The 1,153,433-nt window shown below is 32.3% G+C and overlaps 21 protein-coding genes and 1 non-coding gene across 24 annotated transcripts; 11 read left to right on the forward strand and 11 right to left on the reverse strand.

Moving 5' to 3' along the window:
• Positions 1-309: 309 nt before the first annotated feature.
• Positions 310-243,520, reverse strand: dlp (glypican dally-like). The gene is made up of 6 exons (XM_072540471.1): positions 243,075-243,520; positions 22,787-22,930; positions 20,300-20,857; positions 18,470-18,801; positions 10,887-11,213; positions 310-4,737 (listed from the first exon to the last, which is right to left on the reverse strand). The coding sequence occupies exons 1-6, from the start codon at positions 243,268-243,270 to the stop codon at positions 4,507-4,509; spliced, it is 1,788 nt and encodes a 595-aa protein (XP_072396572.1). The 5' UTR covers positions 243,271-243,520; the 3' UTR covers positions 310-4,506.
• TRNAP-AGG (transfer RNA proline (anticodon AGG)) lies at positions 60,431-60,502 on the reverse strand. Its single transcript has one exon. It is a non-coding gene; the product is annotated as a tRNA-Pro (tRNA).
• Positions 243,521-248,146: 4,626 nt separating the features above from the next.
• LOC140447673 (probable pseudouridine-5'-phosphatase) lies at positions 248,147-273,466 on the forward strand. 2 transcript variants are annotated; one of them, XM_072540468.1, is made up of 4 exons: positions 248,147-248,339; positions 255,073-255,291; positions 261,815-262,019; positions 273,204-273,466. In XM_072540468.1, exons 1-4 carry the CDS (start codon positions 248,273-248,275, stop codon positions 273,409-273,411), a joined length of 699 nt encoding a protein of 232 aa, XP_072396569.1. In that variant the 5' UTR covers positions 248,147-248,272; the 3' UTR covers positions 273,412-273,466. The 2 variants fall into 2 exon arrangements, with proteins under 2 accessions (XP_072396569.1, XP_072396568.1); XM_072540467.1 differs by lacking the exon at positions 255,073-255,291 and adding an exon at positions 254,825-255,043 and having other exon boundaries at positions 248,153-248,339.
• An 8,761-nt stretch (positions 273,467-282,227) lies between these two features.
• ND-B8 (NADH dehydrogenase (ubiquinone) B8 subunit) lies at positions 282,228-283,522 on the reverse strand. Its single transcript, XM_072541519.1, has 3 exons — positions 283,324-283,522; positions 283,138-283,244; positions 282,228-282,399 (listed from the first exon to the last, which is right to left on the reverse strand). Exons 1-3 carry the CDS (start codon positions 283,401-283,403, stop codon positions 282,311-282,313), a joined length of 276 nt encoding a protein of 91 aa, XP_072397620.1. The 5' UTR covers positions 283,404-283,522; the 3' UTR covers positions 282,228-282,310.
• A 4,568-nt stretch (positions 283,523-288,090) lies between these two features.
• On the reverse strand, positions 288,091-288,672 carry LOC140448886 (uncharacterized). The gene has a single exon (XM_072542011.1). The coding sequence runs from the start codon at positions 288,670-288,672 to the stop codon at positions 288,091-288,093; it is 582 nt and encodes a 193-aa protein (XP_072398112.1).
• A 5,279-nt stretch (positions 288,673-293,951) lies between these two features.
• Positions 293,952-298,357, reverse strand: LOC140448887 (52 kDa repressor of the inhibitor of the protein kinase-like). The gene is made up of 6 exons (XM_072542012.1): positions 298,268-298,357; positions 297,557-298,051; positions 297,362-297,506; positions 297,104-297,304; positions 296,209-296,365; positions 293,952-296,158 (listed from the first exon to the last, which is right to left on the reverse strand). The coding sequence occupies exons 2-6, from the start codon at positions 297,763-297,765 to the stop codon at positions 293,952-293,954; spliced, it is 2,919 nt and encodes a 972-aa protein (XP_072398113.1). The 5' UTR covers positions 297,766-298,051; positions 298,268-298,357.
• Positions 298,358-302,403: 4,046 nt separating this feature from the next.
• Positions 302,404-968,111, reverse strand: LOC140447677 (uncharacterized). Its single transcript, XM_072540472.1, has 4 exons — positions 968,095-968,111; positions 489,154-489,444; positions 390,151-390,265; positions 302,404-302,988 (listed from the first exon to the last, which is right to left on the reverse strand). Exons 2-4 carry the CDS (start codon positions 489,382-489,384, stop codon positions 302,456-302,458), a joined length of 879 nt encoding a protein of 292 aa, XP_072396573.1. The 5' UTR covers positions 489,385-489,444; positions 968,095-968,111; the 3' UTR covers positions 302,404-302,455.
• Positions 307,048-315,317, forward strand: kune (claudin). Its single transcript, XM_072540477.1, has 2 exons — positions 307,048-307,224; positions 311,091-315,317. The coding sequence occupies exons 1-2, from the start codon at positions 307,086-307,088 to the stop codon at positions 311,636-311,638; spliced, it is 687 nt and encodes a 228-aa protein (XP_072396578.1). The 5' UTR covers positions 307,048-307,085; the 3' UTR covers positions 311,639-315,317.
• sinu (claudin family member sinuous) lies at positions 336,740-349,323 on the forward strand. Its single transcript, XM_072540476.1, has 2 exons — positions 336,740-337,028; positions 347,929-349,323. Exons 1-2 carry the CDS (start codon positions 337,008-337,010, stop codon positions 348,604-348,606), a joined length of 699 nt encoding a protein of 232 aa, XP_072396577.1. The 5' UTR covers positions 336,740-337,007; the 3' UTR covers positions 348,607-349,323.
• pck (Claudin superfamily protein pickel) lies at positions 364,546-370,614 on the forward strand. Of its 2 annotated transcripts, none has more exons than XM_072540473.1 (5): positions 364,546-364,636; positions 364,698-364,743; positions 364,935-365,001; positions 366,754-367,091; positions 368,138-370,613. In XM_072540473.1, the coding sequence occupies exons 2-5, from the start codon at positions 364,704-364,706 to the stop codon at positions 368,401-368,403; spliced, it is 711 nt and encodes a 236-aa protein (XP_072396574.1). In that variant the 5' UTR covers positions 364,546-364,636; positions 364,698-364,703; the 3' UTR covers positions 368,404-370,613. The 2 variants fall into 2 exon arrangements, with proteins under 2 accessions (XP_072396574.1, XP_072396575.1); XM_072540474.1 differs by having other exon boundaries at positions 364,594-364,636; positions 364,695-364,743; positions 368,138-370,614.
• On the forward strand, positions 493,021-494,554 carry LOC140447674 (uncharacterized). Its single transcript, XM_072540469.1, has 2 exons — positions 493,021-493,142; positions 493,301-494,554. Exons 1-2 carry the CDS (start codon positions 493,085-493,087, stop codon positions 494,509-494,511), a joined length of 1,269 nt encoding a protein of 422 aa, XP_072396570.1. The 5' UTR covers positions 493,021-493,084; the 3' UTR covers positions 494,512-494,554.
• LOC140447675 (uncharacterized) lies at positions 498,603-500,170 on the forward strand. Its single transcript, XM_072540470.1, has 2 exons — positions 498,603-498,758; positions 498,917-500,170. The coding sequence occupies exons 1-2, from the start codon at positions 498,701-498,703 to the stop codon at positions 500,125-500,127; spliced, it is 1,269 nt and encodes a 422-aa protein (XP_072396571.1). The 5' UTR covers positions 498,603-498,700; the 3' UTR covers positions 500,128-500,170.
• On the forward strand, positions 511,294-512,764 carry LOC140448440 (uncharacterized). Its single transcript, XM_072541520.1, has 2 exons — positions 511,294-511,418; positions 511,577-512,764. Exons 1-2 carry the CDS (start codon positions 511,361-511,363, stop codon positions 512,719-512,721), a joined length of 1,203 nt encoding a protein of 400 aa, XP_072397621.1. The 5' UTR covers positions 511,294-511,360; the 3' UTR covers positions 512,722-512,764.
• On the forward strand, positions 522,234-524,541 carry LOC140448441 (uncharacterized). Its single transcript, XM_072541521.1, has 2 exons — positions 522,234-522,313; positions 523,173-524,541. Exons 1-2 carry the CDS (start codon positions 522,256-522,258, stop codon positions 524,495-524,497), a joined length of 1,383 nt encoding a protein of 460 aa, XP_072397622.1. The 5' UTR covers positions 522,234-522,255; the 3' UTR covers positions 524,498-524,541.
• Positions 546,388-547,772, reverse strand: LOC140448442 (uncharacterized). The gene is made up of 2 exons (XM_072541522.1): positions 547,679-547,772; positions 546,388-547,527 (listed from the first exon to the last, which is right to left on the reverse strand). Exons 1-2 carry the CDS (start codon positions 547,734-547,736, stop codon positions 546,431-546,433), a joined length of 1,155 nt encoding a protein of 384 aa, XP_072397623.1. The 5' UTR covers positions 547,737-547,772; the 3' UTR covers positions 546,388-546,430.
• LOC140448443 (uncharacterized) lies at positions 549,811-551,169 on the forward strand. Its single transcript, XM_072541523.1, has 2 exons — positions 549,811-549,900; positions 550,096-551,169. The coding sequence occupies exons 1-2, from the start codon at positions 549,843-549,845 to the stop codon at positions 551,124-551,126; spliced, it is 1,089 nt and encodes a 362-aa protein (XP_072397624.1). The 5' UTR covers positions 549,811-549,842; the 3' UTR covers positions 551,127-551,169.
• On the reverse strand, positions 646,221-647,721 carry LOC140448444 (uncharacterized). Its single transcript, XM_072541524.1, has 2 exons — positions 647,633-647,721; positions 646,221-647,367 (listed from the first exon to the last, which is right to left on the reverse strand). Exons 1-2 carry the CDS (start codon positions 647,688-647,690, stop codon positions 646,310-646,312), a joined length of 1,116 nt encoding a protein of 371 aa, XP_072397625.1. The 5' UTR covers positions 647,691-647,721; the 3' UTR covers positions 646,221-646,309.
• On the forward strand, positions 652,443-653,974 carry LOC140448445 (uncharacterized). Its single transcript, XM_072541525.1, has 2 exons — positions 652,443-652,516; positions 652,709-653,974. Exons 1-2 carry the CDS (start codon positions 652,459-652,461, stop codon positions 653,887-653,889), a joined length of 1,239 nt encoding a protein of 412 aa, XP_072397626.1. The 5' UTR covers positions 652,443-652,458; the 3' UTR covers positions 653,890-653,974.
• LOC140448888 (uncharacterized) lies at positions 658,086-658,670 on the reverse strand. The gene has a single exon (XM_072542013.1). The coding sequence runs from the start codon at positions 658,668-658,670 to the stop codon at positions 658,086-658,088; it is 585 nt and encodes a 194-aa protein (XP_072398114.1).
• LOC140448447 (uncharacterized) lies at positions 721,127-722,441 on the reverse strand. The gene is made up of 2 exons (XM_072541526.1): positions 722,368-722,441; positions 721,127-722,206 (listed from the first exon to the last, which is right to left on the reverse strand). The coding sequence occupies exons 1-2, from the start codon at positions 722,423-722,425 to the stop codon at positions 721,203-721,205; spliced, it is 1,062 nt and encodes a 353-aa protein (XP_072397627.1). The 5' UTR covers positions 722,426-722,441; the 3' UTR covers positions 721,127-721,202.
• Positions 732,290-733,664, reverse strand: LOC140448448 (uncharacterized). The gene is made up of 2 exons (XM_072541527.1): positions 733,569-733,664; positions 732,290-733,423 (listed from the first exon to the last, which is right to left on the reverse strand). The coding sequence occupies exons 1-2, from the start codon at positions 733,624-733,626 to the stop codon at positions 732,366-732,368; spliced, it is 1,116 nt and encodes a 371-aa protein (XP_072397628.1). The 5' UTR covers positions 733,627-733,664; the 3' UTR covers positions 732,290-732,365.
• A 157,806-nt stretch (positions 968,112-1,125,917) lies between the features above and the next one.
• On the forward strand, positions 1,125,918-1,127,975 carry LOC140448890 (uncharacterized). The gene is made up of 2 exons (XM_072542015.1): positions 1,125,918-1,126,794; positions 1,127,332-1,127,975. Exons 1-2 carry the CDS (start codon positions 1,125,918-1,125,920, stop codon positions 1,127,973-1,127,975), a joined length of 1,521 nt encoding a protein of 506 aa, XP_072398116.1.
• The last annotated feature ends 25,458 nt before the right edge of the window (positions 1,127,976-1,153,433 follow it).

Genomic DNA, 1,153,433 nt, shown 5'->3' on the forward strand with positions numbered 1-1,153,433 from the left:
AGGACGGTTTGTTACGCTTGTCAGTTATTATTTTGACCATTCAATCAATGATAATTGGTAATTCAATCGTCCGTCGGTTGGGCCCGTCTTCCATTGTGCTTGATATTTTTTTGTTTTGTAGTTCATATTGTATCAGAATTGTCCTGATTTCTTTTTCTTCTACATGAATATGAATACATTTTTTTTGCTTTAGGTTCGAGAACGTTTCTCGATGTAGAGAACGGAGAGGTGAAAAATTGCTTATTTTGTTATATCAAAAAGAAGATACATTATACAAAATTTATTAGGCTAGGTAGAAAAACTACAATATCACGAATAATTTTTACTCATAAATACTATCACAATATTACATAAATATTAAAAAATATCATTTCACTCAGTGCATTTTTGACTACTTTATAGTCAACGTAGTCTTCTTCTCTTTCAAACACGAATGCCACATTTATATTGTTCATTTAAAAAATGCATTTTGGGTCCCTCCGTTAATAAATTCACATTCAACACTTCTATATACAAAATATAGTTGACTATGTACAATAAAAAGGTGAAACGAGTTTGAGATGTTTTCATTTTCACTGGTATTTCTTAAACAAATTTACGAAAATATATTAACATAAGTTTTTATACGATTGTAAAAAGCCAAACGTAAATAATACAATATATTTTTTACACAATATGGCACTATAATTAAAAAGACAGTTTCTAAGTATGGCTTAAAAAGTTAAATGCGTTAAGTTCGTTATACATGCCAGGCAACTCAACCGAGTAAGCTACTCACAAATCACAGATAATACAATACAAGTATGCTCAGGAAATAAAAAAAAGTATAAAAATAACATTGAATATACCTACAGTTTCTAAAATTTATTAAGTAGATTATAAAATATGCATTAAAACCATTAAATGGACCTGTTATCGGAAAATGAAAAATACTATACAAAATACTACAATAATTTTTTAAAAAGGAGTCAATTATTACTTTTTTATCTAAGTCAATTTTCGGACATTTATATTGTAACTAAACATATAAAAATTTACAATCTTCGAAAATCTGCCAAATTTTCATGTGAACACTTATCCATTTACTGAGATCAGTTCTGTTCCGATTGTATCATTTTCGAATGCTAGATGAAATATTAATTAGATTGACACACACATAATTCTATTCGTTAAATAGTGTAGGAAAAATAGAGTGCTTGGGCGCATTCGGCTAAGTTAACTGATATGTATACTTAAATAGATAGAGTGATAAAAGTAATATAACTGTGGATGTACAAATAAAATCAGTAAAACCCTAATAATATGTAAAAGATAACAGTGATGGTTAAGTGATACTCGTAATTTATTTATTTTTTGTTACCAGGTTTTTCTGTCTTATAGCTTATGACTGCTGCATTAAGTGATCTTACATTACATGTTACCTGTTGGTCAATGTAGCAACAAGGCACTACCAACTATTAGTGAAGTAGATTATCAATAATTTAAATTAAAGTTGTGCTGATATTGTTGCACACATATTATCTAGCCACAATATTGTAGTCTCAGTAAAGATAAACGTGTTAAACAACATTGAAACATTGAAATATTCACAAATCGTATTAAGTCAGTTAGAACTTGCTTTCAATATTCAAACAGGACTTATGAATTCCGATATAATCAAACAAGCAAATCGGAGCTTCGAGTTCACATGACCCCGGCTACCAAATAATATGGGATTGCTTGGATCACCTCTTTTGAGATATTTAAATACCGTGCCTTGCATGTAACAAATAATAAAAAAATCTTTTAACTAATGCAGGAACATGTTTATATTTCTAACAAAAACATGTGAGCCTTACAGATATATTGACACGCTCTATTGAGCATAAGAACATAGTAACATCAAAATTCTAACATATTTATTTTCTAAGAATAAGAAGGATTGCGGTTTGTTACTTTTGTATTACTGTTTAAAACTGCCGTTTGTCTAGTCACTATGTATTTTTTGGAACACAACCCCTGGGGATTGGCAATTTGTACAATGCACATGTTTTGTAAAACTATCTTTCTCAAAGACGTTTATTGAGCCATCTACAATTTATTCTTACTACATAGCAATTATTTGGCGACGAGGAAAATAATTTAAGAGCAATTTTAAAGAAAAAACATTTTAATAGTTTAAAATTCTTAGGAATGAAGATAATAATCCCATGGATTACCAACCAATTATTAATACAGTAAATACGCGCGGTGTATCTTCATTAGCCATTTTTAAATAAGGTGACGACTTTGTAGGTTTTGAGGAACGTTTAGAGCAATATTTTGGTGCAAATGTGATTGCTTTGAATATGATAGCAGTCATCCCCAATAGCCTCAGACAACAGCTGCTTGAGGAACTTCATAGTAATCATTAAGGGATAATTAAAATGAAATCAAACGAGCGTTCATACTTCTAGTGACCTAACCTAAAATCTGATATAGAACAAAGTGTAAATGGTTGTAAAGTATGCGGACATCTAAACCAGAGCCCACCAAAACTAAATTAATCAAAACTCAATTATCGACTCATTTTTATAAAAGAATTCATGGTGATTTTATGGGACATATTGAGAGGAAAATGATACTCATGATTACAGATACTTTTTCAAAGTGGCCTGAAGCTTTTTTAATGAGTTCTACTGACACAGAAGCTACTGTATTGTAAGATATTGATTTTCTAAGAATAATAAGGATTGCATTTTGTTACTTTTGCATTTCTGTGTTAGGTTTAAAAACTGTGTCATTTGTCAAGTCATTATGTATTTTTTGCGACATAACCTCTGGTAATTGGCAATTTATTATTACTATATAGGAAAAACTATGCCTGCAATTTTCGAAAAAAAGATAAACACTTTTAAACATAGTACAGCTGTAAGGTTTCGAGATTAGCGACTCAATTAAAGCTTGTGGTTTTTTGAATATAATATAGTGGAGAGATTCGATTAATAAAAAAAGAATAAAATTTGGAACTATATTCGTACGTCCTATGAGAGGTATTACAATTTCTAAGAAAAAAGGGCATACTTTTTTACACTCTACAAAAGTTTTTCAATTAGTTTGTTCATACAGAAATTGCCGCTGCATGGGGTGAGATAAATCAATAAAATTTTAGATCTGGTTGCGGTTTATCGCTGTGCTACCATGAAGCACTCGTCGCTGCCCGAACTGTTGCGAACCTTTTCGCTGTTATACTTACCCTTAAGGGGTTACATAGGTCTTGTATTTTCATAAAATCAATATATTTTTTAATTCGTATGAAAGTACTGTTCTCCAAGAGAACTAATCCGAAAACAATACTCTAAAGATGAACTATGCAAAGTGTCAGCAAAATCGGTCGATTCGTTCTCGAGAAATTGTGCCTACCGCACGGAAATACAAAGTTTCGAAAGAAACGCGTTTGAAATTTTTAAACTGAGAGCGCACATACCGACCGCGTATTCAAATCTCTATAACTCCGGTAATATTACTAGAATTTAATTCAAATTTAGTGTGAGTACTATTGAAGTACTATACTTTCGTACATATTAAAACAATAAATAGATTTTTTGAAAATACAAGTCCTATGTATCTACTTAAGGTGTCTCTTGTATAAACTAAAAGCAGAACAGAATACATTAAAGTAAAAAGAATATCTTCCTTCTTTAAAACCACAAAACATTCTATTCTTCAAATGATTATAATAGAAAAACTACTATAATAAGAACTCAAAGAAAAGAGGAATGGAATATACTTCAAAGATTATAATATGACTTTTTCCCCGTTTGACTTACATGGGAAAGTATACGAAAATGTATAATTAAAAACCATGGAAAAGTAAACTTCCCAAAAAGAATTAGTAAAAAAATATCAGATTTCCTAAAACCCAAGAAAAATCTTTCTTTTTCTTGTACAAGATCAAATTTGAGTTAAATATAGTTGAGTTTGTTGTTCTATACATATTCAGGCTTTATAGTATTTTCTGCAAAAAGTATGAATGGTTATCTAAATGGGTGAATTATCCAAGAAATAAAGCCCATTGAAGCCGAGCATTCTTTTCTTATATTGTCTATTTTAATTGATGTTGAATTTATATCAAATTAATTACATTTTACTTAATTTTTTTCCAGAATTTATAGCAAATTTTAATGTGTAATAAAAATTTTCAAAATTTTGTTAAAAAACGCACATGTACTACATATATTAGATTAACACATGATGTATGTCACTTATCAAACTTTTCTGTGTAAAATTGAAATTTTTACCTTTTTTTTTCTAAGACAAGTATCACCATAATCTAACCTAAATTAACTTGATCAGTTAAAACTTTTTACATTGTTTATCGAAATCAGTCGTATACCTAATAATGAATAATATACAATATTTTTTTTATAATTTAACAAACATTAATAAAATTCCTTGGCTGAAATAAGTAATATTCCTGTTATTTTAAAAGATAAACTTTACATTGAAAACATCTCGCTCTCGTACGTCATCTACTATTTAAACCTATCACAGCAAGTTTGTTATGGCACCGCCGAACCAAGCCATTATCATGGGCAGAAGGTACGTGATCAACGCTCTAGTAAGCGACATATTGTTCGTATTTGTATTTGCACTAGACGCTGTGATTACTTCAGGAGCACGCGTACTACTAGACGTCGATATTGGGAACGCTCTGTTGTGAACTTCATCCTCTTCTTTGTTTGGTTCCTCAAATGTTAGTTCCTTGTCGTCCTTTACCTGAAATAAAGAAATCATGTAAGTAAAGTATTCATAAGTAATAATACAATAGTTGCAATAGTACTATTAAAATAAAGTGAAACCTGAATAACCTATAACCTATTTAATGGGGAAAGGTGGCCTGAATAGCGGCTGAGAGAACATAGTAGCAATTAGCTTCACCATTCATTGTTCAATGGCGCCACTGCATGTACAGGTACATTCCTAACGGAAGCTTGTCGTGACTTGCCCCCGGCCAGTACGTAAGAACAATCTAGGCAGACACTAAGTCGGTTTTGGTAAAAATAGATCATAAAAAAGAATATTTATGTACCATCCGTGAATAAGTGGATAAGTCAAATTTTCGTAAAAACAAGATATCTCAATCTTGAAATAGTTCTCTTACAATTTAGTCAAGTGAATAAATGAGTAATTCAAATTTGCAAGAGCTTACTTGGTAAGAGCTCGTGAATATTTGGATTTGACGATATATTTATATAATATATAATATTCAGTCGGTGAATAACTAGGTATGTAGAAATACCCACTTGGGCACATTGCATTTTGCTTTATTTTTCTTGGTATTTTCAATTACCTGTTTATCAACATAACAAAATAGTAGGGGGTTTAAATTTGAATGGGGAGTAACTAGATATTCAGGACTAGTCCGTCCGTTTTTGTTGTAAGGTTGCAGTTAACATGCGAACTGGTATTTTAACGACTATTAGGTATTTCGATACTAAGAACAGCTGAAGATAGAGAGCAATTTGCCGTAGTTATAGCCAACCTTCAGTAATGGAGAAGGGCACCCTAAGAAGAAGAAGCTGTTAAAAAATGTCAAATCGTGTTAAACAAATTATGCAAAATGCCTTGGAGGTGTTTATAAAAGACAATGTTACCGAAACTCCTAGAGACATCAGTAAAAGACAAAGTTTAATACAGGTTAAAGAAATAAACAATCAAAATGGTATTAATGTGATATCCAAAAATGTTCCTATGGATCTTATTGAACCGGGTAAGTGTTTTTGTAATCAATTCTATTTTGACTAGCAATTTTTTTATTTTCAGAGATAAATAATAAAACAGATATTTGCGCCGAAGATCGAAAGAATCCGAGGACCGTGACCTTAACCAGATTAGTTATGATTTCGATTCAGATGACAGCATCGTTGATCCCGATTTCTTTGCAAGCATAGGATCATCTTCCGAGGAAAGTGATGATCAAGTTGCAGGTAAGATCGGTAATACTTGAAATTCGTTTTATCTCAAAATATGCTTTTTTTTATTTACTCCAAGGAAAAAAAAGGTGCACAGAAAATAACAATAATATCAAAGATGCAAACTTACACCACACTTCAGATAAAACTGAAATTGTATTCGATCTGACAACAGAAAAAAAATCGTACAAGACAAATGAAAAAGACCAAGACCATCCTTCAGTGGAAACAAGCCAAATAGTACAGAAAAAAAGAAGAAACAAGGAAGGACACGAAAGCAGAAACAAGAAAGTAGAGAACTCGAAAATGCTGGTAAAAGTTACACTACTGAAAAAGGAAAGATCGTAAAACTTAGAAATATGAGGCCATTAAAACCTTGTGGTATAAAATGTTATGAAAGGTTTTCAGATGAAGACCGAGGTAAATGTTTTCAAAATTATTGGAACTTGGAAAGTCGGGATAAAATGGCCAACTATATTGCTTCTCTAATTAACATAAATCCAAAGAAAACAGAAAATCTAAGACAAAAAAAAAACATAGAGAATGTTCATATAAATATAGCATCATTATTGCTGGCATAAAAAAGCCAGCAATAATGGCGAAACTAAAGGATTTATGCATTTTCTGCAAGAAATTCAAAACGCCAAAGATCACATTTTGTCGTTTCCTAAATATCAGAGCCACTATTGCAGAAATAGGATATCTAAAAAGTACTTGTCTAGTGACTTATCTATTGCTAAATGTATAACATGTACTAATAAACTGTAGACAATCCCGTCTCATTAACGTTGTACAAGAACTGCTTCTACAGTTTGAATGTAGAATACCTAAATAGGATACTTGATCTAAATGTAATATTTTCCAAACAAAATTAAAAGTTCTTGGGGAAGGAGATGAGAAAGAGAATTTGAGACAAGCGAGCGGAAAACACCATCAGCTCGCAGACGATGCCTACAAGGCGAAACAGGTGGATAAGGAGGTTGCGTCTTTACACACTAAAAAAAGAGCATTTACTTTTGATCTTTAACAGTGCCTTCCAACCCCCTTTTTAACAGCGAACACTGTCTTTTAATAGCGTCAAATGTGGACGTTTAACCTTACCGTTCACGATTTAGCAACAAATCAAGTTACATGTTTCATGTGGGACAAATCAACTGCTGGAAGAGGTGGCAATCAGATAGCTTCTTATCTTTACCGCCTTTTATCGAAACTTCATAATGTGGAAGAGGTAACTTTCTACTCAGATACTTGCGGAGGTCAAAATAAGAACCAGCAAGTCACTTTCATGTTCAGTTTCGCTTTCACAAAACTACCAAATCTCAAAATTATATATCACAAGTTTTTGGTCAATGGGCATACTCACAGGGAGTGTGATACAGATCGTGCTCTTATAGAGAAGGAAAAAAGAGAACACACATTAAGATCAATCACCCTAATAACTGGTATCAGATGGTAAGATAATGCATAAGGAAGAAACCATTCAAAGTAGTGGTAATGAAACAAAAAGATTTATTGGATTTCATTAGTTTAGAAAAAGGAGCATTTATCGTTAAAAAAGTTAACACCGACGGGAAAACTTCCTGTGACTGCCAGTGCAGTGGTTCCAATATAATAGTAATATTGGAATAGTGAAATATAAACATAGTTTAGACGTCTCCAATCCTTTTAAATCTGTAAATTTCCGAAGAAGAGGAAAAGACGTTGTACCAAGCACATTGCCCCAAATCACAGACAAACTTCTGCCAATTAGTAAGGAGAGACCTGCTTGAACTTTTATCGTTCATCGATGAAGTTTTTCATAATTTTTACCGAAATTTGCCCACTACAGATATGCAAAACTTGGACACCGATTTATATATATACTGAAAAGTTTATATTTTTGATTTATTGACTTATTCACAGATGGTACAGATTTATGATCCAGAAAATGCACGATTCTAGTACATTAGCTAACAGGTAATTGTCAACGGTTTTTTAGAGGTTAGTGTGACAATGATATCGTAGTATACAAAATTACGTAGCTTGTAGATTAATAAACAATTTCAATTTATTTTGGATAATAGGTATCTACTAAAGCTAAAAGCCCAAAATAGGGAAGACTTTGCGAAGAGGTCATCGCGAACCTTCGCTAAGAAGATGGCACCTAAAGAAGAAGAAGGTATCTACAAGATGTGATGGCACCATACATTCGCTAAACAGCAAGATAAAGTTGGGGTGAAAGAAATATGAGATACGCAGGTGGCAGCGAGGTATATCACATTCCAGCTACTATGCTTCGATGTCGAAGAAAAAAGTAGAAACGTCAAGGGTAATTAGGTAGTCACAAAACTGCATTTAACAAAGAACTGGACCAACAAATAATTGAACATTTACAAGAATTGAAGGTGCGTTTTTCCAATGACTAGAACGAATTTGAGAAACCTTGCTTTAAAAATAGCTGTTGTTAAGAAACTTTACCATAGATTTTCTTTGAAAAAACAAATGGCACGTTTGGACTGGCTGAGAAGCCTTAGGCAATGAATGAATGAAAATATATTTCCTGCGTGGATGTTGGCGCCTGCAAATGTCACTGATTATGATCTTGGAGATTGTTCTCTTAATATCTTACCAGACAATGCCAGATACCAAGAGCTTCATTTGAATAGCTATGGTGAGGTTTCATATTTTTCCAGACTTCCCAGCATCACGACCAAACTGAAACTTAACTCTACAAGCTCCCAAACTGAGGCAGAGTATTCAGTGCATGTGAACTCTCAATTAAATGACCAAACTCAGACAGGGCTTTCAGTGATTATGAACACTCAGTCCAATAATCAAACTCATTTAAGTCTAACTATAGCAGAAATTTCTTCACAGCCCAAATCTACACAAATAGACGATTAGTTAATCGTAAGCAGGGTAAATTTGGAATGCTGAATGCATCTCCAGATCTAACTCAACTAAAAGCTAACGATGCTGAAAAAAAGGCAATAGGAAACAGGCAATAGCAAATAACTCTATTTACTTTTGTCTTCGGTTGTTCCTGAATTTATTAAGTTTGAATAATTGAGCCATATACTTATAATAGAAAAGAAAAACAGAACATTTTGCAAATACTGGCTGCTAAATAGGTTTTTGGTTACATCACCAGTATAATTAAGTTCATTGCAATGATAAGTGCCTGTAATTGCTAATTACTCATTGCAAATATACTGGCTCAACATGTGCTTATTAATAAAGTTAAAAATATTTCTTGATACAAAATACGCAAAGGAAATTGGACTTCTTTTTGCATATTAAAGAAAAAACATTCAAACACACAAAGTACATTATCGAAATTGAGTTCTAAATTATTTTGCATTGTTACAGTTTCGCAACGAGATATAAACATTTATATAATACTAACAGACTTTGTGGTAGTTTTGATTCTCCCCGTATATCAAGATTCCATGTTCAAGGGTGCATCTGTGTTAAAAACTACATATTACGAGACGGGCCATCTGCAAAATGACACACATTTGAGATAAGAATAGGAAGAGAGTCGAGTTTTGTCTCCCAAACGACAGACACGTGTTATTTTGGTTTGAGGGTTGTGCACCTACCACAAAAAACTTCGTCTTGTAAAAAAGGCGAGATTATTCCTGAATTTTCACCGAACCAGAGGGTTCGCAATCTCATCGTGGCTGAAATAATTTATGGGGTAAGCTACAATACACTATAATTTTGTTGCTGCATATATCAAGTACGTTTACTTGGTATATAGATGTCATAGTTGCTTCGAACTTTTTATCAGTTGTGCCGCGATCGCGATTGAACTTTATCGAGAACATTTCATCACCTTTATGTAGATTTGTATATTTTTTATATTGTAATAATTTCATTCTTTTGTTTTGTATGTATATCAGAGCTTTTACGTGATGAGTTTATTAATTGCATTTTAATTTTATTATTAATTTAATGTGTATTTTGTTACCGAGTATACTTTTGAATTACCGAGTATATTTTTGAGTTTAGTGTATTAATATTTGTATTTGAATATATAATTTGAATCACGTTTAATATCAATTTTTTTATATGACATATATATTCATATTTTTATTTCTTTTTTGTATAATATTATTTCTATCTATGGTTTTGTTTATGGTTCTCTTTTTGTGTGTCGTTTCTTATTGACTAATATTTAAGTTTGTATATATTCTTCTTCAGTTGTAATTGTGTGTGTTTATGTATATTTATGATTGCTTTTACTTCTTGTTAAAATAGAGTTTTATACAGTCCACTGGTTTTCATTTCTTTTCTTTTATTTTAATATACATACTCAATCCAAAAAGGGGGAAACCAGCGAGTTCTAGATTGAACAGAATATCTTCTCTCCCCCTTCAGGATGACCAAAATTGTTATATTGAGGTCATCGTATGTGCAGAACGCAACATGCATAACAAGACGAAATATGACAAATACAAAATACAAACACAGCAAGACAATTTAAATAATAAAGGGAGTGCCAGTAGAGAAAGTTAAAAAATAAAGATATCTTGGTGCAATTATTGATGACTAACGAATATACATTCGTTAAGAAATTATTAAGTTATTAAGAAATCAGGATGACAATTGGACAAGCTAAAGCGATATTCAATAAAATGAGAAGTGCTTTGCAGTAGTGACCTTGATTTACAACTCAAAGGAAGAATATGATTTTATCATATGAATATGAATATAGTTTTCATTGGCCTGTTCAGAGCTAAAGTCTCAAAAGTAAAAATAGCCGTTATGAAGGTAATACCCAATTTTCAATGAGTATCTCAGAAAAAAAAATATTTGTAAGATGGTTAAATTTTTCTCATCTTGTATACAAATTTTATGCTAATAGCCAAAATGATGTCACAAGTTTATTATTATTCTTACGTATAATGTATGTATATAACTCTCTAAATCTTTGGTAAACGATCAATATGTTTATAACAGAATAATTACCGTCGTTTCTCCTTCTTCCTCTTCCTCAAGTCCATCTCCTGATCCAGATCCACTACCATCTAATATTTCCTCTGTATCATCCACCATTTCAACCTCTTGACCTTGATGAGCCTTCCTGAGTTTCTCTGTAAGACCTTGAAGAGAATACGTCTGCTCATTGAGTATGGGATGGTCACCTAAGTTGATTTTTGATTGGATAATTGTATTATTTATATTTGTTCCATTCCAACATTGGGATGATGTCGAATTTATTGAATTCAGTATCGATAAGTTGTTGCAATATTGATACGGAAGATTTTGCCAGAATTGTTTGGTCTCCTTAATTTTCTGAAAATAATATTAAGTTTAGAAAAAGAATATCTCGATTATGGTTTCTATAGTATATACCTTAAAATAAAGAAAAGAGTTTAAAATAAATGTCTGGGGTGGTAAAATAGAAAATACGTTATTGGGTCCATTTGGACTACCTCCCAATTTAAGTGGTGATTCATATTTAATTTCACGGCTAAATCAAGTTATAATGAATGTATGAAGACTGTAAGTATTTTGACTAGTTTCTTTTTTGCTACATTTTTTGTAACTTTTTATTGTTATCCTTTTTTTAGTTATCTAACTTTAGCATAAGAAAAAGTCAGATTATTGGATCCTATGAGTCCCAATTTTTTTCTTTAAATATGTATAAAGTATACATTACATCAAAACTACGCGATTTTCTTAAAACAAATCGCTGCTTTAGTAATAAACAGGTGTAACACAAAATTTCTCTGTTTTCACTTTAATAATGTAACTAATAAACTGGATCGCCACCTATCGGTGAGTAGTAAAATCATACTCTAATTTAACGGGGAACCCTCATTTTAAATTATTACATCCTTTTCCCATTGGCGCTTTGGCCGCGACGTTTTAGTAGTACCTAGAGTTAAAACGAATTGCACCAGTGACATACACGTGTCTTTAAACGTAAATCAAATTTATTCAATTTACTATTAAACGTACAGTTGTGTTTTTTGGGTAATTACTGCATACACCAGTTTAGTTTTGATCTTAAAGGTAAGTTTTTACTTAATTTTAGTGATAAAGCACTCTTTTAGTAGTTGCATCTTTGTATTAGTAAATTTAACATCGCTTGCTACAAATTATTTTAATTTGTTTCACTCTATTACTAAAAGAATCGTAGATGAGTTACCTTAATTCTGAATGTACCGTTTTACTATTAAAATATGTTTCTTTTTCGATTAGATTTATGCAGTTTTTGATTATTAACCTTTATTTTATAAAAAAATTCATTTTTTCCAAGACACATTTTATTGTGTTTCACTTTATTACCAAAATGTTTTGTAATTTTAGGTTTTATTTAGGATGCAAAATACTAGAACGATAAAGATATTCACAATGTTGGAGGCAATAGGGAACGAAGTTCAAAATGTAAGTTAAATTATGTTTTATTAGTAATTATAAGGTAGCAGTACCGCATTGTTCAACATAAATTTTATTAATTATTTTTAGGTGCAGCAAACAGATACAAATCCGGGTTCCCCAGGAAATTTTAACGATATCAGCAGGTCTGAAAATGTATTGCATAACGATAGCGTAGATAACTCTACCAGCAGATCTGACAATCTCATACCTGATGATAGCCCAGATAAATCTACCACCGGGTTTAAAAATCTTAGACCTGACAACGATCAAGAGATGGTAAGTTAAAAATGTAATGCAAAATATCATTTCAGACCTTTACTATAAAAGCGAATAACAAATAATTTATCTACAGCTAATGCTCTTGCCTTTTGCAAACTCTTTAGCAGGTAATAATATGTTATAAATTTTCAATATTTTTTTTAGTTTCAACAAAGTACTAGCCAGAATCGTAGTTCAAGAAAAAATTATACAATTTCTCCAGTCAACACAGATGAAAGTGATGTGGATTGCAGTGACATTGATCCTGATTATACCTATGAAAGTTCACCCAAGGAAGGCACTTCGAATGCTTTAGATACTACCGTAAGAAGCGCCTCACCGTCGTCCTCACCATCTTTGTCTGAGAAAGAAAATATCACAGAGAGTCGTCCCAAAGGTAAGAAAAGATGTAGGGAGCCGTCAAAATGGAAACAAAATCAAGCTCAAACTTCAAGAAATTCTGGAAAAAGTTACGTGTCTAAAAAAGGCAGAGTAATACCTGAAAGATCATTAAAGCCCCCTTGTTCAGATAGTTGCAGATTAAAATGCAATCAAAAAATCAATCAAGAGCAAAGGCTTAAGTTGCTTAATTCATTTTGGGGGATAGGAGATCTTCACGCACAAAGAGCCTTTGTGAGCTCGTGTACCGTTGATGTTACCCCAAAATACAAATACACCAACGCCGAACAGCCCAGAAATCCTAACAAGGCTTTCTATTTTGTGGTTGGTGAAAAAATTAGAGTCTGTAAAATTTTTTTTAAAAATACATTGGATATTTCAGAACGATTTGTGAACACTTCTTTACAAAAGACTGATGAACATGGTTTTGTCCAACCGGATCTTAGAGGTAGGCATTCAAACCACCCTAAGCTCTCTGAGGAATTGATTCAAAGTATTAAAGATCACATTAATTCAATTCCTCGAATCGAATCTCACTATATCAGATCAGACTCGTCTCGAGAATATATTGAAGGGAGCAAAACTATTGCCGAACTTTATCGAGATTTTACAGAAACACAGAAGGCATTAAGCAAGGATACAGGTAAATACTGTACATACTATGATATTTTTACAAGAGAATTTAATATAGGGTTTCACCAGCCAAAAAAAGATCAGTGTGACCAATGTTTACAATATGCAAATTCCAATAATGAACAAAAGAAATCACTGCAAGTATTATATGATCTTCATCACGAGGAGAAAATTTTATGCAGAAATGAGAAAAAGGAAGATCGAAAACTTATACATGAAAATAACAAAGTTGTAGTTTTTGATTTACAGGCTACTCTTCAGAGCCCTCAGGGTAGTACGTCGGCATTTTATTACAAATCAAAATTAAATTCATATAATTTTACCATGGCAGAATTGACAAAAAAAGAAGAGAGGGGCAAAAATTTGAGTTACGAAAAAGTTCATTGTTATTTCTGGAGTGAATGTGATGCAAAGCGAGGTGCAGTAGAAATTGGATCATGTATTTTAAATTATCTTTCCCAATTAAGTGGAGGTTCAGACGTGACGTTTTTCTCTGATAATTGCTGCGGTCAACAGAAAAATAAATATGTTGCATCCGTTTATTTATATGCCGTGACCAATTTAAACATCAATAAAATTACTCACAAATTCTTAATTAAGGGGCATAGCCAGAATGAAGGAGACAACATTCATAGTCTCATTGAAAAAGATATTAAAAGAAATTTAAAATCAGGACCCATCTACATACCAGCACAATATGTTACGATTATTAAAGGTGCTAAAAAAACTACTCCTTATTTTGAAGTTCATGAACTGAACTACGATTTTTTTACTGATGTTAAAGCATTGCAAGAAGAGTGGGGGTACAATTTCAACATAAATACTTTAGGTGAAAGTGTAGTATGGAATAACATTAAAGTTATTGAATGTAGAAAAGATCAGCCTTTCACACTTTTCTACAAATTATCGTACAAAGACCATCAATTTTTTAGTATAAATGTAAGAAATAAACCAAGAAAAAAGGTATTAACGATAAATGAAATTTATTTAAAAAAGGCGTATACTCAAAAAGCTGAAATCAGTGAAATCAAAAAGAGGCACATTAAAGAACTTATAAGCAAAAATTTAATTCCTTCGTTTTATGCTTCCTTCTATGACGCATTAGTCAAATAACCACTATTTCTACTGAATGTAACTTGTGTTTTATTATGATAAATTAGGATTTAAGATAATGTTTGATTAAAATATTAAGTTTTCTGTTTATTAATGTATTGAAATAAAAATTCAACATTTACACAAGCTAGCTTTATTATTCTCCAATAACCTCTTTAAGTACATTAAACAATTTTTTTTTCAATATTTGGTTTTAAATTTCGATATGAAACATGGTCCACCTTTGTATTAAACTGATATTTTACTACTTAATGCAGGTAATTCACTTACCTTTAGTTGTAAGCTGAAATAAAAACCAATCATTCTTTTTCCGTTTACATTTTTTTAGTACTAGACAGAAACAAAATTAAACTTTCTATTCGTAATCTGTATTTAATCAGAAGAACACTAAAGCAAATCTGAATGTATGAGTTCAATACAAGTTATTTTTAGTAAAAAACTGAAGTAAAACTAAATTCACCTTTTTTTGTTTTACTTTTTAGTAATAAAGAGAAGTAAAAGTGAACTGTCTTTTTAAAAGATCATTATTTTTAAATATAAATCTGCAATAATACATATTTTACAGATAGATCTTAAGCAGATTGAACGATTCAGGTACCAAACCAATTGAAATTAAAGTACGTTAACAAACAAAGATAAAATGGGCAACTGAATTTTACCATTTCATTTAAAACACAGTTTTTGGCTGTTTGCCAAAGATCGTGTTTTTTGAGTTACACCACTTTATTATTAAAGCAGCGAAATATATATCGTATTTTTTTTTTTGGAAATATATTAAATATTGTTCTGAAGCTATTTTCTTGTGGCATTTTAAATTAATTTATATTTAAATGGGAATAAGCCACAATTAAAGGTTAAAATACGTTTATTGACGTTTCAATTTCCGCTTCGGAAATCGTTCTCAAAATACAAATATTAGTAAATTAAACAAATTTTGTTTTTTGTTACTTAGTGAAAAATTCTTCTAATAATTTAATTTTATCTGACTCATCTATATTGACAATTCAGACATACCTTATACATTTTAAAAATGATATTTTAAAATGAGTAGAAGACTTTAAAATGATATTGTCAATATTGTTGAGTTGCGTTCCTGGGACGACTTTACTTATAAGATAGTTCATTCGATTACATGAAATCAACTTTAACTTGAGAATATCCGTCAGAAAAGATCATAACATGTAATTCGTCTTTAAAAAGACAAATACATGCCATGATGACAGTAAAATTCTCCTGTTAGTGATTCCATAGTAAATTATGAGGGAAAAACCAGGAAAAAAACCTCATAATACTATCCCGACATGGTAAGTATTTGATCGTGCATTTAGTTTACCTTCAATAAACACCAAATTAAATATTTAAGTGAAGTAATCATAAACTTCCCTAATTCCCAAATTGGTTAAAAAATTAACAAAAAATGTACACTATTATTTAGATCGATCCCACGCGTCTGTTCGTATATGTTAACCGCCGGTGCGCTGGAAACTTGTACAAGAGTTAAGTAAAATATAATAATTATTATTGGCTTATGAACACACGGTTACAATTTGTTACCCGTTATTTATTGCTCACCTTATATAAACCTCTTTGCAAATTAAACTTACACTTTACCATTAATTTGGCATTACTTTATTAATTCCTTTGATCTAAAACGAGAAACTTAGTTCAATAAACTAATTAAGTAAATATACACATTGATTATTTCTTTAAGTTCTTCTAAATGTTTAGTTTATTTACTGTCTGATAAGAGAAACAAAATTATGAAGTGATGGAAGAGAAATGATGTTTACGCGATCTCAGTATTTTTATGTTAAGTAGACGATTGTTAATTGATGCCAATGATATTTTCAAGGGCAGTTGTAAAGTCTTACAGTAGTCAATGTTTGATGTTAATAACTTCAATTTTCGTTTACGTCTTGTGCAAATAAGGTTTACTAGTATTTCGAGGTTACTTGGTTTTATTAATTGTGAACACCAACTCAAACAGTAGTGTCAATATTTAATGAAATTTAAATAATTCAATGTTGAAAACCAAAAGCAATAAATACATAACAAAAACATATAACGAGTAACTGTAACCTACTAGTGTAGGTAAGTTGAAGATGATCGGTAAACAGACATTCATATGATAAACTACCAAACAATTAAGAGACATATCTTCTTCCAAGTAGCCAGTAAAGTCGTCTTAATTTTAATCTAAGTTAGTTTCGATTATTGAAGATTTACTCCAAGTAAGTCGTCTATCAAGATGAATGCCGAGGTATTTTGCACTATCGGATTGCGGTATATCTTAACTATCCAGTTATACAGGTGAGCAATGTCAGATGTTTAGTTGCAAAAGTTACATGGTGTGACTTACTTTCATTAACCCTGATTCACCACTTTCTTAACCACATCTGAATGGTGTTAAGTGGACTTATAACCTAGATTCGATATAATTCGATAGGTCATAATAGGTATAAGAGTGGACAAAGCACACTACCTTGAGGTACGTCGGAGTTTATAGGTCTCAATGCTGTTACTACCGTACTATATTTTATCTGGAAATATATGTCTGTTGTGTAGGATTTGAATATCCTCTAGTATTTCGATGGTAGTTGTTTAATTTTATAAAGCAAACCTATATGCCCCACTTTATCAAAAGCTTGTGTGATGTCTAGGAAGATTGCAGAACAATAACGCTTTTCCTCCAGATCCTAGCTAATAACCTGGTTATATTAATAATTATATGCACTTAGTCAACTGAAGCATGATTTAGTTGTTAGGTGATTAACTGCTATGCATTTGGTTATACAGAAATCAAGAAGATCTGGGAGAGTTCTTCTGTCTGTTGACCAATATGTAGGTTCACCTGTAAAGTGACCTTTGAGGTTATTGCCTGAAGTAATAATCTACCACGAGGGTCCATCAATCTAGAGCCCCAAAAAGGATGTTTCGCATTGTATTCACCAACGGCTAGAAACCTTGATCCAAGTGATTTAAAAAATTCAGAAAATTTATTTATTTTTATTGTGTAATTGGGAGGGCAGTATAATTATGATATAGTGATTGGTCCCCTCCAGTCTTCAATTACTATGTTTGTGACCTGCAGGTGCGGTATTTTAGTTGTCTGTAGTTCGTAATGTTTTATACCGTTTTTGATAATCATGTCAGAACCTTCGTGTGCAGTATCATCAGGATGATTTGGGAATATAATTTATAGTTTGGCATTTTCCAAAAACTTTTACCTGTAAAGTGCGTTTCAGAAATCAAGGACTGGGTAAGAAAGAGAAGAATAGAATGAAACGATCATATAAGAGAATTTACAACAAATATAATGGTAAAGACGGCGAGAAACGGTTCCCAAATAGGAAGACGATCAGTGGGAAGACCACGAACACGATCGAACAACTTACTGGAGGAACATTGAAACAGAGTCATATCTACATAAAAAGAAGAACAAAATATAATAAAAACATACCAGACATAAAAATATTCACAAAAGCCGGTATCGATAAAATAAACTTTCAAAAATGTATACACGAACACTACCTCATGTAGTCCACCCACCTCATGATAAATATGTTTCATGAAGAGCTAAAGTTATCTATCACATCAAAGAGCTGAAGTCAGCTGTAAAACTTATTAGACTAGACAAGAGCCAAAGTCATCTATGACATCAAAGAGATAAGTCAGCTGTAAAACTTATTTGGCTAGACAATCTCCCTGCTGAATCGAACTTAAAAAATATATTCATATCATAGTTAAATATTTCAACATACCTGTTTAATATCAGTAATAATTTTTTCCAAAGGCGAGGATGTATTCTCCACGGGCGTCATTGTCTTTTTATGTTTCTTCCTACCAGGAATTTTCATTGGTTCAATTTTTATTTCCGTTGTAGGTCCATCTTGGGAAGCATCTGGGTAATCCGCTTGTCTTTTTGGCCTGCTAAAATTTGGTTTGCCACAAAGACTGTAAATCCTCTTCGAAACTTCCGTACCACTTTCTTGAAAGTTCATAATTGCCTCTGAGATTTTAATATTAAGGGGTTCCACTACTATTTCTATGTTGTATGGACCCAGCAGTCGATCACCAACTTTGTCAATAGCATCTAAAAAGTAAGGATGCTGTTAATATTTTTTATTATATTAAAAGAAACAGCAAAACGAGGGTTTAGCAAATAGCGAAGTTAGAACAGAAAAACAATTTCAGCTAATTAGAATATTGAAACAAATTTTCGACAAAAATTAAATATGAGTTTCCACATTTTCACAAAATAATTGACGAAATTTTAGTTATCTGAAGGTGTCCTGTTCCTCTGTTTGTTTTTATGAAATTATGAAATACGGAGAACTCATGTTTGTTTTTAAGTCTAATAATTTTTAAATCTAGAAAATTAATGGTTTGATTTTGTTCTGTTTCTATTGTAAATTCAATATGACTATAGAGTGAATTAATATATGATAAAAATTGGTCAAGTTGCCTGTTAATTCCTGTAAAACATACCAGTACATCGACTACGTATCTCCACCAATATAAAAACTATTTGATTAAATACGGGATGTTTTGAAATCTTTGTTTCTAGATGATCCATAAAAATATCTGATAGCAATGGGCTTAGAGGATTATTTGGGTATCTTCGAGATCTTCTTCGAATTTGAGTCGTTCTGTTGTGGAGTATTCTTAAAAAAATCGTAAGAGTAAGGCTCATAGTAAGTGTTCTATAGATTTTACTTTTTAGGTGTCCCCACAAAAAGAAATTTAATGGGGATAAATCTGGTGATCGAGGAGGCCATTCAATGCTGCCTCTTCTCCCAATCCAATGCAGTGGAACATGTTGGTCTAAATATTGCCGAACAAGTAAATCATAATGCAGGGGAGTTCGGTTTAACAGTTAAATGATCTTTATCACATTGTTGATCATTTTAATAATATTAGCCAAGGAAGGATTAATCACGTCTTCCAGTAGTTGTAAATACGTTTCGCCAGTCAAATAGTCAGGTAAAAAAAATTGTCGCACCAGTCGATCACCGAAAATACAGGCCCATACATTTAATATTTTACTGTATATGTTGTATCTCATGGAAAATACTGGAGTTTAAATCAGATTAATAACGGCAGTTGTGTCGTTCTACAGTTCCGTTGATGAAAAAAGTGCATTCATCGAAGAAAAAGATATTAAAGAGAAACTGTGGATCAGCCATTGCTCGCTCAATCATTATTTCACAAAACTGTAAACGATCATAGTCATTCTCAATAAATTCCGCGGTAAGTGTATTTTATATGGATGGAATTTGTTCTCCTTCAGAATAGTTTGGACGCTAGTTCCAGCCCCTTTTAATCCAAAACCGATGTATTGCTGGATTTTTCAAAAATATTGTCGGAATTCCTGGTACTGTCACCCACTGTTTCATCCGGCCACCTTCTATATCGTACGCGTATATGTGGTAGATATAGTTCATACGCTTTTTCTTGTACTTATTTGATTGCAGAAATGGTTTTATACTTCTAATATCTTTTAATGTTTATTAATCGTTTATTATTTATAGTATTTTATAGATGAATTAATCACTCAATTAATATAAAATAAAATATTTAAAAGAACTTACCAATCAAATTGTCCCAATAACTGGATACTTCTGTATGATACTTCAAACAATTTTGCATCGTACTAATACAATAGGGGGAACACGGCACACCACCATCTTCACCTTTACAAATGCCACAATACCTCATTTTGGCACTCTCTCTATAACATTCTTCACTCACTTTTAACTCCCCGAGTCTATCGGCAGCTTCCGCAGCCTTCATCAATGATTTAAAAAATGTCCTGGTAGCCACAAACGAACGCCTCAGTTGTACTCCAAGTTTATGGGGCACATCTCCGAAAGGTTTCATTTCCTGCATGTGGCTAGACACGCAATCGAGGTATCCTTCATCGAAAGTATATTGAGCATTGATAACAGTAAACATTCTCTGATAAAGGATGCCGAAAAATGTATCCATGGTCTCCGAGAGCCTGACTGAGCCCTTTTTGTAATATGTTTCTAATTCGTCGAAGAAGTCACTGAAGACATCGGAATTTTTGAGGTAGATTTTACCGTACGTGCGTTCGAACATGTCATGAAATTCTTTTTTCGATGTTTTCATCATTCCTTGAAATTGGTCTAAAAAGACAAACAAAGAATATTAATATATACTAAAATAGATAACTAACTCAAAAGTATAATTGTTATTTATTCATAACTAACATACAGTGTCTAACAAAAACTGCATTATCACGCGTAAAATGTAGAAAGGATTTCCTATGGCATCACCGGTTCCAAATATACATATAGAATGAACAAAATACATGAAAGTTGTAAAAGGAGACTAAAATATTCTAAACCAGATACCGCAGGATACTATAGAATGATTTTAACTAAAAGAAAACCTGGATGCTGTATAGTTCAAACTTGATTTTTGGGAATGTTTTGAGAATTTTTCTAATTAAGAAATACTGTTTACTATTATGCAAAAATAAATTATACAGTGATATGAAATTCTAGCCATTGCATCTAAAAAGGATGTGGATCTCACCGCTACGAAATACTACACCTTTTTCCAGATTCATTGATAATTCCAATATCGATTCGGAAGAATATCTGTAAGAATTCCATGAAATGTAATATAACTCAAACAGTATAAGCACGCGTTTAAAACGCAAGCGACTCCAATCAATACAGTGATGACCCAAAAAAGAAAACAGGGAAGAAGACCATGACACTATAACGCTCTAAGAAAAACAAAAACTGGCCAAACATAAACAAGATGAAGGACCGATTAGAGCTGACAATGGAATACCACACAAATATTGATGACTATAATTCCCTACTATTAGATATCGATAAACTATCTGAAGAGATCGAGAACAAAACGAAAGAAATAACACGAGCTGTAGCTGCCAGAAATAAGGTCACTGAACACTTCACTAAGGCAAAAGTAACCATCGAAACATTGCAGGACAAAATCAACGCCTAATCAACGTGCGAGAAGAAAATGTCAAACTAAAGGAGGAACCATGACAAAAATACAAGAAATAAAAGACCGTTTTGTATGCTCGAATTGAGCAAAAAGCGGAAACGGTAACCTTCACAGCAAAATCAAAATAATGAAAACGGAGATGAACGAACTTAACTCAAAAAGAAGGTTATTAACAAAAATAAGCAAATGAAGACAATCATTACATCGAAGATGACACAACAAAGTCCAACTGTGGTGGCGGCCATAGCTTAGTGGCTATGGCACTGGCTCTGGTCCTGGTATGTAGCCAGGTTAGATCTCCGACATAGGCATCAAAAATTTTTCAATTTCTAATTTAACTGAGCTACCATTGTGCTTCGTAGGACACGTAAACCCGTTGGTCCTGGCTACGTAAGTAGTAAGATAATTGAATTGTCGTCCGAGTAAATGTCCGCTCCAAGACATTAGCAGCCAGACGTTTTATGATGTTCTGAAATCTTTGGTGCTTTATTTAGCAATAATCTATTTAATTTGTCTGTCGTCTAGCCATACTTAAGTATATATAAAGGTGCCGTATGATATTTCATTGTGATCTTCGAACTCGAAAGATACTGCTATACTTAGAACAGCTTCTGAACCAAATTTAGCATTGAAGTCATCGATTACTATGACTATTTAATTTGCTTTATGTGAGTTGATGATTGAGGAAAGCCATGCTAGTTGGTAATATTTAACTCTCAGTTTTTAATTATATTCTTGGGTATTATTATGTGGTAATTTCTTTTTTTTTCTACAAAAAGGTCAGTTTACTGTTGGGATACTTTTGGGAGTCAATTTTGTTCATTACTATATATTATAATAAAGAATAAACGTTTCGTCTTATTTATGTTGTTGATGTTATCTTCAAAATAAGTTATTCCTGATCTTATGTACAAGAACGACTGCCCATTCGTAATATTATCGTAATGTATCGTCTCTTGTATAATGTTGACGTACTTAGCTGGAACTGTAGTGTTTTGTAGAATCTTAGAACTTGTGGGATGTTTTATTTCAATAAAATATTAATTTAATAATAAATCTAAACGAGTACTTACCATCAAATTTTCTAGCTCTCGTTTCTATAATTGACGATATCTTTGAAACAGAATTTTTAATATATTTATCTACAAACAATTGATTAAATTTGTACGCATCTCTTTCTACTTCTTTTGTACAACAAGATTGGCCACATAGATCACCTGAAACAAAAATATATCTATTAGAAACCAAACAATCGATGAAAAGATATACATATTTCAAATTTTGATCATTATTTTGCCCTCGCTAGCGGTGAGTTTTTGCCTAGATAAGTTGACGCGTAATTTTTAGATTTCTCATGTCAGTTCATTTATCGTCTGTTTGTTTTGTTAATTGTAGAAAGCACTAATTTGAAATTTTTCTGAATTGATTTTGAACGAAGTTCTATTGGTTTTTAATAGATGTCGCTGAAGCGTATGGTGCACTTTATTTTTAAAATAATTGCTAATATGACAGAAAGATTTTGTTTTATTCAGGGCTTACAAAAAGTTCGCTCAGAGGAGATCAAAAGGACCAAATACGTCTAACCGAATGGTGGTGCTCTTTATTGAAATTAAATCGTAATTGTCTTTTGTACCACCACAAGCGTTTCCTTCTCAACGTTTTTTTATTGCTTGTCTTAATACAAATATATTGTCCAGATATAATCTGCCAGCTCGAAAATAAATTCCGTATTTCTCATCAAATACATTTGATGGTAATGGACTTGCATTATTTTCGTTTATACTCCCATTGAATTCTTAAAAGTTACACAACGAATATTTAAATACGAAATTATTTCGAATGCCTTTTGAATGATTTGGAGCAGAACAAAATGACTTTTTCATAAATGATTCCAATGGCTGTTACAATACGAACCCCTCTAATAATAATAATTTCACTACTAGACCGTACCCTAATTAAGAGGACCACCCGTAGTTCCCGACCGAGTTTTTTTTCTTGACAAAATGTTAGATTGTGACCAATCAGCTGCTCCATTCAATCAAAATGGTAAATTGAATCGTTCCTCAAGAGCTGTATGCTTGACTAAAATTCTTTATACGGATTAATATGAAATAAGCTGTTTTCTTTGTAGATGTTACAATAGCGATTAGACTCGAAAACTGTTTATATTTGTAGGAGGCACCTTCATTCTTACCTTTGCAGGTAATATTTAGCATGTTCTGAAAAGCGGCTGCCTTGTAAATACCTTAAATTCCAACAGTGGCGTACTACTTATAGGGAACAACTTTTAAAAAATATACTTGCAATACAATAGTACCAAATGACGTAAGTAAATTATACTAGGATAGTTATAACATTATAAGATGTACTGAAATAACATGAAAGGAGGAATAACTGATCAAGGTGATACTTGGAAATCGGAGAACGTTGTACTCGTAAATAGATATATTACACTAATATTTCATGTATTTCGACAAAAATTTTGATTGGGAAAATCTTGAAGCATTTGGTAAAATAAAATGACAATTGGAGGAAATCATAATGTAAATATGCGATGATTCTCACTGTTAAAATAGAACAACAAAATTTTTGGATGTTACCGTCGAATGTTAAATATCGGATGGATTAACAGGGTGAAAAATAACTTTAAAAGGAAAAAACCTTGAATACAGTCGGAGCCTGACGAGATCTAAGACATACTTTTAGTGGCGGCCTAAGTAGCTAGGTACTGGCATAAAAAGCCGGACATCCCGAGTGCGATCCGGCACAGACATCAGAAATTTATCAGTATTTATTATGTACAAGAAATATGTAGTTTTGATTAATGCTTGAAGACTCAGTGTATCCGAAAGCACCTCCTTCCTTTGAATTTCATTTAATATTTGATTTACTCAATTCGATTGCACTTCTTTTTAGCTTTCATTGTGAATGTCAAGTTATATAAATTTACACTGTACTATTTTTCCTTTTAAAATCCGTTTAATTACACTAATTACTTTCAAATGTTATTTTCAAGTGTCGCAAAATCAGTCTAACTGGAAATGCATGCGACGTGCCTATGTTCAGCAGTGGAGATTGGAGGCAGGATAATGATGATACTTTATTTTAATTTTAACTAACATGAAATCATTTATCGTCAATATCAAATCAAATAGATAAGAATGGATGTATCTAAAACACCATAAAATATTTTTCAAATCATGGCTGAAAAGACTCTTCAGGTACAAGAAACTCGTTTTAAACTTGAAAAGTACTTAGTTTGAGGAAAGGGATAAAATACGAGCTTTTGGACAATTTTTTCACTTTTTTGGAGGGTGACACCTGGACTTAAAACAAAAAAAACCGGTGTATAATATCAAAAAACAAAAGAGAATATTTTTAATTAATTAAGAAATTATTTTTTAACCACATTATACATAGCCAACTCCTGGGAATTATCCCTTTTTAAGTTTTAAAAGTATTCTTAGGAAAAATGTAGATGAAATAATTAATAGTAGTATGTAATGTAATTTAAACATCTGGTTTAATGTTAATAATAATAATAATAATAATATATGAGAATGACAACTACAAGCTATACTGGGATCGCACTGTGCTCACAGACCAAACTGTAGCACATAATAGACCAGATCTCGTGCTAGTTAATAAACTAACAAGACAAACAACACTAATCGATGTGGCGATACCTAACAACAATAATCTGCGTGTTAAGTATAACTAAAAGATCGCCAAGTACAGAGATCTGGAAATACAAATAAGGAGACAATGGAGAATAGAAAGTACCCAGACGATACCTATTATTCTTTCTACCACTGGAGTCATCCCGAAGAACCTCCTAGAAAACATAAAAAAGCTGGGTCTAAATGAACATCTATATAAGATTATGCAGAAAACAGTGCTACTTTCGACGTCCAGATGCGTGCGAAAATTTTTGGGAGATACACCGACGTACAAAGTCATCTAGGACTCGATAACATGGAACGAGTCCCACCAGAGCTCAATCCTTTTGATACCGTAGGTATCTGGGATGAGCGAATGTTCCCCTTATAGGGAGTGTGAGCCGTATGGCTAAATCTGGATAGTAATAATAATGTAGTTGTTATTATGGGAGAAATATAAGAAAAGGTTTAAGAAAAATTTTAATTAATGAAAATGTATCTGAAGGCGAAAGTTAAAAGCTGCTTTTCATGGACTTTTAAGTGCTTCTGATTTTATGTAAAACTAAAACAAATTTTGCTATGTTTTATTGTTATGATACTTTCTGCAGTATCTTTTATTGCTTTACAGTCATTATTTACACATAGGTACGGGATTTACACATAATCAAATATGAGGTGAGATTTTAAAGTCCACATAAAATAAGATTATCCACTGTTTTTCTAAATTGAGGCCTGTCCTGTACACTTCAAAAAATAAAAAATTACATATTTTATTCTCTTAATATCTTGTTTTTTTTTCAGTTTAAGAAAGATGTCGAACCTTGTTTAAGAATCGCGTATTTGGATTTAAATAGTAAGTTGTTGAATTAAATTTTTCGATAACATAAATGTCTTGGTGTTTTATGGGTGGTCAATTAACTAAAGGTTTTATGACATCAAGCAGTGAGGTCCGCAGCAGGTCATTTCCGACGAGCATAGGTGCGGTAACTGGTGTATTCCTTTATTTGTTTTATTACATTGTTTTCTTTTGCCGAAAGTTTCTATTGTACTATTGACACTTCTTTTAAATACGAGTGGAAAATATGACATTTCACTTTGTACCAGTTTAGTTCTTTCACGTTGATTCATTGAAGAATTTGTTTGATGTCAGCCAAAACGTTTCCGACGGTATTTTTGTTTTGTTTATTTTAAATGTGAAATGAACGCTTAATGGTTTTTTTTACTTTATCTAACTAATAAAACGAACATTAAATGTACATATACGGAAAATTATGTATAAAAATTTAAAAGTAATAGTTTTTATTTATTTTTTATTACTAAGTAGTGACCTAATAACTCAAATATGATAGGTAATTTAACCATTTGAGCTTCATTTCAAACGCGAAACCAACCTCAACGAAATTAGCTAAGTTTCTGCCATAAAAACTGTACTCTCATGGATTTTCAAATCGAGAATTACGGCGAAAATAGTCCTCTTAGCTTTCCAAGTTGGCCAAGACTTGCCCATTTAGAAATAATATCAGATAATCGAGCTGTAAAAGTAATCCAGGTAAATAGACGACGTAGAGGAAGAACTGCAGGGCAGAATGGAAGAACGTTATTATTAACCATGCAATTAGAAGAAGCAGAAGAAGGTTTTTAAGTAGAATAGCAGAACTAGAGATAGATTTACTCGCAACTTCGAATCAAACCTTCAGATAGCTTTTGGATTATATTATAACACTTCACCCAACGTTGATTCTTTTTAATTAATTTATTTAATTATTCCACTTTTCTGATGAAACAAGTTACAGTATGCTGAAATTTTCTATGGAGGTACATGTTACGGCTATCGCAGTTTCTCATTGAGTATTTAATTCCATGGGGTCGTTTTTAAAGTATATGTAACTAAACAAATTAATACATAACTCGTAATAAAAAGAAACCTTATTGGTTTCAACTACATCCATACCGCAATGGTTTATGGCCTTGACGGTAACTCTTAACCTCTATTTGAAGATTTGCATTTAGAATGAGCTGCCCGTTGCAAACAAATAGACTTTAAGTAATAAGTTCTAGTACATATCATGAAATGTTAATAACTGAGGTAATATCTTAATATCTTGACATTTTTTATCAATTTTCACATTTAATTTAATTACCATTTAACAGAAAACAAATTTTACAACACCACTTTATCCAGTTATACACTTTATATAGTTGTAGACATATTTGTTTAAAAGCCTAATTCGTTTTAATGGACATTTCTGGCTAAATTTTTCGCCATATCCGCAATTAACGTTGTTACTTCCTGTTTGATTTTGTTTTAAGGATCCCAGGTCTGAGAGTTTTTATCCACTTCCCAAAGATCGCCGTTGTGTAGTAAAGACACCTAGTAGCCGTTAGTATTGTATGCTACTTTAAACTTGGATGTCTTTGTTTAATTCAAATAAAATAGCCTTTCTAAGTTTATTGCATGTCACACCATAATTTACAATGACAATCAATATATCGTAAATTTTGATTGACATTTTTGATCAACATTGATGGAAATACTTAAAAATAAAGACAATGATACAAGAGACATCCAAATAATAACCAATCTTTACTACGAACAAGAAGCTACAATGCAAATAAATAGCTATGTATCTATCAGGTCAAATAAAATTCAAAAGAAATGTTCGATAGGACTATGTGTTGTCTCCAATCTTGTTGAATGTCTAATTGGAAGTAGTAAGTAAAAAAGTCATTGATAACGAAACAGCCGGAATAAAGATCAACCTTCACCTATTTGTAATATCTGATACGCTGATAATACCGCGATCATTGCAGAAAACATCGACGATCTACAGAGATTACTAGGTAAAGTAGTAGAACCAAGCAAAGAATTTGGTCTATCATTGAATGCAAAGAAAACCAAATTTATGAAAATTACAAATAAACATCAATAATATAATAATATATGTACGACATAAACGAATAGAACGAGTACAAAATTACAATTACCTAGGAAAAAATATTAACCAGCGAGTCAGATGAATACAGCCGAGAAATAAGAATAACAACGCCTGCAGTGCGTTTAATAACATGAAACAAATACTGTGTAGTCGAAACCTAAGCCTAAAATTGAAAGTACGTGTGCTTAATGTTGTTTTCTCAGTTTTGTTTTATGGTATAGCAATGTAGCAAAATAAGAGCATTGACCAACCTGAGCTTAGTCTTTCTTGTTATTGTTCGATCTTTCCATATTTTTATTTATTTAGCTCTTGCGATTCAGGTCACTGCTAGTAAACGCTTGATTTCGGAGGAGCTATCGTCATTGTTGGTTATCAAGTATATAAATCTATCCACTACTCCAAAATTCACCACTTAAAGTATGAGCGGATGATTATTTGCCCTGGCTATCATTATTAGATATTTTGTTTTTCCGGTAAGTCCGAATTCTTTGCTTATCCGACTTAGCCGTTCAATGATGGTAGTCATTTCGATTTCGTTTGCTGCTAGTATAACTGTGTCATCTGTGTATTGCATGTTACTGATTTTCTGTCCTATAGTGATTTCTCCATTTCGGATGAGTTATCGTCATTGTTGGTTAACAAGTATATAAATCTATCTACTACTCTGAAATTCGCCACTTAACGTACGAGCGGATGATTATTTGCCCTGGCTACGATCATTAAGTATTTTGTTTTTCCGGAAAGTCCAAATTCTTTGCTTATCCGGCTTAGCCGTTTAATGATGGTAGTCATTTCGACTTCGTTTGCTGCTATAAACTGTGTCATCTCTGTATTACAGGTTACTAATTTTCTGTCATAGTGATTCCTCCATTCCATTCGTCTACAACTTTCTTAATTAGGTATACATATATTTAGAATATATTTTGTTTAATAAGGTGCACAGAATGCAGCCTTACCTAGTTCCATTATAACAATAATATTAAATACTAAATATTAACAGCATACATTATTATTACTTACTTAATTATATAAATTACTAACAGTGTTCAATATGTTTAATCAAACTTGGTCGGTATTAAACTGCAAAAAAATCATAGGTCGCTGTCTGCATAGGGTGTTAAAAAATAGCAATTAAGGTGTTTACCAAGGTATGGTAGACGAACTAATGATATCTTTGTTTTTTTGTTCTTTATCATCGTCTAAAACATCCTTGTACTTTGAAAGATATCCTTATACAATTATGGGTTATATTATTGTATTCTTGTTATACATACACCTTTGGCAAATAAGTTGGTTACGTTCGTGAACTTGCATATTACACCTAATCCCCGATTAAGGATTACACGGAGGACTAAAGAAGACCGATATTTACAATCTGTGGTACGCCGAGCTTTACCAGTTTCATCTTAACTTGGTATTTGTAAAAAGGATGTTCTTTATCTTTTACAACTCACTTTTTGAAGTTGAAAGACAGGATTTATTTTTATTATCTCGTTAATTTATCTAAACTGTTGATTTTGTATTTATATAACCCAAAGTCGTAAAAGGTTATGACGGGGAGTTGTTTGCTTGGGAGCTTAGAGAAGTGAATCGGCATTTAGTTTCACCTGTAAAGTGGTTGTTTATAAAAACAAAAAATGAGCTGTGGTTAATTATGCCTTTAGCTAACTTAATAGAACATTTAAAAAATAATATTACTATATTATTTTTCATTAAAAATTAGGAACGAAAGTTGTACAACTTTTTATTGCGTTAAAATACAGTGTATAGAAAAGCTTGAGACATTGCACATTATGCACATCCCTATGTTCCTATTCGTGTCAAAGCTTTGCAATTATTTTGCATGCCCTCGCTTTGAATTTTAGACTGCGTATGATTACTAATACTGTATTTCATAATAAGCACAAGTATTTGATTTTTAGTTTCCAACAACTATAAATGCACAGTATGGAAAATGTTTTTAATTAAGGTTTAAGGTTGTTTGTTAGTTAGTCAATTATAAGAATTTAGACACCGTACTTCTGTTTCTACTTCTTTGAAAATTTCATTTGACGCATATTCAAACTAATATCTGAGGTTTTAAGTTTATATTTTTATTATAAAATTTATACAAAAATAAATAATTTTTCTTAACACTTCGTTTTTAACAGACCTGTAACTCAAGCCTAAACCATATGTCTGAACTTTGATATTTTGTCTCATTTTTAGCAGTTTATCTCCTGTGTCTGCCACATCTATGGCCATTTCTTTATTTAGAATTTCATAAAAATACAATTTTTATCGTTTATTTTATAGAAAATGATATCAAATATGTAGTGAGATATCACTACATATAATATAATATAATGTAATGCATTCGATGTAGTAAATTGGAATCAAAAATGCAGAAACCAAAGATTAGTAGGGAACCATCAAATATGAATAATGCGCCTCATTTCACAATAAATACTTTGGAATATGCTTTAATAGTGCCTAATTGAAAATAAATTGTATATTACTGTTTTTATGTTCAGATAATTTACATTATGAGTCTAATGAATAGACATACTGTAAATTTGTATGATAATTACTGTCCTATTGTTTTTGACTATCTGTACGAAAAATTTTATCTTTTCTTTAACGATGTTTTATAACTACAATCAGTCCTGAACTGGGAGAATTTTTGTCTCCGGAAATCGAAAAAAACGAGTGCTAATCAAGGATAAAGATCCAAAGACAGTAAACGTAATCAAAAAAGTAATAACATAACCGTTCGCAACCTAATAATGGGACTCGACTACCTGATTTTTAAATGTAATTTACAGGTCGAGATTATTTCTCCTACTAAGATATTTTCCAGTAATTTTGCTGCGCATCAAGTGGGCATGCCGATCCTTGTATTTCAAAGCCATTCCTGGTTTTGACAAAGTGTACTTAAAAAATAGACAAATGGAACAATGCTATTATCGTGCCAATATATATAAAAAAGAAATAAAAACGAACCAAACAACCTGGAGACTGATAAATCCCCTCTAAACTGAATGTACATTTAAACGTTACAGTTGGCTTATATGACAAATAACTTAGAAATGTACCTACCATTTCGCAAAAATTACGGTTAGGTGCAGTAAATCAGTATCAGTATCAGTAGATATTAAGAAAACTCGTGAAATAAAAATGACATAATCATACAATGAGCGCATTTGAAGACTGCAGTGTTAAATCTAAATGAAGCTCTTGTACATGAACACCGATGTGTTCACCATGTGAACACCATGAACATGTACATGATTGTAGTTAAAGTAGCAACCATTGACCATGGCAAAACAATGAATTATTACGGAAGCACCGAAAACGTAAACAGAAAGAAAACTCCAGCAAATAGACGATACTGTAAAATAAATAATCTGAAGAAAAGTGCATTAATAGTGACGAAACGTTGGCAAACATAACAAGAGTCGAAAGGTTTTGTTTGTGAGAAGCACAATAAAAATCTAAATGAAACATGGATTAATGAAGGACATTTTGCAAGAAAAATTTGGCAAGATAAACAGGTTACAAGTGCTCGTCATGCGTTTATTGAAGGTTTATCTACTGGATTAAAATTTCTAACTGGTAAAGGTCATCATTTGATTATCACTCATATTGAAGGAGATAAAGGATTTATTGATCCAAGTTTCTCAGTATTTGTTTCAAACTATATAAAAGACTACAATGAAGAAATGATTTCTGATGTTTTCGAAGATTATATTGGTCAAATGTTACATTCCCTACCGATCAATTATATCGTTATAGACCATGCCAGTTACCATTCAGGAATAAAAGAATCATTAACTAACAGTAACTGAAAAAAGATAGGGCTTTTAGATTTGTTAATAAGCAAAGAAATAAATGTAGAAGAATTAATTCTCAAAAACAGTTATGTAAATTAAATTTTTAAGAAGTATGCTGCAGATGAAGTAGCAAAAGATCATAACATAGTGGGAGAATACCAAGCAGGCTTTAGACGTAACGGATCAGTAATATCCCAGATGAAAATGCTTGTATTTCTTTTGCTGTGAAAGAAATACAAACAACTACGAATACAAAGGTGTTCTGTATGCTCTTTTTGTCGATTTCAAGCAAGCTTACGATCGAATCCATATAAAACAAATGTACCAGGCGACCTAGGTGTTAGAGTGACGGAAAACAGTCATGAAGAACAGGAAAGAGACAACAGAATTTCAAAAAGTAACCAAAAGAACGGAATTTTGAGATCACTATTAAAATCGAAAGTTGTGTCTAGGAAAACACAAGAAAGAATTTACAAAACAGTACATAATAAGGGCGATAGCAATTCAAGCGTGAGAAACGTGGGTACTAAAAAAGGGCTACAAAGAAAGTTTAGAACGGTGGGATAGAAAAATATTACGATCGATATACGGAAGAATAAATGCCGAAGGGGTTATAAAAAGAAACAAAAATAACAACAGTTATAAAACCACACCGAACAAAATGTCTTGGACACGTACAAAGATCAGAAAATTATAAAATGGCTAAAATGGTATTGAATAGTAGATCCATTGGGAAAAGAAAAAGGGGCTATCACGTAAAAGGATAGTGTTCATATCTATTTGAAAAAAAAAATGAACATCGTAAATTGGAGAGATAAGGCAGTGAACACGATAAGCTGGAAAAGGATAGTAGAGGAGGCATAGTAAAAACAGTGACATAGAACGATATAAAATAGATAAACTTATAATTTTAAAATAAGCGATTTTGTAGTTTAAAGAATGTAAAAATGTACTGTTTTGTAATGTATGATTTTTAAAATTGTTATTTCAAGCCCTAAGCCTGCAAGGCCTGAACAGCTAAATATGAATGTGCTCATTGATATTTTTCTATTTCTTTATGATAAATAAACTCATGTTCGCGGCCACTAAGGCATACAATTCTGGCAAGGGCGGCTTATTTTATGTTTTACTTTGTATTGTATTTAAAGTTTTTATGGAAGGTCATACTATTTTTATAAATTCTTGTACACAACTGACAGAAGACGTTACTGATTGTAATCATCTGCCATAAAAACTGTGCTATCATACATTTCATAAATGTCATAAATCACTCAAATATAGTTTAGTAGGGCATTTTTCTGGAAGCTTCAATAATACTTTTTTATGTCAAGATTTTCTAGAATTTGTTTTTTAATTGACATAAATAAAAGCATAGAAGATTCTAATTTATTTTGTTCTAGTTTTGAGCTAATTATAATAAGCAACATCAGACAGCCTGTAGCGTCCACTACTAAACATTGACCTCCCTCAGTTGTCACCTTTGCTCCCGATCTTGTGCCACGTAAATCTAGTTTGTTGTAACTCTCTTTATATCATCCGTAAAACGTGTCGTAGGTCGTCGTTTACCTTTATATGGAAAAATCTAGGACGCCACAACATTATGCTTTAATTTCTCCTAGCCTCATTTATTCTCGCTACATATCCGGCTCAGTTCCACTTTATGTGTGCTATCCTTTGTATAGCATCTGTAATCCTTAATCTGGCTCTTATAATTACATTTGGAAGTCTATCCCTTAAACCCCACATCGACCATTCCATAGCCCACTGAGTTATTCATATTTTTCCATAGCCCACTGAGTTATTCATATTTTGTCCACAGATTGCTTAGTAAGTCTTAAAGTTTCTACATCGTAAATCTATAATGGGAACACACATTATTCCAAAATCTTCCTCCTCAGAAATTTTAGTATATTGGTGTTAAATATCGTACATAATTGTTTGCCGAAAGCAACCGATGCTAATTTCATTTGTTTTTGTTGTTGCTAGTAATTAAGTATATAATATACTCTGTTTTTCAGATGAATGTTTAAACCTATCTCGGTTGTCGCAGTCAACAGTTAAGTACAGTAAGTTAAGTATAGTGAGATACTGAAACTGTTTTCTTGTGGCATGTTTAAGTTAAATACTGTATTTATATGGGATTAAACCACAAATGATTACAATAAAAATTACATTTTACGTTTGTTTTTGACGTTTTGATTTCCACCCCGCAAATCGTTTTCAAAAAAGATTATTTTAAAAATAAAGTCTTATTTAAAATTGTAGATGTCTGTTTATTGATGCATATTGTTACGATAAATATTATGACTCATAAAACTGTAAACATATTATTTCTAATTCTATTCTATTCTAGTAAGTTCGCCGCTCGAATTTTGTTGAAAACAGTTAGTTCTAGTTCTAGTTTTGAATATCGAGTTTAAATTGTAAACCGGAAATAAATATAAATAAATGTTGTGAAATAAATTAGTGAATATTGTAATAAAGACTTTAATAAACTTGTAAGTCTTATAAATGTAGAACCTTTTATAATAAATAAAGATAATAAATTAGATTTAATAAAAATACTACAATATGCATATTTTGCATTGTTCGCATATGGATGTGTATTGATCCATATTATTATGACAACTACAGGTTAAAATACCTCATTATTTTTTAAATAATTTTTTTTTGAAAACGATTTCCGGAGTGGAAATCGAAACGTCAAAAACAAACGTAAGGGCTCATTCCTTGAGCCATTACCACTCAAGAAGTTTTTCAAACATATATTCCAGCAGCGTTGTAAACAGTTTACAGTTTTCGTGAGATGTTGATGTATTAGTGTGAAGTTTCGCACTTGCTCTTCTCTTGCGCTTATATTATATACGCTGCATATTTTTGGTCTCTTATACAATCAGCTGGTATAGCAATTATTTTGTCTTGAGTTACCGAATCAAATGTCAAACGTTTGTTCAAGCATCTTCATAACTAATAAGTGGTCGTTTGAGGTTTTTTTCCGACAGCTTGCTGTTATGAACCGGTCTTACTGCAGCCAATTGACTTATTGTACATAAGTTTGTGAATTAATCCTCTTTTTAGTATACTTATGAATAATTTGTACTCGTGAAAGATGGAACTGATCTGAATGTAGTTTTTAAAATATGTAGGGTCGCCTTTCTTATGTATGATTACCGTGATGGCCTGATTTCATGTCGGTATATTTCCAGTGTCTAAACATCTATTATAATATACACCTTTAGAACGTAATTTTTTTTTTGCCGCTTTAATACTTTTTATCTTAGGACATCTTCTTCTTGTGGCTCGTGTTACTTTTTATTTCTCTGAATGTCATTTAAATTTCTGATAATGTAATGTCCGGTATATCTTTTGAACCTTTATTGCAAACTCTTGGAATATTTGTTACATCAATGATAGTACACCACACCGTTTTCTATATAACAGGATACATAAATCTTCCAATATACCTTCTGGGTCACGACGTTTAATTAGTGTAATGTCATTCATTCTGCTACATATCTCAATGCTTTTAAGCTTTTTTTCTACTCTATGAATTGAAAAAGAAGTTCGGATGAGCTTTGATCTAATTATTCTATATTCTGCTGTCTTTCTGTTTTCTGAATATGTCCACTTCCTTAGCTTCTTCCTTCTTACAAATTTGGTTCTTTCCCTTGTGACATTTACTACTGTTTCTCCTCACACATCACACAGCTCCATAGTCTTTACCTAGTGAAAAGGTATTGAACAAACTTAAGTCTCGGACTAAATAGTAAATAAAATATGATACCGTTTTTCAAAAATTATTACGCAAAAATCGAATGTCATGTGACGATTAAACCTATTTTTGTTATATTACCAAAAAGAAATTAATTATCTATAATCTATTTCTAATGAGTGTAGAGTAATAACATCTCATGAAGTATTCAAGAGCGCTACAGGGTAATCCGTCAATAATCCGTCAATAAATTCCGTCCGCATTGCAAAATTCTGTCGTTTCATAAAGAGCAGGTAGGTATCACCCTGTTTTAAGGGATTAGTCCATTGTTATCGACAGATAAACACTGAGCCAGAGGCGCGCTAGTGGGTTAATTGACAAAAGAATATGCATTCTTAAAAATCATATTAAAGGAAATAAAAATGTAATACAGCAGAACAGTGTTATTAAAAAAATATAAAATGTAACAATAAAATATATACGAACCGAAATCGGGAAATACTCACAAACACACACGAATGAACTTTACATATTGAAACACTTGTGGGGAGTTTAAATCAATTTATTCACAAAAACTACAAAAACTTTACTGGATACGTTATTACAATTCTACATCACTATAGTCTTCATCCGAAGAACTGTCATCATCCCCTGGTGTTATAATTATAGGGTCAACCACCTGATCGACCAAGTTGTCCAGTTCCCACATTTTATCTTCCTCTTTTAAAACATGCTGGATTGCTTTTTGCCAGTTTTCTGATGTGATTTCCATAATGACTTGATCAAACAATACCTTGACATCTTTCATTTTAAATGTGGTATTGTGCCTTGCAACATATCCTTTAACTTGTGCCCATATAAGTTCTATGGGATTTAATTCGCAATGATATGGCGGTAGGCGTAGCACAGTTACTTTATACTTTTCTGCTACATCTTCTACGGCATATTTTATGAAGCGAGATTTATGTTGTTTTACTACGGCTAGTAGTTCCTTCTTTATTGAATTCGTCTCAAACTGAATACCTTTATTTGACAGCCAGTTAATAATTTCTTGCTTTCTCCAAGCTGAAGTTGGTACCTTCTCTATGCGCCTTGAATGGTAGCTTGCATTATCCATAACCACGACCGAATCAGCTGGAAGAAATTTTAACATTTCCCCGAAGTAGTCTTCGAAGACATCCGAATTCATGTCCTCATGATAATCTCCCGTCCGACACGACTCAAAGCTTAACAAACCTTCTTTTAAAAATCCTTCTTCGCTTCCAATGTGAGCAATTATAAGCCTCTTCCCTTTTCCCGAAGGCACTTTAATACCCGTCGAAAGGCCTTCTATGAAAGCTTGGCGAGCACTTGTTACATTTTTATCTTGCCACATTTTTTGGACTATACAACCTTCGTTTATCCACGTCTCATCAAGATAAAAAATTTTCTTGTGCTCCCTGCGGTACTGTTTTATAGTTCTCAAATATTTTCGTCTCCACCAAATGATTTCATCACTTTCCAGTAATAGTGCCTTTCGATTGTGCTTTTCCCAGGAAAAATTCATACTTTTTAAAGTTTTCCATAAAAGTTTTCTGGATATCAAAGGAATATCGTTAGCTTGGCTTATCTCCATTCGTATTTTGTCAAGGGTGGGTATTTCCTTTTTAAAATAAAACGAATGAACTTTTCTTCGAATGTCACGTTTGGTGTCTTCACCTAAGATTTTTATTGGTCTTCCTGATTTTCTCTTGCATGGACTTAACTGGCCTGATATCTTTCTTTCTCGCAATAATTTAAAAATCGTGGACTGTCCAATTCCAGTCATTCGGGCACATCGCTCAACACTTTCTTGCACAGACAAACTAGGGTGATCGTGTTTTATGCAATCATATACATTTAAAATTATAACTTTTTCACTAACAGATAGCGGAGAATTTTTTACACCTCTTTTCTTTGGAGTAAATGTCGCCATTTTATAACTTTTTCACTATTTCTATATCACAATATTACTGTACGTTTAATTGGTGTAGTAACAATTACTAACTCGAATGTCGAATGTCGAATGATAATAATAAAATAAAAGAGGGATTATAATGAAAGTGTAAGTAAAACCTCATTACGCGTTATTAGTCTTCATGTTGATTTATTTTAGTTCTTAGTAATATTAGGAGGTGCGTCATACCCTTATCAGTTTCTTCTAATGCTTTTATTCGTTCAGTAAGGAAGTGAATTTGTTTTTATAAATAAAAATGTAATTAGCTTTAATGACCATATAATGGAATACGAGTTTCAAGAATAAGTTAATCGAAAAATTAAATAAAATTGGTTATCACAAAATATCCAAAATATGATATTTTGAGGTACATCAATTTTTGACGACGAAGTTGACATCCGTCCATTTGCCTACGTCCATGACGACACCGAAATTCAGGCAAATTTTATGACACTTCATGATTTATTACTCTACACTCATTTGAAACCAATTATAGTTCATTCATTGAAATGGTTGTATTAAACTACAACAATAACTTCAGAAAATTATTTTTCGTTAATAGTAAAAAAATAAAAAGATAAATATTTTTGCCACTGTATACAAACCGCAATTTTTGTTTTTATTCAAAACAAAAAATACCCATTAACATTCTAAAAAGTTGCTGCAGCCACTGCATTTCAAAATTATGGTGGTGAGTTCCTTCGATACATTTCTTTATTCGTTCCCATTGTTATTGAGATTCACTATCTTGATCTGGTGTACGGATACGGGTGTATATTCATCAACAAAACAACGTATCAGGCTCAGGTATTTTAGAATGAGTCATTCAACATAGCTAACGCGTATGGTCATTACCAAAATACCTACCCGCGGGGAACGAGACGCACCAGACAAGTTGAGACTTCTCTCCTCACATTTCAAGAAAAAACCTGCAGCAAGAACCACAATATCTTTTAAGCGTACTTAATAAAATGACCGGAAATTGGTATATTGGCGTTGACATTTATCCAAAAAGGTACCTTCATAAAAGTTTCAAAATATTGCGAAGGATTAGTCATAAAAATATTTGGAACCTTCACCATTTTTAAGAAAAAGTGAATAAGTGTAAGTATTATAAGTTTTGAAGATAGCAAGTACAGTATAAAATGATCTTAGTGTTATACAACAATAAATCAATGCATAGTAAACAGCGAACACAAAAATTAACTAACGATTTGCATACGTTACACAAGGATGATAAAAATACACCGAATATCTGAAAAACAGATATAGGCATTTATTTATTTTTGATTGTCCATGGAAATTGCAAATTTTTGTCAACAATGTTTTAGTTGTTAAAATAAACTATATACATAAATGAGTATTCCCGTTTATTATACATTTAAGAAGAAGAAATATGCTTTATTGTCACTGAAAATTGTACAATTTTATAGACAAAGCTTATAAAAGTTAAAAAAAAAGTAATAACAATAACAATTAAAATTTACTAAAATTACATAAATCGTCAATATCACAGAATAAAACATAATAAAATATACTTTATAAAATTTTACTATATTGCAAATTGCATAATAAAACCTTAAGAACTAGTTTACGAATAGGTTTAAGCTGCTGCATGTGATACCCAAATATATATATATATATATATATATATATATATATATATATATATATATATATATATATATATATATATAAATACTTTGTTGCTTGTACCTAAACGTACTGTACTTTCTTAATTTTATTCATTAAGAAACTCTTCTACTGAATAATAAGGACTTTCAGATAGAAAGGCTTTTGTCAATGTACGGAACTTAAAGAAAGAAGTTGTAGATGTAGATTTAAGTTGCAAAGGGAGATGGCTGTATAATTTTTTGAATATATAATATATAACAGCGAACGCCAGCGCCAACGCCAACGTAAAGTTTATAAATCAGCCTTTACTTAACAAATCGATATGAAGGGATCATTTAAGGTTGCTGTCTATAAAAATACCAAGAACTTTTGCAGAATCAACTATACTGATCTGGCTTTTATTAAGAAGCAAGGGTTGAAGAGCTCCTTTATAGGATAATGCCACTGTCTTATCCACGTTAAAAAAGAGTAAATTAGAGTCGGACCAGGTTTTTATTTTAAATAGATCAGAAGTTATAATTGCATAAAGCGTTGCAATATTAGAGTTCTTCTAGGTAATACTGGTATCATCAGCAAAAAGAAAAATTTTTCCATTGATTTTTAAGTTAGTAATGTCATTTATAAAGAGGAAAAATAGAGGACCCAGTACTGAACCTTGTGGTACTCCACATACAATGCTTTTGTGACTAGAGTCAGTATCATTTGCTCGAACTAGTTGTTTCCTATTCCTCAAGTAAGATTAGAACCAATTCAAAGAAATACCTCGAATTCCGTAGAAATTTAGTTTTTTTATCAAAATGTCATGATTTACACCATCAAAAGCTTTGGCATGGTCACAAAAAACAGTGGCAGTATAAAGATTATTGTTTAGTGCTTAATAGACCTCTTGTACTACAGAAAACATAGTATCGCTGGTACATTTATTAGATAAAAAGCAATTTTTTGGATAGGAGAGGTAGTAACGCAATAGGTCTATAGTTGCAAACATTAGATTTATCACCACCCTTATGAAGATGAACAATAATGGCTGTCTTTAGGCACTCTGGAAATATACATTTTTCAAAGGAATCGTTAATTAGTGAGATCAGGACTTCCAACACATCATTTGTGAGATTTAAGAAAATTTTTATGGATAGTCCATCAGTACTACAGGAAGATTTGCTTTTGATACTACTGATTTTCTGGATCAGTTCAGATTTATCAACTGGTCTTATAAAGAATTAATTCGAGACCTATTTTTGAATTTGCAAGATAGGGAATAGGATCTTGTTGTGGCAAAATAGATTCATTTAGATTTTCAAGGTTTGGAAGAGAAAATGTTTGAGCTGTGTTAGTTTTATTTCTATCTTTCGATCATTCGAAGATCGTTTATTATGGACCAAGTTTCCCTTGAAACATTTTTAGAGCTTTCCAGACGATTCTCATAGTACATTTTTTTAGCTGTTTTGATAAGTTTTAGATAGGTTCCTCTGTACTTGGAGATATATTCAGTGACAAAGACATTAGTAGTAAATTTCTTGATGTACAGTGGTGAACGCATATTCTTGGCTGATATGCGGATACCCTTGGTAGTCCAGGGTTTGTGATGTTTTGACTTAATTGTAATTAAAGGATATGTCTTATTGAAAATATTTATCCCGTATATTTATATATTTGACTTATATAAATTTTAAAAATTCTTGCACCTGTACAATTTAAGTTTTGTGTATTATCTTAACATTTCTTATAAACCAGGTATATGCATTTGTTTTTTTTTCAGAAATTTACGTCTGATAAGCAGCAGCAACAGCAGATTACCATATAAAAAAAATTATAAATCATATGGGGTAAGTATATTAAATAGTCTCGTGGCAAAAATAACTTTTTGGCAGGGCTCATCCTCTATCGGTAAATCTTACTTACATCCTTTTTAGTACAAATTATACAGTTTTACGAATGTCTTCTTTATTTAAATCTTTCTCTCTTTGTTGAAAGCCCTCTGTCAAACAGTCCTTCTATCTTCTCCTCGCTTTCCTGTACTTCTCTTTCCCTCAACTTCTAACAACTCTATCCTTCGTCCAATATAGTTTTCATTTCTACGTCTGACTTGACCAAACCATTGCAGTGTTTGTTCTTAAACCTTTTTAGAGATTATAGTAACCTCGGCTTTTTCATTTTCATTTCAGCTACCTCTAACTTCTTTTCCTGAATCTTCTTTCAGGTGGTCACACTTTTCCGACATACACCAACGCAGGCCTCGCCACACTCTTGTATCTTTCCTTCCAGCCCTTTCCCGATTTTTCGATCACAGAATACCACGCTCATTCGCTTCCAGTTAAACCAACCAGCCTGTATCCGGTGGGCAATTTCTCGATCTAGTGTCTTATTTCCGTTATCTAGGTATATAAGGTTTTTAAATTCTCCTAATTGTCCTGGTTTTCACCAAGCAATTCAAATTAGCATTCATACTCTGACTATTAATATACAGATTTCCGTTAGTAATGATTCACCTGCGTGCAACATTTCTTAAGAAAGTCCTTACGAGATTTCGTCTAGACCGGATTCCGTCTAGATTTCCGTTACTTTTGTATAGTTCGGTAAAGTTAGTTTACGTTGTCTTTTATCGACTTTAAACACTGGTCTGTCATTACTTTGTGTTTTTAAAACTGCTACTTGCTATTCTCTTAAATTTTCATTTATTATCGGAAAAGGGATGAGTTGACAAAAACGAAAATAGTATATGAAGAATATCTGCCATATTAGATAAATCCTTGTGTAATAAAAATAAATTTCATAACTATTATGTTTTGTCTCTTCTGAAACAGTTTACCTGTTCCATATGCCTTCCTTATTCATAATGATGTCGTGAAATGTGGTAGAATATTTTGACATATTGATATTACTTATAAAACTTTCACCTTCTGCATGTTTTGCAAAAATATCTATTTATTATCTAAATTTAATATAAAAATGTATTCTACAAGATATTAAAAAATCTTAAGGCTCATGAAAAATTTATGAACTGGGGTTGAAGCGCCTAGTGGACAATAAAAACGTTACTAAACACAGAACCTTACTAGTTTCTTATCGTTATAAAAAACATTTATTTATTCTTTTAACGTAAGCCATCTATCTGTTTTAATGAGAATGGTTCTCCATCACACCATTCTGTAATCGGTTCTTTCAAGTTTCTAAAAGTACATCTTAACCTTATAAGCTAATCTTAACTGTTGACTTGATGTAACCATTTCACAAGTTTTTCTGCCTACTTATCTCTCGACTTCTTGATTAAATTTCCCTCTACTTTTTGTATTTACTTGTCGCATTAGGAAAGAATTCAATTGACAATAAATACTGCCGTTTATACATACTTAAATATAAAGGCAGTAACGCAACGGTAGAAACTAACATGTAGGTAACGATAATTCATTTAGACTTAATGAAACTGATAACTCGACTCGTTTCTCGGCCTACTTTTACATTCTTGATGAAAGATCGTAGGTTTTTATAAGATGTTATTCGGTTATTATAGTATAAATGATTATTATTTGTTTAGTGCCCTGAATTTTTTAAATATTTAAAATGAATGCGTGATAGATAAATATTAGGATTAAATTTAATGGGACTGAAAGTTAGTGAGTTGCATGAGACGAAACGTGCAATATTTATAGTAGTTCAATATTATTTTTCATAGAATTAAACCACAATTAAGTTCTTCTTCTTCTTCGCGCGACTAGGATTACTCCTGTTTGTCTGCCTCTTATTCTGTTTCAGTCGTTGTTGACTGTACATTATCTTTCCACCTTTTTGGTGGCCTTCCAACGGGTCTTCTGCTATACGGCTTGTTGTTTTTACAGATGTTCGCTAATCTATCTGGTCCCATTCGGTTTACATGTTCGTTCCAGTTTTTTTTTCTTGTTTTTATCCACCTGTTAATATTTTGAATTTTGCATTGTTCGCGTATAGTACTTCTGTTGGTTTGTCTGTCTCTTAATGATATGCCCGCTATTGATCTTAATACTCTCGTTTAGATATTGTTGATTTGTTGTTTCGTCTTTCTTGTATCGGTCCTTGTCTCCGCTGCATATGTTAGTATTGGTCTTACTGTTGTCTTGTATACTTCCATTTTGCTTTCCGTGGTCTCTGTTCTTATATCCCTGTCACTAGTGATCTCTACTCCTAGGTAATTGAATTTCATTACTTGTTCTACAATTTTGCCGTCTATTTCTAGTTTGCATCTACGCGGCTCTTTACTGATCACAATACATTTAGTTTTTTCTACTGATATTCTCATATTAAGTTTGTTTGCTGTGATATTGAAGGTGTGGAGCTGCCTTTGTAGGTCATCTTTGTTATCAGCAATTAGTACTGCACACGATAAACTGTAATGAGAATTAAATATGAGGGAACCAATGTTTCCATAATTGTTCCAAAGTAATCAGTATTTGGAAGATGACTTCTAGAAAATCTGCTGGAAAGAGCGAGGTTTTAAAACAGATGAACAATACTTGAAACATCTGCGATATATTGATGATGTAATCTGATAGTTAATACAAAAAGGTATTGCTTCAGAATGAATAGCTACGACAAAAAAACACGAATGTATATGCCCCTAACACATTTAGCCAGTCACAATAGAACAGAAGAAAATAAAAGAAAATCACCATGATACTTGTTTCTCTTCTCTACTCGGTTCAGGTATTTACCGTAAGTTTTTTTGGTTATAAAATGAAGAATTAGGGTAAATTGTGCAATAAGACTGACTATCAGCCAAGAATCTTGAAAACTTTTTGCTGATCCTATATTATAAAGGATCACATGACAGATTGTTTTTTTGTGTCATCAGTTACAACGCTTGTTCCTGGAGTTCCTGTACACATATTAGCATCTTCGTCAGTGAATTACAAGAGTCTGTTCAGAGTTAACCGTCTTGTTCGAATGAGTCATTACATTCTGCGAAGCCAAGCCGTTTTACTAAGAAAGTACTAAAAAATCTTACAGGCGACTTTTTCTAAAACTAAACCAGAAATAATAGTATATCGATTCAGATAAAAGAATCTACTAGAAAAAAAAACTAAAATCGGTTTTCCACCTCGAGAAAAAAAATTCAGAGCTTATTTTTCTGAAGAAGATGAAACTTTCTTTTGTGACATTGAAGGTTTTTGGGATCGATCAGTGGCGAATTTTTATTCACTCTAATAAAACAAGCTTTAAGGCTATGTTTCCACATAATGAAACAGAAAGCCATACATATCAGTTTTCTCCACATGCCTTTTGGAGGTCTACGAAAGTTGGATGGGCTGTTCTTTTCATATTATTTTTCAATAAACTGTCTTAAAACAAATATATTATCAGTGCATAAACTTTTGGCTCTAAAGCCACTTTGGTCTACACTTTCTGTCATATTATCTTATATTCGAGTTTTTCATACGTAACATATTTATATAATTAATAATAATATAAAATAATACACTATACAGATCAAAAGAAGACAAACTATAGAAGGAAATTAGAATAAAATAAAATTCATATAAAAACAACATCTGCGAAGTTATTTCAAGTAAAAATAACTAAAGTGTACATCATTAATGTCAAACACATTTTAATCATTCCATGGATTGAATATCAATGATCCTATGTGTCACATTCATACAGACTTTTATCATTCATATTGTCCCCAATTTTCCCGCATTTCGTTCATCACACAAATGTATGTTCCTACCAGCTTTGGATAAAATGCGTTGCCAATAATTATATAAAATACCTGCAGATGACTCTTGATGGTTCATTACCAGAGATTACTAAAAATAGCATATATATTTAAAGCATTTTATGGTTTGTAAAACAATGGTTAGTAAATTCTGAGACGTATTAATTTAGGAAAAAATTCATATAGTTCATAACAGTCCAACATGTTTAATAAACATCAATGTGCTAAGCTGCTGAGTGCTCGCAAAAAGTTATGAAATAACTAACTACATATTGACTTTTTTCACTGGGGAGTTGTTTACTTCATTGTTAAGATAATATGTGCATTGGTGGCTAACCAAAAAGAAATTATTTTGGTTATGACAAATTTGATATTTCTGTATAGCCCCAAGGAGTAAACTGAGATTTAAAACAAAGATTAGGATGGCAAACTGCATAATTTTTCCAATACTAACATACGCCTCAGCATCATGGGGACAAGTGTAAAACTAACATAAAAAGGATACAGACCATCCAGAACGTCATGATCAGAGAGGCTCTCAATATTCCTAAGTACATCCCATTAAGGTACGTATTTAGGGATTCAAAACAAAAGATAATTTTAAGAACAATGGACGAAAGAGTACACGAGATATTCAACAACCTCAGGAACCACCCTAGCAGATTATTAAGAGAGTTGACAGACTATGACGAAAACGTATGGACGATACATAGACGGCTCGGTCAATAGCTAGCAGGATATAGAGGTAACCCAGAAGATTTATAAAGATTGAGATATTAGCCATCCGATAGTCCAACGTACGCAGTAACAGAAAAAAATCATTATATTATTTTATTTCTTTTATTTCGGTCAATAGCTAGCAGGATATAGAGATAACCCAGAAGATTTATAAAGATTGAGATATTAGCCACCCGATAGTCCAACGTACGCAGTAACAGAAAAAAATCATTATATTATTTTATTTCTTTTATTTAGGTGTGTTTTATTTTACTAACCAGTTATACTGTAAAAGATAAAAACCAAAAAATATATACACGGGGGTTTTGAAGGCCGTATACTCCTGGGAGTGCACATCCCACCCATTGCTACTTTCTTTCGACCTACAGTCGCGAAACCTGAGCATCGAGGCTACGTGCAGTAAACGTGAGCTCGGTGACCTTTCGGACACTCAGCCGGCGAAGAGAACAAAATGTGTTTTGCCTTTTGTGCTTATGAGACCGTAAATCATAGGAGACTTCTCTAAAAACTACATGACATCACATTAGACAGTAAGCACAATTGTCTTATTAGTATCTTCCTACAGAACACAAGATTTTTCTCGCTCAGGGTAGCGTAATGACACCTACATTGTATAATTTTTACAGAAACGACCACCCCATACAAGTAGATACTTGGACTGCCATATATGCAAACGATATAGCTATTGTTGCACAAACAAAAACTTTTGCCAAAGTGGAGACAACACTAACCAAAGCCAACACACTGATATCAAACTTCTTCTTCTTTTTTCTCTTTATAAGCAATTATTCTTGTTCATTGATTAATACCTCTATAGAAGGTTGTTACTCCATCTTTTTGCTTATCTCATATGACATTTTCAGTACACAAAAAGGCATAAGAAATAAAATCGTGGTTGAACTTCGTATTGAAATCTGACGATTTATATAGACGATGTTCTTGGACTGTTTGTTACCTAAGGTTCGTCAGAAACTGTAGCTGACCTTATCACAGGCACTGCAAAAGTAAACATATACGTGAGCTGGTATCGTTCAAGAAACCGACAATTCTAGAACGACCTATAATCCCCATAACAATGTACATACCTAAACTAATTTACTCTTTGGTATCAATCCAATTTTATTAACTATGGTTCAATATAGCAAAATTAAGAATTCGGCTAAATGAGCTTGCACGACCCTGCCTCGTTTTATTGAAACTATTATTTGAAAGTAATATAGAACCGCTTCAAAAGCAAATAGGAGGAGACTATAGGCGAATATGGGAGATGTTTTTTAATTAACAAACACGCCAAGTCGGTTCTGTAAGTGAACCACTCTGTCTAGACTTTCATCATCTCTTTAATTACTCTCAGTAGTGCACCGAATAACACTTTGCTGATGCTGACACTTCAATCCGCAATTATGTAGAGTAGATCTGGTGTAAGATGAATGGTAGAAAATGTGTCGAGTGTAACGCACTATACCGAGAAGGCGACTACAATACTTTGGTAATCTTATGTCTCGAAGGTTCGAATCTTTTCACTTTGTAGGTTTCTAGCAATTTTTATTTCCAACATCTGTTTTCTACGATTTGTTTTCAAAACAATAGGGTAATAAGGAAAAGCTTTGATAATTTACAATTTGTGAAATAAAAAATTTCAGTTTATTTCAGTTCTTTTAGATGAAGAACCATGAGCATTCCACACATATTTTTTATATTCTTCGGAGTTCGAAACCATTAAACAATTACTTGACCTTACAACATTAATGAATTGTGATCTTGAGACATCCACTTAGATTATATTCAGGAATCTTAAATATTAAGTTCTTTTATATTCAAAATATTAAGTTACTAAAACCAGATATTTATGTCAACTCGATATTTGTTATTCTTATTGATTATATAAATACTGACAATACCATTTTAAAGTCTTATGTGTTAAAATGTATTAGATTGTGTTTAAACTGCCACTATAAGTAACATAGATACGCTGAAAACAATTACTTTGTTTTGCTTCTATCCTAAATATTTTGAAAACGACTTCCGATCTGAAGGCAGACGGGTAAAATTTTATAACATTGATTTACTATTTGAAATAATTATTCTACTGAAATATTTACTTTAAATTAATAATTAATGTTTCTTGATTTTCGTCCGATTGACATTTCACTCGCATTTCGCGTATAGAAATATCAACGTTAGAACGACCAAATTTTAAACATTTCTTAAATTGTATCCCTGATTTTCTCTTTCGCTATTAATAAAATTAATCTTTATGTAGTTGGGTTTGTGAGTGCAACCTGGAGGTTGCGCTGTTATCAAAGATGTTGTTATTTAGAGTATAATATACGAGTCAAGCTGGTTTACAATCTGCGCTCATGGCGGCTTAAGGTATAATATAATGAATTAAGGTGTGTTCATAGGCATAAGTATTGCACTTGCGAGCATGAACAAAAAGAAACGACGAAACAAACGAGATTCGCTACGGGATACTAAAGGTGATTTTGTTAGTTACGAAACGTGATGATGGAGAGTAATGAAGAAATGTCAAAACGAGTAGTTTATAGCTCTATGTATGCCTAGTGTAAAATATTTTGAAAGATTTGATTATTTATTTCTCACTATTTATATATCTTAAATTCTTCGGGAAACAAAAAATAATAAGATCTGACAAGGCTAGTACAAAACAGAGATGTTGAAAAATTAAGGAAAAACTGCAATAAACACAGGTTATAAACCGAAAAAGTTATGTGCAACATGGATAATCTGGAACAGTAACGCGTACACAAATTTTCCGAAAGATTATAGACGAAACACTAAAAGAATATAATTTAAGATTCTTAAAAAACCCCTCACGTACTAGAGAATGTATTCACAGAGAATAATACACATATAACAGAAACTCCAAAAAGACCAGCGCTGATATCGGCAATTTACACGATACATAATTATGGGATGTCCGATAAGCCATATAAGGGTAGTATAATTGGCGGCCCAGGCTCGGTAGAAAATTATATCTGAAAATTTCTTCACCAACATTTTCTAATTGATACAGCACTCGATTAATAGATTCCAGAGATATTTAGTAGTGCATGAAAGCAATTGACCAGGGACCAAGTTCTCTTAAATGCCTAAAGCTTTAGGAAGTTTTGTCCAGAAAATGGTCATTTCTTTAATTACCTATACGTGACCATCAATCTATATTATTTCCATTTGAAGCAGTCAGAGATGTAAGTAATTATTTTTAATATTTCTTTTTAAATAGTGATATAAAACGTTTTGAGCAATATTTAATTTTCCATTTTTAAACAATCGTATTTCATTTTGAGTAAAAAGTGAGGTTATATGGAAGTTTTTATTTTGAATGAATAGCAGCTGAGTTAAAAACATTGTTATTTGTAAATAAAATTGCAGCAAAAGCCAATAGTGGTGAAGCCCAAAGCAAAAAAAGACAAGTGCAATACCAGTTGTTGATATAGACAAATTCAACCAAATGACCATTCGAAATGTTATAAACGATATGTACAAAAAAAATACGTTTTTGTCCAATTTTATATATTAATAATCTTTAAACCAAATAATCATTTTAGAGGAACAAGTTAAATTACATACACTTCAAACGAAATGAGCAGAAAGTGATAGTTGTAGTGGTAGTGTTACTTCTTTAGGGAAAATTGCACGCAATATTGGTTTTCGTTATAACAAAAGATGATCCACGTCATCGTTTAATTGAGTTACCAAATATTGTTTTTAAAAGACCTATGTTTCTGCAGCAGTATGTGAAACTAAAAAATGAAGGAATAAAAAATTATGCGATAGAATCGCACAAAAATCTAGGAATATACTGAGTGTGAGCTGTACAAGAGCTTTCAAATGATATATTACTTGCTATATAATGAAATTTAAAATTTTCTTGCAATGAACAGGTGTCTTTCATCACTTACCCAAAAATTTACTAATTGATGTGGTTAAGATGACACCTGTGGGTGTTAATGACACGTACTGTATAGGTTTTAGTAAATAATGCAAATGAACTCCCAATATGAGATAAGTTATTGGAAGGAGTGGAAGAGGAAGATCAAAGGAGAATTGGTGAAGACGCTTACGCAGGAAATGTGAAAGATATTGCTATTGGTATGACCAAAGATAGAAACTTATGAAGAAATCCAATTAGGGAATCCGACTATGCATAGGGATCAAGAATAAATGGTTTAACATAAAAATAAATTCATATAAAAAAAACTTTATTTTGAAAATATTTGATATCGGACAGTTGAAATCACAGATCTACAGCAGTCTAGTTTTGAATTTGTTAAAGTACATACACTAAAAAGTTTCGGCAAGTAGAATCATGAAAGCCATTTAAACTACTGCAGAATATTCACTTTTAGCATTAATGGTTTTGTTAGGTTTGCGAGCTCATTCTGTAACCAGTTGAGATCTTGTAAATTTTCCAGGTAATCTTTCTAGGTATTTTCGAGGTTCCTCATTTGTTTAATATGTTTTTCCACATATGCGGTTAACTGCAACATTTGCGTTAATTTTTAAATTCACTTAAGAGAGGATACGTTTATAATTTTTTCTGTTCAAAAGGTGCCATCCGAAAGCTGAATTTGTTAACCAGTGATAATATTTTATCTCTTACTGTGAACATAGTAGTTATTTCTGTAGATTAAAAAAATAGCATTACTGTAACTTTGACGACCTAGGCTTAATTTTTGAGTATGAGATAAAAGCGGTTAGTGGACGTCTCTGACAGATGACTTTGCTAATAAAAAATGGAGGGCATCTTGAGTTAAGTGCGAGAATCTCAGACCACAGTGGACTCTCTGTGCTACCGGAACCGTAGTGCAAATTCAAACAGTAAAATCAGCCTAATCAGTATTCCTAGGAATGAACTATAATATATATTAAAAACAAATTTTCAACTTACGTATAATAATTTTCGTAAATATGCCAGATTAATTATAATGCTAGAAATATTCGAAAGAAGTCAAAATAAAATGTGCTTTGTTCTAATTTTTGGAATCGCTATAACCTGTGGAAAAGCTTTTGCTCTTGACTAAATACAGTAAAACTATAGAGGAATAACCTATAATACGACACACTATTTCAGGAAAAAAAGAACCCTAGCAAAACAAAAAACGCCATTTTTGTTAATTTTTAACTGTCGTGTCTACTAGGTTGGTTTTCGGAACATTTCTACTAGTTTACATTAATTCTTACAATATTAATTTTACTTGATTAGTTTTTAATAGTGTTTCAGACAGCGATACTTCTCTAATTTATATTAACTCTACTAACGTAGTTCTATTCTAACTCCACGCTGTCTTATAATCATTCTCATTTTAACGAACTAATTTCGTCTGTACATAATACGCCTGTCTTGACTGATATATGAAAAGGGATAACTAAATACACAAAGTCGTTTAAAACTGTTTGTTACGGAAATACCGCTATTATCATCTAGGTAATAATTATTACGTTCCTTACTCTGTGCACAATTCTTAATCCCTACGTCGAAATCTATTTGAAGTTGTCTGATGTAATGGTTGCTGTTGACGCCGCCAAAAGAGAAATTAAATATTGACAAAAGCAGTTTTCCGAGTAATCTGGTACGATAAAACAAGTGAAAGGTGGCCTTCCAACAGCAACCCAGTGATTATGACAAAAACAAACGATTACGTCGTGAATGAAAACGATAATAGACAATGTAGATAATATTTACGATTGCACTGTGGAGTCATAAAAAGCGGCTTATGGTTTTAAAGCCCGGTGTCTTTTAAGTAGATTATAAATGTAATACATTAATATATAACACTTTACTCTGTAAGCAAGTATTGGGCAAAATATGTGTGCATGTTTCCATATATTTAAACATTGGATCATATCAATATTAATCGGCATCACAGACATGTCTTGTCTAAGTCACGAGGTCTTTAGTCCTAATATCCTACTACTTCCTGAAACTTGAATGTAACTTGTAACCTGAATTCCTCATATCTGATGATTATATCATTTCGGCGTTGGACGCGCTATAATTATTTTAACATATACTTTCTCATTTTGGCATCAGCTATTGCACACATGCGCTCCCCCTAATAAATTAATTATCCTTTTTGATGTGAAATATCTAAGGCGGCGGGTTAAACCGACTGCTGCTGTAGTAACAGTTCGCAAGCTTAAAGCTCGACACTAAGTCGAAATTCTTCGGCTCTTTCTAGCCGTAGCGTATGCAGTATTGTTGCATGTATTATATTTAATGAAAAATAATAACAGTGACAATAATATATAAGTAAAATAAAAGAAAATATGGTGGGTCTGCCAGGGGTCCGTCATTGTGTGCTAGTGAGTATCGCTATGGGTAAATAGAAATGTGACAGAGCTTATTGTTGTGAATTTATTAAAAGGTTCAATATTTACAACACTTACGGATTTAATTTATTTCTTTATTTATATTAACTTATCTGACAATAATTTATTATATCCGTACGTAACAAATTCGCGAGCGCGGGTCTTGAGAATTAACTGTCCCTTCCAAATAAAGTTCCGTTATTATATACCAGTGCCGTTATCTCGAAAACTCTAAAACCTTCGATGGCGAAACGGTAAAGGCAAACTGGATTTCCCTCGCATCGGTTCTGGAAGGTCGCTCAGGTAAATCGGAGTCTCTCGTAAATTCTAAAACATATTAGAATATAAACATGTTACAGGTTAAAACTATGACTCATATTTTTACGTAACATTGCCCCCCTCTCAAAAGATGGTTCCTCCTGGAACCTTGTCGGGACTAGAACTGGAACGGTATGCTGGTATCGGCAACTGGACCCTCTTTTACAACTTCCAGTTGTATAAAAATGACAAGGGACGGTTTTCTCTCCGCACAAGGTACTTAGCGGATTGCAACAGACTAACACCTGGACTTCGGTGTCTTTGAAGATCTCCTCCACCATATTTCGGATAACCCTCCAATCTAATTGGCGGCACTCCAACTTTGGCATGGCTAACTTTTGCACGTCGGACTCTAGTACGTGCTCTCTCAATTGAAGTAAGGCTTCCCACACATCTCGGTAGGTAGGTTGGTCACGGGCAGTGTCTTTTGTTACCAGGTAGAAAAGGTAACGTGGTGCATCTTGGAGTTTCAAGGTTTTACCGGGAGCTGGCACCTGGCATTGAAGTTCTGCAACTCGACCAAACTTCCTTCGAAAGACGGATGCCAACCCTGGTGCGTCTTTGATACTGGCCGGGATGGTAAGGGCCAGCGAGTAGTCATCGGGGAGCGCGAGTAGATCTTGCTTTTCTTCAGTGGTAACACCATGTCTTGCTTTACCGGTACCTCCATAGGCACCCATGAATTCCTCAAACGTGAGGTCAGACACGTCTTGGACTTGGTTTACTTCCACTTCTTCATCTACGTCGTGGTCACCTTCGAAAGACGCCAACCGGTTATGGTGTACTATCATCGGCTTTCCCCTCGGAATCTTGCTTATTCGGTAGATGACATCGTTGATCTTCTCCACAATGAGGTATGGACCTTCCCAAAACTTCTGCAATTTGGGAGAACAACCTTTTCGCTTCTTGGGATTATACAGCCATACTTTGTCGTTCTTCTTAAAGCAACCCTTTTCGGCTTGTGTATCGTACCGTTTCTTCATTCTGTCGCTAGCGATCTGAAGGTGGGAACGGACCAACTCATGTACATCGTCCATTCTTCTTCGTAATTCGATCACATAATCTTCACCTGCTACATCTTCTCCAGGTTTACATCCAAACTCGAGATCACAAGGTAGTCGCATTTCGCGTCCGAATAGGACTTTGGCTGGTGTCTGGCCTGTTGATTCGTTAACAGCAGATCTGTAGGTCATTGTGAAGAACAGAAGGTATTGGTCCCAGTCTCGCTGATGATCGGACACCATCTTTGTCAAATACTTGCCAACTGTCCTATTCATTCGTTCTACCATACCATCCGATTGCGGATGATACGCGGTAGTTCTTGTTTTCTTCATGCCTAGTCTATCACATATTCCTTGGAATAGATCGCTTTCGAAGTTCCTGCCTTGGTCACTATGTATCTCCAAAGGCACTCCAAATCGGCTGATATATTCTTGGATCAACTTATCTGCAACGGTGGCGGCCTTCTGGTCGGGAAGTGCGTAAATCTCGACCCACTTAGTAAAGTAATCCATTACTACCAGCATGTACTTGCCTCCATTTTCACTTTCTGGAAATGGCCCAGCGATGTCCAAAGCTATTCTTTCAAACGGGCTTCCAACATTATATTGTCTCATAGGAGCTCTCCTTTTTCGGTGAGGCCCGTTACTCGTAGCACAAATAGTACATTTCTTACACCAGTCTTTTACGTCGTCGGAACTGTTCATCCAATAAAACCGTTCCCGAATTCGCTGAAGGGTTTTCCTTACACCAAAATGCCCTCCCGATGGACTGTCGTGTAACTGACGAAGTACTTCGGCTATTCTGCTCTTTGGGATCACCAACTGTCTTCTCTTCTCTGAACCGTCATCATTTTCCAGGACTCGTTTAAGCAAGCCATCTTCGATGATAAATGAGTCCCACTGGGCCCAATACGTCTTAACTACTGAGCATAGGTTTGATATTTCCTGCCAAGGTGGTCGACGGTTTTCCTCTTTCCATTTTCGGATTTTCTGTATAACTGGATCTCTCTCTTGTTCTTCCCTGATCTTAGTAGGCGTCCAGTCGTCGTTGACCATCGTCGTTCTTAGCACTGCCGCTTCCTTGGATTCCGTTTTGTTGCAGTGGGAACACTCTGCTGAGCATGGCCTTCTGGAAAGAGAATCAGCGTTTCTGTGGCTAACTCCGGCCCGGTGCTCAATCTTAAAATCGTATTCTTGGAGTCGTTCGATCCACCTGGCTATCTGACCCTCTGGATTCTTAAACTGCATCAACCACTTAAGGGCGGCATGGTCGGTTCGGATTAGAAACTTTCTGCCATAGATGTATTGATAGAAGTGCTCTACTGATTTAACTACTGCTAGAAGTTCTCTTCTCGTGACGCAATAATTCCGCTCAGGTTTTAAAAGAACTTTACTAAAATATCCGAGGACTCGTTCCTGTCCTCCTTGAATCTGAGACAGCACTCCTCCAATTCCCACATTACTTGCATCCGTATCTAAGATGAACTCTCCTTCTGGCAGTGGATACCCCAAAATTGGTGCTGTTATTAAATGCTTTTTCAACGTTTCAAAGGCATTTTGGCAGTCTATATCCCAGCGGTATTCTCTTGCTTCCTCTGTAAGTCGCGTTAATGGCTTAGCGATATCTGCAAACTTCTTAATAAACCTCCGGTAGTAAGTACATAGTCCAAGAAAACTTCTCACTTGATGTTTGTCAGTTGGTTTTGGCCATTCCTTAATGGAATCGATTTTTCCCTTATCCACGGCCACTCCTTCTTTACTGACTATATGACCCAGATAATTGACTTTACCTTGAAATAGCTGGCACTTCTTGGGGTTTAGCATCAATTGGGCAGCTTTAAGTCGATTAAAAACGTTTTCTAAATTCCTCAAATGAACTTCGAATGTCTCCCCCAAGACGATTATGTCATCTAAATAAACCAGGCATGTTTTCCAAGATAACCCTCTCAACACATTTTCCATAAGCCTCTCAAATGTCGCAGGAGCATTACAAAGTCCAAATGGCATAACGTTGAATTGCCACAATCCAGATCCTGTGGTGAAGGCTGTCTTTTCTTTATCGACTGGGTCCATTTCTACCTGCCAGTATCCAGACTTCAAATCTAAAGTAGAAAACAATTTACTTCCAGCCAATGTGTCCAATGTGTCATCGATCCGAGGCAGAGGATAACTATCTTTCTTGGTAACGTTGTTCAGCAAACGGTAATCCACACAGAACCTCGTCGTTCCGTCTTTCTTCTTAACCAGGACCACCGGAGAGACCCATGGGCTCGTAGAAGGTTCTATCACCCCGTCTTTCTTCATTTCCTGAACAATCGTTTCAGCTTCCTCTCTTTTCGCCTGTGGTAATCGTCGAGCTGTTTGACGAATTGGCTTAGCATTAGCAGTATCAATTTTATGCTTAACAACGGTAGTTCTTCCCGTCTTTCCTCCTTTCGGTACGAAAATATCACGATACTGCCGAAGAAATTCCCTTAATTTCCTTTTCTCCATCTGATTTAGAGACTGTCCTGCAACTGCAACCATTTGGTCGAATTTGTCGTTGGAATTATCAGATGTTGTCGCCTGACGGATTATGGATGTCACAGGTACACAAGTTCCTACTTTTGTCTCTTTCTTTATGGTCACTGGGTAGTCGTTGACATTGATAAGTCTCACAGGAATTTCCTTAGCCGAAGTCACCAATTCCTTTCCAATTATGATTCCACGGCCAACCTCATCGTCGTGGTTCCAAGGCTCCATCATAACAGGTCCCGCTTCGTCCACAATTCCCTGTAGCCGCGCTACTATGATCGTTTCGCTTCTCGCAGGCACAACTGTATCTTCTGTAATGGCTGCTTGCACAGTGTTGTCATTATGTGGATGGAGAAATACCTCCTCGTTGCCAACTTTGATTACCTTATTCTTAAAATCCAATTGGAATCCATGCATATTCATTACGTCCATTCCTAATATAACATCCTCTTCGATGTCAGCAACTATAACAGTGTGGACGAACTTTTCTGCTCCAATTCCCAATTGTACCTGGATTTCTCCATGAATGTTAGCATTTTCACCTGTAGCGGTCCGAAGTCGCAACCTCGTTGGTAACAGTTTCTTTCGGCTGTTTATAACTGTCGGGCGTATAATGGTTCTGGTCGCTCCGGTATCCACCAACAACGTATGCTTTTTACCATTTATGTCTCCATCTACATATACACTATCTTCACGACATTTCAAAGAAGCTATTAGTATAAGAGGGTCTTTGGAAGAGTTCCGGGTCGAAGCTGCCCCCCTAAGGTTGACTCGTTCTGGTTTTCCTGATGGTGAGTTTCTTGATTTTATGGTCTTCTTTTTCTTGCATGTCATGCTTTTCATCAAATTAACGAGCTGGTCAAGTTTATCTTCATCTGCTTCCTCTTTTACAGTCCTAACTTTACTGTACCCGCCAGAGGCCTGCGTAGCTGACTCGTATTCGAGGGCGGCGGATAAGACATCAACCAGCGTCTTGTGACGAGCTAATCGTAGTGTTCTCTGCATTTCATGATCACGAAGACCATCAATAAACGTTTGAACGGCCAATTTTTCCATCATGTCTTCGGGAGCTGTTGGATAAGCATATCGTACTAATCTGGCAATGTCTACCTCATATTCTTGAAGAGCCTCCTCTTTCTTCTGTCTACGATTTTTAAGCTGTGACTGATATACATGCTCCAAATGTTCGTGGCCATATCGCATATTTAGCCTCTTCTTGAGTTGTTCGAAATCATCGGTCTCCTCTACGGCTATGGTCTGAAGCACATCTAAGGCATCTCCTCGAAGAGCGATAGTCAGGTTTACAGCCTTTTCTTTTTCAGACCATCCATTTGCTCTTGCGGCTGATTCGAACTGTTTCATGTAGTTGTTCCATGATGATTTTCCGTCGAAAGTTGGGACTTTAACATGAATAGAACCTCCACTTCCTTCAAATTTCGGCCGTGTCTCCAACTTAAATTTCGTCTGGTCTTCTTTTATCTCCACTGTAATTGGATTGTTTCCTCTCTCTGCTGTCCCTGTTTCCTCCATCTTCCTTTCCATCTCTTTAATCTTTTCTTCGAAGGCCGACATATCGGCAGCAACTTGGTTTTTTAACGAAGATATTCTATCGTCGAGGGCAGACATCTCAGAAGTTACTTTAGAGATTTCCAAAGAGATATTAGCAGAGACTTTGCTTTCCAGCGAAGAAATCTCGTTAGAAACTTTGTTTTCTAATGAAGCGATGTCGCCGGAAACTTTGTTCTCTAATGATGCGATGTCACCAGAAACTTTGGCTACATCAGAAGAAACTTTCGAAATCGACGAGAGGACAGCATCTTCAAATATATAAGCCTCTGGATCTAGTCCTTCTTCTAGCAAAGCGTTCTTTAGTCGTTGGACTAACTCAGCCTTTTTTCCGGTAGAAGCTAATTCTCTGTCTTCGAGATGTCTTCTTAAATTAGTCACTGTCAGCTCATAAATCGTAGCCATTTTCACAATTTATTTTATATTCACTTGTATTATTATTATAAGTCTAATTTATGTTCGATCTCACTCTGACACCATTTGTTGTGAATTTATTAAAAGGTTCAATATTTACAACACTTACGGATTTAATTTATTTCTTTATTTATATTAACTTATCTGACAATAATTTATTATATCCGTACGTAACAAATTCGCGAGCGCGGGTCTTGAGAATTAACTGTCCCTTCCAAATAAAGTTCCGTTATTATATACCAGTGCCGTTATCTCGAAAACTCTAAAACCTTCGATGGCGAAACGGTAAAGGCAAACTGGATTTCCCTCGCATCGGTTCTGGAAGGTCGCTCAGGTAAATCGGAGTCTCTCGTAAATTCTAAAACATATTAGAATATAAACATGTTACAGGTTAAAACTATGACTCATATTTTTACGTAACATTATTATAACGCTAGTAGCCTGATGATAAATATGCTTTCTTTTTAGAGACTACGCGACATATAGCAAACCTACAGCTGTGGGAAATTATTGTAACATAATGCATAATACCCTTTTTTTCATTCTTATTTTCTGGTGGGGTATTGGTTTTATGCTTTGACCTAAGTTTTTCTTGTATTACCAATCAAACTAACTGAATGTTCTCCCACGATTTATTATCTAAAATATAGTATATTGTTTATATTCATATATTATCTATTGTAATAACGCTTCTATCGCAACACGTGTTTCAATACAACTATTGTAAAAAATTTTCCTCAAAGCCGTACTCCTTGAGACAGTAACACCCACTCAGCCGTTTGACATATTATTTATATTCTCTTTCACACTTAAACCTACTCATATCTTATTTTACTTTTCGAAATTTCACATAATAGATAAGTCACCAAATGGACGAAGAAGTATTGGCAGACCAAGAAAAAGATGGTGCGATAATTTAAACAATTTAGGAGGCTAATATAGAAGAAGAAACAAGCTTTAAATCCTACATACAAGAAGGAAGAAGAAGATTAAAATTTACAAGCTTTAAAGCCTACATACAAGAAGAAAGAAGAAGATTAAAATTTCAAAATATCTAAAAGCTATTTCTTTAATAAAAAAATTCATCTTCAAAAATTTAAGGATTTCACTACTCTCCAGTAAGATATTTAATTTTGAGTTAGCATATTACTAAAAAAGTATTATAGTATATAAAAATAAATATAAAAAATAAGTATAAAAGTAAATAAAAGTATATAAAATTACAAAGTAATTGTAGAGCCCATTCTTACATATGGAGCAGAATGTTGGCAAATGACAGTAAAAGGAAAGAAAAAAGTTGACACGGTTGAAATGGACTACCTAAGAAGAGCTTGCCGTATATCAAGAGTAGAACGTATACCTAATTCTGAAATTAAAAGAAAAACAGATAGAGTACATACAACTTCTGAAAGAATAGAAACTAGACAGTTAATATGGTATGGACACGTACAGAGGATGGACGACAACAGATGGCCAAAAAGAGCTATGGAATACAATCCAAGTAATAGAAGGAAACGAGGAAGACCAGCCAAGTCTTGGATACAAGGTGTTATGGAAACCATGAAAGATAGAGCCATTGATGAAGACACCTGGAGAGATAGAAAAAGATGGCGATCGAAATGCGGGAAGCGGCAGAAGCTGTAGGATCCCCGCTTATATATATATATATATATATATATATATATATATATATATATATATATATATATATATATATATAAATATTACTAAAAAATCTACACATTTAAAAGTTGCCAAGCTATTTTTGATGTCAATTCATAACAAACTAAACATAAACAGAACTGCTGACTATATGTGGAATAAATATACTTTCCCTTGTGCAAATTTGTCTGTGTTTCGACTAATCAAGCAGGCGAGCAACTTCATTTAAATTTTTCTTCATAGTTCTTACATAGATTATAGAGTATTCAACATTTGCTGCGATCCAAGATTTGTCTGTTGTATGTTTACTTTTAGACTTCCAACCCTGTATAACAGTTCTAGATATTTCAAGTATATAGTCACTGTCCATGTTTGGAGTCATTTAATTATCCTGTCGAATTTCATTAGAAATCCAATTATATATTATTAAAGTTTTATGATTAGAATCCTAAATATAATCGCAATAGTCATTAGAAATTACTAAAACTAGAAATAGTCATTAGAAATTAGACATTTTAGTCATGTTCGGAATATGTACTAATCAAAAGTTTAGTTTGTTATAAGTTTCGGTTAGTGGAATTATCGAAATCATTCTAGTTCAATGCAAGTCGATAAATATCAAATTAAAGAAATTTGTACAAAAATCTATTTATTTGCAACAAATAATTAAATTAAAATAAAAAAACATTAATTTTAGTTATGCTTTTAAATAACAAATATTATTCCATGAAAAAAAAAATAAAAAAATTTGGGCTCGTCCGGGATTTGAACCCGGGACCTCCCGCACCCTAAGCGGAAATCATACCCCTAGACCAACGAGCCATATTTATACGCGCAGAGTTCTCGCTATCTATTTTTAGTATGTTTATACACAATAGTTTTTATTATAAAAAAAAATAACAATTCTTGATAAAATATATATTTTTAAGATATTTATTTCAACTGTTTAAAATATCTATCTAAATCTCAATTTTAATTTAATTATTTTAATATTTAATCATTATATTTGTAAAAGATAGAATATAGATTGTTTATAAAAAATGTAGTAAACGAAATTTTATTTTATTCTGTACATTCAATTTTGTAGGTCTCATTTAATGGCAGCAGCACACCTCGCTACATGTATTAGTTTATTTGTTATGCGGCTTCGCTGTATTCATCTAACTATTCGTTATTCCTATTATAAAATATACCCAAATATTTTGGCAGCAAACATGCCAAATATTTTCATCATACGTCTTGGCAGAACCAAAATGAGCATGGACGTATTGACAGTTGCTGCAACATATTTGTACTGAACTGAAACATATTTTGTCCACTCCATTTCAGAGTGAGCTTATAGGTTGAGACAAACAAGTGCATTCGGGTTATTCGTGTTCTTTGTAGTGTGTCAGATACAAGTGGACGGATAGGCTTATTTTATCCTCAAGAGCTCGAGGATAAAAGTCATCCTCATAGAGGCCACGTTGCTCAGAGTCGCAAGAGATGTGGGAGTGGTTGTTTATACAGTTCCATTAGTACACAAACTAAAGTAGAATAGGGGAGAAAGAAAAGATAATAGCTACTAGAGCTAAACTAGTAATATTAAATGTGTATCGTGTATAAGAGAGGGAAACAAGATCTATAGTACAAATTTTTGCTGGTTTCAATTTTCATTGTACAAATGAAATGAGCGCCCGCCCTGCCATAAGCGGTTTATTAACAATTAAAAACAATGTTTTAAAATAAAATAAGCCCAGAATTTTCATCTGAAGCTGATAGAAGAAGTCTTGAACTTGAATTTAGTCACTTGATGATTTAAAAGTAACATTTTGTTAATTGTGTTTTTAAGCATTGGAAATCGTCATTTCGTTTTTTCCATTAACAATTAAAAAGAATGTTTTAAAATAAATTAAGCCCAGAATTTTTATCTGGGGCAGATAGAAGAAGGCTTGAACTTGAATTTAGGCACTTGATGATTTCAAAAATAATATTTGTTAATTTGTGGTTTAGACGATCAACTTTAGAGAAAACTAACAACAGATCTTTTTTGATCATAATGATCTAAAAAACCTAAAAAACAAACCTAATAAACCGCACATGGCAGGGCGGGCACTCATTTGTACAATGAGAATTGAAACCAGCAAAAATATGTGCCATAGATCTTGTGTCAATATCTTATATAGTAGACGCCGCAGCCCGAGCGCCCGTCATGTCATAAGCGCTTCATCACTGGATAAAAAATAATGTTTTAAAATAAAATAAGCCCAACATACCTATCGAGCAATGATAGAACAAGGTTTGAACTTAAATTTGGGTCCTTGGTGAATTCAAAAATAATATTTTTTTAGTTGTGTTTTTCAGTCTTGAAAATCGTAATTTTGCGCTTTTTTAAATTTTAAATTGTTTATAACTCGAAAACGATCAAATTTACAGAAAAAATACAAGAGATCTATTTTGTTCAGAATGGTCCAAAATATTAAAATGTAATTTGCCCGGACCGAAAGAACTAATTATTACAATTTGTTTTAAAAAATTGTTTAACACAATTTTAACAACTTTTCGCCTGGGCGACCCCTTGAACCTTATTTTGGGGTATCTCATGAAAGTGATTATGCAAAAAAAATCTCATGAGAGTATTTTTCCGAACAAACCCGAGTTTTTCGTCTTTTTTAAGTAACCCTATAAAGTATATTTACTTTTAATATTGTAGTTAGAAAACAAAATCTACTCTCGCCTTCATTAAAAAAGTATTTATATTAAAGTTTTATTATTCTTTGTAGAAAGAATAAGTATGTTCCACAATATGAGTGTGTTGTTTATTATTTATAAGCAATTAACTCAGGACCGCACTAAAAAAGATTTTGGTATGGTTCTGAATTTATTTTCTTATGGCATTTTAATTTTTAATTAATATTTCTATTTTAAAATGAATTTCCGAGATGGAAATCGAAACATCTCTAATTACTGTATTCTAATGACGTCTCTTGTACTTGCCTCAGTATAAATATAGCGTCGGTGCATGATCGTCCCGACCTAAAACCTTGTTGTTCTTCTGCTAGTGTTATAATTTCATTCAGTTTATTTGTTATCATTTAAGTCCTCTGTAATTTTCTGGGTCCGATTTGTCTCCCTTTTTGAAGAGAAGAGGTATTAGGACGCTTGATCTCCACTCTTGAGGAATTCTGTTTTGTTCTATTATTTTTGGATTAGTTTTAATAGTTGTTTGGTCAGATATGGTCTTCCGTACTTTAGGAGTTCATTCGGTATTCTGTCTTCTACTGGTGATTTTTTGTTTTTTTAAATTACTCAATGCTTCCTTTACCTCTTCCTCCTCAATGTTTATTTCTTCGTTTGCCGTCACCTCGTGTTGGTGGTTCATTATCGTCACATTTAGCAAGTAGGGATCGAAAGTAGCCTGCTCAGGTTTCCTTCTCTGAATATGTTTGGTTTTTATTAGTTCGCTCGTCTCTTTTCTTTGTCCTCTAATCATTCTCCATATTTCTTTTTGTGTTCCGTAGAAGTCGTGTTCCATCTGTTTTGAGAAGCTCTGCCAGTGTTCCCTATTTATTTGTCTAACTAAAGTATTCGTTTCATTTCTAATTCGTTTATAGTGGTTATACGCCTGTTGTGTTTGTTCTGCTCTATATTGTAAAAAGGCTTTCTTCGTTTCTTCACATTTTGTCTTGACTTCCTCTCTCAACCATGATGTTTTCTTTTTTGATATGTTAGTGTTTGTTACTTTTTTTTTTCCAGCTTTCCTCGATGTTATCGTTTTTTAATATTTCATGGCCAGCAATCTTCTCTGATATTATTTTTCTGTATAAGTATTCCGTGAATTCAGTATTTAGTCCTTCGACTCTGATTTTTGTTTATGTTGGCGCCGCCCTCTTAGGTGTGAAGTATTTCAGGATGACTCTTATTTTACATAATACCAGGCTATGGTCGCTACCTACATCTGCTGAGTTGGGGCATCTTACGTCGATTATTTTTGTAATGTAATTTGATAGTCAGAATTTGATATTCTGAGGGCACATATACCACTCTCAGATTTTTTCAACTAAAAGCATAGCTGTAACAATAAAACACTGAAAACTTTGTTTTCAAAACTTCCACAAAATTTATGTTAAATTCTTATCACTACTCTGTTTCGGCTAATTGCCTTTCTCAAGTGATCTGTTTTTGGCATGGGTTTACACTTTATAGTCTCTAAAAGAATGATTATGATCTAGAAGGTGAAGTGCGTATGTAGAATCTGTTTTTCTATTATTGAAAGCCCTTTTATGTTCTGCTATTCGTTTATTAAAATTTCTACCTGTTTGACCAATGTAAGTTTTTGGGCATTCGCCACATTTAAGTTTGTACACACCACTGTGTAAGTGTTTTTTTATGTTGGCTCTTGTGGTTTTTAATATATTTGCCTAGGTTGTTATTTGTTCTGAAAACTGGTGTTATTCCTTTCTTTTTTATGTGTTTGGCTATTTTTGTTGATATTTTGCCTGTATATGTAATCGAGCAGAAGGTACTGGGTTTTTTCTCTGGTGGTGGAAATACTAAGTTCAGGGCTTTCTTGTGTAGTTTTTGATTTAACATTTTATTTATTGTTTGTTCGTTGTATCCATTGTTTACTGCTATTTGCTTAATGATATTTAATTCTGTCTCAAAATTGTATTTTGACATAGGAATTGCTGTTAATCTATGTAACATATTATGATAGGCTGCCAGTTTATGTTGTGTGGGATGGGATGATGAATTGTGAATAGTCGTGTCAGTATGGGTAGGTTTATGAAATATGGAGAAGTCATGTTTGTTTTTAAGTCTGGTAATTTTTAAATCTAAAAACTTTATGGATTGATTTTGTTCTGTTTCTATTGTAAATTCAATATGACTATGAAGAGAATTAATATACGATAAAAATTGGTCGAGTTGCCTGTTAGTTCCTGTGAAACATACCAGTACGTCGTCTACGTATCTCTACCAATATAAAAACTGTTTGAATATGGGATGTTTTGAAATCTTTGTCTCTAGATGATCCATAAAAATATCTGATAGCAATGGTCTTAGAGGATTGCCCATTATATAAAAAAGAAAGGAATAACACCAGTTTTCAGAACAAATAACATCCTAGGCAAATATATTAAAAACAACAAGAGCCAACATAAAAAACACACAGTGGTGTGTACAAACTTAAATGTGGCGACTGCCCAAAAACTTACATTGGTCAAACAGGTAGAAATTTTAATAAACGAATAGCAGAACATAAAAGGGCTTTCAATAATAGAAAAACAGATTCTACATACGCACTTCACCTTCTAGATCATAATCATTCTTTTAATGACGAATTTAAAATTCTACACATTCAAAATAAAGGCCTTAAGCTATCTTTGTTAGAATCTATGGAAATCAACAAATTAAAAAACACAGATATAATTCTGAATAACCAGCTTGAGACAAACAGTTCTCCCCTCCTCAACCTATCTCTTTAGAGACTATAAAGTGTAAACCCATGCCAAAAACAGATCACTTGAGAAAGGGAATTAGCCGAAACAGCTGTAGTGATAAGCATTTAAAATAAATTTTGTGGAAGTTTTGAAAACAAAGTTTTCAGTGTTTTATTGTTACATAAAATGAATTTCCATCAAGTAACGGTCGAATCCATCAATTATTTAAAAGCATAGCTGTTACCAACAAGATCGACCCCAAGTAAGTCACCCGTCAGTTTTGAAAAACATAAACCCGCTTAACAAATTTCGGTTATATTTTTCACACAATATTTAAAACAATCTTTTTTGAAAAAATTGACACAAGAACAGTTTCAGAACGTTTATAATGTAATTTGACTCACAAAATGTTACCATATTTGCTCTATAATAGGTTTCATTCCATTTACTTTTAGTATCTACATAAAAAAAACAAAAAGTAAAACAAAAAAGGAGGAAAGTACATTGTTGTGCAATCTGTGTGAAAACGTAAATAATTGGAAACAATATTAAAATATGCATAGTAGTGACCAATAGCAAAATTTGATTTAAAATATGCATATTTCTATAGACCACACAGTGGTCTATAGAAATTTTTTTTAATCTTTTTTTATTAAATCTATTATAATTTTATTTTATTAAACCAATCCGGCTCTGTCATCGTTTATACTTTTTTATCCCTACCGTCATCTAATGAAAGCAATTACTACTTACATAAATTTCCTTTCCAAACAATTTATAAGCTAAACGACTAATTTTGAACAGTTCTCAGGAAACTTCACAAACATTCTTGTGATCTGGTTCTTGGAATGGTTCATGTCAAGTCAAACACTTCACACCAGAGGAATTTTTGTGGCAGAGCTAACACGTATGCAAAACAAACCAACTAAGAATAACGTATTGGGAGCTATTGTTTTTGAGGATGAAACCGAGTCTACCATAAATATTTTTGTTTGTTTTTGATTCGATTTATCAGATGAATTTTAAATATTTGTTCAGTGATGTGGAGAGAATTTTAATGTATGGCGCGAAAAAGTGATGTACATTTAATAGAATTTTATTAAATTTATCATTACTGGATTTAATTATGGGTTTTGATACATATACAATTTAATTAGAAGAGAATACAATTATTATTGAATTTAAAGACACCACAAAATTTAAAGAAAATGTGTTAAATTTTATAAAATAAAGAGTATTTGTTGTTTAGATTGAATGTATTTAAACTACTTTATTGAACTTGTGCGATTAAAATGCACTTGAAATGAATTGAAATGGCAGATCCGTCACGAAGGTGTCTGGTAATTCAATTGTCAGTTTGACAAACGTCATTGAGGCGTAATCAATTTTGGACAGATATAATGAATCCAGACGAAAAATCAAGATTGGGATGCCAGTCAGGGGAAGAAACCAAAAAATTGGTTTCGCAAAATATCCCATTGAACACGCAGAGGTCCAGAAGCTCTATTTGGACCCAATTTTCGGAGTTCCAACGGGTGAGAAATTTTACGCTTGAAAGATGTACTATCATAATGGAACTAGCAAAAATTCTCAAGGATTATGCTTTAACATGAAAAAAAGGCAATGGCGAAGACTATAAAGAGTCGCCTGTAAAATCAATGTGGAATACTACAATACAATATATCTTTCAAATGTGCAAGATTGGCCAGAGATACCAAGCGGAGGCAGCTTCAAAGTGTTTAAGAAAAAAGAAAACTCAGTTCAAGAGCAATATCCACCGAAGAACTATAAAAAATCATCCAAAGCTACGACGAGGAAACCCCCGATGGAGCACAAAAAAAGTTTTATCACCTTTGCTCATTTAAACTTGCTTGGAGAGGCAATGAGGCCGTAAACTGCAAGATTCACTTTTTCCAGAAGGAATTTGATGTTATGGGAGAATTTACAGGCCGAATTGAATTCAACAGCATTTTTTTTTTTAACAAATCAATGCGGTTCGAAAAGTTTGGCAAGCAGCAAATGGCTGGTAAGAAACGAATCAAACGAAAATTTAGATGTTAGATTATTTTTCAAATTAATGGAAAAAAGGGGACCAAAGATTTTATCAGACAGACTCTTTCTTACCGTTCACCCCAACTGGAAGGATGGATCTTGGTTCAAAAACTGTCCACTTAGAATCAACACCGTATCTAATTTGACAAACATGTCAGCTGAAAAAAGTAGAATAGACACAAAAAACATAAAATAACAAACCATTCTCATCGATCTTCAGCTGTGTCAGCCTTGTTCAAGCAAGGTGTTTCTGAATACGAGTTAATTAAATTAACGGGTCACTCAAATGCAAGCTCTCCAACACCATATCTGCAGCTAGATTCCAGTCACCACCAGAAGTTGATCGAAAATCTCAGAACAACAAATGAAGCTGGACCTTCGAGTTCCCAAATGCTACAGGTCTATAATACACAAAATCATGCTTTGGTAGAAAAGAATGGGCAAACTATTATAGCTTATATAATAATTATTGTACATTTAATATTGTTAACAAATAAATGAAGATTACGTTTCATTGATATGGAACATTAATTGTCTCGTAAAATAGTCTTGTCGAATATCATTCGAAAGAAAATTATTTATTTACCAGTAAAATATTCTTCGGGTTTTATTTAAGTTTGTTGCCTTTTGGCAATTTTCGCTTATGAAATTTTTACAAAATCACTCGACTGACGATTTAACTGTCAAAATTTAATTCGCGAAAATTGTCAGGCAACAAAATTTCATACCAGTCGAAAATATTGCCGGCAAAATTTTCTCATATGATATTATATACGCATTTGTACGATTACCTTGTAAAGAAGGGCAGATTCAAGGAAGAAGCGAATTAGACCGAAAAAAGTTCTTGTGACTGAAAATTGCAAAGAAATAATTCCACATAAGTGAAGTGTCAGCGCTAAATAGTTTAATATTATTACTACCATTATCTACTCAATGTGACAACATATTCCTCCTCCTAAGTGCCTTCTCTGGTTGGCGATCAATATGGCAAATTTCTCTCTATTCTGGGCTTGATGAATTAATTCATTTCCTTTTGTGTGGGTCCAATCTCTGATGTTTCGTAGCCAAGATTTTTTTCTTTCGTCCTATGCCCCTTTTACCTTCAATTTTGCCTTCTAATATTACTTGGAGCTGCTCAAATTCCCTATGGCGCATTATGTGTCCTAGATATGACGTCTTTCTAATTTTGATAGTATTGACCAGATGAGGGCGTGTGTTCATGACTCTCAGTACTTCTTCATTCGTAGTTCTGATGGTCCAGCTTATTCTTAGCATTCGGCGGTACATCCACATTTCAAATGAATTTAATTTGTTGACGTCATAGTGTTTTAATGTCCAGGTCTCACAACCATATAGTAATAGACACCACACATAACACTTTAGTGTTCTCGATCTTATTGAGACTGATAGCTTGGGGTTACAGAGCATTTTACGGATAGTCATGATACCAGATCTTGCTATTTCAATGCGTCTTTTAATTTCTTTTGAGTGGTCTAGTTGACTATTTAGTTCTCTGCCCAGGTATATGAAGCTTTGGGAACTCTGAAGGGTGATACCATTTATTTGTATGTTAGGTGTAACTTGTTCATGGGGGTTTTTATGGAATACCAGAATTTTGGTTTTGGAAAAGTTAATGTCCAAGCCTAGCCTGTGACTTTCTTCTGATAATATGTTCATCAATATTTTTAGTTGGTCTTCTGTTTCTGCTAATACTACGGTGTCATCGGCATATCTTATATTGTTAATGATGATTCCATTGGCTCTGGCACCTTCAGGGCGATCTTCAAGAGAAGCTCTAATTATATGTTCGGCATATACATTAAATAATAGGGGGGATAAAATGCAGCCTTGACGTACTCCTCGTTCTATGTTGATGTACTTGGTGTTTCCGTTCTCTGTTTGAACCCATCCTGTGTGGTTCCAGTATGTATTACTTATGATAGCTATGTCGTGTCCGTCCAACCCTACTTCTTTTAGCACCTCGATCAATTTTCCGTGTTTGATGCGGTCAAAGGCCTTTCTATAATCGACAAAGCACACATACAGCCGTTTTTGAACTTTAAGATACATTTCTGCCATCAGTGTCAATCCCATAATTGCTTCTCTAGTGCCTGTACCCTTTCTAAAGCCATATTGAGAATGACTCAGGTATTCGATTATAAAGACAACATATTGGATTATACAATATAGCTAATTACTCTAATTACGTAATTAACAATAAGCTTAAAAATGACATGAATATTACTAGGATACTATAACATGAATGATTTAGGATCCACCAATATTAGTAGGGTTGATGCGATGGTCGAAAGTAATAATTGAACATCTGATATCAATATATTTGCTTAATTAAAAACGGTGATCCATAATAAAAAGTGCAATCGAACTGAAAAGGAAGTTAGAAAATAAGATCAAAATATTATAAACTTAGTAGTCTGCAGCATATTCCATCAATAATTTTATTAATGTCAAGAATTTCAGTTGTGCAACATTTGTGAGAACTGCTTCTTTTACCCCAGTAATAATTATTGACAACCTTTTTGAAGTACAAGCTAATTTATTTATTTTTAAATATTTATTGTTAAATAAATCCTGTATGAAGTATGGGTTTTGAAAAGGATACGTAAAATACTGAGAATCGAGTGAAAAAAATGCGATTGAAGAAATACTCATAAATAAGAGTTATCAGAATTGTATAAAACACTGCAAAGCATGTCATATATTAGAAAAGAGTCAACTAAAAACTGATACACTATTCATAAAAGGAACATTACAAAGATTTTTCTTAGTAGGTCAATAAGGCTTGTAAAAAAACAATAATCAACAAAACTAAGTAACAAAACAATTAAATGTACCAACGGGTATTTAAAAAGTAGAAAAATTATATTGCTAAAGAAGGGAGTGGTAAACGATGTTGAGACTATCATTGTCCGTGATTACAGTTTATTCAAAATGTAAAATAATCAAAATTCAAGAAAATGTGAGAGATGAATATAACAGGGTACAAGCTTGCACTTAATGCAATGCAATGGATTTTGCATTTATTTTTTCCCAAATAGCAAGGAAGGTTTTCGTATTTACTATTTACTTTTGATGGAGTATTAAGACATCCATTTTTTTCCATATTAAGTCCATGTTTGTGAAAAAAATATATATAGAAGCCAAATATAGGAAGTGAAATTTATGTTTATACTCTTACTAGTTAGTAGGATGATCATCGCTCCCAAAATCTTACCTAAAACCAAATATGTATGTCAGCCTAGAATCAAGTATCAGTTTTAAAAATTCTACAACTATTTGTCTACGTATATACAATCTCAATCAATAGCATAGTTATCATAGAAATCACCGTAGCTAAATTCATAATAGAGATAATACTTTTCACCCCCTGTAGTAAAGTATAACATATTATTTAGATGATGAATACCTAATATATTTCACGTTGACGATAAATTCGTTTTGGTTCCACTAATCTCCTGAGGATTGACGAACAGATGTACTGCACACGAAAAGTAGTTGCTGCAGTAGTTAGAGGAACACAATGAAAATTGTAACATGTCAACGCTCACACCATACTATCTTTTATTCTTTCTTTATTTTTCTAATTTCGTGCGACATTCTGTATATACGATCATTTCTCTAGAGTCCATTTTCAAAATAATTTTTGACTAAAGTACCTACAAATTTTGATAATAAAAAAAATTTCGTTAGCCTCAAATATTTGCTTTGAAATATTGCAAATAATGATCCCTTTTAATATGTGGTTTATTGCCCGCTAAGAATACCGATATTCCTTAACCTAAATTATATTTGATACTATTGACATTTTCTCTGTACAGTGTACAATATCTAAGTTTAATCATGATTAAAGGTGAATAGAATTAACTAAAACCTAGAGACCTAGAGTAGGCCAGATTTCCTTTATTATTGTACATATACATGAATTTGGAGAGAGTATTTAACTATATTAAACATACCTTTTTATACAGTGAGTTATATAACTTTTTTATTTTATTATTATTAGTGCTGTTTTTATACCTGTTAGAGATTCATTTACATCTGTCCATACACTGCATATATTACACTATGCCACTACCTTCACTCTATATATATATATATATATATATGTATATATATATATATATATATATATATATATATATATATATATATATATATATATATATATATATATATATATATGAGACGCTGATTGAAATTCATGCCAACAAAGGTAAGTTTAACATAAACTCCAACTTCCATGATCACGATACAAGATTTAGAGATGCTATTAGAGCACAACATTTTAGGCTGACAAAGAGCATAAAAAATTCGACTGATGTTAGTTTGTATAACTTTTTGCCAGATGAAGTTAAAAGTCTTCACTTGCTATCGTTTAAGCTTAAAATCAAATCACACTTTTTGAAACATTGTTTCTATTCAAAAACGGAGTACCTAATGCAGTCACACTATTATCCTAATACGCTGATCAGCTTAAGTCACTAACTGCCTAATGTCCTAATCAGCTTAAGATGGAATACTGGTAGTTCTGTTATGACATTGTGAAGACACACTCAACTTCTAATACGGTGATTAGCTTGGGTGACTAATTGCCTTATATGGTCACGAGTAGTTCGGGTATGACACAAAAACACAGCGGAACGAGAGATAATAATTTGGTGTGATTTAATTATGACCATTGTGAACGAGTTTGATTTAATTTAATAAAATAGTTATATTTATGTAAATACGTGTTTTAACTATTTTAATAGACGATACTATTTTAATAGACGATATCAGAAGTGTGTTAAAGAACCTACGGTAGAATTTAGTGAACTGTTTTTAATGTTAAGTGATTGAAAGTGTCCAAAATGCCGAAAAGGAAAAAGTCCAAGCGAGATAGTAGTTCCAGTAGTGAAACCACAACAATTTCGTCTACCGATTCTTCGCCGAGAAGGTAGTCAAGGTATACAAAAACGAAAAGAACACGTAGAATGAAGTAAGTGTACTTAAAGGTTTTTACTAGTCGATATGGAAGAGAAATTTTAATAAATCATACACGTAAAATGTATTAAAGACACTTATCACCTTTTTACTGAATATGGTTTGCAGTAGTAGAAATATATTGTTGTCCGGCATAATAATATATGTGGGCTTACTTTGTTTTACATGCAACCGAACTTTAATTTTATGGAAGTAAGTAGCGATATATTGTTTTATTTGAAAACGAAAAGTTGATTAGGTGTAACTTATTTGTTTATTACACAAATTATCTGCTGAATGGTAAGTCGTATCATTTATTTGGTTTTACCTGTATGTAGAGCGGAAAAAGCTGAGAATTTTGGTATACTTAACTCAATATTTTAAAATTTGTCATTTACCTGGTTTTCGCAGTATACCGACGATATTTCAAACGATTTCTAAGCTTAAAAGTACCGCTAAAACATGGTACGAAATACTTATGATCTTTTTATGAACGTAGCCCATCATAAACCAACAGAGGGTTCTTCATTATATGAATTTTATTTTGAACATTTAGCAAAAATTAATAAACTTAAAGTAAATTTTTCCAAGTCAGATAAGATTTCTTTAATAATTGGTGCTATTAGAGACGAACATATTAAATCTGCTATTGAAGTTGCTCAAATCAAAGATGTCAATTTATTGGCAGTTTATTTAAGAAATAAGCTTTATCACAAAAGTCCAGAAAAATTGCCTGATTTAACAAATCCAATTGTTTTTTTTCCAAATCAAAATTTGTACATAATAACAAATTTGTTAATAACAAATTTAACAAGAATAAACCTTGTATGTGCTGTGGAATTCAGGGTCATTTAAAAAAAAAGATTGTCACCACAGAAAACAAATATGCAGGTTTTGTAAAATTAAAGGTCATATTGAACAATACTGTTTTAAAAAGAACAAAGAATGTCAAGAGACAAAAGTAAATAAAACGAACAAAAATTTAGAAAAAAATAAATCTGTTAAACAAATACAGTTTGATTCTTCCGAAAATAAATTTAATAAAATTATTTTCTTAAATGAGCACAGCCATACTGCATTCATTGATTTTGGCAGCGATTGTTCGCTAATTTCAAAAGAATTGGCAGATAAGTTTAAATTAGAAATAAAATCATTAACTAAAGATGTAAAACTTTCTGGATTTTTGGGAAATTCTTTATCAGTTGAATATTATGTATTTGCTAAAATAAAAATCGATTTTGTAGAATTAAATATTATGTTATATGTCATGGATAAAGATTGGGTTAATGACCTTCTAATAGGAAGAAATTTTACAGAAGATGTAAATATTATGTATTATAGGATAGATAATAGTTTAACATTTAAATATAAGAAAGACTTAGATAAATAAATAAGTACAGGAAATATATCTAAATACGAGAAAATGATGTTGGAAAATATTTTGCTAAATCACGAGGACTGTTTTTTATACAAATTTGAAAGCTCTAAAAAAATCGCATTCTGTTGTTATGAGAATCGATATTACAAGTTCAGATGTAGTTAAGTTTCGTCCCTACAGAACAACTGCAGCTGACAAAGAAATTTTACAAAAAACAGTACAAGAATTATTGGATGCAAATATTATTCGAAAGAGTAATTCATCGTTCGCAAGCCCTTCTTTTCTTATTGATAAAAAAAAAGATGTAAATTGGACATGGACATAAGAAGAAACAAAAATTGTTAAAGAAATAAAGAAAGTTATAGTCTCAGAACCAATTTTAACAATATTTAATCCGAAACATGACATAATAGTTTACACGGATGCAAGTAGAGAAGGATTTGGAGGCATAATAACTCAAATTGTTGATGGTCGTGAAAAGTCAATTGCCTATTTTAGCAAGCAAACCACAAAAGAAGAAAAGAAATATCATTCTTTTGAACTAGAGCTTTTGGCTATTGTCAAAACCTTAGAAAGGTATAGATATTATTTAGCAGGAAGATCTTTTACTGTAATAACACACTGCAATTCCGTTAAAAATGAATTAGTAAAACAAACAAGAATCCCAAGAATAGCAAAATGGGTTTTGTGTTTACAAGATTTTTGTTTTGAAATAAAACATAAATCAGGAGTACAACTACAACATGTAGATGCCTTAAGTAGGAACTTTGAAAGAACTGAAGCAGAGGAAAGTCTTGAAATTAAAGTGATGCTCATCAAAGAAGACGACTATCTAAGAGAAGCACAGGATACAGATACGGAAATAAATAAAAAAAGATTATTCTTTTGTCAGGAGATCAGGAAAATCATAAAGATACTTTCAAGAAATATGATTTAAGAGGAAACAAAGTTTATAAAATAACAGAATATGGTAGAAGATGGTATGTGCCTAAAAATTGTCGTTGGCAAATTGTCAAAATGAATCATGACGATATTGGACATTTTGCGTTGAATAAAACAATTGAAAGAATAAAAGAACGGTATTGGTTTCCACGAATGCGAAGATTTATTAAGAAATACATTTCGGCTTGTCTTGCCTGTTTATACCATAAATAACCGGGAGGAAAAAAGCCTGGCTATCTACATTCCATTCGAAAATATGCTAGACCGTTTCATACACTCCATGCCGATCATTTAGGGCCATTTGTGTTAACGAAATCTCAAAATAAATACATCTTCGTTTTGATTGATGCCTTTTCTAAATTTGTGTTTGTTGAAGCTGTCCCAGATACATCAAGTAAAAATGTTATTCGTGCTTTAGAAGAAATTTTTAAAATATTTGGTAACACCAAACGAATGATATCAGATGCAAGGGCAAATAAAACATTACTGGATACCATGGCCACAATGGGTGCAAAATTTGAGTCCGATATGTGGGATAAAAATTTAAAAAAAACATTCAACAAGGAATAAACGAGACAAAACACCGAATAACTAAATCTTCTCCCAGTGAAGTGTTTTTCGGGTACAAATTAAGAGTTTATGGAGACAAATACATAGATGATAATGATATGGACATTATTGATGTAATGTTATTGAGAAAGGATGTAGCTAAACGATTAGAAGAAAACAGAATCAAACAGAATAACGAATTTAATAAAAAAAGATGCTCTCCAGTGAAATATGCTGTTGGTGACCTGGTATTGACAAAAGTTACAAGTTTTCCAGCAAACAATGAAAGTAAGAAGCTTTTAGAAAAGGATAGAGGGCCATTCAGGATTGTTGAGGTTCTACCAAATGATAGATATCGTGTAAAAGAAGATGTACATTCATCATGAACAAGGCGTCCTTATGAAGGAGTTGTTGGTGGAGAAAACATCAAGAGATTTAAGATTCAAAGATCTTAAAATTATTCAGGTTAGTTACATGATAGTGTAGTCATTTTGTAGAATGACATAAAGATATTCTATTGTTTAAAAGGAATTTGTTTGAATAGCTGGAACTAAAAAAAAAAAAGTATTTTAATTGTCATTCTGAAAAATGACAACAAAGTGTTTCAATGATCTGAATGGGTTTATTTGAGTAGTTCTGACTATTTGAAGCAAATTTATTTTATTCGTCATTCTGAAAAATGACAAATAAATGTTCTAATGTTCTGAATGGATTTTCAGTTCGTCATTCTGCAAAATGACAAATAAATGTTTTAATGTTCTGAATGGATGTTCAGTTCGTCATTCTGAAAAATGACAAATAAATGTTCTAATGTTCTGAATGGATTTTCAGTTCGTCATTCTGAGAAATGACAAATAAATGTTATAGTGTTCTGAATGGATTTTCAGTTCGTCATTCTGAAAAATGACAAATAAATGTTCTAATGTTCTGAATGGATTTTCAGTTCGTCATTCTGCAAAATGACAAATAAATGTTCTAATGTTCTGAATGGATTTTCAGTTCGTCATTCTGCAAAATGACAAATAAATGTTTTAATGTTCTGAATGGATTTTCAGTTCGCCATTCTGCAAAATGACAAATAAATGTTCTAATGTTCTGAATGGATTTTCAGTTCGTCATTCTGCAAAATGACAAATAAATGTTTTAATGTTCTGAATGGATTTTCAGTTCGCCATTCTGCAAAATGACAAATAAATGTTTTAATGTTCTGAATGGATTTTCAGTTCGTCATTCTGCAAAATGACAAATAAATGTTTTAATGTTCTGAATGGATGTTCAGTTCGTCATTCTGAAAAATGACAAATAAATGTTCTAATGTTCTGAATGGATTTTCAGTTCGTCATTCTGAGAAATGACAAATAAATGTTATAGTGTTCTGAATGGATTTTCAGTTCGTCATTCTGAAAAATGACAAATAAATGTTCTAATGTTCTGAATGGATTTTCAGTTCGTCATTCTGAAAAATGACAAATAAATGTTTTAATGTTCTGAATGGATATTCAGTTCACCATTCTGCAAAATGACACCCAAATATTTTAATGTCTTGAATGAGTTTGTTTGAATAGCCGTAGCTATTTGGAACAAATTTATTCACATTGTCATTCTGAAAAATGACAGTCATATGTTTTAATGTTTAAAAATGAGCTTGTATGGATAGTTGTAGCTATCTGAAACGAATTGATTTAGACTATGTCATTCTGCAGAATGATGGAGCCTTTCTATAAATTGGCATTCTTAATAATAAAGAACATATTATTTTTTTTAATAGGTGTTGTACGATCGAGGACGATCGTGACGTCAGGATGGTCGAATGCAGTCACACTATTATCCTAATACGCTGATCAGCTTAAGTCACTAACTGCCTAATGTCCTAATCAGCTTAAGATGGAATACTGGTAGTTCTGTTATGACATTGTGAAGACACACTCAACTTCTAATACGGTGATTAGCTTGGGTGACTAATTGCCTTATATGGTCACGAGTAGTTCGGGTATGACACAAAAACACAGCGGAACGAGAGATAATAATTTGGTGTGATTTAATTATGACCATTGTGAACGAGTTTGATTTAATTTAATAAAATAGTTATATTTATGTAAATACGTGTTTTAACTATTTTAATAGACGATACTATTTTAATAGACGATACTAAGTACAGCTTTTACACAATAGTACTAGTTTGGTCAGAGTATTTGCCTATTATGATGACATTTTATGTTTTTATATTTTTAGTTAGTTTGTTTGTTGTTTCTTAAATTTTTAATAGTAAATATCTGTTTGTAATGTTTAAATTCGCAAAAATTTTATATGTATGTATGTAAATTGTCACTTCCTTACTTCCTTTGGCTTGTCAAAAACAAAACTATTTTTGTATATTGACTAAATAAATTCTATTCTATTCTATTTTTTCCTTTCTTTTTACATTTTTATAGGTCTTCATTTTGGAATTCAGATAATAAAAGAAAAACAATGGCGCCCATTTTTTGAGAACACTTGTTCTCCTTCCATCAATACGATTAAAAGTTTTTGATATATCAAAAACTATAAAACAATAATTTCTAGTAAAATCGATGATATTTGAATACAGACCGATGGGAGATTCAACTAAACTTCATAAATGATCAAAGAAGTTTCTAAAAAGACGGATGAGAAATTCGAAATTATTTTCAATAAAATCAAACTAGTTTCTATTAAGTTTAAAAAAATTCAGAAAATGGTAGATGATCTGGAATAAAGATTAGAAGAGAAAATAAATAAAAAAAACTAGAAATTATGGCAGCTTATGGTGCGTCAACAACAGATTTATCATCAGCTGAGGCAGAGACAGGCACAGTAAATCCAGGTCCAATTGTGAAGCAAGAATGGATAAAAGAAGAATCGACACATTACATGAGAATCAAATTACCACCGTTTGATGGGCAAGCTTGGCGTTCAACTATTGGACAGAAGAAGAAAGGGCTATTCGGTTTACCAGGCGATGCTGCCGACATTTTACAAACGATTCCTAAGCGCCATGAAAAATGTTATGGTATGTCAACAACAGATCTATCACCAACTGAGGCAGAGACGGTCTCAGTAAATTCCGGTCCAATAGTGAAGGAAAAATGGATAAAAGAAGAATCAACACATCTCATGAGATTCAAATTGCGAAATTTTGGCGGTCAACTATTGGACCGGCCAACTATTGGACAGACTCACCATTGTACAGAAGAAGAAAAGGCTATTCGGTTTACGAGGTGACGCTACCAGCATTTTACGAACGATTCTTAAGCACCACGAAAAATTTTATCAGGCCTTATTCAATCAGCTGGAAAAAATTCTATGAAGATGTCCATCTACAAGTATACAAAGCCTAATGCCAAAGTGCAAATGGAAACTTGCAGGAATTTGAAGCAGATGTTGGTTGTATGGTGCGGTGAGCTTACCGAGAATCCTCTGATAACATTTAAGACGAAATAGCTGTAGATATGTTTGTTTATAATTTGATAGAGAGCAAATTACAGAAAGCTTTACGATTAGCATTTTAGCAAAACCAAAACTATTAGATGAAGTACTATTGCTTTGGAATACGAAACCGCTAGTCAAAAAATTCGTGGGACCATCGACTGCGAATCGTATAAATAAATTAGTATAAATAATTCAAACCGTAAATGTAATTCTCATTACAGTAGAATGGTTTAACTATTAGTATTACGATAGATGGAAGAGACTGATAAATTCCATGTGAAAGTACGATTATGTACTCACTGCTTAGTCTTTAATTATTTTCTTTTAGTGTTGGATTAACTAACAGAAACTCCAATGTAACATTCCTTAATGCTAAATGTACGTATTATACTGTTGATGAGGGATTAGTGGTAAATAGTAAAATGGAATTAGAATAAAAACTGGAACAATGCAGACAAGCTGTTAAAAAAAATAAGTTTTATTACTAGTTTTATAAGGATTTCAACGACCTGGATTTTGCTTGTACTATCTTAAATCTTACTTTAGATTCTGATTTAATCGTTGGTTATCCAGTTTTCCTGTACTACAGCTTTTTCTCAATTTTATGCAATGGCTCCTTTAAATATGAATATTTATGGACTTACACTGCCTTCAAAGAAAAATTAAGTTTCTGTTGATTTAAAGTTACACTCTGGAACTCTGGAAAAATATTCATATATAAAAAGTACTCATGTTAATAGTATGTTATAAAATGCAGATGCATTGCATACGTTAATCCCATGACTACTAATCTAATCATTTTGCTTCTTAAACATATATTAACTTCAAAAGTTCGTTTACGCAACGAAAACCATCTTCATTACAGGAAATAATGCAGTATGAAATTATGTTCGAAATACTAGGTTTGCCGTGTTATTTACAAGCTACAATTTTCTTTAATCCGATACACTTTACCATGTATAATACAACTACAGTGTGGGTAGTTAAGCTGTGTATTTAGTTTAACTTGATATTATTTAATCTGTTTTTGTTCAAAAGAACATGCACTATCAATTTTTTAAATGCTTGTAATAGCGCAGTGTAATTGAATTTATACAATATAGAACAAAATATTTTATTCACACACTTCATGACAATTACGAAATTGCGTTTTTAGTTTCACTATAATAGTAGTAGTATTTGTTGTAGTTGATTTAGCAACCATAATTTGAATTTATTTGAACACAATCTCGATTAAGAAGTTTATCTCTTAAATAAAATAAAAGAACCACATGAGAAATCGAAAACTACCTGGAAAATGACATGTATTACGTAAGCTTATCGTGGAATTTGAGTTCCTAGAGTCCATTAACAAATCTTTTTCTAGAATATACATATAACAGATATAACATTATTGTTGAGACCAATAGATGCTATAATCCAGCAGTCAATAGTTTTGATAAAGCATATATACATAAAAATATTAAATGATTACCCACAAAATGTACATGCATTATGTATTAAAATATGTAATTATACCTTTCATGAGTAGCGACCTTTCATAGTTCGCCAACGTAAGACGGTAATAAAATAAAACAAAATGATTTTATCTTTTTCTGTAACACGATATCATGGGAAAGATAGAGAAGACGAGAGTGGAACCAATATGTCACACGAATACTTAGAGAGAGACTAGCCAGAATAGCAATGGATTAAAAATCAACAGCCACCAAACCACTATAAAGAGACTTTAAAGATGGCGAGCTCGCTGACAATAAGCGTCACAAACAGGACTAGAATCTTAAAGTTATATTTCCTAAGTAATTGTAGTCTGAGTAGTGTTTTATCACTTGTCCATTATTTAGTTGTAGTCTGTTTGTTGTCTCACATACACATTTACTCATTTTTTTTTAGATTTACATCTAATCCCCATGCCATATTGTTCGATCAAATTTCTCTTTACCTATCACAATTTATTATACCACCTTTCTTGAAAATAGTCGCTAAATAACTGCGAAATAGTTTTGTCATATGGGAGAATATTCTGTCACTTCCATATGTAATGAAGTCTTCATATTTATATGTCTCCAAATTCCTCTATTGTTCTTTGTTTAGAAATCTCCATTACGTTTTCACTTATATTTTGTGATTCTTACTGGTAATCCCACTATTCTTAAATTTTTTATATCCACTTTTATATCTATCCCTTGTTTCCCATCGTTGCGTCGATATTGCAGTTATAATATATTTCTTCCTAGCGGTCCTGATGTTTTTTCATATACCCACAAGTATTCGGTGTATGGTTTTCCTCCTAAGTAAAAGCCTAGGCGTTTGCATTTTTTCCCATAATTTGTTTTTTTTTTTTTTGTAAAATTTTATTATTCTTCGTTCTCTTGCTTGTTTTACTTTATAGGCTAATTTGGGTACCCATTTTTCTTGAATTTAAATATTGGTAATGTTTTCTTTTAAACCACCATGGTTTTTTGTGTAGTTTTTATCCCTTCATATTTGCTTAGTAGGATATTACCATACGGTAACACTATATTTCGTAAAACCAAGATTGAATTTTATGTACATTCGATTGAAAGGTGTCTGATCCGTTTAGTTCAGTCTATGTATATTAGACCTTAATTTCCAACTTCCCTACGCCCCTATTGTGAAGCTCAAGAGAAATAAGCCGATCTCGTTGGAACACGTCTTGGAGAATTAATTGTTCTTGTTACACTAATTCAATCAAAGTTAAATTTGTATCAATTACTTTTCGACCGGAAATTCTTGTCAAGAGTTTAGCTAGATTATCGTTTCACAATAATGCCATTCTACAAAGGGAAAATAAATTAAACAAATCCAACCACAAAATATTTTAAACAGATTAATAACCGGATTTCGTCATCATGCACCTCGAGCCGTGTATTAACGTTAATTAATTACAGATTCTCAGAATCTTCTAAATTTAGATAAAATATCTTAAAAGTTCAATTAAAGCAGTGGCGGACTAAAACATATTTTGGTTAAAGTGGGCTCTTGTTTGTTTGGTAATTTTTAACAGTGTATTGTATAAGTTTCACAGTTTTACTGCATTAATTAGTGATCTTCCCTTCTTTCACCATCTCTACTCCCTTTCTCTCTCTATTTCTTCAGCTGTTATAGAAATAGCTTGAGGCCATAATGACACGGCAAAACTCATACAACAAACAGTGAAATGAACTATTTTAAGTGCGTTTTAAAGATTGCGATGTTCTTGGCAATCACTCCCATAAAGCCTACATACCCGCAGGTTCCTAAGATGGTCCCATATTCACTCGTAAAATGGTGTGTGCTAATTCTCGACTGCCCACTACACTTTCTGTTTAGAGCGGCAATAAAATACTGCTGTCTGTGTGCCAGGGGCCTGACGTAAGAGGCGATTGTCGAGATCGCAGAAACAAACGCAGGACGCTAGAAGTTCTGGTCAACGCGCGTTCGTAATTCGTAGTATCCGAGACCAGCTCACGTGCGACTACTCTACTCTGTGTGCGGAGGACTGAGGAAGTTAGGACTGCAAGCTGCAAATGCAAGCTCAAAAGGTCTGGCCCTGCTCACTGCTCGCCTTCACGGGCAGGCATTCGTGTCTTCGTGTAGTACCACAAGTGGGAGGGTGAAGCCCTACGCTGTAGTTAGCGTGCCACCATCATTGTGAAGGAAACTTGTAGGGACAATGGTTTCCCTAACGGTCATATGCCGAATGACCAGGAGGACCAAGGTCACATTTGCAGCATTTTATGCGGAGAGTGGTGGCACGAATTCATTTCATGCCCCCTACATGCTGGAAATATTTTGGTGTAGGTTTTTAGAGTTTCCTTAAACTTAACGACATAGTCAATGAGATTATTTTCCATATTATTTGCAAGCTAACTTTTATTAGGAAATCCTTAATATTTTTTTGTTGTCAAAAGATTTTCTCTTCGTCGAATAATATGTTCCTTTGTCATCTATAAAATTCTTGTCTTCCATAATTATGCAAGTTTTCGTCTCGATTTAATGTTTTTGGTTGCGTTAATAATAAGCGTTAAGTATAGTATGAAGTCTTCTGTCGTACAGGCGTTTCCTATATTCTCATGTTATGTTCAACTTCATTGCAATTAATGCATTTGTACGCTGTACCTTTATTTCGCCGATGTTTTATTTGTTTGCTTCAATTTTTTTTGTCTTTTTTAAGTGATATTTAAAAAAAGTGTATATTTGGTTTTTCGACATCATACATAGATAATAAAATTTATTCATTTCACTGATGAAGTATTACATCTGTCGTAGTTTTTTAGAGGATCAGCTTTTTAGCTAAGAAACCGGCTACTTAGCCAAGTGACGCTTCTTTGACTAATGAAATTCAATGTCTTCAAACTCTTTTCTATAAAGCCTTAAAATCTAGCTTTATAGACAATTTTCGAACGTTTTCGTCTATAAAGCTAAATTCTTCAGTTTCTTAGACTAGCCTCACATAATTGACTCGCCTCTTTTCTACAAAGCTGAAACGGGATCAGTTTTATAGGAGTTTTGGAAAACATTTATTTAAAAATCCGAATTCGTTCGTCACTTTTCCCTTATTATTAATATTTTGAAGTCATTAAAAGTATACTGTATATACAGTATTTAAGTACTTATATTGTTTTCTTTTTATATTCAGTTGCAAAAATCGATCTTTGTTGAGAGCAACCTCTTAACTCGCAATTTCTGAGTTAGTATCTGAAGCTGCAATATTTTCAGGACATTCTACTAATCTATTACATCTATAAACAGTCAAAAATATTGATATTAATGCTCCAACCTTAGAACGTTGAAGTTAAAGTAAATCAATTTCTAAATTGATTTTAAACAAATCCATTTCGCCAGGATCTAAATAATTTACAAAATGGAGAAACTAATTTATACAATAGAAATCCATTCCTTAAAGAACTGGACTCTACTACATTATTACGTCATCTTCCGAATATATTTCTGTAGCAGCTAGACAATATATTTTTACAACTGAAGATAATATTTTACTAATGACTGCGAGCAAATATGTGAAGCAAAATGTATTATCACATCAAACTAGCAAGGCAACTTTTACTTTAATACAACATGAAGTAGACTCTACTGCAGAAGTCAATGAACAAGGCATATCTTCATCTGTGCAGTATATATGCCACCCAGCTTCTACTTCTATGGAATGTGAAGAAGTTATTACAGCAGAATTAAATAGAAATGTTAAAGAAAACGGACCTTTATCTATGCAATACATAGAAAATGTTGTTTTAACGTCGCTTAATGTGGAGAAGAGGCTACTAATGACCGCTACGTTAATGAAATTAACCAAAATACTAACGAAGTCAACGTCGTTGAAGTAAAGCAATATGCAGCTATTTTTGAGAATCAAACAAGTAAAGAGATCATCAACACTGATTACCAAGTATTTTGCGACATTTGTAACCACATTAAAGATGAATCTCATACTTGCGAAATGACGATTTAAAGATTCTGACGATAAATTTTCAACACTTTCTCCAGGTAAAACAGTATTACCACAATAGAAGATAAAATTGACCGCAATTCTTTAGCTACCGAACCAATAGGTATACATGTTTAAAAGAGAAATTTAAGTGTAATTCTAGATATTATGCAAGTTCTACACGTTCACACACAAGTTCTACTTCTAGAGGTTGTGCAAATAAACACTGAAAATGAAAATCAACGGAAAATTGTAAAATACGGTAATTTCTAACGTATAAATCACCTATAAATAAAAAAAATGTACTACACTGCGTCTTAGGCATTAACTGCTATCCTAAATGGATAAATTTAATTCCACAAATCTTGAACTAAGAAACGATAAAGATAATCCTTTAAAATTTATAGCTAGAAATAATTTGACAGCTACTGATAGATAACATTTCAATTTCAGAAGCCTATCCGTACGGCGTTACAGACCAGTTTTATCAATAAAATTGCTTTTTATGACCTCGTTTGTTTTGGAACATGTGATTCTTCGTCATTCCTATGATTTATCCATCCGTAAAATATATTTTTGAACATTTATGTATCACAAGAGATGAATGGAGGCCTATTCGAATAGTTACATAGGTACCAGATTCCAGGTCTAATGGTTTGATTGATAAATATTTGGGTGAAGTATAAAATTAGAACAGCAGGTTCAGAAAAGAATGGAGATTTATATTTTTATATTTGTGTTAGAAGTATGATATTTCTACATGTATACGAGGATGGTCGAGGAATTACTCACGTAAAAATGAAAACAAAAGAAAATCAGTATTTCTGAGTTTTGAAGTGTCCTTTTAACTCGATTAGTTTTAACTAGCTATTTCTCATCGATTTTCAATAGCTTGGATACCGTTTGTACAGTAAAAATTGTAAATTTTTAACACGAAAATTATAATAAAAATAAGGAAGTATTCAATCTGGTAAATAGTATGCCCAATAAACCGATTCAAAATTAAATTCTCGCATTTTTTTGGTTTTAGTCATACTAGCATTGCCATTATGGAACAAGAAGATGCTTAAATAAATTGCTAATACTTGGGTAGACAAGTACTTTTTTTTTCCCTGGAAATCGTCTGTTCTCCAACGTACCGTTTATTTTGCACTGGTATACCCAGGGTTACAATAACGAGGCGACAAGTTGTGCCGAAACTATGCTGAAGGATCACTGTAGGACGCGAATTGAGGTCATTTGAGACATATTTGGGCATAAACAGTGTCCACGTCCAGGATCATCTCTCTGCTCGTTCCCTTTATATTTTTATTTGTAGACTCCGAAGAGTCACTCATTTATGAGTTCCCTTCTGGGTAATTTCTTTTTGTCACCGTGTCTTTTTTATCCCCACGATTTGGGACGAAATGCTGTCAGACATGAGCAGTACGCCAGTATTTTAAAAGTTCTATTCCATTGTTAAGCTTCCGCAGGATCTCTCATCTTGCCTAAAGATTTATAATGTGTAAATCTTAAAATCATCTGTAGTCTATAGCTTTTTTTAATACCTAAAATGTATATCAGCTCGCATACCCGAATTGTATGTTTCAGTATATCGGTAACCACAATCTTCGTTTTTATGGATCATGAGGTCGAATATAAAACTTGTGTGATATGAAAATATATCCTAGATTAATAAAATGGCGAAAGAAATTAAAATAGTTGCTTACCAAACTTTATTATGACAATTAAAAACTAGAGCACACGTATTGTTACCATGCGTGTCTTGTTTTTATAATACTTAATTACTATTTTAATGGAAATAAGCCACAATTGAAGTTTAAAATAAATTTATTGACGTTTTAATTTCCACTTCGGAAATCGTTCTCAAAATACAAAAATTAATAAATTAAACAAATTTTGCTTTTTGTTACTTGGTGAAAAATTCTTCTAATAATTTAATTTTATCTGACTCATTCATATGGACAATTCAGACATATATTATACATTTTAAAGTAGACGACTTTAAAATAATATTGCCAATATTGCTGAGTTGCGTTCCTGGGACGACTTTTTTGTAAGATAGTTCATTCGATTACATGAAATCAACTTTAACTTGAGAATATCCGTCAGAAAAAATCGTAGCATATGATTCGTCTTTAAAAAGACAACCACATGCCATGATGACAGTAATATTCTCCTGTTAGCAATTCCATAGTAAACATGGGAAAAACCAGGAAAAACCTAATAATACTACCTACATAAAACCTACATAATAAATAAGGATACATGATTTATGATTTTTAAATAACATACAAATAAAATCAGAATTTCGTGTTTGAGAGTAAACTAAATGTAAGACCAAATACTTACCAAGTCGGGATAGTATTATGAAGTTTTTTTCCTCATGATTTACTATGGAATCACTAACAGGAGAATTTTACTGTCATCATGGCATGTGGTTGTCTTTTTAAAGACGAATCACATTCTATGATTTTTTCTGACGGATATTCTCAGGTTAAAGTTGATTTCATGTAATCGAATGAACTATCTTACAATAAAGTCGTCCCAGGAACGCAACTCAGCGTTATTGGCAATATTATTTTAACACTTAGTCTCCCACGACGTTTAGATTTTTTTTGACAGTTACTTCCCAACTTAATCCCCTCGATTAATTCCCCGATTAATCGGGGTTACTCTTTGTGGTTTTTAAAAACACAAAATCTGCTGTGGATATTATCATTATTATAATTAGTATCAGCTGTGGTTAATAATGGGTTAGAGGTGGATCATATATAATTACAATAGACACTGTATGTTACAATTTAAAAATCCATCTGACAGTATACAAATAAATATAAATAATTATAGTTCACGTAGATCTACGGATAGCTAATTAAAAAAGTATATATTTACTTATAAATCACGCCAGGACAAATTTTATTCATAATTTCTCTAATAAATAAAATACATAAAGAATTTGTGCAAATTTTAACAATCAATACGATTGTTCGAGTTCTCTTTTCGTAACCCCCCGCTTCTCTCTTAACAATATATTATGAAAGTTTCATGGGCAATGGGCATTAGAACTAAAGTCTATTTCATGAATTTTTCAAAGACTGTTCTGGATTATTGCTAGATACTCGATAGCCAATGGCCCACTTTACTCTACAGCATAAGAACTGGGACAGTAAATTGCTCTAGTAATGATAATATGAAACACGTAATTTCTAAATTGAATTAAATACAATTTAAAAATGACTTGTTTACTAAAAAAGATTTAGATTTTCATCTCTAATTCAAAATAGAAAATTTTTGAAAATGTACTATATAGTTTAACGCTCTCTTTAGCTATAATGAATGCCTTTGCTATACCATATGTTTTATAATTATTAAACTATGACATCGTATTGTATTTAGTCAAATACTGTAAATTACCATATTTGGAAAACTTTATATGCTCATGGGAATATTTTTAGTTCTAGATTTACAACGTCACTTACAGCTTAGCTGATTCCACAAGTGTTTACTAACGAAGAGAAGAATTTAAACGCCAGTGTGTAATAAAAATATTTCATGGTCAACGAAGTCAAAAGTGTGGGTCTCTATGTTAAGTCAGAAAAAGTAAGGATGCCTGAATTTCCTAGAGATAATCTGCTGTACTTGATTTTGATAAAGCTGATAATTACATCAATTCGGAGAGCTAAAAACTTTGAGAGCACTCTGCAAAATACTACTCGCCTCTTCTCTAGTCCATAATATGTACAATTGAAGGTCTGGTTTGGAGTGTGAAATGGTAACCAAACGGTAAAACATTCGTCTTACTTCTTTGATTTTGCACTAATCATCATTTGCATCTTGTTTGTTTGGTGTATTAAAATATCGTCGTTAAATTTAGAGTTAACAAAAAATCTAACAATCAATATTACATATTATAATACATAAAATATAATATACCTCACTATATGCATAATCATTGTAAGAGAATAGACTGATATACAATGTTATATTAATTATGCTCTAACTCATTACAATTTATAAACACATAAGATTTAACAACACTTGATAAACATTAATGTCATTAAATTGCATTGAATAAGAGCTCATAAAGAGCCTATTTTTCACGAAAAATAGAGATATAATTCCGTAAAACTTTTTCCGATTAATGATATCAAATTATTATCCAACCGTGTGACGATCATTATCTTACGATATTAACCACATTTCCGTTATTCCTAATACCGTGCTCACAATATCGCGAATTCATCCTAATACTCAATAATCCTATTAACTTTCTGAGAAATATGAATTCCTCGTCACAGACTCGAGAAGAATGATGATCTTGAAGATGAATGGGCAAATGGGTCGATAGTCTGGTCAACCAAATACCGACGAAGAAGACGACCCATACCCACATACTCATGCCCCATGCCCATTCAATGGAATGCGAGGTGTCTAAACGGGTTCCTGCTCCATTGGCGCACACCTTATATGGGTCGGTGGTTCTAGTTGTTTGCGATGCCGAAATGAAATTACGTGAATATTAAAAGTCGCTGTAAGTTTTATATGAATATTGAGAGTAAGTAGGTTGTTTCACATTTATAAAACAAAACAAAAATTAGATTTCTAAAATTAAATAAGATAAACAGATAGAAAATGATTGATGAATCAAATGATGAGTCAATGAAAAAAAAAATGATTTATTTTGAATGGTAGTACGATTCTCAATTTAAATTGGAATTTATGTTTATGATAGTTCTAGATACGAAACACTCTACGAAAAATTATCATAAACTAATAATTTACACTCCATTTCCTTTACCTTTATTACTAAGTAAATTATAAACACACACACACACACACATATATATATATATATATATATATATATATATATATATATATATATATATATATATATATATACCAGTAATTATTATCTTGGGAGATAATACTAATCACAAACATCCAAACATCTCTTGTTTAAGCGTCTCCCACCAGGTCTTCATCTGATACTTCCTCCCGAAAATTTATACTTGCACGATTCTTTGTACTGAGTAATTATCATTTTAGCGTTGAAACTACCTTAACCTCTTAATCTATGCTACAAGCTTAAAACTTTTTCAAATAACAGTACATTATCAGCATACATTAAACACCACTTAACTTTGATAATGATAATAATATAAACAAGACAATGATCCCTGACGCAATTTACCTTTCAACTCTATCAGTCTCTCGTCTCTCCCACACGGTCCCACTGGGAACTGTTTTCTTATTAAGTGAACACCTTAAAACCTCTCCCGGTACCGTATTATACTCGTACGCATTATTAAGATCAAGTGATATGATCGTTTGTTTCCGTATTTCTAATTTTTTTCATCAGCTACCTGATAATGAAAATCGCATGTGTTGTTAATTTGTCTTATATAAATCCAAACTGATTTTCTTATATTTCGGTTTTCTCACGTATTCCTCATGAATTACTCTCACTCATATTTTAATGTTGTGACTAAGTAGTTTTGTGACGCAGTAGTTTGTGCATTATGGAACATCTCCTTTGCTTTTGTACACATGTACTAACTAAGATACATATACTTCATTCTTCTGGGCATTTGCCCCACTTCCATTGTTATATTAATATTAAATTAACCTGTCCACAGTTCTGCAAGGATATCATTGGTCCTAATACTTTAGATGTCTTTACTTTTGTAGTGCTGAAGCAACTTTCTCGTTTATTATTTTGAACACAATTGCTGTTACTGTTTCCAATGGTTGTACTGTTTTTTTTTGCAAAATTCATTGTTTAATGTCAAAAACTGCCAAAAGTAGTTTTCTATCGCCTTTTGACCTCTATTTCGTTCGTATTTTATTATTTTATTTTTCATAACTTCTTTATTGTACAAATTTCACAGATATTATATCACGTGTTCTTACAACTTCTATTACGTTCTTTTTGATTCCTGTATCAGTAATTAATACAAATTCCATTCCTTGTTACTTTTCCCTCCGTAGAACCATAGGATCTAACTAGGAACGCTAGCAAACAGAGTTAACTTATATCTAAGAATAAATAATAGTAACTCCATTTAAAAACTGAAATATTCGAATTGAACATGGTCCATTGGCATTTTATCTTCTCTTTAGATTTTATCCTCATTACTGAAAGGTTTGTCAGTATGACAAATAAATGCGTATTCGTGACTATCCAACGTTTTTACATTTTTTTTGTAAAATTAGCGGTTTGCAAGAATTTTATGGTCTTTATCTGACACGGGATGTAGGTAGAACAGTCACCAGTTTGCAAATATCTCCGGGTCTAGTTTAAAATCCTGGTTTTATTCGGGTGATGAGTTTGTACTATCTCAGAGTGCATTTATGCTAATTGGTGTAATGGGTAATAACTAAATAGTCAACACATTTGTTTTAAGTTTTGCCCAAGAGATTTTTAATCCTTTGCAGAATACTTACGGTTTCCAAAGTTCCATTTTAATTCGCTGTTATTGTAACCTCATCATCATCTCATTAACTCATTATTGTTAACTACCTGCAAATGCATTGGAATTTAGTACAAATTATATTCTCTTCTATACAAAGATGTTATCTTCGAGATTTAGATTGCATAGCATGGCCATTACTTTTGTTTTCTCTATTCATTTTTTAATCTTCTCTCGGTTTGTGTAAGTTATCTTTAGTTTTGCGTGATAATTTCAGATAGATCAAATAACAATGAAGAAATGCTAATAAGAATGTTCAAAATAAACGAATATGACAAAAACCCAAGTGACGCATATAACAATAAAGGGAAGAGCAGCGAATAAAGTAAAATAGAAATAGGAAATCAGCAAGATGAGAGTTCTGATTATTTCACTCCCTGTATCTCTGTATCTCTCTCTCTCTCTCTCTCTCTCTCTCTCTCTCTCTCTCTCTTTCTCTCTCTCTCTCTCTCTCTATATATATATATATATATATATATATATATATATATATAGATTGTTACGATAAATATATGATTCATATTTAACTGTAAACATTATGTTTCTAAATAAAATTAAAGACAGTCAAGATTTATTCGGATCTACTCTGTATGAGTACAAGAAACCAATTCGCTAACGATTTCTGCTTAGCTGAGGAGACATGTCGTGGAATGCAAATTTTAGATTCCCCATGTCTCTATTAACATCTTTATCAGCGTCTGTTATACCTTGCATTTATAGAAGGTTCAGATTAAGGCAGTTATCTGAATTGTGTTTCGAAACTATTTTACGGATTTATTATGTTTCTAATTCCATTCAAGTCTTTTCTAGATCATACAACAGCCGGCAGAAACTCCAGGTAATACCTGACGGGTCTCCTGCGATTCGAAGTTTCCAGAAGAAGGTCAAATGAAAACCAGTCCGGGTGACCTTCTCGTCTGTTCGAAGGGAATCGCCGGAATTCTAGTCTAACGGTTGTTTAGTATAAATATAAAGGAACCTTTTATTTAACTTACAGTTAGTTTTGAATATGAAATCGTGTTTTTAGTCCGAAATAAATCTTGTAAATAAATGATATAAATAAAAGTAGTTGTGTTCTAGTTCTTAGTGATAAGTGTAAAACTGTAATAAATATATAAAGATTCTATTAAACTTGTAAATGTAGAACCTTTGATAATAAATAAAGACAATTAGATTAATAAAAAATACTGCAATATATATATATATATATATATATATATATATATATATATATATATATATATATATATATATATATAGTATAAAAAATAGCCTTTCTACGATATTCCTGAAATATTCCACATCCTGAATGTGATCCTTTCTGATCTCCAGAATAATTTTTTACATTAGTCTGTAGATTTTACACTATTGTTTACACTCCGAAAAAGTTTTGGAAAAACGTACTTTCTTAAAATGTGTATTTATATCTTTGGAGTTAAGCTGTTATAATTTTTATAATCATCAAAATAATGCACAGAGCATGGAGAGAGATAATTCTTTTTTTATGAGTTGTCTATCCAAGCAGCAGGACGATTGAAGCGAAAGATATCCCCCAAGAAAATATAAGCGAAAACCGTCTTGAACTAGATTCCTCAACTTTGAATTACGTTGAGAATATCTATATTGATATGTTTTAATGTTTCTATTTATTACTGTTCTGCACATAATATTCAAATGCAAATAAATAATTACTCAATTTCCTTACAGTGTTTGGTACTCCTATTGAGTTTTTCTGTCGAATGTGTTTAAATGCTAATTTAGTTACAAAAATGTAACTACTGTAATTGTAAATGTATATAAATAGTTAGGTATACCTGGCAGAACATTCCATTTTTGTGTTAACCATTGGCGCCGCAGTTGAATAATCCAAACATTACCATAATCCGTCTAAGAAGGATTTTACTTTTCAGTACTTGTCAATGGTACCGTCACCCTTTATAAAGTTTAAAACATTTTTAAAAAGACTTATCCATGAAGAACTTAATTTGACATGAAACATGAAATTGACAAAGTAACGGATGAACATTTTTGAGATCTCTATTCACGGTTGGACCAACCTTCAAAGTATTCGGTACACTTTGATGTTATCGCGTAAGCAATCTATTGGTATTATAAACACATTTTTGTGAATCCAATATAATAAAAAAACTATTTTAGGCTATTATACGAACAATTAATCTTTTTGTATGAAAGTATTTAAATAATGGGTAGCAGATGAACAACATGAACAAATAACCTGCAATTATCTTTAATGGATTTGCGTATTATTGTAGTTTTTGTTCAAATAAAAAGTGTATTTAGTGAGGAGGTTATTTTGCTATTATTTACAATGTGTAAAGGCAACATAAAAGGACGATTATTAAACAATTATAAAAACAAAATTAAACTGTGCAACTATTGTAGACATTATCAAAAAGGTGCGTCAGAGGACATAAAAGAGAACTCGTCTAGTTCCCTTCAACCCCCTTAATCAATGATGATCTTCCTAGAGTATCTGCTACCATGTAGCCATCAAGTGTCTAACATATAGCGCAGATATGCGATGATGATGATCCGTCTTTCGAGGGAAACGATACGAGGTCACGTTTATAACGATCCAAAAATTATTTAAGTCTTAGTTCAAGTATTTCAAAATCCTTTAACTTGATTTAATTAAGACTTGATTATTCCAGTTACTTTTGTCCAACCATGTATATCTTAATAATTTATACAGTTCCTAATATGCATTTATTTCAATTATATATTTGAACTAAGTTTTTTATAAACATCTTAAAATCCAATAGCAGCACTTAGTTCTCGTGGTAAAGAGAACTAAGTGGCTTTCAATTATTTATTTACACAACTAAAATCGTAGTTTCCATTACGTCCAATATGAGAAACTGAGTGATTGATGGTCGATTTTTTAGCCCGTGGGAGGAATTTTTGTGACTAAATTTGCGAGAATCTGTGGGAATTGAGATTCTCAGCAGTATCAGTACCGACCAAGCTTCCGAATGGGATAGTAGTACTGGTATTCTTCCACCTTCTAGGGGTTTAGAGCGCTTAGAACCAAACAATTTTCAGTTTAGTGCATTAACAGTTGAGTAAGAATTTCTTCTTCGTTTGCTTGCAGAAGTATGGCAAGGGAAATAATTGATTTTTGCTTATTGAGAAACATGATTTGGTAATTACTGGGAAAGCCTTTATTCTATTTAAAGAATTAACAAGTCTACAGTGGAAGCAACTTAAGTTAAACAAAAAATATGCAGTAAGTTTTTTTTTATAATTTTTATCCTGCAAAAGTATATTAATACCTGCTGAATATTTCAAAAGATGGTGATCTGTACAGAAGAAAAACGCTTGTTATCTTTTATATTTTTCTTCAACATTTTATGCACCCAGTGTCGTGCAGTGTTAGTAGTGCTTTTTAAAGGGGTACATTCCGTAAATTATATTTTTAGGATTATTGCTTTATTTGTTTTTTTTTTCTAAAACACTATATTTTTGTATGTAGATTAAGAACTTAAAACCACATATATCATGATATAATAATGGCTCTGGTAAATTTTCAATTTTAATTTTTTTTAAAATAACATTCAATTTTGAAATCATATGTTTACCAGGCAATTGAGAGAATTTTTTATTAAATAATGATGTACAAAGGTATTAATTTGTGATGATATTGCTGTTTGTAAGATCTAAATTAATATGCCCATTTTTTATGTTTTCAGTTAATAATAAATATGGCTTGTCCATTATAATTTTGTATTGTTTTTCATTTCTCTAACAATCTTCTTCTCTCTTGGACCACGAATAAATATTTAATGACATGCTTGCTAAGCTAACATACAAGGTAAGTGCGACTGTTTGTCTACTTTGGTTATTTTTATTTGTATTTGTTTGTATAATCATTTTGGTTTTAAGGTTTCGTTGTTCCTCACAAAAAAAAAAACAAAGTGGCTCATTCTTTTTTCGCAATTTTTTTATAATTTGTTTTCCGTCCTTTTTGTTAAATTTTTGTTATATCTTGTTTTCTGTGCTTTTTGGCAAATGTCTGGGGTAGCTCTAGTAGCTATCATTTCCCTAATTTTTCTTCTTTTCCGTTTTTCTTTTGTTTCTGAGCAAGTAAGAATGATCCAAATAACCACTCCCACATCTCTTCCGATTCTGAGCAATGCGGCCTCGTTCAGTTTGTGTGCCCCGTTTGACATGACCAACGTTCATTGTGCTACAACCTATTTGTCGCCCAACATGTTGGCATGATCTTTGTGTACTACACGTTTACAGTCTCTCCGGCACCTAACCGCCTTTGATAATTTCCGTTGCACTTGCAGACAAAACGTCAGGAATAAATAAACAATTCTGGAACACCTTAAACAGGGGCGGATAAACGGGAGGAAAATAGGGAAATTTCCCCACAAAAAGGTCCATATATATATATATATATATATATATATATATATATATATATATATATATATATATATTATATATATATATAACATTAATAAGACTGAATTAAATATTCGTTTATATCGGATTAAACCACAACTGATTGTAATGAGAATTATATTTGTTTTGACGTTTGGACTATCAATCCGGAAATCGCCTGAAAAAAAATTTAACATAAAATTATTAGACTTAACCTGTAAATATTTATAAATTGACATTGACAGGTTAAGTCTAATAATTTTATTCTCATTACACTAAATTGTGGTTTCATCCCTATAAATACAATATTGGAACAATTACTGGTTTTGAGACGTTTGATCCAATTGGAATATCAACACTTATCTGTGGACGACCGTATCAAAAGGACCGGCCGGGGTTTAAAATAATTGCTACTGAAAATAAGGATGAATTCGTATAAAACTTAAACGTATTGTGACAATCTAGTACCTTCACCAGAACTTATAATTCCTAGTAAGTTATAAAAACGATTACCTTAGTAACATGCAAATTTTGTTCGAAATAGACTAAATTATTGTACTAGTTAAATGAAAAATTATAATCTTAAGACAATTTTATGATACAACTGTAAACATTATAACAGGAAGTCTTTGCTGTTATTGCAAACAGATAAGAATTTACGAACGCTGCGGGAATCTTGGAAACGTTAAGGTAAATAATAGATTACCGTAAAGCTAAGTGCAGTAAAATATAAATATCGGCCTGAGGTATGAATGAACTATATTAAAGGATTTTGTAAAGCTTACCGAAACTTTTCTACTGAAAGTCAATAAAATTGTGATTCTGTTTTTAAAAGTTTATGAAGGTAAGATATTCTTAAAGTATGGTTGCGTACTGACAAAAGATGACTTACTAAAGTATTTGTATGTTGTATACTTTTGATCATATTAACAATATCTATGTTCATGAAAATACAACCAACTAAAAGATTTATGATTATAGACATAAAATACATAAAATATAACAAAAGCGTTTGCATGAATATGTACGTCTGTCAATATATTAGACAAAATTAGGTACATTTATTTATTTTTTTTTTAGTCACGTAGACAATATTTTATTAAATATTATGTCTTTTATATTAGTCCTACAGCAGTAAACCTATAACAATAAATCAAAATTATTATCAACATTGACAAGAAATTTTTTCTTATTTTATGGATTTTAGCAGACGCGAGTTAAGTGAGTCACAGTCACCCACTGACAGTGGTGAAAGGACACGGTCATGGTGATCCTTACAATACAGAAAATAAGTTTTTTTTTATTTTGACTTGTCAATTATTTACAATATGTAAAGATGTAAGTAAGCAAGTAATCTTTTTTTATTTAGAAAATACAACCGCATCCATCATAACGGTTATTAGCGGCGGCTACAGAATTACTAAATTAAATTTTATAAAGCATTACTATAGATTTTAAAAAATTCACAATATTATTCGCTGAAAAATTAATGTCCAATAAAGTACTTATACTGTTAGATATTTTAAATGCGACACGATAATAAGCAAAACGAGGGCATACAATTAAAAAATGGTTAACGTGTACATTACATGTGTCCAATTAATAATTGCGTTATCACCAACTGTTCTCTTCTGTTCCTGGTGGAAGTTCCCAAGCTGTAACGTCATTTTTAATTTGTTTCAGTGATGTTTGTGAAGATTGTCATTCGTTTTCCACTTGCAGAAAACTTAAAAGCTTTTATATCACTCAGCTTTTTCTATATCGGCACATACAGCAATTTCACTCGCTGGTCAGCTATTTCATTGCCTGCAGTGCCAATGTGGGAAGGTATCCATATAAATCTGATACTTCTAGAATTTTCTTGAGCCTGCATGAGTTTAAGTTTGATCAGTTTCTCAAGAAGAGCTTTGAGATAGATCTGTTTAAGAGTTTAAAGGACGTTTAGTGAGTCACTTAAGATAACTGAGTTAGTAATGTAATTCTAGCAAAGTTGTAGCTTGTCTTTCTTTGTGATTACTGCCAATTAATCATAATCATAATACAGTTCAGGAATATCTATAGTACATAAGTTTAAACTTGGTTTATGACATTTTGTTAGGGTACACCATATCTAAACTATCCTAAATCGTAATGTTCTTTCTCTGATATATGACTCCAATAGTAAGAAATATCGCTTTGGAGAGCAGAATCTGAGAGCATATTTTCTGTACACGATCAATCAATTTACTGAATGCATTTTCCTAAAAATAAACTGGGGTGTCAGTATTGGGTTTCTTCTTTCAGTTATTGGTTTGAACCTTTTGCACAGCAACTTTTAGTAAAATTTTAATATCCTCGGAGGAGGTGATTAATAATACAGGTTTATGATGATACATAAATATATTCGCTTTGATTTTTCTGGTTTTAATTTCAACACTACCAAGTACACTTTTCTGAATGTTGTGATTGATTTAAGTCTAAATGATGCACTAAGATTTTGGTTCTCAATTGCTTTAAGATCTTACGTTTTTCTTTCATTATTATATTCATTATTATATTTCATCTCAGTTTCAACTTTAGTGGCAGTAACTGTCAGTCATCTGTCACACTTTAATTGGTACTCATTCAAAAATTTGCTTCATATTGTTTTTGGAGCTTATCTTCATCATGTGCTTGAAAACTTTTCCCACCGCTATTTTCTAATCCCACCTTCCTACGGAATTAGTCCTTAGTTTTTTTTGTAGCTTTGGTGGGTCATGGGGTTGCCCTCATTGCCCTCATAAATAGTGAGCTCAGTAAGGTATCCTCTAATATATTCTTGATTTTGCATTTGATTCGGCGTTTTATATGATGAATAGTATTGTACATTTTGCAAATGTGCGAGTTTCATTACCTTTTCACTTCATAACCAGGCTTGCTTCCACTTATCAGCGATTTGCAGTTGTTATTCTTCGGGTATTCTTATCTTATTGTCTGTAACATTTATTTAATCTTGATTTTTGATGTTACTGCTGAATTTGCGTCAGTAGTTGAACTGTTTTATATATTCTACATTTGAGTATTTTTTATGTATATAATGTAATATATTTTTTTATTACCAATAAAATTTTTTGTTTTTATTTTTGAAAGCATAGAATTCTTATCGCGGGCTACGGATGGAATGCGTTGATTGGTGAAATGGATCGCGCAGGTCTGAAAAAATAAAAACAAAAGAAACGCAAATCGTGCGATCCCGCACTACGTGGAGTAGTAAACGCAGTGGGTTAGGTACTATGCGTATTTGTTACTTATATAACTATAGATTCTTCTATAAAATAAAATAAAAACGCAATAAAATGCAAATCGTGCGACCACACACTACGTGAAATTGTAAACGCAGTCTCATGCGTATTTCTTAATAAAATAAAATAAAATTATAATAAAATGAGACAAAATAACACAAAATAAAATAATAAATTCGATTCCATTCGACTGCATTAGATTCCATTCGATTCGATTGGATTCGATTCGGTTTAATTCTATTCCATTCCATTTGGTTAGAATCGAATAGAATTAAACCGAATCGAATGGAATGGAATGTAATGTAGTCGAATGGAATTAAATGGAATCAATCCAATCGAATGGAATGGAATGTAATGTAGTCGAATCGAACTAAATGGAATTGAATCGCATTGAATGGAATCGAATTGAATGGAATTAAATTGAATTTAATTAACATTATTACCAATTTAATTTATTGACGTTTCAATTTCCACTTCGGACATCGTTCTCAAAATACAAACATTAATAAAAAAACAAATTTTGTTTTTTTTTTGTTACTTGGTAAAAAATTCTTCTACTAATAATTTAATTTTATCTGACTCATTTATATTGACAATTCAGAGAAAACTATTATAAATTTTAAAGTAGACGATTTTAAAACGGTATTGGCAATATTGCTGAGGACGACTTTATTGTGATCTAATAACAAACGGACCTTATACAAAATTAACAAAGTATCCAACAAAAGTCTTTAGAAAACATATCAAGTTTAAAGATTATTTAACAAATTATCAAAAACAATTAATAACACCTCATTACAGTAAGACCTCTCATTTTTTTGGAATACCGAAAGTTCATAAAACGAATATACTACTTACACCTATTTGTAGTACCATGAATTCTCCTTGTAGTGAACTGTCAAAATTTTTCATAAATATTATACAACCATTTGCAAGTAAAAATGACACATTTATAAAACATACACAACATTTACATAGTATAGTAGGTTTCAACATATATAGTTTATTTATAAATGTGCCATTATATAAGACTTTGAATATAATCAACGACAAAATTAGAGAGTGATGATACATTCGCAACTAGAACAAGACTAAATATATCAGATATAAAGGAATTATTGACATTATGTACTGATAATACCTATTTTCAACTAAATAATGAATTCTATAAACAAAATTTTGGTCTAGCAATGGGCTCTAGTTTACCTCCATTATTATGAAAGATTTTGAAACAAATATTATTTCCAAATAAAATTTAAAACCTACAGTATGATGGAGATACGTAGATGATGCATTCTCAATATGGCCTTATGGATCAGAGTTGTTGCACACATTCCTGAATGATATAAACGATAAAGAAGAGACAGTTACCATAGAAGAGGAATATAGCACATTACCTACCTGGATGTTTTAATCTATATGAACGATTCTGGATATGAGACTCAGGTGTATAGAAAACCAACACACACCAACAGATATCTAAATTACAAAAATCAAATCACAATATCAATATTAAAAAGGGAATCATTAAATCCTTATATGATAGATCCAAAATTACTTGTTCTAACGAAAATTCGTTCTTAAAAGAAAACATCTGTTTTATTAAAAAATGATTATCCTTTATCGTTTATAAATAAGGAATTTTCAACAATCGACCGAATAGAACAGAACAACTTAGAACGAGATCCTACAGCATACACAAGGAATAATACGAGGAAAATAACAATAACATACATAAAAGGATTATCAGAAAAACTGAAAAAGATAGGAAATAAATTCAACATTTCAGCAACATTCAAAACAACAAACACATTGAGATCTATTTTATCTAAAACTAAACCTAACAATGAACAAGAAAGAACAAAGAATTGTATTTATAAAATATTTTGTGAATGCGATCAGTTTTATTTAGGTGAAACATCAAGGCCATTAAATGTTAGAATACGTGAGCATCAGTATTTTATCAAAATAGAGAATTTGACAGATCTCAAATATGTAAACACGCATGGGAAAATGAACATAGGGTTCAATGGCGATTTAAACATAGTCCTAACAAAAGAGATGGTGAAATTTTGACGCAAATTTCTCGGCAGAATGCAGTAGGATCTGGATATCCATATTAAAAGAGGAAGTTAATAAAAGGAAAATAACACTATTAGTAAGTCAGTAACATCAAGGATACATTATTTATGTTTTCTAAATAACATACATAGAAAATCAGAATTTGGTGTTTATTGTGAGTAAAATAAATGTAAGACCAACTACTTACCATGTCGGGATAGTATTATGAGTTTTTTTTTGGTTTTTTCATGATTTACTATGGAATCACTAACAGGAGAATTTTGCTGTCATCATGACATGTGGTTGTCTTTTTAAAGACGAATCACATGCTATGATTTTTCTGATGGATATTCTCAAGTTAAAATTGATTTAATGTAATCGAATGAACTATCTTACAATAAAGTAGTCCCAGGAACGCAACTCAGCAATATTGGCAATATTATTCTTTATGTAGGCAAATGTAGTCTTTAAATGTAGTAAAAAAATCTTTAAAATGTATAATATATGTCTTAAATGTCAATACAAATAAGTCAGATAAAATTAAATTATTAGAATTTTTCATCAAGTAACAAAAAAGAACAAAATTTTGTTTAATTTATTAATGTTTGTATTTTGAGAACGATTTCCGAAGTGGAAATTGAAACGTCAATAAACTTATTTAAAACTTTAATGTGGCTTGTTCTCATTAAAATAGTAATTGCTTTAAGATGCCACCAGAAAATAGTTTAAGAACAATATTTTTGTTGATCATCATCAGAAGTACTGAGTTTTGCATGTAGATAATATACTTTCATAAAATCTTTAAAATTTGCGCAAGATTTTATTTTCAAAATTTTCAAGGTTAAATCGGCATCTTACAAAAACATGAAAATATGAGCTGTTTTAGTTAAATTGTCAAAACAGGTTTCATGGTTTTTCATAACATTTATGCGTTAGAAAAAGTTAAGCAACTCTTACTTATTTGTTTTGGTCCCTTGTCGTAAACAAATTAATTCTCTTTGTATTAAATACCGCAAAATTCTAATTTATCTTCCGAGACTGACATGTTTTGTCTTCTATTTTTGCTTAGCATTTAATTAAGATAAAAATCGTTCTTAATTGGCGTTACAATGGGTCAATGATTAAATATAATTTGTAATATCAATTGTTAATTAAACAAGAAAAAACGGACTTATTCTATTAATTAAACAAGCAACCAATAATACTAATTTCAATACAGATTATGCAATGACTTCATATATGCAGATAACAATATTTTATTGTACTTTATTTGTAACACAGCAAAAAACTTAGTGAGTATTTTCACGTAAAAATAGAGATAATACACCTATTTAATAACTTACCCTTAACAAGTAAGACTAACTTTAATAAATATGGTTCCTTGTTTTCACTTGACACATTAGTCATTATTTCCTGTTACGGTACTTACCGTTTTCTTGGGCGTACTACTCTTCTCCTTCTCTAACAGTTATATTTGGTACCTTTTAACGGTAATTTGCTTTCATCTATTGAGAGGGGATACGTGAATTCACGTTAAATATTTGAGTTACTCTGGGTGAGACCCTTTTCCAGCTGTTAGTTTCCGCCTTTGGGTATCTTCCGTATTTGAGACCAATACTTGAGACCAACAATTTTACCCTTCTTCTGATGAAGTTATCTACAAGGGTAGCGAATAAATTCTCTTGAAATATATCCTGCAAACTCCCACGTCAGTTTTGTGACAGTAACTATCTTACTTTATTTTATTTCTTATCCATCGTATCTTCTTTTTTCTCGTAAATACTACAAAATACGAGAGATAAAATTTCCGTTATTGATCAGAGGTCATGCGAACAACCGGCCGACGTCATTTGTATAGAGGTAAAACATCACTGTAAAGGTAAAATTCAACATACCTACATGACCTAGATATAGAACAGTTACTAAACACAAACAGCCTAAGAAACAATAGATCAACTACTTCAGCTTTAACCGGGCATTCTTTGGAAAATGATCATTGTTTCGGTTTTGAAAATACACAGATTTAGAAAAGGGAGCCAAATTATAATAAAAAATGTAATTTCGAGGTGGTTTATATTAAAACGCAACAAACCTATATTAATAACAAAACTGATATCAACGGCCTCTCCAATACATTAGACCAGGGAACTAACGATTTTCCCATGACACTCGTTGATACAGGTGTAACTGCTTTTGATAAATTTGGTGATAACAATATGAAAAAAATAAACGTCATTTTTAACTTATAAACAATGGAAGATCGCTGTTTGATTTTAAATACTACCGGTGAAGACTGGTAAATTATATGGAAAAGTGACACAATTTTACTGAAAAAGCATTAAAAATCCTTTAAAATAAGGGTTTCTTAAAGTTATTTTTTTTAATTTGTTGCAACAACAGCTTCAAAATTCAATTTTTTGAAAATTATTAATAACTGTTCTAAAAATGCACAAAAAATTTTGATTTCACGTGAGAATAAGGACAATGTAACAAGTATTCAGCTTTAAAAATTTCTAGGACGTTTCACTTAATAGTTAGTTTTTTATTCACTAATATATATATATATATATATATATATATATATATATATATATATATATTCGTATGAACTTTAAACATTGCGGTTTTACATTAAAAAAAAATAATAACCCGAGTTAACCCTTTTTTTCAAAAATTCACCGGAGCTTTGTTTATAAACAATAAGGAATTAAAAAAAAACATTTGAAGGATTAAGAGTTCAAGTTAAGATAAAAAAATTTAAGAACGATTGCTTTAAAAATGGGCAGTTCATGATGAGCCAAAGATAAAGGGTTTAAAAGTGAAGCGATTTTACTATTTCAAAATCTGAATCCATAAATTCAAATTTATAAAAGTAATTTTTTTTTAATTTGTGGTACCTCGTGACATAGATCATAAAAATGCAGTTAGTAAATTTCTGAGTTGTTTATTTAACCGAGTAATTTTTTTAAACAATTTAAAATAAATATTTACATACAATAAAATTTTACATTTATCTTATTATTATTGGTAGAAAAGGTTATGAAATGATAAGCATCTTAAATATGTAAGTACTATAGTTATAAATAATATCTTTTAACAATAAATTTTACAAAAAATTAATATTTTATTTGAAAATTAAATTCATACGTGTTATTTTTTCTTGAAATATGCTTATTATTTTTACAATTACTTTTTCTTACAAATATTACAAATACATTTTACACAAATTAATTATTATAAACTTTGTATAATTATAAATAAAAATTATGGAATTATTCTGTATATACAGAGTGGCCCAAAGGCTGGAAACGGCCAATTACCTCGTAAATTGCTAGACATAATTGTACAAAATTTGATGCACCTATTTTGGGATACGGAGATTCCATATTTGATAATTGCAATGCAACCTCAAATTTTGTAAAATTGTGGCTAGCAATTTACGAGATAAATGGCCGTTACCAGACTTTTGGGCCACTCTGTATAATGAAAATATTACAATTTACATACTTAATTTTATTATTTTTTATTTATAATTATACAAAGTTTATAACAATTTACTTGTTCAAACAACAAATAAATTTTTTATAAAATTTATTTTTAAAATATATTATTTATATAACTATAATAAACATTTAAGTTACCTATCACTTCCTAACCTTTTCTACTAATAATAATAAAAAAACAGGAAAATTTTGCAAAATAAATATTTATTTTAAATTGTTTAAATAAATTACTCGGTTAAATAAATAATTTACAAGTTAACTAAATGTATTTTTATGATTTATGTCACGAGTTACCCTAAATTAAAAAAAACATCAATTTTCGTTGATTAGAACCAGAGATATTAATATTTTTTTTTATTTGTGTAAAAATGACATTTCGAATAAAAAAATAACTTTAAATGTTTATAAGACTAAAATCACAGTACTTTTGAAAATCTTTTACAATATTTAATTTACCGGTCTTCAACTTTAGTATTTTGAATCAAATAAGAGATCTTACATTGTTTATATATTGTTTATAAGTAAAAAATGACGTTCAATCTTTTGCGTATTTATAATTACATATTGTTATCACTAAATTTCATCAAAAGCAGTTATTAATAGATGCCTGTATCAAAGAGTGTCAAGAAAAAGTCTTTTTATTTGCTAATTGCTCTGGTCTATATACCACTTATTGCTGGCTGTTGCTTATTGCAACGGCAGCAATAATTATCTGTCAGAGTGGCAGACGAAACGCAAGTAAGAAATAATTCCGGACTACGGCTTATAAATCCCGAAAACAATGTATTATTATCAAAAATCGGCCTTGAAAATCTACACTTCATTAAAATGTGAATGAAATACCAAAAACCTTTATACATGTATATACTGGTATATAAACGGTAGGTAACAACACTTCATAATTCATTTACCTGTATATATCATTACTATTCAGCTATCTCTTTCTCTATTTCCCTTTACCCAATCATTCTAAATGAACCACTTAAAATATTCGTGTTCTGACTCTAGTAACGAATGCTTCTGTCAATTACTAACGCATAATTTTCGAAACAATATCATAAAGACCTCCCACAAGATCTGATGATGGACATAACATATCAATAAAAACTGGTTGTATAAAATATTATGCCGGTCTATCAATATTTTAGGCATTTAAGTCTGCCATTTTTTAGGCCAGTCAAAATTTCTATAGAAACGAAATGGAAATATTATATTTTTATTGTAATATTTTTATATTATTTCCCACTAACAAACATTCCTCTTTTGGAGTGTCTCTTAAAACATTCGAACAAATCAGTGTCCGATTTGTATCTAATTCAGTTTAATTTTATCAGTCTACTTCAATTTGTATCAACATTAGAGTTTTTGCAAAAAAAGACAAGACTTTTATTTATATAGAGCCATCGAAAAATAATACTCTTTGAGAAGACCATGAAATCATACAAATATACGATTCGGTAGTAGTCTAGTTACCATGCGTCAATAGATTATGTTTGACATTAATAATATCAAGTTTGGTTAGGCCTAATATTTTTGGAAAAATTAAATAAAAATACTATCCAAAACGAGTCTTGTGACTAAATAGTGTGACAAATACATAGTTATGTTAAGTTTTCAGAGGATTTTCAAAGATATAGACAGCACTGGTTAAAAAATCTTCTACAGTGAAAATAGTGTGGACGGGGGGTGTCCCAAATTGGTACGCACTGGTTTAGTAGGGTATACCGAAAACTAGAGGAAATAGAAAAAAATTAGTTAAGATGTTATGACTTCTTTTTTCGTTAAAGTAACGATTGCACAATCAAATCATCAATAGTTCTTCACATTAGCGAGATACAGGGCGATTGTTGAAAAATTAAGAATTCTTTAAAAGAAATTAATATTCTTTATTAAGAAAAATTTAAAAAACCTTTATTGGAACTTTTGATACTTAGATACATTATGGAAGGCTTCAGTGGCGCACATTTTTTTTTCTCCTTAAGGAGATATAATACCAACTTATGTTTTTTGATATGGGACACCTTATATATTTTAATATTACTTGACAGTTTTATTTAGCAAAAATAAAATCAGTACCTACCTGACTATTTTATTACCTTTTTCGTTTTCTTTTATAATTTTTATTCCGATATAACATTATTATCTATTTTTTTTACCTAAAGCGACATATGGTTAAATCTTGAATTTTGAAAAATAGGATATGCATTTGGTATATATTGAATGCCAAAGGAAGGTTATGGCTGCATCTGAATTATATTTACTATATAACCCTGTCATTTTCGACATTTTTGAATACTTGCCCTGTATCTCGCTAATGTGGGGAACTATTGATGATTTGATTGAGAAATCGTTACCTTAACGAAAAAGGAATGCATGACATCTTAATTACTTTTTTTCTACTCCTCTGTAGAGCCGAAAATAGTCAATATAATAAATATTGGTGATACCATTTTTTGACGGCACACTTACTGCAGTACAATATCACAATAAGGTACTTGATTCATTCATAAATCAACTTAACGATGAAGCACAGTGACTCTTACTGGTACTCTATATCGCAACATATAACAAGAGTTTCCTCTACCTAAATTGGATGATAATTCAGGTAGAGTTTCCTCTACCTAATGTGAACGAACTGTGGTTTCAAGAAGATGGTGCTACATACCATACATCTCGTGAAACAATTGAATTCTGCACGAATTCCTGGTCATGTACTCCCTCGTTTCGGTGATCAGAATTGGCCCCTAACACCATTGGATTTCTTTTTTTTTGGAAGCCAAAGGTTTACAACCATCCGTGCTTGAAGGAGTAAATTCAACGCTGCCTCAACGGAATTCAACCACATGTATGCAAAGTTCTCATGGAAAATTTCGACAAAAAATTGCGTATGTGCCAGCACAAACCGTAGGGGTCAATTGTCTAATGTGCTATTCCATATATAACGCATAACCCTATCATATTTACTTTATGATTCATTAAAAAATTACAATCTAAAGACACTACAAGAAAAAAAAAAAACAGTGTTTTCCATTCAATTCAAACCTTGCGTAAATTTTGAAAAACCCCTGATGATTTCAGTAACTGTTTGCATTAACCCAAAATTATACAGAACATAAATAAACAATTACAATTATAAAACGTTAATATTAAAGCATCCGGTAGACATTAAGACCAAAATACAAAAAAAAAGTGTGATCATATACCATCAAGAGATATTGCTGTATTTATTATTATTAAGACAGTATTTAGTATAGGACACTGCGATTTTGCTTACGATGATATTGTTTATGAATTTTATTATACTATTGAAAGATATCTCTCCTGTGATACGTTACAAAAGAGAGTTTTAAAATTTGTTTTAGATTATTTTATTTACTTTAACCCTTCACTGCATCATGCTGTTTAAAAACAACATAATAAAAATAAATATTTATTTTAATAGTAGATACTATCAGTAAAGATGAATCAGTTTGTGCATGACATTGTTCACTAACAATGCAGTAAGTAAAATGCATGATTTCTTGCGGTATACAGTACTGCGCATATTTTTCTCATAATGATGTTTTTGGTTGTTGTTTACAAATAACATCAAGTATATCTAGTATCTTTTAGATAAAACATCATGAGTTGAAAAGATAAAAGACCACTGAATGACAAGAATCTTGCCGATATAATAGATAGGCTTTGGAATAGCGAAGATGGGTTTGATGACGATAATGATATTGTCGATCCAGATTTCTTACCTGACGAACAAGTTGGTACATATGATGAGTCTGATAATGAGGATTCTGAACCAGTGAACGAAATGGATGAGAATGCTGTAGACACTAATATAGTTAATAACTTAGAGGAAATCAGAGTCTTCCAAATCATGTCCTACAACTAGAAAGTCCCTATGAATATTTTAATTTATTCTTCACAGATAGCCTTTTAGACAAAATTGTGGAGGAGTCACATTTATATGCCATACAGCAGAATTCTAACGAACCACTGAATATTACACGAAGTGACATAAAGCCGTTTAATGGAATTACAATATATATGTCCCTTGTTCATTTGCCCAATACAAGGGCATATTGGTCAGAAGAAATTGGCTTTGAGAAAATAAAAAGTGCTATGCCAGTCAACAGGTACGAAAAAATCAGACAATTTAATCAGGCAAATCCGTTACAATCCAAACTATGATAGAGTTTATAAAATTAGACCAATAACTGACCACCTCAATGGGGGTTTTAAATTTTTTGTCTTATGCAGTAGCTCTGGATATGAGTATCATATAGAAATATACACAGGACAAGAGAATGATAAAAAAACGAGACCTGCTTTTGAACCTTACCTCGGAGCAACTGCAAATGTTGTGGTGAGATTGGCTTGAATTATGCCTAGGAATATGAGTCACAGCCTTTATTTTGACAATTATTACTCTTCTATACCTCTCCTTGTATATCTTTCCAAACAAGGTATTCACAGTTTAGGAACCGTAAGAAGGAATAGGATTCCAAATTGTAAGCTTCCAGATGAAAAGGCTATCAAAAATGAAGAAAGAGGAACTAGCGTAGAGTCTGTTGGTACTTGCGATGGTGTGTAAAAGTGGCTTAGTTTGGAAAGATACCAAATTAGTCACGTTTCTATCGACTTTCGCTGGCGAAGTTCCTAAAACTACTGCCAAGAGATATGACAAAAAAGAAAAGAGAACAAAAAAAGTAAGTTCTCCAGATCTTGTACAAGAATACAACCGTCATATGGGCGGTGTTGATTTGTTGGACAGCAATATGGGAGGGAATAAAATTATTCTAAGGAGTAAAAAATGGTATTTTAGAATATTTACCATCTACTAGATCTAACCGTTGCTAACAGTTGGATTCTTTACAAAAATTCGAACATAGAACTGGCGCGAAGCCGAAAGTCACTCACGCTCAGTTTAGAATACAACTGGCAGAAGCATTATGCAAAACAGAAGAGCGATTCACCATTGCAAAAAGGGGAAGACCTTCAGCAACTGAAACTGAGGAGGCGCTACAAATAAAGAAGAGAAAAGGCCCAGCACAGGTTATGGCAGTAAAGGATGTTCGAATGGATGGAATTCACCATTGGCCTGTATGGTCTGAAAAACAAATAAGGTGCAAATTTCCACAGTGCAATGGCTATACACATGTGTTGTGCGAAAAGTGTGGTGTGGTTAAGTAGCACTTCACTAAAACGAAGAATTGTTTTAAAAATTTTCATTTTTCCTAAATATTGTTTAAGTATATCCTTATTTGCATACTGTTGTTCATAAACAACACTTATATTTTTCCAAAATAAAAAAAATAATTGTTTAGAATTTTTTATTATTTTTCCCCGTAAAAATAACGAAAATCCAGTCTGCAAATTTTTTTGTAACTAAAAATAAAAAATCATGCAGTGAGGAGTTACAACTTGTGTTTTAAAGAGATCAGAGAATCAAGCATAACAAGTTAGGTTATGTAGTACTTATTCCTTTTGTTACACCACAACTTGTGTTAGGTTATGTAGTACTTATACATTACCACATTCGGTCAATGAACACCTTCTCGAGATTCAGTTGCCTTGAGAAAATATCTTAAAATGTTTGTTGTTTGTTAGAAATTTGTAATTTTTTTATTGTAATATGTCTATGTTTGTTTATATTTTTTAATTAAATATGTTCACTGATAATAAACATTAATATTTAATATATTTTTAATGCACTTTTATTTGTATATATTGTCGATCTAATCTTAAATAAAACTATTTCTGTTCTTTTATATTTTATTCTATTTAGCTTTTATGTAATAAAAAATTGTAAATATTTAAAACTTTTTTGTTCGTGTTTTCAAAACTAAATTTTAATCCAATGAGGGTAAAAGTAGACTGTTATTTGCCTTTTCATATTTAAAATCAATTTTGTGAAACCAATTGCTAATATATCCTTTCAGAACAAAAAAACAGCCGGTCTTTTTAAATAAAATGCCGATGAAGAGTTTTTGTGGTTACGGTTTTTTTCTTGTATCGCTGACTTTATAGGTTACATCACGCAATGTATTTAAAATTATTGGTTTTACATTTATTTTTAGGTATAGTTTTCTTGCACCTATAGGAACGTCTTTTAAAAAGGTTCATTGCTGTTCATTATTAAATTAAAGCTTTTCGAATTTTCAAAAAATTGTTTACAGGTATAATTTCGAAATTTATATTAAAATTATGATTTTCCAGTGTTAAATGTTCGCCATACTGTTTTGTCCCATTCAAGTTTTTTTCAAATGGTTGTATGCTTTGATCAGAGAAGTGTGTGTATATGACAAAGATCGGAGTTGTCTGCCTCAGCCAAAACATCATAAAAAAATCATTCCAAACCACGGACAGTCGTGAAAATAATATTAAGATTATTTTATATTCATCAATTCTACTTTTAAAAGTTTTGTACTTTTAAAATTAGTATATGTTAACTTAAACTCTGTGTTTCGGTGGCGAAACGAAACACATGCGCTTGTAAGAAATATAAAAACTGATCAGTGCTAACGCTTTTCGAAAGAAATGGAACATGATTTTTACGGTCTGCAAAAGGAAATATGGCGCTTCATAAGAGGTCAAAGAACGGAGGTAAAGAAACTTATAGAAACAAAACACATAGAAAGGGATACGTGGATTTGCTACCTAAAAAAGCTCTATGCAGAGGAAGAACAAACGACGCTAGAACAGGAAACACCAAAAATTACCACAAATGAAGAACTTAATATAAATGTACAGGAAGTTCGGAAAATACTTGAAAAGCTGAAGAACGGAAAATCAGCAGGTAAAGACGGGATACGACGAATTACTGAAATATTGTGGAGCAGCAATGACAGAACAATTAACAACATTAATTAATAAAATTGTAAAACACAATGAAATACCGGAAGAATGGAGAACGAGCGAACTAATTCTACTATTCAAAAAAGGAGATAAAAACAGCTAGACAACTACAGAGGTGTATAAACTTGTTAAATACTACCCTAAAACTTACAACTAAAATTTTACAAGTGCTAATAAATCAGAGGATAAGTTTAGAAGATAAACAACAGGGTTTTTGTAGTGGAAGATCGTGTATGGATGCAATATTCGTTATAAAGCAAATTACTGGATATGTAATCCATCTTCTGTATAATAGAGAAGTTCCCCTAAATATTATAAAAACTATCGAAAACATCTAACAAAACAACAAAATGGAAGTCAGAATAGATGAACAACTCACAGAACCCACAGAAATAGGCAGCGTAATAAAACAAGCGGATTCATTGAGCCCCATGCTCTTCAAGCCCCATGCTATGCAATTTAATCATAGATTAAGAATTTAATTTAAACCTTTAAACCTAACCTAACCTAACGTAATCTCATCTAAGAAAACTAAAACAATAGTAGTCAGCAAGGCCCCAACCAGATGTAAAATAGAAATTATGGCATCAGTATTAAACACGTAATGGAAATAAAATACCTGGGAATTACACTGTCCAGCTATGGAGACCTGGACAAACAAGCGAGAGATCAAGTAGAAAAAGCAAATAGACTGGCACGATGCTTTAATAACACTACATGGCGAACAGACACATTAACACAAATGAAGTCAAGAATTTATAAAGCCAGTGTAAGACCAATAATGACATTGACATATGCCTCAGAAACAAGACCCGACACAGCCACAACGTAAAGGCTACTGGAAACGGCAGAGATGAGAGTACTTAGAAGAATTACAGGAAATACGCTGAGATCTAAAGAGAAGTGAAGACATTAGAAGAAAATGTAAAGTACAGTGTATAAATGAAAGGACACAAAATAAAAAAAAAAAGAATGGAAATGTAACGTACAGTGTATACATGAATGGACACAAAATGGAAAAAAGAATGGAATAACTACATAAGTAGAATGGAAGAGACCCGTGTCGTAAAAATAGCAAGAGTTAAGTCACCAATCGGCAAAAGAAGTACAAGAGTGACAACCTTCCATAGAGGTATTAATCCTCCAATGAACAGGCAGAATTGCTTATAAGGAGGAAGAAGAAGAAGAGGAGAACTTAAACTCTGCTGTTGGATGGTATTATTTCGGTTTTCTCTTAGTTTATTGTGTTGCTGACCGGTCAGGTCACATAAGCTTACGCCATAATTTGTCTTGATTTATTAAAAGTATTTCCTTATAACTCGGGATACTTATTCAATGATATATTAAATAGTAGAAATGTCAGCGCGTTTGCCTGTTTTCCTACAAATATATCGCAGAAGATCGTCTTGTATTAGCCGTCTTCATTGCTTTTTTTATATCTTATCATTTTATTGGAGATTTTAATTTATAGCTCAATATACTGTATACATTGAAGAAGTACGACAACAAAGCTTAAAAGGAAGTAAAGTGGCGGGATCTCTTAATGACACAATCTGGAAGAACAAACACCAAAACACAAAAACAAGAATCTATAAAGCAGCAATTAGACCTACATTAACATACACGGCGGAGACAAGACCTGACACATCTAAAACGAGACGACTACTAGAAACAGCAGAGATGAAAATACTCCGACTAATATCAGGGAAAAGTCTGTTGGATAGGGAGAGTAGCGAAAAGCATGCAATATAGAAACAGGAGTGTAACGAACACATTAGTAGAATGGCAGAGGATAGGATAGTACGAATAGCACGAGGTAAGTCAGCACATGGACCAAGAAGTATTGGCAGACCAAGAAAAAGATGGTGCCATAATTTAAACAATTTAGGAGGCATATATTGAAGAGGAAACAGGCTTTAAAGCCTACATACAAGAAAGAAGAAGAAGAAGAAGATCTCTGCATGCCTTTATATTCACAAGCTGATTTAAGAGTTATAAATAGGTAAATAGTTGTCCTATTCCTTTTTCTAATACTGAACACAAGCTCTATTTTTTGTGGATATGAATGAAATCTTGGTGAATATTCATTTTTTTAATAATTAAGCCGTTTTGAGAACATTTACAATTTCTTCGTATATGCATCTATCTTTAGGTGTATTCACGATTTATTCATGATGTTGGAATAATTTATTTTCAAAATAATACGTTTCAAAACAAGAATCGTATCATCGACAATGATATTGATGGCAATGATACTTTTGGTAATATATTATACAAGGTTTGAAAATTATTGATAACACAGTTTTTATAATATTTTTCATTTTATGTTATATTGCATTCGAAGTTTGTCGGGGTGGTAACATTATTTTTATACAAAATCGAGACCAGAAATTATCGATATTTATTATTTTTCTGCTTTTAACAGTCCTGTATAAAGACAGTTTTAATCCTCTTCTATAAAAACTTTGCTATCATACATTTCCGAATCAACAATAGTGCATCTTTCTACTTAATTGTTGGGTAACATTACTGAAAGAGTACGTTTTTTTGATAAACAAATAAATCTTTTTGTAGTATTCATGTTCTCACTCCCTTGGGAGATTGTTGATAAATTATTGTATGCTCAATATCTGATACCAGCAATAATTGTATTATTCAATTTATTACTGTCTTACTTTAAAAATTATTATTGTCGGTTATTTACATATAAAGCGTATATGAAAAAATTGGAATAATTGTAAGATGGCCTAGGGCGCAAAACTAGACTGTAATTCAATTATTTAAAATAACTCAAATCAATAACATATTTGATTATGGTTACAAAACCTACAACCAGTTATTGGTTTTCCTCGATTCTTGTTGACGGACCAACAGAAGGCTATTGCCCCTACTAGTTATGCCTAATAGTAGTTTAAATGGTGTTTCATCTGGCCTACTATGAGCTTTTAGACCGGCGGTCGCTCTCACAGGTGGGTCATAAATTCCGGCTCCCCTCATGTATAAATAAAATTATTAATTGATACAGCAATTATTGCCATCAGTTGGTATTAGGTATCTCCATTAAGACGTTCATAGATGCCTGGGAACAATAAAAAGATAACGTTGAATGCGTTTTGTTAGTGCTCAACCCTTGGCTAATCAACACCTGTCGTGTGCATGGGCGTACTGTGAATATTTGTTGTATTGAATACATTTCGAAAAATTTGCATGATACACTGCATTGCCCGAAATAGATCGTATAAATTTATATTATTTGTGATAATAAATTACGAAATGGATCTGTATCAAATATCATTTTGAAGAATTGATTAATTTTTTGGAAAACAACCATACAGTTATTGACCATGACTGTTATATTACTTGTATATAGATATAGGTTCCTATTAACTAATCACCATAGCTAAAACAAATCACACGGAGGACCTAGTACATGCATTATTACATATGGTGGGAATAAAAAGCGCTTTGATATGAAATTAAGTGTTAAAAACAAAATTGATACTACGCAGTTTTCGAGATAATACTGGACTCTGTATATATCTGTAAGGAGCATTGCCCTAGAAAGGCCGTCAGGCCATACGGACCACAGGCACCTAAAACCCGACAAGTTGGTAGGACTTTTTCTTAAAATACTCCTTTTATCAGCTCTTAAAATCCCCTGATATATTTTAAGGGTTGGATCAACACAAGCTATGAAGATACCCACAATATTATTTTGAACAAGAAAATCAAGAATTCGAATTCTCACTTAATATAAGTGTCAGTATAAATAAATGTCAGCAAAATGAAATCACTCAGATCACAAGAGATGCCATCACTTTGGCGTTGACGTTATTTGCTTAAATCCCAGATTACTCAAAGTCCTCGGAATGTAATAATATTTTATTGTTATTATTATTTTATTATATTAATATTATTATTATTTAGGTCCTTATCTGGGAGCAGGTAATGTTAAGTAATTAATGGAGAATAATATCATTTTTGTTTGACGAAGTCTGCGCTTATTAAAAAAATACAAACAATAGTATAATGTACAATCTTGGCCCAAATGAGCATTAAGTAATATTTTTTTATTATTTATCACTACTCCTAATCATACTATCGAAATACTCCAATAACAACAATTTTTCAAACAGAATTACTGGCAATATATTTCTGTTTTTAAAGCCTACTGAGAATATATTGCAGAGCAAATTTAAATAAAAAGTTGCAAACGAGTCGGTATAGAAAAATACTCTTAGATCTTTAAAAATCTAAACTCAGCGTAATAACAGGTATTTTCACTGGACACTGCTCACTCATTTGTCATATTTGTAACATAGGCACAGTGGACACAGCAACAAGCAAACTCTGCGAAAATACAGGGAAAGGGGCCGTGCAGTTGCAGAATAATTGTTGCCAATGTCATAAATATCTGGACCAGATCTTCTTATAACCTGGTCAAGTAATAAACATATCTCCAAGACGAATAATAGGCTTTCTTAGAAGCCTAAAAATTGTAGGGTATACTCAAAAACCTTTGAGTCAAATGTGCCAAACGACTCCTTTATCCACAAGTATCATAATTCCAATATCTCCATTTCAGAATCACAGCAGGTATTATCAAGAGAGTGGTAACTTCAGCAACATCAGATGCAAAATTGTACAACCGACATGACTATTTTTAAAAACAGAAAGAAAATTGTAAAAGGACTTCATCGAAAAATTCACATGTGCAATTATCTCGATGCGTCTTTATTATTTTTTCATACGGTAGTGGGGTATGCAGTTTATTTATTACTGACAATTGTTAACTGGCATAAAACGAATAAGTACCTAAATTATTAAGCCGAATAAATAACAATATCAAAGAGAAAAAATTTAATCGGAGTCAAAGTTGAGGCTGTATCAAACTGTACACCTCACCAATTAATACGTACAATTAAATCATTAAAGCTATTGACGAAGAATGAGATGTGGAATAAAGCCTGCGATAAAGTAGAATTTTTTTTGGGTGCCTCAAGAAGTAAAGAAGCCTGGAAAACAATTATATGTAGTAGAACGTAGTACTTTAAATTTAACATCTCCAGAAACATGGGTAGAATATTATGTACAAATGCTGACGGAAGTTCGCAAAGAATTTCAAGATATTGGCTACAAAAAACATAATACTTTATTATGTTTTATAAAAAGAAATTAAAAAAACATGCCAAAGTTTTGAAAAATGAGAAGGCTCCAGGATCGGAGGAATACCCATATAATTGATTAAATATGACAAACTATTTGAGATATAATGATTTGTATATTTATTTTATTCTTAAGAGGAGAAGAGCTAACACCAGAATGTAAAACTGCATATATCAGCAATATTTACAAGAATAAAGGTGACAAAAAGAATTGTAAATTACCGAGGTGTTAGTGTACAATCTGTATGATGTACGGTAAGATCATTAAAAGCCGACTTGAAAACTGTTGGGAATACGTAGAAGATAAGAGTGGCTTTCGTACTGGTCGTTCTTGTATAGAAAATGTGTTATATCTAAGACAAACAATAGAAAAGCGCTTTGAACACAATATAAAGCCACACATGATATTTCCTGACCCTTAAAAGGAGTATGATAGTGTTCCATTAGCCAAGCTATGGTAGATACTATGGTAGTACAGATTGGACAAAAACGATAAAGATGTCAAAAGTACTTCGCAAAGGCTGCTATTTTGTTGCTATTTAGTCTCTTTAAAATTTATTTGGAGGGAGTTTTAAATGTCTGGAAAAGATGATGTGAACCTAGGGGTATTCCAATTGAAGATCATAAACTGTACAGGTTACCATTTTTGCAGATGACCAAGTAATGTTTGCAGAAGATCAAGATGATATCAACTACATGCTAAGAAAAATAGATGAAGAATATACTAAGTGGGGTTCATCAATTAATCAATCAAAAACTGTGGTAGGTAAAAAAAAAGTATGTAGTGGTAGGTGAAGGAAGGTACTTAGAACTAGGAGACATTCAAATAAAAAATACTAATTGTTGAAAATATCTCAGTGTAAGCATTAGGAGTGATGCTCGGAATACAAAAGCAATAGCGACTAGAATTGGATCAGGTAATTCAGCAATACGCCAACTGAATACTTTGGAATAACCACATCTCTAGGAATATGAAAATTATTATATACAAAAGTATCAGAGAAAATATTGATACAATCGTTCAGAACTTTGGATAATAAATTAAAACGACGCATCCAAAATAAAAGCAATGGAAATGAATTGTTGGCCTAAATATTGCCGACTCACTAAAAAATAAAAGTAAGGAATACTGAAATTAGAGAGCATATATGGGCATAAATATCGACATTCTGGAAACTATAGAATGCAAGAGGCTAAAATGACATGGTCATGCCGAAAAGATGAATGATCAACGATGGCCAAATCGAATGTTACAGTGAATCCTCACCAACCGCAGAACAAGGGGAAGACCAAAAGCGTTGGAAGCTAGGATGTAGAAAACGGCGACAGCGACAGTTGTAATAAACTCGTTAATACAGAAAAATAAATGTCTCTGCAACAATAATTGTAATTGACATTTAATTATGACGAAATTCTTCAGGTACTTCAAAAATTCAGTTGGTATTTTATATTTTGCAAGGACTTACACAATAATTTTCCTTTTATGTAATTCCAAGGAAGTCTTATTTTGAATAATTTTGTTTCATTTAACTTTTTTTCCGGTGTACATCATCGCTGTATGATTATGGTAACAAGCGCAATATAAATTGGTTCGATGAACATTACCATTTTATTCCGTGTACAGATCGGCGATAACAATAGGTCAAAATGCTATTGTTTGACAACACATCAATTAACTGAGGTTACAGACCCATATTTATGCCCGACATGTTGATATATTACAAGTTTACAGTCGTCATTTCTTAGTTGATGAATAAATTAAAAATTATTTTATTAGCGGTTGCTTTATAAAGTGCCTATTCAAATAGGACATGAAAACAACAAGAGTATTTTTAATATTCTTGGAAGTTATTTGTAATGTCGGTCATCAAGTACTAAAAAATTGTGTATTTTATTTAAAAAAAAAAACATAATTTGATTTAATGAGTGTTAAACTAGCTCAATGCGATAATGTCGTTACATTCTGACTGTCTTTATTTTTCTCAATTCTATGTTTCAAAGACGTTATCTAAAACATCGAAGACACGAATATATAGAACATTGATTATTCATTTACAGTGCACACTTCACAACAGTTACAGTTAAGGACAAAAAGTTACATTTGAAACACCATGCTATTTTTCACTAAAGTTATTGGCAATACTTCACCTTCTTCTGTCCTCTGCTTCTCTTCTTCAGTTCAAGTCACCTACTTCCTTAAAGTCACTTTCGACCTTTTCTATCCATCTCGGTTTCCTCTCCTTCTACTTCTCAAAGGCCTTCGAATTTATTTTTTAAGTTCTTTTTGCTGACTTTACTATTTAAGTAATAGCGTAATATATACTTACAATATTTTACTATTTAACTTAACCTCACTGCTTGATTTTATTGACGTTCTAGGCGTCTTCTTACTTCTAGAAACAAACTTGTCCAAAAGCTGCTTTTATCAGTGCCCAATATTAATTGAATTGATTACAATTGTGTTATTTCGTACTCATTTCCAAGTTTTTGAAAAAATGGCAATGCCACAATAAGAATCAATTTCCTAATGGCCTTGTTTGGATTTACTGATAACCGTTAGCTATTATTTCAGGTTGATAAACATGTACATACACATATAGAACAGTAATTTAGACCAGTCATAATATACGGATCAGAAACCTGGACCATCACGAAACTACTAAGATGTTTTGAACATAAACTATTGAGAAAAATATATGGTACTCTCATTGGCCCATCTTATTCTATTCACAGCGGCTCAAAATAGATGAGTTGACCTTAGACCAGTCCAATTCCTAATATTGTCCAGCCAGGATATACGACTGCGTTCATGGTCTCTCTTGCTCTCGATCTTGCCTTGAGGAATAAACTGTTGAAGTCGGGATTTATTATTACGTATAATGTGGCGAAGTAAGCTAAATTTCTGTCCTTTATGATGTTAATAAGGTATTTGTTTAGTTGATATCACAACTGGTTAACATTAGAACAAATGAAGAATTGGAAAGCATATTCGGGCACCCAAGTATAATCAAGGAGATAAAATCCCAGAGGCTTACGTTGACAGAAGCGCAGGATGAATGGCTCATCAAACGGATATGGGAGTAGAACCCAGTCGACAAGAGACCCTTAGACCCCCAGACTCAGATGAAGTGATAACACAGAGAAGATATGTTGGAGCGAAGTAGATGGAGGCCAATCGTATAGGCAGCGAAGACCTACGAAGGATTGTGAAGTTATAGACGGAGAGAACTGTTTCTATAACACAATGATCTGACCAATATTTTAACATGTTTAAAAGAGAACAGGAAGGTGAACTGAAAAAAGATACAAAATTGTATAAATATTACTGATATATTCTAACTAATAATATCCATATAATATTAGTATTAAGATATATCGATGTATCAAAAGACTGTATCTTTTCCATTTACTGAACGTGCAGATTCCACGAGACATTTTGACTAAACCCGTGGATAAGAGAAGCCAGAATGGTAATGATACAACTAATTATTCTGCAGGTACACAGGTTTGTGAGAGCACAATACTACTGTCAAGAATCCTATTTGATCTAAAATATTTGGCGGAAAAATCCGCACACGGATTAAGGATGAAAAACTACATAAATTCTAATATTTATCAACCAATCATTCAACGTGAAATTAAAAGCAAAATGGACTTGGCAGAAGTATATACTAACTAAAATACAGCAGTTGATGCTTTAACATAGTAATTATATTATAAAACATTGTACTTTAAAATCCTGGATCTAAACTCAAACCAATTGCAAAGCCTAATGCATAATCCAAGCAAATAGCAAATAACTTGGCTTGGTTTATGCCAACACCTCAAATTAGCGCAGTGTACATACGACGTGTGAACAAGAAACTCAGGAGTAGAAATTTTCATATAAGTCTGACAAGGACTTGGAAGAAATTTTCCAATAAGCCATAGAATACAAGGAGAAATTCATGGATTTATAAGTCAACAAAACAAAAGTCACCAGCAAATAAAAATTGCTGAAGAACTTACTATGAATGAAAAATTAATAGAACGAGGGTGGGTATATTACAGGCATAGTATTAAACGAACAACGCAGAAAATCTCCACGGGCAAACTCTTAAAATACATAATTTTAGTTTGAAACCGAACATAATACTTCTAAGATAAACTCTATCTTATAGAGTAATCTATGGAATCGGGTTAGAAATCTCGACTGAAGCAACAGCTAAGAGACTGAGGGGTTTCTTAGTTGGAAGAATATTTAAAATACCATGGACGAACAAATTATAAAATAATATACTATTCCAAAAAAAGAAGGAAAAGAAGCATCGGAAAAGAATCTTCTATTGCTAAAGAGTTTGGAAACTTATGAAAAGTGTCGGGTAAATGGTTCTTCTTCCTTAGATGCCATCTTAATTACTGAAGGTTGTCCATCATTACAGACAAATTGATCTATATCTTTTGCGGTACTTAGTAGAGAATATATACATACATATATATATATATATATATATATATATATATATATATATATATATATATATATATATATATATATATATATATTATACAAGTGTGTCCAATATCTTACTTTTTTTAGCTGCACGCATTTTCTTCTACCCAGATTCCTTTTCCTCCTCAATCTTTCCCTCTATCATGAGATAATGGAAGTAAGGGTAACAAGCACAAAAATTGGAAGAAGTATATTGCCAAATAATGGACATGACGAGCTGAATGGTTTAATATGGTTCCAACTTCAGGAAGGGAAATAATATGATTACAGATACAATGAAGCAATCCAATATTCTAATAGCATATCTATTGCTCGGTGAATATACGATTAAAAAAAAACTTGCCATATTAAAGATTGAAACATATTGAATATATACTTTGGGTTAGTATAAATTTCTTCAAATACAGTTTCCAAAAATTAATCAAAAATGCTTAACTTACTTAAATATTGTTGGTTAATTTGAATATTCTTACCTAAAATAAAAAAAAAAATAAGTTAATATCATTAATTGTTTGTGCACATCCATAATTGAAATATTATTTTAAATATAATAATGCGTTTCTTTTAGATATACACATATTAAACATACAAGCATACAAGTAATTGGGTGGTAAACATTATTTTTTTATAATAGTATTAAAATTTACCAGGACAATTTTCCAATTTTTATATTCATATGCAAATTATTTGGACACCAAACCAAACAAAAAAAATCAAACATCAGGTCAGGTCACAGCTACATACCTATATAATATTTATACACTGTACGTCAGGTGTTCACTTTTGTGCTTTAAAACAATTTAGTTACTGTACTTGTCCACTCCAGGAATTTACGGTATTGCGAATATTGTGATTGTGTGTACAGCGTACACTGGAACAAGGCAACGTAGTGTAAATTCGCATTTGACTAAGTACATCACAAGGTGCAATACACCACAAAAAACAACCACTAAATTCCATTCAAAGCAACCCTGGTGCTTAGTTAAACATCACACTGCTATTCACGATTATTCAAAAATGCTATCGAAATTTTTGCCAAAGACCCATGCATGAGTTAAAAAAAAAGACCAGAGACAGAGATCTTGGGACACGGACAATTCACGAAGTCATGATGACAACTAAGCTCCCTTCTGGGGTCAGTGGATTCAAGGAAGATCATCAGTAATCCATCGTAGCAGGGACAGAATATTAGACCCATTGACTTGGATAATGTCTCCCGCAGTCGCAAAGTTTTAGCAAAAAAAACTTTCGGACTACGGCCTATAAACTCTGAATTCGGTATAAAACACAGACAGCGAAAGCCTAGATTCATTGGTAAAACATATTTTATTTATCTATATATTATGCACTTACCAAGTTTATGCAGATGTAAATTTTTATAAAGAATGAAATCGAACAGGTTAAAACTTCAGTTAAGTTGTTAATAATGGTGTAGAAATACGAATTTTAAGAAAAAAGCCTTTTAACAATGCATAATACAACAAACACAACAGGCATACAACCACTATAAACGAAAAATAAATGAAACAAATACTTTAGTTTAACAAATAAAAAGGGAACACTGGCAGAGCTTCCCAAAACAGATGGAACACGACTTCTGAGAATGATTAGATGACAAAGAAAAAAAAATGAAAGACCTAATATAAAACGAAACACATTCAGAAGGAAACATGGACAGACTACTTTTTCCCTACCTGCTAAAGCTGACGATAATAAACCACCAACACCAGAGGTGACGACAAACTAAGAAATAAATATTGAGGAGGAAGAGGTAAAAGAAGCATTAAGGAAATTAAAAAATAGAAAATCACCCGGAGAGGACAGAATACCCAAACTCCTAAAGTATGGAGGACCAGATATGACCCAAACAACTATTACAACTAATCTAAAAAATAATAGAACAAAACAGAATTTCTCAAGAATGGAGATCAAGCATCCTAATACCTCTCTTTAAAAAGCAAGACAAATCGGACCCAAAAAATTACAGAAGAATTAATTTATTAAACACAAAACTAAAATTAACAACCAAAGTAGTAACAAATAAATTGAATGAAATTATAACACTAGAAGAAAAACATGGTTTTAGGTCGGGAACATCATGCACAGACGCTATATTTATAATAAGGCAAGTGCCAGAGAAATCATTAGAATACAATAAATCAGCATATCTTTGTTTTGAGGATCTTAAGAAATCGTTAAATTAAAGGACGTTATTCACTTATTGTACGCAAGAGAGATACCTCTAGGAATAATCAAAACGATAGAAAATATCTAACAAAACAACAAAATAAAAGTAAAAGTAAAAGAAGAACTAACTGACCCTATTGAAGCTGGCAATGGAATAAGACAGGGAGATTCACTGATTCCTCTATTGTTAAACCTGACTATGCATGAAATAATAAAAAAAGTAAGAACTAAAAAAGGATACCAAATGGGAGAAAAATAACTTAAAATAATCTGCTATGCAGACGACGATACTCTCTCAGAACAACGTATGCTGCACCAATTTAATATAACCGCCAGAAAATTTAACATGTTAATTTTCCTAAAAAAGACAAAATGCATGGTTATCACAGCAAATTTACTAAGCTGTAAATTGGAGCTGGAAGGTCAAGAAATATAACAAGTAAAGGAGTTTAAACATCTAGGCATCACATTATCTAGCTACGGAAAGCTCAAAACGGAAGTGGGAGATCAAGTGAATAGAGCAAACAGATATATAGAGAACAAAACATAGAGAAAATCGGAAAAGAAATGAAAAGCAGAATTTACACACACATAAACAGTCATCAGACCAAGAATGACATATGCGGCAGAAACACAACTTGACACAGAGAGGACAAAAAGGATGTTAGAAACAGCAGAGATGAAAATTGATATTAAAACACTATGGGACAGAGCTAGAACTACATATATACGACGTAGCTAAAACGTGGAGAACATCAAGGACTGGGTAGGAAATAGAAGAGTAGAATGGGACGATCAAATAAGCCGAACATCAAATAGAGTAGTAAAGACGGCAAGAGACGGTTCCCCAATAGGAAGACCATCAGTAGAAAGACCACGTAAGCGACGGAACGACAACTTACTGGTAGCACATTAAAAAACACAGAGTCATATCTACCTAAAAAGAAGTAAGAATTTCTCAAATTTTATAAAGAAAAAAACAAATAAGGACAATAAGGCAACAGAAATTTGTATCAACTCTATTAAAATAAAGAAATTGCAGAATTATATACGATACTCTAGTAATTAGAAAATATAATAAATTACTTTTGATCGACATGACATATGTTGCTAAATGGAGGTTATACTTCATCAAAAGTATGAATAGATGTAAAAGCCAAGAGTTCTCGTGGCCTTTGCACATTTATGATATTTTTCACGAATTATTTTTTTTATTACGTTTATTTTCTACCCACAAAACCTAAAACTATGAAATGAAACCACTTTTCTTCCACAGTTCAATACATTAAACTGACAGAGTGGCCTTATGAAGAACAGTGACTGAAACTGGGAATTTGGAGTCGAACATGTCATAATTTCCTAAACTTCCCATTACCTTAGAGATCGATTTTGTGGGGAACGTTAATAAGCTAATAATGAGAATATTATCTTAAGCTCTTATCTATACTAGCCTCTAATTATTAGCCTGACTTTAAAAGTTTTGATCGAATAATGGATCATGTGGAAAGACTGGGTATACGGCCCATTTCAGTTGAAAAATAATGCAGAATTATTCGAATAAATATAGATGAAGATAACATATTCACAGTATGGAAAACGAAAGACTATCCAAAAGATACACAATTACACTCCAAAAATGTTTACCCTTCAGTAATACCCTTTTTGAAGACGGAACAGGACAAGCTTGTACCTGTAATGAAGAAGAAGAATTATTCAAATTCATATTGAAAATGACTTTATCAACATGGAGTATAAGTTTTCCCTCGAAATCAATTAAAGATTAACAACAAGAAATGCAAGCTGACATTTTAAAAGAATATTTTGTACATGTTTAATTTGATTCTAGACGAAACCATAATTATTCTGGATACTGTTCCAACCTAACAGAAAAGTTGCCAATGGTTATTGGAAGAAAGCAGAATTACTCGCTTGGTTAGATAAACAACAATAAATACAAGGAAAATCTGTCAATGGTAAAAAACATAAATGATTTTTTTTAATAGGTCTTCTTCTTTTTCATTTGTCTATGCATATTGCCTGTTTTTGTTCAACATTGCCTCTTATTCTGTTCAATAGTTCTTTCTAGATCGCCTAATTTCCTCATGGTTCTATTTTTGTTATCTGTTCCATTCTTGCTTTCCATTTTTCACCGACACATTCATGTTTTATATCCTGCAGGAGTTTCTCATCGCATTATCATACTCTCGCAGTTTTATGATATCCAATGGTGCTAGTACAAAAACATGTAATTGATGTTGATGATGATTTGATCATAGTAGAACCGGAATAAGTTTACCGCCATATCAATAACAGCCGAGTACGATTTTGGATATGGACTAAGTAAAACGAACACGCAGGGTAAAACAATAATAAATGTAATTGTAAGAGTTACATATAACAGTTACTACATAATTCCCTAATAAAAGTAATTCTGCGGAGAAAAGCTGTTATTTATATTCACAAGGAAGAAAATACTATGTGGAAACTTGTCGATATTATTCATATAGCCAAATTAATATTAGAGTTGAAGATTTTGCACATTCAGATGAAATCCGTTCTTTTATGATCACAAATTTTTAAAGTTTTTCAATAGTAGTATATTTTCATACTTATTCAACATTTGCAATATTTGCTTTGCTTTAAAGCCTCATTCAAGACCTTGACAATGAACTTCCCTAATATTTAACTTTAACCAACGCCTTGTATAGACAGACATCGAGCCAAAGTGACAAACCTCTTTTACGAATTGTTAACCTGCAAGAACGCTTTTGTTATTTTCATTAGCCTTCTCATACAAAAGAATTTCTCAAAGAAAAAACAAATGAGCAAGTACGGTGCCCTTTATGAATGACTATCTTCATTCGTAAAGAGGTACTTAAAAGATAACAGCCGTTAAAAGGTAGGCACATGAGATCCAGCCCTGAAGTAGTAGCGCCATTCAGGTAAAGTCGTCTGTTCTTACCTCGCACTTCTTCAGGGCAATGTTGTCGAATTGATTTTAATATTACCCACAAAAACTGATACATTGGGCTAAAACATATGAATACTAATATTAGTAGAATTACTGCATTGAAATGGTGAATAAATCGATATTGAGCCATTAATGTCTGTAATAGAATATTATAAATTCTGCGTTTAATATTCATACAACGTAATGTAAATGTTCTTGGTGTCTTTAGTATATTATATGTATTTTTGATTGACTATGGTACAACAGTTAAAATCATGGGTTTGGTTACATTTATTTTTAACTGCGAATACTTGGAATCAAAATATCTAAAATCTTACACACAACACGTATGCAAAACACAATGCAGATAAACACAAAGTCTATTTTTTGCTCAATTTACGTACTCAGCACAATTACGATACAGTTTTTACACAAACATACAAAATGCACAAAACAGTCCGAATTTGATATTCCTCTGGTAAAAACACCACCCTCAAATTCTGTACAACAATTATCCAGGTCCAGCATGTCAATTTTGAAATGACATAACCAATAACAAAAAGTTTGGTTACACATTTTTCAGAATTTGTATAATAATCTTTTTTGAAACGATTTCATGAGTGGAAATCGAAAAGCCAAGCACAGTTAATTAAAAATGTGATTTTCATTACAACTAACAATTGTGGCCTAATCCCATATAAACATAATATTTGAATGAAAATATATTTACACAATAGGAGTTATTCTGGATTACACAAAAGAAGTTATTCCTTTTCAACCAGGAAAGTACCATTACTTGATTGTCATTATTGATGGTATGATACTTAACTTTTTAGCTAGACGTTTATCTTCCAGGAACCTAGTTCTCAGATTAATCCTAGAACTAATTTTATTTCTATGGTTAACTCTAAGGTCGGTTTAGTAGGCATAGCCAGTAATTAATTAGAGCAAATGTAGTTGAGAGAATCTACAGGTTACTAAATCAAGTCGAGTAAAAGCAATCCTTTACACGTAGCCCTTAGACTGTAGTGACCGCTCTATTAGAACAAAAATGTGGTGAAAGAGGCCTACACCACGGATAAAATAGAGTAAGAGAATTTACTGCACTCAACCGTTTACTAGACTCTTCCCGGTAGCTGGACTAAAATGAATCTATTGACATGAGTTAACTAAATGACTCTACCAATCGACTAAACCACTGGACGTGCCTAAACGAATCTTTGGCTTTTAAATTTTTTATTTTCATTGGAATACTGTCGTTCTTCCTATTCCTGTTTCAGTTGTTTTCATTTTATGCGATCCGTTTTTTTAATTGTACCAAAGAGTTGTATTCTTCTGGAACTGTTTCCTTCTAGCATATCTGCTTATACCAAATACACCGTTGGAAAACCAGTTTAAAATAATTGATGTTATATTTAATTTGTGATTTATTCCCAATGAGATGTAGTAAAAAGAGCTTACCCCTAATGATATATTATTTTAATTACGTGTGCTAATTCGACAAGTTCGCAACGATTCACTATTATACAAATTTATGAAAATTAAGAAGCACAATAGTTTTCAAATTTTAAAATCATATTTTATCAAAAAGCGATGGCCTCCAGCAAATGTTTTTATTTATTTCTTCAGTTAATCTGGTAAAAACAACTAAATTTGACAACACGGACGTCCTCTTATCGTGGGAGAGAAATCCCAGCAATAGGTATTCGAAGAATGCGAATGTCTTAACGCTACCTTATTAGTTATTATCAATAAATTGATCCCTATGCAGGTCGTCCGCTCTGCAGAATCGTACGTTGCAGGCTGTAAAACTGCATCGCAGGAGACGCACGCCGTTGCAATTTTTTCAGGGGCGCACGTTCATTTGAACCTTAAGAACTGAATATGTACGTCGTTAATATGTACTAATTAGTGGCAAATAAAACATCTACTTAAAAAAGTATATTTAAAAGATGGAATGTTATCATGTTCGATAAATTCATACTGGAAACACCTAACGACTTTTATTATAATTACAATAGGCAAGAATTCGTTATTAACAATTTAATTGTTTAAATGCTTATAACTAATAAACTAAACAAGAAATACTCTTTTTTCAAACCATGTTTTGTTTTTTTTAAACAAACCAAACTTTGAAAAATTAAAATCGGTCCCTTAGACACCAAAATATTGCTTATTATTTATTATTAATACATAAAAAATTATCGACTATATCAGACATTTTTACTTATAACTCTGCTCAACGTAGTTCATTTTAAAGCACATCAATTTAAAAGCTTTAAAAATGAATGAATAAAATGAATTTTGAAAAATTAAATTTTATTAATTGTTGACGAAATTATAAAGTTTAAAATATAGAATTTAGGTATAAAAAACCAATCGAATTTGTTTATGATTTTTCGGTGGTATGAGATAAAAAAATTTAGTATCATCTAAATGAGGTCTATAGTACTATTGTTTGATAGTACCTACAATGTAAAACAAACATTTTGAGCTTTACTAAACTCATTTTGATGCAGTTTTCGCTAAAATACAGTAATTTTAAATTGACCCAGCTGATGTGCGTAACTCGCATCCGGCGCGTCGCTCGAGCGCAACTGTACTTGCACTTTTTAAAATGTCTATACAAAAAAATTACTTCTGCGTGTCTCGTAGATATCAAATTGTTAATTACTGTTTCTAATCATTTAAAAATTAAAGGCTTTATAACAAATTCCTGCCCAAAATTAAGATTATCATGTTGAATATTCGGATTCAGCGGGTCAAAAATACATAAAAATCAGTTGTAAAACCTCATGGACCTCGATCGGCTATGAAAGCCCCTTTTCCCCCTAGACTTATAAGCAATCGGCCCAGTAACTTGGCAATAAAGGTTTGGTGGTGGTGATGATATTGCGGTTTAATATGGTAATATTAGTGTATTTTTTTGTAACAAGTAATACAACTATTTATGTTAGTGTAACTATCTTGAAATAAAACACACTACTAATCTGAAAGCAGGGTCCAAAAGTAAAGAAATAACGAGAAACGAGAAAGCTGTTTACTTTTTCGACTAATAATCAATATTTACCATACAATTCTATTTCAAAAAGATTTTTTGTATAGGAGCTATAGTGTATTTTTATGTATGAGAGAGTAATAAAACAATAAATTATGTATGCAAATCCCTAAACTGTTGATACGGGTGACTCAATGAAAAACAGATATTTGTCAACAAGTTTACAGAAGTATATAGGAAAACAATTTTAAATTGAGTATGACCACCAGGTATAAAGGTTGGAGCAGAATAGAATACAATAGTTGTGAGGGTTACTAATCCCTAAATAAGGTTGCCAGTGTCGGAGTGATGGAGGTTAACAGGTACTAATGAATTTGCAAGAAATGTAAGATGTTTATTTTATTGGTTATATATAACCAATAAAAGTTTAATAAGTACCTACCTATTTGCAAAATAAAGTTTAATTCTTTAGATAAAATAAAACGTTTTATTTTATCTGAAATGAGTGCATTCCACGAAGTAAGGGTTTCAACAATCAAACATTTAATTCTTTGATTCCAGGAATCTACGACAGTAATTGACTAGATAATTACCTTCTAAACTTATTCCACAGAAAATGTGATAGTGGGTTTTTCCATTTTGTAGGAAGGTCCAAGTGGCGTATTCAAAATTCTTAACAGTTCACTAAAAGTAGGTACTTCAGTTGCAAGGTGCAGTTTATTGTGTATACTAGTGTTATGGAAAATTTGGAAGTGCCGTGTAAACGCCGAAAAATTGGTCCTCTAACAGTTAATGAAAAAACATTAATATTTAATTGTTTTAAATCATTTACAGACAAACGTTTATGTGAAAGTGTTGATGAGACCGTTGAGTTAGTTAGCAGTACACTTGGTGTTGGGAAATCTACGATTTACAGAGTTATTAAAGAAGAGAAATGTGGTAGTTTTCAAATGCCACGTAATGCTCCAGGGAAACCAAAATTTCAAATAGAATATCATTTTAAAGAAGGACTTCGACGGAAAGTACATGAATTCTTCTTTAGACAAGAATTTCCAACATTGGATAAAGTTCTTGTCTCAGTTCGAGATGATAAGGATTACCCAGAAATGAGTCGAAGTACGTTATGGAAACTTTTAAAAGAAATAGGCTTCCGCTGGAAAAAGAATCCCAGAAAGTCTATTTTATTAGAAAGAAGCGATATTGTCATATGGAGAAGACATTTTCTAAGAACCATAAAGGAAATGAGAAACCAAAAAAGAAAAATATTTTATCTTGATGAAACATACGTGAAAACACATTTATTTGGTGTATGACGAGGGTCATACACCAAATAAATTTTGGCAGGATGAAACTGTTACAAGTCAAAGGCACGCTTTTGTAAATAACTTATCTACTGGTTTAAACCCACCATCAGGAAAGGGGCGCAGGCTGATAATAGTACACATTGGCAGTTCAGACGGTTTTGTTGAAGGTGGTTTATTAACTTTTGAATCAACTCGTACCGGTGACTATCATGAAGACATGAACGCTGATGTCTTTCAAGAATGGTTCGAACAAATGATAGATCTTCTTCCTAAGAACTGTGTAATAGTAATGGATAATGCAAGTTATCACTCCAGACTTATAGAAGGACTGCCCACAACCAAGTGGTTAAAAAAAGACTTGCAGAATTGGCTGAGTTCAAAAAATATTACGTACCATCCCGGATCTATAAGAAAGGAACTTTATTCGTTGTGTGCCCTTCATAAAGAAAAATTTTAAAAATACGAAATTGATGAAATTGCCAAAAATCGTGGAATGACAGTACTTAGATCCCCACCATATCATTGTGAATTAAACCCGATTGAACTGGTATGGGCACAGATAAAGAGTGAAGTTTCAAGAAAAAATACCACTTTTAAAATTCATGATGTTAAACAGTTGTTTTTGGAGGCCGTAAATAATGTAAAACCTGAAAACTGGGAAAAGGCAGTAAATCACACTATTAAAGAAGAGGAAAAAATGTGGAAGCTGGACAATATTACTGATAAAATGATCGAGCCAGTTATTATAAATCTTGGTTCTGAAAGTTCATCTTCTGAATCTGATTTGGATTTGTAACAAGTAGCTGTAAGTTTTATATTAATATTTTTATTCATCTATTTAACATACCTTAGACGGTTTTAAAAACTCTTTTTCTCTGTAATTTTTAATAATTGAAAAAAATGTGAATTTTTAAAACCCTTTTTAATGTAGGCCAGTCAGTTCTAATATAGTGTGTGATAAAAGAGGTCACTTTTGTTTACATACACATATAACACTTTATAACACTGAAATAATTCATTTATTTTTTACAATTATTTAAAGTAATTTTTCAATTAATCTTGAGCACGCCCATGGGGTGGTCGGAGCTACCAGTTAAAATTATGCTAATTACTCTCTCGTTCATAAAAATAAACTATAGTTGCTCTATTCATGAAAGTATTTAATTCTAAAAGGTAGCTAAACTAAACTAAGTCAGGTACTAGAGATAGAAATAACAATCACGAAATGTGTATAAAGTAACTATTAATAGCAAAAACAATAGGAAATATTAACACTTTTGCTTATTAGATTATATTTGCAGGAATATTAGTAGAAACATTATAACATTCAATTTAATCTTATATTACTGTAACGCCACTGGTTTTTTGTAAAATTAAGTTGTTGGTTCGAGTTGTCTCAGGGAGAGATATCAAAAAATGGAACATTCAAAGCAGGTTTTTCAATATCAAATGAACTTGCAGATATTCCGGTTCTCTTACATACCTTTCGAATTAATGGTATTAACTCCATAATTTCTTGATATATACACTTGCCGGTTAAATTTATCATTGAGACTGAATCGCCGAATAAATATCCCCGTTTAATAATTGTTTCTATAAAACGGTAACAAAAGTGATTGCAACTAATAAAACAATATCAAATTAGCCATATTCAGTGCACAGAAGCTGTGTTTGCACATAATTTTTATATATTTTCAGTATTTTGTCCATAGTAAAATATTTGTTTACCATAACTAAAATGAATTGATAATAGAAAGACAACTCTGATAGCCATATCCTTTATATTCAGTCCTTTGTATTAAGTATACATATTACTATTTTCAGATTTAAACCATACGCCTCACACTCACTCTAAGGGGAAAATTTGATTATCACAGATACCTACAGTATCAAAAAGATTGAGCTCTGGTCGGAAAGTTCAGCTTTCTGCAAGGTATTATGAAGATGACAAAGGGAGAATATCTAAACAACTTACGTTTCGCTGATGATATACTTATAATAGCTGAAGATCTAGGTATGGCAAGATAGATGGTACAGGAACTCGTTGTGGCTACAGAAAATGTAGGTTTAAATATAAATATCTGGAAAACAAAAATCATGACCAATTTGGTACCCAACCAGAACATCAGTAATGGTGGGAAAGAAATAAAACTCGTAGATAGATATAAATACCTGGGACATGAAATTATAATTGGTAGGGATAACCAGACTCATGAACTGAAGAGAAGAATCGGCCTTTTGCGGGCAGCATTTGGAAAACTGAGAGAAACTTTTAAAAGTGAGCTGCCCACATGACTAAAGAGAAAGGTATTTGATCAGTGCGTCCTCCCAGTCTTGACGTACGGAGCAGAAACACTTACCTTAACAAAAGCAGCAGCTACCAAACTGAGAGTCACGCAGAGAAGAATGGAGCGGTCCATGTTAGGAATAACTCTGCGAGACAGAATAACCAACGAAGACATCAGGAGAAGAACCGGAGTGACTGACATCATCGAGATGATAGCCAGACTAAAATGGAGATGGGCAGGACACATAGCCAGAATGACAGATGGGCGATGGACAAAGAGGTTATTGGAATGGAGGCCAAGGGAAGACAAGAGAAGCGTCCGTCGACCACCTACAAGATGGACTGACGATTTAAGAAGACTCAATAAAAACTGAGGAAGAAGCCTATGTTCAGCAGTGGACTCTTGAGGCTGGATGATGATTATGAAGATATTCACTCAGACCCAGCTGTTTTATATTTTCTAGCAGGTTTTTCGAGATAACACCAGTAGTACAGACAAGTCTGATTCCTTTCCATTCTTCATCATCTCCTTATTTGTATTCTCAGATCTCAGTACTTGGCCATCTTTTCGTTGCAACACGCAGATTATTGTTGTTCGCTATCGTCACAACAATTAGTGGTGCTTGTCTAGTTAAATTATCAACTAGTATGAGATCTTGTCTATTATGTTTCATTGATCGGTCTGTGACCACAGCGCGGTCCCAATATAGCTTTAAGTTGTCATTATTAAGCATACTCTCAGGAACGTAGTGATAATATGGGAGGTAGTTGGCTTGGGGAAGTCCCAGTTTTGCTATCTCTTGACGAGGGACTTTCCTACTGAGTCATGCCGTTCCTTTTATTCAGTAAATGCTTGGCCTTTTTCTTTGATTTTCTGGTTCTTCTATTCCATATGTGTTTAATGCAACTCACAGATATGTTAAACTTGTGAAGCAATCTGTATTAATTTCTTTGTTAGAAGATTACCTCTTTCTATATTCAGTTGTCTTATCACATATTCGGGAGTTGAATAGTGTCGGTGTCAGACCGTTAATCAGTTGTAGATCTTCCTTGTCGGAAACCGGTTTGATATTCCCCGACAATGGTTTTAGTTAGTTGTTGGAATCGTTTGTTTAGTATGTAAAAGGAAGAACAATACTAGCAATTGTTTTAATACCATGGAAAGAGATATTTATCATCTGAATGTAAAACATATAGATTAAGGAATCGTATTAAAATTCTTGCATTAAGATTAGCAATTAAAGAAGCGATTGTAACTTCCACTCAGGAGCTAAGCCAATTTATTGCCCTGCTGATCCAAAAAAAGGCCTCGAATGTATTAGAATTCTTCAATTAAAGAAATTTTTTAAATATTTTCATAAAAATTGAAAATATATTAGACGTAGATCCTCATCACTTGGCTGTCTTGCTTGCAGAAATTCAAACGTATATTTTTAAAGAAATATATTTAGTCACTACCTCAGAACTTGCTATAGAAATCAAAGAAAACCTAAATCCACCAAGAAGCACCAGGATTTGAACTTATTACAGGAGAAAAAACAATTACCCAGCAAAGCAGCAGTTAGGTTAACTAATTTAATTAATGGTGCATGTCGAACTTAAATATATTCCAAAGTCCATCGTGATTTAGGTGTTAAAATGGTGAAGAAAACTTAGCCAGGTTAAATGAACAATACACCGATACTTCAGCATCTTACCAACCAACATCAAGTAGTAAGACTGTAAAAGTTCAAATATCTTGATTCAACGTGCTCAAATGAATGTCTACTTCATTAAAAAAAAACGAAGGAGAACAAACTTCTCGATCTAATCTAGTGTTGTAGTAATCATTTTACATCAGAACATGTGCGCGAGTGAAGAGTTTTATAACCAACCAGTGCAATTAAAGGACACCAAAAGATAAACTTTAATGCATCTGGACAGCGAAAACTGCTTTCTTAGATCAAATTGCTTTCCGAAAGCTAAACTGCAATCTATCAATATTTTACTCACATTTATCATATATGCTTCTTCTATTCTTTTTCATGTCAGGAAACCTAATAAATACGGCCCTCAGTACCGGGCAGATGTTTGATCATCAGAGCTTGACCGTAAGATCTCACAGCTTGACATGAGAAAGACTGAATTGCATATTAGAACATGGACAAACACTTTTTGCGGCAGGTAAACTCGATAGTGCGATAAACGAAATACTTGGTCTAATATTAATAAGCTGGGAATCATGTGTGAGAAAAATGGAACATCTTTTATTATTTAGGAAATAGTCATCCAAACCATGGAAATAATGTAGATTTTATCGTGAGTAAAAGTATAAAAAGATCCATACGTAATGTTGTCGGGTATTCAGATAGAGTTATTCTTCTGCAAATAAACTCCAAACCAGTCAATATATTATTAATATTATTCAGGTATATGTACCTGAACCTGCATCTCTAAAGCCTCAAGATATTACTATGATATGTAATCGGCGATTTCAATGCCAAAGTTGTAGAAGGTAAAGTTGATAATCTACTGTATCCTCGACGGATATACAAGTGGAGATAACCCTAAGAGAGATTACATATTAATCAATCGGAGGATATTAAAACACTATTAAACAAGTTGCGACTTATCCAAGTGCTGACATAGACTGCGACCACAACCTTCTGATTGCTGATTTTCAATTTAAACACAAAATACTACCGAAAAAATCAATAACCCAATAGGTACTATAGACAAAATGGAATCTGAACTGGCAGAACTATGTACAAGCTACAACCCACGGCAATTCGATTGTCTGGATGATATATGGAACAACATAAGACATAACATTCAAACAGCTTCTTATAACCTGCTTAAACCAGAAACAAAAAAGAAAAATAAATCATGGATGACCGATGAGATATTCTGCATTATGGAGTCTAAAAGGATAGCCAAAATACAACAGCAACATTAAAAGAATTCGGAACTAAACAGAATTATTAAACAAAAAGGAGAGTCTACAACATGCTCTGCATGAAGAAGTAAAGTTTTTAAGACAAAACAAAATGAGACACTTATCAGTGATTTCACTTTGTTGCAGTGGATACATTCTATTTTCTATTTTGCAAAACCGTACAGTCAAATTCAAAGAGAGTTGCGAGAAATTCTAAGAATATTTTTTACCGAATTATATAGTGCGATATAAAAATTATTTAAGTTTAACCCAGCAAACAATGAATATACAGTAATTTGGAGTTTGTATTTGCAAAAATTTTATATTATATTTAACATGACTTTAACTTAACTTTATACTGAAATAATGTAAAAACTTGAAAATTCAGCTAACCCATTTTCACTATTACCTATAAGGGTGAACATCAAACAAAAAAGATGTTTTAAAAAATAAAAAACAAATTTTCGTGGCAAAAATAATTACTAATACTGATTAATACTTAAATGATAAGTTCGTGTGTGTCTACAGTGACGTAATTCTTTTGTAATACCTGCGATTTCTGGATTGTATCCGCAAATAAATATTAATCTTGTTTAATCCCGACATCTCCCTAACTGTTTTGTTAAAATTTATCTCGTTCACATCATTCTATAACGTATACAAACGTGAGATTAAAACAAATATCCGGTATAAGAAATAAATATCTTCGGCAATATAAAAAGTCCAATAAAAAGGTAAACCCAATTTGTTCGAGAGTTAAATCGGATTTTCTATGGTTAGAAACATTGTACTTTTAATGCTGTGGTAGGTAGGATTAACTGGAGGAAAAGTGTAATTTAAAAATTATGGATTTTTCAATAAGTGTAGGAGTTTACATTCTTGTAATACGGTTTATTTTGAATTACGGTTTTCGTTATTGCTTTTGATATACGAAATGATAAGCTTATCAAAGATATATTTATTGTCTTTTAGTATGTCAACTATAAAAAGAACAATTATACGTCGTATGATGTGATATGTAAAGTTTTATTTTATTTCTGCTTAATGAAAAAAATAAAAATCACCACATTGTAGCAGTAGCATCATTCTGATAGAAAACATAATTTACTTTTCTACATCTTGGGAAGATTGTGACTTTAGAATATCCAGTCTACATAATTTCAAAAGAGTTCATTACAAATCTAGAATGGCTGAGCGATTTTGGACTGGAGTGACCATACCCCTATACCATTGCTAGTACTTCTAACAGATCATCCCAGTGATACAAGCATTTTTTAAATCAACGGATAGCACAAACGAAGCTTTTGGTTTAATACCAAAAATTATCCGGGTCTTTTTAATGCACATGTGGACCATTCCAAGAAAGAATATGAAGCAATACACCGAGGGCTACGCTTTGGAATTAAAAATGAAGCTGTAGATGATATGTTGGAATTAGCAACAGAATTAGAATGGGAATTGGTAGCACAGTCTTTCAAAAGAGAGAAAGTCAACTTATTATATACAAAGTGAAGAAAATCACTCACAAATAGATTTCGTGGAGAGAAAAGAAGATATACGTGAATGTAAGAACTACCAGGTAATAGTTAGCGAGACTGTAAGCCAACAAGGTCAGTTGCTTGACTCAATATCGAAGTAAAAAAGTGAAAGTAAATAACTAAAGAATGTCGGGGAGGACCACAAAAATTAAGTGGTGGAAGTTAAAAGATGAGAAAGGTCTATTCAGGGCAAAAATAGTAGAAAATAGTAGAAAAATGTTCTTGAACATGAAAGGAAGTCCTAATACAATTTGGAGAAAGTGGCCAGTATTATTAAAAGAAAGAAGTTTGAGAATAAAAAGACCTGTAGGTGGTCAAAAGAAGTTCAAAAAAAAATAAAGGAGAACGAATATCAGATTCAAACAGATCTTCAAAACTATACGGTCGCCAAAAATAAAGCGAAAGTAGCAGTAGCAAAAGCTAAAGCAGAAGTGTATACAAGTATATACGATCAACTTGATACCGGGGAAGGTGAAACAAAGATATATAAAATAGCAATTTAAATATGGAGTTACTACAAATAAAAAGACAACTTTGGATGGTGAAATTATTGTAAAAAGTAATAGTTTTTACTATTTAATAAAAAAATAGAAGGAGATGCATGTAGTAGAATTTATTTCGAATTGTGAATTTTAAATATATTTATCTAACTGTAGTTGGTATGACTAAGTAACTGGAAATTACATTGTTCATTTTATTTCAATATGTCAGTCTTCAATATTACCGATAGTACCCATAGATACTACCTAATACTCTTGCTATTGTTATAGCAGGTAACCGATTATAATCCCGTAATAAAAGGGTGTTTCAAAATTTTATTGCGTGAAGTCGTTTTGCAAATCATTTTGTTCTCAAAAGTGAAAGTAAAAATTTAAGCATCGTCAGTCGAGCTTGTTTAATTTGTTCACTATTTTGATTTTAAAATGCCGAAAATAACTAGTGTCGCTACTTGGATTAAACCTTACGAAGAGCTATCTATGGATATGGACAAAGTTTATTGTTCATTTTGTGGCAAAATTGTAAGTAGGTACTAAATATTTAATAGTTTTATATATTTGATGTTATTTAAAATATTTTAATGATTGCATAAATTAACGTTAATAACACTGGAATATAATTAAATTTTAATATAATACCAATACCTATTTATGTATATTTTATTATAGAATAAAAAATATTTTAACTATTGCTGAAATATCAGTGACTGCCATGCAATAATCGTGCAGTTACTTGAATGGAATTTCTTCTATTAATGCCTTTAGTTTAAGATATAGAAATCGGTTCTATCTGTAGTTATTTATCTTAAAAATATGTTACAAGTTGCATGCGAAAAAAAATTTCAGATAGATCAACATGTCAGAACTGCGTCACATTTAGCCAAAAGACAAAACTAAATCTAGAGAAAAATACCAAGCTTCGGTTTCTAACTCTTTTCGGTCAAGTTCGAAAGAAGGAAACGAACAAGATACTTTTAATGAAGACTTCTGCCGTATATTAATCTCTTCAAATATATTCGTTTCAAAATTATTCAATGAAAACTTCTTTTTTAATTAACTATTGTAAACTGAAACCATGTCAACTCGTTGTACTCGTCAGTAATAGATAATATTCAAACTAATATTAGTGACAATTACTTCTACGTGTGTGTTGACGAAACCACTGATTCATCAGGAAGATATATCGTTCATTTAATGATTTTCCTCACAATATAGTGCTAAGTTTTCTAGAGCGTTTGTCAGTTTTTCTTCGAGTTCGTTAAATGATCTTTCCTGAACTGCCACCGCTGTATCATCAGCGTAAATCAATTGTTTTGTTTGTTGGTTTATGGGTTGGTCATTGGTGTATATGTGTATATAATCATTTTTTTGGTCCCTCCACCGACTGTTCTTGGATCGGTGAAAGGTCTGTTCAGGAGAAAGCATTTCACCAACTTTGTGAGTAGAAAATTCTTTGTAGTATCGTCACAGGCGGCAATTAGGTCTATGAACGTTATCCCTGTTTTTTCCTTCCGTTCAAAACCATCTTCAATATGTTGGGTGGGGTTAAGGGTTTGGCTGCAGCAGGACTTTTTAAGTTTGAACCCTCCTAGTTCTCAAATTTTAGTTTCCTTAAATTCAGCTACCCAGTTCAGCATTATTCTTTCGAACTACTTGAAAAGAGAGACACGTCTAAAACTCGATGTATTCGCTGGATCTTCTCTGATTTTAAAAGAAAGATCACCATCCTAGCTTTCCTCCAGATTTGTAATGTACGGATGCATCAATTTGTCATTCGTACAACTTAATCTATGGTTATTGGTCCACAGTTCTTTAATTTGTTCTCTCTTGTAGTTTATGATCACTTGGTTATTTGTAATGTATACTGGAGGTTTTCATATTATCATTTTATGATTGTATTTTTTAATCTAAAGCTTGGTCTAAGTAGTACCAATTTCATTATGTTAATATTTTTTGCTTTGTTTTAAGCAGTTTAATAATAAAATTTATAATTGTGTCCATTTTATCAAACATGTTATAAATAAATTATGATTTTATGTGATAAAGATGATCTTTATTTTTAGACAAATGATATACAGAATTTTTCTCAAAAATAAAATATATTTTTTTCGTTTTTTTTTGGTATTATTTTGGTGTATTAACATCAATTTTGTAGGCATTGTGATTTTACGAGCCGTTGATATACTTTAAAAACTATTCTAGCTCTTTTTATCATTTTTAACAATCGATTTTACTGTATAAAACAAAAAGCAGTGAAATATTTACATGCATGGAAATGTCTGTACATCCTTTACATATCCACGAATAGTAAATAGCGATTAATAATACCAGGTTCCCGTTTGCCAGTGACAGCAACTGAATTGTAGGACATATAATTTCAATGACTTTGGTCGAAAAGAGCTCTATTTACAGTTAAAATTACATATTCTATTGCGCAAACGAAAAACTATAATAAAAACTTTTGAATGGAACAAAAGCATATAATACAATGCAACTAAGTTATAATATATATATATATATATATATATATATATATATATATATATATATATATATATATATATATATATATAAACAAAACGAGTAAATCTGATATTAACAGAAACAGTAAAAAGAACGATTCCATTTTCTGAAAGAACATCTATTGATTTTTGTTTATTTTAACAGTTCAAGTTTACCATACTTATTCAACTTTCTCTCCTCTTGGTGAAATCCAAATCCATAAGTTACTGTATACCTACTAAACTGACAGCTACCTATCTATGTAAAGTAATGAACCATCTACAAAGAGTAGGTTAGGTTAGGTATTATATTTTCACAATATTCTTTAGAAAAATCAAAAAATTTGTTAAAAAAATAAAATTGTCCAATTTATTTCGGGGAGTTCCCTGACTACGTCACTGGTTCCTATGCCCAGTTTGCTCATTTTTAGATGATATATGATTCAGATGAAATACCTGTGACTACAGTTGTTTTCTGAAGCTCTAAAAGTATTTTTGCGTAGCGAGTAGAGTATTCTAATAACCTTTTCCCATCTTTTTTAGAAAGATATTTAACAATGTTTACCAACAATTGTTTTATGCCCATAACAAAGTTAAATTGTTTTGCCTCGCCGGTTGCTTAACCTTCCGATAGGCGCGCCCACCAAAGTAAGTAGAACGGTCGCGATTATCTCCGACACACGAGTCTTCAGTTATAATATTTTAAGCAGTAATTGAATATTAGATTATATAATATAATCTACTGATGGCTCCTCTAAAAGATTGGCGCAGACAGGAAATCATTATAGAAGTAAAAATCTTGATATTTCCATTGCAATAAGGTATTCAAGAACTCCAACTAAGTTACATTTCAAATTTAATAATAAATTCATAACATAAATTCATTCTCAGTAGCTTAAAAATAAATATTTTGGTATAATTGAGTTTTATGCCATTTCCAAGAATAAATTGCCTTAACCTTTTTTCTCTGAAATGCTCCATAAAGCTAAGAATGTATGTATTCAATTCACCTTCGTCCCCAGATTCTATCGCATTTTGTTCAGACACAGAATTAATTCTCTGCACCTTTCTGGATAGCCTCCACTTTATCAATGTCACTGTCGTCTATAAAATTTTGTTTATCACTCGAATCACTACCTATAATCACATTCTCTAAGTACTTGGACATTTTCTGGATTATCGAATTTAAAATAGCCATATTGCCAAAAAAGTACATTTTTTAATCATTGCATTAAGCATATGAAAACAAGTTAAATCTGCAATATATTCATAATAATATCGTTCGAAAAAATAAAAGAAACTTACATAGAAGGTCGCGCGTAAGTACCACATAAGATAGATGTTATAACTACTTGAATACACTGATCTTAAGCCCCAAAATTTGACAACGGATTAGCATTACTAAAACAGACAAAGAGATAAAAGCCCACTAACCAAGTATACAAATACAAGGATGGAACTGTAGGTATCCGTATGTACCACATGCGGGTACACGTAAACTCATCACCAATTACCATAAATACCCTCGGACATAGTACAAACTCATCACCGCCATAAAAGTAGGGTTTTCAAAATAGACCCTAAGAGATTGGTAAACTGATCACTGGCCTACCTGCAGCCTGCATCAGGTATAGACCATAAAATCCCAGCAAACTGCTAGTTTTTGGTAATTTCACAGAATAATCCAAATCCAGATGTCTTAAATGCAATTGCAATTTATTGGTTTTTATTTGGGAATTCCACAAAATTCTATTGATAGCTACCTAAAATCATGCGAAAAGAAAAATTTCTCTTCATTTGTCCTTGTTTCTTCAACATGGATAGTGAACTGCTAATTTATTACGTCCTGAGCCAACGCGGACAAAAAATGATGATTTTCAATAATTTCAAATTTCAATTGATTGCGAGAGACTCTAAAAAAATCGAATTGCCATTTGTGGACTTGTGCGACGAAAGGGTGTAAGGCTAAATGTCATACAACTGGTGAGTAGAAATGTTATACCGTTTTTGTTTAGTTGTTTCGCACTGGTTTTCGCGAATAATCCTGATCAAACAGAAAAAAATCAGTGTAATTAAGTTCTTTAAGTTAACTGTATAAGATGTTTCTTGTAGGCAAGGCATAATATTATTTTGTTGCTGGAGATTACCTTTTCTGATATTATATTTTGAGATTTCTAATTAAATGGTTAAAGTCACATTGTTATATATATATATATATATATATATATATATATATATATATATATATATATATATATATATATATATATATATATATATATATATATATATATATATATATATATATATATATATATATATATATATATATATATATATATATATATATATATATATATATATATATATATATATATATATATATATATATATATATATATATATATATATATATATAAGTCGGCACCATATGTGAAACCTTTTTATTTTTAGTTCTATGAATTTTGTTATATAAAATAATTATGTTACATAAAAAGTTTTGAATGATCTAAAACCTAGAATACAATGATCAGATATAAAATTTCTTTTAGTTGTATACGCGGTTTGTCAAAAAAAATTGAATTGTGGATATTTTCAAGTCTTAATAAATTTCATGTTGTTTAACGAACCGCGTAAATGACTGAAGAATACTAATATCTGATTCTGATGACTGAAATTCTAGATCATTCAGAACTAGAGAATAATTTTTTTCATATAACTAAAAATAAAAAAATTTTTCATATGGTACCAACTTAATTGGACTCTTATATACATATACTGAAAAAGCGATAAACGCCTGTAGTCAACGATGATCAATTAGACTACACACACAACTATATATTTGGGTGTGCAGCCGAAGATAGGACAAAGAAGTACTCTTTTTAAACTACCAAGCTTTCGCAAATCTCTATTTGCATCATCAGGGTGCTACAATAAACAAAATTAGTACAAATTACAGAATAAAAATTATTTTGTATCTTACACTAATTGAGGTTATTTGTCATGATGTTTATGAAATGAAATGAACAACTCATCTGACTCCTACAAATAATGGCCAAAACTAACCAAAAAATTGTGGGATCTTTGTACAAGTCATTGAAAGATAAAGTACGGGAAGCTGTACTTAAGCATTTTGATACATTCTGTCATAATAAATGAATTGCTGATTACTTCAAATTTAAAAATTTCCGCCAATGATGTCATAAAATTTAAAGCTTTGCACGTGTAAAAAATTAAGTTTCCTTCGACTTCAATGCACTAATAGCACACTCAAGTTTTTAGCTTTTCCTATTTTACAGATATTTTATATTTACTAACTGTCCAAAATCGTGTATTATTTTCAAAATAGTCAAATAACGCCAAAACGGTAAGACTTAGACCGAATGTATGCTTAACAAATTATCTCGAGAATTCAATGAGAAATATAAAAATGCAATAAAAATCAAATAACGAAGTTCGGACTACTTCCGATATAAACAAAAATAGCACATATTGACAATTATTTTCATTTTAAAGTTCACTATCGAAATCCTATGCAACTAAATTTTTAGATCTCAAAACCATTTAGATTGGCAGATACGTCTAATAGACCACACCGTAAAACATATTAAAATCTCAGTTAAATTTTAAAGCAACTTACTTAAAATTATTTATGAATTTATTAAATTATCACATAAACGAGAAGTATAACAGGTAAGAGGCAATCTTTCGCATTAGAAACCAGGCAACCACTTGAACCCTTGCTGGTAGCCTTTTTTGAGGGTACCAGATACTCTGTTGATATCAGATCAATTTTAAATATAAACAGTATTAGAACAGGTCTGATACAGAATAAAAACTATTTTTTATTAGGTTTTGTTCATGTTTAAATAAGTTTGTGAACAGTCAATAATGTAGATACAAGACTTACATACAATATATCGATATCATAGCAGATCACGTAATTCCGTAGCCCATATTTTACAACCTTTCAGCCAATTTTATGATTGATGTTTATTTTCACTAAAGTATTTGTTAAGCAGCAATTAGGGAGATTATAATTAAGTAAAATGTTTGTTTCTAAGTTGTAACGATCATATTTGCGTAAAATATGAATAATATAATGGCACAATCTTATTAATTTTAAGAATTCCTAGCGGAATAGCGTGACTAGGGTATTATCGCTTGGTTAAGCGACTTTTAGTGAAGAATGTTCCTTTCATAAAAGGCATATTTCAAGATTTAATCTCCTTTATTGATTTTTTTCGCGTAGGGGAGGATTTTAACGCTATTCTTTCCCATTATGTTCATGAGTAAACTTGTCGTAAATCTGAAGTGGTTGGGAAATTAAATTATTTTACTGATGTAACTATAATTTTATAGCTGTATGACACGAGATTCGCAGATAATTGACAATACAATGATTAAATATTACGGTAATTTGTGGATTTTCATACTTTTGATACTACATAGAAACTCTGAAGTTTCTTTTTCCATGGATTTTCGAATATAAAAATACACAAAACGTAGTTTTATATCCTATCGGCTCATTTTTTCGAATACAATATGCATTTTGGGGCTATGCGAATGGGGATAAAGGAAAACCAGTATTCAAAAACAGACATTTATTATGACAGACAATGGCTCAAATGTAGTTCTAGCGTTTCGGCCTTACACGAGACTGCCAAAATGAACTACGTTTTAGAAAGCAACAATACACTTTAAGAACTAAAATTAATCAAAACAACTGAGTTTTCTTTAAACACTAGTTAGAGTTAAACACAAAACTCTCCAAATCTTTAGAACAGCACGTAACAACGAGGTGGAATTCAATATATACAATGTTAAATAGTATTCAAAATGTATAAGGAGAAAGGACCCCGGCATTTTTTTTATGTGAAAGTAATTTAAGTTAAATTGGCTGAAACTTTGCAGAGAGTAGCTTTAGTCATGCTGATCAAAAGTTATCATTGTGTCAAGTCTCAGAAATCAATTGTTTGTGAATAATAGAGGTCCAAAAGATCGGTTTTTAGTACTTTTGAATAATATCTATTTGTAAAGTATACAGTTTTAGTAAATACGTATAACAAACGTCAGGGAGTGATTCTGCACATAGAATAATAATAGTTTGTTATATTAATGTATGTCCGCAAATGCTTCCTTTTCCGAGACACGGGTATTGACATTTTTCTTGCAAACTAATATTGCCCTGAAACCGGTTGAGATATGCAAATGAAATTTAATGGGTTTTAATAGGCAGTTATTGGGCATTTTTTGACATACAATACAGAATTTTATATTCATCATTGGTGTGCATACGGGTAATGATCTCATTTTTTTTTTAAAGAAAAAATGGTAGGCCACTGTGATTTTTCAAATTAAAATTAATTTTAATTGTATCCTATTTTTTTTTTTTCATATGAAAATATCCGTTTTATGTAAAAAAAAATAAAACATCTTAACGTGCATTTTTCATGGCTTTAATACATTCTCAAGAACTATATAATATAATAACATTAAATCAGAACAATAACAGAAACTACCACTAATATAATTTTAACTATACAGCGTTCCACGTTAAGAAAATATCATTAGGCTTATGGAGATCAGTGTTGCCAAAACACTCGGGCATGCGGTTTACTAGATTGTGGATATATTTTTCGAATTTCCCAGTCCCCTAAGACTCAGAAATCAATTGTTTCTTAGTTATAGAGCTTCAAAGTGTCCATTTGTTTTTAGTCCATTCTTCAAAATTATGAATTTGGAAACGTACTGTCATTAGGATATAATGTGTTCGGACACCTTCGCAATTATATATATATATATATATATATATATATATATATATATATATATATATATATATATATAATTTCACAAAAAATTGAGATACGTTACTCCATGAATGCAAAAACCAAATATAAATACCACATATTTCTGAAAATACTGTTGCCACAGTTTGGAAGATTTTTAATCTAAACCACAAAGAGAAAAAAAAGCGTTTTATATTTTAAATCTTTTTATATAATACATTTAATATTTTCAAAAATAGCTGTGAATTAAAAAAGTAATGGATTTAATATTTTTATTTTAAGGAAGAAGTTTCAATTTTACATACTCGGAAACCGGGATGTTCCAGCATCTGCTCAATAATATCAAAATCGTTTTTTATAGCCAGGGGTTTGAAACTTCAATTTGTAGGTAAAGCCCGTTGTTCCTATTTTAATAAAGAGGTTGCTGAAATATTTTGCGAAAGAGGAAAATTGAAACGTTTTTCTAAAATCAATATTTGGATTATAAACAATGATACGTTTAAAAAAAAACGTTTTGGGATATTAAAATAAGAAAGTTAAGACTTAATAAATTATAATCTGGATAATACTCTATAAAGTAATATGAACGACTTTAGTATTTAATCTTTTTTAACATAAATAAACATAATTATTAGGAAATACTTACTTAGATTGACTAGATATAGGAAAGGCAATAGACTTACAAAAAAAGGAAAAAGTTATTAACAAGTGTTCCAGAAGAAGAACATTTGTAACTTTATAAACGCCACATGTATGTTATTTTTCTTTAAATAATTATTTTATTTCAATTTCTTTTGATTTTTTTATCTATTAACTTTATCTTTTATTTTACTATTTTTATTGTAAAAATAGTTGACGCTCAACTTTCTATTTACTAAATACAGTAGCGCACCTAGAATTTGCCTCTGGGGGGGTTTTGGTTGGTCACCAAAATTTTTTTTATGATGTTACCTCCATTTTGAGTCCTTAAAATGTGTAAGTAACAGTGTCGGAATAGGGTCCTGGGGGGGGGTTTAACCCCCAAAACCCCCCCCCCCTAGGTGCGCCACTGACTAAATATACTGTCATAATCTAAATTCCAATTTTAATTTTCACTTAATATTCCGATTCAGACCCCATTATGTTCTATGCCGTGAACCATAAAATTTCTATGCCCCCTTCAGTCGACAAAGTATACCTGTCAGTTGGCTACTCTTTGACTTCTGTCATGTGAGCTGCACTTCAATTCTGTAGAAAGGAAAACTGCTGTTTATCTATAAAAAGGCATGCTTCTATTGAAAATTCATTTATATTGTTAAAAATTCTTTGGGGTGAGTTTATATTTAATATTTAGACAATATTAAATGTCTTTTTATAATTTCATATTTTGCTTCTTTTTATACATATCTAACCTCCAACCCATGTGTTTATTTTCAAACCATATGCAGTTAGTATATTTAATATAATTTAACTAATTCATCTAGTAATAATTATATTCATTTTATGCTTGCCAATTTGCTATTTTTCATTTAATATTGTAATTATTTGTAATGTTAATATGGCAAGGAAATATTTAAAAAGGCTAACACAAGGTTTATTATTTTAGTTTTTTGGCCTTATTAATTTATTCTTGTCCAGATTTTGGTGAGACATACCCTCCAAACATGGATAGAAATTCCTGAGCCTCGTGGTAACACACAAGGATTTTTTAGAGCACATTGTTGATCATGCGATAGCAACTGCAGCTGCTATTCAGAACTCAATGTCTTCCTGAAGATACATCCATGCAAGTATCTAGATTCAGCTACATCTGAAACCAACAACTACATTCTACAATCCTGTCAAACTATTTGAAGACAATCATATTTGCCATAAGTATCATTTTACAATCTTTTGTAAAGCTATACGCAAGATTTGCTGTTTTTTAATTTAATATTAAAATTTCAATTTTGTATTTTATTTGTGTATAATAAATATGATTATTTAATATCTTGGATTATTTGTCCCGCATTTCGATCGCCATCTTTTTCTATCTCTCCAGGTGTCTTCATCAATGGCTCTGTCTTTCATGGTTTCCATAACACCTTGTATCTAAGACTTGGCTGGTCTTTCTCGTTTCCTTCTATTACTTGGATTGTATTCCATAGCTCTTTTTGGCCATCTGTTGTCGTCTATCCTCTGTACGTGTCCATACCATATTAACTGTCTAGTTTCTATTCTTTCAGAAGTTGTATCTACCCTATCTGTTTTTCTTCTAATTTCAGAATTAGGTATACGTTCTACTCTTGATATACGGCAAGCTCTTCTCAGGTAGTCCATTTCAACCGTGTCAACTTTTTTCTTTCCTTTTACTGTCATTTGCCAACATTCTGCTCCATATGTAAGAATGGGCTCTACAATTACTTTGGAGATAGTCATTTTAGTTCTCATAGTAGCTTTGTTGGACCAAAGTATCGAATTCAGAATTTAAACACTCTTTCTGCCTTGTTGCACTCTATAGTCTATATCTCGTTCCGTTGTTCCTTTACTGCAGATAATACTTCCCAAATATTTGTATTCGTAGCACCTTTTCATTTGTCTAATTTCCAAATCCGGGTCTTCGTCTTCACTGCCTATTCGCATATATTCTGTTTTATTCATACTCATCCCCCATTTTTCTTCATCTTCAGATCTTTCAGATTTACTTCTAAGATAAACCGTTCTCACACCTAAAACTGAGCTAGACGAGGCCTAATAATTGGCCCCCAAAGAAAGTTGTGAGTTTTATTTTTCTACATTGACTCCCAACTTTCGGAGATAGTTATATTGTTACCCAAGATCTTGAAGGTTACACATTGGCGTTAAACGCCTAAAACTTCGATCTTGAAGGTTACACATTGGCGCTTAACGTGGGGCCCGAGCTTTCGTGTATATGTTCATTCGTACCACTGGATCTTTTTTAAATGGTAGGTTGTCTCTAGCGTATGGCGTCGGAGGGTTCATGGTACATAGGACTGTCTCAGGGGAGCACTGTCGTGGTTTAACCGAGGACTATGGGCTACTGCGTGCATACCAATATGCCTTTAGTCGATCCTTTGGTAGGATCTACCTACAGCACTAACGTCTGCAAATACGCGGTTAATTTATTTAGATTTTATTATTTCTCCACATATTTCAGCCTGACGTATACTAGAATCCGTTGGGTAGATCTATGATTTTCCAGAGCGTTTTTCTCTAAAAACCTCATGCCATACCATTTTAATATTTACCTTATAACAGTATCTTATTTAGTTTTAGTTTAATGAATAGTAAAATTCTTTGAGTAATTTTTAATTTTTTTCGAGAGATATTCGAGTGAAGTTATTTTTACCCTTATAATTGATTAATAATAAATTAATAATTTTATAATTTCAGGTTGATGAATACTAAAATTTACACTTTAAAACAAAAGACTTTAAACAAAATCAACAAGTCCAAGTCTCATTTCTCATATTTTCGCCTAGATGATTCTCTAAGACAAAACGAAATAACTGATGAAGTTCAAATAAGGCAAATACCCTAATAAAATTCAGCTGATAATCAAATAAAAAAGAAATTTATTTTTATCATTTATAGTCACATACAGACTCGATATTAAATTTATATCGACGGTCGATCTCGATTCCAAAAAAAGGTCACCTTTAATCCGAAATAATTAAGCTATCACTAAAATGAGATATTTTTATGGGCGAAATATCTATACTTTAAACTTTAATATGTGTAATATCTTTTCAGCGTAGATGATACTATAACTTGTCTCGTTTATTTTTATTTCTATTGTCTCTAAATAATATCTAATAGCACTATAAAGTGTCTGATAAATAAAATAAGAACTATGATTTCTGTTACAAACCCTTGTTATGTTACTTCTACGAACAATCTCAATTTTAAAAATAAAGTAATCCTATTTCACATATTATTGTATTTATTTTAAATTATTTAATGTATTTCTTTCAAATTATAATATGTTAGGTATAGTATGTAAGTATGTAGTACTCTTTGTTACCTAAAATTGCTATCCAGAAACTTTGCTCCACTACATAAATCCAACACAAGAGTTTTCCCCATTATTATGTTTCTACTTTCTGACATACACTGTACTCCCAGTGGGAACTCTTTGAGACGAAAATTCTCGCCCACAGGCCTACTCTGAAAACGGGGAGGCCGTGCACTCTTGCAATAATTTATGTCGCAGCTCACTCGATATAGGAGAGCTGTATTTAGTAGAGGTTTATCTAAATTTGAAGGGTTAAGTCAAATTTTATCATGGTGTGTATTAAAATAATTTTGTTCCATCCAATTCGATTTTATGTAAAATCGTAATAGTAATATCACAGAAAACTGATTTGCCCTCATTTTTAAATTAGTAGGGGTTGCCTTTTAGACAAATTATTAAAAATTCAACCACTACCTAGATAACGGACTAAGCTAATTTCAATATAAGTCTACACCTCCTCGGTCACTCTCGGAGTGCCACATCGCGTCTTTTATTCTTTCTATATTCCAATCTAAGGCCCTGTTATACGAGCGTTAATGTCGTCGCGTTAGCAGCGCCACGTTCGCGTTGGGTCCCAACCGGACAATGGCACTACCATGGAGCAAATAAAGCAAATTATACGAACGGCATTGCTGTCGGCGAGTCCGCGTTATCCCGACGTCAAGCGTTGCTACCGCGCCCTGTTGCGTTGGTAACGCGCAATTCCTGCATGGCACAGAGCGCACATCAAGATATATATAGCGCTGACAACGCGGACAAAGTGATGTCAACGCGATGCAACTACAGTCGCAATCACGTATAACTTGGATTAATTGTTATGCAAGCTGTTTTCCGAGGCATCAACGCGATGACATTAGCGTTCGTTAAATAGCAGTATGCAGCACTAAGTTGCAGATTGATTTAGAATTTTAACCGACTACGTTAGTCTTTTTGATTTCTGACCAGGGCCTGAACCATCGTCGACTAAATTATTCAGTGAAGTGAATGCGTGTCGGTCGCCTTACACGACTGTTTGACCGACTAAAAAAATACTCTACTTTATAAATATTTTCAGTCTACCTATTTTCTTCAGAGACGTCACACTCAGATATGCTGAGAAGGATAAATAACTGGACCCCACTATGGCCCAGTTGTAGAGGAAGGCCCAGAAGAAGATGGTTGGATGATGTAGAAAATTATATAAGAACAATAAATATTAAAGACTGGAAAGTTCAGTGGAAGGAGAGAAAGAAATGAAAAATAATCACGAAAGCAGCAAAGACACACAGCAAGCACACAATCTATGTCATTATATGACATAATGACATAGAGGAATAATCCACATTTTCCATGAATAGGATTTTGAACGCCATAGCGTTAGCTATAATCCCTAAGGATTGTAAAGCTTAATGAATGAATGAATTTATTTTCTTATAACTTTGAATTATACCAAATATACACAGATCCAGATATTGTGAAATTTATTACGGTGCAGAGACTAAGATGGGCTGGATACATTACTAGGATGTCAGATAATGATGACATTCTCAAATCCAGAGAGCAGAAAAAATAGAGGACGACCGCGTAGAAGATGGATGATGAAGTAGCAGAAGACTTTAAGACTTTAAGGGTCAGAAGATGGAAGAAGTTGCTATAAATTGACAGGAGTGACGACGTCTCTAGAGCATGTCAAGATCCACAAAGGATTGTCAAGACAATTATGATGACGATATATTTTCTTGATCTCATCTATTGATAACAATTGTTGAAAGTTCTCAATCAGTCTAGAGCTACACAATTAGTACATACATCTATATGTGTGCGCAGTTTCGAGTATCCTTATCTTTTATTCTTAAAATTAAATAAGAACAACCAGCCATTATATGTCGTAACATCCTAATTTGTCAACCTTTCTTTCGGTCAAGCAATACAGAACAGAAGAATACGATAGCTATTGTCGCATATTTGTGCGCCACGTGATTCTTGCACTTAGACTCAAAGAAGAAGAGCAATAAACGCTTCGTCTTTCTTCGAGACTTGGAAGAATCTACTTCCCACAGACTCTCATTTGACTTCGATGTAGGTAGAAGACACACAAGAACGTAGCCGAAGAAGTCTCTGAGGCGGCCTCTCTGTAGCATTTGCGGTGATTTTATGAAGATATTGTCAGCATGTCGGCTTAACTAATTTACTCATATTCTTGTAATTTTAAATGGGCTCAAGGTGAATTTATTTATTATTATGAAGATTGTTACAGTAGTTTATTAAGACAGTCGTTTATGAGTGCAGTCTGTTATTTTTTTATGTATTTCATTTGTATACAGCATTTAATTCCATATTTCAATACATCTAACGATATTGCGTATTGGGCAACAGTATATTTTCACCATCACAATATTTTCAAATACTAAGTATTATTAGAAGTTGAAACATACATTTAAAGTAGAGCGTTCTGAGTCTTTACCAACTTCACTGGTAATAAACTTTCGCGTGATTCGAAACAAAAAGTATGATACAATCAATCCTTCTTAGGGCCATCATGTCATGGTGGTGGGAATCTCCATGCTCGGTCATGGTAGCTAATTTGGTGAGGTAAGCATAACTAAACGGAAGCTAGGAACGGCCTAAAGGGATGTGACATTTATTCCTAATATATAAAATTCTTAAATAATGTTACTCATATTTTTACATCTCTCATTGTGTAATTGGAATTGTTTTTAATCACGAATCGGGGACGCCCTGACTTGGTCAAGTTTAGTAAATACATAACGTTAACAAACACCTCAGTTTTGCATAGTTGCAAGTAATCCAAGCGTGGGTGGCTTTGCTTACACATACACAATATTGTTTGATCACGTCGTAATGCAAGGACGAATATAAAAACGGTAAACAATGAATTGAGAAACAGTTAAGCTAAGTCGGGTTGTTACATTGGGTTAATAAGCAGGACCGATAACTTCGAAGTCGAGATGTAGTTCTCTTTGACTTAAATTAAGTACTATTTTAAATGTTAACGAGTAATATGTAAAACTGTTAATTATTTGTGTTAAAAATAATGATGGAAGTGCTGAGAGAAGTAATATTTATTATATGGTGATCCTGTCAAAACCTCACCAAAGAAAGCACCTGGACCAGGTGAAATAACCAACATAGTTCTAAAATAGCTCCCAGCGAAAGCAATCCTTTATATGACCAACATAATAAACGTACTGATGAGATTCAGAAGATTCCCTAGTCACTGGAAAGAAGCCCATGTGATCACAATCCGTAAACCAGGAAAAAACAGCATTTTTCCAGAATTATAGGTCAATAAGCTTCCTGTCTGCAATTCGAAAAATTACTTACAGAAGGATACTCTATCGAAGGCTCGAAGAAGAAACAGAAAGACTACAGGTGTTATCAAAAGCCCAATTCGGATTTAGAGTCAGACACTCAAACCAACACCAAATACTCAGGCTCATACATAGCAGCAGGCTTCAATAATAGACAGTACGTCGGAGCAGCCTTCCTGGGCGCCAGCAAAGCATTCGCGAGAGTATGTCAAAGGACTGATCTAAAAAATGAAAAACTATGGATACAGCCCACTCTCTTCGTGATTCGCATAGGACCCTCTGTCTCTCTTCAATCCTGACCCCCTGAAGGGAGTGTAGTGGTTATCGTGATGTCGTGTATTGTCCGTGTCCAAAGATCTCTATCTTTGGTCAGAGTCTGTCTTTTAACTTATGCATAGGTCTTTTACATATTCCTGTATTTTGAACGATCCTGTTGGGATCTTCCTCATGATCTTCGGTCTACTACCTTTCTATGCTTGCATAGGACAAGTCCTATCCAAATTCGGAATTCCGGAAGCAGGAGTACCACAGAGAGCTATTCTGTCTCCGCTGCTGTATAACATATATACAACCGATGCCACCAGAACATCACCATGATCAGCCTTTACACAGACGACATGCCAATAGTGACCAAGCACAGAAACCAAAACATTGCAACCAGAAATCTTCAGACAGAGCTAGACACCCTAGAAGAATGGGCATACAGTGGAAAATTGCACTATATCCGGAGAAGATCCAAGCAGTGATGTTTAAAAGAGGCGCGTATGGACAAACCTGTAAGATGAACAGAAAGAAGATCCAAGCTGTTCACAATGAAACACTACGAGAAGCAGCGAACGTCCTTCGATATGTATCGGAAAGATTCCTTTTCAGACACCCATCAGATCAGAGGATTAGATCAGATGGATGACAAAGCAAGAACAAAATTTTTCTAACTAATAGACCACCCCAACCACATCCTGCGAGAGATCATATGGTAATGATGTCTTTAACCGATAGAAATACAAAAGATCCAAACAGCAACTGCTTGGCAATGACTAAGAAGAGATAGTCCCATCTTCAGCCGACCACCATCCAAAACTTCCTAAAAAATCATAAAAGCACAAAAAAGGACCACCATCCAAAACTTCCTAAAAAATCATAAAAGCACAAAAAAGGCATAGGCCCTCCAAAAACAATAAGGAAAAAAAATAACATAAAATGGCAATGCCAACTAAAAAAATACTAAGAAAAGATTTAAAAACCGGGTCAGAGAAGCTTATTTTCCCCTCTGAGTGTTGAGACTCTGGAGTCAACTTAGCCGAAAGGCTCTTCTAGACCTATGGAAAAACATAAAGTAACAAGGAAAAGAGGATCGCGGGACTAAAGCGCCTCACCCTGTCCTAGACTTCAGGCGGAAAAGACGTTAAGTTTCCGAAGACTCTCATGTGACAACCATTATTATGATAGTAGCCTCTCATAGCGCACCAGCGTTCTATGAGGGGGGTTATGAAGGAGAGCATTGGGACCCGGATGATTTATCCTTGATCTACCTGGACCAATCCTCCTTACCCCAATGAAATTGTATGCCCAAATGTTTCTATGGGTATGCAAGTCTCATGCTGGTCGGGGATTACTATTGTGTTTATGTCTTATACTAGCAGCAGCAGTAAGAAAATCTGAGTGCTAAACAGATTCGCGGGTTAAAATGTATGATAGATAATAATTATAGACATAGTTTAGACTACATCTTATTACTCCAGGGGTGTTAGTAGAAAATTGTAGAATGAAATATATTTATTTCTCTAATTCTAGAGATAAATTTTGTACATGTTTAACTGTACTCATACAAAAATATTAATTTGTTGTAAACTATTGTAAGTTATTGGGATATGAAGAAAATAATAATTTTGTTTATGTGCATCTAAAAATCAATTTACCAAAATTTAAATTAATTTGGAAAAGGTATGGAATATAATTAAAATCTCATCATGTGATACTGAATATGCAAATTGTTACAACAAATCCAAACTAAAACTGTTTCAACTCAGAGCGTTGATTAATTATGTTGGTATTTGTCATTTCATCGGTACACCAGAAAAAGGTGTTTGTCCGTTGAAAAATAACTAACATGGACTGGCCTGTCACTACGTGATTGATGTGATAAAAAAAAATAAATATTTAAGCGCTCACATCCGATATGATAAATAGATCAAAACTACCATCATTGGCGGAATTTTCGAAAGGATAATTTATCCGACGTCATATCACATCATCCAACTCTATTCTCTAGAGACTTAAATCAACAAATTTCATTGGTTTAGTTTTTTATTATTAATTAGAAATAAAAAAAATATATACGGGCAGTGAAGACCATTCATTTATTGGTGCCCATGCAACACTGAAGAAATCAAAATGAGGATAATTTCAGTAAAAAGTGCTAAGTAGACAACTAAAAGGTATTATCTTTTTAAGACAGAAACCGGAAAGTCCAAAAAACAGAAGCTAGAAAACAAACATATCGATATAGTAACAAATACTTATTTTACCAGTGCTAATATAGTTATCTAAAACATGGATCATCTTCAAAGCAAAACCATTTTATTCGTTTTTGAACAAAGATCCTAACAGGAAATTTTGGTAATATCTGTGAAAATGGTATCTGGAAGATACAGCTATGAAATACAGAAATCCCCGATAATAAAACAAGACATTTCTCAATTTCTAATTTAACTGTAAACTAATTTAACTAAAAGCCGCAAAAACACTAGACCTGAGCTAGAAGGTTACACTAATGCAAGATGTACAATAAGTCAATTGGTTGTAGCACGACCAATTTACACAGACGGTTTCCGAAAAAAAAAAAAAATGCCGATACAAGATCGGCGAAGAAGATTTGAAAACTAAAGACACTGCAACACTAGTGATGAGGATGAAAAGGAATTAAAAAGCAGTGAATGAAGAAGAGCTGATCAAAATAGTTAAAAGATTGGCGCTAAAATTGTTTTATCATTTATTGCCATTTAACTCAAGGCGAACTTGTCCGTCCATAATTTTATCAAACTTGTTAGCAAACTTATCCGTGTGTCTACTAATGCTGTCTACATCTCCAGACATTGTGTGTAATTTTGAAGATCTACCGTTGATCTTGATCAACGATAGATTTCAATTGCAGTATCTTTGACACGGGAAAGTTTTTTTCTCATATATACATCAATTTTAATTGGATTTTGAAAAGTGATACACCGTTATATTGTCTGATTAGTCAGCAATTAATTCATCTTAATTTCAGTGTAATATGATTTCTTTATGATGAAATAATCAAAGAAAAATTAACACGTGCACTAAATAAATGAAAATTTTTAACATAAAAATATATATAAAATATAATATAAAACTATAAAAAATATACAGTATAAAATATAAAAATCTAACAAAAATGTGATTAATAATCTGTGTTTCATCCAGCAGCAATAGTTATAGCTTTACACTGCCCTGTCAACCTTAAAATTAAATTATCAATTTCGATTTCACGCAATCGGATCTATTCGTGTATAAAAAGATCTTAAAGACCTTGTCTACTATGGACATTGTGCAGACGACGAGGCGTCTCTGAAGCATATCCCATACATGCCCGATGGGATTAAGATCAGCCGATTGTACTGGCCACGGTAAAAGAGTAATATCCTCATTATGAAACTAATATATTACTGTTGCTACAGTATGTGATCTTACATTATCCTCCATTTAACGCAAATCAGGACCTGTAGCAAGGATAAATGGAAAGACAACAGGTTCTAAGATACGACCAATATATTGAGATTTATTCAAAGTGCCTTCCACAAAAACGGGAAGAGTTCGATGACGAAAAATTGTTTCACCCTGTAAATGCCTGAGTCTTACTTATCGACCAGGTCCTCTCTAAATTCTTATTCTTTTTGACTACCTTTAAAAATTGAAGCACTTTTTGTTTACAATTTGAAGCATTTAATCGTAAGAATTTGAGGCGCTGTCACTTTTGCCTTAATAAAACAGTTCAATTGACAGATTAATCTTTATGGTATACCTTGATTTGTAGAGAACAAGTTTTTAAATCGAACGGTATATACTCGTATTAACAAAAAAATATTTGGTTGTTTGTATTGAAATGAAAAACGTGTAATAATATTGGTGTTAATTAGACATTTTTTATGTGTGTATTTACTAAGTGTAATTACATTTAACGGCGGACGGATAAACATAAATACATATTAATAAGAAATGCATTATAAATAAAAAAACCATTTTCCAACTTTTTAACGCAAATTTATTAATTTTAATTAAACCTGAAAAGGGTCTGGAATTGAATATATTTATCGAGAGATTTTATAGATACGCCTATGATCAGAATCGATTGCTTTCCTTATCTCTCTATAGATTATGAGAGTATCTATCAGTGTTGACTATTGGCTGTATTAAATGTCAACACAAGGGACGCAGCCTTATGCAAATACTTTACTTCTGTTTTTTGATAAAAGTATGTGTTTGTTGCAGTGAGAAATACGTTATCTTTAGTTCCTCTAACACATTGAATATTTATTTCTAGAATAGATATAAGGGTATTTCGACGTTTCAATATTAATATATAGTTCTAATATTCTTTGCTTTTCAATTCAATTTCAATATAAATATATATATATATATATATATATATATATATATATATATATATATATATATATATATATATATATATGTATATATAAACTAAGGTACACTCGAAGAGTGGTGGGTTTTTCGGTCAAAGTGGAGAAATAAAAGACAAAGAAAGATGGCTACTTCATCTATTTATTGAAGACGTTTCGCTTTCTGCTCAGAAACATCATCAGTTCATCTAAAAAGAACAATATAAAACCAAACATCCATAGAGAAGTTAAAAACGTGTGTTACCTTACAAAGACATGTAGCAGTCAATGATGTTAAAAATATGAAAAAGCTTACGATACTGGACATTTAGAGTTAAAGTTGTATAAAAAAATTAATTGAAACTAGGTATAGTTTACAAATTAACAGAATTAGCACAGCAAAAGAACATGTGATAATCATACATGTATATAAAAAAAATCTTTGAATGTACCGCTCTATTATATTATATTAGAGGTTGGTATTTCGCCTTGCTGTTCTGTCATTTTGACCTCAAGGCCATGTCTTCTCACGTTGTTTGCGTGGATGTTAAACCTGTAAATTCATTTACCTGCGAGATTCAGTAAGCTAAAGACTGGTAACTTCATTTTTATCTTTAATACTATTTTTTAATCTTAAATAATTCAATAATGTTACCTAAAGTCAAAATTAAAATTTAACTGATTATAAATAAATTGTTGGAAGTGCATTCTCATGATCTTTCTAGTTCTTTACATATCAAAATCTTAATGTTTTTTACTTAAGTTTTTATAATAACTTTTTTTATATACATGTATGATTGTCACATGTTCTTTTGTTGTGCTAATTCTGTTAATTTGTAAACTATACCTAGTTTCAATTAATTGTTTTATACAACTTTAACTCTAAATGTCCAGTATGGTAAGCTTTTTCATATTTTTAACATCATTGATTGCTACATGTCTTTGTAAGGTAACACATGTTTTTAACTTCTCTATGGATGTTTGGTTTCATATTGTTCTTTTTAGATGAACTGATGATGTTTTCTGAGCAGAAAGCGAAACGTCTTCAATAAATAGATGAAGTAGCCACCTTCTTTGTCTTTTATTTCTCCACTTTGACCGAAAAACCCACCACTCTTCGAGTGTACCTTAGTTTATTTTGGATTGACGGTCGTACTCCTTTTCTCGATATATATATACAATAATCAAGTATAAATTGTTCAAAGGATTGGCTCGATTATCTTCTTACAGTGCCTAGCATGCCTATTCTAATTTTATTAATTACTACTTTAAAAAGTTCTGTAGTACGTCTTCTTCTTCTTCTTCTTCTTAAAGTGCCTATCCGTTCCGGACGTTGGCGATCATCACGGCTATCTTTACTTTGCTTACTGTAGTACGTAAGTGGTAGTAATCTCGGAGATTGCGCAGCCATGATATCCTTCCTGGGCCTCTCTTGACGTGCACTGTTTTGGAACAGGCTGTATCGATGTTGGTTACACATTACGTGGCCCATTAATTACCCATTACATTCCAGTTTCCGTCGTTTTCTAACTATGATTATTTCGCGATCCTTCCTTATTCTTTGCACGGCCTTCTTATTAATAACAAGAGATTCTCAGTATGCGTCCATAACACCACATTCATGGATGGACAAGGTCCACTATTCCACTCAGTACAAAAGAATAGTGAGAACATAGCATCTCAGCAATCGGACCTTAATTGGGAGTTGTATATCGTGATTATTGGAAATCTTTTTGAATGTTGATCTTTCCTTCCGAATTCCTACTTTTATCTCAGACGAGTGTTCGCACCGATCATTCAAATTTGTGTTAAGATAGCAATAATTGGTGACCCGGTTTTATTGGTTGTTGGTTGATATAACAGTTATCCAACATTTTGTTTTTACTGATGACCATTTACTAGTCTTTTTCATATTAAAATCTAACCCAATCTTCCACTTTCCTTTGCTACTCTTGTAAAAAAATTCTGCAGTCCTTCTAGACTATCTGCTAAGAAGACGGTATCGTCTGCGTAACGTATGTTGTTCAGTCGTTAGTATTTCTTCGTCTACACTTGCTAGGGCCAGGGTCCTTATGTTCTGAATATACGGCATAGAGTATTGAAGACAGTACGTACCCCTGCTATACGTCTCTCTTTATTTCTATCGGTTCTGTCACTTGATTTCCCAACCTGATTATTTGTACTTTTGATTATTTGTAGGCCCTTACTGTCTAGTCCAATTGATTCCAGTATGCTCATTAGCTCGTCGTGCTTAATTCTATCGAACGCCTTTTGATAATCAATGAAGCACACATATACATCTCAATTGACGCCTCTACATCTTTGAAAGACAACTTGAACAAAGCCTAATGCGTCTCTGAACCCTAATTGTGTTTGTCATGTATGCTCCGCATTTTTTATATTTCTTCTATGTATTATTTTCAGAAATGTTTTCAAAAGATGGCTCATCAGGCTTATTATTCTGTAGTCTTCGCACGTCTTTGCGTTTGCGTTGACTTTTTAAATATTGTTACTGTTATTAGTAACAGTAGACTGTTATTATTGTGGAATTTTTCCTTTTTGGTATATCTGATTAAATATCATTCTACTACGTTTTCGTTAATAATGTTCAAGAACTGTTATTCTCAAATGTTATATAATTCTTCCAAATTATTTTTGTTTCTTATAATAATGTGAAAGACTATATTCATATGAGTGTTGGTCGGTTAAATTTGCTGATTTTTGGTTTGTATAAACCTGTTGCTTCCTTGACTTTCTTGTGGAGGTTAAACATATCGGGCTTATAGACTAGTATTTTGTAGGGAAGAATAAAATACGTTCAAATTCAAATAGATAGCAAAAAATTTGTTATATATACGTCCAAATTCGTCGCGTCTTTAGATAAAAATTGTCAAATATTTAAATATAGAATTCAAACACGTCAGGATTTTTTTCATTATTTATTGCATACAATAATAAGAAAATGGCATAGTACTGATAACGTTATTATCAATGTAACAACATTTAAATCCATAATGACTATGTAACTAATATAATTTAGAACGTAACTTGAACTTCAATGTATCCACCGTACCTTTTTAAAGAGGTGATTCGTCTTCGATGGAATTCATTACTGACCTTTCTAATTACATACATCGTGTGTAATAGCTTCATTTTCTCCTTTTATCACTATCTCAATATGGTCATCATTTCAAAATGGCCTCTTAAGGTAAGCCTTTTGTTTTAAGTAGCCCCACAAATATAAGTCCAGGAGGGTAATGTCTGGAGCGCCAGGAGCATAAAGAAAGTTTACACCTCCCTTTACCATCTTGAGAGAGTAATAAAAGAAGAAAATGTATCTATTACACCCGATGTAACCAAAAATGTGATTCATGAAATTAATCGAAAAAGAATCACATCTTTAGAACGGACTGGTAGATACCTTGAACCTAAAGTAATTGTTATATTTATAAGAATGAAACCTTTATTAAGTTACAGCCATTATTTTAACGAATTTAATAATTTCTTTCGAGTTTCTTGCAATATTTTGATGAATTTTCCTGTAGAAATAGCAAGAATTTTGAATGTATACATATAATGAACATTTTGCTCTACATTTGAATTTTATTAACATATTTTATTCTTCACTAAAAATCATTATTTTTTTATTTTCCTTAAATTTAAAAAATACTGAAATTTTACATACTTATTATGGATTTTCAAGTCATAGAATTTTTTAAGAATAAGTTTTTCCTCCAATCGTATAAAACTTCTTTTTAGGACTATTATAAACCAAAATTTAACATCTTAGAATTTAGAGAAAAATGCATGGCCGTGCATACCAAAACTAGCTTTGAAAGAATATTTCATCAAAAATTCCGATTTGCATAAACTTCTCGATAAATCAGGTGAAGTTGGCAGAAGCGGCGCCAGTTGGAAGAATCCTATTGTACTGTATGAAACCATAGGTCCCAGGCTTAAATATATATATCATTAAATAAAATTTAGAGTCATAAAGCATCTAACAAATTATTTTAGACACTTTCTACCTGTGAAATACGATAAGGAGGATGACGAGTAAAAAGGGGCCGCAAGAATATGAAGTTACAGGGGCGTTCATGTAAAATTTCGTATACTAGAAATTCAATTTTTATAAACTAAATTTTAAAATTTAAAATTATATATATATATATATATATATATATATATATATATATTACATATATATATATATATATATATATTACATATATATATATATATATATATATATATATATATATATATATATATATATATATATATATATATATAAATATGTTTTTTATGGGTTGGAGTCAATAAAAGAACTATTGGTAAACTATTCTTTATGTCAAGCTTTCAATTCTGTTTACAATCTTTATCAAGGGCTTCTAAAAAAATACAAAAAATCTTACAGAGTGAAACTAGAAAAATTAATTTTAACTCACCAAATAAAATTAGTTTTGTTAGTAAATCTAAACTGCTAAACATCTTAAAAACTATTTTAAAAAATATCTAATGAATGTTTCTCTAAATTTAGTAATTTTGAAAACTTTTTTAACAAAAATAATTGAATTTATAAATAAGTTAGAATAGCGACCAATTACAAATAGCCTCAATGTCATGAATGCCAACTTACAATTTTCATTTTTGACAATTATATTGCCAAAAAATAAAATTTTGTTTAAAAAATTCTTTTTTATTTAGTAATTATTAATTACTTAATATCCACAAGGAAACAAAGTTCCTGTATTTGGCTGTATACCATATATTAAAAAAAAATACCTTTTTATAAAGAATTTTATTCAAAATTAATTACTTAATAATTATTAATTAATTTATTATTATTTGTCGCTATTCTAACTTATTTATAAATTCAATTATTTTTGTTAAAAAAGTTTTCAAAATTACTAAATTTAGAGAAACATTCATTAGATATTTTTTAAAATAGTTTTTAAGATGTTTAGCAGTTTAGATTTACTAGCAAAACTAATTTAATTTGGTGAGTTAAAATTTATTTTTCTAGTTTCACTTTGTAAGATTTTTTGTATTTTTTTAGAAGCTCCTGATAAAGATTGTAAACACAATTGAAAGCTTGACATAAAGAATAGTTTACCCATAGCCCTTTTATTGACTCCAACCCATAAAAAACATATTTATATATTCGTTTCCAGACGAGTCACAATTTTTTTTATACATATATATATATATATATATATATATATATATATATATATATATATATATATATATATATTATTGAATATTTTAGTTCAAAATAACACTTAAGTATCGAATATCATTTAAGTGCAGAAGGCACCCAAAAAACTTTTTAACAAAATTGGAACAAAACAAAGATAGCACTTCTAGAGATAACAAATATGGGCTAATCCCCATTATTTTTAACTTCATAGATGCCTCGACTATTTTACGGTATATTAGAATGTTCTCAGGCTATTTTTTTAATTAATAATTTGTAAGACGAAGAATTGTTAATTTCAATAAAAAATCGCTGAATTTACTGCGTGTATTTTAAAGAATAAGTTACATTGCCCTACATAATTTTTTTAGCATTCAGCGGATTATCCTGAAATGTTTACTGAAGTTGCTTTTTATATAGATGAGTGTAACCTATGAGTAGAAGTTTAACGTTTAAGTTAACCTATTAGTTAACTTAAAAATGAATGGGCTTGTCCTATTTTTGTAGTGTTTAATATTAGTTTAAATTTTTTGAAAACACTTTCATATACCAATACTTTAACTTTAAACTCCGGTGGCTAAATTTAAAAAATAGTCAGCTAGAAATTAAACATTTTTCGCACTAACAATACATTTTTCATTTGTTTTTAAGTTTCCGTAGGTTAATCGAAATATATGTTTTTTCATTTATTTTAGAACTGTTCCAAAATCAGATATAAAAACTATGGTAGGGTAGGAACCTCAAATGGTTCTGGAAGTCTTAGTCGATATTAATACGTTAATATCTCCATTTCCATGTTTATACAAGGTCTATAAAACCATTATTAGATCAATACTTACTATGTTATGGATGCGAGACTTGAGAGATGGCAGAAAATACTTACAAAATGAAAATCAGAAGTTTTTGAACGAAAATTCTACAAATTGTAAATTCTGGAAGAAAAATAAGACAGATAATAACTAATCAACCACATATAACCATAAACTTTACCAATTGTTAAGATAAACACCAATCCGGAATTCGGTAGGATCCAGCGACTTGGATGAGCTTATCATGCATTCGTGACATTGACTCATCGTAGCTACACAAATGTAATGAATATAGAAGGTTCTAAAATGTGTGGTTCTAAACTTACCAATAGTGCTTTTGTGTTTCCCAATTGTCTTATAAAGATTTGACTTACCTAAAATAAATAAAATAATCTTTATTATTAATTAAAAGACCAACTATTAAATAGAAATGTTAATGTAATATTTTCCATGCTCGTGTACCGAATAAATTTAAAAATTACTAGCACTACACTCTATTTGAGGAGAGACAGTTATAAACACCAACGAAGAAAAACGATTATAAAGTGGACAAAAGATTTTAATAGTTTTCTATAAACATTTACATTGCAATCTGACCGAGGCTTTCGTTATTTTCCTCCCTCAGTCTGGAACAGAATAGTTTCATCTGAAGTAGAAAAATCTGTTAATCTGTAAAAAAGTTAATAATAACTGGTTGGACAATTTTTTCTATAAAAATATCTAATTCCCACATTTTCTGTTATTACTGAACATGTTTTATACATTTCTGCTACTTTTCTGAAATTATTTCTTTACGTGGTTGTTAAAAATATTTCACTTTACCATATTTATATGTGGTATTATTCCATACCGCAAAACCTTCCACTTTAGTCTATACAAGTTCAATTGGGTTTAGTTCCCAGAGGTAGGGAGAAGGTCGAAGTACAAGAATATCCAGTTTTTTGACATTTCTTGAATGACGTACTTCATAACCGATGTTTGTGTACATTCACAATGGTCAATCCCTCTTTTTTCACTATGTCTTTTAAACAGTTTTTCTACGAAAGCCACTGAAAAATGTTTGCTTTTTTCAAATAGTTAAAGGTAATTTTTCAGTTCTTCGTGAATGGTACGAAGCATTTCCCAAAACAGTTATAAAATTTGATGGCATTAGTATCGTTTGTTCATTATATTTCTCAAAAATTTCAGCATTCTATTTTGGTGGTAGTCACCGGTAAAATGTGTTTTACCTTTTTTTTACTCACAAAAAAATTTAAATCTTAATAAAGCAGGTTTTAGCTCTTTAATTGGAGTCTTCATTGAAGTAAAACACATTTGTATAGAAAAAAAAATTTTCCAATTGATATTTCAGGAACCTCAGAATTTTATACTGTAAGAACGCGCCACTGGTCTAGTTGCGTTTATGGACTCACTCTTCACGGGTACGAAAACTCTCCCATAAGACATAATAAAAAAGAAACCAACTTAATTAACGGTTTCTGAATTCTTTTCTTTAGTCTGTGTTTACTTATTTTTAAATAGTGGGCACGACCACTCACTTTTGAAGAATGGAGAACGAAATTTTTAGGCCTACGCCGAACAACTACTAACAGTTTTGAATCTATTCTCTCCCGTGTAGTATTCCACGTTTCATAATGGGATTGAAAAATATTGTTAGTGAGATGATTTGATCGAATACTCAGTTGATGGGTGTTTTGAAATATATAATGGCCTTAGAAACTGTAGAGGCGATCATTAGGGTTTAAATAAGAGATTATGTTCACTAAGACGTTATTTGATGAGGGAATCTATTAGATCTTCTACGATAATTAAACACTGATGTACTGAGATTTATAGAAGGTAACGCATTGATTACTTATAAATCAATGAAAATAAAATTAGAAATAAATAGAATATCAGGTGAAATAGATGGAAACTTAGTCGAGATGTCCAAATTGCATATTTGCTGCAAATAAAGCCGACCTCATTGATTTTGTAAGTAAGGAACAAATACAGTTAAACATGTAGCAACAAATTTCCTTAAAATGTCCAAATAAAATTTAGATTTGAAAATCTTTAGTTCTTGATATATCGGTGATCAACGTTGACCAAATAGAAAAATTACTAAGTTTTCGAAATATTAAAAAACCAATTTTGTTTAAAAAGCTAATTTTCTGGTCAAATTGATAACGTGTCTATTCATATCATAAAAATCAAGGGAAAGTTGGCTTTAAAATGAACGGGGTCAGCTGGAGCCCTTTTTTCTAATCTAAACCAGTCTTTCCTATCCATATCTAGTCTAATCAAACTAAACCTAACTTAATCATACCTAATCGAACCTCACGTAGTAGGAATCTAATCCACCATCCTTCTTCTGACCGATCAATTTTGTCAATATCTACTATCCAGGCGACAAGAAGTTATTGCAGATTTATAATTAGCATTATCAAATTTACCAGAAAATGTAATTTTGAAACAAAAATTTATATTAAGTAATTTAGAAGAACTGGCTATTTTTGAAAAAAAAAAATGTTCGACTCTACTTCACTTCGAACGCCATTCATAGTATATGTAAATATTGTTTTGACTATATTATTCTTCGATATGTTTGTTTTAGCATATCCTATCCTGTTACAGTTAGTCGTTTATGCCAAAACCAGATAAATAAATACAAAAGACCAATGCTTTGTTGTATTCCTACAATAATCTGATTTGAATCTGATTTTGTACCATAATATGATCTGAAACTTGTCTGCCCTTTCATTATTATCAACCTAATATGTCCAATGCTGGACATAGGTATCCCTCAGCTCCTTCTCTCTGTCTTTGTCTTAGCAGGTACCGTTACCACGCTTCAGGTCGTCAGTCCATCTGGTTGGTGGGCGTCCACTGCTTCGTAGTGCTTCTTGTCTTAGTCTTGGCCTCCACTCGACAATAGTACGTTTTGTTCATCGGTTACCTTATAATCTGGCGACGTTTCCTGTCCAATTCTATTTTAGCAACGTGATTTTTTCGATAGTGTCTGTTGTTTTTGTTCTACGACTCATAGTCCTCTGAGTCACGAGAAACTTGTTCACTACCTTTTTGTGGTCTAGGCTATCTAGGCTAATCCTATGCGACGTAGGAGCTCACATGTCTGGTTATCTCTGCTCAACCGAATTTCGTGTCATAACTACTTACACGATGCAATATCCCTTCCATCAACAGCAATATTACGATTTAGCACCAGATTAGTCATTATTTACGCCTTGTTCATGTTAATTTTTAGGTTCCTGTCTGCTCTTTAGGTTGATAGAAATCTAGTTTGTGAGCCAATTGGTCTGTTTAGTATCTTCATGAAAATAATTTGTACACATAGGAGAGGACTGATAAGTAGTTCTGTGGAGTCGTCTTTCTAATGCATATTTACCATGATGGGATTGTTTTACGACATTGGGAGTATTCCAAACTTTTAGTAAGTTTTCTGTGCATAAAAAAGCCGATTCCCCATCCTGTAGTATCTTCAGTTCCTACATAGTAAAATTTGAACCCTGATCTTAATGTTAGTTGTCGTTCGTCTTTTCTTCTGACATCACTAATACCAATGATATCTCCTGTTGTATGCCTGAAGTTCCTTTTTGAGTTTAATAATTTTACGCACAATGACATAGTTCTGGTATTATGTAAGGTTATTCAATGGTGGTAGTCTTTAGTTGCCTGATCCAGTTCAGGGATTTTTAGCACCAGCAGATTGCCTTACTTCTCTATATTGAAAACTCATTCGGAAAAATTGGCCAATAACTTGTTACGTTGGAATATTTAGATTGGAAAGTGGTGAGGAGGAAGAGAAGTACTTTCCATTTTTGGGCAGGATTGTACTGGGAATTTGGACTTAGGTTATGGATCGTAAGCAAAAACTAAAAGTTCGCGTACACAGGGACGTAAATCCGTGAATTAGGGATATCCTTCATCTGGGTCATAAAGGGATATCTACCTTCTAGTCGCTACATACATTGTCTTCTAATATTACCATATTTAATCTTCTCTTCGTGTGTCTCATCCTTTAAGGACATTGGCGATTATCACGGCCCATTTTACTGTCTGCAACAGTTCTAAAGAGTTCTATTGTTTTTCCGCTCCACTGCTTTAAATTTTTCAACTAGGACGTGCGTCGTCTCTCCGGTTCTCTTTTTCCTTCCACTTTCAGTGGAACATTTTTCTTTCCTTTTTAGTGTTTTATATTTCTTTTTTTTCTGTTGTATTCTAATTATTCTATTATATTTAATAATATGGTCAAATACTTTCAATACTTCAATTTGTGCACAGGATGACAAACTAAGAAAAGTCGTGGTGATATCCATCATTCGGATACGAATGGTGTGTGTGCTGTTGGTTTCTTTTGACTGTGGACTTAATCCTATTAGCCTAACTTAAATTACTCTTATAATATGAAAATAAGAATAAGGGATAAATGTATTTACTTAAACTAAATAAATTCCAAATTTCCTGATATTTTTAAACATAAACCCGTATTTAAAGGTCTACTCTACTGTACTTAGGAAAAAAAAATGTTGCACCACCTTCATAACCGCAAGATAAAACCCTCTATCGTATTTTGATCTCGGCCCATTTTTCTGAACTAGTCGTTAGGCAGAACCTGTACCGAAATTAATTTCGTGTAAAAAATGGGCGGAAGCTACAAGCCACGTAGGACTGTCACGTCATGTAAACGTTGCCTGTTCCTTATATTTATGGGCTATTTCATTAAATATTTTATACCTTTCAGAATATTTGCCGGAAATATAATTTATGAGAAAATAATGCAAATTAAGACAATAAACCCATTTTCCTTTTAATGCCAATGGAAATCTGGTCAGTAAAATTGTTTAAATTTTATTTGCTACCGCAAACTTGCTAATTTTCAATGCCTCCCTTTTAGATAGGTTAATTCGTCCCGGCCATTATTTGGTTATGGTGTATAGCTTTATTTCTGACTACAAAATATATTATTAAATTGTGTACTATAGCATTTCCAAATATGTAGGTAAGTTAAATATTACGATTGGGGAAAGTGCTCTTTATTCTTAGATATTTTGTTGCGCAGAAGTATAATTTCCCCGTTTTCGTTATTGATTTGTTTATTAAATCTTTCGTTTTATTTAAGGTATTACTTCTATTTTGGCATTGAAATTCTGCAATAATATTCTCCTATATCTGATTGTCCTTTGCCCTTCTTGTTCACTTCCTACGGAGCACATATATGGTGTTTAATGTTCTTTTAACTCATTCTCTATGTACTGATCTCTATTATTTATGGCTTTTACCTTGTACGTTCCAAGTGGCCACTATGATTATATTTTTGTCGTTTGCCCTGGTTGTTCGTTGCTCTTCTGTCTTGCTTCCTGAGGAGTACATCCTGAGGGTTCCAAGCTGCCATTATCATTATATTTTTCGTTGATTTTTAATTATATTGACAAAAAATCATTTCAATAGTAAAACAAGTATATTTGGTAAGAGTTCAGTATCAGAAATCGGTCCACATTAAAGATCCTGAACATTAAAATCAAAATAATGTATGTTTATGATCCGCATGAAAATATTGTGCAATATTCGGGCATAAAGCGTGATGCAAAACCCTGGCAAAGAAAATTCTTCTGCTTGTTTTTGTTTAATTTTAGCTATTCTCGCTTTCCTTTTATTACAATGTAATAATACATATTGTAATTTAAGAGCCACTTACTATTTGATCCATACTAATATAATAATGCATTTGTACTACCACAATATTATTGCTTACTAATCTGAACTTTGCGGTATTCCACATACAATATTTTTAAAATTTTGAACGGAACCTGTAATGCCAAGCATAAAGCGACTTCAAAGGTTAATTTACTTTTTCGCTGATGTACCTCATGAGTGCTACTACATGCAAATAAACTGTATTAATTCTTCCTGAAAAACGTTACATGCGAAATTGCTAAAACTTCATTAACGAAGTTAATTTGGGAAATGTAAACAGAAATTGTATCAAAAATTGGAAGGAATATAATACTATTACCGCGAACCTTTTAAACTGCGTTAAGGAATAAAAAGATCGTTTTTTTTATCGTGAAGCTTAAAAAAATAATGTTTCAATATTAGCTTTTATGGATTATTAGATTATATCTAGAAAAACGGGTCATCTTATCTATTGTTTCTACCAGATATTTTAATTTTGATGTCCTCTATATTGGTAAATGCCATAATGAGATGTGTAAGGATTTTGTGGACACTATGAGTATGCTACTGATATTTATACCGATATTGATACTGACCTATAGTATATTATGCAGTGTCTAATATGTACTATAAAGCAGGTGGACAGAAAAGTGTTACAATAAAAGTTTTTCTGATCAATGAAGTTATCTATGTGAGTCAATAAAAAATATACCAGGGGCAATATAACTACAAAATAACGTAGTTATACTCTTTAATGGTGCACACTGCATATTTTTAAAATGTTGCATTCGTCTTAACTTGATTTTAAAGTTGTATGTATGATTGAATAGTTCAATCGTCAGAGATTTGATCTCTAAAAACGAGAAGAACAAGCTTAATTTTGCTAAGAATGTCAATTTTGAGACCCCAAAAAAGATGCAAAAAAAGGTTGCTACATTTACCGAAGGGCTTACCCTTAAAAACCCCCCTCGTAGGAGGGGAAAACGGAAACATCGATTTACCAAGAATATGTACCTATGCCGTAGAAAAAAATATTTCAAACAACAAATGTAGCTGAGATAATTTTGAACAAAAATGTTTATTAGCACTTTTTTTGTAGAATGAACCGTTCTTTCAGAAACAACGGTTGAAGCGACAAGAGATTTTGAATGTGTTAAGCGCGCGAACTCAATTTTAAAAAAAATTGTAATAACTCTACGGTAAAAATTCGATATGTTTTGATCAGAATGTCCTATCGACAAAAATCGACGTACGTTTTAAAGATGAATAGTGCAGATATTGTATGTAGTTCTTGTATTTTGCCGCAAATAAAGTCAGTTTCTATAAAGCATTTAAATAAACATTGACGGTCTCTGTAGAATTTCCATTGTTGGAGCCCAATCTTCATGACCTATAACATGAAATTTCGATTTTGAGTTTTGGTTACAAATATGATTAATTTGAATTATGGCCTAAAAAACGCTGAATTTAAACTTTCAGATTACAAACAATCGCACGTCACGGAAAATGTTTTCACAAAGACATTAGGTGTAATTTGTAGCTGAAGTTATGTAGTTTGGAAAAACGTACTTATGCAAACGAAAAGAAGCAGTTTTTTAAATTTTTTAGATCGTTTCTTCGTCTTTAAGTTCCATCTTCTATCGAAGGTTGGAAATCATCATGGCTATGCGGACTTTGTTGACTGCCGCTCTTAATAGTTCTGCACTACTGCAATCAAACCAGCCTTGGATCGTTTGTAATGTGAAAATTTAGATTCAGTGTTTTTTAGGTATATTTCGAATACCCCATATTTGTTGTCGAAAGTCAAAATCGAAATTGCATGCTATAGGCTTCAAAGATTATGCAATAACACTGAAAATTCCATAGTAACCTGTCAATGGAAGTGATCAATTTTATTGATCTCATGAGATTCGTAAAAAATCGCAAAAATCGCGCAATGTTTATTTATTTAACAGCTTTATAGAAACTGACTATCAGCTTTATAAAACTTACTTCTTTTGCGGCCTAATGCAAAAATGACATATGAAATCTGCACTCTTCACCTTTAAAACGCATTTCGATTTATGTTGATCAAGAGATGGGACATTCCGATCAAGAGGTATCGAATTTTTATCGTCGAGTTGATACAAATTTTATTTAAAAAATTGCTTTCGATTTTGAAAGCGGTTGCTTCAAGCGTTGTTCCTGAGGGTTTTAGGGGGAATCCCAAGGGTAGTGGCAAACTTTTTTGCATCTTTATTGGGGTCCCTAATTAACATTATCAGCAAAATTCAGGTTGTTCGTATGATTTTTAGAGGTTCGCCGGTATTTTCGTCTCTAACGACTGGCGTATGAAATTAAAATTATATAAAAATTGTAATATTTTTTTATTAAGTAAATATTTTAAGTCATCAGTTTTAACAAATAAAACATAATATTTTTGATATTAGATAGTTTCTTTGTTATGTTTATAAATGGCTCTAAGAGCGGCCGACCAAAGGCCACAACTATTGATTGAAGGTCCTTGTAAATCTATTCCGAAAACTGCGTTATAATATGATATTAGTTGAAATCCACTCGGACCATTATCAACAATTTTGTGAAACAATATGAAACTAGATAATCTTAAAAACAGTGATAACAATCCGTTAAATACCAAATGAGTAATGACTAAATCATCTTCATACATTATACTTTGATATTACCAGACAATAACATGCTTACTTATAAGAAAAAAGTATCACAAAGATAAAATTATTAGAAACGCTTTTTAAAACTGTGGTAAACTGTGGTCGAACGCCTACTTTTCAAATTTCCTCAATTTGAATTTTTAAAAGGATTGTAGAATTATAGTGATTAGTAAATATTACATATATTATACATATTTGACATAAAACGTTATATAACCAGTTCACATTTTAAAATTTACATATCAAAATCCGTTTTCCTATAATATCTTAATAAAATGATGATATCAACAAACAAAATGAAAAAACTCAACTTTATGAGTCAATAATTTTTCATTTATCCGACGTCATTGCACCGATGACTTCGTTTTTAATGGCCTCATATGCATTAATACCCAATAAAAATGTTAGCGATCAGCTTAATTTAACTGCTGACAAAAAGAAGAAGTTGAAAGAACTCTCGAAAACGAATTTGCATAAAAATAAAGAGTGGTGCTGAGGCACTGACACGTTTTGTCGTCTCAACAAGGTAACCGAAAGTATGGAATTTATAGAATGTTATGATGACAGATAAAATCTCATTTAACAGCCAAGTATGAATACATGAATGGCACTAAATATAATATCATATATATTTAATATCTAAACTCTATCGTGATTCTATCGTGCCAACTCAATGGTGATTCTATCGTGCTAAGTAGATATATCAATGGCAACATATAGCTCTCCATGATTTTTATTGAATGCATTTCGTGTAAACAGCAATATTTAATTATAAATTGCTATATACACCAAAGTAGGCAAAAACATTAAAATAGGTGGCGGGATGTTGCCTAAGATAGAAGTGGTTTCTTGAAAGCGAAAGATTAGTATTTAATTAATTAGATAGAATTTAGTTAGAATTAATTACCAACCGGGCCGGGCCGCCCTGGTTATGCTCAACAACGAAAAACTTCGACGTGTTTTCGATAAAGAGGGCCTTCTCGACCACTCATCTATCACAACAAAGTGTATGACACAATGTCCAACATTTCGCAGTAAACATATTATGTCATTTTCTGCTGTTCCGAATCATTAAAGGTATACCCTTAACTATCCGTGTCCTGTGAGCATAAGTCCGAAGTTCATCAATCTTCTCAGATTCGGAATCAACGTCTTCGTCCACTGCGCAACCTTTTCAATTACGCCCCCTTCCTCTTGTCACATTATAATCTAGGTATATTTAAACGTTCCGTTATTATATCTTCATATCTTCTCTCGTATATTTTTTCCTCTTTGCTTTAGTAACACGTGCATCGGAGCACACACGGTAATGACTCTCAGAAACTCGTCAGACACTGTTCTGTATGCACATGCGAACCTTAACAGGTTAGCTGACCGGGTCTTCTTATCTTGACCTGGTCAGCTGCCGACTATACGACCGCCGCACATCAGACTGGAGCCGCGCAAAGGACAATCAATTGCACAACAGAACGAAAGGACACTTCTAGGATGTAGGTCCTCCGATGTTAAACATGAGCACCTCAACAAGGCCAATCTTACCGCAGCTCTGCGAGTCACTGCCTTTACGTGTTCCCTTCACTTTCCGTTTTAACTCAGAATCACACAAGTATTTCATATATTTCTTTGGAACTACACTTATTCCCGCAAATTCGAATGATATTCCGTCCAGCTCTAGCCCATGTATTCTTATACATTTTTCGAATGTATTCATCACATGTAGATGCGAAAAGGTATATACCCTCTCCGTACTGTTTGATCATAACTCCATAATATGCCAGATTTCACAGCAAGGACAGAGGGTCTGCGGCATTCCAGCTGTCACATCGATCACCACTACTGTTTCTACCAATATTTTTCTCTCTGTCAGATAATCTGAGAACACATTCAACAACTAACCTGGAAACAGACTTTCTCGTAAAGTCCTCATTATATCTTTCCATTTTAATATATTGAATCCCGGAACACTTCATCACCGCATCCACCGTGCTCCTGTTTTTTTTAAGATCTTACTGCTTGGGTGACAAACTCACTGGCACTTTAATGAGTGCAATATACTTATGCACATCAGAAGACAAACAGCTCGATATTTCCCTTTTGGTAGTAGACTCGATGTTTCCCTTTAGGGAGTAGAACGGGCCAAGTTGTGTCTCAAGCAGCACATTCCAGTATTCCAAAAGGCTCAAGATTGCCAATATGTTTCACAACTTCTGTAGATATCCCATGAGTCCGGAAACCCTTCCTACCTTAAGGGCAATTAACGTTTCACTGCACTTCTATCTGCTTGAGACATTGTTGAACTACAAATAAAGGGGGGTTGAGTAGATTCTATTGAATTAAGATAATATATACAAGATACTATTGAATTAAGATAATATATCGACGGTTAAATGTCGAAACCTCATAAATCAAAAATGGGTCATTTATAGATTTATGCGGATTTGGGTTTTGACATGACATGTTTTTATCACATTAACAATTAAATAAATACTAAGAATTGGTTCTTTAAAGCATAAATACATGGTGTATCAAATTTTAGGTCGAAAGGTAGAGTTTTTACAGTGAAGATGGCTTTGGAGAGAGGAGTTTCTGGAAAAAAATCCGGACTTATCGCAGACAGAACCCCGAATTTTCTTCTACGTCAGTTCTACACATCCGGCACTTACCTCATTTTTGGTAGTCAGACTATATACAATATAAATAGTATAATATACTTTTACGTTATAAATTTCATTTGACATATTTTTATCTTCAAATACTATGTAAGAGTTTTACAAATATTTTATTAATTTATGTTTACAACCTGTTTTTTATGTTCCTAGGCTTCGGTAAAGATTACAAAAAGACTACAAAACTTACTTCGGTAACTCTCGGAGTATTATTCGCCTTGTTTTAGAGTCAGTTTTGTTAGACATCAGATTAACTAGAAAATGCTACCTCCACTTTAATACTGTCTACTGTAGCCTACTGTTTTTAATATTGATAAGATGCTAATATTATTGTAGCGAGATTAAATAAAACGAGCGGTTCGAATTTATATAAATATATTTATTTATAAGTTTATAGCACGAAAATATCTTATCAACTAAACTTAACTTATAGAAGGTATGCTTATATATAAAAGTTATTATGTACTAGAATATTCTGGCGTAGTCCACCTCTAATTCGTTTGCTTGTCGGGTCGAACTCTCCAGCGGTCGACAGTTCCGGTCGTTTCTAGAAGGACAGATTATCCTCGTCCCGGGCTTCAACCGTTATATGAGCTACGTAGAATGCATGTTCGTAACAATATGCTAATCTGGATATCATTTATGACTATTACAGAAATAAGGAGTTATATTGTCAAAAAAATTGTTGTATGCATCCCTTTTTGTAATGATGAGAAAGGACGGAAACGTTATCGGACCACATGAAGCAGATGAGTCCGAACCAGGTGAAATTGTAATCTGATTAATCATAGAACAAGCGTTAAATTAGAAAATGGCTAAGTAATGTTTTAAAGACATGCAATATCTTGTTCAAATGAAACTAAAAGTAAAATTTGATTTTGAACATATATAGCTAGAACAAAGAGCAGGAAACAAAGCAAATGTGTTTTCGATTAAGACTATTAAAATACACATACTACTAACATAAGAAGACAAAGATGTGAGTCAAGTCATTTTATTCTGAATTTTTCTATCAATCCCGCCACACTATTTAGTCCCAATTAGGAGAAAAACGCAAGGAGTGCCACGAATTGAAGTTATATACTGCAGTATTAAAAAAGTTACATGAACTTAAAAAATGAGACATTGTGGCTTAAATTCTGTAGTTTACTTAATATTTTATTACATATTTATTATAACAAAAACATAACATTTGTTGATCCATAAAGTTCTTTTGTATTTAGATATTTAATTTACACATCATTTCAACACACACAACAGCTAGAGAAGTGTAAAATATTAGTTTCAAGATAATTGATAGTAAATAATTTACGACTACTATAAATTATATTATACGACTTTAAAATTTTTGGGTGGGCATTCTTACCTTTTAGTATGCCTGTAGTTCCAACACCATTTTGCTTTTGCTTAACTGGTTTAACTTTCAAAGTTAAAATATAAGAAGACAGTGAAGACATTCACATCAGAGATGACAAGAATTTACCTATTAAGACGTGGAATAATTTATAATTCATCTATTGGTCTTTTCCTACTAAATCCATCATCCGTCATTGGCATTATCTAATTATCTGTCCAATACGGCAACGGTGATGTTTTAACACAGAATTTCCGTATTGCCAGGATAGTAGAGAATTTAGAATTATGAAATAATGAAAACGTTTTTTATCTCCCACGGCTCTCTGGATTTATAAAATTTAATATGTGAGATTAAATTAGAATTTAAGTAGGTCTTGTAAGTTTATGTAAAAACAACAATTCATAACTATTCATTCTCCATGAATTAGGGGTCCATTAGCATACTGTTTATACAGTGAGAGGATACAGTCTTACTGCTTCCCCTCTGCCAACTCCATTATTTTAAAGATAAAACAAAATCGCTCGAATACCATTTTTTTTATAAACTTCGGACAAGTTGATTTTTAAATTTTTGCTAATATCTAATGGTAAAGTTTCAGTATTTCGATGAACCCATCAGGTGACAGCTACACATTCCATTTTTTTAAATAGCAAGGGGTCATAGGAGACTTCCTTTGAAAAGGATGTCAAAATCTTATTCCAAAAATATTTTACACTAATAATTTTTGATTAAGCCACAATTGATTTTTGATTACTGTTTGACGTTTCTACTACCACTCCGGAAATCGTTTTCAAAAAAATTATTTTAAAAATTGTGCGAAAAGTATAACCAACAAGTTGTTAAGTGGATTATGATTTTCAAAAACATAACCCGCTTAAAAACCTTTCAGTTATATAGACAATATTTTTTATACCTTTGTATTTGTTTTTGCTTCTTTATTTGTAAAATCTTGTTCTTTTCCTTTTCTTTTTTGTCCAATCAAACTTTTTCAACTCCGTCCATTATAGCCTACTTCGTAGTAGCTCAGATTACTGTGTCTTACAATGTTCACTCCACTCCCGACCTTGTTGATGGTTAGAAATAAGTTTGATAATAAATTAAGATATATGTGAGAGTATCGAGAATCGTTGCAACTTGTCGTTAGAAGGCTCATACTGCTCCCAGAATTCTTACGGACTCTGAAAAAGCTGAACTTGCAGAATGGGAGAATATTCAATAAGCCACCAGTAATGCTTAGACAAATGAAAGCAGGCGGAAGCAACGCCGGATATTAATTGAATTCACTTTAATTTAAAGTTTCACATTACTGTAACAGTTTTTTGGTATAATGCAGGCGTTATAATTTCACTAATTAAAGGCGAATTTTGTCACTTACTATAACTATAAATGATACGTTCATTTTGCTATAATAGTACAATTAACGGAATATAAATGTTTTATCAAACATTTCGTTGAAAAGAAATCACAGCTTTTAAATAAACTATTTGATGTTTAGACTGTCGAATTTGGAAACGTCAAATAAGAGTATATTTTAGAATTTTAGTTGTTCTCAACGAAACATTTCATGAAAGTTTAGATGCTGTAAGAAAATAGTTTCAGAAAATATTAATATTTTCAGTGATTTATGATTAATTTAAAAACTAACTGGGAAAACGTGAGAAAGTTATACTTATTAAGCTTTGTTATATGCTTCACGGAATTATAAAAAGATGCTGTAGGATACGAAATAATCTCCATAATTAAGAACGAAAATTTTACTGTAGACCATATTGCGTGTGTAAAAATAACATAATCAAAATTCATTCCAGATAACTGTATTTCATTTGATTTCACATTATTTATCTCTTTGTATACATAACGCCGTTAGCTTTCTACGGCAATTATTCTACACCTTTAACCTATTGTAAGCGACTAAATTTGAGAAAGTGTGATAAAACTGCAAAATAAAATTCATAATGATGAAGGGGGAATAGGACCGTGTGATTTAAATATCTCCCTTTTTTTGTCCTTTCAATAAATACTTATCACATAAATAGTTATCACAGTTATTAGGTTAAAATAAAATAATAGAACCACTTGTGCATTTCTAACCTTCGTTTTTTGGCTCTCTAATTTTTTAGCGTGCTTGTAGACCTAACATCAAATAAGTATATGTGATTATAATTACTATTATATAAGTATTATACTAAGATTTTATAAAAATTATTTTTGTATATACCCCCTACATTAGTGAATTTGATAGAGTTACGATAAATGTTTCAACTTTCCTATTTGTAGGCTCCATAATTTAGTTTGCTGTCTGACTCTGTTTATTCTGTGTAGTTTAGTGGATATTTAGATTGAGCTTTACTCAGTCAGAATCGTTTCAAACGTAGCAGTACATAATCTCAAATATATCTGCTACTTTGAAATTAGCAAGTTTATCTACTAGTAATCGTAGATAAATCAGTTTCAACATCATTATTCCATCTTTTTCTTGGACGGCCTACTGATCTTCTACCGTCTGATCTCTCAAAAAACACTGTCTTTAGCACTCTATCTTCCTCTGATCTTACCACATGATCTGCTCATCTTATCCGGTAACTTTTATATGTCTGACGATGTTTTCGTATCACAGAGAGTCACCAATTCAGCATTGGGGCGCTTTCTCCACTCTACTTTCAATTCCTCTATTTGGGGTCCAAATATCATTCTAAGACCTTCCTTTCAAATAGTAGCTAGCAGCTTATTTATTTCCCGCTGATGTAGAGTCCATGTTTCACTTTCATATGTAGCAATTGGGCGAATAATTGACTTGTAGAGTCTTAATTTAGATTTTCTTTTTAGCAGCTTAGATCTTAATAGTGATGATAGGGAGTATAATGCTCTATTTCCCGCAGCTATTCTTTGCTGAGACCTCTTTTCTATGTGGTTGTCATCTGTGATTACCGTCCCCAGATATTTAAACTCTTTTACTACTTCGAAGTTTTGGATTAATAGTTATGTTCTGTCTAAGTCTTGGTCTTTGATTTTTGTTTACTAGCATGTATTTCGTCTTCTCTTCCCTTATTCGAAGAACCAGACTACCTGCTTCCTCCTCGAGCTGTGAAAACAGCTCTCTCACGTCTCTTGTAGAATGAGCGACTGCATCTAGATCATCAGCAAATCCCAGCAATAGTTTTGATCCTCGATTCGCAAATTCCCCTGTGTTAGTTCAGACGATATTTTACTTATTATTATTCTAAGGTTGTTATTCTATATATATATATATATATATATATATATATATATATATATATATATATATATATATATATATATATATCTGAATATATATATATATATATATATATATATATATATATATATTCAGAGATTCTACAGTATTCACTGCCATCCCTCGCTCAACCGTTTCCATCTCTCTCTGTTGTCCCATTCTCCATCGTTTAGGCCTCTCTTACTCATAGTAACTTCTATAAGTAAGAGTACGTCTCTACTTCGTTCCTCCAGGATTTTCGGGGTCATCCTCTTTTTCTCCTTCCTATGGGACTGCATTCGGTTATTCTCTTTATCCATCTGCAGTCGCTAGTTCTTCTAACATGTCCATACCACTTTAGTCTTTTTGTTCTATATTGTTGTTATTCTAATTATACTTATTATTTACTTATTCTAAGGCTAAACTAGCAACGGTGATAAGGGGTCTCCTTGTCTAAGTCCAGATGTTATACTAAATGGCATACAACCATAAAAGATAATGAACTACAATGAAACGTGACATATACCATGAAAATATTAAGCATACTGATGGAACCGAATACTATGAAGAACGAAATCATATGTTATACTAAAATCTGTTGTGCAACCGGTTGCAGTGTATTGCGGTTGCATAATTAGTGGGAACAACTTTACAAATAATCTAAAAATTTGTTAGATCACTTCTATCTAGACAAGTTATTTCTGATCCTTTTAAGATCGCCGTTTTAGCAAAAAAATCTGCTTTGATGTTACCCGAAATACCAAAGTGTCAAAGGGACACTTTGGTATTTCGGGTTTGGTAACGGTGTTGTTGCTTTCTGCACATACGATGACCTCAATATAACAATTTTGGTCATCCTGAAGGGGGAGAGAAGATATTTTGTTCAATCTAGAACTCGCTGGTTTCCCCCTTTCGGATTGGGTATGTATATTCAAATAAAGAAAAGAAATGAAACCAGTGGACTGTATAAAACTCTATTTTTAACAAGAGGTGAAATTAAATGTAAATACACATAACCCAATATACAACTATAAATAAGGAAGAATATATTTCTTAAAAGAAGAAGAATATATGTAGTACAAACTTAAATATTAATCAATACGTAACGACACACAAAAAGAGAACCATAAACAAACCATAGATAGAAATAATATACAAAAAAGAAATAAAAATATGAATATATATGTCATATAAAAAACAAATTATTAAACTCAATGCAAAAGTATACTCATAATACACATTATGAGTTAATATTAGGTAATAAAATACACAACACTGTGATATATATACAAAAAGAATAGTGAAATTATTATAATATGAAAAATATACAAATCTACATAAAGGTAATGAAATGTTCTCAATCAAGTTCAATCGCGATCGCGGCACAACTGATAAAAAGTTCGAAGCAAATATGACATCTATATACCAAGTAAACGTACTTGATATATGCAGCAACAAAATTATGGTGTATTGTAGCTTACCCCATAAATCACAGCACCAACCGCTATTACCAACGACGTCTTCATCGACGTACACCAGGAACCACAAATTTCATATTGCAACTTTTCTGCATCAAAACCGACTTCCTCGGTCAAAGGACCGATGCCAAGTGTCTTAAGGTACTCTTAACCCAAACGCACACACATGTGTGTGGTTTGAGAGATAAAACTCGACTTTGATTGTGTAGATGCATCGCTTATCTCCAATACACATCTGTGTCATTTTGCAGATTGCCCGTCTCGTAGCATGTAGTTTTTAACCCAGATGCACCCTTATACATGAAATCTTGATATACGGGGAGAATCAAAACTACCATAAAGTCTTAATATTTAATAAATGTTTATTAACAGTTGCGAAACTGCAACATTCTCCCCGCGTTGGCATACGTGCCAATAAAACATAACTGTACTTTGTACTCCCGACGCACTGTACAAATTAGGAAACCGTAAACACTTCTTCGGTTACGAAACGAACGCCACACTTACAATCCTACAAAGCTATACATTTACAAAAGAGCACAAAGAACAATAACTTATACATACAACAATAAACTTATACAACAAACGATAATAGGTTACAAATACATAACTACATACTAAATATACATCACTACAATTATACAATTCTCAGTACTATACATAAAACGGATTTCCTCTCTTATAGGAAGTGCATTCCTCTATTATCCTAGGATACAATACATGAACTTGACGCCATCGAGATGTGACTACTCAAGCGAATCCTCAGGATATCATGGACGGACCAGTTAACCAACGGGACCGTATGAAAAAGAACGAGGAAAGAAAGAAAAGTGATGTATATCATTAGAAGGCAACAATCAGGATGTCTCGGACACCTATGAGAGACGGCACTCAATATAAATACTATAAATAACCTTCTAATAGTTCTCGAAAAACAAGGAAATGGGAGAAGACAAATATCCTGGTTAACAAACCTAAGGAAATGGTTCTCCGCAACAACAACTAAGTTAAGGGCAAACAAACAGAATAATTGTAGCCCGAATGGCCACTGCAATATTCGAAACGAATAAGCAGCAAAGGCAAAAGAAATATCGTATGAATTATGACACTGTCCCTAGATATTAGCAATCTACCTGGACAGACATAATCACGACAAAAATGTAAAATGAAGAAACCATATTCTTCCATAAGCTTTATTCATAAAAGATAATTGATAATTTGAACAGCAATAAGCAAATTATCTCAGCTTCATCTCATAAAAAAGCGGCGACTAATTCTAAGCTAGGAGTAGACTTAGTCAATTAGAATAAATCAAAATTACGATAAATAAGAAATAAAGATAATAGATAAAATACGAACATTTATGCTATTCAATAAACAAGGCTTTTTATACATAGTAATGCAATTTTGAAATGAACAAAAACAAAAATGGTGCGGCTCCTAAGAATTCTTTGTACCTTAAAGAATTCGTACAATGTCAATAGAAAATGTCTTAACTCTCTAAACGTTAAAACCGTTATTTTAGTATAACGTGGCGCAAATCCATAACCAAATAAAGCTACGTAAGCTTTAAGCAAAAATTTATCCCATAATCTATGGCAATAAAAAGATATCTCGAACCGGTAACACAATGATAGATGGGACTCTCAACATTATAAAATGTGCAACAACTAAGTCCGAAATGATGTCTACAATTGGACGTACCTTGGGGCCTTACATGTCCCAACCATACGTGTGTTTTAAACATCTTTAAAACAATTAGATTGTTCGAAGACAGAAGAAAAGGATGCTTCTTAGCATAAGGAATGGTAGCATTCCTCAACATACCGCTAATTGTCGTACGGTGAATAATTTCCTCTGGAAATAAATTCGGAATATCCAACTGATTATCCGGATTGGCAATACCGGATGGCAACGATTCCAATATACGAGGAAACGAGAGACTTTTTAAGTCTTGAACGATAAGCAATTCAGCTTGCTTTTTACGAACGTTTCTGATAAAACAAAACACAAATGCCTTTACTCGGCGTAAACGAGAAAGATAGGAGTACATTTTTAACATATGTACTCCGAATGCTAAATCTAGAGATGGGTGTAATGCAACTCTAGGAACTTTTGACCGAATTATGGTCGCAATATCTAAGTTATTAGATTCTTTAAAATTGTCTCTGTCACGAGACGACAAGAATTTTGGCTCACAATGCCAAGATTTTGATCGAGCAAGTGTATCGGGGTTAGCTCCCCGCGAAGCTGTATCGGCAGCGTCATCATCAGACACCCCATCATGGAAGTCGTGCAAAGAAAAATCCTTGGGTAAGGATTGAATATTAGAATGGACCTGAGGTCCAGAGAGATGTACATTATTAAAGGATAGCCCCGTAAAAGAACTCGTGCTTGTATGAGCGTCACGAGTCTTGTAGGACTCTCTATCATTTACCACTGCAACAGGTGGAAGGGAATATGCAATACTGCTAAGGCCCGTAGGTAACGCCTTAGGGACAGTATCTACATGAGCTAAAGTCGAGGATAGCTGACCTGACGAACTAGGCGCCATCACACGAGGTGTTTGAGACGTGGATGTCTCGAAAGAAGGTTGAGGTTTTGAAAAAGATGAATTTTTTGGACATATGATTTTGAGAAGATTTAACTACATTGAGTAGATGGCATAAATCTGAAATAAGTGTGGTAGGTCTTTCCCCCACATGTAACCTAGAAGAACAATGGGATGCACTACCAACTTTATAATACGTAAAGGATGAGAGGACGGGCTCCCATATTATAAGTCCCATTGCCTTACAAAACAAATCATCTACAATGTTTCGATCCTCGCTATCTTCAGCGGAATCTACCAATAAATTCTCGATTGCATCCTGTGCGTATTCATATTTATCATACTCAACCTGTAAATACTCACGACGAACTTTCAAAAGATAATCAATATCGACCAATGAAACATTTTCTGCAATCCAATTACAGTGACGAATTTCTTTGCAGACCGTCTCTTGAATTTGAGGGTGTCCATTCTTTAGACAAAAATGGAGCAGCTAATGTTTAAAACTGACAAGACAAAAAGAAAAAGATTGTAAACAAGTAAAAGTAATTGTAAATCCCTGGATTTTTTACAGAAACAAACCAAAGAGATACTTGTAATAGTCGAAAGCAGGTCTTTATAATAAGACAACTACAAACAAAATAAAAAAAGAACAGTCTCCACAGACCAGGTATCTTATCAAGGAAAAGATATATCCCAACATAAAACGATTACAATCTGTTACTAATGTCCCTACAATCAGGAAAAATTATACAAAAAAATGGTTGCAATAACCGAAAATACTTTTTCCACCCTCACAAACACTAACGTACAGAAATGAAGAAATGTCTCTACAGACTGGGTATCTTTTTTCAGAAAATAAATACCGCAATTTAAATGGTTATACTAACCGCAAAAACCGCAAAAAGGTCTCTAGCATAAGAAAACCCTGCAAAAGTAAAAGTAAGAATGTCTTTCAGCAGACTGAGTATACGCTTAGACAAAAGAAATACTCCACTAAAAGCACTATCAAAAAATCAGCAAGAAATGGGTATAAAAACCTGAAAAAGGTCTCTGTCATAAGAGCACCTTGAATAATGTATATAAAAAAGAAATAGTCTTTCGGCAGACTGAGTATATGCTTAGACAAACGAAATACTTCACTGTAATAAGTACGAAAAAATCAGCAAAAAATGGGTATAAAAACACCGGAAAAGGTCTCTGTCATAAGAGCACCTTGAATAAAGGATATTAAAAAGAAACAGTCTTTCGGCAGACTAGTTATCTTTCAGTATAAGAGAAGTCTCAATGTAAAATGGTTATAAAAACCGTAAAAAGGTCTCTGTAAAAAGAGCACCTGAAAAATTAATGTAAAGAAGAAAATCGTCTTTCTGCAGACGATTGGATATCTTTTAGTATGAAAGATATACCGTAGTGTAAAAATGGGTATAACAACCGCAAAAAGAAGGTCTCTGTCAGAAGAGAACCTCGAGAAAGCAATGTAAAAAGAAATAGTCTTTCGGCAGACTAGGTATCTTTTCGTAGAAAAAAAATATAAAATAAATGGTTATAACAACCGCAAAAAGAAGGTCTCTGTCAGAAGAGCACCTGGAACAAAGAATGTATAGAAGAAATAGTCTTTCGGCAGACTAGGTATCGTCTTTCGGCAGACGAGTAGGTATCTTTTTACATAAAAGAAATACCTGACTATATATATATGATAACCGCAAAAAGGTATACAGTAAATAAACCTTGTACAATGTAAAACGTAAAATGTCTTTCGGCAGACTGGGTAACTTTTCAGATAAAAGAAATACCCGACTATACTATGGTTGTGATAACCGCAATAAGGTCTCTAGCATAAGAGAACCTCGACAAAGAAATAGTCTTTCAGCAGACTAGGTATCGTCTTTCGGCAGACGACTGGGTATCTTTTCCAAATAAAAGAAATACCCCAACAAATAGTTATCACAACCAACTAGGCTCCTACCATAAGGAACCCGTAAACAACGACATATTAACTGGTTATCATAACCGACAAGGCTCCTACCACAAGGAAACCGCAACTACACATGAAAAAGAACATGGAAAAAGGGTATCTACTACCAGAGAACCCCAAACAAACAAAAAAACAGAAAAAGAAGAAGAAGATCCGGCTCGAAGGACCATTATGTTGCTTTCTGCACATACGATGACCTCAATATAACAATTTTGGTCATCCTGAAGGGGGAGAGAAGATATTTTGTTCAATCTAGAACTCGCTGGTTTCCCCCTTTCGGATTGGGTATGTATATTCAAATAAAGAAAAGAAATGAAACCAGTGGACTGTATAAAACTCTATTTTTAACAAGAGGTGAAATTAAATGTAAATACACATAACCCAATATACAACTATAAATAAGGAAGAATATATTTCTTAAAAGAAGAAGAATATATGTAGTACAAACTTAAATATTAATCAATACGTAACGACACACAAAAAGAGAACCATAAACAAACCATAGATAGAAATAATATACAAAAAAGAAATAAAAATATGAATATATATGTCATATAAAAAACAAATTATTAAACTCAATGCAAAAGTATACTCATAATACACATTATGAGTTAATATTAGGTAATAAAATACACAACACTGTGATATATATACAAAAAGAATAGTGAAATTATTATAATATGAAAAATATACAAATCTACATAAAGGTAATGAAATGTTCTCAATCAAGTTCAATCGCGATCGCGGCACAACTGATAAAAAGTTCGAAGCAAATATGACATCTATATACCAAGTAAACGTACTTGATATATGCAGCAACAAAATTATGGTGTATTGTAGCTTACCCCATAAATCACAGCACCAACCGCTATTACCAACGACGTCTTCATCGACGTACACCAGGAACCACAAATTTCATATTGCAACTTTTCTGCATCAAAACCGACTTCCTCGGTCAAAGGACCGATGCCAAGTGTCTTAAGGTACTCTTAACCCAAACGCACACACATGTGTGTGGTTTGAGAGATAAAACTCGACTTTGATTGTGTAGATGCATCGCTTATCTCCAATACACATCTGTGTCATTTTGCAGATTGCCCGTCTCGTAGCATGTAGTTTTTAACCCAGATGCACCCTTATACATGAAATCTTGATATACGGGGAGAATCAAAACTACCATAAAGTCTTAATATTTAATAAATGTTTATTAACAGTTGCGAAACTGCAACAGTTGTAGTAGTTCAGTTTGGTTGTAAGACTGGTATTTGAGAATAAATTTTTTAGTTAAAAATAGTCGTCTTAAATATCAGGGAGGTTTCATAGATTCGGCGACAAGATTCTCTGTAGGTGTAGATTTGAGCACAGCTAGAACCAACCGCAGAGCCTTGTACTGAATGCGGTCTAGCTTTTTAAGACGACTATTATTAAAACTTGGTTAAAAAGACCGATTCAAAAATTTGTAACACAAATTTTTAATTAAAAAAATATATTCGACGAATAACATTTTTTCAAAAAATCGCCATTTTGATTACGTATAATCAAAATTAAGAGTTCAGATACGTCTCATTTTTTACGAAAGTGACGATAGTATTATAAAGTTATAAAATGTTGTGATACAAAAAATTGTGCAGATTTTTATTACGAACATTTTGGTACCAAATTTTCTAGGCCTCAAAGGTGTTACAGGTCATACTAATCTTTTTAGGGATTCGCCGCTCACCTAATAGAAGAAACAATAAGACTAATTCAATTTCTTTGGAAAATGACGAATGTATTGATTATGATATCTAAACCGAAAAGAACGAAATATTTATGTAGGTCTATATTCGAAGTTTGTAGGGGTGAACATATTATTTTCATAATTTTTTGTACAAAACTGAGGCAAAAAGGCATATACATTTATAATTCATCTGCTTTAAACAGTCCTCTAAAAGGACAGGAGTAATATTTTGTCTTAACAACTGTTCTATCATGCATTTCCATATCGAGTATAACTTCAGTTATACTTTACTTTAACAGGTAACGAGATGATTGTATTATGATTTTCTAATTTTTCCTAATACATAGAAATGGCACAATTTTAATGTAAATTAATTATAATCGTTATGTGGTTGTCCTATATCACCATTTAAAATTACGATATTAACCATAAACGTATTCAATGTAACCACATTTTTGCAAAACTCAGCATAAAAGAATAAATTATTCTATCCAAACGAGTTAAAATTAGGTAAATCTGCACGTTTATGTTACATTCACTAAACCATCACGTTTTGATTTGATTACTTAACTGAATAAACAATGAGACAAGTCAGATCGAACGAATGAACACGTTATTACAACAATATGAATACACACCACTTTTTGATATTTTCCAATCATTCGTTTTATTTATCTTTACTTCTATTATGATATGACTACTAAATTATTCATTGTTATTCAAAGTTGTGCGCTTTTCGGGATATCCATCAATCTTTTAAGTTTGTATTCTTTGTGCGTAATAAACAAAAAGAACCTATCTTCTAAGTAGCTAATCAAATTGTTAGCTTTATCTGAATAAAATATGTTTATTTTACGAAAAATGAGCGGTCGTTGAATACCAAATAAAAACTTTTATTGAATCTTTTGATTTTACATTTTTATCGCTCGGCAATAATTAGAATTCATATTACAGATGATATTATGACAGCACATGGTCAAAACTAAAAATAGAAAAATATAAACTTCAGCTACGCCCAATAAGTAAAAGCAAGTGTCCTCGGTTTGGAAATTAATGATAGACCATTTTTCGTGGCCAACATCTTTATACACGACTGTTCAAAACAGAAAAAATTATAAATATCGATACCTTCTTGTCTCAATTTTGTAAAAGTATTTATAAATATACAGCCCGACAAACTCAATACAAATCCAATACAACGTAAAATGCAAAAGAACTGTATCATAAAACTTAGATACAGGCTTTTCCTAGACCGATGGAAGGAAGCCCATGTCATCATGATCCCGAAGCCAGAAAAAAAACAACACGTTTCCGCAGAATTACAGGCCGAATAGCTTACTTCCAGCAGCTCGCAAGATTGTAGAAAGAGTTATACTAAGCAGACTCCAATCAGAAACAGACAGGCTAATCCCAGAAGCTCAATTTTTAGAACAGAACACTCCGGCGAACTACAAGTACCCAAACTAACAGAGTACATAACAGCTGGATTCAACGACAGACAATACACAGGAGCAGCCTTCCTGGATGTAAGCAAAGCCTTTGACATATAGCCACATAGTGTGGCATAAAGAACTGACATACAAAATGAGACAATACACATACAGTGGGCCATGCGAGACTAATCTCTTTGTACTTGGACAACCAGAGGTTTACAACTTTTATGCAGATGATACAGCAATCGCGACAAAACATAGGCAAGAGCACCACATCCTCGAGCACCGAGTCGTAGAACTGAGCGTAGCCAGAACGGGACTCGGTGCCCGAGCAAGCAATACAGGTCGATGATAAGTCACTAGAGGCCTGCATTGTTCGGGGTAGGATTTCGTATGGGAGTCCTTGTACTGCTTGTACTCCTACATGACAAGGAGTGCGTGAGTGATTCCTGTTTAGACGAAATAATGAGAGGGGAATGGGCTATGATGGTTAGGGATATGTTCAATGCCGAAACGCTAATCACGCAATACAAAGAATCTTTGGAGCTGCAAGTCCTGGAAAGAAATAGAAAAGAAGACCCGAAGTACTTACTCTTAATGTATCCAAGGAGAAGGAAGGAGTATAGGAAGAAGGGAACTGTGATGGTTGAAACATTTAAGGGACTGGTTTAGATGCTGTTTAATAAAACTTTTCAGAGCAGCGGTAGATATAGTTCAGATAGTGATTGATGATGATATCCAACCTCCGATTGAGAGACGGCAAGTATAGAAGAAGAGACGAAGGTACGATCCAAGATGGAAACTTGAAATAAAGGTAATGATTGATATTTTTAATATTATAATTCATATTCCTACATCTTTACTTAAAAATGTATTATACGTAGTATTATTTTTTTTTATTATATTTAATCCTATGTTCACTAAGTAGTTGGTTGACCTCTTTGAAAATATATTACAAGCTTTCTCAATATTAATAAACATCATATTAAGGTTTTACCGAATCATAATTAACATAAAAAAGATAAGAAAATAATAAAGTATCTGGAGAAGAAATACCGCTAAAACACATATTAAGCTCAACACCTAAAGAAATAACAAAATCATTTCCAAAACTACCGATGAATTAGTATGATGAGTTTGCTAGAAAGACTATACTTAAATGTATTAAAAGCAAGATTAAAATACAATTTGAAGGAGGGATCGTCACTGGACAATATATTCTCAATTAAATAAATCATTGAATAGAACCTAGAAAGGAACCTAAATACTCACCTATTCAGGAGGCATTAAGTACATGGCGCAGGAAATATTATGAAATGGATATATAAATGGAAAAAGATTCTCTGTACCCACTGCTATTCGCAGATGACCGAGTGGCTCTGTACTTTGATCAACAAAGAATAGACGAGAAACAAAATTAGCAATATACAGGTCCATTCTAGAGCCTATAACTTATGGCTAAGAATGTTGGCAAATTTAAAAAACAATTGGAACAGTACAAATTCCTTCCTTAGAAAAGCGGGGGAATATCAAAAGTTGAACGTAGAAGCAAAATAGAAGAAATGGAATAGAAAAAACAATATGATAGTATTTCTTTTTAAAGGTATATATTAACTTTAAATCTTGCTAGATACCTAGAATATTCCGATCAAAAATAACTTAATGTAAGCACATTGCCGACAAAAATTAATTTGGTTTTATTTCAAAGTTAAAATGCGATGTATTGAAAATAAAAACGAGAATTTACGTTGACGTAATGGAAAAATAAACAGATGTATTAGATAAATAAGCAAAGTGAGAGACGTTTCAGAACAAGTGGTAAAACTTCAATTAAAAATTTGCAGGTAATATCTACCTTTCGACAAAATCATGAGCTATGGAATAAACAGGTAATATTTAATCGACAGGAGATAGGAGAGGAAGAGGAAAACTTCAGATGCGACGAGCAGGAGCCATAATCTTATGAATTATGATGGAAAAAAATGGATGACAAGCTTATTGGATAGAGAGCAGTGGAGGATGAAAAGACGAGGCTAGACGAATAGCCAAAAATTATGGGAATAAGGCACAATACAATTTGTTTTAACATAGGAACTAAAATATTTTTAAACCTTTATCTGATATTTGTCAAATTTCCATAATTCTATTTAATTTACCTGAAACTTGAATTATGCATACCTATGTTCCAGCTAATACCTACTTAATTTGCCGTAACTACTTATTCTTTGCGGTACTTGCAGTATATACCAACTCGTTCTTTTGGCTGTATATCAATCTTTTCGTTTAATAAACTGTTAGAGTAGTTCATTTATACTCTTATATAGGTATGTGTGACTTTCTTTAACTTCTTTGAACTATTTTTTACTGTTTATTATTTTATTGGGAATGAGCCTCAATTTTACTTTACAATTAAGTTGTACTTGGTAAAAAAATTTTTTCTGTTGTAATTTAATTTATTTAATTTTATTGTAATTTAATTTAATTTCTGTACGGAACTGAAAACATAGTTAGACATATCAAGGCAAACCGAATAAGATAGGCAGGTCACGTGGTACGATCAGAGGATGACAGCGCGTTAAAGACAGTGTTTTTTGAAAGACCAGATGGTAGAAGATCAGTACTCCGACCGAGAAAAAATGGAAGGATGATGTTGAAGCCGATTTATCTAGAATTGGGGTACAACAATGGGAAATAGAAGCGCAAGATCGTAGAGGATGGAGGGCGATAGTGGATGCGGCGAAGACTCACCTCCGAGTTGTAAAGCCAGTGAAGAAGAAGAATTTAATTTTATCGGACTCCCAATCTTCTTCTTCATCTGGTGCACTTCATTACTGGCGGTTTGTGATCACTACATCAAAATGTTCTTTATTCTGCACCTAGGTACGAGGTCTTTCTTTTCTTAATCGTTGTTGTAAGTTCTAACTATCTATTTATGGTGTTTAATACTGTTCGATTCGTAATATGTTGTGTCCATGATATTCTGAGCATTTTGAGATCAAGCCACATTTCAAAGGCTTCTAGCCATCTCTGGTATTTAATTTTAGTGTCTAGGTTTCAACTCTATACAGAAGGACTGACCAAACGTAGCATTTAATAAGACGATTTTTGCATTAAAGTCCACTAGTATAATGTTGTGGTGTTTTTTGAGGCTTTTTGTAATGTCCGTTATTCCTGCATAAAATTCTTCTACCTCATTCTCTTCTTTGTCTGCTGTGGGTGCATGTACTTGTGTTAGATTGAGTATAGTGTTTTTACATTTTATAAAATAGCGCTATCCTTTCGGAGTAAGGGAGATTTATCAATGTTTTTGTATATGATAAATGAGACGCAATATTGTTGAGGACAGATATTTTCTCCTCCAGAGAAGTAGATAACATAGTCATCAATTTCTAGTTTTCTTGTACCGGGCCATCTTACTTCGCTCAATCCTAATATTTTAATAGTACTAGTACTCATTTCTTGTATTACATTATGGACCTTTCCTGCTTTTAGTAGGCTTCGAATATTTCATGTTCCAATTTTTATCGATTTTTTCATTATAGCAAGTTTCATTATTCCCAATAAAAATAGTGTTATTGAGATGTCACAAGAAAATAGCTTCAAAACAATATCTTTTATTTCTAAAACTGGCATAATAAATAAAAAACTAAATACCGTTTATGTTATTTAAGTCGATGTTCTCATTACTCCTTAGTACTTACCATTTTAAGTCGTTAATTTTTTTGCTTGCTATTCAAAGAATCAAGTATATGGTGTAAGTCAATGTGTCGCCGATAAATCGTCCGAGACCCATATTTCCACACACCCATTCAAACTATTTTCTAAAAAAGCCGACTGGATTAGTCAGGAAACTAAACAGATGTCATTGGATAACACATGTGTGTGGTTTGAGAGATAAAACTCGACTTTGATTGTGTAGATGCATCGCTTATCTCCAATACACATCTGTGTCATTTTGCAGATTGCCCGTCTCGTAGCATGTAGTTTTTAACCCAGATGCACCCTTATACATGAAATCTTGATATACGGGGAGAATCAAAACTACCATAAAGTCTTAATATTTAATAAATGTTTATTAACAGTTGCGAAACTGCAACAGTTGTAGTAGTTCAGTTTGGTTGTAAGACTGGTATTTGAGAATAAATTTTTTAGTTAAAAATAGTCGTCTTAAATATCAGGGAGGTTTCATAGATTCGGCGACAAGATTCTCTGTAGGTGTAGATTTGAGCACAGCTAGAACCAACCGCAGAGCCTTGTACTGAATGCGGTCTAGCTTTTTAAGACGACTATTATTAAAACTTGGTTAAAAAGACCGATTCAAAAATTTGTAACACAAATTTTTAATTAAAAAAATATATTCGACGAATAACATTTTTTCAAAAAATCGCCATTTTGATTACGTATAATCAAAATTAAGAGTTCAGATACGTCTCATTTTTTACGAAAGTGACGATAGTATTATAAAGTTATAAAATGTTGTGATACAAAAAATTGTGCAGATTTTTATTACGAACATTTTGGTACCAAATTTTCTAGGCCTCAAAGGTGTTACAGGTCATACTAATCTTTTTAGGGATTCGCCGCTCACCTAATAGAAGAAACAATAAGACTAATTCAATTTCTTTGGAAAATGACGAATGTATTGATTATGATATCTAAACCGAAAAGAACGAAATATTTATGTAGGTCTATATTCGAAGTTTGTAGGGGTGAACATATTATTTTCATAATTTTTTGTACAAAACTGAGGCAAAAAGGCATATACATTTATAATTCATCTGCTTTAAACAGTCCTCTAAAAGGACAGGAGTAATATTTTGTCTTAACAACTGTTCTATCATGCATTTCCATATCGAGTATAACTTCAGTTATACTTTACTTTAACAGGTAACGAGATGATTGTATTATGATTTTCTAATTTTTCCTAATACATAGAAATGGCACAATTTTAATGTAAATTAATTATAATCGTTATGTGGTTGTCCTATATCACCATTTAAAATTACGATATTAACCATAAACGTATTCAATGTAACCACATTTTTGCAAAACTCAGCATAAAAGAATAAATTATTCTATCCAAACGAGTTAAAATTAGGTAAATCTGCACGTTTATGTTACATTCACTAAACCATCACGTTTTGATTTGATTACTTAACTGAATAAACAATGAGACAAGTCAGATCGAACGAATGAACACGTTATTACAACAATATGAATACACACCACTTTTTGATATTTTCCAATCATTCGTTTTATTTATCTTTACTTCTATTATGATATGACTACTAAATTATTCATTGTTATTCAAAGTTGTGCGCTTTTCGGGATATCCATCAATCTTTTAAGTTTGTATTCTTTGTGCGTAATAAACAAAAAGAACCTATCTTCTAAGTAGCTAATCAAATTGTTAGCTTTATCTGAATAAAATATGTTTATTTTACGAAAAATGAGCGGTCGTTGAATACCAAATAAAAACTTTTATTGAATCTTTTGATTTTACATTTTTATCGCTCGGCAATAATTAGAATTCATATTACAGATGATATTATGACAGCACATGGTCAAAACTAAAAATAGAAAAATATAAACTTCAGCTACGCCCAATAAGTAAAAGCAAGTGTCCTCGGTTTGGAAATTAATGATAGACCATTTTTCGTGGCCAACATCTTTATACACGACTGTTCAAAACAGAAAAAATTATAAATATCGATACCTTCTTGTCTCAATTTTGTAAAAGTATTTATAAATATACAGCCCGACAAACTCAATACAAATCCAATACAACGTAAAATGCAAAAGAACTGTATCATAAAACTTAGATACAGGCTTTTCCTAGACCGATGGAAGGAAGCCCATGTCATCATGATCCCGAAGCCAGAAAAAAAACAACACGTTTCCGCAGAATTACAGGCCGAATAGCTTACTTCCAGCAGCTCGCAAGATTGTAGAAAGAGTTATACTAAGCAGACTCCAATCAGAAACAGACAGGCTAATCCCAGAAGCTCAATTTTTAGAACAGAACACTCCGGCGAACTACAAGTACCCAAACTAACAGAGTACATAACAGCTGGATTCAACGACAGACAATACACAGGAGCAGCCTTCCTGGATGTAAGCAAAGCCTTTGACATATAGCCACATAGTGTGGCATAAAGAACTGACATACAAAATGAGACAATACACATACAGTGGGCCATGCGAGACTAATCTCTTTGTACTTGGACAACCAGAGGTTTACAACTTTTATGCAGATGATACAGCAATCGCGACAAAACATAGGCAAGAGCACCACATCCTCGAGCACCGAGTCGTAGAACTGAGCGTAGCCAGAACGGGACTCGGTGCCCGAGCAAGCAATACAGGTCGATGATAAGTCACTAGAGGCCTGCATTGTTCGGGGTAGGATTTCGTATGGGAGTCCTTGTACTGCTTGTACTCCTACATGACAAGGAGTGCGTGAGTGATTCCTGTTTAGACGAAATAATGAGAGGGGAATGGGCTATGATGGTTAGGGATATGTTCAATGCCGAAACGCTAATCACGCAATACAAAGAATCTTTGGAGCTGCAAGTCCTGGAAAGAAATAGAAAAGAAGACCCGAAGTACTTACTCTTAATGTATCCAAGGAGAAGGAAGGAGTATAGGAAGAAGGGAACTGTGATGGTTGAAACATTTAAGGGACTGGTTTAGATGCTGTTTAATAAAACTTTTCAGAGCAGCGGTAGATATAGTTCAGATAGTGATTGATGATGATATCCAACCTCCGATTGAGAGACGGCAAGTATAGAAGAAGAGACGAAGGTACGATCCAAGATGGAAACTTGAAATAAAGGTAATGATTGATATTTTTAATATTATAATTCATATTCCTACATCTTTACTTAAAAATGTATTATACGTAGTATTATTTTTTTTTATTATATTTAATCCTATGTTCACTAAGTAGTTGGTTGACCTCTTTGAAAATATATTACAAGCTTTCTCAATATTAATAAACATCATATTAAGGTTTTACCGAATCATAATTAACATAAAAAAGATAAGAAAATAATAAAGTATCTGGAGAAGAAATACCGCTAAAACACATATTAAGCTCAACACCTAAAGAAATAACAAAATCATTTCCAAAACTACCGATGAATTAGTATGATGAGTTTGCTAGAAAGACTATACTTAAATGTATTAAAAGCAAGATTAAAATACAATTTGAAGGAGGGATCGTCACTGGACAATATATTCTCAATTAAATAAATCATTGAATAGAACCTAGAAAGGAACCTAAATACTCACCTATTCAGGAGGCATTAAGTACATGGCGCAGGAAATATTATGAAATGGATATATAAATGGAAAAAGATTCTCTGTACCCACTGCTATTCGCAGATGACCGAGTGGCTCTGTACTTTGATCAACAAAGAATAGACGAGAAACAAAATTAGCAATATACAGGTCCATTCTAGAGCCTATAACTTATGGCTAAGAATGTTGGCAAATTTAAAAAACAATTGGAACAGTACAAATTCCTTCCTTAGAAAAGCGGGGGAATATCAAAAGTTGAACGTAGAAGCAAAATAGAAGAAATGGAATAGAAAAAACAATATGATAGTATTTCTTTTTAAAGGTATATATTAACTTTAAATCTTGCTAGATACCTAGAATATTCCGATCAAAAATAACTTAATGTAAGCACATTGCCGACAAAAATTAATTTGGTTTTATTTCAAAGTTAAAATGCGATGTATTGAAAATAAAAACGAGAATTTACGTTGACGTAATGGAAAAATAAACAGATGTATTAGATAAATAAGCAAAGTGAGAGACGTTTCAGAACAAGTGGTAAAACTTCAATTAAAAATTTGCAGGTAATATCTACCTTTCGACAAAATCATGAGCTATGGAATAAACAGGTAATATTTAATCGACAGGAGATAGGAGAGGAAGAGGAAAACTTCAGATGCGACGAGCAGGAGCCATAATCTTATGAATTATGATGGAAAAAAATGGATGACAAGCTTATTGGATAGAGAGCAGTGGAGGATGAAAAGACGAGGCTAGACGAATAGCCAAAAATTATGGGAATAAGGCACAATACAATTTGTTTTAACATAGGAACTAAAATATTTTTAAACCTTTATCTGATATTTGTCAAATTTCCATAATTCTATTTAATTTACCTGAAACTTGAATTATGCATACCTATGTTCCAGCTAATACCTACTTAATTTGCCGTAACTACTTATTCTTTGCGGTACTTGCAGTATATACCAACTCGTTCTTTTGGCTGTATATCAATCTTTTCGTTTAATAAACTGTTAGAGTAGTTCATTTATACTCTTATATAGGTATGTGTGACTTTCTTTAACTTCTTTGAACTATTTTTTACTGTTTATTATTTTATTGGGAATGAGCCTCAATTTTACTTTACAATTAAGTTGTACTTGGTAAAAAAATTTTTTCTGTTGTAATTTAATTTATTTAATTTTATTGTAATTTAATTTAATTTCTGTACGGAACTGAAAACATAGTTAGACATATCAAGGCAAACCGAATAAGATAGGCAGGTCACGTGGTACGATCAGAGGATGACAGCGCGTTAAAGACAGTGTTTTTTGAAAGACCAGATGGTAGAAGATCAGTACTCCGACCGAGAAAAAATGGAAGGATGATGTTGAAGCCGATTTATCTAGAATTGGGGTACAACAATGGGAAATAGAAGCGCAAGATCGTAGAGGATGGAGGGCGATAGTGGATGCGGCGAAGACTCACCTCCGAGTTGTAAAGCCAGTGAAGAAGAAGAATTTAATTTTATCGGACTCCCAATCTTCTTCTTCATCTGGTGCACTTCATTACTGGCGGTTTGTGATCACTACATCAAAATGTTCTTTATTCTGCACCTAGGTACGAGGTCTTTCTTTTCTTAATCGTTGTTGTAAGTTCTAACTATCTATTTATGGTGTTTAATACTGTTCGATTCGTAATATGTTGTGTCCATGATATTCTGAGCATTTTGAGATCAAGCCACATTTCAAAGGCTTCTAGCCATCTCTGGTATTTAATTTTAGTGTCTAGGTTTCAACTCTATACAGAAGGACTGACCAAACGTAGCATTTAATAAGACGATTTTTGCATTAAAGTCCACTAGTATAATGTTGTGGTGTTTTTTGAGGCTTTTTGTAATGTCCGTTATTCCTGCATAAAATTCTTCTACCTCATTCTCTTCTTTGTCTGCTGTGGGTGCATGTACTTGTGTTAGATTGAGTATAGTGTTTTTACATTTTATAAAATAGCGCTATCCTTTCGGAGTAAGGGAGATTTATCAATGTTTTTGTATATGATAAATGAGACGCAATATTGTTGAGGACAGATATTTTCTCCTCCAGAGAAGTAGATAACATAGTCATCAATTTCTAGTTTTCTTGTACCGGGCCATCTTACTTCGCTCAATCCTAATATTTTAATAGTACTAGTACTCATTTCTTGTATTACATTATGGACCTTTCCTGCTTTTAGTAGGCTTCGAATATTTCATGTTCCAATTTTTATCGATTTTTTCATTATAGCAAGTTTCATTATTCCCAATAAAAATAGTGTTATTGAGATGTCACAAGAAAATAGCTTCAAAACAATATCTTTTATTTCTAAAACTGGCATAATAAATAAAAAACTAAATACCGTTTATGTTATTTAAGTCGATGTTCTCATTACTCCTTAGTACTTACCATTTTAAGTCGTTAATTTTTTTGCTTGCTATTCAAAGAATCAAGTATATGGTGTAAGTCAATGTGTCGCCGATAAATCGTCCGAGACCCATATTTCCACACACCCATTCAAACTATTTTCTAAAAAAGCCGACTGGATTAGTCAGGAAACTAAACAGATGTCATTCTACGAGTAAACAGATAAAAATTAAGTGGTACATCATCGGTTTGCATATAATTGCGGTAGTAAAAGTCGAAGACTAAATACAAACAACTTATTGAAGAAAGGAAACAGTTAATTTATATAAATGGTGCTGTACAGTGAGAAATTTCTAATATTAGAAAAAGTAGTGAAATTTCTTACTAAAGGAATTAACAATAGCAAAATTAATTACACAAAACGCTGTCCAAAATTCGTATACTGCCCTGCTTAGTTAAAACGTCCGATATACAATTTTCGTTTTTTCTCGATAAGGTTATATTCCACTACTATTAGACATCATCTTATTACTTAGTCAGAAAAATAATTGTTTGTCCTTTCTACAACTAACAGCCGTTGTGCTTAGAATAATCATCCTATGCTGACTTGCTGACTACATACTTAAAGCGTCCTGTCTGCATCAAATTGTGAACATAGGACTTTTTGGCTAAGTAAGTAAGTGTTGAAATCATTCAACTGGTGAAATTAATGTTGACCTAGCGCTTATACGAAATATATGACTAAGGGAAATACTGTGAAGTCATGTGAATACCCGATCGCGTCTCATATAGATATTTAATAGATAATTGGATAATTTTTGTTGATTTCATTTTTGTAGTTTGTGAAGCTTGCAGCAAGAAGGCTTATTTGTTAATACTAGTAAACTAAGTGTAACTAATGTACTTTTTGATTCGCTGTGGTAAGTACAAATAAATATAAATAATAATGGAGTCGTCAGTAAATTTTTGTTTTTCTTCAGGAAAATGGACAGAGGGAAAAAAATAGTTACTTTAGTATTACATAATAAACAGTTTCAAGAAGAAATACGTATTGACGACAAGAAAAAGAAGAAACTAGAATTTGCTGATGCCGAAGTTGAATTTAATTAAGCAGAATCTTCTACAGCTTCAGAAACAACACAACCCGGGTGAGGATAAAATTATATCAACTATAATAACAAACACTTTTCCAATACTGTAACATTTTTTTATAATTAAAATATTAAATAATTTTTAATACCTTTACCTCTGTTGCTGAGACTACCAAGGCCGTATTCGCAAATAGCTATACGGGTGGGATCGTTTACCATTAGAAAATTTTATTGGAACCTACCGACTTCTCAAATTACGGAAGAATCTACTTATCAAAAGACGCCGGTTTGGTTAATCCTCGAATAGTCCTTTCCGGTTACAGGCAGGTTCTGTTTAAACTTTGGTAAACAAAGCTGTAAAAAGTATTTAATAGTATTTTTCTGAGAGAATCTAATCCAAAAGGATTTATCTTTCATCACGTCCTAACTAGAAGGGTCCCGTTATTTTCGACATTCGTTCGAACCTTTTATCTTCTTAGAAATGGATACCGACTGGTCTGTTATTTTTAAGTGGGGGATATGCCACTTTATTTGGGTAGTTTGGCAAATTTGGAGAGAAAGAAGACCACTTCTGGCAGGGCCATCTTTGAGTAAAGACGCTTGCTTATATTACCGTCTCGGTGTTATGTTACCGTCTCTGTGAATTTTTTCTTTAAGTGTGTATACACTTAAATGTTTCAGTTTCTTAATCTAATACCATATTAGGTTAAAGATTGGTATAAACTACCTTTAATTTAATTAACTTCAGTGTTTAATAGAAGTAAAGCATCTATTATAATAGTTTCAGTGAAGAGTGCAGCAGTCATCAAGGTTTATCGTAAGTTGTCATAAACATATTATCTTCAACTATCTGTGCGACTATCTCCGTCGACTATTTCTTCTCCTGTAGTTAAGGTTAACTACTGAGTTAGCATTCAATCAAGGAACATTTAATATTTTCATACGAACTTTTAATCAGCTATTAAGAACTTCTAAATTGCGAACATTTAATTCTCAGTTAATCATTAAATAAAAGTGCGAGACAGATAATTATCTTAATACCAAGTGCTTGTTGGTTTAATTTTTATTATACAGAATTCTTGAAACCTTTTTGTATTCTTTAGGATTTAAATTTAATCATTTTGTTATTTGCTATAATTGTTATACATTTTTAACCCGGTATCTCGAGATAAGCCCATAAACAGCAAAGACAGATTTATATCAGCTTTAGTTGAATACTATTAAATACTATCAGGCTCTCTTCGCTGATAATTTAACCTGTGAATGATTTTATTATATTATTGTATTTGTAAAGGTATTTCCTAATTATAATACTGTGTATTGTTATATGTATAATTGTATACCACCATTTAATAATTGATGGTGCATTTTTTTACATGTGTGTACATTCAGCTGTCTATATCATAGTGGTGCTGAATATATTGTTTGTTTTATCAATGCTTTTTATTTCTCGACTCCTAATAAGTTTCCTGATATAACAATATCTCTGAATGTTTGTTTATTATATTAAATAATTATTATACCTTCGACCAGAAGAAAGATCAGGCTGATTAAGTTTCGTAGGTAAGTAGGTGAACGAAGTCCACCTAATATATTTATTATTTGTTGATGTTGTGTGTTGACCAAATTTATTTAATAATTGACTGTTGATATATTTCCTTGGATTTGGTCTCAGAACCTAAATATCTTTCCTTATCTCTTTTTTGTACCTAAGGTTTCTTAATTTTCCCCTTTAATCCCAAAAAGTTAAGTGGCGCCCTTTTTCTATCTTATCTTATCTTTGGTAATGTTATCCATCTATCTTTTTGTTTATTTCTGTATATTTTCTAATATATACTATCCTGTCCTATCTTTACTTATTTCGTCCGTTGGACATATTCGCGATTCCAAAAGCTAGTTTCGAACCCACGACTCGCTCTCCACCAACCATCTGGCTGCCGTCCGCAGTGTCTCCATTGGTGACCTTCCTAGCACCATCCAAAAAAGATTTCCGAGGTTACAATACTATTAACGAATATGATGTGGATATCGATTTTGCAGAAGAAACTCTGCCTTTTATTAAGCAGCTACTTGATAATATGGTGCAAAACGCAATCCATACTGTTGGACTGAAATGTGATAACATTTATACAAAGAAAGATACAGAAAATATCAGAAAACGAAAAAAGTATTATTTGTCACCAGCTACCAGAAAAAAGCAAACAAAAAACAGTTTCTTTGAAGCAAAAACATTTCATTAAACCACCGTGTAATCCATAACAGTACAAGTTAAAGGGTGCATCAAAAATTAATGTCCAGAGACAGTAAGTTATTAATCAGCTAGTGTGGGAAATGAATACAGATGCCAGAAATAAATTTATATATGGTTGTATAAAGCGCTTCGATATAAAATTGTAATTAATTTTATAAAAAACAGCTCTACTTTATAATACTGACAGAAATGGTAGATAATCAGTAAGACATAAATTACGGATTTATGATATAGGAGTCGGATTTATCACAAACAAATAGCACCAGTATTCGTATGAACTAAAATATAAGCTGATGTAGTAAAAATAACAAAAGAAAAACAAAAAAATGTTTACAAAGCCGAGTTCCCGAATTTATCTACAAGATTGTCTAAATGTACATCATCATCATTGGTGGCACGGTCCGAGATAAGCCTCGACCTTTCTAAGCTGATTCCTCCATTCGGTCCTATTCTGTGTAGATTGATGCCAGTTAATAACACCGATCTCTCTGGAATCCTCATCTACACCATCCCTCCTCTCAACCTTGGCCTACCTCTTCGTCTAGTTCCCTAGGGCTTCGGCAATAAAATACGTCGTGCAGGGTAGCTTTAATTTGTTCTGGCTAGATATCCTGCCTACCGCAGGCGTATATTTTTTATTACAGTGACTATATCTCTGGCTTCGGCTAATTCTTTAAACTTATTGTATGGTTCAAAGTTATACCGACAATCCCAGGCTTTATTTTCATTTATTGGACCTAGTATTCTACTCAGGACTTTCCTCTCAAATATTAATAGCCAATTTTCATCTGTGTTAGAAAACACCCATGTCTTACAACCGTACATAAGAACTGAAAGTATTAAGTAAGGTTCTATATATCATGATATTTGTCTTCCTTGTTAGGCAGTAGCTTCTAAAGTGTTTGATTAAGTCCGCAGTAACTTCTATGTGCGTGCGTTATTCTACGATCACATAGTCCAAATGTACACATTGGATAAACAGGGAGACCCTTTACATAAAAGGAGATCTTTTTTTATCCTAAAAACTAGTTTTCTTATCCTTGCTTATGTGTCATATCGGATTTATTCGACGTTAGCATTATAATAATAAAATAATCATAATCTTTTGCCATATTGCAAAAGTACTATTTTTGTATTTTGGTCCAATCTCGTATAATTTTCATGTAAGAACTTTGTTTCTGCCTACAAGTAGTCGCCTTCGGTTTTACCTTTGAGAATCAGTAGTATAATCGACATCGACTTCCTTTTAATACATGCAATGTAATACAGGTACGATGTTTCCCTTAATTTCACAATAATTCAGAACTTACTTTTTGATTCTCTTCAGTGCTTCTCACTACACTCGGTGGAGTAAAATTTGGAGGCCTCCAACATTGTCTGATAGAATTACATACTGTACCATCCGCATATCTCATTAAATTCACTAATTCGTCAGTTATTCATATATTTGTTTTTGAATAATCATTTTCATGATAATCAAAAGAAATAATACAACCCCACTCGGCTCTCCGTTGTTTTATACATATTTGTTGGTATTGGCAAGATTATTTTTTTGGAATTTCTGTTTTTTTAATGGTTTTATTTCAGTAAAGATTATTGAATGATGAAATTCTATAAAATCCAACTAAGATCATGAAGCTCAGTTATAACAAAAATTTAAAGTTTTAAGCTGTTCAAATATGCAGTAAAAGTTATTACGTCGAACAGCAAATTACAGTAAATCTAACAAAACAATTGTTCTGGCAATAATATAAAAGCTATAATGACTATAGTAGTCTTTGAACATAGATATCAAAATAAAAAACGCGTTTAAAACAAAAGAAACCTCCCACAAGAAACTCCCACTATCGTCATTTTTTCTCAGCCCGGCACTCTAGATCCCAACCATAATTTTGTTAATTGGTATATCAAGATAATTACTTTTTAAACATTTCAGGTGGTCTCCAATTTTGAAATCTTTTCATAGAATTTGTACATTATGTTAATGATAGACACACATTATGTAGCCACCGCGGAATGACAGCTCCTAATATTTTCGGTTTTTTATGGAGAATCTGATGCATTTTCGTCGGTCAACGTCCTATACTCCTATATATATTTCTTTGACTCATTAGAACACTAAACAAGCTAACAATGTTATATTTGTTCAAAAACAGCGGCGGAAAATTGAACTGAGAAATTTTAAGGGTCAGTGTATCACTTTTAATTTGGTAAAACAAAACAAAATCAGTTGTTAATAACGCAGCAGATTTTGCAAATGATAACACTATTCTAAGATTTAAGGTCAATACTCATCTGAGACTTTCTCTTATGTATGTTTAACCTATAACCATTCAATAAAACTGAATTTATTAACATCAAAAATGCACCCTCTTATATAAAACTAAAACAGAAAAATTCCAACAGCCAAAAAAGTTTAAACAAAGGTGCATTCCATCTGTACAAAGACCTGTACAAAAGCAGAAGCTTGTCTTTAAAATTAAAACTGTGTCACTACGATATAGTTCGTGTAACCTTCTGGATAAGGTCTAGCGTTAAGGTTTTTAGGTCGCACAAGCGCCCCTAACACCTGGGACTAGTTAAAGACAGTTAAATCATCATCATCACTCTGGTTTTACAACCCTGCGTGGGTTCTAGCCTCCTGAAGAAGTTGAAATAAATGATAGGCAAATGTTGAGAAAAATTTGGGGCCAATCAAAGGAAATGAAGAATTTCGCCGAAGACACAATCTTGCACTTGGAAGTCACTGTTACCAACATGAGAAAACAGAATAATGTTTTATGGTCACCTAGAAAGAATGGTTACCCATCTCATTCACTTTTCAATCTTCAACTCATCTTCTTATTTAAAATGGGCAAGCTAGGTTAAAAAAGACTTGCAAAAAGCGGATATTTTTCGGGAGTTTAAACTCGCGCCCTTCAAATTGCGAGATTAGCACGTTATGATTCAAGCCTCCACAAGTTATTAAAACGTTTGTTCCATATACCTTAAAGATGCCACATGCCATGTCAAAATAAAACAGAACTGTACGTGTTGAAAAGAAAATATTTAAAATAATACATATTAAAATAAAAGCACCCTATATTAATAATTTTTCAGTTATTCTTCTGTTGCGCAATAAATTGTTTCAGTGATTCTTACTGTTAACGTATGTAACAACAAATATTAAAAAAGTTATGGCGAACGGACTGGATATCCGAAAGTCTGTGTACAATTTAGTTGGACATTTATAAAACCATAGTAAAGTGCCAACGACCACACGTAAATCTTCCAAAAAGCGGAACGCCTAAAACGTAATGTAAAGTAATGCCCAATCAAATAGAACTTAAACCATCGAAAAGGGTAAAAATGTCCAAAATATACTGAACAGTTGCGCAGAAGCCCAATATGTTGACGTGCATTAAGAAGACACCACTTCATAGCCAACAAAATTTTGATCATGGATGATGAAAATGACTTCACGTTATAAGACTTGAAAATTAAAGGTATTGACGGATTTTATATCGCTAATATACATGGCCAAGTTTGAAGAAAAGTTTTTAGTCTGGTGTGCCATATCAGCTACGAGCATTTAAAACTCTTATGTTACCAGGGTAAGAGGTGAGTAATTGAACTAAAATATTTATACAGTTCGTTGCCTTCCGAAATTGGTTGCTTTTATTAATATTTTACACATCATCCTAACGATGAAATTATATTTTGGCGCGATTTTGCGTCTTATCCCTACTACAACAAGAATTTGGTTATAAACCAACAATATCCCATTCGTGCCTAAAAATGACAACCACCCAAATGTATCCCAGGCTCGTCCGACTGAAGGTTTTTGGGTAATATTAAGCAGAAAAGTTTAAGATAGTGGTTGGAAAGCTGAAACAAACAATAGGTGCGATGCTGAATATTTTTAAAAAAATCGCGAAGTAGACAATAACCTTTTTTATTTTTAATTTATTATTTGAATATTTTTGTTAAAATATAATTTAAATAAATTTGACCGTTTTCCTTAAATTCTTTATTAATATTTTTCCGAAAACATGCTACATAACGTTACGTAAAAGTTTATGTAAATACGAACTTACTTTAGAATTGACGGCTATGTTATAGACTTCTTACTATATTGCAAATAGAAAACAAATATTAAACAAATTGTCCGTTTAATCTAACCTTTGATATTGATCAATATTACACTACAATCATTTTAAATGACAAGCCCCACACTTTTTTTAATTTCAATTTACAAAGACATTCTTCATCAGACCAAACCTTTTGAACAGAATCGGCCGCCACTGAAAGCTGTCGTTGGTTGGTAACTTCCCACAGTATTATCTTTCGAACCTGAATGCGTATCTCATCTCTGGAACTCGAACTCGCCAGTCGCTCCGAGTTCGAAACTTTTTGAAAAGAGCGAAGAAGGAAGGTAGGAATGGAATGTAATGTTTACAGCTATAGCAGTACAGAACCGATAAAGAAAGACATGTGTGTATTTGCAGAGGTATTTACCTTACAGTTGACTATTGACACTAACATTCGAGTTGTTTAATTGCTCCATCTTGGAAAATTCAGCCATATTTGTTACTTTACGATGGAATTAATAGTAGAATAAATTAGGTTAAAATAATTGGGCGATTTAAGTTAATTAACGGTAAAATGCCATCGAAAGTATTCGATTTTCTTGGAAAAATTTCTTTGTGACAAATACTTTAATTAATTAAATCTATAATTTTCTCTTCAAATAAATACTGTGAGTGACAAAAAAGGTAAACACTCACATATTTTTATAAGATTTCAATAATTTTTTGTACACATGTTCAGTGTCCCTTACTAGTAAAATGATTAAATTTTCAGCTTGATTCGTCAACTTACTGCAGAAGCTGATTCAATAATGTGCTGAGAGTGCACGATTTCTTATACACTCATTGACACGCCTGGGCATCGTTCTAATGAGGTGGTCGATATCCTGTTGGGGTATCTCATTACAGGCTACTGCAATTTCGTGAGTAAGAGCTGCTTAAGTACGTGGAGGGTCTTGCAAATTCAAGAGTCGGCGACCTATCATGTCCAAGAACTGTTCAATTGGAGACAGATCAGGTGATCATGGTGGCGAAAGTAAATGATTAATGTTATGTTGAATTCATGAAGTCTAATTCTCTGGCAAGATGCGGTCTGGCATTGTTTTGCTGAAAAATCGGTTTTGGATGGAATAAGGTGAGGCTCCACTACTTCCTGAATGTAATGTCAAGCTTTCATATTGCCCCAGATCTACTAACATAATTATGCCATAATTGCCAATGCTAATATTTTTTTTGGCAGACGATAAATATCCTAATTACTATTTAAATGGGAATAAGCCACAATTAAAGGTTAAAATACGTTTATTGACGTTTCAATTTCCACTTCGGAAATCGTAAAAAGAAAGAATATGACGTTTCAATTTCCGAAGTGGAAATTGAAACGTCAATAAACGTATTTTAACCTTTAATTGTGGCTTATTCCCATTTAAATAGTAATTAATTTAAAATGCCACAAGAAAATAGCTTCAGAACAATATAACAATATTCATAAATATCCTGGCTGAAAACCATTCACGACTGGACCGGGTTAAACACACAGACACTTTTAAGAAAAGCAGAAGATGGAGACGAATTTGCAATGGTTATAGCCAACCGTCATTGGTGAAGCCGGCAATTTTTGTAAAACCTTATGGTAAGGCAATATTTTAAATTTATGCTGTCTCTAACACAATGTCCCAGACAATCTTGTTTTAGTTTTTTTATTTAAATTCAAATTTAGTTTGTCTTCGATTTTGTGGGACATACCAATCCACGTGGTGCACCACACATGGGACTGAGGCAGTAACGTGGCTGTTACCATGAAAAAGTCAACATCTACCTGAAATCTAAAAAACCACTACAACTACATTTAACACTACATTTAGATACATGAAGCCAACATCTACCTAAAACTACATTTAACTGCAACTTCACCTTGCCTTCGAATGTGGTAGAAATATATTGTCATAAATATAATTTTTTCTTCTGTATTTGTATAACTTTAGGCAAGATTTGCTTTTTATTAATATTTTGTGTATTTATAATAAATATAATTAGTTAAGTAATATAGTCTTTTATTTGTCCCACCATTTCTCTTTGTTCAGATTTGTATTTAAGACCTACCTACCCTTGAGAGACAGAGTTAGTCGAAGCCTAAACAAGTAGCACCCAATGTTAGCTAGTGACTCCACTGTTATACATTGGTTGTTATATTGTTACACATTGACGCCCAATATTTCTGACGGGTAGTTAGTTAGATTGTTATTTTCTTAAATTTGCTAGGATTACGCAATAATGCCGATTATGCCGATTGTTGTATGGTATATTCAAGTGTGTGTTCAAAAATATGCTGTAAGCAAGCCATTTTTGTTAGATAATATTGAAGGGATAAAAATAAAAAAGTGTCTACGGCACTTTGTCTCAGGACCAGCAACTTCATGTGGAGTCGTACGTTGCCATGTTATCTAATCCACTGGTAACCTTAACATCCTAATATATAAGACTAAATAATGTAAACTAAATTGTAAACTATAACTTTTAACGGGTTTTTACCCAGATATTTAGTGGCTCACTACATGTACACCTAGACACTGATGATGGAACATGGTTTCCGAAAACGTTTTGTCTTCATGACATAGCCCGATTGGGTTTTTTAATTTATATACCTTTTATAAAAGATTTTAACAAATTTTTTGTGATACATGGTATACAGCCAGCTACAGGAACTTAATTTCCTTGTGGAAGATAAAAATAACTTTGACGATTTTTATATTTTTAATAATTTATGGAAACAATGGGCAGGAAATGTAGCAATTTTTATTTTCCTTTGTTTTTCCATTTACATTATTGAATCCCTCTCGTTTACTGTATGCTGTACCAAACCGAATAGATTTTAAACCCCAATAAAAATTCTGTCGGACAGTGACATCCATCACACTTTTACAAGTTCCACCACTTTAATACCCGAATGGCCGATGTTTTTTGCAAGTGCCTCGTAAAAGCAGAAAATTCATTAAATTGTCTATCAAGCAATTTTATCTCGGCGAAAAGATCTGCTAGAATTACCCTTCAAGGTTCGCATTTGCTTTTCCACAGGCTTCATTTTCATTAACTGACGTTTTTCCAGTTCCGTAAGTTTTCCATTTCATTAGTCCTTAGTAACGCTTCTGCTAAACGAGTAAAACACCGAACAGAGAAAGACCCATAACAGCGCGAATGAGAAAGTTATATTTCAAAGAAAAATCAGAATTGATTTTTAGGTACAAAAATTATTGGGAATTGATTTCAGCATTTCGTTCCCCTTTTTCTGTCGGCGTTAACGAGAAAAAACTTTTTGTGTAAGTAAATTGACTAACACAGAATGCGCATTTCCAAACAGAATTACGCCATGGAAACGAATATTTTTATCAGTATCATCTTATCAGATGTGTTTGTTGTCTACCTTGCTTTGTTTGTTTACGTACCTGTAAAAAGAAAAATAAGCCTAAGGGGAAGCATATAATGTATAATAAAGAATATTCGGTAAATTTGCGACTATTTTGGATTAGGGAGTTATCAATCAATCTGCTGGAGTCATAGAATTCTTTCTATCTGCTGCTTCAACTCCAATAAATGATCCGGTGTTCTGACACCCGTACCACAACAAAAAAAATTTTTAATGTCGTTTTTGTGGAGTCCAGTGTACAGTCTTTTTTGTTTTTTCAATGGAAAATTTGTAATAGAACTAACTTAAAAAGAACATTTTTTGTAATTTTTTACCAAATGAGATTTCTCCAAGTAGTGATACTTTAAATACTTGACCATAGCTCTGAAGCTAGCGATACTCGTGAAGAAGACCAAATAGAAATTACTTTGCCTGAAATGGACGAAAACGCTCAAGAGCCGCTCCCCACCGAAGAAGAAATTAGGGAAGCCGTTTCAAAACTGAAAAATAACAAAGCTCCCGGTTTTGACGCTCTTCCTGTCGAACTCTTTAAGAATGGTGGTGACACCCTTTTTAAACACATGCATAAATTAGTAACCAAAATCTGGCAACGGAAGGAAACGCCCGCGGACTGGAAATTAGGTGTCTTGCACCCTCTTCACAAAAAGGGAGATATAATGGTGTGTGATAAGTATAGGGGCATCACCCTACTTAACGTGGCATGTAAAGTATTGTCCAACGTATTGTACAGAAGATTGATCCCCTATGCTGAACAAATAGTTGGAACAACCAGTGCGGTTTCCGACCCAATAAATCAACAACGGATCAAATCTTCACAGTCAGGCAGATTCTTGAGAAAACGCTTGAGTTCGGAGTCGACACCCACCACATATTCGTGGATTTCAAAGCCGCATACGACTCAGTCAACAGACAAAAACTTCTACAGGCTATGGTGGAATTTCAAATGCCGCTTCATCTTGTTCAACTAACGGAACTTACACTCACAGGCGTAGAGAGCGTAGTCAGAATCCAAAACGACTTTTCCAGACCCTTCCATTGTAAAATTGGACTGAGACAGGGAGATGGACTGTCGTGTCTCTTATTTAACCTTGCACTAGAAAAAGTAATTCGAGAGTGCCATATTAATACGAATGGCACCATCTTTAATAAATATGTACAAGTGGTCGGATATGCAGATGACATAGACATTATTGCTAGGTCCACAGAATCTCTGATCGAAGAATTTCGATCACTAAGGGCGTCTGCACTTAGAATGGGATTAAAAATAAACGCACAGAAAACCAAGTATATGTATTGTACTAGATCAGGCAACCAGATACCTAGACTATTAATCGATTATCTGGAACTGGAAGGTGTGGACACCTTCGTCTACCTGGACTCGCTGCTGACCAAAGACAACAATGTCAGTGAAGAAATTAAAAGAATAATAGTGCTTGTCAATAAGTGCTATTATGGCTTGACGAAACATATGGCCACAAAACTACCCAGAAAAATTAAAGTTACCATATATAAAACACTAATAAGGCCAGTATTAACATACGGGTCTGAAACGTGGTCACTTACACAGAACGACCAAGAATTGCTTAAACGTTTCGAGAGAAAAATTCTAAGGAAAATATATGGAGGAATCCAAGAACAGGGTTTGTGGCGTAGGCGCTACAACTTTGAGTTATATAGAAGTTTTGGGGAACCTGACGTTGTAAAATGTATTAAATTAGCACGCCTTCGATGGATAGGACATGTAATTAGGCGAGATGAAGATACAACGATCAGAAAAATTTTCGACCGAAGATGACCAGTGGGAAGACGAGCCAGAGGAAGACCAAAACTTAGGTATCAAGATAACATAGAGGATGATCTAAAATCCATCTAAGTTAAAGCATGGAGAAGAGTTGCCAGAGACAGGGGCGAATGGAAGATTGTTATGAAGAAGGCTTTGGCTCATAACGAGCTGTAATGCCACTGATGATGATGATGATAGCGCTGAAGATGTCTTTGAAAGCCGAAAGCGCTCAGCTAGGAATTAAATGTTTACACACTTCAAAAATACTTTCCTTTTTCCATTCTTTGATTTGTTGTAAGTGTGTACCAAAACATATCAGTCTTTTCATTTAATTGTGTTTTAAAGAAATTAGATTTATTTACATTTATTATGAATTCTTGTGTGGGAGTGACTAATCATCCAAAAGAACGAAGTCTTATTTTTCACCGGTTGCTCTAATTACGTTTTTTATAGCTAGTTATTAGTATGCATAAAGTGTATTTTATTTATTATAATGATGTAATTATAATTAATGTTAAATAGAGGTGTTCATAAACAAATTGTTAGAAGTTTTTATATTCAGCAAAGGTTTTCATTGCTTTCAAGACTATTTTTATTTGTCCTTATAGATACAATATTCCTGAGACACGATATCCTAAAATATGTTGTATTAAATTGTACTCAAATGAGTTGTACATGACAGTTAGTACTGTTTCCTTCTTCTCAACTTCTTGAAAACATTATTTAAGCATAGCAGAGTTCTCCCAGTGGTCTCTATTTCTTAATAGGTTCGATATTTTAATCATTTAAATATGTAGATGCGTAAGTACATTATATTTGAAAACAAATTAATATTTCAATAAAACTTAAATTATTGGATGACTCATCGTAATTATCCTCTACAAACCATTTTGTCCTGTTCGAGCATTAGTTTCCTTTTCCATATTATTTGCCTTGGTTTCCCAATCGCAGTCCTAATTTTCTTAAATTTTCCTTCATTTGACATTTAAATCTTGCCTTGGACCTCTTTGTCTCATTTCATCCCATTTTTCGTTATACATGTATTTTTGTACTCTCGGTCCCATTCATTTTTCGTTCAAAGCAAGCTAGGCACTCTTTATGGTTTTTAGTCATCTTTCGTATCTCTGAGGCGTAGGTGGTATAGTTATTTGCCTAATTATTTTAATTAAGCCCTATTAATTTAATTAATATATATTACTAAATATATTCAAAATATGAAGGAGTAAGTACTGATGAATCGGACAAAAACTAAAGAGGTGAATTAAAATGGAAACAGTGCCTTCCATGGAAACAAAAATTATTCAGAGATAGGCAGATAAGTCGACACAAAAAATGAAGATATACAAAAAAAGTATACGACCTATTGTTTATGCCTCAGAAATAAGCAGCATTAGGGGCAAGATGGGGAGAACAATTAAAAACTTATAAAAGAAAAGTAATAAGAGAAATATTGAAATTGGAACTGTTGATGACTTTCGAAAATGAAGCAAGGCCTTTAATGAATATATGGATCAAAAAAAAATATAGTGAGAGCAACAAAATCACAAATCACAAGATGGTATAGGCGTATAATGAGAAAAGAAAAGGCAAGCCCAATAAGAGAGAAGAAGAGCGAGAGGAAGACCTAAGTTGAGATTAAGAGTGCAAGTACAAGAGGATTTGGAAAACATGGAAGCACGAAAGAAAAGAAGGTAAATTATAGCAGCGAATGAGAGAAAATAGTAACAAAAGCGAAAACACACCGAAGATTATGAAACAGTAAAAAAAAAAGAAGAAAATAAAAACTAAGAATGGGCTCACACCCACACAAAAAGGATTGTTACGTGAATAATAGCTACAACTCATACGGGAATATTATATGTGTGTTTGATAAAAAACAAACTAAAACTTCTATTTATAAACAATGTATTAATCATAAAATAGTATCCAAACAACAAATAACATATAAACAAACCACAACTTCTATTTATTATTATATTAATCAGAAAATAGTATCCAATAAATGAAGATCCATATAAAAGAAGAAACTTTGTACCGGTTAATCATACCATGCGTGGAATGCAAGTTACACATTCTGATATAAATCATAAATTGATTCATTTGTGGGCATAGGAGTAAAAACCACAAATCCCACATAAAGTTGACGTTCCAACATCGTCAAAGGAAGAGATATTTTTTTCTGAAAATATGATTAGGATGTTTATAAAAGATGATTCAAAAATGAAAAAAATATATCGATATATTTACTCTCAGGCTGCATATATTAACTACATATCTAAAAGATAAGACAAGAGAATATTTTATATATGGGAATAAAACCACAATAAACTGTAATAACAATTTCCTTTTTTTGTTTTTTTTTGACATTTAGATTTCCAAAGCGGAAATCGTTTTAAAAAAAATTCTTAACTAAAATTGTGATATAACAACGCCGCTCTATATTTAAATTACAATTTAAATTATAACAAATTAAAAAGGGGATGACATATAAAATATTTTGTAAAAAACATGCCATAAGAAAAACTTTCGGAACCATATTAAGAGAACGGTTATCAAAAAATATTAATAATTTAATTTTCAACTCCGAATTGAAACTAGGTAGGTAATTCCCGATTTAGTTTAATATTCCAATTTTTATTAAAAAATGTACAATAGAAGTTTTAGTAAAAATGTCACAATACTTTATTAACCCATTTAGGCCCATAGTTGCGTTAACGCAACACATTGAATGCAATTTTTTTTACATTCATACTAAAGTTTTTTTTATAAATTACGGATAATATTATGTTAAGAAAGATTTAGCAATTCAGAAAAAAATTTTCCACGCAAAAAAATATAATTCGAAATAGTGTTAAAAATAGCAAAATAACTATAGAAATTATTACAAGCGAGGTACATTCTCAAAAAATGCTTTAAAATATTTAGGTATTATTATTTTATCATTCACAAGATATTTTCAGAGCCAAGGGACACAATGTCGTTTCAGGACTTTGAATATAGCGTCGCGTTAACGCAATTATGGGACAATAAAAATAATACATAGAAGTGACTAATTTCTTGTGTAAATCTGACTCATCTGATAAACACGTGGCGTTTGTCATTTTGTCTTGCGTATGCTCGGTTTATCAGTCGTATCGAATATCAATACGACTGTTATCGGCATTTTTTGGATACTTTGCCACTGGAACAATACGTGAAAACAGGCTGCTAAATTGTCCGTTGGAGAACACAAAACCCATTGGAAAAAAAGATCGCACCACTATGGATTGTCGCTACGATCTAACTAATAAAATAAGTGTTGTGCGTTGGAACTATAATACTGTGGTGACGGTGGCAACCAATTATGATCCAGTAGAGCCTGTTCTTCCCGTAAAAAGATACAATCGCAAGATATCGCTATTCCACAACCCAACATGATAGCTAAATATAATAAATACATGGGGGGAGTGGACTTACATGACAATGGAGTGACTAATTATAGAATTAATATCCATGGCAAAAATGTTTATTTGCATTTTTTGTGTAAAATGAACTGTTCTCTCAGAAACAACTCTTGAAGCGACCGGTGTTGTTGAATTTCTGTTACGCGCGCGAAGTCAATTCGAATCAAATTCAAATCTGTATTAACTCAACGGTAAAAATTCTATATCTTTTGATCACAGTGCTCTATCGATCAAAATGCCTTTTTAAAGTTAAAGAGTGCAGCTTTTGTATGCAGTTTTTGTATTTTGTCGAAAATAAGTTCAGTTTTTATAAAGATGCTAAATCAAAAAACATGGCGCGATTTTGCCATTTTTTACGATTCCCATGAGATCAACGAAATTTATTAATTTCGTTGACCGCTGGTAGTGGAATTTTTATTGTTAGAGACTAATATTTTAAACCTATAATATGAAATTTTTATTTTGAGTTTTGGCAACAAATATGAGGCATTTGAAATATGCCTAAAAACGCATATTTTAAACTTTCGCATTACAAACGATCGCACATCACGGAAAATGCCTTCACGATGACGGTATTAGGTGGAATTTGTAGCTGAATTTGCGTAGTTTCGAAAAACATACTTGTGTCATCGAAAAGAAGCAGTTTTAAACATTTTAGATCGTTTGTGATGTAAAAGTTTAAATTTAGCGTTTTTTAGGCATATTTCAAATGCTTCGCATTTGTTCCCAAAACTCAAAACCGAAATTGTATGCTATACGTTTCGAAGATTAGGCTCTAACAATGGAAATTCCATAATGACCGGTTAATGAAAGTGATAAATTTTAGAGAGCAAAATCGCGCAACGTTTATTTATATAACACCATTATACAAAACTGACTTTATTTGCGGCAAAATACACCGCAAGCTGCAATCTTCACCTTTAAAACGCATTTTGATTTTTGTCGATAGGACACTCAGATGAAAAGGTATCGAATTTTTACCGTTGAGTTGATACAAATTTTATTTAAAATTAATTTTGTGTGCATAACTCACATTCCAAACCGCCGTTCACTTCAAGCATTGTTTCTAAGAGAACATTGTTTTACACAAAAAGTGCTAATAAATATTTTTGTTTAGAATTAGCTCAGCTACATATTTTTATTTGAAACATTTTTTTTACAGCACGGCGTACAGATTCTTGGTAAACCGATTTTTTCCGTTTTCCCCATAACCAGGGGTAGTTTTAGTGGGAAGCCCGGTGGTAGGAGTTGTAAACTTGTTTACATCTTTTTTGGGGTCTCAAAATTGACATTCTCAGTAAAATTCAGTTGTTCGTATGATTTTTAGAGGTTCAGTGGCATTTTCAACTCTGACGACTTAAGTATAGAGATTAACTGTGCAAAATTGGTGGATTCTGTACTGTACAACATATAATTCTCAGCTGCACTAAAATATAATCAAAAAGAAATAAAAGGATAGGGATAGATTAAATATAAAGAAGCTTTTTACGCGGTACCGACCGCGCGTTATTCAAATTTCTATAACTCCCGTAATATTGCTTGAATTTACTTCAAACTCTGATACTCTTGAAGTACTATACTTTCATACGGAATAAAAAAATTGATTATTTGAAAATACAAGACCTGTGTAATCCCTTAACTAACAACAATATATGCAACACTATGGTAATGTGTAATATACCCCTACCAGTTTTATGGAAGAACAAACTTCATAACAGTACAAGAACTTATGGAGACAATTATAACATCAAAGAATAGAAAACCAACAGAAACAGAATGTTATAAATCAACTTGTTACATCTTATACATCAATGTTGGTTCGAATCCAAATTACCTGGAACGTGGCAAATAGCACAAGTTTTACTACTGTTAAAAAAGGACGACCACAACAACTGCGAAAACTATAGAACTATAGTATAAGTCCAGTGGTTACAATCTATAAAATAACAACATGTTACACGGTACTCGTTCTGTAGTATAGTATATAATCTATACGGTACATTACACAACGAATTTTTTCATGTTTACAAAGAGGATTGGTTTTCTTCCTCTTTGTAACTGATCGCATTTTCTATTAATTGAAAATAATTTTGAATTCATCTCTCTAATACAACCGTATCAAATTCTTGTGAAATCGCAAATCTAGCAAGATCGGGTCTTTGTAATAATGGAAGCGCTATAGGCTGATTTATGTTATGTATTTGATTAATTCGAAATTTGACACACTTTTCAATATAAACGGCAGATATTTCACACAACGATCCCGTTTTATGAAATAAACAAATTGATTGTGCGTCCTATTGTAGCATTCACACACATCATGTTTACTGTATTTTTATTGAATTTATGTGATATACATTTTGCCTTTATGCATAGTTCACTGGTCATTTTATTGAACAAATAGTACCAATACAATTCAGCTTTAAGTAAAACTGATAAAAAATAATATGGAAAATTAGAAGATTAACAAATTAATATTAAAAACTAGATTACGATATGTACTTAAACAATGTAAAGTATTTAACACAAGAACATCCGACCTAGTTCATGTTAATCCCGGCTTGATCTTAACTTTTATGCTATCCCCACCCCGGAGGATTGCATTTAAAATTCAAAGCTGGTTATTTATTGTAGATGTAACGAAGAAATCACAAAAATTCTTGCCATTAGCTATTTTTACTGTTTTCTTCGTTAAACCAGGCCTTCCTGCTGCGGACATAACTATGACCCTCTTAACCTATACTATTATACGAAGTTCACTAACTTTTCTATAACATAGAATACCACTAGTTTGCTTCCACTCTAAGTGTACTGCACGGATCTCCATCCATTTTCCATTTCTCTGTAATACCGATCCTGGATACTTAAAGCAGTCTTCGCTCTAATTCATTGTCACTATTTTCTACGAACACTACATTATCAGCGTGCATTATATTATATTAAAGAATGTCTTGTCAGAACTTCTCTATTATCTGGCAAAATAATGAGAATAGATGTGACCTAACACTGAGTTCTGATACAAACTCATGAAATGACATGAAATTTATCATAGGGTCTCTCCTACACCTGTTCTTCTGGTGGGACAGCTAGATTGGGGAAACAACAAAAACAGAGTTTAGAGATAAAAATTGTGAAAATGGTGACAATATTTGTGAAAAAAAATTTAATAATGTAAACATGACGTGTTTTGAGTTTCATTAATGAAATGTAATGTTTTGTAACAAAAATTACTTTTTTTAAAAAGAAATAAATATTATTCAACAAATAAAATACTGATACATTACTTCAAAGATTCAAAGATTATAATCCAAATGCAAGGTAGGTACACAAAATCACACCTAAGGTATACCTGAATTCAAGACACTGTATGCCACCTCGGAAGTACTACATTAACAAAAACTTGACGTTGAAACGAATAAGAATATAAGAATAACATTGCAACCAGAGTCTCTTAAATGTCTTAACAATACACATAAAAATACCGACAAACCTACCAAGTAGAACTAAACGGCTCCTCTTTCCTTTTGTGTTTTAAACCAAAAATGCGAGACTACCATTGTGATAATCGACCGGTAGACATATTCTTCATCCACCTACTTCTTTAAATAAAAACTACTTCCCCATCAAGCAGATGTGTGTGTGTCATTTCACACCCTCATTCATCATATTCTGTCAAGGGATGGGGGTAGGGAGTCTGGAATTGATTATTCACGATTTTATTCAAGTCTGTGAGAGGTTTTGGCCTTTAAATTATGAGTAATTGCAATTGAGGATCTATTTGGGATGTTCCGAATAATTTGAAATCGTTTAGAATTTCCGGTAAATCTTTTAAAGATTAATTTCATACTTCAAAAAAGAATTTTATATGACACTTATCTCTGAAGGTTAATAATTTACGAGTTTATTAATAATAAATATTTTATTAATAATAAATATTTATAATTGCAGATTTATATCTTCTTCTAAGTAGTTCATTTGTTACTTACTTATGACAAAGTGTTATTTTTCTGACGATGAACTCTTCGGAAGTTTTGTACTGTAAACTTGTCAGCAGCTTTCTACTTTATTCAATCGTAAGTTTACTATGGATTGCCCCAGACTGCCATATTTCGTTGCGTATCCCAAAAATATTTTCAAGTGTATCATAAATCTGTCTCTATTCGTTCGTATTTATAGTCTCTTCCAATTTGAGATGCTCTTTTTATTTTCCTTCTTTATGTTTACCTTCTATCGAGCATGTTATCTTGATGTTTTCTTGACTATCACCAATTTGGCATTCCTTTGGCACTCCACAAATAATACATGAGTTGGTCTATGTGGTCGATACAAAATCGTCCAACTCGAAAACCTGCTTGCGGTACCAGCTCGAGCGGTTCATATTCAATTGCGACTAGGGTTATCATAACTTTTCTGTACAACCTACTGAGAGTGCTAGTAACTGAGATGCAGCGGTAATTTTTGCAGTCTGTCTTATCCCATTTTTTATGGATGATGTAATACATCCTTCTTTCTAATTTTCAGGTATATTATCTTCATTTACGTATCTATTAAAATGTCAGCATATTAACAAGCGTTGCGTTGGTGTTGCATTTTTCAAAAATTCAGCAGGGATTTCTTCTGGTCTATAGGCTCTTTTTTCATGGTTTTTATAAAGACAGTTTTATAGGGTGTCTCCAATGTTCATTTCTGGTCCATGGATTTGGTATCTTCTGGACGCTTGTTGGAGATATTCAGGTCTGGACTCATTGTAGTTATTTTCCGTAGTGACTTTTACATACATTGATGTTGATGGTTTGATGTATTTATCTCCTCCCTCCTTATATTTCGTATGAATCTCCAAGCCTCCGAAGACTTGCTTCCACTTAGATATGATTCCACTTCCTCGTGTTTTTGTTCCAATGTTCGGTTTTGATGTCTTATAACCATTCTTTTCAAAATTCATTGTTGATTACGGTATTGGTTTTTGTCGTCTACTCCTATTTTTTCGTCTGTAGGTTCGCTCTTCTTTTTCCAAAGCTTCATATGCAGCACCCTTTGCTGATTCTACTATGTGGGCAAGTATTTTTGTGTCGCGGTTTACATATGCACTTTTAAGTCTCTGGTAAGTATACACTAAACTATATGTAATAATGGAATAATTCTATACTACGTCCTATATTCAAATACTTCCACGATTTTTCCATAATATCCGATATCTTTTATTTGTAAAATCACGATTCTATGCTATGCTGATGATGCAGTACTAATTGCTGATAACGAAGATAACCTACAAAGGCAGCTCCACACCTTCAATATCACAGCAAACAAACTTAATATGAGAATATCAGTAGAAAAAACTAAATGTATAGTGATCAGTAAAGAGCCGCGTAGATGCAAACTAGAAATAAACGGCAAAATTGTAGAACAAGTAATGAAATTCAATTACCTAGGAGTAGAGATCACTAGTGACAGGGATATAAGAACAGAGACCACAAGGCAAGCATCAAAATCGGCAAGAGTAAGTGGTTGCCTCCGAGAAACCATATGGAGAAACAAATATCTGACCATGGAAAGCAAAATGAAAGTATACAAGACAACAGTAAGACCAATCCTAACATATGCAGCGGAGACAAGGACCGATACAAGAAAGACGAAACAACAAATCAACAATATAGAAATGAAAGTGTTAAGATCAATAGCGGGCATATCATTAAGAGACAGACAAAGCAACAGACAAAGACAGAAGTATACGCGAACAATGCAAAATTCAAAATATTAACAAGTGGATAAAAACAAGAAAAAAAACTGGAACGAACATGTAAACCGAATGGGACCAGATAGATTAGCGAACATCTGTAAAAACAAAAAGCCGTATAGCAGAAGACCCGTTGGAAGGCTGCCAAAAAGGTGGAAAGATAATGTACAGTCAACAACGACTGAAACAGAATAAGAGGCAGACAAACAGGAGTAATCCTAGTCGCGCGAAGAAGAAGAAGAAGATATTTTATTTGTTCGTTTCTAACTGTCTTGACGTGATATTCTGCATGATCCCTCCCATACATCCTTTTCCATAACTGTCAATGGTTTTTTGTCATATTTGGTCCATCTCCGTGCTTCTGTACATAGTACTGCGTTGTCAAAGATGTTTCATATCTAGCGCATTCAACAGATATAACAATTACTGATAAAGCTTTATTGATGTTTTCAACTATGTTGAATAGATGGAATACATCTTGTATTGTAAGTACGGTATACTGTATGGTTGAAGATGAATACAGTGATTTACTATAATTCTTCTTATTACAACTCCTTTTTTAATAGCTTTAATTTATAACAAAACTATGAAGCGGTATTTTAACTTATTAACTGTATAACGCACTGTACTTAAAATCATTAAAAATATGTACTTTTCTAAAACAATAATCAACTCTTCACGGCAAACGAAAAGCTGAAATCGTGACATTGTGAAAATTCTTCAGATTTAACATACTTCAGCGAATTTCACTGAATGGTAAAACGGCCAGCCGGCTATTTATAATAACATATTACTAGCGCGAGAAATTGCCATCATGAACAAAGGGGCTTTGTACACCATACTAATAAAAACGATGCAGGTGAGTTTTACACATGCACACGTTATGTCAGTTTTATTTTGTTCTGTTAAATATTATATACCTAAGTCGATTTAGAACGTCCCTTTTTAAGTTTATACAGGGCAAGTCATATTATATAATATTATTTTCCATTCAAATAAATTTAAAATGTAAATAAATTGGAAAAATTAAGTCAGCTCTGTATGCCTCTAGTAAATTAATAAGACTATCAAAAAGATATACATGAAAAAATCAGAATAACCTAATGAAATTAAAAGTAAAAATAAAATAAAGAAAGTATGAAATTAAAAGAACTATTAATTATAAAAATTTATAAACTATTACTTTTTAGTGTTTATATATATATATATATATATATATATATATATATATATATATATATATATATATATATATATATATATATATATATATATATATATATATATATATATATATATGAAAATTACTGAGTTCTCGGAAAGAACCGCGTTGAGAATTTAAAACTCGACGTTTCGGCACCCATTTTGGAGCCATTATCAAGAGGGATACGGTTCGGTTCGAGTTCGGGGTCTCAATCTGCCTACTCCCCTCACTCGAGACGTACCAGTATCGTGTTCTATATTGCAAGAACTGTCTCTCGGCACTGAGGTCTCAATCTGCCTACTCCCCAGTGTCGAGTGACTCGAACCGAACCGTATCCCTCTTGATAATGGCTCCAAAATGGGTGCCGAAACGTCGAGTTTTAAATTCTCAACGCGGTTCTTCCCGAGAACTCAGTAATTTTCATTTATCTGACCGCGGAAACTTATCCGAACAAATATATATATATATATATATATATATATATATATATATATATATATATATATATATCATCATCACGTAGCGCTACAACCCTGGGTGGGTCTTGACAGACTGTACAACTTTTTTCCAATTTGTTCGGTCTTCCATCAACCTAGGGTCAAATGGAATGTTCATTTTCCAGAGATCTGCTTGGATGCTATCTCTCCATCGCATTCTGGGACGTCCGAGTGGTCTTTTGCCTGTGGGAATCTCTTCCCATACCAGTTTTACAAGTCTATCGTTATGCAGTCTGTGCACGTGGCCTGCCCATCTTAGTCGCTGTGATTTAATTTCTTGGACAATGTCGGCGTCATTGTAGAGTGCTTTTAATTCGATATTGGTTCTGATCTTATACTGGTTTGTGGTGATGTCATGGCGAGGTCCGAAAATGTTTATAAGTATTTTTCGTTTAAAGCGTCTGAGCTTTCCTTCGTTTGCTTTGGTCATGGTCCACGTTTCGCATCCGTATGTTATTACAGGTCTGACGATGGATTTATAGATTTTGATCTTTGAACTTCTTGTAAGATTTTTTGATTTTATGAGCTTATCCAGTGCAAATAGACAGCGGTTTGCAGATTGGATTCTGTCTTTTATCTTTTATATATACTTTACTCAAGTGCAAAAAATTCGATCCACGCCTATTTTATAGCGAAGAAGACACATTTTTGGAGATGCCACTTATAAATTCGATATATACAGGAGACATAGTAAGGAGAAACATTAAATGTTCTAAAGGAATACAATTTATGAGAAAAAATTTTATTTATAAAAAAATATGGCACAATTCTAAAATTGAAAACATAAAAAGTTGCTTGTTGATAAAAAAAAGTTATAATAAAATAATGTTTATGTCATTTATTATAAATAATTAATAGGATTTCCTCATTGGCCCTTATAATAGCCTGCATACGTCTTAGCATTGTGATAATTCAATTTTGAACATGAAGTTGGTCCAATTCACCCCATATTCCTAAACCTAAATTCGTATTTTCAGTGTGTCCCATAGAAGTTCGATTGGTCGGGGCTGGAAGCTGGCCAATTTATACGGACAATCCCGACTTCTTACAAGTATTCATTGACGATTCTGCAACACGTTGGAGACGTTCTTTATCGTCCATAAAAATAAAATTAGGTCCTAGGAATGGAGCAAAAGGTACCACATGCTGATCTAAACTGGTTGTTATGTATCTCGCTACTGTCATAGAACCTCCATCCCAACTCAAACCATAACTGAGCCTCCTCGATTCTGTCGGCAATATTGCATTGGGCAATCGTTTTGCTTGTTTTCTCCAGATTCTTTTACGACCTTCTGGTGACCTCAAGCAATACCTGGACTCATCTGAGAACAAAACATTACTCCAATCTGCGTAATTCCAATTTTCGTGTTCCCTTGCAAAATGAAGTCGAGTTTTGTGGTATTCCACGGATAGATGAGGACATAGGATTGGTCTTCTGGATAATAAATATGCTGGATGAAGTAGTCGAGACGAACTGTCCACCTACTTACATTTACATTTCGAACTTCATTCGGACGATTTGACAGCTCAATTGAAGTTAGATGTCTATTTCTTAACCACGAAGAAACCAAAAATCGAGCAAAGCGTGTGGATGTTTACGGCCTGATACTGACCTTCTAGTATAGCTTCCGTTTTGATTGCCAATTGCCATAAAACTTTTAAAAATAGTAAATAGAAATTAAGATAATTGTAGTATACCGGATAGTAAAACTTTGTTTTTGCTTTTTAAAAGTTTTTGAAGGGAGGTTTTCAATTTAATAATCGTATCTTTTATTTATGTTTCAATAGTAGGCAAGGAAATAAAGCACTAAAAACACTAAACCTACCAATTTCTCGCAGCAAGATGAATCACTGTCAAAATTTTTGCATTCGATTCGGGAATGTGTCGGGAAAGTTTGTGAATGAAAATTCATAGCGGTGAAATGAAAATTTCACGGATTTCGATTTTGTGCATAAGAAAAATGCATTTCCTAAGTACAAAGAAAATAAAAAATTTTCAACTCAGAAAATATCGAAAGGAATGAGTTCAATTTTGATACTGAATATGATAATGACGATGGTCCTCGAGATACCTGGTGCCCAGTGTGGACCTCGTCTCCTGGAGTTTTATGTTATTTTTATACTCGGGGCTTTTTGGGGTCATTGAACACGAACATTACGACGTCGACGGTGTCCAAGGTATTTGGCGCCCCGGATGAACTCGTCTCCTGTAGTTTTATGTTAATAAGACTTATCTAATCTTAAATAACAAATCAACAAACACTTCAGGATACGATGGCCTCCCGATATCTTGAAGACCATCGCCATCAACACCAAAAACATAAAACTCTAAGAGACGAGGTCCACACTAGCTTCCATGTAGCTCTAGGATCATCGCCGTCATAATATTCGTATTCAGCTACTTCGAAAAGCCCCCAGGTAATGACTTCCGACTGATGTGGAATAAAAATAACATAAAACTCCAGGACCGAGATACACCCTGGGTACCAGGTAGCTCGAGGACCATCGTCGGTATCATATTTGTGTTCAGTGACCTCTAAAACCCCCGACCAACAAAATTAAACTTATTCCTGTCGATATTTTCTTATTTGCAAATTTTTCATTTTCTACGTACTTTGGAAATGCATTTTTCTTATGCACAAAATGCAATTGGTAGGTTTAGTGCTTCGTTTCTTCGCCTATAGGTAGATAAGACAATACATATCTGCGAACAAATGGGGGATTTAGAACCTGATTATAAAATAAACAGGCAGTAATAGTTTTACCCATAATTGGTTAGAAGGTACATTTGTTTGAGTTTCTAAAACTTCCTAATTTGTAAAAATTACACGGAAACTTGAGAGTTTCGGGAACGGAAAGACAACGGAACACGGAAACCAGCGGATGGTATGTGTCGAAGATATGAGTTTTCTTTAATTTAGTATAGATAGAAAACGTCTGGCGGGGAAAAATTAAAGAAGCAGATTGTCTAAGAATAAGATTTCAAAGAAAAATGTGAGTGAGAGTGATTTTTATACGGGAGTCCTGGATAGATTGCTGATAGCTTAGCTAGAAAACCACTAAGTTATTTGCTTTTGCTTGCGTTTTTGACGTGGCTCGAGAATTTTATGATCCGGAATTTGGTCTGAAGGAGACAAAAGATTGTGGTGTTCATTCCGATATATTTTGGAAGAACAATTGTTTTTATCAGATGCCAGAAATAGACTGTATTCATCGGGAAGGTAGTTTTATGTTGAAAGAAACTATTTATATTAAATTACTGGAGTCTTCTATTTCGTTAGAAAGTCAGTTTTCTATGTAAAAATATCCATGAAAAAAACAAGGAAACCATTACTGATAGTTTATTGTAGACGTTTGAAAATTTATTATAATTATTATACGATTACATTAATATTGTCATTAAGTTTTTTGATCTGATCAGAAAATTATTAGTTATATATTTTTCTTTGTATTTTGATAAAGTATTATTTTATTTAGTGATAATACTTTTTTTATATAGGTATTTGGTTTTTTTATTTCCAATTGGCTTCTATAAATCTAAATACAATATAAGATATGAAGCAAGAATAATCCTGAGAGATAAATTAGGAAATTTATTAATGGATGAAAATTTCAGGTAAAGTAAATTTTGGTTACCATAATATATATATATATATATATATATATATATATATATATATATATATATATGAATCATCTCGTAATTTTCACAATAGAGTAATATCACATCGCAGCAACATAAAAACCAAAAAGATAAACGCATGTGCGCTCACAGAACATGCATTAAGTTTAAAACATGAATTTAATTTCGAGGATTCCTGTATTCTGGCTAAGGAAAAAAAACCATTCAAAACGTGTTTTCTTGGAAATGTGTTTCATAAAATCTAATACATCTTGTATAAATAAAAAGTCAGACATAGATAAATTGAACAACATTTATTGTTACTTACTGACAAAACATCAAAAATAAAATAAAGATTTACTTTTACATATACACACCGTAATACACCTGCATATAAAACATGTTGCATACTATCAAGACAGGTTTAAGATACTACTTACATTAATATAATAGCAAGAACTCCTAATTACTTTTTAATCACACTATTTTTGTTTTTTTTTTCTGTTCTCTATGGATCAGTCAAAACACACCATGAAAAGATGTCACTAACAAAATTTTAAAATTTTAACTTTCCAACTAAATTTTAAAATGTATATTGTCCATTATTTTAAATGTTATATTTTATATGTGTGTTTTTAATGTTGAGTGTCGTAGCTTTAGAAAAATAATCTCAACGACTAGTAAGTTGTAATGACAATTTGAGATATGTTGTAAATATTTACACTTTCTTCTAATTACAGTGTCTTGAAGAAGGAATAAACGAATTCCGAAAGCTCGACCAAAAGTCAAAAGAGTGTTTCTATAACATCCCGGCCAAACCTACTGACTGCAGCCCTAATAAACTGTGTTGTTTGTTTATATATATATATATATATATATATATATATATATATATATATATATATATATATATTCGGTTTTTTTTATAACGTCTTACGACGTGGTCCGACTCCCAAACGCCACTGTATTCTGTCTTGAGTTAGGTCTTCGTCCAGATTTCGAGCGTTAATCGCTTTCCTAACTCCCAGGTTCCAGCTCTGTGGTGGTCTTCCTCGTTTCCTCTTCTCTGGGGGTTGCCACATCATCGTTTTTTTAGGCAATCTTTCGTCCCCCATTTGGCTCACATGCCCACACCATATGAGCTGTTTTCTCTCAATATCCTCAACTATAGTGCCCTCTATACCCATTTGTTGTTTTATCACTTCATTCCGTATTCTGTCGGTTCTTGATATTCTCATCGATCTTCTGATGGCATCCATTTCTGTGGCTTCGACCTTTTTCTTATATTTTTCGGTTATTCTCCATGTCTCAGCTCCATAAAGTAGGCTAGTTTTAACCATTGTCTCATAGATGTTCCATTTTCTTTTCTTTGATATTTCTTTACTCCATAGAACTCGTGCTTGTACAATTCGATGTTCTATTTCTCGTTCGTCTTTTCCACTACGGTCGAAGATGACGCCCAGGTATTTATATTCGTTGCATGGATTTATTTTTTGATTGTCATCGATATCGAGTTGTTCTGCTTCAGCTCCAATTGAGAGGTATTTTGTCTTTTCTAAATTGATATTTAATCCCCATTTCTGGTATTCTTCAATTAGTTTTCTAAGCATGTATTCCATGTCATCTTTGTCATTTGAGATCACCACCTGATCATCTGCAAACTGTAAAGTATATATGTAATCGTGATCGTTCAATTGTATACCCATTCCTTTGACTTTCCTTTTCCATTGTTTCAGAGCTGCAGAGATACAAATCTTAAATAGAGTCGGAGAGATATAACATCCTTGCCTGAGAGCACTAACCAATGTTTGATGTGCCCAGGACTTCCCATAGTTTATTTAGCGGGACTGTGTCATATGCCTTCTCAAGATCTACAAAAGTCATATGTAACTCTCTATTTGTCACAATTTTCTTTTCTATAATTTGTTTAAGACAGAAGATGTTATCTGTACATGAACGACCTGCTCTAAATCCTCCTTGTTCTTCGTCTTCAGACGATTGATAATCTTCCTCTATCAGGTCCCGTAGTATTCGACCGTATAGTCGACTCATTGAGCTTGTGACCGATATCCCTCTATAGTTTTTACAATTTCTCCTGTCACCTTTTTTATATATTGGGGTCATATATGCTGTTTTCCATTCATCTGGTGTTGGATGTCCATTAATATATTCGTTAAATATCACCGTGATCATTCTGTGTAATTTCTCTGAGCCATTCTTTATTAATTCCGTAGTTACTCCCTCTGGTCCACTTGCTTTTCCATTCTTCATCCCTGCTATAGCTTTTTGAACTATGTTGATATCTATGGTAATATGCTCTCCCAGAATTTCGATTCTTGATGAATTCATATCTTCTTTAAATTCGTCTCTGTTCTCATTTAATAGATGTTTGTAATAATGTGTCCAATCCTCGGGATTTATGGGATTTAGAATCACTTTCTCGTTAGTCGGCTTCTTAACAGAGTTTATAAACTTCCACGCCTCAGTGCATTGTCGTCCTCCAATATAAGATTCTATCTCTCTGCACCTTCTATCCCATATCTCATTTTTGGAGGTCATAATTATCTTTCTAGTTTTCTTCTTCATTTCATTGTTTCGGTCTTTGTCTGCGTCATCTTTTGTATTCAACCACTTATGGTATAATCTTTTCTTTTCTGTTACCGCATTTTCGACGTCTTCATTCCACCAAAGCTTGTTACTAATATTATGTTCTCATATATGAATTTGGTATTTGTTAGTGTTTCGTCAAGTTTGGAGTCCATTCGAGTCTTATATAGTGTGCGGGTGCTCTCATGAATTAAACTGGACAGATTGTATTGAGGAAGATCAATTCTTTCTAAAAGTTGTTCGTCTTGGCTTGATGAGACACTGTCCTTTAATCTATATGGGAAAACAATTTTTGCCCTGACCATGTGGTGATCTGATCCGCATACTGCTCCTCTCATAGCTCTAATATCTCTAATGAGTATTTGTGAATTTTGTTTAACTATCACGTAATCTATTATAGACTTAAGATTCCTTGTTGGTTGAAACCATGTATATTTGTGTATGTTTTTGTGACAGTAATATCTGTTAGTTATTTTGAGTCTATTACTTTCATAGAGATTGATAAGTGTTTCTCCGTTATCATTTACGACGTCTTCTCCATAAGGTCGTTTATTGTTGTTGTTGTTGTGTTGTTTATGTTTGTTTATATCGACAGTCAATAATATCCAGTATGTCTTATATATATAAATTCATGTAACCACATTTACATCTTTATTGTATAAATTAATTTTTTCTGTGTTTTTGTTAGTTTTATATGTACATTAAATTTTAATAAGCTTAAAACAAGCCTGTCTTCTCTGGGGCTTTTAAATCCCATCGACGTAACTAGACCTCTGGAATCTAATAAAAACAGAACGTCGAGATCTCGTTAGAAATAATACACAGAAGCAAAAAGGCAAGAAACGAGCACAGTCCTATCTCTCAGCACGCCATCCGTCTCTGTACAATTAAAACGGGCAATTTTCATCTTAGGTGTTAGTCCAAATAAACAAAACATCGCCGGGAAACACACGTGCCAACGAGATCGAGCCAATTTTAGAAAACGGAAACGGAATGTGACTGGTTCGTTCATTTTTACTACCCCGCGGCCCCAGTATGATTCGATCCGGGGTAGCCACTACACTAGCGCCCTTTCAGGGACTCTAAAATCCTTATAAATAATTTATTTCAAGCCTGTACCATGTTTAAATAAATAGGTGTTGGCGATTCTGTCTCATTGTTAATGAAAATTATTCACCCTCGTAAATTGCTTATTCCGTTTGTTAATCGCTTGATGATTACAAACAACAATTTTGATCTTAACAATAATATATTCAACGCTGGCATTTCCAGGATATGTTTAAAATTTAAATTGGCAATAACAGCAACTATTGCAATTATATATATATATATATATATATATATATATATATATATATATATATATATATATATATATATATATATATATATAGAAGTTTTTAAAGAACGTCGCTATAAATCTAACGCGACTTTTTAATGCGCCTAACAACTTAAGAGGACCAAATAACTATAGATGAATAACATTTTTTACATCCTTGAAATTATTCATCAAAATATTAGGGAATTGAACTGCAACTGGGAATATACACAAATATCTAGTTAGCCTAGACCGGTTATATGGATAAAGTAAATATTGCGTCATTTACCATAGTGATAAAGAATAACTTATTAGATGTGTCAGTGTAAACTTTCACATCAAAAAGTCAAACGAGAATAAAATTTTAAAAAAGGATGTCGACTGACATTCTGAAAATTGAAAAATTTGAGTCTAGAGGCAGCATCAAGTAGATGTATTTGAAGGCGTTAGGAGGAAAGCAGATTTACGAGGACACGCTTAATACCTTTCGTATGCGACCGTTGAATTGCAATCTCCAAAAGACGTAAATTATCCATTGAAGATGAACACCGATCGGGAAGACCAGTGATGTTCACTGCTGTAAATAAATATCCAATACGATTGCCAAGTAGTAATTATGATTGACTTCCTAAATAAGGATAGAAAAATTACTGGAAATTATTATTCGACGTTACTATCACTCTACAAGAAAAAAATATGGACAGAAAGAAGACAGAAAATTATCCTAAGGAATTTTATTTTTGCATGACCCCGAGCTTTGTTTGAATTCCTCGAACATCCCCCTTATTCATCAGATTTGGCTCCAAATCTTCCGGTTAAAATGTCTTTCCTCAATTGATAAAAGTCCTAAAAGTCTGAAATTTTCTTTCAACAAACAGGTGAAGGGAGTGTGATAGCATGGTTTGCAGAACAATTTTTTTTAATTGTTTAGAGGCGTTGACAAAACTGACTTTTGAACATTTTTCTGAAAATTTTGTTTGCTTATATAGTAGGCTAAGAATTTTTCGATATATCCCCGTACGAAGAGAAATAAAGTTTCACCATAAATAAACACATAAAAATCTATATGATAAACTTGATATCGGAGAGGCAAAAAGGAAGATATATGTAAAATAGACATAGAGCAACGAAAGCAAAATACTTTAATCAGATTGGATGTATCCGAAAGGAATATAATAAAATACTTTAAGCACGAAAAGGATGTCAAAAAGCAATGAAAAATATATTTTGACAATTTATTTAAACTAATAATTTTACAGGAAACCAGTACATCTGACGAAAGGTTAAGCAGTTGGACTAGATTATTTCTCGGGCTGTACTGTCCTCCGGAGGCGTGACAGCCGTGCCGGAGGCATCAAGGAATTTGGATATCGGTCAAAATACTTGGGAATTCCAAGGTTGGCCAAATCCAAATTTCTAATTGATTCGATGCAGGGAAATTCCACTTTCGCTACGTAAAACAAAGGATTTGTTTTACATAAAAGCAGGTAGATTTTCTCTCATCGATCAGTCGAGCTTGCCTCTTCTACTGTAGACCTAGTCGGTGCTATTATTGTCCCAACTAAGTTATTGTTTTATTTCTGATTTCCTATATACCATTTTTTTTTATTTTAGCATTATTGTATATTCAGACCTTTTCAGGTTAGAATATTTGTTCATGTACTGATTGTTTGATATTTTGATTATTTTGATTGTTTATTTTTCTTGTATTTTGTGTCTAAGTTGTTCTTCCGTAAGTTAAGAACACTTAGAAATATTTATCTTGATTTTCCTATTTTATATTTTGATTTGTACTTTGTCTAAGTAGTTCTTTCCGGTAAGTCAAAGAACGCTTAGAAATATTTCTCTGATATCTGACTTGTTATTTTATTGTGTGTCTAAGTCGTTCTTTTCCGGTAAGTCAAATGAACCCTTAGGAATATTTTCATATCGCATTATTATTTCTGATATTTTATCTAAGATATTTTCTTCCGTAAGTTAAGAAAATACTTATATATTTGTCTATTTTCATTTTTCCATTTTTTTTTGCTAAGCTGTTTCTTCCGTAAGTCAAGAAACACTTAGCAATATTTTCACATCTTTTCTATATTTGATTTTTCTTATTTTCTATTATAAGTCGTTTCTTCCGTAAGCCAAAAAACACTTATAAATATTTGTGCATTTATTTTACTATATTTGATTCTCTTGTTTAGTTTCTGTTCTAAGTTGTTTCTTCCGTAAGTCAAGAAACACTTAGAAACATTTTTCTTTGCATTATATTTTTATACCATTTAATTTAATTGTTTACTAAGTTATTCCTTCCGTAAGTCAAGGAATACTTAGATCATTTTTACCTATCTGTTTTCCATTTTTGCTCTGTTACTTTGTAACTGTTCCTTGGAACCGTTACCTATAACAGATATTTGTCACTGGAACTGTTATTTATAACAGCGGTAGTATTTAACCTTTCTACCAGCGACAAACCAAAGATGGTGAATACCCGATCCAATTCCGGGGATAGGAAGAAGCCCGAAGAGCCGGCGATGGGTCCTACAGGCCCAAATTCCCCCTCTCGGCAACAGTACAGTGTTGGGAGAGACAGGAACAAATTGACTAACAAGTTTTAGCAGAATTACGGACGTGGGGTACGGTACGGTACGGTAAATGAACGGAGATGCAGTTTCTAATCTCTGAAGCGGAAATATCCGAAAATCAGTTTGGATGTATGCTAGGTAGATCAACAGCATATGATATTACTACTAGTGTTAGGACAGATCAGGTAGGAACAGATACATTTTATGGGAAAGTAGGATTGGTTCAGGACTGAGCGCTTAGTCGTTATTAATTCTTCTTAGTGTTGGATCAAATAAATACCAGTGGAGCCACAGGGTAATACTCCTTGGTGCCTAATGAATGCGGATGAGGGGGTGCCAGTACAAAAACAGTATCTATAATAAAGATAGTTAAAAGATGGTGTTACTACTACAAATAAGATGAGAACTTTCAATAACTTCAATGGTATTACAGAGTAATCAAGAAATAAATGAATACGCATGCAGTTAAGTTAAGACGAGACCGATGAAGTGGAAGTAGGTGAGTAGTGTATTGTAAGGCATAAAGCTTCAAATGAAGCTGAAAAGCAAATTTTATAAAATTATTATACGAACAGCCATGATGTACGGCACTGAATGTTGCACATTTAAAAATAAAGAAGAACAACGAATGTATTTGGTGTAAATGAGAATGGTTAGATCGAAGAGTGGAATGACAAAAACGGATAAAATTTGGAATGAGTATAATAGGGAAGAAATTGTGGCATCAATTATTAATGTCTAAATGAGAGAGCATAGGGTATAATTGCAAGAGCACATTTATTGCCGAAATGATAATCACCAATACAAAGAATCAATTAAGTAATGAAATAATCGAAAAATTGATTCTGAATGGACTGCAAATATTTAAGATATTGTGGCATACACATAATCAGAATGATTTGAAGAATCACGATTAATTAGTTAGTCTTTGTATTAAAACACAAAATACCAGAGGGAGTTTTTGTGTACCATGCAGAACATCACTGAACAGCCGGGTTATTGATCGGGTTTTATCGGAGATCAATTTATTGAGTTTTAGGGCACTTTCCAATCAATTAAAATGTTTTTCCAGTTTGTAGCTTGTTCAGCGAGTGTTTTGAGAAGGGTTCTTTCAAAAATAAATTATAAGCACGAGTTTTAACAAGGAATCACCAAATTCAGTTTTCACAGCAATCATGTCTTCTATTAAAAGCTATAGTAACTACACTGATTGTTTCCTGGTTGAAGAACCTGAGAGAGTGGTTTGGTTGCAGCTCAAAGCAATTGTTCAGAGCAGCTGCCTCGAAGGTCAGAATAGCCATGATAATTGCCAACCTTCGTCGCGGATATGACACTTAAAGAAGAAGAAGAAAAAACACTACAATATTGATTTAATTTTTTTTAAGTATTTATTATTCGTTGTTCCAATAATCTCAAAATTATCCCATTATAATATCTGACAGTTTCCTATAAATAATAATTTAAATGCACCAAAGACAGGATTACCTACTTATTATCAACCCGAATAACAATATTGTCTCCTATTCGATTTTACGATCATACCAGTTTTATACTCAGCATCTTGAATTTTTGTTACATTCTCTGCATTATTGTTATCGTTTTACAAAATTTATTTAACAATCCTTTTTTAAATCTTGAAAAATCTTAACGCTTCCGCGCCTCTGAAAGTCAACACAGCCGGTCGGCATCTCGCGGCCGAACTAAAATAACAAATATCCCGGAAAGGTTTGTTTTTTTATTTTTTCGGTCCGTTGATTCTTTGATTGATTCGTTATGTGCTGGTAGACAAAGCGATCGGAAGACTGGCAACTTATTGAGAATAGTTTTCAATATTTTCATTCCCGTTGCTAAGAACTTTCAAGTAAAATAGATTTGTTTCTATAGAAACGTAATAAATATAATTCATTAATATAAGCAAAAATTATAGCAATATCAATATTGATAATTATTTTTTTTTTAATAAACATCATCTGTAAGATTTGCACAAAAAAGTTTCCTCAGTAAAGTTAAAAAATTACATTCATCACCATACAAGTTAAGAAAGCGAGAAGGTATCTTCAGCATATAACATAAAAGTCATAAGCCAATAGGGAAACACTATCTCGATCATTAGCTAAGGAGTTTCTTTAGATTTCTTTAGGAAGACACTTGTAACAAGTGTCTATTTATGGTCGACCAAAATCAATGTTAAACTTCTCATGAAAATATTTCACAAAGTAAGAATATAGAATTTTGGTTGTTAGATAGGTATTTTACTTTTAAAAAAATTTTATTTTATACTTTATCATCAATATACAGATAGATATTATTGCTGAAATGAGTTTCCTTAACAGGAAAGGATTCAATATGCTGATGAATTAAAATGTTATTCTTTTCTGCAACAGCATTACCTTTTTTATTTTCGCTAATAGCCACTTTGGCTGATGCGATTTTGTTAATAAAAAAAAAATTACCTTTTTTATTTTGTGCAAGCCTGTCACATGAAGTTTTGTTTTAGGAGACATTTTAAACGTTTCAATCGTTAATACTATTGTTAGATAAACTAAGAAATGACTTTTGACACACCTTCGTTCACCATTAATTGAAACATAAAATGAGCAAGTTTTTCCCTTTGAACTTCCGGGATTTTAAGAATGAGATTTTCTTTTTATGTTAACTACTTTCAAGAGACATTGCAAATAAATGTCCTGATCATCCTTAGTGTTAAGCAAAAAAACGAGTAAATAGTGCATCTTTTATATCATCTTGTAATTTCTTAAAACATTTCATTGGACAACTAAAAAGAAACGAATTGGTATGTAATTACAGAAAAAACCATTTCTTTATTGCAGATTTACCGACATCCATCACGAAACGTTCTTAATGCTACAGCTTTTTCTATCTAATTTACATTTGACTTTTAAGTCTAGCTTTCTTGATATGTATATGTTATTTCTACTGATTTTTTTAACTATGTTAATTTCTACTTGACAGCTAATGCTGACGTAAGTCAGCTCTAAGCTGGTTTTTGAGTGTAAGAGAACACTGGCTGACGTTGCGCTGATCAATAGGGTTAACTTAATATGAGTACCGGGACACACATGTGTGAAGGAAATCAACGGCTGAGGCCCTGGCAAGGCGCTCATCCACTCTGCCTACCCGTGATTGGAGTACCCTTAAGTACTTACCCTTAAGTAGCTTCTTTTGCGGAGATTCCAGGACTCCTAGGCCAGTTGTGGAGATATGAGAGAGGCTAGGCTTCGGAGAGTGGGGCCACCCAAGTCTTACAGCCCAACCTCCTTCCAGTCGGTACTCTCTGGTGGTCAGGACCAGAACCTCTAGACTCAGGTTGCATCTAGATCTGCTTGGATTGGTGTATGGCCCTTTACGTAATGAGGAGGAGAAAACCTCCTCACATGTTCTATGGAAGTGTCCGGCCTGGCCTATCAGAGGTGGCAGGTCCTAGGTTCGGCTTTTGTGCAACCGCGCCAAATGAAGGAGTTATCCATAAAGAGACTTGTGGCTTTCTGTTAGACCATAAGGTTAATAAAGGACTAGACGTTCGGAATGATAGGAAGAGCTCAGATTTGGTGCCCCTGCTGTTTTTTGCAGATATAGCTCGGAATAGCCTGGACCTTAGAAAAGCTAGATCAGGTCCTTATGGGCCCTGACCCGATCTACCATAACCATAATGCGTTACACCTTCTGTGAGTAGGTTGTATGTGAAAATCATTAAAGAAATGAAGGAGGAATAGCTGCGAACTTCAAAAGAACAAAATCACAAAAGAAAAGAACTCAAAAACAGTGAACAAAAAGAGAAATCAAACGATTTCTACATAGCGAAACCGAATTCAAATTTTTATCACTGTGTTTCCTAAAACTTGCGAAACAAACAGCTGGATAAATTACTCGGCAAGGGAATCTAAAATTGCATTCCACATGCCGTTCATCCTGGTCAAAATTCGTAGTGAATTCAGTTTCTGGTACTCCAAACGAAGTAAGTAATAAAACATAATGACGGTATTAGATTTTTTTTTATACAGGGCAGAGACAGCCGCTTATACGTATTTCGACCTCTTTAGGTCTCCTCAGAACGGTATAGCCACTGCTCTGAACCAAAACAAAAATCTCTCCCGTCCTAGACAATAGTTATCAAAATAACTATATACGGACGTAACTACGCCATATAAAAACAAAAAGAGAAATCAAACGATTTCTACACAGCGAAACCGAATTCAAATTTTTACCACTGTGGTTTTTTACCACCAATTTTCAGTGGTAAAAATTTGAATTCGGTTTCGCTATATAGAAATCGTTTGATTTCTCTTTTTGTTTTTAGATGGCGTAGTTACGTCCGTATATAGTTATTTTGATAACTATTATCTAGGACGGGAGAGATTTTTGTTTTGGTTCAGAGCAGTGGCTATACCGTTCTGAGGAGACCTAAAGAGGTCGAAATACGTATAAGCGGCTGTAGCTGCCCTGTATCAAAACAAAAATCTAATACCGTCATTATGTTCAAAAACAGTGGTTTTCGTCCCGGACGCTCATTTACTGATAATATATTTTCTATAAAACAGCTCATAGAAAAAACAATAGCATTCAAACGCTGAATTGCGCATTGTATTCGTAAATCTTCGAAAGGCCTATGATTGTGTCCCAATATACAACCTGTGGAAAGCAATTAAAAATCACGTAATAAATAACAGCTACATTAATACCGTAAAATCACTTTGCGAAGACAATGAATGTATAATAAAAGTCAAACTACTCAGAACCGTTTAAGGTCGATAAAGGACTTCGAAAAGAATGCTGCCTGTACCAACCTTATTTAAGCTTTATATATATGAAACACTGAAAAACTGGAAAAAAACTGGACAGATGGGAGTAAAAATTGATGACAACAAAGTATATCGATAGCTTTTTGTTTGCCGATGATCAAATAATTTTAGCAGAAGAAAACACGACAATATAGTCTATACGATAAAAGAGCTGGAAGAAGAATTTAGAAGCTGGGGTATGGAAATTAATTATGATAAAGCCAAGTACCTCCAGCAGAAGACCTGGAGATACTTGGGGGTAACTTTAACAAATACAGGCAGGTGCAGATGAAGTGGATATAAGCGGAAATCTACTAACTCTATGGCTAGAAACGTGAGTAACAAATAAAAGAATGGAAAACAGAACAAATGCAATGGAAATGATGTTTTAGAGGAGAAGCTACTGATAAAACACTAATGGACAAAATAAGAAATTAACTTATTAGAGAATTAATGTGAAGGAGACACTAAATGATATAAAAAAAGGAGTTTTATTCTAGTATGGACATATGCGAAAGATGTAGGAGACAAGAATACCGCTGAGAACTTGGAAATAGAAACCAAATAGAAGAAAGAAAATAGGAAGTCCTAGATTAGAGTGGAATGGACAAATAAAAACAGCAGTAGACAAAAAATTCACTGGAGAAGATATACAGGATGGAAATATCTTTTGGAATGTATTATTTCTGTCCTCGTTTTAAAAATTATAAAAAAGCTGGCACGCGCCGACGTTTATATATAAATATGCGGTTATTAAACATAAATTCAAATATACAAGGTGATTCACGCAAGCCTAGCATAGCACAAAAGTTTTATTTTTAATGGAACACCCTGTATATTTTTAAAAAGCTCCTTAACAGACTGATCTTAACGAACTATATCATGTAGGGTCTATTATTAATATTACAGGGTGAATTGTTGAAATTATATAGTGTGGAAACCCCGTATGCAATAAAGTTGTTTGTGTCCTTATTTTAGAAAATTATGGAAAACGCTGGGGTACTTTAACTTTTAAATTCAAATGTGCGCTTTTCATATATAAAAATATACAGGATGTTCCCTTAAAAATAAAGCTTATGAACTATGCTAGGCTTGCGTGAATCACCCTGTACATTTAAATTTACGTTTATAAAGCGCACATTTATAAATAAAAGTCGACGGGTCCCAGTGTTTTTTATAAATTTTTTAAGGAGACACAGTTTTTTATAACAAGAACGGAAATAATTTTATTCCATAAGTGGTTTCCACCCTGTATACGACAAGAAGAAATGGCGATTCGAATGTGGTAAATAGAATATGCTGTGCAAAGCCACTATGTATGAAAGGCAATCACTAAAATGTATGTATGTATGCATGTACATTAGAACAATGTCAGTTTCTTTTTGAAATAAACGATTCAATTTTTTTTCTATAATATATTTGAAATATTGTTTGATTACAAATTTCATCTCAGTTATAGCTTAGTTTTTTCGGACTAAAGGAGATATTTGTTTAAATCGATACCAACCGTTGATAATATATCTGATTTACTATACCTACATAACGTGAATATAACCAATTGTTTGTAACGTTAACAATTTTCAAAATGAAATTTTCCTTAAATAAGCAAGTATAAGTTATACATATTCCTTACATTTCCGGTCATTCTATCCTCAAGATCGGGTACATTCAATACGAAAAACAACAGTTTTTACACAATGGATATTAAGCAGGTAGCAATACCTAGATATTATCCGTGAAGTCAATGAAATACCTTGAAAAAAAACTTTAGCAAGGTATACTTAAGTGAAAACAATACATAGATAAGAATAGGCACTTGGAAAGTGATTATTTTATTTATTCCCAAAGTTGCAGTGGCTTAAAAGTAAAATAGAAAAAAATATTGTGACAAAGCTATTTCTAAAATGTGATGAAATCAGATTATAGGAGATTATGCTAATCCTAAAAGAAGTTATGATGAGGATAATTATTTAATGATAATTATAATCAGTTGTAGTCACTTTAATTCAGGCATATGAAAACTATTAAATAAATACATGGTAACTAAAAGGGAATATGTTGAATCTTCCACTCGAAAATGGCGACAACTGCATCTGGCCAGAGCCAGTAGCCAACTCATTGGCTCTGGTTGGACGCAGTCGTTGTCGCTAACTTCGAGTGAAGGACTCAATATTCAAGTTATTCCCTTTTAGTTAAAATCTTTAATACTCGACATTGTCATTTTTTAATTTTAAAAAGTTTTAATATATAAGTAAAATAAAGGTTTTCATATGTAGTTGTAAGTGCTATTTGCACGTTTATTAAGACTTACTTGTGACGGTCTTATATGACCGAAAATGTTTCAACTAATCCTTTAGGATAATTTTAAAATTTAAATATACGAATTACAAAAAAATAATTTTTTATATTTCCTTTTCCGTTTATAAATTATGGTATACAGCTAACACCTGGGAATTTTACATTGTACATTTAGATTTGTACAATGTAGGTTTAGAGGACCTAGTTTCCCGAAATTCCCATTTTTTATAAATTTCCATGGGCTAAGATGACCAGGCTATCCGAATACCCCAAGACATGACGTATGTCGTTGTTGCGTTTCGCTATTAACTTATCCATGGCCAAATTCCACAAGAGAGGAGATAAGATTCCGTGGCTCCGTCATGCGGACAGCTTCTGATTAACTGTACTAACACTACCCCCTTCAGCATGCAGTATATCCACTGGTAGCTTGTTTCTTGTATACATTTCAGCTCACCACTACCTGTTTAAAAATTTGTACACCGACTACATGTATCTATATCGGCTATGATGAGTATGGGTAAAATTCAGTCAAATACGAGCTACAATAATCCTTAACTTGGTTGAGTTAATCCCGTATGCGTGGAGATTAAATACCCCCGAAACCTTGTTCGCGAAAAGTGGAATAGTCCTTCACTCACTATATTTTCCCAATTGCACAGGTGCCTGAATTGCAAGTGACTGCGGCATATCCAACTCGTAACCTAATTGTTAAAAATGTAGTTTGAGCAATAAAGTACGTTACGAGTTGTGAGGACAATTTCATGTTTTGAAGAATTGGATTCGACTAAAATCCCATAAAAGGGGAACGATCCTTGGATGTTGTTGTACAAACATTAGTATTTTCTTGTGGATATATACCAACATAAGAACAGAATCAGAAAACATAATATAAGAATTGTTATATACAAAGAATCCCTACAAACAAATCTTATTCTTAGTAATTTCTCATGTCTTTTCCAAATATATATCTAATTAATTTATATTTAATATGTGTAATTTCATAGAATATTTTTTATTATATCCGATAAGTTGCTGAGTAGTTCAAAGATTTAAAAAGGGAACAAATCTTCTACATAATTTTGCATAATAGTCCAGTCGTAAGATATTTGACCTCAAAAAATCATACGGACAGCTGAATTTTGCTGAGAATGTCAATTTTGGTATCCCCAAAAAGTAGCAAAAAATTTTGCCATTCCTACTCCCGCGCTTCCCCCTTAAAAACCCCACCCCCCCCCTAAAAAATACCCTAGGGGGTAACGCCGTTAACGAAAACCATCGATTTACCAAGAATCTGTACGCCGTAGTAGAAAAAAATGTTTTAAACAAAAAATCTCAAAATAGAAATTTCATGTTATAGATTTTCGAGATTAAGCTCTAACAATGGAAAATAGTGATCGGCCAATGGAAGTGATAAATTTTTTTTTTTTTTTTTTATTTAAACAAATATACCCGCATCAACCACTAAGGGTTATTAGCGGTTATTGATCTTGAAACGTTAATTTAGTTAACAGCTTTTTAGAAACTGATTTGATTTGCGACAAAATGAAAAATTGAGTACGAAAGCTGCTCTCTTCACCTTTAAAACACATTTTGATTTTTGTCGATAGGGCACTCTGATCAAAAGATATCGAATTTTTACATTTATCGAATTATTTTTTTAGAGGTACAGTGGCATTTTCGTCTTTAATGACTGGAATGTATAGTTCGTTCCAAACCCTTCTCTCAGTGCGTCATAGTTGATCGAATTCTCTCTAACACATTAAGCTAGAAGTGACAGAAAAAAACGTGAGTCTGTGATTATTATACATAGAACTTAGAAAATTATGTATCGTTCACGAGTATTTGCATATTAAAGCGAATTCTACTTACGGATGTATAATTGGTTGGAGTTTAGAATAGGTACGCTAAATAGATATTCAATGAATGATGTGACAGTACTTTCACAATGTCAACTGACAAAATGATAATAATTGTCATTCCAGGTTAGTAGTTACGAAATTTTACAGTGAAAATTTAATTTTGTATTTATTGTCATAAAAATATTTTAAATATGCCGAGATATACCGAGAAAATTATTTTCAATTAGAAAAAGAGGCTGGGACAACTTTATTACTATTTTCTGTCGTTCGTGAAGTAAGTTTTAAATTATTAATTAATAAAAATTTGTATACAGGACGGGACCTTTAATATGTAAATTAAAAAAAAATTTGATATGCTAAAGTTTTTACTCCACATTTAAAAAAAAATAACCTTTTCACATTTAGCTGATTACGATCCTGCAACTGTGAGATTTAACTAAAATGTCATGCAATAATTCTCGACTTTTTTAAAATCCTATATGACGTCAAAATTAGTGACGCACTAATTTGGTTTGGGACGGACTGTACTCACATCATAGGCATTTACTTTTGAAATTCGACACGTTTTTGCTGAAGTACACACTATATTTTTCTAAAATTGCATTCAATATTAGGTACCTAAAAATGTATCATTAAAAAAAATACATAAAAAAATACTTGACATCTATAATTCTAATTAAAGAAACGTCAAACGCGTCAGTCGTATTCCATATTTAAATTTTCCCAAAACAGTCCTAGAATAATATTCTCGACAATATTCCCGTACTGTTTTCTAAAAGTGACACTGAATTAGTATTTAGGAATTGCGTATTTTCCGGTCAAAAATTATGCTGAGAGTTAGATATTCTAGAAAAAGAGTTAATAATTGAAAAAACACAAACATGTCCAGGATACATCATTTATAATTTAAAATAATAATATATTCATATTATTTAGCAGTACAAAAATTAAGATTTGAGTAGATATGGTAAGAAATTAAATGTTATAACGGAATATGTCCTGTGTCAGATTCTGACAATATTTCAAACAAACTATAAACTACTATTATAGCAATAGATTTTTGAGACAAGCTTGCCTACAAAAACGCCGAAGTTTGGTCAAAATATTGATTGTTTCTGACAGTTAAGTTGCACTGTAGATCAAATTTACGACTTGTAAGTTCGTAACGGAGTCCCTAGGTAATTGACGAAGCACAACGAAATAACGCTATGGGCGCTAGGGTATAAAGAACTTGCAAGCAATGAGATTGCTGATAATGTTGCTAAAGAAGCAATGTAAATACTCCTTCTATCGAATAATTCGGCGGTATTCCTAAAAAGCTGCATTGTGGAAGATGTCCGAATTAGTGGAGCTTACTTACTGAGACAATGTTCTAGACCAAAGAAACAAAAAAATCTGGCTTCAGAAAACTGAACTCAGACCAGAGTAATCACTTTCTTTCACCACATTCGGACATCTTCCACAATGCAGATTTTTGGAATACCGCAAAATTGTTCGATAAAAGGAGTATTAACAATGCTTCTTTAGCAATAGTATCAGCAATCTCACTGCTTGCAAGTTCTTTATACCCTAGCGTTGTTGTACCCTAACAAAGTTTTTTCGTTGTGCTTCGTCAATTACTTTGGGGGATGTTTACAGTTCCACTCTGCTCAACACTGCTCACTCAGTTGTCAAATCTGTAAAATGGGCAAAGTGATCAGAGCAACATGCAGATTCTGCAAAAATGTTGGCTACAACTGCCGATCATATATTATGTACTTACAAACATATCTGCGAAAGGGATAATAAATAGGTTTTCTTAGAAGCCGAGATCTTTTGGACTTATCATAGATGTAAGCCTATACACAGAAGATCTTTCAAGTTGCAGTGTGGAAAGACCTATGATGTCAAATGTGTCGGAATAGTAGTTAGTATCAATTTTACAAGGAAATTACTAACTAGAAAATTTTACTGGCTACTAGCGGGATAAAAGGGTGGGTTCTAACAGTTCTACGAACCTGGAATGTAGATCTATGAATTCAGCTTCAGTTAATGATTAATATAAAATGCATTGCATTTGGTGCCAACGTATTTTTATGTATTTTTCATTTAGAATGTCATTTTAAGAGCCAATAGAATTATTAAAAACCACTACCATGAAACGACAAGAAATGATAATTATGGATTTGTGATGTGATTCGGATTTATGAGTGGGGTATATAAAATTAAACTATTGAATTAAGCATATTTCAAACTAATAAAAAGGAAACAATTATTTAATTTGTCAAAAATTTTTATTTGAAAACGAATTCCGAACTGTAAGACTCGAAATATCACATAAAATACGTAAATGTGTAAATTCTTCTCACCCCCCCCCCTTAAAATAATTCCAAAAAATTAACGTTAGTTACACGAGTTTTAACATTAGTAACATTATCACGATACTTTTGTAACAGAAAAACACAATTTTTTTATATGTTTACGTTTTTTTAAATTTTTTTTTGTAAAAAAAAATGTATTCGGCAGACGTTTAAAATAGCAGGATTAACTAGTACTGGGCAACAGAAGAAATAACATTATACATATATATTATATATATATATATATATATATATATATATATATATATATATATATATATATAACATAAATATGTATAATGTATATATACATATAAATATAAATACTAACTAATCAAAACATAAAATATGTACTAAGAAATAGAGCTAAGTCTTCTCAAGCAAAATAGCAGCTTTTTGAAATCTTTATAGTAAATACAATTACTTATGATAATAAATTATAATTTAAAAATTATCATAATTTAACCAAAAATTATAAAATATATTAAAACTATTGATTATGAACTAAAATAGGTAATAAAATAAGAATACAAACGATTTTCCTTTTTGCAATATTTTAAATTGAAATTATTTTTGTCTATCGTATAACTGAACACTTTAAAATATATAATGAGTTACTTTTCAATTTATTCTCCCAAAAAACAACAAAACCCTGTCATCCAGTGAACATAAACTTACCTGTTTGTGGCACATCAGGAATTTTTATTGACTGTACTTTCAATTTGTCCTCTATTCCTTTTCTCGCCAATTCACAACTCCTTGAGTCGTGTGAAGTTGCAACCCCACATAACACGAAAAACAAAATTAACGCGAAACCCTGCTTTTGATACATTTTTGTGAGGAAATTTATTCCAGTCCAACTTATCACAGCCATGACAAACTAATTTAATTCAATATAAAGCCTTTTTCATTCTCTACTATTTAAATATCCATTTCTAAGGCACTAAAATACGGCTTTTATTGACTTCGGCGACCGGCAACTCAACGACTGAACTCCGATCCTACTCCTTAAGCAAGCAGAAACACGACTGAAAGAGGAATGCCTGAAACGAATCCAACAGAAACATGCGCAAGTTCGCCTGGCAAACAGTTTATTTTTTATGCACCTTCAATTTTTTAGGTAGTGTGCAACGAACGGAAAAACGCATGCGTCTATGCATTTAGAAGAAATCTACCTGAGTGGGGATGTAGTGGGGAAGATTCTGTAGTGATTTTGTTCTTTATTGACGAGTCAGTGTTGCCAACTCCTTCCAGATGTCATGTTAAATACTAGAACTTAGACTACAACATTTTTGTAATCACATAAATATACTAACTGTTACCACATATTTCTTAAATATTCTTTTAGCATTAAACTGTGCTATTACTTCCTACTATCACTTCCTGGTCCTGCAATGCAACTCAGACGTGGTCGCCATTTTCGAGTAAGGGCTCAGTATGTTCCCTTTTAATTAAAAATCTATAATTATCGACATTATGCCATTTAATTGAAAGTTTATATAACATTTTAAATGTAAATTTAAGGTTTTTATATCGTTTTGTACGTAGCTTTGTAAATGCTTGATGTATCACTGATGATGGTCTGATAGGACTGAAAACGTTTTGAACAATTTTATAATCCTTTTGGTTATTTTCATGACTTCATATATATTATTATACCAATTACCAGTTGTCTTCTAACGGCCATGTCTAGGTCCAGTGTGCCTGATCGTCCCTTTAAACCTTAAACAATATTTCAGGTCTTCTTGAATTGCTTCCCAGTTTGTTTTACGGGGGTTACGATAAATTTACTTGATAGGCTCATTACCTGTCATTTCAAAACAAATGTGTTGATGGTCTGAACAAGACACCTCATTTGATACATGCCATTCTTAACAGTTCTAGCTATGTGAGTCGCAGCCATTGTTATTGCAATTACCTTTTTTCATTGTGAAGTTACAAAAAGTTGGTTTGTTTAATCCGTTAAGTATGTCTGAATCATGTTTCACAACAAACTGTAGTAACAACTCTCCAATTTCGTTTGTGTTTGTACTGCCCTAGGTAAGACCATGCGAATTCACATCACAGCTGATAATAAATTGCAGTCCATTTTTCCTTCATTCTCTCACTCGCTGTTTCAGCTTGCTTGGTGGTGATTGTTCGGGATCATCATATTGGAGGTATGTTGATCCGAGAATTATCTCCTACCACTTATATGATCTTCATCTTTACCATCGATAAATCACTGAAACAGATATGCATCAACGGCAGTATTTTGATAAGTCGTTTGACTATTATACAGGTCCTCGGAATTTCGGCAGATCGGCTATTTATAAGCTATCCACCAATGCTTGATAGACCTCTTCTTTGGCCCTTATAAATCCAGGGCTCTTGTATCAAAACTACATCGAACCTTCTAATAGCAACAGTAAGTTATGCGGAAGCTGCCCTACTATGCTAGAGGTTCGCCTGCAGATCTCTGAATAAAGCCATTATCTGATGGTTTTGAAGGATACCTTTTCAAGTCTGTAATACGCCTTGAAATGAGCAGCCCTCAATGCTTTATAGGAGACCTAGACGACCGTGTAGACTAGATTTGAACGTCCTCCCCGATCTTCCGATTTCGGAACAACCAGTCGTCTGTCTTAAGGTCTCCATTTTCTTTCTTTAGACGGATCCTGATAATTATTTTATCAGTCTCTTTATCGAGAAAGAGGGTGAGGACTATGGGACGCTTGGGCATATTATTGGGATCGACTACATTTAAGTGTGCCACGTCCTACAAGCCCCACATAGTCCTCACCATATCAGTGGTCTATTTTTTTGTATTCTCGTTAGTACAATTTACACACAGGGTCCCTGCGCTAAACTTTGTTTTATGGAACTCGTTCTCTGCTTGTTCCAGTTTGTTGATGATAATCTTTGCTTTAGCTTGATCTAGTACAGTATCTGGTTGGTGTCTGTGTGCCACCGCCATCTGAATACTTTTTTGACCTTGTAATATAACCCAGTCTACTCGTTACAGTCTTCGGTTTTTTTACCTACGGGTTTTGCTGGTTGGCTTTAGGGGGATTTGCTTTGGTCCATGTCTCAGCAGCCACTTTTTAATTCAATACTATTGAACTCCAGAGAGATGTGTTTTGATAGCTAGCTCAGAGTCTGTTCATCTCGGGACACCTTCTTGCTGAATTAATGGGGCGGAGACAAAAACTGCGACTGGAGTCGCCTCTCTTATCTTTCTCGTTGTGTTTATATTTTTATCAGCTTAGAAGAGTTGCTCATTTCTGAGCCGTCTCTTTTTGTTTTAATCTCGCTGGACAATAGTTCTCACCAGAACGGATGAAATACTGTCATGCACGACAATACTTACAATCTTACCGTGCTAAAGCTATAATCCCACAGAGTTCTCAAGCTCTCTGGGCATCGCTAAAGGCAACAATTTTTCCCCTGTACCATACATCCCCTGAGCATGACGGGGTTACACCACGGGATTAGGGAGTGTAGTAGTTGCAGAGCAAATCTTACCGTATGATGTGCCAGTTGTCGTGCAAATATCTGTGATTTTCCTACTGACCATGGTGTAAAAAAGTGTTGGTGTGTCTGTGTGTGTGCGTATTTGTGTATGGCTCATGTTCAATTGACAAATCTACTGTAATGACAACTGCAGCCCCTATTTCATTTGATTACGCCTTAATTACTCCTGTTCTATTTATCCCTCGATAGTTCCCTATCAGCCATTACGACGTGTTATGTCGCGGTTGAGAACCTCCCTATGTATCTGTAAATATAAACACACATACGCAAATGTTCATGCACGGTGCCAGATATATTGAAGCAGTGAAAGAAACTCATTAATCCTGCGTGAAACATTATTCATAAAATTCTAAGAAGAAACGAATTGAAAAGTGACATATTATTTAAAAGTTAATTTCAGTTGAAAATTGAAGTTTCAAAAATGCTAGTGAAATTCATCGGTTATTCAAACCCTAGGTAATTTTTTTTTTATTTAAAATGTGTTAATGTGAGGCATCTGGTCAAGCTAGCACTATAAAACAATTAACCTTTGAAAAATCAACTGTCTTCGAACATAAAGTCAATAATTCACTGCATGTCCATGATTCTTTGTATCCTAGCGCTAACGCAAAAAGACCGCGTATCTCCATCTCCGAATCCTCTGCCGCCTTGTCACCTCAGCCTCTGCAAAACAATTCCCCAACTCAATCCAATTAAAGATTCAATTCGTTGAATAAGCTTGAAAAAGTACAAAACAAGGATCACCCCTCTTATTAACCACTCCCTATTCTTCATCCAGTTCAAGAATTAACCAGGGTAGTCGTTGTCTGTCTTGTAAGTTACCTTTTCTCGTTGTCCCAGGTCCCAGAATTATTGGGATAAATTTGTATATTTTTTAAGTGCATTAATCTGAATGATTTGCTACGTATTTAATCCTTTAAATGTAACTTTTTGTATCCGTGTATTGTTGATAAATAATGTAGTGTTATACTTCTCCTGTGTAACATGGTTAGGAGGTTAGGAGGAACAGTAGAAAACTTGTGGTACAACATGATGATTATGATTTTATTTCATGAAAATAAGTTATCAATTATCTTCTGCCTGAATTCATGCTCTTGCTGATTTGGGAAGAGAGTTACCATGTAGTTAGCATATTTATGGCCCATGATATTAAGGTCTATCGCATATTTCAATAATTGAACAATATGTATTTTCTGGAACCATTTAAATTGTTTAAATAATTACAAAAATATTTAAAGGATCCCCACACCGCACCGCACCGGCTCAAAACATTGGTCACTGCGGCTGGCACGGAATCTAAACAGAACAATAGACACTGCGTTATTTGCATAATTTCCTCTGGATAATACGGATTTTGCAACGATCGAGGTATTACCAGCTTCATTGCAGCGTTTTTCCGTTGCCACTATTGTTTTACCATTTGGAACATGTGCGGAATGAATAGAAATATAATAGAAACAGTGAAAAATGATTGCATAATACATTATCTATTTGTCTATCGTATGATGAATACAATAATGTGGGAAAAAAGATAAAAACAGTATATTTTTCTGTTTGATCAAGTGTCAACAATAATAGAGCTTCTTCGACATCAGTCAAAGACTTTGTTGAAAATTAGTTTAATGTTATAAATATTAGACATAAAAAAAAATAATTTGTGTGTGGTAAAAAATCAGATCAACAGAATAATATCTACAAAGAAAAAGAAAATGAACAGCTCCATAACTATTGTGTTGGTAGCTACCGTTATACAGTGATAGGTATTCCTATTGAAGGAAAATCGAGGGCAGATACCTAATTTTGAAGGTTTTGTCATACTGTATACATATTGTATATACATAATACATTTGTCATGATTATTTTCTTTTTTGACGATATTACTCTTGGATACCTTCGGATAAAGTGTTTGGAGAACGAACAGTGTTAAATATGGGAGGATGTTTAAATTCGTTTTAATTGTTATATTAACTATTAAACTTAATTTTAGTATATTCAACAATTTCAATTTATATTTGGATAATATTAAATCAAATTAAGCGGTATATGCATGCAAAATGTAATAGTGAACATTTTCTAAAATATATGTGAATCATATAATAGAATAAACTTTTATACAATCTGTGTTGTTGATTAATATTGTTGATTGTATCTTTGCAAATTCAGTACCGAAAATTAAGAATAGTAACGGCAACATTGTAGAACCCGGCACGAACATTGACAGTTTGCAACATGTGACGAGTGCCGAAGTGGTGGAGGTGGTAAGTGAAGTGACAGTGACATGTCCTTAAATGACCGAGTATAGGTTATGTAGTTTACGTTTTTTACATTTTTGCTTTATCTTTTAATTCAAAAGTACAAATAAAATGAGTGCTAGTAAGGCTTTTAAAAGAGTAACACATGTCATATTTGATATGGATGGTGTTCTTTTAGGTAGGTATATATTTTTTTAAATTAGAAGATTGTGTAACTTATTTCTACAAAGTTACAGTAATCCCTTCCCTATTTAGAAATAAACGTGATACAGGCAAGAAGCAATTTCTGCTAATTATTGTCTTAGGAAATCTATTACAAAAATAATAAATAGTTGTGTAGTATGACTATGATTTATTAAAACAATTTTCAGTAACCAAAACATCATTAATATTCAGCTTTAAGAAATGCTGAAATAGCTCCCTCTAAGACGAAAATTCATTCGTCCTAAATATCTAAAATACCAAAAATATTTAGATCAGGGGGGACTCTTCCAGTGTTATTGGGTCTTAGGTGACTTGGTACCCTGGAATCATCATCATCATCCAGCCTCAAGAGTCCACTGCTGAACATAGGCCTCTTCCTCATGTTTCCAACCCCGTCTATCTTGCGCCGCTCTCATCCAGTTTTTATTGAGTCTTCTTAAATCATCAGTCCATCTTGTAGGTGGTCGACCGACGCTTCTATTGTCTTCCCTTGGCCTCCATTCCAATAACCTCTTTGTCCATCGCCCATCTGTCATTCTAGCTATGTGTCCTGCCCATCTCCATTTTAGTCTGGCTATCTTCTCGATGATGTCAGTCACTCCGGTTCTTCTCCTGATGTCTTCGTTGGTTATTCTGTCTCGCAGGGTTATTCCTAACATGGACCGCTCCATTCTTCTCTGCGTGACTCTCAGTTTGGTAGCTGCTGCTTTTGTTAATGTAAGTGTTTCTGCTCCGTACGTCAAGACTGGGAGGACGCACTGATCAAATACCTTTCTCTTTAGGCATGTGGGCAGTTCACTTTTAAAAGTCTCTCTCAGTTTTCCAAATGCTGCCCACCCAAGGCCGATTCTTCTCTTCAGTTCATGAGTCTGGTTATCCCTGCCAATCATAATTTCATGTCCCAGGTATTTATATCTATCTACGAGTTCTATTTCTTTCCCACCAATACTGATGTTCTGGTTGGGTACCAAATTGGTCATGATTTTTGTTTTCGAGATATTTATATTTAAACCTACACTTTCTGTAGCCACAACAAGTTCCTGTACCATCTCTCTTGCCATACCTAGATCTTCAGCTATTATAAGTATATCATCGGCGAAATGTAAGTTGTTTAGATATTCTCCATCTATTTTTATTCCCTTTGTCATCCAATCCAAACTCTTAAAAGCATGTTCTAGCACCGTATTAAAAAGTTAAGGTGATATTGGGTCTCCTTGTCTAACCCCCCGTTCTATTTTTATGCGATTACTGTTAGTATGTAATCTGACAGTGGTTGTTGCCTGCAGGTATATTTTGTATAATAATTTAGTATATCTATAATCTAGCCTGCATTCTTTAAGTGCCTGTAATATTTTGCTTAGCTCAACTGTGTCAAAGGCTTTGTGAAAATCGATAAATATTAGAACTAGCGGTTTATTGTATTCCACTGCTTTCTCTATTAGGGTTTTTATACTTTGTAGATGGTCATTTGTTCCGTAACTTTTTCGGAATCCTGCCTGTTCCCTTGGTTGATAAGTCTCTAATTTTCTTTCCATTCTCTTAACTAGTATTCGCATAAACAACTTATATATATGGCTGAGGAAGCTAATCGGTCTGTAATTCTCTAAATTTGCTTTGTCTCCTGCTTTGTGTAATAGAATCATAGTAGCGTTGTTCCAGTCTGTTGGAATATTGGCGCTGTGAAGGCAGATATTGAAAAGTTGTTTAATTTTTTCAAGTAATACATCCCCTGGAATATCTTATACAAATTCTCTCTTACACAAAGAAGGTTTCTCAAAAATATCTCATATTTTGGATTAAATACAATATCTCAAGTTTTGTTTTCTTGATAATAAATATAAAAGGAGAACTAGGAATACATAAAAAGGTATCATTCTAATTCTCAGGGTTAGATATAGTTCTGGATATGGTAATAGTTTCATAATTTTTCAAAAACTTCTCTGTTGTTCTATAGGAGGCAAGGAGGCATGATTTCCTGTTTGTATTGATTATATTTATCCATTATGGTGCCAAAATGTTTATAATGCCGAATCTGTTTGATCATATTCCCATTAATGTGTATTTAATATGTAGTAATTATTTTTGTAAATATTACATTTTTTAATTTTTTGTCATTTTGTTTATTTCTTCCCTTGATTGAAATTCCAGCTGAATCATCTTCTAAGGCTTTCCCAATGTTCAGAGTAGGGATGTGATAAAATGTATAGTCGAGAAAATATGTCCTTGATTCATAATTGTCTAATAATTTTTGGTGTTTGTCATTATCGAAACTGTAGGTAATCGAGATCCAATGTTTCAGCCTCGCATTTGTTATACATTCTTGTTGTGTTATGTGGCTTTTCTTTTTATTTTTATATAAAATTAAACTGATAATAGTACATGATGATATTATATAATGATGGATAGAGTAATTTTGATAAAGGATTCTTTATCTAGAAATTTAAAAAATATAAAGAATCCTTATTAAGTAGCTCTATCTTGAGCTAGCTACTTATTTTGATACATAAACTTTTGTAAAATTTAATATTGCCACCTCTCTGTAATTATATTATACTTTTTCTTTCTGACATACAAATCTCATACTTTGATATTAACAACATTGAATTACAATATTCTGCACAATTTTGGAGCATTTTAAAGAGATGCAGAAGCTAAAAAAAATAAGTCATTCATTGCTTAATGCCATCTATGACTAGAACAATAATGAGGAGGTAATCTTGTAACGGATTTTTTACTTGCATCCCTCTTTTGATATGTAAAAAGGGATGGAAACTATGTTTATCATAATATTCTGACATAGAAAATAAAATAAAATTAAAATTCTTATAATATACAAATCTTGTCACTGGTGTTAATAAAAAGACATGCAAAAAAGATTAAACAAAATATCAATTGTTTGTAACTATTCCAAATATTAATATCAATATTTGTAACTATACAGAAGTATTCCTCTTTATGAGCTAATCAAACATATACAAGAAGAAATATGTATTTTGGAAATTTTTTCAAAAATTAAAAAAACTTGATTGCTTGTAACTTTACTAGAAATATGCTAGGGTCTGCGTTAAAATGTTTTCTTGTTGGTAATTTTATCTAGTTTTAAGATCCATTTAGAGCCAATTTTTCATCTGCCAGAGAATCTATTAGTTTTAGATGACCCATGCTAGTAAGGAAATTTGTAGACTAGATAAATTGATAAATTTGCAAAGCTCTAACTTCTGTGTCAAAAAGTTTCTAAAATACTCTAAGTGGTTACTAAAATTAGATAACATAGATTAGTATTAGAAAATATCAAGAATTTTAGAATAAGCACTGTTTTTGCAAAAAATTGCGAACATACAAATTTTGTATTGCATATGACAGGGGTGGTATTGCTAGTGTGAGCTATTTTTAAAATACGAAATTTTTCGAGAACCGCAATTAAATACATATTAAAAAAATAAAAGAGCAACTAACAGAAAAGTTAGACAATTCGGGAAAAAGATTAGTCAACCACGAATCGGAATTGATGCTTGAGATATCAACAGATAAAATAAGGAATGCACTGAAGAACATGAAAAGAAATAAAGCTACGCTTTTTAACTTGTCTACACCAAAGTGAAACACCTACAAGATGGCACCATGCACTTACCATTTTATTACACAAAAAAAGCAATCCAATAGGCCTTGAGAATTACTGACCCATATGTTAAACCACCTCTACAAGTTATTCACAAGAATAATAACAAAAATAGACTGAAAACAAAATTAGATTTTTATTAACCTAAGAAATAGGCAGGTTTTAGGAAAAACTTTGGTACTAACGACCACCTCCACTGTATAAAAGGTATTATAGAAAAATCCATCGAATATAGCCGACCATTGCTCCTTGCTTCCATAGACTTTCGCAAAGCATTCGAGACGATAGAAATTAACAGCCTCCAAACTGATCGCGAATATATATATACAATAATGCAGACTTGACCAAAAGACTATACAACAATTCTTTCAGGCGCTGGTTAGTTAATACTGATCAGTGTTTGGATTTCATGAATTAAGTGGAATAAAATGATTTACATAAGTACATTGTTCCGAATATGGAAATAATTCAACAAGCAGCCTTTCTCTAATTCAGGATACTTTGGATCTGTTATATATTTTCAAAATTCAGTAATCAGTATCTCTATTAATTATAATTCTCCAGATGTTTTTTAGATTAGTTTGATCGCGTTCAGCATACCAGACTAATTACCGCCTTGCAGAGCATCCAACTAGATGAGAAAGACATCAAACTTATTGCCAAACTTTACTGGAACCAAAGAGCCATTATTAATACCAACAACAGAGAATCAAAGCCAATCAGCATTGAACGAGGCGTAAGACAGGGCTGTGTACTGTCTCAAACCCTCTTTAACGTGTATTCTGAGAATCTATTTAGGGAAGCTTTAAAAGATCAAAAAGGAATTATCATAGGAGGAGAAATAATTAACAATATACGGTACGCCGACGATACTGTGATTCTAGCTGAAAACATCGACGATCTGCAGGAGCTAATCAATAGAGTTGACATGGAATGCACAAATTGGGGACTGTCGATAAATATCGATAAAACTAAATACATGGTGACCAGTAAAGTGGATATCGGAGCAACCCAACTGATATTAAACTAACAACCGCTGCAGAGACTTAAGAGATTCAAATACCTTGGATGTTGGATTACCCAAAAACTGGATCCATCCTTCGAAATTCGATGTAGAATTGAACAGGCAAGAAACTCATTTCAAAAATTCAAGCCTCTATTATCCAATAAGTCATTAAATTTGGAAATCCGTGAAAAGTTTACAAGATGTTACGTGTGGTCTGTACTTTTGTATGGATGTGAAACTTGGACTTTAAACGCCGATATCATGAATAAAATCGAGGCGTTTGAGATGTGGTTGTATCGAAGGATACTAAAAATTCCATGTACTAGCAGAACCAGAAACGAAGAATCAACGAACTCTATTAAATATTATTAAGAGGCGTAAACTAGAATATCTTGGACATATAATCAGAGGACCAAGATATGAGTTCCTTCGGCTAATTCTCATCGGTAAAATCGAAGGAAAGAAACGGATAGGACGGAAGAAACTCTCTTGGTTGAAGAATTTGCGGCAGTAGACAGGTTTGACAGCGGACCAATTGCTACACGTAGCGCAAGACCGAGATCAGTATAACAATGTTATAAGCATGGTAGTCGCCGACGTTCCGTAGGGATATGGCACTCTAAGAAGAAGATGTTTTTTGGGTCATAATTAGATTGAATAGAAATTTTTGAATTGTCGATGATTTTTTGCATTGGTGCGAATGTAATTTACGATGTGTAATACTGTTTTCATAACTTCAGGATATTTGAAATTATTGTACAACGAGAAGTTCTCGGTGAATAATGCAGTGAGTCATATGAATGGTGGAATTTAAGAATCATCTCTTAAAAACCGAATTTTTTACTCAGCATTGCTGGAGCTACATCAGTTGCAATGCTTATAAGTTCATTAAATCATTATTACTTCAAAAGTTTTCATTATGGAATCTAATGCTTTTTAATATCGACACCGCGGTTGACTCTTGAAGTGCTACTAAATCTACTAATTCTTCTTTAACAACAAAGTCAGGCGAAACAATATGTATAAAAACTGCCAATTGCGGAAGATCTATTGTATCTGTCGATTCATCAAGGGCTAAGCTAAATACAATACAGTCCTTCAAATCATTTTTAAATTATTATTTAAGTGATGTATTAATTGCAGTTATACGTCATTCGGTTAGTTGGGGTATAATGTTTAGATGGGGATTTGCGACACAACTTTGTGCAATGCTGCATTATTTGGATACGTTCCCTCTCCATACGGGTGTGTTGTAACATTTCAGGCCATAACAGAACTGGATCAGTCACATTAGCTTTATTGCTAAAGATCGTTACAACTGACTGTAGTTTATTTAAATTTGATTTTAAAAAAGCAAGTTTATCTGATATTCATTTGGAAATTGTTGGATATCCTTTTATATATACTTTTAGATATACTTTTATAATTTTTGACCCTAGAATTCTCTAAAAAAGAAATTCTCCTTCCACTCATTCTTAAAATTTACATTTTCTTGCTCATATTTTTAAAATAACTGGAAATAAAGTTTTGTGTTATTAAAACAATAACAACACGTGTTTACATACTATTAAAATCAGATTACAAATTATATCCGTATAATTAATTAATTAATCCGTGGCTCGCGATAGTTTGGCCACCCGTGGTATATAATATCCAGCAATAACACCAGTTCCAGTGGTACGACTTATTTTTTTATATGTATTTTGAGCAACAGTGCTTGAACCATATTTCAGCACTAGCTATATTAACCTGTCCATTATTTAATCGTGAAAATAAACGATTGAATACTAATAAAAAATTCATTTTAAACTATTTACGGAATTTAAATTTTTAGATACTGAAATTTTATACACGAAAGCCACACAAAACATTTTAGATCAATATGGAAAAACTTTTACATGGGAAGTAAAAACCCAAATGATGGGCCTACACGGCCAAGAAATGGCAGAAAGAATAGTAAAAATTTATGATTTGCCCATCTCGGCTCAGGAATATTACAAACAAGCATTGGAACAATATTATATCATCATGCCTGAATGTCAATTAATGCCAGGTAACTATATTTTCATTTTACATTTCCAGATACCGAAATTTTTTACAAAAGAGCCATACAAAGCATAGCCAGTAGGTTTGGGAAAGTATATACACCACATATTCAAAGTAAAATTATAGGAACTCCTGAAAGGGATTCTAGTAGAATTGCTGTACAGGAAATGAAACTACCTATGTCAGTGGATAAATTTCAGGTTGAATTTAGGACAATGGCACATAAATACATGACTGATGTGAAATTTATACCAGGTAATTACTTTGGAGGGCCAGTTTGCACGTTTATTTTATTCTGCTCCTAATTTTAATAGTCTACATAGACTAACTTCGCTATACAACTAGCTGATTAAAAACATATAAATAAAATTAAATGAATAATGTAATGTTTAACTATCAATGTTGTATTTTTAAATTAATATTATAATAGCTAGATTATATTTTTGATTTTTAGCTGAAGAAAGGCAGTGGCAATAAAGATTAGTGCTTTTGCTTATAGAAGACAAATTATATATGGTTATTTGATTTTAATGTATATGTATAATAGTGGTTCTCCTGCTTCTTGGCCTTTGACCTGTTTTTATCCGGTCTTAATGCTGCAGTCGTATTTGTGACATTGTCTGCCAGGTGTCTTGGTTCTTCCTAGCAGTCTGGTATTTGTTGGGTTTAAATCACTTTCCCATTGTACAATGTCCTAATGTTATAGAGATATTTATTTCGTTATTTGGTAATCTGTTACTTTGTATTTTCTTTAGGTTCATTAATTATCGATCTTAAGATTCTCATTCCTGACGTTATAAGTATTCTTCTTGTTTCTGCTGTATCTTCGGGATTTCGGGCATTGGAAATTTATCAGTTTCTCTTACACCTGTCCTAACATATTGTTATTCTCTCAGATATGTCTCTCACAATCGTCACATACTCACCGGGAACTGCTTTCTTATTGAGCCTCTTATTTTCATGCCACTATTATATGGTTTTCTCTTCTCCTTTATTTTTTTTAAACTCGATCACCATTAGGTTTCTTTTTCGGCCGAAAACTAAATGTTAAAAAGAAAAAATGTATGGTAGTGAGCAAGAATCACGAGTATAATAGCAATCAAGATAAAGTCACGCCTATTATTTAAGATTATTAGGACTTCCTTTCATGTTCTAATTCATTTTTTCTACTATTTTTTCCGTGAATAGACCTTCTTTCTCATCTTTTAACATCCACCATTTGATTTTTCCTCATCGATATTTTGGTACTTCGATGTCCAACACACGAAACTTATGTTGTGTGATCATTAACCGTTACCTTTCAGTCCTTAAATTCACGTGTATCTTCTTTTCTTGTGAGAAAATAATCTATTTGAGAGCTATTTTGCTCACTGTTGTATATGATAATTTGACTTTCTCTCTTTTGAAAGAATGGGTTAACAATCGCCATATCTAATGCTGTTACTAATTTCAGGATATCATTTCCAGCATCAGTTTTAGTTCCAAAGCCTAGTCCTATATGTATTGTTTCATATATTTTTTTTTTGGATTGACTAACATGTGTATTAAAATTATCTATTATGACTTTCCCCTCTGATAAAATGTCACTCAGTATGTCTCCTAATTGATAATAAAAAGCTTTTTTTCATTCTCACCTAGACCGACTCAAGGAGCATACACGCACAATATTATTTATCACACAACTTCATTATTAATTACAAATTTCACTGCGTTATTCTATCACTCGTTCTCACAACTTCTATTACGTTATCTTTCATTTCTCTATCAGCAATTATACCATCTCCATTCCTAATGTTACTTTTCTCTACATAACACAACATAGTTCTTTCTTCCTTTAGTCTTTCCATTTTGGAATATAAATATTCAGCTCGGAATCCTTAAAAAGTGTAATAAGAAATCAAGCCTATAAAGCGGTTTATGTATATACCACCAGTTACTCGAATATCGAGACTTAAGTCATCAATTACCATTTAGCGTCGTTTGAACTTACTTCTTTCCAATGGAAATTTGGTTTTAGATGTTGATATCTTCGTATTGTATATTTTCACCGCGTTTTTAATATTTGTACCATTGGCTTTCAAGTTATCTTCGTTATTTGAGATCATAGCTGCAGTCAAATTTAATCTGTAATTTTAAATATGAGTTACCATCATTCTGATTTGTTCTTTACTTTTTGTTTCCAGTTGGTAATTTGGAGTATGTAAGAGTTTTCACATCTTGTTCCACTTGCCTCGTGTATCTAGTTTTGGATCTTCTTTTAACCTTATTCCTGCTGGTGTCTGCCGTATTATTTTCTTTGGCATTTCAGTCTCCTGATATTGTTCTGAACCTATTCAGTATCCTGTATCCGTTCAACATGGCCCATCCAGCGTCAACGTTCAACCCTATACATGTTATGATAAATTTTAAAGCCAAATCCGAAAAAGTACCTGAATCTAAATCACACAACTAATTCAGGAAAATATGGAGTTTGTTAAAATGCGGAAAGAACATGGAAAGACATAAGCTCGGAATTATCTATTACAAAAAAAATGAAAACTAAAAATAGAGCAGCTTGTAGGTATAAGCAATGGATATTAGCAATATCTTAATGATTATAAATAATCTTCAAAAGTAGATACATTCTATTACATTTAAATTTGCAAAATAATTTTGTATTAAGTTAAATCTTGGAGCATTGTTTGCTCTACCCCCACTTTTAATGTTTTGAAGATTTTCTACATCAATGTTGTTTACTTGTGATGGGGGTACAACAATGGGAGATTGCTGCACAAAAACGGTAATAGTGGAGAAAATAGTAAACGCCGCCAAGACTCATTTAAAATTTTAGAACCAAGAAAGACAAAGAAGAATGTTGTTTACTAATTAAATAGCATTTTCTTGTTCTTGATTAGCTGGTGATATATTTGTTCTTCAATTGCAAGCAATATTATGTATTACGGTAGTCAATATGATCATAGCTTTTACAATATCTAGAATAATATTCACTGTCACCATTAAGAAGGTTTTTATCAAACATACATTATTCAAAAACAATTATATACTACAGAATTTTCGGAACATATACGGATAATGTGAATATCTATATAGGGAAACGTGTGACAATATTTCGAATTTTTTAATCTGCACCTGCGATTGTTTAGACATTCAGTGAAAAAAATATATTTTCTTTTTCAAAAATATAGTATTCTGTCCCAGCACGTACGCTAACTTGTGCAGCATATATTGCTTCTGGAAAGAAATTAACCACTCCTTCACTCCACTTTTTTCTTCCAAAGTGAGGGAGATAGAGTTACTCCTACTCAGAGCTCTTTACACACTACCTTTCGTCGCAATTGGTACTTTATATGTAGCTAAGATAGTAATACTTAAATTCACTAGGGCAATTCCTCGGATCTGACTCCTCAGTTCCTAACATCGTATCCTTATGTGTGCCTATCGATTCAGATTTGATTTGTCTTGAATTAACGGAACTCAAGGCTGATCTTCAAAATGAAAACCTCCGTTCAGTGCAACAACAAATTAACAATACAACTAACGTTAACCAAAAATTAAAGTACATAAATACAGCTATACAAACAGCAGGAAAGAAACATCTTACAAAAACAACAACAAAGAATAAGGGGTGGATGACACAAGATATACTAGACTTGATGGAACAAAGAGGAAAGATGAAGAATTACCTAGACAAATACAAATAAATAAACAAACACATAAAAAAGAGAATAAAAGAAGCCAAAGAGGCGTGGATTACAGAACAGTGTGAAGAAATGGAAACCTATGAGAAAAAGTACGATGCGTTTAATATGCACAAAAAAGTGAAAGAGATAACAGGAAGCATAAAGAAATGCCAAATAGGTAAACTTAAAGACAAAAATGGAAATCTTATTGTAGTTCTAGAGAATAAAATAAAAAGATGGACAGAATACCTGAATGAAGTATTTAAAGACGACAGAAACAACTTAACTCAGATAATCAATCCAACTGGGCCAGACATATTGAAAGAAGAAGTAGAATACGCAATAAGAAACGCTAAAAATGGAAAAGCAGATGGACCTGATGAAATTCCTACAGAACTGTTGAAGCTTTTGAATGATAAATCCGTAACCATAATATTACATCTATTCAATACAATATACAGTACTGGTATAATACCTCGAGAATGGTTGCTGTCTACGTTTGTCACCATACCGAAGAAAACTAAGGCAACGCAATGTTCTGATTATCGAAAAATCTCCTTGATGAGTCATCTGCTTAAAATATTTCTTAGAGTCATCCACAACCGAATCTATCAAAAGTTAGATATCGATATTAACGATACACAGATGGGATTCCGAAAAGGATTAGGTACAAGAGAGGTTCTCTTTGCCTTAAACGGCCTAACACAGAGATGTCTAGATGTTAATCAAGAGGTACACGCCTGCTTTATAGACTTTGAAAAGGCCTTTGACAAAGTACACCACAATATACTCAAAGAAATCCTGGAGGGTCAGAACATCGACACCAGAGACATACAAATAATATTAAATCTGTACTGGAATCAGCGAGCTAATATAAAAATAGAAGAACAAACATCGGGCGAAATAGAAATACGTAGAGGAGTACGACAGGGTTGTATATTGTCACCGCTCTTGTTTAATATCTACAGCGAACAAATATGCCAAGAAGCTCTCTCACATGCAAACGAAGGGATAATAGTCAATGGAGAAGTTATCAATAACATTCGATATGCTGATGATACAGTGATAATGGCAAGAACAGCGGAAGATCTACAACATCTAGTTGAAAGTATGAATGAGATATATAATACGACATAAGGATGAACGTCAAAAAAACCAAATATATGACCTTCAGTAAGAATCCAATACATGACACTAGTATCGCAACAAACGGTACCCAACTCGAAAAAGTAAACGAGTACAAATACTTGGGAACCCTCATCAATGAAACAGGTGACCAAAATCACGAGATAAAAAGACGTATTGAAATTGCCAGGTCTACCTTTATAAAAATGAAAAAATTATTTTATAATCGTGATATTAGTATTCAGCTACGAACTAGAATGTTAAAATGCTATGTATTCAGTACTTTGCTTTACGGTATTGAGGCATGGACTCTTAAACAGAAGAATGTTAAAAATCTTGAAAGCTTTGAGGTGTGGTGCTACCGCCGTATACTAAAAATAAGTTGGATGGATAAAATTACAAATGAAGAGGTAATACGCAGAATAAATAACGATCCAGAAGTTATACTGAATATAAAAAAGAGAAAACTTGAATACTTCGGCCACCTGATGAAAGGACAACCTGATGCAAGGAAAAATCCAAGGACGCAGAAATCCAGGCCGTAGAAGAATGTCCTGGATGAGAAATTTAAGAGAGTGGTTTGGCTGTACCACTAACGAATTATTCAAAACAGCAGTAAATAAAATTAGAATCGCCCTAATGATATCCAATCTCCGATAGGAGAGGCACTCAAAGAAGAAGAAGAAGACTGATCTCAAGGGCCTGGCTGGCCACCAGAACCCATAGCGTATGCTCGGTATTAAGCTCTCATGGCTTTCACACTGTAGAGCTTAGGTACAGTAAAGATGCTATACTTTTTCTTACTATCTGCTTCAAATATGGATCCCAAGTGAACTTGGGGTATAACATTACCCTAAAAAGCTAGAGAACTGCTAAACAACTTCGAGAGATCGAGTCTATTAGCTTCTACGGAACAATTTAAGTTCGGTTTTATTGGGGTTACCTCAAAAGCTACTTCTCGACACCGTTCTCCAAGATCTTGTCTGAGGACGGTTTAAAACGTATACCTATTAGAAAAAAGAAAAAAGATGATACAGCAGGCGGTACAGTAAATTGACGAGAATAAAGTAATTTTATATTTATTTATTATTTATATTTAAAAAAAATTATATTTTAAAAGGTTCAATAAATTACTATGTTTGCTCCTAAGGTCACTTGCTAACGTATTAACAAAGCATACATTGTTTACTTCTGTCAAATTCAGACGAAATATTAAATTAATAATAAATAAATATTTGATAGTAAATTTAAATATTATATAAACTAAATAAGATATTTAAAAATAATAATTTTATTTATATGAAATTATTTTAAAACGAGAAATGTCATAAAAATTTAAACAGATGATTCAATATTGTTATTAATCAGATGGCATTTATGACTTTTAAATTTCGACAATTATCACGGATCTAATCTTTTCTTTTTTGTGATATTTTTTAAATTTTTTACTTCTCATTTAATGTCTGTATTTTGTTAATTATTTTTCATGCAGTTTATAATTTAAACCTGCTTAGAATACATATATGTGATTATTAGAAAATGAAGTTATCGAGAGTAGTGAATTTTACTGTAGAGAAAAAAGTAATACAACGCCAGTATAGAAGCTTCGCTTCAAAAATAGAGTAGCTGCCTTACGTAAACAGTTTAAATTCCAATGTTTATTTAAACAATCATATCGCAATCCATAATGCAAAGACATTTCTTTTAACAATTATCATTTTGCAAATTATTGCTTTATTTTTTACACTATTTTGTCGATTAAACTTTCATGAGGTGTTAGAATCCAAATCGATAAGCCAATGTATCAGTTAAACTTAAAAATAAAAAAAAGTAACAACAAAATTTTCTTAATATGTATATTAATTTAGACCAATAGTATACAAATATATTATCAGACTGATTTCGTTGTAGGAACTTAGCTACTTGCTTGATTTTAATATTTTTCAGCACTTCCTAATGCATCGTTGTTTTAGGTGCGGTCACATTAGTGAAACATCTTCATTCAAAAAATATTCCAATTGCAGTAGCAACATCATCCTCACAAGAAAGTTTTAATCTTAAAACGGGAAAGCACAAAGACTTTTTCTCATTATTTAATCATATCGTTTGTGGAGGCAGTGATCCTGAAGTGAAATCAGGGAAGCCAGCACCTGACATATTTTTAGTTTGTGCTTCTAGGTAAGTATTATGTTTATTATACCTGAAGAGAAATAAAAAACAATTTCAATAATATATATTAAATTCAAATGTAATGGGATTAATCGTCATTTTGTTAAAATCTTAATTTTGGTGGACCTTTAATGGAAATGTGTAAAATTGATCATTTTATTGTCTGAATTACATTATTTTTAATACTCGAATTTGTCAGAATATAGTGTAGTGACCTATTATAGCGCTGACTTGTAACTCCCATTTTACATATTCTCTGTATAGACGCTTTATCATAAATTCTAGATCATAAGAATCTTGAGCTAGGACGACTTGATCATCCGCAAAGTTCAGGGAGAACAGTACCTCATTTCCTATGGGGATTGTCATTCCCTGGCAGTGGTTTTTCCAATTTTGGATGGCTGCCACAATATATAAATTAAACAGTAAGGGTGACATACTGCATCCTTGTCTTAGTCCTTTAGTTACTTTTATTGGCTCTAATAGTCTATTTCCGATTTTTAGGTAAGTAGTGTTATCCCTGTATGCTTCTGTGATTATTCCAAAAGGTATGGACTAATGCCGAGTTGTTGTAAAGCTTGCCATAATTTAAGTCTTGGAATTATATCATACGCCTTTTCTAGGTCGATGCAGGCTAGATGTACTTCGGTACCAACCGCTATTCTTTTTTCTATTAATTGTTGGAGTATAAACAAGTTATCAGTACAAGATCTACCAGGCGTAAATCCACTTTGGTCCTCGCTAATTAGATGTCCTTCGTCATCTTGTATTTTTCCATTTATTATCTTTCCAAACAATCTCCCGAAAGTAGGTAGGACACTTAATCCTCTGTAGCAGTTAGGATCTTTTCGATTACCCTTTTTAAAGATGGACACTTGGTGAGCGGTTTTCCATTCAGATGGTACTTTAATTTGTTGGCATCATTGATTTATTAGAAAAGTTATTCGTTCTATTAGGAGTGGACCTCCTGCTTTAAGTAACTCTACAGCTATATTGCCAGGTCCTGAAGATCGCCCGTTTTTCATTTTAATTAACGCAGTACGGACCTCGTTGTTAGTAGTATTAATGTTACTATTTGTTTGTCTCTCCGTACCGTATTCCTCTCTCATATATTCCAATCTGGACTCTTGGAGTAAATTTTTATAGTGATTTTCCCACTTTTCTATAGGAATTAAGTTGCTTTAAGGATTTATGGGTGTTTTTCTTTAGATTAGTGATGGTTCTCCATGCTTCCGTAGTCTGAGAATCACCAATTAAATTTTCAACTTTTTCAAGACACATTTTTGTGTTCCCAGAAATTGTTTTTTGCTTCTTTTATTTGATGCGTACTTCTCCGTTTTTCCTTTGATATGTTACTCTATTCTATTCTATCTATATTATAGATGTTTTATTTGTTAGCCATTTCTTATATATTTTGTTTTTTCTTGTATCATTTCTTTTACGTTTTCTGTCATCCATGGTGGTTCGTGGTGTTTTTTGTCGTTGTTCTCTGTTCCTAATACTTCATACGCAATTTTTTTATTGTCGTTTTGAGGTTGTTGTATTCTTGTTCTACATCCATATTTCTTTCCATCTCATTTAGTTCCTTTTCTAATTTAGATTGAAAATATGTTTAATATTTGGTTGGAATATAAGGTGCAATTTATATTTCTCCGTTTTGTACTGTGTAGTATAGTTTCTCTCACTTTCGGTGTTCTGTTTGTAGTATTGTTTGAAGGAGCACAAAAGATTAGCTAAAAGAAAGTAGTGATCTGTCCCACAGTTATATCCTCTTTTTACTCTACAGTCTTGGCACTTAAATTTTGATTTCTGTCTCATTATTATATAGTCTATGACTGTAGAAATCATGCTAAACACGTGGTATTTAAAGATCCTTACAAAGCTTTTGAAGGTCGTTTAGTTTTTTGGTAGTAATCGGGAACCTCGATTTGTAAGGTTTTATTGGAGAATTATTAAAAGAAGGTCTTCTGTTCAATCACAAATTAATCCCTTAATTTGTAAGCTCACATTATACTTAACTTCTTAACCTTTTATAGTTTCACCGTGTATAATTGAGACATTATGAAACATATCGAGTAATATTTTAATAATTAGAGTCCATTCACCTGCAAAACCTGCAGACTTAATAAATTGCCGAATAATATATTTTCTAATTGAACTTCCTAAGTGTTGCAGTAACGGCCTAGAATAAATTGTATTGTAAGCTCATAGTTACAGTGTAAGTAAGTTACAGAGTAAGCTCATTTTACAATTAATGAACAAACGAAGAGAATCCAAAGGAAAAAATGACAAGGACGGAGAATACAAAAGACTAAATAGAATAATTCGAAAAAAAATAACCGAAGCAAAAGAGAAATGGCTGGAAACAAAATGCGTGGAAATAGAAGAACTACAACAAAGGCACGATTTTTTTAATTTACATAAAAGGGTAAAAGAGTTTACATCGACTACCAAGAGAACGACTTTTCACACCATGCTGAACACGGATGGCAAACTGCTAGAAAAAACGGAAGACAAACTGAAAGAATGGGAAAACTATATTAAAATTCTTTTTCACGACATACGAGAAGAACCAAGATTGGAAAATAACAACGAAGGGCCAACAATTCTGAAATCTGAAATCATAAATGCAATTAATCATCTTAAAACAAATAAAAGCCCAGGTCCAGACGGAATATACCCAGAAACGTTAAAATTAATCAGCGAAGAAAATATCGAAATATTTGTCCTTTTATTCAATCGCATTTATGATACAGGTAAAATACCCCAAGATTGGCTGGAGTCAATATTCATCCCACTACCAAAAAAGCCAAAAAACCCACAACACTGCAATGAGTTCCGTCTGATAAGCCTTATGAGTCATGCAGTAAAAGTCCTACTAAAAATCGTACATAATCGTATCTATAGAAAGTGCGAAACAATCATCGGAGACGATCAGTTTGGATTCAGAGCCGGCATGGGAACGAGAGAAGCCCTGTTCAGTTTACTAGTTCTCGCCCAAAAATGCTACGACCAACAGAAAGATATATTTATATGCTTTATAGACTTCGAAAAAGCATTTGATAGAGTAAGACACGACCTACTATTAGAACGTTTGCAAGAAGTCGGTTTAGATGGAAAAGACATCAATATCTTAAAAAACTTGTACTGGAACCAAAACGCCAGAGTTAGGATCGAAGGTTCCACATCCGCAGAAGTAGAAATTAGGAGGGGAGTTAGACAAGGATGTGTTCTGTCGCCTCTGCTGTTTAATCTTTACTCCGAGTTTCTATTTAAAGAAGCATTGGAGGATTCCAAGGATGGAGTCAAGGTGAATGGCGTAAATATCAACAGTATCAGATACGCCGATGATACAGTGTTAATTGCGGATTCCGACGTAGGTCTACAACGACTCATCGACAAGACCAACTCGACCTGTGAGCAATTTGGTATGAAAATAAACATTAAAAAAACCAAAGTGATGTCAATCCGAAAAAATCAAAACGTACCTCAACCTTGCACAATAAATGGGCACATTTTAGAACAGGTCAATAGATTTAAGTACCTGGGATGTTGGATCGATAGCAGCCTAAATCCTGATCTAGAAATAAGATCGAGAATAGAACAGGCCAGAAAATCTTTCGAAAAAATAAAAAAACTGCTTTGTGATTCTCGAATAAAACTCGAAATTCGACTACGTTTATCAAAATGCTACGTCTGGTCGACTCTTCTATATGCAGTTGAAACGTGGACTCTAAAAACATCAACCGTAAATAAATTGGAGGCCTTTGAAATGTGGATCTACCGGAGAATGCTTAAAATTTCATGGACATCGCATACCTCAAACGAAGAAGTGCTGCATAGAATAGGCAAGGAAAGAGAACTTTTTAACACAGTAAAAGTTAGAAAAACATCATACCTAGGCCACATACTGAGAAATAATAAGTACCAATATGCCCAACTTATAGTGAAAGGAAAAATCGAGGGAAAGAGAGGCCTAGGAAGGAAAAGACTATCGTGGCTCAGAAACATCCGACAATGGACAGGGCTAAATTTTGAACAGCTAATAAGAACAGCTGAAGATAGAGAAGATTTTAAAATTGTAGTAGCCAACCTCCATTGAGGAGAGGGCACTTTAAGAAGAAGAAGAAGCTCATAGTTCAATGTTTGTTAGTATGATAGAAGCATTAAACTCTGTGCTGAGGTATACATTATTTGTGAAATTATAAATTGGGGATTTGAGCTCATTTGAGCGCAGTCTATTATAGATAGTTACCTAACCAACAACTAGAGTGTAATTATTAGTAGCTGTCAATAAAACTATAATTTTTACTCCACAACTTCAACATTTTATTGTATTACCATCGTCGATCGAGAAGAATCGGACAAAGGGGCATTAGAAAATAATTCGATCCTAATATTTACATCGAATCTGTCCACTTCCCCGTTTGTTTTTTATACCTTTTGCAATGTACTTCACACAAAAGGTGCGTCATCTGAATAATCCGAATACAGCATCTGAATGAGTTGTATTTTTTATTGCCACTGTCGGGGTCCTCAAAAGCAATCTTATCAGTACAGAAATCAATGAAGTCATCATGGCACAAAGGCATTACTTGAAATTGTGTTGGTTTACTTCTAGCAGTGCGAATTATTTGGCACCACCCCTCCAGAGTAAAAATTGGGACATTTTTACTTTGCTGCTCTATTTTGACATGAATGGAGTCACACTGGCTATGACCAGGTTCAAAAAACCTGTGATCAATTTGTTTGATCGAAGGGTGCTCCTTAACAACATTCATACACATGGTAATGAATTTGAAATTTTTTGCTGCCCTCCGCAGCTATCCGACATCATTTTGACAACTGCTGTTTGTTTGGCCCATCAAATAAGTATAAATGCATGTCGATATCTCTATACTGCCCCGGTTTCCTTCTGTTTTGTCCCAGACACAACAGGTAACACTGGCATCTTTAATATTGTAAATGGTAAGTTTGTATACAGCCAACTTTCTGACGTAGAAGAATGATCCAGTAGCTGCTTTTGGTGTGTTCAGAACGGCTTGGAGATCTGATTGTATTGCCAAAACACTTTCTTGGTCCTTTTTATCCTCTTTGCCTTGATCTCTAATTTTTCGTCCTGCTTCCTTGCGCTTAATATCATCATACTTTGTATCTCCTTTTTGTTCTTCATGAGCAATACATTTCTTACAACGATCTTTAGCAGGTTTGTGAAATTTCAGTTTGTACTCACGGAAAATTCGTCTGTAATTTTCTAAAGGTACTGGATTCTTGTTTTCTGCAATGCACTTTTCTTGTTTTCTGCAATGCACTTTTCTTTATACAAGTTGTGCATAATTGTTACATTTAAGTCACTGACTAAATATTGGTATTCTGATTTCTTCCTTGCATAGTGTGATTTCATTTTTGGGAACGTTAAAATGTGATCTCTTATGAATTTTTCATTTATAGGGTTTACTTTATTTGATGGATCTTTTTCCCCTCGTAGATCAGATAGGAGAATTCCACTCGAGTTAACCTTTTCAAGAGCCCCTCTGACTCTGAAATATTTAAAGTATTTTTAATTAAGTTTACCTATCGAATATTCATATTCGACTGTTTAGCGTTGTGAATAGTGAAGTAGGTGTAGATTCGTCAAACTAAAAATAGGCAACAATGACGTTTGATTGAATTGTTTGTTGATATGGTAATATGTAGCAATAAATGTTACTTAATTTTTTAATATCTGATTTTCTATTTATACATTTTTTATATTTTTCTGTATATGTGTCGTTTCTAAAAATATCCGCTTCTCTTTATTTTTCTCCCTCTCTAGAATTGAAGTTTGTGAAAAATTAAATGTGTGATTTAGATTGATGGAATGGTCGGCTAATGCACATTGTGTAGTATACGAGAAGTTTCTCCTATATAAACCTTGTGACAGTCTGAGCAAGGTGTTTGATTCACTACTTTGGATACTTTTCTTGGTTGATAGAGGATCTTTAGTTTTAGTGTATAAATGTGCTACGGTTTTAACATTTCTAGTGGCAATTTTTATGTTTTCTAATCCTTTAAATAATTTGGGAAGTTTCGGTGTTAAGAATGGAATATAAGGTCAAGAACCAAAAGTTTGTGGTGTTGTTGGTACTAAGGTGTTAACTGTCGGGCTATTGTTTATTTCTTGGCTTGCCGTTTTCACTGTGATTTGTTTTTTTATTGTTGGTATTGCCGATCAATGTGATGGAGGCTGGAGAGTTTGCAGTACTAAAAATTAATTTAGTAGGCCTACGGAATAAGAGTTTTCTATTAGTATGTTTTTTTGTCTTTTCAAACTACGTTCTCTATATGTTGAATGATACATTTTAGTTACTCTACTTTTTAGTCCCAAAATTAAGTTTATTTTTATTCTTATAGGTTGTTCCGAATAGTAATTTATAAATCTATTGCTAGAAATCGGTTGTAGATACCATTCTGTTTTGAGACTATTGTCATGTGTGCTATGGACAGTCATATCTAGAAAAGGGAGACTGTTATTTTGTTATGTTCCTGCAGTGAAGTGTAGTTGGCTACATTGGTTGTTAAAGATATTTAAGACCTCAATAATTTTGTCATTGGGTACTGCTAGGATCAAAAAATCATCTACAAAACGTTTAAAAAATGGAAAGGTATCATTCTAAACATTCCTCAATGAGACCATCAAGAGCACAATTGCAAATGATTGGTGGTAATCGGCTTCCCATAGGAGTGCCTGGTGTTTGTTGGTAATAACTGTTATTAAATTTGCAGATATTGGTATTAAAAATGAAATATAATATTTCTTAATTCAATGTACAATGCGATTGGATGATTTTTAAAAATTTTAATATGTGTGTGATTGTGCGTTTTGTAATGTCAAACTTATTTGTATTCTCACGACTAGTAAGTAAAAAAAACTAATACTCGTAATTATAACTACTTGTCTTGAAAAAGAATTGAATAAAAGTTTGAACGTCAAACAATAATAATTATAAAATGTAATTTTCATTACAATTAATTGTGGCCAATCCCATATATACATAATATTTAACTCATAAAAAATAATACTCAGTATAAACACAAACAAAATGGAAATATTGACAAACTTTGTATTCAGTGAAAGGTGCCAGACGATTTATGTGAACAACTTTTGGTTTACCTTCTGGCAACTTCTTAATTCGGTATATTACGTCATTTATTCTCTTTTTAATTTCATACGGACCTTCCCATTGTCTTTGCAGTTTAGGACAAGCGTCGACGACGTTGTGGATTATAAAGCCAAACAAGATCACCTACTTCAAAGCTTTCATTTTTGCATAGAGAATCATATTGATCTTTCATTCTGTCACTGGCTAACTGGATGTGTTTTCGGTCAAGTTCATGAATGTTGTTCATTCTTAACTTCAGGCGGTCGACATATTCTTCGTTTGCAATATGTTCTTCGGAAGGTCTGCACCCAAACTCTAAGACGCAGGGGCAAACGAAATTCACGACTCAACATCAGGCACGTTGACCTCTGGCCTGTAATTTCACTCACGGACGAGCGCTAGGCTCGGCCTACCGCTCGGATGTGAGCTGGTTCCAATCTCTAAATGAATGTGCTGATGAATAAATGAATGTACTGGTTCCAATCTCTTTGACGTTCTGATACAACTTTGGACAGGTGTTTACCCATCGTTCGATTCATCCTCTCGACCATTCCATCTGATTGAGGATGTAGGGCAATTGTTCTGGTCTTATTGGCACCGATCAATTCAAAAACATTTTGGAAAAAGGTTGACTCCAAATTTCGCTCTTGGCCGGAGTGGATCTTCAAGGGAACACCAAATCGGCTAAAGAAATCTTTACCTCTGCCTCTAAGTACCTCTGTAACGGTAGAAGCTTCTTGATTTGGTATCGCATAGGCCTCAGTCCATTTCATAAAATGATATATGTCCACCAGGATATATTTATTTCCTTTATCCGTGTCTGGAAATGGACCTGCAATGTCTATTGCTACTCTTTCTATAGGACTACCAACATTGTACTGTTTCATGGGTACCCTCTTTTTACCAACTGGACCATTACTGGTTGCACACAGTTCACATTTCCGGCACCATCTTCTTACATTATCTTTACAGATCTCCGAATATAACTGTTCTCGAACCTTTGCAGAATCTTCGTAATACTGATGCACCCTCATGCAACTGACGCAATACTTATGACACTTTACTTTAAGGTACAATCAACTGAAGCTTAGATTCTGTACCATCATCGTTCTCAATGGTTCTATACAGAATATCATCTTTTAGTACTAGACTATTCCATTGGCTCCAGTAAGACTTAACTTCTGGACTACATGCACTAATGTCTTGCCAAACGGGTTCGATGCATCCAATCCAATATTCTTTTTATATATGGATCATCTGCTTGGGCGTCTTGTAGCTGTTGAGGCTGCCATTGATCATTAATGACGATGGTTTGTTTCACGGGAGAAAGTCGTTCCTCTAATTTAAGACAGTGATTACAATTTGCACTGGCCGTCTTGACTGAGCATCCGCATTTGAATGACTTTTTCCAGCCCAGTGTTCGATCTGTTCTAATTTTCTGACTGTTATATTATTTTCTTGCAATTTAAGGTAAATGTGACCTACATCGCCACCATTCCAATATCTGGGTTCGCGTCTATTCGGCATCGTGTTACAAACTATTTTCCGTACGATTCTCTAGTTTATCGTTTTGTTCGTCGCGCTCTTCAGAGGTTCGTACTCGATAGCTCCATGACGCTTTTCGTGTTCCGAGGCAATGGCGAGCGCTTCATCTAAAAATTTCGGACTTGCTAGTCGTAAAGCTTTCTGTACCTCACTATCTCTCAACCTATTGATGAAGGTATCTACAGCAATTTCTTCCAATATGTTGTCTGGTGCATCCGGATAAGCAAACAGCGGTATACGAGCAACATATGCTTCAAACTCTGCTTCTACTTCTTAGTTGTGCTTTGTAGACTTGTATGGGCATCTCCGTAACGTTTATCTAGTTGAGTGAACAAGGTCTGGTAACACTTTTCTTGGCCCATAGGAATCGATCTTAGGATATCCGCAGCATCACCTCGTAATGCATCAGTCAAGAAAACAATATTTTCTTGTTATGTCCAATGATTGGCTGTCGCAATAGCTTCAAATTGTCTAAGGCCTAAGGCATATGGACCAAAAAGACCTCCCATCAAATGGTGGCAGTTTGAATCTCATATAATGTGTCGATTCGTCTCTAGCTGATTCCTCTTTCACTACAGGATCTAAAACAACTGCATTAACTGGTGGTAGCACTGTTGTATTGGTTATCATGCTCTCTAACTGTTCTTCTCTCCTACCTTATCGAATGTTCTAGAAACTTTTTCAAATTTTTCCTTTTTCTTTCTAGAAGTTTCTCCCATCATTTTAGAAACATTTTCAAATTTCTAGTCGAATTTTCTAGAAACATTTTCAATTTTCTAGAAACATTTTCGAATTTATCATTAATTATTAGAGAAACATTTTCAAATTTCTCATTTATTTTCGTTAAAACTGCTTCTTCTGCTGATTGAAAATGGAATGTATCTGAATCATCTCCATTCTTCATCCCTCAGTCGTTCTTGAAGGATCTTCTTGGACTCACTGCAGTCTTCATCCCGTTCTTTTAGTTGTTCACGTAACTGTTTTACTGATAGTTCTGCAAGCCGCATCTCTGATCAGGCACACACGTACTTTTTAAATGTTCTTTCTTACAAAGATCACTACCGAACTACGCGGATGTTCCCGACGACCAATACTTTTCAAAAGTCTCTGCTGAATTTATTTTTAAACAAATAAATTACCTCACACCATAACACCACTGTAGCGTTTTACTAATAAAACGATAGGTTTTAATTTATATAAATATATTTATTTATAAGCTTACAGTACGATAATATCTTATTAACTAACTAAACTAATATCAACGCAGTTTATACATATAAGTTGTTATGTACTAGAATAGTCTACCCCTATTCTCGCTTGAATGAACACTTAGATCTGTCAGCCGGTCGATACGCCATGAACATTCTGGAACACACATCATCGTTTCGAGAGATGCAACCGTTATATGGGATACGTCGAAGTTAGCTTGTTCGTTAAAGTAAATTGAATAGATATATAAAGTAGCTTCGCATAATGCAATGTTCAATGAAGAATAACTGTACAAGTTAGTGTTTTTCAAATATCGAGATGAGAATATACCCTAAATTGTAAATTAAATTATTTCTCTTTAGTCAATTGAAAAATTGTATTTTTAAAGCAGTTTCTGATATGGAACGTCAGATAAATGATTTATTTTACTCTTTATGATTATTTCCAACAAGATATTTGAATAAAATAGTGACTCATTAACTAAGTTGTAGTTTATCATTTATTCTCAATTCGTTTGTGTTACAGAACATTTTCCTGATGAGGATGCTTCATCCATTTGAAATTTACCAAAAAACTTTCTTTACCTTGTTCTGGCTTGGAATTCTTCTACGCATGTACTCCAATTATATTAACCCTTGTTTGTTTATTCTTATTATAACCATTACTAGCATTTCTATCCTACTATCTTAATATCCACTTTACTGCTTGATCTAGATCTTTATTTTTAATTATCAACACCACTCATCTTTTGTTGTCTCATCTCTCGGTATCTCATTATATATCAATATATGTTCCCCAACTGCCGCTTAACCCTTTTATTCTCTTCTTTGTCGCTTTTTATGCACATACGTCGATGTTACGATATTTAATTTTATTTCTATTTCCTGATATCTTTTGTTTAGTGATCTAATATCCCACGTTACTATTTTTAATATGTTTTTCATTTTCCTTATCCTTGCCCTTTTTCTCGCATGGGTCGTTTTAGTAGTTTCGGTCCTCTTGTGAAAGTTTTTACCTGCTATATGAGTATACAGTTTCTTTTGGCGGATAGGTTACTATTAGCACGTATCAAGTGTTCTCCTTTATCGTTGGGACCGGTGTGACAGTCATTAAAACCAAGAAATAAGTTTATTTTAATTATAGTTTCATATGTTAAAAAAACTAGTTAAAAAAAATTACAAATAAAAATCTAGTGTATTTCATAAATATCACTCATTGCGAAAAGTGCTTCTTGCACAAAATATTAATAAACAACATATAAATAACGTGGATAAATTAATATTTATTAATTTTCTAGATTTACTGATAACCCCAGTCCGGAAAAATGTTTGGTGTTTGAAGATGCCCCAAACGGCATATTAGCCGCTATTGGTGCAGGAATGCAAGCTGTTATGATACCAGATGAAAATGTACCACCAGAACTTAGAAAAAATGCACATGTTGTTATTGATAGATTAGACAGGGCCCCCTTAGAAAAATTTGGGCTGCCAAGTTTGAATAGTTAGGTTAAATTGTTACGTTTAAAGAAAAATAAAGATTTTTATTAGTTCACTGTTTAAACGATATTTCTTAATATAAATATAATTAACATAGATATTAAACTATATAAAATAAACACGTGGAATCATACAAGAATATATCTTACTTCTTGACTGAAAATTTTATTAAATATAAATAGAGCTGGTACATGATTCGTCCATGTGTTAGACTTCTATCAGCCTAGAGATCAAGCTGGATTTAGATCGGGATACAGCACTAACGACCACTTCCTAGTGATAAAGAACCTGATAGAGAAGTCTGCAGAATACCACAAACCATTGGCACGGATATTTGTGGACTACGAGAAATCGGTAGCCATCAGAAAATGTTTAGTGATTGACAGAATGCCGAATAGACCATCGTTACACTAACATAAAATATATCTACCAAAATGCCACAGCTAGCATAAGACTACCTGAACAAGAAACAAATTCTGTGTACAGCGAGGAGTAATGCAAGGAGACACCGTCTCTCCAAAGATATTTACGACGCTTTTAGAACATACTTGTACGAAGGCACATCTGAACGAGTCATTTGAGATTTGCAGATGACATCGTCCTTATAGCCGATCGTATGGATGATGCAATAATAATAATAATGTTTGAAAAATTATATCACGCTTCCTTGGAGGTCGGACTAAAGAGTAATATGAATAAGACGCAAATAATATCTAATCTTATGTTAAATCGAAATATTGCTGTTAATTGGATATTGTGCAGATTGCGTCATATAAGTATAATTCGGTTGGGCAGAGATAACCAGACATTTGACCTCCCATGTCGCATAGGATTAGCCCGGGCAGCGTTTGGTAAATTAAACTATGTATTTAAATCGGACCTACCCATATGCCTCAAAAGGAAAATCTTTGACCAATGTATGTTATCTGTACTCACTTACGGAGAGGAACCATTAACACTCACAAAAAAAGTAGTGAAGAAGATTCGCGTGACTCAGAGGGCTGTGGAGCGCCAGATGTTGGGTGTCTCTCTGAGAGACCGAATCCCAAACGAAGAAGCACATCGTAAAACAAAAACAACAGACGCTATCAAAAAAATCGCGACGCTAAAATGGAATTGGGAAGCCATGTCACCAGATTAACCGATGGACAAAACATATTGTCGAGTGGAGACCAAGACAAGAAGCACTACGGAGCAGATGACGCCCACCAACTAAATTTTTTTTTCTCGTGGAAGCTGTCTGTTAAGAACCGGTTGTACTGCAGCCAATTGGATTATTGTACATCTTCCATTCCTTTACGATACCTATTCCAGGATTCTGGGACCTTGTACCAGCTTATACAGATCTAGTAGATGGATATCATATATATTTGTCATGTTTGTACATATATTTGAGTCACTTCGTTGTCTCCAAAAAGTGTTTGAAGCCTGCGATCCAATGCCACGCAGTCATGCAGGATATGGTTGACTGTTTCAGCTTCTTCTGTTTCAGAAGCTTTTTAGATCATTATTATATTCAGAGCTTTTCGATAATCGTCCCACTCATCTGATATTTTGGTGAAATTAAATTTTCTTTCAATCAAATTTTCAGTATCTCTGGGCAGTTGTCTTCGAATGCTGACATGACAACCTCTTAAAATTGTTCGACGGCCATGTCCAAGTCGAATGTATACCTTATCATTCCTTGAACCCTGCCTAAACAATATTCCACATCTGCTTGATATGCTTCCCAGTTTGTTTTACGAGGATTACGATAAATTTCTTTGATATGCTCATTTTTTGTCATTTCAAAACAGATATGTCGATGGGTTGAACAGGACACCTCATCTGATAGATGCCATTTTAAACAGTTCTAGCCACGTGAGTCATGGACACTGTTATATCAATTACCTCATTCCGTTGTAAAGTTGGTTTGTTTCCTACGTTTAGTATGTCTAAACCATTTTCCAGAATAACTCACCTCTTGCATTGGTGTTTGTACTGCCCCAGGTCAGATGGTGCGCATTCGCATCACAGCCACTGATTAATTGCAGCCCATTTTTCCTGCAATTTCTCACTAGTAGGTCCAACTCCATTGATGGTGGTTGTTCGGGATTATCATATGGGTAGTATGCTGATCCGAGAATTGTCTCCCTCATACCTCCTCCCTCTATGATCTTCATATTTACTGTCATTAAGTCCCTGGAACCAAGATTTATAAACGGCAGTGTTTTGATATGTCGTTTGACTATTACGCAGCCCTCGGGAATTTGGCTATATATAAGCTGTCCACCAATACCCGATAGACCTATTATTTTGCCCTTATAAACCCTGGGCTCTTGTATCAAAGCTATATCAAACCTTCTTATACTCACAGTAAGTTCTGCCAAAACTGCCTTACTACGCTGGAGGTTTGCTTGCAGGGTTCTGATTGGAGCTATCGAAGTCTCTGATGGTTTTAAAGGATATCTTTCCAAGTCTGTAATACGCCTTGATATTAGCAACCTACATTTAAGTCTGCTCACTCCCACAGGCTCTCCGTAGTCCTCACCACCTCTTAGTCCATTTTTTGGTGTATTCGTTAGCACAGTTTACCCACACTGTCCCTGCGCTAAACGATGTTTTATGGTACTGCAGAAGTTGAATTTGACTTCAGTCCAACTCAGCTCCAGTAGGAGCCTCAACCACTGCTCATTCCAGTTTGTTGATGACGAGGTCTGCTTGAGCCTGATCTAGTTGAATATCAGGATGGTGTCTATATGCCACCGCCATTCTGAATATTTTTGTGACATTGCTGTATGACCTAGTCTGCTCATTAGAGTTTCTTGTTTTTTTAGCAGCCCTTTGTTGCGGGTTGGTCGTGGTATTCTCCCGAGGTCTTTTTACCCACAGGTTTTGCGGTACTCCTGTTTTGGTTTGGATGGGGCTGTGGTCCATTTTCCAGTAGCCATTAGTGCTCTCTCGTCATATCTCTTTTTGAGCTCCAGAGAGGCGTTTTTGGCTACTTTGAGCAGAGTATGTTAGTATGTCCCTCTCAAAACACCTTATGTCTGTATTTGAAACATACAGAATCCACGACAGGAGTTGCCTCTCTGACTGTCTCCGTTGTTCGGGTTGTCTTTTCGATTTCGTTGTCCATAGGCACAGAAGTGCGCCCTTACCGTGTTAAGACTATAATCCCCCAAAATTCACCAGCTTTCTGAGGCATCGTTTAGGGCAACATTTTCTCCCCTGTGCCATGCATCCCCTGGACACGATGGTGTTACACCTCGGGATTAGGGAGCGCGGTAGTTACACAACAAATCGTAACTTATATCGAATCAGTGGTGATTTGTCAATTGACCGTGATGAGTGTTTGTGTATGTGTGTGTGCTATGTTCAATTGACAAATCTATAGTAATGACATAGCTGCCGCTCCATGCCATGTTTTCAGTTGATCTACGGGTGTTTATTTGGTTGAATCTTATTCACACCTGTCCTATTTTTACATAGAACGTCCTCTATTAGCCATTGGAACGTACTGTGTCGGGGTTGAGAGTATTTCCATGTATTCGCACATATACAAATACATCGGCACATACAATCACGGGAGGGAGTGTAGTGGTCGTCGTGATATCGTTTATGGTCCCTCCATAGATTTATGTCTCTGGTCATCTTTATTACATCGTGCATAGGTCTGTTGCAACTTCCTGTGATCTGGTCAATCCATCTTGTTGGAGATCTTCCTCGTGGAATTCAATCTTTCCTTGAATGATGAGTCTCTCCATATTGTCTATGATCTTATAACATGTCCACAAATATTTTAATTGTTGTAGTTCGATTTTGCTGGAGAATCTCTTACAGATATTTAGTTCTTTTAGAAGAGAATTATTTGTTCTACAGTCGGTCCATGGAATTTGCAACATTCTTCTCCAGTAGAACATTTCTGGGGCGTCTATATTTCTCCTTTCTAATTGCCTTAATGTCCAAGATTCACATCCATATATTAGTACTGGAAATATTAATGAGTTGATCAATCGTCATTTTTAGGTTTTTGGAAATATTGGGATCTTTTTATATTTTGGTCATCTTTCCCATAGCGGTCTTGGATAGATCCCATCTACATTTGATTTCCCCCTGGAGCGTCCCTGTGTTTGTAATAGATGATCTGATACAAGAATGAGTTTACAAAACATCAAACTGGTCATTTTTGGTTATATGTGGGTGGTTGTTGTGTTGCTTATCCACTATCATGATTTTTGTCTTTGCTATATTTACTTCCAGACCAAACCTTTTACTCTCATTTTCAACCAGCCTAAGAGATCAATCAGGTCTTCTTAGCTATTGGCTACACTCACCAATCCATTTTTTTATCGGACAGGTTTTATACAGCAGGTCTGTCGAAGTATCAAGGTTTGTATAATAATGTAAGATAATATTAATTGGCGATAGTACGACCTGTAGAAAACCGACGGCTTCCAGAGAAAAAAGATATTTCCACGAAAATACCAGCATTACTCGAATTGAAATGGACCACCATTAACTGAACAGTTTCTGTTTTATTGCAAGTATTATAAGGTCAACTTGATATGGGTATCGAGACACTCAGGTGTGGAAGGGAACTAACGGGAAGATGGGGCTCATCTACTCTGCCTTTAGAACCCAAATCTGTGATTGATATGCCCTTCAGTACTGGTTAAGGTAGTCTTACAGAGGTTCCCGAACACTTGGGGTAGTGGTGGAGATATGAGACAGGCTATATACTCCACTTACGAGGCCATCCAAAAGTCTTACAGCCCAACTTCTTCTCAACCGTAGGAAATGCTCTCTGCTGGTCAGTATGCTTACTGGCCACTGTAGGCTCAGGCGGCATCTACATCTACTTGAATTGGCAGATGGCGCAAGGTACCGTTGTCGCTAAGTGCTCGGTCAGAGTGACCAATGAGCACTCTTGGCGCGCATCGCCCCGCCTTTCTTCTTTTTCCCATTTCCTCATTGGTCTTTTGGTTTGGAATCTTGTAAAATATTATGTATAAATATTAGTTGATTTCCAAACCAACAGTCTACCTCGGTTTCTCCTAGAGCCCTAAACTCTAGGGAGCCGACTAGCGGGGGTCTGCTCCACCTACCTCAGACTCTGAGGTTTTGTATTCGTCTCTTACGATTAAGTTTTATTTTATTCTTCAAAAAGAAACAATTCAACGTCCCAACTAGAATAAGGGATAAGTGTCTAGGGTGTTTCGCACATCGAATTCACGAAGCCCCCTAAGCAGAGCGTACAGCAGAGTGGATAATTCCATAGGTCCACTCTTGCTACGACGACACCGTCTATGTAATAAGGAATAGGATGATAAATGTCTCGATCTCCATGACCACGAAGTTTTATGTACATCTGAGATAACTTATTTCCTTAATGTGTTCCAAAAAAAGCTAATCCAGTCATTCTTCTTTCGGATGCGGACCATGTCTTATTTATACAATCTGTATGTGGGTTCGAAAACAACTTGCGAGGCGGATTCATGTATGGTAACTCAAGTAGGTAATGAATACCACCAGAGCTACAAAATGTGAATTCGTTGAAGTGAGTCACTCTCAAAGTGCAGCTTTTTTGTATATGTTTGGCATCGATTTTAAGTTTATTTGCCGCAGTGTTGGGTATAGTAGATAAAAATACGTTTTTAAATTTTTATTTTAATCTTGTTAAAATTTAAATTAACTCGTCAAGTAGCCTTCTATTGTCGCAACTCAGTAAGTATCTGATGTTAAGTGGTATATTAACTACTAATTTTTTGCACTTCATAAAGTGGTACATTAGACTAGCGCGAAGCTTCATACTATGTTTTCTGCATTCTTAAATATTTTTAAAATTGAATAAAATAATTTTATAAATTTATTTATTTTACGTTTTCTGTACAATCATCGATTCTTCTTAGAGTGTCTGTCCGTTCCGAACGTTGGCGATCATTCTGGCTATGATGACTTTGTTGGCTGCTATACAGAATAGCTGTGTTGAGGTCTTTCTATACCATTCTCTCAGGTTAGCAAGCCAGGATATTCTTCTTCATTCTGGGGCCCCCTTTTCCTTCAATTTTACCTTTCAAAATGGATTGGAGTAGCTCGTATCTGCCTTGATTTCTCATTATGTCCCAAGTACTGCAGCTTACGACCCTTCACGATGTTGACCAAATCCGCGGTTGTGTTCATCCTCCGCAGTACTTCTTCATTGGTGACTTTGTCTGTCCATGGTATCTTCAGGATCCTTCTGTATGACCATAGCTCAAAAGCCTGAAGTTTTGATAGTTTCCGCCTTCAATGTCCATGTTCATCATCGATTGACAAAGTTTATTTATTTATTTTAACAATTTTTGGAAATGGACTCTTCCAACTATTTTGTATCGCTAATTTCGTGGCAATCGTCTCAGCATTTTAGTAGAGAACAATTAATACAATGCTTTTATCTTAATCTACCACTTCTTTTGCCACACGCCAGTTTTCCCCGGAACCATAAGTTATTGTACCCAGTCCAACCTGCTGTCAAGTGTCTCGTGGTGTCGGCTTTGTTCCAGACTCAGGAAAGTGCACCCTGAAACTTCTTTCAGGGTCTCTTCACCATCTTGAGTGTATTCACGAGATTCTCTTTGGAGTGAGAGTATATTTATTTAAGGTTCTTAATAGGAGAGAACTTTATGAATCTTTGACATTTCTGCAGTGTGTTCTATCTCTTCACAATACCTTCTCAAGTACTTTCTTTTTGCCCTTTTCAGTTCCTTATTAAATTAAGTCAAATATTTATAGTAATCTACTCATTCACCTGATCTTTTGGCGAAATTAAATTTTCCTCTGACTTTGGTCTTCCTATTTCCAAGGTTGTTATTCCACTAGGGCACTTTCCCATTGGGATTCCTCACTAACTGTTTGGCAGCCATGTCTGGGTACAGTGTATGTCTTATTGTACCTTTAACCCTTCCTAAATAATATTCCAGGTCTACTTCATATGCTTCCCAATCTATTTTACGAAGATTTGGTGATAGCTATATGTAAGGTGATTTTTTAAATAGTTTTAAACATGTGAGTCGTTGTTATTATCAATTACCTTCTTTAGTTGTGTGGTTACAAAGAGTAGTTTGTTTCCTACATTTATTATATCTATATTCCATAACAATGGTAGCAGTGATTCCCTCTTTTATTGGAGTTTGTGCTGCTCTAGGTCTACTGGTGTGTGTTCACATCACAGCCCATAATCAATTGCAGTCCATTTATCCTGAAATCTCTCACTAGTTTTCCATCCTTCTTGCTGGTGGTTTTTTGATTATATGGAAGATATGCTGATCTGAGAATTATTTCCTTCATACTTCCTCCTTCGATGATTTTTAGCTTTACCATTGATAAATCCATAGAGAAATTCACCAACGGTAGTATTTTATTATACCGTATGACTATTAATAGTATAACAGCACAAGAAGAAGCAGAACCATATAATACACCACTTCAATCATTACTATTCATAAATCTATGGAACAGAAATTCATCAATGGCAGGATTTTAATGTTGTATAACTATTAACAGCATAACACGAAGCAGAACTATATAAAGGAGATCAAGGAGTGGTCCCCCAATGGCTTCTAAACATACATCTACAATTGTGTAAACCATCCGATTTAGAATAGTTTTACAGTTTAGTTTATGATATCCAGAATCCTAGGTATTTGAACTCATTGGGAATTGTTTTATAGTTTAGTATAAAGTTATTATTTAAAATCAAATGGTGACGAGTAAAACACCACAGCTGCTTTAGTGACATCAAGTTTGTTGACTAACTGTCATATTCCTTTGACTGGTTGATATTGTTGCTACTGTGCTTAAAGCTTCTGTTTGTGTGTTCTTATAAACAGGGCACAGTTTGCTTTAAGAAGGGGAATACCGCTTCTACAAAATTCGTGAAACTGGTTAATAGTTTTTTACAATCAAAAACACTATCAAAAGAGTCTTATGAATTTTTGTAGAATTACATTTTTTATTAAAAAAGTAATTCTACAAAATTTCTTTCAAGTCTCTGATAATGTGTTTTAAATAAAACATCTATATTGTAGGTTGTATTTAAAATATTGTAGAACGGCAGACTCATGACCTATTTCTGGTAAAATCGTTCATGAATTATTACATATTGAAAAACTGATTTTATTCAAAATAAAAATAAGCGAAATTAAAATCTACTATAAAATGAACCTGTTAAAATAGCAGCCTTAGTTACTTGAAAAAGATAATACAATTTTGTACAAAACAATTAACTACAATGATAGTCACTCATATAGGCAGCTAATATAAAAAAAATTATAACTTTCATCCATATAATATTCACTATGAAACTTGATAATGTTAATAGTAATCCTTCCTTGCTATTGTAAGGAATTTGGTAGAAATTTTCTCATTTGGATAACACAGTTAATGTAAACAAGATTGCAATGCTAAAAATGTATCATAAAGGCTTTCTACATTTAATTCATCTAATGCATTCAATAATTCATTTATTGTTTGTAGTATTGTAAGCTGTATGTTTTAAGTATTACAGAGAACTGAAAAACTAACTCAAAACAGTAAACTATTTGTATTTAAATTTAATGTACCAATCATCTCTGACCCTTTTGCTAAAACATCTTCATCATATTCAGAGCAGTGGGTTTTGTATTAGATTTTTACATATAAATTGTATTGTGTTGGCAACTTATGGGAAATTTTGTTTTTCTTTGTGTAATGGTATCACTTTAGTACTGAAAAGGAAAAACCATTAAGGTTTCATATATTAGGTTTCATTTACCACTTCATAATATATTTTTCATGTAGGTTAAAAAAGAAATAAAAGAAAAATATGAAACACTTATTCCTCAAATTGAGGCAACTTTAAAATTTATTTATATTATAAATATCTACAATCTACCTATACAATTCTGGTTTATAGACCTTTAGCTACAGCTTGAATTCTGTTCAAAACATCTTCAGGAGACAAATCTTTCAGTGAAACACATTTTTCTTTTCCTAAATCTGAAAAAGAAATATAAGTGTGATTATAAAATTTAGTATGAAACTTTAAAAGTGTTCCAATTAGGCAATTCACTGTTGGAAATCAAGAAATCATTCAGCTTTATGCCATCAAATAAATAAAAATGACATTTTTTTAAACATTAAAAATTAAGAAGTGCATTAAACTCAATAGCAAAAGTAGATATCACCTAAAGCCTAAAGTATAATAATTATAGCCTACTATAGAATCAAACAAATTGAAAGTGAAGGTATTTTATTATTCAACATACTCTCCTCTTAATTGGATACATTTATGACAATGAACCTGCACCTGCAATGAAAAAATTATATTGCTCTGCAAAATAAGCCTACACAGTTCAGAATAACAGCAGCCACAGGCTGTTGAAAATGGCTAGTCAAGGGACACCTGCACACATGAGGCCGTTTCATGAAGACTTAAGGTGCAAACTTTGTGGCAGAGAACCTGAAACAGTCAACTATATTTTTCGTAACTATGAGGCATCAAAAACTTTTTGAAGCCTGGACTTGGCTGCAGTACCACAGGTTTATAACAGACAACCTTCCAAAATAAATAGTAACATTCTTTATAGAAAATTATATAATCTGCTATATTATATTGGCATTTTAAGTTCAAATAAAATCATCTCATAATGTAATATAATAAGAATTAAATAGCGAAACAATCAGGAAACTAATTTAATTTTCAAAATACTAGTAATTCAAAATGTTTTCACTTACCATATCTTGCCCATAATCTTGGTTCAACTCCAGAACATTCTCTTACAAGTATGGGGAATTTTGGATTACTAGATTTTAATTGAACATAGTGTTTTTCTATAAAATCTCTACAAAAATCGAAGTATGTATTAACATTGGGATTATATAACCTAGTAACAATGAGTAAACAAAAAAAATAAAACTTACCTGACTCCTTTACTAGCAGCCCCAGTTTGGCAGAGGTGTATCCGTAATTCCTTCAAAGCGGATCCAAATCTAACGGCCATCCTTTCAATTTGGAATAATTATTTTACTATTTTTCAATTTCTCTTTATTAAATGTCAGAATGACATCAATAATTATTCACCTTCTTTTCTATTTATCCTATAGAGTATTATTCGGCAGCTACAACTTCGTTATCTTCTTCTTTCAATTCACAAAAGTATGTAGCAAACTTCATACATGTCATCCTGCAGGATCACGACCACAGACCACTAAGAGGTAGGTGATTTGTGATTACGCTACGTCACAGTATAGACAACAAATACTGTGACTACGTACCATCGAGCAAAAAGACAAAAGAGGGAATCTAATCCTTATGAAAAGGAGACCAAAAAAGTGGCCTCTGATGGCGGACATATCCGGAAATGCGAATGCGCCAAATTTAAATTTCATGACACTTCACAATAATCATACATGGTGTAGGGGTTTTAATTTATCTATTTATTTGTTATATTACATAATATTAATACATAATACACCTAAAATACTTTTTTTAACACTAGAACACAATAAAGTTTTAATTAAATAATAACAATAATAGTCTAAAATGTGAAACAATTGTTAAAAAACTTCAATAGAAAATACAAATAATCTTTCATGTGACAGTTGGGACAAACAATAACATCAACAATAACATAACCCAACTAAATTTGATTTCTTAAACAAGGAAAGAGTCTCGCTTTCCTTGTTTAATGTGGCCTCTCAAGATGGCAGTTCCTGTCTAACAATATTTTTGCCCCCACTACCTTTACATTCCCTCTTTTGTCTTTTAGCTCGATGCTACGTACCATCGAGCAAAAAGACAAAAGAGGGAATCTAATCGTTATGAAAAGGCGACCAAAAAAGTGGCCTCTGATGGCGGACATATCCGGAAATTGCGAATGCGCCAAATTTAAATTTTCCGACACTTATTAACAGTAGCTATAAAATAGTTTTCAGAATGTGTCTTAGACGAGAATATTTTAATTAAATATTAACGATAACAGTCTAAAATGTGAAACAATTGTTAAAAAACTTCAATATAAATAAGATTTCATGTGACAGTTGGGACAAATAATAACATAACCCAACTAAATTTGATTTCTTAAACAAGGAAAGACTCTGTGGCCTATTTGCGGGAAGCAAAGTAGTCGGGGCACACTTTAAACTGTTTTATTGATTTATTAGCAATAAACTACATACTAAAAAACAAGTAAGAAAACTGTAAGAGTTCTTTTCGTTGTCACCTCGTCGTGTGATCAAGGTTAGTAGATGTTAAGTAGGTTGTCTCGTAACTATGTGGGCGAAGCGAGGGGAAGGCAGAATGCTTACGTCACTTATACGACAAAGTCAAATTTGACAGTTGTCTGCACGTCTGAGTTTAAGTTCACGTTTGTTGATGTCTCTATTCTATAGTATCATTAGTTCGTTTATTTGTTTAGTTATTGTTTAGTTTTTATTTTTAAGTATAGGTATAAGGACAATATTATTTATAGAGACTTATTATTTAGTTATTTGTGTACATAAACACTTGTGAAGTGTGTTTTCGTAGCCGTGATATCAAGGTTTATCATAACAATTATATGTAGTTTTGTACGTTATAATAATGATATATTTTTTTAGATGAGATAAGTATATATAGCTTGAAGATTTGTGCTTGAAGGACTAATCATTTTTTGTATTTTAATCTAATAATAAATTATTTATATTACCTATTGGTTTTTTTTGCCTACCACTAGATATGATAAAATACTGCAAATTCCAGGAAAAACATAATAAGTAAGTTCCTACATATTTAGTATTTTTGCTTTTGAACTTTTTCTACTGTTTTTTTGGGTTTTTGTGCGAAATAAACTGTTATCTCCATTTAAAACACATAATATTATCACTATAATCAATTCTATTTTTTGTCATCAGACTATTGATTTTAGAAAAAAAAATTGATATAATTACTAATATAAGAACCACTTAACATCCCTATACCCAAGAAAATCCCAAAATATATTGCAAAACCTAAGTTTTTGAACCTTATATTAGCATTGAAGCTTATGGCAATTTTAAAAGTGTCGTATGGGTGACGTATTCCCGCCTTTAAAAAGCGAGCATTTGATTGGTCTATAGTTACGAGACAACCTACTTAAATATCTACTAACCTTGTCGTGTGATCGTGTTCTGACAGCCTTCAGCTGCTCTCATCGCCTCTTCTTTTCTCCGTCGACGTTCCCTCACTTCAATAGCACAGTCAACCCATGTGTGGCTGGAGGTTAACTGTCAATCTGCCACAGGGCTCCCCTCCAGTGAGGAACCTGCTGGTTTCGAACGGCTATGTTGACTTGTGTTGCTCATCAGACGGTTGGCATATGCATGTTCTTCCTGCACCTGTTGGGCCGCTGGAATATATGCTGGTTTGAGTCGGTCCATGGAAATTCGCTGAGGAACATTTTGGACATCCACAGTTACAAACTTATCACTTCGTTCTAACACTCTAAACGGGCCGGTATAGGGAGGTGTAAGAGGAGGCTTCACTTTATCGGTTCGCACAAACACATGACTCGTAGTCTGTAGATCCGGATGGACAAAGGCAGTGCGGGCTGAGTGGTTGCTCGTCGGTACAGGACGCAATGCTCCCATGGTCTCACGTAGTCGTTGGACAAAACTATGCTCGTTGGGTGTAACAGCACTAGGGACAAGCAGCTGTCCAGGGAGACTCACTGGGGTACCATACACTAACTCGGAGGCTGTACATGCAATGTCTTGTTTGAAAGTGTTTCGAAGGCTTAGCATGACCAGAGGTAGGGCTTCAACCCACGATACTGTGTCCGCGGCGATGAGAGCAGCCTTGAGCGTTCGGTGGAAACGTTCAATACATCCGTTTGATTGTGGGTGGTAGGCAGTGGTTTTAATATGTTGTACACCTAGTAATCCATTGAGTTGGCGAAACAACTGGCTCTCAAATTGCCTACCTCGGTCCGTTGTTATGGTTCCTGGCACGCCAAACCGGGATATCCATCCCTCAAGGAGCTTCTGCGCGACGACTTCGGTTGTAATCTCCGAGATAGGTATGGCCTCTGGCCATCTTGTGAAACGGTCGATGATTGTGAGCAGGTATCGAAAGTTCTGATTTGCTGGAAGTGGGCCAACGATGTCGACATGTATGTGTGCGAATCGATCGTCTGGCATTCCTAGAGGTGTCACAGGTGTAACAGTGTGACGTCCGATTTTGGTACGTTGACATTGGATGCACTCTCGTGACCACTGCTTGACTTGGCGATTCATGTTATGCCACACAAAACGTTCAGCAATCATTCGTAATGTAGCAGCATGCCCTGGGTGGGACTGCGTGTGGAATTTCAGGAAAACATCTCTTTGGAACACAGCTGGCACATAAACTCGTATACGACCATCTTGGACTGAACAATAAATAGCTCTGGTAGAACTATGCGTTGAAGTTGTAAGGAACTGGCAGGATCGTTCAGGGTCTGTTGAAGACCCTCATCTGTAGTCTGAGCTTCGGATAGCCGGTCATAGTCAATAGTAATGGGTGTTGTGATAGCGTCTACTTCAGGTCGTGAGAGACAATCGGCAACGATATTGGCTGCGCCCTGTATATGTCGAGAATTGGCCAATAAATTCTAGTTGACGTATCTGTCGTGAAGACTGCCGCTCATGTCGCTGTTGGAAGGCAAACGTTAAAGGCTTGTGATCAGTATAAATGGTAAATGGCATACCCTCAAGAAAATGGCGGAAGTGATGTATGCCACTGAATATGGCAAGCAACTCTCGGTCATAAGTGCTGTAGTTTCGCTCCGTCTTAGAAAGCTTTCGAGAGAAGAAAGCGATGGGCTGTAGGTGTTCACCTATAAGCTGTTGCAAAACACCGCCGATGGCAGCATCTGAGGCATCAACTGACATGTTCAATTGGGCATTTGGTGCTGGAAAGACCAATTCAGTCGACGCGGCCAAGAGTTCTTTTACCTTGGTGAAAGCTGCTGCAGCTGCTGGTGTTAATGTTAGTTCTTGCTGCTTTTTCTTTTGTTGAGACAATAACTCCGTTAGTGGCATTAGCTCATTGGCAGCATTAGGTAACCAACGTCTGTAGAAATTGAACATACCCATAAATCGTCGTAGCTGTCGATAGGTCGTAGGTTGTGGAAACTTACGAATCGCGCTAACTTTAGCCGGTAATGGACGAACGCCAGTTGGGGATACCGTGGCACTCAGGAAGTTTACTTCACGTTTACGGAATTTTGATTTATCCTTGTTTGTTTGGAGTCCATTTGCTTCCAGAATCCGAAGTACTGATGCCAGGTGTTGCTCATGCTCAGTCTCAGTCTCCAAGGCAACCAAGATATCGTCAATGTATACATACACATATGAGCATTCTCGAAAAAGGTGATCGAGGTATCTCTGGAACGTCTGGGCAGCATTTCGCAAACCGAACGGCATTCGGAGGAACTCGTACAGCCCAAAGGGGGTTATTACAGCAGTCTTTTGGATTTCCTTCGGGTGGACAGGAATTTGGTAAAAAGCACGTACCAAGTCGATGCAAGAGAAAATTTTCTTACCATGTAGCTGGTTAGCAAAATCCTGGATGTGCGGTATAGGGAAGCGATCTGGTTTCGTCATGGCATTTAAACGGCGGAAGTCTCCACAGGCACGCCATCGTCCATTGGACTTCTGAACTAAGTGAAGCGGACTGGCCCAAGATGACTTTTATGGTCGAATAATGCCTGCCTGCATCAGCTCGTTGAATTCTGCTCGTGCAGCTTGAAGACGGTCTGGTGGAAGTCTTCGTGGTTTAGAGAAAACTGGTGTACCTCGAGTCTCAATATAGTACTGGACTCTTTCAGTATCCTCTGGTATAGCAACAGTTGGACGATCATAGGGATGAGCAGTGGATAAGCCTACTTCTGGCACCCTAACACGACGAGACACACAGGTAATACTGCTTGACATACTTGGACTTACTAGTCGTTTGTTTCTCATGTCTACACTAATGCCATGGTACGTCAGAAAATCGGCTCCTAGTATGGGTGTGGTGACATCTGCGACTACAAATGTCCATGTTACAGGTTGGCCTAGACCAAGGTTTAGTGTGAGCTGTTTCTGACCATATGTTTGGATGCACGATCCGGTGGCAGAATACAGGCGTACAGTGCTGGGCTGAGTCGCAGTGCAGATTTTACGTGGAAGCACACTTAGGTCTGCCCCTGTATCAATAAGAAATTGAAGTTGGAGAGCATTATCGATAATGAAGAGGCGGCGTGGTATGTGAGGGGCTGCGGTTGCCGCCATTACTGCGCCCTTTGATCGTTTTTTGTAAAATTGCAGGGTGGTCTACATTTCTTTGCTTGTGCACCAAATCTTCGATGGTAGTAACACTGTTCGTCTGATGATGACTTGGTACTCTTGGTCATTTGAATCTATTGCCCTTCTTCAGCTACAGTTAATCTGTTGGATAAAGCATTCACTTGGTCACTCAATGCAGCCACTGTTTTGTCTAAGGTAGAGCTATCGGTAACAACCATGACTGGAAAACTGGAACACCGTAGGTACGTATCGGCTTTCTTAGTAAGTTCTTCTAGGTCTCCATCAAGAATAGATATAACGCTTCGAACTGAAGGTGGTAGGCGGTCCAACCAAAAATTTTTGAGAACTTGCGTACTAATGCTATCCATGGCCAAAGTTTGCATTCGATGGAGTAGTTGAGTGGGTTTTAGGTCACTCAGAGTGAGTTCCATCAACTTGTGGATCTTTTCATCTGAGCTGGTGCCATACCTGTCGAGAAGTCGAGTTTTTAGTTGTATATAGGCATTGCCAGCAGTGGGATTCTTTACTATGTCTGCTACTTCTATAAGTACTTCACTGTTTAAACTAGCAACAGTATGGTCGAATTTACAGTTGTCAGTTGTGATTTTGGCTTGTCGAAACTGCGCTTCTAGCCGGAGAAACCATAGTTCTGGTTCAGTGCGCCAAAACTCTGGCGCTTTAATGCCTACCCGTGCAATTAATGAATGATTATCGCCTTCGCACGGTGTAATATTCATATTGTTTGGCATTGTTTGGTCGGTGTTTGTCATAGTTGTGTATAAATCGTTGTACTTACAGTTTTTTTTCTCGGGGTCACCAATGTGGCCTATTTGCGGGAAGCAAAGTAGTCGGGGCACACTTTAAACTGTTTTATTGATTTATTAGCAATAAACTACATACTAAAAAACAAGTAAGAAAACTGTAAGAGTTCTTTTCGTTGTCACCTCGTCGTGTGATCGTGTTCTGACAGCCTTCAGCTGCTCTCATCTCCTCTTCTTTTCTCCGTCGACGTTCCCTCACTTCAATAGCACAGTCAACCCATGTGTGGCTGGAGGTTAACTGTCAATCTGCCACAACTCTCTTTCCTTGTTTAATTTGGCCTCTCAAGATGGCAGTTCCTGTCTAACAATATTTTTGCCCCCACTACCTTTACATTCCCTCTTTTGTCTTTTTGCTCGATGATTAGACCTGACTATGTACTCTAATCATGGTACAATGAGTACTCTAATAATAATTTTTGGACGATTTTCACATTTGGTGCCATTGAAGATAGCTATAATTGAGCTGTCAATTAAAGTTCATAGAACGAAATGTTGGTTCTTGACTGTGTTGCCATGTTTTTTTAATAAATCGGGAAATAGCATGTGATTTATAATTAATAAAAATCCAATAGAACGTTAACAAACTAACAGTAAAAAAGAAATTCTTTCAAAAAATAATAAGAATAGTATTCAGGTACTTTCCACAGATATCTGGTGACCATCTGTAACAATCTGGCAACTAGCGGTTTGAGGATTGCCAAATCTATTAGCTTATTATCAAAGGCAAATGCCAAAAAAATGTTGTAATAATAACTGCAATTTATATGAGAAGAAACGAGTATTTATTCGTTCGTGTTGTATATAAAAAAATAAAAAAATTGCATAATTCATATAATAAAATAAAAATGTATTTTTGAAAGCTTCTGTATTTGTAATTGAAGCCTACAACATATACATTATAAAGACATGACAACACAGTCAAACGTCAAAAATTTGTTTTGTGAATTTAATTCACAGCTCCTTTGTAGCTATCTTCAATGGGACCAAATGTGAAAATCGTCCTACTTTTCTTTTTTACGCTTTAAGCCAATGAATATTGAACCCGACGCAGAAGCATAATATATAAAAAAGAATTACAGAATCTTTTTCACTGTCATGTCATTTTTTAGTCAATAATCAATAAATCGGCCATCGGGGCAAGGGAACGGGAACAGTAACAGGAACAGTGATATGATGAACTGATTTCAACTGATGAAGGAAAGTTCAAATGGGCGATTTAAAATTTAAAACCATCATGAATGATGTAGTTAGGGGAAAGTGGGAAAGGAGTACAAACGGAGCAATTTATTTAACTTATGCATCTACGCGTAATCAAATTTCGATGCCATTGATTTGCAAGCTGTCTTTTTTTGTTTTTTCACAACAAAATCTTTATTTTTAATATATTATATTTTTAATTTTAAAACTTTAAAAGGTACGATATTTACAATATTCAAAGTATTCATTTTTTTTTTTTATTACATGTAAATAATATTTTACTTTGAATTAAAAATAGGTTTGTTCCAACGTCATTGGTTCCAACACTACGAAAAACCGTCACATAACTTTTTATTATACTGTTTTCGTGTCCAAATATTTACGAAGCATTTTTAAAAAATTTCAAAATTTTTTAACCAAAAATTTAATTTTCTCAGAACTTTTCATCAAACGTTTTAGACAATTTTGACTTCTGTCCTTTAATTTGCAAGATTTTTATTCCACTAGGGTACTTTCCTGTTCAAATTCCTCACAGCGCTTAAAGACAGTTATCTTTAAGCGCTGACATGACAATGAAATTGTACGGCGGTCACATCTACGTTCAATGTATGCCTTATCGTCCCTTTAATCTTACCCAACTCTTACCTAAATAATATTCCAGGTCTGCTTGACATGCTTCCCAATTTGTTTTTTACCAGCCAGTCTTCTGTGTTAAGGTCTTAATTTTGCCTCTTTAGACGGGTTCTGATAGTTTCTTATTCAAGTTTTTTTTCGGGGATGCGGGTGAGGACTATGAGGCGCTTGTGCATATAATTTGGAACAATTATATTTAAGTTTACTCCCTCCCACGGGCCCGCAATAGTTTCCACCACTTCGTCACTTCACATTCACACAGTCGTCCATTTTTTTTATACTCGTTAACACAGTTCACCCACATGATCCCTTCGCTAAACGATGTTTTATGGAACTGCAGAAGTTCATTTTGACCTCAGATAGGAGTCTCATCAAGTGCTTGCTCCAGTTTGTTTATGATCAAATTAGCTTAAGCAGGATCTAGTTGAGTATCAGAATGGTGTCTGTGTGCTACCACCATTCTAAATACTTTTGTCAGGGTGCTTTATGACTTAGTCTGCTCGTTAGAGCACCTTGGTTTCTTAGCAACTCTGTTACGAGGGGGGCGATGGTATTCTCCCGAAGTCTCTTTTTATCGTCGGGTGTTGCTGATTTGGATTTCTTAGTATTTGCTATGGTATATGTTCCAGCAGCCATTTTTGCCGTTTTCTTATCTTCCTTTGTTGAGCTCTAGTGAGGCGTTATTTAAGACTTACTTATTTATTTTTTAATTCAAAAATTCGAAATTATACTTCACAATTTCGAATTTTCAAATTTTAAAAAATAATTCTTTGGTGTATGTGCTAAAAAGCAATTCTAGGGTACTAACAAGATCAGAAATTGTTTTTTGATCGAAACACCTTACAATTTTTAGAGCTTTATCTCCCGGTGATTGACTTTTAATTAATTTTATTTATAGTTTATAAGAAGAGAGTTTTAATTATATTATTTGTAGATTTGTACATATTTCAATTAAAAATTTGAATCATAATATTATTTCTAAAAAGATTCATTTATTAAAAGTAAAAATATTATTATTTTCTTTAAAAAATTTTATAAAACGCAAAAATTTAATCGTATTCTACGACCACGCGGCATCTACATATAAAAATATCTAAAGTTACATTTGTTGCCCCACTCTTTCATATTTTAGAAGCAATAATAGCGCTGACATGGGCGCTCTTTAGTGGTACTAAAATCTTGATCCACCTGTCACTGTCATTCTCTTCTTTTTCATAACGTGTGATCAACATTTGCCGACGCCAGAGATATCTTACATATCTCTGGCCGACGCTCAAAAATTACTGAAACATCCTTCATTATAATATATACTATATTCTACTATATTCTTCTATACTATATTCTTTGGTGATAGTGAACAATAACAGTTCGAGTTCGGGAACTAGATTTGTAGATTTTACTTCTTTAACTGTACCACTATTCCGCTATTCCAGCTTCTAAAATATGGAAAGAGTGGAGCAATAAAATTTATTTTAGATATTTTCTTAAGAACTGTCGCATGGTCGTGTGCATAGAACGCTAAGCTTTAAATTTTTGCATTTTATAAAAATAGAAATCAAATCCTACTCATGCATCATATTTTTTTTGCAGATAATAAAATATTATTTTAACTTTTAATTACTTTATTTTTAGAACTATAAAAAATACATACTGTGGTTGAAATTGTTAATTCAAATGTGTTAAGCCAGAATGGTATAATCTTACAGCAGAATTACCAGGCATTAAAATTTTTGATGGAGCTTTATCTCATTTAGACATTCGAATCGTTGAATCGAAGCTGCAATTAAAAATTATGTAATTCTGTTTTGTCTACCGTCCAACATCACTCATGAGCGTCAACTTCTTTATAAATCAGTCTTCAGGAGTTTCGAATCTTACTGGGATGAGGAGGTGTTAAATTTTTGGGCGAACCATAATAACTATATATAACCAAATATTTACGCCGATTTGGAAAAACGCATTGACGCAAAAAAATATTTTTGAAGCAACTGGGGTAGGCCATTGGCCATTCAATCCAAATGCTGTTCCGAATGCTGCCTTTGCCCCTAGTTGTCTGACACAACGAGACATTGAAACAATCGCCGAAGATTTTCAAGAAAATCCTGTAACCGAACCAGAAATTGAACCAACTGGTAAAAAGGCTACAAAAAAAGTGATACAGGGACAGTTCATATGACTGACTAAGTGCAAGTTTTTTTTTTGCAAACGGACTAAGTGCCAAAAAAGTTGACAGGCCATTAACCCATTAACGCCGAGAAAAAAATTTTTTTGAATTTACGATTTTTTTATTTGAACTTTCATAAAGAAAGGTGTAAAATTAACCTACGTTTGGAAAAAAATAAATTTTTATTTCAAAATACACAAAAAACATGCTGTCACCATATGGGCCCTGTAGGCGTTCCAGGGTATACACAAAATATTATCTGAATTAAGTGTTTGTGTGAAATTTCATAAAACATTCTAAACATAAACCAGGGACGTATTTATAGTTTTTTAATGGGGGGGGATCCTAATTTCCAAATTAAGTAAAACCGGGGCTTGGTTTTGAAATACCTTTGAAAAAAGTAATAAAAACAAATTTCTAAAAATTTTATTAAAACTTAAAATACCGTTTTACAAAATTAAATTCATTCTCTTCCTTCTTTCAGCTAACTTATTTACAATTTCTGAGGAATTTAGACCTATTGTCACATTCCGATGAATACTCATGAGAGCTAATCCTGTAAGCCTCTCGTCTCCCATTCTATTTCTAAGATAAGTTTTTAACCGTTTAAGTGATGAAAAAGTACGTTCAGGTGTGGCAGTAGATACTGGAAGTGTTGCTAAAATTTGAAGAAGTTTCCTAACCGTTGGAAAAAAAATTTTATCACATCGGTCCATAGCTTCTAGTGCAGTAGACGGCTGTTCTTGATTGCACCAGTGGTTGTGCCAAAGCTCATACTCACTTACTAAATGTTTTATTTCAACTTCCCTGAGAAATATTTCTCCGATTCCTGCTATACATTTCTTTGCTCTCTCAGTATTTTGGGTGCGATCTGGTAGAAGTAACTGAATTCCTGAAATTGCTTCTTCGTGAGGTTTAAAGCGAGCATCAAGCTCGGTCACTACATGTTGTATAAATGGATAAAATATATTTCGCCGATAGTAAACTTCAGCAGTGTCCCCTGGTATATTATTGCGGTTCAATTGTCTCCTACTTACTCTTGGAACAGTTATATCTGCTGAAATTAATTTTTTTGCTTCCTCAAAAAGATTTGAGAATTCACGTTCGTTACGAAGGTTCTGTAAAGTGGTTTTTATTGTTTTTACGTAACTGCAAGAGTCGGTTAAATCTACATTGACTTTTTGTAGGGTTCGGTTTAAGCTTGACGTATAGGAGAAAACCTTCCTTAAAATAGTTAGTGAAACTATAAATTGACTGTTTTCCATTGCGACTTGTAACTGGTAAGCTTGGGTTGCAATTTCCCTTCCAGATTCTTGAAGTTCTTGAAGCACGGAATTTACTACAGGAAACATCTCAGCAAATCTTTCGACGGCTGTATGTTTTTCTGTCCAGCGTGTCTCACAAAGCGAAATAAGCGTTGAATGAGGTGCTTCAATCTCGTCCGCAGTTCTTTTTAAAAGTCCATCCCGGAGTGCAGATTGCCGAAAGAAGTTAATTATACTTTTAATAGTTCCGATGCAGTTTCGTATTGCAGGGATCTCGCATGAATGACCCAAAACTAAGTTTAATGTGTGCGCCACACAGTGTACGAATAGTGCTCGAGGATATTTGTCCATGATTATTGTTCTTACTCCTTTAAATCGTCCGCTCATCACAGCCGCACCATCATAGCCCTGGCCAACTAAATTCTCCAAATCTAATCCAAACGACTTAAGTTTATCGATGATTGTCGTAGCTAGAGCTAATCCTGTTACTTCATCAACGTGTATAAATTCAATGAAATCCTCTCGAATAAGTGCCTTTCCAGAAGAGCAGTCTACATACCGAAGGCAAAGTGAGAGTTGTTGGTGACGCGAAATGTCTTGAGTTTCGTCAGCAAGTACAGCAAAGAAACCTGATTGTTTCACTCTATTTATTATTTGCTCCTGAACAGCATTTCCACACAAATCAATAATTTCATTTTGAATGACGGACGATGTGTACATAGCCCGAGAATGATTGCTTTGAGAAATAAGGTGATTTTTAAGTACTTCATCACCAGCTTGCGCACGAAAACGAAGTAGTGCACGAAAATTACCGTCATTATGTAGAGGATCTATAATACCGATTTCACCAGAGTCTTGATTTCCTCTCAAAGGCAATTCCTGCCGTCCGCAAAATAAGATTGTGTCCACTATGGCACATAGCCTCTCTCTATTTTCTCGGGCAATTTTTTTATTTTCTTCATTAAACGACTCTGTAATATCACGAGTTTGACCTTCCATAACGCTTACAAAATTTCTTGCCCGTTCAACAGCATATTTATGATAATTTGTATTTCGATGATGTTCCATTTTTTCCAGAGCTTTTTTCCAGTTATTAAATGGTTTTGTGACAAAACTTCCAAGTTTTTGATCACCGCGACCACCTTCGGTCTGTCCAAATAAAACGCACATTTTGCATAATGATCCTTGTAACATATTTGAATATACTAACCATGGATTCTTTTGGGTCCAATGACGTTGAAAACAAAGTTTTCTTTTACCACAGACGGGGAACTTAAAAGTCTCTGGAGGGGTCCAAGTTTCTTTTAAAACTGTTAATTTTTCTTCGTCATTTTTTGGATTATTTGATAAATATTTACCAAAATCGTAGTCCATACCAGAATCCAGACCAGCTAAAAAAAATGCTTTAAAATGGTGAGAGATTAAAATTAAAGTAACTTACCATTGCTTGGTTCTCTGTTTCTATCTGAGGTGGAGAGAGTTGGAGCATCCCCATCTGTACTAATATCCATACTCGGCGTAGTTAGGATTTTATCGTTTTGAGGATTCGGTTCATCATTAGTTTTCCCCTTCTTTGGAAAAAATCCCAAAAGCGACTGCTGTAAAGTTCGTTTCATACTTCTTTCACTAAAACATTAATATTAAGCAATATCCAAATAATAATTATTATATTATCTATATATACGTAACGACACTGTAGATACTTACACAAACACCACAAAAATTTCGACAAATACAACAGTTTACTGGATTTGTACTTGTACGATAGCAACAAAATATAGAAAACAATACACAAATCCACATATGCACCGGCCGGCCGACAAACAAGACTGGCACTAGACAGACAGCACTAGACTGCGACTCATATATAACCACCGTTCAGTGATAAAATAAGTTGGGTCACTCTCGATTTAGCGCCGGTTTACCTGCCCCCGTCGTCTCACGCCCCGTACCTACCAAATTCTCACCGGTCAGTCCTCTCTAAATTTCTATCGTTCAGGCACCGTTCAATGTATTTGCGGAGCGTTCAATATCATTTATGACTACCGGAAAAAAAATCTTTCGGCAAGAGCCGAGATCAAAAGAGTGAACCTACTATTTGGAATAGGTGTACGGTGATATAACTACTAATAGCGTTCTAATTCTAATAGGTATTAGTTTATCTGTATCTACGCTGCTACTGCGGACCGACAGCATCCGTGCGCTGACTCATTAATTTATTTTTATTTTTTATACATGTAATATTGGATTAAAAGTAATAGTTTTGCATGGACTGCAAGGAGGGGGTTTGAACCCCCTAAACCCCCCCCATAAATACGTCCCTGACATAAACCAACATCGCACTTGATACACATTGTACGCCCTTTGCTTATACAATTGAACCCGGCACATCTTCTTCTTTTTCCTTCTGGCACTACTACTACGTAATGGTTTAACCCATCAAATCTGACATCGTCTCCAACACGGCTGTTACTTCCAGCAGCTTTAGGCATTCGACCTGGACCTTTAGTTGTCGTTTTGTACTTTGCCAAATATGTCTAAAAATCCCAGTAACATGTAAGACTACGTAAATATGTAGTAAATTATAACATTACCTGAGCAATACTTCGCCTAAACTCCAACTGGCTGATATTTCTGCCACTTTTGCGGTAGAGAATCCAAGCATTTTGTATAGATACATCAATAAGATATGTGAATATTGACCAGTACCACTTTTTTGATCTTACACCAATACGATAACTAAAACAATGTATGTTATTATATTATTATAATCAATATACTTTACATACCAAGATACATTTGCATCCATCAGATCGGTGCCTTCCATGTTTTTATTGTATTTGGAAATTACATCCGGACGTGGTATAGGTACGTTTCTTTTATTTTTCCTTGAAAATCTCTCTACAGATTTCACTGGAGTAACCCCAAAACACGTACTGGCCTCTGTTACCACATTATTGTCCATCCACCTCACATAAAGAATACCATGGAATACCATCAGTACTAAATTTGCTTTAGCGTCACTTTGTACCACAGTATGTAATTGCTCATTTGCTAAATCTTCAGATGTGTCCTCCACTCTCGTACCATTTGAAAATACAACTTCAGCTAGAGCTAACAGTTGACGACTACTCAAATTTTCAACAGTTCCACCCTCATCTTCATCCCCTGAATCCTAATCGGTCAGATCCTGACAGTCAGGTGGCTGTATGTATATATCAGTGACTTCGTTATCAGATTAGTAGGCGATATCTAACGCTTCTTGAAGAGTTATTCCTCTGAAACTAAAATTATCGTATAAAACTATAGGTTAATACATATTGTCCGTAGTACGCCTACTGGTCCCATATGGTGACAGTGACGTTTACGAGGAAATTATGAAAAACTAGAACCATATATTTAGAAAATCAACAAACAGTATTGCGAAAATACGTTTTTTAAATAAAATCGATCGCCTAGATATACAATAAAATAAATAAGATCCACATAATTTAACTTACCGTAACGGGATGTCCATATTTTCGTCGTCGAAAATAATCTGTCCAATAAAAAATAGCACAACCTCTCACTCGCGAGTACAACAAGCAACTGATCTTGTCAAGCGCATCCAATGAGCATTTTGAACGATTAGTTCTCAGTCAGTGGCTTTCAAATTAAATTTGTCAGTTAGTACACGCTAATAAATATAGGGCGGTTTTGTGTCCCCATATGGGACCCGTAGGCGTTAATGGGTTAATGCGAAAGCACAAGAAGTTACCAGAGATTTATTTAGTACACAATCTCATAGCTCAGCAAAACCAAAATCGAGTTTAAAAGAAAGAGTCATGGTACTGTTTCTGGTGTGATGAATATAGAGTGGCTGACAAGACAAGCGCAAAGCGCAAGTGTGTTCATTATAATCGGTATATCCACGAGGAATGTAAATATCTATAGGATAAACAAAAGACGACAAGAACATATTTGTATGTCCTCATCTTCGATGTGTGTAAATGTGGATTTAAATTTGACTGATGTTCTGTGGCTTACAACAGAATTTGTTTAATTTGGCTCACTTGGCCATCTTTTCCGGGAAAGACCTCAATCACTCTTGTTAATACCCAATAAATAGGAGGAGTTTTGTCTTCAATCCACAAGACGAGATCATTGGGTTCTATGTTCTTAGGCGGGAGAAACCATTTAGGACGATTTTGAAGGCTGTTCAAGTAGTCGACTTACCATTTTTTTCAAAACAATTATTGGAGTTTGGACATATGCTACCATAAATTGAGTCTATTTTCGGGAATGAGGTAAGATATTGTCCAATTAAGAAGTGTAAAGGAGTAAGGTAAATAAAATCAGAGAGATAATTTGAAAGAGAGCAAAGAGCCCTTGAATTAAGCACAGCTTTAATTTGAACGAGAACTGTGGCGAATTATTCGAACGTAAGCTTAATATTGCCCAGAAGCCTACGCATATGATGTTTTGCGCCCTTTATAGCACCACTATAAGGGGCTAGAGGAACTATAGTTTTCCAGCGAATGTGGAACGAGGCTGAAAATTATTTAATAGAGCGGGAGGTTTCATTTTCATTTAAAAATTTATAGAGAATTTATAGGTGCAGGAAACGACTTCAATATGAACAGCTCGAGGCAACAGGCAACCGAAAGAACAATATAGGATTTTATTAAAGGAGCCTTGCGGAGGAAATCTAATCTGACATGAGTGAACACTCGAGAGGAGTTTAAACGTTCTTTTGGAAAATCTGCCATAATCTAGGTAGCTGGTTTGGCACGGAACTTAAAACAAACCATACTTTGGTGACTTTTTTTACTTCTCGTAGTCTATTCAAAGGCCAATATTTTAGACGAATTTGGGGCAGAGTACTTTGAGGACCTGAGTAACAGAGTCTGACATGTTATCTGTGGAGGATGAGACGGACTACACGTTTTTTTGAGGGAAGGGCAAGGGGATATCTTTGATCGAATGTAACTTCTGAGTTTCCAAGGCGGCCTCACACCCGGAGCATTTCATTTTCAATCAAAAAGGGATTTAGGGATAAACGACACTTATTTTTGGGTTGTGTTTCCATAAATCCAATTGAAATTGATTAAAAAATGGAGGACCATGAAACCATAAGGAAGAGTTTAATATTTCAGTGGGTAGCATTCTTTGGGAGAGTATGTCGGCAGGATTCTCTTTAGACGGTACGAACCTCCAGTGAGCGTTAGGAAAATTGTCTAGAATTTGTGCAACCCTACCTGTTACAAATTGGATCCAACTAGAAAGATGTAAACGAAGCCAAGCGAAAACAATTTCTAAATCCGACTACATATTTGTAGAATCTAATCGAGCTAATTTTTTTAACAATGTCGGTAATCTTTGCTGTGAGTTTACTACACAATAGCGCATCCATGAATTCCAATCTTGTGAGGGTCAAGTGCTTTAGCGGACTCTTAGATGCTAGAGGGGAACAAGATACCTGTTCTGATTTATAATCACACGTAAGTAGATACAAGCTCCATAAGCCTTTAAACTTGCATCCGAGAAAGAGTGAATCTCAACGCCAGTGATTTCTTGACTTAAAAAGACATATCTAGGTATACTTAGATGTATATACTTAGCTATACAAGTCCTTAAAATGAGAGAGACTGCTAACAAAAACTTAGCCACTGGTATCAATGGTACCATTGGTATAATGGTATCGTTCCAACTGATTTTGCAAATCCAGATTTTTTTGTATTATGAGCTTATTGACAACTATAACTGGATTAATAAGACCATGAGGGTCAAATATTTGGGAAATCATTGACAGTACTTCTGTCTTGGTATATGAGTTCTTTTCTTTAGGGTGAAATCTGGAAGAGAAATTGAGAAAGTGTCAATAAAGGATTAAACCTTAGAGCAATTATATGGAGATATGACATTAGAAGAGTTCGAAGAAAGAGAAGAAATATTTTTTAGAAATCAGTCCGAGTTAGAACATCATTTATGTAGAGAAATACATGCTGGTCCTAGCAAACTAGATATTTCTTTATGAGCTTTGAGGAGACTTTGTTCATCATTAGCGAAGTAGAGAATGTCATCAGTTTAGAAACTATTTTGAAGAGCATCACTATGGCGCTTTTAGTTCCATATGTGACTGTTAGCAGTTCCAGAAAAGTTTGATCAATATTAATTTTAACCTGTCTGAACATCTTTTATATATCCGTTGTGAAAACAAAGGAATATTATATATTATATATTATATATTATATATTATATATTATATATTATATATTATATATTATATATTATATATTATATATTATATATTATATATTATATATTATATATTATATATTATATATTATATATTATATATTATATATTATATATTATATATTATATATTATATATTATATATTATATATTATATATTATATATATATATAAGGAATATTTATATAATTTATATATCCGTTGTGAAAACAAAAGAATATAATCTAAAGCGTAGCAAAATGTCAAAAAATTCCATTTGAAGGGTAGGACATTTGAGTAGGATATCATTAAGCGAGAAACCACTAGAGGCTTTCATTGAACCATCGAGATCTAAGTTTTGTTGTTAAGGATTCTTCCTTCAATACACAGTGATGCGGGAGGAAATATTAATTTTCTAATTTCCTATGTCAGAGAGAGAGAGAGAGAGAGAGAGAGAGAGAGAGGCACTATTCTAGCATGCTCTAGAAGAAGATACTCACTAATGAAAGACTTATAATGAGCGTATGTATTTTCATTTTTTTGACAAGAACCTATTTTCTAAATTGATTAACCTCTTATAGAGCTATTTTAAAATATTCACCAATTTTTTATAAGCATTTTCGCAGACAAGTGGAAGATATACTTCCACAGAAAACGACCTGAAGGTAAAATAAGTGTGGTTTTATTAAATATTTGTTCAGCTAATTCATCATCGGGGGTTAATTTACTAACGTGGGGAACTTCTTCAATTTAGAGAAATTGTTGAATCAATTTGTCTAAATTATTCTATTTGGATTCGGATTGTGCAAAGAGAAAAACATTTGACAGAGAAATAGCCAAGTTTGAACTCCGATGAAAGACATGAGGGGGAAGTGTACCAGAAATAACATAGCCTAAGTGGGTATTTTGAAGAATGGGAAGATTTTTTCCTATAGAAGTATGAATCTATCAGTCAATAATTCGCTATAGATGTCACCAGCTAGAAGCAAATCAATTCTAGGGTACGAGGGATCTGCGAGAGTGAGATTATGTGGAACATTTGTTTTACTTCTATCCAGGGTTTATCATTTGATTTGACAGTGAGGTGTTTTAGAATATAGTTGATATCTGTAACTGTTTAAAATAAGCAGTGAGGTTGAACATCTCGACCAAATTTTAAGAAATGAATTAATGCTGACTCATATTATCTAGAAACGCTCCGGTGTGCATGGTCCTGCCATCTTTGGTATAAACGGTCACTAAAGTTCTTCCAGTCATCGAAAAAAAAAAACTTACCATGAAGTAAAAACTATATGTAAAATTGTATAATTTTTTTTATAATTTTTATTTTAAATTATGTTTTAAAATAGCTTGTTCTTTATTGTGAGAACTATCATATATTTCTTTTTACAAACTTAAAAAAATAAACTGAATATTACGATTTTATTTTAGTACATCCTTTATTCAAATGTTATCGATATAATGAAAATTAATTATATTATTGTAGTATATTTAGCTGGGACACTCCATGACTCGTGGGAAGCATCGAACATCGATTTTGGAACGGCAGATTCACTAAATAGCGCTAATTTAGCAGCTGCAAATCCTACAGATATACATATTTCTTCGGATTTCTCAGACACTAATGCACATATAAATCCACTTGCAAAGCAATCACCCGCTCCACTAACGTTTACTAAATGGGTGATTTCTTTTGTAGGGTAATGTCTAGCTCCGAATTTTTTGTTTGTTAACTTTTGTTGGAATGAATCAGTTGCTAAGCCCTTTCTTCCAATAACTATTCCTTGATGACCCATTGTAACAATGACATTGTCTACATAATTCACAACTCTTTCTGTTAAATTAGCTATATCTTCTAAACTAGAAGATTTCGTGTAAGGAATGTTTAACAAATTTGCTATTACATAAAGTTCGTTTATATTTGGTGTTATGAATTTTATTGCCTTTGAATGTGTTGACTTGAATGGTAGGTCTGCTATAGCTGAATCTGTCGGTTCGAAGAATACTGCAACAGAAAAAAAATAAAATTAAAATATTAATATTAAAAGTGAATATAGGGGAGATTTCAGTTTTTTTAATTAGTTTACTTCGTATTTGACAAGTAAATAACTAATAACAAAAACGAAAAATAATTAAAAAATGCGTATATATTTATTTCTGCTGCGGTTCCAAAGAGTAATGACATTTCCCATTCTGAAAATATTAAACTCATGGATCTTTTTAGCACGGTTTGATAATATGTGTTCCCAGCAATTATTTGTTAATAACGATTACTTATCTCTAAGTGAAACCACAAATTGAAAAAAAAAAAACAATATTTATTTAATAAAATCCAGGACGAGTTTCGACATCACCGTCATCATCAGATCTCTAGTATCCCTAATATCTCTCATATCTCTAGTACAGAGACTAGCTCCGGTCCCAACCTTTCGTTTTAAATAATAATTGTCTGGTTTGGGATGTTCCCTATGGCGTTGTCAATCCATTTATTTTCTCTGTTTTATAAAGCTGATGATGACAGTGATGTCGAAATGCGTCCTGAATTGTATTAAATAAATATTGTTTTTAAAATTTGTGGTTTCAGTTAGTTATCGTTATTACCTCACATATCACATTAGAGAGATACTTTTCGTTTTTCGTATTATATGGCTAAGCCATATTTTTGAGAGGAAGTATCAAAATCTAATACATGTGCTTTTGAATGCTTCAAACATTTTTTTTGAGATTGTGGTTGATTTTGAGGTTAGACATAGAAAGAACCCCATGAACTGAGTAATACAACGTGCTCCTACATCGTGAAATGAAGCTTTTAGGCCTTAGCTTTTAGAATTTAGGGAGTTGTGTAGTAATTCTGACAAAGATATTATAGGTATCAAAGACTCGATGCTTGCATTACAAATACTTAATAATCAACAAGCGTACATAAGCTTACTGCATAAAGTTTCAAGTTTCACATAAAAATCAAACAATTTACACTCAAATTGTTGTAAATCCTCTCCTTTCTACAACACAAGAAGCGGGCCAGACGTTAGAACCGGCTAAGTAGGTGGACTTGGATTAAATAATCCCTCGTTGAAAACAATTTCTGCGTCGAACTGGTAATAATAATGCTTTGTTGTATTTAATGGCACTTTATTTTACGTTACACTCTAGTTTACAAAGATTGTAGTTGTATTCAACTTACACTATTTATTTTTCTGCTACCTATGTATACGAAGGTAAGGTTTACGTAGAGCGCGTGTAAAAACCATCCTACTTGAGGATTGAATACGAAGTCTGAGAGAGAAGTCTTGAATTATTAACTACTGACACAATGGCCGCGAACGAAGTCTTGAGTGTTAACTGTTTGGCACTAGGGCCGAGCACGAAGTCTCTGAATGCCGCTTTGATTCAAGCTTTTATAGATAAAAATAACCGCCAATCGTTCAACCGTTGTAACGAATTTTTAACGTTTTATAACGAAATTTACATGTCCCAAACGGTGGATTCTAAAAAACCACTTTTTTATGCATTCGAAGAAACTGCATAAAAACAATAAAACTAAAAGATTTATGGCTTCTTTACAAGTTCCGATAATGAACAAATAAATATAGTTGACCCAGTTCTAGGTACAGAAAAAACTTATTTTTTGTAACGAATTAGCGACGCGGTTGGCAGTTGTGGTCGTAAAAATGATAGTTTTTTATATTGACAAGGGGAGCGTTAGCGTTAAAATAATACCCCAGTGTTTTGGATACCAAAGAAGCCACCTGATTGTAGCGGGAGTCTGAACGAGACAAAAAACACGTTTTATTTAGAGATACATCAAAATAATAGAATATTGTTACGATAAAATTATGATTCATATTTAACTGTAAACATATTATTTCTAATTCTATTCTATTCTAGTAAGTTCGCCGCTCAGGTGAAAAACCTGTTTGCCAACCTGACTTTTCGAGAGTCGCCGTCAGAATTCGAAGGGATTCTCGATTACCTGTATTTTATATTTAAGGAGGAAATTTTGTTGAAAACAGTTAGTTCTAGTACTAGTTTTGAATAACGAGTTTAAATTATAAGCCGTAAATAAATATAAATAAATATTGTGAAATAAATTAGTGAATATCGTAATAAAGACTTTAATAACTTGTAAGTGTTATAAATGTAGAACCTTTCATAATAAATAAAGACAATAAATTAGATTAATAAATATACTACAATACATTTTCGTGTTTTCTTAATAATTGTAACAGAATAATGAGGAATTATTGGGAATATGTTAAGACTTTAACACAAATTAAATATATTATAAAGTTCAGGGAAATAATCAAAAAAGTACAATGTTTGTTCCACTGATCCCTCCAGTCAAACGACTGGAGGGTTGTTTATTAGTAAAAAGTGGACCACTCATTGAACCAAGTCCATTTTTCGAGCTGGGAATTTGTATGTTCTCTTAAAAATGTAATCCTTTATCATCGACCTAGTGTCATAATTTTTAAAATGTTTATTACTTTAATTAATAACTAACCTCGTTATGTGGATAGTTTCAAATACTTTATAGACGTTTTTTACTCATGATGATCTGATAGGATCTAAATCGTTCTGAAATTTTATAAATCCATTTTGGATAATTTTTAATAAATTTTAATACCATTTTACTCAAGAAGTTTTTACTTCATAGTAAGTATTTATAGGCGTTTTTATACAAGCGCAATTACTATCGTCTTTAACAACATATACAAATCTGGTGAGATATCTACGGAATAACTACTATCAACCTTTTTTCCGCTACCAAAAACCAAGAATCCCAAACACTGTCATGACTATGGATTGATCAGATTGATCAGCGAAGTGGATTTGAGTAATATATAATTTGACCTTCGGAATTGCTTCGGAGCAGTAGAAGCTCTGTATAGTTTCACAACTCTTGCTCAAAAATTCCGAGACCAACAAAAAGATCTTTTCGTCGCATTTATAGACTATGATAAAGCTTTCGACAAAGTTAAACATAACATTCTCATGGAATGTCTAAAGCGCAAAGGACTCGATAAAAATGATATTAACATAGTAAGAAATCTCTATTGGAGCCAACAGGATGCGCAACAGATAAGTAGAGGTTTGAGACAAGGCTGTGTACTTTCACCATTACTATTTAATATATACTCTGAACAGTTATTTACACAAGCACTTGAAACCTTTACAGAACGGATCCAGATAAATGATGAAAATATAAATAACATTCGCTATGCCGACGATGTCATTATCGCTAAAAGTGAGAAAGACCTGCAGACGCTACTAAACACAATTTGTGATACTGGGGAACAGTTTGGATTAACAATAAACATAAAGAAAACCAAAACCACGGTTTTTGTAACAACCCATCAGTAAGAGGGGCAAAGTCATAACAAGGATCCAGATAAAAAAAATTCGATCAAGGGCAGCCTTTTTGAAGATGAGGAAATTTCTGATCCTGGTAGACGACAAAATATGCTGGCTCAAAAACATTCGCGACTGCCGACTGGACCGGGTTAAACACATAAACGCTTTTAAGAAAAGCAGAAGATAGGGACGAATTTGTAATGGTTACAGCCAACCTTTATTAGTAGAGTCGGCACTAGCAGAAGAAGAAGTAAGTTTTTATATAACTTAAAAGTGTCTTACTCTAATTTTTTTTTTTCAAATTCTTCACTTTTAGCTGATAGATGAAAAAAGCGAAACTTTACCATTGTTTACATTAATTTGTTAATAACTAGTTAATACCATAGAATCTAAGACACAAGAGACTATTTTTTATAGACCATGGCCGTTCATATTTGAAGCACCCATTCAAATAAAGACTGACCCAAGTGACTAATAAAAAATGTTATATAGGTTATTACAATATATTAAAAATATTTCTATTACGATAATCATTGAATAATAGTAAAACAATATATTTTATATTTTACTACCAACATTTTGCAAAATAATCACAGACCATACATACTAGCGTATGTATGGTTTGTGAAAATAATCCTTCAGGTCGGTTTATCTTGGCTAAATGCCATGATGTAAGGGGCCACTAAAAAGAAGATTATTGATGTTTCTAGTCAGAGAGAAGTAGAAAAATTGTAAACTTACTCGAAAATGGCGATAAAATCAAAAACAGGAATTTGTGCAATTGCTTTAACAACAGTTGCCTCTATATTTGTAGTTATATCATTTTGTACACCATACTGGCTAGTAAACGATGGAAAAATTGAAGATCCCAAATTTCTACGCATCGGTAAGTTTGTATATATTGTGTTTTAGTAGGAGTGGCTCATATGTTGAAATATTAGTGACTAATAATAGAAACACCTGCATGGATTATCATTATAAATCATGATAATCTTGTAAATACAGACATATTTTCTTTTGTAGTATTTTAGATATTAACATTAAATCTTGTTTTCACCAAATATAGAATGCTACAGGGAGTTTAATTGGCAAAATAATCTAAAATAAAACTGTCCTTTTAATTAGCCACCCTTTAAGTAGTATTTATTTTAACTTCTTGTTTTTGATTGGAAACCTCATCTTTTAGTAAACCATAACATACTTTAAAGTTTTTCTGTATCTTAAAAATGCTTGCTGTATCTTTCGAGTTCCTTCTAAGGAATACATTATATTCCTTGATTCTCTGAAGTGTGGAGGTTATTAGAGTAATTTAGCTGCTCAGAAGTAGAAGAAATGAATATAGACACTTATACTAACGAATATAGATGCATACATATCTATATTCAGAATATAGATGCATATGTGTCTATGTTGGTAGAACTTAAGCATATGTAGTGACAAACGTGATTAATATCCCTTAATGTTATTTACAATTTATTTCAATTTAATAAGCATTATCATAACAGAAGAAATAACAAGCATTATGAAAAACTGATAAATGGTAAAGAAGCCTCATAAATGTAGTAGGTACAATGAAGACCAAGAATATAGATTTATGGCATAATATACAGTTTTATGGCAGTGTGTAGTTAAAATAGCTTAATTTTCAAAATTTTGTCATCATGTGACCAAAATGCAGAAGCAACACCATCTGTGATCTTGGACAGATCTGTTAAAATGTATGAATAGTTGGAGATAAATTATCTAAATCATCACCAAATACCTTCTGCCTGATTTGACTAGAAGTTAATGAGTAATTTCTTAATAAATAGCATTCTGTTACATGCAATTTGTGCATATCTGCCATATATTGTAAAAAGCCAAATTCTTATTTGAAGTGAGCTTAGAAATCTTGAAATTTATTTCTATACCCAGGAGATATTTTTGGTTGTCCCTTTAATTAATAAAGTGTAAACAATGTGAAACTGTTAGTGCTAGTGAAGTATGTGCCATTCCAACTGCAAGTAGATATATTCCTTATATAAATATGTAAAAATTGTGCCCCTTAACTTACAAATCTTTATGAATTGGGCACACATATTATATCTTCAGAGCAATAAATTCAGGTTATCAAGACTGTAGGTCACATGGTAGGCTTCATGTAGGATATGAAAACCCTTTGTGAGGATACTAAAGGTACAAAGGCTCTGACATCATTTGATATACTTAAAAGAAACTTTTTCAGTAAAAATATCACTTAGTGGCAGACCAGTCCACCTTTAGATTTTTACAATATATACTTCATCTAATTTACAAACTGTTGCACGTCATCCGCGTCATAGTCGGTGAGGTTACATGATACCAACACGAAATATTTAGGCGGTAGGTGTGTTCTTTTTTAGAATCACTTTGCCAAGTACACTGGCATTACAGCCACTAGACATATTTTATTATATACGCGTAGAAATAATATTTAAAGATTTCTATTGATGTTAACTTAAAGAAATACACAATAATATGTTTCATTTAATTTGTATAAATGCATTATAAAGCGTTTTTATGAAGAACATTTGTTCGTAACACACTGTAACTGTAATCGAATGAAGGTGATATTTTGGCATAAATTGATAACACTTATTTGACAGTTGCGGTGTTGACTAATGTTAATAAGTAATGAAAAAAGTGTTGTTTTTGTTTAAGTATTCCATTTTACATCTTTATACAACGCATACAAGCTGATCAAATTGTTTTTAACAAGATTATTTTTTAACTTTTGTTTCTATTTATTTACATTAAATATTAATTTGTTTTGTTGTATAATCCACTTTTGCAATAATTGTGACCTATTTGATTTAAAATAGAGTCAGGATTTTTTTATACTTTGACAACTATGTCAAATTCGATCTCTGTCAATGATAATGATATGCAACGGTATTTAAATTAGATGGACTGTAGACATAATTTTAACATACATAAATAATATAATGGAATGATAAGGAAAATATTTTTGGCACATTGGGTAAATTAGGAATCGTGAATTCACCAGTTTGCTTTCATGATAATGTTTATATTAGAGATTTGACTAATATTTTCCTGAAGTGGGAAATTAACAAGAGATATATAGAGCAATTATATTACAATCTACAACAACCACAAGTGTGTTTTCCAATTAGTATAGAGTATTTACTAAGTTTCCATGGAATAAGAATAATTAACTTTTTAATTGACTATTTAAAATAAATAACGATTGCCATTTAAATGAAACAGTTATAGATATAAGAGAACAAATAGATGACTCTAAAAAATAAATAAACATCTGTGGCTAACGGACCTGCTTCCAAGCCATCTTCTCAGACACACACACACACACACACACACACACACTGTCACAAGATGAAGTTAACAGAGTTGTTACTATTAATAAAAGATGCAGTTAAGGAATTACTCAAGGTGATTAAACTAGGGAAACAAAATAGAAATAGTTCCAGGCCTCTTAAGGTAGTATTCTCCAACAGTAACGTAGCAAAAATGTAATCAAGCAGTTTGTTTGGTGAACATGTTTTTAAGATTAAGAGTGATCTAGCCCAGATACAAAGGGAGTATTTAAGGAAGGTCTTCTTCTTTTGGTGCCTATATGTTTCGAATATTGGTGATCATTCTGGCTATAATTATTTTATTAACTGTACATTAGTTGTTGTTGTGGAGAACCATTACCTCCTATTTTTTAACCATGATATTCTTCTTTTAACTGGTAGTGGAAATCAATACAATTTTTTTGTTTCAATATTAAAAGGTGATTTTTTGTGAAAATTATGTTTTGGCCTGTGTTGAAAGTTGGCCATCTGAAGATTTTTTAATGCTGAATTGGAAGTGAAGTCATTTAAGTAATATATTCTGGTATGATAGACCATAAGTAACTGCAGTAAAATTTGCGGAGTAGGTGTGATATTTATTAGAAAACATTCAAAGATAAGTAAGATAGCATATGATTCAGTTGAATAATTGTTTTTATTTGGTAAAGTGGGAGATTCCAGGTATGTATTTGGTGGACTATATATGTATTCTTATTTTTGTAATTTTTATATTTTCAGTGTTTGATAGTAATGAATCTGTTGTGGTAGTTTTATATTCACTTAATTGGCTTCAGTGAGGTTTAGTCCAGGTTTGGTAAAGGTTTAATCTTTAGTCAGTAAATTTTTTCTAGAGATTAATGATACCCAACATCAGACTGATTTATCTAAATCTTATTTTTGCAAATATAGGTAACTGTTTGTAACTGAGAACAGTCTGCAAATAGATTCTGAAGATTAGGATCTACATGACATTATGTTATTGTAGAAAATTTCTTATGATAAATCATTACCATTGTATTGAGAATTTACACGGGACTAGATTTTTTATATTACCATGACTAACTATAGATCTTGCTGAACTATAAAAAAATAGACTACATTATGCTTTGGAAAAGACATTCACTTTCCTCTTATTTTTCTTCCAATAAAAAAATCACAAGAAGCTTTATATTCAACTTCTACAGTGCCATTATGTGTTGAAATTTTAAGGATACATAAGATTTAAGAACTCAACTAAATAAAAACCAAAATAAAAATCCAAATAAAAACTTTACAGCAAAATAATTAATACAAGGCACACATTTAAATCTATAAATAAAACTGAAATGAAAGTCACAAGGCTAGAGATATTGAATTTCTTTATACTTTATAATAAATTTTTCGTTTCCTGTTGTTAACCTTATATATATTTTATTTTTAGGGCTTTGGGAAGTTTGCTTCAGAAACTTTGAAGATTTCAGACATCAATATGACTATCGATTTACAGGATGCTGGTGGGTGTTTGAAGAAGAATATTACATAATATTTGATTTCCTTTTACCAGGATTTTTTATAGCAACACAATTCTTTTTCACCCTTTGTCAAACGCTAGTGTTAGTAGGTGCCTTTTTAACATGGATGTACTGTTTTTGCAGCAGAGATCATGACAAATACTTGCTTCTCTTACTCAGTAATGGTTCCATACTTGCCTTAGGTGGAATTTTTGGTTTTATCTCTGTTTGTATTTTTGGGGCAAATGGAGACAATAGAGACTGGATGCCTCACTGGCAGCACAACGACTTAAGTTGGTCCTTTGCTTTTGCTTGTATTGGATCACTTTTATTAATTCCTGCAGGTGCCTTATTTTTAGTAGAAGGTAAACGAGCGAGATATAGGAGATTTGGTGGCAGAACAGAACATAATCCGCCAGCTCAATACACGATGGAACCTCATCAGAAACCTTCTGCTCCACATCATACTGATATTTAAATAGATTAAAAGAATAGCAACTTTCTTATTAGGTATAATTTCAAGCTTCTTTACAGTTACACTAAAAATGGTTGCATGATATATTTTAATTTAAATAATGATCTAGCATTTTTGTTTTTAATTTGCTAAATCAATATTATAAATTTCTTTCTCTAGGTAGGCATTATTAGATAATTGTTAAAGTATCCATTATTGAATGGATTAATGAATTACTAATTACTTTTGTCTGCATGATATACAAAAGTTATAAAAGACTACTAAAGCATGAGTTTATAAAAGGAGGTGGAAGTTATGTAGATTTCAAACTATTTTCCAATAACAGGCTCAAAGGTGTCTTTTTTTTATTCTTTTGTATAGTACTGATTGTACTATGCCAAATATTGAAAGTGTATTTTCCCTGGAAGTTGTTCTTATTAAAATATTTTTATCTATATGGATCCTTTACAAAAATTGTTGTTTATTCTTGACTAACTTTACAATTATATTAAAATATCTTATTCTTGAGTGCTTGAAAAGTTTTCTACACTCCACCTTCTTTCCCTACACCTTACCTTATCAATTGCATTTAAGTTTTAAATTAAATTAGTTTAAATTATATTAAATGACAAATAATTAACACCTCTACATAAAAATCATTAGTAATTCTATTCTTATTACTTTTAAATGAAAAACTCAAATATGATATACACCCAAATAATATGTAATATTTTTGTGAGTCTTTCATCATCCAATTTTAAGACCAAAAGATCCTATAAACATGTGATACATTTTGTCAATATTGATATATAGGATGGTAAAAGTTTAAAATAGAAATTAAAAATTAATTATGGATCTAAAACACTTAAAATCTTTTTTTCAATTTTGGTGAACATAATGCTCTTTAAGAAAGCAATATTTGACATCCATTAAAGTGCGAGTATATAGCGAGTTAGTGACAATATTTCCCCATATTTTTATGCCACTACAGCAATTTTCTCATTCTTGTAGTGTTGTTGTACTTCTTCTTGTTTATATTGGATAAAAAAGTTGTTCATTATACTTTGGCAAATAATAAAAAGACTGAAACCAGAAACTTGTTAATAATGAGCAGCAATGCTGGAAAGCAACAAACAATAATTGGTTTGGAAGTGGCAGCATTAAATATTTCTTCAAACATTAATTTAAGAACAAGTATAACACTGTATTGTTGAATCAACCAAGATTTTATAAATACATGAACTATTAAAAATTTTACACATACCTGCCACATTAAAATATGAGAATATGATAAATGATCTACATAGTTGCAGTCTTTTGCAGTGGCGCACCCAGGGGGTTAACCCCCCCTCAGGCACTATTCCGACACTGTTACTCACAAATTTTAAGGATTCAAAATGGAGTTAGCATAAAAAAAAATCGGTGCCAACCAAAACCCCCCTACAGAAAAATTCTAGGTGCTCCACTGGTCTTGTTTAGTGAGTATCAACACCATTCATTTTAGCTTTTTAAAAAGTTATTAGTTTTTATCTAAAGATGACTGTAGACGAATTATTCCACGTTGCAAAAGACAGAGAAGCTTTTAAAAATGTGGTCGCCAACCTCCGTTAATGGGGACGGCATAGGAAGAAGAAGATCTAAAGATGAACAGGTAATTTTAATTATAAAAAAATTAGATCAGTCAATGTTGCCACTAACTGTGATAGTGCACCATTGTTTAAATTGTTCAAAGTTAGTTTACATGTTTATAGAACTTTTAGTTCTTACCTACAAAAATATTTCAGATTACTTTGGAAACACCCTATATTTATTTCTTGTAAACACAATAGGTGGATATCCACTGATTAAAAAAAGATACTTTTATTCCATATTGAATGACCGGGTAGTTAGTTAAAAAGGGTTATACCATCAAAAAATTAACTACTTAATAAAATTAATAATGACATAACTATATTGACATACGAAATTTTTAATTTGCAATTCAATATTTTTAATGGTGTTTGTTTTAATTCCTTGATTTGATTGATATTAAAGTTCATATTTAAAAACAATACAAAGGTTTCAGGTTGAAAAAATCATAATTTAATATATTTTTGCAGTTCTTGAAGTAGTTATGGGATCAGAATTGTTTATTTCATAAAATTCCTACATATTTTTATGATGTATCAAATACTTTTTTCTATTTTTATTTATTAGCTCATAATACTATATAAATAGTCTGAATGGTTCTGTTTTAATTCTCTTATCATTTTTAACATATTTAGAATTGCCAGTTATAATATACTTGTAAAAGAAAGTTAACATATATAACAGCAAGCAAGCTGATTTCCAACTGTATATCCAGTTTTTTTATTACTAGATCCACAGATGTATTTTAGTGAATATACACAATGTTAAAATCAAGACTGCCACTTATCTAATATACATCCCAAGTATATTTTTATATATGGACGTAACAGATCTGGCACATGTAATGGGCACAAGGATATGCGAAGAAGAGTAGCAGTGGTTGTATGGGACCATAAGTTACTGGTCATAATATGACAAACCATGAAGTAGCCATCTCTCTAATATAGCTCCTCTTTATGTAATAAACAATTGGCCTCAAACTGTTGCTCTCATAATATATTTGTGTAAATTTAATGACACGCAGGTATTTTTGGATCTTAGTAATATCAGAAAAGATAATTTATTGTTGATTACTTTAATTGGGTTTCAAACATAATTGAGTACAGTTTTGTGAACTATTTGTCAGCAATAGTTTGTAACAGAATAATTTACAACAGAAATATGTAATTTATGAAAAAAGAGTTTGGTAATCAAATCATAGTGGTTAAACATTATGAACATATTCATACGCCTTAATTATTGACCAGACCTAAACCATTTCTTGCAATAAGTTAGTACAACTGAAAGTATAAACAAACAGTTTTTTCGACTTTAGACATTCAATCATTTCTTTAGATATAACTATTATAAAGAAACTCTTATTGTGCAGCTACATATGAACAAATGTATTTACAATTTATTTGTTACTTACTCCAAATAGTACAATTTTATATTTTTAATAGCATCTGCTAGTCCTGATAATTCAAATGGTACAATATTAATATTGTATAAGATATTGAGATTTTCATAGGGTTTGATTAAAGACAAACCATGTAGCGTCAGACAGGGAAGTTTTTTGAAAGTTAATTGAAAGAAAGAATTTGTAAACATATTCAATTGAATTATCTATTGTTATATTGCAAATTCCCAACACAGTGCCTTTAGAAGTTGTGATCGGTATGCTTTAAAATTAAACAAAAATATGGTTATATTTTAGGAACAACGATGAACAATTAAAAGTTTCTATGAAATATAGGACTATAACAAAGTTTATTATTGTGCTATTTGGAAGACAATTACTAGACGCTTTAAATGAATCTCTAAAAAGAATCTTTATATATGTATTTTATACGTAGATTTACTTTTATATGTACGAAAACGATTTGTATTATATTTTGGGGAAGTATTTGTAAGGTGTAATTTTTGTATTTTGTGGACGTTTTAAAACATAGCCTTCCGTCCATTTTAAATATACAATTTATTATAAAGTATTATTTTTATTTTTGTTCACATACAGAGTGAAGTATATTCTGTTTTTAAAACAGACACGAATTGTTAATTTTTGTACAAAATAAAGTATTTTTTATATTTGAAATTTGTTTTTGTTCTTATTCAAAGAGTTTCTGTAAATTTTTTAAAGTACAAATGATATTGTTACACTTCTTGGGATAAAATATTCAGCACAAATACTCAATAACTTTGTACACGTGCTACATTCAGATGCAAAAAAATTTTAACGAAAAAGATAAATTTCAGTATTAAATCGAGTATAAACAGTACCTAATTGTTTGATATTCATAGAGAAAAGACGTAGGGCCCTGTTATACGACCGCTATTGTCGTCGCGTTAGTGTCGGCCTAACCGGTCAATGGCACTACCATTGTGTGAATTATACGAATGGCATTGCCATTTACGAGTCCGGGTTATCCCGACGGCAAAAGTTTCTAGCGCGCAGTTTGTAACCTCGGAAACCTTTTTTGGATGGTGCTAGAAAGGTAACCAATGGAGATACTGCGGACGGCAGCCAGATGGTTGGTGGAGAGCGAGTCGTGGGTTCGAAACTAGCTTTTAGAACCAGGAATGGGTCCAACGGACGAAATAAGTAAAGATACGATAAGAGATATTGGAAAAGATACAGAAATAAACAAAAAGATAGATGGGTAAAATGACCAAAGATAAGATAAGATGGGGGACAGGGCGCCACTTAATTTTTTGGGGTTTAAGGAGAAAATTAAGAAACCTTAGAAAAGAAAAGAGATCAGGAAAGATATTTAGGTTCAGAGATCAAACCCAAGAAAAGATATCAACAGTTAATTATTAAATAAATTTGGTTAACACTCTGCATAAACAAATAATAAGTATATTAGGTATTATACCTACTTACCTACGAAACTTAATCAGCCTGATCTTTCTTCTGGTCGAAAGTATAATAATAATTTAATATAAGTAAATATTCAGAGTTATGGTTATATCAGGAAACTTTGTTAGGAGTCGAAAAATAAAATACATACATAAAACAACAATATATTCAACAACAAAATTATGACGCTGCTGAATGCAACACAAGTAATAAAAATACACCAACAACTATGAAATGGTGGTATACATATAAAAATAAGCAGAAATATAATTAGAAAATACCTTTACAAAGATATATAATACAATCATGCACAAATAAAGTTTTGGCGTATCTCGAGATATTACAGCAAAAAAAATGAATAAAAATTATAACAAACACCAAAGATAACAAAAATTAATAAAATCTAAATTTACAAAAATACAGAAAGGTTACAGAAATGAAAACATAAAAATTTAACCAAACCGCACTTGGTTAAGTCGATTAGCTATCTCGCACTCGCACTATTATTTAATGATAAACTGAGACTTAAATGTTCATAATTAATACTTACTGAAATTTCTTAGTAGCTGATGGAATTTGGTTCGTAACAAAATATTGACTGTTCTTTAAATTGAATGTAAAATTCAGTAGTTACTCTCAACTACATTTGAGGACATGTATGAACTTTAGATACGTCCAGATAATGGAAGATGATATGATGTCATACCATATTACTCGCCCACATAAGTGGAGAACTAAGATTATGCTAACTTACGGTAATTCCTGACGACTGCTGCATTAAGTCACTGAAGTTAATACTATACTTGTATTAAACACTGAATTTAATTAACATTAAAGGTACTTTATAACTATATTTAATCTAATATAGTATAAGATAAAAAAACTCAAATAAACAAGGGTATACACACTTATAAAGAAAATGCACAGATACGGTAAGGTAGCAGATACGATAATGTGAGCTAAGCGTCTTTACTCGACGAATGCCCACCGGTAAGTAACTTGGTTTCCCTAAAATTTTACAAACTACCACAAAAAAAGAAGAAGGGATATCTCCCACTCAAAAATCATAGGCCAGTTGTATGTATTTCTGAGAAGGTAAAAAGTTCTAACGATCCGTTAGAATCCGATTTCATACTCCGGATTAAGACGGAAAGGATTAAAAACCTTTCGGACGCAGGGAAATTCCGTGCATTCAATAAAATTTTGAAGATGGTAAACCGAACATGAGCGTATCATCACGGGGGTAAAAGGAATAAAAATAATTAATATTTTAATTATATAAAAAAATGTTACAAGTTCACGCTTTGCACGCGCGCATCAAGTTATACGTAGCGCTGACAATGCTGATTAAGTGATATCAACGCAACGACAGTCATGTATAACTTTGAAATTATGCGCCCTGTTTTCCGCGTTATTAACACGGTGGCATTAGCGCTCGTATAACAACTCCCTAAATCGGCCCGCTATATGTAATTAGCCAACGATAATAGTTAAAAATCGATTTAAAGTTGATTAGTAATAGAAAAAATTAATAAATAGTAAGAAAACAAAAATAGGAAGTCTTTCGAAAGCAGCGGAAACTCGTTCTAGGAAGAAGAAATAAAAAAATACAAGACAATGGATAGTGTAAAAAAGAAACGACGTCATGAAGCATTGCATTTATCAAATCCAGCAAAAAAGGCACACATTTCAACAACAAATTCAAAACAATAGTAATTAGATCCACATTTTTTTGAAAACCCAGTCAAATACACAAAAAAAGTCAAAATTCCAAGCCATCAAAAAAATGTAATAACAACACACGCACACACTATTCGCTCCAAATGAAAAACATGAATCAAAATTATAAACATTTTTTTTTATAACAAGAGATCAATAATACAAATTTTTGGAATGCATGAAATCTAAACTTCTCTAACGTGATAATAAAAACTAGAAGTGGTTTTATTTTAAAAAGCATTCAAGATAAGAATCACATTAAAACACAGCTAGACAAGGCGAGAAGCTTGGGTTCGTTCGGAAAATATTCCCATGATATTTTTTTTCATAATCAATTTCATGAGATACCCCAAATAAGGTTAAAAAAGGCGTTCAAAAGTTTTTAAACAAATTGAAACAATTTTTTCGCCCCGGATAAATTTTTTGACGACGGGCACTCTATACAGGCAAATTTCATATTTATATTTTTTCTGAGCATATTTTGTTTTTACGAATTGTCTTAACAATTTAACATCGAAATTATATTACTAGACCAATTTAATAATTACTTCGGTTTCTATGAGTGTCACTCTTTTTCCTATACAATGTATTGTGTAAAAAGTTCTACTTGTGTTGAGGTTCTCCTGTTTAAATTGTTAGAGATGCTTATACTATATTAGACTACAAGCCCATGGGTCATTTGATCCAGCATGAAACACATATAAATCAATACTACAATATATAATTACAACTTTGAAAACTATGCCGCCAATTCCTATCGGTACACAAAGCATGGGGGTTCAAATTAAGGGTTGCGCCTTAGATTTCTCACCATTTTCCCAGCCAAAATTTATGGCGTTGCAAAAAAATTATTCTATATACCGATTCGAAATTTTGTGTATGAATGCCGTACTGTGGGTCAAATTACCAAAAATGGGGAAAAATTTTTCCGAAAATAAAAAAATTTCCCTGCTCCTGGTACCAATATTTTTGTACGGAATAAGGTCGCAAATCATTATTTTTGTATTACTTAACTAAGTTTATTAATTCCATACAAAAATGTTTGGCCAAAAAAAACTTTTTTCTTACCTGTGACTCACGTGTAGCGATCCCATTAAAAATCTCCCATGAGCTTGTAGACTATATAGGATCATTCACGCAACAATTTAGAGCAGAACGAAGAGGTAAAAGATGCTTTACCTTTTAATTTAATATTTTTTTTAATAATTATTACTTTTGGTTAAACTGTATAGCTGTGAAATAGCTGTAAGCTTTCTTCTGTTAAATGAAATGTTGAAATTTTATTAGTAATTTTGGAATAATATTAAATTATATTATTGGCAACATGCTTATTATTTTTAATTTTTTTTTAATTCCTATTAATTTACAATTTATCTATACATCCATATTAAATCCAGTATACACTGACAAACCAATGAATTTTTGACAGCAAACGTCTAATCGCTAATTAGAATTTATAAAATAAAAGAAATGACACCTTTATTAACACACAATTCAGATAGTTTATTTTCCTTTAATGTATGTACAAACTGCGGTTTCAATTGGAATAAAATTTTCTTAATAACAATATCTAGTCGATATTGTTAAAAATAGAGGTAGGTACATACTTTTTTCTTCATAAAATTTATATTTTTTGACAAACTTCGTATACGACTAAAAAATTAATATCTGATGATTTATTTTAGGTTTTAGAACATGCAGAAGTTTATAAAGAATAACTTTTTCATAAAACTAAAAATAAAAAAGTCCCATTTGGTGTAGACTTAATTGTACAGACACACTCTATATATAATAGAGTCACAAGCCACACTTGAACAAAAAAGTACCTACCTATCTCAATATCAATCTATTTTACAAATCTTCATGTATAATTATATATATATATATATATATATATATATATATATATATATATATATATATATATATATATATATATATATATATATATATATATATATAAACTAAGGTACACTCGAAGAGTGGTGGGTTTTTCGGTCAAAGTGGAGAAATAAAAGACAAAGAAGGTGGCTACTTCATCTATTTATTGAAGACGTTTCGCTTTCTGCTCAGAAAGCATCATCAGTTCATCTAAAAAGAACAATATGAAACCAAACATCCATAGAGAAGTTACAACAAAAGTGTGTTACCTTACAAAGACATGTAGCAGTCAATGATGTTAAAAATATGGAAAAAACTTACGAAACTGGACATTCAGAGTTAACGTTGTATAAAATAATTAATTAAAACTAGGAATAGTTTGCAATTTAACAAAATTAGCACAGCAAAAGAACATGTGATAAAAATACATGCATAAAAAAGTTATTATAAAAACTTAAGTAAAAAACATTAAGGTTTATTTTAAAGTGTAAAGAACTAAAAAGATCATACGAATGCACTTCCAACAAATTTATTTAATAAATTAGATTTTAATTTTAACTTTAGGTAACATTATAAGTTATTTAAGATTAATAGTAATAAGATAAAATGAAGTTACCAGTCTTTAGCTTACTGAGTCTCGCCGATAAATGAATTTACAGGTTTAACACCCACGCAAACACGTGAAGAGAAGTGGCCTTGAGGTCAAAGTGACATAAACAGCAAGGCAACCTACCAACCTCTATATATAAGGCGGTATATTCAAAAAATGTGATAAATTTGGTTGACAGCTTGTCGTTAAAAAACCAAACAATGAAAGGAAAAGGTGGTTAAAATCACCACTCACCCCAACAGTGATTGATCTGTCAACAAAGAACAAAGCATGCGAAGTCAATCCAAAATATCATATATTATAATATTATGACGTCACTAGTTAGCCAGCTAACAGGTGAAGATTAATACAACTTCCACAATCCAAAGGTTCAAACATTTAGGACCGTAATGACAAAGATTCTATGAATCAATTTCAGTTTAATTTTATCAAACAAGTTCATCAAGAAGAACAATTACTTCATTATGTAAAAGTGATATTGACAAATATTAATAAAATATAAGTTGATAAATCTTAGTTAAGGAAGACCACCACTCTTCGAGTGTACCTTAGTTTATTTTGGATTGACGGTCGTACTCCTTTTCTCTCTCTCTCTCTCTCTCTATATATATATATATAAATATATATATATATATATATATATATATATATATATATATATATATATATATATATATATTCTTTTAATTAAAAAAATATTTTATCTTTTGTCCATGACTGGCTTCTTTGTTTCCTCAAGGTTTATTTTGGTTGTCTTTCCACCAAAATAAGATGTCCAGTTCGTAGTCAAGGCGCTTCTAGGACAGTGACAAAATTTTGAGATCTTCCTCGCTACTAGAGGACCCAGAAGAAGATCTAACTCCCTTGTTGCTTCTAGGTTAAGGCTCTTTTTTCATATTTTTTATACCATTCTCTGAGTTTTGTCTGTGCTTCTCGTTTCCAGGAGCGCCCCATTCCGATAAATCGAAAGCTTCCAATTTGTGGCGGCCACCGATTACTAGAGGAATAAGTACATTACACTTAATTTGTTTTATTTTAATATTTGATAATCATATTTCTTGCTGCTATAAAATAGTTTTTTAAATTGAATTCCTTGTCATTGTTTTGGTCAGTATTAATTTCTAATAGTTTTTTGTCGAGGTAGTCGAGTAATAAATGTATGTACAACATGACCACACTGGGAAACGTGACATACTTTTCCCCTCCTAGTAAGTATGTAACGTTTTTGCAGATTTTTAAAAAACCTCCTCTTGGATTTAGTAAATCTCATTCTGCTTCTTGTATCCTCAATGGTATTAATTTTGAATTACTGAGACACAGAAGAAAGTAAGGGAAAGTAAGTTCTTTTTATTAATCACGTTCATGGTTACATTAAAAGGTATCATCATCTGGGGGTTTCGCCGTAATGTCGGATGACGGTTTATTAGAAGGATTTAAACCAAAACAATTTTTTGCTTACCCGGCGTGCACTTCAATAAATCAAAAAGAATTGTCAAAAGCATTTTAAAAATTTCTGTTATTCTAAATGCATTAATTATGTTTTATCAATATGAATTATTAAAACAAAAAATCATTTAATTTCTATAAATATTTTAACGTTGCAAACATAATGCAAATAATTTTTATAACTTTAATTACCAAATCGTTCCGATAATAATAAAAGTGCAGTTTTTGCGGGACATGCGGAATGTCCATCGGGACAAAGCGCCAACCCCGTCCCGTGTCCCGTCCCACAGAAAAATCACCGTCCCGTATCGCGGGACAATATGCTTGACAAAGTGCGGGCGGGATGTCTCGTGTGCATCCCTAAAAAGTACTACAAATTAGGAGAATGCTCTGTAGGGGAAAAGAAAATAATGAGATACAGTATAAACCTAAACAAATGATTGTTGCTACATGAAGGAAATATTTTATCTTGACAAATAGCTACTAACCGTTGTTGGTCATGTAACTTGTCTAAAGTTTTGGTATAGGCTATATCCAAACAATGTAAATATGTGTCATACATTAACTGTGGTTCAGAAAAAATTCAAAATTATAAATGTGAACAAAATAGTAATAATGATAAATTTTAACATCACTGGACACGTATCTATAGAAAAAATGCCCTTATTATGAGAACAAAAAAAAATAAAAACATTTATGTTTAACAATAACCTTTTATATACTGAAGCTAAATCTTTTAGTTAATCTTCTTTGGACGGATTTGCAGGGAAAAATCAATTTTCACTCCTGACTAATCTTGATGAAAATTAAATTAGAAAAGATATGTCATACAAATATATAACACCGTGTTCTTGACAGCACTTAGAATATAATTATTCTCAGGAACGATTAGTAGAATTAATTGCTTGCCATTTTAATGAAACCATGGAAGACCACGTCACATTATAGAATTATTACGACATCGATAGCCTAACTCAGTTCCTGCAGGTAAGAGAGGCTAGACAAAAGGAAAAACGAAATCGAAGAAAACACGAATATTATAGATTACAAGAAGTACAGTACAACAGAGATCCAGAAAAATCTGAAAGGCCAGCTCGTCAAACAAGTAACTTTTAACAAAGAAGAAAACAACTACAAACGAGAAAATAATTACGCAGCAAGGAGAAATTTCAATCAGCCACGACAATGTAATGCGAGTTGAAACCATAACAAAAATAACAGAATACCGACACAAAATGGATACGGCGAAATCCAATACAATAACGAACAACAAATAGGGCAGAGAAGAGAAGTAAACAATGTGAACATCGAAAGAAACGAAGAAGAAAATCAGAACAGTGCACGAGTAGACGAAGAATGACACCGGTCGTTTTTTCTCGAGGGCGCCTACTAAATAAATTAAAAAAACAAACCAGAATTTTTTTTCACCCCAAAGAATTCATAAAATTAGCTGGATATGATGCAAAAAGTCAAACATCAAACTTAATGTTTGTAGACGCTTTTATTAACAACAAACCAGTAAAAAATTTAATGGATTCGGAATCGGAAATTTTATTAATTAATAAGCAATTAGCAAGAAGAAGGAAAACTATGACCAAAAAGGCGAAGAATTTCCTGGCTGAAAAATTTACGTACGTGGTTCAACACAACCACAAATCTTTTCAGAGTCGCAGTTTGCAAAATACAGAATGCCATGATGTAGCCAACAACCGAAACGGATAGGCACTACAAGAAGAAGAACGCAATTGGAGGAAGAATTGGATTTAACTAAATTAATATACAAGATTTCTCAGGTAAATGTTGTGGGTGCTAATAAAAAGAAAGAAAATTTATTCTTTGAAATGCGTAATAATGGAAGGAATACGCCACGACATGGTGGTCGGAGTGGATGAATTAACACAGAAACATGTATCCATAGACTTTAAAGAAAAGGGGATGGAGAAATAATTGATATAGAAGAAGATGCCGCGCTGGAATAGGAAAACGAAAAGGAAATTAATATGGCGATTAAACAAGACCAACATGAAACAAGCAATATAAAAAGTACGGAAATAACAACAGGAAGAGAAGAAAAACAAGAAAAATAGGAATAGCAAATCAAGAAAAATGGATGTCTGGGAATCTGCCAGAAAATGTAAACCTGAATTAGAATAAAACAGGCACGTATTGGAAGAAGATTCCAAAGAAATAGAGAAAAATCGAGAGTTGATAGAAAGAGGCATGAAAGAAAAAAAATACATATAGAAGAAAGAGAGATAGAAACCGAAACACGGTTTCTACCTCTAATCTTCCTTTATGAGGAAAATTTAAATTTTCGTGAAGAATTGTATTGTAAAATTAACATGTGTGAGCAATCGGAATAAGAGAGAAGAAAAATAATCTGCGGAGAAGGAACAGAAAAAAATGAGGCTCATATTGGAAAATTATAAAGATCTAATAAATGAAGAAAACGGAGTTGGTAAAAATTATGAACACACTTTCAAGGTGAAGAGCTTAGAAAATTTTCGATCAAAAACTTATCCAACCGCTTATAAATATCGACAAAAGGTGAATCAAGAAATAGAGAAGATGTTAAGAGATCAGATTATCGTGAGATGTGATTCCCAATATTTGAATCCAATTGTGACAGTTAAGAAAAGCAGTGGAGATTTGTGTGTATGTTTAGATGCCAGAAATATAAGTAAGTAGGTAAATATAAGTAAGTAAGTAAGTAAATATAAGTAAGGACTGTTTTCAAAATTGGGTCTGATGTGGTATAGTTGGACATACATTAGATAGCATAAGTCTTTGACTTCGCGTAATTAATCTACGAATAGGAAGGACTTCATCGTATACTTTAATTGTTCCATTGGACTTTTGTAAGAGGTCATCTACACATTTTTCATTTGCTGATAAATATACGCATATTTGGTTATTTGTGATTCGCGAAGAAAAAATAATATTAATTTTATTATTTATATTGCATATATCTTCCAGCTATACTTCCATTGGTCCATGGACACAATTTATTACTATAGCTTGTTGCTTGGTTGGAAGTGAAGTTGTCTTCTGTTGTTTTGTAATTTGTGAATATTATTTTGAACTTGTAGTTGGTAAAGTAAAGATAGCCGTGATGATCGCCAACATCTGGAACGGATAGGCACTTTAAGAAGAAGAAGAAGTTGGTAAATTAGATATATGACTTGTATTAACCATTATTATTAATTTTGATAATTAACATGCTCAATTCTTAAAAGCCGGTCCTTTCTCCTATCGATAAATTACCGATTAGGGAACTGGTTTAAAAATTGAGGTTTCGATTTTTTGTATGTATTCTGTATAAAGATTGCAATTTATTGTTAGTAATAAATAAAAATCGGTTACTTCAGAACAGATGATGTAAAACACTTTAATCACTTAGATATTGTTAAACTTAAATATAAACAAACTTTTTATTTACATTTACTTATTAACGATTTATTTATACTAATTACTATTTGATAAGGAATTGGTCTTCGATATGTGTTTACGATTCGAAGGTTGGAACGAGAATCGCAGTGATGCAGTGAATTTTTGAAAAAGTTGATTTAATTGATTACAAAGAAAAACTGTGAGTGAAAGTGTTTGTTCTACGGCAATCCTGGATAGATTATAGATAGATGGATAGCTGAGCTCGAGATACACTGTACTATAAGTTATTTGCTTGCCTTTTTTTGACGTGGCTTGCGAATTTTACAATCCGGAATTTGGTCTTATCTGAAGGATACAAACGATTGCGGTTTGTTCGAAAGATATATTTCAAAAAAATGTTGGAAGAAAAATTGTTTTTTGATCAGAGACCAGAAATTGAATGTTTTCATCGGGAAGTTGGTTTTTATTTTATGTTAAAAGGAACTATTCATATTACATTAATAGAATCTTCGATTTGGGTTACAAAGTCAGTTTTCCGTGTAAAAGTATACATTTTCTTTAAAACCAAGGAAACCATTACTAACAGCTTATTGTGGAGGTTTGAAAATGTATTATTATTATTTAAAGTATAGTCAATAATACTGTCATTACCCATGCGTTTTATATGTAAAATAACCACTCCAACCACGCTATCGAGGCGGGTATCTGTCTATGTTGAGTCGATGCATCCGTAGTTAGTGCAATTTTAACCGGCGAGCACTGCCTGGGTTTTCAGATCCCACCAGACCAAACAAGAGATATATTTTTTTGTGACTGGTAAGTTTATTTTTTTTGGATTTTTGAGTAATTTATTAACTTCTTTGGTCTAATATGTATGAATAAATATAACAAATTATTATTACTTAGGCCCGTATTTACCAACAACGAACAAACCGCTATTCGAAGATTAACTTTATGCGTAGATTAAATTCTATCAATTTCGTTTCACTAACTACAAAAAGCCTTATTCGTCGAATAACCATTTGAAAATTGATTTATTGTTGGTGAATATGGCCCTTACTCTTTTACTTTTTATATAATAATTAATACTGATATAACAAAAATTATATTACAAATATAAAAATGGAAGATTGGGAAAAAGAACAAGCTAGGCAGCTCTCTATGAAGAATGTGACTCTGATGCTGATATAATAAGCTCAGGATCTGAAGCTGATGATTCTAAATTTGAAAAGACCTATTAGAAGCCGGGGAAAATAACCTATATTCTGATGAAGTGCGGATGAAGTAGAAAGCGCACAGACACACGAACCTAATGGTGATGGATCCGTTGAAGAGGATGCCCATTGTTCTGTATATTACCTTGGAAGACACAATAAGACCAAGTGGTACAAAACTCCAATAAGAACTCGTCCTAACGTCAAGACACGTAGACAAAATATTGTAACACCAATTGCAAGTAACCAATAGAGTGCTGGAAGTATTTTATAACTGATATATGATCAGTGAAATTGTCATTTACACCATCAAGAAGATTGAGGGAAAGTACTTAGCACACTCAGAAAACAATAAATATAAAGTAAAAGTAACAAATTGTCAAGAATTACGTTCTTTATTTGGCCTTCTTTATTTAGTTGGTTTTTATCGTTATAGTCGACATAATTTAGACGACCTTTGGGCAACTGATGCCACAAGAGTTATGATTTTTAAAAAGGCTATGGCACTATATACATTTCGATTTCTCTTAGCCTGTCTACGTTTTGATGACATCGAGAGAGATATTAGGTCAGTCTGTATCAAATTCGAAAGCTGCTTTTTCACCAAGTGAGTATTTGTCCATCGACGAAAAGGTTGAATCTTTTCGTGGAAAAGGCTCTTTTCGCCAATATATTCCGAATAAGCCGGCCAAGTATGGCCTCAAAATTTTTGCATTGGTAAATGCTAGATGTTTCTACACGTTAAACATAGAGGTTAAGGCTAAACAGCTTAAGGGACCTATTCAGCAGAGCAACACAGGTGAAGACATCGTTATTCGTCTAATTGAGCCACTAAGTAAAACTGGTCGTAATATAAGCTTTGATAACTGGTTTACCAGCTACAACCTTATGATACGCCTCTTATCTGAACACTGATTGAGTTCAGTAGGAACTGTTCGAAAAAACAAGAAGTTGCACCCACGTCTACTTTTTACAAGAGATCGGAGTGTGCCATCTAGTATGTTTGGTTTCCAGAATGATTTATCAGTAGTGAGTTACATGGACAAAAAAACAAAAACGTCATTCTTTTTTCGACTTTCCACCATGATGATTCCATTGATACGAATACAGGAGAATATATAGTTTTTTTTATAATTTAACAAAGGGTGGTGTAGACATTGTCGATCAGCTGTCAGCAATATTCCTATATGATGTATGCAGAAATTGTCGCAGATGGCCACTTACAATTTTTTCTTCCTCTTAAATACTGCCGCTGTGCCGCTATAAACGTTTTCGTTGTTTACCGAAATAACAAACGCTCATAAAATGTCAAGGCGTGCTTTTATTAAATTACTTGGGAAGGAGTTAATAAACGAGCAACAATAAATAAGACTACAAAACGAAGGACTACCTCGTTCATTAAGTAAACTTACCACCAGTAGGACTGCACCTGTAGAGAGCGAAGAAAAACCTACGAAAAACTTAAACGACAATGCAAAATGTGCCCACGAAGATCGGATAGAAAATCACAATATTTTTGTGTTGAATGTAAAAAAAAACAATAAGTATTCTGCACTCCGTTATGACATGTAAAGATTCATAGTGAATTGTTTTATTAAAAAAAACATACAATTTTCAATATAATTTTGGGGCTACGGCATTTCAGATACCTAGTTGGGTCTACCAGACCCATGTCCCTAGAATAAAGTACCAGACAAACCCAGGGTTAAGTAGTTTTTTTATTTGATCAGATAATTATTAGCAATATGTTTTTATTTGTATTTTACAGAGCTTTATTTTATTTGGTGTGAATTTTTGCTTCCAGTATGTTCCATATATATGTTTTTTTATGTTAATTTCACACACAAAAGAAGCGGAAAAAAGAAAATATGGAATGATTCAACATGAAGATTATTCTATAAAATTTCTCAAAATGATTTAAATTAAAAATTCCGTACATGTCGTGTAATATGTAAAATACACTTCAATGTATAACAATGAGTAATCGAAGTAATACTGCCAAAAAAGAATTCTTTTTCTGCATATTAACACCTTCCTATTATATTTGTCCTTAAAGTAGCTCAAGTATGTTTATTGTGTTTGGGTGAGTCCTAAACCTTGAATGTAATGACTATTTTGCAATAATTTCTCAGAGTTATATTCATGGGAGACACTGAATGTTTTTCTGTCTTCAAATTGTTGTTGAATGAGTGATAATTAAGGTAGTTCCTATAACACACATGGGCGTGCCAATTTCCCTTATCATGTTAATTTTTTATCATTTGCATAACTACTAATGAAGTAGGTATTTGACTCTGAAGTAGAACACTATATCACATGCTCGCTATTTCTTATCATTTTATTAAAATTTATATTTAAGACAATGAATAATGCAGTGTATTCGAAAAGGGAACAAAATTTAAAAAATATATGTTATTCCAGTTTCTAGTTTTGTGTTTATAAAAAATATATGCGAAATTGTATATTGATAAACATTTGGAAAAATACAGACTGTTGCTTCACTGCTTGGTTTCTGTTTTATTGACCTTTTAAAGACTTACTAATATTATACGCTCAAGAAGATATTTCGAATAATTCTTATATTGTTTGATTGCAAATTATAAATTTACAATCAAGCTGAGTTAATTATAATAATTAAATAATATAAATTATAAATTTACAATCATTTTGTGTTTTGTTTTGTAACAATCAATTAGTTTTTTTACTAATATCATAAAACATAGGGGGCGTAGTTGTTTGTATTAAAAATGCTTTTTTATATCATTCCTGAAATAAGCTCTCCACATAATTTAAATCAGGATTTTTTTCCCTTTTTCTTTTATATTTGACCTTTATTCTAAATCTTTAAACTCGTTTTTTAGAAGTAAAATCTAAATGTTAGTATTTTAGATCGATTAACTATTTTTAAAGTTTACCTTTTTAAAACCGTTAGCCTTAAAATTAATTTTAACTTCGAACTTTTAATATTGTAGGTACGTTATCGAAATACATGCAATCTAGGTTTATAATTTTTTACTTTAATGCTCTAATTTATTAAATCTTTATTTATTGTGTCATGACAAATCCAAAACTACTTTAAAAGTAAGTACAGTTCCAAAATACTTTTCTAAACTTACTACTTCTAAAGATATTTAGTGTGAAACAAAAATTTCACCCTTTCAAGGTAAACATGGTATTTATATGTATACCTAATTAATATGTTGACACGACATTAATTAAAGTCGAATTAAAAAATATTTGGTAAAAGTTTTTTGCAAAACGATGAACACTTGGAACTAACAGCCCATTTCAATGGGCGCCTCGATCATAACCAACTTTAGATTCCTTTTTATGTGGTTATTTAATATCTAGTTTACATTAAAAAACAACCTAAAGTTTAGTATTGGAGCGATATCAGTCTGTTCCCTCTAGAGCCAACATCAACATGTCTGGCATGGAAATTGCAGCGGCTGTGACTGTCGTGATAATGATTGCATATTTTGCTACAAAGAAGGCGAATTTTACGTCATTTTTGTCTACAGCCTTACTTAAAGCTAATATATTTTGAGAGATGCCGTATTTGGCAACTGCAGGCTGAATATATGAGTGTAAACCTGACGTCGAGGCTCTGATCCCATTTATTCTTTTATTAACTCAATTACCAAATTTCTTAGCCTTCTATTTTGGCTATATTCTACATAAAACGTTTATGCAGAAACGTTTAATTCACAGCCGATATATGGAAGTACATGTTTCAATCAGTTACATGACCACAAGGCGGAGGTCTATTAGGACAAAATGATCTATATTTCAAAATTAAAAGCATATACTTTTGTAAAATATTTAGATAAGTACATTTTTTTGGGTGCCTGAAAGGTACTGAAAAAACCAGATATGTATATTATTTATTTATGCAAGAAATAGTCTTTTGAACATAAACCCCATTCTGATAGATCACCGACGTGTATCGGAGTGTTAATCCTAAACAACTCAACGGAGGTGGCTCGGGTGGCCAAAGATCGATTTTTACATGTTTTATATTTGTTTTTTAATGCCGTCATGGAATAGAAATTTTCACAGCACAAGCGATTTAAAAGAACAAAGAAGACGAGGACTCTTTTTATAAACTGTGGCTTGTCATTGGTTTATTTTCTTTTGCTTTGCTAGATTGTGCAAAATTAGGTACATAATTTTATGCAGGATGCGAAAATTACGCGTCAACAACTAAATTATGCGCAAATGGCATAATTATACTTCGATTGAAACAGTGCTGTAACCCAATGTGTGGTCGGCATCAACGGCAACACCAGTATTGGCGCCAATCCCTTTGATGTGTACGCAAAGACCGACAGTCCACGGAAAACTCCCAACGTTGGAGCAAGCCATAAAAACGTTGGCGCCAACATTGGCTCCAACGTTGGCCCCCATGTGTGGAGCCGGCGTAATAGAATTACTCTAGACTCTAGCAATAAATGCAGTATTTACGCGTGAACTATTGCTTACACGGTTCGATGCTTGCGTTGAAGTGGAAGGAGGGCACTTTGAACACTTTTTTATATTGTTAATGTTTATTTTATTAATTATTGGTACTAGTACAAATAAATATAAACATGAGAATTAAGCTTAATTTTTTAAAATATGGTATACCGTTATATTTAGAATCAAGAATTGTTTCACTTGAGCTAACTTTAAAACCTCATATCCTTTTATTTTTTCGATGTATTTTATTTTATTAACTCCATTGAGTACAACAATCTGCCCATTGGGCATTAAGCATTTGGTATGGTAAAAAATGCAGACATGTAGAGAATTTCTCCAGTGAGTAACCTCTTTACAATTTTAAAATAAAAATTTTATTAGTTTGAATACACTTATTATGTTCAGTTGGACAAGTCGGACGGCAATTGCCGTTTTAGTCTACGCACTTCAAAGACGTTCCGCACATTTAGTTGTCGAGCAAACGCATTAGGATGCACTAGCACTCGTTCACAGTATTTAGCACTAAAACGTTGTATGGCTTTTTCACGGATTCTAGGGGAGTGTCGTGTTGAATCACCTCGTTGGATATATAGTATGGCGCATTGACTATGGCACGCAGCACCTTGTTTTGGAATCTCTGTAAGATGTTTGTATTGGAGACGCTAGCAGTACCCCATAGCTGAATCCCATAAGTCCATATGAGGATGGACTTGTAGAGTAAAATTTTGTTGACCAAAGATAGTTTTGAATTGCGTTCAATGACCCAATACATATTTCTCAATTTAAGTCCAAGCTGTTTTCGTTTGTTAAAAATATGTTTTTTCCAAGTTAGACGGCGATCCAAGTGCATGCCAAGATATTTAGCGTCCTTGGATTGAGGAATTAGACAATTATCAATATATACAGGGGGGCATGTTTCTCTACGTAGCGTGAATGTAACATGTATTGACTTAGTTCCATTAGATTTGATGCGCCATACTTTCATCCATTGCTGAATTCTATTTAGGTTTGATTGAAGATTTCTTGATGCTGTTGATGGATCTGTGTGGGATGCCAGGATAGCAGTATCATCTGCATACGTTGCAACAGTAGTTGTACTAGATATTGGAATGTCCGCTGTATATAAAAGACATAGAATTGGGCCGAGAACGCTGCCTTGTGGGATGCCTGAGTGAATAGGATATATCTTAGTGTGCTCGGTACCGTGCTTCACCAGAAAGTGTCTATTTTCTATGTAGGATTTTAAGAGCTGGACGTGAGGATAGGGTAGGAGCTTCTTTAATTTTATTTGTAGTGTTATGTGCCATACCTTCCCAAAAGCCTGAGATATGTCAAGGAAAGCAGCAGAAAGCAGTATCTTTTGGCGTTAAAATCTTGTTTATTTGGTTGACTAGCACTATGCACTTGTTCTATGGTTTTTAATCTTTTTACGTACATTTTTTCAAATACTTTGCTAATCATAGGCAAAAGACTTATAGGCCGGTATGAAGATGCATTTTCCGGTCTTTTTCCGGGTTTAAGGATCATTATGATTTGTGCCACATTCCATGAACTAGGGAAGTAGTTTAGGCGCAGGATTGCATTAAATATAAAGGTTTTTAGTTTTATGCACTTATCCGAGACTTCTTTTAGAATCTTGCCAGAGATTAGGTCAAATCCAGGGGCTTTTTTGATGTTGACTTCATTTATTGTTTGTTTTACTTGGTTGACTAAATTTTGTGTGGGGCAGATCCATTTGAAACGATGCTGTTAGGAAACTGGTTAGTTCTGTTTCTTCCTCTGTAGATACTGTAGAAGGGTATGGCGTGAATACTTTTTGAAGGTGTTTGCCAAAAAGATCAGCTTTTTCATTGTCGTTCCTAGCCCAGGTGTTTGCCTTATTTTTGATTGGTGGGTTATACTGTTGTGGCCGTTTGAGTTTTTTCCAGAGTGAGTAATCTGTAACTTCAGTCGGTGTTAAATTTTCTAAATATTCTTGAATTCCATGGTTTTCTTCTTCATGGATTAATTCCTTTAATTCCTTTTTTGATTTGTTAAGTTTTTTCTTATTTTCTAGAGAGATCTACCGTCTGGGTGTCTTGTATGATACAACTTGTAGCTGGAAATCCGCATGTAGTGTTTGTCTGTAAAGTGAGTCTCGGAAATTAAAAATATATCAATATTTTGATTAAGTATGAATGTTTTGAGTTCTTTAGCCTGTTGATAAAGGCCATTTGCGTTCCAGACTACTGTTTTATATTTTGGTTGTGAAACCATTAAGCGATCTTATTAATGACAGTAATAAGCAAGTTGAGCATTGTGCCATTTGCTCCATGAGTTTTTGCATCATTTCTTCCAGCTTGGCTAAGTTGTTATTAGGTTGGTTAGGTCCTGGTATTGCTTGGTTGTTATAGCTACACTGTGGTTGATTTTTGTTGACTATTTCAGCATAGGTTAAATCAGGTTGTATTTGTTGAGAATTATTTATTTGAATAGGTGGTTGCAGGATTCTTTTCTCTCTTAGTGTAGGATATAACTTCTGCTGTAGTTGAATGTGAACTTGACATCCTCTATAGTTAGCTGGGTGATCACCTTTACAATTGACACTTTTTACTTTGTCATCACGTGATTTTCGAGGACAATCTTTTGTTTCGTGATTACCTGTACATTTTACGCATCTGTGTACTTTGCGGCAGTAGGTTTTAGTGTGTCCGTAGTCTTGGCATCTTGTACACTGGGGGATTGTTCTTTTCGTACGAGGAGGTTCGCATTTGATGATATTATTTCCTATTTTTTCTATTTTATAAACTTCTTTGTTGTTTTCCTTCGATACGATATCAATGAAAAACATTGGCAAGGGGGTTTTGATAAATAATGTTTTATATTGTGAATGTTTACTGCTTTGTGTCCTTGTGCTGCTAGATTTGCCTTTATGTCATCAGTATCTGTACCATGATGCAGTCCTTTTATGACAAACCTGAATGTTTTTCGCTTTTTGGCCTAAAAGTGTGGTATTGCGTATTCCTTTTATCAAGTTCAGTGATCAGTATTTTAAAATGTTCGGCCCCCAGGACTTTTACTGTTCATAACTAATGGTTTAATCGTGTATTTATCTCATGTGGTTTACTTAATGATTAGGTCATGAATGTGTTGTTCAACACCTACATTATAGATGGTTATCGGTGGGGGCTTAAATACATCTTTTGTATTGTTTTCTTGATTATTTACTTCGTCTTTGCTTTCTTCATTTTCTTCTGTGAGCATACTATACGAGTTTTTTGTTTCTAGTGGCTTTTGCAGCCAATAATCACTTAATTTTGTTTGTTTCCTGGATATTTCCACTTCGGGACTTCTTATTCTTTTTTATTTGTTACTGTCTCCCATTTATCTTCAGATTCAGAGTTAGGAGCTGGTTGTTCATTCGTGTGTTGGACTACCTGTGGATTTTGTGGATTTTGATATACTAAGTGTGGGGGGAGAGGTAAAGGATTTGGTTGTGAAAAATATTGTCGGAAAATTGGCTGCATTTGGGTAGAGCCTGGCATTTGCTGATATATGGCCTGTTGATTTTGATCATGGTAACCCGTTTGGGGCTGTGGCATTGACGTAGGAAAAAAATATTGTTGATAAGACATATTGTTATTCACCTGATATCCGGATTGACGAGTTGGCAGACCATTTCATTTGATATCCCTTTTTAATTCCACTCTACTGATATGAATTTTGAATATTTCTTCGATGTAATGAAACACCGTTAATATTGACGTCCCCTAATCTAAGTTCCTAAGTTTTTTTTTACATTCACCATAATTTATTACCATTTTAATGTTTTTATTGGATGCAAATAGGAAGGGCATGTTTACCTGAAAAAGGATGTAGGTACTTTTTTTATAGCAAAGTTTTAAAGCTACAAATGTCAAATTGTATAACATCGTATATAGTAGTTTCTAAAATAAGAAGTTTTTCATTTTGAGCCGTGCCCTACATACTTCAAAATTTAAATTAAGCTCAACAGTAATTGATTAGATGCATATTTTAGAAGATAATATGTCATTCAGAAAATATTCATTTTCTGTGTCTGTAATGTTTTGATTGTCTTCATGGTACTTAATGTTTAGTCCAGTCGTCAGAGATTTGACCCGTAAAAATCATACGAACAGGCTGAATTTTGAGGAGAACATCAATTTTGGGACCCCAAAAAAGTTGCAAAAATGTTTACCACTACTCCCGGGCTTTCCTCTACAACCCCCCTCGTAGAGGGGTAAAAAGAAAATCGATTTACCAAGAACCTGTACGCTGTAGAAAAAATTGTTTCAAATAAAAAATGTAGCTGAGATGATTTTGAACATGAATGTTAATTGGCACTTTCTGTAGAATGAACGGTTCTCTCAGAAATAACGCTTGAAACGACTGGTGGTTTTGAATGTCAGTTCCGCGCGCGAAATCAATGTTAAATAAAATGTGTATCAAATCGACCGTGAAAATTCGGTATCTTTCGATCAGAGTGTCCTATCGTCAAAAATAAGAATGCGTTTTAAAGGTGAAGAGTGCATCTTTATTATAAAATTTTTTATTTTGCCGCAATGAAGTCAGTTTTTATAAATCTGATCAATAAATAAACGTTGCGCAATTTTTGCCTTTTTTTTTACAATTCTCGTGAGATCAATAAAATCGATCACTTTAATTGATCAGTCATAGTAAAATTTCGATTTTTAGAGACCAGTCTTCAAAACCAATAACATTAAATGTGAATTTTGAGTTGTGACAACAAATATGAGGTATTTGAAATATGATTAAAAAACGCAGAATTTAAACTTTTACATTACAAACAATCACACGTCACGGGAACTATCTCCAAGAAGATAGTTTTGAGTGTAATTCGTAGCAGAAGATGAGTAATTTTAATAAACATATTAGCATAATTGAAAAAGGGTTTTAAATTTTTTAGATCGTTTATAATGTGAAAGTTCGGCGTTTTTTATGCATATTTTAAATGCCTCACATTTGTTGCTAAAACTCAAAATTAAAATTTCATGTTATAAGTTTTAAAGACTAGGCTCTAGTTATCGAAACTCTACAGTGGCCAGTTAATAACAGGGATACATTGTATTGATCTCATGAGAATCATAAAAATTGGTAAAAATCGCGACACGTATATTTGTTTAACGCCTTTATAAAAACCCAGTTTATTTGCGGCAAAATACAAATATTCCGTACGAAAGCTGCACTCTTTACCTTTAATACGCTTCCTGATTTTTGTCGATAGGATACTCGGATCAAAAGATATCGAATTTTTACCGTCGAGCTGATACAAATTTTACTGAATATTAATTTCGCGCACGTAACTGACATTAAAAATTGCCGATCGCTTAAACATTGTTTCTGAGAGAACGGTTGACACAAAAAATGCTAATGAAAATTTTTGTTCAAAATTGTCTTAGCTACATTTTTTATTTGAAATATTTTTTTCTATGGCGTACAGGTCCTTGGTAAATCGATGTTTTTTCGTTTTCCCCTTTCTACGATGGGGGTTTTAGAAGAAAGCCTGAGGGTAAAAGTGGTAAACTTTTTTGCATCTAAAATTGACATTCTCAGCAAAATTCAGCTTGTTCGTATGATTTTTAGAGGTTCAGTGGCATTTTCGTCTCTGACGGCTGGAGTAGTTATGCAATTTAACTGATCAGTACGTAAAACATTTTTTTTTATATTTCATAATAAACACTTTTTTTTTTAAATACACTCCACTTTTTATTTATGGGTGGGCCATTTATATATGTATAAAGCAGTGATAATAAATTATAATAGTATTCAGTAAAACAAACATATCATAATCTAAATAATATATTAATATATTTGCCAGTCAGTTTTACCTTTACCATTTTTTACGTTTGTTACACCACTGCTGTTCTTAAGTGGGAGGTACAGTTGCTGACCGATGCGATGCACGGGCACAGGTTTCTGTTTTTTGATGGTTTGCTTTTATTTTCTATTTTATCCTGTGTGTATGCTTTTCTCAGGTGTGGTCGGAGTGGTTAAGTGAATATTGCGCTTGTGCGTTGACACCGTAAAAGTTTTACTGTTGTGATTTTTGTTTTGTTTACCTGTTTCCAAATTTTCCAGAAATACGTTTATCCTTATTGTAGATTGTTTGGCAAATTCAGAAAATTCTTAAATTACTTTGAAACTAGTTATATTGTAAAGAAACCAGTGCAAATTGTTGATGACTCAATGGGTGACTACCAGGAGGAGGTAAACACGAACTTTAAATTATGTATTTTTATCGTGAGAATGCTATATAATTGATTTATTTACTTGAAAATAGGTGTGGAGATAATATATAATTATTATTAATTCTCATATTACACTGGGGATGGAGCTATATTACTTGATATTACAAATGAGTGAAATGAGTCACATTATTGCTTTTAAATTGAAAGACATTAGGATGACCCTCCTCAAACACATTTAATTTAATTCCTATACACTAAATTATGTTAGTTTCTGGCTTTTTCTATTTTTATTTTAATTAAAGGTTTATTTTTTTATTGATGGAAACACACTATTACATTGTTGAAAGCCTTGAAAAATTGTTAAATTTGTAAGAATGTAAATGAAGAATGAGATGCTTGTAAAAACATACAGGAAGTCACCAAAGAAAGTACATAAAGGGAGACATGGGCTACTGGGAACAGTATGGTTTGATGAAGAATGTCAAAATATAACTGAAAAAAAATGCATATACAAAATTTCAACAGGGACATTATAATGAGGTGATTAGAAGAATACTATGGATGGTCAAGCAGGAAGAAAAAAATACATGAAGATAAAAGGGAGAATTCATGGAAAAAGTTTCAAGAGCTAGAACAGACATACCTGAAATTACATTTAACATGGGGGACAATAAATAAATACTGCAGGAATGGAATAGGGAGATAGTTCCAATACACCAAAAGAGGGACTATTTTATTTGCAATTGGAGGATACCAGTGGCTTCCTGCAGGCAAAAATTGATCATAGACTTTGCCCTAAGCTAGCGAATTTAATATAGATACACATCACTCTACATTGACTTTAAGAGAGAGTGCCTATGATTAAATAGAAAATTTCTGAATCAAACATTAAATGAAATCAATATAGGTACCAATACAACTCATCACTCTGATAAAAGAAACATTCAGCTATAATTATGAAACAAAGTTCATAGTAATGTCTGAATTCAAAAAGAATTGATGAAACACAATCTGTTTTGAAAAGTAATATGATAAGTTATAAAATCACTGTAGGGGAAAAGATGAGTTAGCTGATGCAATGTTTTAAAAGAGATATTAGTAAAAAACTATATTCTCACCTTCCTATATTTGTTAGATAAAAAAGTAAATACAAATCTCAAATACGGAATTTGAAAATAGAATAATTAAAATGTGACTTCTGGTAGAAATATTTTTATTTTATGATTTGCATAAGTAAATAGCACTATGGGAATTGCCAACACATCACACACTATAATTTTTCGGATCAGCATTTACAAATGATTGGCACAAAAAACTGTTGATTTCTTCTGTATTATGTAACTGATAATAACAGGTACTTACATACTAGATGCACTAACACTGAATTGATTGATAACTGTTTGATAAAAATAAAATTAACTTGACATCTGCTTCTATTTGAGAAGTGTGAGATGAAGTATGTATGAGTTGTGTGCTTCCAGTTAAAAAATGAGAGAGTTTTACTTGCTTCTAGATGAGAAGCCTGGAATGAAGTTTGACTAGCGTGCTTCTATTTGAGAAGCCAGAGACAAATTGTTTTAGTGTAGTTAAATTTGACTAGTTCAAATGTAAAAAATTGATAGGCACAGGAGATATAATACAACAGGAAGACGGCATGCCATGCTGATTGCATAGAGCTTTAATTTAGTTAGATGGGAAATTTAAATATTTCAATTACTATTATTTATTTATTGAACACACTATTGTAGAAAAGACGATTTTCTGCAATCAGCATTATATTAAAAGGATACATATTCCGTTCACTGGTTCTACTCCCAACTGTTAGTAAATTTAGTAATTTATTTTTTGCTATGTTGGACAAACCTGCTGTATCAACTAAAAGGCTTAAATATTTATTTTTTATCTTTTTAGTCATTTATAGATTATTAGTCATGCATTGAAAGTTTTTAATGATATACACTCTTGTTGTATATGATTATTCTTCTTTTTTTAATTAAAGAAGTGCAACAGTAAGTTTATTTCAACTATTAATAAAGCATTGTAACTTTACCTATCCACAGGAGCCATGACAGCCACACCAAAGGCAGCTATAAATGGGGAATACTAGATCTCCCTTCTTTACATATAATTCTAAATGGGGTGGCAAGGATGGGATATTATAGACTGCGAGAAAGTCTGAGTAACATCCTGATTAGATCAGAACAGTAATATCATAAATGCAATTAAGGACGCCAAACCATTAGGTTGATGGGGCCAGAGGAAACACTCAAACAAGACTGGAATATTCTCTAGGACACTAGGAGAATATATCTCTGTATTTCAAGCAGAGATTTTTGCTCTGTATTTCAGATAGTGTGCAAGAGAAATTAACGTAAGAGCTTTTGCACTGAAGCAGGTCAATATATGCATATATAGCCAACCAGCCATAGGTGCACTCTTAAGCCCTAAGCATTAGGGCCTATGTGGATTCTAGGCTAGTGTGGGAATACCAAAATGAACTCTACAGACTGGTGGAACATAATAGTGTCACACTAGTATGGGTTCCGGTCACCAGGCAATATATGGCAATTAAAAACTGGATTAAATTTGTAGCTGATAAGCATCACTACAAAATACTTCATTCTAGAGCCGGCCATGGAACTGCCAAAAAGCATCATCTATGACCCAAAAAAATCCTGAATCTGAAGGCAACATAATTCTTAGTGAGAAAATATACCTGGTCAAACACATGGTATATATTATTATATATATATATATATATATATATATATATATATATATATATATATATATAATATTGGATTACTTATACCAAAAAATAATGATATCTACTTATTTTTGCATTAAACTCACAAATCTCTTTGTAATTAAGTTAAAAAATAAATGACCTTAATTTTTTACTCCTATAATCATTATAAAAGGTTTACTGACCTTCCCATTATTATAAAACATTTTGACTTGTTAACTAGTTAACCAAATTATTGACTCACTAGGTAAGTCCTTCCATTGTTTCTGTTGGACTATCTGTATTATAATATAAGTCTTGATTTTTGTACATGGTGGAACAGTTCTGAATTGAATATTGTTTAATTAAAAAAATACAATTTTTAGATTTGCCACTATGTACTATAACACAGCTTAAGTAGACATTTTAAGAGTATTTTCTCTTATACAGGGTGCTCCACATATATGTGGGAGATGGGATGTTAAATTGTGGATTTATTTTCAAATTCATTCATTTGTAGAGTATTGTTAATCTCCATTAGTTACCTTTAACAACAACTGATTTAAAACTCATTATGATGAGTAGTTAAATTATTCTTTGTTAAAAATTACTTACATCATATTATTATATAAGTTTGTCTATACATGTTTAAAAAATATTAATTAAGTACTTGTAAAGTGTATTGCCGAAGAAGGCAATAAAATAATTAACTCTGCTGCATAATGGATACTTTAAAAATGAAACAAAGCAAAAGAAAACTCAACAACTAAACCAAGAGTGTCAACTGTCAAGTATTTGAAATATAAAATACAGAAACTGAAACATTAGAAAAGCCATATGAGCCTAACCAACTATGGACTGAATTAAACACTGTGAAAATTCTAGAAGTTGTAAGCAACCAAGTCAAAAGCTACTAGAAAGGAAACCTTGGATGACAAAACAAAATATTACAAATGATATACTTGTGAGACGAAAGTGAGACTACTACTAATGTGAGACGAAAATAATAGAGAATTAAAAATGATAAATATAGAGAAATATATAAATTTATCAAAAGAAAAACAATAATATTTATTCATTCATGCTTTAAAACATATACCTATACTGCGCATCATTAAAAGTAAGCCATCTAAAATTTTTGTTATTTTTAAATTTTTACGAACTCTACAAAAAAATTGATTGTCATTAGATGTTTGTGTATTGTTTAAGAATATGTTCTAAAGCAGTATGCAACCATTTCTTAAGCAACAAATGTCAAAAAAATACTTCTCCCAACATGAAGATTTTAATGGAAAATTACAAAAATTAACATTGTAATTTTTGCTGTTTTCTTAATAAAAATTACAATAAAGTCGTGATTTTTAATATTCTATATTACCACCTCTATTTTGAATAAAACTCCTCATTCGACTAGGAATTAAATTGATCAAATTCTGGATGTTGTCTTGAGGAAAAAGTCATTTTTCCATGAGCGCCAACCGAAGCTGCTCACGATTTAATCGAGCGGGTATTTTGTTTCTTACTCTTCGTTTGAGTTGGTCTCAAATATGCTCAATCGGGTTCAAATTTGGGCTTTGAGCTGGCAAATTCATTTTTGGCATACTGACGGTTTCCAGGTATTGCGTTACCATCCTGGCTATGTGTGGCCGCGCGTTGTCTTGCATGAAAATAAAGTTTTTGCCCACAAACCCAGCAAAAGGCATTACATGTTCGTCTAGAATTTCGATAATTAAATAAGCATTCAACGCTCTTCTATCAATAATCATGAGATCAGTATGGCCTTCGAATGAAATGCATGCCCAAAACATTACTGAGCCTCCTCCAAAAGCAACACTTTCTTGCAGAACACAAGCAGCTTATCGTTCCCCACATCTTCTATACCTTTTAATGCGACTCTCTGAGCCATAAAAAACCATCCTGGACTGATCACTAAACAAAACATTTTTTCAATCTTCTATTGTCCAATGCTTGTGGTCTCTAGCAAACCCAAGTCGGTTTTTTAGATGTGCTGCTGTTAACAAATGTCCTGTCGCTGGGCAGCGAGCTCTTAGACCAAATTTCCTCAACCTTCTTCTCATTGTAGAAAGTAGAAGTGCTTAATGTCCACCCGTGAGCATATTGAAAACGGTTTTGGATTGCTCTAGCCGTAAAGAACCGATTTTGCAAAGAAGAGCGTTGTAAAGAACGGTCTTCTCTGGCCATCGTAATTCTTCTCGCGCCCGATCCTGGTCGTTGTTAGTGAGATTCAGTCTCTACGAATGGTTGGTATGTTTTGGACCATACAATGACTGCTTCCAAGCTGTCTGGCCACTTTTCTTTGACCATTCCATTATCAATGAAAATAACAATTTGAACAGATCTAGCAAATATCTCAGCCACATTTTTAAATTTAAAAATTGCACAGTTTCACTCTTTGAACAACTGAACACTGATAAGATTTTTGAAAAACAGAACAGCCATATTCGAAGAAAAACAATGTACAAACAACACATGCATTCTCTGAAGTCGTAAAACTAATATCGATTCTGCAAACTTATAACTTATTACCCTTAATTAACTTGTCGGCACCCAGTGGCGGTGCCTAGTGTTTCGGCATAGTGGGAGTTTAATTAAAAATTTTATTTTACAATAGAATAAATTGCATAAACTTAAAATTATTGAAAAATTCTTATAAAATTCTAGGTGGCCTCTTTTTAACAACGCGCAGTGTATAATGCATATGATGACATGATAAGCCATTTGCTTTACACACAAATAAAAATTAAAATCATTTAAAACTACATAAACATTACAAACATTTAAGTTATAGTTCTGTCTAAATCTAAAACAAACTCTTCCACAGTATAATATCATTTGGATAACAATAAACTTTTAATGGATTTCATAAAGGAATATTTATTCATTACTTTGTTTTTTTTTTGGCAGAACGTTAAACGATCTGATGCTCATAATATGTACTTTACTGACATTTCAAATTTCCTTGATCTATGTGCAGGTACACTCAACAAGTTGCCACCTCGCCTAGAATAATTGTGAAAACTGTAATTTCTTTGATAATATAGTGTTAATGCAGGCCTTTTAGACCCATATCTTGACAATTGCTCTTCATTCTTTATGGTCCTTAGTTTTTCCTCTCCAATTTATAATACCTTTATCTTTAAGGTCACTTTCTGCTGCATATATTAACCATGTCTTTATTGGACAACCTACTCTTCTTTTGTCTATCTCTATTTACTAACATTTTTGGTATTCTTTCTTCTTTCATTCTTTCTAAATGTCCCAACCATCTTAATTTTGATGCTTTTACAACTTCTGATATCACAGGCTATATAAAAAGACTCATGACAGCTTTCAAGAGCTCTAGTTCCAAACATTTTGTGTAGTATTTATTTTTGTGTTATAAATATTCTGATATTATTGACTGAATTCTTCCACAAAACAATGTTGCAACAAAGTCTACTATAAACAAGGCTATAGTATATGTACATTTATCAGATCAGAGATGGGCAAGATATTTCTTATATGAGACAATGCATAGTATGACATATTGAGTGCCCTACTGAGCATGTCTATGTAATCTGACCAATTTACATTATTAAAATTTAAGTGCAATATATAACTGACAGAGTTTGTGATTAAAATATACTACTTTAGTTTTGTCTATATTTAAAATTAGGCTATTAGATTGAGGCGTTATCAAATTGAGACAAAAAATGATTGCAAATGGAGCCAATTTCTCATCAGTATGTGCTGAGGCCACAAGAGAAGTATTATCAGCAAATAATATCAAATCCAAAGCATCAAACTGGTTAGATACATCAATGGTCCTTAAAACAGAGCGGCTCTGGGAGTGAAACTTCTTCTTCTTCTTCTAATGGCGCTACAACCCTTTATGAGTCTTGGCCTGCTTAACAATGTTCTTCCATTCTGTCCTGTCGGATACTTTCCTTCGCCACTGTCTGATGTTTATGGTTTTAAGATCCCTCTCTACGTCATCTATCCATCTTTTACAGGGCCTTCCCCTTGTTCTGTTTCCTTGGGGCTTCTGTCTCTGGACTACTTTTACAGCTCGATTATCTGGCATTCTTTCTAGGTGACCAAGCCAGTTTAGTCTTTGTGACTTTACAAATCTGACAATATCTTCGCTCTGCATTAGTTCATCCAGCTTGTGGTTCATTTTAATTCTCCACGAACCATCGCTGCATTGAGTTGGTCTAAATATCTTCCTTAGTATTTTGCGCTCAAATATTCTCAGTTGATTTTCATCAGTGGTTGAGAGGGTACATGTTTCACATCCATATGTGACCACTGGTCTAATTACTGTTTTGTAGATTCTCAGCTTCGACTCACGATTCAGTAACTTACTTTTCATTAAGTCTTTGTAAGCATAAAAGCACTTATTACCGCTAAGAATCTGTGCTTGTATTTCTTGACTGATGTTGTTGTCATTTATTATTGAGCCTAGGTAGGGAAAAGTGGAGGCATATTTGTAGGTATGGTTGTCTACCTTCAGATTCTCATGTTCATTCGATTTTGTGCACTCCATATATTTTGTTTTGCTTTCATTTATATATAGACCAAACGTAGCAGCTTCTCGTTTCAGTTCTATAACTTTTTCGCTTAATACCCTTTTGTTGCTGCTTATTATGGCAACATCATCCGCATATGCGCTAATTTGCATTGATCTTGTATTAATACAGCCGTTTATATCCAGTTTTCTAACAACAGCTTTTAAAGTTAGATTTAAAAGTGTTGTTGATAAGGCATCACCTTATCTAACTCCATTTTCAATATCAAAGGCCTGCGTCATATCTCCATCTATTCTTACCATAGCTTTGGAACCCTCCAGAGTCATTTGTATAAGTTTAACCAACTTATTGGGTATCCCTAACATAAATAGTTGCTTTAACATCTTTTGTCGATCTACTCCATCAAACGCCTGTTTGAAATCAATATACAAGTTGTAAATAGGTATGTTATATTCAACACATTTTTCATGTATACCTCTGAACATGTGTATTTGGTCTATAGTTGGCCTCTTTGGTCTGAAGTCACATTGGTATTCACCAATAATCTCCTCCGAAAACGATTCCAGGCGGCAGTATATAATTCCTGTGATAATATCTTGTAGACGACATTTAAAACTGTTATGCCCTTATAATTTTTGCAGAGTCGTTTGTCTCCCCTTTGTATATAGGAAGTATGATTCCTATTTTCCAATCTTCTGGGATATATATATATATATATATATATATATATATATATATATATATAGATTGGTTTTAAACTTCTCTCCAACTAAGGCGGGGTCTTCCTCTTTTTTTTCTACCGTGAGGGATCCACATTAAGACTTGTTTTGGGAGACGTTCCTCAGACATTCTCTGTACATGACCATACCATCTGAGTTGTTTGTACCAATATCGTCTACTATTGTATGTTTTACTTTCATAATTTCTCTTATTCTGTTGTTCGTTACTCTTTCTAGTCTAGATTTTCCAGCTGAACATCTTCAGAAATCCATTTCCGTTGCCTCAAGTTTTCTCTTGTATCTTTCCTTTATTTGCCATACTTCACTATTGTAGGTAATTATACTTTTAATGATTGTATTATGTATCTTGTGCTTGTTATTAGAGATTGGTTGATCCCAAAGGATACTATTGAGAAGTGAAATTGCTTTTCTTGCTTGGTTGTTTTACTCCTCGATTGTATCGTCTACGTTGCCTTCTTTTGTGATGATCATACCTAAATATTTATGTGTTGCAATGTTGATAACTTCTCCATCTTTCAATATGAGGTTCCTGTTGTTTCCCGCCGATACACATATACTCGGTCTTTTGGATATTGATTTCCCCATGGATGAAGTCCCCATTTTTTATACTCCTCGATTAATTTTCGAGTCATATACTCAATATCTTTATAATCTTGTGCTATCACTAGTTGATCATCTGCAAATGACAAAGTGTATATGCTATTGTTAATCGGCTTTCCCATATTTCGACATTTGCGCTTCCACAGTTTTAGAGCCTTTTCTAGATAAATTTTAAATAATGTCGGGGAGAGACAGCAGCCCTGCTTAAGGCCTTTGGAATCCACTTGACAGATTATTTCCAACCTTTATCTTTGAGTTAGCGTACAGTTCCTTCGTCGCATTTATTAAATTCATGCTTATGGCTGTTTTCTCTAACGCTTCCTATAATTTATAATGTGGTACGCTAGCATAAGCCTTTCGTAGGTCTACATACAATAAATGTACTTCTTGATTAACGGCTATTTTCTTTTCAATAATCTGTGTAATGCGAAACAAATGGTCAACAGTAGATCTACCTGCCCTAAATCCTGCCTGTTCGAGAGTCTTTATATTCGCTTTCTATTGTTTTTAATTACTTTTCCGTATATTCTACTGACACGAGTTTGTCACGGCAATGCCTCTGTAATTGTCACATTCATCCTTTCTGCCTTTTTCTGTATAGTGGATATGAATGATGTCTTCCACTCCTCTGGGGTTGTCATTCCATTAATGCAGTTTTGGAACAGTTTGGCTAAACTTGTATATAGTTTGGTTGTACCGTGTTTAATTAACTCTGCAGGGATATTACCTGGACCCGGTGCTTTGTTATTTTTTCGAGATCTACATACATCTTCCACTTCTTTCGTTGTTATTCGTATGGGCGAAGTTAAAATATTTATATTTTGTGTTTCGTTGTTGTCTTTAAATTGTGGTCTATCTTCCCTTAGGAGTTTCTCAAAATATTGGTCCCAGTCATCCATCGTTATTGTCACTATGTCTCTCTTCTTATCTTGTCGTAAAGATTTTAAGACTCTCCAACTTTCTGTGCTTCTTCGTCCTCCTAGATGTGAATTTATCATGTTAAACTTTTGTTGCCATGCTTCATTATTCTTCCGACATATCATTTTTCATACTTTAGCTTGAGACTCCTAGATTATTTTATCTGTTATATTCTTTGTATTTAAGAATTTTTGATATTGGTCTCTTTTCTTCTTTATGTCTTTTAATAAGTGATGCCACAGGTAGCTCCTCGCCACAGGTCGCTTCCACAGGTAGCTCCTCTCAATACTCTTACATTTTGTACAATCATATTTGTCTTTTGTCGTATGATTGTGTAGTCTATGACTGATTTTAACCCTCTCGTATTTTGCGTCCATGTGTATTTGTGTATGTCTCTGTGTTGAAAAAATCCATTTGCAATTTTCATTTCATTTTGTTCGCATAATGATATTAGTCTGGCACCATTATCATTTACGTGGTCCTCTCCGAATTGATCTATAATTACTGCATATTTTTTGTAAATACAATTGCTTTTTTTCAGAAAGCTCGGAAAGAAGCCTTTACCTATTGATAAATTTATCAAATGTGCAATTTGACTTACTGTATAAGATGGCATTTCCTTTAATACCCATGCTTTTTAAGATAGAATCAAGTCTGGTGCTCCTTTTATTCTTTAAATTATTGACCACATCCGTTACCTCATTGCCATCAACAGGTTTAAAGAAAAAGCTGTTGTTAAGAATAACAGAATTTGTGTAACTGTCAGATCGAGAATTACCAAAATAATTTGAAAGTTTTTTTCGGGTACTGTAGCAAAACAATTATAAAAAGCTTCAGACAACTGGTTGGAATTAATACAATGTTCACCATCTATAGTTAACGTTACATTTTTTTTTTGGTAGACTTCCTGCCAGTTTCATTGTTAAAAAGATGCCATATAGTTTTATTTTTATTATCTGTGGGATATCAGATTTATGGAATAGTTCTATGTGCTCGGCTGTAGCGTTGTTATATGTAATTTGCAAGATAATTGGCATCTTTTAGTTTTTTTATTAAGCCATTCAGCATTTTTCAAATTAACATTAGATTGCTTAACTTCAGGAGTTATACATTTTTTTATTGTAAGTCTGCTTATTTACTAACACCCTGTATATCTATATTTAGACTGAAAAATGAAAGTTAAAAGAAAACAATTAGATGTATATCTATATTTAGACTGAAAAATGAAAGTTAAAAGAAAACAATTAGGTGACTCATTTTAATAATTAATGTTGAATTAATGTTAATATTTTTTTAAATAATGAAAATATTTTTTTCTTAAAAGCTCAAATGTACTACACAATTATGAAAATATCTTAAATATAGTTTTGTCATTTATATACAATTAATATATATTTTTATTTTTAGGTAAAAAAAAGGTCACTAGCCGGAAATGCTGCTATTGGATTTTTTGTGGTGGCATTTGTTTCAATATTTGTAGCATTTGCCACTCCCAGTTGGCTAGTTTCAGACCAAAGGATAACAGGAGCACGACTAGATCGTTTGGGATTATGGGTTCACTGTTTCAGATCTCTTTCTGATCCTTACCACTCCGATCAAGCCTATCGAAGATTTTTCGTTGGCTGTCGATGGATCTATGATCCGTTTACGACTGGATATGACCAGATACGAGGTTTTTTAATACCCGACTTTATGATAGCGACTCAATTTTTCTTTACAATTTGCTTCATTGCTGTCTTATTTGGAGCAATCATGAGTTTGATATATTTCCTGTGTTGTGGACCGGAGCAGAAACAATTTATCATACTCATAATTATAAATTCTGTGGTTTTACTTGTGGGAGGAATTGCAGGATCTATAGCAGTAATAGTTTTTGCTTGTTTAGCCAATAAGAATGGATGGATGCCTGGCCATGACAACAATTTCTTTGGCTGGTCATTCGCTTTAGCATGTATTGGCGTAATAGCCTGTTTCGTAGCTTCGGTGTTGTTTTTTGTGGATGGGCATGTACAAAGAAAGAAAAAAAGAAGACTCACAGAATCACAAAGCAGGTTCGAAATGGAACCAGAACACAAAGGCTGGTAACAACAAATTTCCATGACTAGTTGTTAATTTTTATTTTTTCAATCTTGCTATTATGATTATAAATCAACAGATTAAGTAACTGTCAAAGGTTTAGATTACCATAGAATTTAATATGGAGGTAATTTTAATATTTTATATTTACACATTTTATATTTACACATTTTATATTTACATATTTTATATTTGACTTCATATTTTTAAAATTTGTTTCCAACATTTTTTGTGACTGTACTGGATGAGACTAGACGGGGAATTGTATAGTCTGCAATGATTCAATGTAGTTATTCATTTTATTTATTTTTCCAGACTAATATTTTGGCTTTTGTATAGTTGGTAACTCTGAAGAATATATTGATATATCTTTAAGTTAGTAATCATAAATTATTAAAATAAATATGTTGTTTAATAAGTAACATGTTTTCAAATGATCATGAATTAATATTGTGAATAGTTGGACATATTGTAGAATATGTATAGTTTAATTTGTATTTATCAATTACTAAGCCAACTAAGTATTTGTATAGTAATTGACTTTTCTTTTTGACAAGTGATGATTAGTATTTTAGGCTAATGCTAGAAAGTAAATTAAGTCAAAGTAGTTATTTAACAAATAGTATTATTTAAATGACTCATACATTCATATGTAATCGAAACTATGATCTGCAATGACTGCTCTATATATATATATATATATATATATATATATATATATATATATATAATATATATATATATATATATATATATATATATATATATATATATATATATATATATATATATATATATATGAATACATTTTTGATTAGTGACTATCCGGTACAGTCAGTTAACTGTCAATTGTAACATTTATTTGCAAACAATTATAATAATTATTTTACTAATTTTGATAGTTTTAAAACAATAACGACAATGAATTAGCTTTAGGTTGTACCTATAATTAATGTTGAAACATTTATGTTTATGACAAAATACTGACCCTGACTTCCTTTTTTAATTAAGCTGATTTATGCACAAAGTAATTTGTTTACTTATAAAACTACTTCAATATTTTTATGTACCAAGTTAAATTTATTATACTATATTCTATTAATAATAATTATTGTTAATAATTTTTTTAACTCGTGAAGTCACCAAGATTTCGTAGCCATAAAGCAATAATACTGGAAAATAACACGGAAACAATTAACGTTACTTAACTTATTTTGCCACCCTCTTACTTCTCCATCGTTATTCATAGCCTTCAGGGAGCATAATAAGTATCGAGTTTATGTCTAGAAGGATCAAGTACTTCGCTCCTGTCTGGTCCAATTATTATTACATAATGTTCATTTATAAATAATAGAAAAAGCATGTGAATTTAATGTTAAAACCTATCATGTTTCGTCAAGTACACGAAAGCGTTCGATTGTGTAAAGTGGAGTAGGCTATGGTTGGTCTTAATAAATATGGAGATTCTAAAACAAAATTCATTGAAACGTTTCGGAAAAGTAACGGTCAATAACGTTTTTCCAAACCATTTAGACCAAAATCTGGTAAACGATAAGGTTGTGTAGTATCACCCATATTATTCAATATATGAAGAGAATATTATGAAAAAAGTCTTGCAAAAATGGAGAGGTGGAATAACAATATGTAGCAAAATAAACACGAACCTTAGATATGCGAATAATACCCTAATGTTACTCTGCTCAGAATAGGAACTGGCCCAAATCATGAACAAACTAGACACGGTGAGAAGGGAATATGGTATAATTTTTGAAAATATTTCGCATTTCGACGCAATATTGTGGTATCCGCAAGTGGTGTATAAGGCTGCCAACATTATTAAAATTGCCACGAGTACTTTCAAACAATGATGTTCGATGATTTAAAACATAATACAAATGTCTTTCAGATTTGAGTTGCTTTTAGTTATATTTTGCTTTTCGGCGTTCTTCTTAATTTCCCTTACTTATTTTGGACCTACACAGCTTTTCTGCATATATCTCTGTTGTGTATCATTAAGTGAACACAGATATGCGGGGCCTACGGTTTAACGTCGACTCCGAACAACTAAGTGTAGAGGAACTGTATTAGACAGATTATTACTTCATAGTTGGCCAGTGTCTTCGAAGCGGCGACCTGCGTAATGTTTTTTGATTTGTAGTTGCAACCTAACCAACATTCGGCACCAAAACCAGATACACTCACTTCTGAGCTGCCCAGACAGTTTTTTTACTGTTTCACAGATACAGAACTTTTCAAAGTTAATATTTCATCCATTTACAATCATAATGCCTTTAAAACCTTTGCAGACAAAGAGTAGGTAACGTTATTTCAGGAATTTACATCGAAGTAGAATTTCTACATACACATGTTTCACAAATGATACTCCATTTATTTAAACTTCTTTAAATACTTTAAATACTTCTTAAAAAATTTAAACTTTAAATAATTCTAAACGAGCCACTTCTACCACTTTGTAAAAATAATCACAAATAATGACAATTATGACATATTCATACACAGTCCGCTAAAATAAAACAATAAATATCTTACCTTAACAGTAAACCACAATTATCTCCTAGAGTATTAACTTTAGTATAGAGAACCCTAATAATATTTAAAAGACAATTCATTTCTTTTTTCATTAAAATTATAAAATACAGGGTGTTTCAGTTAAAATTATTGACTTACTATGGTTTGATGTTTACAGAAATGGCGTATCATTTGTGAACACCCTGTATTTATAAACTATATTTCGATGTAAATTCTTGAAAGAACGTTGCCTATTCTTTGTTTGCAAAAGTTTTAAAGACATCATGTTCGTAAGGTGAGCTATTAACTTTGAAAAGTTTGTCTCTATTTTCAAAATTTTTGAAAAAAGATGAATAACTAAAAAAATATGAAGTTCTGACCTATGGTACCTTATACACATTGTATCTAGAATTTTACGTAGAATCTAAAAATGCTATAACATATAGGGTGTTCTATTTAAAATAACAAAGTAGATATTTACTTTGTAATTAGTGTCCGATATTACCAATAGTAGAAGCTCGTAGTGAAACGCCCTGTATATATATATATATATATATATATACATATATATATATATATATATATATATATATATATATATATATATATATATATATATATATATATATATATATATTCGAGACGTATCGTGTCGACCAGTAATTTACAATAGTTATAATGTTCTATCATAATACATTCTAAATAAATATTTTTTGTAAAATATCTATACTGTACGTGTGATAACGCTGTATTAATGTTAATAAAGCGCATATTTTGTTTTAACCTACATGTGCCTGTATTAAAAATAACTACTTATTTTTCTTCGAGTAACGCTTTTGCCACTGCCATCAGTAGTTACGATATTTTGCAATATAATTTTATTCAAAAAATTAAATCATAAATACAATTGATTTTATTTAATTTCTATTCGCTAAAAACGTGCCAACATTAATGTTAACAAATATCTTCCAAAATAGGCGATCATCCTTGACAGTTGTTTCATTGACGCTCATTGACTTTATATTACTTATTTGCTTCTAATGCGGAAGAGCAATAAAGTCTGACCATTTCGGAAATATCAGGACGTTGGGTGGATTATAACTCTCAAAATACTTATAAACATACATAAGTAATTATATTAAAAAAGGAAGTTAGGAATTTTTAATTTAAATAGAAAAAATCCCTTAATTCTTAATCACTGGTTTATACTAAATATTCAGAGATAAGCGAATGTACTCGTCGCAAAAAATAATCCAATTGTAGAAATTTTGAACCAACTACGTCAATTGTTTTTTGTTTTTCTGGTATGTGGAGAATATTTTATAAGATCTTAAATCGAGTGTCATAACTTATTATATGATCCAATGACTGCTATTTTCTCATTATTTCTAAGATATAACATTTTATGAAAAAGATATTAAAATTTTGTTCTTAGGTTCTGAGATTATAGATGCATCTGGATCTAATTTTATCAAGAGAACAAAGGTCTTATAAGATATAATTGTAAGTGTGTGTATATACAAGATTAGTATTTTGATATTAAAGTAATTTCTAAAAGATTAGACACCTCAACTGGGTTGTAATAAAGCGAGTACTATAAAATATCAATTTCTAGGCACAAAGTTATTGCACTGAATAAAGCCCTTATTATAGTATATAAAACCAAATTACTTCAAAAGAATTTTGAAGTTAAAATTTAGTGCCTTTTATAGTGTTCATATATAAGGTAGTTAAGTTCTGAACTAATCCGTCCAAATTTGTTACCCTACTTATTAGCCATCTCTTTGTTTTATTTACTTTGTTGTTTTCTATAGTTGTAAAAAAGATCTTAATTAAACCAAATCTTTAATTCTATTATAATAACTACATGGTGTATCATGTTCCTTGAATTCTATGAAACGGGATTAAAAATATAACTAATTATAAAACTCATTAACTTTTATAAAACTCATTTTTGCTTGTTTATTTTTAATTGTCGAGATTACATTTTTACCGTGTTTGATATAGTTTAATGCACTACGATATTTTGTGTAATTAATGTGTTATCTTAAATGTAACACCGTGTATATTTACCATTAAACACATTTATTTACTAAATACCTATAAATGTTTATATCTTTTCAAGGCATGAATATAATTCTGCTAGATTTTCTGGCAGAAAATAGACAAAGATATTTAATTGAACTTTAATTAAGGTCTATTAATCTATCATATTATTAAATTTTTTTGTTAGTGTAGAACTGAAGTAACAATAATCCGTCCAAATGGTATTTTTTGTTAGAATTTTTTATATCTTAAAAATTTTTATATATATATTTACAATTTTATTATATCATGACTTAAAAGATCTGAAATTTTTATTGTTTTTATATTCAAAACATATAGAATTTATGGAGTATTGTTTTGTGGTTATTTTCTCGCATATTTTGTTTATTCTAGAATAGAAACAATGCTACATATTTAACTAGGTGTTTAATAATTTTTTATATAATTATTTTCATGTATAACGCTAGTATCTTGTACTTTTGTAAATAAAGTTTTACAAACGAGAATTATCGCCTATTAGTATCCTAAATAATTTCAATGAATCCATGGTATATTGTCACAAGGTGTTTTCAAGATTTTGCTGAGTACTTTTCCTTCGAATGTAAGTAAAGGTGTTTCATCAAATTTGTATACAGACTTCAATTTACAGAGATTATCGAGTTGTATGTTATTGATTATGACATAGTTCAATTATTTATAACTGGCTTACTAAGTAAACTATATGTCATATGTGATAGATCCGGAGGTCATACTACACCGATTAGAACACCGGTCACATACGAGGTCCGTTCCAAAAGTATTTTCATTTATAACTTTATACTAAACGGTTCCAGCATCTTCTGTGCAAGCATCAATAACTTTGACGTTTCCAACATGCTCATTGCTGACAACAAAATAATATTTCTATTATATTTATTGTTCTTGATATAATCTGGTTCTGATAAGGAATTGACAGACTTCAATATCATACTCCTTTTATCCTGATGCTCGTCGTGGAGCGTAGTGTTTTAGTTCCGCAATTTAAGCAATGCTAAAGTTTCCATCTTGTCTATATATATATATATATATATATATATATATATATATATATATATATATATATATATATATATATATATATATATATATATATATATATATATATATATATATAACTATGTTTTTTATGGGTTGGAGTCAATAAATAACTTATTGACTCCAACCCATAAAAAACATATTTATATATTTTTTCCAAACGCGTCACAAGTACTTCTTTTTTCTTACTCATTAGCTAGATATCTCACAAATATACTCACATGTTTTCAGTATCAGTATAGACAAAGCTCACAACCATATTTCATAGCAGTCTCCCTTCCACATTGTGCATGAACGTCCATCATGGCCGAACAATAAAACCGATTGTTTCTGATCCAATTACACTTTTCCAACTAAAATCTCTTATTTATTTCAGGAGTAGCTACGTTTGACAGTAAAATATTCAATATGCCGACTGTTTACATAACTGCAGAAAAACTACAAATAATAAAATGGTACTTTGGAGGCCATTCTGTACAAGAAACTTAATATATTTATTACAGCTGTTTGAAAATAGGTGTAGAAAAAGCTTATTGGCCATTATTCGTCAATTTGAAAAGTTTGGCTGTACTAATGGCAGATCTGCTGCCCATTAGATTAACCTCTGGAAAAATAAATTAGTCAAGAATGAGAAATTAGAAAAACACAGGTCTGTGCACTGGCAGAAGCGACGCCGTGTTTAAGTAAACAAATTGGGGATGAAGTTAACTTGAATGAAAAACAATGAGGAATATTTTGAAATAAACAACTGCCATTGTTATAAAGTGCAGACCACTCAAAAAATATTTCCTGGTGATCATTTTAAACCGATGGAATTCTATGAAATTATGATGGAGAAATGCAATGAAAATAATATTTTGAATATTTTTTTTACAGACGAGTCCTTCTTCACAAGAAACATAATACATCGGTTGTAGTGTTGAATGTGTTGAAAAACACATTTGAGTGTGTCTGTGCGTACGGAGTGTCCACAAAAGTTTAATGTTTGGGTTGGGATTTTGGGAGATCATATTGTTCTTTTTTTCATCGAAGGACATCTAAACGCAGTAAAATATCTAATTATTGCGAAATCAAATTATTCCTATATTAAACATCTTCAAATAAACTTAAATGTCTTTCATATAATGCACAGGCCGTTAGAGATTAGCTCTCCTAGATTTTTATTTTTGAGTGATGCTAAAGACCAATTTGTACAGAAATGAATTCGAGAGAGCAACCAACTTGGAGCGGCTGAGATAAAAGATAATCTAACTTAGATAAAACATCTCAGCAACTGAATTCAAAGCCATGAGAAAGACGTTTTCTGTTTGGTAAAAGGTGGTGGTTTGTTTGAATATTTAATTCGTTAAGAATTAGATTTGGTTTAGAATTTCCAATTGTTTGGAATATTTTTTTTATTTATGCCTCAACCTCATAGGGTCATTGGTGTTGTACAATTTAAGGTTTTACAATTTATTTACTACATTTATGGAATATAAGTATGATGTCAAATTTTTCAGTTTCGTCACTTAATATTGTCTGTCAGGTATTTTGTAATTTATATTGAAGTCTCTCCATGCAATATAAAGGACACTCCAGTAAAATATGGCGAACACTGAGCACAATATCACATACGTAGCACTGTGGTTTTAATTCACTCTCCAGCAGATATTTATGGGTGATGGCGGTGTGGCCTATTCTAAGACGAGATAGGATGGTTTGATGTATACGCTTATTTGGGGTTGATTTCCAAGGTAATATAGAATGTTTTACTTCTCGTAGTTTGGATGTTGACTAATTCCACTTGGTCTGCAAATCATTGATTATTAAGTTCTTGATTATAGGTTTTATATCTAGATGTGGAATGCTTCTGATTTCTACAGCTTGCGGGCTCGAGATTGCTAGTTTTGCCAAGGAATCTACTTCTTCATTACCAGCAATTCCGATATGGGAAGGAATTCATACAAAGTTGATATTTATGTTCATAGTTTGTAGTTGGCTTAATGCTGATTTAATAAGTAGTAGACTTGGATAGCTAGGATATTAGGGCAATTACAGAACTTAGAGAATCCGTAATAATGACAGGGTTTTTGATACTAATTTCTACCACAAAATTTATTGCATTGAGAATAGCGGTTAACTCAGCTGAATAAATGGATTTTAATTTAGAGAGTTTCATTAATATTTTTGTTTTATTAGACATAAATGCTGCTCCCACTCCATCGATACATTTTTGTCCACATGCCATTGCTTCATGAATCTCAGATTCTAAACTAATAAGATTATCCAGTGTTGAACGATTTTTCCGGGGCAAGTAATTTATTATTTTCTAAAAACCACATTAATCTGTTAGATATGATTTTCTCGAGAACTTTACACAAGTTAGAGAAATAGGTCTATATGAATGTGACAGAGATTTTGGTTGATTTTGTTTATAAATAGGAATGACGATAGATGAACTCCAAATTTTTGGAAACTTGCTATGTCTCCATATATTATTATAGATATTCAGCAACTGTCTCTTTGCAGATGAAGGAAGTTTTTGAAGAAATATTGCAGTTATGTTATCAGGACCAGGAGAAGTTTTTCGTTTTATTGAGTGAGTATTCTAATTCATCCATGGTTATGGGATAATTTAAAGGAGAAAGGTCATCAGGCGGTATATCAATACCTTTGGATTCCTCTCTTTCTTTTTTGATCAAAAAATCTGCAGGAAGAACATCATCGCTTGAGAATCTTTCAAAAACTATTAGCTAGAATATTGGCTATGCCTAGAGGGGAAGTGTATATTTTTTTTTCTTCTAAGAAGTTAATGTCATTTGGGGTATTTTTCTCGGATATCTTTCGTACCATTTGCCACACTTTAATAATTGGTGTAGAAGAATTAAATTCTGAAACAAACTTTTTCCATGATTCACGTTTACTTATTTTAAGATGAATCTAGCTCATGCTTTTAGTCGTTTGAATTCTAATTTATTTTCAAGTGTATTATATTTCCTGAATCGATTTAATGCTGTTTTTGAAAGTTTAATAGCTTCTTGACATTCACAATTCCACCAAGGGACTGACGAATTTAATTGTTTGAAAACTCTTGAATTTGACTATCAATATTATTATTTGATTGTAAAATTTCATGTAATGCATTCATTTCATTTAAAACTAGATTATAATACTCTTACCAATTTGCATTTTTGAGATTCCATTTTTCAACATTATAAGAGTATTGTATACTGTCAGGATTCGTTATTACAATTGGAAAGTGGTCACTATCATTTAAATAAGAAAGTACATCCCAAGATAAGGTAGCTGATAATGCTGGATCACATATTGAAAGGTCTATGGCAGAGGATTTACTAGTAGAAATGTCGAAATGAGTCTTTCTTCCATCGTTTAGTAGGTTTAGCTGAAAATTGTCCAACATTATTTTGATTCTAACACCTAATGTAGTAATTTTATTTGATCCCCATATGTAATTATGTGCATTAAAATCTCCAACTATTAGACAAGGTGAAGGTATTTGTTTAATTAAATCTGAGATTTCATTATTGCTTGGGTTTTGTGTAGGTGGAATGTATATATTACATTATGTTCATTTTTAAAGGCCCTTTGATAGTAATTGCGACTGCTTCAAGTTTTGTATTGATTTGAAGAATTTCTACATCGATGGATAAATGAGTGTAAATTGCTACGCCACCACTAGTATGGTCTACATTTTCTCTATTTATCTATTATCTATTTTTTGATTTCCTATTTGATAAATTTTCATGTAGTTGATTTAAAAGTTTCAATAGGTTTTCTAGATCATTTGTATAAGTTTTTATTAAGCTAACTAGGTCAGGGGTACCATGAGCATTTTCCAGTATATCTACTAATGTTTCATAAGATGTTGAATGGTTTACTGAAGTATTTTCATATATTCGTCTAGCTGAATTTTTTATATCATCAGTTACTTTAATGGTTCCTATGTCTGTGATGGAAGACTTTGGTTTTTTTAATTTAGAGTCTTGAAAAGGGTTATTTACTGGAGTATCATTTGGTGGAGGGGTTATAATTTCAGAGCGATTTTGTTTGTTTGAAGGAGGATCGTCGGACATTTGTTGAAAATCTGTAACATGAGTAGATGGTAAAATATGGATATCCGGTTTAGTCAATAGTGTTGTAAAAACAACCTATTTATAATATTGTAGTCGTAATATAGTTATTTTATCAACATGTGCGCTCAAATTGTCAGCCATCGTGTTAATGTGTGTGCGACTGACTCCTTTGCTCCCTACATCAGAAACTCTCACCTTCCCGCGTTATATAACTTAGGACAGTGCGAATTTGCCTCTCGGCAAGTGAGGACCGGGTGTATTGTCGAAAAGTGCGTCAGCCAAGTATGCGCTAACAGGATCCGGTGTATACTTACCAGTTTATTTCTCTCAATTCTATATATCTCTGTTACTGCCTCCTAGCACTGTAATGCTAATGATATTTGTATAACTCTTGTTAGTATTATCAGAATTGCGATAATTATCAATGTAGAATCAGTCCTTAAGTTTACTTATATAATAAATCGAAGGAAAAATAGATTTTAATTGTTTTATTGCTTCAGTGGTCCTTAATAAATATTTTGAAGCAATTAGATGTTTAACTACGCCTCTCTTAAATGTGGAAAGTTTGGTAATAAATTTACCCTCTCCATCCAGATAGTGTAGGAGCCGAGGAAGATATGTTTTGAGTTAGGGGAATGTATTCATTGGCTATTGGATCAGTTGAAGTAGTTGGAGCGGCATTTTGTGTTTGGGATGTTTGAGTTTCCTTAGTAGTTGGGTAATTTTCAGCCGAATGTCTCGCTTGCCTGCAATTAGTACATAGATCTTTCTCCGTTGCAAGAAATATACGATATGATGTCATTTCGTAATTCACAATTATTGAGTCGGGTATTGATGAGACTGGGAGAGAAATAAAAGTATGCCTTCTGAAACTGAAAATGTGTTTATAATTAGGATTTGATGTACCAATTTTTAAAAAAATTATTGGAGTTACCAAAGTTAATCCTAAATTAGAAAGTGCATTTTCAATAAATGAATGTGTGATGAAAATGATCCATTTTTGATTATTATCATCGTTAACTCTCAAAAACCTAGTCCGGTCCTGCCTCCTCGATATCAGAACTGATAAACGGTAGCAGCAAAAAGTTGTTGCTTTATAACCAAAAATTGATTCTTGTTTACGTAGATTTAACTTAAATGTTAATTATTTAGATTAAATAAATATTTGTACTCATAGATTTTATACTTGTGAGAAAAATCACTTAGATTCACTTTGTAAGTTAAAACGTTCAGAATTGAAGAAATAATCGTTTAAATATTTAAATTTTTAAGAGAAACTTTGAAATGCGCCTAAACACTTTGACAGTTTTTTGACGTTTTTCGGAATTATTTTTAATTTAAGCAGTAGTGTTGGAATTATTTTTTATTTTATATCATTTTTATAGAACAAATTTTGTTTTCACATCTACTTTAAAAAATCTAAATAAAAGTATTATTTCAAAGATATTATTTAGAAAATACAAAATATTTTATTTTTAATGAAAAGACGTAATTATTCGCCCATTTTAATCTTAATTGAGTACATCCTCCTGTGAATGGTCAGAACACGTTCACAAGTGCATTACATTTGTCGTATTTAACTATTTACTTACGTTACCAGATCCCTGTGTCTGGTAACACTGCTTACTGTTCGGACGATACCAGACGTATGGGTCTGGTAAAAATATCTATAAATAAACGATTTCTGTGATTTTGTTTTTGAAATTACCTTGAATGTAACACTGCCATATCAGTAACCATTCCAATCCTTTTTCTGGTAATCATAGTAAGAGGTAAGAGACTCCTTTGTACAATAATGTATTTAACGGTATATGTATATAAAATATATTGATATTAATGTGACAATTTGGAATATTTTACTTTTAAAAAATAAATAAAATTATCAATTTTTATTTGAAATAATATTAAAATGTACAAAAATACATAATTAAACAATATAATAATTATATATATATATATATATATATATATATATATATATATATATATATATATATATATATATATATATATATATATATATATATATATATATATATATATATATATATATATATATATATATATATATATATATATATCATAAAATAAAAGCAATTTAAGCACAAAGCCGGATTATTTTCACACAATCCGTCTTTCCTGGCGAGTTACGGCTAACACACCTTAAATCAGTTTTGAAACAAAATAGGATCTGGCTCCTAATTGGGTGCTCAATACCACACCTCTAAGGAGGTCAGCCTCATGAAATCTGGGGAAGCAAAAACTAATTCAAACATCGAGAGTAACTTATTATTATGGATAAGGATTTTCCCTTTTTAGGGAAATAGATAAAAGCTGTTTACAGTTCTTCAAAGGCATTTTGACACTCATACTTCCGTATATTCTTTAACCTCTTCGGTTAACTTTAATTCTTTAGCCATATTGGCAAGTCCTTTGACAAATTGTAGGTAAAATATGTACCTACATGTGTAAGTCGCGAAAGCATCCAGTCTCATGTTTATCTCTATTAGCCTCATAATTAGACTTCGGCAAATATGCAAATAAAAATGTAGAAAATATGCGCATAAATATGCACGTGTTTACCCGAAAATATGCAAATATTTTACAAAATATGCATACAAATAAATAAAAAAATCGTAAAATAGTAACAATTTTATTTAAAAAAAAAGTGTACATAACTAAATATTTCCTACTATTCATTAAGATTTACATTTATTTTAAGTAACTACATCATTTTTAAGTATGAATAAACTTATTTAGAATTATGGTAACAATAAATGACCAAGTGGTGTTCAAAATTTTCTAACAAAAACTTGTGGCTTCTGTCTGAGTACATATATTTATATATGGAAAAACTTCGTTCAACATCAACTGATGTAACGGGAGCATTTTTCAAACTAACCAAAACATTTGGTTCTAAATTAATTGTTTCCGAAATATTTCCAGCTAGAACACTGACTACTTCAGAAAGAATATGGTAACCTTTATTTTTTTCCATAGTAGCTTCAAATTTTTTTAAAATATCTTTTCCAATATTACCTCTAACGTTCCGACAACATGACGCAAATTCTTTTATTAATGCTGTACTTTCGAACAATGACAGTTTTGGTGATTCTAACTGAGTAATTGTTTTTTGAACAAAACTAAAATTTGATTTTATAAATGAAAGTTCTTGTTGAAGCAAGTTACTCTGAAAAGTTTGTTTAGAATCCAAAAGAGATTGGGAACTTTCATCTGTTAACGTATCAATTATGTTCTTTATTTTAACAAAATGATCTGCATAAAAATTAGCTGCTTCTAACCATGTTCCCCATCGCGTTAAAATAGGTTGTGGTGGAAGAGGAATGTTAGGTAGCATTTCTTTATAAAGTTGAATTCTTATAGGAGATTTAAGAAATACTTTTTTGACACTGGATATCATGGTATTTACAAGAGGAAACTTTTTTCGTATTTCCTCTGCAACTCTGTTTAATCCATGCGCTACACAAGTAACATGTATTAAATCTGGGAAAAATATTTTTAAATTTTGTCCTGCTTTCACCATATAAGGAGCAGCATCCGATAAAATAAGCAGTAATTTATTAGAAGGAATAGTTGTCGGAAGAAAAAAAGTTGCTAATGTTTCTTGTATAAAACGCGAAATTGTTAAAGCATTTGTTTTCTCAAGTTGCTGGCATGAAATAAGATGAGATTTTGGTAAGGTATCTTCTTTAAGAACACCAATCAATAAATGAGCAATATACTTTCCTGAGGAATCAGTGGTTTCGTCTACAGATATGTAAAAATAATTATCTGCAATTTCTTCTTTAATATTAATTAACACCGACGAGTATAGCCCGTTCACATTATTTCTTCTTAGAGACCGATCACTTGGAACATTAAGTTTGCAATATTTTTTAGAAACGAACTAAAATTTACATTTGCTAATTTTGAAAGCGGTATGTTTGCAGACACTAATGCGCGACACAAGTCTTCATTAAAAGTTTCTTGCTCATCTAATTTTTTTGAAGTAGATTGGAAACATTTAGCCATTGAAGTTTGATGTTTTCGTCCTATTTTTCCTTTTTTTGCAATGTGTGAAGCAGTTCTCACATGTTGGTCTATCTGAAATTTCTTCTCACATGCTATCTATAAATAAAAATAAAAACCTTTATTTTAACCCAACCTTTAAAATATAAAAATATACAAGGTGTTTTTGGTTAATCAAATAACTGGTTTGAAAAAAAAAACACTCGCTAAGTGTTTTAAATGCAGTATTAATCCACAAATTAGTTTTTGTTACTAACCATTAGTACATCATATAACTTATTTTAAAATTCAACAAATTTTTTTTTTTTTGTTAATTCAATTACAATAAAAATAATTGTGTTTTAGAATAGCTGACTTCATAAAAAAAAGTAAAGGTGAAAAATTTTTCTAAATACACACCATTGTATTGTACCATGGACAATTTTTTCTCACTAAAGGAAGCTATTTTTCATTTAAAAACAACCTACGAGTACTAAATTTCAAGTAAATACGTTTATTGGTTTTAAAGTTATTGTTGTTATTAACTAAAAGAATTTAATTTTTTTTAATTTTAACACCCTGTATCTCGAAAAATAAATAAGTTTGACCCCTCATTAACTATATTGTTTTGTTCAATTTTTCGAGAAGTGTCTACAGTCAAACGTTGTAAGTGTTATTTGGAAACACCCTGTATGTATGAAATATTAGATATTTAATAGAAAATATTAGATACTTACAATTTTGCCACAGACTGAACAGTAGATTTTTCCCATATCCATAGACAGCTCTTTATAAGGTTTAATCCAAGTTGAAGCACTGGTTGTTTTAGGCATTATAAAATCACAATCTTCCTTTTTGTTACGCACAACGAGTGTTTACGCTTTGAATATCAAAACAAAAATGATTTACAAATCTGAGCATCAAATTAGAAATGTTTAGGTACCTAATTCAATAAACTGGGAGATTTTGGAAAATCCCTAAATTAGGAACAAAACTATTAGCCGTTTACCTGCTGTTAAGATACAATAAATTGTAGATAGATTTGGGGATTAGATCATAAAATGCAAATGAGCGAACCCTTAGCGATTATCCAATAACTGAATACCTCAGTGACCGAGACTTTCTAAGAATGTTGAGGGCTACTTAAATTGATCTTCTTTGAAATTGTAAATGTTTTGTACCTGTAGAGATTACGTACTTAGATCATTTCTTGATTAAAATGACTACAAAATTTTATACAAGAATTGAAATAAATTGGTATGTTTAAAAATTTTCAAATACAGTATAAAAATCTGAACTTTTATGCACTTTATGCAAACTTTTATACAAATATGCCAAAATATGAAATATTTGCATAAAATATGCACAATATGCAAAATATGCAATATGCATATTTGCCGAAGTCTACTCATAATTAAAACGGCAGCAATATGTAGATCAAAAGGCATAATCATAAATTGCTAAATAGTTGATATATAATATGATTGATATATTGATGATTGCGAAAATACAGTTTTCTTCCGATCGGCGGCCTCCATTCTTACTTACCAGTGTTAACTTTTTATGTCGAACATAGAGAACCAACGGAAACCACTTGGAACCGTTCTTCATTATGATTAGGACTACACTACAAGACCCACGGACTATTTGATGGTTCAAAGACCCCTTATTGTTTGAAAATAAGTAAATATTTAATCTACGTACTAAATACCTACTTTATCAGTATAAGTATAGATTTTGAGATACAAATAAAAAGACAATGGAGGATGGGAAGTACCCAGCCAATATCTGTTATCCTCCCAACTACTGATATCGCTCCAAAGAGATTTCTAGAGAACATCAAATAAGAAGCAAAATACGGTACTTACTGCTCGCGACGTACAGATATGTCAGAAAATTTGTAAGAGATACTATAGCATATCAGGATACATCGAGCTCGATAACACGGAAAGAGCTTTTCCAGAACTCAATCCCTTCAATGTCATAGAGATTTGGGATGAGTGAATTTTCGCCTAAGAGGTAGTGATCGACAGCTGTGTAACTCAACTTTGGATAATAATAAATCATAAAACTTAACCAAAAAATAATTTCCACCTTATCAATATTGTCAGATATTTTTGAAAAAACAAAAAAAAAAAATAATCTTTGGATTGTAACGAATTTTAGTCAAGACTTATTTTAAAAAGAACAGGTTGTTCTGACAGCTTGTTTATCTCTAACTGTCACTTCACTTGCCACTTGCCTGCAACTACGAGTGTCAATGTCAAGTCAATTTAAGTTTGTCAAAATAAACAAAAAGGGTGTGGATAGTGAGTAATTTGTAATTTATGTGTAAAAACTTAAGTACATTATAACATTTTTTTTAAGCAGCTCATCATGAGGGAAGAAGAAAAGAATAATTATCCAAAAGCCTCCAGTAAGTAGTATTGTTTCATAATTATTAAATAAAACATTGTAGAATTTGTAGCACCTGTTAATCAATTGTAAGCAAACCACACATTCCAGTGAAATATCTAATTATATTGAAATAGATAATTTGCAATTGACCTACAAAACGTTCGCTTTATATTATTGATTATTTCCATAGAAATAAAACCTTTTTTTCAGATTATTTGGTAAATGGATCCCTCATGACATACATTGGAGGAGTTTTCCTTATGATTGCGTTTTGTAGGTAAGTGATTTAAAAAATGTACATTAGAGAGAATATTTTTGTATAAATAGATACATATTTTGGGTCCATTTCTTTCTGATATGTGTCTAGGGTTTTGTATCTTTTACATTATTTTCTCAGATCTTCACTTTTCGATTTAGATCATTTGGTATAGTTTTTGATTATTTTCTATTTAGGTCTGTTCTGTGTTTAATTCTGTGTCTTTTGAGAAATTAATAAATTTCAGTGTTTATGTCTTATGCTTGTTATTGTGCCTTCTATATTCTTTTGAGATCTGGCTACAATCCTAATGATTTCTACCTTTGTACTACTGAAGAGCTTAATGATATGTAGCTAAATTGACTCTTAGATAATGATTTCTTTGTGCTGTGTTGTATGTTATTATATAGAGTTTAATGTCAAACCATGATACACTCACTATTGATATTACTATTTAAACAATATTAAAAACTAAAGAGCAGAAGTTAAAAAATGAATTACATATTCCTGCAAACAAAAGTTTATTGAAAAATGATAATTTACACCAACATAATTATTAAATTAAATAGCTACAGTTAATACATGTTGAAATTTTTAAACTGAAAATAAAAGTCCTTTGTTTATAATACATATTGAAATGTCATTGAAACAATTTCTAAGTCAAATTGGTAATAAGAAGCAAGAAGAATTTAAAAGCACTTTATCATATGTTGTACTATCACAAAAATACTTTGTTACACAATGTATTTCACTAAACTTAACTTTGTTCTTATTTTTCTGTTATATACCAAGATAAATTTTACATAGTACAAGTATGTTATGAAATGATTGAAATTATGCTGTGGTGTTGGTGAGAGAATGCCTGGGTTGAGATGTGGTTATACACATGCTGAAATGCCACTCCAATTCAATAATTTATAGGAAAGCAAAGCTGCCAATGTTTTTAATGGCTGTAATGAACTTTAACCTATTTTCCTACAGTGGGTTATAATTTCAGAAATAAACCATTTTTTTCCATATATTTATGAAGAAAATGCTTAATAAAAATATAAAACAATAAAACTGAAAGATGTATTACCCTTTAAATAAGAGTTCTGAAAACAATAAACCTTACTGACCTACTTCTTAGTAAACATTAATACTTGTTTTTCTAATGAATTTGAAAGCTGGTCAGATATGAGGAAGAAACATTTTATGACAAGGAGAGCTTGTAAAAACCTAGGTTTTACTAGGTTTTATACTGAGACAAGGACTATTGATGGCAAACATGATATCGAAGATATAAGTTTTATAAGATTCCTGGGATTAGACCATGACTTCCAACAACAACTGTTTGGCATAATAATTATTATGGAATATACCACAACATAATGATATTATTCTCTTCAGAGCGGTATAGCCAGAGCAGTGGCTATACTGCTCTGAAGAGACCTAAAGAGGTTGAAATACGTATAAGCGGCTTGTCGCTGCCCTGTATTGAAACAAAAATCTAATACCGTCATTACCTTTTATTACTTTACTCCGCTTGGAGTACTAGAAACTGAATTCACTACGAATTTTGACCATGATGAACGGCATGTGGAATGCAATTTTTAGATTCCCTTGCCGAGTAATTTATCAAGCTGTTTGCTTTGCAAGTTTTAGAAGACACAGTGGTAAAAATTTGAATTCGGTTTCGCCAGGTAGAAGTCGTTTGATTTTTCTTTTTGAATATATGACAATTTATAAAAAATATTACTCTTAATTAGTTTTTAAATATGCTATTTTTTTTAGTCCATACTGGGTAAAATCCTATGATGATACTTTCTCAGAGTTCAAGCACATGGGACTATGGGAATATTGCTTTGATGGTTTCCGCTATCCATACTACCAATTTGACCACCTCTTTGATGGCTGTCACCATGTATTTAGTCAAGAATTTTATGTTATTAGAGAATGGTTACTACCTGGATGGTTAATGACAGTTCAAGCTTTTGTTACCATGTCCTTTCTGTTAAGTTTTGGAGCACAAGTTGTTATGGCTCTTCAATTAACAAGGTGGCCTCTGCATTTTATTTTACAAAGGGAATACATATTGTCATTTATTAATTTTGTTTGTGTAGCAACTGTAAGTAAGTATCTAAAAAAATTCTATACTAAATACATAAGATATTAAATTGTCAAATGTCTGTATATCTCTGTACTCTCAGGTATTATTCTTTAATTATTTGCATATAAGTTTAAGATCTTAAAATCATTCATAACTAAAATTTGAATATGCTTCAACTGAAAAAGTTGTGAAAAGTTCACGAAAAATTTTAGAACAAAATACTTATCAAAGTTTTATATTTTTGAGCTATTTTTAAGCCTTTCATCCTGTATATTGGATAGTATCAGATTTGCAATAAAAATTGGTAAAGCTAAATTGACCACTAGTAAATTAAAAAGTTGCTTGTACCAGTAGTAGATAACTTAAAAATTCAATTGACAACAATATATATGTACATGCTATATCATTTTTATCTTGTTTATATTTAACATTTTTTAAGAATCTTGTCCAGACTGGTTGATACATCCAAAACATGTAATTTGAATTGCAATTATTGGGACATATTGCTACAATTTATTAGATATACTGCATTTGAAGTGATACATTTAATAAGGAGACTTAGCTGTGATCAAACACTAGTGTATAAAAATATATTTAGCAAACTGTAGGTATATTTTATTAAGAACTTGTACTGTAACCATGTCTAAACTCCCATTTTTTGTTGTTATAATGCATTTTACAAAAGACACTGGTATATACTATTGATGAAATACATATAAAAGGGACATCTATGATAATGATAACTAGTCCTTTTTAAGACTAGTAACATTTAAGACTAAATAAACAAATCTGATACATATTTATGTATCAGACTAAATAAAGTATTTATGTAAACTAATTATAAAGAGGAAAAGAATAAAGAATATAATTCATGTTAGCTAGTAACAGAGATAATAATAGCTGTCTTCAGTAATGGAGAGGCAGAATAAGAAGAATCTTAAGGGAAATTATTATTAGTTAGATGATCTATGACACTATAGTTTTATATAACTTTAGTTATTATATGACTTTAATTATAATAAAAATCTAAACAATTATTTATTTTTCTCATATTCTATATCTTTTTAGCTGTCTTCATGTTTCTCGCTGTTGTTATTTTTGGAGGTTCATATGTTCGTAGGGATTGGCTGATGTATCCCAATTTCAATTATCTTTGTTGGTCATATGGTATGGCATGCATTTCCCTATTGTTCCATGGTGTAGCAGCTTACTATATGTACAAAGAGTCAAAATTTAGTTACGAAAGACGAAGAGAATCGAAAAATCTGATTATGCAAATGCAACCGAATCCACAACACAGATTGGGATGGAATGTTCCAACATATTCACATTAAATCAATATATTTGTTGATTTAATGTAATGCATTTTGGTTAGAAAACAGGGAAATGAATGTGTATTAGGTTTTTTGAATCTCATACTATACTATCAGACATATACTAAATGGCATGGTATTTCTTGATAATAATAAATAAATATCAAATATGATTTAAATAAGTGTAACATCTGGTTTTCCACTAAAAACTCTTAAATAGAAACCTACACATAACTACTACATAAATATATCTTAAATTTTATTAATATGTTATCCAAAAGGTACTTCACTATCACAAATCTCTATGTATTTCCATAGGTTCACCTGTCCTACAGATCAATAATCTAGTATATAGTCTATTCATATTAACATTTTTTAGTCTATTGTTTTTAAGTTTAAAATACTTTTTTTCATCTGTTTAGAAATTAATTAAAATCAACTTTCACATTATGTGTGAATAAGTGAAATTTAAATCTCCTCTTTTTTCTTTTTGCAGTTCAAATTTCAAGTGAGTGGTATGGATCTTTTATCTCTCATCAAGTGCATCATTTTTCAAATGCATGTGTTGCACATTGTATATTACCATTACTAAATTAAACTAACTTTGACTTAACCCATAGAATATTATCCCAAAGTTAAAAGTTGTTTGAATTTAGTTTTATCATCATATTAACCTGTTAGTCGAAATTGGATTTACAAAACTGTGAGTTATGACTTTCGACTTCTAATATACACACATCAATTGGTCGATTTATTAGTGTGTCATTAGTCATAATATTTATTAGACCTTCCACATTGAGCAGGACTTATTGCGTTATGTCAGAAGGATTGAGTGGTTTGGTTTATTATATTTTTTTCCCTAAATAGTCATTACTATTATTCCTGAACTTGACTTCATTTCTTTTCAAAAACTTCATTTTTCATTTGACTCAATTTAATTTTTTCAAAAATATACCTTTTGGATTTAAAATGCGAAATTTTTTCATAACTATTGATTGCTATATTTATAAGTATCCAAAAGTACTTCTCCCCATACCAGTAATTAATCTATCTTATAAATTCATATTTGAAATTTTTGTGTAGTATATTTTTTATGTTAGCAAAAAAAGTAATGCTCGTTTCTTTATTTGGTATCTTGTTTTTTAATAACTATAATGAGTATACATGTTAATCAAACATACACTTTTCCCTCTTTTCTAACATTTTTTTTATAAATTTATTTTTTTATATACATATTATATTGAGTATATTTTAGACTTTTTTGTTAGAATCTCAAATAAGTGAGAACTTATTATATGAAGCAATGAACAAAGTACTGTACCGTAAAGGTATTATAGTTTTTTATAAGGTATTATTTTTTTTGATCATTTAGTCAAATTTGAGACTAGCTTAAAAATATTATGAAGTGCCTTTTGATTACCATAATTTTTTATAGGCGTAACTAGTTAAAATGTTTTGGTAAAAGGAAGTTTGCAACGAATAAACACAATTTTATTGCTTATTACTAACATTTATATATATATTTCAGCACAAAAACGATTTTTGCCACAATTAGGATTTAAACGGACAAACCACTCCAGAGGCCTTGTATGCCTCTGCAGTGTTCTTTAAGAACTTCAAAGTGCTAGAGTGATATTGAAGTAATTTTAATATGTGTAATAAAGCATACATTTCTTTCTTTACTTCATTTAGTGTAACTTATTTAACCAGCGGTCTTAAAGAGAACTGTTTATTGCTTGTTATTTATTTTTATGCATTCGAAATAATTTTGTAATATATTTTACAAATAAGTTTGCGTTTTTAAAGCACCTTTAGTCGGTTTTGGTACTAAATTTTTCGTTTTATACTGTTTTGTTAGTTAAACATATCATTTTTCATATAACATAAACATATGATATATAAAAAACATACCTAATATATAAGAAAATATAATATATAAAACATATACAGATTGAACGAATTTAAAACGGAACATACAATTTAATATATGTCTGTTTGAACTGCATTTGAAATAGTGGACCAATATAAAACTTGGACAAAAATAAATCCATACCCGGTGATAGACATTGTATAAAATATCGTTCAACTATCTGTCTCCTTTAAAGGAAAGAGGAGCTTGCCTAATAGTCGGAGAGGTAGAGCCGAAATTTTGAACTGATCAGTAATAAGACATTTCTCTATTGGAATATATTCATTGTAACTGGGTTAAGACTTTGCCTTACAGGCGGACGCCCCTCGTGGTACAGGGGGTGGCTATACAGGGATGAAGTTGTAATTTTTTTCGGAAAAATTAACGATTGATAATATGGCTGAAAATTTGCCCAGAGTAAGATCTTGGTATAACTAGACGAAATCCCAAAGGGCGGACGCGAGAGTGGATACATAAGGGGTGGTGGACAGGGGTGAAATTGCAATTTTTTGGGGAAAAATTAACAATAAGTAATATGTCCGCCATTTTCATGGCTCATTATTTAGCCCCTAAAAACTCTAAATCGAAAAGAGCGGACAGCTGGGTTGGTACAGAGAGCCATAAAACGGGATCAAATGTACCACTTACCTGCGCATTTTAGGTCTCGGTAACAATTTTCAAACTGATTTTATTATGATATTTTTATACCGATTGATCTGAAAATTTGTATGCTCACTTCTGTTACTATTCTGAAAAGCTTCAAGTAGAGTTTTCCTCAAAATTTTCCAAAAACATTTCCGTAAATGAAAATTTTCGTAATTTTTTGAGGTAAAATCTAATTTGTAGAATCCTTTCGATTTTCTGTCAGTTATACCATGATTTTTTTCCAAAAATTTTCAAACGATTTTTCTGATAAGAAAAAAAAATTTAGAAAAACTTTTCTAAAACATTTGATAAAACTCTACGTCATCGTCTGAATCTTTTATAGAATATTTTGTAGTTTTAAAATGATATTATGATAATGTTCTTTTTTTCAAACTAAAGTCATATTTACTTTACAAATCACATTTTTTTCTTAAATATACCTCTGGGCAAATTTTCAGCCATATTATCGATCGTTAATTTTTCCCAAAAAAATGACAACTTCATCCCTGTATAGCCACCCCCTGTACCACGAGGGGCGTCCGCCTGTAAGGCAAAGTCTTAACCCAGTTACAATGAATATATTCCAATAGAGAAATGTCATATTACTGATCAGTTCAAAATTTCGGATCTATCTCTTGGACTATAAGGAAGCGATAAGTGGTTTGACAGCATAATAACTGCTTGTGTAGTCTAGTTTTTTCCGTGATTCTAGGCAACCTATTTGGGTGGAGTTTTGACTTGTTCTTGAAAGAATTCAGAATCCAGCAGCCCGCTGAAGTATTGGATTTTTATAATATCATTATTTGACAACCTTTTGTTGGCCAACCACCTAGAGCGGAGTTGAGCCGAAATACATTGATTTCGTATGTTCCGTTTTAAATTCGTTCAATCTGTATGTGTAATAAACAAGGGCAATATTTATTTAAACGTTACACACTTCTTTTGGCCATTTTATTTAGAACGTGACGTCTTATATAAAGATATTTAATAATAAATTTTCTGTTTATGATATAAGGATTATCACTCAAATTAAACAATAAATAGGCAGCTATATGTTGTAAACGAAGTAAATGTAAAGTAGGCTAATGCAATAAATAAGTCTAATAATGACGTATTAAATGTATTTATTATTAAATATCTTAATAATACATTAAAGAGATATTGTCAAGTTAAATAATAATAACTTATAGATTATGAGATTATTATAACTTAAAGATGGATATGTATTGTTCTGAAGCTATTTTTGTGTGGCATCTTAATATAATTTACTATTTTTATTAGGAAAAAGTCACAATTTTATTATTAAACTAAACAAATATTGTTTGTTATTTTTATTTATTGATTTACTAATAGTGGTAATAATTATTAATAATAGACACTATTAGTAAGTCAATGACATGTCAATGATACATTATTTATGTTTTAAAATAACATACATGTAAAATCAGAATATGGTGTTTATTGAGGGTAAACTAAATGCAAGACCAAATAATTACCATGTCGCGATAGTGTCGCGAGGTTGTTTCCTGTTTTTAATTTTAATGTCATCATTTTATGTGGTTGTCTTTTTAAAGACAAATCACATGATGTGATTTTTCTGGCGGGTATTTTTAAGTTAAAGTTGATTTCATGTAATCAAATAATCTTCTACTAAAGTTGCCCCAGGAAAACAAATCAAAAATATTGACAATATGAATGAGTCAGATAAAATTAAATTATTAGATGAATTTTTTTACCAAGTAAAAAAAAAACAAAATTCGTTTAGTTTATTAATGTTTTTCATTTTAAGAACGATTTCCGAAGTAGAAATCGAAACGTCATAATAGATTTATTTTAAAGTAAAGTTGTGGCTTATTCCCAATATAAATAGTAAATTTAGATATAATATAGTGATTTAAAACTTAAATACAGCTATATAAAAAGTTTAAATATCTTGATGGTAGCTTTGTTAAACAATATATGATCACTATCAGTGAGCCCGGTGTTAGCCCTTCCAGTTAAGAGCACCGAATTTCCCGGCATTTTCTGTCACTCCGTCTATCCAACTGAGTTTTGTTTTTCAACACCGTTTTCTCGTATCTACCGGTTGCGCAGTTGTTCTTCTCATATTTGATTCTAATGCTCGTATAATGAAGATGGCTTTGTTTGTTTATAGTAATATCTTTTTCATCGAACTTGTGTATGTTCCGTTTTCATAAACCACTCCAAAGATTTTTATTGTAGCTTTCCTTTGAAGATAGGTAGAGATAATTTATTGTTACTTTGCTACAAAATGCTATTGTGCTGCATAATGAGCTGAGGAATTTCGTATTACGTAGCCTATGTCCGAAGTATTCTAATTTGCTTTTTTAAATAGTGTGTATAATTTTTGTTTGTTTAGTTGGTTTGATAAAATTGTGTTTGGGACTCTGTTGATCGACGAAATTCGCGGCATACGCCGGTAGCTCTACATTTCTAAGACTTCTAGTTTCCAATTGCATATATATATATATATATATATATATATATATATATATATATATATGTGGAACTAAACCACAATTAGTTTAATGGGAATTAGATGCTACATTTGTCTTGACGTTTCGATTTCCAATCCAGAAATCGTTTCCAAGAAATTCTGAAATAAAAATATTTATTTCAGAATTGAACGAGAACTCAATAAGATTCTAAATATTTTTTTTATTGCACAAGGAAAGTACAACAGGAACAAGAGTATATTAATCCGACTATAGACCCAAAACCAAACTTATACAATAGTTAGTAGTTATACATATATACACATACACACACATATATATATATACATATATATATACATATATATATATATATATATATATATATATATATATATATATATATATATATATATATATATATATATATCAGTATACGTTAAATAAAGTCAATATTTCCATTTTACAGCAAAAGTTTGTAATTTCAAATAAATTCAGTCAATGAAAAAAAGAAAGTTTTATTTTATTAAAAATGTTGTATTTAAAACATCCTTTATAAAAAGGTATTATTATTTAAAAAGAACCATTTTCGGACTGAAAAAGTTCACCATCAGTGCTGTTACCAGGTATACATGAGTGATACCCCTAAATATGTGGGTAAAACCCTTTAAATGATATTAAATTTGTTATTATATTACATCGTTGCTGATACATTTATATAAGTTTTAAAGAGATTTACTTCATGCCATGTTAAAGTTTAACATTTTAACATCTTACAAATTTTTCAGCAACAAAATATTTAAAGGGTTTTTACTCACATATTTAGTGGCTTCACTCATGTATATCTGGTAACAGCACTGATGATGGACTTCCTATTTCGGAAACGTTCTGTGATGTAGCCTCAAAGGGTTCTTTTAAATAAATATATCTTTTTATAAAGGATTTGTTAAATAAAAAAAATTGTGATTCATGGTACACAGTAGATTACAGGAAATTAATTTTCCTCGTGGATTTTACTTTATTGTATGACAATATTTTTTTTTACACTTTTGCGTGCATTGCATAGACAATAGAAATTATAGTACAAGTATGAATCGACTCATCTGTACTGCTACCGCTACTACTTTATTTCAATGTCGTTATCACCATGCCGTTTTGTTTCCTGTATCTATGACCAATTCAGACATTTAGTTACCATAGGGTTTGAAAATGTATTGTTTTACATTGTTATATTTTTGGGTTTAGAAGTAGGACAATCGTACTTGACGGTTATATTATTTTGTCATATCTATATTACCAAGTGTAGTTGTTTAAATAACTTATAGCATAGTAAAGGTAGCATATACATAAATATATGCTAGAATTTCGACTTATCACCCTTTCGTACAACTTTTCTGTTTCAATATATAAGCATTTTTACAATAGGCACTAAACGAAGTGTTTTTTACACTGCATTTTAATTCTATAATATTTAATTTGTTCTATCAATTACTAGAATATACAACAGAATTTTTATTTATGTATAAGCTCCTCTGCCGATATTCTTTATAAAAGATCTGATTGTAAATCTGTTATAATACTATATTTATAAAAAATAGTAGTTCCAAATGAAAATTTCTTGTATTTACTTAGACAAGTGTATTATATCTATCCGTCCAATTTATTTGTTATATATTTTTTACAATTTTGTATACACTATTCACAGATAATAAAAATATCTTAAAAAAAAGGAAATTTTACTTTTATTTATACATACTTGTGAGTGCGCGTTTGTCACGTATGTCGGTTTGCCGAGAAGCTACCATTCTTAAACATAACGTCGCAGAGTAAAAATCATTTATTATAATATTGGTACAATCTGTGACATAATTTTAAAACATAAGGGTTTAAGTGCACAAAATCGTAATATCGTTGCAATGTATTGAAATTTATGACTTTGGAAGTATAACGTGCAAAGGTATCAATTCCTTTTTCAAAAATACGGAAAAGGGTTACAAAAGCGGTTGGTTTAAGCAAGGTTATAGTTAAAAACATTGTTAAGCAAAGAAATACTGTTGAAGAAGGAAGCAAAAACATACCTGGATCTTAATCCAATGAAGTTTGTTTGGGCGTCAGTCTTTTGCAATTAAAAATTTTTGAACTGTTTGCCCTTGTGTCGTGTAAATGTATAATTTTTAATGTTTATGACATTCTCAATATATTGTTGGATAGGCCAAATTTGACGAAATGCCCTTGATGATGCTCTAGGAGCGAAAGTACTTGGGCAAGATTTAATAAATAAACTGTGCTCGATATCTGCCTTTTATTTGATTAAAGTTCATTTATTCGAGCATTCAACCTTATATCACATATCGACGTCGGAAAGGCAGGACCCACGTAACTGACAAATTTGCAAAAAATGAGTTATTTAGGTTTTCGTTTTAGAATAATTAGCGGCATCTATTAACCAGCGGTTAATGCTGGAAAAATTTCCGGAAGGCCTTAAATTACAGAAAACGGTACCTCGTAACTTTTTCCAGCCATTTTGTGGACGCAGTACCTCGTAATTATCAGTTTGGCTATGCTAAAGTAAACAAGTTGATTGTGTGCATCCCAATAATTGCTTTTCTAAGCTTATTTATCAATATATATTGGCTTAAGACTGATAATATTTTACAAGTAAGTATCATTAATTAATTTAGACAAGTGTTTTCATTTTATTTTAATCTTATAACTTATAAACGTAATTTATAATTATACATGTTTATTTATAACGTCGTTCTGTCCGTGTAGTACCTCGTAAGTAATTGTGGCAACAACAAATTGATTTTTTTTAGTTTAATGGATAGGTTGTTATTTGGTATTAAATAATAATATAGTGTTCATTAATGTCTGGAGTAGCAGTAACTAATATTTCTAGGATCAATAAATCAATTTATTTTCATAAAAATATTTACACGGTTTGCTTTGAGAAGTCTTAGTACCTATTATTTTTTATTTTATATTTAGCCGATTTTATAATTGAATACTTTAAAGTTTGCTTTAATTCCAAAATGGCTTTAATGATAAAATTGGTCGTTCAAGCAGCTTTAAAAGTAAAGCGAATTTTAGTTGAAGTTTGTTAACTTTAAATCAACATTTTGTTTCGGGCCAGAATTTATCTAGTATTCAGATACTATTAACGTACAGGCAGAGGCATGTCAAATCGTACGAAATTACTTGTCGAGTTAGACAGAAAAGAGGCTAAGAAGCAAGAAAATGACCAACATTGGAACAATGTGAGAACACCGCCATCGTCCCCTTCCGAACACCTTAAACCGACTACTCCAATTAATATTTTTGATGATGCGCTTACCCCTGAAGATGTTGAAGAGTTGATTAACAAAGCAGAAATAGTTTTCGATGAATGTTCGAGTTCCCATGATATAAATAACAGGAGTGAAGTATACGTAAATTTAGGACAGCAGACATTGCCTCAAGTTGACGATAGCAGCATTTACGACAATCCAACTAGTGAAGTTATGTCCCAAGTTGCAGAACAAAATTTCTATCTGGACATTGGGTTGGCTCTTTAAAATTTAGAAGCTATAGAAGATGGATCTCACCTTGAGGAAATTGCGGTTTCTACTGAAAATATAAACACATATGTTGAAGGGTCAAAAGCACCTGACATTACAGAAGTATCTAATAGCGAAATTGACAATTCAGAAGATTACCAGCTTCAAGAAGATTCTAGCTCGGATTCTAGTAATAAAGCTGCCAATGACTCCAGTAATAAAGACAGAAATCATAAAAAGCGGAAAGTGGCCAAAGCACAAAACAAGAGACATATAAATAAGAATTTAAGATTGAACGGACAAGATTATTTAGGATTTAGGAAACCCAGAAACCAGAAAAACACATTTCACTATGTACATAGAGAAAAAAGGCACCTGAAACCTCGTACTTGCAAACAAAAGTTAAGCAAAAAATGTTCTGAGATTTCTGAACAAAACAGAGAGAACATTTTTTCCAAATTTTGGTCACAAATGAATTGGGACCAGCGCAGGACTTTTATAGCCAATACTGTTAGTATAGGTGAGAAAAGAAAGTCTAGTGAAACGGAATTTAGGCAATCAATTACATTACACTATAACTTGGTAGTAAATAATGTTTCCGTGCCTGTATGCAAGACAATGTACTTAAATACATTATCTTTGGGGGAACGGTCTGTGAGATCTTGGACTATGAAGGCAGAAGAAGGTATTAGTTCCAATGCAGACTTAGAAGTTGCCTCAAGACCAAAACGCAAGGATATTTTTGAGGAGGATAGAAATTTTTTAAAATTATTTTTAACTGAGCTAAATAAACTTCCATCCCACTATTGTCGGAAGACTACAGATATCTTGTATCTGGAACAAATATTTCAGTCATGGATTGATGTGTCGAGAAACGGAGCAGAGAGGAAAATCATAAAGTAATTTCTCTAAATTACTTTATGACTTCTCTCTCTATGTACTATGACTTATGTCTAGGGAAAACTGGAGTGTGGAAAAAAAGTGGTGAACCAGGTCAAAACCATATGGGCAATAAACTCGTTTGAGCCATATAAATCACAGCGTCCGAATGGAATTTATCCAATACTTCTACAGAAGGGAAATGATACTGCAGGCTGGTGTTGGATGGGGTACATACCAAAAGCAGGGGCTAATAAGGATGGATTTTATACCCAAACCTGGCAAAATCGGACAGGAAACAGCTAATCGCTAAGGCCGATAAATCTGATGTCATTCGTACTGAAGAATCTCGAAAAACTGCTCGATAGGCATATTAGGGATTGTGTATTGGTTGAAAGTCTGATACATAAGGCACAGTATGGGCATCATGCAGGACTCTCTACGGAAACAGTACTGCATCATCTCAGTCAATGCACACAAGTAAGAGAGGGTGATTTTAGTTGGTAGGCAGGATAATAGACACCTGAATCTTTGGCACTGCTATCTTTAGTACTTTAAATTAAACTAAAACCCAAATTTTAAAGACTCAAAATGGAGTTAGCATGAAAAAATTTCCCCTCAGACAAATTCTGGGTACGCCACTGGTTATGCAAGGAACACTAATGTATATAAATACTAAAATAATTAACTAAAAACGCCTAAATAGGTTTTTAAAACTAAATAAGTTTTTTATAGATATATAACTTATAGAGTGTAAATTTTATGATATCGTACTTTCAAAATAAAAGTTGCAGTATCTACTATTCTGTAACTCTGTAAGTTTCAGCATGACCGGTTCAAAGTTTAAACTGATAACATTCCTATTAAATTTTGTTGTAATCTGCCAAAGTGTTGTACAAAGTAATTGATATGGCAACCCAGTTAGTATGACGTTTCGTTTGAAGCGTTTGGAAGCCGAACGTACTGTAATGCTATCTATTGATGATAAATACTACCATTGCTTCAGATGGAGCCATCTCCCTACATTACAATTTGAAGGCGGCAGTTCAAGACATAGGTAATTCTTGTTTAACGAGATTTTTCATATGTTTAGGAAAAAATGTTTAACGTTTTATTGCAAATATTTTCCACTTTTACAGTTTTATATATGTTATTAAAAATTTTTTCGGTTTCTTACCGGTAACTTTATTATAAGCCGAAACATATTATTTTTTCTTATTGGGACAAAACTGTAAATTCAAAAATTTTCAAAAAATTCATAAGTATTTCTTATAATCATGTCTTGATCATGTAAAAAATTTAACAAAATCCTATGTTTGGTTTTCCCGCTTTATACTTGGAAAAAAGTAGTTTTTTTGAGTTTTTTCAAAAACGAAAACATGAAGTTTGTTTAAAACTTGTCAAAATACTTCTAGTCATCACATATACCTTCTCAAATTTTTTCAAATTTTTTGAATTTGGGGTTTGTCTTTTGGGGGGTGCAGATCAACCTTAAGGAATTAAAAATACAAACAAAAATCCATTGAAAAAGGAGAAGTGGAGTGTAGTGCACTCTATAGTTTAACGTTATTTTTGTGAATAACTACATTTTTACCATTTTTATTTATAATAATGTTATTCTATATATAGTACTCTATTTTCGGTACTTGAACTAAAAAACAAATGTTTGAGTTTAAAATTTGACGCGTTCTTAACTAGTACCTTGTCACCTGGTATATAAGTTATTTTGCCAGTTTTGGTATAATAAATTTTTTTCTTCTGTATTTCGACTATGTTGGTGTTTCTCTGGCCTTTTTTATGGCTGCCTGTAATCTGTACCTCATTTCCATGGGATAGTCGTCGAAACTGTACAATAGTTATATCTCGTTTTGTACATTTCTCGGCAAAGGTATTGTACCCATATACTCCAACTCGTAGAAAATTTTGACAACTGTCCTAAGATACACATTTAAATCTTTATGATTGTTTTCTAAATATCCAATTGTATCTTCATGATATGCTGTGGAGTTTAGTTCCTCTATGTTCAAAATGAGCATGTTTCCTAAAAATTTTTGCCATAAACTTGTGCCTTGTTCTGCCATTATTTTTCTGGGTACTCTATACCTCAAAATAAAGTTTTCTACCCATGATTTGGCTACTGTTTTGGCTGCTTTATTCTTTATTACATATCATTCTAGGTATCTAATTATTTTATATTGTAGTGTCAATATACCGTAGTCCATCTCAAATGGGCCAACTAGATCTATAAATATTGTGTCAAACGCGCTAGTGACATGTGATTAAGGTTGTTTAGGTCATGATCGAGTGCTTATGACTTCGGCAACTGGCTCCTCTCCATATTCTCCTCTGACATATTCCTTAACATCTTTCTGCATTTTTTACTATTACTAGTTTCTTTATTATTCTTCTGTGCACACTTATATCAAGTCTCTCAGCGATGCTTGCAGTGCAGACGCTGATCGAGGGTTTTGATATGTCGAGTCTCTCAACGACGCTCGTAGTGCAGATGTTGATCGAGAATCTCGAATCAAATAAATAAGATCTTCCCCTTCGTTATACAATGTATTAATTTCTGGTGTACTGTAGCAGAATCCTTCACTTCTTTGTACTCAGCTTTATCTATTTTCACTTCTACCTTGCTCTCCGGAAATTTTAACAGTTAACAAAGTCCTTTAAATTGTCTATCTTCCTGTTTCTTAGTCTGATATGTGTTAATAAAAATCATAATAGTAGCTAGTTTAAGTATATCATCTCCAACATAATAATTTTTTGTTCCAAACCCTCTCCTTTGTTAAAATATTTTTAAATATGTCCTCCAATTATCATAAATTATTTTTTGTTCTTTAATACTTGTCCAAATGAGGAGTACACATAAAAAAACCAATATATATATATAAGTTATAGAGCGACGCCTATGGGTTTATTCAGGCCATGGACTCAGGAGTGCTGACATTGTCAAAGACATTGAACTTAGGAGTGCTGACGCTATGTTTCGTAATATTGTGAATTGTATAATTGCAAATGTACATGTTTTATTTTAACTAATATTTTATTCAGTTTAGAATCTGATTTTATTGTAATTAGTCGTTTTAGCTCTAATAAATTCTTTTTAAAAAAGGACTTTTGGCATTCCCAAATTTGAGTGGCGCAGTCAGTAGGATGGTCAAACGGGTTTAGCGAATATAAATTCGGTTCGTTTCAACGATTTATTGACCTTAATTCGGAAGTGTTATATTCCTGTGGGTGGATTGAGTAGCCCTTTATAACAGGAATCGTGTTAAGTGGACTTTTCGAGTGAATATCGAAGATACCTGCCTAGTCAAACCTTCTGAGTGAACCAGCTTACATGGAGTGGACAATTCTTCTCTGGTAAGTGCTTATGTCGTATAGAGAGCCTAAAATTCTAATAAATTCTGATTCATCAGACTCAGATTCTGACTCAAAACTCCCTATTAAAAATAATTTTTGTTCTAATTCCTCCTTAATAAATAATCGTACTTCTAATTTAAATTTTTACTTAAAAAATAAAATAAAAATGGCATTCCCAAATTTGAGTGGCGCAGTCAGTAGGATAAAATTAAATTATTATAAAGCCGGGAATAGTGGCAACACGAATTGTATAGTAGTGCCGCCACGAACCGAGCAAGTTATCAGTTTAAATGTTGAAAATATAAAAAATGGCGATGTAATTATACCATATACACAAATCGGTAAATTAGAAATTCCGGAATGCCTTACGACGGTAAAAAACAATAAGGCTATTTGCACGATTTTGAATTCTTCTGAATCTTATTTTAAATTGGATGTAACTTCCCCAATCATGGTCTTGGACAATGTCTTTTACTCAAAAAATAAAAGAAAAATGGCAATCCCACAATTAAAAAAGGAATATCTTGACATGATTCCAGATTTCCACGGAGAAAATACATTACTTCCTAGATTCGTGGAAATCTGTGAAAAATTGATTAATAAATTTTATAATACAGTTGATTCAGATGATTTTCAGAATGAATACCTTATGTCTAGCATCTTAGCAAAAGTAAAAGGTGAAGCTGCTATTAACATTTCAGCATGTGTAGTTAGGACATGGCAAGATCTTAAAGATGCCTTGCTAAATACATACGCTGATAAAAGAGATATTTATACTCTTAGTATAGAAATGTCAGAATTAAAGCAAAATAATGAAACTCCCTTTGAATTCTTCAATAAAGTCCAACATCTTTTGTATTTACAAATATCTTTAATTACTACACGTTCTAATGACCAAGAATTATTAATTTTATCAAACTATTTTAGAAATTTAGCCCTACGAGTATTATTACGTGGTCTAAAAGAACCACTTGGCACCTTCATGCGAACTAAAAACCCTAAAGATTTAAATTCTGCACTAAGTATTTTAACTAACGATTTTCAAATTTATTTAAATGAAAATAATTCTTCACAATATAGGCAAACAAAGCCAAATTTTCAAAATAATCGTAATCCAAGACCAAATCTTAACTTTCAACAAAAATTTCCCCAAACGAACAGATCCTTTACATTCAATGAACCTCGACAAAGAATTCAAGCCCCACCTATAACAAACTCCACACAATTTCAACAAACAAGACAACCATTAGCATCAACCTCTTTTTCAAATAATAACAGAAGAACTAATATTTTTACAAATAACAGAAGTAGTAATGTCTTTAAATCAAATCCAAATCAAAGATTTCAAGCCCCAACTCCAATGATTACCACTAGTCAAAATACTTTTAGACCAACAAATTTTGGAAATCAAAGACGCTTCAATAATACATTTTCAAGTCAACCACAAAATACCATAGCTGAGGAGCTACATAATATTGGCGATACCGAGGAAGTTGAATTAACTAATGAGAATCATTTTTTAGAGAACAAAGCCTCGGAAAATCCATAATTACTAAAGTTGAACTTTTAAATCTGATAAATAACGAAAGTGAATTGCCGTACATTGTATTTCCTGAGCATAATCTTAAAGTACTAATAGACACTGGGAGCACAAAATCGTTTGTAACCCCAGAAGTTGCTGAAAAATATTTTAAAAATTCAATTTTTCGTAAACCCTTTCAAATTTCAACAGCACTTGGAGCAAAACAGGAAAATTACTGTACTGAAATTCCCTTATCGAAAATTTTTAATACTAAAAATAAATTAAATTTAAGTTATTGCGTTTTTAAATTCCATGACTATTTTCACTGCTTATTAGGCCTCGATAATTTAAAAAAATTAAATGCAAAAATTGATTTGGCCAATAACGTTTTAATTACCTCACACAGTAAGATAAAATTAAATTATTATAAAGCCGGGAATAGTGTCAACACGAATTGTATAGTAGTGCCGCCACGAACCGAGCAAGTTATCAGTTTAAATGTTGAAAATATAAAAAATGGCGATGTAATTATACCATATACACAAATCGGTAAATTAGAAATTCCGGAATGCCTTACGACGGTAAAAAACAATAAGGCTATTTGCACGATTTTGAATTCTTCTGAATCTTATTTTAAATTGGATGTAACTTCCCCAATCATGGTGGAAAAGTTCGCTGAATACGAACAAATTTTAAATCCAAATTTTAATTCCATAAATGCTGAAGAATTCAAATTCGATATAGCTAAAGTTCGAACAGATCATATGAATTTTGAGGAAAGAAATTCAATATTAAAGTTAATAAAAGAATATTCCGATATCTTTCATGTCGAAGGTAATCAATTAACTTTTACTAATAAAATTAAACATACAATAAAAACAACAAACGATATACCAGTATATTCAAAATCCTATAGATATCCAGAAATTTATAGGAAGGAAGTGCAAAATCAAATCCAGAACCTGCTGGATCAAGATATTATTAGACCTTCGGATTCCCCTTGGTCCTCTCCTATATGGGTGGTCCCAAAAAAAATGGACGCCTCCAAGAAACCTAAGTTTAGAGTCGTAATAGATTATCGACGTCTTAATGCTATCACACTTGGTGATAGATACCCTTTACCTAACATTAGTGACCTATTGGATAAACTTGGACGGTGTCAATACTTTACGACACTCGACCTCGCTTCAGGGTTTCATCAAATCGAGATGGATGAACGCGACATTCAAAAAACTGCATTCAATACAGAAAATGGTCACTACGAATTTTTGCGAATGCCTTTCGGACTCCGTAACGCCCCAGCGACATTCCAACGGGTCATGGATAATATCCTAAGAGGTATACAAAATGAAAAATGTTTGGTTTATCTTGACGATATAATTATATTTAGTACAAGTCTACAGGAGCATCTAGTTAATTTAAGAGAAGTGTTTCAAAGATTAAGAGAATCAAATTTCAAAATTCAAATAGATAAATCTGAGTTTTTAAAAAAAGAAGTAGCATATTTAGGTCACATTGTAACGCCAGAAGGTGTTAAGCCGAACCCAGACAAAATAAAAGCGATAAAAAATTTTCCAATACCCAAAAATACTAAACAATTAAAAGGATTTTTAGGACTTTTAGGTTATTATAGAAAATTTATCAAAGATTTTTCTAAACTTACTAAACCACTAACTACTCGCCTGAAGAAAAATGCTGAAATCAATGTAAGTGATTCAGATTACATCCAATGTTTTGAAACTTGTAAACAACTTCTCATAAATGAACCCATATTACAGTATCCTGACTTCTCCCGTCCTTTCAATCTCACTACAGATGCTAGTAATTTTGCGCTAGGAGCCGTACTTAGTCAAGGAAAGATTGGATCCGACTTGCCAATTGCTTATGCAAGCAGAACTTTGAACAACTCAGAAATCAATTACTCAACAATTGAGAAAGAGTTACTGGCAATAGTATGGGCTGTCAAATATTTTCGCCCGTATTTATTTGGACGACGCTTTACTATTATTACTGATCATAAACCACTACAGTGGTTATTTTCATTGAAAGATCCCAACTCCAAACTAGTAAGATGGCGCTTGAAGCTAGAAGAATATGATTATGAAATCATTTATAAAAAAGGATCTTTAAATACAAATTGTGATACATTATCCAGAATAGAGCTAAACGTCAATGAAACAAAAAATTTGGAAAACACAAAAAATATTTTTGAATATATGGAAACACTTAATGAACAAGCTCAACAAGATCTTAATAATGAACCAGATACAGAATCGCTGATTGTTGAAATAGATGAAGATAATAGACAAGAAGAAAATCCTGATGACGGTGAGACGATACACACCAATGTAGAAAATCCTACCCCCGGAATTCCTATTTCCGAAAACCCTGTAAACACGGGAATTAACCAAATTTTTATCTCTGAATTTAATTTTAATCCTACTAGTCCCACTATAATCAAATTATTTGATAAAAGACAAAGAATTCTTGTGCAGTTCTCAAAAAACAATTTTGAGCGTGGTGTTATTGATTTTATTAAAGAATATACCATACCCAAAGTAAAATATCACCTTTATTTTGAAGACCCAGTATATGAGAAATTTAGCGTTGTTATCCAAAAATATTTTAAAAATTCTCAAATATCATTTATTAATTGCACTAAGAAACTTATCGATGTTCCTATAAACGAAATTAAAGAAATAATTCAAAACTATCATGAAGGCAAGCAAAATCATAGAGGTTTAGATGAAACGGATAACCGAATTAAATCATTATATTATTGGCCCAATTAACGAGCTTCTATACAAACTTATATTAATAAATGCGAAATATGCCAATTAACAAAATATGATAGGAATCCCATAAAGCCAATATTTAGCATTACTCCTACAGCAATTAAGCCATTTCAGATTTTACATTTAGATTCCATAACTCTTGAAAATACCAAATTTCTAACGATAGTCGATTCTTTCTCTAAATATGCCCAACTTTATAAACTTAATTCTGCTCAATTTATCGAAGTAGCAAACGCTTTGATTAGATTCTTTACACATCATAGTATTCCAGAACAAATCATTTCAGACAATGGTACAGAACTAAAAAATTCAGTCATTAAAGACTTATTAGCATTACACAAGGTAAAAATTCACTTTATCTCCTCCCAGCATCCAGAATCAAATGGTATAGCTGAAAGATTTCATTCAACTATTATAGAACATATCAGGTTACTAAACAATCAAAATGAGTATAAATCCGACCCAATAGAACAAAAAGTAAACTATGCATTATTAGTTTACAACAGTACTATCCACGCCGTAACAAAAATAAAACCCCATGAACTAGTCACGGGACATTTAGACATCAACTCCCCATTTAACACTGACCTAGAGCAACAATTAATTAATAATTATATTTCTAATCATAAGGATAAAATGAAATTACTATATTCTAATATTAACAAAAAACTTCAAGAAAACAAAGCAAAAGTTATAAATAAAGCAAATGAAACACGCGAGGAATTACCAAATGAAATTCCTACCGAAGTATTTGTGCGAAACAGACAAATAAAAGGAAAAACTAAAAATAAATATCAAAAAGAAAATATTAAATCCATTAATAAATTTAAGAAAACAGCAAAACTCATTAAGCGGCATAAAAATACTACCGAAAACATTCACCTTTCAAATGTAAAACGACCTAAACGGAAACCTTATATTTTTCCAGGTTCGTCACAATCGGACATACAACAGCCGAAATAAAGGATATCACCCACAACCTAGGCATTCTACCTATAAAATTAGGAACCGCAAAACTCCAAAAATCTAGTCATACATTTGTACATTTTTATAATTTAAAACCACTTGTAACTGAATATGACAACCTGAACAAGCAATTTGAGTATCTTAAAAATAACATTTCTAACAGCGAATTCTTTAGATCAGAGACGTACAACTACGTTAATATTATTCAATATATCAAAAACAGCATACAAGAAAAATTTAGCGGTCTAAATATTCATATTAATTTAACAAGAAGGAAAAGAGGCTTGATTAATGGCTTTGGTTCAATAGTAAAAGGAATCACAGGTAATTTAGACGCCGAAGATGGCGAAAAGATAAATTTAATACTAGAACATTTGAAAACTAATCAACTAAAATTAGAACATCAGATACTTAATCAATATTCTCTTAGTCAACAAATCATAGATAACTTCAATAAAAACATTCAAGATATTCAAACAAATGAAATAATCCTTAAAACAAAGATTTTTGAAATAAAAGACATTGTCGATTTTCAAACCAAATTTGAGAACGTTATTTATCTAAAAGACATGTTCAATGAACTCATTATCACATATAATTCCATACTTGATGTAATGGAAACTGTAGAAAATTCTATTACTTTTTGTAAGCTCAAAACCTTACACCCTAGTATTATCAAATCTAGTGATCTATTTCGAGAATTACAAAGAATCTCTTTATTTTACAAAACACAATTACCATTTGAATTAAAACACGAAAATATTTTAGATTTTGAATCCATTCTGGAAATCACCTGTAAAATAGAGGAAAACCAAATTCAATATTTTCTAACAATTCCTATCGATTTTGAGAACATCTTTGATCTCTACTATTTATTACCTATACCCACACAAATTGAGTCAGAATTTGCAATAATAATACCTAATACAAGATATTTGCTAAAAAATAAAAATACAATAATACCTCTCAACGACATCTGCACCCACGGTAAAATTTTCCAATGTCCAAGCCGTCTACAAAATAACCAAGAACACATATGCGAAAAGGAAATAATCTTACAAGAAAACTCCAGTAACTGTCAATATATTAAGGCAGACATCCAAGGCAATCACATCGAAATCATACCAGAGATGAACCAGTTTTTGGCAATATTTCCTATGGAGGAAAAATTAACTTTCAAATGCTCTGAAGGAATTCAAATTAAAACACTGACAGGCATCTTTCTGATCGAAAATACACAGTGTACAATCCTTTTCAGAAACCAAGAATTGTTGTTCCAAGATCGAACCTTTAAACAACCAATATTAATCACCGAGCCGAAATTAAAGTTTAAAGAGTTAAGCGTTTCACCTATGAAAATAACTTTGAAGAATTTAAAATTTGAAAAAAATCCCACAAACAGAATCACACCCATCATGGAACAAAGAGAAAATTACCACATTCCCAGCATTTGGACGATCATATTATATCTTGCCATCGTTGTAATAATCAACTACATTATCTATAAGAAAATAACGATAAGAACAAGAAAAGAAACCAAAAGAAAAGAAGACATAAGAATGTCAAACATACAGGACCCAGACGATTCCAGTTCGAAAATTCACCTCCCACAAGGAGCTTCAATCTAGGGGAAGAGGAGTTATAGAGCGACGCCTATGGGTTTATTCAGGCCATGGACTCAGGAGTGCTGACATTGTCAAAGACATTGAACTTAGGAGTGCTGACGCTATGTTTCGTAATATTGTGAATTGTATAATTGCAAATGTACATGTTTTATTTTAACTAATATTTTATTCAGTTTAGAATCTGATTTTATTGTAATTAGTCGTTTTAGCTCTAATAAATTCTTTTTAAAAAAGGACTTTTGGCATTCCCAAATTTGAGTTATATATACATATATATATATATATAAATATATATATATATATATATATATATATATATATATATATATATATATATATATATATATATATATTCGGTGCGTAAATATACAACCATGGAGGTTTTCCGACGCCCGAATAATAATTTTCCATGCGTGAAACATTGAAACTCTAAGTTAACTCAGCAAACTTCTAACGGTTGAACTTGCGATTTGTTTATCGTCATTGCAAAAGCCGAACGTAAGGAAAACTGTAGACCCTTAAAATCAAATGGTAAGTCCGTTTGAATATCATAGGTATATGCGGGATGAAGACATCTTCTTTGTATTTTTCCTTGTTGATCGTTGCCTCAATGACATAAAATTGTGAGTTCCAGACAATTCCGATGAATTTAAAAACGCTATAAGATAGTTGGCTACGTCATCTTGGCTTATAACTGCGCACCTGATTTGAACGAAAAAAACTTTCGTAGAAAAATTTCTGAATAGTCACATTAAGATCATCGATATATGTATTTTTTGCTGCCAATATTGCTTGTCGACTCAGCCAATAATGGTTATAGAACTATTGCGCTATGTCTGGAAAAACATGCTGAATAATGCATCTTAGTCAAGTCGTCGGAGGTTTCACCCTTAAAAATCAAACGAACAAGCTGAATTTTGCCGAGAATATATCAATTTTGGGACCGTAAAGATGCAAAAAACTTTACCACTTTTACACCTGGGCTTCCCCCTAAAACCCGCCTTGTAGAGGAGTAAAAACTCAAAAAAATCGATTTACCAAGAACCCGTACGTCGTAGAAAAAAATGTTTCAAATAAAAATTGTAGCTGTGATGATTTTGAACAATTTTAATTAATATTTTTTGTGTAGAATGAACAGTTCTCTCAGAAACAATGCTTGAAGCGATCGACAATTTTTAATGTCAGTTACGCGCGCGAAATCAATGTTAATAAAATTTGTATCAGCTCGACGGTAACAATTCGATATGTTTTGATCTGAGTGTCCTATCGACAAAAATAAAAATGTGTTTTAAAGGCGAAGAGTGCATCTTTCGTTTGCAATTTTTGTATTTTGCCGAAAAATTCTTGGTATTTCGAATACAACCGATTCTTGGTAAATCGATTGTATTCGGTTTTTCTCCCTCTACGAAGGCGGTTTTAGGAGAAAGCTCGAGGGTAAAAGTGGTAAACTTTTTGCGAAAAGACTTTCTTGCCTTTGATTCCAGAATGTCTTTTTTATTAACGTCACTTCCAGTATAATTTTGCCAACAAGATACCAATGCAACTAAATTACAATATAACGTCACGTCCACTTACATTTTACTGTACATGCCAGGATCCCCTCTCTGAACACTGCACTGTGAGCAACTTCAATGTTAAACGTATTCTGCCGTAAAAAGGAACGCACTTTGAAACAGATCAGATAATATGAATGCCATTATGTATTAAATTGTATTGATTTTTTATTTATTTTACATTTAGGTGTATTTTTTGTTATTTATCTATTGTTTCAAGGCTTTTAGATATTTATTAATTTAAATGCAATTAAAAGTCAATCAAATTTGAGAAATATTTCCTTGGGTTCAAGCATGTATTCATTAGATCTTTAATTCTAGTATTAAATTTATTAGAGTTTATAAAAATAGTAATAAGGAGTACATAAACCATAAATCAACCTTCATGTTCTTAGGTGCCAATTAATACAACCCAGAAATTATATTTTATTCTCCGTTTATCTACCGTCTCTATGCATCATAAGGTGAGAAGAAAAAGAATATCAATATATGAAATATAACGTTAAAACTTACCAGGTATATTGCTTTCTACAGCTATCCTTAATATTTCGTTCATTGTTTCTAATGTTAAATTTCCATCCATGATAATTAGAGGCGCTTCTTTTAAATACACTTCATTTTCTAATATCTAAAATAAATAATTATAAATTAATAATGGCATTAATGGTGAGAATGATAAAATACTCAAATTGAAAACTCAAGTTTGATTAGTCAATCTGTAACTTCGTCTGACGTGATGTAAACTGCCGATATCGTTAGTGAATTTAATGCTAGAGAACCACAAAAAGAAAATAAAAAAATTAAATTTGTTCTTGTAAAATAAATATTCATTTCGGCCCAAATCGGCTGATGTACTCTGATCAATACACCGGCAATAGTGGCGGTCTTTTGGTCTGGAATTGCGTAGACCTCGACCCACTTCGTGAAGTAATCCATTACGACCAACATATACCTGCAATCATTTTTACTTCTGAAAATGGCCCAGCAATGTCCAAAAGCCATTCTTTCAAATGGACTTACCAACATTGTATTGTCTCATAGGAGCTTTTCTTTATATTTGACAACTGTAGTTCTTCCTGTCTTTTCTCCTTTCGGTATAAAAATGTCGCAATAGCACCAAAAAATTCCCTGTTTTCCGCCTGATTTAAGGACCGACCAATAACTGCAATCATTTGGTCAAATTTGCCGTTGAAATTATCGAATGTTGTCCTCTGGCGAATTATAGACCTCACTGGTATACAGGTTCCTATTTTTGTCTCTTTTTTGATTGTCACTCGGTAAACATTGACATTAAAAAATCTTACAGGCATTTCTTTGGCAGAAGTAACCAATTCTTTTCCAATTATAATCCCTTGGCCAACGTAATCTTCATGGTTCCCTCTATAATAACAGGTATTCCTTCTTCCACAATTCCCTCCACAATTCGAATATCAGCCGCGATACTATGATTGTTTCACTTTTCGCATTCACAACCGTATCTTTTGTAACAGCAGCTTGCACAGTGCTATCATCATATGGATGAAGAAATACATCCACGTTACCAACTTTGTTGTCCACAATACAACTACCCTAGTGTTAAAATCAAATTGAAATCCATGCAGATTCATTACGTTCATTTCTAATATAACATCAATTATAGAGATTTTAGAATTTTACTCGAATTTTAGACAATTAGATTGTCTAAAATTCGAGTGCATAAAATCCTCCTCTCTAGAGTTTTGTTAAAAGATCTCAACAACTATTCACTACAATAATGCTGTGTAGTAATAAGTCTCATCCACCTTTTATTGCTCTTTTAGTGGTCGATTAACCTCAGAGTTGGGCGATATAGTCCAGACAAATAAGGTATTCGCGTGACTTTGAGCCGGACAGGTATCTGAGAATTTTTTTGAGTTTTATGGATTTCGATAATCCAAATCTCCATGTTTCCTGCAATGGGTTCGGTGTACTTACAATTAAAATCCAAAAATACACCATTTTAAGAACTTTCGTCTACCAGTTAAAAGTAAAGCAATTTTAACGAATTTGATTATAATTATTCGATAAAACACGTTGAAAGCTTTAAAATGGCGATTTATGAATGTTGATTTACTAATTTGATAAATAACAGAGCCCTGCAGTGGTACGGGCATGTACAAAGAATGCCAGAGCATAGGTGGCCGAAAAGAATATTAAACTGGGACCCGCTGGGAAGAAGACGGAGAGGAAGACCTGCTACAAGATGGAAAACATACGTCGGAAATGCTATGATAGATAGAGACCGAAGGTGACTGGGAGAATAGAGTGCTGTGGAGGACGAAAACGGCGAACTCATAATGGGAAAAGCCGAAGAAGAAGAAGAAGAATCCACAAAGTGTTAAAAATATTGCCTTTGAACGAAGTCATCTACAAAGCTTCAAAATATGGCTCCAATTCGATCAGCTTGGAGTGGTCGAGGGGAACTTTAAAATCCCTACTATAAGATCTAGCTCCAGTTCTTGTTGATGAACTTTGACATTTTTTCCTTTCGTTAATAAGTTTAATATTAAATTAACTACGTCAATTGTTTAAAGAATTTTTAAGGAAAAATCTTTTTAACGATATTTTAAGGATAGAAATATAGTTAATTACACGTTTCTTAAAATAAGTAAATAAAAATAAATAAAAAATAATGTTTTAACAATACTTATTCAAGATAGCTTGAATTTTTACATAAAACATAACAATTCATTGTACATAAATAATGTTTATATTTGCTAACAAAAAATCTTCCTAAAAATTACGTTATGTTCTTCCAAAAATTATTCAAACAATTTACGTGCTTAATTTAACGTTAAATTTAATAACAAAAGGCTAATTCGTAATATAAGCAAAGAATACATACAAAGTAAAAAAGAAACGTCAAAATTAATCAACAAGAACCAGAGATATAGTTTATAGTTCGAGTATGAAGTTCATATTAATTTTTTTGATATCGTGGATTTTTAAAAAGGTACTAACTTTGTCTCTAATTGTCGTAGGAACACTTTTTTGTTAACTTGTGAATGCCAGCTTTTCTCATATAAAAAAATAATTTTCTCTGGCCAATAGCGAAGTTATTCTTAATGTTTAGAAGCCAAAAATTATAATATTTTTGCAATTTAGGAAATAGTTTTAGCTTTTTGAAATTCGTTTGATAAAATAACTCTCTCTCTCTTGCTTATGTTACCCATAAAATCATTGCAAGTTCATATTTTTCTGATTTATATTATTGCAAAAAAAAAACAACAACAAATTGAATACCTTTTAAACTAATTGATGAATCACTCTGATTTTAATCAAAATTTTTAACACTATACGACTCACCTTTCCCAGCAATATCAAAGTTGAAGATTCATTTCTTAATAGTTATTGACCATTAAGACTTAGGTCTTTTACAGTTCTCTAAACAATAAATCAATTTTGATAAGTTTCCATTTTAGTGTTAAGTTCTGAAAAAGGTGTATTTTTGGCCTTATATTGATAATAATTTAAAAAGTCCACCGAACCCGCTACAGGGAACACAGATGTGTTGGTTAGAGAGGTTCATAAAACTTAAAAAGTTTATGTCTGTGAACTTAGCATATCCATTTTATAAGGCCGAATCTATTTCTAATTTATTATTAATTTATTGCTAATTTATTAATTATTTATTGCTAATTTATTGCCAGTTTATTGCTAATTTATTGCTAATTTATTGCTAAATTATTACTAATTCATTGCTAATTTATTTCTAAGGACAAACAGTAGGTATGCTAACTTTACCCTCATAAGGCTAGAGAGTCCATCTTGGCGGAATATTTTAATGCTAATTAATTGCTATTAATTGGTATATTAATCAATCCTCAAAAACTACCCCATTATCCCATAGCGCAAAATTCACCTCCGGAAAAATCGAGATATCGGCTAAAAACGTTAACTTTAAAAAAATGAACCGCTAGGAATTAATTGCTAATTTATTGCTTGCTATATAAACCATACTCTACTATCGGCACAGCCTACTACGTGAATTACTTTTGTCTTGCAAATAATAAATATGCAATATTTCAAAAAATAAATATAAAAAATGAGAAAAATATAAAATTGCAAATACTATCTAGACGGACAATATTTCAAAATGTATAACATGACCAAATCTTCAAAATTAAATGTAAAGCCATATAAAAATATTTTTCTGTTGATAAATATTGACAGATGAATAAATCCTGTAGTAGGAAAAGATGCAATTAAGCACTTAAAAAGTAAGAATGTAAAAGTTTATTAAGTATAAAAATGTAGACCTTGATTGACGGTATCATACGCAATCACAGTTGCGACGGAATAAGTGTTGATTTTATCATGAAAAAAAAAAACCGTAAAACATAAGGGTATTTACTTACGACGTAGATAAATTTTTAAGAATAACCTACTTAATAAATGTCTGGACTGGCTTATTTTCAAAAGTATATATATATATATATATATATATATATATATATATATATATATATATATATATATTTATATATATATATATATATATATATTTATATATATATATATATATATATATATATATATATATATATAGATATATATATATATATATATATATATATATATATATATATATATATATATATATATATATATATATATATATATAAAGGTTATTTCAAAAACAGGTAACACCGGTTCTAGGAAAGATAAAAAATTGAAAAATAATTGAGGTGTCCTTAGTAAAAATTTTTTGTGATGCCATCCATTTTCAAGATAAATGGCGTTTAAGAAAAACAAACGCCCTAGTTACAAGGTTCGTACCAAGTAATATTCAACACAACTTTTTATAGGTAGAACTATTAACCAAAATTCCAACTGAACTTAAACATTATACAATTTTACACCAAAGATACTCTTGGCAAAACTCGATTCTGTGTACCGTTTCTCAAATATTTTGATTTGAAAATTATGAAGTAATATTCGATGCTGGTATAAAGTAATGATAAAGTTATGAATTAAAAAAAAATCACAAGAAAAAAATTTAAATAAAGACTAAGAACAAAATAAAATTTAATGAAATAAGTGTTCAAAATGCCCTCCATTTTCACGAGTATACAAGTCTACCCTTTTTTCTAAAGAATCCATTAATCTTCTAAACGGTTGGGGATCAGCTATGATGTCAATAAAGTGACGTTGAGTTCTGTCTTCCAATTCTTGACGTGAATTTACCTCTGTAGCATAGACTTTTTTCTTAACATACGATCAAACTCTGTGGTCCAAAGGATTAAATTCGCCTGACCGAGGAGGCCATGAATCGGAGCTTCTATACCTCTACAAATCCATATATTTCATAAATTTCCCTATCAAAGAACGGTGGAGCTCCATCGGGCATAAAAAATCTTCGCTCGTTTCGCGTTAAATCTTCTAATATCTCGAATAAGTGATTGTTTAAAAAATCAAGGTATATATCACTATTTAAATTACCAGGTAGAATATGAAAACCTTTTAATTTGTTACCTAAAGCTGCTGCCCAAACAATAACTTTAAATGAGTGTTTGTAATGTGATACCCTTTTGACTCGTGGATTCTCATCACACCAGTATTATGGGAGTTAAACATACCTTGTCGTGTAAAGGTGGTCTAGTCCGTAAAAAGAATACATTTTAAAAAATTTGGATTGAGGGCTATCCTCTCTTGTAATGTTTCACAAAAATCCACTTTAACCGGTAGATAGTCTGGCAAGAGCTCTTGGTCTGTAATGATAAAGATGTCACTGCTGCTTTTTTAAGTATTCGCCAAGTACTTGAAGAAGACGTATTAATTGTTCTTGTTGTTTTTGGTCTACCAGAATTTATTTTATTTGATCTTATAATCCCAGTTTCACTTTGTCTAAAATGTCTCTTTACTTGGTAAGTTTCTTTTAGAACACTTTTTTGCATAACGCGTAAAAGCTGCACTAGCGTTTCCTAAACACTGGCTTAAGGTTAATTATATGTCAGTGTATTCAAAATTTAAGTACCTACATTTTGATTCACAATATCTAATTTTACAAATAATAAAGGATAGTTTCAAAGTTACATTATTGTTGACTTATCATTATAACAATCAATAAATGTCAGTTTCAAATGTCAAAATTAGGGAAAATCCAGAAAATCGAGATATACCTATTAGAGCTTCATCATTACATTATACCAGCATCGGTTACTACTTCATAATTTTCAAATCAAAATATTCCAAAAACGGTACACAAGGTACAAACAGTATTAAGAATGACTTTTTAGTGTAAAATTGTATAATGTTTAAGTTCACTAGGAATTTTGATTAATAATTTTACTCATAAAAAAGTTGAGCCAAGATGAATGTGTGCAGGCAATTACTTTAGCTGATTTAGGGTTAAGTTATCGTAAAATAATTTTGGGGTTAGGAGTATGTCATACTACAATATCACGAGTTATTCAATGTTTTCTACAAACAAACGACCATACGAGACATCGTGGACAAGACTCACAACACTAAGCCAACATCAGTTTATCACGCTTCGTGCTATAAGAGAACGTTTTGTCACAATAAGACATTTACAAATACAAGTGGAAGATGTTCATAATATTCAAATTAGTAGAAACACTATACAAAGGCTTCTCGCTGAAAAGATTTGCACATAAGGATACCAGTCAGACCACCAGCTTTAAACTTAAATCATCGTAGAAGTAGATTACAATTTGTCAGAGAGCACTTTGACTGGAATGTTGATGGTGGGAGCACATGTTCACAGATAATTTGAGGTATTGCTTGTATAGTTCAGATAGACGTGTGAGAGTTATTCGACGGCCAAGAGAACGCTATGCACAGTACAACATACGACCTTTTACTTTATTTAATCTAGGATCTGTAATGGTTTGGGGAGGAATATCTCTTACAGCGCGAACGGATATTGTTGCTTTACGAAGAGGTTCCTTAACAAGTGAATAATATATTAGACATTTTATCTAACCGTGTAGTTTCATTTGCTCCTTATATAGGAAATAAGTTTCTTTTAATGCATGATAATGTTTAACAGATGTTCAACACATGTTCATGTGTATTCTGTGATTACTTGGACGAGGTTGGAATACAAACCATGAACCAGCCACCCTGCAGCCCTGATCTAATTTTTGGGATATTATTGATCGCCAACTCAGAAGCCGACAACCACCACCTATCTCTCTTGACGACATAGAAGTTATGGTGAGACGATTGATCAAGACCAAACACTAAACTTTATTTTAAGTATACCTCGTCGCTGTGAAGAAGTAATTAGAAGTAGAGGCGAAAATACTCGTTTGTGTTTACAAGTATGTTTGGGAAAGGGAATTGTGTGTGTGTGTGTGTGTGTGTGTGTGTGTGTGTGTGTGTGTGTGTGTGTGTGTGTGTGTGTGTGTGTGTGTGTGTGTGTGTGTGTGTGTGTGTGTGTGTGTGTGTGTGTGTGTGTGTGTGTGTGTGTGTGTGTGTGTGTGTGTGTGTGTGTACGGAGAAATTTGGCTATGTAATAATAATAAATGTAATATACATATTTCTAAATAGTATGTACTAGTGCGTTTCAATTGTATTTTAGTGACTACCTCAAAATTTTTCAAGCTATTTATGCTAAATATTTATTTTTGTTTTCCTGAGAAAATCAATTAAAAGATCTTACAGTGATTTGTTGAATGAGGCAATTAAACATGATATATTAACTGGACCCGAAATGTGTAGTTTGTACAATTTGGATAATAACTCTTTGGATGATCCCATGTGTGTAGTACATTCGAAAAATATGTGATTTAAGTCTCCCTCTGAAGTGTTGCTATACTCACAAAAAGGGCTTTGAAATACTCATATTTTAAATAGATGGGCTGGAAAGCAACCGTGATGAATTTTAATTCTAGTAATAGTGAAAGCATATATGTAATTTGAAAGGAGAAAAGGTTAGGTAAGGAATGTTATTGGGCAGAGTTGGATGAATTAAATAATAGTGACTGTAATGAGCATTTATTACTTTTATATAAAGTTTCCTATTTATTCCTGCCATCCTTCTTTATAGGAGAGGGAATTGATTATTTACGTGAAGTTTTCTTAGGCTTTTTCTATATTAAATGTCAATCAAGTATATGTAAGTAGGGTTTTTGCTTTAAATATCAATAAAAGCTTGTTACATTTAAAGTTCTGTATAACCTTTTGATAATAGAGATATCAAGATAATTTTTTTACGAAAAGGTTGAAAAAGGATAAAGCTATCTCAAAATACAAGTAAGATGTAGCGTTGGTTCTAATAAATTCCACAGGGTGTTGTAAAATAAGATGAAAAACACAACTTACACCTCATAGACGGCTAAAACGTTGATGTTTCTCAGAAAAAATTAATAAGCGATTTATTAGAAATAGACCTATAATATGGGAAAAAAATTATCAAATTCCAATCAACTTTTTACAAGAAAAATAGCTTCAAACTTAGGGTACATTTAAGGTGGTGGGTTAATTTTGGGAAGTAGTGTATATACATTCGGGTGCAAAAAATTCTATCCATGCCTATTTAATAGCGAAGAAGACATATTTTTGAAGATGCCATTTATAGATCGAGCATATTTCTAAGTAGAAACATTAGATGTAAATAGGAAACAAAATTTATGTGAAAAAATGATTTATTTATAAAAACATGGCATTATTCGAAAATTGAAAAAATGAAAAGTAGCTTTGTTGATAAAAAACTGTTATAATAAAATAATGTATATGTCATTTATTAATAATACTTAATAGTAGTTCCTCCTTGAGTCCTTGTAATAGCACGTATACGTCTTGGAATTGTAATAATTAAATTTTAAACATGAAGTTAACCCAATTCGTTTCATATTGTCGAAAGAGCCGTGCTAAGCTCAGGCAAGTTGTTTGGGGTAGCTCAACTTAAATTCGTCGGGGTAGAGGCTCACCAATTTATAAGTACAATCCCAACGTTTTCTAAGTATTTATTGACGATTCTAACACGCCCATAAAAATAAAATTAGGTCCTACGAATGGTGCGAAAGATACCTAATGCTAATCTAAACTAATTATTATATACCTTGCTCCTGTCATAAAATCTCAATTCACAAGAATTAAATTAGTACGGACATCGTAACTTATACAAGCTCAAACCATAACTAAGCCTCCTCGATAGCTTATTCTGTCGACAATATTGCATTGGCAATCGTTCTCCTTGTCTTCTCCAGATTCTATCGCGACCGTCTGTCGACCTCAAACAATATCGGTACTTATTTCAGAACAAAACATTACTACAATCTGCGTAATTGTAATTTATTTTCGGGTACCCTAGCAAAAGCAATTCGAGCTCTGCAGTATTCCACGGATAGCTGAGGACATAGAGCTGCTCTTATGGATAATAAATATGCTGGATAAATTCGTTGACGAACTGCCTACCTTCTTACATCCACATTTTGGATTTCATTCGGGCGACTTGACAGCACAATTGAAGTTAGACGTCTATTTCTTAAACACGAACAAACCAAAAATCGATCATCGCATCCTACAGCCTAATCCCGACCTTTTACTGTAGCTGTCGTTTTGATTGAATCGCATCAAAGCATTACTGATAAGTGATCAGTGCAGTAGTGTCTGGGGACTCAGGAGACTAAGACCTCAGAAGCCCTTAAGAAGACATCGAAGAGGATGTCGAAAGCTCGGCGCAATGATAATCAACGCGGTTCAACCCGGAAGACTGGTGAATTTAATATTAATTCTGGTAATAGCATTAATCTTAGCTCTAGGTTTAACTGTACTAACCACGAAAACCTGTCGGAACATATATATATATATATATATATATATATATATATATATATATATATATATATATATATATATTGTGACAATTGGGGTTTATAGAAAATAATTTATAAGTTATATACTACATAATATTAGATATAAAAAAGTATTTGATTATTTTAAGAAGTTATATATTAGAGAATTTAATAAAAATATATTTATGTGAGGGCATTTTTAATAAATTAGCATATAATAATTGTAAAAAGTTGTATTTTAGTAATTTTAATGTTGTAAATAGATTTAAGTGAGCCATGTGCCTAGGCAACCAACTATACAGTGAGTGATAGACAGATATTTATACTCTGAAGTGACGTTTAAGAATATTTACGAATATAAAGTGGGGTTATAATAATATATTGTTTGAAATGTGTATTTTATTAAATTAGAGTGTTAGTTACTAATTTAAATGTTTATTCTGATCTGAAAAGCCTAAATGTCAACAAAATTATCAATGGAACATTAACGAATTATCCAGAGTGTAGAGTGTGACCATTGTTTACAGTCGAACATTCTCGAAATAATGATTATGGCGGTGGATCGAACAGATATTTTTTTCGAGAACATCTATATGGAAGTAATGGAACAAATTGGAACATGATCTCTTACCAGATGGTTCTGGAATATCCAAAAGGATATAAATACCCGTGATTTGGATTCAAGATGGCAGTTTTTTAAGTTTTTAGTCAGAAGTCAGGCCAGTTTATTACGAAAGTTAGTTGGAGTCAGTAAATCAAGTACAAATAGTCCAATTATTTAATATTGTGAGTTAAATGAAGATTAAAAATTATGCATATATTTAATGCACATTTATAATTATACACAAATAATTATTGAAGATTATAAAAGTATATTAGAAGAATATTGGATGGACATTGGAAGGAATTAAAATTATATTATGATTGGAGATTAGTATAAATCAACTTATAATAATTGGATATTGGTATATTAAAAAGAAGAATAAATATAAATGGTGTTTGCTGGTGGTGTATAAATGCTGGTGAAGAAAATTATATCTTAAATTGGTAGAAGCTGATAATTGGAAAAAGTAATTTCACAAAAACAAGGATAACCGAAGTACGAAGACATTCAGTGGTGATTAGAATCTATATAGTGGAAAACAGTTCATTTAGGCATTCAGTGAAAGAAAGGTACAAAATTTTGTTAATATAATTTAGTTAGTGTCATAACAATTTCAATTTTGAAGATAGTTTGTTTAAATTTTACATTGTCTATAGAATTTAATTAGTTTTATAAGAGTATCAATTTAAAGATAGTTTATTTTAAATTTACATTGGCTAGGTTAGATATATATATGTGTGTTCCATAATAGTTATAATAAAGATAATTTAAAAAAGTACTTACAAACTAATTCTTTGAGAACCGCGATAAAAACCCTATATTATTAAAAATACTCATTGCTCATCATTCAAACAAACAACACATCATAACAATTTTGGCGCCCAACGTGGGGCTCTCTATTTAAAAGAATTAGTTTGGAAAGATAAGTGCTCTCATATAATTAAATTAATTTTCATTAGAAAGAAAAAATTATAGATTTTAATTTTAATTATATTTGAACAAGTAAAGTCTCAAAATGTCTCAAGGAAAGAAAGGTACAAGAACCAAAAAGAATGAAGAAGATGTGGAAGTAGAAACACAACCTATACAAGAGGAGAGTTTAGTACAAGCTCCACAAGATACTGCAGAAATGAATCCAGAAAGAGAGGAAAATGTCAATATGGCAGCTTTGATGTCATTAATGATGCAGATGAACAAGACAATAGAAGAGAATACGAAAAAAATGGAAGAGAATTCAAAAGAAGTCAAAGAAGACATGAAAAAAATAGAACAAAAAATGGAAGAGAATTCAAAAGAAGTCAAAGAAGACATGAAAAAAATGGAACAGAAATTGGAAGAGAATTATAGAAAATTAGAAAAGAAAATAGAAGATAATAAGAATAAAATTGTAAAACAAATGGATAAAAAACTTGAAGCTGCAGAGAAAAAAGTAGCAAATGAAATAAAAAGTATACGGAATGACTACAAGAAAAGGATAGACAATGAGAGGACAGAAGTAAAGAGGATTATTCAAGATAATAAGATAGATATAGAACAGAAAATAGAGTTACAGAAATGTAACTTAGAAGTAAAAATTAACGAAGACAGGAGAAACACAGAAGAAAAATTAGATGATATACAACAAAATATCCAAATAAATAATCATCAAATAAGAAATGTGGAACAGAGAATAGATGATATTTCACAAATGAGAGACATAGGGAGACCTTACTTAAATTTAACAAATGAGACTGGGATTAAATTCTCTGGTAATATTAAAAATTTGCATCCTAGAGTATACATAAATAGTTTAAAACATAAATTAAGATTTGTGAATAATATTAATGATATTAAAGATTATATTAGAATGACATTAAATGACAATGCAGCAACTTGGTTTGCTAGTATTGAGAATGATTTAGATAATTTTCAAACATTTGAAAATAAATTTTTAAATTATTATTGGGGTGAATTAGAGCAAGCCAAGTTTAGAGAAATTCTATATTTTGGAAAGTATAATCAAAATTTAAAATCAAATATGGTAGATTATGCATTGAAATTGATAACAGTTGCAAAATATTTAGAACCACCACTTAGAGAGGATGAAACAGTCTTAAATGTATCTAGACATTTTGATGCTGATGTTGTGCAAACCGTAACTGTACAAAATATTCAAACAATAGATAGTTTTATTAATTTTATTCAAAGAATACAAAGAGGCAATATGACAAGTAATAATAACAACAGAAAAAACAACAATAACTTTCAATATAATAAAAATGATAATCAACAATATAGACAATCATATAACAATAATACTAGGTATGGTGATAGTTTACAAAATTTTAATAATACTAACAGTAATCCAAATAGACAGAACTTTAATAATAATACTAGTTATAATAGACAAAATTTTAATAATAATACTAATTATAATAGACAACATTTTAATAACAGTACTAATAATAATAGACAAGATTTTAACAATAGAAGAAATACAGAGCGACCTAACTATAACAGACAGGTAAATTGTGTTCGAAGGAATAGAAGCTGCGAAGACAGGGAACGAAATCGTACAAGGCAAGAAAATGTGAGTAGAAGTCATAGTAGGGAAAGACATAGTACATCAGATCCAAGTGGTCAGATACAATCTGACAATTCTAATAATCAAAATTTTGTGCAGTAAACTTTCTGAATTACAAGTTAGGCCATTGCTATTATGAAAAACCTTCTGAATTTATTTCTTTAGATGAAGATAAAATTATTGAATCTATTAATTTAATTTATATAAATGCTTTGGCCAAAAATAAAATGATTAAGATTATGATAGATACTGGTTCAGAAAGTACTTTAGTCTCGGAGAATTTTATTTTTAATACATTAAAATTATCAGATATAATAAAGATTCCAAAAATTAAAATTGTTGGTGCAAATAATAAGAAGTTGGGTGAAATTGATAAACTAGCCAATTTTAAAATTAATATTCTTAATAAAGAAATTAATATGCAAGGATTTATTGTCAAGGATTTATGTGTTGATATATTAATGGGAAATGATGAATTGGAAAAGAAGAAAGTAAAGATAGATTTTGAAGAAAAAATGGTAACTTTGGAAGGGCAAATAATTAAATTTATGCAGAAAGATGAGGTGGAAGAAGGAATAAGAGTTGATAGGATATTATTAAAAGAAAATAATGATGTTTATGAAGAAGAAATGTATTTTGATGATAGGGAAATGTCCCAAAAGAATGTAAAGAATAATTATTGTAGTGAATATTTAAGGAATGGAAATTTTAAGCAGATGGATGCCTACGAGGCGGAGTGCGTAAAATTGGAAGCAAGGAATAATGAATACATAATGAAGAATAATTTTATTTGTAAAGAAGACGATATAATGAAAGTTTTAAATTGCCCTGAAGAATATAAATCAATAGTCGTTTCCATATTGCAGCAACACAAGGGACTTGTCAATAAAGAAAATAGAATTGCACAAAATTATATCCATAATATAAAAGTTAAAGAAGAAAAAGATTTTAAAACAAAATCATACCCAATACCATATAAATACAGAGAAGAAGTAAACAAAACAATTAATAATATGTTAGAAGATGGAATCATTGAGAAAGCAGACACACGTTTTATAAATCCCATAGTAGTAGTACGAAAAAGATCAGGTGAAATCAGCTTATGTTTGGATGCAAGGAATATTAACAAGATTACTGAAAAGCAATTTGAAGCACCAATGAGTATAGATGGAATACTAGGAAGAATTACAGGAATGTCATTTTTCACTAAAATTGATTTACAGCATAGCTTTTGGTTAATACCTCTAGAAAGAAAAAGTAGACAGTATACAGGATTTCAGATAGATGGAGTAGTATATCAATTCAAAGTAGTACCATTTGGACTTCAATCATCTTGCAGTGCTCTATGTAGATGTCTTCATGATATTTTGGATCAATATGAACATTTTGTAATTCACTACATTGATGATATATTAATTTTTTCTAAAACGGCTGAAGATCATGAGAAACACCTAAAAATTATAATAAATAGATTAGACAAAGTTGGACTAAAAATAAATCAAGAAAAATGTACATTTTTTCAAAAAGAAGTCATATATCTAGGTTATAAACTTAACACTAAGGGAATCGAAATGGATCCAGAACGGACACAAGTCATTCAGGAATATAAAACACCACACAATTTAAGAACTTTAAGAGGATTTATTGGAATAATTAATTATTATAAAAGGATGATACCAGATCTAAGTATAAAAGAAATTCCATTACTTGAACTACTGAGAAAAGGTGTAAAATGGAGATGGGATCAGAGAAGAGAACTAGCATTCCAAGAAATTAAAAACATTTTTCTGTCAAATTTGAAAATATACTATCCTGACTACACACAGCCATTCATATTAAGAACAGATGCATCAATAGAGAGATTATCAGGGGTATTATTACAAATACATGATGGGGTCGAATACCCAATACAATTCATTTCAAGAATTACAAAGCCACATGAAAAGGGTTACTCAGTTTCAGAATTAGAACTAGCAAGTATAATACACTGTGTCACAAAATTAAGATTTTATTTGTTGGGTAATGAATTTACAATAGAAACAGATCACCAAGCTTTAACGTCTATATTAAATAACAAATATGGAAACAGTAGAATACATCGGTGGAGTCTAATACTTAGTGAATACTGCTTTGAAATCAAATACATTTCTGGAAAATCCAATATAGTGGCAGATGCTTTATCAAGGTTAGAAAATACATCACAAAAAGGGCAGCGAACAATAAAAATTGGATTAAATCAATTAGTAGACAGTACTGGATTATATTCTAGAGAAGAAATTATAAGAGATCAGATCAATTTGAGTGAAAAACAAAAAGTCCTTAAGAAAGATGGAGTTTATTATAAAATAATAAATGGCATAGAAGTATATGTAATAACTAGAACTTTAGCAAAGAAAATATTGAAAAATTTACATAACAATTATATGCATATTGGTTCAAGAAAGCTATGGATGCTATTTAGGGACAATTATTTTGCAAAGAATGACATAAGTATAGCAAAAGAAATTACTACCCAATGCCCAATATGTCAACTAAACAAAGAAAAGAATTTCAAAAACCAGAACACATATAAATCTAATGTTGTATATGAAAAACTAAATACAGTTTCCATGGATTTTATTTCAAATTTAGTTCTCAGTCCAACAGGAAAAAAGCATATACTAGTGATAGTTGATTTATATACAAAATTTATTAAACTATATCCCTGCTCTAGAACAAATGTTAAAACATTAACATTATATATTAATCAATTTTTCGAAGAAATAGGACCATTTAGAAATTGCATAATAGATAATGCTACATATTTTAACAACCAAAAATTTCGGACATTTTGTGAGAAAAAGGGAATCAACATTCATTTTACAAGTATCAGACATCCTCAGGCAAATCCTGCAGAAAGATATATTAAAGAAGTTATAAAATATTTAAGGATACTGTGCCAAAACCAACATGAAACTTGGCAGCAACATATACCACAAGTAGAGTATTTTTTAAATAATACACATAATTTGAATACAGAAGAAGTACCAGAATATTTAATGTTTGGCCATATAGGAAACAGAAAGTGGATTAGTGAATATAATCAGGATCTGCATTACTTGTTAGAACAAGTAATGCAGAAAGTGAATAACCGAATTAGGAGGAAAGCTGAAAAATATATCAGAAGACAAAATCGAAATATAAAAAAACCAATCACATTTCAAAAAGGAGACCTAGTGTTAATTCGTTCACTTAGAAAAAGTAATGTTAAAGAAAACCGTTGTAAGAAATTACAACCAATGTTTGAAGGTCCATATACAATTGAAAATCAGAATGGACTAAATAGTTATGTGTTAATAGATGCAGAGAACAGACTAAGAGGCATATTTCATATCAACGACATTTTTCAATATCATGAAGAGATTGAATAATGATTTCTATACCTTTAACACAAATATAATAACACTAATAACTTACTGATATATCCATTTTATTCAATAGACTTGATTTGATAAATGCTAGATGGTAGATTTCATTATTTTGAATCAATTTGACATCATACTTGTTGAATTTTGTATATATGGAAATTAATTTGTACCCTAAAAATCATAATTTGGGGTTAGACACAAAATTGATACTATAATTGCTATAAAAATGTCTTTCTAATATAATAAAAAAAAAAAAAAAAAACTTACCAATTTATATTGATGAAGTTATTTTGAATGGAAATAATTCCTAGATTTTGTCTATAAATAAACAGAACACCATATCGATTATATTTTTAATTAAGGTTATATTTTATTCTCTGATATCGCATCCATTGCTCCATTTGACATGACAGTTTGACCATAGAATAGCCGAACTGTGCTCCGTTGTTCTCTGTTTTGGCATAGACAGCGAACAGGGATGTATTTAACACATTTTAAATAAAAAAAAATTGATTTATTAAATTTAATAAGGTATGAGAAAATTAATATTTAAAAAAATAATAAGTAAATTATTTATTTTATATATTATTTTGGGGTATTGTGACAATTGGGGTTTATAGAAAATAATTTATAAGTTATATACTACATAATATTAGATATAAAAAAGTATTTGATTATTTTAAGAAGTTATATATTAGAGAATTTAATAAAAATATATTTATGTGAGGGCATTTTTAATAAATTAGCATATAATAATTGTAAAAAGTTGTATTTTAGTAATTTTAATGTTGTAAATAGATTTAAGTGAGCCATGTGCCTAGGCAACCAACTATACAGTGAGTGATAGACAGATATTTATACTCTGAAGTGACGTTTAAGAATATTTACGAATATAAAGTGGGGTTATAATAATATATTGTTTGAAATGTGTATTTTATTAAATTAGAGTGTTAGTTACTAATTTAAATGTTTATTCTGATCTGAAAAGCCTAAATGTCAACAAAATTATCAATGGAACATTAACAAATTATCCAGAGTGTAGAGTGTGACCATTGTTTACAGTCGAACATTCTCGAAATAATGATTATGGCGGTGGATCGAACAGATATTTTTTTCGAGAACATCTATATGGAAGTAATGGAACAAATTGGAACATGATCTCTTACCAGATGGTTCTGGAATATCCAAAAGGATATAAATACCCGTGATTTGGATTCAAGATGGCAGTTTTTTAAGTTTTTAGTCAGAAGTCAGGCCAGTTTATTATGAAAGTTAGTTGGAGTCAGTAAATCAAGTACAAATAGTCCAATTGTTTAATATTGTGAGTTAAATGAAGATTAAAAATTATGCATATATTTAATGCACATTTATAATTATACACAAATAATTATTGAAGATTATAAAAGTATATTAGAAGAATATTGGATGGACATTGGAAGGAATTAAAATTATATTATGATTGGAGATTAGTATAAATCAACTTATAATAATTGGATATTGGTATATTAAAAAGAAGAATAAATATAAATGGTGTTTGCTGGTGGTGTATAAATGCTGGTGAAGAAAATTATATCTTAAATTGGTAGAAGCTGATAATTGGAAAAAGTAATTTCACAAAAACAAGGATAACCGAAGTACGAAGACATTCAGTGGTGATTAGAATCTATATAGTGGAAAACAGTTCATTTAGGCATTCAGTGAAAGAAAGGTACAAAATTTTGTTAATATAATTTAGTTAGTGTCATAACAATTTCAATTTTGAAGATAGTTTGTTTAAATTTTACATTGTCTATAGAATTTAATTAGTTTTATAAGAGTATCAATTTAAAGATAGTTTATTTTAAATTTACATTGGCTAGGTTAGATATATATGTGTGTTCCATAATAGTTATAATAAAGATAATTTAAAAAAGTACTTACAAACTAATTCTTTGAGAACCGCGATAAAAACCCTATATTATTAAAAATACTCATTGCTCATCATTCAAACAAACAACACATCATAACAATATATATATATATATATATATATATATATATATATATATATATATATATATATATATGTATATATACTTATATATTTGGTCGAAGTAAAATGTAATGTCTCGCAAACAGGAAAACAGAAAACAAAATAGGTATATCGATTATCGATGGAAGGCAACCCTATTTACGCATTTCCGACTACTGGTTGTCTTCACTACGGTGCAGCCAAGTTAGGAAAGGAGCAGTTAACTTGGGAAATGATCACTATAGGAGCAATGAAACCCGAAGCACTATGAGCAGTCTTGTCTGTCGAAAGAGAGTTTATTTTTTAGATGGTTTGGGGAAATATTTCGACGATGTGATTACAATATTTAAAAGCAGGTTCATATTTTAGATTAATCTCAGCAGTTTCTTTAATCTCAATTCATAAAAAAGAACATAATAAATTTCGCCATAAAATAAAACAATTTATTCTAAAAAATAACAGTTTAATAATTTGTATTAAAACTATTTTAAATTAAATTTTCAAAAAGTCCACCACGTTTAGCCAAGTAGTAGCCCCATTTATTATATAATTGCCGTCGCGTGTTCGACAATATTTCGGGTGTTATGTTTTGAAGGCCTGAATGATTTTTTGACGTAAATCGTCAAAATTTTCGGCACGTTTATGCTCATGTCTGTATATTTGTTGCTATACATAACCCCATAGGAAAAAGTAGAAAGGTGTAAGATCAGGAGAGGTGGCATTTTATAGTACCTTTTGTACTATTAACTCTATCTGGAAACGTAATGTTTAAAAAATTTAACACCCCCCGTGCATTGTGAGCTGGACATCCGTCTTGCTGCAACCAAATTTTATCCGTATTAATAAGTAATGCTCGAACTACTGGAGTTATGTGATTTCTCAGGATATCTAGGTATTTATGACGACACAAAGTGCCCTTAATGAAAAAAGGGCCAATTACGTTAACACCTAAAATGCCAGCACAGACGTTGACTTTTTGACAGTATTGTGTTTTGTAAGGAACACTTTCTCTTTTCTGTAGAGTACCCTACGGTACTAGATAGATTGTGATGGCTAGTTAAAGAAAAAATCTGTAAACAAGATTTTTTTCATGTAACCTTCGTCACGATTAGTGCGTTTCATCATGTTTTTACAAAACACCGTTCGTCGTTCATAATCAGCAGGGAAAATTTTTGAGTTTTTTGCAATTTGTAGCAATGGTACTTGTTTGACTTTAAAATATTTTGTACAGTTCTAGCACTAATACCAGTTTTTCTTGAAATTAGGGTGCTGTTACAAAGATAATTTTTCGACTGTTCTAACAACCATTCAAATTTCGTCATTTTGTGTTATGTGGAACAATTTCACCCAATCATGTCAACATTAGACTGATAATTGCATTCAGTGCAATTTTCAATCCCTATGACAACACGATCGAGTTTGACAACTTCATCCAAATAAATTTCAAAATGTCACGTTTCTAATCTAATGTTAACTTAAATTTTAATAATTGTACTTTCACTAACTGTACTTTTAATAAATAAATGTTTCGTTATGTTGAGTTATGATTATTTTTTTCGAAAAATTATCCGCCGAATATCCCTCAGACATTGATAAATGCCTCATAATTTCATGACAAATTTCTCAAGCTCGTTGCTTGGTAACAGCACTCAGCCTTCGGCTTCGTGCTGTTACCAAGGAAGTTTTTTCAAATTTAAAAATAAAGTTGTGAATTGTAAATTTTGTTGGTACAGGGCCTTCGAATGAAAACAAAACCTACGTACTAGTATATATGCACAAATACCTAGATTTGTGCCTAGTTTTAACTACTTTCACTGATGATGGTCCGACAGGACCGAAAACGTTTTGAAAAAACTTTTAATCCTTTTAGATAATTTTTAGACCTTTTTACTTCTTTGTAAGTTTGGTTAAACTATGGTATACAGCAAACAACTATTATTTTTCCACATGCATGTGGACACAAACTAAATAAACATATTAAAATGAACAATACGGTTTCTCTCATTTTACCTTTTATATGGTGGTCGCAGAAAAAATGACGATGTTGCATCCCTTTAATTTTGTCGAAATAATTTTTAAGTTCTAATTTACAAAGCATAATACATAATAAGCTGTATATGAATAAGGCAACGCTAGTATCGCGTTTAAGCAAAAAAAACTGCGCTCTTTGCCACGAATTTTGTTATTATAAATGAGGAACGTGTCAATGTGTATAAACAGTAGATTAGTAGACAATAATGAGCTAATATATTTTGCACTAGGCACACTTTTATTTCAAACTATGCTATCGAAAAAATGAGACTTATGTATTTTGATTTTTCAATAACTTATAATTTTATGAACTTATGATAAAGTACTTTTATTTTGAGAAATACGTGAATAATTTAATTTTTTGATTGATTTATTGATAAAATTAGATGCGGCCTACGGCCACCTTTTCTTTTGGCCACCCGTGTGTGGTGTACGAACTGCACTTCTGCTAGGATCGGCTCTGTTTCTAGTTAAAAAATACATAATCTAAAAATTCAAAGATTACCTTTTTTGTTATGTTACACACTCCTATATGCTTTAAAGTGTTGGCGCTTTTTTTAGCTTTAATATGTATTCTTTTACTTTTTATCGATATTAGTAACCTCGAATTGATTGGATTGGGGACAGGATTTGGAATATGGATGAAACAAAAACTAAAACTAACCAAGAACCTTTCACACCTTTTGAACCTTTTGTGATTTCACAAAAAGGCCAAAAACAAGTAGCAGCTGCTGTAAGTGGTGAGAGAGGAACTCTGGTTACTACAGTTTTGTTTATAAATGCAGCTGGAAATACAATACCTCCTGCTCTAGTATTTCCGAGAGTGCACTTCAAGAGCCACATGATAAATGGAGCACCAAACGGGACCTTGGGTTTGGCTCATCTGTCAGGTTGGATGGCCACTTCCAATTTCGTTCATGTGATGCAGCACTTTATAAAATGTTCAGGTTCCTCTGAAAAGAGAAGAATGCTTCTAATTTGCGACAATCATGAGAGCCACTTGGTAATTGAGGCAATAGAACTAGCAAGAGCGAATGGCGTGCACATTCTAACAATTCCACCCCATTGCATCCATATGATGCAACCACTGGATGTGGGATTGATGAAACCTTTTAAAACATATTATAATGCTGAAATTGATTCATGGTTTAAGTTTAACCCAGGCCAACGTTTTAGAATCTATCACGTGGCCGCATGTGTTGGAATAGCACATGGCCGTGCCATGTTACCACAGAGTATTATAAATTCTTTCAAAAAAACAGGAATATTTCCAGTTGACAGGCACATTTTCACCGATGATATGTTTGCTCCCAGTTTGGTCAGTAAGAGACCTAATCGTCCAGACGAAACTCTTCCTGATGAACCTCTAACATGCCAACTAGCTGCAAGTCTACCAACTTTAGAATCTGAAAAACCACCCTCATCTCCCCAAATTTTAAGCGAAAAGTTTCAGCAACCAATAGACACTCCATCAAAATCAAGCTGCCATAACTCTACGCCTATGTCCTCTCAACAGTCTGACTGTTATTTAAGTCCTGAGGAGATACGAGGATATACAAAATCGAAACTCAATACTAGCTCCAAGAAACCAAGAGAAAAGGGGAAAAGCAAAATAATAACTGACACCCCAGAGAAGCTTCTTCTGCCAGAAAAACAGATCAATAAAAAAACAAAGAAAACCACCAACTCTAATGCTGAACGTACTAAATCTACGAAAAAAAAACTTTTTGAAAATGAGAAGAATAAGATGATAACTGATGATGAAAATGGCAAAAACTCTGATGATAAAGTATTAGAAGAATCACAGCAAAATTTTGACAGGAGTGAATTGAAAATTGAAGATTTTGTGCTGGTTAAATTTGGGACTGTAAAACAAAAAGATGTGTACTATGTTGGGAGAATTATTGGTAAATGTGATGATGGGGATGTTGAAATTTCATTTTTGAGAATGTCATCTAAAGTAAATTATAAATTTTTCTACCCCATCGTACCAGATATCTCTAGTGCTTCTTTATCAGAAATTGTAGCCCTTTTGAAAACTGTCTCTGAGCAGGGTACAAAGCGACAGAAATCATTATTTTTCAGTTTCATTGAAAAACTTCAATATGCATTAGGGGTTTGATTAAGTATCATAATATAATTTTAAATATTGTAATAAATAATTTCTAAAACATTTATATGAGGTTGCCATTTTTCCAATTGTGTCTGAAGCTGCCCTATTTCCCGTCTAAAGGGGCCCAAGTCCCAAGTGGGACACCTTCAGACGTTTTTGAAAAAGTGGTTTTGATTTTTTTTTACAACAAGTATAGGGTTTATTATTAAAAGCATATATACGGTGAACAATGCATTTTATGAATATTCTCTTTCTTTATTTGGTAAGGTATTTAGAGTGACATGACAGTTCAAATTTTTATGTCTGAAGGAGCCCCACTCTCCCTACTTATACTAACAAAAAAGAAATGAAATTCATAAAAAATTTATAACTATAGATAGCAGCTATGGTATAACGTTTAATTATTAAAGTCATGATGATGATAAACTAGCGTCCATATATTTTACAAAAAGAACAAAAACGACATCGCATGTAAATAAAATAAAATAGATAAGACAAATTTGAAGTAAAACAAAGACTGACTGATACAAGGGGATCCACTGTTTACGGTATTCTTAATCTACCACTTGAAATAATAATATAAGAAGATGCTAGGTAAAAAACAATTTTTCAAAACATACTGATGTCTATCTGTAGCTGATTAACCAACAATAATAGCAATACTAAAAAGGAATTTCAAAGGATCACAGATAATATAATGTAAAAAGTTTAATTGAAAATAAATCTAGTAAAGAATAAGTTTGTAGTAGGGCATATACATCAAAGTTAGAAAATCGCGTTGCAATAAATGTAAGTACAGGCACCTACTACAGATGTGAAACGGTGAAAGGGTTGACAGTTATTGATAAAGAAAATATTTGGATGAAAATATAAACGAAGAAAAAGAAGACAACAAATTTGGAGAGCTAAGAATTTCAGTCTAAAGTCCAAATTTATGTCAAAAAATAAAGATAAGCATTTATAAAAAAAAATAACAATCAATTTATAAGACAATCTGAAACATGGGTAGTGGTCATCGTAATGTCGTGTAGTGTTCGTCTCCAAAGATCTGTCTCTGGTAATTTCCCTTAACGCATGCATAGGTCTTTTGTTTATTCCTGTCATTTTATCGATCCATATTGTTGGGGATCTTCCACGTGATTTTCGGCTTTCTACCTTTCCTTGGATAATAAGTCTTTCCATGTTTTCTGTATCTGCTCTCTAGTCCAGTTGTCAGAGAGTTGACCCCTAAAAATCATACGAACAAGCTAAATTTTGTCACGAATGTTAATTTTGGAACTCCAAAACAATTGCCAAAAAGTTTACCACTTTTACCCCTGGGCTTATGCCTAAAACCCCCTCGTAGGGGGGTAAAAACGCAAAAAATCGATTTGCCAAAAATATGTACACCGTAGAAAAAAATGTTTTATAAAATGTCAGTTACGCTCGCGAAATCAATGTTCAATAAAATTTGTGCCAACTCAACGGTAAAAATTCGATATCTTTTGATCCAAGTGTCCTATCGACTAAAATCAAGATGCCTTTTAAAAGTAAAGAGGTCATCTTTCTTATGCACTTTTTGTATTTTGCCGCAAATAAACTCAGATTTCATAAAAATGTTAAATAAATAAACGTGCCGCGCTTTTTGCCATTTGAAACGATACACGCGAGATTAATAAAATTGATCAATTTTATTGACTAGTCGTAGTAAAATTTCCATTTGTAGAGATCACTCTTTAAAACCTATGACATTAAATTTCAATTTTAAGTTATGGCCACAAATATGAGGCATTTGAAATATGAATAAAAAACGCAGAATTTAATGTTTTACATTACAAACGATCGCACGTCACGGACAATTCATCCAAGAAGACGGTTTTGGGTGTAGTTTATAGCAGAAGTTTGGTTCTTTTGAAAAACCTACTAGCGTAATTGGAAAACAGTTTCACCATCTTTAAATATTTTTTTTCTTATAATGGTTTAATTTATTGTAAACTAAAATATATTAGACGAAAATAAAATTTATTTTTTTGATAAATATACAAAATTTTGGGCGTCCTATATGTAGGACGATGGGCACTTAAGAGTACCTACATTAACTATACACTTTTTGTATGGTATACCAAAAAACATTTGACGTGGAGTCCTTTGTCGTATTTTGAACATCTGGTGGTTGTCTTTTCATGGCAATGTGCACAGCGTGTTTGCTTATTTTGAGGAATTACCAAATGATCCATATGATCAAACCTAATGTCTAAACCTTCGGTGGATGACTTATGACCTTTCGAATGTGTTTCATTGTTTTTATTTTGTATTAATAGCTCAGTGGCTACTCTTCGTCTTCGGAATTTTAACTGATCTAGGTCCCCACCTCTTTGTCTATGCAACTGCCAAGCATTTTGCAGAGCTACATCAATACAGTGTGCCACCAGCGGAAAATACCATTGCTTGCCCCTCAGTGAAATTCTATAAAGGCTCAAATTTTGGTCACATCTGTCTACTCCTCCCATGTTTGCATTATCAAAATTTACCAGATGTGGCTGCGACACCTAAAATATGTATTATAAAATGTCATGACACTAAGCATGTTGTTGAAAATAAAAACTAAATGCGTTTGTAATAATAATCTAAAAACCTATAACTTACCTGAATATTTGTCCGTTCTTTTTGTGAAAATCTTTTCACCCTATGTAGGGGATTTACGCCTACTGCATTTGAGCACAGGGTGACAATGCTGTTGTCATGCCACATCATGACAATAATGTTCTAGTTTTCTGTTTTTTTTTGAAATCGAAAACGCCTCGAGCTTGCTTTTTCATTTCTTTTGAGTTTGTTAGTGGCCCATTAGGTATACGATTTTCACGTATTGCGCCGGTAGCGTTAAAAGTTTTCTCCGATAGCAATTCTAACAAAGATAACGTGGAAAAGAAATTATCAAAAAATAGGTGCATCCGCTTATTAGGCCATCTAGTTCTTAAAACGTCGGCATACTCCAATACAACAGATGGCCCTACTCCATACTCAATATACTTTTCGCTAATATTTGTGGTAGCACCTTGGTAAGGTTCCATCCAATTTATGTAGCCTAATCTACTTGCTTCTACCCAAAGTTTGTAGCCACAGCGAATTGGCTTATTGTTAATAAATTGTTCACATCCATGGCCGCCGAAATATGGTACTATGGTTTCGTCAACACATTGCATCTCCTCACATTTACCAAATTTCAAAAATGCACCATTGAGGTGATCAAACAATGGCCTAACTTTATCAAATTTGTCCTATGTATTTATAGTGACGTTGTCAGTTAGGTGAAAGTGAGATAAAATATATCCAAATTTATTCCTTGACAAAGCTTCAGAAACCAGTACATTTTGACTGTCTCTTTCGTTTTCTCAGAACATTCTCCGCCTCGGAACTGGCACATATCCACTGAGTAATAACACTAATAAAACTCCAATGAATGCTTTTATCTCACGTTTTTCTATTTTCAGGCAATGGTTTTGTTGCCCTGCATATCAATTTGATTCGACAACTATTAGGTCCAATGTTTTGTCATGAAAAAATAAAGAAAACATATCTAAAGGAGTTATTTCTTCTTCATCGTTACTAAATTCTTCACCATCATACACCAAATCTTCGGTTTCCCATTTATAAATCTTTTTTCTCTTTATTGTTTTTGTTCTCTTTGATGGCGTTTCATATTCTTCCACTGATGGGCCATCTTTGTCATCTTCTGTATTAGAGAAAATGTTTTGCCTTGTATTATATTTATGAAACTTTATTTCAGCAGGCGCTCTAAGCTGTTTAGCAGGTAGATTATTTATGGTAAGTGTATTTTCGTCACCAGAATCTTCATCAGTTTGAGAATCCGTGGCATTTTCTGGCGGAGAAATAGTCAATGACTTAACGTTCTCTATCATATCTTCCTCGTCCTCCAGCATAGCCAATGCATAATTTAGAGAAAAACCCCTGGAAGTTTAAATATACATGACTTATGCTAAATTATTGATATATTTTGTATAAAAGCATGTAATTTACGCAAAAATAAAGTTCTTTATGTAGTACTGTTATGTGTCCAACGTCCTACATGTAGGACGCTGTGGAGAAGAGGTTCAAAAATATATCATAACATATTTGTACATTACTGTTGATCCTATATTGCTAAATATACTTCTTTTTACGTTAAAATGCACATCCCAAAATAATTTATATAGTTTTACAAATAAAAATTTTGCTTACCTTGCGAACGAAATACCATACTCAGCCATTTTTAAATTTACACAATTTTTGATGTTAACTACACAAATATTATGGTGTAATGGTGTAACTAATAGTCGTTTTATATTTTATTACATCGGGTGGTTCCTAGAGATTGATTACCTGTAGTCAGAATTTAGTTACTGGGCAAGAATGAGATAGGATCGGACTTGCTTCAGGAGTTCTATATGTAGGGCGTTGGGCATATCTGGGTTAAAATGTTTTAGATTGTTTGTTATGTGAAAGTTTAAATCCAGCCTTTTTTAAGCATATTTCAAATGCCTTACATTTGTTGCCAAAACTCAATACTAAAATTTCATGCAATAGGTTTTAAAGTTTAGGCTCTAGTAATCGAAACTTTATAGTGACTAGTCAATAAAATGGCAAAAATCGCGCCACGTTTATTTTTTTAACACCTGTATAAAATCTCAGTTTATTTGCGGCAAAATACAAAAACTGCTTACGAAAGCTGAACTCTTTACCTTTAAAACGCATCTGGATTTTTGTCGATAAGTCACTTAAATTAAAAGATATTGAATTTTTTCCGTCGAGCTGATACACATTTTATTGAACATTGATTTCGCGCGCTTAACACATTCAAAATTGACGGTCGCTTATAGCGTTTTTTGTGAGAGAACTGTTCATTCTACACAAAAAGTGTTAATAAACTTTTTTGTTTAAAATTAGCCCAGCTACATTTTAAAACATTTTTTCTACGGCATACAAATTCTTATTAAATATTTTTTTTTTCGTTTTTACCCCCCTACGCGGGAGTTTTAGGAGGAAACCCCAGAGGTAAAAGTAGTTAACTTTTTGCATCTTTTTTGATGTCCCAAAATTAATATTCTTGGCAAAATTCATCTTATTTGTATGATTTTTAGAGGTTCAGCGGCATTTTCGTCTGACGACTGGACTACTCATAACATGTCCAAAGTATTTTTATTACTGGATATCGACTTTGCTGGATAGTCGTTTTCTGAATTTTAAAATTGAAAAATTTGTCCTGTGGTCGCTCCACAGAATTCGTAACATTCTTCTGCAACAGAACATTTCAATGGCATATATCTTTCTTTTTTCCGCTTATCATAGGTTCCAACATTTACATCCGTATGTCAGTATTGGTAAAAATCAAATTACGGTGCAATTAATACAAACATGGGGTGGAAACAAACAAAAAACAAACGAGAAAATAAAATAGAGTCGAATGAAATATAATGCAATTAAAAGTACTATTATCATCAGTAGCCGTTTTGAGTTCAACGCTGAACATAGGCCTCCTGTAAATAATTCCGTTGTTTCCGGTCTTGAGCACGTTAACTCAAGTTGTGCTGGATGCGCTTGATGTCGTCAGACCATCTTGTTGGAGGCTGTCCTCGATTACGACATGCATCGTATCAGGTCTTCAATCTAAAATTTTCTTGGTCCAGAGTAATATACAAGTATCTTAATACTTATTATTTATGACTAGTGGACATAACGATTACAGCAAAATACATATTAAAACATAAAAATTAGGACACATATTAAAATAAAAACACTACCCATACAATTAAAAAAAATTTTGAAGGTATCTCTTGAAAACTATTTACCTATCTCACAAAATCTCATAAATTTTATAAAATTTATTTCTGTCTTAATCACATCTGATAATGTATTACAAAATTTTATACATTTGTACATAAAGCGCAATAGATCTGCATGGGTGGTGCCACCCTATTCCTATCTATCCTTTTATCACATCTTCTTCTTCTTCGTGTTCCTCATTCTTTAAGGATATTTGCGATCATCATGACCGATTTTACTCTGTCTGCTATGGTTCTAAAGAGTTATATTGTTGTTTTTACACTCCACTGCTTTAAATTTTTCAACCAGGACGTACGTCGTCTCCCCGGTTCTCTTTTTCCTTCCACTTTCATTTATACCATGCGGTCCATATGTATGGAATACATTCATTTTTAGCGTTATTATGTACTATGTGAAAAAAACCTGAAACAGGTCGATTTTTATTCTTAAATTGACAATTTACAGTATGAAAATATTATTCCCCTCCAGCACCCCCTTTCAATTATCAGCACCCCTCGAAAATTTTAGATAACAAAGGGGGTCATGCGGTACCTTGTTAGAAAGGGGTTTTAGTCCTCTGTTCAGCAATATAAAGTTTTTTGAGTTTGTACAATCATAACTGAGAAAATCGATTTTTACAATTAAATTAAATGTTCAACTTGACCACCATTATTCACTCATTGAGTGTGTGAGACTCACACGCAATATCCTAAAAAAGTTAACGTTTGGGCTGGTATCATTAACAATAAAATTATTGGTCCTTATTTGTTTGAGGGCACAGTTGATGGTAAGGTTTATCTCCATCCATCCAATGGCCCTACAGCCCAAATCGCGCCTTGGCCTCCTTCAACAGGCTTCTCCAATCATCTCGATTTACCGTTGTTCTTTTCCATGAACGCGTTCCCAGTCAGGTCTTCCAACAGGTCTTTTTCCCTGCATTTAATAATTTTCTGGGGATTTTATTCTCATGCATGCGGACCACGTACCCTGCCCATCGTAATCTCTGCAGTTTAGTATGTTGTGCTAGAGTTGGTTCGCTATATTGCTCGTATATTTCTCTATTATACCTAATTCACCAGTTGTTGTTTTCACTTATTGGGCCCAGGATCCTACGTAATATTTTTTTTTCAAACACATCTAATGCATTAGCAGATTTCTGTGTCACCACCCATATTTCACAACCATAACTTACTATGGGCCTGATTATTGTTTTATAGACCCGGAGTTTTGTTTTCTGATGTACGTCTCGCGATTTGAATATGTGGCCCATCGCGAAATAGGCTTTATTTGCCAGCACAAGCCTTCTATTTATTTCCGGTTCTTCTTCATTGCTTGCGACCAGATCCATTCCTAGGTATGTGAATCTATTTACATGTTCTATATCGTCAATAAATTGTTGCACCGGTCTATTTGATCTGGTTTGTATGAGTAGTTTTGTTTTATTTGTATTTATTGCTAGCCCTTCTGCTTCTGCATTCTGTTTCAACTCAATGTAGGTTTCTTCCGCTGCATTCACTGTTCTGCTCATTATGTTTATATCATCTGCGTATTCTGCTAATTGGGTAGACTTGTTTGTAAGTATGTTATTTCCGCTCACCGTCAACCGTCTAATTACATATTCAAGAACAAGATTAAAGAGCGTTGGAGCTAGTCCGTCGCCTTGTTTCAGTCCTTGCGTTATCGTAAACGCATCAGTGATCTGTCCCTGAATACATACCTGTGCTTCTGTTTCTGTCATTATCATTTGCACTAGTCGTATTAATTTTGATGGTATGCCAAATTCTTTCAATATCTTAGGTAGAATTGTTCTATCTTTTGAATCATAGGCTTGTTTAAAATCTACAAAGGTTTATCTAGATTTTTTGATTAATTTGCCTGATAGTGCCTACATCAAGAAAAGATTTTTCCCTGATGTTAATCATGCAAATGAGATAAATCGATCTATTTACTACCAACAAGACGGAGCTCCACCGTATTTTGCACGTATAGTTAGAAATTATTTAAACGAGGTTTTTCCTAATAGGTGGATGGAAAGACATGGAACAAAAGAATGGCCGGCTAGATCCCCCGATTTGACTCATCTCGATTACTTTTTATGGGGTTATTTAAAATCTAAAGTATATTTTGATAGACCAAACAGTATTGTTGATTAAAAGTTAGAATAACGGAAAAAATTAACAAAATAACCCCTAGATCGTCCAAAATGTTGTACGAGAATTTCAAAATAGCCTCGGTTATTGTCAAGAAGTGAATGGTGGTCATTTTGAACATTTAATTTAATTGTAAAGTACATTGAAAAATACATTCTAAATAATATGTGATAATATTATCTTCATTTGACCTAAAGTTTTGCCATAGAGACATTATCAAAATTTTACATCTTAAAAATCGGTTTTTTCGGTGATGATTGCACCAAACTTAAAAACTTTATATTTCTGAACAGAGGACTAAAATCCCTTTCTAGTAAGGTACCATACGATCCCCTTTGTTATTTAAAATTTTCGAGGGGGTGCTTATAACTCAAAGGGGGTGCTGGAGGGGGAGAATATTTTCATACAGTAAATTGTCAATTTAAGTATAAAAATCGACCTGTTGCAGGTTTTTTTTACATAGTACACAATAATGCTAAAAATGAATTTATTTCATACATATGGACCGCATGGTATAACCAATCGTATCAACTCATATTTTCCATTTCTTAGTATGTGACCAAAATAGCTCATTTTCCTTTTTCCACAGTGTTGAGTATTTCGTTTTTTACCTTTGTTAATGTTTCCGTGTTTGTTTCGTATTGTGATCATGATATTTTCTCAAATCTCCAAGCTGGAAATTTTTTTTCATTTGCGTCCAGGTAATTGTCAAGGCTTTAACCCTATATAAAAGGGCAGAGAACACGTAGCATCTCAATACTCTAGTATTTATTTTAAATCCCAGTTTTCCATTGCATAATACTGCTTTCTTACTGAAAGCACTTCTGGCCATCTCAATGCGTCGTTTTATTTAAAGGCTGCGATTCTATTCTTCATTTAGCTCACATCTTAAGTAATTGTATCTGGGCACTTTTTCTAAACTTCTTTTTAACGTAGATTGTTTCGTCTTCAATCTTGTTCTTTCTAACAATTATGTTTTTGTTATTTTTTTTGTGTTCAAGGCCATTCCATACCTCTCGCAGTACTGCGTAGTGTGACCAAAAAATTTTCAGCCCGTCTCTGCTGTTCGCAAGGAGTATATTGTATCAGTAAAATCTGCATATCTGAGGTTATTCACTAGTATTCCATTGATATGTCTTCTAGTGCCTCTTTAAACATCTCTGAGAGGAGTTATCCCCATCTCGCATTGAAGTCATCTAAAATAATACCTACTAACTTCCTCTTTTTTTGGTTTCTTCCAGTGTTTTGTCTAATTTATTGTAAAAGCTGTCTATTTCTTTCTCTGTGCTATCAGATGTCGGTATGTAAGCTGTAATGATGTTTATATTACACGGCATTGCGTTTAATTTCATAAGTACAATTCTGTTCGTAATCGGTATAAACCCTTTGACTGATTTTTCGGTTTCTTTGTTGATGAGAATAGCTTCTCCATTGAGATTTTATGGGGTATTACTTCCAGAATAATAAATCACGTAGTTGTCCATCAAACTTCTGCCGTTGTTAGGTCCTCGAACTTTACTACATCCAAGGATGTTTATCTTTAGCGTTACATTTCTTGCTAGAGGAGGCAATGAAGCAGTAAAAAGCTCAAAACCTACCAAATTTTTGCAGTAGTATGGATCTCAATGAACTTGGGAGTAAAAGGGCAGCACGGGTTCTGCGTATTTCCCCATGTTAAATCTTATAAGAAATTGCTAAGATTCATTCTGGTCATTTTTGGCGCTTTTTGTGGTGGAGGGGATATTAAATACGTTAACACAAAAAACAAAGACAAAAAAGACAGGAAGAAGACAGGAAAAACGTATATATGGTATAATGGTATATTAATCATCGAGTATGACAATATAATAGACCAAGTTATTATCAGAGAACATATAAAGGACATATTCCCTGGAGTGCCGACCACTGTTAAATCAGTATTTAAATATATAGATAGTCATTTATACTTTTTAGATGGCAGTACTTATTATAAATATAAAGAATTTACAAAGAAGATCATTGAAATGGGTAGATTTAATTGGAACTTATTCGGAATTCCTTGCCCTGACGAAGGCTTAGTTACACAGTTGAAATACTTACTGACACATTCATTTTATTATATACATTATTTCTATGGGCGACATCTAATACGGGATTAATAACTAGAGCAGTTTCATGTATACAATCTTGGAATCGCATTTGGTTCAGAAATTCAAAATTGTAGTCCTGTAACGACCCACGAGTAGTTTATCGTGAGATATATTTGCTATAAAATATTATTTTGTTAAATTAAAATAATATACGACGACAATTTTCATGGAACTATTTATTGCTTAACTATACATGTTTACAGAACTGAGTGTCGAATGCTACTACTAAAAATACACTACAAAACGTCCAACACAAGCCCCTAGAGGAGGGGAGATCGTTTCTTAAAACTATAAACTTTTAACTTTTGGAAATAACGCACATTACAAATTTATTCATATTGGCCTTATCAGAACCATCTACAGACGCAGCGGCTGCAACAACAATAGCCGACGGATTTGCCGGGTACCTACTTTCTAAAGGGAGGGTTTAATCTACACTTTCACCAGAAATATGTAAAACTGACAAATATTTTAATCTTTTAATAGATTTCTGGAAGCTAATTTAGCCAAACTTTAAGAATTACCGATATGAATCTAAAATAATAAAATAAAATCGACAATAACATGAAGTGAATTATAATGAGACGGAACATGCCGCCCGCCTTGAACTACTGAAGTTCAAAATTAAGTTGTCGGCTAACGTCGATAATCTAGCTGATCGGAAGTGGACACAACTTCTTCACGCAGCGTCTGTACTCTCCAGTTTTGGTTTTCAAGATTGCCACTCTGACAATTCCGTCCTCCCCAGGGTGCACCGACGTGATGCATCCAACTGACCATTGTAACGGTGGCAAATTATCCTCAAGAATTAACACCAAAGCATCGACCACTATTCCATTATCAGTAGCATTAACATTATTTCTGCTTATCAATTGATGAAGATATTCCTTACACCATCGTTTCCAGAAGTGCTGCTTCAACTACTGGGCGTGCTGTCAAGCTGATAATTTATTGGCTGACATATCCAAAAAGTCAGTCTCAGGATAGCTTGTCATCGGACCACCAATTAAAAAATGTCCAGGGGTAAGGGGAAGAAGGTCATTTGGGTTAGACGACATAGGAGAAATAGGACGAGAATTTAATATTGCTTCTATTTCAATAAGATAAGTTTCGAATTGTTCATATGTTAACAAAGTATCACCTACAGTGCGGATTAAATGATTCTTAAAGGAATTAACTGCGGCTTTCCAAATTCCTCCAAAGTGGGGAGATTTGGGCGGTATAAAATGCCAAGCGAACCTTTCAACATCCGAATATTTCCTAATGGCATTTTGATAATCTGACGAGTTAAATAATTTATACAGCTCACGACTTGATTCCACGAAATTGGTAGCGTTATCCGAATATATTTCTGAACATTTTCCTCATCTAGCACAAAAACGGCGAAAACTAGCTAACAATGCTTCGGTGGTTAAGTCGCTTACTAGTTCTAAATGAACGGTTCGTGTAGACATGCATACATACACTGCGACGTATAACTTTATTCGTATACGATTGCGGAACCTTTTCTCCTTGATAAACAAAGGACCGCAATAATCAACTCCGGTTTTAAGAAAAGGTCGAGAAGGAGTTACTCGGTATTCGGGAAGGATACCCATTTTATGATTAGCCGGACGAGGTTTTACGCGAAAACAAGGGATGCATCGATGTAAAATTTTTCGAGTTACATTATGTCCGTCTAAAGGCCAATAAATTTGGCGCACACAGTATAAGGTGGTTTGGGCACCAGCATGTTTTAATTTTACGTGTTCTTCACGTATAATTAATAGCGTAATGTAATGAATAGCTGGCAGCAAGATTGGATGTTTTTGCGACTTAGATAACGAGGACCGATTAAGTCTGCCACCAACCCTTCAGATTCCGTTATTATGTAGGAATGAATTCATAGGCACCAATTTACCTTTACCAATAACGAAATCCTTGATTTCAAAAGAATTTCTTTTGAAAATTCCGAGAATTGTGTCATCTTAATTATTAAAGATTATGAATCGACCAACTCTTAAGCATTTAGCTTGGTTAAATTGAGCTTATCTTTTCCCTTTAACTTTGCGTTGAAAATAAATCGACGAACATAGGCAATCACGCGAATTAATTTATGCATCGAGCTGTATTTTTCTAAAATATTATTATTATTCAACAAAACCTGCATACACTTTATTGATTGAGGCCTTACCTTTCGACCATGAAGACTGGGTTCGTGATAACCAAGACGGACCGATTTGCCAAATATTATTTGCTAAAAATTCGGAGAGAAGTTGACCGCGCGATAAAAAATCTGCCGGGTTGTCTAACGAGGAAACGTGCTGACAATGACACCGACTAGTTAATCTTTGTATTTCCGCAACCCAATTGGCAACAAATGTGCGAAGAAGATACGGCTGGGTATTTATCCAGTGAAGAGTGATTGTCGAGTCTGACCAAAAGTAAGTACCGCTGACTTCTAGTAAAAGAGAATGCTGAATCGTTGCATAGAGCCGAGCTAGAAGTAAAGCGCCGTATAACTACAATCGCGGTAACGATATTGAGCTGAGGGCCACGCGAGATTTTGCACAAATCAATCGCACAAAAATATTTCCCTCAGCATCAACAGAACGACAATAGAGACAAGCGCCGTAAGCTTTTTCGCTTGCATCGCAATATCCATGAATTTTGATATCGACGGGATTTGGTATTGTAATACAATACAACGAGAAAAATTTTAATGTTCGATAAGTTTTAATTGAGCTTGAAATGACAACCATAAATCGTGAATTTCGAGCGGCAGTGATTCATCCCAGGTTACTCCCGATTTCCAGCACATTTGCATAATTATTTTTGCGTACACGATAACTGGGCTCAACAATCCCAGCGGATCAAACAATTTTGCGATTTGCGACAAAATAGAGCGTTTCGTTACAGTTTCGATACTTGAAATGTTCGACCTATAACATAGAGTATCTTCGCGAGAATTCCATTGAATTCCTAATGCCTTTATGGTGGCATCAGGATCTAGAGACATGTGAGTACTCTCATCGTGTTTATTTTGATCAACTATTAAAGAGCTATCATTTGATGCCCATTTTCGAAGAAAAAAACCGCCTTTTTTAACAATGCGATAAGTCTTCTCGCAAAGCGGACGCTTCTGCGCGAGTCTTTGCACCAGTGAGAAGATCATCGACGTAGAAGTCTCTGTTTAATGCGATAGCTGCGAGAGGATGCGCAAAACCCTCATCTTGAGCTAATTGCTTAAAAACTCGAGTTGATAAAATGATGCTGGAGCGGTACCATACGTGAAAGTATTACGAATGTACGTTTTGATTGGTTCTTGTGGATTTTTCCGAAATAAAATTTTTTGATAAACTGCGTCATCGGGATGTACAAGAATTTGGCCATACATTTTTTCTGCGTCGGCTGCCAATACGAATATATGTTGACGATAACGAAGAAGAATGACAAATAAGTCATCCTGCAGCTTGGGACCGACCATTAAGGTATCATTGAGCGATATTCCCGTTGACGTTTTTGCCGAGCCGTCAAAAACTACGCTACTTTTGGTTGTGAGACTATCTTGTTTTAATACCGCGTGATGAGGAAGATAAAATCCAATTTCTTGGCCATTTACATCATTTGTATACGACATGTGTGTTAATTTCTCATACTCAGTCAAAAAAGCAGAAAAGTCCAGCTGCACAACAGGATCTTTACGAAAACGATTTTCTAGCGAATAAAAGCGTTTTAACGCCTTATTGTATGAATCCCCTAATTTCGATTTTTTATCATTAAATGGCAACCTTACGATGTATCTACCATTAACATCTCGAGTAGTGTGACTCTGGTAATGCTCTTCGCATGCCTTTTCTTCCGGTGACAAAATTTTGATGCTTGGAATTTGTTCCATTTCCCAGAAGCGATATAAATTGAAATCCGACATTGGACTATTTAATGAAAGATGACACGAAATATGGTGCAATCGAGACGAATTATTTATTTCACCTGCAACAACCCAACCCGGTTGAGTTTTTTGGAGAACGGCATTAGGCTGATTTTTCAACGATATTTGACCTACACTGAGCAGTTTGTAAAATAATTTGACTACCAAAAGAGCATCTACTTTTGCACGTTTGCAAAATTCAGGATCAGCTAATATGATATTTTTTGGTATTTCGAGTTGATTAGGATTTATTTGAATCGACGGCATTGTTTTACTCATTTGTGGTAAAATCAAGAATTCAACAGTTTTTTGAAACTTGCTAAAACGCGATTTGATTGTAGCATAAGCAGAATTTGTTATTTTAAACTGTGATAATAACGGGTTTTTGATCTAGATTCAAAAATTGAGCCACGGATTCGGTAATAAAATGTACTTGAGAACCAGCGTCCAAAAACGATATCTACCACCGCGGTAGCTAATAGTACTTCTGTGGATAAATGAGCGTGAAAATTTACGCTAATACTAGGTGTGTCCGTGTTTGTATTTTTATTGTGTTTTGAAGCTTTTTTTGGTTTATCGAAATGTAACAAACTATTGTGTTTTTGATGACAAATACGACAGTTGGAGGCGGTGCATTGTAAGACGCGATGATTTTTGCGTAAGCAATTAATACACCATCCACCTTTTTTAGCAACGTTGTAACGTTCAACAGGAGATAACGATGTGAATTCACGGCAGGAACTTACATAATACATATCTTCACAAAAAATACAACTATTTTGTGAAGTAGTTGCAGTATACGTTTGATGATTTCGCGAATGCAGAGTCATGTCCGACGATTTTGATTTATTTGGTGGAGGATAGTAGCTTGCTAAGATCGCGTGTTTTCGGGTTGAGCTTTTTTATTTAAAAACAACATCAATAATTTGTTTCATTGTTGGATTACTCGATTCGTTAGTACGATCCTCCCATCGTTCGCGGAGACTTTTGGTGAATTTGTCTTTGAATAAAATGACGAGAAACGAATTCCACGAGTCGATGGGTTCACCAAGATTTTTTAACGCTCTTAAATATTTTTGAATATTATCCAAGAATGTGCGAGTTGAAAATTCTTTTGACATGCACGGCGTGTTAATTGGCGATTTGATATAACTATCTCGAATGAATTTTCGATCGTCATAGCGTTCTTGTAACAAATTCCACGCGACATCATAATTTTGAGCAGACGATTCGATAGAAGATATTATGTCAGCGGCTTCTCCTTCTAAACAACTTTTCAAATAAGATAGTTTTGTCACGGGAGAAATGCTATCTTCATGAAGTAATGAATCAAATAAATCAAAAAAACCTAACCACGTGTCTATAGCCCCAGTAAACTTAGGTAGAGGAATACTTGGAAGTGATACTACCGGGAAATTTGTTGCAAAATTATTCACTACAGGAGCAGTTAATGCAATGTTGTTTGCTGATTGAATTTCTGCCGAAATATTGGTTCTGGTGGTGTATCATCCACCGTTGACGATTTTAATTAACAGGAATACGACGACGATATGTGATGAATCCTTGCGAATTCCGACGAAAATGCGATAATTTATTCTTGATACACCTTTTTTACGGCCACTTTACTTTGATTTAAAGCGATAAATTACGATACAATAAAAAGTCCTATTTTTTCGACAATAACTAATCTCAGTTCTTCAATTACGACACGAAAACCACTAGTTATATCCGGCCCGAAGGACCATGTAACGACCTACGAGTAGTTTATCGTGAGATATATTTGTCATAAAATATTATTTTATTAAATTAAAATAATATACGACGTCAATTTTCATAGAACTATTTATTGCTTATTATACATGTTTACAGAACTGAGTGTCGAATGCTACTACTAAAAATACATTACAAAACGTCTAACACAAGCCCCAAGGGGAGGGGAGGTCGTTTCTTAAAACTATAAAATTTTAACTTTTTGAGAATAACGTACATTACAAATTTATTCATATTGGCCTTATCAGAACCATCTACAGACGCAGCGACTGCGACAATAATAGCCGACGGATTTGCCAAGTACCTACTTTCTAAAGGGAGGGTTTAAATCATCATGGCTATTCTGATCTTAGATGCTGCTGCTCTGAATAGTTCAATTGATGTGCATCCGTACCATTCCCTCAAGTTACGCAACCATGAGATTCTTCTTCTTCCTACACTTCTCTTGCCCTTGATTTTCCCGCAATACACAGTGATCATAAATTCTTGTAATATAAACCTTGAAATTATATTTGAAAAACTAGACATTTTTAAAGCCTTTGGATTGGAGGAAATTCTACCTATCTTCTTCTTTTGCTAAAGGCACCGTATTTTACTTACAGCATTTCGAAATAGATCAGTTGATCAATCAAACCAGTAAATTTTCTAAGATTATTCAGCTAGGATATATGTCTGCGTCCAGGACCTCTCTTGTCCTCAATCTTGCTTTCTAGAATTAACTGTGGAAGTCGGTAAATATTATTACGCGTAATGTGGCCGAAGTTAATCAATTTACTGTTCTTTACGGTGGTAATAATTTATTTGTGTTTTCTTAGCCTCTAGAGAATAGTAATGATAGTTGTGTGGTGTATATATGAGACCCTTAGATATCGGTAGCGCTACATTTTAAATAACTCTAACCGTCTCATGGCATCTTCTGTAAGACTCCAGTTTTCTACTCCGTAGAGAAGAACACTAAGGACGTAATATCTAAGAATTCTTACGCGTATATTGATCCTTAAGGTATAAGTTGCAGGGAATATTTGGTCGAACCCATCACATAATCTTCCCTACTTCCTTAACGGTCGAATCGATCACATACTCTTTCTTAGGTTGCTACGATCTTGGTTCATTGCATTATTGGATCATTATTATTGGAGCCTAGGTAGCATATTTTTTACGCTTTGGGCGGTAATGTTGATGTTATTACTAATGATCCGTATGTTTGTCTTCTTAAAATGTAGTTTTAGGCTGTATTTATAACATGTTTCTACAACATTATCCATAATCATTTGGAGGTCCTGCACACTATCTGCCAAAAATACATCCATTTACTGGCATTTTCTGACATTCTACCAATATTATTAAAAAATATAGGGTACCTTAACGCATCCCTTATATATTTTGTTTTCAATTTCACTAAATTCAGGTATTAGTCTTGTGGAAATCTAGTTTTGTTCTATTTATAAATCAGGTGCTAGACGTAATGTTAGTAACTACACAGCAATAAGCATTCTGTCTTGTATACCCAAAATTCTAGAGAGTATAATATGTGATACAATTAAACTAGCTTTACGTAACGTAGTTGAAGAACAAGCCAGTTATTTTTCTGGTAATACTTATCTTTTACTTTTTTTACTTGATACTGTGGAAAGAAGAGTACAAGTAGATGCTACCTATAAATATTTTTCCAAAGCGTTTGATACTGTGAATCATCATCATCATCACTGGCTCGACAACCCTTTTTGGGTCTTGGCCTGTTCCAGGATTCTTCTCCATTCTGATCTGTTTCGTGCTTTTTTTTTTTTTTTTTGTGAATCATAAATTGTTATATAAAAAACTCAAAACTGTCGGGTTTACAGGTAATCTTTTTAATTCTATATATAGCTACTTTACAAATAGAATATCATTTAAAAAGATCAATTCTCATATCTTAATCTATGTTATCTAGGAATCTTGTTCTGGATCTTCCTCTTCTTCTTTGACCAATAGGTCTATCAAGGAACGTTTTCTAGCTGGGTCAGTTTGCTCCATCCGCATTACATGGCCTACCCACCTCAGACGTCCTATCTTAATGTGTTTTACGATATCTGGTTCCTGGAATATTCTATAGAGTTCGAAGTTGTATCGTCTTCTCCAGACACCATTTTCATTTACCGCTCCATAGATTCGCCTTAGTATTTTTCTTTCGAAACATGTTTTCATTGCTTTTTGTTAAAGTCCAGGTTTCTGAACCATATGTTAGGACTGGGTGTATTATTGTTTTGTAGAGTTTTACTTTTGTATTTCTTGATATAAGTGTAGATTTAAAAAGGAGATTAAGCCCAAAATAGCATCTATTAGCCTTGCAAATTCTGCGGTTTATCTCTGCGGTAGTGTCATTTTCAGTATTGACGAGCGTTCCCAGGTATACAAATTTGTTACCTGCTTCGATGACGTGTTTTCTATAACAAGTGGCCATAGTATTTGTGGTTGCGTACCTATTTTTACGAATTTCGTTTTATTGGTGTTTATTATTAAACCCATTTTTGTAGCCGCTTCCTTTAGTGCTACGTACGCCTCTCGTGCTGCGTTTTCCGTTCTTCCAGCAATATTGATATGATCAGCATATGCTAGGATTTGCACAGATTTGTTATATATTGAAGCGGTAGTTGTGATTTGTGACGTACGTATTACTTTTTCCAGAGCTAGATTGAATAGTATACAGGAGAGTGGGTCTTCCTGATGTAGCCCGTTATTTGTTTTAAAAGGTTCAGAGAGTTCCCTCTGGATTCGTACTCTGCATTTAACTTTTTCAAGAGTTAGTTTGGTTAGACTTACCAACTGATTTGGTACTTCTAGGTCTATAATTGCTCTAAACAATTCTCTTCTATTTGCAGAGTCGTAGGCTGCCTTGTAGTCTATAAATATGTGGTGCGTGTCTACACCGTATTCCAGTGTTTTCTCTGGAATTTGTCTCAGGATTGTAATCTGATGAATTGTTGATTTACCACCTCTAAAACCAGCCTGGTATTGTCCTATTATTCGCTCTGCGTATGGTGCCATACGATGGCATAGTATATTGGAGACTATTTTATACTGTTGTGAATTTATTAAAAGGTTCAATATTTATAACACTTACGGATTTAATTTATTTCTTTATTTATATTAACTTATCTGACAATAATTTATTATATCCGTACGTAACAAATTCGCGAGCGCGGGTGTTGAGAATTAACTGTCCCTTCCAAATAAAGTTCCGTTATTATATACCAGTGCCGTTATCTCGAATAGTCTAAAACCTTCGATGGCGAAACGGTAAAGGCAAACTGGATTTCCCTCGCATCGGTTCTGGAAGGTCGCTCAGGTAAATCGAGGCCTCTCGTAAACTCTACAACATATTAGAATAAAAACATGTTTTAAAGGTTAAAACTATGACTCATATTTTTACGTAACAATACGCTGCATTTAGGAGCGCAATTCCTCGATGGTTAGAGCATTCAATGATATCTCCCTTTTGTGTATGGTGCAAAGTATTCCAATATTCCAATTACTGGGAAGGGACTTCTGTATCCATATTTCTTTTATAAGCTATTAGTAGCTATAAGTAGTAGAGCTATTATGATATCGTGGCCACCTTCTTTATATAATTCCGCTGGGAGGTTATCTGTTCCGGGTGATTTGTTTCTGGCTAGTTTGTTTACAGCGTTGTTAACTTCCAGGATCGTTCGCCGATCCTCCTCCCTCTCGTCTGCTCCGCTTACATTACAGCTTTCGTCTTCCGGGTTTTCTTCTTCTTCCTCTATATTAAGTATCTGGTTAAAATCGGAAAATGTATGTAGAGTAAGTATAAAGTAACTGCAGTAACTTTGGTGATTTCTTATTGGTATATTTTTTTGTATTGTTATTTTAATTTTTACCGTGTCTGTGTAGTTTCCAAGAAGGAATGGTTTTGAATTGAGTAGGAGCTCTTTGGTACTTCTTGGAAAACACACTCGAAAGGGCGGAGTGCTCAACCTCAATACAGCGCATCCCAATGGCTGATAGGGCACGTTCTACAGATATATGGGACAGGTGTGAATAAGGTTTTGTCAAATAAACACCCGCAGATCAACTGAGAGCATGGCATAGGGCAGCAGCTATATCATCACAGGATCAAAGCGGTAGAGAAAAAGCTCTTTACCGGTCTGATACTAAATCACCGGTTGTGATACTGCGAAGTAACCTAACGATTACCGGTAAAAGTAATCCTCCATTTGTTGGTCAACAGCTACGGGTGGAAGAACTGACATGTGGTACGGCACTTCATTGCTCTGGAGCTGAGAAATTGACTCCAAAGGCGGAAAAGCTAAATTAGCCAACGGTATTGAGATGTGAAAAGCCACGGGATGACTACCACATTAAAGATCCGTAAGGATATCCCCAAGATACCACAATGGCGGAAAATCCAAAACAAACTGCCCTCAGTCCCAGGCACCCCTTAAGTGGGGAGAGGGTGCTAAGAATCCCCCGGTCAGGCAATAATGTATCAAAAGATAAAATGATCGATACGTGAAATATTCGAAGCATGTACCAAGTAGGCAAAGCAGCAAATACTATTCAAGAAATGATTCGCCTGAACATAGATATTATAGGATGCAGTGAAGTTCGATGGCCAAATTCTGGAATAATAATTATAGATGGACACCATATCTATTATTCTGGAGAGAACACAAGAAGAAGCAGAAATGGCGTAGCGATAAAAGTAAAAAGGGAAACAGCTAAAGCAGTAATAGGATTTACGTCCATATCAGACAGAGTTGTGCTATTGAAAATTAACTCAAGTCGCTCTAATATAAACATCATTCAGGTCTACGCACCGACATCAGAATCCACTAAAGAAGAAATATACAATTTCTATCAGACTCTAGAGGACTCTCTAAAACTGACCAAAAAACATGAACTTACTATTATCATGGGCGATTTCAATGCCAAAATAGGACAAGGTACAGTCGAGAATATCGTGGGGTCATATGGTCTTGGCAAAAGAAACAAAAGAGGAGAAAGACTGATCCAATTCTTCCAAGAGACGGATATGGTTGTAACAAATACACTTTTTAAATTACACCCATGAAAACTTTATACATGGAAAGCACCCGGTGATACCTCAGGAAAAATCATAAGCAACCAAATTGATTTTATCAACATAAACAAAAGGTTTAGAAATTCTATCATCTCAACAAAAACATATCCAGGCGCAGATGTCTTCTCAGATCATAGTCTATTGGTTGCAAATATCAACATAGGACTCAAAATAATTCATAAGAAAATAAGGCCCAAGGTAGATACAAGACTACTAAAAGAAAATAACAACAAGAAAAAAGTAAAAACAGACATTAATAAGACTTTTGCAAAAATAGTTGAACACACTACTAGAGGCATAGAAGAATAGTGGAACGAAATGGAGACATCTATTACTACAATTTCGCATGAATATCTAAAATCAAAAATAGAAAAGAAGCAAGAATGGATGACAGATAAAATATTGCAGATGATGGAAGAGCGAAGAAAATTAAAAGGTAGAAATGACAACGAATACAAACAGTTACATAAGACTATAATACTAAAGGACATAAAAGGAGCAAAAGAAGCATGGCTGACGGAGAAATGTAACGAAGTTAAAATACTAGAACGCAAACATGACAATTTCCATATGCACAAAAAAATTAAAGAGGTACAGAACACCAGAAAACAACGTAATATAGGCATAGTTGTAGACATTAAAGGCCAGATTTTGACTATCATTAAAGATAAATTACAAAGATGGAAAGAATATATGCAAGAAATATTCGAAGTCTGACTGAAATAAACAATCAAACAATCAAAACAAGTAACTATGGCCATTAAGCGGATTAAAGATGGGAAATCAGCTGAGGACCTGATGAGGTTCATGGTGAAATTTTAAAGCTATTAGAGGCACACCAAATCACAGCTCTTACGAAGCTATTTACCGATATCTACGAGACTGGTTACTTACCAAAAGATTGGCTACTATTAATATTCATTCCAATTCCTAAAAAAGCCAATGCTAGAAAATGTGAAGACCATAGATTAGTAAGTTTGATGAGCCATGTACTTAAAGTACTCCTTACTATCATTCACTGGCGCATATACACCAAATTAGAAGAACACCTGAGTGAAGTTCAATTTGGATTCAGAGCAGGACTCGGAACGATGGAAGAACTTTTTAGTTTGCAAGTTCTAATACAGAGCCAGGAATGTCAACTGCGATGTGTATGCATGTTTCATTGATTATTTCGAGAAGGCATTTGATAAAGTCCCACATGGGAAAATATTCGATATCCTAAAAACATCAGGACCCGATGGTAAGAATATAAGACTGATCCGAGATTTTTACAGTCGCAAAAGGAGTTAGACAGGGTTGCATATTGTCACCGGCATTATTTAACATATACTTTGAAAACATCTTAGAGGCCTTGGACGAATCAGAAGATAATATTAGACTTATAAACAATATTAGATATGCAGACGATACAGTGCTGCTGGAAGATAGTGCGCAGGGGCTCCAAAGGATGATGGATAACGTTGTAGAAGCATGTAACAAATACGGACTAAAACTAAATTGCAAGAAGACAAAAATAATGATCATTAGTAAGAACACCAACATACACACATAAAATTACAATAGGCGATACACCTTTAGAAAGAGTGGAAAAATATGCTATTTGGGCTGCAATATTAAGGATACTTGGGATCACAGCTACGAAATAAAAACTCGTATTGAAAAAGCCAGAAGCTCGTTCAACAGCCTTAGAAAGATTCTCTGCAATTTATCTTTAAGTATAAGTATACGCATAAGAATTCTTAGATGTTACGTCTTTAGTATCCTCCTCTATGGAGTAGAAAGCTAGAGACTTACAGAAGATGCCATAAAACGATTAGAGGCATTTGAAATGTGGTGCTATCGACGTATGTTGAGGGTTTCATATATACACCACACAAGTAACATAACTATTCTCCAGAGGCTAAGAAAAGACAAAGAAATGATTAACACCGTAAAGAACAGAAAATTGGCCTACTTTTACAGTTGATTCTATAAGGCAAGATTGACGGTAAGAGAGGCCCTGGACGTAGACGTATATCCTGGCTGGCCAATCTTAGGAAGTGGACTGGTCTAACGCCAACTGATCTATTTCGAGCTGCTGTGAATAGAATAAGATGGGTCATTGTGGTCGCCAACATCTCTAGAAGATAGCCACATTTAGAAAAAGTTATTTTAATATTTTATATTATTCTGCATAGCTGTTTTGTCAATTTGTTACTATTATTTTTCTTGTTTAATGTTCTTGTTCTTCTTGTGTCATTTTATATTTGTAATATTTTATGTGTTGTGTGGTATTTTATAAGTGGTATTCGTAAATAACTAAATATATATATATATATATATATATATATATATATATATATATATATATATATATATAAAATAAAGTTTTATATTGAGGTTGCAGTCATTAATAGGGCAGGAAAGTAAAACTCTTTGTTCTTTAATCAAGCTTTCGCAAAATTTATTTGCTTCTTCAGGATATGCTAAAATATGGTATCAGTAAATACAACGACATCAGTAAATAACATCAACAAAGGGTTATTAGAACTTAAAGACATTTTATTAGAGAATTCGTACCCAATTAAAATAATTAACAAATTTTTATTTAATAATCCTAATAATAGAATGATTGACATGAATCAAACAAGAGAACCAAATCAACAAATCGTGCAATCTCAATTTACTTTCACATCACTACCTTACATACCAACATTAACACCCAAACTAACTAAAGTCTTTGCTAACTATTCTGATATTAAAATTGCAACTAAAAATGTTAAAACATTAGCATCATTGTATACAAAAACTAAATCACCTATTAGCATTATGGAAAGCTCAAATGTAGTTTATATAATACCATGCGAAAATTGTGATAAGTCATACATCGGACACACATCTAGAAATCTAATAGGCAGACTAACATCACATAAAAGTGACCTTAGAAATAATAAAAATACGTGTGCATTAATAGATCATGCAATTAATAAAAATCATTCATTTAATTTCAACGAAACTAATATATTAAGACGCGAAAACCAATTAAATAAAAGAGAATTCTTAGAAATGGTATGCATAAATAAATATCAATGCGTTAATAAAAAAACTGATATTGATAAACTAAGCAATATCTATAATTACATTCTGTCTTACGAAAATTAATACTATAATTTTCCAATATTAGATTTTCTGACTATAAATATTAGAATTTCAAAAAATTTAAATATTCATATTTGGCGCCACTTTGTACGTAACCATAATAACAATCAAGAGCTAGTTATCAACAACAAAAAATATAATAAACAGAAACGAGTGTCTTTCTGACATAAATCAAACATCAACATAATCAATGTCAAAATGAATCTTTACAAAATTAAATTAAATTGGAATATTGTACTTACATAACTGTATAATTTTTAAAATAAGTTAAGTTTTAATGTTTTGCAAATTTGACAATTTAATGGATTAACCTCATGTTGTAAGTTTTTTTTACTAGTTTTATACAATGCTATTTAGTTCTAATTTCGTTGTATTTACTGATACCATATTTTAGCATATCCTGAAGAAGCAAATAAATTTTGCGAAAGCTTGATTAAAGAACAAAGAGTTTTACTTTCCTGCCCTATTAATGACTGCAACCTCAATATAAAACTTTATTTTACATAACGTGTCAGTCAATAATACCTAACTACTTTATATATATATATATATATATATATATATATATATATATATATATATATATATATATATATATATATATATATATATATATGTACTGAGATACTTTTTTGCGTAATAATTTAATTATACCTGGTAGTCTAAAAATTTTGGTCTGTAAGTAAGTCCATAGAACAAAAGTCTAAAGAAATTAACTCTGGAGATAATTGGTGGTTGTTGCTGTTTGACCTTCTTACGTAAACCAACTTACCTAGCTGAAAAATCAACGTGTAGGTAAGCTCCTGATGGCATGATGAGACGAAGTTTCGTCTTATTAAAATATTATATTTATATAAGGAAACTCTTGCACGTGGTTCGTACCGTTGCTGTATGATACCATTGATTATAAATTTCAGTAGGTTTTACCATTTATACCATTGTTTACAACTATGTAGTATATAAGTTATAATTTTTTACACAATAAAGTGTTGTCTTTAATCTTATTTTCCAGTTAAGACAAAAAATTAATAACGATAGGAAAAAGCACGATGCAAAGGTAAACAAGGATGAGAATAGAAAGAAGATGAAAGATATACCGCAGAAAAAAGGAGAGATAAAAATGGGAACATGGAACGTAAGAAGCATCAATGGAAAAGAGGTAGAACTTGTAGAAGAAATGATCAGACAAAAAATAGAAATATTAAGAATAACGGAAACGAAAATGAAAGGAAGAGGTTTTAAGAAGATACACAAAGGATATTGGTTATTTTGGGTAGGAGCTGATGCAAAGGAGAGAGCAAAAGAAGGCGTAGGGATAATAATTGCACCGAATAGACTACAATACGTTATAGAAGAAACATATGTTAACCAGAGAATATTATCGCTGAAAATGAAACTGATAGACGAGGAAATATGGACAATAATAACAGCCTACGGAGTAAATGAAGATGCAAAAAAGGAAGAGAAGGATAAATTTTTCGAGGAGCTCCAAATGCAAATTGACAATGGGGAAGAAAATATAATTGTCATGGGAGATCTAAACGGTAGAGTCGGAAATAATAAGAATGGAATTGAGGAATGCATGGGAAAAGAAGGAGAAGAAATACTAAACAAAAATGGTGAAAGAATATTAGAAATATGTATGGAGAATAAACTTGTTATAACAAATACAAAATTTAAACATAAAAAAGTACACAAATACACGAGAGTACAAGAAAGTAGAAATGAAAAATCAATCATAGATTACTTTTTGGTAAGTAGCAACAAATGGAAAAGAGTACAAGACACGAAAGTCAAAAGAGACTCAGAGATTGGCAGTGATCATCATCTAGTAATAATGAGAATGAGAACAGCAAAAGAAAATGAAGAAAAGAGGAGAAAGGTAGTAAATGAAAAAGTAAAAAGCTACAAATTAAAAGAAGAAAGATATAAGAAGATATTCCAAAAAAAATTAGACAATATTTTGAAAGGTAGGGCAAAAACTGCTAGTATAGAGGAAAAGTGGGAAACTGCTGAGCAAACTTGCGGGAAGACAAAAATAGCAAATAATAGCATGAGGAGAACTGAATGGTGGACGGACGAAATACGAAGGAAAGTAAAGAACAAAAAAGAAAAATGGAAGAGATATCTAAGAACAAAGCGCCCTGAAGATTATGAGGCATATAAAGAAAAAAGAAAAGAGGTTAAAATAGCTGTAAAAGCAGAAAAAGAAAGATCATGGGAAAAGTTTGGACTAAAAATGACAAATAATTATAGAGAAAACCAAAAACTCTTCTATGGCGCATTAAAACAGCTCAGACAAAAGAAAGAACACATGATGCCGAATATAAAAGACAAGAATGGAAAGGTAATAACAGAAGAAAACCAAATAATGGAAAGATGGAGAGAACATTTCAAAGAGCTAACTCATACAGACGTAGACAACATAGTGGAGATACAAGAAATTAATGAAGAACAAAAAGTAGAACCCATAACAACAGAGGAACTAGAAAAGGCAATTGAAAGAGTTAAATTAGGCAAAGCACCAGGCAAGGATGATATTACCCCGGAAATGATAAAATTCATGGGAATAGAGGGAGTGGACAGCATGAAAGAACTAATGAATGATATCATAAAACGAGCAGAAATACCACAGGACTGGAAGAAAGACATTATACTACCAATACACAAAAAGGGCGACAAGAGAAACTGTAATAATTACCGAGGTATTACTATATCAAGTATTCCTGGGAAGGTATTTGCAAGAATAATAGAAACAAGAATAAAAACCCAAATAGAACCAACTATGGAAGATACACAATGTGGATTCAGGAAGGACAGAAGCACGCAAGACCACATATTCACAATAAGACAAATAAGTGAGAAAGTAATCAATAAAAATAGAGAAATACATATATGCTTTATTGATCTGGAAAAGGCGTTTGACAGAATACAAAGAAAGGACGTATGGAGGACATTAAAGGAAAGAGGAGTTGACAGGATAACAATTGATGTAATAAAGGATATATACAATAATAATACAAATACGGTGAGAACCAACAACGAGGAATCCGAAGAATTTACTACAAGTCAAGGCCTCAAACAGGGATGCGTGTTGAGCCCACTGCTGTTCTCAGTGGTACAGGATAAAGCAATAAAGAAAGCCAAGAGAAGAATGAGAAAACTAACATTAGGATACTGGCAAATGAAACAGACTCAACTATCAGAGCTTCTATTTGCAGACGACATGGTTTTGATAGCAGAAAACAGAGAAGACCTTCAGAACAACCTTGAAATCCTAGAAGAAGAACTGTCAAACATAAATATGAAAATAAATACAGAGAAAACAAAAACAATGATAATTTCAAATAAGAGAAAGACACACGCAATACAATTAAACGGAAAACAACTAGAACAAGTGGAACATTTTAAATACCTAGGAGCAATAATAGAATCAAACGGTAAACAAGACATGGAAATAAATGAGAGAATGGGACGAATAGGAAGCTTATTTAACACTATGAAAACAACATTTTTGGGGAAAAAAGAAATACCGGAGAAGGTAAAAACGGCAGTCGTTAAATCAGTAGTTAGACCTACAATCATCTATAATAGCGAGTCATGGACATTGACTGGGAGACAAAAATCTCGAGTCAATGCTATGGAAATGAGGTTCCTGAGGAAAATAGCAAACAGAAAGAGGACAGACAAAATACGAAACGAAACAATCAGACAAAACCTAAAACTAGAACCAATAAACGAAAAAATAGTAGAGGGGCAACTAAGATGGTTCGGGCACGTGTGTAGAATGTCGAATGAAAGATTAACAAAACGAGTGTTTGAAACGAGAATGCAAGGGAAAAACAAACGAGGAAGACCAAGAGTTAGGTGGGTAGACGAAATCAGAAAAGAAGTTGAGAAGAAAGGATTGACATGGGAAAGTGCACGAAATCTAACACAAGACCGGATAGCATGGAGACAACAGTGCAAATCTTAACCCCACCAGCCTTACACCTAACGGTAGAAAGGCTTAGGACTAAGTAAGTAAGTAAGTAAGACAAAAAATTAATAAACAGTTTATTTTTTGATATACAGTTGATGTAACGTCTATCATTTTGTTAAGGGTTTCTGTTTGTATTTAATTTAGAAAAATTGTTTTAAATGGACTGTATTTTATGTTACTAAATTCACCCTAACAATAATACGCCCAGCCTAACATATGGGTCAATGACTTGGACTTTAAAAAAAAGTAACGAAAACATGTTAGGATGTTTCGAAAGAACAGAACTAAGGCGAATTTATGGAGCAGTAAATGACAATGGAGTGTGGAGAACATGATGCAACTTCGAACTTTATAGAATATACCAGGAACCAGATATATATCGTAAAACATATTAAGATATGACGTCCGAGGTGGATAGGACATGTAATGTGGATGGAGCAAAATAACTCGAAAAATACTCCTTGATAGACCCATTGGTCACAGAGGAAGAGAAAGACCCAGTACAAGGTTCCTTAATAATATCGGTGAAGACATGAGAAATATGGGAATACATGTTTGGGAAAGGAAAGCGATGGATAGGGATGACTGAAAATTCTTAAGGAGTCTAGGACCCACGCAGGGTTGTAATGCCAGAATTATGATGATGAAATTCACCCAACTTGTCCAGTGTAGACATATTATGATAATACCTATATTTCTTTAAAATGTTTTCCGTATTTCCTTTGTAATAGTTCTCACATCTAAGTATAAACTGGAAAATATTTGCTTTACTTGACGTTTCCACGAACCGATTAGTATTAAAAAAAAAACTTTCAGCCTTTTGTAAGGCTAACCGTCAAATCTAGTATCTAGTTTGCAATTTGTTGTTAATTAAAAAAATTTCTCGGAAAAAAAAACCTGAGATACCACAATGGAACAACAGAAAATAATATACAGACTAGTAGATTAAATTCTTTCCAAATGATAACATCTTGGTATGATTATTTATTGAATTCAATTTTTAAATTATTGAATAGTTTTTAAGTATTCTTGTCTACAGATATAAAATCATTTTAAAATTCCCATGATAATGGTACTTGATTGGATAACGCACTCATTAATAGATTTATCAATTATTTTTATTTTACAGGAAATGTTTCCAATAACTGTCGTCGGTATTCAAACATGATACTACGGCTACCTAAACTTATTCTTCTCATTCCACTCATTTTTCTCCTATTTCTATTTTTATTTAGACATTCTGTCTATCTTTCTTAAACGTTATGCGAAAGTTAGACGAAATATTAGCATTCCATCCACTTTTAGCATGATCTGCACTTATTTTTTCGATTGGTGACTTTTTCGTGTTTTTCTAACATTCGCCTTTCTCCTATATTGCTGCCACGTGATAACTTAATTCCAAAGTAGTTAAATATTATAATTCGTTTACTTGTTTTATCATATGATTTTCAATCTCAAGTTTACACATTATTGGTCATTTTAATACTACTAGACTTTCTATCATTTGTGGTAGTAATACTATGTTGAATTCCTTAGCCGTATTATTGATATTAGAACCGCATGATCTGCATAGCATACTATCCTTATTTGATTGTTTGCTCTTGTTTAGTCTGCGTTATTTTCTTACGTAGAAATTTATTATTATTTTTCCATTTTCGTGTGGACTATTAGAACCTATACTATCCTCTAAATCAATAAAAAGTCAAAAGCACCTCCGCCAAAAATTAATTTTTTTTTTGTCGAAATGAACAGTATTCAAAATTTAGTTACAAAAGTTACAAAAGAGGTTAATGATTAGAATTATGTAAAAACAAAACAATCAATCTGGTACGACACTAGCCTAAGCTATTTTATTTATTTTATTTTTTTTGTTAACTCCAATTAAAATTACAATCTATCCAAAAATAAAAAATAATAATTAATTTGTTTGTTTACATAGCGTGTAAGAGCCACTTCCAGTGGAGAGTTTCTTTTCTTTATTTAGCAACTTTAAAGGTTACAACTTTGTTATGAGTAGTTTGATTAAAAAGTAAGTTAAAAGCAATAAAATCAAATACAATCGCAATTACATATCATATACTTAATTAAGGTAGAATTTAAAATACAGTTGGTTTTGCTTAAACAATAAATCTGTTCGGTAGATCATTTGGTTTACAACGTTATAACCTACTTCATTATTGGTTAATTAAATATCTTATATGTGGTTTCCACAATTGTCAAATAACTATCAAAGTGTGGATACGCATTTTTTATTACTCTGCAGTTTAAAGTTTATTTCGTTGGATTTATTATTATACGTAGTATCTAAAAAAAAACAAACTCGCATAGTCCTTAAATTTTTTTGTTTTTTTTACGGGGGATGGCATGGACTAAAGGATACTTTAAAGTGCCTCTAAAAATATTGTTAGGTCATCTGAAGTAATGGAGTTTGAAGAAAACGTGGACCCCAATAGAGGATTTAACATAAATTCAGACCAGTATAATCTTGAAAATGTTTTCGTTTATATTAAAAGGATAACTAATAACACCGATCCTGGTCGCTTACATCTAATTACAATAGGTCATATTTTGTACAAGAAACTAGGAATTTCTAATATCCTTCAAGTAACGGAACTTGGTAGGAACAGAAGTAAGGTGACAGTAGCCTCTATACATGATGCAAATGGTCTTATAAATACTAGTAAACTTCTTCTTCTTAAGGTGCCTACTCCATTACTGAAGGTTGGCTATAACTACAGCAAATTGCTCTCTATCTATTAGTAAACTAAAAGAAGAAAATTTAAAAGCTTTTATACCGGGTCAGTTATTAGAGAGAGGTTTAATTCGGGATATTAATACTCAATTTGATACTGTATATTTACAAGAAAATATTGAATCCCTTTTTCGTATATTAAATATTAAACGAATGTATAGAAAATTAAAAAAATGGTACAATTGAGTATGATGCAAAATGAACTGCTATTGTAGCTTTGAAAGGTAATATACTGCCTCAGTATGTTATTATAAATCGGGTTTTTTTGTTCAGTCGAACAATTTGTGAGTAGTGTTACTCAGTGTTATAGGTGTTTGAGATACACTCCATTTCAAAACAGTGTAGAAGTTCTCAAAATCTAGGTATTCGTTGTGGAGCCCATAAAGATGAAAATCACTCATGCAAAAATTATAATATTACTTGCATTCACTGCAAGAGTAATGAGCATGTTTCGTTTTCAAAAAATAATTTTTCCTACCAAAAACAACAAATAATTTAAAATATGATAAAAAATAAAATTTCTTTTATAGAGACCAGGGAAATTAATTAAGCACTAAAAGGATATAGTCCAAAATAAGTTTTTAATTTTATCCATCTACGATAAAAATTTTCCTAATATTACACAAAATAAAATGCGCCCTGCACTACGAAATTTGTACCCTTTGATTGTACATTCTTGCAACAAGTTTTTAATCTATCTAGTTGAAGCGGGGCAGGAAAATGAATAATCTTCAAAATAATAACAAAATTACATCTTGACCTAGCAAATAGGGAAGCTTGTTTTCAAATATTGTTTGGTCTGAAAAATATTTAAATTTTAATATCAGTGCATGTATAACCCACAAAATAAGTGATTATGTTTAGTTTGACAGAGAAATTAAAATTATCTAGCCCAGAGTTACTTAAAGTGTGCTCCAGGGAGCTCCGGTGCTCCGTAAATATCCTAGGAAAATAAGCTTTTTTTAGTGACACTAATCAGACCAGTCAAACAACAGTTATTTTAAGTATTATGGACCTCTCTATGTTCCCTGCAGTCGATTTATTGAACTTAGCAATTAAAGCATTCGAAACAAATTTGAGGGTAAGACAGTTATAAGTCATGTAAAAACCTTTAAAATGACGTTTTTTAAAAATGTTTCTATTCTTATTTTTTGCTTTTTTTGAGTTTTTTATAAATGTTCATAACGTTTTTAAAAATAAATTTACAACCTTCATATTACACGGAATGTTGGGTGTTGTAGTGAATAAAATATGGTTAAAAAGTTATTTTCTTATTTTATCCCAAATTAATTTTTTTGCAACAATATAAGTCAGAACATTGTGTGGTTATAGTAACTATACGGACAACTTCTAGAAGAAGAAGATTTATTTTATTAATATCATTTAAAATAGCGGAAAAAAAACAATTTTAAATATTGCAAAATAATTTGGCAAAAACATATCGATTTTATTGCTTCTAAAAAATTAGAATAACTTTCTAACCATTGCCTGCAATTTCTTTTTATATTTAGAAAGCTTGCATATTTTTACAAATTTAAAAGAAAAAAAAATGTTTTAGGACAATTTGGAACGAAGTTAGCACCGTTTTTTTTTAATTGATAGCAGGGTTATTTATTTATAATAGATATATTATGAGCGTCATTTGAAAGAATATACTTTAAAGTTTTAAAGTAAAAAATTCGAGAAAGATTGCCTTTCAATAAAATCGTTCACATAGCTTTAAAATGTGGTGCTCAAAATCGGCCGGCTTTGAAGGGAAGGAGCTATTAACTGTATCTCTGGTTCTTGTTTATTATGGATTTCGACGTTTCTTTTTATTTGAAGTATGTACTTTTTGCGTACGTTACGAATATGTATTATTTAAATAATTAAACTTTTAAATAAACTATTTAATTTGTTTAAACATTTTTTTCAGTTTTTGTCGAGGGAGCCTTTTACACGACTGATATGGGATAGTGCTAAAAAATGTCCAACAAAGGAAGTAAAAATGCTTGTACTTAACAAAATATTTTTTAATTAAGTTATAAAGTATAAAAATCTAATTACAAATACAAATGCTCCCGCGAGCAATATGTAAAATTTAAAAATGAACTTTTCTCGCCTTTTGTTAGGCCAACTTATTTATTAAAGGGTCCATAGCTGCAGAAGATTTAAATTTCCCTAGATTTTCTATAGACAGTAACGACAAATCTGATGGTCATTTCTATCCTATAGAAGTCCAAAGGTAGTTTTTATTCAATTTTAAAAAGCCTTTGATAGAGTACCACATACACTGCTATTTCAATGCTTGGACTCAATTGGTCTGGTCTGGACACGTTGACATTAGATTGCTCAAAAATTTTTACTCCAATCAGACCGCTTGTATTAAGGTGGATCAAGAGGTTTAATAAAAGTCTATTAAGCGTGGCGTCAGACAGGGATGTGTTATGTCACCGATGTTGTTTAATGCCCACACTGGACCAGTTTGTGAGATAGCGTTAAATAACCGTCGCGAAGGTGTTAAAATCGGCGGGAAATTATCAATAACATTAGATACGCAGATGACAGCACCATAATGGCAGAGAGCCTAGAAGACCTTCAAACACAGTTAAACGCTGTAAACAACGAATGTACTGAAAAAGGTTTACCAATCATCTTAAAAAAAAAACAAAATGGATGGTGGTCCGAAACATTAATATCGGAGACTCAATACTAAAATTAGATAACAAAATCCTGGAAAGGGTGGAACACTTTAGATATCTGGGTAGTTGGATTGACTGCAGGGTTGAAAGTGATAAGGGAAATTTTGACTAGAATAGAAATTGCAAGAAAAAGCTTTATTAACTGGCGTTCTGTATTGTGCAATAGAAGCATGCTATTGACCACAAGTTTAAGAGTATTGAAGTACTACGTCTGGTCCGCTTTATTCTACGGATGTGAAACCTGGTTAACAAAAAAGAAAATCTTAATAATTTAGAAGCGTTCGAGTTGTGGTGTTGCCGTGGCATGCTCAGAATCCCGTGGACAGCACACATATCTAACGAACGTGTGCTAGAGTCCCTGCAGAAAGAGCGAGAATTGATCAAACTCATCCAAATAGGAAAGGTCCAATACTTCTGCCATATAATGAGAGGACTTAAGTATCGCTTACTTCGGTTAATTATTCAGGGCAAAATCGAAGGAAACTGCTAGGTCGGTAGAAAGTAACTGTCCTGGCTGTGTAACATTAGACAATGGACAGGTCGAACGGTAGAGAAATTTTTTCATCTAGCTGCCGATCGAGAAACATTTCATCAGCTTGTTAATACGACGATAGCCAACGCTTGAAAACAAGCACGGCACACAAAGAAGAAGTATAGATTGTACTATAATCTGAATAGTTACTTAAGATCTTCTTGAGAGTATTATGACAAAATTCAGTCTGGTATTTAGAAATAATAATATTTGTAGATAGAACACTTGTCATTACCTTTCGGAAAGCCTAAGTTGATGTGTGAGTTCGAATTTAAACTAACGAGGGGACAATAGTCAACCCGAATATAGTGACGATATGGTTTTAATCCCTGAATCCCTAACAATACGTAGGTTCCATGTATGCCCAAGGGTGGGTAAAAAATGTCCACCTCGAACATTGCTAACATATTTATTAAGACTTGTTACAAATATTCGAAATGGATTAAACTTAAAAATCTTGTGCTTAGTAAACATAGTATTTTCTGAAATATTAATGGTAACGATGTACAAACCTTATAAAACTAACGAACTATTAAAAAACAGTCTAAAGTAAAACGTCAATCTGACTCGCAATGTTCAACTTCAGCATCTCTGCAACTAAAATAGACGTTGGTTTTTTACTGTGTTTGACATACACACATATACCTATATTGCACTTCGCGCACACCATGGTTGTTTTTGACAGTTTTTTTAAACCTTTATTTCTACCAATAGCTTCTTTGACGCAAACGGAACACCGCGTTTTTGTATTGCGAAGTCTATCGTCAGATTAAGCTTCATTTACGCCTTTAAGTTTTTGTTCCACGATACCCTGTATTGCAACTACAATGTGAAGATGCAACCCCTTTTGATTCTTAACCGTTCGTTGGACAAGGGACTTTATTAGTTCGATGCCTAGCTCCTGGAGGAAAAAAAAACTTCTATTACATTTTTTTGTATTCCATTCTGGGCGGTTAAGTATAAATAAGAAAAATGCGAAGTCCAAAATCTTCATATTGCTCTTTTGCTAACTCTATGGAAGTGTAATAGTGTAATACCGATCTACATTTTCCTCCATACATAAACCTCCATTTTCAGAAAGTAACGACATTTACAATCTACTAACATTCGAAGAACAAGATTCCTATTCGTTACAGTATATTTTCCTGTAAACAGAGACAACATCTCATCAATAACCACTCCTGGAGTAAAGTATCTTAGAAATGTGTCGTTCAATAATTCAAAGATATTTCTAAGTGGTGTAAATTTATCTTGCTTTCGTCAATCATCCCTTGTCTCTCTATCATCAAATCGCAAAGCTTTTAACAAATTTACAAATATTTTTCTACTCATGGTACCAACGTATATAACCCTGCCAAATGCTTTGATCACAAATCATGGTAGTTTAACTTAGTATCCGCATTTACACCCATCAAAATTAAAATGACAGTAAAAGCTAGTAATTCAGATTTGTCGATTTTCTCCACATTTTTTGTTTCAGCCTCGTCATTAGTGTGGCAGATAATTACGTCGATTATATTATCGTGGAGAAATTTTAAGTAGTGACTCTGTAATACACCGACCTATACGTTCTCGGAAGATATTATGCTTCGATTGTCTACTAATTCTTAAAGGGTGAGCCAACTATGCTCTATCTGTTTTACTTACACACTGATGCCCAGAAGTTAAATCCGAGTTATTATTCTGAGAATCATCAATTTCAAAATCGTCGTTGTGGGGATCTGGTAAAACCCAATCTTCTGTTTTGCGTATATCGGAATTATTATCGTCATACTCAATGTTTGAATCACTAGCACTATTCTGCTTCTTCTCTATTTATTCATCCATATACAAAGTACATGAAAATGGGGCAGACCACATATGAAGGCACACAACTGAAGACTACCGCAATCAACGAGAGTAAAGAGTATTGCTTTAAAAAGGAGACAGAGTATCTAGAGGCAATCCTAACCAAAAAAGTTGAAGAAAGCCAAGAAATTGAGAAGCGGATTTTAAGAGGAAGGAAGACAGTCGGAGCTTTACACAAACTACTAAAAGTAAAAAACATCTCAAGAGAGGCAAAATTGAGACTATACACCGAACAGTGATCCAATCCACGGTCTTCTACGGAATCGAAACATGGCTGATAAAATATAAATAAAATATGCTGAACATCTGGGAACGGAGTATTCTAAGAAAGATATTCGGGGAAGTAAGAGAATGAAGACGTTTGGAGAAGACGAACAAATAAAGAGGTCGGAGACCTGTACGGGAAACCAGAAATTAGCCAGATCGTCAGGACAAAGAGACATAGATGGTTAGGCCATCTTGCGAGAATATCAGATAGCAGGTTTCGCTTCTAAGAAGGAAAGGAAAGAAGAAAAGAGGACAACCACGAAAAAAGTGGCTACAAGCGTGTAAGGAAGACCTACAAATAATATGGATGACAAATTGGAGATCTGCGGCCATGGACAAAAGAAAATGAAGAAAAACAGTAGAAAAATTTCAAGCCTTTCAATAGCATAGCAATAGCAAGCATTTCAATATATATATATATATATATATATATATATATATATATATATATATATATATATATATATATATATATATATGGCTTGACATTTTTCTACTGTTTTTCTTGACTGTTGGGTGAGACTTGACTACTGTTGGGTGAGCCAACTAACCTCCATCTGGTTTACTCTCATACTGATGCACAGGAGTTACATCCGAGTTGTCATTCTCAGAATCATCAATTTCAAAATCTTCGTTGTGGGGATCTGGTAAAATACAATCTTCTGTTTTGCGTACATCGGAATTATTATCGTCAAACTCAATGTTTGAATCACTAGCACTATTCTGTATCTTCCCTATTTCTCTATTTTCTATTCTCTATTTTGTGCCCACCCACATTTAACTCCAGATATTACTTGTATTTTTAAAAATATCGGTAGAACCAAATTAACATTCGATAAAGGGCGATCTTTTTAACATTAAATAATTTGTGAAAAATTTTGGAACACGTAATAAATATGTAAAAAGGAAATACGCATTAGGTTAACACTTTTTACCCACCTTTGGGCGTTTAAGGGTTTTAATCGCAAACATTTTGGATGATCTTCAGGAATTACAGGATAAAGTAATATAAATCAGGAGAAAAAGAGCCAAAAAAGATACAAAAATATCAACTAAACTACTGATCAAATACGCTTAGATGCGAATACGATTAAACAAAATCGGCAGTATAAATATGTTAGTATTTAAATGAACAAGAATCTTCAGTACAAACAAAAAATTAAGAAACTGCTAATATCACCAGAACTAACTCAATCTCAGAATTAAAATATAGCAGTGACATGTTTTCCCAAATAGAAAATCTCAAATAAAAGATTGAAACCTCCATAAAACACATAAATCTGAAATCTTTTGAGATTTGTGTGGAAGGTGGACTTAAAAATCTCATGGGTGGACCAAGTTCAAACAAATGTTAAAGAGAATAGTAAAATAAATGGAATTATAGAGGATATTAACTTCTATATATATATATTATATATAATATATATATATATATATATATATATATATATATTGTTATGATGTGTTGTTTGTTTGAATGATGAGCAATGAGTATTTTTAATAATATAGGGTTTTTATCGCGGTTCTCAAAGAATTAGCTTGTAAGTACTTTTTTAAATTATCTTTATTATAACTATTATGAAACAGACATATATATTTAACCAATTTAGCCAATTTAAATTTAAAATAAACTATCTTTAAATTGATGTTCTTATAAAACTAATTAAATTCTATAGACAATGTCAAATTTAAACAAACTATCTTCAAAATTGAAATTGTTATAACACTAACTAAATTATATTAACAAAATTTTGTACCTTTCTTTCACTGAATGCCTAAATGAACTGTTTTCCACTATATATATTCTAATCACCACTGAATGTCTTCGTACTTCGGTTATCCTTGTTTTTGTGAAATTACTTTTTCCAATTATCAGCTTCTACCAATTTAAGATATATTTTTCTTCACCATCAATTATAAACCACCAAGCAAACCAGCAAACACCATTTATATTTATTCTTCTTTTCAATATACCAATATCCAATTATTATAAGTTGATTTATACTAATCTCCAATCATAATATAATTTTAATTCCTTCCAATGTCCATCCAATATTCTTCTAATATACTTTTATAATCTTCAATAATTATTTGTGTATAATTATAAATGTGCATTAAATATATGCATAATTTTTAATCTTCATTTAACTCACTATATTAAACAATTGGACTATTTGTACTTGATTCACTGACTCCAACTAACTTTCATATTTCTTACTAAACTTTTCTGACTCACTTCTTGAAAATTCTAAAAAATTTACTTCACTAACTTTCATAATGAATTGGCCTGACTTCTGACTAAAAACTTCTAAAACTGCCCTCTTGAATCCAAATCACGGGTATTTATATCTTTTGGATATTCCAGAATCATCTGGCAAGAGATCACGTTCCAATTTGTTCTATTAACTTCTATATAGATGTTCTCGAAAAAAATATCTGTTCGGTTCACCGACATAATCATTATTCCAGAATGTTCGACCGTCAACAAAGGTCAAATTCTGCACTCTGGAGAATTCGTTAATGTTCCATTGATAATTTTGTTGACATTTAGGCTTTTCAGATCAGAATAAACATTCAAATTAGTAACTAACACTCTAATTTAATAAAATACACATTTCAAACAATATAACCCCACTTATATTCGTAAAATTCTTAAAATGACACTTAGGAATGGAGGGTATAGTGTGTTGCCTAGTCACATGGCTCACTTAAAAATATCTACAAAATCATAACTACTAAAATACAACTTTTTACAATTATTATATGCTAATTTCTTAAAATGCCCTCACATAAATATTTTTTATAAAATTCTCTAGTATATAACTTATTTAAAACAACCAAATATCTAATATTATGTAGTATATAACTTATAAATTATTTTCTATAAACCCTAATCGTATCAATATATATATATATATATATATATATATATATATATATATATATATATATATATATATATATATATATATATATATTATCCAGATTTAGCCATACAGCTCACACTCCCTCTAAGGGGAAAATTCTCTTATCTAAGATACCTCCGGTATCAAAAGGATTGAGTTCTGGTGGGACTCTTTCCGTGTTATCGAGCCCTAGGTGACTTGGTTTGCTAGAGTATCTCCCAAAAATTTTCGCACACATCTGGACGTCGCGAGGAGTACAGCTTTCTGCATGGCCTTATAAAGATGTTCATTTAGACCCAGCTGTTTTATGTTCGCTAGGAGGTTTTTGGGAATAACACCAGTAGTAGATATAATAATAGGTACATATATATATATATATATATATATATATATATATATATTATTATTATTATTATTATTATATATATATTATTATATTATATTATATATTATATATATATATATATATATATATATATATATATATATATATATATATATATATATATATATATATATATATATATATATATATCGAGAAAAGGAGTACGACCGTCAATCCAAAATAAACTAAGGTACACTCGAAGAGTGGTGGGTTTTTCGGTCAAAGTGGAGAAATAAAAGACAAAGAAGGTGGCTACTTCATCTATTTATTGAAGACGTTTCGCTTTCTACTCAGAAAGCATCATCAGTTCATCTAAAAAGGACAATATGAAACCAAACATCCATAGAGAAGTTACAACAAAAGTGTGTTACCTTACAAAGACATGTAGCAGTCAATGATGTTAAAAAAATGAAAAAACTTACGAAACTGGACATTCAGAGTTAACGTTGTATAAAATAATTAATTGAAACTAGGTATAGTTTGCAATTTAACAAAATTAGCACAGCAAAAGAACATGTGATAAAAATACATGTATTAAAAAGTTATTATAAAAACTTAAGTAAAAAACATTAAGGTTTATTTTAAAGTGTAAAGAACTAAAAATATCATACGAATGCACTTCCAACAAATTTATTTAATAAATTAGATTTTAATTTTAACTTTAGGTAACATTATAAGTTATTTAGAATAATAGTAATAAGATAAAATGAAGTTACCAGTCTTTAGCTTACTGAGACTCGCCGATAAATGAATTTACAAGTTTAACACCCACGAAAACACGTGAAAATAGGTGGCCTTGAGGTCAGAGTGACATAAACAGCAAGGCAACCTACCAACTTCTATATATAAGGCGGTATATTCAAAATTTGTGATAAATTTGGTTGACAGCTTGTCGTTAAAAAACCAAACAATGAAAGGAAAAGGTGGTTAAAATCACCACTCACCCCAACAGTGATTGATCTGTCAACAAAGAACAAAGCATGCGAAGTCAATCCAAAATATCATATATTATAATATTATGACGTCACTAGTTAGCCAGCTAACAGGTAAAGATTAATACATCTTCCACAGTCCAAAGGTTCAAACATTTAGGACCGTAATGAGAAAGATTCTATGAATCAATTTCAGTTGAATTTTATCAAACAAGTTTATCAAAAAGAACAATTACTTAATTATGTAAAAGTGATATAAATAATAAAGTGATATGTAAAATATTAATAAAATATAAGTTGATAAAACTAAGTTAAGAAAGGAATAATTTATTTTATTTTATTTTTATTTAAATTTATTATATGAAAATGTAATAACAAATCCCCAATGTGGGACAAAATTTAAGTAAACAACATATCAAGCCTAATTCTTTAAAATTAATGCATGATAAATTTGACTCAAATTACTAATGTCGGTTCTCTCATTAAGGGTATTAGGATGTTTTAATATTGAACACATTTCTAAAAACTGTCTTTTTACGAGATTGCGTTCAGTGCCAAGAATTTTAACTTCATTAAAGTTTACTTCGTGCTTAGTGTTGATAGCATGTTGGGCAAGAGCACAAGTATGCTTAGATAAATTAATATCACTGCGGTGAGTCGTGAGACGCCCTCTCAGTGATCTCCCTGTCTGACCGATGTAACATGAGTCACACTCAGCACAAGGTATATGATATATTACATTAACTTGTTCCAGAAGGGACAGAGGTGTTTTAGTTTTAGAAAACAAATTCCTGACAGTCTTAGCATTCTTAATAGCAATTTTAACCGGTACGTTGTTATGTTTGTACAGTTTAACGAGTTTCTCAGTAACTTGAGGAAAATAAGGTAAATATGAGTAATGGGTAGTTTGATTCCCAAGTACAGTATTAGGCAGAACAGTGTTATTAATTGAATTATTTGATATTGTTCTGAGTTGGTCACCATTGGGTATGTCATTTAAAGAAGAACCATAACTTTGAGTATAAAGGTATTTATTAATAAGGGAGGATGGATAGGAATTCTCAATCAGAATATTTTTAAGTAATTGAAAGGATTCCCTTCGATTAATCGGATGTATCAGTCTATTTAGCCTGCAGCTTAAAGCTTTAATAAGGTTTAATTTATATTTAAAGGGATGACAAGAGTGGTAGTTGAGAAACCTATTAGAGGCCATTGGTTTCCTGTACCAACTTGTAGTAAGGGTGTTATCTCCCATTCTAATGACACGCATGTCTAAGAAGGGAATACTATTTGTGTTAGAGTCCTCAAGTTCAACAGTGAACTGTAAATGAGGATCAAACTCATTGAATAAAGACAAGGTGGCCTGAATCTTATCTGGAGGTAAGGCTAGTAATAAGTCATCAACATACCGTTTAATAAAAGGGATTTGGAAATCTAAACGACCAAGCCGGTCAGATACTAAATCATCCAGTACATAATTAACCAGGATGGGAGAGATTGAGGAACCCATAGGTGTCCCAAAAATTTGAAGGTAATATTTGTCATTAAAGACCAAAAAATTAGTGTCAAATATTAATTGTAAAAGTTCTGCAAATACATCCCAGGATACAGGACAGTTAGGTTGGATGGAGTTCCAGTGATTTCTTAAGGAGGTAATAACGCTAGAAAGAGGTAAATTAGTGAAAAGAGATACCACATCAAAACTCACTAAAATGTAACCTTGTGGAAGTTCAAAATTATTAATAAATTCACTAAAATGAAAAGAATCAACAATATTAAAGTTGTTATTATAATTATAAGATTTAGATAAGATGTCAGTTAAAAATTTAGCAATATTAATGTTAGGTGAATTAATAGAGGAAACAATTGGCTTCATGCTCAATGTGGGCTTATGTATTTTAGGTAGACAATAAAATCTGGGAGCATATCCATCATAATTATGTAAAAATTTTGCAAGTGGTTGATCTATGATCTTAATATTTTTTAAGTGTGTAATGAATTTATTTATTTTATTTGTAAATTGTACTAGATAGATTTTTAATCCACTTGGGATTAAATGGAATTTTTTTAAACTGGGGAGTGTCTAAGTTATTAAGTTTCTTACGAAGGTGTGCCATGGATTTATGATATACAAAATTAAATTTCCTATGTAAGGATGATATCAGTGTGAACCTTAGAAATATGGAAATTAAGTAATCGTGCCCTCACCTGTCTGTTTAGTGCTTGGCTTCTGCGGTACAAGGTGTCATTGGTGGAGCCTGATGTTGATGCGAGTATGTTGGAAGTGGTGATATTTGTCAATATCACTTTTACATAATTAAGTAATTGTTCTTTTTGATAAACTTGTTTGATAAAATTAAACTGAAATTGATTCATAGAATCTTTCTCATTACGCAAGGGTTGGTAGAAAGAGGTTGATAGTATCTATCATCATCTAACAACGATTGGCTGAGGTTAAGATATTGATCTCTATCCATGAGGACAGTGGCATTCCCTTTATCACTTGTAAGAACGAAAAGATTAGGGTGAGTTTTTAAAAACGATACCGTCTCCCTGTAAATCTTATCTAACTCCGATATGGGTTGTCTAGGGCGATTAGAATAGTTCAACAGAATATTATTGGAAGAAGACCTAAGAGATAAAAGGTCAGAATTGTCAGCATGTGACAAAATATTTTCCACATCTGCTAAAATTCTACTAACAGAATAATCTCTGAAAGTTGGCTGTAAGCCAAATTTGGGGCCCAAGGATAACAACTTAAGAATGTCCTGAGGAACCTCAGTACTAGATAGATTTTTAATCCACTTGGGATTAAATGGAATTTTTTTAAACTGGGGAGTGTCTAAGTTATTAAGTTTCTTACGAAGGTGTGCCATGGATTTATGATATACAAAATTAAATTTCCTATGTAAGGATGATATCAGTGTGAACCTTAGAAATATGGAAATTAAGTAATCGTGCCCTCACCTGTCTGTTTAGTGCTTGGCTTCTGCGGTACAAGGTGTCATTGGTGGAGCCTGATGTTGATGCGAGTATGTTGGAAGTGGTGATATTTGTCAATATCACTTTTACATAATTAAGTAATTGTTCTTTTTGATAAACTTGTTTGATAAAATTAAACTGAAATTGATTCATAGAATCTTTCTCATTACGGTCCTAAATGTTTGAACCTTTGGACTGTGGAAGTTGTATTAATCTTCACCTGTTAGCTGGCTAACTAGTGACGTCATAATATTATAATATATGATATTTTGGATTGACTTCGCATGCTTTGTTCTTTGTTGACAGATCAATCACTGTTGGGGTGAGTGGTGATTTTAACCACCTTTTCCTTTCATTGTTTGGTTTTTTAACGACAAGCTGTCAACCAAATTTATCACAAATTTTGAATATACCGCCTTATATACAGAAGTTGGTAGGTTGCCTCGCTGTTTATGTCACTCTGACCTCAAGGCCACCTATTTTCACGTGTTTTCGTGGGTGTTAAACTTGTAAATTCATTTATCGGCGAGTCTCAGTAAGCTAAAGACTGGTAACTTCATTTTATCTTATTACTATTATTCTAAATAACTTATAATGTTACCTAAAGTTAAAATTAAAATCTAATTTATTAAATAAATTTGTTGGAAGTGCATTCGTATGATCTTTTTAGTTCTTTACACTTTAAAATAAACCTTAATGTTTTTTACTTAAGTTTTTATAATAACTTTTTAATACATGTATTTTTATCACATGTTCTTTTGCTGTGCTAATTTTGTTAAATTGCAAACTATACCTAGTTTCAATTAATTATTTTATACAACGTTAACTCTGAATGTCCAGTTTCGTAAGTTTTTTCATTTTTTTAACATCATTGACTGCTACATGTCTTTGTAAGGTAACACACTTTTGTTGTAACTTCTCTATGGATGTTTGGTTTCATATTGATCTTTTTAGATGAACTGATGATGCTTTCTGAGCAGAAAGCGAATCGTCTTCAATAAATAGATGAAGTAGCCACCTTCTTTGTCTTTTATTTCTCCACTTTGACCGAAAAACCCACCACTCTTCGAGTGTACCTTAGTTTATATATATATATTATATTATTATACTTCCTTTATACTCCTTATAAAGGAAGTAGAGTTTATGGGTTATCCAAAACAGTAATCCAAAACATAATATACTACATTTATAGTGCACGGTAATATCATGAGCCGAAAAAGTGTAGACCACCTTAGATATTCTTGACAGCGCAATCTGCGGGCATGGTTTTGACGGTTGTCAGTGGAATTATTCTATGCATCAGGATCTAATTTTAGAATCGCCATTCTGATTGGTAACCTCCAAAGGAGAAGTTAAACGCAAGAACGAGATCCCCATATTTAGATAGTTATAGCTCCTTAAAAAGAATGAATAAGGTGATTTATGCTAAATTAACCTAAAACACTCCCATAATTTTCATTTCTCCGGAGCCGAGGGGATTTTTGGTCACCCTGTATATTACTTCCTTAAAATATATTTGTTATTTTATCTGCTACTATAATAATTTATTTAATAAATTTTATCTGGTGCGTGAATTTCATGTAGTTTTTATTTGTTTAAAAATAAAATATTTTATCGTATCATAATATTACCTGTTTGATTTGTTTTGTCAATAATGTAATGTAGATTGTACTTTAATTGTTTATTTTTAATAAACTGATTGTACTGATTTATTTTAAGTAATTTCCTCTCATATTCATAGATTAAAATCTGGACATCAACGGAATTCAAACTATTTTATTTATACAATTGTCTAGAACTTAGTTACATAGATACAATTCAATAATAAAAAAAGTAATGATATACTTGTAACTTAAATGACTTTAGTTTTTAAATTTAATAGTTGATAATAAATGCACAAAACTAAGCATTGATCATTTTGATAACTACATTCCTAATATATCTATAGTTAATTATTAAAAAAATAATAACTGACGAAATTTGTGCAAACTGTTTCATCACTTTCTGCTGTGTTGTCTTGTGCTTTCACATTTTCACAAAACTTTTATTTTCTTCTTCCTCTTTTTTATTCTTTATGTAAGCAATTTTGCTTGATCATTGGCGGGTTGTTGCCTCTATGGAAGATTGTCCATCAATCCATATTTTCCGCGTTCGGCCAATACTTTTTCTACCGTTTAGTGATTTGTCCCTTGTTATTTTAACGATTCTTGTATTCGCCATTCTATTAATGTGATTGTTTCATTTTTCTATTTACTACCTACTTGTTTATATCCCATAGATTACATTTCTGATCTCGTCACTACTTATTCGGTCAGCTTGTTTTGTGTAATTCTTCTGAGTATTCTCATTTCTTAAATTTCCATTATTCTCTGTGTTTTGGCTATATCGGGTCTAATTTCTGATGCGTACGTCATTATTAATATTATACTGGCGTTGATCTTTTAATTCATTTTCAACATCTTCATAGTTGGACGTGTAATGCCTAGGTACTGTAATGTGTTTATAAATTCTAATTTATTGTTCTTATTTTAATTTACTAAAACACGATAATTTATATCAATTTATTAAACCACTGTACAACAGTTTATTTGACTAATAATTACATAATTTATCTATCGGACGTTACAATTTAAACGCGAGCGCGAGCTTATTTTTTGACTGTTCCCATTCAATGAAAGCTCCGTTATTATATATGAAAATACAGCTAGCCGTAGAATTCAGGCGAATTCCTCTGATTATACTAGAAAATAAATCCGGGTCATCGTTCGACCGGTTTCTGGAAGCTTCGACCGTTTCAGGTAGATTTCTGCCAGCTGATCGAAGGGTCTCGTAGAATCTACAACATATTAGTAAATAAACAACATGTTTACAGGTTTTTAATATGACTCATATTTTTACGCAACATTGTCCCCTCTTAAAAGATGGTTCCTCCTGGAACCTTGTGGGGACTGGAACTGGAACGGTATGCTGGTATCGGCAACTAGACCCTCTTTTACAACTTCCAGTTGTATAAAAATGACAAGGGACGGTTTTCTCTCCGCACCAGTAACTATGCGGATTGCAACAGACTAACACCTGGACTTTGGTGTCTTTAAAGATCTCCTCCACCATATTTCGGATCTAACTGGCGGCACTCTAACTTTGTCATGGCTAACTTTTGCAAGTCGGACTCTAGTACGTGCTCTCTCAATTGAAGTAAGGCTTCCCATACATCTCAGTAGGTAGTAGTCACGGTCAGTGTCTTTTGTTACCAGGTAGAAAAGGTAACGTGATGCATCTTGGAGTTTCAAGGTTTTACCGGGAGCTGGCACTTGGCATTGAAGTTCTGCAACTCGACCAAACTTCCTTCGAAAGACGGATGCCAACCCTGGTGCGTCTTTGATACTGGCCGGGATGATAAGGGCCAGCGAGTAGTCATCGGGGAGCGCAAGTAGATCTTGATTTTCTTCAGTGGTAACACCATGTCTTGCTTTACCGGTACCTCCATAGGCAACCATGAATTCCTCAAACGTGAGGTCAGACACATCTTGGACTTGGTTTACTTCCACTTCTTCATCTACGTCGTGGTCACCATCGAAAGACGCCAGCCGGTTATGGTGTACTATCATCGGCTTTCCCCTCGGAATCTTGTTTATTATGAGGTATGGACCTTCCCAAAACTGCTACAACTTGGGAGAACAACCTTTTCGCCTTTTGGGATTATAGAGCCAGACTTTGTCGTTCTTCTTAAAACATCCCTTTTCGGCTTGCGTATCGTACCGTTTCTTCATTCGGTCACTAGCGATCTAGAGGTGGGAACGGACCAACTCGTGTACATTGTCCATTCTTCTTCGTAATTCGATCACATAATCTTCACCTGCTACATCTTCTCCAGATCGACACCCAAAATCTAGATCACAAGGTAGTCGCATCTCGCCTCCGAATAGGACCCTGGCTGGTGTCTGGCCTGTTGATTCGTTAACAGCAGATCTATAGGCCATTGTGAAGAACAGAAGATATTGGTCCCAGCCTCGCTGATGATCGGACACCATCTTTGTCAAATACTTGCTAACTGTCCTATTCATCCGTTCTACCATACCATCCGATTGCGGATGATAAGCCGTAGTTTTTGTTTCACCTCAACAGATCAACTTATCTGCAACGGTGGCGGCCTTCTGGTCTGGAAGTGCGTAAATCTCGACCTACTTAGTGAAGTAATCCATTACTACCAACATGTACTTGCCTCCATTTTCACTTTTTGGAAATGGCCCTGCAATGTCCAAAGCTATTCTTTCAAACGGGCTTCCAACATTATATTGTCTCATAGGAGCTCTCCTTTTTCGATAAGGCCCGTTACTCGTAGCACAAATAGTACATTTCTTACACCAGTCTTTTACATAGTCGGAACTGTTCATCCAATAAAACCGCTCCCGAATTCGCTGAAGGGTCTTCTTTACACCAAAATGCCCTCCTGATGGACTGTCGTGTAACTTACGAAGTACTTCGGCTATTCTGCTCTTTGGGATCACCAACTGTCTTCTCTTCTCTTCAATTTTCTGTATAACTGGACCTCTTTCTTGTTCTTCCCTTATCTTGGTAGGCGTCCAGTCGTCGTTGACCATCGTCGTTCTTAGCACTGATGCTTCCTTGGATTCCGTTTAGTTGCAGTGGGAACACTCTGCTGGGCATGGCCTTCTGGAAAGAGAATCAGCGTTTCGGTGGCTAACTCCGGCCTGGTGCTCAATCTTGAAATCGTATTCTTGGAGTCGTTCGATCCACCTGGCTATCTGACCCTCTGGATTCTTAAACTGCATCAACCACTTAAGGGCGGCATGGTCGGTTCGGATTAAAAACTTCCTTCCATAGAGGTATTGATAGAAGTGCTCTACTGATTTCACTACTGCCAGAAGTTCTCTTCCCGTGACGCCATAATTCCGCTCAGGTTTTGAGAGAACTTTACTAAAATATCCAAGGACTCTTTCCTGTCCTCCTTGAATCTGAGACAGCACTCCTCCAATTCCCACATTACTTGCATCTGTATCTAAGATACAGATGCAAGTAATGTGGGATACCACCACCTTCTGGCAGTGGATACCCTAAAATTGGTGCTGTGATTAAATGCTTTTTTAAGGTCTCAAAGGCATTTTGGCAGTCTGTATCCCAGCGGTATTCTCTTTTTTCCTGTGCAGGTATCAATTTTATGTTTACCAACGGTAGTTCTTCCCGTCTTTCCTCCTTTCGGTACGAAAATATCACGATACTGCCGAAGAAATTCCCCTAATTTCCTTTTCTCAATCTGATTCAGAGACTGTCCAGCCACTGCAACCATTTGGTCGAATTTGCCGTTGGAATTATCAGATGTTGTCGTCTAACGGATTATGGATGTCACAGGTATACAAGTTCCTACTTTTGTCTCTTTCTTGATGGTTACTGGGTAGTCATTGCCATTGATAAGTCTCACAGGAATTTCTTTAGCCGCAGTCACCAATTCCTTTCCAATTATGATTCCTCGGCCAACCTCGTCGTCATGGTTCCAAGGCTCCATCGTAACAGGTCTCCCTTTGTCCACAATTCCCTGTAGCCGCGTTTCGCTTCTCGCAGGCACGACTGTATCTTCTTTAATGGCTGCTTGCACAGTGTTGTCATTATGTGGATGGAGAAATACCTCCTCGTTGCAAGCTTTGATTATCTTATTCTTAAAATCCAATTGGAATCCATGCATATTCTTTACGTCCATTCCTATTCCTTACATCCTCCTCGATGTCGGCAACTATAAACAGTATGGACGAAATTTTCTGCTCCAATTCCTAATTGTATCTGGATTTCTCCATGAATGTACCCGTAGCGGTCCGAAGTCGCAACCTCGTTGGTAACAGTTTCTTACGGCTGTTTATAACTGTCGGGCGTATAATGGTTCTGGTCGCTCCGGTATCCACCAACAACGTATGCTTTTTACCATTTATTTCTCCATCTACATATACACTATCTTCACAACATTTCAAAAAAGGTATTAGTATGAGAGGGTCTTTGGAAAAGTTATGGGTCGAAGCTGCCCCCCTAAGGCCCGTTCTAGTTTTCCTGATGGTGAGTTTCTTGATTTGCGTCGTACCTAGGATGCTCCTAGGATGCTTACAGGAGCTTCGTACGTGTCCTATTTCGCCACAATTCCAGTATCTTATGGTCTTCGTTTTCTTGTATGTCATGCTTTTCATCATAACGAGCTGGTCAAGTTTATCTTCATCCCCTTCCTCTTTTACAGTCCTAACTTTATTGTACCCGCCAGAGGCCTGCGTAGCTGACTCGTATTCGAGGGCAGCGGATAAGACATCAACCAGCGTCTTGTCACGAGCTTATCGCAGTGTTCTCTGCATTTCATGATCGCGAAGACCATCAATAAACCTTTGAACGGCAAATTTTTCCATCATATCCTCGGGAGCTGTTGGATAAGCATATCGTACTAATCTGGCAATATCTACCTCATATTCTTGAAGAGCCTCATCTTTCTTTTGTCTTCGATTTTTAAGCTGTGAAACTTAATGATAGATAGACGATTAGCTAGTCAAAATGGCAGACAATCGACAGTCATTTTGCTAAACGAAAATTCTCTAATAGAGGCGCAAAATTATCATTATTTTTTGACTATAAAGTAAAAGTTAACAAAAAAAAAAACTAATAAACTTTGACAAAAAGGTTTCTTGTGTCATTTCCAAGTTTAATATAGCGTTTAAATGAGATAAAGCCACAATTTATTGAAATGTAATGAAAATTAGATTTTTAGCTGCTGTTTAACGTTTCGATTACAACTCCCGAAATTGGTGTCAAAAAAGATTATTTAAAAAATTGTCCAAAAAATATAACCAAAAAGTTGTTAAGCGGGTTATTTTTTTCACAACCGACGCCTCGGGTGACTTACTTGACGTCGATCTTGCAGGCAATAGCCATGTATTTAGTTGAAAAAATCTGGTTGTGGTGTTTGTGCCCTCAAGATATCAAATTTCAATTATTTTGTGTGTGTGTATTATGTGTTTACGAAGTGTGTGTTGTATATGTATTATGTATAGTTATAGATGATGTATCTCTGACTTTATATTAATACGCTATTGCTGATTTATTCTTGTTTCTGACTTCTTCTTTTAGTACTGGCAACTAGAGCCTCTTTTCTTCATTAAGTAAGATGAGAGCTGCTTCTTTGATTTTTGTATTATGATCATCTACAACCATACATTATTATGTATAGTTGTAGATAATGTGTCTCTGACTTTATATTAATACGCTAATGCTGATTTATTCTTATTTCTGACTTCTTCTTTAAGTATTGGCAACTAGAGCCTTTTTCTTCATTTAGTAAGATAAAAGCTGCTTCTTTGATTTTTCTCCTTTTATAATTTTTTTATTCATTGTTGCATGAGTATTGACGTATCTTTCCATTCTAGACTATGCTCATTGTCCCAGGCATGTTTACATCTGTATATCTGTATATTTTATGTTCGTTTATCCTGACATTTAGTCGTCTTGCGGTTCGTCTCACATAGAAATTGTTGCATTCACAGGGTATTTTATAGATGTAGTTCTTTGATCACACTTGTGTGTTGTAAGGTTTGGTTTGGTACAGCATAGATCTCAGTGCATTGGTTGTTTTGAATGTTGTTGTGATGTACCTACTTATTTACTACCCTTTTTACTTTTTCTCATAAAGCCCTTTAGATAATTATAATATTTATGTCATCTTTGAATTCCTTCTTGCGAGACTTTCTGGATTGCTTGTGGTGTTTTGTTGTTTCCTTTTATCAATTTTGTGAAATTCCTTATATATAAATGACAATGGGTAATCACTTATTTTGAAATCATTGTTAGCAAATTTTTTTCTTCATGAAATGCATTTTTATTAGAGATCTATTTATTATAATAAAAATAATTTCATTGGTTTTGAGATCTACTGATTTGATAATTCCTAAAGTAATTACTATTTAAATGGGAATAAGCCACAATTATACAAACATTAGTAATGTTTGTATTTTGAGAACGATTGCCGAAGTGGAAACTGAAACGTCAATAAACGTACTTTAACCTTTAATTGTGGCTTATTCCCATTTAAATAGTAATTACTTTAAAATGCCACAAGAAAATAGCTTCAGAACAATATTGATAATTCCTGTTTTAATTATTACGTTGTGGTTTAAGTGTTAATTTTAATATCTTTTCAATACAAATATTCATGGCTTAATCCAATATAAACATAAACATAATAAGTATAAACAAATTTAAGTCCATTAAAAAATCTACCTTTTTTACGAGTCACCCTTTAACGAGATAATTTGTTAAATATTTGTATTGTGATTGTTATTTTGTAGTATGTACTTGTATGTTTTATTTTTATCAGTATACGTTACTGAATAATCTATTTATTGCTGACAAAAGGGGAAACCCGTTAAATAAATAAACATATTAGGAATGTGATTCACATATTTTAAATTTAAAAATCGTAACATAATAATTTAACTATTTTTAAAAGACATTTCTGGTTTGCCTTTCGTTCAAGAATTCTTTTTCCCTTCTGAGATTCGCTTGCCATTATGCTAATTTCAGTACTGATTTCAGTACTAAAAATATTAGTTAGTTGCGCGAGTCGATTTAGTGTGAAAAATGTGTGTTTGTCAATTTTGTATTGATAACCACAAAGTTTGTTTTGTGATTAAAGTAAACAAAACACACAGGTAAATAATTATGGTGAAAAAGAAGTTAAAAGTATGCGCAGTATCTTTAATTGTAATAATGATGCTAGTAATATAGAAAAAAATGAATCGAGAGAAGCGGATTAGGCAAAGGAATATTAAATACTTATGTTGAATGAATAATTATTAATAGAAGACCCTTTGGAATATAAAACTTTTTACAAACGAATAATAATTTGTTTAAAAAATTATTACGAATAGTTGGGAATAATCTCATTTTTAGTTAATATTTTATCATTTTTAATACAAGAAATTAGAACATACTCTAATTTTTAGTACTGAATCGGCGCGCGCATCTAATTTGTAGATACAATATTTTTAGTAGGTACTACATTCAGTACTGAATTTAGTACTAAAAATATTATTATTTCTATTTTCTTCCTCTATAATTATATTGCTGTTATACTTTATTATACTTTTATGCCTCTACTTCTATGTACCTGATATGTATATATCTACACAAAAAATGTATATATATATATATATATATATATATATATATATATATATATATATATATAAATATATAGAAGTAATAAATATTTAAATCATGAAGAGACTAGAAATCACGAGGAAAAAACTAATGAATCGATCGCGAAAGATGTAGATTCATAGAGCAGTACGGATCTGCTTTGAGGTGCATGTAAGAGGTGATATTCTGATTTTTGGAGAAAAAGTTGTGTGATAACTTAAGTAATAATAATTGACTTATCCTCCCTCTCAAATCGGTCGGGAACATCGAATTGTTTTATACTTCTCTTGCTTATAACTTTAAAACGATTCATTTTAGAAATTTGTCCTAAGTTGTAATGACATAAAATAGCAAAAATTAAATTTTCTAGAAGAAAACTGTTTTGATTTATTATGCTTGCTGCAAAATAGCAATAAATACAAAAAGAGGGGAAACATGGCTATTCTTATTAAATGTTTTTTAACCACTTAGATTGCACTTAGGCATTTCATAATTCATCTAGAAAATTTTTATAGTATCATAAAACGGCCCACCAAATTTTAATAAAATGATTTAATAAATTTCGCATAATAATTTTGCAATCTAATTTTTTTTAAATTAACATTTTTAAAAATCTTGCTCAACAAAAACTAGACCATATATAAAGTTTTTAATTTTTTTATTCAAAATACTCAGCTAACATACTTTGTGCAATTATAATCGTATAAATGGGACGGCCTCAGGAATGTTTCCAAGACGGTTTTATATTACATTTCAATGTAGGGTATTTGCCATCCGCTTATACGTATTTTAACCTTATTAGATATCATCGAAGTGTCATATGCAGAGGCTATGAATTAAAATTAAATCTCTCCCGTCATAGTACAATAATTATAAAAATAATTAACAACACTAGGAATCCTAAGATTTCCTACTTGGCGAAACTAAATTCAAGTATTTAAGACTGCTTTCTAAAACTTGCAAAGCAGACAGATTGATAAATAAGTCGGAAAGGGAATCCATAATTTGCATTTTACATGCCATTTGTCACAGTAAAAATTCGTAGTAAATTTATTTTCTGGTACTCGAAACACAGTAAATAACTAAAACAGAAAGACGGTATTAGATTTCATTTCGATTCAGGCCGCTTATACTTATTTCAACCTCTTTAGGTTTCTTCAGAGCGACATATGCAGTTGCTTTAAATCGAAACAAAATCTGTCCAGTCATAGGACAATAATTATAAAAATAATTTGCATTCTATGTCGTTAATCACGGCAAAAATTCTTAGTGAATTTAGTTTCTAATACTCAAAACCTAATAAAAAAATAAAACACAAACATGGTTTTGGAGTTAATTACAATCCAGGGTATCTGCGATCCGTTTATACGTATTTCAATCTTATTAGTATTACCAGAGCGTCATATGCAAAAGCTCTAAATCTAAATTAAATTTCTCCCATCATGGTACAACTAGTATAAAAATAATTATGTATAGACTTTTCTAACGTGTTTTCTGAATTTAATTTGAGCTAATAGTTACCGAGATATTCTATTTGATTATATGCCAACAAATTGTTTATAATTTTAAAACATTTCTGACGCTGCTTAAATAATCCGATTTTAATTCCATAAAGTACGTTAAATGGGTAAAGTGTTTTTGTATAAATTGGCAAAAATTGACAAACCTCTATATGGACTAGTTTTTGTTGCGCTAGATTAAAAAAATTTTAATTAAAAAAAATTATTATGCGAAATCTATTAAATTGATTTTAATTACATTTGGTGGGCTGTTTTAGAATATTATTAAAGATTTACTAAACGAACGAATTATAAAGATCCTAAGTGGTTAAAAAACATTAAATAAGAAAAGGCTTGATTCCTCTATTTTTTATATTTATTGCTATACTGCAGCAATAAAGGATAATAAATTATAACGTTTTTAACCAGACGTATCTTATTGAAAACTTAATTGCCACTATTTGATTTTACCACGACTTTACTCCAAAATGAATCGTTTACAGGTATAAGCAAGAAAAGTAGAAATAAATAGATGTTTTAAATACTTTAAACTTTTTCTCCAAAAATCCGAATGGATTTTTTCCTCTTACATCCAAATTAGTCGTTTTTTCACAGATCTTATCTGGTCTATAAATATTTGTGCTTCATTCAATATCGATATTAATATTATTTTCTTGTCTTTCACTTCACATAGGTACTACAAATATGTTTGTTATAGATGTCAACGATATATTCCCAATATGTTTGTATTTGTACATAGGTACTAAACATTATAGTTAATTTATTTTTTTTATGCAAAATTACAAAATGTGGATCGAGAAAATATATGAGCGGAAGAATTATATTAGCAACTTAAAAAATGCATTCATGAGGCTGCAATAAATAAAAAATAAAAATAAAAATAAAAACGTTTATTGCCATTCTAAGATATTTACATGTCAAAAACTTAAGATATTTTTGCCTTCTTTCTTCTTCGGCGTCCCGCTCGTGCACCGCCAGCGCTTGAAGATTTCTCCTTTCGGCTTCTGGGTTTTCCTGGGTGGTGTCCTCGTCTGCTTCTGTAGGTACTTGAATCGGCAAACGTACCTACTTCCCTGCACGCCTGGTTAGACCCTGATCAGGTGGTCGATCAGTCTGTGGGTGGATCTATGTATCCTCTGGATCCTGTTCTTCTCGAGGATATCCCTGGTCTTTCGTAGTCTTCGTGTGGCCTGGTTGAAGAACCACCTGGTTCTGTTCTCGGCCACTTCCCTTAGTGGCGTGTATCCTAACCTGTTCTTGATCGTCGCGTTTGTAACTCTATCCTCCCATGCTGCTCCGTCGATGATTCGGTAGCATGAGTTCTCAGTTGCTTCCAACTTTTTCCAGTGTGATTCCGCAATGGAGCTCCACACTGGTATAGCATACAGAATCACCGACCTAACATATGCTTGGTAGAGTTGCATTTTCTTCGCCTTCGAGAGTGGACTGGACCTAAAAATGAAAGGAAGTATTAGTTTTTTAGCTGCATTAGCTTTTAGCTTAGTTTTTTGTGTATGCACCCGGAAGTTGAGTTTTCTGTCGAGGTGGACTCCTAGGTATTTGACCGTCTCTGTTTCCTGAATTCTGTTGTCTCCTACTGTGATCTGGTTCCGTAGTGGTCGTTTATCCTGGCCGAAAATGATGAACTGCGTTTTTTCGGCGTTAATCTTGATTTTCCATTTTTCGGTGTAGTCCGTGATTTTTTCCAGGTGGTACTCCATGTCATCTACGATTCTTCCTTCGTCTTTTCCGGATGCATACACTGCTGTGTCGTCTGCATACAGGGCTGTAGAAGTCCTTGGATCTGTAGGGAGGTCTGAAACAAAAATGTTATATAAAATGGGTGATAAGATGCTGCCCTGAGGCATTCCTTCCTGGATTTCTTGAATCGTCGACATCTTTTGGTCAGCTGAAACTTGGAATGTTCTATTAGATAGATACATGTCGCAGATGTTGATGAGGTAGTGTGGAAGTCTAGCCTTGTCCATCTTGTAGATTAGTGCCTTCTTCCAAACCGTGTCGTATGCTTTCTCTATGTCCAGTATGGCTAATCCTGTCTTCTGTTTCCTGTTGAATTTTATCTTCGTGTCGCTGATGATCCTTGCTAATTGGAGTTCGCAGTTTCTTCCTTTTCTGAAACCAAACTGGTCTTCTTGGATGACTCCTCTTCTTTCTGTATGCTTCACCAGTCTCTTGTAGATGATTTTTTTTAAGATTTTTCCCATCGTTTCCAGGAGTGATATGGGCCTGTAGCTTTCCGGTCTTCTTCCATCTTTCCTTCTTCTGATCCTGTTGTATTCTTGTTCGACTTGCCTCCTTGTTCTTGCATCCGACATATCCTGGTTTTGTCTGTGTGTGGCTGCCATCTTCCTTGATATTGCATCTACTTTTCCTTGGGTGTCGTAGTGTGTTCCTTCGTTGTCCATGATTTGTGGCATCTTTTGTTTTCCTCTTCTTCTTGCCTTCAGCATTTTCCAAACGTTTCCATGGTTTTCTTCAGCTCTTCTGATGTTGTTGTGCCACTGGTTTTCAGTAAGACTTCTCAGTCTTACTCTTATTTCTTCGGATAGGATGTCTCCGTAGTCTTTGAATTCCTGTCTTTTGGTTCTTTGGAATGCTCGTCTGGCCTTGTTTCTATCCTTGATGATGTCCTGCAGTTCTGTTGGGATGATCAGTCCTCTGTTGTTCGTCATTGATTTTGGGATGTTGGCTTCCATGGCTCGTTGGATTCTTCTTGTGATTTCTTCGATCTTTTCCTCTACTTCTTCTGTTGATTGGAATTCTCTCTTCATTTCCATTTGGTTTAGCTGTCTTCTGTAGTTAGGCCAGTTAGCATCTTTCCATCTCCATCCTTCCTATTACTGGCTTGTGGTCCGAACTGCATTCGAAGTAGGTTCTGACGTCTTCCATTATTACATCCTCGGTGACGAAAAGGTCCAGTGTTGAGTTGTTGTGTCCTCTTATTGGATTGATCCTTGTTGGTTCGTCTGGAGCGAATAACGTCCTATCTCTGTCCTCACAGTATCTTAGTAGAGTTGTTCCTGGTGCTGTGTCCGTCATACATCCCCATGCTGTGTGTTTGGCGTTGAAATCTCCTGCTACGACTACGGTTGGTGCAGAGTTGAGTAAGGCACCCAGTTCTTCTATGGCTAGTTCTTCCGAGTGCTTTCTGTAAATTGAAAAGATATTAGCTATACCTACTTTGATTCCAACACTTTCGAAATGGTGTGTGTCCATCAAAACCTGGTTCCATTCTATGTTGTTCTTAACATAGATGGCTACTCCTCTGTCGTTTGGTTCGTCTCTTCTTCCGAATCCATCGCAGTTTGTTATCCTTGGAAGTTGGAAGTCCGTCATGTATCTTGTTTCAGACAGGCATATGACATCTGGGTTATGCCTTACGACTGTCTCTCGAAGTTCGCTGATCCTTAGCCTCAGTGATGCTATGTTGAACTGGAGTATCTTCAGGTGTTTATGGTTCATTGTAGATATCTTCGTACTTCATGAAAACCATTGCTTTTTCTGCAAATGATTTTGCCTGTAGTAACTCTCTCTTCATATCTTGAAGAATTTCCATCATTTTCTGCACATTAACTATTTCGTTTTCATCACAATCACAATTCAGTAGGCTGGGCGACAAAACAGCTACCCCAACCCAAACCAGTCGGCGGTAAACTGAACGGTTTAGCGTTGACCGAATTCACACATGTAAGAAATAATCAGGATATCTCTGATTTAGTCTTTTTCAAGACTAATAAAGACGATAAAACTGTTTTTACTAATAAAATTACAGATTTAATTTCAGCATCCAGTCCAATCAGACGGGAATTCCCACTTCACAGGAAGTTATTCAAGAACAAAAAATTCAGGCCCACCTCAAGGAGAGGTGGACCCGCCCAGGAACAGCTACAGGATAACGAAATAGAACAAGATACAACATCAGTAGAAGAATCCACAACCATGATGGCTTCAAACAACATAGAGATCATGGAAGAAGAACCTTTTCAGGCAGTAAAATGTCAGAGAAGAAATTCTAATGAAAACTTAGCAGGAGCAAGACAGCGACCATCAACAAGCAGTGGAACGGTTACAACCAAGAACCGTTACCAAGTATTATCAACGATCAACACCGAAAAAACATCTTCAGCGACGACAATCAGGAAAGAAAGAGTGCCTCCTCTAGTCATAGCAGGACAAATTGGAAACTATTCAACCTTCATTAAGGAAATAACGAAGTTATTGGGACATAATAACTTCCAAATTTCACCTTCTGGAAAAGCGGGTACAAGGGTGTACCTAAAAACCAATGAAGATTATGAAAAACTCAAGCAGGACTTCATCTCAACCTCAACAGCCTTCCATACATTTACGAAGAAATCAGAAGTAACGAAGAAAATCGTCATGAAAGCGGCCCCAGGAATGGACCTCGACGAAGTCGAAGCTGACCTTCGTGAACAAGGAATTATTGGAAAAGTCACCGAATTGAGAACCAGGAAGCCAGGAGCACAAAGCAGCTCCTATCTGCTTCAAGTTGACAAACAACAGGGTTTGAAGGAGATAAAAAGGATCAACGGAGTACAAAACATAAGAGTAAGATGGGACGCTTACTCCAAACCATCCAGGGCAACGCAGTGTTTCAACTGCCAAGAGTTTGGACACTCTGCAAGAAACTGTTTCAAACAACCTAGGTGCATGAAATGTGCAAGCGGACACCAGACGAGACACTGCCCTCTCCCAAAAGGACAGATAAACAAAGTGAAGTGCTGTAACTGCCAGGAGGCACACACTTCGAACTATCCAATGTGCAGCAAACACATTGAGTATCTAGACAGGCAAGCAGCGAGAAGAGCGAGGAACCAACCTTAGAAAACGGCTCCACCAGCGCCACACCCTTCAACTTTCAGGAAAACCACTAGCAGTGTATCATATGCACAAGCTAGCAAAGGAGAGCAACAAACACCAAGGAATGATGGAGTCAAGAGCACCTGGGCTGAAATTAACGAAATAGTTAATGTACAGAAAATGATAGAAATTCTTCAAGATATGAAGAGAGAGTTACTACAAGCAAAATCATTTGCAGAAAAAGCAATGGTTTTCATGAAGTACGAAGAGATCTACAATGAACCATAAACACCTGAAGATACTCCAGTTCAACATAGCATCACTGAGGCTAAGGATCAGCGAACTTCGAGAGACAGTCGTAAGGCATAACCCAGATGTCATATGCCTGTCTGAAACAAGATACATGACGGACTCCCAACTTCCAAGGATAACAAACTACGATGGATTCGGAAGAAGAGACGAACCAAACGACAGAGGAGTAGCCATCTATGTTAAGAACAACATAGAATGGAACCAGGTTTTGATGGACACACACCATTTCGAAAGTGTTGGAATCAAAGTAGGTATAGCTAATATCTTTTCAATTTACAGGAAGCACTCGGAAGAACTAGCCATAGAAGAACTGGATGCCTTACTCAACTCTGCACCAACCGTAGTCGTAGCAGGAGATTTCAACGCCAAACACACAGCTTGGGGATGTATGACGGACACAGCACTAGGAACAACTCTACTAAGATACTGTGAGGACAGAGATAGGATGTTATTCGCTCCAGACGAACCAACAAGGATCAATCCAGTAAGAGGACACAACAACTCAACACTGGACCTTTTCATCACCAAGGATGTAATAATGGAAGACGTCAGAACCTACTTCGAATGCAGTTCGGACCACAAGCCAGTAATAGGAAGGATGACATCGAGAGTCGACTTGCCAAGGATAGAACCAGTAGAAAGATGGAGATGGAAAGATGCTAACTGGCCTAACTACAGAAGACAGCTAAACCAAATGGAAATGAAGAGAGAATTCCAATCAACAGAAGAAGTAGAGGAAAAGATCGAAGAAATCACAAGAAGAATCCAACGAGCAATGGAAGCTAACATCCCAAAATCAATGACGAACAACAGAGGACTGATCATCCCAACAGAACTGCAGGACATCATCAAGGATAGAAACAAGGCCAGACGAGCATTCCAAAGAACCAGAAGACAGGAATTCAAAGACTACGGAGACATCCTATCCGAAGAAATAAGAGTAAGACTGAGAAGTCTTACTGAAAACCAGTGGCACAACAACATCAGAAGAGCTGAAGAAAACCATGGAAACGTTTGGAAAATGCTGAAGGCAAGAAGAAGAGGAAAACAAAAGATGCCACAAATCATGGACAACGAGGGAACACACTACGACACCCAAGGAAAAGTAGACGCAATATCAAGGAAGATGGCAGCCACACACAGACAAAACCAGGATATGTCGGATGCAAGAACTAGGAGGCAAGTCGAACAAGAATACAACAGGATCAGAAGAAGGAACGAGTTCCAAATAGACGAGGAAGACCATACCAGCCCAAGTGAAGTTGCAAAAATTATCAGGAAACTGAAAGGAAGCAGAGCACCAGGACAAGAAGGAATCCACAACATCACCCTCAAGGAACTTCCGAAGAAGATCATAGTACAGCTGTACTATATCTTCAAATACTGCCTGGAAAAAGGACATTTTCCAAACAACTGGAAACACGCCAAGATTATACCTCTTCTGAAACCAAGGAAAGATGGAAGAAGACCGGAAAGCTACAGGCCCATATCACTCCTGGAAACGATGGGAAAAATCTTAAAAAAAATCATCTACAAGAGACTGGTGAAGCATACAGAAAGAAGAGGAGTCATCCAAGAAGACCAGTTTGGTTTCAGAAAAGGAAGAAACTGCGAACTCCAATTAGCAAGGATCATCAGCGACACGAAGATAAAATTCAACAGGAAACAGAAGACAGGATTAGCCATACTGGACATAGAGAAAGCATACGACACGGTTTGGAAGAAGGCACTAATCTACAAGATGGACAAGGCTAGACTTCCACACTACCTCATCAACATCTGCGACATGTATCTATCTAATAGAACATTCCAAGTTTCAGCTGACCAAAAGATGTCGACGATTCAAGAAATCCAGGAAGGAATGCCTCAGGGCAGCATCTTATCACCCATTTTATATAACATTTTTGTTTCAGACCTCCCTACAGATCCAAGGACTTCTACAGCCCTGTATGCAGACGACACAGCAGTGTATGCATCCGGAAAAGACGAAGGAAGAATCTTAGATGACATGGAGAACCACCTGGAAAAAATCACGGACTACACCGAAAAATGGAAAATCAAGATTAACGCCGAAAAAACGCAGTTCATCATTTTCGGTCAGGATAGACGACCAATACGGAACCAGATCACAGAAGGAGACAACAGAATTTAGGAAACAGAGACGGTCAAATACCTAGGAGTCCACCTCGACAGAAAACTCAACTTCCGGGTGCATACACAAAAAACTAAGCTAAAAGCTAATGCAGCTAAAAAACTAATACTTCCTTTCATTTTTAGGTCCAGTCCACTCTCGAAGGCGAAGAAAATTCAACTCTACCAAGCATATGTTAGGTCGGTGATTCTGTATGCTATACCAGTGTGGAGCTCCATTGCGGAATCACACTGGAAAAAGTTGGAAGCAACTGAGAACTCATGCTACCGAATCATCGACGGAGCAGCATGGGAGGATAGAGTTACAAACGCGACGATCAAGAACAGGTTAGGATACACGCCACTAAGGGAAGTGGCCGAGAACAGAACCAGGTGGTTCTTCAACCAGGCCACACGAAGACTACGAAAGACCAGGGATATCCTCGAGAAGAACAGGATCCAGAGGATACATAGATCCACCCACAGACTGATCGACCACCTGATCAGGGTCTAACCAGGCGTGCAGGGAAGTAGGTACATTTGCCGATTCAAGTACCTACAGAAGCAGACGAGGACACCACCCAGGAAAACCCAGAAACCGAAAGGAGAAATCTTCAAGCGCTGGCGGTGCACGAGCGGGACGCCGAAGAAGAAAGAAGGCAAAAATATCTTAAGTTTTTGACATGTAAATATCTTAGAATGGCAATAAACGTTTTTATTTTTTATTTTTATTTTATTTTTATTATATACAGGAAATCAGATCTGGTCAGGTTTGGTCCGCAGATCCAGCCTTCTAGGCATGTTAAGATCCTCTGGTCGATTAAGTTCCTAGAGTTTCTTGTTTTATTTTTACAGCTCAACTTTAAACCCGGAACCTAACGTTCCCATCTTTAACCACGGTTTGTTTGCAAACCACCGGCGGCCATTTTTGAGGGATTTATCTGTGCTTTTCGACTTAGTCGAATTTGCTAATAAATTCCCTTAAGAGCGTCGTCATTTTTCATCGAATTAATCTGTGTTTTTGGACTTAGTCCAAAATCTGATTATTTCGATAGGCTTACAGGTCGTGTAAGAAAATTTCTCTTACAGATTCTGCTAAGTCCCTACTTCACGGGACTTAGCCATCAGACGGTGAATATATCCTTTTTAAAAGATTGAGATTAAATAAAGACTTCCTGCTTGTGTTTTATTTTCTCTTTCAGGATATTGCTAACATATATTTCATACTTGCAAAATAAACGTATAAACTGTGTTTTATTTTTCCCTTTTATTTTCAGGTACACTGCTAAACTTTATGTTTGAATTTTACCTTGGATATTTTTGATACTTATAATTTTCAGGTACACTGCTAAACTTTTGTATTTGAATTTTTACTTTGATATCTTTGAAACTTATATTTGAACTTTGGATTTAATACCTCGATATATATGTATATATAACTTGTATGCTATTTCTTTTCTCTGTTCTCTTTCAGGTACACTGTTAAAACTTATAATTTCTATCTTTGAATTTGATAATTATTTATTTCTGGTACACTGTTAAAATTTTGATTATTATTTCTTTTGACCTTAATATTTGTTGTTTCATTTTATTTACAGTTATTTAAATTGGTTATATTATTTATGCTTATTTATCACCACTTAAATTAACTTGTAATATTTTCTATAGGTCCAATCGACTTAGAAAATTTTCATAAAAATAATTTGAATTTTTGACTCTAATTATTTTACAGTGTAGTTCTTCCCCTTTTTATTGTTGATTATCCCGAATGGCATAACAACCGACATTCCTGTCCTTATCCCGAGTCTCTAGCTCAACTTCTTCCCACTTCAAGTAATTTTGACAAGTGACATTTCTTACACTTATTAATTTGAATTTTGGTTAAAATTGGTTTATTGTTAATAACTAACGTGTATTACTTTTCAGATTCTTATTTTAAGACTAATTAGTATAATTATCCTCCAGATTTCCGGATCAGGAGATAATTATACCTTTCTTACAGATTCTTAATATAAGTTACGTTAATCTTTTCTAATTTCTGCGAATATTGTTTAATAAACTTTATTTATCGTGTTATTCTTTAAAAAGGCAATTTTAATCCCTAGCTAAGTGTCCATAGCCCGTGACTATGGCCACCGACAGAGAACCTTACTCCCTTAGGTCATCCCAAGCGACGGATAGAGCGGTTAACATGCCTTCTCTCTCTCTCCAGAAGGAGATGGGAGTTATACAAGTTACCGACATGGCGCCCAACTCACAGATCGAACATCACCACACCCTGAGACAACAGAGTCCCCACCGCCTGCGACGTCAGGCCTTTTCACACCACCCACAACAGCCCAACTTCCACCACAGCCTGCGACGTCAGGCAATGCAGACCTAGGACAGATGTTAGCAGCCCTCACACAAGCCGTGACAGCACTAGCACTAGCCCAAGGACAAGGAGTGAAGATCGAACAACCTCCAGCACCACCTGCACCTACACCACGATGGAAGCCAGCCCTAAAGAAATTCAGCGGAGCAGAGCACGAGAGCCCCGAAGAATTCGCCGCCTCAGCTACTCATCACCTACTGGACATGGCAATCGAAACGAGACACTGGACAGCATACCTCCTGGAGCATGGACTTGAAGGAGAGGCAGCCACATGGGCGAAGACACATACAGACCCCAAATTAGATCACACGACGTTCTTCAAGAGATTAGTGGACCACTTCAGCCACTCATCTAGATTTGCGAAGTTGCTAGCCAAGTTATACGGTCACAAACAGAGGCAAGAAGCAGCAGCAGAGTTCATCAACCAGAAGATGGCCCTGTTTGACCGTGTAGCACCTGCCACCACAGACAAGGAGCGCTGTGAGATTATCACAGACCAGTTGCGCCCCGAAATTAGAAAATACCTGAGAGGCAATCCACCACGTACCGAAGAAGACCTACGGCGGACAGTGGACGAACTGGAAATGGATATAAGACTCTCTACTCCCTCACCTGCCAATCAAAAGCAAGAGAGACCAGCTCCTAAGCCGGACCGTCCTCCACAGCCACAGCAGGACCGTCCACCACAATATCCACCACGTCACGACCGCCCTAGACAGTCAGAGACCCTCAACGAATGGCGCAACAGGGGAAATAACCGCAACCATGGCAGCAACAATGGCAACAACAACAACAACAACCGCAACAACAACAATGGCCGCAACCAAAACGGCCAATCCAGCCAGCAACAAGGAGGTCATCCCATACCTCCACCACTAATACTAAGTCCCAAGACCAAGGTGCCCCAGCTGAACATCCTCCAGGTAGCCGCTGCTTCCTCACCACCACCCGAGATTTCCGTAGAAATCAACTCAGTCAGGATGATGGCCCTGATAGACTCCGGTGCAAGCCACAACTTCATCCGAGCGGGCCTTATCGAGACGGCAATGGTGCAGAACACCCCTACCAGAGTCCAGCTGCCCAAAAGAAGCCAATCACTGCAAACTCTAGGCTTCGTAGACGTGGACGTCCAATTCACCGACCAATTTTCAAGTAGAGTCCGATGTCAACTCGTAGATGATCTCCACCACGACTTGATTCTAGGCATGTCATGGCCGACGTCCGAGGGTGCCTTGCTAGACCTCACCAGGAGGTGCATCCACGTAGGGACCGACAGCCGCCACATCTTGTTCTGGGAGTCGTCTACAAAGCCAACATCCACCAACAACGTCCACCTCCTACGAGAAGACCAGGCCCCAAGTTTTGCAGTGACTGAAATAAAACAGCTTCTCGAAACGTACCAAGACGTTTTCGATGACAGAGTCCGTCAACCAACCACCAAGGCCACGCAGATGGCCATCAAACTGACTGACTCAACACCCATCAACACCAGGCCGTATAAATACTCCACGGCAAAGAAAAAGATAATGTATTCCGAGGTCCAGGACATGCTCTCGGCGGGCGTGATACGTCCAAGCAGAAGTCCGTACAACAGCCCAGTTGTAATCGTCTCAAAGAAGGATGGAACTCCTAGATTTGGCGTAGACTATCGCAAAATCAACGCCATCACCGTGGACGAAGTTTCAAACCTACCACCCATACACGATAGTATCAAGGAACTTGGCTCAGCTAACATCTTCACCACCCTCGACCTGAAGAGCGGATTTTGGCAAATTCCGCTGGCCGAGGACTCCAAACAGATAACAGCCTTCAGCCTTCCTGATGGGTCCCAGTTTGAATTCACGGTGATGCCATTTGGGTTGAAAAACGGACCTGCAGCATTCCAAAAGCTGGTGACCACCGTCTTCGCCGGCTTTGTGGACGAATTCGTTAAGGTGTACATGGACGATATAATCATCTACTCGTCCACCTGGGAGGAACACCAAAAGCACCTCCACCTGGTCCTGGAGCGCCTACGCACTCACGGCCTGTGGGTGTCCTTGAAGAAATGCCAGTTCGCCGCCAAAGAACTGGACTACCTGGGCCATACCATTACCTCCACCAACACACAACCGATGGAAAGACACAAAGACAAGATCCAAGGGTTCACGACTCCAAAGACTCTCCGCCAACTGAGGTCTTTTATTGGCACTGCCAGCTGGCTACGAGACTTCGTTCCAAACTTTGCGGAGATGGTGACCCCGCTGACTGATCTAACAGCGGGAAAACACCGTTTCCAATGCAACGAAGTAGCTGACAGGGCATTTAATAACATCAAAAATGCCATTGCCAATAAATTGGAACTACAACGGCCAGATGCCAGCCTGCCCTTCAGCCTGTAGACGGACGCATCTGAGATAGGCATGGGCGCCGTCCTATTCCAAGGTGAACCCAACAACAGAAGGATCATTGCATATGGTTCCACCAAGCTGAAGCCAGCTGAGAAGAGGTACCATATAAACGAAAAAGAATGTCTTGCTGTCATATGGGCCCTGAAGCGCTTCAAACACTTCCTGCAGGACCAGGCCTTCACCTTGTACACCGACAGCAGAGCTCTACTGTGGCTAGACAGATACAAGTCCGATAAAGCCAAGTTATCACGATGGGCTCTTCTGCTACAAGAATTCAACTTCACGTCGCCGGTAGAGACCACCAGCTGCCGGACCACCTATCACGCCATCCGACCACCGAGGAGGAGACGATCCACGACCCTGATGCAGAAGTCGACCGCCTAGCCTGGCCACAGCAACCCATGATGGAAGACAATACCTTCCCGTTGCTGTGCCTCCTAGAAGCCCAGGAAGATGGTGCCAACCACCCCATCCTGGACGACCTTAATGACATGCCGCTGCAAACACGAATCCAGAGGGCATACCTGACCCACCATGGAGTGCAGCGCTTCATTAACCGCTGGCGTCGCATCCAAACCAGAGGGCCTCGTGACGACGTCGAGACAAGCCTCCTCGATGAGTTTCTGGTCGAGGACGATACCGCCTACTATCTCCAGGATGGCTCGAAAAGACTGCTAGTCCCTGGTTGCTTCCGAACTGAGGTTCTGCAAGTTTACCACGACAGTGAGGAAGCTAACCATCCGGGACAAGAAGAAACTTCCAGAGCCATCCGTGAACTCTACTTCTGGCCCACCATGTCCAAGGATATCATCCACCACATCCGATCTTGCCTGAAGTGTGCCACCACAAAAGCATCGAAGAGACAACCCAGAGCTCCGATAGTTCCGAGGGCCCCCGTCAACCCATGGGAGAGGATCTCCTTCGATGTTTTAGGTCCCTATCCTCCTGCTCGAGGAACAAGGAACCGTTATATCCTCCTGGCCACGGACTGCCTCAGCAATTGGGTTGAGTACCGATGCACCACCTCAGCAAAATCGAGAGACATCACGTCCTTCCTCCAGGACGAAATCTGCAATCGATGGGGACGACCGAACACCATCATCACTGATAATGGCTCCCAGTTTAGAACACCCACCTGGGAGAGATTCCTACGTCGTCACAACATAGAACACGAGAAGGCCCCCATATACCACCAGAGGGCCAATCCCATCGAACGTAGAGTCCAGGAGCTAAAGAAGGGACTACGGGCGAGAGTATCGTCACCAGAGGACCCCCGATGGGACTCCTACGTCGGAGACGTCGTCTTTACTCTACGAACCAGAGCCAACGACGCCACCGGACAGACTTCTGCGGAACTTCTCCTCGGATACAGGCCAAGACGAGCACAGGAAACCAACTTCCAAGCCAACCAGAGGGAGAACAGGGAACAACGAGTCCAGCGAGCGGTCCAAAAGGCCACCGTCTACGCCAGGAACCTGTTCCCGGATAATCCTGATGCTCGTCCACCACATCGATACGTTCCCGGGCAACAGGTTTTGGTGAGGAACCACCAGCGAGGAAATTTCGGAGAAACCTGGACAGGACCCCACTCAATCATCAGGGCAGCCGGCAACCATACCTACGAAGTCCACCGAGACAACGACATAGACCGGCTGATCCACGTAGATGACATCCGTCCCGCACTACCTCCACGTGTCGACGCCATCGTCGGAGAAGACGCCGAGTGACGTGGTGCAAAGACAATTCCATTTTTTAGAGACATTTTTTTTTGCATATCTTACACATTGTTTGCTTTCATTTTGCTTATTATTATTGTAAAAATCTGGTTTTTTTTTTCAATAAAAGCAGAATCACCAGAAGGATCTTCGAAGCGGGGGGGATGTCGCCCAGCCTACTGAATTGTGATTGGTCAAATGGCAACAGTAATTGCAGCCAATCATAATTCAGAAGTCTGTTGCTCATTTTCTGAATTATCGTTGGTCGAACGGCATCCGAGCTGCAGCCAATGATAATTCTGAAAATTGGGCATTGGTCGTCGTGCCGGTCCAATCGTAAAAAGGTCCAAAACGACCGTTACGATTGACCTACTTTTTTCTGCATAAAAGAAGTGCACGACGGCCAGGAAATCAGATCTGGTCAGGTTTGGTCCGCAGATCCAGCCTTCTAGGCATGTTAAGATCCTCTGGTCGATTAAGTTCCTAGAGTTTCTTGTTTTATTTTTACAGCTCAACTTTAAACCCGGAACCTAACGTTCCCATCTTTAACCACGGTTTGTTTGCAAACCACAGGCGGCCATTTTTGAGGGATTTATCTGTGCTTTTCGACTTAGTCGAATTTGCTAATAAATTCCCTTAAGAGCGTCGTCATTTTTCATCGAATTAATCTGTGTTTTTGGACTTAGTCCAAAATCTGATTATTTCGATAGGCTTACAGGTCGTGTAAGAAAATTTCTCTTACAGATTCTGCTAAGTCCCTACTTCACGGGACTTAGCCATCAGACGGTGAATATATCCTTTTTAAAAGATTGAGATTAAATAAAGACTTCCTGCTTGTGTTTTATTTTCTCTTTCAGGATATTGCTAACATATATTTCATACTTGCAAAATAAACGTATAAACTGTGTTTTATTTTTCCCTTTTATTTTCAGGTACACTGCTAAACTTTATGTTTGAATTTTAACTTTGATATTTTTGATACTTATAATTTTCAGGTACACTGCTAAACTTTTGTATTTGAATTTTTACTTTGATATCTTTGATACTTATATTTAAACTTTGGATTTAATACCTCGATATATATATATATATATATATATATATATATATATATATATATATATATATATATATATATATGTATATATAACTTGTATGCTATTTCTTTTCTCTGTTCTCTTTCAGGTACACTGTTAAAACTTATAATTTCTATCTTTGAATTTGATAATTATTTATTTCTGGTACACTGTTAAAATTTTGATTATTATTTCTTTTGACCTTAATATTTGTTGTTTCATTTTATTTACAGTTATTTAAATTGGTTATATTATTTATGCTTATTTATCACCACTTAAATTAACTTGTAATATTTTCTATAGGTCCAATCGACTAGGTCCTACGACCCCCAATACGAGGGGAAGTAGTTCTTCCCCTTTTTATTGTTGATTATCCCGAATGGCATAACAACCGACATTCCTGTCCTTATCCCGAGTCTCTAGCTCAACTTCTTCCCACTTCAAGTAATTTTGACAAGTGACATTTCCTACACTTATTAATTTGAATTTTGGTTAAAATTGGTTTATTGTTAATAACTAACGTGTATTACTTTTCAGATTCTTATTTTAAGACTAATTAGTATAATTATCCTCCAGATTTCCGGATCAGGAGATAATTATACCTTTCTTACAGATTCTTAATATAAGTTACGTTATATCTTTTCTAATTTCTGCGAATATTGTTTAATAAACTTTATTTATCGTGTTATTCTTTAAAAAGGCAATTTTAATCCCTAGCTAAGTGTCCATAGCCCGTGACTATGGCCACCGACAGAGAACCTTACTCCCTTAGGTCATCCCAAGCGACGGATAGAGCGGTTAACATGCCTTCTCTCTCTCTCCAGAAGGAGATGGGAGTTATACAAGTTACCGACAGTTTGACGTCAGTCGCTCGGACCTAAGCCAAGAAGCAGGAAAATAGACTGTGATACTATAGTCAACCTTGCAGTTGCGAGTCTCACCGTCTACTGAGGCTGCAAGTGAAGCTTTGAAAGCTTTGAAGAAAACTACTTATCAGAAATAGATATCAACGAGAAAAGAGGAAGATAACAAGATATATAAAAAATTAAATCGAGATGTAAAAAGAGAAGTAGTGAAAACTAAAAATGAGATGTGGGATTAAAGATGTGCATAGGTGGATAGGTATATGGGTGGAACAAGAGTTGGGCAAGCGTGGAAGATGATAAAGTCTCTCCGAAGGCAAGGAAAGGAAAGATCTAACTTACAGTTTATAGATTTAAAACAGTGGAAACACCATTATGAGGTCTTACTTACAGAGGATAGATGTAAATTCCAAGAGATCGAAATGAAAGAAATATCTGGACATACACCAAAAATTGAGATAACAACCGGAGAGTTAAGCGATGCTCTCAAAAGATCAAAAAACGGTAAAGCAGCAGGACCTGGAGATATCCCAATTGAGTTGGTAAAGTATGGACCAAAAATATTACATGAGATGTTGGTTCAACTATTTAACAAATGCTTAAAAAATCCTCTAATTATAGGGGAATAAGTATTATCAGCTTAGTGGGGAGGTTTTATGGTCGAATAATAAAAGAAAGAATAGAATCAGAATACGAAAGACATACAAGAACAAAATAGATTTCGTGCAGGAACATCGTGCACTAATGATATATTCGTTCTGCAGCAGGTCATCGAAAAAAAAAAAAACGGAAGGCAAGGAGTCTATCTACCCACCTATTGTTTGTAGATTTAGAGAAGACATACGATACGGTACCTTTGAAAAACTGTTTCAAACATTGACGGAAGTAAGTCTCAGAAAGTAAGTTTCGGAATGTGGATGCTGTTGCAAATATATGCAAAAATGCAAGAAGTGTCGTTAAAGAAGAAAACTTTCTATCTGAAAAATTTTAAATAACAAAGGGGTTTAAAAAATGATGTCTATCTCTGACCTTATTTAAAATATAATATATTCAATCATCGCTAGAACTGTGGAGGAAACAAGTATCCGGAATAGGAATAGACATAGGCGGTGGTAAATGTCTAACAACTTAAATTTTGTCAACAAATTGACAATCTATCGAATCTTGGTAGAGCCTATTATGACTTGTGGGCCAGAAGTGGGGCAGATCACGAAAAAAGATAGAAAAAGAATAGAAGTAGTAGACATGGATTTTCTAAAAAGAGCGTGTGCTGTATCTAAAAAAGATCATATCAGGAATGAAGATATAAGAAGAGGGACAAATACTGTATATTCCAGTGTAGACAGAATTGAAACGAGACAACTAGTGTGGTATGGTCACGTGAAGCAAATGAATGAAGATATATGGCCAAAGAAAACTTTAAATTACATACCAAAATAAAGAAGAAGAAGAAGGGGAAGGCCTGCAGTTGTTTAGGAAGAAAATATACGGCACATAATGAGACATAGAGCCATCAAAGAAGACGAATGAATGGATACGATAGCGGCAGAGGCTATAGGAACCTCGCTTATATATATATATATATATATATATATATATATATATATATATATATGTATATATATGTATATATATATATATATATTCTTCTTCTTCTTAGTCGTTAACCTGATGCAGGTATCGTGATATCATGAAACTATTAACTAAATTTCCCAATGTTCCTCCACGTTTTTCTATCTTCTGCCATTCTAGCACATTCTGACAATGGAGCGCCAATGGTAGCAACAATATGGTCCGTGTATCGTGTGGGAGATCTACCTCTATTTCTTTTGCCTTCTACTTTTCCCTGGATGGTAAGTTTTTCAAGACCATTTCTTCGAAGAACATGTCCAAAATAGCTTATTATTTGTTCTGATATTTGTGTTCTTAGTCTTTTCTTTATGTTTAGCTGGTCCAGTATGGATTCATTTGTTCTTCGGGCCACCCATGGTATTCTCAGCATTCGTCTCCAGCAGTACATCTCAAATACATCTATGTTCTTTTTGTCTTTCTCAGTAAGGGTCCAGCATTCCGATGCATAAGTAAAAACTGGAAAAACTAGACTTCTTACTAGTCTCATTTTTGTATCGGTAGTTATTTCATGGCTTTTCCAAATTTTTGTTAATTTTGCCATAGCGCTTTTTGCGATTGCTGACCGCCGCTTTATTTCTTCAGTACAGCCTCCTTTGTTGGTTATTAATGAGCCCAGGTACACAAATTTATCTACAACAGCGATATTGTTTATCATGACCAGATGATTTTGATTGTTGTTAGCTCTGTCAATTATCATGATTCTCGTTTTATCTCTGTTTATTTTAAGACCCATCGTTAACTTACGTCTTCTATCCGTTGTAGCAGGTGAATCAATTCAGCTTCAGAACTAGCGAGGATAGATATATATATATATATATATATATATATATATATATATATATATATATATTTATTTATTTATTTTTTTTAGTAATTTGTTATTTCAGTACGTTAACCATTTTCTAAAGCGAGATATATCCAAACCATATTTCAGGGATATTAGCTGTCTAAACTGTAGCCTGTTTGAAATTTAAGCGCGTGTATTTAACGAATACTTGTTTCAAATTGGAAATTATGTTTAATAATTTAAATAAATGCAAAGATAAATAATTTAAATAAAACATATGCAAAGATACTGTATAGTACAAGAGAAGCAGAATATTGTTAAAAAAATGAGACAAAAATAAAAAATAATTTTCGTATTTAACTGACAGGTCACGCGTGGATAAATGGAATATACAAGACTATAGGGAAATATTAGTTTTAAAACGGATTACGAAAATATGTTGATGAATTCATGCAACGATGCGATGATTGCCAAAGGCACAAGTATCCAATAACAGCGAAACAACTTTTAAGCATTACATCAACATCCAACAGTGCATTCGATATGACACAATATTTATAGAGTTATTAGTTCCTCTATATACTGAAGACGAAGGAAATAAATATGGATTGACGCTGCAGTACGAATTAATCAAATACATTAAAGGACATTCTTTCTTCATTCTTTGTAACACCTCTCTATTAGTTACTTTTTCAGTCCACGATATTCTGTGGATTCTCCTGTAGCACCACATCCCAAAGAAGTTGAATTTTTTGATTTCAGACTGTTTTATTGTCCACGCTTCCATGCCGTATAGTAAAGCAGAAAAAACGTAACAACGTAGCATTCTTGTGCGGATCTCTAGACTAAGGTTATGGTTGCAAAGTAAGTTCTTCAATTTTATGAAGGCGTTTCTTATCATTTCTGATTTCGGATACTTTCAATTTACAGTGTTGATTTTAGCAAGGTTGTTTTAAATATTTACTTTACACATTCATTGACGTCGAATCAATAGCACATTCAAATAATTCATTTTTTAATGTTAAACTTTTCTTCCTTTCAATAATTTGTAACGATGGCATTACCAGCTCCCGCCTTCGGCTTGCCGCCGCTCTATACGCAAGCACTCCTATCGAGACCTACCACTACCATTCCATGCGCGCTGGAGATAAAACATCGGAAAAGGTATAAAACAGCGTAGATATTGACAGAGAAGCGAATTCTACCAGAGTACTGATCTGGTGGGAACTTCAAACCGGGCCGTTGAGTAGTGATCGTAGCCCAACCGCTCTGGGAGCTTAAGCTGGAGTAGTGATCTAGTAAGAGCTGGAGTAGTGATCTAACCCGGGTCTTGGAGTATTAATCTAATACGAAACCGTCCCGCCGGTAAAGTATTTGTTGGTCACTTTCCGTTCCTTGTCAGATCTAGTAGTGATCAATTCGGCGATCTCTAACCTAGACTAAGTAGTGTAACATTTTTTTATAATTAAAATATTAAATAATTTTTAATCCCTTTACCCCTGTTGCTGAGACGCCCATGGTCGTATTCGCAAATATATACGCAGGTGTGCTCGCTCATCTTTAGGAAATTTTATTGGAACCTACCGACTTCTCAGATTACGGAAGAATCTACTTATCAAAATATGCCGGTTGGGTTAATCCTCGAATAGTCCTTTCCGGTTCCAGGCGGGTTCTGTTTGAACTTTGGCAAACAAAGTCGTAAAAAGTATTTTATAGTATTTTTCTGTAAGAACCCAATCCAAAAGATTTTATATCTCCTCACGTTTCTTCTCGCTACTTCCTATGTCGTTAGAACCTTTTTACCTTCCTAGAAATACATATAGGCTGGCCTATCATTTTTAAGTGGGGGTTATCCCACCTTTTTTTTTGGGGAAGCTTGTGAAATTTTAAGAGGAAGAACGGCACTTCTGGTAGGGCGGTCTTTTAGTAAAGACGCTTGCTTCTCTTACCGTTCTCTGTGAATTTTTTCTTTAAGTGTGTATACAGTTAATTATTTGAGTTTCTTAATCTAATACCAGATTAGATTTAATATGGTTATAACGTACCTTTATTTTAAGTAACTTCGGTGCTATTAAAATATAATATATTATATATTATATATTATATATATATATATAATATTATAGTATATTATACTATAGTAAAGTATAATAAAGTCAGTGAAGTAGTGCACCAGTTATCAAGATTTATTGTAAGTTATCATAATCATATTACCTTCGAATATATGGGCAAATAATATGGTATGTAATCATATTACCCAATTTTGGACGAATCTGCATCAACCATTTCATCACCTGTAGTTAAGGTTAACTATCCATTCAGCAATTTAATTAAAAGAACATTTAATATTTTATTACGAACTTTCAACCAGCTATTAAGAACTCTTCACTAATAATTATTACAATTACAGTTAATCATTAAACAACAGTGCGAGACAGAAAATTAACATAAGACCAAGTGCAGGTTGGTTTAAATTTTACAATACAGAATTCTTGTAACCTTTTTATATTCTTTTGAATTTAACTTTAATTAACTTTGTTTTATTTGCTATTCATTTTTTTAAATTATTGTACCCGTTATCTCGAGATAAGCCCATAAACAGCGAAGAGAGAATTCTTTAACCAGCTTTAGTTGAATTTTCTTAAAAATTATCAGGCTCTCTGCGCTGATGACCTAAACTGTGCATTATTTTATTATATTGTATCTGTAGAGGTATTTCTTAATCATAATACTGTTTATTTCTATATGTATACAACCATTCATTAATTGACGGTGCATTTTTTTCTTGTTTACATACCGCCGCCTATATAATTGTGTTGTTCAATATATTGTTTTGTTTTATCAATGAATTTTCTTGCTCGACTGCTAATAAGTTTCCTGATAAAATAATACCTCTGAATACTTGCTTATTACTTTAAATTAGTATCATACCTTCGACCAGGAGAAGGATCAAGCTGATTCGTAGGTAAGTAGGTGAACGGAGTCCACCTAATATATTTATTATTTGTTTATGTAGTGTGTTGACCAAGTTTATTTGTATATAATTGTTAAAGTGACAAAAAGTTAAGTGGCGCCCTTTTTCTATCTTATCTTATCTTTTTTTATCTAATTTTACCCATCTATCTTTTTGTTTATTTCTGTATCTTTTCTAATATTTCTTATCCTGCCCTATCTTTATTTATTTCGTCCGTTTGATCCATCCCCGGTTCCAAAAGCTAGTTTCGAACCCACGACTCGCTCTCCACCAACCATCTGCCTGCCGTCCGCAGTATCTCCATTGGTGACCTTTCTAGCACCATCCAAAAAAGGTTTCCGATGTTACAGTAGTAATTAGTCTTTCTCTTTGTTGTTGGTTACTGACCTATACATCGTCTTGTGTTTCAATTTTTGTAGCACTGCCCGAATTTATTTTTCGCAGGTACCAAGAGTGGATAGTTGAGTCGCCCATTTATTCATCAGGATTGGTATTTTATTTTTATATATTTGGAAATATGTGTACATATGGTACACATTATTTAGAAGTTAATTTTATTTTGTTATTTATTTCGAATATATTCTTATTTTGATTAAACTTGTGTTTTTCTGAATCTGGTTTCTAATAAAGCTACATATCACAAATTGGATTCCGGTCAAAAATAAAATGCCGCTTCATCTAGCAACGACAGATACAGACTTGTATGTGGATATATTGCCTGTCCAAAGATGAATTAAATTAGCCCCTATATTACCGTAAGTAACCCATTTTTTTTTTGAGATCGCGCAGAACTGAAAACTAACCGAACCAGAATAGAAATAGGATAGAAACCGAATAATAACCAAACCGAATAAGAACCGAATAGAAATTAAACCCAAATGGAACCAGAATAGGAACCGAAAAGAGACCTAACCCGAATAGAAACTGAATAGGAACCGAATAGAAACCACACAGCAGCAGGCCATTTAGGGATTGTACAACCATTTACTGTATAGCGCAAAAGAACCTAGCGGTCTGATTATGTTAAAAAAAAAAGAACACACCATCTTAGATACTGTAAGAAAATGTCTTTTGTGGAAACCGTCGCAGATGCAACCAACAGGAAAGATGCAACCATCCACTGTTAAAAAGCCTTAACACACTCTCTCAATTAATTTGGTGGGACCATGCCCAAAATCTATATAGGGGAGGGGATCTTCTTTACAATCATCCAAGACCAGTTTACAAAGTTTAGAAGGGTTATAGACATCACGCCACAAAAAATTATTTTATTTATTTCGAATTTATTTTTATTGAAACTAAACTTGTGTTTTACTAAATCTGGTGTCTAACAGAGCTGGCGCGCCGAGTTCAAGAAAAGTACCGATTATATTATTTTCATTATTACGAAAACGAAAGATTTTCTGTACACTCCCTTAAACATTCCAAGGTAACAGCCTGCAATTTTGCACCGTGAATAAGATGTTCCTGCAACGAACTTTATTTGAACTACTAAGATTAGGTTAGATAGAGTGACAATTTGAAGAGCTAACAGATAGCTCAATGGGTTTTAATAATAAATTAATATATATTAAAATATATTTTTTTATAATACTACACCATATCTAGTTTTACAAACTTCTTGCTAGCCGTTAACTAATGTCATTTATTCAAATTATTCATACTAGCACTAATTACTACTAGAAAAGATCAATCGATAGAATCAATCAAAAATAAACCCAGGCAATTCTATATTAGAATAGAAATCTCTTGTTCCTGTATTCAAAGATTAATCTATAGTCTTTAAATTATAAAAAGTGATGTTTTAACTTTAGCATCTAGAAAACTGGTAACTATATTGGACAGTGTCTCAGTAAGAACGTTTAATCTAGAAATTGCGTAATAAAATTTATGTGAGGTTCAGTCGAATACCACGACATAATAATATCAAATTAATGGTCCTTTTATTAAATACTTACCACTTGTGGCGTAATTTCTTTGTGTATGCTCATATCACCCATTAACATTTTACAGCTCCCTTTATTGTCAAACACTATGATACATTGAGCAGTATTCTTCGTTTGACTTATTTTAGTGCAATGTTTACTGGTATTTGGAATCGAAGATTTTATTTGAACTCCCTGAAAGTCGTTTCCAATCATGGTTAAAAAATTGGGTGAATAGCCCAGTTTGTCCATAGCTTCACACATATTTCTACCAACCCCTCCAGGAGAATAGGCGAATTTTGAAGGATAAATTCTTCCATCAAGCTGAAAAATAAAAGATTAATGATACCAGTAATATTTTTTGACAACAAGACATTTCAAGTAACATTTAAACTATTTTTGCATTATTACCGACAAAAAACAATATTGTATGATAGTTCTTTACATGTGATACTTTTTTCAAAATCGAATGAAAGAAATACCACATAAATGAGAAGATAAAATTTTAATTAACTTTTGATTAACATTAAATTTTTTATTATGCGTTATAATTAATTAAACAAGATGTAACCAGTAAATAAATATCAATTATAAGAATTATAAAGTCACGAAGATCAACAGCGGATGTAGTAGATTAAGTTCTACCTAATGGTCCTGAAGGAGGACGAAAGACCTAAAAGACAATCGGTATTTGGGAAGAAGACTCTGAGAAAAAATTACCCGGCCTACCAGGTATGGGCTTTAGACATTGGACCTGCCTCCAATACTTTTAGCAACGAATCCTAGAATAAAGGAAATCACCATCATCATTGCCTCTACAAACCATGGTGGGTCTTGGCATGCTCCAAGATAAGTCTCCATTCTTTCCTATTCTTCGCCTTGGCTTTCCACTTTCGTACTCCCAACATTCTCAAGTTTTTGAGAAAAGAAAAAAAACAAAGGAATCACACTAACTGGAAAGTTTGTCCACATTTTTAGCGGCGTACTAAAAGACAAGTGAGTGTCCAAGAAGGTATAATATAATACAATAGTATAGGTAATAGCACAATTCTTATTATTTGGTTGAGCTACCTCAGTAAAAAATGAAGATTTTACGTGCCACAGAAGCCGAGATATTAAAACTTTTGCAAGCGCGCTTCAATTTAAAGTTCCAATCTAAAAAAAAGAAGCACCGACAGTTCTTATCTCCATTTTTCCGTGGCAATATTTTACGAATACCATTATTTTAATGGGTTTTAACTTTTTACTCCTTTACTGTATATGCCACCCATAACTTGGATCATACAATGTAAATCTTCATTTAAAATCCTTTCAATTTTTAGATCTTAATGTTAATAAACAATGGAAATATGATTTTAAAAATAAAATGCTATCTCAGTTTATATTGGTTATGCAAGGTTCTGTTTTTATTTTCTCCAGCTTTTCATTAAGATTACTTATAAGCGTGTGACATAAAAAATACCAAAGTTAGTATAAATGTTTAGAAGCTATAAATTCTCCTATTCAAACTGGTTTTTAATAAAAAATTTAATAATATGTTGAAGTTTTTTAATATCCCCTAAAACAGAAGCAGCAAAGAATCAATTACAAGTTACAAAATATTTGTAGAGTCACTGTTTGGACAAGTACAGATGTTTAAATAATCGCTCTCTGGGATAAACAATGTGAATAAATTATAAACTATTTTTTCGATCTGCTAGATATTCAGCACACTTTAATAACTCATTAATTGCCATAACTCCAAGTAGCTATATTACCTGTCGTTAGGCAAAAAACAAAAATAACATAATTATAAATTAATACTACTACTACTAAACATAGTTTTTTAGAGTTTAGGGCTTAGGGTTTTTGCAATTATCTCAGTCAGTTGTTTATGTATTTTAATTTACTATCTCTCAAAATAAACTTATTTTTTTTTTACTCTTTAAGACTCTTTAAGACTGTTTAAAAAAACAAAGCTAAATGAGTTATACGTCTTCACGGCTTTTTTTCATTAGCTGCCCCTTATACTATTTAGAATTTAAATATCTCTATAAGATTTTTTCAATCTTTTCAATATTTAGCGAGGTTCTGTGAACCATTTTCTTGTGGCATGGTTAAGTTAAATATTATTTTTTATGTGATTAAGCCACAATTATTGATCATAATTGAGATGAAAATTACATTTTTAATTAACCAATATTTAATGTTTTGATTTCCACTATTTAACCTTGTTTATTGTACAAATTATGTGAAAATGTGTATACACATTTTGTACAAAAAACGTTTTTTGAGAACGATATCTCAAAACCTCAAATATTAATTAATTAAAAATGTGATTTTTATCACAATCACAACCAATAATGGTGGCTTAATAAAAAAAAAAAAACATAATATTTATCTCAAACTAATCACTGATAGCTTCGATGAAATAGATCGTAAATTAAAAAATTTCCAATGTATAGGGAAATAAAAATATTTCCCGACACAATTCTCTGGGAAAAATATATCTAGGTAAATACTCAACTGAACGAAGATAAACCTGTTGACTCCTAACTAGCCGGCAGGTAATTTCAATGTCGTTCTGAGCTTAACTCAAACCGATACTGTTTTAGTTTAAAAATATTTACATAGTACATCTTTGATGTTAAAATGATACGAAATACAAAGATTTCACATCCTGAGATTAAAATGTATGTTTGAAGTAAAACATTTAATATATAAAAAAATCGGAATATTAAAAAACCGTTAACGATGCCAAGCCTAAAAAGATACACTAAATGACATTCACGACTTATAAATAAAAAATGATATATGACCATTTCTTGGTGATGCTAAATTACTGCACCGTGAAAAGAGTTAAAAATGATAGCAGAATATATATATATATATATATATATATATATATATATATATATATATATATATATATATACATATATACATCCTACTACCATTTTCGCATCGATACAATATGCTTTTACCATCAATTTAGCATCGTCTTGCAAAGTAGCATCTGTATATCGACGCTACTTTACAAGACCTTAATCAATTTTTTTCCTGTACTTGTTACAAGAATTTTAACCATCTCATTGATTAGAGTTTTGATACCGTGTTGGTATATTAAAATATCCGCTTTCTCTTTTTATCCCTTACTGAGTTATCTAAGTTTATTCCAGAAAATGTTTGAGTCTAAAATGATGGTACAGTGAAAATATTATATATATTTAGTTCAGGGTTTTACCGTTTACTCACTGCCATTATGTACATGAAAATGTATATGGGTAGGTATTGGCATCGTTGTTGAATATAATATTACCCACAACGAAATAGTAAATTTAAGAATATATATATATATATATATATATATATATATATATATATATTTATATATATATATACATATATATATATATATATATATATATATATATTTTTTTTTTTTCGTCCACAAATCATTCTGTTTGTTAAAAGTAACGTTTTTTTTCTCCTATCTACCCGGCACTTCTTAATTGGATAGGAGTTCTAATTCCTTCAGTATAAAGTTCGCTATTGACTCCTTCAGTTTTTTGTCATCATTTGTTTTCATATATAAGCTAGATATTATAAGGTTTTTCTTAAAGGCCTACATAAACGTTACAAAATAATATGTTTTTTTAAATTATTTATAACCAAGAAATTTGTAACAAAAGAAAAAAAAAGAAATTCAAAAATAAAAAAAATAAATAAATCACATCCGCATACAAAAACTGATATAAGCAAATTTTTCGAACAACACAAATTGGAATTATAATATATTTTTCACACTATTTTCTTCTCAAACGGTTGTGGAATTCGAATAATTTATATTATCTTTAAGTGTATAATTAATTACAAGTATTGTAACAGCATTTTATCTTTTTCTGATAATTAAATCAAGAATTTTCCTATAAATACAGATTTTTCTAGTTAAATCTTTATACAGTTTGTACGTGCTACAAACACTATGTTAAAAATATTAATTGTGGCGCTAGTCCTTTGGGCTGGTGTCAGTTGCGATAATGGTAAGAAATCATTAATATTATTTTAAGATAATTACAAATATTTTATTCATATATTGTCTTGTATAAGTTACAAACGTTTGAAATTATTTCTATTTTAATTAATTTTCGGATAATATTAAAGTAGTTTTTTACTGATTGTAGAACCTAATTTTTTTCAGATGTCAACAATGATCTAAGTGGCGGTATTTTATCTGGTTCTGAAGATATTAAAATATTATTTCCACACTTGACAGACTTAAAACCAACAGGACCACCACCACCCTCTAGTAAACCACCAGGACCACCGGAGCCTCCAAGTCCAAGTGACATACCAGAGTCCCGACCTAGCAAACGTCCCAGACCAACACAGTCACCACCAAGCAAACGTCCCGGGCCACCAGGACCACCACCTAGCAAACGGCCCGGACCACCCGGACCTCCACCAAGCAGACGTCCTAGACCACCAGGCCCTCCACCAAGCAAACGTCCTGGACCACCCGGACCTCCACCAAGTAGACGTCCAAGACCACCAGGCCCTCCACCAAGCAAGCGTCCAGGACCACCGGGACCTCCACCAAGCAGACGCCCAAGACCACCAGGCCCCCCACCAAGTAAACGTCCCGGACCACCCGGACCTCCACCAAGCAGACGTCCTAGACCACCAGGCCCTCCACCAAGCAAACGTCCCGGACCACCCGGACCTCCACCAAGCAGACGTCCGAGACCACCAGGCCCTCCACCAAGCAAGCGTCCAGGACCACCCGGACCTCCACCAAGCAGACGCCCAAGACCACCAGGCCCTCCCCCAAGCAAACGTCCCGGACCACCCGGACCTCCACCAAGCAGACGTCCTAGACCACCAGGCCCTCCACCAAGCAAACGTCCCGGACCACCCGGACCTCCACCAAGCAGACGTCCAAGACCACCAGGCCCTCCACCAAGCAAGCGTCCAGGACCACCCGGACCTCCACCAAGTAGACGCCCAAGACCACCAGGCCCTCCACCAAGCAAACGTCCCGGACCACCCGGTCCTCCACCAAGCAGACGTCCTAGACCACCAGGCCCTCCACCAAGCAAACGTCCCGGACCACCCGGTCCTCCACCAAGCAGACGTCCTAGACCACCAGGCCCTCCACCAAGCAAACGTCCCGGTCCACCCGGACCTCCACCAAGCAGACGTCCAAGACCACCAGGCCCTCCACCAAGCAAGCGTCCAGGACCACCCGGACCTCCACCAAGTAGACGCCCAAGACCACCAGGCCCTCCACCAAGCAAACGTCCCGGACCACCCGGTCCTCCACCAAGCAGACGTCCTAGACCACCAGGTCCTCCACCAAGCAAACGTCCTGGACCACCTGGACCTCCACCAAGCAGACGTCCTAGCTCTTAGTTCCTAAATTCAACAAAATAAAAACTTAACTTATTAATTCTAATTTGACATTTTTTATTTCTACCTTCCGTAATAACACAAGTTTTACTTATTGAAAAAACACATTAATTTAAAAATGCATTTTAGTCTTTATCTGAATTATTCACGATTTGTAATACGTCTAAACGAGCTCTGGGAGGTTGGCAGCTCATTGATCGAATTTAGTGAAAATAATTATACCGTCTGAAAGGTCACGGATTGGACACACATCGTCAGTTGGGTAAAGAATTTGGACAGTTTTGGTTAATTTTTCACATTTTAAAGAACAAAAAATAAGTTGACATCTCATTGACAGAAATCTATAAAACGAATGACTGCATTCGATATAGAATAAAACGCTGACAAATGGTCACATATATTGAACATTTTGTTTTTGTCGTGAACATAATTAATAACTTCAGCACGCACGCGCAGTCCAATAAAAATTTTAAAATACCAGAATTACAGTTCCTTATCGCATTAAAAATTTTAAATTTACCAGGAAAACAGCGCCTTCCCGCGTTTTGCTAAATCACCATGTTAGAGCTAGTATTTCTGAAATATACCACTCGAAAAGTCACAAATTGATCTCCAATTGTCAGTCATTTTCATAGATTAGTCAATCCTAGTAATTTTTTATTAAGTATTGAAACATTTTAAGGACATTTTAAGGACATTTAGTGATGAATTATAATTTTTCACCCAGAAATATTCTTTAGATTCTAATCACAGAAAAAGGTTATAGTAAAATTTATTGGTATCTAGAAAATGTAACAATTATTAGTGATAATAAAAATTGTAAAATATTTCTTTGCTTTGGATATTGGGATGCGATTAATACTAATATATTCCAATGGAATTAACATAGAACATATGTTTGGTAAATACGCGTTTTGCTCACATGTTCTTTCTCGTCCTATATCATTCTATATCATTGTTATATTATCTTCGTGTATATTATATATAGAACATACAATTTGTGATTCTTAAATCTGATCTGATGTGTATGCAATCATTTTATTTATTATTTTATTATAAAAAAAGTAAGAAAAATATTAGATAGGTACTTAGGCGCACAAATTCACAGTTGTAACAGTACTAACAGTAGCTTGAAATCTAGGCCATCCTAGTCTAATGCTGTGGAAGGTTGCATTGTATATCCTTTGACTAGCTGATCTGTTTACATCAAAACTATTAGATATTAAATTATTATTTAGATATTTCTAAAATTAAAATAAAATAAAAATAAAATTAAAAAATATAAAAAAATATAAAAAATGAAACAAAGCAGTATAATGAAAATTCTTTTTTTAAACTTCCTCATATGTTAGCGAGGTTTGATAATTAAACTAAAACCTAGAAAATAAGCTATTTTTTATAATAAGAAAACGAGTTCTTTTCTCCGATGAGACTAAAGTAAGCCTAAAAGATTCAGATGGTCGTAAGCGTGTCTGGCGAAGGCGAGGAGAAAGGTTTGCCAGCCAGGTTAGAGGTCTCTCCTAAAGTACCTTTTGGTGGTGGCTCTAAAATGTTTGGGGGGGGAGGAGAATTTGTTTTGAAGCTCGTACGTAGTACGTAGTTGGTCCCCTACGAGAGGTCTATGAAGGCCCATTAATATTTAGACAACATTATTGTCGAACCTGTAATGCCTTTAGCTCCGTTACTTGGACCTAATTTTTTATTCATGCAGGACAACGCTCGTCCTCATGTGGCTCGACAGGTTATTGGCTACCGAAATGATGTTGATATTCCATTATTAGAGTGGCCACCTAACAGTCCGGACATGAATCCCATAGAGCATCCACGGCATTATCTCAAAAAAAAGATTAGAAGTCGTAGACCCTCTATTGCCAATCACAACCAACTTATTGAGGCCGTTATTGAAGAATGGGAGAATATTCTACAAGATTTTGTTGAACATTTGATATCAAGAATACCTCGACGCACAAATGCAGTCATAAGAAGTAGAGGAGGGTCTACACAGTATTAGTGTTGACCCAGATGCATTTTATTGTGTTACTTTACTGATTTTTTCTTTTTGCCATTTGGAGTTATGCTAGCTTATTTACGCATTTCCGACAAAACATTTTTAAAGAAACAATAAGCCAAATTAAGGTCATGATAAAGTCATGTTGGACTTATTTGTAGGTGTTTATTATTATTTCAATGTAACTTAGTTTTATTTTGTGTTCATATTGTAAATATTTAGATTAATTAAAGTGGTGCGTTAATTTTGTCTAGGAGTTTATTTAGCGAGGTTCTGTGAACCATTTTCTTGTGGCATGGTTAAGTTAAATATTATTTTTTATGTGATTAAGCCACAATTATTGATCATAATTGAGATGAAAATTACATTTTTAATTAACCAATATTTAATGTTTTGATTTCCACTATTTAACCTTGTTTATTGTACAAATTATGTGAAAATGTGTATACACATTTTGTACAAAAAACGTTTTTTGAGAACGATATCTCAAAACCTCAAATATTAATTAATTAAAAATGTGATTTTTATCACAATCACAACCAATAATGGTGGCTTAATAAAAAAAAAAAAAACATAATATTTATCTCAAACTAATCACTGATAGCTTCGATTAAATAGATCGTAAATTAAAAAATTTCCAATGTATAGGGAAATAAAAATATTTCCCGACACAATTCTCTGGGAAAAATATATCTAGGTAAATACTCAACTGAACGAAGATAAACCTGTTGACTCCTAACTAGCCGGCAGGTAATTTCAATGTCGTTCTGAGCTTAACTCAAACCGATACTGTTTTAGTTAAAAAATATTTACATAGTACATCTTTGATGTTAAAATGATACGAAATACAAAGATTTCACATCCTGAGATTAAAATGTATGTTTGAAGTAAAACATTTAATATATAAAAAAATCGGAATATTAAAAAACCGTTAACGATGCCAAGCCTAAAAAGATACACTAAATGACATTCACGACTTATAAATAAAAAATGATATATGACCATTTCTTGGTGATGCTAAATTACTGCACCGTGAAAAGAGTTAAAAATGATAGCAGAATATATATATATATATATATATATATATATATATATATATATATATATATATATATATACATATATACATCCTACTACCATTTTCGCATCGATACAATATGCTTTTACCATTAATTTAGCATCGTCTTGCAAAGTAGCATCTGTATATCGACGCTACTTTACAAGACCTTAATCAATTTTTTCCTGTACTTGTTACAAGAATTTTAACCATCTCATTGATTAGAGTTTTGATACCGTGTTGGTATATTAAAATATCCGCTTTCTCTTTTTATCCCTTACTGAGTTATCTAAGTTTATTCCAGAAAATGTTTGAGTCTAAAATGATGGTACAGTGAAAATATTATATATATTTAGTTCAGGGTTTTACCGTTTACTCACTGCCATTATGTACATGAAAATGTATATGGGTAGGTATTGGCATCGTTGTTGAATATAATATTACCCACAACGAAATAGTAAATTTAAGAATATATATATATATATATATATATATATTTATATATATATATATATATATATATATATATACATATATATATATATATATATATATATATATATATATATATATATTTTTTTTTTTTTCGTCCACAAATCATTCTGTTTGTTAAAAGTAACGTTTTTTTTCTCCTATCTACCCGGCACTTCTTAATTGGATAGGAGTTCTAATTCCTTCAGTATAAAGTTCGCTATTGACTCCTTCAGTTTTTTGTCATCATTTGTTTTCATATATAAGCTAGATATTATAAGGTTTTTCTTAAAGGCCTACATAAACGTTACAAAATAATATGTTTTTTTAAATTATTTATAACCAAGAAATTTGTAACAAAAGAAAAAAAAAGAAATTCAAAAATAAAAAAAATAAATAAATCACATCCGCATACAAAAACTGATATAAGCAAATTTTTCGAACAACACAAATTGGAATTATAATATATTTTTCACACTATTTTCTTCTCAAACGGTTGTGGAATTCGAATAATTTATATTATCTTTAAGTGTATAATTAATTACAAGTATTGTAACAGCATTTTATCTTTTTCTGATAATTAAATTAAGAATTTTCCTATAAATACAGATTTTTCTAGTTAAATCTTTATACAGTTTGTACGTGCTACAAACACTATGTTAAAAATATTAATTGTGGCGCTAGTCCTTTGGGCTGGTGTCAGTTGCGATAATGGTAAGAAATCATTAATATTATTTTAAGATAATTACAAATATTTTATTCATATATTGTCTTGTATAAGTTACAAACGTTTGAAATTATTTCTATTTTAATTAATTTTCGGATAATATTAAAGTAGTTTTTTACTGATTGTAGAACCTAATTTTTTTCAGATGTCAACAATGATCTAAGTGGCGGTATTTTATCTGGTTCTGAAGATATTAAAATATTATTTCCACACTTGACAGACTTAAAACCAACAGGACCACCACCACCCTCTAGTAAACCACCAGGACCACCGGAGCCTCCAAGTCCAAGTGACATACCAGAGTCCCGACCTAGCAAACGTCCCAGACCAACACAGTCACCACCAAGCAAACGTCCCGGGCCACCAGGACCACCACCTAGCAAACGGCCCGGACCACCCGGACCTCCACCAAGCAGACGTCCTAGACCACCAGGCCCTCCACCAAGCAAACGTCCTGGACCACCCGGACCTCCACCAAGTAGACGTCCAAGACCACCAGGCCCTCCACCAAGCAAGCGTCCAGGACCACCGGGACCTCCACCAAGCAGACGCCCAAGACCACCAGGCCCCCCACCAAGTAAACGTCCCGGACCACCCGGACCTCCACCAAGCAGACGTCCTAGACCACCAGGCCCTCCACCAAGCAAACGTCCCGGACCACCCGGACCTCCACCAAGCAGACGTCCGAGACCACCAGGCCCTCCACCAAGCAAGCGTCCAGGACCACCCGGACCTCCACCAAGCAGACGCCCAAGACCACCAGGCCCTCCCCCAAGCAAACGTCCCGGACCACCCGGACCTCCACCAAGCAGACGTCCTAGACCACCAGGCCCTCCACCAAGCAAACGTCCCGGACCACCCGGACCTCCACCAAGCAGACGTCCAAGACCACCAGGCCCTCCACCAAGCAAGCGTCCAGGACCACCCGGACCTCCACCAAGTAGACGCCCAAGACCACCAGGCCCTCCACCAAGCAAACGTCCCGGACCACCCGGTCCTCCACCAAGCAGACGTCCTAGACCACCAGGCCCTCCACCAAGCAAACGTCCCGGACCACCCGGTCCTCCACCAAGCAGACGTCCTAGACCACCAGGCCCTCCACCAAGCAAACGTCCCGGACCACCCGGACCTCCACCAAGCAGACGTCCAAGACCACCAGGCCCTCCACCAAGCAAGCGTCCAGGACCACCCGGACCTCCACCAAGTAGACGCCCAAGACCACCAGGCCCTCCACCAAGCAAACGTCCCGGACCACCCGGTCCTCCACCAAGCAGACGTCCTAGACCACCAGGTCCTCCACCAAGCAAACGTCCTGGACCACCTGGACCTCCACCAAGCAGACGTCCTAGCTCTTAGTTCCTAAATTCAACAAAATAAAAACTTAACTTATTAATTCTAATTTGACATTTTTTATTTCTACCTTCCGTAATAACACAAGTTTTACTTATTGAAAAAACACATTAATTTAAAAATGCATTTTAGTCTTTATCTGAATTATTCACGATTTGTAATACGTCTAAACGAGCTCTGGGAGGTTGGCAGCTCATTGATCGAATTTAGTGAAAATAATTATACCGTCTGAAAGGTCACGGATTGGACACACATCGTCAGTTGGGTAAAGAATTTGGACAGTTTTGGTTAATTTTTCACATTTTAAAGAACAAAAAATAAGTTGACATCTCATTGACAGAAATCTATAAAACGAATGACTGCATTCGATATAGAATAAAACGCTGACAAATGGCATAGATAAATTACACCTAGATTGGTAACAGGGATAGCCAAGGTCAAATCATGTTCGGATTAGGCGCCCATTCGCTTGGTGGCGCTGCTAGTCTCGTTCCTGCACGGAGTGAGTGTGCTGTGATCAAGTCAAAGTTGAGTTTAGACAAATACGGCGCCATATTTGTATTTGTTTTATTTTTTATAATTTATTTTATAATTTAAAATTTTTTGTATAAATAGTGCAAAATCGTACAATTTTCGACGATTTTTTATTATGGAATCGAACACATTACATGGAATAACAATGTAGAGACGAAGAACTGAACAAAAAAGATGTGTTCCAGATTTCATGGATACTACCAAAGAATATAGACGCTTAAGCGTCTATATTCTTTGATACTACTTTTTTAAGTCCAGGACATTATATGGATATGTTTGATAAATGGGTGAATGCTGTTAAGAGCCCTAATTAGAGAATGCTGCAAAAGAAACTATTTATAACAATTTTCGTGTATGCGCTAGTCATTTTAAAGAGGAAGATATAGTCAATGTTGGAAATAGCGGTATTACGAGAACAGCCGTTCCGAGTTTGTTTTTACCAGGACCAGGTAAGAACTATTATACCACTGACCTATATTCTTATTCACATTATATCTGACCTTTTACTATAAAATTAGTTTATAAATTTAACCTAAAATTATATATTATAAAACCAGTCTTACTTAGCTTAGTATTTGAATTATTTGTAGGTGGTGGTTCAACAACTATCTTAAAAAGCATCACCTTAGAGAGGGTTCGGCATAAATTTCTACAGGTGTGCGCCTTTCAAAGTTGGATTAGATTAGCAGACCATGACTACACTATCATGGAGAGGTCTATGAGCTTGCCTGCTTTAAGTATGAGGAGGGATCTGTCCCTCTCTTGTGAGTGAGATTGGTCTTAGAGTACCATATTGTAATACCCTGGTTTGCCTCATCTATGTACTTTTAATGTTCCATTTTGTAAAACAACCTATGGTGCTAATAGCCCACTGAATAGATACTTATCTTTGTTAAACAACCTAAATCTAAATGTATTTATTATGTCCCTCAATAAATATATAAATATTAGTAGAAGAGTTACTGGTACCATAGAGTTTGGAAACTTAACTGTGTAAAATACTTCATGTTTTTATTGTAACTAGGTAATACTTTACATATTTTTTTATTTTTGTTATGTTATTTTTCCATCTTTATTGTTTGTGCTGGATTTTAGAATCATAGAACTAACTGTTGGGTTTATAGGTTTTAAAATGTCATTACATCTTTAATTATATATATATATATATATATATATATATATATATATATATATATATATATATATATATATATATATATATATATATATATATATATATATATATATATATATATATATATATATATATATATATATATGTATGTGTACATGCATGTGTTTGTGTACATAATATATTTTTATTTCACATTATTTAATTTTATTATCTTAAAATACTGTGTACTTAACCACTAAGTTGTAACACTTAATCAGCTTGTCCCGTATATTAGCCTGCATCCACATAGACAGCGGTAAGGCGTTCAGAGTTATGAATAAATAAATTTGAATGTGTTGACAGGGATCTTTCCTATTCTGTTGATGACAGGGATGGGATGTCTGATCTTAAGATGACATACTGGTGAAAAAATCTGTTGATTGTAATTGTGTTTGTCATTTCAGGCATAAAAACATTATTATCCTCTGTTGTTTGGAGTTTATACTGAGCAAATAAAGTTACTATATCAGGTTTTAGCAAAGCTTACATTCTGGGTGAAAACTTTAAGCATACCTTAGAAATAAATTATTTACCTTATCCATTGTTCTTTTTTTTTGTTCGTTTTTTCTATTTGCTATCATTCGGTTATTCCTCATTCTTGGGTTTTCTTTTTGCAAGAAGCAATATTTTGCTAATCTAATCAAAATCATAATTTTGTTGATAACCAGAATATTTTTCTGGAACTCATATTATGATTCTGATTATAAGAATAAAAGTATTATCATATAAATATATAACATATAGTATGAGTATAAATGTATATAAACTTCTTTCTAGAACTAAATCATTTAATTGTTCTGTTTCCAACTTAGCAGGGTCCTTGAGTTCTCTCTTTCTGTGAGTAGAACGCCAGACTGTAAGAGTTTTCACTGACCACTGATAGTGTGTGTTATTGCATTAGGATGAAAGTACTACAAAAAACTCAGAATGTCTGATGGCTGTCTGTTGCTTATTAGGCTTTAATTTAACATTAGAATTACAAAAAAAGTATTTAAATACTGACAAGTTCCTGTCACAACATTTAGAACACTAAATTATACTACATTCACCCGTCCCTATTTTTGAACAAAATATTGCAACTATTTTGGTTTATTTTTAGCTCCAGCTGATTTACAGCTAGAATGAAAATCTGAATTTTCCAATCTTGGTTCATCATTATCATCAGGTTTTTGAACAGGTAAATTTTCTGTCTCATCTGGTATTTATTTAGTAGTGGAATTCTCTAGTGTGTTATTTGGACCTTCATCATTATCTTGATTCAATAATATAACAATTCAACAGTAAACTTCTTATATAGTGCAGAGCACATGGTAAAGCAGTTTTCCATTAAGTGAATTCTAAATTTTTGGTTTTCTATGCTAGATTCACCAATTTCCATATAACTCATTGTATTTTTCGACTTAACCATTTTCTTCATGATTATATGGTGTTGTTCTACTTGAATATATTCCTTTAGAGTGTAGATAATTAATAAATTCTTGTGAAGTAAAGCTAGTTCTCCTTGTTAGATTTGATATATACCGTCATTCTATATAAACCAAATAGTGATTTAACCTGTAATTGGTTAGAATTGCTTTTCTACCAGATAATGTCTGCATTTTTTTAAATACTTCAACTCATTTGCTTTTTTTTCAATTGCATAATGTTTTTATTCAGAATCTGTGAGGGTATGTGTGAAAAAAGCAATTGGTTTTCCAGATTGATTGCTTCGCTTATGTAATCGTAGATTAATTTTTTAAAAGCATGTACTTATCTTTACCTTCTAGGGATTTATCTTTAGATTCATTGCTTTCTAAAAATTCTTGAATGTTATATACTTACTAATGTTTGAATTCTTTGGTGGAAGTTTGACAGTTTGGACCAGCCTCTAGTTTATCTGGTCTAAAGTACTTCCCCATTGTAAATTTATGCGAATAAAATTGTAGTAAAATGTCTTTTGCAGAATTAGGCTTTTATTCACATAAAACTTGATAAGAATGACAAAACAATTATTTAAATACTGACCCGTTCTTGTCACAACATTAAGAAAACTAAATTATACTACACATGGCTTGTATTATTAATATTTCTTGTAACACATATAACATTTCTTGTAACATTTTTATAAATGAAGATTTTATTCTATATTTTATTCTGTAATTTTTTTAACCACTTTGGCATTTTAATGTAATGGAAAATAAATATAGTCCCAACATAACAAGAAAACCCAAAAAGTATACGAAAAATATTTATTATCGTATAGGATAAGGATTTTTCTTGTTATTTTAGGATTATATCGATTTTCCTTTACTTTAAAATGAGTTCACAATCCTAGGTAATATTACTAAACTTTTGAATTTAGCGCCATGTATATATAGTTATGCGCCCGATCACTAGGTGATGCGCCAATCATTGTTTTATTCCTTAACACGGAAGTTTCAATGCTAGGTGGTAGTGTGCTATGGACAAATGGTCACGTATATTGAACATTTTGTTTTTGTCGTGAACATAATTAATAACTTCAGCACGCACGCGCAGTCCAATAAAAATTTTAAAATACCAGAATTACAGTTCCTTATCGCATTAAAAATTTTAAATATACCAGGAAAACAGCGCCTTCCCGCGTTTTGCTAAATCACCATGTTAGAGCTAGTATTTCTGAAATATACCACTCGAAAAGTCACAAATTGATCTCCAATTGTCAGTCATTTTCATAGATTAGTCAATCCTAGTAATTTTTTATTAAGTATTGAAACATTTTAAGGACATTTTAAGGACATTTAGTGATGAATTATAATTTTTCACCCAGAAATATTCTTTAGATTCTAATCACAGAAAAAGGTTATAGTAAAATTTATTGGTATCTAGAAAATGTAACAATTATTAGTGATAATAAAAATTGTAAAATATTTCTTTGCTTTGGATATTGGGATGCGATTAATACTAATATATTCCAATGGAATTAACATAGAACATATGTTTGGTAAATACGCGTTTTGCTCACATGTTCTTTCTCGTCCTATATCATTCTATATCATTGTTATATTATCTTCGTGTATATTATATATAGAACATACAATTTGTGATTCTTAAATCTGATCTGATGTGTATGCAATCATTTTATTTATTATTTTATTATAAAAAAAGTAAGAAAAATATTAGATAGGTAGTTAGGCGCACAAATTCACAGTTGTAACAGTACTAACAGTAGCTTGAAATCTAGGCCATCCTAGTCTAATGCTGTGGAAGGTTGCATTGTATATCCTTTGACTAGCTGATCTGTTTACATCAAAACTATTAGATATTAAATTATTATTTAGATATTTCTAAAATTAAAATAAAATAAAAATAAAATTAAAAAATATAAAAAAATATAAAAAATGAAACAAAGCAGTATAATGAAAATTCTTTTTTTAAACTTCCTCATATGTTAGCGAGGTTTGATAATTAAACTAAAACCTAGAAAATAAGCTATTTTTTATAATAAGAAAACTGTTGATAATGTCTATACCTTTAATCAGGTTATATTCATAATCTAAACTGTCTAACCTTTCAGACCAGGGCCGGTCATTTTTGAGACCAACAAATAATGGAAGGGAGAAATAAAGGTAGAAAATATTAACAAACATTAAAGAAAAAATGTAATGAAAAAATGTAATGTTTGTAATAAAAAATGGTTTATCACGATTTCCGACAAAACTAGAATTTCAACTGAAAAAAGTTATATGGCAAAGCTGTAGGTAATAAAAAAATATATAACTTTTGTATTTACACTTTTTCACATAATAGCAAAATTCAAATCACTAAGTTCTTGGTTTTTATTTTTATCTTTTTCAAAAAAACAACTGTTTCATGAAATTTTTGGAAGCAGTTTTACAGAGAATATTTGTCGAATCTTTCTTTTCCACCACAACCTGTTGTTCCTAAATGGGGAACTTTGTTGGAAGCTGCAATGTTTTGTTCAGAAAATGTTGCCTAACTGAAGGCCGTAATAATGGAATTAGTTAACGATTATTTTCAATTACTTGCACATTAAAAAGAATTATATAAAAATCAAATAACCTTTATACAGTTTATAGGATGTGAGTTTATCTTTAAATATAAAAAATTGTCATTGATAAAAACACTGGTTTCGCATATCTATCTAAAGTTGCAAATATTTTAACTGGGATGTTTAATATATAGTTCAGCTCAACAGGCCTCAAAGGCCCAAGGCTTCAACGGTTTTCTTCCATTTCTTTCTATCTTGTGCTAAGTTTTTCCAATCTTGTACCCGCAGCGACTTCAGATCTTCTTTTGCCGACTCCAGCCATTTTCTTCGGGGGCGGCCTCTTTTTCTTTTTGTACCAGCCTCCGTGTTTATTAATTCATTGGGAACTCTTTCTTCCTTCATTCTTGCTATATGTCCGAGCCATCTTAATCTTTGAATTTTAGTAAGTCTTGTTATTTTTGGTTGCCCATATATTTGCATTATTTCTTCATTCGTTCTTCTTCGCCAGATGTTCCCCTCTTTTACACCTCCGTATATCCTTCTAAGAATTTTTCGTTCCCATCTATCTAATTTTACTTCCATATCTTTATTTAGTGCCCAGGTCTCGCTAGCATAGAGTACTGTAGGTCGGATAACTGTTGTATATATTCGTTTTTTTGCTGTTCTGGATATTATATTCGACCTCAGTATCTTAGTCAGGCTCCCAGCACTCTTACTACCTTTTGGCCATTCTTTTTATGATTTCTTGGTTCTCTTCGTTCCTATTTGTTAGTGTCACTCCCAAGTAATCGAATTGGCTAACAACTTCAAAGTTATATTCTTTACTTGGGCTTTGTATCTTAAAGAACTGTCTTTGATGATTTTCGTTTCCCCTCATCACTATATATTTTGTTTTTTCTTTGTTTATTTCTAAACCATATTCCCTGGCCATTCTTTCTATTCTAGTAAAGATTTCTCTTAATTCTGCAGGTCTCCTTGTTATTAAGGTAACATCATCTGCATATGCTACGCATTGATGCCTGTGATGATATATTGTGCCTCTAGTGTAGATGTTACACTCTCGTAAAATCTTCTCTAAGATCAAATTGAAAAAATCTGTTGATAACGGGTCACCTTGTCGCAGACCTCTATTAGTGATGAAGCTATCCGAAACCCGTCCTTCTAACATGACTTTACTTTTAGTATCATTGAGTATGCATTTAGTCAGTCTTACTATTTTTGGTGGAAATTTAAAATATTCCAGTGCTTCGAATACTCTATTTCTTTTTATAGTATCATATGCCTGTCTAAAATCAATAAACAGCATGTGTAATGTTAGGTTGAATTCATATGAGCTAGCTAAAATTTGTTTCATTGTAAAAATTTGGTCTATTACCGATCTGTTTGCTCTGAAACCTGCTTGATATTCACCTAGACAATTTTCAACTTTTGTTTTAATTTTATTTCTAATTGATATGGCCAGAATCTTAAACACTGTATCTTGTAGAGCTATTCCCCTGTAATTTTTACATTCTGTAACGTCTCCTTTTTTATGCACTGGACATAAGATTGCTTCTTTCCACTGATTGGGTATTTTTTCTCTGATCCACACTTCGCGTATTAACTTAGCGATTTCTTTTTGCACCATTTCGCCACCTTCTTTTAGAAACTCAGCAATGATACCATTTTCACCAGGTGCTTTGTTGTTTTTTAAGTTTTTTATGATCTCTATAATTTCTTCCTTGGTAGGTACTTCTGCATTTACATCTGGGTCCCTTACTTCTTCATGTTGTAGTTGCGTTTGTTCTCTTTCATCTTGGTCGTCCATACATAATATGTTCTCGAAATAATTGGACCACCTTCTTAATTTTTCATCTGTTCCGTCTAACAGATTCCCCTCTTCATCTTTATAATATCTTGATGTGGTTTTGTATTGGGTTTGGTCTCGTTTTATTTCTTGGTAGAAATTCCTGACTTGTTTATGTAAAAAATCTTCTTCAATACGAATTAGTTTCTGCTCTAAACTTGACCGCTTCTTCCTTCTACAAATCTTCTTTGCTTCCCGTCTTTTTGCGGCATAAGCTTTTTTACTCTCTTCATTATTTCTTATTATACTATTTATTCTAGCTTTATTTAGGTCATTAATGGCTTTCTTACAGTCCTCATCATACCAATCCGTTTGTTTACATTGTCTGTTTCCTGTTAATACTGAGTCGGCTGCTTCTTGAATTTTTTCTTCTAGTTGTACCCATCTGCTTTCTATATCATTTACTGTTGTCTGGCTTTTCAGTTTCTCTTCAATTTGCTGCCTGAATTTTTTCTTAACTTCTCCCTCCTGAAGTAGTGCACCATTATATCTTTTTATTTTTTTACAGCTAGTGTTATTAATTCTGGGTATTATTTGCTCCATTTTAACTTTGACCAAAAAGTGGTCCGAATTTGCATCAGCACCTCTGTAACTTCGGCTATCTTTTATGGCTCTCATATGTTTGGCTTCTATTAGTAAATGATCTATTTGGTTTACTGTTTGTCCATCTGGTGATACCCAGGTACCTTTATGAATTTCTTTGTGATCAAAATAAGTGCTTATAATTCGCATATTATGTTCGAAAGCAAATTCTATTACTCTTTTTCCATTCAGATTACTGTCTCTATGATTACTTTTTCCCCCTGTTATTTGTTTGTATATATCCTCCCTGCCAATCTTGGCATTCAAATCTCCTACAATTATTTTTATGTCATATGATGGTATTTTGTAAAACATATGTTCTAATTGTTCATAAAAGCTATCTTTAACGTCTTCATCTGTATTTTCTGTTGGTGCATGCACATTTATAAGGGTTACTTTTCTATATTTTCCTCTTATTCTTATTTTACATAATCTGCTTGTGACTGCCTCAAAATCTATCACCAGATTGGCAAATGTTTTCTTTATAAAAAATCCCACCCCAAATACACGTTCATTGTCTCCACTGTTGAAAAACACGTAGTTTCCCACATCCATGGTAAAATTTCCTTTTTGTTTAGTTTCTTGTATAGCTGCAATATCTATCTCATATTTCTCTAACGTATCTGATAAGTCGATCGATCGGATAGCCAAGCGGGCTGGGCGGCTGGCTTCTCCTTCGCTTCACTGCGAGAGATGTCAGTTCGATCCCCAGCTCGGTGACAGAAAAACAAAAAGGCTAACGCAGCAGTTTAAAATTCTAAAATGAATCTGCGGCTTAGTCTAGAATATGCTGGTATCTGATCGGCCTATGGTGGAGCAGTACGGCAAGAGATAAGGGCTTGCGGCTCGGTGATACTCCTCCATAGATCCCTACCGGAAGGGCGTGTGCCGCCTAAATACCGGGTATATATATATATATATATATATATATATATATATATATATATATATATATATATATATATATATATATATATATATATATATATATATATATATATGTATATATATCTGATAAGTTCTTTAGTGCTCCTACTTCAAAAGTCCCTCTAACATTCCATTGTCCTATCATCATCCTATTCCGCGCTTTATTCGTTTCCATATTTTCCTGACCACTGTGCCTGTGTAGACTCAGTTTTTTTTCATTTTTTCTAGTTTTTCGGTACTATGGTTCCATTTCCACCATTCATCGTTTATACATATTTTCTGATAGCCGACTTTTGTTTCATTACCTTTTCCTTTTTCTTCTTTCGCCATATCTCTTAGCTCTCTCTGTAGTTTGGCTTCGGCTTGGGTTAGATCGGTTTCAATGAAATACCGCGTTCCTCTTAATTTACTCTTATTCTTCATAATAAATTCTTTATCCTTCATTGTATCTACTTTTACTATCGCCACTGGTGAATTCCCTTGAGAGGTTCTTATTTTCTGCACATCTTTTATTTTCACATTCAAATTCAATTGATTTGCTATAAAGTTGGTGGCATCTTCCAGTTTCTCATTTTCTTTGAAATCGTCTCCTTTGATCACAATGTTTTGTTTAATAATGTGTAATAATGGAATTAGTTAACGATTATTTTCAATTACTTGCACATTAAAAAGAATTATATAAAAATCAAATAACCTTTATACAGTTTATAGGACGCGAGTTTATCTTTAAATATAAAAAATTGTCATTGATAAAAACACTGGTTTCGCATATCTATCTAAAGTTGCAAATGTTTTAACTGGGATGTTTAATGCAACGTTAAATGTGGAGACTGAAGATCGAAATCATTTAAATATTTTTTTCAATACTTTCGGTTGATGCATAACGGTGCTTGCTTTTCTATATACAAACATAATATGTAAACAGATACAAGACGCATTTTTATTTTATAATGACAAGAAATATTTTATAAAAATAATATATTTTAACAGTTTATAAAGTGCATCTTTCTATAAAGTTCAAATAAATGCACAAACATGCATATTTGACAAAAATAATATGCATATACAGGGTGGAAACCACTTATCGAATAACGTTATTACTGTCCTTGTTTAAAAAATTATAAAAAAACGGCGAGGTTCGTCGATTTTTATATATAAATATGCACTTTTTAAACATAATTTTAAATGTACAGGGTGACTCACGGAACTCTAGCATAGTTCATGAGGTTTATTTTTAATGAAACAACCTGTATATTTTTATATTTTAAAAAGCTCCTCATCAATTATGAATATTACAAGGTGAAATTTTAAAATTATACAGTGATAAAATTATTTATAAAATACAATTCTTTGTGTCTTTATTTTAGAAAATAATAAAAAGCGCCGGTACACATCAACACTTAAATTTAAATGTGCGCTATTTTAGCATACATTTAAATATATAGGGTGATTCACGCAAATCTAGCATAGTCCATTAACTTTAATTTTAATGTAACACCCTGTATATTTTTATGCGTACAATTGAATTTAGAAGTTGACGTATCTTATCGTTTTTTATATTTCTTTAAAATAAGGACAAAACAATTTTTATTCCATACCTTGTTTTCGCACTTTATAATTTCAGTATTTCACACTATAATTTTTATAATATACCATACATGATACAGTTCGTTGAGATTATTGTGTTAAGCAGCTTTAAAAAATATATAGGGTGTTCTATTTAAAATATAGCTTATGGACTATTCTATGCGTGAATCACCTTGTACATTTAAATTTGGGCATTATTATTTTTAAAACAAGTACAGAAATAATGTTATTCATTTGATATTATAAGGTTTTTCTTAAAGGCCTACATAAACGTTACAAAATAATATGTTTTTTTTTAATTATTCATAACCAAGAAAATTGTAATAAAAGGAAAAAAAAGAAAATCAAAAATAAAAAAAATAAATAAATCACATCCACATACAAAAACTGATGCAAATTTTTCGGACAACACAAATTGGAATTCCAATATATTTTTCACACTATTTTCTTCTCAAACGATTGTGGAATTCGAATAAGATATATTATCTTTAAGTGTATAATTAATTACAAGTATTGTATCAGCATTTTATCTTTTTCTGATAACTAAATTAAGAATTTTCCTATAAATACAGATTTCCCCAGTTAAATCTTTATACAGTTTGTACGTACTACAAACACTATGTTAAAAATATTGATTGTGGCGCTAGTCCTTTGGGCTGGTGTCAGTTGCGATAATGGTAAGAAATCATTAATATTATTTTAAGATAATTACAAATATTTTATTCATATATTGTCTTGTATAAGTGACAAACGTTTGAAATTATTTCTATTTTAATTAATTTTCGTATAATATTAAAGTAGTTTATTACTTATTGTAGAACCTAATTTTTTTCAGATGTCAACAATGATCTAAGTGGCGGTATTTTATCTGGTTCTGAAGATATTAAAATATTATTTCCACACTTGACAGACTTAAAACCAACAGGACCACCACCATCCTCTAGTAAACCACCAGGATCACCGGAGCCTCCAAGTCCAAGTGACATACCAGAGTCCCGACCTAGCAAACGTCCCAGACCAACACAGTCACCACCAAGCAAACGACCCGGGCCACCAGGACCACCACCTAGCAAACGGCCCGGACCACCCGGACCTCCACCAAGCAGACGTCCTAGACCACCAGGCCCTCCACCAAGCAAACGTCCTGGACCACCCGGACCTCCACCAAGTAGACGTCCAAGACCACCAGGCCCTCCACCAAGCAAGCGTCCAGGACCACCGGGACCTCCACCAAGCAGACGCCCAAGACCACCAGGCCCCCCACCAAGTAAACGTCCCGGACCACCAGGACCTCCACCAAGCAGACGTCCTAGACCACCAGGCCCTCCACCAAGCAAACGTCCCGGACCACCCGGACCTCCACCAAGCAGACGTCCAAGACCACCAGGCCCTCCACCAAGCAAGCGTCCAGGACCACCCGGACCTCCACCAAGCAGACGCCCAAGACCACCAGGCCCTCCCCCAAGCAAACGTCCCGGACCACCCGGACCTCCACCAAGCAGACGTCCTAGACCACCAGGCCCCCCACCAAGCAAACGTCCCGGACCACCCGGACCTCCACCAAGCAGACGTCCAAGACCACCAGGCCCTCCACCAAGCAAGCGTCCAGGACCACCCGGACCTCCACCAAGTAGACGCCCAAGACCACCAGGCCCTCCACCAAGCAAACGTCCCGGACCACCCGGTCCTCCACCAAGCAGACGTCCTAGACCACCAGGCCCTCCATCAAGCAAACGTCCCGGACCACCCGGACCTCCACCAAGCAGACGTCCAAGACCACCAGGCCCTCCACCAAGCAAGCGTCCAGGACCACCCGGACCTCCACCAAGTAGACGCCCAAGACCACCAGGCCCTCCACCAAGCAAACGTCCCGGACCACCCGGTCCTCCACCAAGCAGACGTCCTAGACCACCAGGTCCTCCACCAAGCAAACGTCCTGGACCACCTGGACCTCCACCAAGCAGACGTCCTAGCTCTTAGTTCCTAAATTCAACAAAATAAAAACTTAACTTATTAATTCTAATTTGACATTTTTTATTTCTACCTTCCGTAATAACACAAGTTTTACTTATTGAAAAAACACATTAATTTAAAAATAAATTTTAGTCTTTATCTGAATTATTCACGATTTGTAATACGTCTAAACGAGCTCTGGGAGGTTGGCAGCTCATTGATCGAATTTAGTGAAAATAATTATACCGTCTGAAAGGTCACGGATTGGACTCACATCGTCAGTTGGCTAAAGAATTTGGACAGTTTTGGTTAATTTTTCACATTTTAAAGAACAAAAAATAAGTTGGCATCTCATTGACAGAAATTTATAAAACAAATGACTGCATTCGATAGGGAATAAAACGCTGACAAATGGTCACATATATATGGAACATTTTGTTTTTGCCGTGAAAATAATTAATAATTTAGCACGCACGCGCAGTCCAATAAAAATTTTAAAATACCAGAATTCCAGTTTCTTATCGCATTAAAAAATTTAAATATACCAGAAAAACAGTGCCTTCCCGCGTTTTGCTAAATCACCATGTTACAGCTAGTATTTCTGAAATATACCACTCGAAATGTCACAAATTGATCTCCAATTGTCAGTCATTTTCATAGATTAGTCTATCCTAGGTAATTTTTTATTAACTATTAAAACATTTTAAGGACATGGTCACGTTATCTTCTCATTAAAATTTTACCAATATTACAGTACTCCAAACCATACAGTGTTGCGCTATTTTGAATAAGTGATGAATTATAAGTTTTCACCCAGAAACATTCTTTAGATTCTAATCGCAGAAAAAGGTTATAGTAAAATTTATTGTTATCTAGAAAATGTAACAATTATTAGTGATAATAAAAATTGTAATATATTTCTTGGCTTTGGATATTGAGATGCGATTAATACTAATATATTCCAATGGGATTATCATAGAACATAGGTTTGGCAAATACGAGTCTTGCCCACATGTTTTTTCTCATCCTATATCATTGTTATATTATCTTTGTGTATATTATATATAGAACACACAATTTGTGATTCTTAAATCTGATCTGATTTGTATGCAATCATTTTATTTATTCTTTTATTATAAAAAAACGTAAGGAAAATATTAGATAGGTACTTAGGCGCACAAATTCACAGTTGTAACAGTACTAACAGTAGGTTGAAATCTAGGCCAACCTAGTCTAATGCTGTGCAAGGTTGCATTGTATATCCTTTGACTAGCTGATCTGTTTACATGAAAACTATTTTCTTCTGCAATTGTGGTATACCACTTTCACAGTCGCCAACAAAGGAAATATATCAAACATTAACTTTAGATATTTCTAAAATTAAAATAAAATAAAAATAAAATTTAAAAATATAAAAAAATATAAAAAATAAAACAAAGCAGTATAATGAAAATTCTTTTTTTTAAACTTCCTCATATGGAAGCGAGGTTTGATAATTAAACTGAAACCTAGAAAATAAGCTATTTTTTATAATAAGAAAACTGTTTCTAAATGTCTATGCCTTTAATCAGGATTAAAGGCAGGATATCGAAAGGAAGAAATAAAGGTAGAAAATATAATAAATATTAAAGAAAAAATAATTTACAAGAGGTCTAAGGGCGATCGGGAAGTGGAAGGGGATGAGTTGTTTGTAATAAAAAATGGTTTATTACGATTTCCGACAAAACTAGAATTTCAAACGAAAAAAGTTATATGGCAAAGCTGTAGGTAATAAAAAGATATATAACTTTTGTATTTATACTTTTTCACATAATAGCAACATTCAAATCACTAAGTTCTTGGTTTTCATTTTTATCTTTTTCAAAAAAAAATTGTTTCATAAAATTTTTGGAAGCAGTTTTACAGAGAATATTTGTCGAATCTTTCTTTTCCACCACAACCTGTTGTTCCTAAATTGGGAACTTTGTTGGAAGCTGCAAAGTTTTGTTCAGAAAATGTTGCCTAACTAAAGGCCGTAATAATGGAATTATGGAATTAGGTAACGATTATTCTCAATTACTTGCACATCCAAAAGAATTATATAAAAATCAAATAACTTTTATACAGTTTATAGGATGCGAGTTTATCTTTGAATATAAAAAATTGTCATTGATAAAAACACTGGTTTCGCATATCTATCTAAAGTTGCAAATGTTTTAACTGGGATGTTTAATGCAACGTTAAATGTGGAGACTGAAAATCGAAATCATTTAAATATTTTTTTCAATAATTTCGGTTGATGTATAACGGTGCTTGCTTTTCTATATACAAACATAATATGTAAACAGATACAAGACGTATTTTTATTTTATAATGACAAGTAATATTTTATAAAAATAATATATTTTAACAGTGTTCGATCCTAATTTGTAGAAAACATTCTTCGTTATCAATATTAATTTCCCTGCACTCAATATTCTCTTCCCTCGTTGGAAGATACTATTTATTATGTCATAAATTATGTCATTATTATGTCATAAATTATCTCATTATTTCTTTCACGCGGTAAAGAGTAGTTTTGGAACGAAAATATCACATTGACGCGACTCCAGTTAGCTGAAAGACATCGAGCCAGCCACGCCAGCCGATAAAAAATACATTTTTACGAATTTTACGTTCGCTTCTATTGGGTGCTGATACAAGTTGTTTTCGCAACTAAATAAAGAAATTTCAAATCGTCATTTTTAATGTGAATTTCCTACAGCCGATCCAATCGTCAAAAAAGATAGGACATCACAGAAAGTGCTCAACCACCCGTTGGCTTTTTACAGTCCTCCAACAAAAAAGGGTGACAGGAGCAACCAAACAGCTTATAAAGTGCATCTTTTTATAAAGTTCAAATAAATGCAGAAACATGCATATTTTACAAAAATAATATGAATATACAGGGTGGAAACTACTTATGGAATAACGTTATTACTGTCCTTGTTTGAAAAATTATAAAAAAAAGCCGAGGTTTGTCGATTTTTATATATAAATATGCACTTTTTAAACATAATTTTAAATGTACAGGGTGATTCACGGAACTCTAGCATAGTTCATGAGGTTTATTTTTAATGAAACACCCTGCATATTTTTATATTTTAAAAAGCTCCTTATCAAGTATGAATATTACAGGGTGAAATTTTGAAATTATACAGTGAGAAAATCATTTATAAAATACAATTGTTTGTGTCTTTATTTCAGAAAATAATAAAAAGCGCCGGTACACATCAACACTTAAATTTAAATGTGCGCTATTTTAACATACATTTAAATATATAGGGTGATTCACGCAAATCTAGCATAGTCCATTAACTTTAATTTTATTGTAACACCCTGTATATTTTTATGCTTACAATTGAATTTAGAAGTTGAAGTATCTTAGCGTTTTTTATATTTCTTTAAAATAAGGACACAAAATATTTTATTCCATACCTTGTTTGCACACTTTATAATTTCAGTATTTCACCATATATTTTTTATAATATACCATACATGATACAGTTCGTTGAGATTATTGTGTTAAGCAGTGTTAAGAAAAATATACAGGATGTTCTATTAAAAATAAAGCTTATGGACTATTCTAGGTTTGCGTGAATCACGTTGTACATTTAAATTTAGGGATAAAGCGTATATTTATATATAAAAAATCTGCAAGTATCAGCGTTTTTTATTATTTTTAAAACAAGTACAGAAATAATGTTATTCCATAAGTGGTTTCCACCCTATATATATATATATATATAGATATATATATATATATATATATATATATATATATATATATATATATATATATCTATATATATATATATATATATATATATATATATATATATATATATATATATAGATATATATATATATATATATATATATATATATATATATATATATATATATATATATATATATATATATATATATCTATATATATATATATATATATATATATATATATATATATAGATATATATATATATATATATATATATATATATATATAGATATATATATATATATATATATATATATATATATAGATATATATATATATATATATATATATATATCTATATATATATATATATATATATATATATATATATATATATATATGTTAGTTTTGATATTTCCGCGGGAGCTGTATGTTATATCAATGGTATTCCGGGTTAGATCCGCATTAAATGTTGTTTGTTTTGATAAAAACCATTTTGACGACGTTTCGGCAAGATCTCACTTGTCATTTTCAAGTCTCTCTGGATGGTCTGCTTCTTCTCGATGTTCGAGTGGAAGTGACGCTACGGGTGTTAGCCCTACAAAAGCCAGCTGCCTAAGAAGGAGAAGAAGAAATAGTTAAAGCCCTTAATGTCAAACGTGGTAATGCCAAGCAATCTTTGACTAAATATGATTATTTTTTAAATAAATACAATCCAGAAAAAGATTTTCTAAGCTTAAGCTTAGAAAAACGTTATCAGGATCAGGACATAGAAAAAGTTCGTGAAAATGTTGAAATCGTTCAAATGGAGTGAAAATATTACTGGAAGCATCGGATGAACTTACTAATTATCGTGTAGAATTTGAATAACAATATTATAAAACATACGTAATCGTTACACTTTTTTTGTCAGATCGGATTACGGAAAAATTAAAATCGTTAATTTTGGATGGTACACCGCCAGAACCAATATTTTCTAGCGTTTCTTCATGGTCGTCGTCGGCAGAAATTCAATCTGCAAACAACATTGCATTAACAGATTCTATAACAAATTATTTTGCAACAAATTTCTCAGCAGCTTCGCTTCCAACTATTTCTTTGTCTATTTTGAATGGCAGTATTGACACATGGTTAGGTTTTTATGATTTTTTTAATTTATCAGTTCATGAAGATAATAACATTCCTCCCGTGGAAAAACTATTTTATTTGAAAAGTTGTTTAACAGAAGAAAATGAGGACATAATATCTTCTATCGAATCGTCTGCTCAAAATTATGATGTCGCGTGGAATTTGTCACAAGAGCGCTAAGACGATCGAAAATTCATTCATGATAGTTATATCAAATCGCTAATAGATACACCGTGTATATTAAAAGAATTTTTAACTCGCTCATTCTTGGATCATATTCAAAAATATTTAAGAGCGTTAAAAAATCGAGAAACAAGAATCCCACGAGTCGATGGGACTCGTGGGATTCTTTTCTCGGCATTTTATTTAAAGACAAATTCACTAATAGTATCCGCCAACGATGGAACGCGTAATCCAACAATGAAACAAATGATGTCGTTTTTAAATAGAAAAGTTCAACTCGAAAACACGCGATCTCAGCAAGCTACTATCAAAAATCATCCACCAAATAAATCAAAATCATCGAATATGGCTTAGTATTCGCGAAATTAACAAACTTATACTGCAACTACTTTACAAAATAGTAGTATTTTTTGTGAAGGTGAGCATTATATAAATTAAACGTTATGAAGGTACTAAAAAAGGTGGATGGTGTATTAATTGCTTACGTAAAAACCATCGCGTCTTGCAATGTACCGCTTCCAACTGTCGCACTTTTCATCAAAAACACAACAGTTTGTTGCATTTCGATAAACCAAAAAAAGCTTCGAATAGCAGTAGAAATACAAACACGGATACAATTAGTGCTATCCTAAATTTGCGTGCTCATGTATCCACTGAAGTCCTATTATCTACCGCGGTAGTAGATCTCGCTACATATGCTATATACATACATATATATATATATATATATATATATATATATATATATATATATATATATATATATATATATATATATATTATATCCTTATATATAGACGCTGGTTCTCAAGTACATTTTATTACCGAAGTAGTAGCTCAATTTTTAAATTTTGATCAAAAATCCGTTAATATCACAGTTTCCGGGGTAGATGATTTATCGACTAAAGTAAACTTACTTTACTTTATCGTGTCCGGACATGTCATTCATAAAATTTCGGCCCAGTATCGGGCTACGTCGGTTCCATCTTTGTTGGCGAGCCACAAATCTTCGAGGGTACATCGATGAGGACAGTTTCTGCATGTAAGAAGATGTTCCATATTCTGTGTTTCTCCACAGTCACAGTTCACATCATCTTGGTCGATTTTTCCCCATTTTGCCATGTTTGATTTTACTGGAGCGACCCCCGTTCTTATCCGATTCATAGTTTTCCACGTTTTAAAGTCTAGGGACTGGCCGGTCCATTGAACCTGGGGAAGAGGAAAATACTTAGGCGGTTCATCCTGCACTGTTCCAAGGAAGCTTTTCCTAAAGTAAACTAAAGTAAGACTAAAGTAAAAAAAATATTGCGTATGCTACAATCAACTCGCGTTTTAAAATTTCAAAAAACTGTTGAATTTTTGACTTTGCCACAAATCAGCAGAACAATGCCGTCGATTCAAATAAATCCTACTCAACTCGAAATACCAAAAAATATCGTGTTAGCTGATCCTGCATTTTGCAAACCCGAGGAAGTGGAAGCTCTTTTGGGAGTTAAATTATTTTACAAAGTTCTCAGTATCGTTGAAAAACTAGTCTAATGTTGTTCTCCAAAAAACTCAACTAGGTTGTATTGTTGCAGGTGAAATAAATAATTTATTTCGATTGTAAAATATTTCGTGCCATCTTTCATTAAATAGTCCAATGTCGAACCTTAATTTAAATCGCTTCTGGGAAATGAAAGAAATTCCAAGCAGCAAAAGTTTGTCGCCGGAAGAAAAAGCAAGCGAAGAGTATTACGAGTGTCACACTACTCGGGATGTTACTGGTAGATACATCGTAAGGTTGCCATTTAATGACAAAAAATCGAAATTAGGTCACTCATACAATAGCGCGTTAAAACGTTTTTATTCGCTAGAAAATCGTTTTCCTAAAGATCCTGCTCTGCAGCTGGACTATTCCACCTTTTTGACTGAGTATAAGAAATTAACTAGCATGTCATAGACAGATAATAAAAATGACCAACAAATTGGATTTTATGTGTCAAACAACATTCTTAATACCTTCACGTACGGTACCGCACCGGCATCATATTTATCAACGCGAACCTTTAAACTATTAGCTCAAGATGATGATTTTTCAATCTTGGATCGATCTTGAGCATGTCCAAGAGCATGCGTAAAAACAGACTTTTAGGTCGATACTCTTCTCACTAGTGAAAAGACTCACGCAGAAGCTTCCGCTATGCGAGATAATCTTATCGCATTGTTATTAAAGATGGTTTTTTCTTTTCGGAAATGGTTATCAAATTATAGCTCTTTAATAGTCGATCAAAAATAAACACGCACATGTCTCTACGTTACAATTACAAACATTTAAAATGAACATTTCACTACCAAAAATGTTTACAATAATTATTCAAAATGACTGCCATTCACTTTCATAAATAGTAGAATATATTTTAAAATTCTTCTCTGCACTTAATTGTCGACATTCATCGTATATACTTTGTTGTAAATCATCCAGAGATTCTGGTTGAGTAGCATAAATTTCTGTTTTTAAATACCCCCATAAGAAGCAGTCTAGGGGTTTTAGATCCTATGAACTAGGTGGCCTATCCATCATCTGTCCTCTTCTACCTATCCAATGAGCGGAAAAAGTTTTGTTTAAAAACTGTCGCACAAGAAGAGCAAAGTGTTAAGAAGATTCATCATGTTAAAACACAACCAAATCTTCAAAAAAGTTATCATTTTCTACTATTTTTCTAATACGATTAACCACTTGCCTAAGAAACTCAACAGACTAATGTCAAACAAAGATGACAAACATATGATAAACATCCAAGGGACAGAGATAGAACACGTAGATGAATATACATATCTGGGTCAAAATGTCAAGGTTAGCAAAGAAAAACAGACTACTGAAATAAGCAGACGTATAAAAATGAGATGGGCAACATTCAGAAGACTCTCATACGTACTTAAAAATAAAAATATACCTCAAAGACTACGAACCAAAGTGTTTCATTCCTGTATCCTATCTGTACTTACATATGGAGCTCAAACCTGGACATTCACTAAAATAAACATGGATAAGATAAAAAAAACTCAGACAGTTATGGAACGGCAGATGCTGGGTATCTCACTCAAAGACCATAAAACCAATAAAGACATTCGTACTAGAACAAAAGTAAAATATGCTGTCGAATAGGCAGCTAAAATGAAATGGAAATGGGATGGACATAACGAACGTCTTAAGGATGGCCGATGGAATAAAGAAATCGAGACTTGGCGGCCATATGAAGCCAACAGACCACGAAGAAGACCGCAAATGCATTGGAGTGACTATATTAAAAGAATTGCAGGACCAATGTGGAAACGTCTTACAAACAACAGAGATGAATGGCGAGAATTAGGAGAGGTCTATATTCGGCAATCCGAATAGAGAGAAGGGCTTAAAATAAAAAAAAAACGGCTACTTGGATTGCTTCGCTATTTACAGGTCCCTGTCAATGATGTTTTTTATTGCAAACTGGCCCTGTTGCTTTAAATTTCTACATCAGTTTAATCGCATACTTATGAGTTGCATGTCTACTGTGGTGTGTTTAATTAAAAATTGTAGCAGCAGCTCTTGCACAATTATTATTTTGTAGTATAAGCCTACAATTTCGATTCATTCTTGCAAAGTGTAAACAAACAAAAATTGTCTGTCTCATCATAAACTAATCACTTCAAGCCGAATGCATTTTACATTTTTGAAATCAGTATAAAAAATACAATCCAAATATAAAATAAAAAAAGGGTGAAGTAATTTAAAAAAATAAAGGGAAGATATAAGGGGGGAGGGGGTGCATTTCGCAGTAAATGACATAATGTCTAACCCTTCAAATACTAATTGACATGTTTTGCGCTTTTCCTAAAAATTAGAAGTTCAAAAGTTATTTAAGGTTGATAGTTCTATCTGAAAAGCACTGTATATATTTATACGCGTGTGTATCTTACTTTTTAGCCTACGCATTTGCCTCTTGACTGATTTTAAAAATAAAGAGTTGTTTTATTATACAAATTTTAGAAAATATTAAATTTAGATAGTATTGTCTGAAGTGTTAAAAATGAGGCTGAAATAAAAATGTTTGACCAGAGGACAAACTCTGGTCAAACTCAGGGGGAGAGAAAGACTCAAAAATTCAAGCGTTGAAAAAATAAAAAAAAATCTTTAAACTAATGAAATTCTGTAACTCCGGTTCTAGTTGATAGATTTTAATCTTTTTGTTTTTAATTTGTCAAAAATAAAACAACGAGAAAAGCAGTAATAAATCACACCGATATACAAAAACTGATACATTTAGGCAAATTTATAGGACACAAATTGGAATTGCAATATATGTTTCACACTATTTTTTTTTCAAAACATTGTGGAATTCGAAAAAGATATTATCTTTAAGTGTACAATTAATTACAAGTATTATTGTATTAGCATTTTATCTTTTTCTGATAATTAAATTAAGAATTTTCCTATAAATACAGATTTCCTTACGTAAATCTTTATACAGTTTGTACGTGCTACAAACACTATGTTAAAAATATTAATTGTGACGCTAGTCCTTTGGGCTGGTGTCAGTTGCGATAATGGTAAGAAATCAATAATATTATTTTAAGATAATTACAAATATTTTATTCATATATTGTCACGTATTCGCTCCGTGCGTGATTGACGCGACACCTACCACCTTCATCTGACAGTTTTGGACCTACCAATTTTCAGGTTAAACATATGACATATGTTTGACATTGGTAAATACAGGCGAAAATGACAATTATTAATAATTAACTTTTTAATTATATTTTTTCAGTTTATGTACAAAATAAATGTAGTATTAAAAACTGGGTTTCTCAAAATTCATCATAATATATCTTTTTAACCGCAAACGGAAAAGAAAGGGAAAAATCTAGTACTGACAAATCAAGTTTTTCACGTGAAAGAGCATATAATTAAAAACAGTAATAGTAAAAGTTATGATATAAAAGCTAAAGTCATCAGGCACTCTGCAGTTAGCTTGAAGCCTTATACAACATCATTTAAGGTAAATTATTTAAATATTTCCTATTTTAATTGCATAAAAATGATGTTATGTGATATTTACTTTTTCATATTAATAGCACGGATCCATCCTTTTCTTTTCTCTAATTTATATGTAATCTTTGGGAACCTATAAAAACTACACTTACTATTTTTGCTATTATTAGCACAATTAAATACACAACATGTATTTGCACACATTTTTGATAAAATTTATGCGTAAAAGACTCCAATTTTGTCATATTTCGCCGCTACGCACGCTGGCATCGTTTCAAGGTACCCCTACCATGGTCACGCACGGAGCGAATAAGTAACAAAAGTTTGAAATTATTTCTATTTTAATTAATTTTTGTATAATATTAAGGTAAAGTAGCATTCCTATTACTGATTGTAGATCCTAATTTTTTTCAGATGTCAACAATGATCTAAGTGACAGTATTTTATCTGGTTCTGAAGATATTAAAATATTACTTCCACACTTAACACACTTAAGGCCAACAGAACCACCAACACCCTCTAGTAAACCGCCAGGACCACCGGAGCCTCCAAGTCCAAGTGATCTACCAGAGTCCCTACCTAGCAAACGTCCAGGACCCCCACCCAGCAAACGTCCAGGACCACCTGGACCTCCACCAAGCAAACGTCCCGGGCCTCCCGGACCTCCACCAAGCAGACGTCCAAGACCACCAGGCCCTCCACCAAGCAAGCGTCCAGGACCACCAGGACCTCCACCAAGCAGACGCCCAAGACCACCAGGTCCTCCACCAAGTAAACGTCCCGGACCACCTGGACCACCACCCAGCAGACGTCCTAGACCACCGGGCCCCCCACCAAGTAAACGTCCTGGGCCACCCGGACCTCCACCAAGCAGACGTCCAAGACCACCAGGTCCTCCACCAAGTAAACGCCCAGGACCACCTGGACCTCCACCCAGCAAACGTCCAAGACCACCAGGTCCTCCACCAAGCAAACGTCCTGGGCCACCTGGACCTCCACCAAGCAGACGTCCTAGACCACCAGGCCCTCCACCAAGCAAACGTCCCGGACCACCTGGACCTTCCCCGAGCAGACGTCCTAGACCACCAGGCCCTCCACCAAGCAAACGTCCCGGACCACCGGGACCTCCACCAAGCAGACGTCCCAGACCACCAGGCCCTCCACCAAGCAAACGTCCTGGGCCACCCGGTCCTCCACCAAGCAAACGTCCTAGACCACCGGGACCTCCGCCAAGCAGACGTCCTGGGCCACCCGGACCTCCACCAAGCAGACGTCCAAGACCACCAGGCCCTCCACCAAGCAAGCGTCCAGGACCACCAGGACCTCCACCAAGCAGACGCCCAAGACCACCAGGCCCTCCACCAAGTAAACGTCCCGGACCACCCGGACCTCCACCAAGTAGACGACCAAGACCACCAGGCCCTCCACCAAGCAAACGTCCTGGGCCACCCGGACCTCCACCAAGCAGACGTCCAAGACCTCCAGGCCCTCCACCAAGCAAGCGTCCAGGACCACCAGGACCTCCACCAAGCAGACGCCCAAGACCACCAAGCCCTCCACCAAGTAAACGTCCCGGACCACCCGGACCTCCACCAAGTAGACGCCCAAGACCACCAAGCCCTCCTTCAAGCAAACGTCCCAGACCTCCACCAAGCAGACGTCCTAGACCATCAGGTCCTCCACCAAGCAAACGACCTGGACCACCTGGACCTCCACCAAGCAGACGTCCTAGTTCTTAGTGCCTAAACTCAACAAAATAAAAACTTAACTTATTAACATTAAATCGAAATTTTTTATTTTTACCTGCCGTAATAACAAAAGTGTTAACTATTAAAAAACACATTCATTTTAAAATGCATTTTAGTCTTGATCTGAATTATTCGCGGTCTGTACTAAGCATCTAAACGAGCCCTGGCAGGTTGGCAGCTCATTTCTCGAATTTCGTAATAATAATTATATGGTCTGAAAGGTCACGATTTGGTCACAAAAAAGATGTTGGCATCTCATTAAGAGAAATCTACAAAACAAATAACTGTATTCGATAGAGATTAAAACGCTGGCAAATGGTCACATATATTTAACATTTGGTCAGTTTGTATTTGTCGTGAAAATGAATAATTAAGTTGCAATTTCCTTAGCATGCACGCGCAGTCCATTAAAAATTTTAAAAATACCAAAATTCCAGTTCCTTGTCACATTAAAATTTTTAAATATACCGGGAAAACCGTGCTTAAACGGGGGGATTTTAACGCTCGAATAGGCAATCAAGTAATACCCGGAATTAAGCAAACTCGGTTAGCTTTTAAACTAAGAAGTTTTTAAGAAAACCAATTTGTGGGTTTTTAAGGGGAATAAGATTATTTAAATTAATTTTTTTAAATCCTTATTTTTGAAAGGGTTGTAAGTAAAAGGGTTTGGCCGTGTCACTTTTCACGAGTGCATGCAAACTTTGAACAACCATCTTAACCAATTTTTATCTTACAGAAAAACAAAAACAAACGAAATGTTAAGAAAAGCAAAACCTTTATTTTTTTACTCCTTAAGATTTTGCGTATCACTAATACTTTTTAGGTTATTAAAAAAAAAAAGGTTTTTTTTCCAAAGTTTTTCAAAAAAATTTACTTTTACTGTAAAACCAAAGTATAGTTCGTCCCAAACCCTTCTTTCAGTGCGTCATAGTTGATCGAATTCTCTCTAACACATTACAACAAGCTAGAAGTGACAGAAAAAAACGAGAGTCTGTGATTATTATACATAGAACTTAGAAAATTATGTATCGTCCACGGGTATTTGCATATTAAAGCGAATTCTACTTACGGACGTATAATTGGTTAGAGTTTAGAATGCGCTAAATAGATATTAAATGAATGATGCGCATAAATATAATTTGACGCCGATTAGTGACACTACTTTCACAATGTCAACTGATGAAATGATAATTGTCATTCCAGGTTAGTAGTTTCAGACATTTTATAGTGAAAATTTAATTTTGCATTTATTGTCATAAAAATATTTTAAATATGCCGAGATATACCGAGAAAATTATTTTCAATTAGAAAAAGAGGTTGGGACAACTTTATTACTATTTTCTGCCGTTCGTGAAGTAAGTTTTAAATTACTTATTAATAAAAATTTGTATACAGGACGGGATCTTTAATATGTATATTAAATTTTTTTTTGAAATGTTACAGTTGTTACTCCACATTAAAAAAAAATAACCTTTTCACATTTTGCCGATTACGATCCTGCAACTGTCAGATTTAACTAAAATGTCATGCAATAATTCTCAACATTCTTAAAATCCTATATGACGTCAAAATTAGTGACGCACTGAGAGAAGGGTTTGGGATGGACTGTAAGCACATTGAACCGGTCAAACTTACGTAAATGATATATTAAAAATACATAAATAAAGTAAATTGTAATGCAAAAACATTTATTTTTATTTGTGGTGCTAATTAGGGTGTGATTTTCACGATGTTTTTACCAAAAAAAGGGACCAACTTTATTTTGAGCGAAATTCGTTTAGTTTTGACGCTAGAGAAATATTTTTTAAAAAACATAAATAAAGCGTTTTTTAAACGGTTTAAAAAAGTTTTTATGAGTATTCGTCGAAAAGTGCTTCACTTTTTGGCTATTTGACTTCGAAATATTCGATTTGGAATTTGACAAAAGGGAACCTACTTTTCATGAGATATAACTTTGCTTCTACTGGGTCTAGAGACTTTATAGGTACATCATTTTTTTATATAGGCTACATTTTTGCTAAAAATATTTTTTCGGCAAATACTTCTTGAGTTATTTATGAAGAACCGACTGAAAACGTTATTTTAATTTTGAAAAATAAACATTTTCACTTACAAGTAACTCAAATTATTGACTACGTAAAAACTCCATACATCAAAAGTTGCTTAGAATTAACGCTTCTTCTTAAGAAGAGGTAACTTTTACTCCTAAGTAAAAGTAGCCCTAAGCTTAAGTTTAAAAGTTAAGTAGAGGGCTAGAGGAACCTAAATATAAATTTTCAAGCAAATCCGTCGTGACGAAACACTCAAAAACCGTCATTTACTAGATTAACAGTTTTCAGAATTCAGACAATAATAAATAAAATAGTTACAAGCTTATAACTAAATTATAATTGCAATCATCCTATGTACAATTGAGACCTGTATAAACATTCCAAAATATTATGTTCTGTTACGATAAATAATGACGCATAATATCTAAACTGTAAACATCCTTTCTTATTCAAGTCTTTTCTAGATAATACACCAGCCGGCAGAAACCCCAGCTAAATTCTGCCGGGTCACCCACGATTCGAAGTTTCTAGAAGCAGATCGATTAAAACCAGTCCGAGTGACCTTCTCGTCTATTCGAAGGGAATCGCCGGAATTCTCGATTAACGGCATTTTCTATTTAAAGAGGGAATTTTGTTGAGGACAATTAGTCTAAAAAAATAATATCGCGCCGAGTTTCGAATTGTAACGCGAATTGTAATAAATGTAAATAAATTATATAATTATTAGTGTGAAATAAATTAATTATATTTGACAAATAAAGACTTTAAACTTGTAAGTGTTATAAATGTAGAACTTCTGATAATAAATGAAGACAATAAATTAGATTAATAAAAACATAACAGTTCATTAAATTATTTATAAGTAATTAGAGTTATACAATAATTTATTAGTAATTAAAGTAAAATTTAATTTTATTTTTAGCAAGTTTGTAATAGGAGAAAAAAGAAATCAAAAATAGAAGAGAGAAAAACGCAGAAATAAATCTCGCCAATAAACAAAAACTGATATAGTGCGTTTTTGGCATTTTAAGACAAATAACTTGAAATTGCAATATAGTCATATATAAAGTTACAAAATTATGGAAATGTTTATTTTTTATTTTGATCAATTTTATTTATTTTAATATTTTTTTTAATTTTATTAAAATAGGGTATTATTGATTGTAGAGCCTAATTTTTTTCAGATATTAACAACGACCTAAGTGTCGTTATTTTATCTAATTCTAAATCCGATAAAATTTTCTAATGACGTCAAAGAAGGAGCTTCAATAGACCAAAAACCAACAGGACTACCACCACCCTCTAGTAAACACGAAGTAACAACGGAGCCTTAAGTCCAAGTGACATACCAAACGCCCTACCTCGCAAACGTCCCGGACCCCTGTACCACAACCAAGCAGACGCTCTAGACCACTAGGCCCTCCACCAAGCAAATGCCTGGACCACCTGGATCTCCACCAAGCAGACGGCCCAGATCACCAGGCGCTCCACCAAGCAGACGCTCTAGACCTCCAGGCCCTCCACCAAGCAAATGCCCGGATCACCTGGACCTCCACCAAGCAAACGTCTTGGGCCACCAGGTCCCAGACCTAGCAAAGGTCCAGAACCAACCGAAGCCCTAGACCATAAGGACTCCCACCTAACCACAAACGCCCATAGTTACCATAGGAATCTACTTCCTAAAATCAAAACAATAAAACTTAACTGAATAATATTAATTTGGATTTTTTTTGTACTTTCCGTACAAGCTTTACTCAAAATTAACAATAAATTTAATTTAAACTGAATAAACATTAATTTACCTTCAACTTTTTATCATTTAAAACAATATTATAGCATTTTATAGAGTATGCAGGGCCAGACTGTGAACAGCGATGCAGGAACTTGGCTTTCCAAAAAAACTAGTCAGGTTGATACGGATGTGTATGGAACGGTTACGATGTAAGGTGAGAGTTGGACAACAATACTCGGAGACATTTGAAATAAACAATGGACTAAAACAGGGAGATACACTTTCACGACAATTCTTTAACTTAGCTCTGGAACACATAATCAGAAGTGCAAGAATCAAAAAACCGAATACAGTATTCCATCAAGAAGGACCAAACTTACTACTGACATTTGCAGACGATATCGATCTAATAGGAAACACACGATTAAGGATGTAAGGAGACTTTCGTAAGATTCGAGAAGGAAGCAGAGAAGATGGGGCTCCAAATCAACGAAAACAAGACGAAATATATGTATATGAGCTGCAATAACTGCTATTCATAATAGTAATAAACGAATTGATAAGAAACACTAGAGTCAGAACCAATCAACTACAGACAATAATAGGTTACCGCAGATTACAACCGGTAACAATAGAGTCCTTAATGTATGCAAGACGACTTAGTACTAATAGCAGATTCCGAGAATAAAATGCAGAAACTAATGGATATATGGGTAGAACAAATAGAAGAACCTAAAATGAAGATAAACGAGGAAAAAAGTAAGGTAATGGTAATCATCGGCAAAGGAGATAAGGAAGATAATCAAATAAAGATAAAATGTAAAAAGTCAGAATTGGAAATAGTAACAACTTACGAATACCTGGGAAGTATAATAACTAATGACGGAAAAATAGAATGGGAAATAACAAATAGAGCAAAGAAATCAAACAAGTTATATTATGCGTTAGCCCCAATAATGGGAAAAGAGAACTTGCAAGAGAAACAAGGATAAAAATATATAACACAATAGTGATACCGACTGTGCTCTATGCAAGTGAAAACTGGACAATTCTGAAAAAACATAAGAGCAGGATAAACGCAATGGAGATGAGACATCCAAGAAGGATAGTCGGAAAGACAAAATGGGATAGATTAAGCAACGAGACTATTAGGAGAATGGCCAACCAGGAACCGATAATGAACAAAATAGCAAAGAGACAAATGAACTGGTATGGGCATCTGATAAGGATGCAATCCAATAGAATAACAAGAAAAGTTTATGAAGCAAAAAACATCGGAAAAAGAAAAAGAGGCAGACCAAGAAAAAAATGGATACAGCAAGTAGTAGAGGCTGGAAAACTTAAACAAAAATCACTCGAGGAATTGAAAATAATGGCAGGAAACAGAAAAGAATGGAAGAGGTGGGTAAATGGAAATTAAAATAGCTAGCTTAAATCCGACACCCTGATAGGGTAAAAGGAAGGGGAGAAAGAAAGAAATAAAAGAGCTGCAATAACCAAAGAAGGGACAGAATCGGTCAGAACATCACCATCGATGACTTTAACTTTGAGTGCGTTAGAGAATTCAAGTATCTTGGAACAACAATAACTGAAGACAATAACGGATCACAAGAAATAAACAACAGGATCCAGGCCGGCAACAGATGTCTTTTTGCCCTCCAGAACCTTATAAAATCGAAACAACTAACAAGACGTACGAAGATACAGGTCTGAAGAACTTTACCCAGACGCCAACATCATAAAAGAAATAAAGTCCAGAAGACTCCAATGGGTAGGACACCTCAGAAGACATTCTAACGAACGAACAGTAAGACTGGTGTGGGAGGAAGTCCCAACTGGAAGGAGACCACGCGGACGCCCTCGTCTCCGGTGACGAGATAATATAGCAGGAGACCTAAGCACTATGGGCGTGGAGAATTGGATGGAGGTTGCTCAAGACAGAAGTGGAGGCATGTTGTCGAGTCAGCTAAAACCCACGAAGGGTTGTAACGTCACGGAGTAAGTAAGTATAAATTGTATTCTAAATATTACCAAGAGTCAGCACATATTATTTGATCATTCATTTAAAACTACCTTTCATCTGTCTTGAAGATCTTGTCACTTGTAAGTAATTTGTACTTCCTGATTTGACCAGTTGGTTGTCACCACTCGTTGGACTAGGTCCAATTTTCGACCGGAAATTTGTATCTTCCCTTAAAAATGTAATCCTTTTTCATCGACCTAGTGTCATAATAAGTATAAAATTTATTACTTTAATGTAATTTAAGGATCATCTGACCTCGTTATGTGTAGTTTCAATTACTATATAAACGTAAGTATTTACCACATGTTTACGTCGATACGTATTTACGCATCCCCACCTGAAGTCCCTCCTACATCGATGTGACCGTCGAAGAGAAACCAGAGTTCTATCCGTTCCTCATCAGGCCGAGTGTTAATTGGCCTGCTCTATCTCTTCTCCTTTGATCCGTTTCCCTACCATGTCCTGTGTGTAAGTGTATTAACACAGTGTATTAACCCAACTGCCGTTTAAATTTTATATCATTAATTGTATTTTATTTTTCGCAGATATTAAATAGTGGATCATACTGTCGTGGAGGCTGTCGCCAGGATTGACGATTTAATTTTCATTGTATAATTACCTAGAATCTAATTTTATTTTGTTATTTCTTTATTTCGAATATATTTTTATTTAATTTAAACCTGTGTTTTACTGAGTCTGCTTTCTAAAAAAGCTACCCATCACAACCTTAACAGTCAAAACTTTACCCATTGATTTTAATTTTTAACGTGTTTATACTTAAATGCTAAACAATTAGTATTTTTTAAAGTAATGAGTGTAAGGAATATTTTAATATATTTTAAGTGTGAAAAAGATTTACATTCGCAATTTTTGCAATTCGCATCGTTGTTTGATCTCGTCATGGATTGGCCAGTGGCTATGAATCCTGACGCTAATCTTCTGGAGGAACGTAGGCAGTTGTAATTCAATGTTTCTTGTTGGCTTGAATACTTTGCTCAAAGTTAACGGAGGTTCTAAGACATATCTACAAACAATTTTATAACATGTATAGAAATCAAGTTGATATTATTTTTAAACAGAAAAACAAATTTTCTTATGTTCTATTAAGCTATTGGCTATATGTGTGGTACATCTGGAAATAAATATTATCTCCCCTGAGTTGGATGATCCAGCGTCTGTTTAATTGAGTATGTATGAGTCACATGCAGGTAGTCCATTTAAAAAAGTAGTGCTAACTGACACAGCCAAGGCTCTCTTAGACAAGTCAAGTTAGCGCAAAAAATAGTGGTAATGTACATAGAACTAAAAATGGGTACACATGCTTGCAACACTAATATAAAAAAAATGTGAAAAGTCTACATCGATCCCACATCTGCAAAAAAGATATTTAAGGTCAAAAGTTCCAAATGTGAGTTTCTTACGTTTTTTTAGTTTTATCATGAAAATAAGACAAAAATTTTAGATCATTCAAGTATCTATAATAGCTATCTCTACATTTTTCTCATAAGAATCACCGGAGATATAACGATTAAAAAGTTGAAAAATCCGGGTTATTCATAGTAACCATACTGTACTGCCTACATACATGGAGCGTAAATATAAGTCAAAATATTTTTTATCGGACTATATAACTATATGTATATAACAAAAATAGAAACCATCTCACTCATTTTACACTCCAGTGTAACCTTGAGCAATATCTGTTTGCTTAGCCACCATTTTTGTCGCCTTCCTCTACTACGACTGTACTCGTGTGGTCTCCAATGTACAAAGTTTATCGTTCATATTTCATTCCACGTGTACTGCCCAGTTCCATTTCATTTGCGCAATTCTTCCAGTTAATGTTTTCAGTCTTCCAAAAATTTTTGATAGAAGTTTGGAAACTATACTGATTGGTTGGTTATAATTTATCCATTTTTGGTAACTTATGTCGTGTAAAAATTTAAACACACGATTTTTTTGAAGAAATTTCAGATCCATTTTGTTGGAACCAATTTTTTGACAAGTCATCTATTTTACCTAATGTTTGTATCATATTTTTTGGAATATGAGTAAACAAGAAAATCATCATCATATTGTATTGTGTTTAAAGTACAGTTTTCAACGTGACTGTTATGCAAGTTGGTAGTATAAAGATTAAATAATAAAGGACTCAAGACTGATTCTTGGAGCAATCCTACGTTATTGTATTATGGACATATGAGACCACCATTATTTGATCTAAGATAAATCTTACTACAGGAGTAAAAATTATAAATTGATTTTGCTAACCGAGACGATATTTGGAAGTTTTTGATTAATATTTTAACTAAAATATCAAGACTTACACTATCATTTGCTCCAGCTATGTCCATGCATAGTACAGGTAAGTAAGTGTTGTCCGTAAACGTGCTCTGAATATCTATCACTAAAGTTGTCTTCTTCTTTAAGTTCCATCTTCTATCGAAGGTTGGAAATCATCATGGCTATGCGGACTCTGTTGACTGCCGCTCTAAAAAGTTCTGCACTACTGCATTCAAACCATTCCCTTAAGTTTTTACGCCAGGCTATTCTTCGTCTTCCCACATTTCGCTTTCCTCGGATTTTTCCTTGCATAATAAGTTGTAATTATGCGTAGTTTTACCCTCTCATCACATGTCCTAATTACTCAAGTTTTCGTCTTTTGATAGTTAATATTATTTCCGCCCCATTTCCTATCATTCTAGTTACTTCTACGTTTGACATTCTTTGAATCCATGATATTCGTAGGATTTTTCTGTAACACCAAAATTCAAAGGCGGCCAACTTATTCAGATGGACTTGTTTAAGTGTCCACGCTTCCAAGCCATAAAGAAGAGTAGAGAACACTTAACATCGAAGCATTCTCAGGCGTAGTTCTAACCTTATATTCCGACAACAAAGAAACTTTTTAAGTTTAAAAAATGATGCACGTGCTATTTCAATGTGTGTCCTAATTTCTTTGGTTTGGTCTACATCTGATGTTATCCATGTTAATAAGTATTTATAGTTATTAACACTCTCAATTGCAGTATCTTCAATAGTCAATTGGATATTTGCATGTGCAGATTTAGTCATGATCATGCATTTAGTTTTCTTTAAATTTATCTTCAGTCCGTACTCATGACAGCGTTCATTAAGGCGATGCATTACGTTTTGTAAATCATTGCTGTTATTCGTCATTATTACTGTATCGTCTGCAAAACGTAAGTTATTCAAAACTTCTCCATTGATAGATATACCTTCTGAGAGCGCTTTTTGAAACACCGCTTCACTGTAGACATTGAAAAGTAGTGGGGACAGCACGCAACCCTGGCGGACTCCTTTCTGTATTTTGATATTTTGGGTGTACTGGTTGTCAACTCTTACCTTTTCAGTTTGATTCCAATATAAGTTAGATATAATTTTCATATCACGATTGTCAATATTTTTGCTTTTTAATATATCTACAAGCTTTTTATATTGAACCTTATCAAATGCCTTTTCAAAGTCTACAAAACATAAGTACATGTCCTGATTCATGTCCATCCATCTCTGAGCCATCACATTCAAGCCGAACAAAGCATCTCTTGTACTCATACCATTTCTAAAGCCAAATTGTGTGTCACTAATTTCATATTTAAGAAAAGAGGTTAGTCTTTGTATGTGGGTATATTTTATTTTATAAAAACCCTTAAAAGGGCAACATTACAAGCACGAACGTTGTCGGAACAACTGTTCCATCATCAGGTTAAAATACCTAAAATAAGTATAAACCATTTAATTACAGCAAACGTGGTTTAAAATTTTGACTAAGGTTAAAAAACAATAAAATGGTTATACTTACAGGTTACCATGCCTGAGCCACCAAAATATTTGGGTAAAAACCCTTTAAAATGAAATGTGTTACCAAAGATTGTACATGATGTTGATAATATTATATGATGTTTAATATTTTAATTAGATTTTACTTCAGGTAACATACACCCATGCTTAAGTGAGTTCCAGTGTCCGGAGAGTAAACCTCTTCAAACGGACTACGGCTGGCAACTGATTGATAAAATACCCATGAACGGTGTCAAAAACAAAATGTCAATGAACCATGAAACAGTGTTAGTTAAACATTATATTACTACAGCCAAAAGATTAAAAAACTTTGATGATGTTAAAATGATAACAGCAATCCAGGTGTTGGGATTTAAAAATTTTTTCTATAATTATTTAATATTGGATATAAAAGATGTAAATTACTGGTGTTGTTGAAGGTCATGTTTAAGAGGATGACGTATGCATTAGGCAGCTTATGTTACTCTTTATCGTATGGAGTGTGGTCTAAAAGGTGTAATTTGTGAAGAATTAGCTGAAATATATGGAAATGTCCTTTTATGTTGCTTACATCTAGGACAAGGAAAAATAAATAGTATATATTTGTAGCTAATGTAAGACTTCGTATGTAGATGAAATTGTTTAATACTGCTTGTATCGTAAAAATTTTTAATATAAGTGAGTCCAATAGATTGAGAAAAGGGATTGAAAATCTTCCGGCTGAAGGAATTAAAGTTATAATATATGTGATTAAATTTAAAAATTTTTTGGACGTGGTCCTTTTGTTATACGTGGTATACAGCCAGCTACAGGAATTATTTTCCTTGTGGATTTCATATTTAAGAGTTTTTACAATTCTGCTGTGAATTATTTTCAAAAATGTTTTAAGTGTGTGACTCATTAAAGCTATTGTTCTGTGATCTGAGCAAGTTGTTGCACTTGGCTTTTTGGGAATTGCTACAAAGGTCGATTGCAGCCATTGTCTGGGGATTGTGGCAGTCTGATCTCACATCATCTGGTCCAGTAGCTTTACCCTCTTTTGTGTTTTTGATGGCATAGATGACTTCTTCTCTTAATATTGGTGGTCTGGTATCCTCAGTGATTTCTAATGAAAGTTCTTTTCTTTCATCATTAAATAGTTGTTGGATGTAATTGGTCCAGTGACATAATCTCTCCCTTATATCAGTAATAATATCCCCTTTATAATTTTTAAGGATATTCGTTCTTGTACGTTTTCTAGAACCTGTCATTTCTTTGATTTTTTTGTGTAAATTAAAGCTATCATACTTTTTATCCAGATCTTCTACTTCTTTGCATCTGTCGGAGAGTCACCTCTCTTTTGCCTCTCGAATTTTCTTTCTGATGTTGCTCTGAATTTCTTTGTATTTATTCAGGTCTTTTGCTTTATGTTTTCCTCGTTCTTCCATAAGTTCAAGAAGTTCTACTGTCATCCAAGGTTTTGTTTTTTCTCCAAGTGGTTTGAGGGTTTCTTTTCCAACTGACACAAGGGCATGTTGAATTTTTCCCCATTTTTGGTCAATAGTTAGTTTCCGCTTTATCTTCTTTGACTTTCCTTAAGTTCTCGTTTATTTTAAATTTCGTTTCCGCATATGTGTTGTCTTGTTTGAGACGTCCTGTATCCATGATTTTCTTGATGCTAGGGCTGTTGACCTTTAGTTTCACTCTCATCGACAAAACAACCGGGTTGTGATCGGAGGATATGTCCGCTCCTGGATAAGTTTTAGATGATATTATAGAGTTTCTATATTTATCTTCTGTTGACGATAATATAATCTATTTGATTTTTGACTATTTTGTTGTTATTGTCAGCTGGTGACCTTCATGTATATAGTCTACGTTTAGGAAGTTTGAACAAGGTATTTGTAATTATGAGTTTCTCATTGACACAGAAATCGACAAGCCTATCGCCACGTTCATTTCTTTCCCCGAGTCCATATCGCCCCACGCAATTCTCCACTTCTCCTTGGCCCACTTTAGCTTTCAATTTGTCTTTTAGTTGGCCTTAAGACATTGTCGATTTGTTCATAGAAGGCCTCTATGGTGTCTTCATCCTTGTCTGCAGTGGGTGCATATACTTGGATTATATTTATTTTACGTTTTAAATGAGAGTTTAGAGACAGCATTAATACTCGATCAGAGTAGGGAACAAAGTTACAAACAGCTTTTTGAGAATTTTGAGAATTTTTGAGAATTATCAACTATAATGCCAACTCCCTGTTTGTGCTTGGAGTCGTTGTTTTCAGAATAATACATTGTTCCATTTCTGGTGTTACATTTTTCTGATTCAGGCCATTGTATATTGCTAAGACCCAGTATGTTAATTTTCATTCTGCACATTTCCGACACAGCGCTATCCAGTTTGCTTGATTGGTATAAACTAAAGTTGTAAGGGTATCTAAAGTACTTCTTCCTTTTTTTTACCCAAATTTATAGTTAGTAAGTAAGTTCTTTTTTTTAACCTACAATCTCTGTGCAATCATACGTTCTAAAGTTTTAAGCAGGCAGAACATAAGATATATACATCTATATGATTGCGTCAAGTTAGAATTCTTACCTGGTTTAAGTATTGATATGATGATAACATCTTAAAATGAAGGAACTACGCTTTTATTGTTGACTACTTTGTTAAATATTTCCAATAGTAAGAGTTTAGATATTTTTGGGAGTTAATGTATCATGGTATATTTTTAATATTATCCAATCCTGGACTTTCGGATATTTCGGTTTTTTCGGGATTTAGTGTTATTACAGTTTTTAATAGCATATTATAGTACTCAAAAAATAAAGTGTTCTGACAAAAAATAGTTTTGCTAGAACCAGAAAGAATTTGATCAAAAATTTTATAGACTAATGTATCGTTAAGACATATTGCATTAGAGATTGGTTTTTTATTCATCATTCTGGCTTGATTCCATAATATATTGCTGAAAAAAGAGTATTCTGGTTTAAGTCGGAGATAATTTTTTTTTTAACTTTTTCTTTTATTTTTTTACTTTTTGCCATGATATCATGACATTTCAAGTAATTTTCAAAGTTAGGGTTTTGCTTATAATTTAAAAGTGATTGTTTTCTCTCATTCATAATATCATCACAATTTCTATTTTACCAACGTGGATAATTTTTAATTTCGCTTTTGAGAGCTTTATATTTCGGAATTGACATAGCGGCATAATTTATATAGGTAATCAATCAAAAAATTAAATTTTTCTGACGTATCTACCATTTTGTGATAGTTATCGAAAAATTGATTCGATGAGATTTCGCACATGGACTAATTATCCTTTCTTATATTCCATTTACTTTTCGGGATAATTTCTTCAGGTAAATAAATGTTTATAATCTCTATATAGATCATAAGGTTATTTGATCTCAGGGTATCTGGATATATAGACCAATTGATTTTATTGACTAGATCTGCCGTAACAAACGTAACATCGCTAGCTGACTTATTTTAATCTGGTTGAGTTAAAATAGTAGATTCTCTATTATTATAAACTATAAAATAAGTACTATTTAAATGGGAATAAGCCACAATTAAAGGTAAAAGTAAGTTTATTGACTGTTCAATTTCCACTTCGAATTAAGATCATCTGCAGTTTTAATAAGTTGTGTTCCAATTGCATCATTATAACTATATATTCAAATTGTATGATAAGCAGACGAAATCTCCACCTGAAATTAATGGGGTCACTGAATTTTAGGAATATGTTTAAAAAATCATTTACTGAGCTTTTACTAACTTTTTAAGAGGTTTGTATATAGGTAGAAAACTTAGTTCAATCGTTTAATTATAATTTATATTTAGTTCACTCTAGGTAATTGTATTGCGAATAAGAATAGGTACGCCTCCATAGCCATTATCTCTAACTCTTCTAAGATTATAACCGTTAAAAGAATATTGAGAGTTTTTTTTAATCATGTTTTACTAATCAGCAGAATATCGATGGTTATATTGTTTAAATATTGCATTAAACTGCATTTGTTTGAGAAAATAGATCTAGCATTACACTGACTTATTTTTAAATCCTATTGTACAGCAATTAGAAGCTACTATTGTTTATTGTTTCTAAAGCGTGTTTCAAACCAGTCATTATTGTCTTATAATTTTTACGTATACGTTTTACTCTATTGAACGAATATGTTTTAAAACAATAATTATAAAAAATGTTACACTTTTTGTTAATTGGTATTTATTTTAAACATTGTGATAATTAGGTTTATATGGGTTAGCAGGTAGAGGTTGGGTAGACCCATATGTAAAAGAGAAAAAAGGTTTATCTATTGGAGATTGTGTGATAGGAGAGTTTGCTTTCCTTTTCTTTCCCCTGGATACATCTGAGGCATTGTTAAATTGGGACGATTTTATAAAATGCAGTTTATAGGTCTCTGCACCTGGATGAGCAATATGAGCATAGGAAATTCGTGTTTATCATTTTTAAGTAAATTAAAAGGATTTTGATTCATAAGACTAGAAAATACCTGTTCATAAAAATTTTTTGCTTTTAAAAAAGTAGTTTTTGTTCAATATAAAAATATAATATCTTTTTTTTGTTTTTCATAAAAGGAAGACTTATTTGATATTGTCAAATGATCATTATTTTGACAATATATACAAAACATAACTTTATCACAAGTATTATTATCAGTTTTAGTTTGACCACGCTAAATACATAATTCCTGTATATTCTGTCTAAATTCTTTAATTTTAAAATCATGAATGTGTTGCTTGTGTGAGTCCATTTCAAATAGGTAAAAGAAATAAATTAGACTTACTCACAATCAATTTAATTTTACTACCCAAAACGACCGGTTTCGATTTATACAATTTGCAAAGCCTCTTTCGGTCAAGCGGTACAAAGTAAATTAAATGATGCCGGTACAAGAATTTTTATGTAATGATTGGTGATACATAGTTCAAACTATCCCGTATTGCTGATAATGGGTGATCTTCGGCCAATGTTGTAATTGTCTGACAATTAACGAGGAAGTTTCTTTAGGGGAGAGATGTTAACAGATGATATAGGAGTAAGGTATATGTTATTGTTTGTTGAATGAAAGAGTGATGTTTTATATTAGTTAAATTATTAAAGTTATTTATATTTATTAAAGAGATATATTTTTGAAATGTGTATTAAATTATTGAAATTTTTACAGAAAGAGGACAGTTATATGACAATGAATGAAAGTGATGTTTTATATTATTTAAATTATTAAAGTTATTTATATTTATTAAAGAAATATATTTTTAAAATGTGTATTAAATTATTGAAATTTTTACAGAAAGAGGACTGTTATATGACAATGAATGAAAGTAGTTGTGCTGTTTTGTGTGTGTGTGCAATTTCTTTTGACTTGTAATTATCAACTTTTGGATACAAAGCATTTAATTTCTGTTATGCAAAGAATTGTGATGTCAAATGTTAAAATTATAAAACTAAAACACAATTAGGGACAAACAGAATACAATAAAAAGGACAAAACAGACATAAAACTTTAAAAAAGGGGGCTTCTTGGCACTACATTACTTGGTAGGAGAGAAACTGGTAAAAATTGAGTTTTTTTGTTGTCTACTAGTATTTTTTCTCTACTAGTATTTTTTAAGAAAAAATACTAGTAGTAGTAGACTTACTTCTGTAAAAATTTCAATAATTTAACACACATTTCAAAAATATATCTCTTTAATAAATATAAATAACTTTAATAATTTAAATAATATAAAACATTATTCTTTAATTCAACAAACAATAACATATACCTTACTCCTATATCATCTGTTAACATCTCTCCCCTCAAGAAACTTCCTCGTTAATTGTCAGACAGTTACAACATTGACCGAAGATCACCCATTATCAGCAATACGGGATAGTTTGAACTATGTATCACCAATCAATATATAACAATTCTTGTACCGGCATCATTTAATTTACTTTGTACCTATCGCTTGACCTGAAGATGATTTGCAAATTTTTGAAAGCGAAACGGGTCGTTGTGGGAAGTAAAATTAAATTGATTGTGAGTAAGTCTAATTTATTTCTTTTACCTATTCTTTAATTTTAATTTGCACTTCTCCCGTCGTTTCAATTCTGTTCCCCGCATTAAGATCCGTATATGCCCGTATATATTCCATAGACATAGAATGTCTGTAACCTACTCCAAGCTACAAAATATATGTGTCTGGAACTGGAATTCTTTTTCTAATATCTTTTATCTACTTAAGGACATGTTTCAGTCTAAAACTTATTTATATTATTTTAATATTCATTGAGGTAAGTTGATAATTTCTTTATATTTAATATTTCACCAATATCTAATATCTTCTTTGCTAGTTTCTTATATTCTTTTTTTGACATAACCTAATTTCTAGGCCCCGTGTATTTTCAACCTTATTTAGGTGAATCTAGCTAGGATTATTATTTAATTTAACTAATTTATTTTAATAATAATTATATTTATTCAGTTCTTGCCATTTGTTATATTTATATTTGTTTGCTACACTTATGCTGTTGTGCTAACACAAGGTTTCTTATTTTACTTTTTTGGCCTTATATCAATTTTTTTTTTTACTTTTTTGGGTGAGATTTCCCAAACTATGTGGTATCACAGTGATTAAGGGGGTATTTTTTCCTTTTTTATTGTTTTATTCTAGTATAATTCTTCAAAAGTATCGAGTTAAAATTTCAGAGTGATTGGAGTAAAATTAATGTAGTTACTGGCATTTAGGAGTAAGTGAGTAGAGTGAGTGATGTGACTGAGTGAGGTGAGTGAGTAAGGTGAGTGAGCGAGGGGTGAATGATTGAGGTGAGTGAGTGAGTGAGGTGACTGCGCTTGGCGTGTGAACAAGATGAGTTGGTAAGGTGAGTGAGCACTCACATACAAATTGTAATAAGTATAGGTACAAGTTCTCATAACTATGCACCCTCACTAGAGCGTATAATATGGCTATAAATGCAACAAAAAAAGTAGAGTTTATCAAAACAGGAGCAAAAAATGCTTTAGACATTTTAGCAGGAAACACGTCGCTATATGGGCCTAGAAGAGACGATACTATGTGAGTATAAAAAAAATAAGTTTTTTTTAAACGTGTTTTTTTGTCGGAATAATTTTTTTCAATACGGTGTTCACTATATCACAAAAACTACTTGATCAATCCTTCTCAAATTTTACAGATACATGCACACCTTCAGTCACTTTTAAACCAGTATCTGAAGTCATTAACCACGCCAGCTGCGTTCAATAAGTGATCCAACTACACGAAACCAACAGTATAAGGCAACAAGAATGCCATAAGTATCATTTTCAAATTTTTGTACGGCTTTCGACAGGATTTGTTTTTTTTATTACTAATAAAATTTTATTTTATTGTTTTATTTATTGTACAATAAATATGATTAGTCAATAGTCTCTTTTATTGTACCACTCAAACTTAATTCAGTTTTGCCTTTAAGATCAGACGAACTTACAGCCGAGAGCCTGAGCTAGACAAAGCCTTAAACAATTGGCTCCCAATATTAGTTGGTAGGTATATTATTACACTTTGTTTGAAAATTGCGTCAACTACTCCGGAAATTAACTGTTAAAATGTGCAAATATATGGCATGGAGTGGCGTAATTCTAATTGATATCGTATTTACATTGCCTGTTACCAAGAGCCCCAATTTTGCAAATATTTTTTTATTCGTCTAATTTAAAGTGAGAGTTGTCGCTATGTTCAATGTATGTAAATGTTTCATTCGTGCATAAAAGACTTGTATCTTCATCTTGCTTACAACGAACTTTACTACTTTACATCCAGTGTTCGGTCTTAAAAAGGAATTAGAAAATCATTATAATATTTACCCTTAGCAGCTACTAAATTATAATTAAATTCAGTTCGAGCAATAACAGCTTTTCTCACATCATCGGAACCAATCCAAGCTACTTTTAAAATAGATTTTTGGAATAAAAGCGTAGTTACTTTATAGATTTTACGGCAATAATCCAGTGTTTTTTAACATCATGCTGTTCATTGGATTCCTTGTTGTAAAGTAAACAAATTTTTTTTAATAAAAAGATAATTCACTTACGCAAGCTTTAGTACGATGACTTATTTCATATGTGTTGGCTTTTTTTTGTGTTGTCTTTAGCTGCAACAATAGAACTCTTTGGAGTGTATTTTTTACGACATTGCACACGAAATGTCACAGGTTTCTGGTTTTTTAATTGTTCTGAACATTCATCAGTTCTTTCAGTACGATATTAAATATGCATTTTTACTATTAGGTAACGTTCGAAACTATAATAGGATTTAGTTTATAATATGTTTGAAAAAAGAGCAGATATACGATTCCCGCCATGCGGATAATTGAATAGCAAACATATTATGTTGCTTAGGATTGCACTGGAGTGTAAAATGAGGGACTGGAATTCTATCGTATGTTATACACGTATAAGTTATAGTCTGTGGGAAGACGAAGAATATCCTGGCTTAAGAACTTAAGGGAATGGTTTGAATGCAGTAGTGCTGAACTTTTTAGAGTGGCAGTCAACAGAGTCCGCATAGCCATGATGATTTCCAACCTTCGATAGAATATGGCACTTAAAGAAGAAGAAGAAAAAAATTGTTTACGTATATTAAAGCTCCAGTGATATATGCACACAGCACTCTTACGCACATAATGAAAAACACAGGTTTTTCGACTTAATAGTTATATTTTCGGTAGCTCTCAGCAGAAAAAGTGTAGAAAAAAATTTTAAGAGATACTTGCATGATTAAAATTTTTGTCTGATTAATTTTTATAAATAAACTTACCTACCGGTTGACTAAAAAATGCAACAAACCTACATTTGGGACTTTTAACCTTAAATAACTTTTTTTCCGATGTGGAATTGATATGTACTTTTCACCTTTCATTTAGAATAGCGTTTAAAATATTTGTACCAATTTTAAGCTCTATGCGACTTTTTGTAATCTTACCTATATTCCTTGGGATAACTTGACCGGGGTAAGAGAGCGGGGTAATGGTGGTGGACTGCCTGCGGATGGAATATTCCACCCTGAATCAAACATTCACCAGACCATTCAACTCAGGGGAGATAATATTTATTTCCACATGTACCACACATATAGCAAATAGCTTAATAGAACATGAGAAAACTATTTGTTTTTCTATTTTAAAATAATATCCACTTGCTATCTGTACGTGCTGTTGTAAAATGGTTGGTAGATATGTGTTATAACCTCTGTTGACTTATTTGGTAGCATTTTTTATTTTTTTAAATGATTGGTGAACTTTAAATTTTATTTCACACTGCTTTCAGAGCAGTGGCTATATCGCTCTGAGGAGACCTAAAGAGGTCGAAATACGTATAAGCAGCTTGCAGTTGCCCTGTATTGAAACAAAAATCTAATACCGTCATTGTTTTAAATTTTATATACCTACCTTTAGACGTTAAAATTAAATACAGTAAGTGCCAGAATCTGCTTGGAAATTTTGTCGACATTCTGATATATATATATATATATATATATATATATATATATATATACATATATATATATATATATATATATATATATATATATATATATATATATATATATATATCAGACCAATAGTCAGAAAATACGTATACACGGTTGCCTTCCATCGATATACCATTTTTGGTTTTCTGTTTTGCGAGACATGCCATTACTTTTTACTTATATATATATATATATATATATATATATATATATATATATATATGTATATATGTATATGTATATATCCAGTATTACTAAATTTTTCAGTAATGACAACAAAACTACTATTAACTACTTAAACTACGAGAAAACGAATATATTTAGTCTTTTACGGGTTAAAATCACAAGCACCTAAAAAGACTAAAACATTAATTTGAATATTTTTCAACTTCGTAAATAAATTCGATGATTTATTGATTAATTGTGAAATAACCCCAATAAAAACAACAGTACATATATATACTAGTAACTTTGCCTGTCACATGCGACGAGATCCAGTAAATTGTCCTCTACAGTCAGTCATTAAATTTTTAAAATAATAAACTACATGCATATAATCCAAGAAACTATAAAGTATGATCTGGTTGACCAACTGGTCAACCGATCGGACATTATGTTTTTTTTACTATACCCCGTATATACATATTGATGGCACGCTACATACATTAAACGTATTATATGTCTCACGTCGTTTGATTTGATGTGTCATATGCTAGTATTAGGCTAGTTGTTTATTTTGTAATCAATCAGAAGCCTTTTTCAGGTCAATAAAACAAATTTACCTTCAATTAATGAGTTATCTATAAAGCAAATATGTCTATTATCATCCATAGTGTCATGTTATATGTCGTATGTCGCTATACGTTCATTATTAACGAAGACGATGTGTAGAGCCCTTTTGATACCCTCTTTGTTTGTTTTTTTCATCTGAATATATTTGTCATATACTTCCCTTTTATTTGCTTTGTCGCATGTTAGGATTCGATCAGTTCTCTATTTTGTACTCAGTCTGAGACCTTTTGTAAGTCCATAAATCAAAATTTGTCTTGTGGTAAATCTATTTTTATCTATAGTGCTCTATGATATCTCGTATGTCGCTATACGTTCATTATTAATGAAGATACTGTGTAGTGCCTTGTTAGTAGTTGCTTTGTTTGATTTTTCTATCTAAATATATTTGTTATATCCGCCCCTTTCATTTGATATATCGCATGTTAGGATTTGATCAGTTGTTTATTTTGTACTCATCCTGAGGCCTTCTGTAACTCAATAAATCAAAATTTGTCTTATGGTAAATGTATTTTTATCCATAGTGAACTATGATATCTCGTATGTCGCTATACGTTCTTTAATAATGAAAATAGTGTGTAGTGCCCTGTTAGTAGTTGCCTTGTTTGATTTTTCTATCTAAATATATTTGTTATATCCGCCCCTTTCATTTGACATATCGTATGTTAGGACTCGATCAGTTGTTTATTTTGTACTTAGCTTGAGACCTTCTGTAAGTCAATAAATTAAAATGTCTTATGGTAAATCTATTTTTCTCCATAGTGCCCTGATATCTCGTATGTCGCTATACGTTTAGTAATAATGAAGATACTGTGTAGTACCATTTTAGTGATCACCTTGTTTCTTTTTTCTGTCTTAATATATTCGTGATATCCTTCTCTTTTAACTAACGTATCACACGCTTCAATAGGAGCAATAACAAAAGATATATGACGTATTGCCATCTTGGCAACGCCGTAATGTGTCTTTTTGTCTCAACATATTCGCTACCCCTCTCCTTTCCAATGATGTATTGTACGTCAAGATCCGACGAACTATTCTACCCCCACCACAATTATTATTTAATTTTACGTAATTATGTTTAACTTGATTTAATTTTATTTAATCTTATTTAGTTATTTTATTTTGTTAAAATGTTGACGTTTGTTAAACGTCATTTTAATTTTTTATAGCAAGTGTATGTTTATCTGACCCAATGACATAATATTTCATGTAATTTACTTAACGTTGAACGTCATCCGCGCCATAGCCCGTGAGGTCACATGATGCCAACACGAAATATTTAGGCGGTAGGTGTGTTCTTTTTTAGAATCACTTTGCCGAGTACACTGGTATTACAGCCTCTAGACATATTTTATTATATACGCGTAGAAATAATATTTAAAGATTTCTATTAATGTTAACTTAAAGAAATATACAATAATATGTTTCATTTAATTTGTATAAATGCATTATAAAGCGTTTTTATGAAGAACATTTGTTCGGAACACACTGTAACTGTAATCGAACGAAGGTGATATTTTGGCATAAATTAGTAACACTTATTTGACAGTTGCGGTGTTGACACTTTTTATTTTACATTTTACATAAAATAAAATAAATATTTATGTAAAAAATTTTTTTGGTAAAATCCTTTATAAGAGGTATATAAAATTAAAAAACCCAAACGGGCTATGTCATGAAGACAAAACGTTTTCGGAATCCATATTCCATCATCAGTGTCCTAAAAACTATATAACCACTTTAATTAAAAAGAACATAAAGTTAAAATTTTGACCAAGGTTAATACAAAATGTGATTAATACTTACTAGGTGTACCTAGATGTTTTGAGAAACTAAATATCTGGGTAAAAACCACAAAGACGACCAATAGTCAGAAATACGTATATACAGTTGCTTTCCATCTTGTATGTATATAATTATGTTGTTGTTATTACGAAAGGTATAACGAAAAAATTCAAGTTAGTAATAATAAGTTAAGTTTTTATTGTTTTGCATTTAGGAACTAAGAAAAGGACACATCTGGTGATCCTGGGCGTTTGCTAGGTCGAGGGCCTGGTGGCCTAGGACGTCTGCTTGGTGGAGGTCCGGGTGGTCCAGGTCGTTTGCTTGGTGGAGGGCCTGGTGGCCTAGGACGTCTGCTTGGTGGAGGTCCAGGTGGTCCAGGACGTTTGCTTGGTGGAGGGTTTGGTGGTCTAGGACGTCTGCTTGGTGGAGGTCCGGGTGGTCCAGGACGTTTGCTTGGTGGAGGGCCTGGTGGTCTAGGGCGTCTGCTTGGTGGAGGTCCGGGTGGTCCAGGACGTTTGCTTGGTGGAGGACCTGGTGGTCTAGGGCGTCTGCTTGGTGGAGGTCCGGGTGGTCCAGGACGTTTGCTTGGTGGAGGGCCTGGTGGTCTTGGACGTCTGCTTGGTGGAGGTCCTGGCGGCCCAGGTCGTTTGCTTGGTGGAGGGCCTGGTGGTCTGGGTCGTCTGCTTGGTGGAGGTCCGGGTGGTCCAGGACGTTTGCTTGGTGGAGGGCCTGGTGGTCTGGGTCGTTTGCTTGGTGGAGGGCCTGGTGGTCTGGGTCGTCTGCTTGGTGGAGGTCCGGGTGGTCCAGGACGTTTGCTTGGTGGAGGGCCTGGTGGTCTTGGACGTCTGCTTGGTGGAGGTCCTGGCGGCCCAGGTCGTTTGCTTGGTGGAGGGCCTGGTGGTCTGGGTCGTCTGCTTGGTGGAGGTCCGGGTGGTCCAGGGCGTTTGCTTGGTGGAGGGCCTGGTGGTCTTGGACGTCTGCTTGGTGGAGGTCCTGGCGGCCCAGGTCGTTTGCTTGGTGGAGGGCCTGGTGGTCCGGGTCGTCTGCTTGGTGGAGGTCCGGGTGGTCTAGGACGTTTGCTTGGTGGAGGGCCCGGTGGTCTGGGGCGTCTGCTTGGTGGAGGCCCAGGTGGTCGTGGGCGTTTACTACTGGGTGGTGGTGGTCCTGTTGGCCTTGAGTCTATTGAATCACCTTCTTTGGCGTCATTAGACAATTTTATCCGGTTTAGATGATCAAAAGATACTAAGGATGGAAACAATATTTTATCATCTTCAGAATTAGATAAAATAACGTCACTTAGATCATTGTTGGCATCTGAAAAAATATTAGATTCTATGATCAATATTAAACTACCTTAATAAAATAAGAAAATGAATTAAGGTTAAAATAATCTCATAGTTTTGTAACTTTGTATATGAATTAAATATTTTTAATTATCTATAAATAATATAAAACAATTTCTTACCATTTGTGCAATTGACACCAGCCCAAAGGACTAACGCCACAATTAATATTTTTAACATTGTGTTTGTAGCACATACAAACTGTATGAAGGTATAACTAGAGGGATCTGTATTTATACGAAAATTCTCAGTTATCATAAAAAGATAAAATGCAAATACAATTGTACTTAATTATACACTTAAAGATATTATCTTATTCGAATTCCACAAAGTTTTGAGAAGAAAATATGCAGTGTGAAAAACATATTACGATTTCAATTTGTTTTGTCCTAAAATTTATTTCTATTAATGTATCCATCGTTTTGTCCATATACCAGTTTTTGGATATAATAGTGAATTTTTTCTACATTTTTCTTTATTTTATTTTTAATTTCCTTCTTTTTTCTTTTATGACAAGTTTACTAGGTATATATGATGACTAGCAATAATAATAGAATGACTTATTTTGTCACACACTATGAATTTTGCACAAGAACAAAGTAGCTCTGTTGACAATACCGAAAGTAGTTACAAAATGTTGATCATAACTAAATACTTTATATAAAAAAATATATTTTTTTTTATCGGAATGTATCTTTACAATATTCTCTCTTATATGGGTGACACATACTCACCCTTATTTTAATGTGCTCATCACAATCCCACTTGCTTGATAGAGTGGATACAAAATACTTAAATTCCTCAACTATTTCAATTAGTTGATCGCGTATAAGAAGGTGTACTTGCTTGTGTTGCTGCCTTCCGTGAACATAAATTTAGTCTTGCTGATGTTAATCTTCAAGTCGTATTCCTTTCCTGTATGATCAATAATTGTAACCAGCGATTGCAGATCTTCTATCTCATTTGCTAGATGAATAGTTAGATAGAATCCTCGTAAAGATTGTAAATTATGACCACATTTACTTCAATTTTATGATGTATGTTTTGTAGAGCAATTTGAAATATTTGTGCAACGTATATGTTATGTGATAATAAACAGCACTGTCTAAAACGTTTCAGTATTTGTATAAGTTCCTTGGATAATGATTTATTGATTTTAAGTTGGGCCACCTCGCTCCTATAAAGGGATTTATAATTCGAATGTCTTATTCGTCGACACTTGTGCCACGTAGAATGGGCCTTAAAAGACAATGGCGTACAGTATCGAAAGACTTTTGGTAGTCGATAAAAGAAATTAATATGTCTTTTCTAGGATCGTAGCCATTTTGTGCAAGGAGTTGCATAAAAAATAGTGTCTGTCTCTATCTAACACACTCTTCAAACCAAACTGCGATTCTCCAGTAACCTCTTCACATCTTTTATATATTCTTGGATGGATTCTTTTAAAAAATGGTTCAAGAACGAGGCTTATAAGACAAAACAGTTTGTGCTCTTCTCAAGTCTTAGTATTTCTCTTAGAACTAGCAACAAATGTTGCTAGTTCTAAATTTTTCTTTAACAGTTCACATACGATTTTCCTATCCATCGGCTTCAGGATTCACATTCCACTTCTGATTTAAGCATGAGTGAAAAATTTTAGAATAGTTGACTAAAATATCAACTGGAATGTCTATACGCTGCTAAGCGTATTTTACAATAAGAAGAATAGGAATAAGTCTAAACACAAACGGACTGTGTATTTTCACAGGAATACTAACAGTACATTGTACATAGAGAACGTATCTAAAACCTAAATATTATGATCCCTAAATGCAGCAGTAAGATGCTCTATACATATCAAATCAAATTGCTGTACCTTAAAGAAATCTCAAGCATGTTATCTGGAAGTATATGAAATAGAAAAAGAGTATTTTCCTAAATAATGTAGGTTATTGTAAAGATACGTTCAGAAAGAAAAAATTTTTTTAATATAAGGGATTTAGTTGTTAAGATAAACTTTTTTATAACTACATTCGATATTGCCAAAAATAAAACTAGTTTGTTCCTGTGCAACATTCATATTGTGTGACAAAATATGTCATTCTAGTATTATTTTTTATTATCATTCATACCTAGTTAACTTATAACAAAAGGAAACAGTAGAATACGAATAAGATACTATCTTTAAGTGTATAATTAATTATAATTGTATTTGCATTTTATCTTTTCTTGATAACTAAGATTTTTCATATAAATATCGATTCCTCTAGTTAAATCTTCACACAGTTTGTACGTGTTACAAATACAATGTTAAAACTATTAATTGTGGCACTAGTCCTTTGGGCTGGTGTCAGTTGCACAAATGGTAATAAATCATTAATATTATTTTAAGAAAATTAATACTTAATTTAATAGAAATAATTTTATAGTTTTGTAACTTTATATATAAGTTAATATTTTAATTTATATATAAAGTTACAAAACTATCAATAAGTAACTTAATTTTCGTATCTTATTATGGTAAATTATTATTGATTGTAAGCACCTAATATTTTTTCAGATGACAACAATGAACTAAGTGACGTAATTTTATCTAGTTCTGAAGATGATAAAATATTGTTTCCGTCTTTAGTATTATCTGAGCATCTAAATCCGATCAAATTGTCTAATGATGCCGAACAAGAAGATTCAATAGACAAAAGGCCCACAGGAACACCACCACCCAGTAGTAAACGCCCCGGACCACCTGGCCCTCCACCAAGCAAACGTCCCGGACCACCCGGACCTCCACCAAGCAGACGTCCTAGACCACCAGGCCCTCCACCTAGCAAACGACCAGGACCACCCGGCCCTCCACCAAGCAGACGCCCTAGACCACCAGGCCCTCCACCAAGCAAACGTCCTAGACCACCCGGACCTCCATCAAGCAGACGCCCTGGACCACCAGGCCCACCACCTAGCAAACGACCAGGACCTCCCGGACCTCCACCAAGCAGACGCCCTAGACCACCAGGCCCTCCACCCAGCAAACGCCCTAGGCCACCAGGCCCACCACCTAGCAAACGACCAGGACCTCCCGGACCTCCACCAAGCAGACGCCCTAGACCACCAGGCCCTCCACCCAGCAAACGCCCTAGGCCACCAGGCCCACCACCTAGCAAACGACCAGGACCTCCCGGACCTCCACCAAGCAGACGCCCTAGACCACCAGGCCCTCCACCTAGCAAACGACCAGGACCACCCGGACCTCCACCAAGCAGACGTCCTAGACCACCGGGCCCTCCACCAAGCAGACGCCCTGGACCACCCGGACCTCCACCAAGCAGACGCCCTGGACCACCAGGCCCACCACCTAGCAAACGACCAGGACCTCCCGGACCTCCACCAAGCAGACGCCCTAGACCACCAGGCCCTCCACCAAGCTCACGACCAGGACCACCCGGACCTCCACCAAGCAGACGTCCTAGACCACCGGGCCCTCCACCAAGCAGACGCCCTGGACCACCAGGGCCGCCACCAAGCAGACGTCCTAGACCACCAGGCCCTCCACCTAGCAAACGACCAAGATCACCAGAGGAGTCCACTTCTTAGTTTCTAAATTAAAGACAATAAAAACTTAACTTATTAATACTAACTTGAATGTTTTTAGTTTTACCACACACACACATATATATATATATATATATATATATATATATATATATATATATATATATATATATATATGTATATATATATATATATATATATATATATATATATATATATATATATATATATATATATATATATATATATATATATATATATGGGTATGGGTGTAGCGGGTAGATACTCCTCTAGACTTACTTCAGGGATGCGACCCTGCCCTACGCGAGCCTTGATTGTCTCTTAACTCCTATGGAGAAAAATCATGTCCTAACCCCATTCCTACCCAATACCTACTATCCTACCAATTTCCCAAACCAACTCAATGGTAACTGGCAAAAGCCATTGTACGGCAACACTTGCCCCTTACCAACCCGACCTGAGGTAGCGTGGTAAGGTATGCCTCACGACCCCTTATGAATAAAGGAAAAAGAAAGCCGCGGCCCTCATTCTCCGTAGGCCCAACTGACCCCGAGATGGGTAGTTCTCGGGAACCAGTCAGGAGGGCAGAGGGTGCTAAGAATCTGCGGAGTCTAAACCACTACCCAGCCAGAACAACAACACTATACGTAGCGACCTATAAATGCAGGTGGTTAGCGAACCAGGCAAGACTCATAGAGTTAGAAAATAAAGCAGTCAATATTAAATGGGACGTCATCGGAATAAGCGAAGTAAGACGGAAGGACGAAGAGTTAATAGAACATGAATCGGGCAACATCCTCTATCACAAAGGAACAGAAAATGGACGAACAAGTGGAGTGGAGTTCCTAATTAATAAGAAATGGAAGGATAGGATAGTCGACATAGCAAGCACCTCAGACAGAGTAGCTAGTCTAAGTCTAAGACTATCCAGAAGATACACCATCCAAATTGTGCAAGTATATGCACCAACCATATCCCACTCCGATGAGGAAATAGAGGAATTCTACAATGAAATAACGGAGGTGCTTAACAAGAACAAAAGCCAATTTAAGTATCTAGTCGGGGACTTTAATGCCAAAGTGGGTAAACAATAAAATCAAGAACAATGTGTCGGCAACTTTGGCATTGGAGAAAGAAATGAAAGGGGAGAGAGACTGGTTCAATACGCACATTACCAGAACCTCTCAATCGCCAATACCTATTTCAAGAAGAACCTTAATAGGAAATGGACATGGGTAGCTCCCAATGCAACTACCAAGAACGAAATAGATTTCATCCTAACTAATAAGCTGAAAACCATAAAGGATGTAAGTGTGCTCAACAAATTCCGAACAGGTAGTGATCACAGACTAATTAGATCTCGGGTCGTTCTAAACACTAAACTAGAAAGAATGAAATTACTCCAGAAACCAACTGCAGGGGTAAATATCACTAACCTAAGCAACAACTCGGAACGCTATCAAAATTTAATTGAAGAAAAATTACAAGACCCAACAAATAGCACACACTTAATGGAAACAATCTTAAATTGCGCCAAAGAAGTTGGAGGATCACAAGCACACAACAGCAATAGAAAACTTTCAGATGAAACAACAGCTCTCCTGAAACAACGAAGAGAAATGAAAATCAACTACAATATTAATAGAATTGAATATACCGAACTGTGCAAAGCAATACGGAAAAATATCGCAGAATATATAAAAACCTACAATGAACGACTTGTACAAAATACAATCGAGAACCGTAAAAGCTATAGGAAAACCAAGAGTAAGTTGGCAATCGGTAGAAAGCAAATAATAGCATTAGAAAACAACAACGAAAGGATCACAAATAGGGATGAAATAATAGAACATGTAACCGAATTCTACGAGGGTCTATATAAAGCTCTGGAAGTACAAGAAATAGGCGAAGAAGAAATTGCGGTTCAAGAAGATGTACCAGATGTTCTCGTGGATGAGGTAGAGGCAGCTCTTAAGAGCATGAAGAACGGCAAGGCAGCCAGTAATGACGGTGTTACAGCCAAACTTCTAAAGATTGCTGGTAAAACAACTTGGAAAATCCTAGCAAAAATTTACACAGACTGCCTAAAATCGAGACATATTCCGAAAAAGTGGAATTCAGCCAACATAATCCTCATTCACAAGAAAGGTAGCAAGGAAGACATTAGAAATTATAGACCGATCAGCTTGCTGCCTGTGATATACAAGGTATTCACCAAAATCATTAACAACAGAATACAGAACACACTTGACGCAGCACAACCCCGAGAGCAAGCAGGCTTTAGAAGTGGCTTCAGCACAATGGATCATATTCAAACATTAAGAGAAGTAATGAGCAGAACAAAAGAATATGATCTACCACTGGCGCTAGCATTCATAGACTTCGAGAAGGCATTTGACTCCGTATACCCAAGAGCAGTCATAGAAGCTCTTGTCGACCAAGGAGTAGATAAACCATATGTCGAAACGCTAGCAAATATATACAAAGAGGCCACAGCTAGAGTAAGCACATATGAAAATACCCCAGAATTTCCCACTCAAAAAGGAGTCCGACACGGAGACACCATATCCCCTAAGCTCTTCACTGCAACCTTAGAAAATATCTTCCGAAAATTAGACTGGAACAACCAAGGTCTATGTATATATTGAGAATACCTAAACCATCTTAGATTCGCTGATGACATCATTCTAATTGCTAGAAGTACTGAAGAATTACAACTACAAATTAATGACCTTAATACAGCCAGCAATGAGGTAGGCCTAAAAATGAACCTAGCAAAGACTAAAATAATGTGCAATGATCTGCTCGCCAACGTGGAAATAAAAATTAATGAAACCTCGCTAGAAGTAGTAGGCGAGTACATATACTTGGGCAGCTCATACATAAATCGGGATCACTACTTCCGGAAATCAACAGACGAATAAAACAAGCGTGGTCAGCATTCGGACGAAATTCCATAGTCTTCAATTCCAAAATGCCACTATACCTCAAGAAGAGAGTATTTGATCAATGCATATTACCCGTTACATATGGATGTGAAACTTGGATATTAAAGAGAGAAATAACGTCGAAACTCCAAGTAACTCAAAGAGCAATGGAAATATGTATGCTAGGGATAACAAAGAGAGATCGTAAAAGAATTGAATGGATACGGAGGCAAACCCAGGTGACTGATGTAATCCAAAGAATAAAATCCCTGAAATTGCAATGGGCAGGACATATAGCAAGAAGAACAGACAACAGATGGACCACTAGAACAACGATGTGGTACCCCAGGAACGCTAAGAGACCAAAGAGGCGCCCGAATCTCAGATGGGATTGTGATATAAGAAAATTAACAGGAACAACGTGGTCTCGAATAGCACAAGATATATATATATATATATATATATATATATATATATATATATATATATATATATATATATATATATATACATTGAACGTTTAACTTCATTGTTACTGAGTTAAACCTATGCGTCACTTTCATCATTTTAGAGCTGCATATGTTTGTGAGTTAATTTTTGCAATTTTCTATATGCATGATTTTAGATGACTAGAGTTATATATATATATATATATATATATATATATATATATATATATATATATATATATATATGTATATATATATATATGTATATATATATATATATATATGTATATATATATATGAAAGTTAAAATAATTTGCTATCAAAGAGAGGTCTCCCGACTTCTTGGTACTTCGTATAAATGCCACTGCTAGCGTACCAGGCTGTTATTTTAATTATAATGGCCAAAAATAGACTGCATTTCATTTCTGTTTGAACTTCCACAAGTGTTCCTAATGTGGAGTTGAATAACTCTAAACACGTGGAGAACAATATTGGAATTTGAATTGAAATGAAATCTAATGATCATTTTAATGTCTTTTCTCTACGTAAAGAGCGAAAAAGATAGTCTTTTTTCAAAGGTGAACCATAGATGCGTGTTAGAGTAAATGATTATTCCTAGCATCGTTCAATAGAGTAAGTAAGAGGCTTTGAACTTGCGGTTCACACACGATACACAAATCACCTAATTTGCTATCAAAGAGAGGTCTCCCCACTTCTTGTTTTTCATACATATATATATATATATATATATATATATATATATATATATATATATATATATATATATATATATATATATATAAATATATATATATATATATATATATATATATATATATACATATATAAAAAATGTGCACTCGTAAGTGAATGGGATGTTTTCGGTCAATTTGGAGATAAAAAAGACAAGAGTTGTGCTACTTTATCTATTTATTGAAGACGTTTCGCCCATTGTTCAATAAGCATCATCAGTTCATCTAAAAGAGTGTTATTAGCGATACATCTAATATGAAAAAACAATTAAGTAAATGATCTTACCTTTAAAAGATCTGTAGCATTAAAATGTTATTATTGCAAAGAAACATCCAAAATTAATATACTAAATATATCAGCAAAAACACAGAAACACAGAACGCCGGAAGATTCCCAATTTTACTAATTTTATATTAATTTGTTTTAAATTTCACTTTTGAAAACATTGATTGATTAAATCTATCAAAAAAATATAATTGTCAATTTTGAATTGTTATATTAACAACGGCACGGCTAGGGTTCTTGACTGTTTGTTATGATCATATCATGAAAATGAAGTATTTGAAAGCTCGACTGTCAGAAATGACAATCAGCTGGTATATATATATATATATATATATATATATATATATATATATATATATATATATATTTGACCATTAATCAATTTCTATGGCTTCTCGTATAATTTTTGGTTTATAGAAGCAAATGGGGGTATGGTCCTGGAGTTTCCAAAATCAATTTTGTGTATGAAGATGATGTTGACCTAGAGCTGATATTGAATATAAATTGATAACAGAAATGGAATGTTCATAAATCCTATTTTGGATTTTACGGTTTGTTTGACCTATATAAGATCGGGGACAGCCTACACAAAGAATTCCGTGTTATTTCTTTGGAATGTTGCCTTTTACTATTCGGACAAGAGATGTTTTTATTGGGGGGTAAATATTGTCTATATTCTTCTTGATTTAAGAATCTTGTCGATTTTGTCAGTGACACGTTTGGTGAATGGAAAAAAAGCTTAGGAGGTTGATGTCTGTAGATGCTTCTATGGATGTAATTTTCGCCATAACCGTTTAGGATCAGAGCTTGTTTTGAACTAGAGAGATCCGAGGGTCTACTTACATCATTGCAAAAGGCGTATTAATCTGGAGACAAGGATATTATTGACTATATTAATTTGTGAAGGTGGATGATGAGAGTTGGCATACAAGTAACGATTGGTATGGGTGGGTTATCGATAAACAGAGTAATGAAAACTTTGGAATTGGTTTTTCTTTAAGATAACGTCGAGAAACGGTAGGAATGAATCAGTTTCTACCTCCATAGTGAACTGGATACTAGGATGTATACCATTTAGATGGGTTTGAAAACGATACCAAAGCATCCCTGCTATGGGGCGAAATGACGAATGTATCGTCAACATATCGCAGCCAACCTATGGGTTTAAGCGTTGATGTGAATAGTGCTCGGGTCTTGAAGTCTTCCGTTAAGATATTGGCAATTACTGGAGATAGTGGTAAGCTCATTGGGGCACCATTTATTTGTCTGTAGAATTGATGTTGGAAGATAAAATAAAAGTTAGACATACAATGCTTAATGAAAGATAAATGGTCTTGGTAGATACTGTATTTAGTTTTCAGAATATTTAGAGTTTCATCTATAGGGGTGTTGCTAAAGAGTGAAACGATATTGAAACTAACTAGAATGTCTGACGGTGAGATAGGGTATTGTTTAAGAAGTTCGAGAAAATGATAAGAATTTTTAACAAAAAAAAATAAAGCATTTTCAGCGAGAGGTTGTAGAGTTTTGGGCAAGTTCTTGGGTTTGTGAATTTTGGGTATGGCTTTTGTGGTTTTCTCTAGATAGGTTATTGGATTATTAGAAATTTCAGTCTTAGATTCGAAAGCGCTTAGGGCTGTCTGTGTGTTACGGTCGAAACTGTCCCATAATATAGGATTTACATTGAAATAATGAATATATGATCAGATATTGAAAATATTGATATTTGTGACATCTAGTTTTCGTCTAGTTAAATGAATATGTCAACCTCTACCCAATCCACGTCACTATCAACGGTACAAATGGACCGTCCTTTATTCCCAGTAGTAGTAGTGCATTGGTTAGTGATCAGTATAGTAGTGTCTAAGGGCTAAAAAGACTGAGACCTCCAAAGTTCCGAAGAAGACATCAAAGAGGATGTCGAAAGCCCGGCGCAATGATAACCTACGCGGTTCAACCTGGAAGACTGATGGGTTTAATATTAATTCTTATAATATTATTTAATATTATAATGTAATATTAATAAGTTTTTTAATAGGCTAGTAAAGTAAAACTTGCAAAGATTACGGTCAAAAAGGCCCAATTATTAAAATACTAACACATGTGTATTCTTTTATTGAAAGTCGAGGTTTTGAAACAAACGGTTAAGTTTCTTTATCAAGATAACTAAATTATATTTTAATTAGTTTCATGTCACTTTAATCGTAAATGTACTTACTAAATGTTGAGATTAAAATAGTTCAGAAGCCATGTTAAAATAAACAACATAACACATAATCGTAAAAATGTAACATTCGTGTTCTATGCATAAAACATAATTTGGCTAGTAAATAATTTTTAAAAATATAATTTAAAGTTTATTTTGAGTGATACAAAGGATCTTATATTGACTGATTTGTTTTACCAAGTAATGTCAACCTAATTGTCCTGTTTTTTGTGTAGATGTAATAAATATGACATAGCTGGAGTAAAAGACTAGACTTTAAAGGCTATTTTGTCGAATATGATGAAAAATGGCATTAATAAATAACTCTGTCCGCAACATTACTATTTCTTGAATCTGAATTTTCCTAATTTGTAACTTCCACTCTGGGTAAAGCAACCAACTAAGCAAGAGCAGGTGGAGGCTGTCCACAAGGAGGTGTTCTGTCACCTCTACTTTAGTCAAACGTGGTAGATGCGCTTTTTAAAAAAATGTTCACAAAAAGGTTTTTACTGTCTAGAATACGCTGACGATATTGCAATCATCGTCAGGGGCAAATTTTCCCAAGTTGTATCTAAGAGAATGCAAGCAGCCCTGAATATAGTTGAAAACTCATAGAAACAAGAGAGTCTGATAGTCAGTGCTCAAAAAACATAAATCGTAAACTTCACAAAAAAGACAGCGTTACAACACCTAAAACCATCGGTGCTAAGAACAACAGAGATTCCAGTTGCCAAAGACAAAATACCTCGGGATATATTTCGATCATAGACTTATATGGATTACTCATATACTAAAAACCACACAGAAAGCTACTATGTTCTTGAGCAGATGTAAAGTGCGGTAAGAATTTTGGGCTCAATCCCAAAATTAATCTATGGTTATACAAAAGAATTATTAGACCAACGATAACCTATAGGTCTGAGACGTGGTGGACAAATACGTCGAAAGTGGAAGCAATAAGGCTAATAAGTAATACAAAAAGGCTAACATGCCTGTGTATTACGGGGGTCGTAAAACAACTCTTATAGTGGCGCCAGTATAGAAGCCAGTATAGTAGGAACATAGCAAGTGTTACATTTCCAGTAAATCTATCCAAAAACTGAAATTTATCACTTTGTGGAAAAAATAGAAAGACAGAAAAGGATGTACGGTTTAACTAACATCTTCACAGATAGCCAGATAGCACTAGGGAATTCAATTCTGTAGAATTCCGTTCCAAGCTTGTATGAGAATATGTGGGTGTTCTTAAGAAACTATGTAGGAGGTCTTAGAGGGATTACGGTTGCTTGTATATTAGGGCACAAGGGTCAAAAGGACAAGACAAATCGAATGAAATGGCCAAACAAGGCTCACTAACGCCATTCACTAGACCGGAAAATTTTCTGCGTCGTTGCAAAGGCAGTAAAAAGAATGGCTACAAGAAAGTGGGTAGCTCACAAATATTTGGAATTATGGAGAAATTTACCAGGATAAAGACAGGCGAAACAGTTTATTATAGAACATTCTCCAAAATTTACGGCAGACCTAATAAGCAAAAGAATTACATGGAAAGTTCAGTTTCGAAGTTATTAGAACTATTAAAAAAGGCTAGGCTAGAAAATATAATCTACAATTAGAGGAGCGCAATAGTTTCTGAAAAGGCTGCAGTGAATAGGCCAAAAGTCACCTTATTAAATCTGACTATTATTCTAAGAATAAACTGTTAAGTTGTAAAGTTAATCTGTCACGGAATGTAATGTTGTTCTTGCGATTGTGTAATATTTAAATCGTGGAAATAGAAAAACTGCTTTTAATGATTTTGACTTGCATCTTTCTAGAAGAATATAACACGAAATAGTCATAAGAGAGCTGAATGAAAAAGGGGTAGATAGTACCTATGACATCCAAGTGGATGGCATAGCTATTTTCTATAAGGTATATATATATATATATATATATATATATATATATATATATATATATAATTATATATATATATATATATATAAATATATATATATATATATATATAATTATATATATATATATATAAATATATATATATATATATATATATATATATATATATATATATAAATATATATATATATATATATAAATATATATATATATATATATATATATATATATATATATATATATATATATATATAAATATATATATACAGGGTGAGTCACCACTAACGCGATGGAAGATTACAGCGAAACGGTAAAAGATTTTGAAAAATTTTTAAATGTATAGTATGTAGGTTGATAAAGGCTACATTTTAAAATTATTCTTAAATATACAGGGTGTCACAATAAAGCGCGACGTTTATTATATTTGTTCTTGTGGAACACTCTGTATTTTATTAGATTTTTTAATTGTCTGCAAAAAATAAGGTATAGTTTCATAAGACTTCCCTATCCCTATTCACAGAGTGTTCTGTGTTATGTCGAATTTTCTTAAAATTTAAAACTTTAAACGAGGACTCATTCTTAATTTATTTAAGCAATTCTAATAAAATTACTCATATTTCAAAATAGTCGGATATTGGTCGAATGTATTTTATGATTAATTATTAAACATTTATTTACAGGGTGTTCAAAATTTGTAGTTTCATTATTGGATTATTCAATGTGTAATATTAAAGGCTTATTTTAAATGGAACACCCTGTATATTAATTAATTATTAAATTAAAAAAAATTTTCTCTTTCGAATGATATACGGATATCCTATAACTAGGACTGATAGTTTTGCCTTCTTTAAAACAATTTTTTTGCTTATAATATAGTAAGTTGTGGTTTATTTTGTATTCTTGATGTTCATTTTGTATTATTTTGAATTATTTGGTTTATTAAAATTCTTTCTAATTCGTTGTGTATCAGCAAGTAAAAGTATAAAGTATACACATTTGTTTACAACTACATTGGTTTCATTTATAACAAATATGTCAAAATGATGTGTTTAAAAGTCGAGAATAACAACTATAAATATTTTAAAATCGAAAAGAAAATTTTAAATTACGCAAAATCTATCACTCCTAGTTATAGGACATCCATATACCATTCGAAAGTGGACATTTTTTTTGACATAATTATTGATTTGTACAGGGTGTTCCATTTAAAATAAGCCTTATATTACACATTGAATTATCCAATAATAAAACTGCAAATTTTGAACACCCTGTAAATAAATGTAAAAATGTAAATAAATACATTCAACCAATATCAATCTATTTAGATATATAACCAATTTTATTAGAATTTCTTAAATAAGTTAGGAATGAGTCTTCGTTTAATGCTTTACATTTTAAGAATATTCCACATAACTCAGAACAATCTGTACAAAGGTATAGGGAAGTCTTATGAAACCATACCTTATTTTTTGCCGACAATTAGAAAACGGAATAAAATATAGGGTGTCCCGTAAGAAAAAATATAACTTTGATACGCCGCACTTTATTGGGACGCCCTGTATTTCCTCCTACTACTAGAGATGACATGAAATTAAAAATTACAAACGCGTTTGCTTCAATAACTCCTGCTATGTTAAATAATGTTAATAAATCATTCGAAGATAGAATTGCTTGTTGTATTGCACAAGATGGCAAGCAATTTGAACTGTTACATACCTGAACATTTTTTACTTATAGGAAGTTTTGGATTATGTTCTATTATTTATGTTCATTATTCATTTTGTATTATGTATTATTTATTTTATTAAAATTTTTCTGTTTCGTTACGTATTTAATTGTTTTCAAACCTAGGGTATCAAAAGGATTGAGCTCCGGTGGGACTCTTTCCGTGTTATCGAGCCGTAGGTGACTTGGTATGCTGGAGTATCTCCCAAAATTGTTCGTACACATCTAGACGTCGCGAGGAGTACAGATTCTGCATGGCCTATAGAGATGTTTATTTAGATGTAGCTACTGTTATTAGGTATCGCTATATCTATTAGGGTTGTTTGCCTAGTATGTTTAATAACTAGTATAAGATCTGATAGCATAGCTGATCTGATCTGTGAGCATAGTGCGGTCCCAGTATAGCTTGTAGTTGTCGTTTTTAAGCATTCTGTCAGGGACGTACTGATAATAAGGAAGATGATTGGTCTGGAGAAGTCCCAGTTTCTTGGCAAATTCCTGGTGAATAATCTTTCCTACTGAGTCATGTCGTTCTTTATACTCAGTACCAACAAACAACTGGCAGTGCTTGGTAAGATATTGGATGGTTTCTTGGGCTTAACATGTATATCGGCATTTGTCGTTTTGGACTTCCATAATATATTGCAGGTAATTTTTCGTTATAACAACCTGATAATGAATTGCAAGTAGGAAACCCTCAGTCGGGAAACATTTTTACTGATGTTAACCAATAGTTCAACGCTGTATTGTATTGTATATTTTTGGCTGATCACATTGAGATGTCGCCCATGCAGAGGTTTACTTATCCAGGTGCGCATTTTTTCTTGGTTAGGTGGTTAATGCGTATTTCTTGTTCCCCCAGTTGAAGCGGAGAGGCGTTGTTCATCTACTGTACAAATTGCTGGATGTAAAGTAAATGTCTCAGTAAGTTTATTAACTAATATAAGATCCGGTCTATTATGTGCCACTGGTTGGTCTGTGAGCACAGTGTTGTCCTAGTATAGCTTGTAGTTGTCATTTTCAAGTATTCTGTCAGGAAAGTATTGATACTAAGGAAGATGGTCGGTTTGAAGAAGTCCCAGTTTGTCAGCAAGTTCTTGGTGGATAATATTTCCTACTGAGTCAAGGCGTTCTTTATAATCAGTACCGACAAACGCCTGGCAGCCACCGGTAAGATGCTGGATGGCACCCATATCGGCATTTCTCATTTTGTACTTGGGGATCTTTAACAATATATTTCAGGTAATTTTTAGTTGGAATAACCTGATCCTGAATGGCAAGTAGGAAACCTTCAGTCTCGGGAAACATCTTTCCTGATGTCAACCAATACTTCGACGCTGTATTGTCGACATATTCGTGGCTGATCTCATTGAAATGTCGCCCATGCAAAGGTTTACTCATCCAGGCGCGCAATTTTTCTTGCTTAGTCAGGTGGTTTATGCGCATTTCTTGTTCAATCAGTTTAAGCGACGTTGTATCGTCTACTGCGCAAATTGCTAGATGTAAAGTGATGACTCAGCCTCTACCTAAAAATAAGTTCTTAAATTAGCAATCTGTTTATCGAGTTGCTCACCTATGTCCATAAGTCCTCTTCCTCCTTGATATCTCGGTAATGTTGTTCTCTCTACTGCACTGCGTGGATGGTGTTTTTGCGCCTTTCTGAGAAGTGTTCTTACTTTGCTCTGGAGGCTTTCTATATCCATTTTTGACCACTTGGTTATTGTTATGAGTAGCTGGCGTTGAAAGCCTTCTCTGCTTGCTCAAAAAGTATATTGTCACATTTCCGGTTGTTACTTACTTTGTATCTCCTCAGGCGGCCTCAGTAAACAGATAGTTTTTGTTTTAATGTGTCCAGGCATTGTTGAGGTATGTTGTTTTCTGGATCATGTCGTGAGTGTCTTAGAGTGTTAACCAATATTTCTTCAGCTCTTTTGATGATTTCTCTACTTCTTACTCCTCTTATGTATTCTGTTATTTGTCCAATGTCCCTAAGCAGTAAATCAATCTTCCTCAGCAGTCGTTTTTCCCAGGGTGCTATTCTGTTACCAGTCCTTCCGATGTTGGTACCCCATCGTGTTCTGATCTTAATGCCCATAATATTAGCAATTGCTGTTGCTGCACAGTAAATCAGCATATGCAAATATTCCAATGTGTCGGCTTCTGTGATATAATTGGGAACGACTTCGGGTTTGTTCCACTAAACTCTTGTACGGCGCGTGCCATTTCGTTTATCAGACTATCATGCAACTCATTATTGTCCTGCTGTGTATCACTAGGTTGAGTTTCTTGTATGAGAAGCTCAAGAATCTGCTCATTAGAGATTTCATTAGAGACTTGGTCTGCAACTTGCTCTTGGTTGCAGAAAAACAAAGAAATAAATTAATAATGTAATCTACTAGCAAATTACAAAATAAGAAAAAAAATTACATTACAATTTTTAAAGAAATAAAAAAAGAAAAACAATTTTAACTATAATATAAAACGATCTTTTGTATTATAATATATTATAAAAGTCCGTTTTTGAAGGCGTTGGTAGACGGAGTAGAGAAAATGTTATCAGTAAGATTATTCCAACTCTCAAAAACTCTATTTGGTAGAAAGTTCTGTCTTGAGCTTGTAAAAAAGTTCTCTTTTCCAAAGATTTCCAAAATTGAATTTCACTTTTGTTAAATGCGGTAATTAAGTCTCCACTTTCTCGGCGGTTCAAAAGAAGTTAGGTCAGCCATGCTTTCTGTATAAGAAAGTCTTATACAGAAAGTCTCGGTCCCAAAAGAATTCACGTGGCTTTTCTTTGAAAGTTTTTTAACAAAGTTTTGTCTTGAACTAAATCAGGATAACACGTTGGTCCAGCTTATTCAAGAATGGGTCTTACGTAAAGAGTGTAAAGTTTACAGAATGACTGAAACTTTCCAAAAACACCTCCCAATAAGATATAGTCTGGAGTTCGCACGTTTCTAAATAGAAGTAATATGGTCACACCAGGTTAGGCTGCTGTTAATGATAACACCAAGGTCATTATATGAGAACACAGAATCTAATGAATGCCCGTTAGCAAAATACGGCACAAGTGGGTTATTTTTATCAATTCGAAGCACTACAAATTTTTTCGCATTTAAGTGTAATAGCCACTATACCAAGTTAAAATAGAGCTCAAGTCTATTTGGAGGGTTGTGATTGATTGGCATATATTTTTGTGTCATCAGTATATAACGATATTTTACTTGAAACATAAAAAGAAAGGTCTCTGGTATAAACCGTAAAAAGCAGATATCTAAGAACCCAGACACTCCACTTTCCTCTAATCTGTCTTAAGAGAAAGATTCGTCAACGCCTACTTTGTAATGTCGATCTGTCAAAAAACCATCTATCCAACTAAGTAAAGTACCATGAACTCTGAAATGTTCTAGGTTATGTAGAAGTCTGCGCTTAGGCACACGGTCATTCAGAGAAATCTAGATAAACAACGTCCACCGGTTGTGAACTGTTAAGGGATTACGTCGTCTTTAACACAATGTAGGAGAGTGGTTAGAGTAGAGCGACCAAAGACAAATCCATTTCGTTGCGTTGGAATAAAATGTTCTTGGAGCAGAAATTTGGTCATCACCTCGGAGATAATGGCTTCTATGACTTTGCCAATTACTGGCCGCAAGCTAATCGGACTATCAATGTTAGGATCGAGTTTGTTGCCTTTTTTAAAAACAGTTCGTTAAAAACAGTTAACGGAGAAAGTTTGTTAAGAGCTAGGACACCTCAGAAGACTGTCAAATAGTGTAATGTAATGAATTGTATTTTAAACGGCCCAACACCGAAAGGTACAAATGGGTCTACTGATTAAGTAAGTAAGTTTAAAAACAGGGGTGACAGATGTCAATTTACAATTAGGGGATAAGGAATTCTGGACATTAAGGTTATTGCAAGCGTGTCTGCGCATCTTTTTAACAGTTTTGGTGTTAAGCCATCTAAACCAGGTAAAGCGGCTGTGCAAAGTTTAATAAGGTGTTGTTTAACATGATAACTACACTTAATAATAGCAGGTAAATAGCCATAATTTGATTCTTTAATAAAAATCTGTGATAAAATGGATAAACGGACTCAGTCTGGATAAAAAAGGTTACTGGAAAAAGATTTTCATAATTTCCGATAGTCAAGCAAAACAACTTTTGCGGGACTAAGGTCCCTTTACTGAATTAGTAATAGCTTAATATTGCTCCTCTATTGTTGATATTTTCTTGTTGTTAATTTCTTCTTTTAGTATTGGCAACCAAAGCCGGCCACATTTTTCTGATGGATTTGCAACACATTTTTCTTCATTAAGTAGGATGAGGGCTGCTTCTTTGACGTTTGTCTTTGTATGTTTGCATAACTAGGATTTCTCGAAGTCTCTGTTCTTGATGTATGTTTCATGCTCGTTAATTCTGACATTTAGTGGTCTTGCGGTTTCTTCCACGTAGAAATTGTTGCATTCACAGTATATTTAATAGATGCGGTGTTATTGAGTTTGAACAGGATGGATCTTAGTGTGTTGCATACTATGGTATTGTTGTTATCTTTGAGTCCCTTCTTATGTGTAACTGGTAAAACTATACAAGAACTTCCTATTATACCCATAAAAGCAGTCCACGAAGATAACCAACGCAGAATTAAGATTAAACTACTTCCGATATCATTAGAAAATTGGCCAAATAATAATGATACTGAAACCTGGAAAAAACACGATAAGAATTAACCTCATATAGGCTAATAGGTCTGTTGCCAATTCTGTCAAAATGACTAGAGAAAGTTATAATTAAGCATATCATAAAGAAAATTAACAAAAGATACCTGCTAATCAATTTATTTTGGAAACAAACATGTACCGAATTGGATAGATACAAATGCAATTACATAGCAGGCCTGAAGTTTCCTCTACAGGCTTACAAATCAATCTGGACAAAATACAAAACTGGTTACACGTTTACCATATGAAAGCAAATGCCAGTAAATCTGTTTATTTAACGTTTACTATAAAACGAGATAACTGTCTATCAATCACACTTAAATGGACTTCAGCTTTAACTCTCCGATCTCGCTAAACACCTAGAAATGTAACTGGACTGCAGATTTACATGTCAGATGCACATCTTTAAAAACAACCACCTCCTATACAAAACAAGTCATAAAAAAGTTGGCAGTCATACTGGAACGAGTGGCATTACACCCAAACAAACTAACAAGTGATCTGATAAACTTATTAGAAGAAAGCATAAGATTCAAGAGGTTTAAACAATCTAAGTTATCTACTGACTTTTAGTTTTAATCAGGCTATTAGAATACTCCCTACAAGTCATTTTAAAAAGTTTATCTAATTTATAAATCTGTTATAGATATAGATTATATCGTGTACATATTTTATTTATCGTTCTCAAAAGTATTTTAAGAACGATTTCCGAAGTGAAAATCGAAACGTCAAAAAAACTTCATTTAAAAAAAATTGTGGCTTATTCCCAATTATATATTATTTATGTTTGTATTTTATCTGGTTTCTTATCTTATTGTATATATTTGTATTCTTAATTGCATTTAATCTGGTGCTTTGACACGAATTGTAACAATGTGCATCGTCAGCTATCGGCGTCAGCTTCCATTACCTTCCACTATCATTTTTTTTACGACTATGGAGATCTGACACAAAACCGAACAAGACCCAAATAGAAAACAAATCCGAAGAAGAACCGAAAAAGAACCTAATCCACATATAAAGTGAGAATAGAATATACATCGAATCGAACAGGAACGATAGGTATAGCAACAGGCCAGTTAAGAATTGCGACAACAGTTTGCCGAATAGTGCAAAAATACTGGTCTGGTTATGTTCAAATAGCACGATATGTTAAAAACTCTAAGAAAGTGCTTTCAGTGTAATCCGTCGCAAAAGAAGTCAGCTGGATAATGTGACTATCCACTGTAGAAAAGCCTTGCCACACTGTCTCAATTGATTTGGTAGGAGCATTCTGCGTCTCTACAGAGAGGAGCATCTATTGACAGTCATCTAAGACCAGCTTACGAAGTGGATTATTGCTTAACCGACAGAGACCACACCGCTGATAAGATAACGTCATGGTAGGCTCCACACCACAAAAAAAATCCCAAAGAGAAGTGGTAAGATGATGTGCAACGCCAACTATCGCCGTCAGCTTACCTCCGATCTGTAACACGCATTCCCATTACCTTCCACCATCATCGATGGGCACTGGAGATAGAAAACCGGTAATGGTATAAAACAGCATACGCCGCAAAAGAGAAAAATTCGTTTACAACTCAATTAAAATTGCTACTATTTTACATGCAATCGATACTTGCATAAGCAATAACAAAATATTACACAGTTTAGTAACAATTACTAAAATTGTAAGAGAAAGAAATGAAACGGAAATGACCCAAAACAAAAAATATATAAAACAATATATTCTCGCTTAAAAACTAACGTGATTGGCAATTTTTTAAGATAAACAAAATTAGATTTACGATATATTTTTCACATAAATATTTCCTAAATATTTAAGGAATTCGTATCAAATATTATCTTTAGTGGTTTAATTGTTTAGAATTATTGTATTCGCGTTTGATATTTTATAGATAACTAATACATTCAAGTCCTAATACAGCATCCAAACATAACGTTGCAAATATTAATTATTGGACTAGCCTTTTGGGTAAATATAGGCTGCATAAATGATAACCAAACGCTAATAATCATATTAAGTATTACTTAAGAAAATCTAAAACATTTTATTGAAGATATAACCGAAGAAGAAATTAAATCAGCGTTAAAATGTATGAAGAATAACAAAACACCTGAAGAAGATAGCAATGTAAGTGAAGTGATAAAACTAGAAAGTAAATGTGTGATAAAAGCTTTAAAAACTCTGTAAAATGCCTGCCTTTTTGAAGAAATTATGAATTCACATACACCAAAATGGAATAGTGGAATTATAATAATATTGCATATAAAACGAGATGTAACAGAAGTTGGAAACTACAGATCTTTCACTCTTTCACCTTGTTATCTCATTTATATAAGCTCTTTAAAAGATTAATTATAGACTGGGATCTGAGCAAGATTTTTACCAATCACTAGAGCAAGCCAGACTTAGGAGTGGCTTTGGAACGAATGACCACCTACAAGTAATAAAATCCTTGATAGAATACAGCAAGCCATTGACATTCATATTTGTGTACATTTTAAGAAAACATTTGACTCAGTAGAGCATAGCTATATGTTGACATTCTTACACAGTGCAATTTTGACCATAGGTACATATCTCATGTTTACAATATATATATATATATATATATATATATATATATATATATATATATATATATATATATATATATATATATATATATATATATATATACAAAACTCAAATATTTGGGTGTGCAGCGGAAGATAGGACAAAGAAGTACTCTTTTTAGTAAACCAAGCTTTCGCAAATCTTTATTTGCATCATCAGGGTGCTACAATAAACAAAATTAGTACAAAATACAGAAAAGGAATTATTTTGCATCTTACACTAATTGAGGTTGGTTGTCGTGATGTTTATCAAATGAAATGAGCAACTCATTTGACCCCTACAAATGATGGTGAAAACTATCCAAAATTGTTTTTTAAAAAACGTTCTTTAACAAATACATATTTAAAACACTTTAAAACACATATACATGAACACTTAAATGTGTTCTTACTTAAAAAACTTAATTTAAGTGTTCATGTATATGTGTTTTAAAGTGTTTTAAATATGTATTTGTTAAAGAACGTTTTTTAAAAAACAATTTTGGATAGTTTTCACCATCATTTGTAGGGGTCAAATGAGTTGCTCATTTCATTTGATAAACATCACGACAACCAACCTCAATTAGTGTAAGATGCAAAATAATTCCTTTTTTGTGTTTTGTACTAATTTTGTTTATTGTAGCACCCTGATGATGCAAATAAAGATTTGCGAAAGCTTGGTTTACTAAAAAGAGTACTTCTTTGTCCTATCTTCCGCTGCACACCCAAATATTTGAGTTTTGTATTCTATTTGATCAGCGTTGATGACAAGCGTATATATATATATATATATATATATATATATATATATATATATAGTAAGCTCTTAAATATTGGGGAAATCTGCAAGAAAGACTAATGAGTATCAATTGTTTCGCCAAAGAGAATTAATTTGGCTTCTCCAGGGCTGAAAGAGAATAAATTATAATTAGCTACCATAGTTATATTATCTTTTAAAAACATTATTGATCTTACCGTAACTTACCCAAGGTTAATCGAAAAACCCAATGTAACTACATTTAAAAGGAGGTAATTTTTTGAATTGTCGGCAATAACTAAATTTTTGATTGAGTTTACTATTTAACTTATCTGCAAAGATTAAATTTGTTTTCGATATATATATATATATATATATATATATATATATATATATATATATATATATATATATATATATATATATATATATATATATATATATAACGCAACAGCTACAGTGAGAATGTAGTATGACGACACAAACACGTTTACCCTTATATAAGGATAAGGGTATGAGGCAAGGAGACACTATCTCTTAAGCTATTCACCAACTGGTTAGCAGAGGACATAGTCCTTATTACAGACCAGAAAAATCATGCCTGTCAACTTCTTCAAGACCGACAGAGCTCTTATATATGAGTTGGCCTTAAAATTACCTTTTCCACAACACAATACATGAACAACCTTGTACTGGACAAAAATATTTCAACTAATCTCGCGCAAATTAAAAAAGTTTAAAACAATAAGTATCTGGGCAACGAGATTAAATTGGGAAGAGACAATCAAACAACAGAGTTGAATAGAAGAATGGGATTTGCATGAGCAGCCTACGGCAAACTGAGGGAAGTCTTTAGATCAGATATTCCCATCGGCTTGCAAAGCAAGGTCTTTACGGGAGGCCTATATTCAGCAGTATATGAAAACCCCAGAGCAGATAAAAAAGAATAGACCAAGGTTAAGCTGTAGAGAAGGATTCGACAAGAATATAAAAGCGAGAGGACTAGAAGTGACCGAGATCTACGGAAACTTTGAATCAGAAAACTACTACGATCGTTATAAATTAAGTTTTTATATATGTCGAAATGTAGAACAAATAAATAAATAATTAACATGGATACTGTCTGTCACAAAGCATACAAATAAATTTCACTACGTAATATGTATAATGTTACAGCTTTCTTCCAATGCCAGTGATAGTATTTGCAGTCTCGTAGTATGGAATTTATTTTTTTTTAATATACTGGACGATATCATCATTATGGAACATGACGGAGTTTACGCATACAGCGATTTGTCTACCAAACGTTTTATGTTCGAATCACTGTAATTTTAAGCAAATATTGGTAAATTATTATGTCGGTCGGACTATGATATTGTCTTCATTTTTTTATGAACTTTTCACCATTGTCTTTATTTTATCACTTCTTTTTATTATTGTCCGGCCAAATTGTTTTTTTTGGTGATGGATTAGGTTTGTACGCGTCATCCAACAGGATAATTGTTGTTAAAACTATCATGAATTTGCTTGGGATGGAGCTAATAATCAAATTTTTCGTCACTATGCAGCCCGAAAGTTGATGGTTTACTCGTGTTCATTTTGGTAGATAGCTAACAAGGTTTCTGGCAGACTTTTTTTTGATAATTTTGATATAAAAGAAATGATGAAAGAAATTTTGATATCATTTATTATATGTAAATGATAGGAACTTAATCAGTTTCTTTCTAGACCTGGCAAACTCAAATTTTGGTGAATACACCAGTTAAATATGGCGAAGGCGAGGTCAAATGTTGGAGCAGACGTAATTACAAAAGATAAAAAAACTTACAATATAGTAGTAAAAACTTATAATGTAAGTTAGTAATATAATATAATATAATATAATATAATATAATATAATATAATATAATATAATATAATATAATATAATATAATATAATATAATATAATATAATATAATATAATAAAATATAATATAATATAATATAATATAATATAATATAATATAATACAATACAATATAATATAATATAATATAATATAATATAATATAATATAATATAATATAATAATATAATATAATATAATATAATACAATATAATATAATATAATATAATATAATATAATATAATATAATATAATATAATATAATATAATATAATATAATATAATATAATATAATATAATATAATATAATATAATATAATATAATATAATATAATATAATATAATATAATATAATATAATATAATATAATATAATATAATATAATATAATATAATATAATATAATATAATATAATATAATAAAGTACAATATAATATAATATAATATAATATAATATAATACAATATAATATAATATAATATAATATAATATAATATAATATAATATAATATAATATAATATAATATAATATAATATAATATAATATAATATAATATAATATAATATAATATAATATAATATAATATAATATAATAAAGTACAATATAATATAATAAGGGGTGATTCATTTCTTTTAAATGTTGGCCATGACTAAGATTAAGTTGGTTCATTCTAAAGTTTCAATTCTCGATGACTCGTTCCAGCATTTCGATTGGTATTTCACCAATCACTCGAGTAATATTGGCCTCCAATGCCTCAATCGTATCTGGTTTATTCATGTCTTTAGATTTTAGGTAGCCCCAACAGAAAGAGTTTAGAGGTGAGATGTCACAGGATCTAGGCGGCTAATTCACTGGTCTAAAGCGTGAAATAATTTGTTCACCGAATCGTTTTCGCAGTAAAGCCATGCTTTCACGGGCTGTATGGCGCCATCTTGTTGGAACCAAATGTCGCCGAGACTACGAGCTTCAATTTCAGGTACCAAATATTCTGTTGTCATGGCACAATAACGGTCTCCAATCATAGTAACATTCTGGCCGGTCTCTGTTTTAAAGAAATATGGACCAACGATTCCACCAGCCTATACACCACACCAAACAGTTGTTTTTTTAGGGTGTAATGGCAACTCTTGAACCTCTTTGGGTTGTTCATTACCCCAACTACGGGCATTTTGTTTATTAACGTACCCATTAAGCCAATCTGCTATCTGAAATAAGCCATCTGAAAACAAATTTTTTCTCGAAATTAGTGGATCTTCTGAAAGCTTATTAAGAGTGCACTGTCGACTGAACAGGTGACGACTCTGAAGGTAGATCGGCTTCTGCTCTTGCACTAATTGAATTTTGTAGTCTTTTAAACCAAGATTCTTACGTAAAATACGCCAAGTTGTTGCAAATGACAAGCCGAGCTGTTGAGAACAGCGAGGAATCGATTCTTCAATATTTTTGAGTACACTATCCGTTATCGCCGCTATATTTTCTTCAGTACGTGCTGAATGTGGTCTATTTGGTCGCGTGTTATCCAATAATGAAAACTGGGTTTCAAACTTACTAATCGTAAAGCGAATTGTACGTACCGTAGGCCGATTATATGGACCATAAATTGCTCTAAGCGCACGAAACACATTCCTCACAGAACTCCCATTTTCAAAATACAACTTAATAATTTCTAGACGCTGTGCCGGTCTAGGTCTTTGTATTATGAAATGTCAAACAATACTGAACAAAAGCGGAATGTTTGACAGTATTCACGCACGATCTTCAATCAAATCCCTACCAAAAAAGTATCTCTAAATGAATCACCTATTATAATATAATATAATATCGTTACGAACATGCATTATACGTAGCCCATATAAAGGTTGCAGGCCGGGACGAGAATGATCTCTCCTAGATGCGACGGGAACTGTTGACAGCTGGAGAGTCGACAAGCGATAAGACGAATTAGAGGTGGACTACTGCAGAATGTTCTACATATATATACATAACTATTTATATAACTTGTAAATAAATATACTTATATAAATTCGAACGGCTCGTTTTATTTAAAAACGCTATATTATTATATAATATAATATAATATAATATAATATAATATAATATAATATAATATAATATAATATAATATAATATAATATAATATAATATAATATAATATAATATAATATAATATAATATAATATAATATAATATAATATAATATAATATAATATAATATAATATAATAAGTTTTTTTCTATCTTTTATTAACAAATTCACCAAACAGTTGAACCATCGCCTGGTTAACAACAGCTATTCGTGTAACGTTCTCAAAATCACCAATTACAAATTCACAGTTTAATAATCTGTAAAACTGCGCCAAAAGTGAAAGTGCAATATCTACGCTCTGGGTAAGTTTTTACAAATCTTAATTTAACCGAATTTTATCAAATCGCTACATAAAAATAAATTCACAGCTGATGCAAAATAAATATATCAATTGACAGTCGTTATCAATGTCTATCTCCCAATTATCTCCCAATCTTATGGGAGAGAACCAAAAACACGAAAAGATAAAAGTTTAACCATCATTAAATTTAATTCCTTACACCAAAAATGTTCCCGACCGGGAATGTACCCGGGTTAAATCTCAACCAACGGACTGTTCCAATTGACCAACAATCATATCCAATGCCAGGGATACAAACATCGTACATACTTCTACAACTGCCAAATCCGATATCTGTAGTATCAATATCAAAAAGACTACCATTCTTCAGAGAGTGATTCAACTGATAAAACAGTTGTCAAAATTCCATTTTACACAACATATTTTATCCACCATTCCGACGAAACAGCCCTTGCAGGATCAAAAATCATAGTCATTTTACAAATGACTAGGTGGCAGGCGATAGGAATGCCAACAATATTCAATGGAGATCACGACTAACTACAATGAAAGATAAAATCCTACATTGATCATTACAGAAAAACAATTCATTCTTCTTATCCACAGAACAACCACTATACTGGCCAGAAGATATCAAACAAAGATAATAATAACATTAAGTACAACTATAGTACACAATCAACAGCCATTAAGACTATCTAATAAAAAACAACCTGAGAACAATTTCAAAATACCATTAACCAGAAAATAACATTACATTAATGAATAAAAAAATCTTATGAGCTGGAATTTGCTGTACAAAAGCTAACAACTATAATACAAAACGCTGCTTGAGGATCTACTTCTATAAGTAAAAAGGGTAATCCTGAAGACGACAATGTGTCATTACATATCAAACAAATTCTAACCAAAAAAAAAATCGGTTGCCTGTAAAGTCGGTTTTACGGGCGAAGATTTTACGTGACAACGTCTTTTTCTCGGTAGAATATTAATTGATATGAATATTATTAAATTGCACAATAGGAACAAGGAATTGAATGAAAATAAGAATTGCACAAATTTTAACTATAGAAATATATTTTGTTTACTAAAACATTGTACATGTAAACTCAGTTTCTCAACTTTTGTGTCAATCTAACAATTAATCAATCAATCATAGTTTACGATAATGAAATATTAGTGTACAATTATTTACCTTTATTGTTGTAGTTGTTATAAATGACGAATCTAAGCACTCCACATTTTCACTACAGACACAGCTGACGATACTTTAACCACACGTGTGAACTTGTATTATGACGCTTTCTCGGTTTTCCAACGCCAAGAACGCTCGAGAAAGACAGAGACACAAGCACGCACCGATTCAACGCGCCTAATTCTCTAGTGCTACGCGCGCAGCGGACCGATCATGTTTGAGTGGGAGAGAGACGCAAGGCATTCGCCGGTCCGGCGGGCCTCTCTCTCGTTCGGTGACTCATCGTAACAGACGTGAGCGGGCGTTACACTTTTTCATGAGTGACTCCGAGCCACAACCTAATTTAAGACGTTGTCACGTCAAAACGCGTGCAAAATGGCAAAGATCCCGAAATTCACTCGATAAGACTCAGCTAAATAGACTAACATACCAGCTAATATCAACGCTAAATCAAGTTCGCAATGACACTTTTAAATTTTATATTAAAAATCTCTCCTCAGATGACCACTCCATATGGATATCAACTAAAAAATTCAAGAAATCGCCACTGTCAATTCCTCCAATAAGAAAACCTGATAAAAGAGAAGTTGAAAAAGCAAATGTCTGCAGAATATTTAGAAAATATATTTACATCAAAATTAGGTCAAAATATAAATAATGAAATAGTAAGCGAATATCTAGATGCATCCTGTCAACTATTTTCTCCAATAAAAGCACTCTCACCATTTGAGGTTGAATAATAATAAGTACCAACTCTCACAAAGCTCCAAAATACGATTGAATCGATGAGAGAACCCTACTATTATCTATAATAGAATGCTTCAGTTAGCTTTTTTCCAATCCAGTGGAAATATGCTCATGTTATAATGATAGGAAAGCCAGGTAAATTCCTACAAAACCTTCTTCGTATCGTCCGATAAGCTTGTTACCCTTGATGTCCAAAATATTTAAAAGACTCCTGCTAAATAGAATAAACGAAATGTACCACTCGAGTACATAATACCCGAACATCAGGAAAAACCCGAACATTTTTCACCGTCAAAAATGTTCAACAATCCAACAGTATCATAGAATAGTAAATAAATAATGTTTAGAAAAAAAGACTATGTGTGCCTCAGTATTTCTTGATATACAGCAGGCTTTTGATAAAGTCTGGCACGTCTTAGTGGCGACTTTTGCTGATGACACAGCCGTTTTAGTTTTAAACAAAGACTTAGCATCTGAAAAGCTACAAAATGACTTCATGATCGCATTTGCAACTAGAAGACGCAATTGTACACATTAGTCTAAACAATGCCCCCATTCCTGCTAGAGCCGCTGTGGAATATCTTGGGTTACATTTGGACCGAAAGCTCACCTGAAAGCAACACATTAACGCCAAAAAAACTCAGCTCAATATAAAATTAAAACAAATAAATTGGTTACTTGGCAGAAAGTCAGAACTATCATTGGAGAACAAAATACTGCTTTACAAAGTCATACTAAAACCAATATGGACTTACGGCGCAGAACTCTGGGGCTGTAGCAAGCCTTCAAATATAAAAATTTTGCAGACCTTCCAATCAAAATCACTGTTATAAAAACAACAAGGTATATTAATATAAGTTTATTTTTCGTTTTCACAAATAGTGACTTGACTCTTATGCGATTGACTGAACTTCTTGCCTACAAAATATTTATCTCATAAATGCATTATAAGGACCTTTGATTATAACCCCTGACGACTTTTAGATAAAAATTGATTCAAACCAAAAGAATCGCAGATGTGATTTGTGTTGTCCAGTTGCTAGCCGAACGTGCAACTGTGTGCGGTACTTGGTAGCTACGCTCTCTTCATCTCAAAAATGCAGTAAAAAGTGCATTAGTTTTCGCTATATTGGCGCACCCCAAAAACGCCAGTATAATAATGAACACTGTTATAAAGCAAACTCTTGAATTCGTAATAGTTGCTTTGCAAATATTTTCTAGTTATTAAATGTGTAGTTCACGCTTTATTTTTCTCTACGTACAACCCGATAAGATAATAATACACATACGGAATCATCGCCGTGAAGTCTGCTTACATATATCGAAGAAATCTCTTTAACAGTTCATGGTCCTAAAATATTTGGTACTGTACCCGCTGTGGAAAGAATTTAATAAGCTTTCCCCCAACAATTGATGCAGATCAGACAAAGTTCAACCAAACACGTATGATAGCCAACGCCCCTTGGTATGTGAGCAATGCAACCATCCACAATGACGCAGGAGCATCAAATATGTAATATCACTTCACGCCTACAAGGCCAAAATTCTTAATTCAGTGCACCACAGCCAAATTATCAGTGAGTTATATCAGCCATCAATGGAGGAACGAAGACTGAAGAGGACTTGGCCAGAAGACCTAGTTACATAGGTAAAAATGAAGAACTGTTGCTGGGCGGTACCCAAATCAAGTCAATATTTTCATCATATTTACTCAATGCGCTGTTTATGAGTAGATTGTAAATACGTACTTAAAAATAAAAAAAAAATATTCAAAATTTGATCTCGCCTTCGCCATATTTCACTAGCACGTTCACCAAAATTTTAGTTTACCAAGTCTGAGAACAAGCTGATTTAAGCTCCCTTCATTTAATTATAAATTACGTCAAAATTTCTCCACACTCCCAGAAATCCTGTTAGCTATCTATTTAAATGAACACAAGTAAGCCATCAACTTCACAGTCTTGAAAAATTTAATTGTAAGCTCCATTCCAAGCAAATTCATAGTAATTTCAGGAACAATAATTATCCTGTTGGATTAGGCGTACAAACCTATTTCATTGCCAAAAAAACATTGGCCGGACCACAAGTTTTGTAACAAAAAGAAGCGATGAAATGAAGACAGTGGTAAAAAGTTCAGAACAAAATAAAGAAAATGCCATAGTCAAACCGACATAATAGTTTACCAATATTCGCTTAAAATTACATTGATTCGAACATAAAACATGTATGGTAAACCAAATCGCTTTCCGTCATGCACACTATTGATAATCTGGTCCAGCATATTAAAAAATAAAAGATCTCCGTACTACAAGACGGCAAATATCGTCACTGGCATCGGATGAAAGCTTTAACACCACAGATAATGCGCAGTGAAATTATATTTATATGCTATTATATTATATTATATTATATTATATTATATTATATTATATTATATTATATTATATTATATTATATTATATTATATTATATTATATTATATTATATTATATTATATTATATTATATTATATTATATTATATTATATTATATTATATTATATTGTATTATATTATATTATATTATATTATATTATATTATATTATATTATATTATATTATATTATATTATATTATATTATATTATATTATATTATACATATTATAAACTCTAAATATATTATATATAAATAAATTACATACCACTACACATCAGAAGTATTTACTTCATTTTTTTACACTATCAACCAGTGTGATTTTCCCGTTTAATTTTATTCACTATCGCTGGTTTAGCTACAACAATCACCTTTCGTTAGAATTATCGAAATTCTATTCGAATGATAAGCAGGAAAATGCAGATAGACAGGGGTGGGCAAAAAATATTTGGGCCTAAATTGCTTAACGTACAGAGCTCTATAACGGGTCATTGGAAAGAGGAAGCTTAAGAAGTAACTAAGTGAGGGTTGGGGGTTAGAAGATGAATGAGCAAAGGAGTTTTCGAAATAGAGCGCCTAAATGGTTTATTTTATAGCGATCTCTAATGAGTGATTAAAAAGGTGGGAAGCCAAGGAGCCTAATATTTCGATGATTGGTGATACCTTTTTGTGATACATGGTATACAGCCAACTGTAGAAATTTAGTTTCCTTGTGGATTTCGAAAGAATTAAATATGGCGTCATATGGCTTTAGGTATTCAGTGCCTTCACGACTTAAACTAAAGAAACATGCGAAGTGTCACGTAATAGCTTTTAGCGAATGGAATACGATTGAATAAAGAAATCATACATGGTGTCATGCTAGAACTGCAACATATTTATAAAATTATTTTTGATTAGTCTTTTAGAACACGTCCTCCAAACTCGTTGTGTGAGATAAGGATATTAGTGGCTCTATCTCTCATTATATGCCGTACATTTTCTTCCCAGGCAATTGATGGCCTTCCCCTTCTTCTTCTTTGTTATGGTATGTGATTTAAAGCTTTCTTTGGCCATCTGTCTTCATTAATTCGCTTCACGTGACCATACCACACTAGTTGTCTCGTTTCAATTCTGTCTACACTGGAATATACAGTATTTATCCTCCTAATATCTTAATTCCTGATATGATCTTTTTTAAATACACCACACGCTCTCCATAGAAAATCCATTTGTATTACTTCTATTTTTTTTCTATCTTTTTTCGTCATCTGCCAAACTTCTGTCCCATAAGTCATAATAGACTCTACCGTGGTTCGATAGACTGTCAATTTCGTTTCTTGTCTAATATCTTTAGACCAAAGTAGAGAGTTTAGAATGTTTACCGCTTTTTTTTTTCTTGCTGCGTTCTGTTTTCAATGTCTCTTTTGGTAGTGTCTTTTTAGATATTATATATACAAGATATTCATATTCATTGCATGTTTTTGTGTTTCTAATTTCTAACTCTGCATCTTTCTGATAATCTCCTATTTTAAGGCAATCTGTCTTTAACATATTCATATTGAGGCCCCATTTTTTACATTCTTTCTTTAGTTTTCTAAACATGTAGTCCATGTCTTCCTCATCATTAGCTACGACTACCTGATCGTCTGCGAAAACTAAATTTCTTAAACATTTACCACCACCTACGTCTATTCCCATTCCGGATACTTGATTCCTCCACTGTTCTGGCGATGATTAAATATATATTTTAAATAAGGTTGGAGATAGATAATATCCTTGTTTAAACTCCTTTGTTATTGGAAACGATTCAGATATAAAGTTTCCTTCTTTAAGACACTTCTTGCATTTTTGTATATATTTGCGATAGCATACACATACTCTCTACTTTCGACCTATTGAAAAACAATATAAATAAAATTAAAAAAAATATATTCAATTGGTAAATTATCTTCTTAAAATTTACGTTTGATTAGAGATTTGTTTATCAATAGTACACTTGCAACTTATCTCATATTAATCAATTTACATCAAATTATTTTCATTAATTGCTATCTATTCGAAATTTATTGAAGCAGACCGATGATAACAGAGGTTTTCTACTAAATGAAGTTGGTAGGAAACTCAATTTTTTAGCGATGTCTGACAGTTTTCTGACAGGTGGCGCTTAAAACAAAAGTAATTTTTTTTAACTTAGTTATAAAAAAGGAGGATATAATGAAGGATTTAAAAGACAACATAAACAAAAAAGTAAGAATTACATGAAATTGCATTGATCTTATTCTGACGTTAATTTCATCTACTCTAACTTGTCTATTCTAACTTGTCTATTATAGGTTGTCTATGAACAAGATCAATAAGTCATAAATACTTAGCTAGTTACGGTTGCCTTCTATCTTTTACATATTTTTTTCTCTTATTCTTATTGAAAGCTATCTCGTTACTCTTTACAACAATAAAAGGAACTTGCATTTCTAAAGATGAGAATATAAGAACATTAGAAAGGAAAATTCAAATAATGTTAAAACAGAAGAGATAAGGAGCAACAAAAAGGTAATAAACTAAAACTTTTCAGTACATAAGGATAATTAGTACAACAGGTATCATGTATGTTTCTTATAAGAAAAACCCGTTCTACTAGTACACTACAACGTACTCATATAGTTAATCTAACTTCCGTCACAAAAACAAAATTAAAAAAAAAAACGAAAAAATATCTAAAAAAAGGCGCGGATATGTCTATATATCATGGACGAAACATCTAGTATTATCCAAAAATCTATCATCCTAAAAGATTTAAAAAAATATCGTCCAGAGAGAGATAAACCTGAAGCAACTGCTCAATATAATATCATTATGTCTGATGTGGACCGCAACGCCAGATGATAATATTTCCAAGGAAAAGTATACAGTGGTATTAGAAAGTGATGTTTCACTTATTAGACATATTCATGTAAAACGCTAAGTATATTTCTAAGAATATTGAAACAAAAAAACTTTATTTCAAATCCATGAAGTATTAACTAAAACCTATCTTATTTTAGTACCTATAACAGAAAAAGATGCTAGACATATAATCACGTTAAGTCTGATAAAAACCTATTAAAAAGCATCAATCAGCATTGCGTATTTAGCCATGCTTAAAAGATTTTAACTTTCTCTCCTTTCCGTACTATGTCCATTACTGAACGTTAGCTATCATCATTTTATTTACCGTAGTTCTGAAGAGCGACAAAGAAGACTGATTAAACCACTTATGTAGGTAATAAAGCCATGATGTTTTTTTTTAACCGGAACACCCCTTATCATATATATCACTATTAATAGTAAGATGGAGGACTTCATATGCGTAATAATTAGTATTCGAATTTAATAACCGGGTAACACTGTACATAATAAGATTATATTTAAAAGTATAAGATTATGTTTATTTTTTTTTGTGTTTTTTATCGAGCTTTCTTAGAATAATAATTTTTCTTATACTCTAGAATCAAGAGGTATTTATTTTTAATAAAAATCAGTTTTTTATATGAAACACCTACAAAATTATTATTTTACTCGTACTTAATACATTTTTCATTAAACAATCTGAAATTTTTAAAAGTCAATATTTGAGGGTAATTAACAAAACTGATTGTAAATACACGATTGCAATTTACGGTCGATTTAAGTGAAATTATCGCTAAATTAAAACCTTTTAATAGTTAAGTTTTATAAGTTCACTGTTTTAAAACATCGAGAAAACGACTGTGGACAAAATTTTTGATATTTAGTGATTTTGATATTGACGTTACAAATCAAATCAACTTAGTGGAATATTATTAACCACCTATCCCAAACAAAAAATTCGTTCGGTGATTAGCGAAATACAACAAAAACATATGGTCTGTCTTATAAATATGTTTTGAAAACTAATCAAATGGATCAAAATAACTTTTACAAATTTTATTATTACGAATATAATATCACATCCAACGTCTAAAAGTCTAAAAAACAATCTTCTTCTACCAACATTGACCTAGACCTAGAAAATACTGGTAACATCAATTTAATCCAAGTATCTACAACGTATCTTATGCAAGTACTATCTCCCAAAATGTCTACAAATGTCCAAACAAAGATTTTCTTTAGCAAAATTTTACACAACAGAATATAAATTTATCTAACAAATAAACCACTAGTTAATAAATTTCTAACTAAACATGGTCAGATTGTTGAAAATAATAAAATCATTAAAGGTAAATGTCTAATTTTACCAATGGATAGACTAGTAATATCAAAATGTAGGCCCAACAATCCCACATGCATATTTTATAACCTTACTAAAGAATATTGGATTAAAATTGGTCTCTCCAATAAACTTTCTTAGAATAGGTGCATCAAATCCAGAATACCAACACATACTTAGCTTCAGAAGACAAGTTTATATCGTTCCTTCCCCACATATTATTATACCCGAATCCTTGGAAGTAACGTATGAGTATCAATCACATCGAATTTCTTTAGCCCTAGACAGACAACGTTGTTTCACGTGCAAAATGTCTGGATATATTGCATCCCAATGTCCTTTCAATAACATTAATCCAAATATTCGACAATTATAACAATCCACACAAAATACTCAGATCTCGCCAATATATCACACTACTAAAACATCTTCTAATGACTTATATTCTGAGATAATAAACAATATTTTACCCAAAACTCTCTCATTAGTAAAAAATGTCCAAAAGACGTTAATATTACTATATACATCTCTTTCCAAAAAATTCCATCGGAAAAACAAAAAACACAAAACAAGTACTTCATATCAAGAGATAGAACTCACTGAATCCATTAAAAACTATATCAACTCCTTCTCGCCTTCCTTTATAAGCAACAGCCTGTAGTTCAAAGAATCTAGAAGCTTCATCATAAGCTTTCTGTAAAAAAAATCAGTGATAAAATTCCTCCCACTACTTAATTAAAAAAGCTTAACAACCTTGACTCCCTAAACAAGGATACTGATAAAAAATGGAGAAATCCCTGTCATCTCCAAAAGACAGTTTTTCTGGCTTCGATGATATCCCACTTATTTTTCACAAAAGTCTTCCAAAAACCAACCCTGTTTCACATTTTTAATCACATGTGGAATAAAAGTAATTTTCCCTTAATCTGAAAAAAGCAAAAATCATTTTTATACTCAAAGCTAACAAATCTTCACCTTCACCTGAATCTTACAGGCCAATATTCCTAATCTGCTCAATAAGCAATTTATTAAAAAAATCAATAAGAGACATATGATTTTTGGAAACTCATAGATTACTGATTCTCAAAAAATCCGGATTTCGCCCATTCAGAAGCACACTTAATAAAATTATTGATCTAGAAAGTCATATTTACGAAGCATTTTCTACCAAAGATAAATGTCTGGTAATTTATTTTGATATTAATAAAGTATTTGATTCTACATGCCATAAAATCATCCTAAATAAACTACATATCATTATCGTGTATCAAGTGGATATACTATTTATAAACTATTTAAAAATTGAAATATACATTTTAACAATTAAATTGAGTGCCCCACCAGATTTATCGGTGTTTTTATACTGCTATTGTTAATGGTCAATCTATAAATATTCAATATCGGCAACAGCAAATTCAACCAGAATGCCCAAATGTCCTTTTTCCACAAAATTTGCAAACAAATTCAGCACAAATTTTAAACAACGCACCAACAACAATATATTATGTTCCTAACCAAGTACTAACACAATATTCCTCAAACTGTCAATACAATTCGATTATAAATCCCACATTATCTATACCTCAAAATGAAGCTTCTGATTCTATTGAGATGACACATATATTACAAAGTGAAAAATCTTCAGGGTAAATCAGCGACATTGAGTCATCGGACATCCGGCAAACTATACAACAGTAACAAAACGTAAAATTAATCCTCCGACAGCAACAGAAAACGAAGACACGGTAGTAACCAGCAATAAATTTCAGGTTCTATAAAATGAAAACGAAAACGACAACAATAATAGTACAGAAAATACCAACGAAACTCCAGCAATCTCTAAACCCCCACCAATAAAATGGTTAATAACCTATAGAAAGTAATAAAAACAGAGATATACTATTGTACAAAAATATCACACAACACAATAAAAATCAATTCCCGGGACTCTAAAACATACCGAAAATTGGTAAGACATTTAAACAGCAAAAAAATTAAGCATCATACGTACCAAATGAAAGAGAATAGAGCAGAGCTGTAATTCTGAATCTACATCATCCAGTGTCCATTAATATAATAAAAAGTGAAATAAAAAGGCATGGGAATTTGGTACGCAATATTGTAAATATAAAACATAGAGTAAGTAAGGACCCTCGAATGATATTCTTCGTCGATATAGAACCTAATCAAAATAATAAAAAAATATATGAAATTCAATTTATAAACAACGCGAAAATACTTATTAAGCCACCGTATAAAAAGTATAATATTGTCCAGTGTACCAGATGCCAATTGTATGGACACTTCAAGACATACTGTAATAGACCTTATCACTGTGTCAAATGTGGAGGCAACCATATGTCAGCCGATTGTAAAAAACCTAGGGAAACACCTGCCATATGCGCTCTCTGCAATGAAGCACACACCGCGAATTACAAAGGATGCATGGTATATAAAGCGTTAATTAGTAGTAGAAACAAAGTAAGACGAGTATCATCCCACACTCCAGCGAACAATAAACTGCAGTACTCGTATAACAGAAATACAGTACAGAATAATCCGAACTTAAGCGATCAAAATCACGCGACTTACACAAAAGCAAAAGGTGAAACAAATGAATATAATGTCTATAATAATAGGAACTCATACAACCAACATCATGCAATTTATGCTCAAATAGCAAGTAGAACACATGTAAGTAATACAAACAGTGACATTGGAGGGATGATGAAGAGTTTCCTTAACGAATTCAAAGCTATGTTTTCACAACTAATAAATCAAAATAGCCTGATCTTAAACATGCTTTCCACAGTAATAAATAAATCTAGTAATATTATTTGGAACATCTGCCAGCCCACTCCAACGACGAAGCAAGACAACTACACCTCCAATCAGAAGTCAGACGAAGATTGAAGAGACACTGGCCAACAGACTTTATTCACTTATTTCAATTTTAAATTTTATTGTTTATTTCAATTTTCTTTTTAAATTATAATCCTACATTAATTTAATTTGTTAATGTTAGTATTGGAAGTGTTATCAGTGGATAATTTCTTCTCTCATGTATTTTCAATACTCACATTTACTAATAGCTTGTAATAGAAGATTGTAAATTAGCAAATTTAATAAAAAAAATAATAATAAACTACATCAATAGGGATTGGAAGGCAATATAATAAATTTCATACGCAATTTTTTATGTAGAAGTGAATTAAAGGTTCGTATTTCCGGTACAATATCTTCAACGAAGAAACAATTAAATAGCACCCCATAAGGGCCCATTCTGAGCCCAACGTTGTTTTTAATTGCTATGAACGACGTCTTAACAGACCTAAAAGAAACTAGTTGTAGCTAGATTTTATGCGGATGCTATGATTGTGTTTATCAAAAGAAAATATCTTAGCACTTAGGCTCAAAGTCTTCAGCGCTGCATAACATCCTTTGAACGTTGGTCTATAATGTCTGGTACAATTTTCCGCAAACAAAACAAATTGCAAATTATTCTCAAAAGAACCATAACAAAACTGCAATTACTATCAATATTTCTATACAACCAAATACTAAACTACACCTCACACATAAATTTTTAGTGTAGACATTCGACGAACGTTCATCATGAAAAAATCATATCAAAAGTCCAACTCTTCCATACAAAAAAAAGTTAAATTTATTCAGATGCTTAGCAAATAAGTCTTGGGGATCTAATGGTCTAAATGGATCTGATGCTACTAAAAATATACACAAGTCTCATTCGTTCGAAAATTGATGACGGACGTGGTGCAAATACATCTGCTCGTCCTTAAATATTAAAATTTAAAATGCCTAGATACTATACAGAACACCGCATTAAGAATAATTCTAGAAGCTTATAGAACAACGCCTGTAGAAAGCCTATATTGCGAACTGAGCAAACCATCACTATGTTTTAAACGACACATTCTCAGTTTATCATATGCCTCAAGAGTAAATCGCTTCCATCAATTCCTACTCACAAAAAACACGATTTTCAATAATTTTAAATCAACTTTTCACAGCATTCCTTCGTAAACTATCCATACCTTACATGTAAATATCCACTTAATGCCATATAATAAATATAATACCAATCCACATCTTATATATCAAAATTATAATCAAAGAGTCTCGAATTACAAAAATTATACCCACATTTTCACTGATTCATCTAAATCTTGTAACGAAATATATTGCCTACCTCAGGATACGAACATAGGGGTAGAAATAGGGGACAGAAACTATAGGGGCGAAGATAGGGCAAGCAAAATAAACGTTACTATGCGAACGGCACTCAGGGGGTTGCTGGAGAGCTGGGGTCGTGGATAAGTTGAAATAAATGGGTCGGATTGGGGTATCTACACAATGAATGAAATAAAAAGGTTACTTGCATAAATCTCCTGATCAAATGGGCAAAAAAAGACAAGAAGTAATACCTCTAGGTATTTAAAAGCGACGCCGCTTCGAGAAAACTTCCTGCTGGAGAGAAGAAAGTTTCTTTCTTCCTAAAAAGTAAACATACAAAAAGGTTAGGAGATTTTCTAAAATAAAAACAAAAATGGATCAGAGAAACAAATCAAGTTTATTTTTGTCTCATACAAACAGTTATCAACACATAAATCGCATAAAAAATATACTATATAAATAGTTGCCAAATACAGAACAAAAAAAAACTTACATGTGTCCGTTTACAAACTCCGTTTACAAAGGGGTTGGAGATACTACAAAAACTTACAAATGTTACCGCACAGAAATTAACCTTTGTTTAAAACAAACAAAACAAATTAATATCGAAACAAATAAAGGTAGCTGTCATATGTTAACATTAAAAAAAAAAACAATTAAAATGACAACTAAGTTAAACCATAAAATTTACAATTTATTATTTATTACAAATCCTTTTAAATTTTAATGAAAGCAATTATTAATAATTATCAAAAAAATGTCTGTCTTTACTTTAAAGTTTAAAATGTTAATTGTTACCTTAATTTCACTTTTTTCACTTAACTTCAAAAAAAAACTTGCTACTTTCTCTGGGATTGGAGCTGCAAAGGACGAAACTCTCAACTCGAACAAAAGGAAACCATTTCCATACTTCGGCAGGAACGATTGAAACAGGAACTTGGTGGAGGAAATCAAGCCGGCGATGGGGACATCCTACAAAATTTCTTCAGTGCCGGTGCACAAATCTTATAGTGATTACTCTGTCCTAAACTGCCATATTGCAAAGAGTATTATCACCTTAACCGGTCTTAAAATATAATACAAAGAAATTGAATCGACTCATGATTCTTAATTATTCAAACATCTTTTCTATCTCAGATCTATTGCTTGACTCCTTTCTAGCACGTCTGCCCTGCATAGAAATTAAATGTCGACTCCTTTGCGTTAAATTTTACAAATTCCACGCCATAAAATAAATTTCCCTTTACGTCTCACAGCTAGTTTTTGCCTACAAACTTAAAACAAACAATCTACCCTCCACTTGACCTAGTTCTTAGCAACGAACCGACAAAAAATAATCTCGAAACATCTACTTTTAAATTGGGTAACTGGAAATTTTTTACCTCACAATACATACAGAGAATAGGGGAATATTAATGTAAACAAAGACAAAAAAAATATTCTCAGTTAATACGTCTTAGAAAAACCGTATACTTGACTTGCAATTCATAAACAGCAATACCAAATATTCATTTAAGCTTCCCACTTCATACGGTATCTTAAATGGAGAACTTTATGCCATATTACAAGCATTAAAATTTCCAGAATACAAACCAAACACTCTTTAATAATATCTGACTCACTCAATTTACTGATACTTATACAGCAAACCTTCACAAACAACACTATAGCTATATTAATCAAAGAAACATTACACTAAGAAAGATAAAAGAAGAGACTAGTCCATGGAACCCACACTCAATCAATAAATCGCACCAAGTTATCCCATCTCATCTTCGGTTAGGACACTACAAATTTACTCACGAACATCTCATTACACGTGACCAAGTACCAAAATGCAGCAAATGTAATATACCAATAACAATAAAACATGCGACAATAAAACCAATAACAAACAAAATGAAAATGTAGTGAATTTGACGCTTACACAAAAACGATACCCGGATATTAAAACAATATGAAAGACACTCTTAACTTACAAAATGATTGTAAACTTCTTTTCCAATTCCACAACAAATGTAACTTGGCAAGTAAGATATAATATACTTAAATTTATACTTGTACTCATATTGTATTTTAAAGTTAAATGTGGCGATAGCAATTAAAGTTATATCGCCACATTTAACTTCATCTTTCCTTACTAGAGGTCTCTAGTAGCATACTCTGGTAATTAATTTTCTATAATTGCCAGAGTAGTCGGTGCGTTTTGATTTAGTTTGAGTCTTCTTACAAACTCTCTCTGATGACGGGTAGACCCAGAAACACGTGTTAGGGAGTGGTAAGAGACTCAAATTGAATCGAAACGCAACCGTCTTCGTATATTGTATTTTATTTAGCCCGCTAATGATCTTCGTGGTTAATGCGGTTATTTTCTAAATAAAAAAGTCAATATTTCTTATTCATATCCGCGTACGTGTAAAGTATATATAACCAACTCGATAACTGCTTAAATTAGCTATAGCATTTTATTTATGTAATAAAGTACGAGTGTTTCATATAAATTAAGAATGTAAAAGAACTATATAATAAGAATAGTTAAAAATTATTATTTTTTTATTGTGAGGGGACAGTACAATAATAAAAGGACAAAAGGTAAAGGGAGTTGATGTAAGCACTATTTTATCTATATGGATGTCAAAATATTCAGATATTCTCAACTTGTATAATGTTTTTTTTTCTCTGGAAGTCATCTATTCTACACCCATTGTACTACAACCAATTGGCTTATTCTAAATATTATTAACTATTAGATTAGTCCTCGATGCTTTAGAACGTCTGCTATATATCTCCAGCAAAACTCACTAAGCCTTTATTTTGCCCTGGTGTACCAAAAGGTGTTTTAAAAAGGCGACATCGAAACTGCTAACAACAGTTAGTTTAAAGCTGACTTACAATGCTGAAGGTCTGCCTGTAGAATCCTAGTTGGAATTAATGAGTTCAAGTTTGGACAGTGATAGGGCTCACCACCAGAGTCGCCTATCCAGATGTTCACTTTATATTTGTTTTTATAGATTTAGAAAAGAAACTCATTCGGAAAGGTTGGAATTTTTCAAATTTTAAAAACTATCTGGAGCATCGCTTAAGCAACACTTTTTCTCCTGTGCCATACATTTCTCCTATACTTGATTGTTTTACCTAGGGATAAGGGAACGCAGTAGTCGGAACATAATTTTCACTTTTTGATAAGTTAGTTGTAATGCGACTGTCAGGTGATTTACCGATCGAGCATGGTGTAGGTCCACATATCTGTATGTGAATTTTATATTTGGGCGTATGTGCTTATGCATGTGTAGTCAATTAAGACAAACATTTTTTTTGCAAACATTATTTTGCAAATAAATATGCGACTGTCAGGTGATTTACCGATCGAGCATGGTGTAGGTCCACATATCTGTATGTGAATTTTATATTTGGGCGTATGTGCTTATGCGTGTGTAGTCAATTAAGACAAACAACATGATTTTTTGATTTTAAAATTATTTGCATATAATTTGTGCCATAATTCCAGAACATCCTGTATATTCTGCAATAAATTAAAATTAAATATCTGAACTCCCTTTACCATATTCAAAAACATTTTATGTGCAGTTAGAACCTGAATAAATAATACTAAAATATTATAAAGTGTGTTGCATAAAAAAATTTAGTAAAAAAGACTACAAAGGCAACGAGTCATGTAATACAAGAAGGGATAAGACGTAATTTTAAACTGAAAAAAGCTACTAAGTACTGAAGTTCTCAAATGTTTTCGAAAAACAAAAAATTTTATTGCTTCTGTTTTATTAGCGATTTGTTTATCAATAATATAATTGAAATTGTTTAAAAATTCAAATAATTTATATCAGATTATTCTCATTAAGTGCTATCTATCAGCAGTTGGTCAAAGTAGACCAACGTTAACAAAGGTGTTCTATTTAACGAATGAGATAGGAAATTCAATATTTTAGCGATACCTGTCAATTCTCCGATAGATGGCGCTAACAGTAAAATGACAGTAGCCATTTTTAACCTAGTTATGAAAATGAAGGATATAATAAAACATTTTGAAAGACTGCATAAAGGGTCAAAGAAAGAATCACAAGAAGTAGAAATGACATTGTTCAGGTAGTGATCGTTTTCTAAGTTAATTTTATCTATTTTAACTTGTATGTATTATATGATAAAATCAATAAGTCAGAGACACCGAGGTATTTACGGTTGCCTTCTATTTTTTATATTTTTTTTCGTGTTGCGAGCTATGCTATTACTCTTTAGTCTAATAAAGTTAATTTTATCTATTCTAACTTATATAATATATCATATGATAAAAATCAATAAGTCAGAGATACCTAGGTATTTACGGTTGTCTTCTGTTTTTTATATTTTTTTTCCATGTTACGATCTATGCTATTACTCGTTAGACTAACATATAATATTTACTTCCAGTAACATTTATTAGAAAATAAAGTTGGAAAAGCATGAGACAGAAAATAGTTATTGAGTTTCTACGGAAGTACAAAAGAATATTCAAATGATAAAATGTTAGCATTAAAAATGAATAAAATGGGCAAGCAAATATTCAATAAGTTTGTCGAAGATCAAAAATAGGCACATATGCATAATAGAGTAGGCAGGTACACATCATTTACGAAAACTTAAAAAAAATAAACAAAAACTAATTCAGGTTAAAGCACGAAGTTACGGAATATTATAAAATATGTCGAATTCCACAGAAAATTCTCACTTTTTTGTTGCAAATAACATGTTTTTCAAATTTGAGGGCACATTCTTGAAATTAATTTTTTTTTGGACTTTAATACTTAAAAGCGAAGAAAAAATAATGCCGCCAACCGGAACGGGGGTGATCATGTCATTTTTGCAAAATTTCAAAAATTAAAAGAGCTGAATAATAGTAATTTTGGTGGTAAAAAAACACCTACAAACCTTTGTCAAAATAATGCTTTTGTTTTTTCCTCATTCTCAATCTAGAGGGAGAGGTTTAAGCATGAAACGCCTCAATAATCTTGGAAACGGCTTGTACGATTTTTATAGAATTTGATGTGTACGAGTCTTGCGATTACAACTGAAGAAAAAAAATCCACAAGGAAAATAAATTCCTGCAGCTGGCTGTATACCATGTATTACAAAAAGAGGTTTAATCTTTGTATATAGGTATATATACATATATACCTATGTACATAGGTATATTTAAATATACCTATATACAAAGATCAAACCTCTTTAAAAAAAAAATAGTGAGATCACCCGGAACGAGGAATCATATATTTTTACAAAATTTAAAAAAATAATGAGCGGAATAATAGTGATTTCGGAGTGTACAATTGTCGAACCTTAAAATCACTGCAAGATCTGTTCAAGAGAACATATAAAAAATTAAAATAAAGGTTTTTTTTATATTTTCAGAATAATGCACGATTTTTATAAATTTTGGTGTGTAAGAGTCTTGTGATGCGGCGACGATATTATGGTGATACTTATATTATTGTCAGATCTTCCGTTTTTCTGAAAATCAAATAAACTTTTTTATTTCAAATGGATCGCGCTGTATATTTTTTGACTTCTGAAGTCCTTAAGATATGCTGAATATTTTTTACGTAATGTTCCTTATACCTAAGTGCCATAATTTCGCTAAGTTATTGCTACATATACATTATCTTCACCGAAGTTAAACTAACACATTTAGTTAAATCATCTTGTTTATTTTGAATAATCTTCAATAATTTGCATCTTAAAAATATTATAACAAGGTCTACTGATAAAAAATTAACAAAAAATTTAACAGAACTGGTGCAGTAAAAAATTTATCTAAATCATAACGCAGAAAACCTATATCGATTACAGCAGGTTCTTTAAATGTTGTTCGTTTACTTTAATACAACAAGTCATGCGGTTTTTAAGACTTTACAATACAATATACAACATTACAGACTGCTTATTTCTTCTTTTCTCTGTAATAATCTCAACTTTTAAGTCCTAAATTTTGGCAGATTTTATTTTTTAAACGATGTTTGTTAAGTGGCCTACAGGAAATAGTCTAAAAGATTTATATCAAGTGATCGCGGAAGCCATTATATAAAAACACACCTTCCAATTCATCTTCTGGGAAGCACAATATTTAGATATTGCCTCACTACACGCGCATAGTAAGGTAGAGCACCATGTTGTTGCAGTCACATATTGTCGCTTGGGTTATTCACAATACTGTTATTCTCTGAAAGTTTCAAATCATGAAATTTCTACAATAAAATGTCATTGAAAATATTGGATTTGGAAATAACCTAGCCAACCCAGGTTTGATACTATTTGTTTATAAATCTAAATATGCCGGACCATTTACGTTTCTTTTAATAAAAAAGGGACGAGTTATTCTGTCGCCTATTATTCCAGCTTATACATTAAGTTTTTCCTAATACCGTGTGTGGTATTCACAAATCCAACGAGTATTGTTTTGTGGCCAGTATCTTTAATTACGCCGTTATACGTTTGGATTGATTAAAAAAGTGGCCTCATCGCAAAACGTAACATTACCTAAAAAATTGGGATGGTTTTGATTGTAACTTTTTTTCATCATTATGTCTGCAAACTTTTTAAGTTTATACCTAAGAGAATACTCCTCGTAGAGATTATGGATTCTCTATAAAGTAAATTTTTATTAGCCGGAGTGTTGAGTTTCAGTAAACTTTGATTACTATCTTATCAATTGCGGGAAAAGTGTTTTTTTTAACCTGACACTACCAAGTAGTTACTAATTTTTAAACATTTTGCATGAGAGCAGCAATAATATTGCTATGGTGATATTATTACTATAACAAGATCGTCTAAATACGCCGAAGATTACATAAGCTTACATTAAGAGATATGTCCTTTCGTCAAACCCTTTCAATTATTATTGCCCCATCAATGGCCGCAGCATCAATGCATGCCTAAAATCATCCAATTTATTTCGGCACGTAAAACGCTCGAATTGATAACTAACATGCGAGTGTTTTTACAACAAGATCAAAGTTCAATTGTGTTTTCGAAGCAGTTGTTAGACATTGGAAATAGTAAATTCGCTATTGACACCTCGACCGGATTCATCACATTACCCACAGATTTATGTTTATTCGAAGACTCGAAAGAGGAGCTTATTCAGCGTGTTTTTCCGCAAAAGTGCAATCCAAGAGTTTTAATAACCATAATTGGCCAAGCAAACGAGCAATATTGGCGGCAAAAAATACAGATGTCGATGATTCTAATACTGGCATTAAAAATTTTTTCCTAGGAAAGTTGTTTTCGTTCAAATCAGTTGCCACAATTATAAACCAGGTTGATGTAGTTAAAAATCCCAGAGTGTTTTTTTATTTATTTATTTACGCTGTAACCACCAGGGTTATTAGCGACCTAAAAAATATAATACAGGTAAAGTTAGAAAAAATTACAATAATTGATACAGTCCTGAGTCTTTAAGATAACTGATTGTGTTTTTAACGTTCATGTTTTTTCCTAAGGCTTCCTTTATATTATTTGGGATAGTGTGCTTCTTTCTTGCTGCTTCGTATGTTTTGCACTGAGTTAGTATATGCTTCACGGAGAGTGTTACTTGACAATTTTCACGCATTGGCGGCTCAGTTCGCGTAAAGAGGTGTTTATGTGTAAAGTTACTGTGTCCTAGTCGCAAACATGTTATTCTCACTTAGTCGTGACTATTCGCTGTGGGCTGGAGCCACGGTTTCACTAATTGTTTGATTTCCTTCAGTTTATTTTGTAATGCACTCCACTTATTTTGCCACGCACTTAACACTTTATATTTTATTTCTGACCTGAAATCACCTGAAGAAACCTCATTAATAAGAATGGAGTCCTGGCTTAACGATGCTAAGCGGGCTAGTTCATCTGCTTCTTCATTTCCTTGTATACCTGAATGTGATGGAACAAACATGAAGTCCACAATGATCTTATTATTATTTAGAATCTCTATTTCTGATTTGATATGTGAGGCAATTGGATTATTGGCATATAAACGTTTGATAGTGTGAAGTGAGCTTAGTGAATCGGTTATTATGAGAGACGGGGACTGTTTCGACTCTTTTATATGAATAAGTGTTTGTAATATTGCAAACAACTCTGCAGTGGATGACGAAGTAATGGGATTGAATTTAAAGTTTAAGGATGTATTGGGTGTGAAAATGCCTGCACCAACACCGTCTGAAGATTTGGATGCGTCAGTATATATCTTATAGTGATTTTATAAGTTTCCATTTCTGTTAAGAATGATTGTTTGATCAAGTCTGTTATAGTCTCACGTTTTTTATATATACTAGGGTTAGTATTAATCTCGGGAATTGGTATTAACCAAGGTGGAGAAGTTAGGAAATTTATTGGGAGAATTTCAGGAAATTCGAGATGTAGGTCATGAAGGTTTCTTCTAACGCTTTCGTAAAATGGTGGATCTAGTCTTGTAGATAAAGTGTCTTGAAATCGATCTGTGAACGTATTGGTATAAGTAGGGTGTTCTTTATTACTAGCTATTTTAGAAGCATATAAGAGAGAAAAGTATTTGCATCGTAAACTTAGGGGTGGTTCTTCTGTTAAGCATTGTAAACTTTCAACTGGTGTCGTTCGAAACGCACCTGTAGCTATTCGTAGAGCTGTGTTTTGAACAGTTTCTAATGTTTTCAATACTGATACTTTGCTTAATGAATAAACTATCGTACCATAGTCGAGTTTGGATCTAACTAAAGATTTATATACATGTAATAGTGTATTTTGATCTGCTCCCCAGTTTTTGCTGGAAATAGTTTTCATAAAATTTAATCCTGCTTGGCATGATTTTTTAAGTTCTTCTGTATGTTTTTTCCAGGTGAGTTTTTGGTCGAAAACTATACCTAAAAATCTGATATTATTTGTGAAACTGAGGGTTTGATTATATAGCTTCAGATGTGGAGTTAGAGTGTTATGTTTTCGTGTGAATAAACTACATTTAGTTTTTGTCGGTGAAAATTGTAATCCGATAGTCCTAGACCATGATTCTAACTGATTGATTGTTTGTTGTAAATGTTTTTGAATATATGTAGAGTTTTTTCCTTTGGCAAATAAAATTAAATCATCAGCGTATAATCTTCCTTTAACAATCGGTGAGCATTGTTAAAGTATGTCGTTTATGGCTATTAGAAAAAGGGTTGAGCTTATAACTGATCCTTGTGGTACTCCGTTCTCTTGAACTTTTTTATCTGAGTTAACGTTGTCTGATCGAACTATGAAGCTGCGAGATTGAAGAAAATTGGAAATAAATTTTAACATATTGCCTCTGATATTCCAATTATGCAATTTTAATATGATATTGTATCGCCAGACAGTATATTGATATCAAAAAAAAACTGCGATACAATCTTGCTTATTTGCAAATGCTTCATGTATTACTGACTCTGTCTATTAGGTTATCTATAGTGGATCTATTTTGCCTAAATCCGCTTTGTTGTGGAATAAGGAGTTCTTGTTGTTCTAAATACCATCTCAGCCTTTTATTTACCATTTTCTCTAACACTTTACATATGATATTGGTTAAAGATATTGGTCGATATGACTCAGGTGATGTCCGGGATTTCTCAGGTTTAAGAAGTGGTAGTATTATTGCTTCGGACCAAGTTGATGGGAAAACCTGGTTACTCCAGATAAAATTATAAAGGTCTAGTAGTAAATTTTTCCCATTGTCTGGTAGATATAGTAGAAATGCTAAGGGAATATCGTCTGGTCCTGGGCTTGAATCTTTGGAAGAGTTTAAGGCTTCAGCAAGTTCTATGAAGGAAAAAGGAAGGTTAAGGTGGTGAATCTCATGCCCGTCGAATTCTAAAATGTTTTTTTCTACGTTGTTTTTATGTATTTTAGAATTATCAGTGTAATTTTCATCACTGGAATTTAATTCGTATTGGTCTGCTAACATATCTACGATTTCCTTTCAATCACTAATTATTTTGGTATTTTTTGCTAGAAAAGGAATCTTATATGGGTGGCTTTTTCCAGAGATTTTCCTTAAGTTTCTCCAAACTGTCCTTATGCTTGAAGAGGTATTTAGAGATGAGATAAATTTTCTCCAGGATTCTTTTCTATTATTTTTTAGAATGTATCTTTCCTCAGCTCTTCGTTTTTTGTAGTCCGTTATATTTTCGTCTGTTTTATGATGTTTAATTCTATTGAAAGCTTTCTTATACGCTCTTGTAGCTTGGCTGCATTCAGGTGTCCACCACGGAAGAGGTTTGTTTCTTTAAAATTTTTTGTTTTTCTTACATACTGTCTCTGCGGCTGCTGTGATGGTTTGTAAAATGTACTTAAAAACTTATCAATGTCGTTTGATGTTGTAAAGTTGGTTTGGTTAATGTCCTGTTCGATCTGTTTGGTAAAATTAGTCCAATCAGCATTTTTAATATTCCAATTTGAATAGGCGATTCGATATTTGTGGTTTTCTGATGCGTTAAATAAATTATAATGGGGTAGTGGTCACTGCCATATAAGTAGGGTAGAACGTCCCATGTTAACGTAGTGGACAGAACTGGGTCACACAGAGAAATATCAATTGCCGATGATGTGCCATTATGTATGTTGAATCTGGTTGGTCTTCCGTCGTTAAGTAGATTCAGATTTTGGGATGTTATAATATCTTCTATAATTCGTCCTTTCGGGTTGAGTTTTATGGAACTCCACATCGGATTGTGGCAGTTAAAATCTCCAACGATAATTCTAGGTGAAGGAATTTGTTCCAAAATAGCTGTTAAATCTTCTTGGGATATAGTTTGATTTGGTGGGATATACATATATAAATTTTTTGAGGTATATTTATTGCAATAGTTAATTCAATATTAATTCAATATTATTTGAAGTCAATATAAAATTTATGAGCACACAGTTACCAGTGTAACTGTGTGCTCATAAATTTTTCATCAACGTAAATTGCTACTCCTCCACTGGCAATGTTGTGGTTTAATCTGTTATTATAAAAACATGAATAATTACGAAAGTTATATACATGGTTTGAATTTTTAAAATTCGTTTCCTGTAGACAGATAATCGATGGGTGTGTTTCAGAGATAATATGTTTTAGTTTTTCAAAATGGGTGTAAAACCCATTTAAGTTCCATTGAAGAAGAGAAGTGAATGTAATTATTCTTTAGAGGAATTATTTACCGATGAGTCGGAATCTTCTTTCGACAATGAAGTTCTCACTGCAGGGAGAAAACCTATGTGTTTGTCAAGTTTTCGTATTAATTTGGTGCTTTTGGTTTTCATTCTTTTGTCGATGTAGTATGGATGTAATTCCGATAAAAACTTTATAGGTGTATGAGAGTCTTCTGAGTACAATTTTGTTACGCTGATTATGTCTTTTGATCCCTATATATTTTCGAATAGATCCACTACTTGATCGAAGTTTAACAATTGACTTTCCCTTTCTACATATTCTCTAACTGGTTCTAGTAATGTTTGGAGATTTGGTATCTCATCTCTTAAGTTTTTGTCATCAGTTTTGGTTTTTTTTCTTTAATTGCAGCTTAGGTTTTTCAAAGTTTTCTTCGGCGGGTGGCGTGATTGCATCTTCTAAAGTCCTTTTTTTGCTTGCTTTGTTCGAAGTTATCTGGGGTTCGTGAGAATTCATATGTGTATTTTTATTTGAACGTACGTGTTGACTTGTTTCGGATAAGGTTGATTTATGTTAATGGGAATTAGAGGATGACTTAGACGATGTAGGTGTTGCGATTGTAGTTTTAACTGAAGAAGTGGTCAAATGTATAGATGTATTTTGTAGTGAACACTGTTCGGTTTGGTTTATTGATAAATTTGGGATTGCCACTGTTTGTAATGTGGTTTGAGAAGACGTAGTAAGTGTGGAGGAAGTGGTATCTGAAATTGTGGGAGTGTTTTGTAGATTATCTTGTTGAGTATGATTTATTGATGAATTTTGTCTCATTTCTGTTTGCATTACACTATCATTGTGAGGATGGTTAGAAGGTAAAATATTTGGACAATTAGCTGGTATCCAGTTAATTTGCATTTGAAACATGTTTCGGTTTAGGCTATAAATATGTGGTATGCTGTTTGTTTCAACTCGATAATAAAAGATTCAGGTAGTACAAAGTTGTCTGGAAAAGGTGAAACGAAAATTTGTCTTCGGAAGCTTAGAATATGACTGAAGACAGGATTGGTTGTACCTATCCGTAGGTATGATATGTCTGAAAGAGGATTTAAACCTAGTTTTATTAATTCGTCCATTATTAAGTTAGAAGGTATGCTTGGACATGCATTGGACAGGATTAAGCGGACTGATGGAGTTATTAATCTTCTCGTTTCTAGTATATTTCCATTTACTATTATCTTTTTTGTTTTTGCTATGAATTTATCTACTAGGTTTTTAGATGATAGATATATGCATATTTTACCGTTTGATATACGGGATGCGAAAATTATATTTTTTGGTTCTACATGCTGACTCAATCCTTCAAGATAGTCATTAATTGTACAATTCTCTAGAGTGTTAAATAGAATAGCTTGATCTCTGTTTGGGATTAGTATACTACGTGGGTGACTAACTGCTTTTGAGTATGATGCAATTTGTGGTAGCTGACTGGAAGATGACATCTTTGAAATGGATTTAAAATCCGACTAAAACCGGTGCTGTTTTAGAGCTTTCGTTGTGATACCAGTTCATGGAAATTGGATATACTTATAACTAATTGCAGTGGTTTACTTAAATATCTAAATCCAAATAGATGAAAAAAGTGTATATTATCTACTCACGATTCCAATATTCAGTATACAAATCACTTTTACTTTTATACTTAATTACTTTTAAATTTACTTTAATAATTAATATTTAACGAGCACGATAAATTAGTGCCTAAATCATCTTTCTCGCTTGATGGTCAAACATAGAATCCCCATAGAGTTTTTGAATTAATTGAAATTGCCTTAACTCACAATTAACAATTAAAAGCAGGATCAGTTGTCGTTATGCTGAATAACATTAACCAGATCGACTGTGTAATGGAACGAGACTGACATAACTGTAAAAAAGTTAATAAATAATATCAATAAAGGGAATTCAAGTATTACGTAAGCAGATTTATTACAATAATTATTAACCCCCCCCCCCCTATTCTCATTGTCAACAAAATTAAGCAATGGACTCACTCCTCCCCCATCATGTTACGTTAGCATTGTCATTTGCAATTTTTTTAATATATTCTGTGTTTTATTAATTTATGAGCAGCAGTTGTAAATTCTAGAAATAAGAAAATAAATGTAGGATCGAGGTTTTTAAACGCACATAATGTTCAATTAAACAATATTTATTGACACGGTATTCAACATAGAGTAAGCTAGAAATCTTAAGTCATATTACGAACAAAATAAACTTGATAAAACCATGATAAATACATGTTTAACTTAATAGCTTAAATTTTACCACCGGAAAAAATTAATAAATAATTTCCCGATTTTTAAAAATCGGGAAGTCTTTGAGTAACGCATTTAAGCGTAGATCTAAATTGGTTGAAAGAATAAGAAATTGTCGTCCATCATCTTTAACCAAGTCATCAACTGTTTGTTTTACTTTTACTAGTGGTGGCAGAAATGTGTTTTCTAGTAATCTAATAATATTTTTTTTTATCTTGATATACAAAAATCTCGTGTCATGATGTTTGTGCAAGCTAATATTTAAAATCCACTGAACCGATTGCAGTAAAATTTTGTGAAAATGTATTTTTTTGTTATTCCAACTTAGGAGATAGGATATTTTTTTTCTGATGAATGACCCTTATTTTTTAATTATAAATTCAAAATGTTTTATACGACTTCATGTCTACAGTTTAAGTTCATTTTAAACGTCATTTTATGATAATTTATAACTACATATAAAATATCATAAAATGACGTTTAACAAACGTTATTTTTATTAAAAAGTTTTTAACGGTTTTATTTTCCCACACAAAAAGTTACATTATACCCTTATACAAAATGTTTTATTAAGACTCTAAATCTACTACAGTGGTAGTTCATTTAAACTTAAAGTTACTTTTTACAAACGCCATGTCTATTTACTTTTTTCGTTTTGCATAAACTCGTGAAAATATGATGAAAATGTAAGGAAAATAGTTAAAACAGTTTTATATTCTCATACACACAGTTATAATATACTGATATATGCCATATACCATCAGATATCAACTTTTATTAGTTGTAAAGGAAATAAATGTAAATGTCAATTAATGTAATGTATAATGTGTAATGTATACTAAATTCATAAAATTTTCCATATTCATTTTTATCGTAATTGTAGTATATTTTAATCGTAATTTCTGATAATTTACAATCATTGGGTTGCACCAAATGTAGGCAACTGACAGTTGTTGATTCTACTACATTCATTACTAAAGCTGCCATTAGATGTTCATAGCAAACCAAATGCAATATGTAACATTAAAAAAGAAGTGTGATGGTTATAGTGATGCAAACGAGTTCAGTTATTATCTGGAATAAATGTACTATGGCTCATAAAGATTCACTCGAAGCATTACATAGAAGTATACAAGATGCAAACAGCAAAGGAAAACTATTCGGCGATGCTGTATTACTACTCTCTGGTGACTTTCGACAGATATTACCGGTTATTCCTTTCTTTACAATGCGGATGAGATTAATGCATCTTTCACACAACCGTTTTTATGGTGAGATGTCGAAATAGTTCGATTGACCATTAAGATAAGACCACAACTGCAAAATGATCTATCGGCGCAAATATTTTCCAAACATTTGCTTAATATTGGAAACGGTAAAATAAAACTACATCCAAATACACAATGCATCAAACTTCTAAATAATTTCTAGACTTTTGTTGAGACCAAACATAAACTTATTTGTTAGTGTCTTCCCGGCTATACTGAATAATTACTTGAATCAAAATTGGCTTATTGAGAGCACAATTTTGACGGCGAAAAATGTTGATGTTAACAAAATTAGCTTCCAGATTCAACAGTTGTTACCAGGTGATCTGATTTCTTTTAAATCAGTCGACAGTATTGTTAATGAAGACGAAGCCGTAAATTATCCAAAATAATTTTTAAGCCGCATATAATAACCAAGCCACAGCAAAACCTGGCCGAGTCGGTTAGTATATATATGTATAATATGTATATATATATATATATATTTATATATATATATATATATATATATATATAATTCAAATATAAAAAAATATAATCTTTGGATGGCAGTATGAATGTGTAAAAGAGTAAATAAATACAGCCCCTGCCTCCTAAAGTGCTTAGGCAATACTTAATCAACTGCTAAGGTAACTATCATGAAGGAAAAATACAAATGAGAGTATGATCGTCTCGTATACCGATGATTCCAACGGACTTATCATTTGAATTTAATCGATAACAATTTCCCTTGCATTTGTGTGTTGAAATGACAATAAACAAATCGCAAGACCAATTAACTTGGGGTTTCCATATTTCTCACATGGACACTACTACTACTACTCGCGAAGTTGATCAAAGTTCAGCGAGTACGAGAGTGCAGATAGGTACTTCATGCAACTTTACTTCGCCTCGTTTTACTTCCGTTCTGTGTCGGTTTTTCGCGTCCGAGTCAAAGGGCCCTAAGTACGAATACGAAGTGTCTCACTACATTACTCGACTTCACGAGTATGTAGAGAATCACCTCGCCTCGATTAACTTCACTTCGACACTTCGTCCGAAGAACTTCGATCGAAAGTATAGACGGAGTTTTATCGTTGTGTATTGATGCACCTTAAAAAAAGACCGACAAAATTGTTTCTGCATTAAATCGATTGAACTCAAATAATATTTTTTAATATTTTTTCTGATTTTCTGTTTATTTTTAGTTATTGAACTTTGATACATTCAATTCTAAGGCTTTAGTGTATAGGATCGGGCAGGGTGATTATGCTTAGTACCTATCAGGAATAGCTTCACCCTCAGGATCTTTTGCTTCTTCGATAGCTCGACGACTGATATTTATCTCCTCTATAAGTTCAGTTGAAGGTAACTGCAGACTCAATAATTGTATATTTGGATTACCTTTAAGTATTGTTTGTTTAATAAAACTCACCACAACCCAAAGACCATATATATGGACACTACTCGAACTACATGTTTAAAGTTAGTTACTAGTACGTATAGTAGTATGATTTATTTACAACTCTCTTTCTCAACGTTCCGCTGCTCATGTCTTTCCTCTTAAGGCTATTCTAGTCTATTTCTATTATATATATATATATATATATATATATATATATATATATATATATATATATATATATATATATATATATATATATATATATATATATATATATATATATATATATACTTGAAGCATTTGAGATGTGGCTTTATAGAAGAATGCTGAGAATATCATGGACAGCAAGGATCACGAACAACGAAGTTCTAGAAAAAATGAAGAAGGAACCAGAGATTGTGTTTACGATCAAACGCATAAAATTGCAATATCTGGGACACGTTATGAGAAATCAGCACCGTTACTCCCTGCTGCAGTCTATATTGCAAGGTAAAGTCAAAGGTAAGCGAGGACCCGGCAGAAGGAGAATATCATGGCTGCGGAATTTAAGAACATGGTTTAAGAAAACCTCAACGGAGCTGTTTCGAGCCGCAGCGAGCAAGGTCATGATTGCCAATATGATTTCCAACATCCGAAACGGATAGGAACCAGAAGAAGAAGAAGATATATTGGATTGGCTTGATATGCACTTCGCTTGTGCCGCTGGTTAATAATCAAACTCCGTGCGAAACCAAAACTGACTTTATTTTGAATTACACAATACATGAATATATAAACGCTTATTAAGTATTATGTCCGCTCGCTCTGAATGCTGTATCACCGATCGCGTCTCGTATTTGAGTGCTGTCTGTCGTCTTTGGGGTGCCTTAAGGGACTCGTCTTATCTTCACATATGGCCTAATATATCTTCCTACGCTACTATGTTGCCGGGTTGTAAAAATGTATAAAATAAACTTGAATTGGATAGAGGCGTGAACATGGCCCCCGCCTTGGCAAACACTGCCAACAAAATCGTCTGCTAATGCTAAATGTTCAAATGTTTAAACTACACTTAGTCCGAAACGGGTAGCGGACACACCTTGGAAAAAGAACGAGTTATGATACCATTGTCTGTCTTTATCCTAAAAACTCTGGCTACACCATCACTGCCGCGTAAAAGTTCGATCACGCGACCTAACTTCCACCTTAATGGAGGTAAATTTTCCTCTTTTATGAGCACTAACGTGTTTTCCGCAATTTCACCGTTAGTAGTAGTCCATTTCGTGCGTTTTTGTAGTTTGGAGATGTATTCTTTGTTCCATCGTTCCCATATATGCTGAGAAAGCTGCTGAATATGCTGGAATTTTGAGAGCCGATTAACTGGAACATGACGCAAATCTGGATCTGGATTGGTAATAAGTGGTCTTCCGATGAGAAAATGTGCAGGAGTTAATGGGGAGAGATCATTTGGATCACAGGATAAAGGATGAATCGGTCGGGAATTTATTATAGCTTCAATCTGCACAAGCAACGAATAAAATTCCTCGAACGTTAAGTGCGCGTTTCCCAAAACCCTATGCAAATGATGCTTAACTGTTCTTACTCCGCTTTCCCACAGTCAGCCAAAATGTGGAGAATAGGGAGGTATGAAGGACCACGAAATATTATTCTTTAGCAAGGATTCTCTTATCGCGGGAGTGTGCTGCTCTAAAAATTTTCTTAACAATTTTAACTCCGAACTAGCTGCTATAAAATTGGTTCCATTGTCGGAGACCATCTTTTCAGGCTTGCCTCTTCGCGCAATAAATCTTTTAAAGGCCAACAGAAATGATTCCTTAGACAGTTCTGTAACTAATTCTAAATGTATGGCCTTCGTACAAAAACAAATAAAAAGACACATGTAACTCTTTATTAGTTTACAACCTCGGCCCTTTCTATCGCGAATTAAGAAAGGGCCCGCATAATCTACACCTGTTACAATAAACGGTGGGCCACCTGCGAGACGCTGGGCAGGTAGGTCACCCATTATTGGCTGAATGGATTTAGATTTTAATCTAAAACATTTTACACAGTTGTGTACGGTACGTCGCGCTAAATTTCTTCCTGATAACGGCCAGAAAGTTTCTCTTATAGTTGCAAGTAAAAGCTGAGGACCAGCATGCATAAGATCCTTGTGAAAATGATTAAATATTAACGATGTAACTGTATGATCTGCCGCTAAAATGATGGGATGTTTTTTATCATACGTAAACTCGGAATGCTTTAAACGCCCGCCTACTCTCATGATGCCCTGATCATCAAGAAATGGAGATAAATGATTTTGTAAGGTTGGTCCGGCCATTTGAATACTATTTAATGAAATGCCGTTTGTAGTTGGCGCACTACAATCGAACACAAAGCGCACACGTGTCGTCAAAGAACTTTCTTTTAATACTGGATGATGTGGCGTAAAATAAAATGTAGTATTTACCCTGAAGTCTGTTGCCGCTTCCGTAATTCTGCATAAACCTTTCATATGTCCTAACTCTTTATATTCCTGGATGAATTCGCTATAAAGAGTTTTAAGATTGGCATCTTTATTCAATTTACGCTCGAGATTTAAAAATCTATTTTTTGCTTGACGAAATGAATCACCGAGTGAACTTATCGATTCCTTGAATGGCAATGATACTATGAATTTGCCCGTCGCGTCGCGTTTCACCGTATCTTCGAAATGTTTTTCGCATGCAATTTCTTCGCCCGAGAGTGCAGGTTTTCCATTGAAAACCTCTTCAAGTTCCCAGAACTTACGTAGCTGTTCTGTAACTTCGATTGTGTTTGTGAAATTACACTTAGTTATTCGCTTTTCTGATGATTTGTTTTGGCTGATATACGGCCCTGCTATGATCCAGCCAAACATTGTTTCTTGCATGAATGGTTTATTTTTACCTAAACTAATTCTGTTTGTGCCCAGTATTTGCCAAAATAGATCACTTCCTATCAACAATTCGACCTTTTGTGGTTTATGAAAATGATTATCCGCTAAGTTTAAATGTTTAGGTATCTGCAGATCGCTAATGTTTATTTCAGATGCCGGCACGCACCCCGTAATTTCTGGTATTACGAAACAATTTAAAGTTTTATGAAAAGTTATATCGCTACGCGACTGTATATTTATTTCGCATTTGAATCGAACGGGAGATGCAGTATTATTTATGCCCATGACTGATATGTTCGCGCTTGTCGTTTTTAATCTAAGTTTATCGCATAAATTTTCGGTTATGAATGAGCTTTGTGAACCGCAATCTAACAAAGCTCGCACTATGTATGCCTTACCTTGGCCGTCAAAAATATTAACTAATACTGTGGACAGTATAGTTTGATCTGCAGCGCTAACTGCCGAAACTGACAAATTGGTAGTGTTTAAACTACCTTGTATATTATCTTCAGATCGTATATCGCTCGCGTTTTCTACCGCTTGATGAACTAAAGCTGCGTTCTGTTCGCTTGACCTATCTGGATGCAATAACGTATGGTGTTTTGACGCGCATTTCTTGCATGTTGATTGTCTACACCGCTTATAGAAATGTCCAGGTTTAAGACAATTCGTGCAAAGATTGACCTGTCTTACTTTATCAAACCTGTCCCTAGATGAAAGTTTTGAAAACTCGCCGCATTGATAAATGGTGTGTTCCCTTTTGCAAATAGGGCAACACTGTGTATTATCCGATTTATTTAAAGTTCCCTGTGATGAATATAGACCGCGAATGTTATGTGAATATTTCGTATTCCGTGAATATGCGCCCGCCTGAGAAATATTCCGTGTATTTTGTTTTTCAGCTTGATTTACCTCAAGAGATTCTAAGAGGTCCGCCCTTGATTTTAAAAACGTTTTAAAATCATCAAAACTAGGAATTTCATTATGTGTCTTGCTATTCTCCCATGCGCGTAAAGTCGATGTATCGAACTTACAAGAAATAATATGAATAAGTAGTATGTCCCACGAATCAGTAGGTAGCCCTAGCTGCTTTAACGCGTATAAATGTTTCGAAAAAATGTCAACTAATTGCCGCAATTTATTAGATGACTCTTTATGTATTGGCTCTATATTAAATAAGGCATTAACATGATTGGAAATTAATAATCTCTTATTATCGTACCTTTCCCTAATTAATTTCCACGCAACTGCATAATTTTCGGCGGTAAACTCTAATGTTCGTATGACCTGCGCCGCACCGCCCTGTAATGAACTTCGTAAATAATGAAAACGCCTTATATTGTCTAAGTACTCATTTCTGTTAACTAAAGATTCAAAAAGATCTGCAAAATCTAACCAATTATTATAATTACCATCAAATTTTGGTAACTCGATAGGTTTAAGCTCAATACAATGCCCTGTATATGAATTCTTAGAGCGCTCACTTGCTTTATCGCTTTCTATACAAGCTACTTGTTGATTATCGCGAATGATTTTTCGCGCTACCGCTAATTGTGAATAATATTTGTTATAGAATTCTTCGCGCTCCGTATATTCATCCTCTAATAATTCAAATTGAACCGTATTTTCTATTTGCCCCTGAACCTCATCGAATTCGCCCTCTAAATGTTCTATATTATTTACCATTTCAATAGCCTGTAATACTTCTAAATCTGAAATCGTTTCACCCTTAGTCATTTTATCATTTAACGCTAATATAAATTTCGAAAATATTGTGAGTTTGCATTTAAAACCGCCCCTTTTTCGCTTTAAATTCTCCATAATTTTATAATCAATTATACAGTAAGCAGAAACAGAATATAAATCCCTTGATATTCGACCCTAACGTTCTCAGAATTATCACATGTGCAGAATAAAGGTACAAAGACTGATAAATAAAAGGAAATGTCAAATGGATATGCTCACCAAAATATTGTATGTTTATTCTTCTAACAGCTAGCCTCCTGGCGCCAAGGATCGGCCTCAACTCGTATACACAGTTGTCCAATTATGTAACTGTCTTAAGAATAACGTTCGACAGTCTATAACGCGCTCGGGCCACTATGAATGCACTATCTCGCCCGCTAATTTGATGACACAAATATGAGTTCGGAATTCGGTGAATTTACACTGTTTCAACACAAAAATTTGATGATTGGACTCGAATGGACCATGGATTTGCTTGATATGCACTTCGCTTGTGCCGCTGGTTAATAATCAAACTCCGTGCGAAACCAAAACTGACTTTATTTTGAATTACACAATACATGAATATATAAACGCTTATTAAGTATTATGTCCGCTCGCTCTGAATGCTGTATCACCGATCGCGTCTCGTATTTGAGTGCTGTCTGTCGTCTTTGGGGTGCCTTAAGGGACTCGTCTTATCTTCACATATGGCCTAATATATCTTCCTACGCTACTATGTTGCCGGGTTGTAAAAATGTATAAAATAAACTTGAATTGGATAGAGGCGTGAACATATATATATATATATATATATATATATATATATATATATATATATATATATATATATATATATTATATTCTCTTCTCCACGCTTTGATATGTATTGCAACGCTAATATCTAAACACTTTCGTACCTTATAGGAGGCCAAACGTGGACAAACATATTATTACAAACAAATATACCACTAAAGACAGGAAGCCCTTTACAAATATCTGATTATTATTTTGATATTAAATACTTTAGTCTTTATATAAAAACTTATAATACCTATATCATTATATGTGTATTATCTTTTTATTTTGCTAGTAATTTTTGACCGTTTCTTTCATACACATGATATGCTTTTGTAAAGGTAAAATTAGTTTTTGCTCTGTATAATTTTACTGCAAATGTTAAACTACATTTTTTTTAGTATGGTAAGATAAAAAAATTCCCAACTACAGCCGATAAGCCAGATAGTGTATAGTATATAGCCAGATAGTACAGTATAAGTACATAATATATTTTTTATCTTAAACAAATAATAACTCAGATAGTTCTCAGGTTCGATAAGTATAAACAATTACTCTAAACACTCATACTAACACAACACTTAATCAAATTTAAGTACTAAATACTCATGTTAAAAATATATGACTACTTTCCAAATATAATTTACAAAATAATAAATCACCATTTTTTTAAGTAGATAAATATTAAGAAGGATGTGGATAAGTATTCAGTTGATTCATGTTACAGTTTGTATGTTTCAGTTGTCTTTGTGCAATAAAAAAGTAAAAGTAATAATTAATAAGTAAATGTTATTGTATATATTTGTTGTCATTAGTATATTAAAAATTTAAGATTTCAACTTCGCTTTCTCAAGTATATGCCAATATCACACGAGACTAAGCGATAGCCTACAATTTACTCTGGTAAGAAATTAAAAAAAAAAATAAATGTAATACGATATTCGAATTGTACAAGGTGTAAATCATATACGCTTATATAGTCATCATGGGTATTATGCATGAAAAAAGTTCAACCGATATAGTACTTATATTGATTGATAAAAATATTTTATTCTTTTTTGAGTTAAATAAATATACAACGATGACCGTTTTCCGACAAGCGAATAATTGCCCATGCACAAAACATGGAAGCTCTAAGTTAATGGACATGAGCAAACTTCCAACGGTTGGCTTTGTGATTTGTTTATTGTCATTGCAGATGCCAAAAGTACGGGAAATTGTAAACGATTCAAATCCAATGGAACGTTCGTTGAAATCATCATTATACGCGAGATCAACAATTCCTCTCCTTTGTATTTTTCCTTGATGATGTTTGTCGCAATGACATTAGTTTTGATTAATGTTACGCAGCATAACGACAACTGATCCGACTTTAATTATAAATTGTTAGGTTGGGATCCAGGCAATTCCAATGAATTCAAAAAATTTGTAGGATAGTTAACTACGTCATTATGATTTATAACTGTATCAACGGATTTGAATAAAGACAACTTTGCTAGAAGAAACTTCAGAGTAGTATATTCATCCTATTATACATATAAAATTTCATAAAAATCGGTCAAGCCGTTTCGAAGGAATGTGGCAACTAACTCTGGGACACTAATTTCGCTATTAAAAAATAGGAGTTGGTGAAAACTCTGGGTTATATGTTAAATAAAATTATGGGTTAATGAGTTAAATAAAAATAAAAAAAAAATTGTCCAAAAAATACAAAAAAATGTTTGGGATGGACCATCCTTACCCCCTAGAGGTATGAAAATAAATCACAACCGATTCTCATTTCTACCAAATATAAATATAAAATTTCATTAAAATCGGTAAAGCGGTTTCGGAGGAGTATGGCAACTAACATTGTAGCACTAATATGGCTATTAAAAAGAGGACTTAGTAATAGTTGGATGAAAATTAAAGGCTATTTTATTAAAGGGTATTTATTAATGCTTCATCATGAAAAATAAATATTACCCTTACGGGTATGAAAAATAGATTATGACCAATTATCAGATTTACGGAATTTGATGGCTTTGACATCTCTTTGACACTAATATGGCTATCAAAAAAGGGGTTAGTAACCCCTTTAGAATAAAATAAAAATAAAGGGGCACATCATAAAAACGAAAATAAAAATTTTGTTTAAAAAATAAAAAAAATATTTGGGTGATACTCCTTAGGAGTAAGAAAAATAGAAAACTTATTCTCAGACCTGCCAAATCTCTCTTCAATCCTGACCTCCTAGAGGGAGTGTAGTGATTATCGTGATGTCCTGTATTGTCCGCCTCCAAAGATTTCTGTTTGGTCATTTTTTTTAACTCATGCATGGTTTTTTTGCATATGCTTGTAATTTGATCGATCCATCTTGTTGGAAATCTCCCTCGTGTCCTTCGGCCTTCTACCTTCTTTTGGATGTTAGGTTTTTCCATGTTTTCAATGTCTGCTCTCATAACATGTCATATTTTATAACAAGTATTTTAATTGTTTGAAATGGACTTTGTTGGATAGCCGATTACTTACTTTTAGCTCATTTAAAATTGAAGTATTTGTCCTGTGGTCGGTCCACGGAATTGGTAACATTCTTCTCCAACAGAACATTTTGGTGACGTCTATCTTTCTTCCTTTCGGTTGTCGTAGGGTCCAAGATTCACATCCGTATGTCAGTATTGGGAATATTAATCAGTTGATCAACCTCATTTTTAGAGTTCGTGAAATTTATGAGTCGTTCCATATTTTCGCCTCTTTCCTACGGCGACTTTTGCTAGATCACTCATAGGTTTTATTTCTTCTTGTAGCGACCCTGTATTTGTGATCAATGATCCAAGATATAAATTTGAGTTTACAACCTCAAACCGGTCAATTGAGGTTATGTGTGGATAATTGTTACGTAATCTATCCACTATCATGATCCTTGTCTTTGATATCTTCATCTGCAGACCAAATATTTGACTTTCGTTTTCAACCAGTAATATAAGATCAATTAACTCTTCTTGACTATTTGAAAGAAGCGCTGTGTCGTCTGCAAAATGTAGATTATTTATTTTTCGGGTATTTATTAAGATGCCCTTTTCCCATCCTTTAAGCGCTCTTCTCATAATATGCTCCCCATATATATTAAGTAATTGTGGAGACAGTATACATTCTTTTCTGACACCTTTTTCTGGATGGAATTCTGGACACATTTGAGAGTGTGTCAAGCACTTATAACTGTTTCAGTAGTGTGTTTGTATTGTTCAATTATAAGCAAAATTAAGTGCTGTGGTACACCTATTTCTTTTAGTATCTGCCATAAGTGATGCCACTTGACCCAGTCGAATGCTTTGCGATAATCTCTAAAACAAATTTATATTGAGATATTGAATTTCCCAGATTTATTTATTTGTACCTACAGAATACACATGTAAAATTTCTTAAAAATAAGTCCAGCCATTTCGGAGAAGGAAGGTTTCACATGGCAACAACATGCGCTGTTGCCCAATCTATCAATACTGACATTTATTTTGTTAATCCTAGCTTAGTTTGTTAGTAATAGTATGGCGCCATCTATTAGTTATATTGTAATTTAAAATGAGATAAAAACTGTTTTTGAAGTCTTTCCGTGTAATTTTTTAAAAATTATCTTTTAGACAAACCTTATCCTGATAATACCAAACACAAAAAAAAATTACCCAATTTAGTGCAGTCGTTCTGAAGTGATGCCCATACAAGCATTTCAGCGATTTATTTTAATTAGATCTAGAAGATATATATATATATATATATATATATATATATATATATATATATAATTCTTTGGTAGGTAACTTTCGGGAAAGCGTCAAGTCAAGGATATATATATATATATATATATATATATATATATATATATATATATATATATATATATACTGAAAAAGCGATAAACGCTTGTAATCAATGCAGATCAGTTAGACTACAAACACAACTATTTGGGTATGCAGCGGAAGATAGGACAAAGAAATACTCTTTTTAGTCTACCAAGCTTTCGCAAATCTTAATTTGCATCATCAGGGTGCTACAATAAACAAAATTAGTACAAATTACAGAATAAAAATTATTTTGTATCTTACACTAATTGAGGTTAGTTGTCATGGTGTTTATATAATGAAATGGACAACTCATCTGACTCCTACAAATGATGGCGAAAACTATCCAAAGAATTTTGTTTTAAAAACGTTCTTTTGCAAAACACATATTTAAAAATACTTAAAAACACATATACATAAACATTTAGATAAAATTATGTTACAAAACAATTACAGAACATGTAGTCATAATATAAAATTTAGGTTATAAATATTCTTATCAGAAACAAAGAATTGGTTGTGAATTAATTACTACCATGTAATAGACGCTGAATTTTCTAAAAAATAAAAGGCAAAAAGACTTATTTTGAAGTAGAAGAGATATAATATATCTCATATATAATGAAAGTGATATTGTTGACGATGAATTGCCTTTATTGGTAGGTATGTGGTTATCTAAACTTAACAATAATGAATATAGTTGCTTAAATTGTTGATATCTGTCTTTTTATTAATAGTTTCTTTTTCTTGAAAAATGAAAGCCATCTCGAGAAACAATCTTTTTAAATAATTGCTCTCCATGGATAGGATTTTCACATTTGGAAAATCGAAAGAGTGCCCTGTTGTGTTAGCATGTGTAGCTAGGGAACATCTATCAGGATGTAACCTAATGTCACTCTTGTGAAGAGTCAAAACTTTTTGGGAGGTGTGACCTATATAAGAACCTTCACAGCCTGAATAACTAAGTTTGTATACAACAAATGTAGTGAAACAAATGACCACAAGAGTTTGTAAACTAGCTGATTCTCTTTTTAGAAAGAAGAATCTCAACATCCTTTTACAATTATTCCTAGATAATTCTTACCCCGTATCCTTAATCAGAAAAATCATCTTTAACACATCCTCTGTTATACTCCACACACAAGTGAACCCTCCCCAAAATACAGGTGCTATGAAAGTTAGTTCTGATTCCCATTCACCCATTTATTAAGGATGTCTCTCCCAAATTAACCAGAATTTTTGATCAATATTTACCAAATATGAAAATTGCTTATAAAAGCACTCTAGTTGTGGGATCTTTATACAACTCATTGAAAGACAAAGTACCTAACTAGGAAAAAAGTGATGTTGTATACAAACTTAGTTGTTTAGGCTGTGAAGGTTCTTATATAGGTCACACCTCCCAAAAAGTTTCCAGCCGTTTGACTCTTCACAAGAGTGACATTAGGTTACACCCTGATAGATGTTCCCTAGCCACACATGCTAACACAACAGGGCACTCTTTTGATTTTCCAAATGTGAAAATCCTATCCACGGAGAGCAATTATTTAAAAAGATTGTTTCTCGAGATGGCTTTTATTTTTCAAGAAAAAGAAACCAATTTATGAACCATGCAGATTAAAAGGTACAATAGTTCAGTTTGACTCATCAAAGACAGAACTAAGTCAGTTTTGTAAAAGTTAAAAAAGAGTTCAAGTAAGTAGCAAAGCAAAAAAATTATATCCAATATGGATGACAAACAAACTTCCAAAGTTAGCACTGATATTACTTTATACAAGACTTTATAGCAGTTTATATTTAACTTTAGGTAACATGATTTATTCGGCTTGTTCTTTGCAATAAGTGACAAAGTAAAATTACAAGGCCAAAGCACAATGCGAACACTTCAAAGGTTGTACACACGAAGAGATTTACGAATTCAACAGGTATTCGTTTGAAAGTCTGTTAATTACTTATGAGTGGAATCGTACAAATATGTATATATATATATATATATATATATATATATATATATATATATATATATATATATACTCAGTACTCGAAAAACAAAAGTAACATTTCATACAGCTCGACCTAACAGAGCGATCATTTCAAATCAGTTAGCATATCAGGGTATTGCTAAAATTAGTGTAAGTTGACATTTATGAAGTAAACAAGGATTTAAAAAAACATCTCTATCATTAATGTGGATCTCAACTTTGCACTAACCTGTAAACACAACTAGTGCTTGCATAGAGCACTAACGATTCAGATGAATAAATCATAATTGTTTATCTGTGATGTGATATCTTATTTTTAGTAGTGAAAGCTGCCATAGCATATGTGTGATTAGATAAATTAATATCACTGCGGTGGGAGATTAATCTACCCTTAAGTGACCGCCCAGTCTGACCTATGCAACAAGAATTAAATTCAGCACACGGAATGTGGTAAAAAACATTAATTAGTAGGCTCTAGCACTTCATTGATGTCAACTTACACTAAATTTAACAACACCATGATATGCTAACTGATTTGAAATTACAGCTATGTTAGGTGGAGTGTGAAATGTCATTCTTGTTTTTGAACTATACTTGTATTTGTACGATTCCACTCATTAGTAATTTACGCACTTTCAAACGAATACCTGTTAAAATCTTAGATATTTTCATACACAACCTTTGAAGAGTTCGCATTGTGCCTTGAAGGTAATTTTACTTAGTCACTTATTTCTTAGAACAAGTCGATTAAATAATGTTAACTAAAGTTAAATATAAACCACTATATTATCTATTATTAAATAATATCAGTGCTAATTTTGGAACTTTGTGTGTCATCCATATTGGATATAATTTTTTTGTTTTGTTACTTACACTAAAGTTTTTTAACCTTTCTTTTCTTTGAACTCTTCTTTAACTTTTACAAAACTTACTTGATTCGGTGTTTTAATAACTCAAACTGGATGTTTTGTACTTTTTAATCTGTATGGTTCCTAAATTAAGCGATTTTATTTACTTCGATCATGTTATCGCTGCATATCTTTTGTAAGGTAAAGCATGTGCATTTTATTTGTATCTATAGATTTTTGCTTACTTTAATAATTTTGTAGATAAGCCGATGAGGTGTACAAATTTAATACACGAAACATCTTCAATAAAAAGATGCAGCAGCTGATTACTTTATTTTATCCTCCAGATGTTGACCGAGGACCCTCCACTATCTTAGTGAACCACATTTAGTATGGAATTTAACGGTCGTACTCCTTTTTCCGACATACTACATCTAATAACAATAAACAATGAAATCTACCCCAAAATCCAACTTGCGCGATCTTAACAAAGGTTTGCTTCGTGGTATAATAATAAATCTTTATGTAAGGAAAAACCAAGTTCCTACCTTAGAAACATATAACAAAAAAAATTAGTGACGAGAATATTTATACCGGGTCACATGAAACTTTGAGAAAAGCGATAAGGGATATGGGATATTAATGGAAGAAATCGAAGAATAACAGGAAAATTCTAATGAAAAAACCTTACACAGTTCAATAAGTGCTTCGGAGTAAGTTTCTTAGCAATTTTAAAGATCATAGGTAAAAAAATTATCCCATAGTTCACATGGATGACACCTATATTCACTCTTTTCATTCCCACAACCAATTTTAGGGAGACAATAGAATATAATAAAATGAAATATCTCTATTCACAACAATCAGTTGACAAACAAATAAATAATTTAAATGACTCAAATTAAGGTAAATAGTGTTAGATATAAATGTTATAAAAAACATACAATTTTAGATACTTATCTATAATTGACATATTGAATTAAAAAGCAATTAACGTATACATAAAGAAGATACAAATTTAAATTTTACCGAAGGGTTTTATAAAAAAGTAATGTTTAAAATTTAAATCTGGGATTAAGCCGGGTGATTTTCACAGCGAAATGAACTATAATGATTATAAAAAATCGATTATTCGAAAACTTACTCCTAACATACCAGCCGGTACTGCATTGATTATAGACAACACATATTATCACAATTACCTAGTTTAAGAGTATCACACTATGGTGTGTAGAAACGACAAAATGAAGGAATAATTAAAACACCATAAAATTACCTTTTTAGAAGAAGTCATGATAAAGACAGAATTTTATAGCATAATAAAAATTCACAAACCCAGATATAAAACGCATGAGATAGATCAGAATTTAAATAATGAAGATCACTGTGTCTTAAGACTACCACCTACTACCCTGACTTAAATTTAATTAAATTTGTGAGAGCTGCTCTAAAACCGTGTATTATTATGGCTGATAAACATGTGCACTTAAACTTTCAAAATATTATTAAATATTTTGATGAATTTTTCTTCAAATTCTATTTCTTTCGAGCGTTATTTTATGGAAAAGGAACCAGTTCTAGATTTAGTAGTAGATGAACTAATAATCCATTTTCAGGAAGATAATGATAATGACATCGTGAATTCTCTGGCAAATGATAGTTTTACTTCATAAGACGAACCTTTTCAACTTTAATTTTATTCTAGTCTTTTGTGGTAAGTTAAATATTAAATTATTTTAAGTTTCCTGTGTAAATTTTATTTAAAAGAAAAATAATTAGACCACATGTTTTTACATTAGAAAAAATGTATATCAGTATATATTTAAACAATAACTTAACTGCTATAAAATAATTACCGAATTTTTTTTATCACAACCCATTCTACATATATGTAACTACTTAACTTTTCGTAAAATAAATACTTAATTTTGTCAATTGTTTTCATTTGAGAAGTTCTTTTACAAATTAAGTTTACACTCATACTATTAGAATCAAATTTTTTATCTTCTAGGTAAAATCTAGCCGGTACACCTTGGAACATTTATGTACTTCCGTGTAAATCTTCTTCTTCTTCATGTGCCATCTCTTCTAAGAAGGTTGGCAACCATCATGGTAATTCACACTTTCGATACCACTGCTCTAAAGAGGTCAGCAGAAGTGCAGTTAAACCAAGCTCTCAAATTGTTTAACCAGGAGATGCGTCTTCTTCCGCGATTCTTTCTACGCTATATTCTTTCTTGCATTATTAACTGCAACAAGTTATAATGCTCGCCCCTCGCGACATGTCCCAGATATTGCAGTTTTCTGACTTTAATTGTATTTAAAACCTCTTTATCTTTTCCCATTCTTCTCAACACCTCGACATTCGTGACTCTATCCACCCAACTTATTCTTAATATCCTTCTGTAGGCCCATAACTCGAAGGCTTCTAATCTGTCCGAAACATCTTTCTTTAATGTAAAAGCCTACAACACATAAAATAATACGGAGAACACGTAGCATCTCAGAAGTCTTATCTTTAAAGAAATTGAAATGTCCCTGCTGCAGAGTACTTTTTTCAGTTTGTTGAAAGAATTTCTTGCCTGTCGTCTTCTTGCCTTAATCTCTTCTGTGTACTCATTATTTTCGTAATTATTGTACCCAGATATTTATATTTTTCAACTTGTTTAATTTGTTCTTCATGTATTTTTATGTTTTCTTGGGGCTGTTGAGCTTTTGTAATTACCATAAATTGTGCCTTTTTTGTGTTTAAGGACAGTCCGTTTTCTTCACGGACTTCTACCACTCTGTCAACCATTTGTTCTAAATCCTCAAGACATTCCGCTAATAAAATAGTGTCGTCGGCAAACCGTATATTATTGATTGGTCGGCAATTTACTTTTATTCCCATAGTTAGTTCTTCTAGTGCTTCCTGGATTATTTCCTCTGAATATAAATTGATCAGAGTAGAAGACAGGACACAGCCCTGTCTGACGACCCTTTCCATCTGTTTGTCATTTGAAAATAGGTTGTTTTCTTTTACCACAGCAATCTGATTATAATAGATAGCGCTAATAATCCTGTCTCTCATATTTAAGTTTTTCTTTTCAAGTAATTCAATAAGACGGTTATGTCTGACCTTATCGAAGACTTTGTTGTAATCCAAGAAACACATATATACTGGCTGATTAACATCCATGCACCTTTACACAAATACATTCACAGCCAACAGGCTTCTGGTCCACTGGGAACGAGGCTTCCTTCGTTCCCAGTGGACCTGCTCAAGTTGTTGTGTATTCTCCGGTGTACATTTTTAAAAATATTTTGAGCGTATGACTCATTAAACGTATTATCCGGTGGTCTTGGCATTCTTTTGTATTTTTTGGTTTTTTTTGGTAGGGTTATAAATGTTGACATCAGCCAATCTCTGGAAATGATTCCTGTACTGTATATTGTATTGAATAAGTCGACCAATATTTCAATTTGCTGTTCTTCTATTAACCGTATTAAGTCTACAGGTATTTATGTCTCCGTATAAATAAAAAAGCTTAAAACATAAAGCATAGTACGACTGGAAAACAGTAGCTGTGGTAGAATTTTAAACCAAATAAATAATAAATCATGTTACAGTAGCTGTAGCTATTGTGACCAAGGAATGAAAGCAAATAAATGTTTTTCAGTTTCATATCCAGTCAGTGGGTGTAATATGGAATGAATGAGCACTTCTTTGTGTAACCTACAATAACAATGCAGGTGGCGGCAGATAAAAAGCCAATTAGAAATATCTTGGGAACTAAAGGTAATTGAATCGTGAAAATTGACATAAAGTGGTTTTTAAGAGTGAACTATTCAAATTAAATATTTTCATCTATTTGCTACTTTCGGTTATACCGGAAGTTGCTTATAATTTCGTTTTTTTTAATGGGACACCTGATATATTTTTAATTTTAGAAATATTCAGGTCATTCTCAATATTTATATTAATACTTTCCTATACATATTGTAAACCGAGATCACTAAGAATATAAGAGTTTATCGTTTACAGTGTAAAGTTTCGTTTTTTGTTATACAGGGTGCTGCCAAAATTGGCAATAAACTGCATCCTAAATATTTGACTAATTTCTTATTTTCAAATGTTAGTACCTATTTTATTTAATAGTTATAGAAAAGTATTAACAAAAATGTTCAAAATGACGTGAATATTTCTACAATTAAAACATATACAGTGTGTCGCATTAAAAACCGAAGTTATAAGTAACTTCCGGTATAACCGGAAGTAGCAAATAGATAAACATATATTCATTAAACAGTACACATTTCGAAACCACTTCTTTCCAATTTTCATGATTCGGTTACCTTTAGTTCTCGAGATATTGCTAATAGGCCGTTCATCTGACGCACCATATATTTATTCATACTAAATAATTTACTGTCCGTAGTGTTTATGTTAATTTGTCTTACCACATTCTAGTTAGCAATGCGTTTACCTAGATTATAGTAATAAGTACTATAAACAAACTCAAACAGTATTTTGGAATTTTCTGCCGTTTAATCAGAAGCTCAACGTATCAATATGTTTCAGTTCCAATCAAATTGGATGACTTAAGAATTTTTTATTCTATAAGTCATTTCTATATATATATATATATATATATATATATATATATATATATATATATATATATATATTATTGTGATATTTATAGTCTTGGTGCGCCAAGCAATAATTAGCTAATTAATTTTTTTGATTAATTAAAATTATTTAAATGATATGATTATGACTCTATCACAATTTTTAATTCTTTTATCTCAGGGTTAAATTCGTGCTTCAATATCTAGGCTATTACATGTGAAAGGTAAGGTCCAGAGAATACCGGAATAATAAAAAACACATATGATCTAACACTATATATTGAAATAAAAATAATGAAATAATTCACACTCAAAGGTTTTCAATAAACAAATCTCATATAAGGATTCTCAAAATTTTGTTCTCCGTACGTGAACAATCAAAATTAATGGTACAAACAATATTAATTGAAATCTCAAAATCCCAAACTATTCTAACTCTCCTAATCAAAATATTTATATCCTTTCTCAATTACGTGTAAAAATTTTGTTATCAATAAAAGAAAAAAACTGCAGAAACAAAAATATCTCTCTCTGATGATGAGTGGTCCAAATCCTTGTTCCTTGTAGACTATATTATCTCCTCTCAACCGCTCCCTATGTAAACAGCAATCTTACACAGATTGTTGCAAGTATATCGTCCTTAATGATCTCCTTCAAAAGCACAAATCATTCAAATTATGATAGCCTTTCTCCTCTCGATAAACTGAATCTTTCGTTGGCCCGAGTGAAAAATGACTCTTGGAATATCTTCTCTTTACGATAAACTGAATCTCTCGTTGGCCTGAACAGTGACTCTTGGAATATAAGTAGAGAAATATGACTTACAATATTTTGCTGCTTCAGCTTCTGTCAGATACACTAACTCCACAAAAACTCACTAACATTCCACTACTGCTTGCTACATTTCAGGAACCGCCAGAGAACAATCACCGTTCCTCTCACAGACTTGGAAACCAACTGATCCTATCTTTTCTCTCTCCTCAATCTCGCTAAACTTTTTCCTACATACTTATCCAACCTTTTTCAATCTCCGCCAATCAAAACTCGTCACAATTCCCCCATTTTTTCATTTCGATAACAAACAAATTTTTACCTATAATTATAAAATTTCCTAAAACTTATTTACAAATAATATTTTCTATAATTCTTAAAACTAACAAAAACCACTTTCTAAAATCTCTTCTATTTGTCTCTAATCACTGCATTAATGTATTTTGGAAAACCCCGTTCAATTGTCTTTTTGTTTTCACTTAAAATTATGCGGGTCACTCAAGTATAACAAAGAAATAATTTATGCAAAGCTTACTTTTTGTTTGGTACAGGTAATTCAAGAAATTAATAACTCTCCTTCTTCGAAATGTTTGTTGGATATTATCCTACTTATCTGAATTATTTTAATGTTATTGAATTTTGAAATATTTTTAAACAAACCAATATTTTTCTCGATTTTACATATCATAACAAATCCCCGCCATTTGATCTGCCGAAAACTCTTTGTTAAATTTTAAAAATGACAAAAGTTTTCTAGGATCAAATTATTTCACTATGTTATTAAAATCTACTTATGATACTGACAAATGTCGTGAATGTTAAAATACCCCGTATATTGCCTGTCTTTATACAGGATTGGATATATTTTCGTTTTAAGTTTTTCCAAGTATTTTCCCTTAAAAGAAAGTTCATAATTTTTAACCACTTGATTTACTTTATTAACAAAATCTCCATGGTTTCCTAAAATCTTCTCTATTTCCTTCTCCATGTTTTTTCCACAATTTATTTTTCTTTCATCCACCTTTTGTTCACATGTGTTCACTGTCCATAATACTTCTTCACAAAATTCTGGATTCTCGTCCATCAGTGCCATTTTTTCTTCTGTTTTCTTTTTATCCTCTAATTCCCTTTGGTATTCCGAGCACCATGTTTCTATTCCTTTCACTTCTCTGATGATACCTTCTTTTTCTTCCTGCTTCCATTCTGTTTTATCGTCGGTTGCCAACAATTCTTCTGTACCTTCTATTTCCTGTTTTTCTCTGGTCTCCATCTTATTTTCCTGCTTTCTTTTCGAACTCTTCTTCTTTTTCTTCCTTCTCTTTTTCTTTTCTGTTAGATCTTGTTCTTGTACTTTCGGTTTATCCTCTACAGTCATATCGATTTCTTTGCGTTTTTCCTGTGCATTGATCCTTCCAGAATTTGTTTTCCTATCTGTTTGCTTTTCTTCTCCTGTGTTGTCTGGTTCTGCTCTGATTTCCAGTTTATTTTCCGAAAAATTTATGGTGATATCTTTTTTCCTCAATTCATCAATTCCCGCTATCATATCATGATTTAAATCTTCAATCACCACACATTTCATAATATGTAATTTGTTTCCCACTCTTATCTGTACTCCCAAGCCTTCGTTTACTGTCGTCAAATTTTTATTGTTTGCACCCACTAAATCAACCCTAGGAATCTTATACACAAATCTGTCCAAATTTAATTCTTTTACTAGTTTTTTATTGATTAGCGATATCTCCGATCCAGAATCAATCACAATTTTAATCGCTTTATGTTTTATAAATGCATCTAAAAATATTAGATTAGAATTAGAAATTTGTCTGTCGTTTCCTATTGCTACATGATTCATCTCCCTTCTATTTTGTTGTTGGAAGCTCTGGTTATTTCTATCGTCCCTTTGTTCGTTAGTATTCCTATTCGGAGGATTTTGTGCATCTCTATTCCTGTTGTGATTTTCATATGTTCTCTGTTGTGTGTCATTCCTGTTATCGTAATTTTGTTGTCTATTGTAATTATTGTAATTTCTCGGCCTATATTCGTTTGTTGATCTGGGATGTCGGTTTCTCTGGTCATAATTTGATGAATACCTTCTTTCCGCTCCATTATATTGGTCATGTTGTCTTCTATTTCTCATTTCTTTTCTTTTCGCTTCTTTTAATTGAAGGAATTGGCACAAACTATCAATATCTTGATAGTTTCTCAAAATCACGTGATCTTCCAACGTTTCCTCAAAATGTCTGCTGATCATTTCTACCAGCTGTTCGGTAGAATATTTGTATTCTAGATATTTTGAATTGTTATATATCTGCAAAGCATATCTTTCTTCAGATATTCCCATTTTTTCGTGATATTTTCCATTCTGTAGCTCTTGGTTGATTTCTCTCTGTTTATTTTTCCCCCAGAAATAGTTGAGAAATTTATTTTCAACATCTGTCCAATTTTCAAACTCATCTTCCTTGCTTTCATACCATAACGCTGCTCCTTCTTTCAAATGGTTTCTAATTGTTTCTTTGCAATCGTCAAAATATCTAATATGTTGTAATTTGGTTTTCAAATTTTTAACAAACGGTACTGGGTGTGTTTTCCGAATATCCCCGCCAAACTGTATTTTTATGTCACCCGGACTTTGGATGAGTACTTCTCTCCTGTCTCCCATATCTCGTTGTTTTCTGATATCCTCAATTTGTTTTTCTATTTCTTTCTTGTCTTCTTGTAAAGCCATTTCAAATTTTGTTTCTAACTGTTCTAATTCCTTTTTCTGTACAGTCTTAATATCTTTCATTTTAGTTTCTATTTCTTCTCTCTGCATCTCTAGTTTCCTCTCTGTTTCTTCTCTGACTTTTTCTAAACAGACTTTTACCTCATTTTCATATTTGTCCAAACGCTTTTCCATTTTTCTATCATTTTCTTCTAATTTTTGTTCATAGTTTTCCAAACGCTGCTCTATATTTCTGTTATTTAGTTCTATTGTTTGTTTTGTTTCTTGTTGATTTCTATCCATTTTATCCATTTTCTTTGATGTTTCATTTTGGTTTTTCTCTATTGTTTGTGTCTGTATTTGCATTAGTTGTAATATTTTCTCTATTCCTGATAATTCTTTTTTCTCCTCAACTATTGTAACATTTCCTTCATTATCCGATCCTTCTTCAACAATTGTTTCCTCTTCTCTGTTATCCTCCTTCCTTTCTTGCATTTTGCTTTGACTCCTTGTGGTCGACATGTTGTTTCTTTTCGTTAACGTTTTTGTCCCCGCCAAATGTGAAATTTTACAACACTCTATATGTTTCAGAACACGACAATATTTCTCCCCAAATGTATTAAATTTTCACGACAAATATCAAATATGCAATCAGTAAAATTCAAATAATTCAAAATAAATATCAAATGTACGATTGGTAAAGAAAATAAAATCAAATAATTCAATAGCAGTAAATATCCACTAACTACGATCAATCAATAAATCAAATTTATATTCCCTGGAAAAATTGTCAAAATACTTTCAAATTCAAATTCCCTCAATGTTATATGTTTTTATCTCTGGATCACCTGTACTTATTCCAGATCTCTTTCCCTTCCTTCAAATGTAAAGCTGCGATATTTTCAAGCCCCACGTTTTGGAAGCCAGGTATTGTGATATTTATAGTCTTGGTGCGCCAAGCAATAATTAGCTAATTAATTTTTTTGATTAATTAAAATTATTTAAATGATATGATTATGACTCTATCACAATTTTTAATTCTTTTATCTCAGGGTTAAATTCGTGCTTCAATATCTAGGCTATTACATGTGAAAGGTAAGGTCCAGAGAATACCGGAATAATAAAAAACACATATGATCTAACACTATATATTGAAATAAAAATAATGAAATAATTCACACTCAAAGGTTTTCAATAAACAAATCTCATATAAGGATTCTCAAAATTTTGTTCTCCGTACGTGAACAATCAAAATTAATGGTACAAACAATATTAATTGAAATCTCAAAATCCCAAACTATTCTAACTCTCCTAATCAAAATATTTATATCCTTTCTCAATTACGTGTAAAAATTTTGTTATCAATAAAAGAAAAAAACTGCAGAAACAAAAATATCTCTCTCTGATGATGAGTGGTCCAAATCCTTGTTCCTTGTAGACTATATTATCTCCTCTCAACCGCTCCCTATGTAAACAGCAATCTTACACAGATTGTTGCAAGTATATCGTCCTTAATGATCTCCTTCAAAAGCACAAATCATTCAAATTATGATAGCCTTTCTCCTCTCGATAAACTGAATCTCTCGTTGGCCCGAGTGAAAAATGACTCTTGGAATATCTTCTCTTTACGATAAACTGAATCTCTCGTTGGCCTGAACAGTGACTCTTGGAATATAAGTAGAGAAATATGACTTACAATATTTTGCTGCTTCAGCTTCTGTCAGATACACTAACTCCACAAAAACTCACTAACATTCCACTACTGCTTGCTACATTTCAGGAACCGCCAGAGAACAATCACCGTTCCTCTCACAGACTTGGAAACCAACTGATCCTATCTTTTCTCTCTCCTCAATCTCGCTAAACTTTTTCCTACATACTTATTCAACCTTTTTCAATCTCCGCCAATCAAAACTCGTCACAATTCCCCCATTTTTTCATTTCGATAACAAACAAATTTTTACCTATAATTATAAAATTTCCTGAAACTTATTTACAAATAATATTTTCTATAATTCTTAAAACTAACAAAAACCACTTTCTAAAATCTCTTCTATTTGTCTCTAATCACTGCATTAATGTATTTTGGAAAACCCCGTTCAATTGTCTTTTTGTTTTCACTTAAAATTATGCGGGTCACTCAAGTATAACAAAGAAATAATTTATGCAAAGCTTACTTTTTGTTTGGTACAGGTAATTCAAGAAACTAATAACTCTCCTTCTTCGAAATGTTTGTTGGATATTATCCTACTTATCTGAATTATTTTAATGTTATTGAATTTTGAAATATTTTTAAACAAACCAATATTTTTCTCGATTTTACATATCATAACAATATATATATGTATATATATATATACATACATACATATATATATATATATATATATATATATATATATATATATATATATATATATATATATATATATATATATATATATATATATATATATATTCTAAGTCTATTCTATAGTCTAAGACTCATTTCTCAATGGATAGACGAACTCTTCTGGTAACACAATAGATTTATCTGATTTTGATAAAAATTGGCCGAAGTAAGCGATTCTGCAAGTCTATCTTGAATCTGAGAAAGAACGGCAATTACGGAAGTGTTGTTGTCATCCTTTAAAAAATATATCCTTTGTTGTCTTGGTTAACTTCTTTGTGTCTCTATGCACCGATGAGAGCACTTCGCCATAAGAACTCTGCACTTTTCATCATTATTACATATATATATATATATATATATATATATATATATATACTGATATGATATAGGAGAAAGAAAAATAGTGATTAGAAATTAATTTATAAGTTACACATTAGATAATATTAAAAGTATTTGGTTATTTTAAGAAGTTATATACTAGAGAATTTAATAAAAATTATTTATGTGAGGGCATTTTTAAGAAATTAGCATATAATAATTGTAAAAAGTTGTATTTTAATGTTGTAAATATATTTAAGTGAGCCATGTGCATAGACAACCAACTATACAGTAAGTGACGGACAGAAATTAAGAATTTTTACGAATATAAAGTGGGGTTATAATAATAATGTTAGTTTAAAATGTTTAATTTATATATATTTAATGATTTAAATGTTTATTCTGATCTGAAAAGCCTAAATGTGAACAAAATTATCAATAGAACATTAACGAATTCTCCAGAATGCAGAATTTGACCTTTGTTCATGTTGGAACATTCTGGAATAATGATTATGTCGATGGATCGAACAGATATTTTTTTCGAGAACATCCATATAGAAGAAATAGAACTAAATCGAACATGATTTCTTACCAGAAGATTCCAGAACATCCGAAAAGATATAAATACTCGTGATTTGGATTCAAGATGGCCAGTTTATTATGAAAGTTAGTAGAAGATAGACTCATTTAGTTAGTGAAGTCAATTGTTCACAGTTTTAGTAAGTCAGTCAAGCAGTTTAGTAAGAAAGTCCGTCCAGTCCATTCAATTAGTCAATCAGTTACAAATAGTCCAATTGTTTAATATAGTGAGTTAAATGAAGATTAAAAATTATGCATATATTTTAATGCACATTTATAATGATACACAAATAATTATTGCAGATTAAAAAAGTATATTAGAAGAATATTGTAAGAAATTAAAATTATATTATGATTGGAGATTAGTATAAATCAACTTATAATAATTGGATATTGGTATATTGAAAAGAAGAATAAATATAAATGCTGTTTTGCTGGTTTGCTTGGTGGTTTATAAATGCTGGTGAAGAAAAATATATCTTAAATTGGTAGAAGCTGATAATTGGAAAAATTAATTTCACAAAAACAAGGATAACCGAAGTACGAAGACATTCAGTGGTGATTAGAATCTATATAGTGAAAACAGTTCATTTAGGCATTCAGTGAAAGAAAGGTACAAAATTTTGTTAATATAATTTAGTTAATGTCATAACAATTTCAATTTTGAAGATAGTTTGTTTAAATTTTACATTGTCTATAGAATTTAATTAGTTTTATAAGAGTATCAATTTAAAGACAGTTTATTTTAAATTTACATTGGCTAGGTTAGATATATATGTGTGTTTCATAATAGTTATAATAAAGATAATTTAAAAAGTACTTACAAACCAATTCTTTGAGAACAGCGATAAAAACCCTATATTATTAAAAATACTCATTGCTCATCATTCAAACAAACAATACATCAATATATATATATATATATATATATATATATATATATATATATATATATATATATATTGTGACGATTGGGGTTTATAGAAAATAATTTATAAGTTATATACTACATAATATTAGATATAAAAAAGTATTTGGTTATTTTAAGAAGTTATATACTAGAGAATTTAATAAAAATATATTTATGTGAGGGAATTTTTAATAAATTAGCATATAATAAGTGTAAAAAGTTGTATTTTAATGTTGTAAATATATTTAAGTGAGCCATGTGCATAGGCAACCAACTATACAGTAAATTGACAGACAGAAATTAATCATAATACGAATGTGAAGTGGGGTTATAATAATAATGTTAGTTTAAAATGTTTAATTTATATATATTTAATGATTTAAATGTTTATTCTGATCTGAAAAGCCTAAATGTCAACAAAATTATTAATAGAAAAGAATGGAATTCTCTGAATCACCGGAGATGGCCATGTTTGCGAAATGGTTTGTTCCAGAAAATTCAGACATGTATTTAATAGACAAATGGAACATGATTCATTACCAGATGGTTCTGGAAGATTGAAAAGATATAAATACCCGTGATTTGGATTAGGATCGATCAGTTATGAGTTACAGTTACTGTGAGTCCAGTTTATTATGAAAGTTAGTAGACACATTTAGTTAGTGAAGTAAATTGTTCAGAATTTTCAAGAAGTCAGTCAGAAAAGTTTAGTAAGAAATATGAAAGTTAGTTGGAGTCAGTGAATCAGTTACAAATAGTCCAATTGTTTAATATAGTGAGTTAAATGAAGATTAAAAATTATGCATATATTTTAATGCACTTTTATAATTATACACAAATAATTATTGAAGATTAAAAAGGTATATTGGAAGAAATTAAAATTATATTATGATTGGAGATTAGCATAAATCAACTTATAATAATTGGATATTGGTATATTGAAAAGAAGAATAAATATAAATGCTGTTTTGCTGGTTTGCTTGGTGGTGTATAAATGCTGGTGAAGAAAAATATATCTTAAATTGGTAGAAGCTGATAATTGGAAAAAGTAATTTCACAAAAACAAGGATAACCGAAGTACGAAGACATCCAGTGGTGATTAGAATATAAATAGTGGAAAACAGTTCATTTAGGCATTCAGTGAAAGAAAGGTACAATATTTTGTTAATATAATTTAGTTAGTGTCATAACAATTTCAATTTTGAAGATAGTTTGTTTAAATTTAACATTGTCTATAGAATTTAATTAGTTTTATAAGAATATCAATTTAAATATAGTTTATTTTAAATTTACATTGGCTAGGTTAGATATATATGTGTGTTTTATAATAGTTATAATAAAGATAATTTAAAAAAGTACTTACAAACTAATTCTTTGAGAACCGCGATAAAAACCCTATATTATTAAAAATACTCATTGCTCATCATTCAAACAAACAATACATCATAACAATATATATATATATATATATATATATATATATATATATATATATATATATATATTGTTATGCTATTTAAATTGTATTATATTGCTTATTTAGAAAAATTCCTGTCTATATTCATTAAATGATCTAATCTCCAATTAATCACAATAAATCAGCATTAATTAATTACAATCTCAGGCTATTTAACTTGTACTATTTACCTTTGATCGTGGATTCAAAATATTTTCCAATTGGCTTCCTAATTGGGATAGGTAATATGACCTGAATAAAATACATAGAATTTCAACTGAACTATATGTGAGATGTCCTTTATTTTAATGAAATTTTATATAACAATCAATCCTGTAATATTTGCAATATACTAACTTTAAATATATGAGAAGTTGTTTTCTATCATGGACCCAAATGTTATTTTACATTGATTTTTAATATGTGTTATAACTAAGCTCTTTTTATAATTCTTTTTTTTTAAATGATCGCAAAATTAACTATCTCTATTATTTATTCAATTTATTTAATTAATAAATGAAAACCACACTCCTGCTCTAATGAAAATTGACTGACCTTTCTTTCTCTGCCGTTGCAATTCTATGGCCACGCCACAAAAAAAATCCTTTCTCTGCTTCTGCTCCTATTGTGGTCCAGATGACGTACACCTTTCTCCTATCTGTCCTTGTATCTGCAACCCAACAACTCGTGTTAGTCTATGCAGCCTCCTTTTGAGCCAATCTCCGCGCCTGTTTATAACTCCAAAGGTTTCCGGCTTCGTCTGATATTAATATTCTTATACCCTTTGGTTTTTCTATCTCTCTGTACCCCGTTCCTCACACTGGTCAGCTTTTACACAGCAAATAAACACACCCGGTAAATTACGTCTTCGGGACTTCAAACAAACACAAATCACAAAGCTCCTTCCTTCTAGGACGACGAAAACTAACTAACTAACTTTTTTCCTCTCTCCTATCTCATAGCCAAAACCACCACCTCCTTGCATTCAAAAATTGACCAATAAAAATCATCCACCTCTGTGACGTATATCGTTACCAACCAACTCTCTCTATAAAACGTCATTCGGGTAATTCCAGAAAACAACATTCTTTAATTTTTCTAACTAAATCTATCTGCTTTACAAATATTTCTTACTAATAGCTACAAACGATACCTGTTTCTCAATTCAATGTCTTTTGTTAATAAACTTTTACCGATATAATCTTTCGGGGAGAAAAACCACCGCAAATCCCGGTCTATTGTTTAAACACTTTCTATATACACTTTTATTCCGGGTAAATCCATTCCACAATAACCGACTTATTTAAATTTCTTATCGATAATATTTGAAAGCCTTGTCTCTGAGGCCTAATGAACAATTCTTCGAACAACTTAAAATACATATTTTGTCTTATACAGGATGTTTGAAAATTTATATGCCCGTGTCTTTATGAAATATCAATAATTTTAATTTTTATTTGAGTAATAAAATTTGTATATCGGTTTTTTATTGCTTATGGACATTCAAAAGTACAACAAATCCCCGCCTTTGTAATCGATAAAATTTATCAATCTATGCAACTAAATTTTCTCGAGGCAAACTAAAACGCACTTCCTGTATGCTAGCTGTACTTATGCTACGTATTATCCTATCCTACTATCTACTTTATACAAATTTAAATCTTCATTCGTGATATTTATATACATCATGGATATTATAAATACCTCTGATCTTTTCAGAATCCATATGTTTCAACTCATAGCTGTTTACTCCATCTTCGTTGTTTACTATGTATGGCCCTTCGAAAACAGGCATCAATTTTGCGCAAATACCGCTCTGAAGATTTGACACTCTTAATGCTCTTACCATTACTTTGTCACCCTTTTGGAAAGTTACTGGTCTTCGTTTCCTATTATGACCCTGTCTCTGGATGTATTTCTCATTGCTTCTTCTTAATCTCCTCTGAACCGTTTCTATAACCTGTCGATACTCTCTTTGTTCTGGATCTTCCCACGGTCTTATCGGCATGACGCCTTTCATGATGTATTCTGGTGTTTCTTTCGTTACTGTACTTGGCATGGAATTTAGGTACATCTCTATTTCTCCCAATTTTCTGTCCCATCGCCGATGTTGACCATCCGTTGCAATGCGAAGAAATTTCGTTACCTCTTGTATAAATCGCTCAGAAGGATTACTTTGGGGATGCCTGATGCTTACAAAGTTCGTCTCGATTCCCCGTTCTCTAAGCTGTCCCTTGAAACGATCATTTCGGAAGTACGTTGCATTGTCTAGTAAAATTTTTCTTGGGGTTCCTACCGTAGCGATGAAATTGTCTATTTTTCTCAATATTTCTTCCCCTTTTGTGGTGCGGCAACTATATAATTTCACGTATTTTGAGAACACATCCACCATCACCAGAATATGCTTGTTCTTTTGCGTGGTCACAATTAGATCGCTTAACATGTCGATGGCTATAATGTCCAGGTTGTTCCGGGATACAATGCTCTTTGCAATATTTTCGTTTTTAAAATTCCTGCTCTTGTATTTCTGGCATACTTCGCATTTCTGTGTGATCTCTTTTGCAATGCGGTAATCTTGTCGACTGATGTAGTTTTCCCTAAACACAAGCCATACCTTTCTACTGCCAATATGTCCATTTTCCTCGTGTAGTTTCTTTATGATTCTTTCTGCCAATGTCGGTGTCACTAAATATAATTCCTTTCCGTCTATTCTCTTAAAAAATATCTCGTTTTCTAGCTCTGCTCTTCTCTTTTCTCTTTCTTCTAGGCCTTCCTGGTCGGTCCTTATCTCATTTAACGAAAATATCCCTTCGTCTTGTGTCAATATATTCAATCCCACATGTAATGTAATTGTCTCCTTTTTTCCTGTATCTTCGTCCCGTGTTAAAGCGTCAGCTATTATGTTGTCTTTCCCTTTGATGTATCGAAATTGGAAATCATACTCTTGTAAGAGCAGAATGCCTCTGTGTATTCTGTTATTTACCAATCGATTCTTCATGATGTGTATCAATGCTGCATGATCCGTTTCGATGGTGAATTTAGCTCCCAATAAGTAAAACCTTAATTTGTTTACGCAAAATAGTACACTGGCGAATTCCAACTCGGTGACACTGTATTTTCTCTCATGTGTTTTAGTCACTCGAGATATAAAACATATCGGAACCTCTTGGCTGTTTTGTATTTGCGACAACACTCCTGCAAATTTCTGTATCGACGCATCCGTACGGAGTATAAACGGCAAATTGTAAATAGGGTGATATATTTTCGTTCCTTTAGCAAATTCTTGTTTCAATATTTTGAAAGCTTCCTCCTGTTCTTCTTTCCAATTCCATTTTGTCCCTTTCTTTAACAATTTTATTAAAGGAATTTCTTTTTGGCTTAAATCGGGAATTAATTTCTTGAAATAATTTATCGTACCGAGAAACCCTCGCAATGTTTTTAGATTTGTTGGTCTTGGGTATTCGTCGATGAGCTTAACTCTGTCCTCGGCTAGACTTACAGTTTCGGTGTCAAGTTTGAAACCCAAATAAATCACTTCCTTTTGAAAAAATTGACATTTTTCAATGTTTAGTTTTAATCCCGCTGTGTCCAATTCTTTCAAAATTATTTTGATATGTTCCACATGACTCTGCATATCTTGTTAAAAAAATTAATAAATCGTCGATGTAATGGACGATGAACTCTTCATGGTGATTCAAAATGGTATGCAAAGCTCGTACAAGTGCTGCACAGGCGCTTTGTAATCCAAACGGAACTACCTTAAATCGGTATACTATACCATCAATTGAAAAGGCAGTGTAGTTTCTACACTTTTCAGCCTAAGGTATTAACCAAAAACTATGCTTTAGATCAATTTTTGAGAAAATATGTGATCCCGTGATTCTTCCAAAAATGGCCTCGATATTTAACGGTGATTCATATTGTGATACTGTGTGTTGGTTGATATTTCGGGCATCTAAACAGAGTCTTAACTCTCCACTGCTCTTCTTCACTATCACAATTGGGTTAATATAGTGTGAGTCTCATCTCTCAATGATTTGATCTTCCAACATTTTTTTGATTTCTTGCTTTACTTCTTGCCGATACTTATAAGGAATTGGATAAGTCTTCGATCGAAAATTTCCCAAGTTTTTCACCTCAAATGAGTGCTCATATTTTGTGGCCACTCGGTTTTCCTCATTTATCAGCGTTTCATAGTCTCTTAAAATTATACGCAAATCATTTTCTTTGCCTTCTCCACATATCAATTTTTTTTTTCTCCCATCAACTTTTTCGCACATATTCACCGTGTACTCCGTGTCTTCTTCAAACACCACTGTCTCCATTGTGTCCTCTTCATTTTCCCTTGTTTTTTTTTTGTTGGGCTCGTCTCTTCTTTTGAGGAATCCCAAGTTTTGGTTTCATTTCTTGTCAAAATCTTTCCATCTTCTTCTCCTGAGCTCGTCTCATCTTTTGAGGAATCCCAGGTTTTTTTTTCTTTGATCTTTTTCTGACCTTTTCCCCTCTTTCTTCCTTTTCCTTTCTTCGTCACCAGGTTCATTTCCACCGTTTGTTCTTTCTCTGATTCGTCCGTAATTTGTTTCTCTTGTTCCTTATGCTGTTGTTCTTCTTTTTCCTTTGTTATTTTCATCGTATTGGTTTTGAAGTCGATCACTACATGTTTTTCCGTTAATTCGTCAACGCCTACAATCATGTCATGTGACATATTCGGCATTATTACACATTGAAGTGCATACATATTTTTTTTTCAATCGTACCATTACTCGTATACCTTCATTTATTGTTGCCAATGTCCGTTTATTTGCGCCCACTAAATTCACCCTAGGTATTTTATAAATTAGACTTGTTAAATTTACTTCTTCGATTAATTTTCTGTTGACCAGTGTTATTTCAGAGCCTGTATCTATCATAATTTTAATTGGTTTCTCATTTATAAATCCATCCACAAATTTTAAATTAACTCCATTTCTCTTTTCATTGTTTCCTGCCAGTTTAATAAATTCCTTGGGGTGACAAAAAATTCCTGTTTGTTTCTTCGTTTTTAGTGAGCGCCTTCTTGAAAACACGCCTGTTGTTCTTCTGTGTTTTCTCGCCCGTCATCTTCTCTCTCATATTCATTTTCTTCTCTTTGCATATTATTTATTTCTCTTCTGTTTTCTTTTGGTCTATCATTCCCGTATCGGTTACCGCGAGATTCCTGTTCATTCCGTGGGTTATTGTATCTGTTTCCTTGGTATGGGCGGTTATTTCTACTTTGATTTTCCCGATCCCTGTTTTCATTCCATCTCTGGGTTCTGGGTTCATAATTCTCTCTTCCGTTCGGTCTATTTTCGTATCCCCGTCTAGGTATGAATTCTCGTCTTGTATAATCTCTTCTAAAATTTTGACCTCTATCTCTATATTCTTGGTTTTCTCTTTGTCTATAATTTTCTTGCGGTCTTCTTTCTCTTCTTTCATGCCTAGGTGATTCTCTCATTTGCAAAAATTGACATAAGCTGTCAATGTCCTTGTAATTTTGGAGATTTATGTGGTCTTCCAAGGTATCTTCAAAGTGTCGCGATATCAACTCTACCAATTGTTCTGATGAATAATTATATTGCAAATGTTTTGCATTATTATAGAGTTGTAATGCGTACATCTTTTCTGATACGCCCATCCTCTCATGGTATTTTCCATTTTGTAACTCTTTATTTACTTTTAGTTGCTGGATTTTTCCCCAGAAATAATTTAAGAATCTTCTCTCAAAATCTTGCCAATTGTCAAATTCTTCTTCCTTGCTGACAAACCAAAGATTTGCCTCTTCTTTGAGATGGTTTCTGATGGTTTCCTTTGCTGTTGTAAACGGTCCTATGTATTTGACTTTTTCCTTTAGGTTATTTATAAAAGGTACTGGGTGTAGTTTCCTTATATCCCCGCCAAATCGTACTTTTATGTCTTCTGTGCTATGTACGATGACTTCCTTTCTTTCTACTCCTCTTATCTCCATCTCTGCAATTTGTTTAAATCTCCTTTCCGTTTCTTTCCGGTCTTCTTGTAGCGCATTTTCAAATTTTATTTCTATCTGTTCTAATTCCCTTTCTTGCATACTCCGAATATCCTTCATTTTAGTTTCGATTTCTTCTCTCTGCAATTCTAGTTTCCTCTTTGTTCCTTCCCTACTTCTTTCTAAACAGACTTTTATTTCGTTTTCATATTTGTCCATACGCGTTTCCATTTTTTGTTCCATTTTTCTTTGGTTTTCTTCCAAATTGTCCAATTTTTGTTCCGTTCTTTGTTGTGATTCATCCATCTTCTGTGATTGGAGTTGCATCATCTGTATTAATTTTTCTATTCCCGATTCTTGTTTTTCTGTCTCCATTACTGTTGTGTCTAATACGTCTTCCTGGTCTGAATATTCTTCCTGTTCTGATTTATCTTCTTGTTTTTTGTTCTCTTTGCTCTTGTTTCTTGTGTTTGGCATTTATTATGTTTTTATCCCCGACACATATAAAATTCTACTGGTCTGTTGCAACAAACGGGACTTTTCTTGTTCAAATGTAATAACTCTTGAGTACGAGTATCAAATTTCAATATCCCACAAATAAATCAAATGGTAAAATATCAAATGTCAAAATCAATCAAATAAATCAAGTATGGTAAAATTATCAAATGTAAATATCACACAAAGAAATCAATTATGGTAACCTATAAATTGTCAATATCACGAATAAATCAATTATGGTAAATTGTATCTTAAAAAAATATATATAAATCTTTATGTCCTCAAATTTTACATAATATTTCACTTTATCCACGGCATATAAACTTTCAAATATCTGCTCGTCTACTCCTATCCTTTTAAATTTGCCAACTAGAAATATTTTTCTAGAAATTTCACGGGACATCTAATGTATCTCGTTATAAGCGAAACCTCGTAATAACCGTGTTCGTTATAGAGGGAGTATACTGTATATATATATATATATATATATATATATATATATATATATATATATATATATATTCTAAGTCTATTCTATAGTCTAAGACTCATTTCTCAATCGATAGACGAACTCTTCTGGTAACACAATAGATTTATCTGATTTTGATAAAAATTGGCCGAAGTAAGCGATTCTGCAAGTCTATCTTGAATCTGAGAAAGAACGGCAATTACGGAAGTGTTGTTGGCATCCTTGAAAAAATATATTCTTTGTTGTCTTGGTTAACTTCTTTGTGCCTCTATGCACCGATGAGAGCACTTCGCCATAAGAACTCTGCACTTTTCATCATTATTACATATATATATATATATATATATATATATATATATATATATATATATATATATATATATATATATATATATATATATATTGTTATGATGTGTTTTTTGTTTGAATGATGAGCAATGAGTATTTTTAATAATATAGGGTTTTTATCGCGGTTCTCAAAGAATTAGTTTGTAAGTACTTTTTTAAATTATCTTTATTATAACTATTATGAAACACACATATATATATCTAACCTAGCCAATGAAAATTTAAAATAAACTATCTTTAAATTGATATTCTTATAAAACTAATTAAATTCTATAGACAATGTAAAATTTAAACAAACTATCTTCAAAATTGAATTTGTTATGACACTAACTAAATTATATTAACAAAATTTTGTACCTTTCTTTCACTGAATGCCTAAATGAACTGTTTTCCACTATATAGATTCTAATCACCACTGAATGTCTTCGTACTTCAGTTATCCTTGTTTTTTGTGAAATTACTTTTTCCAATTATCAGCTTCTACCAATTTAAGATATAGTTTTCTTCACCAGCATTTATACACCACCAACCAAACCAGCAAACAGCATTTATATTTATTCTTCTTTTCAATATACCAATATCCAATTATTATAAGTTGATTTATACTAATCTCCAACCATAATATAATTTAATTTCTTCCAATATACCTTTTTTTATCTTCAATAATTATTTGTGTATAATTATAAATGTGCATTAAATTATATGCATAATTTTTAATCTTCATTTAACTCACTATATTAAACAATTTGACTATTTGTACCTGATTCACTGACTTCAACTAACTTTCATATTTCTTACTAAACTTTTCTGACTGACTTCTTGAAAATTCTGAACAATTTACTTCACTATTCACTAACTAAATGTGTCTACTAACTTTCATAATGAACTGGCCTGACTTCTGACTAAAAACTTCATCTTGAATCCAAATCACGGGTATTTATATCTTTTTTGGATATTCCAGAACCATCTGGTAAAAAATCATGTTCTATTTAGTTCTATAAATACTTGTCTGAATTTTCTGGAACAAACCATTTCGCAAACATGGCCATCTCCGGAGATCCAGAAAATTCCATTCTTTTCTATTAATAATTTTGTTTGCTTTTCAGATCAGAATATATAATTAAATTAGTAACTTAACATTCTAATTTAATAAAATACACATTTCAAACAATATATTATTATAACCCCACTTTATATTCCTAAAAATTTCCTAAAATGTCACTGGGAGACAGAGTTTGTATAGTTGGTTGCCTAGTCACATGGCTCACTCAAACATATCTACCACATTACAATTACTAAAATACAACTTTTTACAATTATTATATGCTAATTTATTAAAATTGCCCTCACATAAATATATTTTTATTAAATTCTCTAGTATATAACTTCTTAAAATAATCAAATACTTTTTTATATCTAATATTATGTAGTATATAACTTATAAATTATTTTCTATAAACCCCAATCGTCACAATATATATATATATATATATATATATATATATTGTTATGCTATTTAAATTGTATTATATTGCTTATTTAGAAAAATTCCTGTCTATACTATATCCATTAAATGATCTAATCTCCAATTAATCATAATAAATCAGCATTAATTAATTACAATCTCAGGCTATTTAACTTGTACTATTTACCTTTGATCGTGGATTCAAAATATTTTCCAATTGGCTTCCTAATTGGGATAGGTAATATGACCTGAATAAAATACATAGAATTTCAACTGAACTATATGTGAGATGTCCTTTATTTTAATGAAATTTTATATAACAATCAATCCTGTAATATTTGCAATATACTAACTTTAAATATATGAAAAGTTGTTTTCTATAATGGACCCAAATGTTATTTTACATTGATTTTTAATATGTGTTATAACTAAGCTCTTTTTATAATTCTTTTTTTTTTAAATAATCTCAAAATTAACTGTCTCTATTATTTATTCAATTTATTTAATTAATAAATGAAAACCACACTCCTGCTCTAATGAAAATTGACTGACCTTTCTTTCTATGCCGTTGCAATTCTATGGCCACCCAACAAAAAAATCCTTTCTCTGCTTCTGCTCCTATTGTAATCCAGATGACGTACACCTTTCTCCTATCTGTCCTTGTATCTGCAACCCAACAACTCGTGTTAGTCTATGCAGCCCCTTTTTGAGCCAATCTCCGCGCCGCGTTTATAACTCCAAATGTTTCCGGCTTCGTCTGATATTAATATTCTTATACCCTTTGGTTTTTCTATCTCTCTGTACCCCGTTCCTCACACTGGTCAGCTTTTACACAGCAAATAAACACACCCGGTAAATTACGTCTTCGGGACTTCAAACAAACACAAATCACAAAGCTCCTTCCTTCTAGGACGACGAAAACTAACTAACTAACTTTTTTCCTCTCTCCTATCTCATAGCCAAAACCACCACCTCCTTGCATTCAAAAATTGACCAATAAAAATCATCCACCTCTGTGACGTATATCGTTACCAACCAACTCTCTCTATAAAACGTCATTCGGGTAATTCCAGAAAACAACATTCTTTAATTTTTCTAACTAAATCTATCTGCTTTACAAATATTTCTTACTAATAGCTACAAACGATACCTGTTTCTCAATTCAATGTCTTTTGTTAATAAACTTTTACCGATATAATCTTTCGGGGAGAAAAACCACCGCAAATCCCGGTCTATTGTTTAAACACTTTCTATATACACTTTTATTCCGGGTAAATCCATTCCACAATAACCGACTTATTTAAATTTCTTATCGATAATATTTGAAAGTCTTGTCTCTGAGGCCTAATGAACAATTCTTCGAACAACTTAAAATACATATTTTGTCTTATACAGGATGTTTGAAAATTTATATGCCCGTGTCTTTATGAAATATCAATAATTTTAATTTTTATTTGAGTAATAAAATTTTTATATCGGTTTTTTATTGCTTATGGACATTCAAAAGTACAACAATATATATATATATATATATATATATATATATATATATATATATATATATATATACTTATATATATATATTTTTTTTTCAAATCATTTTTTGAGACTGAACAAATAGAGTTTTATTTGCTGACCGATTGCTGATACTATAAATTAATATATATATATATTGTTATGATGTGTTTTTTTGTTTGAATGATGAGCAATGAGTATTTTTAATAATATAATATATAGGGTTTTTATCGCGGTTCTCAAAGAATTAGCTTGTAAGTAGTTTTTTAAATTATCTTTATTATAACTATTATGAAACACACATATATATATCTAACCTAGCCAATGTAAATTCAAAATAAACTATCTTTAAATTGATGTTCTTATAAAACTAATTAAATTCTATAGACAATGTTAAATTTAAACAAACTATCTTCAAAATTGAAATTGTTATGACACTAACTAAATTATATTAACAAAATTTTGTACCTTTCTTTCACTGAATGCCTAAATGAACTGTTTTCCACTATATATATTCTAATCACCACTGAATGTCTTCGTACTTCGGTTATCCTTGTTTTTGTGAAATTTCTTTTTCCAATTATCAGCTTCTACCAATTTAAGATATATTTTTCTTCACCAGCATTTATATACCACCAACCAAAACAGCAAACAGCATTTATATTTATTCTTCTTTTCAATATACCAATATCCAATTATTATAAGTTGATTTATACTGATCTCCAACCATAATATAATTTAATTTCTTCCAATATACTTTTTTTAATCTTCAATAATTATTTGTGTATAATTATAAATGTGCATTAAATTATATGCATAATTTTTAATCTTCATTTAACTCACTATATTAAACAATTGGACTATCTCCAACTAACTTTCATATTTCTTAATAAACTGCTTGACTTCTGACTAAAAACTTCTAAAAACTGCCATCTTGAATCCAAATCACGGGTATTTATATGTTTTTGGATTTCTAGAACCATCTGGTAAGAGATCATGTTCCAATTTGTTCTATTACCTCTATATAGATGTTCTCGAAAAAAATATCTGTTCGATCCACCGCCATAATCATTATTTCGAGAATGTTCGACTGTAAACAATGGTCACACTCTGCACTCTGAAGAATTCGTTAATGTTCCATTGATAATTTTGTTGACATTTAGGCTTTTCAGATCAGAATAAACATTTAAATCATCAAATATATATAAATTAAACACCTCAAACCAACATTATTATTATAACCCCACTTATATTCGTATTATGATTAATTTCTATCTGTCAATCCACTGTATAGTTGGTTGCCTAAGCACATGGCTCACTTAAAAATATCTACAAAATCATAACTACTAAAATACAACTTTTTACAATTATTATATGCTAATTTCTTAAAATGCCCTCACATAAATATATTTTTATAAAATTCTCTAGTATATAACTTATTTAAAACAATCAAATATCTAATATTATGTAGTATATACTTATAAATTATTTTCTATAAACCCTAATTGTCACAATACCCCAAAAATAATATTTAAAATAAATAATTTACTTATTATTTTTTTAAATATTAATTTTCTCATACCTTATTAAATTTAATAAATCAATTTTTTTTTTATTTAAAATGTGTTAAATACATCCCTGTTCGCTGTCTATGTCAAATCAAAACAGAGAACAACGGATCACAGTTCGGCTATTCTATGGTCAAACTGTCATGTCAAATGGAGAGAATAAAATATAACCTTAATTAAAAATATAATGGATATTGTGTTCTGTTTATTTATAGACAAAATCTAGGAATTATTTCCATTCAACAGGCTTTTATCCATATGAATTGGTAAGTTTTACACTTTTTATAAAGACATTTACACAATCAATTCTGTATCTAACCCCAAATTATGATTTTTAGGGTACCAAACAATTTCCATATGTACAAAATTCAACAAGTATGATGTCAAATTGATTCAAAATAATGAAATCTACCATCTATTTAACAAATCAAGTCTATTGAATAAAATGGATATATCAGTAAGTTATTAGTGTTATTATATTTGTGTTAAAGGTATAGAAATCATTATTCAATCTCTTCATGATATTTATACTTAGATATGGTATCATCCTTTTATAATAATTAATTATTCCAATAAATCCTCTTAAAGTTCTTAAATTGTGTGGTGTTTTATATTCCTGAATGACTTGTGTCCGTTCTGGATCCATTTCGATTCCCTTAGTGTTAAGTTTATAACCTAGATATATGACTTCTTTTTGAAAAAATGTACATTTTTCTTGATTTATTTTTAGTCCAACTTTATCTAATCTATTTATTATAATTTTTAGGTGTTTCTCATGATCTTCAGCCGTTTTAGAAAAAATTAATATATCATCAATGTAGTGAAATACAAAATGTTCATATTGATCCAAAATATCATGAAGACATCTACATAGAGCACTGCAAGATGATTGAAGTCCAACTGGTACTACTTTGAATTGATATACTACTCTATCTATCTGAAATCCTGTATACTGTCTACTTTTTCTTTGTAGAGGTATTAACCAAAAACTATGCTGTAAATCGATTTTAGTGAAAAATGACATTCCTGTAATTCTTCCTAATATTCCATCTATACTCATTGGTGCTTCAAATTGCTTTTCAGTAATCTTGTTAATATTCCTTGCATCCAAACATAACCTGATTTCACCTGATCTTTTTCGTACTACTACTATGGGGTTAATAAAATGTGTGTCTGCCTTCTCAATGATCCCATCTTCTAACATATTATTAATTGTTTTGTTTACTTCTTCTCTGTATTTATATGGTATTGGGTATGATTTTGTTTTAAAATCTTTTTCTTCTTTAACTTTTATACTATGGATATAATTTTGTGCAATTCTATTTTCTTTATTGACAAGTCCCTTGTGTTGCTGCAATATGGAAATGACTATTGATTTATATTCTTCAGGGCAATTTAAAACTTTCATTATATCTTCTTCTTTACAAATAAAATTATTCTTCATTATGTACTCATTATTCCTTGCTTCCAATTTTACGCACTCCGCCTCGTAGGCATCCATCTGCTTAAAATTTCCATTCCTTAAATATTCACTACAATAATTATTCTTTACATTCTTTTGGGACATTTCCCTATCATCAAAATACATTTCTTCTTCATAAACATCATTATTTTCTTTTAATAATATCCTATCAACTCTTATTCCTTCTTCTACCTCATCTTTCTGCATAAATTTAATTATTTGCCCTTCCAAAGTTACCATTTTTTCTTCAAAATCTATCTTTACTTTCTTCTTTTTCAATTCATCATTTCCCATTAATATATCAACACATAAATCCTTGACAATAAATCCTTGCATATTAATTTCTTTATTAAGAATATTAATTTTAAAATTGGCTAGTTTATCAATTTCACCCAACTTCTTATTATTTGCACCAATAATTTTAATTTTTGGAATCTTTATTATATCTGATAGTTTTAATGTATTAAAAATAAAATTCTCCGAGACTAATGTACTTTCTGAACCAGTATCTATCATAATTTTAATCATTTTATTTTTGGCCAAAGCATTTATATAAATTAAATTAATAGATTCAATAATTTTATCTTCATCTAAAGAAATAAATTCAGAAGGTTTTTCATAATAGCAATGGCCTAACTTGTAATTCAGAAAGTTTACTGCACAAAATTTTGATTATTAGAATTGTCAGATTGTATCTGACCACTTGGATCTGATGTCCTATGTCTTTCCCTACTATGACTTCTACTCACATTTTCCTGCCTTGTACTACTTCGTTCCCTGTCTTCGCAGCTCCTATTCCTTCGAACACAATTTACCTGTCTGTTATAGTTAGGTCGCTCTGTATTTCTTCTATTGTTAAAATCTTGTCTATTATTATTAGTACTGTTATTAAAATGTTGTCTATTATAATTAGTATTATTATTAAAATTTTGTCTATTATAACTAGTATTATTATTAAAGTTCTGTCTATTTGGATTACTGTTAGTATTATTAAAATTTTGTAAATTATCACCATACCTAGTATTATTGTTATATGATTGTCTATATTGTTGATTATCATTTTTATTATATTGAAAGTTATTGTTGTTTTTTCTGTTGTTATTATTACTTGTCATATTGCCTCTTTGTATTCTTTGAATAAAATTAATAAAACTATCTATTGTTTGAATATTTTGTACAGTTACGGTTTGCACAACATCAGCATCAAAATGTCTAGATACATTTAAGACTGTTTCATCCTCTCTAAGTGGTGGTTCTAAATATTTTGCAACTGTTATCAATTTCAATGCATAATCTACCATATTTGATTTTAAATTTTGATTATACTTTCCAAAATATAGAATTTCTCTAAACTTGGCTTGCTCTAATTCACCCCAATAATAATTTAAAAATTTATTTTCAAATGTTTGAAAATTATCTAAATCATTCTCAATACTAGCAAACCAAGTTGCTGCATTGTCATTTAATGTCATTCTAATATAATCTTTAATATCATTAATATTATTCACAAATCTTAATTTATGTTTTAAACTATTTATGTATACTCTAGGATGCAAATTTTTTATATTACCAGAGAATTTAATCCCAGTCTCATTTGTTAAATTTAAGTAAGGTCTCCCTATGTCTCTCATTTGTGAAATATCATCTATTCTCTGTTCCACATTTCTTATTTGATTACAATTGATTTGGATATTTTGTTGTATATCGTCTAATTTTTCTTCTGTGTTTCTCCTGTCTTCATTAATTTTTACTTCTAAGTTACATTTCTCCAACTCTATTTTCTGTTCTATATCTATTTTATTATCTTGAATAATCCTCTTTACTTCTGTCCTCTCATTTTCTATCCTTTTCTTGTAGTCATTCCGTATACTTTTTATTTCATTTGCTACTTTTTTCTCTGCAGTTTGAAGTTTTTTATCCATTTGTTTTTCTATTTGCTTTACAATTTTATTATTATTATCTTCTATTTTATTTTCTAATTTTCTATAATTCTCTTCCAATTTCTGTTCCATTTTTTTCATGTCCTCTTTGACTTCTTTTGAATTCTCTTCCATTTTTTTCGTATTCTCTTCCATTTTCTGTTCTATTTTTTTTATGTCTTCTTTGACTTCTTTTGAATTCTCTTCCATTTTTTTCGTATTCTCTTCCATTGTCTTGTTCATCTGCATCATTAATGACATCAAAGCTGCCATATTGATATTTTCCTCTCTTTCTGGATTCATTTCTGCAGTATCTTGTGGAACTTGAACTAAACTCTCCTCTTGTATAGGTTGTGTTTCTACTTCCACATCTTCTTCATTCTTTTTGCTTCTTGTACTTTTCTTTCCTTGAGACATTTTGAGACTTTACTTGTTCAAATATAATTAAAAATAAAACCTATAATTTTTCCTTTCTACTGATAATTAATTTAATTATATGAGAGCACTTATCTTCCCAAACTAATTCTTTTAAATAGAGAGCCACCGCGTTGGGTGCCAAAATTGTTATGATGTGTTTTTTTGTTTGAATGATGAGCAATGAGTATTTTTAATAATATAATATATAGGGTTTTTATCGCGGTTCTCAAAGAATTAGCTTGTAAGTAGTTTTTTAAATTATCTTTATTATAACTATTATGAAACACACATATATATATCTAACCTAGCCAATGTAAATTCAAAATAAACTATCTTTAAATTGATGTTCTTATAAAACTAATTAAATTCTATAGACAATGTTAAATTTAAACAAACTATCTTCAAAATTGAAATTGTTATGACACTAACTAAATTATATTAACAAAATTTTGTACCTTTCTTTCACTGAATGCCTAAATGAACTGTTTTCCACTATATATATTCTAATCACCACTGAATGTCTTCGTACTTCGGTTATCCTTGTTTTTGTGAAATTTCTTTTTCCAATTATCAGCTTCTACCAATTTAAGATATATTTTTCTTCACCAGCATTTATATACCACCAACCAAAACAGCAAACAGCATTTATATTTATTCTTCTTTTCAATATACCAATATCCAATTATTATAAGTTGATTTATACTAATCTCCAACCATAATATAATTTAATTTCTTCCAATATACTTTTTTTAATCTTCAATAATTATTTGTGTATAATTATAAATGTGCATTAAATTATATGCATAATTTTTAATCTTCATTTAACTCACTATATTAAACAATTGGACTATCTCCAACTAACTTTCATATTTCTTAATAAACTGCTTGACTTCTGACTAAAAACTTCTAAAAACTGCCATCTTGAATCCAAATCACGGGTATTTATATGTTTTTGGATTTCTAGAACCATCTGGTAAGAGATCATGTTCCAATTTGTTCTATTACCTCTATATAGATGTTCTCGAAAAAAATATCTGTTCGATCCACCGCCATAATCATTATTTCGAGAATGTTCGACTGTAAACAATGGTCACACTCTGCACTCTGAAGAATTCGTTAATGTTCCATTGATAATTTTGTTGACATTTAGGCTTTTCAGATCAGAATAAACATTTAAATCATCAAATATATATAAATTAAACACCTCAAACCAACATTATTATTATAACCCCACTTATATTCGTATTATGATTAATTTCTATCTGTCAATCCACTGTATAGTTGGTTGCCTAAGCACATGGCTCACTTAAAAATATCTACAAAATCATAACTACTAAAATACAACTTTTTACAATTATTATATGCTAATTTCTTAAAATGCCCTCACATAAATATATTTTTATAAAATTCTCTAGTATATAACTTATTTAAAACAATCAAATATCTAATATTATGTAGTATATACTTATAAATTATTTTCTATAAACCCTAATTGTCACAATATATATATATATATATATATATATATATATATATATATATATATATATATATATATATATATAAGGAAAGTATCCGACAGGGCAGAATGGAAGAACAATGTTAAGCAGGCCAAGACTCACAAAGGGTTGTAGCGCCATTAGAAGAAGAAGAAGAAGATATATATATATATATATATATATATATATATATATAGATATGTCCTCTTCTCTTAGCATTTACAAGAGATTATGGATATTAGCAATTTTTTAACAAATCGGTCCTAATTATGTGCAAAGGCCAAAAAAGTTCTATCTAGTTAATGTTTATCTTTTAAATGCACTATTTTTTAGGTGGTTTGGTTATTAAAGCATTCTATACTAAACCCGCATTTTCCACATAAATAACAAACTGATTAAATTAAAAGTTTCTGTTATAACCACATTCAAATAAACAAGTCACATAATATGAAAAATCCTTAGGTATTTGTATGTATGTATTTCCACTGTAGTATCTCTAATATTACTTTTTGACTATTAAAATTTTTTACAAACAATGCTACCTACTATTTTAAATCTTGTTATTTTTTAATTACTTATTTCTACATTTACTGCAGTAGTTTTAAATATTATTTAATTAATGAAATAGATCCTCCTTTTTGTAGAAAATATATACTTTGCTTAAATTTTTCTGAGCACCTGAAAACATTGGGTTTATTGAATATAATACTATTTAATATCAGTCTATTTGTGAATAAAAAATCGGTTTAAGAATAAACTTTAGACGTTTATTATTATGAATTTAGAAAGTACGAAAGGTTCTACGCTAGTTGGAGACTATCTTAGTCCGGGATATCAGCTTGGTGGAGGTCCTGTTGGTTCGGGACCTTCGCTTGGGGGAGGTTCTGGTGGTCCAGTAGGGTGGCTTGGTGGTTCAGGATCGTCGCTTGGAGGAGGTTCAGGTTGTCCTGTAGGATTTCTTAGTGAGGGAGGTCCTGTTGGTTCAGGTCCTTCGCTTGGTGGTGGTTCTGGTGGCCCAGTGGGGTGGCTTGGTGGTTCGGGATCATTGCTTGGAGGAGGTTCTGGTTGTCCGGTAGGATTTCTTAGTGGGGGAGGTCCTGTAGGTTCAGGTCCTTCGCTTGGTGGAGGTTCTGGTGGTCCAGTGGGGTGGCTTGGTGGTTCGGGATCATCGCTTGGAGGAGGTTCTGGTTGCCCGGTAGGATTTCTTAGTGGTGGAGGTCCTGTTGGTTCAGGTCCTTCGCTTGGTGGAGGTTCTGGTGGTCCAGTGGGGTGGCTTGGTGGTTCGGGATCGTCGCTTGGAGGAGGTTCTGGTTGTCCAGTAGGATTTTTTAGTGGGGGTGGCCCTGTTGGTTCAGGTCCATCGCTTGGTGGTGGTTCTGGTGGACCAGTGGGGTGGCTTGGTGGTTCGGGATCATCGCTTGGAGGAGGTTCTGGTTGTCCAGTAGGATTTTTTAGTGGGGGTGGCCCTGTTGGTTCAGGTCCTTCGCTTGGTGGTGGTTCTGGTGGACCAGTGGGGTGGCTTGGTGGTTCGGGATCATCGCTTGGAGGAGGTTCTGGTTGTCCGGTAGGATTTCTTAGTGGGGGAGGTCCTGTAGGTTCAGGTTCTTCGCTTGGTGGAGGTTCTGGTGGTCCAGTGGGGTGGCTTGGTGGTTCGGGATCATTGCTTGGAGGAGGTTCTGGTTGCCCGGTAGGATTTCTTAGTGGTGGAGGTCCTGTTGGTTCAGGTCCTTCGCTTGGTGAAGGTTCTGGTGGTCCAGTGGGGTGGCTTGGTGGTTCGGGATCGTCACTTGGAGGAGGTTCTGGCGGCCCGGTAGGATTTCTTAGTGGTGCAAACAATATTTTAGCATCTTCGGAGCCAGATAAAATATAATTAAATATGCCATAGCTATCATCTAAAATAATAAAATAGTTTGTAAAAAAGCTTAGTTTAACATCTCAAAATATTTAATCAAAAGGAATGTTAAGGAAATCGAAACTCACATATACTTATTTTAAATAAACTTTCAGAACAATATTAATCTACCTATATTGTAAATTAAATTAAATTAAAATCCAAAATAGGCCAACAATTGGAAAAAGTAAACAATGCAGCTTTTTGTATTATCAATAATTCAAGTAAAATGCAATTTGATTAAAATGACATTAGTGCTTTCTTACCATTTGTGCAACTGACACCAGTCCAAAGGACTAGCGCAAAAATTAATACCTTTAACATTATGTTTTTTTAAGCTGTATGAGAAATTAACTACGGGATCTGTATTTATATGAAAATAGAATACTTATCTTGAATAGATAAAAAGTGAACACAAGTGCAAATACTTTTAATTTTTAATGATAATATGTGATGAAGGAATGTGTACATTTTTTCAATAATTAATAAAGGTGTCTTAAACAATATATTAAAAGCATTTTTTTATTTTCGATTTATTTTATTTATCGCTCACATTTTGTGTAATATTTATGGATGTAAAGTTCTTACTTGTAGGTATTTTGTACCAACCTGCTGTTAAATTGAATTATTAGTTTTATTATAACCTCAACGGTTTTTGTTTTAAACTAATATGATATTTTTTTTTGATTCTTTGCAGTTTGTCTTTTTTCTTCTTTTATCTCCCTCTCCCTTTTATTCTCTCTCTTATTTAGAAAATTGGTTTCTTTTTTCTTTCCTAGGACTTCTTTTCATTCTGTTTGTCTTGTGATATATACAAGTGTATTTTATGTGATCCTAAATATTTGAACCCATCAGTGTAATTTTTGATTTATATTGATTTGGCTCTTTGAAATTTCAGATAGTTGCTCAATTATTTTTCATTAGTATTGATTAAGTAGATATGGTCGCAATTTTGATAAAGTTGTAAACCTAAAGGTGCAAATTTTTGTTACTTGTTGTCCAAACAAATGGATGTTTCCTGCATTAAATTTATTTAATTAAATTTACTGAATCGCAAGAATAGTATGCAAATTAAATTTATATTCCATAAATTAGGTTTGTCCGTCCGCCTGCCCACGCTTAGATTGAAAAACTGTAATATATAGAAAAAACTGACAACAGATTCCGATTCAGCACTAAAAGTTAATACGCCAAAAATTGTCAAAAAAAAATACTCACTTCCGAGTTTTAGAAAATTAGTAAAAACGTGACTCACAAACGACGATATACACACTTATTTTGACAACGGATTCGTGATGAGCGTGCAAAAATATCTCCAAAAGCATATCTTGGTTAAATTCCACCCATAAAAATTTTTTACTTAGTGAAAATATTTGCTGACTTTCGGTTTATTTTTGATCTTTTTAGATTTGATTCAGTCGTGGAACATGCAAATGTTGTTTTGAAGCTATTTTCCTCTGACATTTTCCTATATTTTTATTATCTTATAAGCCACAATTTAAGTTTAAAATAAGTTTATTTTTAAATTTTTAATTTTTACTTCGGAAATCGTTCTCAAATTACCCAAAATACTCAAAATAAGTATTTTGAAAACGATTTCCGAAGTGGAAATTGAAATCTTAACAATAAACTTTTTTTAAACTTACATTGTGGCATATTCTTAAAAAATAATAAATGTAAATGTTGTTAAAAATTAGAAATTCTGATTAATTAAAACATGTACGGAAAAATTATGCCTACAGTTATCGTGTTACAATAGGTGACAATTTCTTTACATTCATATCTTTAATTTAAATTTTTACCAAATTGCACTTAGGGTGGAGACATGGTATACCAAACACTACCACTTATCTGTAAAAGCTCGAGACTCACCTCTTTCTATAAGGTGAAATCCTTACCTTGCCACAAATGATTGATTTTATTTCGATCCACAAGTTTGCTTGCAAAATAAGGATTTTCGCCCCTTATTATTTTATTTAATATTTTACATTTTCTTATATGAGCGCTACAGGATTGATTTCCGATAATGAAATTGATTCAACACTTTTTTGACGAAATTTAATAATGATTAGTTTGAGTCCAATCTTTTAAGTCAATTATAACTCTGATTTATTATTCAAATAGGAAACCTTTACTTACTAGTTTATATTTTGTTATTGGAATTCCTCTTTTGAGATTCTAAACTATTACTATTTAATATCATATTTTTTCTAGAAAACGGTTAAAAATGATCATCTTTAATTAAGAGTAAGAATATTACGTAGAAATGATGTTTACATCATATTTTCAAACCAAAATCGATAAAAAGTTTCATCAAAATAGTTTCTACCTAAATTCATCATCAAGAATTATCTACCTGGCATGTCTGTAACAAAATACAAAATAATAAAAAAAGTAAGATTCTTTCTCTAAAGTTCTGCTTTTTTATTGATTTTGAAAACAACTTATAAATATACTATAGAGTGTAAGTTCCAATTGTAATTTTTATTGTCCCCAATACGTTTTATATTGTAAACATAATAAATAATCTTAACTAAATAATAAATAATTTGAACTAAGTAATAAATTTAACGAAATATTATATATTTTTTATTTGAATTAATGCTGTGATATTTTACCTGTGTCATAATTGTAGTTAATGAAACGTATTCGCGTGTATATTTCAATCTTTACGAAATTCCATTTATATAAAAAATAGTACGAACGTAGATTATTAATATAATTTACTTCATGACCCCAGCTCTCCAATTGCTTATCACCATTTTTTGTAGATCTTCCTTACATGCTTCGAGCCACTTCTTTTGTAGTCGCCCTCTTATTTTCTTCCATTCATCTTGCAGTAGGGAGTCCTTTACCCAATTTTCATTTTGCAATCTTACCATGTAGCCCAATTATCTAAGACTTTTGATTTAACGATTTCGCTAATTTCTGTGTTTCCATACAGCTCACTGATTTTTAAATTTGTTCGTCTCCTCCAATTTATTTTTATCATCTCCAACGTCTCCAAAAATTTTTTGTACTTTTCTCTTTTCTCCTCACACCTCGAGATGTTTTTTGCTTTCAATAGTTTATAGTTTGTGCAATTCTCCAACGTTTTTTTCTTTCAGAATCCTCTTTGATATCTTGGTTTTCTTTCCTATTATTTGTCAGGTCAAGCATAGGTAAGCAGAATCCTGCACCTTTTTTAAACTTCTAATATTTACCATCATTATTTGTGGCAGTCTTTAGTTGTATATTTAGTTGTATATACTTTGTTTTCTACTCGTTAGTAAATAAAATATATTGCTTGGCATTTTCCTTCAAATTTTAAAAATTCTCGTTTTTTGTACTTGCTATTACTACTACATCAGCGGGTACATACATCTTCTTATCACCTAACCGAAACTTACCCCATGACATTTTTTTAGCATTTCTTCTTGCAGTTTTAAATTTGCTTTGATTTTGTTCAGTTGGATTGCCTTGATATTTTTGTTTTGTTTTGCTTCTTTCTCCCAGACAATTTTTACAATCAGATTTAAACCACTTCTTCTCCCTTTCTTTTCTTTACTTGTCCCAATTTCTTTTGAAGCTATCTGCTTCTACTATAACTTTTTTAAATAATCCCTATTTCAAATCAATAGTCTCCAGATTTTGATTCCAAAAGTAACTTTTGCCGTTTCATTTACCTTTAAATTCTCGGCAGAGTTTTCTAATGTTTCTGTTCTATGTTTTCGAATTTAGTTTTAAAGTAGCACTTAAGTTTTACATACATATGTTGCCATAACTATTTTTTTATGTATATACTTAAACGTAATTAGACAGGTGTTTTTCGATTAAAGTAAAATATTAATCATTTTTAGTGACATTGATTTCAAATATCACAAACGGTCGCCAACAAATTTAAACTGACATTAATCAAGAATGTTATAATTCAAATGCTTTTATAAAACGTTTAAAAAAAGTTGTAAACCTAAGAATTATTTCTTTTTCTATGGAAACCGTCTTGACTACATCGGTCATACTACAATTAATCGACTTTTTATATCTCTCATTAAATATTATTAAAATTCTCGAGATTTCGGCAGATGTGTTATATTATATAAACTCTTCAGCCAACGCCCGATGGACCCTTTATTTGGTATTGATATACATAGGGCTGTAATGTAAAGGTGATACTAATCTTCTAGTAGCACCATAAGTTTGCTAAAAGTTGACCTGTAGGATCCTTAGTGGAGTCATGTTTGGCGCAAAGACAGAGTTTGTCTTTCTACTCGTTCGGTTTATATTTTTATTGATGAACTTGAATTTCTGAGGAATTTCTGAGTCCTCTTTGGTGCTATCTTTTATGTGTCTCGTTGATTTTATTTCCACCATTTTATTCCTTAAATATGCAATACTTGTGCATTTTCTGTTATGTTTTTTATGTAGGGGTTATTTTCTTTTTTAATGCTAAAAATTTGTTACGCTACTTAAGTTTGAAATTTAAATTATGGGTTTATATTATACAGGACAATCTTCTCTCTGTTAATTAGAAAATATAAGCATGGCGACTGGCTATATGACACTTGCTATTAAAAAAAATTCCCTATTGACACCCTCTTTAGGCAAATTCTGCCTTTTCAAGGTATCCACAATATAAAACCGCAAACTGCTAGTGTCACCTTTTTACAGTTAAACAAAGCAGTCTGATCAGAAAAGTATACACCGAGGAGAAAGAAATAAAAAACGAGAAAAAGAAAAAAAAGCAATTATCGAAAATTTAAACAGGAAAGAAACACAAAAAATAAACAATATTGTTAAAAAAGACCTATATTTAAGAACCTAGTATATAATCACTAAATTCTAAAATATTAAAAAATTCTAAATAACAAAAATTTGTCTCCATTTCTAAAAAGTTTTTAAAACTAACATTTTAATAACAATTGGTTAAAAATCATATCCTTTCTTTTTAAGATAACAAGTTTTTGAATATAAGGTATTTGGATCAGATCATTATCAGCTGCAAAAGTATTCAAAAATGTACTTGATTTTTGTTAAGTACTAGATAAGCATTTTATTTTTCTATAAATACCAATTCTGTAGTTAATTTCTCATGCAGTTTGTTGCAAACAAAATGTTAAAGATATTCATTTTTACGTTAGCCCTTTGGGCTACTGCCAGCTGCACAAATGGTAAGACAGCACTAATATTATTTTATTAAAAATTATATTATTAAAAATTATTTTATTAAAAATTATTTTAGGTATTTTACTTTAATTTTTGGTAACAAAAATGCGATAAAAATAACATTAACATTTATTTATACATTTTTAGATTTTAAATTAACTTTCTTTTTACAAAATAGTTTAATTTTATTATTTCAGATGACAGCTATGGCATATTTAATTATATTTTATCTGGCTCCGAAGATGCTAAAATATTATTTGCACCACTAAGAAATCCTACCGGACAACCAGAACCTCCTCCAAGCGACGGTCCCGAACCACCAAGCGACCCCACTGGACCACCAGAACCACCACCAAGCGAAGGACCTGAACCAACAGGACCTCCTCCACTGAAAAATCCTACCGGACAACCAGAACCTCCCCCAAGTGACGATCCCGAACCACCAAGCCACCCCACTGGACCACCAGAACCTCCACCAAGCGAAGAACCCGAACCAACAGGACCTCCCCCACTAAGAAATCCCACCGGGCAACCAGAACCTCCTCCAAGCGACGGTCCCGAACCACCAAGCGACCCCACTGGACCACCAGAACCACCACCAAGCGAAGGACCTGAACCAACAGGACCTCCTCCACTAAGAAATCCTACCGGACAACCAGAACCTCCCCCAAGTGACGATCCCGAACCACCAAGCGACCCCACTGGACCACCAGAACCACCACCAAGCGAAGGACCTGAACCAACAGGACCTCCTCCACTAAGAAATCCTACCGGACAACCAGAACCTCCCCCAAGTGACGATCCCGAACCACCAAGCCACCCCACTGGACCACCAGAACCCCCACCAAGCGATGAACCAGAACCAACAGGACCTCCCCCACTAAGAAATCCCACCGGGCAACCAGAACCTCCTCCAAGCGACGGTCCCGAACCACCAAGCGACCCCACTGGACCACCAGAACCACCACCAAGCGAAGGACCTGAACCAACAGGACCCCCTCCACTAGGAAATCCTACCGGACAACCAGAACCTCCTCCAAGCGACGGTCCCGAACCACCAAGCGACCCCACTGGACCACCAGAACCACCACCAAGCGAAGGACCTGAACCAACAGGACCTCCTCCACTAAGAAATCCTACCGGACAACCAGAACCTCCCCCAAGTCATGATCCCGAACCACCTAGCGACCCCACTGGACCACCAGAACCACCACCAAGCGAAGGACCTGAACCAACAGGACCTCCTCCACTAAGAAATCCTACCGGACAACCAGAACCTCCCCCAAGTGACGATCCCGAACCACCAAGCCACCCCACTGGACCCCCAGAACCTCCCCCAAGCAAAGGACCCGAACCAACAGGACCTCCACCAAGCTGATATCCCGGATCAACAGAGTCTCCAACTAGCGGAGATTCCTTTGTTTTTTTTTCTAAATTCGTAATAATAAACGTTTAAAGCACAATTTTAATTTGATTGTTTTATTTGCGAATGAACTGATATTAAATAGTGTTACATTGAATAAACACAATGTACCCAAAAAATTTAGGCAAAGTATATATTTTTTACACAACGGACGATCTAGTTCATTAATTAAATAATACTCAAAACTACTGCACTAAATGTTTACATTTTTTACAGTACAAAGGATCCATTTCCTTAATTAACCAAGAATCAAAACTATTGCAGTAATAAAGTAACAGGTACTTAAAAAATAACAAAGTTTTGTAAAATAGAATAGAATAGTAGTAAAATATTTAAAAAAAATTTAAACAGTAACAAGTTTACGATTGAAATACTTACAAACAAAACCTCAGGATAATAGAACTGTTAGAATATGGAAACCTGATAGTGGCTGAACGAAGTCGTATAAAAAATTTAAAAATTTAAAAACTTTTAAAATTAAAATTAAAAAGGAAATAGAAGTAGCTGTAAAAGTTAAAACAAAAGCGTCTAAAAATGCATACGATGTAGTTAATACTAGAGACAGCGAAAGGAAGATAAAGAAAATAGTCAAACATAGATTAAAGAAAGTAAAACGATTTTTATCAGATCAGATTTATCCGGTTAAAAGGATGCCCAAAGATGATGGAAAAAAATACTTTCGTCTCTTAAAAAATGAGAGACAGGAACAAGTTGCCTATCAGCTGAATGTAGAAGCGAATGACTTTGTTTATGAAACCTCGGTTAAGCTTTGTGCTTCTTTAAGGTTGGTATTTTTATTGGGGTGAGCAAACGCCAGTCCTTTCTCCCGCCGCTCTTCCTAGTACTGGTCTTCGTAAGCTGCTAAACAAGCCTTTTAACAACACATAAGTTTCATTTTATAACAAACTATTCCCTTAAGATTGTCGGGTCTGTTGATTTTCGGTGTAACGCGTGGAGGTTGGATGTGGCTATATTTTCTCCTAGGCTCAGATATCGTTGTGCAAAATTGGAAAACCGCAAAAAACCAATCTCCCCCATCCTTGTGTTATTTAAAGCGGTTAGGATGGAGTGCATGGGAGTGCTTTCTATGAGAAGGGGAGTGCGTTATAGAACATGTAAAAATTTAAATTTAATTAAAATCTATAACAAGGATATTAACTGACAGAAACTGACATAGTAAGAAGCTTCATGCTAGTCTACAGTACCGGCTACTGTACCACTTTTTTATAATAGTTTTGTTTAGTTAATCTAAAATAAACAAAATTTGCTTGATCTTAGCAAATTGATTTCTTTATTGTCAGTCATTTGAATATGACAGTCGTTTGAATTTCGTTAATTGCATATCAAAAAAATGTATCTCACTCAAAGACCATATGAAAACCAATGAAAACATTCGTAGTAGAACAAAAGTAAAATATGCTGTCGAACTGGCAGCTAAACTTAAATGGAAATGGGCTGGATATAACGAACGTCTTACAGATGGCCGATGGAATAAAGAAATCGGGAATTGGCGGCCATATGAAGCCAAAAGACCACAAGGAAGACCGCAAATATGATGGAGCGACGATATTAAAAGAACTGCAGGGTCAATGTGGAAACATCTTACAAACAACAGAGATGAATGGCGAGAATTAGGAGAGGCCTATATTCGGCAATCCGAATAGAGAAAAGGGCTAAAAAAAATATATCAAAAAAATCGTTTATTTAACAGAAATGCACAAAATATTAATTCTACATATGATGATGGAATATAGAGACAATAAGTGAACACAAATGGATGTTGATCGCTTATTTAATGAATCATTCCAAATTTACCGCCTTTATCCCAAGGAACAATTAGTAAAATCAAAAGCAGTTACGCGAGCTTGCACATGCAAGGCAGATAAAAAAGCAACTGCCAATGCAATAAGTGATAATGCCAAATTAGATATTATGCTTGAGTTTGGGGAAAACCCACATAATTCTAATAGAAAACCAGCCCCCAAGTTTAATTTTAGACATTTATCAATTATTTGAATATTTAAACAAAATAAAATGAATCTCTATAAAATGATACCAACTCAGGAACTCACGAAAGATAACTTTGATGAAAAACGAATTTTTGTGAACAAATGATGGCACTGTTAAATAACAATATAATCCAATTAGAACATGTTTTGTTTTCTGATGAGTACCTTACAGTTTACGGGTATGTTAATCGTCAGAATTGCCGCTATTGGTCTAGAGAAAATCCCTACTGATAAGAGAAGAATATACACAATACCCTTAAAAGGTTAATGTATGGACAGAAATTGTAGATCATATCGTAGAACCATCTTTTATTGAATTTCGATGATTTTTAGCATTTCTCAAAAATAATGTCATACCAACTTTGACAAACTTATATCCTGATCCAGCAAACCTTCAAGTTCCAGTGAATATGACATATGTACTTTCAGCAAGATGGAGCAACAGACCATTACCAAATCAATGTTTGGCAATACCTCTCTATGATAGGGAAGCGAGGATCGATGCAATGGCCAGCACGATCTCCTGATCTGACTTATGATTAGACTTCTTATATATGTGAAAAATATTGTATATAAAACTAAACCCCTCGACTTAACTGACCAAAAAGACGAATAACGCTTGCTTAGTTAGATCGGGCACGTCTGAGTTGTTGAGTAACGTTAGATGAAATTTCTATTAAAGACTATGATGTTGTCAAAATACTCGTGGTGAGCAGTTTGAACATCCTCTACATTCAGATTAATGTATTTTTTATTTATTTTTACATTCTCAAAATAGTAACAAATTTCTGACATAAATCTAGCAACATATTTCCAAAATAATAAAAGATAGGTATAGGACATTATACATAGAATATATCAAGAATATTCTGGGGAACCAAAAATTAAATGATATTCAGGGTGTTGTATTTGAAATAAAAAAGTTAATATTAATTACTGTTACATGCAGCAACTCGCATATATCAATAAAAATTATATATCACTAAAAAGCACAAGTACTTTATTAAAAAGGCAAATGATAAATTAATGTTAGTCAGTAAAATTAGTAGATAATTTAACCGGCACCTAGAACAAATGGTCAATGAATTAAAAAAAAAAAATTAATCATGTTTTCGACACGTATAAAGATTTTTCAATTTTATTTAATGTTTCTAACGTTTTGAATGGAACAATTTACGAGGAATTAAAAATTATGCCAGATTTACTTCTTTTTCTTCCTCAGATTTACCTTTTTAGGCATCGCTGTTACTTACTTTTTGTCGCCACTCATTTCTGTCCATCAGGTCTTCTTCATATAAACCTTTCTCTCGCAAGTCTTCAGCCACACAGTCCTTTCATCTTCTCGGTTTTCCTCTACCTCTTCTTCTATCAACTTCGACCTGCTCTATCATTGGTCCCACATAGTTTTCATTTTTACGTCTGACAATGCCAAATCATTGCAGTCTTTGGACTCAAATCTTTTATGAGACTGTAGTTACTCCGACTCCAACATCCGCCGCAACATTTTCATTTTAGTTACCTTCATCTTTTTTTCCTGGATTTCCTTTACATGCTAAACTTCATCGTAGTACACTAAAGCAGGTCTCACCACACTCTTGTATATCTTTTCTTTTGCCCCTTTCTCGATTTATCGATCACGAAGTACCCCGCTCATTCGCTTCCAGTTAAACCAAACAGCCTGTATCCTGTGGGCAATTTCTTCGATCTAGTACCATTTTCTGTTAGGTATTAGCAAAAAAGGTATTTCATTTTTTTTACTCCTCCTAGCCTTTTTCAAGCAATTCTACGTCCTCAACAATTCCTCTTCCTTCCAACCATATAACCCCTGTTTTAGACCTGATTACCTTAAGTCCACTCTCTTCAGTAGCCCTTCTCCAAGACTCCATCTTCTCCAACATGTTCTCCTCTACTAATACGATATCACCAGCAAACAGCATTAACCAAGGAGCCCCCTTCCTTACTTTCTCTGTCAGTACATCCATAACAAGAGTAAACAGGTAAAGACTCAGTGAAGATCAACCAAATGGTCAAACAACCGACACTGGAAAGTTTCGGTCAATCCGACATCAGTCCTTACTTTGATGTACGCTCCCTCATACATATCCTGCACGAGCCTTACGTACTTTTTAGAGACCCTCTCTCTCATACATCTCCATAGATCTTGTCTTGAAACTGTGGTGTAGCTCTCTTTTCTTCTTGGTGTATTTTCTCTATCAACTCTCTTAACGCAAACAAGGCAGCTGTTGTCCTCCTTCCTGGCATAAATTTAAACTGTTCTTCTCCCATCGATGTCTCTCTCCTTAAACTTTGCTCTACAGTTCTATTCCGAATTTTCATTGTGTGCGACATGAATTTTTTCCCTCTATAGTTCTTACAGTCCCGAACGTCCCCTTTATCTTTATACAATGATACCATCACACTTTCTCTCCATGCATTGGGCATCTTTTCTTCCTTATATATATCCTGCTCATCATTTACCACAAAAAAAACAACCCTTTCCTCTCCTAGAGCCTTCCAAACCTTCAACCTAACATTCTCATTTATGATCCTGCATTCTCTCCTCTGGTTTTTTTCATCTAATAACTTACTAAAGTACTCGTACCATCTTTGCTTTATTTTAACATCGGTTCTTAGCACTCTTCCATCCGCATTCTTATTCTGCCGCACGCGGGTCAAGTCCTTTGATGATTTGTCCCTTTCTTTAGCAATGTTGTATAACCTTTTCATCCCATAGGGTGTTTCCAACTCTTCATACAGCTGTACAGACGATCTTTCCTTAGCAGTATCTACAGCGCGCTTTGTTTACCTCTTTGCCACCTTCTATATATCCTTATCTTCCTTCTTTTAGACCTGTCATACCTCTTTCTTGCCTTTTTCTTCTCTCTAACCTTCTGTTGCACCTCATTGTTCCACCACCGAGTTTCTTTGTCTCTAAGAGGCCCTTTACCAGATGTTTTTTCTAGCACTTCCTTCCCCACTCGCAGAAAAACTTAACTGTTGGCTTTCCAACAGTCATTTACCGTATCTTTCTTTCTTAAGCTTTTCCAGCACTCTACTCTTAAAGATTGTTGCCAAATCCTTATCCCTTTACTTCCACTCCTTTACTTTTTAATATCCTACTTGTTTTCCTTTTTCCTTTATACAGCACAAAATCTTTTCGACTTTCCTCTGCCCCGCTGCTATAGGTAACATACTGGTCTTCAGTCTTCATAAAGAACGTATTAATTACAGCCAAATCCCATGCCACTGTAAAGTCAATCGCACTATTTTCTTCATTACTTCTTATTCCCATGCCAAAACCAAGTTAACGAGTTATTTGCCTATATTGGCTATATGTTACCTATATGTTAAGATTTGCGTCTATTTTAATAAAAATCTTTGCCTATATAAGCGCATTTTTATCCAATTTTTTTGCTTATAAATCTAATCAGCTATAATCAGCTAAACAAAATATGGTTGGAAAAACCATAGTGCCAAGGGAGGCTGATAAGAAAATAAAAGGCAGTATAGTATTTAATATAAAAATATATTAGAAAATAGTTCTATATTCAGTTTATTAAATAAGGTACAATATCTTCAGGATTATTGGTTTTTATTTTGTAGAGATTTACATGTAAGTACTATTACAACAAAAAAAACAAAAGCATACATAAATATGAGTAAATTGTTATAAAACTGATAAAAAAATATAACCGTAATAAATATATTACATTAAAAATTACATCCAATTTCCATCCACAAAGTCAACAATTTTCAAGTACGAAATTTAACAAACTTCATATAAATTGCGACTCTAAATGCCTACATAATGCCAACAAAACATTCACTCAACACAAAAAGTCTATTATGCTCCCCGGTGGTCTTATTTAAGCCTCTTGTTTGTACAAAGAATAGTTTTGTCGTGTTATAATACAGCATTTAGGGTATCATTAATCATTCTTTAATTTTCTACAAATTTGGTTGTTATGACTTTGCAAAAACTACTGTGCATATTTTAATTCCAGGGTTTTGTTAAAAGTTGCATATAAGTGTAAAATTATAGTAATAAAGTAAAATGTTACTAACTTATAAATACGTTAAATGGCTTTAAGTTCCCACATCGAAATAATGAGAACGAAACCGAAAATATTTAAAAAAAAAACAGTTTTTGGATGTAGGCTATTTAATAAGTATTTAGATATAAAAAATTTTGCTTAAAATATATTGTTGTAAAATATCTCGCTTTAAGAGTTATAAGGGGTTAAATTAAAAATAAGCCGAATATGTTGAACTAAAGATAAGAATATGGGACTACTAAGACAGTTCATTTAGGGAAGAATTTGGGCAACCAAAACGAACTAATGAAAATAGTCACAATAATGGCCACTAGAGTAAAAAACAAGGAAGTTGCTCAAGAAATTCACAAAATAAGGAAAGGTGAAGCAGTTGGACCACATCCCTGTAAAAATAAGAACAGGAGAGAAAGAATAAGTAAGCTGACTAATTTGTTTAATAGAATAAGAGAAGTGGGACAAATGTTAAACATATGTAGAAGCAGTATATTATAAATGCAGTATGTTTAAAAAATAAACAAAACTAATGTTTCATCATGTACCGTGTTTATGCATATAAAACCGAAATATTCGCAATCAGTGTAGATTTATGCAGAGCCAATCAACAACAAATGCAATTTTTCATATAAGTTAACTAATGAAACATTAGGAATAAAGAACATTCATATGATATTCATTGATCTTGAGATAGCATTATGATAGAGTTCCTCGAGAGGTTCAGTGATGAGCGCTGAATAAGAAAGGAGTCTTCTGTGGTTCAGTAAAGATTATAAAGGATATGTACGAATAAGTAATAACTAGTATTTAAATAAGGTAGAAACTAGGTTTGGTAGAAATTAATAAATTTTATGTGATTGTAGGATTGCACATTTTCAAGTTCAAGCGATAGAGTCCATAATTTAGACAAAAAATTTAAGAGAAACATTTCAAACTTAAACAATTAGTACAACAATTACAGAAATTAAATTTATGGGGCCCAACTTAACAAATACCAAAAGGCAGTTATATTCGGCGCTGCCAATTCATAAAGTTATTGACTTTTTTAGAAAACAACAGATCAGATATAATAATCATTTCTATAAAATTAGAGATGTTAACATCAGAAAATTTAATAATATAAAAAAAGACAAATTGAAGAATCTATATTTTCAAGAGAAATGGTTTAAGAACTTAACGAATATGAAAATACCATATAATGTTAAAAAGCTCTTGGCCCTTGGTCCTAAATTTAGTCTAATACCTAAAACTAGAGATGTAGATGTAAACACAATATTAGCAGATCTCGAAAATATCAAAATTAATGTAGAAGAGAAAAGGAATAAATATAGAGCAAAAACTACCTACATTATAACCAACTACTTACAAAAGGAAATAAACAGGAATGACGACATAAGTACAATGTTTAATCAATGTAAACAATACCTAAAAAATCATTTGAATCTGTATATAGTGAGAAGTGACAAAGGCAAAGTCACAGTAGCTATGTATAAACAGGATTATATCAGCAACAATAAAATTATGCTTAAAGATACAAAATGCTACAAAAAGCTCAGTAAAGACCCCACTTTTAGTCTTTAAAAAAAAAGCAAATAAATTAGTAACAGATCTAAACAAAACATTAAAAATATCGAATTTAAGTGCAAAAAAGCTAAGAATCTACAACGCTATAGCACCTAGATTCTACTCTCTACCAAAAATACATAAACCAACCCTAGCAATGAGACCAATTGTTGTATCTATTGATTCTCCAAACAGTAAATTATCCAAGTTTTTAACAGAAATACTAACAAATGCATACAGCACAAAGAATGATTACTATATAAAAGAATCATTTAGTTTCAGCTCCTTTATTAACAATTTCAAACTTTCCCAAATTATGTGTTGGTAAGTATTGATGTATGTAGTAACATTGTGCAATAAATTGTCGTTTTATAAAATCATGAATATTATACAAAAACAATGGACAAGCATCTCACAACACAGCCCCATAGATTTTAGTTCATTTATAACAATAGTATTCTTAATATTTGACTCAAACATACTGGTCTTCAATGAGGTATATTACGAACAAATACATTGTACAACCATGGGAAACAAAATATCACCAATCCTATGCAACTTTGTACTGTATTAGCAACATAATTGAAATTTGTATTAGCAAGTTACATTATAATGTCCCATTTTTAAACAGATACATAGACGATTTAATTCTTGCACTCCCAAAAGACAAAATAATGGACATACTACACATATTTAACAGTCACTGGCCAGACTTCATTCAGACTTCAGTTCAGTTGACTACAGTTAACAATATGGACTCAATATAAACGTTAAAAAAAGCTTATGATAATTAGCAAGAAAATAATAACAGAAGGTCAACTTTACGTCAACCAATCCCCTGAAGAAAGAGTGACGCACTACATCTACCTCGGCACCATAATAAATGAAGAATTGACCAACAACCAGAAGATTAGAGCACGCATCGGAAAAGCTAGATCCACCTTTAATCGGATGGGGGCCTTGATCAAGAGTCACAACCTCTCTCTTGATACAAAAGTAAGAATGCTGCGATGCTACGTCTTCTCTGTCCTTTTTTATGGTGTTGAATCGTGGACCTTGAACGAAGATATGTGCAGAAAACTGGAAGCATTAGAGATGTGGCTATATCGGAGAAGATCCCGTTGACTGACCGAGTCACAAATGAGGAGGTCCTCAGAAGAATGAATAAGAATCGAGAAGTACTGACCACCATCAAATCTCGAAACTTACAGTTCTTCGGACATATTATGCAAAATGAATCCAGATATACTCTCCTTCAAGCCATCCTGCAAGGAAAAATATTTGGAAAACGAGGTCCAGGAAGAAGGAGAACATGTTGGTTAAAGAACCTCAGAATCTGGTTCAATACAACATCTGTGCGGCTTTTCCGCGCTGGTGCAGATAGATAAAGATTGCCATGATGATCGCCAACATTCGTAACGGATAGGCACATCCAGAAGAAGAAGAAGGCCAGACTTGCAATTTACAGTAGAATTAGAAAACAACAACTGCATACCATTTCTGGATATGATGTTACACCGTGATACAAACAACGTTCTAACAGCAGAATGGTACAGAAAGCCAATATGTAGCAACAGGTTTTTTAATTACTTTTTAGTACATCCATATACGATGAAGACCTAGACGATGAAGACTTAGTATTAAATATGAAAAGGAGGGTTATAACTTTACATCCTGAATATAGAACAGCCGGTCTTAAAAAACTAAAAACAAATAGACTGTTAAATACAATTAGAGAAGTAGCTAATAACAAAATTAGAACTAGAAATATAAAAACAATATCGAAATTACACACCAAACTAAAAACACCCTTAAATATTAAAGAAAGCTCCAATGTGGTGTACTCTCTACCTTGTAATAATTGCAATAAAGTATATGTTGGAGAAACGTCCAGAAGTTTTCCCGGAAAATTAGCATCACACAAGAGTGACATTAATCTGAATAAAGTACAAGTGAACATACTATTACGATGGGCCACACGCCTAACTATGATCAAGCATAAATATTGAGAAGGGAAAGAAACAACAAAAGACTGTTTCTAAAAATTTTTTTAATTAAAACTACTCAAAACACCTTAAACAAAAGAGAAGACATATCTTCTTTCAATGAAAAGAGCAACAACTATATAAAAGTTCTTATAAAAAATTACACAGATTAGAGGGATTATTCTAAATTCAAATATAATAATTTTTTTTTATTTGTGTTTGGTTCCCTTCTTAATTACTAAAATAAAGTATGTTGCTTGTTTAATAAATGCAAATGAAACATTTTTACATATTATGTGAAAATATGCGATAAAGGTTTGCATAAGCATAGGCACTTCCTCCGTCAAACTAACCTAAAATGCATATAAAGAAATAGGAGAGATATGGAAACCATAGTGATAAGTTTAGAACGAAGAAAAAAGAAAAGCAAATTTATAAAATGTCGCCAAATGCTAAGTAATTCTGTTAATTTGATAGTAACATAGTGACAGTTACAGCTGATTTTCTTATTTTACGTAATATTCCATTGGTAACAGAACATTTTGGTCAATATATTTCAAGCATTTTTATCATTTAGCGGATTTATAGTTACTTGTGGTGTTATAAAGAATTTAATATTTTCCTAAGAAAATTTGGGAGGAAGTAGGTAATAATGAACTCTGTCAACGCATAATCATTACTTTTTACTCTTTATGAATAGGTATGATTAATGATTTTCAAAATTGTTAAGAGGCGTAAAAGTGTGCATTATGCAAATATTGCATAATGCACACTCTTACGCAAAATACAAATCGATAAGAACAACACCGACGTCGGTCACATATAATTTAATATCAACAATGTAGCTATTCCAATGTAAAAATCAGTTCTACAGTAGATTGGTTACGGAGATAATATACGGAACCAAATGGAAATGACGGATTTATTTTGAAAAATTTACAAGTTTACCGCCAGTGTCCTAAGGAACAATTAGTAACATAGAAAATCAGTTTCAAGAGCTTGGACATTTGAGACAGATAAGAAAAACAGCCGCCAATGAAATAAGTAATAATAGGAAATTAAATATCATGCTAGAGTTGGAGAATAATCTACATACTTCTAGTTAAAATCAGACCAAATGTTCGATATTAGCCATTCATCGATTATTTAAACACTTTAAAAGAAAAATAAAATGTATATCTATAAATTTGTACCAACTCAGGTGTTACCTGGAAGATTATTTTGATAGAAGAACGTATTTTTGTGAGTAAATTGAGAATAGGCTATATTGAGAATAGATCATCCACATATCTCCAGCAAACTGTAAGTTTTAAATTTTGTTTAGAAATAATATCTGTTTCAAAATCTTCCATACATATATCGGCTAATAATGAGCTAATAGAGCTTATTGCTGGATCGAAATTTTGTTTATATAATTTATTATTTAGTTGAAAATAGGTATTATCAGTACATGTCAATAATTCCATTATAGTGTTACGATAAATATCCTGGCCTAAAATAACTGTTAATATTATGACTAATTCTGTTATGTTGTAGATTGTGCGAGACCTGAACGGAAGCTTCCAAAAAACAACATTTCGAAAGTTCGAGGCGAGTCGATGGGAAATCCAGTTTGCCCTTACCGTTTCGCCGTCCAGTCTACTCAAGAAGGTTTTAGACTTTTCGAGATAACGGCGATTTATGTATATAAATAAAACATTTTTATATGGAGGAACAGTTAATTCTGAAGACCCGCGGCCGCGATTTTAATTGTTACGCTCGCCTATATAAATTATGTGTATTATTCGTTAAATAAATTGATATAAATTATTGTGCCTTTTAATGAATTAAGATAAGAACAAGACATTATAAATTAAAGAATTCACAACAAAATATAAATAATTATAAATAAATAAAACTCTTAACAGTGGTGTCAGAAGTGGGATAAGTGGAAATTGTGGAAATGGCTACGGTTTATGAGCTCACAGTGACTAATTTAAGAAGACATCTCGAAGACAGAGAATTAGCTTCTACCGGAAAAAAGGCTGAGTTAGTCCAACGACTAAAGAACGCTTTGCTAGAAGAAGGACTAGATCCAGAGACTTATATATTTGAAGATGCTGTCCTCTCGTCTATTTCGAAAGTTTCTGGTGACATCGCATCATTAGAGAACAAATTTTCTGACGATATTTCGAAAGTTTCTTTTGATGTAGCCAAAGTTTCTGGTAACATCGCGTCATTAGAAAACAAAGTTTCTAACGAGATTTCGTCCCTGGAAAGCAAAGTTTCTGCTAACATCTCTTCGGAAATCTCTAAAGTCACTTCTGAGATGTCTGCCCTGGACGATAGAATATCTTCGTTAAAAAATCAAGTTGCTGCCGATAAGTTGGCCTTCGAAGAAAAGATGAAAGATATCGAAAGGAAGATGGAGGAAACAGGGACGGCAGAGAGAGGAAACAATCCAATTACACTAGAGACACAAGAAGACGAGACGAAATGTAAGTTGGAGACACGGCCGAAATTTGAAGGAAGTGGAGGTTCTATTCATGTTAAAGTCCCAACTTTCGACGGAAAATCATCATGGAACAACTTCATGAAACAGTTCGAATCAGCCGCAAGAGCGAATGGATGGTCTGAAAAAGAAAAGGCTGTAAACCTGACTATCGCTCTTCGAGGAGATGCCTTAGATGTGCTTCAGACCATAGCCGTAGAGGAGACCGATGATTTCGAACAACTGAAGAAGAGGTTAAATATGCGATATGGCCACGAACATTTGGAGCATGTATATCAGTCGCAGCTTAAAAATCGTAGACAGAAGAAAGATGAGGCTCTTCAAGAATATGAGGTAGATATTGCCAGATTAGTACGATATGCTTATCCAACAGCTCCCGAAGACATGATGGAAAAATTGGCCGTTCAAACGTTTATTGATGGTCTTCGTGATCATGAAATGCAGAGAACACTGCGATTAGCTCGTCACAAGACGCTGGTTGATGTCCTATCCGCCGCCCTCGAATACGAGTCAGCTACGCAGGCCTCTGCCGGGTACAGTAAAGTTAGGACTGTAAAAGAGGAAGGAGATGAAGATAAACTTGACCAGCTCGTTAATATGATGAAAAGCATGACATACAAGAAAACGAAGACAATCAGATGCTGGAATTGTGGCGAAATAGGACACGTACGAAGCTCCTGTAAGCACCCTAGGTACGACGCAAATCAAAAAACTCACCATCAGGAAAACTAGAACGGGTCAGCCTTAGGGGGGCAGCTTCGACCCAGAACTTTTCCAAAGACCCTCTCATACTAATAGCTTCTTTGAAATGTCGTGAAGATAGTGTATATGTAGATGAAGACATAAATGGTAAAAAGCATACGTTGTTGGTGGATACCGGAGCGACCAGAACCATTATACGCCCGACAGTTATAAACAGCCGAAAGAAACTGTTACCAACGAGGTTGCGACTTCGGACCGCTACAGGTGAAAATGCCAACATTCATGGAGAAATCCAGGTACAATTGGGAATTGGAGCAGAAAAGTTCGTCCATACTGTTATAGTTGCTGACATCGAAGAGGATGTTATATTAGGAATGGACGTAATGAATATGCATGGAGTCCAATTGGATTTTAAGAATAAGGTAATCAAAGTTGGCAACGAGGAGGTATTTCTTCATCCACATAATGACAACACTGTGCAAGCAGCCATTACAGAAGATACAGTCGTGGCTGCGAGAAGCGAAACGATCATAGTAGCGCGACTACAGGGAACTGTAGACGAAGGGACACCTGGTATGATGGAGCCTTGGAACCACGACGATGAGGTTGGCCGTGGAATCATAATTGGAAAGGAATTGGTGACTTCGGCTAAAGAAATTCCTCTGAGACTTATCAATGTCAACGACTACCCAGTGACCATAAAGAAAGAGACAAAAGTAGGAACTTGTATACCTGTGACATCCATAATCCGACAACATCTGATAATTCCAACGACAAATTCGACCAAATGGTTGCAGTTGCAGGACAGTCTCTGAATCAGATTGAGAAAAGGAAATTAAGGGAATTTCTTCGGCAGTATCGTGATATTTTCGTACCGAAAGGGGGAAATACGGGAAGAACTACCGTTGTTAAGCATAAAATTGATACTGGTAATGCTAAGCCAATTCGTCAAACAGCTCGACGATTACCGCAGGCGAAAAGAGAGGAAGCTGAAACGATTGTTCAGGAAATGAAGAAAGACGGGGTGATAGAACCTTCTACGAGCCCATGGGTCTCTCCGGTGGTTCTGGTTAAGAAGAAAGAAGGAACGACGAGGTTCTGTGTGGATTACCGTTTGCTGAACAACGTTACCAAGAAAGATAGTTATCCTCTGCCTCGGATCGATGACACATTGGACACATTGGCTGGAAGTAAATTGTTTTCTACTTTGGATTTGAAGTCTGGATACTGGCAGGTAGAAATGGACCCAGTAGATAAAGAAAAGACAGCCTTCACCACAGGATCTGGATTGTGGCAATTCAACGTTATGCCATTTGGACTCTGTAATGCTCCTGCGACATTTGAGTGGCTTATGGAAAATGTGTTGAGAGGGTTATCTTGGAAAACATGCCTGGTTTATTTAGATGACATAATCGTCTTGGGGAAGACATTCGAAGAACATTTGAAGAATTTAGAAAACGTTTTTAATCGACTTAAATCCGCCCAATTGATGTTAAACCCCAAGAAGTGCCAGCTATTTCAAGGTAAAGTTAATTATCTGGGTCATATAGTCAGTAAAGAAGGAGTGGCTGTGAATAAGGGAAAAATCGATTCCATTAAGGAATGGCCGAAACCAACTGACAAACATCAAGTGAGAAGTTTTCTTGGACTATGTACTTACTACCGGAGGTTTATTAAGAAGTTTGCAGATATCGCTAAGCCATTAACGCGACTTACAGAGGAAGCAAGAGAATACCGCTGGGATACAGACTGCCAAAATGCCTTTGAGACCTTAAAAAAGCATCTAATAACAGAACCAATTTTAGGGTATCCACTGCCAGAAGGAGAGTTCATCTTAGATACGGATGCAAGTAATGTGGGAATTGGAGGAGTGCTGTCTCAGATTCAAGGAGGACAGGAACGAGTCCTCGGATGTTTTAGTAAAGTTCTTTCAAAACCTGAGCGGAATTATTGCGTCACGAGAAGAGAACTTCTAGCAGTAGTTAAATCAGTAGAGCACTTCTATCAATACCTCTATGGCAGAAAGTTTCTAATCCGAACCGACCATGCCGCCCTTAAGTGGTTGATGCAGTTTATGAATCCAGAGGGTCAGATAGCCAGGTGGATCGACTCCAAGAATACGATTTTAAGATTGAGAACCGGGCCGGAGTTAGCCACAGAAACACTGATTCTCTTTCCAGAAGGCCATGCCCAGCAGAGTGTTCCCACTGCAACAAAACGGAATCCAAGGAAGCAGCAGTGCTAAGAACGACGATTGTCAACGACGACTGGACGCCTACTAAGATAAGGGAAGAACAGGAGAGAGATCCAGTTATACAGAAAATCCGAAAATGGACAGAGGAAAACCGTCGACCACCTTGGCAGGAAATATCAAACCTATGCTCAGTAGTTAAGACGTATTGGGCCCAGTGGGACTCATTTATCATCGAAGATGGCTTGCTCAAACGAGTCCTGGAAAATGATGACGGTTCAGAGAAGAGAAGACAGTTGGTGATCCCAAAGAGCAGAATAGCCGAAGTACTTCGTCAGTTACACGACAGTCCATCGGGAGGGCATTTTGGTGTAAAGAAAACCCTTCAGCGAATTCGGGAACGGTTTTATTGGATGAACAGTTCCAACGATGTAAAAGACTGGTGTAAGAAATGTACTATTTGTGCCACGAGTAACGGGCTTTACCGAAAAAGGAGAGCTCCTATGAGACAATATAATGTTGGAAGCCCGTTTGAAAGAATAGCTTTGGACATCGCTGGGCCATTTCCAGAAAGTGAAAATGGAGGCAAGTACATGTTGGTAGTAATGGATTACTTTACTAAGTGGGTCGAGATTTACGCACTTCCCGACCAGAAGGCCGCCACCGTTGCAGATAAGTTGATCCAAGAATATATCAGCCGATTTGGAGTGCCTTTGGAGATACATAGTGACCAAGGCAGGAACTTCGAAAGCGATCTATTCCAAGGTATATGTGATAGACTAGGCATGAAGAAAACAAGAACTACCGCGTATCATCCGCAATCAGATGGTATGGTAGAACGAATGAATAGGACAGTTGGCAAGTATTTGACAAAGATGGTGTCTGATCATCAGCGAGACTGGGACCAATACCTTCCTTTCTTCACAATGGCCTACAGATCTGCTGTTAACGAATCAACAGGCCAGACACCAGCCAAAGTCCTATTCGGACGCGAAATGCGACTACCTTGTGATCTCGAGTTTGGATGTCGACCTGGAGAAGATGTAGCAGGTGAAGATTATGTGATCGAATTACGAAGAAGAATGGACGATGTACATGAGTTGGTCCGTTCCCACCTTCAGATCGCTAGCGACCGAATGAAGAAACGGTACGATACACAAGCCGAAAAGGGTTGCTTTAAGAAGAACGACAAAGTATGGCTGTATAATCCCAAGAAGCGAAAAGGTTGTTCTCCCAAATTGCAGCAGTTTTGGAAAGGTCCATACCTCATTATGGAGAAGATCAACGATGTCATCTACCGAATAAGCAAGATTCCGAAGGGAAAGCCGATGATAGTACACCATAACCGGCTGGCGTCTTTCGAAGGTGACCACGACGTAGATGAAGAAGTGGAAGTAAACCAAGTCCAAGATGTGTCTGACCTCACGTTTGAGGAATTCATGGGTGCCTATGGAGGTACCGGTAAAGCAAGACATGGTGTTACCACTGAAGAAAAGCAAGATCTACTCGCGCTCCCCGATGACTACTCGCTGGCCCTTAATATCCCGGCCAGTATTAAAGACGCACCAGGGTTGGCATCCGTTTTTCGAAGGAAGTTTGGTCGAGTTGCAGAACTTCAATGCCAGGTGCCAGCTCCCGGTAAAACCTTGAAACTCCAAGATGTATCACGTTACCTTTTCTACCTGGTAACAAAAGACACTGCCCGTGACCAACCTACCTACCGAGATGTATGGGAAGCCTTACTTCAATTGAGAGGGCACGTACTAGAGTCCGACGTGCAAAAGTTAGCCATGCCAAAGTTGGAGTGCCGCCAATTAGATTGGAGGGTTATCCGAAATATGGTGGAGGAGATCTTTAAAGACACCGAAGTCCAGGTGTTAATCTGTTGCCATCCGCATAGTTACTGGTGCGGAGAGAAAACCGTCCCTTGTCATTTTTATACAACTGGAAGTTGTAAAAGAGGGTCCAGTTGCCGATACCAGCATACAGTTCCGGTTCCAGTCCCGACAAGGTTCCAGGAGGAACCATCTTTTGAGAGGGGGGCAATGTTACGATAAATATCCTGGCCTAAAATAACTGTAAATATTATGACTAATTCTGTTATGTTGTAGATTGTGCGAGACCTGAAGGAAGCTTCCAAAAAAACAACATTTCGAAAGTTCGAGGCGAGTCGATGGGAAATCCAGTTTGCCCTTACCGTTTCGCCGTCCAGTCTACTCAAGAAGGTTTTAGACTTTTCGAGATAACGGCGATTTATGTATATAAATAAAACATTTTTATATGGAGGAACAGTTAATTCTGAAGACCTGCGGCCGCGACTTTAATTGTTACGCTTGCCTATATAAATTATGTGTATTATTCGTTAAATAAATTGATATAAATTATTGTGCCTTTTAATGAATTAAGATAAGAACAAGACATTATAAATTAAAGAATTCACAACAAAATATAAATAATTATAAATAAATAAAAGACTTAACTTATAGCTTATATATTTAGTCTTGTTCTAGTTGCCAATATATCATCATTTCCTAATTCTGTTTTAATTTTATTTAAAGTCTTATCTAATGGCATATTTGCTAATAAACTATTTATGTCAAAACTTACTAAAATATTATTTGACCTAAATTCAATATTCGATAATTTTTTTAAAAAATGTGTATTTTTTATAAATTTGTCATTTTTATTTGCAAATTGTTGTTTAATATTTAATAAAACTTTTGACCCACCATTCTCATCCATAAAAAGGAGATACACCCCGACAACTACAGGCCAATTATTCTTCATTCCCATTTTTAAAAATTATTCACTAAAACCACAACAAACCGCCTGGACTGTTTAAGACTTTTAGATGTCGACTATAATAGACGACTTTTACTAATGTTTGTCCATTTCTAAAAGCTGTAGACACTATTTTTTTGCATTAATAACATCACTACAACAAACCATAGGAGACTGCAGATGTGCTACTGCGCTGGGTGGCTTTTGAGAAGCTGAGGGACCTATTTACATCGAACATTCCTGTTTGTTTAAAAAGAAGAGTGTAGAAGCAATGTGTTTTACCTGTGATCACATACGACATCGAAACAATAACCTTAACAAAACTGAGAGTGACGTAGAAAGGAATGCAGGGAGTGATGTTGGTACTCACCAGGAAAGACAGAATACCAAATTCCGACATAAGACAGAGGACGAAAATAGTTGATATTTTACAACGTATCGCATAGGTTTAATCGAAATGGGCAGATGACGTAGCCCGAATGACCGACAACCGTTGGATCCGAAAACTAATAATATGAAGACCCAAAGTGAAAAAAAGAAGTAGATGTAGACCATCAACCAGATGAAGCGTCGATATAAAGAGGATAACAAGCAACTCGGTAAACAGCACTGAAGACTGGAATATACGGAAGGAGTTGGAGCGGGCTTGTGTTCAGCAGTGGACAAGATTGGCTGACTAATGATGATACAAAACTAAGCCTCTCGACTTAGATTACTTAAAACTACGAATTAGATTTGCGATTGGAATTTTGAATATCTATATCAATCTGTGATATCAATATTAACAAGAGAGACAAGGGATAGTGACAGTCAATGCTGTACAAACACAAATCATCAACTTCACAAATAAAACAACATGACAGGGCCTAAAACTACCAATGCTGAGAGGAACAGAGATTCCATTTCTCACAGAAATACAATACCTAATACTATATTTTAATCATAGGCTTACATGGAATACTAAATCATTCAATACTCAATTCATTTTTAAATCCGAACTGTGTATCATCCATATGATATTAATATTTTATATACATTCTTGTATGGATAATCCTGAGCAAAGTTTGAAGGACATAAGGTATAATACATATTCGGTAGTCATCGTATTGTGAGCAATTAGGTTTTTTGGCGGTGTTACGAACGCGAATTTTCACCAGTCTGATATATTTTACCTGAGTCCGAATTTTAGGCTTATTCGATATTTTTATAACAGCAGCCAATTATCAAAATACAAAAATTTTAAGTTAAACATTCTCCGGATTACTTATGTTTCACTGTGTTTGAAAAAAATAAAAATTTAAATTAGCAAATATTAACTTAAAGGAAAATTTTAACTACGTCTTCGGCATCTTCTTTAAGTAAAGAACATGTCAAACTTCAGATTTAAACAAAGAACCATACAATAAATGACAACATTTATGTTTTATATTATTTAAAGATTTTGGGTTCAACAAACTTTTTACTTTACACTTAGGGAAACCAGTCATTACAGCTGAAGGAAAAAGTGTTGCATGGTAAACCTCTTCTTGTGAAGACGCTGTTCAGCAGCAAAAATTTGCTATAAAAATTTACACTAGAAACGAATGTGAGAAGAAACTTATTGCACTCAAAAGAGCAAGACTCAAATCTAGATACACTATTAAACTAAGTAAGAAAACGTCATGGAGATAAGATATCTCCTCAATAAATGAAAATACCAGCCCAATGCAAGTATGGAAAACAATGGGACAAATACTGTGACGGTTATTTTGCCTACCACATAGGGTATTACTATAGGGGGTTGAAAATTGGGGACAGAAATTGCTGGGTTGGGGATAGGGTAAGCAAAACAAACTAAAACGTTTGCGAACGGCTGCTCTTGGTTTGTTTAGAGAGCTGGGTCGTGAGAAAGGGAATGAAATAAGGGAACTGGAACGGAATAACTACAAAAAATAGGATAAAAAGTGGTACTTACATGGATCTCCTGGACAAAATAACACAAGAAAGTTGCTAAGCTATTTAAAATGGATGGATGGATATTTAGATAGGCTTTTCTTTCCTGATTTTTACTGTATAATATATCTCATTTAAAAGTTCTGGGGTTGGAAACTCATTGCAAAACCAACAAATGCGTCTCACAAACTGAAAAAATAGTCTGGAATGATCCGGGACAACAAAATGAGGATGGAAGCTTGGCACTGGATTATCTTGACGCAATCTTCAAAATTTGGCTTTTAGAACACTCAAGCCTTTGCTTGGAACCATGTGGACATCTATAAAGTTATTTGGTACGGCGTTTTACAAATCCCTCAGGTGAAATACAGCACGAACCAAAACAGTGATTACTCAGACAAAAACTGACACATTACATTTGAGAATAATTCACATTTATACAATCAAATTTGCCGGTTCCTTCAGGCCAACCACACTGCGTCTTCTCTCTTCAAAAACTTCTCCCAACCTAAATTTGACCTTGCCTCAGTCTCTGCGTACCGGCTTCCTCCGTTTCCTCTCACCCCTTTACAAGTCAAAGGGACTAGCCAATCGGAATTCTTTTTAAAGATGCGTTGAGATTATCTGACCTTGATTTTTTTTAGCTTTGAAAATTGCAGAACTAAGACGTAAAATATGACAATATTTTTACTTCGCAGTTAAATTGCCATGGAATTTTTCTTCGATATGTCCAGACGCTTATGACACAATATAAACAGAAACTCTATGGAATTCTATACATATCCCATGGGCGTACCAAATAAATTTTACACATTGAATATTCGATGGTTATAAGGAATTATAAGAACTATATTATAAGGAATTATTATAAATGCTACAGTAAAAAAAGTAACCATAAAATCCTCAATCTCTTCTTTAATTAAAAGGTTATCATTGACAATCAAGAGATAGCCAGGATTCTGGCATAAAACCTTTAAAAAAAAGGTTTCGTAACAAATCAACGCTAAATACTCTTCTCTTCCTTTACTTTTTCCTTATTCATTCACAGTTTTACAAGATACCAATTATCTAAATTTTCCTATTACCCTTTAAGAACTAAAATCTGCATTGAAATCCTGTAAAAACACAGCTACTGGCCCAGATGACTTTTCCTACATATTTTTAAAGAAATTATCATCTTGTACATATAAACATCATGTACATATAAACTTCTCGAGATATATAATAAAATAGGGCTTTTCCGCAAATTCCCGAATAAATGGCGAACGTCATTAGTAGTACTACGAAAAAAAAAAAAAACACAATAAACTACCTGCCTTTTCCCCTGATTCTTATAGGCCTATATCTCTTACCTGTACCATGTGTAAAATACTTAAAATAATTATCAATAAACGTCTTATTCCGAAAAAACAATCTTGCTTCCGACGACACAGATCCACTCTCGACAATCTTGTCCTTCTCCAGACTGACATCGCCATGCCAATAAATGAAAAGTATGAAGTAACGGCTGCCGTTATAGACATAAAATGTTCATTCGACACGATTAGTCGACAAGCTATAATCGCTAAGCTAAAGCAACACAATATTACCCTAAATATATTTCATTTCATATAAAAATTTTTGTCTTAAAAGACCTTCAAGGTTTCTGTAAATGGTGTCTTCTCTTCTATTTATACTCTTTTATTTGTACTCTTCAAGGTTCAGTATTAATTTCTTTCTTGTTTAACCTCACGATAAGTGATCTTTGTTCGAATTTACCTTCTCCTACCAAATATGTAGCTTATGCAGATGATTTAAATTATACTGTCCCGGTCGGTAAGCAAGCATCCACTAATTATAAAATTTTTCAAGCGGCAATTAACATAATAATTAACAGGTCTCACTTTCTGAGACTAACTTTATTCCCAGTAAAATCCAAAATTATTAAATGTAGCACACGGCCTCCAATACCTCCTACACCAATGTTATTAAATAATTCAAATCTTTCAGTAGTTAATTATTGTAAAATACTGGGTTTGACATTTGACTCTCGCCTCTCTTGGAAGCACTATATTTTAAAGGTAAAACCTGCCTTAAAAGATTAAATATTCCTAAAGCACTGTCTCATTATCACTAGGGTGCAGATGTAAAGTTGCTCTTTAAAGTATTTAAAGCACTTATTTGCTATAAATTAGATTATGACTGCATTACTTGTATGTCCGCTTCTAAGAGAGATCTGAAATCCTTAAACTCTATCCCCTTCGACTCACTCTGTATAGGTGCATTTAGTTCCTATCTGAGAGTCTTTACTGTGAAGCCGATGAACTCCGCTCTGGATTCTGTCACCTCTAAAAATTTCATATGTTCTTTTTTTGTTTCTCTTTTGTGCAGCGTACATACTGGAAATTTGTATAGTGTCATACTGACTGTTACTCATTTTAACCTTCCGAACAAAAATGTTGCTATTTGTTAGGTGTTCAGGAATTATTTATCGATCATCCCCTTGTTCAAAATATCCATCACTCTTACCACCACCTTTCTACATTAAACAATAAGATTACCCTTATATTTATACCGTCTCATATTGATATACATGGTAAACAGGCGAATTTCAAGAGATACGATATTAACAACTCACATCTAAATTTGCAAAGATTTAAAAACAGAAGCATACAGATTCACCAGGAGATTATGGAAAACCCACTATATCTCTTTAAATACATCCTTACGTGCAATCCAGTTCTCATTGTACATATAAGCCATTATACACTGGCCCCACGAGACTATCTAGACAAGACCTTACAATTATACGAAGGATCCGTAGAGACTACACCAAACTAACATACAGCTTCGTGATGGCATCAGATGTACGGCTATCTGGCAAACATGCCAGTATCAACTTACAATGAAACACAGTCTTACAAATGTCATCAATACAGTGAAGTAAAACGACAGCTAAATCTTAAACAGTAGCTAGGCGACATTCTCAGTGATCCCAACCAGATAGACAGAGTTCTTCAGTTTTTTAGAAAAATATTATTGTATTATAAACTCCAAAATATTTTTATATCACATAATTTACACTTTCAAATTAATCCTATTATATCTTTTGTAATGTTGTTTATAATCGCCCCCATGCGAGTAGCCATAGTTGCCGAGCACATAAAAATAAATGTAAATTTACATGTGAATAAAAAAAAACTTTTACATCTTTTTCTAGTGGCGGATATTTTATGTTTGCCCTGGTATTGATATTTTTTATTTTATTAATTTTAATGAATATGAATCAGTGATTAAATTTGTATGAAAAGTATGTAAAAATGTTTGAAATGTTAAAATATTTAAACTGAAAATGATTTTACTGGCATAGAAAACGTTACAATCCAATTAAAAGGAAAGAAGTTATTTGTCTCGAGATGTCATTAATAGCTGCCGCTGGTATTTATTGCGGTGCAATGTTAATAAGCACCACTTATATTTCCCTCTGGACAATTTCTGTCGGCGCTGCTAATAAAATTGTCTAGATTTACGAAAAAATAATTTTACAAGTGGTTTGCAAACTTCTCAACCTTAAGAAAATAAACCTACTTCCGTCAGAACGATAAAAACAAAAACTGTTTACAGTTTTTAAATAAACGATCGAGCGGTAATAAAATCCATGAAAATGTATATAAGCTTCGTAGGCGGAAATGGAAAAACTGAAAAATGTATTTCATGCGGGTCTTTGGTATAACTTGAAAACTTTGTTTTTATTTTATTATCGGTTACATAGTGCTGCAAAATATATATGTAGAGGGACAACAATTTGAAATGAGTCAAGCAAGCGGTAAAATTTCTGATGAAAGGTGTTGAATTGTATTACGTTTTTAATGTGCTAAAAGATAAGTACATCTCACTTCAAGTTCGGGACAACTTAGTTAATAGTGTCCACATTGTCGCTTAAAGCTATATGACTGAATAGCAAGATAAAATCTCTCATTATTGATTATGTCTAAATGATCATATAATAAGTTATCAACAATACCACTTTTCATGAATTTAACAATTGTAAAACGTATTTAAGCTCTCGTGGTACACGCTGACAAATCTAATCTAATCATGATTATGTGTATAAGATAGCCACTTAAAACTTAAAAAGCAAAACAAATAAAAAAAATTGAAGGAAGCCATATAAAAGAACTAGAAGAGGAATTATTTCCAAAAAGGAAAATAATTAATTTTAGCCCATTACAAACCGAAACGCCAATAACTGAATTTATAGCAGAAGAAATTATAGAAGAAGGAAAATTCTAGAAATCGTCACATCATTATGGAAGAAAAATCTGAATGTATTAAAGAAATGATGAATAATCTACTTAGAAGACAAATATTTTCATGAAGAATGGTAACTGGCCACCATGTTACTTATTCTTAAACCTGGAAAAGAAATTAACGAACAAAGGGCTTTAGATCAACACGTTCAATCATGATACGAATCAATACTAAATACATTAGGCGGGATCCTGGAAATAATTATTAAGAGATGCAGGGGGAAGATTATTGGAAATAGCAACCACATGTAGAAGTAGGTGGTTGATGGTCTTTATTCTAGATATCAAGAATGCCTTTAATTGTGCAAGCTGGGACACAATAATAAATGAATTAAGAAACTTAGAAGCAGCTCCATATCTTTAAAATTTACTAAAGCAATGCTTCACAAAAAGACAAATCACCTTAGAAAAGGGCAACCTAATGAAGACATCGACGGCTGTGTCACAGGGCTCGGTTCCCGGGCCACAGTTGATCTTGACTATCTTGTATAACGATATGCTAGAAGGAGATCTGTGAAAAGGGATACAGGCCGTTGCATACGTAGAGGACTTGGTAGCATAATGATAATTGGTTGATCATGAACTCAGCAAATACTGCATTAGAAAAAGTTAAAGTTTGGTTATAAAATAAGCCTCACAAAAGACAGAGGCGGCAATCATATTTAAATGTCCAAGAGACAGGGATTATATCTCTTTTATGCTGGACGGAGAAACAATATTTCCAGTAATAAAGGTGGGATATTTGGCCGTCATACTTGATTGTAAGCGAATATTTGGTGAACATGTCAAATATGTATAAATAAGACTGATCAAAGAACTGCGCAACTATGAAGAATTATGCCTGACAGAGGAGGACTTAATGCAGAAAAGGGACGAATACTCATGGAATTTGTCCACTCGACAATTTTATATGCTACACCAATATGGCATCAAGTACTAAACAAACAAAAGTTTAATTAATATTGGAGAAACACAAAGAAATGCTTTATTAAGGGTCGTCTGAGCATCCCGGACGTACTCGACTGTAGGTCATAGTCACAGTAGATTAGAGACCAGTCATAGTGGGAGTACCACTTGCAGGAAAAAGAAAGATCAAAAACATACGGTAAGAATTTTCAAGAAAAGAAAGAAGAAATAAGGGTAACCATAAGAAAGTAGCAACAAGAATAGGAAAATGAACGGAGAGCTACGTGGACGTCTTTGCTAATTATTGCAATAACAAGAGCACGAATTACTTCTTTCAACAATTCCTTTTCTTTCAACAGTTCCTTTCAACAATTCAACAATTTCTTTCTATAATCTCTAAAGAGCCATGGATAGATGGAGAGATAGGGCTATCTGGAAAGAATAGGCAAAGCAACGGATTATAACTGTGCGGACTGTGGAGTTAATGATACAGCTGAGCATTGTGAATTTGAACGTAATAGGTTTAATCAAGATATAAGCATTTAAATGATATAATAAAAAGGAAAGAAGTTCTAAGAAGAGAAAGGCAGCAAGGATAAATATAAACTAAAAATAAAATATAAACATACAGATAAATAATAAAAATATAAAACACCGCGCACGCGATTATAAGTTTAGAAAAGACAAAGGTACCACGCGTGTAAGCCGAGAGTAGTTTTAGTTGATAGGCAGGGTACCACCGTTGCATCCAGGTATAAGAACCCAAAATGCTACAAACCAAACTAATTACCAATTTAATCATACTGCACAAGAACGTGACGTCCGAAATGAACGTGAAAGAATTCGTATATCACGAACGCGGGAAGCGAGAGCGAGGGATTCAACTAATAATCGCGCTGATTTCAATTACGATTTGTCAATTGACTACAGTAACTACCAATGTATTACTATTGGATCTATTAACTAGGTTTGCTCTCATTGTGAGGCATTGAAATACAAAAATGAAGCCAATGGATGATTTTGTTGCGCAAATGGGAAAGTGAAATTGATACCATTGGATCCACCATCAGAGCCATTGTACTCATTGGTTTCAAAAATAGGACCAAATTCCACACTCTTTTTTTTAAATATCCAACAATATAACAATTACTTTCAAATGACGTCATTTGGGGCAACAAACGTAGTTCGGGAAAATTTCTTGCCAACTTTTAAAGTATCTATTATAGCAGTATGTATGTTTTAAAGTATGTTACAACAATTAAATGCAGTTTCAGGCGCGGTAGGCTTAAAAATGAACTACAGCAAAACAAAAATACTGAGCCGAGACCAGACAAATATAACAATACAAAATCATACCATTGAAAATGTTGAACATTATGTATATCTAGGTCATGTTATCAAACTAGGAAAACCAAATCAAGATGCTGAAATTAAAAGAAGAACACAACTGGCATGGGGCGCTTTCGGAAATTAGCATATATCTTGCTAAGAAAAACACCTCCATTCGTGTAAACTTATTGAAAAAGAAAAAGAGAAATCAAACGATTTCTACCTTGTTAAAGGTAGAAATCGTTTGATTTCTCTAAATGTTAAAGGAAAAGGTGTATAACACATGCATACTACCAGTTTGTACTTACAGCTTGGAGACAGTAGCCCTTAACAAAAAATCTGCTAAAAAAAATTAGAAACGACGCAAAGAGCAATGGAACGAATCAAGCTTGGAATATCACTAAGAGACAAGATTAGAAACACCGAGATAAGACGTAGAACGAAGATTAGGGATATTGTGGAAGAAATTACAAAAATGAAATGGCGTTGGGCAGGTCACGTAGCCCGATATAATGACAACAGGTGGACACGAAGAATTCTAGAATGGAGACCAAGGACGACAACAAGAAGCATGGGAAAACCTCAAAAAAGATGGGTAGATGACATAAAAACAGTGGCAGGCAAACAGTGGATTAGATTGTCGCAAGATAGAGAAAGATGGAAGCAATTGGGAGAGACCTACATTCAGGAGTGGATGGAAAATGGTTGACAAAGAAGAAGAAGAGATTATAGCAGTTAATCATTCAAAAGGTGTTTCCAGAAAATTACAGAAACCATGATTGGTTTAGCGAACGGTCTATATTGGCTGCAAAATACATAGATGTAAATGAATTAAATTTCAAAATTCAAGAACAAATTACGGGCGAATTGAGGATATATAAATCAGTTGATTCGGCTACTAACCAAAATGATGTCGCCAACTTCCCGCCTGAATTTTTAAACTCGCTGGATTTACCAGGATTGTCACCTCACAATCTTCAAATAAAGGTTGGATCGGTAGTTATAATGTTGAGAAATATCAACCAACCGCGTCTTTGCAACGGCACACGGTTAGCGATAAAAAAATTATTGAACAACGTGATAGAAACAGCTATATTGAAAGGAAAGTATAAAGGAGAAGACGTTTTGATAACACCCATACCAATGATTCCGACTGAGGTACCATTTGAATTTAAACGACTACAGTTTCCAATGCGGCTTGCTTTTCCTATGACCATAAATAAGTCCCAGGGGCAATCATTAGGTGTTTATAGTATTAATCTAGAAAACCCATGTTTTTCACATGGTCAATTGTATGTTGCCTGTTCCCGTGTTAGAAAACGATCAGATTTGTTTGTATATTCACCAGGTAATAAAAAAAACATTGTATAGCATAAAGCACTACAATAAAAATAAAACAGATTTTTGTTAATGATTATGATTCACTTGATTTACAATAAAGCGATTACTGAAAATACTTTTATACGTTTTATTGTATTATTCATTACATCGGTTAATAACACTATGTTAATAATAATAATACTAAATAATTAATTATCTCTATCTTTTGTCATTGAAGCTCCCACTTTATAAATATTTGTCACCTTTAGGTTCCCACTATCCCGTTAGACTATTTTTCAATTAGGTTTGAAACTTAAGTTCCCCTCTTAGTTTGAAACCCTCTGGCAGACATCCCAGTCGGTCCCCAGTGGGTCCAAAAGCCACACCGCCCTATCATCATGGTGACGGTTCTGTTCAAGAGAATTAAAGAAATAAACTGCCACATTTCAAATCTATTTGACAGAACAAAGTCTGTCCGGTGCGCTAATACCTAATACACACTTTACACATGATTTATCATGTGATATGTCATATGATTTGGTCATGAAGTGAAATTTCCATGTTTACACTGTGTGATTTGTCATATGATTTTGTCATAAGCACTGTCATGCGGCTCGTCATAGCTTGTCACAGTAGAACAGTACGGTACCTATTCCGCATGATAAAATCATATGATTTTCGGTAATAATACCAACATATTTAAATATCGCGCCTTATTCTTATGTCAATTCAGCAACATTCCCTTTCAGAGAGACAACATTCTTTATTTATTTATTTATTGTTTGTTGCATTGATATTGAACCTATTATCTAATGTGAGCTATTGTGTCGTATTTTTCTTTTATTATCTATTTATTTAGTTTATTTTATTCTTAGTCATAATATTAGTTTAGTTTCTTTATTAATTATTTTTAATTTGGTATAATATCAACACTAAATTTGATATACTCTGTCCACGCTTTCTTCGTAAGAGCCATCTGCGAGCCCAAAGGCGTCTGATCTTTTTCTTCTTACTGCTGTACGCTGTACGCAGTTGTTGCCGGCGTATTATTATTTAAAGGCCGGAAGCCAATGCAATCAAAGATTTATTTTCCATTATAATGGTTTCAAAATCTAATAGTTGATACCTATACTGTGTCTTATATCTCTATGACCATAAACAAAAAGAAAAATCAATAAAACCTCACTCATTGTCACTCATATCATAAGTCATAACTTGCAGTGTCAACACGATTTTTTAAAATATAATAGAAACGAGGAATCATAACAAATCTCATATGATATTGTCATATGATAAAATCATGTAGTGTAAACTCTACTGAATAAAAAAGTTATTAACACTACTCAAAAACATCGATTTTGTTGTTCATTTCGCAATAAAGTTTTTGTTTATTATCTAGTTTTAATTTAGCTAGCATATCTCATTTTGTGTATCTTTTTTTTTCTAAAAAATTTTCCTGTTAGCGTTAAATCTCTAAATAGGCAAGTTTTTAAGTTACGAGTAAAATAATGAGTCTGACGTTTTGATTGTTTATTTAAAAATATTTCCTCCAAAAAATTGATGAATGAAACATGAGACTCTTGTAACATTTTATACTACAAATTTTAACTGTCAAACCCGTCTATAACTACAGTTGTGACGAAAAAAGGTTTATTTATTTCTACCTTGATGGGCCTACATAAGGAATGGTTTATTCACTTTTTTTTTCATTTTGGTAAAATACCATTTTAAAGACTAGATACAAAGTAATTAAAGATACTTTTACCATTACCATTACCCTGTTTTACTTTTCCATTATTAAGAACCATTATACGGTCCTGAAAACTTACGATTGAATTGCTGATGCGCCACATAATTAGTAGTAAAACTTATAAAAAACATACGCATTCATTTCATTTATTTCATTAGTTAAGATAATTTACTGTTTGTACAAGAAAAGCAGAAGGTTATCGCGATTTATTATAAGTAATATAAAATATCACGAAAGTGCCTAATCTAGAAATTTACTATTTACTATATCACATTATTATGTTTGACTTTGCTACGCTTGTTTTTGTCTATCCTAAATCTAAATAATTGTCCTATACACCAACCCAAGAAGCCCGTAACGAAACTTGAAATGAAAGCTATTCAGGAATAGTCCAGTCACTTGAGGCCTAAGAGTATACGTGCTACAAAAAATATTGACAATATTTTTAAGGTCCTAACCATTTTAAAGAATCAATTACATAATACAGTCAAGAAAAATTGTTATTATTATTATACATAAGCGAGGGCAGAGGAACAAGTCTCTATTATGCCCAAAAAATAAAGAAATTTCATTAATAACCTACTAGTAAATAACAAAATTACAAAAAAAAGGAAATAAAATTACAATTTTTGGTTTAAAAGAAAAACAATGTTTTAACTTTAATATTATTATAAAACGGTCAAGTCTGTTTTTGAACGAGTTGGTAAATAATCTCAACAACTAGTAAGTTGCACTGACGAATTGTGATGTTTTGTAAATATTTACACATTTTTTTTATCTATATTACAGTGTCTTGAAAAAGAAATAAAACAATTCCGAAAGCTTGACAAAAAGTCAAAAGAGTGTTATATATATATATATATAATATATGTGTATATATATCTATATATATATATTATATTTATATATATATATATATATATATATATGTATATATATATATATATATATATATATATATATATAAAGAAAAAAGAAGTACTTGTGACTCGTTTGGAAAAAATATATAAATGTTGGAGTCAACCCATCCAAAACATATATATATATATATATATATATATATATATATATATATATATATATATATATACACTCATGGACAAAAATATCAAATACTTTGGAATTTTCCAATTTTCCAATTTTTTTTTTGTAGTCACTATTATTTCAAAATAATTTTAGATTACTGATAATATTCATATAGTAGGCTGATGTACTAAACTAGTTTGAAATATTTTGATGTGAATTTTGACGTTTATTCAGGGGTTAGTGTCATTCCTACATTTTGTCATAAAAATCCTTCTTCACGTAAAGGAAAAATCATACTAATTCGGTTATTTTAAGTTAAATTTATTAAGTTTAATTAAATATTCTTTTGATTTAACTAAGTTTAAGACAAGTATCCCACCAATTCGACACCGCGATGAAGTCCAAGTAGCACATATTGTCATTTTGTACGAGAAAGGATATGTACAAAAAGGTATCGCATGACGTCTCAGCAGAACTGAATCTATAGGTTCGAATACTCTAAAAAAATACCGCGAAACAGGAAATTTTGTACGAAGGCCTGGTCAAGGACGCGTAATCGTTCATTGACATTGATGCACCTCAGAAATGAGCTATTAAATGTTAGAAAAGTTAATGTGAATTCACAAACAGTTAAACGAAAATCAAAAGAAGCAAACTTAAAGCTCAGACGCCCCGCCAAAGTTCCACGTCTTCTCCAAAATCATAAAGCTCGTCGTTTGGAGAACGATTTGCCAGCTGCAGTCTCACCCAGACCGTTAGTTTTGGAGTTGATGGCATAATTCTTTAAGAAGGTATTAGTTGGGAGGGACGTACCGCACTTGTGAAAGTGATTGGACGGATGACTCTTGATTCTTATGTTTAAAACATCCTGCAAGATCATGTTTTGTCATATGTTGGTTACATTGGATAAGAAAGGTTAACGTTAATGCACGATAACGCTCGACCAACTAAGCTAATGTCGAATAAAGATGATCAACCGACGATAACCATCCAAGGAACAAAAGTGGAACATGTAGAAGAATACATATATCTGGGTCAGAATATCAAAGTAAACAAAGAAAACCAAACTACCGAAATAAGCAGACGAGTAAGAATGGGATGGGCCGCATTTGAAAAACTCTCATACATACTGAAAGACAAAAAGATACCCCAAAACCTTCGAACCAAAGTGTTCAATTCTTGTATCCTTCCCGAAGCAACCCGGAACAAAACAAAAAACAAAGGATGCCGCGAAACAAGCAGCTAAATTAAAATGGAAATGGGCTGGACACAACGAACGGCTCGAAGATGGTAGATGGAACAAAGAAGTCGGAAACTGGCGACCGTACGATGCGAAGAGACCAAGAGGAAGACCTCAAATGCGCTGGAGCGACGATATCAAAAGAGTCGCAGGACCAATGTGGAAACGCCTAGCACACAACAGGGATGAATGGCGAGAAATGGGAGAGGCCTTTATTCGACAATTCGGATAGAAAAAAAAATGCTCGACCACATGCCGCTGCCATAGTGAGTAATTATCTTGATAAGGTCCAAATTCGAAGATTAGATTGGCCACTGTTTAGCCCGGATTTAAATCCAATAGAGCACATGTGAGATTACCTAAAATGCAGCATACGACAAATAAATCCCGTTCCAAATACGATAGAGCAGCTTCGGCTTGCTATACAGGATGAATGGAATGCAATTTCCCAAAATTTACTTGCAAGCATGTTGAGAAAGATGTAAGCAGAAATAAGAGCTAGAGGGGGGAATAATCGTTACTCATCATGCACTTCTTTCAGGTAAAATGACTTGTTTAAGCAATTTAAATTATCATTTAAGTTTAGAGTAAAATAACCTTATTAACCTAATATGAAACATTTATTTTTTTCACAATTTTTTTTCGCATAAAAACTTAAAATTGTTCATTAAACATTGTTAAAATAAATTCTCTTTTACAATAAACGACGTAATTGAAAAGAATTTATTTTGAAAAAACAAAAAATTGAAAATTCCAAAATATTTGATATTTTTGTCCATGAGTGTATATATATATATATATATTAATTATATATATATATATATATATATATATATATTAATTATATATATATATATATATATATATATATATATATATATATATATGTATATATATATATATATATATATATATATATGTATATATATATATATATATAATTTACAACAACCCAATTTGTTGTTTACAATTTTTTAGTTTTTTTAAAACGTATTTAAACTGAATGAGATCATTTAATTTAATATTTATTGTTTTATGTAGAAACTATCAGAATAGCTGGTTAATTAATTAAAATCCTAAACAATGAAATAAAATGTATATACTATTGTAAATAAAAATAACAATTCGCACAACTCATACATTTTCATCTGTATAAAAAAACTCACTCACATCTTATTGAAATGTGTAATTGGCAGGTAGCGCGACATTACGACAGGAGGGAAAGAATTCTTCGACGCTAAACGCTAGATGCGCTCACCGCAAAAACTTGTGTACTTCTTCCTGGTTATCTGCTTTTTAAGAAATGAAATGATTTCAATAGGGTTTCAGAAAATTTAATTTTTTAAACACTCCATTTTTTTATCTCCAGCAGTCTGGAGTAATTGGCGACAAGTGGTTCTCTGAACTTGACAAACATATGAATATGCCAATTTTAACAAGAGAATTTTAAAGCAGATAATGAAGATGAATAATGAAATAAGTAATTAAAATATTATAAGATAACTTTGATGAATATAAGAGTACTAAAAATAAAATATTTAAGTAAGCAATAAATATAATACGAAGTTTATATGAAAGAGGGATTATAAACACAGTCTGATCAATTTTTCTAATAATAAATATATTCCAGACGGTGTTTTCCTATTCAGTATGCAATTTTGTTTTAACCTAACTTATGTACAACTCTTGTTAATTTACAAATGTTACTTTTACTTGCACAACTCTAAACCTGACTACTATAATCTAAATGGGTTTTATGTCTGCTTGAAAACCAGCGGTTTAATAATTTCTCTAAGGCGTGTACAATGACATTGTAAAATGACATTCTACACATCTATTCGATGGATGAATATTTTTCTATTTAACCAAATTGTTAAGAAGACTTTTCACTTGGCTTCGTAACCCTAATAATTTTCTGCTGCTTTTCACAGTTTAGGCGCGTATCACATTCTAACTGACACATTGATAATATCGGCCAATTTATTCCTCAGAGCACTTGGTTTAAGAGTTTTAATGCTACACGTAAAAAAATAAACACCATAAAGCCATTATGCTTTGGACTTGCATGGTCGAGGACGAAAATTGAATCCTGGGCGATATTGATTGTATCTTATTTAAATTTCCTGAATATATTCTGCAATCAAGCTCCCTGTTGTCGCTAAAGGTTCTTATATTCAGTTCTGTATATAGTTAATAATAGATGTTTTGTCAGACATGTTCAGATAAATCCATTCCAACATATGAAACTAAAGTTTAACTTCACTTGTGACAATTATTTGCCAACGTTGCAAAATATGTAGATATATAAATACAAAATATGTAGATATATAAATGCAAAAAACAGCGTTATTGTTCCTTGTGCATATAAAACATGTCTGGTATCAAAGAGGCTTCCCGAACACTAGACAGAGCCGCCTAAACGGCAGAGCAATTAAAGACGGGCACGAAGCAACACCTCTGTTTTAGAAGCCCTCAGAAAATGAGTCCAACGAGGAGTTAGACAAGACTGAATTTTGTCCTTAAAATTGTTCAATGTTTACTAGGACCAGTTATTTCAGAAGGCACTGAAGAGACAGCCATATGGAATAAAAATCAACGGGGACTACTTAATATAATTAGATACGTGGACAATACAGTAATTCTATCAGAAAATATTGAAGGTCTCCAAATTTTGTTAATCGTATTCAAGAAGTAGGAGAGGAAATGGGCATTAAAATAAACTCAAAAAGAAAAACAAAATTTTTAGTCTTTAGTTGTAACCCACATAGAAATGCAAAAGCTTCAATTAAATAAAGTTTAAGTTGAAAAAGTTCACAAAATAACATATTTGAGAAATGTCATAATTTGAAGATCCAGATATACACAAAAATGCAGAATAGCAATGACTAAAACTACTTTTATAAAAATAAAGACATTTCTTTGCAATAATCATCTCAAATTATAACTAAGACAAAGAATAGTTAAGTGCTATATTTGGTCTGTGCACTAAATATATGGAGCAGAAGTGTAAACACTAAAAGTATCAAGCATTAACAGAATTAAAGCATTCGAAATGTGGATTCATAGACGGATGATGAAGATACCGTGGACAGCAAAAAAAACTAATGGGAACATACTAAGGAGAGTCAACAAAGATAGATAATTGTTAAAAACTATTACACACCATAAAATATCTTAGCTGGGATAAATAGTGAGCGAACATCGATATACTACATCTGATTCTTAAAGGCAAAAAAGAAGGATGTAGAAGTGTAGAAAGAAAACATGTTTCTTGGTGAATGGACTCAAACGTTAAATGCAGGACAATTATTTTATGTGACAGAAGATTGAGAAGTCTTCGCAATGGTGATCGCCAACATCGGATAATTCTGATATGGCACGTGAAGAAGAAGATACAGTGCTCAATAGAGCTGTCAAACATTTGTCCCGCGTTAAGCATATGAAGAATAATAAGTTTGTAGAAATATAAGAAATATCAGCAAGTTTATGTTAACAGTTTTTGTGTAAGAAGTTTTCGCGTAGTTGCTTGGTACCCTTAGACACTCAGGCTTGTCACAACTTAACATCTATACCATCAGGATCTGCATTATGTGTGAAATATTTCTAAATTACAGGGAAGGGTTCTCATATTTGTATCCAGGATATTACGTTTATACATTCACATTTTTAGAACATTCTTCAATAAAAATGCCCACCTGTAAAGGTTTTGACTTGAGATACACTAAATAAAAGTTATGAAAGTTTTATAGTAGAAAGTACATATTTCTTAAAATTCGAAAACTTTCAAACAGTTTTTTACCAAAATACCAAATTAAAATAGATCAAAATAAAAATATATTGGAGACATACTATCTAGCTGCTATCTGCGTTAAGATGTATTTGTATGTTGATACAAAACATAAATAAATAGTTGCATTTTTAGATTCAAATAGAATAGAATAGAGAATGGAAATATGCTTTACTGTCACTGAAAATTGTACAATTTTATGGACAAAGCTTACAAAAAGTCAAAAAATAAGAATACCAATTAAAATTTACTAAAATTACATAAATCGTCAATATCACAAAATAAAAGGTAATAAAATATACAATCTATTGCAAAATTGAACTAAATTGCAAATTGCATAATAAAACCTTACGAACTAGTTTACGAATAAGTTTAAGCTGCTGCATGTGATACCCAAATAAAAAGACTTTAGTTGCTTGTACCTAGACGTACTGTAATTTCTTAGTTATTCGTTAAGAAACTCTTCCACTGAATAATGTGGTCTTTCAGATACATAGGCTTTTGTCAATTTACGGAAATTAAGAAAAGAAGTTGTAGATTTAAGTTGCAAAGGAAGATGGTTGTAAATTTTTTGGGAGAATATAATATAGATTTCTTTACTAACTCAGTGGACGGGATCGGTAAATACACATCAAAGCTTAAATTTCTGGTGAAGTAGTCATGATTAGGTCTTGCTGGAAAAACATGTAGGTGTTTACGAATTAATCAAACAGTTTCTAGAATATAATATAAAGAGGAAAGAGTTAACGTCTTGTGATGTTTGAAGTATCTTCTGCAATGTGTTATTCTACTGAGGCCAAAAAGATACCGTATTGCTCCTTTTTGTAATTTAAAAATAACATAAGATGAGACTCGAACAAAGAAAAATATGTTATTTTGGAAGACGCTTAATTGATTTCGTTCAAAACAGCTTAACATCTTATTGCATAGCAGGCTAAGGCTAGTTTCTTACTTAACAAATTGGTATAAAGGGACCATTAAAGGTTGCACGTTAAAAGAAAGTGAATTAGAGTTGGACTAGGTTTTTATTTTAAGTAGATCAGTTAAGTTATAATTGCATGAAGAGTTGCAATATTAGAGTTGCTCCAGGTTATACTGGTATTATCAGCAACAAGAAAAATTTTTCCATCGATTTTTAAGTAAGTGATGTCATTTATAAAGATAAGGAAAAGTAAAGGACCCAATAATGAACCCTGTGGTACTCCACATATAATGCTTTTGTGACTAGAGTTAGTATCATTTGCTGTAACTAGTTGTTTCCTATTCCTCAAGTAAGATTGGAACCAATTTAAAAAGTACCTCGAATTCCTTAGAAATTTAGTTTTTTTATCAAAATGTCGTGATTTACACAATCAAAAGCTTTGACATAGTCACAAAAAAGAGTGGCAGTATAAAGATTATTGTTTAGTGCTTTATATATCTCATGTAGTACAGAAAACATAGCATCGCTGGTACATTTATTAAATAAAAAGCCGAACTGACTTTGTGATAAAATGTTGTTTTCAACCAGAAAGAACATAAGTCGGGCTTTTATAAGTCTCTCAATAATTTTGGATAGTACCGGTAGTAAGGCATTAGGTCTATAGTTGCAGACATTAGATTTTTCACCACACTTATGAAGAGAAATAATAATGCCTGTCTTTAAGCACTCTGAAAATATACCCTTTTCAAAGGAATCGGTAATTAGTGAGACCAGGACTTCCAATACATTATTTGGGAGATTTAAAATTTTTTTTATGGATAGTCCATTAGTACTACAGGAAGATTTGCTTTTGATACTACTGATTATTTGAGAATATTTAAGCGCAAGATACTAAGGAAGAGATTTGGACCAACGCAATGCAGCGATGGTTCGTGAAGAATTAAAATGAACCACGAGCTCGATGACCTAATGCAGAGCGCAGATAATGTCAGATTTGTAAAGTCACAAAGACTAAACTGGCTTGTTCACCTAGTAAGAATGCCAGATAATCGAGCTGTAAAAGTAATCTAGAGATGGAAGCCCCGGGGAAACAGAACAAGAGGAAGGCCCCGTAAAAGATAGATAGACGACGTAGAGACTGATCTTAAAACCATGAACATCAGGCAGTGGCGAAGGAAAGTATCCGACAGGGCAGAATGAAAGAACATTGTTAAGCAGGCCAAGACTCACAAAGGGTTGTAGCGCCATTAAAAGAAGAAGAAGAAGACTACTGATTATTTGGATCAGTTTAGATTTATTAACTGGCCTTATAAAGAATGGATTCGAGACCTTTTTTGAATTGGGGAGATAGAAAATAGGATCTTGCTGTGGCAAAATAGTTGATGTTGTATTTTTACTCACATTAACGAGGTACTCATTTATATTTTCAGGGTTTAAAAAAGAAAATGTTTGAGCTGTATTAATTTTATTTCGAAGATCGTTTAATATGGACCAAGTTTCTCTTGCAATATTTTTAGAGCTTCTCAGACGATTCTGCTTCCCAGATAAATCTGATAGTACATTTTTGTATATACTATGTGATATCCTGTCATTTTAATCATAGTTTACCTTAATAGTAGGAACAATAATATGTAGACTCTACTAAAATAACACCCAATTATGTAAATAGTATATTGTCATAAATCATGATGTTAACTAATACTCATAAAACTGTATATTTTTCATCAAATAAAATTTTTCATTGGTATAAATTTGAGTACCTGTATATAAAGGTGCGATTAAAATATTCGTCGGAGACCTCAAGATTCTGGAAACGTAGAAGGTTGTAAAATTTTATTTACAACTTTAAAAAACTGATTCACCAGCCTAAAAGCGGTATATAGTATGGATATTATATAATTAATTTCATTTGTCTTATGGTACTTTATTTATAAATTTTAAAAAGGTAAACGGCTTTTTCACTGGTTCAACAAACTTACATTTATTACACTAAAATTAAAATGTTAAAACAGCTAACACCATTATAACAAGTATTAAGTGGCTAGTAATGCTAAACTAATTAATTTATTTAATTTTATTTATATTTAAAATTTTTGTAAAAATACAAAATCTTACAATTTAATAACCGACGATATTTTAGTAGAATTTGTTCACAAATCATAAAACGGAATAAATACTTCTACTTTCTTCAATTTCCTTTCGTATATTACATGAATATAAAACAATGAAATTTTAACATATTTCCAGATTTTTTCATACACCTACCCTACAAGTACTGGCTCAAAGTTGAAATGGAAGCTTTCCACTATTATCAGCCAGACCGATCCTGCCACCGGCGTCCCACCCCTATATCCACGATCGTCGGCGCCTCGACGACGACGTACTCGCGTTCTCAGTTCGGCGTTTTCCATGGTGAACGCGTGTACGGTGCTCCTGGCGTCACCCATGTGATAGTATGCCCCGACGTTACGGAAAAAATGTTGAAACGCCCCCATCGGTGATTCCGCCGTGTCTACCGGCTACAAAATCGGAAGATTTACCCCATGGATATTAGTGATTTTCCAAGATAATATGATTTAAAGTGACGATCAGTGCTCTACGACCACTGTGTTCACTGAATTCTGTGAAGTAATTTGTTTTTCTTGTTATTTACAATCAACTGACGAGATTTTGGGATTTATATGTTATATAGAGAACTGGAAAGACAAAAGGTTAGTATTTTTTCAAGCTCAGTATGATATTTAAATTAAAAAATACTACAGGGATTGCATTATAATTAAATTAACAATTTGGTTAAGATCTACCACTTCTCAATATTGAGAAATGTCATATCAAAATATACAAATATTTAATAAATATGACCTAATTATTAAAACTCGTTGTATAAATTATATATATATATATAGTACTTTCTATTTATTAAATAACGACAGTCGTTTCCGTCGCAATGCACGTTTCTCAAGTGAATCATTTCAAATGATGTACTATCGATTGAGGTGGGTAAATTATGCACTAATATAAATTATCTCCTAGTATTTAACTAAGTTATGCGCTAGTATACGTAAATATGTATAAGTGTTTATTTGTGTATTCTCGATTGATAAAATGGATTTATACACACTTGAAGAAAATAGATTAAAACTATTATTTTCTGTAAAAAAAATCGTTTAATTAATACGTGGTGTTATAAAGGCACGACCGCATATATTAAATATGCTCTTTAAAATAATTTGCTATGCTTTACCAATTATTTTTTAGAAATTTCAATTCTCTTATGAACCAATACTCAATTTGTAAAAACATTCCTCGTAATGACTTGCAGACGAAAACAGAAATAAATAATACAGGGCAGATAAAAATCTAACTTTAAACTCCAAATCTTCAAAAGGAAGCAAAACATGTAATGTTTTTGAAAGACATCAAATATATACAGAATACCTGAATTATTCTTATTTGGTAGATGAATAACGTTACTTAAAATTGATTTTCGAATATCTACACAAATACCTATTTTAAAAGAAATGAAACATAATTTTACAATTTCATAATTTCTATTTAATTTATACTCCGAATATATTCCTCATTATAACACATTTGGGCATAGAAGTTATTATCAATTCACTCTAATTATAATTAATTATTATTAGACGTGCAAAATGTGCATAAAAAAGATGGAAAATATATACATAGGTATGCACTGATTTATCAATAATATAAATGTTTTCGAAAATGTGTATACAATAATAGAAAATTACGGTTTTATTAAAAATAGCACATATATTTATATTATATTCATCCGGATATATTTTATTATTAGATAATTACATAGATAATAAGCAAAAATACTGTTTATTTTTTTTTTAATAAAACTGATACTGATACACTTTTAAGCATTTTTGTTGTGATTTGAATGTTGATTCAAGTATTTATGGGAGTTAGTTTTTCGTCTACTTCAGTTTCATATTATGTATCCCACTTTCGCTCTAATACAAAACATTCAGAAAGGGTAATGGGTTATTATATTCATTTTTCATGCTAAATTAGGGCATATGTCTAATTATATGTCCAATCCTTCTATGAATATCTGTTAATAATGCATTTAAAGATTATTATTTACAATACTAAAAATTATACTGGAATAAAACAATTAGATTTTCTTGTTACATAATATTTTGCCAATTGATTGTTGGCTGCATTAGATGTGCACTACAAATTTATTAAAACAAAGAGATAAGCAACATTAAAATTAAATTACATAAGTATTTACTTATAGAGATGAAAGTGTTTATAAAAAAAGAAAACAAGACAAACATTAGTAATACACTTTTACAATTAGACTGACAACTTTAAAATAAGTTAAAATACACATAAAACAACAAAAAATGTATTAGAAAAGATGAGTATCTTTTTATTTATTTATATAAAAAAAAGTTTAAAAGGTGCATGGTAAAGCAATCTTAAATTAACCAAAGTGCAGAATAATGCTGTAGATGCTGCTCATCTGATTTGTATCCGCTTTGTAATTTATTACATTTTTTGTTTTGGTAATGTAACACATTTCTAGAAACAGCCTGTTTTTATAATTACTTACTATTTGTAGAATTTCAACATTAGTCCAACATCAGTCAAACTAGTGTCTGTGTTAATAAAGTGTTCGGCATAGAACACTGGCAGTCACTTTTGTGCTTATGGTTTGTTTTTTAACCAGGAGGAGTAAACTAAAAAGACAGATTCACACCCAAGCTAGTTACTAGAAAAGTCACCAAATACATCTTCTTTTTTGGTTGATTATCTCGGTCTTGCGGTAATCCAGTAATCAGTATCGGACAACCTCACACGTCGATTCTAACCTAACTTTGTTTGTTTATGTTTGAATAATAAATTTTTCCAATTCACTTCCAATATATATTTTTTTGTTTTTCTAATTACAATAAAAAAATGTTGGATTGTTATGAAGAAGTTGACTACCTTTTTTTTACAGTTTCACATTAATTTTCATTCCAGGATTATCAATTTTTATTTGTTTGTACATGTTTATAATGCATTGTTTTTCATTTGATGAGAAATGACCCAAATCTACTCGGCGTTTTTTAGGTGGAGAAGGATAATTACCACTAGTACTTGGCTTTGAATCCATATTGTTATCTTAATAACACTAATATGTCGCTAAATAGTTCTGAAAAGAAGTTTTTTATATAAATGCAAACTAAAAATCTAAAAATTAAAGGAATAACGCAGAAAATACAAAAAATCGTCGATATAAATTTTGAATTAAAAAATTTCATAAATGTCATTATTGTCAAAATGTCATAATTTGGTGGAGTAACTTGCCTGTGGTTGGACCAATTACAAACAAGCATTACGGCGCGGTAAATTTGAATTACTCCTCCTGGTTAAAAAACAAACCATAGTAATAAATATGTTGTTTTAACCATTGGCTTGTCTCTTAAATACAGCAACATTCGCAACTGTAACAAGGTATTTTATAGATTGTAATGGTAGTGTACATTGCTGGTGTTGTTTAACACGAAAAATTAAACTTTTGTTATTATTGCCGCTATATCCACCAATATTGATGTTAGCCTATGGTTTAAAGTGGGCTTTAATTTTATTTGTCAGATTACCATGGTCAGAATTGGTAGATGCAGCGGTATTAATAACAAAGTTTGTTTTCTCGTGTTAAAGATAAGGCATAGGTGTCAATGAGCGATTGGTAGAACTGTAGATTGATTTCTTCTAAGACGTCGTGCAATATCTTTTTGTGTCTATGCTTCCTCGTACAAAATTACAATCTGTGCTTTTTGGGCTTCATCACAGTGGCAGTGACAGCAAATTGGTGGCATACTTATTTTAAACTTATTAAATTAAAGTAAAAATAACCAAATTACTATGGTTTTTCCTTTACGTGAAAGTTTTTAGGATAAAATGCACAAATAACACTAAACGCTGAATAAACGTCAAAATATTTCAAACTAATCGAGTACATCAGCGTACTATATGAGTAAGATCAGTAATCTAAAATTGTTTTAAAATAATGGTGACTACAAAAAAAATTCAAAAATTCCAAAATATTCTATATTTTTATCCATGAGTGTATAATTTAAGTCACACTCTTTATTACAATTAAGTCAATCTTTATTATAATCAATTGCAGCTTAATTCTATATACAGAAATATAATATTTAATATCATTTTGATTTTTTGAAGTTATTGTTATGTTACAAAATACATTATAATCGCACTTGCAATTACTAATTATCATATAAGTATTTAATAAGTTCTTTAGATCTTTTGTATGTATTTGATTTTGTGGTTGGAATTGATCAATAACCATATACCACGTTACTTAAATCACTAGTGTGTGCATATTATTAGTTACGTTAACATTTGTTATTTCTGTACTTTCCTTAAGTACGATGTTTAATGAATATTTTGTTAGTAAATATTTTAATAAGAATTTGCTAATAAGTCAAATTAATCAATGTTTAAGTATTGACATTTCTCGGTAAGCAGAGACTAAGGAACTGTCTTAAGAACACGAGATTCCGAGGTCAGGAAAAGATAAACCTATTTTAAAAAACACTTCGGCTACAATCTTAACACACCGTAAGTACTATAAGATCAGTGAAAGGTTCTCCTCAAGATAAAGTTTTATCTCCCCAACTGTAGTGGATGGTTGACAATCTTTTCTTCTTTTTAACGTGTTAGAAGTTTGGCAACCATCGTAGCGATTAGAATCTTCTATGTCTCTGCGCAGAATGAATCTGTAGAACTACAGTATAATCACGTTTTTAGATTATTTAGCCAGAAAATGCTTTTTACCTGAGTTTACCTTGTATTGTCCCCTGGATGATCACCTGCAGCAGTTCGAAGCAGCCACCTCTCATGACATGACCCAAATATTAGAACTTTATAATTTTTATAGTGTTTAGGAGTTCTTTGTTTTTCTTAATATTTCCAATTCTACGGCGTTTGTAATTTTCTCCTCCTATTTTAGTCTGAGTACTAGTCTGTAAGGTCATATTTCAAAAGTCTCTAATCTATCGGCGATCTGTTTTCTTAGCGTCCATGTCTGCACTCTATACAGCAGCACAGAGAACATGTAACACCTCACAAATCTAACTGTTAATCCGATTGATAAATCTACACAAAATATTTTTTAATTTGGTAAATGCGTATATTGCTTGTCCAATTCTATATTTTCGTCCAATTTTTTCAGTATATTCGTTGTTTTTCTACTCGTTAATTTGTTAATGTTATTGATTTGTCCTAAATATTTTTATATTTGAACTTGTGTTATTTATTGTTTGTGGATTAGTAGACTCCCTTGTTGTTCTTGTGATTTAGTTATCACCGTAAATTAAATTTTTTTCATATTCAGATAGACCTGTTTCTTCACTAAGTTTGACAACTAAATTTATTAATTGCTGTAGTTCTTCGACACATTGCGAAGTGTACTGAAGCAGCGTATCTTAAATTGTTGATAGGTTTTATGTTCACTTTTATGCCTATTGTGTGTTCTATTAGAGCTTTCTTGATAATTTCTTCGGAATACATACTAAATAGGATAGGTGATAGTATGCATCCTTCTCTAAAATCTCTATTTAGATGTCATCCAAAAGCTCTTTTTCTCCTATATTACGGCTATTTGATTAAAGTAAAGTCGGTAGTAATTTCAATGTTCTTTTTATTAAATTCTTTGGTTCAAGTAGTTTTATGGGGCGGTATTGTCTCATTTTATCGAATTATTTGTTGGTCTAAAAAGCAAACGAACAGTGGTTGATTTATATCCTTGTACCTTTAGACCAACACGTTCATGACAAATAAGCTTTCTTTTGTTCCAAGGATATTATTAACGCTAAACTGTGTCTCAATCTCTTCTTTTCTTAGCCTTCTATTTTCGAATTGAGCCTCTCCCAACTATATCCATCGATCTCTATGCTGAGCAATAGAGTTTTAATTTGTTCCAGCTATTTTTTTGATGCTGTCTATCCATCTAATCTGTGGTCTTCCTTGGTCATCTAACTTTGTAAGGTATCCAATATTGTATTGTGGTGTTCTAATGTTGGTGTTTTTATCTAACAAGGTGACCAGCGAAGCCCCATTTGAGTTTGGCAATTTTTCTTGTGATTTTCTCTACCCTTTCTTTTGATCTAACCTAGTCATTTCTCTTTTTATCTAACAGTTGTATACCCAACATTGCTCTTTTCATTCCCCTTTCTATTGTGACTAGTTTGTTTATATTTGCCTTTATTAGGGTCCATGTTTGACATCTATATGCCAAGATAGAAAAGGAGCACTGGTTGAAAACTTTGCTTTTGAAGTATTGATGTATTTTGCGGTTCTTAAGTATCCAATTAAGTTTTGCAAATCCTGCTCTGCCAGTCTTACTCTTCTAGTGATTTACGTACTTTGGTTCTTTTTGTCAAGTCTTAGAATTTGGCCTATTTAGATATATTCTTGGACTTATTCTACCTCATTGCCACTTATGATTATACGCCTGGGGTCGTTTGTGTTTGCCATTGTTTTTATTTTTGCCATATACATTTTTTGGCTGACCGACGTACTATTCTAGCTTTCTTCACCAGAGAGAGTTTCTTCACCATAGTTCTTCACAATAGTTTACGCTGAATTCGGTGAATCTGAGGTGGTTTGACTTAATGCCATTAACTATGATGGCCAGGTTGTAATTTTGAAGACGTCTTCTAGAGTTGGATAAGGCTATCTATCTATATTCTTAGAGCTAAGGATTTCGTCATGTAGGTTATGCGGAAGATCTAGTTATAGATAGTTAAAGAAAAAAATGTTAGTAATTCTAATTATAATCTAATCTAATCTAATAACTTAAAATTCCAATAATATTACAAAAATAGGAGACCATTAACAATTCAGTCTGCGATCAAAAATGCAACACCAGCATTACTATTTAAATAAAATATCTTGGAATTATCCTTAATTACGTGAATGAAAATGTCACAAATATCACTACTAAAGCAACATAGGCTATAGGGACGTACTGTCACATTTTAAAATAATACGGACTGAAGGTTATCGATATTTTAATATCGACATCGACAGTCATGATAATCATTACATCATTTTAAAATTGTCTAAAATTTTTGAGGTGAATGGTTGAAAGCATTATTTTAATTTAATTTTTTTTAAATTTTAATTATATACTAGCGGACCAACTCGACATCGAGTTTTTTAAATGAAATTTTTATTTTCAAACCAAACCGGAAGTCGACCTCAAAACCGGAATGCAATTTTTAGTTCATCAAATGTCGACATGGATATCATTTAGCAGTTAATTTTGCATGCTGATCACGAATCCGGTGTCAGATTTGCTCTATCTTGACCATTTATGCGCGTTTCGGGTCACTTCCGGTGTCGGATCGCAACCGGAAGTACATATTTAGATTCGTCTCGACGAGACCTTTCGATCCATATATACATTGTGGGGTCTAAAACTTAAAGTAAATTTTAACTTCCGGTCATCTCAAAACCGGAAGTGAATTTTTGTACCAAAAGTATATCTTGATAATCTCATACGTAATACTAATAATATTCCGAAAAAATATTTTAATTATCTAATATCGTTTTTGAGTAAAGTGGTGGACAAGAAAAGGGCTTAGCGTTTTAGTATATAAGATATACATATATATATATATATATATATATATATATATATATATATATATATATATATATATATATATATATATATATATATATTGTTATGATGTATTGTTTGTGAATGATGAGCAATGAGTGTTTTTTAATAATATAGGGTTTTTATCGCGGTTCTCAAAGAATTAGTTTGTAAGTACTTTTTTAAATTATCTTTATTATATCTATTATGAAACACACATATATATCTAACCTAGCCAATGTAAATTTAAAATAAACTATCTTTAAATTGAAATTCTTATGAAACTAATTAAATTCTATAGACAATGTAAAATTTAAACAAACTATCTTTAAAATTGAAATTGTTATGACACTAACTAAATTATATTAACAAAATTTTGTACCTTTCTGTCACTGAATGCCTAAATGAACTGTTTTCCACTATATAGATTCTAATCACTACTCAATGTCTTTGTGCTTCGGTTATCCTTGTTTTTGTGAAATTACTTTTTCCAATTATCAGCTTCCACCAATTTAAAATATATTTCTTCTTAAGTATTTATAAACCACCAAGCAAACCAGCAAACAGCAATTTTATTTAGAACATTTATTCTTCTTTTCAATATACCATTATCCAATCACCAAATATATTATATATTTATATTAATTCTTCTTTTCAATATACCAATATCCAATCACCATATAATTATCATAAGTTGATTTATACTAATCTCCAATCATAATATAATTTTTAATTTCTTGCAATATCCAACCAATATTCTTCTAATATACTTTCCAATATTATCAAATTTTAATACTAAATCACCGATTATTACATACTTTATACTTTCTTCCTAATTCTGACTAAACTGTAACTAATCTGAATTCTTCTTACTAACTGAATGAACTCTAACTAACTTTCATACTAAACTTGCCATCTTGAATCCAAATCACCGAGTATTTATACCTTTTCAATCTTCCAGAACCATCTGGTAAGAAATCCTATTCGATTTTGTTCTATTTCTTCTATATGGATGTTCTGGAAAAAGTATATGTTCGATCCACAGACATAACCATTATTCGAGAATGTTCTCCCGTAAACAAAGGTCAAATTCTCTATTCTGGAGAATTCTTTAATTTTCTATTGATAATTTTGTTGACATTTAGGCTTTTCAGATCAGAATATACACTTAAATCAGTAACTAACACTCTAATTTAATAAACTACACAATTTAAACAACATATTATTATAACCCCACTTTATATTCGTAATCATTACTTAAACGTCACTTTAAAAAGTATTTTTGGTTGCCTAGTCACATGGCTCACTTAAATATATCTACAACATTATAATTACTAAAATAAAACTTTTTTTACACTTATTACATGCTAATTTCTTAAAAATGCCCTCACATAAATAATTTTTATTAAATTCTCTAGTATGTAACTTCTTAAAATAACCACATACTTTTTATATCTAATATTATCTAGTATATAATTTATAAATTATTTTCTTTAAACACCAATCATCTCAATATATATATATATATATATATATATATATATATATATATATATATATATATATATATATATGCTGTCACTATTTTTCCGGGTTTGACTCCGCGTTGTAAAATGCTGGTTTTCTTGAAAACCATTGTTTTGGCGACGTTTCGGCAAGGTCTCACTTGCCATTCTCAAGCCTGGTGGAACTACTTCTCGTCGTTACTCGATTAGTACTGGTCGACTGGGCATTTCGGCGCTCGTTTAAATACTCTCTCGGCGGCGCGCGGGCTCTTGTGATTGGTCCTGCCTGTGTGCGAGTGGGTGGGGCCTTGTCTGGCGGTTTCGCTGTTTGTTTTTTCTGTGCGTTGACTGAAGTTGAATTTTTTTGGACGGTTCTTTGCAGAGCTGGTTTCCATGTTGTTGGAAGTCTTTGGGCATCATCTCGAGTGTTTAGGTTATTTGGATATTTTTCTATTTCTATGGCTTCCCTGATTATTCGCTTGGTTTTGTGTTCGATGTTCGCTAGCATTGTTGTCTGTTCTAGATCGATTGTGTGTCCTGTTGTTAGGGCATGTTGTGCAAGGGAAGATGTCTTTTCTTGCTTTGCAATAGCGTTTCGATGTTCTTCTCGTCTTACTTGAATTCTTCGATTAGTCTGTCCGATGTAGGATTTGTCGCAGTCTCCACAGGGAATCTTGTACACTCCTTGGTTTTCTAGTGGGATTTTGGTTTTTGCGGAGTTAAGCATATTAGCAATTTTCTTATCCGTGTTGAATATTGTCTCTATTTTATGTTTTCTTAGGACTCTACTGATTTTTTCCGTAGTGCCCTTCACGTACGGTAAAATCGTCTTAGCAATAGGTTTTTCTTTTTCTTCTGTTGATTCTTTGCTTTTTCCTCCTTGTGCCTTTTCAATTGTGTACGTGGTGAAGCCATTTTTTCTTAATGCTGTTTTGACCGTTTTCATTTCTTTGTTCCTGTGTTCTTCATCTGTTAATCTTTCTGATCTTATAGTCAGGGTTTTGATGACTGACTGCAGTTGTGCAGGATGGTGGTGTGAGTCAGCGTGTAGATATCTGTCGGTGTGTGTTGGTTTTCTGTATACCGTGTATCCTAAAGTTCCATCTGTTTTCTTTATTATTAAAACATCCAAGGTACCACCTTAGGATACACGGTATACAGAAAACCAACACACACCGACAGATATCTACACGCTGACTCACACCACCATCCTGCACAACTGCAGTCAGTCATCAAAACCCTGACTATAAGATCAGAAAGATTAACAGATGAAGAACACAGGAACAAAGAAATGAAAACGGTCAAAACAGCATTAAGAAAAAATGGCTTCACCACGTACACAATTGAAAAGGCACAAGGAGGAAAAAGCAAAGAATCAACAGAAGAAAAAGAAAAACCTATTGCTAAGACGATTTTACCGTACGTGAAGGGCACTACGGAAAAAATCAGTAGAGTCCTAAGAAAACATAAAATAGAGACAATATTCAACACGGATAAGAAAATTGCTAATATGCTTAACTCCGCAAAAACCAAAATCCCACTAGAAAACCAAGGAGTGTACAAGATTCCCTGTGGAGACTGCGACAAATCCTACATCGGACAGACTAATCGAAGAATTCAAGTAAGACGAGAAGAACATCGAAACGGTCTTGCAAAGCAAGAAAAGACATCTTCCCTTGCACAACATGCCCTAACAACAGGACACACAATCGATCTAGAACAGACAACAATGCTAGCGAACATCGAACACAAAACCAAGCGAATAATCAGGGAAGCCATAGAAATAGAAAAATATCCAAATAACCTAAACACTCGAGATGATGCCCAAAGACTTCCAACAACATGGAAACCAGCTCTGCAAAGAACCGTCCAAAAAAATTCAACTTCAGTCAACGCACAGAAAAAACAAACAGCGAAACCGCCAGACAAGGCCCCACCCACTCGCACACAGGCAGGACCAATCACAAGAGCCCGCGCGCCGCCGAGAGAGTATTTAAACGAGCGCCGAAATGCCCAGTCGACCAGTACTAATCGAGTAACGACGAGAAGTAGTTCCACCAGGCTTGAGAATGGCAAGTGAGACCTTGCCGAAACGTCGCCAAAACAATGGTTTTCAAGAAAACCAGCATTTTACAACGCGGAGTCAAACCCGGAAAAATAGTGACAGCACATATAGTTCCCGCGGAAACCTCAAAACAAACATATATATATATATATATATATATATATATATATATATATATATATATATATATATATATATATATATATATATATATATATATATATATATATATTAATTTATTAGACACTTTTGTTAAAAAAAAGATGACTAAAAGTTGACTAAAAGTTAACCAAATGATGAACAAAGGAAATTATAAGGAAATTTAACAAAAGTGTTTTAAAATCAATCGGGTGTGCCCTGAACATCAGTCAGCTAATCTTTTCACCACTAGATTACCAAAGAGAAAAGGGTGAAAAACAATAACAAACGGATCTTATTAACGACCTTGATAAATATTGAAAAAATATCTGGACATAAAGAAAGCCTGTTATCTGAAATATGTGATAAGATCAAATGTAATAAAACTAGTTCTTGAAAGACTGCACGATCAATACCGAAGTGCAACCTTAATTAAGCCGGAAATATATGTTATATCTACTTGATTTAGGTGCACAAACGATATCGAAACTCTTCCTGTTGAGATCAGAGGATACACAATACCTAACCAGTTTCAATAACCAGAAGTATAAAATTATAATGGAAGACTTAAAATGCCATAGTACTACGTATGGTTACAAAGCGATGGACCAGAATGGAGAAGAATTGGATAGGTACAAAATATCTTTATTCAATTCAAGACCCAAATTTACTATCATTTTTTAACAGTGGCCGATGAGAAGAATTCACCAAAAAATATCAACAAGCATACGATAATGATACATTTTCAAATGAAACTATCAAGCTTGGTAAAGAGCTAATAAAACCAGTATCTTACTTATGAACCAAAAGATGGAGTAATTTTCCAAGCGAATTAGACATAGCACAAACTAACCAACATACTTAAAAATTGCTAAAAAATTTTAGCAACGATCCTACAAACCAACAACCGGACAGAAATAACACCGGATCAGACCGAATACTATTTCGTACTAATTGAAATACGTCTCAAAAACAAAATAATTTATTCTTAAAACGTGATAAAAACAATGAAAATAATTCATATGACAATTACTTTACCTATAAAGAACTTTTAGCAGAAATTTCTCTAATGAAAGTTGACAAGGCAATAGCTTTCTCAAACAAAGCTTTGATCAAAGAAAAATAACGGTTGTAGAAAAATAACTTCAAACTGCCGCGTTTAACACCGTTAACCTCCAAAATATCCCTGCTAAAATGCATCCTTCAGACTGGTCAGTTTTGTGTTACATTACAATCTAGTAAGAATCGTTGGAGAAATCAGACAAATGAACTGGCACAAGAAAGCGTGCTTGCACCTTTTGTCTATAATATTTACACTAACGACCTGCCAGAACAATTTAATTTAAGGCGCTTTAGTAATTTTGATAATGCGATGGAAACACAGGTGAGAGATTTTGAAGCCGTAGTTACCAAATTGACGACTGCACTGAAAAAACTAGCAGAGTACTAGAAGAAAAGTTCGCTATCCATTGAAAATACAAGTCTGCGTCTATCATCTGAATAAGCATTAAGCCAGAAAAAAGCTAAACACAACATGACGAGAAGAACTATTCGATAACTTTATAGAACCATATTACTTGGAAATAAAATTAGACCGCACTTTCACATTTAAAGGTCACTGTAAAGACACAAAAGTAAAGATTTACTCAACGTAATACGTAAGCTAATTGAAACAAGTTGAGAAACTCAGGCAAATATGCTAACAACATCAGCCATAGATTTGTGTTTCTCTATGTGTCTTGCAGCCTAATATTAAGTTCCAGTTTGACATCGGTTCACTCACACTGGTTATATTAATCACAAATCAAACCAGACGGCAAGAATAATATTCGGGTGCTTAAAGCTACTCCAGTTCACAACTTATACCCACTGATCGGAAATGTTTTTTAAACGTCAGAAAAAAATAATTTCTAAGGTCAAGAAGAATAAGCAAGAGAGTGATCTACGCATTCCTATGTTTGGCTAGCGACATATCCATCAAGGTTAAAATCCTATCTTCTTCTTTACGTGCCATCTCCGTGACGGAGGTTGGCAATCATTATGGTCATTCTGATCCTAGACGCTGCCGCTCCAAATAATTTGATTGATGTGCATCCATAAAATCTCATAAGAGCTTTATTATTATAATGCCTACGATCGAAACCACCATTGAACTATGACGCCTACAGCTTTGGTTAGAAGCTTTTATTGAAGGTGCTTTAATACCAAAAGAAGAGATGGCTGCAGGCCATCAATTACCCCACATGAGGTCTCTAAATAGAGTCAGAACGGCATGTCGTGATGTAGGTCAAACTTAAAAAGATGGGGCTATATAAACGATGGCAAGTGCCACTGCGGTGAAGTGTAAAATCTCGGACATCTATTGGTTTGCACGGAGTTGACCCAGGCATGCACTCACTTTGACCAAATGGCACCTAATGATGGAACCATTCAAGTCGCGAAAATTGGCAGCATATAATCTAAGAAGTATTGGGGTAAATAGTAATGTAATGGATGTTTTTACTAACAACTTATTAATTACCTTTAAATTTATTGAACATTCAAAGAAATATTTATATTAAAAAAATAAGTAGTAAACAATACTTATTCAACAATCATATTATGTCATTTTTATGATCAATACCTATACTCACCTATTAATTTTTAATGTTGTTCGATAATCATCAGGATAATCTATTAAAAATACATAATTCAATTTTACAAAGTAAATATTATGCTCACTGTCTAGACATTTATATTTGTCTGTTATTAATTAATTAATTTAATTACATAAAACCTTCACTTCGTTATTTTTGACGTGACAACGTCTTAAATTAGGTTGTGGCTCGGAGTCACTCATGAAAAAGTGTAACGCCCGCTCACGTCTGTTACGATGAGTCACCGAACGAGAGAGAGGCCCGCCGGACCGGCAAATGCCTTGCGTCCCTCTCCCACTCAAACATGATCGGTCCGCTGCGCGCGCAGCACTAGAGAATTAGGCGCGTTGAATCGGTGCGTGCTTGTGTCTCTGTCTTTCTCGAGCGTTCTTGGCGTTGGAAAACCGAGAAAGCGTCATAATACAAGTTCACACGTGTGGTTAAAGTATCGTCAGCTGTGTCTGTAGTGAAAATGTGGAGTGCTTAGATTCGTCATTTACAACAACTACAACAATAAAGGTAAATGATTGTACACTAATATTTCATTATCGTAAACTATGATTGATTAATTAATTGTTAGATTGACACAAAAGTTGAGAAACTGAGTTTATAGCGGCAATTCCTTGTTCCTATTGTGCAATTTAATAATATTCATATCAATAAATATTCTACCGAGAAAAAGACGTTGTCACGTAAAATCTTCGCCCATAAAACCGACTTTACAGGCAACCGATTTTTTTTTATTAAAGTTTGTGTCGTATGACTAGATTTGTCAATTCAATTTATAAGCAATTTAAAGCATTGTTAATTGTTTATCTTTCTACGTGACCCCATATTACTTTTAGTAATATATTATTATCCTATAAATTATTTACACTGTCTCTTTGTGATATCGGTGCCATGTTCTAATTAACTCGGTTTTCCTTGTACTGTTCTTCCTACTTTAAAAATCAAATCTAAATGTGCCTACAAGTTCTATATCAAATAGGCTAACCATTGTATAAATGACTAATTCGTTGTTTATCTTTTAGAATACCTTTTTGAGCGAATCTGAAGGAATTCCACCCCAGGAGAATATAATCCTTTAAATACAATACAACAATAAAACATATATATTTAATGCGAGGTACTTCTATCCACGTTTCTTTCGCCAAGTTAAAATGTGGCAATATAAATGCTAAAAACAAAGTGTAGACTCATAAGTGAAAAAACTTTTTTGTTATTTTGTTGCACTCCAGAACTGACGTTGAGTTTCTCCACCGTACTACTAACATGGTTAGCCCTTGTTAATTGAAAATGTTTAGCATGTAGACAAACCTATGTAACTGCTTATGTATGCTTGAAGCCTAAAATACGATACATACAATTTGTTCTATCGTAATAATACAATGGTCCTGTTTTACGGACGTAGCTGGTTATCGGCCATCTTCTTGCCGTATATTAGCTCTGTCAAGTATATAAAAATGTTTTTAGGTTAACCAATTACATCCTGCGAAATGTTGAATATTTGGGCCACTTCTTGTCGAATGCAATTACCATATTGCAAACATGCTTCTATGGTGGATAATATTATAGTCATATGCTAGAAGGCATGGCAGAACAGAATACAATGATGTAAAATGTGTACTTCGGTAAACAAACTATTTCTATATATTTTTAGGACTATCCAAATATAACCTCATAAGTATAATAAAATATATTCTTTCTAGTCTTAAAACTCCTGGTGAAGGGCAGCAGCGATCACCATTACCGAGTTAAACCGAGAAAAAAATTATTTTAAATTGGCTTGTTATTGGAATTCCAAGGTATGGATATATTTAATGGATGGGATATTACGGTACGCAAAGCAAAGATAAACTAGTGCAATATCTGTTTTCTTAAGACAATAAAATTGCTCAAAATCCTAGCCTAACACAGAAGTAATACTTCTTTAGTGGAAAGACGGTACGAAGGATCTTCTCGTCAGCTAGTCAAGGAAAAGGCCTCAACACTTAAAATAATGATATTAGAATATCTACTTAAAACAGCAGAATTTTATATCAGATAGGACAACTAGACAACGTTGTATCTAAGATGGATAGACTATATATACAAGTATTAGGACTAAGTAAAACTTAATGGTTAAACTCGGGAAAATGTCAAACAGAAAAATAGTCTCTATATTGGTCTGGAAACACTAATAGAAACCACTTTTATATGAAAAGAATTCTTCTTAATTAAGAAACGAACGATTCTAGTAAAGTTTCTACCCTACTCAAAGAGAATAATCATGCTTCAACTTTAGTCAACCTTGGCAAACTCAACTTAATACATCTATACGCCCTCACCGAGGACAAACTCGAGTAAGAAATTGACTCATCTTACGAGTCATCGTTGAAGAAAGTAATGAGGAGAACTTTAGAAAGTTCAGATTGGGTGAGAGAAACCAGAGACGAGAAAGACTATTCCAATTTTCTATGCGATAATAAATGGTAGTGAGCAACACCTTACTTAAGCTGCCAAAGAGAAGATTATACACATGAAAAGCACTAGGAGATAAGATGGATCGAATAATCCGAAATCGTGTTGAGTACATTCTTGTCAGTAAAAAGTTTAGAAATGGGATAAAATCAGTAAAGTAGTGTATGTAGTGATGTTAAATCCGATCACAATCCAATAGTCATGGATATGAATAGACGACTAAGAAAAAACGGCGATTACGTAATTACACCAAAGGTGATAATAAAAAATTACAAGAACCAGATACTGCTCAAATTACAACTAAACTAGTTAATTAAAAATTTCGTGACCTCAAACAAGAAGAAAAGATAGAAACATATTCATATATGAAATGGTCACAAATTAAAAAAATTACAGTGAACACTCACAAAAAAATTTAAAGTAGGAATGGTCACCAGACAAAACAAAAATGGATGAGGTTTTGAGGCGATGTAAGTTTTTGGGCACTTAAATGTCTAACTGCCTAAAAACTTACATCGGTCAAACTGGTAGAACTTTAAATAAACGTGTAGATGAACACAAAAGGACTTTCAATAATAGAAAAACATATACGTACGCACTTCACCTTCTAGACCATAATCATTCTTTTCATGACCAATTTCACATTCTTCACATTCAAAATAATAGCCTTGAGCTATCTTTATTAAAATCTATGGAAATTAATAAATTAAAAATACAGATATAATTCTGAATAACCAACCTGAGACAAACAGTTTTTCCCCCTCAACTTATTTAATTGATAACTATAAGGTGTAAACGCATACCAAAAATCCATCACTTGAGAAAGGCACTCTGTCGAAACATCTGTAGTGATAATAAATTATAATAAATTTTGTGGAAGTGTTGAAAACAAAAGTTTTATTGTTAGACAATCCTTTGTACTTTCTTGTTTGTTATTAGGTATGGTTTTAGATAAAATAGATCTTGATGTGTTTGTTGTTTAAAATTTTTTACGTACGGTGATCTCTCTCTCTTTAATCCTTATCCCCCAGAGGAAGTGTAGCGGTGATCGTGACGTCGTGTATTGTCCGTCTCCAAAGATCTGTGTCTCTGGTTATTTCTTTAACTCATGCACAGTTCTTTTGCATACGCTTGTAATTTGATCTATACATCTTGTTGAAGATCTTCCTTGTGATCTTCGGCCTTCTACCTTTCCTTGGATAATAAGTAGGTTGTTTATTTTTGGCCATTTATTAAGTTGCCCTTTTCTTATCCTTCAAACGCTCTTATCACTCTCTGACGTACGGTGATAGGATATTGTTAAATGATTTCTGTTCTACTTTCTCTATTCTATAAAAATTCTTTATTTACAAATGAAAGGATGATGTTGTACTAAATAAGATGTTAATGCGCTTTTCTTATCTAAAAATACTTTTGGCTCTATCATATAATTGTTTATCGATTCATTTTTTATTGCTTATAATCAATTGAGTATTATATGATAAACTAATTAAAGATGAGAGTGACTGTTCTAATGATTCTGATAATTAAAATGCAATCCCAAACAACTTAAAAATTAACTCAAAATTTTATTAAAACAATTAAAATTAATTTAAAAATCCAAATTTAAATATTTGAGAAAGAAAAAGGGAAAACAAGGAGAAGAATGGTAGTAATCCTGATCCAGATAAAAAATCACTAGAATTAAAAATTAAAAATTAAAAAACTCTAATTAAAAAACCCAAAAACTTATCTAGACTCGAACATAATTCTATGATCGCTTAATTATTACAGGTGTTATGACAAAGGTATATAGATTATTTTGTAACGAACATACCATTAAGAAAATAATACCATGAATAAAACAAATATTTTGATGAATGAAAAAAAATCAGTATTTGATCTTCGTAATGACGCTATTTGAGGGAGCAACAATTATGATGAGATGACTTTCTCTTTAATTCATTCTTGTGATTAGAAAACATTTTTACGTTTCAGCTGTCTGGAAGTTCGCAGAAGTTGTAATAATAAATAAACCAAGAAAGTTTTTCAATGATGTTAGATCCCTATAGACCTTTCTTTTCTGCTAATTTGTTATTGCTGATAAATTATTTCTTAAACCCTTAAAAGTAATCAAAGAAAATTTGAAGATTTTAACATATTATCTATTCTGATATATTCCGGTTTTTAGGCGTACTCGGCCTTTCGGTATTGATATATGGAGTGAGTTACACCGAGCCGCAAGCACATCTTGTCGTACTGCGCATCCATAGGTCGGTCCAATACTATGTACAATATTATAACGATATGTTAGCCTTTTTATCTTTTGCTCAGGTTTGAACCATCGCTATCTATATCGTTTAAAGTTAAGTGAATGCGATTCGTCCGCCTGGCTCACTTGGCTACCTGACCAACATTATTCCACTACTAATCAGATATAATGAATTCTCTTTAGGTTGAGATAAACTTGCACATTAAAAATATACACTTCGTTTGAGCCATTGGATATATTATGACATATAAAGCTAGAATAGACTGTGCTCAACACACAATAAAAGTTGATAATATCGTTTTATTTAAGACAGTTACGGTATATCGATTTTAGCGACAAACAGGAGAGAATATTTCTGTATTATGAACTAGTCAAAAGATAAATGTAGTAAAAACATTTGAACTTCGCCCTACATCTTTGTTTCAACTTTTATTTTTGTATTAATTGGTTTTTAAAACACAACCTGTCATTTAATTTTTGGAATTAAATGTTAACTGTATTAAACTTGATGAAAGCGACATCTGATAAAAATTTATTAATATATAAAATAACTAAAATTAAACCCTGTTTTTTAGATACGACTTGTATTAAGTGACACAGTTTTACAGTTTTTGTTTTACTTTATATATTTAAGCCGCGGCTAAATTAAAATGTAATATTAAATGTCTATCAAAATAATTTTGGAATTGAAATGCAAAATATAAAAACCCGAAAACATCCACATAGTCTCCTAGATAATCATAAAAAGAAAATCTAAAATTAACAATACTCAATTTTTTTTCTGTTCTTTTTCGTATTTAAGAACTTTCGATCTGTTGATACTAGTTCATGGTGAGAAGGTCACTTGGGAGGTGGACTACCCAAACTTCGCCTGTATTCCTTGCACAATTCTCGGTCTCCAGTTTCCATGTAACTATATACTTTTGATGCAATATTTGTCTTCATTATCTTACTACATTTTGCACCTCACATTGTGCTCTTATATTCTTTTTTAGTTTTGCCAGTTATATTTCTCAATATATAATAATTTCCGCTACTCTAATCATACTTTTGGTATTGTTATTGTCCTTTTTCATATTTCATACGCCATAATCGAAAAACTTTACCATTTGAATTTGTATCACAGTTTTGTTGTTAACTACTGGTTTACTTCTCTAGTTATGAGTTGGATATTTTGGCTTTCTATATGTCGTCATGCACTTTTATTCAAATGGTATGTTAATAATTAATTATCGAGTTTGCTAATAATCTAATGAAACTTACGCAATTCTTTGTTTACGCTGTCCTTAATTTTAGCTTAGATTGCGGAGTCATTTTCAAAGCTTACTACGATGCTTCGTTATTTATACCGTTCTGTCTTCTGTTTTAAGAGCGTTTATGTTATTTTACTCATTAACAAATGGAAGATGAAGGGACTAGCTTTCTCTGCTTATCTGATTCATGTCGGCGTTGATTTATATAGATATTTGAATTTGTATCACAGTTTTGTTGTTAACTACTGGTTTACTTCTCTAGTTATGGGTTGGATATTTTGGCTTTCTATATGTCGTCATGCACTTTTATTCAAATGGTATGTTAATAATTAATTACTGAGTTCGCTAATAATCTAATGAAACTTACGCAATTCTTTGTTTACGCTGTCCTTAATTTTAGCTTTGATTGCGGAGCCATTTTCAAAGCTTACTATGATGCTTTGTTATTTATACCGTTCTGTCTTCTGTTTTGAGAGCGTTTATGTTATTGTACTCATTAACAAATGGAAGATGAAGGGACTAGGTTTCTTCGCTTATCTGATTCATGTCGGCGTTGATTTAATTTTTGTATTTGCATTTGTATTTAAGCCATCTATTGTTTTAACCTTTCAGCAAGCACTGAAAGCGCAATACCAAATAGTCGAGCGGGTCCAGCTTCTAGGTTTACGAGGTTCAATATATTTCTGTGTAAACTAACAACGTATCGGGTTTCGTAAAATTTACGACACGCGCCGTTTCTTGTAACTATATTTTTAATATTCTTGTAACTTTTTTTCTCGAATATTTTATTGCTTCTGTTGAACTAAAAGTACGTTTTTTTAATAAATCAACAAAATGGCGTAAGCCATAAACTAAACAATAAACGAAGTCAAAATACCCACTGGTCTGACTCATCGTGCATTTAGTTTTGAAAATGAACTAAATGCGTTACTCCAAATTATCGACTTTTCTATGACAGAAGATATTTTGAAGTACTCAAAAAATGTTAACGATCAATAGATAAGAGTTCATACATAAGTTCATGAATACAGGTACCTGGGTATGAAGATAACTCAAGATGGAACACTCGATGCTGCTATAAAAGACAGAACCATACAGGGTAGAAAAGCTATATCCATGATGAACGGCATTCTGTGGGACCAAACAATATCTAAAGCGAACGAACAATTTATATACAACACCATACATAAGAGTGTAATCACATATGTCAGTGAAGTTTGGCCAATAAAACAAAGAACAGAGAAACTGTTATTAGCAACGGAAATGGACTTCTGGAGAAAAGCAGCGCAGGCAAATTGAGAAGAGATCGGATACCAAATGAGAGAATACGAGAAATGATGGGAATCAAGCATACAATAGTTGATGACATAAAAACAAAACAGTTAATATGGTACGGCCACAGAGAACGCTAGATGACAGTATTCCGAAACAGATTTTGACGTGGACACTACAAGGGAAAAGGAAAAGAGGAAGGCCGAGAAGAAGCTGGAAAAAGGGGATAGAAAAAGAACTAGAGGAAAGAGAAATCCCTCCAGGCCTATGGTTAAGTAGAGAAGAATGGCGGTTAGGAGTCGAAAGGCGTCGGAGAACGCTGTAAACCGATAGTAGTAGTAGTAGATAAGAGTTCATCACCTTTCGAAAGATCAGGACTGTAAAAACATGAAAAGGTACAAATTTATGGCATCCTTGGATCTACTATATTTTTTGGGTATAAAAAAAATCTCATAACTTAAATGTTAAACAGATTTTTCTGGTGATGGTATCTGAATTATAATAGCAAGATATGTCATAAGTTACAAGAGATTCTTTTTTATTATCATTGTTTGGAATTCGATATGTATATAAGAACCTAAAGAAAGAAGGTTGACAAACTGGCAGCAATACGTGACTTCTTCCAAGCTTATGTCAATAATTGCAATTCATTTTATCATATGAGCGAATATAATACAATTGATGAGATGCTTCATCCATTTAGACATTTTTATAGCTTGATACAATATATTTCTAGTAAATCAGCAAAATACGGGGTTAAAATGTCAAATCTACAAATATATTGCGAAAACCAACCTGATGGATCATTTGTGACTTTTAACATCTCAAGAAATATTGTATAGCGTCTAATCAAACCGGAATTTGATTATTGGTAATTGGTACATAAATGTAACCTTTGCAGAATTTTTGATATCAAAAAATATTCTGGTTTTGGGCAAAATAAAGAAAAACAACTCTGAAACTCTAAAATTTTTGCCAAATAAAACGACTGTTCAATCCACACTTTTTGGTTTCCAAAAAATAGAATTGTTGTGGTTGGTAGTCGATGCAAAAAAAATATAAAATGATAGTTTACTATAAATATGTAACTCGGTAAAATAAGGCTGTAATATTACTTTTAACATTACATGGCGACAAAGAAATGGATCCTGACACCAAAAAATGGTAGAGTGGATAATGATGTAGATAAAGCGTGTGCCGATCACTCGGCTTCTAGGATGAGATGGTCGCCTGTAGTTTTCTACGGTCTGATAAGTTTGGGGGCATAATAAATGAGAAAACGGAAAAACCGTTTTTTAGCATTCTCTGTGCTTTCCAATTTGTAGAAAGCGCAATGATAAAAATTTGAATTTAGTATCGCAAAGAAAATCTTAAGATTTCTAATGTTCTAATAAAAGAGCTTCAGATCAACATTCAGACATTTCCCTCAAGATATAAGTGCTTTTCTCAATGTGAGTTATAGTTGGGAGGTTAAACTTACTTAAGAAGAACAAAATAGAAATCCTTCAAAGCACGGTGTGTGTGGGCAATTTGTAGTGAAGAAAAAAATATCCTCAGCTTCACTGAAGTATTGCCGTTGTCAGTCATTTACGTGCAAGAAGCATTTAATGCAATTACTATCTTCGTTGAAAATAAGCCACAGTTTACAATAAATTTATTTTTGACGTTCTAATTTCCACTTCGGAAATCGTTTTCAAAATACAAACATTAATAACGTAAACAAATTTTGTTTTTTATTACTAGATAAAAAGTTCTTTCAATAATTTAATTTTATCTGACTCATTCATATTGACAATTCAGACAAATATTATACATTTTAAAGTAGACGACTTTGAAATGATAATACTGATTTGCGTTCCTGGGACGATTTTATTGTAAGATAGTCAAACGATATATATCTATATATATATATATATATATATATATATATATATATATATATATATATATACATATATATATATATATATTTATATATATATATATATATATATATATATATATATATATGTATATATATATATATATATAAATATATATTTATACATATATATATATATATATATATATATATATATATATATATATATATATATATATATATATATATATATATATATATATATGTAAACACCGCTACAGGCCTTGTAGGCCTCTGGCTTCCAAAAACTTGGTTATTTCCCTCCATTTTTTTCGGTCCCCTGGTTTCTCTCTCCAATTTCTTACGCCTATTTCTGACAAGTCTTGCTTTACTGCTTCCCATCACTTCTTCTTTGAACGTCCTCTTCTTTTTTTCCAATTTCTCCCTCCTTCAGTACTGTTTTAACTTCGATTCTCTGGTATTCGTATAATGTGACCAAGCCATCTAGCTCTTTGGGCTCGTATTTTTGCCGTAATTGCTGGTGTTCCATACATCCTCATTATTTCGTCTTCTCCAAATATTCTCTGCGAAATATTCTTGTTTAAAATCGATAAATAGCATATTTATGTAATCCTAAGTTTTATTCATAGCTATTATTTTATATTAATTTTAACATACTTATTTAATCAGGAGTTGACTTCCTGATCTAAAACCTTTCTGGTACTCTGCAATCACTTTGTTATCATATTTTACTACTTCTACACTACTTCTAATACTCTTCTGTAACTTCTATAGTATACCTCTATAGTTATCGCACTCCGTTTTGCCTCCTTTTTTATAGATAGAACAAATAAAAGCACTATGCCATTGTTTCGGCATTTCTCCCTTTTACCAAATCATTAGTGTCAAGTGAAATATCCTTTCTTTCAATCTTTCGCCACCTTCCTTAACAAATCTCAGCTGGGATACCACTTTCTCCTGCATTTTTGTTATTTTTTAGGTTTCTTATTATTTCTTTGACTTCATTTAGAGTTGATTCCTCACACGTCCCTACTTCATCTCCTTGCCAATTCTTTTTTCTCTCAAGTTCCTCTTGTTGGTCAATTTTTCTGTTGTTTAACCAAGGATTAAGCCTTCTTTGTTTCTGCAATACTGTGGATTATTCTTTGTAGTTTCTCTGGATTTCTTAACTTCTTGGTAGAAATTCTTTACCTCTCTGTTTATGTAGCTTCTATGTTTTGCAATTGCTTTTCTAGCTGCTCTTTCTTTTTTTTTGCAAATTCTTTTCACTTCCCTTCTTCTTGCCACATAGTTTTCGATCGCATTTCGGAGATTTTCTTTATCTCTTTTTAGTTTTGCCCTATTTCTTCTTGCCAAAACATTCCCACATTCTTAATCGAACCAGTCTTGCCGTCTTTTTATATGCTCTCTTCCTATACACTTTTCCGCTGCTTCCAACATGGCTGTCTGTATGGTCTGCGATTCTTCATATATATCCTGTTTGACTGAATTCTCTAGTTTTTTAATTATTTCTTCCTCTAGAGTGTTTACAACCTGCTTGGTAATTTATTCTACCTCTAACAGGTTTTGGTATTATTGTTGGTTCTTGTTTTAGTTTTGCTATTATTAGTGTATGTTCACTGTTAGTATCTGCCCCTCTGTAAATCCTGCAATCGATTATTGCCTTATTATGTTTGCTTTTAATTAGGACATGATTTATCTGATTTTCATTTTTCCATCGGGGGAAGTCTATGTTACCTTATGAACGTCTTTGTGATTAAACTTTTTGCTAAGTATCTTCATTTTGTTCTCTGTAGCAAATTATATTAACTTTTTCCCGTTTTCATTTGATTCCTTATGTACACTTTGTTCCCCTGTTATTCTTGTATATATTTTCTCTTTTCTGACTTTCGCATTCATGTCACCAATGATTATCTTAATATCGTATTTCTGTATATTCCCTATTAGGTTGCTTTGCTTTTCGTAGAACTTTGTTTTGGTTTCTAAGTCTTTACCTTCAGTGGGCGTATGTACATTAATGATACTTACCTTCTTATACTTTCCTCTGACTCTCATTTACAACTGCTTTGTTTACTTTCTCCGACACCATGAATCCCACTCCAAAATATCTCTTGGTTTCCCCACTTTTGAACAGTGTGCTCTTTTCTATTTTTATTATTTCATTTCCCCGTTGTTTCGTTTCTTGCAGGGCAAGGATATCTATTGTATATTTTCCATAATTTGGTCTGTTTCTTAAAGCTCCCTGTTCATAAGTACCTCTCACATTTCAAGTCTCAATTTTTATTATATCCTTGGATTGTTGCCTCTCTTTTGTGTTTCGTTTATTCGATTACATAAAATAAACTTTAACTTGAGCATATCCCTCAGAAAAAATTATAGAATGTGATCCGTTTTTATAAAAAGACAACTACATCCAACGACAGTAAAGTTCTCCCGTTATTGATTCCATACTGTCATAGTATTCCATACTTAGTCAATATCATTTCTAGAATACGCTATTTATGTTTTTAAATAACATACATATAAAATCAGAGTTTGGTGTTAATATTGAGTGTAAAACTAAATATAAGACCAAATACTTACCATGTCGGGATGGTATCATGAGGTTTTTTCCGCATTTTTTCTTATGATTTACTATGGTATCACTAACGGGAGAATTTATTATTACTATTATATCGGGCTATCTCACTATGCCCAATATCTTGTTTATATCTTCTATTGGTCGTTTTTAATTTCTAATACCTTTTAGAGTTTATTTTTCAATATTTCGAAAAATAAATTAATGGTTCGATTGGGAAGCGATATTCTCACGAGTTTTCTGGCTTAAAAAAGCTGGCACGTTTTTCAGGTGGTTATTGTTATGATAGCGTATCAGTTTTGCGGTATTTTTAGTACTTTATTAAATAAGCCAGTTACTGAGATAGAATACTATTTTTTTTATTTTTCTTTTATAATTTATAATTTTTGGTAAACATATTATTACCTTATTTTTCAAATAACCTTAAATAGAGCAGTCCATAGGATTCAAATCTGGTGATCTACCAGGCCATTCAATACGGCCGCGTCGTTCAATCCAGCGATTGAGAAAAGTTGCATTTAGAAAATTTTTACCCACTACAGCATAATGTAGACTTGCTCCGTTTTGATAAAACCAAATGGTCGAATCTATTTGACCAGGATTATTGATATCTGGAAATGTTACGGTTAAAAATGGAACTAAGTAGGTTTGCAACATCTCTAAATACCTTTTACCCGTCACAGTACCGTCAAAAAATACGATCATATAGTGGTATTCCTGTTAACAATCTGTTAACGGTACCATTTAAATTAAAGGAGGACTCATCAGAAAACAAGGTTTTATTATTTAAATCTATTATTTAGATTACACAATTATATAACATATTTTCGCAAAACTTCATGCGTCTATGCAAGTCGTCTTCATTGAGTTCATGTATAAGTTTAATTTTATATGGATATAATTTGACCCTTTTTAGAATTTTATGAACAGCGCCACGACAGGTTTCATTGTTAGTTGATAAAGGTAAAAGGACAATATCATTAAATTTATTCAATATTTTGCTTACCGTCGCTTTACTTATTGGTCCTCGATCATAATATTTTTCATTAAAGACATCGCATACTTCCGCCATACTTCATTTACGATCGCCGTAACCTAAGATCATCAAAACTTACTGTCTGGTTGCTAAGGAATTTGACATGTCTTCACAGCCTACATGATTTTTAGCAATATACTGAGTGCAGTCGTTACCACTATATTTTATTGTATTGTTGATCTACCGCCGATTACAAAGCCATTATCATTTGAATGGAATTGGTTATCTTTAATAGATAAACAATCTACCTTCTGTATTGTACAAAAATAGGCAACTCCATTCGAGCATTTGTTGTAATTATGTTATTTGTTTGTGTTTAATATGAAATTAACTTTTTTTATAATTTTTTTTGTAAAATAAATTTCGAATTAAATTTTAAGAAATACGAGCACTGGTTTCCTTTACACTCTGTATACTAAAGTTTAAATGTGATGAGTTTGGTCATAAAAATATGGGCTTTTAATTTTTTAGATATAAATATGCCCTTTCTATTTAAAACAATTATCGATGATGTCACATCTGCTAAGCTAATGGGGGTAAACTGGGGGGTTATTTTTTTTTTCAAAAAAGTTTAAAATACAAAAATAAAAAACCTTAATTTCCAAGGGACTTTTTTAAATCCTCAGTTTTCATTAGGTCCAATTTCGTTGACCTTAAAGTCAACATAAAAATTAAAAGCATGTGTTTGTAGCTATTGCAACACAGTCAAAGTATAATTATTTACGACAAAGAATACCATATCATGGAATACTTCATTAACGTAATGCCAGGAATTTCTATACATTGTAACAGAACAATCTAACTATTTAACAATATATTTTAGGATATTTCAAAAGATAAAAAGAATCGTCATTATTAATTTTGCCTTAAAACTTCGCCAAATTTGGTTTGTATAACTAAACTTCTTCATATTAGTGCTACACATTTTCTAATAAATTTAGACTCAATATTATGCTTTTTTGTCACGCCGCTTATTTACCTTTATCATATCTGCAGCGTACATTTATCCATTTTATTTATTTTAAGTTGCCTAACATGTTAGCCAAGATGTCGTATATCACAACTGGTCTCGTATAATAGTCTTAGAATTTATCTTTCATTGTCATCAGAATTTTTCTTTTACCCAACACTTTTCCATTTCATTTCAACTTTACAGTCAACAACATGTATCTCTATGTACTTCTTCACTGCTCTCTAATACCGATACTCGATACTTAAAAATATTAATTTTTATAACCATTTAACCATGCTACCAGGTAAAAAGTTACTATCTTTTTTCTACTAGAAACTCAAACAAATAGCTTTAAAAAAATATGTTTTAATTAGACACTTTACTTTTGATCTACTCAGTATTAGACCTCAGTATCATTCAAGATGTTGTCTCCAACGTTCCAGTTTTTTATTCCTTTTTTAAGCACGAATCAAAGTTACTTTGGAATTTTCTTTTGTTCTGGTCTAATATTCGTGATGATAAATAAGACCTAAGAACTGCGCCCTGATACAATCCTACTTTCGCATGAACAGTATCAGCCTCTTTCTCACCTGTCCTAATACTAGTTGTTACTCCATCATATACCTCTTTTTTACTGTTGCACATTTTTTTTTCTTATATATAACTACCAGAATGCTGCTTCTACATTCAGCTGATTATTTTGCACATCCATAATTATATTAACAAACTTTATAGCCAACTGGTTCCTCTTCTTCTTATAGTGCATCTATAGATGTTGGCGATTATCTTAAGGCTAGACGTCTGTCTTTTGCGATATGCAAAAGCTCACCGCTGTGATTGATGCCTCTTACTTATTCCTGTTTCTCGATATTCAATAAACAATCAAAGTATGTTTTCCATCGCCTTTTGGCATCCGTTTTGTGCACTAGTAATTTTTTGTTTTATTTCGAGTAAGAGTAATCTGATAAAAATCATTTTGCTTGATTTAATATTTGCTTGGCTATTTTCTATATCTGTTTCGCCTTCTCTAATATTAACTACATCGCGCATCGTGTAAATTTTTACACGCGTTTTTTTCTTCCTTCTGTTTCAATTTCTCTTTAGCAGGCTTGTAATTCTCATTTCCTAAATTTTTTCTTGCACTAAGACCATAATTTATGCGGACACCTAAAATCGTTGGGTATATTGAAAATAATACTGTTTAATATCCGTTCATTTGTAAATAAAAAAAAAAATAGAATTATTTTTATACTTTAAACGTATATTATTATGAATTAAGAAAGTATGACAGCTAAGGACCATGGTAGACCAGGACATTAGCTTGGTGGAGGTCCCGTTGGTTCGGGTCCTTCGCTTGGGGGAGGTTCTGGTGGTCCAGTGGGGTGGCTTGGTGGTTCGGGTTCGTCGCTTGGAGGAGGTTCTGGTTGCCCGGTAGGATTTCTTAGTGGGGGAGGTGCTGTTGGTTCGGGTCCTTCGCTTGGGGGAGGTTCTGGTGGTCCAGTGGGGTGGCTTGGTGGTTCGGGATCGTCACTTGGGGGAGGTTCTGGTTGTCCGGTAGGATTTCTTAGTGGAGGAGGTCCTGTTGGTTCAGGTCCTTCGCTTGGTGGTGGTTCTGGTGGTCCAGTGGGATCGCTTGGTGGTTTGGGACCGTCGCTTGGAGGAGGTTCTGGTTGTCCGGTGGGATTTCCTAGTGGGGGAGGTCCTGTTGGTTCGGGTTCTTCGCTTGGTGGAGGTTCTGGTTGCCCGGTAGGATTTCTTAGTGGGGGAGGTCCTGTTGGTACGGGTCCTTCGCTTGGGGGAGGTTCTGGTGGTCCAGTGGGGTGGCTTGGTGGTTCGGGATCATCACTTGGGGGAGGTTCTGGTTGTCCGGTAGGATTTCTTAGTGGAGGAGGTCCTGTTGGTTCAGGTCCTTCGCTTGGTGGTGGTTCTGGTGGTCCAGTGGGGTCGCTTGGTGGTTCGGGACCGTCGCTTGGAGGAGGTTCTGGTTGTCCGGTGGGATTTCTTAGTGGGGGAGGTCCTGTTGGTTCGGGTTCTTCGCTTGGTGGAGGTTCTGGTGGTCCAGTGGGGTGGCTTGGTGGTTCGGGATCGTCACTTGGGGGAGGTTCTGGTTGTCCGGTAGGATTTCTTAGTGGAGGAGGTCCTGTTGGTTCAGGTCCTTCGCTTGGTGGTGGTTCTGGTGGTCTAGTGGGGTTGCTTGGTGGTTCGGGACCGTCGCTTGGAGGAGGTTCTGGTGGTCCGGTAGGATTTCTTAGTGGGGCAAACAATATTTTAGCATCTTCTGAGCCGGATAAAATATAATTAAATATGCCATAGCTTTCATCTGAAATAAGAAAATTAAACTATTTTGTAAAAAAAGGAAATTTATGATCGAAACATATATAAATAAAGTTAAAGTTAATTCTGCCGCTCTTGTATTACCAAAAATTAAAGTAAAATACATACTATGTACAAATTTTATTAAAATAATGATTCCTTTCTTACCATTTGTGCAACTGGCACTAGCCCAAAGGGCTAGCGTAAACATGAATATCTTTATCATTTTGTTCGCAGCAAACTGTACGAATAACTAACTACAGGATCACTATTTATACAAAAGTGAAATGATTATCTTAAAAAGATAAAAAGCGAATATATTTTTAAATACTTGTACAGTTAAAATAACTACAATGTAAATTATTTGAATTTAAAAAATTGTTATCTTAAAAAGAAAGCATATTTTAATTTTCTAAAAAAGGATTTTTAACCAATTGGTAATAAAATGAGTATAAAACTAGTTTTATACTATATATATGTATATATATATATATATATATATATATATATATATATATATATATATATGTATATATATATATATATGCATATTATATATACATATATATATATATATATATATATATATATATATATATATATATATATATATGTATATATATATATATATATATATATATATATATATATATATATATATATATATATATATATATATAGTATAAAACTAAATTATAGTAAATATAATAAATAAAAACTTTAGTTTTCTGTATTTTAGAATTTTTTATTATTTTAGTTTATTTTTATTGGAGTTTAGTGATTTTATTGTATGTTGTTAAATAGAGTATTTTTTATCAATATTTTAAAATAGTAAATGAGTTGCACATGTAAGTAACGACTTTCCCAATATTGTTGAATTACGTTTCTGGGACGGCTTTATTGTAATATAGTTAACTGGATTATATAAAATCAACTTTAATTTGAGAATACCCGTCAGAAAACATATATGTAATTCATCTTTAAAATGGCAACCACATGCAATTACTGCAGTAAAATTCTTCTGTTAGTGATTCCATATCTGAATGATGAGCAAAAAACCATGAAAAAACCTCATGATTCTATCCTGACATGGCCATACATTTAGTTTACTCTCAATATTAACACCAAACTCTCATTTTACAGGTATGTTATTTAAAAACATAAATGATGTATCCTCGATATTTTGTTGACTGACTAGTAGTAGTTTTTTTTCTATTGATTTCCTCTTTTGATGTGAATAACCAGCTCCTACTGCATTCTGCCCAGGAGTTTGCAACGCAATTTGTTTTATTTGACATAATTAGAGCTACTCTAATTTTTCTCTTTTTACCAATCTGTTTTTTCACGACTATGCTTTCTGTATTTTCTCTATTCTTAAAATGCTTTATCTTTAATTTAAGATTAATATTCACTTATTCTACCATTTATTGATCTTGACGTTGAACATAATAAAAGTTTAATTCACGAGGTATTTTGCTATTTCAAGTTTTTATTCTTTCTTGTTCATTGTTAGGTTTAGTTTTAGATAAAATAGATCTAAATGTGTTTGTTGTTTTGAATGTTGTTGAAATATTAAATTAATTACCTATCGTTCTAAATTTTTGTCTAATAATCGTTTTGTGTATGGCATTATTATTTTCTTCAAATTAATTCAATTTCAATCATAAAGACAAATTTTTGTGATTGTAAGAAGAAAGAAGCGAACCAACCGCCTATCTGGTAATTATTATGCTAACAAAAATATTCCATGAATTATATCACGAGTTCTAAGGATAAAAGTAAGTTGGTATAAAGATCGTACGTTTATGTAAAAGTGCACGCAACTCTTACGTGAGCGACGTGATGTACCAATAGCGTTTTAATATTCAAGTATTTTTTTCGTACTTGAATTTTTTGAGTTTAAATGCTGGATACTCTTTAAGATAATTTGGTTATTTTCTACAAATCTATTGATAAAAATGATTAGGGTTGACTATGCATTGAACGAAAGATATTTACCCCAGAAATGAGAGACTTGGTAATTTGTACTATACAGTACTACTCTCATAAGAAAATAGTACTACTCTCAACAGATGTTGAGAGCAGTACTGTTTTCTTTATAATATTATAGAGATGTTCATTAGGACCCAGCTGTTTTGTGTTCTCTAAGAGGCTTTTCGGAGAAACCCCAGTAGTAAAGAGAGTATAGGTACTGTCGGGGTACATTCTATTCTCCATGGTCTCGTTTTTTGTAATTTCAACCAGGTTTCAGTTACTTTTCGTACGCACCTGGACGTCGAGAGTAGCACAGCTTTTTGCTTGGTCTTGTACAGCTGTTTTACATTTAGATCAAGCCGTTTTATGTTTTCTTAGAGGTTTTTCGGAATAACACAAGTCTCTAGATTGAAAATCGAATGTTTCCGATCAAATTTAATACTGTTTAAAATAACATCCCACATCAGCAAAATAAAATAAAAATTATTAGATAAATTAGAAACTATTTTGGAATGAGTTTTACCAAAAATTTATGAAATTAGATGAACTTTTTCCATATTGATAAAGTAGTTATAAATTTGTGCATCAAAATAATCACAATGTATAAAGAATATATTGTTTACATACACGGACCCACCTTGTGTGAGTCAAACTAATGTTAAAATAATTGATTCTCAAGATATTATTCAATTTGTCAATATTAACAACATGTATTTAGGAATTGGGGTGACTCAAAATTCTAATGATTCAGATAATAAACTGAAACAGAATTTTTATGAAAGATGTCGACTTTTCTTAATAACAGGTTTCATGGAAATAAAAAAAGAATTAATTTTGCTGATCCAGTCATGAACAGAAGACACTTTCGAAATAAAAGTAGTTTTAACAGTTGCCACACTCGTTCACCACTTAGGCCAAAATTGCACCGAATTATTAATCCTCAAGACTTACAAACAATGCAAAAGATCGATGGTGAAATAAAGAAACTTCAACAATACCAGGTCTGTGTTAATATTACCCCATTTAAATGCAAGATGTAAAGAAACATTTTTAAAAGTAAATTTAATAAAGACGAAGTGCAAAAACCATTTAATAACAGACACTTTATATGGAATTATTCCATTTTTTGTAAATTTTGTTAAGTCACAAGACAACATATAATATTTATTATGCCTTAAAAAATATTACAAATATAAAAAATACAAATTCAATTGGATTCTGATTGTCTTTTTTCTTTATACTTTTATCTGTGGTGTAAGAATAAAGATGAAATTTTTGTGTTTTTTTTTAATTTGCTGAAGAACCCATTGACGCTTTGGGATAAGCAGCCTAGTTACCAAGAACATTGATTATTTGATCATTATTATTAATAATACGCTTCGCTTTGTTAATTTTTTGTTGAAAACAATCAGAATGTGTTACATTTCTAAGTAATCCCTTTATAGTTTCAAGAGAAGATCGTGGTCGATCTGGATATATTTTAGGAAATATAGCACATGTGTTTGTTAAAATTTTATCACGTTCTCCATTTACTAAAAGTAAATTTAAGCATTCTTTATTGTTTAATTGTAAACGAGCCATTTCTATCATTTTGAAAAGTGCCAGAAGCTACAAACTAATGAAAAGTATAACATATTCATATACGGTTAAATATTCAATAAACCTGATTTCTTTTTTCATTCAAATTAGAAATTACAAGGTGTTTCATTTACAATTATTGACTTACTATGGTCTGAAGTTTAATGAAATAGCGTATCATTCGTAAACACCCTGTATTTATAAGTTTGATTTCGATATAAATTCCTAAAAGAACATTACCTACTCTTTACGTGCAAAGGTTTTTAAGACATTCCGATTATACATGGATGAGATATTACTTTTGGAAAATCTGTCTGTATCTGTCAAATCATCGCTGGTATTTAAAGTTTTTGGATATTTTTCGATCTCTATTGCTTTCCTAATTACACGTTTGGTCCTATTTTCGATGATGGCTATCATCGTCGTTCCATTCAAGTTTATTTAATGTCCTGTGATTATGACATGTGTTAGGAACCACGCCTTCTCTTTTCTTTTAATTGCATTTCATTGTTCATTTAGTCTAACTTGTATTCTTTGATTCTTCTGTCCAATGTACTATTTATCGCAATGTTTACACGGGATCCTATATTCTCCGACATTTTCCAACTTTTGTTTTTGCTGATGGTATTATCGTTGCGATTTTACTGTCGGTGTAAAATGTTGTCTCTATTTTTTTCCTTAAAACTTTGCTGATTTGGCTTTCCGATTGGATTTTATTCTTTTTTTGGATCTTTACTTTTGTTTCGATATTTCGGTGCCTTTTCAATCTAGACATGAAGAAGCTATTTTTTTTAAAGCTCTTTTGCCTTTATATATTTCTTCGTTTTTATGGTCCTCATCAGTTAGTTTTTCAGATCTTGCGATTAAGGTTTTTATTACCGAATTTAATTGTGCAGTATGATGGTGTGAATCTACGGGTCAGATATCTGTCAGTGTAGGTTGGTTTTCGGTATACTGTATATTCTATGCTGCCATATTCTTTCTTTATAACCAATACATCTCAGAATGGAAACTGTTGGTTATTCTCCCGTTCCATGATAAACTGTATTTTTGGGTGGATATTGTTGATTTGTTGCAGGAATTTATTAAGTTTTTATTCCCCATGTGTCCAGATAATTAATGTGTCGTTAACATACCTAAGCCACAGTTTGAGTTTATTCCCTGCTGTTTGTATTGCTTCTGATTCCGTATCTTGCATAAAAGTGTTGGCTATTACGCTTGACAGTGGTGAACCCATTGGTGCTCCTTCAACTTGTTTGAACCTCTAGTCCTTGTAGATAAAATAGCTGCTGTTATGTTAAGTTTAGTCTATCCTGTGGTACTGGATATTTTCTGCGAATAATTTCTAACGAATATTCTAATTGACCATTGGTGAATAATTAGACTACATCAAAGCTCACTAATAAGTGTCCAGATTCAGGAATAACGTTCTTTATACGGTTGATAAACTAGCTTGCGTTCTCGACGTTCTCGTTCGCTTTCTCTGCATAGGTTTGTAGCTGGTCAGTCAAAAATTCTGCCAGTGGTTGTGATAGTGATCCGATATAGCTAACTATTGGCTGTAATGGTAGCTCTGCCTTGTGTACCTTGAAAAAACCGTCAAGTTTTGGACATCTTAACGACTTTTCTCGTGAAATGAACTGGAGCTGTTGATCTTCCTGGATAATTGACGCTTGTATTTTGGCTTTTGCAGTTTTCTTCAGATACGTCGTTGGGTCTGATCCGATTTTTTGATCTGCACTATCATTAAGAATTTTCTCTATTTTTGTGTCGTAGTCTTCAATGTTCATTATGACCGTAGCGTTGCCCTTATCGGATGTTTTTCTATATTTTTTTCAAGGTTTAGGTTGGTCGCACTGTTAGATAACTTTATAATGCAATTTTATTTATTTTTATATTGTTTTAATTAAATAGCTCCAAGATGTTCAAGGTGGTGACCGTTTTAAAATCTGAAAAGTTAAACTTAATATTTTTTTCTAGAAACAGCCCAAATAAATGTATTACGTGTAATAAAATAAATTTCTTAAAAACGCGATAATTACTCAAACATTACAAAAATATTCAAAATATTTAAAATGAAAGGAATTTGTTATATTTGTATTATTTTAAATGTCTAAAAACCCACTTAACGGTACTCAAAAGTCAAGAACTAGACAAATAAACCAGTGATCAGATGCATTCCGTAATTAATTTTTTGATACAAATTTAATCTTACCTAACTACGCAACAATGAAACATTTCTATAAAAAGTATATCAACTTAAATCTTTATCTAGTTTAATATTTTGGTTTTTTAAGTAATTTGTAAACGAAGTCAATCGGGAGAAGTCCATGTTACCTTATGAATGTCTTTGTGATCAAACTTTGTGCTAGCTATCTACATTTTGTTTTCTGTAGCAAATTGTATAACTTTTTTCCTGTTTTCATTTCCTTATATACACTTTGTTCCCCTGTTATTCTTGTATATATTTTCTCTTTTCCGACTTTCGCATTCATATCACCAATGATTATCTTAATATCGTATTTCTGTATATTCCCATAGTTAGTCAATACCATTTCGAGGATACACTATTTATGTTTTTAAATAACATACATATAAAATCAGAGTTTGGTGTTAATATTAAGAGTAAAACTAAATATAAGACCAAATCCTTAGCATGTCGGGATAGTATCATGAGGTTTTTTCCGCATTTTTTCTTATGATTTACTATGGTATCACTAACGGGAGAATTTATTATTACTATTATATCGGGCTTTCGCACTATGCCGAATATCTTGTTTACATCTTCTGTTGATAGTTTTTAATTTCTAATACTTTTTAGAATTTATTTTTCAATATTTCGAAAAATAAATTAACGGTTCGTTTGGGAAGCGATATTTCTCACTAGTTTTCTGGCTTGAAAAAGCTTTTCACTTTTTTCAGTTGGTTATTGTTATGATAACGTATCAGTTTTGCGGTATTTTTAGTACTTTATTAAATAAGACAATAGTTTATAATTTTTGGTAAACATATTATTGCACATATTTTTATCCATTTAGGATTTAACTTTTTATTAAAGTATAAATAGAAATGTATCAGATTGTATAAAACGGGATATTTCCAATTCTAGAAAACCGTGAAAATTGAACAGACTAGTAAGTATTCAAACATGCATATACTCGTTTTAGCTTGATTAAACAGCCGCGTGTATGTTAAAATTAAACGTATTGAGAGCATATTGCGTTGAAATGGTATTAGTTAAATTAATCATATATTGGGTGTTGTATCACTAATAGGGAGTACAGTGAATAAAATTCATAAAGTGTGGAAACAGTCTATTATCTCATGATTTATTTATTTTTAGAGTTAAAGCTCTGAACGGTCAATTTTGATTTTTGTTTTTTAACCTTTTTGTGAAAAAAATAACTTTAACCCCCATTACCTTAGCAGATGTGACGTCGTCGATTTTTTTAAATAAGAAGGGCATATTTTTATCTAAATAATTAAAAGCCCATATTTTTCTGAGTACAACCGTACGAAACTCATCACATTAAAACTTCAGTATACAGAGTGTAAAGGAAACCAGTGCTTGTATTTCTTAAAATTTAATTTAAAATTTATTTTACAGAGAAAACTATTAAAGAAGTCATTTCATATTGGGTTATGTTTTACAACACCACTGGTGTAATTTGTTACATTTTAGTACAATTTCTCTGTTTGAGATTTATCAAACTAATAGGTCGGTTTGCACATACCTTATTTTTCAAATAACCTTAAATAGAGCAGTCCATGGGATTCAAATCTGGTGACCTACCAGGCCATTTAATATGGCGCGTCGTTCAGCGATTGGGAAAAGTTGCATTTAGAAAATTTTTAACCACTACAGCATAATGTAGACTTGCTCCATTCTGATGAAACCAAATGAACAATGGAACTACGTAGGTTTGCAGCATCTCTAAATAACTTTCTTTCGTCACAGTACCGTCAAAAAATACGATCCTATAATGGTATTCCTAACAATCTGTTAACGGTACCATTTAAACTAAAAGTGGCCTCGTCGGAAAACAAGATTTTATTATTCAAACCCATTATTTCGATTACACAACTATATAACATATTTTTGCAAAACTCCATGCGTCCATGAAAGTCTTCTTCATTGAGTTCATGTATAAGTGTAATTTTATATTCATGTAATTTGACCCTTTTTAGAATTTTATGAACAGCTCCACGACAGGTCTCATTGTTAGTTGATAAAGGTGTAATTGAAGAATAAGGATTTTCTTTAATTTCAAGGAATAAATTTAATTGATTGTCGTCGGAAACAGTGGGTGTGGCACTCTTAAGCTTAGCTCTAACATTGCCAATATCATTAAATTTAAGCAATATTTTGCTTACCGTCACTTTACTTATTGGTACTCGATCATGATATTTTTCATTAAAGACACCGCATACTTCCGCCATACTTTATTTATGATCGCCGTACCCTAAGATCATCAAAACTTACTGTCTGGTTGCTAAGGAATTTGACAAGTCTTCACAGCCTACATGATTTTTAGCAACATACTGAGTGCAATCGTTACCACTTTATTTTATTGTATTGTTGATCTACTGCCCATTAAAAAGCCATTATCATTTGAATGGAATTGGTTATCTTTAATAGATAAAAAATCTACTTTCTGTTTTGTACAAAAATAGGCAACTCCATTCGAGAATTTGTTGTAATTATGTTATTTGTTTGTCTTTAATATGAAATTAATTCTTTTACAATTTTTTTTTTTGTAAAATAAATTTTGAATTAACTTTTAGAAAATACGAGCACTGGTTTCCTTTACACTCTGTATAATAAAGTTTAAATGTGATGAGTTTGGTACGGTTATACTCAGAAAAATATGGGCTTTTAATTTTTTAGATAAAAATGTGCCCTTTCTATTTAAAACAATTATCGATGATGTCACATCTGCTATGATAATGGGGGTAAACGTTATTCTTTTTTTCAAAAAAGTTAAAAAAAAAGAAAAATAAAAAACCTTAATTCCCAAGGGACTTTTTTAAATCCCCCGATTTCATTGGGTCCAATTTCTTTGACCTTACAGTCAACATAAAAATTAAAAGCATGTGTTTGTAGCTATTGCAACATAGTCAAAGTATAATTATTTACGACAAATAATACCACATCATGGAATACTTCATTAACAATAACAGTAATGCCAGGAATTTTTATACAGTGTTAGAACAAAACAATCTAATTATTTAACAATATATTTTAGGATATTTTAAAAGATAACAAGAATCGTCATTATTAATTTTGCCTTCAACCTTCGTCAAATTTACCTTTATCATATCTGCAGCGTACATTTATCCATTTTATATATTTTAAGTTGCCTAACATGTTAGATAAGATGTCGTATATCACAACTGGTCTTATAATAGTCTTAGAATTTATCTTTCATTGTCATCAGAATTTTTCTTTTACCCAACAGTTTTCCATTTCATTTCAACTTTACAGTCAACAACATGTATCTCTATGTACTTCTTCACTGCTCTCTAATACCGATACTCGATATTTAAAAATATTAATTTTTATAACCATTTAACCATGCTACCAGGTAATAAGTTACTATCTTTTTTCTACTAGAACCTCAAACAAATAGCTTTAAACATATATGTTTTAATTAGACACTTTACTTTTGATCTACTCAGTATTAGACCTTATCATTCAAGATGTTCTCTACAACGTTCCAGTTTTTTATTCCTTTTTTAAGCATGAATCGAAGTTACTTTGGAATTTTCTTTTTTTCTGTTCTAATATTCATGATGATAAATGAGACCTAAGAACTGCGCCCTGATACAATCCTACTTTCGCATAAACAGTATCAGCCTCTTTCTCACCTGTCCTAATACTAGTTGTTACTCCATCATATACCTCTTTTTTACTGTTGCACATTTTTTTTTCTTATATATAACTACAACTAAGATGCTGCTTCTATATTCAGCTAATTATTTTGCACATCCATAATTATATTAACAAAGATTATAGCCAACTGGTTCCTCTTCTTCTTATAGTGCATCTATAGTCGTTGGCGATTATCTTAAGGCTGGACGTTTGTCTTTTGCGATATGCAAAAGCTCACCGCTGTGATTTATGCCTCTTACTTATTCCTGTTTCTCGATATTCAATAAACAATCAAAGTATGTTTTCCATCGCCTCTTGGCATCCGTTTCGTGCACTAGTAATTTTTTGTTTTATTTCGAGTAAGCCTAATCTGATAAAAATCATTTTGCTTGATTTGCTATATTTCAGTTTCGCCTTCTTTAATATTAACTACATCGCGCATCGTATAAATTTTTACACGCGTTTTTCTCTTCCTTCTGTTACAATTTCTCTTTAGCAGGCTTGTAATTCTCATTTCTTAAATTGTTTCTTAAAATATATATATATATATATATATATATATATATATATATATATATATATATATATATATATATATATATATATATATATATTATATTTAAAATAATACCGTTTAATATCCGTTCATTTGTAATTAAAAAAAAATTAAGATTACACTTTAAACGTATATTATTATGAATTTAGAAAGTATGACAGTTAAGGACCATGGTGGACCAGGACATTAGCTTGGTGGAGGTCCCGTTGGTTCAGGTCCTTCGCTTGGGGGAGGTTCTGGTGGTCCAGTGGGGTGGCTTGGTGGTTCAGGTTCGTCGCTTGGAGGAGGTTCTGGTTGCCCGGTAGGATTTCTTAGTGGGGGAGGTCCTGTTGGTTCGGGTCCTTCGCTTGGGGGAGGTTCTGGTGGTCCAGTGGGGTGGCTTGGTGGTTCGGGATCGTCACTTGGGGGAGGTTCTGGTTGTCCGGTGGGATTTCTTAGTAGGGGAGGTCCTGTTGGTTCGGGTTCTTCACTTGGTGGAGGTTCTGGTGGTCCAGTGGGGTGGCTTGGTGGTTCGGGGTCATCACTTGGGGGAGGTTCTGGTGGCCCGGTAGGATTTCTTAGCGGGGGAGGTCCTGTTGGTTCAGGTCCTTCGCTTGGGGGAGGTTCTGGTGGTCCAGTGGGGTGGCTTGGTGGTTCGGGATCGTCACTTGGGGGAGGTTCTGGTTGCCCGGTAGGATTTCTTAGTGGGGGAGGTCCTGTTGGTTCAGGTCCTTCGCTTGGTGGTGGTTCTGGTGGTCCAGTGGGATCACTTGGTGGTTTGGAACCGTCGCTTGGAGGAGGTTCTGGTTGTCCGGTGGGATTTCCTAGTGGGGGAGGTCCTGTTGGTTCAGGTCCTTCGCTTGGTGGTGGTTCAGGTGGTCCAGTGGGGTCGCTTGGTGGTTCGGGACCGTCGCTTGGAGGAGGTTCTGGTCGTCCGGTGGGATTTCTTAGTGGGGGAGGTCCTGTTGGTTCGGGTTCTTCACTTGGTGGAGGTTCTGGTGGTCCAGTTGGGTGTCTTGGTGGTTCGGGATCGTCACTTGGGGGAGGTTCTGGTTGTCCGGTAGGATTTCTTAGTGGTGGAGGTCCTGTTGGTTCAGGTCCTTCGCTTGGTGGAGGTTCTGGTGGTCCAGTGGGGTTGCTTGGTGGTTCGGGACCGTCGCTTGGAGGAGGTTCTGGTGGTCCGGTAGGATTTCTTAGTGGGGCAAACAATATTTTAGCAGCTTCTGAGCCGGATAAAATATAATTAAATATGCCATAGCTTTCATCTGAAATAAGAAAGTTAAACTATTTTGTAAAAAAAGAAAAATTATAAAAGGAAAAGTTAAAGTTAATTCTGCCGTTCTTGTGTTACCAAAAATTAAATACATACTATGTACAAATTTTATTAAAATAATATGAGTCCTTTCTTACCATTTGTGCAACTAGCACTAGCCCAAAGGGCTAGCGTAAAAATAAATATCTTTATCATTTCGTTCGCAGCAAACTGTGAGAATAACTAACTACAGGATCACTATTTATACAAAAGTGAAATGATTATCTTAAAAAGATAAAAAGCGAATATATTTTTAAATACTTCTACAGTTAAAATAACTACAATGTAAATTCTTTGAATTTAAAAAATTGTTGTCTTAAAAAGAAAGCATATTTTAATTTTCTAAAAAAGGATTTTTAACCAATTGGTAATAAAATGAGTATAAAACTAGTTTTATACTATATATAGTATAAAACTAAATTATAGTAAATATAATACATAAAAACTTTAAGTAGTATAGAGTATTTTTTACCAATATTTTAAAATAGTGAATGAGTTGCACATATAAGTAACGACTTTCCCAATATTGTTGAGTTACGTTTCTGGGACGGCTTTATTGTAATATAGTTAACTGGATTATATAAAATCAACTTTAATTTGAGAATACCCGTCAGAAAACATCATAGTATGTAATTCGTCTTTAAAATGATAACCACATGCAATTACGACAGTAAAATTCTTCTGTTAGTGATTCCATAGTATATGATGAGCAAAAAACCATGAAAAACCTCATAATTCTATCCTGACATGGCATTTGGCAACACATTTAGTTTACTCTCAATATTAACACCAAACTCTCATTTTACAGGTATGTTATTTAAAAACATAAATGATGTATCCTCGATATGTTATTGACTGACTAATATAGTTTTTTCTTTATATAAATTTTCTCTTTTGATGTGAATAACCAGCTGCTACTGCATTCTGCACAGGAATTTGCAAGGCAATTTATTTTATTTGACATAATTAGAGCTTCTTTGATTTTTCTCTTTTTACCAATCTGTTTTTTTACGACTATGCTTTCTGTATATTCTCTATTTTTAAAATGCTTTATCTTTAATTTAAGATTAATATTCACTTATTCTACCATTTATTGGTCTTGACGTTGAATATAATAAAAGTTTAATTCACGAGGTATTTTGCTATTTCAAGTTTTTATTCTTTCTTGTTCATTGTTAGGTTTAGTTTTAGATAAAATAGATCTAAATGTGTTTGTTGTTTTGATTGTTGTTGAATTATTAAAGTAGTTACCTATTGTTCTAAAGTTTTGTCTAATAATCGTTTTGTGTATGACATTATTCTTTTCTTCGAATTAATTACATTTCAATCATAAAGACAAATTTTTGTGATTGTAAGAAGAAAGAAGCGAACCGTCTATCTGGTAATTATTATGCTAACAAAAATATTCCATGAATTATATAACGATTTCTAAGAATAAAAGTTAGTCGGTATAAAGATCGTACGTTTATGTAAAACTGCACGCAACTCTTACGTGAACGACGTGATGTACCAATAGTGCTTTAATATTCAAGTATTTTTTTCGTACTTGAATTTTTTTTGAGTTTAACTGTTGGATAATTTTTAAGATAATTTGGTTATTTTTTTACAATTCTATTGATAAAAATGATTAGGGTTGACTATGCAGCGAACGAAAGATGTTTATCCCAGAAATGAGAGACTTGGTAATTTGTACTATACAGTACTACTCTCATAAGAAAATAGTACTACTCTCAACAGATGGTGAGAGCAGTAATGTTTTCTTTATGGTATTATAGACATGTTCATTAGGACCCAGATGTTTTGTGTTCCCTAAGAGGTTTTTGGGAGAAACTTCAGTAGTAAAGAGAGTATAGGTACTGTCGGAGTACATTCTATTCTCCATGGTCTCGTTTTTTGTAATTTCAACCAGGTTTCGGTTAATTTTCGTAAGCACCTGGACGTCGAGAGTAGCACAGCTTTCTGCTTGGTCTTGTACAGCTGTTTTACATTTAGATCAAGCCGTTGTATGTTTTCTTAGAGGTTTTTCGGAATATCACAAGTCTCTAGATTGAAAATCGAATGTTTCCGATCAAATTTAATACTGTTTAAAATAACTTCCCACATCCGCAAAATAAAATAAAAATTATTAGATAAATTAAAAACTATTTTGGAATGGGTTTTACCGAAAATTTATGAAATTAGATGAACTTTTTCCATAGTGATGAAGTAGTTATAAATTTGTGCATCGAAATAATCACAATGTATAAAGAATATATTGTTTACATAGACGGACCCACCTTGTGTGAGTCAAACTAATGTTAAAATAATTGATTCTCCAGATATTATTCAATTTGTCAATATTAACAACATGTATTTAGGAATTGAGGTGACTCAAAATTCTAATGATTCAGATAATAAACTGAAACAGAATTTTTATGAAAGATGCCGACTTTTCTTAATAACAGCTTTCACGAAAGTAAAAAAAGAATTAATTTTGCTGATCCAGTCATGAACAGGAGACACTTTCGAAATAAAAGTAGTTTTAACAGTTGCCACACTCGTTCACCACTTGCCTACCACCACAGGCCAAAATTGCACCGAATTTGTAATCCTCAAGACTTAAAAACGATGCAAAAGATCAATGACGAATTAAAGAAACTTCAACAATACCAGGTCTGTGTTAATATTACCCCATTTAAATGCAAGGTGTAAAGAAACATTTTTAACAGTAAATTTAATAAAGACGAAGTACAAAAACCATTTAATAACAGACACTTTATATGGAATTATTCCATTTTTTGTAAATTTTACTTTAGTCACAACTAAATAAAGGAGGAAGACGCATTTAAATTTGATTTATGCCAGATGATGATTGCATCCAACATTCCTCTACATAAAGTTAATAACCCTAGTTTTAAGTGCTCTTTCGAAAAATATCTTAATAAATCCTTACCGGACGAGAGTACATTGAGAAAACATACTGTGGAAAAATGTTACGTGAAATGTACTTTAAAAATTAAGCGGGAGTTAGAGGGCAATTTTTTGTATATTATCGTGGATGAAACGACAGATGTATGCGGCAGGTATATAGCTAATTTAATGATTGGAATTTTGAACGAAAACGTCGAAATAAGTCGATTTATTCAAGATAGTTTAACAAACCACTCTTTACCCAACGCTATACCAGTGAATAAAATAGTTTTAATGCTTTCAGATGCTGCGGCATATATGTTAAAAGCTGCTGTTAATTTAAAGATTTTTTATCCTAATTTAATTTATTGCACTTGTGTAGCCCACGGAGTAAATAGAATTGCCGAAGAAATAAGAAATCTGTTTCCGTTGGTAAATCTATCTATCTGTAAATATATCTGTCAAAATTTTTGAAAAAAGATAACGCCTAAAATGTGTTGATCTATAATAACTCCTACAAATTTTATCTAGAATCTTACGTAAAATCTAAAAATGCAATAATATACAGTAATATACAGAGTGTATGTCAGTGGCAGTGGCATGTCTATCAACATATTCTTTTAAGTTCGTCATAACCTGTAATACCCATAGAGTCCAGGATCTTACAGTTTTCTGCTCAGTTTCTTTTTTTCCGCCTAGATTTGTTTGAAATTTTAACAGTAATTAAAAAAAAGCTCAAAGATCAAAATAGTCTTATGCAAATAATATGCTTCCCCTTCGGAATGGTTATCGCCCTAACACAGGGGTGGAAAAAGTTTACAAAAAAAAAACAGTCGCCAGAATACTGAATTTAGGGACAAACATATTTTAAGAGAGTTTTTTTGAAAAGTAAATATTTTTAGACGTTTTCCTGACTGAAATTTCATAAATTACACGTCAAAGAATTTTGTCTTTATACAGTTTTTTGCAAATCGCTCCAAAATTTGGAATTTATCAGGAAAATTGTTTAAGTATAAAATGAAGCTTATAAAGCAAAATATTTATTTTTATTATTACAGTAAACCAAATATTAACAAAGTTATGGTTATTTGAAAGTAGACTTTTATTCATCGAAGACAAAAATCCAAACATATGATGTTGAATAGCCGAAAAAAGGTAAAGGTTTTTCATGTAAATACATATTGAAAATTTTTTTAAACACCTAACAATAATCTTTAAAACGACCACTAGTAAAAGTGATTTACAGGAAAATTAAGGTAACTTAATACTAAAATAATCTGCATATATTTTTTGTAACGCAGAAAGTAACAAGCTCACCTGCGCTAAGTTACAGTTACAATTCACTTTATTTCGCATTTTGACAAAAATCAAGTTTAATAAAAAGACATTTTTTTCGGAAGTTCTCAATGATCCAATTTTTAGTTTTGTGGACTATAAATTAAATGATATATGTTTAAAGATTATATTCGCGTGCGTTTAGCACGATCTTCAAAAGACATTTCAGCGCAACCCTTTTTTATAACGGGGGCCTCAAAAAAATTATATACAGTACTGGGTAGCTTATTTTAAAAGCTCTAAAAGTGGTGCATATTAATTTTCTCCAAGCTATTTGTTTTAAAAAGGGGTGCGCTGAAAGAGCTTGAAGATAGTGCTGAACGCATACGACTAAAATCTTTATACAAATGTATCCCGTTTAATTTTTAGTTTATAGAAACAAAAAAAATCAAAATATTTAGTAAAAAAGCCGATTTTTTTGTATATTAGCATTTTCTTTTGTATATTTTTTAGTTGTTGAGTTATTTTAAAAAAAGTGTCTTTTTTGAGAAATTTCGGAAATAGTGTCTTCACTTCTAACTCGGATTTTTTCAAGACTAAACCCTCTGAAACAGTTAAACTTTCAGACTGTACCTAATGCTTGTATATGAATGAAGCAAATTGTAAATTAAAAACGAATCGTTTTAACTGTATAGGTTTTGGCGGGGGTGAATTTGTTACTTTCTACGTTACAAAAAAAGATAAGCGGAGTTCATTTTAGTTATAATTTACCTTAATTTTTATGGAAATCACTTTTTCTAGTGGTTATTTTAAGGGTTTTTTTAACATCATAAGGATGGATTTTTGTATTCGATGAATAAAAGTCTACTTTCGAACAGCCATAACTTTAATAATACATATTAAGTTTATGGTAATAATGAAAACGAGTATCTTTGTTCTATAAGCTTCACTTAATACCCAAACCGTTTTCTGATAAAATTTAAATTTTCGGAGTTATTCGCAAAGAACCAGTTAAGAACATGGTTTTTTGACATGTAATTTGTGAATTTTCAGTTACGAATCACTCCAACAACTCTAAAGGACCTTTTTGTGTTATTATTTACTATTCTAGCGACTGCTAGATTTTTTTAATAATAAAGTTTTTCCACCTTCGAGTTGAAGTGGTAATTACCCACCAAGGAAAAGCACATATTGCCATAGGTTAGATTTTGATTTTTGATCTTTGAGCTTTTAACTACTGTCGACATTTAATGCAAATAGATTCATACTTATGTAAAAAAAATATGTTTCGTCGACGTTTCGACAAGGTCACACTTGCCATTGTCAAGTCAGATTAGTTCTGCTTCTTTTTGATGTTCGAGGAGAACTGATTTCTAAGCAAGCAAGTAATTTGATTTAACCCAGCCTGTGAGACTTGTTGATTCCTTAGAAAGACGTTCGGGTGTGACAATTCATTGGAGCGATGTGTATTAATTCGTGTAAAACAGATATTACTTCACTGCGCTCCAATGCTTTAGACCATCTTTCCCCCCTACAGCTTTTTGATGAGTGATAGGGGCACACTATCAGTCAAATGCTTTTCACGTAGCAGTCCTGGGTAATATATAAAACTCCAACATGCTATCCAAATCGATTAAAAATTTAGGCTGGCGTGAGGCGCTAATCCTGTTATCCTCTAGTGACTTGTCTGCGTAACTAAAATCGCTTGCTTGGGCACCAAGTTACTGGTCTGTGTTACGCTCAATTCAGAGACTTGGAGCTCAAGTGTTTGGACCCTATGTGCCTGGGTTTTGTGGTTTTTGTTTTTTGTTTGTTGGCTTGCTCCGGTTTTTGTTAGTATTTTTTTTGTATGTTTTTGTCATATAATATATGTATTAATATGAATAAAAAGTCATATTAGTACATATAAAAACCGTAATAACTGAGGCCTATACAGTGCTGCGCTGGTCCACGTTGTTATACACTACCTTTTTTTATTTCTTATTTATTTATTTATTTATTTATTTTACTTTCGCTCTAGTATATTTATTTAATTATTTATTTTCACTCCAGGAACTGATTTCTAGGTCGCTGCAAGTTCTGTTTAAATACCTTTTAGCGCTTCTTGTGATTGGTCCTGTGCGCAGATTGGGCGGGGTCTTATTGGCTATTTTAATTTCTACCTTTTTCTCTAGAATTGGTTTTCACGTATTTGGGAGCCTTTGTGCATCATCCCTGGTATTTAAAGTTTTTGGATGTTTTTCGATCTCTATTGCTTTCCTAATTACACGTTTGGTCCTATTTTCGATGTTGGCTAGCATCGTCGTTCCATTCAAGTTTATTTTATGTCCTGTGATTATGACATCTGCTAGGAACGACGTCTTCTCTTTTCTTTTAATGGCATTTCATTGTTCATTTCCTCTAACTTGTATTCTTCGATTTTTCTGTCCAATGTACGATTTACCGCAATCTTTACACGGGATCCTATATTCTCCGTCATTTTTCAACTTTTGTTTTTGCTGATGGTATTATGGTTGCGATTTTACTGTCGGTGTAAAATGTTGTCTCTATTTTTTTCCTCAAAACTTTGCTGATTTGGCGTTACAATTGGATTTTCTTTTTTTTTTGGATCTTTACTTTTGTTTCGATATTTCGGTGCCTTTTCAATCTAGACATGGAGGAGCTATTTTTTTAAAGCTGTTTTGCCTTTATACATTTCCTCGTTTTTATGGTCCTTATCAGTTAATTTTTCAGATCTTTACTTAAGGTTTTTATTACTGAATTTAATTGTGCAGTTTGATGGTGTGAATCTACGGGTCAGATATCTGTCAGTGTAGGTTGGTTTTCGGTATACTGTATATTCTATGCTGCCATATTATTTCTTTATAACCAATACACCTAAGAATGGAAACTGTTGGTTATTCTCCAGCTCCATGATAAACTGTATTTTTGGGTGGATGTTGTTGATTTGTTGCAGGAATTTATTAAGTTTTTCTTCCCCATGTGTCCAGATAATTAATGTGTCGTCAACATACCTAAGCCACAGTTTGAGTTTATTCCCTGCTGTTTGTATTGCTTCTGATTCCGTATCTTGCATAAAAATGTTGGCTATTACGCTTGACAGTGGTGAACCCATTGGTGCTCCTTCAACTTGTTCGAACCTCTAGTCCTTGTAGATAAAATAGCTGCTGTTCAAGCAATGCCTCGTCAAGTTTAGTCTATCTTGTGGTACTGGATATTTTTTACGAATAATTTCTAACGAACATTCTAATCGAACATTGGTGAATAATTAGACTACATCAAAGCTCACTAATAAGTGTCCAGATTCAGAAATAACGTTATTTATACGGTTGATAAACTAGCTTGCATTATTGTCGTTTTCGTCCGCTTTCTCTGTATAGGTTTGTAGCCGGTTAGTCAAAAATTCTGCCAGTCGTTGTGATAGTGATCCGATATAGCTAACTATTGGTCATAATGGTAGCTCTGTCTTGTGTACCTTTAAAAAACCGTCAAGTATTGGATATCTTGACGACTTTTCTCGTGAAATAAACTGAAACTGTTGATCTTGCTTGATAATTGACGCTTGTATTTTGGCTTTTGCAGTTTTCTTCAGATACGTTGTTGGGTCTGATCCGATTTTTTGATCTGCACTATCATTAAGAATTTTCTCTGTTTTTGTGTCGTAGTCTTCAATGTTCATTATGACCGTAGCTTTGCCCTTATCAGATGTTTTTCCATATTTTTTTTAAGGTTAGGTTGGTCGCACTGTTAGATAACTTTATAAGGCAATTTTATTTATTTTTATATTTTTTTAATTAAACAGCTCCAAGATGTTCAAGGTGGTGACCGTTTTAAAATCTGAAAAGCTAAACTTAATATTTTTTTCTAGAAACAGCCAAAATAAATGTATTACGTGCAATAAAAATAAATTTCTTAGAAACGCGATAATTACTCAAACATTACGAAAATATTCAAAATATTTAAAATGAAAGGAATTTGTTATATTTGTATTATTTTAAATGTCTGAAAACCCACTTAAGGGTACTTAAAAGTCAAGAACTAGACAAATAAATCAGTGATCGGATGCATTCTGTAATTAATTTTTTGATACAAATTTAATCTTATCTAACTACGTAACAATGAAACATTTCTATAAAAAGTATATCAACTTAAATCTTTATCGAGTTCAATATTTTGGTTTTTAAGTAATTTGTTTACAATTTCATTACTAACAATTTATTTTACTAACAATAGCTTCAATTCAAATTAATAATCTTAAAGTTGAATTTAGAAATACTTGATTTAAAATTAGATTATTAGTCAAAAGTCAAAAATCTGAAGAGACTTGAAATACAAAATAATTGACATATTTGGCTATAAGTATTTAGTCTATAAAAATCGATGAAATAGATCAAGATAATAATAAATTTCCAATACCACTAATACCTACATAATTTTCGTTGAGGAGATACCTTTGTTTGTGTCTGTCTCATATCCTCTTTGACTTTTCTGACTTTGTATAAGTTTTACACTGATCTTACTAGGTAGAACTATTTTTGTAACACTCAACTAGTGACATTAACGGTGACGCGGGGTCTAACCGTACCACAGCTTTCTTCGGTGCACATATAAAAGAGGTGTCATGTTTATTTTTAATTTATAGATCGATGATTATTCTACAAAAATTTTATTTGGCAAAAATTGGTTTTGAATTTTTCGTTAACTCTTTTTGAGTGTTCCCACGTATGTAATTTTTCTAGCAAATAACTTTTCAACAACCTGTATAGAACTGAACCAATTATCCGTAGTAATATATCTATCGCTTCCAAAAATTGAATGTTAGAGTCGAAGTACTGATTGGGTAGGAATTGAAAAAAATTTTTCTTGATCTGATAATCCTTTTCAATCAGTATATTTGCTGTATTTATTTATTTATTTATACAATGCGTATATATACGCATTATATATTTGTTGGGTTTGTTCTGCCTATATATATATATAAATATATATATATATATATATATATATATATATATATATATATATATATATATATAAATATATATATATATATATATAAATATATATATATATAATAATATATAATAATCTCCCGTTTTATACCGCTGTCGCGGCTTTGGGAGTATAGCAGGGTAGTCTGCTATATCTAGGGCCTACGGTATACAAGGAAGGTAACATGGCCAGTGCTACGCTTCAACCGTCTATTATTACCCCTGGTTTTACCCAAGGTACTCATTTTTATTCAGGCTAAGTCGACCTGGGGCCTATAGACATTTTTAAAATGTCTAGATGTTCTTGCCGGCGGTGGGATTCGAACCCCGGACCACCGGCTTGCGAGTCAAGCATCCTACCGCTTGCGCTACACAGGCCCTGTGTAAATATATATATATATATATATATATATATATATATATATATATATATATATATATATATATATATATATATATATATCACTTTCTGTTCTCTATGAGTCAGAGTTAAAACACACCAGTAAAAGATGCCATAAACTAAGTTTGACTATCTTTACCTAAATTTTAAAAATTTTAGAATGTATTTTGTCAATTATTTTATATTTTATATGTGTATTTTTAATGTTGAGTGTTAATGCTTTTATCAATAATCTCAACGACTATGTCTTGAAAAAGGAATAAAACCATTCCGAAAGCTAGACAAAAAGTCAAAAGAGTGTTTCATTAACATCCCGGTCAATTTTCTGACTGCAACCCTAATAAACAATACATATTTGCACCTTCCCCTAGATCCAATTAACTTTTCGTCAATGCATGTAAGATCATTAACGTAATTTGCTTGCAAGTTCTCGATGATTCAATTAAAAACCAAAGAGGTGGCTGCCGATCTACAAATCTTTTCCCGTTCATTTCTGTATTGTAGGTCATTAAATCTTAAACAAGTTAATAGGGTGAGTTTACGATGTAGAGACATTGTGCACTTGGAAATTGGTCTACCCATTCTATCTGTTGAATGCAATATTTTCCTTGAAATCCATTTTATGATTACGTGTGTCACCGTTTATTTTTTGCTCACTACATGTGATTCAACTATCTAATTCTACATTGCTTCATTTAGATCACAATATCTTTTTAAATACTTCCATAATCTCTGCGTTTGTTACAATCTACAATCGGTTTAAAACATGCGGTTCCTGTGCGATATCTGGATTTCATTTTGTTTTATTTTCTTATATTCCATCCTCTAAGTTCCTCACACTCATGGCATTACAAATTCTCTCGTTCTTTTTAGGCGTGGCCTCAAAATATTCCGAAAACGGTACACAGTATCGAGTTTTACCAAGAGTACCTTTTTCGTGTAAAATTGAATAATGTTTAAGTTTACTTGAAATTTTTATTAATAATTATACTCTTAAAAAAGTTATATTGACTAATACTTAGTACGATCCGTGTAACTAGCGACCTCTATAAGAATCAGATATAAAAACAAATTCATGGGATGTATCAGCTTCCAAAACACATTCGTATAAAATTTCATTAAAATGTTGCCAGTAGTTTCCGGCAAAATCGTAAAAAATGCGTAAACGGGGTTACCTTTTTTGGAACACCCTGTATATGCATCTGTCACTATTGGGACTTTTTTGCAATTAGCGGCAATTATCGATTCTGACTCCGCATGATGCTAGGAAATCTATTATTATTATTATGGTGCTACAGCTTAAAGTAGACTTTCGTTATTCCCAATTCTTCGTAATTTAGTCGTATCCATTAACAACTCTTGCCATTATTACCAGAATGTGGTTGATAAGGAAAATTGCCAGTACCAATTTTCCTTATCAACTCCACCCTTCCATCCAAGTATTGGTCTAAATCTACTTCTCCGCCCAAACTGACAAAATCATTAGTTTTTAAATGATGTTTCCAGACTTGTTCATCTTGGTCTTCCTTTTTTAAAAAGGGTTACGTCTTCTCTCTCCTCTATTTTTATCAATATCAATATCATTTTTATATCAATATGTCACCATAGGTTTCGTCGTTTAAACACGACCACGAAGAGAAACTATGATAATCTCTTATTCATGAATATTTTTAAACATTATTTTTTGATTTGTTGACTAACAAAAATGTATTATTTTTATATTTACTTTGACGGTAACGGAATTACATCTAAATATTAAACATAATTTTCTTTTTATTTTTAGTTTCTTCGAAGTTATTGGAAAACTTTTGGATATGCTCGATATACGATATATAGAAGACCAGCGATGTGAATATTTTAAGATAATAAAATATTCATAGATAAAACTTATTATAAAAAGAAGTTCGTGTACAATTTTGTTCCTTATTTTTGGAGAAAAAAATATGCAAGAATTTGACTATAAAATGGAAATCTGCTTTATTACTCATTATTATTTACCTTTCAAAAGTAAACGAGTAAAGGTTATAATAAGTGACTAACAAGATGATATATACATATATATATATATATATATATATATATATATATATATATATATATATATATATATATATATATATATATATATATTGTGATGATGATGTTTTACTTGTGAATGATGTTTTAATGAGCAATGAGTGTTTTTTAATATATATATATATATACATATATATATATATATATATATATATATATATATATATATATATATATATATATATATATATATATATATATATATATATATATATATATATATATATATATATATATATATATATATATATATTAAACTTAGAGCTAAGATTAATATTATTATAAAAATTAATATTAAACTCACCAGTCTTCCGGGTTGAACCGCGTCGATATCCATTTTGCCGAGCTTTCGACATCCTCTCTGATGTCTTCTTCAGGGCTTCCGAGGTCTCAGTCTCCCGAGCCCCCAGACACTACTACACTCACTAGTCACTTCTAGTTCACTCACTAGTTCACTACTACGACTGGGACCAGGGGACGGTTCATTTATACCGTCGATGGTGACGTGGCCTAGGTGGGGGTTAGGGTGGGGATTGGCGCGAGAGTTGGCGCGAACATTTCCGACAGTGGGATTTTGATTCGAAGATGGAGGGGGCGATATTTTGTTTATGAGAGGTCTCCATGTAGAAGGTAACCGTATGGCGTCATCTCTTTTATTAAGGCAATTTGGTCTTTTTTCTATTTCTATGGCTTCTCGGATAATTCTTGGTTTATAAAAGCGGATGGGGGCTATGGTTCTGGAGTTTCATCATATGGTTCACATAGCCCCCATCCGCTTTTATAAACCAAGAATTATCCGAGAAGCCATAGAAATAGAAAAAAGACCAAATTGCCTTAATAAAAGAGATGACGCCATACGGTTACCTTCTACATGGAGACCTCTCATAAACAAAATATCGCCCCCTCCATCTTCGAATCAAAATCCCACTGTCGGAAATGTTCGCGCCAACTCTCGCGCCAATCCCCACCCTAACCCCCACCTAGGCCACGTCACCATCGACGGTATAAATGAACCGTCCCCTGGTCCCAGTCGTAGTAGTGAACTAGTGAGTGAACTAGAAGTGACTAGTGAGTGTAGTAGTGTCTGGGGGCTCGGGAGACTGAGACCTCGGAAGCCCTGAAGAAGACATCAGAGAGGATGTCGAAAGCTCGGCAAAATGGATATCGACGCGGTTCAACCCGGAAGACTGGTGAGTTTAATATTAATTTTTATAATAATATTAATCTTAGCTCTAAGTTTAATTGTACTAACCGCGGAAATCTTTCCGAACATATATATATATATATATATATATATATATATATATATATATATATATATATATATATATATATATATATATATATATATATATATATATATATATAGGGTTTTTATCGCGATTCTCAAAGAATTAGTTTGTAAGCACTTTTTTAAATTATCTTTATTATATCTATTATGAAACATATATATATATATATATATATATATATATATATATATATATCTAACATAACCAATGTAAAATTTAAAATAAACTATCTTTATATTGAAATTCTTATGAAACTAATTAAATTATATAGACAGTGTAAATTTTAAATAAACTATCTTTAAAATAAAAATTGTCATGACACTTACTAAATTATATTAACAAAATTTTGTACCTTTCTGTCACTGAATGCCTAAATGAAACTGTTCTCCACTATATAGATTTTAATCACCACTCAATGTCTTCGTTCTCAGCTTCGGTTATCCTTGATTTTGTGAAATTACTTTTTCCAATTATCAGCTTCCACCAATTTAAAATATTTTTCTTCTTAATAGCATTTATATTTATTCTTCTTTTTAATACACCAACATCCAATCACCATATAACTATTATAATTTGATTTCTACTAATCTCCAATCACAATATAATTTTTAATTTCTTCCAATCTCCAACCAATATTCTTACAATATACTTTCCAATACTATCAAATTTTAATACTAAATCACTGAATATTGCATACTTTATACTTTCTTCCTAATTCTGACTGACTAATCTTGAACTTACTGAACAACTGACTTCACTAACTGTAACTAACTGTGTCTGTCTTCTTACTAACTAGCTGTCTGACCTTCTACTGACTTCATAGTAACTGTTCTAATTGTGTCCTCTTTTCTTTATACTGACTTTCATCATCATTTTGGCTTTACAACCCTGTGTGGGTCCTAGCCTCCCCAAGAATTTTTCTCCAGTCGTCCCTATCCATCGCCTTCCTCCGCCAAGCACGTATTTCCATATTTCTCATGTCTTCATCTTATACTGACTTTACTATCTTGAAAATATCCCCAACTGACTAACTATATACTGATTGCTTACTGACTGACTTTATTTTGACTTCATAGTAACTGTTCTCCCCTTGAATCAAAATCACCGAGTATTTATACCTTTTCAATGTTCCAGAACCATCTGGCAAGAAATCATATTCGAATTGTTCTATTACCTACATATATGAATCTTCTCGAATAGTCTATTTCGCAAACAAGGTTATCTTCCGTGTTCTAGAGAATTCTTTTTCTATCGAGAATTTTATTGACATTTAGGCTTTTCAGATCAGAATATAAACTTATATGTAAATAAACAGCCTAAATTAATAAACTACACTACCTCAAATCCGTAATTATATGTAAATTAAACATCTCAAACCAATAAATAACCCCACTTCTACATTCGCAACCATCCCTTAACTGTCACTTTCAGAGTATATTTGGTTGCCTATGCACATGGCTCACTTAAATATATCATAATTGTTAAAAAAAAATTTTAACACTTATTATATGCTAATTTCTTAAGAATGCCCTCATATAAATATATTCTATAGTATATAACTTATTAAAATAACCAAATACTTTTTATATCTAATATTATCTAGTATATAACTTATAAATTAATTTTTTAAACACTATTTTTCTTTCTCCTATATTCAATATAATCTTAATATATATATATATATATATATATATATATATATATATATATATATATATATATATATATATATATATATATATATATATATATATATATATATATATATATATATATATATATATATATATATATATATATATATATATATATATATATATATATATATATATATATATATATATATATATATATATATATATATATAATATATAATATAACCGATCTTTAGATTACCTAATAATAATTCTAAATATTTTTTAGGTAAGAGGATCTATATCTAAATTTAACAGTTTCAGAAAAATATTTATTAGAACATTAAATATTAAAATTATTATTTTCTAGTACTGATAATTAACTCAAAAGTAGATGCTCAAATTTAATTACTAACAATTCCAATCTTAACATAGGGAAACATATTTATATTCTCATTGCCGCATAAGATAGTCCAAATCCTCAAAAAATTGTTCAAAATATTCATATCAAATGACGTCTAGAGTAATCAAAGATATTGTTTTTCAGTCCTAATCATTACTCTTTGGGTCCTTGCCAGGGCATGGTAATAATCTAAATATGCTTAGCATGCTGGTTTAATTGACTGCGATTCTGTGCCAGACGGACGGTTTCATGTAGATATTTTCCCACCAGAGTCTTCATTATTTGATCTGTCCATCGTGGTGGAGATTTTCCTTCTGGTCTTTAGCTTTCTCCTTCTATTACCAATAGTTCTATAGTCTCCATTCCGCTGGTTATGCGGCCGCAGTAATCTAGGTGTGCTTATTAATGAAGCTGTTCCAGAATTGACAGGTTGGCTGTGTATTATTCTATAGGCCCACATTTCTAAGGTTTTGATCTTAATTCTATCGATTTTTTAAGACTTGATGTTACAACTGCGTATGTTAAAATGGAAAAAAGAAGGGCAGTGATCTACCTGAACTTAGTATTTCTTGTTATTTTTCGATTTTTGCATATTTTAATTAATTTAACTTTAAATTAATTTTAACTAATTACTGCTTCGAAATTCTTGTGTTTTGAGATTTACTCAGTGTCTTTATATAATTCTAGAAGTAATTTTTCTTCTTCTTCTTGCAGTACCGTCTCCTATTGGAGGTTGGCTGCCATCACAGCAATCTTTACTTTGTTGGCTGCAGCTCTGAACAACTGTATTGAACTGAACCCATACCACTCCCTTAAATTTCGCAACCAGGAAATCCTCCTACGTCCCACATTTCTCTTTCCCGAGATTTTTCCTTGGATTATGAGTTTAAGCAGAGAGTACTTTTCTCCTCTCATTATGTGGCCCAGATATTCCAGTTTTTTCGTTTGTATGGTTTTTATGACTTCGCATTCCTTCCCCATCTTCAGCAGAACATCTTGATTTATTACTCTTTCTGTCCATGGTATTTTCCACATTCTTCTGTAACACCACATCTCGAATGCCTCAATGTTTTGATGTGTAACTTTTTCAGTGTCCAGGCTTCCATGACGTACAGCAGAACGGAGAAAACATAGCAACTTAATATTCTCGTTCTTAAGTTTATATTTATGTCCCGGCTGCATAGGAACTTTTTTATTTTGACACACGATTGTCTCGCTATCTCTATTCGCCTCTTGATTTCTCTTGTCTGGTCATTAGTATCAGTGAAGCAAACCCCTAAATATTTGTAGGACGTAACTCTTTCAAATGGCTGATTATTTATGGTTAAATTCACATTGGTGTATAGCTTCTTTGTTACAATCATAAATTTAGTCTTCTTGATGTTCAGTTTTAGACCATACTTTTTGGTATGGGTGTGTATGTTTTCCATCAAAAACTGTAAATTTGCTAGGTTATCTGTTACTATTAGCGTGTCATCAGCGTATCGTATATTGTTAATTAACTCCGGTAATGTTCATACCAATGTTTTGCTCTAGGAGCGCTTCCTGACATATTGTTTCGCTATATATATTGAATAATAGTGGAGAAAGCATACAACCCTAACGCACACCTCGACGAATCTTAATTTCTTCGGTTAACTCATTATCAACTTTGATTTTTGCTATTTGTTCCCAGTACAACCTGGATATGATGTTAATGTCGCGACTGTCGATGTTTTTGCTTCTTAGGATTTCATATAGCTTTTGGTGTCTGACTTTATCAAAGGCCTTCTCAAAATCTATGAAACCTACGTAGAGGTCTTGGTTTATATCCAAACATCTTTGCATTAACACACTTAGACCAAACAAAGCTTCCCGTGTTCCCAGTCCACCTCTGAATCCAAACTGTGTAGCGCTTATGTCCTCTTCTAATTTATTAAATTTTCTTTTGTGAATTATTTCTAAAAATACTTTTAGGGTGTGGCTCATCAATGCTATAGTTCTGTGGTCTGAACACTCTCTGGCGTTATTCGTCTTCGGAATTGTGACAAAAGTAAAGAAGAGCCATTTCTTTGGTATGATGCCTGTTCTATAAATTGTGTTAAAGAGGTTCACCATTATTTCAAGGGCGTCGTCGTCTTTTAGTTTCAACAATTCTACAGGAATTTCATCTGGTCCTGCAGTTTTACCCCCTTTTGTGTTCCTTATAGCATATTCTACCTCGCTTTTTAGGATTTCAGGCCCTGTTGTGTCGTCTGTAGGTTCTGCCACTGCTATTTCTGGTCTTTCGTCTGCAAAGAGTTCTTCAATGTATTCTGTCCATCTTGCCAGTTTTTCATTTAAATCTGTAATTATTTTACCTTTTTTGTCCTTTATTATGGATGCTTGTTTCACTTTTTTACCTGTTATTTCCTTGATCTTTTTATGCATGTTAAAGCTATCGTACTTTTTATCATATTCTTCTATTTCCTTGCAGTTGTCCAGAAACCAGATTTCTTTGGCTTCTCTAATTTTTCTCTTAATTTCACGGTTTACTTCTTTATATTTTGTCTTGTTGGTTTTATTTCTTCGCCTTTCCTCCATAAGATGCAAAATTTCATTTGTCATCCATTCCTTTTTCTTAATTTTGCTTGGAGCTAAGGATCCTTCACCAGCTGTCATAAGGGCCTTTTCTATCTCCATCCATTTATTCTCTACATTGCCTGTGTTCCTATTTTTTTGCAGCGATGTTTCTAAGATTGTTGTTTACCTGTTCTCTTGTCCTTTCCAGTATCTTTTGTTTCACTGCGCTTTTCTGTAGTTTCTTGAATATTATATTCTACAGCCACCACCGGATTGTGATCCGATTCTATATCAGTGCCTAGATAGGTTTTTGTAGACGTGATAGAGTTTTTAAACCGGCTTCTGATTAGTATATAATCGATTTGATTCCTGACGATGTTGTCTGCATTATCCCTTGGTGATGTCCACGTGTACAATCTACGGTTTGGTAATCTGAACATTGTGTTCATTACTACAAATTCTTTTTCTTGGCAAAATTGTATGAGACGTTTACCTCGGTCATTTCGTTGTCCAAGTCCAAATTCACCAGTGCATCGATCAGTTTTCACCTTACCAAGTTTAGCGTTGAAGTCGCCCATGATTAAGGGACCTCTTCTTTTTTGGTCGATTCCAGAATATATTCAAGTTGTTTGTAGAATTCTTCTATTTCCTCATCCTCTTTCTCTGCTGTCAGTGCATAGACTTGAATAATGTTAATTTTTCATTTGTTCGACTTTAGTTGGATTACTATGATTCGTTCTGAATATGGGGTAAAACTTAGTACCGATTTGTTGACTTCCCTTTCTACTATTATTCCAACGTCATAACGGTGTTTTGTATCATCAGTTCCCGAATAGTAGAACGTGCCGTTTCTAGTTGGACATTTGCCGGAACCTTTCCACTGTACGTCGCTGATACCAAGTATTTTCACACGTACTCTTTCCATTTCTGTTGTTACGTTGATTAGTTTCCCGGCTGCATACAAGCTTCTCTTGCATTCCAAGTAGCTATTCTCATAACTTTATTTTTAAGTTTCACGACTTCGTTCGCCACTGTCCCCCCCCCGGAGAACCGATTGGGGAACTTTTTACTCCGGAATATTTCCTTTTGATGGTTGCCATTGATGGTTTTTTACAAGGGAATCCATTTGGATATTTAATGCAGTGGTTTCCCAAACTTCATGGTCTGACTAATTTATTAGTCATTTTATGTCAGTTATTAGTAATTTTTCTAGGTTTCTGCAATGCCCTCTATGTCGGTTCTTCTCCATTGTGGTCTGGAATAGTTTGAAGTTATGGCTTAAACTCTTGGGCTGAATATTTAACTTTTTTAAAGTGTTCATGATTTTCATGGCGTAAACGTAAATTTAAATGATTGTTTTTTTATGATGCATACCTATTTATTTTTTCTCCTAATTCTAAGGTTTCCCCTGCCATCCATTCTTTTGAATTTTACGCGATGTGTACCAGTTTTACGCTATATATTATGTACCCAGCTTTTTATTCCATTTCATGTTTTATTTGTGTCTTCTAACATTTGTGGGTTTTCCTTGTTTATCAGTTTCATCTCAAATTCTTCCGACTAATTTACACTTAGCTGTTTTGTCTAATTTATTTTTCTAGTTTTGTGTCGATTGAACCTGCAGTTCCTTTTTAGCAGCTTACGATCTGATCTACAGTATGTTCCAGGCATAACTATTACGTTTATTACTGAGGTTTTCCATCTTTTCCGTACGAGTATGTAGTATGATTTAATTTGGGTTGTGTTTATAAAGTGTATTTGTTATTACTAGATTGTTTTTACCGGAAAACTGTAGGAGACGTTCTTCTCGGTTTTCTAATGGCCAAGCCAAATGATCCGCCAATATCTCTTAAATATTGTTTATTTTTCAGTTTTTTTTCCACCTTGAGGATAAAGTCTAGAATAATTTATACTGGTTCCTTTTGTGGGATTTTCTTTAAGGGTTTTATATATTGTTGAAAATGTCGTCAATGTCTTCATCTGAGACATCTGTTGTGGACACATCTATCTGACTGACATGAACATTTTCTGGTTTAGCTTCCAATGTTATTTTTAGCGTTTCACCGTTTGTTTTTTGTATCGTCTGATTTCCATATTCTATTGTGTAATAATATGGCTACTCCGTTATATCCTCTGTTTTTAGATTCTGATATCTAGACTTTTTTTTATTTGTTTTAAAATACAATTTGTTACAAACCACTAACACTAAGCATTTTTGTTGAATAAACATAATATATAAGCAAGATCTACCAAGATACCGAGGATGCACGAAATACCCGTCTCCGTTCTAGAAAACCACCAATGAAAACGGCAAGAATGATACATGAGGAGTTCAACATCACGAATGCATGGTCTTAAGAATGGAACGAATGGCAAAATAACATGCCCTGCATTACCCACAAGCCACCAGGTTTTGATCTTCCACGCAAAACATGGTCCACTCTAAATAGGATCCGAACCAGACATGGCAGATGTGCATACATGCTACATAAATGGGGAAAGAACCCGTCTCCTCAATGTGACTGTGGGGAGAACCAAACCATCGAACACATTATTCAAGAGTGTCCCTCAAGATCCTACAATGGTAGCCCTAAAGACTTCCTGTTTGCAACGTCAATTGATTATATAAATACACTTGATGTTTGTTTGTAACTATTTAAAGTTTGTCAAATACCTATATTACTAGTGTTTGTGTATTTGTTCTAAATGTGTTGTAATTGCCATACGATAAGTAAATAATAAGCAAGAGTTTTAGTCCAATGACTATTAACTACTAGTAAGTTTCTTCATATCTAGATAGTGTGCTTTTTTGTTTTAAAAAATGTCATTGATCTCTCCAGTCTGATTTTGTAGACCACATGTGTCCATATTTGTCTTATTATCTTTCTCTACTATATGAAATTTTCCAGTTTAGAGAAGACCTCTGACGTTTAACAGAGTTCCAATTCTAATATCAGTAATATTTTGATACGTTCTTAATTAGAATTTTAATAAACAGTGATACTAATAAAATACGTAAAAGTGAAAATTGGCACAAGAATTCCTTTAATCATAGACACCGTGTGTATTATTTTAACATCGGAGAATACATCAAAATCTAATAAAAATTTAAATTGGTTACGTACAGGTACAGTAACTTATATAAAAAATATTTGAAATCATTTAATTTACCTATAAAGTGTAAAATATATAAAGGAATCTTTATTATAAAAGTTTTCTATGATATCGGAAAGATTGATTCGAATAATATTAAACATACCAAATGGAAATCGGCCATATTACATAAACTCTATAAAACAAATTTTATAAGTATTCTATTAGCTCGTTTTGAAATATTTCAAACATTCCATACAATTATGCATGGAACCAGAAGTGTTACACTTTTCAATGCTGATAATAGAATGTCACATACCAAGTATCAATAAATAAGTGCTATTTAATCTCAAGTGGAGCTAAAATATACAAAAATTCGAAAGGTGACAAAAAAATATTTTTAGATAATATAATAACAAAACACTGAAAACTGTGTTTTCAAAATTTTCACAAAAGTTATTATATCTTATCATTTCAGCTGTTTCGGCATAGTGCCTTTCTCAAGTGATCTATTTTTGGTATGTATTTACACTTAAAAGTCTTTAACTGAATAGGTTAAGGAGGGGGAGAACTGTTGGTCTGAAGTTGGTCATTCTGATTTACAACCTGATGCAAAATGATTGAGCTAATAATATGGTAATCATTTTGTGTAGATCATCCTATTTGATTACTTAGAGTGATTTCTTATAAATCCAACATTAAAATTCTCCCTACTAAATAAGTGTCTTAATAATTCTATTATAAATTTGAATTTCATTAAAATCTTTATTATCATTGGTTGGCGCTCATCGCCAACTTTCGTTGGCAAAAGTTCACATCATTTGACAGCTCTTTATGAACCTTGGCCTACCTTTAACATTCTTCCGTTCTCTTTTATCGAGTGCCTCTTGTTTCCATCCCCTCACTTTAATCTCCTTTTAATCTTCTTGCACATCGTCGCGATACCTGAGTTAAAATAATTTTTTATTTTTACATAAATAACTCAGCCCAAATTCTTTTATGGATTAATAACAGACAGATACTTGATGGATTCGACCATTACTTGATGAAAATTCATTTTATGTAACAATAAAACACTAAATACTTTGTTTCCAAAACTTCCACAACTTTTATTATAAAATCTTAACACTACAGCTGTTTCGGCTGATTGCCTTTCTCAAGTGATCTATTTTTGGCATGCGTTTATACTTTATAGTCTTTAATGAAATAGGTTGAAGAGGAGAGAACTGTTTGTCTCAAGTTGGTCATTAAGAAATATATCTGTGTTTTTTAATTTGCTAATTTTTATAGATTCAATAAAGATAGCTTAAGGCCTTTATTTTGACTGTGAAGAATTTGAAATTAGTCATTAAAAGACTGATTATGATCTAGAAGGTGAAGTGCGTTTGTAGTACTAGCTTTAGAACTAGCGTTATAAAATTTAAAATCAATAGTAAATTCCATAGAATAGAAATACCTCAATATCATAAACCCACAGCCTCCTTAAAGTATACTCTTTTATACTGTTCTATATTAGAACATATTAAATTTTCATCTAAATTTACCGTAAAAAATACAATAGAACTAGTTAATAAAATACATTTTAACTTACCTAACAACTTCAGAATAATTTCATTTGACGTAAAAAATCTTTTTTCTAGTATTCTTTCAACAGAAACTTTTATTCTAGTAAAAAACCTTTTAGATCATAATACTACAAATCCAATTATTACATCTGAAATTTTCTTCTTGAGATTTACATAAACCAGGACTACATTGAATTTAATAATCTAATATATACAAATAACAGTGCATGACTTTTATGGGTAATCTTTTAAGCGCATTGCTATCAGATATTTTTATGGATAATCTAGAGACAAAGATTTCAAAACATCCCGTATTAAAACAGTTTTTATATTGGTGGATATACAGAGACAATGTACTGGTATGTTTTACAGAAACTAACAGGCAACTTGACCAATTTTTATCGTCTATTAATTCACTACATAGTCATATTTAATTTACATAAATTTTTTAGATTTAAAATTAATAAACTTGAAAACAAACATGAGTTCTCCGTATTTTATAAAACAGCCCATACTAACACGACTATACACAATTTATTATCCCATTCTACACTAGATAAGTTGGCAGTCTACCATAGCATGTTATATAAATTAATAGAAATTCCGATGTCAAAATACAACTTTGAGATATAATTAATATCATTAAGCAAGTAGCAGTAAAACATGGTGACAACGAACAAACAAATAATAAAATTTTAAATCAAAAACTACATAAGAAAGCCCTGCAATTACTATTTTCATCAAATTTCAAATTCTTCACATCCAAAATAAAGACCTTAAGCTATCTTTATCAATGACCAACTTAAGACAAACAGTTCTCCCCTCCTCAACCTATTGAGTTAAAGACAATAAAGTGTAAACACATACCAAAAATAGATCACTTGATAAAGGCACTCTTGCAAAACAGCTGTTAGTCTGTGGTTTGAAGTGTGTAGAAAATTATATAATATATATATATATATATATATATATATATATATATATATATATATACATATATATATATATATATATATATATATATATATATATATATATATATATATATATATCTTTATCACGATTTATAGTGAGTGATTTATAGATTTATAGATAATAGTTTTATATTCTTTTGAGCTGTTCTAAATTTTCGAAGATTACATTTCAACAAAGGCATACTATCTCTTTGATGAATAGAAAAACAAAATATATATGGCGCCAAAGTCTCATCAGTCTCATAATCTATTTACCACTAGTATCAATAGACGATGCAAGGTTACGCAGTAATAACGCGTTATATGCCTCTAATGATACAAATTCATACATGGAGCGTTTGACGAATTGTACTTTTAAGTCATATATCTTTGGATTTTCTATTCATCAAAGCGATTTGAAGTCAGACTAAAAAGGTAGAAAGGTGCAGTCAGAAAAGAATTGAAAAAATGGGGAAAAAACAGTTAAAAATAGTGGCACAAGACCGGCAAGAGTGTAAGACAGGAGAAAACGCGGCAAAGACTCATGAAGAGCTTTAATGCCATTTTTTTTGTTTGAAACTTAAAACTATTTAACTGCTTAAAATTTAATGCCATACATCATGATTAGCCTTAATGAAACAATATCTATGGCACAAATTGCTGGTTTGAATTATCATTGTATAAATGAGCGCCCGCCGTGCCATAGGCGCTTCATTAACAAATCAAAAACAATGTTTTAAAATAAAAAAAAGCCAGCATTTTTATCTAGCTTGAACTTGATTTAGGTACTTAATGTTTTAAAAAAAATATTTTTTACTTGACTTTTACTTGATGTTTTTGAGTCTTGAAAATTATTATTTTGTGTTTTTTTAGTTTTAAATTATTTATAACTTAAAAACAATCAACTTTAGAGAAAACTTACAGCAGACCTTTTTTTCCGTGTCAAAAGAAATGTTACAATTTGTTAAAAAACATTTAAACCGAAAGACGGTATTAGAGTACACAGTAACTGCATATGTCACTCTGATGATAACTAATGAGATTGAAATACGTATAAGCGGCTGGTGGTTGCCCTGCATCGAAATTAAATCTAATATCGTCTGTCTGTTTTAGTTCTTTACTCGGTTTTAAGTACTACAAACTGAATTCACTAAGAATTTATACCGTGGTGAACGGCATGTGGAATGCAAATTATTAATTCCCTTATCGATTAATTTATCAATCTTTCTGCTTTGCAAGTTTTAGAAAGTACAATGGAAACAATTTGAATTTAGTTTCGCCAAGTAAGAAATCTTATGATTTCTATGGTTGTTAAAAAAACAGCTTGAACCTTATTTTGGAGTATCTAATGAAAGTGATTATGTCAAAAAAAATTTCTTGGGAATAGTTTTTCTATACATATAAGTATAAGTATAATGTGTATACCTATTTTTAAATATATCCTTTGTTTTCATGATTACTATCAATGACTCATGATTAGTATCAAAGTGTTTCTTTTAGCTATCCCTTTTTTTATGTACTAATATCTTTTTTTGATTTTGTCTAATATAACTAAAATTTTTTTACTTTCACAACTGAATATTTGAACTTTGAATATTTGGCCTTTTTTATTTATATTTTTCTGTCGTTTCTATTGCTGTCAAGTTTATTATAATATACATCTACGCTTTAGCTTTTGTTACTGCGAATTTTGTTTTATTTTGACAAAAATGTAATTATCGATATCAGTTTATTTATTTTTTGCCTGTTTTATATGGTTTCTTACATTTTTTCGCACCTTTTGACATCCATAATTTGTGTTCTTTTGTGATTCTTTAGACTATTTTGTTTTTGTTTCTAAAATCTCGCACAAATATAATAATAGAAGAGAGTCCAAAAGCCTGTTCTTTTTAGGATAAAAGAACTATTTTAATACAAAACTATTGGCCATTGTTTCTTATAATAACATCATTAAAAAATCCCGAAACACATTAAGGGATTTGAAAGAATATATATATATATATATATATATATATATATATATATATAAATATATATATAAATATATATATATATATATATATATATATATATATATATATATATATATATATATATATATATATATATATATATATATATCTGGAAATAGAAGACTGGTCCTCTATTCCCAGCACCTCTTAAAAGTGGTTCCATATTTGTTCTACGTTTTGACCTCTATCTCTTCTTTAGTATTTTCTAACTTTTGATTTATGTTCATCTAGTACTTCTCAATATTTTCTTTATTCCTAAATTTATATGACCTAATAGTTTCGTATTCTTGTTTTTTTTTGCAGTTTTTTATTGTTGTTATTATCTAACTGATTTTGTTTTATTTTCATTACTACTAAATAGTGGTCACTTCCTATAGTGCCTTCTACTTTTTGTGTCCACTACATTTCTTGTACCGTTTTCTACTCACGTGTAATCTAGTATAGACTTTTTTTCCCTACTTTTAACTGTTGTGTACTTGTGGATATTTCAGCATTTAAAAAATGTATTAGTTATTACTAAATTGTTCGTCATACAGAAGTCTAGCATTATTGTGCCATTATTTTTCGAGCTATTTAAAATTTTCCTAATATCTATTACTGGTTTTTGCACCTATTTGGCTATTGCTAAGTCACCTACTAAATATATATTTTCTTCTAAATATATATATACTTGTTCCGTGACCAACGCTAATTCTTACCAAAATTTATCCTTAACAGCAGATCAGAGGCAAATTACCTATAATCAACTATAAAACAACACAAAATAATTAACAAAAAGCATAGAAAGATCAGAATTTCATGTCAACCAAGGGTATACCAATACCTCTTAAAACTTTCAGCCCTAAAAGAGTAAACATGAGTGTTACCTCTAAGACTGTCTAACTGTCAAGATTTTGTCAACGCCAATTAAAAATATCAATGATATTTTAAATGAATATCTTAAAATTTCGTTTTAGACTTTTTTAAAATGCAATAAAATAAAAAGCAAAAGAAACTTCTACTTTGTTTATACCTGTATCATATATACAGCTGCATATTCGTATTACAATTTAAAAAACATATATTCCAAGATGATTGGGACACAACTGCGAAATACTTGAAATATGAAATACACCAAGTTATACCTTCCCTAAGGTAAGATTTCGACAACGACTGCAGACTTTTATTACATAAAAAAAATATGGATTATGCTTCAAGTTTTACTACAAGAAAAAGAAGATGACGACGATCTGTTATTGTATTATTTCTCTAGGAGAAATATTTTGTTCTCTATGCTAACACTACTTCAACGATCATGGGAAGTACAGAAACCAATTTATGTCTGTTAAATAGATTTTGAGAAGGCGTTTGATAGGGTTCAACATGTTAGGCTGTTCAAATATCTAGAAATGATTGGAATAGATGATAAAGATCTGAGACTTTTACAACATCTTTATTGGAATCAAGAAGTTTCTATTCTGGTAGACGACAAAGAAACAGAGACAATTTATATTCAAAGAGGTGTTACATAGGGTTGTGTGTTGTCTCCAACCTTGTTTAACGTTTACTCAGAAATAATTTTTAACGAAGCCTTGGAAGGGCAATGTGGAATTCGAATCGGAGGAGAAACTATTAACAACATCAGATATGCAGATGACACCGCGAGCATGGCTCAAAAGTATCGAAGATCTTCAATTCTTTATAGATTGAGTCACTGGAGAATGCTCTAATAACGGACTAAGCATAATTACACCAAAGACAAAGTTACTTGTGGTTAGTAAACAAGACCTCGGCGCTATATAACTATTTGTCAATAATAAACCGATAACAAAAGTTAATCATTTTAAATACCTAGAATGTTGGATAAACGAGACACTAAATCCGAATAAAGAAATTAAAACTCGTATAGAAATTGCAAGAGGAGCATTTATGAAACTTAGATCTATTCTGAGCAATTCTCAGCTGAACTTACAGCTGAACTTACAGCTGAGAATTAAGTTCCTAAGATGTTATGTGTATCCTGTATTACTGTATGGATGTGAAATCTGGATTATGAATCTTAACATAATGAAAAATTAGCAGACTTCGAGATGTGGTTATATCGTAGAATGCTCAGAATATCATGGGTTCAACACATTTCAAACAGAGAAGTCTTGAACAGATTAGCTCAAGGTGAAGGCGACTTAATAAAGATGATAAAGGAGAAATACTACACAACCATTATACTTAACTAGACTGGAAGAAGGCCCTTATGAAACCCTTCCAAAAATTTTCTTTGATATGTGAATTTTTAATAAACTTTTAACCTTACACCATTATATTTAAAACTAGTAGAAATTACACACTTATTAAATATTTAAAACTTAACTAATAAATATTGCAAAATAAAAAAAATCACCCCCACTTACAGATACATTTATTGAAACCAGAAATTATATAGAATTGCAGAAGAATAAATTACTATAAATTTATAAATTTTCATACAAAAAATTAATAAAAACACCAAGAATCATAATGATTTGAATTCACCCCCACTTACAGATGCATTTATTAAAACCAGAAATTATACAGAATTACAGAAAAATAAATTACTACCAATTTATAAATTTCCATACAAAAATTTATGTAGTATGTGCTATGTATATGCAAAAAATGAGTAGGATGTGCTATGTATATGCAAAATACTCACCAATACTATAATTACAAATTATCTAGTGTTAGTAGCGTCTCTACAGCTGAACTTATAGCCATCGAAAAAGCTCTAGAACGGATTCAAGAAAACAATATTAAAAAAAGCTGTGATAATAACGGACTCCAGATCTGCTATATTATGCAATTGAAAATACAGATTTTATTTCATACAAATCTATAATTTAATGTTAACATAAAAAATAATTTGTCCAAAGTAGAAGTGGTATTTATATGGGCAAAAAACATGCCGGTATAATAGATAATAAGAAAATGGACTGTTTGGCCAAAGACGGAATAACAAAAGGAGAGATCCTAGCTCAGGTTTTATAGAGTGACGCAATAAGTGACGTTAAAACTAGAATATATAAAATATGGGAAAAACAATGAAAAATTATTACAAAAATGTCAAAAAATTTATATTTTTCTTTGCATTAACAACTTCCTCCGCCACTTGAATATATATTTAAATATAACCTACCAAAGCGGGAAATTTCTACTATTGTGAGATTAAAAACTTGACACGAACAATATGCGGCACATCTGCATAAATTAAAAATAGTAAATTCACCAGTTTGCTTTTGTGATAATGTTTCTATTAGAGATTTGAATCATATTTTTCTGGAATGCAAAATTAACGAGATATAGATGAACCGATTAAGTATATTACAGTCTAAAACAAGAACAAGTATGTTTTCCATTTATTATAGAGTATATACTAAGCTGCCATGATATGAGAATAATTAAATTACTGATCGACTATTTGAAAGAAAGAAATATTGCTATTTAAGTTCGATAAGAATAAATATAAAAAAAATCAAAATATCATGCCAAAAAAAATAATAAATAAAAATCTATGGCTAACGGACCTGCTTTCAACTCATATTTGCTCACACACATACACACACACACACACATATACACACAAACAGACACACACACACACACACACACACACACACACACACACACACACACACATACACACACACAATGTATAATTTGTGCTATATTCAATACTAATATTTCTTAGTGAATTATATATTTTGAAATAATGTATATTGTGATTTGACTTAAGCTGAAATATTTGTTATATTCTGTGTGCTAGGCTTCGAAGTATTATCCTGTATATGGCTAACTATGGTGCAAATACAGAAACTTTACAATTTCATATGGAAGTTAAAAAAACGAGTTTACATCAACAACTTGCACAGCAACACAGTGCACTTTTTACCTAAATGGAGGTTCATACGGATAATTATTAGAAATCAGTTTAGTGTATATATGTATCATATCGATCACATTTAATCTTTCTTCTATCTTACTCTTAACGATAAATTTTCTTTTTTTGTTAGTTTTTGTTCAAGAAAGTTTTATACTTAATATTCGACCTATTTTTTCTATGTGTTCAATACTTTTTAGGGTTCATCAGTGACCTATAACAAAAAGATTTCATTATACACTGAAAGTTCGGAGCTATACATTTATATCCCTTTACTATTTTTTAACTGATTGAATTGAAATCTTAGGGAAGTTTGATTCATTAATGGCATTAGTTTGTTTGTGTACATATATATGCTTAAAAAAATGTATATAATATTTATATACAAAATTTACTGCCAATATTTGCTTTTGAGAAAACTCTCACTATATAGTGCTCATATTAAAATGAGAAGGGTTCGATTTTTGTAAAAAATATGCAAGAAGCATATTTTTCACGAATATTTCATAAAGTATTCGGTAAGATTTCCAAACTTTTTGTCAAAATATCATTCTTTAATAACGATTATATTGTTAACTTTCATATTGATATCTTGATTTAGTAGGAAACAAGTTGCATTGCATTTACCTAAACTTCAGAAAAATAAGCAAAAGTTATTCGATTTCGGGACATCTCAATAGACATGTGGTATTTTACAGTTAATATATACCTACATATAATAAGAAAATCTATACGTTTTATTTAGAAATTGCAGTGTGGTGTTTTAACTATTACAAGTTAGTGCAAAATGTCTGATTTTTTTTTCAAATTTTCGATTACCATTAAAAAGTTATCTATTTAAATTTTAATGTAAATATTTTATCTGTCATGAGATAAACAGATCTTTAAAAATAGCATATTTTAAAGTTTTTTAAATTAATTTGAGGCTCCAAAAACATCAAAATAAATAAATCATTAATTGTTTATAACTTTCGTAAAAACTAACTTACACTTTTGGGATTATTCTCAAAGGGGGCACATAAAAAACATTCAAAATTAGAGCTGGATCCATAAATGAATTTAAAAGTTATTTAAATTGTTTTTCCAGATGCAATTTTTTTGTCATAACATAAGACAGAAAATAATAAATATACGGTAATTCTACCTGTATCACATGAAACGTGAAAACTTTTACTTGTAACAAGCATTATAAAAAGTTAAATAATATTACTGTAATTTTTAACTTATAAACAATTAGAATAACTTTTAAAGTATTATCGTAAACAAAATATTTTTTCACACTTGCAAAGTTGCCGTACTATTAAAAAAGAAAAACATTTTAAGATGATTAGGTGAAAAGTTGGGATTTGTTTATTAATTTGCAGCTAATTGGTTTAAAATAAATAAGGAACGTAATTAGTCTCTTTTTAAAGATAAAGACTTAAAGTTTAATATGCAAATATTAATGAAGATTTATCTAAAACAGCGTTGTATGTGGGCGTTAAAAAATGAGGCCGAAATGAAGATTAGTCGAATAGATATTTTAAAATTATTTTATGTAAGTTTCTGTACTATACTAAAATTACAATCAAGATGCACTAGAAATAAATAAACCAAGACACGTTAAATGTTGCAAGGAGCACTCTCAAATAATGATTTACAATGTACATACATTGCTGATGACACTGTGATTCTAGCAAGTAGCATGGAGGAACTGAGTTGCCTAATGAGTAAGATACAAAAAACAAGTGTACAATACGGACTCAGACTAAATATCACAAAAACTAAATGGATGTTAGTAAGCAAAACCCAACAACCACCACAGCAACTGATATTAGACAATGAAAGAATTGAACACGTGGATTCGTACATCTACTTGGGAACAACAGTTAACTCAAATTGGGATCAAGCGAAGGAAATACGTATAAGAGTAGAAAAGGCAAGAGCATAGTTCACTAGCATGAAGCAAATTTTCACCTCTAAAAGCCTCACCCTACCTCCCAAAATTCGACTTCTGAAATGTTATGTATTCCCGGTTTTGTTATATGGAATGGAGGCGTGGACAATGACCGCAACATTGATGAAAAAAGTAGAGGCCTTCGAAATGTGGGCTTACCGACGTATATTACGTATATCCTGGACTGAGCACGTGACCAACGAAGAGGTACTACGCCGGATAGGTAAAGAGAGAGAGGTAGGAATAAGTATAAACAAAAGAAAGTTGGAATACTTGGGTCACGTTATGAGACATAATAAATATAGAGTACTACAACTGACCGTTCAAGGGAAAATAGACAGCAGAAGGGGTCCAGGGAGGAGAAGACACTCGTGGCTCCAAAACTTGCGGCAATGGTTCGGATTGTCATCTGCTGAACTATTCAGATCTGCCGTAAACAAAGTCAGAATAGCCATGTTGATTGCCAACGTTCGGAACGGACAAGGCACATGAAGAAGAAGATACATTGTATAAATTCCAAATCATGATTTACAAAGTTTATACATTGAAAATCATGATTCGGGAGTGTTCCTCGTAACATTCAAGTGTCTTGGTTTGTTTATTTCTAGTGCATCTTAATTGTGATTTTAGTATAGTTAATGGATTTTAGCCATGTTTTTTAGTTCTTATGTTTGTTTGCGTACATTACCAATACTCAATGTATTCATAAAATTATTTTAATTAACATTTTAATTTGTTTAAGCAATCAAAGGACAAATTTTTGTCAAAGAAATCAAATTGTTTATTGTTGTTTAATTTATAATTGAGTTTAACTAACTTAAAATTTTAAATTAAAGTAATACCATAGTATATTGCTAAAGAATTTAGCATGTAAACTGTAGTAATACGTTCTTTTAGAAGGACGTTCAAAAAATAAAAAACAAAATTCAAAATAATATAAGTTTCTGTATATCCGGTTTTAGCAAATGAATTTTGATGTTTTCCTTTTAATTTTTTTACTTTTCACAAAAAATTAAAATTTTTTTGTGTTCTAATTGATAAGTAAATAAAAATTTTATGTTTACACTTTTCCTTTAAATAGACACCTTTTTAATTGTAAGCGAAATTTATAAAAAATCCCGTTTTTGCACTAAATTGTTATTAATTAAAAAACCATTTCAAAATTTCTAGAGGAAACATATTCTATAGGTTTTTTATTATATTTATATATTAACAGAAAAACTCCTAAACTACCTGGATATTGAGATGTCCTGAGAAAATCTTATGTCCCTGGAGGAATAATGAATTCTAGTAGCGTATTAACAAAGTCTTTCTCATTACTATCATCTGTTTTAATGTTTAAAATCTGATTAGGGCTATATTATTATATTAATATTTACATACTATAAAATTTTCTTTCTGGAAATGCTTAATCAAAAATAATATTCACAAACTCAAATAACATATGAGATTCACTTAAAGTGCTACCCTCAAAACAAGAACAGGAGCTACATTCAAAGCTTCTGTATTTTTTTAAATCATTACCTAGATGTTAGGATAATCTAGAATGCTACGTACGTTGTCAAAAGGTATATTACAACATCTAACAATAAATATAAACAAAATAATTTAAACTAAAAAAATCTAGGTATATGAAACATTGATATTAAAAAAGTTTGAATATGATGTAATACATTTTGAATATCGAATACATAATCGAATACATATTGAACGAATATAGAAGGTGACTGGTGAAATACTTAATAGAACAGAAGTCAGGTAATATTTTATTTATGTCTTTTATTGATTATTTTACAACGTAGATAATGCCTTTAAACTTTTAATTAAATTCTTTTCTTCCTTTAATATATGAACTTCAAAGTTCTGAACCAAATTCCATAGAACTAAATCAAATACATGCCTGCTCCAACCCCTCACGATTTTCAAATATACCTCAAAAAGTTTTTGCCAACTTTCGACTTACATTTCACAGTTAATAGCAATTAAAAACTTCAGTTAGATATCTGGCATAAATCCAAAGTTGACTGTTAAAGTTTTGTATCTAATTGCGATTCTAATAGTAATGGAAAACCGTTCAATTAATTTCAACAATAATAAAGATTGGTGTATGGTTTGTTTACTGCACACACAATTTGTAGATAGATACAAATCGTTCACTATTTACACTAAAGTGTATATTTTCATTGGAATTTATAGTAATGGCAACAATATTTACTTCGAAAAAATAAGAAATATTTTAAACTTAATTCGCTGAAAATAATAGTACCTATTATATATAAGAGTATCTAAGTATCTATTAGACATTTTATGAAATTAAAAACGTTTAGTAGATATATGGGTTCGTATAAGCTTACTTTATATAAAAAACTTAATTACCAGATTTAAATTTAAACTCTTATATTATCATTAATTTTATTAATTTGATAATATTGATATAGCCCTGTAGAGATACTTTTGGTTGTAGAGAATCTTATATTATTGTAGATTTTTTTTTAGAAAATAAATTCATTTTTAAATGAATATTCCATATACGTACTCTATTTTTGTCCTACTAAGTTTTATCGCTTTTACCTTAAGACCCCGCTTCCATTTTTCCTGTTTTTGTTTTAAATCCGTTTCAGTATTTTCTACTAACACTACCTCATCCGCATATATTAAGCAATAGGGAATGTTAACCTGTAGTTTCCCTAGTATCTGATTCAATACTTATGAGAATAAATAAATAAGGAATAAGCACTGAGTTCGGGTACAATCTGACTTTCTTATAAAATTTATCAGTCTTTGCCACACCTGTCCTAACTTTAATCACTTTTTTCAGGCTCACATAATTTTCACCGGGGACTCCTTTCTTATTCTAGAAAGGAACTCCATTATAGGCTACTTCAAGATCACTGAATAGCAAGTTTACACACACAGTTATGTATCTATGTCTGTATTTCTGTATCGGTCCATTCGCTGTCTTGTAACGACAATTGCATCTGTTATTGATCTGTTTTAATTAATTTCAAACTGATATTGGGATATTCCGTTTTTTTACATATCTACCTTGTTCTTCTTCTTCGCGCGACTAGGATTGCTCCTGTTTGTCTGCCTCTTATTCTGTTTTAGTCGTTGATGACTGTACATTATCTTTCCACCTTTTTGACGGTCTTCCAACGGGTCTTCTGCTATACGGCTTGTTGTTTTTCAGATGTTCGCTAATCTATCTGGTCCTATGTTTACATGTTCGTTCCAGTTTTTTTTTTTCTTGTTTTTATCCACCTGTTAATATTTTGAATTTTGCATTGTTCGCATATACTTCTGTTGGTTTGTCTGTCTCTTAATGATATGCCCGATATTGATCTTAATACTTTCATTTCGATATTGTTGATTTGTTGTTTCGTCTTTCTTGTATCAGTCCTTGTCTCTTGTCCATATTTACCTACCATCTCTAAACGGTCTCTTTCATATTTCTATGATGTGACTAAGTAGTTTTGTGGTCTTGTAGTTTTTGCATTTTTAAACATTTTCCTTATTTTTTTAACAGGTAATAATTATTATACTGCTTCTCCATTTATCTGGCACTTATCCCACTTTCATAACTCAATTAAACATAAACGTTAGCCAACTTATTTCTATCTCTTCTAAAGTTGTTTACTGCTCTCCAAGAATATCATCTAGTTCAACTGCTTTACCCTTCTTTATTTTTAAAGTGAGCAACTTTATTATTTTTCTAGCCATTGCTGCTACTGGTTTAATGTCAAATTATTCGTTTGATAAAATATCAAAGTATTTTTTTCTTCGTTTTTGACTTACTTTTATATATTTTCCAAAGCATAACCGCTTTGGAAAGTGTTTTAGGGTACTATAGGCTCAGATCTAAAACTCGGCGACTTAACTGGAAATTTGGATATTTAAAGGGTTGGAACATCGCAATCCATGAAGATATACATACAAATTTAAAATGTAGACAGTTCGGTCGAATGACAATTCCAGTTTTATTATTTTTAATCCCAATTGTCTGTTGTCAATATGTTAGGTTGCAAGCACTTCATTTCAGAAACTTTAATTTTTTTATATGAACACTCTCACAGATTTGCCATATTTATTGTGAATAGTAAATTCGTTTTTGCAAATAATCGTATACATGCATGCTACAATTTGATTGTTGGGTTTATTAGCTGTATTTTTTTTAAGACGTATAGTAAAGTAAAAATAATAGTATATACTTGTGTCACAAAAGCTAATAGTAATATTTTTGCAGTTGTATTTTTTAAAACAAATTTTTATATTTTAAATATGAATTTTTTTAACGGAAGAATAGGTTGACATAACATTTTTATTGCATTAAAAACTTTTCACTGTGTACTAGCTTCAAAAATGTATAGAAATATCCGCACAGCAGACATCCTTCAAAAAAGCCTTCGAAAAGTTTTTAAACCGGTTTGTTCCTTGTGGCAATGTGCAGTATTTAAAACCATTAACAGCAACCAGGGTTTTAGCCAATGAAAATTATTTATTGAAAGTTATGGTACATTTAATAGAGAAAACAAAAACAAGTACGCGACAATTCAGCAATAATACGAAGTTAAGTTCAACGACAGTCCGAACGACATATGTCACAAAATTAACCATAAAAGCTGAGAGGTGTTTTAGACTAGTATATTGTTTTAACGTTAGAAGCATCAGCATTTTTGCATACCTAGAAGCACCGGAGCGGTTAAAATGAAGGGTATATTGAGTTAATATCTACTAATAAAAGACATATTTAGTTAAATTAAATAAATTATTTAATTAATTAAGCACAATTTATGGTTAACCCATAAACTCAGGCTTTGCACAAGACCGACACAGATTTTTTTTTACATATGACAAATTTCACATCTTTTATTTTTGTGCAGTTCCCTGTTTGGCATTGCCTACATTAATTATTTGATTGTTTTGTTGTATGCCTTGGATTTGTATCCGTTGATGTTCTCCTGTCCTTATCATATTATCTTGTCGCAGTTCTTCTGCTAAGTAGAAAATTTTGTCTATATTTAAATGCGTTCCTATCCTTCTATAAAATCCAAGCATTTATTTATGTCATATCTATTATATTAAAAACAATTGCACCGTTCATCTTTGACTTTGCTGAAAAGTTGATTTGATTGAATACTGTGTGGCCATCTAATCTAAAATGTCTACTCCGTATATTGTGTGGCTGTAGTAGGTAATGGTTTTCGATTTTTTTTTATCTGTAGCTATTTCAATATTACTTCAGTATAGAGCACTCAGTACTGACAATTTTTGTTTGTTTTCCCCTATTCCACCGTAAGCGTTAAGTCTTCGTTTTGAAAATTTTTGTTTTGTACAATTCCATCTTTCCATTGTTATTGACATAGTAATATCCTTTCTTGCTTGGTTTATTGTTTCAACAATGCTGGTAGCCTTATTTCGTTATTGTTTTGTCAACTTTACGGACATACTTATTGTTATGAATGGTCCCATTAAACAGCTAACTACATATTCCCATAAAAGTTGATTGGCTGGTCGTTGCTCATCTTTCACCAGGTAAGGAAATCCATTCAATAAATATCTGGACTGGACCAGCTGCAAGTTAGAATTTATTTCGAAACTTATCGGGATTATTCGCTATGTACTGTGTAACGTGGCATCTTTCCTTCGTGGGAAAAAGCTGTTTGTCGAATAATATATTTTGCTTAGGTGTATAGTATGATATATAATTCTCTATAAATGGGTTCCATACTCTCGACGCAAGTGCAAATTTGTCTGTTGATAATCGCTCAGACCTTATACTCGTAAAATCAAAACGAATAAATTTCATTATTTGTGTAAATCTGTTTCATAAAATCGTCTCGTGAAAAAATTTTGGAAAACGATGTAACCTACTTCAGACCATACTTAAAGGTAAAGTTCATGGAAAAAGAGGTGTAGGAAGAGAAATAATATCCTGACTTCATAAACTACGAAAATGGTTTAACTGTGACTCCTACCGGACGTTTTAGAGCAGCAATCAACAAAATCAAAATAGCCATGTTAGTTTCCAACATTTTTAACGGGTGGGCTTCATAAGAAGGAGAGTCAGATGTCAGTTTTCGTATAACGACAGCTGTCCCAGCTATCCTCTAAGTATAGGTGTTATGAATACCCAGAGAACATCCCTAAGTCGCAGGAGACCACGCCCAATAGAAGAACTGTCAAAACTCCCACGATATTATTAACCAGTTTTAGTCACATGGTTCACGCTCCTTCTAAGTGAAAAATTTACTCATTCCTACAGTATCAAAAGAATTGAGCCCTGGTGGGACTATTTCCGTATTATCGATCCTAGGTTAAGATGGTACGCCGAAGTATCTGCCAAAAATTTTCGTACGCATCTGGATGTCGAGGGCTTTTTGCCCTCGACCCCTTTGCCCTTTTTTTGCGTTCGAGGGAACGTAGAATAGCTTTTTGCATGGTCTTATAAAAACGTTCACTACGACTCAGCTGGTTTATTTTCTATAGGAGGTTCTTCGAAATGACTTCAGCAGAAAATAAAATAATAGAAATCGTTTGGGTTTCCTTTCACTTTACAATCTCCATCGTCTCCTTATTTGTACCTCATGTACCAGACCACAGCATCTGTCCTTTTAAATGATTTCCTTCATCTTAAAAATCGCTGCCCGATGAATATCCTTGACCAACTTTATCAGGCACATACTCGTCATCGTCATTATTGAATACATCTTCATCACTAAACTCTACTTTATATTCATTATGTGACAAATTCTACAAAGACAGAAGTCAACAGAAAAGTCAAAATAAAGATTGAACTTGGATTTGCAAAGAGCACACTTAAACTAACAATTTTCGATGCATTTATAGAGAAAATAAGTAAAAACTTTCCAGAAAAGTAGAATGAGCCATAAGGACCACATTTTCCTAGGTAGACATCAACATATCAAAAAAGTATCTAGGAAAAAGCTAAATATTCAATTTTGTAACATAAATATGAATAAGTAATACAGAGAGTCAAAAATAGAAAGCGGCCAAAACGATCATATCCGGTGCTTAAAGGTAGAGATTAACATATCTCAAAAAGTGATTACACTAAATACCTGTAAATTAAAAATTATAATCCTTATAAAGATCTAGGAAAAGTCCTAAAGTATCAAGTTTCTAAAATAACTATGAATAAATAATACACACGGTCAAAAATAGAAAGCGGTCAAAATGACCATATTATATTTTATTTTTGTTAATGGCTAACTACAAACTATCATTTGATATGGTTCTGATAATGTTTTTTTGTAGCATGTCTAAGTTAAATATTAAAAATAAAAAATTATTTTTTTTTTATTTTAAATTAAAGTGTCTCGGCAACTATGGGCCATTGACACTGGTACAAGTTTATTACAATATGCTTATGTTTACATACATATACAATGTGTTATATACAAGTTAGGATACATTAACATCTTAATATAGTTACACTAACTAGTAAAGGTGACAGTCTTTTAGGAAACGAATTATGGCACTGTACATGTTTGTAGAACCAAGTAGATCACTTAAATTATTTTGAAAGTTGTAGTAAGTAGTCTCTTTGAGGTTTATAGTGGACGCATTCTAGTAATATGTGCTGGACTGTTAAGGACTCATTACAATGTTCACAGCGAGGATGGTTTTCAGACGACATCAGATATCCATGAGTAGGACGAGTGTGACCTATTCTGAGCCTTCTGATAATAATATTGTCTTTTCTGCTCATTTGTGGCATGGTGATGGAGGTAACAGTTGGTTGAATTGTGCGTAGTTTTGTATTTTGCACATTCCAGTGTGTTTGCCAAGAGCTTAGTACGTTGTTCTTGATACTGGCCTTTAAGTCTTGGTGAAGTTGTATGTTTTCCATATTTTCTAAGGAGCAGGCCAGTTTTGCTGCATGATCAGCGTTCTCATTTCCATTGATACCAACATGGGATGGTATCCAGATGATAGTTACTGAAATACCATTCTTTGACTGCTCTTGGCAGATACTGTGGATGCACTGTACAATAGGATGGATGAAGTATATATTTCTGATTGAGTCAATGGCGGAGAGAGAATCGGTGCATATTGCTAATGATTTCTCATTATTAATGGGCGAGTCTAATGCCTTGAGTATTCCATACAGTTCGGCTGTGTGTATACTGCATCTGGGAGAAAGTCGATATGATGCTACTGTTGTATTTGAGGTACTGACAGCACAACCGACGACCTGTTCTTCTTTGGAGGCATCTGTGTAGAGAATTTTGTCATAATGCTGGGTCTGCATAAGTTTCTTAAATGCTTGCACCAAGAGAGTTCTGGGCGTTTCTTCTTTTTTGTATCGGTTCAAGCTGGTAAGGACAGTAGGTAGCTTTTTGGTCCATGGAGGAATTCTGGACGTAGTAAACGGAGTTGTGAGTTTTAGATCTGTGTCTTTTAGCAAACTTTTTAAAATTTGTGAGAGAGAATGTGCTCGAGGGTGACTATTATCTGGGACAGAGTGGGGAGTATTAATTAGTTTAATTACTGGGTTTTTGGATTAGCAGAAATTCTAGAGAAGTAAGACAGAAGTAAACGTTGACGTCTTATAAAAAGTGGAGGTTCTGAGGATTCGATATAAAGACTTTCAGAAGGACTTGATTTAATGGCGCCAAGGCTAATGCGTAACGAAGTGTTGTGAATTGTGTTCAGACTTTTAAGGTGAGTATCGGAAGCAGATATGTAAAGAATGCTTCCGTAATCCAACCTAGAGTGGATCAATGTTCTGTAAATTATTAAGAGGACTTTCTCTTCTGCCCCTAGAGGGGGGTTTAACGTCATCTTAAAATACGTTAAATATTAATTCCAGAATTTTGGTGATTTGCGTAGATTATTTGTTACTGTATATATTGATAGAAGAGGCAATACAAGCGTATTAAAGAATTAAAAAAATAAAAGCTGAAAATCTATAAAAGTAGATAAAGAATTGATCAGTCGATGGGGAACAAGACAACTACAGCAAATACTATTGCTAAACAGATAAATACTACTAAACATATTTCCTTTACAGCAATAGAAATTTCAAAGATTTGTATTGAAAACTCTTTCAAAGTTATTGATCATTTACTACTAATTCCATTTGTTATTTATACTATTAATAATTTAAACCTTATAAACAAAAATGAAGTTGTTTATTAAAAAACCCAAATTAATAAGCCGTAGAAAAAGTAGAGTATAATACTTTCAATAATGAGTATTATTCTCTAGGAATAATACTCCCTCGCTATCGCGGATTGGTTCGTAACTATTCCTATAGTTTATGGAATAGTGTCGGTTAGTAATATTTTCTGCTAAATCGCAACCATAAAAAAGTTACCTACCGACTATATTTTTTTTCCTTCACCTGGAAAAAAATATCGAAGGTGATTGATTTTTAGTATTGGAACTGGTAAAATTGCCTAAACCTGATACATTTTTCGCTGTATGTTAAGGAATGTAAGCTATCCGAAAAACATTCATGTTTTGTAACAAGTAAAATGGTGGTAAGTTCGGCCCTAATAGCGATCAAATCTACCACGTTATCAGCTGTCCCGAAATATAGTCATTTTAAATGGCAAAACAAATCATAATTTAATATTGTATACCTCTACTACAAATTTAAGTGCATTAGTTAGTGCTGACAACATTATTTCAAGTGAGTAGCACTTCTTTTGGTATTATTTTTGAAACAACAACAAAATAATCTTTAAGTAATACCTACGTAAAGAGATAACAAAAATTCCAGTTGGGTCTTGACCAGTTTTTTGGACCGGCCACAGGACTGGCTCAACTTCTGATCAAGAAAATTAATAAAATTACTTCATACAACAATAATACTACACACAACTGCGCTAAACACAGTTACTCAGATGTCGTAAATTATTTTAAAGATCCAACAAAACAACAAGCAATTTCCAGCATTGAAGGTACAAAAATCCATGATTACGTGGTAGGTGTTGGATCACTAGTGGGTCCAATTAATGTACTTTTTGCCTCCAGAATTGCTAACAATAATATATGCATATACCTCTATTCAAAAAACACTGTTGTTGCTCTTCTTCGTTCTTATCAATATATCGAAATAAATGGATGTCAAGTCGAAGTAAGAAAATTAATTTCTTCAGCCCAGAGACTTCTAATATCTAATGCATGTCCTACAATTCCGAACGAAATAATTCAACAAGAATTACAAAAACTTGGAATTCACACTGTATCCAAAATGACTTTTCTTCGAGTAGGTATGTCTGAAAGTGAGTACAGAAAAATGTCTATTCCTGACTGTTTTAACATAACTTATGATAATACTTCCTATCGGGTATTTCTCTTTATAAACGGATTCAGTTGCTCCAAATGTAAAACTATTGGTCATCAAGAATCAGAATGCGCTCACATTTCAACTCATGAAACTAATGATATCCCTTCAACTACCCTCTCAGATTCAACTCAAACCATATCGTCATTATCTAAACCTAATGAACCTAATGATACAATATATCAATCTATGGAAACCGACCCCATCCAAAACATATCTAAACATAATCCAAACACTTCGTCTTCTTCTTCCAAAACAACATCACCAGCTGTAAATAACACTGAAAATACTACGACACCAGAAACACCAATAACCTTAAATAATGCAGTCAATTCTAAACAGCTAAAAAGACATAACATATCATCCCGTGAACTTAACGAAGACAACCCAAAAACCGACTCGTCCGTTTTTAATACCCCTAAACAAAATAAACCAAAAAAGAAACCCAAAACCTCTTCCAAAACCCCCCGCGAAGATGCCATTCACTCCCTAGAATCCATCAAAGACAAAATCGAAAATAGATCACCTCCATTTATACTAAACTTAAATGAAATATGTGATTTTATGAAAAATGTTTTAAACTCTCATAATCCTGAATCAACTTCTAAAGATTACTCCAATGAACCAGAGGAACTAATTCAGATCCTTAATTTTGTTTATTGTTACATACAAAATTCTAGGTTAAGAAATAATATCACCCGACTAAAGAAAAAAATAAACCCTAACCCTTTTTCAGCTGACGAAACTGACGAATCATCACTAGTTGAAGGATGATCAAGGGATGACTAATTCATTTATAGTGCAATGGAACATAAATGGGTTTATACCCATTATGAACAGTTAAAACTACTAATCGGCGAGCTTTCCCCTTTAATTCTTTGTCTTCAAGAAACCCACTTTAAATAAAATAAAATAAATTAAAAAAAATTTCAATGTTTAAACAAAAATCGAATAGCTCAACAAGCTGGTGGTCGAGTAGCTATTTTCACCAGAGATGATTTGGAAGCTAAACCAATCGCGCTAAGTACTAATCTTGAAGCTGTAGTAGTCTCTATTACCTATCATAAAAAGATTAACATATGTAACATTTATTTACCACACCCTAGTAATCTAGATATGCACGAAATAAATAATCTTATAGACTAAATTCCACATCTTAAATTAATTTTAAAAGATATGAACTGCCACCACCCGGCATGGGGAAGTCACAAAACTGATAAATACGGTAACTTATTGAAAAACCTAATTGATTGTTCTGATTTATTGTTACTTAATACAGGGAATCCAACTAGATTTAGTTCTTATAACGGCTGATTTTCTGCTATTAATATATCCTTATGCAGTCAATCACTCTCAACTACATTGTCATGGAACACTTTGAACTCATTATATAATAATGACCACTTTCCAATTTCTATAACATCAGATCACATTCATCCCCTTGTTTTCCCAATATATCAGTCCTGGAAATTAAAAAAATGCAAATTGGGCATCCTATCAATCTTATATCAATAATAAACTTGAAAACTTCCATTTAAGCAATGATATAAACTATGATATCACCTCTTTAAATAATATTATTATAGAAGCAGCTTTAGAAAATATAGGAAAGACAAAACCCTGTAAAAGGCAACCCGTACCTTGGTGGAATAGTGAAATTGCAAAAGCATTCTCATCTTGTAAACATGCCTTTAATAAACTTAAAAAACATAATACAGACGATTTTAAAAAACCCTGAGGATGAATATCATCATCCTCAGGGTATGATGATATTCCACCAATATTCATAAAACACCTACCTTTCAGAGCAAAAATAATATTGTTAGATTTATTCAATACCTGTTTTTTAAATCATTAATTTCCAAAACTCTAATCTCAGTCAATAACTATTCACATTATTAAACCCAATAAGCCCAAAGATATACCCTCATCATACTGTCCTATTTCTCTCACATGCAGCATGTGCAAAATACTGGAAAAAATTCGAAATCTCCGTCATTTCTCCTGCCATTTTAGAGTGGTTTTCGCAAGGGACGGTCTACATTAGATAATCATATTTCACTGCAAACCTCAATCAATGAAGCCTTTGCAAACAATCAGAAGTTGATTGCAATATTCTTTGACATAACTCAGGCTTTTGATAGGACATGGAAACACTCTATATTAGCAACACTTAATAATTATGGAATTTAAAGTAACATGCTTGCTTTTATAAAAAATTTCTTAAGTAATCGTTCTATACAAGTTAGAATAAATGTAATCACAAATTCTTCAAAAAATGCTAGATAATGGAATCCCTCAAGGATCCATTTTAAGTCCAACCCTATTTTTAGTGGCTTTTAATAGCATCATAAATGTAATCAGAGCTCCCATTAAAGCTAGCATTTACGCGGATGATATTGTTATTTACACCAAATCTAATAAACTAGTTTCAGCAACAAGTATATTACAACTTATGTTAAATCCACTTTAAAATTGGGCATTACAAACCAGATTCAATTTTATTGCAGAAAAAACTCAATACGTAATGTTTAGTAAAAATAACACTCACCATACAATTAATTAAATGATTTACCTATAAAGCAGTCCACAGAAGTAAGTTTTTTAGCTCTAACTTTTGATAAAAAATTAAATTGGAATGTGCATATTAATAAATTACAACAAGCATGCCAAAACCGGTTAAATATACTTAAAATATTATCTAATAAATTTTGGGGTGCCGACTGTAAAACATTAATTAACCTTTACAAATCACTTATTAGAAGTAAATTAGATTACGGTTGCATATCTTACGGTGCTGAAAGCAAAACTGCTTTAAAAGTAGTTTACAAGTTTTAGCGAGAGAACCACCTCTATATATTAGACTCCAACAACTATCCCTAAATTATATAGGGAAAATACCAGCACAGAAACAACATCTAGTATTCTCCCAAATTTACCATCCCAGTATTGGATCTACAAAACCAACTAAAAATAGTACTCCCCTTATAGAACGAATAAAATCTTCTAACTTTGATATGGATAAGCTAAATCTATCTCTACAAGTCAGTGTAAATTTTCCTTCATGGACAATCCAACCACATACCATTGATTTAACCTTCACAAAATACCCCAAATCAACTACAAATCCGATTTTCATTAAACAATTGTACTCCGAAGTGATATTTCATTACCCTAATCATCTCCAAATTTTCAGTGATGCCTCTAAAACTTATGACGGACATGCTGGTGCATACTACTGTAAATACACTACTTACACTATATTCATACCTAAAAAATCTTGCATCCTCACAGGCGAGACCACAGCCATTTTGGAAGCCTTAATTTTCTTCAAAACGCGTAGTGAGAATAAATGTGTCATCATCACTTACTCATTAAATGCTCTATTAGGTGTAAAACAAATATACCCTACAAATCCAATATTTATATATAATATAAATATTGGCTATAAAAAATGAGATAAATATAATTCAATCAACTCGAAAAGAAGAAGCATTTATCTGGGTACCGTCGCATGTAGGAATAGCTGGAAATGAGAAAGTGGACAACCTAGCAAACACAAGTCGAATAAACTCACTAAACAATACACAACCAAATCAATAAATTACCCTTTCGATCTCAAAAGCCTAATTAAATACTACTGTACGAACACATGGCAAGACTACTGGAAAGATTCAGGAACCAAACTATATGAGATTTATCTCCTTGTGAATACCATCTTGGATAATCCATCCAATAGAAGGGATCAAGTAATAACTAACCGACTAAGAAGTGGACACACTGCACTGACCCATAAATTTTTAATCAACAAAGAACCTTCTCCAACCTGCAGAAACTGTTCTCTCCCATTGACGGTGAAGAATATTCTGATTGACTGCCAGTACCACGAAGAAACAAGAAGAAAATATGGAATCTCAGATGACATTAACACCACTTTAACCATAAACACTGACCATGTAATAAATTATTTAAAAGATTTATGTTTATATACATATATTTAATGTAAATAAAATGAACTCTTGTGTACGTTACTCCACTAATAACCCTGCGTGGTTGATGTAGATTATATGATTTTTCTAAATTAAAAAAAAAGGTAAATTATAGAAAACTAAAAAACATAATATACAGTAATTATTATATTAATAACATACCTTACTTGGAATCTCTGTTGTCTTTATCTATACTATACATGCATTATCAGTTCTTCTTCTTCACATGCCATACACCAAAGTGCGTAGGCGACTATCTCATTACTAGAATTCTGTTCTTGGCGGCGTGACACAGCTCGCCTGTATTGTGTATTCCTGTCCATTCTTTAATATTTCTTAACCAGGATAATTGTTTGCGGCCGGCTCCTCTCCTACCTTCGATCTTCCCTTGTAGGATTAACTGAGGTATTTCATATTTTGCTCCTCTCAATATGTGCCCAAGGTAACCAATCTTGCGTTTTTTAATTAATTAAAAGAGTTCTCTTTCCACGCCGGCTCTCTTAAGGACGTCATCGTTTCGAACTCTATCCACCCAAGGTATGCGCATCATTCTTCTTAATGACCACATTTCAAATGTTCAAGTTTGTTGATAGATGTTTTTTTCAAAGTCCACGTTTCCATGCCATAAAGCAAGATGGACCATATGTAGCACTTGACCATTCTGTAGCGTATTTCGAAATGTAGGTTTTGATTACATAGAAGCGGTCTGAATTTCACAAAAGCTTGTCTTGCCATTTGTATTCGGGTTTTTATCTCTTGTTGTGGATCCGATTGGTCATTGATTGTGGTGCCAAGGTATTTAAAAGTTTTCACGCGTTTTATGCGATCGTCACCTATGCATATTATCGGGTTTTCTGGAGGGTTTCTGCTAATGACCATATATTTCGTTTTCAAAATGTTGATTTTGAGGCCATATTTTTTACCTATGCTATTCACCATATCAAGTAATAACTGCTGATCTTCCAATTTATCAGTTATAATCACTGTGTCGTCCGCATAGCGTAGGTTGCTAATTGGTATGCCGTTCACCTTAATGCCTAATTCCGTGTCTTCTAATGCTTCCGCAAATATATTTTTAACATATAAATTAAAAAGCATCGGAGAGAGTATGCAGCCTTGGCGGACACCTTTCCGGATTTCAAATTCATCCGTATATTGGTCTTGATCAATCCTCACCTTTGCCATTTGGTTCCAGTATAGATTCTGAATAATTCTGATCTCCTTCTGCATTATCAGTGAAATGTATAAATTTCTTATTGGAAAAAAATACTAATTTCTTGGCATACTGCTAAAGTCTTAGCAATTTTGATAAGTAAATACCAGTGACCTATTTATAAAACAGTAAAATAATACTTTATGGTGACGATTCAGCAGTGTGTATTCTCCAGATTTATTTATGACTATTGGTTTTAAAAATCCTTACTCAATAATAAAAACCCATTAAAAGATAAAAAAAAGTGCAAACTGAAACTTTTATTATTATGCGAAAATGAAGAGAACGTCAACAAATTTGTCCAATGTTTATATTTTTTTATTGAGTGGATATTATAATCAAACAAAACTTATAATTCAGTTCTAAACGGCTTCAGGTTACGTGCAATAATGATAAGCTTCCTTCATGTCTAAGCAACAAAAACATTAAAAAAAAACGGCAGGTATATTATTACCAAACGACAAATTCCACCTATTTTAGGTAGCAAGAAAGTACTATTTATCCTGTTTAAGAAAGTTACATCTAGATATAATAAACTAAACAAAAATGAAATTTAATTAATGTGCGAAAAAAAGTAATAAATGATAAAAAAAAATATTTTGGATAGCGTAAAATTTTTTAAGCATATTAAAACTCTAAATGTTGTTTGTAAAAAATTATTATGCGCTGAAACATTTAAAATACAATATAACAAAAAGTTACTAACTGCAAAGGATTAAAATGGAATAGGCACCAAATGAAAGTCGCTTGGTCGGCGACCAATATCGCCAAAATTAGCGTTTGGTAATTTTTGCCTTTCACCCGTCTAAATTAATTAAAACATTAAATAAGCTTAAGTTCACCTCTTTCTATATTATTAACAAAAAAAATTGATTAGGTGTAAATTAATTCTATTAAATATTTAACTATGTATATCTGAAAGGTTTGTCCGTTTTTATTATCTAGAAATGCCACTTTCCTTTAAAATCAACCGTATGTTTACACAAAAGCTACAGTAAATTAACTTTGGTTGGTGCATTTTTAATGTAACTATTTCACTCTAATAGGATCGGTAATTGATTTTAACCATAAACGGATTCACATTTAATTAGATTGAAAAATCGGTTGGTAAACCTTTACATCGGATAATACTGTTCTAGTTACGTCCTGCATGTTATTTGTCGAGACTATTGAATGAAGCGTCTTCAAAGTTATTCGTTTATTTTTTCTAATTAAACTTGTTTTTACACACTACCTACTTGGATTTTTTTATATTAATTTTGAAGTAAAAAAAAACTGTCTAGACTAACAAGGATTTTTTACATATTATGTCGATTTGATAAATGTTCTTATTTGAAGCTTTTCTTCTAGAAAAATGTGAAGTCTAGTGAATTATTTATTTGACATTTCATCTTATCAAAAGGTCTCTATGTTGATAACTGTTAAAATAATTGGATAAATTAATTATTTATAACAAAGCATAACAAAAAGTAGTTATGATTAGCAATATTTTTCTATTGAAATGGATATTAATCTGCTGAACTATAATAGAATTGGCATACTACGATAGTAGTACAAGAATACCAAATAAATCATTAAAAGTAATTTCTTATTTATCCAGAGACATTCCATTCATCAATAAGTCGTCTTAATTTCTTAACTATATTTTCTGCAGTATGTCGTACGCTATACTTGAAACACAACAGTAAACATCCATAAATTTTCCAGTCCTTCTTTATGAAATGGGCCGTCACTGCCATGTAATTTTCCATGTTCATAGAGGTCCAGCCATCAGTACTTATCATGACATGTTCAGCAATTTCCAGGAATTGCTTCAGTTTTTGAACTTTTTCGTCATATTTTGCGGGCATAAGAGATTGGCTGTAAGTAACTCTGCTAGGTAATATATATGATGGTTTCAATTCATTTACAAGGTTTCGAAATCTACGATTTGATACAATTGAAAATGGCTGTAAATCGATAATAATATATCCAATACAAGATCATTTATTTTTCTGTCGTTAATAAAGGAATTGGCTTTGAAATAAATGGGTAAACTAAACTTAACTGTTTTTTAGTACGCACTGATGGTGCTTTGTTTTTTGTTTCAATAGAAAGCAGTTCAATAATCGATGTTGATGGGCCTAAAAATAAACCAACAATATGTCCAATAACATAACGACCCAAAACATATTTGGTATTTTCGCTTTTAAAAATTAGATTACTATTTAAAGCTTACATATAACTTCAAATTTAAAATAATTAAAGTTTGCTTACCAGATACTTCAAATAGCGCTTGATCTGGATCATAAATATGATCAATGGGAGAACGATTCGAACCTTTAGTGAGGTTGGACGTATTTAGTTACCGGTCTAATCGCAACTAGTTTTTGCGCTTTTATTTATATCCACTGACTAATTAAAGTATTATTATAAATAAAAATTAGTAAACTTATTGGAGAAAATCTGTAAGTAATTTTAATCTAATACTTACTTCAAAACAAGTTCATATTGTATATATTACCTGATGTCATTAAACAACAAAAAATGGATGATAATAATAGTCCAGGGGCTTTGAAGCCCCAAACGTTATTATATTAACATCATATAAAACTTCTTCATATTCTGAAGCGTTAATCAATTCAACTCCAAAATTCCCTTCCAAGAAACAAGCTATTTTATATAATGCTTTGAAAAACGCCAAATTTGAGGAATATCTACTTGCACTGGGGAAAATTATAGAACCAAGATATATTATTTTTTCATCGCGAATTTTAAATCACCGTATTTGTATTTAAATAGCTAGTGAAGAATTAGTAGAAACTGTCATGAATGCTGACAACGGAAGAATAACTATCAATCAACAAATAATTTATGCTCGACGCTTAATTACACCAAATGAAAGATTACCGATCTCTAATGTTTGCCTTGTATTCCCCACACTTTCATAGAATCTTAACTTAAAAAGTTAGACCTTAATTTATTAACTCCAATTAATTTTTTACGAATAGGTACAACAAACCCAGAATATAGACATATACTGAGCTTTTGAAGACATACATTTATCTCTCTTTTGAAAGCTATATTAATCCCAAACTCTTCCTCAACACATGCCCTATCAATACCATATCAATAGATACCACTGATACACTTAAAATAACTAATACACCTAGTAAAGAAGTAAACACAGCTAAGCGCATCCTTACCATTACTAATCTGAAGAAAAACACCCATTACTCCTTAAACAATTTAATTCCTATAGAAAAGTGGAAAAATCACTATAAAAATTTACTCCAAGAGTCCAGATTGGAATATATGGGAGAGGAATACAGTATGGAGAGACAAACAAATAGTAACATTAATACTACTAACAACGAGGTCCGTACTGCGTTAATTAAAATAACAAACAGGCGATCTCCAGGACCTGGCAATATAGCTGTTTCAAATGAATAAATACTGCGAACAAATTAAAATACCATCGGAATGGAAAACTGCTCACCAAGTGTCCATCTTTAAAAAGGGTAATTGAAAAAATCCTAACTACTACAGAGGATTAAGTGTCCTACCTACTTTCGGGAGATTGTTAGAATGATAATAGATGGAAAAATACAAGATGATGTAGGACATCTAATTAGCGAAGACTAAAGTGGATTTACGGTGGTATATCTTGCACTGATAACATGTTTATATTCCAACAATTAATAGAAAAAAGAATAGCGGTTGGTACCGAAGTACATCTGGCCTTCATTGACCTAGAAAAGACGTATGATACAGTTCCAAGACCTAAATTATGGCAAGCTTTACAACAACTCGGCATTAGTCCATACCTTTTAGGAATAATCACAGAAGTATACAGTGATAACACTACTTACCTAAAAATTGGAAATAAACTATCAGAGTCAATAAAAATAACTAAAGGACTAAGACAAGCATGCAGTATGTCACGCTTACTGTTTAATTTATATATTGAGGCAGCCCTCCAAAATTGGAAAAACCACTGCCAGGGAATGGGAATCCCCATAAGAAATGACGTACTGTTCTCCCTGAACTTTGCGGATGACCAAGTTGTCCTAGCTCAAGATTTTTATAATCTAGAATTCATGATAAAGCTACTATACAGAGAATATGTAAAATTGGGGTTACAAGTCAGCATGAAGAAAATATAATATTTAGTTATCAATTCAAATGAAAGGTTTAAAGTGTTGATAGACGAGGACGTGCAAATCAAACAAGTGAAAAATTTAAATATTTAGGTGCACTTATTGATAAGAACGGCTTGGGAGAAACCGAAATTAAACACCGAATTAATTAGGGATGTAAATTTGTAGGATGTCTTAACTCCTTATGGTGGTTAACAAGTGAAAAAATTTAAATATTTAGGTGCACTTATTGATAAGAACGGCTTGGGAGAAACCAAAATTAAACACCGAATTAATTAGGAACGTAAAATTGTAGGATGTCTGAACTCCTTATGGTGGGATCGCAACGTTTCCAAAAGGAACAAAAAAAGAATAGGGCAGACCATGGTTGAATCAGTTCTTTGTTATGGCTCTGAAGTATGGACAATTAATACAGACCTGAAGAGAAGATTGTTGGCAGTTGAAATAGATTATTTGAGTAGTGCTAGAACATCAAGGCTGGAAAGGAAGACCAACCAATCTATAACAAATAACATAAACACTACAGAAACGGTCATTGATAGAATAGAAAAAAGAGGTTTAAAATGGTTTAGACACCTATTGAGAATGCCTGACGAACGTTGGCCCCAAAAACTTTACAGATGATAGCTCCCTGGAAGAAGAAAAAGAGGTAGACCTCGACGCTCATGGAATAAAGGAATTTGAAGAGTGATGGAATTGAGAGGTTTGGAGGAGGAGCATGCCTTGGATGGGGAGGATTGGCCGAGGAGAACGAGAATACGGCGATGTATTTACAAGTTGGATCCTGTAATATATATATATATATATATATATATATATATATATATATATATATATATATATATATATATAACTAATACATTAAAAAACAGTGCCTTGGTTGTTATTAAAAAATTAATTTATTAATTTCAGTATTAGAGTTTAGAGGGGGCTGTCTTTAGACTCCCACTGTATTAAAATAACTGTGCCCATACGTACTAAGACTATATGCCCTGGACTCCAAACTACTACAGCGTAGTATATTGTATTAATTTTCCTGTCTCTATTTTTACAGTTTTTTCTTATTTTAATCTTTTCACTTCCTTTTTGTTATAAAATTTTTATATTAAACAGAAAACTTGCAACAAGATATGTTTTATGTAATACTTTCATGAATAGCGAATTTTTCAATCAAGATAAATATGTTTATATTCAGTTCTATTTTTATGATCCAATTGAACAACATGATACAGTACCTTTTTCTATGCTATCGATATGCTATGCACTAAATTGGAAATGCAGCCTTTTCAAGCGAAACATGCAACGAAAAGGATAATCGTAAAAACTTTAATGCCGTGAGTAAAATAATTCCCTTAAAAAATGCCACTGAATTATTTATGACAGGATTAGTTTTATAAATTATGCTACAGAGGTGTAGCCGATTATTCATTGCTACTGACCGCTTTTAGGTATAAATATATATTATAATTTTAAAAAACTTCCGAATTTCTTTAGAAACGGGTTTAGAAAAATATCTTACTAAAATTTAAAAATATTATTGTTACTTTAGTAGTATAAGTACAAAATCAGAATATATTATATTTTTAGAACAACATTTTAATAAATATATGTTCCAAATTTGAATAGAAATCTATAAAAATGGAGATATTAAAATAACTGTTATATTATCCAAACCTCGTTATCAAAATATATATCTCTTTACATTCTCTCTATATTTTTTTCACATTTACAGACGATAATAATTGCAAAATGCAAAAACCCAATATTGAAAGCTACCAGTGTATGTAAATTTAATTTGGTCCTAAGTTTTATATAAGCGTTAAATTTTGTAGTTTAAGGGTGTACCATTCCGAAAATAAAATTACCACTAGTAGAATTGCAAGAACTATGAATATTATGAATTAAGAAGCTATAAATGAAAACCTTATTTGAGTGAACTCAACGATACGACTCACTGTTATTGGAGAAAATACTTAAAAACATAATGGAATTAGGCTAATAAATGTAGACTAAAAAGAGCTATTAGTTTCTTCAAACACAAAAATATGATACACAAATTCAGGTGAATACAACCACTTCTTAATATAAAATAATAATCGACTACATCATTCTTAAGATTAAGAATTATAGGTGAATGATATCAGAGTCATAAACGGAGCAAACTGCGATTTCGATCACTTTCTAGTGACTACAGTTCCTTATGTCAGACTCAAGAAGCAACAAATCAAAGATTAATTGTAAGAACTTAAAACAACTAAAGTAAAACCTGCAAAGCTTTACCTATAAGAGCACCAAGTCACTATATCAGAGGACTTTTGCATTTGTAAAACAAAACAGAAATATGTAAAAACTATTATTTGATATGCACAAAAGTGCAAAAGAGGTGCTAGGACAACAATCAAACCCAGCAACAAACTCTGGCGAAACGAAGAAATAGACGTGCTATTTTAAACAAAAAAAGCTTTACCAAAAAAGGGTAAATCATAAAACTGATTAAGATCCGATGGAATACAATGAAATAAAGCGAGCAATGCAAACCACGATATATGTCGGGTCGGCGGACAAAGGCACATAAGTCAAAATTTGCTAAATTTGGTTTTCTGCATAAATGAGCGGATTTCGGTAAGTCATTAAATGACCAAAGCACATAAGTCAATCTAGTCCCTTTATAAGCACACTGAAAATTGTACCTTTTCAACATATGATTAAGTAACGGTTCTAATACCAACTAAATCACATAACTTGACTTATGTTATAAGGTACCTTAACGTGTAAAGGCACCACAACATGCAAAGGCACCACAACATGCAAAGTTAACTTATGTTATAATGAAATTACTTCACCTAATAAGATCGAGCATATTATAAACAAATCGTAGTGGATTCTACAATGTCAAACGTTTTAAAATCGCAAACAGCGAACGTGGTGATATTACATATGAAACATTTTTTAAGCTAGTTATAATAGTTTAAGGACAAAGAGCAAAACGTTTAGCTAAAGTTTGTTTATCTAAAGAAAATAAAGAAATCCCTCTAAGTAAAAGTAAGTATTAGTATGTAATTATATCGTTGTAGCAGAAATTTGTGGTGTTGGTAATTAACAGGAATATGCCGATATGTTATAAATTTTTTTTCTATTTCAGGAAAAAAAATTTATCTACCAATGTAATTGCAGTACGACAACAACTATCTAGTACCGAAAAATGTAAGTATTTTATAAGGGTCTCAGAACTACATATAATATAACAGAGGTACACTGATACGTTATATTTCTTATTCTTTTACAGGTGAAGAAAATGTACCTTTAAATTTAATTTCAACGGGCCAAGAATCATCTGCCTTATCAGCTGTTTTTACTAAATATGTTGAAGAAAGTGACTTTTTTAGTAATGATTCGATAAAAGATCCTCACTATCAACCATCGGCCAACGATTCAACGTCTTCAGATGACGAAACGGTAGAACAGCCGTTACATCTACCACCACCTAACAATAGGCATACACAATCACGTTTATTTAAAAAAGAAGAAAAAATTAAACGTAACTTAGGTCTGGAATATAAAAAGCTTAAAAGAAAAGTAATACCTGAGAGACGAGCTAAAGAGTTAACAATATGTCGAATTAAATGCAAAGAACGATTATCAGCTGAGATACGAGAAGCTATATTTACTGCCCAATTGTGGAAATTGGGATCGTATTCCAAACGTGCAGCATTTATGGGATCACTAATGGAAATTTAACATAAAATTACAGCACGACAGCGCACACTTGATCCAGTAAAGCAAAAGTTTAGACTGAAAACTTCATAAAGACAGTAGCCTTAAAAAAAGAGTACAGAGTACGTTGCAGGTACAGAGACTAATGATATGCGTGGCAATAATTTTACACCCAAACGGGCAAAAAATTTCAGATAAAAGACGAGAGGAGATATAAAATTATTTCCGTCCTATGAAAGTCATTACACAAGAAACCCTACTCAGAAGAAATATTTACCATTCCACTTACGAAAAATGCATGATTTATACAAACAATGCCACTAAAATCCAGTTTCTACCAAGATCTACGGAGAAGAATTTCACAAAATGAAACTATCATTTAAAAAGCCTCGAATTGATACTTGTTTTACTTGTGATAAGTTTCACATGCAAATACAACTTTGTAAATACGAACAATATAAAGCCGAATTTGTTGGTGAACATGACAGGCATAAAATATCAACAGATGAGGCATATCAGGAGAACATTTGATTTACAACAGTATCTGCCCACACCATTATTAAGTTCCTCAGCTTGCTTTTTATAAAAGACAATTGTGGACTTTCAACCTAACAATCCATGACAACAGAACTGGAAAAGCCTCGTCCTATGCGTTGTACGAAACCAATGCTACTTGAGAGGTAACCAAATTCCCTCATGTTTATACAAACATTTGCAGACCACCATATCGACAAGTATAAAACAAGTCATCTTCTACTCTGACACGTGTGCTGGTCAAAATAGAAACTCCCACCTAAGTGCAATGTTCACATGGGCTCTACAAACACTCAATATCGATACAATAGATAATAAATTTATGATACCGGAACATAGTCACCTAGAAGTGGATACCGACCATATCATAATTGAAATGAAAAAGAAAAAAACCGAAATACAGATTTACCATCACCATGAGTGGATGCAGCTAATAAAATCTAGCAGTCCCAAATTTGACGAAGTTTAAATAAAGATGACAGACTTATAAGATTTTCCTTTTCTTCTTAAAGGTCCGTTAGTTCATAGACATAAAGATGTAAATAATGAACAGTTTAAATGGATACAGACAAAGTTGTTAAAGTACGAAAAATATTTTGGTGTTATCTTATTCAAAGATTGCTTACATAGAGATGATGACATTTATGACTTTTAAATTTTGACAATCGTTGCGAATCGAATCTTTTATTGACAAATGTTCTTTAATTTTTTACTTCTCATTCAATGCCTTTATTGTGTTAGTTCTTTTTCACGCTGTTTCTAATTTAAACCTGCTTCGAATAAATATATGATGACTAGAAATGAATTGATCGAGAGTAGTGAATCGATGTAAAGAACCTCTATTTTATAATGCTACATGTGGCGACGCGATCTTGTGGCCCTAGTTTCGTGACGCTCGCCTCAGCCCTTTACTATAGATAAAAAATTAATACAACGCCAGTATAAAAGCTTCGCTTTAAAAGGGGACTATGAATTGTATAATATCCAAAAGATGAATACAAAAAATGATGGACTTATAATTTGAAATTGTTGAATTATGGATATTGTACAAGGTTTAGACATAGAAGGAAAATCTGTAAATATTGACGTGAAGATGTGTTTCAAAATGGAATCTAAACTTTTTCAGATGTTAACAAAAGTCTTTGAAGCATTCCTGAATGAAAACCTTATGCCAGGAAAACGGAAAATGGCGTACCTTTAATCCATTCATAAGACAGAAGACAAGAGAAATACTAAAAATTACAAACAGATTTCATTAAGCAGAATATCCAGTAAACTGTATGGGATAATACTAAGAAATTTTAAATAGTCTGAATACAATAAATTTGAAAATAAAGAACAAAGTGGATTTAAAGCTAGTCGCTTTCTTATGGATAATGTATTCCACTAAAAGAGGTTGTGTAACTTTCTGGCTAAAATCAAATTATCATCATCATCATCATCATGGCTTATTCACTCCTGGCGGAGTGTTTGCCGCCCTTTTGGGCTCTCTGATTTATTTATTGCGGAGAATCAGTCCGCTGTTGTTTTTTTTAATATTATAGCAGCGTGTGTGACTTGGCCCTGTCTACAATTTTCCTCCATTCTTTCCGGTCCTTACAGCGCTCCTTCCAATTGTATATTCTCAGCTTCTTTATGTCTCCTAAGACTTGATCTCTCCATCTTTTTTTGGGTCTCCCCTTTGGTCTCTTTGTTGATGGTCTCCATCCAGTTATTCGCTTTAGGGTAGAGTCTGGGTTAGCTCTTTCTGTGTGTTCCAGCCACCTGAGCCTTTGCGTCTTCACGAACTTGATTATGTCTTCACCCTCGATGACTTCTTTAATTTCTTCATTGGTTAATCTTCTAAATTCGCCTACACTTATTCTCACCGGTCCCATTATTCGTCGAATTATCTTTCTCTCTAGGATTTCCAATCTCATTTCATCTTTTTGTGTTAGGCACATCGTCTCTGCACCATAGGTGATCACTGGCCTGATTGCAGTCTTGTAAATTTTTAATTTGGTTTTCTTACTAATGTACTTTTCTTTCAGGAATTTTTGGTAATTCCAGTAGGTTTTATTACCCAGTAGGATGCGTTCATTTATTTCATCCGTTCTATCATTTCTGTCATTCACCATAACTCCCAGGTATTTGAAACGGTGTACTCTTTCAAATGTATATGCACCAAGCTTAATTTCTTTCTCTATGTTCGTATTCTCTCTTGAACACTTGAGGTATTTCGTTTTGCTTTGGTTTATTACTAGCCCTCTCTTCTTTGCTTCTTTATCTAGTATTAATATTATGTTCTGCATGGATTTTAAATCTCTTAAAAATCAAATCATAGGGAAGAAAATGTCTAAGTACAAAAATATATAAAATTACAATAATAATTAATATATTCATCCAACATTCGTAGACTTACAAAAAACTAATAAGTAGTGTACCCCTAGATAAAATTTGAGATGTTTTACAGTTATCATAATAAATTACAATTTCATCAAGGCGTGAAAAATCTATATTCAGGCTCACAGTAATGAATAAAAATCGGAAACTTCCTCCCTAACATTTTTATTGTACCTACCAAGGCAGAGCGTTTGCATTTTAAAAAATTTACAAATATAGTTTTTATAACTAAATAAGAAATGTCTTTTATATTACAATTATTTTCTTTTTTTACCTTTGTCATTAACCCTTTGCAATTGATTAATTTATATTTGCTTTAGAATTCAAAATTATATGACGGTATCTGCAGGTTATATTAGTCCCTTTATCATCATTTGGATACATGCCAAAGGCAATTGTCGTTGTCGCCTGTAGTAGAATATCAGTTCATTTTAATTGAATGGCTTCGTTAATATCGATCTATGATTAGATGTAGCGTCCTTCAGTTTCATAAGACCTTTTCATCTCCATATCTCATGTACCTTCTGTTTTTTTCGAAGAGTACATGTAATATAAGATAAATTTTAAAGTATTCTAATACAAAATATTAAGATTGAAATTATTGAAATTTTATACTTTAGACTATGGTAAAAATAATTTCAAACAATATATTAGAAAGAAAATAAATTATAACTGTAATAATGTGTATTTTTAACGAAAATTGTGTGCCATTATATAAATTAATGACTACAGAAACTGAACCTAGACAGAAAAGAGCTTCGCATTATTCAAAACCTTCATTGGAACCAACCTACAACCTTTAAATATTCCACTCATACTACTAAAAGCCTTGCATATCTAAAGATGTGTTCAACAAGGCTGTGTCATGTCTCCATTGCTTTCAACCTTGTAATCTGGGTGCACATTCAAACAAGCACTAGACGACGCCGAAATTGGTAAAAAATAAACGGTAAATATATTAACAATCTCAGGTATGCACGTTACCGCTATGATGGCAGAAAGAATAGAAGACTTACAAAATATACTAGACAGAGTTGATAATGCAAGTAAAGCAATAAAACTGACAAAAAATCTTAAAAAAACCAAAGTAATGGTAATTAAAATAACTGACGAAAACTGTCGTATTCACCTTAATAATACTCAGTTGTAAATGTTCACAAATTTAGATACTTAAAAGTAGTAGTCAGGTACACGTCCAATACATACATAATCGTTCCTCTAATAATAACAGTTAACTGTTAGGTGTCGAGGGAAATGATTCTAGCTTTTAATGAATTTTCTGTTTTTCTTTGAGAAAGATTTGCCCTTATTTTGTAATATCTCTGCTATGTCGCTGTTGCACTCTTTTATTGGTCTGCCTCTTCTGTTTTTCCCTATTCGCTTAGCTTCCCACACTCTTTTCACTTATCTGTTATTGTATTCGTGTTATATTACTGAAGCATGCTTCGGCATGGTGTAGCTCTCCTTTATTGTGTTGTCAAGTAACGGTTTAATTTTAAGTATATACTTATTTCTTCATTGTTATACCTGTCTGCCTTTCTTGCCCCTATCGTTCTTTTGAGGTATTTCATTTCTGCTGCTTGTATCCTACTCTAGCGTCTTCTGTTCGTTTTCCCTGATATTTCTTTGTTTTTGAGAAATCCTCTCTTTACAGACTGGAGTAGTTTTCCTCTACTCTCTAATGTCCTCGATTCTTCCTCTGTTATTTATTACTGACATTTTATTACTGACATATTATGTACAATACATCAAAAATTATAAATTATAGAATAGAAAATTATCTATAATCGAAAACTAAGCTTGGGCATGCAAATGAGTTGTTAAATCTATATTTTTTCACTCATACTGTATTAAGTTAAAGCCCGGATAATAAAACTAAATACCATCAGACGGCTAGAGGCCTGTGAAAAATGGCTTTAAATATCATGGACACAAGATAAAACGAATCTAAGATTTAGAGAGTTAAAACTTTCTACAACGATTAAGAAAAGATATACTTCGTACCTAGTCTAATGAGAAATGACAAATGTAATCTGCTCCGAATAATAATTTAAGGACAGATGGAAGGCCAAAGAGGAGTAGAAAGAAGAAAAAAGTCATAGCTTTGCAATATTAGAGTTTAAACGGATATGAACGTTAAACAGTTGCTAAGAGAGGGGCAAAATAGAGATCTTGATGTAGTGATTGCAAGCCCGCATCGAAGGAGTGCAACAGAAGAAGAGAAGAAAAAAGTATCAGGAAGAAATCAAGCCGCAAACTGATCGAATTACCAATGATCAAGTTCTTAGATAAATAGATAGTAAAAGGAATTAAGTAGTTACAATATAAAGTAGAAAGATAGAATAGATTACTTCATAATATGATTCACGCAACAATTGACGGCAGAGTAGATTACTGAAGGCGAACAATATGCTGTCTTATTATAAGCTTTGAACAACGTCAACCAAACTATTTTTATTGGTTGGTATTAAATTTATAATTATCTATATTTAGAATGGATAAGGCATCCCAATAAAAGGAAGAAAACAGTGTATCCTGATTTTATTTTTTTATATATGACAGATTCATTTAACAACACTATTATTGTACACTGCTTATACTTGATCAATTCAAAGTAGAATACAAAGGAACTATTTTATGGAAAAATAAGCATTTACGCATTCCTGTATAAAAATACTTTTTCTGGGTATATAATGTATAGTGTAATCATTTGGCCTCATATTTAAAGTCGGTCCATTTTGCATCAAATCAAATTTAATTGCACCGAAATATTTAACAATGTTCTCGATCTACAAACTTTGCAAATACATTTAATATTTAATATTATAAGCCGTAATTAGAGCAGGCTTCTTTACGTATATCATTTTTCAAAGTAAAACACTTGCACGTCACGATTTATACAAAGTGACGTCACTTGTATTTAAAATTTCCAGAACGTCAACCTTAGAGTTCAAATGTTTCCAACACAGCTAATAATACGAAACCCATACGGAACTGCTCGATCTTTCATAGGCGTCAACATGGTGTAGTAATCAGAAAAATGTAATCATCATTATATTGAAAATTTTATAATATATTATAATATATATATATATATATATATATATATATATATATTAATACATTATATTTATAAATACATAATAAATTTAGACTAATAAAATGAAAAAGACAGTAAAGATTCCATTTCACGTACAAATCGTCTATGTATCTGTTTATACGTATTTCGCTTTAATAAAGCTCATCAAAACAGTTATTCGTAGGCGTTCTCAACGTGAAAAATAGATCTTTTCTGTCTTTGGGAAGCAACGATAAAATGGCTTCGAAACGGACGCAATAGCGACATCTGATATTAAATCCGTAAAATAGTTTCGAAACACAATTCAGATAACTGCTTTAATCTGAGCCTTCTATAAACTGCAAGGCATAGCCAGACGTTGATAACGATGTTAATTATTAACATCTTTATCAACGTCTGGCTATGCCTTGCAATTTATAGAAGGCTCAGATTAACGCAGTTATCTGAATTGTGTTTCGAAACTATTTTACGGATTAGATTAATAACTTTAAAAACTAATTATTGTTGTTTATTGGGCTATGGCAAAACAACTAAATAGTCTGTAGAAAGCTGATAAGCTTTCACATAAGATAGATAAGTTTAAACAAGAAATAATGGCGGGACATCTTTACTATTACAGCCCTAAAAGAGGTAAGTTTAAAATTTAGAATATATAATTTTTTATTAAAATGTTTTCTTATGTATTTTAGTGTGTTGCAGTAGTCTTAAAACTAAGTATATTTACTGTTAATATAATATTTTGACAAATAGTTGACATTTTAAAAATTCCTCACTTACTAACTACTCTAATCTTTTGGCAACGCTGTGGGGTTCTGACGTCGTAAATCTTGAATGACGTGCAAGCATTTTTATGTGAAAAATACTATAAGCAGCAAGCAGGGGTCTTTATTAGAGCAAGCCTTCTTTACATTTTTTTTTCACATAGGGTATTTAAATACTTTTTTTACTATTTTTGCTTTTATTAAAACACAGATTTAAATAAAATAAGATCATGTAAAACAGAGTTAAATCCTTTTGTTATCTTTGAGTCACATATTATAGGAAAGTAATTTAGTAATTTATTAAAATTAATAAACTAGGTCATTTAAACCTTATTTGACTGTATGTAATTGTAAGCTTATAGAAATTCTGCAACATGAACTAGTATAAGAATCTAACTATAATACGTACTTTGGATTGGAGAATTGGTTTTTGATAAATAACTACCTTACAGAATTGGTTAACTTAAAAACTTCTAATACGCCTGGATTGAAGCATAAACCCAACAGAATTATGCATTTACAAATTGAACAATTTACTACAAAACGAATCAGGTAATAGATATATTTGGCGTAACAGTGGTACACACATGTTTCATGTTTGTTTGGTAAAAATCTATTAAAAGCAGACGACATTTTGAAATCAAGTACATGAAAGTTCACATAGTAACAAAAGACAATTGAAAATAAAAATATTCAAGCAGTCATCGTTAAAAGCAAATAAGGTTCTACCTTTGAATTTGAATGTGGATATAAAGTAAAGACATACTATTAGTGTAAGAGCTCCTCACACTAGAAAGGTATAAATATTACCTTAAAAATGAAACCATAATGGATACGAATTTATCAGCTAACAAGCAATGGGATATATGTAGAAGAACAATTAAGGAAGCGGCAAATGACGTCCTCCAGAAGGACCCACTTCATGCAACGGTTGGTTCGATGATTAATTTGATGATATCATTAAAAGAAAGAATAATTTATATAAACTTATGCAACAAAGAAGAACTCGAGATAAGAAGCAAACATACAAATCTGGAGAGTTGAAAAACGTGTGTATAAAAAAAATGGACAAAAATCCAGAATATACAAGAGTTTCAACTACTGACGGGGCCAAAATAAAACTAGAAATTTCTAAAAGATCCTAAATAATTCAAGAAAAAAATTTAAACTACGGCACATAATAGTGAATATATAATTAATAGTACCAATGACGCAGTACAAAGCAGATGGTTTGAGCACTTCAAAGATTTACTTGGTACCGAAGTCGAAAATAATACGTGAATCCAGAGACTAAGAAACAATACCCACGTAGACTTCCTTTAATATTGGAAGTGAGATTTGGAAGTTAAATGAAATCACACTTCTCAAAAACAAGAAGTCGTTTGGGGCCACCTTTATCCCGGCTGAGGTCACAAAACATGGAGGTAACATCATTATATATCAAATTCACAACATAACAGTCAAAGTCTGGAATTACTACACTACAAATTTACTAGAATCATACGTACACTGCACAAAAAGAGAAATTTGTTGGAATTTAAAAATTACAGGGGTATAATTCTTCTAAACACAATATGAAAAATATTCTTCAACAGCATATACAGCTGTTTAAGAAAGTACATGTAAGAACTCCTTGGTGAATGCCAAAGCGGTTTTAGGCTAGGTAGATCAGCAATTGACCAGATTCTTGTGTTAGATCTTATAAAAAACCAATGTACAATGTACAATGCGATCTGTCACAATATTTGAAACATATGCGGTGTAACGGCAGTGAGAAGCGCTGGTTTCCTTCTCTCCAACATATCGTAGAAAAAGAGTATAAGAAATGCCAAGTTACACAATTGGGGATTAACCTTTAATAAGTCAAAGCAAATTATGGCTCATGCAGAAGATTTGCATTTGATCGCGCATACCACTCAAGAACTTTAGTAGCTGCACAAAATATGGACCTTAAAATAAATGTGGAAAAATTACAATATTGGCATCGATCCCGAATGAAAGAGTTAGGACTTCCCTCATAACAAGCGGTAATAACACGTCTCAAGAAATAAAAGGAGATATACTGCTAGCTAACAAATGTAATTTTGAGCTAAAAAAGCAGCCAAACTGACAATATATAGAACGGTCACTCTAACAAGGCTGACATATAGGCGAGAAACATGGACTATTTCCAATCACAATACCAATCTGTGAAAATGGTATTTAGAGCTGATATATTTTCGAGCTGTATGGGAACTACAGAGATATACTAAATGGTAATGATATAATATTTTTTATGAAAATATGTAGGCTTAGATAGGTGATATATCTAGAGAATATGTGTCAAGAGCAAATAAAAATTACTTGCCCAGACGAACACTATCAGCGGAATCAGTAGGAAATAGGAGTAGGGGTAGACCAAGACTGAAATAAACGGATGGTGTAGACGAAGACGCAAGGAAAGTGGGAGCAGCAAACTGGCAACGGTTGACTATGAATATAAACGACTGACAAAATACACTGGGGAAGGTCGAGGATCAATTAGGGCTGTAATACTACTGATGATGATGATGATGATGATGATGAAGAATGTTAGTGTACACAAGCTATCTCAAAGTAGTAAAATCGTAGTGTCCTATATTGTTCTAATAATCAATGCAGACAAATTTTTTTCAAGGTATATTACCATATTTGTATTTCTAATGTATACTGAAGGTTTTGATATTACCATTTTATGATTGTATGTTTAACGTCTGAGTAAATGGGTTCCTTGAGGGTGGTAGTGAGCTATGTAATTATCCATACTAAAAGAGCATTCTCGTGTCTGATATCCTATAGTTTTTGTTAAAAACAAGACCTATGTACTGTGATGATAGGGCATATATTAAAAGCCTCGAAACCGGTAGCCATAAATTTAACAATAAAAAACTACTGGATCAGTTGAACTGGACATCATGAGAAGATGTCTACAAATTACCAGAGCGGATAGAATAAAAACAGAGGAAATGTGAAACAGAATATAAGTAAAATGCTCAATTACATAAAAATTGTAAAGGAAAAGAATATTAAACTGGCACCCACCAGGAAGAAGATGAAAAGGAAGACTTTCTACAAGATAAAACATGTACATAGGAAATGCTCTTATAGGTAGAGACCTCAGAGAAGGTGACTGGGAAAATAGAGTGCTGTGGAGGATCAAAACGGCGAACCCATAATAAGAAAAAGCCAAACAAGAAAAAGAAGAATAAGAAAAACTACTTAAGATTGTGAGTATTGACTTATCTTCTAGACATTAAAATAATAGAACAATTCAAATTAAAGATAACAGAATCTATAAACATAAAATAGAAATATATATATATATATATATATATATATATATATATATATATATATATATACATATAGAAATTAATCATACATCTCTGGAAGTCAAGTTCTTCGAGAGCAGTCAATAAATTATCTTGACTTTTGTCTAGATATTTTAATTTACTAAAAATAATATAAACATCAAGCTGATAACATCAGTCTCAAAATTAGATAAATATTGTAGTCGATATTCCAAACTTGACCTACTGTCTAAAGTAGTAATTACTTATCAGACTATTTAGTCTATCTGAACTTGCAAATAATAGCTGCTTGGCTATACAAAATCCATCCTTTCAATCGGCCATAAATATCATCGCAAATAATTTTGATTTCTTATCAATTCTTATTGCTACATAACCTATGAAGAACTATGTAAAAACTTGCAATTAATGCATTTATAAAGTTGTTTAAGCTTTAGCAGTTCAGTAACAGAGTTCTGAAACTATTTTCTTGTGGCATTTCTATTTAACCTACTCCATTTAATGAGAACAAATCACAATTTTAATTGATAATACGTTATATTTTGTTTCCATGCGAAAAATAAATTTTCTGTATTCGGTTGTATAGTGTATACCATAAACGACAAAAATTTTATTAAAAAAATCATTTATAAAAGGTATATTAATACTAAAGAACCCTTTTGGGTTACATCACAGAGCGTTTTCAGAATGACTATCCCATCATCAGTGCCATTATCTAAAATATGTATTACCACTTTAATTAAAATAAACGTAAAGGCATAATCTTGGCTAAGGTTAAAGCAAATGTGGTACGGGTAAAAACCCTTTAAATATAGGTAAATTCATTTGAAGTTACTTTGTTGCTGACAATAGTCTAGAATGTTTAAGTTTTATATCGAATTTACTTCATGGTAACCTAAGACCCCTAAACGGGGGTTGCTGGCCCTAAGGCGAATTGTCTACGTGGAGCTGTATGTAGCAACTGATCAAAATGACGCTTTAAGTCAGAACTCTGAACAAAACAGTCAATGTAACCGGACGTATGTGTCTATATGTAACATTCAGCCAACATTGTGTATAAGTGAATATATTAAAATTTAATTAATTATAACAGTAGCAAATATCAATATGTTGGGATTAATCCCTAAATGTTTGTTAGAAGATTTTAGAAGATGTAGTGTTTTAGATAAGATGAAGTTGGAGAAATGTGTTGATTGTAGGTAGGCAAACATCAATACATATATCTGATTAATCGATGATGAACTGAAAAGTTAATTAATAAGGCTCTATATGTTTTTGAAAACAACACTTGGTACTTGAAATTTGGATGTCAGATATATGTAAGATGCTGAATTATTGATTATCAAAGAGAGAGGCGTTGACTGATGTATTCAATAAAATATATAGAAAGCGAACAACATAAATTATGCAATGTAATGTGGGTAGATTTATGAATGAACATATGTATTGAATTAAATTTTACTGTAATGTTATATTACCTGATTATAAATTATATTGTATGATTTAACTGCAGATTAATTTTGGAAAAATTAAATAAACATCAGGATATGATTGGAGTTGTATTCCGTAATATGGGGGTTTATAGTTAGAAGAAAATGATTTAAGGTTTGCTTAGGTAAAAACGTATAGATCTTGTTCTTCATCATCCACGGAGAAATAAATAAGTGAACAAGGTCTAAAAATAACAAAAGAAGAAGTTATTTATGCAGTAACAAATCAGAAGAACGGAAAAGCCACCGGTCTAGACAATATCAATGTCGAAGTATTTAAATTAATTACAGACAACGAAAGTAAAAGCCTTGACTTGATAACAGCACTATTCAATAAGATATATGACACAGGTTAAATACCATCAGACTGGCTAAAATCAACATTCATAACATTACAAAAAAAATCCCATGCCTCAGACTGCAATGACATGTCTAATGTTCTTAAAATGTTCTCAGAATCATATATACTTACACGAATTTACAAGAAGTGTGAGTTTCAGATGAGTGACACTCAATTTGGATTTCGAAACTGAATGTGAACACAACAAGTTCTTTTTGCCTTAAATGTGTTATTACAACGATGCAGAGACACAATTGTTCATGTATATGCATGTTTAATTGGTAAAGAAAAAGCATCTGCGTTAACCATTAAACGGTGATCCAAATTCTAAGAACAACTGTGATTGACGAACAAGATTTGTAAATTATCTCAAAACTATATTGGCACCAAACGACAACAATTAAAATAAAGCACGCAACATCCGAAGATATGCGAATCCAACAAGGGGTGCGACAAGGTTGCCTCTTGTCACCGCTATTATTTCTTCTGTAATCGGAATCTATATTTAGAAAAGCATTAGGCGAGGTTCAAGGTGCAATCAAGATTAACGGAATCAGCATAGACAGCATTAGGTACGCTGATGATACCGTGCTAATAGCAAGTAACGCACAAATACTACAAAATATAATAAATGCGATAGTTCGTCATAGCCAAATGTTCGGTTTACATCTAAACGTTTCCAAAACTAAAATTCTAGTATTTTCAAAGATACAAACAAACGTACATTTGTATGCCAAGGGACAAATAAAAGAACAGGTAATATACATAAAATATTTGGGAATAAATCTCAACAGTCAATGTAAAAAAAATCCTATCAAGAATCGAACGAGGAAGGAAAACACTCATACATAAAAATATAAACATAAATATAACATAAAAATATTTGTAACCAGATCAGACATTAGTCTGGAGCTCAGATTTCGAATGATTAGATGTAACGTTTCCTCTGTTTTATTGTATAGTTGTAAAAGTTAGACAATTGACTCTGAAACAGAAAAAAGAATAGATGCCTTTGAAATTTATATATACAGACGGACGCTGAAAATTCCGTGAGTACAAAAAGTTACCAACGGTGAGGTACTTCGGAGGATAAGTAAATAAAAAGAATTATTCAGAATAATCAAAGAGAGGAAAATAAAATACTTAGATCATATGTTAAGAGGTGAAATATATGAATTACTCCAAATCATATTGGAAGGTAAAGTGCAGGGTAAAAGATAAGTTGGAAGACACCAGAACTCTTGGCCGAAAGACCTGAGGAGATGTTTGGACCGCTCATCTACATAAATCTATTGTGCAGCAGTTTCTAAAGCTACAAGATGGTGCAATAAGAAGAAGGTAATAACAAGGCCTTATATGTTAAAAACCAATATTTGGTACCTAAAAAATGTAATGTGTTTAAGGTTCTAAGTTATCGAATTTTAGAAAGATAGAGATATTTACTGAGTTATACATGGATTCGTGAAATAAAGAAAACCAACAAAATTGATGGATGCATGGATGATCTATTTAGCGAAAAACACAAGAGTTATGAGAATTCCAAAAAAATTAATGGGGAAATCCCAGTGGTTGGCTATATCCCACAGTTAAAAAACTTATACAAACCTAAAAAACTTCAAAATTTGTATACTGGTATAAAAACATTTAATTTAAAACTTGTTAAAAGTGTTTTCCAAAATTTTAACGTTTTCGATCTAGCTCAGATCATCATCAGTGCCTTCTTCTGGTACTTAAAGCTAACACTAAAATTGCAGCTAAGACATCAATATACATATTTAAATTTAAATTATAATCCGACCCTAGGTCGTTGACAATGGTTGAAGATTTGAATACTTAAAGAGCAACATGGTTCTTTGCTCGACTTGAATACGTGGTTCCTATCAGCTAAAACGACACAGAACAACTGGCTGAGGTGACAGGAAGTAAAATTCAGGAAGACAGCATTAACATGACGAGGTATGGGTATGATCAAAAACTAATGTAATTTTTTATAAATATAAATTTTTTTAATAGTACCTAATATCTTATTAGTAAAAGCCTTTGTGAAATTAAATTTATTTATATAATAGTATTTATTGTCTTAAATCTGCAAGTCTCTATTATTAAAAAAACAAGTAAGTCATTAAATTAGTGAAAAAAAATTGAGGTTGAATCTATGACATCATAAGTAGTATAATGGTAGTATGCAAATTGATTAAGTTAGAAAATGAAAGAAGTTGATGTTATATTGTACAATAGTGTAAGAAATGATATAAAAAGTATTATATAATAAAAGATTAAGCTAAAATCCAATAAAATTGAAGGTAAAAATTGATTGGGTAATGGTGGTTGCCTAATAACGGTAAGAGAACCTGGTGTGTAGACATTTGTAAGTTTAGAAAATTAAATTGTAAAATGAATATGCCTATTAAGAAAAATTATGTGATGATATGACAACGGGATATAGAATTCTAGCTATTATTATAGTGTAGTATTTATTAGTATCAATATAGTATTACCCTGTAGTGAGGTATATTTAAATGAATATAAATAAAGCTGAGATAAATGAATGATAATATCAATATTAGAAAGGAGGAAATTTGAAATGTTGGTTGAATAACATGAGACAGCCAAAAGGAATTGAATACTATGTTCTTGTGAACGGCATGAACAAAGTCAGATAGTTAAAATATATGAATGGACAACCAGACAGAATGATATATGTGTGAATGTGTATTAGAGAAAGAATGAAATAAGAGAGAATATGTAGTTATATCTGTGAGGAGATTACATTGACTGCTTATCTGAGTTGGGTAAGTGATATGTTGTATAGTATAGGTGGTAATGGAGTCAACAGACTGAAAGTGTCAAGTGGATGGGTGAAGATTGATGATGAAGAACAATTCAAGCAAGATAAGTAAGGTGACCCAAGAAGTAAGAGACATGAGAAAAGAATATCAGTGAGTCGGAAGAGGACTGAAAGGAGGATGAGAAATAAAGAAAGAAACTGCGATGGAATAAGATAGTGAAATTGATGTGATAAAAACACAAAAGGAAGAAAATGGGGGGGGGGTGGGGACAAATTGTTATTAATGGTATGGATTAGTAAGGAAGTAGTAAAATGTTAGATGCTAGTGGGGTGGTTGGAAAAGAAGGAAAACAGAAGCGAAAAAGAAAAGAAAGGAAATTTAAAGACAATTATTAAAATGATAAATTGGATTAAGGGAATAGTTGTCGATGTATGGGAGTAAAAGGTCGATTTAGGGTAGTTTGGCGGTTAACACAATTGGGGCTAGTCTTCATGTCTCTGGAAATCTTAAGGTCCTCATACAAATCATAACAAGAGTTATGATTTTATATTAGTGTTGTACTAGTTGTTTGTAAAGTAATAACTCAAAAATAGTCTGAGATCTCTGGAGGTCTGATATCACACATCAAAACATAAGAAGAATATGTGAAAAAAAAGGAGTGTATTATAATAGAAATAGATGAAGTTAATTGAAGCAGTTATGGTGAAATTGATATGACATCCTAATATTACTAGAGAATAAAATTTTTTATATACACATGAGATAATTCAAGACAATAATTAAATATTTTTGTTTTAGGTATGTAAAGTCAAATCACAAGAAAGGTTTTGTAAGTATACCGACTTTTACCTTAGTAATATAGTATGCAATTGTATTAGTTCTGTATAAAACTTGTTATATTTTGTTGAGACAAAGCAAAAGTAATAATTTTGAGCATTATTTAATTTATTACAGTATTACTTATTTATTAATAAAAAACTTACAATGAAGTTAAAACTTCCATTTGTAAAATGGTGTAAAATTTTTAATAAAATTTTCAAAAATTATCCAAAATGGATTTATAAATTTTCAGAACGTTTTCGATCTTATCAGATCATCATAAGTAAAAACGTCTATAAAGTACCTAATTATAACTAGCCACATAATGAGGTCAGATGACCCTTAAATTGTATAGCATTTTACAAAACGCGGTTTTTACTGCATTGTGAATTTTTTTTTAAACTATGAGATACAGCCAATCACTGAGAATTGGCCTTTTAAATTTTATTTACTTAATGTAATGCAGTAACACTCTCATTTTTAGGTAAGACTTTTCCAATCCAAACATTTCTTTAATTTTTCTGCCAATCGTTTCATTAAGATTTGCTATTATTCTTTTGCCTGACCGGATGGCCAGTAGCGACTAATTAGTACGTTAAAATAAATTACATTAAGTTTAAGTTTTACATTACATTTTGCAGTAGGAGTACATAATATTAATAAATTTAAAGTAACCAGCGGACCAACTCGACATCGAGTTTTTTAAATGAAATTTTTATTTTGCGAGAAAAATTAAGAGATCAATACAAACAATATAAGCAAGAATATACATAACATTCATCAATAATAATGCAAGTAAAAAGTGTATTAAATATCACGAAATATTTCGTCGAAAACAATGTTTTTTGTTTTATGTTATCATTTAGCAGTTAATTTTGCATGCTGATCACAAATCCGGTGTCAGATTTACTCTATCTTGACGTTTTATGCGCGTTTCGGGTCCCTTCCGGTGTCGGATCGCAACCGGAAGTACATATTTAGATTCGTCTCGACGAGACCTTTCGATCCATATATACATTGTGGGGTCTAAAACTTAAAGTAAATTTTAACTTCCGGTCATCTCAAAACCGGAAGTGAATTTTTGTACCAAAAGTATATCTTGACAATCTCATACGTAATACTAATAATATTCCGAAAAAATATTTTAATTTTCTAATATGGTTTTTGAGTAAAGTGGTGGGCAAGAAAAGGGCTTAGCGTTTTAGTATATAAGATTCGATCCATATATACATTGTGGGGTCTAAAACTTAAAGTAAATTTTAACTTCCGGTCATCTCAAAACCGGAAGTGAATTTTTGTACCAAAAGTATATCTTGACAATCTCATACGTAATACTAATAATATTCCGAAAAAATATTTTAATTATCTAATATGGTTTTTGAGTAAAGTGGTGGACAAGAAAAGGGCTTAGCGTTTTAGTATATAAGATTTAAAATATTGGTAGAACTGCAGTATGAACCTACAATTATGTTTAATTGTTAACATCATGTTACAAGCCTCCCATTGCGGCTGTTCGCACTTTTTAATTAAATAATCATTTGTTAATGTTATGTGAGCAAGTCTGTGTTCTCGAGCTAGGTAACACATTCCATGGCACTATAAAGGGTTTCGCTTGCCGTAAATTAGCGTCTGATTCACTTTATCGATCTGGCCATGCTCGCGATATAGACTGTTTAATGAACACTTTCATATTATTTGATAACGATATATCTGTAATTTTAGAACTATCACTAACTATCCCGTCTCTCCCAGTATAGTCCGCTATTTCTCTGCATTATATTCTTACAAGAAATGGGATCCAGATGATATTTAAAGCATTTTAACTTTATTTTAATTTATATAAGCTATGTGTAAGAGCTAAGTGCAAGAGCACTTTAGGAAATAGGGAGATGAGGAGCATTTATTACCACACCTTTAGTTATTTTTGAACCATCTTTCTAGTAAAATAAGTGGAATTCTTATAAGAGTGAGTTCGATGTTGCTTGATAGCATGTATTTTACACAAGGTTAATTATAATCACGTACATACGGTTAAAATTAAAAAAAGTTAATATTGAACTTATGAAATTAGTACTTTATTTTTTGAAAACAAGATTTTGCAGAAAGGGTTTTTGATGAACGTATTTGTATCGTATACGTATTTTGTATCGTATTTGATGTACAATTTGGGAATTTTAATTTTATCTGTACCTACCTATTTTAATTTAATATGTTAGGCTAAGATAAGCTCTCCTAAGTAAAGTTCGTTAGCTTCCCGGAGTAAAATTTCAACAAATGCTATACAAAAGCTCCCAAGCATATTCTAATTGCTGTGTTAAGGAAGTTTTTTAACTCAGTATTATTCGAACTTCCGAAGCGATAGGTCGACAATAATAAGCGCCCAGTGTGTTTTGCCACTAATTAGCTCGATTTTAAATTAGTACAGGTGATTCAAAGTTTGACATTAACTCAGTGTAATAAATAAGTCTATAACCGACCCCCCCATGGGGGGCGCGATTTCCCCAGACACGCCAATAGGTGATTTAAACTTTTCATGTGTTAGTGATAATAGTGAAATGTATGTTACTGAATCCAGTTTAATCGAAAATTTTGATGATTCGACTGCAAAAACTGCGAATAAAACGAGTGACCGTACTACAACATTGCAAGAACCAGAAATAACACAAAAAGCAGTAGCGATAAAATTTTTCAACGTCAAATCAGATAAGTACAATTTTAATAATGTTTATGTTTATATAGAAAAAACAAACAATAAAAATATAGGCCGTTTGCATCCCTTAACTGTCGCGCATATTTTACATAAAAAGTTGAATATTCATAATATTATTGAAATTAAAGGCATTGGAAAAAAAAGAATTTAAGTTCTGTTAAGGTCTATTTCTGATGCAAATAATTTGGTTAAAAATTTAAAGTTAAAAAATGAAAATTTGGTAGGTTATATTCCTAATCATCTACTAGAAATTAAAGGTCTAATCAGAGATGTTGATACCCAATACGATGAAAATTATTTGTTAGATAACAGTGAATCTCCCTTCCCCATATTAGGTTTTAAACGAACTTTTAAAAGGGTTGACACGGAAGGAAAAACTAACTATTTACCGAAAAGGACTGTAATAGTCACCTTTGAGGGAAATATTTTACCTAGCTACATTGCAATAAATAGTGTATTTTTTCCTATGGAAACCTATATTGGCAAGGTCACTCAGTGTTATAATTGTTTGAGATTTGGACATATCTCCAAGCAGTGTCGCAGTACACAGACACATTGCATAAAATATGGGAAAACCAAAAATAAAGATCATGCGTGCCAGGATAAAGATATTCAGTGCATCCATTGCAATAGTAAGGATCATGTATCCATTTCCAAGAAATGTCCAAAATATGAACTGCAGAAGAAGATCAAAAACGTAATGATTGAGCAAAAAACTTCTTTCATCGAGGCAAAAACTTACTGTGAAACATCCTTCTCGGGATTGTTCACTCAGAATAGATATTCCACACTAGAATATATCGGAAATAGTTTTTCTCCCCTGCCACCATTCACAAAAAATTCAACCCCTTCTGCTGCCACACAAGTAGTCACGTGTAGAAATCAAAATATATCATCAAATAATACATCTTAACCCTCCTCAAGTCACTATAGTATAGCGAAAAAACGAAAATTAATCTCTTCTACCCCACAGTCCCCACATAATGCACCTATGTTTCCTTTTAATTTTGGCCCCACTAGACCCCTTCCTGCTAATTTAAACATCCCTAATTGTCAAAATAAACCAGATCAGACAGTTTTACAAACACTTATTTCCAACTACATTTTTAATTTAATCACAAATATTCAAACTGTAGATGATATAAAAACAATAAGTCAAGATACTATTTACCATGGAATAAAAACGATTTTGGAGGATATTATCAATAAATAACATCTTCACAGAACTTTAAATTTTGCAAATCATTAAAAATTTTGCAATGGAACGCTCGATTCGTTGTTTCGAATAAAAACAGTTTACTTCATTTTTTAATAACTGAAAATATTGACATTGCCTTATTAAGCGAAACTTGGTTCAAACCAAATCAGAATTATATATTTAAAGGTTATAATGTAATTCGCCAAGATAGGTACGACGGGTACGCAGGTGTTACAATATTAATTAAAACAACCATACCATTTTGTCAAATAAATATTAGAAACAATTTTAACGATGAAATTTTAGTCTGCGGTGCTATCGTAAAAATTAATACAACAGAATTAAGTTTTCTATCTATATATAGACCACCTAAAATTCGTACTTCCAAAAACGATTGGATAAATATCTTCTCACAAGTCAAATCACCTCACCTCATAACTCACTGTGGGGCTCATTACAAAATGATGCAGTTGGTCATCAAATTGTTAGTAGTGTCGAGGATCTAGATCTTGTAATTTTGCATAATGGAGAGCCTACCTATCTTCCTAGATATGGTACGCAAAAATCGATGATTGACATTTCGCTCTGCACAGCTAATATAGCTAGTAAAATCACCTGGTCAGTTTTATCTGACACCTTAGGCTCCAATCATTTTGCTATAGCTATGAATTTTTTAATAACCAACGCATCGCAGGAAACAATTTATCCAAAAAGCAAATGGAATGTCAAAAAAGCAAATTGGTCCCTGTATACATCCTTAATTGAAAACATGTTTTCCAATAAAAGTAGCTCCCTTAATACTTATGAAAATTATAACTTTCTAATAGATTGCATTAATGATGCTGCTATTAAATCTATTCCTCAATACAAAATTTTTAAATTCAAAAATCGATCCCCTCCGCCATGGTGGGACCCAGAATGTGATCTGATAATTAATAACATAAAAGAAGCATTAGCAGTTTATAAACGTTCACCAAGCCTTGATAATTATTTAAAATGTCAGAAAAATGTTGCTCATACTAAAAAGCAGCTGAAACAAAAAGCCAAAGCTAGTTGATCTAGATCAAATGGTGTTCTAATTTAAGCAAAAATACTTCTAAAGAAATATGGTCACAAGCTAACAAAATGAACCGAAAATCACATAATAGTACAAAACCCTTCAATGATACTTTATTAGACACCTTATTTAATAGAGTATCTCCTCCATGGGTTTAACATTCGCCTAGACAGCCTACACAAAGTCATCATTCAAATAATCACTTTCTGTTAAAACCTTTTACAAAAACTGAATTAGACTTCGCCCTTAAAAACCACATTAACACTTCTCCTGGAATCGATCATGTAAAATACCCCATGTTAATCAACCTACCAGAGGTTGCAAAAAACCATCTTTTACATATCTTCAACGATATCATCCAAAATAACAAAGTTATCGATTCCTTCAAAAATATCTTAGTCGTTCCTATCCTTAAACCCGGAAAGGATCCAAATATAGTGAGTTCATATAGACCAATATCCTTACTTTCTTGCGTATTCAAAACCCTAGAACGACTTATAAAATTTAGATTAGATTGGTGGATACAAAAAGAGAATTTACTACCAGTAAACCAGTTTGGCTACAAAAGAGGTTTGGGAACTCTAGATGCTTTAACAACACTTGTTGTAGATATACAGAATAACTTAACTAGGAATAACTATTTAACAGCCCTATTCTTGGATATTGAAGGAGCATATGATTCAGTTTGTTTGTCAACCTTGAAATTCAAAATGGTAAATTTCTTTCATTTGCCAATTGCTTTCGTGAACATAATTATCGATTTCTATACAGACAGGATAATCTACGTCAGAGACCATAATAACAAACTAATAGGACCTCGACACAACTATCACGGCATACCACAAGGTTCGGTATTATCGCCAATTTTATTTAATATATACACCTCTGACATACATAATATGCAAATAAACAACATTCCATTTAAAATAATACAATATGCAGATGACTTTTGTGTCTATACCGAAAGTAAGAAATATGAAAACGGTATGCAAAACCTAAGCAGAGTATGGAGTTCTCTTTTCCCATGGTACTTAGAGAATGGCTTAAATTTATCAATTGCCAAATCAGCAGTATCTGTCTTTACAAGACACAATCTTACTCTAAATCAAAATATACTTCTTGATAATCAATCTTTTACATTTAAAAACCATGTCAAATACCTGGGCCTTATACTGGATAAAAAATTGACTTGGAAACAACATATACAATATATGCTGGATAGATGCAATAAAGGTATTAATTTTTTTAGAATGACAACTAAAGTATGGTGGGGTTGCGATGTTGAAACATCCTTATTGTTTTTCAGAGCTTATATACGATCCATTATAGATTATGGTTCTACTCTTTATGGTTCCGCGTCTAGAAATCTTCTAAGAAAAATTGACATTTTTCAAAATTCTGCCTTAAGGGTCTGTTTAGGTGCTATGAGATCTACCCCTATAGAACCACTACATGTTGAAGCTTATGAAACTCCTCTTGAAATTAGAAGAAATTTATTAAGCGAAAAATGGGTACTCAAAGCCCACTCAACAAATCCCAAATTATTTTCCAGTATATGTCAACTTAACGAATCAGACCCAAGTCACAAATATTGGATTAAAAAGCCATCTCCACCTTTGTGCACTGCTTAACAGAACAATTCTATTTTTTCAAAGAATTTGGCCAAAGTGGACAAAAATTTAGACTTCTTTGCTTTCTTCCATAAAACTGAAGTTATAATACCCACATATAGTGACAACCTCAAATTGAGTAACAATATTCTGAGATCTGTTTTGAATTGTTATAGTGATGCCACAGTTATATACACGGACGCATCTAAATCAATAGAAGGGACTGGCTGTGCCTATTTTCTACCCTCAGGAGGTTCTGAATTTAAGTACAAACTTTCCAATGAGTTCTCAATTTTCTCGGCTGAATCATTGGCCATACTCAAAGCTTTAAAATATGTTAAAAACTCTTATATTAAAAAATCGTTAATTCTTTCAGATTGTCTTTAAGTTTTACAAAACATAAAAAATACTTGTTTGCCCAAAACATTTAGTAATCCTTAAATTTTTTTAATAAAGGATCAATTAAAGCACTCAGCAGACTCTGGCTTTAATATAAAATTTATTTGGGTTAAGGCACATATTGGACTCAAAGATAATGAATATGTAGATTATTTAGCTAAAACCAGTATAATATCAGGCACTTTATTGTCATATTCTTTATGTGTATCAGATGCCATTACGATTTAAAAAAAAATCAGCTATCGACATGGAAAGATCAATGGAATCTTTACTGCTTTACAAACCCAACAAGATACACCACTATACAACCAGTTATTCCATAAACTACTTGGTTTAAGAATTTTAGATCTCCACGTAAATATATAACTACCATAAATAGACTACGCTTTGGACATGCTTGTTATCCAAGTCATTTATATAAAATAAATGTGATTGGAGATGATAATTGCAAACATTGCGGAAAACTAGGTGATCTTGATCACATCTTTTTTGAATGTCCTAAGTTTCAACAGCATTCAAACTCTCTCTACAAAAAATTAATTGAATTTAATATCTATGCACCATTCAATATCCAGTCGCTACTGGCTACAGGCTCACAACAAGTATATAATATCAATATAGATTTCTTGTCAGACACATGCACAGTTCTATAGAATTTGTACGCGAGAATGGAATTTTTCATGATCGTGTGGAAATTTAGATTTGTATCCTTTGTTTACCCTAAATGTTATAACACCTTATCCGTGGTCCAGTTTTGTTTGTCTATAAAGAATGTCTTGATGGGCCCCTAGACGAGAAGCAAGTGACCCTGTAAGTTTCCTTGTCGTATATTCTTCTATTAATTATCCGTTAGTTTTCGATTAGGGACAGAGTTGTGTATTTGTCTGATTGGAAAATCAATTGCAACTGGCTGAATGGCTAATGTTTATGTCATTAAAAAAAAAAAGTTTTTTAACTAATTATTTTGATGCTGAGTTATTAGATGTAGCTACATAATCTAAATCTGAACTTATGGTAGTTCTGTACATATACTGTTACTAGTGTATTCCTGTCTGAATCTTTATATGCTAACGTTCTTTATCTTGTAGAATTATAATAAAATTAATGTGACATTGGAGGATACTATGTATTTAGTTTTAGTTATTCAAAAGATGGTATCAGTTATAAAGAATTTGATTTTTTTAACTCATAAGACACTTTAGCAAGATTTAAGCAGTTGGTTAAGTTTTTGCTTTGCCTATTTATTACGAGATCATCACCGTTAAATCGAATTTTCTGTAAAAGTTTTAGACTTCGTATGACATCGCATCGTTTATAGCGTTAGTAAATAATGTAATAGTAATAAATAAAAATAATAACAAATCTCTGGTGAATACCATTTTCTAATTCTACATTTGAAGACAAGCTTTCGTTTACTGGAACTTGAATATATGTTTTATGTTTTGTTTTAAGTAAGACAATATGTTGTTTAAGACACTAGTCTAGTTTCAAAAGTTCACTAAATATCTAATAATATTTTAATTTTTATTAGAGATTTTTATTATTATTTCTAGATTTTGCACATACTGCTAGACATTTATGTTCTGTCCAAATTAGGTAAAATAGTTTAAGTAGATGATTGTGTAGAAAATTATTTTTGTAGTTTTTTATTTTAATTTATTTATTTATCGCTATACAAATTCAATTTTAAATTATTAAATCAAGAGCCGGGCTATATTGGTTCTATAAGTATTGCATAAAAACAATTGTTTTAAACAGGTTTAAATAAGTTATTTTCAAAGCACAAAAAGAAAGTCAACACGATTAAAATCTGCTTGATAGTAAAGTCGTTGTCAAATAGTAATTGTTTCAATTTGAATTTAAATCTTCCTAGTACACTTTACTTATTAGAACTGGGCAGTTTATTATACAGGATCAGGTTACTTGAACATTATGCTTCCTGATGCAATATACTTACGAAAAGTACATATTCGGTCAGTGTTAAACCAATATTTGTAAGTACTTAAATAGGCTTGCCTTTATAAATTAATACAAAAACTTGCAAGTTATACAAATTATACATTGACTTAATGTTAAGTATTCTTCTGGGATGTAACAGGTCTTCAAAACATATTTAATAGCTCTGTTCTGTAATACCATAAAAGAAGGAGGCTGTTTGTTATTGATATTACCCCAAACTTATTTAAAAGTAAAATTGTGACTTATTTCCAGTAAAAATAGTCCCCCTCTTTAATTTGATTTTTTGAGACTTGATGCCATTCATACATTTATTTTCAAAATATTTTATTAAAAATCCTTTATAAAAGGTATATAATTTAAAAAACCCAATCGGGCTCTATCAGAAAACGTTTTCGGAATCCACATTTCATCATCAGTGCACTAGGTGGATATACATGTATTGAGCCACTAAATATGTGGGTAAAAACCCGTGAAAAGTTGTTTTTTTAATTTAGTTTACATTATATGGTGGTAAATATTATGAAATTAAAGTTACCAATGGATTTGGTAACATGGCGACGTATGACTCTACGTGAAGTTGCTGGTCCTGAGATAATGTGTCTACGAGGACTTAATGAAAGAAACTTAGTAAATGGCTACTCTTGGTTTGGTGAGCTGGGGTCATAAGTGAGTGAATAAAAGAGGGACTGGAAAGGGGTAGCTACAAATAAATGAATAAAAAAAAATACTTACAGTTCATCCCAAACCCTTCTTTCAGTGCTTCATAGTTGATCGAATTCTCTCTAACGCATTAAGCTAGAAGTGACAGAAAAAAACGTAAGTCTGTAGTTATTATACATAGAACTTACAAAATTATGTATCGTTCACGGGTATTTGCATATTAAAGCGAATTCTACTTACGGATATATAATTGGTTGGAGTTTAGAATGCGCTAAATAGATATCCAATCAATGATGCGCATAAATATAATTTGACGCAGATGGTCTCAATACTGACAGTACTATGACAATGTCAACTAATAAAATGATAATTGTCATTCCAGGTTAGTATTTTCAGACATTTTACAGTGAAAATTTAATTTTGTATTCATTGTCATAAAAATATTTTACATATGCAGAGATATACCGAGAAAGAACAAAGACTAATATTAAAATTATTAAATTATTTTCAATTAGAAGATATTCATATGTATTAAAACGGTTCTTTTTAGAACCACATTTTATTAAAATATAAGATATAATTGATGCCAGCTACATATCCCCTGTAATCATTGATTTTATTGAATCAGGTTCTGAATCGGATTGTGGATTGTTTGAAATATAATATTCATTTTTGTTATTCATAAAAAAAGAAGGTAAACTTACATTCGGTATCTTGTTTTTTAACTAAACTCCATTAACACTATTTTATCTGCATACCGAAACTGGTAGATTAACTCAAAAATCGACTGCTTCACTATTTAAACTATTTACATAAACTTACTTTCGGTATCTTGTTTTTTAACTAAACTCCATTAACACTATTTCATCTGTATACCGAAACTGGTAGATAAACTCAAAAATCAACTGCTTTACTATTTAAACTGTCCATTGTTTTTTTACCTAAACTTCATAACACTCTTTCATTTTCACACCCAATCTAGTAGAATAACTCACTATTTAAACTATTTTCACGATTTTATGATAAATCTTCACAAAATTAAACTAATGGCTGACCACAGAAACTTTCCGAAAATTACTTTTCCGAATATGACTGATTTCAATCGATGCTATTTTATCACAGGAATGTTTGCTTTGATGCCTTGCAATTGCCAGTAAATTTTTTTATCTCGCAGTCAACTCTTAAAAGATTCTATAGGAGGAAGCGTTATTTTAAATAAACAAACATTCCAATTCCATAGTGTTTATAATAAATAATAATAAATAAATCTTAGCTAATTAAGCACTTTCTTTGGAATGTATAGAATAGCAATTATGACAAAATGCCGTTCCAATATAATGCGCAATAAAATTTTTTATACAGGACGGGACCTCTAATATGTAAAGTAAAAAAAAAATTTGAATTCTTAAAGTTTTTACTTCACATTTTAAAAAAATAATCTTTTCACATTTAGCCGATTACAATCCTGGAACTGTCAGATTTAACTAAAATGTCATGCACTAATTCTCGATATTCTTAAAATCCTATATGACGTCAAAATTAGTGACGGGTTTGGGACATACTGTACGTACATTTCCTGGGAAACGCAACACAAGAAGTTTCTTAAACTATTTGAAAAGGACGCCGTTTACAAGAATCTTCCTGCTGGATAGAAAGAAAGGCTTTTCTTTCCTAAAAAATATTAAAAGCATGAAAATCTACCTAAAGAAATAATTCTACACTTGGTTTAGTGAGAAACATTACATATTTATTATTACTTCACCATAAACAGTTATTACAAATAGAATTAACAGAATTTAAAAACAAACTTACAATGGTGTTATTTGTAACGTTTACAACAAACTCCAGATGTTGGAAACATTATAGGAATTTAAATTATTATTAAAATGAAAACATCTAGATTTTTCAACGGAGCTAACATTGAGGTTAACCTGGTATCACTGACTGATGTATTTCCTGTAAAAAAGTTTTCGGAATTGGAATTAAATTAAAACACTATAAACAACAAACAACTGCGTCCCACAAAAACTGGAATTTAAACAAAACAATTCAAAATTTATGGTTATGTACCAAATGTCCGAAAGGGATAATACTAACTGTCATATGTCGAAATCAAATATTTAACCTTTTGAAAATTTAATTAAATTTTTCAAATTAATTGCATTTACCTAATATGATAATCAGATAATCCATAAAATTTATAATTTTATTTATTACAATTTTTTAACTTGTCATGAAAGCATATTTTTTTATTAATGAAAATCTCTATTTTTACTTTTAATAAAGTAAAATTTTAACAAAAAGTATCTTATACCACTCTGTCTGATGTATTTCCTTCAAGAAGTTTTTGGGCTAGGAACTGGATCCAAAATACTGCAAAATAACATATAACTGTGTATCACTCAAGCTGCAAACTGGTCTTAAATTACCAGGGAACACAAATAGACGATTCTTTGGAAGTTGGACACTGGATTCTGGCCTCGGCTTATCCTGGATGACAAAAAACTCAACCAACAAATCGGTAATTAATTCACAAAAAATGCCACATTACATTTGATTTAACTCACCTTTCCAAAAAAAAAAAAAAAAATTGAGGGCTTTTGAAGACTACATACAGAAATCTTTCTCTTTCAAAATTTCAATCCCAAGTTGACTTTCACTTTTAACTGCTACTATACTAAACACTTTCCATAACAAAAAACGAATAACCAACAAACAATAACGAATTTGAAGAAAATCCGGACTAAACAATAAAACCAACTGCTTTGTCTTCCCCGCAATACTTTCTCAGCAATCTAAGTGGATATTTATTTGACGAGTAATAATATTCGGCATAACGATCAAATAAATACGAAAGGACTGTAATTAAAATTATTATATACAAACCAGAAATGTTTATATGATCAGTCCCAATGACGCAAAAGGATTGAGAAAACATTTCGGTTTGTTAACATGTATATCATATAAGATGATTCGAAAGTGGCTTCTTTTACTTCAGATCTCCAAATACATTTTAAATATCAACAAGCTTATTATTGAAACTAGAGCATGAGTGAAAGTCATCACTACTTAAGAGGGTAATCTACTCTGTAATATTACTTGCATTACCTTATATCGGAAGTATGCGATATGTTTATATAATACAATATTATTATTGTATGGACAGCTTTAAGTTTTTTCAAAATAAATAATATATTTTTCACTTTAATGGCAAACTCCGTTTTGCAAGCTTTAACTTTTGTTTTTAATCTTTGTTTCTGAAGTCCTTACAGTGTAGGAGGATAAAAATTTAGCTTCAGAAATCGCTCACCCAATATAGAACTTTAACCAATATAAAAATTTTGTAATGTGAAAATTACCTTAATTTTACCACTTTCAGTGTATGTATAAAATCAGTTGATGAACTTAATTTTTGTCTACCATAACAGCAAATATTTCTCTATAATCTTTTGAATTAGTTTCTGAATATCAAAAGCTTTGAATATTCTAGATCAGGCAACAATATCAGGGATAAATTTAAGTATAAACTATCCGTCATTATGGAAATGCTATACACTTATTTTCGGCAATTTCTAATTCATTTGGGAGTTAAAATTCGCTAAGACTTAATTTATAATTTAAAAACCGATTAGGAGAATTTCCGGAACGTATTTTGTTGGCTCGACAATATTACATTTGGGACAGAATTCAGGGCAAAAAAGTTCGGCCGCACATACGTAGAGTTCTTTTATAAAGACACAACCGACTGCCGTCTACTCTCAATTTTCACACCCTAGTCGGACATCTGCGAGGAGGCTACGCGTGCGGAATCTAAACAAGGTTCTAAGTAGAAAAACCATCATGATAAACTAAGAGTCAGCAAGTTGAATATCAATTAGGATTCTAACAAATACCAGGCAGACTTTGCCTTAAAAAGATGCTGACAATGTTTGATGAAAAAAGCTGGTAAAATATGTTGCACTTGATTTTGTGTCTTTGTTATTTTTGTCACTATTGTGTAGAAATAAAAAAAATTACCCTTTATTAAAAATTTGCTTTTATTAAATTTTAAATTATATGTTCTTGATTAATTTTTTACAAAAAAGAGGTTAATCTTTGTAAATGGGTATATTTTATAAGAACCCTTAAAAGGGCTACATTAAAAACACGAACGTTTTCGGAACAACAGTTCCATCATCAGGTTAAAAATACAGGTTACCATGCCTGAGCCACCAAAATATTAGGGTAAAAACCCTTTAAAATATATAATGGTACCAAAGATTGTACATGATGTTGTTAATATTATTTGATGTTTAATATTTTAATTAAATTTTACTTCAGGTAACATACACCCATGCTTTAAGTGAGTTCCAGTGTCAGTAGAGTAAACCTCTTCAAACGGACTTTCGGAACTGTTGTTCCGAAAACGTTCGTGTTTTTAATGTAGCCCTTTTAAGGGTTTTTATAAAATATACCCATTTACAAAGATTAACCTCTTTTTTGTAATACGTGGTATACAGCCAGCTGCAGGAATTATTTTTCTTGTGGATTTTAATTTTTTACACTTTCTCAATTCTTTATTTGTTCTATATAATCTGATATTCTCGTTTCTTCTGTATCCCTCTGCACTGCGTCAATTTTTTTTTCTTTTTTAGCTTTCATCTTCTTCGTTTTTCGTTTTTTTTTATCACCTGTATCATTGTTAGCGTCTTTCTTCTTTTTGGCATCCATGACATCTTCCCATTTAGAGCACTCTATGCGTATCTATTTTCTGTGTTATTTTGGGTCACTCGTATATCCCTATTAACTCCTGTTTATTCCTTCACAACTTTGTTTATGATCCATGTTGCAGATGCATATATAGTACTATCGTTCAAATTGTTTCATGTGTTTGGATTCTCGGTGTCCTGGATCTACTTTGTCTTAAATAGGATGTTTAATACTACCACTGCCCTGCTACCTTTTTATGTTTTACTAAGAATTCAGTAATCTCTCTTACATTTTCAAATTTATATTCTCCTCCATTACTTCTTACTAGTATTCATTTGGTTTCTTCTGTGAATTTTCCTCTCACTTCTCGTCTCATAACACCTCCGTAGATAAATTTTGATGAGACTTATATGTCTGGTAAATTTTAAGTCATTATCTAAAATTATTTTTTGCACTACATATTAACATGTTACTGCTACTTATTTTTAACACACCTTTTTTGGACCACATAAGATTAGAGTTTAAAGTTAATGCAGACCTTTTTCCCCAATCAACCAATAATTAAAGATTTTAAATAATAGTAACAATATTTATATTGTAAGCTAAAGTCAAGTCATGTTCGTAGTCGAAACACCAGAAGCTGCAGTACCACAGACAGCAGTAATGCCATCCCTAACGTACATCATATAAACAACTGACGCCCCCAAATACACCGAAAACTCTACTGAGTCTACACTGCCATTGGGACACGGCCATAGCTACAAAAAGTATACGAAACGACTTTGCAACCCGAAGACTGCAGAATAGATTTAACGGATTGAAAGAAGACTGCATTTAATGGAAAAGTGTAGTCAAGTCAAGATCGACTTAAGCTGTAAGACCCAAATAACCAAAGCGGAATATTCGATACTGAAATAAAATGATCAAGAGGAGATAAGTATCTAGGAGTGATCCTTGACAAGAAACTGATGTTACTTAACATGTGAAGAACACAATATAAAAGAAAAAACTAATCTAGACCTAGTTCTTAGAGTCTCATATTCTTAATTGGAGTTCTTAGAGTTCTTATAGTTCTTAGAGTCTCATATTCATATTTTAATTAAAAAAAAGTAATCTCAGATTCAAAACAAAGATGAGACTAGTCAGTAGCATTTTTATATCAACAATAATCTATGCGTCGATAGCAAAAGGACAAACATGTAACACAAACATAACAAAAATACAGGCAATGCAGAACAAGAGCATATGAGAGCCGTAAGGATTCTCTACTAAGTAATCCATTAGGTATATGTTTTTATCCTTTTAGAAACTTTCGTTACATCTAATTTTGTGGCACAAACACTCAATTTTTTGCTATTTCTTGACATTTGTAACCTTCACAAAGGGTAATTACTTTGTCTTTCTTTTCTGGCGACCATTCAACAGGTTTTTGGTTTCTGGAAGTCGTTTTCATTGACTCGACACTGATAAAAAATATCATCTTAGTAACAACTACATGACACAAATAAATACTGGAGCTCGCACGAAACTGTACTAAACGTTTCCAATTGGACGACTAAATCACGTCACCCCTCGTTGACTGAGTAACTCTGACTCTGGCCATTATTGCATTCACAAATCTCGAATTGTCCATGTTTCGCTTGAATCCGTTTTAACATTTTATTTAATAACTATGTAAATATATATATATAGAGTAAGAAATACATAAAATAGACGAGTGTTGCTGGAATAATAATAATTTTTGTAAAGTTTGCAGAATTTTGGCTACTTGTACGTAGAAATTATCTTGTGGATTACAATATATTGCCGTATAATAGCTAATAATATTGATGGTATTTTTTAAGTACTAGATTTATATCTAAACTTATTTTAAGCAACTAAACCAAACATAAAACTTTATCTAAGTTTACAAGTATAAAGGAAACTCTAATTAAATTAAAACTCTAATTTAGTACAGAAACTTCTTTATTAAGTTCTACCGGAACATAAAAGTTACCAGTACAATAAACAACAAGACAAGTTGTTTCGGCTAGAAACAAATTACGTTACGAGTAAGAACAACTCACAAGTACGCGAAACTATAAGTAAAGTGTGATATTTGTTATGACAAGTTTAAAAATTCGAATTAACCTACTGCAGTAAAATTAATAATAAAATTGATAAGAAATAATAAAACAAATAACTTAATAAGTTATTTGTAACAAATAACTTAATAAGTTATTTATAATATAAACCCTTATATGTCCATAAAAATATAAGATAGCGCATGAGAATATAAAGGTCTTATTCTAATCCCTCTTACAATTGTGAGATAGTCCAATTGTAATTGGGCCCTAAACACTTTAAAGAATAGGGACATCATAACGAAAAAATCAAATAATTTATTTAAACTGGTTGAAAAAGAATATATTGGTTAACAAAAAAAGTAATACTGCACATGTACTGCAATTTACTATTTTTATTGGAAATAAGCCACAATTTTACTTTAAAATAAGTTTATTTCGAAGTTTTGATTTCTTCTTCAGAAATCGTTCTCAAAATACCAAACATTATTACATTTAACACATTTTGATTTTGATAAAAAAATCTTTTAATAATTTCCACAAGGAAAAATAAATCCTGCAGCTGGCTGTATACCACCTATCACAAAAAAGAGGTTAAATCTTTGTAAATGGGTATATTTAAAAACCCTTAAAAGGGCTACATCAAATAACACGAACGTTTTCGGAACAACAGTTCCGTCATTAGGTTTAAAATACAGGTTAACATGCCTGAGCCAACAAAATATTAGGGTAAAAACCCTTTAAAATATATAAGGTTAACAAAGATTGTACATAATGTTGTTATTAATATTTGATGTTTAATATTTAATTAAATTTTACTTCAGGTAACATACACCCATGCCTTAAGTGAGTTCCAGCGTCCGGAGAGTAAATCTCTTCAAACGGACTTCAGCTGGTAACTGAGAGTTAAATTATCGAATTAATTTGCCTACCACATTGGGTATCACTTGTAGGAGGTTGAAAGTGGGGACTCAGCAATTACTGGGCTGAAGATAGGGTAAGCAAACAAACCGAAACGTTTGCGAACGGCCACTGTTGTTTTGGTTGGAGAGCTGGGTCGTAAGTAGATAAGGGAAGAACTGGATGGAGTAACTGCAAAGAAAAAAATAAAAAAAATACTTGCAGGGATTTCCTGGGCAACACACACAAGAAGGTTCATAAACTCTTTAATTCGGACGTCATTTAAAAGAATCATCGTGCTGCATAAAAAGAAAGGCTTTTCTTTGCTAAAAAATTATAACGGTAAAAATATTTTTAAAGGAAATAATTTTAAAAATCCTGATTTAGATAGAAACATTACATATTTATTATTACTTCACATCAACAATTATTACAAATAATATTACCAAAATTTATCAACAAATCTTACAGTGGCGACAGTTGTAACGATTTACAACAAGCTCCAGACGTTGGGGGCAATACTTGTAGGAATTTAAATTATTATTAAAAATGAAAATTATCTAGATTTTTCGACGAAGCTTACATTGAGGTTAACCTGGTATCACTAGCTAATGTATTTCCTTTAAGACAGTTTTTGGTATTGGAATTAAATCAAAACACTGAAAAAAATTGCCGGCTTTTGAAGACTACACGCTGAAAGCTATCTCTTTCGAATCTCAAATCTTTCTCCTCACTGTTCTTCTACTAACTGCTCACTAATTAATTTCCGTTAACAAAGAACCAATAACGAAATACCATTACGACTTTAAAAAGAAAAATCCAGACTAAACAATGACCTGACTCCTATCGTGGTCTATTGTAGAGTATACTAACAAAACATAAACGAAAATATTCCTCTTTATTTGAAGCGCAAATCTCCAGAAGGCATCAAGATCAAACGCGAAATAGCAATGTGTTCCTTTTAAACAATCCGAAAATGTTTATATTATCAATCTCAGCGATGCAAAAAGATTAAGACCATTTTTAGGTGTTTTTAACATTTATGAGGGGAAATCGAAATGCTACAAAACTTTAACCTAAGAATACGCATTAAAAAAATTATATATAAAAAAGTTGTTTGTCTTTAAAAAAACAACCACATAAAATGATGACAGTAAGATTCTCCTGCAAGCGATCCCAGTAACCAGATCCTACTGTACTCTGTCGAGGAATTTAAGACGCATTTGTTATCAATTAACATAATTAGAGCCGCTTCTTTGATATTTTTATTTTTACCATCTGTTTCTTTCAGGACTATACTTGAATCTTCCTATTAAACTCTATGTTAATTTTCTATACATACCTACTTGATATCTACTAAATCCTCTATTTTTAATATAAGATTAATGTTCACTTATTCTAACATTTAATAGTCTTGATATTTCAACTATATAAAAATGTTCGTATTCACAAAGTATTTTATAAATACAATTAGTTGTTTTTTCTTGTTCATTGTTAGGTTTAGTTTTAGATAAAATAGATCTCAATGTGCTTGTTTTAAATGTAACTGAAATGTTCAATTTATTTTCTATTGGTTTAAATTTTTCCGATAATCTTTTTATGTATGGTATTGTTATTTTCCTTGTATTATTTCTTATTATTGTTGTAGTATCCTGTTCTAAGTTATTCTGTTTTATTTGGTCTATTTTAGAAAATTTCTTATTTATAAAAGACAACATATAGGTACAGCAGGTTCCTAAAAAACTGATACGACTCTAAAAGCAAATTTTGTAGAGAATTGAGCAGTGTATTTTGAAATATAAATAGTTATTATTTATATACTGTCCCTGTCACTGCCAATGCCAAATCTTAAAATTTGTCAGATAACTTATTCTGTTCAACCTCAAAAAATGCCTCCACATGCTAGCAAAAAACTAAAAGCAACAATTGTAACGAAATTAGAAGATGGTTGGTCACTATCTGTCGTAGCTGAACCATTTTAACGTAAGCTGAACAACAGTTTTTAATATTAAAAAAAGATGAAAATAACAAGAAACTCTCGAAAGAAAGCAAGGTTCTGGAAGACCAAAAATATATACAGCTCATAAAGATCATACGCTTTTGGAGTGATTAGAATAGAATTCTTTTAAAGATGCGAAAACTGCAAGAATTATGTCACAGTTTCCGGGAAGGAAGACGACAACTTGACGCAGAATTAAAGCATTGCATCTTAAGTACTGAACTGCAGCAAAAAAAACAAGCTCTTACACCACAACATAGGCAATCAAGACTTATATTTGCTTTAAACCATTAGCTACAAAATCAAGATGTTTAGGACAGAATAATATTTACAGATAGAAAAAATTTTAAATCTTCTAAAAGAGCAAAATTTTGGTGTATAGACCAGATAATAATAGATTTAATCCTCTATATGTGGATAGATATCGAGCAGCTGGTCATTTTAGCGCCAATATATGGGAATGGATTTCATCTAGAGGAATGGGAATGATATGGCGTATTGATGCCAGGTTTGTTGGGCGGATTTATCTGAATATTCAAGAAAACGTAATGTTTCCGAGTGTAGAACAGTTGTATCCAGAAAATAATTTTATCCTTCACACTGCAAATATTATATATATATATATATATATATATATATATATATATATATTATATATATATATATTATATAATATATATTAATATTATTAATAATATATATTATTTATTATATAATAAATATAATAAATCCAGGATATTAACATCGAAACCTTACAATCGCCCAGCTAAAGTCCAGATTTGAACCCAATTGAGAATGTGTGGGGGGTTATTATAAAACGGTTGTATCGGCGTGATTTTATATCTTAATGCATGTCAATGCTAAAGAGCTGTGGCACGGAAGAGGTTTGTATATAGTTCCTTCCACGCAGATGGACCGAAGACTACAAGCTGTTATCAAATCTGATAGAGATATTACAAAATATTAATTTTATTTTTATATACCTAAATGTAGTACAGTTTTGGTCTTCCAGACCATCGCTTTTTTTCGAGAGTTTCTGGTTCCTTCCATTTTTTATTAATAGAAAAACTGTGGTTCTGCTTTTATTAAAATGTTTTGCTGCCTCTGATAGTGTTCAGTTATCTTTTAATTTGGTTACAATTCTTGCTTTAATATATTGTTGAGTTAAGTCGTTTGTCTTATTCCTTAATAAGAATAAAAATAATAACAACAACCTTATTTTATATAATAACTAATCATTTATATACTCTTTATAAAATGCACGAATTCCAAATAATATCAAAATTTGGACCTTAATAATATTACAATTTATGAATAATTAACATATTCAATCAATTCTTTGTTGTTTGTTTGTTTATTTTATTATTCGTCTGTCATAATAAATATAATATAATGTCACATCAGTCTAATACACTGTTCAAAATGATCTAGTCTTACTAATAGTTGTATCAGTTTTTTTAGGAACCAGCTGTACATCTTATGCAATTACTGATATAACCTAAGAATAAAAATTTATTTGCGAGATTTTCTTAATAATCTTAAGAATTTTACGACAATTCAGAGTTACTTTAATAATTTGTAGTTTCTTTCACTTAGAACTCAAAACGGTTAACTAATGTAGGTAAGTGTCATTGACATTCTGTCTAAAATTTGCTTAATTATCTACGATAAAAAACTTATTGATACATCAGATCGATTTTCTTTGACTTGCCGGTACATTGTTTTTAAATTTAGCTCTTTTTTTCATATATTGATAAAAGAGTATTGAAGCAAAAATTTGCCTCACTTTTCTTTAATTTATAACCAAGTTGTATCGAATCGATTTATAAAACTAAGAAATATTACTCAGAATTCGTGCAGATTATTTTATTATATACTCATTACATTTTGGATTTTTTATTTTTTTTATATTTATCATAGACGCCTGCTAGGAAATAAAATGGTTAAATAATGGAAACAAAAAATCTACGAATATCCAGATATATCTTAACATTGTTTGTTTTTCATACGGTGATGTATCTCGTACCGTAAAGTGTCGCTCTCTTGATACCTACCAAATTTCGGCAAATTAATATTATCCCCTGCATATATATATATATATATATATATATATATATATATATATATATATATATATATATATATATACAGATTGAACGAATTTAAAACGGAACATAGGAAATCAATGTATTTTGGCTCAACTCCGCTCTAGGTGGTTGGCCAACAAGAGGTTGTCAAATAATTATATTATAAAAATCCAATACTTCAGCGGGCTGCTGGATTCTGAATTCATTCAAGAACAAGTCAAAACTCCACCCAAATAGGTTGCCCCGCCCATCACGTATAAAAATTGAAAGCTACTATTGTCTTTATTTCAGCAGTGTTGCCAACCGGACGAAAATGTTCGTTATTTATTTATTTTTGTCACGTTTGATGAGAGAAATCACATGCCATGAAATTCGATCAATAACGAATTCAATAACGACATATTTCAATTGAGTCAATTTATCTTTACCCGTGTGTCATGATTTAAAGCATACGAAATCAGTCGGAAATTTACTCAACGCAACAGCAAGTGACAGAAAGTGGTTATGACAATCTTTGTAAATAAGGTTAACTTTAAGGAAAATTAAGGGCAAAATAAAATACACTTACCATAAAATTTTCAACTGCAATATAAAGTTAGTTGTGAAAATAACTGTTTGTGTAATATAAATAATTCCAAAATGTAAAAACAGGACAAAAAATAGCAAAATAGTCAACAAACTGACAGCCACAAACGTAAACAAACCAGAAACGTCAAAAATTGTACTTACAATCTGAAAACGTCCAAGCGTCTTTTTTGTACCTATCTCTGTTCGATGTACTGACTGTAGAGCGTTCGTAAAAATAACAGGTATCTTTACTTAATAACAGGCGGTAGCTGGTTTATCCTTAGTTTCATGCGTGGAAGACAATGATGCTAGATAAAAAGTATGTGTTTTATCTCGCCAGGTATTAATGACGCACGGCTAAAGATCCGTGGACTCAACTGTATACTTAAGAAGGCACAAAATGGCCTGTTGAAATATAAAAAAGTTTGTTTTTTTTACAAATATTCATATTATATTAATTTCTAGTTAAGTTAGCTGTTGTTTTTATTATACAAGAATCCTAAATTATATAAATTTGTATAATAATTAAGTAAATTAGTTTTATTATAGTACCTATTTGATATTAAATATATTTTGTTCATGTTTTTTTTTTAATTAACAAGTTAAGTTGAATAAAATAATTTTTTTTAATGTATTTTTTTTTCTTTAGAAACTACCAAGATAAAAATTTTTAACATAATTTTGCAAAAATTTTAACATAATTTTGCAAAAATTTTAACATAATTTTGCAAAAATTTTAACATAATTTTTGGCAAAATCTGATAATTTTAGCAGCTGTAACATAATTTCATATCGTGACATCGGCAACACTGACTCCGTGTCACACTCGGCTCTCAGCTCAGTGAGCTCAGCCAGTAATCAATGATCCACGGAAGAAGCATGTCGAACAATTTAAATGAAACGCATATTTTACGCACCTATCACGTTTTATGCTCGAAAAATTATTTGTAAAATCGATTTACAAATAATTCTTCTTAATAAAATAGGTTTGTAATTGCTTCTTGCCGTAACGGTTTGGAAAATAAAAAATAAATTCGTAAAAAAAACAAAATATAAACTCTAAAAGAATCTTAAAACTTAGTAAATCTTAAGAGAAACAAAACTTAATTTCTAAAAGAAACTTAAAAGATAAAATTCTAAAAACAACTAAAAAAACCTATTTAGGCACATAATTTAATGGAGTAAAGGTTCAAATAATCCACCTTGAACATCCGAACAATAGGTGAATCTATCATACAAAGAAGCTCTTGTATTTCTGAGTTGATTCGGCGTAACGTCGGCACAATGTTGGATAATTTTCGCCCTTAACTCCATTAAATTTTCGGCACGTTCAAAATTGTGCCGATAAATCTTTGATTTAAGAAACCCCCAAAAAAAGAAATCATTTGGGGAGAAATCTGCTGATCTTGGAGGCCACTTGATTGTACCGTTTGTCGCAATTAACCGGTTTGGAAATGTCCTTTGGAGATATTCGGTAACTGCCCTTGTATTATGACTGGGACATCCGTCCTGCTGGTACCAAATATCTCCAAAATTCATATTAGGAAGTTGCTGAATAGCCGGAACGATTTGATTTTGTAGCAGTTCGAGGTATTTTGTGCCGTTCAGGTTGCCCTCAATAAAAAAAGGACCTATTACATAATCGCCCAAAATACCCGTCCAAACATTAAGTTTTTGTGGGTATTGTGTGCGCACAGGAATACTTAGATGTTTATTTTCCCGAGACCAATATCGAACAATGGATGGATTGTGTTTCCTGTGAAGAGAAAATGTCGATTCGTCAGTAAATAAAATGTTCTTTAAAAAATTTTCGTCAGCATTTTGCTTTTCCATCATCTCTTCACAGAATACCATTCGTCTAGTATTGTCCTCGGGAAAAAGTTCTTGAGTTGTTTGAACTTTATAGCAACGATATCCATTTCTTTTTAAAATACCTCGAACAGTGTTTTTACTTAAGTTTACTTGTTCAGCAATTTCCCTGCTTGAACACGGCTGGCTGGCCTCAACAACAAAACAAACATCAACTTCATTACTTATACGTTGTTCACTCTTTTGACGAACAGGTGGTTCACCAAGATTGTTACACTTGTGGCAGTTTTGAATACATCCACATCTGCGAAATTTTTGAATTATTCTCTCAACTGTGGAAATCGAAGGAACCGGCCTATTCGCAAAAGAAACAACGAATAAATTAACTATATCTCGAATCGAGCGACCTCCAAAATGCCAAGTTAAAATTTGTAGTTTTTCTTCAATTTTATACATTTTAATATTTTTACGAAAATATTTTATTTTCACGCTACGGACTTACAGCCTAGAATCACTGTGAATACTAGACTAAACAAGCAGTTATTATGCCGTCACACAGATGAATATTTTGAGCGGTGTTGCCAATCTCATTCCTCTTGATGTTTTTCAAATAAGGTGTTAACCATAATAACCAAATATTTACAGAAAAGAAAGGAAATAACTACAAACCATTAAGTTTATTTTTGTTATTAGTCTGTTATAGTAGATTGGTAAATACAATGAAAAATATAGGCAAATATTTATTTAAAGATACGAAGAAGATATAACTCTCAAAAAGATCCGCAAATCGGATTATTACACGGCGATTTGGCAACATTGACTTTGGGCGGTGCTAAAGACTATGGTGCGTCCTAAAAGGAGACAGATAGTTGAACGATATTTTATACAATGTCTATCACCGGGTATGGATTTATTTTTGTCCAAGTTTTATATTGGTCCACTATTTCAAATGCAGTTCAAACAGACATATATTAAATTGTATGTTCCGTTTTAAATTCGTTCAACCTGTATATGAATATTATTCCCTACATAGTAGGAGTTGATATGATCGATACCCCTATAAGGGTTGATCTCTAAACATATTTATATCCAGGAAGCATCTTTACACCATACGTACGTTATGGGCTCTAGCTATCGCCAACCATTGGATCGAAATAATAATATGAAAATAAAATTTAGATCCTATAAATTTTGTTTGTCTGTCTGTCTGTCCACCCGTCTGTCTATCCAGCCTTAGATTGAAAACAACTGTAGTAGATAAAGTAGATTTATTCTTATAACAAAAATTGTTAAAAATTGTTATTGTACTTAAAAGCTTGAGACTAACCGTTGTCTTTAAAGTGAAATCTTTACATTGCAACAAAATATCAATTTAATTTTGATCAACAACTTGGTTGCCAAATATCGGAGTAAGCCAATACGAAATTCATCGGTTAAATAACATATATTTCATGAACAGTGTACTTTGTTAAAATGAAACAAGTAACGTAATAATTATGGTATTTAGGTACATGTTTACTTCAACTAAAATATTTGTAAATTTTGGTTAGAAAATGTAATCATTAAAGCATTGTTTTTAATGTTACGGTTTGTGATATACATCTATGTATGTAAACTTAACAACATTTACTTTTTTTGCCACCAACTGCACATAACTTGACGTATTAACATTTTAAAAAATATTTTCGAAACAGTCAATTTTCTTTTGCTAAAACTGCTAACTATTACGCTTACTTTACGGAATATTAAATTATCTTTTACCAAATTTTGGTCCTTATTAGTTTACTCTTTTTTAGTTTAGTTTCTGTATTTTATCTTTATCTTTTTCTGTGTATAATAAAATCCTTAGCTCAAGTTGAGTAGTCTTTGCAGCATTTGATTTAACATACCATTTTGTCGAAACCTCCAAAAGTCTCGTTCGCATTAGCTATTTCTTCCTAGTCTTAACCATCTTAACCACATAACATGCTAAACTGTATTTGGTAATAAATGATTTATTCTTATACATTTGTTTTCTCTTATCGTATGCTCTTTAATTTGTCCTATTATTCTATCTGCTTAGTACTATCCAAGATCGTTGCGTTGACTTTTTCTTCATTACCGTCCTGACTTCCTAAGTAGACATTTTTTTTACTACAGGAGAAGACTTCTCTTCTAAAATAAGTCAGAGTAGTTGTTTTACTATCTCTTGTTAAATATATACTTTTCTGCAACAGCTTGTTTCTCCTACCTGCTTTATTGTATGACTAGATTTACGAAACATAGGTCTATTTTCTTTTGTTACACCGACTTTAATTCACCCACTAAATTGTTGTAACTCGTTAACCTCTGTATGATTGTGAATAAATATATCTTTTAACTTGTACAATAAAAAGAAGTCGTACGGCTTCTAAACATATTTCTATAAAACAACTCTAATATTGACAATAATAAAGTTAAACGTTTATGATAAATTTAAAATTATTGCGTACATATATAACTTTTTATTGTGATGACAGATATAGCTTTAAAATGATTACATGGATTAGAATCACCACGAACTCAAAAAAATTTAGGTTTGTGAAGAAATTTTGGGAAAAATAACTTTCATCATCATCATTTGGAAAACCTCATTTCTTTTCTTGATGCAGACATATGGGATCACATTTATCGGAATATATATCCCGCATAAATTGTATCATAATGTCTGATTTTTATGCAAGACATCCCATTTTTGACTGTATTATAATCAATGACGAAATATATAGGGTTTCACATAACTGTCCCTATCGTAAAGTGCCTGGAACTGATCATATGTCTTACGAGTTTTTGTAAAAATCTTTCAAATTATTGGAAACTTTAACGGGAATGTTTAATAAAATATTTAAAATAAGAATTACTTCGCACAACTTTAGTCATTTTTAGCATGATATTAAACAAGGACAACAGAGATGATCCAGCAATCTAAAGAAGTATTGCCCTACTTAACTGTGTTGAGAAAATATTTACTAATATTTTGTTAAATTGAATCAAATATTGGATTGAAGAAAATATTGTTCTTTCCGAATGTCAGTCAGAGTTCAGGGGATTAAGGGATTGCATTGATAATGTATTCATCCTCACTTCTGCTATACAAATGCATTGCGACTGAAAAACGCTAAAAAAGTGTACGCTGAATTTTTAGATTAAAAACAGGCTTTTGACTCCATTATCACTCATTTGCTATGGAAAAAGCCATTTGGCTTTGGGGTAAGTGAGTATTTTAAAAAATATATTATATGATACCACTAGAATGAACATAAAACTACAACCAGCTGCACAAGAGCATTTGATCACTATTATTTAGTTTGTTTATTGCGGCTATAGAGCTATTTTTTATCAGTCAAGAGTGAAAAGATATCTCCATTGATAGCAAAAATCAAATAATATTGCTACTGTATGCGGACGATTTTGTCATTCTTTGTGATTCGAAAGTTAAACTCGGTAAAAAATTTGTTATCTAAAAAATACACTGACCAAAACCAGCTAACTATAAAGTTGGCAAAACCAAAATTCTTCCATTTGTCCGAAGCTATCAACTTGGCAGTAGGGGTGTTAAATTTCTTCTTCTTAAAGTGCCATCTCCGCGACGAAGGTTGGCAATCATCATAGCCATTCTTACCTTCGAGGTAGCTACTCTGAACAATTGCCTTGAGCTGCAACCAAACCACTCTCAGGTTCTTCAACTAGGAAACGCGTCTTCTTCCTACGTTTCTCCTACCCTCTACTTTTCCTTGAATTATTAAATTATTATTATAGTCAGATTTAGCCATACGGCTCACACTCCCTCTAAGGGGAAAATTTACTCATCCCAGATACCTACGGTATTAAAAGGATTAAGCTCTGGTGAGACTCTTTCCGTGTTATCGAGCCCTAGGTGACTTGGTATGCTAGAGTATCTCCCAAAAATTTTCGTACACATCTGGACGTTGAGAGTAGTACAGCTTTCTGCATGACCTTATAGAGATGATTATTTAGACCCAGCTGTTTTATGTTCTTTAGAAGGTTTTTGGGAATAACACCAGTAGTAGATAGAATAATAGGTACTGTCTGGGTACTTTCCATTCACCATTGTCTTCTGATTTGTATTTGTAGATCTCTGTACTTGGCGATCTTTTCGTTGTATTCAACACATAAATTATTTGTGTTGGATATCGCCATATCAATAAGTGTTGTTTGCCTAGTAAATTTATTAACTATTATGAGATCCGGTCTATTATGCGCCACTGGTTGGTCTGTAAGCACAGTGCGATCCCAGTATAGCTTGTAGTCATTTTCAAGCATTCTGTCAGGGACGTATTGATAATAAGGAAGATGGTCGGTTTGGAGAAGTCCCAGTTTGTCAGATAGTGCTTGGTGGATAATCTTTCCTACTGAGTCATGTCGTCTTTATAATCAGTACCGACAAATGCCTGGCAGCCACCGGTGAGATGTTGGATGGTTTCTTGGGCTTGGCATCCATATCGGCATTAGTCATTTTGGACTTGAGGACCTTTTATTATGGTTATTATTAAATAAGTATTATTAGTTAAATTCCTACATAAACAAAATAATGAAATTGTCAACTAATTTGTATACTTAGAAGTCACCCTAACCACAAGATCACTTTTTAAAGCAATGGCCGACACAACAGTCGATCGAGCAAAACATCCAAATGATAATGTAATAGGTTTAATGGCTAAAACCAAAAGGAATTCTTGGATATCTCGTGTGCAACTTTTCAAATCGTTAGTTTAAAGCATGGTTATGAACTGTGTGTCCATTTGGAGAATGATATATGTTAACAAGCTGAAAAAAATACAAATAACTTTTACTATTCTGTTAGGTTGAAAACAGGACAGTCAAAATTTCTTTCACTATTTTCAAGCTTACTTTAAATTGGCCCATCAGGCTCATGACTTAAGACTTCCTCTTATTTGTTTTCTAGGTAAGCATCAAATCACTTCAGTAAATAATTCAGTGAATAAGAACAGATACAACTGGGTCTCAAAGATTAAGCGATATTTTCAAACTATGAATTAGACTATGAATTCTCTTGGAAGGTTAACATTTTTGGTTGGCTGTTAAAAACAAGAAAAGTGTGTTAAAAAATATATGGATATGCTTCATCAAGACGACATGAAAGCAGTTTCACTATCAACATTCTAAACTATTTGCAAACATTTATCCGTAGATATGAATTATAGAATATCTATAATTTCAAATTCTTATGAAATACATTCGTGCCATGTACGTCTGTAAAAGCAATTTCGATATATATTTGTAATATCCCAAGACTTAGATAGTTTGATGTTTACTGCAGCTATTAGTTGATGTTTACTAAATCTACTCACCATTTCAGTTAGTGATAGCGCTTATCTTTTTATTACATTTGTTAATACTTATATAGTAGACCAAATTTTATAATTTGTACTTTCTAAACTCATTCTTATAAAACTGTAGTTTTAAACAACAATAAATATCTCTATATAACTGTTATGAAAGTAGGGAAACGGTTCGAACCAAGTGAGTCTGAGAAAACAGACCAAGTAATTTTTACCTTGTAATCTTTTCTTCTACTTCTTCTACTACAGTAAGAAAACTGATAGAAAAATGCACCGAGTATAATGTTCCAATTCATATGGCGTTCGTCGATTTCCATAAAGCATTCGATTTCATCGAATTATGGGCAGTGCTTGAATCTCTAGAAAATGCACGTATAGATTCAAGATACACTAACATAATTAAAAACATATATGAAAATGACACCATGCAGATAAAGCTGGACGAAAGCACAAAAACTAATCCCATAAGACTACAACGGGGAGTAAGACAAGGAGACACCATCTCTCCCAAACTATTTACCCTTGCTCTAGAAGACATTTTTAAGAAACTAGAATGGAACAATAAGCGTATCAACGTCGACGGATCATACTTAAACCACTTGCGATTCGCAGATGACATAGTTCTATAACAATACAAAATCATACCATAGAAAATGTTGAACATTATGTATATCTAGGTCATGGTATCAAACTAGGAAAACCAAATCAAGATGCTGAAATTAAAAGAAGAACACAACTGGCATGGGGCGCTTTCGGCAAATTAGCATATATCTTGAAAAATACCTCCATTCCTGTAAACTTAAAGAAAAAGGTGTATAACACATGCATACTACCAGTTTGTACTTACGGCTTGGAGACAGTAGCCCTTAACAAAAAATCTGCTAAAAAATTAGAAACAACGCAAAGAGCAATGGAACGAATCATGCTTGGAATATCACTAAGAGACAAGATTAGAAACACCGAGATAAGACGTAGAACGAAGATTAGGGATATTGTGGAAGAAATTGCAAAAATGAAATGGCGCTGGGCAGGTCACGTAGCCCGATATAATGACAACAGGTGGACACGGAGAATTCTAAAATGGAGATCAAGGACGACAACAAGAAACATGGAAAAAACCTCAAAAAAGATGGGTAGATGACATAAGAACAGTGGCAGGCAAACAGTGGATTAGATTGGCGCAAGATAGAGAAAGATGGAAGCAATTGGGAGAGACCTACATTCAGGAGTGGATGGAAAATGGTTGACAAAGAAGAGAAGAGAATTTTTCCTATAAGCCTTAATATTTTTAGGTCCTGTTTAGCTAGTCTTTCAGAGTTTTTAGTTATTAATACTATTGCGTCAAAGTCTATCTTTGGTACTAGATGTGCTTTCTACATCCCATCAACTAACACAGAAAAACGTTGTCAACTAAATCCTAATTTTTTAATCTTTAATGTATGAAGCATTAACAAAACTGTTATAATGTTATTTGACTTAATATCTGTTATGTTAGCCATTCACATATCAAATTTTCCTAGTAGTAGCTCAAACATTTATGTGTCCTTTAAATTAAAAAAAACTTCCATACACAAAAACCAAAGAATTGTTCATTTTTTGTGAGTTAAAGCTCGCATAGGTCTTTAATACAACGAACATGTTAACCTATTATCCAAAAAAGCCATTGATACAAGAACGCAAACTGGCATTACCAATTACTAAAAATAATATCAATTGTAAATGAAAACACGCATGGCATATAAACAGTACACATTTTCTCGCAATATGCGTCTATACAGCCTCTAATCCCAAGTAATTATTTGTTTAAAAAATATGATCTTCCAACCTGGTAAAACTAAAAATCATAATTATAATTCTTACCTTTGTTTTACCCGATTTGTTGTTACCTCCTGTCCGTACTTAGTCAAGTTTGTCTTAAAAAAACAATTTCTTGATGAGTCCCTAGACGAGACGAGAAATAAGTGTTCATGTTTTATCCCTATCGTATCTTTAGTAATTATTTTAATGCTTAAATTTTGTAATGCTACTTAAGTTTAAAATTTTTAACAGCGTTTTATATTATACTAGACAATCTTTCTTCTGTTTTTTTGAGAATATTAGCCTGTTGTGACTGGCTGTATGGCACTTGCCTATGCCAATTAAAAAAATGCTAAAAAGATTCTTGTAACAATGTGCATCGGCTCGTACGCCACAAGAAAGAGGCGAGTTCCGCCAGAGTATTGGTGTAGTGGAAACTCCACCGGGTCTCTGGGTGTTGACTGGAGGCCAACCGTCTGGAGTTTTGTCAGAGTGTTGATCTGATAACAACTCCACTGGCCCTAAGGTATTAACTAAAAACTAACTGCTTCTTCTACAGTGTTGATCTAGTGGCAGTTCCGTAACCAGTCTTGGAGTATTGATCTGAGACAAACCTATTCCTTCTCGTGGCGAAGGCTATTTCCAATACGGAAATATTTAAAAAAAAAACCTTTCAAATAAAAATTATCTAGTACGTAACCTGTAAATGTTTACAATTTGAATTTTTAAACATTTACGTGAAAACAAATGTTAAATGTACTTCTCAGTAATTCCATATAACTTAAATTCCATTTAACTTAAATATGTCATAAGAAAACAGTTTCATATTTTATCTCCCGAGTTACTTTAAAATACCTCCTTTCACCTTGCGTATAAAAATCATTGCTTGAGGCGCAATAGCATAGTAATTTTTCCACTGAAAATATTATTTCAGGTCAACAACTGTTTGAAAAATATGAAATATAAACAAATACTATTTGTTTTACTTCAAAATAAACAATAACTAGTTGAAATATCATTTTAACTTTATGTAACTTTAAATAACTTCTGGTAAATTTCCTGAAACTCATAAAAATTTCCTTAGATAGAGGAAATAGAAAATACAACCCAACCTCTATCTCGAACAGCTGTGTGTTATCACACACGATTGTAGATTTAATATTTTTTTATAAGAATCATGTGTTTGCTGATTGTGTTTTTTTGTGGGATAAAATAAAAAAAATCGTTCCATACAGAAACGATTACATAGCGCTTATAGAGTGATTATAAAGTGTCTCATACAGTGCTCGTCGAAAGTCTCCCTGCTATTTTTTACACCACAAATATTAAATTTATAAATTACTGGCTCATTTTAAAAAAGTAGTCAGAAAATGTAAATACATTATATCATAGCGATATTCATCATGTTAACATTTCTATTATCAAACGAGAAAGGGAATTGTTTAAATTTGTGCAGTAACAGCATTTTCGTGTTTGTGCTTCTCTTCTTCTTGTGCCTTGTATTTGGCAGCACGTTGGTAATTGCCTGTACTCTTCAAACTATTTGTAGAGTGCTAGTTTTAATTTTTGTTAACGTCTTTAATGTTATAACAGTCCCCTATGGTTGTCATCTTTCTGGCACACTTTCTTCCTCTTGCACTTTTCCAGGCAACATTATTTTAGGAATTTAGTGTTTGGTTCACTCTAAAGGTATAATCAAGGCAGACATTTTTTTTTCACAGTTGTCGTTCACAGTTTGTAGTTCTTAAAAATACCTGGCATTTGCGGTCTACGGCTCTCTTAACAATATCCACACGTCTCTACAATCTTTCACAACAAGTAGTCGATATATAAACTTATTTATAAATTCAATTGTTTTTGTGTTAAAAAATTTTTCAAAATTATAATACAAAACTTAAGAGAAACATTTATTATATAGGCATAGGATAGGAAATTTTTAGAATAGTTTTTTGAAATATGTTTAGCAGCATAAATTTATTAACAAAACTAATTTTATTTGGTGAGTTAAAATAATTTTTTTTCTAGTTCCACTTTGTAAGATATTTTGTATTTTTTAGCAGCTCTTGAAAATGATTGTAAACACAATTGAAAGCTCGAGATAAAAAATAGTTACCTAATAGCCCCTTTTATTGACTCCAACCCATCTAAAACATATATATTATATGTTTTAGATGGTTGGGAGGCACAACTAACACATTTTAAATGCCATCAATTTGAGGTACGGGGATAACACGGTGTTAATTGCAAATAGTTACGAATAACTTCAACATCTGACTAATAGGATTACCACAACGTGTGATGAATATGGACTGAAACTAAACACCGCAAAGACAAAGGTAATGGTTGTCAGTAAAACAACAAAGAAATTGGAATACGTATAGGGAAGGCCAGAGCTGCCTCTTATAGGATGGAGAAAATCTTATGTGGAAACAACATTACTTTGAGACTGAATATTGAATAAGTAAAATGTTATGTGATCTCTATCCTTTTATATGGTATCGAAGGTGGCCAAAACTTGAACTTTAAAATCTGGCTGTATCGGAAAATTCTACTAATAAATTGGGTAGATAGAATTTGTAACGAGGTTCTTTTGCGGCGGATGAGAAAATTTACGGAAATAGTCCGAACAGTTACAAATTGCAAACTGGAATATTTTGGCAATGTTATGCGTCTCCCTGGGACGCATAACATCCCAGAGAAACGCTCAGCATTGCCAAACTTCCATACTTCCTTTAATAATACAAGACAAGAAAGACAAAAGTAGGGGCCAGGTCAAAGAATAACGTCATGGCCTAGAAACCTGAGGAAATGGTTTAACATGCCTTCTGCATCCCTTTTCGAGCTGCCGTCAACAAAATAAATATAAAAAAATTTTTAGTTAAAAATTTCCTTTTGAAACGTACCTATAATAATACCTTTTATACTATTATTATACCATTTATAAAAGAAATTTTTTAAATAAAAAATTTTTGGTGATACATAGTATACATCCAACTACAGGAATTTAGTTTCCTAGTGGAAAATAAGTATTGTTAATTTGATAACCAATGCAGGATAATCGAGCGGGCAGGAAGAAGAAAAAAGCCTTACTAATTCAGCCTGTACAATGTACGATATTATCTTATGACGTGTCAGATGAATGTCAACCTCATATTATAATACAGCATGGTATATAAGAGGAACGGTGAAAAAAAGAAAGACAAATATTTTCTTTTGAAAAAATGAATAAATAACCCACACAACCCAAAACTTTTTATACCTATTTTAAAAATTAAATAAACCATCAAAACGAAGCCCTTGAAGCGGAATCAGTTTTGTCGACGGGTGTTTTCGCGTCAGAAAATAATCAACTTTTCTCAGAATGTTTTTCTTTATATAATGTTTAGTGTGTACTAAATATCGGGTTATGAAAATAAAATAAAATATGCTTTAAGCAGGCCGCGAATTTAACCTGTGAATGACGTAAGCAGACAATTTAGCGATACATTTTAAATTTTACGCAATAGCATGACAACATCAAATTGTAAAAGTAAAGCTTGTTGGAAAAGATGTACTTGCAATTTTTTTAGAAATAAGCATAGAAAATAGAAGAAGTTATTCAGAAATATTGGAATATTAATAAAAAAACTAAAAATAAAATGAAATAAAATAAAATCTTCTAAACTTACAGCTGAAAACATTAAAGCTGTTTAACGTTTTAATTCAATAACGATCTATTTCAGCAGTAACCGAACAGACAAATTTCTTATGTCTTTTTAAAAAGTAACTCAATCCAAATTTCTGATAACTAGTGATCAATGTTTTATTAGGTATAAGTTAAATTATAAAAATATCCTGAACCAGATGATAATGCATAGTAATATGTGTATTTTCAAAAGCACACACCATGAGGAAAAAGGAAATTTCATTTCCAACTAATGCTCCAGCTGTCAGAGACGAACAAGCCACTGAACCTCTAAAAATCATATGAACACGATAAAATTTGCTGAGATTGTCAATTTTGACATCCCAAAAATATCCAAAAAATTTAACATTTCTTCTTCTGGGCTTCTTCATGGGAAGAAGGGGGAGGAATGGAAATTTATCAAGAATCTACGCTATAGAAAAAAAAATTAAACAAAAAATGTAGCTGAGATAATTTTTAACAAAAATATTTTTAAGCACTTTTTGTATAAAATGAACCGTTGTCTCAGAAACAATACTCGAAGTGAACGGCGGTTTTAAATGTCAGATACGCACGAGAAATTAATTTTAAATAAAATTTATATCAACTCGATGGTAAAAATTCAATACCTTTCGATCGAAGTTTCCTGGAGAGTGCAGATTCCCGTACACAATTGTTGTATTTTGATGCGAATAAAGTCTATCTTTAGATAGATTAAATACTACGGAATTTTCATTTTTAGAGCCAAATCTTTAAAACTGATAGCATGACATTTCGGTTTTGTGTTTTGGTCACAAAGAAATATGCCTTAAAAACGCCGAATTTAAAATTTCACATTACAAACAGTCTAAATCGTTTAAAACTGCTTTTTTCGAAAACACAAGTACGTTTTTTGAAACCACAAATTCAGCTACAAATTTCATCGAAACCATCTTCGTGGAGGCATTTCCCGTGACGTGTGATCGTTTTTAAGTTGCATTTTTTAGGCATATTTCACACACCTCATATTTGTTGCAAAAGCTCAAAATTAAAATTTTATAACATATGTTTTTATATGTTTAAAATTCCATTACGAGCAGTAAATGAAATAATAAATTTTATAGCTTTCCCGAGAATCGTACAAAATGTCAAAAATGGCTTTTTTGGCAAAATTTTTGGCAAAATACAAAAATTGTATACAAAAGTTCATCTTTAAAACGCATTTTTATTTTTGTCGATAGGACACTCTGTTCAAGAGATATCGAATTTTTACCGTCAAGTTAATTCAAATTGCCAGTCGCTTCAAGCATTGTTTCTAAAATATTGGCTTAATTTACACAAAAAGTGCTAATAAACAGATCTTGGTAAATCGATTTTTCCCCCTGTGAGGAAAGTTTTAAGGGGAATCCGGGGGTATAAACTTTTTTGCATATTTTTTGTTGTCCAAAAATGGACCTTCCCACTAAAATTAAGCTTGTTCGTATGATTTTTAGATCAAATCTCTGACAACCAGACTATAAATTTTAAGATTTATACTTTTAAAAAATAGAGCGTTTAAAAAACAGACGTTTACAAAATAAACCACTTACCACAAATCTACACAAAGTTTTACTCCATAGTTTGTGTTTAGCATAGACAAGATTTTCAATCATTTTTGTCAGTTTAAAAATAATTCTTTGTGTCTTAGTTTAGCATTTCTTTCTCGTCAATTATAAGTTTGTCTATATTGTAGAGCTAGACGTTAAGCAATTTCTTTAGATATATATATATATATATATATATATATATATATATATATATATATATATATATATATATATATATATATATATATATATATATATATATATATATATATATATATAAAAGTAAAACGTAATGGCATGTCTCGCAAAACAGAAAACCAAAAATGGTATATCGATGGAAGGCAACCGTATATACGTATTTCTGACTATTGGTCGTCTTCAGTACGGTGCAGCCAAGTTAGATCCTTTCCCAAGTTAATATGCTCCTTTTCTAACTTGGCTGCACCGTACTGAAGACGACCAATAGTCAGAAATACGTATATACCATTTTTGGTTTTCTGTTTTGCGAGACATGCAATTACTTTTTACTTTTATTATTCACTGGCATTAACCTTTTCTATATATATATATATATATATATATATATATATATATATATATATATATATATATATATATATATATATATATATATATATTGTTATGATATGTAAAATCGAGAAAAATATTGGTTTGTTTAAAAATATTTCAAAGTTCAAAAACATTAAAATAATTCAGATAAGTAGGATAATATCCAACAAACATTTCGGAGAAGGAAAGTTATTAAATTCTTGGATTACCTGTACTAAACAAAATGTAAGCTTTGCATAAATTATTTCTTTGTTATACTTGAGTGACCCGCATAATTTTAAGTGAAATCCAAAGACAATTGAAATACATTAATGCAGAGATTAAAGACAATAGAAGGGATTATAGAAAGAGGTTTTTGTTAGTTTTTAAGAATTATAGAAAAATATTATTTGTAAATAAGTTTTAGGAAATTTATAATTATAGGTAAATTATAGGTATCTGACAGAAGCTGAAGCAGCAAAATATTGTAAGTCATATTTTCCTACTTATATTCCAAGAGTCACTGTTCAGGCCAACGAGAGATTCAGTTTATCGTAAAGAGAAGATATTCCAAGAGTCAATTTTTCACTCGGGCCAACGAGAGATTCAGTTTATCGAGAGGAGAAAGGCTATCATAATTTGAATGATTGTTGCTTTTGAAGGAGATCATTAAGGACGATATACTTGCAACAATCTGTTGTAAGATTGCTGATTACATAGGGAGCGGTTGAGAGGAGATAATACAGTTTACAAGGAACAAGGATTGGCACCACTCATCATCAGAGAGAGATATTTTTGTTTTCTGCAGTTTTTTTCTTTTATTGATAACACAATTTTTACACGTAATTTAGAAAGGATATAAATATTTTGATTAGGAGAGTTAGAATAGTTTGGGATTTTGAGTTTTCAATTAATATTGTTTGTACCATTAATTTTGATTGTTCACGTACGGAGAACAAAATTTTGAGAATCCTTATATGAGATTTGTTTATTGAAAACTTTTGAGTGTGAATTATTTCATTATTTTTATTTCAATATATAGTGTTAGATCATATGTGTTTTTTATTATTCCGGTATTCTCTGGACCTTACCTTTCACATGTAATAGCATAGATATTGAAGCACGAATTTAACCCTGAGATAAAAGAATTAAAAATTGTGATAGAGTCATAATCATATCATTTAAATAATTTTAATTAATCAAAAAAATTAATTAGCTAATTATTGCTTGGCGCACCAAGACTTTAAATATCACAATAACTGGCTTCCAAAACGTGGGGCTTGAAAATATCGCAGCTTTACATTTGAAGGAAGGGAAAGAGATCTGGAATAAGTACAGGTGATCCAGAGATAAAAACATATAACATTGAGGGAATTTGAATTTGAAAGTATTTTGACAATTTTTCCAGGGAATATAAATTTGATTTATTGTTTGATCGTAGTTAGTGGATATTTACTGCTATTGAATTATTTGATTTTATTTTCTTTACCAATCGTACATTTGATATTTATTTTGAATTATTTGAATTTTACTGATTGCATATTTGATATTTGTCGTGAAAATTTAATACATTTGGGGAGAAATATTGTCGTGTTCTGAAACATATAGAGTGTTGTAAAATTTCACATTTGGCGGGGACAAAAACAGTAACGAAAAGAAACAACATGTCGACCACAAGGAGTCAAAGCAAAATGCAAGAAAGGAAGGAGGATAACAGAGAAGAGGAAACAGTTGTTGAAGAAGGATCAGATAATGAAGGAAATGTTACAATAGTTGAGGAGAAAAAAGAATTATCAGGAATAGAGAAAATATTACAACTGATGCAATTACAGACACAACAAATACAAGAGAATCAAAGGGAAACAAAACAAACAATAGAGAAAAACCAAATTGAAACATCAAAGAAAATTGATAGAAACCAACAAGAAACATCACTAAAAATGGATAGAAATCAACAAGAAACAAAACAAACAATGAGCAATGTAGAGCAGCGTTTGCAAAACTATGAACAGGAAATTAAAGGATATGTTGAGGGGATAAAGAAAGAACTGATACAACAAATAGAAGAGATTAATGAAATTAAAAAGAAAATGGGAGAACAAGAAAAGAAAGTAGAAAATAAGATGAAAGATATGAAGACTGTACAGAAAAAGGAATTAGAACAGTTAGAAACAAAATTTGAAATGGCTTTACAAGAAGACAAGAAAGAAATAGAAAAACAAATTGAGGATATCAGAAAACAACGAGATATGGGAGACAGGAGAGAAGTACTCATTTAAAGTCCGGATGACATAAAAATACAGTTTGGCGGGGATATTCGGAAAACACACCCAGTACCGTTTGTTAAAAATTTGAAAACCAAATTACAACATATTAGATATTTTGACGATTGCAAAGAAACAATTAGAAACCATTTGAAAGAAGGAGCAGCGTTATGGTATGAAAGCAAGGAAGATGAGTTTGAAAATTGGACAGATTTTGAAAATAAATTTCTCAACTATTTCTGGGGGAAAAATAAACAGAGAGAAATCAACCAAGAGCTACAGAATGGAAAATATCACGAAAAAATGGGAATATCTGAAGAAAGATATGCTTTGCAGATATATAACAATTCAAAATATCTAGAATACAAATATTCTACCGAACAGCTGGTAGAAATTATCAGCAGACATTTTGAGGAAACGTTGGAAGATCACGTGATTTTGAGAAACTATCAAGATATTGATAGTTTGTGCCAATTCCTTCAATTAAAAGAAGCGAAAAGAAAAGAAATAGAAGACAACATGACCAATATAATGGACCGGAAAGAAGGTATTCATCAAATTATGACCAGAGAAACCGACATCCCAGATCAACAAACGAATATAGGCCGAGAAATTACAATAATTACAATAGACAACAAAATTACGATAACAGGAATGACACACAACATAGAACATATGAAAATCACAACAGGAATAGAGATGCACAAAATCCTCCGAATAGGAATACTAACGAACAAAGGGACGATATAAATAACCAGAGCTTCCAACAACAAAATAGAAGGGAGATGAATCATGTAGCAATAGGAAACGAAAGACAAATTTCTAATTCTAATCTAATATTTTTAGATGCATTTATAAAACATAAAGCGATTAAAATTGTGATTGATTCTGGCTCGGAGATATCGCTAATCAATAAAAAACTAGTAAAAGAATTAAATTTGGACAGATTTGTGTATAAGATTCCTAGGGTTGATTTAGTGGGTGCAAACAATAAAAATTTAACGACAGTAAACGAAGGTTTGGGAGTACAGATAAGAGTGGGAAACAAATTCCATATTATGAAATGTGTGGTGATTGAAGATTTAAATCATGATATGATAGCGGGAATTGATGAATTGAGGAAAAAAGATATCACCATAAATTTTTCGGAAAATAAACTGGAAATCAGAGCAGAACCAGACAACATAGGAGAAGAAAAGCAAACAGATAGGAAAACAAATTCTGGAAGGATCAATGCACAGGAAAAACGCAAAGAAATCGATATGACTGTAGAGGATAAACCGAAAGTACAAGAACAAGATCTAACAGAAAAGAAAAAGAGAAGGAAGAAAAAGAAGAAGAGTTCGAAAAGAAAGCAGGAAAATAAGATGGAGACCAAAGAAAAACAGGAAATAGAAGGTACAGAAGAATTGTTGGCAACCGACGATAAAACAGAATGGAAGCAGGAAGAAAAAGAAGGTATCATCAGAGAAATGAAAGGAATAGAAACATGGTGCTCGGAATACCAAAGGGAATTAGAGGATAAAAAGAAAACAGAAGAAAAAATGGCACTGTTGGACGAGAATCCAGAATTTTGTGAAGAAGTATTATGGACAGTGAACACATGTGAACAAAAGGAGGATGAAAGAAAAATAAATTGTGGAGAAAAAATGGGAAAGAAAATAGAGAAGATTTTAGGAAACCATGGAGATCTTGTTAATGAAGTAAACCGAGTGGCTAAAAATTATGAACTTTCTTTTAAGGGAAAATACTTTAAAACGAAAATGTATCCAATCCCGTATAAAGACAGGCAATATACGGGGTATTTTAACATTCACGACATTTATCAGTATCATAAGTAGATTTTAATAATAGTGAAATAATTTGATCCTAGAAAACTTTTGTCATTTTTAAAATTTAACAAAGAGTTTTCGGCAGATCAAATGGCGGGGATTTGTTATGATATGTAAAGTCGAGAAAAATATTGGTTTGTTTAAAAATATTTCAAAGTTCAAAAACATTAAAATAATTCAGATAAGTAGGATAATATCCAACAAACATTTCGGAGAAGGAAAGTTATTAAATTCTTGGATTACCTGTACTAAACAAAATGTAAGCTTTGCATAAATTATTTCTTTGTTATACTTGAGTGACCCGCATAATTTTAAGTGAAATCCAAAGACAATTGAAATACATTAATGCAGTGATTAAAGACAATAGAAGGGATTATAGAAAGAGGTTTTTGTTAGTTTTTAAGAATTATAGAAAAATATTATTTGTAAATAAGTTTTAGGAAATTTATAATTATAGGTAAAAATTTGTTTGTTATCGAAATGAAAAAATGGGGGAATTGTGACGAGTTTTGATTGGCGGAGATTGAAAAAGGTGGAATAAGTATGTAGGAAAAAGTTTAGCGAGATTGAGGAGAGAAAAGAGAGAATCAGTGGGTTTTCAAGTCTGTAAGACGAACAGTGATTGTTCTCTGGCTGTTCCCGAGATGTAGCAAGCAGTAGTGTTGAATGTTAGTGAGTTTTTGTGGAGTTAGTGTATCTGACAGAAGCTGAAGCAGCAAAATATTGTAAGTCATATTTTCCTACTTATATTCCAAGAGTCACTGTTCAGGCCAACGAGAGATTCAGTTTATCGTAAAGAAAAGATATTCCAAGAGTCAATTTTTCACTCGGGCCAACGAGAGATTCAGTTTATCGAGAGGAGAAAGGCTATCATAATTTGAATGATTGTTGCTTTTGAAGGAGATCATTAAGGACGATATACTTGCAACAATCTGTTGTAAGATTGCTGATTACATAGGGAGCGGTTGAGAGGAGATAATACAGTCTACAAGGAACAAGGATTGGGACCACTCATCATCAGAGAGAGATATTTTTGTTTTCTGCAGTTTTTTTCTTTTATTGATAACACAATTTTTACACGTAATTTAGAAAGGATATAAATATTTTGATTAGGAGAGTTAGAATAGTTTGGGATTTTGAGTTTTCAATTAATATTGTTTGTACCATTAATTTTGATTGTTCACGTACGGAGAACAAAATTTTGAGAATCCTTATATGAGATTTGTTTATTGAAAACTTTTGAGTGTGAATTATTTCATTATTTTTATTTCAATATATAGTGTTAGATCATATGTGTTTTTTATTATTCCGGTATTCTCTGGACCTTACCTTTCACATGTAATAGCATAGATATTAAAGCACGAATTTAACCCTGAGATAAAAGAATTAAAAATTGTGATAGAGTCATAATCATATCATTTAAATAATTTTAATTAATCAAAAAAATTAATTAGCTAATTATTGCTTGCCGCACCAAGACTTTAAATATCACAATAATATATATATATATATATATATATATATATATATATATATATATATATATATATATATATATATATATATCTGCTACTTCTTTGAGTTTTTTTGCATAATATGTATATCATGTTTAGAATCCAATAGTTCTATTTCTTTACACTTAACTTTTTTGTTAAAGTCCTCTTTTTCACGCTTTATTTTTCTCGTAATGTCACTGTTTATTAGATAGGAATATCAAAGTTGTCAGATAGGGTTTCAGCTTTTTTTTCATATCTCTATCAACTGTAATATTTTATACGTTATCCACGGTTTCTTTTTTTTTAATTTTATATTTATTTTAGAACAATATTTAGTAACAAGTTTCTCCATATTTGATTAAGGAACGTTTCCAATATTGTTGGCATTTTCAGTAGTGTACCATAATAGAGTTCATGGAAATGAAAATGGAAATGGTTATTAAAAATAAACCAAAGGAATTTTTAACGCAATACCTTGCTTTTGTCCTATGGTTTTGTATTTTGATAATGAATCTACATAAATAAAAAAATTAATAAAATATACCGATGCGGTCCTGTCCAACCAAATGTGTTGTTGCTTATAAAATTAAGAATACAACTCAATTAAATTAAAGTTATAGAGTATCACGTTTAATATTATTTTAAAAATCAAATAACAAAAATTTTAGTTGTCACGTTTTTATTGTACATATAATTTTAGATGACTGAAGCAAAATACAAGAAGAGATAAACAAATTGATGGCTGCAGGAAACTGGAAAATCGATCGACGAATACGAGTCGACAAGAAAATCTGACGCCTTCAAAATACATTACGAACTATGTTGTTTGGAAATGAGCTTTCAACCAAAACATTTCATTCTAACTGAAACTCTATTATATATTTTGATTAATTTAATTAGAATTTAATAAACTATCCAATGCGAAGGATACGCTCTTTACGGATTAAAAATTATTAAAAAGGGAACGTCTTTGAACACGAGAAAAAATGAGAGGTATAGAATATTTTTAATTATTTTTCATTTTATTGTAAAAGAATATTTATATATTTTGTAAGAAATATTTCAATTTTTTAATGCAATCCAGCATTAAATCTATGTAAAAGAACTTAATAAAGGAAATTCTTAATTGCCAACATATTTTTTTTGAAAATATACTTACTGGTGACAAGTAAAGAGAGGAAGGCGGTGATCTGTTCTTTAATGTACGATTTATATTTACCCCTATATTTCTAATATTCTTTTTTAATTTTTAATTAAAGTTAAATTTAAATTGTCTAGAATAAAAAAAAGGTGCTACTATAGTATGCGGTCTACCTCGAGAGTACGATTTACCTGAAGGCTTTGTACAAATTAATAAAATGCAAGAAAACTTTTGTAGAAAAAATATTTATTCACAAGTAATAAACATTTGGAGCCAAATTAAGACTTAATAAATAAATAAAAACACTTGTAAATCTACCAGGCTATTTTATTTGAAAGGAGGGGTATGTTTACGCATAACCTGGAAAAAGATGACGGTGTTGTTGCCTTTCATTATTGTGTGAAAACCCTTCTGAGAAAAGATTATGGTAATTAGCAGCTCATGTATAAAGTATCGACAAAAAAAGTCTTTACACAATGAATAAAACGTATAAGTCAAAAGAATATTATTATTTTACTTTTACAAATTAATACTTTCTTATATCAATTTACTATTTTAGTTGGGACTAAGCCACAAGATTAGCTTATTCCCAAATAGAATAGCAAATTGATATGACAAATTAAATTATTAAGTATTAGGTTAAAAAAAACAATAAAATAAAAAAAAATCATAGAGTAGTCATTTATTTTTCTTTATTGTAATACTCACAAACTTTTTTAATTATACAGTAATCGTTACACACATTTGTACTGCATATTTCACAAATTTGTTTCTGTTTCCTGTCCTTTTCTGTTGGGCACATGTGACACCTTTTCCTTAATAAAACTGAAGGTTTTTCTAGTTTTTGCATTTTATTGTGTTTTCCCCATTTTCTTCTCAAAATTTGAAGCAATACTATTTGTTCTGCTGTCGTTGTAAGAAACAATCTTCGCGTTTCATTTTTGTTTTCGTTCTATTTTGGATGTAAATTTGTCCAAGTAATAAATGAGGCTACTCATAAAAAATGCAAAAGGCCACCGGTTAGTTCGTCTTTTGCACATATATTTATAAACCATTTGGTCTAGCGTATTGAAACTACATTTTGTACTATTATAATAGAGTATCATATCTGTTTTTTTTTTCGGAACGTAAGAAACAAGAGATGCTTTTGGAGTGAATCCGAAATTGAAGATTTCTCTAAACGGTCCTTATTTGGTAGAAATTCCCGAGGAACAAATATCTTATTTTTTTTTACCGTGCCCACAAGAAATACTGAATTTGCCAGTAATTCATGTGCAAGAGCAAGATCAGTAAAATAGTTATCGCAAGTTATTCCTCTTGGAATTATAATAAGGCTTCACGAATTGCTTTACAACTTGAGATGCAAGACCTGTGGCTACCGTATTTCCGTTTTTTCCTGTATATGGTATTCCATCTAATATAAAGGGTAATATGTTTCCGAGTCACAGGCCCACCTCCACCATAATTTCATACCATACTTATATGACTTTAAAGGCATATACTGCTTGAAAGGACACCTACCTCGTACGGAATAAGTTGCTCATCTACGGTTATGTTTTTTCCTGGTAAATAGTATTTCTGAAAGTTTTGGTTGACTTAATTTCACACATTGTATATTGCTGCTAATTTGTCGTTCCTTCTTTATTCAGACCTCGTATCCTTATCGTCAAATCGAATAAATCTTAACAAACTTTTGAATCGTTTTAAGCCCATGGTAGCTATAAATATAGTAGGTTCAAAAAATTTACTCCAAAGTATATCTACATTATAGATGTTGGCACTCAGGTGCCCTGCAGTTAGTAGTAGAATATATGCGAATAAAGGTATATTAGTCTGCAGAGTCGCAATATTTCCAGTTCTCTATCCCCAGGACTTATTCGGCTTCCTTATTTGTACACTTCACTATTTCGTTCACAATTTTTTCGTCCACAAACAAACAAAGAGAATCAACAGGATTATCTACACTTTGACCAGGGACTAACATTACTTTGTGAACTTTGCTTTTTATTATGTCGCAGGATCGCATACGTCCTGTCGGTTGTGGTTGACTTTTCCAGTTAATTCCATCCTTAGTTTCAAACTTAAGAGATTTTGAAATCTGAGAACTTGTAGCTACACATTCTTCTTCACTATCACTTAATACTAATTGCTGTTCATTCTATTCACTTGCGTCCGAAAGATGATCTTAAATTTCAGAGTCTCTTTCAATGTCACCTACTTTAGGAGATTCTTTGTAATCAGAATCCCATAAATTATTGGCAATATCTTGCAGTTCTGCAGCTGATAATGGTGTTCGGGATATTTTATTCGCACTATCTACTTTCACTGTAATTCAATATAATTTAGGAGCTTAGTAGCTCGACACTAACATTGATATCAAACGACTGATAGCAGACCCATTATTTATTTCAAAATATGTATAGGTACCTACTTAACAATATTATTGCATTCCAACAATGTTTATCATTTTTTAAAATTCATTTAGAAGAGATATAACATCTATTGTAAGCAAGATGTTTACATTGTTTGTTACACGTTTAGACTATATTATTGGATTTTTGGAATCATAAAAGTCGTTTAGATAATCCATAAAAACATTACCTAAGTGTCAGATTAACTTCTGTAACAAAGACTTAGACTTTAGGTATAAATACAAATAGGGTCCGACGGGCCCGTGTTGCCCTTTTAAGCGACAAAATTCTTTCGACGCAATAATTTTAAAAATGGTAATAAATATTTTATATAGCTCATAACTACGTTGAAGGAAACATACTTCTAAACAAATTCAGTGATGCATAAAATTCAATACATAATTTTTTTATCAGTTTATGATAAAAGAATTGGCGTCTCGGGCCCGTTGGACCCACCTTGCCCGGATAAGAGTTAAAAAAACCAATTTAAACGTTGGGCCATGAGAAAGTTTATAGTGAACGATCACGTAAAGACTTTGTCCCAGATGTAAAGAAGATTACAAAAACATCCAACTTGCCCATAGAAGCTTTACTCGTACTTAACAATGCTCCAGGCCCCCAAGTAAACAAAAACTTAAATCAAGTAATGAAAACATCCAAAACATCTTCCTACCTCCAAACTGCACACCTTTGTTGCAGTCGATGATTTATAACAAAGCCTCAAAAATTAATATATTGTATGTTATGAACTAAACGAGAGATTAAATTAAAACAATCATGTTTTAGTATCGTTGATACTACACGTTGATACTAAAGTGGTAATTAAAAAATAAATAACGTAAATGAGATATAAAATTAACAAATTTGAACTGATTACCAAAAACATGTGAGTTTAAAAATAATAATAAGAATAATAAACAAAAGTTCGAATAAAAGAATATAAACGTTAAAAAGTTAAAAAGAAGAGTTATTGTTATATAGAGATATATAGGTGACAGCATGCCGGACGTGGGTGGCAGGGTGTTGAGTAGGCGGGTCCCTATCACACAATCAGCTACAGCCCAACAACAAAAACAACCACAAGTGAGCCAAACAACAACAAGAGCTCCACCCGCTGAAGGTGCTGCGCTGGAAAATTAGCCGGCGCTCACTCAAGCGGGACGACCCAGGTAGCGCATGAAATAGACTGTGTCTATAAATGAAAACATTTTGCGTTTCTATTACAAGCTGATGAACCTTGGTCGAGAAACGATCGGCTATCGACAATAACTGTATGCCGAATTTTGCAGGGAATACACAGAGATTCAAGTATCTGAACTGCGAATACCAGATCAATACCGGGTAATTATAAGAAATAATCTTATCCCAGAGGCTAGACGCGATACCATCAGAAGCGAAGTCGAACGGGAGATATATAACCAAGAGCTAGTTGTGGATCAAGTCCATAATAAAATCCCTAATGAGCAGATTCCTGAACCACTCATACAAGAAACTCAACCTTTTAATACGCAGCAGGACAACAAGGAGTTGCACGATAGCATGGTAAGAGAAATGGCACGTGCCGTACAAGAGTTTAATGGTACAAACCCGCTTAGCAGACCACCGCTGCCAAAAATAAACTCTTGTAAGAAACTAGGTGAGCTGTTACAAATTATGAACACTAAAGTCCTATTCAATTATATCGTGGAAGGCCATACATTAGAATATTTGCATATGCTGATTTACTGTGCAGCAACAGCAGTTGCTAATGTTATGAGCATTAAGATCAGAACACGACGGGGACTAATATCGGAAGGACTGAAAACAGAATTGCACCCTGGGAAAAAAGACTGCTGAGGAAAATTCAATTATTGCGCAGGGATATAGGACAAATTACGGAATACATCCGAGGAGTAAGAAGCCGAAAAGTAATTAAAAGAGCTGAAGAAATAATTCTGAACATTCCAAGACACTAACAACATGATTCAGAAAACAACACAGCTCAACACTGCCTAGACACATTAAAACAAAAACTCTCCGTTTATTCAGGTCGCCTAAGGAGATACAAAGTTAGTAACAACCGTTAATACGACAGTATACTTTTTGAGCATGCAGAGAAGACTTTCTATAGGAAACTGAATTACATTGTAGAAAATGTAAATAAAACCTACCCAAGCCAAGAAGAAATTCATGAGTTTTGGGAAAACCAACTTTCTATGCCACCTAGATCAGATGCTAAAAACTATAGAAAATTTCTCAAATGATACCAGTATGCATTTTGGACTAAATAATTGCCGTATACTAAATATAGTCAGAGGAAAGGTTCAGCTCGGAGGTTTCGATATGCAAGATATTCAAAACATCAAGGCAATGGGTGAAAATGATGTGTAAAAATATCTCGGAGTAAAACAAGCGCGGAAAATTGACCATAAACAAATGAAAACTGAACTAACTTCGGAGTTCATGCGAAGAGTAAGACAACTAAATCGGTCATATCTTAATAGTAAAAATTTGTTTAAGGCATTAAATACGTACGCCTGTTCCGCGCTGAGCTACTCGTTTGGTATAGTAAAGTGGTCAAAAACGGATATAGAGGGTCTTCAGCGGAAAGTAAGAACACTTTTCACAAAGGCGCAAAAACATCATCCAACCAGTGCAGTAGAGAGAACAACATTACCGCGGTATCAAGGGGGAAGAGGACTTATGGATATAGGTGAGCAATTGGATAAACAAATTGTTAATTTAAGAACTTATTTTTAGATACAGGCTAAGACATCTCCTTTAAATCGAGCGATTTGCGTAGTAGATGATACAACGCCGCTTAAACTAAGGGAACAAGAAATGCGTGTAAACCACCTGACTCAGCAAGAAAAAATGCGCACTTGGATGAGTAAACCTCTGCATGGGCGACATCTTAATGAGATCAGCCAAGGATATGTCGACAATACAGCGTCGAACTATTAGTTGACATCAGGAAAGATGTTTCCCGAGACTAAGGGATTCCTACTTGCCATTCAGAATCAGGTTAATCCTACTAAAAATTACCTGAAATATATTGTTAAAGATACTCAAGTCCAAAATTATAAATGCCGATATGGATGCCAAGCCCAAGAAACCATTCAACATCTCACCGGTGGCTGCCAGGCATTTGTCGGTACTGATTATAAAGAACGTCATGACGCAGTAGGAAAGATTATCCACGAAGAACTAGCTGACAAACTGGGACTTCTCCAAAACGACCATCTTCCTTATTATCAATACGTCCCTAACAGAATGCTTGAAAATGACAACTACAAGCTATACTGGGACCGCACAGTGCTTACAGACCAACCAGTGGCGCATAATAGACCGGATTTCATACTAGTTAATAAACTTACTAGGCAAACAGCACTTATTGATGTCGCGATACCCAACACAAATAATTTACGTGTTAAATACAAAGAAAAGATCGACAAGTACAGAAATATAGATATAGAAATCAGGAGACAATAGAGAATAAAAAGTACCCAGACAGTCCCTATTATTCTATCTACTACTGGTGTTATTCCCAAAAACCTTCTAGCGAACATAAAACAGCTGGGTCTAAACGAACATCTTTATAAGGCCATGCAGAAAGCTGTACTCCTCGCGACGTCCAGATGTGTACGAAAATTTTTGGGAGTTACTCCAACAAACTAAGTCACCTAGGGCTCGATAACACGGAAAGAGTCCCACCAGAGCTCAATCCTTTTGATACCGTAGGATACCATTCGAATAAAAGAATATAAACGTTAAAAAGTTTAAAAGAGAGTTATTGCTATTAATATTCAAAAACGAAGAAAGTAAAACATGTCAGAGAGTGAAGATACTAGACATTTTACATCAGATGATGGTAAAAAGAAGAAAAAAGTTGAAGTAAAAGAAATATTTGGCATAAGTAAAAAAGTACATCGAACACTAAATAAAATAAAAATAAAAACAAATGAAACAAATGACCAAAATAAAATGTTGAAATTAATGAGACAACTAGTAGATGATCACAAAGCAAAAAATAAGGAGCTTGAATATATAAAAAATATGATGGGAAATATAGTAACAAAGTTAAGAAGATCAGAAAGGAGAATAGTAAAAATAAAGAAAAATTTAAAGTATTGAAAGACAAATGGAAATTAACAAGATACAACACGAGTATACATAGAATGTGACCTGGTAGTAAAACAGATAGAAATAAAAAGAAAACTTAGGAACACAGCCACAACCGAAACGAATAGGTAATGGATTCATAAATACAGAAGACACAAACAGAAGAATTGGAACCACATAACAAAGATTATAGAAAAAGTTACAAACAATACAGTGCAAGATAGTTAAAAAACTTGTGGAAGAAAACACGTGGACGAAACGGAAATGAAAAAGACATAGAATAAGTAAATATAAAGATGATAACACAGATAGACACAATCTACATTTAAAGGACAACATAATGACACACAAGGAGAAGGAGGAAAAGGATTTTAAAAATAGCAATATAGATTGTAAGAGGAATAAACGGGAAAAAATAGAACTGGGAAAATAAATAGAAGACAAGAAAATTAAACTAGTAGCTATAACAGAAACAAAGAGAAAAGGAAGAGAAACCATGACTTTGAAATTCATATTTATCGTTTCTTAAATATCTCAGTTTACTGTATATTTTTGTATTTGAAATTTTAGTCTTGTTTTCTATAAAAACTTATTTTGAATTATCGAAGAAACGTTATTTATTGTAGTTGTACATCGCATCTGTTGTCTTCGTATCTTTTTATAAGGTATGTTAAAGCTTTAAAATTTCATTGTGTATTAACGTAATAATAATGTTGATGAAATTTTAGAATGCCTGGCACACGTTGTAGTGTGAAGGAAAGATATTAAAAAAATGGAAAAAATAGTTATATAATTCGGTAATTCATTCAATAGTTAATCCAGTATTGATGTAAATTCCGTATATGCGACAAATTTTTAGTGTAAAATGGAGATTGAAGTCCTAGATTTACGTAAATTCTGCATTAACATTGGATAAATGTTAACAACCGATTCTGATTAATTTTAAGTACCAAACTGCCTACATATCAACAGTTTTCCATAATTAGGTATTACAATCCAATAGACATCTTTATTTCATAACTATCTTTACTATTTTCCACACATCAAAGACATAAAAACGACGACTAACAATGTTACGATTCAAATTACTGTACTCTCGTGTGAAGTAATTTCGGGCTTAATGTTCATTGGTTAGTCGGAAGAGGCAACCGTAGTAAGTCTACGAACCGTGGGTTATACCCATGTTTATTGTGTATTGTGTCGAACAATTTTCGAAATTTAAGTCGAAACGTCAAAAACAAATATAAAATATAATTTTCATTACAACCAATTGTGGCTTAACGATATATAAACATAATAGATATTTAAATCAGAAGTTATTTTTTCGTGGTAGCTATTCCTAGTTTTTCCTAGAATAATTCGTTAGAAGTTTAAAATTAAATTTAATCTAAATAGATTATCCTTCTAAACGCCTGACGAACATTTATAACCTATGTAAATAAAGAGCGTTATGTAAATTTAACAGTACAATCTTCAATTGCACTGGCCACTATTAGTGGCTCAGTAGTCGCGGGCGTAGGAAATTTCGACACTAAGCAGGTAGCGACTAAAATTTAATGGCAATTTTCGACACCAGCCCCAATTCCCGTTTTTATCTTACAGGTATATTCGACACCAAATAAATATAGCTGCGACATAAATAAAATACCATAATTAATTAATTTATTTATTTTAATAAAAGTAATGTGCATTTTATTTCTTTATAACTGTAATAATATCTAAATATAATACAACTAGTACCTAATTTTTGTACATTTTACCGTTAATATACTTGTATACAATGATTTATTTGCTATTATAGGAATGATAAGATACAGTTTTTATAAAATCTAACCTACGTATTTGTTGGGATCGTAGTTTATCCATCATTTTCTCCAAAAATGCCAATTTAGCCTTAACAGTAGTATCTTTGATTTTTGCTGGTATATGTAAACTATTTATTTTGACATAAGTGTCTACTTGAAATTCTTTTAACTTTTCAATAAAAATAAAAATAGAAGGATGTGTTGAATAAAAAGAAGAATTAAATCTCGAATGAAAAGATTCACAGGCATTTGTGGTCCTCGCAATAGACGGATTCTGATTAGACCATATGTGTGGTGGAAATAGAGCGCTATCGAAAATGTAATTTTCCAGTAAATAATCTGCATATATATCAAGTGTTGCGTTTATAGGTTTATATGACATTAAATCATAAAGAAAGCATTCTTCAACTTCTGCTGGATTTAAATAAGTTAAACCAAACGTATGCCTTAACCATTTTCCAATTTCTGAATTTGTATTCTTATATTCTTGTACCAAACCCAAAGATTGAATTTTTTTAAAACAGTTTTGGTGTAAGTGAAAACGGCATCCACTAATTTTTGCATTGGGCCACATATACAATAAAGCACAGTGAATTGCTTTTTCAAAGTCCACAAATATTTCAGTTGGCTCTAATGATAATTGAAATGATTCAAAAATCTTAGACCTTAATAAAGAAAATAAATTTTTGTATGTCATTGACAATTTGTCCTTTAACAAACAGTATGCTAAAGGAACATAATGTCCATTTTCCAAGCCATGTATAGTAAATAATTGTAGAAAATATTTGGTACTGTATGAAAATGTACCATCCATATACAAAGTTTTTAATTTACACAACAAACGAATATTTGTCTCGCATGAAAATACAATTACATTTAATTCAGGTTGATTTAAAAACAAAAAACTTTCATTGCGACAGGTTTTAGGAGAATAATTACTAACCGCGTTATGGACTTCTAATATGCTTCTTGGTAACGGACCTGGTAACAGTTTACGACGACAGTTGTAAATGTTCTTTCTTATGCTAGCTATGTCAAGAACCGTCAGCAAATTGGCATCACACTCAGCAGTTCTTGTAATTTTGGCAGGCTTTTCCGATATGTCCTCTTGGGCTTTTCTTTTACATGCATTGGTTACCATCTTTACTTCAAGCTTTTTTGGATCGGCTTCATGATTATGTACCAAATCACTTCTTGTGATGGTGAGGTCCTCACAGCCTATTGTTAACACTTTTGCGGAACGTTTGTGTTTCTTTGGATGCAGCGCCAAAATATCTCGCCGCTTTTTAACACTTTTTGTTTCGAGAACGAATGATGCTCCACCACTAATAAATCTCGACCACGGGAACTTTTTATCAAACTCATTTTTTAAATATCCGTATACGTGCACAAGTCAACGTCAAACAAGAAATAAATTACAACTGAAATAATTTAGTCACAAGTACACAAGTGCCACGCCCCCCGCCGTGACAATAAATATTGGGAAAACCCGCTTGTCCTGCTTGGGTGCAAATGTCCATCGCCGCTAATTACCTACCTACCTGCTTTACGCCGCGGTGTCGAAATTTCCTATAATAAAATTTTACCCTTCGATTACCCCAGGTACAAAGACAATTATATATATACCAAGGCTGGCCTAGATATTAACCTCGCGAAAACAGAGTACCTATCTACAAGTGAAGAAGACAGAAGATCTACAGATTGATGACAACGTAACAATCAAAGGAAAGGATAAATTCAAATACCTGGGGTTTATAATCACGAAAAAGGCAACAACAGAGGAAGAAATTACACAAAGATTAGGACAAACAAGAACAGCAATCCGACAACTTAACTCAGTATGGTGGGATAGACACCTAAATATGAAGACAAAAACGCAGATTTATAAAACATTAGTGCGAAGTATTATGACATATGGGGCTGAAAATTGGCTCATAAACAAGAAAACCAGCAGTAAGATAGTAGCAACAGAGATGGAATGCCTGCGAAGATGCTGCAGAGTAACAAGAATGGATAGGAGAAGTAATGACGAAATAAAGCAAAGACTATAGAACATATTAGAACAAAAAAGACTAAAGTGGTATGGACATGTAAGAAGAACTAGCGACAGCAGATGGATAAAGAGAATAACCGAATGGAGCCCCGTAGGAAGGAGGAAAAGAGGACGACCCCGAAAATCCTGGAGGAACGAAGTAGACGACGCCATGAGTAAGAGAGGACTAAACGATGGAGAATGGAACAACAGAGAGAGATGGAAACGGTTGAGCGAGGGAAGGCAGTGAATACTGTAGAATCCCTAAATATATATATACAAAGACAATTTGGTGTCGAAAGTTCGCCCGCCGGTAGTCGCCAACGAGTATCTCACCTTCGTCACCAGGCCGTCCACTTGTCAACGTTTTATTTTTTGCAGAATATTGTTTTGAATCGAGGCGTTCACATGAGCCACATCTGGTGTCTTGTTTTTATTTTTGTTTTATCATCATCATCATCATCATCATCATCATCATCATTATCCATCATCATCATTTATCTCATCCACTGCTGGACATAAGCCTTCCTCAAACTCAATTCTTTGCGATGTTGTGCTCTTTGTTGCCAATTTTTGGTGATACGCCTGATTTCGTCAGCCCGACGTATAGGTGGTCTTCCTCTACTACGTTTGTCTGCTCTTGGCCTTAAATTTGTGATTTTGCTCGTCTATTGTGAGTTATGCATTCTCGCTACATTGCATGCCCAGTTCCATTTCAGTCTCGCTATGCGTGTAACAACATCAGCAATACTCGTCCTTCTTTGCAGATCTTCGTTTCTTATTCGATCCCACAACGTCACTCCCAGCATAGACTGTTTTATACGTCTCTGTGCCACTCTCAATTTCGCAGCTATAGTCTTTGTTACAGTCATAGTTTCCGCCCCATAGGTCATGACCGGTAATACGCATTGATCAAATACTTTTCTTTTGAGGCTAATTGGTATGTTAGCCCTAAGTGTGTCTCGCATGTTTCGAAAGGCTGACCAAGCTAAAGTAATTCGTCTTTGCATTTCTCATGTTTTATTATCCCTGTTGATTTTTATTTCATGACCCACATATTTATATTTCTCCACCAGTTTCACCACTTTGTCTTAAATAGTTAAATGGTTATTAGGGACCATATTTGTCATAAACTTAGTATTGATCAAGTTCATTCTGAGGCCCATCTTTAAAGTCCAATTCATCTAACGTTTCTGTGGCTTCTCCTAAATTATTTGTGATAAGGACAATGCGATCTGCGAATTTTCCCCCCTACGGGCGTAATAAGAATCTTGTAACTCCAAAACCTTTATCTTCTATAATAACGTACGAAACTGGTACATTGGAGCTTCTAGTTGAGTAGGACCAGGAATATTCAACTTGTTTTCCTATATTGTTTTGTATAATATTGAGTTTTTAAATATAGCTGAATCTGATGATTTATCATAAGCACCAATATCCACATACAGAAACCAGTAATTGGCGTCACATACTGTCTGTGTTATTATTTCTTATATATTAAAATTCTTAAATAATGTTAATCATATTTTTACATCTCTATACATAACTTTAATAAACACCTTATTTTTGCATAGTTGCAAGTGATCCAAGCATAGCCTTGCTTACACATACACAATATTAATTGATCACGTCGTAACGCAAGGACGAATATAAAAACGGTAAGCTATAAATTGAGAACAGTAAAGTTGAGTTGAGTTGTAGAGTTGGATCGTAGAGTTGGTATGTAAAAGTAATATGTATATCGTAGATTAGTAAGTAAAAGTGTTAACCATTTATGTTATAAATAAAGATGGAAATACTTATGGAAGACGAAACAAACTTTAACATCCTAATAATTTATAAAATATAATGTAAAACAAACGTAACCAATTATTTGTTAACGGGTTTTTACCCATGTATTTAGTGGCTACATTCATGTACTCCTAGACACTGATGATGGAATAATGGATTCCGAAAACGTTTTGTCTAAAACAGCCCGTTTGGGTTTTTAAAAATATATACCTTTTACAAAGGATTTTAATAAATTTTTTTTTTAATATATGGTATACAGCCAAATACAGGAACGTAGATTCCTTGTGGATTGAAACATTTTTATATTATATGCCAACAATAGCGCTAAGAAGAAATGTTTTTGGTTGTAAACCGCTGCTGTTTGGTGTAATTACATACAATATATGTATTGACTCCCTACTGAACCTACATAATTTGGGAAATTTTTTCGTTTACAAAACCCTAAGCTGTTTTCAGCCACTCCGCTTCAATTCTGAACATCTTCCCAAACTGTTTGGCACACTTCTAGTATAATTTGAGCAATAGCAGATGCGCTGTCTATACGTATTTCTATTATGGAACATCCAGTAATCGGATATTTACAACAAATATGTAAAAAACTAATTTCAATAATAATCTTTCCTTTATTTGTCTCCTCCTCGGCTTCTCTAGAGTTGTTAATAATACACTTCCCGCTAATGGTATTTTACCGATATTCTTGTTTAAACTGGTAAACTGCGTGATTTTAATCGGTATCAGCCACTGGTGTTTCATTTAGGCGGCTGACGAGCCACCGGTGGCGGACACCGGTGTCGGACAACAGTCGCTTCGTCCGAAGGGTTACTTAATTTCACAGGGATAAAATTGGTATATTATGCTCTTTTTATTGTAAGAGGTAACTTAATACTCCTTTTTGTCGCTATAGGTACAAAACTAACAATTCCGCAAGTTATGTTTAAATGCCCAAAATAAAAAGGAAGGTAAATCTTAATTGAAGTAATTGAAAATAAGAAATTTTATGTCAATTGGAAATTTTAATCCTTTCTGAGAAACATAGGTCCTTCTTAATTATAATATTTTATACCAGAACAGAATATGTAGGTACCCACATTACTGGTTTATGAAAATTACTGCAACACTTAAGGCAAGAAAATTTCAAACAATTTTTAAATTAATTGTCACTGCTTTATGGCATTACGTTGAGCATCAGCTGTCATAAAAACTATGCTATCAATAATTTTCAAAAGGAGTAGAAATATATGGAGTTTTCGTGTCCTATTTCGTTAAATATAGGTTAAGTTTAGTAGTATCAGTCAATTAATCATTTCTTAATTTCAAATTGTAATAAATTACATAGCAAATTAGATTGTTTTGTATAGATGATTAAGAATTAAGATTAACAGGAACCTTTATTAGCTTTAGTAAGTAAAAGAGTTCCGAATACAATGATAGAAAGAAAGATAAAAATCGTTCATTACTAAAAAAAGAGCAAATACGAACATTGGATATACGAACAACATAAAATATTAATAAATATGGATCGCATGCATTTTCTATTTTTAAGTTTCCGATTTCAGGGCCGGCTTAAGTGGAGAAAGGTCATATAACGGTTTCATAGCTGTAGCCTATTTTAACTTTTTCGACAATTAGTTACTTATTGCAACTAAAAAGACAACATAATTTTTTTTATTACTTAATATAAAGGTGTATAAACGTTTTAAAATATATCTAAACACCAGATTTTTTACAATATATAATAATAATATTATAATATATACAATATATAATAGTAATATTTGTATTGCGCAGATTTTACCTGGTTTAAAACCGGATGCAAAATGATTTAGCTAATATCGTAGTTTTTGCGTAAATCATTCTATTCTATTAATTAGAGGGATTTCTTCTAAATCCAACATTATAATACTCCGACTAAATATATGCCTCAATAACTTCATTATAAATTTGAATTACATTAAAATCTTTATTATCATTGATTGGCGTTCGTCGGCAACTTTCGTTGGCAAAAGTTGACATCAGTTGACAGCTCTTTATGAACCTTGGCCTATCTTAAAATACTCTTCCGTCCTCTTTTATCGAGTGTCTCTCGTTTCCATACCTTCACTTTAATTTTCCTTTAATCTTCTTGAACATCGTCCCGATATCTGAGTTAAAATAATTTTGTATTTTTACATAAATAACTCAGCCCAATTTTTTTATGGATTACAAATAGACAGTTATTTGTTTATTGCATTATTATTGCCAAAGTGGTCAAGATCATCCAGATGTGCCTTTAAATAACGCTCTTCGTTGTACGTAGTACACAGTTCATAGAAAGAGTGACGAATGTTACTTCTACACTATGATTTACTACCAATCATTTAGTGCTGCACGTCAACAGCTCAATTTCCTTAAAAACGATAATCCTTGGGGCATGACAATCACTGAAGCAATTGTTTCTGCATCTCCAAGTCAGATATGCTCATTGTTTGCGATAATTATTTTGGCATGCCTCCCATCGAATCCAAGTGAACTGTGAAACAAGTACAAGCATGATATGTCAGATGACATTTTACATCAAATTCGTGCCAGTTCAAGAAATTTCAATCTAGGGGTCAATAAGAAGATACATAACGAGGCTTTGCTTTGTTAGTCAAGTTAGGAATGCCATCGTCAAATCGTTAATTAAGGGACGGTTTCAATCACGCACTATCCATTAAAGAAAGAATTTAAACTTAAATGAAAGACCAATTTTTGCAGTAAAAACAAAGGGCTACCGATTGTCTTTTATTAGGAGGTTAATAGTCATCACGGCTTTATTTACTTTTGATACTGAAGCTTTTAATAAATTTAAAAAACTGCACTTATACCACTCAAATTGTTTATCCAGGAAATGCGCCTTTTTCCAATACTCCAATTTCCTTGTATTTTACCCTTTTACCCTTCTTTGTATTATCATCTGTAACAAAAAAATGTTTCCTTTTATCCCACTTCATCCCGTGAACCAGGTATTGTAACTTGCTTGTTTGTATTCATCATTTCCGTTTCTCTCTTCATTCTAGACTAAAAAAAAGCAAATTAAAAGCATATTTCGTGACACTCTTTAATTCAGGTATCTAATAGCTGCTTCTGATAGATTTGTTGATAACAATATGTAATAAACAAAATATGCAAAAGAATAAAAATTTAATTTTAAATACTAAAGGTAAAAACCGGCAAATTGTATAGAAAAGTGACACAATTTTACTGAAAAAGCATAGACAACACTTTATAATAAAAGTTTGTAAAGTTATTTTTGTTAATTTTTTGCTGGATTATTGCAAAACTAACCCCAAAAGATGATTTTTTAAACGTATTAATAACTTTTTTAAAAATGCACAAAAAATTTTAATTTCAAATGATAATAGGGACAATATCACATGTATTTAACTATAAAAAATTCAAGAAGTTTCACTTAACACGTTCATGCCGTCGTGTACCACATGTGGTACATGCCGACTTATCTCACCAGCCGTCATATACCACATGTGGTACTTAGTGCATTTTACATTTAATCGTATTTGAAAACAGTACGGCTGTATAGAAACCGTAGAAAACAAGTTACGGCTCTATGTAAATGTGATACATGACCTGTGGTACATTTGTTTCTAGATCGGATCATTTTATATTTATTATTATCTCATTATTTTGAAGCAACAACTAAAACTATTGAGTTTAGGAATATTTGCAATATTATTTTATTTTTTTAATACATAACATAAAAACAACTAAAACATAACATATACAAACAAAGAAGAATAAAAAATAAATCTTATTCACGCTTTGAAAACAACAAAAAAATTAAAATTAATAAACTTATTAAAGGTAAAAAAAATCGGTTGCCTGTAAAGTCGGTTTTACGGGCGAAGATTTTACGTGACAACGTCTTTTTCTCGGTAGAATATTTATTGATATGAATATTATTAAATTGCACAATAGTTGTTTGCAGTTGAAACGCGCTATTTCTTCTCAATCGACTGAATTACGATTGATTGCAGAGTGATTTAAACTAATAATTTACTTAACACTATCAACATTTGTCAATAGTATGACATAACCTATAAACTCAGTTTCTCAACTTTTGTGTCAATCTAACAATTAATCAATCAATCATAGTTTACGATAATGAAATATTAGTGTACAATTATTTACCTTTATTGTTGTAGTTGTTGTAAATGACGAATCTAAGCACTCCACGTTTTCACTACAGACACAGCTGACGATACTTTAACCACACGTGTGAACTTGTATTATGACGCTTTCTCGGTTTTCCAACGCCAAGAACGCTCGAGAAAGACAGAGACACAAGCACGCACCGATTCAACGCGCCTAATTCTCTAGTGCTGCGCGCGCAGCGGACCGATCATGTTTGAGTGGGAGAGAGACGCAAGGCATTCGCCGGTCCGGCGGGCCTCTCTCTCGTTCGGTGACTCATCGTAACAGACGTGAGCGGGCGTTACACTTTTTCATGAGTGACTCCGAGCCACAACCTAATTTAAGACGTTGTCACGTCAAAAAGTGAAAATCGGTAATAGTAATATTAACTTTAAGTGTAATGTAATATAAACAGTAAGGATTTATAAATGTTTTTCGCTAAAACATGCTAAACACATTGGCGGTTTAAGGTCACAATAACGCAGTAGGTCATCACTCTCTTAGTTTTTGCTCTTGCTTCCTTTGTTTTTCTTTCTGATTTCAATTTTTCGTAACAGGAGGTACACCGTTTTCTATTTTTTTCTAGCGCAACCCTCAAGTTTTTTTTATTTTATGAGTCGATTTTACGACCGTAGAAAACAAGTTACGGCTCTATGTAAATGTGGTACATGACCTGTGGTACATTTGTTTCTAGATCGGATCATTTTATATTTATTATTATCGCATCATTTTGAAGCAACAACTAAAACTATTGAGTTTAGGAATATTTGCAATATTATTTTATTTTTTTAATACATAACATAAAAACAACTAAAACATAACATATACAAACAAATATGAAGAATAAAAAATAAATCTTATTCACGCTTTGAAAACAACAAAAAAATTAAAATTAATAGAACTTATTAAAGGTAAAAAAAGTGAAAATCGGTAATAGTAATATCAACTTTAAGTGTAATGTAATATAAACAGTAAGGATTTATAAATGTTTTTCGCCAAAACATGCTAAACACATTTGCGGTTTAAGGTCACAATAACGCAGTAGGTCATCACTCTCTTAGTTTTTGCTCTTGCTTCCTTTGTTTTTCTTTCTGATTTCAATTTTTCGTAACAGGAGGTACACCGTTTTCTATTTTTTTCTAGCGCAACCCTCAAGTTTTTTTTATTTTATGAGTCGATTTTACGACCGTAGAAAACAAGTTACGGCTCTATGTAAATGTGGTACATGACCTGTGGTACATTTGTTTCTAGATCGGATCATTTTATATTTATTATTATCGCATCATTTTGAAGCAACAACTAAAACTATTGAGTTTAGGAATATTTGCAATATTATTTTATTTTTTTAATACATAACATAAAAACAACTAAAACATAACATATACAAACAAATATGAAGAATAAAAAATAAATCTTATTCACGCTTTGAAAACAACAAAAAAATTAAAATTAATAGAACTTATTAAAGGTAAAAAAAGTGAAAATCGGTAATAGTAATATCAACTTTAAGTGTAATGTAATATAAACAGTAAGGATTTATAAATGTTTTTCGCCAAAACATGCTAAACACATTTGCGGTTTAAGGTCACAATAACGCAGTAGGTCATCACTCTCTTAGTTTTTGCTCTTGCTTCCTTTGTTTTTCTTTCTGATTTCAATTTTTCGTAACAGGAGGTACACCGTTTTCTATTTTTTTCTAGCGCAACCCTCAATTTTTTTTATTTTATGAGTCGATTTTACGCTTCTTCTTGGTACCGGTACGTCCTGTTCATCCTCTATTTCTTCTACATTGTCTTCTTCACTAAGCTGTGCTTGTATTATTATTTCTCTAAATTGTAAAATATAATATTTTTTAAATTTTGATAAATTACCCACGAATTGACAACAGCGGTTCCTAAAATGATTTCAAATACAGCCTTCTTATACCACTTAACCGTTTTCCTCAGGCAAGTGTAGTATGCAGACATTTGGTCGGATATATCTACTCCTTTTTTATCGCTGTTGTAATCTATTATGCATTGTGGTTTTGTAATATATTAACCTTTTCTGTTCGTCCTTCCCGTAGTGATCAATTCATCAATATGTTCAGGTAAAGTACTGAGCATTATAACCATTCTTTTATCTAACCATTTTTAAATACGCACACCCTTAGCTTTTTCCATTGCAAAAACTTCACTTCTATTCAGTTTTTTATTGCAAACATCTTTTGGATTCCCTTTCCTATTGGATTGCAAAGTCCAACACAAATAAGTATTATTTTGTAGAGATAGAAGGTGTTCTGCTAATTTTACGCTGGTATAAAAATTGTCAGTGTATAACACTCTAACATTATTTAGTCAGTCTTCCATCAAGTTGACTGTGATATCAAAAGTATGTCCATGGTCACTTACGTCTTCGTTTTTACCACAGTAGATACTAAAATTGTAAGTATACCCGTTAGGTGTACAAAGCTTGTAGACTTTGATACCATATTTGTGGGACTTGGCTGGTGTAGGTACTGACGAAAAACCAATCAACCCCTCCATAGTACCATGGTTTCGTCAATAACGACTGTTTTTCCTGGTATGAAAGACTTTTGAAAGTTTCTTTTTATATGATCTAACACATTTTTCGCCTTTGCTAATCTGTCTGGATTTTCCATATTTTGTTAGTTGTCAGCGAAATTAACCAATTTAAGCGATAAGTCAAACCTGACACGTTTCATGATTTTGGAAATGAAGTCATTTTTGTATATTGGATTTCGGGACAAATAGAGGCGCATTCTAGGAAGACAATTTATTCCCATAACTAAGAGAAGAACAAAAAAAAAATGCGAATTTCTCTAATTTTGGTGTTAGTCCATTTACGTACTTCTAGCCTGCAAGAAATTTCGTGACTTCTAATGTACTGGTCCGCATATATGTTTGTTTTTCTCACTACTAGTTCAAGCACGTGGTCGTCAATAAACTGGCGATATATTTTGTAAGGGTCGCACAAGTCATTTAGATTAAGTTGACAGCCACTTTGTAAAATAAACTGAAAATTATTTGAGACTTGTCCACATGGTCCTCAACTATTATCGGTCGTTATAGGATTTGTTACAGTCCCGTGAGGATTTATTTTGGTTCCAGTAACTTGATTATTTTCATTGCCGGACTGCTCATCTTCTGAAAAATTCTTGTCGTTACTTTCTCGTTGGTCTGAAGGCTGGTAAGAAGATTCAGAATCTGCATAAGGGTCGCTTTCATCACCTGATAAAAATAATTCTGCTGAATAGTTTCTTGGACGCAATCGCTGTGGTTGCTTCACATGGCTCTGTGGTTGATCCTTTTATTTTGAAGTGAACAAGGTAAAGGAGAACTAACAATAATATTTGGATAAATAACAATAAAAAACCATAAAACATATGTATATATATATATATATATATATATATATATATATATATATATATATATATGTTTATATATATATGTATATATATATGTATATATATATATATATATATATATATATATATATATATATATATATATATATATATATATATATATAACTGTTTTGGATGGGTTGGAGTCAACAAAAGGGCTATTGGTTAACTATTTTTTTATTCTCGAGCTTTCAATTGTGTTTACAATTATTATCAAGAGCTAAAAAAGACAAAATACTTACAAGGTTGAACTAAAAAGAAAAAACAATTTTTGTTAACTTACCACATAAAAATTAGTTTAGTAAAAATTACTGCTAATACATCTTCAAAATATTTAATACAAAAATGTTTTAATCCAATAAATGTTTCTCCGAAAATTTTTATAATTTTGAAAACATTTTTTTAATACAAAAATAATTCAATTTATAAATAAGTTCAAATAGCAACCAATTACAAATAGCCTCAATGTCATAAATGCCAACATAAAATTTTTATTTTTGACAATTATATTGCCAAAAGTAAAATTTCGTTTAAACATTCTTTTTTGTTTAGTAACAAAAAGAAGAAGATTTATTCACCGTTGACAGATGTCTGAAAGAATGTAACAGATATATGGAGAATTAAATATGACATTTTACAAGTTTTATATATAAATCATAAAGAAAGAATATAATTATAAATTTTGCTTAAATTTTGAATTTCAGATCTTTTGTTTAAACTATTATCACTTTTGCTAATACAAACCATTTCCAAAAAGTCCTTTTAAATTTATTACTTTCACTACATAAAATTTTAATGTTATCAAAATCCATAATATGGTCTTTATCGATTACATGCTCTGCCAAAGCACAAGATGGTTTTTTAATTCTGCAATCACTTTTGTGAGAAATAATGCGATTTGAAAGATTTTTTCCGGTCTCACCAACATATTCAGCCTCACACTGAGTACAACTAATGCTGTATACTAAATTCGTTTTTTCAAATTTGTCTATAGGATATTTAGTTTTAGAATATAAAGATGAAATAGTTTTGATGTTCTTTGTTGCTATTTTTATATTGTCAATAACTTTTGTTTGTATTAATTTAGGTGTTAATGATGGTATAAAAGGTAGTGAATGATAATAGATGTTCTGATTGTTAGATACAATGTTTTGAGATTGAGCAAAAAATGGTGTTAAATTATTTATATTACCAATATTAGAAAAAAGCATCCTGTGTAGCATATCTGGAGGATAAGAGTTTTCAATTAGAATATTTTTTAATATAATTGAAGATCTTCTTGTAGATAATCTGAATGAGAAAGTTTTAAAACACGTTCTTTTAATCCTGTTATAAGGTTCATTTTCATCTTATTTGGATGGTGAGAGTAATAGCTTATAAATCTGTTACTACATATGGGTTTTCTGAACCATCTGGTTTTCAACATATTGTCTGTATTTCTTACAATTCTCATGTCAAGGAATGGTAGAGAATTATCTACCTCTTCCTCAACTGTAAATTGTATATGTTGATTATGACTGTTGAAAATGTTGACTGTTTCATGAATTTTGTGTTTAGGAAGTGCCAAAACTAAATCATCTACATATCTCTTAATAAAAGGAATGAAAAAAGTGCAATTACTGATACAATCACTGATAACATCATCCATGACATAGCTACTTAGAATGGGTGAAAGACTAGATCCCATAGGACTACCAAAAATTTGTTTATAAAATACACCATTAAATATAAAAATATTATTATTATTATTATTACACTACCTTTTATACCATCATTAACACCTAAATTAATACAAACACTAAAAGTTATTGACAATACAAAAATAGCAACAAAGAACATCAAAACTATTTCATCTTTATATTCTAAAACTAAATATCCTATAGACAAATTTGAAAAAACGAATTTAGTATACAGCATTAGTTGTACTCAGTGTGAGGCTGAATATGTTGGTGAGACCGGAAGAAATCTTTCAAATCGCATTATTTCTCACAAAAGTGATTGCAGAATTAAAAAAACATCTTGTGCTTTGGCAGAGCATGTAATCGATAAAGACCATATTATGGATTTTGATAACATTAAAATTTTATGTAGTGAAAGTAATAAATTTAAAAGGACTTTTTTGGAAATGGTTTGTATTAGCAAAAGTGATAATAGTTTAAACAAAAGATCAGAAATTCAAAATTTAAGCAAAATTTATAATTATATTCTTTCTTTATGATTTATATATAAAACTTCATGTAAAATGTCATATTTAATTCTCCATATATCTGTTACTTTCTTTCAGATATCTGTCAATGGTGAATAAATCTTCTTCTTTTTGTTACTAAACAAAAAAGAATGTTTAAACGAAATTTTACTTTTGGCAATATAATTGTCAAAAATAAAAATTTTATGTTGGCATTTATGACATTGAGGCTGTTTGTAATTGGTTGCTATTTGAACTTATTTATAAATTCAATTATTTTTGTATTAAAAAAATGTTTTCAAAATTATAAAAATTTTCGGAGAAAGATTTATTGGATTAAAACATTTTTGTATTAAATATTTTGAAGATGTATTAGCAGTAATTTTTACTAAACTAATTTTTATTTGGGAAGTTAACAAAAATTGTTTTTTCTTTTTAGTTCAACCTTGTAAGTATTTTGTCTTTTTTAGCTCTTGATAATAATTGTAAACACAATTGAAAGCTCGAGAATAAAAAAATAGTTAACCAATAGCCCTTTTATTGACTCCAACCCATCCAAAACAGTTATATATTTGTTCCAAACGAGTCACAAGTACTTCTTTTTTCTTATTCTTATATATATATATATATATATATATATATATATATATATATATATATATATTAAAAACTAGAAACTGCAAACATTTTAAGTTGCAATATGTAATTTAATCAAAACTTTTTAGAAATTCTGTTGATTATACCTGCAAGTCAATTTTATAACATTTATCCAAAATAACCTACCGACGTACACAATAGATACTCTGTTGGGATATGTATGAACAAATCCAATTACTATTCCCGTAGTGTTTCGGCCTAATGCATTCGACTCCCTTAAGTTAACTTCATAAATAAATTAAACTACAAGGGTTTTTCAGATTAGTGTTTCTAACAGAGACAAGAGTAAATATGTACTTACATTAATATTGCTACTAAAGTTTGAATTTGCCACAATAACAGTTTAAAGACATCAAACATACACATCAGGATTTAATGAATTGTTTATTAATCCGAGTAATTTGTTTCAATAATTTAAAATAATATTGTAGCAAGCTGTCCAGTGTGTAGCTATATGGAAACATCCTCAATAGATTTCTCTTCTGTAGATACACTTATTTCACCTCAACCTAGACTGGTTTTACGTATTAATATATTTGGGCACGAAGGTTAAGGGTTAATAGATACAGAATAGAACAAAGTGTAGCTTGTACAACGTTGTAGAACATTTTAGAAGACAAAGGACAAACTTTTAAGTCCGAACTAATTTCTGTAAAATTCGCTGATGGTGTTGGTAAAAACGAACGAGTATTAATAACTCGATAAGTTGATGTACGCATAAGAGACAAAATGATGCCTACACAGTTTATAGTTTTTCCAGACCTAATCAAAGTCCTCTAGGTATTGATTTTTTGATAAATGCACAAATAACTCTAGATTTTCACAATAAGGAATGATATTTTGCGAATGCAAGTACACTACAGCCGTTGCTTTTTGAAAAAAAAGGTACAGAACCTATTGAAATTTATTATTCTCGACTCGATGAATTTTTGGAAAGTACGAAGAATACTTTCAGAATGCGGGGAGAGCCTACAGCTTATGTACAGCATCGCATTGCGTCGTGTCTCTTGCCAAGAGGGAGGTAATGAAAGCCGAGTTAGAAACTTTTGGAGGAAGGCATTATCGAAAAATAGGAAAGTGTGTGGGCCGCGCCGGTTGTATTAGTGCCAAGAAAAGATGGCGGTACGAGACTTCATGGACTAGCAAGGCTTAAACGCCGTGACTACTAGTGACTCGTATTCGTTACCGCATATGGACGATTTATTACAGGCCGCGAAGCGAACATTTTTTATGTCTGCCATCAACTTATGATCGGGGTATTAAGAAAGTTAACGTCGCGGAGGCCATGATAAAACTGCATTTGTGTCACCGTTCAAGACTTTTCGATACTTACTTTGATCTCAAAGGAGCCCCAATGACTTTTTAAATAACCATGGACCGTTTTTGCAGTGGTCTTAGTAATATAATAATTTATCTAGACGATTTTATCATGTTATCTATCTTTTTTGACGAACATTTACATGATCTAAAATTAGTGTTTGATAGACTAGATCAGTTTAATCTTTAGGCAAATGGAAAAAATTGTGTTTTTGCTTGCGAAAAAGTAAAATACTTAAGATATTTGATCACTCCGCAGGGAATTTCTGTTGATCCAGATAAAACCGCTGCTATTTCGGAACGGTTACCGTCGAAAAGCATTAAGAAAGTGCAATATTTCCTTTAGATGTCTAGTTGATTTCGCCATTTTACCAACAATTTTGCGAACATATCCAGACCCTTGAGTGATTTAAGTAGGAAAAATAAGCCATAGAAATGAACGGAAGTGAAACAGGACTCGTTCAAAACGCTTAAGAAGTTACTGATTACTGCTCCAATTTTACGGTAAACAGATGAAAACCAGTCGTATCCATTCATACTGACGCTTGTGGTTATGCGTTAGGAGCAGTGTTGCTACAAGAAGATATCGATGACGAGCATCCCGTGGAATACGCTAGCAGACTTCTAACCACTGATGAACTCAACTATTCCACTTCAGAAAGAAAAGCTTTAGCTGTTGTATGGGCCTTAGAAAAGTTCAGGGGTTATACAGAAGGCACTAAAATAACCCTGCAGACTTGCATACGACCGATCATGACATATGGCATAGAAGTGCGCGAAGATACCAACAAAACGAAACAGATGTTAAGGGTTGCCGAAATGAAAACCCTAGGATCAATAGTGGGCAAAACAAGAAGAGACAGGGTGAGAAATACAAACGTCAAAGAGCAATGCAAAATTAAAGATATTATAGAGTAAGATAGGGAAGACAGCGTAAGAGAATGTGGTACTGTGTAATGCCCTAGAAAACAACCCGCCCGGTTTAAGACCTCCCGCAAGAACACCTAAAAGATGGAGGGATAGTTGGCAATTTACCTCTCAGGAAATTAACCAGAGGCAGCTTCAGAATTAAACAGATTGAAAGATCTCCAAGAAGTAGAAAAAGAGAAGAAGACTGATCACCAACCCTTAAGGTGCTTGCTAAGCCTGAAATCTCCCACAGGAAGGTTGGCAAGATGGTCACTATTGGTCAAAGGCTATGACTTAAGCATCGATTATCTTCCAGCCAAACGAAACATGGTAGCCGATACACTTTCCAGGCCACCATTCGAACACAATGATGTACTGTCTTGCGAGATATGTAAAGTGCAAATTGACTTACCTCATAGGTCGGCATATGAGATCAGGGTGGAACAATTGAAAGATCCAGATTTTGCCAGAAGAATTAAATCATTCTAAAACCCTAATTCTAATGAATATGTAAAATGGACAGATCGTTACTCATCGGAAAAAGACAAAGAAGAGACTCAGTTAGTTACTCACACATGAGCGTAAATCCATATTGAAAGAATACTATGATGCGTCAACGGCTGGTCATTTCATTAATGGTATTAAACGTAGTTTGAGAAGAATTCTAGACATTCGCCGTTTTATTGCTGATTACATGGATAAATGCCAAGATTGTCAAATATATAAGGCCTCTAACCAGAAACTGTTAGGTGGACTGTTACAAACCCCTGTGTATACACAACGCTTCGAGACACTTGCCATCGACTTACATACCATACCGAGAAGGATTATCAGCGATAATGGTGTGTAATTCGTGTCTGATGTAATGCAACAAGTTTGCTATGTGTTACAAATCAAAGAGACTTTTACTCCACTCTATCACCCTTCTGCTAATATGGTAGAGCGCAAGAGTAGAGATTTAAATTTGAGATTTGCTAAGCTTGTAGGAATTGAGCATAATAATTGGCCTGAGAAGCTACCAATGGTTAGATTTGGCATGACCTTCGTATGATGTGAGTTTCACAGGACAAACCGCTGCCTACTTATCTTTTGGACGTTAACTGCGAACTCTAGATCAAATTAATCGAAATATCCGTCAAGTTGTAGAAACTGAAAATTTTATACTTCAGATATCTCCACACCTAAAAAGCATGGCTTAAACATTGCATAAATCAAAGATGAAGCATGACAATGCCCAAGATAGGCAAAAGAAATATGTCGATCGACGTTTGAAGGAATTCAGTTCATTCAAATAACGAAATTTAATATGGGCTAAAACAACCGGTCCTAGTAAGAGGTCGAAAGGTAAGACAGCAAAATACTACGCGAAGAGGAATGGAAACAACAGGATAAAGCAAGTGGTATCACCTGTGAGTTATGACTTATGAGCTTTGTGGAGTGAACACTGCCATGGTGTGTTACACGTATCCGCGCTTACATAAGCTAGCCTCAATGACGCCGAAGTTCCAATGCTTGTAGTGCCAAGACGAAGGCGAGGAAGCCCCAGGAAGAAAACTATAACTTCTACTGGCCCCTCCAGGCCAGAGGGGGAGATTTTAACAAACCACCCTCTGATGCTGCGCTCATGGAGGAGCTGTAATATGATTTTTAAACCCCAACATGTGACATTTCTGTAAGATGAACCAGTGACCTGAGTGGTCTGACCGTTTTGTATAGATTTTAGTTTTACAGGTGTAGATAAAACCAAAAATAGACAGTATTCGAATTATATTTAGGGAATTAACGTTTAAAGTTTATAACAATTAATTTGTTTTTAAATAATTTTTTTTAAAAGATTTTATTTATAACTATGATACGTAAACAGTAAAGTTACCTTTATTTTAATAACCTTTTCTACTAATAATAATAGGAGAAAAGTAAAATTTTGCATATTAAATATTTATTTTAAATTGTTTAAACAAATTACTCGGATAAATAAACGGTTTACAAATTAACTAATTAAATTTTTATAATATATGCAACGAGGTACCACAACCTAAAAAACGTCAATTTTCGTCGATTAGAACCACGGATATTGCGACTTTTATTGTAAATTTATGAATTCAGTTTTTGAAGTTACTTTAAAATGGTTATAAGCGTAAAATCACAGTACTTTTGTAAACCTACTTTACAATATTTAACATTAATTTTTTTTTCAATTAAATGATTTAATTGGACCGAGTAAGCCTTTTCCTTCAATTTGGTGCTTTTAGAATTTATGTAAACCTGATAGTTTACGCGTAATAACGTTGTAGATAAAAGTTTCTGGGATAAACAATTGTAATTTTGCAATAACTGTTACACGTTCATGTCGTAGCCGATTACCAATGCGATAACTTACAGCTGTTTTTTTTTTGTGAAACAGGTAAGATTGTGTTTATTATTGATCAGAAAAGAATATATATATATATATATATATATATATATATATATATATATATATATATATATATAACGTTAATTCCCTAAATATAATTCGAATACTGTCTATTTTTGGTTTTATCTACACCTGTAAAACTAAAATCTATACAAAACGGTCAGACCACTCAGGTCACTAGTTCATCTTACAGAAATGTCACATGTTGGGGTTTAAAAATCATATTACAGCTCCTCCATGAGCGCAGCATCAGAGGGTGGTTTGTTAAAATCTCCCCCTCTGGCCTGGAGGGGCCAGTAGAAGTTATAGTTTTCTTCCTGGGGCTTCCTCGCCTTCGTCTTGGCACTACAAGCATTGGAACTTCGGCGTCATTGAGGCTAGCTTATGTAAGCGCGGATACGTGTAACACACCATGGCAGTGTTCACTCCACAAAGCTCATAAGTCATAACTCACAGGTGATACCACTTGCTTTAACCTGTTGTTTCCATTCCTCTTCGCGTAGTATTTTGCTGTCTTACCTTTCGACCTCTTACTAGGACCGGTTGTTTTAGCCCATATTAAATTTCGTTATTCGAATGAACTGAATTCCTTCAAACGTCGATCGACATATTTCTTTTGCCTATCTTGGGCATTGTCATGCTTCATCTTTGATTTATGCAATGTTTAAGCCATGCTTTTTAGGTGTGGAGATATCTGAAGTATAAAATTTTCAGTTTCTACAACTTGACGGATATTTCGATTAATTTGATCTAGAGTTCGCAGTTAACGTCCAAAAGATAAGTAGGCAGCGGTTTGTCCTGTGAAACTCACACCATACGAAGGTCATGCCAAATCTAACCATTGGTAGCTTCTCAGGCCAAGTATTATGCTCAATTCCTACAAGCGTAGCAAATCTCAAATTTAAATCTCTACTCTTGCGCTCTACCATATTAGCAAAAGGGTGATAGAGTGGAGTAAAAGTCTCTTTGATTTGTAACACATAGCAAACTTGTTGCATTACATCAGACACGAATTACACACCATTATCGCTGATAATCCTTCTCGGTATGGTATGTAAGTCGATGGCAAGTGTCTCGAAGCGTTGTGTATACACAGGGGTTTGTAACAGTCCACCTAACAGTTTCTGGTTAGAGGCCTTATATATTTGACAATCTTGGCATTTATCCATGTAATCAGCAATAAAACGGCGAATGTCTAGAATTCTTCTCAAACTACGTTTAATACCATTAATGAAATGACCAGCCGTTGACGCATCATAGTATTCTTTCAATATGGATTTACGCTCATGTGTGAGTAACTAACTGAGTCTCTTCTTTGTCTTTTTCCGATGAGTAACGATCTGTCCATTTTACATATTCATTAGAATTAGGGTTTTAGAATGATTTAATTCTTCTGGCAAAATCTGGATCTTTCAATTGTTCCACCCTGATCTCATATGCCGACCTATGAGGTAAGTCAATTTGCACTTTACATATCTCGCAAGACAGTACATCATTGTGTTCGAATGGTGGCCTGGAAAGTGTATCGGCTACCATGTTTCGTTTGGCTGGAAGATAATCGATGCTTAAGTCATAGCCTTTGACCAATAGTGACCATCTTGCCAACCTTCCTGTGGGAGATTTCAGGCTTAGCAAGCACCTTAAGGGTTGGTGATCAGTCTTCTTCTCTTTTTCTACTTCTTGGAGATCTTTCAATCTGTTTAATTCTGAAGCTGCCTCTGGTTAATTTCCTGAGAGGTAAATTGCCAACTATCCCTCCATCTTTTAGGTGTTCTTCCGGGAGGTCTTAAACCGGGCGGGTTGTTTTCTAGGGCATTACACAGTACCACATTCTCTTACGCTGTCTTCCCTATCTTACTCTATAATATCTTTAATTTTGCATTGCTCTTTGACGTTTGTATTTCTCACCCTGTCTCTTCTTGTTTTGCCCACTATTGATCCTAGGGTTTTCATTTCGGCAACCCTTAACATCTGTTTCGTTTTGTTGGTATCTTCGCGCACTTCTATGCCATATGTCATGATCGGTCGTATGCAAGTCTGCAGGGTTATTTTAGTGCCTTCTGTATAACCCCTGAACTTTTCTATAACCCCTGAACTATAACGCTTTTCTTTCTGAAGTGGAATAGTTGAGTTCATCAGTGGTTAGAAGTCTGCTAGCGTATTCCACGGGATGCTCGTCATCGATATCTTCTTGTAGCAACACTGCTCCTAACGCATAACCACAAGCGTCAGTATGAATGGATACGACTGGTTTTCATCTGTTTACCGTAAAATTGGAGCAGTAATCAGTAACTTCTTAAGCGTTTTGAACGAGTCCTGTTTCACTTCCGTTCATTTCTATGGCTTATTTTTCCTACTTAAATCACTCAAGGGTCTGGATATGTTCGCAAAATTGTTGGTAAAATGGCGAAATCAACTAGACATCTAAAGGAAATATTGCACTTTCTTAATGCTTTTCGACGGTAACCGTTCCGAAATAGCAGCGGTTTTATCTGGATCAACAGAAATTCCCTGCGGAGTGATCAAATATCTTAAGTATTTTACTTTTTCGCAAGCAAAAACACAATTTTTTCCATTTGCCTAAAGATTAAACTGATCTAGTCTATCAAACACTAATTTTAGATCATGTAAATGTTCGTCAAAAGAGATAGATAACATGATAAAATCGTCTAGATAAATTATTATATTACTAAGACCACGGCAAAAACGGTCCATGGTTATTTAAAAAGTCATTGGGGCTCCTTTGAGATCAAAGTAAGTATCGAAAAGTCTTGAACGGTGACACAAATGCAGTTTTATCATGGCCTCCGCGACGTTAACTTTCTTAATACCCCGATCATAAGTTGATGGCAGACATAAAAAATGTTCGCTTCGCGGCCTGTAATAAATCGTCCATATGCGGTAACGAATACGAGTCACTAGTAGTCACGGCGTTTAAGCCTTGCTAGTCCATGAAGTCTCGTACCGCCATCTTTTCTTGGCACTAATACAACCGGCGCGGCCCACACACTTTCCTATTTTTCGATAATGCCTTCCTCCAAAAGTTTCTAACTCGGCTTTCATTACCTCCCTCTTGGCAAGAGACACGACGCAATGCGATGCTGTACATAAGCTGTAGGCTCTCCCCGCATTCTGAAAGTATTCTTCGTACTTTCCAAAAATTCATCGAGTCGAGAATAATAAATTTCAATAGGTTCTGTACCTTTTTTTTCAAAAAGCAACGGCTGTAGTGTACTTGCATTCGCAAAATATCATTCCTTATTGTGAAAATCTAGAGTTATTTGTGCATTTATCAAAAAATCAATACCTAGAGGACTTTGATTAGGTCTGGAAAAACTATAAACTGTGTAGGCATCATTTTGTCTCTTATGCGTACATCAACTTATCGAGTTATTAATACTCGTTCGTTTTTACCAACACCATCAGCGAATTTTACAGAAATTAGTTCGGACTTAAAAGTTTGTCCTTTGTCTTCTAAAATGTTCTACAACGTTGTACAAGCTACACTTTGTTCTATTCTGTATCTATTAACCCTTAACCTTCGTGCCCAAATATATTAATACGTAAAACCAGTCTAGGTTGAGGTGAAATAAGTGTATCTACAGAAGAGAAATCTATTGAGGATGTTTCCATATAGCTACACACTGGACAGCTTGCTACAATATTATTTTAAATTATTGAAACAAATTACTCGGATTAATAAACAATTCATTAAATCCTGATGTGTATGTTTGATGTCTTTAAACTGTTATTGTGGCAAATTCAAACTTTAGTAGCAATATTAATGTAAGTACATATTTACTCTTGTCTCTGTTAGAAACACTAATCTGAAAAACCCTTGTAGTTTAATTTATTTATGAAGTTAACTTAAGGGAGCCGAATGCATTAGGCCGAAACACTACGGGAATAGTAATTGGATTTGTTCATACATATCCCAACAGAGTATCTATTGTGTACGTCGGTAGGTTATTTTGGATAAATGTTATAAAATTGACTTGCAGGTATAAACAACAGAATTTCTAAAAAGTTTTGATTAAATTACATATTGCAACTTAAAATGTTTGCAGTTTCTAGTTTTTAGATTGCAGATTATCGCAGTAACACAATTTTAGCTTATTTCGGAACATTGGCATGATAATATTAGTTAGTCGCTTTTACGAACAAAGAATAATGTATATTTTATCAGAACAATGAACGAAGATACTTTTATATTTAACTTTAAAATTAGTTATTTGAGAAGTGACATAATGGGCAGTTAGAAAGTCAATAATAGCTGTAAATAATTCCAAAGCACCATAAAATCTTTATAAAATACTAGCAGCATATTTTTCTATTTGGGTACATTAAAGGATTTTTCTTTCTTATTCCGATTTACTAAAACGACTTCCGTACTATATTTCTGACTTTTTAGTTATATCTGAATCTGAATCTGAAACGAAAATAAGTAATAAAAAGGGGGAAAGAAATAACAAGTGTAAAGGAGATGACACACATAGAGAGAACCCATTACACTTGAATATATAATAAAATATGACATGGAACTAGGATTAAATCTTCGATGACATAATGATGAGCTTGGCATAAAGTTGATGAAATATGAATCTAACTCCAGAACCGAAAAATAAAGCAGCCTGCTTGGGGAACTAGACATGGCACAAAATAGCGGGAGTGTTTAAAAAAAGTTATTAATGACTTCATACCAAGAACAGGATTCAACAAAAATAATACCTGATGAAATTTCGCACCACCTCTTATTTACCGGAAAGGCATCAAAAAAGTATAGAAAGTAAGAGAAGAAAAGAGGATACACAAAATAAAAAGACAAAACCACTTAAATAAGGAACTTAAATATATAGAAAACCTCAAAAAAGAGAAAGAATTCAGAGCATTCTATAAGAAAGTGAACAACAACAAAAAATAATTCAAAGATGTATTGAATAGATGGGTGGAATACTTTAACCAGGCACTTAATATAGAGGAACAAGAAGAAAACCTAGAAGACGGAAGAGATAAGGTGAGGGAAACAGATGAGAGGGAATATGAATCATCAACGATTCTTTAAGTTGGAGATACAGTTAAAAAACTAGCTAGAAACAAATCACCCGGAACAGATAATCTCTCAGCTAAACTATATAAAGAAGGTGGCCACGATAGCCTAATAAAAGAACAGATAGTAGGAAAATACCAGGCTAGTTTCAGGGGTAGTAAATCGACAATTTATCAGATTGGAATCCTGAAACAAATTTTAGAAAAAACACTTGAATATGACATATATTATACTCATCACATATTTATTGACTACAAAGCAGCCTACGACTTTGTGAATAAAAGAGAAAAGGTTATAGTAATAAAAGAGCTAGGAATACCAAATCAGTTAGTAGATTTAATTAAACTAACCCTTAAAAAAATTTAATGTAGAGTACGAATTCAGGGAAAATTGTCTGACCCTTTTAAAACAAATAACGAGCTGGGCCACGGAGACCATCTCTCCTGTGTACTGTCCAATCTGGTTCTGTAAAAAGTAATAGATATCTCACAAATCACAACCATTGGTTCAATATATAATAAATCAGTGCAAATCCTTGTCTTTGCTGATGATATTAATATTGTTGGGAGAACAGAAAACACTGTACGAGAGGCGTATGTAGCATTAAAAAAATCAGCTATAAAAATGTGTATACCTGGGAGCTCTCCTTAACGCTGAAAATAAAACTACCGCAGAGATAAACTGCAGAATTTGCACGACCAACAGATGCTATTTTGGATTCAATATCCTCTTTAAATCCACCATTATATCGAGAAATACTCGAAATATATAATAATAAAACTACAAAAGAATAATACTCCCAGTCCTAACATAAAGTTCAGGGACCTGGACTCTAACAAAAGTAATAAAAATATTCTAGGATGTTTCCAAAAAAAGTACTAAGGCGAATCTATGGAGCAGTTAATGATAATGGAGTGTATAGAAGACGACACAACTTCGAACTTTATAGAATATACCAGGAACGAGATATCGTAAAACATATTAAGATAGGTAATTACTATTTAAATGTGAATAAGCCACAATTAAAGGTTAACGTAAGATTGTTGACGTTTCCATTTTCCACTTCGGAAATCGTTCTCAATCTTCAATACTTACAATATCTTGTTAAACAAAAAATAAATTAGATCTATGAAATTGTAACCTTCCGTGGATCATGGACAAACTGGCTCTGTGTAGAATATTTTCCAACCTTCTGCTTGTGTATGCTAGACGTAACTTCAAGCCCTTTGGTATTAGGTTATTGTCTCTACATTTTCGTAAAAATTTGATTTAATTTTGACAATGTGCCAGTTTCTTGTAAATAATTTTCGGTGACTGGAAAAAAAGAACAATTTTTGAAGTGTAAATTAAAACGTCAATAAATTTACTTTAACCTATAATTGTGGCTTATTCCCATTTAAATAGTTTTTACTTTAAAATGCCACAAGAAAATAGCTTCAGAACAATATTAAGATAGGACCTCAGCGGTGGATAGGGCATGTAATACGGATGGAACAAAATGACCCAGCTAGAAAAACGCTTCTTGATAGATCCATTGGTCACAGAAGACGAGGAAGACCCAGAACAAGGTTCCTTGACAACATCGATGAAGACATGAGAAATAATAGGTACACGGCTTTTGGTTATCCAAAAGTCAATTAATTGCTGTGTATTTTGCTATGATATATTTTCTACGATATTATACTGTGCACAAGCGTTGATACTTTTTACAGCTTCTTTAGGAAAGCTCGAGGTCTTCGAGATGTGGTGTTACAGACTCTTCTTACGAATTTCATGGGTGGAGGATCGTATGACTAATTTTTAAGTCCTACGTAGACTTGTCATAAAATGCGAAAAAGAGATTATTGATACAATCAAAAAGTGGAAATTAAAATATCTTTGCCATGGCTTATTGCAACTCATTCTTTAGACCAAAGTATTTTGTATTATAACTAATAAATTAACAATCTGAATAAAATAAATGTTGTCTATTTCTGATTTGTGATGAGTTTAGGTCCTGTTTCTTGATTCTGGCTTGATGTGGTCCCCTCCAGTGCAAGAATCACGTATCCATGTTACTGGTCTGTTGACCAACGTCGCTTTAGTCTTCTAATAACTTGACATTGAGATATATCTCGAAAAAACTTTTCTTTATGAATACTGTAGAGATGAAAGTATAAGAATTATCGAATACGTAAATGATAAGGAGGTTTAAACAGCAGAAAGGTCTTATAAGTGTTCGAAACCTCTCAAATTATGGCTCATAAACCTTTGTAATCACAATATTTAAAAGAGCTTGATGATATGGGAATTAATACATGCAAGGATATCGACATAAACTGTTACAAAAAGAAGAAAAGTTTGATGGTAGAGTTTTAAAAAGATTATGTTTTAAAATAACTAAAGTATATAGTTATATACTAAAGTATATAACTATTACCAGAGTTACTGAGTAGGTTAGACGACAAACGCAAAACTTTCATTTGCGAAACGAGACAAAGCTTAAGAAATTATTGGAAATATGAACAAACTAAAGGCGATTAATCCATCAAAATGTTACTGAAAATCTCATCTAATATTCTGGTAAAGGAGAAAGTGGGTCCTACATGGTATTGAATTAACTACTGAATATTGAAATCAGCTTATCGAGAGAACACCAGATTCTTAAAAGGATTATATCTTAAAAAATTTACGGGTACCTATGCCTTTTGTTTTACATAGTTCTACCACTATCTTTAGTAGCTGACGGAGGTACTTTTAAGGGGCTAAACTGTGAGCCATGTTTGGTTTATTTGAATGATGTAGTTTTGGACAAGTGGAAGTGTGAAGTATTTCTACAATTAAGTCTAGTTAATTTTAAACTGAATCCAAAGAAATGTCATATATTTTAAAGAGAAATTACAAAATTACTTTTCGTTAAGTAATTAAGATAGTTTCTACGACATATGCACTTACTACCGACGATTTGTCAACGAATTTGACAAGTCAATGCTATCAATAATATATTTGGAATTACAAGTGTCATAAAGCTTTCGAAGAGCTACAAAAAGCTCTTATTATTGTACCTATATTATTCTAGTAAAGACAAGAAGAAAAATTTAATTTAGATACGGATGTTAGCAACACAGTCACAGTCAAGAGCTGTTGTTTAAATTTGTCTAACATTCGAAAATATTGCTGGATAGCAATGATATATGGAAACAATCACGTGTACTGAATCTTATGACCAGATGAAATTACAATTATTGCCGTTTATCGAAGTGATTACAACACCGTTTACATGTTCCTAATGATGGCTGTTAAAAAATCCAAGGAACTGCAAATTCTGAACACGTTTGTCACGTTTGATCAACCCTTGTACATTACTGCTGTTGACATAGTGCTTTCCACGGAGCCGGACTCTAAATTAAGTAATGTTACAATCAGACTTGAAGGATTTCATTTGATAATGTCATATTTAGGCTGCATTGGTTTTATAATGAAGGGTAGTGGATTTAAAGAATTACTGAGTACTATCTACGCACCCAATTCAGTTGACAAAATGTTAACAGGACATGCTTATGCTCGAGCTATTAGAGGGCATTTATTAGTCCAATTATCTCTTGCAACATGTATATTAAATGATATAAATTTCAACGACAAAGAATGTAATGTTATCGCAGGTATATTTTTGAATTTCGGAGACAACCCTCCAGTAAGAAAAACGATCGAAGAAATAGATTTACTACACAACATTACGAAGAAATTCAAACAACAGTTGAATAAAGTGGAAGAGAATAGTCCTACTGCAAAATTGTGGGTATAGTACTTCAATGTGGTAATCTTGCTGAAAAAATTCATCGAAGCTGAAAGGACTGGAGACGCTAGTGGGCATTATATCCCACGCTAGTGGGCATTTCCCATACGCAAAATTTTGTCAAATTTATCTGCAGAGCGTGGCAAACTTAAACGAGAAAATGGACATATCTGAGTATGACAAATTTGTTACAAACGGATACTTTACGATAAGGCGCAAAGACAAATTTTTTTCAGGAATCTGGACTAACATGTGTATTGAACAAAGGTTTCAAAGTAAAAGGTGGCGTAATCTGTCAAGGGTTTATAAATGATATCCTCACAGCTCACGTTGTTGCTGGCCCTTCTCTTTAAAACATTTGTGAAGCATTGGAAGAATTTTGTGGTAGCAATAGTGGCACGACTGAGCAACACGTTGAGTCAAGAGAAACTCGCGTAAAAAGAACTAATGCTGATGTAGAAAAACTTAATAATTGGCTAACCACACACAGCCCTTTCATTATTGGCGAATAAATAATGTCTTTTAGCTCCGGAATAGTAGGCGACAAAGGGATAAATTGCCATAAAACAAAGCAAATTGGCGAACAGTGTATAGCAGAAATCATTGGAAAGCTGTTTAAAGATATCAAACTAAAACGATCCATCACAGTTTTATCTCTTGCAACAGTCAATTTTGCAGTAAAATTTCATGATAAATTGGTTGCAATTGATCCTTTGACACCTTTCCAAAGAATGTTAATAGCCAAAAAACACGATGATGATCTCGCGGAGTTCTTCAAATCTAAACTTACTCCGTACCCATTTTCAATGTTCAATGATAAAACTGGAATGAGGAAGACTAAAAAATCTGCTGTTTATGACATGTTTCATCCCATTGATCTAGAAAAAAATTTGCCGAGCTGCAATGACATTTATGTGATTGATGGTGGATTTTTATTGCATCGAGTAATATGGAAGACAAATTAAACATATGGACAAATATGTGCTATGTACGTTAACTATGTAGAAATCAAAATTGGATAAAATGCCGTAGTTGTATTTGATGGCTACAAAAATGATTCGAGTATCAAAAAAGCTGAGTAGCATCGCCAATACCTGCATAGCTAATGTGTAGAAATTAGGGGAAAAGGGAAAGGGAAAATTACAAATTTTCAAACTCTTGCAAAATGAATTTATATTGGCTAATGTCGTGAAAACTTTTAATAACGAAAATTCAACCCAATCAGAAGTAAGAGATGCTGGTGAAATTATTTTTTTGATGGTATACGATGCAAAGAAATTTCAAAATTATTTACTTGATTCATACAGATTTGACCAATTTAAAAATTCGCTGCAAAAACCAAAATCAAGGCTTGAATTATTACCACCAACATCAGAGGCAGCTGCACAACATTCATCACGAGTTTTCTACCAAATTCAGTTATGGCTTGGCAATAACAAAAATCCGGAACAGTGGGAATGGAAGAAAATCAACGGTTTATTGCAACCTATTACAACACTCCTTCAACCAGTACCAAAATCGATACTACAACTTATTTCCTGCAACTGTACATCTAATTGTTCTTCGAGATGTGGGTGCAGAAAAGCAGGGTTAAGATGCTCGGAAATTTGTAGACACTGTCAAGGAATGCAGTGCCTTAATGCATACATGGAGCTAATTTGCCCGATACAGATTCAGTAGACGAGCATGCGAGCAAAGAATTAAAAGATATCTTTTACGAGGCAGATGCTATCGACTCCGATTATTTTTAGGTATAAATAATATGCATGCAATATAATATAATATTTCAATCTACTTAAAAATCGTCACTTATGCAATTAATGTGTATTTTTTTACAGAATATTCACACCTAGAATATCACACCTAGTAAAGCAGTTTTATTAAGAAAATAAATGTAACATTGGACGAACATATTTATCACAATAGAATAAAGTATCGAAAGTAATCGAAACAGACCTCGAAACGACCTCGAAAACCTTAGAGTACGAAATTTCAATTTATAACTTTATATATTTTAAAAAAATTAAATTTATTTAAATATTTTTCAATTTTGTTTGTTTATTTCAACAATATTATTAACAGAAACAAAATTATGCTACTGTATATTTACTTATTATTTTAGATCTTAGGATGCCAAATTTACCAAACTTGTCAATATTGATAATGATTTACTTAAAAAAAACTCACAAAATTATATTACTTATTATTAGTTTAGATATTAGGATAATAAATTTACCAAACTTCATTATTCATAGTGATTTACATGAAAAAAAAAAATAAAAAAATTATACCATTTACTTGTGGGTCTCTGAGAGACCCGCTGTACTGCAAAAGGTTAAGCGTGGCCACTCCAGCACACCCTTTATGGCTAGGGACTCCTTGGTTTCTTAAAATATATACATTTTAAAAGGTGTCTACCAAGTTACAGCCACTTCGCAATTTTTTTTTTTTTTGTTTATTTTGGACAATTTTATTGGACTGATGGTGCGAAATCTAAGCTTCACTCGATTGTATCTAAAAGTAAAGTGTCAGAAATATTGCACCAGTTATATGACGGTTCATTATTCTCGCAATTAATTGTTTTATAAAATTAATTAAGGCGTTTTAAAATATTATAATAAAATATAAATCATAATAGAAACCAGTCAATCTTTTTCTGATGTGTCTGGTGACGCTGCCTCAAACCTGATGCTCTCAGGTAGTTCTCAGATACAGCAATTGCCTTACCAAGAAAAACCGTATTACCCAATGCAGGTTGGTGGGATGGAATAGGTAACTACATTGACTTTATTTTAAGTACGTTTCTCTATAATCCTAAAATAAAGTGAGGAAAATTTTTTTGGATTAATTCTTTTGAACCACTCAATAAAAAGCGATGAGCCGTAAAAACGCTTAGTGATTGAGCAACAAGGTACTCAAGAAAGTTTATAAGTGTTGGTGTGTAGATAAGAAAGAACCTTTTTGGAATAATTGATAGTTTGATTAGTCCTACTTGGAGATTATCGTATACTCATAAGTTCAAAACAAACTCTCCTTCTTCAATCCTTACCTCCCAGAGGGAGTTTAGTGATTATCGTGATGTCCTGTATTGTCCGTCTCCAAAGATCTCTGTCTTTGTTCATTTCTTTTAACTCATACATAGGTCTTTTGCATATTTGCAGCCACAATAATTTGTTTTAAATGCCAATATCGCTTCTCAAATCAAAGGCGAAACTAGAGATCTTTTAAATTATTCAAATAAAACTATTTGGACTGAAATTCGGCCTACTTTACTCGCTAAATATGGCAATAGACGTTCCGAAGAAATTTTAGTGAATCAATTATCACTAATGAAATCTTAAAATTAGGTGTCTACTCACTAGTATCTTTCCTATTATTTCTAACAACTAGCATTCAATTTAGCATGCATACTCGCACATTTTACTATGCTTTTCACTCACTCATTATACCAGTTCAAAAGGCTTTGTTCTTTTGAGCTTTCTTTCTAGGTTCGTATTGTCGAGGAGCTGGATAGCCTCGACGTTTACATGATGATGCAGTCGTTGTTCATGGCTCCCTGCAAATTTCTTGATTATCTGATTGACGTCTTCCATCTTGAGGTCCCGGTGAAGGTCGTTGTTCCTAACGTACCAAGGCGCATCTACGATGTTCCTCAGCACTTTATTCTGGAATATCTGGATTACTAATATTGATATAATATAATAGATACTAATATTGACGAAAATCCCGAAAATTTCACACAAAACGTCGAATCAGGTAGTTATGAACATTCTCATGACTTTCAATACGGCCTTTTTAAAGACCCACCTCTTCTATAAATTTAAATAATATTAATAACTATCCCCGATTACCATACTTTATGATACCTAAAACTGAATTCAAAGTTTTAATCGATTCAGGAGGTTCTGATACAATTACTTCCCCTCAAGCTCTAAAATATTTTAATTCATCTCATATTTAAGAAAAATCCTTTACATTAACTTCAATGAATAAAACTCGCAAATATTTTCAAAATATAAAAACTCCTTTACTCAAATGTATGAACGTAAATGATTTTATTGATGCGCGAATTTCTGGGTGGAATCGCGAATTTCATATTTTATTCGGCAATCGTGATTTAGAAAATTTACAAGCTGTTATAAATTATCAGACAAAAACGTTGACCCTTAAGAGTGTTGGTGTCATAATTCCATTTCATACACTGCATAATAAAATTCCAGTAGACATTGCGGAAGGTGAAATTATATTCCCTAAAACCAGAATTAATTCCGTAATTATACCAGAGTCCATTCACATTGCGAAAGACAATTACATAGATAATATTTCTCTCTGTACTCATATTCAAATTGAACCCATTTATGTAGAAAAATTAAATAATTATGAAAAAGATAAAATTTTAAAATTGTGCAAAAGATACAAAGACATTTTTTATGTTGATAAAAATAAGTTAATTTTTACTTCTGGCATTAAACATGAAATTAGAACGCGAGATGAAAATCCTATTTATGTAAGAGGATTTAGGTATCTAAAAAAGATGCAAGAAGAATTACAAAACAAGTAAATAAATTATTAGATAATGATATTATTAGGCCTTCCATATCGCCGTTTTCTGCTCCTGTCTGGATCGTACCGAAAAAAGCCAATGAATCCGAAGAGCAAAAATTCAGGATTGTAATTGATTATCGTAAACTTAACAAAAATACGATAGATGATAAATACCCTTTGCCCAAAATTGACGAGATATTAGACAATCTCGGTAAAGCCAAAGCCACATATTTCACAGTTCTCGATCTTGCTCAAGGTTTTCACCAAATCGAGGTACATCCCAATTCCATCGAGAAAACTACCTTCACAGTTCCTCATGGTCATTTTGAATTTACGAGGATGCCGTTTGGTTTAAAAAATGCCCCAAGCACTTTCGAAAAATTGATGGACAATGTTCTTAGACCCTTTCTTCATAAGTTTTGTTTGGTATATATGGACGATGTTATTATATTTTCTAAGTTTTTACATGAACATCTTGTTCATATTGCTACAATATTCGATAAATTCCGAAAAAATAATCTGAAAGTACAATTGGATAAATCAGAATTCCTCACGAAAGAAGTTGCTTTTCTTGGTCACTTAGTAACCGCTGATGGTATTAAACCTAATCCTAGCAAAATAGAAGTATCCAAAAATTTCCCTGGCCAAAATCAGTCAAAGAAATCAATTCTCTCTTAGGTCTTATGAGATATTATTGTAGATTTATACTCAATTTTGCAAAAATTACATCATCTTTTTCCATATGTACTCGCAAAGGAGCTGTAGTCGATACTAAGAATCCTAATTATCTAGAATCATTTGAAAAATGCAAACAATTAATAACAAATGCCCATGTACTCGAATATCCATATTTTTCAAAACCTTCTGTTCTCACTACTGATGCTTCCAATGTAGCTATTGGTTCTGTGCTTTTTTAGAACAATCATCCAATCGCGTATTACTCGCGAACTCTAAATTCAGCTGAACAAGCTTACTCTACAATTGAAAAGGAACTCTTAGCCATCATAGATTCTTACAAACATTTTCGTCCCTATTTATATGGCCAAATATTCTAAGTCGAAACGGACTATAATCCCCTTGTCTGGATCTATAAAATTAAAGATCCTACGTCTAGATTAGCAGGTTGGAGACTAAAACTTGACGAATATAATTTTGATGTAAAATATGAGAAAGGAAAGGAAAATCAAGTTGCTGACGCTCCTTCTAGAGTACAAATTAATGCTCTAAGTACCAGTTCAAACTGTGCTGAACCTTCAAAAATTGATGAACAGTTCGACCCAGGCGAATTTCTGGAACAATATGACCGACTGCAAAATTATGATGATACGCAACACACTGAAGTTGAAAATCCCATTTCTGGAATCCAAATTTCGGAAGAACCAATTAATATGTCGACAAATCAAATTATAATTATCGAACACTCCGAAAAATTTGATTTAGTTTATCGAAAAATATTTAACAAACATAGATACAGAAGATTGGAAAACAGAAATACCAGGTCTGAAAAACAGAATAAAAAGAATTTGTCACCCTTCTAACTACAATAAGAACATCAAGTTACTTTATGAGATTCTTAGAAAAAATCACTATCCTAAGATGGTGCTTAACAAACTGCTCTTCTAAGATATGCCAACGGCAAGAACACACCAAAGACAAACATTAGAAGGAGAACCAGTGGAACTTTTCTATGGGAGATTGACTTCAGGGATAGACATCACGAGTTTATAACCACAGATCACAAACCTTTTCAGACAGTTCAACATAGTGATAGCAAATTCAGTGTACAAAAGATTAGGGACATACTTTACTCACCTGACAGAAAGAGTTAAAAAACTGGATAACTTCAATGTACTGTATTTTATTTTATGTGGTTCCTGTTCAGAAGTGTATGTCAGTCAAACCAACCAGAAACTCTCACAAAGAATAGCTTTGCACATTAGTGATGTTGTGAGGAAGCCTACTAGTACAGCTTTTAGCCAACATATTAAGAATACTGGACACATTGCTAACTATGAAAATGTCGAAGTACTAAAAAGGGTTGACAATCAATTTAAGAGAAATTTAATAGAAATGTGCTACATCCATAACTGCAGCTCTTCTATGAACTGTAAGTAAGATGTTGAAAACTTAAGTGTATTTATTCTTTTTTGCTTCATCAGGACTTGACAAGATGTAACACGTTGAAAAGTGGAGGTAACTTATCATAACATACACAGATAACCTGCCTGCGCTTAAGAGCAGACTTCATTTCCCTGCTATTTTGGTTCTTTAAAAGATTTTTTCCAATTTCCATGTTATTGCACGAGGTGCAGATGTAAATATAACTGTTGTTATATATGACATCTAGATATTGACAGAAATCAGAAACATTGTCATCAAAAGAGAAGAAAAATTCCTGTTTTCTACCTTAAACATGAAGATGCGGGTTTTGTTTAGGTTTAGATGTTTTTGTGTTGTATTTGTAAAAATACCCTATTGTGTTGTAATGTTTTTATTGAGTTCCTGAGGAGAAGCTGTAAACTTACAAAAAGAGACAGAATTGAAAACGCAGAGATTAAGCGGAGAATGGGAGTGCAATCAGACATAATTGACTATATAGAGGAGAAGAGACTATTCTGGTACGGCCACGTCAGAAGAGCGGACAGAAGACGCTGGATAAACAAAATCACAGAATGGAGCCCGATTGGAAGAAGAAAGAAAGGAAGACCCCGAAGGTCATTCAGAGATGAAATCGACGAGGCTATGGAGAAAAGAACCCTGCGAGATGGAGACTGGAATGACAGGGAAAATTGGAGAAAACGGTTGAGTGAAGGAAGACAGTGAAAACTGTGGAAATCCTTAGTAGTAGTAGTAGTAGTAGTATGTTTTTATTGAACATTTTAAATGTATTTTTTAATATTTTCAACATATTTATGACAGTGTTCTTCACCACTAGGACCAACTGAACATTTTCAATGTAGGTTTTTAAATGTTAACTTCTACCATTTGTACTAAATAAGTTTTCCATTTAGGTGCTGATGAAGGTGACAGCCTATCACCGAAAATTTCACATTTAGAATAAAGTTCTACACTAAACTGGCTTATACCATCTCTAGCCGATCCTTGATTTGACGCTTTCCCGAAAGTTACCTACCAAAGTATATATATATATATATATATATATATATATATATATACATATATATATATATACATATATATATATATATATATATATATATCTATATATATATATATATATATATATATATATATATATATATGTTAGTATATGTTCGTATATATGAAAGTAAAAGACGCAGGAGAACATGCTGCCAAATTAAAATGGAGCTTCGCAGAACACAATGCCCGAGTGAAGGATAAGAGATGGAACCACAAAATACAACAGTGAAGGCCATGGTTAGGAAAGAGAAGCATAGAAAGACCAGAAATGAGATGGGCTAATGATATTAAGAAGATCGGAGGACACAACTGGAAGCAAGTGGCGCAAAATAGAAGACACTGGATTGATTTGGGGGCTATGTCCAAAGTTGGATTACTGAAGGCTGAAGAAGAAGAATGTTAGTATATTACTGTATACCAAAAGGTTATTACACGCGTCTCGATACATTATTTCGGGATCGTGCAAAAACATTATACCGAGTATAAAAAGTATATATAAAAAAGTTTAGATTTTATTTGCTTCCTTTTCTTTATTAAAAATCTACTACAGAATTGTTGTCCAAAAGATATAAGTAAGCATTAAAAACTTGATATAACTAACAGTTATAAAAATCATATTCATTTTTACTCCAAACTAAAAAACTTTATTAATTTAAACACGATAATATGCATTAACCGGATAAATCCAGATTACAATGAAATATTCACAAATATGTAGCTTATACACTATGCTTGGATAATTATATCCAGGTAATTCTAGTATTATCTGATATTCTCGTTTTATCCGTAACATAAATACATTAAATGGATATAACTAGGAATGCTTCATCTAACAAACATGTCTCTGCCAACACAGCCTATGTGATTACTCATCGAGGCATATTTTTGCAGTAGATAATGACAGAGAAATAATAAAACACAACTGAAAACAATGAAACACAGAGTTTAATAATAAAATAAAGTGAATAAAGAAAACATTACAGAAATAATTAAATCGATTTATTATTAAACCCCATATTTTAAAAATAACAAAAATTTTTTATCAGGAAATGTGCCAAAAAGGAACTTTTACAGATTTCCTGTTTTTAAAGCGTCTGAAATTCGTTATTTGACTGCTGTGTGATTTTAAGCTAATTAAAATTAATTGATTTTATTGGAAAATCTGGGACAAGGTGACAGAAAAACCAATGAGATATAATTTCCTTTAAAATTTAAAATTCTGTTTTAATAGGAAATTCAATTTAATTTATAAAGCAGTCTACCAGCTTTTATCTCTTTTTATTTTCAGGAAACGCTTTTACACAATATCCATCGGTAAAGTTATTTTTTCTACAATTACCTATTCATTTTTAAATTGAAATAACGAAATAATAAGCTATTATATTTTAACTTATGAAAAGGACACTAAATAATAATTTTGCACATAATTATATTTTAATAATTCTGGACCTGAGTAATAAAAGGTCCAAACTCCATTTTCGTTGTTTTGAGTACTAAGCCATTTAAGTTTCAGGAAAAGTAAAATGCCACTTTTAAATTTAGGTGAAATAGATTTTTGATTAGGTACTAATAACGAAATTTCAAGTAAAATAAAAGTAGTATTTTTTATTAGTAAATATTATGTTGTCAAATCTTTAGTAAGATCTCCTTTTGAGATCCACTTTTTTAAAATCACCATCAATAAAGTCAGTTTTATACAAAAGCAGATGTGGAAGATTTTTTTAAAACTTTATTTGTTTGATTTGCATACACGGTACCAAATTCTTTTCTTCATTCGTTTTTCTGTGCACTATATCTATTTTTAGGACATCTTTATAATTTAAAAATTCTTCTTGGCCGACCTCAGATACGCCAAGTCATGTGGCAACTCGATTTCTATGGCAGTTTTTTTGAGTTTTCTCAATAGATGCATGTATCATATCGGCCTCCGTATGAATGTGCCCTGGCTCCTGGGTATGTCTGATAGCTCCTTTAAAGTCCTGCAGAACATTGTAGCAACATAAAAATGTTTCTATTCTGCCCACAACATGAATCGCTGTAGAAATTAAGAGTTTTAATGTCCTTTGAAGAAATATCCAAAACAAACTTTCTTAAACAAGAAAGAAGTTATTTTTTGACCTTCACGTCCTGCTATAGTTTCGTTTCATAAAAAACAAATCCCTTCATTGCCAATATGATCTGTTTTATAAAGAGTTATCTTTTGTAAAACGATACACCATTTCTCAAGAAGGGGGTCGGCAAACATTTTTCCAAATTAAATGAAACAGTCACTTAACTTGAATTTAATTTACTTCTTTCTTTATCTTTCTTCTTATTTTCATAGCAGCTTGAAGCCATTTCCAAATGGTTATTTAAATCTTGTTCTATTCTAATTATTTTGGTACCTCTTTTTCTGTACGGTTTGTTTTAATATAATAGGGCTTAAGCCGAAGATTTAAAAGATCACACTTCGCACATGTATCATTTGCAAGATGATGAAAAGCAAGATTAAATTCTTCATTTAATATTTTTCCGTAGTGAAATTCTTTGAGCAACTTCCATTTTTTTGCAGTTTTCAGTATAAAGTCCATACATACTTGAAATATTCAAATCGGGGCTAAGATAATGCCTAGAAGATTTTTCACGGGAATAGTGGCTGGTATATGCTGGAAAACTTCTTATGTGATTGCCAACAATATCTTTCAACTGTTCAGCAATTTTGAGTTGGTTTTTATGCATGTCCATCTGGTGGACATACCCCATCATGGGCCCTTTTTTCTCTACAATTATTTTTATCTTTTTAATAGAAATATCATAGGTGCTTAAGTACATGTTTTAAGAAACTTCTGTAAGAATTCCGGTAGAATATCTTAAAAAGGTTTCCTAGAAAAAGATCTCCTGCTTTCCATTTTCTCTGGTGCCAGCGTCTGCCGATCTTTGAGTTTTTCTTTCACACTTTCCGCTATCATTAGATCTTGAGCGTGCCTACTTAATCGGTAAAAGCGCGAAAATATATTCTGTCTTTAAGCATTATAAATCTTATCATAACACTTTCATAACACATGCCTACAGTGGCATGCTGACTATAATACTTTAGCTTTCTTTACCTTCTCCTTTTTAGTTTTATAATCCTCGCCTTTACGTTTTTGTTTCTGTTTTTTTAAGTTGCTCCAATCTTGAATACGTTTTACTCGTTTCTTTGATTTATTTTTTTCCACTGTAACTGTTAAAATAGCCTCATACTCTTCGCTATCATTTTCATCTGGACTATAATTAAGATCTTGATAATCAGAAACGTCCTCACTACTTTTCGATTCCTAAAAAATTTAAGAAAAAAAATGTGGAAAAAACGTTTTTTAAGCAAACTCACTGAACTTAACGGCGGAATATTCTAAAAGAAATAAATCGGCAATTTAAAACTATAACCCACCTAAACGTTAGACATAGGTACAAAATACTTATATAATAGCAAGGTAATAAAAGTTATTACTTTATTATTAAACTAGTGGGTATTAAAAATTGCAACAATTTAGATAATTTAAGATCATTTAAAATTATCTATCTGGTTTTCAAAAACCTCATCAGTATCTAGGCTACCATTGCATCTTCTATAGACAGTCAGATGCCTGAAAGTGCATGTCTACATCTTGTTGGATCATTTTCGCAATAACAGCAGCATTACTACAACCCGGCTGGGTAAACGAAGTTGATATGAATTCTTCAGTACAATGACCTAAACCCATTTTTTATATTAATAAAATAACGCAATTTGCATACTTTTCTTATTTTATTTCTTCTCATTTTCGTCTCTATTTCTATCACTAACTTGCCCGGAGTCTTTAATTAAAGTGAAGAGCCTTTTAGTTTGGCTTGAATACCTTTTTTTGCTTTACTTCACATAAATAAAACACAGAAGGGCTTCACCGGTCATTACAACAATTTTTTTAAGGTTATGTTTTTGTAAAGACCAATCTCCAATGACTTAATAATAAAAAAGCAAAAGTCCTACGCTCACTGGATGTTTGCCCCTTATTTAAGTAGAGTGAGTAGTTCTATGTGCACTTTGGCCGTTTTAATTTAAACTGTTTTGAATCCGTAAAACCAAGTTTTGAATATTATAACTTTTGTGGCGATACTACTCAATAAAGGCAAAAATGGAGTTTGGCCCTTTTAATACTTTAAGTAACTACAAGGTTATACATGAATAATATTATAATTTTTAAACAAAATTTAAATTAAGCTGTAAGATAAAGATATGTGCATCACCAATTATCCTTGTGGTCACATTATATTGAAGTCATTGGACATATTATAAATTGAATGGCCCAAACCAATCATAATCATAATCATAATCATTCTTTTGATGACGAATTTAAAATTCTACACGTTCAAAATAAAGGCCTTAAGCTATCTTTGTTAGAATCTATGGAAATCAACAAATTAAAAAACACAGATATAATTCTGAATGACCAGCTTGAGACAAACAGTTCTCCCCTCCTCAACTTATTTCATTAGAGACTATAAAGTGTAAACCCATGCCAAAAACAGATCACTTGAGAAAGGCAATCAGCCGAAACAGCTGTAGTGATAAGAATTTAAAATAAAAATTTGTGGAAGTTTTGAAAACAAAGTTTTCAGTGTTTTATTGTTACATAAAATGAATTTCCATCAAGTAACGGTCGAATCCATCAATTATTTAAAACGTGAATACCTATCAAAGAAGCCGTATTAACACGTAATAGAACGATAATAAAAAGATTAAACTGTAAAAGAACTTTATTGAAAGCCTTTTTAAAGACAACTGATACGAAAATAAATTTAAAAATATTTTGAGATTTTGGCAGATAAAACAGAATCCATTGCAAATAAAATATAATTTTCTAGATCTTTGATGATATAGATTATAGGAATAAATATATAGTTTTTGCAGTTACATAAATTGAAAAGGGATAATATTTCTATCGGGATAATATAAATAAAGGTTTTTCTAACAAAATCACACATGTGTTACAAAAAAGAAGTTAAGAAGTAATTTTGGGGTTTACGCTCTTTCCAGAAAGATATTTGGAAGTGCAAAAACAGTTTTACGCTTGATTTGTTAATTAAAGGAAGGTATTCGAACATACAACGTATAACACGAACTGAAAGATCGGACTCGATGGACGGGACGTAATTATTATTCACAATATATACTGTATATTAATGGATAATATGTTCTTACTACAAATGGCAACACACCAACTATGTCAGCATAAAACAAGACGTACGTCAGGAATGTCTGATATCCACGCTTCTCTTTAACGTCTATGAGGAACAAATTATTAAGGAATCTCTAGAGTAATGCCCAGACAGACGACGGAATTGTGAACTGAATTGTAAACAATAACGCAATAACAGACGCTTTCCAATTACCATGAGCCATGAGCGGTTTTGTCAACATGAAAAATTTTCTGTCACTTAGAAGTTGGCTATGCAGGTAAGACTGTTGAAATTAAAGTGCTACGTTTAAACGCTCAACAGTGATGGTACATTGGAGGGATGATATATTCAAAAATATATACAACATATAAAAGTATATATACTTTTACAAAATAAAAAAACACTATTCTTTATTTATGAATATATTTATTTAAGTTATGCGTACCCACAGGCCAGCACATGTGCAGGAAATTAACCAACCAAAAAATAATAATATCTAAAAAATATATATTTATAATTATACAATGTATCATATAACCTACATGCTTTATTAAGGCTTTAGACTTAAGCTTTAAACCAAGATTTAGATTTCAGAGTAATGGTGAAAAAATTTAAGATGTATGCAATGGAATTAGATGGATGAAATGGAAGGGGAAAATGTGTGTAATAGAAAATTTTCAGTTTAACTGAAAATAAAATTTATAAAATCTGACAAAATGAGCATGTTTATATCAACAGAGAGCTAATAGTTACTATTCTACTACTACTACTACTACCTTCTACTAACCTTCGATAAAAAATACTAGTAAAAAAATAAATTTATGGATGAGAAGAGTGACAATAAGGGATTAAGAAAGACTAGGACAGGAATAAATATACATTTTGCGTTAACATGTTTCCATAAACATGTTACATTTAAAGCAGAAACTTAGAAATAACATGTCTGTGAAGGTAGTTAAATTAATAATGGTATTAACCAAGATTGGAGAATTGCAAGTTATGGAGCAAATCAATTGGGAAACCCGATGCCCGCTTAGTGATAAAGACAAAGTTAATAGTGATAATGGAGAATATTTTATAAAATTAAAATATGGTAATAGGACTTTTCGATACAGGTACACCAGAGAACACATCCATAATGTCAGACAGCTAATCGAAAAAACTCGTGAATTCAATACTCCTATGCTTATGTGCTTTGAGGATTACACAAAGGCCTTCGATAAAGTCAAATTGCAGCAGCTATGGTTCATACTAGCAAAAATGGGAATACCCCACCACTTAATTCAACTAATTAGAAGTCTTAGAAGTCTATATGAAAATAATAAGTGCACAGTAAAAATAAACAACACCGATTCCGATCATTTCAGAATAGAGGCAGGTGTCAGGCAGCGATGCATAATCTCGCCAACTTTGTTTAATATCTACAGCGAACACATTATGCAAAAGGTACTAAACGGATGAAAGGGCGGAATATCAGTAGGAGGTCAAAAAATCAATAACTTGAGATATGCAGATGACACTTTAATAATCGCGGCAAATCAAGAAGAAATGGAAGACATAATGAGACGTCTGGAGAAAAAAATCAAAATATATGGACTACAGCTAAATAGGAATAAGACAAAGATCATGATAGTAGACAGAGCTCGGAATAATCTTCAACACATTAAAGAAATTGGGGGCTTTGAAGTAGTAAATAGTTTCATATACCTGGGGTCCCTAATAGCAAATGACGGAGGGTGTGACAGAGAGATACGTAGAAGGCTGACTATTGCTAGAACAGCTATGATGAAACTGGTAGCAATTTGGAAAAATTCTAGCATAACAATACACACAAAACTAAGGCTGGTAAGGGCGCTCATTTTTCCCATAGCGACATATGCATCCGAAACGTGGACCTTAAAGAAAGCGGATAAAAATAAACTGGACGCTTTTGAAATGTGGGTATACCGCCTAATGTTGAGAATATCCTGGATTGATCATCGCACTAACGTATCGATATTAGAACAGCTTAAAGTAAAGCATAGATTGCTTAAACAAATACAACAGAGATATTTGCAGTATTTTGGGCACATTGCTAGAAGAACAGGTACGATGGAAAAACTGATAGTCGAGGGTGAAGTTGAAGGAAAGAGACCTAGGGGAAGATCTCCAAGCCGCTGGGTAGATCAAACAAAAATACTGATTGACCAAGGGTTACATGAAGCCGAACAACTAGCCCAGGACAGAGAACGATGGAGAGAAATCGTAAAAAAAATGTAAAGGTCTGATGGTGTCACCACATCCCAAAAGGGATTAGGACTGAGGAGGAGGAGGACACAAAATACACTGATTATTATGAAATACACAGTACAAGGCTAAAATATAAGTGGCCTTAGAAGAATGAGAACTTTAAATTATTTTAAATTGCAGTGGGATTTACTATTAAACAATGTATGTGAATGAATCATTTAAATTTAGCATAAAATGCTTTATTAGCTTTGGTATTAAATATTCCCAAGTAGTACTTTTTTTAATTTTTTTGAAATTTTGTTAATATTTTTTCTCTTCTATATTGGAGGATCTTGCTGTTTTTTTTTTTATAATAGTTTATATTTTTTATATAATTATATTTTATCGCTTTTTAATATTTATTTTTCATCTTTTAAAATCTCTTATTTGGATGGAATTATTAAAGTTTATTATTTTTTGTAAATTGTGGTTTATATAAATATGTCTTTCTATATGTCTTTATACTGATTATTAAATTTACACTTTTATATTTGTGGCAGATGTTCCAATATAAGTACATAAATTATAAATTAATAACTCTAGAACAAGTAATAAATATTACTGACGCAAGATTTTTATTAAATTTTACCTTTTATATTATATATTTTTAAACGCAAAATACAAACACCGATCTACTAATAGTTTTGGTGTGTGTTATTTTTAGGATTTTATCATCAACAGTAAGTTCGGTTTATTTAAAATCACCTAAACAAAATTATTTTGTATTTATTGAAACAGATTAGTTGAAGAAACTTGACCTATTTACGTTTTTTGTTAACATTACACCTCTGAAAATAACGTTTAACGAAATAATTAAGGATTTTATTTTATTCTCTCGATAGCTACTCGAAGTATAATAAGTAATGATCTTTTCAATTTTGTCAATTTATTGATTAATGGATTTTACTTAACATTTTTTATACCTAATCTATTTATAAATTGAACCTATATCTTTCAGCCGTTCAACATTTTTTAACTATTTCATATATTACGAGAAATATGTTCCTATGCTTCTTCTACAGGTTGCATGTTACCCTTTCTAATGTTATTCTGTATTATCTCTTACAATTTATCAATTCTTGTGTTCTTTATCATCGCCATGAGACAGGCCCGTAGTGTCAGTTGTTCGACATAGCCTCTGTCTCTCTCTCTTTTTCTCTCTCTCTCTCTCTCTCTTTATATATATATATATATATATATATATATATATATATATATAGAAAAGAAATTTAATATTTGCAGATAAGTTAAATAGTAAACTCTTAAATATTGGGGAAATCTGCAAGAAAGACTCTAATGAGTATCAATTGTTTCGCCAAACGTTTTCGCCAAAGATAATTAATTCGGCTTCTTTAGGGCTGAAAGAGAATAAATTATAATCAGCTACCATAGATTATCTATTAAAACATTATTGATCTTACCGTAACTTAGAATTGTAGAGTTAGAATATTAAAAAACTTTGCTAGTAACATAGTGGTGTTTTTTGTTACTATGTGCAAAAAAGAAGTTTTTTTAAGGTTTGAAATGTATGGTAGCTTTGAACTTAACACGCAAAGGTTTACCCAAGGTTAATCGAAAAACCCAATGTAACGACATTTAAAAGGAGGTAATTCTTTGAATTGTCGGCAATAACTAACTTTTTGATTTTTAGAAAGTTTAAAAGTGAGGTTCTGTTTTAGCCAGAACGCAAGCGCTGACAAATTCAGTAGTTCTTATGAATCTTTATGTCGTTAAGGTTCATTGGTAAAAAACGAATGAAATTAAATTTAATTTCCCTACACTGGGATTTAATTTCATTCGTTTTTTACCAATGAACCTTAACGACATAAAGATTCATAAGAACTACTGAATTTATCAGCGCTTGCGTTCTGGCTAAAACAGAACCTCACTTTTAAACTTTCTAAAAATCAAAAAGTTAGTTATTGCCGACAATTCAAAGAATTACCTCCTTTTAAATGTCGTTACATTGGGTTTTTCGATTAACCTTGGGTAAACCTTTGCGTGTTAAGTTCAAAGCTACCATACATTTCAAACCTTAAAAAAACTTTTTTTTTGCACATAGTAACAAAAAACACCACTATGTTACTAGCAAAGTTTTTTAAAAGCTACAATTCTAAGTTAAGGTAAGATTAATAATGTTTTAATAGATAATATATGGTAGCTAATTATAATTTATTCTCTTTTAGCCCTGAAGAAGCCAAATTAATTCTCTTTGGCGAAAACGTTCGGCGAAACAATTGATACTCATTAGGGTCTTTCTTGCAGATTTCCCCAATATTTAAGAGTTTACTATATATATATATATATATATATATATATATATATATATATATATATGTATATATATATATATATATACATATATATATGTTCCGATAAATGAAGAAAATCACGGGAAGAGCCACGTTGAGAATTTAAGCGGATGTTCCCGAGAACTTAGTGATGTTAATTTAAATATTAAAGGAATTTTTCATTCACACTAAATCTTCCAATTTCCAAAATTCTTAGAGCAACTGATTTTTTGCTTCTTAGAAAAGGAATTCATTCCACCCTACGTAACTTTGATTCAACAAATTCCCTACTTCTTAAAACCTACAATGACATTTACTCTTTCAATATCCATCCATTATTATGGGACACTTTCGATCGTCTTTGGCACCAAAAAGCCCAAGACATTTCTGACAACAAAACTCAAATCCTCAAACTCAAACTCTACTGTTGTTTGCAATTTCCCAATATTCACATATCCGATTCAGCTACCGAAGCTCTGTCAAAAGACTTCAATGTTTCTGTCACTCCTCTTTCCATCCCAATAGAGAAAATTATTTGTCAAAATGAAAAAGCTATTTCTCATCTTCCTTCCGACCAATCCGAAATTGTCAGACAAGATGTCGCCAGAATTTTCCGTACGTCCAAACCTCCCACCATTAAATATCAGTTTTTCAGAAAGACGTGCTCTCAAAGAACTTTATAACAACCCTGAAATTGTCATCCTTACGGCCAACAAAAGTAATGCTACCGTCATTCTCAACTCTTCTAATTATTTCGACAAAATGTTCGAACTTCTCAATTCCACAAAATACAAACGCGCTCCAAACAATCCGATCACATATCTAGAAAAAACACCAAATCCATTATAAATAAGTCTACTCTACCTCCAGACATCAAAACATCTCTTATACCCAGAGAAAAATCATCTCGAATTCCAAAGATATACGGCTTTCCAAAAATCCATATGCTGAATGTTCCTCTAAGACCCATCGTCAGTACATACAACTGGCCCACTCAGAAATTGGCAAAACACCTCGCTTTATCCTTACAACCATTAGCCGAAAACGCCTCGTCCTTTGTCAAAAACTCTTTTCATTTTATTGATCTTTTGAAAAACATTTCAATTTCACCCTCAGATTGATATACTAGTTACTTTTGACATTGTGTCAATAATATTTTTAATAATTATGATTTAACTTATTCAATTAAAAAATGAGTTAGTCGATGAACACATTGCTGCATCTTGCTGCAGATGGAAAATGACAAATTTGGGTATATTTATATAAGAAAACCTACCTAGACGAAATAACGTTGTTTACCTTTAATGATGCCTTTAATGCCGGAATATAGCGGTGTTCTTTGCGGAATCTTAAAAAGTAATTATTAAAAGTAAGCCAAAATAAATAAATTTTTATGTATATTTAATAACGGAATATTTTATTAATGTAAAAATTTTTTAAAGCTGTCATAAAATAATATCTTAAGAATTATTTCAAAGTGGAATAAATAATACATAATGACGCACAAAATTAGAAGAATAAAAAGAAAATTTGCAACTTGTAATATAAATTACCAGCTATATTATTAATTTGGCTATAACTCAAAAATTGAGATATCAACATATAAATAGTTATAGGAAATACTGCATGAAAAATATTTTCTTCTAAATTATAAATTTTAGTTTACCTTTAATTACATATTATCCAAAGAATGTAATGCTTATCGTTTCCTATCAGATGACCAAAATATGCCACTTTTGTACATTTAACTTTGCATATGACATTTTGATGTTGATCTATTCGTTAAAAACTGGGGTATACGGGTATAAAAGTTTTTTGTAGTATTTATTGCCCATTGAACAGTTTTATTGTTATTTTTTTACTTATCAATATGGTTTCAGTTTATCATCAGATTGTATTACCTGTACGATATTCTAATTTATCTTTCCTATCGAAAGTTTTTTCTTTTTCATTATATATTGTAAGGTTTTATTGCACATTCCATCTCATGTCTTTTCCTTTTGTTAACTCGGTATATATTTTCTCCAATTTCTTTTTAATTTTTCTGATGTTATCGTTTGTTAAAGAGTGGCTTGTTATTATCTATAATATTTTTTCATATCATCCTTTTTCACTTTCAAAAGATTCAAGTTTCTTTGTAGTTTTTTTCCTCAATATTACTTTTATGTATTTGAAGGAATTACAATTTGAAGGAATGTAAATTCCTTCAAATTGTTTTATCAAACAATTGACTGATTTTTCTTGTTTATGTCTAAGTACTATTTAAGGTATACTTTTTTCTTATAATGAGTGATTAGGTGTAAGTGCAGGATGAGGACTTTTTATCATTTCAACATAAACTTAAGTGCACAAAACTTGATGAAAATAATTTTGAAAAGAAGATAGACAAACATATTTTTGGGCTAAAGGTAAACATTAAAAGGCCGAGAAGTTCATTGCAGTTTTCATTCAAATTATTTTCCTCTACCAGGAAGATTAAAAACACCTATCCCTTTGTTGAATACACTGCACATCTAGTACAATTTTCGCTCATCTAAAAATCCACATAATGAGGTGGAAGTCTATTGGTATACGTTAACCGAATACCACAGCATAATCCCACCAACGAGGCCTCTTACGTCACTATTCGACGAGCCGTTTTACCCTCACCAAGCTAAAAATGCAGCAAAAGAATTTTTTGACTACACCCTGTCTTCTTCTTCTTCAGCCTTCATTCATCCATTGTTGGACATAGGCCTCCTCCAATTGTTTCCACGCTTCCCTATCTTTTGCAATTCTCATCCATTGCTTTCCAGCTACAGCTGTTATATCGTCTATCCATCTCTTTTTGGGTCTTCCCACGCTTCTTTTTGTTTCTCGAGGTCTCCAGAATGTCACTTTATGAGACCATCTGTTGGTGTCTTGTCTTGCTACATGTGCTACCCATTGCCATCTCAATGTCGCTATTTTTTCCATGATGTCGGTTACTTTAGTTCTTCGACGTATTTCGGTGTTAGGAATTTTGTCTCTGAGGCTTATATTTAACATGGCCCTCTCCATGGCCCGTTGAGTTACTCTTAATTGTTCTGCCATTTTTCTTATTATTGCCATAGTTTCCAATCCATAAGTTGCAACTGGTAGTTTACAAGTGTCATAGGTTTTTCGTTTTAAGTGTATTGGGATTTTTCTGTCTTTTAAAATGAAGCTCAACTTCCCAAAAGCAGCCCTTGATAATTGTGTCCTTCTTTTAATTTCTAGGGTTTGATTTTCCTTTTCGTTTTTAATTGCATGTCCTAGATATATATATTACATTGATATATTACATTGATATACACCCTGTATATCAATGTATTTACTTACACACCTGTTATACGTCAGCTGCCAGTTGACAAATGCTTTCAGTCTTGACTAAGGTTTTGAAATGTGCTAAAGTACGCGTTGGCTGGTAATGCAGATCCAATGCTTACCGACATTGGTGAGAGTAACGTCAGAATTGGACTTTGACTGTCTGGCCCAAGTAGCTTATACTCTGCTCACCCTTTGAATGAAAACTGCAATGAATAATTATGGGTATCGTCGAGAATGGTTGAGTACGTGAACACAGAGAAAAAACAAGTGATTATAAAAAAAGGCGACAAGTATGTTTTGATAGAGAATGCTGACATATTATAGATTAAATAATGAGCTTCCTAGAACTATTTAAGAAAACTAATGCAGAGTGTTCGAGGAATTCATATTTGTGGGGAAAGCTAGAGTATAGATCGACCTTGTGAGTGGAAAAAGAGGAAGCATTTCGTGAGAGTCGTAGAAGCAGTAGAGCATAAAATATGTTTCTTAAAAGATTTTGTGTTTGGTGGGAGTTTTAAAAATTAAAAGTAGTTCGCGGTAGATATTTGGTTTGCACTGTTAAGGTCTCCTTGATCAAGTACTCGGAGCCACTAACTTATGCTGAGCCTTACCTTGTGATGAAATTATAAATGAAAGTTTTGACATAACAAAATTGGATATAGCGCTAAGCTGTAAGCCTTTAGATTAATAAAGTACCTAACACAGATAGGATATCAGTCTGAGTTTTATAAATTTCTCTCTGTGACTACAATCAGTTCCAGATTCATCCGATGAAATTATTTTTCTCTGTACAGGAAAGGTTTACCAGATGATATAATGAACTACAGAGGGTCAAGTTAAAAATCTTTTGTCTCTTGAACCACCAAACTTTCTTCGAAATTGTTACTAAGTAGAATGAAAAGTTACCAGGATAATTAAAGAGAGTTATATTCTATATATTATCATAGTATTCTAGTGGATTAACTGTTCATTTGTTTTGACGTTTTTGTCAAGTCAGTTTTAAAAAATTCTGATCTAATCATTATGTCACAGCCAGTAAATGTTGTAATAATTGATCACGAGTATTATTAAGAGTTTAAAAGTTGACTTACTTGACTTCGATTTTGTACGCATCAGCCATATTTTGAGGTGAACAGGAGATGTTTGTTGTACCCTCGGCTTGATATCAAATTCTAATCTTTCTGTGCTTGATATAGTTAATAATAGATAATGTGTCTATTACCTGCTATTAACTCGGTAGTACTGGTTTATTTTTATAGATAACTTCATCTTTTAGTATTGGTAACCCTATCTGACTGTATTGTATTGACAATGTTTGGGTGACAATATTCTGTTGGGTGTTGTATTATTTGTTTTTGGTTGTTTTTGTATTCATTGTGTTTCTATTGTTTTTATTTGTTCTATGTATTTTTTAATTTGGGTGTCTGTTTAGTTTATCTGCTAGATCTCAATAAATATCATTATTTAAATATCTTCTTGGCTTCTATTTCTTCCGTTATCCCTAGTTGTTTTTCAGTCATATTCAAATTTTTGTCTACATATTTGTTTTTGATGCCCCATTGATAATGATCGTTCACAGTGAGTACATCTAAATTTGACAAGTATCTACTAACAGACACAAAAGGTTGTTAAGTGGTTACACATATTTTCCATTTTATTGTAGAGTGAAGGTTTGTATTTTAAACAAAATTACAATAAAATTACTTTTTTAATTATTTTAGTATTTATATCACTGAATTGAGAATTGACTAACCTTTTAAATGAGTATATAACGGTATTAGTATGATAAACGCATAAAAATCTTAAATGAAAAATAAAAATCGAGCTGTTAGGGGATTTGTCCCTAAAGTCGCCTATTCTTGAAAATATGACTTTATTCATAATTTTGCCCCCCACTGTATAAAGGTCATGTTTATAAAATTTTAAACATTGTACTTTGTAATAAAATACTATTTTGTATTCAATATCCACTTTCAGAATAACATTATCCTATCATTTTCTCTTGGAAATATGTTTGACTAATATTATTTCACATGAATGTTAAATGTGTAATAAAAAAACGTATTATCTTTTACATATTTAAATCTAGGTTTTAATTGTATTATTTCTTTTAAACGTTATTTCACGAAATTTACATTTACAATGCATAGCTTTAGTATTACTTTATTCTTCATGATGTTAATTTAATCCTGGAGTGTATCCCAGGAGAATTAAATAATGGTCTTAGTAGAAACATATTTTTCTTATCCTTTCTCTTACTTACGGTTTCAGTTTCCAGTAAAACACGATACTTTCCACAGCAAATTACTTTTAATGATAGTCTGCTGTGGTCTTTGAAGTAGCAAACGAAATACCCGACCGAAAAAGGTTTTTGTATTTTTTTACTCAGTAAATGTATTTCTGAGCGCAGTCTTAGCAGAAATAACAATATTTCACGTAATATGAGGTCAAATTAGCAACAAATTACCTTTTTTACTTTTTTCTATTAATTTAGTTTAATCCATTAAACAAAAATTATAAATTCGTATCATTAAACATTATATCTGGTTTCCTTAAAATATACTTTTAGTACATGAAAATTAATTTAAGATTTATATCTAGATATCGAGAAAATGGTAATGTGTCTCGACGTTGAGCATGACCAAACGATCTTAACCTATGCTTTCTCATCTTTATGATCGGGTATGATCATAGACATGTAATACAAGATAAACTGATCGTTGCAATACCAGCCCGTTACCACAGTGCTAGAGAAAAAACTGACGCAAAGCAGTCCCTGCATCGCTGTCTAATGAGCCGGTATTATCGATCACCTGACCTACTCATTGGTCATTAAGGTCACGTGGTCGATAAACTGGAAATTTAAAAATAGATGCAGGGACTGCTTTGCGTCAGTTTTTTTTCTAGCACTGGGGTAACGGGCTGGTATTGCAACGATCAGTTTATCTTGTATTACATGTCTATGATCATACCCGATCATAAAGATGAGAAAGCATAGGTTAAGATGGTTTGGTCATGCTCAACGTCGAGACGTTAACAACCAATACAAAAAATTGCTGATCTGCGTGTTACTGGGTGGAATAGGAGGAAAAGACCGAAAAATGGTGTATTGTAATTAGGGAAGCTGACCCCGCATATAGGGATGGCAAAAGAGAATGAAGATATATATATATATATATATATATATATATATATATATATATATATATATATATATATATATATATATATTTATTGGCCCTGTATATAAAGCTTCCCTTTATATACAGGGTAAGTCATGAGGAACTTTACATAATTCTACCATATGTAGAGTCCCTCAGGGAGCATATCATGTGGCCACTAAAAAATGTCAACTCCTCTTCTTTATTAATTAACAGGGTGATTTGTGTTATTGACCATTTAATTCATTTTACTGTAGTGTTTTTACGGCTCATTTGATTTTTTTAATTTTTGCATGATACAGTACACTACTATCAAGCATTCGACTGGTATTAGCTAAACTTAAAACTTCCAGGACTGGCTTTATAAAAATTAATTTAGGGATTCGTATTAAATATTACACCCTGTATATATTTTTTTTTTAAATGCAATAAGTGATTTTCAAACTACATAAATAGCCAATGAAAACGACATATGCGACAATGTTGTCGCACTTTTAATAAATTTTTAGTGAACGATCAAATCTTACCAAAAATAGAACAACCATAATGAAGTATCAAATTATAAGGTAATTAATTTAAACAAATGTTATAAATTTCAAACATTTTAATTGAAATGATAAACTGAGTCACTGCACAACAAAAAACAGTAACTACTAACAATAACGAAGAACAATTTAAAAAAAAAACTAAAAATATGTACATAGTTATGATAAACCCATAAATTAGAACTGGAAAAGATACAATAATGGTAACAAAATAAAAATCATTCCAAATAGATTTTCGAAATGGAACCCTGCAGCCTGTACACATTTTTGTTGCCGAATTGTTAATTGACGTATTGAATTACGGATACTCTGGGGATCTCTTTCTAATAGTATTACAACTTACAACAATGTATAATTCTATCAATTAATTGTTGTCGGTTATTAATATTCACTGCGTAAACTAGTTGCTTCAATCGTCCCCAAATATGTTAATCAACGGAATTGAAATCAGGGGATCTTGAAGGCCACAAAATAGGACCTGCACGTCCTATCCACCTGTTGCCATAAACATTATTGAGATGTTGTCTCACTGCCAGTAAAAAGTGTGGGGGTGCCCCATCATGATAAAAATACATCCCTCGGATAGCAACGTTCTACGGATAGCAACGATTTATGACACCAATCCACACGTTAACCGAAAACCTTAACTGAGAACGACGTTCTCGAATAGCATGGGGATTTTCTTCTGCCCACACATGTGAATTTCGTGAATTATTTATCCCGTCTCTGGTAAATTGGGCTTCATCTGTAAATAGTGTCCTGTATAGCGTTGGTCGATTATTGTTAATCCATCTACAAAATTCCAACCTATCGATCTCATCTCCAGCATGTAGTCGCTGAACCATTTGAATGATATGGGTATAGATTATTTTTTTGTAAGACTCTACTTACTTTTGATTGAGTAACATTGAGTTCTCGACTTACTTCTCTAGTGCTTATTGTAGGGTTGTAGTAACGGCGTCCATAATGTCATCTTCCTGCGCTTCATCTACATGTCGCTCTGTTGTTCCACTGGGAAAAGTTCCATTTTCTCGCAAATAATTAAAAACTGACCCAAATGTTGGATGACTGGGAGTTCGACGATTAGGAAATCTCCTGCGATATTCTCTACTAGCAGCCCTACCATTCCCATTACAGAATCAATAAACAAATATTATGTCTGCATATTCTGTGGACGAAAACTGATGTGGCATTTTGAACGAAAGTAACAAAAGCTCTACCAAAACTCACACAATGTACGTAACGTAGATATGACAGAAGAAATATGTATTCTTGTACACATAAATAACAATTGATAATGACAATAATGACAATGGGTATAAAATATCAAGAAACGTCAAAAGGTCAACGCCAACCTTCATTTTAAACTTTTTTAGATTTATTTTTATTTAGTACAGTTGATGCAATGTATTATTATTTGACATAAAATTTTAATCATTTACAATCAACAAAAACTAACACATACAAGAGGTTTGACTTTTTAATCAATTTAATTTATTATTTATCGAAAATAATGCCCCAATACGATCTATGAGTAAAAATTTAAAATTGAAAAACAATTGATTCTATCATAAAGATAATACAAAGTGACAGTAAAGATGTTAATTTTCTACGTATTAGATTATGTTGTAGGAACTCATTTTAATTAAAATTTTTGAAATTTATAACATTTGTTTAAATTAATACCTTATAATTTGATACTTCATTATGGTTGTTCTATTTTTGGTAAGATTTGATCGTTCACTAAAAATTTAATAAAAGTGCGACAACATTGTCGCATATGTCGTTTTCATTGGCTATTTATGTAGTTTGAAAATCACTTATTGCATTTAAAAAAAAATTTATACAGGGTGTAATATTTAATACGAATCCCTAAATTAATTTTTCCAAAGCCAGTCCTGGAATTGTTTAGTTTAGCTAATACCAGTCGAATGCCGTACCAAATGAGCCGTATAAACACTACAGTAAAATGAAATAAATGGTCAATTACACAAATCACCCTGTTAATTAATAAAGAAGAGGAGTTGACATTTTTTAGTGGCCACATGATATGCTCCCTGAGGGACTCTACATATGGTAGAAGTATGTAAAGTTCCTCATGACTCACCCTGTATATATAGCTATGCCAACTTTCTGATGCCAAAATGATTGTTAATGAAAGATATACATGTTCATGTATATTCGCTCCGTGCGTGATCATGGTAGGGGTACCTTGAAACGATGCCAGCGTGCGTAGCGGCAAAATATGACAAAATTGGACCTTTTGGATTTTTTTACGCATAAATTTTATCAAAAATGGGTGCAAATACATGTTGCGTATCTAATAATAGCAAAAATAGTGAGTGTAGTTTTTATAGTTTTCCAAAGATTACATATAAATTACAGAAAAGAAAAAGATGGATTCGTGCTCTTAATATGAAAAAGTAAATATCACATAATTTCATTTTTATGCAATTGAAATAGGAAAAATTTAAATAATTTACCTTAAATGATATTTCATAAGACTTCAAGCTAACTGCAACTTGCCTGATGACTTTAGCTTTTATATCATAATTTCGATGGCGTCACGACAAAAAGGCATAAGCGCCAAAATTTATAAATTTATGTTTTGGTATCAAAATAAAATACATTTTACGCCCTATCGACTATTAAAATGACGCAGCTGTAAAAAATTCCAACTCGACTAAAACAAGCTTTGAATTTTCTAACCGCCAAACGAGTTTCTTAAAAGATGAGACACCGAAATCAGTAAGCGACAAGATCCGTAGTGGAAGGTGGTGTTTACGTCTTGGGTCTGAAAACGTGGTTATATCAATAAGGTAAACAATAATGTTTTGTTAAAGAATGTACAATTTTACCGACTGTCGGTTAGGCCTTTTCAGAAAAAATTTTTTCGTTTATCTAACCGCCATTTGGCCATTTAAAATACACTATGACTTAGATTTGCCATAGAAAAGTTACTACTTAACCGAATTAAATAAGGTTTGAACCTAAATAAAATATATATTGACTTTGTTGTATAGTTTTCTTTTTTGTTAATTTTAAAGTTATATTTTGGTAGTAATATTATTTTAAAAAACTAACATTTGAATGGCGCTTACTTCTTTTTTTTTTTAATGGTTTTTAGAATGGTTTCTCGGGGGCATAAAATAATGAATCTTGCATTGCAATCCATTTGGGAAGATCAGAAAAGCAATGTGCAGGAATCCAGCGGAAATAATGAAAACCAGAGTTCATTTTCCACTGAAAATGAGGTCCTCAATGAAGCGCTAAAGCATGATATTCTTTTAGAGCCTATACTAAAAGACCATGAACAAGAACTCCAAATGCCTGGTTCTGTTCTAGATGATGATGCCATTGTGGATTTCAGTTTTCCTCAAGTCTAAATTTGAATATTGACAGCCATTTATTTTCGAATATTGATGAAACTGCCGAAGAAGAGACTGATTTATTAACCTGTGATAAAAAGCTTGTACCTTACTCAGATAGTGATGATACTGATGATAGTAGTAATAATGCCGCAATAGTATTTAGTTCATTAGTTGATGATAAGATAGGTTGTAATAATTTTATACAACAAAATGATTCTTTAAACTCCGAATCAGATTCATCATCCTTGACAGTATTTTTTAAAAATGAAACTGAAATTGACAGCATTAGTTCTAGCTCACTACGTTCTATCCTCCATCAACTGGTTCAATTTTCTGTTATATCGGTTCTTCGTTTCTATTAGTTTGTTTTGTTATTGATAAATGTTATTTCCTGTTATCAAATTTTGATTTGCATTTTATTTCTATTAGTTTTTTAATACAACTTAGTTATCAATGTAGAAAAAATGGTACGTTTTAATAGTTTTTGTTGTTTTTTACTTAATATAACGTGATAATTATATTAACTTTTATTTTTGTATTTTTTTACACCAATATAACTCTAAGAAACTCATAAATATATTATTGTGTATTGTTAATTTTTGTATTATTTTTACTTAATTGTTATGCTTTAAAATGAAAAGATTTATTCTCCATTTTTGTTATAATTCCGTAAAATTAAAAGGCGTACAAGTTCCTAAGCGACATTTTTTTATCAAAATACTTTTTTCGAAATATGGTAACCGCCTTTCAAAAAGGCTTAAACACCACAGAACCTAACATTAAAGGCGTAAGCACCAAAATGTTAAATATCTCATGTTTATAATAATTGTTTTATAAATAACATATGGTAAGTCAGAATGCCTCAGTTCGATAATAATAAAATGCCAAAAAAATGTAAAAAAAGAAATATTAAGCGATATTAAACGTTTTTTGTGTCTCCTGAAAAAAACTGTCAATGGCGCTTATGCCTTTCTGTCGTGACACCGTCGATTTTTACTATTATTGTTTTTAATTACATGCTCTTCCACATGCAAAAACTTGATTTGCCAGTACTAGATTTTTCTCTTTCTTTTCTGTTTGGGGTTGAAAAGATAAAGTTGATGAAGTTTTAGAAACCCAGTTTTTAATACTAAATTTATTTTGTACATAAACTTAAAAAATATAATTAAAAATCTAATTATTAATACTATACCTACATTCATTAAGCGATGCAGGGCGTATAAACAAAGATAAATTTAACAGATGATTGTTAAAGATGTTCCAAATGAGTCTAACTCGTTCCGATAAGTAACAGTATAATTATGACACTTTATTAATTTTTTTATTTTCTCAACTATTGTGTTTATTGCATAGTATATAAATTACTTTTTATCACTGAATACATAGTAAGTAAAAAAATAATCCGATTCATAAAATTAATGAATATTTTATGCATACATGCAGTAACAGTTCTTCAAGAATATTTAAAAACTAACCGAAATGTCCATCTTTAATTCGTTACTGCCGACGTCGTCGGAACTCATACAGGTTCGGACACGATTTAAGTAGGTATTATATTTCGGTATTGAAATTTTGTAATTTGAATCGATTTGTGAGTATATTTTTAGTCATCTTGATGGTTAAAGGTCAATAAATTATATTTATGCTGTTAATGTTGAATTAGCAATTATTTGTTGTGCGATTTAAAACTATTTAAGTATATATTTTTATTTGTATAACGACCCTATCTATACGTGATTGTGATTACTGTAACAATAACCACGTATTTCAATAACTGATATTGAAACCAAAAATGTCATCCACTGATTCTGCTGATGAATTGGTTGAAAATACATGGAGTCCTCCTCGACAACGAAGTAAAAGAAGCCCTCTTAGCGTCGAAGTTAAAGAAATCATTTTAAATGTTTTTAAATGTGAAAGACAAGAAAATCCCGGGTTGGTGGTTGAAGATATTGTGAAAAAAGTTACTAATAAAGTTGGAGTTTGTGATAGAAGTGTGTTTACGGTGATAAAGGAATACAAAACGAATCATCAATTCGCTGGACCAAAAGTATGTCTGACCCGGAAAAAGAAGTTTGACAAAATTGATGATTTTGACAAAAATGCCATTAGAAGACTGGTTCATAATTTTTTTATGAGCAACGAAATACCCACCGTTGATAAGGTTTTAAAGAAGGTGAACTATGACCCTGATTTGCCAAATTTTTCGAAAACCACATTTTACCGAATATTGAAAAACTTAATTTTCAATACAAACGTTGGGGAAGAAACGCTCTTTTACTAGATAGAGACGACATTGTGATGTGGCGAAGAGAATATCTTCAAAAGATAAGAGCTTATTATAGACTTTACGTTTTGTTCTGATGACATATTTATAGTACCTACATATGCATTCCCCAAAATTTTCAGATTTAGATAATTTAACAGTGACGAGTCACGACATATTAATAATTATATAATTATATATAATTATATATATATATATATATATATATATATATATATATATAAACATATATATATATATATATATATATATATATATATATATATATATATATATATATATATATATATATATATGAACCTAGGGACTGTGGAAGTTGAATTAATCTTCACCTGTTGCTGGCTAACCAGTGACGTCATAAATAAAATATTTAATATATGATATTTTGGATTGACCTCGCATGCTTTGTTCTTTGTTAACAAGTCAAACACTGGGAGGTAAATGGTGATCCTAACCACCTTTTCCTTTCATTTTTTGGCTTTTTAACGACAAGCTGTCAACCAAATTTATCACATTCTATGAATGTACCGTTCTATTATATTAGAAGTTGGTATTTTGCCTTGCTATTCTGTCATCTGACTTCAAGGCTATATCTATTCACGTTGGGTGCGTGGGTGTTAAACCTGTCACTTCATTTACCTGCGAGTCTCAGTAAGCTTAAGACTGGTAACTTTATTTTTATCTTAATTACTACATCAATCTTAAATAATTTAATAATGATACCTAAAGTTAAAATGAAAATCTAATTGATTATAAATAAATTGTTGGAAGTGCACTCATGATCTTTCTAGTTCTTTTATACAACAAAATAAACTTTAATGTTTTTTACTTAAGTTTTTATAATAACTTTTTTATATACATGTATTTTTACCACATGTTCTTTTGCTGTGCTATGTTGTTTAATTGCAAACTTTTCCTAGTTTCAATTAATTGTTTTATACAACTTTAACTCTAAATGTCCAGTTTCGGAAGCTTTTTTATACTTTTAATATCATTGACTGCTACATGTCTGTGTAAGGTAACACACATTTTTTTTAACTTCTCTATGGATGTTTGGTTTCATATTGTTCTTTTTAGATGAACTGATGATGCTTTCTGAGCAGAAAGTGAAACGTCTTCAATAAATAGATGAAGTAGCCAACTTCTTTGTCTTTTATTTCTCCACTTTGACCGAAAAACCCACCACTCTTCGAGTGTACCTTAGTTTATATATATATATATATATTATTTCAACATAATTGAGTAATGAGTATTTTTTTTGTTATTATTATTATGAAACTTTTTAGAATTATACAAACAACTAAGTATAGTAAAAATTAAAAATAAAACTTATATTTTTTGCAGGCACTCTGTACATAAAATTGTTGGCAAAAAAAATATATTCTTGGGTTTTTCGCCCTGTATAAATGGTTCCTATTATCGGATATCAACTAAAACAATCAGGTTCTTTGTCGAGCACTTTTGCAAAATTAAAATATAAATTTCGTATTTTATAAAATAATATATATTCTGACTAAACAAAAAGATAATCCCAAATGCGGCCCTGTTGCAGGCCTACACGTGGTAATGTTTACATCTTCCTGCATCGGTTAATGAATTTTACTATAGTCAATTTCATATCTATTTAACATATGTTTAACCTCAAATTATGAGGTCCAAAACTGTCAGATTAATGCGGTAGATCAGTCGCGTCAGTCACGCACGGAGCGAATAGCGGTAGCGACAAAACGGTAAAACACTGAATTAAATATTATATATTACTTTCACTGCACCATTATTTTGGACAACATTTTCAAAAAATAATGGTTTGATGCAAATTGGCAACGTGTTGTAAAATTCACCTACTTGTGTATGGTACGGGAAATGCAGCAAACATTGTAACAAGCATGTTCTACGCAATGTAGACTTCTTTAAGTTTGCGCTGGTCGTCTCAGTCGCATTTTAAACTTTGGCGTGTGTGTACACTTCAAAGTGCAGTAAGTGAATATTTTATAAATGGATTTTTCACCAGTAAAGGCAGCCCAGGTAATTGCATTATTACGAGAGCTATAGTCAAAAGATTTTTGCCGGTCGCCTACTTATGGCTTACCGTCGATACCAGGAGACCGTTAGCTACAGTTTACGATCAGGTTTGGGTCGGTGACATGTAACGACAGAGAGGGATGATCGATTCATTGTTCTGAGTGCCTTTCGAAATCGGCACGCGATATAAGTTGAGGTACAACAATCTTTGAGGAATGTACAAAGTGTTACAGTCACTCAGTGGATAGTTAGAAGAAGACTTAAATTTCCACTTTGACTTCCACAGGGACCAAATTGAATGCACGTCAGAAACAAGCTTAAATTCGGTTTGCTCAAGAAAACGTCAATTGGGACCTTGGTCAATAGAGTAGAGTTTAATTTTCTGATGAGGGTTAAGTATGCTTGTATAACAATAACAGAAGACGATGCGTCTATCGGAGACCCGGAAAACGATTTGCTCAGTGCTGCAGTGTCAAAACAGTGAGCTGTGGAGGTGGTTCGTAAATGGTTTGGGGTGGTATATCTTTAGAACAAAAAACAGAGCTTTTGTTCGTGCCCACTGGTGGTTGCGGAGAACAGCGAATTGTTACATTACCAATATTTTCAAATACCATATTGTTCCTACGCCTGCTACATAGGCGACGGCTCAATGCTAATGCATGATAACGCTTAATGTCACATAGCGCGCATTACGAAAGATTACCTGGCCAACAGCAATATAACAACAACGGCCTGGAATTCCATCGAGCACCTATGGGATGAACTTAGAGGCGGGGTTTGTGTCCGTAATTTAGCACCAGCGACAGGGCGGAGCTAAAGGCTGCATTAGATGAAGAGGAGGAAATACTAAGTAATAATTTTTATTTTTTATGTTAATTTACTTACATTTAATAATATATTTATTACAGAATGAGTTTCATTCATAACATGTTTATTCACATACAATATTAAGTTATCTTGGTTATGTTCTTTACTTACTTACTTTATAAATATTGTTGTCAGTGCCATAAAAATTACTTCTGTTCACGATATTTTACTTTTAATTTTACATACAGTGAACGGCTAAATTATGGAATATTATCATTATTTCGAGAGCCATCGAGGTTTGAGGGAAATCCCGAAACAGGTCGATTTTTGTTATAAAATTCCCATGTTATAACTTACATGGAGTAGGGATGATGTCACCGGTGTAGGTGTAGTGACGTCATTGTTCATTTTTTTAAATAGAAATCGGTATAATGCGACACCTCATGTAAACGAGAATTTATTTCTCTATTTAAGGACATTACATTTATAACTAAAATATTTTTTTAAGGGTACAAAAACAATTTTTTTTTAATTTAAATTCAACGAAATTACAACTACTGATTAAATTAATAATGTACTTTAAAGTAACCAAATTATGCATAATAATTATTTTAGATTAAATGTTTGAAATGCCATCCATCGGTTTCTTGACAATATGCGAATCTACGGACACATTCATCAAGTACATTGCGGATAACTTCTGGAGTAATTAGACTCATTTCATGCCTAATTCTATCTTTTAAATCCTGTAAGTTTTGGCGTCTATTGATATAAACTTTTGATTTTACGTAACCCCACAGGAAAAAGTCTAGAGGTGTTAGATCTGGCGACCTTGCTGGCTACTCTATAAAACTTCGTCTTCCGATCCAGCTCCTGGGAAAGCAATGATTTAAAAATTGACGTACTTCACGCGCCTAATGCGAAGGGTCTCCATCTTATTGAAACCAGATATTTTCACTAGGTAAATTTGGAATATTGGGATTTTGATACATATTAGCAAGGACAGGTATAAGTTGATTTCTCAAAAAAATTAAATAACGTTCTCCTGTTAGATTTTCTTCAAAGAAAAAAGGGCCAATGATTCTGTCATTAATGATCCCTGCCCATACATTTACTTTCTGAGGATATTGCGTGTGTGACTCAGTCATCCAATGTGGGTTTTCTCGACTCCAATATCTGCAATTTTGACGATTCACGGTACCATGTATAAAAAATGTGGCTTCATCGGAAAAAGGATTTGATTGATTAAATGGGGATTGCAGATACATAAATCCTGCATAACTTCAGAAAATTGAAGCCGCCGATCGGGATCGTCGTCGTTTAATTCTTGATGTAGTTAAATCTTGCAGGGATGGTATTTTTCTTTTTTTAAAATACGTAATATCGATCGTTGGGAATCTCCAGCATATTCACCCATTTGTGTTGAACTACTGTGAGGATTGTCATGTTTTAGAATATCAAGTTTCACATTGTCTTCAATTTTAGGATGCCCAGCGTTTGGAATATGTTTAACGTGCCCAGTTTCTCCAAATTTTCGGACTATTTTACTTACTGTTGATTGGCTGATGGGTCTCTCTGGATATTTTGAATAAATTGCATACCTCGTTCTGTGTTCTTTTTTTATCTCCGCATCCGCTAAGAATTAATATTTCTATGCGTTGTGTTTCATTTAGGTGAGTCATGGTTTAGTATTCAACATTTGTCAAAAAGTTTCAGTGTTTATGCGATAACTTTTTGTGTCCATTATTATTTTTACTTAGTTTTGCTTTCTTAAATATTTACTTCAGAAAGTCATAGCAGGAACCGATGGATGGCATTTCGAACATTTAATTTAAAATAATTGTTACGCATAATTTGGTTATTTTAAAGTCAATTATGAATTAAATCATTAATTGTAATTTAGTTGAATTTAAATTTAAATAAAAATGTTTTTGTACCCTTAAAAAATGTAATGTCGTTAAATAGAGAATTAAATTCTTTTTCAAATGATGTCGCATCTTAGAGTAGGGAATTCTCTACTCTAAGTGTCGCATTATACCAATTTCTAGTTAAAAAAATTAACGGTTATGTCACTACAAACACACCGGTGACGTCATCCCTACTCCATGTACGTTATAAGAGGGGTATTTTATAACAAAAATCGACCTATTTCGAGATTTCCCTCAAAACTCGACATTTTCGAAATAATGATAATATTCCATAATTTAGCCGTTCACTGTATACGTGGATATACACTGGCCAAACAGCGTAGTGAAGAAATATAACGTGTTTTACTTTCGAGTCGATTTTTTTGCAGTCGATACATTTATATTTATATATATATATATATATATATATATATATATATATATATATATATATATATATATATATATATTGATTTAGAGTATCAGCAATCGGTCAGGAAATAAAACTCTATTTGTTCAGTCTCAATATTTCGTCACGATTTTGTGACTTCTTCAGGAGAAAACTGTAAATTTATTAGAATAATTAATGATTATATGTAAACAAAATGAATATTTTAATACTTACAACTATAAGAATGAAATATTTCATTCTTATAGTTGTAAGTATTAAAATATTCATTTTGTTTACATATAATCATTAATTATTCTAATAAATTTACAGTTTTCTCCTGAAGAAGTCACAAAATCGTGACGAAATATTGAGACTGAACAAATAGAGTTTTATTTCCTGACCGATTGCTGATACTCTAAATCAATATTTAAAACAGTACGGTCGAAAAAATCATTTGAAAAAAAAATATAGATATATATATATATATATATATATATATATATATATATATATATATATATATATATATATATATATATAAACTTAGAGCTAAGATTAATATTATTATAAAAATTAATATTAAACTCACCAGTCTTCCGGGTTGAACCGCGTCGATATCCATTTTGCCATTGGGCCATTGGGCAAAATGGATATCGACGCGGTTCAACCCGGAAGACTGGTGAGTTTAATATTAATTTTTATAATAATATTAATCTTAGCTCTAAGTTTAATTGTACTAACCGCGGAAATCTTTCCGAACATATATATATATATATATATATATATATATATATATATATATATATATATATATATATATATATATATATATATTTATATATATATATATATATATATATATATATATATATATACAGTGTGAAAACCACTTATGGCATAAAATTGTTTGTGTCCTTATTTTAGAAAATAATAAAAAACATTGAGATATCTAAACTTTTAAATTTAAATGTGCGCTTTTTAAACATAAATTTGAATGTACAGGGTGATTCACGCAAGTCTGGCATAGTCCATAATCTATTTTTTAAATAGAACACCCTGTATATTTTGATGTTTTTAAAAGTTCCCTAACAATCTGATCTCAACGAACTATATGATGTAGGGTCTATTCTGAATAATACAGGGTTAAATTTTGAAATTAAGTATAATTTTCTTCAAAACAATTAATTCATAGCATACCCGAAGTAATTGATTGGATTACATTAAAATAAAGGTTTAAAATGTTTTCCACCTTGTTGTTAGGAATAACACAGTCTCCTATAAAACTCGTCCCGAATTTACTTTAAAGTTTGAGGTGAAATATTCCGTATTTCTGTAGTTATTCTTTCTTTGAGGTCTTCAATGCTAGTTGGTTGTGTTGCATATACTTTGTTCTTGAGATAACCCCACATAAAAACATCCAAAGATGTAAGATCTGGCGACCTAGCTGGCCACTCTATAGTACCCCTTCGTCCAATACAGTTATTGAAGTAGATTTCATTCAAGTAATTTCTCACCATTAAAGCATAATGGGGTATTGCAGCATCCTGATGGAACCAGATAGTTTAATGCGGTAGGGTAGGATCTATTGGATTGGGATATAAGTTAGCCAAGTGAGGAAGAACATCGTCTCTTAGCATGCTTAAATATTTTTCCACTGTCAAATTACCATCTACAAATATAGGACCAATAATATGATCTCCTATAATATCTGCCAAACATTCAACTTTTGAGGATACTGAGTGTGTGTCTTACGCATCCAATGAGGATTCTACAGTTTCGTCGGTTTACCTGTCTGTTCAATGTAAATGTTGATTTATCAGAAAAAAGAATTTTGCCAAGAGCTATTTCATTTGTGTTAATTTTATCCATCATTCTTTCGTAGAAATCCATTCTACGATCTGGATCATCTTCTGTTAGCTCCTGCACAAAAGTCACTTTATGTGGATGAAGTTTTTCTTCATGGACACACCTTAGGACAATTGTCACATTATTTTGACGTGCAATTTGACGTGAACTTGATGTTGGACTCTCTGCGACACTTAACAAAATATCCACTTTTACCTCATCTTCAATGAAGTTAGGTTATTTTTAATGGTTTGACATGTCCAATTTCTCTGAATTGTGCATAAATTTTAGACACAGTACCTTGTGCAATATTAGGCAGCTGAGGATATCTCTGATTAAATAAGTTTGCTACTTCAACTTGATTTCTACAATTCTCCCCGTAACCGATCATTATTAAAATCTCAATTCTGCGGGTCTCAGTTAAATATTTCATTTTTATTTCTGTAAGAAATTAGTTTTTAATAAGGAATTTATTATTTTAATCTAAAATATCAACTCACCAACAACTGATTGATAACAATTCGCATTATTTACCGATTTAGTTTAATTAGCAGACTATCCAGACAGTTTTTACCTATTCGTGACAAAAAATGTTAACACGGTTACTAAACAGAAATTTTCCCCAACATACTGACACTTAGAGTAGAAGTGTATTTTGTGTATTTAGCTAATTTAAAATAATACCATAACACGTGATAATTTACTATTTTCAAAATTTCACCTTGTATTATTCATTATAGACCCTACATGATATAGTTCGTTGAAATCAGGTTGTTAAGAATCTTTAAAAAACATAAAAATATACAGGGTATTTCATTAAAAATAAGGATTATGGACTATGCCAGACTTGCGTGGATCACCCTGTACCTATAAATTTATGTTTAAAAAGCGCACATTTAAATTTAAAAGTTAACGTGTCTCAGAGTTTTTTATTATTTTCTATAATAAGGACACAAACAATTTTATTCCATAAGTGGTTTCCACACTATATATATATATATATATATATATATATATATATATATATATATATTATATATATATTATATATATATATATATATATATATATATTATATATATATATATATATATATATATATATATATAGATATATATATATATATATATATATATATATATATATATATATATATATATGTATATATAAATATAAATATATATATATATATATATATATATATATATATATATATATATATATATATATATATATATATATATATATATATATATATATATATATATATATATATATATTGAAAGTAACGACCGCCTAAATTTAAAACCACAATGTGAGTGAGATTAAAATCTCACTGTAAATGAGGATATCGGTCAAGGAGAAAAAAACTATGAAAAAACTATTTCAATCTTTTAATAGAAAACGTTTTGTGCAGTTTTTCTGCACTTCTTCAGTTCTAATGATTGTAAAGTCATATAAACATGTCATCAAACAATGTCAAATGCATAGGTTAAGGTGTTAAAAAATACATTTTTTTAAATTTTATACAAACTTAAACAAGTCACAAAAATGTCACAGTATGTGAACAAGAAAACAATATAATATAAGACAATACTTCTACTCTATCGCTGATGTACAATATATCGAAACATGAAGCCAGGAGAAAAAGTAACTTGTTTTAATTAAAACTTAGTAAACAATTTAAAAAAAAATTTTATAAAAAAAGGAGTTAACTTTATGGTTGGAGACACCAAAGCAATTAAAACAAGGATTTATTTTTGACAGAAAGGGCTCAACTATTACGAAGAGAAAAACAAAAAATAGAAATAGAAAGCCATATTATTTTTTGTTAAAAGAAATTAATCTATCTACCAATTCAAAAAATTTTATATGAATGCCGTACTGTGTCAAATTACCGAAAATGGGGCAAATTTTTTCTGAAAATAAAATATTTTTCCTGCTTGTGGTACCAATATTTTGTACGGCATTAGGTCGCATATCTTTGTATTACCTACCCAAGTTTATTAATGCTGTAGAAAAATGTTTGGCCAGAAAAACTTACCCGTGGTAAGTGGTAAGTTTTTCGTATCTGTGACTTACATGTACCGTTAAGAACTGACAACATAGTTTCTAAAGTTGTTATTACATATTGTAGTATTGTTTTATATGTGATTTCTTTTTTGTCAAATGACCCAATAAAAATCTCCCATGGGCTTGTAGAGTATGATCTAAATCATAATTTTTATATTATATTTTGTTGATCTTTTTCTATGAATACATGGTCTGTTTAATTGTTAAGTTTGCAATATGCACTTCTCCATATAATTTTATGAATATCCCTTCTCTAAAATTGAATACTCATATTTATCAAATTGTGATTTACTCTTCTCAAATCAATCAGTAAAAAACCGTATAACTAAATTGTTTTATGTAAATCCTGTTTTCCTATTCCCAAGCTCTGTATTCTTCATTTTTCCCGTTGGGCATATGCATTATGATTTAATTATGTATTTACATGTACATTAATAATGCTAATTTTCTGATATTAAAAAATAACTTACATTTTTTTGGAAACACCATGTGAAAAACATTCTATCTTTTTTTATAAATTATCAAAATATGTTATTTTTTTCATTAAATTCATCATATGTACATTTACAAGCTGCAATAATGACATGGATATATTCATAGAGTGTAGGAAAATGTTATAAATAGTCTGTTTGAATCGAATACCTATAATTAGATCCCCCTAAACGCTACCAAATAACCAGCGTGTAATGAAATAATTGAATTACACCCAGAGTTTGACAGCTGGATAAAATATGTTTCACACAGAGTTAAACAAACAGAAAGGTTTGACATAAATACTAGTTTTAAGATCACAATGTAAATGTAAAAATTTTACTAAACTTATAAAATGCGTTTGATTTTCAAATAACTGCTAAAACTAAATCTGTATTAACGTTTCGGCTTTACATTAGTCAAATCAATCGATTGATTTATCTTATTTTATTACACTGGAAACTATTATTATTATCTAAGTATATTATGTATATTATTATGTTTATATGATCAAAGATGATAAAAGGAGTAATTTATTTTTATTCGATGTGGAAACAGCTTTAGGAAGTCTTGTAATTAGTAAAAAGGATACTGTATATCCAATCGACACCACTACTAAGTAAATTACGGGAATAAAATTAAAATTTTTTGAAATAATATAGATTAAGTAATTATTTTTAGTACGTTGCCATAATTACGTGATGGCATACAGATATCAAACGTCATGTAAATCTTTTCAGGTCATTATATCAACAAATATCTACTGAAATTATGGCAATTTCTGTGATAACATATTCCAAAAATAAAAACTGTGTGTTCAAATGTAATGTGTGTTTTTTTAAATTAGTCTAAGTAAAAATTAAATAAAACCTTTCTATGAGAGAGTGCTAGATGATAGATAGCAAGCAAGCAAGCAAGCAATTTAATTAAACCAAGCCTGTGAGAAATGTTCACCCCTAAAAATTACGTTCGGGTGTAACAATTCATTGCAGCGAGGTGTATTAACGGGACACAACTTTCAGCCAAATGCTCTTGTCGCTATATTCCTGTCATCTTAATGTGGCTTATCCGCGAACTAAAATTGCTTACTTGGGCCTCAAGTTTCCGCTCTGAGCTAGGCTCAGTTTGGTGACTTGATGCTCAAGGTGTTGGGCCCTACATGCCCGGGTTTTTAATGATTTTTGTTAATATTTTTTTTGTGGCTTGCGCCGGTTTTTGTTAGTAGTTTTTTGATTTTTTTGGTGGCCGAAGCCGTTTTTTGTGGTTTTTTGGATTTTTTTTTTGTAGGATGCTTGAAACATAAAATCAGAATATAAATATAATAAATTATCTACTTAAAATTAACTGGATCCACGCTGTACGTTGCGATTGTCCATGAGTGTTATGAGCTACGAACTATCTTCATTGTGCTTTGTTGTTGTTTTTTGAAGTGTTTTCTCTCTGGTGTTTTTTTTTTCTTTCTGGTGTGATTGTTGATTTTCTCTCTAGTATTATGATTTTATTCTACTATTTCTTGTTTGGGTCTTTTGTGCTACCATCTGTGGAAAGCGTCGTACCTCATTATCTCTCGCAGTATGTGGCTGGGGTGGTTCTCTATCTCCGCGAACTTTGTCCTAGCTTCTCTTTCATTTGTGTCAGTTACTCTAATTTACTCTGACTTGATCTAGATAGGTTGACTGCTTCTCTTCGTAGGCTGTTCTTATGTGCCGCTTGTATTTTATTTTTTGATGTATTGCATAAGTGTCCCCATGCGAGAGATGCATATGTTAGTATAGGAAGAACTATACTATTTATTAATCTTATTTTCGTTTTCAGTTTAAGTTTGCTTTTTCTTTCTGCTAAGCCTCTTATCGATGCTCTTGTCATGTTGGCTTTTTGTACATGTTTGCTAAACGTTAGGCCTTTGTCCATAACTTTGTCTTGCACAGTTGACTGTTCTTCTGGTTGTTAGTGCCTTCTTTTGTAAAGTACAGCCTGAGTCTTTTCGGAGTTTATAGCGATTTTCCATTTTACACTCCATTCTTCTATGTCGTCTAGCGCTGTTTGTTGTTTACCGCTGTGTCTACATTTCTGGGTTTGGCCGCTATCGCTGTGTCGTCGGCATAGAGGCTTAGTAGTGTACCTGGTGTTTTAGGTATATCTGCTGTGTATATCGTATACAGTAGAGGTGACAGTACCGCTCCCTGTGGCACTCCAGCCTTCGGGTTCCCGGGTTCGGATAGGACTTGTCCTATTCGGACTCTAAAACTACGATTGTTTAAGTACGAAGAGATTAGTCTTGTCATTGCTCCGCTGTAACCGTATCTTCTCATTTTGTAGATCAGTCCTTTTTGCCAGACTCTGTCGAAAGCTTTGCTTACATCTAGGAAGACAGCTCCTGTCAATTGTTTGTTATTAAATCCAGCTGTGATGTACTCTGTTAATCTAAGTACTTGTAGCTCACTGGAGTGTTCTCATCTAAATCCGAATTGGGCTTCGGGTATTATATCTAATCTGCCTGTTTCAGCTTGGAGTCTGCTGAGTATTATTCTCTCTACAATCTTGCTGATTGCAGGTAGTAAGCTTATTGGCCTGTAGTTTTGCGGGAATGTACTGTTTTTTCCGGGCTTTGGTAACATTATGAAATGGGCCTCTTTCCATCTGTTTGAAAATTTCTTGAATCTTAGCATCGTGTTGATTATATTTGTTAGATATACTATGGCTCTCGCTGTAAGTATTTTAGAGCCCTGTTAGTTATTTGATCGGGACCAGGTGCTTTTTTCAGCGAGCTATTTTTAATTAGTTCGTTTAACTCCTCCGGTGATGTAGGAGGGATGATTTTGTTCGGGTTTTCGGGTATTCCTCTTTGTCTTTCGACTTCTTCTATGAAGTCGATGTCCTCGTCTGGGTGGTAATTTAATGTGCACTCTCTTTCGAGAGTACTTCTCATTACCTCTGCTATTTCTTCTGTGGTGTAGACTATTCCGTTTTCTCCATGTAATGGAGGGATTTGCTTTCTGTCTTTTTTCAGTATTCTCCGGAGCCTCCAAATATTTTGCATATTTGGTCCTTGCTCCTCCATGTCTCTTATGTGGTTTTCCCAGCTTTCACTATGGTGTTGTTGTGGTGCTGTTTTGACCTCTGTGTTTAGCCTATTTGCTCTATTTTTGTCTGCCTGGTTCCTTGTCCTTCTTGCTGTCTGTTTTTGCTCTGTTCTTTTCCCTTATAAGAAATAAAAGACTTATTATTTCTTGTGGTATATCCTTAAATCTTCCTATGTACATTTCTACTTTATCTTCTGTAGTGCTGTTTCTGAGTGCTTGTTGGATAATGTTTTCCAACTCTAGGACTCTGTCTTCTATTTCTCGTGGGTTGTCTATCACTGGAACTATGTTAATTTCAGTGCTCACGAGTCTTTTAAAGTTTCTCCACTGTGTTTTCTCTTTAACTCTTTTGTTTGTACTTTCTTCTTCTCACGTTCCTAGTTCTAATAGGATGAGGTTGTGGTCCGTTGTGGCCTTCGTTTAATGTTTGTATTTCTGTTTGTAGTCCTAGGTTTCTTGCTACTACAATGTCTATGTGTGTAGGAAGTCCGTTTCCTGGGTAATTCTTTGGGTCTGTGGGGCCCATTGCCATAACGTCGTCATTATTTTCTACGCATGTGTTTAGTAGTCTTCTGTTTCTGCTCGTAGCTCTGTCATTCCAGTTTGGGGATCTTGCGTTTACGTCTCCTATTGTGATTGAGGGTTCGTCGTTTAGGAACGTATTTAGGTCGTCTTCAATCACTAGGTCTTGTGGTCTTACGTAGGCGGAGGTAATTCTGACTTCTCCTCGCCTTATTTGTACTCTTATCGTTGTGGTTTGCATAAAATTTAGTTGTGCTGTTAGGATTCTGATCTGACACATGCCTTTTTTCACTAATATTGCTGTGCTACCTGATCTTGCTGTGTTGTCGTTCCTGTATATGTCATAGCCTGGAAACTTGATGTTGATGTTGTTCGTGAGCTTTGTTTCCTGTATTGCCACGACGTCCATTTCATATCTATTGACCAGTTCGTCCAGTATATTCTGGTTGATCCTTATGCCTCCTGGGTTCCAGGAGCCTATCCTCAAGTATCCCATATTTGCCTGCACTAGTTCAGTGCTAGCTTTGTAACCGTTTCAAAAGATTTAAAAGAAAATCATTATAATTTCGATTATTTTTTTTAAATAAAACTACTAACCCCATCTATCTGTCAAGTACCTACCTGTAGCCGACTCAAGGATTCTTCTGTAATTCCCAAATATATCCGGAAGATGAGCACATTCATCAACTTGTCACTCACGGCGGGAATCAGGCGCCATGATAGCATATCGCTCTTTTCTCTTAAGAACGTCCAACCGTTAAGACGTGTTTCCGAAGTGGGTCTCATTTAGAGGTGAGCTAAGAAATCCTTTTCTTGTCCATATTTCAGGTAGATATTTATTTTTAGACCCTTATTGGAGAGGCTATAATGCTGATATATTTCCAATACATGTCGCAAGATAATATTGGTATGGAGTTATTCCAGATCATGGCCCAATAGCGGTATCTTTTTATGGAATACCTAACCCCTCTTATCTAGGATGGTGGTGGATTGATATCGGATGTAGCCGAATCAATGGTTTATTTGGTGACTGATTAAATAAGAAAAGAAACAGAGCAGATTCAGGTTGTACCAATTTTTATTATACCTACTTTCAAGGAAACAGAAATGATTATGAACTCAAAAAAATGAAAATATAGTGAAAGTGCTTTAATTTTATTTAAAGGTTTAATTTCCCTATTATTCCTAGTTGATAAATAACTATATTATTTTCAATGTAAACAAATTTCGAAATTTGGGGTTAATATATATATATTCATTTTCTTTATAACTAATTCTTAATTTAATACGATACAAAGCTTTTTTGTTTATAATAATGTAAACATAAAATAGTATTTTGGTATCCCTTTGGGATGATGTAACTTTTAATGTTTTCTTTTTGTTCATTACTAAGAAATAATAAAGAATAGTTTTCCTGTAAACTTTCGATAAATCTTAATTTTTTTTTGCTCGTCCCCTTCGAGGATAAACCAGGGGTGGCGTCCAATAATAAATTATAATTTCATATTATCTAATTGTGCTTGGATTTAAGATACGATATAGTTTCTATATGTTTAAAAAACCCCGCCCAATTCTCTTCGACAGTGAGCGATTCTGGCCTTGCATATATCATTGTAGCACGTAGTGTTACAGCTTTATGTCTGCGATCGCCTCGTCACCAATTCTAGTGACTAGTTCCTTAACTGAGTTTACTAGGCCGTCTTGCTGTTGTTTCGAAATTAAGATGGTGTTCTCGGTATTTTGCGCTTTCGCTGCATGTGCGTAGGAAGGTCCGTTTAATGTTTGTTGTGGTCTTTTTTGCGGGGTTTATTGTCTCTGTGGTTGTTTTCTTCCCCAGGTTGGACATCTGGGGCATCCTCTGAAGTTTACCAGGTGTAGCCCCTGGCAGTTGGAATATTTTGCCTTCTGTTATGTTGACATTTGGCAGTTTCTTGTAGAGTGATTTTCTCCGTATTGTACGCATCGAGGTGTCTTAATACACGCTCTTTGCGCGTGGTGGTACCCCTGGCAGTTGAAACACTGCGTGAGCCCAGTTGCTTTTCTGAGATCCTCGATGTAGACCTTTGTGTGCATCAGATTAGTGATGTGCCTGGCTTTTTCCACGTCCTCCTTCTCCAGTGTCAGCACAAACATTGGTAGATTTTTTTTATCACTCTTTCTGGAAATTCTTTATGGAGTTCTTTATAGGTTCACATTCAATATCATACTCTTCTTTGAGAGTATTGAACATTTTTATAACGTCTGTGTTTGGAGGTAGTCCTCTTAAAACCATTCTTTGTTTTATGTCTTCCTCTAGTGGGAAGGCAATCCACTGTATAGGTGTTTTTGATTATACTCCTCAATGATTTTCACCATAGACCTGTACTCATCTAGACTTTTCGCTCGTATTAAGGTTTCTCGTCCGCTTCTCGATAGTTTATTCGACGTTATCAACTTCTTTTTCTGAGCAATGTCTAGTATTGCTCCTGTTTAGCTGACGCTCTGTAATTACAGGCGGCTTTGGTTTCCACGTTGGTTTATCTTGTTTCGTGGTGAGTTCTCCTTCGGTTTTCATTGCTTGTGCTTGGTATAGAGTCGGAGGGCCTGGTGTAGCGCGCGCATCTCTTTCCTGGTGACTCTCTGGTGCTGTTGCACTAGGGGCCGCTAGTGGGGAGAAGTCTTCCTTCACGGCCTCCTTCTTGCTGTTTTTGCGTTCTTCTTCGTGTGTTCTCGTTTTTGTTTTCTCTATGGTTGTTTTTGTCTTTGGAATTATTCCTGCGGACTTTTCTGTGGTTGCTTTTTATCTTTGGGATTGTTCCCGTAGAGTTTTCCGATTTTGACGCCTTTTTGGCCTATGTTTTTCAGGTATATTCTTTGCTGCTCTCTTTTAAGACTGTTTCTGTTGTCTTCTTATAAATATTATAAATATCTTCTTAAAAATATTGCATATTTGTAATGTACAAAAAGAGCATACGAATTAAAAAAAATCAAAATCCATCAACTGGATCCGAAGGCACAGTTACGGCATCTTAAAGTTCATTCATGTTTGAACCCTTGAGTTTTAGTTTCCTCTTAACATAATCCGACCAATCTTTATTTTAGCCTCATTTTTAACGTTAAGAGACAATGCTGTTTAAATTTGGTTTTATCTATCCCTACTTTTTACCTTCGTAGGATAACTTCGTCTTTTGTTTAAATTTGTGTAAAACTGTAGGCTTTTAAATATGCAAAAATATGTCGTATATTAGTAATAGTTAAAAACTTATTATAATTGTTAAGACATTAAAAACAACGATAATTTTGCAAAGCAATTTTTGTTTATAAAAATTATACTTTTTTAACTTTGATGCATATTAACTTTTGATGCATATTAACAATAAAAATTTCCTCTTTCATATTTAACTTTAAAAATAATTGATAAATCGAGCTGAAGTTTTAAAAGTATTAGTTGTAAGAGTAGTCAAAAAAGTCTAAATTAATTTTTACAAAAGATGTAAACAATTATCAATTTTGCCTTCTTTTACTGTTTTTTGAGCAACAAAGTTCACAAATACAGTTCACAGCGAATAGAGATTTAAAACAAGCCTATAAACGAGTTGGTTTAACCTAATATTAGAACAAATCTTAAAAAGATCAAATGTGAGCACAAACAGGACTATTTCCAATAGCCCCAAACAATTCGTAGCATACGCGAATAATGTGTTGATACTAGATAGAACAAAAAAACCTCTAGAAAAAGTTTTTTAGAAATTTGAAGAACAAGCGAAAAGATAAGCACTAACACTAAACCAAACAAAAACGCAATATACGGAAATAAAAGGAAACATATGATACCAATGATATCAAAATGAAAGAAGCATTGAAAAAGTAAAAAACTTAAATGCTTATGAGTAACCAAAACGAACATGGAAAAAGAAGAAAAATAGCTATACAAAAGATTAAGGAAGGAGATCAGACTGGTAAGATTACTAAATTCAATACTGAAAGCAAAAAATTTGTCAAGAACCTCTAAACCGCGAGTCTACGAGACAGTAATCAGACCCACCACGGTGATGTAAGCTAGCGAAACACAGATGGCAGAGAATATTTAGGGAAGATGAACAAATAAAAAAATAATGAGAATGTATGGAAAACCAATAATTACGGCAAAAATACAAAGAGCTAGGCGGCTTGGTCAGTGGTCACATTATACGAATACCAGAAAATCGAAATGATAACACAATACTAACCGAGGGAGAAATGGGGAAAAACGTGTTCTGTATAAATACAAGAACCGTCAAACGACACTTAGGTCTCAATCTAGTACTCCTCAGTGTCGAGTGACGACCGGTCTTACCCTGTGTGGCTGCTTTTATACTACTAGTATAATAACATACAGTACGATACTGAACCGTCACGAGTGCTGGTAGTAGGCAGATTGAGACCCCGAACTCGTACGGAACCGTATCACTCTTGAAAATGGCTCCAAAATGGGTGCTGAAACTTCGAGTTTCTCTATTATTAAGTAATGTTTGTATTTTGAGAACGATTTCCGAAGTGGAAATTGAAACGTCAATAAACTTACTTTAACCTTTGTGGCTTACTAAAAGGAAATAATAAAGCTCTAGAACCAACCAAGCATCATACATAAAGTAAAAGCACAAAGAGCACGTTGGATGGAACATATTTATAAGATGTCCACAAAGAGACATGCAAAAAATTGCTATATTATTAGTTAATCTTTTTCCATTTTCATAAAATTAATTATTTTATAATAATTATATTTTTTAAAAAATAAAAATAGCTTACATTTAGAAAACTAATTATCATTAGTTATTTATTGGGTCATCTAAGCACATTGGACGTAAAGGTTATTAAAGAATATGTCTAGAAATTAACATTACTAAATGATATTTCAGATAAAGGATACGGAAACAATATAGTGAAGTATTTTAATTAAAGTAAATACGTTACAATAATGTTCCAAACAATATCGCTGTATTTAGTCGATTATTATAGAGTGGAGCATTCACTACACGGCCATAATTCTGTTTTATTAATTTTGTGATTAACTACGATGCAACGAAACCCAAGTAATTAGATGTTATGTTCTCTTACGTCAGTCTTAAAGCTAATGGTTCAAAACCAACAACGCTTAAGGGAAAATCAGGATCATACAAAATTTAATGTCTTGTTAGTATTTCTACTTATTGCTACAGGGAATGAGTTCTTAGTAGAAGTAGTTTTAGATTAACTAAAAATAAAATGATATAACGAATACAATATAATTAGAACCAAAAATACTGTTTTTTAATGTCAAAACTGCTTAGTTAATTTTTGTACCAGATGTTGGATTTTCAAATCACTTTTACTTAATATATTGACGTGACAACGTCTTAAATTAGGTTGTGGCTCGGAGTCACTCATGAAAAAGTGTAACGCCCGCTCACGTCTGTTACGATGAGTCACCGAACGAGAGAGAGGCCCGCCGGACCGGCGAATGCCTTGCGTCTCTCTCCCACTCAAACATGATCGGTCCGCTGCGCGCGCAGCACTAGAGAATTGGGCGCGTTGAATCGGTGCGTGCTTGTGTCTCTGTCTTTCTCGAGCGTTCTTGGCGTTGGAAAACCGAGAAAGCGTCATAATACAAGTTCACACGTGTGGTTAAAGTATCGTCAGCTGTGTCTGTAGTGAAAATGTGGAGTGCTTAGATTCGCCTTTTACAACAACTACAACAATAAAGGTAAATAATTGTACACTAATATTTCATTATCGTAAATTATGATTGATTGATTAATTGTTAGATTGACACAAAAGTTGAGAAACTGAGTTTATAGGTTATGTCATACTATTGACAAATGTTGATAGTGTTAAGTAAATTATTAGTTTAAATCACTCTGCAATCAATCGTAATTCAGTCGATTGAGAAGAAACAGCGCGTTTCAACTGCAAACAACTATTGTGCAATTTAATAATATTCATATCAATAAATATTCTACCGAGAAAAAGACGTTGTCACGTAAAATCTTCGCCCGTAAAACCGACTTTACAGGCAACCGATTTTTTTTTATTGCAAAACCTAATAGAGGGGTTTAGCGCCAAAGTTACTTACGCGACAAACATGTCAACTTGAATTTTTTATTCTATCAGCTTCTGTAGTTACGATCCTAAAAAATCCAATGTGTGAAGAAATATGGAACGAGTATATATACCGATGTTTGATCAGATTAAGAGCTTTTTTAGTTTTGTAGTTATTACTGTATTTCAAAATTATACATTCCTAATATATAAATTTATTACGATTTTTTAAAAACCCGTTTTTGGCTGTGACTATCGTAAATAGCAGAGTCAACAATAAGATCTTCCAAAGTTGTACAAAGTATTCGTGTTGCTTGCAATTTTTCTTTTCAAAGATTTACAGAAAAAAATCCGAATTTGAGGTACGGTAACAGCCAAACGCCCAGGGCTGGGGAACATTGACCACAACCCATTGGATAAACCACGATCAGGGAGAAGGAACCAGCATCATCTAGAATCCTATTGGTGCAGACAGAAGAACAAAAATAGTCTAAAGTCTATAAGTAATGAAAATATTTATCTAAATGTTTTCTATTTTACCAATCAATATATTTACTTATATGTTATATATATATATATATATATATATATATATATATATATATATATATATATATATATATATATATATATATATATATATATATATATTGATTCACTGTAAAGAACATTTTAAATAATTTAGTAAATTTAACATTTAACAAAATTGTTCAACCTAAATTTCAATTAATAAAATACAAAGCAGATAATATGACTAGTATTAATGGCAATCCAAAACAATAAAATAGATCTATTAAATCAATGGAATATATCTTAAATAATCATAAAAATAGGGATGCAAATAACTTTATAAATATTTGTCTTTTCGATAACGTTTTAAGTAAATTAACTGATAGAGCAGTAGACCTTATTGCATCAATAAGAGAACTTGATATTTAAACGAAATTTAATGATTATCTGATAGTAATATTTTCTGCCCAAAAATCTATTCATTGCTTAGTTTAAGATATTTCCATAAAACCAGAAAAAAAATTAAAATTCTCAAAATTTTGGTTTAATAATCTCAAAAGGTTTCTGCTAGATGTAAACTTTTACACATTTTCTATAACACAAAGGATAGAAAACTATATTATTAGATTCTTGTTGTTCATGGTCATCAAAATAGATAATACGTTTGTACGCTAACCAATTAAGTGGGAAACAATTGGAAAACATTTGTTGGCTTTCCGCGTTTGATTTTGTGTTCAGCACGAGTATCTGATCAAGGCATAGGAGCCCGAAATAACGGTATAATACTGTATTGATTATCAGTTTAAACACTTTGAATTTATAATCAAACTAATTGATAAAGTTAGAAAAAGTATTGAAACCATATCCCTCTAAAAACAACTTCGGCATTGAAGGCAAAGTGCAAGCATTTCTGTAAACCCCATGTCAACTGGAAAAACCTATTCAACATTTTACCGTTAATTAGGTCACAAGATCCATACATTTGTTGAATAAAAAAATCTGCAGGCTACGACTTAATTAGTGCTAAAATTCTAAAAGTACTTTCATATAAGTGACTGAGGTATTTGACACAAATATACAGTGCTGTTTTACGGACGGGATGCTTTCTGTTTTTGTGGAAGGTAGCTCAAATCATACTAATCCATAAGCCAGAAAAACCTGCTGAGCAAATAACATTATACAGACCTACTAGCCTACTTCCTGCTATGGCAAAGTTAATAGAACAATTACTTGTAGAGCCAATATAACCAATTTAAAACTAAATCAATTAATTCCTTATTTATTCAAATTAAAATCAATTTCAAATTAAAGCAAAACTTTCCCCCATCGAACCTAGTCTACCAAGTCTACCAAGTTATAAAAAGATATACAAATCAAATGAAGATCAAGAATACTGCTCTACTGTGTTTTTAAAACAACGCCCAAGCTTTCGACAAAGGTCGGCACAATGGATTATACAAAATCAGAGAAAGCTTACCCAACAACATTTTCCTTATATTTAACTCCTACCTCAAAAAAACACATTTTTAAGTAAGGTATCAAGACAAAACCACAACTCTAACCCAATATGGTCTATCGTGCAAGAGAGTGTACTTGGTCCGATCCCCTATATCATCTACACAGCTAATCTTCATACCAATTAAAATATATCCAATAAGAATATGCAGATGATACCGCTTTTATGGTATCCAACAAAGATTTTGTCAGTGCTTCTTAAATCTTGAAAATCACTTGGATTTTCCCTTGGCTTAAAACCAGGTGAATTAAAGCAAATGAAATTAAATCTATCCATATCACCTATACCCTACGAAGAGGTGCCTGTCCAACTGTGGCATTAAATAATCAGTTCTTGTCCTAAAAAGAAGATGTTCTGAGAATCCATCTGCACCAACGATTAATTTGGAGAATACATATTTGCTAAGAGAAAGCAATTGGGCTTAAAAATTAGCAAATTGTACTGCATGTTAGGTCGTAAATCACAATTAACAGTCACCAACAAATTGTTAATTTACAAATTTGTCCTAAAACCGATAAGAAGCTACGAAATTCAGTATTCCCACTCAAATATTAAAATTCTACGAAGATTCCAGTCCAAAGTACTTACATAATAAGCGGTCCATGGTACGTAACTTACAGTGTTATTTCTCGCGAATAAAATCTGTTAAAGAAGAAATATCCTACTTCTCCCAGAAGTATGACGAACGCATAGAAAATCAACTCCAACGCATTGGCTCAACACCTAATTAGACGTCCCGACCAGCAAAGGTTAAGAAGGCATCTTCCATCTGGAGATCTGGCTGTCATAGTTTCCCAAACCCAACCTAATATAAGCTAAAGGAAACTGAATAGTTTTTCTAAATTTTTTGTTTGTGTCATTACCATTTCAAACCATTAATATGTAATTTTTAATTTAAATTTTTAATTCAAACCACAAATTCCCCTGGTGGCAATTATAATAAGGCGTCCACGAAAGCCACCCTCTGAGATTATACAATATTGCATACAAGTGGTGCAGAGTCGGCATTAGGTAACACAAGTTGTATTAATTAAAGGAAACGTGTATTATGATTTCACAGAATAATGTTCTGCAAGCAGCCAATTACGTAATTCCTAGACTTTAATATCAAAGTCTAGGAATAGGGTAAATATCCAGTTTCAATTATATCATGCCTCCTCTGTGTAATTATATTAATATGGTTGCCATAAAACAATGTGTTTTTTATTTATTTTAAGTAATATTTAATATATTTATAACTCATTACTTGTAATTTAAAACTTGTTATTTCAAATACTAAAATCCACACGAAAACACTGAGGAAAACTATATATATATATATATATATATATATATATATATATATATATATATATATATATATATATATATATATATATATTAATTTAGCTAATTAATTAATTAATTAAACGTATTTAAATGATGCAATTATGATTTTATCACACTATTTAATTCTCTTATCTCAGGGTTATATTCGTGCTTCAATATCTATGCTTTACATATGATAGGTAAGGTCTAAGGAATACCAGAATAATAAACATATATGATACAAAATTATATATTGAAATAACATTCACACTCAAATATCTTCAACAAAAAATATCTCATATAATGATTAACAAAATTTTGTTCTACGTACGTGAACCTTCAAAAATTAATGTTATATTCTATATAAATTAAAATTTCAAATCAAAATTGTTGTTCTATATCTCCTAATAAATATTTCCATCTTTTTTTGAAGTAATAAAAAAAACTTTGTTGATAAAGAAAAACTGACTGAATGGTAAAAAAACTATCTCTCTGATGATGAGTTGTCCAAATCCCTGTTCCTTGCAGCCTACACTATCTATTCTTAGTCTATACTCTAAACTGAATCTCTCGTTCCAGCCTGAACAGTGACTCTTGGAATATATAAGTGGAAAAGTATAACTTACAATATTTTTCTGGATCAGCTTCCGTCAGATACACTAACTCCAAGAAAACTCACAAACATTCACTTCTAATGCTTACTATCACTTGGGAACCAACAGAGAACAACGACTGTTCGCCTTGCCCCTTTGGAAAACAACTGATTATCTTTTTTCCCTCAAAAATCTAACTAAACTCTTATTCCTACATAAATATCCCACTTTTTCCAATCTCCGCCAATGAAAGTTCGTCATATTTATCCCCATCTACCATTTAGATAACAAACAACAATTTTACCTTTAAATATAACTTTCCTAAAAACTATTAACATGCTAATCGTTTCTACAAATTCTTAAAAACTAACGGAGAATTATACATTTTAAATATTTCGATCCTATTGTCTTATTCACCGTATCGGCGTACAAGTCTATTTGGAAAATCCACTCGCATTGTTCCATTACTTCACTACGTTCACTCAAATATATTTTACAAAGAAAATAATTTATGTATATCTTTAAATTTTGTTTACTACAGGTAATCCAAAGATAATGGACTTTCATTTCTTCGAAATATCTTTTATAGTTTATCAGTTGAAATATTTTGAATTATTCGATTTTATACTTTCAAATATACTAAGAGCAAACACATATTATTTTCTATTTTTACATAGCATAACAACTTTCCAGGATATCTTGAAAATTTACTTAGATGATCTATTTAGTAATTCTAATATTATCTTTGGCTGATAAAATGAATCATAACAATATATATATATATATATATATATACATGGTGAGTCATAACTATTGAGGCATAGACCAAGGACAGGTTATTTGGACCAAAATATGGCTATTGGGCCAAATATGCCTTGATAAAATGTTGCTGAGAAAAAAGATGCAGGGTGTTAAAGTTAATTTTTGTTTTTCGTTTTTTGCTAATAGTTTCCCTGTATATTTATTAGTTGCTATCAAAATTGGCACAGAGGCATAATCTTAGACAAGAAATAGTATTTTATTTACAATTTTACGTTTTGTCATAGAGGATCATTCCTAATGATCAAATTGAGTCTAAACTTTTTCTGATGAAACCTTTTAGTAATTTTTATTAGAAAATATGACGTAAACATCATTTTTACGTAAAATTGGTACTCTTGTTTAAACATGATAATTTCAACCGTTTTTGATACAAACGCAGTCGAACTGCTTAGAGTCTAAAAAAGGATTTCAAATATTATTTTATTTATGAAAAGTATGCTTTGGACTGTCAGATAATTGTTGTTGGTAAATGTCATTTGTTCAGAGTAAATAATTTTTGATGTGACAGTGTAGTGTAATGTTGCATTTTTAAAAGTAATCATTACTTTTTTTGATTGAAATGCCTCGTCACAATCATTTTACTAATGAACAAATGCGATTTAAATAACTATTGGGACATAGACTAAGGGCAGAGTGTTAAAGTTAATTTTTGTTTTTCGTTTTTTGCTAATAGTTTCCCTGCATATTTATAAATTGCTATTAAAATTGGTACAGAGGCATAATCTTAGACAAGAAATAGTATTTTATTTAAAATTCCACTATCAAATACCAAACTAATAAACAAAGAAACAAAGTTGTTAATTTAACGTAAGGTTTCCGTTTTGACGATAAATCAAAATTAAACACACTTTAACTTAAAAGAACTCACAAAAACTCAAACTAAATGTTCTACATGGTCTCCTCCGATTTCTATGCCTTTTCTAATTCTTTTTATAAAGGATTTTCGGACGTTAAAAAAAATATTACCCTGTCCCCTTATAAGATTGGCTGCATTTTGAATGTATCTCCAAAGTTCGTCTCGTGTATTAATTTCATTGGCATAAACTAAGGACTTCATATGTCCACAAAAATAAAAATCTAGCGGGTTGTACTCAGGACTTCTTGGTGGCCATTGAAAATCACTGCCTCTGCCAATCCATCGTTAATCAAATACGTCATTAAGATGATTTCTAACAGCTAATGAAAAATGAGGTGGCGCTCCATCCTGCATAAACCACATTTTTCTTCTTACATCCAGTGACAGATCATCTAAAATATCACTTAGAGTATTTTCCAAAAAGAATAAATAAGAATCTCCATTTAAATTTAGAGGAAGAACATAAGGCCCTAGTAGTTGGTCGCCTATAATGCCACACCCAATATTCAATTTAAACTCATGCTGAAAATGTCTAGCTTTAATAGCATGCGGGTTTTCTTCTGCCCAATAATGACTATTTCGCCAATTAAACACCCCTCGTCTGGTAAAAGTTGCTTCGTCGGTAAACATAATATTCTTAATGGTTCTTTTCGGTTTTACCAATGAATCTTAACGACATAAAGATTCAAAAGAACTACTTGAACTTGTCAGCACATGCGTTCTGGCTAAAATAGAATCTCACATTTAAACTTTCTAACAATCAAAAATTTAGTTATTGCCGACAATTCAAAGAATTACCTCCTTTTAAATGTAGTTACATTGGATTTTTCGATTAACCTTGGGTAAACCTAAACGCAGGTAAACCTGCGTTTTAAGTTCAAAGCTACCATACATTTCCAACGTTAAAAAAACCTTTTTTTTGCTCATAGTAACAAAAAACACCATTATGTTGTTACCAGCAAAGTTTTTTAATATTCTAACTCTACAATAGTTGCGGTAAGATTAATAATGTTTTTAATAGATAATATATGGTAGTTAATTATAATTTATTCTCTTTCAGCACTGAAGAAGCCAAATTAATTTTCTTTGGCGAAAACGTTCGGCGAAACAATTGATACTCATAAGAGTCTTTCTTGCAGATTTCCCCAATATTTAAGAGTTTACTATATATATATACGATTTACGTAAGACACTCGAACTGTTAAAGTATTTTGCATTGCACAGAGCCTCCGGTGAGCTTCTCGCCGGGTGAAAGTCAAGAACAAATAACTTCACGAGCAAGGGAATGGAAGCGGAAAACCTTCGCTCCTTCTCCAGAGCGGTGGTCGGGACTCATTATGAATCTCCGACTATATCAGAGTACGACAATACCTTCCTACTTTTCTTCTAAATGTTATTTTGGCATGTTTAATTTGGCACTGAATTTTCATAGATATGTTGTAAAACTTCATTTATCTAGGTTTCTCTATATTAAAACAGAATTTTATTACAGAAAAATGTTGAAAGTAGACACATACCCAGAGAATGTCATCAACATTACATATCTGTCCTGGACGATACAAAGATCTATTTAGGAAATTAAAGCGGAGATATGTATTGCAGCAGGTACTAAGAGCCTTAATACAAAAATGATGAAGTGAGATACTAAGTAATCTCACTCCATCACTCAGAGGAATCTCAGTAGAACAGCTATTCGCACTAATGCCAAACCAGATAGCACACCAACTGCTACTGAATGCCAAAAAAAAACACCGATGTAAATCACCGAAAATCAAAATAACGAAATAACAGGAAAAAACTTACTATAAAAACTTGCATAAAACTGGAAACAACTTCGATTTTTAGAATCTATTAGAACATTTACTAGAACATAGACACTATTAGAAGATAGTTTATTTGATAACATGAAATCAACTTTAAGTTAAGAAAACCCGTCAGAAGAAATCATAGCCTGTGATTTCCCTTTAAAAAAAAACCACATGCAACGATTTGAGACAACTTCATGACAGAAAACTTCACCTTTGGTTAGTGATCCACTAATAAATCATAAGGAAAAAATCAGAAAAACCCTCAACTGCCCAGATAGTACCTCATGGTACTATCCCGACATGTCAAGTATTTGGTTATGCATTTAGTTTACTCTCAATATTAACACTAAACTCTGATTTTATAGGTATTTTATTTTAAAACATAAATAATGTAATCTCGATATATTATTGACTTCAATGGTGGTAGTTTTTCTGCGGTGGTACTGTATTCCGCGGAGGATTGTGCGACGCGATTGGTATCGTTTAACATAATCTAATTATATCGAGCACAGATCAATTCTGTTTTAAAATAACATACGTATAAAATAAGAGTTCGATGTTAATATTAAGGGTAAATTATATGTAAGACCAAATACTTATCATATCTAGATAGTATCATAAGGTTTTTTCCTAGTTATTTCATCATGATTTACTATGGTATACTCGGTTCGCTATTCCCAGTCCGAACTGTCTAGTAAATTTAGTAATTATTTTTTTGCGAAGTTAGTTACTTTTTGACAGATTAAAAGTGGCTGGAAATTACTATACAACCAAGCACACGTACTCATAGCCAATATAGCCAGTATACAAACTAAATAGTAAATAAAATAGAACTTTGCGAATTACCGACAATAAATATTTATTTATCTGCACCATATAATGTTATATTACTTTATGAGGCGGAGAAGCATGACTTTTCTTGACGCGCCCGATATTACGCGCCTCACTTCGTTCGGCGCGTAATATCGGGCGCGTCAAGAAAAGTCGCTTCTTTGCCGAATAAAGTATACTATTTTTTTTTCAAACGTAGCAATTTTCAACCATAAATAGTACAATTCATACGCTATTTTTACCCGAAATTAACTGTGACAACTATCAAAGTCGTCTAGATGTTAGAAATTAAAATAATTAAGTCGTCGGTGGGATTTGCGTCTCCCTGGTTACAGTTGTTTGACAGTTGTTTGCAATTATTAAAGACAGCTTATTGTTGTTGCAACCGCAAGCGCAAATTTAGTGCAAAAATGGAAAACCTAAACGAAATTGAGTCCGCGGCTAATGATGCAGTAGCACGTTTGGGGCCCTTTAAGTCCGATAAGAACGATAATGCTCAAAAAATTTTAAACCCTCATGATTCGCCAACATCGGGAATGATTGCTTAAAGTTGTTCTCGACCATCAGTATTTATCATCAACAATTACCAATGCGTATCAAGAGTCGGGAACATTTTTGCACGGTTTCAATTTTGAAAATGCCTCATTAACTAATTGTACTTTTAATATTACTATAAATAAAAATGATGTTAAATTATTGTTAATGACATTTGTATTGTTGCTTTCTGACATGTTTCATATTGTTGCCATGACAACATTTTTCCCTCCGCCGTAAAGAAATGGGAAAAAAACTGCTGCCGGCGGAGACATCAAACTTTGACAGGATCAAGTTAGATAAGTAATGTCATCATTATTTGACGTTAGAAGAAAATAAATATTTATGTTAAATTATAACAACTAAAATATATTTTTTAAATATATACTACCCAAAATTTGATGTGTTTAGTATACACTTCCACTATTTAGAATAATTCTTCTTTTTTAAAATAAAGTAGTATGCAATAGTAGGATAATTTAACTATTAATACTGAGAAGTAGGAATTATTGTGTTAGTAGATTAGTTAGTTAGTTAGTTAGTTAGTTAGTTAGTTAGGTAGTAGGTTAGTAGGTTTACGACAATGAATCTGTCAAAATATGCCCGAGCTAAGCGAATGGAGTTTATCACTACTACGAGAATTTTACTGTCATCGTTGCAAGTGGTTTTCTTTTTAAAGACAAATCACATACTATGATTTTTCTGATAGGTATCCTTAAGTTAAAGTTGATTTCATATAATCGAATGAACTATCTTTCAATAAAGTCATCCCAGGAACGCAACTCATAACATTGACAATGTCATTTTAAAATCCTCTACTTTAAATTAAACAATATATGTCTAAATTGGCAATATAAATGAGTCAGATAAAATTAAAGTATTAAAATAATTTTTTACCAAGCTACAGAAACAAAATTTGTTTACTTCTTTAATGTTTTGTATTTTAATAAGTATTTCCAAAGTGAGAATCGAAACATCAAAAAAATTTATTTTAAAGTAAAATTGTGGCTTACTCCCAACAAAAATAGTAAATTAGAGTTACTTAATTTTTATCTGAAGATATGTTTATATGTAGGTATATGTTGTATTATATAGCATGACGACCATTAAAATTATTATTAAGAAAAGAGAAACAAAGAAACTTACGGAAAACTAACGCATTAAACGAATACAGTGTAGTACTTTACATTTCTTTTAAATTTAACACTTTTCTCTCTTTATCATTAAGACGAATGTTATTGTTAACAGTTCAAGTCTTTTTGTTCTTTCTATTAATCCGTTAAAAATGGACTCATATATGCAATCGGTCCAAAAATTTTTTATTATAATTAATTATAGATATTTAAGGACTAGATCTATTTTTTGTATTTTTTTTGTTGTTTGGTAGTAAAGACATGATTAATTCTATAATAGCCCAATATTAAGCTTATTGCGTTGTTGTAAATAACATCTAAGATTTGTAAGAGTGACCGCGAAGCTGGGTTAATCTAATTCGATAATCTAATTTGAAACAGATTAAGCTTATATACAAAAATAATAATGTGTCTCCGTCGGTAACCAGTGTTTATTTGCTAGACATCTAAGAAGATTAAAGACGAGAAAACGAAACATTAAACCTACCAATTTTTTGCAGAAAGATGAATTGTTGTGAGACTTTTTCATTCGATTCGTGATAGTGTTAGGAAGGTTTGTGAACAAAATGCATGATGGTAAAATGAAAATTGCATTTCGTGCATAAGAAAAATGCATTTAAAAGGTGCACATAAGATAAAAAATTTACAACTAATAAACTCTCGACAGAAATGAATTCAATTTTTTACTCTGTAGTTTTCGAAGTCGTTTAAAGCAAATATGATAACGACGATGGTTCTTGAGCTACCTGGTGCCCAGGGTGGACCTCGTCTTCTGGAGTTTTATGTTATTTTCATTCAAAATAAGTAGAAACCCTTGAAAGTAGCGATTCTGAAGAAAATTCTATAGTAATAATAATAATATCATATGACATTTTTGCCGGAGAGATCCTTTCAGACAAGTTCCGGTGCCAATTACATATTTAAACCTGTTTTAGGTAACCAGTGTCGATATTTAAAAGCCCAGGGATACCGAAAGAAAATTCTATATAAATGATAACATGTTTTCTTCGATTCACATGGTCTGCAAATTTGTGAATGTTTCATATTGCCAAACCAAATAAAATTATTTGTGAATATTAAAATACACAACTCTATACATATGAAAACTTTATCGGAATAACCAATTTATGGTTTTTAGTTGTCCAATAAGTCTGTTATGTATAGTCAGTCCAATTTTGCTGCAGTAGCACGTTTGTTAAATGTCAATGTTGAGATGACAATATCTTGCAATAGGGCCTGAAATTTTTGTTTACACCAGATTATATTATATAAATTGAATATATATCCTAAAACTTTGTTAGGTAACAATTGTAAAAATATTGCTGATACATTATCTGGACCAGGAGATGCATTTATTAATATTTTAAAGATTTCCAATTATTCTGTCTTATTAATTGGGCTATTTATATCATTATTATTGGTAAGAATTATTATTGTATTTGCTTCTTTAAATTCTACCAGTTTCTATTAAATTTTATCTCTTATATTTCTTTTTTCTATACATTTCGGCTAATTCTTTTATAATTTCTTTGTTATTTTTAAATAATTTTCATTTCTACAATCTAAATATTTTATTACATATTGCATATTTAGTTCGGCTATGTAGTATTTATTTTGTTAATTTCCGCTTTAAGAAGCTTCCATCCGGTTTGTTTGGTTTTTGTAAAGAATTGTTAACTTTTTTTGGCTATAATTATTATAATTTATTATTACGGATCTTTCAGGGTCCCTAAGATATAATAATTATCGTTAATGGGTCTGAAACAGACAAATCAATTGCTGAAAAACTTCCGGTAGGTAGTCGTGGTAAAACGTGCTTTATATTCATATAGCAGTAATATCCAAATTGTTATTCAAAGAGTTATGTCATTTCATATCAGATTATGCCTGCTAAGTTCCCCAAAAATTAGTTGTGGCGATGGGATTTGCATTATTAAATCGATAAGGTAATTTTCTTGGATATATTGATTAAAACAAAAAAAAAAACAGAAAATTGTATATAGCAATGCCATCTTGCATGATTTGTCTATTGTGTTGTATTATGGTAAGTACGTGTTGATACTGCTGAGGGTATATTCTAACAGATCGTTGAATTGTTGACTATCGACTAGAAAATCATAATTCGTATGAATTTAATAAAAATTACTCTTTTAACTTATGTTTGGCATGTTTTTTAGTCGGTATTGGAAATAAATGGATTTGAAGAAATTGGTGATACTCCATCTTCTGGAACGGGAGTTGTGATTTCAGATCCATTACCTTCCACAATTATTGGTTTTTTAAAAGGAATTACTAGAATGTCCCTAGATGTATGCATGCCATGATTGTGTTGATTAGATATGGGATCTTTACAGCCAGGTCATACTATTCGTTTTAAGATCTAACACTATTTTATTTGGAAGTATTGGTTATATCTGAAGGATCTTCTGATTAGAAAGTTGTGGTTTTAGATATATTAAAAGTTTTAAGTTATGAGTTTGTTACACGGAGGGATAGAAACATTAGGTGTAGGTAGGTTTGACGTTTTGTCATATGTCATGATTTCAGAACTACTATGAATAAGATTTTATGAAAACACACCAAAATTGCTGTCCAATAAAGATTCAGTTGGAGGTTAAAACAATTAGGTTTATAGTGAACTTTGTTCTTCTGTTGCCGTGATATTCTAATATCAAAATTGATAGTAAATGTTTGAACCATTTAAAACAAATACCGGTCTGCGCCAGTAAGACCCTCTCTCCTGTATACTTTTTAATCTAGATTTGTAAAAAAGTAATGCCAATGTCACAAATTAAAATCACCGATTCAATATATAACAAATCAGTGCTAATCGTTGCCTATGCTAAGATACTAATGTACTAAAAACACTGTACGAGAGGAGACTGTAGTAATAAAAAAATCAACTAAAAAAAAATCAACAAAACGAAGTACATGAAATAAACAAGCAATCACAAATCCTACAGCCACTTGTTATTAACAATGACGTTATCAAAGCAGTTAAAGAATTTGTATATCTAGATATGAGCGGTCGTCAGTAAGTACTGAAAATAATACTACTGCAAAGATAAACCGCAGAATTTGGTCGATAGACTAAGGCACTTGACCTTGAGTAACTCCATATGCTAATAATTGTATTTGTCATATATTTGTATACATTTAATTCTAAAATGTATTTTAAATACAGATTAAATATAATAACTACTCATCCTGGAGGATAATATAGTTTTAAAAAAATTCCTTCATAAAATACACAAGAAAAGAAGATTAGAATAGCAGAATAATTAAAGAAGAAGTAAATTGGCATATAGTTGTGATAGAAGTGGCTGTTCTAAGTATAGGAAAAACAAATAAATAAGTCAGAAAAATAATACATTAAATTAGAGAGTAGATGAAGACTGCAACCGAGCTCTAGACAAAGACAAAAAAAATCAGAAACAAAGCAGACCATGATGCTAACAATAAAGAAACAAAACTTATATATTTAAAGTACTAACAATATCACCAACAAAGATTGTTGGAAACATCGTTATGTTAAAACATACGAATATAGCAAATACCATGGATAAAGGCCAGAAAGAACAGCCAACAGATAAAATTTATACTTAAAAGTTATTACAAAATTTTTTTTACTGATTTCAAAAATATACATGTCTTAATATCACAGAACATATTGTTTAATGCTATGAAATATCTAGGAAGTGCCGAAAAACTGTTAGGGACACTTCTAGTGGCGCTAACCAACATAACATAACTATACCATTTTTCAAAGTAAAAACTTTGCACGTCACAATTTATATAAAGTGACATCACTTATATTTAAAATTTCCAAAACGTCAACCGTAGAGTTCAAATTTTCCTAACACAGCTAATAATACAAAACCCATACGGAACTGCTCGATATTTCATAGGCGTCAACATGGTATAATAATCAGTAAAATGTAATCATCATTATATTGGGAATTTTAGAGTTATATTGATTAAATAAACAAAAATATTTGTTATTATTAATAATATAAATTTTATGAAATAATTATTTAAGTCTAATATTCCATAAAGTAATAATTTTAATTATATAGATTAGACAATTGTACGCAACTGATATGGGAATACTTCTAATTTTAATGACAGTTCAGCCTGTGGCAAAATTGTTTAAAGTGTTGCCGCTTTTTTAGAGTAAGAATTTTGTTTATGTTTTGATTTCCTACACAATTTGATCATAATATATTATATATTAATAAATTGTATGTAAAATAATTGTAATTTTGTTTTTTATTGTGATTGTGCTATGCCAAAACAACTAAATAGTCTGTAGAAAGCTGATAAGCTCTCATATAAGATAGATTATTTTGAACAAGAAATAATGGCGGGATGTTTTTATTATTAATACTCTAAAAGAGGTAAGTTTAAGATTTAGAACATAATTTTGTATCAAAATGTTTTCTTATGTATTTTAGTGTGTTGCAATAGTTTTAAAACTAAGTGTATTTATATTAATATACCAGTTTGACAAATAGTTGACATTTTAAAAATGTATCACTTATTAACTATTCTGATGTTTTGGCAACGTTGTAGGGTTCTGACGTTGTAAGTCTTGAATGACGGGCAATCATTTTTATATGAAAAATTCTATAGTAGAGTTTGATAGAAACAAGTTTTCCAAACTAGTTTACAATCATCAGAGAAATAAAATAGGGAGATCCCCATCAAAAGAATTATATTTATAGCCTGAATCTAGTAATATAGCAGCCAATGTAGCCGCTCATGCATGGCCACCTATAGCACAAGCCGTGGCAGTATTAATACTTATAAATAAAATATTGATGAAAAAAATTAAATGTTTTTGAGTAAAGCTACTAAAAAAGTTTTTAATCACTTTGTCAAACTTCTAATTATTCATAGTCAATTTTTTTTTTAATTCAGTAATCGTGTAGGGAAAATAATTATGCCGGTCATTTTGATTGCCCATTTGTCTAATTTGTAAAATTATTATCAGTATTTTTAAAAACAGTATACAAGTTGATATTTTTTCTAGAAACAAAATTAACTATTTATTTAAATACAGACCTGGTTTTTTCTAGTTTGAATAAGTTAATTGATTCAATGGTAGTAATGTACCCTCTGACCAAAACATGAGATAAGTCGAACTTACCGTTCAAAAGTTATGATGAATAGAATTTTCAGTCAAAATTGACAACTCGCTCTGTATGTTATTAAACAATTGGATCAGACACTTTTTGGTCACTTGGTACTATGTTTTTATTAATTTTTATTATGTTGTGTGTATTGTTAAAATTATTTAAATTACCTTTTAATTTATTTATTTAAGATTTTAATATATTCGTTTAAAGTTTTTACGTCAAAACAGGTGTTTTCTAAAACAAAATTCTTGCATTAAATTCTTTAAATTGAGTGATATACCTATCTAAATCATCTGCCACAAAAACCAGAATAATCAATAACCTTAACATCGGGAAGTTTTTCGTTGCAAACATCGGGATACAATTAACCTTTCGTGTTTTTATTCAAACGGCTAAATATCACTGAGTGAACTAAATCAAGCTTAAAACCTTAAATTACAGAAATCGTCTGAGGTTTATCTCAGGTCGCACGCATTGTCCTTTTAAGGGAGTGTGTGTCTTGTTTCCTATTAAGGATTCTGCACACGTTAAGTCACCAAATCTTCCGTGAAATTAGGTTTTTATGAGGGCGGTCAGGAACGGACGAATTTTTTATTTTATTCCTCCTGAAAGCCGCTAGCGGATAAAGGAAGGTCAGGTATGGACTATTAAAATGTGGTCATATATTGAAAATATTTACGCGTGGATAACCTAGTGATTTAATATTAAAATAAAAAATATGTAGTCTATAAGTATTATTTCAATTAAACTAAAGATATCTCATTAACTGTGTTTTAAAACCCATGCTACGCTAATCTAATTAGGTCAAAATAAATAAACTAAATTAACTAAGTAAAGTGTATGTTTTAGTTTGCTCATAGGTAAATATAGGTTTGCTTATAGGCTATTAGATTTCTAGGCTCGTGTTTTCTTTTGCTACCCTTTTATTTTTCTTTCTATTGATTTTCTCTGGGTATTCACAAAATTTAGGCCGCTCTTTGAATTAAATTAATACACTAATTCTTCTACTTGTACTTCTCTGTTTTTCACCGTATAATTTGTATATTTTTACGTTCATCACGTCTGCACATTTTATATACGTCAAGTTCTAATATTTTTTATCCTAGTCCGAGGCTGGTCACCGGTTCTTTTAGTATTTTTTTTTATTTTTATATATGGCAGGCTGCTAACCTAACCCTACAACCCTCCTCCTTTATCCGAGTTTGGGACCGGCAAATACAACATGGAGATATCAACAGAGAAAACTAAAGCGATAGTGATATCAGCGGAACCGAGACGATGTAAACTAGTCGTAAATAACAAAATAATAGAACAAGTGATGGAAACTGAATATTTGGGAATAAAACTGTCAAGCTACGGAAAAGTGGAAGAAGAAGTACAAAAACAAGTGAACATGGCAAACAGAGTCGCAGGATGTCTCAACAACACAATCTGGAGAAACAAATACCTCACAACGGAAACGAAAACCAGGATATATAAATCAACAATAAGACCGATAATGACGTACACAGCGGAAACAAGAGCAGATACGGCAAAAACACATAACAACACATAACAAATGAAGAATAGACCAACAACCAGGAGATACCAGCGCGAATCGGATAAGTTAGATCCACCTTCAACCGGATGGGTGCCTTCTTCAAGAGCAATAACCTTTCATTTAATAGAAAAGTAAGAATGCTGCAATGCTATGTCTTCTCTGTCCTTTTTTATGGTGGTGAATGTTGAACCTTAAACGAAGATAAGTGCAGAAGATTAGAAGCATTTAAGATATAGCTATATCGAAGAATACTTAACATCCTGTAGACTGACAAGTCACAAATAAGGAAGTCCTCAAAAGAATGAAAAATAAATGAGAAGTACTGACCACTATCACATCTGGAAAGATACAATACTTCGAACACATTATTCGAAATGCATAATATGTCCTAAGGCTACAAGAGATTCTGCAAGAAAAAATATTTGGAAATCAATATTCAGGAGAAAGAAGAACATCGTGGTTAAATAACTTCAGAACCTGTTTTAACACACAATCTGTACAGCTTGTCAGTGCTGCTGCAGATAAGATAAAGATTACCATGGTGATTGCCAACATTCGTCACGGATAGGCACATAGAAGAATAATAATGAGAGATTACAGTACAAGAATAGAAACAAATCCACACATATTCAAATTGAAATTGTAAAATTAGAGTAAGTATTTCTTTGTAGTTCGTTAGAATATAAAAAAAAAGTAAAAAAAATAATACAAACAGAAAATTAAAAAAAAATAAAAAAGTAAATAAAAAAAAATATATAAAAAAATAAATAAAAAATAGAGAAAAAATGAGGAACTTTTACAGTCCATAGTAAAGTAGCTATTGAATTAAGTAGATATCTGCAGAAGAGTTTGCTGTGGAATTCTGAGGACCTCATCACCTATTTTATATATAAATAACTAAAAACGCACCTAATAAAAAAAAACTAAAAACAAATTACCAAAAAAAAGACTGTATATTCGAGATCAATACTAGTAATAGATTAGGATAATATTATATACAAAACAATGACTAATGGAAAAATGAGTAAAAAGTGTAAGATTGGCAAATGGATCTAGTGCTAGTGTAAGCAGTTATAAACTCAAACAAACAACAACAACAAATCCACACATAAGATTAATCAGTACAGGAATATATGGAGAGAGTGTCATTAACCCAAATGAAAAAAAAGTGGTGTAGTAGACGGCACAAAGATTATGTATTCTGTACTTTTAAAATGTAAATAATATTTGTAAAATTGAATAAAGTAATTTTATTATTTATTAATTATTTATCACAAAATACGTTATATTAACATAATTGAATAAATTATTATGTGTGCTCATAACGCCACCTGCTAAAGTATCAAAAAAAGTTACGTTGTATATTTCGTCTATATTGTTGCCAAGCATACATTATTTACTTCTCACAGATCCAACAAAGTCACACTAAATAATAAAATATAAAGAAATATCATTTGATAGTAAATTTAATTATTATATAACGTAAAGAAGATTTTTAAACATAATATTTGAGTATGGTTTGAAATTAATTTATTAACAACTAACGTTAAAAATTAATATAACGCCAGTATAAATACTAGTGACATTTCCGTGTCATGATGGATCGTCACAAAACAAAACAGTGCATGATGTGACGATCCGCTATGAATTTTAACATAAAAAAAAATTAATACAACACCAGGATAAAAGCTTTTCTTTAAAAATAACATTTAAGAGTTACATAAAACTGCTGTTAAGATAATTAGATTTTAATAATATTGAAAAAGTTTGTATGTATATGAAATGTTGTATAACGGATACGCTTGGTCGTGTTAATGGACTCTTCCAACTGTTTATAGCGTCTTACCAAGGCACTTTTGTAGTAGAAGTAGCGCCACGAAATACGCTATTTTGTAGCGCTACTTCCGTGAATCATTCTCGAAGCGTTTGTTCCGTGACGCTCGCCTCAGCATTTTACCATAGACAAAATAACAAAATTAGAAAACAGATAAATTAAAAGACCCTACTGGAAAAAATTGAGAAAAACTTAAAAAAATTAACTTGGCGAATAATAAAATCAAAGACAACAAAAAAAGGAGGTAGACAAAAGAAAAAAAATATGGAACAAAAAAAGTCAATTAAAGAAATAAGAACAATGACTAAAAGGCTGTCCACACGAAGAAGAAGAATAAGAAGAAGTTTGACACAAATACAAGCTACTGCTAAACTATTGCATACATATTATTTGGCAAACTAAATAAGAGCACTTGTTTTTGCATTATTATACCTTATTATATTATTATTATAACTTTTGCATTATTATAAAAGAAAACATTATTATAAAATTATTGTGTTAGTAAATGTCTTTGTAAAGTGTTATTTATATTTTAAATATTTATATATATTAGAAATTTATCTTAAAGGATTTTTGTCACTGGACGAATCTCCTGTGTTAATTACGTGATAAACTTATTGATTATTATTTTTATTGTAGAAACAGATTACAATAAATAAAGGATGTAAAAAAAAAGAAAAAGAAATACTATTTATTGCACTAAAGAAGTTAAATTCATTTTTGACGCTATTGTTTTTTTAAATTGGGCTTGGATCTGAACGTTTAATAGCTCATGTTGTAAGATCGCTTCCGTAAGAAAAATGTTTCTGATTCGATATCTTTGCGGATTATTGCTCAAAAATGTCACCTTTAACCAAATCTTAAGGGTGGTTTCGGGCGAAATTTTTAAGCAGAAATTGTTTATTTAATTTTTTTAAACAAATTCCAAAAATCACATTTTTTTTGCTTTAGATTGTTTAAGTTTTGTCATTTTTACCAAAAAAGGTCTCGTGTCATTTTTTTCTAAAGATGATATTTTCCGAGTTATAAGCGATTTAAAATCTGATAAATGCGAAAATACGCATTTTCAAGGCTTGAAAACTCTCATGTTATTATTTTTTAGGTTGCCAAGTACGTAAATTGAAGTTTAAACATTCAGCTTTAAGATTCTAAAGAGCGATCGAAGCTTATTTCCATTTAGACGGTTGTTTTTTAATTGTTAATTATGCGCGTCCACTCGATTTTTAAGAAGCCGCGACATCGTCGCGCCTCACTATATGGTGCGTCGATGTCGCACTTATACATATTATACGAACTTACGCGAGAAATTCGCAACAAATACTGACATTTATTAAAATTTTGTAATTTATTATTAACCCAGTTGATTTTGAAATTTTGAAATTTATGTACATACAGTGTGTAAAAGCCAAATGGAATAAATTCATTATTTAGGTTACTGTAAATATTTATAAAAAATCCCGAAACACGTCAAATTTAAATTATAACTTGACATTCTTTAACGTGAAAATGCAACCCCTACCTTCAATCCCCTTGGAATGACAGGTACAACCCCTCAATTTTTAAAATTGGAAGTATAGGCTTGTGATATATCGTTTGAAAGGTCTTTTCATTCTCTATTCAAAAATGTTGTCGCTTTCAAGTTTAATAAGATAAAATAAATTAAAATCATGTGGTTACCGAAATTCGCTAAAATATACTCAAAACTTATTTCCCGTTTAGGTCTTGATAATGAGAAAGTGAACAAAAACCATAGCAATGTGGTTTTTAGATGGTAACCATTAAAAAGCTTTAAAGAATTTCCGTGGCAACTTGTTTTAACACGCATTAGTAAATTGTTTTATTTAAGTTGTTAGTATTTTAATTTAAGTAAAAAGTTCGTTCAATTCAATTCTGAAAAATGGTTAGATTAACGGAAATGCATAAAATAACAGTTTTACAAATGATTGGTTACGGAGATAACGCCCGAACACAATAGGAAGTAACTCGCCTATTTCATCAGAAATTTCCTAATTTACCGCCTATATCCCAAGGAACAATAAGTAAAATAGAGAAGCAGTTTCGCGAGTTTGGTCATGTAAGCAGATAAAAAAAGCAGCTGCCAATGCACTGAGTGATGAACTCCAATTAGACGTGTTGCTTGAGTTTCAGGAAAATCCACGTACATCGAGTAGACAGGCATCCACTACATTCAATGGAAAGTATATTAGAAGAATATTATCCCTATAAGATGATACCTACTCAGGAGCTCATGGAAGACGATTTTGATAGGAGAATTTTTTTTTGTGAGTAAATGATGTACATGTTGGATAACAATATTATCCAATTAGAAGACGTTATGTTTTCTGATGAGTGTACTTTTTCACTTAACGGTCATGATAATCGGCAAAATTGCCGCTACTGGGCCACGGAAGATCCTCACTGGATGAGAGAAGAACACACTCAATACCCTCAAAAGGTTAATGTTTGGGCAGGGATTGTAGGAAACAATATCATTGGTACCTTTTTCATTGAGGGCAACTTGAATGGCAACAATTATTTGGCACTACTTCAAAATGATGTCATTCCAACGTTGGCAAATTTATATCCTGATCCAGGAAACCCTCAAGTTCCAGCGAATACGATATCGTTTCAGCAGGATGGAGCACCACCACATTACCAACTTAATGTCCGCCAGTACCTCGATACAATACTTCCCAATCGGTGAATAGGGAGACGAGGATCGATTGAATGGCCAGCGCGATCACCTGATATTACATTATTAGATTTCTTTTTATGGGGATATGTGAAGAGCCATGTGTACAAAACTAAACCTTCTGATTTAAATTACTTAAAAGAACGAATAACGCTTGCGATTAGGTCGATCACGCCTGTTATGTTAAATAATGTTAGAAGACAGTTTTATTTGAGATTAGGATGTTGCCAAGACGTTCGCGGTGAACATTTTGAACATCTACTTCATTAACATTCATAGTTCTTTTTCGTGTTCTACATTTTATTACGTTTTGCATTACATTTTAGTTTTTGATTGTATTGTAGCGAATTTCGGTAACCACATGATTTTAATTTATTTTATCTTAATAAACTTGAAAGCGACAACATTTTTGAATGGAGAATGAAAAGACCTTTCAAACGATATATTACAAGCCTATACTTCCTATTTTAAAAATTGGGGGTTGTACCTGTCATTCTAAGGGGGTTGTAGGTAGGGGTTGCATATTCGCGTTAAAGAATGTCAAGTTATAATTTAAATTTGACGTGTTTCGGGATTTTTTATAAATATGTACAGTAACCTAAATAATGAATTTATTCCATTTGGCTTTTACACACTGTATAATAATATGTATAAGTGCGACAGAGACGCATCATATATAATGCAACGCGCCATACCGCGGCGGCGTAAAAATAAAAAAACGCGCATAATTAGCAATTAAAAAAACGGTCTAAATTGAAATACGCGATCGCTCTTCAGAATTTTGAAACTGAATGATTAAACTTGAATTTAGGCACTTGATTTACATGAGTTTTCAAGTCTTGAAAATGCGTATTTTCGTATTTTTCAGATTTTAAATCGCTTATAAATTGAAACCTGTTCGAAACAAAAAAGGTTATTTTTGAATTTGGTTTAAACAATTTCTTTTCCAAAATTTCGCCTAACACCCTTCGATTTGTGCAAAGGTGATATTTTTGAACAAGAATCCGCAAAGAAACCGAATTAGAAACATTTTCCCTACGGAAACAGTCACACAACATAGATTAATATTTGTAACTTATAACTAAAAGATAGAGATAGTTTTATTCGGCAACAAAATAAAAACATACATAAACATAAGCTTTAAGGCTTTAAGAAAAAGCTATAATTAAATAAATACTTTTATTGGTTATATTAGTTGAATATTACGACACCGTAAATCAACAAAAAATGTTGGAAGCCTTGACAGAATGCCGAATTGACTATCGGTATATAAATATAATTAAACATATATACCAAAACGCAACAGCCAGTGTTAGAGTGGGTGATCGTCAAACCCAGAAATTCCCGATACAACGTGGAGTACGCCAGGGGGACACCATATCGCCGAAACTGTTCACTACGCTTTTGGAATATATATGTAAAAGGGCAAAACTGACCGACAAGGGCATAAACATAAATGGAGAAAAGCTTAGCCATCTAAGGTTTGCAGATGATATTGTACTAATAGCTGATAGGATAGATGAGGCCAAAGAACTTTTAAATCAGCTCTACCTTTCCTCGCTAGAAGGGGGATTGAAAATAAATATATCTAAAACCCAGATGATGACAAATCTTGTAGTCAGCGAAGATATATGCGTAGGAACAAGATCCATAGACCAGGTAATGGCCTATAAATACCTAGGTCACGAGATTCGCATAGGAAAAGATAACCAAACCATTGAGCTTCTCCGTCGTATAAGACTGACTTGGGCAGCCTTCGGCAAGCTGAACCATATTTTCAAATCGTCTGATATACCGATTGCCTTAAAAGAAAAACGTTTAATCAGTGTGTTTTGCCAGTGTTAACTTACGGTGCCGAAACGTTGACCATGACAAGGAGAACAGTTCAAAAGATGCTTGTGTGTCAAAGGGCGATGGAGCGTGCTATGTTGGGCGTTTCACTACGAGACAAGATCCCAAATCGCCAGCTACGACAAAGAACAGGAGTGGCTGATGTAGTAGAGAGAGTAGCAACACTAAAATGGAACTGGGCAGGTCACGTGGCTCGAATGACAGACAATAGATGGCCAAAGCGGATACTGGAATGGAGACCAAGAGATGATGCCTACCGAAGTAGAGGTCGTCCACCAACACGTTGGACTGACGATCTAAAACGTTGTCATAGGAATTGGATGCAAGAGGCACAAGATCTAAATAGATGGAAAACTATGAGGGAGATCTATGTCCAGCAGTGGATAAGAGAAGATTGAATGATGATTAGTTGAATATGTAATATAGGAATAAAATAACAGTATAGCTTTAACGTTTAACTACCGACTCTGGTATATTTAATGTATACATGGTGTAATATGTCTCTGTAACTAAGCTTCGTCAGTTAAGTCAGTTTAAGAATAATTGCAAAATTAGGGAAGAAGTTTTCTACACAGAATATTAAAGCCAAGTATGAAAGTGAATTTTATCATATTGAAATTTGGTTGATACAGGCTATTAAAATTATATTATAATAATAATAACATATCTATCCAGATTTAAACCATACGGTCCTCACTCCCTCTAAGGGGAAAATTTACCCTTCCTAGATACCTACAGAATTAAAAGATTGAGCTCTGGGGGAACTCTTTCCATGTTATCGAGTCCTATGTAATCTGATTTGCTGGACGTTATGAGCATTATCGCTTTTGTACGTTCTTATAAATGCGTTCGTCTATACCAAACTATTCTCTAGGAGACTCTTCAAAGTTCATACTTCTGAACAGTTTCCAAGTTAAATGTGATAATTGAAAAATAATATATCTTTTATTAATAAATTTGTAGGAAGAGAAGTAAACAATGATTGGCAAATTAACATTTATTAAAATAGAGCTGCTTCCATACTTTCTACCAAACTCACCAACTGAATAGTCGAGTTTTGGATTTCAAAATTTCACTTGTGTCTGCCATACAAATTAATAAGGCTGTAGCACCTATATTAACGATCTATAGCAATTTTGTAATATATTTTGAAAACGGAAAACCAACAAGTTTTCTATAGAATAACACACTAGATGCATAACCACCAGGAAAAAGTCAGAAGGATTTAAATCGATAAAGAAGTAAAAATATAGTTAAGAAAATTACATGCCACAATAGTAGTACAATTATTCGTAAGGAGCAATCTTTTGGAATTTCTAAACAGAGAGGTAAACAAAAGCAAATATCTTACTTAATCCCAAATATCGTCGTTGTAAAGGTAAAACGCACTATGTGAAATTTTGTAGTTATTGAGCATTTAAGTTTATTTGGACTTATTTTATTTTACAACTTACGGGAATATTTTTAGTATTTGAAATAGTACATAGTTACTTAAACAGTTGCTTTAAATTGTACATTTATCTTAGTGATAGACTATAAATATTACCTTCTGATTAGCAAAAAAAGTTTTTCGTACGTAATGAGTTTTACCCCGTCATGTACCTAGAGTTTTCAACATAATAATGAGAAATTTAATAATAAGAAAAAGTACTAAAGGAGTCTCACTCGAACATTCGAAGAGTAAACACGTCGTTATCATTTCGTAGTAATTGATTTTTAATATTAATGAGTTTTTAACTATCATATTAAAACAAATTTTTGAGAAAAAAGTGGTGAAGTGTTAAAATAGTACATCACACATCATTTGTGAGTATTTAATTTACTTCATAATATTATCAACATCCACAAAAAATCAATATCTTTCCATTCACCTGTTGTGAGTGCTTATCTACCAACTGGTTGTTTTTTTTTTTTCTCAAATTATTGTCTGTGGTTTTTCATCGCCAGAGGCGGACTTAGCTTAAATGCTTTGGAAGAAACTCCGAAAGAAAGCAAAAAATGGATAATCTTACTCAAAAGTCTTCAAATGTCAATACTACTTCAAATAATTTCCACAGCACGGTTAAATCATACTCAGCAGCGTTAGTTAAAAATTCCACTCCATTACCAAATAGAGATCAAGCGATAGTTTTCCCATCGATAGAAGGTGGCAAAATTCAAGACTATCTCTTACAGATTGGACCAATAGTTAACCCACAAAATATAATATATTGTTCACGTATATCTAACAATCGAGTTTGCATATATTTGAGAGATAAAAAAATTGTCGACGATCTTCTTAAAAATAATGAAGCCATCACAATTAACAACACTCGTCTAGTTGCTCGGCGACTAATTACTCCATCAGAAAGATTGCTAGTATCTAATGTAAGCCCGACAATTCCTAATGAAGATATTACACGACATTTACAAAACTTAGGTTTAACACTGTTATCGCCAATGACTCCACTGAGAATTGGAGCTACTGATCCAGCTTACAGCCACATATTAAGTTTTAGAAGACAAATCTACATTTCTCCTCCTATAAATACTAACATTCCTGAATTTATTGAAATTGAACAAGATGGAGTAGTAAGCAGGTTATTTTTAACATTAGACAGCCATAATTGTTTCAAATGCAAGCAAGCAGGACATAATGCTTCACAATGTACTGTTTCTGTTTCACCAACTTTGAATACAATACCTACAGTAAGCAATAATCAATCAGGTAGCATATCTCTTGCCCAAACTTCACAAACTCCTATTGCTGAAATCACTACAACTTCTTCCAACAGCTCACAGTCATCTTCGACCCAAAATCCAGAACTGTCAAATCCACCCCTATCTCAACCTATCAATACCCCTGTGAATTCTGAGATAATGGAAAACGCCTTGGTTGACAATACAAAGTCTGATCTTTCTTTTACACAAAATATTTCACATAAACGTACTGCTTCTGCTGTTTCATCACCTACTTCTGAGGATGCCCAATTTGCAATTCCAACTTTAAAACAGAAAAAAAAGAGCAAAACAGAAAAAAAACCGGAACAAAACATAAAGTTTTCAGACAATATTAAAACATTTATAGACAAACACTCTCCTTCCTTTTGTCTTAACAGTCAGCAAATTGAAAGTCTACTTGAAAATTGCTATGGATGCTCTGATGTACTAACGATTGCGAATGAATATACTTCAGACACCGTAGCTCTTATTAATATGTTGGAAGAAATACGTCCCCATTTAGAAGACAGAACAACAAAATATCGCTGCACAAAATTGAGGAAAAAATTGGAGGTACAACTTGATTTAGCCATTTTGGATACTGAAAGTGATACATCCACTTGTTAATACTGTAGTTTTTTTTTTCTTTCACTTAATCGATATATAATAATTTATGTATAATAAAATTTTACAGTGGAATATAAATAGCTTTCAAACTCGTTTACCTATGTTGCAACTATTAATCAATCAATACACACCACAAATTATTTGTCTTCAAGAAACTAATTTTAAACATTCCACGTGCATGAATCTAAAGTCCTTCAATTCATATTTTAAAAACAGAGATAATGCAAAACACGCATCAGGTGGAGTTGCAATATATGTAAAGGAACAAATAATATCCAAAGAAATTCCATTAATCACAAATCTCGAAGCCGTAGCTGTAGAAATTGGCACTACACAAAAGATCAACATATGTAATATATATATACCTCCAAATTATAACCTAGAAGAACAAGATCTTGTAAACTTAATAAATCAGGTTCCTAATCCGAAATTCATTTTGGGAGATCTAAATGGACACAATACTAACTGGGGTTCCTTTAAAACTACACACACTGGAAAAAAGATTGAAAAGATCATAAACACATTAAACCTTGCAATAATAAATGATGGTAGCAGCACACACTTAAATTTATCGACAGGGACATTTTCTTCTATAGATATCTCACTCTGTACGCCAACTCTTCAATTAAATCACAATTGGTATGTAGAAAAAGATTTACATGGGAGTGATCACTTCCCAATTTTAATAGAAAAACACTCGATGAAACCTACGCCAGTTACACCTGAACCGAAATGGAGGCTAGATAAAGCTGATTGGCGCAGTTATCAAGAAATTATCCGTAACGGATCATCAAAAATTTGTTTAGAAAATTCAATAGACGAAATAATTCTACAGTTCAATAAACTCATAACGGAAGCAGCTCTAGAAGCGATAGGTAAAACAAAGTTTATAAAAAGAGATAAAGTAACTCCCTGGTGGAATGAAGATTGTAAAGAAGCTATTAAGGAAAGTAAGAAAGCTCTTCAAAAGTACAAAAGGTACAAAAGCCTAGAAAACTTAATTAATCTTAAAGAATGTAGGGCTAAAGCCAAACTGATTACCACGAGATCTAAAAGACAATCCTGGATAAAATATGTAGAAACGATCAATAATTACACATCCTTAACAAACATATGGAGGAAAATAAAAAATATAACAGGCACTAGCTCATATCAAGGAATCGATTCATTAGAAGTAGAAAATAAATCATTAATAACAAACCATGCAGAAATCGTAGAAAAAATAGCGGAAACATTCAAGTTAACATCCACAAATTCTAACTATGATAAAGATTTCATAACATACAAAGAACAAAAAGAAACCATCCCTATTAACGTAGTAAACAACAATGAACCTATAAATGCACTTATCACAATCAGAGAACTAAGAGAGATGGTAGTTTCTTTAAAAGACACATCCCCTGGCCCCGATGACATCCCAGCTTCTTTTTTGAAACACCTTCCTGACGAAGCAGTAGAAATATTATTAAAAATATATAATCGTATATGGACCAAACATGAATTTCCCAATTTATGGAAAACAGCCATAACTATTCCCATCTTAAAATCTAATAAGCCACAAAACAAAGCAGATTCTTATCGTCCAGTGTCTCTAACTTGTGTCATGTGTAAGCTTTTGGAAAAAATTATAAATAAACGTTTATTGTGGTGTCTGGAAGAAAATAACCAACTGATTAATGAACAATCTGGATTTCGTCCTTTAAGATCGACTACCGACAATTTAGTAGATATAGAATCACATATTAATAACGCATTCTACAACAACCAAAAATGTATTGCAATTTATTTTGATTTGCACAAAGCATTTGATATGGCTTGGCATCACAAAATAATTTCAACACTGGAATCATGGGGCTATCAAGGAAATATACTTGCTTTTATTAAAAATTTTCTCCTAAATAGAAATTTCAAGGTAAAAGTAAACGGACTTCTATCTAATGTGAAATATCAAACAAATGGTACACCCCAAGGCTCGGTAATCAGCCCGACGCTTTTCCTTATAGCTATCAATGATATAATCAAATCAATGAACAAACCCATTCAAGCGAGATTGTACGCGGATGATCTTATAATATTCTTAAATGGAAACAATATACAGAGTATGGCCAAATTATTACAAGATCAACTCGACAAATTTATAGCATGGTCTAAAAGGAGTGGTTTTCAATTTGCTTCATCTAAAACTCGCTGCATCATATTCTCTAAGAGACCAAAACAGATAAAAGAAATACCTACTTTAAAACTTGGTGGTCAAACACTTGAATATGTAAACACAATTAAATATCTAGGTCTAATATTTGATCAAGCTCTAACCTGGAAGGACCACATCAAATATATATCAGCTATATGTCAAAAAAGACTAAACCTCTTGAAATGTCTTTCTGGTACGAACTGGGGAGCAGACGGTAGAACTCTACTCATACTATATAAAAATTTGATCCGCTCAAAGATCGATTATGGTTGCCACGCTTACTCGTGTGCTTCAACAACAACTCTAAAAGTTTTAGACACCATTCAAAATAACGCTCTTAGAATAATAAGCGGCGCATTTAGAACAACCCCTATCTTAAGTCTTCAGGCCGAACTGGGTGAACTACCATTAGATTTACGAAGACAGGAATTAATGCTCTCTTATGCATCGAAGCGGTACTCTTTACAATATCACCAAACCATTCGCTGCTCGAATATCCAGCGCGCAAAAACCCGCATTCCCTTTTACGAAAGATGTAGACGAATCATAAATGAATTAAACATTAAAGTCCCCGAAATCTATCCTAGCAAGATTCCAACTTCCCCTCCTTGGCTAATGTCTTCTCCTTACATAAATTTGGATCTATTATCAGAAAATAAAAAAGAAAGCAATTGTCATCTAATTAATTCTAAATATCAAACGTTAATTTCTCAATTTTCCTCCTTCAAAAAGTTATTCACAGATGGATCTAAAACAGAGCGTTGTGTAGCATCTGCCTTTGTAACAAATGATGAAATAAAGAAATATAAACTAGCGGAGACGAATACTATTTTAACAGGAGAACTCTTTGCAATATATAAAGCCATATGTCATGTTACAAAATGTCCTGAAACTAATTTCTTAATAATTACTGACTCATTAAGTTCTCTAGAAATCATCTCAAAAATCTATTCTTCCCATCCTGTGGCCAAACTCATTAGACAAGAATTGCATAATCTAAACCACAGAAACATTGCTTTCCTGTGGGTGCCATCTCATGTTGGAATCACGGGAAACGATTTGGCGGATAAATATGCACGAGAAGCCTTAGAGGAAACAACTATTGAATTCTATCCAAAAACTCCAGCGACAGATCTCAAATCATATTTCCACAGCAAAATAGTCAACATATGGAATAGCAGATGGTGTAAAAAACAGGCAAAACTACTTGAGATAAAACCAATATTTCAACCATGGTCTGATAGTTCCACCAATCGTTTTTCTCAGGTTATCATCACACGACTGCGGCTTGGTTATAGTCGCCTCACACATGGACATCTGATGACAAGGGATCCACAACCGGAGTGTTATGCTTGCGAGACCCCGCTAACAATAAAACACCTTCTAGTGGAGTGCCCGTTACACAGTGCGGAAAGGTGTAAATTCGGAATCCCGGAGAATTTGAGAGAACTATTCTTAAAGTGCGGTGCCAAAGTGATTATCCAATATCTTAAAGCAATAAACTATTTATACAAAATTTAATTGTTACACTGTTCAATTATTGTTATTACTTTTTCTTTTTTTCGCTAATAGCCTTACAGGCTGATGCGAGTTTGTAAATAAAAAAAAAAAAAAAAAAAAAAGTACTAAAATTTTATTAAAAAGATAAATAACATAGAACAAAAAAAACAACATAAAAAATTAACATAAACTATTGTCATCATAGCCAAAGTTTAGTCACTCTCACTTTCTTCAGATTCTTGTTCATACAGAGGCAGTCGGCTCTGCAGTTCTTTCTTCCGTACAGAAGGGAGATTTCGATACCGCTCTTGCAATTCTTCAGGGATTATACTCGTGTCACATAGTTTTAAAAGATCTAGTTTTTTTTTAATTTACTAATTAGAAATCAATTTGTATAAGCTTGTTTCATAATTATAGTCGGGTTATGATGTCTACCCTAACGTTTTAAATTAATTTTTTTAAAACCTGCTTGGTGACTATATTTTTTATAGAAAATGACATATGGGTTTCTCTTCTGATAGTTAAGATATTTCACTTTTAGCGATTTTACCGTGCTACCATATTCTTTTACATTTTTGTTCTTTATTATCTCTTTTGACAGGTCATGAAGATAAAAAAAACTCGTTATATTTTTATTTCGTTACCTACTTCATTAAAAATCCTTTTTCGTAGTTCTTTGGGATCTTGCACATTTGAACACATCTTTTCAATCACTCATGAGAAAGAGAGATCTGTTCTTTTTGGCACTTTCACGAACCTTAAAAGTTGGATGATTTTTAACACAACGTAAAAGTGTTTCAGCTAGGTGTTTATTGCGGTTTTGGGCACCACAGGTATAGAAAAACATAGTCACGCGCGTTATAGAGCTGTCAATGCCCTATAAATATTTGAAGAATGGTTCCTTTTTCATTTGCGCCTCTCTGCCCGTTTATATCATTTCAGTAGAAACAAAATCCTTTGTTTACTTTATCTCCTTCGTATATTGCGATATTGTATACGCATAATTTTCGGCTATAGTATAATTGCTCTATATTTCAAATAGGTAGCTGAAGAACTTTCTGTAAATCATAAGTAATTATCTGAAAGGAGTCAATTTCTTTCACGTTCCTTTTATTAGCATCTGTCTCTGTTACTTTCTTTTTTCTTTTAATGTGATCATCATAACTGTTCTTTAATAATTGATCGTCTGTGTTGGATTTGTTATTTCACAAATCAAACACTATTGCTTTTTAGGGTAAAAAGGATAGAAAAAAAAGGTTTTGGAGCGCAGATTGCATGCCTGTCATTGTCACATAGGGTCTTCACTTAGTTGGTAGTTTTTTAGCGTTGGTTGTTTTCCTTTTAGTAACTTTATGTACTTTTTTCCAACAACAATGGTTACTTTTAGAAGAATTAAATTGTGAATCTTCATCAAAAATAGATTTATTGTGGTTTATTATATTAGTGTGGTTTAAAATATTAGTGTGGTTTATTAAGCTTGAACAGCTAGAACAATAAGTTTTTTTTAAACAGTGATCATAAATGTTAAAAGTTGATGGTGTGTATTGTGGAGCATTGGATATCTCTAAAATCTATCTAACACCTCATTAATTGCTTCAGAGTTTGCTTCTGATGTCTGTGAAATAAATGTTAAGATGAAATTGGTATCCACACGTTTATTTATCATATTATAAAAACACTAAAATTACATGACACAGAATTTGGTAGATAACAAAAAGTTTCGTCGATTTCTTTTAACTTGCCTGGTACCTATAATATACGAGCCCTAACAACTATATGTTGGAACATATAGTTGTTGCCAATTCATCGAAATTCTTTTATTTATTTTTTTTTTATTTGTAAATATGAAATTAACAACATTTTTTATGATGTATGGAATTATTTTTGCGGCTTAAGTATATATTTTATATTGATTACTATTTAATTAATTGTTTGATAATTAAAAACTGCTGACAACTAAATATTGGAATATTTTTTTGCTTTTCCTCACGTTCTTTAAATTTTATCAGCCTGACACAAAGAAGGCGTTGAAATCAAACATACAAATAGGTAGTGCGTTGTCAACAATAATTGTTATGCACCATTTGAGTATGAATAAAGAAAACCGTTAGTTTTATTACGAGTAAAATTATAATAATGGTACGTGGAAAATCTACTAATCCAAAAGTTCGAGAAATTATTATTCATCATTACCATGAAGGGAAAACAATGCATAAAGTATTGATGTTCACGGCAAAAGCTCAGGCTGTCCTAAGGCTGTTTCTCAATTTAGTGTAAGGCATTTACTTGTAAGTCGGGAAGAAGAAATACATACGGGAAGTAAGTTTCCAGAGGATGCTGTCGCAAATATATCCACAAACGCAGTCTTAGTTTTTATAAGATATGTTTGATAGGTTCTTCTTTGTGAGAGTTTGATAGGTTCTCGTTACATTTGAGGTAAATCAAAACTTTTGTTAACATCTACGAAAAACAGTGCAAGAAGAAATAAACACCAGCCTCAGAATAGCAAAAATCAAATCCGCAGAACAGACAACATAGATGAAAAACTATATAAACACTGCAATAACACAAGGTATGGATGATACCAGACATACTAGAACTAATGGACGAAAGACGTAAAATGAAGAATAATGCACAAAAATACAGAGAGGTTGATAAGAACATGAAGCAAAGAATAAAGAAGGCCAAGAAATTATGGATTAAAGAACAATGTGTAGAAATAGAAAACTATGAAAGAAAATATGACACATTCAATGTACATAAAAAAGTAGAAGAAATTACAGGAACTCAAACAAGACATCAAATAAGTTTGCTTAAGAACAAAGACGAAAATATTATAGATTTAACAGAGAAAATTAATAGATGGAGTGAATACATGGGAGAATTGTTTGAGGACAACAGAAATAACATTGTTCAGGTAAATGGTGAAACGGGACCTGAAATCCTAAAATGTGAAGTAGAAATGGCACTTTAGAAAATGCACTGGTAGAAATTCCAAAACTCGAAAGGCAAATGGACCTGATGAGGTTCCTACTGAATTGCTAAAGCTCTTGAATGATGACTCAATAGGTATAATATTGCACTTATTTAACACAATATACAAAACTGGTATTATACCTCAAGAGTGGCTGTTCTCTACATTCGTTACACTGCCAAAAAATCCAATGCAAAAGAATGTTCAGAATATCGAACAAAATCTTTAATAAGCCATCTACTAAAGATATTTCTAAATGTCATCCACAACCGAGTTTATTAAAAGTTGGATTCAGATATTAGTGATACACAGATGGGGTTCAGAAAGTGACTAGGTACTCGAGAAGCTCTCTTCAGTTTGAATGTTCTTACACAAAGATGCCTAGACGTTAATCAGGAAGTACATGCATGTTTTATGGATTTTGAAAAAGCGTTTGACAGAGTACGCCATGATAAGAAACGAGACATTCTTGAAAGAAATGACATAGATAATAAAGATCTGCTTATAATTCTCAATCTATATTGGAATCAGAAAGCTAACATCAAAATAGAAAACGAGATATCACAAGCAATAGAAATACGTAGAGGAGTACGACAGGCGTACATTTTGTCACCGCTGCTAATTAATGTTTATAGTGAAAGCATCTGCCAGGAAACCCTTTTGCAAGCAAACGAAGAAATCGTAATCAATGAAGAGGTTGTAAATAATATTCGATACGCAGACGACACTGTACTAGTTACAAAAACAGTAGAAGAATAACAACGATTGCTTACAAATATAAATATTGACTGCAACAGTTATGGCATAAGTATCAATATTAAAAAAACTAAGTATATGATTTCAGTAAGAACATGATACAACCAGCACATATTAGTATAAACGGCATTCAAATTGAAAAAGTATCAAGTTACAAATACTTGGGAGCTTCAATAAACGAAACTGGAGACCAAAACAATGAAATAAAAAGATGTATTGAAATTGCTTGGGCCACCTTCATAAAGATGAAGAAATTTTTCTGCAACAGAGATATAAGCATCCCTCTACGATTAAGAATGTGGAGATGTGGTGCTAGCGTTAAATGCTGAAGATAAGTTGGGTCGAAAGAGTCACAAACTTTATAGTAATGCGAAGAATAAGAAAACACCCCGAAATTTTGTCAACGATCAAACGAAGAAAAACAGAAAACATATTTGGGTCACTTGATGAGAGGACATAAATACGCATTACTTCAAAATATAATGAAAGAAAAAATAGAAGGAAAACGAAATTCAGGCAGTAGAAGAATGTCATGGTTGCGTAATTTGAGAGAGTAGTTTGGCTTTACCACTAATGAACTCTTTAGGTCAGCTGTAAACAAGGTCAGGATAGCCTTGATGATTTCCATTCTCCGATAGGAGTGGCATAAGAAAAAGAAGAAGAAAAGTTTTGTGGACCAAACGTAACTGGGAGAAAGTTATCTATAGCGACGAGAGCAAATTTGATGTCTGTGTGGGAGTTTATCGAAATCGGGTGATTCGAGAAAAAATATTTCATAAGAATAATTATCTCAGAAAAACTGTAAAGTTTCCACAGAGCATCATGGTGTGGGGTTGTATGTCGGCCAAAGTGTTGGGAACTATACATTTTATTGAGATTATAGTAAACGCAGCCAAATGTCAAGATATATAGATATAGATATACTCAAGATATCCTTGAATATTCGTTTCTACCAAGTGCGACAAAGTTATATCAATCCGGAGATTTTATCTTTCAGCAGGACTAAGCCTCTTAAATCTATCAAAATATGGATGGGATAACATGACATTAAACCTTTGTCACATCCTTCTAGCAGCCCGAATCTTAATCCAATAGAGACACTATGGCACAAAATGAAACAACGCCTAAGAAATAACCCTCATCGTACTTTGCCACAACTACGTGCTGAATTACAAGAAATATGGGATAGTTTCACCCCTGAATTATGTGAAGGCCTAGTTCATACAATCCCTAACAGAGTTCAGGCTGTTATTTAAACTAAAGACGACGTTACGCCTTATTAATTTTTATTTTAATTTGTTAAAAACCTCTTGTTCCAATATTCAGTTGTCAGCATTTTTTGGCTTTCAAACAATAAATTAAATATCAATCAACACAAAATATATAATTAAACTATAAAAACAATTCCATACATCGTAAAAAATGTTGTTAATTTCCCATTTACAATTACAAAAAATTAAAATAAACGGATTTCGGCAAATTGGTATTTTATTTGCAAAATAACTGCTTGTTCCAACATAATATATACTTGTTAAGTCTCATAAGTACTAAATTCTTGTCAAGTTGTTTTCAGTTGTTCAAATACCTAGAACGTTATTAAAAATTGAACAATTTTCTACAATGTACTTGATATTACTGTCAATACTTACATTAGATAATTTTCTGCAAATTTGCAAGATTCGCTTACTTCTTAGTATCATGATGTTAACATTTACAATGTCGCATCTAAACTAACAAGATACACACGTACCACACAAAAATTTAATATAATATTGTTTTGTCTTCAGTTTATTAGTATCAATATCATACATTGGAACGCAAGGAATTCGTAACAAGTTAACTGGTTCATTATATCACTTAGTGAGTTTTACCAATGTTTAGAGGGAACCTAAAGTATGTTTAATGATAGTTACTTATGACCAACTTACGATTGGTTAACATTATTGTTATAAAGAATTTTACCTTTAATAAATCTTAGCATAAAAATGAAACTCAAAACCGTTTAAATTGCACTTAATGAGTTTTACCTTTATAAAGGCGATGTGTTTGTTTTTCTTGTGAACGATTGTTTCCACTTAGTTTATAGTTCGATCAGCTTTTTTATAACTTTTTAATATATTTCATCGTTAACCTAAAATATCAATCATAACTTTTATTAAAAACGGATTAATTTTTTCTTAATTGTTTTTGTGTTTTTACATTTTACTGCTTTTATATTTTAACTTTTTTTTAAGTTCCGTGTACTTTACTTGTACCTTATAATTATAATAATACATTTATTAAAACATTTGTGTTGAATCTTATGCTTTTAATTTTACAAAGTGTTTAAAATACACTGCGATGGGAGTAATTACTGGTGGAAGTGCGCTCTTAAGTAAAGGTTAGTAAACTTACCAAGAATGTGGATATATGATTCGAATAGGTTACCTAAAAAAAAAGAGAAAATATGAATTAAAAGACATTCAAAGAACAAATATCTAGACATTTAAAATTATTTTTCGATAATCTACTACTGTATAGGGTTCTAAAACATGCTAGTTCTTCTACCTCTATTTGATAATGATTCATTTTGATTTTAATTTTTAATAAAATATATCAATAATGTGTATTATTGATATACGGAATAAGTCCATTCGTCCGTAACTTTTGATTTATTGACACAATTTTCAAATTAAGTCTTCCAATAGTAAGTATAGTTTATCAGTATCTCTTTTAATAAGTTCCCCTATTATATTTCCTGAACCTAGGATTTCACCGTTCTTTAAAGATTTTCAAAGTTATACTTCTTTCAAATTTAGTCTGTGGGGATTCTTTCAACGATACAAAATTCGTCGTATTATAAATTATTTTAAAAATTCTTCTTTTTTTTTCATTTCTGTTTGAACACATAGGTAAGTAATTAACATACAATGATATGATTTAAATTTATTAATTCTTATAACCATCAAAGTTAAGACGTAGACTCTAAACAATGTTAGCTCTTCAAAATTAAAGTTAAATTTGTTAAAATATAAAATAAAGAATTATTAAAAATATATGTTCTTATTTTGGCTAAGTAATGTAACAAAATATTTACTTTGGTAATGTATCGTTGTTCTAAAGTTGTCACTGAGAAATGTTTAAACAGATTTTTCGTTATCTGTCAGTTCGTTCGTGCATCTGTGTAAAAACCTTCACAGCGTTTGAAACTTGATAGACAGCTTTCTCCTGGTATAATAAAGATCTCTATGACATTCTAAGTGAATAGTCGTCTTATTGTTATCATCTTTTTATGTCTTCTTTTCGTTGAAGAAACTGTCCTAGTGTCTTGAATTATGATACACACATTTCATTTAGCATAAAGAAGGACCCCATTGAATATGTTGTTAACCGGTCCTTTGCTTTATCTTATATTTTAATGCATTTGCGTTGTATTAAATATGTAGAGTCTTAAAATGTAACATATATCTGCATACATAGGTTCTTGTTGGTTTAGAAGAAACACTTGTTGAATTTGAGGCTAATAAATATTCTTGTTATACACATGTTATGTCTTTAATTTTTCACGAAGGAGAATGTCTGAAGTCTGGAAAATACAATCCTCAATAAGAGTTTTGTATTTAACAATTAAAAATAGGTATAACAGGACTTTTTCTTCTTCTCATATTACTACGCGTTTTTTCTCTTAAAGTGAAAACCATAAAGTCTCTAATCATGGTACATAGACTCCACTTGGTGTAAAATAAAAACCTATGATATTTGTGGTTTCCTTTATTTTCAACTATTCATATGCCTTCTTTTTTGTGAAGAAAAAGTTTTGCAGTATTAGAAAAAACAGTATTAAATTTGAGGTCAATGGTTCTTTTTTTAATAGCCTTGTGCGTTCTAATTTTCTTGAATAAAAAATTGTCGAGCTTTGAAACTTGGTACATTGGTTCCTCTTAATGTTACATTCAAGAATTCTGACGAATCTTTCGATACCACGTTGTATCGATATATTTTTCTTAAATATTCTTTAATATTAAGTATTTGAATTATAAGGATCTCGTAGAATATATTTAAGCGAGTCTACGAAGATATCCAAGATACATGAATATGTTCTAGAATATTTAACAGTATTGATTATCCCTACTACTACGATACTAATTAGTTTTAACACTGTAATGGTGTATTTTTTTGTCGTAGACCCCTCGGTTTTTTCCATATAAAGTTTGTGTTGCTTTTTTTCAGCCTTTTTTACAATTTTTTCATTAAATTAATAATTAATATTCTTTCTTATTTAAAATCTATTTGAACAGATCCTTAGTGAAATGGGTAAGAAAATGTAGAAACATGGGAGTAATGGTGGAAGAAAACACGCTATATACACTTTTCTTTGTAGATGACCAGGTAGTAATTGCCGAAGACAGCTACGATCTTAGCTATATGGTAAGAAAACTGCAAGAAGAATATGAGGTGGCAGGTCTAAACATGAATATAACAAAATGTGAATATCTCTCAGTGGGAACAGATGAAATATGTGACCTAGTCTTGGAAGACAACAGAATCAAAGGCGTACAATCCTGCAAATATTTGGGGGTCATTTTCAACAAGAAGGGAAATAGCGCAGATGAAATCAGGGAAAGAATAAACAAGGGCAGAGCAGCGACCCGTGCCTTAAACTCTCTTCTCTGGCAAAAAACAATTCGAACGAGAAACCAAAAAACACATTTACGGTAGTAATGTCCAAAGTATTACACTTTACGGTTCGAAAGTATAAGACGTCACCTTATGACGACAGAAATGGATTATCTGAGACGAAGCTGCGGTAGATCGAAACTGGAGAGATTTAGAAACGAACAAATAAGAAACGAAATAAAAATGGAGCGAATTATCAATTATGACATAGAAAGAAAACAATTAATCTGGTTCGGACATGTTAAAAGAATGCCAGAGTATAGATGGCCTAGAAGAGTACTGGAATGGATCCCTTTGAAAGAAGAAAGAGAGGACGACCACGGAGAAGTTGGCGCAACGATATTGATGAAGCAATGGCGGCAAGAGATTTAGAAGAGGCAACTGCATATGACAGAAAAAGATGATAAGATGAAAAGATAATAATCAACTAATAAGACTTAGAAGTTTGTATAGATCACAAGTACTAATCTGCTTGCTTGTAAATTATTGTCTTATAAACAACCATCGAGTCAACTCCTCTTACATTTGTATTATCATAGTCGTCGGGCGCTAAACATCTAATAAATACCTTTATTATAATACATAAATATTTTAGACGGGGTGGCTATTAGTCAAATGTGCGAAAAAAACGCAAATGGAAATTAATTACTCTTATTTTCTTTATTATTTACCATCAAAAGTCATACATTATGGTATACAGGATTAAACCAAAATTCGTTATAATGGAAATTACATTTTACATTTGAAAATCCACAAGGAAAATAATTCCTGCAGCTGGCTGTATACCACGTATAACAAAAAGAGGTTAGTCTTTGTATGTGGGTATATTTTATTTTATAAAAACCCTTAAAAGGGCAACATTAAAAACACGAACGTTTTCGGAACAACTGTTCCATCATCAGGTTAAAATACCTAAAATAAGTATAAATCATTTAATTACAGTAAACGTGGTTTAAAATTTTGACTAAGGTTAAAAAAAGCAAAATGGTTATACTTACAGGTTACCATGCCTGAGCCACCAAAATATTTGGGTAAAAACCCTTTAAAATGTAATGTGTTACCAAAGACTGTACATGATGTTGATAATATTATATGATGTTTAATATTTTAATTAAATTTTACTTCAGGTAACATACACCCATGCTTAAGTGAGTTCCAGTGTCCGGAGAGTAAACCTCTTCAAACGGACTTCAGCTGGTAACTGATTGATAAGATACACATGAACGGTGTCAAAGACAACCATTTGTTTAACTAATATTGTTTCATGGTACATTGACATTTTGTCTTTGACACCGTTCATCTCAAAAATAAAAATGATGCATGATCTTCTGATGAAATTGTGAATATATGTAATTGGCGGTGGGTGTTAATAGCAAGAGAACCTGAATGACATATTTTAAGGAATTACTAAACAAAGGGACACAACCAACAGTACAACAATAGAGGCAGCAGCAGGCACGGCAGGATGTACAATAACAAGAACTGGGAGAAGATGGAGAAGAAAATGAATTAACTAGACCCCCAATGCTAGAGGAGGTCCAAACGGCAATCCACATACAAAAAAGCCATAAAGCACCGGGAATAGATAAAATACCGGCAGAACTACTCAAGCAAGGAGGAAGGAATTTGACACAACAGATGTACCAGCTAATACTAGAGATATGAATAGAAGAATAAATCCCCCAACAATGGAAGATAAGTATAATCTGCCCTATTCATAAAAAAGGAGACAAACTGTTGTGTAAGAATTATAGAGGCATCTCTTTACTTTGTTCGGGATACAATATACTTACAAACATCATTAATCGAAGACTTCAACCTCTCACGGAAAAAATTATCGGGGAATATCAAGCAAGGTTTAGGCAAAATAGATCTACCATTGACCAACTATTTACAGTTAAACAAATACTAGCCAAAGCATGGGAATATGACATGGACGTTTACAATCTCTTTGTAGATTTTAAACAAGCCTATGATTCAATAGATAGAACAATTCTACCTAATATATTGGAAGAATTTGGCATACCATTAATATGACTAGTGCAAATGACAATGATGGAAACAGAAGCACAGATATGTATTCAGGGACAGATCATTGATGCGTTTACGATAATGCAAGGACTAAAACAAGGCGACGGACTGGCCCCAACACTTTTTAATATTGTTCTTGAATATGTAATTAGACGGTTGACGGTGAGCGGAAATAACATACTTACAAACAAATCTACCCAATTAGCAGCATACGCAGATGATATTAACATAATGAGCAGAACAGTGAATGCAGCGGAAGAAACCTACGTTGAGTTAAAACAGAGTGCAGAAGCAGTGGGGATAGCAATAAATACAAATAAAACAAAACTACTTATACAAACCAGATCAAAGAGACCGGCGCAACAACACTTTATTGACGATAGAGAACATGTGAATAGATTCACATACCTAGGAATGGATCTGGTCGCAAGCAATGAAGAAGAACCGGAAATAAATAGAAGACTTATGCTGGCAAATAAAGCCTATTTCGCGATGGGCCACATATTCATATCGCGAGACATACACCGGAAAACAAAACTCCGGGTCTATAAAACAATAATCAGGCCCATAGTAAGTTATGTTTGTGAAACATGGGTGGTGACACAGAAATCTGCCAATGCATTAGGTGTGTTTGAAAAAAAAATATTACGTAGGATACTGGGCACAATAAGTGAAAACAACAACTGGAAAATTAGGTATAATAGAAAAATATACGAGCAATATAGCGAACCAACTCTAGCAAAATACACTAAACTGCAGAGATTACGATGGGCAGGGCACGTAATCCGCATGCATGAGAAAAGAATCCCCAGAAAATTACTAAATGCAAGAATACAGGGAAAAAGACCTGTTGGAAGACCTAAAAAGAGATGGGAAAACGAAGTCGATGAGGATGCCAGCAACTGTCTGGTAACGCGTTCACGGAAAAGAACAGCGGGAAATCGAAATGATTGGAGAAGCCTGTTGAAGGAGGCCAAGGCCCGATTTGGGCTGTAGTGCCATTGGATGGTGGATGGTTAATTCCAATTTGACAGTAAACTTAGTTAGTCTCGATCTTACAGTCATTAGCCATGAATTAAAAAAAAAATTCAGAGAGATTTTGTTGTAAACTGGGATTAATATTTTACTACTGCTGTTGTGTTTGCTACATATTTTTCTTCGTTTAGTAATATGAGGTCTACTTGATACATCTTTTCATTAGACCCTTAGTGCTTAGATTAGTGCTTATTATTTTAGGCAAAGTCTCTGTTTTTAATGCATGATTTATGCCATGCTCATTGATCTTAACATTTAGTGGTCTGGAAGTTTCTCCCAAATAAAAATTTTTGCATTTACAAGATATTTTGTAAATGCAGTGCTTTGATCTCTACATGCACATGTATGTTATTTTTGAAAAGAATATATTTTAGTGTGTTGGTTGTTTAAGATGTTTTTGTGATATAGTATTTATTTCCTACTCTTTTTGTTTTTTCTGTTAAGCCTAAAAATAGCAAAAGTCACTCTTACGAAGACTAACAGACAATAATATAAATTCAGTTTAAAACCTAATGAAACTACTACTGATACCAACACTGCAGTACACTTCAACCGATTTGCTAAACAGAATCTACATAAAAAGCGTAATGAAATCCCCAGATATAACTAAAACTGGGCCAATGTCAGAAATACTATAGTAAAATCTGTGCATTTTATCCACACCACTAACAGTAAGTATTTTGTCTGTTTGTGTAATACAGACAAAATACTTATTGTAATTGAAAAATATAACCTTGATTTAATTTTTTAGTGCCTCTAATAATATAAAAATTATTTGATACTACTTTGCTCTTTATTGATTTAATTATTCTTTTATACGAATATTTTTGTAAACTTTTACATTACGGGTGCTTTTTAAACCATTTGTTATTTGAGTTTTAACACCTGTAACATAAAGATCACTTCTAGACGAATAAAAAAGAAACGAAATAACTTTAATAATAAATGTTAGTGACTAACAACATAGCTAAAATAAAATAAAAATAATCACTTATTTCTTGAAAGTTTTAAAGCCAAATCAGAACTTTTAGAAAAAGCGAAAAGAACAAACCTCTAACGCGAGAGAAACTACTTCAGGATTTTTAACTCGTTTATCAGTATAAAAACATTGTTCTGGTAACTTGAAGATATTTTTTATTCGTTTAGTGTGTTACAGTTTAAATTAAAAAAGTAAATTTATTCTTTTTTTCTTAAACGTACCCCATGAAATAAAGACTTCACACAATGTCTAATTAATTTTTTTACTATAACATAAAAAGTCGCATCAACTATAGTCGCATAACTATAAAAAGGGTCATAAGCAACGAAAATTAAATTTAAAAGCAATATTACATTTAGTTACAACTATTATTTGAAATATTCAAAAGGTATAAAATAATTATATATCAAATATATACTTTTTATGACAATAGAATACCGATCCAAATTGAGTTCACAATAGAGAAACTTATACACAGAGAATTGAAATCAATCATCATGGAACAAATCAACCCAATATTTTAGGATTAAAACTGCACCAAACGGATTGGCTGATTGGCAGGAAATCCAGCCTAAAAATAGAATATAAACTCCTAATCTACAAATCAGTCTTGAAACCGATATGAACATACGGATTAAATCTCTGGGGTCTTACTGTTCTTCTTGTCTTCTTCTTCCTCTTTATAAGCAACTCTGCTTGTTTATTGGCGGATTAATACCTCTATGAAAGGTTGTCTTTTCATCTTTTGCGCTGTCACCTGATACTTCTTTTGCCGATTAGTGACTTGGGAACTACAGGAGAAGTGCGTCACTAAGTAGTTTTGTAAACTAATATTAAAGGTATTTTCTCATTGGAGAAAATTCCTATATGTCCCAATCAATATTCATCGAAAAATTTGACTTATTGTTCGTAGCTTAGAAGTAAATAATGTGGAGACTAAAGAAAATGCTCTTTTGTCGTCAAATTCCTTCACGTATTTTTTGCACAAACTTGATAATTTTGGATTTATGATGGTTCCTGGGTGTAGTGTCTTTTTGAGGTAACACACTTATAATAACTTTTCTATGGATGTTTGGTTGTTCATATTATTCTTTTTAGATGAACTGATAATGCTTTCTGATTAAAAAACGAAAAGTCTTCAACAAATAGATGAAGTAGCCACCTTCTTTGTCTTTTTTCTCTCCACCTTTTGACCGAAAAACCCACCACTATTTGAGTGATCCTTAATTTATATATATATATATATATATATATATATATATATATATATATATATATATATATATATACATATATGTATATATATATATTGTTATGATGTGTTTTTTGTTTGAATGATGAGCAATGAGTATTTTTAATAATATAGGGTTTTTATCGCGGTTCTCAAAGAATTAGTTTGTAAGTACTTTTTTAAATTATCTTTATTATAACTATTATGAAACACACATATATATCTAACCTAGCCAATGTAAATTTAAAATAAACTATCTTTAAATTGATGTTCTTATAAAACTAATTAAATTCTATAGACAATGTTAAATTTAAACAAACTATCTTCAAAATTGAAATTGTTATGACACTAACTAAATTATATTAACAAAATTTTGTACCTTTCTTTCACTGAATGCCTAAATGAACTGTTTTCCACTATATAGATTCTAATCATCACTGAATGTTTTCGTACTTCTGCTATCCTTGTTTTTGTGAAATTACTTTTTCCAATTATCAGCTTCTACCAATTTAAGATACAGTTTTCTTCACCAGCATTTATACACCACCAAGCAAACCAGCAAACACCATTTATATTTATTCTTCTTTTCAATATACCAATATCCAATTATTATAAGTTGATTTATACTAATCTTCAATCATAATATAATTTTAATTCCTTCCAATGTCCATCCAATATTCTTCTAATATACTTTTATAATCTTCAATAATTATTTGTGTATAATTATAAATGTGCATTAAATATATGCATAATTTTTAATCTTCATTTAACTCACTATATTAAACAATTGGACTATTTGTACTTGATTCACTGACTCCAACTAACTTTCATATTTCTTACTAAACTTTTCTGACTGACTTCTTGAAAATTCTGAACAATTTACTTCACTAACTAAATGTGTCTACTAACTTTCATAATGAACTGGCCTGACTTCTGACTAAAAACTGCCATCTTGAATCCAAATCACGGGTATTTATATCTTTTTGGATGCTCTAGAATCATCTGGTAAGAAATCATGTTCGATTTCGTTCTATTTCTTCGATATGGATGTTCTCGAAAAAATATCTGTTCCATCCACCGACATAATCATTATTCCAGAATGTTCGACCGTAAACAATGGTCACACTCTGCACTCTGGAGAATTCGTTAATGTTCCATTGATAATTTTGTTGACATTTAGGCTTTTCAGATCAGAATAAACATTCAAATTAGTAACTAACACTCTAATTTAATAAAATACACAATTCAAACAATATATTATTATAACCCCACTTTATATTCCCAATTATTTCCTAAAATGTCACTTGGAGAGTAAGTATATCTGTCTATCACTCACTGTATAGTTGGTTGCCTATGCACATGGCTCACTTAAATATATTTACAACATTAAAATACAACTTTTTACAATTATTATATGCTAATTTATTAAAAATGCCCTCACATAAATATATTTTTATTAAATTCTCTAGTATATAACTTCTTAAAATAATCAAATACTTTTTTTATATCTAATATTATGTAGTATATAACTTATAAATTATTTTCTATAAACCCCAATCGTCACAATATATATGTATATACATATATATATATATATATATATATATATATATATATATATTCAAATTATTTTCGACCGTACTGTTGCAAGTATTGATTTATAGTATCAGCAATCGGTCTATAGGAAATAAAACTATTTTGTTCTATGTCTCAATATTTCGTCACAATTTTGTGACTTCTTCAGGAGAAAACTGTAAATTTATTAGAATAATAATTATTATATATAAACAAAGTGAATATTTTAATACTTACAACTATAAGAGTAAAAATGTAAAAATTTAAATTTTTTTAACATATCTAAATAAATGACATTTTTGTTTGATTTTTATTTAGAAGTTATGGTAACCGCAATATTTTATAGAGTGAATTCCCATCGTACAATTTTTGGTGAATAAGTTAAAATAAACAATTGTTATGACAGTATTATCCATATTATAAAATGGAAAGATTGAATTAATAGTAGAGAATTGAGAAAGAATCAGGAACATGGTAAATTAAAGTATAAAATGTAATTGATTGTACGTAGTCAGTTATTGTAATAACGATATTGAGAAATGAAATAAAATTATAGGTAGAGTTAGTAGAGGATTACTGAGTTTGGTTTTAAAGGTTAAGATCTATCATATCATATATTGTTTAGTATGTTGCAGTAGATATTACTTAAATGGTTGGTGTCTGTCTTATAATTGATAGATTCAGGAGTTTTATTAATATGTACCATTTCAAGAAAACGTCGATTTTTATAATTATCAACTTGTTCCAAGATTTTTACATTATTAAAGTCAAAGTTATGTGCTGTCTTCAACAGTGGCTAAACAACGTGTCACTCAACACAAAAGTGACACGAAAAAACTTAGTGGACTTAGTGGACCACCACTTGAAGACAACGAAAACAAAATTTTCCAAAACCACTGGAAATTGTAAACGTTTAAAATGAAATTCTTCAAGCGCCATCTCTGCGGCGGAGGTCTGCAATCATCAAAGCTATTCGAACTTTTGAGACGGCTGCTTTGAAAAGCCACGTAGAGATAGTGCAAACACTCCTGACCATGGAGCTGCGCGAAGGCGGGGTCAAAATTCACGTAAAGGCAGAAAGGTTCTATTGTAAACCAAATTTCGTCTACTTCGCCGTAGTCAGGAGTGTTTGCACGATCTCTACCACTCTCTCAGGTTGCGCAGCTATGACATACTACGCCTCCCTATGCTTCTCTTTCCTTGGATATTTCCCTGCACAATCAGGTGGAGCAATTCCAGTTTTTTCATTGATGTCGCATTCAAGGTCCAAGATTTCATTCCATAAAAAAAACATAGCACCTCTCCAACCTAATCCTTATTTCCAATTTTAAATCACTTGTACATACATAGCACTCTTTTCATTTTGTTGAAATTTGCTCTAGCCTTTTCTATTTTGATTTTGATCTCCTAAATGTAATCATTTGTGAAGTTAATCATTGTTCCCAGATATGCATATTTGTCCACTTGTTTGACGTTGGTTCCGTTTATTAGAAGATTCTCGTTATTTATTCTAAAAGACCGAATAGCGACGATGATTGCCGACCTCCGCCGTGGAGATGGCACTTGATGAAGAAAATCAAATGTATACGTTCGTTGGAATCATCGGTATACGCGGGATCAAGACACCCCCAAATTTTTATTTATGCTTGATGATCGTAGCCTAAATGATATTATTTATTAGCTTTTCTACAGTATGTCCCGTTCCATTTCACAGTCAAGGTAATTGTAAAATAAGTCATTTTGATTTATAACTATGTCAACTGATTTGAACAAAGACAACTTTTCTAAAAGAAAATTCAGAGTGTTATATTCAACCAATATTATATTCATTCAGTGGACCACCACTTGAAGACAACGAAAAAAAAAAAAATAAAAATATTTTTATCAGAAAACATTAAATCTTATAAAAGCATTTATAATTAAAGAATTAAATTTTTTTATGCATAATATGTTTGAGCATGAGTTTGAGTATTATGTTCTTTTTTGTTTAGGTTTATGTTTTGCTAATTATTTAGACACATTATTTATTTCTAAGGCAGTTCGAAGTTCGCCGGGTCATCTGGAATATATTATATATATATATATATATATATATATATATATATATATATATATATATATATATATATACTGAAAAAGCGATAAACGCTTGTCATCAACTCTGATCAAATAGAATACAAAACTCAAATATTTGGGTGTGCAGCGGAAGATAGGACAAAGAAGTACTCTTTTTAGTTAACCAAGCTTTCGCAAATCTTTATTTGCATCATCAGGGTGCTACAATAAACAAAATTAGTACAAAATACAGAGATAAGATGCAAAATAATTCTTTTCTGTATTTTGTACTAATTTTGTTTATTGTAGCACCCTGATGATGCAAATAAAGATTTGCGAAAGCTTGGTTAACTAAAAAGAGTACTTCTTTGTCCTATCTTCCGCTGCACACCCAAATATTTGAGTTTTGTATATATATATATATATATATATATATATATATATATATAAATAAAAAATTTATGGATACTAGTAAGTACACATAAAGGCATTTACACATTTGATAAACTTGCAATTTAAAAGCAACAGTTTTTGAACTTAATGAAAATTGTAAAAAACTATAAAATTATATTTTTTGCAGTTTATTTATATATAATTAAGTTGTAACACTGAAAGAAATCTGATATATAGTATTTTACTAGTATGTTTATTAAACAAAATATATACCCTGCCTCATTAAATATTTATGGATTAAATGCATTGAAACTGCAAAAGCCATTTCCAGAAAAAATAGTATTCGTTTTATTGCCTTAAGCACACTTTTCCGGCATGGGTTGAAACCAACTTATGTTATTATCTTAACTCCTATCCTGCGCTTATGTGCCTCTCCAGCATTTTTTCTTCGGTTATCCGCCTCTCACGGAGAAACATGATGGCCTCTATCATCAATATTAAGAATCGAAAGCGAAGGCGAGATAGGGCAGATACGGGTGCAGTTTTTTATATCAAAGGTAGGAAAAAAGACAGAATATAATGCTTTTGTTTTATTGCTTTCACGCAAAAAATATTATTGTAAGTGATAAAATCGTTAATGGTATACTTACATATACATACTTGTAATAAAAATTGTTTTAAAAACAAAACTGTATTTTTTTCTGTTTTTAAAAGCATTATTTTTCATAAGGATTTGTTTTGTTAATTGTTAGTGGCGTCTACAGTAACACAGGCTATAGTGTGATACTCCATATCAATATAATGGATTAACAAAAAGAAAATTGAATTTCGCAATTAACTTATTAATAAAACTTTTGCAGCGATCTGAATTAGGTTTCCAAATTCTACTTAATAAAATAATCCATTCGTCAGAGAGTTGACCCCTAAAAATCATACGAACAAGCTGAATTTTGCCAAGAATATTAATTTTGGGACCATAAAACAGTTGACATAAAGTTAACTACTTCTACCCATGGGCTTTCGCTAAAACCCCCTCGTAGGGGGATAAAAACACAAAAAATCGATTTATTAAGAATCTGTATGTCGTAGAGAAAAATGTTTCAACTAAAAAATGTAGTAAAAGATAATTTTAAACAGAAATGTTAAATAAAATTTGTATCAGCTCGACGGTAAAAATTCGTTATCTTTTGATCCAATTATCCTATCGACAAAAATGAAGATACGTTTTGAAGGTTAAGAGAGCGTCTTTCGTATGCTGTTTTTGTATTTTACCACGGATAAACTGAGTTTTTATAAAAGTGTTAAATATATAAACGTGGCACGACTTTTTTCATTTTTTAAGATTCTGGTGAGATTAATAAAATTGATCACTTTTATTGACCAGCCATATCAAATTTTTATTTTTAAAGATCAGTCTTTAAAACCTATGACATGAAATTTTAATTTTGAGTTGTGGCAACATATATTAGGCATTTGAAATATGAATAAAAACAGTAGAATTTAATGTTTTACATTTCAAACGTTCGCACGTCACGGGAGATGCCTCTAAGAAGACGGGTTTGGGTGTTTTTTATAAAAGAAGTTTGGTTCTTTTAATAAGGGTGCTAGCTTTGTTGAAAAAAAGTTTTAAACGTTTTATAATAGATTTTTAATAGATTTTTAATAAATTGTTTGTTATTTGAAAGTTTAAATACAGTGTTTTTTTAAATATTTCAAATGCTTCACATTTGTTGCCAAAATTAAAAACTAAAATTTCATGCTATAGGTTTTAAAGGTTAGGCTCTAGTGATTCAAACTTAACAGTGACCAGTCAATAAAAGGAATAGATTATACCGATTTCTTGAGAATCATAAAAAATGGCAAAAATCACTCCACGTTTATTTATTTAACACCTTTATACAATCTTTGGTTTTATTGCGACAAAATAACAAAAATTGCTTACCAGAGCTGAACTCTTTGCCTTTAAAACGCATCTTGATATTTGTCGATAGGATAGGTGAATCAAAAGATATTGAATTTTTACCGTGGGGCTGATAAAAATTTTATTGAGCATTGATTTCGCTCGAGTAACTGACATTCAAAATCGCCTATCGCTTCAAGCGCTGTTTCTGGGAGAACGGTTCATTCTACATAAAAAGTACTAATAAACATTTTTGTTTAAAATTATCTTAGCTACATTTTTTATTTAAAACATTTTTTTATAGGACGTACAGATTCTTAGTAAATCGATTTTTTTGCGTTTTTACCCCCCTTCGAAAGGGGTTTTAGGAGTAAGGTGGTAAAAGTGGTAAACTTTCTTGTATATTTTTGGGGTCGCAAAATTAATATTCTCAGCAAGTTTCAGCTTGTTTGTATAATTTTTAGAGGTTGAGTGGCATTCTGGTATCAGACGACTGGAGTAATATTAAATAACATTTCTCTATGTATTGCACATCACATGGATGTAAATAAAAAAATGACGCACAAATAATTTTAAATTTTGGACAATGCTATTTAAACTTCATTATTCCTCTTGAAACTATTGCAATACAAACTTTTTCACAACATTATCTTTATATTAATTGATAAATGTAAGCACTTTATCAATTTTAACTTCATATAATAATATTAAGCGCGCCGATTTCATTTTTAAATTGATTAGTGTCCAGTACATTTACCTTTCACAAACTTTGTTGTGTAACATGTCAATAATATGCTAAATAATGCCAAATATTATTCATATGCCAATACAAACTCTGGTTTTAAAAACGAATTAAAATCGTCCAAACAATCGTACAAAACTACAGATTTTTAAATTTTACTTTTCAATTTATCTTATGCTGTGCATAACTTTGTAGCACCTCTCTTATTTACTTTATAAACCTTGTTATTTTTATACTGTTACACATAATTTAATACTTTTTCGTTCGTGTTTATAGTATTTATCTACTTTATTTAATCAATCAAAAGGCGGATATTTTGAAGCTCTTACAAAAAAAAATCAATTTTAAAGGTTTTTTCTTCACTTTTACGGTATCACTTGTAGTGGTAAAGACACATTAAACTAGTGGTCTGTAAGAAAGTGTATATTTCGTGTGTAGGAAGTAAAATCTCTAAAAAATCGACATGGAAGAAATTCCACCAAAGCCTCTAGATAGAGGGAAATTTTATATAGAATTCGAAGAAGATAGGATGATGGAATTTGAAGAATTAAAAAAATGGCAACATTAGGGTAAATGATAAGAAAAAAACCAAACAACTAGCACTAACGAGGTAGGTAACCAATTTGATTGCAACTTTGACCCAATTTAATAAAATAGATAGATCAGGTAATCCAAATTTAAATAAAGTTATAAATTTAAGATTAAATAATAGATATAAATTAGGAGATAATGCACCATATATAGTACATATAGAAAATAAAAACGGTAATATCGGCAAATTACACAGGATAGGCACGGCCCGATTACGTTCAGTACCTGAAATTGAAAATAATATCAGACAAATTACGGTATTTGGTAGGAATAAAATTAAGGTAGAACTCAATAATTTTGCTAGTGCTAATAAATTAATTGAATCAGAAAATTTAAAAAGCAAACAGTACGAGGCATATATTCCAACGTTTTTTACTCAAAGAAAATGAGTTATAAAATCTGTAGAGAAAGAGATAGAAGATGATGATTTGTTGTCATTAATTCAAACTAGGTTTAAAATGAGGTTTGCAGTCTTACATGTAAAAATAATAATGCGGAAAGTGTTACAAGAAAATGGATTTTCTATCTACGTAAAAACAGGACCTCTAATAGTGACTTTTAAAGGTCAGTATATACATACAAACGTAGTTAAAAAAAAATGATATACGAGGTTTAAAATTACACACTCAGAATGTTACAATGTTTAAAGTGCTTGAGATTTGGGCAGATACGTGCTTAATGTAGGGGAAAAGATAGGTGTGAAAGATGCAGTGAAGAACATAATAAATCAAATTGTTCCATTTCCAACAATTTATTTTTTATATTGTGTAAAGGAAAACATGGCCACTCTGACAAGGGAACAAGTTGTACGGAAAGAGAAAAACAGGAGTATGTTAAAAAGATTATGAATACCGAAAATATAACATATTACGTATCTAATAATAAATATAGAAAATATTATTCAACAGTAAGAAAAGAACAAGAAAGTACTTCCAATAAATATACAATCTATAAACGAAATCAATGAAGTAGTATTGATTCCAGTACCGTAGACAAAGAAATAATGGAAGCGCACAGAAAAATCTTGCAAACACCAAAAGTACAAAGTCAGCCTTACTATAATTTTAATAACCCTATTTATCATAATAAAACACAGATACAAAACGATAATCAAAGTAATATAGGAGAAATTATACAAAACTTTATTTCAACAACTTTAAATCAGATTAATCACAATTTAGATGAAAAACGTTGGAATTACTGAAAAACAATATCTCACAATTATTATTAAATCGTGATGGCTAACATATCATTTCTTCAATGGAATGCGCGGTCAATTAAAACAAATAAGGGTTATTTAGAAAAATTTTTGTATGAAAATAAAATAGATATAGGACTAATATTTATAACGACTTTATAATATAAATTTATAGGACTAATTATCTTTAGGAAGGATAGGTATGATGGATCTGATGGTGTGGCTATACTTTTGAAAAAAAATTTTTATAATAATCCTACTTTTCATCCAATCAATGACGTAATGTGTAATACCATATCAATTAAAATTAAAACCGGTAAAAAGATTAACATTTATTCTATTTATGTAAAACCAAATCTCAAAATTACGGTAAATGAATGGAAAAAGTTTTTTAATAGTATGGAGAAGCCTTTTATAATTTGTGGTGATTTTAATAGCCACAATTATGTTTTCGGGTTGTAGTACTGTAGACACTATAGGAAAAAATCTGTTAGAAGCTATTGAGGACTGTAAACTCGTACTTTTAAATAACGGTAAAGAAACTTATTTGCGTAGACCTAGTAGTATTAACAAATTGGCAATAGACCTTACAATATGCTCAGCAAATATTAGTCATTGTTTCGATTGGGATGTTGTGGACAATACTTTGGGATCAAATCATTTTGTTATTATTATAAAGTCAAATATTAGTGTTAATAAAGCTGAATGTGTAAATACAAAATTCCAATGGAATATGAATAAAGCGGACTGGTCTCTTTTCTCTTCTATCACTGATAATTTCATGGAACTCGATAATAATTTAAGTTACCAACAATTTTTAAATAAATTAAACGAACATTGTAAAATATGTATACCAGAGACAGTACAAAAGAACTGGGACTAATCCACGATTTAGGAAAACTTGCTGGAATGACAATTGTAAAAAGGTTATTAAAGAACAAACAACTTGCTTTACGCAAGTTTAAGTTACAATCCAATATACAAAATTATATAAATTATAATAAATGTAGTATAGCCACTGCTCTGAGCAGTGGCTATACCGTTCTGACGAGAACTAGAGAGGTCGAAATACGTATCAGCGGTTGTCGCTGCTCTGTATCAAAACAAAAATCTAATACCGTCATTATGTTTTATTACTTACTTCGTTTGCCGAGTAATTTATCCAGCTGTTTGTTTCGCAAATTTAAGAAAACACAGTGGTAAAAATTTGAATTCGGTTTCGCTAGGCAGAAATCGTTTGATTTCTCTTTTTGTTACAAAAAAAGACTATAATAGATATCAATACTAGTAATATATTCAGGATAAGATTGTATACGAAACAATGACTAATGAAAAAATGAGTAAAAATTGTAAGATTGGCGAATGGATTTAGTGTCCGCAGTCATATAAACACAAACAAACAACAAAACAACAATACTTTATTTAATAATGTAATGTATCGTAAGTTGATTGACTTTTTTTTGAAAGCGAAAAATTTTTCGCTTGATTTATTTATTAAATATTCTCGTAATTTGATTTATTATTAAGAGACCTTAGATATTAAACTGTAGAAAATAAAAAAAAATTAGATAAGAAAACAAGAAACAACAATCAATAAACAAATCTTCCAAATAAATACAAATATTTATCAAGTACTTATACATGAAAAACTCAAAAACTGAATTATACAGATGATAGAATTCAGTACAAATAAGTAGAGCGTGTACTAAATACAATAAAAAAATTTACATTTTACGCATAATCGGGTAAGTCGTCTCTTTAAAACACTCTAGCGATACTTGTCTGGATGAAAAGTGGTGGATTAGAATGGAATAGAAAATCCAAGTGCAAATATGTTCAGGTGTTTTAAAAGACTCAGTGAGCAGGGAGCTATGGGACGTGGGTCTTTAAATATGAGATGGTCATTAGGTGAGTCAAAATAACCGTCTGTGTTTAATTCTAAACATCTGTTGGATCGGCTGCCATTATTGCCAGAAATGAGGACTGTTTTATTTCACTTGAAAACTGCTCCCTATTTATCTAAAAAATGTATTCTAAGAGCTCATTTTGTACAATTTTTGGAGTACGTTTAAATCCGTTAGCCACTTTTAGCCTCTCTAGCCACCATTAAGTGAATAGACAGTGTGAAATCAATATTTTTAGTGTAATCAACTAGTTATAAATACATAAGCTTATTAATCGACTCTTCAGTCTGATTTTAACTACATAGTACAAGACATTCGCGGCAAGCATTTGCCGCATAAATTTAAAATATCGATAATTTCTGACAGGACGAAGTGGATTTTAACAACCATTTCGTTGTGCAGATGAAAATTTGTACAGATTAAATGTAAGTCATATTTATTGACTTAAGGTACACAAAATAAGTTGTATATATATATATATATATATATATATATATATATATATATATATATATATATATATATATATTGATACGATTGGGGTTTATAGAAAATAATTTATAAGTTATATACCACATAATATTAGATATAAAAAAGTATTTGATTATTTTAAATAAGTTATATACTAGAGAATTTTATAAAAATATATTTATGTGAGGGCATTTTAAGAAATTAGCATATAATAATTGTAAAAAGTTGTATTTTAGTAGTTATGATTTTGTAGATATATTTAAGTGAGCCATGTGACTAGGCAACACACTATACATACTCTCCAAGTGACATTTTAGGAATTAAAGTGGGGTTATAATAATAATGTTAGTTTAAAATGTTTAATTTATATATATTTAATGATTTAATTGTTTATTCTGATCTGAAAAGCCTAAATGTCAACAAAATTATCAATAGAACATTAACGAATTCTCCAGAATGCAGAATTTGATCTTTGTTTATGTTGGAACATTCTAGAATAATGATTATGTCGGTGGATCGAACAGATACTTTTTTCGAGAACATCCATATAGAAGAAATAGAACTAAATAGAACATGATTTCTGACCAGATGGTTCTGGAACATCCAAAAAGATATAAATACCCGTGATATGGATTCAAGATGGCCAGTTTTATTATGAAAGTTAGTAGAAGATAGACTCATTTAGTTAGTGAAGTCAATTGTTCAGAATTTTCAAGACAGTCAATCAGTTACAAATAGTCCAATTGTTTAATATAGCGAGTTAAATGAAGATTAAAAATTATGCACATTTATAATTATACACAAATAATTATTAAAGATTAAAAAAGTATATTAGAAGAATATTGGAAGAAATTAAAATTATATTATGATTGGAGATTAGTATAAATCAACTTATAATAATTGGATATTGGTATATTGAAAAGAAGAATAAATATAAATGCTGTTTTGCTGGTTTGCTTGGTGGTTTATAAATGCTGGTGAAGAAAAATATATCTTAAATTGGTAGAAGCTGATAATTGGAAAAAGTAATTTCACAAAAACAAGGATAACCGAAGTACGAAGACATTCAGTGGTGATTAGAATCTATATAGTGGAAAACAATTCATTTAGGCATTCAGTGAAAGAAAGGTACAAAATTTTGTTAATAGAATTTAGTTAGTGTCATAACAATTTCAATTTTGAAGATAGTTTGTTTAAATTTTACATTGTCTATAGAATTTAATTAGTTTTATAAGAACATCAATTTAAAGATAGTTTATTTTAAATTTACATTGGCTAGGTTAGATATATATGTGTGTTTCATAATAGTTATAATAAAGATAATTTAAAAAAGTACTTACAAACTAATTCTTTGAGAACCGCGATAAAAACCCTATATTATTAAAAATACTCATTGCTCATCATCATTCAAACAAACAACACATCATAACAATTTGGCACCCAACGCGGTGGCTCTCTATTTAAAAGAATTAGTTTGGGAAGATAAGTGCTCTCACATAATTAAATTAATTTTCATTAGAAAGCAAAAATTATAAAATTTATTTTTAATTATATTTGAACAAGTAAAGTCTCAAAATGTCTCAAGGAAAGAAAGATACAAGAAGCAAAAAGAATGAAGAAGATGTGGAAGTAGAAACACAACCTATACAAGAGGAGAGTTTAGTTCAAGTTCCACAAGATACTGCAGAAATGAATCCAGAAAGAGAGGAAAATGTCAATATGGCAGCTTTGATGTCATTAATGATGCAGATGAACAAGACAATGAAAGAGAATACAAAAAAAATGGAAGAGAATACAAAAAAAATGGAAGAGAATTCAAAAGAAATCAAAGAAGACATAAAAAAATTGGAAGAGAATTCAAAAGAAGTCAAAGAAGACATGAAAAAAATGGAACAGAAATTAGAAGAGAATTATAGAAAATTAGAAAAGAAAATAGAAGATAATAATAATAAAATTGTAAAACAAATAGAAAAACAAATGGATAAAAAACTTGAAGCTGCAGAGAAAAAAGTAGCAAATGAAATAAAAAATATACGGAATGACTACAAGAAAAGGATAGAAAATGAGAGGACAGAAGTAAAGAGGATTATTCAAGATAATAAGATAGATATAGAACAGAAAATAGAGTTGCAGAAATGTAACTTAGAAGTAAAAATTAACGAAGACAGGAGAAACACAGAAGAAAAATTAGACGATATACAACAAAATATCCAAATAAATAATAATCAAATAAGAAATGTGGAACAGAGAATAGATGATATTTCACAAATGAGAGACATAGGGAGACCTTACTTAAATTTAACAAATGAGACTGGGATTAAATTCTCTGGTAATATAAAAAATTTGCATCCTAGAGTATACATAAATAGTTTAAAACATAAATTAAGATTTTTGAATAATATTAATGATATTAAAGATTATATTAGAATGACATTAAATGAAAATGCAGCAACTTGGTTTGCTAGTATTGAAAATGATTTAGATAATTTTCAAACATTTGAAAATAAATTTTTAAATTATTATTGGGGTGAACTAGAGCAAGCTAAGTTTAGAGAAATTCTATATTTTGGAAAGTATAATCAAAATTTAAAATCAAATATGGTAGATTATGCATTGAAACTGATAACAGTTGCAAAATATTTAGAACCACCACTTAGAGAGGATGAAACGGTCTTAAATGTATCTAGACATTTTGATGCTGATGTTGTGCAAACAGTAACTGTACAAAATATTCAAACAATAGAGAGTTTTATTAATTTTATTCAAAGAATACAAAGAGGTAATATGACAAGTAATAATAACAACAATAGAAAAGGCAATAATAACTTTCAATATAATAAGAATGATAATCAACAATATAGACAATCATATAACAATAATACTAGGTATGATGATAGTTTACAAAATTTTAATAATAATAACAGTAATCAAAATAGACAGAACTTTAATAACAATACTAGTTATAATAGACAAAATTTTAATAATAATACTAATTATAATAGACAACATTTTAATAACAGTACTAATAATAATAGACAAGATTTTAACAATAGAAGAAATACAGAGCGACCTAACTATAACAGACAGGTAAATTGTGTTCGAAGGAATAGAAGCTGCGAAGACAGGGAACGAAGTAGTACAAGGCAGGAAAATGTGAGTAGAAGTCATAGTAGGGAAAGACATAGGACATCAGATCCAAGTGGTCAGATACAATCTGACAATTCTAATAATCAAAATTTTGTTCAGTAAACTTTCTGAATTACAAGTTAGGCCATTGCTATTATGAAAAACCTTCTGAATTTATTTCTCTAGATGAAGATAAAATTATTAAATCTATTAATTTAATTTATATAAATGCTTTGGCCAACAATAAAATGATTAAAATTATGATAGATACTGGTTCAGAAAGTACTTTAGTCTCGGAGAATTTTATTTTTAATACATTAAAACTATCAGATATAATAAAGATTCCAAAAATTAAAATTGTTGGTGCAAATAATAAGAAGTTGGGTGAAATTGATAAACTAGCCAATTTTAAAATTAATATTCTTAATAAAGAAATTAATATGCAAGGATTTATTGTCAAGGATTTATGTGTTGATATATTAATGGGAAATGATGAATTGGAAAAGAAGAAAGTAAAGATAGATTTTGAAGAAAAAATGGTAACTTTGGAAGGGCAAATAATTAAATTTATGCAGAAAGATGAGGTGGAAGAAGGAATAAGAGTTGATAGGATATTATTAAAAGAAAATAATGATGTTTATGAAGAAGAAATGTATTTTGATGATAGGAAAATGTCCCAAAAGAATGTAAAGAATAATTATTGTAGTGAATATTTAAGGAATGGAAATTTTAAGCAGATGGATGCCTACGAGGTGGAGTGCGTAAAATTGGAAGCGAGGAATAATGAGTACATAATGAAGAATAATTTTATTTGTAAAGAAGAAGATATGATAAAAGTTTTAAATTGCCATGAAGAATATAAATCAATAGTCGTTTCCATATTGCAGCAACACAAGGGACTTGTCAATAAAGAAAATAGAATTGCACAAAATTATATCCATAGTATAAAAGTTAAAGAAGAAAAAGATTTTAAAACAAAATCATACCCAATACCATATAAATACAGAGAAGAAGTAAACAGAACGATTAATAATATGTTAGAAGATGGAATCATTGAGAAGGCAGATACACGTTTTATCAACCCTATAGTAGTAGTGCGTAAAAGATCAGGTGAAATCAGGTTATGTTTGGATGCAAGGAATATTAACAAGATTACTGAAAAGCAATTTGAAGCACCAATGAGTATAGATGGAATACTAGGAAGAATTACAGGAATGTCATTTTTCACTAAAATCGATTTACAGCATAGTTTTTGGTTAATACCTTTAGAAAGAAAAAGTAGACAGTATACAGGATTTCAGATAGATGGAGTAGTATATCAATTCAAAGTAGTACCATTTGGACTTCAATCATCTTGCAGTGCTCTATGTAGATGTCTTCATGATATTTTGGATCAATATGAACATTTTGTAATTCACTACATTGATGATATATTCATTTTTTCTAAAACGGCTGAAGATCATGAGAAACACCTAAAAATTATAATAAATAGATTAGACAAAGTTGGACTAAAAATAAATCAAGAAAAATGTACATTTTTTTAAAAAGAAGTAATATATCTAGGTTATAAACTTAATACTAAGGGAATCGAAATGGATCCAGAACGGACAGAAGTCATTCAGGAATATAAAACACCACACAATTTAAGAACTTTAAGAGGATTTATTGGAATAATTAATTATTATAAAAGGATGATACCAGATCTAAGTATAAAAGAAATTCCATTACTTGAACTACTAAAAAAAGGTGTAAAATGGAGATGGGATCAGAGAAGAGAACTAGCATTCCAAGAGATTAAAAACATTTTTCTGTCAAATTTGAAAATATACTATCCTGACTACACACAGCCATTCATATTAAGAACAGATGCATCAATAGAGAGATTATCAGGGGTATTATTACAAATACATGATGGGGTCGAATACCCAATACAATTCATTTCAAGAATTACAAAGCCACATGAAAAGGGTTACTCAGTTTCAGAATTAGAACTAGCAAGTATTATACATTGTGTCACAAAATTAAGATTTTATTTGTTGAGTAATGAATTTACAATGGAAAGAGATCACCAAGCTTTAACTTCTATATTAAATAACAAATATGGAAACAGTAGAATACATCGGTGGAGTCTAATATTGAGTGAATACTCCTTTAAAATCAAATACATTTCTGGAAAATCCAATATAGTGGCAGATGCTTTATCAAGGTTAGAAAATACATCACAAAAAGGGCAGCGAACAATAAAAATTGGATTAAATCAATTAGTAGAAAGTACTGGATTATATTCTAAAGAAGAAATTATAAGAGATCAGATCAATTTGAGTGAAAAACAAAAAGTCCTTAAGAAAGATGGAGGTTATTATAAAATAATAAATGGCATAGAAGTATATGTAATAACTAGAACTTTAGCAAAGAAAATATTGAAAAATTTACATAACAATTATATGCATATTGGTTCAAGAAAGCTATGGATGCTATTTAGGGACAATTATTTTGCAAAGAATGACATAAGTATAGCAAAAGAAATTACTACCCAATGCCCAATATGTCAACTAAACAAAGAAAAGAATTTCAAAAACCAGAACACATATAAATCTAATGTTGTATATGAAAAACTAAATACAGTTTCCATGGATTTTATTTCAAATTTAGTTCTCAGTCCAACAGGAAAAAAGCATATACTAGTGATAGTTGATTTATATACAAAATTTATTAAACTATATCCCTGCTCCAGAACAAATGTTAAAACATTAAAATTATATATTAATCAATTTTTCGAAGAAATAGGACCATTTAGAAATTGCATAATAGATAATGCTACATATTTTAACAACCAAAAATTTCGGGCATTTTGTGAGAAAAAGGGAATCAACATTCATTTTACAAGTATCAGACATCCTCAGGCAAATCCTGCAGAAAGATATATTAAAGAAGTTATAAAATATTTAAGGATACTGTGCCAAAATCAACATGAAACTTGGCAGCAACATATACCACAAGTAGAATATTTTTTAAATAATACACATAATTTGAATACAGAGGAAGTACCAGAATATTTAATGTTTGGCCATATAGGAAACAGAAAGTGGATTAGTGAATATAATCAGGATATGTTAGAACAAGTAATGCAGAAAGTGAATAACCGAATTAGGAGGAAAGCTGAAAAATATCTCAGAAGACAAAATCGAAATATAAAAAAACCAATCACATTTCAAAAAGGAGACCAAGTGTTAATTCGTTCACTTAGAAACAGTAATGTTAAAGAAAATCGTTGTAAGAAATTACAACCAATGTTTGAAGGTCCATATAGAATTGAAAATCAGAATTTACTAAATAGTTATGTGTTAATAGATGCAGAGAACAGACTAAGAGGCATGTTTCATATCAACGACATTTTTCAATATCATGAAGAGATTGAATAATGTTTTCTATACCTTTAACACAAATATAATAACACTAATAACTTACTGATAGATCCATTTCATAGATAGATGGTAGATTTCTTTGTTGTGAATCAATTTGACATCATACTTGTTGAATTTTGTATATATGGAAATTAATTTGTACCCTAAAAATCATAATTTGGGGTTAGACACAAAATTGATACTATAATTGCTATAAACGTCTTTCTAATATAATAAAGTAAAACTTACCAATTCATATGGATGAAAGCCTGTTGAATGGAAATAATTCATAGGTTTTGTCTATAAATAAACATAACACAATAATATATGATTATGTTTATTTTCTCATATAATAGCCTCCATTGCTTTATTTGATATGACAGTTTGACATAGACAGCGAACAGGGATGTATTTAATAGAACAGATTTTAAATAAAAAAAAATTGAATTATTAATTTATTATATTTACTAAGGTATGAGAAAATTAATATTTAAAAAAATAATAAGTAAATTATTTATTTTAAATATTATTTTGGGGTATTGATACGATTGGGGTTTATAGAAAATAATTTATAAGTTATATACTACATAATATTAGATATAAAAAAGTATTTGATTATTTTAAATAAGTTATATACTAGAGAATTTTATAAAAATATATTTATGTGAGGGCATTTTAAGAAATTAGCATATAATAATTGTAAAAAGTTGTATTTTAGTAGTTATGATTTTGTAGATATATTTAAGTGAGCCATGTGACTAGGCAACACACTATACATACTCTCCAAGTGACATTTTAGCAATTAAAGTGGGGTTATAATAATAATGTTAGTTTAAAATGTTTAATTTATATATATTTAATGATTTAAATGTTTATTCTGATCTGAAAAGCCTAAATGTCAACAAAATTATCAATAGAACATTAACGAATTCTCCAGAATGCAGAATTTGATCTTTGTTTATGTTGGAACATTCTGGAATAATGATTATGTCGGTGGATCGAACAGATACTTTTTTCGAGAACATCCATATAGAAGAAATAGAACTAAATAGAACATGATTTCTGACCAGATGGTTCTGGAACATCCGAAAAGATATAAATACCCGTGATTTGGATTCAAGATGGCCAGTTTTATTATGAAAGTTAGTAGAAGATAGACTCATTTAGTTAGTGAAGTCAATTGTTCAGAATTTTCAAGACAGTCAATCAGTTACAAATAGTCCAATTGTTTAATATAGTGAGTTAAATGAAGATTAAAAATTATGCACATTTATAATTATACACAAATAATTATTGAAGATTAAAAAAGTATATTAGAAGAATATTGGAAGAAATTAAAATTATATTATGATTGGAGATTAGTATAAATCAACTTATAATATTTTACTATTGGTATATTGAAAAGAAAAATAAATATAAATGCTGTTTTGCTGGTTTGCTTGGTGGTTTATAAATGCTGGTGAAGAAAAATATATCTTAAATTGGTAGAAGCTGATAATTGGAAAAAAGTAATTTCACAAAAACAAGGATAACCGAAGTACGAAGACATTCAGTGGTGATTAGAATCTATATAGTGGAAAACAATTCATTTAGGCATTCAGTGAAAGAAAGGTACAAAATTTTGTTAATTGAATTTAGTTAGTGTCATAACAATTTCAATTTTGAAGATAGTTTGTTTAAATTTTACATTGTCTATAGAATTTAATTAGTTTTATAAGAATATCAATTTAAAGATAGTTTATTTTAAATTTACATTGGCTAGGTTAGATATATATGTGTGTTTCATAATAGTTATAATAAAGATAATTTAAAAAAGTACTAAAAACTAATTCTTTGAGAACATCGATAAAAACCCTATATTATTAAAAATACTCATTGCTCATCATCATTCAAACAAACAATACATCATAACAATATATATATATATATATATATATATATATATATATATATATAACAAAAAGAGAAATCAAACGATTTCTACTTAGCGAAACCGAATTCAAATCTTAACCTCTGTGTTTCCTAAAATTTGCGAAACAAACAGCTGGATAAATTACTCGGCAAGGGAATCTAAAATTGCATTCCACAAGCCGTTCATCCTGGTCAAAATTCGTAGTGAATTCAGTTTCTGGTACTTCTGAAGGAGAAGATATTCATACCTTCAAAGTTAAGTAATAGTCTACGTATTTTTCATCTTGTTATTCATCTTCAGGTGTTGAGATTGGAGTCAGCTTGGATATGTGGAACAGATTGGACTCTGATTTTCTTCGGTTCAGGTTTATTCTGTAAATTGAATTTGACAATTTTTCCGTAATTTCATACGGTCCTATTTTCAGTTCGTCAAGTTTGTTCCTGTTTAATTTGTTTCCATTTGTCACATATACCAAATTACCTATCTTGAAATCAAAATGTTTACGGTTTTTGTCATAAATTTGTTTATTATAATTATGAGATTTGATCGTTCTATTTAGAGCAATATATCTATTACGAATCCAATGTTTCTCAGAAGTTAATTTTTTTAGTTCATTTGGCCACATTGCAACATTTTTGCCATACATTAAGTATGATGGTGCGAAATAAGTGACGGTATGTTGTGTTTCATTGTATTTGCGCACACATTCTTGTGCTATTGTTGTCCAAGCAGTTTTTTGTTCTTTTTCGTTAATTTTACATCTGATTTTATTAATTAGGGTCTGATTTAATCTTTCATTAAAGCCGTTAGAAAATGGTAAATATGTGGCAGTGAAGATTATTGGTATAAATTTTTCATTTAAAAAATTGTTAAAATTTTTTGAATTTATTTCTGGGTATTGGTCTGTTAGAATCATACCAATCTGATCTTACTCTGGTATGCTTTTCACAAGTTTAATAAAATCATTTGCAGTTTGAGTTTTCGATGTAAGGATATATGCATATCGTGTAAAGTGATCCACTAGAAGATGCAAATATTTTTTAGTAGATCGAGAACCCATAAAACCTCTGATTGTGACCTAAATGCGACATTAATCAAAATTTTCCTAGTCGTCTTGGTTTATTTCTAGTACATACTGCACAGCTTTGACATATTTCCTTTATATTTTTGTTTAAATTTTTAGCTGTATAGTAAGGTCCTATCATCATATGCATATGTTTTATTCCTATATGACACAAGTTTCGACGTACATCTTTTAAAAATTGTATGCTATAATCTTCGTTTAGAATAATTATTTCGTTTCCTCTTACTCTTTTGTAATAAACATTATTTTTAGTTACTAGTTTATTATTATGTTTTATATCTTTATTTTTGTCTTGGTCTTTCAATATATCTTCAAGAGTTATCAAATTTGTAACTTCTATGTACATCTTTTAAAAATTGTATATGCTATAATCTTCTGTTAGAATGATTTTATCGTTTCCTCTTACTTTTTTGTAATAAACATTACTTTTTGGTTACTAGTTTATTATTATGTTTTATATTTTATTTTTTTCTTGGTCTTTCAATATATCTTCAAGAGTTATCAAATTTGTAACTTTAAACTGCTCCTCCATATTTTCAGGACAGGATTTCTGCTAAGGCAGTCAGCTTCTAAGTTGTATTTTCCAGGGTAATATTTCACCACAAAATCATATTGCGATAAATACTATGTTAAATCACGTAGTACTTCATCTATTCTAGGCTTTATATTCATATTTTCCAATGGCTTGTGGTCAGAAAAAACAGTAAATTTTTTACCTATTAAGTGATGTTGCCAATATTTAACACATTGTCTAATTGCCAGGCACTCTAGGTATAAAGCTTTTTTCCTCTTATGTACTTCATTTAGTTTTTTTTTTGAGAAATAGGCCACTGGTTTTTCTTCATTGTTTTCCTATGGTTGTTTTAGCAACCCAGCTATTCCTAATAAGCTAGCATCAGTATATATGTGTATCGGTAGAGTTGGATCAAAAATAGTTAGTACAGGTTGAGTTAACAATACATGTTTTAAATCTTCAATTTTTTTGCATTCTTTAGTCCAATTAAATGATTGACTTTTTCTCAAAAGATTATGCAAAACATCCAATTTTATTACTATTTTTGGCACATATTTATGATAAAAAGTTATCTTCCCTAGAAAATGTGTAATATTTTTCTGTGTTTTAGGTATTGGAAAGTTTTTTATTGAAATCAAGTTGTCCTTCAGTGGCTTTACACAATTATTTTTTATTACATGACCCAAGTATTTTACTGATTCAGCTGCAAACATGCATTTTACAAATTTTAATCTGAATCCTTCACTTTTGATTGCTTTAAATATTTGTACTAGATATCTGATATGTTTTTGGAATGATTCTGAAAAAATGAGTATGTCATCTATGTAGCTCACTGTAAAATCTGCAAGTTTGTGTTTTCTTATTATGTTACACATTATTCTTTGGAATATTGCTGGAGATGTTTTTAACCCAAATATTAAACAAGTCCATTAAAAGTGTCCTTCTTGTGTAACAAATCCAGTTTTGTGCCTATCTGTAATGCGCGTAGGGATTGACCAAAAAGCAGAGTTTATGTCCAATGTTGAGAAACATTTGCAATTTCTTGTCTTTACCATTAAATCCTCTATATGTGGAAAGGGTTACTACAATTGGGGCTAATACTACTACAAGATTGGGGCACTACAATTTTATTCAAGTCTCTGATATCAATGCACAATCTTGACTTTGTATTTTCATCTCTTTTATAAGCTAATGTAACTGGGGCTGCAAACGGACTGTAAGATTCTTCTATTAGATTCTTGTCTAGTAGCAATGCAATTTGTTTCTCAATCTCCTTTTTATCGCCAACTGTGGTTCGATATGGCCTTTTGCTGCAATATTTCTCTTCTAATAAATCAATGTGTGCTTCATATTCCTTCAATGTCCCTAAATCATATTTGTCTTTTGCAAAGACAGATTTGTTTTCACATATTAACTCATTTATTATTGATTCTTGATCACAATCTAAATGGTCTACATGAATTTTAAAATTTGTCTTATCAGAGTGTTCATTGAAATTTATTAAATATTTATTTCTTATTTCATTTAAACTACTAATTTCATTTGTTTCCTTACAATAAAATTTTATTTGTTGATTATTATCTCTTACTCTCTTATAAATGTCACAATTTTTTGAAATTGTTTCAATTTCCGTAGTAACATCATTTTGAATAGGCACTTTTTGACTTATTTGCAAGTTTTCATTTTGACACAAATAGAAATTTTTTATACAGTCTAAACCAATTAAATCGGTCAGATAGCCAAGCGGGCTGGGCGGCCGGTTCTCATTCGCTTCACTGCGAGTGGTTCTGTGGATGTGAGTTCGATCACCAGCTCGGTGTACAGAAAACAAAAAGGCTAACCCAGCAGTTTATAGTTATTTAACCAACAAGTGTATTAATAAGGGCGATTAACAATTGAGATATTTTAACGCGTGAGCGAAGCGGGCGCGTTGATGTTCGAAATTGTTAATCACCATTTTAATTCACGAGTTCGTTACAAAACTTTTCCATCGACCGTACTTTTCAGAAATAAAAATATCTTAGTTTAAATTTTTATTTACTTAACGATAAATAATGACATACAATGACAGACAGTACTTACAGCGGCTATGTCATTTTAAATAATTTTTTAGTGGGAATATAAATGGGTACCTATATGTTTGGTTGCCTACACCACAGGTTAATTTATACAAGCAATGTATGTTGTGTTGCCTATAATAAAATCGTTCATTAATAGAAAATCATTCATTAATAGGGGTCATTAATCAATGATCTTGAGGGTGTTAAAGTTAATCATAAATGGACGGTCGACGAAAAAAATTCTAAATGAATCTGCGGCTTAGACTAGAATATGCTGGTGTCTGATCAGCCTATGGTGGAGCAGTACGGCAAGAGATAAGGGCTTGCGACTCGGTGATACTCATCCATAGATCCCAAAAGAAAGGGCGTACCACCTAAAATACCGTATATATATATATATATATATATATATATATATATATATATATATATATATATATATATATCAAAATTATCTTTTTCAATCACAAAGACTTCTGTCTCTTTTTCTATATCAAAAATTTTACATGCATACCACTGGTTTTTTTAATGCAAATAATAGTTTTTTATTTAAATTATGAATTTATTAATGAAACGTTTGAACCTGAGTCATATACTCCAAAAAGCTCAATATTTTTATTCAACACTAATTTTATTTTTAATAATGGCAGTATTAATAGTTTTTTGAATTAGCATTTTGTAGTTTACATTCTCTGAATTATTGATAAGTTTAGAAAAAGAAGAACTTTTAGAACATTTAGAATAAAGTTCTTCACCATACGGGCTTATACCATCTTTAGCCAATCCTTCACGACGCTTTCCCGGAGGTTACCATCCAAAAGAGTGTATATATATATATATATATATATATATATATATATATATATATATATATATTATATATGTATATATATATATATATATATATATATATATAAAATCTTAAGTCAAATAATATTTTCTTTTTCTACATTGCGCTATTTTCTTTCGAATTATGTCTGAGATATCCAGCTTTAGCGCTAAAAGCGTATTTATACTGTTAAATAAAATAAAAAACTAAATAATGATTCACTGGTCTTCCCTTTACAAAAACAACTTATTCGTATATAAATACTACAAAGAAAGAGCTAAAAGCGCTTATGATCTACTTGACTTTGAACCATAAAAACCCCAAAGACAAGATATATTATGGTAATTACCATTATTCCCATCACTTCACTTTTTCATCTAATTAATATTTGTTTCGACGATAAACTAGGTCGAGGCGACTATTAACGAAATAAATTAGACAGCTGGTTACACACGCATTCCCTTTTTGGGGAGTGCGTGATTGCTACTAAAGTTTCATTTCATGTATTTATCCGCTCTGATGCCTATTCTTAAAGGATTAAATTTATAAACCGGTATCATTTTTTAACCAGAAACACTCATCTATTTATAATGTTGTTCAGCTATGTTCTCAGGCAAATAAAATTCTCAATCTTTTCATAAAAAATAAATGTGAAACTTTTTTGGCTTTAAAATATTTTTGCATTTCTAAATTAAATTAAAAAAAAAATAAATGCGTTTATTTTACATTCAAGCACTATTTATACTTATATCAATTTTATAAATATTTTAAAGATAAAACACCATTATTTTATTTTTTCAACAAACTGTTGGTTATACTTTTGGCACAATTTTTAAAATAATCTGATTTGAAAATGATTTCCGAAACGAATCAAAAAATCAAACAGTAGATAAAAATGCAATTTTCGTTACAGTTAGTTATGGCTGAATCTCATGTACCTAAATATAATATTTAATTTAAAAATGCCACAATAAAACAGTTTCAGAACCCTTTTGTTTTATTTATCCAATAATCGTAATTTCACTAGGATCAAGGATCATATTTAGAAATACGTACCAATACAATTAAAGCACATAATATCTCATTGCTTCACCAACTGATATATACCCTGTTTAAATAATTCTTGTGGCGGCTGCTCGAAGAATTCTTTTACAGCATTTTCAGCATTTTATACTTCTTCGTCTGAGTGAAAATGATAACCTTTTACGCCTTTTTTAGTGGTTCAAAGATTTAAAACTCGCAAGGCGATAAATCGGAACTATAAGGTGGATACTCTTATATTATCTGTTTCTTTCGTTGTTTGGTGTATGTTTTCTTTCACTGCGTTGGACACATGAGGTCGCAAATTATCGTGTAGAAAAATGACACCACGTATGAGCTTCCCTGGATGCTTTCATCTTATTGCTTGATGGAACTTTTTGAAGTTTAAGTATACCGATTTTCGTTACTATTTACTCTAGTTTTTTAAACTCTATGAGCAAAGGCCCTTATGGTGTTTTAAAAAAAATATGACATGACCTTGCCTGCAGAAGATTGAACTTTAAACTTTTCTGGTAGCGGAGAATTTACGTATTTCTATAGCATCGATCCTTACCGGATTGTTTAAAATAATGACACCAATATACGTCGATAGCAATTACTGACGAAAAAAGTCATTATCGTTTTGCCGGTATTCCACGAAATGTCGCAAAGATAAATTCATTTGAAAGCTTCTTTGGTCTTCTGACAAAAAACGAGGAACCCATTATGCAAAAACTTTGCTGCAACCAAGTTTATGTAGAATACAATGGACAAATCCTATACTCACACAAACATGTTTTGAAATTGCTTTGATTAAAATTCGACAATTTTCTCTAATAAAGCTTTCTACACATGTCACATTTCTGTCTGTTGATACAAATTTATCTGGCCGCGGCTTTGATAGTTTGTCTCTGCTAGGTTTACATTTTCGACACCATTTTTCACAATTAGTAAATTCGCGTATGAATTTGCAATGGCTACAAATCCTCAGCAGAGGCAAATTAAATGACTGCATGATTTTTATATTTAGACCGATTGTTAAAGTTAAACTCCATTCAAATTCACTTAACTAACAACACTTAAAATAGCATTCAAATACAAATGACAGGAACAGATGAGTGTGAAGTTTATTAACATAAACAACATTTCAGAACATCAGATGAGTGATAACAATTATTTTTCCAAGGCTAACCTGACCAAAGATGGATATCGATTGAACAAGCGTATATTAAATTTTAAATATTTGGGTCGTGAAAATAAATTTAAAAAAATCAGCAGTATCAATTAATAAACCGATTTTAGTTTTTCCAATGGACTTAAACGCTTATAGAATATTTAAAGTTATTATAACAAAAACTTTAAATACCTATTATATTTATATGAGATTAAGCCAAAATTAATTGTAATAAAAATTACATTTTTGACGTTTTGAGTTCGTTTCCACTCTGGAAATTGTTTTCCAAAAAGCAAGAATTCAAAAATGCAAAAATCAAAAATAGGGAATCACAGATATTAAGAAACTCATAGCATATACATATATAAAACACAAATACAATACACGAACTCTTACACACAAAATTGCTTAAAACGCTTAATGCAAATACAAATAATGCAGAAACACATAGAATAATCAGAATTTGAAGCCCAATAGATCAAAAAGTCTACCCTTATATCTTTTCAGCCATAGCTGTTACCTATAACACCGCGGCCAAGTAAGTGAACTTCAATTTTTGAATAGTCGCAACCTCACCACAACTTTGGTGGTGACACACCCGTTTTAACAAAATTCTTAAATAATCTTTTTTGAAAACGATTCCCGGAGTGGATATCGAAACGTTAATTTGTTTAGTTAAAAGTTACGTTCAGCATGGATAAAAAGACGACCATAGGCCAACAACGTGTGTTTCTAGCAACGTTGTAGGAAGCGCAAATCTTATCGACAACGTCGACACCTGACTTGGTTTTGTTTATGTGATCATGTCTGGTTTCGTAGCTTGTTCTGACGTCTGATATATGGAATCATCGTAATGCTTAGAAGATATGACAAGAACATTTCGATTATTTTTTGGTACGTAGGAAACAATCGTGAAGTGTTCTCCAAAATCAAACATAGTTGATTGTGGTGGTCACCCTTTTACATTTAGCAGATCTACTGGCAGTTCAATTTTATTTTTTATTCTATATCACAGAGATCCTCTAATATCATTTTGTTGGTGTGCAAAGTTCCTGTTAGATATAAAAGGCCTATGATGGCCTTAAGTTCTGTCATGTCCGTGTCAGTTGCATCACGTTGTTGGTCAAAGCTATTCCTTACTTCAACATTAATATACTGGTTTGTGAACTTGATTTATTGTTTTTAGCATTTTATCAGAAAATATCTGACTCCAACATTCTGTATGTAACACCAGGTTATGTGGCTCAGTGCGTCGCTTCTTGACGCGCGGTGTTTCATCCATCTAGTGGTTATATCTTTTCCAAAGTAAAATAAATTGTGTAAATCTGGTTCTTCCTCTGTCCCACTCTCTTCAGTATCAGAGTTACTAACTCTTTCATCCGTTGGCTGATCTTACGCTTCCGTGTCCGGTTCACCCTCAAAATCTCCCACTTGGTTATTGGCATCTTTATTTTCGTCCCTTCTAACATAAATTTTCGAAGATATTCTACATCATTCGGATTATTTAGATTGTAAATACGCTTTGCAGCCATTATACTAAAAATAAAAATATAAAATAACACTTACCTATAATAAGTAGGCCGAAAATAGCCTAAAATACGATAAAAGTAAAACAACACTTACACGGTATGTCGCAATGTATCAATATGATACAATACGCATGTATGTAAACACACTCAATCACTAGGACGTTATAAATACGTCTGAGCGGTAGACTAAACCGGTCTAGGAAGGTACTATGAAGGTGGATTCTCCTTATTTTAGGGTTCAATATTACCATTGAAAATTGGCGAACTTGTATCGTTTTGATACACAGGTGACCGACGGAGGGTTAAAATACCATATTTGTTTTTTCCCCATACAATTATTAAATTTTTAATTAAAAAAAATCTAATTTGACTATGAATTAATATTTAGCAAAATGAACGATAAATGTAACAAATGTGACTGTTTACTTTAATTTATAAGTATTAATAGTATTACAGCTCATGCTACACATTTTAAATAATACAACTCTGTTGCCAATTATTAGAATTTCAGAAGGTTCAAATTGTTTTGCATAATACTAAAACATCGTCCTGTATAATATTTGTTTACTAATTCATCGTTAGTGTCGTTTTATTGAAGTTTTAAAAGTCTATTTTAATTTTTTATAGATATGCCTATGTGTATTTACGTATGTTTCTAATTAGCGTTATAAAATTCTTATAAGAGATTTCAAAAACCGTATACAGGGTGAAATTTTTTCTATGAACAAAACAAACTAATTTATTAAAACTGCACCTGATTTTTTTTTCAGTTTAAATAAATCAAACTGGAAAGCAATTAGGCCCGGTTTGTTTGTTAAATATTACATTATAATATTTGTTTAAAAAAATAAAATTTTTCCAAAAAAAGTTACATTTTTTTACATTTATGGTTCATTTTGCTGAACTTGCTAAATGGGAAGAAAATAGTACTGGAGGAAGAAATTAGAGATAAGAACATTGAAATAGTAGCTATAACAGAGACAAAGAAAAAAGGAAGAGAATCAATAATATTAGAAAACGGAATGTTACTAATATACAGTGGAGTGGAAGAAACGAAGGCAGGCAGGAGTATCGTGCATGATAAAGATGGACAGTATCAACAAAGTAAACAACTGAATATATTACAACGAACGTATACTAAGAGTAGACACAGATATGGATACAGAGGAAACCATGGACCAGATGAAGACGCAACAAAAAACGAAAAGAATGAGTTCTGAGACAAATTACAAGAAGTAATAAATGATTGTACAGAGAAAATTGTGATCACAGGAGACATGAACAGTAGAGTAGAAAAAAAAGCAGAAAAATGGAACAATATCATCGGATTTTATGGGAAGAAAAAAATAAACAAAAATGGAAAATTACTACTCGAATTCTATCTAAACAATAACCTGGTGATTATGAACACACACTTCCAATATAAAAGGATACACAAGATCACAAGAGAAGTCAAATCAAGAGACGAACAATAAATTATAGACTATACTATAGTGCAAAAAACAGAGAAGAACTGGATAAGAGACGTAAGGGTAAAAAGGAGTTATGAAATTAGTAGTGACTACTATCTACTAGAAACCACATTCAAAAGCAAAAGAAAAAAAATAAAAAGAAATGAGAACATAAACAGAAAACACAAAGAAATAATAAAAATTTATAAACTAAGGGTAGAAACAACGAAAATAAGATACTCAGAAGGGCTAGAGAAAGAGATGGACAATTAACATGAAATAACAGAAACAATAGAAGAAAAATGGGGGAAATTAAAAAATGCGATGATAAAAACAGCTAAATCAATATGTAGATCTACAAGAAATAACAACAGAGGGAAGCAAACATCTTGGTGGAACGATGAAGTGAAAAGAAAAATAAAAGAAAAGAAGAAATTATGGAAAAAATACATACAAGACAAAACACAACAAAAATATGAAAATTATAAGAGACAAAGAACAAAAGTTAAAGAGATAGTTAGGAAAGAGAAAAAGAAAAATTGGGAAAAATTCGGGGAAAAAATTAAAGAAAGCAGCACAGAAAACGTAAAATTATTTTATAAAACACAGAAAAACCTAAGAAGCATTAAAAAAACGAATCTGAAACAAGGAAGGGACAATAATAAACGACGATAAGACAATAATGGAAAGATGGAGGGAACATTTTCAGCTGATACTGAATGGAAATCAAGCGAATACAATGGAGAAGGAAAGCCACATCAAGAGAGTAGCCATGAGAAACACGGAAAATCCAGAAACTATAGAAAAAGAAGATCTGAAAGAAGAAATAAGAAAGATAAAGATTGGAAAAGCACCAGGAAGCGACGAAGTAGCAACAGAAATGATGAAATATATAGGAGTAAAAGCAAAAGAAACATTGTTATAAATACATAACCTAATATGGAAGAGAAAAGTAATACCCAGAGAATTGACAAATACAGTAATTATACCTATATAAAAGAAAGGAAACACAAGAGACTGTAAGAACTAAAGAGGTATATCACTACTATGTATAGCAGCACAAGTGTACGAAACCATAATAGAAAGGAAAAAGAAATAGAATATAAATTAAACGACGTACAAAGTGGATCCAGGAAAGGACACACAAGACCATATATTCACCATGCAACAAGTAATAGAAAAAACCTTAAAGAAAAATAAAGAAATATATCATACATTTATAGAAATGGAAAGAGCATTCAACTCAGTCAAAGAAAAGATATATAGGAAAACCTAAATAAGAATCAAGTAAGTGAAGAACTGATAGAAGCAACAAAGAGTATATACATGAAAACAACAAATACAGTAAGAATGTTAAATATACAGTCAGAATCATTTGAAACAACTCAAGGAGTTAGACAAGGGGGAAGTCTCAGCCCAGTGCTATTCATAAATGTAATAGATGAGATAGTGAAATAATGTAAGAAAACATTCAAGAAATACTGCATCGGTTGAAACAGAATGCAAATGGTAAACGCTGAGATGTGTATATTTGCAGATGGCATAGTATTAATTGCAGAAATAGCAGAAAAATTGAAATACAACTTAGAGAAATGGAACTTAGAAGCAAGCAAATATAACTTAAACGTAAACAAAGGGAAGACCTAGATAATGAAAATATCAAGGAAACAAGGGACGCAAGATCAAATAGAAGTAATGATAGACCAACAAAAAATAATACAGACAAATTTATACAAGTACTTGTACTTGTACTAATCAGCAACAAAGGAGACATCGAGGACGATCTTAACAATAGAATGGAAAACACAGGAAAACTATTCCAAGTACTAAATAGAGGATTCCTTAATAACAAAAAATATTAACAAAGACCAATATGACAATATACAAAACAATATAGACCTATAGACCTACAGTGACATATAGAGCAGGAAATTGGATATTAAACAAAAGACATCAGAGCAGAATACAGGCAGCAGAGATGAAATATCTCAGAATAACAAGCGGAGTAAAAAGAACTGATAGAATCCTACATGAAGAAATAAGAGAAAGACTTAAAATCAAACCGATACTCGACTCAATCAAAGAGAAAAACATGGCATGGTTCAGACATCTAACCCAGATGGACAATAATAGACAAGTAAAAAGAGTGTGGGACGCGAAACCAATAGTGAAGAACAGAAGACGAATACCCATTAAAGAATGGAACAGTGACATCTCGCAGATACTGCAGAGTAAGGGTAAGACTTGGCAGGAAGCAACACAGATGGCATCCAATAGGAAGGAATAGAGAAAGTTCGTTAAGAGCTAGGACACCTAAGGTACAAATGGGTCTACTGATTAAGTAAAGTAAAGTAAAGTTTGCTAAACTTTTAATTCATAGTCAAGTTTGATTTTTTTAATTAAAAATTAAATATTCTTATGGGGAAAAATAAATACGTCATTGTAATTGCCTACTTTTTTAATTTATAATTCTCAGTAAAGCTTTTAAAAACCGTATAGAGGGTGAAAATTTTTCTCTGAACAAAACGAACTAATTTTTTTAAAACTGACATGATTTTGTTCTAGTTTGAATAAATTAGTTAATTAGGTGGTAGATGTTTGACCAAAATATAAGATACATCGAATTTACCGTTCAAAAGTTATGGCGAATAGAATGTTTAGTCAAAATTCACAACTCACCCTGTATATTAATAAACAATGGGAGCACACACTTTTTAATGGGCATATGTTTTTCCGTATAGGAGCTTCCATACGAGGTAGGAGTATGGCATTTTAATTTAATTACCTATTTGTCTTATTTGTAAAATTCAAAGTAATTTTCAAAAACCGTATACAGGGTGAAATTAAATGAAAAATGAAAACAGTTATGTGAATACAAAATTTGAACCCTATATATATATATATATATATATATATATATATATATATATATATATATATATATATATATATATATATATATTATATATATATATATGTATTTATGCTATTCAGATTTAAGCAATATGGAAATACGTATGACTGTTACAAAGTGTTAAAAGTCAAAGCCAAAAATTAGTTGGACATTTTCTAGAAACTATATTTAATTTTTAACAGCAGAAATAAAGGTATTGATTACTTAAATAAAAAGTAATTTGAATAAGATGTCTGTAAGATGTCTATATTAAATATATACAAAAATACTTTGTTACAAAACGTATTTAACTAAACTAATTTTATTCGATATTTTTCTGTTATATATGAAGAAAGTTTTATATTGAGCGCGAATAATTTACACTGTTGTTGTTTGATAGACGTAGGGTCTGGCTTGATACGCGAATATATAATGAAGTTTTGGGCGTACTGCTCGGCTTGAAATGCGATTATAAAATGCATCAATTGTCACTCTAATCCAACAATTTATACGAAAAAAATACAACGCCAATTCCAACGGCTTATAACGAAATTAACGAACTTTCATAAACTGAGTTATTTTTTGAGATAATTTCAGCAATAAACCATTTTTTGTCATATATTTACGAAGAAAATGCATAATTAAAACAATAAAACTAAAACATTTATTACCTTTTGAGTGAACTAGACACATTTCTGAATAAAAACTTATACCTGTTTTTCTAGCGGAAGCACAGTATATCGAATACGAGAAGTAACATTTTACGACCAGGCGTAAGTTTGCAAAAATGGAAATTTTCGACTAGTTTTTATTTGAGACGAGTTATATCGGACGCAAACATGGTATAAAGGCGTATTATATATTATTAATTGTAAGGAAAAGAATAAAGGATCTTTGACAGTATGTTAAGATTTTAATAATGCTAATAGAAGCACAAGACATTTAACATATAGGCTTTAGAAGTTTATTCTAGAGCTTCATTCTAGAGTCCAAAGATAGGCTTACTTCCAAAAAATAAGGGGATCTCAATTTGAGTTTTCCATTTAAAGAATTTTGCTTAAATTACTAATACTTTTATTTCTGCTATGAAACATTAAACATAGCTTTTTGAAACTGTCCAACTAATTATTCGCCTTTTAACATCTTGTATATCAAGAACTACTAACTTTAGGGCAGAAGTTACGAATATTGCCGTTCATAGAATTTCACTGTACACATATAACTAACTTTAACAGAAACAATTTAAGTTTATAATCAAGACGTGATAGTGACGTCATCACAATTGCTATTATCCAAAATTAAAGCAAAACTTTATTTTAAAATCGACCTGTGTCGGCATTGATTTCTAATATGCCCAATTTCTGAAATATTAAGGCTGGGTCCTTTTCAAATGAACACATTGTAGGTATATACTATGCAAAAGTTTCTAAATTTTTTTCTAATATTAAGGGTAAGTCCTTTTCAAATTAACACTGTGTTTATATTTTTAAAATAAAAATCCGACAAAAAAATTATAGTCAGCTACTATAAGGTTGATAATAAGAAGCTTTTTGAAATTATATGCTCTATTTTATAGAAAAATGTTACGACTTTCGTAAATTGCAGTCGATTCAGATGAAATTCTCCGACAAATAAATTATGGGTATTGTTCGTAAGCTATTTATCCTAACTATATAATAATATTCTGTGGGAATATTACCGCACCAGAAAACTAAAATTTTGATTGCATTTTGAGATCGGAAACGATAATATGACATACTAATGTTATATAAATAACTGAACTTTAGTTTTTTATTTCGATGATTAATTACTACATCATGATAGTGTTAGTAGTCATTTTTTGTTAAAACCTTTGTTAGCGGGTCTCTTTTTCTTGAAATAATTTTATATTAGATCAGGTGTTTTGGCCTCTGTTATATAATAATTTGGTGATTTCATTTTTGATGTTTACGTTGTCATTTGAATTGTAATTTAAACATCTGTTGGTTTTCTGTATCCTCTTTTGTAATTAGCACATCCAGGAAAGGAATCATTGCTTTCTTTTTCCACGTTGAATTTAAGTGATTCTTCTTTATTATTGAGGTGTATCAAAAATTTATTTATTTCTTCTGGTTTACGAGGCCAAATGGAGAACACATTATCTACATATCTTCACGATACTGTGGGTTGTTCGTATTGTTTGTGTATAACGTTTTGCTTGAAATTCTCTATGAATATATCTGCTAATATTTGATATAAACATAAGCCTATGGCTAATCCAAAATTTTGTTAATAGAAATCATTATTAAGTAGAAGATAAGTATTGTCTGTGCAAAGTTTTAGTAGTTACATAACAGCTGATAAATTCAGTTTGGTTTTGTTGTAAATGTAGCGTCCCCCTCTATTTTAAGTCTTATTCTTTTTAAAAGTTTTCTTCAATTACACATTGGTCAAAAGGCTGGTGATATCAAAGCTGCTTAGCTTTCTCCATGTTCTCACACAGTACAAAAATTACCATTTTATATACACAGACGCATCTAAGACCATAAATGGAGTAGGAGCATGCTTTGTGACATCCCATGAACATTCCATCTATAAATTGTCTCCTAAGACAAGTATTTTTACAGCAGAACTATTTGCCATCAATAAGGCCCTAACCTATATTCTAGAAAAAAACTTCCCAAATCTCTTATAATATCTGATTCACTTAGTTGTTTGACATCAATTTCTCAGATTTATCCCTCTCATCCAACATTGCAGCAGATTAAGTTAATTTTATACCATATATACTAAAACAATTTGACAGTAGAGTTCCTCTGGGTACCGTCACACGTTGGAATAGATGGTAACGAAAAGGCAGATAGTCTAGCTAGATCGGCAGTAACCAATACAGCCGCATCAGTGGAAAATCTAACGGTGCATTTGGATTTAAAACCTTACTTAAAATCAAAATTGCACGATGTTTGGCAAAACCAATGGAATAGAAGCACCACTAAATTGATAGAAATAAAATCTTCCGTCCTTCCATGGAACTTCTGGCCTTCAAAGCGACAACATCAAGTCCTATTAACACGTCTCAGATTAGGACACACTTCTACTACACATGAATACTTGTTGAAGAAAGAAGAGGAACCAGTGTGTTTTGTTTGTGAATGTAAAGTGACAGTGAAGCACATTTTGATTGAGTGTCCAATATACTCAGTGGAAAGACTATATCATCACTTTCCAAAAACATTAAAAGAACTTTTAGGAGAATCTAAATACGTAGCTGACTTGATAGAATTCTTGAAAACTATAAACCTTTTCAATAAAATTTAATACAATACATTAATAATTAAAATATATATTGTATACATTATTATGTAATTGATATTTTGTATATGCCTATGTATGTCTTTATCACTTTTGTATTTTTCTTATGCTATAACCCTAAGTGGTTGAAGCAAAATAAAAAAAAAAAACTGCTTAGCATATTGTTGTAATTGTCTATGTCTGTTAGTTTTTGCATGAATTGTTGCGAGTTTTTAGTGTATGTTTTTCTATTGGGTGCTAGAGGTTGTATTACGGCTAGAAGGAACTTATGAAAGTTGCTGCTCTGAGAACCAATGCTGCTGCAAATTGATGGACTGATAGAATAGATATATCTTCTTTGTGAATTTTTGGGGTTCCGTAAAGGTGTGGCGTCTCACTTTAGTATGGTGTTATTGTTTTTTTTTGTATCCTAGAAAGATGGCTTGAATGCAAATTAACATAAATAGCATAACTGTTTAATTATTAAGTTTGTTGGAAATCTGATACTGTATAGATAACTCGTAAAGAAAAGCTAGAACTGAAAACAATATTAGTCAAATATATTTTAAGTTTAAAATTTTATCAACTGTCAAGAATTGAATTACATTATATGTATCCTGTTTGGATGATGTTTGGCAATGCAAATAAATTAAAATAAATAAAAATAAAAATAATAGTAAAATAAATAAAAAATGTAAGTAGTATATATCTAGACAAGATATTTATACAAACTAATAAAAGAATCTTTTAATTTTTTAAGTAGTCCGAGCTGATTTCAAAAAACATTGTAGATAATTTTTTATATTTATAATTTTTTTTACCGGTACATTATTTAAACATTTTTCTAAATATCCAAAACCAGTATTTTATTTAGTTGTAACACGATTTGATCCAGTAACCATTATAGCAACAAAGAAATTTTTTTAGAAAGTTTTTACTCGTACGATGTATTTGGTTGAATCGTTTTATGATTTTTTTCTTAGTATATTTTGATTCTTAATACTAACATAAAAATAATTTTCGTTTATTACTATTAACACCATTTTAATTTTATTCTAGGTAAGATAGATATCAATAAGATATTGCAGATATTTAATGGTAAGTAAATTATTTACATATAAAAATTTAATCTGCCTAGGAAATTTCTTACGAAAGATTGGTTATAAATCATTTGAATAAAATAAGAAAATGCATTTAAGTGTTCTTTTTTGATTTCTTTTATTTTGATTTGATATTATATTTTTGCGACAAAATAAGTATTGCATGTTGTGTGTGTATGCTTCCAAAACAGAGCTGATTGGGAATGAACAAAAAAGTTTTCAATGATCAATTAGGAGACATACTGAGCGAAGTTATACTGGGAGGAGATTTTACTGTATATTTGGGCCAATCCAAGATAGGATATGAAGCAATACATAAAGGACTAGACTTTAAAACTAGAAATATAGCTGGAGATATGTCTACAAGAGCATTAGAATTGGCGGTTGTTAATACACTCCTTCAAAAGAAAGATACTCAACTTATTAAGCACAAAAATATTGACAAAATCACTTCCAAATTATATATTTCATGACAATAAAGAATATATACATGAATATAAGGACTGAACAAGGCAATAGTTAGTGAGACAGTAAGCTAAGAAGAAGTTACTTGTGCTAGACAAGTAAAAAGCGAACCTAAACCAAAATATCGGAGAGAACCACAATAAATCGAGTGATGGACATTAAAAGATAAGAAAAAAGTGCTATTCAGAGTAAGACTAGTAGAAAAAATGTATTTGAATATGATGGAAATGTCAGAAAAGAAGTTTGAGAATGGTCAAACAAAGTACAAGAAACAATAAAAGGGAAGATAGAAATATATAAACAGTGTCCAGAAAATAGTCCAAACACAGATCTTAAAATCTATACAGTCGTCAACTAGGAAGCTAAAGTAGTAATAGCAAAAGCTGAAGCAGAAGTGTATACAAATCTATACGATCAACTTAATACCAGGAAAGGCAATACAAATATATATAAAATAGCCAAACAAAGAGCAAAAAAAGCAAAAGATTTTATTCAGATAAGATGTATCCGAGATGAAAATAATAAAAAAAATATTCACGAATATAATGTCAAAAAGAGATGAACTTTAACAGTTTTATAAATGAGGAATCTGACTGAAAACCAGATAAGTTATTAGAGACATTAATGTTCGCCAAAATACTTAACCAAGAAATAGTTCCAGCACTCCAAAAAATAAAAAAAGGTAATGCATTTGGATCAGATGGGAATTCTGGGGAAATATGGAGAGTATTACGAGAAGTAGGAAAACTGGCTAACAGGTTTTTAATAGAGTTCTAAATTGGACAAATTCCAGACGAATGAAGAAGAAGTATGTTAGTAAACAGAGTCAAAAACAAACAAAGTTTTTCCAGAGTCATGTTGAATGGGGAACATAATAAGATCTCTCCTGGTTCCATCCTTATCTTTGCCTCAAATGATATAGACAATCTCACACATTCCAAAATTTTGTGTTTATCTTTCCAGTATCTGTCCTTGTTTACCAATGATTTCTCCTTTCATAATCCCAATTATTTGATTTATATCTTTTCCGGTCGCCTGGTTTATAAGTTAAATAATTTAATAACAACTTGGCTGTTAAACTTACTTAGTTCTAGATGTTATTCCCTGTTCTTAAAATCTTACACATGTCTAGTTTTTTGCTAGTATGGCTTATTTGGACTCCTCAAAATACCAGTCTGGACTGTTTTGGTCATCTAATTACTTCTGTTGGCATCCCCTCTTTAGTCGTCAATCTCTTGTTCGATATCATTCATCTGATCTCCTGGGTTTACTTCGAATCTATTTGGTCTACTGTATTTTTAATTGGGATTCTCTATGTTACTTTTTATATGTTTCTGTATATGAAATATATACTGGTAGTTACCATGTTCACTAAGGCGGCTAAGTATATTGCTTTTACTTCGTTATCGTAAACAACGATTTTCTATAGTTGGTACATATTCTTTCATTTTATATATTTTCGTGTTAAAGCGTATTAAGACATTTACACCTTTTTTGGACAGTCCTGCATTACCTTCTTCTTCTTCGTTTTTAGCCGGTTGCATCCACCCCTAGATAAAAGCCTTCCTATGCGTTCTCTACTCTCGTTTTGTGCTAGTTGGTGCCAGTTTCTCCCCACCGTTTATAAGGTCTTCCTCTACTACAACTGTGCTCGTGTGGTGTCCAATGTAAATTATTTCTCCTCCATCTTGTTTTTTCGGCCCTCGTGTCCTACCCAGCTCCATTTTGTTTGCGCAATTCATCGAATTACATATTTTACCTTCATTCTGCTTCGCTCGGTCTTATATGGTATATGTTCTCTCAGAGAAACTCCTAACATAGCTCGTTCGATGGCCTTCTATGCTGTTTTTTATTATATTGGCTGATAACTCTGTATGTATTATGGTCTTCATTCCATTGATCATGACTGGTAGAATACAACTGTTAAAAAGGCTTTCCTTAAATTTATTGATTCCTATTTGTTTGTCAGAAAGAAAAAACGAAAAGTATTTGATCAATGCGTATTACCTGTCATGACCTATGGGGCGGAAACTATTACTCTAACCAAGACTACGGCTTCGAAATTGAGAGTGGCACAGAGACGAATGGAACGATCTATGCTGGGAGTGACATTGCGGGACCGAATAAGAAACGAAGATCTGCGAAGAAAGACGAGTATTGCTGATGTTGTGGAACGCATAGCGGAACTTAAATGAAATTGGATAGGCCATGTAGCGAGAATGCATGACTCACGATGAACGAGTAAAATTACACATTGGAGGCCAAGAGCAGACAAACGTAGTAGCCCAACTACATGTCGGGCAGACGACATCAGGCGTATCATGAAAAATTGTAACAAAGAGCACACAATCGCAAAGAATGGAGGAGTTTAAGGGAGGCCTATGTCCAGCAGTGGATGTGATAAATGAAGGTTAGAGGATGATGATGATGATGATCTGTTTGTCAACACTAAGTCTTCCCACTGATGCCAAAGTCGTTCAGATTCTTCTAGTTATCTTTGCCGTTAGATTCTATTTGCCTAGTTTGACCGTGTGACCTAGGTATATGTACTCTTAGACATTTTCGATCTTACTTGCATGTAATTCTATTGTGATATTTTTATTTGTTATCACTTTTATTTTATTTTAATTCATTTTTAAACCAAGTTTCGCAGATTCTTGTTTAAGCTACTTTAGCAAGTAGAGTAGTTCCTCTGTATTTTCACTTATGAGTACTATGTCATCGGCAAATCTTGTTGTTTTAAAAATCTATCATCGATTTTAATTCCCTATTGTGCTTTCTTGTTATTAGTAGACTTTTTCTTTCTCTTCGTTTGGTTTCGGTGATTTGCCTCTGGATTTTAATTTGCCCAATATTTCATTCATTTGTTAAACATCTATTATTAAGTGCGTTATTTTGTGGCTGTATATGAATTCCGTCCATAACTTTTATTCTGTTTGTTGGCAGCTATAACATATCGTATTCGTTTTCTATTCAAATATTTTTTTTCTTGGTCACCTCATTTATTAAAGTGCAATAATTAGATCCATTGTTTTCTATCTCTGGTCTGCTTTTTTGTACCATTAACAAATTAATGTCGAATTTGGAATTGGTTATAATTTAATAAGAGAAACCGTCTGGCTTCCAAGATCCATTCACTAACCATTCACTCTTCATCTTTCGAATTCGACCTTTAGACCAACAGTGGCGGAGTTCTTCCAGCTACCTAATACTAATAATATGCAGCAAAGTTTCTAAAGCCGTCGTGCTTTCTGTTTAAACACTATTAGTTCAATGTACTACAGCGATTTTTATGAAATTATGGAATTAACCTCTATTTACCCTTAACTTTCAAATCTACCCTATACCGGTATTGTGCTTATTATTTTAAGAGGTAAAAACTACCCATTATTGCAGAAACGCAAATAAAATTATAACTTTAAACATTTAATAAGTTTTATTTATGATTTTTCAACCTTTTTAATTTATTTTAACCCCTATAAAGCTTACCTTGTTAATTTAAATATTGAAAAAAAAACAACTTAATGAATTTGTCATACTTTATCCATATTAATTAGCAATTTTTTATTGTTTTTTACTCAAAATATTTTTAAACTTAAAATTTTTAATCTCTAAAATGCATTTCTTATTACGAAAAAAAAAAATAAGAAATTATTTATGGCATATATATATTCTACAATTTAATACATCGTTCAGATTAACCCACTAGTTTTTTAGCGAGTTAAATTCATATCATGTTTTACATATTTTCATCTCTTTTAAACTATCCCTCGTGAAAAAAATAAAAAACAATTAAAATTGGAAAATTAGAAACGAATATTATAATGTTATTTTTTTCGTTTATTCAGTGTAATGTACTGTGCCACACCTAGTGATCTTGATTTCAAAGGACTAATTCTGCAACACTGGTACACAATAGGCTCGAAGGCACTTTGTTTAGCCTGGGTGAATTGTGTGCGGTTCACTGAGGTGAGAAACGTAAGAAAGAAAAGATATTAAACAACACAAATGGAAATAAGGAAGAGAACAACTCTTCAAAAAAGAAAGGGTGCCACTGTTTTTAAATATTTCAATCCCAAAAAAAAAACAGAAAGGGGATATTCACAAATCAAAAAGAAAGAACGCAAATATCATTAAACTAGTAAAATTAACTAGGTATATAAACTATATTCAAAAATATTAAAATCAATAATATCCCACAGTATTATTTTAACCTCTGTGGAGTGCGGATTAAAAATAATTTTCTTTGCTGAAAAATAATTAACATTTATCAAATTCTCATTAAAATCTAATTATCGCTTAATAAGTATTTTAGGTGATTCGAACTAAATTTGATATTTTGATAAAATTATCTAGTATTATAAAACATAAAATAATTTATTAAGTGCAATAAATAAACTAATTAGCTGTGTGATAAGCTGTAAAAATGGACGATCAACCACCCCTGGACAAGGGTGGAACAGTGGATGATGGGGGAGCAAGCGTAGATATGGTTACGTTTAACACCACGATAACCAACAATCAACATGGTAAAAACAGAACTGATAAAGATACAGACACCTTTAGATATCAAGCAAAAAAGTAAGGTTTTCAATCTACAAAAACCAAACCTGTATTCAGATTTTGTCTACGTATTTATTGAAAATACCAATGAAAATATAGGTAAATTACATCCTATGGCAGTCGGTCATATTTTACATAAAAAATTAAATATTCAAAATATTATAAGAATTGATAGAGTAGACAAAAACAGAATTAGGGTTCAATTAAAAACAATTAAAGACGCCAATAAAATAGTGGCTAATGATCAATTAAAAAACGAAAATTTAATTGCTTATGATATATTCCATATAATTTATTATCAAGGAAGGGGGTTGTTAAGAATGTTGATACTTCTTTTGACGAGCAATATCTTTTTACAAAGTTTCTATCTGCGGTAACTATTACTGAGATTCGGAGAATCAAGCGAAAGATTATTTCTGATGAAGAAACAATATTTGTTCCTCGACAAACAGTCATAGTTACATTCGAGGGTAATATGTTACCCTCAAACATCTTCATTAATTCTGTATCTGTCCAGTTGAACCTTATATTCACAGTGTTACACAATGTTACCGGTGTCTTAAATATGGTCACGTAGCGAAACAGTGTCGTAACACAGTGGCTCTGTGCATAAACTGTGGAAAAACAAAAGATGAAACTCATTAATGTCGGGATTCACAGGATAATTGTTGTCTTTATTATAAAACAAATTCACATAAATCTATCTCTAAATCTTGTCCAACATATATAAAACAAAGTGAATTAAAAAAGAATGGCTGAGGAGAATTGAACATTTACGGAAGCAAGAAATTTAAATAAAAAATCAGAGGAAGAGTACCCCCCTTTGCCCACACGAAGGGCTAATATCAAACATCCCAGACAACCTTTTTCATCGCAGTCAATTAATTCTACTACCTTACAAACAGGGCGAAATCACAACGCTTTAACTCAAATCGAGTCAGTTAACAGAAAGCAAAAAGCCACATCTCCAATTCAAATATCAAACCCCCTCCGATGTTCCCATTTAATTTTGGACCCGATAAACCTATTAATATACCACCAAGAGAAAATTTTGAATCCAATGTGTCAGATGAATTTATTAAAGAATTTTTCACGGTCTTTCAGAAAGTACTAAGTGAAGTAACATCTTTTGAAGAACTTTCAGCCATCGATGTAAATTTTATTAAAAATATAGCGTTTAATTGTAATGAAAGCATACCTGATGATGACAACATATTCAAATCTCAACCAATTAAAAATTTGTCAGTGGGTTCCGCTGTATCCAATAAACATAGCTTATTAAAAATATTATCAGGTTATGATGTTGATATTGCTCTTATATTAGAAACATGGTTTAAACCAAAAGTAACTTATACATTTTATGGATATTCTATTGTGTGAAAGGATATGATAGATGGTATGACGGGTGTCGCTATTCTTATAAAAAATTATATCAGCTTCAAAGAAGTATTTCTTAATAATGTAGTAGATGGTATGCAAGTCTGTGAAGCAGAAATTTTTGTTTCTAAAAACTTATCCATTAATAATTGTGTTTCTGTGTATTGTCCTTCAAATGTTTCAGTTACTGTTCACAATTTTTCCAATCTTTTTAATGAGATAAATGGTACATCAATAATTGGAGGAGATTTTAATGCGCACCATGACCTATGGGGCTCATATAAAATCAATCAATATGGGAAAAATATGGTAAATGCATTAAATCAAAATAACCTGGCAATTTTAAATGATTTAACACTAGTATCTCCAAATATCGCGGATAAAACTAACTGGACGGTGGTAACAGATACTCTTGGATCGGATCATTTTCTCATTCTTATGAAACTTAGTATATTGAGGGAACAGTTTAGCAACACAATACAACCAAAAACCAAATGGAACACTAGAAAAGCTAACTGGACTGAATACGAACGAATGTGCATTTTATATGTTAGTAATAAATCGCAACTACTAAATGTACATAATAAATATAAATATTTCATGGAAGGCATTGAATATGCCGCTACATGTTCAATTCCAATCAATAAGCCTTTTAAAAGAGCTAAACTGTCGCCCCCTCCTTGGTGGGATGATGAATGTGATAAAGTCGTTCGTTATAGAAAATAAGCTTTAAATAATTATATCAACAATAGTAATATAGAAAATTATATACAAGTTAAAGAAAAAATGGCAATATCAAAAAAATTTTTAAAAAACAAGGCTAAGAGTTACTGGGTTAACTACTGCGCTAAACTTAACAAAAATACTCCGTCTAAGGAAATATGGCAACAGGCAAAAAAAATGCAAAGAATTCACGCACCTAAGCCTAAATGTAGTAACTATGACTGGATAGAAACTTTTTTGCAAAATATCACACCATGCTCAGCAGATCAGAAAGTAAAAGATTTAATATATGATACAGATGTTCAAAATGAAATATTTAATTATCCTTTTAAATTTACGAAACTACAATTTGCATTAAAAAGTACCAGTAACATAGCTCCAGGTATGGATCAAGTTACATACGATATGTTATGAAATTTAATTACTATTTAAATGGGAATAAGCCACAATTAAAGGTTAAAATACGTTTATTGACGTTTCAATTTCCACTTCGGAAATCGTTCTCAAAATACAAACATTGTTTGTATTTTGAGAATGATTTCCGAAGTGGAAATTGAAACGTCAATAAACGTATTTTAACCTTTCTTCTTCTTCTTCCTTTGCCCTATCCGTTTCGGATGTTGGCTATTAACAAGGCTATTTTGACTTTTAATCTTTTTGACCTTTAATTGTGGCTTATTCCCATTTAAATAGTAATTAATTTAAAATGCCACAAGAAAATAGCTTCAGAACAATAGTTATGGAATTTACCAACTGTCGGTAAATTATTTCTTTTAGAGATTTTTAACGATATTTGATCATACAACGCTGTCATTGAGGAGTGGAAAAATGTTTTAGTTGTACCAATCCCCAAACCACACAAAAATCCCAACCTTACAGAATCTTATCGGTCTATCTCCTTGTTGTACTGTGTTATGAAAACTTTTGAACGGATTATTAAACACCGGTTAGAATTTCATTTGATTAGCACTGCCTTTTTCCGTTGGAACAATTTGAATTTAAAAAAAGGTTTAGTACTATTGACGCAGTTTCTTATTTAACAACAGACATTCAGTTATGTTTTTCAAATAATTATTACTTAGGTGCTGCATTTCTCGATATAAAAGGTGCCTACGATGCAGTTAATATCATTATGTTAAGAGAAAAATTGCTTCAGGCAGATGTCCCTGCGAGAGAGTGTAATGTCTTGTGCAATCTTTTAACACAAAGAAAAGTTTATGTAAGGTCAAATAACAATTCTGTAATAGGTCCCAGACAATCATCCACAGGTTTACCACAGGGCTCCGTTGTCTCCCCCCTTTTGTTTAATGTTTTTACAAAAGAAATACACGAGGAAAAAAATAATTATAATATTATACAGTATGCTGATGATTTTGTCGTTTATAATACTAATAAAAAATTAGAAGTAGGCATAACTGAGCTCACGTCACATTTACAACTACGTACTTTGAAACTTGAATCGTTAGGTTTTTCTTTAACTCCTCAAAAATCTAGTGTTACCATCTTTACAAGATCAACCCAATCAACCCAATATTGATAATATAAATGTAAATGGTACCTTATATCCAGTATCAAATAAGGTAAAATATCTTGGAATTATTCTTGACAAGAAGCTTAGCTGGAAACCATTTATACAAAGTATAGAATCAAAATGTTTAAAAGGCATACATTTTTTAAAATTCATAAGGAGAACCTGGTGGGGAGCAGATCCACAATCGTGTTTAACTTTTTACAAAGCTTTTATTCGGTCCATCTTGGATTACGGATGTACGTTATATGGATTAGCCAGTATTTACATTCTAAAACAACTGGAAATAATTCAAAATATTTTCCTAAGACTCTGTTTGGATGCAATGTGTTCAATGCCTGTGGAACCACTTCGGATTGAGCACTAGAACTACCATTATTTTTACGGAGGGAATGGTTGGCAGAAAATTTTATTGTTAAGTCTTTTTTTAAAAACCGTACTCTGTTAGATAAAATAGCCTTATTAAATAACCACAATTTAGCTAACACGTACTGGTCAAAAAAACCTTCTCCTCCATTATGTATGGCTTTTAGAAATGCAAGTAGTTATAATAGTAATTTAAAAAGAACTATTTTAGTAAAAATCTGAAATTTTTGACATGTTGGAACCACTAGAAATTAATATTCCTGTATACACTGAAAATTTGTTGATAAGTAAAAATATATTAAGCGCCTGCATATCAAATCTGTCAGATTTTCTGGAAATATATACCGATGCATCAAAACAAAATAACGGTACGGGATGTGCATTCTATATACCATCAACAAACGTTCAAGAAAAATTCAAACTGAATAATAATACTTCCATTTTTTCTGCAGAAGAGATTGGTATTATCAAAGCCTGCGATTATGTCGAAAAAAAAAACAAGTTAAAAAAATACATTTTTTGAGTGACTCCTTATCTGTTCTTAAATGCATAGCTAACCCAATTAATGTAATGGATACTGATATAAATCCTTTTATTAGAGAATTAAAAGTAAGAATTCATAAATTTAAAAAAAAGTCAATACGACTTAAAATTCACTTGGGTAAAAGCTCATATAGGACTTCGTGGCAATGAAGTTGCAGACTCCTTAGCCAAAGAAAGCGTTACAACTGCATATCAACAACAATTTAGGTTCTCAAGAATATTTAATGATATCTAAGAGTAATTTTAAGGCAAATTGGGAATCGCATTGGAAAAACTATTGTTCTAATAACCTCACACGATAGACACTATTACATCCAAGTATTCTGACAGATTTGTGGCACCAAGATTATAATTTTACTAATTTTACAAGAAATGATATTGTGACCATTTGTAGGCTGAAATTCGGACATGCAAGCTTCCCTCAACACTTAAGAAAGAACGACTCAAATGACTTCAAAGACAGAAACATATTAATAGTTTATTATTGCAAAAATTATACCCGCCTTTCCTACTTTATTTGATATCCTTAAATATGTACAAGGTATATAAAATTATTCTAAGTTTATTAAAATGTGTAACTTAAAACTTTAGTGTAGGTGTTAAGCTCATTACCTCTGTTAAATCGCCAAATTGACCTTTTTACCTATACTTTCCGTGGTCTACACTTTCTGTCTGTGAGTCACCTTGAATGACCCCTAGGTGCGAAAAGAAATCCTAGTTCCTCTCCCATCATAGTTCTTCTTTTAATTTCCAGAATTGTAGTGTGTTTAGTTTACTTAAAATAGGTTAATTTAAGTGAACGTTATTACACATTTGCTGCTGGCTGGATGGGCCCTTAGCCCCATTGCAAAAAAAAATATCCAGGTAAAATATTCAACTAAGGTATATAAATATCGTATTAGACATATCAGGTATTGACAGTTATTATCATAACACATTAAAACTGTCTTATTCAACTCTTTAAATAACTGCATACTAAGTCATTTTTAAAAGTATTAATTCTATTAGAACAATAAAAAAAAGATTTTTTTTTATTTAATAAAACTCCAACAGGAATCTTATGATTAGTGCTATCTGATCATTCACTCTGATCAATAAGCAAGTTAGTTCTATATACAAATATTACGAAAAACTTATCTAAGGTTACATTCAGCAATATTCCTTAGGCTCTAATACATTATAGTACTACTAGCTAACGTGTACACTTTAGCCGCACTTTGCTCTGCTTCCTGTCTGGATATCCATCTGGAGGTCTCGATGAAGATCACAGTTTCTGAAGTACCATGGAGCGTTAACGACGTATCTCAATAATTTATTCTGATATCGTTGTATAATTTGGATGTTACTTTATTTTGTAAAGCCCGTAGCTGTATCCCATATGTCCATATTGGTTTAAGGACATTGCTTATACAATATCAATTTGTTATAAGTAGACAGAATGGATTTTTTTCCCATCAACCAGTACATCTTTCTGAACTTAATTTCTAATTCCTGTTTTTTTTTTCTTAATATGTGCTTTCCAACGTAGCTTGGAATTTAATGTCATACCCAAATATTTTGCAGTATTTGCATAAGGTATTTGGTTTCTATTTATACTAACTAGGATATGTTGTTGTCTTTTGTTAGTAAAATTGACATGAACAGATTTTGTTTCATTCAGTTTGATACGCCATCGCCTGGTTAAGATGTTAATTTGTTCAACAGAGTTCTGTAGCATGGTTGCTGCATCCTCGTGGTTTTGTCCGACTGCTAAAATACATGTATCGTCTGCAAATGTCGCAATTGTGTTAGGTTCTAATGATGGAATATCGCTGGTATAGAGCAGGTATAGCACTGGCCCCAGGACACATCCTTGTGGAACTCCAGCTTTAACTTCTCTTAATTCTGAGTATGCTTCCTCATATTTAATTCGAAAGTATCTGTCAGATATATATATATATATAATTCTAGGAGTTCAGAATATTGATTTGGTAAGTAGCATCCCATTTTATTGCGGAACAGACTTTTCCTTCTTCTAGAGCTTTTTCTACTATATCTGTTATTCTATGCACCTGATCTATCGTTGAGTGGCTTGCTCTAAATCCAAACTGATGATTAGGAATTAGATTTTTTTGCTCTATAATCGGTTTTAGTCTCTTCAAGAGTAATTTTTCGTATAATTTAGACATGACAGGTAACAGTTAAATAGGCCTATATGAAGAAGCTTCTTGTGAAGGTTAGTGTTAGTGTCATTATAATTTCTGCCACATTCCATAACTTTGGTACGTACCTCAGCCTAAAGGAAGCGTTTATAAGATGTCCTAATTTTATTATAGCTTTCCTTAAAAGTTGCTTTAACACTTCCCCAGTAATTAAATCAAATCCAGGAGCTTTCTTTGGATTTATATTTTCTTTAATTTCCAAATATACTTATTTTGAAGTTTCAGGAATAATCTCCATTTCATCTTGATTAGGGAGCTCCCAGTTAATTATTTCTTGTTCTTCATTAGGTTGAAAAGTATTTTCTAGGTGGTCAGCAAACCTGTTGGCCTTTTGTATATTGCTTCTTGCCCACCTACCATTAGTATTTCTAATTGGTGGATTCTGTAAGATTGGCCTTTTTAATCGTTTGGTAGCCTTCCACAATGAGTAATCAGTAACGCTATCATTTGATAGTTCACTTAGGTAGATGATAATCGATTCGTTTTTAATTTTTTGAATTTCCCTTTTTAATTTTTGTGCGGCATTATTTAATCTAGTTTTATTATCTGGTGCTCTAGACTTATGCCACTTGCGTCTCAATTTTCTTTTTTCGGTTATCATTTCTCTGATTTCTTTCGGGTAGCTACTTCCTTTTATTCTTTCGACACTGTTCGTGCTGTTGTTCCAAGCAGCTTGTTGTACATTTTTGTTGAGTAATTCTACTTCTGCCTCTAGTTGATCAACGGTTCTTAATGGAACTGAGAGGTTACTCTTCTCTTCAAAGTCTATCTGGAAACTTTTCCAGTCAGTATTTTTGTTAGCAAGTCTAGGGGGGCTTTCTTTTTTGATAACAGTGTCACTGAGTGTGAGAATAATTGGAGAATGGTCTGAGTTTAAATCCAATGCCTCTTCTATCTCTATGCAATTTGTTGACATATTTCTGACTACAAAGAAGTCGATAAGGTCTGGTATTTGATTTGTTTCAGTAGGCCAGTATGTTGGCTTTCCCGTTGATATTGCGTTGCATTTTATATATTTCATTGCTTCTAAAAATTCTTTCCCTTTGGTGGTAGTCAGGCGTGACCCCCAATGCGTATGTTTTGCATTGAAGTCTTCTTTAATGATAAATCTATGTCCTTGACTGGTCAAGAAATCTACAGATTGATTTTTCTTGATGGCATGTCTTGGCGGACTATAAACCGCTGTGACGATTACCTTATAGTTTTTACATTTAATTTTTACTGATTTGGCCTGAAATTTTTTAGTTCTGTATCCTATATCCTGATAGTGCATAATATTTTCTTTGATTATTACTGCCTCCTTTGGCTGCATTATCATGGTGAGTAGTATGATAAGTTTTATAACCCCTAAATCTAATATATGACTCATTCGTTAAATTGGTTTCAGAAATGAGGCATATGTCTATTTTTTCTATATCTAGTATCGCTTGTAGTTCTTGCTGATGTTTCAAGATGCCATTTGCATTCCATTCTACTATTTGTAAACTACCCACCATTACCAAGTCTTTTAGATATAGCTCCTTTGGTGCTATATTCAATTCTGGTTATACGCTCGTCCAGGTTAGTTAATCTCTCTAATATTTTCTGTAGTGTTTGTTCTATTTTTAGATCTCTTTGACTACTATAGTTTTCTTCGTTACTTTTACCAGCTGCTACCATGCTATAAGTTCTTGTTTTGTTTTCTTCTTGTTTTGGAATTTTTACAGGTTTTGGATGCATTCTTTGTGGTTGTCTGGGTAAGGTCTGTTTCTTGTTATATTTATCTTTTATTTTTTGTATTTCCTTTGCCACGATACATCCTCTATAGTTAGCCGGATGCCCTTCTCCACAGTGGACACACTTATGTTTTGCGTGCTTGGGTTTCTCAAATTTGGCTGTTAGGTGTTTTCCTGTGCAGCAGACACATCTTGGTTCGTTTTCACAGTAACCTTGTGTGTGTCCATATGCCTGACATCTCTTACATTGAGGTAACAATTTTGATTTTCTTAGCGGAAGTATTTGTACTTTTACGCTCATGATATCTGAGATCTCATAGATTCTATTGATATTTTCGTCATTTCTGAATACCAACATAAACATATTTAGTGGTTGCTTTGTTTTGTATTTTAATTTCGGTATGACATCTCTTATCTTGAATCCTTTTTTACTTAAATCGTTCATGATCGAATCTTTACTGGCTAAATGATGTAACTTATTGACCATAACTTTAATGGGTCGGCTTTGCTTATTTTCATACGTATGCCATGGATAATTTACTTCTTTTAACTTTTTTGTAAATTTTCTAAAGTCTTCTTTACTATCGACATTAATTTTAGCGCTCTTGTCTCCAAGTACTTTTATCTGGAATAAATTCGGCAATACTCTGCACAATTATTGGAGGTGGGATTTGTGTTTTTCTAGTTTTTTCTTCTCTTTGTTGAAAAAATATGCCATTAGAATATGCGAAAAGGACAAAACAAAATACTGTCTTTAATCCAACTTGTACAACAAATTTAAGTTGCAATAAAAGTTTTAAGCTTTGATTTCTATTAACTAGATTTGGTCTCTTCGTCGTTCTATTTGTAACTCTCTTTACTTTAATTGGCTGGCAAAAGAAAGGGATGTGTACGCATATTACTTCAAATTGATCGGTAAAACGAATCGACTGACCGTTGACCTGCTGTGTAGTCAACTTTCTTATGATGAAGGCTGGAGTAACGAGAAATACGGGTCTAAATGTTAGAATCGTCTTGTACACATTTCAAAGCTTAAACCGTCTAATACAGTAACAATGAGATTTGGATCAATAAGGAGACAAAGAATAAAGTAAACGTGTAAAAAGTAAAAGTAAGAAAAATAAAGAGGACATATTAAGAAACAAATGCATTTAACTTACCAAATTTAATTGAGTAAATCATGAATGTGTTGCTTGTGTGAGTCCATTTCAAAAGGTAAAAGAAATAATAAGTTAGACTTACTCACAATCAATTTAATTTAACTAATCGGACGACCGGTTTCGCTTTCTATAATATGCAAAGCATCTTCAGGTCACGATACAAAGTTAAAATGATGCCGGTACTCTATTAATTGATGGTTGAAAGAACATGGTTCAAACTATCTTGGATTGGTGATTGGAGAACTCAGGTCAACTATTGTAATTATTTAACAGTAAACGGGGAAACGGGGAAGTACTTGAGGAGACAGATTGTATGATCTTCAATGGATGTACAGATTGTGTGGGTGTGCAATTGTATAATCTTGTAGTTATCAAAATTTCTTTGATAAAGTTGTTGCAATATCTGGCAAATTATTGTAAAGTCCAAAAATTTTTATGTTAAAATTAAATTAAGACACTTTTACACACACAGAAACACACAGAAAACACTTAAAAAACGGGGGACGAAACAGACATTTAATTTAAAAGGAGAGGATTTCCAAAAGAACTACATTTCTTAATAGGAGACAATGAGTTTTTTATGTGCTGTATATGGCATATATATACAGCACAGCTGATCTTTTGAAGCAACTTTATGTAAAATATGCTTTATGTTGTCATTTTCCGGCACCTTCGCGACATCCACTTCATGCATTTGTAACATACTTAGAGCAATGCTCTGTCTAAAATCCGTAATTGATATTTTGGCCTTTGTCACCATTTTATATATTATAAAAGCGTTTACTACTGCTGAGCCAAGTAATATTTCAAATGCAAGTTTTCTATAAAACTTGATCTTTTAACGCAAAGGGGAAGAATATGATTTCAACTGATCGGATAGATCTATGAATGTTAGTGGTTGTGTCAGTATGAATAGTGCTGAGACAAAGAATATCTATCACGTTTATCCTGCCATTTTAAAACAGCTACCACTGTATAACTTTCTGTTGCGTAAATTTCTCCTTTATTTAATTTTTGGGTCTCTACATCCTTTGGATTGTTTTTTCTACTTTTCCTTAATGTACCGACAAGATGCGTTTTACGCTTTTGTAGTTCATGCGCTAATGCGACACTAGTATAGTAATTATCTATATATAAAATGCATCCGTGATCTAAAAGTGGCAACATAAGTGATAAAACAGTCGAAACTGTAGCAGGTTTATCTGAATTTTTATCTTGCCCACAGTATATTTTGATATCATATATATATAGCCGTCTTTACAACAGAGTTTATACAGTTTTATTCCGTATTTGAACCTCTTATTTTTGATATATTGTCTGAATGACAATCTCCCTCTGAAGGGTACCAGTGTTTCATCTATGCAGACAGATTTCTCCGGAATATAGACCTCTTTGAATTGATTGGTCAAGTTTTCTAATAAAGGGCTCAGTTTTCCCAACCGGTTATTGTTATCAACCGTTTCATTATCGTTCAAATGTAGCATTCTGAGAATTAATTCGAATCGGTTTCTTGCCATTTTACACGATACATGATTGCTATATAATGGATTCTTAGATCAGTAATCCGTCATTTTTGGAAACCTTACTAGACCCATATACATTACAATTCCAAAGAATGTTATGTCTTGTTCCAAAGAATATAGTTGTAGAAACATTGAAACGTTTTATTTAGATTTAAAAATGGTTAACTAGAACTGAACTGCACTTTCATCAGACTCAATATCTGATGATGAATTACTGGGCAAGTAATCATCTGAAGTATTATCTATGAAGTCTAAAGTCTCTTGTTTTTCATCTGATAATAACTCATTCCATAATTTCAAAAGTCTCTCTTGCTCCTTTTCGTAACTTTTTTCCATTTTATTACGACACAAAACACAATACAATTTTCTATAATTCACAATCCACCTTATTACGCGCCGTAATTTCAACAAATGGATTGTAGACTAAACAAAATAACTGCAATTTTAGCACACACAGACTTATTAGAACTCGAAAAAAATGACAACCGATATTCGGGTTTTGCGGCGCTCGGTCGTCAGAGGATCTGAAACCCATAAGTAGGGTGTCATTTTCAAAATACATTTTTAGAGAACTTTTTTAACCTAGCGCTTTATAACAGCCAGTATATCATATCCGAGGTAAAAACCTAATGATTTACTAGAAAAACTAAGTTGGGCCTGGGGGTGGGATATTTTTCGCTTCATTTGGGCGATTAACGTGTTAATGCATCAACAGAATCACTTGGAGAGAGGAAAGTAACGAACACCAACATATCAAAATAAAAAACACCATAGTTTGGAGGGAAGTGAAGACAAAATGCGAAGAAAAAAAGAAAGCCTTTTTACAATACAGAACAGAACAAACACAACAGGCATACAACCACTACGAATAAGAAATGAAACGAATACTTTAGTTAGACAAATAAAAAAGGAACACTGGCAGAGTTTCTTAAAACAGATAAAACACAACTTCTACGGAACACAAAAAAATATGGAGAATGATCAGAAGACAAAGAAAAGAGATGAAAGAACTAATAAAATAAAACACATTCAGAAGGAAACATGGGTAGACTACTTTAGCTCCTTATTTGCTAAAGGTGACAATAATGAACCAACAACACCAGAGGTGACAACAAACGAAAAAACAACTATTGAGGAGGAAGAGGTAAAGTAAGCATTAAGGAAATTAAAAAATAGTAAATCACCAGGAGAGGACAGAATGCCGAACGAACTCCTATAAACGCAGAACCAGATCTGAATAAACAACTAATAAAACTAATCCAAAAAATAATAGAACAAAACAGAATTCCTCAAGAATGGATATCAAGCATCCTAATACCTCTCTTCAAAAAGGAAATTAGACCCGGAAAATTACAGAAGAATTAATTTATTAAACACAACACTAAAATTAACAGCCAAAGTTATAACAAATAAACTGAATGAAATTATAATACTAGCAGAAGAACAGAAGGTTTTAGGTCGGGAAGATCATGCACCGACGCTATATTTATAATCCGTCAAGTGCAATAGAAATCATTAGAATATAACAAACCGGCATATCTATGTTTCGTGGACCTTATGAAGGCATTTTACCGGCTCAAATTAAAAGATGTTATCGACTTACTGCACGCAAGAGAGATACCTTTATGAATAATCAAAACGATTGAAAATATCTACCAAAACAACACAATAAACGTAAAAGTAGAAGAAGATCAAACCGACCCTATTGAAGCTGGCAATGGGATAAGACTTTAATATAACCGCCAAAAAATTTAACATGTTAATTTTCAAAAAAGCAAATTTACTAATATGTAAATTGGAGCTGGAAGGTCAGATAATAGAACAAGTGATGGAGTTTAAACATCTAGCTACGGAAAGCTCAAAACTGAAGTTTAAGATCAAGTGAATAGAGCAAACAGAGCTGCACGCTACCTAAATGAAACAATATCAAGAAATAAAAATATCGGAAAAGAAATGAAAGGCAAAATTTACAAAACAGTCATCATACCAATAATGACATACGCGGCAGAAACAACATCTGACACACAGAAGACAAAAAGGATGTTTTAAATAGCAGAGATAAAAACACTTAGAAAAATTGATGGTAAGACACTATGAGACAGGAAATACAAGAGTAGAATGGAACGAATATATAGGCCGAATAACAACAAATAGAGTAGTAAAGATGGCAAGAGACGGTTTGCCAATAGGACGACGATCAGTAGGAAGACCACGAAAGGATGTAATGACAACTTACTGAAGGCACATTGAAAAACAGACAGAGTCATATCTGTATAAAAAGAAAAAGAAGAAGAAGAAAAATTTAAAAAGAATCAAAAACCAATGTTTTTCAATAATTTTTTTCAGGTATTTGTGAGCCACGTAAACTTTCAAAATTTGCCCAGAAAATGTTTAAGATATAAAAAAAAATAATAAAAAAAATTTCAGCAAAATCAAATTAGTGTTTGCAAAATAATTTTGCATTCTAAATTTTTGAAAAAAGGCATTAAATTTTAAGCTTGTCCATTACAAAAAGTTTTAAATACTTGAAAGTTTCTTCGCTTATAAAAGGGCATTCAGGATTTTAAATGAAAGTCGAAAAATTGAAATCAATTAAATAAGAGAGTCTAGGCATTTTTAACACCACTGTTTTATTTTAAGGTAATAAACAAATACATTTTTTTTCTAAACTTATGTCGAAAGTTCATTAAAAGACGCATATTTTAAGAGAAGAAACATTAAGATTGGTAAATTAGTTCCAAAGTTATGATCGAAAATGACTTAAAAAGTATAGATTCGCGATTCATTAAATTAATTTTTTATTTAAGTTAATTTATGAAAATAATTTTAATTAAATTTATTATTTACAAGTAAACAAATTTAGATTAACTGATAAAAATATTACAGTTAACGTTGATATTGTAACCATAACAAATGAAAAAAATGAAAAAATTACGTAATTGTGGAAGTGAGTATTCATTTATACGACAAAATATGGAAAATAAATAATTATGGTCTAATAATAGTATAATTAAAAAGTTTTGACTCACTAGATTCCAGTTTTAAAAAATGATCACAATTGGTCCACTAAAAGTCGAGACAATTGAACTTTTCGAGCCATTTTGAACGCATGATTTCATTTTTAAGACGATGAAATTGGTATCCCCGCCACTGCCTCTCATAGATATTTCTGTAGTTTTAAACTTTTAAATCAACATTTTAACTAAATTGCGTAAAAGAAAAAGGTGAAAATTTATATCTAAGTACAATTTGTTTAAAAAACAGGTCTCAAACTTTCTTACTATTGTTATAAATGCAGGTCAACTTTGTTCGATCATAACTTCGGAACTAATTGACCAATCTTAATGTATTTTTTTTTATTAAAATACGCCTCGCTTTTTTTTTAATTCTGAAAATTTAATAAGTTATTGCCTTTTTTGATTAGCTTAAAAATTGTAAAGTTGTTTAAAAATATCTCTAGGTTTTACTCAAATGATTTTAATATTTAGACTTTTATTTGACAGCTTAATAGTATTTATTTTTATACAAATATTTTGTTGGCTCTGCATAAGTTTAAAAATTAATAATTTTTTAAAATTTTTTTAATAAATGTAATATATTTCTAATCTACAAAGGATACCCATTTTCACTAAATATGAAAAAGGTGAATGCTATATGACTGCCTAATGAAATTTATTTAAATAAAATCAACCTCTAAACTTTGATATATATAAATATATATATATATATATATATATATATATATATATATATATATATATATATATATATATATATATATATATATATATATATATATATATATATATATATATATATATATATATAAATATGAAAAAGGTGAATGCTATATGACTGCCTAATGAAATTTATTTAAATAAAATCAACCTCTAAACTTTGATATATATAAATATATATATATATATATATATATATATATATATATATATATATATATATATATATATATATATATAGATATATAACTGTTTTGGATGGGTTGGAGTCAATAATAGGGCTATTGGTTAACTATTTTTTTATTCTCGAGCTTTCAATTGTGTTTACAATTATTATCAAGAGCTAAAAAAGACAAAATACTTACAAGGTTGAACTAAAAAGAAAAAACAATTTTTGTTAACTTACCAAATAAAAATTAGTTTGGTAAGTAAAAATCACTGCTTACATCTTCAAAATATTTAATACAAAAATGTTTTAATCTAATAAATGTTTCTCCGAAATTTTTTTTTTTTTTTTTAATTTTGAAAACATTTTTTTAATATAAAAATAATTGAATTTATAAATAAGTTCAAATAGCAACCAATTACAAATAGCCTCAATGTCATAAATGCCAACATAAAATTTTTATTTTTGACAATTATATTGCCAAAAGTAAAATTTCGTTTAAACATTCTTTTTTGTTTAGTAACAAAAAGAAGAAGATTTATTCACCGTTGACAAATGTCTGAAAGAATGTGACAGATATATGGAGAATTAAATATGACATTTTAAACATGTAATCGATAAAGACCATATTATGGATTTTGATAACATTAAAATTTTATGTAGTGAAAGTAATAAATTTAAAAGGACTTTTTTGGAAATGGTTTGTATTAGCAAAAATGATAATAGTTTAAACAAAAGATCCGAAATTCAAAATTTAAGCAAAATTTATAATTATATTCTTTCTTTATGATTTATATATAAAACTTGTAAAATGTTTTGAAAAAAACTTTTTTTTTCACAAATAGCTTAATAAAAAATTAAGCCAACCTTTTGAAAATTAAGCATCGTTAGATTATTAGTTCTTTTAATACTTCCAAGCAGTTAAAGTAAAAAACTAGAATTATAATACTATTCACCCACTGAAGGTGTTTTCGAACAGATACCGTATGGACTATATACGCATTTTTTCAAGAAATACTTGCAAGCATGCTTAGCAATTTTTTTACCTGTTTATCTTACTATATAAAATTAAACAGTACCTTCAAGCTTCTAGAATTTTCTGTTCAGGAACCATTACCTGGCACCCACATGGAGAGGTGATAGGCATCATTGAAATTTCTGGATATATGTATAATGAAACTTTTTGGATATATGTATATTTATATTTTTAGTTTTCTGTAAAAATTCCCAACTTTCTGTTTTGTAGCAAATTTTAAGTGTGTTTGATATTTTTGTACTTATTGTTTTAAAAAAGATGGTATTTTTAATGATGCAAAAAATTTTTCACTGTAAAAATAATTTTTTTCTAATTATTCATTTTAAATGTATCAAAATTTTGAATCCCATTACTGATGCTTAAGTAAAGTAAACTTTCAATAGATAACGTTTAATTGCAATTAGGCTATACATGGCAAGGATAGTATTGAAAGTTTTTTCGCGAAAAAAAAATAGGTATTGGTCTTATTAGAATCAAAACCCACTTATTTCATACGCGAGAGAGTTATACAAATTCTTATTTTATTGCTCTTTCCAAGTACTTAAAAAACAAAGTATGAATTTTTTTCGTAAAATTGAGTGTTAATCTTAAATGAGTTATAAGTCGATTTTTGTTAGGACATCTACGTCACGGAACAAGACACCCTGGCATCTTTCGGCCGAGTGGGATACTAGGCTAGAAGACCCCAGGGTAGTGTCGGATTAACCGTGTTCCGGCTAAAACCTTAACCACCATTTTTATAGTAATTACAGTATTTACAGTAATTACAGGAAATCAGAAAATGTTTCAGATGTTAGGCCATAAACTAATAAAAAATATTTACCATAAATTTCAGATCTCTGGCCCAATTTTCTCCTCTATCCTCCTTCTCTTCATCACCCCAGAAATCAGACAGTGTACTTCTCTCCATTCTTTCTCTCCTCTCAATATTATGTCTACAACGTTTGTTTTATCCAGCCCGAAACCCATTCGCCTCTCGACATCTCCCCTCTCATTTTCCCATCTCTGGCAGTTAAAAATGAGGGCGGGAGCGTCCGGTACGTCACAAACAGTACAGTCTGCTGAGGCAGATTTGCCTATTCTATTGGTGAAGGTGCCAAAACTACCATGTCCGGTTAGAAACTGCGTCAGGAAGTAGTCTAGTTTTCTGAACTTACACTCCCTCCACGGCCTGAGATCGAAAATAAGATCCTTCGTCCACCTTGCCTTTCCGCTACCATTCGCCCATTTTCTCTGCCACTCTACTATCGTTCTTTCTCTCTCATTTCCATCTATATTTACATCCATCCTCCTCGCATACACCGCTCGCTCGTTTTTTGCACAACAAAACGATCGGTATCACCGCTCCAATGACATATAGAGCCTCATTAGAGTCCACAAGGGGACAGTCTGGAAAACTCCATTTAACACCTTTCTTTTGGTACTACCTGGGCCTCTAATGTTTGGCATCAGCCGTATCAACGCCTCCAGATTTCGGTTCGCCTTCTTTACCGTCTTTAGGATATTTGTACTCAGAATCTTAAACCTTCCGACAACCAGACTTCCAGATACTTAATCGATTTAATCGGTGTAACCTCCACACCTTCAACTGAAAAGCGAAGAGAGGATTTTTTCTGGCTCCCTTTGAGAACTAACACCTCAGTTTTCTGAGGCGCTAGCTTTAGATTGTTCTCTCTTATCTACCTACTAATGCGACGTAGGGCTGTGTTAGCCGTATTAGCCATATCCATTTCCTGACTCGGCTTCGCAACTAGTGCGAGATCATCGGCATAAGCTACAAGAGTGCATCCCCTTGGCATATGTAGCCTGAACACCCCGTCGTACAGGACATTCCAGAGGATGGGACGTAGTACTTACCCTAACACAGCAAATTGTTATAGGCTTACACCAAATATACACAAAAATCTCTTTTTTACACGATACACCATATCCCGTTACAATTTTTTTGATAAAAATATGAATTTTTTAAGTTATTTTTGAAAACTGGATTAAAACCTTTGAAATTAAAATTTTTAAACACGAGTAAGTCTAGAAGTATTGATTTTTCAAAAAAAAATCTTTTTAAAACAAAAGAAAAACTTTTGCTTCGAATATTTTTTTATTGATTAATAAGGATATTTTTATTATAAAAGATCCCACCCCTACCTCCAGTTTAAATGTACACGTTGTCATAGGATAGATTTTGCTTGTTAACGTACTCACTACTTACTGTTAAAATGTCAAATAAGTCGACGCATTTTGATTCAACTGAATGTTATTTAAATGTTATAATATATGTATTTAACTGAATATATATGGCGTTCAAAAACTAAAACTTATATACCGTATACGGACATCCAAACACTAAGTAGTAGCCATCTCCCTCAAACTTTCCCATCTTAAAAAATATTCTTAAATGCCTTATCTCCTTTGGTTTGATTTATATTTATTTCTACTGTTATTATAATAAAAAACAATATACCAATGTTTTTCAATGAAAGTTGCACTAAAAAATTAGTTTTCAACACTAATTATTCAACCGGAAAATTAAGCCCTACATCATTATAAAAGTTATTAAATATAGTGATATAATAGCTAAAGTAACTAACAATCATCAAACAATCTTAAACGATCATTTTTTTAATCATTGATTTTTCTTTTAGTATAAAAGTTAACGATAAATTTAAGCCAAAAGTTTGATTACATAGTAATCTAACAATTTAACACTTAACTACAAATTGGTCAAGTAATGTGTACAATGTATACCAATTTACTTTTACTAGTCAAATAAGTGTACGAGATTTTTCTTTATTCTCAGTAAACTAGAAAAATAACCCAATTTTACAAAAACGTGAAAATCTAAAAGAATGAAATGAGCGCACGTAACGTACAGCAACCTACCTGGATTCATTCCGCTCCGAAAATTATTTTAAGGTTTAATGTTAAAGAAATTCTCAACGTTCTAAAAGTTCCAGCATAGGCGTGCTATTTGGTAAGAATTTACAGTTTATTTGAAATAATATATAGTCGAAACTATGTCCCTTTCCTGCTTGACTTGTGGTTCTTTCTATACGTGATTTATCTAGGACTATTCTAATTTTCTGTTTTCTATTCTTCTATTATTCTTTTCTCTTTTCTTCTTTGGAAGCTGTCTGTTCTATATCGGTCGTTTTACACTTAATTTATACAATCGAAATTGCAATCATCAACCCAATAGATCTTTTTTTTAAATTGACGAGCCGAAGAAGGTATCTATTAAATTCTGGTTGCAACGGTTGGCAAATCTTTTTAAGATCTCTAATTTCTCGGAGCAAGATACTCTGGCATCTTCTAGCTGAGTACGACACTAGGCCAAATCTCCAGAGTAATGCCAGATTAACCGTGTTGTGGATTCGCTAAAAAGTAGTGGTTTTAACACGCAATGAAAAACTTAAGATACGTACGTTCACTATCACCATTAGAGGAAGAATAGAGAATAGAAAAGGAAGAAAGAAAATAGTACCGTGAGGCCCTAAGCTAATTTTGGTACTTACCAGTTACTAACTTTCGAGAAAAAATGAAAGGTTTTTGATCGTTAAATTTCTTCCTCTGTCCTCCTGCTCTTTCTTATTCATAAATTCAGAGATCAGACAGTGCACCTCTCTCCATTCCCTCTTTTCTCTCATCATCATATTTACCATGTTCCTTTTATCCAGCCTGGACGCTACCGCTCCCCAATGTGAGCGGTAGCATCTGGCGTCTCACAAACAATACAGTCCACCGAGACAGATTGCTCTATCTTATTTGTGTAGATGCCAAAACTACCATGCCCGGTCGGAAACTGCGTCAGGAAGTTGTCCCGTTTCCTGAACTTACATTCTCACGACAGTCTCAGATCGGGACTTAGCTGCTTCGTCCACCACTTTTGGCCATCTCCATTAGTTTTCCTTGAATACACTTTCTCTCGATCTTTTCTCAACAACAATAGGATGGGTATAAATGCGATAGTGGGTCCTAGTATGCTTCCTTGTGGAACTCCGGAACAAATTGGAAACGGGTTAGTGATTTCCCTACCTCTTTTGACTTGAAAGAATCGATCTGTCAGGTAGGATCTTGAAAGTGAACTTATGGGATGAGGAAATATAGATTTAATTTTGGAGATAAGACCTATATGCCAAACTTTGTCGAATGCTTAAGAGACATTTAGAAATGCAGCAGTACAGTAATTTTTTTGTTCGAGCGAATTTCTGATAGTCTTTACCACCCTATGAATTTGCTCGATAGTACCATGTTGTTTCCTAAAGCCAAACTGATAATTCGGTAAAACATTACTGTCATATAAAATAAGCTCCAGTCTTCTTAGAAAAAGCCGTTCAAATACTTTGGATATAATAGGCAACAAGCTAATTGGGCGGTATGAAGATACTTCCGTGGGATAGTTATTAGGTTTTGGAATAAGAACGATTTGAGCAACTTTCCATTGGAGTGGAAAATAACCTGTTTTTAATATTGAATTAAATATATAAGTAATTAAACTTACGCCTTCGTTGGGTAAATTTTTTAGTACTAAACTAGATATTAAGTCATATCCAGGTTACTTTTTAATTTCCAGATTATCAATTATTTCTTTAATTTCAGATTTCTTAACAGATTTAATAGGTGGTGCCATTTGATATGGTGCATTTACGACTTCATGCATAGCTTGCTCTTCTTCAACTGAGACTTCACTCGGATGCGGTTGAAATACCTCGCATAGATGATTTGCAAAAGTATATGCTTTCTCTATGTCAGTTTTAGCCCAAGTGCCATTTTGTTTCCTGATTGGCATATTCATTTGTTCGTTGTGTTTAAGTTTTTTTGTTAGTTTCCACAGCGAATAGTTTATATTATTTGCAGGTGAGAGGTTCATTAAATATTTGTTGATTCTATTGTCTTTATGTTGGATCAGTGTTCTTTTGAGTAGTCTGCAAGCTCTCTTCAGATTTTCTTTATCTTCTGGATGCCTAGTGAGCTGCCACATCTTTCGCAGTTTTCTTTTTTCCAATATGAGAGTATTTATGTGTGCAGGATAGGACTCGGAGTTGTGTTTGTAATAAGTTTCTGGGGTGGACGTCCAAGCAGCTTGTGAGCCTGAATAACTGTGAGTTAAGTGAGCAACTTTATTTTCTATGTCACTATCACTTTTAAGAGGCAAGTTTAGATTGATGGATGATTTTATTTCTTTTCTATATCTGTTCCAGTTTGTTCTTTTATTAGAAAGTGTTAAATGTTTAGAACAGTTATACATTTGGCTTTGTAGATCTATGAAGAAAGAGGAATGATCTGATGAAAGGTCAAATGAAGGAGAAATTTGGATGTAGGTATGTGATATTCCTTTTACTATAGCAAAATCAATAAGATCAGGAATTTTTTGTCTATTAGTAGGCCAATACGTAGGCTCTCCAGCAGAGAGAGGAATTAAATGATTCTCGTTAATACTTTTTAATAATTCTCGTCCACGTGAGGTTACGATTCTGAGTCTTAAAGTATTCAGAAAAATGATCAGCTTTCATTATTTTATTCGGTGGACAGTAAACAGCAAATAGAATAATCGGGCCTTGTGAATTTTCGACCGACACTGATGTGGCTTGGATGTTAATTTTGCTAATTTTATTTGTTTCATGATGCTTAATGTTATTTCTTATAATAATTACCGTACCTCCGTGGGCTTTACCTAATGGATGTTGAGTTAGATAGGTTGAATATTAGGGAATATGGAAATGGCTCTTATTAGTCATGTGTGCTTCGGAAATAAACATAACATCTAGATTATGAGAGTAGATAAATGCCTTAACTTCGTGGAAATGAGTGGATAAGCCATTGGCATTCCAACAGCACATCTTTAGTTTAATGTTGAAGGTTAAGCTTAGATATCAGAGACATTATGAGATCAAACATCTTATACATTCTTTCCATTAACTTATGTACTAGTAGTTCTAGATTATTTTGTATATGTTGAGGAGTTGTAGTTTCCATTATATGAGAAGTCTCATCTATGGTAGATGTATTTCTATTATCTCTTCTTGCAACAATTTTCGCATAGCTGGTAGCTTGTTGAGTGATTGAAGGATATGCTGCACGAGGTGGTTGACTTGTGTTTTTACCTCTAAGTGTTGGAAATTTTTTTTCTGTAGCTCTTTGTATATTGAGCATCCCTTATAGCTGTCAGGATGATTTTCTAGACAATTTACACATTGAACATCTTTTATATTTTTGGTTTTGGGCATTTAGATGATAGGTGATCGCCCACGCATTTTACACAGCACTTTTGACATCTTTGGCATTGGGGTAGTTCCCTTTTCGGATGCGGTGGCTCAACTGTGACAATAGAGTTTAGTAATTTTGTAATATTATATATATCTTTATTGTTACTTTGGATAGCCAGTCCTATATTAAATAGTGGCAGATCTTTCTTTGTGCCTCTTTGTTTAATGTTAGAGATGTTCAGGGCTGTATGTCCGTGCACTAGCAATGCTTTTTTAATGTCATCTGGATCTGTTGAAGGATGTAAATTACGTATAACAACTCGGAATCCACGGTTTTGTTTTAGTTGGTATGTATGGTACTGAGTATTTTTTTCTGCTAAAGATTTTACAATTAATGAATAGTTTTTGGATGAGTCAGCTTGAACTTTAATTTGGTTGTTAGCAAGACATTTTAAAGTATATTTACCTGGAGTTATCTGCTGTAGTAATTTCTGTAATGGTTTGATACACTCAACATTTTGGATAAATATAGGTGGTGGCTCTTCATCTTTTTTTTCTTTCAGCATTTCATCCTCTTTACTAGGTTTATCATTTTCAAGTGCCTCGTATCTGTTAGATGTAAGAACAGTTTTACTTAGCCAATAATCTTTGAGTGTAGCTTGTTTGGTGTTTTTCAGTCCAGGACTATAATCGTTGCGTTGACGTTTCTTGTGGTGGACTGATACTCATTCACTATCACTTTTTACCTCATCTGCATCTGTAGGATTTTTTTGTGGTTTCTCTATTAGAAAGTTTGATAAATTTGTTCGTAGATCGTTGTCGCGTATTTTAAATTTTTTCGGCTGTTCATCTAAAGAATTGTAACTGACTTTTCGATTTCTTCCAGGTGGAGGAGTGCGGGCTAGGCAGGATTTTCTAATGGCTGGATTTATGTCCTCAATGCTCAATGCATTGATAATTGATATTTGGTTCTTGGTTACCTAGTTGGTGATCCATACTTTTCCACTAATTACAACTAGGAATTGTTAAGACGTTTCGGCATATTTTGTTAATATACCGGACTATTTTATTTATATTTATGTTAATAAATGTAGTAATTAAATTTGTATTAGTTCCTTGTTGGATAATTATACTAACATTGAACACAAACACTTTTTTTGGTTGTTTTTAATTTTCTTGATAACGAATGGCTTATACTAATTATAGGTACTAATTACAAAAAGATAATATAATTATACACAAGTACTTCTTCGATGCTCGTTTCCAATTCAAAGGTTCGAACGAGACTGAATTAAAAAAAATGGAAAATAAACGAGCTGGTAGATCTGACCACATTCCAAGGTTTATCACAAAATTTGTAATTGACGCAATATTTGTAATTGACGCAATAATTTTACCTTTTTCACATTTAATAAACGACTTCGGTACTTTTCTTCTATTAACTGGTTTTAGTTAAAAACTTTGCAAAGCTCTCATTGACCCAAGACTCAGATATCAATTTATTGTTTCTGATTTACAGATGTTCAAAGTGTGAGTTTTTAATAATATATATTTGTATATTATAATGTATGTTAGAAAATAAAGTACAACAAACTTCAGGGAGTGATTTCGCATGAAAAAGTAATAATAGTTCGCTATATAAACGCAATACGTTTGGACTGTCCACAAAAGTTGCGTTTCCGAGGTATTAAAATTTTTCTTACAAAGTGATGATTTATTTATTGTCTTGAAGCCGGTTAAGATAAGCTAATGCAATTTGGTCGATTTTAACAGGTAGTTTTTGCGCATTTTTTACCATAAAATTAAGCGTTTTATGTTAATCATTGGCGTGCACAAGGGTAATGGTATAATTTAAAAAAAATATGGTACGCCTTTGAGATATTTTAAATTAAACATTGTTTTTAAATTCGTTCTTTTATTTGCGATACAAAATCTTTCTCCCTTTTTGTTCACATGAGGCGCCGTTTTTATGCAAAGAAATAAAACATCTTAACGTGTGTATTTAATTTCTTTAATACATTCTCAAGAACTATCTTATACATTACCATTAAACCAAAACAACAACAATATCAGAAAGTATAAAGCCGCAAAGCTACAAAAATGTTTAAAATGGCCTCTCTAAAACGTGACAAAATATTCAATTCTCAGCCACATTCGTTGTCGTATTCGTGCACATATTCCTGGTATATTTCTTATTTGCTTATGTTAAAGTGGTTTAGAGCTTGAAAATGTAGGTTTTTAGTCCATATTTCAAAATCACGAATTTGGAAATGTACCATCCCATACATTCAGTATACGGTGTTTCAATCTTAATAGACATAAATATGGAATCGGAATAGCATTTCTTATTATTTCCTTGTCCCTGTGGAATATCTCAATAGGTATCTGTTCCCGTGGATATCCTACTCAGGATATCTCACATTTTTTGACAGATAAACATTAAGAAATGTCATTCCGATACCATATTCATGTTTGTTAATATTAAGATTATATATCGTTTAGCGAAGTAAAATATTATAAGGCCATAATGTACCATCACATCCGTTCATTAATTTTATAGTCAAATAGTTGTTTTGGTTGAGGCAGTAGAATGCTCTGTAATGATTTTCTGTAAGTTCAGAAGGTCATCTGATTATATTAACCATCCCTATTACTAGCTTCATGAAAAAGATATTCTGATTTATCTTGTATTTCTACATACTTCTCAAACAGAAGCCAGTAGGGTAGTATGTTAAATACGAACCATGTTTTACTACTGACAGTTAAGTAAGAATTACTGTCAGGAATAGATTTTAGGACTAACTTTGTTCTTACTTGAAACTATTTACTTAAAAATATCAGTAAGATCGGTACATTTAAAAAACTTTTAATTATTCATTACGCACAAGTAGATATCCAGTAGTAGTAGTCAGCAAAGAACCAACCAGATATAAAATGGAAATTGATGGCACCAGCATTGAACAAGTAATGAAAATAAAATACCTGGGAATTACATTGTCTAGCTATGGAGACCTGGACAAAGCAGTAAGAGATCGAGTACAAAAAGCAAACAGACTGGCAGGATGCCGTAATAACACTATATGGCGAAACAGACACATTAACACTGAGATGAAGTCAAGAATTTATTAAGCCAGTGTAAGACCAATAATGATATATGCCTCAGAAACAAGACCCGACAGCCACAACGCAAAGGTTACTGGATACGTCAGAGATAAGAGTACTAAGAACAATTACAGGAAATACGCTGAGAGATCGAAATAGAAGTAAAGACATTAGAAGAAAATGTAACGAACAATGTATAAATGAATGGACACAAAATAGAAAAAAAAATAGAATAACCACATAAGCAGAATGTAGGAGACCCGTGTCGTCAAAATAGCAAGAGATAAGTCATCAAGCGGCAGAAGTATCGGACGACCGCGCAAAAGATGGAGTAACAACCTTTCATAGAGGTATTAATCCGCCAATGAGCAAGCAGAATTGCTTATAAAGAGGAAGAAGAAGAAGAATAAGTAGATATTCCACTATGTGCTATGAACAGGGTGTCCCAAATTGGTATGTTTTACAAGGTATACCAAAAACTAGAGGAGATAGAAAAAAATAGAGTAATTAAGATGTTATGACTTCTGTTTTCGTTAAAGTAACGATTACATAATTAAATCATCAATCGCTCCTCACATTAGCGAGATACAGGGCGATTATTAAAAAAATGTCGAAACCGACAGGGTTAAATATCTTCTTTATTAAGAAAAATTTTTAAAAACTTTATAAAAACTTTTGATAGATATATCATGGAAGCGTGGAAGCATGGAAGGTTATCAAAAATTAAATATTGACGGGGCTATATGGAAATGGAAGAGAAGAATGAACTGGAAAAGGCAAACCAAGACACGCCAAAAAACCGATAAAACAACAAATATCGTACACACAACAAAAAACGGAAACGAAAATGACAAAGGAAAAGGACATGAATAGATTAGATAAGATAAAACAGACGAGCAGGAAAAAATATAATAGAAAAATGAAAAAACGCGATGAACTAAAAATAAGTACGTGGAACATCAGAACAATGCTTGAACCAGGAAAAATGCAGGAGATTGTCTCAGAACTAGAAAGATACCAAATTGATATTGCAGTGATTCAAGAAATTAGATGGGCAGGTCAAGGAGAAATAAATAAAAAAAACTACACACTACAGTATTCGGGACATGGAAAACAAGGTCAATATGGAGTTGCTTTCATAATTATGGGAAAAATAAAAAATAACATTATGCAATTTAAACCAATAAATGAACGTATGGCTTACCTGAGAATTAACGCCAAACCATTTAATATATCAATCATAAACGTATATGCTCCAACTGAAAGTGCTGCTGCGGAGGAAAAAGACAAAATGTATGAGGAACTTGAACGAGAAATGGAGAATTTACCTAGAGAAGACACAATACTGGTAATGGGAGATTTTAACGCCCAAGTAGGTAAGGAAGACTACATTAACCAAGTAGCAGGTAAACACACATTACACGAAAAAACAAATGACAATGGTCAAAGATTATGTAACCTAGCAGCTAGTACCAATATGAGTATCATTAGTACAAATTTCGAACATCCTAAATACCATAAAGTAACATGGATTTCCCCAGACCAAAAAATATGGTCCCAAATAGACCATATTCTGATTACAAGAAGGAAACAAACATCGGTTACGGACGTGAGAACTTACAGAGGTGCGCATGCAGACACAGATCATTTTATGGTGACTGCAAAGGTAAAACAAAAAGTCAAAAGAACTCTAAAAAACACGACAATGAAAGACAAATGGTACGTAGAAAAACTGAATGCTCCAGACATAAGGATTAAGTATGCTGATGACATGAACAAAAAACTAAAGGAACAGTGTAAATATACAAAGGATATAGAAACAGAATGGAGAAATTTAAAAAAATGTATAAATGAAACAGCGGATGTACACATAGGAATAAAAAGAAACAAAAAAAAACAAGAATGGTATAATGAAGAATGCCATAACATGCTAAAAAAGAAGATAGAAATTAGACAAATGTGGATAAGAACAAATAGACAGGATTATAGGGAAGAATACAATAGAATAAGGAATGAATGTAAGAAAAAAATAAGGAAAATTAAACGTGCCTGGTTAGATGATAAGATAAAAGAAATAGAAAAAGAAAGTAAGAACAGAAACACAAAAGCATTTTATAAGAAAATTAGCGAGCAAAACAAAACTTTTAAAGGAAAGATAAAAGGCATAAAAGATAAAAATGGAAAAGTATCAGAAAATGATGAAGAGTATAAAGAAATTTGGACTCACTATTTTAAAGAATTATTAACAGAGCAAGAAGATCAAGACCTAAATGAAAACGTAGAAGAAGAGACAATGATGTTAGGAAACCAGCTAGAAAGACCAACAAAAGAGGAAGTTGAGGAAATTATAAATAGCAGCCGTAATGGTAAATCTTCAGGATCAGACGGGATCAATATGGAACTTATAAAATATGGTGGTGAAGAATTAAAAGAAAAACTGTACAATTTAATAAAAGACATATGGGACGAAGAAAAAATGCCGGAAGAATGGAACAAAGGACAAATTATCACGATTCATAAAAAAGGAGACCAACAAATGTGTAATAACTACAGAGGACTGACGCTATTAAACACAGCATATAAAATTATGTCGACCTTAATACATCGAAGACTGACCAACGCTATGACGAATATCATAGGACACTATCAATGCGGATTTATTAAGGGAAAGTCTACAACAGATGCCATACATACAGTTAAACAAATTATGGAAAAAGCTCATGGATATAAAATAGAAATTGAACTGCTTTTTATAGATTTTCAGCAAGCATTTGATACAATAAAAAGATCAAAATTAATGGTAGCTCTGAAAGAAATGGGAATACAAAACAAATTAAGACGATTAATAAAAATGACAATGAGTAGAACTGTAGTGAGTATAAAAACTCAAGTAGGAGACACAGAAGAATTTGTCATAAATAAAGGGGTTAGACAAGGAGATTCGTTATCAGCAACCCTGTTTAATCTTGCCCTGGAATACATCGTCAGGAAAATAAACAAAGGTACCCTTAGAACTAGAGAAGGACAAATAATAGCATACGCTGACGATATTGTGCTAATAACAAAAAATAGAAAAACAATGGAAAAAATGTTAAATGAAATGGTAACAGAAGGAAAAGTAATGGGATTAAAAATAAACCAAGAAAAAACAAAAATAATGAGATTTGATAAAAACTTCGAAAACAAAAAGGTTAGACTAGGCGAATACATTTTTGAAGAAGTCGAAAAATTTAAGTACTTGGGAATATTAATAACAAACAATGGAGAAAGAAAAACAGAAATCAAAGAAAGGATTATTACAGCAAATAAGACCTTCCATGCAAATAAGAAATTACTAAAAAATAAACTATTGAGTAAGAAATCGAAAATGAAGGTATACAAAACAATAATTCGACCGACGATGATGTATGCAGCCGAAACCCTCAGCATGACAAAAAAACAAGAGGAAAACCTTAGAATACAAGAAAGAAAAATACTAAGAGCAATACTGGGACCAATAAAAATAAATGAAAATGAATTTAGACAAAGAACGAACCTTGAGCTACTGGAAGAAATTAAGGAAGATATAGTGTGTAAAATAAAACAACAAAGAGCAAAATGGCTAGGACACGTATGGAGATCAGGATCAACTACGACGATATTCTCAATATTGGAATGGACACCAGCTGGCAAAAGAAGACGTGGAAGACCAAGATCTACATGGTTACAAGAAGTTGTAAATGATCTCAACAAGGCGGGCATACGACAGTGGAAAGGAAAAACCAGAGATAGGACACAATGGAGAAAAATAACTGAGAAAATTAAATAAGGAACATGAGGACTGATCTACCTCAAAACATAGATCTAGAGAGCGTAAGCGGCGTAACCCCTAAAGGGGTGTTTAGCCACATATATATATATATATATATATATATATATATATATATATATATATATATATATATATATATATATATATATATATATATATATATATATATATATCATGGAAGCGTTCAGTGGCGTACGAGAAATTTTTTAGGAGTCTCAGTAAGGAAATATATTACCAACTAATGGTTTTTTATATGGTATACCCTATATATTTTACCATTTTTCGTTTGTATTTTTAATTATCTTTCACCTAAATTGACATATTATATATCGATTTTAAGTCGTTGGAGCTACTCTGCAAATAAATTCTTCATTTGACATCACGTTATAGACACTTACAAACAAAACACTCAGTAACACATTCCAACATTTTATTATGGGTATAATAAACTTTCAGTTTAATTTACCAGGAATAAGACCAAGCAACTTAAAAAATGAAAATAACGCATCTACCAGCAACAAAAGACTATTTAAAAATCAGAATTAATATTACGAATATATTAACATTTTAATAAACATAAAAACAACAATAATACACAAAGGAACAACTAGAATTAATTTTACAAAAATTTAGAAATTATAATAAATATTCAAAATGCCCCCGTTTTGTTATAATAATAATTTTTACCACCTTTTTCTTTCTGATCTTACTCAATTGAGTATATGCGTTGGCTTTTTTTTTCTAAATGCTTAATGAATGCTTTGGAGTTATTATTCGTTAGTATTAAAGCCAATTTTATAAATACTGTTTTTTTAAAATCTCCAAATAAAAAAATTAGGAGGATTTAGTTCTGGTGAACAAGAACCATAAGACAATTTTTATTTAAATAATTTCCAGCGAACTCGGCCATATGAGTAGGTGCTCCATCTTGTTAAAACAAAAATGTATTCCTCTCGACCAAATATGTATTTCTCATTAAAAATGATATTTAAATTTGTTTTAAGATACATATCCGGTAGCAGTTAGTTTATCATCAAATACAAGATAAAATTACTTATTATGCTTAACGAAACACTAACGTTAAAACCGAATATTTCTTACCTCTTGATCCCGTGAACTAAGTGAGGATTTGAGTCATTCCAATGTAGTTCATTGTGTCAGTTAAATATTCCGGCATTGGATATGCGAGCTTCATCGCTAAATATTACCTTCACTATTACCTATAACCTTGTAATATAACCTATTCTACGAACTGAATATTTATAAAAGATGTAACAATATGTAATTTTAAATAAAAAAAAATAATGTAATTTACGGAAATCTAAACGTCAAAATAAACCTATGTTAAAGTATAATGTTGGCTTATTCCCAATAAAACTAGTAAATTGTATTAAGATGACACAAGAAAATAGCTTAAAAACAATAATAAAAAAAAAGAAGACAATAATATAATATCGGATAAAAAATTACAAATAGAAACAAAAAATGTAATAAAATACAGTGTATTCTATTTCGTGACAATTTTATTTATAAAATATGGAAACAATATTTTAAAAATATTAATTCACTTTGAATCAACAATTAGCAGTAGTTAGTAAACTTTACTAATTCACTTTAATCAACAGTTAGCAAGTATTTACTTTACTTTTAAGTTAGGTAGGTACAGATTTTATTTTTGCTAAATAAAACTGTCAAGGGATTAATATCCTCATAATAAAATCTTAAAATGCGTTATTATTGTTGCGAGTATTTTATTTTTGTGTCTATAACATAACGTCAACTATAAACATATTATCTGCATAGTAGCTTCAAAAACTTAAAATAGATATATAATATGTCATATAAAGTAAAACAGAATTGAAAATGTAAACGAAAAATATCAAAATATATAGGGTGTCCCATATAAAAAAACATGAGTTGATATCATATTTCTTTAGCGAGACCCCCTAAAAAAATTGCGTACGCCACTGAACCCTTCCACAATATTTCTATCAATAACATTTTAAAACATTTTTCTTAATAAAGAAGATCGCCCTGTATCACGCTACTGTAAGGAGCTATTGATGATTTGATTGGGCAATCAATACTTTAACGAAAAAAGAAGTATTGACATCTTAACAACTTTTTTTCTATCTCCTCTAATTTTCGGTATACCCTGCAAAACATACCAATTTGGGACACCCTGTAGGTACTATGGAAGCACACTGGAATGTTTAATAATGTGTTAATTTCTTATTACTCTTTATATAGCATTATGAAAATTTTTATATTTTATATAAGAAAAGAATGTTTCATTATTACTCCCCAATAACTTACACGTTAAAAATTTGACGTATCATATCAAACATTGCAAAACTGCGAAAAATTTTAAGTACTTTTAAAGGCGCCACCTGTTAGATGTAAACCTGAATACGATTTATCATTATTTTAAATAATTAACTCTATAACATTTTTAATTATACACCAACAAACTTATTGACTGTTTGTTTATGTATGTCATATCATATGGTATTTTGTTGTATACATTTTTTTGACTATTTTTGTACATGTTATAATATCAAAAAGAATTTTAAAATATCTTTTTATTTGACTTTTGCATATATTGACAGTCGTATTAAGGCTAAATTGACTCTTTTCATAGATAGAGTAAGTTCTGCCAAGCTGCCTAACTGTGCTGAAGATCCGCCTGTAGGACCCTAATTAGCGTCTTTAAGACCTACAAGGTAGAGACAAAGTTCGAGTCTCAGTCTGTAGGTCTGTCTCTTTCTACAGATCTACAGGATGTTCCGAATAAGTCAGTAGAACACGCCGTGTCGAGGATGAGCACTTTTCCACCCAATACTTCGTACGTGGCGTCCTATACAGTATAGAGCTCCCTCCGTATAATACCAGACTGACACGATAGTGACTCACTTACTTTCCTGAAAATCTGAAACTGTGCGTGGGGAATAGCTCTGGAAAATAATTAAACAACTGAGAAGAAAATAAGAATAAAAAACAAATTTATTTCCCGTGATACTGAATTTGAAAGTCATTACGGAATAAATAGTTTAAATATTAATCAAACAGATGATCCAAACTAAAAAAGATTATTATGCGTTTGATGCATTTTGCTCTACATTCCTTTAATTATTTTTAAGTAAAAAGTGGCGATGATCCCTCTATGATACGATCCTGAGATTGAAAATACTCGGTTTACGTCCAAATTTGAAAATTTGGTGCTTCTACCGGACGAGATTAAGAATTTAGATGCTGGTAGTGGTATGGATGCGGCATAAAGGTTTCATATGTACCGGATTTGGGCAGAGTGAATACATGTAACGACCGCTGTAGATGTGATAATCATTGAGTGACGGCTTAAAACGAACTAGGAAATCTCTTTAGGTCGTAAATTAATCACATTAACCCTCTTCAGTGCAGCTTTCTCAGAAGTTGATCTCAACCGTTTTACTTTATATATTGTTGGTTGAAAAACGAAAAGATCCTTTTAAGTTTTGTTAACTGATTAAATTACTTAATATTAAAAAATATGTTATAAAATATATTAGGTAACACTATAATTTCGTCATCTCAATACTACAATTAGGTAACTCAAATATAAAACTTTTGAGAAAAACGAATTTAAAGTTTTATGAACTTATTTTCCAAAATTGGGAATATCTGAAGAAAAGTCGGAAAACTCCCAGTTATCTAGTTCTTGTATGTGCAGGCTTTATACAAAAATCCTAGTATAAACTTATACTATAGATTTCTTGTACTGACTATTGTTTGACTACTGACTCTGGTTACTGACTGTTTTTTGTTAAAAAAACAACGTTACAAGTAATAAAATTTATTTTTTTATTACTTACGTTAAAATTACATATTGTTATTTAAAATATTCTCACAGAAGCAATAGTAAAAAATGTTTAACAAAGACTTTACAAATATTAATTAACCATATTTACTTGCAACATACATTAATGTTATTAGAAACAACACATTGTTGTTAAAATTAATGTTGACTGGTGTAAAATGGTTTGTAGGTATGTCTCAAAGCAGGAGGAGAAAATAGTGACATAGCTCTTCATATTCTTGTATCGATACTAAAATTGGTTGTTAGTTCAAATATTGTATTGAATTAAGTAGCGGTTTTATTTGCTTAAATTTAAATATCTAATACCTTCGTGTGAAAATGACTATTTGATCTCTGTAATAAGTAGCTCTGAATTCCTAAATCGTTTTACATAGCGTTTCTATTTTCATCCTTTTTCTGAAAGGTCGTGTATTGCAAATACAATTTTTTTTTTAATCTTTTGTGTCCATTTTATCCAAATTATGCACAAAGGTTTGTCTTCTACCCTTCTTGCTCCCTGAGCAAATTACTTCAAATCTTTTGGCCACAATGCTTTCCCTACACGCTTGAATTCTGTGTTAATTGCAGAGAAATTAGAGTTACATTCCATCCCACTGTACCCAGAAACCAAAAAGTTGAAACTAATGATTTTCAGGATATTTACAAGATGTCTTTTTATCAATAACATGATGCAGTAAACTGGTTCAAGTTTTGGCCTCCACATCTGTCACTAAAAAAAATGACACAGGTCGTTGTATCTGGTAGTGATTTAATATAAATTTAAATTGCACTGGCTACTTTCAGGATCCTTGAGGCTTATTCCAAATCTTGCTTATTGACAATATTGTAAATGGTAAAAATTGGCACATATGTGGTTCCATTGGAAGATTTAGCATCAACTCGAGCTTTAATTTTTTTAGTTCTCGCTCTGTTACTAATAAAGAGATGAATTTCGTAGCCTACTTTGAACAACGCTCTCTCATTAGGGTAGCAGTAATATAATGAGAATAAATACAACAGTAATCGTGTTTAGGACGATGATTCTACATTAATTTTTAATACAATTTTTTCTATAAATTGCCAAGCTCGCTCTCTCTTCAACTCTTAAAACACACTACTCACAATAAAGTTTATACTATACATAAGAGGATTCTAGGATCAGTCAAAATAATGTCGTTTGGTATATGGTCGAAAAGAATAGAAATGGACAGTGGGAAAGCTTTCTAGATGTGACTTAAAATTAAAAAAAAATTGAATCGGTAGTTTTTTTATTTTTCCTTGTTATTTTTCTTTCCTTTTAATTTGTTGTTCTCTGTTTTATTTTCAGATCTTTGCTTCTTCATTGCAATATCAACTACTCCGCTGTTAATTATAATGTACTTATAAACATTGTCCTACAAACTAATTCTTTCATGATAGTACGGAAGAAAAAATATAATTGAAATACTTCGTTTGGATTGTAAGGATTTAGTCCATTTTTTAGGATTTTTATCCGTTTTATTATGGATATCATCCCATTGCCTATTATAATCTGCCAGTGCATGGTAACCTCATTTTGTCTAATTCAGTTATTTTTCTATAATACTGGTTTCGACAGTTCGTGATCAGGAGGATTTTATTGTTAATTAAGAAATGCTTTAATTTCTTAAAGAAGTATAAACTTCATCTCTGGTATGTTTATCTTTGTGCAAGTTTCGTCCCATTTATGATTAGTTATTACAGAAAATATTTTTATGTCATCTAGAAAAGTAATAATTTTATTCATAGACATATAATACAAGATAGATTGACTGTTGCAATACAGTTGCGTTCCCTCAGTACGACAGAGAAAACTGACGCAAAGCAGTCCCTCCATTTGTTTTGAATGGGCCGAATTTATTAACAAAGTGATCTTCTCATTGGTCATTTAGGTCGCGTGGTCGATAAACCTAACACATTAGAAGGAGATGCAGAGACTGAGTTGCGTCATTTTTATCAGTCGCAATGAGGGAACGGGCTGTTATTGCTGCGATCAGTCTATCTTGTAGTAGCATGTTGTTAACTTCATCGTCAGACGACGTGTCTTCTTCAGCCACTAAATATTTTAAATGATCAGAAGGGAAATGCTTATCATGAGCTCCTCATTTAAAGCCACGTGATTTAAGGTAGTAGTGACTTTATAAGTTCTTCTTCTTCGTTTAGTTTCTTGGCCTTCACTCTCTAGGTATTTAACCAGTCCTCGTATTTGGACTATACCACCCCGTTTGGACCACCCCATTACGGCATTATAATAACATTATATTTTTTAATCTAATTTATCTTATAACTACACTCTAAAATAAAATACTTAGAAATAATTTTAAAATTTACTATAAATCATGGTTTTAAATTGATTTAAACTTAAATTAAAAGGATCTACATCACAGTGACTATTTAAAAATCTTAAGGTCCTACCTATTAAATGGATTATTGCAGGCATAGTTGGTAGCATGAAAATTTATACGAAAAGGTTCAAAAGATCTTAGTCTATGCTGTGGAATATTGAAGCTTATTTATCTAAAAGTGCCGGAAGTGATTTAAATTATTTAACTATTTATAAATAAATACACAATCAAACTGAATTCGTCTGTTATGTCGAAGTGTTGTTAGATTTAATCTATCTAAAATTACTTTTTTGTCTATATTTGCAACTAGAATTCCCATTTTGTAACCGCAATACCTAAGAAACTTATTCTGAACTTTTTCAATTGAATTGATATACTGGTCATACATAGGAGACCAGACCATGGTCATTGAAATTAATATTTTCATTAAAAGTGACGCCAGGTCTCTAACATTATTCATAACATAGTTTGAGTCGTATTGTTTATTCCCCCAAAAAAGAGATATAAAAGCATTTATCGATATTTAATGTAAGATTATTCTGTATACTCCAGTCCCATAACCTGCCATTATCCTTTTTCAATATATGTATGTCAGCTATAGATTTTATACATCTATAAGTCATCTGCAAAAAGTGAAACTAATGATTCAAAATTATCAGAAATATGATTTATAAAGATATTAAATAGTAATGGTGAACAGTGGTCTCCTTGGGGGACACCTGATAAAACCTTAAATGATTCAGATAGAAAATTAAATAGTTTCACCCTTTGTTTTCGATCCTTTAAAGAACTTGATATCCATTCTATGGCTTCCTTAGTAAATCCTAAATTGTGGAGTTTTGCAAGCAAAATGTCAAAATTGACTCTGTCGAAGGTCTTGGAGAAGTCAGTGTAGATAGATAGATTAATTCTACTTGTTCCTTCCTCTCCAGTGCCTTCATTAGATCCATTTTATATACTGCCAAGTTAGTGGATTTTCCAGCTGCACACCCATGTTAAACTACAGATAATAATTCTTTACGTTGCCAATATAGTTGATTGTATACTATTTTATCGGATAACTTTAGTATTGCTGATTGTTTAGAGATGCTACGATAATTTTTTACATTATTTTTGTCACCAGCTTTAAAAATAGGTGATACATAGCTTTAGGTATATTGATTTGAAAATTGCAAATGAACCATGTTTTAAAAAAAAATTTAAATATTATCTAGTCCTGTTGAAAAAAAATTTCTAAGTTGACATATACTATCATAAGTATCAGAAATTTTAATAGTATTATACATAAATATTTGCTTTTGAACATGAATCTGTTTTAGGCAATCGGCATTATCTGCCATTTGGTTTTCAAGGTACATGTGATTTGGAACATTATTTGATTTTTTTTTTATAATTAATATATCTCCAGAAATATGCTGGATTATCTTTCAGGTTATTAACAAAAGTTTTTATATAATTAGAGTGACATTTTTGAGTTTCTATTTTACATTTAGATCTTAAGTTAGAAAATGTCAAGTAATCTGCTTCAGACTTTGTCTGTAAATATTTTTGTGACTAGTTTTCTCTCCAATAATTACATTTTTTAAATATGGGGAAAACCATTTTGAAAAGTTAGAGCTTTTAATGAGTTTTCTTAGAATAAACTGATTAAAAGACAGCATCTAGAGTTTCATAAAACTTTTGTACAGCAGACTCAATAAATAATTCATAAAATAAGTTGTCCCAATTAATTACCATCTCTAAAGTTAAAATAGTATTCTTCATATGTTAGCTTAATTTTAGTGGTACATAAAAGATCAAATGTGTTATAAGCTATATGATTATTATGTGAAGGCATTAGTGAAGGTCTACAGCTGGTTCTACTTTGACTTCAGATATGTTTGTAAACATTAAATCTAAAAATTATTTACCCCTATCATTTAAATGTATTTTTTGAAAAAAAAATATAAGAAGAAAAGTCTTTAGCAACTACTAAAGTATTCGAGTTCTCAGAACAATCCACACAAACTCCCAGTTTATGATAATCATTCATTCATTCTCTCTCCTGTTGCCGACAAAAATGTAGTATAGAATAATTTTTAATAATGTTAAACTGTTTGTCCTTGTTTTAGTGTAGTTTTATGTACACTTTATGTTTAAATTCATGTTTATTACATTCTGCGCTTGCTGGATAGCCCACATTTGACGAAATTCCCCTGATGATACTGTAGAAAGCGAAAGTACTTGGACAAAATTTGATTATTAAAATTGTGCTCGATATTTGCCTTTAATTTTTTCAAAGTTCATTTATTCGAGCATTCAACCTTATATCAAACTACATATGTTGTTTCCGTTTGGCATATTAATGTTTATTTTCCCATCACTTGAGGTAATTTTCTAAATGTAAACAATAACATGCGCAACTCGATAATAATCGAGTTGCGCATTCATCTTGTTTCTAAGCTCTTATAAAAAAGATTGCAAGTATTCACAAAAAAGAAGTAACTAGTATACTTATACTTGTAGTGATGTCTTTTATACCGGAGTGCTGACAGGAGAAGCGTGTAGAAATAGGTTTTCAGTGAGATTTATATTCAATTTTATTCAGTTTATTATACACCCTTCAGTGTCCTTTTAAACCTTATGTTCGCGCATTTCAATGTTTGCGAAATGCAGATGCTGTAAAATTATTCTAGTATTGAGCTGTCCTATGCAGTCGAAGAATTGCGAAACTTGAAGTTTACATATCAAAGAGTTACATTAAATACAATTTCGGAACAAAACAATTAAGTTTTGCTTTTGACGGTTAATTATAACCAAAATATACCATAGCGATTTGAAATTAAATATGCAGTTAAACTGTAACTTAGACTTCAAATAAAGTAAAAATAATAAATGTCAGGCGTAATTTAAGCTTTTAGCTAATGTGTCGTTTGGTCTATTCTAGTTAATTTGTAGCGATGTTTTTGTTAGTATTTATCTTACATTTTCGTTGTTATCTTTTAAAGTATATTTAGTTTAGGTAAATTCTTATTAGTTGCTGGTTTAGAAGTTCTGTGACAATCCGGGTGGTCGTAAATTAGAATGTTAATAGATAGTTTCAGAAGATTTAGATTGTTTGCTCACAGTGGGTAGTTAATAGTAAGTTTTAAACATATAGCGAAACAATGACTCCAAAACCGTCTCCCAACTTTAGATCCTTTGGATTCCAACTTTGACACCCATTCCTTAATAAGTCTTGAAAAGACCTAAAATAAATATTTTTTTGCTTTTCTATTACCCCACTTATACTTCCTAACTCACTTATGGATTTGTTAGGTATTTAAATTCCTGTTTTTGAAACTCTCCTTCGGCTATTGTTCTGCATCTCTCCACATTCTGAGTTTTTAAGTCATTATCTGGACAAACAGAAATACAGCAATATTGAATATAGTCTTGGATAATAGTTTGGCGATTTCATTGAGTATTTTAATTTATTATATAATAATCATGGTTTCACTCCCAGTGCAGTGGAGTGATTACTGCCCCCTCTTTAATCTCATCCGATTTATCTGTCATGTTGGTGGATTGGTAACGCATTAATATTCTTAGGTTATGACATTTTTTCCATAACATAACTTCCATTTCCGACATAACCTTCAGTCCTTAAGCCTGAGCCTGATTATCTTGTCAAACATCTTATTTTGGACCTTCCTTTTTAACTTGTATGTTTTCTTAGGATCTCTATTTAAAGGTTTTCTTGGTATTCGCCTATCCGGTATCTCTTTTATGTTGTGGTTTGTCAATTATCTATATTAATCGTACCGCGCCATTCTGTATTAAGCGCATTATTTCTGCACTATATATATATATATATATATATATATATATATATATATATATGTATATATTATTTATGTATCTTCTTCTTCTTTTGGCATCATAATCCTGGATGGGTCTTTCCAGTCTGGCTATGTCCTTCCATTTAGATCTCTCTTAAAATAGAATAATAGTATAAAGATGGAACAAAGATGGAACAAAGGATTATATTTTAAGCATGGATAACTTTCCAGCAGCTTTTACCCTTCTTTTTAGGTAAAACATTCACCAAATATTAGGGATGGGAAAAACCTGCCGGTTTTAATCGAAAACCGGTTTTTTTACTTCGCAATAACCGGTTTTATCGGTTGTTTTTTTGTCCCGGTTATAACCGGTTTTTTATTTTTAAAGTAAAAACCGGTTATTAGGTTTTTACGGTAATTAGGATTAGGTTAGGTATTATTTTGGATCCCAATCATAATTATTATTCTCAAGTAATTATTCCAAACAAAACCATAATTCAAATTTTATTTTATTTTATAAATACAGAAGCAAACTGAAAGTGTAAACTTGTAACCTATTGGATTAAAAAAAAACGAAAACCGATTTTTGTAAAAACCGGTTATTTGGCCGGTTATAACCGCCAGGTTAAACCGTAAGCAAAAAAAACGGTATAACCGAAAACCGGTGTTTTGTCAAAAACCGCCATCCCTACCAAATATATTATGGTGCGCACCCACCAAATATATTAATAAGACATCTCGTAATGCCACAGTTCGTAACTACACAAATATGGTAACGGACAATTCGCAACGCCGTCAATTCATAACATCGACAGTTCGTAAATATACCTATTCGTAACGGAATAATAACGAAGTAAACTGTACACTGATTCCGGATCTTTGCTCCAGAGACTTTGTTACAGGTATTTTAACCGCTTCCACCGAGGAAGGTAGTAAAAGATGGTTGGTCTGTTCTGCCTACTTCGCTGGAGAGAAGGTCTTCCGCCCAGGCATAGTAGAGGACGTTATAACCTACAGCCGAAGGGAGAACCTTCATCTAATACTGGGATGTGATGCCAATGCCCACCATCTGGCATGGGGGAGTACGAACATCAACAGTCGAGGTGAGTCTTTACTACAGTTCATCTTAAGCATGGGTTTGGAAATAGCCAATATAGGAAATAAACCTACCTTCGTTACGGCCACGCGCAAAGAAGTCTTAGATGTAGCACTTTGCAGTGAAAAAACGTACGATACTATAAAGAATTGGCATGTGTCAGAGGAACCTTCATGTTCCGACCATAGGCACATTCGATTTGATTTAATTACTTCGACTCGAATGGTGGCAAGGTTCAGGAACCCGAGAGAGACGGATTGGGAAGGCTATAGAGGCTCACTCGAGAAGTTTCTTGAGGGAGGAATTGGCACCATAAAAGATACGGAAGATCTCGAACTGACAGTCGAAACGGTGAGGGGAGCTGTTCTGGCCGCTTACCAGGAGAATTGTCCAGAGAGAGAAAAGAAAGGAAAGAAAAACACACCCTGGTGGAATGAACACTTACAAAAGCTTAGGGAAGATGTAAGAAGGCTATTCAATAAAGCCAAATTCAACCAGGACTGGGCCATTTATAGACAAAAACTGACGCAATATAATAAGGAGATCCGAAAAGCCAAAAGAGACTCGTGGCGAAAGTTCTGCGAGGAAGTCGAACAGGCTCCCGCATGTTCCAGAATCCACAAGGTCCTGGCTAAGGATGGTATTGCGAATCAGGTCGGTTTCTTGAAGAAAGAGGACGAAACGTATGTAGAAACCCTGGAGGAAAGCTTAATAATGCTCACCAAGGTACATTTTCCCAGCTCATCCATTGACAATAATCCTTCGGTAGAGGTAGCTTATCCCAGAAGGCCTACTAAGGCGGACTGGAAATTAGCTACCGACATCACGAGACCGGAAAAAGTCAGGTGGGCCATCAATAAATTCCAGCCATACAAATCACCTGGAATGGACGGGATTTGTCCAGCCTTGCTACAGAAGGGACAGGATGTGATCATCCCGCATCTAACAAAGATCTTCAAAGCTAGTTTGGCATGGAGATATATTCCAACCGCATGGCGAAGGGTGAAAGTCACATATATCCCCAAGGTTGGTAGGGTAATGGACCAGACTCCCAAGTCATACAGACCAATAAGCCTGGAAAGGCTTATTGGTCTGTATGAGGTCTGTAGCTGGACGCTGGAAAGATTGATAGACAGGTATATTAGGGACGACGTGCTGATGGAGAATCCACTTAGCGATCGCCAATATGCATACCAGCCAGGAAAGTCAACTGACTTGGCGCTGGATGATCTTAACAGACTGCTCTCAAAGTCGCTAGATGACAAGGAGATAGCGGTGGCGACGTTTCTGGACGTGGAGGGAGCGTTTAATAACGTCTCCTTCGAGTCTGTAACGGACGCGCTTAAAAGAAGAGGAGTTCCTGCCTTCATATGCGAGTGGACAAAGGCGACCTTAACAAACAGGATCATTGTGTCCTCGTTAGGTGAAGCCACTATTGAAGCGAAGGCAGGAAGTGGCTGCCCACAAGGAGGAGTTTTATCCCCATTACTGTGGGCTACGCTTATGGACATATACTTAATACAATGTCCAGGGAGGGTTTTTACTGTCTGGGTTATGCGGACGATTTGGTAATTGTAGTCCGAGGACGCTTTACCAAAATAATTTCGGAGAGACTTCAAGTCGCTCTGAGGATGATGGACAGCTGGTGTGAGGAAGAAGGCCTGAAGGTTAACCCTAAAAAAACATCTGTTGTTCCCTTCACCAGAAAAAGAGCACTGCAAGGCTTACAGCCACTAGTGCTCAAGGGAGTAGAAATCCCATTCACAAGTCAGGCCAAGTACTTACGTGTAATATTTGACCAGAGGCTGACATGGAATGCACACATTCAGAAAGTCACACAGAAGGCCACTATGGCCCTGAACACATGTAGACGAATGTGTGGTAAGAATTGGGGGTTAAATCCTAAAATGAACCTCTGGTTATACACAAGGGTTATAAGGCCTATGATAACTTATGGTTCAGTGGCGTGGTGGAACAAAACGCAACAGTCCGGGGCGATTCGATTGCTCAGTAGCACACGAAGGCTTGCATGCTTGAGTGTTACAGGAGCCATGAGAACAGCCCCAACGGACGCGCTAGAAGTTCTGCTAAACCTACCACCTCTGCATATATACATACAGAGTGAAGCCAGATCAACAGTACATCGGTTGATTCAAGGCCAAGCTCCAATAAGTATGATGCAGGGAGCTGATAACTTAAGGCTATACCAGGACATAAAGGCAGACCCCGTTCTAGGAATGCCTGTAGACCGAATGGTTACGAGGTATAGTTTTAACAAAAATTTTCAAATTACAATACCAAAAAGAGAGGACTGGGAAACTGGTCCGCCGCTAACAGCAAACTCAATATGGTATACGGACGGCTCCAAAACGGATACAGGTACGGGGGCTGGAATATATGGCATAAAACCAAGGACGGAAGTCTAGGTATGTCTAGGTATGTCTAGGAACATACGCGACCGTATTTCAAGCCGAATTAGCTGCTATACACAGGTGCGCTATGGAACTAATCGGCCGAAATGTAGTTAATGACTCCATCGTTATCTATTCGGATAGTCAAGCGGCTCTAAAGGCTCTTAGTTCGGTACAGGTCGATTCATGACTGGTATGGAACTGTTTGGATGTCCTCTCTCAGGTGGGAAGTCAAAACAGGTTGACACTTGCCTGGGTGCCGGGACATAAGGGTCATCGTGGCAACGAGAAGGCCGATGAATGGTCGCCACTGGTTGGTCCGGAACCCTTCTTTGGAATCGCAAATACGATAAAAAGGGCAGCCATACACAAATGGGTGCAACAGAAGTCTCTTGAGTGGTGGAACAACTCACCAGGACAGAGGCAGGCCAAACAGTTCATCAAAGGACATTCGGCTAAATTTACAGCAGACTTACTTTCTCACAGACGCAGGACTGTCAGAATGATAGTGGGTCTGCTCACTGGGCACTGTAGACTCAATAGACACTTAAGTCTCATAGGCCTGACAGAAGAGGACACCTGTCGTTATTGTCTGGAAGAAGAGGAAACCGCTCTACACGTTCTGTGCCATTGCGAAGGTCTCGCACGAATGCGGTTTCTAGAACTCGGAGAGGAAAAACCGGAAGCACCAGGCTACATGAAAAGGCCACTATCAAGGCTGTTGTGTCTCATTAAGAGGACCAAGCTAGATGAAGTGCTTTAAAATAAGGGGGAAACACAATAGATCTGCAAAGGTCGTAGTGTATCAGGCTCTATTGGCCGCCCCATTTTCTACATTCTACATACAACGGTATAATTCGTAACGTCAAAATTGAATTATTCTATTTAATTTTGTTAACGTGGGAACCAACTTTTATTACATTAATTTGCAATTCAATTTGTGCATTTTAACACATTTTATATCACACGTTGGGCAATCAGTTAATTAAATTATAATTACTTCATCAGCACGAGTCGTAAACTATAGAATTCCTTTTAGAGGTTGTCCTTGAGTAAAATAAATTTGCTGTGATAGTTCACAATACAAATCACAATTAAGGAGTCATTTGATTGTAACACCAGTTGAACTAAGGATGCTGTATTAAGATTGGACGTCTGGGATCAAAATTGGGGTAAGGAAGTCTTGACGGTCCGCACTGAGATTGGAGTAAGAAACGCCCACATTGAGATCCTAATTAAACGAGATACTGGAAAAATAAGAAAGGCAAAAAAACTAGAAGTACAAGAATATAGAAGAAAATTAAAAATATAACTTATCCAAAGGAGGAGTCTCTCACAATAAACAGATTGATGATGATTCGTTGGGGCGAATTTATATTCATAAAAATTATCTACAATGAAATACCGTTTTGGATCGGGATTTTGAGAATTCTGGGTTGCATAGCGATATTAGCGAGATTATTTTGAGGCGTATTTAGCAAAATTATTTAGAATATTTTTTCTCACTAAGTAGCCTAATGGCATTTAATATAATAATTTTGAAACTAAAGTGGTACTCTTTTTGGGGCTAAGAGGTTATCAAGTGTGTTCTAAAATAAGTATTAACGAAATTTGATATTAATACAGAAAATTTGCAGAGTAGTAATAAACAGATAGGACATTCCTATTTTGGAAAAATTAAAAGAGAAATTTGTGATTATACTGGGTGTTTCACATAATTTGGTGAAATAAAAAATATTTAGAGACTCTGCACCGTGGCGGTTATTGATTCGTTAAAGTGTTCCTGTCTTATTTTTCATGTACTTCTGATTTGCCCGTTTTTTTTTTAATTACTGCATTTTAAACATTCCATTTTTCAAGTCATGTTCTTAAATTTTTCCATTTTTATTTTTGGGCACTCCCAGGCATTTTCAATGGGGTTCATGTCTGGTTAGTTGCCGGGCTATGGTAAGAACGGAATTTCTTGTTCTAACACAAATGTTTAATACTTTTAGCCGTATGGCAAGGTGCTCCATCCTGCATAAATATTTTATCACAAACCATTTGGTCACTTGTGGAACCAATCTTATCTGCAAAACCCTTTTATATTGGTCTTGTCGAATGGTTCCTTCTACAACATATAAACGTCCCATACCTTTGTTGTTAATCACCGAGCATATCATTACTAAGGTGGGATGTTTAATTGTGGTAATTACACACATGTTTTCATATTTTTTCCCTGGACGTCTTCAGACAAACTGGGCCTTATTATTTATGATTTGAAATGTGGCTTTATCGCTGAAGCAAACCTGTGAATGTAAATACCGATTATAAATTGATTATGTGTGTTACAGCTAATTTTTTAAAATTCGTTGCGCCCTGGGAGTGACTGAAGGTTTTTTGCCACACCGGCCCTTTCGAACAGACGTCAGAGAATTCTCTTTGAGTTACTCTTACTGAAGACTGAACTACACCACATTTTGGTGCTATATCTTTCTAATTAAGTGCTGTATTCTCTAATAGAGAAGTATTGGACGAGATTTTCTCAACATAAAGATCTTTAGATTTACACATCTAAAAATTCCAATCCAAGATTAATGGTCTTGTTTTATGAATTATTTAGTTCCAAGATTAAGAATTATCCAAAAGCAAAAGTAACACTATTATGTAATAATGTTAATACTTACTAGTGCAAATTTTAAATAAACTGACCACAAATCTGTGTTTTAATTAAAGAAACTTAAATAGTAAAACAATTATTAGTTGCTCCACACTTTGAGCACATTCTACTGTCATCTGTAAATTTTTGACAATTCTAAGAAAAGTGTATACCATTTTCTACGTAACTATGTACCCAATAGTTACCCAACCATTTCAACACTTTAGTATCCAAGTGAACACACTTTCAGTGCGATTAAAATCAAAAAAAATTAAACTTTTATGGTGAGACTGTATATATGTTTAAGAACCCATATATTCTATTTCATATAAAATTTCCTATAAATTTCCGCTGTGTTTATGTAGCCTAACTTACTCTTAAGAAAACATAAAAGCATTGTTTAAAAATTGTTTACGTTGAAAGTCTTTGTAATAATATTTTATACTATAAAGTTTATGAGACCTCATGCAAAATCATAATAACGAGTAACATTTAGTTTGGCAACAAGGTCTTACAAATCCTCAAAACAATATAAATGTTCCATTCTACAAAGTTCTACGAAGGACATAATGCAGAGGTAATAAAACCTACATGGGTTGTATCATATCAAATTTAATACTACTGACTATTTTATGTAAATTTAGCATTCGTGATAAGTAGGTATTAGTGCCGACAATGCTTCTGAGTATTATTTTGTTGTTTTCGTAGATTATTCTAATGTACAGTGAAAGAAGATTACTTGAAAAGTTAATAATATATAAAGAAAATCAACGCATTATAATTATTTTATGGTAATTTAATATCAAAATGTTTCACTTGTATTTTTTAGTCTTTAATTTGGTGAAAATCATTCTCAGTCCTCTTTTTTCGGCTTCATTTTTAATTTTTTATGAAACTATTATCTCGTTGTCTATTTGCTACTAGAATCACATTTTCAAAATATAGCACGATATTTAACCTTTATCCGGGCAAGGTGGGTTCAACGGCGCCAATTCTTTTATCATAAACTTATATAAAAAATATATTGAATTTTATGCATCGCTGAATTTGTTTAGAATTATGTTTCCTTCAACATAGTCATGCGCTATTTAAAATAGTCATTATTATTTTTGAAATTATTGCGTCGAAAGAATTTTGTTACGTACAGGGGCAACACGGGCAAGTCGGACCCTATTTGTATTATACCTAAAGTCTAAATCTTTGTTACGGAAATTGATCTGACAGTCAAGTATTATTTTTCTGGATTATCTAAACGACATTTATGATTCTGGAAATCCAATAATAAAGTCTAAACGTGTAACAAACAATGTAAACATCTCTTTGATGTAAACATCAAACAGATGCTTACAATGGGTCTTCTGAATATATATTCTAAATGAATTTTAAAAACTGATAATTATTGTTAAAATGCAATAATATTGTTAGGTAGGTACTTATACATATTTTGAAATAAATAATGCATCTGCTATCAGTCGTTTGATATCGATGTTAGTGTCGACAACTAAGCTCCTAAAATTATATTGAATTACAGTGAAAGTAGATACTGCGAATAAAATGTCCCGAAAACTATGGTCAGCTGCAGAACTGCAAGATATTGCTAATAAATTTATGGGATTCGCATGATGAAGAATCTCCTGAAGTAGGTGAAAAGTGCCTCTAAAATTGAAGATCATCTTTCAGTAGCAAGTGAAGAGGAGGATCAGCATGTAGTATTGAGTGATAATGAAGAAGAATGTGTAGCTACAAGTCCCCAGATTTTAGACTGTGTAATTTTTGAAACTAAGGATGGAATTAACTGGAGGAGTCAACCACAACCGACAGGACGTAAGCGATCCTGCGATATAATAAAAAGCAAAGTGCACAAAGTAATGTTAGCCACTGGTTAAAGTGTAGATGGTCCTGTTGATTCCATTTTTTTATTTTAGGACGAAAAAATTGTAAACTAAATATTGAAGTGTACAAATAAAGAAGCCGAAAAAGTCCTGGGGATGGAGAACTGAAAATATTGCGCCTCTAGAGAGCTATATGTCTTTATTGGACTACTACTAACTGAAGTGTATCTAAGTGGCAACATCCATAATGAAGATATATTTTGGAGTAAGTTTTATGGACCTACTATATTTAAAGCTACCATGGGATTTAAACGATTCAAAAATTTGCTAAGATTTGTTTGATTTAACGATAAGGACACAAGATCTGAACGAAGAAGGAACGACAAATTAGCAGCAATACGCGATGTGTAAAATCAAGTCAACTAAAACTTTCAGAAATACTATTTACCAGTAAAAAACATAATGGTAGATAAGCAACTTGTTCCGTATCGAGGTAGGTGTCCTTTTAAGCAGTATATGCCTTCAAAGCCAGATAAATATGACATGAAAATATCGTGGGCCTGTGATTCGGCAACATACTACCCTTTAGGTGGAATACCAGATACAGGAAAAAACGGAAATGCAGTTACCAAAGGTCTTACATCTCAAGTTGTAAAGCAACTCGTTGAGCCTTATTATAAGAGTATTACTATTACTATTACCAAGAGTAATGTGACTTGCAATAACTATTTTACTGATATTGATCTTGCACATAAAATACTGGCAAACTTACTAACTCCTGTGGGTACAGTGAAAAAAACAAAAGATTTGTTCCCCGGAAATTTCTATCAAACAAGAACCGTTTAGAGGAATCTTCAATTTTCGGAGTCACTCCAAAAGCATCTAAGGTTTCTTACGTTACGAAAAAACAAAGGAGTGCCCTAATCATGTCTACCATGCATCGCAATACTTACTGTGCAGATAATGTTGACAAAAAATCGGATATGATACTCTATTATAATAGTACAAAATGTGGTGTCGATACGCTAGACCAAATGGTTCATAAATATATGTGCAAAAGATTAACTAACCGTTGGTCTTTATTTAGCCTTATTTATTACTTAGACAAATTTACATCCAAAATGAAGCGAAAACAAAATGAACAGCGAATATTGTTTCTTAAAACGATAGCAAAACAACTAGTGTTGCCTCAAATGTTGAGAAGAAAATCAAAGGGACTACAATGGGAAACAAAACAGGAATTTGAACCACACAATAAAAAGCAAAAATTAGAAAAACCTCCAGTTTTAACAAGAAAAAAGTGTCAGATGTGCCCAACAAAAGAGAACAGTAAAGAAAAACAAATTTGTGAAATATGCAGCAGAAAAAATGTGTGTAACGATAACTGTATAATTAAAAAAGTTTGTAAGTATTGCAATAAAAAAAAATTAATGACAAATCTATGGCTTTTTTATTTTTATTGTTTTTTAAACCTAATACTTAACAGTAATTTAATTTGACATATCAGTTTGCTATTTTACTTGGGAATAAGCTAATCTTGTGGCTTACTCCCAACTAAGATAGTAAATTGATATGACAAAGTATTAATTTGTAAAAGTAAAATAATAATATGTCGGTCAGATAGCCAAGCGAGCTGGGCGGCCGGTTCTCATTCGCTTCACTGTGAGTGGTTCAGTGGATGTGAGTTCGATCCCCAGCTCGGTGTACAGAAAACGAAAAGGCTAACGCAGCAGTTTAAAATTCTAAAATGAATCTGCAGCTTAGACTAGAATATGCTGGTGTCTGATCGGCCTATGGTGGAGCAGTACGGCAAGAGATAAGGGCTTGCGGCTCAGTGATACTCCTCCATAGATCCCTACCGGAAGGGCGAGGCGCCTAAATACCGGTGTATATATATAAAATAATAATATTCTTCTGACTTATGCGTTTTATTTATTTTGGAAAGATTGTTTTTGTCGGTACTTTATACCTGAGCTGCTAATTACCATAATATTTTTTCAGAAGGGTTTTCATACAATAATAAAAGGCAACAACACCGTAATCTTTTTCCAGGATATGCGGTAAAATCAACCCCTCTTTTAAAATAAAATGGCCTGGTAGATTTACAAAAGTTTTTATTTATTTATTAATTAAGTTTTTATTTGGCTCCAAATGTTTATTACTTGTGAATAAACATTTTTTCTACAACAGTTTTCTTGCGTTCATTATTTTGTGCAAATCCTTCAGGTAGATCGCACCCTCGAGGTAGACCACACACTATAACACTATAATAGCACCTTTTTTTAATCTAGACAATTTAAATTTAACTTTAATAAAAAATCAAAAAAGAAAATTGGAAACATATGGGTAAATATAAATAGTACATTTAAGAACAGTGGTGGCCCCAACGGATCCGAGTTGCCCAGTTAGGTAAGTAAAATGTGTTGCCCAGATAAGGGTTAAGTATTATCCATTAATTTTCATATCCTTTTCCCTCTAGGGCGAAGGGAAATGATAAGTACTACGTTCTTTAGATTATAAAGCAAGCAAACAAACTTGTGAAAGTCAGACGTTTAATTTTCTATAGCACTTAATTCCATATTCTTCAATCATCTATGCGGATTACCCATAAATAGCTGGTAAGGGAGATATAAACTTGCTTTCCTTAAGATAGACGTATTTAAGGCACTAAACATGATAACTTATCATAGATACTTTATTTATCAACTACTTCTAACTGAGCTACAGGGCAATTACTTAAACTCAATAAAACAACTAAATAGCATACTAAAAGCATACTTTAGCATACTAAAATGTAGGACTTGTGAGAATGTGAGAACTTTTTTATTTGGAGATATGTAGTTATGCGTAATATTTTGTTATTTATCTTAGTATTCATAGAAATTGTTTCAATAATTCTTAGATAGTATAAGGAGCTCTGAAGAAGAGTCAATTTTGTTGAATTACAACATTCAACTAAATTTTCAGCTAAATATAATTTTATATGAGATTACACCACAATAATTGATTTTTATAAGAATAACATTTTACATCTGTTTTAACTTCTTCATTTCCAATCCGAAAATCGTTTTGTAAATTAATTAATTATTAGATTTAATCTGTAAATAGTTATAAATTGGCGCTGGATCGCAAAAATCAATTTGACAGTTGATTTAGTTAGCCTAGATTTAGGGAGAAAATAGCCATATTAGGAATGAAATTCTGAGGTATTGATGATCAAATGTTTAATAATTTCCAAAATAACATTCAATTTACTTATAAACTAAAAAAAAACAACAAACTTACCATTTTTAATTTAATTTAAGTGTATAATAACAATAATCGACTAAAAACAACTAACTGATCTACAAAAAATTTTTGGTCCGGAAGATATCTTAATTTTAATACTAACGCAACTATAACGCTTAAAATAAGTGTTGTATTCAGTCTTATTGACAAAGCAAGTATTAAGCTATCTAGCCCACAATATCCTTGTGAAAATCTAAAAAAGTTTAAAATATCTTAGAAAAAAATAGTTATCCACCAGAACTTTACAACCATCTAAGTAAAGAAAGAAGTTGCATTATCAGAAATTAATCTTATTTCGAGAGCAATCCAAAACAAACCCAAATCATACCTAGCAATAATAATAGTAATGTCATTAAATCAAACAAACACCATATATCCTCAACATACATTAATGGATTCTCTCAACAAAAAATGTCGAAAATGTGGGCAAAATATCAATGTTGAAAATAAATCGTCAAAATCATCTGGCAAATAATTTTCAAAATTTAAACCCAATGTTAATAAAGATCATCAGTCGGATGTTATTTATAAAATAAATTGTAAACAGTGCAATTTAGCATATATTACGCAAACACTCCAATATTTACATAGAAGGATTGTTGCACAGAACCATACTGTACAAAACAACAAATTAAACAATAGCCAAGCATTCTATAGAAAATAGTCATTCTTTTGCACATCCTGTGTAGCGCAACATATATACCAACACTGTTCTCTAAACAATATTATGGAGCCTCAACAAAAAGGATGCTCTAAGCATATAACAAAGAAAGAATATTTTTACTGCTTTTATCCTATACAAGAAAGCGTTTGATTTAGTGCCGCATAAATGGCTTATAGATATATTACAAATATATAAAGTCAATGATAACATAGTGACCTTTTTAAAATATATATTGGGGGCTATGATGTATCATTTACGTAAATAATTACATACTAGTGTAAAATTCAGAAAACGTACATCAGATTACAGTTCTCAAAACATAATATGTAAAAACGGTATGATGCATCATGCCCTGCATTGCTATGCGTAAAATGACCAAGCCACAGCAGAAAATTACATAAAACGTTATTTTCGGTTCTGTCATATCCTGAAGATCTGTCAGATAATTCAAATTAACCTAACTTTTGGCTTCTTGTTTGTTTTTGAAAAAATGGATTTTGTAAATTTGTTATTACTCAATGAATTGAATGATGTGGCAGAAAGAAATTATGTAAATGTAGAGCAACGTCAGTTACGGGACACCAGTAACCCATTTGAAATAGATAACCAGCTATAACTAAATTGCAATAGAATTAACGGTTCTCTCCCTACTTAATTTTGTAGGAAATGGAAGTTACCAAAAATGTACTGGTAACAACCTGTTATTTTCAATGGAACAAAGTACATTTAGTAAGGTATTAACAGAAATAGCTGCAGGGATAGTGGAACACTTGGTGCCAAAATGGTAAAAAAGATGAAGTACAGACTGTAGTTCTCATGGAAATAATTCCAAAGGAGGCAAATCAAAACAATGGTTGGGTGTTGGAAGTACAGAGAATAAGAAGTGTTATTGCTGCAAACTTTGTGTAGTGAAACAAAAACTTACTAATATTTTCATAATTTATTTATTTGAGTTATAGATTTCAGATATAGTTTTATAATCAAATATAGTTTAGTAATATAATTTTACAATTTAGTGATATTTCATCATTTTATAATATATATATGATAGTTTTATAATCTAGTATAGTTTAGTGATATAAATGTTAATATTTCAACTAATTACAAAAAGCTCAAAACAAACAATCTAAAACATATTACTAAGTGGCTCAAAATTGTTTTAAATGTTTAGATAATACAAAGATATTATATTGCTGCAAACTGTATTATAACATATTAAATTAAAAATGTTTATATATTGTTAAAAACAAAAACATAAATCATGTATGTTACATTTAATTACAAAAATGACACAACACTAACAAAATAAAAATATATTACAACCTGGCTCAAAGGTTTTGAAAACCCTTAGAGAATATAAAGAAGTGTTATCGCTGCAAATGTTATGTTATAAAATATTTAAATAAAAATGTTTATCCTCAGTTTATTTTATAATTATATGATTTATATTTATACAAACTTTGTGTTATAAAATTGTTAAATAAAAATGTTTAAAAACATAAAACCTGTATGTTACAATTATTTGCAAAAAGTTTAAAGCAAACAAATTTAAAATATGTTACAAAGTAGTCCAAAATTTGTTAAAACCCTTGGAAAATTAAAACATACAAGTAAAGAATACAATTTCAAAAATTAACACAAACCTAAAATATACCACAAAGTAAACCTACAAATACACCTAAAATATACTACTACAAAGAACAAGGTTTGTAGCACAGGCATTACAACTTTGGGTTGTATAGAACCTTTGTGGAACCTGACATAAAATTCATTAAGGTACCATACCTTACATGGATAGAGCATTTCATCAGGCAAGAGGTAGGTGCAACAGTCGGAAAGGTTTTTAACAGAAGAGGGCTGATGGGATAATAAAGCCGAAGAAGACCAAGACTTAGGTATCAAGACAATTTAGAGGATGATTTAAAATCTATTGGAGTTAGAATGTAGAGAAGAGTTGGTAGACACAGGGGTGAATGGTGGATTGTCCTAAAGAATTATTTGCACAGGCACAGGGTTTTACATTACAGCCCTGTTAAAGCTGGAAACATATATTTCTGTGTTGCATTGATGTTGACTAATGATAATGGTAAAACAAACTAAAATATATTACAAAATGGTCCAAATGTGCTCATAACCCTTAGAGAATATGAAAGTATTATTCCTGCAAACTTCCGTGTTGTAAAATAAAAAAAATAAAAACAAACTGTTAAATAAAAGTGTTTATAATTAGTATATTTCATAATGATATGTAGGTATTTATGTTACAATTAGTTACAAAATCAAAAAGAATAACACAAAGATCAAGATAAAACAAAAAATCTGAAACATATTACAAAGTGGCTAAAAAATTTTGAGTTATAAAATTGTTAAATAAAAATGTTTATATTCAGTTTATTCCATAATTGAGATATAATTTTATAAAGGATATGTTTATAGAATTTTAAATAAAACTATTGGCTCTTTAATTTTCACAGGTTGACTTCTTTTTCCTTCTGAAATATATTATACACCATAATAAACATAATACATCAATCATTAAACTTTACCTTTAAAATCCAATGTATTTATAATCTGGGGCTCCCCAAAATCAATCTTTGAAATGAGATGAAATGAGATGAAATGAATTTGAAATATATTATACACCATAATAAACATAATACATCAATCATTAAACTTTACCTTTAAAATCCAATGTATTTATAATCTGGGGCTCCCCAAAATGAATCTTTGAAATGAGTTGCAAAATCTTCCACTCATTAAACACCTAAAAATTTAGCATTTATTAAATTTGATAGTAACAGAAATTAATTTTCTTACATGTCTTCATTGTTCTCCTGTTTTTTTAGGGCCACCATCTACTGTATTTACCATGATAGCAAATTCCTCTCACAATTGGGCTACTTTCTTAGCCTTCCTTGACTATTTTGCCAGTAAGCACTATTTATTTTTATGAAGTCTAACATTACTTCTAATTGTTTCCTGGTTGTTTTCTTTTTAATTGAAGCCATTAGTTTATTTTATTATAATTATAAAAAAATAGTAAATTGTTTCCACAAATTACATACAATAACATAACCTAACTAAGAGCGAAAACGGAACCTAATTTTAGACAGTTTAAAAATTACATTTACATATAGATAAATTACATATCAAGGTAGGCAACCCGTTATACGTAGTTCTTACATCATACCGATTTGAAAATTTTTACATAAATGTGTTAAAATTGGAGTTTACAGAATGTAATTATTTCACATAAATGATACATCATAGCCCTCAATGTCTGATTGGAAGACAAAAATTCACCTCCTAATACCTGGTGAAAACAATGTCAAAACTAAAAATATTGCAATCAACCGAGGCCTGTTCCAAGGAGAGTCGTTGAGTCCATTGTGGTTTTGTTTACCGACGAACCCCCTATCCCAATACTGAACCCAACATTAACATTATTTTTAGCATAAAAAATAAGACAACAGTTGTGGCAAAGCTGAATCATATATTGTATATGGATGATTTTAAATTATTGGCTTCCACTCTAAGCCACCTATACCAGATGCTGAAAACAGTAGAACATTTCTCTAATGATATTAGTATGCACTTTGGTCTTAACAAGTGCCTTGTCTTAAATATATTCGAAAGAAAGGTTCAGCCCAGGCGGGTTCAACATGCAAAATGGTCAGAACATCGAGGTCATGATAGAAAATGATACGAACAGTACGAACACACCTCACAAAGGACGAGGACTTACGGATATAAATAAGAAATTAGAAAAACATATTACTAATTTAAGAACTTATTTTCAGATGCAGGCTGAGACATTTACTTTACATTGCGGGATTTGTGCAGTAGATGACACAACACCGATCAAACTCAGTAAACAAGAAATGCGCATAAATTATCTTTGTAAACATGTCAAATGTGTAAACCTCTGCACAGGCGACATCCCAATGAAGTTCGTCAAGACTATGTCGAAAATATACCATCGAACTATTGGTTGACATCGGGAAAGATGTTTCATGAAACAGAAGGTTCATTACTTGCCATTCAGGATACCAACCAAAAATTACCTTAAATATATCGTCAAAGACCCTCAGGTTCAAAACGACAAATGCCGGTATGGATGTCTAGCCTAAGAAACCATCCACCATCTTACCGAGGGCAGCCAGACATTTGCTGCAACTGAATATAAAGAACTGCATGACGCAGTAGTTTCTTTATCAAGAAATAGCTTTCAAACTGGGACTTCCACAAACAAACCATCTCCCATATTATCAATACGTTCCTGAGAGTACGCTCGAGAATGACAACTACAAGCTATACTGGGATCGCACTGTGCTTACAGACTAAACTATAGCACATAAAAGACCATATCTCGTACCAGTTAATAAGCCGGCACTTAGTACAGAGATCTGAAATTACAAATAAAGAGACAATGGAGAATGGAAAATACCCAGATGATACCTATTATTTTTTTACCACTGGAGTCATTCCAAAGAAAACATAAAAAAGCTGAGTATAAATAAACATCTATATAAGATCATGCACAAAACTGTGGTATTCTCGACGTCCAGATACGTAAGAAAATTTGTGGGAGATACTCCAACATACCAAGTTATCTAGGGCTCGATAACACGGAAAGAGTCCGACCAGAGCTCAATTCTTTTGATACCGTACGTATCTGGGATGAGTGAATTGTCCCCTTAAAGGGAATGTAAGTAAGGCTTAATCTGGATATTTATTTAGGGAACGTACGTTATAATATAGATTACAAGAAACAAAAAGCACACTATATACTAAATAAGCAAAAAAACTCACTGAAGTAGAACTACCATAAAAGTAGCATATGAATGTGCTCACGTTATGCGTGAGACTTATAAATATATATTCAAATAAATAAATATTTAACAAATTTATAAATATAAATAGTTAGGAACATATTGTTAACTTCAATCTCCATAAGATAGTTAAAGAATTAGCTGGGGTAGCAGAACAAAAAACCTCAAGCATACTATTGGACAAACAAGGAAACATTTAAGTGGAGACAGAACAACTACTGGACCTATTAACGAAAACGGAATATGGAGATCCAGGTATAACCATGAACTCTACCAACTGTTCAAAGAGACACCGATCTCAGAATTCGTTAAACTTCAGAGACTTCGCTGGGCTGGTCATGTAGTAAGAATGAAGACAGAAAGATTGCCGAAAAGAGCCCTTGATAGTAAAATGCAGGGCGCAAGACCAAAAGGATGGCCACTGAAAAGATGAGAGGATGAAGTGGCAGCGGACGCGCAAAATTTGCTAGACGTGAGAACCTGGAGAAGATCGGCGCGCGACCGACAAGGTTGGAGACATAGTTTTGGAGAAGGCCAAGGCCCGATTTGGGCTGTAGCGCCATTGGAAAAAAATAGAACAAAAATTAGGAAGATGGAAAGATCATATAGAGGAATTATTTCATTACCAGAGACAGGAAAATATATATATATATATATATATATATATATATATAAAGATAATCAGAGTAAATACGGGGTACTTGAAATAACAAAGTCAGAAGTTATGCATGCAGTAAAGTCCATGAAAAATAATATAGCTGCTGGTCCAGATGAAATACCAAGTAAATTGCTAAAACTGGTCAATGAAAAAAACATAGATCTTTTAGTCCAACTACTGAACACAATATATTCCACAGGAATCATTCCACGTGAAATGCTGACATCAACATTTATTTGTCTACCAAAGAAAGTAAATGTTAAAGAATATAGTAATTATCGAACGATCAGTCTAATGTCACATACCTTAAAAACCATGCTAAAAATCATCCATAATAGAATACACGCTAAGCTGGAGATGGATATTAGTGATTCGCAATTTGGATTTCGGAATGGAGTGGGCACAAGAGAGGCACTATTTTCTTTTAACGTGCTGACCCAAAGATGTTTGGATGTTAATCGAGATCTTTATGTATGATTTATAGACTACAATTCGTTCAATGCATTCCATATGTTAAAACATGACCGACTTATAGAAGTACTCAAAAACAAGAATCTGGATGTAAGGGATGTAACATTGATATCAAATTTATACTACAGTCAACGATCAAATGTGAAAATTGGAAGAGAAGTGTTAGAAGAAGTGGAGATAAGGAGAGGGTTCAGGTAAGGTTGCATACTGTCGCCATTATTGTTTATTGCTTATTCTGAAGAAATCATACAAGAAGCTTTGGTAAACGAGACAGTCGGTGTAAAAGTGAACGGAAGTTTAATTAACAACATTAGGTATGCCGACGATACAGTCATAATAGCCGACAACTTGGAAGACTTAGAAAGAATAATGAACAAAATATTAAGATATAGTGGAGAATACGGACTCTCTCTTAGCATCAAAAAAACCAAATTCATAAAAACCGGCAAGAACAACAATACAAACGAAATATTAACGGCAGGTGACCAGCAGATTGAGAAAGTAAAAAGATATACTTACTTGGGAACGATAATCACAGAAAATAACGATTATACTGCAGAAATAAGATTCAGAATTGAAAAAGCACGTGCCAACTTTGTGAAAATGAAAAATATTTTATGCAGCAAAGATCTGACATTGGGCCTCAGAATAAGGCTAATTAAATGCTATGTACACAGTGTACTCTACTATGGAGCTGAATCATGGACATTAAACCGGAATACAATAAACCTACTTAACGCGTTTGAAATGTGGACATTTAGAAGATTGTTAAGGATTCCATGGGTAGATAGGGTCACGAATACAGAAGTGTTAAGGAGAATAGGCAGAGAGAGAGAAATGAAAATTCAATAAAAGAAAGGAAATTGCAATATTTCGGACATGTGATGAGATGCGAAAGATACAACATCTTGAGACTCATAATTCAAGGAAGAGTAGAGGGTAGGAGAAGCGTAGGAAGAAGACGCGTTTCCTGGTTGAAGAATCTGAGAGAGTGGTTTGGTTGCAGCTTAAGGCAATTGTTCAGAGCAGCTGCCTCGAAGGTCAGAACAGCCATGATGATTGCCAACCTTCGTCGCAGAGATGGCACTTAAATAAGAAGGAAGATATTATGCACACTTAAAAAAATATATTAATTTTAATTTTAATATAGCATGTTACATAAATGTTAGTACAAAAATGTGAGTGCATGATGTTAACTGCAGTAAATTCAGGAAATGTTGTAGTTGGTAATAGAATTCTCTTTAGATATTTATTATTTATTACTATTATCCTTTAATCAGTTCTTCATAGAATTTTGTTGTTTTGTTTTCAATCCATTGTTTAATTTAATATTTAGATCTATGTTTTTTTATAATTTTTAATTTGTTTTAAATTCTCAGGTAGACAATTGTATAATTTGGGCCATATGTAATCATCATATCCCTGGAGTATGAATTTATTACATTAAGGTAAAATTAGCAAAAAAATAATAATATAATGATATATGTAGTAGTTGTTACTATGCCTAACCAATCAATCGAAATAGACTGAATACTGAGCTTATGAGAAACAATACATTATTTGAAAAACCAATAACAATATTTTTATATAATTGATGACATTTGGAAACAATAACATGCTTGAATAAAAGAAGAAAGTTTTAAATAAGGGTAATATATTAATTTATTAAGCTGAAATATTATAGAAACGGGATCCATCTATATTATATGTGCTCTGTTTCGATAAGAGAAACAAAGATAGAGAGGTATAACAGAAGTCAACTAAGAAAACAGTAAACTGCATTATTTCAATCAATTTTGACTATAAAATAATACTTAAAAGTAAACAGTAAACACATTCTGCCGTACTAAAAATTAAAAGCAAATCTCAATCATTTACAGCCTAACGGTTATTGGAAAAATTCCATTCATTTTAGAATCTCCTGTGCTTATCATTGCACTAATTTGTAAATTCCTGAAAGCCTATATCTCCTACATGAAAGTTAAATACTTTTGTTGAAACCTTTTCCTGTTCATGGAAATGCTTCTTTTATGTTAAAAATCGATCAATTCATCCAAAGCCCTGTTATCATCGCACAGGCGGCGTTTTAATTGAAACGCTTTCTAGAAATTGGCTTAACTGACGAATAACGAGTTCTGCAATTGGTAGATATTTTTTCATTTCAGTTAATTGCAAAAACGTATTTTCCGGCTTTGGTTTTCAAGAGGAAGCAGAAAAGCTTAAATATAATATGATTTTCCTTTTCCTAGAAAAATAGCACAAACAAACACCATCTTAACATTTATTTTAAAATAAATAGTAAATATTTGAGCTGCATGTAAAACAAATATTTTTTAAAAGTAAAAAAGGTTTAAAAAGGTTAAAACCCAGACTATTAATTATTGTTAAATCTGATACATGACAGAAAACAACAAGGTCTTCCAACTTTTTTACATATCGTTAGCTATGATTTTTATGTATTTTCATACCATTATCATTTGATGGTACTAGTTTAAATTTGGATTGATAATACAACAGTGACAACAGTGATTCCAAAAATTTTGATCAACTCATACCGTTTAATTAGAGTAGATAATACAAAATAGACTTCACTATGAACTTAACTGTTATACTGAAGCATCAACAGAACTATTGCCTAGTAAATTTTTTATGAAAGGAGATTTGCTTCTTTTAATACAATATATATTTCTTTTATATGTATTATATTTGTAACCAATTCTTTGTTATTAGGATCAGTTAGGGCAATTACCTTATTTATTAATGTCAAAAATCACACCAAAAGATTTCTCTTGATGAAGTTTTATTTTTCATACCATGAACTCAAATAAAGCGAAAAGAGGAAAAACAAAAGCACTAACAGAAAAAGCGGCAACCAACCAATAAAGATATTAAAGAAACGACTAAGTTAAATAGAGAACACGAACACAGAAAATTTTACAAACAAGTTAACATAAAGGCGGCATGAACATTTTAGTACGGTACTTAATGGACATAGTGGAGCTGAAGGTAGAGATGAAATAGAAATAGAGCAGGAAGAAATTGGGATACCAACTTTACCAACTTTAAAAGAAATGAATAAAGGAATTCAGTCTCTAGCTGGAAACAAGTCACCCGGAGCAGATAACTCTCTTTCATAAATTATTAATACAGATGTGGTAAAAACGCGCTTTACCATAAGATTGGAATAATGGAAATATGAATCCTAAACACAAAAAAGGAAACGTGCTCGACTGTTCCAACTTTAAAGGGATTTTCCTTCTTAATACGGCATACAAAATTTAGTCCCTGATATTTAAAGAACAATAATTGGTATATTATACCGACGATATAATAGGATCCTACCAAAGAGGCTTTTTAAAAAATACATCTGCCAATGATCACATGTCAATTATTAGTCAAATATAAGAAAAAACGAAGGAGTACTACATAAACTGCCATTAAATTTTAGCATATTTTAGGGCGGCGTACGATACTGTTGACAGATCCTAATAATTATATTCGGCTATGATCAAATTTAAAAAACCAAAAGGATTGATAAATTTAATTAAAGTGACAATGAGGAAACTTGACAACTAACGCCGTTTAACCTGGCGTTAAAAAAAATGAGAGTTTCGGGAGTAAACTGAACAAGTACGATATATACTTGTAATGTACATATAATAGCATATGATGATGGTATCTTGATCATTAGAAGGACCAAAAATAAAGCAGTTTAAGCTTTCGCATGTGATAAAACGCCACAGGAAGCATCAGACTTCTGATTAACATCTAGAAAACTAAATATATGCCGGCTATATCAAGAATGCAACAAAATAACTTTGAGGTGCAACATAAAACGGTGGATGAATTCTGCTACTTAGAGTAACTGATTGACTGCAAAAACAAAACATTCAAAGAAATAAGAAAAATAATATACGTGGTTCACCGTTGTTATTTTGGCCAAGGCCCTCAACTAAGAGCGAGAAATATGTCAAGAGAAACAAAGTGCAAACTTTATAAAACAATAATATGCCCAATGCTTACTTACGGATAGAAAACATGGGAAATGACGACCCGAGATTAAGAGTTACTACAAACCTTTGAAAGGGAATTATTGAGGATCCTATATGGCAGAGTTAATGAATAAGTACTGTGAAGAAGGTGATTAATGTCGACTTTTTGGTAATGCATGTATCGTAAAAACCATTAAAATAAATCGCCTAAAATAAGTAAGCCACGCTATGAGACTGGATTAAAGTGATACCTCTAAAATAACCATGCTAAAGGGAGGAATTTTAAAGACTAAATTCAGGTATCTGGCTCATGTGAAGGACGATTTAAGGGAGATTGGAGTGAGGAAATAGAGAAGACAAACACTTGACAGGAAAGGATGGAATAATGTTTTGCGGCAGGCCAGGAATCATGAAAGGCTGTAGTGCCAACTGATAATGATACCAATAACTACTTCTTAAATTCCATAAATCTGATGTGTGTTTGAAGATGATGGCCTAGCGAATCTAAATGTCAGAAAAAAATGGTACTCAACGAATGTTCGTATATTGGTCCATCGGGTTGTAGTTATGGGGTAATAGTTTTTGTGCAGAACACATTTGTGTCCTGCATCAGAAGTTTTTAGCTGCGAAGTATTTATACTGCACTATGAATTTGTTTTAATATAGAATGATTGAGCATCTCGTCTGCATCAAAAATCAGATCCTTTTTTTATTTGGCTTCCCTCGTTTTTGAATAGATTATGTGCAATGGTTATTAAATCAGTCTGCTTTATTTTTAAGTTAGTTTATTTTTGATATTGCATTATTGGATGCCGTTTTTATTATCTCCTTCATACATTGATATTTGTCGTCGATATTTTCCTTACTTATTGGAAGATTTTGTTGAGTTGTACAATTTTGCCAAGTATTTTTGTCTGTTTCGTTGTTCTTTCTAATTCTTGCATCCTTTGTATGTTTAAACTTTCGGTACTTTGTGCCACATTTTTCCTATTTTTTAACCCAGGCTGTTAGGTTAGATTAGGTTTAATGTTAGTAGGCATTTAAATAAAGCCAGTCTTTTAAACAAAGTCTATTATGATCTTGAGTGGCATTTCTACGATGACGTAGGGCTCGAGATAATAATACTCAAATTATATTTAATCTTTTCTTACTTTATCACTCTTACACCACTTTTAGTTTAAAAAGTTTGTAGAAGCCAAATTATTACCTACAACTAGAGAGGTGAAGTCTTACGAAAAATCTTGAACTTACAATAAAAAAAATAGCACGTGGCATTTGGGGAATGCCGACAGAAGTAACGACTTTTTGGCGCGCATTATAACTATAATTATGTGGGTTAATGAAATTTTATGCCTGCTTATTACTGAACTGTTAATTTTTTTTTATAATTACACCACACACTTATTCATTAAAAGTTCAATAAAATTTATAGTCTATGTCGTTTTTTTTTCTAATATTTATCTAATGGATGATAATATGTGATCAATGGCAAATCAGTGGTATATATGTATTTATTGAGTGGCCAAATATATAGCCTACGAGGACAAATTCGTTAAACTTCCCGTGCTCGAACAAGTATCAATAGTCTATGACTCATTTCAGCATTCCTACTTCATCAGACACTCGGACTAATACAAATTTAAATTCGGAAAGTCCAAAGAAAGTTTTCTAAAACTTGGCGAATGCAGTTGGCGACTCTAATATCGTGGAGAGATGGTTACTAATATCGTTTTCTGTCCTCTGGGCTATACAAAATATGTAAAAGATTAAATCTTTTAGCGAAAGATTTTTTCGCGAAAGACTCCGGGTATTTTTTTATTTTAACAATTTTAGCAGTCTATGTCGTAAACCGTCGTTTTTTTCATAATATTTGTCTAATGGATCTGTGATCAATTGCAAATCATTGGTGTATGTAGTCATATATATGTATGATAGTTTGTAAATAATAAGTATTTATCCTTCAAAATACACTGTTCAATTTTCTACAAAATACGCTTTAAGAATCGTAACAGTTTTTTAGGAACCAGCTGTAAATGTAGCGTAATTTCTGTTCTGACCTGCACAGGAATAATAGTAAAAAATTTTAAGCTATTTTACTTGCAAGTCAAGGTGATTAAAAATAAAATCCGAAAGTAAGGAACAAACCTCATCTCCTCCTTTCTTGCCATAGATTTCTGCAAAGGTATACAAAAAAGATTCTGAGTCTAAAAGATTATGTATTTTGAATATGTAAAATAATAGTTGCCTACGATAATAAACATCGTTAATACTAATATTTGGGATATGCAGATTCTTTTGGAAATTCATTGCAATCGCTTCTTTAGTTGCTTTTTGTGCTTCAAGCCCAGCACTTTTTCAAATTTTGTAAAAAGAAGCAGCTTTATTTAAATGCAATTATTTTGCAAAATAGTTTTTAGTTCCCAGTTTAGTTTAGCAAGATCATTGTGATTATCGGCTGTAGCATGTAGGGTTAACTTAGTTTCTATTGCGTCAATATTTACTTTAAGTTCATCACAGGTGCTGCAGGTGTCACACCTAGGATAGCCAAAAGACAAGTTAAAATCAGAATTAAATATTTATCTGTAGTTTTCCAGATATAATTTATTGTTTGGATAAGCTATTTTGTATAAAGAAAACATTTTACTTACAATAAGCTCTTTTTTGCTAATCTGTAGTGTGAGTTTCTAGTTTTGAAGGATTTAATGTGATCAATTAAAGAGGCAACAATATTCTCTGAAATCTTATTAGGCTTCCTACAATGCTTTCCTTGAATGTCGAATGGTGATACGCCTGTTGATTTTAGCCTGTTTTGTAAAGTCTGTACTCTTTTAAGTGCCGCAAATCATACGTAAAAAAATCAATCTCTCAGGATGCCATTTTATTATACAAAAAAAAAATAAATCAGCTTAGGTTATACTTATCTTTTCTGGTGGCTTCCAGTATCTCTTAGTTGTTCCTTATCGGGATAAAATAGGAAAAGGAAATAAATAGAAATAACATAAATAAACAAATACAAATATCTTTTATTATCAAAAGAAATAATATGAAAATGAAAATGAATAAATGAAAATTTATCAAATAAATTCCATGGGCTTAACTGCCCCAATGAAAACTGTACCGCATAAAATAATTTTAATTTACCAAATATTTATTGGTTTGTTTTTTTTTAAACATTGATAAAACAACATAAACAAGAAATTTGGATATTCGTAAAATAATTACACTTCCAATGAAAATTTTGAAATACTGAAATCTTTGTTCATATGTTTTGGTACTCAAAAAAAAAATAAAATTTTGAATATTATAAAAAGAAACTTTTTAAAATTATTAAGCAATATTAATAATTATCCTTTGACGTAAAAAACACTTATTTGAAACATACAAAAATATTCTGTCACAAAAAATTATTGACCGACCTATCAGCATACCAGCAACTCTTTCTCCGAAACACGAGCAGGCCTCTTTTACCAGTACTGGTTCAACAAACTCCAAAATTCTCTCCTCTCTTTCATATACTAATAATCTCCTGAGACCCAAGTATTTTTTTTACTTGGCGTCGTAAATATTTTTAATAGTTATAGTTTTTGTGACTTACTCACTTGGACTTTATAGAATCAAGGAGGTATTCGACTTCTCAACTTTGACCTATCTCTCGTTCCACCTTTCAACCACCCACTTCTAACTATTAACACCACTGGCACTTGCTTCAGTAACGACACAAAACTTCAACTGCTTCTTTCGGATGACCATCACATAATAATCTTTTCTACTCGAAACTTTCAAAACATTCACTCTCTTTCATCCCCTTTCCAAACTCGCCAATCAGAAAATTCCTATATCCCTCCTCTTATTTTACATCAGAAAACTCCCAATAGCTTCTAAACAACTTTTTTTGAAAATGATAACGGTTTCATCTTTCTAAATACAATAACTACCTGGTGGCTTTGGCCTTTCCAGCGAAGCAAAACCAAAAGCTTTTAAAATATAACATCTACAAATACCGGGAAACAATTGTCTCTCACATTTAAGTATTTACTAATGTTTTTCAGTCCTTCAATGTAAAACTCATTATGGATAAACCCACTGCTTAAAACTAACTTATAACAAAGATTTACAAATCGATGTACAGGGCGTTGCAAATTTATGTGCCTGCGTTCTATAACAAAATAAAATTTTTATTCTATCTTTGATTGATAAAATGAAACACAACAATATATATATATATATATATATATATATATATATATATATATATATATATATATATTATATATATATATATATATATATATATATATATATATATATATATATATAGCACTAGTCGCATAAGACAAGTACTTACTTACTTAGACACGTACAATTATCTATAATTTTAAGCGATAACCTTATAATACGATATACCAGCATATTTTAGCAATAATAATAATACCATTAATCTATAATAAAATTTTATTACTACATAAAATAAATATCTTAATTATAATATATTATTATTTACTGAATAAATTTTGATCAAAAATATATGCATTTTACTTTCATCTTAATTATAAATATATTATCTTGTTTCCATTGAGGTCAACATTTAGAAGTAAAAAAAGAAAAACTAATAAATAATTAAATAAAAGCCTACTTTACTTTGTATCGGAATTTTTTTTCTGTCACGCTCCATTTTGTGCGCTATTTCTCTTCCCAAAGAATTCTGTCGTGCAGCAAAATTCGTTAATAAGAAAAGCAATTAGTATAATTATTTTCGTATAGCCTTGCGATCAATATTGATTGTCTAGATTATTTTCACATTTTCAAATTTAATGGATGAGCAAGAGATCGGAAAGACACTGATGAATTTTGTCACCGCGAAGCTGAGTGTTCAATTTTAAGTATAAAATGAATAAGTGTAATAAGAATTTATGTACAAGGTGCGTTCAAAAAACAAACTATATTTCTAACGCAGAAGAGACATTTAAAAATTTTATAATTTAAAAATAATAATCAAAATGTTCCGGAGCAAGTATTGTTTGTTCCTAATCGATAAATTCTTTCGATGGTCACTGAAGAGTATTTCTTGTAGAAATGATCGCATGTATAAAGACAATATCTTTGGAGTTTATACACTATGATTTGATTTTTATTTTTTATAAAGTTTCTTCTGCAACTGCAACAGCCATGACCTACAACAAGGGTAGATAAGCTTTTTCAGTCTGCTTATTTTTGACTATTATAATTATATAAATAGAAAATAAATGAAAAAATCATTAATAGCTTGGATTGTTATAATTTACGCATCTCTCTCTTCAATTCCAATTCAGCTGAACTTTTACTTTCCAAAATCAACCAAATTCACCCCAATATCAAGTTCACCATGGAACTAGAATCTTCCATGTCAATTAATTTTCTTGATCTAACCATCACCAGCAGTTGTTCGGTAGAATTCAAATCGATCGGACGTGTGTAAATTATCGGCGTTAATAGTATCGATAACAAAACTTTTTTCCTATTTGTTTTTGCGATAAACAATTAATTTTGGTGAAACTATGGGTGTTTTTTCATAAAGATGAGTGAATTAAATGGGGGCAGCAAGCCCCCTGACTCTCCCCCTTATGATAAAGATGAAAATCAGGTTGATATGATGGAATTTACAAATATGAACACAATTTCACAAAAACAAGAGAACCAGAATGTAAATACAAATTTAATGTCTAATTCTTTGGAAAAAAACGATAATGTTTCTAACGTTAATGAGAAGGTAAATAATAGACAGGTTTATTTATATACAAATAAAGATACCGGACCATATCATGTTTACGTAGAAAATTGCTCGGGATCTTTCACCGGTAAGTTAAATGCTTTAAGAGTTGGTGACATTATTCTTTCCGCGTTTCCTAAATTGGACTCAAAAATTACAAATATTAATTCTATAGGTCGTAATAGAATTAGGATTAAATTAACAGACTACAAAAATGCAAATTATTTAATAAATCAAAAAACTTCATCAGTATTTGTTACAAATAACTTAGAATTGTATATACCTAAATTCATTCTATTCCGACAAGGGATAATTAGAGATATTGATACAGATTTTTCTGAAGAATATGTAAAATCAAAAATTAAACAATATGATAGTCATTGTAACTTAGAAATTGTAAACGTTCGGCGAATTAAACGCAAACAGGAAGTAATTGAAAATGATTCAAAAAAAATAATTTACGTTCCCACAAAATCGTTTATTGTTTCCTATAAATCTCAGATATTGCCGCGTTATATTTCAATAAATAAAGTTATTAAAGAGGTTGAACACTATACACAAAAAGTAAGTAAGTTTAATGTCTAATTCTTTGGAAAAAAACGATAATGTTTCTAACGTTAATGAGAAGGTAAATAATAGACAGGTTTATTTATATACAAATAAAGATACCGGACCATATCATGTTTACGTAGAAAATTGCTCGGGATCTTTCACCGGTAAGTTAAATGCTTTAAGAGTTGGTGACATTATTCTTTCCGCGTTTCCTAAATTGGACTCAAAAATTACAAATATTAATTCTATAGGTCGTAATAGAATTAGGATTAAATTAACAGACTACAAAAATGCAAATTATTTAATAAATCAAAAAACTTCATCAGTATTTGTTACAAATAACTTAGAATTGTATATACCTAAATTCATTCTATTCCGACAAGGGATAATTAGAGATATTGATACAGATTTTTCTGAAGAATATGTAAAATCAAAAATTAAACAATATGATAGTCATTGTAACTTAGAAATTGTAAACGTTCGGCGAATTAAACGCAAACAGGAAGTAATTGAAAATGATTCAAAAAAAATAATTTACGTTCCCACAAAATCGTTTATTGTTTCCTATAAATCTCAGATATTGCCGCGTTATATTTCAATAAATAAAGTTATTAAAGAGGTTGAACACTATACACAAAAAGTTTTAATATGTTTTAATTGCCTCAGATATGGGCATTTAGGTAGTCAGTGTAAAGGTCGCCCAAGATGTGGTAAATGCCAAGAGTCACATAATACAAAAGATTGCCAAATAAATGACTATATCCCAAAATGTTTCAGTTGCCAAGGAAATCACTATACAACAAATTTATCAGTGTGTCCAGAGTTTAAGAGACAAAAATTAATTAAGGAAGCTATGAGTTTTTCCAACATAAACTTTTTTGATGCTAATAAACAGGTTCCCAAAACTTCCTATGCAGATATTTTAAATAAAAGCAATACGAGCCATCCATCTGACTTACTTGTTCAACCCACTTCTTCTACCTATTTACAATCTAGTTCTTCCTCTACTTCTGTTCAGAATATTCCAAAAGTCAACTCCTCTAGAAAACAATTTGCTTCCCATTTGCTTTATAACAGTAGCTCAAACGAATTAAAAGATAAATCTAATAAAAGGCCAAGACCAAATACTCCTGATCCATCTGAACAGATCAGAAAAGAGATTATTTTTTAGGTTAATGTTCCCAGTACTTCGGGAGGAATATTAAGTAGCCCACAATACAAAAAAACAATTATCACAGATCGACAGTCAGAGGTCCTAGATCCTAGTATAATTAATGTAATTTTAGAATTGGTTATGAAAATTGTTAATTCTCTACAACAAACAAATAATTTAAATGTTTCTAAATCAGAAATCATCCAACTAATTAGTAAACATGTAAATCCAGATGTGTTATCAAATTCGCAAAAAAAGAATTTTTACTCCATCAAAATCAAATTCATATTGCCTTATTATCGGAGAAATGGTTTAAGCCTGGTTTGTATTATAACTTTAAAAACTTTAATTGCTTTAGAACAGATCGTATAGATGGATATGGTGGGTCAGCTATTTTATTGAAAACAAATATTAAATGTCAAGAAATTAGATTTAACATAAATATTCCTATTACTTACACATGTATTTCCTTTAAACTACCATCAACAAATAAAACCATTCATCTTGTATCCCTATATAATGAACCGAAAAACAAAACAACAACATAGCAATGGCTATCCTTTTTTAAAATTATACCAAAACCCTTTATTTTGGGAGGTGACTTTAACGCGCACAATGTCGCATGGGGCTGTGAAGTTGATGACACATCTGGAAAATCATTGTTGGATGCTATCGAGCAGTGTAACCTTGTATTTTTAAATGACGGTTCACCCACTCTTGTTCCTTTAACCACACATTCACGAGCATCTGCAATAGATCTCACAATATGTACTCAAGATATTATAGCGCTACTGAATTGGAATGTTTTACAAGATCCCCATGGATCAAACCACCTACCCATTATCTTTTCAATTTATCACCCAAAGGGAAAAGATACCAAGAGACTACACAAAATCTGGAATTTCAACAAAGCAGATTGGAATTTGTATTCATCACTCTTTACATCTCTAAACCAACCCAGGACGTATGGTGATCTAATTGAAAATTTCTACTTCTCAGCCAATACAGCAATACCACAATACACGAATATTACCAACAAACATCACATTCCAAAACCTTGGTGGGACAAAGCGTGCCAGGAAACAGCCCGACGCAGAAAATTAACTTATATTAAATATAAGCAAAATCCCACAATAAGTAACCTAATAGAATACAAAAAGATGGACGCATTAGCGAAGAAAACCTTTAAGGAGAAGAAAAAGAAAAACTGGAGGGAGTATTGTGAAAGTTTGAATCAAAATACTCCCATTAAGGAGGTATGGAGGAAAGTAAATTGCTTTAAAAATCGCAAACAATCCAATAAATTACCTATTGACCCAGACGAACCATGGATAACAGAGTTTTACCAAAAAATTTCTCCAGATTGGGTTCCGAATGATATAACCAACTCCATAGCCACTGTTTCTAGAGATAACCTTTGCTTAGATCGTTCGTTCTATATATGGGAACTAAGAAGGGTCCTCAAACAAAATAACAATACTGCTCCTGGTAAAGACAATATATCTTATTCTATGATTTCTAACTTGACAAATGAACATAAAATCCATCTACTTCATATTCTAAATAATATTTGGCAGAAATAAGCACCAATTCCAGAAAGCTGGAAGGAGTATATTATAATACCTATAAGAAAACCTGGCAAACGTGATGACGATCACAATTCATATCGCCCAATATCTCTAGCTTCTTGTCTTCTTAAAACCCTGGAAAGACTAATTAAAAATAGATTAGAGCATTGGTTAGAATTTAATGACATTCTCCCACACTCCCAATTTGGTTTTCGCAAGTTAAAATCCACGCAAGATGCCATAACTTCTCTCGTAACAACAGTTCAAGTCAATTTCACGGAAAACTCATCTACTGCAGCTGCATTTCTGGACGTATCATCTGCTTTTGATAATATAAATTTGGATATTCTTGAACAAAAGTTATTGTCAGTCGGGATACCTATAGGTATAACATCCTTTTTGAAAACTTTGTACTCAGAGAGATTGATTTACTTAAAAATCAATGAGAAATTTATTTCTCCTCGACTGTCCAATATAGGCCTACCGCAAGGAAGTATTTTAAGTCCACTTTTATATATTTTATATAATATAGATTTAGAAGTCATTGTTCCTATTAACACAAAAATACTACAATTTGCAGATGATGTGGTACTCTATTCATCAGACAAATCAATCGATGTTTCTAAAAATAATTTAACAACAGCTATTTCAACAATACATGCATATTATGAATCAAATGGATTAACATTATCAGAATCCAAAACAGAAATCTGCTTCTTCTCCAGAAAACATAGAATTCCGGAAGGGTATATAAGTTGTGGTCAATTCAAATTTCCAATTAAAAACTTTATCAAATACCTGGGAACTTATTTAGACAGAAAACTTTTGTGAAAAGACCATATTCAACATATCATTAAAAAAACCGAAAAAGCTATGAATATCCTAAGAGCTTTCTGTAAAACAAACTGGGGTGCAGATCCCAACATTAGTTTAATGTTTTATCGATCTATGATACGTCCAGTTTTCGATTATAGCTGTCACTTGTATGGAAACGCATCGAACACCCATTTAACAAAAATTGAGGTACAGAAAAATACGTGCCTACGCTTGTGCCTTGGGTATCTGAAATCTACACCAATTAATGTAATGGAAATTAAAGCTGTTGAACCGCCATTGAATTTACGGAGGCAGTATCTTACCGACAAATATATAGCTCGTACCATTAGCAGAGACCAAGTATTTCTTAAAGATATACACAATCTGGCTGTTTTAGATTTGACAAAAAGGTATTGGTTTAAGAAAAAATCTCCACTCGTGGCGGTAAGCTATAGAAATCTGTCTAAATTTAAAGAGGTACTTTATAAGGGTCATCTTCCACCAGTTTATACTGAAAAGCCTCATGTACTGTTTTCAATAAAAATCAGGACAGAATTTCTCAATGATGTCCAAGGCCCCATGTTCAACGCAGAAATTCAGAAGAAATGGCCTAATTATTATTATATATTTACTGATGGTTCAAAAAAAGGAAATAACACTGCTTGCGCAGTATACCAACAGAATTCTGGACTACAGCATAAATATAAGTTACCTGATGAAGCCACCATCTACACATCCGAAATGCTGGGTTTAAAGTTTGCTCTTTCTCACGCTTTGACAAAGGAAATGAAGAACTGTGTAATATTTACAGACAGTAAAAGTGCAGTAGAAAGACTATGTGAAACAAATAAATCCAAGCAATTGACTTATCTTGATACAGAGATTTTAAAATTGTACTACGAGGTTTCAAAGCTCGGAGGAGAAGTTGTTATCGCATGGATCAAAGGCCATTCTGGGATAATGGGTAATATAATAGCAGATGCTCTGACAAAAGAAGCATTATCAAGCGGAGAAACCATAGACAACAATATTTTACCGGTGTCAGATATAGATGTATATAATAAACATCAGCTCAAATTAAAATGGCAAGCCAATTATACGGAATCAGAAAGTCAGTCATCCTTTAAATATTGGCAACCCACACTTCTTAAAAAAAGGTGGTTTCATTCAGAGTCCAACAGAAGTTTTATTAAAACTATTAATAGGCTAAGGTCAAATCATGCTCTAACACCTTCAAGAATGTGCAAAATGAATTTAGTAGACACTCCAAACTGTACTTGTGGTAAATATGGAGATTTAACACATATTCTATTAGAATGTGTACACCAACAAGGAAACATTACGTGTTTATATGAAAACTTACGAAAATTAAATGTCTGTTTCCTATTTCACATAAATGAATTAATTTTCTCTGGAAACGTAGAAATCTATAATTGTATTTATCAGTTAATAAGGAATTGTAAATATAAACTTTAAACAATATAATTTACTAATTATTAGTAATAAACCTTTTAATACGAAAAAAAAAAAATAAATATATATATATATATATATATATATATATATATATATATATATATATATATATATATATATATATATATATATAAAACAAAAAAAACTGTAAAACAAAATTATTACAAAAGATGACCAAAACAAAATAAAAAATATATATACATATTACATACAATATCAAAAAGTAATATAACGAAATAAAAAAAAATAAAAAAAAATTAATAAAAATAAAAATAAAAAAAAAAATAAAAATAAAAAGAAAAATTAAAACTTACATTTAGTACTAACTCGAACTCTGATTGTTGTTCTGTGAATACAAATTACAAAGTTGTCTGGTCAATTGGCTATGCCAAGGCCATAAAAAAAAAAAAAAAACCATCACCAGATTAAATGACCACTTCGACTTCAGTATCTATAGGAAACCCACACTGACTGACCACGTAATTCCATTTTCATCCAACCATCCCATGTCACATACATACGCAGCTTTTCATAGTTACATCCATCGTCTAGAAAGCATTCCACTGTCAGATTTAAACTACAAAAAAGAACTAAATATACTCAGACAAATAGCAGTCAACAACGGATATGATCATAACATCATCAACAAGCTCATCCACAAAAAACGCCTTAAGACCCTGCGGGAGACTGCGTTCCCCAGAGACCTTACCACCAAACCCAATTATGTTTCACTCCCATTCTATCATGAAAGTCTTTCTGGAGATATTCGAAATCTCATCCAACGTTCGGTTGAAAACACCCATGTTTCTTTCAAAGTACCCAACAATTTGGGACAACATATTTCTAATTCCAAAGATTCTATCAATTATATGAACCGGAGTGAAGTATATAGACATAAATGTTCAGATTGCAATGCCACCTACATAGGTAGAATATGCAGATCTCTTTCTTCACGCTCTCTAGAGCACAAAAAAGAGAAAATACTTCCACTTTCTCTCAACATCTCAAAGAACACAACCACACCCTCAATATCACAGAAGACGTTTCACTTATCCACAATATCTCCCAAAAAAATTTCCTCAAATTAGATTTATACGAAGATCTTGAAATCCTTAAAGAAAAACAAAAAAGCCCAAATTGCGTCAATCGTCATGTCTCATTCAATCGAGATTTTCTCCCTCTCCATCGTCAACTATTCTCCTAACCCACATCCCCAATTTATTTCTACAATTAAAATCTATATTCATTATTAGTTCACCTAATACTCTTCTACCTTAGTTCACTCTAAAAACCTTTCTTCCAATACATCTTACTCTCCATCTATCCAACTCTTTTCTTTTCAACCCAAACTTCATGTCTTAACCACTATAACCAATACTTTCCATGCTTCTATTTCGACACTTCCAAATTCAGATCAGACCATCCGTCATCCCCCCCTTCCAGATTATTAAATTCTTATTTTACTTCTCTACACAACTCCCTCAGGGTTTGGCTTCGGTTCTCTGGGGACCTCAGCCTTCTGTAGTCTATCCGTTTATCACAATTTTCTCAAAAACACCTTGATTTTCATTCTCTTTACTCAAATTTAACAGAGCCACCTACAACAATTTTATTTTACTATTATAGTCAATATAGACCAATAGTTCATTCAACTTACCAACTTATAACTTAATCTTTTATTTTTCCTATGTACCTAGTGTTGCTTTATAAGAGATAGGGCCTTTTCTCAAGTTATAAGTTGAGTACTTTACGATCATTATATTACAAAACCACTTCCAACCATCAAATTTTGTCCATTTCATATACTTGTCAATACACAAAATATAACTACATCACTCAGTTTGTTAACATCCAATCAGATATTTATATTCATGAACTTACAACTCAAGAAGTTTTACATTTACCAGGTACCAAATGATGTTTTATGACATACAGGGCCTAATATAATTGAGTTATATAAGGTCAATTTTTACATGAACTTTATACTACAATAGTTTTATTTCATTCATTGAATAACTCTCTTTTTCAAGAACCCAACTTTCCACCTGTTTCTATTTTCCATTTTCCAGGTACCAAATGTTATTAAAACATAAAGGGCCTTATATTAGAATCTTTTCATCACACCACTTGACACTGTATAGTTGGTTGCCTAACTATAATCACATAATTTTCTCACCACAATTTGATCTCACATACATAATTTAAAACAATAACATTGATGGTTGATACTGTTATAATTTTATTTTTATTTCAACTTTCACAATTTTTAAACAACGTTGGCTTCTGTCTTAAATAGACATATACAGTTACAGTGACTGCTCTGTCACAACTTCCGTCATAACCTGTCAAGATTGTCATTTCAATCAGTTGCTTTAATAAAGTCCTCGTAGACATACCGTCTCAGGACTTGCAACTTAATGTAGAGTCATATGTCGCCATGTTACCAATCCAACGGTAACTTTACCATCTTAATTTTAAACTAGACATTATGTAAACTAAATTTCATTTAGTAATTTTTAAAGGGTTTTTACCCCCATATTTAGTGGCTATCTCCATGTATTAACCTGTAAGTATTATCCACATTTTACATTAACTTTAGTCAAAACTTAAATTATTTCATGTTCTTCTTAATTAAGTGGTTAAATACTTTTTAGGGCACTGATGATGGAATACTTATTCCGAAAACGTTTTGTCAATTTAACATAGCCCAAATGGGTTTTTTATAAAGGATTTTATTGAAAAATTTTTTTAATATATGGTATACAGCCAACTACAGGAACTTAGTTTCCTTGTGGATTTTGTGGAAATTATAAAATGTAATTTTCATTACAATAAAGTGTGGCTTAACCCCATATAAACATAATATTTAAAAAATAAACGTATTTTAAAGTATAGAAAAATATATTATAAAAACCACTTTTTAAGTTTTCCTTTTTGTAAATATTAATTCCTTTTGTCAAGATTTAGGATTCATATCAAGTTTTAATTGTTAACCCTTGTTCTTCCCTATCTAATTCTTTAATGGTGGTTACAAAATACGATGATAGTTCTGATGCTGTATTCTAGAATAAATTCTGTTCTCAATATTTAAGTTTTTATATTTTTGTTAAATGTTGATCTTCGCCTTTTTGTAAAAATTCTTCTTTTTAAAACAGTTTCAGTCCTTTTTGGCAATTTTTAAATTGGCACACTGAGATATTTTATTGCAAAAATGATGATGAAATATATGTTTATTAAAATCATAGCAATCGGTGAGTATATTAAAAATAGATTTTGCTAATACTGTCTTACTAAAATATAATGTCATATTTTACTCGTATATAACCGCAATGTCCCGTTAAATGTGTCCTGCCACTTACAATAATAGGGACACGTCTGGCACAAAGTGGCTTATTTATTACCTGAATTGGGAGACTGCCTCGAGGAATGCTATAATACTACCAACGGCTTTGTACATAATTAGCTAAATTAGTCAAAGTCCTGTGATATTGCGTAACATTGAATCTATTCACCAGTAAATGAAATAAAATATTACCGATGTAAATACATATAATAAGACAAAATTTGTCGAACGTGAAATATTAAAGGAAATAAATTATTTTATATATTTGGAAAATGAAAACGCAAAATTTAAATAAAAATTGAGATTAAACTTGCTCGTGTTTTTTTTATAGTGCAACTATTATAACTTTAGCACCTTAATTTTAAGCAGGATTATTTTTTACGAGGTAAAAGTAAGTTTTCAGTAACTTGGGGAAAATGTAGCTATGCTTCCTTCTTAATCAGTTATCAAACCAATATGGACATATGACATGGATCTGTGAGGCTGTAGTACTAATTTATTATTGCTATAATGGAAAGGTTAATCAAAACTATTAAAAGTAATTATTGATGCAACCTGGTACGTACCAAAGAATCTATAAGGATCTCGACATTTTAACAGTAAAAGAAGTAATCCACACAAAAGAAATCACAATACATTTAAAAAACTAAACACACACTTCAATATATTCATTTCTTCAATAACTTAACATCCAGTTATCAGAAGATGGCCAACAGACTAGTAACATGGACACGTGAGTCTTTCACTGGAGGGGACCATACCAGAATCAAGAGACAGGACCTAAACTCATCATGTTAACTTGAAGAAGAAGAAACTACCAAGAAGTACTATATAAATTCTAGCAATGCACCTAGAAAAATATTTCCTGAGTTCTGAACTTATATTTGATACTTTCACTATAAAATAAATAGTTTAGTAAACTTACTTTATTTATTTTGACTAGTGTGCTAATAGGTAAAGAGAGGGAAGTTGAACTTACAATGTAAGAAAGAAAGCTACAGTATTTCTGACATGTGATGCGGGGCGAGAAGTATGGCATCCTGTGACTCATAATGCAAGGAAAGATAGTTGGCAGAAAAAGCATCGGAAGAAGACGAATTTCATGGCTCAAGAACCTGAGAGAATGGTCTGGATGCAGCTCAAAACAACTACTTAGAGCTACTGCCTCAAAAATTAAAATAGATATGATGATTGCAAACCTCCGTAACGGAGATGGCACCTGAAGAAGAATAAAGCATACACCGGCTAATCCATGTAGTATTAGAAATGCTGTGCGAATGCGCATCTCTGCTGAGAACTTTGAACATATCGAAATCGCTGATACATAAAGTGTGAGTTTAATTCATGCTAAATTTAAAAAAGTGGTAGAACTGGGATTCCACAAGAATTTCCCGACTGCAAGGTTTCCTGAGGATGTCTTAAAACTTATCATAATTGATAAATCACTTTTTTAACAATAGTTGAACGTTTTATTCCAAAGACTAAAAATATGAGCCCATAAAAAAATATTTCGAGGAAACAAAAAAATTCAAGAACCTACTAAAAATTGAGGAAGTTGTGTATCTTTTTTAAAAACATCCTACTAAACCTCACCTCGTAGAATTTTGCTAAATGAGGCAAACAAAACTTCCTGGCATTACTATGTTCAATCAGTTACATTATATATATATATATATATATATATATATATATATATATATATCTGAGGTATGGGAAACACTTAAAAATTAATATCTAAAGATACATAAATTTTATATGATACGATACACACAATTAACGTTATGAAATGAAGTGTAACGTTGTAACTAATTACCAAACTCTAAATCGTAAAGCCGTTTAGCACACTAGTCAATTACACTATAATGTGCCTATTAAAAAAGCAAATAGAATATATTTATACATAAATAACTGAAAATATCGCTTTGGATTAGTTTTTTTGTCATTATAAATTAATGATTAATGTAAAAATATATTTTTCCGTAAAAATGATTTTATCTGCAAAATATATAGTTCAATTTGTTTAAATAAACCAAATAATTTTGTTTTTAAATAATATATAACAAAGCTACATGTAAATTAAATACTATGCTTATAAAACTCACAGTACATTTTTATTACAATAATAAAATAAATAAAGTAACATCTCCCTTTCCTTTCTTACAAGTATATGATTGACCACTGTTCCCTTTGTTTTGTTGTCGCTGAACAATGTTACATCCTCGTTTCCTTTTTCTTCCCCGAACAGAGTTTTTCTTGTCATGTTCATCAGTTACTGCATTAGTAGTGTTAGTGTATACAGGAAGCTCGGAAGCCCTGTAGAAGACATTAAAGAGGATGTCGAAAGGTCGGCGCAGTGATGACCGACTAGGTTCAATCTGGAAGCCTGTTGAGTTTAATAATGATTCTTGCAATAGTACTAATCTTAGTTTTAAGTTTAATTGTACTAACCAAGGAAATCTTATTTGCATTCGAATATATATATATATATATATATATATATATATATATATATATATATATATATATATATATATATATATATATGTATATACAACAGTTGCTTTGGTAGTCTATCTTCTGTCATCCTTTGTACCGGGTGGTCCAATAAGCCGATCTCTCGGCTATATATCAGAAACTATTTATGTTATAACTTTAGGAGAAACAATTCCTTAGTAAAAGTGGCCAAGAGAAATCGCTGGAAATAACTTTCAAGTTTCTGGGTTAACCACTAGGGGGCGTGACCTGTGAAGAAAACTTTGAAAACCAATTTTTTGGGAAATATGCCCAATTATACCAAGTGTTAAATAAGTAAACTAGAAAGAGGCATAAATTCTGCACAAAGTTGTTCAAGTACTTTTTTTTATTTTTTCAAATAAAGGGTGGGGGAGAGTGGGGAATTATTTGTGGATTAATACCTATAACTTTGGTTTGAATTAACCGATTTTAACGAAATTTGTATCATTAGAAAGAGTGTGGATAAGTTAATTTACATATGCTATAAAATAATTGCATTTAGTTTTAATTGTCATAGGTAGAGGGTACTTTCGAATAGAACAAATTAAAATTTTATTTCTTCAAAATCTTTAATAGAAACACCTATTTATTGTAAATTATAATGGAATTGGATTAAATTTGTGACAAAATGGCGCAAACCGCATGTTAATAGCTTTTGTCGAACTCGAGATATGAATAAAAACGCTTAAACATAAGTAAGTATAGTATTGACTCACCCTGTATTATAAATTAAATTAAAAAATAAGTCAGTAGGTACTTTCAAATTTTTTTATAGCAGAAGAATCTTAATGTTGATTATTTTGACCATTGATATTTCATATGATTAAAAATAGTTTTTTCGAAATTAAGTAGGCTACGACAATGAATTTGACGGGGAGTTCATATTGTTTATTTATTGACAGCAGTCAAAACATTGTTAAGCAGTGTTATATTATAATTCGAATTGAAGATTGCACTTTTTTCAATAAATATTAATATTGGTAATATTAGTAATTAATTATCAGTACTAATAATTCGTGATGAGTATATCAAATGCAGAATTGTATGATATGATTGGAGTTTATTTCGAATGTCACCAAAATGCCGCTATTGCCTCACGTATATATTCTGTAAGATATCCTGACAGGAGACATTATGGTAAAGAAGTATTTTAAAGAAATAGTATTTGATAGAAGATTAAGAGAAACTGGTAGTTTTCATCGTCCATGTTTTAAACGACGTAGTAGAGGTATGACCGAAGATAATTCAATCAATGTTATTGCTTTAATTCAACAGAATCCACATATAAGAAGTCAGCAAATCTCTATAGAATTAAACATACCCAAAACTACTGTTCTAAGGATTTTAAAACATCACAGGTTAGTTTTTCATATTATAAAGTGAACGTTTAGGTCAGAAACTTGGAATCCCTTTAAACTTTAGATTCAACTGTTATTTTAATATTTCGATAAAAACGGCAACACAGCGCTTTTATCCGTTTCTTAAAAATACTTACGCACGATTTATCTTGTAAAACAATTGTGGACTTTTCAAGATTTTTCAAGAGTTTTAGTAAATATAGTGGTTTCTTTTTCACTAATATTTGTTGTTCTGTTTTTTAGACTGCATCCTTATCATGTAGTTCTCTACCAAGCTTTGCATGAAAGAGATTTTGATGAAAAGTTGGATTACTGCAATTAAATGTTAGGTCTGCTAGAAGAACAACCGCATATCATGTCAAAGATTTTGTGGACAGACGAGGCTACGTTTAATAATGCTGGTGGTGTTAATTTGCATAATATGCATTATTGGGCTGAAGAAAATCCGCACTGGATACATGAGGTGAAGGTTCAAGGTAGATGGAGTCTTAATGTTTGGTGTGGTATAGTTGATGGAAAAATCATAGGTCCATATTTCTTTGATAGAACTTTAAATGGCGAAACATATTTGGATTTTCTGAAAAATCAGTTGCCTGTTTTATTGGAAGATATTTCCTTACAAACAAGAAGAGATATGATATTACAACATGACGGGTGTCCTACGCACTTTTCCAGGTGAGTTTGACCAAATAAATGGATTGGAAGGGGAAGTATATTTTCATGGCCAGCTAGATCTCCAGACTTAACATTTCTGGACTTTTATCTGTGGGGAAGATTGAAGGACTTAGTGTACCAAACTCGACCAACCACGTGAGATGACATGAAACAGCGCATTATAAACGCAGTAAATAGTATATCAACAGCTAAGATTGAAGCAGCTGTTATGTCTACGCGCGAAAGATTACATCTTTGTGTGGACAACAATGGAAAACAATTTAAACATTTAATTGGACATTAAGTTTTAATAATCGAGATATTTGTATGATCTTTCACATATTTAATTTTAAGTTATAATAAAGGGTGAGTCAATACTAGACTTACTTATGTTTGTGCGTTTTTATTCATATCTCGAGTTCAACAAAATCTATCTACATGCGGTTTGCGCCATTCTGTTACGAATTTAATCCTGTTTCATTATAATTTACAATAAAGAGGTGTTTCAACGTTATAGGTATTTATCCACAAATACTTTCCCACTCTCCCCCACCCTTTATTTGAAAAAATAAAAAAAAGTACTTTAACAACTTTGTGCGGAATTTAGGCCTCTTTCAAGTTTACTTATTTTACACTTGGTATAATTGGGCATATTTCACAAAAAATTGGTTTTCAAATTTTTTTTCACAGGTTACGCCCCCTAGCGGTTAACCCAGAAATTTGAAAGTTATTTCCAGTAATTTCTCTTGGCCACTTTTACTAAGGAATTTTTTCTCCTAAAGTTAATATCGTTCCCAATTGTGTGATATATCTTCATTCTTTCTTTGATACGGTTATTTTTTATTCGTTCTCTCCTGAACTTTCCTGTGGATTGTCACCAAAAGTACATTTGCTTCCAGAGACAGATAAAGCTCTGATTTGAAAGCTTAAGGAGACACATATTTTAAAAATATTGTGTGTCAGTTAATACGAAATTTCTTTATTTTCATCACTCTTTTAGGGCACTAGTAATTTTTTTTCCTGTGCCAATAAAAAGATATACTTTTACAATTCATGACATGCCTGGTTTAGCTAAAATATGCATTGGAGGTAACATTAACTTTATCGTCAAAAGTTTTTAAACCCCCTTATTAACGTTTTTAAGTTGACTTATTTTGTCATATATAAATTTCTCGATTAGGAAAGGATTGATTCTTGATTCTTCTTGACAATCTAGAACCACTGCAAATACAACCGCTACTCATTTGTACTCTGTTTTTGAAACTAAGTATTAAGACATCTTTGTGAAAATCTATCTTTCGTCACTATGGTTAGACAAAACTTTTTTAAATCGTACAAATCTCACAATTATGGCAGGAAACAACGTCCACTATGGCAGTGCTAGTATAACCTAGCAAGTCTGGATAAAACTGGAGGGCGTATGGTATCTGGATTGACCATCAATTGTAGGCAGTAATGCTGCCATTAGCTGTTTAACGAGAATTTTTCGCACTTGTTCTAGGTTAACTCCCTTGGTAAAGGAGAAGAATACAAGGTGCAAAGTTCAAGTACTCATTGCGGGGTTTAATGGAAAAAATTGATATGATGATCCTTTACTTCTACGTCCCATTCCTACATCCATATCAATAAAAGAACATAAGGTTGAGAGATATAAAAAATATTCAAAAAGGACAAAAGGTGTAGATGACCAGGATTGCTGCACTTCTTGGTCACCCTCTACGGTAAACAGGAGACACTGTGGATGTATTTTTTTGGCCCGTACCGCAGAGAGGTTAGCTTTTTTTTTATTCAAAATCCGTTTAACTTCTATACTACAATCTGCTTTTTATATAAGGTTTATAAAAATTGTCATAAAATTAGTAATAAAAAAAAAATAAAAAAACCTGATTATTGTTATAGAAAAGAAAAAAAAAAGTAAGATGGGGTAGTTAAAAAAATATTAAACTGTATTGGTTGGATAAAACATTAAATACACACATATTGAAAGTGTTGAGAAATCAAAGTTTTTTAAATAAACAAAATTATTACTATATACGAAATTTTGGTATATTCATTATTTTACGAACATTTCCGTAATATTATTGGTCTATTGTCCGACTTTCCTTAAAACCAATAAACATAATTTCGATGCCCCAAACATAAATAAGTTTCGAATAAGAAACTTTCCTTTAACATTAAAAATACAAACGTCGCATGAAAGGACCCTGAGCTAAATCTCCCTGTCAACTTTTATGTAACTACTTCTCGTTCACAACTATTGATCGAAAAGGAACCGACAGTGAATTTCCGTAGGCACAAAATATGGAAGGCCTACAGAAAGTTCTTTACCGTTGCCGATTGTATATAAAAAGACCAAACTAAAACGGAAGGATATAGATTGAGGTATTTTAAGTAGCATACATTGGAGAATATTATTAAACATACATACATCAAGCGAGAGTCTCCAAGAAAAGCAGCTTTGGACTAATATACAGGATGAACCATAGAACATTTTCCATCCAGCTTTTTCTTTTATTAATGCAAAAAATAAAATAATGCTTGGACCCGTTAATTTTTATTTTTAGAACATGCCTTGGAAATATAATATTTTCCAACTTTTATAGGGGTGGCCTTCATTTCTAAAATTTTAAATAGAAAGATTTAAAGTTTTATATTGTGTTTTAAAGGTTATTTATCTTTTTTAAAGTCGAACGACGAGAACATCACTTTTTTGTAGTAATCTTCCTTCCTCTACCTCACTCCCTAATAGCGCTGCAGTCCAAATCGGGCCCTGTTATCCTTTAGCATTCGCCTCCAAGCATTGCTTCCTTCAGCTGCTTTCCTCCAGTTATTTATTCTTAACATCTCTCTGGCACCGGCGCCAGAGAGCACCACTTCGTCTAACCACCACTCTTCAGTAGTGTTTCTACTGTACGACGCCCTACCATAGTTGCACTAAGTGTTCAGCTATGTATTCTATTATTACCTATTCTTTTAAAGTGACCTGACTAAGGCTGTTTATATTTTTGTAGAATTTGTGGGTTCTTTGTAATATTAATATAACTCATCGTTGAACATAATTCTCCAAACACCATTGTTGCTAATATTATGTGTTAATATAATTCTCAATATTTTCCTTTCCTTTTAAATGAATTGATATGGTTTATTATTTGTTCTGTTGTAATCATAGTTTTTGCGGCATATACACGGCTATTGGTGTGCCGTATGATGAGATTTTATAAAATCATCATAAGGCATCATACAAACATCTGTAATAAAGCGAAAAAGGTTCTGTAAGCTGGCATAATCCCCCTTCATATTTCCTTCTCCTCACTGCCGTCGTTAGTTATCTGCACACCAACTGATTTGTATCTTTAATGTTTGCATCGTTTATTGTAAAATTTTGCAAAATTTGTTGTTTTCTTTAGTTTTACCTATCTTAACGGTTAAACCCATTTCTTTAACATTTTCCTTAAGTTTCACATAAAGTTTTTGGATCAGGTTTGGCTAATCGAGTTTACATCGTATGCGTATGCCACAATCTGTTTAGACGCAAAAAACAATATATTTTTTGAGTTTACAGACATTTCGCTTATAACATATTACATAAAAGTCGGTGCCAATCCAACTTCCTGTTCTAGCCCGTTGGTTGTTTGGAAGGAATATGTCAGTTGCTTTGGACTCGTATGTGCGCTTTGTAGTTGCAACTAATTGTACCAATTTTCTTGATCTAACACAATCCTGTATAAAGAAATATAGTTTGTCGCGGTTTATATTGTCATGGGTTTGTCGAAAATCTATAAAGATTTAGTAGATATCTCTTTTGTGTTCCCAGGCTTTAACTACTACATATTTGTTTTACGTTTATTGACTGGTCAATAGTAAATCCTCTTGATCTGAATCTGGCCTAGTATTCTCCTATGACTTAGCTCTCTGGAACGACCCAAACGTTTGGTGGTAATCAGATTATATGTTTTCTTTCATAAATCGATTAATAAAATGGAAATATTTTTAAATCGATAGCAGCAATTTACTATTTCGCTTAGCTTCCTTTGCGCGAAGGTGGAAGGTCGACACTTGAATTTTAGAAGGATTTTGTCTCAAGTAATTCTGCAGATAGTAGGAAGTCATTATCTTTAAGGCAGTTTCGAGTTTCTCTTTTACTTTTTTAAAACTCTATCCTTAAGTAGATATTGTAAGATATCCTCCTCCTCAGCATAGTGGAGATTTTTCCTTATGAGGTTATTGTAAAAATCTGGTTAACGAAACAAAACCTCAAAATTTAGATAATTTGCGGCAGAGAATAATCGACGCGACGTAGCTGGCAAAATATCTGCAAAATACTTTAACAATTCCAACGAATCCGTTTATTATCTATCGATTAGTTTACTGTCTAGAAGTAAACGGTGTACAATTTGAGCATTACCTCCAATGAAGTTGACGCTAATTAATTGTTAGAGTCAAGAAAACTAACCTAAAGCAATATACTTAGTATTTTTAATTTTCAAAATGAAAATGTCCTCGTTTAAATTATAATAATAAAATCCTTTGAATTACTTCTTGTTATTTCTGCTTGTAAGCAAATTATGGTCTTTATTAATATATATATATATATATATATATATATATATATATATATATATATATATATATATATATATATATATATATATATATATACCGGTATTTTGGGCGGTACGTCCTTCCGGTAAGGATCTATGAAGGAGTATCACCGAGACGCCAGCCCTTATCTCTTGTCGTACTGCTCCACCATAGGCCGATCAGACACCAGCATATTCCAGTCTAAGGCACAGATTCATTTAGAATTTTAAACTGCTGCGTCAGCCTTTTTGTTTTCTCTACACCGAGCTGGGGATCGAACTAACATCCGCTGAATCACTCGCAGTGAAGCGAATGAGAACCGACCGACCAGCCCGCTTGGCTATCTGACCGACCTTTATTAATAAATACGTAAATAAAAAATGGACTTTTTTGGTGTAATTTTATACGCTCCATCCATTTGGTAGATACTTTTTAAAATACGCATTAGTTCTGCATTTGGATTTCTTGAGAAATTTATGGTTTGTGGATGAAAGTCACATTCACGTTAACGGATATATCAATAGATAAACAACCCGATTTATTTGATTTTACACATGTCATTTTAGAAAAACTATTCCGCATTGAATGAGGTACCATTTGATGTGCTGTGTCTGAGTATGGGATTATTGTTTTTTATTTTGTTGAAATGAGAACGTGCACTCAGGTCCAATTGAGACCTTGAACTCCCAAAGTAACAAAATTAAACTTATTCCTGGCGATATTATCTTAGTTGCAAATTTTTCATTTTTTATGCACTTTGGTAATGCATTTTCTTATACACAAAATGTAGTTTTCATTTTATCAAGTATCACCATGATTTTTGTTCACAAACTTTCCTGAAATTTTGACAAATAGAATGCAAAAAGTTGCACAGCGATTTATCTTGTTGCGGAAATTTGATAGGTCTAGTTCTTCGTTACCTCGCCTACTTGTTTAGTTTTTTAGCAGTTACTTCATACACTTCATACTTTCCTAATATTGTGACTAATTTTTACATATTTTTATAACCTTGTAAGATAAGAACATGGGCCATATGGGCAAAATTAAGTACTTTTGTAAGATATTTTGTAAGATAAGATTATTTATCATTTAAAATATTGTTAATTTAGCATTATTATCATAAATATTGGGTGGTTAAAGGCTGGTAAGGGGTCTTGGGGGCGACATGAAGCTGCCGATGCTTTTGTCGTAACAAAACGCTAAGAAATGCCCACTGTTTTCCAACGAATGAGTTGGAGGTTTTAGGAATAAAACTCAGCTCTGCCAGCAAATCCTACTCTCACGTCCACGAAGACATACCATGTCGCGTAACCACTGGGTGCATGGCGTACAATGGGAGTACGTTATGTAGCAGACGAGAGAGGGTAAAAGGTGAGTTTCTGGCGCCTAAAAACTGGAACATATCGGCTAGGGGAATAAACCCCAACAGAAAATTCGGTCCTCCAAGGATGGGGGTTAAGTCGTAAGGCCAGCGACCTTACACTTGTAAAAATTCTACAGTGCTAAAATACCCAATGAGCCTCGGTTACCGGACGGAAATTACAGTAGACGAAAACAGCAACGAAAATGGACCATGAATTACGGAATCTGGAATATACAGGGAATCCGGAACAAACAACAAGAAATTATGCAGGAATTTGTAAATCGAAAATTAGATATAGCCATTCTCTCTGAGACCAAGAAAAAAGGAAATGGAAGCGAAAAATTAAAAGACTATGTACATTTCTTCTCAGGAGTGGGAAAGGATCAAAGAGCAAGAGCAGGGATATCAATATTTGTACACAAGAAATTTGAAAAATATATTAAATCTTGGGAAGCATACAAAGAACGTTTTATTAAAGTGACGGTTCTCCTAAGAGGAACACAAATAACAATTCTGGGGGTATATGCCGTAAATTATGACTACTCAGTGCAAGAAAAGGAAGCTTTTGAAGAAGACTTTAGAAAAATCCTGAACGAAATTCCTAACAGCCATGAGATTATATGCGGAGGAGACCTGAATGCCAGAGTAGGAAAACAAGTTCAAAGTAAAGTGGTAGGCATGCATGGAGAAGAAACTGTTAACAACAACGGAGAAAGACTCATAAATATATGCCAACAATATGAGTTAAAGATTTTGAATGGTTTTTTCGCCCACAAGAACATACATAAATACACCTGGTATCAGCACACAAGAGGTCTAAAATCGATAATAGATTATTTCATAACAAGACAACAAACTAAGTTAAGAGTACAGGACGTAAAGGTGAATAGAGGAGCAGAGTGCGGCTCGGACCACTGCCTGATAATAGGAAAAATATATACACCATTCGTAGACAGGAACCACACAGACATCAACAAAGAACACAGAGAAAAAATAGAGAGAACTACGTACACCTTAGATAATCTAGATAACGAGAGCACACAGTTACTTTACTCCTGGAGACTAACACAAAAACTACAGGAATCACACAGATCAACGACGGATGAATACGAACATATAAAAAACTGCATGAAAGACGCAGCGCTAGAAGCCTTAGGGCCACAGGTACGAAGAGTAGATAAACCATATTGGTGGGATAAAGAAGTGGAAGAAAAGATAAAAAGCAAGAAGGAAGTATATCTACAGTTATTACAACAGGGAGACGAACGTACAAAACAACAATATAAAAACTTGAATAAAGAAGTCAAATGAGAAGTGGTTAAAAAGAAAAATAGTACATGGGAACAAAAATGCCATTACCTAGACAACCATATAGGAGGGACAAAGAGCTCTGAAGCCTGGAGAACTATAAAAACGATGAGAACAACGACAAAAGACCAAGTCATAATAAATAGAATACCAGAGAACACATGGGTAGAGCATTTTGAGAACTTATTAACAGAGAGAAGAGAAAGGTTTAAACAGACAAATGAACAAGTGGAAGTAGAAGGAAGAATCGAAATATCAATAGAACAAGTGAATGAAGCAGTTAAGGGAATGAAATTAAAAAAATCTCCAGGCCCAGGCGGAATACATCCAGAGTTGATTAGATATGGATCATCAAAACTATTTGAGATGATCCGAAAATTATTCGAAAGATGCTTAAACGGAGAAGAAGTTCCAGAAGAATGGAGACAATCGTATATCTCTCCAATACACAAGAAAGGCACAAAGATGGATCCTAAAAACTATAGAGGGATCGCAGTGATTGCTACTATAGGCCGACTATACTCAAAAGTACTACGAAACCTGATAGAAAATGATATCAAAGACAAACAACCCGAAGAACAAGCGGGATTTAGGGCCGGACGCTCCACTATGGATAATATCTTCACATTAAAAATTGCAATGGAAAAACGAGTGCAGAGAAATAGAGAAACTCATATAGCTTTAATAGATTTGGAAAAAGCATATGACAGTGTACCGATCTCCCAACTATGGATAGAAATGGGTAACTTGAAAATAAACCCAATTCTTATTAACGCCACTCAAAAATATTACGAACAAAACTTTGCGAGAATTAAAATGGGACAAGAAATCACCTCTCCTTTTCAAACAACAAAAGGACTACGACAAGGCTGCTGTCTGTCACCCACCTTATTTAAAATCTATTTGGACAGATCCTCAGTGAAATGGGCAAAAAAATGTAGAAACATGGGAATAACGGTGGAAGAAAACAAGCTATATACACTTTTCTTTGCGGATGACCAGGTAGTAATTGCCGAAGACAGCTACGATCTTAGCTATATGGTAAGAAAACTGCAAGAAGAATATGAGGTGGCAGGTCTAAACATGAATATGACAAAATGTGAATATCTCTCAGTGGGAACAGATGAAATATGTGACCTAGTCTTGGAAGACGACAAAATCAAAGGCGTGCAATCCTGCAAATATTTGGGGGTCATTTTCAACAAGAAGGGAAATAGCGCAGATGAAATCAGGAAAAGAATAAACAAGGGCAGAGCAGCGACCCGTGCCTTAAACTCTCTTCTCTGGCAAAAAACAATTCGACGAGAAACCAAAAAACACATTTACGTTAGTATAGTTCAAAGTATTACACTTTACGGTTCGGAAGTATGGGACGTCACCAAAGCTAATAGAAACAAACTTATGACGACAGAAATGGATTATCTGAGACGAAGCTGCGGTAGATCGAAACTGGAGAGAGTTAGAAACGAACAAATAAGAAACGAAATGAAAATGGAGAGAAATATCAATGATGACATAGAAAGAAAACAATTAATCTGGTTCGGACATGTTAAAAGAATGCCAGAGTACAGATGGCCTAGGAGAGTACTTGAATGGATCCCTCCTGAAAGAAGAAAGAGAGGACGACCACGGAGAAGTTGGCGCAACGATATTGATGAAGCAATGGCGGCAAGAGACTTAGAAGAGGCAACTGCATATGACAGAAAAAGATGGAAATTGGGGGCGGAGAAGCGGCGACAGCCGTAATAAATCCGTTATTATATATCATAAATATTGAAAAGTAATAATAAATTAACAGTTAGACTACCAGGAAATAAGCGATAACAAATAATACTGGAGTACATAACTCCACTCAAACAACCTACACCCTGATTCTTTGAAATTCTTAAAGACCTTAAAAGTGCAAAAAATATAACCGAATCAAACATAGAGACAAAAACACCTTCAGAGATAATGGGACATAAAAGGGGCCATAGATGCCATAAAGCAAACTAAGCAGAACCAATAGAAACCAAAATAGTCAGAACGAAAACTTTGTTTTGCATAACGTATGCATGAATAATGATTAGATAAAAAGAACAATAGAAAGAACTGATGCACGTTACTTAAATAAATGTAATAACGAGTATTAACTCTCGAATATTACTTATTTATTTTTAATAAATATAAAAAAAAACAACAAACGTATATTGTATAACCTATTATATAATTTTAATTCTTTTATAGAAGTACTCTAATAAATGCTTGATCTGTAGATATTTAATATTACACTACTTTCTGAATCGTCTACGTAAAAAGAGATTTCATTGAAAGAAACCTTGTCGTGGAAAAATAAAAGTAAAAAGCTCTAGTACCCTACAACTCTGCACATAGAAATTACTTACCGCTTGGCTCATTGTCCGCTTTTCTCGGTTTTTTTAACGACGTTTAAAACCACTTTAATGTCAAGTAATATCAGCATTGTTTCGAAAGGGTGAGGACTCGGCTTTAACATTTGAATCAACTTTTAATGAATGCGCGACGAGGTAATATAATTTTTACAGCGTCGAATTCTCGCACATAAAGGAAGCATAAGTTCTGTGTTATAAATATTTTCAAATTTATTATAAAATGATACTATTAATGTTCAAAGAATATGTAACTTATTTTTTATGCTAATAGAATTTCTTCCGAACCAATAAGTTCTTATTACTTGCATTTATAGACGGCGTGTAAGTTGTGACTTAAATCGATTAAAGAGCTACTACAACCACAAACAATAACACAACAATAAAAAACCAATAAAATTATACAAAGTACTCTACATATCGCATATAGTATATAACTCTATTAAATGACATATCTATAAAGAGAAAGCATTTCACATAAACCGTTACAATAAGGTAAATGTTAATATAAATAATGCGATACAACAGAATATTACAGGACCCGGCAGCAAATTAAGCACGAAAAACTTATTTTTTTGGCGTAATACTAGCCATTTACGTGGCTGTGGATTTACTCGACTAATAACTTAACGATATCGGATAGACATATAATACAACCAGAGACAATAACAACACGATTTCGAGAAAGACTTGTCAGATCCTTAAGAGGTTCGTAATATCATTATTTCTAGAATAAATAATAAGGTTTATTTAAACTGTTTTATAAACGATAAAGAATATAGTTTCTATTTACTAGCGACTTAACAACTTTTGGTTGGGTTCTATAAATAAACGTCATCAAGACATGAAACGGTATTTCTAACCGTATTACTCATCAATCGTATCATTCATTGAAGACAAAACTCTATACAAAAACATATTTTTAGGTTTATTGCTAAGAATATTAATAATTTAAATTAATAAATGTATATATATATATATATATATATATATATATATATATATAATATATATATATATATATATATATATATATATATATATATATAAATATGTATATCTAATCTATCTAATTAGCCTTCTTCGCTCCATCTTTGGACGTAGGCCTTCCCGATCCTTTTCCATTCTTCTCTGTCTGTCGCTACAGTCATCCACCTAGAGCCCACGTACTTCTTGATATCATCTGCCTATCTCATTTGGGGCCTTCCTCTGCTTCGTTTATATTCCCACGGTCTCCAACTTATAAGAATTTTGTTCCATTGGTCTTCTTTTTGTCTTATATTGTGTCCGGCAAATCTCCATTTCAATTTTGCAACTTCTTGTCTAACATCCCTCACTTTTTGTTTTCTCTCTTATCCACTTGTTTCTCTTTTTATCCATTAGTCTTATGTGCAACATTTGTCTTTTCATTGCTCTTTGGGTTTTATGAATTTGTCCATGTTTGCTTTTGTAAATGTCCAGCAGTTACTACTGTAAACTTCATCTTTGCCGCAACGTGAACAAAACATTTTCCATAGGTTTTTGCAATTTTTACGGTTGTAACCTGCCATTTTGCATCTAAAACACGTGCATTTGACATCGTATGCTATTGGGTCTGTATGTTCCTGGTGTCTTTGACGATTTTGATTTACTGGGATCTTTTCGTCTTCTATGGCTTCAAATTTCCAAGTTAAAACTTGTAATTCCGTTAAATCTTCAAAGTATTGGCGGAAAATATGAGATCTATATTCCGTTAGCATATTCGTATATATTTGTTCTAGTTCCTGATCTTTGGAAAAAGATCATTCTCGTCTAGTTCATATTTGAATGACTGTGATATATCTATCTGCTGACTCGTTTTGCTTCTGATTTCTATTTCTGATTTGCTCCTCTAGTTGTAGCGAATATCCTCTGGAATAGAAAGCTTTCTTAAACTCTTCGCTAAAGTCTGTCCATGACTTCAAACTTCTGTTGTTGTTTAGGTACCATAGAAACGCATGGTCCCCTAGCAACTCTGGAAGTGCTCTTAGAAGATCTTATTTATCGCTCTCGTAGGCTAGGCTAAATTTGTCTATTCTTTTTATAGAGTCTACTGCGCCCGAATATTTTTTATCGAAGTGCGTGTTCCACTTTCATACTTGGTTTAATAACTCTGCTTGGGACATTTGTCACGGTATTGCTAAGTCTTGTAACTGTCTTTTGATAATTGACATTTCTTGGGTTAATTCGTCGGGCTCAGATTCTTTGACTTTTAGAATCGTACTTGTCGGTTCTCCACGATATTTAAAAAAGTCTCATAGCATTGCTATTAGATCTTCGGCGGTTCCTTTTGAATCTAAGCTAACTTTTTCGGCCTCGCGCTTTAATTCCTATTTGGACAGGCGGTATATCCACAACGTACCTGTCGTCGCACCTGCTACTGAGTCTGCGTCTGTGGTTGCTTTACAAAGCAGCATATCTATTTTAGCTCGGGCTCCAATTTGTAACATGTAGCTGACACCAGACTGAGTAAAACACAGGCTTAAACTTAATAAAAATATATTCGAAACAAATAAATAACAAAATAAAATTGGATCTTAGGTTATATATACAATAAAAATTAAAACGTTAATCTCGACGGCGATGGCATCGACGGCGATATGACCTACGGTTTAATATCTGGGAAAAATAAAATACAATTAATGACATAAAATCTAAATAGTAATTACGGTGTGTAATACAGAGACGGGAAGGAACGGGTCGAAGTAATAGAGATGGAACGGTATAATAAATATTCGGCCTCACGAGGATCGGACGGTGAGCAATCAATACTTAGGACTCAGGAGAGAATAGGTCTGTCTCAGATCATAACTTCAAAACTGGATTCGAAACTGCCACTAGATCAATACTTTAGCAGAACCGGTTGGCCTTAAGTCAATATTCTAGGGCCAGTAGAGTTGTTGTCAGATCAATACTCCGATGGAACTCTCTTTCCCTTACGGCGGCTGCCCTTTTTATTCGGTCGAAGGCTTTCCATCTCCTCTAGCGCACTTCGGTGTAGGAAAAACTTGTGGTGAGGATGCGTGTGTTCGAAGCACTGACGGTACCGAGGCGATGCATATCGGTATATAGTGCAAATAAATGTTAATGTATATTAAGAGTAAATTTCTTCATATTGTAAATTAATGATTTATACGTTAAACTTTTTATAAGCGCAAATACAAAAATATTACATACTTTTAAATGTTAATTTAAATATCTAGTAGAAGGTGGGCTTTAAGTATGTTTCCTTTTGCGAACACAATATCTAAACACCTAACTTTTAAATTACATCTTAAATGTGAAGTATGGGTACATATCTACTAACTTCAGGTGAAAAATGATGCTTAATAATAACTTACTAGTCCTATCTCTATATTTCTATTACTATTTCAAGTAAGTTGGTAAAACTAACAAAGCTCATCCTAAACATAACCAGAAATAAAGTTGAATGTGGAACCAATTTACATCACCGACCTTTCAAGTTAGAAGAAGGCAAGCAATGAGGCCCACTATACTTAAATAAATGCACCAATTTTCAGCAATTGAAGTTTGGTGTATACTAGCACCAAAAGTAAAATGCCGCCTCATTCGACAACGAAACAAATAAATTCAATAACCGGTGTCACGACATTTACGTCGTGGATATATCGCCTGTCCAAAGGGGAATTACATCACGATGCTGAAAATATCGGTTTAGATTCCAAAGGAACTATTGAAGATTTGAGATTAAGGATAAGAGACTTTTTCTAAGACTGTAGACAACCAAACAGTAACTGAACCGAAATGGAAACCGAATATAAACTGCATAGCAGCAGGCCAGCTAGAAATCGTGACAACAGAAATTGCGGAATAGCGCAAAAATACAACTGTTCTGAGTATGTTTAAAGAAATTACACTATGTTAGAAACTGTAAAAAAATACCTTTAGTATAAATCGTCGCAGATGCAAAAAAAATGCAACTATTCACTGTACAAAAATCTTGGCAAACTATCTTAATTGGTTTGGTGGGACCATATCCAAGATCTACAGAGAGGACCATCTTCGTGACAGTCATTCAAGACCAGCTTACGAAGTTGGCTCTTCCGTTAGAGAATAAATACCACACCGTTGATGGGATCAGACCGTTGTAGGCTCCACGCCACAAAAAAAATGGATGTTACATTTTCTCAAAGAGAAGAGTGTGTAATGATTTGCATCGCGAGCTCTTGCTAGCAGCTTGTCACTTCTTTATACACAGGCACTTCCCTGACACCTACTACTACCATTCGATGCGCTCTGGAGATGAAATATCAAAGGTATAAAACAGCGTAGATATTAACAGAGTACTGATCTCGTAAAAATTTTAAACCGAACATTTTAATAGTAATAGAAGGCTCAGGGAGTTTAATCTGAGTACTGATCTAATAAGAGCTCCTAATGTTCACAATATTTAAAACACATAATTTGAATTTAAAATTGAAACTCAGAATGCTACGATGATATATATTCTATATATTCTCCATCTTGTGTAGTCGGATCTTGGACCTTGACTGAGGAAACAGTAAAGAGGCTAAAAGCATTCGACATGTGCACTAATAGAAGAATTTCTAAAATATCATGGATGTACAAATTCAAAAATTTAATAAATTAAAATTAAAATTAAAATTAAAATTAAAAGAAATAATGTACATATTCATATTCATGTACATGTACAAACTCGGACACATGGATTAGTATATAGATATTTAAACATTTTTTTTTAGTTTACTTAGTCTGTCAGTATACTGGTAGTCAGGATAAAGATGTACGTTTTTAACTATATATAGAATACCAGTATACGGCCAGGCTAATCTAGGCAAGATAAACAACAATAATCGCTGCATAATTGGGAAAACATTGGTCTTATCAATTTTATCAGTTTTTTAATTACAAAAGAAACATAATTATCATTCTAAACTTAAAACTATTAGAAATCAATTTATTGTTTGACTTGTGTATGGTACAATTTGTAGCAAGCAACTATGCATAGTACTGGTGAGTCGGGGTAGCTGGGACAATAATAACGCGACCTCTTTTAGACATTTTGCTTAGTGAAATATCGGCACCGTAACATACCACTTTTAATTTTTCTGTGAGCGGAAAATACAGTATTATGCTCTGGGTAATGCCTATTGTTTACAGTTGTTTGTACTTGAATAGCCTTGTTATTGTCAATAAGGTTCATAACTATGCTCTCACGAAATTGTAAAAAAAGAAGTTTTCTTATTCGATGCTCTCTTGTAGATGTAAAAGCTGTTCTAAATGCATATGTCTAATAGATGGAAAAACAATTTTCCATACCACCGAAGTGTTTTTCTTGAACATCTGTTCTGCTCTATATATCCGAGGTATGTGCTTATTGTAGTCAAGCACAGAATCGGCTTTAATTTTCTTAGCACCTCGTTTACAAACAACCTCATTCATAACGTGCTTATGCTTTGTGCTGATCATTCTAACACCACGCTTATCTTTCCATTTAGTAATCGATACCTTTACGTTTCCATACACCATCTCCTTTATTTAGTTTATTTTTTAACATGTCCTCAGGGTTTTGAGTTCTGTCTTCTCGTAGAGTTTCAGCAAAGTATGTTTCTGCCAATTCTACGCTGTTGTAGAAATTATCTATGTATAAAACATGACCTTTTCTGAAATAATCCTTCGTCAACTCTTTGACAATATCCGTCGTTTTCAAGGTACCTCTTCCGGTATATACAATAATATTTGAAATATTCATCGTGTGTAGTGAGTTCGTATAGTTTAATTTCATACATAAGACGACCACGCCACAAGATCATGGCCTCATCAATGGAGAGCTCTCTATTAGGGTATTCACAATTTTGTATCTTTTTTAAGACTGCGTCTAAAATAGTCCGACTCTTGTAAAGGCGGTCATTAGTATTAACATCAGTTTGGTCTACTAATTGTAGCATTTTTAAAATTCCTAGAAATCTATCGCGAGAAATAGTTTTCCCAAAAACAGGGTGGTAGTAAATACTTTTCCTGCTGCAGCGTTTGGTAAAGGAGGGAAATTTTACGATGCGTCCCAAAGCACACAAATCTAGGAATTTTTTGATTTCCTCATTAGAACTTCCTTCTTCAATTTCCTTCTTTTCATACTTTTTTTTTTCGTTGAAGTGTTGTAGATATGGATACAGTGGGTCGTCTATTAGTTTCACATATAATTGTGTTAATTATATCGTTGTCGAAAAGCACATTAAAATAATCTATTAGTTTTGCATTGGCTAGAATATTTACATTGATAGACGGTATTCCAGTAAAATCAAATTCTGTTACATCTTTTTCTACTTCAATCCAACCATAATGTTTATCTAAAATGTATTTTGTACATATTTTCTGTGTCTTAGTGGAATCTGTTGTTTTATTATGGCAAATATTCGGTTCATCTGTTAGATCAAACTGTTGTTCATCCCCAGATTCACTTTGATCGGACTCTGTATACTTTTAAGAACAATTAAAACATTTCAATATTATTTATTCGTCCAAGAAATATTGTGTTAATAATGGGGCAATAAAAAAAATCTTGTAACTAAATAAAGTGAACAAAATTTAAGAATGCTAAATTTTACTTAAGATTGAGAGCTTTAAGTTCATACAATCAACTACAATTAAAGTAAAATCATTTAGAAAAATAATAATAAAATGATCGAAAGTGGAATTAGTTGCACATGTGCTTTTAATTTATCAGTAACTAAATAACACTAAAATATTGGACCAAAATTATTTTGTTTTATTCCTAGCTATTATGATTTATTCTATAAATGATATTTAATATTTCTTACCCTGGAATATTTGTATTATTCATATTTCATCAATAAAATTCACCAATATTACCATATAACCTTAAAATTATTACCTGCTCTAAATGTGTCGATAATTGTTTAAGAACGAACTACCAGTATACTGGCAAAGATTACAATATTAGAGACTACATATATATATATATATATATATATATATATATATATATATATATATATATATATATATATATATATATATATATATATATATATATATATATACGGCGTCTACATCTCGTTCCTTTACTCCTGGTCTGTGTGAATATAATATAAAGCATTGATATTAGTAGAGCTGTGAGCCAGTAAAGTGGTAGTCAGTGTATTACGGAAAACTCACACTACCATATAGTGGTAGTCAGGTGCGAAAGTGTTAAAATTATGTGTTATATATATATATATATATATATATATATATATATATATATATATATTATAGTTAATAATTATAGTTATAATTAAGTGTTATTAAAAGTCATTGTGTAAGGAAAAGTTCAGTGTAAAAGAGACGTCGACAGAAGACCAATATCCTAATTAAAGAACTTAAGAACCTGGTTTTCAACATCCACCACGGGATTATTCAGTACTGAGACCAATAAAATTCTCATTGCCAGAATGGTTGCTAACATTCAACATCTGTTACGGATTAGATGAAGAAGAATAAGCTAAGCCAAAGACATAATTATTAAGGGTATTTTAAATGTAGAAATTGAAGCAACAAAATATATAAAATAAAATAACACTACAAAAAATTAAAATTAATGAATATGGGAAAAATCCAAGATAAAAATCAGAAAAAAATTTGAAGATAACAACATTATGATAAAGTCAATAAGTTCATGAGTTCATAAGATTATAAGTTCATTAGTGCAAAGTGAACGCATGCATTAACAATTTAGTAATGCATATTAATCAGTCTTTAATCGTTTGTAAACTTGTATATTATTTGCAGCCACATTAAGAAAAAATATAATGATGAGTACCTACATAATTATGTAAACTTTTTAATTTTTTATAGATCATTTTTTATAGAACCATGATTTTTGAAACTTTTATAGAGCGCATACTATAAGATTTCCCTATATTATTATCCGTTAATCCTATCGGGTACATTGTTAACTATAAACAATGCCGATGGTTAGTCAAACAAAATTTAATTAGTTTCAAGGTAACTGTGTCACTTTCTAGGCCGGCAAGTTTGTGGAAAACATAATAGGATTAAAAACATATTATATTTTTGGGTATATGATACAACACTCTAAGCAGATATTTTAATGAAATTCCCTAAGTTTTTTAATAAAACCAAAACAACATAAAAGACCTCATCAGCCCGTTGTTAAGTTTTATCTATAAACACGAAATCACTTTTAATGAAAAATAAAATACTTAAAAAGACTAACAAAAGTTAAGAACAGCTAAAGGCACTTTACTTTTTCAAAGACAAAAATAGGTAGTGAAGTAAAAGTGAGAAAAAAATCCTTCTGCTAAAATAAAACTTTCTTTAACGCAAGAAAAACGTGTATAATTGAAATACTAAGAAAACTTTAGTAGTAGAAAAGTTAAAAAAATAATGGAACTTGATGATACCGTAACTTTTTACAAGATGCTATAAAATTTCTTTATATACAGCATGTACCAAAAACTTGGGTTCCTAGATTTTGGTAAATAATATGTATTGTAATGGACAACGATTTTGACAATAGAAGAAAATAATAAAGCAAAACAAAAATATAACATTTTTATTGGAATCAATGCAAAAATTTTTACTAAAAGTTCAAATTTGACTGATTTTTAAAAGTGTTTGAAATTTACAAAACCAAAAAAAGTATACAAATTTTAAAAAAGAAGTGTAATATTGAAAATATTTACTGGAAAGAAAACAAATTGTATTCTTCTTCTTTGAGCGCTCCGTTCCAAGAAACATCGGCGTCGGCGACTACCTTGCTTACAATAATATTCCTTCATTGATCTCGGACTTGGGATATGTATAGTAATTAGTCTGCAGTTAAACTCAATCAGCAGAGTTCGTTCTGAACTATTCATCCCTTTCCTTCTATTTTACTATTCATAATTAGCCAAAGGAACTCATATTTTTATCCTCTGATTATATGTACAAGTTATTCTAGTTTACTTCTCTTAATAATATTTATAGATATTATTGATGTTGATGTTGTTTTTCGGACAATTTCTTCATTACTGGTACTACTAATCCAACGTATCTTACGTATTCTTCGATACAATCACATTTTAAATGCCTCGATTTTATTCATTGTATCGAAATTAAGAAGAAACAGAGGTAGAGCACCTACACGATTGATAGACGACGTCAAAAGAATCGCTGTAAATAGGCTGCAAGAAGCTTAAGATAATTGCCTCCCAATAAAGCCTCCCATAATTGGAAGAAATTATGGGAAGACTATGTTCAACTTTGGATGTAGAAAGTTGGATGATGATGGACGTTTAAAGTCCAAGTTTTACATCCATATAATAGTACAGACCATACGTGTCTGTAAGTTATTGAAAAATAAGGCCTTAAATTTTTAAAACGTTCTTTTTCCTCTTAAATTCGATATAAACTTGAGGTGATCCAAAATCCAAGGTATTTGAATACTATTTTCAGCGTTTGTTGGTCTAATACCAATTGTGTTGGACCGATATCTTCTTTACTGTTTTTTGAAATAAGGTTATTTTAAACTTAAAATTAAATTAAATTTTCGAATAAGTGAACAACAATCTTATATTAAAAATAAAGAATTTGATAGATATCAAATATGTAAACACGTTTGAGTTCAAGGGAACGGTTCAAGTATTGTTCTAAAGAAACAGATGGTAAAAAGAGAAAAATCAGAGAAGCGGCTCTAATTATGCTAAATGGAACCAATTTCGTTGCATATTCCTCGGCAGAATGCAGTAGGGTGTTTTCGCCCATTTAGCCCATGAAAAAGTCAATAAGAAGAAAGTAAGAAAAATGTATTGGGAAAGTCGTCTACTTAAAAATGTAAAACATATGTAGAAATTATCAATATGAATGAGTCAGATACAATTAAATTATTAGAAGAATTTTTCACCAAGTAACAAAAAACAAAATTTCTTTAATTTACTATTGTTCTATTGTTTTTTATTTTGAGAACGATTTTTAAAGTGAAAATCAAAACGTCAAAAATAAAATTATTTTAAACTTAAATTGTGTTTTATTCTTAATAAAAACAGTAATTGCATTAAGATGCCACAAGAAAATAGCTTAAGAACAAGTTTACAAAATTACTTTATTTTATCTTTCACATTCGGATGTATTGCTGCTATTATTTATGTTAGTATTGAGAGGCTCAATTTGTGCTTCAATCAAGTTGTCTAATTTCCACATTTTTGGCTCCACTCGTTTTACATGTTTGATGAAGTTTTTCCATTTTTTCATGATTGTACCATTTATAGCTTTATAGAATAAATACAATTTTAATGCCAGCAAAAGTTAAATGTTGTGTTCTTGACTGCAACATAATTCGTGACTTGAGCCCATACAAGCTCGATTTGATTGAGCCCGCAGTGGTACGGCGGCAACCTTAAAACTATTCTATTTGTTCTTCGGTAATCGGAGATTGGAAATCATTATCACTATGAAAAAGGTAAAAGAAATAATAAATTAGACTTACTCACAATCAATTTAATTTAACTAATCGGACGACCGGTTTCGCTTTCTATAATATGCAAAGCATCTTCAGGTCACGATACAAAGTTAAAATGCTGAAAATAATAATCCTATATTAGGGTGTTGTCTAATAAAGATAAAACAAAGGTAGGTGATATAAATTGTATAAATTACAGTAATTATGCCAATATTACATGTCTGTGGTTTTATAAATGAATAAAATGTTTAAGCAGACAAGGTAAGACCCACAAATTGGTAAAATAGTCTATTAAACTGTAATGAATTAATAAATAAACACATAAATAAAAAATTACTTACATGCCGGTACTCTATTAATTGATGGTTGAAAGAACATGGTTCAAACTATCTTGTATTGTTGATTGGAGAACTCAGGTCAACTATTGTAATTGTTTAACAGTAAACGGGGAAGTTCTTGAGGAGACAGATTTTATCCAATGAAGTAGAGATAGGTGAAATGTAATTGTTTGTTTGATGAAAGTAATGTTCTATACCATTAAGTTCTTTAAAGTTATTTATATTTATTCTGGAGATATATTTATGAAATGTGTGTTATTTATTGAGATTTTTATGTTTTGTTTTTGAAGGTGACAGTTGTAAGACAATGAATAAGAATGGATGTACAAATTGTGTGGGTGTGCAATTATATCAGCTTGTAGTTATCAAATTTCTTTGATAAAGTTGTTGCAATATGTGGCAAATTGTTGTAAAGTCCAAAAAATTAATGTTAAAATTAAATTAAGACACTTTTATACACACAAAAACACACAGAAAACACTTAAAAAATACGGGGGACGAAACAGACATTTAATTTAAAAGGGGGAGGATTTTAAAAAGAACTACATTTCTTACTTGGAGACAATGAGTTTTTTTATGTTATATATCAGATTTTAGAGGTAAACTTGACAAATGTAGGTTAAAGTGTGACAGTTCTTCTTCTATTTTAAATGCTGTAAGTTAAGTTATCTAGTTTATGAAATAAGCTGATATTAATAAATGTCTACAATTTTTTCATTTTAGATATCAAAGTTATTTGATGTGTTAATATTGGCATACTTTAACAAACTTTAAATAATTAGATTTCAATGTAACAATGTAAATAATTGTAATACTTCTTCTATGATAACTAACTCAGCTTAGTCAAAGTTACAGAACAAACTTAAGTGATTATTTGTTAATTAAATTAAATATGTACATTTGTAATCAAAATGTATAACGTATAACAAAATTACAAACTTTCTTTGAAATAATTGTTGGTGTGAGTTATCTGTCATGGTGTGTATAAGTATTTTCAAATATTGATTCAAGTTCTGATATGTTAATATGGAACTTAAATAATATCTTAAATATTATCACTATCTTTACTCTATGTACTAATATATAGTATATTAACCAGTTATTATGTACTAGTTATGCTAAATAATGTATTTTAGCAGTATGTTGCAGCATGTTGCAGTAGTAGTAAGCTAACTTAAACTTAAAAAACAATCCAGAAACACAGAATGAATATGATTCGATGTCAAATGAAGAACGTGAAGACCCTCAAAATAATAAACACACATGGCAAACAATAACATCAAAAAGAAAAAGGCTTAAACGTCAAGATTCAAAAGATGAATAAGCTCCAATTACACCCCCAAATAGGATTCAGCTACTTGCACAGGAAAACTCCGTAAATGATACGAATAAAATTCCACCAATTTCAAAACCACCTCCAATTTTTATATATGGCGTGAATGACTGTAGTAAAATAATAGATAATTTAGCTTAAGCAATAGAAGTAGAACCTTACTTTACTAAAACCTTAACAAACAATACGATAAAAATTTTACCAAAGACACCTGAATCTTACAGAAAACTAATACATTACGTATGGGAAGAAAATATCACTCACTATACATACCAACATAAGGAAGACAGAGCATACAGAGCAGTTATTTATGATCTACATCACTCTTTTCCGATAGATGAAATAAAAGCGGAAATCCCGAAAAAGGGTCATAAGATAACAAACGTTAGAAATGTCAAACACAGATTGAGTCGTGAACCATTACCATTATTTTTTGTGGACTTCGAGCCTCAAACGAATAACAAAGAAATATTTGAACTACAGTATATACGACATTGTAAAATAAGGGTAGAACCACCGAGAATTAAAAGAAATATACCACAATATATACCATGTTAAGAATATGGTCACACTAAAACGTACTGTGCAAAACCATATAATTGCGTAAAATGTGCTGGATCACACAACACAAAGGACTGCAAGAAACCAAAAAACACGCCAACAACTTGCATTAACTGCAACGGACACCATCCTTTTAGTTACAGAGGATATTCTGTTTATCGTGAACTACTAAATATTAGATTTCATGACAAATCAAAAAAAATCACCACTTAAAATCCTGTCAACAATCCCAATGTAAATATACCTACCCAACATCATGCTCATAATTTCAACATAATCAGTTATTGAGATGCTACCATTAGAAACATAAATGCAGATAACAAAAATAACAACAATGAATGAGCAGATAAACTATCAAATTTCCTAAGTGAATCCAAAAATATGTTCTCTCAACTCTTAAACCAAAATAGCATGATTTTAACCATGTTAACTACAGTTATTAACAAAATAACAAAATAGCTTTAAGTCGCTACGAATTGATTCGTGGAATGCTAATGACATTTCAGACCATATATTAGAGATATCACTGTTTTTAAAAATGTTTAATATAGACATTATATTAATATCTGAAAGTCATGTCACACAAAGAACGGTTATTAAGATACCTTACTATACTGTGTATTATGCAAACCATCCAGACGGAGGAGCACATGCAGGTTCTGTCGTTATTATTAAATCAAAAATTAAACACTATGCATTCCAACCTTATATTAGGAAAAAATAATTCAAGAAGAAATCATTACAATTGAAACAAACACCTCCCGCAGTGTATCATCAGTCTACAGCCCACATAGTCATCCAATTCCAAGCGAAGAGTATCATGATTTCATACAAACTCTTATATCCAAATTCTTAGTAGCAGAAGACTGGAATGCCAAACACACCACATGGGGTTCCAGATTAATCACACCTAAAGGTCGAGCATTAATGAATATCATCAAAACAACAACATCAACAAAATAACTTAAGATGCTTATCTACTACATGGAAAAGAAAATGCGAAGGCATGGGAGTACCGGTACGGAACGAATACCTATATACGTTAAGTTTTGCAGACGATCAAGTAGTGATTGCACAAGACCAAGACGACCTCAGCTACATGATGAAGAAACTACAAGAAGAATATACCAAGGCTGGCCTAGATATTAACCTCGCGAAAACAGAGTACCTATCTACAAGTGAAGAAGACATAGAAGATATTGATGACAACGTAACAATCAAAGGAAAGGATAAATTCAAATACCTGGGGTTTATAATCACGAAAAAGGCAACAACAGAGGAAGAAATTACACAAAGATTAGGACAAACAAGAACAGCAATCCGACAACTTAACTCAGTATGGTGGGATAGACACCTAAATATGAAGACAAAAACGCAGATTTATAAAACATTAGTGCGAAGTATTATGACATATGGGGCCGATAATTGGACCATAAACAAGAAAAACAGCAGTAAGATAATAGCAACAGAGATGGAATGCCTGCGAAGATGCTGCAGAGTAACAAGAATGGATAGGAGAAGTAATGACGAAATAAAGCAAACAACATCAATAGAAACAGACATACTAACATATATAGAACAAAAAAGACTAAAGTGGTATGGACATGTAAGAAGAGCTAGCGACAGCAGATGGATAAAAAGAATAACCTAATGGAGCCCCATAGGAAGGAGGAAAAGAGGACGACCCCGAAAATCCTGGAGGAACGAAGTAGACGACGCCATGAGTAAGAGAGAACTAAACGATGGAGAATGGAACAACAGGGAGAGATGGAAACGGTTGAGCGAGGGAAGGCAGTGAATACTGTAGAATCCCTAAATATATATATATATACTTATCTACGGGAGAACCCACATACTGGCCTACGAATGCCAACAAAATTCCAGATTTGATAAATTTTGCTGTAACAAAAGGGATATCTGACATCCATAGTGCAATAGAGTCAAACTTCGATTTAACATCAGATCACAGTACAATAATATTAACTTTAAGTGCACACATAATATGTAGAACACCGCCACCCAAACTTACAACTAAAAAACAAACTGGGATGTTTTCCAAAATTTTGTAAATACAAAAATTAGACTAGATATTAGGATAAAAGAAAACCAAGATGTAGAGAAAGCAGTAGAATATTTAACAACAGTTTTACAAACAACAGGACGAGAAGCAACACCACAGCGCCTAAGAAGTGTGCAAGAAAACCATAATATCCCCCTTCATACAAGAGAACTGGTAGCAGAAAATAGAAGAGCTCGACGCAAATGACAACAAACGAGAAATCCACTTAATAAAACGTACCCTAACAGGATGAGTCATACACTAAACAGAGCTGTACATGAAGAAAAAAACGACTGTTTCCAGTTTTATGTTTCGAACCTCTCACATGTAGACCACTCTATATGGAAAGCTACAAAAAAGTTTAAACGACCGACAATAACAAATTCCCCTTCCAGAAAAACAGATATGACCTGAGCCCGCACAAACGCAGAAAGAACAACAGTATTCGCAGAGCATCTTGCAACTGTATTCGCAGCACCAGATACTAATAACGATGAAGAATGATGAAGATGATGATCATTTAGATCAATTATAAAACTGGCCTAAGCGATGAAAGATCAGTGTTAATGCTAGTCCAGAGATAATGTCCACAAGTTTATATTAATAATACTCCCATTCCTATAAAACCAGTTTTCGAATACTTGGGACTGCACCAGGATAAAAAACTTACATGAACAACGTACAATCAAACTAAACGGAAACAACTAGATCTTAAACTAAAAAATATGAACTGGCTATTTAACAAAAGTTCTCAGTTGTCTATTGAAAATAAACTGCTTTTGTTCAAAGCTATATTTATAGCAGTTTGGACATCTGGAATAGAACTATGGGGCTGTAGTAAACGAATTCAAATACTAAGATACTTCAAACATTCCAATCCAAAATACTCCGTATGATAAGTAAAGCTCCATGGTATGTATCTAACCAAACACTTCACAATGTTCTGGACATTCCATTACTTAAGGACATAATAAAAAAAATTACTTAATAAAATATAAAAATGGCACCACTGATCACAACAACGAACTGATAAATAACTTATTCACCCAACCATTTGCCGAAAGAAGATTGAAGAGGGTATGTCCAGAAGACCTACCGCAATAATACTTAGAGAACCGTCACTGGACGGTACCTAACTCACGTTAATTTAATTACAGACTATTTACTTATTACTCTGTGTATAGAGTAGATTGTAAACATGCAATATAACAATAAAAAAAATTAAATATATACTTTTGTCGATATCTTTTGTACTTCAATTAATTTAACTTTGACTATAAATTTTTATTTTTCTCACTGAAAAAAATGTATGATTAGTTTTTAACATTACCTTTAAACATTGAGTCAACGAAACAAGGTATATTTAATATTTTATAAACTACCAAATATTATTAAATAGTTAAAGTCCTTTCATTTTTGGCAAGTAAATAAATAGATCACTATCGGTTATGTATTCTCAGAAGTTTGAGAAGGGACACCGGCCTTCAACAAAATTAATCAGGCTACCTACTTAGTAAATTAACTTTCAAATAATTAATGGTTTACCCTTTTCAAGTTAATTATTCCAATAAGGCAATTAGTCGAGGAAATAAATGATAGTCAACAGAGTGTCATTAAAATAAATCCTAATGAAATTAGTTGTCATTACAAAATTTTATTGAATTGATTTTAGATTTTCTATACAGTGTATCAAGAAAAGTTTGCCATGAAAAACCATACAATTAAAGTGATAATGGTAATTTGTTGTCAATTATATTATTTTTTTAAAATTGACTATTATTTGATAGAAAGTCTTGTTATCTTATGAACAGAAATCACATCAAAAATAGTTTTTAGTCCTCTTAAATAATTCTTTTTGTGCTCTTCACATTCCAGTGGTCTTGACAGGTTCTCAGATTCTTCTTTTTCAGCATGTTTGTACCCATTTCTGGATATAGGCCTCTTTCATTTTATTTCACTGATTTCTATCCCACATGGTTCGTATCTACATTTACCTGCTATTTCCCTTATGGCGCCTATCCATCTCTTTTGAGGGTGAGCTACTCTTCTCTTAGTCGTTCTTGGTCTCCATTCTGTCAGTTTTTTAGTGCACATTTGTTTTGTGTGTTATACTACATGAGCTACCGAGCACCCCTTCATTCTAATTATTTATTTTATAATATCTGTTACTTTTGGTCTTCTACGAATTTCCTTCTTACTGATTCTAACTCTAAAGGAGACATTGAGCATTGCTTATTCGATAGTTCTTTGTGTTTTTTTGAATTTGTGCGCACTAGCTTTTGTTAATGTTATGATTCAAAGACAGTAGGTGTTGGTAGAATACAAAAATTTTTATTGCCTATGATCATTCTTGCCACGTCAATTATTTTTGTTTTGATTTCTTCCAGATATTCTTCGGTGTATTTGTCAGTGTTTGTGTTATTTCTGTTTCATAGCTCTGTTTGATATATTGTCCCAATTTTTGTATATCTAGTTGTTCTGTTGTCTGTTAATGTTTGCTCCTCCTGTTTGTCTGAATTATGTCTGTATTTTATCTGTACTAGGAGATGATCAGATTCGCAGCATGCTTCTCTTCGGCTCTTCACATCTTTTATGGTTCTTGCAGTGCTTTTGTCTATTAAGACATGATGAATTTGGTTGGCGGTTATTCTACCAGGCATTATCCACCTAATTATTTATCTGTGTTTCTTTCGGTTATTGTTCTTATTTAATGTTATTTTATTATATTTTACCTATATCCACCCTCGTTAATATTAAAGCAGTTCATGGTATACTTTTATAAGACCATCAAATTTGGTTAAAATGATTATCTAAAGCAGCAAATATTTTACTTGAATGCGTTAATAATTTATTTTACTTCGACTTGGATATCTTTTGCAAACAGTTTGAATTTGTCTTTCAGTTCGAACAGACGATAAAACCACATTAAGCAGAGATAAGTTTTTGCGGTAATTAAAAATCGATATTTATATTTAAATTTAAAGTTGTGTAAATATATCGGTTTAATACTTGGAATTTTAGTGTAAATAAGTGATTTACCTCCCCTAATGGGGGAGGAAAATAACATTAAGACGCAAATGTGCGAAGTGAGTGTTGCGACAAGTTCCCCAGATATGGATATGGATAAGGATATTGAAATTGGTGCGGATTCCGGCAAAACAAGGGAAGTTAAACTGTATAATATTTCCTCTAATAATTATGATTTTCATACCTGTTGCGTTTATATAGAGAAATTAAATAATCAGAACATCTCTCGTTTACATCCAATGGTGGTGGGGGAAATTTTGCATCAAAAACTTAAAATCAAAAACCTAAAGGAAATTAAATCTATAGGAAAAAATAGAGTTAAAGTCATTTTAAAATCTATTTTGGATGCAAATCATCTAGTAACACATGATAAGTTAAAAGATGAAAATTTAAAAGCCTATATCCCTAACCATCTCTTGGAAATCAAGGGAATAATTCACGATGTAGATACGAGGTATGATACTGATTATTTAAAAAAACATATAGACTCTTCCGTTAAAATTACCGACATTAAAAGAATGCATAGAAAGGTAGATAAAGAAGGTAAAACAGAATACGTCCCCAGACGAAATATTATAGTTACATTTGAAGGAAATGTTTTGCCAACTCATGTCTTAGTTAATTTTGTGTATTTACCAGTAGAAAGATTTGTAGGCAGGGTAATACAGTGCTACAAGTGTTTGAAATTTGGTCACATTTCTAAGCAATGCAAGGGCACACAAGAATTTTGTATACGATGTGCAGAAATTAAAAATGATAGTCACATATGCGACACTCAAAAAACTTTTTGTATACATTGTAAAAGTAAAGATCATATTTCGATCTCCAAAAGTTGTCCCGTTTATGAGGAACAAAAAAAAATTAAAAACATTATGTTAGATCAAAAAATCTCCTTTCTAGAAGCAAAAAGATTTAAAGAATCATCTTTTTCCGAATTTGTTAGTAACAATAAATTTTCGATATTGTCAAATCTTGAAGAAAATTTTCCAAAATTACCTAACGTATCTGATGACATTATGTCATCTCATCCTACCATTCCAAGATCGTATATGAAAAAATCAACAAACTTTACTCATCCTGGACCTAGTAGGATTAATACTGAACATAATGCACTTAAAAAAAGGAAAGTTTCTACTCCTGTTTCACAATCCCCTACAGATTCCTCCACCTTTCCTTTTAGATTTGGCCCGTTACAGCCCCTACCACCTAATCCCAATAAACCTAATAGTTCAATAGATGGTGAAAAAAACAAGATGGTTATTTCGTTAGTCAAATTTTTTTCTGAATTTATAAAAAATGTAAAATCATTTGAGGATGCAGAAACACTGGATAATAATTTGTTAGCTAAGGGTTTGCATACTGTTCTCGAGGATATTTTTAAAGGTACTTAAATTTATGGCTTTTAACACTAAACTTAAAATTATGCAATGGAACGCTAGATCAGCTGTTGCAAATAAAAACAGCCTACTCAATTTCCTTATTAAAGAAGATGTTGATATTGCTCTTTTAAGTGAAACCTGGTTCAAAAATAATGTTGTATATAATTTTAAAGGTTATAATATTGTTCGTCAAGATCGTGCAGACGGTTTTGCTGGTGTCGCTGTTTTGGTAAAAACGGGTATCCGTTTTGAAATATTAAAATTAAATAAAAACTTCAATAAAGAGCTGCTTGCCTGTGGTATTAAAGTTAATTACGATAATACTCACTTGAGTTTTCTCTCTGTATATAGATGTCCAAAAACCAAAACCAGAATAGAAGATTGGACAAACTTATTTTCCCAAGTGAAGCACCCTTGCATTATTGGGGGTGATATGAATGCCCACAATGCGCTGTGGGGATCATCAAAAAATGATAATATTGGCGATCAAATTGTAGAGACCCTACAGGATCTTGATTTCATTGTGATGAATAACGGTCAACCTACTTGTCAAGGAAATCCAGGACATTCAGATTCTATGATTGATATTACGGTTTGTTCCCCTTCCATTTTTACTAAGACATTTTGGACTGTAGATTCTGATACACTTGGATCAAATCACTATGTTGTAAAAATAGAATTCGAATACCCAAGAGCTGTTAATGAGACCATATATCCCAAAAGTAAATGGAATACTAAGAAAGCTAATTGGGATATGTACGCTGAAATAATTGAGAATACTTTAAATGAAAGTGGACCTATATCCCCAAATGTAGAAGAAAAATATAATCTTTTATTAGACTGTATCAATAAAGCTTCCACACAATCTATTAGCCAATATAAACCCTTTAAGTGTAAGAAACGGACTCCTTCACCATGGTGGGATGCAGAATGTGATCTAATTGTTGCAGAAAGAAAAAATGCATTAATAAAATACAAGCAAGATCCATCAGTTGAAAATTTTATTAAATGTAAACAAGCTAGTGCACACGCTAAGAAATTATTGAAATCGAAAGCCAAACAAAGCTGGGTTGATTGGTGCTCAAAATTAAATAAACAAACGTCGCCTACTTCGATTTGGAATCAAGCGAAAAGGATGAACAGGAAAAGGGTCAATGCTCCATTACCACTAGAAGATTCGTGGATAGCAGAGTTTTTCGACAAAATTGCACCACCGTATGTGAACAATCACGAAGATTTAATGTTATTCAATCCGAATTATAGTCATTTTCTCTTAAAACCGTTTACTATGGTAGAATTGGACTGTGCCCTTAGTGACCGTCCTAACACTTCTCCTGGTTATGATGAAATCAAATATATTATGCTATTTAATTTACCAAATAATGCAAAAGAGTTACTTCTAAATATTTTTAATCAGATAATTAGAGAAGGTTCTAACTTTTCGGCCTTCAAACATATTATTGTCGTTCCTATTCCCAAACCTGGGAAAAATCTAAAATTAGTTGAAGCTTACAGACCCATATCTTTATTATCTTGTGTACAAAAAACTCTAGAGAGAATACTTAAGGCTAGGCTAGAATGGTGGTTACTAGAACAGAACCTTCTACCCAAAGAACAATACGGATTCAGGAAAGGTTTTGGTACCTTGGATGCATTGGCTTCCCTAGTTGTAGACATTCAAAACAATTATTCCCGGAACAATTACTTACCGGCATTATTTCTTGATATAGAAGGTGCTTATGACTCTGTGTGTCTAACAGCACTCAAAGAAAAAATGACAAGAATATTTCAAATTCCAGCTCAATTTGCTGATAGTATTGTTAATCTTTATTCAAACAGATTAGTTTATTTAAGAAAAGAACAAATGCTCATAGGCCCCAGAATCGTAAACAAAGGATTACCTCAGGGTTCTGTATTGAGTCCTATCCTGTTTAATTTGTACGTAGCGGATTTGTACAATATTAAAATAAACAACATACCATTCAACCTCATACAATACGCAGATGATTTCTGCATTTACACAGAACACAAAGAATATAAACAAGCAATCAAAAACTTGGATAGTATTTATTAACTACTTCAAAAATGGCTTGATAAAAACAATTTTGAATTATCTTGTAATAAATCACAGGTTTGCATTTTTACCAGACATTATAAACCTAATGATCAAATAATTAAATTAGGAAAACATCAATATCCACTAAAAAATAAGGTCAAATATTTAGGTATGACACTTGACAAACATTTGACTTGGAAGGATCACATTGAGGATATGTTAAACAAATGCAACAAGGGAATAAATTTTCTTAAATCGATTAATAAAACGTGGTGGGGTGCTGATGTAGACGTAAATTTATTATTCTACAGAGCGTATATTCGCTCTATTTTGGATTACGGAAGCATATTTTATGGATCAGCCAGTAATGCATTGCTAAATAAAATTAACGTAATACACAATTCAGCTCTACGTACATGTTTAGGTGCTATGAAGTCCACACCAATTCAACCCTTGTATTTGGAAGCCTTGGAACCGCCTTTAAATATCAGACGAAACTTCCTGACCGAAAAATTTCTGGTAAAGACATATATAAAAAATCAATCGTTATACACAAAGCTCATCACTCTGAATTGCTATGATTTGTCTACTAAATACTGGGAAAAAAAGAAATCGCCTTTAGTCTGCGAAGCTCTGCAACATAATATGGAAGCATTAAAAGAGATAGATAAAGCTACGTATACACTTCAAAACATCTCATATGCAGCATATCATGGTTCAAATGCAGATATCATGGTACCAAAATATAGTGACAGTATACACATAAATAGAAAGATTATTCACTCAATATTATCAGAATTCGAAAACTCCGTTGTTATATATACCGATGCCTCCAAATCATCAAACGGTACTGGATGCGCTTTTTTTATTCCATTGGAACGAATAGAACGCACATTTAAGTTGAACTCCCAGATCTCTATTTTTACAGCAGAAGCTCTTGCAATATATGAGGCCTTACTTTATGCAACAGAAAGTAACTCGGACCATATAGTGATATTATCAGATTCTTTATCAGTTTTGACCTCTATTGGGAAACCGGGATTGCCAAATACGTACAGTTGCCCTTATATTTACAAAATTAAGGATATCAAACAAAAGTTAGTAACAAGGGGCAAAAATGTACTTTTTGTTTGGATTAAAGCACATATAGGTTTGGAAAATAACGAACATGTAGACCAATTAGCAAGAGAAAGTATTATGTCTGGTAGAGAAACTTCGTATAAAATCACGGCTTGCGACTTTCTGGCTTCCTTAAAATTAAGATTATACCAAAGGTGGGATAATATATGGAAGGAATATTCCATTGTTAGCCCAAATAGATACACTTCTCTTCAAACAGATATTCCTAAAACTCCTTGGTATAAGTTTTTTAATGTACCTAGAAAATATGTTACCACGATCATAAGACTGAGATTTGGGCACGCTTGTTACCCCAAACATTTATTTAAACTTAAGGTTTTAGATAATGATCAATGTGAATTTTGTACAGAAGAAGGAAACCTAGATCATATATTTTTCAGTTGCCCCAGAAATATTATAACTTCATCCAGATTAATAAATAATTTACACAAAGACAACATATTAGCCCCTTGGAACCTTCAGTACCTATTATCATTAGACTCGAGAGCAGTGTATGATTTATTAGTTATGTTTTTAAAAGATAGTAAAATAACCATGTGAATAATTATACATTAGTTAATAACGTAACCTTTGTCTCTAACCCAATTGTTTAAATTCCTTTCTTACCGTGGCCTAGTGTTGTATGTTAAAAAAAAATGCCTTGATGGGCCCCTAGGCGAGAAGAGAGTGACCCTGTTTACCTGTTTTGTATATTTATTTTAATTTTAATATAAACTCAGACAAATTTTCTTTTACCATGTTGAGTCTGGCTGAATGACTAAAAGTCTATGCCAAAAAAAAAAAAAAAAAAAATCTTTTGCAAAATGGATCGCCAAATGTATCAATGTTGACCACAAGCGTATACGAGTAGAAACATTGGAACTGTTCTTTGTTTGATTTGAAAAAGATGCAAAATTCTTAAGAATTGTGATTACTAGAAACCGACGAAATGAAGACACTCTGGTTCTACCAGGCTTACCAAATTTCACGTTAAAAAATCTGCTGAGAAAGCTATTGTTTTAGTTTTTTAGGATTTTTAGAGAGAATAATAATCGATTTTACCAATAAGGATAGAACAATGAATATGAATTAGTATTCGACGTTCTTCGCCACTCTACGAGATAAAAATATTAAGAGAAGTCGCAGAAACGTTTCCAAAAATTCCTGTATCAAAACAAAAATCTAATACCGTCATTATGTTTTATTACTTACTTCGTTTGGAGTATCAGAAACTGAATTCACTACGAATTTTGACCAGGGTGAACGGCATGTGGAATGCAATTTTTAGATTCCCTTGCCGAGTAATTTATCCAGCTGTTTGTTTCGCAAGTTTTAGGAAACACAGTGGTTAAAATTTAAATTCGATTTCGCTAGGCAGAAATCGTTTGGTTTCTCTTTTTGTTTTTAGATGGCGTAGTTACGTTCGTATATAGTTATTTTGATAACTATTGTCTAGGACGGGAGAGATTTTTGTTTTGGTTCATAGCAGTGGCTATACCGTTCTGACGAGACCTAAAGAGGTCGAAATACGTATAAGCGGTTGTCGTTGCCCTGTATCAAAACAAAAATCTAATACCGTCATTATGTTATGTTTACAAAGTTATTTTGATTTTGCAGGAAATATCCTTGCATGTAAATCGTATATTGTCATGCAAACAGTTCGGTATGTAGGATCCAAATTACTCGTATACCCACGTTATCCACAAGATCTGGCTACATCCGACTATTATGTCTTTCCTCATACAAAAAAAGAGTAGTAAATTTTCGACCAATGAAAAACTGATAGCAGCTGTAAAGGACTGGTTTGCAAAACAATATAAATTGTTTAAATAGGTTTAGAGACGTTACAGGTTCGTCGCAATAAATGTATCCAACTAATACAGGAAATTGAATAATAAAATACTTTTTAAAATTTTTTTAACCTCTATAGTAGGCAAGAAAATTTTCAATATCTTCTCGTTTATTGTTGTAGAAGTTCTAGTTTTGTTACGTTCTATTTCCTATTGAAAGGGCGTTATCTTTAATAACTTACAAACTAAATCGTTAGGGAAATAATAAAATCATCGCTAATAATTTAGAAACTTAATTATATTGGATAGTTGTTGAACAGATAGGCATCTTCACTGGTAAAAACAAAGAAGTATGTGGTTACCAGAAAAAAATGAGGAATAAAAAAGATTTAGAATTACAAATAAGTACAACATTGCTTCAACCGTATATTTCTCTCTCATATCATATTTTAAAATTATTATTTTAACTGACGAATATTATATTATACTGGGTGTTTTAAAAAGGTATGTCATAAATTAAATCACACATTCCGGGGACAAAAATAAATTGATTGAATCCAACTTACCTTAGTACAAAAGTGTACACAAACAGCCCTTTAAAGTTACGAAATAAAAATTGTTTTTTTTACATTATCTCCTAAACTACCTGACATTTTGTAATAAAAATGGATACGTTACTTTCTTGTTCTAAAAGCATTTTTCATACAAAAGAAACAACAAAATGTAAGCGCACAGAAAAATGTTAAGGGGGATGTGCAGCCCTAAACCCCCCCAAACTTTTGAGTTCGTTCAAATCAAATGAATTTTGTGGCATCATTACTTTAACACATTATTTTAAAAAAAATTTTGCCTCATCACTTTTAAAAAAAAACAGTTTTTATTGAGTTACGGCCCTTTTTATTAACCTTTAAAAAATTACGTGCAACTAAATAAATGGATTAAATGAATTAACAAGTACAAAAAATGTCTATAACCTCTATAAATATGATATTACAATAAATGTCCAAAATGACCCTTATTTTCTTCAATACACATTCTGTATCGTTTTAATAAGAAAAACTGAATGCGCTGAAAAATTATATTTTTCTGGCAAAATTTGTTGGCAGCTTCAATTATTCTAACTCTCAATTTGTTGTTCGTCCTCTATTGTAACGGAATACACTTTCTCTTTCATAAACTCCCAAAAGCAAAAGTCCATGGGGTTAAAACCTGGACTTCTGAGTGGCCAAGAAATAGGTGCGTCATAACCCCTTTCAATACACCGATCAGGATACTGCATGCAAAGGTATTCCCGGACTTCATTACTGTAATGCCGTTGAGCGCCATCTTGTAGAAACCACATAGTTTGCCTTATTGCAATATTCACTTCTTCCAAATACTCTTGTAAATTGTTTGACAAGAACTGCAAATAATTATCACCATTTAAATTGTTGGAAGAAATACTGGGCCTATTAGATTGCTATCCACAATTGCTGCCCAAACATTAACTTTAAAAGTCCTTTGGTGATGAGTCGTTTTTTTGGCGTGAAGATTTTCGTCGGCCCAAATGTGCTCGTTATGATGGTTTGTTATTCCATTTCTACTGAAGGTAGCCTCGTCGGTAAACAAAATATTTTTAATAAAATTAACATTTCGAGTGTTTTCCATTAACAACCAATCGCAAAATTCAATCCTTTTATGATAATCTTCAACCAATAACTCTTGAACCGTTGTAAGTGATAGGATTTAAGCAACTGATCCTTTAAACGCCTCCAAACACTTACGCGAGGAATATTTAGTTGAGCAGCTATTACCCTTGTACTTGTTCCAGGGACTTCTTCAATGATTTATAAAATGTCTTCATCAGTTGCATCCATTATTGGACGACCACTATTGCCAGTAACTTGCGGTTGGAATGTACCCTTTTCCCGTAAACGACTATCAATGATCAGAAATAATCGTCTATCGGGTGTATTTCGATTAGGGTATTTTACTGCATAACGCCTTGCAGCTGCTGCACTATTTCATTTTTAATATTAATCTTATTCACACAACAGATGATAGCTTCAAATTATTGATGGAACTGTTTGTAATTATTGTATCCGAAGAAACTAATTGTAATTTTATAGCCAACTAGGAAAAAACTAGTTTTTTGAAAAAGTGATAGGAGGCAAAAAAGTTTAAAACTAACGATGCTACACAATTTATTTGATTTGAACGTACTTAAAAGTTTGAGGGGATTTAGGACTGCACATGCCCCTATAAATTTTTCTGGGTGCTTAGATTTTGTTGTTTCTTTTGTATAAAAAATCCTTTCAGAACAAGAAAGTAACGTGTCCATTTTTATTACAAAATATCGAGTAGTTTAGGAGATAATGCAAAAAACAATTTTTATTTTGTAACTTCAAAGGGCAGTAACTTTTTTTGTGTACACTTTTGTACTCTGGGAAGGTTGGATTCAATCAATTTATTTTTGTCCCAGGAATGCGTGATATTTATGACATACCTTTTTGAAACATCCTGTATATTAAGAACTTTATTGACTGAATCGCTTATTCAAGTATTTCCGATATTAAAATATCAAAAATCTCCCTCAGTTATGCTTAAATTATTTACAAACATTATTCAAAATATTTCATTAGGTCACAGACACAGAAATATGACGATAAAACCACAAAAAATGTCGAGTTTATACCATTTCCAAAAGATATTAGAATCCATTTACATCAAAATATACATGTTTATAAAAACTGAAATGCATTAACGTCCATAGACGATTGAACGAGTAAAATGTACGTTCAGCCAAAGCTTTGGCATTCTAGGCGAAAGCCGCTTTCAGTATTTAGAATCTAATTTAAATTCTGAGCACGACTTAAATGTTGATCCGCTTTAACCGATAGTGCGAGAGATAGCTGCAAAATTTTAAATATACACAAAGCTAATCAATTTCCTTCTATACCTCATTAAATTTGTGAATACGAATTATGTGTAAAATAAAAAATATATTTAGAAATGTTTAAATCAGAATTTATAATATACAGTGAGATATAGAGAATTTATAATATAAGAGCTGCTAAAAAATAAAAAATATCTTACAAAGTGGAACTAGCAAAAAAATATATTAACTCACCAAATAAAATTAGTTTGGTTAATAAACTTATGCTGCTAAACATATTTCAAAAATACTATTTTAAAAATTGGCTTATCTAATAAATGTTTCTCTTAAATTTTGTAACATAATATTAACAAACTTTTTTAACACAAAAACAATTGAATTTATAAATAAGTTAGAATAGCGACCAATTACAGATAAGCCTCAATGTCATGAATGCCAACTTACAATATTCATTTTTGACAATTATGTTGCCAAAAACTAAAATTTTGTTTAAATATTCTTTTTTATTTAATAATAAAAAAAGAAGATTTATTAATCATTGATAGATGCCTAAAAAAATGTAACAAGTATATGGAAAATTAAATTAAAATGTGGTATTTTACTGATTTTATAAATAAACTACAGTGAACTAATATAATTATAAAGTTTGCTTAGATTTTGAATTTCGAATCTTTTTTTTTTAATTATTATCACTTCTGCTAATACAAACAATTTCTAAAAAAAGTCCTTTTGAATTTATTACCTTCATTACACAAAATGTTAATGTCATCAAAATCTATAATATGGTCTTTGTCGATTACATGCTCTGCTAAAGCACAAGATGGTTTTTTAATTTTTCAATCAGTTTTGTGGGAAATAATACGATTTGACAGATTTCTTCCGGTCTCACCAACATACACAGCTTCACATTGAGTACAACCAATGCTGTATACAATATTTCTTTTATCTAATTTGTCTACAGGATACTTAGTTTTGGAATATAAAGATACTTACAGTAGTGAAGTGACTAGTGAGTGTAGTAGTGTCTGGGGGCTCGGGAGAATTAGACCTTGGAAGCCCTGAAGAAGACATCAGAGAGGATGTCGAAAGCTCGGCCCAATGGATATCGACGCAGTTCAACCCGGAAGACTGGTGAGTTTAATATTAATTTTTATAATAGTATTAATCTTAGCTCTAGGTTTAATTGTACTAACTGCGGAAATCTTTCCCAACACACACATATATATATATATATATATATATATATATATATATATATATATATATATACATATACATATATATATATAAATATATATATATATATATATATATATATACATATATATATATATATATATATATATATATATATATATATATATATATAATTTAGTATTCTTCTAGCCAAAGTTAACTAAATTTCAAAGAAAACCAAGATAGGCCACCATGGGTCACCGCAGGTATTAATGCCAATATGCGATAGCTGAAGCAAAATCAGCAGGGAAACGAGTTGTAACCAGCCGTGAGAGAAGACAGCTTGTTGTAACCTACAGTGTCCCGATAGTCTAGACAATTGCAACATCATGAAAAAAGTCTACTGGTTGATGGAAAAATTAATGGAAAAGTCTGTTAAGTACCTAACTAGTATTGGTATTAGCAGAACTAATGAAAAAATATGTCACATCTACGCTGAGACGTTTTAGTGTTAACTCGATATAAGAGTATAGTACTTGTTGCTGTAAAACCAGAACCAAATCAACTGGGTGCTATTATATGTATCTTCTGGCCAGCTGTCCATCAAAATCCTAAGAGCCTTCTATGAAAATGTTACATTCAATCTGTTTAAGAAGATATGTCAAATAAAATTATTAAAACTAAAACAACGCCCTTACATCCCAAGTCAGATGTAATGGTGGAGTGATTTAACCGAACTCGAAGTTCTATCCATGAATCAGTAGGAGCAATACCAGCAAAACCTAAAACCCGGGAAGAATTCAAAGATATCTATATTAAAAACCTAGTTAATAGAATTATAAAGGCGTAGTATGGCATGGAAACCAAGTGCAAGAGATTTAAGTAAGGAATCTTAGTTTGGTTATATAACTCAGTACGGTACAAGAGGAAGTGTCCAAAGCTAAAGTCATGGGAATGTCCATACTTAGTGATAACTCGGATCAACTATGTTGTGTACTGTATAAGACGAATAAATCGAAAATAAAGATTGTACATTTACATGTGTTTGCCTTGTACCGAGGTAGTAGAGGACTGACCGGAACGCGAGTCTAAAGACGACAACAATGTAACGATAGTCCTAACCGATAAACCTGAACCCTAACAGTTCATGACACGTATTGTTTGGTATCAATCCGATAACAGTAACTGGAATGCTGAAACGAATAAGACCACAGAATCTAGAAATAGTAATAATATTCTAGAATCCTTTGAAATCTACGAAAATATTCTAAACTAAATGATTTCTATATAAATAAGGAAGAGATTATTTTAAGGTGAAAACGAGTCAAAACAAAATTTTTGTTAAAAATTAGGTTACATTTCGATCTAAGCTGAACAGAGTTTTGATTCCAAATTCCAGTGTATTTTAACAAACAAACGCCACATAAATATAAGAAAAGTAACAAATCTTATATTCTCAATAATTTATCTTTATCATTGTAAAAATTAACTAGTAGTTTAAAATGATGTTCTATACGTGCTTTAAGTTGAGTCCATTAGTTAGTGTCATGTTTTGTTTTATTCGAAATACCAATACCCATTTCAGGAAACCTTATTTTCTAATGGCTTAATATCGTATATAACGTAGTGAGTAAACTACACAAATGAATTCTAACAGAATGCGTAAATCTGAAAAATAGGTGTTCCAGCGTTTTTCAAAAAAGGTAAAGAATACCAAATTATTAGGTAGGAAAATATAATATAGACCAGTGGTTCTCTACCTTTTTGCATCACGGGCCACAAAATCCATTAATCCGTCTTTTGTGTTTTTTCAAGGAAATTTTGTAACTTTTTCACTTTTATAAACAAAAAAGAAAAAATTGTGGATCCCTCTCCTAAGTGGGATCTCTCTTGAATAGTCTTATTCTTTTAATGGCGCTACAACTCTTTGTGGACCTTGGCCTGCTTAACAACGTTCTTCCATTCTGCCCTGTTCGATAGTTTCTTTCGCTACTGCTTGATGTTCATGGACTTGAGATATTCGTCTACATAGTCTATCCATATTTTACGGGGCCTTCATCTTGTCCTATTTCCTTAGGGTTTCCATTTCTAGATTACTTTTACAGCTCGATTATCTGGCATTCTTGTTAAGTGGCCAAGTCTGTTTAGTCTTTGTGACTTTACAAATCTAACGATATCTGTGCTCTGCATTATTTCATCTAGCTCATAGTTTATTTTCATTTTCCACGAACCCAGTTCACGAGTCCAGATATCGTTCTTAATATTTTCCACTAAAATATTATCAATTGATTTTTATCAGTGGTTGAAAGGGTTTGCGTTTCATATTCATATGTAATGTAATATTAAATTAATAACAGTTTTTTAGACTCTAAGGTTAAACTCTTTTACGAACGATTCAGTAACTTACTTTTTATAAAATCACTTACCACAACTAAGAATCTGGGCTTGTATTTCTTGACTGACGTTGCTGTCATTTATTAGGAGAAAGGAAAAGTGGAGGCATATTCGTAGGTATGGTTGTCTACTTTTAAATCTCTAACTTTTTACCTAAAACCCGTCTGTTACGTCTTATTATTGCAACATCATCACTATACGCGCATATTTGGGTGGCTCTTATATTAATACAGCCGTTCACATCTAGTTGTCTGATAATAGCTTCCAAAGTTAGACTAAAAAGTGTTGTTGATAAGCCATCATCTTCCATAACTATATTTTCAATATCAACTGCCTCTATCATATCTCCATCTATTCTGACCATGATTTAGAATCCTCCAAAGTCATTTCTATAAGTTTAACTAACTTTTTCGGTATTTAGAACATGGATAAGTGTTATATTTTTGTCTATATCTTGAGTAGTGGTACTTTCTACAACAAAGCTTTGAGGATGGCTTTGTAAGCCAAAAGCGCCCAGCTAGGAAATAAAATTTTTACATTCTTTAAAAATACTTTTCTTTGCCATTCTTTGATTTGCCATAAGTGTGTAAATCTAAGTAAAAGATTTGAGGTTATATTTTTAGATTTTATATATAGGTAGTTAGAATAACAAACTAAATAGTGAAAAGATTGTGCTTGAATATTTCGACATAACTTATTAATAATCTAAACCATGTTTTGTAATAAAATCATTCACTTTCACTAAATATTTCAACTGATGTCGTATAAGGATGAGACACAAAATAAGAATTCTTCTTTTATTTCATTTCCGCGAAAAACACGGTAATAGACCAATAATTGTGCAAAATTTGTTTCATCGGTACTTTTGGTCATTTGCAAGGCTCAAAAAATATCGGATTTTATTCATTTGTATGACGGTTTTCTTAAAATCATTTGCCATTTCAAGAATTCTACGGCTAACTATACTATCAGAAAGAGAACAGAATTCAATTGTTTGGCCAAAACACAATTTTACGATTCTTTTTGGCAGCTGGTATTAGCTTATTTATCAAACCTAATACCTACTTAACGTAATAAAGGCGATTGGCAACTACTCCGCGATTGCATAGTTACTTCAATATTTTTTATTTCACTATTATTATTGGGAATAAGCCACAATTTTATTTGGAAATGAAGTTTATTTGAGTTCCAAAGTGGAAATCAAAACGTCAAATAAACTTAATTTTGAAATACAATTGCGGCCTATTATTAACAAAAATAGTAAATTGCATTAAGATGTCACAAGAAAATAGCTTCAGAACAACATTTACAGTCAGTGTTGCCGGCGTGACAGGCGCCGGCGATCCGACAATGCTCCAGTATTTCAGTTTTATAACTACCTACTAAACTGTAACGTAAAATGCTATTTTAATTTTTTTGCAGTATTTTATGCAGTGCTAATTTTGGCTGATTTTGTGTGTTTACATTTGCGTATTAGCGCAAATAATAAAATGTACCATCAGTGGAACATGTACCACAGTTTAAGAACCGCTGGCACAGACCATTTTAAGCGAAAGAATTACACAAAAATCTACGAGCATATTTATTGATAAATGAGCTTTCAAATCATATATTACATACCATACAATATAAGATACAGTTTAAACAATATGCCACTGTGATACGCCATTTTTAATGATTACTTCACTAAGGGCCGATTGTTCGAATGCTAATCAAAACTTGATTGTAATTAAGTATTTAATTACAATCAAATAGGTCACAGCACCTAAGAAAACCTCAACGGAGCTGTTTCGAGCCGCAGCGAGCAAGGTCATGATTGCCAATGTGATTTCCAACATCCGAAACGGATAGGAACCAGAAGAAGAAGAAGAAGGTCACAGCAACTGTCAAAATGATTAAAAATTGCTTATTATTATTATTATTGATTTGTAAATAAAAACATGATATTAATATCAGAAAGAGTTTAATTATGGTTTATTTTAAATTAAAATGCAAAATAATAAAATTGAATAAAATATCAGTCAACATAACCTGAAAATGTGACGTATTTGATTTTAATTAAATATTTGATTACAATCAAGTTTTGATTGGCGTTCGAACAATTAGCCCTTAATCACTTTTAAAAATTTAAACACATAGCATAATTTAATTTAAAAAATAAATTTTTATTACATACATATTTTTGCGTCTTTTTTTTTTTTTTTTTAGGATTATCACGAAAATATTATACAAACTATAAACAGGTGCCTCAGTTTAGTTGCTCGAATATTTATTAATTTCATTTTATTGCTTACAAAATAAATAACGGTATAACGAAAACACTTTAGTCGTAAACTATATTTGTTTGAAAAATACGTTTAAATATTCCTTAATTTTGGCCTAGTAAATGACACATGAGTCGGTTTTAACCTAACGAAAAAAAATAGTAAGACAGAACGTAAAATACATCTGTTTTCTAATTTTGAATAATATCGTATATTCTCCGTTATTATTTGCATGACGTACTAGAAGTAATAAAATATCCATACTAATTTTTTTGTTATTTTTCGAAAGTCGGAACAAAATCCCATTCAACTAAACAAATAAACAGGCATAAGATTTTCCCTGTATTCACTACTCCTTTGTAATCCTTTTAACGTATATGGGAGCTGCACTGTAATCTGGTCAAAGACTAGGTAAAACGGATTTACTACTAAGCTTTTATTTTGATTTGCTTTCTAGGAAATAGGTATTTTTGTATGAATAAAAGACTAGTGTTGTTCAATTTAATTTGTTTTTTATTCTTTTAATCTTTATGATCCATTTTAACTTAATATTTCAAACTATACTTATAGTCATTTGTTGAATCCATTATTGATATCTTGAAAATGGGAATAAAATGGGAAATATTGTGGATGGATAGAATTCCCTAAAGAAGTAAATAATATTCTAATAAGAAAAAAGGGATAAAGAAAATGAATTTCAATTAATATATATAAAAAGAAAGCAGCTCTTCAGAAATGCAGCTGTCAAGCTTCTTCTTTACGACTTATACAGCTTTACAAACATCATATACCACTATTTAAATGGGAATAAGCCACAATTAAAGGTTAAAGTACGTTTATTGACGTTTCAATTTCCACTTCGGAAATCGTTTTCAAAATTCTCAAAATTTATTTTGAGAACGATTTCCGAAGTGGAAATTGAAACGTCAATAAACGTATTTTAACCTTTAATTGTGGCTTATTCCCATTTAAATAGTAGGTATTTTGAGAACGATTTCCGAAGTGGAAATTGAAACGTCAATAAACGTATTTTAACCTTTAATTGTGGCTTATTCCCATTTAAATAGGTATTTTGAGAACGATTTCCGAAGTGGAAATTGAAACGTCAATAAACGTATTTTAACCTTTAATTGTGGCTTATTCCCATTTAAATGGTAATTAATTTAAAATGCCACAAGAAAATAGCTTCAGAACAATCATATACCACATCCTCTTTTGTTATTCTAAGGTCTATTTTGTTATTTGTTTAGTCTAATTAATATCCTTTCTCAATTCTTGCAATATCCATGTCCATCTGCATTTACCTCCAATTATTATTTTTATATATATCACTTTTATTATTTATTTATTTATTTAATAAATATTTAGTATACTTAATAAATACAAACTTTAAAAAGCTGAGTATCAAGTAACTGAAATTCTTAACAGTTTAATTATAAATAGTTAAGTGACAATTATATGAAACACCAGTAAGTGAACACATCGTATTAGTTTTGATTAAAATGACGTGGTAAACTAGTTTTTCTAATTTAACAGCCATCGATAAGGTACGACTTATAGAGAAGGCGAAAAACTCGGGTTCGTTGGGAAAAAAATATTCCCACTTTTATGAGATACCTACCGCAAAATGAGTTCCAAGAACAAGAGGTCACCCAGGTGAAAAGTTTTTCAATTTTTTTTAACAATTGTTTAAACAAATTGTTACAATGAATTTTTTTGGCCAGGACATTTTTTTTATGTTCTTTGGATCATTATGAACAAAAATAAATTGTAAGTTTATTCTAAAGTTGATCGTTTTCGAGTTATAAATAACTTCTGAAAAAACGCAAAATGACAATTTTTAATTTCATAAACACAAGTTGTGTATCTGAACGTGCGAAGGTCGTTCTGTATGTTGATAATCGCTATTTAAGTTTTAAAGTGAATATTTGGATTGTAAATTTGCTAAATTTTGGACATATAAACATGAAGGTGTAGTGTATTGGAAACTGCTGTTTACTCTTGCCTACGAGTAAGCGTTCATGTATTATTTAATATCTGACTATAATTGTTGCATTGAACTGTCTACTGTTGTCTATTTTATCTTTGATCTTTATTGTGCTCTTTAGTGAAACACTAATATATTTCAAATCACTTTTTGCTTTACGCCAATTTTATAGGCAACCAGTAATACGACATGGTGTGTTGTTCTTATCTAGATACTGGCCAATAACTACAACTATTATGGATAATCCTAAACCTGTTGCTTTTGACTACAAGGGCAACAAAATTGAACAAACCACTTTAAAAATAACTAAATCAATATTGTTAAGGAATGACGTAGAAAACAATACACATACCACTTCATACGTTGCTGCAGCCAAAACAAGACCTAAACCTATTTTTCCAAAAAAAAAGGGCAAGCAATTATCATACATTCTCATCCCAATCTTGTGTTATTGGACTACGTTAAAGCAGTTGGAAACATCGGTAATGGAAAAAATGTTTGTTTTACATAGAAAATATCAAACAACCGAGTGCGTATCTAACTTATCAAGAACCGAACTTGTGGACCAGCTTATATTAAAGCATTCCCTTGGAACTGTAATGAGGTCATAGAACAGGCACTCAAAGACTTCGGACTTCAAATGGTGTCGCCTATATCATTATTAAAGGCAGATATCCCAGGAGATGAGTACTCGCATATTATGAGTTTCAAACGTCAAGTCTACGTTATTTCAGCTATTGAGAACTACGAGCTTCAAACGTCACTTTTAATACAGCATGAGAATATCGCATATAGAATATTCTTGTCTACAGATCGTATGGAGTGTTTCCTTTGTAAACAGCCTGGACATACAGTAAACAAATGTCCTAACACAAATACCTAAAAAACCTCATTGCCGCAATCAAATAATTTATCATCAACATTGTCAACAACTACAATAGTTAATACAAATTCTAAGAATCTTCAAGCAACTACATTATTACCAGCACCAGGTGTCAAACGACTGCATTCATCAACTAATGCCCCCTTCTGAGCACTCCTCCAGCACTGATTAACCAAAATTAGTTAAGAAGAAACCTAAGATGCAGTCCACAAACGAAGCTATTCTATCAGACAACACAAAGACAATTATACAAAATCTCTGTAACACAAATCCGAATGACTATTTGTTAACAGCTGATCAGATTATTTCATTCCTCGAGAACTCATTTGGCAACGGCAACCCAATAATTAAAGCTCTACAAATTACTACAGATATACAGGTCGTGTTAGACGATATGTATAAGATATATCCTTCTTTAACAGAAAGATCTGTTAAGGGTAGAGTCACTAGAACAACGAAAAAAGTAAAGAAATATTTAACCACAGATAATAGCAACGCTGAAGTATCACAATCATCAACTGACGACGATTATCTCTCAGATACATCACAAAAGTCCCAGAAATCTACCTTTTAATTTCTAATAAAGAAACGTACCTAGTAACTTTTCAAATTAATTCAATGGAATTGTGACGGATTGATCGCAGAAACAGAAGCGAATTTTATATGTTTACAAGAGACAAACTTTAAAGTTACAAAAATTGGACAACTTAAAAATTACGTAGATTACCATTGTCTACGAAAGGACTTCCTGAGAGCCAGTGGCGGCACCTCAATTTTTGTTTTCAGAGATCTGTTTTCTACACATCACATACTCACTACTGGCATTGAAGCAATCGCAGTCTCCATCTGGTGCTCCAGCAAAATTACAGTATGTAGCATTTACGTCCACATAATTACAAACTTTCAGAAGAGGAACTGTATTATCTAATCTATCAACTCCCCACTCCTTATCTTCTTGTGGGTGATTTAAATGCACATAATACTATGTGGGGCTCTGATAAAACATTTGGAAGGGGAAAAGTCATTGAAAATGTATTAAATTGTTCTAGAACTTGCTTATTAAATACTTGATCAAGTACATACTGCAATATATCTTCTGATACATTTTTAGCAATTGACTTGAGATTTTCTGACCCAAAGTCATCATCTCTATTAAACTGGCATGTCCTCGACAGTCTTTTTGATAGCAATCACTTTCCAATTCTGATTTCAAATAGCGAGAATAAATCTAGCAATTATAATGTACCCAAATGGCGAATCGCCATTGTAGATTGGATTGGCTTCTGCTCGTATCTCGAAAAAAAACTTCCAGTTCTGTCTCTTTCTGATGACGTAGACAAATCTCTGAACCTTCTTATCCAGTGCATTATCTCTGCAGATGAACTACATATTGGCAAAACTTCTACAACCTATACACGAAAGAAAGTACCATGGTGGAATAAGGACTGTCAATATGCAGTTCGTCAATGCAAACAAGCATTAAACAGATATTGAAGAACTCGAAATAACGAAGATTTTGTGCAATACAAAAAATTAAAGGCCAAAGTAAAATACGTGCTAAAAGAAAACAAGAAAATTTCATGGAGAGAATATGGCGAGAATCATATATTTTACCAGTTAAAAAAGTTCATAACCAAACACAAAGTTTATCCAATTTATATAGGCCCATATCGCTGACGTGCACCATGTGAAAATTAATGGAGAATATGATAAGCAAAAGATTGGTCTGGTTTTTGGAAAAAAATAGAGTTATTCCACCGGCACATTCCAGTTTTAAAACTCATCACATATTTCCGACTCTATGGCCTGTAAACAAGATTTATTAGCAGCCTTTGTTGATGTAGTAGGAGCCTTTGACACTGTTCAAAAATCTGTAATACTCCAAAATCTTCAACAATGTGGACTTGGTGGAAACATATACTAATTTGTGCAGAATTTTTTGGATGATAGAACTTTTAAAGTTATTTTAAACGGAAAGTTGTCATCTACTCATATTCAACATAATGGAGTACCCCAAGGTTCTGTTATAAGCACAACTATGTTTAGTTTGGCATTTAATGATGTAGTCAAAAGTATTCATCTTCCAGTTAAACATGCATTATACGCTGATGACCTTGTACTCTTTTGCAGAGGAAAGAATACCGAAACAACCTGTCGACTAATGCAAACAGCCATTGATAATATAGAAAGGTAGTCGAGGCATATTGGGCTTTCCTTCTCATCTCAAAAAACTAAAATCATGAAAAAATTTAGCAGAAAAACGACAAAAGATAATCCAATTTTGACATACAACGGAGTATTACTAGATGTTATTGATCATCATAAAGTCTTAGGACTGACCTTCGACTCCAGACTTACTTTGAATACACACATAGAGGAAACGAAAGGCAACTGCTTAAAATTATTAAATTAAAAATATTAATATCCTAAAAAGTTTGGCACATTTTCAATTGGGAGCCGATGAAGAGGTATTGCTTACAGTTTACAGATCCATTATTTGCTTCAAAATAGACTATGGTAGTTTTGTCTATATGTCTGCCTCCAAGTCACATCTGAAAGCTCTTGACTCCGTACACAATACGGGTCTTAGGATCTGCTTAGTTGCCTTCAGATCTAGCCCAGCTCAAAGTATGTACTGTGAAGCTAACGAACCACTACTCTGGTTAAGGAAACAACCTCTTCTTTTATCATATGCAGCTAGCTTATCAGCCAATCCACAAAATCCAGTCTATTAACTACTTATTCAACCAAATAATCTCATTCATCATTCTCATACCACTAGAGCTGCACAACCCCTCTCTTGTATACTAAATTCTATTCTCGATGGTTTTGATATTTCTGCAACTTCACCCTTTTATATCTCTACACATCCTCCGTGACATAAGCAACTTCCGAATGTCAACATCTCCCTTTGCTCTTTCAATAAACATGATACTCCTATAGCTATACTTAAACAATTGTTCCCAGACATATTTAATAAAGATCAGTTTCATAAAGTTCTTTATACAGATGCCTCTAAAAATGATGTAGGTGTGGGTAGTGCTGTTGTTTTCTCTTTCATCACTACAAAACTAATCAAACTTCCTGCCGTTTGTAGCGTATACACTGCAGAACTATACGGTATCGTCGACGCTTTTCGTATGTTGGAACCAACTGACCGCAATGTAGCGATTTGCACAGACTACTTATCATCAATACAAGTAATTAAAAACATTCTCTCAGGTCATCTGGTAAATTTAATACATGACATATATAATAAACTTACGGATTATGGACTAATTATCACTATTGTCTGGCTACCTTCACATGAATGAGTTATAGGAAATGAGGCTGCAGATTTAGCCGCAAAAGAAGCTTCTACTTTGGATATACCTATATCAAATATAAAGTTGCATAATGATATTAAAAAGTGTTTAAAAAGCGTATTGGCAATACTTTGAAGTTCATTTACATTTTTAAACGATTGAATTTTTAGTTTTTCCTTACACGCTCCGACTACTCTTCACTTCAGCCTCATTTTTACACTCACAAATAATGCTGTTTAAGTTTAGTCTTATCATTACTTATTACCTAATCGTCCTAGAACAACCCCCCTTTTTTAAATTCGTGTAAAATTGTCAACTTTTTAAATATGAAGAAATATTTAGTCACGAGTAATAGTTTAAAGTTATTATAATTGTTTAGACTTTAAAAATAACAGTATGTTTATTAAAACATTGTTTAGTGTATATTAAAATAAAAGTCTTCACCTTTCAGATGGTACCAGTAATATTATCATATCTTTATTCTTGTATATCTTATGTTATAACAAAACACTTATCAATGTGATTAACAATTTAAATAATTTTTAAACTAATTGACGGAGGGAACTAAAATTTTGAGGTTTTTTTTACGTACCTACTATTATAAGTCTCGGCTTTAAGAGCTATCACAAAAGTGTAAGTTGCTTTTAGAAAAGTTATAAACAGTTAAACGATGTTTCCTTCTTTTTCGGTTTTCAACTAATTAATATGAAAAATTTTAGATTATTATTTCATTTTGAAGGTTTTTTATATTGCTCAACAAATAAAATATTTATGTTAACGTATACATAAGTAGCGTTTTAATGGTAAGCAAAAATTCGAAAAAATCGTATCTTTTGCACTATTAATAACGATTTGTTAATAACTCAAACACTACGCTGAAATTTCGGCAGAAAACTTATAGGTTTGCTTAATAAACGGTATTTTTTAGAGGTAGAGTAAGCTGGTAACATTTTATTAACGGTCGGCCATTTTGGCAGCTATGAAATGAATTTTATTAAATTCGGTCTGATATTTTAGTATCAATAGACTTGACGCCCAAACAAAGCGTTCAAATTGTAGAAATTTATTTTGAAAATTATGGTTCTGTTTGAAATACGTATCGCACACTACGTCCATTTTATGTTCAACATAATAGTCAATTATAGCAAATAATTCAATTAACTATGACACGTTTTTGCATCACGTTTACTCTAAACAATAATATGAATCCACAGATATGTCTTAAAATGCGGATAGAAGAAGTTGTTGCTGCTGTAGGGCGAAGCATACGGGAAGACCCGAATCAGCCTATCTGCGATCGTGCATTGCAGTTAGATACGTGCCCATCCACTTTATGGAAAATTTTGCTTTGCAAGCTAACAAAATCCAACTTCTTCAATCACGAAAGAATTGAAAGCACATCATCAACTAGTAAGGCGTAGAATGGTAGATTCGGTGAGTGGGTCCAAAACGAGTGTGCCATTGATTCCGATTTTCATACGTAAATTTTGTTTAGCGATGAAGCTCACTTGTGGTTAAATGGCTACGTCAACAAACAAAACTGCCCTATTTGGACTTGAGATAATTATCAAATGTATGTTTAGATACTATTACATCCAGAAAAACTGATTGTTTGCTGTACTTTATGGTCTGGTGAAATCATTTGGACCGTACTTCTTTAAAAACGAAGCTGGACAGAACGTTACCGACAATGGTGACGGTCACGGTACAATGGTACCGTCAAAGTAATGATTATTGTCTTTTTTATTCCCCAGTTAAACAATCATAATGTGCAAGAGCTGTCGTTTTAATAAGCCGACGCAACATGTCACACAGCTCATGCCTCAATTGATTTATTAAAGGAAACGTTTGGTAACCGTAAAAAGTTTCACGTTTCGAACCGTGAATTGACCTCCAAGATCGTGCGATTTAACACTGCTAGACCATTTTAAGAAGACGATATGTGAAGGTGCTAGTTTACGCCAATAAGCATTAAATTATTGATCACTTGGAGGACAAGATTCGCTAAGTTGTTACAGATATAAGGCGACAAATATTGGAAAAAGTGATCGAAAATTGGAACTCCATAATAGTGATAGTTTCAGAAGAAAAAGCTTCTGAGGATTATGTGCTGCCTTTTCTCCTGCATAAATTAACGCATTTAACTAATAATATTCACTTTTAAACCATATTTGTTAGTAATACTTTTTTATTCAAACGCAAAAGGACAACAGCTTATAAAACCAACTATCATATCATCAATAGTTAAATGGTCTCTTGATGTATAACACACTTAACAGTTTTCTGTAAACTCATTAAAAATGTCGCTGATATAACGCAATTTGTCAATAAGTCTCATATTCCTTTTAGCCACGCTGTCAAACCGTAACCTTACCGAAATCGTAGCACGAAATGTGTTATGTCACTTGCAAATAGTCCTTTAGCATCCCCATGATTCCATCCTTAAAATATAAAAGTCCTAAGAGGGCTTTTATTTCTAAGAAGTCCTTATACTTAACAAAAGGGACAATACTCTCATATGAACATTACTAATCGAAAATTTTTGCATTTCATAATTATGTTTATGATATTATCATCAATTAAAAGTTTCCACAAATTATATGGGGTTTTTTTGGCAGTCTTTTGCAGCAACATTTAACCCATAAAGATCAATTGCAATGTTATGACTTCGTATTCTACCATTAGTTAGTGGATTTTTGTACAATTTGTGCCTATTTTTGACTAATATTCAACCGCTTGACTGCATGTACATGATTTGGGAGAACTCCCAAAAGGAGTCATTATTTGGGAGTGTGGCCAGAATACAAAATTTTTTTTATCTTATTGGGCTCAAAATAACTCGACGATGTCAGTTGAAGGATAATATTAACCGAAAAAACAATTATTCATTATCATCGATGGCGTTACAACACTTCGTCAGTTTTTTCCACGTTTATTATTGCCTTCAATGTTTATTGGTTCTATGCCAATATTTCCCATTATCTCACTCCTATCTGACTGCATCTTTCTATCTTTTCCTAGGCCGTCACACTTTCTTCCATTTGGTCTTTCCCAAAAAACAACATTGTTTATAAGGCGATTGTCATTACTGCATATCACATGCTCTGCCCATCTTAGTCTGGTGGCCTTTATATACCTCACTAGATTGTTAATCCGTTATAATGTCTGCGCCTCCATTCGTTTATCACGCTATCTTTGCAAGAGCCATATATTACTCAAAGGATTTTAAGTTCTCACACCAGCAATTTATTTACCTCTTTTTTTTGTTAGCATCCATGTTTCGCTTTCATACACGATACTGCTGGTCGTATTACGGTTTTATATATCTGGATTTTGGCAACTCGTGAGAGAAGTTCTAACCTTATTAGACGTTGCATTGCAAAGAAAGGTATGTTTCCAGCCATTTCGCGTTTCAACTATCATTTTACTTTGGTCATTGTTGGTTGTTACTCCTATATATTTAAATTATTTAACCACTTCGAATTTAACATTTTGCCTTATTCGCCGCCGTTCTTGTTTTAAAACGATCATGTATTTTGTTTTGTCTTTATTTACTTTTAGACCGATATTTAATGCAGCTTCATCAAGGCTCGAGAAAATATTCGTAACATGTTGATTCTGCTACTGCATCTACGTCATCGGCAAAGGCGAGAACGATTTTTGCTCCCCGAACAGTTATATCTGGTTTGATTTTCGGATAAATTCCAAAGCCAACTTAAACAGCAATGGATAAAGCAGATATTTTTGTCTCAGTCCAGAGTTTATGCAGAAATCATTTGATGTCATTCATCCTATTCTTCATATTAACTTTTACAATAAAGTTACTTACACACATTTGCGTTGCAGCAGCTAGTCTCTTAGATATATCCAGCTAAATCATTTTTATATATAAAACTAAAAATATGAAATATGAAAATATGAAATTTTTATAGTTTTAGACGATTAATTGAATCATACGCCTATTTTAAATCTATAAGATCTAATGAGAAGACAAGAGAAGAAAGACAATTAAGGAAGATATAAATAATAGACACAGACAAACAGATATAAATAATACTAAGATTGCGTTGTTATAGAATATAAAACTATTAATATTATTTAAAGATTCGTTTATAAACACAATAGAATAGAATTAGATAATCAAAACTCGACTAATAAGTCTAGTATTTACTCGACAGATATAAATGTGTGGTAGGTTCTTTTGTTTTTATAATTTTTTCTCTGGTTTTCAAGTATTATATTGATCTCACCTATTATATTTTAATTATATTATTATATTCTTAACTGTTTCACACTGCGACTTTGTTTAAAAATAAAGCTATTATGAATATTCTTCTTTACTTTTAAGAATCTTAATAATGTATAATTTTAAAGTTACAATAATTGTATAATATTACAAATCCACCCATATTATTTCCCTTCACTATGAATAATATAATATAGATCGAGAGGCGTTTCTTAGAATGCTTCCACTACAATATTTTATTAACATACAACAATAACAACAATAACAAGTACCTATATTTAATTCAATGTATTATTTATCTTCGATTCAATTTTTTTATGCGGATTATAATTTATGAAAAATAGACTATCATATCAACGAATAACTTTTCAAATGGATCAAAAAATGTATTTTTATGGATATTCAAAGCCATTGAAAAACATTCGTCGATTTACCATATCGACTTGGAAATAATAACGATATTTCCGAAATCTGTGTTACGTTTCACAAGTCACGTCTGATTACCCGTGTTGTCACTACAAATCATGTAAGACGTAATTCTATGTATTTATGCATGACTATTTTTTGTATACAGGCGTCAGACACCTAAACAGCCCAATAAATTTGTAAAAGGTCCTGACACTACGCCATAAAACATGTTTTTTGCGCACCAACCCCTCCTTTCATGATACGAGCAATTTAGGAGGGTTAAGACATAAAATTAGTAAAATAAAATTTAATGGTTTACTGTAATGGTTTTCTCATAGTTATTTACACATGCGAGGACACATTAACATTTCTAGAAATATATTTACTATTATGATTATATCGTATGAATGGAAACCTTGTGAGATTTAATTAAAATCTGCTGAAATACTTGAAATTTTAATTTTAATTTTTGTTTTGGTAACGATGTCATACTCTAGCGACTCAAAATAGATTAATTTACGATTTCATAATCGATTTTTTGATCAAATGTAATATTTTTCTTTAGTTCAAAAAAAAATTTTTGTTTTTACTTTTTACCTTTGTTTTATATCCTTTATATGTTTAATCATATTTACCGAGGCCTAGTTCTCCTGTGTATGTTATATATTAAAATGTCTTGATGGGCCCTTGGACGTGAAGCGAGTGACCTATGTTAATTGTATGCGTTTATGGATATTATATATATATATATATATATATATATATATATATATATATATATATATATATATATATTGTACCTATATATATTTTTGCTCTTTTTTTTAATTGTTGTACTGATTTCCCAACTTTAAATTTATATAATTCAAAAACTTTTCACTGCGCCTAATGAGATTAAAAGATCATGTGACTGGCTATATGTCAAACTGCCAAAGCCATATAAAAAAAACGATGTCTTAATGAGTTATTCATTTTCTATTAACAACGACCAAACATAACAAAAATTAACTTTGTCTTTGAAAATGAAAACTATATCCCATTATGGATCCATGTAATAGGTACCACTAGTTAGCCGGGGTCATAAACTTATGACAAATCTCGTAATGAGTGGAAATATAACTATCGACAATAATACCATACAACAAACAGACACTTACAAATATCTGGGACACGAGATCAAAATAAACAGAGACAATCAAACAAATGAAATACAGAGGCGAATAGGCCTGACATGGGCAGCATTTGGCAAACTAAGCCATATTCTAAAAAGTTCAATTCCCATGTGTCTCAAGCGAAAAGTTTATAACCAATGTGTTTTGCCTGTACAAACTTATGGAGCAGAGACTTTAACACTCACGCAGAAATCTGCGAATAAACTAAGAGTTACACAACGAGCCATGGAACGTGCAATGCTGAATGTGAGCCTCCGAGACCACATAACAAACCGACAAATCAGGCAAAGATCAGGAGTTCAAGACGTCATCGAAAGAACCACGAGACTTAAGTGGAACTGGGCAGGACACTTAGCCAGAACACAAGATGGACGATAGACAAGACGAATTATGGAATGGAGGCCCAGAAATTATAAAAGAAGCCGAGGACGACCACCGACTAGATGGACCGACGACATAAAAAGAGTAGCGGGAAACTGGCTACAAGCGGCCCAGTGTAGAGAACACTGGAAATAACTGAGGGAGGCCTATGTCCAGCAGTGGACGGGATTGGCTGATTGATGATGATGACTTAGCCGGGGTTGTCACTTCAAATTGGATTTCAGTATTGTTGTTAACATACATATTATATAGGAGTTTAACCCTTAGTTATTTATACACTACCGTATGTAGCCGACTAGAAATCGGCCCGAAAATTTTTAATTTCGCGCATTTAGTTCTGACGGTATGGGCCTAAACAGCAAAGATAACAATTTTCAGATTTTTAGATTTAAAATTAACCTTTTGCCAAGTTAAGGGATACGTAGGCGGTCCGATAAGTGCTTAGTATATCGTGTAATAAATTCTCGTAGATGGCTATTGTCAAGATTTCAGCCAAATCGGACTCGCAGTTTTGTTTTGACAACGTGTGAAAGCGGGTATGTCGTCGGATTTTGGAAAAATGAAAAAAGAGCGCTTGGACTCTATGTACGATGACTCTTCTCCTTTGATGGCAACCGTCAAAAATTGGTTTAACGAGTTTTAACGTGCCTGTACGTCGGTTTTTGATGAGTCACGCCTCAGTGCCACAAAAATGGATACCACGGAGGATAACGGGACGAAAATCTACAATCTTGTATTCGCAGACCGCCGACTGATTATGCGCGAGATAGCTGGGACAGTATGCATCACAAAAGACCACTTATTTGATATCCTGCATGAAATTTTGGGCATGAGAAAGTGGTCCGCACGATGGGTGCCGCGTTTGCTTAATCCAGATAACAATCGCAACCGTGAAAACACTTCAGAGCAGTGTTTGACTATATTTAAGCATGTTCCGAAGTATTTCCTACATCGTTTCGTAACCGTTGACAAATCATGGATCCACTGGTACATACCTGAAATCAAGGAATACTCGAAACAGTGGATGGCACCCGGCGACGTGCTCCAAAAAAGGTGAAGACTGTCCTATCAGCCGTAAGAATGATGGCGACCATTTTCTGGGACTCACAAGGGGTGATCTTCATCGACTACCTAAAGCAGGCGCAACCGATACAGGGCCCTTCTACGCCAAATTATTGGGCTGATACGATGAAGAATTGCAAAAAAAACGGCCCTATTTGGCGAAGAAAAAAGTACTCTTCTACCATGAAAACGCAGCGGCTCATACCTCCGCCTTTGATATGGCTAAATTGGTCGTATTTTGCTACAAACTGTTGCCACATCCACCGTTTTCTACAGAATTGGACCCGTTTTTTTCTGTTTCTAAACTTAAACAGGGTACTCGTCGGGCAGAAATTTAAGTCGAATGAAGAGGTCATCGTCGCCGCGAAAATTTACTTTGCAGATCTCGAGAAAACGTATTTTTCAAACCAGTAA

This window comes from Diabrotica undecimpunctata, chromosome 8, assembly GCF_040954645.1.
Source record: "Diabrotica undecimpunctata isolate CICGRU chromosome 8, icDiaUnde3, whole genome shotgun sequence".
NCBI lineage: Eukaryota > Metazoa > Arthropoda > Insecta > Coleoptera > Chrysomelidae > Diabrotica > Diabrotica undecimpunctata.

Bases quoted from the DNA above. Each gene is read 5' to 3' on its own strand.
- LOC140448441 (XM_072541521.1), top strand. From the start codon at position 522,256: ATGTTAAAAATATTAATTGTGACGCTAGTCCTTTGGGCTGGTGTCAGT. The intron at 522,314-523,172 runs GTAAGAAATCAA...AATTTTTTTCAG, and splicing joins TGGTGTCAGTTGCGATAATG to ATGTCAACAATGATCTAAGT.
- LOC140448890 (XM_072542015.1), top strand. From the start codon at position 1,125,918: ATGGCTTTTAACACTAAACTTAAAATTATGCAATGGAACGCTAGATCA. The intron at 1,126,795-1,127,331 runs GTAAGAAACGGA...TAATTAGAGAAG, and splicing joins CCAATATAAACCCTTTAAGT to GTTCTAACTTTTCGGCCTTC.
- LOC140448444 (XM_072541524.1), bottom strand. From the start codon at position 647,690: ATGTTAAAGGTATTAATTTTTGCGCTAGTCCTTTGGACTGGTGTCAGT. The intron at 647,368-647,632 runs GTAAGAAAGCAC...TTATTATTTTAG, and splicing joins TGGTGTCAGTTGCACAAATG to ATGATAGCTATGGCATATTT.
- pck (XM_072540473.1), top strand. From the start codon at position 364,704: ATGAGGGAAGAAGAAAAGAATAATTATCCAAAAGCCTCCA. The intron at 364,744-364,934 runs GTAAGTAGTATT...CCTTTTTTTCAG, and splicing joins TAATTATCCAAAAGCCTCCA to ATTATTTGGTAAATGGATCC. The intron at 367,092-368,137 runs GTAAGTATCTAA...ATATCTTTTTAG, and splicing joins TGTTTGTGTAGCAACTGTAA to CTGTCTTCATGTTTCTCGCT.
- LOC140448442 (XM_072541522.1), bottom strand. From the start codon at position 547,736: ATGTTAAAAATATTAATTGTGGCGTTAGTCCTTTGGGCTGGTGTCAAT. The intron at 547,528-547,678 runs GTAAGAAATTGT...ATATTTTTTCAG, and splicing joins TGGTGTCAATTGCACAAATG to ATGCCAACAATGATCTAAGT.
- LOC140448886 (XM_072542011.1), bottom strand. From the start codon at position 288,672: ATGGCGGCAACCGCAGCCCCTCACATACCACGCCGCCTCTTCATTATC.
- LOC140447674 (XM_072540469.1), top strand. From the start codon at position 493,085: ATGTTAAAAATATTAATTGTGGCGCTAGTCCTTTGGGCTGGTGTCAGT. The intron at 493,143-493,300 runs GTAAGAAATCAT...AATTTTTTTCAG, and splicing joins TGGTGTCAGTTGCGATAATG to ATGTCAACAATGATCTAAGT.
- ND-B8 (XM_072541519.1), bottom strand. From the start codon at position 283,403: ATGGCCGTTAGATTTGGATCCGCTTTGAAGGAATTACGGATACACCTC. The intron at 283,245-283,323 runs GTAAGTTTTATT...CGATTTTTGTAG, and splicing joins GCTGCTAGTAAAGGAGTCAG to AGATTTTATAGAAAAACACT. The intron at 282,400-283,137 runs GTAAGTGAAAAC...TTTCTTTTTCAG, and splicing joins AAGATTATGGGCAAGATATG to ATTTAGGAAAAGAAAAATGT.
- LOC140447673 (XM_072540468.1), top strand. From the start codon at position 248,273: ATGAGTGCTAGTAAGGCTTTTAAAAGAGTAACACATGTCATATTTGAT. The intron at 248,340-255,072 runs GTAGGTATATAT...TTACATTTCCAG, and splicing joins TATGGATGGTGTTCTTTTAG to ATACCGAAATTTTTTACAAA. The intron at 262,020-273,203 runs GTAAGTATTATG...TTAATTTTCTAG, and splicing joins TTTTTAGTTTGTGCTTCTAG to ATTTACTGATAACCCCAGTC.
- LOC140448448 (XM_072541527.1), bottom strand. From the start codon at position 733,626: ATGATAAAGATATTTATTTTTACGCTAGCCCTTTGGGCTAGTGCTAGT. The intron at 733,424-733,568 runs GTAAGAAAGGAC...TTCTTATTTCAG, and splicing joins TAGTGCTAGTTGCACAAATG to ATGAAAGCTATGGCATATTT.
- LOC140447677 (XM_072540472.1), bottom strand. From the start codon at position 489,384: ATGTGTGAAGCTATGGACAAACTGGGCTATTCACCCAATTTTTTAACC. The intron at 390,266-489,153 runs GTAAGTATTTAA...TATTTATTTTAG, and splicing joins AAGAAATTACGCCACAAGTG to ATATTAGAAAATGAAGTGTA. The intron at 302,989-390,150 runs GTAAGTTTTAAC...TTTCTGTTGCAG, and splicing joins TGTAGAAAGCAATATACCTG to TATTCTTCGAACCGACAGAT.
- dlp (XM_072540471.1), bottom strand. From the start codon at position 243,270: ATGGCTGTGATAAGTTGGACTGGAATAAATTTCCTCACAAAAATGTAT. The intron at 11,214-18,469 runs GTATGTTGAAAT...TATTATTTTCAG, and splicing joins TTATTACTGATATTAAACAG to AAAATTAAGGAGACCAAACA. The intron at 4,738-10,886 runs GTAATTATTCTG...TCTTTATTTCAG, and splicing joins AGGAAGAAGGAGAAACGACG to GTAAAGGACGACAAGGAACT.
- kune (XM_072540477.1), top strand. From the start codon at position 307,086: ATGGCGATAAAATCAAAAACAGGAATTTGTGCAATTGCTTTAACAACA. The intron at 307,225-311,090 runs GTAAGTTTGTAT...TTTTATTTTTAG, and splicing joins TCCCAAATTTCTACGCATCG to GGCTTTGGGAAGTTTGCTTC.
- LOC140448887 (XM_072542012.1), bottom strand. From the start codon at position 297,765: ATGGTATTCCATGGTATTCTTTATGTGAGGTGGATGGACAATAATGTG. The intron at 297,305-297,361 runs GTAATGTTATAA...TGGGATTTTTAG, and splicing joins TTAGGCGAAGTATTGCTCAG to ACATATTTGGCAAAGTACAA. The intron at 296,366-297,103 runs GTTGGTTTATGT...CGAACTTTACAG, and splicing joins CAATGTGTATCAAGTGCGAT to CAGTCGCTTTTGGGATTTTT.
- LOC140448443 (XM_072541523.1), top strand. From the start codon at position 549,843: ATGTTAAAACTATTAATTGTGGCACTAGTCCTTTGGGCTGGTGTCAGT. The intron at 549,901-550,095 runs GTAATAAATCAT...ATATTTTTTCAG, and splicing joins TGGTGTCAGTTGCACAAATG to ATGACAACAATGAACTAAGT.
- LOC140447675 (XM_072540470.1), top strand. From the start codon at position 498,701: ATGTTAAAAATATTAATTGTGGCGCTAGTCCTTTGGGCTGGTGTCAGT. The intron at 498,759-498,916 runs GTAAGAAATCAT...AATTTTTTTCAG, and splicing joins TGGTGTCAGTTGCGATAATG to ATGTCAACAATGATCTAAGT.
- sinu (XM_072540476.1), top strand. From the start codon at position 337,008: ATGGGTGACTACCAGGAGGAG. The intron at 337,029-347,928 runs GTAAACACGAAC...TTTTATTTTTAG, and splicing joins TGGGTGACTACCAGGAGGAG to GTAAAAAAAAGGTCACTAGC.
- LOC140448447 (XM_072541526.1), bottom strand. From the start codon at position 722,425: ATGATAAAGATATTCATGTTTACGCTAGCCCTTTGGGCTAGTGCCAGT. The intron at 722,207-722,367 runs GTAAGAAAGGAA...TTCTTATTTCAG, and splicing joins TAGTGCCAGTTGCACAAATG to ATGAAAGCTATGGCATATTT.
- LOC140448445 (XM_072541525.1), top strand. From the start codon at position 652,459: ATGTTAAAGATATTCATTTTTACGTTAGCCCTTTGGGCTACTGCCAGC. The intron at 652,517-652,708 runs GTAAGACAGCAC...TTATTATTTCAG, and splicing joins TACTGCCAGCTGCACAAATG to ATGACAGCTATGGCATATTT.
- LOC140448888 (XM_072542013.1), bottom strand. From the start codon at position 658,670: ATGAAAAGGTTATACAACATTGCTAAAGAAAGGGACAAATCATCAAAG.
- LOC140448440 (XM_072541520.1), top strand. From the start codon at position 511,361: ATGTTAAAAATATTGATTGTGGCGCTAGTCCTTTGGGCTGGTGTCAGT. The intron at 511,419-511,576 runs GTAAGAAATCAT...AATTTTTTTCAG, and splicing joins TGGTGTCAGTTGCGATAATG to ATGTCAACAATGATCTAAGT.